Below are 825,000 nucleotides of genomic sequence, written 5' to 3'. Positions count from 1 at the left end.
TTAGCGCTTGCTAGCATAGGCCAGACTATTGTGTTTTAAATTTTGTAAACTACATCTTTTTAATTCGAGAAGCTGCTGTCAGCCACTGTTCACACATTCACACGCAAAAGTCAAGTCAAGTCATTTTTATTTGTATAGCCCTAAATCACGAAGAGTCTCAAAGGGCTTCACAGATTATTACACTATATTACACAGACTATTTTTCAGCCGACGAGAAGAGTAGGTTATTCATATGCTAAGGAGTAGAAGTGAGTTTTAAGCTTAGATTTAAACATTTCCACTGAGGTTGCAGATCGGATCTCAGGGGGAAGAGCATTCCACAGCACCGGTGCCCGGATGAAGAACGCTCTCGAACCAGCAGAACAATTCTTTGCTTTTGGGATCACCAGAAGACCGGCACTCTCAGATCGTAGGCTTCGGACCGGGACATAGGGGCAGATCAGATCTGAAAGATAAGAGGGAGCAAGTCCATGTATGATTTTGTATAATACTAAGAGAACCTTGAAATCACATCTAAGGCTAACTGGGAGCCAATGCAAGTTAGCCAAAATCGGTGTTATGTGATCGTACTTTTTTGTCCTAGTTAAAAGCCTCGCTGCGGCATTTTGTACCAGCTGAAGAGACTTGTTTCTAGACTTCGGGAGACCAGAGAGTAGTGCATTACAGTAATCGAGACGGGAGGTAACAAACGCATGAATTATAATTTCCGCATCCGACTGAGACAGTATTGAACGGATTTTAGCAATGTTACGAAGATGGAAGAAAGCGGTTCTAGTAATTTTCTTTACATGCATTTCAAAGGATAGATCAGGGTCAAATATGACACCTAAATTTTTAACTGAGTCACTCTGTGTGATGTGACATTTGTCAATGTTCACAGCAGTTTTTGAGAATAAGTCACGGCATTTAGATGGACCAATGACTAACATTTCGTTCTTTTCAGAGTTAAGACGCAAGAAATTGAGTGACATCCACTCTTTTATCTCAATGAGGCAGGGCCTCCAAATTTCCACAGTTTAGTGTGGGAGATTCCTCCAACGGAAGATATAGTTGAGTGTCGTCTGCGTAGCAGTGGAAGCTGATATTGTACTTGCAAATAATATCACCTAATGGAAGCATGTAAATGCTGAAAAGAAGGGGGCCAAGCACTGAACCCTGCGGAACACCACAGGTAACATTAAAGGGCTCAGATGTCATTTCACAATATTTAACACAGTGCGTCCTATCTGAGACGTAGGATCTGAACCACGAGAGGACGATTCCTGAGAGACCAATCCATTTTTCCAACCGTTCTAGTAGGAAATTGTGGTGCACTGTGTCAAAAGCAGCACTAAAATCCAGCAGCAGCAAAAGGGATGAAGCGCCAGAATCCATTGCCAGTAGGAGATCATTTGTTACCTTGATCAGAGCTGTCTCAGTAGAGTGGTTAGCCCTGAATCCTGATTGCATGGATTCAAAAAGGTTATTCTCGGATATGAAAACATTCAGCTGCTGTGCCACTACTTTTTCAAGTACTTTAGAGAGGAAAGGTAGGTTTGACACAGGTCTATAATTACTTAAGATTTCTGGATCAAGGTTGGGTCGTTTCAGTGTGGGTTTAATAACGGCGGACTTAAAAGCTGCTGGAACTACACCTGAGGAGAGTGATATGTTTATAATATTTAGAACTGAAGGTCCAAGGACGCCAAAAAGACTTTTAATAAGTGAACCTGGGAGCGGGTCGAACTGGCAAGTTGTCGGTTTGGCCGCGTTTACCACCTGTTTGAGATCATCAAGTGACAGTTCACTAAAACCGGACAATTTCCCAGGACAGCCACCCTGTCGTGCATCTGTAGATTTCAGCCCTTTAATATGTGTGGTATTAATAATGTCTTTAGCAATTTCTTCCTGTATGCATTGAATCTTCTTAGTAAAGAAGACCATTAAGTCATGAGCAGAGTGCGTCAAACTATCTGTGATAGTCTGTTGCCTTGTAAGCGATGCTACAGTGTCGAAAAGGACTTTGGGATCAAACATCTTTGCTAGCGCTCTATTGAATCAACCTTCCAGAATTGTTGCCTTAGCTAGTATGAGCAAGAATTTTGTTTCTTAAATATTTTAAAATATTCTCCTTCTCATTCCAAAACCTGCTGTCAGCCACAGCTCGGAGCAGGACTGACATGCAAAATAATAGCTTTTGCTAGCAAATCAAGATGCCTGGATTTTAGCACTTTGCTAGCAATAGCATTTTAAGTATTGAAAAAAAAAATCGTCCTGATTCCAAATCCGGCTGTCATATACAGCTTACGTACTTGCAAAATAAACACCTTTTGCTCACGCTCACTCACTATTAGCGCCTTGCTAGCATTAGCGAGAATCTTGTTTTTTGACTATCCATAAAAATATCGTCTCGATTCTAGAACCTGCTGTCAGCCACAGATTTTGCTAGCATGAGCAAAAAATTTTGTATTTTGAAAATTTATAATAAGTGATCGTCCTGACTCCAGAACTTCCCACGCAATGTTCTCTGCAATTTTCCACGGGTCTGAGCTTTCACACAAAGTCGGTGAGCAACGCTTGAAACAACAGTGAGCAACAGCAACCCCAAGTGTGGCAACTAAATCATTATCAAACATGTCCAAAACTTCACATCATGTTACATTTTGTTGAGTTTCCGGCAATGCAAAATTATTTTTCTCTTTTGAATGAATTGACTCATGTACTATTGCAAAGGTTGTACGGCCTACAAACGTCGTTTGTTCTTACAATTCTTTCACAAGATATCCATTTCTTTTTATTTCCTGATATATTTTGTCACATAATATTAACATTTTTGGGGGCTTATTTGTAAGATACAGAACTGTACTTAATCACATTTTTTTAGTGGAAGTACAATATTGGCAAAAAGATTCACTTGATATAATTGGAAATTATTTGAATGCAACACAAACTTTTTCTTCTTTTTCCGTGTTTTATTTCTACTTTTTTTTAAATTCCTTCAAAAACAATCTCATTATGTTTATTTTTTCCGAGCTGTTACTTTTTTCTTTTTGTCTCTATTTACTTTTTTTCCTACATTTCTTTCTTTTCTTTTTTTCTGGCTTTTTTCTAAATTTGTCCTTCTTTTTTTTTCTTCCTTTTGTTTATTTTTTTCTCAGCTTTTCACTACTTTTTCATTTTGGTATTTTTTCTTTTTTGTTCTATACCCCCCTTCCTTTAAATCATTTTGAGCATAATTTTACATAATTTTTGGTCATGTTGGGATTAAAGAAGCAAAAACAACCTGAAGAGCCGTTTGGGAACCGAAAGAGCCGGTTCCTTTTAGTGAGCCGAGCCGAAGAAGCCGGTTCTCGACAAACTCTACTAACGTTACTCAACTTCGTTCTACTTTGACTCGACTTCAAAATACCGCATTTAGGACACAACGTCAGGGGAACCCGTGTATTTTTACCCTCATGCACTGTAACTTAAGTCGCTTCTTAATTAGTAATTTTGAGCCCTGATTTTTGTGCGCTGGCTAGATTTTCTTGTGCGCTGAGAATGTGCGAGCAGTGCGCAATTGCGCCATCCGCAGCTTAGAGGGAACACTGCTCCCACGCCACATTTTATAGAACCCACTGTAGTTCTGCTTCAGGCCAGAGGTGGCAGCACTGAGTAAACAACCTTCAGAACGTTAGCTCAACCCGAGCGATTAGAGACGTTACCAACCGACGATGACATCGCGCTGTTTTCGCCAGACATCAAACAGGTGGAGAATTATTCAAGGCACGGTTGGTTTTCTTCAAAACGGAATTAATCGATCGCTTTTGTGCATTAGGCAGTGAAGGAATGAGACATTGATTTTTATTCCTGGAAAATGTTCTTTCGAGAGATCTCTGCCAGGTGATGGGGAGAAATTGTTGAGATGAGCGTGCTTGAGTCACTGTGGACTTGTTTTCTGCTCATATTTGCGGTAAAATAGTAAAAATATTTCTGATAAGATTTCTATTTGATTATAACTTAATTTAAATTGATATTTCTGATTTAAAAAAAGATAAACATTTAAAAGAGTGATATTTGTATTCATTTCACTAATATATATGTATATCTGTAACCATTATTATTATAATTTCTTTACGATAGAAAAAGAAAAATCCCTAAAATCAGCAAAACTGTCGTGCTTTTCTTCCTTTTGAAAAAAAAAAAAACAGTCTCTATTATTGTAAACTAATTAAATAAAAAACAATCAATTAAAAAATATTTTTAAAAATTACTTTGGATGATTTTAAAACTGAAAAATAAATGAAATAAAAATAATGATAAAGTTGATTTCGCAATGATGCAATCATTTGATTTTTCATAGAGCTCCACATCAAGGTTGCGGGAGGAATTGGATTATTTCTTTCGTCTTGAGTACTAAACTTTAACAATAGGCTTTAGTCTGTAAAGCCCTTTGAGACTCTTTGTGATTAAGGGCATCACAAAGGAACATGACTTGAATAAATTACATTTTTTTGGATGGCCTAAAAAAACAAATAAAAATCCCTAAAATTAGCAAAACTATCTTTGCTTTTCATTTCAACTATTGACTTTGAAACATTATAAAATAAGACAATTATTTTTTCAAATTAATGAAATAAAAACAATCAAATAATAAAGTAAAACAAATATAAAATAAACATATGAAATATAAAAAGATCAAAGTCTAAAAAAATGTCAACTTAAAATGTATTTATTTAGATGGTATATAAATAAAATAATAACGAGTAATTCTCTGGCAATGAAGCAAATATTTGATTTTTATTGAGGACCAAGTATGATAAATACAAATAAATTCCATTAAATCTATCAAACTATATGCTTTAATTTTGTTAGAAAAAAATGAAAATTAAATATAAATTAAAAATGGAAGATTAAAATAAAACACAATAATAAAATAAACCACAAATTACCAAATTACAATGTTTAAAAGTGCGAATATTACAAATTTCAACGAAAATAATGAAAATCACAATTATAAAATAACATAAGAAAATGACAACATTTAAAAGAAAAATGAATACAGATAAAAACATTAATTACAAATAATAATAATAAATCACTGAAATAAAACAACCTTTGGTAAAAACGAGTATTCATAATGGGTACTTATTCAGCAACGGAGTAATACTTTATTTGACTCTGGCCGAGAACGATATCACATCCCTGCCGTTTTGTCCGAAGTCCCGGTTACACTTCAGGGGCCCCAACGGACCCTCGGCGTGTCACAGGTGAAGGTCAAACCCCAGCCGGCACGGTAAAAACAAGCGGTAGCAGCATCCGCGCATCGCCTTCCCGGCGGGATTTCTCACCGATCGCTTTACCTGAGGCCACTTAGCCTGAGGAGGCCGGTTGCCGTGGAAACGCGGGCCCCATCCACGGTCGTTAGTCGCACGAGGGGTCGGGCGGAAATCAACCATCCCCGCGTCCTCCCTCTGCCGGTCGGCCTCCTCCCGGTCGCCATGGAGACGTATCCGACTCCATCATCCGTCAACATCCTTGAGTAAAGAAAAGCTAATTGTACTTTCACGCGTCCTGTGAACAGAAAGTCTCGAACGCGGGGGAAAAGAAAACGATAGCGCCCCAATCTTCCACCGTTACGGCGCGATGCACTCCATTTGGTAGGCAAACTACGGCCCTCTGGCCAAATGCGGCCCGGCAGGCTGTTGAATCCGGCCCGCTGAACCAAAATTGTCAAAGTATAGTGTGTCTCAAATATGTTGATATCTTTTGAGATGTAAATATGACAGAAAGTACCTAATTGAGGTCAATACATTTAAAAAATATTCATGTTGAAGATTATAGCGGTTTTAACTTTTACAATAAATTCAACTCGACATATTTTTCAATCTGAATTTTAACCAACATCATTCTTTTTATATATTTGTGAAAACAGAAATAATTACAATAACGGGTATAAAAAAACAGAAACAATTTACCTGCAATGAGCGACACAACATACAGACACCATGTGGTTAGCACCTCCGCTGGTTTTCAACATCTATGAAAAAAATTAGCCTTTCAGTACAGTGCAACGCACGGCAGCTAATATAAATGGCGACGGAAACAAAACGAAAATAAATCCAAACAGCTTGACAACATTGATTATTTTACTGTGTATGTTGCAAGATTTGTCAGTTGTGGTTTTATCCATTCGTCCATCCATTATCTGCACCGCTTATCCTCTGTATTGTCGCGGGGGTGCTGGAGCCCATCCCAGCCATCTTCGGGCAGTGGGCAGGGGGACACCCTGAACTGATTGGTTGTGGTTTTAATGTTGTCAATTAACTTTTTGCGGAGCACCAAAAAGTCATAGCTTACCGTTAGCAGTGCGTTGGAGGCTAAACTAAACCTTATCCCCATACCAGCAGTACTTTTTCACATAGGGCCTGAAAGGTTTTAATAAATGAATCAACATTTCTAAACTACATTTTGTAAAATGTGGGTGATGGTCTGAAAACCTTTTGAATGATAAATATGCAATAAAACACAGAAATCATGGAGAGGGCACTGTATGAAAACCAGAAGTGGGTGGTAACGGAGTACATTTACTCCGTTACATTTACTTGAGTAAACTTGGGGAAATTTTGTTCTTCTATAAGTATTTTAAATTCCCTATACTTTAACTTTTACTTGAATAAACAGTACTTTCAGCAACATTGAAGTCATTACTTCGTTACTTAATAATCCCCCCCACACACACGTACTGTAAATTCCCGTCTGTCTCCGCCATTTTTACCATGTTTAACCAATCAAACATAGCAGCCTCGTCACGTGACAATATTCACCTTTAGAGGAGAAACGTTGTTTACTGATGAAAAAGACGGAAAATGGCGCTTAGCAATACTGACTATGATAACACAGAAGACGAGGAACTCCCCTGTCCTCAAATCAAAAACATGTCCCCCTTAAAAAGGCTGCCAAGCTCCAGTACAAGAGGCAACGTCTCCTTCGTTTGCCTAAAAAAACGGAGATTTCTGCATTCGAGAATTCAACATCGAACTTGAGGAGACATGTAGCGGTCAGTTTCCTAAGTTCTAATTTTAACTTTACTTTGGTTTTATTTTGGTATTTTTAACTTGTTTTATTCTTGTTTTATTGTTGTTTGATATTCGGTTGACAGCGAAAATGTATCGTTATTATTATTATTATCTTCAACCGCTAAACGTTTTTGATTTAACCTTTCGTATTTAAAAAATATTTTTACATTAGCCGCACACACAGACAGACACACAAATATACTTTGTTGTTGTAAGTTATTAATTTGATTTATATAATTTTATTGTTTATTAAAGCACTTGAATATACAATAAATAAATAATCTACTTTTAAATTAAAGTTAATTACATTAATTATATTATTTTAATCAATTAACCTCGACGCTGCTACAGTTACTCAGTACTTGAGTAACTTTTACACCGAGTACTTTTTCACTTTTACTCAAGTAAGTATTTATATGACTAGTTTTACTTCTACTTGAGTAATATTATTCTGAAGTGAGAGTACTTTTGCCTGAGTCATTAAAATCTTTGGCTACTCTACCCACCTCTGGGTAAAACTATGTTCCATGTATCGTGTGGAAGAAATATTTGTGGGTTTTTTATCTCATTTTAGAGAGACTTGGTCTTAAATTTCATTTCAAAAGGCATTAAAACGGCCATTAAAAGTCTCGAATTCAACTTACCTTATGCAGTAGTAACCCTGTATTACAGTGAAGAAAATAAGTATACAAACACCTTGCTATTTTGTTATTTCTCCCATTTAGAACACTTGGAGGGGTCTGAAATTTTCATTGTAGGTGCCTGTCCACTGTGAGAGAGATAAACTAAAAAGAAAAATCCAGAAAGCACAATGCATGTCTTTTTAACAATTTATTTGTGTGAAATAGCTAAAATAAGTATTTGAACACCCGAGAAAATGAATGTTAATATTTGGTACAGTAGCCGTTGTCAAACGATTCTTCACCAGGTTTGCACACATTGCAGGAGGGTTCTTAGCACACTTCTCCACATAAATATTCTACAGATCAGTCAGGTTTCTAGGCTGTCGCTGAGAAACACGCAGTTTGAGATTTTTGATTGGGTTCAGGTCTGGAGACTGGCCGGGCCATGCTAAAACCTTGACGTGCTTCTTATGGAGCCACTCCTTGGTTTTCTCGACCGTGTGCCCTGGGTCGTTGTCGTGTTGGAAGACCCAGCCACGACCCATCTTCAATGCTCTGACTGAGGGAAGGAGGTTGTTCCCCAAAATCTCACAATACACGGCCCCAGTCATCCTCTCTTTAATGCAGTGCACTCATCCTGTCCCATGTGCAGAAAAACACCCCCAAAGCATGATGCTACCACCCCTATGCTTCTGAGTAGGGATGGTGTTCTTCAGATTGTACTCTTCATTCTTTTTCCTCCAAACACGCTTAGTGGAATTATTACCAAAAAACTCTAGTTTGGTCTTTAGGCAGCTTACGATTTCAAACAGGCGCATCTGATTGATCATTGATCATCATGATACATGGAGTGCAGGTGGCCTTCTAACGGGCGGACTAACAGGGCTTTCAGGGTCAGAATTCCAGATGATACACAGGTGTTCAAATACTTATTTGCGGCTGTATCACACAAATAGTTAGAAAATAATGCATTGTAATTTCTGGATTTTTCTTTTTAGTTTATCTCTCTCACAGTGAACATGCACCTACGATGAAAGTTTCTGACCCCTCCAGGATTTCTATGTGGGAGAAATAGCATAATAGCAGGGTGTTTATATACGTATTTTCTTCACTGTAGGTTCAGGGGGGCAATACATTTCCACAAAGGGCCATAATAAACGGAATCAACATTGCAAAACTGCATTTTGACGAAAATGTGTGAGATTTGAAACCCTTTTGAGTGATAAATATTCAAAACAAAAACACTGAAATCAGGAGGGGGGCACTGTATGAAAACACACTCCCACGCAACACTTCCATTTCCTACTCACAAGGCATGGAGCAAAAATGGATGGCGTTTATCCGGCGTATTTTCAGTCATTTGCACCATAATTCACACCCCGTCTCTTTCTCGGTGTCTCGTTGATAAACACGGTCTCGTATTTACGCACTGTAACACCACGGTAGGGGAAAAAAAATTCACACCGGGTAAATTAACTGAAAAAGAAAAATCCACTACGAACAAAATGGTCGCCATACGTAGGAGTCCTTCCGGGATGGAATTAGCGAGTTATTATCTGATCATTTTGCCGAGTAATTTAATTTAGATTCTCAGGACACGCCTAAATGAATTTCTCACCCCCACGCTGGCGTCATTTTCCACGATTTGCGCCGCACTCGGGAGTGTCTTTTTCCTAAATGTTGCTTATTAAGAGGCTGAAATTATTTTGGGGAATTTTTTTAAGGCGATGAATCAGTTCTGAGGTAAGGATCGCTGTAGAACGGGGGACTAAAACCTATGCAAATATGCTAATGCGTTCCAAAACATAAAAATAAAAGTAAATATTACTTATGTGCCATTTACATTAAATAACATTATAAGAAAATATTCATAAAAAGAAGAAACGACATTTGATTTTACTTTTTGTGTGATCTGCCGTCAACTGGTCGGGTGGAGTAGAGGGTGGATGCAGAAGAGGCAGGAGACAGCGAATTCAAATCAAAACTTATTTTAAACCTAGTGAGGAGTAGATTTCCTTGTTTTAATCCCATCCTTATTTTGAATAAATTAATAATGATTAATTTAATTAATAGAGTTTTAAAACTGAAATATTTAGTTATTTATATTCAGAATTACTGTATTATATGTATTATCAATGAATATGCATTAATAGAAATACAAATATATATCTTTTTTTAATTCATTTATTTATTTTGATTATTTCCTCTTGTGGTAGTTTTGGACAGATAGAAAAATAGGGCACAAGACAAAAGAATATTCTATAATATAAAACAAAAATCAGTGTAAAGTAACCTAAGTAATATCGATGATGTACAAAAATACATACAAATGTATGCTTTACATCTGCAAAAAAACGTGAGATACTCTTTTCGTACATGGTCCGATTTTTCTCCCAAATGCAAAGAATAGATGATAAAAACTTGTGATATTCAATATTCGCAATTATACAATATACTCAATATTCATAAAGCCGCAACCTCCCCGAAGGTACAAGCCTCTGAAATACCAAAACTTAAAAAAAAACAAAAAACAAAACAGAAACAGACAAAAAAAAGCAAAACAGAAAAATACTTTTAAATAATGAAAACAATTGATTATTATATGTAGTATAAATACAATTATGTAGTCATACATATATAGTCATACAGCATATTCATGAAAAAATTAAATACCATTTTGAAAAGTCAAATATATTTCTTAGTATTAATTATTAATACATCCACTTATTGTCAATTGATTTAATGTACCGTAAATTCCGGACTATAGAGCGCACCTGATTATAAGCCGCACCCACCACATTTTAAGAGGAACTTACACAAGCCGCACCTGTATATAAGCCGCATGCGCCCACATTAAAAATATGTAACACAAACACAAAATTAACCCAAACCCGACTTAGTCCCGCGATTGAAACTAATTGTCCTTCATAAAAGTACACAGTCCAAAAATCACATCCGGCAAAATGAACGGAAAATGATACCGGTACTTAAGGTTTGATGCAGACCTGCAGAGTCCGGGTCCCGTTGAAAGTAATCCAAGGAAAAAAGTGCATATTTACAAAGATAAGGGTGGGAAGAATATATATCCACTATTGTCTGACGCGTCCACAAACACTCACCTTTAACGGTCCCCACTTCCCGTCAGCCCGCGTTTTTTTCGCCCCTTCTTTTTTATTCGCCCGTGGGAAAAATATCAGAATAAGTGTCTGAAATAAAGACATTACAAAAATTTACAGTTGCAAATACATATTATACATGGTTACACATATTTACAAAGAAAGACTGTACACCGAGAGAGTTTTCAAAGCTTTAATAATAATAACTTTCATCCCAAACGATGCCTGTGACAGGGCAGTTAATGGTAGCAACACAGTAGCAACACGCTCGCAACACAGTAAACGGGTCTGTTAAAAAAACATACTGTACTTGTAAAAATCACGGTAAACCGTCCTCATCTTCTTCCTTAGAACTGAAGCCATCGAAAAGCAACTTTGTCATATAGACGTCGTCCCACGCTCCCTTATTCCAAAACACGCTAGTAACACGCTCGCAACACAGTAAACGGGTCTGCAAAAAAAAACATACCGTACTTGTAAAAATCATGGTAAACCGTCCTCATCTTCCTCCTTAGAACTGAAGCCATCAAAGTCTTCCTCAGTGTCGGAAAGAAACAGTGTAATATAGACGTCGTCACACGCTCCCGCAGCCGGACTCGCACTCTCATTGTCGCTGGAACTTTCATCCACTCCTGATTCTGTGCCCTCCTCTCCGGCACGCAGCAGACCCTGCTTTTCGGAACCTGTTGGTGATGGTGGATTTTTTTATGCTGCCCCACGCTGTCAGAATCCACTGGCAGACTTGTGAAAAAGTTGCCTTTCGCATGCGGCCAGTTTTAGTGAAGTTGCAGTCTTCCTCGGCGCATATATTTCAGCGGTCTAAATCTTACCTTTTGTACTCGAGCGCCGCTGGCAGCCGTTAGAAAAATTACATAAATTGGCCGCATCACTGAATAAGCCGCAGGGTTGAACGTTTGGGAAAAAAGTAGCGGCTTATAGTCCGGAATTTACGGTATATACTAAAAAAAAAACAAAATTGTTTTAAAATCATGATTGTTTTAGAATATGCTTATAAATTAATTGAATGTATAGAAATACATCATGAAACTGTTTAACTGATCCCACAATATTGACATGAATAATTTTTTATCAGCAGTGACGTAATCATTCACAAGAAGTGTTCATGTAGCGCTCGCCTCCCTTCCAACTTTCGAAGCTGCTCCTTTCGTCTCCACTCCTAAATTTGAAATTACGAACGACACTGAAGGGGCCGTTGAGCGCTTTAACGGCTCGGCTTGGGTCGGAAATAATAAAGCCGTCTGAGGGGAGCCCTTTTCAAATTAACGACACCTCGGCGGCGATCATTCGCTGTAAAAGCCTCGTTTATCCCGTTTCTCTGCTCATTAACGGAGAAAAGAACGCCGGCGCTCGAAAAAATGGCGAGATTTTGGGGTGTGGTGATGGATTGCCATCTGTAGGGGGCGACATGAAAAACGAGCGTTTTCCTGTCGAGGCTGAGCGAAGCGGTTAGGGGAGGTCGCCCACCACCGAACTCAACGTTCTCCCGCACGTCATTAATTACATCCCGGCCCGCCGGTAACCGAATACGCTTATGTTGCCTGTCGATGCGGCTCTCGGCACCTTCACGCGCCATTTGCCGTATCCGTCATAATTTGTCGGCGTGGGGGCTATTGTGGAAAAAACATTCAACTTTGCAGGGATTATCCGGAAAGGTGGCACATGAGGAGACTCTCTGCTTGGCTGCAGTGACCATGAAAAACAGTGTCGGTTTTGTTACAAAGAAATCCCAATTTCATTCCCAACATCTGCAAAATTGACTGTTACCCGCAACATTCCCCCCTTTGATGATTTGAAGTCATCAATGAAAGCCTTTCTCAAGCGCTCCAGGGTCTAAACGTTGGATAGTTCGAACGGATCCTCATCATGATTCCAGTCCATGCCAAGTTTGTGCTAAGTATACTCTATTTTCTCCACAATATTCCCCCTTTGATGCTTTAAAATCATCAAGCAATGTCTTTCTCCCGAGTCCCAAGGTTCAATTGCTCGAGGCTCCTGGATGCTTCTAACAGATCCACGTCACGAGTCCAGTCCAGTAGTTTCTTGCAAAGTTGACCCTGTTTTTCATAATATCCCCCCTTTGATTATTTAAAACCATCAACTTAAGTCTTTTTCAATCATCCCAGGGTCAAATTGCTTGAATTTCCACACATGCTTGTAACTGATACCTGGCATGAGTCCGGTCCATGCTCAGTTTATGTCAATCTATTGTTTTTCCACAATATTCCCCCCTTGGATGATCTCAAATCATCAACCACTCCCAAGGACCAATTGTTTGAGTTTCTATGAATATTTTTAACCGAACAATGTCACAAGTCCAATCCACGCTTTGTCTGTGCAGAGTTGACTGTGTTTATCCACAATATTCCCCATTTTTATTAATTTAAATAATTAACCAAAGTCTTTATGAAATACCCCACATGCTTTTAACAGATCCACGTCACAAGTCCAGTATAAGTTAAGTTTTTGCAGAGTTGACTTTGTTTCTCCACAACATTCCCCCCTTTGATTATTTCAAATCATCAAGAAAAGTCTTTAACAAGTGTCTCAAGGTCCAATTGCACGTGGATGCTTCTAACTGATCCCTGTCAAGGCTCCAGCCCACGCAAAATTCATACCGAGTTGACTCTCGTTTTTTCTACAATATTCCCCCCTTGATGATTTAAAATCAACAACCTAAGTCTGTCTATGTCCTAAGGTCTATTCGCTCTAGTTTCAAACGATGCTCTTAACCGATACCGAGTCTTGTTGATGCTAAATTTGTGCTGAGTTGACTGTTTCTCCACGATGATCCCCCCTTTGAAGATTTCAAATCATCAGCCAAAGTCTCTTTCAAACGCCCCAACGTCCGATCGCTCGAGTTTCAGCAGATGTTTTTAACCAATCCTCACCACGAGTCTAATCCAAGCTAAATTTGTGCCGAGACGACTCTAGTCGATGATTTTAAATCATCAAAGGGGGGAATTTTGTAGAAAACCAAAGTTACCAGTGTCACTGTCCAACCGATCCACGTCAACAGTGCAGTCCACGGGTTAAGGGTTAGAGTTAGTTCATGCAGAGCTGACTCTGTTTCTCTGCAACATTACCCTTTTTGATGATTTACTCACTCCTGTTTCAATGTGTTTTCTTCCCTCCAGGGGGGATATTCGAATCCATTGAGAGCGGCCCTTCCGGCGCTGAAGAACTGGCCTTCAAATTTGCCTTGAACACAATCAACAGGAACCGTACGTTGCTCCCAAACACCACGCTGACCTACGACATCCAGAGAATAAACATCTTTGACAGCTTTGAGGCCTCGCGGAAAGGTTGGTGCGACAACTCGGGAGGAACTTATTGAGAAAATGCAGTTTATAAATAATATATTGTTTGTCCCATCCTAGCATGTGACCAACTATCGCTGGGCGTGGCGGCCATTTTCGGCCCGTCCCACAGCTCGTCGGCCAACGCGGTCCAGTCAATCTGCAACGCTCTGGGCGTGCCCCATGTGCAGACCAAATGGAAGCATCAGGTGTCCGACAACCGGGATTCCTACTACGTCAGCCTGTACCCGGACTTCTCGTCCCTCAGCCGAGCCATCCTGGACTTGGTCCACTTCTTCAAGTGGAGGACGGTCACCGTGGTCTATGACGATAGCACAGGTACAGGTAACGGATGCTGCTCCATTTTTCATTTCCAGTAACTTTATGTACGATTGAGTATCCATCCCATTACTCTTCCTTTCCCTTCTTCTCCCCTCACGAGAAGACAAAGACTGTCTGTCTCTTTCTTCTGCAAAATCATAGGGGAAGGGGCAAAAGTTAGGGCTACAAGCCTCCTTTTACACAAACAGCTCGGGATTGGCCTAGCATCTTCGTAGCCACGCCCCTTCAGCATTACTGACAAGCTATAAGCGAAGTGGAAGGGAATAAACAAATTATACGTGTTTATGTTGTGTTGTGTCATAAAAAACTACAGCTATCATGACTCAAAGTCAGTTCCCAATTCAGTACCATCCAACATGAAACTTATGCCCACTCGTGGCACAAATATGTCTGACTCCTATTCATCATGTGTTATACTTTTTCCTTTTATTCCTAAAAGCTATTGCAGATGTACTCATAAGATACAGTTTCAGTTAACTAAACATAGGGCTCAATCCTATTATTGAAAAGATAATTTTCTTCAAAGTCTAGGAGAAGGGGGAAGTTTAAGGGGAGCAAACCTCCCTAGAAGCTACGTAGCCATGCCCCTTCTGGATTACTGGCGATTGTGGGAGGGAATTAACTTATTATCTTTGATTATGTTATGTTGTAATCTTAACATTTCTACTGTTGGTGCTTTAAGTGAAAACAGGGTAAGTACGTCCCATTACTCTCCCTTCCCCTTCCTCTCCCCTTACAAGTAGACAAAGACTGTCCCATTATTTCGCAAATCATAGGGAGGGGTGAAGTTTCTGGGGTGCAAGTGAGTTTTCACAAAGATAAGTCGAAAGCGCCTTAGATCTCCAAAGCCACACCCACTCAGAAATAGTGACCAATTGTGTGAGGGAAATGAACCAATCGTCCTATTATTTGTATTTACAGTATATTTTGTTGTGATATGGAACTATCGCTGCTTTAAGTAATGACGAGGTAAACGGGAAGTACTGAATGTTCCCAATTCTCCGTCACTAACGTCCAGCATGAAACACCGATGCCCGCTAGTGGCACAGAATTACCAAAACGCAAATATGACTGTCTCCTATTCACCATTTGTTATACTTAAGGCTCAATCCAATTACTCTCTCTTTCCCCTTCCTTTTCCTTCACTTGGAGACAAAGAACTGTCCCGTTCTTCTGAAAAGCACTAGCTTTCTTTCACGATAGGTCAGGAGCGATGTTCTATCAGACATTTCTAAAACCTGAGAATAAATCAAGTTGTATTTTGTTGAGTTTCCGTTTTCAAAGTTTTAATGAATTTAATGGGTTTAATGTAATATTGTAAAGCTAGCCCCTAACATGTCAGTTGTTTACACAACTATCACGTGAATTTATTTATATATAACCTAATACTGTAATTTGTGTTACTTTTGTTACTGTTGTTCGTGTTCTCGCATGAGCCCTTAAAAATAGGACATGACACAAGGGAGGGGGGCGACAGATGCGGAAATTTTATGCTTTGAAGTTAGTCTGTGTGTGCAAGGTGTGAGTTACGACCAACAATAGTTCTTGTCTGAGTATTTATACCGCTTGTTGTTTTGGTATTAAATTGGCGACGAGACTTAATCAGCGACTGAGTGCATCATTGATCACATCGAGGGGCATTACATTGTTGTCAGAAGTATTGGATTGGACCACTTGGTTATTTGTTACCCTCTACTCTTTTTTTTTTCCTTGCGTTTTTCATATTTCTTGCCTTTTAATTTCTCCCTGTTTTTTGCTTTTTCATTTCTTTTATTCGTTTTTTTTTTTCCTCTTTTCTTTTTTAATTTTTGTCTATTTTCCTTTTTTGCTTCATTTTTTCCCCCTTTTTTAAGTAATTTTGTGCATATTGTTACATAGTATTTGGTAATATATGGATGGAAGCAACGAAACAATCTGCAGAGCCTTTCGGTGGCTCTTTTTAGTGTGCCGAGCCGTAAAAAAAAATTGAAACTTGAGTGGCAATATTGACGTAGTCAGGTAGGTAAGTGAGAAAGGACATGTAATAAGGTTGTCTAATTGTTGCAGGTGATAACTAGAGTAAATCACAAACTTTTTTTCCATTTTTTTAATGCCTTCATGATCAAAAATAATACGATAACAATTTTTTTTTTAAAGTCATCTTTCCCATTCCCTCACCCCCTCCTGCCGCCTCTCTAGTCCCCCTTATCTCAAAACAAAAAAGGAACTCTTTAAGGAAAGGAGCTGAAAGAAAGGCGATGGCGAGCTCTCGTGCACGCTTGCTTTCATTTACTCAATCTTGTGCTGACAATGACCTTAAAATACTGCACTGCAGAGGGAACCTGCATTGTTTTTGCCTGCATACACTCTAATTCTAAATTAATTTTGCCACTTCGAGCCCTGAATTTTCTGAGCCGAATAGATTTTCTTGTGCGCTTAGAAGGTCTGGCCAGTGCGCGCAGCCTGGAGAGAATATTGGGAAGGAGCACCCTAGAATATCCATATCCATGCCCCCCTCCGTATCACCGACCAATTGTTGGAGGGAATGAACCAATTATGTGTGTTTAGGCTGTGTCATGATATGAGACTATCAAGGTTTATAGTGATCACGGCTCCAACACTAAACACCAATGTTCACTACTGGCTCAGAATTACCACATGGGAAATACGCTTCTCTTTTTTCAGAATAATGAAAATCTTTATTTGTTTTGTTTCTAAAATTTGAGGAACTATGAGTCATTTTGTCTTCTCACCCGCTATAGGAAGGGCCTGGTAATTCTCCCCTTTAAGACAGCAGTTGTATTTTAGCGACGTGATATCTCTACGAGCCGAAATGTAATTGCTGCGCCGAAAGGGAATGACATTCAAATGGAAGGCGATTTACGAGCTTTCGGCTTAACGCAAGAAAAATAGAGCGCGTTATGACGGCCTTTGAAATACCGACTAGCGCTGACACGATTGAAAAATGAACACTACTTGGAGAGCATTGTCTGTTTTATCCGTTTGTTGTTGCCCTTCAAAATAAAATGTATAACCCGATTCCCGATTTGTAGAAAAGACCAAGTCTCAAATAGCCATACAGCTAATATATAATAATTTTTATATATACAGTGCCTTGCAAAAGTATTGGCCCATGAATAACATAGTGACATATTGCCATAGTTTAGTTTTCTGGGGTTTGTCTCTAGAAGTTTGGCACATTTTGAGACAAAATATTTGCCCATTTAATTTTACAAAAACAGCTCAAGCTCCTTAAGGTTTGATGGTGGTCGTTTGTGCACAGCATTTTTCAGATCTTTCCACAAATGCTTAATAGCAGGGGTGGGGAACCCATTTGACCAAAAGAGCCATAATAGCAAAATCTTTTCATTTTATTCATTTATTTTTGTGACAGATTTTAAGGCTAAAATCAGCAAAACCGCCTAAACATCTCTCCATAAGAAATCTAATTTTTCAGCGCATTTAATTTCACTGTCTGACGTTGGATGAATTGATAAAATGTATGCAATAAGAATGGTATCAGGGTCTTCGTTTTGAATTTTTTGTTATTTTTTTTAAATTCTAAATAATGGTTTCGAAACAAAGTGCAGGCAGAGTTCTTTTGTAAAAATGTCACAAAATACTGCAAACGAGGACATTGGTGTATCTACCTTCAGTGCATACAGCCCTTTGTTCACAACTCCGCCCACCCCTACCGCTCACCAAATCAAATTGCCCTGTGTGCTTGGGTGTTTACAGTTTATTCTGTGGGTTTTTCTCCATAAAGTGCCTCAACATTAAACATACATTAATTAATGAGCTTCCATTCAAATGATTCCCTAGCGGCATATAGCCAAAACTGTGACACCTCGACTGTAAACTGTAGTTGAGACTGTTCCATTTAAATACTGGACCGAACCAGTCCTTCTACTTGTGTTAAGTCGCCTATGCATGCATCGAACTCAACTCTGAGCTTATCAGAATTTGAATGCTTTAAAAGGCGTCTGAAGTCCATAATTTTATCTCTGACCCATATGCGCTCATGAAAAGAGCCTTATCTGGCTCGCGAGCCATAGGTCCCTGACTCTATAGAATTGAGGTCTGGACTTAAGCTTGGCCATACTACCTCCTTTAGTTTGTTAGTTTTGACCCATTCCATTGAAGATGTTGTATTATGTTTAGGGTCATTGTCCTGTTGGAAGGTGAACCTGCGCCCTGTTCTTGGGTCTCTGCAGACTCCAACAAATTTTCCGCCAAAGTCACCCTGTATTTGGGTACATCTATCTTCCCATCAACTCTAACAATCTTTCCATTCCCTGCTGAAGAAAAGCAACCCCAGAGCATGACACTGCCACCACCATGTTTGACACTGGGAATGGTGTTTTCAGGGAGATGTGCAGTGTTATTCTTGCGCTAAAAGTAACACATTGCATTCAGCCCAAATAGTTCATTTTTGATCTCATCTGACCACATGTTATTTGTGTCTCCCATGTGGCTTTTTGCAAACACCAAACGGGCCCTTTTCGTGGTATTCTTTCAGAAATTACTTTCTTCTTTCCACTCTCAAAGGGCAGATTTATCCAGAATTTGACTAATAGTTGTCTTACGCACGGATTTTCCCATCTCAGCTGTGTATTCCTGCAAGTCATCCAATGTGATCATGGGCCTCTTGTTTGGTCTCTGATTAGTTTTCCTTGTTTGGACTGAACGTTTAGGGCAGGGGTCGGGAACCTATGGCTCGCGAGCCATATATGGCTCTTTCTATGAATATCTATGGCTCAGAGACGAATTTGATTGCATGCAAAATTTCTCCATCCTATTCGAGACTTGAGTTGTTCGTCCTATTCAGGTACACGCAAAGCCAATCCAAAGCTAAGTCCTACGGCGATACTTCGCAGTATATATAGGGCACGTTTTTCACTACAATTTACAGTCAAAGTGTCACACAAAAAAGGGGGGGGGAAAAACTCGTTTTGGCTGTACAACGCTAAAGAATCCTTTATATAAAAGTTCACTATATAATCTGTGTTCAGTGTTCAGATACCTTATGATGAATCCACAGAACACACTGTAAATACGCCAAAACACCGGAAGAGAACTTAGTCTTTTGATTGGGTGAGTGGGAGGGATGGGTGGAGCCATGCAAAAAGCGCAAGCACTCCCTCCCATCTCTCGCCCTACGCCATCTGCGCCAAAAGTGAGCTCATCAGGCTCCCTATTTGCAGAATGTTGTGACGTTTTTACACAATAACAGCTTGCATCTGGTTTTGAAACCAATATGTATGAAAAAAAGGGTCAAAAGGAGTTTAACCGATCTTGAGTAATTGCAAGAAAGAGACAAGTTTAAAGTAGTATGTTTGTTGATTTTGGGACAGGGGCTCTGGCATTATTCTCTTTTCATAATTTTTATCAAATCATCAAAAATAAATGTGCTGAAGACTAAGCTTTTGTCTGGGGTGCGGGTTTAGCAATTTTGTAAATTTGTCTCATAATATATGGTGTGGCTCTTTCCCAAAATAAAATTAATATTTTTTGCTTTTATGGCTCTTTGAGTCAAAAAGGTTCCCGACCCCTGGTTTAGGGGGACAGCCAAGTATTGGTAGGTTTACAGATATTAATATTACTAGTTCGCACAGTGCTCCAGGAGCTGGGTAAATGTTGTTAAATCGCCTTGGATTCCAGCACTGCTTTGAACTTTTTTTTAACTTCATCCCCGACCTGCTTGGTGTGTTCTTTGATCTTCATAAAGCTGTCTGTTCTCCAGTGTCTGCTTTCACACACCTCTGAGCACATCAGAGAGCAGGTGCATTTGAACTGAGAATTCTAATACAGTCGTGAATTTGATGATGTGCCCCGCCCCATCAGGATTGGAGTGGAACTACATCAGCTCACTATGTAGAGAAATGAACCAATTTGTTTTTGTTTTCAAAATAAGAGCGACAGCCGCATTCACCCCCACCTGCGGTTCCCACCGGCACCTGCATCTGGCCTGGTTTCACAAATCACACGGCTGGACGCTCCGGGGCCCTTTGCTACTGATTTGGAGCCTATCTGACGGCCGGCGGCAAAGACTATCCAAAGAGATAAAATATTCACGCGCAGCCGTTAGATGATCCGGAGGGGGGGTTGGGGAACGTCGGGAGGCATTAGCGGGGAGTCGCAAATATCGGCGCTTGCAGTCTTTCCAAAACGTTCGTCTCCCATGACGTTTTTTATTTTTTTATTTTGAGTTTAACACCTCCCAGAGTGACAATGCAGCCAACTTTTGTCTGGAGAGATTTCACAATAAAAGGATAAAACAAAAATTAAAAGGATTTCTAAAATATATATGGAAGTTAAATACAAATAAAATAATATCATAATGAAATAATAATATATTAGCTGAAAACGAAGTACCATGAAGAATAAATTAAGAAAAAAATGATCTAATGTATCCCCGAAAAAGAGGGCGGTTAGAAAATTCTGGAAAATATTTCAAATTTGTCTTATAAAAATTAATTTAGCTCATTTTACTCTTTATTTGTTTTATTTTATTTTTTTACTTTATTATTTTTAATTCAGTTTATCTTACGTATTATCAATATGTTTCCCGATTTATTTACTGTAACTAATTGAATTTAATTTCAAATAGATGAATTCAATATGATTTTTTTATAATTTTCTTTTAACTGAAATTGGATCCAAAATTAAAATTAAATAAAAGAGAAGAAAACTATTTCAGAAATATAATACATAGAGAAATACAGATATCATAAGAATTAGAAATTTTTGAAGTAAGATTTATGTAGAAAATATTTTAGTAAAAGTGGAAAAAATAACATGAGATATTTAACAATGTTCATAATTGTTTTTGGAAAACTAGTAAAAATAAATTGTTAAAATTTAAATTCACTACTTTTCATTCTTACTTTTCCTGTTCTACTATTAATTACACTATTTTTTTCTCCTGAACAACGTTTTTCTTATTTTTTTAAACTGTCCTATGCCTTAAAATTATTTTCAAGGAAATACATTAACTCATAATGTTTTTGAAAAAACTATAAATTATTCAATACAAATAAATACAATTTTTAATTTTTTTTTTTTAAATAATAATGAATAATTAACTGAAGAGCAATGATAAAATTATATTTTCAAGAAAAATATTTACATTAAAATATTTTAATAGTAATTGTGAGAAAATACAAAAAATTAAGTTAGTAATGTATTTTTGAAAATATCTAGTAACCCGACTAGTAAAAAAAAATGATTCTAAACACAAATGAAATAATTAAAATCAATTTTGATGAAATATTTAAAAAATGGAGTAATAAATATGTAAAACAAATTTTTTATTATGTATTGTTCTATATTATATATTTATAAAAACAACTTAATTTGTGTGAAATGTATATATATCTATACATTATATATACAGAAATTTTAGAACGGGGTCTTAGACTCGCCAATAATGTCCTGTTTCTTCATTATTTCCAAAATATTGTAATTTCCTACGTATTTCTGACTTACAACATTCAATAAAAATGTACAAATTTCTTATCCATCCACTATCTGGACCGCCTAACCTCAGTAGGGTCGCGGGGGTGCTGGAGCCCATCCCAGCTGTCTTTTGGGCAGTGAGCTGGGGACAGAGATGGACAACTCACTCGCTCATTCACACCTAGGGACAATTTGGAACGGCTAATTAACCTGACATACATGTTTTGGGGAATGTGGGAGGAAACCGGAGTGCCCGGTGAAAACACAAACAGGCACGGTGAGAACATGCAAACTCCACACGGGAAGGCTGCGGTAGCTGGACTTGAACCCCTAACCCCTGCACTGTGGGGCTGCTCGCTAATCCCCCATCCGCCCTGCCGGCCACAACATGGCACGACGGATGAGTGGTTAACGCGTCTGCGGCACCGTTCTTAGGTCAACGGACCAAATCCAACCTGTGCAGAGTTTGCATGTTCTCCCCAGGCTTGCATGGGTTTTCTCCCACATTCCAAAAACATGCGTGTCAGGTTAATTGGCCGGTCCGATTTGTCCCAAGGTGTAAATGAGCGAGTGAGTTTTCTTATTTCGCATTAAAAAAAAATCTGACTTTTGGGTAATCGATTTTCGCTTGAACAGCATTTGACTCTCGATACGATAAATCCCCGCCAGCGAAGAAAGCGATAGGGTGAGGTCGCTTCTCCTTTTTTTTTTTACAATTCCATTAAAATGAAAAAAAAAATTGACATACTAACACCTATAAGCGTCTATTTCAGATGTTTTGCCCTCGAGTTTTGCTAACCTCTCTAGCGATGGTTTTATTCCTCACAAGGAGAACGTCCGCGTTCCCGTTCCAGAGCTCCGACCTCGCTCCCGAGGACCCCATTAAAGCTCCCACACGGCACTTCATTTCAACATAAGAAATTGCTCGAGCTATCTTAAAGTGGTTTCATATAAAAGAAGAAGAAGAAGAAGAAAATCCTATCGCTCTCCGGTTCTGAAAATACCCTCGGCCCTCCATCCATTTTTATAACCGTGACAAGTAATCATCTCTCCCATCAATCCCGTCGCTGAACTCTGGGGTCCTTCTCATCGAGGGGGGGGGGGGGGGGGGGGGGGGGGGGGGGCACAGGCAAGATGGTCTATATCAGGGGTGTCAAACTCATTTGAGCTTGGGGGCCACATGGTTAAAAAAAAAAACACTCTCACGGGGGCGGGACTAGTAGAAAGAGAAAGGAAAGAAGGGGGGAAATAGGAAGGAAAGAACAGAGAACAGAAAGAAAGACAGACAGAGTAAGACGTAAATAGGGTAAGAGGGATACATAGAGAGAGAAAATAACAAAAGGTGAATGAAAGAGAAAGTGAAGGAAATAGTGAAATAAAAGGAGCGAGAGAGAGAGAGAGAGAGAGAGAGAGAGAGAGAGAGAGAGAGAGAGATTGAACGAAAAGAGTGAGGGAGTGAAAATAAAAGAAAATAGTCATTGCGAGAGAGAGAACGGGAAGGAAAAGAGTCAGAGAGAGAGAGAGAAAGAAGGAAAAGAGAGTCAGAGAGAGTAAAAAAAGGAAATAAGTCAGAGGGACAGACAAAGAAGGAAAAGAGTCAGAGAGAGAGAAAGAAAGAATGAAGAGTCAGAGAGAGAAAGAAGTAAAAAGGAGTCTGAGAGAGAGAGAGAAAGAAGGAAAAGAGGATCTGAGAGAGAAAAAAAGAGTCAAAGAAGGAGAGAAAGAAAGAAGGAATATAGAGTCAGAGAAAGAAAGAAGGAAAATGGAGTCAGAGAGAGAGAAAGAGAAAGAAGGAAACCAGAGTCAGAGAGAGAGAGTCGGAGAGCTGGAGCAAATTGGGACACCTTTGGCAGCGATAACGGAAACCAAACGTTTAAGATAATTGGTAATGAGTCTTTCACAACACTGTGGAGCAATGTCCCCCCACTCTTCTTTGCAATTTAAAAAAATAAATCTGCCGTATTGGAGGGGTTTCTAGCATGAACTGCCTGGTAAGCAAGAGGGAGGGAGAGAGGGAGTAGAAGAATCGGGACAGGGTCAGGGTTGGGTTTGGTGAAAGAGCGATTGGGGGATAGATGGAGAGATAGATGGAGAGTTGGAGAGAGAACTGGAGAGTTGGAGAGAGAGGGAGCGAAAGATAGAGTTGGAGAGTTGGGGAAAAAGAGGGAGAGTTGGGGGGAGAGAGAGGGTTTGCGAGTTGGAGAGTGATAGATAGAGGGAGAGAGGTATAAATAGACAATAGAGATAAAAATAGATAACCATATATAAATAGACAGAGATCTAGAGGTAGATAAATGTAGAGGGCAATGGAGAGAGAAATAGATGTAGATTTAGAGAGAGAGAGAGGGAAATAGAGTTAGATGTCGATGGAGAAAGAGAGCGAGATGGGGCAATTGGGATAGATAGATGGATAGAGAGAAGTATAAATAGATGATAAAGATAAAAATAGATAATTATGTTTATAGAGATAGAGAGGTAGATAAATGTAAAGAGCGATGGAGAGACGGAGAGAAATAGATGTAGATATAGAAAGAGGGAGGGAGATAGTTAGATGGATGTCGATGGACAAAGAAAGCGAGATGGGGCGATTGGGATAGATAGATAGATAGATGGCTAGAAAATAGATGATAGAGATAAAAATAGATAATCATACATATAGAGATAGAGAGGTAGATAAATGTAAAGAGCGATGGAGAGAGAGAGAGAAAGAGAGAGAAATACAGTAAAGAAAATAAGAATTTGAACACCTTGCAATTTTGCTATTCCTCCCACTTAGAAATAATGGAGGGGTCTGAAATTTTCATCGGAGGTGCATGTCCATTGTGAGAGATAAACTAAAAAGGAAAATGCATGATTTTTTTTTAACGATTTATTTGTGTGATATGTAGATGTAGAGAGGGGGAGAGAGATGGAGAGAGTTGGATAGATGTCAATGGAGAAAGAGAGCGAGACAGGGCGATTGAGATAGATGGATAGATACAGTAGATGTAGAGAAATAGAAAGCAAGAAATAGTGGGACAATCAACCTGAACAGTAGTGAAGATAAATTGATTTTTCATAAGAATTTTTTTTGTTTTGTTGCGTGAATATTCTGTTTAGGCATTACTGATTGATTGGTTGATTGGTAGATTGATGGATTGAATTCTCTTTCATTCTAAATAGAGTTCTTTTTGTAAACCGACTTTGTGTCCCTTGCGCTCTCCAGGCCTGATCCGTCTCCAGGAACTGATCAAGGCTCCGTCCCGCTACAACATCCGACTGAAGATCCGACAGCTGCCCACCGAGACCAAGGACGCCAAACCGCTCCTCAAAGAGATGAAGAAGGCCAAAGAGTTCCACGTCATCTTTGATTGCGGACACGAGATGGCCGCATGGATCCTCAAGCAGGTACGGAAGCCCAAGAGTGACAGAAGAAGGAAAAACGATGACCCCGTGCCGCAACTTTGACCCGCTTTTACCGTGTCTACAAATTACTGGCTGGATTTAAGAGCAGCTAGGTTCAGAGTACAGAAGCCCAAAAGTGCCAAAAGACAAAAAAAGGACTAATACCACAAATTAGACCTGCTCTTACCTAGTCTACAAATTGCAGCTAGGTTCAGAGTACAGAAGCCCAAAAGTGCCAAAATAATGACAAACGGCTTTAAAAAAAAACTGTACCACATCTTAGATCTGCTTTCACCTGGTCTAGAAATAGTGGCCTAGATTTTAAAGCACATAGAATGAGAGTATGGAAACCCAAGTGTGCCAATAAAAAACGGGTTTTGAGAAAAAAAAAGAAAAAAAACTGGGCCACAACTTAGGCCTGCTTTTACCTGGTCTTTAAGTTGCAGCCTGGATTTTAAAGCATTTAGTTTGGAATTACGGAAGCCCAAGAGAGCCAAAAAAAGCAATAAATAAAAACCGAATGTTTTTAAAAAAATCGTCTCTTACCACAACATATACTTGGTTTACGATTCGACGGCTGAGTTAAGGAGCAGGTAGTTCGGTAGTATGGAAGCCCAAGAGAGCCAAAAAGCAAGAAATAAAAGCCTGATCTTTGTAAGACCGCTGTTTCCACAATTTAGACCGGTTTCAACCCGTTCTATATATAAATGATCTAAGAAACATCCTTTTTTGTGATAAAATGAGATTTTAAAGGCAAAATCGTATGGCATAATCAAGACTTTTGCATCAATTGTATTCTAAAATCTACATGTTTAAAGTCCCAGTGTGGAACATTTTACCGTTAGATGGGACTGATGTCCGATGTGAACAAAAAACAGTGCCAGAAGCACAGTGTAGAAGCAAGATGCCAGAAAATTACAAGGGTGACCTCTAGGTAGGGATTCCATGATGTAAAAAATACAAATCAATGTTTGTTTGTTTTTACTGAATGAAAGTGTTTTGTACTACTAGGAGGCACCAAATATTACACACTGTCCCTTCAAGAAGACAAGCGTAAAAAGTTTCCTCCAAAACCGATTCGAGCAATCGGGGTAACGCCGTCATCGCTCCGTGAAATATGCCATCTCGTCCCTGAACCCGTCTCCATCGTACGGTGGAGAATTGTAATTAGGAGATGTGATCTGGCTCCTATGCATGCTAAAATCGTTCAATCGGAGCACGTTGTTTATGGGAACCGCGGGGCCCCTTAATAAACGGACGTGGCCCCGGCGGCGTATCGGCGGATGAATTGCGGCTGCAGCTGTTTCTTGGTAGGAAACTACAGGAAAGATTATTTATCGAAGAATTAAAACAGCGGTTTTTGCTACGGGGCGCCCGCAACGGTTGCCTTATTATGATATGTGCTCATGCTAATGCTATAATTAGCTTTAGCTTGTGTAAACATGTCCAAATAAATATCATATTTCTTCATAAATACACAAAGATATAATGCCAACGCTACGATAAACTTAAGCCTGTTTCATCTTGTCCAAGAAAATAAGAGTGTAATAATCTGTGAAGCCCTTTGAGACTCTTCGTGATTTAGGGCTATACAAATAAAAATGACTTGACATGATAAATAAAGAGCTAATGCTAATGCTATAATCTGTAATATATAATATTTCGTTTGAATAAATAAAGAGCTAATGCTATAATTAACTTTCGCTTGTGTAAACTTGTCCGAAGAAATATCATATATCTTCGTAAATAAAAAATAAATAATGCTAATGCTACGATAAACTCAAGCCTGTTTCAATTTGTCCCAAAAAATTAGAATACTGTCTTTATTTATGGTAATTAAAGAGTTTTTGATATAATCCGTTAATCTGCGTCTCCCAAAAAAGTATAATATATCTTTGTGATGAATAAATAGCTAATGCTAATTTCTTCATAATGCTATAGTTAGCTTAAGCGTGTGTTGACTGGTTCAAATAAATAATAATAATTATTCACAAATAAATGAAGAATGAATGGTTCTGCTATAATTAGCTTTAGCTTGTGTGAAGTTGTACAAATAAATAATATGTTTCCATGAGTAAATCGAGTGCTAATGCTAACGCTATAATTAGCTTTAGCGTCTGTGACCTTGTCCATAAAACTATTTCTTTTTATATAAATAAAGAGCTGATGATATATGATTTACTTATCTTTAGTCTGTGTCAACCTGTCCAAAGAAGTCATCATTTTTGTCCATAAATAAATAAAGAGCTAATGCTATAACGAGTTTTAGCCTGTGCCGAGCTGTCCAAAGAAATAATCATTTTTCTTTTTAAATAATTAAAGAGTGAATGCTAATGCTATAATTATCTTTAGCCAGTGCCAACGTGTCCAAAAACTAAAAATATTTCTTCATAAATTAATAAAGAGCTAATGCTAAAGGTATTATTAGCTGTAGCCTGTGTCAACAAAGAGATAGTAACATGTTTTGATATATAAATAAGAGCTAATGCTAGAATTAGCTTTAGCCTGTGTCAAACTTGTCGAAAAAATGATTCCTTCCTAAATAAAAAAACAAACATTTTTTTGCTCCTACAAATGAAAAGACGGCACTGGTTTCCACCGTTACCAGTAGCTGGAGAAGCCTCCCGATCCGACTCGGATACAGCACCTTCATCATCTGGTCGCTGTTGTTATCAGTGTAAAACGCGCCCCCCCCTGCTTTTCAGAGATAAGCAAAAAAATGGTATTTGATAACATGAATGACTATGAAATCCTGCAAATATTTGTATCTGGTACCATAAACTCACGAACATGAAACACTAATGCCAGCCAGTGGTGAAAAACTAGCGCAAATGAAATTCGACTAGGTTTTTTTGACCAGTATAGTTATTTTAAACTATTATTAAAGAACTCCTAAAGAAAATACTTCTACCCGCTCTACTTTGATTGCCGTGGGCGTGAAATTTGACGGATGAAATGTGAAAAAGTCTAGACGTTTTTATGAGCTGCCGGGGAAAAAAAAAACGTCAAGTTGAAAAACTGCCAGGCTGGAAGCTGCCGGGCTCCCGAGTAAACAAAATTAGAATATTAAAGATCATTTCGGTTCCTCGCGTTTTATTTTGTCTGCTGGTTTTATTGTGGACACATTTTATGAATCGGAATTAATTTGGACTTTTTCTTACTTGCAGGCTCTCTCCATGGGAATGATGACTGAGTACTACCACTACATTTTTACCACCTTGGTGAGTCCGCTTAAATTGTCTTCAATTATCTTCGATTCAATGGCGTCTTTATCGTTATCGTTGGTAAAATTGCTTGTTGGAGTTCCATCCGTTTGTGTGATTTACTTATTCCTCCCCCATAGCCTCATGCCACCTCGCCCTATTCTAAACTGTTTGGAAATTAATAGTTGAAATATAATAAATAATAGTTCTTCTCATTTTATATTATTGTTTGATGCATTTTTCAGATGTTTTAAAATGATTTAATTAGTATAGTAAATAAAAATTGTTTTTTTTCATGTTTGTTTTGATTCAATTATTGACATTGTGTAAAAGAATACATTTATAAATATTTTCAATTTTTAGAATGGATTTTATTGGTGTAATGAACTAATGATGAATTGAATACAACTAAATATGTTATTTTCTTGTTTTTTTAAATTAATATTTTTTTCCCGTCGTATTTATTGAAAAAAAAAACTGTTTCGGTACATACAATAATTTTTCACATTTTTTATTGTATTTTTTAAAGAGTATTGTTTTCTATTGGTTCAACCGATATCATTAGTTGATATGAATAAAAAATCAATAAAATACTTTATTTTTAAGTAGAAAAATAAAAATACATTCAATTGATAAGTGATTAAGTAAAAGTGAATCATTCTCAGGTTTTCTCATTATTATTATTTTTTCCCAAATATTTCAAACAATTACAAATAATTCAAATATTATTATTATCAAACATTTAGCAGACATTCTCTCATATTTCAAAAATGGAATAATACATTTTCATGATTCATGAAGCACTAATGCCAACTAGTGGCAAAAAATTAACACAACCCCAAAAATATTTAAATATGTTTTAATGAAAAATGTCAACATGAATGATATTAAAATAGTCTCATCTCATCAGCCATACCGCTTATCCTCATTAGGGTCGCGGGGGGGCTGGAGCCCATCCCAGCCATCTCCGGGCAGTGGGCAGGGGACACCCTGAACTGGTTGCCAGCCAATCGCAGGGCACACGGGAACAGACAACTCATTCGCTCATTCACACCTAGGGACAATTTGGACCGGCCAATTCACCTGAAATGCATGTTTTAGGAACGTGGGAGGAAACCGGAGTGCCCACGCAAGCACGGGGAGAACATACAAACTCCGCACAGGAAGTCTGGAGCTGGATTTGAACCCACGACAGGTTCCCATGACATGAACTGTGCCGCACAAGCGCTAACCACTGCGTCGCCGTGCTGCCCATATTAAAATAGTGAATTCACTCAATATTGTTTTTGTGTTTTCAAATTATAATATTATATATGTATTACTTTGCGATACTGTGTTATTATAATTTTTCTTAATCAATGATTTATTTTTTTAAGGTTTTTTTTATCTGAATGAAAAATTTAGCTCCTTTTATTTTATTATTTTTTTCACTTTTTAAATATAGTATTGTTAATTGATTAAATCAGACTACTGTACTTAATAGATACTAAGTGCAATATTTCTTTGCACAGTTTTGTTTTGTAAAGTCACAAATGAAATAAAGAAACACATTGATACCATTTATTCATAAGTAATTATATCTTTTTTATGATTTTTTTTGTCATGAATACTAATATTTCAAAAATAAAATTATTAGTAGTAGTATTATCATATAATAACACAGTAACGCAAGTAATACGTATATTATATTATTATTATTGTCGATCTTAATCCATGATTTCTTTTTTTAAATTTAATTATTGAATGAATAATTTAGCCCATTTTAATTGTTTTTCTATTTCTTAAATATAGTATTATTAAATCATAATAATTAAACTACTGTACTTAATTGATGAAAAAATGCAATATCTTTTGCATGTTTTTACTATAGATATTATAAAATCAAAAATTAAATAAAGACGTACATTGGTACAATTTATTTTTAAGTAATTATATTTTTATTATGATTTTTTGATTAATATTAATATTTCAAAAATAAAATTATTATTATTGTTGTTGTTGTTATCATACAATAACCCAGTAAAGTAATATATGTATAATGATATTATTATCATTATAATATATAAATTATATATCTATAGTGGCAGCACGGCGGAGCAGTGGATAGCGCGTGTGCGGCACAGTTCTAAGGTCTTGGGAACCTCCTGTGTGGGTTCAAATCCAGCTACCGGACTTACTGTGCGGAGTTTGTATGTTCTCCCCGTGCTTGCGTGGGTTTCCTCTGGGCACCCCGGTTTTCTCCCACATTCCAAAGACATGCATTTCAGGTGGATTGGCCGGTCCAAATTGTCCCTAGGTGTGAATGAGCGAACGAGTTATCTGTCCCTGTGTGCCCTGCGATTGGCTGGCAACCAGTCCAGGGTGTCCCCTGCCCACTGCCCGATGATTGCTGGGATGGGCTCCAGCACCCCCGCGACCCTACTGAGGATAAGCGGTGCAGCTAATGAGATGAGATGAGATATATCTATAGTGCCATCTATATCTATTTTTTAATGAATAATTTGGCTCATTTTATTTTATTTATTGATATTTATATTTCAGAAATAAGTGAACACAAATAACAATATTATTGTCATTAAGCCGAAATGCTTGAAATTTCAAAATAAGAGAATACGTTTTCATTGATTCATTAAACACTAATGCCAACTAGTGGCGTAAAATGAACACGCATCTTGAATTATTATTTAATCAATAAGATCGGCTCCATTACTAAAATTGCTCCTCCTGATTTTTATCTGTTTACCTGCTGTCTGAAAATAACTTATTCCTCCCCCTGCAAACCCCCCCCCCATTATTCCAACTATCACCTGACTTTGTTGTGATTGACAAGGTTGAACTTTCCCCGTCGCTATAAATACTAAAGCCCTACCCTCTCCCTCCTTTGAATTTTTCGCCGATTCCGCTTCAATCGATTTTTTTGTCTCGATCCCCCGGCCGACCTTTGGCGCCCCGTCTCGGTTTTTAAAAGAAATTTTATTTCGGGGTGCGTCTGACAGCGTTTCGCTTTCATCAAGACGCCACAAAGGAAGAGGAAGCATCTGGGATCAAATCGGACTTTACTTGCTTAGGAGGAGGCGGGCAAAAGTGTTGGGCCGCACCCCGGATTCTTAGGAGTAATTGGGCCGCACCCCAAGATATTTAAAGATATTTTTATCTGTTCTGCTATTAGAATGAAGAAACAACAGATACAAATACAAAATTTACAGTCTTTTTCAGAGGTAAGAGGAAGAATTGTATCGATTAGTGGTATTGGTATCGATGACTGCTTGGGAATGGATAATCAGTTTGTCATTGAAATAAGGAAAAGGCCACGACTGATAAAGAATGAAAAAAGATCAGTACAATTTTTGGATCCAAATTTTATCCACTAATAGTATCTGTATCTGGTTTCGGTATAAATGGCTACTCAAGAATCGATGAATAATTCTGTCATTAAAATGAGGATAAGTGATTACTAATTAGTAAATGAAAATGATAAGTCTTTTTTAGTAGTGAAAGGAGAAATTGAATTTACAAGTGGTATCGATATCTGGTATCGGTGTCTTTCACGACTCAAGAATCGGTTATCAATATCTGAATGAAAAAAATCTATTCTGTCATCAAAATGAAGAAAAGCTGAAAAAAAAACTCCAAACAGTCATTATTTTTTAGAGGTAGGATAAAGAATAGTATCTCCTCGTGGTATCGGTATTGACTATTCAGGAATGGATTATCAGTCTGAAATGTTTTTCATTAGAATAAGGAAAATCACGACTACTGCAAAAATGATAGTGATCAGTCTTTTTAATAGGTGATGGGAGAAATTTAAATAACAAGTGGTATCCGTATCGGGTATCAGTGTCGGACTACTCAAGAATCAGTGATCAATATATGAATGAAAAAAATCTGCTCTATCTTCAAAATAAAGAAAAGCTGAAAACAAACGATCATGATTTTTTAGAGGTAAGAGGAAGAATTGTATCTGCTAGCTGTATCGTTATTGGTATCGATGACTACTCGGGAATTAATTATCAGTTTGAAAAAAAAGTCGTTAAAATAAGGAAAGGGCGAGTACTGATGAAAAAATGAAAACGGTATTTTTTTAGAGGTGAAAGGAGAAATTTAATCAACAAGTGGTATCGTTATCTGGTATCAGTGTCTATGACTACTCAAGAATTGGTTATCAATATCAGAAAGGAAAAAAATCTATTCTATCATTAATATAAAGAAAAGCTGATCAAAATTGCAAACGATCATTAATTTTTTGAGGTGAGAGGCGGAACTATCTGCTTGTGGTATCGGTATTCATGACTACTCTAAAACCGATTATCAGTGTCAGTATCCACCTGAAAAATAATCCATTCAGTTATCACAATGAAGAAAGAAATTATCGATACAAATCATGACATCATCTTTTTTCCTTACTGTACGAGGGATTTTTTAATCTACTAGTGCCAACGTTATCTGGTATCGGTATCAAAGAATACTCAGGGATGGAATATCGGTATTCTATCAATCCAAAAAATATATATATTTTCCGTAATTGAATTTAGGAAAAGTGACTTCTGATAGAAATTTCAAAATAGAAGTCTTTTTTTTATTCCGATTTTTTTCTACAAGTAGTATCAGTGCCTGGTATCGGTATGGATAACGTCTCTTCCCAAAATTATCAATCCGAGAAAAAAAAAAAACAGTTTTAAAATGAAGAAAAGCCAACTCTCGATAAAAATGGAAATTATGAGTCTCTGAGGTGAGATGAGGAATTGTTTCTACTTTCTGTATTGGTATCAGTATCTGGTATCGATGATTGCTCAAGAATGGATCAATCTTTTTTAAATCCGAATTTTATCTACTGGATATGTGTTGTTGGAATAATGAATACTAATCATTATGTGCTTGAAAATAATAAAACGTATTTTATTCTATCTTAAAACAAAGAAAAAGCAGTTACAGAAAAATATATAGTCTTCCTGGGATCTGGTATTGGTATCAAAGACAACTCATGAATGGAGTATTGGTATCGGTATCACACCAAAAAAAATCTTTTCCGTCGTTAATTTTAGGAGAAGTGACCACTGATAGAAATGTAAGAGAATAAGTCCTTTTAAATGTGATTTTTTTTCTACTGGTAGCATCAGTACCTGGTATCGGTATGGATGACGTCTCCCCAAAAATTATCAATCTGAGAGAGAAAAAAAATCAGTTTTAAAATGAATAAAAGGCAACTCCTGATAAAAATGGAAATTATGAGTCTCTGAGATGAAATGAGGAATTGTAGCTACTTTCGGTATCAGTATCGTGTATCAATTGTAGAAGTTAGTATCCGTCTGAATGAAGAAATTATGATAATAAATAGGAAAAGAACATAAACCCCCCCCCTTTTTTTTTTAAATCCCAAAATTATCGCCTAGATGTCGGTATCAATGAACACTAATGAATACCGTCGGTATTGGTATCCGCCCGAAAAGAAAAAAAAACGTTCTTTAAAATGAAGAAAAGGCAATTAAAAAACAAAACATGAAAATATCAAGTCTTTTCGGTAGCTGATATTGGTATCATTTAAAACTCAAGAATAGAATATCTGTATCAACACTGGAATCATGGGTTTTCGGACGAATATCGAAAACTAGTATTGGTATTCTTCCTCCTGTACATAAAGATGACTTAAAAATATCCTTTCTAAAGCGATGTCGGGTTTTTCCACCGATCCATCATGCTAAAATCGGCGCTTTTAATTAACCTCGAAGTTAATTGTTTTATGGTGTGGGTTTTATTGTGGCGGTGCTAATTTATTGCAAATTATTTTGCAAAATCGCAAGCTGGGACTCGTAGATCCTCTTTGGAATGCCGCCTCGAACGCTGCCTCTTTAACGCGGAAAAAATCGTTCCATTCGTCCTGGGACGGATGACCGATTCCAAATACTTTATTACATTTTTTTATTACTATTATAATAAAAGAAATAACGATGTATAATACTAGATAAATGAAATATAAGGAGAGAGAGATAGGGCGCGAGAGAGAGAGAGAGAGAAAGAGAGAGAGAGTGAGCAAACAAGCTAGAACAAGAGAAAAAGAGAGAATGAGCAAACGAGAGGAAGTGAGAACGAGAGAGAGAATGAGAGCGAGAAAGAGCGAGAGAGAACGAGCGAACACGAGAGAGAACGAGCAAACACGAGAGAGAACGAGCAAACACGAGAGAGAACGAGCGAACACGAGAGAGAACGAGCGAACACGAGAGAGAACGAGCGAACACGAGAGAGAACGAGAGAGAACGAGCGAACACGAGAGAGAACGAGCGAACACGAGAGAGAACGAGCGAACACAAGAGAGAGGGAACGAGCAAACGAGAGAGAGAGCAAACGAGAGAGAGAGAGAGCAAACGAGGGAGAGAACAAGCGAACGAGAGAGAGAGAACAAGCGAACGAGAGAGAGAGAACAAGCGAACGAGAGAGAACGAGCAAACGAGAGAGAACGAGAGAACGAGAACGAGCGAACGGGAGAGGGAGAGAGAGAGAGAAAGAGAAAACGAGCGAGAGAGAGAACGAGCGAGAGAGAGGGAGAACAATAGGGAGAGAGAAAGAGAGAGAGAGCGAGAATGAGCGAGAGAGAGAAAACGAGAGGGAACAATCGAGCGAGACAGAACGAGAAAAAAAACTAGAGCGAGATAGATTTGTGTGTGTGTTATATATACACGTGTATGTATAAATATATGTGTGTGTGTGTGCATTTAATATTTTTTATTCTTCCTAAAAAATGAAAAATCTATACAGCATGTTAAAAATAATAATTAAAAAATCATCAATTAAAATAAAAAATCAATATAAAAAACTATTTAACTGAAAACAAACATGTATAAAAAACGAAACAAATACTGTATAACCAAAACTCACTTAAAAATTAAATGAATGAAAAATAGAATATTAACAAAATGTAAGAATACATTTTAAGAAGTCAATAAAAGATAATCAGGAAATAAAAATAATGAAAGTCAAACACATATTTAAAATAAATATATAAAATAAAATCTAATTAAATTGATTACTTAATAAATCAATAATGAACAACATTCAAAAAGACACATGGAAAAATATTAATGATGAATAAAAACAAAGTCCTTAAATGGTTTAAAATTAAATATTTTCTCTATTTAGTATGTGTTAACAATGCCCAACTGAGTTCGCAGAGCCTTTGCATACATATATATATATATTATTTTTATTTTTTTTGCTTTTATCTTACTTATTTCATTGGTGTTGCGACCACAGATCGGATTAAGCTGCAGGAAAGGAGACAGGGTGGTCACAGTTTTCTTTTATCCTAAGACGAAAAAGGTGAAACTAAGAAAAGTACCGTGTCAACTGCATTCCAAAGGCCAGTCCAAACGCCCAAAAAGATAAAAAAAAGAAGAGTTTTACTCATGCGTGTCTAAGAATGTCACATACCTGCACGCGCAACAAAAGAAGCTGCAATCATTTCAGCCAGAAAATGGCATCAGCAGGTAGAATATTTTAAAGTTCTGGACAACACCTTTAATCAAACTAAAAAAAATACATGTATGTTTATATTTATTCGACGTGGACTAGGACTATGTGTTTGGCGGTCGGCTGAATCGGGTTGGAATCCTGGCTAAGGGAATCAGGAAAATGGGAATCCGTATTTGTCCGTGTGATAAATGGCAGCACCTGTAACCTTGGTGGGGAATAGAAAAAAGACCCTGCCTCAGCGAGATAGAACATCATAAATGGAAAAACCTTCAACTGCACTTCTCAGGTTTTTACTTTCAGGTCTGTGCCAAGTTTTTCTGTTTTTATGTCTCTTGCAGGACCTTTTCGCTCTGGACATGGAGCCGTACCGTTTCAGCGGCGTCAACATGACTGGTTTCCGCATTCTCAACACGGAAAATTCGCAGGTCTCGTCCATTGTGGAAAAGTGGTCCATGGAGAGGCTGCAGGCCCCGCCCAAACCAGATTCGGGACTCTTGGACGGGTTTATGACGGTAGGCTTGCACATCGGTTCCAGTTTTTGGCCTGCTAGTCGTAGGTACACACCGGATCCCCCCAAATTTGACAAGGACATCCATTTTTGTCATTGATAACTTAGTGTTAGGTCTATTACTTTACATCTTTGGATAAAATACAAAATAAGAAAGAAGCGAGGCCAATTCTCATGAGGAAATGCTTCACAGTCAAAGCCAGATTCCAATCTGACCAGAACCGCAAAAGATCCCGCATTTTATTGCAAACAGTTGAGTCACAGGGTCGATGTCGGAGGAGAGTTGAATATAGCCAGAGGACACCATAAAACATCAATCAGACTTTAACAAGAAAAAACAAGAAACATCAAACAGAACAAAGAAAAATAACCATGACAATGCAGCAGCTTATCTTCTCAGGCGAATGGTTGAGTGGTTCACAAGGTAATGAAACTCTTTGAAGCAAGGAAAATATTTTACTCAACTGTTGGAAAACTATATGATTAAGACAATTCTAAAGCCAATTCTAATATTGTAGTAAATGTATAATAAATGAATTTACAATTATCCCATCACCAAGATAAGACCAGGGTATTACGCTCCACAGGAGCCACATGTCCTGCCTTGTTTTTGAGGTTTCTCTCAGGGGTCGTGCGGACGGTTGGAACCCTTGAAAATGCTTGAATTTTAACACCGTATTTTCTAGGTGGTAGAAGTGCTTGAAAATACTTAAAATTGTTGCCATCGCCATGTTTCTTGGCAGTCTGACTTTATAGCAAGCAAATAAATGAAGACATTTTGAAAAAAAGAGGGTGAAAATTACGCCAACGCGCCTGCCCTGGTGGCTTGCCAATATAGAGTTGTCATGGAAAGCGTCACTGGCCCCTACTGGTCTGTAAGAGGACAGCTCTGTTTAGAAAACCTGCTCTTTGGCTCAGCTCACTGAGAAGAGGGGCTCTTTCGACTCCCAAGCTGCTCCTTGTTTTTTTTTTTTTTTTTTTTATGATATTGATCAATTGATTATCAATAATAATAAATCATTATGCACCAAGCTAGTAAATAGTAATTTTGTATGTTTTAAGTAAGTAAAAAAAGGAAAAGATCAGCAGTCTCTAAAATTGAAAGAATAAATACACTCTGCTTCGGAGCAATCATTATTAAAATGAGTCCAAATTTGTCTCATTTTTCTGCCTTTCAGACATACATACTTGCTTTTATTTTTTTGTCTTCCATATTGAACTCCATTATTACCCGATAAAGCCCTTTCCGTGTTTATAAACAAGTAGGACGTAGCTAAGCTGTGTGTTCATTGTTGAAGCAGAATGGCAGAATTCATGTCAGTTTATAGCAGCCCGTTGTAGATCAAAAATAGTAACCGCTCAAAATAGCACAAAGTATGGCATCGCAGCAATATAGCAACAACAAAAACCTTCTTTTGATCGCCGCTATAGTCCTTCCTTTGAAAGTACTGGAAAAATTGGCCTTGAAAGTGCTTGAAAATTGCATGAATTTGGCCATGAAAAAGGAGTATAAACCCTGTTCCCTGCTCCAAAATTTGTGATTTCAAGCTGAGTTATAGAAGAAAAACCTCCCAAATCATGCATGACATGCGGCGCTCAAGGACCAAAGTGCCCAGGTCTGACCTAGATGGTTCTGTTCACCCCTGTCTTTCTCTAACCCCCAAACATCCCCCCCTACGGAGGTAAACAAAGCCTGTGTCGAAAATAAAAATGAAACACGGCCTGAGGGCCCCTCATTGATAACCTGGACGGATCTACTTGGCGCTTTGTACTTCACAGCGTCAGCGTGTGGCGGGTGAGAAAGAATTTCGCAATCTCTTATCCCTGACCGCATATTGCTGCGAGCAGGGCCCGCCGGAGCATATTTTCGGCCACCAAAAAGTAAACCACACTCGTGCTGCCGCGGTCCATTATTCTCGATCGCATATTGCTGCGAGCAGAGGCCGGCACAGCACATTCTGTTGGGCCAAACGGCTCTATTTGTCGGCTATGTCCACCAAAAATGAAATGCACTTACGCGGTCACAATCCATTATTCCTGATCGCATATTACTGCCGGCAGGGGACCGCAGTGTATTTTTGTCGGGTCTGGCAGCACTTTTTCTGCCGTTACTGTATATATAAACTGCACTTGTGTGGCCGCTAACCATTACTCACGGTTAACTATTGCTGAGAGCAGGGACTAGCAGAGCACACTTTTGGCGGGTTTGGGCTGGTGAATTGTACCATTGTGACCTGCCTAAAAGGAACACTACTCTTCTGGCCGTGATCTGCAGTCGACTATTCCTGCGAGTGGGAACTGGCAAAGCATTTTTTGTCCTTTCCTGGTGGTGGTCCTGGGGTGGTATTTACGCCCAAAATCAACTGCTCTCGTGCGGCCGCGATCCTTTATGCCCGATCCCATATTTCTGCGAGCAAAGACCGCCAGTCACTTTTTGTCAGCAGGAACTTCTGGCTCTCTTAAAATGAAATAAATTGTTGAAGCCATGATCCAATATTCCTAGCACTTTTAATTATGCGTGACTTTGTGGCCCGTTTGAAATGATCTGCACTGTTTTGGCCCTGATCCGTTATCCCAGTTTTAGTTTTTCAGATTGTGATCAAATTTGACCTGGGACCAGTTAAGGCTTTTTGCTACTTTCCCAGCTGTTTTGCCAATGCTACACTCCTTTGTAGTTATGTAAATGGTAAATGGTCTGCATTTATATAGTGCTTGTCAAGTTAATGAAGACATCCCAAAGCGCTTTACAATGTGCTTCACACTTACCCATACACTCACACACCAATAGGGAGTCAGCCCTGCAAGGCGCCTACCTGCTTATTTGGTGCATTAGGGATTCAGTGTCTTGTCCAAGGACACTTCGACATATAACATGTGATTGCAAAAAAATCATGCAAGGGTAAAAACCTTCTATTTCTGTATGTCTCAACTTAGATTATTCAATATTAGAAGAACTTGCAGTGATTATCTTTTAAAAGAGACCAAAAGCGTCCATGTCGTCCAAATGGTTTAAGAACAGCACTCAATTTACTTTGGGTACGTCTTGGATTGTGATTTGATTACCACGCTCCTGGAAAGAGTAAAACATTTACAACTCTTTCTTTTTTAAAAATAGACAAGGTAAAATACACAGTTTTTAGGGCTGTAAACTGGTCGTCTCCAAATGGCCACTTTTGGAATTGCTTTGACATACCTTTAGAAAAATGTGTGAAATACAATGTTTGGTTTTTCAGCTTATGATCACATTTGACCTTGGACCAGGTAAGGCTTTATGCTATTTTCCCAGCTGTTTTCCAACTACGATGCCTATGCTACACTCTTTTGCAGGCATGTGATTGCCCAAAAAATCAGGCGAGGATAAAAACCTTAACCAACTTACATTAATCAATTTTCTATGAACTCTTGGTGATTGTCTTCGAAAAGCGTCCATATTCTCCAAACAGTTCAAGAACAGCACTCAATTTACTTCGGGTCGGTCTTGGATTGTGATTTTTTTACAGGAACATCGAGGGATTACATTGGACTACTTGATATGATTAACACAATCCGCTAATGAAACAATAATTTTAATTAATATTATTTATTTCCAACGCAGGCCTCGTCCGACCATCAGCGACCAAACTATTGTGCCACGCGGTTAACTGCGTTTACGAGGTCCGATCATCGGACGCCGGCACCGGCCGGGTTTTAACCGCTCGCTAATGAGCCGGTGTGCATCGTAATAAGCATTTATCGGCCCTCCCGCTTCTCTCATCTCTCCTCTGGGATAGGGGCCAAAATATGACAATCTGTCAATGCTCACAGAGCCTCGGATGGCGGGAAAAAGAGGGGGCGGGGGAGTCGGGCGAGCGTATCGGATGTAAACGGCGCCCTTGTTTTTTCGGGAAGCCGTCCAAGACGGGGGTGATGTGAAAGTGAAAGAGAGGACGCCATGCTCGCCGGGAACAAGCAAGGTCGCCCCCTCCTTCGTGTTTGTCGTCCATTCGGCGGCCTTTTAGAGCGCAATGTCGTTCCGTGGGTTCGACCTTCAACATGGAGTGTTTGGAATGAAGTATCAAAGATGCTGTAGTTACGTTACAGTAGACCCCCCCAGGATATTTTACGATATTTTCTTCGCTGAAATTTTTCATGTTATGTTGTGAGTTATTATTACGAGGTGTCGGACAGACCCAAATGCAGGGTACAAGGAAATGAAACAAAGGGGATGTGATCATACCCCTAAATTTATTCAACAACAACTAAACGTAAATGTCACTAGAGAGAAAAGAGTGTGGAACAGGGGAATGCTTAGAAACCGAAAACTTAAGAGGAGGGTCTTGGGCTGGCGAAAAACTTGAAAAGGAGATTCAGGACTACTTTTAAGAAAATGGTTGGAGTGAAAGATCTTGGGATGATTAGGGAACTGAAGTGGCAAGCAGGGTTGGGTAGGGTTACTTTAACTGGATTACTTTCAATTACTTTTGGATTACTCCAATACCAGATATGCTAATAAAAGACAAAATAAACTAAATATGAATGAAATTACTAAATTGTGTGCAGGCTTGGGGAGTAACGGAATACATGGAAAGGCAAAAATCATTTTGTTTCTGTGGCATTTTATGTTCGTTTTGCCGGAGATCAAAAAGATCAAAGCCAGGAGAGAAAGCTTACCACGTGTTGTGAGTCATAATTTTATTCATACCCAACCCTGGTGGCAAGTCTTAAGAGAAGCTTGTTTTGATTATGTCTTGAGCAGAATTCAAAACGACTCAGCAACGTAAGGTGGGAGCCCGAAGTCCAATGTAGAGGTTGGGCATTTCGTTCATGGGGAGAGGTTGACAGGGAGAAGAGAAAATGAAGTGATGCTGCAGTCGCTAAACCATAAAAATATATATTTTTTTAAATAAGTCAAAATTTTGCTACAGATAAATATACAAACAAATTTTGACTATAGAGCAGAAAAGAGAAAGATCAAATTTAACAAGGGACAGATTTATAGTTTCTTTCCATCAATACAAAAAGTGCAATGAATTAAAGAGATGATGAATTAAGGATATTCGACAATAGTACGTGACAAGAATTAAACAATTTTTGGCCGTGTACAATACTGCGTTCCGTCTCATCTTTGTAGAGCGGAATGACGCTTCATACTAAAAAAACAACGGTGACCAGATGATGAAGGTGCTGTATCTGAGTCAGATCAGGAGGCTCCTCCTGCTAGTGGTAACCAGGGAAACCAGTGCTATTTGCTTCATCTCGGCTAGGAAACCCCTACCTAAAAACGGGGGATGGGTGCTTCCAGGCTGTACTTACCCAAGACACGCCACGGGAACTGGTGCCTGGACGACCCAGGTAGTAAAGGGATCTGCTATTGGTTCATTCATAATTCTGCCAATTTTAGATAATTTCTTAAAGATGTTTTTGTCCCATTCATTGAAGAAATGGAATGTCAGAGCGAGGCCTCCACAGATCACTGTCAGCGTCATTTTTAAGCGATCTTGTCGTGAAACACAGCGTCCATTTTAAGTATTTACAATAATTCCACCCATAACTTAAGCACTTATCAATCCTTGACAACACATTCAATTTCAAGGATTTCAAGCGTCCGAGGGTTCGAATGGACAAAAGCTTTGGCTCCTAAAGTATCGGCTGTCGGTATCATGAGCCACCTCAAGTACACGATAGCTTCCAAAAATATAATTTCGAGGACAAATAATAATCCGTATTAGTAATGTATCCGTCCACCACCGTCCCACAGGGGCACCCCCCCATCATGTCATATTTATTATTCAAATAAGTCATCTCAATTAACGAGCTAGTCATTATAACGAGCTATTACGGCAGAATTTCCTTTTGTGCCGAGCGCGACGGTAATTAGAGGCTCCATGGAACTGACACGGGTGCGACTGTGCCCAGAAAAAAAAGAGAAAAAGTCAGCTTTAATCCTCTACGGCACATCTGGGAATGTTTTTTTTTGTCCTTCTTTTTTTTTCTCCTCCAATTAAATCCAAGTTCGAGGATTTACTCGCATCTGAAACAACTCACCCCACTTAAAAGAAAACAAATCTTATTAGCTAAAGGCAACAATTACTGATAACGGGGGTAATTCAGGGGTGCTGAGAAGCACAAGAGAAAAAAAAAGTGCGCTTTAGAATATAGGCTGCTTGGTGGCAACAAAGACTGGCAACACTCACAAAGGAACTGGAGCTGGATTGATATATCGATTTCCTTCTTTTCTTCTCTTCTTTCCTTCCTTCTTTCTCTCTCCATTTGCTTCCTCTCTCTCCACCTCTCTCTTTTTATTCTCCATCTTTCTTTTTCTCTCCCTCTCTCTTTTGCTTTCACTATCTCTTTGTCCCTCATTTTCTTTTCATTTATTTTTTACTCTTTCTCTTCCTCTCTATTTATTTCTTTCGTACTCTTTTTCCCTTTTTCACTCTTGTTTTCTCTCTTTTGGTATCTTCTTTTACACTTTCTTTCTCGATTTTCTCTTTCTTTTTCTCTCTCTGTTTCTCTTACTGAGCTAAAGGCAGCCATTACAGGCGGACGAAAAAATTATGAATTGGATGGATTGGCTTTTAATTTGCTCTGGGGTAGAAAATAAAATCCAATAACCAAATGGGCTAATTCAGGGGTGTTAAATATGCAGCCCGCAGAACGACACTGAGAAGCACAAGAGAAAAAATGAGATCGCATTAAAATATGGCCGCTTGGTGGCAACAAAGACAGGCGACAGTCACAAAAGGACAGGAGCTTGATTGATTTATTTCTTTTCTTCTTTTCTTCTTTTCTTCTTTTCTTCTTTTCTTCTTTTCTTCTTCTTTCTCTTTTCTTCTTTCTTTCCTTCCTTCTTTCCCTCTCCCTTCTTTCCTTTTTTCTCTTTCTCCCTGTCTTTCTTTCTCCCTCTCTCTTTCTCTTTGTCTGTCTCTTTACTTTTCTTACTTTTTCTCTTTCTCTCTGTGTTTCTCTCTCTCTCTTTTTTTCTATCCTTGTTTCTCTTTCTTTCACTTCCTCTCTATTTTCTCTTTCTTTCTTACCCTTTTTATCTCCTTTTCACCCTTCCCTTTTTTTCCTTTTTTCTTTCTTTTAGTCTCTCATCTCACCCGTTCTTTCTTTTGTTCTCCTCTCTCTCTTTGTCTCTCTTTTGTGAGCTAAAGGCAACAATTACGGGCGTACGAGAAAATAATTATGGGATGGACGCGTTTGATTGGCTTTTCCTTCGCTATGGGGAAGAAAATAAAATCCACTAATGAAATGGGCTAATCTGTATTTTAGGCCCTGGAGGAAATCACAAGGTTATATGGATGCCGGTCGCCCCGGCAACCGTCTCCCTGGACAACTGTTGCCGGGCTGATGAAAGGTGCGGGCATAAAGGGAAAAGGGGAGAGAGGTGTGGTTAGCGAGACAAAGGTGAAAGGTCACGCCAGGGCCGATGACCCCCACCCCCAAGGATGTAATTGAACACAACACTACAATTTTTATCTCATATATATTTTATATACACGATTATCTCCATCCCAGGAGACGAAGACCGGGTCGTTTAGTCGCCACGGCAACAGTCAGGCAGGAGCGAATGTGATGGCTTTATTGTTTTTCAGTGACTGGAAATGACCTTGAAATGACTTTGAACACTAACGTCAGGTTGCCATTGATTATTTCAATGGATATTCTTTTATATTTTATGAGGAAGCATTTATTCGTTTAGAATGATCACCACAAATAGGATATAAACATTTAGAAAAAGATAAAAATTGGCTTAGAAATTCCCTTTAAAATACTTGAATTTGGCCATGTCCGAACCATGAGGTTGGTGACCCCTAGATCACCTCAAAATCCCACTCGTGATCAGTGTGCTGCAGGCACTTGTGAAAGTGACAGACACCGTGGAACTCTAAAGCAGCATCAGCAGCTCAAAATCTTGGTCGTCACTCTCGCTGATAAAAAACGAACTGCAAGAACTTCACGCAAATCCTCTTTTCTCTCCGCACTGTCAGGGCACACATCACAGACAACGAGGCACTCTATCATAACTTCGGCAGCTCAAAACTTGGTTGGCTTACTTAATGTGAAGTAAATTCTTACCTTAAAAGATTTGAAGCAATGACAGTACTACTTATTCTGCATTACTCTGTGTAATGTGGGATCACACATCACAGACAACGAGGCACTCTAATGTAACTTTGGGAGCTCAAAAACTTGGTTGCCTCACTTAATGTGAAGTCAAATTTTAACTTAAAAATTTAAAGCAATGACAGGACTACTTTCTCTGCATTACTCTGTGTAATGTGGGATCCCACATCACAGACAACGAGGCACTCTAATGTAACTTCGGAAGTTCAAAAACTTGGCTCACTTTATGTGAAGTCAATTTTTACCTTAAAAAAATAAAATAAACGACTGTACCACTTACTGTGCATTAGTCTGTGTAATGTGAGAGCACACCCGACAGACAACGAGGCACTCTAAAGTCCTTTTTACCCAACACTCATATGGGGAGAGATTTGTCTCAAAATGCTTATTGTTCGGATACACAAATATAGTCACAATCTACTCAAGATTTAAAATTCATCTGTCTTCATAAATGCGGACGGAAAACAAACATTATATTTTTCAATCGCAAATATACACAATTCTCGCCGGATTCCTTCTTTTAACAGTACTGAAAAATTGGCTTTGAAAGTCCTTAGAAAAATGCTTGAATTTGTCCCTAAAAAGGTGCAGAAACCCAGTATATCCTGCAATGTTGCCCACAATGACAGTAAATCCCCCTGTCCTTTCCAATTTAACTAATTAGCCAGCCTCTACATAACACTCCGGGCTCCTACCTTACGTTGCCAAGTCGTTTCCTGTTGACAAATTTCTTTGGCACTCAAAGAATGGCATAGCCGTTTTGTGTTTCGAACAGCGAACGTGCAAAAAAAAACACCCGTTTCAAGTATGGTTAGCACGTATACGAAGCAATCGGGCGCTTTCCACCCCAGAAGATTTTGGGTGAACACGATTCCTGGCGGTAGTCGTGCATCTTCCTCCTCGGGCCGTTGTTAAAGGCTTTTCCGGCCTCCATAGGAAACAAATTGCTTCCTTCTTACCAAGATGATGCATGCGCCCGCTATGTCCCATTGCACCAAGCCTGCAACATACATTAGACACCCCCACCACCCCCACAATACCCCCTCACTTCTTTCATGCTCGAGATGCATGCAGATTTATGTGCAATTAGCAGGGAGATGATTTTTTTTTTCCCTTCTATGATTATTATTTGTCGAACACTTCACAAACGCTGGCATTTGCATGACATGCGTAGTGACGATTTGTGAAAATAATTGCCCCAAATAGGCCCCTAGATGATATGGAGAATTCATGGATATTTCCGTTAGTAACTCAAGGAAAAGACTGTATATTAATAATACAAACAAGAGCAAAGAAGAGCAGTTTCCTCAAAGTTTTATTACAGAATATTACCGACACAAATGAGCATACAACTTGGCAGTAGGATTCTAGAGTTGGTGTCTGTCGGTGGATTATTTTATAATTGTCATTGATATTTTTTCCGATTTTTATGTTTCTAAACTAGACATATTCTATTACATTTTTTTAAAGATTTAAGCCGGTATTGAAAATTTGAGAAACAGATAAAGGAAATGAAATACTTTAAAGTTTTTGTATAAATATGTTTTTATTATTTCTGGGACATATTTGTAATTTATCTGTACTATTCTTTATACTTTTTTGTGTTTTTTTTTAAATAATTTTTTCAGCCCTATTCTTTGGTACTTTGTGTACCAATTACATATTGATAAACCCCGCCACCTTGCTCCCACCCCCTGCTCCTCCATTTGTACTCTGAGCAATGCCCATGCCGCCTCATTCTGGTCACTTTTACAAATGAAACTGGAAAACTGAGCCCAGTCCACCACAACACTTTCTCTTATCTTTTTTTTCTCCATAAAACGTGATTTGATTTTATCTGTGAAAAAACCTGCATCATTTATCCCTCCCCTTTCTTACTCTCAGTGATGCCCGTACCACCTCATTCTTGTCAGCATGATGGGTGAAACTGTAAACCATTAACCCCAGTTGAGAGTTACTTTTGCCCATTTTCTCGATCAAGTCTGATTACATATTGATAAAATCCTCCTTTCTTCCATCCCAAGGTGCTCCATCCAAACTCTCTAGCGATGCCCGTGCCGCCTCGTGCTTGTCACCATGACAGGTGAAACTGTGCATAACTGTTCCCAGTTGAGGGCTACTTTCCTTTTACTTTTTTTCCCTATCAAGTCAAATTCAATTTTGTCTGTGATAAACCACACATCCTTTTTTTCACCCCTGCTGCTCCTTTCAAACTCCTATCGATGCCCGTACCGCCTTGTTCTTGTGGGTAAAATATAATCAACTGTGCCCAGTTAAGCGTTACTCTCTTTTTGTTTTCGCTTTCAAGTCTGACTGGACTTTATCTCCGATAAACCCCGCCTCCCTTTTGCCCATCCCCTTATGCTTGATCAGATTCCTTCACGATGCCCGTGCCGCCTTGTTTTTGGCACCATGGCGGGTGAAACTATGGAAAACAGCTCCCAGTGGAGCTCAACAGTCTATTTGATTTGATTTCCCCATCAAGTCTGGTTACATATTAATGAACCCTGCCCATTTTCTCCCAAACCTTGCGGCTTCTTTTGAACTATTAGCGATGCCCGTACCGCCTTGTTCTTGTCACTATGACGGGTGAGGACAACTGCACCGAGTTGAGTGCAACACTCACTTTGTTTTGCTTTCCCTATCAAGCCTAATTCAAACCCGTCTGTGATATACCCTGCCACCTTTCTCCCGACGCCTGCTGCTCCTTTCGAACTCTTAGAGATACCCGTCCCGCCTCATTCTTGTCACCATGAGCGGTAAAATGTAAACAACTCCCCGCAGCTGAGTGCTACTCTCGCCTTGTTTTGTTTTCTGTATGAAGTCTGATTCGATTGCATCGTCGATAAATCCCGTTCCCTTTCTCTTCCCCCTGCTGCTCCATTCCCATGACACTTCAAGTAAACCACAGTCTGGGGACATACAGTATTTGAAATGAATCAAAGCGCAAATAGGATTTCCCGTTTATTAGATTCAGCATCTGCGGGCGGATTTATTTTATTTGTCCGAAGCTTCGCAGCCCAAATTAGGTTTAACACCGCGGCGGGTGTTGATATAATTCCCCAGCCGCTTCCACGCCCGGCCTGACTGACAGCTCGGCGCCGTTATCAACTGGTAAGCTTATCGTATGTAAGGCGCATCGTCAGCGAGGCAACACGCGTCGCCGGGCCGGTCCTATTGGGCGAAATTATTTATCGTTACGGAGAGCGGGGTTGAGGTCGGGTAGGGTTTTCGCAGGCTGAGGAAAGAGAGTTTCTTTTTAAAGAGGCCAACTGCGGAGAGGAGACACTCGCTGCCCTATGCCGGACACCGCCAGCTGCGCTTGGCGCCGCGTCAACATCATTAGCGCCAAAGTCCCTTCGGCCAATAAAAGCCTTTTGTACAGAAAGGCGAAGTCTATGGATGTACTCTATAAAGCCACAATAAGTAACAGAAGCATTTTTGAATAAGCTAAGTTTAGTTTGTTAAGCTAATCTAAGTGTGTGCTGAAGCTGAGCTAAGATAATAAGCCATTTAGCGCTAAAGCCTAGGTTACGTGGTGCTAATGCTAAGCTAGCAGGCCAGTGGAGCTAAAGCTATGCTAAATTGGAAGGCCACGTGGTGCCAGAGTGGATTCTCCAGCCATGGGTGCTAATTCTAGATCGGGGGGCCAAGTAGTGCGAAAGCTTAGCTAAATTAGCTGGTCAAAAGCTAAACAAAGATGGCAGTCCATGTGGTGCAATAGCTGAGTAAAGGGGCAATGTATGTGGTGTTTAACTTGGATTGGAAGGCAATGGGGTGCTAAAACTAAGCTAGTAGGCAATGTGGTACGAAAGCTAAGGTAAATTAGCAGGTCATGTGGTGCTAAAGCTCAAAAAGGATAGCAGTCCATTCAGTGCTACTGCTAACTAAAATAGCAGTCTATGTAGTGCTATAGCTAAGTAAAGTAGCGGTTTATGTGGCGTTAAAGCTAGATTGGAAGGCAATTTTGTGCAAATGCTTAGCTAAATTAGCGGGTCATTTGCTGCTAAAGCTAAACAAAGATGGCAGTCCATTTGGCGCTATAGTTAAGTAAAGTGGCACTCTATGTGATGTTAAAGCTAGATTGGAAGGCAATGGGGTGCTAAAACTAAGCTAGTAGGCAATGTGGTGCGAACGCTAAGGTAAATTAGCAGGTCATCTGAGTCTAAGGCTAAACAAGGATGGCAAGCCATGTGGTGCCAAAGCTAACCAAAGTTAGCAGGCTAGGTGGTGTTAAAGCACAACTGGAAAGCAATGTGGTGTTCAAAGTGAGCTGTTCGGCCATGTGGTTCGGAAGCTAAGCTAAATTAGCCAGTGCTGCTAAGGAATAAAAAGATGGCAGTCCATGTGGTGCTATAGCTAAGCAAATAACAGGCAATGTGGTCGTAAAACTAAGCAGGCAAGCTAATATTATTTAATGTTATACTGTTACCTTCAATTTAGAACTCTTTGGTATTTTATCTTGTATATATTCTAGCACCATCAGTAGGCCACTTTAATTTTGTTAGGCGTTTCACATGTTAAAATCACAATAAATTCTATTCTATTTGATTAAGCTGGCAGTTCATGTGGTGCTAAAGCTGGATGGAAGGGAATGCTGTTCTAAAAATAACCAAACAAGCGATGCGGTGCTAAAGCTAAGTTAGCAGGCTATGTTATGCTAGACTTAAGTTAAGTTGGCAGGCAATGTGGTGCTAAAGTTAAACTCAGTTGGCAGGCAAAGTGGTGCTAAGATATAGACTATGTAGTGCGAAACTTGAGCTAAGTCAACAGGCTAAGCTAAGTTACCCAATTGTGGCTAAAGCTTAACAAAAATGGCAGGCCATTTGATGCTAAGGCTAAGTTGAGGTTGGTAATCCACGTGGTACTAAGTCAACAGGCCATTTGGTGCTAAGGCAAGGCTAAGCTAACTGGCCGTGCAGGGCATGTGGTACTAAAATTAAGCTAATTTGGTGAGCCCTGGGGAGCAAAGGTTTACAGGCCATATGGTGCCAAAGCTATGCTAAAATGGCAGTTCACGTGGTGTTAAAGCTAAAGTAGGTTAGCTGGCCCTGTGGTGCTAAACCTAAGTTGAATTCGCAGGCCACATGGAGCTAAAGCTAGGCTAAATTGGCAGGCCATGAGTAGCTGAGGCTAACACATATTTGTAATTGCATTCCGCGCTAAGATAAACTTAATTTACTTAAGCTTTTACCTGGAACCAAAATCAGCTATGCGAAGCTTATATTATAGTGAAAGGAAAAGTAAGATTTATAGCAATATGTTTTAAAAAAAAAAAAAAAAAAAAATTGAGTACATCCAGCTAACGGTTTGGGTTTTTTTTTTCCCACCCGGTTCCATTATCGCCAACGCCATTGAGTATCGTAGCGTATGACTCACATTCGCCCATAAAAGCGAAAAAAGAAAAAGGAACAAAAAAATAGCTGAAATGTAAGAAAAGGAAGTGATTTATAAGCCGTGTTGTGGCTTTCCAAGCCGGCACTTGTCGGATGATTTAGGTGAGTAATGCGGCGTCACGCTTCTCTCTCCGTGGATAGCTCCTTTTATCCTCTATATTCTCCCTTTAATGTTGGTCGCTTTCGCCACTGAAACGATGGGAGTCGTCGTTAGCAACGCAGAAAAAAACTCATTCCTAGACTTTTTATTTATTTATGCGTGTTGTGTTTTTGTTTTTCGTGGGGTAAGGGAAATCAAAGTTTCTCGCCGCGGTGGGTAATAGATCTGGCGGCGAATTTATGTGAGAGCACATTCGCGGCGGCACTCAAGACGCTAAGCGCACTTGAGAGTGTTTAAAGCGCCGTTGACTTTGCCGGCTCGGAAGAAAACGGGTGGATTTCTGTTGAAATTCGTACACGAGTAGCCTCCTGACGCGAAGATTTTGCATATATTGTTGTTTTCCGCGCAAACAAAAACGGTGTTGAGTTTTTCTTTGGAGGAATGAGTTCTTACTCCGAAAAGAAATGAAAGGAAGCGCTAATACTCACAAATAGGAAGTACCAGTCTCCACAATTAGGAAGTGTTCATGAACGCACCCAGTAGGAACCCACGTGGCCTGCTAACTCAGATTAACCTTAGCACCACATTGCATTCCAAATTAGCTTAGCTTTAGCACCTCATGCCATGCAATTTAGCTTCACTTTAGCACCAAATAGTCTTCCAAATAAGTCCAGCTTTAGCACAATATGACCTGCTAACCTAGTTAAGCTTTAGCCATATGATCTGCTCACTAAGCCTAGCTTTAGCATTGTAGTTATTGTTAATTCAGCACCATTTTGCCTGCAAATGTAGTCTGGCTTTAGCATTACATCACCTGACAATTTAGCCTAGCTTTAGTCACACATGGCTTGTCGTTTTAGTTTAGCTTTAGCACAAAATGGCTTGCCAAGTTAGTTTAGCTTTAGCACCACATGACATGCAAACTTAGTTTAATATTGGGGTTGAATGGCCTGCATACGTTGTTTAATATTGTAAAAAAATGGCCTGCTAACCTAGTTTAGCTGAAGCACCACATGGCCTGCTAACTTGGCTTAACCACCACACGGCCTTCAGGTTTAGCACTACATTGCGTGCCAATTTGTATTAGAGTTTAGCACTACACGGGCAACCAACTAATCTTACATTTATCACCTAATGGTCTGCTAACTTAGTTTAGTTTTAGCACCGAAATGGCCAGGTAACTTAGCTTAACTTTAGCGCCACACAGCCTGTTAGTTTAGCACCAATTGGCTTGCCAATTTAGCTTAGTTTTAGCACCACATGGGCTACCAACTTTTTTTACCTTCAGAATCAAATGGCCTCCCAAATCAGCTCAGCTTTAGCACCACATGACCTGCAAACATTGTTTCATATTGGCACAGAATGGCCTGGCAACCTAGCACCATAAAACCTGCAAACTTAGCTTAGCTTTCGCTCCAAATAACAAACTAAATTAGTTTAGTATTAGCACCAAATGCCCATCTTATTTAGTTTAGCTATAGCACCCAACGTACGTAATTACACACACAAACATACGTAAACGCACACACATGAGCGCACGCATGTAAAGGTACGTAAGAGCATACGTAAACGCATAAAACGTATGTAAATACACCTAAAAACGTACGTAAACATGCAAAAAAACGTAGGTACCGCATCGCTTACAACTTTCAGTAATGGTAACTGCGTTGCAACGGCGGGAAAAATAGTAGGATTACTCCGCTACTGAAGATAACTGTTATTCCCAACACTGCAAATAATACTTTGAGAGTAAATGTATCTACCAACCAATGTTCCCTCTAATCTTTCAAGGGCCTGAGCGTTCACACAAAGTCGGTGAGCAACGCTTGAAACAACAGTGAGCAACAGCAACCCCAAGTGTGGCAACTAAGTCATTATCAAACATGTCCAAAACTTGACATCACGTTACATTTTGCTGAGTTTCCGGCAATGCAAAATTATTTTTCTCTATTGAATGAATTGACTCATGTACTATTGCAAAGGTTGTACGGCCTACAAACGTCGTTTGTTCTTATAATTCTTTCACAAGATATCCGTTTCTTTTTATTTCCTGATATATTTTGTCGCATAATATTAACATTTTTGGGGGCTTATTTAGTCGGTTGCACGATACACAACTGTATATAATCACATTTTTTAGTGGAAGTATAATGTTGGCAACAAGATTGACTTGGTATAATTGGAAATTATTTGGATGCAACACAAACTTTTTCTTCTTTTTCCCTGTTTTTTTCTACTTTTTTTAAAATTCCTTTTTAAAAAAATCTCATTGTGTTTATTTTTTCCTAGCTGTCACTTTTTTTCTGGCTTTTTTGTTCTCTATTTACTTTTTTTCCTTTATTTGTTTTTCTTTTCTTTTTTTATGGCTTTTTCTTATTTTTTCCTGCTCTTTTGTTCTCCTTTTGTTTCTTTTTTTCTCAGCTTTTCACTACTTTTTCATTTTGGTATTTTTTTCTCTGTTCTATTTCCCCCCCTTCCTTTAAGTCATTTTGTGCATAATTTTACATAATATTTGGTCGTGTAGGGCAGTGTTTTTCAACCTTTTTTGAGCCAGGGCACGTTTTTTACATTGGAAACATTTTGCGGCACACAAATAACCAAAAATGTTATAAAATGTCACTGAACAGTATGTTTGATTACCAAATAATTTATAATACCCCCAGTTTTTACAGCACAGACACTTGACATAATAGAAAATGATTCATAAATGTTTTATAACATTTTTTATTTTAAAAAATGACATTGGATAATTTCTCACGGCACACCTGACGATCTCTCACAGCACACTCGTGTGTCGCGGCACAGTGGTTGAAAAATCACTTGATGTAGGGATTAAAGAAGGAAAAAAAACCTGAAGAGCCGTTTGGTACCCGAAAGAGCCGACTCATTTTAGTGAGCCGACCCGAAGAAGCCGGTTCTCGAAAAAACATTGCTGACTACTTAACTTCATTTTACTTCGACATTAACCTCAAGATACTGCATTTAATACTGCGTCAGTGGAACCTGTGTATTTTCACCTTCATGCACCGTAACTTTGACTTAATTCGCTTCTTAATCAGAAATTTTAAGCCCTGATTTTTGTGAGCTGGCTAGATTTTCTTGTGCGCGGAAAAGCTCTAGGCACACGCAGCTTAGAGAGACCATAGCTACCAACGGGACAAGAATGTTTTACTTTGAAAGATCGTTATTCATTCATTATCCACATGGTTTTCAGGCATCGCTCCTTTGCTGTTCTATTGTACTTTTTCAAATTCACTGCTAACATTCCTGTAATTAAAAATATTGACTTCTATTGTCGTCAACATGTCTTAGACTTTGTTGTCATGCAGAAAAAAGAACAAGAAAAAGAGATACGCCCTGGGATCACACTTGGCAATGAATTACCAAATCAATGTCGCTTTAATTAGCCCTAAACAAAATTGAAGAAAAAAAAATATATTGGCAGCCATAACACAAGTAATAATAAATTCCATTTTGCGCCTATTTAATTCCTGCTCAATTCATTCATTAGATTTCCAAAAGAAGTCGCGTTCCCGATGCGTGCAAGAGTCTGATTAGCTTCTCTGCAGGAGTCGATACTCTTGCCAACTTATAATTGTGCGCCCGCGTGTAAACACCGCAAACGCGAGACCTAAACCGGGGGGGGGGGGGGGGGGGGGGGGGGGTCAAACTTTGGGTTCACAAAAATTGGGCAAAGAAGGCAGAGCTAGGAGGAAAACAATGGAGTGATATATTGTTTTGAAGTATCTGCCTATAAAAGGAAGGGTCTCTCTAAGGAACACCAGAGATTGTGATGCTAACCGTCATGATAGTTCTGTCACTTCTCCAATCTTTTCGTTGCACCGTCCATTTTCCTTTTTCTTTTGTCCGTTCCAATTATATCTTGAAACAGATAGTACACAAAGCTGAAAAGACAAACATTGACGGTACTATCTGTTCCTCACTGTAGTTGCAGTCCCCAATCGTGCAACCCCGAACAAACGGTGTACCTTCAAAAAAAATAGGAGGCCATGGGGGAAATGTGGACATTGTAGGAAACAATGATTAGTATGATTTTTTTTTTTTTCATGAATATAGATTTTACTACATGCGTTAGGCGGTCCATAGTTCGCCAATACCTGGTCTAGAACCTGATAGTCCCAGACTTTAATGAGGAACCCAAAATGTATATGACTGTGCAGACAGCAAAAGCTGTTATTTGCCCTTGATGTTCCTGATCAGCCAGTAAATCATTGAGTCCCAAGACCTGAGCTTTCCACTTTCCACATCCTTTTTGCACTTTAATATACTCTTGCTCCAAAAAGATACCCATTTGATAATGTGTCAGTCTCTGCATATCAGGCAGACGAACTGGGAGACCCCTCACCTGTTCTTCATCACCCACACCCACACTCTACTCTCATCAGTATTTAAGGACTGTTCTGACAGCAAAAGCTGTCACATTGTTGTTTTCCCTTGATTGTCCTTATCAAAAAGGGCATCTAGTAAATCATCAAGTACCGAACCCTCAGCTGAACACTTTCCGTATTTTGTTGACCTTGAATTTAATCTCGCATTGAAAATGGTCATGTTTGAATATACAACGCATGAAAACGTCACACAACCTATGTGGAAGAAACCTACCTACCTACCTAACCAACCTACCCACCAACCCAAGAAACCTGCTAATGAAATTATTGAATAGCCTGGCCATGTTCGGATCAATCAAGCCTCCCCTCCTCCAGGGGGCGTCATTAGGCAGACAAACCGGGGGACCCCACTACTGTTCTTAATCACCCACACTCTACTCTCATCAGTATTTAAGGACTGTGCGGACAGCAAAAGCTATCACATTGTTGTTTTCCCTTGATTGTCCTTATCAATAAGGTCATCTAGTAATTTATCAAGTACCCAACCCTCAACTGAACATTTTCCATATTTCGTTGACCTTGAATGTACTCCCGCGTCAAAAATCGGCATGTTTGAATATAAAACGCATGAAAACGTCGCACGACCTATGTGGAGGAAACCTGATAATGAAATTATTGAATAGCCTGGCCATGTTTGGATCAATCAAGCCTCCCCTCCTCCAGAGGGCGCCATCAGGCAGACAAACCGGGGGATCCCACTCCTGTTCTCAATCACCCACACTCTACTTTCATCAGTATTTAAGGACTGCGCGGACAGCAAAAGCTGTCACATTGTTGTTTTCCCTTGATTGTCCTTATCAATAAGGTCATCTAGTAAATCATAAAGTACCGAACCCTCAGCTGAACACTTTCCGTATTTCGTTGACCTTGAATTTATTCTCGCATCACAAATTGTCATGTTTGAATATAAAACGCATGAAAACGTCGCACGACCTATGTGGAGGAAACCTGATAATGAAATTATTGAATAGCCTGGCCATGTTTGGATCATTCAAGGCTCCCCTCCTCCAGAGGGCGCCATCAGGCAGACAAACCAGGGGACCCCACTCCTGTTCTTAATCACCCACACTCTACTCTCATCAGTATTTAAGGACTGTGCGGACAGCAAAAGCTGTCGGATCATTGTTTACCCTCGAAATCCCTGATCTTTTACTTGAGTATATCTGATCCGATCGGTTCTGGATTTCCTGAATTTTCAGTCTTTTCTCGCTAACGAAATGAATAATTAGCTTGGTCGTCAAGTCGATCATCAAACCTCGCAGGGTGGGGTTGGCGTCGCTTCAGCGAGCTCCCCTTTTCGGCAGCGGACTGTAACGATGACGGTTAGCGTTATTTATTTTGTTGGTTGGCCGGCAGCTGCAGCGCACCGATGCGTGGTGAATAACAGGTCAGACTTCATCTCGTTAAGGCTAATCGGATGGATATGATATGGAGAAAGCGCTGCAGCTGCACCCCCCTGAAACTGAAGAACACCCCCCCCCCCCACCATCCCAGCGTGTTGGAATTTCCCAGTGCTCCATTATCCTTGGAATGACGGAATTATGCGCATGTGGATATCTGGCGTGAATACTGATCCAAGAAGGGCAAAAATCTGCGTAAAAGCACACCCCCTTTCCAAATGAGGGAGCCAGATGCATCATGGGTAAATGAGCCGCGTCCCCTAGGGAGTTGGGTTGCGTCACCCTTTCATGTACGATTCGTTTTCATCCTCACACTGGCACTTTAATGTAAAAAAGAGGAACGATTACCTCGACAAGAGGAGTAAAACTGCCCAATGACAAAAAAGCTTGGGTTATTGTTGCTAGGCAGAATTCAGAGTGTAGTTATTTTTACACTGCAAAGCTAAATGGTAACAGACTATTTGGATTACTTAAATTTCACTTAGAAGATAACCGCTAATGGTAAGGTGGCTAGTCTTAGCATAGTCAACTAACAATAGGACTCAAAATGATTGCCACTGAAGCTATGCTAATTCTAGGCCAAGAATGGTTGATGGTCATTTTAACGAGGCTAGCTTCGATGTGTACAGAATATGTCGCTTATTTATATTTAACATATAAGATAGCTGCTAATGCCAATGTGCCAAGCTTTGGTGTGGCTGTTAGCATTGTCAACCGGTGCCACTTGATTTATGCTAGCACTGTTAGCTGTCACTTAAGGACAGCTATTTCTCATGCTGCTGAAATTAGCAAATAGCTACACTCAGTAGGTGCAAAAACCAATAACTGTTGATGGTCATGCTAATTTGGCTAGCTAGGGTTTGTACCTACACTGCAAAAAAGAAATCCTAACAGGATGTTTTGGACATTAAACGTAGTTTTTTTTCTCAAGTTTAAGATATCATACCTTATCTTGGGAAAACCATGAGAAAAACCATCAATAAAATAAACAAAATGATCATAGCTAGCTAGCATTTGTAGAACATTTTGCTCATTTGCATCGGCTCGCGTATGACAATACAAGTAAAATTATTATTTATTATTTATTTGTAATACTTTTTGTCAAGATAAAAGAGAAAAATGTGAGCAAACTGATTTGCTAGTATTACTTATTTTATCTATAAATCTTAGAATCCTCCCCCCAAAAATGCCACTTAACATAAGCCACATTTTTTCCAGTTTCACTAACAATAAATTGCCATTAAAAACTCCCCAAAATAAATAATGAACAAAAAGGGTAAATTGGTCATTTGAAATGTTTTATTGGCATACGTCGCAAAATTTAACCTGCTCCTGTTTCTAATCATGAAACCAGGTTTTAAAGACTGTGCCAACAGCAAGAGCTGTCGGATCGTTGTTTGCCCTTGATGTTGTCTATCTATAGGGTTTTACGGTCTGTTGTCATTCAGCTCATGTTTCTAGACTTGGGTTAGCCTCACCAACAAATAACACATTAGTCTCTGTACTACAAGTCCCACAGTGCTTTGGGGCAGATGAGGAAAACTGTGGCGATTCTTTGTGTTTCGTTATCCTGGTGGTTGTGGATTGCATTAACGGTGAAAATCGAGGGGAATACTGTATTAGAAATCCTTTTTCAAGGGAAAAAAATTAGCCGAGACCTGAAGGCATGAAACACGTTTAACATCCCACGTGAGACCCTGCCATCTTTTTACGACCTGAAAAATAATCACAAATCGCTCTTAAAATACGCTAAGCTTCACGAGAAGAGTAAATTCAAATAATTACTCACGGTAAAGGAGACGCCAGGGACTCATAAGACTGATGAAGAGGCAGCTGAATCCTGTCCCTCTGAGGTGCTAATGACGCTAACGAGTCGCGTCTTGTGTGGTTTAAACGTGATTTTGTCGATCAAATCGGCGATTTAAAGGAATATGAGAGACGCCGTTTTGTCAGCCGGCTATTTGCTAAAAGCGGAGTAAACGCTCATGCTAATGCTGCTAACTAAGGATTCTGTCAATGAGGCCTTTAAGAAAATATAAGCTAGTTCAAGGTGTTACTTTTGTGGTGAATGCTAGTATTATGAACTAGCAGTGAGTGACTAGCAAAGCTCTGAAGCCTCTCTTGCTATCAATAGCATTAGTAGCTAGCGTATAACTGATCTTTAAAGGGCTGATTTGATTGACAGAAACTATGGCTACAGAAGGTTGACACACGGACACTGAAGAAGGAGCTCGATTTACCAGTTGGTCTACGTTCCTCACCTACGGTCATGAACTATGGGGCAAGACCAAAAGAACAAGACACGGATACAAGCAGCTGAAATGGGTTTCCTTCGCAGGGTGGCTGAGCTCTCCCATAGAGATGGAGTGAGAAGTTTAGTCATCCAGGAGGAACTAAGTGTTGAGCCGCGTTGAGAGGAGCCAGATGAGATGCCTTCTGGACGCATGTCCCACCGGCAGGAGGCCCCAGAAAGACCCAGGACACACTGGAGAGACTACGTCTCTAGGCTGGCCTGGGAACCCCTCAGGATCTTGCCGGACAATGTGACTCTTGATAAGGAGGTCTGGGATTCCCTGCTAAGACTGATGCCCCTGTGACCCAAGCTTGAATAAGCTGAAGACGGTGTATGGATGGAAACCATGGCTAGCCTAATAAGCATAGACAGCAACCATTCATAAGGAAGTACATGCCCTTTATCCTAATGATGGCTAATGACTTCCATTTCTAGCTAGGGATTTCTTCAATTATATCATACCTTTAAAGAAAGATTAGCCTAGAAGTAAGCGTGTTTCCAATGCTGTTGGTTTCACTGCAGATAGCATTATGAACTCGCTATTAGTGACTGGTGAATATCTGCTGCCTTGCTAGCCATTATTAGTGTTAATGGCTGGCTTATAACTGATCTTACGCTTCTTCTAAACTAGGCAATAATGCTAATGTAGATAGCTATGGGTTCTGTCATTGATTTTAGGGTTTTAGCTAAATTTAAGCTCGGATATAAGATAGTTGCTAATGTTCTGTAAGCTTTGCTGTAGAAGTAAGTATTTTGAACTAGCAAGGGCCATGGAAGGTTGCTGGTCATGCTAATGAGGTTAGCTAAGTTTTTTTGTCAATCAAATCTGGCATTTTAAGAAACGTAAGATCGGTTCTAATCAAACAACTAATGCTAAATAAGCTAGCTTTGTTGTGGCTGCTAGCATTGTTTGTACCGGAAATTACTTTTGCGCAACCGTTGCTAATTCTCATGCTGCTAAAAATAGCGACTAGCCACGCTCGGTATGTGCGAGGACCATAAACAGTTCCTGGTCATGTTATTGCGGCTAACTAGAGTTTCTCTCCATCAAATCTAACCTTTCAATAAACGGAAACTGGGATTAGCGGCTAGTTTTGCGGCAGATTCTAGCAGCTTAGATTGCCAACTCTTGTAATGTGCGAGGACTGTGGTCGCTAATGCTAGCCACATCAACTCATGCAGCTAGCATTAGCAGCTAGCATCGCTCAGTTTGTTGGCTGGCCAAAGATGGTTGGTTTTCATATGCTACTTTAGCCAATGCCGCCTACAGCCTCTCTTTTGCAAATGTGGCTATATAAGTGATTCTGTATATTATGTGCTTTTAAAGACTTTCAAGCTTGAATTTAAGATATTTGCAACTATTAAAAATTTTGTTTCGCTGCAGATGCTAGCATTATGAACTGTCAATTGCTGTTCTCTCAGGCTGCTGAAATTAGCTTCCAGCTATTTTTTTCTATGTTAAAGGCCCATGAACGTTTGCTTTTCATGCTAATGCTAGCATTTCTGTCGATTAAATCTAGGCTTTGAATGAACAATAACTGGCATTAACAACTATTTTTGCTATGGATGCTAGCGTTATAGACTGGCAACACTCAGAATGTCCAAGGACTGTAAGTTGAATGCTCATGCGGGTAGCATTAGTAACTAGCATCACTCAATATGTTTGAGGGGCCAAAAATGCATTCTTCTCAAGTTCTGCTTATGCTAATGTAGTTAGCTACAGATTTCTGTAAATTTATCTGGGCCTTTTAAGAAACCTCAGGTTCTATATTAGCTTTTTGCCAAGTCTCATGCATTTTGTAAAAGTAGTGTGTAGAATTGCTACATGAGTGGGGAGTATTTGAACGTTCGCTCTTCAGGTGTCGCAAATGCTAATATGGCTAGCGACTGGGTCTGTCAATCAAATTGGACCTTTACACAAACCTCAGATTGGATATCATCTTTTGCTAATGCTAATGCTGTTAAAAACTAGTTTATAGCAATGCTCATTGGATGCGAGGGCATTGAATGTTTGTTCCTCAGATGTCGCTAATGCTATTGTGGCCTCTGCTTTGACCCGACTGCTAGCATTAGCAAAAAGCTATGTTAGCATTAGCATTTAGTACACTTAATTCAATATTTATCATTCCAAATGGCAGCAATCCAATTAACAGTATTATAAAATCAGTTTTTTTTCTGTATAAAAAGTGCTATAATAATGGCATTTATACCACGTTATTTTTTTTAAACGAATCCACAGCGCAGTAATAAACGTGTTGCGTCAAGGCCTGCAATTACATCGAGCCAAGAGTTAGAAGCTGCCATTGTCGGAGAACAAGATATCAAAAGGACAAAATAGTTTTTATCGAAATATTACGGCAGGGTAAATTTTCATTATCTGTTTATTTTCAAGGTGCGTTCGTGGGTTTTATTGTGGGTCGTAATCAATAGCATTGTCCGCGCTTTGTCCCTTAACCTTCATGAGCTATGTGTGGCTTGAATAGGGGAGCATCTATCGGGAGTTTTTAGTTTCCACGGCGACAGACCTTGAGCTTTGCCGTTGCCACAAACAAAGAAAAGAAAATGAAAGAAATTGCTTTTTTTATTCATCAATTTTTATTTTTAATATATATTTTTCTCATACAATGGATTGCGACTAAAACAGTTGAGATTTGAAAATATAAGTAGTGGGAAAGAGTTCTTTTTCTGTTATGTTTATTTTACTTTTTACAAAAAAGGAATACTCAACCAATAATACCGCTTTAAATTATACATTATTTATATATTTTTTAATATTAACCTGAAACATATAGTCAAACAAGTTAAATAATACTTAAATTAATGATATTGTAAACAATATATTATTAGTACTGATGGTTCTGTAGTTGGAGCAAAATTGAAGGTTCTTTTCTTTGGTAGCATAATCATTCGGGATTTTGTCCATGCAAATGGCCGCTGTCCTGTTTGTCAGATCTTTCTGCATATTTTCGTCAAGATGTCCAAAGACCTCCCTCAGGGTCTCTCTGTGTCGATGGGTTGTAGGGTTTGGGGCAGTATTCTGTTTATCTCTTTGTGATCTCCTTTTCTTCAGTTAGCTTCTTCCCTATCTCATCCCGAATGCCCGTTTTGTTTGTGTGAGGTATTTTACAATCTGGAAGGCTTTTTTTGAATTGTTCTTGTTGAGGCACTCTTCTAACTCCGAGCATTGGTCTTCGAACCATTTCTCCTTTGCGTCTTTTAAGATTTTTCCAATTCACTTGTTGGCTGCTCTATACTTGGCTGCTCTTCCAGGTTTTTTTCTTCTATATTTACTGATATGATAAATATACCATGAAATGAAATGATCTGCATTTTATATAGCGCTTTTCAAGTCAATGACTTCTCAAAGCGCTTTACAATATGCTCCACATTTCCCAATAGCGGCCTTGCAGCCATGTAAGGCGCTAACCTGCTTATTGGGGGTATTGGGGGTTCAGTGTCTTACCCAAGGACACTTCGACATGTAACACGGACGAGCCGGGATTCGAACTGGGATCCCTTGATCCCAAGAGGAGCGCTCTACCTCCTGAGCTACTGCCGCCCCTCGAATAATGAACAATACTTGAATAATACTTGAATAATACTTGAATAACCATGAATAATACTTAAAACTTTGCTAAATTAACTGAATATGCGTTTTTTGTTTTTTTTTGGGCTTATGCTATGATTCTATTTTGTATTAAAGACGTAGATTTTCTTTGCCCCAAAAATAAAAAAAACATAGAGAACCTAAACGAGGTTCTTCTGACCCAGGGGTCAAACTCATTTTAACTCGGGGGCCACGCGATAGAACAAACATTCTATCAGGGGCCGGACTAGTAGATTAAAGAGAAAGAAAAAGAGAGATAAAGAAATAAGAGAAAGAGGGAGGAAAAAGAAGAGAGAGGGTGGGACAAAGAAAGAAAAAGAGAGAGGAGAGAGCGTGAGAAACAAAGGAGATAAAAAGAGAAGTCGCGAGAGAGGGGGAAAGAAAAGGGAGCGGAAGAAAGAAATCCAAAGAGAAATAGAAAGACAGGGGGAGAGAAAAGAGAAAAGAAACCCCGAAGGGTAGGAAGAGAGAAAGATAAAAGAGAGAAAAGGAAAAAAGGAAGTTAGAGCAAAAGAAGTTAAAAAGATACAGAGAGAGAGAGACAAAGAGCAACAAAGGAAGAGAAAAAGAGAGACACAGAGAGTGAAAGAGACAGAGACGGAGTGGGAGAAAAGGGGTGGAAAAGAGAGAGAGAGGGAGAGAGAGAGAGAGAGAGAGAGAGAGAGAGAGAGAGAAATAAATTCAAGTACAGTGTCTTTGTGAGAGGCATCTGGCTTTGGCAACATCAAGTTGACATATCTTAACCTGCAGCTTGTTTTTCTCTTGCGCTTCACTGAGTGTTGTCTCGCGGGCCGGATTCAATCCCTTAGCGGGCCTGATCTGGCCCGTGGGCTGCCTGTTTGACACCTGTGTTCTAACCCCAAAATAATACCTCAAATTTAGAAAAGGTATCTGAATGTGTTTTTTTGTGCATATATAATAATTGTATTTTGAAATAAACAAGTAGATTATTCTTTCAGGTGGTCACAAATGTTTAAAAAAATATTTCCAATTTTTTCCAATTTTTCTCATAGACGGACGCGGCCCTGATGTACGACGCCGTGCACGTCGTGGCAGTGGCGGTGCAACAGTCACAGCAGATCACCGTCAGTTCCCTGCAGTGCAACCGCCACAAGCCCTGGCGCTTCGGCGGCCGCTTCATCGGCCTCATCAAAGAGGTAGCGCCCCACCTTTGACCCACGTTCCATTCGCTGATTTTCCACCCGTTGTTTTGCCCGTCCGATATCAAAGCGGGCCCGGCCGAGCTCCGGCTTTGTTCTTCGGCGTTGGTTATGGTCTCAGGTTATTCCCGGCATCGTCAACGCGCCGCTTCAAAGCCCCGCGGTGAACCCGTAACCGTTCTCCCCCCTCCTCAACCCGTCTGGCGCTAAATTACTGCGGCAGACGGCGAGAGGGGTGAGAACGGCTCGGCGGCGCATGATTCGGAAATCAAATGAGGTGCTTAGAGGTTAGATTGATATTGTGGGCAAAGGCTGTGGCTCAACGGATTTCCATTATCGTTATCAACGTTGTGTTTATAGGCTCACTGGGACGGCCTGACGGGACGGGTGTTATTCAACAAGAGCAACGGACTCCGGACCGATTTTGACCTGGACGTCATCAGCCTGAAGGAAGAAGGCCTGGAAAAGGTGCCCAATAGCACATAACCAATTACAGAAGAATGATTTGACCTAGTTCAAAATGATCCTAGGACGCAACTTGGTGTTTACTGAAAATTGTGGCAGAATTTTTGAGTCTCGGTCACATAGAGTAATGAATTTGTCAGGAAAGCCTGGAAAAGGTGTATTATTGCATATAACCAACTACGGAATAATTATGTGGACTACTTCAGAAAAGTTCTAGGACAGTGCTATTGAGTACAAGGGGTAGGCAGAGTTTATGATTTGCCACATTTGGTTGACAAAATTGGCACGGGGCCAGCCTGAAAAATTAAAGCCCGGAAAAGGTGTATTATAGTATATAACCAACTACGGAATAATTATGTTACCTACTTCAAAACAGTTCTATAAGACAATATGGTGTTAAGTACAAGGCGTAGGCAGAGTTTCTGTTTTGTACGCCACATTTGTTTGGGAAAATTTGGCACACAGGCCATCCTGAAAGCTTAAGGCTCGGAAAAGGTGCATTATAGCATGTAACCAACTACGGAATAATTATGTTACCTACTTCAAAACAGTTCTATAAGACAATATGGTGTTAAGTACAAGGTGTAGGCAGAGTTTCTGTTTTGTACGCCACATTTGTTTGGAAACATTTGGCACAGGGGCCATCCTGAAAGATTAAGGCTCGGAAAAGGTGCATTATAGCATATAACCAACTACGGAATAATTATTTTACCTACTTCAAAAAAGTTCAATTAGACAATATGGTGTTATGTACAAGGCGTAGGCAGAGTTTCTGTTTTGTACGCCACATTTGTTTGAAAAAATTTGGCGCAGGGGCCATCCTTAAAGATTAAGGCCCGAAAAAGGTGCATTATAGCATATAGCCAACTACGGAATAATTATGTAGCCTACTTCAAAAATGTTGTAGCGCTCAATGTAGTGTTTAGTACAAGGGGTGGACAATTCATTTTTATTTCGCCCACATCGAGTTAACAAATGGTGAGTAAGGCCAAGGAAAAGGTGTATTATAGCATATAACCAACTACGGAATAATTATGTTACCTACTTCAGAAAGAGTCTAGGACACAACTTGTTTTTTTAGTACAAAGGTTGGCAAACATTTTAGTTCCCAGGCCACATTGGGTTATAAGATGCGTCCTGGAAATGGTGCATTATAGTATATAACCAACTACGGAATATTCATGTGACCTACTTCAGAAAGATTCTAGAACACAACTTTGTTTTTAGTACAGAGGTTGGCAAACATTTTAGTTCCCAGGCCACATTGGGTTATAAGATGCGTCCTGGAAATGGTGCATTATAGTATATAACCAACTACGGAATATTCATGTGACCTACTTCAGAAAGAGTCTAGGACACAACTTGTTTTTTTAGTACAAAGGTTGGCAAACATTTTAGTTCCCAGGCCACATTGGGTTATAAGATGCGTCCTGGAAATGGTGCATTATAGTATATAACCAACTACGGAATATTCATGTGACCTACTTCAGAAAGATTCTAGAACACAACTTTGTTTTTAGTACAGAGGTTGGCAAACATTTTAGTTCCCAGGCCACATTGGGTTATAAGATGCGTCCTGGAAATGGTGCATTATAGTATATAACCAACTACGGAATATTCATGTGACCTACTTCAGAAAGAGTCTAGGACACAACTTGTTTTTTTAGTACAAAGGTTGGCAAACATTTTAGTTCCCAGGCCACATTGGGTTATAAGATGCGTCCTGGAAATGGTGCATTATAGTATATAACCAACTACGGAATATTCATGTGACCTACTTCAGAAAGATTCTAGAACACAACTTTGTTTTTAGTACAGAGGTTGGCAAACATTTTAGTTCCCAGGCCACATTGGGTTATAAGATGCGTCCTGGAAATGGTGCATTATAGTATATAACCAACTACGGAATATTCATGTGACCTATTTCAGAAAGATTCTAGAACACAACTTTGTTTTTAGTACAGAGGTTGGCAAACATTTTAGTTCCCAGGCCACATTGGGTTATAAGATGCATCCTGGAAATGGTGCATTATAGTATATAACCAACTACGTAAAAATGATATCTTCTATTTCACAAGGTCACAACTCGGTGTTTAGTACAAAAGCTGCGCAGCATTTTTGACTCACGGGCCACATTTTTAAAAAAAAAATTTCAGCCCAAAGGATGAAGGCCTGGAAAAAGTGCATTATAACATATGACCAACTACGGAATAATTACATGACCTACTTCAGAAAAGTTAATGGACAAAGCAAAAAAAAAAGCAAAGGCATGAAAACCCCGCCCACATGCATCATATATTTTTCAAAATAAGATAAAAAACAAATACAGAAAAATGCACGAAAAAAAAAAAAAACATTGTTAAAAATGACATTTACGTTTTGTTTATGGAAAAAGGGGAGACTGGGGACAAGACGGGCACCAAAACAAAAACAAATTGTTGTTTGTAGTTGTTTCTTTGGCTGAAGTTTTTGTTGGGGTGGCAAAATCATACCATCAAGATATTTTTCTTGCTTATCTTTGTTTCATTTTCTGACATGTTTTCCGAACGAGACTACAAAAGTCTGATTCCAATTTTTTTGGTCCCCCTGCAGATCGGGACTTGGGATCCCCCGAGTGGTCTCAACATGTCCGAGACTCACAAAAGCAAGACTTCCAACATTACGGACTCATTGGCTAATAAATCTCTGCGTGTCTCCACCATCCTGGTAAGATAAGTCGGTTTTAACTACGGTAGACCTCTAGGGAGCGCCAAAGAGCCACACAGAGCTCCAGCTTGTACATGAAAGTAGATGTTTATCCATTCTGTCGGTCTTTATTTTACACGTAACCTAGCTAAAAACACCCACAGGAACCTAAAGTACAATTGAGCTAATTTTTACGAAAATCGGTTCAGTTGTTTCGGAGCCTATAAGTCACATACAAACACATGAGGACACAGAAGTCAGGATTTGTAACATAGACAGTAGGGAAAACGCAGAGATGCGTCTTAAGTCACTAAGCGGTGGCCGCCGTTTGAAAAAGAGGGTTGAACGTCTCCTTTCATTGCACAGGAAGAACCGTACGTGATGTTCAAAAAATCGGACAAGCCTCTGTACGGGAACGACCGCTTTGAGGGTTATTGCATCGATCTGCTGAGGGAACTGTCGGGAATTCTGGGATTCCAGTACGAGATCAGATTGGTAGAGGACGGAAAATTCGGCGCCCTGGACGAGAGCACAGGACAGTGGAACGGGATGATTCGGGAACTCATGGATCACGTGAGTTGCTTCTTTCACTGGCATTAGGAAGCAGGAGTCCCGCTTGGAGCTGTAATAGGCCCCTTTGAAATCCAACTCAATCGAGTGCCATTGACTAAAAATATACAATAAAGTAGAAAAAAGCTGTTGCGGTGTATTTTAAGTCGATTTTTTTTTGTTTGATACTTTTTTTTCGGATATTCTGACAACTTTAGTTAGTTGCAAAAATATGACATTTTCTTACAGGAAATCAAGTTGTAAATATATAACTTAGTAGTATTTCTGGATTATAGTATCACTGTAGCTGTATTTTGGTAGTATTTCTGCAATAGTAATTTTGTAGTATTTTTGCAGTGTTTGTGTATTGTACGATTAATGTAGTTGTATTTTTTAGTATTTCTGTAGTTCTATTTCTGTATTATAGTGTTACTGTAGTAGTCATTTTGTAGTATTTCTTTTGCAGTATTTTTGTAGCATTTCTCTAGTTATGTATTATACTACTTCTGGAGTTTTATTTCTGTTGTGTTGTTATGTAACTGTAGTTATATTTTTGTACTATTTCTGTAGTAGTAATTTTGTAGTATTTCTTTAGTAGTATTTTTGTAGCATTTCTTTAGTTATGTATTATACTATTTCCGGAGTTTTATTTCTGTCGTGTTGTTGTCTAACTAGTAATATTTTTGTTGTATTTCTGTAGTAGTAATTTTGTAGTATTTCTTTTGTAGTATTTATGTATTATAGTTATATTGCAGTGATATTTTTGTGGTGTTTCTGTTTTGGTATTTCTGTATTATAGTATCATTGGTAGAATTTCTGTAGCAGTGATTTAGAAGTTTTTTGAAGTAGTATTTCTCTGTTATACCATTAATGTAGTTGTAATTTGTAATATTTCTGTAGTTGTTGTTCTGTATTATAGTATTACTGTAGTCGCATTTTTGCAGTATTTCTGGAGTTAAATTTTGTATTGTACTACTTCTGGAGTTGTATTTCTGCAGTATTTTTGTTGTATAACTGTAGTAATATGTCTGTAGTACTAATTTTGTAGTATTTCTGTAGTAGTATTTATGTATTATAGTAATTTGATTGTATGACCTACTTTTCTCTATCGCCTGTAGTTGGCGACTGATGACACTATGTAGATAGATATTTAGTTTTTTTCAGTATGTGTGTCTTCTTTCAGATAATCACAGGCTTTGTTTCCATGGTTATCATGTTTTTGCTTCTCCCTTAAGCATCATTGAAAGCCTTGGGAACCATAGCGAATAAATACCGTACAAAAAGTAGAGTATCACAGACCTGCAAAGTCTTCATGAAACACGAAATTCTGACTGGAATGAAAAGACTGAAAGGAATTGTGGGAGGTAATTCAGCCAATAAAATGTTAGCATTTTCATGATGCATTTAATTTCCTGGTATAATCACTTCCTTATTTTTAATATTTGTCCAGGTTGTTGATTGGTTACGACCATGCTACCTTAGCGAGGGTAAAGATTCGTGTGCCTTTTTTGTATTTGAGATTTTTTTATGGTTATCATGATTTTGCTTCTCCCTTTAGCATCGTCGCAAGCTTTGGGACCCACAGCAAATCAATACAGTAAAAAAATACAGTATTGTATCGCCGACTCGCAAAGTCTTTACGAAATATACGATTCTGAACTTAATGATGAGGCAGAAAGGCATTGTGGGATGTGGTTCAGCCACCAGCAGATCAGTATTTTCACGATGCCTTGATTATCTAGCTTTCATTGCCTTTTTATTTTTAATTACAGTCCAGATTGTCAATTGGTTATAACCATGCTATTTAGTGAGGGTAGGATGTGTGTGCCTTCTTTGTATTTCTTCATAATCGCAAGCTTTGTTTCTATGGTTATCATGTTTTTGCTTCTTCCTTTAGCATTGCAACCTTTGGGACCTATAGTGAATAAAATCGGAACAAAATATATATTGTATCGCTTGCAAAGTCTCTGTAAAACATTAGAGATTCTAAATAAATGAAGAGAGAAAAAAGGCATTGTGGGAGGGAGTTCAGCCGAGACTATATCGGCGTTTTTGCGAGCCAATAGAAAACCGGCAACTTTTTGTAATGACCTTTTTTATAATCCATTCTCACCGTGGAAGAAGCCCTACTCCTGCTGGATAAATCCATTCCCCAAATGCCTCACCTTTCTGACACGGATCAGGGAAGTTCAAACACAAACGTGGAGAAGTCATTTCCATTAAGAATAGATAATCGAAGTGAACCCGCCACCCCGATGATTTCCCCCCCGGCTTTTCCTCGACCCCGGCAAAAAATGGAATGCTAATTTGATTTGCGCGCTCTGCCTGTTTTTTCCGTTTGGTTTTCTTCCTCATCCGCGCTGTGTTTTGCAGAAAGTGGACCTGGCGGTGGCGCCGTTGGCCATCACCTACGTTCGGGAGAAGGTCATCGACTTTTCCAAGCCTTTTATGACGCTGGGGATTAGCATCCTGTACCGCAAGCCCAACGGGACCAACCCGGGGGTCTTCTCCTTCCTCAACCCCCTCTCGCCGGATATCTGGATGTATATTCTGCTGGCTTGCTTGGGAGTCAGTTGCGTGCTCTTCGTCATCGCCAGGTAATGTCAGTGTGGGTTATAGCGACTCCTAGTGGTGTAAAAATACATACTACTTGTTCAAATAATAACAATAAAACACATTTACTATGACCTTTCTACTACTGTTTTCTTCTCTAGCCATTTATGTTAAAGCTCCATTTTAGTGTAATATATTGACCCCAAGTGGTGTAAAAATACTTTAATCATTGAAACACAACACTACTCATTCAAATAATAAGAAAATAAAACATTTACGATTACTTTTCTTCTACTATTTCCTTCTCTAGCCATTCATGGTAAAGCTCCAGTGTGTGCGTTATAGCGACCCTTACGAAAACCCTTTTGATTCAAATAATAAAAAAATAGAAGAATAACACTGTTTCCTTCTCTAGCCATTCATGTTAAAGCACCAGTGTGTTATATAGCGATCCCTTGTGGTGTAAAAATACTCCATTTAAATAAAACACTACTTGTTCAAATAATAAAAAACACATTTACTATGACTTTTCTACTACTAATTTCTTCTCTAGCCATTTATGTTAAATCTCCATTTTGTGTAACATATTGACCCCAAGTGGTGTATAAATACTTCAATCATTAAAATAAAACACTAGTCATTCAAATAATAACAAAAAAAAACCCATTTAATATTACTTTTCTTCTATCATTTCCTTCTCTAGCCATTCATGGTAAAGCTCCAGTGTGTGCCTTATAGCGACCCTTACGAAAACCCTTTTGATTCAAATAATAAAAAATAGAAGAAAAACACTTTTTCCCACTGTTTCCTTCTCTAGCCATTCATGTTAAAGCACCAGTGTGTTATATAGCGATCACGAGTAGTGTAAAAATACTTAATTCATTCAAATAAAACCCTATTGATTAAAATAATTATCATGAAAATACCTACAATCCTTTTTTTCTCACAATTTCCTTCTCTAGTCACTCATGTTGTTATAATCATGAATTTTGAGACGCCCTTTGAAGAAGCTGGCATGTTTGGCGGCCATCTTGCAACTACGGAAGCCCAAATGACCTTTTTTGCGAAGCTAGCTTGTCCGTTTAGCACTTAACGGCTACTTACCACATACAACTGCGTCCCAAATGTGATAATCGCCGAGTCTTGTGATTAAGGCATCTTCTGCTTTTTTCACACAGTTTTTTTCTCTAGCCACTTATGTTAGCCACTTTACTGCTGTTCATGACTTGCCACTAGGCTCTAAATACAGCTTTCTTTGTCCTTCACATAGTCATGCAAGTAAACTCTGCTGAGTCCTATGATTTAGGCATATTCTGCTTTATTTTCCTCCGTTTTATTCTCTAGCCTCTCATGTTATCCGCTTTAATGCAGTTAATGGCTTGCCCCTAGCTGCTAAATTCAGCTTTCTTCGTCCTTCACATATCCTTCACATAGTCATGCCAGTAAACACTGACAAGTCCCATGATTCAGGCATATTGTGCTTTATTTTTCCTCTGATTCCTTCTCTAGCCACTCACGTTAGCCACTTTACCACAGTTTATGGCTTGCCGCTAAGCGCCAAATACAGCTTGCATTGTCCTTCACATAGTCATGCTGAAACCCATGATTCAGGCATATTGTGCTTTATTTTCTTGTTTCATTCTCAAGCCACTCGCTCCACGCTATAGCTTGCTGCTAGCAACCAGTGTTGTTATTAGTCCTGTGATTCAGGCATATTTGGCTATTTTTCACTCTGTTTCCTCCTCTAGCCACCTATGTTGGCCATGTGGTAGCAGCCTAGGCTCGCTGATAGCCCTTATTGTGGTGGTTAGTACAGTGATTCGGGCCCCTTTTAATTTTGATTCATTCTGTTTCCCTCTCTAGCCATTCTTGATGGCCACTTGGCTGCAGGCTATGGCTCACTGCTAGCAGCTATTGTTACTGTTAGTCCCAATTAGACTCGCTGACAGCCCTTATTGTGTTAGTCCCGAGGGTCAGGCATCTTTGACTTTTTTCCTTCTCTAGCCACACGTGATAACCACTTGCCTGCAGACTATGGCTGCTAGCTGATTTTGTTATTGTTAGCTGCTCTTGACAGTTGCTGCTTATTAAATCATCGACTTTGTTTTTAATTGGTTTACATTTTTATGTAATGTTTTTTTTTTTTAAATCTGCAAATGGCAAACTGTGACAAAGTAAATTTTCTACTGTTTGATTAAAAAAAAACATGGTACAAGATATTAAACTTCTTAAAACAGTGGTGTCAAAATCATTTTAACTCGGGGGCCACATGAAGGAACAAAACATTCTCTCGGGGGCCGGACTTGTAGATGAAAGAGAAAGAAAAAGAGAGAGAAAGAAATAAGAGAAAAAGAGGGAGATGAAAAGAGAGGTGCGGGAAAGAGAGACAGAGAGAGAGAGAAAGAGAGAAATAAATAGAAAAAATAAAATGAGGAAAATAGAGAAAGAGAGGGAGAGAAAGAGAGAGACAGAGGAAAAGAGAGAAAGAAACAAAGCAAAAAAAGAGTCAGAAAAAGTGAGGGTGAGAGATCGCTAAAGACAGGAGGGGACAAAGACAATGATAAGGAGTGAGACAGAAAGAGGAAAAGAAATAAAGACAGAAAAAAAGGAAAGGAGGAGAGCTTAAAGGCAGAAAGCAAGAAAAGAAGAGAGAGAGACATAGAAAAAGAAAGAAATGAAGGTAGAAAGAGAGAGAGGGAGAGGAAGAGAGGGAGTAAGAAAAAGAGAGAAGCGAGACAGAAAGACAAGAGAAAAAGATAGAAAGCCGATAAGAGACCAAGTGAGAGAGAAAGAAATGGTGAAAAAGAGAGCGGAAGAAAAAAAGAGAAGAAAAAAAGAGGAAGAAAGAAGGAAAGAAATACAGAAAATAAGTGGTAAGAAGTAGAGATCAAGAGAGAGGGAAAAAGAAAAAGGAAGAGAAAAGAGAGAGAAATCCAAGTACAGCGTTTGTTCGAGGCGCCTGGCTTTGGCAACATCAAGTGGACATATTTCAACCTGCAGCTCATTTTTTCTCTTGCGCTTCTCTATCTCGTGGGTCGGCTGTTTGACACCCCTGTCTTCTAATATTGGATTTCTTTCCCCAAAAAAATCATAATTATACTTCACTTCCTGTGGTGTGTCTTGGGCAAGTACAACCTGGCGGCGCCCATCCCTCTCCAGGAATAATGATCGTACTCATTCATAAATTTAAAGATACTCAGTTTGCCGACTCATGCAGTTCCACACTAGTCCTGTAGGTAGCGATGTTTATTATGTATTAAAACCGAACTTCTCCTATTGGTATTATGCTACTCATTTATATACTTTGTTTTGAATTCCTTTAAATTATAAATATCACGTGATTTAAAGATACGCAAAAGATAAAATGCGAGTAAATACTTCTAAAATAAAAAATACACGCTATATAGTTTTAAATCCCTTCAAATATTTTATTATAATGTATTTATTACCAAGATTGTTGGTGTTTGTTCCAACTCATGCAGTCCCACTCCAATCCTGTAGGTGGAAATAGTGTTCATTTTGGAAGAAAACCTGATTTATTTTTTTTCTGTAGTTTGTGTATAAGTATTCTGTTAAAAGACAAATAAACATTTAAAGGAGCAGAGACTTTGAAGACGGAACTCAAGACATAGTCTCGTTATAAACCCATAATAACGACTTTGATCGATTGCTGACGTAGAGAAAACAAAAAGGGCCAAATCGTCACGGCAACCCTCGCCGAAGTTAATTCGGGATATGCAACAACACAAAAATCCAAATTTATAGCTTATTTATATTCATCTCACGCACCGGCTTTGATCTTGTTGCGTATGCGTCATGATTTTAAACACAGTCTGGAAAATCGGGAGGTCAAATCGAGTTCTTCTGAACTCGCTTCCCTACCAAAATAAAACGTTTTTAGTTATGAGAAAAAAAAAAAGAAAATCAATGATTTTTTTTCCCCTGTTATTTGTATACCTGGCCTCTTGGGGGCAGTGTTGCTGTGTATGCACAGGCTCCGCAGAAGAAGATACATATTTTAACCGATTTGTAAATATACACAAAATGAGATTCAGATTAGTTGCTACTGTGCTTATAAATCAAGGTTTTGAAAGGCTTAATACTTTTAAAATGAAAATATAGGAACAAATATGTGAAATTATTAAAACTTTATAACATTGAATATAATGTTTCTATTTTAATGGGGGGAAAAAATACATCATTTTGCAAACTTTTTTTATTTTTTACATTTTTCAAAATTCAATGTCTCCGTTTTTGGGTTTTTTTCGTTGTTAAATCTCTAAATATTTTTTACCTAAACCCGTCAAAATAAAATATATCATTACTATTATGTAAAAAAATATTTTTAAAGAAATATTAGTGTTGTGTTTTTATGTTTTAAATGCTGATGAACTTGGACAAACGTGTAGTTCAGGCCTTCTTCATAAACTCAAGCTTCATTTCCCTGGTTACCATGTTTTTCCTTCTCCCTTTAGCGTCACTGCCAGCTTTGGATCCATAGCCATTGAATGCAAAAATACAGTATAGTATCGCCGACTCAAAAAGTAGTGCATTTTATATTTTCAAGAGATCTTATTCTGTGTTTTTTTTAATGAACTTTGCACTTTATAACATTCCGAATCCTTTCTCGATAAACGTCTGATATCTTCCATTCTCACCTTTTTTCTTCCTCGCAAATAAAACGTTTGGAGTTTGCGAAAACGTGGTCTTTCACAATAAAACACTGGAGCCTCCCCTCGGGATTTGGCATCTTTGAAGCGCTTCCCACACGCACAAACAAAGACGTTTTAGATATATATTTTCCTCGCGCCTCCTTCCTTTGCCTGAGCGTGTTTTCCCCTTCGGAATGGAGAGACAAACACGTTTTTCCCAGCGGACCCTTCTGAGCCGTCAACGCTTCCATGTTATTTCTCTCTTTATTAACGGAAGCTAATGATATTTTCACACGCCGGGACTTGCTTTTAAGGGGATAATGTCATCCTAAAGAAGAGCTCAAGATTTTAAAAACGTAAAAAAAAAAAAAAAAAAAAAAAGGAACTTTTAAAACTAGCGTAGTTTTTATTTTTTCCGACTCGTCAAAATAAAAGACATTTCAATAGCGCTTTTCAAGTTAGTGAGGACCTCCCAAAGCGCTATACAATGTGCTTCATACTTACCCATTCACACACAAACTCACACACCGCTAGTCAATCGGGGGCATTAGGGGTTCAGTGTCTTGCCCGAGGACACTTTGAAATTTAACTCGTGAATCGAACCTGCGACCTCTCGGTCTACCTCCTGAGGTTACTGCCGCCAGATACTGTAATCCCCCAGTGCATCGCAGATCCATTATCCCCAATCGCATTTTGGGGGCTCTTGTGTGTCGATCTGCCCACCAAGAGTAAACTGCAATCATGAGTTTGTGATCCGTTATCCCCGATTGCATTTATGTCCAGTGCTGCAGTCATTATTTCGGCCTAAAATTTATAGCACACATGGGGTTGTGATCCATTATCCCTAATCGTATATTGCTGCAAACGGGGGCCGCCAAAATGTGTTTTTTTATTGGGCTCTGCTGTTTGTTTGTTTGTTTTTTTTTGCCGTTCTGCTGACCAAATGGCAAACTGCTAGCGTGCGATCCGTTATCCCAAATTTTTTTTTTTTTACTGTTCTATCCACCAAATAGTGAATTGTACTCTTGCAGCCGCGATCCATTATCTCCTACCGCATTGGTGCTAGCACGGGACTTTTTTTGGCTGGCTGAGCACATTTTTGTTGAGCACGGTAGCTCTCCAACAAATGGGGCACTGCACCTGTGCAACTGCTATTTGCCTAAAATTAAATGCACGTTTTTGGCTGTGAACCATTATCCCCAGTCAACTATTGCCGAGTGATGTAGCTCGCCTAAATTGAGCAGCACTGTTTTGGGTGGCCTCCATAATACCTGGTCGACTATATCTGAGAACGGGCGCAAAGAGAGTCAATTTGTGTTCCGTGTGGCAGCTCTTTTGTTCCCTGTCTTTCTGCCTTAAATGAACTGCACCTGCGCCACCGCGATCCATTATCCTTGATCGACTATTGGTGCAAGCGTGGACTGGCAAAGAGCATGTTTGAAATAGAGGGGCTACTTTGCAGATTTTCTCATATTGATAGGGATTCTGGTCTCTATTTTCAACAATAAACTAGGAACTATATCTATATATATACATTTTATAAATATATATAATTTCTTTTGAGGCTAATCAGATGCACTACCCGTTTGAGGATAACACCCGAAGGTCTCTCCAACCTTCCCTAAGCCATGCATCAAGCACTTGAGCACAAACTCCATCAGGCTCCTTGATGATTAACCTTAACCCATTCTCCCCCCTGCGCTAATGCCACGCCACTTCTTCCTCAAGCTAATTAATAAGAGCCGTCCGCGAGTGACCCTCTGTCCTGAAAAAACGCCCAAAAAGCTCCTGAGTCTGGAGAGAAAAGCGTCTCCTCAGATCATCGCGCGGCGAGGCCATTATCACCGGCGACGCTGTTATTCCACCTTATTGATCCGTTGCCGCAATAAAGCCAAACCGTTTGAGAATGCCGATAAGTTGATGGAGGCGAGAGTGATTTCGCTCCGCAACGGCCAGTTTCAGGCCCCGGGGCCGCTAGGGATTTTTGTTTACGTTTGCTCATTAGATAGGAGTTCACTTGGTCTGGAAAGTTCTAAAATGAAGGCTGTGTCAGGATTTTGCAAAGGTAGCTTGTACCCGGGCTGCTCTTAGTACTTAAAATGGCCAGTTACGTTTCACTTATTAGTTGATTCCCATTTATTCAGGAACCTTTCATTTTTTTCTCCGTTTCCATCTCGAGCCACACACGCTAGATGCTCCGTGTAAATGAAGGTTTGACCTTTTTTTTTCCCCCACTGTTTACTTCTTTAGCAACTTATTTCAGCTACTTGGCTGCAGGCTATGGCTCGCTTCTAGCTGCTATTGTCATTTTTAATCCTGTGATTTAGATATCTTTGATTTTCATCTACTGTTTTCTTCTCTAGCCACTCGTGTCAGCCACTTGGCTGCCGATCATGGCTCGTCTCGTAATTCAGGCATAGTTTACTTTTTGCCACCGTTTCCTTCTCTTCATGTTAGCCACTTGGTTGAAAGCCATAGGAGGCTGCTAGCCAGTATTGTTATTGTTACCCCCGTGAGTCAGGCCCCTTGGACTTCTCTTCACTGTTTTCTTCTCTAGCCATTCATTCTAGCCGCTTGGTTGCAAGCTATAAGTCGTTGCTAGCCAGTATTGTTATTGTTACACCTGTGAGTCAGGCCCGTTGGACTTCTCTTCACTGCTTTCTTCTCTAGCCATTCATTCTAGCCGCTTGGTTGCAGGCTATAAGTCGTTGCTAGCCGTTATTGTTAGCCCTGCGATTCAGGCCCCTTGGGCTTTTTTCCACTGTTTTCTTCACTAGACATTCATGTTTGCCACTCTGTCCCAGGCTGTACGTTGCTGCTAGCTGGTATTGTTATTGTTAGCCTAGTGGTTCAGGCCCCTTAGGTTTTTCCCACTGTTTTCTTCTCTAGCCATTCATGTAGCCACTTGGTTGCAGGCTATAGGTCGCTGCTAGCCAGTATTGTTATTGTTTGTCCTGTTTGTTATCTTTGAATATTTTCTTCCACTGTTTGTTTCTGTAGCCACTCATGTTAGCCACTTGGATGCAGGCAATGGCTTGCCACTAGCTGCCACTGTTACATTAGGAATAAATGAAGTTTATTTAGTTAACTTCTTCCCCACGGTTTCCTCCTCTAGCCACTTATGCTAGTCCCTTCGATGCCAGCTATGGTCACAGCTACAGTTATTGTTATCTGCTCCTCCATCGTCTTTTAGTGTCACTTGCATTCCACAGGAGATCATTTTTTAATAGAAACTATTTCTAAAATGTGCTTTTTTTTACATAAATGATTTAATTTTGTGGAAATATTTTGGAATAAATTCTTAAAGCACTTACAATGTCCATTAGTTTGAAAGTATACAGAGAAAAAAGCTTGAAATTAACAAAATGATGTAACCTAGCAGACAGCATATACTTTTATAATTTTAATTAAAAAAATAACAAAAAAATATAGTTGATTATTTTATCCGTTCTCAATTTGTATGAAGAATATTTTTTTTAAATGTAAACTAAGATACTTTATACTTATTTTACGCATCAAAACATATACTCACTTGGTATCGATCTGAAAACTAAATATCGTCAAATATCACTTATCCTATTGACTGCCAGAAAATTAAAACATCCTATTGAAAATGATAACAAATGAATAAGCGGGACCGAGGTGTCCCTGTCATTTTTTAATTTAAGGTTTCTTTCCCTTAACGTAACATCGCTTCCATTCCTTTCACTCGTAAAGTGGCGCCGTTCTCATTACGGTTCGACTCGATTCTCATAACACTCTAACATTTTCTCTAAAACAAACGATCCCTTCATCCTTGTAAAACTCCCCGACTTCTATGATTATGATGTATTCCCCTTACTGTCACGCTTCGCCCTTTCTTTTTCCACGCTAACACGCTTTCCCCTGCTCTTTTTATGGTTTTTCACAGGTTCAGCCCGTACGAGTGGTACAACCCGCACCCGTGCAACCCGGACTCGGACGTGGTGGAAAACAATTTTACGCTCCTCAATAGTTTCTGGTTCGGAGTCGGGGCTCTCATGCGGCAAGGTAGCGGCCCTCGGCCTGCGGAAATCTCGATACCCCTGCCGTCTCGGGGCTGTTTTTGTGTGTTTCTGAGATCGACACCCGGCTTTACTCTTTAAACTCGACTTTGAAAGGAACAATGGTGAGAAATTTGATGAAAGAGGAATAGAAAGAAGACACTTAGGGAGTGTTTGGACTTGGTTCCCGACCGGTCTGACTTACCTACGATTCCACCCCCGCGACCCAAAGAGGAAAAAAATCCCGGCGAAATAATTGTGCGGATTAAGACAGAGATAGTAGAATACATTTACCTTTTTTTCAAAAACCAAAACGACTTCTAGCATTATTTTCACTCACTCTCTTCGGACCCAGAAAAAAAGGAAATAAAACCAACAAAATCAGAAGAAACTGAAATGTGGTCCCAATCAAACATTCCGATTTACTGAACAGGATAAAATTATTGACCCAGGCATTAATGCCATCTACTGTTAAGGATTGTAATAGACCCTTTGTTTTTTGCTCAGGCAAATGCCCAAGACCCACTAAAAACAGGTACACGACCCACCGGTTGAGAAACACTGTTTTACATGAAACGTCGTTTAAATACACTTGAAGGCCACTAGGTGGCATCAGTGGGCCATGTGTGCATAATACAGTAGACCCCTGGGATACGACATGAATCTATTCTCAAGTGGGAATCGCAAAGTTATAATGCTGAATAATAGGGAACAAAGTTTTATGCTAATTAATTCCAAACCCCAAAATAAAACATTAAATAGGAACATAGTATACAGTAAGCCATATGATTAAATTAAATTACGAATAACTATACTTAAATATAATTGTATTTACCTTTAGTGTGATGTAACTTGAGATGGCCTATTGGAGTAGCAAGTGGATGCAGAAGGGGGAGGAGACGGCGGTTTCCCTTGTTTTTTTGTTATAATAGTCCCAATTGTCGACCGGTTGAAGCCACACTTTCAAGCAAGAGTAGCGATTAGTGTGCTTTCTTCCCATTTCTTGACAATCCTAACCTTTGTTTCCATGGTTATCATGTTTCGCTCCTCACTTTAGCATCGCTGCAACCTGTTTGTATATTTCTTATTCAAAAAAGCATGCTCACAGCGTTTTTTATCACATGGCATTGTGTTCATGTGTGAATACATACATACTTAAATCAACAGAATTTTTTAAAATAATTATACGTCCTTTTCGATAGATTGGGAAGAGTTTCTTACATTATTGTAGCATATCTACTTCTTCGGATTAAAAAACATTCAAGGCTGAAATACAATGAATGATAAAAATCCTCTCGATCAAAAATGACTCGAAATAAATAGAAACTTTTTACGTTTGAAGTATGTATTATGCAAACATGACAGACTAGTGCCATCAAGTGGCCAATTGGAGCAGGAACAGACAGGTAGTTTTTGATAGATTAGGACGAATTTCCTACTTTATTGTTCCTTAGCATCAAATCCATTTATTTCAAAGGAGTAGCTTTCCCGAAGTAGATGCTAATTTCCTGCTAGCATTTGAACGGACTGCCTCATCAGCTTGCATTAGCGCTAAGCTAACAGACCATTTTACACAGCGTTGAAATCGTCCCCTCCGATGAGCCAACGTAACTGCTATTGTCATTTTTAATTCTGTGATTTAGACATCTTTGAGTTTCTTCTACTGTTTCCTCCTCTAGCCACTCGCGTCAGCCACTTGGCTGCCGATAATGGCTCGCAGTTAGTCACAATTTAGGCACAGTTTACTTTTTGCCACTTTTTCCTTCTTTAGAAATTCATGTTAGCCACTCGGTTATAAGCCGTAAGAGGCTGCTAGCCAGTATTATTATTGTTACCCCCGTGAGTCAGGCCCCTTGGACTTCTCACTGTTTTCTTCTCTAGCCATTCATTCTAGCTGCTTGGTTGCAGGCTATAAGTCGTTGCTAGCCAGTATTGTTATTGTTAGCCCTGTGATTCAGGCCCCTATCCTCCGTAGTTTTACGCGGAAAAAATCTTACGTTATTGCAAATTTCAAGCCCAAGATCCATCAAAACCCCTCAAAAGGTGTTAATCCCGCGGCAGGTGTCCTCCCTCTGTTTTTTGCTGGGCTCATCGGCACCTGGAGACCAGTGGGGTGTGGAGTCAGGACCTGAGGTTACCTTGGTTACATGACTCTCATGCACTCACTCGTAAGTGTGGATTGACTTAGGTTGGGATAATAGAGTTTGAAAACGGGTCCTTGGTAACCACTACAGCGAGATATATATGATATAAATTAGTGTATATAAAACTGTAAATGTATATATTATTGTTATACAACATTAAGAAATAATAGATTTGTTTATGCTTAGCCTAAATGGATCGGCTTTATAGCGACAAAAATGCAACCCGCTCGCAGCAATCGATGACCGGGAATAATGGATCGTGGCCACACCAGTGGTGTTTTAGGCAGAAAAAAAAACGGAAAAGGAGCTGCCATATAAGACACAAATTTGCTCTCTCTCAGAAATAAAGGATTGGGGATTGTGCCCAAAACTGTGCGGTTAAATTGGGCAAAAAGAATGGGAAAAAAAGAACCGCTACACATGACGCAAATTTGCGTGCTCGGCCCCTGATCTTTGCAATAGTTGGCCAGTGACAATGGAACGCGGCTACAACCATGAATTTCATTTTAGGTAAGATAGAATGTCACACCTCCTGACCAAAGTTCCTTTTGCCAGTTCTTATTGGCAGCAATATGCAATCGGGGATAATGGGTCGCGGCAGCACAAGTGAAGTTCAATTTAGGCAGTTAAGATAAAAACGACCAGACAAAAATGCACTCTGCAAGTCTCTGCTCGCAACAATATTTAACCGGTGATAATAGATTGTGGTAGCACAAGTGCAGTTAAATTTTTGATGTACAAAACCGCCGCTAGGCCGGACAGAAATTCGTTTCAAAGGCCCAATATACATTCGGGGATAATAGATCATGGCCACAAAGGTAGAGTTCACTTTTTAGTGGATGGATCGGCAAAAAATAGCTTCAGAGCCTGACAAAAGTCTGCTCTGCCGGCTCCGAGCAATATGCAATCTGGGATACTGGCTTGCGGCAGCACAAATGCAGATCAATTTAGGCAGTTCGTTAAGATAAAAATGACCAGACAAAAATGCACTCTGCAATTCTCTGCTTGCAACAATATATAACTGGTGATAATAGATCGCGGTAGCACAAGTGCAGTTAAATTTTGGGTGAACAAAACGGAAAATAAGAGCTGCTAGGGCGGACAGAAAAGAGTTTCAAAGGCCCAATATACATTCGGGAATAATGGATCATGGCCACGCGGGTAGAGTCTACTTTTTGTTGGACAGAAAAAAAATAGCTTCAGAGCCTGACAACAGTCCACTCTGCCGGCTCCTGCTCCGAGCAATATGCAATCTGGGATAATGGCTTGCGGCAGCACAAATGCAGTTCAATTTTGGCAGTTCCTTAAGAAAAAACAGGGCCACCGAGCCAGTCAAAAATGCACCCTGCAAGTGTCTGCTTGCAACAGTATATAACTGGAAATAACGGATCGCGGTCGCATAAGTGCAGTTTACTTTTTGGTGGACAGAACTTTAAAAAAGAGCCGCTAGGCCAAACAAAAATATATTTTGCTGGCCCAATATGCAATCGGAGATAATGGATCATGGTCCACTTTTTGGTGGACAGAATGGCAAAAACCGCTTCCAAGCCTGGCTAAAGTCTGCCCATCCGGCTCTTGCTCCCAGCAATATGCAAATGGGGATAAGGGATTGTGGTTGCACAAGTGCAGTTCACGTTTTGGTTGACAAAACGACCAAAAAGGGGTCTCCAGACCTGACAAATACCAATACCCACTCTCAACAGAATGATTGGGAATAATGGATCGCAGATATATATTAGTTTCATGAAACATGACAGAGAGAGCCGGGAAACATGATCCCAGCCGACGTATAGGTTTGTCGCTTTAACGACCGCCGCCTCCATTATCCCCACTCGACTCCAGGGTCGGAGCTGATGCCCAAGGCTCTTTCCACGCGGATTGTGGGCGGCATCTGGTGGTTCTTCACGCTCATCATCATCTCGTCCTACACGGCCAACCTGGCCGCTTTCCTCACCGTGGAGAGAATGGAGTCCCCCATCGATTCGGCCGACGACCTGGCCAAGCAGACAAAGATCCTCTACGGTGTGGTGGAGGATGGCGCCACTATGACTTTTTTCAAGGTAGGAAGAATAGAGGGAGACTCCGGCAAAATACTGGCAAAAAAATTAAATCTAGTTTTTAAATATTTTAAGATCTAGTAATCTAGTAATGGATTTTAATATACGATTTTATCACCATTATCTAGAGGTGTGATCTTAGGCCCCGAATTGAAATCAGGCCTGAAATGTCAATCATTATGATCAGTCTTGGCTTCTCTCTTGCTCATTTCTTATTCTAATTTTCCACCAGTAGTGGCCGCCGATTTTTTCTTGGCTCTTGGTTCTCTCTTTCTACCTTTATTTCTTCCTTTCTCTGTATTTCTCTGTCTTTTCTTTTCTTGCTTTCTGTCTTTATCATTCTCCTCATTTCTTTTTTTCTGTCTTTATTTCATTCCCTCTTTCTATCTCACTCCTTATCATTGTCTTTGTCCCTGTCTGTCTTTATCACTCTCTCACCCTCACTTTCTCTCTGACTCTTTTCTTGCTTTGTTTCTCTCTCTTTTCCTCTGTTTCTCTTGTTCTCTCCCTCTTTATTTTCTTCATTTTATTTTTTTTCTTTATTTATCTCGTTCTCACTTCTCTTTTTCTCTCTCTTCCTCTCTTTCTTTCTTCCTCATGTTCTTTCTTTCTCTCTCTCTCTCTCTCTCTCTCTCTCTCTCTCTCTCTCTCTCTCTCTCTCTCTCTCTCTCTCTCTCTCTCTCTCTCTCTCTCTCTCTCTCTCTCTCTCTCTCTCTCTCTCTCCCCTCTCTCCTCTCTCCTCTCTAGTAGACAAGCACTTTCCAAGCGCAGGAACATAAGGGGAAATTAAATCTGAACGATACTTAAAGTTGTTGTTTTTCACTGAATGGAAGTGTTTTTTACACCACTTTAAAGGGGAAGTGTGTAATATTTCTCGCCTCCTAGTGGGACAACAATTTGGTTCAGTAAAAAAAAAACATTGATGTGGATTAAGAAAACTACAAATTTCTCGACCTATGATTTACCATTGGTTGGATAGTTCTTGTATTTCTGCCTCGTCTTCAGATCAATGTTGCTGATTTCGGTGACATGAAAAGCACGATGCGGATGCAGTCATTTCAATCGTTTGCAATAATGACACTAATTTCCAATCCGGTCCCGGTCTCGGCTCGCCCCTCTCCACGCAGAAGACGAAGATCTCGACGTACGACAAGATGTGGGAGTTCATGAACAGCCGGCGGCAGTCGGTGATGGTGAAGAACGTGGATGAAGGCATCCAGAGGGCGCTCACGTCCGAGTACGCCTTCCTCATGGAGTCCACCACCATCGAGTTTGTCACGCAACGGAACTGCAACCTCACGCAGATCGGCGGACTCATCGATTCCAAAGCTTACGGCGTGGGAACGCCCATGGGTGAGTCTCCTCGTCCCCTCTTGATTTTTGGTTGGCCCGTCGATGGAACGAGACGTTAGCTAAAGGCCAGCATGACGCGGCGACCCCTGGAGGGATTCATCTACTCGATAGGACACAGGAATCCATTTAGGGTTCTTTAAAACGTTCAGTGAAGGATTAAGCTTTCTTTTTTAAGAAAAGAAGCGTGGAATTTTAACCCCAAACCACTTCCTACAACGCTTCTTTTCAAAAATATTGTAGAGGGGCTTCTCTGATGTCTGATACCCACACCACCTCACTAACACTCTCGAGTCACCTTATTTGCCCTTCTCCTTGGGTCCAGTGAGGTATTAATCTTTCTTTTTAAGAAAGGAGGCACAGAATATGTCAGGAGGACCAGAACAGAGCAGGAGACCCCAGAGCGTTCGTTACAAGTCTTTTATTTGGGGAAGCGTACAGGGTTAGCGGGAGACGCGATGACCGTCGAACGTCAGCAGCAACGCCGTGAAGACAACTTCGGAACACGTAGCCAATCGTAGCGTGGGACGGAAGCAGGTCGAGTTTACCGGGACTGGAGAGAAGATCGTAGCGTGGGACGGAAGCAGGTCGGATTGGAGGCAGGCAGGCAGAATCAGGTAAACAAGAAGGCACAGGTAATCGGGAGAGTCATACGGGGTACAGAAGTAATCCTCCGACGAAGAGGTCTCCGCGTAGCGTGCTTAAAAAGGGAACATAAACCAATCAGGAAGCGCATTCCAGCGCGCCAAAAGATTACCCCAGGTGGCTCCACTTGGGTAATCATGACAGAATATAAACCCCAAACCACTTCCTACGACGCTTCTTTCCACTAATATTGTAGAGGGGTTTTTCTGATGACTGCTACCCACACCCCCTCACTAACACTCTTGAATCATCTCATTTGCCCTTCTCCTTGGCTCCAGTGAGGTATTAACCTTTATTTTTTTAAGAAAAGGCGCACAGAATTTTAACCCCAAACCACTTCCTACAACAGTTCTTTTCCCTAATATTATAGAGGGTTTTCTTTGACGTTTGCTACCCGGACCACCTCACTAACACTCTCGAGTCGCCTCATTTGTTCTTCTCCTTGGCTCCGGTGAAGGATTAACCTTTCTTTTTTTAAGAATGGAAGCTCAGAATTTTTTACCCTATCCACTTCATGCAACTCTTCCTTCCACCTATTTTGTAGAGCACATTTGCCGAACACGCGAAAGATCCCCAGGTGTAAACATATGTTGGCTTGGATGGGATGGGCGCCACCAGGCGGCACTCGCCCAAGACACACCACAATAATTGGTGCCCCTACGACCTTAGTGGTTAAGGGATCCAACCAACCTCTGTAAAGGCCCTACCCATACCCACTTACTGACATTCTCAAGTCGCCTCATTTGCTCTTCTCTTTGACTCCTTTCAGGTATTACCTTTCTCCTTTAAGAATAGAATCTCAGAGTTTGCCCCCCAAGTACTTAAATAAACTCTATATGACATGTTCCTAATAATATTGTGGAGAGTCTTCTCTGATGTGTCTCATGAGTGTCCATACCACTTCTTTTGTTTTTCTCCTCGACTAGAGCAAGGGATTTACATTTTATAAGAATTGAAGTTTAGAAGTTCTCTCCCTAGCTAATTCATTCAACTTTTCTGAGGGAATGACATGTTCCACGTATATTGTAGTGGGTCCTCCCTGAAGTCTCGTACCCATACCACCTCATTAACTTTCTTAAGTCGCATCGCTTGCTCTTTTACTTCACTCTGAGCCCTTCCTGGCATCCATTCTTTGTCCTCAGCCACTTCATTTAGGTACTGTTCCCAAAACCGTCTGCCCTTGGTCGTCTCTTCTGTTGGCAGAATATGCTTAGAACATCTCTCTTAGTGATAAGTCTGGAAGACATCTGAACCAGATAACTGTGCCACTTCATTTAACGTCTTCATTTTATGTGTTTTTGTGGCCCGGATGTTCATACATCTACTCTGCCTTTCTCTTTTTGGGTATCTTAAACTTTTCTATCCCCAGCCACTTCATTTGGCTACTCTGAAGTTCCCAAAACGGTGGGTAGGTACACCGTTCTCCAGGTCTCTCCAGTCTGACCTTGTTTGTCTTTTCTGCTGCAAGATATTTTTTTCCACTAAAAATGGAAGCTCAGTGCCTCCTCTCCCAGCCACTTCATTCAACTTTCCTGGGAGATTGACATGCTCCAACGTACATTCTCGTGTATTCTCATTGATATCCTGTACCCTTACCACCTGACAAATGGAGGTCCTTATGACTGCCAAGTCACCTCATCTGCTCCTCTTGGCTGTAGTGAGGGATTCATCTTTTTTAAGAAAAGAAGCTCAAACCGTTCCCCTTAGCCACTTCATTCAATTCTACTTTCCACCTGTATAGTGCTGGGTCCTAACTGTTGTCTGATTCCCATACCACTTCACTAAACAAGGTTTTTAACATTCCTGAGTCACCTCATAAGCATTTTCTAAGGATGGAATTTCAGACATTTTTCCCCGAACTAACCCATATTGTAGTGGGCACTCTATGTTGTCTTCTACCCATACCACCTCACTAAACAAGGTCTTTAACATTCCTGAGTCACCTCATTAGCTCTTCTCCCTGACTCCAGTGAGGGAGTAACATTTCTTAAGAATGAAATTTCAGACATTTTTCCCTGAGCCAATTTTATTCAACCTGTTTTCCCACCTATATTGTAGTGGGCCCTCTATGTTGTCTTCTACCCATAAAACCTCACTAAACAAGGTCTTTAACATTCCTGAGTCACTTCAATAGGTTTCTCCCTGACTGCAGTGAAGGAGTAACAACGGAATTTCAGACATTTTCTCCGAGTCAATTCAATTCAACTTATATTGTAGTGGGGCCTCTCCGTTGTTTTCTACCCACAGTACTACACTAACTTTGCTGGGTTGCCTCGTTTGCTCTTCTCCTTGACTCCTTTCATCCATGGAGTTTTGGGGTATCGTAGACTTAACTCTCCCCAGTCACTTCATATAGATAGATCTATTTAAAAGAGAAAATGTATCCAATTTTTCGAAGTAGGAGTCATAATAAAAATAATTATAATTTCACTGATTGACCCACCTAGTTACCTACTGATCCCCCCAACGTACCAACCTGCCTACCTACTTACTTACGTCCTCACTTACCTCCCTAGTAACTAATCTATACCTACTTACTCACCTATTGACTTATTTACCTACCTACCTACCTTCATACTCATACTTACCCACTTACCTACTTGCCTACTTACTTACTAACCTACCTACCTAGTTAAACACTTACCTACCTACTTACTCGCCTACTTACACACTTACCTACTTACCCACTTACTTACCTACTTGTCCAATTTCTTACCTACTTACCTACCACCCTACTTAGCTACCTACCTAATTACACACCTACATACTTGCCCATGTACACACTTACCTTTTAATCTAATTATCTACCAAATTATTTACCGACTTGCTTACCTAATTACCCTCCTTCTTACTAACCTTCCTACATACTCACTCACCTACCTACTTATCTACTAACTTACCTACTTGCTTACCTGCTTGCTTACCTACCTACTTACCTGCTTGCTTACCAACCTACTGACTTACTTACCTACTTACCGACCTACCGACCTACCTACCTACTCACTCACCTATTTACCTATCTACTTACCTACCTACCTACCTACTTACTAACCCACCTTCCTACTCACTCACCTATCTACCTATCTACTTACCTACCTACTTACTAACCTACCTACCTACCTACTCACTCACCTATCTACCTATCGACTTACTATCCTACCTACCTAGTTATACACTTACACACCTACTTACTTACCCACTTATCACCCGCCTACCTACTTATTTACTGACTTAACAAATTGTTTACTTACCTACTTACTAACCTACTTAATGCCCCTAATAAGCAGGTCGGCGCCTTGCATGGGCTGCATGGCCGCTATTGGTGTGTGAGCGTGTGTGTGAATGGGTAAGTGTGAAGCACATTGTCTTCATTGACTTGAAAAGCGCTATAGAAATGCAGTCCATTTACCATAGAAAGTATGCGGTTATCCTTGGACAGAATAAGACAATAACTCTGCAATCCTTATTGTCTGAAATATCTCCTAATGAGGCCTTTTAGCTTATTTTTCATGTCACCAAAAGCATTGACGGAAACGTCTCCAAATACGACCCCCCCTCTCCGTAATGTCTCGCTCGACGTCTCGTAAATAATACCCCGTCGCTGATGCGTCTCGACGAAACGAAACAGGGGGGGGGGGGGGGGGAATCAGACGTCTCCTGTCGAAAAAAAGAACGTTTTGATCACTCACCCCGTACGCACATCGGGCTGGATCCCGGGGGGAGCGGTCGGAGAGCGTCTTTTCACCCGCCTGTAAGGGAGAAATTGGTGGCCACGAGGCCAAACGAGGGCAAGGTGGGGTTTTGGAAAGAGGGGTGTCGAACGTGCGACCCGCAGGCCCACCGAAAAATGGAATCCTGAGAAGCGAGAGAAGTACAAGACATTTTCTGCCATTGTCTCTCTCTCGTTTGCTCTCTCGCTGTCCCTCTTCCTCTCTTTTTCTGTCCCTGTCCTCCTCTTTCTCTCCTCCTCGCTCTTCCTCTCTCTCTCTCTCCCTCGATTTTTTTCTTTTTTTCTCTCTATCTATCTCTTTCTCCCTTTCCCTCCTTTCTCTCTGTGTCTCTTCCCCTCCCTCTCTCTTCTCTCTCTCTTCCTTGCTTTCTTTTTTCTTTCTCTCTTTCTCTTTTTTTGTATATATCTTTCTATTTTCTTTAACACCATTCTCTCTGTCTCTCTCTCTTTCCCTGCCCATCTCCCCTCTCTCTCTCTCTCTCTCTCTCTCTCTCTCTCTCTCTCATCTACTAGTGCCCCCCACCCTTTTTGGGTGTCCTTTCCCCGTGCCTAACAGCCGTTTCCTTCACGGGTCCTCGGAAACGCGGGCGATTAATCCGGGCATCTGGAATACCTTTTATAGATCCGCAGAGATGCCTCGCCACAAAACCCATGCCGGCCTTTCGACGCGTCGCCCCCGTTTTCTCGTCCTTGAGACGGACGCCGGAGCGTCGCCGCCTCCTTTTCAAAGGGAGTCGGAGCGTGTTCCCGATCCTCTCCCTCTCCCAAGAATAAGCGGCGTGCCGATAAGCGCATAAAAACCACCGATTAGGACGTCCGGACTTATTACTTTGCCGGATAATTCCTTTCACACTCGCGTCGAGTGACTCACTGTTTCGGAAGACAGCTGATTATGAGGGTTACTTCGCGATGCAAAATGTCTCTTTTTATCGTTAAATGCTCCAAGGTGGGATTTTTTTCCCTTTTTTTTCGTGTTTAAATTGATGAAACCACTTACTCACTACTTTAGCACTTCCGATCATTTTAAAACTCAGTTTTTCGCCCGACTGGAGGTGTCTTTGTCATTGGCTTATTCTGTATTTTTCTCGTCAAACTATGGAAAAACACGAAAGTAAACTTACTCACTACTTTAGCACCTCACAAATATTCAATATCAATTAAAACTGCACAATGCTCAATTTTCCTTTACCGTTTTTAAACTGCATTTCTGATGATTTATTTTACATTTTGTTCTTTAAGTCGTTGAAAAGAATAGCTGAACGTGTTTTTTTTTAATGACCTAAAACAAATCAAATTAGGCAGGCCACCAGGTTGAGGAACTGGGGGAAACCCTCAAACCTCTACTACTATATTTTGATATTGTTTATTTTAAAACGCTCACCACTAGGTCGTCCTCCTGTTAACATTGTTTCGATCAATCTAAGACGTCAAAGACCCTAGGCTTGAATCTATGTTGAAAGATTTACTCACTACTTTATCACTCCATAAATACTAAATATAGAAACCGTTGCTCATTGTTTTGATCCATCCGAGATGTCGAAGATCCCAGGCGCAGCGCGAGAACGCTCACTCGAATCTGGAAATGACAAAGAAAAACGATGAAAGAAACAACTTATATTCCATGTCAAAATTGATGCAACTAACTATTTACTCACTACTTTATCACTCCATGAATACTAAATATAGAAAACGTTGCTCATTGTTTTGATCCATCCGAGATGTCGAAGATCCTAGGCGCAGCGCCAGAACGCTCACTCGAATCTGGAAATGACAAAGAAAAACGATGAAAGAAACAACTTATATTCCATGTCAAAATTGATGCAACTAACTATTTACTCACTACTTTATCACTCCATGAATACTAAATATAGAAAACGTTGCTCATTGTTTTGATCCATCTGAGATGTCAAAGATCCTAGGGGCAGCGCGAGAACGGTCGCACGAATCTGGAAATGACAAAAAAAACGATGAAAAAACAACTTATACTCCTTGTCAAATTTGATAAAACTATTTACTCACTACTTTATCACTCCATAAATACTAAATATAGAAAACGTTGCTCATTGTTTTGATCGATCCGAGATGTCGAAGATCCTAGGCGCAGCGCCAGAACGCTCACTTGAATCTGGAAATGACAAAGAAAAACGATGAAAGAAACAACTTATATTCCATGTCAAAATTGATGCAACTAACTATTTACTCACTACTTTATCACTCCATGAATACTAAATATAGAAAACGTTGCTCATTGTTTTGATCCATCCGAGATGTCGAAGATCCTAGGCGCAGCGCCAGAACGCTCACTCGAATCTGGAAATGACAAAGAAAAACGATGAAAGAAACAACTTATATTCCATGTCAAAATTGATGCAACTAACTATTTACTCACTACTTTATCACTCCATGAATACTAAATATAGAAAACGTTGCTCATTGTTTTGATCCATCTGAGATGTCAAAGATCCTAGGGGCAGCGCGAGAACGGTCGCACGAATCTGGAAATGACAAAAAAAACGATGAAAAAACAACTTATACTCCTTGTCAAATTTGATAAAACTATTTACTCACTACTTTATCACTCCATAAATACTAAATATAGAAAACGTTGCTCATTGTTTTGATCGATCCGAGATGTCGAAGATCCTAGGCGCAGCGCCAGAACGCTCACTTGAATCTGGAAATGACAAAGAAAAACGATGAAAGAAACAACTGATATTCCATGTCAAAATTTATGAAACCAACTATTTACTCACTACTTTATCACTCCATAAATACTAAATATAGAAAACGTTGCTCATTGTTTTGATTGATCCGAGATGTCGAAGATCCTAGGCGCAGCGCCAGAACGCTCACTCGAATCTGGAAGTGTCCACAAAAAAAAAATATGAAAAAACAACTTATACTCCATGTAAAAATTGATGAAACCATTTACCTCACTACTTTATCACTTCACAAACACTAAATATAAATGAAAAATGAATCACACTCAACATATTGTCAGAAAATGTTGCTTATTTGTCAGTTGGAGATATTTTCTCTTATGTTTTTTCTTATTTTAGGAGATTTTTCTCATCTAAGAAGAAAATCTTGCTTATTCTTAGGATTATTTTCATATTTTATGACAAACACTGATGGAAATCCTGTTACCACCACTTTTTATAAAAAAATATTTATTATATGTATATTTAAAAGAAAGGGCTTTCAATGCAATGTGTTCCTCCTTTAAAGATTGTTCTCCTCAATCCAAAAAAACCAAAGATCCTAGGTGAGAGTAAGAAGGCTCACCCAGATCTGGAAATTAATTTTCTTTTTTTTTTTTCCACAAAATAAAACCTTGAAAACGAATATAATAATTTCAATATGTGATAAAAATGATCAAACTTATTTACTCGCTACTTTATCATTTCACAAAAACTAAATAGAGATAATAAAAAACAGAATAATAGCATCAGGCAGAAAACGTTGCTCATTGTTTTGATCAATCAGTCAAAGATCCTATACGGGTCGGGAGCGACTCTCACTCGGCTCTTGAAATGCAAAAAAATAATAATAATTTCCATTCCGCCAAAAGCAGAGCTTCGATGCGAGAGTGATGGATGTGCGTCGCCTTTCCAAATCTTTAAGCGAGTTATGGATGCACGCCACATTCCCAGCCGCCGCCGTTCTTTATCCTCGTCTCGAAAGATTCGTGCTGTTATCGTTTCTCCTTTGTGCGCCCGTCGTTTATCATTTAAAATATGACCGGCGGCCAATCGGGAGTGAGACGTCGCGCCTCTTTCGAGGGGAAGCGGGCAGACATGCAAATGAGCGTCGGATGGAAATCAATAATATGCGACATTTACCCGCTCGTAAGGGCCCGAAAATACATCACAAAAGATAACGGGGAAAATGGTCCCAAAGTGCTTTACAACGTGCTTCACACTTACATGCAAAATTCTACGACGGAAATACTACCAAAATCCTACAGAAATACAACTACTGTCCTCCAACAGAAATACTAGAAAATACAACTGCATGAATACTAAAAAAATACTATACCCCCACTACAAAAAAATATAAACTGAAATTTAACGGACTCTAATGGCGAATAGAGTTGAGTGTAATCTGCACAGTATTGGAAACTTATATACTTGCGGATAGTATTTCCAAGCGGAAGCAAATAAAAAGAAGGAGGCTAAGTACTGAGCCTTGTGGAACGCCACAGATAACAGCAGTTTTAGGGAAAGTATGCAACGTTTGTTTGTGATCATTTTTAGTAGTTGGTCTTAAAACGCCACAAAAAATCTAGTAAAGACGTATATTGCGGAGGCTGTTCTTCGGCCAGATAGCGCTACAAATTTCTTTAATTAAATAGTAATTCCTTTGACCCACTTGGCTAGCTTCATATTTATTTTTTCCAAACTATGTCTGAAATATTTCCTAAATCATCTGCAAGATAAGACCATTTTATGAGGGGCCTTCTAGGAAATAATTGCTCTCACACATACTATCATACTCTCTCACAGTCACGAGCTCAGGGTCCTGATGGAAGAAGGTGTCCTTGAGCCTGCTGGCTCTAGCTCTGAAACTCTAGGGGCTTATTTTAGAATGTATTTTGTAGTCCTAGCAAAAATATAAATCTTTGTCACGACGTATGCATAAAATACGATATTTCATTACCGCAATACCGATATTGATAGCGGTACTCACGCTTTTGGGAAAATTCTTAGAAATATATCTTTATAAAAAAAAAGAGCGGACTGCAAAACATAATTGGCTAGTCATTAGTTAGCTTAGCATTCTTTTCTAGGTAGAAATAAGGTTCTAATTTTACTTTTCTAAAGAAGTGTTTTCTTCTAAGGTTTCTTATTCTCCATGTTGAGGTTTTGAGGTTTTCCTTGCCCTCATGTAGGTTTTAGATCAGGGGATGGTGTCATAACAGTCTTTGATTTGGCAGCCCTTTGAGACTCCTTGTGATTAAAAGCTATAATAATATGACTTGACTTATTTTGTTAGTGATCCAAGAATATGAAATAATTTCTAAAAATGACTTTTAAAGGGTACAATTTTGTGCCAATGGGATAAGAATGAGGTTTTTGCATAACAGGCTTGGGCAGGCCCCCAGGCTGAGGCACTCTAAAACCACTTTTTCCCTTTGCTGTCATAACAAACAATTTGACCTCGATACCGGCACGGGTATCGGTACTGACCCATGCCCGGATTTATTCGGGTTTTCTTGGCCAAAACACGGAAATTCCTTACAGAACATAACAGGAATAAAACACAAGAGTATTTGTTTAAAATGAGACACAAAAAATGGAGTGCCCCGTCGTCCGTCTTCCAAACATAAGCGCGCAAGCATGCAAATGGGTGTCGTTGAGCGTGGGAGTCAACCTTAAATCAATGTTATGTAACGTTTGGCCGCTCTAAAAGGAGCGCTTAGGAATAATGGCGATAACGCGGCGGGTGGCGTTAAACATGCATTCTTTATAGACCCTTTATACGAACTGTACTAAAAACCTGCTGTAATGCTCCGAGGAGCCTAAAGGCTCGCGCTAAATCGCCGGTTTTACGGCTTCCGTCGGCAAAATGGCTGCTGCGCTTCTCATCGAAACACTGCGTGGTATAAAGAAACAAACGACAAATATATTTTGATTCTGTCTTTTTTTCCCTCAAAAAGCAAGTTTTTTTTCTTACAAGTCTGTGTTTTTTTGCACAGGTCTGACATCTAGTGGAGAATGGTGGCATTACAACTCAAAACCATAGTTGCTCATTAGAATTTTGATAATTCATTTGATCCTTTTTTTTCCCCACATTTACACTATTTTAGAAATATAGTAAGACGGAATACTTACCGAATTAATATATACATAATAAAAAAGGATTTGATTTTTATTATATTATTTTATGACTTTTCATAATCTTTGTTTTTTGTTTTTTTAACACCAGACCAGTTCTTAATAAAAATGGATTTTTAAAATAGTAGTAGATCTTGAGGTAATGAATAAAAAAATTGTAAACATATTCTGTTGAATACAGAAACCAAGCTTGATTTTCCTCTTACTTAATTCTTATTTTATTTTTTTTCTCAATTTTTCCATTTTTTTATCTTAATAGTTTTATAATTTCATAGTTTTATTTTGTATTATTGATTTTTTTATTCAGTAATTTCATAATTATATATATTTTTTTGTTTTTTAATTTGTTAAAATAATACATATTACACAATTTTTTATAATTCTATGCGTCTTATTCATTTTTTATTCCATAATTTCCGAATTATATAATTTTCACTTTTTCATTTTTTTTACTTTGGTAATTTCATAATACGTTGATTTTTTTTAATTTTAGTTGTCTTTTTTATTTCATTTATTTGTTTAATGCTTTTATTCCTTAAAATTGTTTTATGTATTTACGCTCCACGTTTACTCACCCATAATCCCTAAAAAAGTTGGCAAGCTATGTAATATATATCTTAAAATAAATAGTAAAATGGTCATCTTAACATATTCCGTCAAATTAATTCATAATAAGAAATCAATAATATAAATCATGTGGCCATTCTCACATAGAAGGTCATTATTTTAAACTTGTCCTCGTTCACACTACTTTTTACTTCTTTATTTCAAAATAAAACAGAAAAAAGTACTGTAAGTGGTCTGCATTTATACAGCGCTTTTCAAGTCAATGAAGACCTCCCAAAGCGTTTTACAATGTGCTTCACACTTACCCATTCACACACACACCTACACACCAATAAGGTGTCAGCCATGCAAGGCGCCTACCTGCTTATTGTAGCAAGCGAGCAACATCGGTGTCCCAATACTTTCGAAGAAAAAAAAAATGTCTGCGTAACACTGTGCCCGTGCCCTTTCGCGCGTCCACGTAAATGGAGTCTGCGAGATGAAAGGATGATGGATGATAACCCAAAATGATGGATGACACCGCACAAGGAAAAAAAAGACAGAATCAAAAAAATAGTCTCGGTGAGTCCACAGCAGATGGCGGACTATTAAACACGATCAGGATGTTTTGCAAAAACTTCCGAAGCTCATTTATTATCATAAGATGATTGATTTCCTCCTTTTGATTGCTGCTCAGGTCGTTTTTTGTTGTTGATTTTTCTTTCTGGAAATGAACTCAAAGAGCTGCTTTGGATCGCATAGAGACACGAATTAGATTTTTGAAAAATGATTTGTTGACTGGAAAGGAATCTGAATCGGATAGTGTACGGAAAGTGGACTGTAAAGTACACTAGGATTTTCGGTATTCAACGACATCAAAGCTACTTTCCAACAATTGAATAATTCTGAAAAGAATTCCATCTACTAGCTACTTTTCACCAAAAACCTGTATTTTGCCAAAAACGCACTGATGATTATCTGTCAACCCCTATTTAACTGGCACTCTAACTGCCAGTGTCACTGACTTTGTGAGATGACGGGCCGTTCCAAAGTGACTAAAAGCCTCCGGCAGCAGGTTCCCGGGATGAAAACGAAACGGGATGACCCCCTATCAAGTGGATCGTTCCAAATCTGTAATTTCGAGAATATCTGATCTTTAAAAAACTACAAACCCGTTCAAGCCGCCCAAGAAGACGGGACTTCCACGGAAGATAAATGCAAGAGAGGATGGGTAATTGTTTCCACACTGCAGCTAAACCCTTAACAAAACCAAAAACCCACCCTAACCCATCCATCCATTATCTGCACCGCTTATCCTCAGTAGGGTCGCGGGGGTGCTGGAGCCCATCCTAGCTATCTTCGGGCAGTGGGCAGGGGACACCCTGAACTGGTTGCCACAGAGACAGATAATTCACTCGCTCATTCACACCTAAGAACAATTTAGACCGGCCAATTAACCTGACATGCATGTTTTTGGAATGTGGGAGGGTAACCACGAAAGCACAGGGAGAACATGCAAACTCCACACAGGAAGGTTCGATCTCATGACCCCAGAACTGTGCCACACACGCGCTAACCACTGCGCCGCCGTGCCGCCTCCCACCCTAACCCCTTAACACTAAAACCCCAACCCTGACAATAGACTGGGAGGTCGGTGGTTCGCGCCCCGGCCGAGTCATTCCTAAGACTTAAAAAGTGGTCGGCGGCGCCCTCTGTTGGCTGCGGCTGCATCGGCTCGCTACAACGGGTCAGGTGTAATCGACATTTCGTTCTGTGTACATTGTTACACAGAATGACAATACAAGGAAATTATTATTATTATTATTATTATAACCTTCAAACCCTAACCATCTAACCTTAACCCTCAAACCCTAAGCCTCTGTACTTACCCCTCTAACTCTAAAACCCTAACCTTACCCTTCCTGCAAACCCTAACCTTACCCTTCCTGCAAACACAAACCCTACCTTACCCCAACCCCAACCTCACTCTAAAACTGTAACTCAAATCCTGAATCCTAAAACCTTATCTCTCCCCTACCACTAAACTCTCAAGCCCTCACCCTACCCAAACGCTAAAACACTTACCATTGAACCCTAACTACTAACCCTCTACTCCAATCTTAAATCTACCCTAAAACATAGTTGGGTTAGCGATAGCTTGCAACTGCTGCAATAAGATAAGATTTAAATGAAAGTATTTCCTTCTTCTTCTTTTTTTTTTTTAATCCAAAATGTTCCCACTTCCATTGTTGGGGCTCCTTTTTTGCAGGCTCCCCGTACCGGGACAAGATCACCATCGCCATCCTGCAGCTGCAGGAGGAGGGCAAGCTCCACATGATGAAGGAGAAATGGTGGCGGGGCAACGGCTGTCCCGAGGAGGAGAGTAAAGAAGCCAGCGCTTTGGGCGTGCAGAACATCGGCGGGATCTTCATCGTGCTCGCCGCCGGGTTGGTGCTGTCAGTCTTTGTGGCCGTAGGCGAGGTCCTCTACAAGTCCAAGCAGAACGCCCAACTGGAGAAGGTGTGTGTGAAGATCATCAACAGAGGCCATAAATCGCTTGGACTTTCTTAAAAGATTCCATTTTAAAAAGGAAGTGTTTTGTCCACAAACTTTAAACCATAATTCCTAATCACGATACCCTAAACCAGGGGTCGGGAACCTATGGCTCGCGAGCCATATATGGCTCTTTCTATGAATATCTATGGCTCAGAGACAAATTTGATTGCATGCAAAATTTCTCCATCCTATTCGAAACTTGAGTAGTTCGTCCTATTCAGGTACACGCAAAGCCAATCTAGAACTAAGTCTTACGGCGTTACTTCGCAGTATATATAGGGCACGTTTTTCACTACAATTTACAGTCAAGGTGTCACACAAAAAAGGTGGGAAAAAAACACGTTTTGGCTGTACAACGCTAAAGAATCCTTTATATAAAAGTTCACTATATAATCTGTGTTCAGTGTTCAGATACCTTATGATGAATCCACAGAACACACTATAAATACGCCAAAACACCGGAAGAGAACTTAGTCTTTTGATTGGGTGAGTGGGAGGGATGGGTGGAGCCATGCAAAAAGCGCAAGCACTCCCTCCCATCTCTCGCCCTACGCCATCTGCGCCAAAAGTGAGCTCATCAGGCTCCCTATTTGCAGAATGTTGTGACGTTTTTACACAATAACAGCTTGCATCTGGTTTTGAAACCAATATGTATGAAAAAAAGGGTCAAAAGGAGTTTAACCGATCTTGAGTAATTGCAAGAAAGAGACAAGTTTAAAGTGGTATGTTTGTTGATTTTGGGACAGGGGCTCTGGCATTATTCTCTTTTCATAATTTTGATCAAATCATCAAAAATAAATGTGCTGAAGACTAAGCTTTTGTCTGGGGTGCGGGTTTAGCAATTTTGTAAATTTGTCTCATAATATATGGTGTGGCTCTTTCCCAAAATAAAATTAATATTTTTTGCTTTTATGGCTCTTTGAGTCAAAAAGGTTCCCGACCCCTGCCCTAAACAATAACCTAACCCTAAACACTGAACCCAACCCTAAACTATAACTCCAAACCCTAAACCAAAACCAAAACCAAACCTCAACCCCTCAACCCAAAATCCTAAACCTAACCATTAACAGTAAACCATCAACCTTAAACCTTAATCCCTAATCACTATGTCTTTGACCCAGAACCTCAACTCCAACTATAAACCCTAAACCCAACACTTACCCCCTAAACCACCCATACCTAACATTTAACCCTACCCTTAAACCCCAACTCTAACCATAAACCACAAACTTTAAACCATAATTCCTAATCACTATACCCTAAACAATAGCCTAACCCTAAACACTGAACCCAACCCTAAACTATAACCTCAAACCCTAAACCTAATACCAAACCTCAACCCAAAATCCTAAACCTAACCATTAACAGTAAACCATCAACCTTAAACCTAACTCACTTCTACTCCATAGCATATGAATAACCTACTCGTCTCGTCGGCTGAAAAATAGTCTGTGTAATATAGTGTAATAATCTGTTAAGCCCTTTGAGACTCTTCGTGATTTAGGGCTATACAAATAAAAATGACTTGACTTGACTTAATCACTATTGCACAATCCTTACGATACCAACTGTATTACGATACCAACTGTATGTAACATCCTACATGCCGACATTTCTAGTGTAAATAACACGTAAATTATAACTATAGCCTTATACTCCTTGTTTTATAACCTTATCTTCTCTGTTCCTTTATCTTCTTGGCTTTTTACCTCACTGTGAATGTGTAAAACTGGAGTGTCATGCCCAATTTCGTTGTCACAATATGTTAACCCATTTTGTAACAATGACAATAAAGGTATATTCTATTCTATTCTACTATGGCTTGACCCAGAACCTCAACTCCAACTCTAAACCCAACACTTACCCCCTAAACCACCCATACCTAACATCTAACCGTACCCTTAAACCCTAATCATAAACCACAAACTTTAAACCATAATTCCTAATCACTATACCCTAAACAATATCCCAATCCTAAATTATAACTCCAAACCCTAAACCTAATGCTAAACCCCAACCTTCAACCCTTACCCCATGCTTAACCATACATCCTAAACATAAACCACAAACCTTAAACTCTAACCCAATGCTCTAACTTCCATACAATAACCCAACCAACCCTGAACTCTAAACCATTACTCCAAACTTCAAACCCAACATGAAACTCCATCCAAACCTAAACCCCAACCTTAAATCCTAACCCTAAACCCTAGCCTTACTCCCTAAACCCTATCAACTAAATGAAAATTGGGCAAATATAGCTTAATGCTAACACAAAATACAATTAACAGGCTGGAGAAATTGGCATCAGTCAACTAAATACATAAAAAACTCGTTTTTTTCTTACACAAAATAATCATTGTCTAAATGAAATAATACATTAATTTTTAATTATGTTATTACATTTATAAAAAGGAAATACATTTTTGGGGGGAGTGTGCAAAAGTGTCTTGCCTGCCACCTAGTCGTAAACATCGGTACTACAACTGAAAACACGTCATCCCCAAACAAACGTTAGCATTTTCCTGTCTGTCTGGTTGTTGGGCGGAGCTTAAAACCTGTGTCCCCGCCTCCTCTCCCCAGAGGTCCTTCTGCAGCGCCATGATGGACGAGCTTCGGGTGTCCCTGAAGTGCCAGCGCCGACTCAAACAGAAAGCGCCGCCGCCCGTGATCGTCAAAACCGAGGAAGTCATCAACATGCACACCTTCAACGACAGGAGACTCCCGGGAAAGGAAACCATGGCTTGAAAAAAAAAATCAAAGATTAAAAAAAAAAAAAGGGGGCGGAGCTCGGTGACATCGGACTTTGGAGAGTAGCGGCCATTGTGATGTCCCCCGCCAATTCGGAGAGATGTTTCCTGTGGAAATGGAGCTAGCAAGCGTCACCTCAGCCGGACTGTAAATGCGGAGTACAGTGTCTAGCAAAAGTATCGGACCCCCAGAAACTTTTTGTCATATTGCCACAATTCAGGCTTCAAACTTTAAGCCAAATAACTAAAAAAACATTCTCTAAGAAGCAAAAACATATAATACACAATTGTGAAAGGGAATCTACTTATTTTAATATTTTATATCTACAACAACAAAAAAACGAAAAAGTAGGCGCAAAAATGGTGGCCCCATGTTCTCTCAGCTCAACCCATTGACTCCAGATGTTCCCTGATGATTTCGGAATGATCCAATGTCGATCGAAATGACGAACAATGACAGAGGGCAAAACCACTGCAAAACCTACAAAGACCTGTCCTTCCATCTCAAATTCAAGCCCAAACAAGGATAAAACTAATCAGAGGAGAAACCAAGAGGTCAGTGGTCACATCTGATGACCTGCAGGCATAGACAGCTAATGTGGGACAATCTGTGCATAAGACAACTATCAGTTGTACACTGCATAAATCTGCCCTTTATGGAAGAGTGGAAAGAAAAAAGGCCTTTCTGAAAGACTATCATAAAAAGGCCTGTTTGGCATTTGCAAGAGGCCACATGGAGACACAAATGACATGTGGATTATGGTGCTCTGGTCAGATGTTATGTTTGGCGTAAGAGTAACACTGCGCATCCCCACTGTCAAACATGGTGGTGGCAGCATCATGCTTTGGGGTTGTTTTTCTTTAGCAGAGACTGGGAAGATTGTTAGACTTGAAGAAAAGATGGATGGAGCCAAACACAGGGCGATTCTGGCAGAAAATCTAGAATCTGCAGAGACCTGAGAATGGGGGCGCAGGTTTACCTTCCAACAGAAGAACAACCCTATACATGAAGCAAAATCTACAATGGAATGGCTTAAAACTAATCACATAAAGGTGTTATAATAACCAAGCCAAAGTCCAGATCTCAACCTTATAGAGCATTTGTGGCAAAATCTGAAATATGCTGTGCACAAACAATCACCATCCAAGCCTGAAGTATGGCAATATGTAAAAAAATGTCATACTTTTGTTAGGCGTTGTAACATAGTGACAAAGGATGTAGTTTTCCCGTCGAAATACGACCTCCACGTGACCCAATTCTTCTTTAGCATTTTTGGAGGATAAAAAAAATCAAACAAAATCGGCGGACATTTTTACGACGAACTGCTGTGTGTAGTTGGGAATTCATTCGCTGAGTCATCGTATGTTTTTTATTTTATATTTTGGGTCAATGTAACACATATAATGTCCCTTTTTGGGTTGTTGTTTTAATTTAGGATTTCTACACACACACAGACAAAAAAAAATGGAACTCAAATAACAATGTATGTTTTTGTACAAGATGGGAGGCATTTTTTAGGACTTTGTAGCCCCTCCCCACGTGTATCGGATGTGGAAACGATGCCTCGCTAGGCTAACGCCACCCCGCTCTTTAGGATTTCACGCCGCTTTGGACCCGCCCATCTTTTGTGTGTTTGCGTGTCTGAGAAATCACTGCTATGTAATAAAGCTTTGCTCGAAATAATGGAGTGTGTGCTTAAAAATAATGAGCTGTTTTTTTATTTTGTTTTGCCAAATTCGACTGAAACCCCTAAACCTAACCCTAAAGCCTAACCTAGGACTCTTGACTCAACCCTTAAGATTACCCTAACCTTAAACTCAACCCTAAAATCATAACCCCTAAACACAACCCTAACCTAACTTTAAACCCTGTCTCTAAACCCTAACCCGTATCCCCTAAATCCCGACCCCTTAAACCTAACCCCTAGCTCTAAACCAACCCTAACCATAAACTCCAACTCTACCTCAAAATCCCAAACACTAACCTCTAATCCAGACCTTAAACCAAACCCTAACCATCAACCCCTAAACCCTAACCGCAAACTTTCAACCCTAAACCAGACATGTTCATAGTCTCTCTATCTCAGATCATCTCATTTTATTGAGATCTTGTTGGTTTTGTTTCCTTTTTCTGCCCGTTTGTATGGGTCCGAAAAAAAAGTGGAAAACAGTGACAACCACGATCAAGTCGGAGGAGGACACGATTACGGAATACGAAAATTCGAGTCCTGAAATCAGACCAGTTGAGAGAACCATGGCCTTAAGTTTTATGGGTTTTTACACAAAAATGCACCGTATTTCCGTTTCAATCGCTTACCAGTTTTTTGCCACTCTGCCTAATGTACTCGGGCCGTCCTCCTAGGACAAGATTCAAGAAGCACTTAGGAAAAGCAGAAAGTTAATATGACGGAAATAATTTCGATAGACTTAACGATCCTTTGCGAGCAAGGCACCATTGAACTGACCTCCAGTGTCCATCTAGAGGACGGTCATTACTGTTGTGGCTCATCGTCAATTAAAAAAAATAACTGAATAGGCAGGGAAGGTGGCTTGACAGCCAAGATGGCCTCCTGGAAATTTACAAAAAAAAAAAAACGGTTATTGAATTGAACGACTTGACTGGGGATAGAATTACAACACCCCCTTTCTTAAAGCGAGTAATAACCAGGTGAGCTACTTATAATGCAAAATAATGAGAGTGGGTTAGCTATATTTATATTTGCATACACCTTGGGGGGGATTAAGCCTGGATATGTTTGTTATATTGGCTGAATCTAGCCACAAGTCAGTTTCATGAAAGCAGGTTCACTTTAGCTCAGCTCAGTTGCTGTGATGATTTTACTCTCTACAACTAGCCTGCTTCTGACCAGGCTAACTACCAGGTTAAGACAATCCCCAGAGATATATTTTAATATTTATTGCTGTCCCTGGTTACCGCAAAAAGATGGATCACTAGCTCCAAAAACATAAACCTTCCCCCAACCAAAATCCTAAACCCAAAATGTGTACTAGCTAGCAAGCCGTCTGTTTTCTGTTCTGTGGATTTCATCCCCAGTAGTGTGACTACTATGGTTAGGGGCATAGTGTGGAATGGTTAGTGTTGGGAGGTCGATAGAATTGTGTTTGGAGCCTAGGTTATGGTTTGTTTTGGTGAGAACAGAAGGAAAATTGTAGCACAACTGGTAAATTCCCTGTAGTTCTTTTACAGGGTTGTGGATTCAATCCCTTGTCATGCCAGTACAAAATATGGGTTTAGTGTTTTGGTTGGAGTCCAACACTAACCAACCTTGGCTCTAACCTCAGTTACAGAAAAAAACATAACCCCTACTTCAACTCCGACCAAAACCATAACCCTGGTTACAGCCAAAACCTAAATTGGTTACTTCACTTGTAGCTCAAATGGTTAGATGCCTGTTTTAAACTTAAAGGGTGTGGGTTCTACCCCTAGTCACGACAGTACTCGTTCCAGGATTACGGTTTTGACTGAGGCAAACAAAACCTTTACGCTAGCTCCAACTAAAGCCATAACGCTAGATACAGACAAAACCTAATTCCGCAGAATTATTAATAGCTCAAATGGTAACATGCGTGCCCAGCACTCGTAGAGTTTGAATTCGATTCCCAGTCAAGACAGTACTGTTTGTACAATTTGAGTTTTGTTGGAGCAACATAAACCCTTAATCTGGCTTCAACCAGAGCTGTTAAGGATTAGGGAAATCTGTACTACACTCATAAAGGTTTGGGTTCAGTCTCCTGTCAAACTAGTACAAACTCTGTGTTTAAAGGCTTGGTTGAGTTTGGGTTTCGGTCAAGGATAGGTTTATGTTTTTGGTTGAAGCTAGGGATTGGGTTTTAGTTGGAATTAGGGTTAGGCTTTTTACTGTAACTACTATGATTGGAGCAATGGTTAGGTTTGTGCCGGAGCTGACGTTAGGGTTTTGGTTACCAGTTATCTTGTAAGAGCTGTTAGCTCAATGGTAAGATGCCTGTAATACACCCACAGGTTTTTGGGTTCGAACCCCAGTCAATTCAGTACAAAGTCTAGCAGGCTGGTTTTGGTTCAAGCAGATCAGTTTTGATTGCTTCAAGAAAAACTTAGATGTACTTCATTGACTAAGGATTGAACCCACACCTTATAAGTGTTATACAAGCATCTTACCATTTGAGCTAACAGAGTTGTTACTTAATTCTGCCAAAACTCCATACTTAACCCAATCTCTAGCCAAAACTTTGACTAGTTACAGCCAAAACCCTAACCCCAGTCGCAAACAAAACCCTAACTCTAGCTCCAACACTAACCAACTGATCATGGCCCCAACCAAAGTGACAGTAAACCCTAAATCCAAATAAAACACAGTCCCTAGCTCCAATCCAAAAAAATAGCTCCAACCAAAACCCTAACTTCATGGAACCTTTAAACCCAAAACTTGTACTTGTTTGACTAGGGATTAAACACACATACCGTAAATTCCGGGTTATAGAGCGCACCTGATTATAAGCCGCACCCGCCACATTTTGGGAGGAAAACCAATTTTGTACATACACAAGCCACACCTGTATATTAGCCGCATGTACCCACATTGAAAAAATTCAACACAAACACAAAATCAACCCATACCCGACACGGTCCAAAAATCACAGCCAACAGAATGAACGGAATATGATACCGGTACTTAACGTTTGATGCAGACCTGCCCGTTGAAAGTAATCCAAGGAAAAAAGTGTATATTTCCAAAGGTAAGGGTGGGAAAAATATATATCCACTATTGTCGGCCGCTAATTTAAACAAACACGTCTCACCTTTACTCCACTTCCCGTCAGCCTGCGTTCGCCCCGCCCCTTATTTCTCATTCGCTCGTGCAAAACATATCAGAATAAGTTTCTAAAATAAATACATTACAAAAATATACAGTTGCAAATACATCTTATACATAGGTACACATATTTACAAAGAAGGACGATACACCAAGAGAGTTTTCAAAGCCTTAATAATAATATAACTTTCATCCCAAATTGTGCCTGTGAAGGGTAGCAAAACGCTACTAGCAAAACGCTACTAGCAATACGCTCGCAACACAGTAAACAGCTCTGTTAAGAAAACATACCGTAATTGTAATAATCACGGTACACCGTCCTCATCTTCCTCCATATAACGACGTCTTCAAATGTAGTCTTACCCAGCAGGGCAAATAGACTTTGTCATACAGACGTCGTCCCACGCTCCCTTAATCAAAAACACGCTAGCATCACGCTCGCAAAGAATTTTTTACGTGCAGTAACTCTGTTTCCTTCTTTATCGGTCTGCTTGATTGCATTTAGCTTGAAAGCTGCGTCATGTGCCTTTCTTTTTGAAATTTGCATGATTATGGGTATGTTGTTGCAGTCTTCCTCGGCGCGTATATTCCACCGGTCTAAATCTTACCTTTTGGACTTGAGCGCCGCTGGCGGCTGTTAGAAAAATTACATAAATTGGCCGCATCACTGAGTAAGCCGCAGGGTTGAAAGTTTGGGAAAAAAGTAGCGGCTTATAGTCCGGAATTTACGGTAATTATCACTAAGGTGTATACTTCTTACCAGTTGAACTACCACTACTATTATAGCTGACTAAAGTTCCAACCCTAACTCTAGCTCCAATGAAAACCATAAAGGACTAACTGAAACCTTAACACCAGCTCCAGCAGTAACCATCACACCAATGCTCCTTACCCTAAAGTTTGTCTAGGAATTTGAACACACACCATTTTTACAGCAATCAGGCTGCTTACCACTAGAGCCACCTATAATGGTGAGTGCCTAAAAGCTAATCAATACCTAACCACGTTTACAACCAATTGCAGTAAACCTAGTATTTGTACTAGCTTGACGAGGGATCCAACCCACAACCATGCTGAAATCAGACAGCTTAGAAGTTGAGCTACCAGTGATCATGACTTTGCAAAAGTGTAACTCGTGAGCCAACCAAAATCCTAACCCTAACTCCACACAAAACTCGAACCTTTACTCTAGCCAAAACCTTAACCCTGGTATTCGTACTGCCTTCGATGAAGATTGACCCCACATTGCTGTGAGTGTATAACAGGCGAATTACCAGTGCCAACGCCAGTTCCAGCCAAAATCCTAACTCTATCACCAACACGTACCATGGGCCCTAGCCCTATCCAGAACCCTAAACCCTACCAAAAAAGACCAAACCCTTTCCCCGATCCTAAACCTGACTCTTAACCCCACCCCAACAAGAAACCCCCTCCCCACCACTAATACCTAATACCCATAAACCCTACCACTACCCTTAAACCCTATTCCTAACCCCTATCCCGAAACCCTTTCTTTCACTCTCTCTCTTCTCTCTGTCTTTCTCCCTTGCTCTCTCTTTCTGTCTCTGTGACTTTCTCTCTCTCTCTCTTTCTGTCTCTCTTCTCTCCTTTAATCTACTACATGTGACAGTGTTTTTTTTAACCATGTGGCCCCTGAGTTGAAATGAGTTGGACATCTCTGTCCTAAACCCTACCCCTACCTTCATATCTATATGCACATCAACTTGCACTCTCTGCTTACAAGACCCCCATCCCTTCATTTTCTCCCTCTTCTCTACTTTCCAGCCAGAGAAATGGGCAAAAAACTGCCTCACGTTTGATCTCCCAAAATGCACCGCTGTTTTTTTTTCTTTTTTTGTCTTCCCCGGGAGCGTACTTGATCACAGCAAATTGACTACAAAAATGACTCATAATGACCTCTTGCGTTTTAGCAGCAAAAAAGAGAGGAAAAAACACACTCCAACTGGGCTGCTGTTACCCATAGTGCATTTTAATAAAGGATGAATAATTCAGGTGCAGCAGTAGATGGAAACACGGTGGCTCTTTGATGGGGAGTATATTTACATTTTGATGTGTTCGTTTTCTCTTTTTTTCCCCCAACGGAACGTAAACGCACCATTCCTTCAGCGGGAAAAGGTTAGAGTTCACGTAAAGGTCGAAGTGCAGTTTGAGAACCATTTAAATATTGAACATTATGAGAAGTATTACATAGATAAACAAATATAGTACATAAATACATAAACGAATACATAGGGTTACGGTTAGAGTTAACCTTAACCCAAATACATATCAAAAAATTAAAATTAAAAAAAAAAAAAGCACACAGTCTGCGTCTTACCTTGATAAATCCCAAGCGGTACTCAACTGTAAACAACGTTAACTTTTCGGTATAACATTGTTGGAGAAGGGTTTCAAGGGGCTAAAAATCAAACAATAAAATAATACAAAATAATAATTCAAACAAACAGTAAGAAAAGCATTTTGAAAAATATATACAGTACATATATACATACCAGACGTTGACGAAGAGGAAGAGATTTCGTTGTTTACCTAAAAACAATGGTGGCGCTTTGCTGCTCTCTAGTGGAAAAAAGTAAGATTATATTGGAAGCAATAAATAACAAAAACACACACGTTTTTTAAAATTCGTTTTTAATAAAATAAAATATTTTCTAAAATATAAAAAAGAAAAATCTTCAATTTAATCAGTTGAATAGGGGTTTGTGGTCTAAAAATATATAAAATTAAGAATGTTTTCATTTTCATTTCATTTTTAAAAAGAAATAAAAAACATTAACATAAAAACTAACTGAATAACACTAATAATCCCAAAAATTATTTTTAAAAATAAAAATATAATAAAAATAAAATTGTGTCAGAAAAAATAAATTTTAAAAAGACATGGAATGTAAATAAAACAAAATGAACAATAAGGATATAGATGAATCCCAAAAAATAAAAAATAATAATTAAGAATATAATAAAAATGAAAAAAAAGTTATTTTTAAATATTTTACAAAACAACAGGAAATTTATCATATATGAGAATAAAAAATAAATATAAAACAAAATAATGCTCATAATAATAATAATCACTGCCCTAAACGATAATTAAGAATATCATGAAAATTATATAAGCAAAAACAAATTTTAAAAATAGATCAAATAGATGTTTTTTAGAGAAAATAAAACGAAAAAAATAATAATGCTAATAATTAATCCCAAGAAATAAAACATAATAATTGAAAATATATTAATGGTCAAAATAGAAAATGAATTTGGAAAGTAATCATAAATAAAAAAATAAAAAGTAAAACTAATCAATAATAATGAAAAAATAATTAAGAATATAATTAAAATATAATATAAAAATACATGTAAGTTAAAAAACCTAAAATACTTTTTTCAAAACATAATTATAATGCATATAATACAAAATATTGGCATCATGAAATAAAAATAAAATAATTCTGATAAATTTCACTTCAAATTAGTTTTCAATCTCGCCTAAAATTTCATATTAAAAAAATATAATCGATTCAAAAACTAGCTTGAATCAAAGGCAACAAAAATTGACGTCACCACTTGAGTAGTAGGAAATTATACATACTTTAATGGCAAAAATAACTGGTCAATTTTCAAAATAAAACAGCTCAGCCATTTAAGAACATTTACAAATTTTGATTAAGAGTAAAATATAAAGAATAAATCGACATACATATATAAAAACACATGTTTCTCCCCTTGAACAGCACTTACTAGCAGGAATGTCACCGTAAAAAAATAATAAAAAAGAGGTCATTTGTCAGAGTAAGGAGGTATAAATGGTAAATTCCAGTTTTTCGGACAGCTCCAGGTTTGAGGAAATAACAAAAAAAAAAAAAAAACGAGTTGATGTATATTACAGGGTTTGTACACCATTATCACGGCCAAATTCAAGCACTTTTTAACTTCATTCAAAGCAAATTTTCCAATTTCTCTAGTACCCCGCATCTTGGTCCCTTCACCTGTCCTCTTGGGTGCTTCAAAATTAAGAATGTCATACAAACTAATGCCAGCTGCCGTTAGTCACCAAGGAAGACATGCAATGGCAACACGAAGCCACTAGAGAGCAGGTGTGTATGCATCGTTTTTAAGCAAGCTTGATTTTTATATTTTCTGAATTTAATGTGTGATCCATCGAGTCAGACTGCCGGAACACATGGCAACAATTTCAAAAATTTACAAACACTTGACCGAAAATTAGAGGTGAGATCAGGCCTAAAAAATCCAGCCCAACCCCACCCGACCCTGCGGGTATAGAAGGATGGCCCAGCCCGAGCCTGACAAATTTAACTTGACTTGAGGGACTGAGCCTGAAGCAAACCAGAATTTTCACATTTCACAGGCCTCTGATGGAGGAGAGCTTTTCTCTCTGGATTTTTTTTTTTATTATCCACCAGTCACTGCTATTTGTTTTTTTATCTTTGTTGAGGATCTGAGCGCACGGACCCAATAAGCGTGCAAACCCGATCAGCCCACGTCTGCGTGCTCTTTGGGGGACGGAATCCATTGTGCAGATACTCCACAAAGAATATAAAACAAAGAACAATGACAGGTGAGTCGTTTTTAAATCAAAGTCGACGAGAGAGAAGTCCAATCTGAACCCGAACGTAACATATTAGGGCTTGAGATCTCTACACTACCCAAAATTCAAGCTCTTTTCAAACCGTGAAAGCACAAGATTAAAATTCAAGCGTTTTCAAGGACCTGTACGAACCTTGTATATGGAAGCAAACAGAAATCTCAACGGCATCAAGACAACATGACAGACTACGCTCGCTATGTCAACAATAGAATAAAACTTTATTTGTTGATTAACCTTGTATATTTTTGCGTTCCAAGCAAAAGGAGGAGGTAGATGCAAGAAGTCAAGAGTTGTTATTGTCAAAAAAAAAATAGAAAAAATAAAAATAAAGATTGTTACATAAGAGGTAGTTGTTTTTTGTTGTAAACGAGGAAGGAAGATGATACAGGATTAACTACAAGAAAAAAAAGAACGAAAGAGGTAGATGATGAAAACAAAGTGGGCGGTCTCTCTTTTCTGATGAGCGGATGATTCCCAAAAATGAAAATGATTTTTGGAGGATTAATTCCCTGAGAACATGATATCATCCTGAGAGAAAGAAACACGATTTTAAGATAAAACAAAAAGAAAAAGGTTATTATTGGCGTGGTCCGGACATTCAGTGGTACTCTGCATTAGTAACGCATACATCCCAAAATCAAATTAAGTTTAAGTAAAACAATTTTTTTAAATCCTTGACAAGCCCTTAGAAAAATAACAGCTAACTTTGAATTGGTTTTGTTGTTTAAAAAAAAAAAAAACTGTACGAATAAGATGCCAAAAATGAATGCAAATGTCAAAAAAAAAGGAAAGGAAATTAAAAAAAAAATGATGAAACATATTAAAAATAATAAGAAAAATGCAGGAATAAATTAACAAAAAAATGATTAAAAACTAAAAAAAAATAATTAAAAAAATTATAAATTTAAAGGAAAAAAATGAATACGAAATAAAATTATTGAATTAAAAAATAAATTAAAATATAAAACTTTGACAAGTCACAGCCGAAACCCTAACACCAGCCGCAAACAAAACCCTAACCCTAGCTCCAACACTAACCAACTGATCATGGCCCCAACCAAAGTGACAGAAAACCCTAACTCCAACTAAAACACGATCCCTAGCTCCAATCCAGAAGATAAACATAGCTCCAACCAAAACCCAAACTCCACCAAACCTTTAAACCCAAAACTTGTACTTGTTTGACAAGGGATTAAACACACATAATTATCAGTGAGGTATATACTTCTTACCAGTTGAACTACCACTACTATTATAGCTGACTAAAGTTCCAACTCTAACTCTAGCTCCAATGAAAACCATAAAGGACTAACTGAAACCTTAACACCAGCTCCAGCAGTAACCATCACACCAATGCTCCTTACCCTTAAGTTTGTCTAGGAATCAGGCAGCTTACCACTCGAGCCACCTATAATAGTGAGTGCCTAAAAGCCTAAAGCTAATCAATACCTAACCACGATAACAACCAATTGCAGTAAACCTAGTATTTGTACTAGCTTGACGAGGAATCCAACCCATAACCATGCTGAAATCAGACATCTTAGAAGTTGAGCTACCAGTGATGATGACTTTGCTAAAGTGTAACCCGATAACCAACCAAAATCCTAACCCTAACTCCACACAAAACTCGAACCCTTACTCTAGCCAAAACCTTAACCCTGGTATTCGTACTGCCTTCGATGAAGATTGACCCCACATTGCTGTGAGTGTATAACAGGTGAATTACCAGTGCCCAACACCAGTTCCAGCCAAAATAACTTGAATTCTAAATGCTTTCCCATCTGCTACAAGACAATTTTGTATTTTGGAGGGGTAAAAAAATAAATAAAACGTTTGATTGATTAAAGTGTATTTTCTACGGTGTAGTAAAAGAAAAAATGTCTGATTTACTTTGCTGCAATGTTGGACTGTAAAATAATAGAAATAAAAAAGCAAGAACTCCCGTTTTGCCAGCACTGTGAGGTAGATGAAGGAAGAAGGGGGAGGGGAATTTGTTTCAGGATTTCCTCCATCTCTGTGTCCGGGGGCCACGCTGTCCTAGAGTCTCCTCGGGAGATGAGGACGAGCCCCGGAGCTGAGGGGCCCCGGGAAGCTCTTCGTCCTCGGGGGATCCCATGTGGGTGGAGGCCCTGGAGGGGGGCGTCCTGTGGGGGCACTGGGCCACCACGTGAGTGATGCTCTGGCAGTAGTGGCATTTCTTTGGCTGGGGGGGCAAGTTACACTCCTTGGCGTGGTGGTCCACACCTCCACAGTTGTAACAGCTGCAGAATGGAGAGCTAGAGATGCAATGACTACAATTTGCCACACGGTGGCAGTATGACATTTCTTTTATCGTGAACCTGCAAGAACTAATGAAAGTATCACTCGTAAGATGCTCTTTTTGAAACACTCATAATAAAGTTTTTTTTTATCTGTCAATTACATATAAATATGATGAAGATTTTTTGCGATTTTTGATGTGGTGAAAATGAGAGATGCAGCAAAACTTAATGAAAAATTCCAAGCAATATTGCCGAATATAAAAAAAAAATAGTCCGGTAATGTATTTCTATATGGAACGGGAGAAAAAACGAGTACAACGGCACAGACTGCTATCTAGGACCCAAATGTTTTTAGAAAAATCTGTCAAAGTTGGGTTTGAAGATGGAAAAAAAAGGAAGATAAAAAAAATGAAATACTTAAAAAAAAAAATCAAACGAAAAATATAATATTAAAATATCAAATTTCAAAACATAATATCAATAAAAATAAATAATATTAGCAAGAATAAAATAAAAAAATAAATAATCCAAAAATGAAAAAAATAAACAAAATTTGAAGAAAAATACATTACAATAAAACATAAGAAAAAATAAAAACTTTGAATAAAAAACATTCAATATGGAAATAATTAATAAATGAAAAAAGGGATTAATCATGATAAATCAATAAAAAATAAAATATTCAAAAGGAAAAAAATATAAAAATAAAAAATAAATTAAAAAGAATAACACCAATTTAAAACCTTTAAAATTACTACCAAATTCAAATGAGAAAGGATAAAAACACTACAAATATGTGATAAAAAATAAAACATGAAATAAAAAATTAATCTAAAAGAGGAAATAATTATGATTAAAAAAATTCAAATGAAAACAAGAAAAATACATACAAAGGGAAAAACTATTAAAAAAAATGTAATAAAAACATAAGTGAAATTGAAAAGGAATCATGATAAAAAGACAAAAAAGAATAAAGATATATTAAACATTAAATAAAAAAATGAGCATGCCAAATAAACCCAGATTTTAACAAAAAAGAAATTTTAATTAAAAAATAAATTATAAACCATTTGTGTAACCATTACTAAGATCATGTACGCACAAGGTAAAGCGTATGCAGTGATTAATCACCTAGTATGAAAAATATGGACGTAAATAACTGTCAATGATGGCAAATGAGCTCAGGACAAAATTATTGGGACTCAGTGTCTTTTTTCCTTTTTTTAACTTCCAATACTTGACTTTACTGACCGGTCTCCCTTTGGTTTGTGCTTCTGGAGCGGGATGTTCCCTTTGGGTCTCCTCTCGCTGTTGGGGCAGGGCCCCCCACCAGGTGCGGTCACCCGCAAGGACTCCAGGCCCTTGCAGGACTTTTTGTAGGTGAAGTCCACGGGAACGCCTTCCTTCAAGCTTCGGAAGCCGTCCATCACCAGCTTGCTCTGGCACGCAGACACAAATGATTAAAGTGACCGTGTGTAAGAATTCCCCACGAGAGGTCGTTGAAGTTTAGAATGAGCTGAAGCGTGTGCATTCTACATACATACTACAGAAAACTGAGATATACAATTTGGCAAAATTGGAAAGCCTATTTCCATAATGCTGGATTTCAGCTAGCAACAGGACATATAAGCTGGTGTTGTGGGGTGGAATGATCCTCCCATATGCAGAAATAATTATATGAATAACAATTTATTGTGTATTATTCATATATTGTCACATGTATTTTGTCACAATAAAATATTATTCAAATCTGAAGGCAACCCAGTAGCCTGAGTGTTTCACCTATCAGTTGATCAGTGATAGACAAATGGGATGCAGTTGATAGGTGCGCGTGTCGATCAACCAATACGAGAAAATCTCGGCCTGTTTGACCAGCCTCATTTGAATAACAGTTTGTTGTGACAAAATATACGATTAAATAAATAGAGAAGTAAAAAAACGAAAAAAAAATCATAAATATATGAACACATTTCATTTATGTAATATATTTAGGTGTTACATGATTTATTTATGTGTTCATTTACTTATATAGTGTATGTTTATCATATGAAAATATCGTTGTATAGCGCTTTTCAGACACCAAAATGAAACTCAAAGTGCACAATGGAAATATTAAATACACAAGATAATCACCACTGCTGAAGTTTTGAGTTTTTCCTTTCCCTCATGTAGGGATTTAGATCAGGGGATGGTGAAATAATAGGCAGTAGTCGGTTCAGCCCTTTGATACTTCTTGTGATTAAGGGCTATGCAAATAAACATGACTTGAATTGACTTGACTTTCTACCCAATACAATGGAACATCAAATACACAAACACACAAAAATGAAGAGAAAAAAAAAACAACTAAAATAAAAACTGAATAAAATAAAACATGACATCACACGCTCACAAAACACAGATGTACAGGAATGTTTACTTTGCAAGAAGATTAGTAAGGAATAAAATAAAATTTTAAAAAATATATATAAATGTGGATTTTTTTTAATTTTGTGACAAACCATAATTGCAGATACTCATTCATTAATACATTTTGTAAAAGGAGCACATTAGTTTTTATGTTTCATTTAAGTAAAACTATCCAGATGTGTCTAGTTGTTATGTCTTAAAAAAAATCAAAGTTTAAAACGCTAAATAAAGCTTCTTTTTCATGTGTGCTTAAAATAATTGCTTTGTGAAGTTACGAGTGCTGTTGTGTTTATGAACTTGGATGGGTATGGATTTTGAATGAATTTTGTCCCTGAGTGACACTGTAGCTCTAGAAGAGGGAGACAGGTAAAGGTAAACCCACAGGTATTGGTAATTATAGTGCGGCTTTGTCTGAGCCTGAGCCACAAAAGGTTCGTTTTTAAGGCTTATAAATTGCCTTCATCTGCACGATAACGGACTGGGACAGGAAAACATTATGAACATTTTAAGTGTCCTTGGTGGGAGCAGTAAGGCATGTTTGTTTGCTTATTTGTCAATATTAAATATTGTATCTTTGTATTATCATGTATGTAAAACTTTGATTGAATGGACACTGGGTTTAATATCCATCCATTCACTATCTGAACCGCTTATCATAAGTATGGCCGCGGGGGCTGGGTTTAATATTGATGAAGAATTATGTACTGTGAAGACTGTATGGTGACTTTGTTTTTATGTTTGTATACCCTGACACACAGTTTTCACGGCGCTATGGTGAACATGACTGGTAAATCGAATAAAGACCACCTTAAGCATAAGTTGAGACTCTCCTTTGGGACCCAAGAGCGGCTACACATTTATTCGTACACCTTTTTCATTTTAAAGCCAATTTTTCCAATTTCTCTAGGACCCAGCATCTTGGTCTCTTCACCTGTCCTCTTGGGCGTGACGTGTAGGGAAATAACATGTCACATGACCATGCCATACAAACAGATACCAACTGCCGTTAGTCACGAAGAAAGAAATGCAATGGCAAAGCCAAGCCACTAGAGCAAGCGCTTCGGCCTCATTTTTAAGCAGACTTGATTATTTTTCTTTATTTGATGCGTGCTCTATTGGGTCAGATGGCCAGGAAACATGGCAATGTGGAACCATTTCAAGCACTACAATGAAAATTCAAGCACTTTTCAAACCTTGCAAACACATTAAAATTCAAGCCTTCTTAAGGATTTCAGGCTACTGTACGAACCCTGCCCATGGCGGGATTTATCTTCCATAGTGGTGATCCCTGCTAGAGAAAACAAAAGACCAAGTGAGCTGGATGGACTCGGAGCAGCTGAAAAGAGCCAATAGCTGGAGTTGGTCAGCGTAGGTGCAAGTGGGTAACTTTAATGACTAATGTAACAAGCTACTAGAACGCTTGCTTGAGGTAAGCAAGTGAAACTGAAGGACGAAGCAGATTTAAGATTTGCCTCAACTGCCACGCTACACTCATCTGGCATGACCTGGCAGCATTACGTTTATCTGCTTTTTGCAGAGAAGCAGCTTCCTTCCCCCCCTCCCTCACAAAGGAGGATTTTGCAGCCATCAAATAACATTCCCCTTGCGAGCATACGTTCTATCGGCACGTCAATTGATTTAGTCACCCGCAAATAGGATCGAAGCTTGGCGGGCCACTCCACGTGGTGCCCACGCCGCTGCCCTGGATGCCGCATAACACGCAGTGCCAGCTGCCGGCACATGTCTGATGTCAAACATAAAAAAGGAATATATGCTTAGTGGTGTTCTTCCGAGAAGGCCGTTGCTATGACGACATGATGTGAAAGGATGCTTTGTTCGTGTCGATTCACCTGTGCGGGGTGGAGGACATTATACATTTAGCTTCTAAGCTCACTTGGCCTCTTTGCATCATATACTATAACCCGATGGACATCTTTGGGGCTACCATTGAACTTTGGAACAGGACTATTGAAAACAATCGACGAGAAATTGACACGAAACATACTTTAACATGACCAAACCCAATTTGTAAGTTTTATTTTATCTTTTAAGGTAACGTGATTCCCTCACTGTATCGTGGTTTACTTTTGCAATTTCGCTACATCTCAGATATTTATCCTGCATTGTTTTCTGCATTCTGATTGGCTAAACAGTCACCCCACACCTTTTCTGCCTGTGTGTCAATAACATTGCAGTCTAAGTTGTACAAAAACAAACGTACATGACCTACGCGCAAATCTTTTTGGAGTTTCTCTCAAAGTCGTCTTATCACAGCATTTTTACGTCACATTTTTGTTTTCCAATGTTTGTTTGTTTTAGTGTGTTTTTTATTTATTCTATAAATATTTTTTATTTTGAAAATCATTTTCAATATGGATGATTTTATTTATGTATTCTTTCATGCATAATTATTTTTATTTTGACATTTTTACTGCATTTGTTTTATTACTTTGTATATTTATATTAAACTTTTATTTGTTTAGTAAAATTAGAATTTTTCTATTTTTATTTATTTATGAATGCCTTCATTTTGTTCTTAAATGGAAGGGGTAAAAATGTGCATAAATATCAGATTCTAATTAAACATATCTTTGTTTTCAATTGTTTTGTATGATTTTCGATTTATGAATAATGGTTGGATGAGTCAAGGAATAAAAAATATTACTGTATGTAAAGAAAAAAAATCTATCAAAATCTACTGTGTAACCCGAGTCTTGCCCTCTGGAATGACCTGGTCACTAAAGTTCATGGAGCATGGAGGAAATGAGGGGGGAAGGGGCTCTACAGCCCAGTTTTCGGGAGGGGGGGTGGTTGGTGGAGGCAACAAAACTTTTATTAGATCTACAGGGTGAAATGAAGGAAGGAGCATCTACATTTCACTGTTCTCGGATAAACGTGAAGATGACTAATATGACAGAAATAGACGACCTCTTTTTCTTGCCTCCTTGTCATCACCAGAGCTGCAAATCAATACAGGAAATGGGAAGATGAGGGGGCCGGCATGAAAGCGGAGATGACCGCTATTAACCTCTTGGCTCTTTATGCTAATTATATAGTGCTAGGGACAGCAAAAACGGTCCAAAAAGGCTCAATTGTTTTCCATTAATACAATTAAATTGAATCAAGTTCTCAATTCACTGAACACAAATTTATCTTACCTGCAAAAAGACAACTGACAATTCAGGGTTTCCTCCTGATTGCTTTACAAGCCCAGTGGCCCGCCTGGGGATTTCTTGTTCAAAGTTAAAAAAACAAGCAAGATTGTTCTTACTAAATTTTTGTAATTTAGTTATTTACAGGGTTTTACTTAAGACTTGCATATCTTGTGAAAACATGAACCTGGAGACAGACCTTGAGAAAAAAGCCTGGAGCGTGGCTGCATTATTTATGACTATTACTCGTTAAAAACCCGAGGGGCACGACTGGTTTCTTTTTACACTGAATATTTTGTAGAAACTATTTTCAAATGATAAAAATCACTATCTATGAATACAAACATACTAAAATGTTAGTATTATTTAGTGATTGAAAATATAAATCAATGATTACATCTCTAACGAGAAATTGACTTTCAAGTAAAAAATGACGAATGAATACTTCAACAAACTTAGTGAATAAAATGAAAGATTAGTTTAGTTATAATCTACTCTGCAATTAATGTTTTTTGAAGCTTTATGATGAACAGAACCGAAATTTAACACGTTATAAGAGAAATCTACAGTTCCAAGTAAAACAATGGCTAATGAATACTTTACTAAAATAACAAGATTATTTAGGTCATCAATTATTCATTTTTGGAAGCTTTATAACAAATCCTTTGACAAAACAAAAAACATTTTGTCAAATGATACAAGTAACTGATTGAAGGTCCATGTAAAAAAAAAAAAACTAATGAATACATGTAAGAAAGGATATTGAATACTTGATTGGATCCTTTAACCACAAGTGTTGTAGGGGCACCATTTCCTGTGGTGTATCTTGGGCAAGTACAGTCTGGTGGCGCCCAGGCCAACATATGTTTACACCCAAGTCTCAAACATTGAATACTTGAATAGAACAACAAAATGAGTTAGCAATTTATTCTAAGATAGAAATCCTCTGACAAAACACTAAAAAGGTATAACCCATGGTTGACAGTTCCATGTAAAAAAAAAAGACTAATGAATCATTTAAGTTATCAATTAATTGGCAATCATTTTTCTGAAGCTCTATCAAAAATCCTAATGACAAAAACAACAAAAGGTTAACCAATAATATGAGAAATTGGTTAATTATTGCAAGCTTAAACAAATAATGGAAAAATAAAAAAAACAAGATTAATGTAGTCTTTGATTAATTATTTAGGATTTTTTGAAAGCTCTATAACATACTTACAAAACAACCAATTCTAAGAGAGATTGATGGACAGTTTAAAGTGGGAAAAAAAAGGAAAATAAATATTTGATGCTTAAAACAACTAAATTTAGTTACTGAAAAATCGGATTACTTAGTGATTAGTTGAATTTGTATTTTAACCCCAATGACAAATCCTCTAACAACACTGACTTATTTCAGATAAAAATATCCGACATTTCCTGCCGCTGGCTTATTGGAGGCGGGGGGACTTGGGCGGGGCCTGCATGCCCAAAACGGTGACATGCAGCAGAGGTTAATCTCACTGGGGGCCCGCTTTGACGTAGTGCACAATTCCGACACTTGCCGTGCACGCACTCACACACGACATAAATTCAATGCCCACTTCAAGAAGACTGATTAGCGCCAAAGGGCAAAATGACCACTCCCACAAGAGAGGACCCCGCCCCCTCTCACTCAACACCACATATTTCTTCACCCCGACTGACCTTTCTGCTTTTTGTCTTTAAATAAATTCCTCTCCCCCCTCAACTAAAGAATTCTCGAGCACACCCCTTCATGTCTTGGTGGGGACTAAAACATTCCCCACCCCTCCTAAAAGGAAGTGATCAGATATAAAGGCCTCGATGAGGACACAGCCCCTGCTCTCTGACACACTCATCTTTTCTTCCTTTCGCTTCTGGACAAGCGACCCCCCCCCCCCATTATTAATATATAATATAAATACTAAAGACAGGTGCATTTTGGATTTATTTTTTAAGAAGCTCATTCCTCAAAATATATCTCCAAATTATACCTTCAAGATGTCTGATAACACAGATTTGAGATCAATTTGATTCGACTCACTATGCAAATAAGTACCACACATTTTTCAGTGCTGGATTAATCTGATGTTAGGTCCAATTTGGAAAAGAAAATCTCAACTTTTGCTACAGGTGCTCAATAACACCTTGTTTTACTCTACCCCTTCTGATATTTAACTCTCGAGTAGTCGTCAATACTAATATCAGATACGATTGCATAGAACTCCACGCCAGCAACCACACCAAAAAGACTGAAATTTATATAAAATACCTAAGAATCCAAAGTTGAATTTTAAGATGCAAACTTAGTTGAACAAATTCGCCAATATAAAACGGATCAACGGAATAAATTAATAAATAGGTACATTAATAACTAAATATCAATGAAATAAATAAGAAAATACATTTATATGTGAAAATGTCAAATTAAACGAAATTACAAATTAATAAAAAATAATGATAATATAAAATAATATTACCTTTTTTAGTTATTTCAAAAACAGAATAAACAGAATGCCTTTGAATCTCGGATGATTTCAAATTAGTAATTACAAATGATTAGTAGCAAAATAATAATAAACAAGAATAAAAAAAGGTTGATAAAAAATATTGATTGACTACAAGAGAATACCTTTGAATTCAAACTTGGATTTTTACAATGTAATATTGAGGAAAAAAATATTACTATGAAATAGTAATACATAACAAAAATGATTCAAAGATTGATAGATAAAATAAACAATTTTTTGTAATGCTTGATTTATGACTTACCAAAATATGTGTCCACTTGCCAGCTTTTCCAGCACCAATTTGTCAAACTCAATTATAACAGCATTGCTAATAAAAATCCCAAAACATTTTAACAACCCAAAATTACTGTACATACTATAACCAACACTCAAAATATTTTCCCCCTAACAAAAGCAAAGGAGGGAGAAGAAAACAAACTAAATCAAAACACTTATTTCAAGATCCGATTCCTTTTGAAACCTTTGAAATTCCCACATTGAAATTCAAGCATTTCCAAGAATTTCAAGCACCCGTGGGAAATCTGCAGGGCCGAGTGGGAGGTGGGAGACAGCCCCCAACTGCAGAAGGAGGAGGAGGAAACTCTACTGGCAGCATGTGGCCAAGGAGAGGAAATAAGACATGTTTTTCTCCTTTTTTTCCCCCTACCCGTCACACATAAATTCTGTTCTGATCATTTCCACTTACTTGGTGCACAAAAACATCCAAGGGGGGGTCGACAGGGGTCCCCTCGCTGCTGGTCATGGAGATAAATCCAAAGCCCATGCGGACGTTGAACCATTTGCAGAAGCCAGACCCGGACCGGACGTGGGTTCGGGTCCGGTCTTCGACCTCGGTGGCCCCACCTAAAATATACAATAACATAAGAAATACATTAAAAACAAGTGGAGGGTCGTGCAACGTTCACTGTCAGTAGGAATTCCCTAAACTAGTGATAGATTCCGTCACAGAATGGGTTTGAATAACAAGTTTTGGACAAAATGTTCTGGTAAAGTTTTTCTTTTGGGTCCACTTCGCATTTCTTATAGGGAGTTTTGGGCGGAACCAGGAACAAAAAAAGAGAGAAAAAAACAGGTGTTCTGCTCACATGTTGGAAATGCTAAAATGGACCATGAACGGACTTGCACGCGCGCGCACATAACAAAAACAAGAAGGAAACGAGTGGGACATTTTGATATATTAAAAAACTGTGTTTTTAAATAAAATAAAATAATAAACGATAGGAAATGAGTGTATAGTAAAATGTGCGTGTAAGGGGAACCTTCGGCCATGTTTCCCCGTGGTCGAGAAGCTTGTGGAGCGCCGCGGCAGTCACCATGAAGCTGACGTCGTCAGGCCATGCCCGCCTCTCAGTCGTGGGGCTCGGCGGGGTGTCGGTGTCATATCGTCCCCCAGTAGGTTAAGCCCCCGACCCGCCTCAGTTTTCCTGCTTCGAACCTTTTGCTTACTGTTTATCCGAACCCTCCTACATAACCAGAACCACATCCCACTCGCTCGCTTTCCCTCTGTCGACAAGCCCCGCCCCTGCTAACAATTTCCCGCGTCCTGATTGGCTGGCAAACTAGCTGTGGCTGATTAGTCAAGGAACACATGACCCTTAATTTATTTTATTGAAAATATATATATGTATGCATACGTTTTTTTATTTTTATTTTTTTTCAAAAATTATTGCTACTCAGCCCTCCTGATTGGTAGAATAAAAATTGCCATTTTGTTTTGATGAAAGTCGATAGGAGGCGTAGTTTTGTTTGCCATTGTCACATGACTGACTTTTAAATTACTTCATTGGCTGCCGAGCTGGGCTTGCGGCCTATTCGTCAAGGAACGTGTGACCATGGAAATTTTATTTTTATATATTTTCGTTTTTAAATTATGTTTTTTTTTCAGTCATTAGTTAAAAAAAAGTTTCAAAAAGTACATCAATAAATTGTTTTTTTTGTATGGCACTTTTTTTAAACCAGTAAATTGGACCTCAAAGTGCTGTATAAAAAATGTTCAGGAAAAAAATAAAATCCCTTCCCCTTTCCCCACCCGACAACACCAAGTACACACACACAAAATGGTTAATTATATTAAAAAAAGAATAATTTAAAAATATAATAGATCAGATTATGGCAAGGTACAGACTAACCATTTGAAAAAAACGAAGCCCACTTAAAAGTGAGGTTTTTTGGTTTGGTTTGAACAACTTTATTGACACTATTAATAGCAAATAAACAATGTGAGGTTTGAACAATTTTTCTCGACAATCTTAACAGCAATTAAGAATATTCACAATTTCGTTATATCTGACAATATGACGTTTTAACAATTTTTTCGACATTTTTAACAGCAATTTGACAAGATGGCTGCAAAGTAACCAAAGTAACAGGGCTTTATCAACTTCTTATTGTTTTATTGGTTGACTTACATAATATACTCAGAGGCTGAGGAAAATCTCATCTCATCTCATTAGCTGCACCGCTTATCCTCATTAAGGTCCATCCCAGCCATCTCCGGGCAGTGGGCAGGGGACACCCTGAACTGGTTGCCAGCCAATCGCAGGGCACACAGGGACAGACAACTCGCTCGCTCATTCACATCTAGGGACAATTTGGACCGGCCAATCCACCTGAAATGCATGTGGGAGGAAAACGGAGTGCCCGGAGGAAACCCACGCAAGCACGGGGAGAACATACAAACTCCGCACAGTAAGTCCGGCAGCTGGATTTGAACCCACACAGGAGGTTCCCAAGACCTTAGAACTGTGCCACACACGTGCTAACCACTGCGCCGCCGTGCAGCCCGCTGAGGAAAATAAAAGGACAATTTTTAAATAGATGAATACTGTAAATACATGGATAAAAACAGCCACACATGTTAGTACTGAAAATTTTACAGGAAAGAGAAAAATTACCAAATTGTGACCAATGACATATATTTTCGAATATAAAATAAATGGTGATTAACCTCCAATTAATCGATTCTAGACAGGAAAAAAATAATTTCAAAACCAAAAAATATATTCAAGTGTAACAACTTCATAGGTTTCGATTAATTATGATTGCATTTGAGCTGGTGTTTTTTATTGTAATGTAAAATTTCAGTTTTGATATTCCTTTTGATTGGTCCTGACCATGTATTTTATTTTTATGTTTTTATAGTAATGTCAAATCAAAGCTATGCAAAGCATAACAATCTCAAGTTAACTCTATTTGAAAAAAAATGTCAGCAAAATCTAAGCACTCTAGGTCGATTATCAAAGACAGGTTCTTCCGTTTCTTCCGCAGGGCCACCAAAACCTTGAACAAGCGCACAAAACTGTAAATATATATCTTGTGACTTATTTAAGATTTTTTTGTTGTTGCTGATAATTTTTATTTTTTTGTTGCCCTACTGTTACGATGTACTTTTCATTTTTATTATTATTATTACATTATTATTATTATTATTATATCCTCCTTTTGCCAGGCTTTAAGCACTACTGTACATACGCCCCCCAAAAAACTACAAAACCCACAACCATCCCGCTGCTTGTTTTTCCCTGTTTTCCAGCACACTTGACTCGCCTCCTTTCTATTTTTATTACATGAATATAACATATTTTATCTTAAGTACATACATAAATGTGTTTGAGAGTTCTGTAACATATCCCCCAAAAACTACAAAACCCACAAGCATCCCACTGCTTGTTTTTCTCATTTGTTCCCTGTTTTTCCACATGCTTGACTCACCCACTTTGATATTTTTTTGTACATGGTTATAAAATATTTCATTTTAAGTATATACAGTAAATACGGTGAATAATTTAATTTTCTATAACATACTCCCCCCCAAAAAACAACAAAACCTAGAAGCATCCCATTGCTTGTTTTTCCTTCAATTTCTTCCCTGTTTTGCTGCACGCTTGACTTGCCTTATTTTTTGTACGTGGTTATGAAGTATTTTAAGTACATACAATACACACAGTAATTAATTTCGTTTTCTATTATATACCCTCCCTCCAAAAAACTACAAAACCCAGAAGCATCCCACTGCTTGTTTTTCTTCCAATTTCTTCAGTTTTTCCACACGCTTGAATCACCTTCTTTTTTGTACGTGGTTATGAAGTATTCTAAGTATATAAAATATGCACAGTAATTAATTTTGTTTTCTATAATATACCCTCCCCCCAAAAAACTACAAAACCCAGAAGCATCCCACTGCTTGTTTTTCTTCCAATTTCTTCCCCGTTTTCCCGCACGCTTGACTCACCTCCTTCTATATTTTTTCAAAACATTTTTTACGAAGGATTCATATCTTTGGAATGCAACTGGAAAACCGAGAAAAACGGGGGAAATATTCCCAGGTTTATTGTAACTTTATCATTGCAGGTATTTTTTTCTAGGTAAAAAATGTCGGATATTAAATGAAGAGCATTCCCAAGAAGGTAGGAGAGAGATTTTGTTTTTAAAGAGTGGGTAGGGGGTGTTGGTTTCACACATGCTGTAAGAAATGGGCGCGAACGGAATAACAACAATCTCCACCCAGCAAAAGAGCTCAAAAGCCCACCCTCCGGAATTCACAAGTGCGAACCCCCCATTTGGAAACAACACACACACTTTGAGGTGGGCCGGGCCCGACTAGGCCTAAACCAGGCCCTTGTTTTGGAAGATGCCAGACAGTTTGTGTATGTGTTGGGGATGGGGGGGGGTCACGGGGCTGTCACATGCCATCGTGTCGCTTGTCATTAAAGTTCGTCAACAAGTGTGAGTGGGATTGATCCCCACCCACCCCCACCCCAAAAGGGCCCAAGGGTCAAAAAGAAATCCATAGGTTCGAGAGCATTCTTGACTTGACTTTTTATAAAAAAATTTCACATTGAGATTTTACTTTCAGAAGTTTACATTTTAATTTCAATATACGTATTGAAGGCGGGCGACGTAGAACTAAAAATCAACATATATGACTGTTTTAGATTGTCCATCGATATTTAATTTGTTTCACTGGATTTGAAGTTCAAGTTATCTGGAGTTTTATAATCCTCCTCTATAAAGTTTCTATCGTAAACGTTTTCAAATATTCTTTTTTTACAACCATAAATTTTATTTCAATATACATGTTATGAAGTCAGCATTGAATTGTTGATACGAAAAAAGGATGACTATTTTCAATTGTATATCGACATTTGAGTTACTCAGGTTCAACTTATTCAGTTTTATAACCTTTCACGACAAATTGCTTTTATCTTCAATGTATACTTTTTTTTTTTAATCTATAAATGTAATTTAAATACGCGTAATGAAGAGTGGGTTTCAGAGATAGTGTTAATAATGTCAGCATGGAATTTCGAGACCTGGTGGAAACATTTGTTGGCCTGGAGAGGGATATGGGCACCACCAGGCTGTACTTGCCCAAGACACACCACGGGAAATGGTGCCACTACGACCCTAGTGAAAAAGGTAGTACAGGTTTTCATGGTTACCAGTAGCAATTGAAACATTCTGATCCGGTTCAGATAACAAATAACTATATTGTATATTATATAAGGCCAATTTTAAGTAATTAGATATTATTATTCTGTGTTGGTTTTCATCTTATTGTTGTTTCAATATTGTGTGCGTTATATTTAAGTTTCTTTATTCTTTATACCGATAACATTATAATGCATATAAAAATAAAGTATATTATTAATTTGTTCTTTTTTTTCCAGATAAAAAACAAACACAAACAAATTCATGCCGGTATCAAAATTGCTATTGTGTTTTTGTCATAATAAACCCGGAAACTAGCAAAGTACTGTCCTTTTCCTCAATTAGTCTGTGGCTCACAATCTTTTTTTAAGGTAATACGGCCTAATTTCATTATTAGACGCAAATAAATATCTTTGTTTTCTTCATTTTTTATTAATAATATTTTTATCAATGAATTCAGAATATTTGAGTTCATCTATTCTAGTTACCAATTGTATCATGATGCAAGTACATATAAAGTACCTGACTGTCTCTTTTCTTGCTCTTTTGTTTTGAAAGATAAAAACACATTACAAAAGTGTGCTGCTACCAAGACCCATATCAAATATTAACTATTTCCTTCAGGTCCTTTCTCCTCAGATGGTTAGTCTTTGCCTTGCTATCTTTTCACAATCTACGACGTGGTGGGATGGTATTTTTAATTATACATTGAATGTATTTATAGAGCACATTGAGGTGCATTTCTGAAATGCGATTTGATATGAAAAATATGTATTTATTTCTCAAAACAATGCGTTTTATTTGTAATTTTGTGTTATTTCTTTTCATAGATCTATTTTCTTTGAAGTTAGTCTTTTGTATGCAGTTTTAAATGCTGAAGAAAGACAAGCAACTTTGAAATGTCCCACTTTCCCTCAATTTCTTGCAAATAGCCTGTCATAGGATACAAAATGCAATATTTTCCCCCTATAGTTTCGTGCAATAAACTCATTTTATGGCGCATATGCAGAGATTTGAAATTCCTGAGCTAATTCCAACTTTCCCGAGGAGACTTTGGAATCCCCTCACCCCAGTTAACCCGACCCAACCCCCACCTGCATGCATGCATGCATGCAGGCCAGCTTGGGTGGGGGGCTAGCCTCAGAGGAAATGTGTGTTTTTCGACCCTCACTCGCTGTCAATGCACTTCAAAGGGGTTCAGTGGGTTTGTCTCTCGCTTTTCATTTTTAAAAGTGAGCTGAGGGGGTTGTTTTTGTCGCTTATTTCATGCATTCCAGTCACCAAATCCATCACTTTTCTAATGGGTATTTAGTTGGGGGTGGTGGGGGGTAAGGCAGGTAGCTGGCTCCCACCGCTCCATGTTGATGTAATGTGAGCGTTCTCCCATGACCCAATGTATGTGTTTTTTCTTCATAAAAGCATCACAATGTCCTACTTATCAACAAAAACATTACTTATTTTCTATCACTATTAGTTTCAAATCATTTCCCTGCGTCATATTTCGTTAATTACAAATTTAAACCAACGGAAAAAAAATGCATACGGCTTTAAAAACGCGCATGCGCTTTACAAAGGAAACTTATTTTGACCTCGTGTTTATCCGAAAACTTTCGAGCCTAATCACAAAAACACTTGAAACCTAAACAAAAACATTAAAGCAAATTTTTTCACTTTTAATTCTTTTTTTAAATCCAAAAACCTGCGATAAAACAAAAATAATAGATGTGTCAAAAATCGTAATTACAAGGGGGATTAATTCGCCATCGAAATATCAGTGACGTCATCGGATGTCGAGGGGCGTTTAGGGACAATGTGAAGAGAAAAAAAGACGCGCACAAAAGATGCATATTTCACCTCATTTTTCGTTTATATTTCGGACTCTAAAAGGTAAGTGCGTTACTTTATGTCGCTCTTATTCTAAAGTTGCCCTTTTTCATTCTGAAAGATTCGTTTATTTGTTTAGAGTGATCGATTATGCATTTTCCGCTATTAGCTTTTCTGTTAACAACCTTTAAATGAAAACAATTACAGTTCGGTTCTTTTCGATGCTTTTTGATTATGATATTATTATTAACAGGTTTTAAAATGTTCTAAATGCTAGTAGAAGTCGGAGGAGCTGTTTTTTTTTCCAAAACGAATGAATAGCATCAATTTGAATTCATTTCTCACGCAAGAATATTTACTCGTTATCAAAAAGGCGTTAGTATTCATTTGAAGCGCGTTTTTGAATATAATCTAAATATAATCGCTTTTTTTAATGTATAAAATAACGATGGCGGAGTTTTTTTTAAATAAGTCCATTGTGCCTCATAGGCCTTCGCCGCACTCTATTTTAGATGATCAAGAATATAAATAATGTTTCAACATTTACACTTTTCGACGCATTAACCCTGTAAATATTTGCCTATTCATCCAGATATTCTTTCTTAAAATCTTGTTTTTCCCCCTTGAAGTCTCTTATAAGGTTTATTCTGGAGTGCCACGTCTAATTTCGTTGTGAACAATGGTCACTTCGTTGTTATAAACGACAATAAAACTACAGTAGGCTATTCTAATGTGGTGCATTTAGTGTAATGAAACTACTATTCGTTTGTGTACTAAATAACACATATTAATGTAAAATACAACTGCGATAATCAAGTCAAAAGGCATTAGAACAAATTGATACATTTCAGGTAATATTTAACAAACATAAATTGTGCTATTTTGCATTTTATATGCTTACAATTGCGTCAGTAAATGTATTAAATCTTTGGCCATTTAAAAAAACATTACTTTTTGACGCATTTTGTGCTTTCAGGTGGAATTAAAAGGACATGGCGCCTCCCTTGGTGCCAAGCGGCGTTACACGTAAAAACGTTCATGTGAAACTGATAAATACGTCAATGTTTTAAAATGTATTCATCAGAATTACTTCAAATAATTTCCTCATCTGTACCAACTTAAAAGGTGCTCAACTATCATTTCTCTTGTGCCGTAAATAAATATACATTTCATATATTCATACATTTTACAGGACTGTTTGAGAAAAACTATTTTCTGGAATGCAATTAAAAATAAATGCCACATATTCTGGACTCGTAACAAATTGGCTGAAATATTGCAAGTCGGTTTTTGTTTTAATATTTCTAAACTCCGATTTATTATCTCAATATTAGAATATAATAATAATAATTATAATGAAGTAACAGTATACTAGTAGGCCGTAAAGCATAAGCTGTTGTATTAAAATAATTAAAGGCTTCCAATATTTTTGCTGATTTTTAATGAATCCAGAATATGACTTTTTTTTTTTAAACTACATTAAGATTAAAAAAAACTTAAATCCAATATTTTCCTTTTTCAGTCTGGTATTTGCGGCAATAAAGAGATGATTACAACATTAAAGATGGGCCTTTCTCCTTATTTTTGGTCCAGGGCGCCACCTTGAGGGCAGTTCGTGAAACAAATATAATTTAGCAGCACACAGGAAAAGGACAATAGTTAAGATGGTCATTGAAGACTATTCTGAAGCCTTGCTCCTTTAAAGGGACGGTATTGTTTTTGGGCACCTCCTAGTGGTAGAGAAAAGCATTAAAAACCATATTGATTTGAATAATGCAAATACCTTAACTATGGTATCATATAAAAGTCATTTTTTTACCAATCATAAGTGGAGAAATTAGTAATACCAGAGCTTTACCTAGAGGGAGCTGACATGATTGTCTGCCATCTTGCTGCCAAGGTTAACCTGATAAACAAAAACCTTGCGAAAGGCCGGGCAGAAAAATAATATAATTGGTGCAGTTTTGTCACTTTGATTCTTCGTTGTTTCTAAACTTCCTTGTGCTTTCAGCACTTGTTTTCTGTGGCGCTACACACCTTTAAAAAATGTTGCTCCATGGCGCCACCTGGAGGCCAGTTCCTGGAAATGTAAATACATTACGCAACATGTAGAAAAAGGATACTTGTTCTTCTTTACCTGCTGTGATTTGTTACACAGAAAACCGAAATAAAAAAAGTCAGTTTGATTTTGTTTATTTCTTTTCATTTAAAAAATCAAAATCAAAATATGTCTGATGCATTCCAGACAGCCTAACCCTCTAATGTACCTTTAAGAAAAACAGTCAGTGAATCTCTCTACTGCATCAAACTGAGTACATGTAAATATTTTGTAGTTAATTTTATAATATCCTTTATAGTCAAATGTATAAAATCTTTCAATTGTTTTTAATGTCATCGATAACAACATAGTGTTTTGTAAAAACCGGTTTAGACTCTGAATTAAACATGTCATAAAACTTTAAATAGTGGTCCAGGTGTGTCCTTCCTCACGTTTCTTGAGTGATACTGTAACGTGCTTTCTTGATGTGTTGTTTTAGACATGAATCTTCCGTCTCTGGGAAGCTCTGTCCAGGACCCAGAACCTGCCTGACGGTCATGTTGATCCTGGAGGTTCTAATATAGCCGGCGCACACGGCCCGGTCCTCCTGGGAAAAGTCCTCCGCCTCCTCGGACAAAACCTCTCGCCGCGCGTCCAAAATACGAGGCACGGCGTGATAAAGCAGCCGACTCTGCCCCGACATGACCATCACGTCGCCGCTGTGCATGTACATAGCAGTGGGCGGGTCCTGCCTGCGAGCGCCGCCCAGGAGGAAGATAGCGGACTGTCCGAAACTGAGGAAAAAAAACAACCGGTCGGTGAGTCCGAACCGAAAACCTCGTTCCTTTCGTCCGGGCACCTGAAGGAAAGCAGCGGGGAACTGCGGTCCAATTCCGACTCGTCCGCGTGGATTCCCAAAGACGAGTCGGACCTGTAGTAGTTGAGGATGGCGGCTTCGGCGCTGAAACCCGAAAAACCGCAGGCGCTCGCTATGTGGGAGGAAAGGAGGCCGAGCTCCGAGGGGAAAGTACTGCAGTCACTTGGGGAGTAAGTCTAAGGAGAGGAAATAACAGACAATTCATTAGTAGGGTTGGTACGGGTGCTTAAAATCCTGGAAAATGCTTGAAATTATTCCCGTTGCCGTGGTTCCTGGCAGTCTGATTTAGCAGACAAGACTTTTAGGTCAAGAAAATGCGTAAAAATAACGCCGATGGTGGCTCCAGTCGTAACGTTACTGCCCCCTAGGACAGGTTTATCAGACTAATCATGGGAATTCTGGCACTTTTCTGAGAAGCGGCTCTTTGTGCTAGGCTCATTGCGCTCCCAAACTGCTCATCAGGATTTATTTTTTCAATTATATATTATCAACAGTAGGGCAGCACGGCGGGGCAGTGGTTAGCGCGTGTGCGGCACAGTTCTAAGGTCTTGGGAACCTCCTGTGTGGGTTCAAATCCAGCTACTGGACTTCCTGTGCGGAGTTTGTATGTTCTCCCCGTGCTTGCGTGGGTTTCCTCCGGGCACTCCGGTTTCCTCCCACATTCCAAAGACATGCATTTCAGGTGGATTGACCAGGTGAGCGAGTTGTCTGTCCCTGTGTGCCCTGCGATTGGCTGGCAACCAAGTTCAGGGTGTCCCCTGCCCACTGCCCGATGATTGCTGGGATGGGCTCCAGCACCCCCGCGACCCTACTGAGGAAAAGCGGTGCAGTTAATGAGATGAGATTATCAACAGTAATCAAACATTATGCACCAAATTTACAGTAATTGTACATATTTTGCAGGGTAGCCCTGAAAAACACAAGAAACATAATTTAAATATTCACAGATCTACAAAACATATGTAAAATACATAACAATTTTAGATTTTTACGCATTAAAACGATTTAAAAGTTGAACACAAAATCCCTGTGAATGCAAAACAATGAAATACAAATGAAAAATATTAACCCTTCTGTGCTATAAGCAAATAATAAAATTCCCCCAAAAAAACCCACCTGTTTACAATTGTTTAACTAATTTATATACAAATTTTCTAAAAACAAAAAACAATATGAATTAAAATAAGTAATAATAAAAGAAAAAAAATCGATTAAAAGATTGAATGCACTCTGCTTCAGAGCAATCCATATCATTAAAATAAGTCCAAATTTGGCTCATTTTTCTGCTTTTTATACATACAGTACTTTCTTTTTTTGTCTTTTGTATTAAATTCAATTATAAACCAATACCAATAGAGCTCTTTCTGTGTTTGTAAACAAGTGTGACGTATTGAAGCTGCGTGTGCATTGTTGAAACAGAATGGCAGAATTCATGTCAGTTTATAGCAGCCCAGTGACATAGAAAGATCATAGATGGGGACAGCTCAAAATAGTATGTGCTGGCAGCAGAGTAGCGATTTTATTTTAGTCAAAGTCAACAAAATAAAATGTTCTTTTGATAGGCGCTGGTTTTCCTCCTTTGAAGGTACTGGAAAATTTGAAAAATTGGCCTTGAAAGTCCTTGAAAGGTTCCTCAATTTGGCAATGAAAAAGTGTACAAATCCCGTATTGACTAATACATTGGAAAGGTGCTTTCTTGACAACTGAGCCACAGTCTACTAGCTTACCTTGCTATCCCAGTTATAATGATAGCCCAGGGTGACCCAGCGTAGTTTCTCTAGAAGAGTTTTGGGCTCTCGCTTGCCAACAGAGGGGCGACTGGAGAAAAAAGGAAACGTAGGATACATTTTACATTTACAAAGAATATTGCCAGTATTTTGATGATGTAAACACGCACAGAAATCCGATGAAGGTTTAGGTCCGACAGAGTATTCCGATTGCAATGCTTAGCTCGTTTCCCTTTTAGAAGTGATATTTCTATACCGCAAAGCACTGTGGGACTTGTAGTACGGAGAAAAACAATACACGCTATAAAGCCTCCTTTATTGGTTGATTTTTCAGGGTTTTATCTTCTGCCCTGATGACCAAAATACCACAATTGTATCCATCCATTTATAGTGTAACTCTATTTTTTGCAAGCCTCATTTTGAGCACATGTTGTAAACATTCAAGACTCAGAAATACAGCAAACAAGCCAGTTACTTGGTAAATTTTAGCGAGTGACACATATCTATTCAATGTTAAAGTAAAATACGAGAAACAACGTCTAGTTGCATCATGACGTCGCAACCTTGTCATTGTATTACCGTACTTACCAGATTATAAGGCTCACCCAAAATTTTATAGACATTTTTAAGGGCGCCAAACAATCCAATGCCCCTTTTAGACTGGAAAATTCGGTAAATAAAATTAGTAATTCATTATTACAACTAAATACTACTACTTAGACTTAACTATTTATGAACGAGTCAATTCATTTTACTACTACTAATTTGTAAGAAAGCCTCGTGTATAGGTTGGATTCTCAAGACATTTGCTGTAGATTTAATATCTGCCCCCAAGACAAAAAGGGTTACAATTGTATCCATCCATTTTGATTGCTAGTCAATATAGATCACTTTTGGGGCAAACAAGCTTGGTACTTGTTTGAATTTAGTGATTGGCATGCATTTATTTAACATTGTGAGTTAAATTCAGAAACCTGACTACCATTAGCGCCATGTATATATCGGATTTCATTTAGATTTCCTCCAGAAATCCAATATTCCCTTTGCAATCTGATTATTCCCTGCATGTAAACATAGTCACTATCTTGTCAAACAAGTTACTTGAAAATAAAACATTTGAAAATGCCCAGGAACCCAATTTTACTCATCTAAAGCACAATTATTAGTTAACAACATCACTGCACTAAAACGATTCAATTTGGTGACAAGTTACCGGTACTTAACATTCACCTGAGATTGTTGACACTTTTGGCCCAGATGTCCCTCGTCTCTTCGGGAGACATGTGCATGTCCAAGTTACACACATTTGGCTTCTGGGGGTAAACCTTTAAACACTGTCGAATCCAGAAGGAATGGGAGCGGCAAATGAAGGGGTTTGTGATGAAAATGAACCCTGAAAAGACATTTTTTTAAATATATGTTAGCTTTTCCGGTTTCTGTGACGTCATATTGTGGCATCTTACCTGGGAAGCCCTGCAAGTAGAAAGATTTCCAGCTCTTGACAGGAACTAATCCAACTTTAGCAGCGTCGCTGTCACTCACAGCAACTTGATTCAGTTTCACTGGAACGATCTACCACAAGTTCATAACTCATTACAATAAAAACGTCGAAAGATAATGGACAACAGCAAACGTGCACGTAAACGCATTAACAAATACAAATATTTTATTTTAATCGACAAGCATTTGTTCTCACATTATCATTACTGACGCTTTTTGAAAAATCAATCACATCACTGAAGTCCGGTGGAGGGTTTCTGCGTTTGTAAAACTTGAATATTTTGCGAAAAGCGTCTTCTCCGGTCTCTGCCATGTACGCCGCCATCTTAGCCTTGTTTTGGGTTACACTTCGGTAGTGATGTTTCGTTGGCTAACGAAACGGCTCTATAAACCGACTCTTTCAAGTGAGCGCTGGGAGCCGGCTCCCCGCCAATTAAGAGCCGACTCTCTTAAAATACCCTCCCCCCCCTCTTTCTTTTTAAATTGAATGCAATTGGTGTTCTCTGAGAGGCAGGGGCACCATTTCCTGTATTGTGTCTTGGGCAAGTACAGTCTGGTGGTGCCCATCCCTCTCCAGACCAACCCAATGTGTTCACTCGGTTCAAGACCCGGGACCTCTCATGTTATAGGCAAATATACTGACAACTGCGCTACAATTTTTGATTGACATTTTAAAAATCATTCACTATTTCTGTGTACATATTTACATTATTGAATATTCAAATGGGAGTAACATAAATAATCGCAAGAGCCGTTTAAGTGCTGAAAGAGTCGGCTCTTTTTAGTAAACCGAGACAAATGCGCCGGTTCCCTAAAAAAAGTCGGAATTCCCATCAATACACTTCGGTGTCTCCTGTCAAACGACTGTCCTCCTCTGGTCATAAGGTGTAATAATTTGGTTTTCGGCATATGTTGCACTGTAAAAAGGAATAACGTAAAAAAAAACAGAACAAATGGATGGTATATTAAATATAGGGTAGCTTTATTATTTACTTTCTAATGTTTAAGAAAAATCGAGTTGAAAAATACTTACCGGAAACGAAGTTTTGCTTCCGGGGTCATCTTGTCAGCGTTCGAACATGGCAGCGCAGACAAAGAAGGTGTTCGAGGTGTTTGTGTCAAAAGTACCGTGGACAGCTGCTGGAAGTGAGTTATTTTTACTTTTGTTTTTAAATAATTTCTTTTTTAATTCGTTATTTATTGGTGTAAGTGTGTCTGTTTTGGTCATTTATGTGTTTTGGACGGTCACCTCTACCGGTGCTCATGATATGATGTCCTATCGCACGTGTGCATTATTATATCACTCAAGTTTTTCCTTTTAAATTTGAACAAAGAATAATTAATCAAATATAAAGGCTTTAATCCATCAGACTGAGTTATTATAATGCGCTTTTCATACTACAGTACATGATTTGGCGACTGTAATGTGGCGCCATCTGGCGGACAGATTGAAACGTTACATGTACGTATCAGAAACGCTGCTTCGTCCCAGTTTTTCTATTTCCGGGGTTTCTTCACCTTTTCGTGACCAAATTTAAATACTTTCTATGGACTTAAAAGCCATTTATTTTATTTTTTAATTTCCCCAGTACCATTTATAATGTTCAATCCGACGTCCCCGAATATTACCGTAAATTCAATCAATCCATTCAATCAAAAGTAGTTTATTTAACTTTGCCTTCTCTGTATAATTTTTATTATAATAAGACACTTCTCTGCTTGTACATTGCTCCCTTGAACTAAAAATGGCAACATTCCGGACTATAAGCCGCTACTTTTCCCCAAAATGCTCAGCCCTGCGGCTTATTCAGTGAAGCGGCCATTAAAGCTTTGAAAACTCTCGGTGTACCGTCTTTCTTCGTAAATATGTGTAACCATGTATAAAATGTATTTGCAACTGTATATTTTTATAATGTATTTATTTTAGAGATTTATTCTGTCATGTGTTCTACGGACGAATCAAAAAGAAGGGGCGGAGCAAACGCGGGCTGATGGGAATTGGGGTAAAGCTGAGTTACCGGGTAGATCTGTCTGTTGTCGCAGCGGACAATAGTGGATATACTGGACTGTCTCAGAAAATTAGAATATTGTGATAAAGTTCTTTATTTTCTGTAATGCAATTAAAAAAACAAAAATGTCATACATTCTGGATTCATTACACATCAACTGAACTATTTCAAGCCTTTTATTATTTGAATATTGCTGATTTTGGCTTACAGCTGAAAAAAACTCAAAAATCCTATCTCAAAATATTAGAATACTTCCTCAGACCAAGTAAAAAAAACAATTTTATAACAGCAAAACTAAATCAAACATTTGAAAATGTCCATTGATGCACTCAGTACTTGGTTGGGAATCCTTTTGCACGGATTACTGCATCAATCCGGCGTGGCATGGAGGCAATCAGCCTGTGGCATTGCTGAGGTGTTATTGATGCCCAGGATGCTTCGATAGCGGCCTTCAGCTCATTTGCATTTGTAGGTCTGGTGTCTTTCATCTTCTTCTTAACTATACCCCACAAATTCTCGATGGGGTTCAGGTCAGGGGAATTAGCAGGCCAATCAAGGACAGTGATGCCATGGTCAGTGCACCAGTTACTGGTGGTTTTGGCACTGTGGGCAGGTGCCAGATCATGCTGGAAAATGAAATCCTCATCTCTATAGAGCTTCTCAGCAGATGGAAGCAGGTAGTGCTCAAAAAATCTCTTGGTACACAGTTGCATTTATTCTGGACTTGATGAAACACAGTGGACCAACACCTGCAGCTGACATGGCTCCCCAAACCATTGCTGACTGTGGGAACTTCACACTGGATTTCAAGCAACTTGGATTTTGCTCCTCTCCAGCCTTTCTCCAGACTCTGGCGCCTTGACTTCCAAATGAAATACAAAACTTGCTTTCGTCTGAAAAGAGGACTTTGGACCACTCTGCAACTGTCCAGTGCTTCTTCTCCATAGCCCAAGTCAGACGCTTCTTCCGTTGTCTTGAGTTCAGAAGTGGCTTGACCATGGGAATACGGCTATTGTAGCCCATTTCCCGGACACGTCTGTGAACTGTGGCTTTTGATACCTGGACTCCAGCTTCAGCCCACTGTCTTTGAAGCTCCCTCAAATTCTGGAAGCGGCTCTTCTTCACAATGTTGTTAAGGCTGCGGTCATCTCTCTTGGTTGTGCAGCGTTTCCGGCCACGTTTTTCCCTTCCAACAGACTTTTTGTGGATATGCTTTGAAACTGCACTCTGTGAACAGCCTGCTCTTTGAGAAATTTCTTTTTGTGTCTTACCCTCCGTCAGGAGGGTATCAATGATGGTCCTCTGGACAGTAGTCAGAATCAGCAGTCCTCCCCATACTTGTGATTTAGTTTACTGAACCAAGCTGAGTGTTTTTAAGGCTCAGGAAACCCTCGCAAGGTGTTTCGAGTTAATTAGATGATTCAGGTGATTAGTTGAATAGCCTACTTGTATACTTTTTCATGATATTCTAATATTTTGAGATAGGATTTTTGAGTTTTCTTAAGCTGTAAGCCAAATTCAGCAATATTAAAATAATAAAAGGCTTGAAATAGTTCAGTTGATGTGTAATGAATCCAGAATGTATGACATTTTTGTTTTTTTAATTGCATTACAGAAAATAAAGAACTTTATCACAATATTCTAATTTTCTGAGACAGTCCAGTATATTTTTCCCCACCCTTAACTTTGGAAATATACATTTTGTTTCCTTGTATTACTTTCAACGGCACCCGGACTTTACAAGTCTGCATCATACGTTAATTATGTGTATCATTCTCCATTTATGTTGACAACTGTGGTTCTAGGATTGTGTACTATCTATGTAGTTTCAATCAGGCTTTAATGCTAGGACCTTAGCTCGGCCAAACAAGGCTTTGATGCTAGGTCCTTAGCTTGGCCTTTTGCTAGGTCCTTAGCTTGGCCTTTTTTGTACTTTCTATGAAGTCACTATCTTTGATTTTTGCATTTCGGAGATGGAATATGAGCTTGCTCTGTCCACTCCACGCATCGGCCCGGTATTGCAGTACCTCCGGGAACGGTGCATTCGCAATGATCGCAGCAAGGCTTTAGGGCTAGGACCTTAGCTTGGCCTTTTGGCTGAGAGTAAGTGTCCCGGCTCCTAGGCTTTGTAGCGTATTATGAACTGACCGATAACGGATAATGGATAATGAATAACGAAGATAGATCAATAACCCTTAAAAACCCCATGTAGTTTCAATCATGGAACATACAGCCTTGTCTGGGTTAAACTTATGATAAAGTCGTAAGCTTTAATGCGGGCGTACGCAGCTTATACATGGGTGCGGCTTGTGTAAGAACAAAAGTGGAAATTCATTTAAAAAAAAGTGGTGGGTGCAGCTTATAATCAGGTGCGCTCTATAGTCCGGAATTTACGGTACCTATATGATTTTTCATCTTGCGTGTGCATGTATCAGGACATTTGATTTTCAGATCTTGAGTAAATCTTTATATCTATGTATCTTAAGAATACATGAGTAAATATTTAAGACTAATTTCTCCCGTTATCGGTGTCGGCTAAAATGACTGTAATATGTAGGTTCCATTTTTCAGTCGCAGGAAGTTCTTCTATTTACAATTTATCACTGTTAATTGCTAGCTTCTTTTTTTCCATGCCCCATAAAAATGTCCAGACCTTATACATGTAACCGCAGTGTACTTGTCCCACCAAAGATCCACATTCACGCTGGACTGGATGATGAGGTTTTTATTATTACCGTTTCTGCAAATGAATGAGTCACAACATTAGCTTTTCTGCTGGCTTTGATCTCTTTGATCTCAGTAGCAGTTCCCTCTGAAAACTGCCCAACAAAGCATATCAAAGAGCTTTCTTTTCAATTGACATAAAATACATTTTAGAATATCACAATACATTTGTACATCCATTTTAACAAGATACTTTTAACAAGAGATCGTATAGTGGATTTTTAACGTTAACAATGAATTCAACATATTTTTCTTTAGTCTGAATTTTAACCAACATCATCCTTTTTAATATATATGAGAAAATAGGAATAAGAACAATAATGAGTATAAAAACGGGTACAATTTACCTGCAAATGAATGAGTCACAACACTAGCTTTTCTGCTGGCTTTGATCTCTTTGATCTCTACAAGGGGAATTCATATTTTAGTAAAACAGAAACAAAACGAAAATAAATCTAAACAGCTTGACAACATCAATCACATTACTGTGCATGTTGAGAGATTTGTCAGCTGTGGTTATAATGTTTAACTTTTGTGGAGCACCAAAAGATGTGTCTTACCAGTAGCAGTTCCCTCTGTAGACTGCCAACAAACCCCGCCTTCCGGTCACATGTCAGAAGCCAAAACCAAACCCCACCCCATACCAGCAGGTGGCACTGTTGGACTCATCATTGCAGGACACTTACCAAAAACTATACACATATTTCAGCAGGAATTTCAATCAAACAAAAGTTATTATTACACCCGTTACATACACAATCCTTGCACTAATACACATTTCATAGTGGGCTGTCTTAGTGTAGCGTGCGTGCACCTGTCTTATTGGGCACGACCTGTAGGGGGCGATGACGCTGCATAGAACAGTGTTTTACAACAGGGTTTTTGTGGATCCTTGATAAGTCATAAAAGGCATGGAATTCATCGTCCTAAAAATAAGGCCTTCACTGGCATTAAAATGTCTTATATCACAGGTGTCAAACGGGCGGCCCGTGGGCCAGATCAGGCCCACCCATGGTTTAAATCCGGCCCGCAAGACAACAGTGAGAGAAGCGCAAGAGGAACATAAGCTGTAGTTTTTAATATTTCCGCCGGATGTCACCAAAACTGTGAACACTTACAAAACAATTGTGGTAGTGTTTCTCCATTTCTCTCTGACTCACTTCTTTATTTATTTCTCCCTCTTTTTCTTCTGTTCACTCTCTATTTCTCTCTCACTCTCTAACTCTTTCTTTTTCTCTGTCTTGCTCTCTATTTTCTCTCTCTAATTTACACTTTAATTCTCTTTCTTTCTATTTTTCTCTTTCTATCTCACCCTCTTTCTCTTTCTCTCTTTCCCTTTCTCTCTCTTTCTTTATTTCTCTCCCTCTCTTTCTCTCTCTCTTATTCTCTCTCTCTTTTTGTCTTTCTTTTTCTCTTTTTTTCTTTTTTTCTTTCTTTCCTTTTCTCTCTCTTTCTCTCTTTCTTTCTTTCTCTCTCTCTCTTTTTCTCTTTCTTTTTATTTCTGTTTTTCTCCCTCTCTCTTTCTCTCTTTATTTTTCTCTTTCTTTTTCTCTTTCTATCTCACCCTCTTTCTCTTTCTCTCTTTCCCTTTCTCTCTCTTTCTTTATTTCTCTCCCTCTCTCTCTCTCTCTTATTCTCTCTCTCTTTTTCTCTTTCTTTTTCTCTTTTTTTCTTTCTTTCCTTTTCTCTCTCTTTCTCTCTTTCTTTCTTTCTCTCTCTCTCTTTTTCTCTTCTTTTTCTCTTTCTTTTTATTTCTGTTTTTCTCCCTCTCTCTTTCTCTCTTTTTTTTCTCTTTATTTTTCTCTTTCTTTTTCTCTCTCTTTCTCTCTCTCTCTCTCTCTCACCTCACTTTGTGTCTTTTTCTCCTGCCAACTTTTTCTTTCTGTCGTTTCACTTCTCTTATTCTTTTTATCTTTCTCTTTTTTCACTTTCTTTTTCACTCTCTATATTCATTTCCCCTTTCTTCTCCATTCATATCTTTATTCTGCTCTCTTTTTCTCTCACTGTTACCCTTTCTCGCCTGTTCTCCCTATCTGTTTATCGCTCTCTTTCCCTCCCTCTCTTTCTGTCTTTTTCTCCCTCTCTCTTTCTCTTAAACTTACTCGTCTGGCCCCCGTGAGATTTTTTTAATAGCATTTGTGGCCCCCAGCTAAAACCAGTTTGACACCCCTGTCTTATATGCAGTTCATACATTAAAAATGTGAATATATTAATGATATATTTTCTTGAACCCTGAAGATTTAGCAACAAAAAAACAAAATGTTTTCATGAATGTTGCAGAAAAGTTCCTAAGTAGGGCCGCAGCTAAAGATTCTTTTTATAATCCATCAATCCGTCCAATATTTTTTCCAATAATCGATCTATTTTTTTGAATTTCCTCCTTGTTATTGGCAAGAATGTGCCAAAACACATTTCTATCATGTAAAAGAAAAATCCAATCAACAAAAATCAAATAAAGTGTGACATGACACAAAAATTCTGAAAGTTTTCCAATGAGTATAGACATATACGGTATAGACATACACAGTATGTGTTCCTTTCTTGATAAAGCTTTTCATTTTGTGCGGCGCCATACTTGTTTTTATTTGATATATTAGGTCCAGTATGGCTCTTTTAACATGATGGGTTGCCAACCCCTGGTCTAACAGTAAGGATGCAGGTTCAATTCCCGTCGCATCCAATATTTTGCGATAGTGGTCAGCAATGTTCCCTGTCGTTTTCCTTACGGGTCTGAGCGTTCACACAAAGTCGGTCAGCAACGCTTGAAACAACAGTGGGCGACGGCAATCCCGAGTGTGGCAACTAAGTCATTAGCAAACATGTCTGAAACTTGACATCAAGTTACATTTTGCTGAGTTTTCATTTTTGAATGAATTGAATCATGTACTATTGCAAAGGTTGTACGCTCTACAAACGTCCTTTGTTTTTTCACAAGATATCCATTTCTTTTTTTTTTCCCCGATATATTTTGTCGCATAATATTCACATTTTTGGGGGCTTATTGAGTCGGTTTCACGAAACAGAACTGTACTTAATCACATTTTTTAGTGGAAGTACAATGTTGGCAACAAGATTGACTTGTTGGAAATTATTTGAATGCAACACAAACTTTTTCTTCTTTTTTCCGTGTTTTTTTTTCTACTTTTTTTTAAATTCCTTTAAAAAAAATCTCATTGGGTTTATTTTTTCCGAGCTGTTACTTTTTTTTTTTTTTTTTTTTCTATTTACTTTTTTCCTACATGTCTTTCTTTTCTTTTTTTTCTGGCTTTTTTCAAAAATTTTCCTTCTTTTTTCTCTTTGTTTCTTTTTTTCCTCAGCTTTTCACTCCTTTTTCATTTTGGTATTTTTTTTCTTTTTTGTTCTATTCCCCCCTTCCTGCAAGTCATTTTGTGCATCATTTTACATAATATCTGGTCATGTTGGGATTAAAGAAGCAAAAACAATCCGAAGAGCCGTTTAGGACCCGATAGAGCCGGTTCCTTTTAGTGAGCCGAGCCGAAAAAGCCGGTTCTCACCAAACTCTACTAACTTTACTCCACTTCGTTCTCCTTCGACTCGACTTCAAAATACCGCATTTAGGACACAACATCGGGGGAACCCGTGTATTTTTCCCTTCATGCACTGTCACTTTGACTTTATTCGCTTCTTAATAAGCAATTTTGAGCCCTGATTTTTGTGCGCCGGCTAGATTTTCTTGTGCGCTGAGAATGTGCGAGCAGTGCGTAATTGCGCGTTTGATAATATACGACCAAAAATTTTGTGTATAACGCGCACCTAAACTTTGAGTTGAATGGGCATTTTACACCAATAAATACAGTAATTAACTGATAACTTATGAATGAGCTATTTTTCGTGTTGACAATATCTGTGTATTATTTGTTATTGCATCATCCATTTTGGCCTGGTCATCCTGGAAGGGGGATACCTCATTTGCGGTCCCTTCTCAAGGTTTCTTCATTTCCCTCGTGTTGAGGTTTTTGAGTTTTTCCTTGCCCTCATGTAGGTTGCAGATCAGGGGATGCTGTCATTATAGTCTGTGGTCTGTGCAGCCCTTTGAGACATTTTTGTGATTAGGGGTGTCACAAATAAGCATGACTTGACTTATATGTATTCTTGATACCCTCACATATTACCATCTTATCTACCGACCATATTTTATTTGGGCTTATCTTAGAAAACTAAAAAAGACCAATACATTTCATTTTATGTCGCAATTCTCTTTTTAATCCACCAAAAATATATTAAAATGCAAATCTACTTTCCCAACATGAAGATATATAATATAGCGTTAACAATGTTATTGTTTCTCTTTTTCTTGTTTTCTTATTACTTCTGCAGCACTTTCTGTTCCCTCGAATAATGTTAGCTTTGACAGTCAAATATTAAAAAGTTGAAATTTATATGTCGATTTTGTTTGTCATGATACAATGTTTGATAAAAAAGATCATTTTGTTAATATAAAAAGGTCTTGGCGCCCTCTGCCAGACTAAAGTGGTACTACAACTCTCAGCGTTATTTGCATTGATTTAACGTGAATGAAAGCTTTATTTTGAACATTATAAAATCAAAACAGGGACAAAAACAATGACTCGACAACAAAAATAATGTTAACATGTTGGAAAAGAAGCGGACGCTTATTTTCCCTACCCCTTCATCTTCCCTATTAAATACAATTTACAGATAGCTCATCTCACGGATATCCATATTACATAGGTCAGATATCAATCATTATAATAATAATAGTCACATATTTTATACACTAATTTTCGTAGTACCCATCTATTAACGTTATAATGCTACTAGTCACTAAATATTATTGTGACACCGATAACAAAAATAGCAATAATAACGGTTATGATATAATAGTGACAATGACAACAGGGTTAACTCTAGTTGTAAACACAGTACTGTATTTTCAATCTCTCGTATCACTCGTACCCCATTTTCTTCATCTCTGTATTGTGTCAATAATGTTTTTTTTGCATTTAAATTTGAACAGGTGAATAGTTGGACATTGGTTGATCTCGTCTTGTGAATTATTCCAAAGTTTGACTCCGCACGCAGACACACACATGCTTTTCCTGGTGGTTCTCACCTTTGGGATTTTGAACGTACTACAGCCTTTTAAGTTAAAAATTACCCTCTTTCCGAGTAAATCGTTTTTGGATGTTTTCTGGCACCATGTTTTTGTTGACCTTAAATATACTACTTATAATAATATATACATATTAGTAATTGATGATCTAATTGGTTGCCATTACCCATAATAATTGATCATAATCCTTTTAACGAGTTGTTGCAGCCCTATTCTTTGGAATGAATTACCTGCCAGTTTTGGCTGGGGATCCACGGTGTACTGTTAACATCCTTTTTATTTCATGTTTTCTATGTCTAAAACTTTGGGGTATGCTATTTTTTCCAAATGGAAAGTTTTCAATTTCACCAAAACGAGATTTAAAAACGAATTTATGTATTTGTTTGAGATTGCTTCCGTGTTTTTTTTTTTTTCAATTTTGTTATTTTATTGTTGACGTGATCTTAAATTTGATTTCAAAAGGCATTAAAAGGTTCGGATTTAACTTTAAGCTGTACAAATAATTGCTAGATGCCGCAATGACAAAGCTAAACCACCAGAGAGCAATGTCTGCCTCATTTTGGCAACAGTTTTGAGCTTTTACAAACACTTCAAAATTCGAGCACGTTTTAATCCTTTGAGGATTTCAAGCACCCATACGAACCCCGTTTTTAATCATCCTTTGTCGTGTGCTTTTGTATTGCAGAGGAGATGAGGGAGTACTTCGGACAGTTCGGACAAGTGAAGAGGTGTATCGTGCCATTCGTAGGTGGCGCCGAAGAGATCTCCGAAACGTCGTCCCTCCGGAGTCGTGACCCGTGTTTGTTTGTTGACAGAATAAAGAAACGGGCTTCCACCGAGGATTCTGTTGGGTGGGATTCAGCACCGAGGAGGGAATGAACAACGCGCTGCTCAAGGAGCCGCACGTCTTGGAAGGAGTCAAGGTAAGACCCCATTTGCTGTGGATTCTTCTTTGGAACGGGTAAACATTAAAGCCGCAGTGTGTAAAATGTGACCGCTCGCTCGAGTTGGGGCTGCATCGACTCATGAGGTCATCCATGCGTTGTATTAGGTCAGGGCTGTCAAACTCATTTGAACTCGGGGGGGGGCCACACCATAGAACAAACATTCTGTCGGGGGCCCGACCAGTAGATTCAAGAGAAAGAAATAAGAGACAGAGGGCGGGACAAAGAAAGAAAAAGAGAGGGAGAGGAAGAAAGAAATCCAAAGAGGAATAGAAAGACAGAAGGAGAGAAAAGAGAAAAGTAAGCGAGAAGGGTATGAAGAGAGAAAGAGAAAATAATTTTTTTTTTTTAAAGTTTCGCCACACGATAGAACAAACATTCTGTCGGGGGCCGGACTAGTAGATTAAAGAGAAAGAAAGAGAGATAAAGAAATAGGAGAAAGGGAGGGGAAAGGAAAGAGGGCGGGACAAAGAAACAGGGAGAGCGTGAGGAACAAAAGATAAAAAGTTGTGAGAGGAGGAAAAGGGAGAGGAAGAAAGAAAGACAGAAGGAGAGAAAAGAAAGGAAAAAAGGAAGTTAGAGCTAAAGAGGTTAAAAGACACAGAGAAAAAGACAGAGTGGGAGAAAAGGGTGGAAAAGAGAGAGAGAAATAAAGAAAGTACAGTGTCTTTGTTGGAGGCACCTGGCTTTGGCAACATCAAGTTGACATATTTCAACTTGCAGCCTGTTTTTCTCTTGCGCTTCTTTAAGTGTTGGGCCAGATTTAATCCCTCAGCGGGCCCAATTTTGCCCCCGGGCCGCCTGTTTGACATTGTTTATTAGGTGATTTAAGAGTATCAATGCACACAATGAGAGTCGTAATACCACTTTGGTCCGGCAGACAGTTTTTCTGATAACGCTATGGTAGAATTTTGAATGTTCCACTTTTTAGTGTTGGGCTGTTTCACCACAAAACGGAAAGTTCCGCAGAAGTACAGAGAGGAAAAAAATGTTTAACTCAAACATTCTCAACGTGAGTAGTGTAATCAGTCAAAGATCTAACAAAAACTTTTGTTTTGTATGATACATCCAAAGGATTTGATGATATGGTGGTAGGGAGAAGAGTATTTGACATGCATGTGTTTGGCATACTTTTGTATGTCATGTTTATTGTCAAGTTGATTGACTTTTTTTTTTGTTTTCAATTTTTTTTTCTTAATATTTAGCTTTTCAACGTTTTTTCTGTTCCTTTCCCCCCTTGTTCATTGTTTACTTCTAAGCCCTATATTTAGAATAGAATATACTTTTATTGTCATTGTTACAAAATGGGTTGACATATCGTGACAACGAAATCGGGCATGACACTCCAGGTTCACACATTCAGCGAGGTATAAAAAAACAAGAAGATAAGGTTAGTTATAATTGACACAATATTTACACAAGAAATGTCGGCATGTCACATACAGTTTTGGGATTGTATTTACTCTTTCCCCTTGCGATACCATTTTTTTATTTAACCAATTTTATTTGTATACTGTCTCCCTTCTACTGCATTTCATGACTCAATTCTTCTCCTTAATTTAATGAAAAGTGTTTTGTCGCGCTTTCAGCTTCAAGTCCAGAAGAACCAGCGGTCGTTCATCGCACGCAAGTCCAACGGAAACGAAAATGACTGATGTTGCTCGTAAGCGCTTCCCAGTGCTCCTTTTTTTATGTTCTCGCATGCTAACGATAATGAAAGCCCAATTTCTTGACTCGCTGTAAAATTTGACAAAACTGTAGGCAATCAGGAAATACAAAGTCAAAGACAGTTTCTTTTAGTCTTTATTGGGGCTGCAGCACATATTCACATCGGGGAGGTCTTTTAAAAGCTTAACCCTGTTTCAACAGACCCTTTCGTAGCCGGAGATAGACAAAAAGGAAGTCGTTGTAGCTTCTAGTGGTCGTAATGTTGTGGAGAAAAAAATGTACTCGATTGCAAGTTTTACATGCTTCCGGCAAAAGAAGTTCTTAAATACATTCCAGCGAAAAGGCAATCATCAACAATGCTCAGATGTGCAGCACGCATTCTACATCAGGTAAGAGAATTTAAACGTTGATGATTGTTACTACTGAGTTCATGCTACTTATCTAAAGCTAAGTGTTTGCAGATAACAGGGGTGGCCAAGCAGGTCCTGCATGTTTTGGAGGTTTCCGGCTCCAACACGGGTGATTCCAATTTCAGCTTGATAATGATCCAGTTGATTGGAATCACCTTTATCGGAGCAGAGAAACTTCCAAAACACGCAGGACCAGGTTAGCCACCTCTCGCCTATAACCAGGGTTGGGTAGGGTTACTTGAACTGGATGACTCCCATACCAAATATGCTAAGAAAAGACAAAAGAAACTCAATAGGAATCAAATGACTCCATTTTGTGCAGGCTCGGGGAGTATCGGAATACACGGAACGGCAAAACGTCCAAAAGTCATTGAAAGTAATCCAGTTCAAGTAACCCTGCATAAAACTTATATTCTATCAATATGTGCTCTTCCTGGAATAAATAGAATATACCTTTATTACCATTGTTATAAAATGAGTTGAACATATTGTGACTACAAAACTGGAACTGGCCCAAAAAAAACAATACAAGACAAATGAAATGATCTGAATTTTATGGCCAACGTGCCTTTTTTAACGAGGCTATAATGTGGACTCAATGGCAACCATCATAAACACTTAATTTCTTTTACCTGATAGGTGTGCGCCTCGGTCCAATCTTTTTGCTTTATTGCATTCAGCACAAATCCTGTTTTTCCTCCACTGGGATTCTGTAAAATCTCCATTGACAATGAGTTACATTTTTCCTCCAATGTCAGCACAAACGTGTTAACAGGTTAAAAATCTCCACCAGAAATAAATGAAAGGGTGTATAGGAACTAAGTTGTTGAGCACATCTGCAAACAAAAAGCGCCCAAATGACATTAAATATATTTAAAAATGCAAATCTATTTACACATCCTTTGGAAATATAGGTGAATTCTGAGTTGGCGAGACATTTATGTATTGAAAGTAAGGTTCAAACTAATGCATAAGATAAAAACAAAATCATTCTAGTCAAAAACTAGCCTTCTATACAACAATTCCAAATGTACAGAAAATAGTGGTTCAAAATACTGGTCCTGAGAAAAGATTCATAGTCGCGGGGTAAAACAGCTTATTCTAGCCTTCATGGGGACAGTGTGTAATATGTTTAGCACTCCCTAGTGGTTAAAAAAGTAGCAGAAATACTTCGACGTGATGTTTTTCGGTGACTCATATGAGCTTTAGTACCGACGAGACGAGTGCTAATTAATATCCACCGTCCCATTTAAAAAAATAAAACCATGTTTTGTTTTACCTGAAGTAGATGAAAAAAAAAACAATATATACAATTATGTACAAATACTTTTCCTTTGATGGAATTGCATAATACTCCATTTTCCTTCTTTTGCAGATAGTTTCTTGTTTAAAACGTGGGGACCAATCACTCTGTATTTAGAAATGGTTACAAAAATATGCCCTCTCATTTAATTGATTTTGTAGTAACAACATACTCAAAGCATAAATGACTGGATTTGAATACATGTTAGTATTTCTGTGGTAGGACTGCGCGCTTTTGGAAAAATGCTAATTGCCATGGGATTAAAAAGGTTTTTTCTGTGCTCTTTTGGACTTTATAAAGCCATTTTTCAGAACCCTAAAGTCAAATTAAAACCATAACCTTACATTCAGTCGAAAACCCTAAATTGCAGTCACCTTTATATGGAGCTTGAGGCTTTGATTATGAATTGAGATAAAAATGTGGCATTTAACTCATAGTTTTAACTCTCTACTTTTAACTACAAATCATCGAAAACGGAGCTATATAGCCTTATACCAATGGTCTCCGACTTTTTTTAAGCAGGGTTAATATTGGTGATATCCTATATTATTACTATGTAGTTACCAGGTTAGTCGCTAGGGGGAAGTACAGTTCAATAAACTGTCACGAAAAAAATTATAACACTGGTAAGGTATTTTGAGGACAGGGCGACCCTTTTTGACAACCATTTCCGTGTAAGAGTAAAGCGAAACCTCTAGCCCTCAGTAGACGCGAGGAATGATGCGATAGGGGACGGCTCGGCAATAGCGGTCCCAGGCCGAGCCGTACTTCCTCCTGCAGTCGCTGGTGTCCCTGGAATCTCGGTGCACCAGCAGGATCAGGAAGTAGATCATGTAGTACCACGGCAGCAGGTGACGGAAGCCTGAGGGGGTGCAAACGGGTCAGTTGCCGTGGTTGCTTGAAATTGTTGCCAGGTTTCTTATGGTAGGTGTTGAATGAATGAACTTTATTTCAAACATTAAAATAATGTTACGCTTATTTTCTCTACCCATTCATCTTCCCTATCAAATACACCAATGATAATAATAGTATACTATGATAGAACAATAACAAAGTTAACCATAGTTGTAGATGCACTATTCCCAATCTCTCGTATCACTCATACCCCGTTTCCTTCATCTCTGTATTCTGCCAGGACTGTTTTTTTTGTATTTTAATTCAAACACATGAATATTTGGACATTGTTTGATCTTGTCTTGTAAATTGTTCCAAAGTTTAACTCCGCACACACACATACTTTTCCTGGTGGTTCTCACCTTTGGGACTATGAATTTACTTTGTTGGGTTTCAAAAGGGGCATTACACTGAATTAAGGATACAGAACTAAAGTTTGAGCTCCGTTTTAGTGTTCTTAAGCTAAAAAAGACTTACCGCAAGGAAGCGACCAGGCCAGGGCCATGATGAGGTCTCCCAGGTAGTTGGGGTGGCGCACCACGCCCCACCAACCCGACACCAGCAGACTCTTCCCCGTTGCCGTGGGGATGCTCCGGAGGTCTGAAAAACCAAATGCTTATGAGAGAAGCATATTGTGTGCTTGTCAAGGCACCACTGTTCCATACCATTGCAATTACCGTAGAGTCTATATTTCTCTATAAGCTATCTTACTTTTTGTATCTCGCTTTCCCTCTTATATCTGTCTCTTTTTAACAATCTTAATCTTGTTCTTTCTCATTGTCAATCTCTCCCCTCATTTGTCTTTTTTAGTTTGTCAAAGAGAGGGAACTATAAATCCATCTCTCCCTGTTTGTTGACTTACCTTCACATCATGTATCTGGATGCAATAAAAAAGCCCCCCTGAAGCTCCTGGGTTTTAAGCAATTTACTTGTCCAAAACCATGCTTATATTAATCATTTAAGTAACATCTTTAGAAGATTTAAATAACAAAATAATTTGCCAACATACCTGATTTTTTTTTTGTAAATACTGCAAGGTAAGTCCAAATGCAGTTCAGACCCTGCAGCTTGTGCAACGATGCGGCCAATTTATGCAATTTTTCTAACGGCCGCCAGGGTGCGCCAGAGCAATAAAGGTAAGAGTGAGACAGTCGGATTCGTAATTTGTTTGCTACGCAAGTGAAAAAGTCGGAAAAATCACATCCCTGTATTTACTATTAACTACACGCACTGGCTGCGGCTGCAATTTCACGCTCCATCTAACTTTTCATAGATAGAAATATTTTCCGCTCACGCGAGAGTTTAGGATCCGAAGGGTTCCTCCTGAAGGCGTTCTTTTCCGAGTTGGATTTCCTGAAGATGTAGAAGCCCGTCACTGCCGAGAAACGATACAAAAGAATCAGTGAGCGGTCTTTCCCCGCAAAAGTCAATTTGCCGGTCTCCTCACATTTTAGCAAGACGATGGCGGCGACGGCGAGGGGGCCGAGGGCGTTGGGATGCCCCACCAGGTAATAGGCCTGCAGGCTGTACGTGAAGGGGACCCACACCAGATCCCCGAAGGCCAACATGAAGCCGAAGCCGTCGTGCATCAGGTCCATGGTGGTCAAGATGGCCTCCTGGGACGTCGCGATTAAAAGTACGTCGTTACATAGTTGACCACCGGGTGGCACTACAACCCGCGGTCCTACCTCGTTCCAGAGTCCGTCGGCCACGTAGAGCAACTGAAAGACGTTGACCAGGATCATGGCGTCCGAGGGCCGGCTGAGACCTTGCCGCTTCATTTCTGCCAGCGCCAAAGCGAAATTGATCAGGCACTGCCAAGAAATACACTGTTAGAGGGATGCTCATTCGAATGGAACAATCATGGCGGCAAAACTATTTGGTGAAGCAAAATAATGCTAAACAAGACAGGTGTTTTTCTTCTTTCTTGCACAAAAAAAGAAAAGGCTGAAAACAAATCTTAAAATGCCTAGAAAAAGCAGTTGTTTGTTCTAAGCAGGGTTTTCCTTGTGTGCAGGAAAGCAAACATGAAAAAAAAGGACAGCTTTCATTCTAATAATGGGAAGAAACGTTGCTTCAAATGAACCCAAATACCGTATTTTCCGCACTATAAGCGCACCTAAAATCTGTTTTTAAAAAAAAAAAAGCTGACTATGCGCCTTATATATAGATCAATATTGAATTACAAGGTCTCGCAACTTACGGTAAGCAGCCACCGACTCCATTTTTTGCGTAGAAGAAGTGCGCTGTGCATACTAGGAAATATTAAACAACAATTCTCTTTTATTTGTGCGTTTCTATAAAGGCCCTGAAATGGCTCCTATTAAGAGACACGCTTATAACGCAGTTTAAACTCAAGGCGATCAGTCACGCAGTAGAACACAGGAATAGAGCAGCAGCGAGAGAGTTTAACATTAATGAATCAATGGTGCGGAAGTGGAGGAAGCATGAGGATGAGCTGTTTACGTTTTACATTTATTATGTTATTGTTTTGCACTTGTTATTGTTTTTGCACATTACGAGTGTCACTATATTGCGATTGCACTAACGTTTAATTTACCATAACAGTATCGGACGTTTTTTTTGTGCGTTGACTAAATGGAGGAAAAGTAAAATGTTATGCCTTGCTGTCGTTCAAAGATGTTAAAGATGTGTCACAAAAATGCTTTGTCTCAGAGAAAATAATAAAACAGCTGTTTATTCATTTTGGGGAGTGAATGGAGTTGTGGAAAGCTTGTTTGTTATCTATTAATAAAGTTTGACTGACCTATCTGACTGTTTAGTTGACATTCCCTTTAGCGCGGCACCATCAAATAGTTGCATAACGTAACTACAGCCTCTACTGTAGCGCCTTATAATGCGTTGCACCTTATGTATGGAAAAAGTTTTAAAATATTCATTGAAGGTGCGACTTATAACACGGTACGCCTTATAGTGCGGAAAATACGGTAATCTTTATGACTAGAGAAAGAGCGAAATTGTATTTTTTTTTGTGGTAAAAAACAATGTTAGATAAGACCATTTTGTTTGAAGTCACAGAAGGATTCATTTTTGCTATGCATACCATTTTATATGGGTGCTATTGCTATTTCTCCTCACTTCCATTGTGTCGTGCCTTTTTTATGAGCCCTTTGCAAAAAGAGGAAAGCCTTTCCGTCTGCGCCGCAATTATTTCCTTACTCGGAAACGGAGAAAGAACTCACCCATCCGATCAGTCCCGGCCGCATCTCGCAGAAGAACTTCAAATCGAAATTTCCGACGCGAGGGTTGAGTTCGCGGCCCTTAAAGAAGTCGTACGCCACGGCGCCTGGGCAGAAACACGGGGGATCAATCAGGGGACCCGAACCTCCCGAGCCGATGTCTGTCACGGCGGCCTCACCCGAACTCCCTCCGAGCGCCCGTTGCTCCGGCGGCGCTTGCCGCGAGCGAACGTAAAGGTAAACGCTGAGCAGGAAGGAAACCAGGAAGGCTGCCGTGGCCAGTTGCAGGAAGTGGGCGTGGATGTAGGTGAGGTCCGCCCCCTGGTGGACGGAGGCCGCCACCGCCGCGGCGCTCGTCACCAAGGCGAAGAAGCCTGGGAACGCAACAATGAAATTCGGCCCCTCTCAAAAATTCCATAGAATCCGGCGGGCTCACCGTTGGTTCTGTACTGGAGGCGCTGGCCCGACCTCAGGGGCGTGCCCTCGCTCAGCTGCGGGATTCAAAACGGACACAAATGACGACGGATGAAGAGACTCAGGCGACTGTCCCATGTTTATGATTTCACTTAAAAGGTGTTTATTTTGATAAATACACTATTTTTGAACCACTACAGGTTGGTACATTACACACTGGGGCTTCGAGTGCCTGAAATATGCTGGAAGACGTAGGATTCACGGCCTCACCTTTCCCACGGGCAGGACGTAGAGGAAACCCTGGAACAGGATCCACAAGAGGACCAGGCCCAGGGCCCTGATGTCCCAGAAGGCCTGCAAGGGGGGGGCCGGGGGCGGGAAATTGACCAAGCTGGGGTCCTCCAACTCTACTTGAAGGATGACAAAAAGCACCCAGGACGGCAGGAAGAGCAGCCAGAAGTAAGCCCCTGCAAGACCCCGAATAGACACCCCATCAGATCCGGTTTCGAGTTATGAGACCATCCTGTCAGGCAACCTACCCAGTTTACCCCCAAAATCCAGCGGGGTGGCGACGTCGACGGGAAGCGGCGCCGTTTTGGCAGCGGCCACCTGCGGCTTCTCGGGGGCAATGTCCTCCTTCCTACGCCGGAGATTGTAGCGACTGTGGTTTTCGGGCTGGGTCTCCGCCTTCAAAACAAAGGAAGAATTAGACGTCAGGGTTTCAAGATTTTGCATTGATGAGGACCCCACCATTGCTGTGCTCGTCAATTTTCCCATTTCACAAGTACCATTATAAGAAGAAATCATTATTTCAAGATATTTTCTCACTAGTATTATTCGAGCCAAGGAAAGTCAATTTCTTCGAATCGGTGTTGTGGGTGCGCAAAATGCTAGGGTGTTCTGAGAATAGCTCACCATTGCAGGGTCATTGTGATTTTCTTGCCAGTCAATTTCATGAATGACCAAGTCCTTTGAACCCTACCTCAACAATTAACCAGGTAAATATGTAGTAACACCATAATACTTAGAATGTGGGGGCCCATCGTGCTAATAAATATCAAAAATGTCTCTCTGCTTGAAGAGCCCTGTTCTGCAGTTTAAAGGAGCTCTACGGAATTTGGAATTGGGACTTATTGCCGCCATCTCCTGGCTTGGAACATCATTGCAGCATTAACCAGCTCATTCATGGTGCATGCATTGCTTAGACGCGCCTTATTAAAATCCTCAATTTTCAATCTTTCTTCATTTAGTGCGTAATTCATCGGGTCAGACTGTCATGAAACATGGCAATAATTTCAAGCACTTACAAAGCTCAGTTCAAACTTTGAAAATTTCAAGGGTTTTAAGCACCCATACAAACCCTGGAATAAACTATACAGTTATCCCTCACTGTTTCAAAGTTTATTTTTGGCGGTTTCTAAACTCTTCATGGCGCATTTTGTTCTGCATTCCCATTTGCTGAACCGTCATCCTGCCCCTTTTCTGCCCGCGTCTGCCTGTGCGTCAATAACGTCGCACACCAACGTATAACAGCCAAATGAACCTCATCATGTGCGCTCAATTTTTTTTTCAAAATTTGCAGTTTCTCTAATAGCCTTTATGTCAGTTGGACTTTTCCACATGCTAAAAGAAGATCAATGCATTTTTATGCCACATTTGTTTTTCCAATAATGTCCACATGATGGCGACAAATGTATGAAGTCAAATGAAAGGTTTGGAAACATTCGGAATGAATCATCATCTCATTTTGAGTAGCTCTTGCCAAACAAAACTTGCAAAAAATAAATGATTCACCTTTCTGGAGCCAAATTGACATTTTTGCCAAAATCAAGGATGCTTGATCGGCCGGCGTCGCTCAACCGATCCTATTTCTCACAACCAACCAATAGTGCAATAAAGCGAAAAGATTATTTTTAATATCACAATACGACGGTGCAAAAGGTATTTGAAAATAAAAGAGTAAAGTTGTTGAATAAATCATTGAACCAAAAATTGTCTTTGTTCTTTGGTTTCGATGTATTTAATAAACAAGGGTTTCTACTGTTTGACAATTGCTGAAAGCAACCTCAGCGAAAAAAACTGGGATGATTATTTAAATTCGTCTCTAAGCCTTACAAAAGAAGACTGGCGAATCATATGATTCTAAGAATAAATATTCACTTTTACATTTAACTCGGAGGAGTCGGGAATCTAACCCACGACCGCTGTACCTCGTGATGGCTCGCCAGGTGTAGGGGAGGGGCTTTGGCACATCACGTGACAGCGACAGGCCTTCCCCCTAACACGCGATGCTCACACTCACCTCCTTGACTTTGGCGGCGACATTTTTCTCCCGTTTCTTCTCGTGTCGATTGTTGCCGTTGTTCTCGGGCGACATCTCGACTTTCTGCGAGAAAAACGTCAACGGCGTCGCGTTAAAAAACGGGAACAGGGCTCCCGCGAAAATGCTTCACATCAAAGAGCGACTTCTGATTGTAGGCGGGGCCACATTCGGCCCCGCCTACATTTGCTCGGGTAAGGCGCTCACCAGAGGACTGAGCCTGACTCGCACGGTCTCCTTCAGTTTGGAGTCCTGACGCGTGGAGGGGGCGCTCTCCGTCGCGGCCGCCAGCCGAGAAGAAGAGCGCCTCGTCGTCCTGGCCGGAGAGCGAGACCGGCTGCGTCGGCGGCCCGGGGATCGCGACCGGGAACGGGGGCGCGGCTGGAAAGAGGCCGAATTCTGCAAAAAAATAAATAAATAAATAAATAAAAAATACGTCGGCGGAACGTCGTACGATGCGAGGAAAACGCCGCGGTTTCGCCCTTTCCGACCTTGACGTCTTGCTCCCTGAGCTCCAGCTCGGTGCCGTCCTTGTAGATGACGGTGTAGAGTTGGCTTTGGGGGTCAAAACCCAAAACTTTGACCTCGTAGTACAAGTTGCTGCCGGGCCAGCGCCCCATCACCGTGTCCCCTTTGTGGTACTTGACGTTCGCCATTGTCTGCAAAAAACAAAGGGGAAAAGCGCCGCTGTAGTTATAGCCTGCGGGCGAGCTCGGCATTGTCCGTCGGGAAAGCAGAAATGCTGACGGGCCCCGGTGACCTTTCTGCGACCCCTGGGCCACCGCAACGCTTTCGATGGCGGGGTACGATACGTTTCAACGCTACGAGTTCCACGTCTGAGGCAGTGCTCTTCCGATTATCGGCGCGGATATTTAAGGGTTTGATGGCTATCGCTATAGACATTTGTAACCGTTCAACGGGACGATTATTTAGGCTCAGATACAGTCAAGCCTCTCTCCCTTTCTTGGCTGCTACCCACCCTGCGCCTTCTGATTGGATAAGCGACCAGGGGCGGAGCCCCCAGAACAGGAAAAAAATAACATTAGTGCGGAGTAAACAGCGGCATCTCCGCTAACTCTAGAGTCCCGACACGCCTGCGGACGGAGACCGCTGTTAATAGATTTTAAGATCTCCCAGGTAGAAAGCATGTGCATGATTAAGAGATAAAAAAGTGTAGTCGATTTGTTTTAGGGACACACGTACAGGTGGAGACTTGGCTCTTATCATAAGCGCGTGTGTGAGAGAATAGAAAGTATGCCTCAGTGGAAGGCTAAGTGATGAGCCGTTACCACAACATGAGTTTTCCCATCCGGCCCACACTTTTCAATTAACCAGTTTTGTTGAAATTTTGATGCACTTTTTGTTTTAAGTGGATTAAAGTTATATATTATAAAACATCAGCGAGCTATTAAAGTTTTTCCTACCTGTTAAACGAGTTCATTTTATTTCCTGCACTGTTCTTTTTTGGTTTAAGTGAAAGATAAGTCGTGTTTGTTGCGTTGAAAACCATTTACTGGAAAATGATCAGAAAACTATTAAGGTATAATTTGAATTTAAAACAAATATTCTGTTTCGTTACGCACAATTAAACATGTCTTATGCCAATTTTTGAGCTCTGACAGCAAATAAATACAGGCTCTTTGCTTCCTTAATACAAATAGTCGTTATCGGCCCTGAAAAACCCTTATCGGTCACTCCTTCATCTCGACTGGTTTGACTTAAGAACCTGCTGCCCAACCCTAATTAAAAGGCACAACCAAATCCAGGAATATCATTTCCACTTCTCAAATGTCGAATAAACGGTGCAATTTTAACCCCCATGTTGTCGTTGGGTAAAAAAAAAGGGCCCCCTAAATGTTTTTTTTAAACCTGAAACTTTATGACATCTCCTAGAAAGGCCCCCACACGAGATGACAATACATGTTTGAATTCACATTTTCATGTAAGTGTGTGCTCAGGTCAGAATGGCGCGTCATCCAAATGACTCTACGCAGATTGCTATAAAGATGTAGTTGTGTCTTAGAACAATCAGAAGCAGAATTGTTTTTTTCATATTTATATTGTATTATGCAGCGACCCGGCTTCATATTGTTCGAGCCATTCAACTGATGCTTCGCAGTGTTGGATTTCACCACCCGTTGATGTCAGTTTAACTCTGGAGCAACGTGAAAAAGAAAATGAAATTCCACAGTGATCCTTCTTTTTGACAACGTCACGTTAAAATGAAATAGTCCTGGACATCTCACCTCAGCTACGAACACGAAGCAAAAGAGCATTCAAAGTGCATCGTAAGCCTATTTCACAGAAATAAAAAAACATTCGAAGCGTTCCCTTTTGATGCAGACGCGGAAAAGTCCTTCACGAGTGCTCATTAGAACCCACGCTGGCGACAATTTCAAGCCATTCCAACACCCACGGAAACAAACTGTAAACCTACCATGCGCCTTTATTCTCAAACCAAGGCACGTTTTGTCGTGTTTGCATTTTCAAAGTTTGCTCAACTTTTACGAATGGACCACGTGGACGACTCGAAAACGCACGCCCTCGGCGGGATGCCTTCAAAACAAAAGCGTGGACGCCGGCACTCACTCCAGAAAATAACAGCCCGGCTTCAAAGGATACAACTAAATTAAAATATAAACATGTTTATGTTATAGAATACTGTTGGGGTCCTTGACATATTGCGCTGTTTGGCATTATTTTGAATTGGTTACTGGAGGAAAAATTGAGAGAGAAACGCCAGTCATTTGAATGACCGTATATTTACGCTCATAAGACGCACCGTGTGAACGAGTGCAGTCTCCGTAGTTTTTTTTTTCTAGAATTGAAAACAACTGGAAGTGCCGCGGGTGCCCTCGGGTTGCGTGAAATGTTTCCCAAATGCACCGTTTACTGTTCTATTAAACCCAAACCTCCCCATTTTTTGTCACAACACAGACATGCATAAAGTGTGGGTATTTCAAATTTAGCAGTAGATAAAACGATTGTGGGTTTTTTAAAGTTTTGGTTACAAAGTAAAACACGCGGATAAAAACCTGTCGCAGTTCATTTTTCAGCTTCCTCCACTTGCAAACCTTTGATTCATTCATCTCTAGTTTTCTCGCAGTATTTCAGTTGCGATGTTCTTCCGCGTAGATATCAAACCGCCACGGTGGACGAAAACACGGAAAACGCTCAATGGAGGGAAAATGAGCTTTTGGATTGAATTCATATTTGAGGGGAAAACTCAGGCAGAATAATCACTTCAAAATTGCTAAATGGGCCAGGCCCAGCGTCAGCATCCATGAGCACTTCCGCTAACAACCCATCGCGTATGACCCTACTCGTCTTCTTCCGCTTAAGCGAGATACAATGGCAACCCAGCAAGAGTTGCTTAGGTCACAGGAGATGGCAAATAAGTCACAGTTAGTCGGAAAAAATGAACAATGTGACAAAAACACAGGATTTTGACTCACCCAAGAATTAAAATAATGTCAACGTCGTACACCAAGTAAGACAATTCCTCCTCAAATGTTCACCAGGGCGGGCAGGACGACTCCCGACGGGCAGGGGGACGCAGAAACGAGTCCGAAAGAACAAGAAATACAAGGGGGAGACGGCCGGCCGGGACGCCTCGCCTACGCTCAGAATGCACTTTGGTTTAGGTTCTGGGTGGGCCGGGGGTGGTCCCGCACGTGCCTATGCATATCGGGGTGGGGGTTTAAAGAGTCCCATCCTCTCTACTGGAAAGACCCAGCACCCCCTTTGAAATGCGGCATGTGAAAGATATTTGCAGAATAAAAGCTTTCGCAAACGCCACTGACACCATCAGGTTCTCTTTTCCGAGTTTTAAAGGCCGGTCGAGAGAATCGAAAGTCTAATCTTCCGATGCATTGTTGTAGCCCGGGGTCTCCGACCCCTTTTGAGCGCCGGGATACTCCTTTTCGGCTACGTCTTAGCACAAAAGGCACCCGCTTTCAGATACTGTTCTAAAAAACAAACTATCGTGTTATCTCTATGTTGTTTCTATGCTATTATCAGGTTCATTATTGAAAGTAGAAAGAAGAGGGAAATAAGAAAAAAGAGAAAGAGCAAGAGAAAAAAGAGAGAAAGCAAGAGAAAAATGAGAAAGAAAGTGAGAAAGGGAAAAAATGAGAGCAAGAAAGAAAAGGAGAAATAAAAGGGAGGGAAAGGAACAAAACAAATGAGAGAACAGGAGAAATCAAGAAACAAAGAAAAGAAAGGGAAAAAGAAAGAGAAATTGTAAGAGAGGGGTAAAAGAGGAACATAAAGAGAAGGAAAGAAATAAAAAGGAAAAAAAAGACAGCTCAGGGGCCACATATAGCCAGGCAGGGTTCTTCGTCTTTTATCATATTACGAAAATAAATACTTTCAAAATGCTACTATGGAAACACTACAGAAATACAAAACAAAATTACTATAGAGATACTTCAAGAAATCAGGCTACAGCAATACAATAATAAAAAATACAACCACCTTAAAACTATAATACAAAATACTACTACAAAAATACAACTATAGTAACAATTTAAAAATGCAATACTAATACAACAAAAAAAAAACTACTGTGGAAATACTACAAAATAAATGTAATGAATTACTAGGCAGGATTGAAAAAAATACACCAAAATACCACAACCATAACACTATTAAACAAAAATAAGACTACAGGAGTACTACAAAATACAACAACAATAATGTTATAAAAATACTAAACACATACTTTAAATAAATCACAGAAATACTAAAACAATATTACTCAGGAAATATTTCAAAAAATATTCTACAGAATTACTCAAAAATACCACTTCAGTGTAACTATAATACAAAAATACTACCACAGAAATAACAGATATACAAAATTTCTACTATAAAAATATTACAAAAACACAACGGAAATGCAACAAAACTACCACTGTGGATTTACTACAGAAAGACTACTAAAGTAAAACTATGGTAATCCAACAAAATACTACAGAATACGACTGCAGAAATGATACAAAAATGTTTTTGTATAAACAACTACAGCAATACTACAAAACTAATTATCCAATCTAGTGCTTAAAACAGGGACCCAGTGTATGAGTTTCTTTCATTGAGAGCGGTTCAAAAACACATTTTCAGCATAGCAGCAAGATGCCAGACAAACATGGCAGCAACTACTGGGTATGGATTCCACTATGTAAAAAAATCAAATGTTTCCACCTATAAATATTTACAAAAAATAAACATTGAAATACATTAAGTATTCCTCAAATCCAAAGATTTTTAACTGAATAAAGGCCATTTGTACCACTAGGAGGCAATAACATATGACACACTGTCCCTTTAAAGCAGGGGTGTCAAACTCATTTGAACTCGGGGGCCACACGATAGAACATTCTCTCGGGGGCCGGACTAGTACAATAAAGAGAAAGAGAGAAGGAGAGAGAGAAAGAGAGGGGGGGGGGGTGAAGGGGAAAGCGAGAGGGGAAAGTGAGAGAAAGAGAGCGAAAAGCGAGACAAAGAGAAAAAAAGCAAGAGAGAGAGCGAAACGCAAGAGAGAACAAAAGTGAGAGAAAGAGAGAAAAAAGCAAGAGCAAGAGAGAGAGCGAAACGCAAGAGAGCGAAAAGTGAGAGAGAGCGAATACCGAAAGAGATAAAAAAGCAAAAAGGAGCAAAAAGTGAGGGAGAGAGAGAGAGAGAAAAGCTAGAGCAAAAGACAGAGAAAATTGATAGTGAAAGAGAGAGAGAAAGGGACTGAAAGCAAAGAGAGGGAGAAAGCGGCAAGCAAGCGATAGAGAGGAAGCGAAAAGCAAGAGAGAAGCAAAAGAAAGAGAAAAGCGAGAGAGACAGTGAGAGCGAGGGAGAGAGCGAGCGAGAGAGAAATACAAGTACAGCGTTTGTGAGAGGCACCTGGCTTCGGCAACATCAAGTGTACATATTTCCACCTGCAGTTCGTTTTTCTCTTGTGCTTCCCTCAGCGTTTTGCAGGCCAGATACAATCCCTTACCGGGCCTAATCCAGCCCGCGGGCCGCCTGTTTGACACCCCTGCTTTAAAGCGACGTTGTCCCGCTCACTGACGGAAGGGAGGGAAAACGTCACGCATTGAAATACAATAATAATAACAAGGGACACAGCCATCCCATTAATATATACAATTATAATAAATTGACCAAATTGTAAACTTTTACAACAATTACGTAGCAAAAAAAAGTACAGCCGAAAGAATAAATTCATATAGAAGCAAACGTTGCCCTCAAGACAACTTTGAAACAATTAGCGAGTTAAGAATACGTGGAAAGTAAAAAATAATAATTAAAAATAAAATACAAAGCTATTGTTTCCTCATAATTAGACAACCATTATCAAACAAAACTTGGTTTGCCGCCGTCCATTCCACATTATTTTAAACTTAAATGTAACGTAAAAAATGGTAACGTATAATTGTTGCAACATCGCCACCATAACCCAACATAAAACGCGGAAAAAGAATTCACAGGCAACCATTAATTTTGACAATAAAAATAATATAAGGAATTGAACCGCAACTCCCAAAAAAATAGTCCAACTCAATGAAGCTAACAGCTAAGCTAAGGGATGCTAACAGCGGCTAAAGCTAGCCCAGTTGCGCCAAACAAACCGGAAACAGTTTTTTATACACACAAAAACACAAAAGTACTCACCATTTGGTGCTATTATTCCGAATTCGTCCAAAATTCATGAAAAATTAAAAAGTAATTCTTGACTCCAAAAAAACTTGCGAGCGTCCCGACAAAAGAATTCAAATCTCGAATTCGCTCGCTGACGAATGACGTAGGCGGGTATCTCCCGCCCTCTCGCCGGAGACCCGGAAAGCGCGAAGGATTCCAATTGGCCTGCGCGCCTTGATTTCAAACGCGTGTTCGTCTTCTGATTGGTCGTCACGAGATGTTAACGGTGGAGGGACGCGCGCGCACTCATGCGGAAGTGATTTACTGAAAGGAAACCATTCGAGTTTTATGGAAAGAAAATAGAGAAAAACAAACATGAGAGCATTTTTGAAGCTCTCTCTTCCTTAATAAAGGACAAAATATGATGAAAACGCTAGATTTAAAAGAAAAGGAAAACCAAAAATGTAAACAATGCAGCGTCTGATATACTTCACTGCCTTGAAATGGTTCAGTCCATTTCAGTCCCAGCACCGCATTGTGGTGTTTCTGCAGTAGTATTTTCTATAGACATTTTGTATTATATCTGTAGTATTGTTGTAGTTGTAAATATTTGTGGTATTCCCCTAGTTGTATATTTTTAGTATATCTATAGTTTTTTGTAGTATAACTTGCAGTCTTCTAGTATTTTGGTAGTATTTGTTGTAAGATTTTGGTAGTATTTCTGCAGTATTTTAGAGTATTACTGTACTTTGATTTTGTATTATCTCACAGTAATATTTTTGTAGTATTTCTATCGTGTAATATCTAGTATTTTTGGTAGTATTACTGTCGTAATATTTCTGTAGAAGCCTTATCGTCATTTTTTGACATAATATTTACGTAGTGGTAATTTTGTATCATTAGTGATACTGTAGTATTTCTGTGAGAGTATTTTGAAGTTTTTCCATACTAGTATCTTTGTAGTATTACTGACTTTTAAAATATAACTGTAGCTGTATTTCTGTAAGTGTATTTTGCATCATAGTATTACCGCAGTAGTATTTTTGAAGGTTTTTTTCTAATCAGAATGAAGACAAAATAATATGTTAGACCTGGTTTTTAAGCACTAAATTTGATATTTAGTTTGGTCGTAAATGTGTAGTATTTTTATGAAAGACACACAAAGGGACAATGAGCATGAAAATCCGACCAATGTCTAATTCCGACTGAGTATTTCGATTGCAATGGGTCAGAATACTACAGTAGGGATGGGCGAATTGATCTTAATGTTGAGATTAACGATATAAGTACTTGGATCAGATCAATACTGTTGTCTTGGGATTGATCCTTTACATTTCCACCAATTTCTTTAAAGCACTGTTTCTCAATATAGATAGCCTCTTTTCACCCAGTGCCTTCGGCCACTCCCTACCTGGCCTGCTGCTGCATCCTCCCTGCAAGGCTTAAGAAAGGGCCAAATCATCCGACCGCCCCTACCAGAAGCAAAATAATTACGAACCAAATAAAAGAGAACAGCAGTGTTTACTTTTTTCCCCAACAACAAAAATGACAATGCCAGGTGTCGTTTGTGTGGTGAAAAGGCCCGCTATTGTGGCAATATCACAAATTGACATAAACACCCAAAAAAAATGTTCCTCTGCAGAGAGCAATGAGCTGCAACTAATCATGTATACATGTTACTGATCCTGAACCGAAACCTGTTGTCACTATGGCAACAGAGCACGTGAGACAGTTGATACTTAATCTGCTCACATTATTTTCAAAATATTGCGCAATGAAAGGTACTTCAGTCGTCTTGTTGACATTGTTAGAGTGTTTGTATTTTTGTTATATCGCTGCTTATTTGATTGGACTCTCTTGGCTTTTGTTCGGAAACAGTAGTAAGAAATGAAACATTTAAGTGCCAAAAATATTTACGCTTTGTTAATCGGAGGGTTGAATTATTCAATGATTATGTCATTTCTCGCAAAGAGTATCGGCATTGGATCGGGATCTATCGATACTACAACGTACCCCCGAAGTACAAAGACAAATAATAAAAAGAAACTTCGAGTTACTAAGAAAAGCCCTATGTGATTTGGTCAATTTCTGGGACGTTTCCCTTTTTTTTTTACCCAAGGCGAAAATGCTGCAATTGTATTGATGTATTTATAGTGTAAGTCTGTGTTTTTGGTTCGGCACAAACAAACACGTATTGTAAACACCCCGACACGCAGCAATGGAACAAAAAAGCACGTTGCTGGGTCGATTTTAGTGAGTGACGAATAAAACTTTCCTTTTTATGACTTGGTAATAGATGTGGAAAAAAAATCTCGATTGTAGACAAATTACCGTATTTCCAGGGCTATAAGGTGCACCTAAAAACCAAAAAATTGCAGAAATTCAAAAATGCGCCCTTTAAACCAAGTGCATTTTGTCGACTGGAAAAATATAATTGGAAATACATCGTGAAAAGGAAAAACAACTAGATAGATTGACTATTTACGAATGAATATATGAATTTTTTTTCCGCCATTATAAATGCAAACCATTTTATTTTTACTTTTAGTAGTGAAAGAGATTTCCTAATGTCCGTTTGTTTTGTAAAATATTATTCTTTTCTTTTTTTTTTTAATTCCAACATTTTTTTAAGGGAAACAACCCTCCTAAAGTAGTTCTCATTTAGTGTTTTTTTTTCTCTGGTGAGCCTGGAAAATATTTCACAGAAGACTTTTTATTGAAGACGTACCTAATAGTCCAAAAAATACAGTACTTGCCATGTTACGGGGTAATCTTTTGTCTTCTGGCATGCAAACCATTCATTCGTATTTCTCTAGAAATCCAATATTTCCTTTCCGATTAGATTGTTGCCTGCAAACAAGACACAGAGATCTAAAACCGATGCAATGTTCTGGGCATCTTTAGGAGTGTCCTCACCTCTCATGATCTTCAAAGGGAATTTTCTTTTTCAGAGTGCAACAATCAGTCCAAAATCTCCAACGTCATAAATTGCAATTTTATTTCTCTTGCTCTAAAATTGTTAGCATGTAATCAAAAAAGAGCAAAAATAACAAGAAATCCAGTTCTACAAACGTTTTCTTGTCCCAACCCAATTTGTCTGTCCATCGTAGCAAGGACGAGAAACGTCCCTCGTCCTGATATCAAACCACACCAAGAACTTGTCTTGAGATCTCCACTAAAATGTTGATTGTACTTCGTTGTTGTGAGAAAATCTGAAAAGGAAATAAAATAAGCAAGCAAGGTGTCTTCAATGTTTTCGACGTGGGGGAAAAAAAAGGCACAAAACACCAAAGTTGTCCTGTCCACGTGTAGAAAAGTTGATTTCTTCTGGTGTCCCACTAAAAAAGGTCACAAAAAAGCTGCAAATTGGAGGAAAAAAATAAAATTCAACCAGTTTTTGTATGGTAGCGTTTTGAGTATCGTCATCCTCCTCAAAGTATGAGATAATGATAATATCATCTTCAACCAAAAACTATATTTTCTATTTCTGCTATTCACCGAGACCCGTTCGGACGTTAAAGGGACATTGTGTATTATTTAGCACCTCCTACAGAAAAAAACATGGATTTGTCTCAAAATCAAAAATACATGAACTATAATATAAATGTGCTTTTTTTTTTTTTAAATACTCAACACATGAGACTCACTTAAAAGTAGCTATCACTCTTGTCAGCCATCTTGTTACTACAGGTACCTTGAAGAACCAAAAACTCGAGTAAGAGAAAAAAAAAAGTGTGGTTTTGTCACTTAAGTCTCCGTAGTTTGTATTCTTCCTTGTGCTATGTAGCACTTGTTTTTGGTTGCAATATACAATACGGTGGTCAAATATTACACAATGTCCCTTTAAATGATAAATCATGTGTGTGTGTGTCTACATATACATATTATATATGGCATTTTTTTCATTGTATAATGTTTTTAGGATCAACATCCTCCTTACAATATGATTATCTTGAGCAAAAATATCACAATTTTCTATTTATTATAATAAGTGATATATTATATATAAAAATATGTCATTTTTTTATTTTTTATCATAGTATTGACATCCTACTCACAGTATAAAATTCGGAAAATATGATCCTGGAGATGAAATATCACATTTTTTTTATTTATCAACTTAAGATGTAACGTATGTACTTTCCGTTAAAATAGTTACTTTGGTAATAATAATTATAAAATATATAACCAGTAATTCTATCTATCTATCTATCTATCTATCTATCTATCTAATTGTACTGCATTGGCTTTTAGTATCAACATCCTCAAGCACTAGTTTTTATAATGATAAAATATATATTTTTAGATGATTAATTATTTCCTTATAGTCTAAATACTCCAAGGCTACCACCTGAATAAATCTAATAATTTTTTTCTTTTAAATAATGACGTTTCAATATCCAGGAAGAAAAGTTTTGTGATGTTTAGGAAATTAATTATATATGTATATACGTAACTTTAAAATAATTTATTTTTAGGTAGGCCGCCATGTTAACAAATCGAATGAAATATTTCTTCTAAATAAAGTTTTCAAATACAAACAAACTAAATCTTTGTGTTGCTTCGGGGTGTTTGGCAGAAAAAAAGACAGGGTTTTAAAGTATAAAATGAAAGAAGGACAGATTTTGTACACAAATATCACTATTTTACAACCACCGTTATTATTATTGTATATGTCTTCGTTTCTAATTATCCCCTTTAAGTCCAAACAGAGAGAAATCTAATTCAAGGTTTCTTTTAAATCTTCTCATTTAAAAATAAAGATGAAAAAATTGAGTTTCTTTGGGGAATTTGACAGGGGGGAAAAAAGATCAAATAAAAGAAAAAACACTGACTTACACATTAAATTCTTTTAGTTGAATGTGTCTTGTTCAAAAGAACGAAAAACAGACGGCAAACAATATTAGCGCTAATAAAAACGTCAGCTTTTCAACATCAATTCTGAACGCGGTTATGGATGATCTTCATAAAAACAAGAAGAAACAGTTAGAAAACGTCTTCGAGCGAGACAAACTAAAATAGTGAATGGCACGCGGACATCCTTGCGAACACCAGACGACAACGTCGCGTTTCTCGTGAAAAAACAAACAAACAAAACAAAACCATAACGATAGTAAACGAAGCGAACAGTCTTTTGTTTTCCCGGCAAAGTCATCCAAGATGGCGGCGGCGCATGCTACACTTATTGCTCGTCCGTTCGTTAGCATAGCGGACATAATTTTCTTGGCAGATTTTTTTTTTCCCGGAACAAACGTCGAACGGGCAAACGAGGACAATAACAAGTCCGGGATGGGTGGGCTTGGCCCCGCCCTTGACCCCGCCCATGAGGATTGGGACCCCGCCTCCAAAATGCTAATTTTGTTTGCATTCTGCTAAGTCGAAGTTGAAAGGGGGTAGAGCGGGGCGTTTAAGGAGAATGATTGATTTTTTTGCACTTTTGTAGTCCAGGTGTCCTCGGCTCGTGTGAGGAGGAAGGGTGTGCCGCGGTCAACATCAGCAGGGAAGAAAGAGGCGTGGCCAGTTTCGTTCTCGCTCATCGGCGACGTCCTGATTGTTTTGTCTGGTCTTGATCTAGGCTGTGCTGGACCTGCCCAGTTCCTCTCTGATGGCTGCAGAAATAAACAAAAAACAAAAAAAAGCAGCTTGGGCAGCCATTTTGTAATCAGATGTCTTGGTTCCTCGGGGATTGGAAAGCGACCAATCACAGCCCAGCTTTTAAATTTTGTTAGGTTAAGGTTTAACATAAGCGACTTCAAAACATTTTGGACCTCATTTTCTTGCTCATTAAGCCCTGTGGACCAATTCAAGTGTTTTTTTCCCCCTCACATTTTGGTCATAAAGAAGATGGCGGGTGATGGTTTCATTTAAAAAAAAATAAAAATAAAAATAATTATTTATATATATTTTTAATTGAAAACTTTGGGGATTTTTTTCCCCCAAATATACTTTATATTTTGAATTTTCATTATTGTTTTTAATTTGATTTTTATTTGTTTGTAATTTATTTTATATTATTTTTCAATTTATCTTTGTATTTTCATACACTATTGTTTACATTTTATAATTGTGTTACTGGTTATATATATATATATATATATATATATATATATATATTTTTTTTTTTTTTTTTTTTTTTTTCTTATGTTTGTTTTATTTTTAAATAGTATTCTTTCATATCATCATTTTTCATTTTTGGATTATTTTAGTTCACGTTTTCACTTTACAGTGTGGAATAAGATGTTATTCTGTCCCCTGTCTTTACAGTATTTTCCCTACTATACCCCATCAACAACAAAATATTTTGTGTGCCCAAAAACATCTGGTCTGCTAATGGTTGAACTCCCTCCCACAATGTCTTTCCCTTCATTTAGCTTTGAATCTTGTGTGTTTTAGAAAGACAATACTGTGCTATACTGTATTTTTCATACTGTATTTATTCTCTATTCTTAAACAAGTCTTAATGGTTGCAATGATGCTAAAGGGATAAGTAAAAAGATAAACATGGAAACAAAGCTTGCGAATATGAACGTGAACAATCGTTGATTGGGACTATTATTGAACATAAGGGGGCAATAGAAGAATGGAAATCTTCCACCTGCTACCCCAATGGACCAGCCCAAGTCACACAGGGAATTTTTTCCTTGCTATTTATTCATATGCATGTATGTTACACGTAAGTAGTACTTCTTAAGACATTATTTTTTCTTTTTTTTGGGGGGGGGAGGGTGGTTACGGGAGGTTTGGAAGGCATTAGCTGAAAATACAAAATAAAAGCGTGAACTTACCATCAATGAGTTCTTCTTTGAGCTTGGCTAGTTCCTTGCGCATTTCGTCCATGATGTCCTGCTTCAACCTGTCGTAGTCGAGCGCTTCGGCGGATACGCCGTTGGTGCTCGGCATCGGTGTGGATCTGGGTCTGAGAAGAAAAGGGGTTCAAACTCCCACCCCAACATTCGCTATCCTTCTCGATGAGGTACGTCGGCAAATTATGAAAAAAGACGATTCATAAACGTTACCAAGTTGAAAAAGAGCGCCAATTCTCCCATTAAGAAGAGTTGGATCTCTCGCGTGCAAACTTTGCAGCATGCTGTGCGTGGATTTGTCCCACTTTTTAACCATGGTCTGTATTTATCGGCATCTTGTTGCGATTTACCTGCTCAGATGCACCTTTCCTAATGCACCTGTAGGGGGTGACTATGTTTCACTTGGCATACAAAGCACCGAAATTGCAGCTTCCGTGTCGGCGTCATTTTTAAGCAGACAAATGTCATGGAATGTCGTCCCGAAAAGATATAAATGAACGGAAAAAAGCACAACCGGGAAAACAACTGTCCGGTGTAGAAGACGATAAATCAGACTTTGAACGACATTAAAAAAATATATTTTAAATTTGATGGTGGTATTGTGCGCATAGTGTACATCAGAGTTGGGTAAGGTTACTTTAACTGGATTACTTTCAATTACTTTTGGATTACTCCAATACCAAATATGCTAATAAAAGACAAAAGAACTATAACCAACATCATTTTTGCCGTTCCATGTATTCCGTTACTCCCCAAGCCTTCACAAAATTTAGCCATTTTATTCATATTTAGTTTCTTTTGTCTTTTATTAGCATAATTGGTATTGGAGTCATCCAAAAGTAATCCAGTTAAAGTAACCCTACCCAATTCTAGTGTACATTGACAAGAAATTGTTTCCATGTCTTCAACATGAGTCACTTACAATGCTTAATTTATATTGATCTTTAAAAAAAAAGAAGGAATTAAACAAATAAATACGGTAACTGCCGATTTGGTGATGGGGTCAAACACTTGAAATTTCTGTTTTTTTCTTTTATCCGCTATTTTCACTTTCTACAATATACCCACCACTATTTCAAGCACTTTCAGAAAACCCATCTCATTTCCATTTGGTTGAACTGTTTAGTTACGGACTTCAGTTTGAATAGATTTAGTTACGTGTGTTTGTTTTTGATGGAATTAGTCAATCATCGTCTCATCCAGCCAAAAATCCATTACCTTCCGATGATTGGAGATTTGCTACCGTTCATGGTGTTGGTTCTTTCCCAAGGTTTCCTGGCCATGTCTGTATTGGGCCAGAAAATGTGATATTAATGACGCGGCTAAAACGATCCAAAGACGTTGCCATGGCGACTCACCCGGCGTGCTACATGCCGAAACTTTGGGGGTGCTGCTGTGTTCGCCTTCCTCCTGTGGGACGCAAACATGATAGAACATCCAAAAAGACCCGAGGAGACCCTAAAAGGCCTATGAGGAGTGCGGGCGAGACTTACCGATTTCTGCTCGGGTTCTGGCGAGGAGCCCTTTTCTGCAATTCGTCGTCTGAAATGGACAAGAAAAGCGTTCTAGGTTTTTACCTTTCGCCACAAATTGATTTAAAGGGACAGTGTATGATATTTGATCACTAGATGCGGATGTATTCACTGTGTTGTGTCGTGCAAGCAAAAACGAGTGCTGAAAAGCACAAGGAAGAATACAAACTTCGGAGGCTCAGAGTAACCAAAATAAAATGTAAGAAAAAGATAAAAGTAAAAAAAGAAAGAAACAAAAGAAAAAGGGAACATAAGGGGAAAATTAACAAGAACAATGTAAAGAGAAGAGAAAAAAAGACAAAAATAAAAAGCAAGAAAAAAATAAAAAGGAATAGAGAAAAAGAAGAGAAAATAAAATAAACAATGTAACAGAGAAGAAAACTAAGAAACCAAAAAGGAAAAAAAGAGAAAAAGAGGTAAAAAGAAAGAAAGAAAAAAGGAAAATAAGAAACATAAAAGGAGAAAAAAGAGAAGAGAAAAAAAACTGAATAATGAACATGAAAGGGAAAAAAACGAGAGAAAAATTAAAAAAAGCAGATAATAAAGTAAAGAAAAAGGGAACATGATGGAAAAGGAATTGAAAAAAAGAAAATATTAATTAAAGAGCAAAAAGGAAAGAAAAAAAGAAAACAAGCAGAGCAAAAAAAATGCAGAAAATACATTTTTTGGGGTAACCTTAACAGCAAGATGGGGCACAATCGAGTCAGCCTCATTCTACGTCAAATAAAGACAATTTTTTTCACGAAATAACACACACTGTCCCTTTAAATAAGAAAGGCGAGCTACCTTCTTGCCAGCAAGGCGCTCATCTCTTCCATGAGGCCGCTGCCGCCAGGTAGAAGGCCGTTGCCTCTCGACTCCGACTTGGCCCCGCCCGTTCCGGGTGAGGCGGCCCCCGGGCTGGCCTCGTCGCCCTGAAACAAAAGCGACCCCCGATATTTATATATTCTGATCGATAAACGATAGACGTGTCACGTGCTCACCCTGGACACTTTTCGCAGTTTGGCTCCGGCGAGGGCGGCGGCCAATCCCGAGGCCGGACGCTCCTCCGCGGGGGAGAAGAAGCTGGGGGGGAGGGGAGGCGCCGGAGGAGGCGTGGGGGCCCCGACGAGGGGAGAGGGCCCGGGCGGGGCGGTGGGGGTCACGGCCGGGCTTAGAGCGGGGAGGGGAGGAGGGGGAGGCGGCGGCGGGGGTGCAGAAGGTGTGGTAGGGGTGGCTGCGGCTGATGGCAGAGGCGGAGGTGGGGGAGGTGTGGGCGTGGCTGGACTAAGCCCCGCCCCCTGTACAACATCTATGAGGGATGACACCAAAAAAATGCAATTTAGTAATTCATATACAGGGTTAGGGAGGGTTACTTTAACTGGATTACTTTCAATTACTTTTGGATTATTCCAATACCAAATATGCTAATAAAAGACAAAAGAAACTATATATGAATAAAATGAGTACATTTTGTGCAGGCTCGGGGAGTTATGGAATACATGGAACGTCAAAAATGATGTTGGCAAGCTGTTTGGATTGATTTTCATTTTGTTTCTGTCGCATTTGATGTTCGTTTTGCCGGAGATCAAAGAGATCAAAGCCAGGAGAGAAAGCTTACCGCATGTTGTGAGTCATCATTTTATTCATATTTAGTTTCTTTTGTCTTTTATGAGCATATTTGGTATTAGAGTAATCCAAAAGTAATTGAAAGTAATCAAGTTAAAGTAACCCTAACCAACCCTGTTCATATATACGGTAATCCTTCACTGTATCGCAATTTACTTTTCACAGTCAAGCTATATGGCGGATTTTCATCGTGCATTGTATTCTCCATTCTGATTGGCTAAACAATCACCCCGCCCCTCGTTTTTTTTTTTTTGAGGGGAAGTTTTTGGGTCGTTTGGGGTATTTTTTAAGGTCATTTTTGGGTTGTGTCCCTAACATTTAAAGAGCTGTCTCATTTTTTTCTCTTTTACTTATGTATTTATTTTATCCATCAAGATTGTTATTGAATTTAATGAGACCCAAATTGCAGTTTGGGACATTTTTTCGTAATTCTTTATGTTTTTTTTATTTTTGGGTCTTGGCACTCCAGTTCCACATTTTACAGTGAGGATAAGGAAAACAAAGAGATAAAGGTACAAAGAAGATATTTTAACTGTCTTTGTTGAATAGGATTTGTTTTCCTCCGGAGGGGGGGGGGGGGGGGGGGGGGGTATGAGGGGGTGAGGGACAGATGTTTGATATTACTGTACACACGGTCTAGTGTTTTTTCCCTAATTGCTCAGTCCACGTGTTGAATGGATTTGGGAAGTACAGTCCTTAAACATGCCCGATTAAAGTCGCCGGCGACGATAAAAGCTACGTTGGGGTGTGCAAGCTGCTATTTATGGATAGCAGCGGGCAGGAGATTTAGCGCTATGCTAACGTTAGCATCCGGTGGAACGTTAGCATCCGGTGAAACGTAAACAGCAAGCACAATGACCACAGTTAGCTCTCTCGGTCAGGTCAGGTTACTGAGCCAGACTTATGAAATGTGTTCGCCTTTTTCGAGTCATTTTATAATCGTTTTTTTTTTGGAGTCATTTTTGTGGGTGTTGTTGAGTTATTATTCAATAGACTTTTTTCTTCGAGTATTTATGAAACAAATAAAAGTTTCTTTTTTTCACCTTTTGACAGTCACAGCACCTTTTTGGAAGAAAACCCTTGCGAAAAACAAGGGATCAATGTATTTTGAACGCAACGTGTGACGATGCGAACTTACCTTGAGAAGAGGGCTGCAGGGAAGATCCGGGCCGCACAGACTCCGCCTCCTGGCTGGCCGGCGATTCCGATTGGCCCAGATTGAGGCTCAGCTGCTCGGCGAAAGCTGCCGGCGATGGAGCTGTAGAGGGAAAATCGGGAGCGTGGGATGAGGAAGGGGAAGACGAGACGGAGGAAAAAGGATGGGGCTGCATGGGGGAGGAAAGGGGAGGCGGAGTGGGCGGGGGCGGGGTCGGGCAGGACAGGCCCACCGGGTGGTTACCCGGGGTTACCGTAACTGGGGAAGGTGCGGGAAAAGTAGGAGGGCCGTTGGTGGACGGCGACGGGGGTTTGTGGGTAAGCGGGGGCGTGGCTACGACGGGGACGAGTGGGCGGGGCCCCGTCGCCTTCCCTGGGGGACTGCTGATCATGACCGGGGGCGACGGCGGCAAGGGGGTGAAATTGTGAGCGGGGCACACTGGTAACTTGGGTGCTGGGCCAGGGGCGGGCGGTCTCCTTGGGACGGTGGCGTAGTGGGGGAGGACGGGCTGGAAGGCGGAGCCTAGCGAGGTGGAAAATCGGGAGGCCGAGTGCCTGAGGGGTGGGGTGGGGGGCGTGGCAAAGTTCAGCGATGATGGCGAGGTGGGCGTGGACCACGTTCTGCTACACGTTTCAGGAGCCGGGCCAACCGGGGCGCTTTCGGACGCTACCCGGGGACGGCGGGTGAGGGGGGGAGACAGATGGGAGGAAGGGGAAAGAGGAAAAAGAACGCAGCAGATAAAGCAAGAGAAAAGAGGAGAAAGACTCAAACCACAGCAGAGCTTCGTTAGTAGACAGAAAAGAGGGCGGAGCTTGATACGACCGCACCCACTCCTACGGATTTCTCCATATCGTTTTAGCTTTTAAAGGGAAATGGCGATCAAACAAAAATTTACTTCAGAAGTTTCTTCTTCATATTTCCAACAATCCTCTGGTTGCCCTACACTTGGTCCCTAACCCTAGCCTTAACCCTAACTTTAGCACTAACTCTATCCTAACCCGAAACCCTGACCCTGGACCTAGCCTTTACCCAAACCCTCAAGTCTAACCCTTAACATATCCTAAATCCAGCCCTAACTTAATAGCCTAAACCCCTAGGCCCTAAGCCTAGATCTAACCTCTTCAGCCCTTACCTGTGCAGCCCTAACCTTTAATCCTATCCTCGATCCAGCTCTAACCCTCCAGCCTTTAACATTAACCCTAGCCTAGTGTTAACCATAGCCGTCCAACCCTTACCCTAGTCCTAACCTTTAACACCAACTTCTTACCCTAAACCTATCAGTCTTTTAAGCCTCGCCCTTAACCCTAACCCTATCCCAGTCCTAGCCCTGAGCCTCTACTATTAACCCCTCAACTTAGATCGAGCCTTAACCCCCAAACCTTGACCCAAGCCAAGTCCTAGCCTTCTAACCCTCACTCTAGACCTAACCCTAAACTCCAACCTTTTACCTTAAACTCCCAAACCTAACCTTAGCGTAGTCCTAGCCCCAAGCCAATCCCTAAATGTTACTCTACTTCTAACCCCAGACCCATACCCTTAAGCCATTAACCCTAGCCTAGTCCTAGCCCTAAACGGAAGCCCTCCAACCCTTAGTCTAGTCCTAACCTTTAACACCAACCTCTTACCCTAAACCCATCTCTGTCCTTTAAGCCTCACCCTTAACCCTAACCCTATCCTAGTCCTGACCCTCTAGTATTAACCCCTCAACATAGATCTAGCCTTAACCCCTAACCCCCAAACTTTGACCCAAGTCTTCTAACACTCATTCTAGTCCTAAACCTAAACACCAACCTTTTACACCTAAAACCCCCAAACCTAACCTTAGCGTAGTCCTAGCTTTAAACCAAGCCCTAACTGTTACCCTAGTTTTAGAAATGCTATTTAGACTGAAACAATACAAAACGATGGGCTTTGGAGAGAAAATGCCAAACATTGATGACGGATGGACAGACATTTCCTATTTAAAACTACAGATGTCCGAGTTGCCAACCGAAGCCGAAATCGCGACCTTGCTTTGCAGACCTACGGTCCAGTGTTCGAAATCCAAAGGCCGCCCTGAAACGAACGTGGCCTGTTTCTCGTCCGTCCGAAAGAATTTGCTCCCCGCCCCCCGCCGCCGACCCCTCCGAGCGTTTTCCCAGATGTATTTTTAGCGCGTGAGTAAGCGTCCGACGGCGTTGGACTTCATGCGCGCTCGTGCGTGCCGAACAACGCGCCGGCCTCTGTCGGCTTCTTCTTACTGCAAATGGCGCAGTACGGAAAATATTCTGAACAGGGAATCGGCTTACTCTAATCTCCACGACGACCAGGGATGGGTAGGGTTACTTTAACTTGATGAATTTCAATTACTTTTAGATTACTCCAATATCAAATATGCTAATAAAAGACAAAAGAAACTAAATAGGAATAAAATGATGACTGACAACACGTGGTAAGCTTTCTCTCCTGGATTTGATCTCTTTGATCTCCGGCAAAACAAACATCAAATGCGACAGAAACAAATTGAAAATCAATCCAAACAGCTTGCCAACCTCATTTTTGCCGTTCCATGTATTCCGTTACTCCCCAAGCCTGTCATTTTATTCATATTTGGTTTCTCTTGTCTTTTATTAGCATAATTGGTATTGGAGTAATCCAAAAGTAATCGAAAGTAATCCAGTTAAAGTAACCCTACCCATCCCTGACGACGACAGACAAAAATCGAGATGGATGCTGTGTATTATTGAATGCCTTCTAGTAGGAAAAACTGCATTTGCTCAAAAAACAACAATATCTATTTAAGAATATAAGCAAAATTACACAAATATCATATATAAACGTGCAGAAATGAAAACGTTTTCACGGCATGAACCTCAGCTCGACATAATTGTCAGCCATTTTGCTGCTACGGGTACCCCAAAAAATCACAAAAGCCATGTAAAAAAAAAAGGAGAAAAATGTTGCAGTTTGGTCACTAGTTTTGTGTGCGTCCTCGTGTTTTTTAGAACCCGTTTTCGCGACATAATATGGCGACATCTATTGGTGAATTATTACACAATATCCCTTTAATTTCAAACCGGAAAATAATTATTCAGTTCTTAAGTGCATAGAATAGGCATAAATTAAGTTTACAGTTAAAATTGCTTTTTTTTTTTTATTGATTCCAACATCATACACACTAGCCCTTTATGCAAACCGTAGAATTTATTGTTCAATATTTGAGTGCACAATTTAAGCTTAAATCAACTAAATTAATCTAAAATGGAAACACATTTTTTTACATTTTCTTTTATTAGAACGTACTGAATATCGTTTATAATGGAAATTAGATGTTGCACTTAGGAATGAACCCGAATAAAATACTTAAAAAACAAAAAAAACATTAAAAAAAAAAAGAATATTAGGATAGATAAATATATTTTCAGAGTAGTGGTTCTATAGACTGTCCTAATTTGTAAGTGCATTAGAAAAGAGTGCAAATAAAATAATTATTTTTATTGCATTAGCAGCAAGGTATTTTCAAAATAAAAGAAAATACAAATGATACATTTTTCTATTCTTTTGGTGTTTGTATTAAAGGGACAGTGTGTATTATGTAGCACCTTCTAGTGGTAAAAAACAACACTATTGATTTGAATAAAAGGCAAAAATACCTGAGCCATCAAATAAATGTGCATTTCAAGATAAGAATAATGAAAAAAACTTTTCAATACAGGAAGAGCGTTTACAGTTTTGATTGCGCGTTTAGTAGATTCTTTTTTTGCATTATTAATTTATTTCAATTTCATTTAGGTATTTTTACTCTCATTTAGGCTGCAAATCAAAGATCTCGCATCTATTTTTGACATGTCACAAGAGAAGGACCTAGACGTCAGCTCATTTCAATGACAGTATCTGCCTCTTTTTTTTCACCGATATGGAGGGATAAAACATTTCCGCCTTAGAAAATGTGAGTAAGCCCAAATGTTAGTTTGCAGAAGCTTGTGAGGACAGGATCGAGGCGGAGGTTACAATCGAAGGCAACTCACCGGCATTGGAGCCTCGTCTCCCCCGTTGCAATTCCTGCTGCTCCTTCTCTCGTTCCTTCTCCTTCTCTTCTTGCTCCCTTCTCTCCTTCTCTTGTCGTTCTTGCAACTCTCGCTCCAGGCGCTCCTGACGTTCTCGCTCTTGACATTCGCGTTCCTGACGCTCGCGTTCCTGACGCTCGCGTTCCGCCTCCTTCTGCCGCTGCAGTTCCTGCAGCTGCCTGCAGGGGGGAGCAAAGAGCAAAACACTATTAAAACTACAACAAAATCCTCATGAGTCGGAATATCCAGTGGGGAAAAAAATGAGTGGACGAAAAGTTGATCCGCGTGACCTAGTTTCGGCCAATCATGACATAACACAACAAACTCTCCATATTATTATATAACACTAGCTAGCAGGCAAAAACTGTTATGTAATCAAAATTGAGGCAGACAGGACACTTGTCCTTTACTCAGAAAACAACTACCTAGCGAAATCAAATAATACATGCATAATTCAAGCTTGTGCAACCGAAAAAAAGACGCATTAAGGAGGATGCAATCCACCGAATTGCACTTGATCTCGGCCTCTTAATTGAGGGTAGTACATAATGTAACCACTGAGGGGCAGCAGAGGGTAGCGCTCGTGTGGCTGTTGGGTTGAATCTCGGGTACAAACCCAAATTTGCTTTTCTAATCCTGTTTTAAATAAGAAAACTGCAGTTACACTACAACAGATACTCAAAATATATCTTACAGCGCGTTATGGCTAAAGCTAGTTAGGATTAGAGAATTAGGGTAAGAGGGCTTGGACATGGGTAGGGTTAGGGTTAACGGCTTAAGGGTTAAACTTGAGGGTTAAGGGTTATGGCTATGGTTAGCACTAGTGGGTTAGAGGACTATGGCTAGAGAGGACTAAACGGTTAGAAGGTTAGGGCTGGAAATTAGTTAGCATTAATGGTTAGGTTGAAGGGGAAACCATGAAAGATATGCTTAAAGGGACAGCGTGTAATATTTAGTGTTTGCTAGTGGTTCAGTAAAAAAACAAAACACTGATTTGAATAGTAGGCAAAAACCTGTAAAATATCACACCAATGTTCATTTTTGTTTAAAAAACAAATCATAGGTGGAGAAATGCGTAGTTCTTTTACATTGTGGAATCCATACCTAGTCCTCGCCACCATGGCATCTTGCTGCTACGCAGTGGTCATTATGCACTGGTTTTCCTTTGCATTAGACAACATTGCCCTCTACTGGTCAAATATTACACACTGGGCTTTAAGGGTTAGGGTTAAGGGTGAGGGCTATGGGTGAGAGGGTTATGATTAGATTTATGGGGAACGTTTAAGAGGTGGTGTTAAGAGTTGGCCTATGGTTAGCATTAATGAATTAGAGAGTAATGACTAGGTCTAAAGGTTAGGATAATAGAGTTGGGACTAGGCCCAGGTTTAGGATCGGAGAGTTAGGGTTAGAGGGTTATGCCTAGGACTAAAATAGAGTTACGGTTAATGGTTAGGCTCAAAGGGAGGTCTTAAGGGTTAGCATTAAGGGTTATGACTAGGACTAGGTTTAGGTTTAGGATTATGGAGTTAGGGTTAGAGGGTCATGGATAGGACTAGAATAGTGTAATGGTTAATGGTTTGGCTTAAGGGGAAAGCTTAAGGCAGACCTGGGCACTCCGGTCCTGGAGGGCCGCATGTTCTGCATGATTTTTGAGGTTTCTCTGATCCAATACAGGTGATTCCAATCACCAGTATCGTTAACGAGAACTTGCTAGCTTGCTAACGAGGTTATAATTTGTATCACCTGAGTTAAAGAAGAGCAAACTTCAAAATCTGGCAGGACGTGCGGCCCTCCAGGACCGGAGTGCCCAGGTCTGGCTTAAGGGTTAGGGATGAGGTTTAGAGCTATGGTTAGTGAGTTAGAGGGTTATGACTAGGTTGGGATAAGGGGGTTAGGACTAGGCCTACATTGAAGATTAGAGAGTTATGCTTAGTAGGTAAAGGCTAGGATGAAGTTAGGGTTAGGGTTAGTGGGAATTCTGCAGAACTGTTTGTGTTAAGCAGTCATCTCCATTGACAAGTTTGCGTGAAGAGCCCAACAAACAACCGAGTATTTGGCAAACAGGCTGAGATTTTTCTCCACCGCTCGGAGCATTCCGGATCCTCGCAAAATGGGGGCCAAACCGCTTCCCGAGGAGGTTTGCAACAATGCACTTTTGTTTTCAGATTTTGTATTTTTTTTATATTTGATGATGATGAGCAGAACTGCTTTCAGGAAATAAGACAGAAATCACAATTGCTGCAGGAACATCTGATGTCTCAACTCTAACATACCTTCTTCTTGAAAGATCAGAGAGGCACTATAAACAGATTTTATGATGAAAAATAAAAAGGGAAGTGGACGGGACAAGTATTCCTGTCAAGGAAACGACATGCTGATTTCATTGGAAACGGACTCATATTAAAAAAGAAAAATAAATCAGGAAGTGACCGTCAAAATAGTTTCATTTCGAGGCAGCTGTTCTCTTTTATTTTGTAAGCCAAAATTGAATTCTACAGACTAATCTGGACGAAAGGAATAATGTCAGTCGTTTTCCCAAGTGTTTTATGTTAAACGTGTATTTTTTAAGTGCATTGTGATTGAGTTTTTGGGGAATGATGAAATAATAAGTAAAAACATTCATCATTTTTATGCATTTGGTATTACATTTGTTTCAACTCAGCTTGCAATGAAGATTGCTTATAATACCAAGTTTTTTTTTCTTTTTTTCTTTTATCAAATTAAAAAGGGCGATATGAAAACATTTTCAATATCCAGTTGTCAAAATTAATGCTACATTTGCTTCTACTCTGCTTGCAATGAAGAATGCTTGTAATAGAACTTTTTTTTCTCCGTTTGGTAAAAAAAAAAAAAAATAATTTTCACTATACAATCATCAAAATTAATTTGACATTTGTTTTTATTCTGCTTGCAATGAACAATGTTTGTAATGCCAGCGGTGTTTATTTTTGTTTTTGTGAAATACAAAGGGAGGTATAATAATAAGAAAATTTAATGTTTAGAATAAATTTATCAAATTGTATATACTGGTTGCACTGAAGAATGCTTATAATGCTGGGGTAGTTCTATTTATTGTTGATTAAATGCTTGAAAATAAGAATTTTTGTAATGCCAGGATAGTTCTATGTTTTGTTTACGAAATACTTGTAAAGAAGAGAGCTTGCAAAGCAGAATTCAGATTCAGATTCAGATTCAGATCTACTTTATAGTAGTTTTATTTATTTATTTATTTAATAAATGCTTGCAAATAAGAATGCTTACAATGCCAGAGTTCGGAAATGTCAAGTAAAGTCATTTTTATTTGTATAGCCCTTATCACATGCTGACTAACATTTGCAAAGCAGAATGCTTTCATGTCCAGGGTAGTTCTATTTTTGATATGTAAATGCTATCAAAGAAGCTCGTTTATAATTGCATGGATGTAATATACGTGTCATCAGTGTTTGCATAGTCACTACTAGCCAATCATAGATAGATAGAGATAGATAGATAGATACTTTATTCATCCCCGAAGGGAAATTCACTTTTCCAGCAGCATCCCTAAGCTGAGAACAATCGAAAATAACTGAGAACAATCGAAAATAACACGGGAGCTGCTGGAGTGGCTGCCATTCGTGACGGCGCCGGAGAAACGATTCAATTTGAATCATGTACAAACAAACAAACAATTGAATCATGTACAAGAAACGATTCAATCTGAATCATGTACAAACAAACAAACAATTGAATCATGTACAACAAACAAACAAATCATGTCACGGTTCTTTGATTCCCACACCCTAGGGTTGATCTACTTTTTAAAACCTAGGAGCTTTCAATAAAAGGCTGGTGAGGGTTTTGTACTGTTCTCTCTTGTTCTTGCAAAATCAAATTTCATGAATGTCTTCCCTCTTTGTTTGCAGTGTTTGTCAAAGTAAAAAATAAAATTTATAATAAAAGCCCTTTGGAAAAACTTAAAGATGGCACCAAAGCCAACTCGATGGAAAAAGGAAATGTACGATTTGTTGCCGAGAAGAACTTTTGATTTAAAGGAGACCGTCTTGGTCCGAGTTCACGTGACCTTGAAACTCCCCAAGGGCGAGATCGGTACCCGCCGCTGCCAAAAAGTCCACAGGAGATTTCCTCACACTTGGGAAAAGCTTTACGCGTTCATGAAGCCGTGCAGACGGAATACAAAACGGGAAGCGCCACAAAGGAGACACTGTCCTAACCAGGACGGCGGCAGAACTGGCAAGGACTGCATAGTAACGGGACTTCCCTACCGATACCTCATAAAACCCCGCTTCTGGAGACTACTTTCTTGAAAATAGCATTCTCCAGCTTCTGGAGAATATCAGAACTTCTCTGTTGGTTTCTTATCTATTATAGAAATCCAAGCCAATGCTTCTTTAAACTACTGCAAAGACACCCAGGTGCATTTTTATTTTATTTTGTACAGTGGAACCTAACAAATCGGAGTCCGAACAAAAAATTCGAGAAATTCTTGGTTCGTTGTTCGAACAAAAATCGGAGTTCGACCGCTGGGGTGGATGTTTCACATCACATTTTTTTACTCCTTTTAATTTTCTCAGGTGCAATTGCACCTCCAATACACTAGGGGACGTCCGAGATGAAAAAAATGTGTAGCATTTCTATGTTAACCAAGTTACATAATTAATTTTTCCATAATTTTCTTAACATATATCCATTGATAGCACAGCGGCGCAGTGGTTAGCGCATGTGCGGCACAGTTCATGTCATGGGGACCTCCTGCGTGGGTTCAAATCCAGCTCCAGACTTCCTGTGCGGAGTTTGTATGTTCTCCCCGTGCTTGCGTGGGTTTCCTACCACATTCCAAAAACATGCATTTCAGGTTCATTGGCCGGCCCAAATTGTCCCTAGGTGTGAATGAGCGAGTGAGTTGTCTGTCCCTGTGTGCCCTACGATTGGCTGGCAACAAGTTCAGGGTGTCCCCTGCCCACTGCCCGGAGATGGCTGGGCTGGGCTCCAGCCCCCCCGCGACCCTAATGAGGATAAGCGGTACAGCTAATGAGAGATGAGAGGTATCCGTTAATACAAAAATATTTCATGTAGCTGATGTTATGTTTTACTAATTATTTTGTTGTTGTTGTGCTTTACTTGACTTGGCGGTTTTGGTGACAAAAATAAAGTCGCTGTCTTGCTGCTAGCACATTATTTGTGCTATTTTGAGCATTTCCCATCTATGATCTACGATCTTTTTGTGTCAATGGGGACTCATTTAAATAATATTGATTGCTCTAAAGCAAAGTGCATTCAATCTTTCAATCTCAGAGACTGCTGATCTTTTGATTTTTATTTACTCGTTTAAATGTATATTGTATTTTTAATCGGGCAGCACGGCGGCGCAGTGGTTAGCGCGTGTGCGGCACAGTTCTGAGGTCATGAGATCGAACCTCCTGTGTGGAGTTTGCATGTTCTCCCCGTGCTTGCGTGTGTGCCCTGCGATTGGCTGGCAACCAGTTGAGGGTATCCCCTGCCCACTGCCCGAAGATAGCTGGGATGAGCTCCAGCACCCCGCGACCCTACTGAGGATAAGCGGTACAAGATAACAGATGGATGTATGTATGTATTTTTAATCATCGATAATATATAAACACATAAAAAATAAAAAATCTGAGGAGCTGTTTGGGAGTCAAAAGAGCCGCTATTTTCAACAAGCTGAGCCAAAAACACTGTTTTCTAAATAGAGCTGTCCTCTTGGGTGCGACCGGTAGGCGCCGGTGACGCTTCATGTAACAACACTGTAATAATTTCTTCATTTAATGAGTGTTTTTTAGAGTCAGAGTGCCAAGAAATATGGCAATGGCAACAATTTCAAGCATGTCCAAGTACATCTCCCAAAGTTCAAGCATTTAAGGATTTCAAGCACCCGTATAAAGCCTGTGCATCGGATTATGGGAGCGTTCATAATGGGAAAATACTTCACTTCTATTCATGATACAAGTGCTCTGATACTGAATGGCGCACGTGCCTTGCCTAAAAAGAATAGATCCCTCGTTCCTTTCGAGAGGCATTCTCACCTGTACTCATTGAAACTTCTATTAAATCAAATGAAAACTACATGGGGTTAAATGTAACATTCTACCGATTCGGCGGGTGTGGGAAAAATAACTGAAGGATGTGAAAAGCTCTGTTCGACTGACATCGAGCTTGTCCGGGGGGCAAGCGTCGCCTGGGTAACCGTTGCCGAGGGAGCGGGAAACAGCCCGGCTAGCAAGACTTTCACTTCGGTTTCCGGGGGGATAAAAATGAATGAATGCACATTTACAACATGAAACAGAGCGCCAAACTGTTTTTAAAGAGACAGTGTCTATGAGTTGTCAAATAGATGTAGCTATTTTGTGTAGAGCAACTGAAAAGGAGTGCTAAAAAGCACAAGAATACAAACTACTGAGACTTGAAGTGACTGAAACACAATATTTTGTTGAGGGTTCTTTGTCCCCAGCCTTTGGCGAAGAAAAAGGGGTGAAGTACAAAGAAAAAAAACATAACTAAAGAATATAGGGGAAAAAGGAAAAATGACCCCCCCCCAAAAAAAATACAAATAATTGAAAAATGAAAAAAAAAAAACTTAAGTTATTGGAAAAGTAAAAGAAAAATGAATGAAAAAGAGCCAATGGAAGATAAATAAATGAAATGAATGAAAAAGGGGTAAAAAAAGAAAAAAGAAAAAAAACACAAAAAACAAGGATAAAGAAAAAGAAAAATAGGAAAAAAGAGATCTAAACACTAGATGACGATGATGCCCTGCAAATGCGAGTTGACTTTTTCGTTTTCTAAAAAAAAAAAAAAAAAAAAAAAAGTGAAAACATTTAAGATGTAGATGTTTTTTTCTTGAAATGGGTCGCAGCTTGTAATTCAGGTAGTAGTTTGGGTCCTGAAGTTAGACCAGTTGAGAACCAGTGATTTAAATGAATCAATATTTTTTACACACCGTCATCCTTAAAGGAATAAGGAAATTTACCAGAAGTTCCAATTATTTATCCATTCATGAATGCATCACAGGGGCTCCATTCAAGGAGTAAACCAAAAACACGATCGAGTCCATATTATGCCCGATACTTGAGCCTGGGAATCGCACATCTGCTCAATAATACACACTGCCAGTGTTCCCTCTAAGCTGCGCGCGTGCGCAATTGCGCACTGCTCGCACATTCTCAGCGCACAAGGAAATCTAGCCAGCGCACAAAAATCAGGGCTCAAAATGACTAATTAAGAAGTGACTCAAGTCAAAGTTACAGTGCATGAAGGTCAAAATTAACGGGTTCCCATGACGTTGTGTCCTAAATGCGGTATTTTGAAGTCGAGTCGAAGGAGAAAGAAGTTGAGTAGAGTTAGTAGAGTTTGTCGGGGAACCGGCTTCTTCGGCGCGGCTCACTAAAAGGAACCGGCTCTTTCGGGTCCTGAACGGCTCTTCGGGTTGTTTTTGCTTATTTAATCCCAACATGACCAAATATTATGTAAACTTATGCACAAAATGACTTAAAGGAAGGGGGGAATAGAACAAAAAAAAAGAAAAAAATACCAAAATGAAAAAGTAGTGAAAAGCTGAGAAAAAAAAGAAACAAAAGGAAGAGAAAAAAAGAAAAAATTAGAAAAAAGCCAGAAAAAAAGAAAAGAAAGAAATGTAGGAAAAAAGTAAATAAAGAACAAAAAGAAAAAAGTAACAGCTCAGAAAAAATAAACACAATGAGATTTTTTTAAAGGAATTTTAAAAAAAAGATAGAAAAAACAGGGGAAAGGAAGAAAAAGTTTGAGTTGCATTCAAATAATTTCCAATGATATCAAGTGAATCTTGTTGCCAACATTGTACTTTCACTCAAAAATGTGATGAAGTACAGTTCTGTATCTTACAGCCGACTCAATAAGCCCCCAAAAATGTTAATATTATGCAACAAAATATATCAGGAAATAAAAAGAAATGGATATCTTGTGAAAGAATTGTAAGAACAAATGACGTTTGTAGGCAATAGTACATGAGTCAATTCATTCAAAAGAGAAAAATAATTTTGCATTGCCGGAAACTCAGCAAAATGTAAGTTGATGTCAAGTTTCGGACATGTTTGATAATGATTTAGTTGCCAAACTTGGGATTACTGTTGCTCACTGTTGTTTCAAGCGCTGCTCACTGACTTTGTGTGAACGCTCAGACCCGTGGAAAATAACAGCGGACATTGCACACTGCCCCTTTAAAACTCTTCGCTGTTTAATTTCATTTCATTTCATTTGTCAGTTTTGGTTTTTTTGGAAGGAGAAAAAAAATTCAGGGTCTGTCATTCATCCCAGATGTTCTTCGCTAGTCTGGAAAAAGAACAGAAGTGGGACATTTCCGAAAATGAGCAAGAACAAAAGGGGGGAAAGAAAAAAGGGGGCGCGCATTCCTCCACTTCCTGAAACATCGGCAAAGACGCCAAGTCATGTTTAAGGAATGCGTGGCGATCGAAACGTGCCTGGCGCATGACGACGACTCGGCTTTTTTCGATCGTGACATCATCGCTTCAGAAATCTGACGAGGTCAAATGTGGTCTGTGAGTCACCGTGGCGACCAGAAGAACGTGATGACTTCACCAGTCTCAAGTTTCAACATCTAACAATGTTATTTCAAAAATGGGTCAAAAATAATCTTTAAAATAGAGCAAAGTGTCAAATGAATCCCAATTAATGTCCTATTCCAAAATTAAGTTCTACCTGTGAGTGACCGCGACGACGAGGAGAACTCTTATTCGGCCAAAGAACGTCATCACTCATCAGAAGTTTCAGCATCTAACAATGTCCATTATTTTTTAAAAATGGGTCAAAAATAACCACAAAAAAATAGAGCAAACCATCAATTGGATCCATAGTTTCATCCAATTCCGAATAAAGTGCAGCCTGTGAACAAGAAGAACTCATATTTGTCGCCAAATGTGAGGTCATCTAGTTCTTAAGTTTCAACATCTAACAATGGCTGTTATGAAAAAAGTTGGGTCCAAAAAAATCACCACTTTAATCCAAATTTTGTGCAAGCTTTTTGAGATTGTTTTACACCTGGGGTGACCAAATTTGGGCCAGGGCGCACACGGTAGAACACCCCAAAATCAGTGTCTTAAAATACATGAAGAATTTCTTAAATCACTCAGTGCCATTTTACGGGACCATTTTTAGTGGTCCACTGAGCTTATAGTGACCCTACTTGTAGTAACAAGAGCCAAGAAGACAACCACAGGTTCGAGAGCGTTCTCCATCCGGGCCCTGGTGCTGTGGAATGCTCTTCCCCCTGAGATTCCATCTGCAACCTCAGTGGGAATGTTTCAATCCAAGCTTAAAACACACTTCTACTCTATAGCATATGAATAACCAAAATTTTATGTTGACAATTTCTGTTTATTATTTGTTATTGCAATATCCATTGCAGCCTGGTCATCCTAGAAGGGTGATTACCTCATGTGGAGTTCCTTCTAAAGATTTCTCTATTTCCCTCATGTTGAGGTTTTTAAGTTTTACCTTGCCCTCATGTAGATTTTAGATCAGGGGATGGCGTCATGATAGTCTGTAATAGTAGTCTGTGGTTTGCAATAATCTGTGCAGCCCTTTGAGACTCTTTGTGATTAAGGGCGTCACAAATAAACAGGACTTGACTTAATAACATAGCAATGACACAAGTTATTTTTAAAATGCATATAAAACTAGTAACCCTTTGCGCTGATCAATAACAAATTAGTATCCTGTTTTACACCAGTTGATGTCATTTTGGGTGCACTCATTTTTACTCAGTTCTTTAGCACAAAGTACCCATTTTTGGTGGCCGTTTAATAGGATCAACTAATCTTGATAAAGGATTCAGTTTTTGGGGTTGCTTTGTACAATTTGACCCAATTTTGTTCATATTACTTAATAATGCAAACAACACTATCACTTGTTGGTGATAGGAATGAGTGGAGAGGTGTTGTAAAAGGATAGTGGGATGTTTGGACGCGTTCTAAGGGATGGGCAGGGCACCTGTATGATGCGGCAGGGGTAAACCAGTGAAAGCTGTCGGGCCCTGCTGTTGAACAGAAGAGTGTTGGGTCACCCTGACCCGAGTGACACGGCCGCTTTCTTGTGTCCAGTTTCATCTGGAGGGACAGAAGCATGACCGGCTTGGGTGCCGAGATGCTTAACTGGTTGGGTGTTTGGGCAACTGTGTTTGCCATGGTCCACAAAATTTTGTGTGTGTTTTTTGCTACTTTTTCCCTTTTTCTTTTGTTTTTGTATATGATTGTATGTGCTTGTCTTGCTGTCGGTCACCCCTCTTGAGGGATATGACCAAGGTAGATACATAGATAGATAGACTTAATAATGAACAACCCAACTTAGGGATAGTTAATTGAACAAATGTTGCCATTTATTTTCTTTAAAAAAAAAGAACAAAACCACCAATTTTAGGGTGTTTTTGAGTCAACTTAACCTCAATTGGGTTATTTCGGACCCAAGTGTGAATGAGGCCACTTGACAATTATATCTTAATGCTAATGAAGAAGACGCAAAGTTCAGCATCCCACAAGGCCTCCCATTAAGATTTCAAGACCAAATTGAAGACTCTGTCCTACCTTTTTCTAAGGTCCACTTCTTCCGGTGCAGGTCCATTCTGAACATTGGGGGACTGTCTAGGCAACGTTGGACCTGGAAAAGGAACACATACAGGTGAGCGACCGCTTCCGGCACATCCTTGCTCTTCACCGAGCTGGGCTTTGAGCAGAATCCTGCCAAAAGGCCAGGCAACTGTCATTAGCTCTTGCTAATTTGTGCTAAATGGAAGCAGGAGCAGATGGAGCCCCGCGGCGGCGCCTCCACAAATACGAGGATCTCGCCAAGCAGATGGCGTGAAGGCCAACGCTGACGATCGATATGACAAAACCATCTCCGGCTCAAGCCAACTGCTCCGTCCCTTGATAGAATTTAGCCAACTGGCAACTGCTGGGCGTCTTTTTTTTTTCCACAAATAGGACTCGGCACATGTTGACACCCCAAAATGAGTTCTGAATAAAAGATCAACAGAAAAAGTTGATTTGCTGGATTCCCCAGACTTTTACTCCTGGAGACTTATTAACACATCATTATATCATCGAGTTTATTTTTTTATGACTGGTACTGTATATCACTTCACATGTTATTTTGACACTAAACCACAAGAGGGCGCTCTATTCCTGTGTTGCTCCTTTCAACCTTGACGTAAAAGCGGAAGGAGAAAGCCGGCGTATCGTCTACCTCTGGGACCTACCGGGAGTTGTTCAAGAGTGAAATTAGATAGATAGATGGATAGATGAATAGACACTTTCTTCATCCCCGTAGGGAAATTCACACTTCCAGCCGTATCCTTGTGTATAAAAAGATGATAAATATATAGAAAACAAAAATACCCAATATAACGTTTTGCTACAGAGTATTTAAATAGTGCTACAGAAAATACACACTGTCATAAAAGGGTAATATGCAAATGTGGGGGTGGGGTTTCATGTGGGCTTTTACTCCCCCGGGTGGAGTTAAAGAGCCTCATGGCATGAAGAGGAAATCATCTCCTCAGTCCAAGATAAAGATTCCATCGGATTCAGTGATTGGAAATGTGTAGTTAATAGTTTGGTAATTTTGTCCTTAGTACAAGAGCATGATATGCACTTTCTTATAATGTTAAGATATCGTGGTATCTATTTCATTTTATTTTAAATTGTCTTTCAAGATGACATGTATGTTTTTGGTGTTGGATTAAATGTGACTCATACATGTTTCGTCCTTCTTAATTATACATTTTGTAGATTTTTCGCCAGGTGAGACTTAAATCTTGGAGCGACTTAAAGTCCGGAAGATATTTATTTCCTGTAGTTATTTTGACTCTACTACAGGAAGTAACTGGCATTGAAAACCATATTGGTTCAGTCTATTCAAACATCCTCGTTGACACATAGCATCCTCACCGTCAACTGCTTCTGTTGTTATGCCTTCGACCCCATTGTCTAAGTTTCCAAAGATATTCCTTCGTTGATAAAAATTCGTGTTAGCTATTTCATTCGAATTGCTAATTCCTTCTTGTTTTTTGTCGATCAATTGTGATGCGGTGTCAGACTCGCTGTATTTTTAGCGTACGTTTCAGTTTTACTCCGTTTTGGAATGAAGAGGATCTTGGACGCCAATCTTGACTCACTTTTTTCTAAGCTGATGCTAATTTGAGTACCACACACAGACAAGGAGAGCATGACATAGACCGTTTGGAGCCTTTCCCTCATCGTCTTTCACTTCCTACTAATCGAGTTGGTGTCAGTCCTAATGGAACTCATTCGGTACTCAAAACAACCGGCAGAAAGGAGATGGAAAGCTCAGTCTGTCTTTTTCAGGCAAAAGTACTTTCAGATAGCGCAATTAAGTCACAAACGCTAGCTCAATTACCATCCCGTCAATCATCACTGAGAAGAAGAAACGCGAATCCTCCATACATACAAGAAGGCAAAGGAAGCGTCGGCCTTTTCTGGCAGCAGACGTAGCGCCATAGTCCGTGTGGGGTCCCGTCGGGGGCACTTGGGGGTCTAGCAGCAAATTCCATTTCCCAAAACCGGAGCCCAGTTGTCAGTTCCTCACGAGCTCAGGTTCTCCGCTCACAAATTACATTTCGAGCACCTCTTGATGGATGATTGAGCCTTCCTAAGTGGCCAATTGCGGGAGAGGCATCCGTTCTGGGTGCGGTTTCTCCCCTCCAGTGGAGGACGGTTGATGGACAAAAAAGAAAGAAGAATGCAAGGGATCCAGAGACAAAGTAACAAGAGGAGAGAGAGAACGTATGATCTCCACCGGATGAGCTGACGTCATCCATAATTCATACAGGAAGACATAAATAATGTGCTGGATATGAAACCCCTGCGCTTGCCATTTTAAAAGTGCACGCTGACTGAAAATATATTTATTTTGGACCCAATTGTCTGTGATAAGTTGAAAGTTTAGTAGACGCTCAAAATGAGGACAGAAGATATACATGGATTTTGAACTTGCGAGGAGAACACGGGAGAGCCTTCCACTGACTAATTGGCGCAGAATTGGGCATATGTAAAGTGAATCGTTTCATGTTTTGGACAATAAAAGCAGCTTTCAATTTCTTGTTTCTGTGATGTAAGTTGTATTAAATGTAAGCTCATGTTCACTGTTGAGATACTTTATAATGAAGACCACAGAACAAACTGCAAACACCCCAAAACCACTCAGAGCAATTGGATTGGGTGGGCGGATCTTTGCAGACAGCGCAAGGCACTCTCTTCTCTCTCTCCCTCAGTGCAATCTACGCCGAAGGTAAATACGGCTATATCCTTATCGTATGAACTATTTTGTGACATTTTTACAAAAAACTCTGATTGCACCTTGTTTTGAAACCATTATTTAGGACAAAAATGAAAAAAAATGAGCCTCAACATTTTTAAGTAACCGAGGTAGGGAAACAAGTAGTATATAAGTAGTACATTAATACTGATGAGGGACACAGGCACTGGTATTATTCTCATTTTATATTTGATCAAATCAAATGACACACATTGAAAGAAAATGTGATGAAGAATTAGCTTTTGTCTGGAGAGTGTGTTTAGCGGTTTTGTTGAATTTTGTCTTAAAATCTATGGTGTGGCTCTTTTATACGATTCTTTTTTTTTTTTAATATTTTTGCTTTTAAGGCTCTTAAGTTCCTGATGCCTGGTTTATAGTTTAGTACACACTCAAAGTAAGGAGGGATGGAATCTATGGGGTTTGAACTTGCAAGGAGAACAGGGGAGAGCTCAAACCTCAGATGAGAAATTCCAACCTTTCCTGAAAGCCCTAAGCCCTTTTTTTATTAAATCTCCTCGGTTACAAAAGCAGATCCGCTCTAAACCTAAAGTGTGTGGTATGCAAAGAACAGCAACATGATTGGCCAGTAGTGACAATGACGTAAGCGGTGCGAAATAGTCAAAACAACAAAAAACCATGCACAACAGTGACCAAAATAACAAACTGGCATCCAAAGTAATCTCCTTTGCAAGTGTCCAATAGTAAAAAACAGAATCAACTTATCACCCCGACACAGTTTCGTGAGTGTGAACATATTCACGGGTAACTTTACCCGGACTTGACGCGCAGTTTTATTTAGATGGCTAAGTCTAACTTCCAAACGTCAAAATAAAGATCATAACGTCATGGCACGCGAGGTCGTCGGCTAAAAAAAAAAAAAGACTCTTACGAGCGCGAACTCGCAATCAATCTGCAATGTAAGGAGCGTGGCCTGTTGCCACTCTCCAAATGAAAGTCCATCAAAAATCATGAGGCTGCCCTCAATCATCTCCAGAAGTGATGACAAGTTCCAGATGTAAATACATCATTTCAAAACTATTTTCAAGATTAGTCCACAATGAAATTGAAAGATCCAATTTCAAAGAGGCAGTTAATGACAACATCATAGAGACCTTAGCAAGCTCACAGGATAGCTTTACACGGTAATCAACACAGCCCTGAAATCATAGGCTCCCCTCTGCCCGGTCTGGAGGGCATTGGCAACAACATATTTCCAGACCAATCTGACCACCTCTTTGACCAAATTCTCCAAATCGTCACCATTTATACTTCTCAATGAGGCCCAAAAGAAACTTACAGAGTCATCAACATAGCCCGGGTATTCATGGGCAGTTCTCTGCCCAGTCTGGAGGACATTAGGGACAAAATTATTGAGGAATTCTCTCAACTCCTCTTTGACCAAACTCTCCAAATTGTCACAATGTTTGCTTCTCAATGGTGGCAGAAAAACCTTAGAGATTCATCAACATGGCAAGGGAAATCATGACTGCTTTCTTCCAGTTTGAGGGACATTGCCAATAACATATTTGCGGACTCCTTTCCCCGCTTCTTTGACCAATACCTCAAAATAGTCAAAATATTTGCTGACAATAAGGCCATAAAAGCCTTACAAAGTGTCATCAACAGAGCCTGGGAAATCATGGGCTGCTTTACCCAATCTGTAGGACATTCCTAACATATTTATGGAGACCTCTCCTCACCTTTTTGACCAAATTCTCCAAATCCTCAACGTTCCTGCTCCTTAAAGAGGCTACAAAAACCATACAGAGAGTCATCAACACACCCCAGAAAACCATGGGCTACTTTTTACCCAGTTTGGAGGACATTGTTGTCAACAACTTCTGCCATATTGCATTACAGTGTGGTATGCTGGGAGCACAACTGCAAACAGAAGACACTTACTGTGAATGTAATTAAAACAACTGAACGGTAAAAAACGTTGTAAAGATAGATGTATGATTCTAGATCAGGCATGTGCCAGTTGGATGACTTAAACTAGCCTGTCATATATTTTCTGAGTATGTCAAAAGAAAGAAGCGAACCCCTCGCTCATTTCTACCAAAAAATTATGATTTTTAAGATAAATAAGAACTGAATTCTCATTCCTGCCACTAGAGGGCAGTAAATGTGTAAACAAACTTCTGTCCAGCATTTGGCAGTGATGATTCAGTCAAAATAGTAATTACAATGATCAGATCAAAGTTAAAGATGTATCCATTGATAGTCAAAAAACTCGCCAAAGTCTACATTTTTATTTGCCGACGTCGATTGAATGGAAAGACTAAGACCCGCCTTTTAAAGGCACAGGCACATCAAAATAAAACTGGAAGTTGTACTCACTGGCCAGGTAGATCTGAGCACGGCTTATCTTCTGATGCTCCTCCGCGAAGATCTTAACTCTTGCCACGGCGGGCATGTTGAAGATATTTTGTTTTTGTCCGACCCGATCGCTAGCTTACGAGAAATGAATCAGTCCCGCGACATTCTCTGACTAGCAATAGCGTCACACTTTCACACGACAGTATTTTCCTCCCGGTTTCTGTCCGGCGATGTCCGAAGTCCCACACTTGTCTCGGCTCAAGAAGAAAAAAAATAAAAAAGCGGCGAGAGGGTGGAGTGGGCTTCCTCCGGTTTGTTCACATGTGAGCGTGATGCAAACTCTAAAAATATTGACTCGTAGCTTACGAGCACATGAGCCGGATGTCAAAATGGTGGCTTGTTTCTATGGGCTTGGAGAGGATTCTCGGGGTGCCAACAGCCGGCTCGGGTTTCAAACCCTCTTTCGTAAATAAATGTCTAAATGGAGCCCGTGACAGGCGGCGCCCTAAATAAATGGTGATCCCGGGTGCACACCCTTTTCATGGCTAAATTCAAGCACTTTTGAAGGACTTTCAAAGCAAATTTTCCCAATTTTTCCAGTACCATTGATCAAAAGAACGAGAGCTTAAACCTTAGTTCCAAACCCAAACTCTAGCCCCAACCTTATGTTGGAACACTGTAATCGATTTAAAACCCCAACGGGCAGCCCAAACCCTAGCGCTACATCCAACCCGAGCTGCCACCAAAGCCCTAACCCTGATTCAAATTGCAACCCTAGCTCGAAACCGTTTTTGGAACCCTACACTCAGTTTAGAACCCTAACATAGAGCTCAAACTCTGGCTTCTTGGCGCTAACCCATTTCAAATTGTAAAGCTAGCTTGAAACGTACTTTGCAAGCATAAATTCAGTTTAGAACAGTAAGATGGAGCTAAAACCCTAGTTCCTAAACCTCAACCTACACCTAACTCTAGTTGTAAACCTAGCCCCATCCCTATTTCAGAACCATTTGCACTTTGACTTCATTTTCAGAAGAGATAGAGGGAGAGAGATATAGAAAGATATAGAGATATAGAAAGATATAGGGAGAAAGAGAGATAGAGAGAGAGAGAGAGAGATATAGAAAGATAGAGATATACAAAGATATAGAAAGATATAGAAATATATAGAAAGATATAGGGATATAGAGAGATAGAGAGATAGATGGATACTTTATTCATCCCCGTAGGTTAATTCACACTTACAGCAGTATCCTTGTGTTGAAAAATAAAATAAAAAAATAAAAGATATAGAATACAAAAATACCCAATATAACGTGGTCATATAGAGTATTTAAATAGTGCTACGGAAAATACACACTGTCATTAAAAATAGGGTAATGTGCAAATGTGGGGGTGGGGTTTAATGTGGGCTTTTACTACCCTGGGTGGAGTTAAAGAGCCTCATGGCATGAGGAAGAAATAATCTCCTCATTATTGTGCGATTGAAGGTATTTTAGTCGTCGTGATGACATTGTAATCATGGATTTTTGTAAAAAGTAATATACAAATAATATTACTTATTTATATGCTGTTTAAGTTTTTATTGTAGTTATTTGATAATAAATAAAACAAAACTCAAGTATTTGTGCTGTGCTTGTCATAATCATAAGTAATTCACTTCTTCAATGATCATGACTACCCTGTATTTACGCTTAACGATACCAAAATAACAACCACGGCGACACCTAGTGGCAACTCATCACTCGTGTACATTTGTCCATGACCGAGTGGACACAAAATCATGATACATGATAAGATAAGTATCAATATAAATAAATGACAAAATTAAAGACTAATTGCGTAAATGCGTGAATAAATTGCATCAACGACATATATCTAGGCATTACCTGTACGTGATTTATTTATGTGTTCATTTCTTTATATGGCATAATCCCCGGCTGGTAATCCTGGTGGAAATCCTGCTCACTGTTTTCAATCATCTGCAGAAAAGAACGGGGGTCTTACTGGTCTCCTGCGAGTTGAGCACCTCCAGGGCGTGCATCATGGCGCTGGCGAAAACGTTGGCGTCCTCCTTGCTCCCGAAATTCAGGCCGTAAACCTGCCGGGCGTCTCGCCATTGGTGGAAAGTTGGCGTGGCCTGGTTGTACTTTAGACCCTTGGGGATGGCGCAGTTGATCACCACCTAGGGGGGGAGAACAGATCAGACTTCATCACAAAAGAACGTCCGCGGGGGGCAAATCCCCTCAGAAGACGGATTTGGGGGGCTACCGAGGACGGACTTTTTTTCATCCCTTCATTTCCTGAGACCGCGTCTGGTGCATCAAAAACAGTGGAATTAAACCGAAAGAAAAAGCTTGAATTTGATACCTTCTGAAGGGTTTGGATGTGTAAAAAAAACAAAACTCGACATTTTTGTTCTGCTCGTATTTATCAGAGGAAATCCACGTGTAAACCTTTACGAGCAGATGCAAGCGGAAGAGTTGGAACGTGCCCCGAAACTTCCATTAAAGAGGAAAATCCACAATGTGCCTCTTCTTGGAAAAATGCATCATAAAGGCTAAATTACAGGCTGCAAGTGTTTGGCGAGCGGACGTCCTTCATGCAGACTTTAAAGGCACCGTATGTAAAATTTTCCGTCAGCGATATAAAAACCAATTGGACGAGCCGTTCAAAATATAATCATATGTTGAGTCCTGTAGTCCTTCATTTAGTTCGGGTCACGGTGAACGGAGAAATCTGTGATTTTGACCCTCTTCCCGCTCCCCTTTTCATCATGCACTCTGCCCCGGCTCACAACAATAGTCGACTGGGGATAATGGATCCCGGTCAAAACAATCAGATCATTTTAGGCGAGCCTGAAGCAAAATAAAAAGCAGTCTGCCGTCCTGCTCTCAGCAATAGTCGACGCGATAATGGATTGTTAGCTGCAGAGGTGCACCTCATTCTGGCCCGCCTCAAGACAGAAATGCCTCTGCCGGTCTCCACTTGCAGCGATCAGGGATAAAGGGTCGCAGCCACACTAGTGCACATTATTTTAAGAGTAAATAATGGCAAAAAAAGATCAACCAACCCCGACAAAAGTGCGCCCTACTGGTCCCTGCATGCAACAATATGTGATTAGGGATAGTGGATTGTGGCTGCAGAGGTGCACCTCATTCCAGAATGGCACATTTCAAGACAGAAATGGTTCTGCCTGTCTCCACATGCAGTGATCAAGGATAAAGGGTTGCAACGACACTAATGCACATTATTTTAGGAGTAAATAATGGCAAATAAAGATCAGCCTTCCCCGACAAAAGTGCGCCCTACTGGTCCATGCTTGCAACAATAAGCGATTAGGGATAATGGATTGTGGCCGAACCAGTGCAGTTCATTTTAGGCAGAAATAACAGCAAAAAAAGCCTCCTGGTATGGCAAAAGTGTGCTCTGCTGTTCCCTTCTTGCAGCTATTTACAATTAGGGATAATGGATCACTTTAGCGTCCAGAACCCGAAAAAAAAGTGTTCTGCGATGGTGCATCCAATAAATTACAAATAGTGAGGCAAGACAATATTTGCTAAATATAGTTGCTAACAAAGGAATTGTTCCCACCTGGTGGTCTTGTATCTTGCGTCCCACCACACGGAAGGCGTTATTGCCCGTGTGGTGGTAGATGTGGACTCTACTGAAGCCGGTGGAGCCCCCTGCTGGCACCCACTTCTTGTTGCCGTCGTCGTAAACCATCACGGCCGCCCGTGCCTGGCAGATGCTCTGCTCGCTGAATGGCACACAAAAGCAAACGATCAAAAAAATAATCAATCACATCTTATTTACTATTGAGGATTGAGATGTTTCCAAATGTCTTATCATGGTCACTTTTGAGATCACAAAATTCTAGTGTTAAGAATTCTTCAAATGGCCTCATTGTAGCATTTGTTAGCATGATAATGACTGGAAATGAGGTCGATTAGCACCAAGAGTTAACTTAGTTATACTCAGGGTTGGGTAGGGTTACTTTAACTTGATTACTTTCAATTACTTTTGGATGACTCCAATACCCAATATGCTAATAAAAGACAAAAGAAACTAAATATGAATAAAATGACTCATTTTTGTGCAGGCTTGGGGAGTAACGGAATACACGGAACGGCAAAAATGATGTTGGCAAGCTGTTTGGATCGATTTTCATTTTGTTTCTGTCGCATTTTATGTTAGTTTTGCCGGAAATCAGAGATCAAAGCCAGGAGAGAAAGCTTACCACGTGTTGTGAGTCATCATTTTATTCCTATTTAGTTTCTTTTGTCTTTTATTAGCATATTTGTTATTGGAGTCATCCAAGTCATTGAAAGTAATCAAGTTAAAGTAACCCTACCCAACCCTGGTTGGTCAGTTAATAAAATTAACATAATCCCTCTCAATTTTTCAAACATTTGGGTGGTTATTTTCTTTAGATACAAGTCTCTGCACTTTAGGCCATTAAATAAAATAATAAAGATACACGTGTAACCAATTCAGGGTGAAAAACACGTAGCTATTCATTTTTAACATCCGTTTTTCCCCACGGGACACACCAAGGTTGCTCTTTATTATTCAAATCCTTTAAAGGATTTGCTAGCAGAGCACTGAAAAAAACCATCCAACAGGCGTCATCTCCACCAGATGGTCGAAGACCAAAAGAAAAACAAAAAGACGGGAGGAGAGATTGCGCCGGTAAATCCGAACCCGACGGGAAAAACACCTGCGGTGCGACAAAGCGGCAATTGTCTCGAGCGGCTAAAAATAGCAACCGATATGATGTGCAAAACGAGGAATGCAAGCGTGGCGGGACAATATCCAGGACACCAGCAATACTCGATAAAATTGACGTCAGACAAGCCTCACTGGCTACGACTTACAAGTCGAGTTAGCTAGTTAGCTCGTCATTGTCTCATTAAAGCCATGATGGCTCTAGCTGTAATTAACGACCCAGTGCGGTGAAGCGCCCGGCTCGTTTTAATGAAGACTCGCAATCCTCCTGGATTCAATTAGCGAGCGGAAAAAAAAAACCTACGTTAACTCCGGGGAGGATATGGTTTGATTCCAATCAACCCGTGGGACCTTTCGCTGACGGGGCTCGTAAAACAATGTCAAGTTTATTGATAGGGGGGAAGGTTTAGATCATGAAAAACGAATACGTATGTACGGAAGAACGTGGATATGAGCACAATCCGGGAAATAGACGAACTGAAACAAGGTTGTACGAGCGATAACGGAATGATCTTAAGCGGTCAGAGTTTACCCCAGCTAGGAAATGCAACCACTACTGTCACAGTCTTGTTCCATGGACAGACTGAGGAGATCATTTCTTCCTCATGCCATGAGGCTCTTTAACTTCACCCGGGGGAGTAAAAGCCCACATTAAACCCCAACCCCATATTTGCATATTACCCTATTTTATTAGTGTGTATTTTCCGTAGCACTATTTAAATACTATTTTTGTATTCTATATCTTATTATATTATTTTATCTTAAAACAAGGATACTGCTGGAAGTGTGAATTTCCCTATCTAACAAGAATAAGTCAGGTTAGAACAGTCAGAGGAGGCAAGTGAGGCTGGGTAAAGATACATTAGATGGTTATATTTATTCCATGTTAACATTTTCTCTCATTTATCTTCACAATGTTTCGAAGTCAGTAAATTTTAACATTATATGATTCATTTAATGAATAAGGTATTACTATGCCTAGTATCTATTTCATTCTTTTTCTCACAACGGAGAATTGCCAATCTATTGATGTTTTTATTTAAAAGGAACAGGCTTTATTTATAAGTTAAGATAAGACAATGAAAGTTTTTTTTCCAATGCTAAAGTTTATATACTGTTTTCTCTGCCAATCAAATGATAAATAAGATGTGGGTTTAATTCGTTGTAAATCCGGCTGTGGCCCACCAGACACCAACTTATCTGCACATCACTAGGATTTTTAATGGATGGAATTCGATTTATAGTTTCTTGCTCACTCCAGTCAAGTTTTTGACCACTTCAGACACCGTAAATAGCGCTACAACCAGATTTAATTGAAGTGTCTTTGGCCAAAACAAAAAAAAAATCGGAGTTTACGGTCTTCCATTTCAATGACAAAACTCGATGACAGAGTACAAGATGAGGCGTTTCCCTGTGCAGAGCCCCCAACAAAGTCAAAAAGTGAGTCCCCAAAGGTGCGGGGTCACCAATTCTTGAGCCATGGCTGGAGTGTGAGCTACCCCCACTTTGCAAAACATGTTGACTCATATCAGGGACAGAAAGAGCATTGAAAAGCTCGACAGGTCTGGACCGCGTCACGTCGCACGTCCTTTTGGACGAGCGGCGCCTGATTGAAACCCGAATGGTCGCCGTCGTGTTGGTTCAACTCGCCTCGGGATGTTGTCAACAAAGTTGTAACATCTGTGAAACGCTCGGGTTGAAATATCTTCTAGCTTCTATCACCAGGTCCAAAGAATCCACCCGTATGACCTGACCCCAGAATGGTGGTCAAGGACGGAAAGAATTCCAGTCTCCGCCCATTCCCGCTTCATCAACTGTCAATTGAGCTCTTCAAACATGACACAGTCCTTCCAAATTCCTTCAGGCGCCATTGACCTCCCCCACTGTGTAAGCATACTGTTTCTACAACTTTCAAAAAGTCAATCCTGCTCATCCAGATGATTTTTTTGTTTTAAAACAAGCACATACTATCCCCTTTTCAATCTTGTTACATGATCTAACATTGCACAGAATCTACAAAGCCATCAAACTTTTATTCTAACTGACAATTCCAAGGAGTCAAAATTGTCTGACCCATGAGGAAAAAGATAGGTGGAAATATAATTTCCCTGGGGGGACGGAAGGCAGATCTACGATCCCCAAATGATGACATCAAATGGCTTCGTTGTTCGTAATGAAGCATTGCCTTTTGTCGCGGCTGCCAAAGGCGTAGGTTGGCAAAGTAGGCGAACGTCATCTGAAGGAAAGCTTCTGGGCACTGGCAGAGAACACTACAAAACAATCCTAGTCAAAGAAAGAGAACGGAAATCCTCAGACAAAAGGAAGAAGGTGACACTTCAGATGCAAATGGAAAAAAAGATGAGGGATTTCTTGCTTCTGACTGCCCAAATGCAGAGGAAGAAGAAAAAGGAAGGGATTAATTGATGCACTGGCTTGATCTTCAAAGGGTGAAGCTGATGAAGCAATTTAGGATTTTAAATCACGAATCGGAGGTACAGAAACAAGACTTTCCCGTCTTGAAGTGAGGGATGTCAAGATGTTCCTTTTTCTCGTCAGTCCAAGACTGAGAAGATAGAGCCGCCCTCGGTTTACGCTGTTCAACGCAGAGAGACGACTTGAAACGAGGGCAAACTCGACAATAGTTAAACTCAACGACATCGGTCGCAGCCACCTACCGATGGATTTCCATTTTGGAAGCCAGAACGCATCTTTCCTTGAGGACCAGAATGGGGGTCTTGCCGGGAGACTGGACCTCCATGACGGCTCCTCAGTGAAGTCCCGTCGGGTCTTTGCCGGGGAACGCGAGCCGGGATCGTCCTTTTCTAGCCGATGCTGGTCTTCTCGGCCATTTCTGGGTTCCCCTCCCACCCGACGGAGGGGGGGAATCCCTCACGTGTCAGATAGCCGTCCGAGTGTTGGGCAGCGATCTCATCGCCTCTGCCGACAACGGTGCCCGAGAAAGCCGTCCGGTATCCTGGCAACAGGCTGCGGCACTCTCGGGGGAAGGCGGCAGTAAAACGTGGCAAAAACTGGGTTTGTTTTTTCTGGATTAAAGCCCCCCGACTTTCATCTCGCGGCCGTCCTGGAGGCTGACTGGCGCAACGGCGAATGCGCTAATAGCTAGCCGGCGGACGCCCACGTCGCTCGCCCTCCTAACCCCCCCTCTCTCACATCAAGAAGACGGCACCGGTTGGAATTCACGATGACCGTCGGCGATCATCATTTGCTGCTTGAAATAGACAGTGCTTTTCCAACATTGCATCTTTTCTTCTTTTTCTATTTGCTGCAAATCTTGCTGGTTGCTATGGCAACACTTATACGACCTCAGAAATTTTACTGTACTGTGCGAGTCAGAAGAAACTGCTTGCGGTATCGTTTACCAGCTTTTTGAGATCATATTTTCTGGAACAATTGAAAGCGTGTACAACCCCAAAACATTTTTAACGACATTATCATCGATAATATTTGCAAGTTTTATATCAGTATTCGTGATGATCAATTTCGCCATAGTTAAAAACATTTACTGTCACGCTGATTTCATGGGACAATGTGTGTGATTTGACCATCAGATGTCGATATCTTTTGCCATGCAAAATAAAACCAGGGCTAAAAAGCACACGGAAGAAGAACAAACTATGGAGACTCAAAGGGACTGAAAAAGTAAAAAAAGAACAGAGAAAGGAGAGAGAAGGGGGAGAGAGAAGGGAAGAAAGAGAGTGAAAGAACAAGAGAAAGAACGAGGGAAGGAATGAGGGAAAGAACGAGAGGAAGAACGAGGGAAGGAACGAGAGAAAGAACAAGAAAAAGAATGAGAGAACAAGAGAGAAAGAGAAAGAACAAAAGAGAGAAAACAAAAGAGAAAAAGAAAGAAAGACAGAAAGAAAGAGAAAGAGAGAGATAGAAAGAAAGAGAGAGAAAGAGAAGGAAAGAGAAAGCAAGAAGGAAAGAAAGAATGAGAGAGAGAAAGAAAGACAGAAAAAAAGAGAAAGAGAGAAAGAGAAAAAGAGAAATAAAGAAAGAGAGAAACAAAGAAAGAGAGGAGAGAGAGAAAGAAAGAGAGAAAGAAAGAAGTACAGAAAAAAGACAGGAATACAGAAAGACAGTAAGAAAATGTAAGAAAACATGTAGAAACATGTAAGAAAGACTGACAGAAAGACAGACAGAAAGACAGACAGAAAGACAGACAGACAGAGACAGACAGACAAAGACAGACAGAAAAGAAAGAGCAAAAGAGAGAAAGAAGAAAGAAAAAGAGAAAGAAAGACAGAAGACAAAAGAAAAAGAAAGAGAGGGAGAAGGGAGAACAAGGGTAAGAGAAAAAAAGAGAAAAGAAAATGAGAAATAGAGCTAGAAAGAAAAACAGAAAACAAAGTAGAAAGCAAGGTTCAATTGAACCAATTGGCCAATAATAAAATATTTTTCCTGGAAAATCACGTTGACCAAGCACTGGTGAGCTATTTTTATAACAGGTCTGCGGGCACCTCAGCGGTCCTCAGGGGGCACCACGTTGGAGACCCCTCATATAGATTATGCATTTAGCAAAACATGGATGTTTCCCAGTGCGGCAGTAGTTTCCATGAATGGAAGCCATTGAGCCCATTTATATGCCCAACTCAAGTGGCCAGGCCAAAAGCAGCCGGCGTAGTAATCCGTCATCTGGAGTGGCCGACAGGTGTGGCGCCAAAAGCAGGAGTGACCCATGACCGAGCTATGGTCCTAGCCCCACAGGTGGCGCCACCACCGCTTGGAAGAACCTGCGTCTCTTGGTCTACAACAGGGCAACCCAAAACTTCTTAGGGCTTCCTACTGCTTATGGCAAGTTGGATTCAGGACTTTGAAAGACTCGTGGAATGCCTTTCGGAATCAAATCGAAGACCAAGTCCAGTTTTACAAACGGCCTTTTCTCATTGAAAGTTCAGAGTAAAGGTCTCTGTCCCAAGTTGCCATTAATAGGCTTAAGACACGCGTCCGACTGAAACCACATCGCCGTTTTGATAGTTCCGTTATTGCATTCACGCCATGTTACCGCAAAAGTCAATTAGTGAATTATCAATGAATGGATTTTAACGAATTTCAATGCCAATGAAGGCCTTATTTTTTCAAATAATGAATTCCACAAAAAAATCCTGTTCTTGATTTATTAAGTCGTGATGATTCAGATTTTCCTTTTATTTTAGAGACAAAAAGTAGCCTGGAACACTGTCGGTAAACAAGTTTTATAAAGACTAGGTTTCCATTGGACTCAGGGTCTGCCCCCATGGTATAAAAGTCAGGGTTCATACACCTTTTTATGGCCAAATTCAAGCACTTTCAAGGTAAACTTTTAAAATTTTAAAGGAATCAAAACAAAAACAAAAATTTGTTGGGCTTTGATGTCTTAATTAAAGTCGCCATCTTGCTGCTAGCACATACTTTGCGTTGTTCCTACATATGATCCACGCTCCTTTGTGTCACTGGCTTGCTTTAAACTGACATGAATTCTGCCATTCTGCTTCAACAATGCACGGGAAGCTTGGCTAACTTGTATACAAACACAAAAAAGGGCCCATAGCTGTTGGGTAATAAAGATTTTCAATACAGAGGACAAAAAAGAAAGTACTTTTGCAGGGATTCCCTACAAAACATTGGAAATTGATCATTACTAAATAATTTGGTGTTTCGTTATTATTGATAATATATCATTTAAAAAAAATCAGAAGAGCCGTTAGGGAGCCAAAAGAGCCGGCTTTTCTCAGTAACCCGAGCCGAAAGCGCCGCTTCTCAAAAAAGAGCCGAAATACCATGATTAGTCTTATAAACCGGTCCTCTTGGATGTGACAGTAGGGGGCGGTAGCACTTCACATGACAACTCAATAATGAGGACTGGAGCCACCATCCTTGTTTTTAAGGCACTTTATATATTTTTCTTCATTCAAAAGCGTGATCTATCGAATCAGAGTGGCAAGAAACATGGCAATGGCGACCATTTCAAGCGTTTTCAAGCGGTTCACCTAAATCTCAAGAATTTTCCTGACCTTGAAAACATGAGGATAAAATTCAAGCATTTTTACAGGTTCCAAGCACCCGTACGAACCCTAAAAAGAAATGGTCATCCAATTTAAATTTGCAGCCATTGTTCTGCAGCTCATTTGTGCTTGGAATATTCTGTAATAAAAACTCAGAAGGAACTCTTTCTACTGCCATTTTGACCGACTTTTCATTTAACAACCTGGACAAAAACGAACATATTGAGGAAAAACCAAATGTTCCTCTTCAAAACCATAAGGACAATGATAAAAAAGTTAGCATTTAATGTTTGTTCTGAATATTTTTGAAGCATTGGAAAACGTCAGGAAGGGTTGCGTCCCATTTTTGGGGACACATACAGAAAATTCAGTATATATCCCATTTCCATCTTTTTCCATTTCCAAAAATGACATAAAAAGCACATAGGAGCCACTAGGCAGCACTAAAGAGCCCCATGTGGCATTAACGGGAAGAACATCTGGAATAGAAACTGCTGGTGCCCTACCTAACCACAGTTGAGAGCGTACTGGCATGGGCATCAAGGTGTTTTATGCAGGGTCATCAACACAGCTCAGAAAATCATGGGATGCTCTCTACGCAGTCTGGAGGCCATTATCAAGGACTCCTTTCACCACCTCTTTGACCAAATCGTCACAACTTCTGCCTCTCAAACAGGCCAGAAAATCATGACAGAAAGTCATCAACACAGCACAAAAACATAATCTGCTCTCTGCCCAGTCTGGAGGATGACATAATTAAGGAATCCTTTCACCACCCATTTGACCAAATTTCCAACTCTACAAAACATTTTGCTTCCCAAATAAGGCCAAAAAAATCTTAGAGTCATCAAAAAAGTTGGAGTCATCAACACAGCTCATAAAAATAATGGGCTGCTCTCTTCCCAGTCTGGAGGGCATTGCCTTGAACAACATGATAGTCCTCTGCCCTCTGGCAGACGTTTCTGGTCCCTTAAAACAAAGACGACCAGGTACAGAGACAGTTTTGTCGGCGGGCCATCACCACCATATTTTACGCAACCTTCAATTTGTGAAATGTTGTTCACAAACAAAAGAAACCTGACTATAAAGCTCATGGAAGTTAAATGCTGTCAGAGGTAGGGTTTCATACAAAAACACTAGACGGTGCTAAATAATACACCATTTTCTAAGAGAAAGGGTAAAAGAGAGGGTGAGAAAGATGTAAAAAGGCAGAGGGAGAAAGTGAGAAAAAAGAAAGAACAAGGAGAAAAAGAGAGAAAGAGTCAGAGAAGGGGAGAAAAAGAATTAGATTTGAAAAAAGCGAGAGAGAAATCCAGTTCCGGTCCCTTCGCGAGTGGCGCCTGGCTTTGGCAACATCACGTGGACATAGTTGAACCTGCAGCTGGTTTTTCTTCTCTCAACGCCGTCTTCAAATCCTCGGCGAACCCGATCCTGCCCGCGGGCCACACGCTCGACACCCGTGTCAGAAACAACGTTTACTACTTTGTTATCGACGACAGAGACGATTTCCTATTCTGAGAAGGACATATGGCGCCAGATCCAATGCCACTAGCTTGGCAGCCACCATGACCCATCAACACGAGGGTCTTCGATCATACTCGCATTGCCACCCGTCAATCGTTAAGTTTCCTCGCTCGCCGGATCCCCGATTCCACCCACTTACGAGTCGCGGGTCATCTCGGACACGACCGGGGCAGAATCCGGCAGCTCGCTCCGGAACCTCGTCCTTGAAAGTATTCGTGAAGTTCTCTGCTCGGAAAAGCGACCGGCTAGCTTTTGGATCACCGCTGATAGTGGGCGGGCCCCGGGGCCCCCACCCGCGGCGCCAGCCGGAGCCCGAGCTAAAAGCAGAGCGTCTCGCTAGCTGGGGGAGGGGGCGCTTGTCGTCGAGCGCAACTGGTGAAATTCCGCCGCCCTCCTCTTCCCCCCGAAATAGATATTACGGCCGGTCGGCGCGCATGATCAGCCGGGATAATCCGGGGATTTGTCGGGAGCTGCCCGCGTCGCCGCGTTCCATCCGCCTGACGCCGACGCACGCGTTACGTTCGGGACCCGGTTTCGTCCGGACCGAAGTCGCTCCCGAACCCATCGGCGACTATTTCCGAAACTCTTTTCGTGCCTTGAGAAAAGTCAGATCACGTACCGGATTTTCGCACCGTCGCTCCGTTCGGATGACCAATCGAGATAAAAGGTCTTGAACCTCGTTTCACCTTTTCAATTTTGATTCGATTTCATTTGCGGAAAATAGAGAACTCACGAGTTTTAAAGATCAAGCCAAGTCACGCAATTTCAGTCCAGTTTTCTAAAATATTTCCAGAAGGCATGGCAATTATTGAGGACATGGGGTACGTTTGCAAAAAGGATAATCATCGATTATCAGAATAACGGGAATGTTATGTTTCCGAAGCATCCTAAAACACAAGATAATACCATCGAGGTCCAAGTCCAACTTTTCCCATAATTCCTTCATGTAAACACATGTTAAATGGTCAATCTAACATATAGTTAACTTAAATCTAAACGGCTGCTAATCTGACTTTTTGCACTACTGGCAGTTTTTTATAGCTTGCCACTCATTGCACATTGCTCTCTGCACTATGGTAATTACAGCGTTATTGTTACAGTGTTAATGTTACTGTGTACCTGACTTGTTAACCTGACTGCCCATTTTGCACATCTGGTTAGCTACTCTTCTTGCACTATCGGCACTATGGTAAAATACTATACGTAGCCAATTACAATACAACTTTATTTATATCTGTACATTCAAGGAAACTGTGGGGGTCAGATGCATCGACATTTCGTTCTGTATACACGTGTACTAGAATGACAATAAAGTAGATCTGAATCTGAATCTGAATGAGAGTACAGTGGAACCTCGGTTTACGAAAGACTCACAGTTCGAACCAATCGGAGTTTGAACAAAAAATTTGAGAAATTCTTGCTACGCAGTTCGAACGCCAGTACGACAGCAATGGCTAACTGTAGTGCAGTGGTACCGTCTAGGGTTGGATGTTTCACATCACATTTTTTTTTACTCCTTTTAATTTTCTCAGGTGCAATTGCATCTCCACTACTCTAGGGGACGTCTTAGATGAAACAAATGTGTAGCATATGGGCCGAGTTACAGAATTTCACCACACCGATGAAGCTGCAGCCACCAGAGTCATCATGACTTTAATAACACTGTCCTGAACCACTTCTGAAAAGTGCTAAAAAGAAGGCAGAAGCAAGTGTCATTGGATAGATATTTGAAAAGAAAAGAAAATCCTGTAGCCGAGTCATCCGTAGCAAAGAGATTTGAAGGTGTGAGCACCCCTCAGACAGAAGAGCTCCCCCAAGTTTTTATGGAAGGGGACTCTCCTTCCAAACAATCATTTTCCTTCCTCCTCCATCCCTCGCCACCATCCACCTGCGCCTTCTGCTGACCACCACAAAGGTCAAAAATCCTATTCATAATTCTTTTCTTTATCCTTTTTTTTTTTATTTTGACACGTTCATGTTAGCGTAATCTTTCGTACGGAAGATTACGATAACGTACTATTAGCCAGGCTTACATTTATGTTTATGTTATTTGTGTCTTAAAGGTAAACAAAGGTAAACATTCAGGGTGATGGAACGGATTAAAACAATTTACGTTATTTGTAATGGGAAAAATTATTTCGGTGTTTGAACAAATCACTTTTCAAACGGGGTTCTGGAACGGATTTTGGTCGAGAACCGAGGTTCCACTGTATTCCGATTTCTAAATTGTAAAGCGCTCTGGGAGGTCTTCCGTGACATGAAAAGCGCAGACCATTTCCCATTCGTTTCTCTCATCCGGGTTATTTTTCTGCCCCAAAGCACTGTGGGACTTGTAGTACAGAGACAAATGATACACGCAAACTCCAGTTCACTCGCTAAAAAAAGCCTCACGCGAATTGGTTGATTTCGCCGCGGCATTTAAAATGAAAAATGCCACCGTTAATTTCATCCATATATAATATATGTCATTGTCCTTCCATCCATATATAGTGTAAGTCCATGCTTCTGACCAGACACATTTCTCAGTCATGAAATAGATAAATGGGCAAAAAAGTATTGTTTTGACATTAAAGAGACACATCATGTTCCATCGTCAATTTTGTTTTCCTCAAGCAAGCCCAAAGTTTTGGTCCACAATCTGCTCTGGAATCCATCTTGAGGGGACATTCTTGCCCCGCCCCTTTCTGAGGAACGCTTCACTGTGTACGAGTTGGACCTGAAAAGACCATTTCAGGTCAGGGTCGGTTAAAAAAGTTTTTCCTACTGGAAACGGTCAAGCGGGCATTCAATGGAGAGATATATAGTGGATGTCACAGTTGTTTCATCCATATGTAGTGTAAGTCTCTGCTTTTAGCAGCCTTGTATATGGATGAGATGCAGCAACGGAGCAAATAATTTCGTTGATTTTAGTGGGTGACATGAAGGTTATTATCCTTTATTCCATGTCAAAAGTGAAATACAGAAACGACTGTTTTCCCCCTTGTAATCTGATTACTCTCAAACAGCATGTATACCGGGTTATGCGTTGGTTCCTAGACCATAAATACTTCATTCGGCATTAGCTCAGGAGGTAGAGCGCTTGTCTTGTGATCAAGAGATCGCAGGTTCGAATCCCAGCTCCTCCGTGTTACATGTCCAAGTGTCCTTGGGTAAGACACTGAACCCCTAATGCCCCCAATAAGCAGGTAAGCTCCTTGCATGGCTGCACGGCCGCTATTGATGTGTGAGTGTGTGTGAATGGGTAAATGTGAAGCACATTGTAAAGCACTTTGGGAGTCTTCAGTGACTTGAAAAGTGCTCTATGAATCATTCATCATTTCATTTCATTTCATTTGCTCCCAAAATCTAATGAGATTATTGCCTGCATGGAAAAAAATAGTCTTTGTCAAGAACCTCAGCCTTTCATCCTTTCCCTTTTTTGGCCGGTCCGCAGACGACGGGTCGCCGTGCGTCAATCTCAAGGACCGACAGCTATCGGGGGAGCTCGAAAGCCGCCGGTGTCTTCCGGAGTGGAAGATCGGAATCTTGATCTCGGAATGCAACGCTATGACTCACTGGCGTGAAATGGTTGGTGGGAATACGAACGCAGAAAGAGAAAAACCGCACGGGGGCAAAAAAAAAAAAAAAACGGGGGGAAAAAATGAGAGCGAGCCCGATTGAGCTTATTCTGCACGCACGGGAAAATCCATCCCCGTGTACAAGATGGAGAAATGAGACGGGGGGATGTTAAAAATAGCGCAGGCCGAAATTGCCGACCGCATGAGCGTGCGGCAATCTCCACATTTTGAAGAAGAGGATATAACAGGGATCAATAAACTCAAATTTAAAAAATGAAAAGAAATAAAACATCTGTTCTCAATCAGTGATGCACCAAAAAAGCACATCTAACCCTTTGCCAATGCAGCAACATGTACTTGGCTACGACTAGCTTAAAATGCAAAATATAAAGGGACACTGTGTAATACCTAACCGCTAGATGTCGTCGAATTATGCGGTGCGACCGAAAACGAGTGCTACAAAGCACAAGGAAAAATACAAACGAGACCGAGACTCAGAGTAATCAAAAAGAAAGTTTTCTTTTCTTTTTGTACAGGCTTTCACAAAATAATAAAGAAGGGGAAATGAAAGAAGAGGAATAGGAAAAAGACAAATATGAGAAAAGATAGGGGAAATAGTAAGAAAATAAAAAGAGACTATAAACAACAGAGCAAAAATAAAAGAGAAAACAGAAGACAAAGAGAAAAAAAACAAAAAAGAAACATAGATGAAAAAGGTAAAAAAAAGCCAAAGAAAACAGGCAGTAAAAAAAGGAAACAAATAAAGGGGAAAAAACAGTGAAAACAGACAAGACGGCGAAAAGATTGAAAAGGGGAAAAGCCAGAAAAGGGAAAAAGGGAAAAAGAAGGATAAATGGGAGAAAGAAAAAAAGGAAAATAAAATGAAAAAGGGTTAAAAAGAAACTGGGAGGATAATAGAAAACGAGAAAAGATGAACAGAATGAAAAACAATAAAAGAAAACTTGAAAAAGGAAGAAGAAAAAGACAGAAATCAAAGAAAAGGGGGAGAAAAGATGAGGAAAAAGGGAAAAGCGAAAAAAAGAGACAAATAGAAAAAAAGGAATATAGAAGAGGAGGGAATAAAAAAGAAAAATCAAATTGAAAAGAAACTAGTGAGCCCTATCTTGTTAGCATTAGCCAAAATCCAGCTATTGATGAGGAAAACCTAGGAAGCAGGTCACAAGAACTTAAAATTAAAAAAGGTTTATTTGCTAGCATTGCTTAGGAACGATATAGTAGCGCTCGTCCCGCAATCTTTATGAGGCGCCGACAAAGTATCGCCATAGATAGTCGGTATCGGTAAAGGAAAAAAAAAAACATTTTAGCTATTGTGTCATTGCCTAGCGTGCCGGAAACAGCAGAAGCGAGTTAAGGAGTCTCGACCCCAAGGAAAACAAGCGCAGCTGCCGGGGACAGATGGACAAACTGCGCTGCCACCTGTTTTGTTGCTAGCATTTTGGCTAGCTAGCGTCCAAAAACCACATGTGCCGCTAACGTTCTGGAGGAGGTTACAACCGGTCGGGAAAATGACCGTCCCGCACTTTCTCGAACGCGCCTGCGGATCCAACATTGATCAGACTTATTAGAGGGTCAAAATCAAATCAGGAGATTCATCATTCTAGAACTGAAATTGGAAATTGCTACTTCTCAATGAGGCCGGCAAAAACGTGACAGAAAGTCATCAACACAGCCCAGAAAATATGGGCTGCTCTCCACCCATTCTGGAGGACATTGTCAACGACATATTTGCAAACACCTCTCACCAAATCTATGACCAAGTGTCACGATTTCTGCTTCTCAATATGGATGGAAACACCTCCCAGAAACTAATCAACAGAGCTCAGAAAATCATAGGCTGCTTCCCTGCCCAGTCTGAATGACATTGACGACGATATATAGGCAAACCTTTCTCACCAAATGGTCACAATTTCTGTTTCTCAATGAGGCCAGAAAAAATTTACAGGGAGTCATTAATACAAACGGGAAAATCATAAGCTGCACTCTACCTAGTCTGGGGGGGGGGCATTGGTGACAACATTATTGCGGACTCCTCTCACCACATCTTTGACCAAATTGTCACCATTTCTGCTTTTTAACGAGGCAAGAAAAACACACACAAAGTCATCAACACAGCATAGAAAATAAGGGCTGCTCTCTACCCATTCTGGAGGACATTGTCAACGACATATTTGCAAACTATTCTCACCAAACCTATGACCAAGTGTCACAATTTCTGCTCCTCCATGAGGATGCAAAAACGTGACAGAAAGTCATCAAAACAGCGCAGAAAATCATGGGCTGCTCCCTACCCAGTCTGAATGACATCGACGACAAACTTTTCTCACCAAATCGTCACAATTTCTGCCTCTCAATGAGGGCAGAAAACCTTTACAGAAAATCATGGGCTGCACTCTACCTAGTCTGGGGGGCATTGGTGGCAACCACCTTTATGACTAAATTGTCACAGAGTCATCAACACAGTCTAGAAAATCATGGGCTGCTGTCAGCCCAGCCTGGAGGACAATGCCAAAAGACATTCATTTCCCCCTGCTCTCCGGCAGAAGCGACAGGTTCCTTAAAATAAGCACAATCGCTGAGAGTTTCGTTCCCGGGGCCGCCACCCTCCTAAACAAGCACAAAAAAACCTACAATTATAATAAACTTTTGGATCTCTTTCCTAGTTATACCACAATCGATCGTCCGTCCTTTTTTCAGCGAGGACGCGAGCGGTGGCCGTGAGACGGCTGCTAAACGCTCCCTCAGCCGTATCGCTTGAATTATTCAGCGCTCGTCGACACGGCAACCGGGACCGTCGGGACTCTCGCCGATTCCAAAAGAAGATTCACGGATACTTGAAAACTCGAACACGATCGCAGACTCACAACCATCGCCGATGATCTGTTTCGTTTGGTCATGTCTTAAGAGCAGGACAATTCATGACATACAGAAACATTTGGGATACTTTTTGTAACCCGATGATTTATTTCCTTTTATTTTGGATTATTATTGGTCCGATTGGTGATTGTAAGAGTGCCTACGAGTTCAATTCATCAATTTGTCATTCAATTCCAAATGATCAACAATCAAATTTGTTCACCAGCCAATCTGTGGTTTATATTTCTGTTCCTTTAAAAAATTGATAACTTTGTAGCATTAAAAAAAGGAGAGATAACGGGACAAAGAACTAAAAAGAGGTAGAGAGCGTGCGAAACAAAAGATAAAAAGTCGAGAGAGAGGGGGAAAAGAAAGGGAGAGGAGTAAAGAAATGCAAAGAGAAATAGAAAGACAGAAGGAGAGCCAAGAGGAAAGAAAGCGCAAAGGATAGGATGAGAGAAACAGAAAAGAGATAAAAGGAAAAAAAGAAAAAAAGAGAGACAGAGAGTGAAAGAGACAGAGATAGAGTGGGAGAAAAGGGGTGGAAAAGAGAGAGAGAGACAGAGAGAGAGAGAAAGAGAGACAGAGACAGAGTGGGAGAAAAGAGGTGAAAAAGAGACAGAGAGTGGGAGAAAAGGTGTGGAAAAGAGAGAGAGACAGAGTGGGAGAAAAGAGGTGAAAAAGAGACAGAGAGAGACAGAGAGAGACAGAGAGAAAGAAATAAATACAAGTATAGTGTCTTTGTGCAACATCAAGTTGCCATATTTCAACCTGCAGCTTGTTGTTCTCTTGAAATGAAAATGATCTGCATTTCTATTAGACCTAAGATTTATGGCCCGAGCCCGAACCCGAACCCAAACCCGAGGCAATTTCGGGCCGGGTCGGGCCTGAAATGTCAGTCATACGGTCGGGTCGGGTTCGGTCCTGCTTTTTTTTTTTTTTTTTTTTTTTTTTTTTTTTTTTTAAATTAATTAATAATTATAAATATATGTTCATTAAAAATATATACTTAAACTATGTATGGATACTAGACCAAGGAATACTTGTTATAAAATAAATAATTTGGATAAAACGGAGAAGGAGCTGTAATTGCTTTTAACGGAGCCAGAGCATGCTCTGTGCACGTGACGTGACGTGAATGCTGTCCTCTTAATAATCTTCCCCTCCGCAAATTCGCGTGATTTTGGCCGGGTATCCCCGATATGGACTCGGACCAACAAGAAAGGATAAACTCAAGAGAGGAGAACTGACGAGGAAAACGCACTCTGGTAAGAGTGAAGTGTGGAGCAATTTCAAATTGATAGTAGAAAAGCTCGCTTTATTGTTTTAATAAGCGTTTTATATAGAATACGATCAGGGGGGGGGGGGGGAATTTGCATAGGAGTCGGAAAAGGGCACAACACGTCAACACCCCCTCAATGAAAGTGCTGCGCTAAAATCTTAAGGACGTACTACTACTGCTGCTGTGGATTATGGCCCAATGATCAAGTCGTCAAAATGACGGACGCCCTTAAATGTTTTCGCTACCTCAAAAAAAAAAAACCGTCAATGACAGATTGTCGCTTAATATAACATCTGCAGTGCAGACACAGAAATATAAAAGATGTAAATGTTTATACAGTTTTATTTAACTTAGGCCTAGATGTTGTAACAAAAGGCAGAGTTTAATTTGTTATCATAAATCACCCCTCCTTATAAATAAAATATGTAATTTCGGGCCCCTTTCGGGCCGGGCCAGCAAATCCAGTTAATTAGTCGGGCTCGGTCCGGGTCGGGTTTAATACCCCTCGGGCCTGCGTCGGGCTCGGGTGCTTTTTTTTGGCCCGATCTTACCTCTAATTTCTATAGCGCTTTTCAAGTCAATGACTTCCCAAAGCGCTTTACAATGTGCTCACATTTCCCAATAGCGGCTGTGATCTGTGCAGCCATGTAAGGCGTTAACCTGCTTATTTGGGGTATTGGGGGTTAAGTGTCTTACCCAAGGACACTTCGGCATGTAACACGGACAAGCCGGGATTCGAACTGGGATCCCTTGATCCCAAGACGAGCGCTCTACCTCCTGAGCTACTGCCGCCTCTTGCGCTTCTCTGAGTGTTGTCTCGCGGGCCGGATTTAATACCTAAGCGGGCCTGATCTATACATTTTACTATAAAGGATTTTATGTTATTAAATACAAGTTACATTTATTGAGTGCAATTAAGATTTTTACTGAGTGGGCTTCAGATCACGCTATTCCAAATGCGGAATTTTTTGGCTGGGGAATTTTGATAACAGGACTCTGACGAAGGATGTCAGGAATTGTTTTGATAAACGCTCTGCTCTTTTGAGTTTCTCCTGACAACGAGGCAAGGGGGTGGACCCCACGTGGGGGCTTTACTGGCACGCCCATGGGAGGAGCCGGCACACCAGTGGGCCGAGAGAAGGAAGCAGAAGATCGAGAGAGAAGGCTTGACGGAGACTCGAGCGACACGAATTCGGCTATATTGGATGAAGTTCACTTAGCTAAATTATTTGAGAAAATAAATCTGCCCCCGTGTGGAAATGCCAATCTCTTGTTCATTTTTCCATCAAGAAACGAGCGCGCATTGTTAGGTGAATGTAGATTGTGTTTGGTTAATGGAGTCAGATAACAAATTCGAACAATTTGGTAAACGCTACATTTTAATAATTAATTCCTAACAAGGGACAGTGTTTTATATTTGTCCACTATATGTCGCTGTCACGTGCAGTGCAACCAAAGGAAGACTACCAACTCCAGAGACTGAAAGTGAGCAAAAACAGCTATTAAGCTAATGTGGCCCTCGGTGAAAATGAGTTTGACACCCTTACTCTAAATCACAGGTGTCAAACAGGCGGTCCGCGGGCCAGGTCAGGCCCGCTAAGGGATTGAATTCGGCCCGTGAGACAACACTCAGAGAAGCGCAGGAGAAAAACAAGCTGCAGGTTGAAATATGTCATCTAGATGTTGCCAAAGCCAGGTGCCTCGAACAAAGACGCTGCAATTGTATTTATTTCTCTCTCTCTTTCTTTTCCACCCCTTTTCTCCCACTCTGTCTCTTTCACTCTCTGTGTCTCTCTTTTTCTCTTTCTTTGTTCCTCTTTGTCTCTTTCTCTCTCTGTCTTTTAACCTCTTTTCCTCCAACTTCCTTTATTCCTTTTCTCTCTTTTCTCTTTCTCTCTTCATACCCTTTGCGCTTTTCTCTCCTTCTGTCTATTTCTCTTTGGATTTCTTTCTTCCTCTCTAACAAATTTTTATCTTTTGTTTCTCACACTCTCTCCCTCTCTCTCTTTTTCTTTCTTTGTCCCTCTCTCTCTCCTTTCCCCTCCCTCTTTCTCTTATTTCTATATCCCTCTTTTTCTTTCTCTTGAATCTACTAGTCTGGCCCCCGACAGAATGTTTGTTCTATCGTGTGGCCCCTAGAGTTAAAATGAGTTTGACACCCTTGCTCTAAACAAAACTTTTTAGAAGAGAAAACCTAAAAACTGTGTTCTAACCAAATTTACTTCGTCATGAAATAAGTAGATAAAGTAAAAGTTCTCCATAAAGACGACGTCATCTCCCAAGCAGCTAATTCAAACATTTCAAGCTAGTTATTTTCAGCGCTCCTATCTTCTGACGTCGATTCAAAACTTTGGCTTACAGCCCAGTTATTTTTAAACTTTTATCTAAGGTCCGAAAACGGTTCTTTCTCTTTTTAGAAATTCCAAATTCGTCATTACTAGCACATTTAATCCGTTTCGAATAGAATTGACGAAGAAAATATGGCGTAGGGTTATGAACTTGATTGACTTACGTGCACGTTCACGTGCGCGCGCATTTCCGAACCCCCAACATCGTTAGCTGAAGCGAGTTCCCCTTTCGGAACTTAGTCAAACGGGACGGTTTTTAGTGTTTTTCTGCGTTTCTTTCACCTCAAAGTTCAATATTTTCCGCATTACATTCAACATGAAGCTAGTTTGGACTATAGCATCGTGAGCCTCACCTCATGGTCCAAGTCAGATTACGTCGACAGTTCGGTCCGCACGCTAGAGCCCCAAAAAGTCGCCTCCAAATGAAAGAAAAGAGAACGGGGGTTGGAATCCTACATGGTCCGTGTTTGGGGGTCCACCTGTGGCGAGGGTTCGTCTTAAGAGAGGAGTGCGACAAATGGCGAATGTTTTGGCCCAACTGAAGGGAATGGAGATGCGACGCTTGACCCAGCTGGCCGGAACCAGTGGTGCGTTCAGGCGCTCCTCGGAGAAGTGAGCGTTTGAGGAAAATGTCACGTTTCCATACCATCATTAATCAAATCCCGTGTCAATATTTCACGTGTTTATTCAAAATCAAATTCTAAGTTAGTAATGATATCCTCGTCAATCTTTACTTAAAATCGAATGCATACCTGTTGTCTTCTGCGTCTCCCCAATTTCCCATTGCATTTAAACGCAGCGTTTAAACCTAGTACGTCCCGGTTGCCCCTAGCAACTGTACGAAGGCGCTACGTACACTTTTATGATCTTTTCGAATTCTTCCTGCTCTAAAATCATGATTTCAATAAAAAATAAACACCATGGCAGTACATTGTTAGTGCAGAAAACGCATATTTTAGCTGCAAATGTCAGCTCTTATATGTCATATTTCACCTTGGAGTACCATGTCTAATCTCGTTGCATACAATGTTTCACAATAATAATAATAATAATAATAATAATTTCCTTGTATTGTCATTCTGTGTAACAATGTACACAGAACGAAATGTCGATTGCACCTGACCCGTTGTAGCGAGCCGATGCAGCCGCAGCCAACAGAGGGCGCCGCCGACCACTTTTTAAGTCTTAGGAATGACTCGGCCGGGGCGCGAACCACCGACCTCCCAGTCTCAAAGCGGGCGCCTTACCATCTAGGCTACTGAGCTGGTATAATGTTGATATCAATGACAATAAAGACAATTCTTATGCTATTCTTCTCATATCTACCGGTACTCATATTGTTGGCATATAATAATAATAATAATAATAATTTCCTTGTATTGTCATTCTGTGTAACAATGTACACAGAACGAAATGTCGATTGCACCTGACCCGTTGTAGCGAGCCGATGCAGCCGCAGCCAACAGAGGGCGCCGCCGACCACTTTTTAAGTCTTAGGAATGACTCGGCCGGGGCGCGAACCCGAACCTCCCAGTCTCAAAGCGGGCGCCTTACCATCTAGGCATGATATCATTAAATGGCGTGTTTAATTGCTGTTAAAGATGTCGGAAAAATTGTTAAAACGTCATATTGTCAGATATAACAAAATTGTGAATATGCTTAATTGCTGTTAAGATTGTCAAAAAAATTGTTCAAACCTAACATTGTTTATTTGCTGTTAATAGTGTCAATAAAATTGTTTGAACCAAACCAACATAAGTATTTAGAGTCCCATTTCTAGCAAGCAGCACTCCAGTGTTCTAATAGTGCAATGTGTTAATTGCTAATAGTGTTGAAAGGCTAATTTATGAGTAAAAAAAAACCTGCACAGTGATAATAGCACTGATGAAAACACATTAGCTGGTTGGAAAAGCCATAAAACATGGAGCATCACATTTTTGGGAGTGATTTAACTTGCAGAATGGCCATGTGATACTGGACGGTCTATTCAGTGTGAAAAATGGCTGAGACACGGAAGATCTCCTTCAACGGTATGTACTACTCACTTTGGAGAACAGAACAGAGTTGAAAACAATGAGAGGTTCTGCTGCACAATCAAGCAAAAAGACAGGTACATTCGTCTCTACTATTTTACACTACACTGTACTATGGAGTTATAGCTTTCAACATTGATTTTTGTTTCTTTTACCTTAAAAATATTATTTTCTACACTGGAGAGGTATTTTAATCCTACAGTTGTTGCATTAACATTAAATATATGTGAGAGTGACAGTGTAAAACTATTTTTCAGTTTTTTAGTTCCCTTTTACTCTGTCTATTGTAAGAATAATACCATAGGAGATAAAACAATTTAATAGTGCGTATTTAGTTCTGGTAAATTTACTGTGTCATGAGAATTTATAAACCTTAATAGCTGGTAAAAGTGATTCTAACTCAAAACTGAATCCATGATTTTGTGTTAGGGCACGTTGAGGTATTTTTTGCAATTTTTACGGAAATTATTTAGCTTAGAAAATAGAAAATGTCCATAGTTAAAATAAGATAAGAAGTAACGGAAAGGTTGCCTCAAAATAAAAGAGGTAATGGCACACTCTGCTGGATGATTTTATATAGCAGGGATACTCTTCTTTCGGCTATTTACCGTACTTAATATGGGTCGGTAGGTAATTGGTTCCGTTAACCACGAGGGTCGTAGGGGCCCCATTTCCTGTGGTGTGCCTTGGGCAATTACAGCCTAGTGGCACCCATCCTCCTCATGGCCCACATATGGTTCCACCCAGTCTCGAACTGGGGAACTTTTGCGTGTTAGGCGAATAAGCTAATCACTACGAGAGAAACAAAAACAAACGTTTTTTTTGCAGTAAATTAGTTTTTAATTATTACTGTTTCAGTTACATCAATCGTCTTCATATATCCAATTTCCCGTGTTATTATCTCAATAATCACGAAGAATTATCCACAATTAAATAACCGTTTTTTCTATTGGGTGAAGATTAGTTTTATCTTCGTACATATATAAATTTCGTTGTGTGCAAATATTCTGTTGTGCCTATTTACTCATTTGTTCTGAAAGTGCAAACAGGAAGTTCCTCGATGAGCTGAACAGTAGCGCTTCCGTTTGTATTATGAGCTCTTGTTCTGAAAAGGCACCCCGGAAGTATGCCTACGTCACAAGCATCTCCTGATGAGTTGCTCTCACGTTGCTGCTGATGTGGTCTAGTGAAGGAAGTTAGCCTAGCTGGCCCGCATTTTTTTTAAAGAACAGTCTTTCCCTTTTTTATAACATTATGCCTTACTTTCAGACTTGGGACGAGTTTGCCCGTGCGGCCGAAAAACTTTATCTGACGGACCCCATGAAGGTAAAACGCTTCCGGATGTGGAAGAGCCCAAGCTAGCTGCTTAGCATGCTAATTTGTTTAGATCGGGAAATAAAACATCTGTTTTTGTTTTTTATTCCGAGTGGTTTTTTTTTTAATTTCTTTTCAGGCAAGAGTGGTCATCAAATACAGGCACTGTGACGGCAAAATTTGCATCAAAGTGACTGATGATACGGTGGTAAGTTGGCTGTCAATCTCCTATTAGCGGCCCTTAAAGGGACAGTGTCTCATATTTAGCGTCATCTAGCGGTGAAATGATATTTTGAATAAACGTCTTTGGAAATTACGTTTCTCGAATCAACGCACTTTTGAACTTTGAAACGAAGATTGCTCCAATACGATTGGAAAAGGACACTAGATGATGCTAAATATCACACACACTTTTTTTCTTCAGATTTGTTTAAAACTGGTGACAAACATATATTCCACATGACAACACTGAGAGAAGTGCAAGAGATTTAAAATAACCTGCAATTTTAATTCTGGAATTTATCCCATGCAGCTGTTTTGGGTGATTGCCATTTATCAACCAGAGAACATTTTAGGAAACGCCCAAAAAAGTTATGGAAGTTAAAAGCAGAAAAAGATCTGGAATCAAAAATCACATTTTGGCACTCAAGCAAGTGTCTCATTTTCCGGTCTGCTTGAGTTTCCAGGAGTTAAAGGGATTATGTGTAACATTGGACCACTAGATGTCACTGTATTGTGTAGTGCAGGCAAAATTAAGATTACCGTATTTTCCGCACTATAAGGTGCACCGGGTTATAGGGCGCACCCCAAAAAAATAGTTTTTGGTCCTATATTTGACATACATAAGACGCACCGGATTATAAGGCGCTACAATGGGAACGTCGACAAAACAGTCAGATAGTTCAGTCCAACTTCTTACCCCCTTAACATTCCCAAAGCTTGCAAAGACGCAAATACGTGTCGAGAACACGTGCGGATGCGGTGTCCGTACAACGTCACTCAAATGCATCGTTCCATCATTCGGAAGGTTAAAGTCTTGGGATTCAAGAAATGCCAAACATTCCTTAGTTTCTATTTTCTTTTTCGCCCGCAACTTTACTGTGCATATCACAATAAACACTTGGAATTGGGTTTAATTTAAAAATAGACACTCCATTCCATCCATTATCTGCACCGCTTATCACAGAAACATCGAGTTCAGTCTGAAACAAGATACAGGGAAAATACATAGCCGGAGTAGCTCACCAAAGTCGTTGTGTTCAATAATAATGTGCAGCCATGGTCCTCTTATATCCGTGAGTGTAGTAAATCCAGGAGAATAGAATATTTACAAATACAGAATAGTAAAAAATGCTTTCTGTATGCCGTCAACCACGTGCTATACACATTCATCTTTTTCGGCCAATTGCAGGCAAACAAAGCCGCTTAAGCCTATGCCAGCCTGTAAATGATAAAAAGGATCCGCCCCTTGACCTCCGAATAACTTTAGCCAATAGTGATCGATTCAAATGATGATTGACACATTGGTTAGCCAATGAAACGCCGGTAAATAAATCCCAGCATACACCGCGGACTACTTGGCGTTCGGGGGAAAATCGAGTCGGCGGCTGCAAGTTAGTTGCAAGACTTTGCGACTTAATGTTGATTTTGAAAAAAAATAAAGGCTTTTAGGTGTGCCTTATAGTGCGGAAGATACGGTACAACACCCAGGGATCAAATTGCACGTTTGTTCCTATTTATACTTGCCCATTCTTTTTCAAAGAATGAAAAAAGAAAACATAAAACGTAAACAAGTACAAATATGGCATAGAGCACAGGTGTCAAACAGGCGGCCTGCGGGCCTGATCTGGCTCAGAGAAGCGCAAAAGAAAAACCAGCTGCAGGTTGAAATATGTCAACTTGATGTTGCCAAAGCCAAGTTCCTCTCACAAGGACACTGTACTTGTATTTATTTCTCTCTGTCTGTCTGTCTGTCTGTCTCTGTCTGTCTGTTTCTCTGCCTTTGTGTCTCTGTCTCTGTGTGTGTCTCTCTCTCTCCTCTCTCTCTCTGTGTCTCTCTGTATCTCTGTCTTTTTAACTTTATTTGCTCTAACTTCCTTTTCTCTTTGCGCTTTCTTTTCTCTTTTCTCTCCTTCTGTCTGTCTATTTCTCTTTGGATTTCTTTCTTCCTCTCCCTTTCTTTCCCCCCCCCTTTCTCATGACTTTTTATCTTTTGTTTCTCACGCTCTCTCTCTCGCTTTCTTTGTCCCGCCCTCTCTCCTTTTCCCTCCCTCTTTCTCTTATTTCTTTATCCCTCTTTTTTTTCTCTTTAATCAACTAGTCCGGCCCCCGACAGAATGTTTGTTCTATCGTGTGGCCCCCGACTTCAAATGAGTTTGACATCCCTGGCATAGAGAATGAAATAAGGAAAAAAATGAACTCTAGGATAAACATCTAAAGAGTAAAATCTGGAGAAACGAGTTTCCGATAGCAAAGCGAAGTGACTGAATCAATATTTCTGCGCAGTGTTTACAGTACAAGTCGGACCAGGCTCAAGACGTGAAGAAAATCGAGAAGCTGCACGGAAAACTGATGAGGCTGATGGTGTGCAAGGAAACGCACAGCGGCGCTATGGAAACGGACTAATGTCAAATGGAGGACGGAGTCGGATGATGTTCGGAAAAAGTTTGCTTTGCTTGGGAACGTACAAGCGCGTCGGATATCGTCCCAAGTGACACTTTTGGGCTTTTTCCTCCCTTAATACATGTTTTAAGTCCGTGTGTGAGGATGTTGAGAGAGGGCAGCGAAAGGCTTTTGGTTCTTTTTAAATGTGAAGATGTGTCAAGGTGCTACAAGTCAATCAAGAAGAAGATATTTAATTTGCTGGCCTTTTCGTCCCTTCTCAAATGGACATTAACTCGATGGGATATCTCAGTTTCTTCAATACAATTTAATAAAACTTAATTTAGTTTCCAATAAAACTGTCTAAAGACCACAACAGTGTAATACTTTTTATGATCATCTCATATTAAACATGTCTTTGAAGATGTGATCTTATTTATTGTTAACATATGTTTCCATCTCACAAATGAACTACAGTTCCCATGATTCACTTGGGTTTCTCATTTTCTTCACGCAAGAAAAATATTTAATATCCAATAAAAATGTCTAAAGACTACAGAATTGTATTAGTTTCCCACCAGAAAGAAATATGTATACATTGCTATTTTCATCTTAGTCATGAAGTTTAAAAAACATGGTGTAACTCTATCGTTCGTCTCACAAAATGAACTGTTTCCCTTATGCACTCGATTTTTTTCACACATGTAAAACTAAATTCATAACCAATAAGTGTGTGAAGTTTATAGGAGTGAATTTCCTCACCAGAAGAACTATATTCATGTCATACTCCTATAATTCTCGATTGTTCTCAGCTCAGGGATGCTGCTGGAAATGTGAATTTCCCTTCGGGGATGAACAAAGTATCTATCTATCTATCTAATATACAGTACCAGCCTTATTTAAAACTAAGGTCCGACGAAAAACGACATTTCCCAACATGCACGTGTGTTTCTCATTTTCTTCACTGCATTGGAATCATACGTAGAACTTCGTGTAAAGACAACAAAAGTGTATGACTTCCTCACTAGAATAACAAGTTTGTACACAGCCATTCTCATATTAAACAAGAAACATATTTCTGTCTAACAAACGTGATCTCAACCTTTATTGGGCGAACGAAAGATTTTTTTACGTCTCACAAATGAAGAACTACGTTTCCCATCATGCATTTACCTTTCCCATTTTCGTCATTTTATATTTACGTACACAAAAGTTCATTTGATTTCCAATAAAAAAGAACAAAGGAGTGTATAACTACCTAAACATACATTAAAACGTTTGAACATGATCGTTATCATATTCAATATAAAACTTAAAGTTAATATAAAGGCGTGAACTGAATAGTATGTTGTGGTTGCAAAAACTACCTTTCCCATAATGCTTTCGCAGCTGCGCTTTGGACCCAAAGTTGCGAAGGTTCATGCGAGTTTCGTTTATTGTGGATTTGTGGGTCTGGTTCAGGAGTGACTGGACCGGATTTGCAACTTCGCATAGGAGTGCATCGCCAACCAGGTTGCAAACACCTTAACGCGGCAAAAGAACAGGTAACGAGGAATAATTGCGTTTTTTGGTACCAATTTAACGTCTTAAGAACAAATATTTAGTTTAAAACGACGAACGGCGTTTCATTTGCTCGATAAACACAAGTGAGGAGACGTCACTTTCTTAAGTTTAGTGCTCTCAAGCTATTTTGTTGTTTACAATTAATTGCGTCAATTGTTGCGTAGTTAACAAAATGAGCATTAATGGTGCGTTTGAGTAAAATCGTATTTTGGATATTTTAAGTTCAAAAAGAGTCTAACGCCAGTTTACGCGACGATAAACCTTTTGTTTATTTTGTGAAGTCTTTTGTTTGCTTTCACGTGACTCGCATATTTTTGTTGCGCCTCTCGCATATTTTTTCCACGGCTTTAAGCCTCGCTTTCAAAGGGGCTCATTGTGAGCCCCGCAGACAAACAAAAACCGGATAAAATGCCTGCTGCCTCACTTGGAGTTTTGTCTTGCTCAAAAAAAAAAACCGCCTGTGAATGCATCATCACACCATACAGTGTTCGTACAGGTGCTTGAAATCCTTGAATTCTATTGTTGTTTTGAAAGACTGAAAAGCGCTTGAGTGAAGTGCTTGTTAATGCTTGAAATTGTTGCTATGTTCATCCAAAAGTCTGCATCAAATGATGCTGCTACTGCATTCTGGTAGCTTCACTTTGCTATTGTCTTCTTCCCTCTTGAAATGAAATGATCTGCATTTATATTATTATAATATATATTATATTATAGTGCTTTCAAGTCAATGAAGACTTCCCAAAGCGCTTTACAATGTGCTTCACACGTACCCATTCACACACACTCACACACCAATAGCGGCCGTGCAGCCAATCAAGGCGCCAACCTGCTTATTGGGGGTATTAGGGGTTCAGTGTCTTATCCAAGGACACTTCGACATGCAACACAGAGGAGCCGGCAATCGAACCTGCGATCTCTTGATCCCAAGACGAGCTCTCTACCTCCTGAGCCACTGCCACCCCTTTGTTGTTTTCAAAGATTGAAAAGAACTTGAGTGAAGTGCTTGTTAATGCTTGAAATTGTTGCTATGTTTATCCAAAAGTCTGTATCAAATGATGCCGCTACTGCAGTCTGGTAGCTTCACTTTGCTGTTTTCTTCTTCCCTCTTGAAATGAGATGATCTGCATTTCTATAGCGCTTTTCAAGTCAATGAAGACTTCCCAAAGTGCTTTACAATGTGCTTCACACTTACCCATTCCCACACACTTACACACCAATAGCAGCCAATCAAGGCGCCAACCTGCTTATTGGGGGCATTAGGGGTTCAGTGTCTTATCCAAGGACACTTCGATATGTAAAACGGAGGAGCCGAGATTCGAACTGCGATCTCTTGATCCCAAGACGAGCGCTCTACCTCCTAATGCCGCCCGATAATTGATTAACGGCACCTGGCATGAGTTTTTATAAAGTATCGTAACCCCTATCGGAAAGGTGCATCCTACACCTAAACAGGGCACTGCAAAATGTATAATAGTACAAGAATTAAGTATCAATTATTATCATTTATTACGGGCAATGCAAAACATGCAGGTAGCGTTTCCCAGCGGTGTGTAATAGGAAAAACTTTATGAAATGCAAGTTTTATATTACATTTTTACCCAACGCCTATAGGGGGAGACATTTTTGCCCAAAAACAAATATATTTCCGATCTACTCTTGATAAATTCACACACAAGATTACAAATGGCATGAGTAGATTTCAAATGTATTTGTGGCTCTGCGAAATGCATGATTCACACCAGATTTCTTCTTTTAATGCAGGGGTGTCAACGTCATTTGAACTCGGGGGCCACACGACTAGTTGATTAAAGAGAAAAAAAAGAGGGATAAAGAAATAAGAGAAAGAGGGAGGGAAAAGGAGAGAGGGCGGGACTGAGAAAGAAAAAGAGAGAGAGCGCGTGAGAAACAAAAGATAAAAAGTCGTGAGAGAGGGGGAGAAGAAAGGGAGAGGAAGAAAGAAATCCAAAGAGAAATAGACGGACGGAAGGAGAGAAAAGAGAAAAGAAAGGGCAAAGAGTAGGAAGAGAGAAAGAGAAAAGAGAGAAAAGGAAGTTAGAGAAAAAGAGGTTAGAAGACACAGAGAGAGAAAGACAAAAAGCAACAAAGGAAGAGAAAAAGAGAGACACACAGAGTGAAAGAGACAGAGTGGGAGAAAAGGAGTGGAAAAGACAGAGAGACAGAGTGGGAGGAAAATGGTGAAAAAGAGAGAGAGAGAGAGAGCGAGAGAGAAAGAGACACAGTGGGAGAAAAAGGGTGGAAAAGAGAAAGAGAGAGAGAGAGAGAGCGAGTGGGAGAAAAAAGGTGGAAAAGAGAGAAAGAGAGAGAGAGAGAGGGAGAAAAGGTGTGGAAAAGAGAGAGAGGGAGTGGGAGAAAAAAGGTGGAAAAGAGAGAGAGAAAGAGAGAGTGGGAGAAAAGAGGTGGAAGAGAGACAGAGCGAGAGAGAGAGACAGAGTGGGAGAAAAGATGTGGAAAAGAGAGATAGAGAGAGACAGAGAGACAAAGTGGGAGAAAAGGTGTGGAAAAGAGAGAGAGAGAGAGAGACAGTGGGTGAAAAGATGTGGAAAAGAGAGAGAGAAAGAGACAGAGTGGGAGAAAAGTGGTGGAAAAGAAAGAGAGAGAGAGAGAGAGAGAGAGAGAGAGAAGTAAATACAAGTACAGTGTCTTTGTTCAAGGCACCTGGCTTTGGCAACATCAAGTTGACCTATTTCAACCTGCAGCTCGTTTTTCTCTTGCGCTTCTCTGAGTGTTGTCTGGCGGGCCGGATTCAATCCCTTAGCGGGCCCGATCTGACACCCGTGTATTAATGGTACTAGATAAATTGGAAAAACATTTTTTTAAAAAGTGCTTGAATTCAGCCATAAAACAGTTTTGCATAATGATGGATGAGAAAAATCATACTTGCTGTGCTTGTGTGGCGTGCCTTCTCAAGAAGAATGTTCCTGGAGGTGGCCATCGGCCTTCTGCTGGGCGGAGTCATCCTCCTGCTGGCCTTTCGAAGAAGCAGCCCGGTTCTCAAGACCGAGGACGGCTGGTGGGGGCCCGGTTCGGCCTCTGACGGAGACCGGGACGCCGTCGTCCGTCCTTTCAGAGTCTCCACCAGCGACGCCGAAATCGAGGTCTGCAAACTTTCTTTTCTTCTGCGTTGTTCCCTTTAATGCCGTGTTTTCGCAGGACCTCCATCGGAGAATCGATCAGACGCGAGAAGTTCCCTCCCTGGAGGACAGCCAGTTCCATTACGGCTTCAACTCGGAGTACTTGGCCACGGTGGTCTCCTACTGGAGGAAGGATTTTGATTGGAGGAGGCAGGTGGAGAAACTCAACCGCTATCCTCACTTCAAAACCAACATCGAAGGTTGGTTCCTCGCATTGAAATTCAGTGTTTTTTATACCATTACATCCTAGCGAGCTAGGTTTTTTTTTTTTAGGTCCCTCCAGATTCTCAGAAACTTCTATTATCTAAGTTAGGCATGTCCAAAATCCCGCCTGGGGTCCAGTTACAGCCAGTGTTCCCTCTAAGCTAATTGCGCTCTGCTCGCACATTCTTTGCGCACAAAAAAATCTAGCCGACTCACAAAAATCAGGGCTCAAAATGACGAATTAAGAAGCGACTCAAGTCAAAGTTACAGTGCATGAAGGTCAAAATACACGGGTTCCCCTGACGCTGTGCTCTAAATGCGGTATTTTGATGTCAATGTAGAAGTAGAACGAAGTTGAGTAAAGTTGGTAGAGAACCGGCTTCTTCGGCTCGGCTCACTAAAAGGAACCTAAACGGCTCTTCGGGTTGTTTTTGCTTCTTTAATCCCAACACGACCAAATATTATGTAAAATGATGCACAACATGACTTAAAGGGGGCAGCACGGCGGCGCAGTGGTTAGCGCATTTGCGGCACAGTTCATGGTTCTTGGGAACCTCCTGCGGAGTTTGTATGTTCTCCCCGTGCTTGCGTGGGTTTCCTCCGGGCACTCCGGTTTCCTCCCACATTCCAAAAACATGCATTTCAGGTAAATTGGCCGGTCCGAATTGTCCCTAGGTGTGAATGAGCGAGTGAGTTGTCTGTCCCCGTGTGCCCTGCGATTGGCCGGCAACCAGTTCAGGGTGTCCCCTGCCCACTGCCCGGAGATGGCTGGGCTCCAGCCCCCCCCGACCGTAATGAGGATAAGCGGTACAGCTAATGAGAAATATCCGTTAATACCAAAATAAATGTCTGTCCCCGTGTGCCCTGCGATTGGCCGGCAACCAGTTCAGGGTCTTCCCCTCCCACTGCCCGATGATTGCTGGGATGGGCTCCAGCACCCCCGCGACCCTACTGAGGATAAGCGGTGTAACTAATGAGATGAGATGAGATGACTTAAAGGAAGGGGGGAATAGAACAAAAAAGAAAAAAATACTAAAATGAAAAAGTAGTGAAAAGCTGAGAAAAAAAGAAACAAAAGGAAGAGAAAAAAGAAGGAAAAATTTAGAAAAAAAAGAAAAGAAAGAAATGTTGGAAAAAGTAAATAGAGAACAAAAAGAAAACATGAGTCAATTCATTCAAAAGTGAAAAACATTTTTGCATTGCCGGAAACTCCGCAAAATGTACGTTGATGTCAAGTTTTGGACATGTTTGCTCATGACTTAGTTGCCACACTTGGGATTACCGTTGCTCACTGTTGTTTCAAGCGTTGCTCACCGACTTTGTGTGAACGCTCAGACCCGTAAGGAAAATGACAAGGAACATTGCCCCTCGCTACTTCGCGCTTCTCTTACAGCCTGGATTTAGTGATCCGGTTCACGGTCCTGTCCTCGCTGATGCTCCTGACTCCGCCCCCAGGCATCGACGTCCACTTTCTGCACGTGAAACCGAAGAATGTAGCGGAGGGGCAGCGTCCCATTCCTCTTATCATGGTCCACGGTTGGCCCGGATCCTTCTACGAGTTCTACGGGACCATCCCGTTGCTCACGGAGCCCGAAGACCCCCGGGCGCCGGTCTTCGAGGTGGTGTGCCCGTCCATTCCCGGTTATGGGTACTCCGAAGCGCCGCGCAAGAAAGGTGAGGGGCCACAACTCTATTAGGACACAGTAGAGCAGGGGTGTCAAAGTCATTTGAACTCGGGGGGGCCACACGATAGAACAAACATTCTGTCGGGGGCCGGACGAGTAGATTCAGGAGAAAGAAAAAGAGAGATAAAGAATAGGAGGGAAAAGGAGAGAGGGCAGGACAAAGAAAGAAAAAGAGAGAGAGGGAGAGAGCGTTAGAATCAAAAGATAAAAAGTCGTGAGAGAGGGGGAAAAGAAAGGGAGAGGAAGAAAGAAATCCAAAGAGAAATAGAAAGGAGAGAAAAGAGAAAAGAAAGTGCAAAGGGTAGGGAGAGAGAGAAAAGAGAGAAAAAGAATAAAATGAAGTTAGAGCAAAAGAAGTTAAAAAGTCACAGAGAGAAAAAGAGACAAAGAGCAACAAAGGAAGAGAAAAAGAGAGACACAGAGAGTGAAAGGGACAGAGAAAGAGAGAGGGAAACAAATACAAGTATAGTGTCTTTGTTCCAGGCACCTGGATTTAGCAACATCAAGTTGACCTATTTCAACCGGCAGCTTGTTTTTCTCTTGTGCTTTTCTGAGTGTTGTCTCTCTTTGGATTTCTTTCTTCCTCTCCCTTTCTTTTCCCCCTCTCTCATGACTTTTTATCTTTTTCTTCTCTAGCTTTCTTTCTTTCTTTGTCCTGCCCTCTCTCCTTTTCCCTCCCTCTTTCTCTTATTTATTTATCTTTCTTTTTCTTTCTCTTGAATCTACTCGTCCGGCCCCCGACAGAATGTTTGTTCTATCGTGTGGCCCCCCCCCAAGTTCAAATGAGTTTGACACCCTTGCTGTATAGGAAAGAAAATACTGTGGGGGGCCCAACACCTCAAGCAAAAACGTCTCCGTATCCCCGGGGGATCTCCTGTAATTCCTTCTGTCCCGTTTGAGTCAGGTTTCGATTCGGTGAGCGCGGCTCGCATCTTCCACAAGCTGATGAAGCGTTTGGGTTTCCGACACTTCTACGCTCACGGCGGAGACTGGGGATGGCTCATCACCACTAACATGGCCCAACTGGAACCACAGTAAGACCCACCCAGCAAATGGGATTCTCTCAAAAGGGGACGGCATGGGATAAAGCAGGGGTGTCAACGTCTAGTAGATTAAAGAGAAAGAAAAAGAGAAATAAAGAAATAAGAGAAAGAGGGAGGGAAAAGGAGGGAGGGAGAGACAGAGAAAGAAAGAGTGAGAAACAAAAGATATAACGTTGTGAGAGAGGGGGAAAAGAAAGGGAGAGTAAGAAAGAAATCCAAAGAGAAATAGAAAGACAGAAGGAGAGAAAAGCGAAAAGAAAGCGCAAAGGGTATGAAGAGAGAAAGAGAAAAGGAAGTTAGAGCAAAAGAGGTTAGAAGACACTGAGAGAAAAAAAACAAAGAGCAACAAAGGAAGAGAAAAAGAGAGACACAGAGAGTGAAAGAGACAGAGACAGAGTGGGAGAAAATGGGTGGAAAAGGGAGAGAGAGAGAGACAGAGAGAGAGACACACAGAGTGGGAGAAAAGGGGTGGAAAAGGGAGAGAGAGAGACAGAGAGAGAGACACACAGAGTGGGAGAAAAGGGGTGGAAAAGAGAGAGAGAGACAGAGTGGGAGAAAAAGGGTGGAAAAGAGAGAGAGAGACAGAGTGGGAGAAAAAGGGTGGAAGAGAGAGAGAGAGAAAGAGAGAAAGGGTGGAAAAGAGAAAGAGAGACAGAGTGGGAGAAAAAGGGTGGAAAAGAGAGAGAGGGAAAGAAAGAAATACAATTACAGCGTCTTTGTTTCGAGGCACCTGGCTTTGGCAACATCAAGTTGACATATTTCAACCTGCAGCTGACGCTGTGTTCTAAATGCGGTATTTTGAAGTCAAGGTCGAAGTAGAACGAAGTTGATTAGTCAGTAGAGTTTTTCGAGAACCGGCTTCTTCGGCTCGGCTCACTAAAAACAACCGTCTCTTTCGGGTCCCAAACAGCTTTTCAGGTTGTTTTCGCTTGGTTAATCCCTACACAACCAAATATTATGTAAAATTTTGCAAAAAATGACTTAAAGGAAGGGGGGGGGAATAGAACAAAAAAGAAAAAAATACCAAAATGAAAAAATAGTGAAAAGCTGCGAAAAAAATGAAACAAAAGGAGAGAAAAAGAGAAAAAAAGAGCAGGAAAAATTCAGAAAAAAAGCCAGAAGAAAAGAAAGAAGCAAATAAAAGGAAAAAAAGGTAATAGAGAACAAAAAAGCAAGAACATAGTAACAGCTAGGAAAAAATAAACACAATGAGATTTTTTTTAAAAAAAGAATTTTTGCCACACTTGGGATTGCCGTTGCTCACTGTTGTTTCAAGCGTTGCAAACTTGTCAAATGAGTCTAAAACCTCGTTCTACTGATCTAGGACCATCAAAGGCTTGCACGTGAACTTTGCCCCCAGCTCCAGACCCAGCCTGACCACAATATCGTCCCTCCTGCTGGGGCGCTTCCTCCCCAAGCTGTTCGGCTTCACCAGCGTGGACCTGGAGCGTCTTTATCCCTGCAAGCAGAAACTTCTGGTGGAGTCCATCAAGGAAACGGGCTACATGCACATCCAGGCCACCAAACCTGACACGGCGGGTGAGAACCTAGAAAAGAATAGAATAGAATATACCTTTATTGTCATTGTTACAACACGGGTTGAATATAGTGTGACAACGAAATTGGACGTGGCACTCCAGTTCCACGTTTTACAGTGAGGGGAAAGAAAACAAGGAACAAAAAAGATGTTTGTACTGTCCTTGTTGCAGGCTTTGTTTTCCTCCGGAGGGGGGTGTATGAGGGGGTGAGGGACAGACCGAGATGGCCGGATCCAACTCAATGTTGGTTGCTCAGTCCACGTATTGAATGAATTTGGGAAGTACAGTCCCTAAACATGCCCGATTAAAGTCGCCGGCGACGATAAAAGCTCCGTCAGGGTGCGCAAGCCGCTGTTTATTGATAGCAGCGAGCAGGAGATTTAGCGCGATGCTAACGTTAGCATCCGGTGGAACGTAAACAGCAACCACAATGACCACAGTCAGCTCTCTCGGTAGATACCAGCATTCGTTTTCTGTTTATTTTCGCCTACTAACATGGGCTTTTCCCCTCAGGTCGAGCACTGAATGACTCCCCTGTGGGTTTGGCGGCATACATGTTGGAAAAATTCTCCACCTGGACCAGCAAGGACTTCCGGAACCTGCCGGACGGAGGCCTGACTCGGTTAGCCGGCGGCGAATTGAATTCAATAGTCTTTATTGTCATTGATAACAACACAATGAAGTATTGTTATATTATATACCAGAGCCATATCCCCCTAGTGGGAGGTGGCTAGAGTCATTTCTGACTCTTTTTGGGAGATTGATTTAAAGGAGGGGATTCCCAGCCCCCTCGCTCAACCCAACCGAGGTGTTGGGAGTCATTAGGTGACCAGACCCCCCAATTTCAACCCCTAATGCTGAACACCAAGCAGGGGGTACCAATGTTTAAGTCTTAGGTATGACTCGGCCGAGGCTTGAACCAGCGACCTCCCAGTCTCAGAGCGGGCGCCCTACCCCCAAGGCCACCGAGCTATATTGTACACAAATATTTTATGCAGCAATATTAGACACGTCAATCAAAGGTCATCAACACATCATTCAGAGTTTAAAGAGTAAAATAAGATAATAGAAGAGGAGAACTAGGCAAAAATATTCTCAAGATAGTGCTTAGTTAAATAGTGCGATGGAAAAAATGAGAGGTAGTGTAATAACGTTTAGCAGCAAGAATTATCCCGATGTTCCCTCTAAGCTCCAAATTGCTAATTAAGAAGCGAATTAAGTCAAAGTTACAGTGCATGAAGGTCAAAATACAAGGGTTCCCCTGACGCTGTGTTCTAAATGCGGTATTTGGAAGTCAACAAAGTTGAGAAAAGTCAGTAGAGTTTTTCGAGAACCGGCTTCTTCGGCTCGGCTCACTAAAATGAACCGGCTCTTTCGGGTCCCAAACGGCTCTTCAGGTTGTTTTTGCTTCTTTTATCCCTACATGACCAAATGTTATGAAAAATGATGCACAAAATGACTTAAAGGAAGGGGGAATAGAACAAAAAAGAAAAAAATACCAAAATGAAAAAGTAGTGAAAGCTGAGAAAAAAAGAAACAAAAGGAAGAGAAAAAAGAAGAAAAACTTTAGAAAAAAAGCCAGAAAAAAAGAAAAGAAAGTAGCAAAGGATAAAAGTAAATAGAGAACAAAAAGTAAAAAAATAACAGGTAGGAAAAAAAAAAACACAATGAGATTTTTTTTAAAGGAATAAAAAAAAAACGGAAAAAGTTTGTGTTGCATTCAAATAATTTCCAATGATACCAAGTCAATCTTGTTGCCAACATTGTACTTCCACTAAAAAAATGTGATTAAGTACAGTTCTGTATCTTACAACCGACTCAATAAGCCCCCAAAAATGTGAATATTATGCGACAAAAGATACCAGGAATAAAAGAAGAAATCTTGTGAAAGAATTGTAAAAACAAATGACGTTTGTAGTCAATTCATTCAAAAGTGAAAAATAATTTTGCAAAATGTAAGTTGATGTCAAGTTTTGGACATTGCTAATGATTGAGTTGCCACACTTGGGATTGCTGTTGCTCACTGTTGTTTCAAGCGTTGCCCACCCAGTTTGTGTGAACGCTCAGACCCCTGCAAAATGACAGGGAACATTGCCAACAGCAGTCCTGTTTTTTTTTTTTCGTGAATCACTCGTGGGTGAAACTACTCATGGCCTCCAAACGCCTCAGTGCACTGTGATGTTAGCGTAGCAATCTCTGATGTAAGGGAACTAACATCCCACTGAGTTGTGACAAGTTAAAAAAAAGTCAGCGAGAGAGGAGCCCTGCCTGACCCAAACATAATGATTGACATTTTAGGCCCGACTCAGGCTTAAGATCTGAGACGTTAGCTTGTGAGAAAAAATAAATCAGTGAAGACACCAGCCAGTTGGTCTGCGTAGTTCATCAAACGTGCTGTTTAATCGGGCAGCACCTGACTTGATTTTCTCGCGTTAAAGGAAATTCTCCCTGGACGACCTACTGACCAACGTGATGATCTACTGGACATCCGGCTGCATGGTGTCCTCCATGAGGTTCTACAAGGAAAACTTCTCCTACCTGGACTCTCCCCACATCAAGTGAGTCGGATCGTAACCAGTGTTCCCTCTAAGCAATTGCGCACTGCTCCCACATTCTCGGCGCACAAGAAAATCTAGCCAGCGCACAAAAATCAGGGCTCAAAATTGCTTATTAAGAAGCGAATTAAGTCAAAGTGACAGTGCATGAAGGTCAAAATACACGGGTCCCCCTGACGTTGTGTCTTAAATGCGGTATTTTGAAGTCGAGTCGAAGTAGAACGAAGTGGAATAAAGTTAGTAGAGTTTGTCGAGAACCGGCTTCTTCGGCTCGGCTCACTAAAAGGAACAGGCTCTTTTGGGTCCTAAACGGCTCTTCAGGTAGTTTTATCTTCTTTAATCCCGACATGACCAAATATGATGTAAAATGATGCACAAAATGACTTAAAGGAAGGGGGGAATAGAACAAAAAAGAAAAAAAACACCAAAATGAAAAAGTAGTGAAAAGCTGAGAAAAAAAGAAACAAAAGGAAGAGAAAAAAAGAAGGATTTTTTTTAAAAAAGCCACAGAAAAAGAAAAGAAAAAAAAGAAAAAAGGAACAGCTCGGATTTTTTTTTCAAAGGATTTAAAAAAAAAATTGGGGAAAAAAAACACCGAAAAAAGAAGAAAAAGTTTGTGTTGTTCCGGAAACTCAGCAAAATGTAACTTGATGTCAAGTTTTGGACATGTTTGCTAACGACTTAGTTGCCACACTTGGGATTGCTGTTGCTCACTGTTGTTTCAAGCGTGGCTCACCCACTTTGTGTGAACGCTCAGACCCGTGAGGAAAATGACAGGGAACATTGATCGTAACCAACTTTGCGGGCGGGACCACGCTCTGAACTCTCGGTTTCTTTTCTTGAAGGATGCCGGTGACGGTGCCCACCGGTTTCGCGTGCTTCCCCGACGAGCTGATGCACACTCCCGAGTTATGGGTCCGGCAAAAGTACCGCAGACTGCTGACCTACACGCACATGGCCCGGGGCGGCCATTTTGCCGCCATGGAGGAACCGCAGCTGATGGTCCAGGACATCAACAACTTTGTCCAGAAAGTAGAGAAGATGAGCAGCAAGTCTGCTTGAAGGGCAGCTTTTGGGATTTACAATATATGTTGTCAAAATGTTCCTGATTAAAGTTTTGGATCCTGCAAACTTTTGCCGGCTGATTTCTAAATTGAATCAAATGTTTTTTGCAAATCGCCCTGCGACTGGCTGGCAAGCAGTTCAGGGTGTCCCCTGCCCACTGCCCGAAGATGGCTGGGATGGGCTCCAGCACCCCCGTGACCCTACTGAGGATAAGCGGTGCAGATAATGGATGGATGGATGGTTTTTGTAAATCATTTTTAGGCAATACATTGCCATTTACAGCACGGCGGCGCAGTGGTTAGCACGTGTGCGGCACAGTTCTAACCAGGGAACCTCCTGTGTGGGTTCAAAACTTCAAATCCAGCTACCGGACTTCCTGTGCGGAGTTTGTATGTTCTCCCCGTGCTTGCGTTGGTTTCCTCCGGGCACTCCGGTTTCCTCCCACGTTCCAAAGACATGCATTTCAGGTTCATTGGCCGGTCCAAATTTTCCCTAGGTGTGAATGAGCGAGTGAGTTGTCCGTCCCTCTGTGCCCTGCGATTGGCTGGCAACCAGTTCAGGGTGTCCCCCGCCCACTGCCTGGTGATGGCTGGGATGGGCTCCAGCCCCCCCGCGACCCTAATGAGGATAAGCGGTACGGCTAATGAGATGACCCCCCCCTGGCCAGCTGTGTGCAGAATTTTCAGTTTCCCAAGCCCCTCAGAACAGGAGGGCTCACTTTTTTTCTCCCTTTTCTGATTCTCTTTTCTCTCTCTTTCACTCTTTCCTTTTTTTCTCTCTCTCCTCCTCACTAGTTTTTCTCTTTTTTTCCTGCTCAATTTCACTGAGGTGCATGTGGTTTAAGCCATTCTAGAACAAAAAAAATTATATTTCGCGGCTCTTTCCAATTCCTCCAAAAGAATTCTCTCTCTCTCTCTCTCTCTCTCTGTTTCCATCCCTGTCTTTGTCTTTCTTTTTTCTCTTTCTCTATCCCCCTCACTTTCTCCCTCGTTCTCTTGCTCATTCTCTTTCTAATTCATTCTTTCTTTCTTTCTTTTTTTCTTTCTTTCGGTCTTTCTGTCTTTCTTGTCTTTATTTGTCTCTCTCTTTGTTTCTCTTACTATTCCTCTCCTTTTTGTCTATTTGTCTCTGTCTCTCTGACTCTGTTTCTCCATCTCTCTCTCTTGCTCTGTTTCTCTCTCTCTTTCTTTTTTTCCCTCTGCCTCTGTTTCCATCCCTGTCTTTGTCTTTCTTTTTTCTCTTTCTCTATCCCTCTCACTCTCTCCCTCGTTCTCTTGCTCATTCTCTTTCTTATTATTTCTTTCTTTGTCTTTATTTGTCTCTCTCTTGGTTTCTCTCACTATTCCTCTCCTTTTTGTCTATTTGTCTCTGTTTCTCCATCTCTCTCTCTCTTTCTCTCTCTCTCTCTCTCTCTTTTTTTTTCCCTCTGCCTCTCTGTTTCCATCCCTGTCTTTGTCTTTCTTTTTTCTCTTTCTCTATCCCCCCACTTTGTCCCTCGTTCTCTTGCTCATTTCTTTCTTATTGTTTCTTTCTTTCTTTCTTTCTTATCTCCTAGTCCGGTACCGTGAGCTGAAATCAGTTCAACACCTTTAGGATACAGTATTTTTTCTTTTTATTAGGCTCCTCCGTGTTATATGTCGAAGTGTCCTTGGGCAAGACACTGAATCCCTAATTCCCCCAATAAACAGGTAGGCGCCTTGCATGGCTGACTCCCTATTGGTGTGTGAGTGTGTGTGAATGGGTAAGTGTGAAGCACATTGTAAAGCGCTTTGGGAGGTCTTCATTGACTTGAAAAGCGCTATAGAAATGCAGACCATTTACCATTAAAAATCACAGCCATTTCCTCTTCGTGCCAGCAGATGTCGTAACAGAATAATAGCAACCATTTTCTTGATTCGAAGAAGTCGCACTTCCGGTCTGTTTGTTTTCGTCGTCTAGCTAGGTTGGCAACATCTATCAGCTAGCAGGAAGAAGCTGAAGATGGCTGCTCCAGACGATGATACCGAACTAAGGGATCTTCTCATTCAGAACTTGGAGAACAACGGAGTTTTAAACAAGCTCAAGGTCAGCTTCTTTATTTTCATGACTCGCTTTATCGTCAACTTTACACCGGTGGCTAAAACTTAAAGCTAAATTGTAAATGAAAGGCAATTTTACTGCTGATATATTATGTCAACTTCATTCATTGAACTCCTGGCATTTTTTTTTCTTAGGACAAAACGATTGTTAAAAACTTCTTCCCGTTTCTGTCCAACTTATTTTTAAATCGTCAAGATTTCTGAGTTGATATTTGTAATGACAGTGTTTATACATTTTTGCAGTGGTTGGTAAGATTTATAGACAACATAATCCATATACAGGATGATAATAATCAGGGTTTGGTAGGGTTACTTTAACTGGATTACTTTCAATTGCTTTTGGAGTACTCCAATACCAAATATGCGAATAAAAGACAAAAGAAACTAAATATGAATAAAACGATGACTCACAACACGTGGTAAGCTTCCTCTCCTGGCTTTGATCTCTTTGATCTCCGGCAAAACGAACATCAAATGTCACAGAAACAAAATGAAAATAAATCCAAACAGCTTGCCAACATCATTTTTGCCGTTCCATGTGTTCCGTTACTCCCCAAGCCTGCACAAAATTGGGTCATTTTATTCATATTTAGTTTCTTTTGTTTTTTATTAGCATATTTGGTATTGGAGTAATCCAAAAGTAATTGAAAGTAGAATAGGATAGAATAGAATATACCTTTATTGTCATTGTTACAAAATGGGTTAACATATTGTGACAACGAAATTGGGATAATCAAAAGTAATTGAAAGTAATCCAGTTAAAGTAACCCTACCCAACCCTGATAATAATAACCATAACTTTAGTATTTGATAGATGACATAGTTAAAAATACGAGACGTTAAATAAATATTTTCACATTCTTGAAACGCATAAAAGTCACCAAATGTAGAATAACTATGTTAGTTGTCAATTGGAGTCACATCTTTTTGTATAGCCTTTAACCACAAAGAGTCTATTTTTGCTGCACAGACACAATTACAACATCACTAGATCCAAAACCTAGAAAAGGGCAAGAGAAAACTAAAACAAACTTAGCATGAAGAAAATTCAAACTTAAAGAAGGGTTCGTACATTAGGTAATCCCCCTTCCGGGATGGCCAGGCTGAGACGGATGTTCTAAGGGCATCAACGGACAATACCTAGTTATCATTAAGAAATATCTGAAATTGTGCAAAAAGTCTAATTGACAGCATCAACAAGCTTGCTGTTTCAAAATCATGGCCGATGCAGCAGGGAATCGGGAATCGTTCCTGGATTGCAGAGGGGAGTGCCTCAAATCCTAATCACTGGGCCACTAGGATTGTTCATTACAAAGGAAAAGGCATCAGATGTTTTGTGATGATGAATTATGGGAGAGAGTTTAGCCAAAATAATATTGTACACTATGGCACCGTGAGTAAAAATAGTGCCTTTTCCTAAGTCATCTACATCCTTAATGGTCTCGCAATTACACAATGGATTTGAGCTTATTATTGTTATCATTATTGATACTAACACTAGTACTAATGTTGTTATTGGGCCGGGAAGTGAGACGATACTCGGATATTAAATGGAGCCATGATACAGAAAAGGTTGCGGACCACTTATTCAGATTCAGATATACTTTATTGTCATTCTTGTACACGTATATACAGAACGAAATGTCGATACATCTGACCCGCACAGTTTCCTTGAATGTACAGATATGAATAAAATGTTGTATCGAGTTGGAGTATTGAAGTACTTATAATATACTAAATAATTATAGCTATGTATAGTATTATACTGTAGTGCAAAGAGTGCAAGAGGAGCAGCTAACCAACAAGTCACTATACAATAACAATAACACTGGAGTACGATAGTGCAGAGGAGAACAGATGTGCAAAGGAGTGGCTAGGTACTTTTATTTAGTCAACACCGACATTTCACTAGCAAAAGTCCAAACAAAACACATGTTTGATCACAATTTGGAGAGTTTCTAAAATGATAATCTGACTTGCATCGAAATTGAGAAGATTTCTCTCTTATTTGCATCGCCATACCAGACAAAAAAGCTAAAAGACATAAAAACTGTTCTATCTACATCACATGAATGCGCTCAAAGAATGAGTTTTTTGTGTTGTTGTTGCTGCAGGCGGAAATAAGGGCAGCTGTTTTCCTTGCCTTGGAGGAGCAGGACCAACTGGAGGTTAGGGCTTCACGGCGCTGCCTTTGCAGCCAATTTGTCAATTACCACTTTGCTTTATTTCCTTTTTCAGAACAAGACACCACTTGTCAATGAGAACTTGAAAAAATGTCTCAACACTAAAGACGGTCAGTCAGCTTTCTGATAATCCCCCTTGATGTGTTCATATCTGGTGATGGGTTCTGACTCTGGTGTTGGCAGGTCGTCTGGTGGCAAGTCTCATTGTGGACTTCATGCGTGTATTTAATCTCGACTTCAGCCTGTCTGTGTTCCAACCGGAGATAAACGCGGTACGATAGGCTCACATCACTACTGTAACCCCCGCTAACGTGAAGGCGTAGTTTGCGCTGACACGAGCCGCTTTTCTCTTTTTAGCATCTTAGCGACCTGGACAGCCGAAAGCTGCTGTGCGGTGAGCTCGGCCTTTCGGAGGCTGAGCTAAACGCAAATTCACCCGTGCTGTTGGAGCTAGTTCGAAGAGGACAAAACAAGCCCGTGTCTTTCGTAGCCACTGAGGTGAAGCTCAAGTCCTTGTGTCTATTTAGTACATCAACAAGGGAATTGTTTTATTTTGCCTTGTGCTCACAGGAAATACAAACATACATAATCAGTTCACTCTGCTCTTGTAGGTGTTGTCAGAAGAGGAAAAAGGCACCGACAAAAAGGTTTGTGCCTCCAATGTATCTTTGCAGAAATTGGCAACGTAAACATCATGATAAACTGTACAATTTTACCTTGATAACAAAAAAATCCGCAATATTTTTGTTGTGGTGGGTACCACTGGATTAGAGGTAAGATAGGGCCTAAAAAAATCCAACCCAACCCTGCTCGCAGGTATAATAGCCCGAACCAGCTCGAACCTGACGGATTGGCTTGATTTGAGGGACCAGGCCTGAAGGTGCAGCTTTGTGTTTACTTCTGTCTTACTTTTGGTTTGGTCCCTCACTGGAGTGCAGCGCTGAAGTGTGTTACTCCAGTAAAAGTACCGTTACTTCAGAATAATATTACTCAAGTAGAAGTAAAAAGTAGTCGTACAAATAATTGAGTAAAATTAATTGTGCCAAACAGTGTACATGCTGGGCAAATCCTGCGTGAAGTGGGAAAAAAAAACACACAGAGAGCTGGCTTGACTTCATGAATGACATTTTATCCCTGAACCTGGCTTGGGCCCAAGATCTTACCTCTGCACTCGATGTTACCTGAATATAACTACACGAAAAATGTAACTAATTTGTCTCTGGAAAAGTAAGCGAAAGCACCAACTGTAACAAAACAGTGACTGTTCCAAAAACAGGCAAAAAAATTGACATGTGATTTGAAGAATGGTGGATAAATTGTAGAAGTTAGGATAGTCAACATAGAGATCTTCCATGGCGTGTTCGATTTATGTGGCTCCAGCACCCAAAATATCAGTTGTGCAAATTTCCCCTGCTGTTACCTTAGGAGGATTCTGGCAAGTTGAGACTCCCTCACTTTAGCGACGCTTCCGTGTGTTTCTGGTCGAGAAAGGGAGGGAGAGAGAGAGAAGTGATGGACGAGCGAGCTCTTGTAGCGTAGCACTTAGCTCCTGAGCCCAGGAAAAGAGAGCGAGGTGAACATTTCCGCCTCCTTTTTAATGCCTCATGATGTCATTTACCGCCGGGAGCGTGTCATTGGAACCTGCTACGCAAATTTCTTCCAAGAATCTGGAGCTTTAACAAAATAAAGTTCTCTACTCGCTAAATGGGGCCAAAAATATTCAAGCATCAATCATGACTCTGCACACAAAGACAAACCAGCAATCTTTTGAGTATAACCCAACACTTAGGTGATTTAAATCTTTATTTTAACTCTGTAGAGGCTGGTCATCTCTTGAAAGCGTAAACAACGTTGTCGTTTGGCGTTGCCCCAAAAAATACGCAGAGAGGAGATATGGCAAAAAGGGAACGCTCTTTATTGCATTCGAGACAGGTTCATGATTTCACGTTCAAAGTTTGTCTTCTCAACATTGGGCTTTATACTGTGCTCAAAACAACTCATGATCGTCGCCCGCCCCGGCTTACTCAGTAAACATCCCATGACTTCCACCAGATGTCCACACACAATAGGCTATTGTCAGCTCCAAAACTGTTTGCTTCAATTTTATTTCGGGTTCCACTTTCCTTATTATAAGTCATTATCTACTTTCCACAACACATGGATCACACTTTTAGACGCCTGATGTGCACTTTTTTTGATCTGTCCATCACGAGCGTAGGAAGATGGGTGTAGAGTCAGCATCGCTAGGCGGGTGTGGTTCTGTCCATCACAGGCTTAGGTCAGTTTATCAGGCTGCCTAGGTAGTCCAATAGTCCGAGAAAAGGGGTATCTTGGGGGACGAATGGTGAGTCTCTCGGGGTTCCTTCTTTTTGACAGAGTCTGTAGTTGAAAAGGGGTGGCGGTGTATTTGTAGCAACACAAACGAACACATAAAAGAGACTGCTTAAACTAGATAGATACATTAAAAAACATTTAGCAAGAAAACATGGAGCTAGCTGATGGGCCAACACAAGCAACAGGGTTAACAAGAACAGAAGAAAAATAATGAAATGGATCATTGTATGTCTTTATCGTCATTGATTACAATGTATTGTACATTGTTTCTATCAAGATTTGCTCTATGTCATTGTGTCCTTTTAGCACACAAACGATTGTATTTTTTTTTCTTGGCCTCGTGCTCACAATGAATACACTCTTCTCTTGTAGGTGTTGCCAGAAGAGAAAACAGACACTGACGAAAAGGTTTGTGCCTCCGGTGTATCTCTGCAAAAATTAGTAAAGTAAATGTCAAGACAAACTGTGGACTTTTACCTCGATAACAACTACAGTAATCCCTCGGTTTTCGCGGTTAATGGGGACCAAAACCATCCGCGGAAACTGAAAATCCGCGAGGTAGCGGCGCCCCTTCAAAAATGCTTAAAAAACGTATCCAGGTTTACAGTATACCCCCCTGTATACAGTACACCATATAGAATACGGGTAGAGAGAGCGAGAGTGAAATTCATGTTATAACAAAAAAAAAACAGTAAAATATGTTGTATGTACACGGAATAGAACTGCGGAAAAACCACTACGAACCATTCCGTATGATTGTACTAACCGCTCTCATCCAAATACAGCCATCGCAGTTTTTTTCGCTTTTTTACACTACCGGTTACATATTGAAAATAAAAACAGTGAAAATGTGATATTTGATGAGTGTTTGTGAAGTGTTTTGGGAAACAACAGTTAAAAAAATGGTCCGTGTTCATTTGAATGAAAATGAAAGAGCTACCTTCTGACAATGACAACATACTTTAGCTAGCGGCATCGAACTGCTTTTACAACAAACACACGAAACCGCACACAATTAGCTGTGTTTAGGTAGTACAAACAACCGCTCGCTTTGGGTATAATAAAGCCAAACTTGAGATGAAATGTGACAGAAGAGAATATACTTACGTCGCGTCGCCGAGTTCCCTCCTTGATAAACTGAGCCCCACATAAGAAGGGGGTGAGCTGGGAGGAGTTGAAGGAGGAGGGGGGGGTTAGCGGAGCGGCAATGACTAAGCATCGTGTCAGGGCCTCCCCCTCCCCTTCACAATAAGAGTGTCCACACCGTGGCCTCCGTTGACATAAGCTCACGCTCAATGGCGTCAAGTCAATAAATGCTTTTATTGAGAAGGTAAGGTATATTTTTTAGACCCGCGAAGCTCTGAACACGCAAAAGTGGAACCGCGAACTAGCGAGGTTCCACTGTAAAGGGTAATATTTTTCTTCTGGTGGGTGCCACTGGAGTTTGCTACCTGAAAATAACTACACGAAAAATAGAAATAATTTATTTAAAGTCCCCGAAAAAGTAAAACTAAGCACCACATATAACGAAACAGTGACTGCTACAAAAGCAGAGAAAAAATTGACATGAGACTGGAAGCAATGCAGCATTCATGTAAAAGGGCTGGCACAACTAAAACAAAAAATCACTTACACAACACCTAAAAAGACTCCAGTGCATTGCACGGCTGCTGCTTAAACTAGATAGATACAAAAAAAAACAACAACATTGCAAGAAAACTGGCATGGAGCACGCTGATAGGCTATCACAAGCAACAATGTTAACAAGAACAGAGAAAAAAAAAAAAAAGAATAGAATACAGTGTATCAGCAATATAAGAAAAATAATAGTTTGTCTTTATTGTCATTAATTACAACATAGTATACATTGTTTCTTTTGAGAGTTGCTTCATGTCCTTTTAATACACAAACAGGGGTACTTTTTCCTTATACTCCCATATAATGAATACACTCTGCTCTTGTAGATGTTTCCAGAGGAGAAAGAAGACACCGACACAAAGGTTTGTGCCTCCCATGCATCTGCAAAAATTCGTCAAGTAGATATCTATGTTAAACTGCAATTTTCCCCGGATAACCTCAAATGGGCAATATTTTTCTTCTGGAAGTGTGGAGCATCTACACAGAAGGTATTTTATCAATTATTGATTAGGTTGACACACCATACTTTAAATAAAATATAAATTAAAGTACGGTATTTTCCGCACTATAAGGCGCACTTAAAAGCCTTTATTTTTTTCAAAAGCTGATCATGCGCCTTATTATACAGTGCGCCTTATATATGGATCAATATTAAGTCGCAAAGTTTTGCAACTAAGGCAAGCAGCCGCCGACTCGATTTTCCCCCGAAGGCGAAGTTGTCCGCGGTGTATGCTGGGATTCATATACCGGCGTTTCATTGGCTAACCAATGTGTCAATCATCAGTTGAATCGGTCACTATTGGCTAAAGTTATTCGGAGGTAAAGGGGGCGGATCCTTTTTATCATTTACAGGCTCTCATAAGCTAAAGGGGCGAAACAAAGCCTGCGATTGGCCAAAAAAGATGAATGTGAATCGCACGTTGGGTTGCACTACGGCATAGAGAAAACATTTTTTACTATTCTGTATTTGTGAATATTTTACGCTCCTGGATTTACTACACTCACGGTTGTAAGAAGACCATGGTTACGTATCATTATTGAACGTGATGGCTGCAAGAGAACTTTAGTGAGCTATGCGGCTTTATATTTTCCCGGAGCTTGTTTTAGAACGACCTTGATGTTTCTGTGATGAGTCTATTTTTAAACTCAATTCAATTTAAAGTGTTTATCGTCATATGCACAGTAAAGAACCCCGTTTCCCTGCACAATCAAATTCTTACTTTGCTGTCCACACAGCTGCTAGCAAAAAATAAAATGGAAACTAAGAAATGCTTGGCATTTCTTGAATCCCAAGACTTTAACCTTCTGAATGATATTTGGAACGATGCATTTGAGTGATCGGTGACATCGTACTGACACTGTTTCCGTACATGTCTGAGACACGTATTTGCTTCTTTGCAAGCTTTGGGAATGTTAAGGGGGTAAGAAGTTGGACTGAACTATCTGACTGTTTTGTCCACGTTCCCATTGTAGCACCTTATAATCCGGTGCGCCTTATGTATGGAAAATATAGGACCAAAAACTATTTTTTTGGGGGTGCGCCCTATAACCCGGTGCGCCTTATAGTGCGGAAAATACGGTAATAAAATCACTTTTTGTGTCGCCAGCGAGAAACAGGTGGCCCCCAAAAAAGCACCTGGGTATCCCACGGAGCAAATAGCTTTACGAGTAATCAAGTCATTGTGATTATCAAGGAAACTTAAGAATGAAAACTGTGGATATATAGAAAATGTATTCGAAATGATAGTTTCTGCTTTCTAACAGGCATAAGGAATCATTCACCCAATCAGTGTCTTTACATACATGATCAATTCACAATAATCTAAATACCAATTATATATGTAACCCTGGAGAAAGATGCTTTTGTCATTTGGCTGAACCTTTTTTTTCTGACTCTCGATATTATCATTCTAGAAATAATATTAGATTCTATTGTGTGGCCCAATCTAGGAAAATTTTAAGTAAAATCTTATTTTGGAGGATTTTTTTAGGGGTTTTTAATATAGTGGCGGGTCATTTTGATCCGAAGTCAACAGGAGGATTAAAGTTATTAGTTTAGACCAGAGCTTGGTTTTAAACTCAATTTACTTGGGGGAGCTTGGGTCCGAGTCAGGTTGGGTTGATTCAGGTTTTCTGCAAGAAAACTTCTGATAAAATATATGAGAGAGAGAGAGAGAGAGATGTATATATGGATATTTAAAAATGTTTAATGCTAAACAAAAAAGTTTAAAAAAAATAAAAAGACCATCAAGAATCAATACGGAAATAAATCAGGGATAAATTAATACATAAATTGTGTAGGCCACACATACATTAAAGCAGTGGTTCTCAACTGGTCTGACTGGGTCTGAGGACACACCCTAATGAAAGGTTGCGACCAAAATCAAGAAAAAAAAAATATTTCGCACAGTAATTGAATTAGAGGATTGTGCGGTTTAAAGCAGAGATAGTAGAAAATGACCAGCAAAACCTAAATTTACCATATATACTCGCATGTAGGTCTATATTGTATATCGCATATAAGCAACCCCTAAATCTGCTTTCAAGTCGCCACATACCAAAATAAATTAATACCTTAAATATGAAACATGTACCTAAATATCTGTATTTGATTATGTAAATGATAAAGCGAAAAACATAACATTTTTAATCCAGTAGCGCTTCAATGGCAGACACTCGTATATCATTTTTGTATTTCACAATAATTTCCTTTTTCCACTCGATTGTTGTTGTCACTGTTCCACTTTTCATTCCCCTTATCACTATTACGGGCAGAAAAAGGAAAAAAAACAACACAATCACCCAAAAATGAAATGTGGTCCTTCTCTTGGACCCACCAGTTGAGAAACATTGCAGTAAGCGACAATGTGTATTATTTGACCACTCGATGTCTGCTATATTGTGTGGTGCAACCCAAATGAGTGCTAAAAAGCACAAGAAAACAAATTGGGGTTTTTTTTGGTATAGGGTACAGCTGTCTGAAAAAGTATTATCCATCTTCTTTTGTTTTTTCTTTTTTTCCAAAGAAAGAAAACGACTTTGACCCTGTCGATGACTTCAACAGGTATGAAGGGATTCCTTGTGGGAGTTCTAATCAGACTTATGAAATATTATAGACTGATATTTTGAAGCTACAGTGCAGTGAAAAAGTATTTGTCCCCTTCCTGAATTCTTTGTTTTTTGCATATTTATCACTCACAAAGGTTGCAGATCATCAAACCAATTTTAATATCACACTGAGACAACCTAAGAAATTACAGAATGCAGTTTTAGAATGTTAAATTTATTTATTAAGGCACAAAAAAATCTAAGCCTATCTTGCACTATGAAAAAGTAATGCCCACCCTTGAGCTGTGAAAAGTGATGGGTCCCAGGGACTCGCATGCTCAAAAATCTATGGGTCCCAACAGAGTTCTATGGGTCTATTGGTTTGATGATCTGAAACCTTTTGTGAGTGATGAATATGCAAGAAACACAGAAATCAATAAAGTTGCTAACCCTTTTTCACAGCACTGTAACTGATGACAACTACTCCATTTTTTTCCCATTCAATTTGTTCAGGAGTGACGTGAGCATCAGCGAGGATATTGAAGATATTTCCATCGAGGGGCCGGATCACAGTGACAAGGTATATGCCAGTGGACCTCTGACATTGTTCTTAGATTTTTCTGTTTTTCACTAATTACTAATGTTTGTACACAATTAGCCGGAGGTCACCTTGGATGTGAGCCTCTCACCAACCTCAAACATCGGATTACTCGGCGCCGATTACATGGAGGAAGTAGCCTGACATAAACACTTCTAGTTTTTCCTGTGTGCGCTATGAGTAAGTAAAGTACACATAAACAGTAGAACCACAATCACAAAGAAGAGAGTTTTCTATCGTGTTTACATGCTCCCATATAAGCCAAATTGGGAACTATAAAATTCAATACCAATATCAGGTCATCTTATATGCCCATAAAACAAAATGAACGCAAAGCCATGCCGTGTCCTCATGTTCAGTCGGTGCCGTCCCGATTGTGTTTGAGAGGGACCACATCTCATTTTATTGTGATCTAGTGTGTTTATTGCCTTTTTTCAATAATAATGGGTCCCAAGAAGGTTAGTGGTAAGGAAAAGTGGAGGACCGTTACAATGATGAAGTCGAAAAAGAAAATGATTGCAAAATACGAAAATGGTTCATGAGTTTTGTCATCGAAGCACTGCTTCAATGTATAGTATGGTTTCATTTTCTGATATTTTTATCTTTATCACCGGTATATTTAATTTTTCTTATCGACACCTTTAAATAATTATCGTTCTTTAGGTACACGTTTTAGAAATATTTGGGGTATGTATTTCTTTTTGTAGTTTTTTTTAAAATCAGTTTTCGGGGTTCAGCCTATGTTATGGCTTATATGTGACTTTACACGGTAAAAATAAAAATTGTAAAGTGAATCACATCACTGAAACTTAATATAGTAAATTAAGAACAAGATCACAATTTCGCACTGCGATTGGCTGGCAACCAGTCCAGGGTGTCCCCTGCCCACTGCCCGATGATTGCTGGGATGGGCTCCGGCATCCCCGCGACCCTACTGAGGATAAGCGGTGCAGCTGATGAGATGAGATCACAATTTCGATTAAAAATTACAATGTTCTGCTGGAAGACAATTTAGCTCATGTTTAGAAATGTTTTTTCATTTTTACTTCATATATTTTTTCTAAATAAATAAAGTGGAGGGAAATAAATGGGAATACATACACTAAAACAAAAAAAGATCCTATATTTCTGTTTGACATTTTCACGATCCACTGGAAGATCATTTTGCTTGCTAATAAATTATAATATCTATATTTACTATATAAAATTACTATTTTGAAGAAAAAAAACATAAATATATGTAAATAAGAAGAATGATAACTATTATATGTACTTTTAACACATTCCTTTCCAATTTTACTCTTTTTTTTCACTCCTTTTAAATTTCCCTCAATGGTGGCAAATACTTGTCTTCAGTTGGAATAATATTAAACAATATTAATTAATTTAAAAAATATTCTAACTGTAATATTTTTATCTTACTTTCTTATTTATCTTTTTCCTGCACTTTCCCGAACAATTTACTGTTTTCAGTTACATTTTTCCTCGACACGGCTAAAAATTTAATTTAAAAGTTGAATTAAAGTACTAATACGATAACTGTAAAAAGAAAGAAAAAAACAATAACAATATAATAATACAACGTTTCGAAAATTATTTTTTGGGGGTAAAAACGTCTGGCATAAAAAAGAAAATCAATGTTGGAATTTGCTACTACGTTTCTCGTGTTATAGCGCTTCCCACAGGACAACTCTGGTATAACGTGTAGAATGCTGTTAGGGCTGTTGGACTTTCTGTTAGAAGACATTTTGCATTTGCAGAAATTGAAAAAAAAAAAATCAAAATAATGTTTTCTAACACAGTTTTCTGTCCGACAAAAAGGCCTATGTATAAATAATGAACACTTTTATTTTTGAAAAATCACGGAACATTTGTTTGCAAAGTTTAGGACTCAAACTGCAGGGAAATATTTTGTTGACTCGGCATAGATTATAGTTTGGTGCAGAATTTCTTTAGGAAAACACGGTCAGTAAAACCTTTTCCTGTCCCGCAACAAAATGCTTTACATTTAAGTCAAGTCAAGTCATGTTTATTTATATAGCCCAGTGTTTTCGTTTGCCTGCGTCCCTGCGTCCTAGACGCCTGATTTTTGCTGGGGACGCATAGTGTCAAATCAACGTGCGTCTCCGGGACGCAACTTTTTCGACATAAAATTGTCATTACTACCCGATTACTTTTTTTTAAACAAAGATTTACTGCACTCCAAACTTTTCGTCAGGCAGATTCGCCATTGTTGTTTTGGTCTCGCGGTTCGAGTTTTCGTCCGCACGCCGATCTCGGCCAACGAGATCTCGTTGCTTCGAGATGACATCATTGTTGTGGTGGTTGTCATCGAGTTAAGGTGAAAATCAACACAAAATTGGTAATTTCTTCAGTGTCAGTCATAAGTCGAAACATAATGCAGAAAGTGATAACAACGACAATAATTCCGGTACGAAAAAACGGTGGGGAAATTCTTCCGAAGATCGCGGAGACTAGGAAAACACGTGTGCTGAAGCAAACGACTCGACGGAAGAAAAACAAAAGAATACTCCTAGCAAGAAAAGGACTTTTCTGCCAAAATTGACTAAATTATATTCCTGGTTACGCTATAAGGACCTTGAGCAGGCATTACAACTGTGGCGGGACAGCAAACCACGAAGAATATATGAACTGAAATATCTGAAGTGATAACTGCTTTGTATTACCAATAAACTGTGATGATTAAAAACGGAATGAATATATAGATTTATATTATGTATTTGTCGCCGATTTACAATTTCAACCTGGATAACTCTAAATTTTGGGGCCCCTTAGATCTCTGTTGGGACCCATAGATTTTTGAGCATGCGAGTCCCCGGGACCCATCACTTTTCACACTTAAAATGAACACTGATAGCCCTTAATCACAAGGAATCTCAAAGGGCTGCACAGACTATAAACTATTGCAAACTACAGACTATTATTACACCACCCATTGATCTAAAACTTACATAAAGGCAAGGAACAACTCAAAAACCTCAACATGAGGGAAAATGAAGAAACCTTTAGAAGGGGCAGCATACGAGGTAATCCCCCTTCCAGGACGCCCAGACTGCTACGGATGTTGCAATGACCAACAATATACAGACATTTTCAACATGAAATATTCGTAAGCAATAGAATAGAAGTGTGTTTTAATCCTAGATTTCAACAGTTCCACTGAGGTTGCGGATCGGATTTCAGAGGGCAGAGCATTCCACAGCACCGCGGCCGGAAAGGAGAACGCTCTCGAACTTGCGGATCTCTTCTTGGCTCTTGGGATCACGAATAAAACAGCATTTTCAGAGCAAAGGCTCTGCTGTGTCGATCGTAAAAATGTCAACTAACTAAAGGCGGAAGGGTTGAATTGTTATTATGATTCCATGATCATGACATTTCCAAGCAAGAAGTATCAGATTAGTATCAATCAATATTTATTGTTGGATTGATTTAAAATGCATTTCTTACAAAATAACGACCACACGTAGATAGTATGTCTTTACAGATATATGTACAATGCAACTACTTCCTGTCCCCACATAGTAAAAGGCCCGCAACACCATTTTAAATGTTCATTTATTGTCGAATTGATCAAAAGTATTACTTACAAAACAACCATCGCACACAGGAAGTACATCTTTGCATATATACTTACAATAAGTACAACGAAAACTCTTACAGTCCCAAAGGAAATAAAAGGTTCGCAACAGAATGCTTCAAATTTACAATCATTATTGAATTGATCAGATAAATAAATTACAAAATGACAATCAAATGCAGAAAGTACATCTTTGCGCGTATACCCACGATAAGTAAATAACACTATTTCCTGTCGTAACAAAATAAAGGGTCTGCAACCGAATACTTTACATTTACAATTATTTTTGAATTGATAAAAGTAATTAAAACAAAATGACAATGAGATGCAGATTGTACATATTATTAAACCCACAATGAATAAAATAACACTACTTTCTGTCCCATTAAAAAACAAGCACCACAACTTAATACATTTGGTTCACATTTATAGTTAAATTCATCAAATAAATGATCATACACCATTATTTAAAACATGTAAGTTGACATTTAATTTGTTTCTCCTCTGTTCTTTCAAATAAAACACATGTCAGACTCATGGGCGCCCCCCACATTATTTTATGTGTCTCGCGAGAGCTTAAATTGTCCGTGCGGCTCAAAACAAAAGGGACAGAAGAGTTTTTTGACCAAAAACTATATTTCCCACAATGCAAGTCCACTACGGTACCCGCAAAGTGTCAACTTTCTGCCACATTACAGGAGTATATCCAAATCAATGCCAATACGTACCTTTTCCAAAAATACCCAAGAGGATCTTAGTTTTTTGAACATTACATGTGATTTTTGTGACTTGAATAATTCATAAATTCAGCGTTATTTCACATGAAGGAGACGATTGATTTTGAATACTATTTGATTACATTACATGAAGTTACATCAGGCCCTTTAGGGGCAGCTCTTATTCCTGGCTTGACACCCCAAAAATACAAGTTTATAATTCTTTCAAAGTCGGTAACTTTATGAAACAATCGAGAAATTCAAAAGCTGGGTGAAAGAAAAAAGCTAGAGCTTATCTTGGCCCTGTCCCCCTTACACTCAAAAACAATTTCACAGTAATTTCACAGGGTTTGCACGGGTGCTTGAAATCCTTGAAAATGCTTGACTTTAAGTGTTGTGTTTTTAAGGATCGAAAAGTGCCTGACTTTTTGGTGAATTGCTAGTAAATGCCTAAAGTGTTTCTCAACAATTCTGCTTAAAAATGACGTTGAGATTACTATATGGTGGCTTTGCTTTGCCATTGCATTTCTTCTTCTTCCCTCTTAACGGCAGCTGGCATTAGTTTCCTGTGAAGCGCAATCGCGTTACCTAAAAAGGGGCGCTATGACATTTGTATTAGTTCAAGAATTACATTAAAATGATGAACCATTAATATGGGCCATGCAGAAAAATGAAGGTAGCGTTTCCCAGTGCTAAATTGCAATGGGAAGAAGTTCCTGCAACTGAAAATGTAAGCTACATATTAATTTATACTATACCCCACACCTTTTATGGGGGATATTTGTCTCCAAAACCTATATATTTGCATTTTAGTCTTGATATATGCACACGCAAGAAAAAAAAAGTCATTTAAAAATACTTGAATTTGGGCATGAAAATTGTGTCTGAACCCTGCATTTAAGGAAACCAAATTCTTATCACAGATTCTTCCATGGAAAAATAAATTGACTATTCAGATGAGCTCCAATGCTCTCAAATCACTTTCATCCTTTAGCAAAAGAATGAACAAAATACAAAATCAATTATGCAAACAAAGTAGACCAAGCCTCCCCCAAAACAATTCTTGTCGCCTCCAATCTAAGCAAAGAAATGTCGGACGCTCTCGGTGTCTACTCACACGATGAGGAGTTCCCATCCGGGTCAAGTGGTCCTAAACATTTCACAAAAGAACCTGACCACTGTTGAAGTGTCTAGAACCACTTGACCTGGGCGGATCGCTGAAATCCGGCAGGACGGGAGGAAAACCGGCTTCTTTCTTCCTGGCTTCGCTCCTCTCCTTTTTATACACTTATGGCAAGCCATCCGGTGTGACTCGTCGCACCGGATGGTCCAGCAACGCGGCTCGTGCAAACTGGACCATCCTGCTCCACTTGTTACTGGCTACGGAGAAATAGCCATTTTTCTTGAAACCCTTAACAATCCTGTAAAATTCACCTATAATCAATGTTCCCTGTAATTTTGCAGGGGTCTGAGCGTTCACACAAAGTGGGTGAGCAACGCTTGAAACAACAGTGAGCAACAGCAATCCCAAGTGTGGCAACTAAGTCATTATCAAACATGTCCAAAACTTGACATCAACTTACAGTTTGCTGAGTTTTCAGCGATGCAAAATTATTTTTCACTTTTGAATGAATTGACTCATGGACGATGGCCTACAAACGTCATTTGTTCTTACAATTCTTTCACAAGATATCCATTTCTTTTTATTTCCTGGTATATTTTGTCGCATAATATTCACATTTTTGGGGGCTTATTGAGTCGGTTGTAAGATACAGAACTGTACCTAATCACATTTTTTAGTGGAAGTACAATGTTGGCAACAAGATTCACTTGGTATAATTGGAAATGATTTGAATGCAATGAACTTTTTCTTCTTTTTTCCGTGTTTTTTTTATACTTTTTAAAAATTCCTTTAAAGAAAGTCTCATTGTGTTTATTTTTTCCGAGCTGTTACTTTTTTCTTTTTGTTCTCCATTCAAATAATTTCCAATTGTATCAAGTGAATCTTGTTGCCAACATTGTACTTCCACTAAAAAATGTGATTAGGTACAGTTCTGTATCTTACAACCGACTCAATAAGCCCCCAAAAATGTTAATATTATGCGACAAAATATATCAGGAAAAAAAAAGAAATGGATATCTTGTGAAAGAATTGTAAGAACAAACGACGTTTGTAGGCAATAGTACATGAGTCAATTCATTCAAAATAGAAAAATAATTTTGTATTGCCGGAAACTCCGCAAAATGTAAGGTGATGTCAAGTTTTGGACATGTTTGATAATGATTTAGTTGCCACACTTGGGATTGCTGTTGCTCACTGTTGTTTCAAGCGTTGCTCACCGACTTTGTGTGAACGCTCAGTCCCCTGGAAAACTACAGGGAACATTGTCTGTACCCATCTAAAATCAATGATCCACTTATCCCTTCAAACATCTTTTTTCTCCTTTTGTGTGTCATTTTTCAAGAAGCTGATAGACGTCAGGTGACAGGAAGTGCCTTACCCACCTTTCGGCACCCTGCACCTTATCAGTGGTAACCAGGTCCACCGCCTTCCTACAAGCTACCGGATCCTGCCCGTGTGCATGTTTCAGTGACTCTTAGCTTTAAGAATGTCACCCGGCCTCATTCTAGCGCTAGGTGTGTGCGCGCTTGTGGAGGTAGGTCAAAGGTCAACGTGCTGCCAGGTGGCGGAGGGGGCGTGGTCACTCACGGGGTTCTTATCCAATCAGAAGGGAGGGGTGTAGTTTCGTTTGTCCGTTTTTGTTTCTCTTTTAAATTTCATTTTTGTTTTTGGAACTTTACATAGTGCGCATCCTGTTTGTATTGCGTAGACTTGGTCTTTAAAAAAAAAAAAAAAAGATTTTATAAATGAAATGAGATAGCCAATAGCTTTTAAAGTTGTGACATGTTGCAATACCCAAAAAAATAAAATGAAATGTGTTTTAAGTTTATTTTCTGCCTTAAATTTGTCTTGTTGGATTGCAATTCAACTCACTCTTGATTCAATTCTACCCCTGCCCTTTTGTACACATACACTCTCACCGACTGGTCAATGATTACACAGTGGTGCCGCGGTGGTCCCTAAGGTAAGTTGCCACGTTTCTTCTCAGTCTTTGCGTAATTTTTGATTGATAATTGATCGTTCGCTAGCGATTGGAATCGAGCAATTTGGTAGAAACTATTCAGTGCATTGAAAACTGTCCAAATGAAGTGCACCTTTTCACTGCTACCAGTAGATCAGGGGTTGGGAACATATGGGTTGTGGGTCAGGTATGGCTTTACTTGACTACATCTGGCTCGGAAATAATATAATATGTGTAGCTTTCGAAACCAAAGCGAATCAAAAAAAACTCTGGCTCGGTCCATAATTTCAAGGGCAGAATTTCAACTGCAGCTTACAGTCACAGTGGGTGTAATCCTGTTTATGAAAGCTTATTAAACAGTGTATGTTGACTGTTGAGCCACTGTATGATGCAGACCCACGGAACAAACTGTAAAAACCTGAAAACATCAGCCAAGCCCCCTGAGCAATTCGATTGGGTGGGCGGATTTCTGCACACAGAGCGCACTCCTCTAAACACATCCTTCTCGTTTTTAGTATTTTGTGACATTTTTACAAAAGAACTCTGCTTGCACTTTGTTTTGAAGCCTTATTTATGACCAAAATGAGCCTTAACAATCTTAAGTAACTACGGGAGGGAGACAAATTTTGGATGGGATATTTGGAGAATTATCTTGGTCAGTCCTGATTATCTTGCAAGGTGATCATACCACTAAGGTTTTCGTCCGTGCACAGTTACCAAGAGTTCAATGTGCCCTCTGATGGTGTTGCGCACCGTTTCGTTTGTCACATGGGCTTTCATAGCTTTTTGAGTCAAAAGATTCCCGACCCCTGCAGTAGAGGGTCTGTCAATCCCTCGAGAAAACAAATTGACTGGAAAAAAGGAGTACAAAACGATTGCAGAGATAACAGTGCAACGTTCCCTCTAAGCTGCGTGTGTGCGCAATTGCGCACTACCCAGAGCTTTTCCGCGCACAAGAAAATCGAGCCAGCTCACAAATATCAGGGCTCGAAATTGCTAATTAAAAAGTGAATTAAGTCAAACTTATTGTGCATGAAGGTAAAAATACACGGGTTCCCCTGATGTGTGTTCTAAATGCGGTATTTTGAAGTCAAGGTAGAAGTTGAACGAAGTTGAGTAAAGTCAGTAGAGTTTTGCGAGAACCGGCTTCTTCGGCTCGGCTCACTAAAAAGAACCGGCACTTTCGGGTCCCAAACGACTCTTCAGGTTGTTTTTGCTTCTTTAATCCCTACACGACCGAATATTATGTAAAATTGTGCACAAAATGACTTAAAGGAAGGGGGGAAATAGAACAAAAAAGAAAAAAATACCAAAATGAAAAAATAGTGAAAAGCTAAGAAAAAACGAAACAAAAGGAGAGAAAAAGTGAAAAAAAGCCAGAAGAAAATAAAGAAGCAAATAAATTGGGGAAAAAAGAACAAAAAAGCAAGAAAAAAAAGTACCAGCTAGGAAAGAATAAACACAATGAGATTTTTTTAAAAAAGAATTTTTAAAAAAGGAGAAAAAAAACACGGAAAAAGAGGAAAAAGTTTGTGTTGCATTCAAATAATTTCCAATTATATCAAGTGAATCTTGTTGCCAACATTGTACTTCCACTCAAAAATGTAATTAAATACAGTTGTGTATCGTGCAACTGACTAAATAAGCCCCCAAAAATGTTAGTATTATGCGAAAAAAGATACCAGGAATAAAAGAAATGAAAATCTTGTGAAAGAATTGTAAAAACAAATGACGTTTGTAGGCAATCGTACATGAGTCAATTCATTCAAAAGTGAAAAATAATTTTGCATTGCCAGAAACTCAGCAAAATGTAACGTGATGTCAAGTTTTGGACACGTTTGATAATGATTTAGTTGCCACACTTGGGATTACTGTTGCTCACTGTTGTTTCAAGCGTTGCGCACCGTCTTTGTGTGAACTCTCAGACCCGTGGAAAATTACAGGGAACATTGTATACATCGAGTGTCATGTATGTTTTCTTACCCCTGTAAGTCATGTTGACCCTGTTACGCCACCTGACCCGGCCTTGTTGCTATGGAGGAAGACGCTCCATAGCAACCATCATCTCTGGAAACCAAACTTCCAAGTAAGTCCTCCGCACGTCTCAACTTTGTCTCTGTTTTTGAGAAGTTCAATGTATGCACCAGGCTGGTGAGGGAGCGCCTGAAGAAGGAAGTGTTGGAGATGAAGAAGTCTAATATGGTCCCGGGTTTGCTGGTTTTGCAGGTGGCTCTCAAGCTCGCATATGATCATGTGACTTGTGACATCATGTGATGTCATGTATGTTTGCATGCTTCCAGGTGGGGGACCGAGAAGATTCCAATTTGTACATCAGTAGTAAGATGAAAGCTGCAGCTGAGGTACGTTTGCTAGTAAGGAAGGGTTAGGTAGGGTTACTTTAACTGGATTACTTTCAATTTCTTTTGGATTACTCCAATACCAAATATGCTCATAAAAGACAAAATAAACTAAATATGAATCAAATGACTCAATTTTGTGCAGCCTTGGGGAGTAACTGAATACATGGAACGGCAAAAATGATGTTTGGATTTTTTCATTTTGTTGCTGTCGCATTTTATGTTCGTTTTGCCGGAGATCAAAGCCAGGAGAGAAAGCTTACCACGTCTTGTGAGTCATCATTTTATTCCTATTTAGTTTATTTTGTCTTTTTTTAGCATATTTGGTATTGGAGTCATCCAAAAGTCATTGAAAGTAATCCAGTTCAAGTAACCCTACCCAACCCTGAGAATCGAATAGAATAGAATATACCTTTATTGTCATTGTTACAAAATGGGTTGAACATATTGTGACAACGAAATTGGACGTGACACTCCAGTTTCACATTTAACAGTGAGGATAAAAGAAAACAAAGAAGATGAAGGAATAAGGAAGATAAGGTTATAATTTACACAATATAAAGGAACAAAGAAGATGAAGGTTATAATTTACACAATATTTACACAAGAAATGAGGGCATGTAGGATGTTACTTGAACTTGATTACTTTCAATTACTTTTGGATTACTCCAATACCATATATGCTTATAAAAGACAAAAGAAACTAAATATGAATAAAATGATGACTCACAACACATGGTAAGCTTTCTCTCCTGGTTTTGATCTCCGGCCAAACAAACATAAAATGCGACAGAAACAAAATGAAAATCAATTCAAACATCATTTTTGCCGTTCCACGTATTCCGTTACTCTCCGAGCCTGCACAAAATGGAGTCATTTTATTCATATTTAGTTTCTTTTGTCTTTTATTAGCATATTTGGTATTGGAGTAATTGAAAGTAATCCAGTTAAAGTAACCCTACCCAACCATGCTAGTAGGCTATGGAGAGCCAATCCTGGCTTAAGTTATAATAAATGTTTAAATAAATACTGACAAAAAATGCCATATATATAAATGAACACACGAATAAATCACATAATACCCAAATATATGATTATATGAAATTAATTAATACATGTATGCATTTGATCGGTCATAAATGATTGGACTACTATGCCCAGGGTTTGTATGGGTGCTTCAAGTGCTAGTAAATACTTGAAGTTGTTGCCATGTTTCTTAACAAGTTTGCTTAAAAATACCCCCATACTTGCCTCAGGTGGTCTCTTTGACATTGCAATTCTTCTTCCCTCCTGATTAACGGCAGCTGGCATTAGTTTGTATTGCTTCATTGCCCCCCTACGGGTTGTGCACAAGAGAACAGGTGCATGGTACACCTAAACAGGGCACTATGAAATGTGTATTAGTGCAAGGATTACAGATCAATTATGGAGTACACGATCAAAACATTTACCATAGTATTGACAAAATACACGACTAAACAAAGTACTGAATTAATGAGAAAGAACACTATAATAACACGACAATATAAACCACAAATATATATTGATGAAAAGATTAATGGCAAAATTAATGATAATGCATTAAAAAATGAATAACGAGCATTTATGTCATACTTTCTCACAACAACGTTTTATTTAAATGAGGAGGCGGCCCAGTCGCATACGATTGGTTGACAAATCTTCTACTACACCAATCAACCAATAGGTTCAAAGCTTAGCCGGTTTATATATTTATCTATTTTAGTCGTTGAGTTGTGACAAGGACGGCACGGCAGCGCAGTGGTTAGCGCGTGCGTAGCACAGTTCTGAGGTCATGGGCTCAAATCCAGCTACCAGCCTTCCTGTGAGGAGTTTGCATGTTCTCCCCGTGCTTGCGTGGGTTTCCTCCGGGCACTCCGGTTACCTCCCACATTCCAAAAACATTCATGTCAGGTGAATTGGCCGGTCCAAATTGTCCCTAGGTGTGACTGAGCGAGTGAGTTGTCTGTCCCTGTGTGCCCTGCGATTGGCCGGCAACCAGTTGAGGGTGTCCCCTGCCCACTGCCCGGAGATAGCTGGGATGGGCTCCAGCACCCCCGCGACCCTACTGAGGATAAGCCGTGTAGGTAATGGATGGATGAATGGCTGGTCCAAATTGTCCCTAGGTGTGAATGAGCGAATGAGTTGTCTGTCCCTGTGTGCCCTGCGACTGGCTGGCAACCAGTTGAGGGTGTCCCCTGCCCACTGCCCGGAGATAGCTGGGATGGGCTCCAGCACCCCCGCGACCCTACTGAGGATAAGCGGTGCAGGTAATGAATGGATGGAGCCCCACGGTGCAGAGGTTCAGAGTTCAAGTCTAGCTACCACAGCCTCCCTGTGTGGAGTTTGCATGTTCTCCCCGTACATGCATGTCATGTTGATTGGCCGGTCCAGAATTGTCCCTAGGTGTGAATGAGCGAGTGAATGGTTGTCTCTGTGTGCCTTGCAACTGGCTGGCAACCAGTTCAGGGTGTCCACTGCCCGGAGATGGCTGAGATGGGCTCCAGCACCACCGTGACCCTACTGAGAATAAGAGGTGCAGATAGTGGATGGATGCATCTTTTCAAATAATTTTTTGTAGTAGTCTTCGACCAATCTGGTTATTTGGTTGTGACAAAATAGCAGACAAAGTGCATGACAAAATAAATGACAAAGAACACAAAATAAATACAGCCCAAAAATCTTGAATTAAGTTATGGATTTTGTCACTCTTTTCTCTTTTTTATCAGGTGGGCATCGAAGCGGCGCATGTGAGGTTGCCCAACACAGCGACACAGGACGAGGTGGGAAATATAAAAATAAGAAGATATACTGTATTGTTAAAATTCCTTAAAAATAGCTGAGGTTGATGTGAAACAGGGATATGTTAGACTTAAAGGGGCAGTGTGTGTGATTTGACCACTAGATGCTGCTATATTGTGTCGTCCCAACGAAAACAAGCCCTTAGAGCACAGGTGTCAAACAGGCGGCCCGCGGGCCAGATCAGGCTTGCTAAGGGATTTAATCCGGCCCGCGAGACAACACTCAGAGAAGCGCAAGAGAAAAACAAGCTGCAGGTTGAAATATGTCCACTTGATGTTGCCAAAGCCAGGTGCCTCGAACAAAGACACTGTACTTGTATGTATTTTTCTCTCTCTCTCATTCTCTCTCTTTGTCTCTCTCTGTTTCTCTCTGTGTCTCTTTTTGTCTCTCTGTGTCTTTTAACCTCTTTTGCTCTAACTTCCTTTTTTCCTTTTCTCTCTTTTCTCTTTCTCTCTTCCTACCCTTCGCACTTTCTTTTCTCTTTTCTCTCCTTCTGTCTTTCTATTTCTCTTTGGATCTCTTTCTTCCTCTCCCTCTCTTTTCCCCCTCTCTCACGACTTTTTCTCTGACAATGATATGAGCTTCCTCCAAACGAGGCTCTAAATATTTAAAATAAATGCAAATATCTCGAGCTACAATCTTTGTGAAGTATCAAAAGCTCTTTGTGGACTTTGTATTTCAAATATTTTGTGTCTATATTTAAATGATGTATATATTTTAACAAATGAATGACTAGTTGAATAAAAAAACAAATTGGTTCCTTTCAAAACCATCGATTTGAAACGGGTTATATAATGGTTTTATTAGAAATACATAAATACATTTCTTTTTTAATCACACCATTATTAAAACATAGTCGTAGATATTGTATTAACCTTAAATATATCTAATATAGTTACATGGAAAAGCAGAAGACTGAGAATACTTTCCGTTATTGCTTTTATTTTGAAAATTAGTCACACCACTTCCCCCTCCAAACTGACTCTAGCTTTCTTATAGAATAGAATAGAATAGAATACAGTAGGACCTCGGTTATCGCGGTTAATGGGGACCAAAACCAACCGCGATAAGTGAAAATCCGCGAAGTAGCGGCGCACCTTCCCAAAAAAAAAAAAAAAAACATTTTTTTCGAGGGCCATGTAGAGCCATCGCGGCCCGAGCGGGAGATGTGACGTTGGTGACTTTTTCATCCGCGTTAACAAACGCATTATATAGAATCCGATCGCTTTTGTTGGAAGCGCAGCAGAATACGCTTTCACGCGGGGGGATTCTATACGGGAGTCGGATTTGGGCACAACACCGGGAAACGAGAACGGCGCGCTGTGCTAGGGTCGTCGGCCGAGGGGGATTCCCGCCAAAAGTGAAAATCTGCAAAGTAGCGACGCCCCCTTAAAATTTTTTATTGTTTTATTTTCTTACCATTACAGACCGCAAAGCTCTAAATCCGCGAACGTTGAACCGCGAAGTAGCGAGGTCCCACTGTATACCTTTATTGTCATTGTTACAAAATGGGTTAACATATTGCGACAACGAAATTGGGCAGGACACTCCAGTTTCACACATTCACAGTGAGGTATGAGCCAAGAAGATAAAGGCACAGAGAAGATAATGTTATAAAACAAGGGGGATAAGGCTATAGTTATAATTTACATGATATTTACACAAGATCCATTTTTTGTTTTGCTTGTGCAGGCGAAATTTAATTTTTAGCTATTATTTTCAAACAAACTGATATGTGAAGTTAATGTGAAATTATTAATTGTGAAATAATTGTGCAGTGTTCTGGTTTGCCTGCGTCCTAGATGCATTATTTTTGCTGGGGACGCATAGTCTCAAATCAACGTGCGTCCCCGGAACGCAACTTTTTTGACACCAAATTGTCATCATCATTTTTTAACAAAGATTTACCGCACTCCAAACTTTTCGTCAGGCAGAGCCGCCATTGTTGTTTTGTTCGAGTTGTGTAGTGAAAGTCCGTTTCTTTTTAGAGAACTGGCTTTTTCGGCTAAACTCATTAAAGAGAGCTTACTCTCAAACGGCTCACTTGCTTTGATGCATTATATTATGAATTATTATGTTGTATAAAAGAGTTAAGAAAAAAAAGGAAGTATAAAAGGAGAAAATGAAAAAAAGACAGGTTGGTGGTGATCCCTTGAATCAGTATATTACCAACAATAATTGAATGCAGAAAATGAATTCATAATTCGAATAAGAAAATGTATTATTCTACTTAATTATATTAGCATGTATTTTTTCCTTCTACAGTGAACGTCCAAGCGACTTCATTTTTGAACTTTTTTTATAATAAAGCTCATTCATGTCGAGCAACTCAGTGTCTCACAACAAAATGTTCATTAACAATATATATGATATAAGGAAACACATGTACAATATAACATGTTAAACTACATAAATAAACACGTTTGAAATAAAATATGGTGTAAGATTATTTTGTATTTTGTAAGGGAAAATACGACAGTTTGTAAGGGCATGGAGCACACAAAATTTTGGGGACCCATAGATCTCTGTTGGGACTCATAGATTTTTGAGCATGCGAGTCCCCGGGACCAATGTTCCCTGTCATTTTCCAGGGTTCTGAGCGTTCACACCAAGTTGGTGAGCAGCGCTTGAAACAACAGTGAGCAACCATAATCCCAAGTGTGGCAAGATAATTATCAAACATGTCCAAAACTTGACATTTTGCTGAGTTTCCGGCAATGCAAAATTATTTTTCTCTTTTGAATGAATTGACTCATGTACTATTGCAAAGGTTGTACGGCCTACAGATGTCATTTGTTTTTCCAATTCTTTCACAAGATATCCATTTATTTTTATTTCCTGATATATTTTGTCGCATAATGTTAACATTTTTGGGGGCTTATTGAGTCGGTTGTAAGATACAGAACTGTACTTAATCACATCTTTAGTGGAAGTCCAATGTTGGCAACAAGATTGACTTGGTATCATTGAAAATTATTTGAATGCAACACATACTTTTTCTTCTTTTTCCCTGTTTTTTTTTTTTTTTTAATCCCTTTAAAAAAATCTCATTGTGTTTATTTTTTCCGAGCTGTTACTTTTTTTTCTTTTTTCTATTTGGTCATGTTGGGATTAAAGAAGCAAAAACAACCCGAAGAGCGTTTAGGACCCGAAAGAGCCGGTTCCTTTTAGTGAGCCGAGCCGAAGAAGCCGGTTCCCCAACAAACTCTACTAACTTTAATCAACTTCGTTCTCCTTCGACTCGACTTCAAAATACCGCATTTAGGACACAACGTCAGGGGAACCCAAGTATTTTTCCCTTCATGCACTGTAACTTTGACTTAATTCGCTTCTTAATTAGTAATTTTGAGCCCTGATTTTTGTGCGCCCACTAGATTTTCTTGTGCGCTGAGAATAGATGCTGCTATATTGTGTTGTGCAAATGAAAACAAGTCCTTAAAGCGACAGTGTGTATTACTTGACCACTAGCTATCGCTGTTTTGTGTAATGAAAACGAAAAAAAAGTAATTAAAGGGACAGTGTGTATCATTTGACCACTAGATGCTGCTATATTGTGCAATATGCGAGCAGTGCGCAAATGCGCATGCGCGCAGCTTAGGGAACACTGCCCGGGACCCATCACTTTTCAGAGCTAAAATGAACATTAATTTTGTCGCAGGTTCTTCGGGCCATCGCCTCCGTCAACGAGAATGTGTCGGTGCACGGCCTCATCGTGCAACTTCCTCTGGATTCTGTCAACTACATAGACGTGGAGATGGTAACCAACGCCGTTTCGCCGCTCAAAGACGTGGACGGGTAAGGATTGGCGCAAAACCAATCAGTGTTTCTGAAAAATAGTCATTAGAATAGAAGAATAGAATATACCTTTATTGACATTGTTACAAAATGGGTTGAACATAGTGTGACAACAAAATTGGACGTGGCACTCCAGGTTCACATTTAACAGTGAGAATAAAGGAAAACAAAGAAGATAAAGGTTAGTTACAGTTACGAGCTACAGACGCTCCCCTGCTTACGAACACTCGAATTACCGAAAACGATAGATACGAACATTTTATTGGGAACAGGCGGCCCGCGGGCCAGATCAGGCCCGCTAAGGGATTGAATCCGGCCCGCGAGACAACACTCAGAGAAGCGCAAGAGAAAAACAAGCTGCAGGTTGAAAAATGTCAACTTGATGTTGCCAAAGCCAGGTGCCTCGAACAAATGCTGTACTTATATTTCTTTCTTTCTCTTTTTCTCTCTCTCTCTCTCTTCCTCCCTTTTTCTCTCACTCTTTCACTCTCTCTGTCCCTTTTTTCCTCTTTCTTTGTTCCTCTTGGTCTTTTTCTGTTTTTTTACCTTCTTTTGCTCGCTTCCTTTTTTCCTTTTTCTCACTTTCTCTCTCTTCCATTCTCCTTCTCTCTTACTTTCCTTTTCCTTTCTCTCCTTCTCTCTTTTGCTCTATTCCTCTTTTTTCCCCTCTCTCACTATTTCTCTTTTTATCTCTTGTTTTTCATGCTTTATCTCCCTCTCTCTCTCTCTCGCTTTTTTCTCTCTTTCTCCCTTTCTCTCTTTCTTTGTCATTCCTTCTCTACTTCTCTCTCCCTCTCTTTCTCTTATTTCTTTCTCTTGTCTTCTTGAGGAGGAATACAGGGTTCTGGTACCGTGCCTGAGACAGCACTGCCATAACTTTATTTAAAAGTATTTTTAGGTAAATGTAAATAGCATGCCCAATTTTCAGAGAATATTGCTAGGGATTGAGGTTTGTGTGTTACAACATGAGTAATACAGAAGTACTCAGCAATCAGCGGGCGCTATACTACTTCATGATCACCATAAGTAGCAGAATAACACAATAACACGCCATGTAGTAGCAGTAAGATCGGGCCTAAAAAAATCCAGCCCGACCCGGTTCGCGGTTATTGAAGCCCGAACCAGCCCGAGCCCAACAAATTAACTTGATTTAAGGGACCAAGCCCAAAGCAAACCTGAGATGCTTCTCTCTCGCTGACTTTTTTGATTAGCCAGCCAATGCACTTAGTTATTCTTCTTTGTTTCAGATCTGAGCGCAACGCAGCCCTAGAAAAATGGGACGGAATTTAGCCGACCTGCCACAAAGTCAAGTCAAGTCACATTTATTTGTGACACCCTTAATCACAAAAATGTCTCAAAGGACTGCACAGGATTACAATGACCTGATCTAAAACCAACATGCGGGCAAGGAACAACTTAAAACCTCAGCGTGAGGAAAAAGAGAAACTTTGAGAAGGACGATTCGTTCGTAAGTAGGGCTGCGTCTGTACTTCATTTAAAAAGTAGTTCGATTAACCCTTATAATACCGACACCAAAAACTAGCGCTTTGCTCTGGAGGTAACTATCTACTTCCAAATTGTATATAAGGTACTCGCATAAAGCCGACAAGAAAAATGAGCTAACAACAATAATGGTTGGGTAATTTTAAAAAAAAAAATCAGCGAGAGAGAAGCCCGGCCCGAACCCGGAGTAATGATTGACATTTTTGCTCCACTTTTTGCTCGCTCTAAAGATCTCACATGTCAACAGTGTTATAAAATGTTAGAAAAAAATAACTGGTTTCAGTTACTCAAAATAGCAATTGTGTTCCTGTGTAACGTGTAAGTCCCAACACTGAAACCAACAGGTAACGATGATAGAATAGAATAGAATAGAATATACCTTTATTGTCATTGTTACAAAATGTATTAACATATTGTGACAACGAAATTGGGCATGACACTCCAGTTTCACACATTCACAGTGAGGTAAAAAAGCCAAGAAGATAAAGGAACAGAGAAGATAAGGTTATAAAACAAGAAGGATAAGGTTATAGTTACAATTGACACAATATTTACACAAGAAATGTCGGATGTTACATACAGTTTGGTATCGTAAGGGTTTGTGCAATTATGCATTCGGTGCAAAATAATGAATTAAAGAGATGATCGTGGTTGTGACTCTTTGATTTTTGTGCGTGCAGCCTTAGTTGCATCAATGCCGGGAAGTTATCCCGCGGTGACTTGAAGAACTGCTTCATCCCCTGCACACCCAACGGATGCATGGAACTCATCAGGCAGACGGGTAAAAGACAAACTAAACTGCCAATCAAAGAGATTTCATAGGGGTTAAAAATGTGGCCGTGGGGACAATCCTGGAAACCTATTACATTGGAACCTGGGTTCTCGACCATAATCCGTTCCAGAACCCCGTTCGAAAACCGATTTGTTCGATCACCGAAATCAGTTTTCCCATTGAAAATAATGTAAATCGTTTTAATCCGTTCCGACACCCTGAATGTTTACCTTGAATGTTTAACGTAAACATGAAGCTAACCCAGGCTAATCGTACGTTATCGTTATCTTCCGTACGAAAGATGACGCTAACATAAACGTGTAAAAATAAAACAATCAGGTCGTTTACAAGTCATTTAGCACCCGGGTCTCCACAACAAGTGGTAAGCGGTTCATTGGAAAGGGGGCTCCGTTCCAACACACTGAATGTTGGGCTCCGTTCCAACACCCTGAATGATTACTGAATGTTTAACGTAAACTTAAAGCTAACCCAGGCTAATCGTACGTTCCCGTTATCGTAATCTTCCGTACGAAAGATTACGCTAACATGAACGTGTAAAAATAAAAAATAAAAAGGATAAAGAAAATCATCATGAATAGGATTTCTTACCTTTGTGGTGGTCAGCAGAAGGCGCAGATGGACGGTGGTGCTATTATTTCTTTCTTAAATGCAATAGTTGTACGCACTACTTTTCTTTTTTCACCTGTAGCAACTTTGCTGCTTGCACTGACTTTCTTCGGAGGCATAATAAGGGGCTAAAACACCCGTACGCCGCTCAGCATCGCACCCTAGTGTACACACTCATGCATTACCGGCGTTCGAACTCGAATTTCTCCAAATTTTTGGTCGGACTCCGATTTGTTCGAACTGAGAGGCGTTCGAAAACCGAGGTTCCACTGTATACGTTTTTTTTTTTAAATAAACATGTAGACGTTTACTTGATATATTTCTTTATATTCATTTATAAATAGACTAGTTTCATCGAATTGGTTTTGAAGGTTTCACAATTACAGCAAAATGTGATATTAGGTCCCTGTTTTAGCCACTGAATTGGATATTCAGTTGTGTATTTTTACTCTAGTTCAGGGGTGTCAAACTCATTTTACAATGAAAAACAACAGTGACCAGATGATGAAGGTGCTGAATCTGAGACAGATCAGGAGGCTTCTCCTGTTACTGAAATCCATGGAAATCATTACGATCTGTTTCGCGTTGGGAAGCGAACCCCTACCCAAAAAAACAGCCTGGAGAGGGATGGGCGCCGCTAGGCTGTACTTGCCCAAGACACACAACAGGAAATGGTGCCCCGACGACCCAGGATCCATTAATTGTGAATATTAATGTTATAGTATTACTGTACTGGTATTTTTGTAGTATTTATAAAGAAGTACCGTAAAATCCGGATTATGGAGCGCACCTGATTATAAGCCGCACCCACCACATTTTAAGAGGATAACCGCTTTTGTACTTACACAAGCCGCACCTGTATATAAGCCGCCTGCGCCCACATTAAAACATGTAACATAATCACATAATTAACCCTTACTCTACTTTGAGTCCCGCGATTTTAACTGCACATAAAGTACACAGTTTAAAACCACAGCCGGCAAAATGAACGGAAAATGATACCGGTAGTTAAAATTTGATGCAGACCTGCAGAGTCTGGGTCCCGTTAAAAGTAATCCAAGGAAAAAGTGTATGTTTCCAAAGGTAAGGGTGGGAAAAATATATATCCACCTTTGACTGCCGTGTCCACAAACACTCACCTTTACCGGTCCCCACTTCCCGTCATCCCCCGCGTCTGTTACGCCCCTTCTTTTTAATTGGTCAGTGCAAGACTTATCAGAATAAGTGTCCAAAAAAAATACAAATAAATACATGACAAAAATATACAGTTGCAAATACATATTATACATGGTTACACATATTTACAAAGAAAGACGGTACACTTGGAGAGTTTTCGAAGCTTTAATAATAATATTATAACTTTCATCCCAAACCGTGCCTGTGAAGAGTAGCAAAACGCTACTAACAAGACGCTCGCATTACGGATAAAGTGTCTGTTAAAAAAACATACCGTACTTATAATAAGCACGGTAAACCTGTTAAACAAATAAACGCCGTAGTCAATAAGAGCTTGCTCTGTCCACTCCACGCATCAGCCCGGTATTGCAGTACTTCCGGGAACGGTGCATTCGCACTGATCGCTGCTTGGCTCTGTGGCTAGGACCTTGACTCGGCCTCCTCCTTGGCTTTGTAGCGTATTATGATTTGACCGATAACGGATAATAGATAATTGCTAAAGAATATAGAACAATAAACCTTACAAAATCTAATAGTCCGGAATTTACAGTATATTTAAAGTTATTCAATACTAGTATTTTTGTTGTATTTCTTTAGTACCGTATTTTCGCACTATAAGGCGCACCTAAAAGCCTTTATTTTTTTCAAAAGCTGACCATGCGCCTTATAATACAGTGCGCCTTATATTTGGATCAATATTAAGTCGCAAAGTCTTGCAACTAATGCAGCAGCCGCCGACTAGATTTTACCCCGAACGCCAAGTAGTCCGCGGGGTACAGTATGCTGGGATTTATTTACCGGCGTTTCATTGGCTAACCAATGTGTCAATCATCATTTGAATCGATCACTATTGGCCAAAGTTATTCGGAGGTAAAGGGGGCGGATCATTTTTATCATTTACAGGCTGGCATAGGCTAAAGGGGCAAAACAAAGACTGCAATTGGCCGAAAAAGATGAATGTGAATAGCAAGTTGGGTTGACGGCATAGAGAAAACAGTATTTTACTATTCTGTACTGTATTTGTAAATATTTTACTCTCCTGGATTTACTACACTCACGGATATAAGAGGACCATGGTTGCATATTATTATTGAACACAACGACTTTGGTGAGCTACTCTGCCTATATATTTTCCCTGTATCTTGTTTCAGACTGAACTCGATGTTTCTGTGATAAGCGGTGCAGATAATGGATGTAATGGAGTGTCTGTTTTTAAATTCAACTCAATTCCAAGTGTTTATTGTCATATGCACAGTAAAGTTGCGAGCGAAAAAGAAAATAGAAACTAAGGAATGGTTGGCATTTCTTGAATCCCAAGACTTTAACCTTCCGAATGATATTTGAAATGATGCATTTGAGTGACATCGTACGGACACCGCATCCGCACGTGTTCTCGACACGTATTTGCTTCTTTGCAAGCTTTGGGAATGTTAAGGGGGTAAGAAGTTGGACTGAACCATCTGACTGTTTTGTCCACGTTCCCATTGTAGGGCCTTATAATCCGGTGCGTCTTATATATGTCAAATATAGGACCGAAAACCAGTTTTTTTGGGGGTGCGCCCTATAACCCGGTGCGCCCTATAGTGCGGAAAATACGGTATTTGTGCAACATTACTGTAGTTGTACTTCTGTTGTAATATTTCTGTAGTAGTATTATTTTTTAGCGTGATATTTTTTAGCATTTCTATTATATTTATTTCTTGTGGGAATGAAAGCAAAAAATATATATTAGGTCCCTGTTTTTCAGAACTAAATTAGATATTTAGTTTTGTAGTCATTTGTAGTATTTTTGTAGTATTTCAGTTATAGTATTTTTGTTGTACACACACAAAGGGACAAAGTTAGCTCCAATCACATTTTCTTATTAGTATATATACTGTCATTATATTTTGACTGGCGGGCCGTAGTTTGCACATGCCTCTCTAAAGAAAACGAATGGAATATTTGGTCAAAATCACTTTTTCTTCTGTTTTTGCGTTTGCAGGCGTAAGCGTGGCTGGCAAACACGCCGTCGTGATCGGTCGCAGTAAAATTGTGGGCGCGCCCATGCACGATTTGCTTTTGTGGAATCACGCCACTGTCACTACCTGTCACTCAAAGACGCAGGATATTCCCAAACAGGTGAGGATATACGCCACCAATGTTCCCTCTAAGCTGCGTGTGTGCGCAATTGCGAACTACCCAGAGCTTTTCCGCGCACAGGAAAATCTAGCCGGCTCACAAAAATCAGGGCTCGAAATTGCTAATTAAGAAGCCAATTAAGTCAAAGTTACAGTGCATGAAGGTCAAAATACAAGGGTTCCCCTGACACTGTGTTCTAAATGCGATATTTTGATGTAAAGGTCGAAGTAGAACAAAGTTGAGTAAAGTCAGTAGAGTTTTTCGAGAACCGGCTTCTTCGGCTCGGCTCACTGAAAAGAACCGGCTCTTTTCGGGTCCCAAACGTTAATGGATGAAGGGATGAAAACTTTATTCGAACATCAAAATTAAAAAAAACGAACAAAAACAATAACTCAACAACAAAATAACGTTACACAGTGTTCATTTTACCTCTTGCATGCTCCAAAATCTATGGGTCCCAACAGAGATCTATGGCTCCCCAAAATTTAGTGTTATGCAGGTTGAAGTAACGAAGTGGAGTAAAGTCAGTAGAGTTTTTTGAGAACCGGCTTCTTCGGCTCGGCTCACTTCAAGGAACCGGCTCTTTCAAGTCCTAAACGGCTCTTCAGGTTGTTTTCGCTTCTTTAATCCATACACGACCAAATATTATGTAAAATTGTGCACAAAATGACTTGAAGAAAGGGGGGAATAGAACAAAAAAAAAATGACAGGGAAATACAAAATACATTAAAGAATACACGACAAAAAAACGACAATGAACATAAGAAATATATACTGTATACAGTTATTACATGATTTATCTATGTGTTGTATGCATTTATTTGTATTTATACACATATGGCAGGTGTATTCCTCCGTACAAGGAGCCTTTACTGACCTCATTTTTTTTTCTATCTGGAAGAAAATGATCAAGGTTTTTGTCTCCAGGTAGGCAGGGCGGACATCGTAGTGGTGGGGGCGGGGCGAGCAGAGATGGTGCAAGGCGATTGGTTGAAAGAGGGCTGCGTGCTCATCGACTGCGGGATCAATCACGTGGCAGGTGAGGTTTTTTTGGGGGGTCATGTGACTAAATCGAGGGCGTTTTGTTAAGTTGTGACGGCACTTTCTTTAAAAAAATATATATTTTCTGAAAGAGCTACACCATATATAAAACCGTGAAACCCGCTCTCCAGACAAAAGCTAATTCTTCAGCCCATTTTCTTTCACTGGGTGATGTTTGATGGGCAAGAGAGAGAGGGGAGTCAATTGCTCCGGGTGCTTGGTTGGTGATTTGGGGTGTTTACAGTTTGTTCTGTGGGTTTTCATCATAAAGTGTCTCAACAGTCAACAAATGTTGTTTAATGAGCTTTCATCGACAGGATTCCGTAGCTGTGTACTATGTATTGTGGACCAAACCAATCAACCATAGCGTTACTTTGGTTTTGCATGTACTAAAATTGAGTTATATAGAAAATATTGGCACTTTCATGGTTTTATCTTCGAGCCAGATGTACTCACGAGAGCCGTATGTTGACTACCCGTGATATAGTGCCTCATAGTGGTAGAACAACTTCATTTAAAAAACAAAAGCAGTATTTATTTTAATAAAAAGCTAAAATATTCGAGCAATTATAAACATGTCCATTAAAAAAATATATTAGTACATGAAGTAAGTTGTATTTATGAATAAATTACAAAAATACTAAAGGAATACTACACGTATACTACTAAAAAATTACTGTACTACTGAAATATTAAGGAAATACTACAAATATACTACTATAGAAATTCTTTAAAAATACAACAAAAATAATACTATGGAAATATCAAAAATACTTCCACAGAAATACTACAAAATGTTAACACAAATACCACTACATTAATACTATAGTAATACTACAAAATATTCCTACAGAATCAGCATGACAGAAATACTACAAAATATATTACTAAAGCAATACCTTAATCCAAAAGTACTACGAAAGAAATATATATAACATAATAGTATATCTGTTGTATTTTAGGGGTATTACTACAGTTGTATTTTTGTAGTATTTCTGTCACATTATTTATGTAGCAGTACTTTTGTATTATAGTGTTAATGTAGTGGTATTTTTCTAGTATTTCTGTAGAAGTATTACTGTAGTTGTAATTTTGTAATATTTCTGTTTTAATATTTCTGTAATAGTATTTTTGTGTCATAGTATTACTGTAGTAGTATTTTTGTAGTATTTCTGTCACGTTATTTATGTAGCAGTACTTTTGTATTATAGTATTACTGTTGTTGTATTTTTGTAATATTTCTGTAATAGTATTTTTGTGTCATAGTATTACTGTAGTAGTATTTTTGTAGTATATCTATAGAATTTTTTGTAATAAGGATGAAGACAAAATCATATTTATGTATGACACTAAATTTGATATTTAGTTTTGTAGTATTTTGTCGTATAATTTTCATTATATTTGGACCATTTTTGTTTGGCGGGCCGTAGGTTGCGCACCCCAGATCCGAACCTAAACTCGCCTCAATTATTTTACACTTTTGGATTATTTTTTTGTCAAATTAATGAACAAATGGACATATTTTTTTTACCGTTTTTATCCTTTTTTTCTTTTCTAGACGCGAGCAAGCCGAGCGGCAAACGCGTGGTTGGTGACGTGCACTTTGAGTCAGCCAATCAGAGAGCCGGATTCATCACACCTGTCCCGGGAGGGGTGGGGCCCATGACTGTGGCGATGCTTATGCAGGTAGGAGCGGGCCAGCATACCACGTAAAACCACAGGAGGGCGCTGTTAACCCTGACGTTTTTTTGTTTTTTGTTTTAGAATACGGTGATTAGCGCTCAGCGTTTCCTCGCTAGCGCTTCCGTTGCTGATGGAAAATCTCCTTGATCTCAATTTAAAGGGACAGAGTTTAAAACAAGTAATTTTATTCAAAATAAATCAGTATTGATTTGAATAATAAAATACAATCCGAAAGATAAGGCTCACCTGTGGAGCTGACGTTTTGTCGGCCGTCTTGCTACCTTAAAAAGCAACGAATCTGTCTTTTTTTATTTTCCTCTTTTCTACTTCCTTTTTTCTTTCTTGTTTTCCCCCTTGTTTTCTTTAATCCCTTTCTATTTTTGTCTTCTTACTTTCTTTTCCCCCTTTTTTCTGATCTTTCCTTCTGTTTTACTTTTTCTCTCATTTGTTGTCCTTTTTTTCCCCTTTTTCTTTTTCTTCTTTTTCTTTCTCCTTGTTTTTTTTCTTTTTCGTTTTTAATTTAGTTTTCTTTCCCCCTTTTTCTGTTTGTTTTTTTTAGTTTTGGTTTTCTTTTCATTTTTATATTTTCTTTTTTTGTTCCTTTTCCGTTTCTTTTCCCCCCTCCTATTTCTTGCTTTTATTCTTTATTTCTTCCTCCGTTTTTCTTTTCTCATTTTTCTCTTTTTTTCTTCTTTCCTTTTACCCCCTACCTTCATTCGCATTCTTTTGCGAAAGGCTTCATTAAAACAAATTGTTAACCTTGTGCGAAAACGGCATTACGGGTAAGTGGTTTTCGAGAAAAAGGCTCAAAAAATTACCTTTTACAAACAATAGTTGCACTTCATTAGTCATCATTGAGTTCGTATTGATACCATATAATGAGTGACGAAACAATGGCTAATTAGCAAATAATTACTGGCCTGTTTATAGGTTTCGCATGAATTTGTAGGAATCATTAACGAAAAAATACTGGATTTTAATATGACATCCTGTGCGAAAATGTGTGTATAGTACGGCCTTTATCGCATACTAAGCAGGGTTGGGTAGGGTTACTTTAACTGGATTACTTTCAATCACTTTTGGATGACTCAAATACCAAAAATGCTAATAAAAGACAAAAGAAACAGAAAGAGAGACATAGACCAAAAGAGAAAAATGAGACAAACTATAGATAGAGAAAGAAAGAGAAAAGAGAGCTAAGGGGACAAAAAGAGAAGGAGATAAAGAGAGATAAGAGAGCAAGAAAGAAGGAAAACAGAGAGAGAGAGAAGAGAAACATCGAAAGATAGAGAAGGCAAAGTAAGAAGAGGAAGAGAGACAGAGTAAGAGAAGGAATGAGAGATAAAGCAAAATGAAAGACAGAAGAGAGAGAGAGAGAGAGTAAAGAAAAATCAAAAGATAGAAATAGAGAAGGGAAAGTGAGAAGAGGAGGAGAGACAGAGTAAGAGAGGGAATGAGAGAGAAATAAAAATGAAAGACAGGAGAGAGAGAGAGAAAAGAGATATATAGAAAAATAAAAAGAGAGGAGAGAAAGTCTGAAGAGAAAAAAAAATATAGAGAGAGAGAGTAACAGAAGATGAGTGAGAAAAGAAGAGAAAGAGAAAGATACAGTTCCAGTTCTATTGTGATTGGCGCCTGGCTTTGGCGACATCAAGTGGCTATATTTAGAACTGCTTCTTGTTTTTGTCTTGCACTATACCTGCTTTTCGACTCACAACTTTATTTTGAATGCGCCCCCTTTTATTTTGGAGTATTGGAGTCATCCAAAAGTAATTAAAAGTAATCCAGTTAAAGTAACCCTACCCAACCCTGATACTTTAGTATGTAAGTAGTTAAGGCCCTTATCACATTTCAACAGTGTGGAGTTTAGAATTATAATCATTTCAATATCTCCCATACAAAAAAAAAAAAAACGAAAAATCCGTAGTGCCATTTTCACATAAGATTAATGAAGTGCTTTGATATAGGCAGTTGTTTTTAGGCAATTAGATCTAAATTAAGTCATAGTGATTCCAAGAGCCAAGAAGAAATCTGCAGGTTCGAGAGCGTTCTTCATTCGGGTCCAGGTGCTGTGTCCCCTGAGATCTGCAACCTCAGTGGAACTGTTTAAATCTAGACTCAAAACACACTTATATTCAGGATCTTATGTATGTTGAGTTCGAAAGCTGTTTTTAATTTATAGAATGAAGAGAAATCGGTCAAATAAAATACATTTGATGTGTAGTTATATCATGAATCGATAAATAAAATACAGAATTAATTGTTTTAAAAAAATTGACATTAAGCTTGCTTCATTGTCGTCACATTTTAAAATAAAAGCCAAAGAACCACAGATTGCCTTGAATCAAATCTTTTACTTTGAAAATCGCACAGAAAACAAAACAAGGAACCTGTCAAACAGGAAGTTCCCGACCAAACAGGAAATGTCACTCGCAACGTCCATTGTCGCCGCTCTCCTGCGAGATTTCGGAGTCCAGCGAGTAGGCGGAGCTCCCGTTGTCGTGAGCATCCGGGAGGGCGTGGTTAGCCGTGGCCCCGCCCCCTTCGGGGCAGAAATGGGCGGAGCTGTGGAAAAGCTGGCTGTGGCGGTGCAGTCGAGGCGGTTTGGCGGTGTGCGCGTACATGTGCTCCTGTAATTGACTCTTGTGCGCGAAACGAACGCCGCACACGGCGCACGCCATCTTGCGTTTACGCGAGTGGGCGGCGGCCGGTGTGGCGCTAAGCCCCGCCCCTTCTCGGCTCCTGCGCAGTTCCGCCGCCAGCTGAGCGGCTAGCGCCTGACTTTGCCGCAACGCTTCCTCCAACCGGCCGGCGTCCGTATGCTGGTTGGTCGAGTCCTCGTCCTCCGGGCCGCCGCCTTCCGTGAAGAGGGCGGGGCGGAGGGCGTGGCTAAAGAGGTGTTGGCGAAGCCGTTCGGGCGAGGTGCATCGGTGGCCGCAACGGGGACACGCCAGAGCGGGGCGCTCCTTCGCGCCGTCCTGAGACGGCGACCCGAGCCCCGCTCCCTCGTCCTCGTCTCGCTCTTGCTTTATGTTGACGTCGAAGTTGTCCTGCGGCGAAGGGGCGCGACCGTCCGAGCGCTCGCCTTCCGATCCCATGGTGAGCGAAGGACGGGAGTCGGCGCGGCCGCCCCGCCCTCCCGATTCCGACGCGCCGGCCGGCGCTTCCTTTCCCGTCAGCTGGGACGAGATCTGGATGCCGTACAGGTTGGACATGCGGACTGTGTCGGCAGCAGAAGCCGCGGTGGATTCGGGGACGGCGGGCCCGTCGGCGCTCTTGCGGCACAGCTGATGGGCGTGGAGGAATTTGATGCCGTCTTCCAGACGGGCAGGCTCCACCGCCTGCTTGGGACACGCCCCCGTGTACATCACGTGCAGCAGGTAGCTGAATACGTCGGGTTGGATGTCGGTCGGCTGGATCTTGATGCACTCGCTGAGCACAAAGATGCGTCAGTAACAATCTTGTCAATAAAGTTCATTCAAAATGGACGCTCATAAACATTGTTGGGACGATTAGGGAACAGCATTTCAATGAATGTGAGTGAATTTTGTGTAAGTAGTGAAGGATTTTATATTTTATTTATTTGACTATAAGGGATTTTATACAATTTAATACAAGTTACATTTATCGAATGCAATGAAGATTTTTCACAGAGAAGGCTTAAGGTCAATGCGGCCTAGACAAGGATGATGTTTGCAGGAAACAGCGGGAACTGGGACAAGGGCTGATATGGTAATCAACCTTCCCTGACGGAGAAAGCCAGACACACAACATTGTTTTGAGAAGCGCTTTGCTGATATGAGTTTTCTTTAGACATTGCGACGCCTTTCGGCGAGGAGGTGGTGAAGCTGGCACCTGACCCACCCAATGGGAGGAGTCAGCACGCCCCATGGGAGGAGCCAACGCCCCAGCTTGTGAAAAGAACTTCAGAAGATGGGAGATCGATCGTGAGAAGGAGGCTCGACGAAGACTAATTTGACAATAATTCGGCTAATTCGATGGAATTCACTTAGTTAAATACTTTAAGAAAATAAACATACCCCCGTGTAAAAAATGCCGGATATTCTTGCTCATTTTCCCATAAAGAAAAGAGCACGCATTGTTGGGTGAACGAAGATTATGTTTGGTTAATGGAGTCCGATAACTCGTTTGAATAATTTGGCAAACGCTACATTTTTAATAGTTCAATCCCTAACAGTCGCCAAAGTAAGCTTGTGTAACAGGAAGTTGAAATAATCAGAGATGCTTTTGGTACAGATGTCCGGTGTTGATGGAATCGTTATATAACTGTTACGTGAAAAAATAGTATCGATATAATGGCAGTATTTTTCAAAGCCTTCCTGGAATGCAAGTAGTTTTCTCTGTAGCGAGTACTGTAACTGGTTAGCAATACCATTTAGTTACTCTACTGTCGTTACTACACGGTGCGTTATTCGACTACTCATAAAATGCAGATCATGTATTACAACATCTTTTAAGTATGGAATACTACTGCCTCGATCGGCTAACAACACTATTAAGCGGGTAGGAGTATTTATATTCACCCACGCAGTACTAAGGAATACTGTTGCAGTGCAATCACAAGCCCAGAGTATGAGTACTCTGAATTCCTCCTCATGAAGATACTCTCCCTAGGGCAGTGTTTTTCAATGAAATGAAATGAAATGATCTGCATTTATATAGCGCTTTTCAAGTCAAGACTTCCCAAATTGCTCTACAATGTGCTTCACATTTCCCAATAGCGGCCGTGCAGCCATGTAAGGCGCTAACCTGCATATTGGAGGTATTAGGGGTTCAGTGTCTTACCCAAGGACACTTCGACATGTAACACGGAGGAGCCGGGATTCGAACTGCGATCTCTTGATCCCAAGACAAGCGCTCTACTGCCTGAGCCACATTTTTCAAGCCCTTTTGAAGCAAGGTACACTTTTATTTATAAAAAAGGTCAGAGTATGAGTACTCTGAATTCCTCCTCATAAAGATACTCTCCCTAGGGCAGTGTTTTCAATGAAATGAAATGAAATGATCTGCATTTGAATAGCGCTTTTCAAGTCAGGACTTCCCAAAGCGCTTTACAGTGTGCTTCACATTTCCCAATAGCGGCCGTGCAGCCATATAAGGCGCTAACCTGTATATTGGGGGTATTAGGGGTTCAGTGTCTTACCCAAGGACACTTCGACATGTAACACGGAGGAGCCGGGATTCGAACTGCGATCTCTTGATCCCAAGACAAGCGCTCTACTGCCTGAGCCACATTTTTCAAGCCTTTTTGAAGCAAGGTACACTTTTATTTATAAAAAAGGTCAGAGTATGAGTACTCTGAATTCCTCCTCATAAAGATACTCTCCCTAGGGCAGTGTTTTCAAGCCTTTTTGAAGCAAGGTACACTTTTATTTATAAAAAAGGTCCGAGGCACACCGTCCTTCGAAAATGTTTGAAAATGAAGTGATGTCAAATATTTCACTGTACTACCTCATAAGCAGTATATAAAAAGAAGAAAATAATACTTAAAATAAAAAAAGAATGATGTGCTCTATTTGTTTTTATTTTTTACAGTGCAATCTTAAACCGCTTTGTTCAACAAATTAAGTTATTAAATGTACTGTGCTACCTCAGGAGCAGATTATTACTATATAAAAAGTATATAAAAATCTACTGCCACCTACTGATATGGATGACTATTAGTTTTTTTGTCTGAATAAAGCAAAAATACTGAATAATGGCCTGATCATTTTGTACTTTTCCTGTAGTATTACTGTACTTTTATATTTTTGTAGCATTTTTGCAGTTATATTTTTGTGGTATAGTTGTAGTTCTGCAGTCAGATTTTTGTAGTTTTACTGTAGTATTTTAAGAGTATTGCTGTACTTTTATTTTAAAGTATATTGTATTTCTACAATAGTATTTTTGTAGTATTTCAATAGTATATCCGCAGTATTTATAGTATTACTGTACTTGTATTTTTGATGTATTTCTGTCATTTTTAAATAAAAGTACTTTTGTAGTATTTCGGTAGAAGCATTTTTAAGAATTTCTTACTAGTATTTTTGTAATATTTCTTGAGTACTTTTAAATATTACTGTAGTTGTACTTTTGTAGGATTTCTGTTGTAATATTTCTGTAATAGTATTTTTGTATCATAGTATTACTGTTGTAGTATTTTTATAGTAGTTTTTTTCTTATCCGGATGAAGACAAAACAATATTGGTCCCTGTTTTCAAGCGATAAAGTTTTGGAGTAATTTTGTAGTATTTTTGTTTCAGACACACAGGGACAATGAGTAGAAAGTTGGTAACTAAAAACATTTTTTTATTACTTGTACTACTACTATTTTCTAAATGTATATATATTTGTCACGGTTGCCATGGCGCCCAACTGGCCCCGCCCGTGTGGCACCAGCTGCAGCTTGTTGACGGATTGGCTTCCCCACTATTTAAACCCTGTCCTGTCGATCCCCTGTTGTCAGTCCGTCTGCGAATCTCTGTTTTTACACGGCAAGCCCTTTTTCGACCCTGACTCACGCCTGTCCCGTTTTTTGCTCCTGTTTGTCTCCCGCTACGACCTATTTTGATCTCGACAACGTCTGCTCTCCCGTCCCGAATTACGACTCTCAAGATTTCACAATCCAAGAAATATTAAGGTTTTACCGCTTCCACAGGTTGGTGTACACGTTTACTTCTATTTATACATTGTATTACTCTAGTTGTATTTTTGTTGTATTTCTGTAGTGATCATTTTGTACTTTTCCTGTAGTATTACTGTACTTTTATCTTTTTGTAGTATTTTTGCAGTTGTATTTTATATATATATATATATATATATATATATATATTTATTTTATATTTTGATCTCGACCACGTCTGCTCTCCCGTCCCGAATTACGATCCGTTTTTGATTCCGACCACGTCCGCTCTCCCAGTCCCAGCTACCGACCAGTTTTTCCACCCCTGACACTGCCATCGCTCGCTACGGAACATCCATTTTCGTGTTCGGATCAATAGCCGAATACGAGAGCGAACGTAGGCGGACCCCTTCCTCGTTCCTTTAATAAAACTTGTGGTAACTGTTACGCGAGTGGGTTCTGTTACCGTTCTGGTCCTGACATAAATATATATTCATACGTACATATTTGGTTTGTTGGATTCCTTAACCACTAGGGTCCCATAGGGACATCATTTCCTGTGGTGTGTCTTGGGTGCCCATCCCTCTCCAGGCATATTTATCTTCATTATATTTTGACCATGTTTGTTTAGCGGGCCGTAGTTTGCATCCCCAAAGCTCACCCACGATGTCGCCATATATTTATTTCTACAAATGGCGGGATCGGTTCTCCTTACAAGGCAGCATGGCGGCGCAGTGGTTAGCGCGTGTGCGGCACAGATTTGAGGTCATGTGATCGAACCTCCTGTACTGAGTTTGCATGTTCTCCCCGTGCTTGCGTGGGTTTCCTCCGGGCATTTCGGTTTCCTCCCGAATTCCAAAAACATGCATGTCAGGTTAATTGGCCGGTCCAAATTGTCCCTGGGTGTGAATGAGCGAGTGAGTAAATGTCCCTAGGTGTGAATTAGCGAGTGAGTAATTGTCCCTAGGTGTGATTTAGCGAGTGAGTAAATGTCCCTAGGTGTGAATAAGCGAGTGACTTGTCATGGGTTCAAATCCAGCTACCAGCCTTCCTATGTGGAGTTTGCATGTTCTCCCCGTGCTTGCGTGGGTTTTCTCCGGGCACTCTGGTGTCCTCCCACATTCCAAAGACATGCATGTCAGGTTAATTGGCCGGTCCAAATTGTCCCTAGGTGTAAATGAGCTAGCAAATTGACTGTCCCTGTGTGCCCTGCGACTGGCTGGCAACCAGTTCAGGGTGTCCCCTGCCCACTGCCTGAAGATAGCTGAAATGGGCTCCAGCACCCCCGCGATCCTACTGTGGATAAGCGGTGCAGATAATGGTTGGATGGATGGTACTCCATACATAAAAACTAGACGAGCAGTGAAATGGAATGAGAGATGAATGATAACGGATCTCGTTGACGGCCAAATTCAACTCGTATCTCGAGGCGCCGCCAGTGCGGAGGCAGGTGCGGGCGCGTGCATGCGAGCGTGCGTGCCACCTGGTCTGGTGTATGAAGATCATCTTGAAGTAGTTGGAGAAGGCGGCGAGAACCGCTCGGTGAGCCTTGAAGTAGACGTTGCCGATGGCGACGGTGCAGTCGCACAAAAAGCCGAATTCGCGCTGCACGTTGAGCTGCTGCAGAAGGAACAGACTGTGCGCGGACGTCGCCTCCATCGCGGACCTGCACGCACGCGCACATTTGCATATACACCTTTTTAGCAAGACCGGCGCGCGCAGGCGCTTATTGACCCACGCGCAAAACCCCCCTCAGTCCTTCATTCGATGGATTAGATTTCTTGACGCCTTACCGCTCCAAAGGATCCGTGCTCAGGAAGATGAAGGTGAAGATGATTGTTTGTGCTCCGAGTCACGTCTCGCGAGAGGATGCGGAGAGTCACGTGGTCGGCATCCCCTCACCCAAAAATATCAATTTGGGAATTTAGGTAATCCCAGATCAGGGTTGGGTAGGGTTACTGTAACTGGATTACTTTCAATGACTTTTGGATGAAAGAAAGACAAAAGAAACTCAATATGAATCAAATGATGACTCACAACACGTGGTAAGCTTTCTCTCCTGGCTTTGATCTCTTTGATCTCCGGCCAAACGAACATAAAATGAGACAGAAACAAAATGAAAATAAATCAAAACATCATTTTCGCCGTTCCATGTATTCCGTTACTCCCCAAGCCTGCACAAAATGGAGTCATTTGATTCATATTTACTTTCTTTTGTCTTTTATTAGCGTATTTGCTATTGGAGTAATCCAAAAGTAATTGAAAGTAATCCAGGTAAAGTAACCCTACCCAACCCTGAGAATCGAACAGAATCGAATGGAATGGAATGGAATAGAATAGAATAGAACAGAATAGAATATACCTTTATTGTCATTGTTACAAAATGGGTTGAACATATTGTGACAACGAAATTGGACGTGGCACTCCAGTTTCACATTCAACAGCGAGGATAAAAGAAAGCAAAGAAGATGAAGGAATAAGGAAGATGAGGTTATAATTTACACAATATTTACACAAGAAATATGGGTAGGATGTTACATACAGGGTTGGGTAGGGTTACTTTAACTGGATTACTTTCAATGACTTTTGGATTACTCCAATACCAAATATGCTAATAAAAGACAAAAGAAACTAAATGTGAATCAAATGATGACCAGGGTTGGGTAGGGTTACTTTAACTGGATTACTTTCAATGACTTTTGAATGACTCCAATACCAAATATGCTAATAAAAGACAAAAGAAACTAAATGTGAATCAAATGATGACTCACAACACGTGGTAAGCTTTCTCTCCTGGCTTTGATCTCTTTGATCTCCGGCAAAACCAACATCAAATGCGACAGAAACAAAATGAAAATAAATCCAAACATCATTTTCGCCGTTCCATGTATTCCGTTACTCCCCAAGCCTGCACAAAATTGAGTAATCTTATTCATATTGAGTTTCTTTTATCTTTCATGAGCATATTTGGTATCGGAGTAATCCAAAAGTAATTGAAAGTAATCAAGTTAAAGTAACCCTACCCAACCCTGTCCCTGATTTATCACAGGGGTTACTTCCAAAACCCCCTGATAGGTAAAATCCTTGAAAATGAACAATTTCCTTTTTAAGTCAGGTCAAGTGACGTCACATTTATTTGTTTATACTCCCTAATCACCAAAAGTCTTCAAGGGCCACATTATGACTAAGAGGCAAGGAAAAACTCCAAAAACCTTGAAAAGGGGCCACACATGATGTAATCTCCCTTCCAGGGTGACTAAATCCTCAGGCAACGGCGGCACAGTGGTTAGAGCTTGTGCAGCACAGTTCTAAGGTCATGGGATCAAACCCCCTGTGTGGAGTTTGCATGTTCTCCCCGAGCTTGCGTGGGTTTCCTCCTACATTCCAAAAACATACATGTCAGGTTAAGTGTCCCTAGGTGTGAATGAGCGAGCTGTGTACCCTGCAACTGACCGGCAACCAGTTCAGGGTGTCCCCTGTCCACTGCCCAAAAATAGCTGGGATGGGCTCCTGCGCCCCCGCGACCCTACAGAGGATAAGCGATAGAATAGAAGTATTGTCTTAATTCTACTTAAACACTTCTAGTGAGGTTGCAAATGTTATCTCAGGTTGCAAAGTATTCCATAACACCGGGGCCTTGAGATTTCTTCTTGGGTCTTGGGAGTCACAAGTTGACCAGCGGTTTCTGAGCATAGGCTCCAAAAAAGAACATATGGGGAAGCTCCTTAACGTTCCTGTAAAAGTATTCCATTACACCGAGGCCCGAATGGAGAACACCCTTGAGATTTCTTCTTGAGCCCATGGGCGTCTTAGCTAAAAAGCAGATGAAACAATACCTTGAAGCCTTACCTGTGAAGGATTTTATATTGTATTTATTTGATTATAAGGGATTTTTTACAATCAAATACAAATTACATTTAAATACAAAAGATATTCACTGGCTGAGCTGTGGGGCGAGGTCATTGTAGCCTAAACAAGAATGAAGTTTACAGAAAAACAACAGGAACGGGGACAAGGGCGGACGCCAGAGGAGCCTGTGACGCGAAAAAGGAGAAATTAATTGGCTGATAAGCTTTCTTGATGTGAGTTTTTTAGACGTGGCGGCGCCTTTCGGCAAGGAGGTGGTGAAGCTGGTCTCGGCCCGCCCATGGAGGGTGGCTGACGCCCTGATGTGTGAAAAGACGGAAGATGGAAGGAGAGATGGGAGATCGTGAGAGGGAGGCTCGACGAAGACCACTTAGATTAATTCGACAATAATTCGACTCAATTCGATGGAATTCACTGAGTTAAATACTTTAAGAAAATAAATCTGCCTCCGTGTGAAAAAGCCGGCTATCTTTGTTTATTTTCCCATTAAGAAATGAGCATGCATTGTTAGGAGAATGAAGTTTGTGTGCGGGTCAGATGTATCGACATTTCGTTCTGTATACACGTGTACTAGAATGACAATAAAGTGGAGTCAGATAACTCATTCGAACAATTTGGTAAACGCTACATTTATAATCTAGTTTTTTCCCTAACACTTGGTACCTTGTCAAATTTGATCACGATCGAAAAACTAAACATTGTATTTTACACATTTTTCTAAGAGTAGGTCTAGATGTTTCCAAAAGTGGCCATTTGGAGACAACCAGTTTACAGCTATAAAACCTCTGCAAATGTGTATTTTCTTCGGACAATTTTTTTTTGCACGTCTTGAAAGAGTTATGTTTCCAGAAGTCAGTTGCGTGTAATATTAGTGTGTAAAAATAAACCACAAGTGGCATTACGCACGTTTATTTTGGAGTCTGTTTTGAATACTCTCGGAAAATCTAGAGCGAGAGAATAGAAAAATCGAAAATCGAAAGATAGAAAGAGAGAAGGGAAAGTGGGAAGAGGAGGAGAGACAGAGTAATAGAGGGAATGAGAGAGAAAGAAAAATGAAAGACAGAAGAGAGAGAGGGAGAGAAAGAGAAAAGAGATATATAGAAAAATAGAAAGAGACAGGAGAAAGAGAGGAGAGAAAGTGTGAAGAGAAAGAAAAAAAAAAAAAAAAAAAAAAAAAAAATATATATATATATATATATATATATATATATATAGGGAGAGAGTAACAGAAGATGAGTGAGAAAGAGAAAAAGAGAGATACAATTACAGTTCCATTGTGATTGGCGCCTGTCTTTGGCGACATCAAGTGGACATATTTAGAACTGCTTCTTGTTTTTGTCTTGTGCTACACTTGCTTTTCGACTCAAAAAGTTTGCCCACAACTTTATTTTGAAGGCGCCCCTTTTATTTTGTTTCTCCACAGGGGATGTGTGCGGAAGTTGCACCCTGCACTAGTTGAAGAACGAGAAGGGCAAAGAACCGCGTCTTGTTCTTCTTTTTATTTCTTTCATACTTCTTCTAAAAGCTAGTTCACCCTGCGGAGGAAGCGGCCTTTCCCCGCGGAGCCTCGGCCCATCCTCAGCCGCCATTAGCTTAATTGTCGGCTTCTTGCGGTGAGTCGGTGTTTCGTTACCCGGAGTGCGGGAGAGCTGGGCGGGGGAGGCGCGCTGGATTGCGAGAGACTTTTGCTACTTTCGTCCAAAAATAACCTACGTCCGTTTCCTCTTCCGGTTTTACCCTTTCAAGTAAAATTGTCTTGCTTGGTTCAGAGAGACTTTCCTTGTTTTCTTTTGCGGAAATTAGATAACACTCACATAAAAAAGTTATTTATATATTTTTTGTAATACCTTCTATCGTTTCACTCTGCCTGCTTTCTATTCATTCTAATGTTGTGCTTTTAAATTGAAAACACTGTTTGGTTCCCGGTCGAAAATGCACAATGTAGCATATTAGCTTGTAGCTCCAGGCCGAGAGGCGTTCGTCTGTGTAGGGTACCAGCTCCTTTTAAGATAATAATTATTAAATACGATTATAAAACTATAATTAATATTGGTCGAAGTATAATTTGCTTGTCGCAAAGAAAAATGACGGTGCGAACAAGTCCATATAAGTGCTTAAGTTCCGGTGTCATGAAACTGCCGCCATCAAGTGTGTTATTAATGTGCACGTCGAATGCAACTTTCAAACATTAAAACTTCTTAACCTATGCAGAATATACTTGTTTTTGAAACTTTCCAATGGCTGGCATAGCCATTCCCCTTTAAACAAGAACCAATACTAGGTTTAGAGACAGTTTCTACCTCAGGGCCATCACCACCCTAAACAAGCGCGCAAAACCTTTTATTTGGGGAATTGTGTTGTTGCTGAGTGTTACTTTTCATTGTACTGTTGTGCATTGTGCACTGTTCATGGTCTGGGGTGGTAGCAGCAGCACACCAATCATCGTAACAATAGTGCAATGAAGAATAGTGTAATGATATTTATCAGCAACAATATTCCCACATAAATCAATAAATTAGATATGAATACGGAGATCCCTCGGTTTTTACGGTGAATGTGGAGGAGAACCACCTACGAATAGTGAAAATCCTCTAAGTAGTGTCTCACCTTTATTGAAGCCCCAAAAGGGTTTAACTTACCTCAAGATGACGTCATTACCGACTGAGAGTTCATGACACAAAATAACAATTATAGATCGACAAATAGTATTATACAACACATGCAGTTGAACGGTATTCTCATTATACAAAATTATAACAAAATTGGAGGCAATGTTCCCTGTCATTTTCCTTACGGGTCTGAGCGTTCACACAAAGTCGGTGAGCAACGCTTGAAACAACAGTGAGCAACAGCAATCCCAAGTGTGGCAACTAAGTCATTAGCAAACATGTCCAAAACTTGACATCAACTTACATTTTGCTGAATTTCCGGCAATGCAAAATCATTTTTCACTTTTGAATGAATTGACTAGTGTACGATTGCCTAAAACCGTCGTTTTTTTGTTGTTTTTTTTTTCAATTTTTTCACAAGATTTCCATTTCTTTTATTCCTGGTATCTTTTGTCGCATAATACTAACATTTTCCGGGGCTTATTAAGTCGGTTGCACGATACACAACTGTATTTAATTACATTTTTTAGTGGAAGTACAATGTTGGCAACAAGATTGACTTGGCATAATTGGAAATTATTTGAATGCTGCACAAACTTTTTTCCTCTTTTTCCCTGTTTTTTCTCCTTTCTTTTAAATTCCTTTTTAAAAAATATCATTGTGTTTATTTTTTCCTAGATGTTACTTTTTTGTTTTTGTTCTCTATTACCTTTTTTCCCTTTATTTGCTTCTTTCTTTTCTTCTGAATTTTTCCTGCTCTTTTTTTCTCTTTTCTCTGTCCTTTTGTTTAATTTTTTTCTCAGCTTTTCACGACTTTTTCATTTTGGTATTTTTTTTCTTTTTTGTTCTATTCCCCCGTCCTTTAAGTCATTTTGTGCATCATTTTACATAATATTTGGTCATGTAGGGATGAAAGAAGCAAAAACAACCTGAAGAGCCGTTTAAGACTCGAAAGAGTCATTTTTTTCTTAGTGAGCCGAGCCGAAGAAGCCGGTTCTCGAAAAACTCTACCGACTTGACTCAACTTCGTTCTACTTCGACCTTGACTTCCAAATACCGCATTTAGAACACAGCGTCAGGGAAACCTTTGTATTTTTACCTTCATGCACTGTAACTTTGACTTAATTGGCTTCTTAATTAGCAATTTCGAGCCCTGATTTTTGTGAGCCGGCTAGATTTTCTTGTGCGCGGAAAAACTCTGGGTAGTGCGCAAATACGCACACACGCAGCTTAGAGGGAACATTGTGTCCGAGTGCTTGCGGACTTTTTGGAACCCGGTGTTTGAAGCTATTTGCGTCCCTGGTTTTGTCCCGCAGGGGCGATGGCTCGACTGAGCCACGGCGATCACGTCCTCCAGCAGCTCAACAACCAGCGCGAGTGGGGCTTCCTGTGCGATTGCCTCATCGCCATCGGAGACATTTACTTCCGGGCGCACAAGGCGGTGCTGGCGGCCTGCAGCTCCTACTTCCGCATGATGTTCATCCGCGACCAGCAGGGGGCGGCGCGGCTGGACCTCAGCAACATGCCCATCAGCGCCGAATGCTTCGACCTGATCCTACAGCTCATGTACCTGGGACGCATCGCGGCGGGGACCTTCGATTTCCACGACCTCAAAGCTTCCATGGTTTACCTGCAGATGTACTACATCCCTGATTCGCAGGTAGGGTTGCAACTAAGGACTATTTCCAGTGTTCTGGTTTGCCGGCATCCCTGCGTTTTAGACGCATCATTTTTGCTGGGGATGCATAGTCTCAAATCAACGTGCGTCCCCGGGACACAACTTTTTTGACACAAAATTGTCATTATTACCCGATTACTTTTTTTTTAACAAAGATTTATCGCACTCCAAATGTTTCGTCAGGCAGATCCGCCATTGTTGTTTTGGTCTCGCGGTTCAAGATTTCGTCCGCACGCCGATCTCGGCAAAGGAGATCTCGTTGCTTTGAGATGACGTCATTGTTGTGGTGCTTGTCGTCGAGTTAAGGTGAAAATCAACACAAAATTGGTCATTTCTTCAGTGTCAGTAATAAGTCCAAACATAATGCAGAAAGTGATAACAACGGCAATGATTCCGGCACGAAAAAACGGCGGAGAAATAATTCGGAAGATCGCGGAGGCAAGGAAAACACTTGTGTTGAAGCGAACGATTCGACAAAAGAAGATAAACAAGAATACTCCTAGCAATAAAATGACTTTTCTGCCAAAATGGACTCAATTATATTCCTAGTAACGCTATGAGGAGGATGATAATGGATTGGACCTTGAGAAGGCATTACAACTGTGGCGGGACAGCAAACCACGAAGAATATATGAGAGTTGTTAGCCTTTTTAGCCGTAGGCCATACCTTTGCCTTTGCTTTCTCTCCCGCTGCTGCCTCAGTTGATTCCCGGATGCAATAGCAATCCACAAAGCACCTGCCAATTTAATTTCTTTCCATTTTCTTTCAGTTTTTTTCTATCTATTTCTAATTGATTTCCTCAGAGTCAAATTTAATTGCTGAATTTCTATCCAATGTAACTAGCCGCTTAATCTACTCGGGGTTCATTTGAGCTGTGAAAAGTGATGGGTCCCGGGGACTTGCATATTCAAAAATCTATGGGTCCCAACAGAGATCTATGGCTCCCCAAAATTTAGTCTTATCAGTGACAAATATATATTATAAATCTATATTTTCATTCCGTTTTAATCATCACAGTTAATTGGTAATACAAAGCAGTTATCACTTCAAATTTTTCAGTTCATATATTCTTCGTGCTTTGCTGTCCCGCCACAGTTGTAATGCCTTCTCAATTTCCAATCCATTATCATCCTACTCATAGCGTAACAAGATTTTCTACACGAACAAGATGTTGACCATTTTTGTATATGTTATCGTTTACCCAGACTTTATTGTGCATGAGTGAATCCCAGGAGCAGACTACAGGATACTATTACTCTCTCAAACCTGCAGAGTTCTTCTTGGCTCTTGGGATCACCAGTAGATCAGCATGGTGTAAATTTTCCAACCCTATTGTGTATTCTGCATTTGTAGCTATTATTCACTCTCTCTAAAAAAACGTGTCTGGCGAATTCATAGTTGACTATTTCTATTATCGCTTTTTTGTCGACAAAACTGACTAATCCTCGCAGGACGATCTCTGTGACCTCCGGGGCGGCTCCAACCTGACGCCTTCCTCGTCGGAGTGCTCGACGGCGGCCCCCACTGGTGGAAAGATGTTGTTCGGGGTGCGCATGTATGAGCAGAGGCCCGCCGCTGTTCAAGATCCTGCAGATGGCGCCCCAACCACCAGTGGCTCTATTAGGTATTATTCCCACCCAATGTTCCCTCTAAGCTGCGTGTGTGGGCAATTCCGCACTGCCCAGAGCTTTTCCGCGCGCAAGAAAATCTAGCCAGCTCACAAAAATCAGGGCTCCAAATTGCTCATTAAGAATCCAATTAAGTCAAAGTTACAGCGCATGAAGGTAAAAATACACGGGTTCCCCCGACGCTGTGTTCTAAATGCGGTATTTAGATGTCAATGTCGAAGTAGAACAAAGTTGAGGCAAGTCAGTAGAGTTTTTCGAGAACCGGCTTCTTCTGCTCGGCTCACTAAAAGGAACCGGCTCTTTCGGGTCCTAAACGGCTCTTCAGGTTGTTTTTGCTTCTTTCATCCCTACATGACCAAATATTGTAAAAATGATGCACAAAATGACTTAGGGGAAGGGGGAATAGAACAAAAAAGAAAGAAATACCAAAATGAAAAAGTAGTGAAAAGCTGAGAAAAAAAGAAACAAAAGGAAGAGAAAAAAGAAGGAAAAATTCAGAAAAAGAGCCAGTAAAAAGAAAAGAAAGAAACAAAGGAAAAAAGTAAATTGTCTCTGTCTCTCAATGACTCAATTTCTCTCTTCCTGTCTTTATCCATCTCTGTCTTTCTCTATCTTTCTGTCCATCTGTATCTTTCTTTCTCTTCTCTGTCTCTCTCTCTCCCTCTTTCTCTCTCTCTCTCTCTCTGTTGCTATCTATTTTTCTCTCCATCTCCCTATCTCTCAATGACTCAATTTCTCTCTTCCTTTCTTTGTCCATCTCTCTCTCTCTCCCTCTTTTTCTCTCTCCCTCTCTCTCTGTCTATTTTTCTCTCCATCTCACTATCTCAATGACTCAATTTCTCTCTTCCTGTCTTTGTCCATCTCTCTCTCTCTCTCTCTCTCTCTCTCAATCTATTTCTCTCTCCATCTCTCTCTTCGTCCATCTCTCTCTCTCCCTCTCCCTCTCTCTCTCTCCCCAGCCTAGTACATTGACTTTCAAATACTGTGTTAAAACACACTTTTGACGGAACTCGTGTTTTGAGAAATATTGTTCTTGTTTTTATCCCGCATGCTCTGTAATTGTGCTCGCTCTCGCGAGTGAATTCTAATCCTAATTTCGAGTTTAGCCTAAATAATTTGCACCGAGCTAGCATCCTGGGCCGCAACGAGACCCCCGGTTTAATGCGAACAATCTCGCTAGGTACCCGAGGGCGAAGCCGACCTCAGAAGACGCGTCGGGCTCTGCCGTCCCCTCGACCACCGACGCGGTGCCCGCGGCGGAGCAACCCTGCGACTTACGCAAGCGCGGCGGGGGACGGGGCTCGAACCTGCGAGAACGTCCTCGTTTCGGACGCACCTTCACCTGCGACGACTGCGGCTTCGTCTTCAGCTGCGAGAAGCTCTTGATCGAGCACGTCCTGACCTGCACCAACCGCAAGACCCTCCTACCCTCTCGGGATTATGACCACCGTGCCGACCCGGGGCCGAGCGGCGAGGCCCTCGCCACCCGGTCCGTTTCCATTAAGATGGAACCCGAAGACGACGGGGAAGCCGGGGACACTGAAGTAGGTGAGGCAGTGCCAGGCGTCTCCGGTGTAGAGAGGGGAAGCGTTTCCTTTTCCGGAAGTGACTCCTCTTCGGCGGCATCGCCCCATTTTTTCACAGTTAAAGGTAATCCCAAATTCTTAAACATGCATGATAATGCATTTTGAAGACTGCATGTCTCTTGTTTGTCTGAACTGTGATGTCATCGGAGGAACGTTTTACATGTTAATGAGTCGAAAAGAGCGTTTCAAGCGAAGTTTAGGTAGTTTTTGTGGAGAATGCCCAGGCCTTGTGCCGCAGGTGGATGCAGTAATGGTACAACCGACAAAAAAAAAAAACACGGAAATCCGCCAAAGGTCAGCCAACCGGGACCGATCAGCAAAAGGCGGTCGCAGGCTCGGCGGATAAACTCAAAAACATTTAGTGAGCAGCCACGCTAACCGGGAACCAGGGTTGGGTAGGGTTACTTTAACTGGATTACTTTCAATGACTTTTGGATGACTCCAATAGCAAATATGCTAATAAAAGACAAAAGAAACTAAATATGAATAAAATGATGACTCACAACACGTGGTAAGCTTTCTCTCCTGGCTTTGATCTGTTTGATCTCCGGCAAAACGAACATCAAATGCGACAGAAACAAAATGAAAATCAATCCAAATAGCTTGCCAACATCATTTTTGCCGTTCCATGTGTTCCGTTACTCCCCGAGCCTGCACAAAATGTAGTTATTTTATTCCTATTTAGTTTCTTTTGTCTTTTATGAGCATATTTGGTATTGGAGTCATCCAAAAGTAATTGAAAGTAATCAAGTTAAAGTAACCCTACCCAACCCTGCTCTCCGGTAATGTTCAGTGAGCTGGACCAAAGGTGGAGGTGGGTTGTAGTATGGGGACTACTGGGCTACAGCATAAACGCAAAGCTGGTCTGGAATAAACCAAGGGACAAGGCAAAACTGGTTCTAACGGCAGGCTAGGCACCTAAAAAACACATGGTGGGCAACTATAACAGCGGCGGGTAAACTTACCCCAAAGCAGCTTTTGGAGGGCGAAACACATAACTCTGACCAAACAGTCAACCGGGAGAGGGGTATGCAAAGTTCAAGAAATGAGCAGTATGCAATCGTTCACTCTAACCGCTGTCTGATGAGATGCTGGCCTCACATGTTGTGTTAACGGGATTTATCATATTGAACGTGTTGTGTTCCTTCAATGACATCACAGCTCTAGGGGAAACAAGCCAGTTGGGTCAACTTTCAGACTAAATTGCTTGAGTTCCTGTCAATGTTCCCTCTAAGCTGCGTGTGTGCGCAATTGCGCACTACCCAGAGCTTTTCCGCGCACAAGAAAATCGAGCCAGCTCACAAAAATCAGGGCTCGAAATTCCTAATTAAGAAGCGAATTCAGTCAAAGTTGCAGTGCATGAATGTAAAAATACACGGGTTGGCCTGACGCTGTGTTCTAAATGCGGTATTTTGAAGTCGAGTCGAAGTAGAACGAAGTTGAGTAAAGTCAGTAGAGTTTTTCGAGAACCGGCTTCTTTGGCTCGGCTCACTCAAAGGAACCGGCTCTTTCGGGTCCTAAACGGCTCTTCAGGTTGTTTTTGCTTCTTTAATCCCAACATGACCAAATAATATGTAAATATTATGCACAAAATGACAAAGGAAGGAAGTTTTGCATAATTGTGGGGGAAAACACTTGTTGAAACAAAAATCTGTTTGTGAATCTCTTTAAAGAGGAATGTCCGGACAGCTCTCCTTGCGAGCTTTGCGGTGCGGCCATGGGCGAGGAGGAGAAATCGGCACACTACCTTTCCAGCCACTTGGGCCACATCTGCGCCTGCGGCCGCTGCGGCCGAGTCCTCATCAAAGGCCGACAACTCCAAGAGCACGCCGAACACTGCGGCGAATCGGACGAAGGGGACGAACCCCCCGACGCGGACTTGACCTGCCCCCACTGCGGCCTCCCGTCCCCGAACGAGACCCTGGCGCTGGAGCACGCCCTGGCCTGCGCGGCGAGCCACGGCGCCGACCACCGGCGTAAACACTTCTGCGCCGTCTGCGGCAAAGGCTTTTTCCAGCGCTGCCATTTACGCGAGCACTACACGGTGCACACCAAAGAAAAGCAGTTCACCTGCCCGACTTGCGGCAAACGCTTCCTACGCCAGCGCCAACTCCGCCTGCACACGGACATGCACCGCGGCGTGGCGCGTTACGTCTGTCCCGTCTGCCAGCGAGGGACCTTCCTCAAGCAGGACCACGTACGCCACATGATATCGCACTTGGCGACCGGGGAGACCATCTGCCAGGTTTGCTTTCAGATCTTTCCAGGCGGGGAGCAACTGGAAGAGCACATGGAGGTGCACTTGTATGTCTGCGGGGTGTGCGGGGAAAAGTTCCGTCTCCGCAAGGACATGCGGACGCATTATCATCTACTGCACGCCAAAAAGGGGGAGACTGGCCGTTAAAGGACAAATGAATGAATGAAAACTTTATTCGAAGATCAAAATAAACGGTACAAAAACAATAACAACAAAATAACGTTACACAGTGTTCATTTTACCTCTCGCATGCTCAAATATCTATGGGTCCCAACAGAGATCTATGGCTCCCTAAAATTTTGTGTTATGGAGGTTGAAATAACGAAGTTGGTATTTTGAAGGCAAGGTCGAAGTAGAATGAAGTTGAGTAAAGTAAGTAGAGTTTTTCGAGAACCGGCTTCTTCGGCTCGGCTCACTAAAAGGAACCAGCTCTTTCGAGTCCTAAACAGCTCTTCAGGTTGTTTTTGCTTCTTTCATCCCTATATGACCAAATATTATGTAAAATTGTGCACAAAATGACTTAAAGAAAGGGGGAATAGAACAAAAAAGAAAAAAATACCAAAATAAAAAAATTGTAGTGAAAAACTGAGAAAAAAAACTCGCATGCTCAAAAGTCTATGGGTCCCAACAGAGATCTATGGGTCCCCAAAATTTAGTGTTATCCAGGTTGAAATTGTAAATCGACGACAAATATATCACATAAATCTATATATTCATTCAGTTTTAACCATCACAGTTAATTGGTAATACAAAGCAGTTATCACTTTGGATTTTTCAGTTCATATATTCTTCGTGGTTTGCGGTCCCGCCTCAGTTGTAATGCCTTCTAAAGGTCCAATCCATTATCATACTCCTCAGATTGAACCAGGAATATAATTTTGGAAAAGTCCTTTTCTTGCTAGGAGTATTCTTTTGTTTATTTTCTTTCGTCGAGTCGTTCGCTTCAACACGCGTGTTTTCCTTGCCTTCGCGATCTTCCGAAGAATTTCTCTGCCGTTTTTTCGTGTCGGAATTATTGCCGTTGTTATCACTTTCGGCATTATGTTTCGACTTATTACTGAGACTGAAATTACCAATTTGGTGTTGAATTTCACCTTAAATCGACGACGAGCACCACAACAATGACGTCATCTAGAAGTAACGAGATCTCGTTGGCCGAGATCGGCGTGCAGACGAAAACTCGAACCGCGAGACCAAAACAACAATGGCAAATGGCGGATCTGCCTGACGAAAAGTTTGGAGTGCGGTAAATCTTTGTTTTAAAAAAAAAAGAGTAATCGGGTAATAATGACAATTTTGTGTCGAAAAAAGTTGCGTCCCGGGGACGCCCGCTGATTTGAGACTATGCGTCCCCAGCAAAAATTGTGCAACTAGGACGCAGGGACGCCGGCAAACCAGAACACTGGTTACATAATATGTTCGAAAGGGGTAGTCAGAAGCAAATGCTTATATTACCTACCCCTTCATCTTCCCCACCAAATGTACCAATGATATAACAACAAATGTAATGATATTAATAATAACAGTTTTGATATAAGAATAGCAACAATAAGACAAAGTTAACCAGACGCACTATTCCCAATCTCGTATCACTCATACCTGATTTTCTTCATCTCTGTACTCCGCCAGGAATGTTTTTTTTTTTTAATTTAAATTTGAACAAGTGCATAGTTGGACATTGTTTGATCTGGTCATCTAAATTGTTCCAAAGTTTGACTCCACACACAGACACACACATACTTTTCCTGGTGGTTCTCACCTTTGGGATTATGAATTCTCTACAGCTCCTTAAGTTAGAATTTCCCTAATCGGACGAATCCACCTATCACAGATTCTGGGCATTTTAAAACTGCCAATTCTTAATTACATATACCAGGGGTAGGGAACCTATGGCTCGGGAGCCATATATGGCTCTTTTCATGAGTACGTATGGCTCCGAAATAAAATGTAGCTATTGCACATCTCTCTGTGGCGTTCCAAAGTCAAGTGATTTCATCCCGATTTTGGTCCATATAAAGCCGAAGCATCTTCATGCAAAAGTTCGATAAGAAACCATTTAAAGTGATTAATAAAAACGCTGGCAAACGACTTTGATTGGGTGAGCAGTACAGGTGGGCGGATCTCTGCACACAGCGCAAGGCACTTCCTTCTCTCTCGCTCAGTGCAGTGAATATGACCATATGCTTATGGTTTGCAGTCATTTGTGACATTTTTACAAAAGAACTTTGCATGCACATTGTTTTGAAACCGTTATGAACAGGGTTGAACAATCTTTTTGAGTTGCGGGCTGCAGTCGGTTGAAAAAATGATTTACAGTTTTCATATACAGTATGCCGATAGTCTTCAATGCGGTACCTTGGCAATACATGAGAAAAAAGGATGAGATGAGCCAATCTTTTTTTTCTAATTTTCATTTAACTGCACAAGTTGTTTCGTTTGTCTATAATAGTACTATTCTATCCATATCAATTTGAAACACTTTGAGACAAAACATGCAAATACATATATTTATTTACAAATAAAAACTTTAATAGCAAGTCAAATCATGTTTATTTGTGACGCGCTTAATCACAAAGAGTCTCAAAGGGCTACACAGACCACAGACTATTAGAGACTACAGACTATTAGGACAGCATCCCCTGATCTAAAACCTACATGAGGGCCAGGAAATCATGAAAACTTCAGTCAAGTCATGTTTATTTGTGACGCCCTTAATCACAAAGAGTCTCAAAGGGCTGCACAGACTATTAGAGACTGTTGTTGGGGTTGTCCATCGATTCGATGATGACCATCTTCTTTTATTTGTGAGTCTGCTGATGTTTGAACAGTCCGATCCTGGATTGTGGTCGGAGACTCAGGTAAAAGAGGATACCTGCGCAATGATGGTTTTTAAAGTGGCGTAAGGGGTGCACTTTCCCCAACGCCACTATCTTGATTGTAAAGAAGATGGTTCCAGTGGCAAGGGAGACCCTAGACGACCGGCATCTTTCTACAACTGCAGGCGGCTAACGGGATCCAGGTCTGTAGGAAACCGCCTCAAAGCGTGCCGCCACCAGATTTTGGGATCACTCTTAGTCCGGACTCTACCCTTCGACCTGTTCGGCTTGGGTAACCCTACCAGGAGTACGAGACTCCCGCTGACATAGCTCTAGGGGTCATGGCGACGCGCAAAGTGCCCCACCACGATAAGGTGGTGATCCGTCGGGACACATTTAGAGACTACAGACTATAAGGACACTATCCCCTGATCTAAAACCTACACGAGGGCCAGGAAAACATGAAAACTTCAGTCAAGTCATGTTTATTTGTGACGCCCTTAATCACAAGGAGTGTCAAAGGGCTGCACGGACTGTTAGAGACTACAGACTATTAGGATACCATCCCCTGATCTAAAACCTACATGAGGGCAAGGAAAAACATGAAAACTTCAGTCAAGTCAAGTCATGTTTATTTGTTTGGTCCTTAATCACAAAGAGTCTCAAAGGGCTCCACAGACCAGACTATTGGAGACTACAGACTATTAGGACGCCATCCCCTGATCTAAAACCTACATGAGGGTAAGGAAAAATTAAAAAACCTCAGGATAAGTCAAGTCATGTTTATTTGTTTGGCCCTTAATCACAAAGAGTCTCAAAGGGCTGCACAGATCAAAGACTATTGCAAACCTGTGCATGAATAAAATGACTAAAATTTGTGCAGGCTTGGGGAGTAACGGAATACATGGAATGGCAAAAATGATGTTGGCAAGCTGTTTGGATTTATTTTCATTTTGTTTCTGTCGCATTTTATGTTATATTAGCCGAAGATCAAAGAGATCAAAGCCAGGAGAGAAAGCTTACCACGTGTTGTGAGTCATCATTTAGTTTCTTTTGTCTTTTATGAGCATATTTGGTATTGGAGTCATCCAAAAGTCATTGAAAGTAATCCAGTTAAAGTAACCCTACCCATTCCTGTTTAGTCAAATAAATAAAATAAAAAATCCTTCAACATATATAAAACGGCCACTCATTTTTCTCTTCTGCTTCTCTCAGGATTGTCTCACGAGCCAGATTAAAACCCATGGCAGGCCTTCTTCTACCCGCGGGCTGCATGTTCAGCAACCTGTTTTAAAAGTTATGTTTTCTACAATTGCAAAAGTGTTTACAAATGTCAACGGTATCTTTTTTTAAAAAAAGGCGTCGTTAAACTTTGTGCTGAATGTGTTGTTTACATAAAAGAAATGAGGCGGAATTGATCAAGTGTTATGTAAAAAAGTTTGGATATCCAAAATGCTTCAAGTTTGAAACACAACTGCCATCAAAATCGTATTTTTGTATTGAATTTAATATACTTTGTTGTCATTCTCAAATGAAAAAGTGCCATCCTGAACATTGACAACAACAAAAAATATACTACATTTGAAAATAATATGTTAAGTCAAGTCATGTCTATTTGTTTGGCCCGTAATCACAAAGAGTCTCAAAGGGCTGCACAGATCAAAGACTATTGGAAACCACAGACTATTATGACACCATCCCCTGATCTGGAACCAACATGAGGGCAAGGAAAAACTCAACATGAGGAAAATGAAGAAACCTTGAGAGGTAAGTTCCTGTTTATTTGTTAGGCCCTTAATCACAAAGAGTCTCAAAGGGCTGCACAGATCAAAGACTATTGCAAACCACAGACTATTATGACACCATCCCCTGATCTGGAACCAACATGAGGGCAAGGAAAAACTCAACATGAGGAAAATGAAGAAACCTTGAGAGGTAAGTTCCTGTTTATTTGTTAGGCCCTTAATCACAAAGAGTCTCAAAGGGCTGCACAGATCAAAGACTATTGCAAACCACAGACTATTATGACACCATCCCCTGATCTGGAACCAACATGAGGGCAAGGAAAAACTCAACATGAGGAAAATGAAGAAACCTTGAGAGGTAAGTTCCTGTTTATTTGTTAGGCCCTTAATCACAAAGAGTCTCAAAGGGCTGCACAGATCAAAGACTATTGCAAACCACAGACTATTATGACACCATCCCCTGATCTGGAACCAACATGAGGGCAAGGAAAAACTCAACATGAGGAAAATGAAGAAACCTTGAGAGGTAAGTTCCTGTTTATTTGTTAGGCCCTTAATCACAAAGAGTCTCAAAGGGCTGCACAGATCAAAGACTATTGCAAACCACAGACTATTATGACACCACCCCCTGATCTGGAACCAACATGAGGGCAAGGAAAAACTCAACATGAGGAAAATGAAGAAACCTTGAGAGGTAAGTTCCTGTTTATTTGTTAGGCCCTTAATCACAAAGAGTCTCAAAGGGCTGCACAGATCAAAGACTATTGCAAACCACAGACTATTATGACACCATCCCCTGATCTGGAACCAACATGAGGGCAAGGAAAAACTCAACATGAGGAAAATGAAGAAACCTTGAGAGGTAAGTCCTGTTTATTTGTTAGGCCCTTAATCACAAAGAGTCTCAAAGGGCTGCACAGATCAAAGACTATTGCAAACCACAGACTATTATGACACCATCCCCTGATCTAAAACCTACTTAAGGGTAAGGAAAAACTCAAAAACCTCAAGTCAAGTCAAGTTTATTTGTGACGCCCTTAATCACAAAGAGTCTCAAAGGGCTGCACAGACCACAGATGATTGTAAACTACAGACTATAATGACACCATCCCCTGATCTAAAACCTACATGAGGTCAAGCAAAAACTCAAAAACCTCAACATGAGGAAAATGAAGAAACCTTGAGAGGTAAGTTCCTGTTTATTTGTTAGGCCCTTAATCACAAAGAGTCTCAAAGGGCTGCACAGATCAAAGACTATTGCAAACCACAGACTATTATGACACCATCCCCTGATCTGGAACCAACATGAGGGCAAGGAAAAACTCAACATGAGGAAAATGAAGAAACCTTGAGAGGTAAGTTCCTGTTTATTTGTTAGGCCCTTAATCACAAAGAGTCTCAAAGGGCTGCACAGATCAAAGACTATTGCAAACCACAGACTATTATGACACCATCCCCTGATCTAAAACCTACATAAGGGTAAGGAAAAACTCAAAAACCTCAAGTCAAGTCAAGTTTATTTGTGACGCCCTTAATCACAAAGAGTCTCAAAGGGCTGCACAGATCAAAGACTATTGCAAACCACAGACTATTATGACACCATCCCCTGATCTAAAACCTACATAAGGGTAAGGAAAAACTCAAAAACCTCAAGTCAAGTCAAGTTTATTTGTGACGCCCTTAATCACAAAGAGTCTCAAAGGGCTGCACAGACCACAGATGATTGTAAACTACAGACTATAATGACACCATCCCCTGATCTAAAACCTACATGAGGTCAAGCAAAAACTCAAAAACCTCAACATGAGGAAAATGAAGAAACCTTGAGAGGTAAGTTCCTGTTTATTTGTTAGGCCCTTAATCACAAGGAGTCTCAAATGGCTCCACAGATCAAAGACTATTGCAAACCACAGACTTTTATGACACCATCCCCTGATCTAAAACCTACATGGGGACAAGGGAAAACTCAAAAACCTCAGGATGAGTCAAGTTGAGTCAAGTCATGTTTATTTGTTTGGCCCTCAATCACAAATAGTCTCAAAGGGCTGCACAGACCACAGATTTTTGCAAACCACAGGCTATTATGACAGCATCCCCTGATCTAAAACCTACATGAGGGCAAGGAAAAATCAAAAACCTCAAGACATGTTAATTTGTGACGCCCTTAATCACAAGGAGTCTCAAAGGGCTGCACAGATCACAGATTATTTATTCTAAACCACAGACTATTATGACAGCATCCCTGATCTAAAACCTACATGAGGGCCAGGGAAAACTCAAAAACCTCAGGATGAGTCAAGTTGAGTCAAGTCATGTTTATTTGTTTGGCCCTTAATCACAAAGAGTCTCAAAGGGCTGCACAGACCACAGATTTTTGCAAACCACAGGCTATTATGACACCATCCCCTGATCTGGAAACAACATGAGGGCAAATAATACACATGTTATCAACATGAAATATAGATTATTCATATGCTATAGAGTAGAAGTGTGTTTTAAGCTTGGATTTAAACATTTCCAAAATAGTCTGTGTAATATAGTGTAATAATCTGTGAAGCCCTTTGAGACTCTTCGTGATTTAGGGCTATACAAATAAAAATGACCTGACTTGACACTGAGGTTGCAGATCGGATCTCAGGGGGAAGAGCATTCCACACTACCTTACCCTGTATAGAGAAAGCTCATGATCCTGCGGATTTCCGGGTTATAGGGCGCACCCCGAAAAAATAGTTTTTGGTCATACATAAAACGCACCGGATTATAAGGCGCTACAATGGGAACGTGGACAAAACAGTCAGATGGTTCAGTCCAACTTCTTACCCCCTTAACATTCCCAAAGCTTGCAAAGACGCAAATACGTGTCGAGAACACGTGCGGATGCGGTGTCCGTACGATGTCACTCAAATGCATCGTTCCATCATTCGGAAGGTTAAAGTCCTGGGATTCAAGAAATGCCAACCATTCCTTAGTATCTATTTTCTTTTTCAATCGCAACTTTACTGTGCATATGACAATAAACACTTGGAATTGAGTTGAATTGAAAAATAGACACTCCATTCCATCCATTATCTGCACCGCTTATCACAGAAATATCGAGTTCAGTCTGAAACAAGATACAGGGATAATATATATAGCCAGAGTAGCTCACCGAAGTCGTTGTGTTCATAATAATGTGCAGCAGTGGTCCTCTTATATCCGTGAGTTTAGTAAATCCAGGAGAATAAAATATTTACAAATACAAAATAGTCAAAAAATGCTTTCTGTATGCCGTCAGCCACGTGCTATACGCATTCATCTTTTTCGGCCAATCGCAGGCTTTGTTTTGCCGTTTAAGCCAATGCCAGCCTGTAAATGATAAAAAGGATCCGCCCCTTGACCTCCGAATAACTTTAGCCAATAGTGATCGATTCAACTGATGATTGACACATTGGTAAGCCAATGAAACGCCGGTAAATAAATCCCAGCATACACCGCGGATTACTTGGCGTTCAGGGGACTTTGCGACTTAATATTGATCCATATATAAGGCGCACTGTATTATAAGGCGCATGGTCAGCTTTTGAAAAAAATAAAGGCTTCTAGGTGCGCCTTATAGTGCAGAAAATACGGTACTTAATTGGCGCCAACAGCCTGGACAGCTGATTGGCTGATGCTCTCTTTTTAAACCTGTCAGATCATAATACGAACCCATATGACTTATGTGGTCTTCGGTCCGGTGCCCCCTTTGCTAGGGTTCATAGTACGCACATGTACCTAATCGATCACGTGACAAAAGTCAACGTGATTGCTTAAATAACAAATATTTGTGGGATGGCATACAAGGTCGGAGTGCGGGCTTTAAGTAGGGCCCTCCTTCCGGGTGCCGGGACATCCAAAGATGGCGTCCCAATGGGTCCTTGCTGCCTTGCTGTTGTGCGTCCCTGCTCGTCTTTTGGCTCAGAATAACCCGAGTGAGTAGTAGCACCTTTCACATTTCGATTTGGAATTTTTCTCTCCATGAATATTCATATCTGACTATAGGTCTTGCGTAGAAGAACTAAGGGTGAGGAGATGCATCCAAATGTCAGTAATATCCATACAGGTTCTATGGCAGGGGTGTCAAACTCATTTGAACTCGGGGGGCCACACGATAGAACAAACATTCTGTCGGGGGCCGGACGAGTAGATTCAAGAGAAAGAAAAAGAGAAAGAAATAAGAGAAAGAGGGAGGGAAAAGGAGAGAGGGAGGGACAAAGAAAGAAAAAGAGAGAGAGAGAGAAACAAAAGATAAAAAGTTGTGAGAGAGGGGGAAAAGAAAAGGAGAGGAAGAAAGAAATCCAAAGAGAAATAGAAAGACAGAAGGAGAGAAAAGAAAGCACAAAGGGTAGGACGAAAGAAAGAGAAGAGGAAATAAGAAAGTTAGGCCACACGATAGAACAAACATTCTGTCAGGGGCCGGACAAGTAGATTAAAGAGAAAGAAAAAGAGAGATAAAGAAATAAGAGAAAGAGGGAGGGAAAAGGAGAGAGGGTGGGACAAAGAAAGAAAAAGAGAGAGAGAGAGAAACAAAAGATAAACAGTTGTGAGAGAGGAGGAAAAGAAAAGGAGAGGAAGAAAGAAATCCAAAGAGAAATAGAAAGACAGAAGGAGAGAAAAGAAAGCACAAAGGGTAGGACGAAAGAAAGAGAAGAGGAAATAAGAAAGTTAGGCCACACGATAGAACAAACATTCTGTCAGGGGCCGGACAAGTAGATTAAAGAGAAAGAAAAAGAGAGATAAAGAAATAAGAGAAAGAGGGAGGGAAAAGGAGAGAGGGTGGGACAAAGAAAGAAAAAGAGAGAGAGGGAGAAACAAAAGATAATAAGTTGTGAGAGAGGGGGAAAAGAAAAGGAGAGGAAGAAAGAAATCCAAAGAGAAATAGAAAGACAGAAGGAGAGAAAAGAAAGCGCAAAGGGTAGGACGAAAGAAAGAGAAGAGGAAATAAGAAAGTTAGGCCACACGATAGAACAAACATTCTGTCAGGGGCCGGACAAGTAGATTAAAGAGAAAGAAAAAGAGAGATAAAAAAATGAGAGAAAGAGGGAGGGAAAAGGAGAAAGGGCGGGACAAAGAAAGAAAAAGAGAGAGAGAGGGAGAAGCAAAAGATAAAAAGTTGTGAAAGAGGGGGAAAGAAAGGGAGAGGAAGAAAGAAATCCAAAGAGAAATAGAAAGACAGAAGGAGAGAAAAGAGAAAGGAAAGCGCGAAGCGCGAGAGAAAAATGAGCTGGAGTTTAAATAGCAAAGCATCTGTAGTAGTATTTCCCTCTCTCTTTCTCTCATTTTTCTAATATTTTTTTTCTCTTGTGCTCTTTTTCTCTTTCTTGCTTTCTCTTTTGTCTCTTTCCTTCTCACACGCTGTCTTTCCCTGGTTTTCTTCTCTCTCTCTCTCTCTCTCTGTCTCTTTCTTTCATTTTTTTCTCTATTGTTTTCTTTCTCTGTCTTTCTCTCATTGTTTTTCTCTTTCTCTCTAACTTTCTCTTTCTTTTGCTTTTCTTCTCACCCTTTCTCTTTCCCGCTTTTTCTCATTCATGCTTATGCTCACTCTTGTTCTCTCTTTTTCTTATTCTATCTTTTTCTCCTTTCTTGTTCTTTTGATCTTTCTCTCTCTTTATCACTTTCTTTCTTTAATTTTCTTTTTCGGTCTCTTTACACTTTTTTTCTCTATGTGTTTCTCTCTCTTTTTTTTCTCGCTTTCTGTCTATTGCGTTCTCTCACTGTTTCTGTCTCTCTCACCTTCTCTGTCTCTTACGCTGTCTCCCATGTTCTCTCTCTCTATCTTTCTATCTTCTTTCCCCCTCTCCTTTTCTCTTTCCTTTTCTCACTTTCTTTTTCTTAAACCTACTAGTCCGGCACCCGTGAGATTTTTCTTTGAAGCATGTGGCCCCCAGCTCAATTGACTTTGACACCCCTGCTTTAAGTCCATGCCTGAATAGTGTTTGACAGGCACACTTTTCCAGTTTTTCTACCTGGGCTGCTGCTGCATCATGTCTTGAATCCGGCCTGCGAGACAATGCTAAGAGAAGCGCAAGAGAAAAACAAGCTGCAGGTTGAAATATGTCAACTTGATGTTGCCAAAGCCAGGTGTCTCGAACAAAGACACTGTACTTGTATTTATTTCTCTCTCTCTCTCTCTCTCTCTCTCTCTCTCTCTTCCACCCTTTTTCTGCAACTCTGTCTCTCTCTCTCTCTCTTCCACCCTTTTTCTGCAACTCTGTCTCTCTCTCTCTCTCTTCCACCCTTTTTCTCCAACTCTGTCTTTGTCTCTCTCTCTCTCTCTCTTTTCCACACCTCATCTCCCTCTGTCTCTCTCTCTCTCTCTTTCTCTCTTTTCCACACCTTATCTCCCTCTCTCTCTCCCTTTCTCTTCCACACCTTATCTCCCTCTGTCTCTCTCTCTCTCTTTTCCACACCTTTATTCCCAACCTCTCTCTCTCTCTCTTTCTCTCTTTTCCACCCTGTTTCTCCCACTCTCTCTCTCTCTCTCTCTCTCTCTCTCTCTCTCTCTCTCTCTCTCTCTCTTTTCCACCCCGTTTCTCCCACTCTCTCTCTCTCTCTCTCTCTTTTCCACCCTGTTTCTCCCACTCTCTCTCTCTCTCTCTCTCTCTCTCTATTTTCCACCCCGTTTCACTCTCTATGTCTCTCTTTTTCCCCTTTTGTTGCTCTTTGTCTCTTTCTCTTTCTGTGTCTTTTAACCTCTTTTGCTCTCTCTCCCTTTTTTCCTTTTCTCTCTTTTCTCTTTCTCTCTTCATACCCTTTGCTCTTAGTCTCTTTTATTCTCTGTGTCTTTTTAACTTATTTTGCTCTAACTTCCCTTTTTCCTTTTCCCTTTCTCTCTTCCTACGCTTGGCGCTTTCTTTTCTCTTTTCTCTCCTTCTGTCTTTCTATTTCTCTTTGGATTTCTTTCTTCCTCTCTCTTTCTTTCCCCCTCTCTCCTCACTTCTCTTTTTATCTCTTTTGTTTCTCACGCTCTCTCCCTCTCTCTTTCTTTTTCTTTCTTTGTCCCGCCCTCTCTCCTTTTCCCTTTCTCTTATTTCTTTATCCCTCTTTTTCTTTCTCTTGAATCTACTAGTCCGGCCCCCGACAGAATGTTTGTTCTATCGTGTGGCCCCCGAGTTCAAATGACTTTGACACCCCTGCCTTAAAAGGTACTCTTGTACCTGACCCTTATGACGTATTACCGCAGGTGTCCAGCAGGTGGGGTTCTCCGTGGCACTGAAAGGGGATGGCCAGCCGGGAGGAGACCACGGTCCCTTCAACACGGAGACCACCATCGTGTTCAAGAGGGTGGTCACTAACGTTGGGAACGGCTATGACGTCAACACAGGTATCACCTTAAATATCACCTTGACGGAAATTGTTCAGGTGGAATGGCTGCCACAACCAGCCGTCGATACTTAATGGCGGACGATACAAATATTGATATCGACGATACAGAATAATGTACCAATACTGTCACAGACCAGGAACGGAGACGGGAGCAATGTTCCCTGTCATTTTCCTTACGGGACTGAGCGTTCACACAAAGTCGGTGAGCAAGGCTTGAAACAACAGTGAGCAACGGCAATCCCACGTGTGGCAACAGAGTCATTAGCAAACATGTCCAAAACTTGATATCAAAAGGAGCGAGCGGTGCGGAAGTGGCACTTCTGTGTCTAGCGAGGAGGATCGAAGACAGGCGGGAATAGCAAGTCGTTGGCTGGGACTGGAGATCAAAGGCGATGTCGAGTTTGTAAGCGAGGTCGGTAGCTGGAGGCAGGCAGGTAACGGGGCGAAACGGGTCAGGTAACAGGCAGGCAGAACGGGGCGTCGTCAGGTCCGGAAACAGGTTGGCAACAAAGATCAGGCGGAGAAAAGCAGGGCAGGAACGGAGTCGGACGAAAAGGCTTACTGAGCTGAAGGCAACAGTTCGCATAACGATCTGACGGCTTCCTCTTGGAAGCCGGGGGTTTAAAGAGAGCGTGTCAGCCAATCAGCTGTCCGGGCTGTTGGCATCAATTAAGCCGCCGCAGCTGCGCTCAATCGGCAATCTTGACATATACTATACTATACTATACTATACTATACTATACTATAGTCTCAGGATCAATACTGTCTTCCCATTTTAAATATGTTGATCAGGATGATAGTGGGTTGTAATTATACATACAGTTTAAGTGTCAAATGTGATCCAATTGTGTTAAAACTTTATTGCACCACTGATTTTATTTTAATTATTTTCATTAACATTGTTATCATAATTTAACTTTACATTGTTTTCAAATGAAGGAACAGCAAATAAAGAACGAGAAAAAAGAAAGAACAACAGAAGAGAAAAGGGGGGACATAAAGAAAAAGACAGAGAGAGAGAGAGAGAGAGAGAGAAGGGAAAGTGAGAAGAGGAGGAGGGACGGAGTAAGGGAGGGAATGAGAGAGAAAGAAAATTGAAAGACAGAAGAGAGGAAAAAAAGAGATATAGAGATATGTATAGAAAAATTGAAAGAGAGGAGAGAAAATGAAAGGAGAAAAATAGAGAGAGTTACACAAAATGAGTGAGAAAGGAAGAGAAAGCGAGAGGAGGGAGAGAGAAAGAAGAAAAGGAGAGACAGAGACAGAGAGTAAGAAAGCGAGGAGAAATAAGAGAACGTGAAAAAGAGTAAAAGAAAAAGTGAAGAAAGAAAGATACAAAGGGAGAAGAGAAAAAGACAGAAGTGAGACAAACAGAAAAAAGAAGATAAAAAGAGAGAAAGAGGAGAAAGAAGGAAAGAAAGAGAGGAGAGAAAAGGACAGTAAACGAGGGAACATAAGAGAGAACGAGAAAGAGTGAAACAAGAGAGAGAGAAAGAGAAAAGAGATATATAGAAAAATAAAAAGAGAGAGGAGAAAGTGATGAGAGAAAGTGGGAAGAGAAAAGTAGAGAGAGTAACAGAAAATGAGTGAGAACGGAAGAGAAAGAGAGAAGAGAGAAAGAGAAAGAAAAAAAGGAGAGAAAGAGAAAGAGAGTGAGAAAGTGAGGAGAAATAAGAGAACGTCAAAAAGAGTGAAAGAAAAAGTGAAGAAAGAAAGACACAAAGGGAGAAGAGAAAAGGAAAGAGTGAGAATGACAGAAGAGGAAAAAGCGAGACAAGCAGAAAAAAGAGAGAAGATAAAAAGAGAGAGAAAGAGGAGAGAAAACGAGAGTGAACGAGGGAATTTAAGAGAGAACGAGAAAAAGAGTGAATCAAGAGAAAGAAAGAAAAAGGAAAAAAATAGAGCTACCAGTGTCTCTCTGGGTGCCGCCTTTCTTTGGCGGCATCCAGTGGCCATATCAAAAACTGCAGCTCCTTTTTCTCTTACGTTTTGTTGGCCAGATGCTTGGCCCCTCTGCTGCATTCCCTTCGAATCTGATCGATATCAAAATCCCTCTGATCCCTGGTCGATACCCTGATGATATTTCTTCCCCCCGCAGGCATCTTCACCGCCCCCGTCAAAGGTCTCTACTTCGTCACCTTAACTGGCGCTTCTGCATCTCAGGGAAGCCTCAACGCGGCCGTGATGAAGGACGGCGTCAACATCTTCGCCATATACGACAACCAAGACAAATCCAGTAGCGCCACCAACAGTATGGTCCTGGAAATGGAGGCAGGGAACAAGTTGTGGGTCGCCTTGTGGGCCAACCAGAGGCTCTTTGACCAGGGCCGACTCAGCACCTTCAGCGGCTTCCTCATCAGTCCCCTTCCTTAATTTCCTCCTCAACATGTCAAAAGAAATTAAACATTGAAAACTGACACGAATGAGGTTGTTTTTATTCATCTGCGTGCAGGGTTGGGTAGGGTTACTCAAACTGGATTACTTTCAATGACTTTTGGATGACTCCGATACCAAATATAGTAATAAAAGGCAAAAGAAACTAAATATGAATAAAATGATGACTCACAACACGTGGTCAGCTTTCTCTCATGGCTTTGATCTCTTTGATCTCCGGCAAAACCAACATCAAATGCGACAGAAACAAAATGAAAATAAATCCAAACATCATTTTTGCCCTTCCATGTGTTCCGTTACTCCCCGAGCCTGCACAAAATTGAGTCATTTCATTCATATTTAGTTTCTTTTGTCTTTTATTAGGATTTTTGGTATTGGAGTAATCCAAAAGTAATTGAAAGTAATCAAGTGAATGAGCGAATGAGTTGTCTGTCCCTGTGTGCCCTGCGATTGGCTGGCAACCAATTCAGGGTGTCCCCTGCCCACTGCCCGGAGATGGCTGGGATGGGCTCCAGCCCCCCCGCGACCCTAATGAGGATAAGCGGTACGGCTGATGAGATGAGAAGTTAAAGTAACCCTACCCAACCCTGATTATTTATTTAAGGGCATTGAATTTTGTAAAGCAGGAAAAAGTAAGTGAAGTACCAGTATATCACCACTAGATGACATAGTCTCACAGGTCAGAGAAGGGTGCTTGGGCCAAGTCTCACGGGATCTCACGTGATTTAGCGAGACTTGCTCAATCAATGATCCTTAATGCTAACAATTAAATGGCGTCGAGTGAGACTGACATTTATCATCTATTTTGCAGGTGAGATGTTTATACTGGTAACACACTTACTGTCAGGAGGATAATATGTGAACATATTTTTTCAAAGGTTGTTTGTGATGTCTGTAAAGTTTATAAAAAGTGAAATAGTACTGTGAGCAACGCTTGAAACAACAGTGAGCAACCATAATCCCAAGTGTGGCAAGATAATTAATGATCATAAATGTCCAAAACTTGACATCAAGTTACATTTTGCTGAGTTTCCGGCAATGCTAAATTATTCTTCACTACAAATGTCATTTGTTTTTACAATTCTTTCACAAGATTTCCATTCCTTTTTTTTCCTGGTATCTTTGGTCGCATAATATTCACATTTTGGGGTCTTATTTCGTCGGTTGCACGATACACAACTGTATTAAATCACATTTTTTTAGTGGAAGTACAATGTTGGCAACAAGATTGACTTGGTACAATTGGAAATATTTGAATGCGACGCAAAATTATTCTTCTTTTTCCCTGTTTTTTTCTATTTTTTAAAATTCCTTTAAAAAAGTCTCATTGTGTTTATTTTTTCCTAGCTGTTACTTTTTTTGTTCTGTATTTACTTTTTTCCTTTCTTTCTTTTCTTTTGCTCTGGCTTTTTTTCTGAATTTTTTCCTTCTTTTTTCTCTTCCTTTTGTTTAGTTTTTTTCTCAGCTTTTCACTACTTTTTCATTTTGATATTTTTTTCTTTTGTGTTCCATTCCCCCCCTTCCTTTAAGTCATTTTGTGCACAATTTTACATAATATTTGGTCATGTTGGGATTAAAGAAGCAGGCTGAAGAGCCGTTTGGGACCCGAAAGAGCCGGTTCTTTTTAGTGAGCCGAGCCGAAGAAGCCGGTTCTCGAAAAACTCTACTGACTACTCGACCTCAAAATAGCGCATTTAGAACACAACGTCAGGGGAACCCGTGTATTTTGACCTTCATGCACTGTAACTTTGACTTAATTGGCTTCTTAATTAGCAATTTGGAGCCCTGATTTTTGTGAGCCGGCTCGATTTTCTTGTGCGCGGAAAAGCTCTGGGCAGTGCGCAATTGCGCATACACGCAGCTTAGAGGGAACATTGACTGTGATGTTAATATGGTTTAAATCCTATTTTGAGTTGTAATCCCTCGTGTTGAGGATTAGGGTTGGAATTGATATCGTCACATGCCGCTTCCCATCAATGCCAAGGTCCGGCTCATCTATGAAGAATAGAATGACATATTACAAACAACAAAACGACAGTGACCAGATGGTGAAGGTGCTGCATCTGAGTCAGATCATCAGGCTTCTCCTGCTACTGATAACCATGGAATCAGAAATCAAACCCCTACAAACAAAAAAACGGCATGAAGAGGGATGGGTGCCCAATACACACCACAGGAAGTGGTACCCTGAGGGTTGACCTATCTGTGAACCATGATAGTAATATGTGTGAGAGAGTACACTAGTGTGTGTGTAAGACTGTAGTAGTGTGTATGAGAGAGTATAGTAGTTTTTGCATTTCTGTATGAGAGTATAGTTGTGCATGTGAGCGAGTATGTTGTTAAATGTGAGAGAAAGTAGAATTTAGCTGTGACGTCATCAGTAACTGTCAGGACCAGAACGGAAACGGAACCCACTTGCGTAACGTTTACCACAACTTTTATTGAAGGAACGAGGAAAGGCTGCGCCCACGATCCGGTGTTCGCTCTCGTAATCGGCTTGTGATCCGAACACGGAAGTGGATCTTCCGTGGAGAGCGATGGCGGTGTCGGGGACGGAAAAAACGGGTCGGTAGCCGGGACAGGAGAGCAAAAAATGTGGTCGGGGTGGGAAACGAGTCGTAGCCAGAGATAAACGGGAGCGAAAACGGGACAGGCGAGAGTCAGGGTCAAAAAAAGCTTGCCTTGTATCACGGAGATTGGCAGACGGACTGACAACAGGGGATTCACAGGACTGGGTTCAAATACTGACAGGGAGCCAATCAGAACCCGCGGCAGTTGGTGCCAAATGATTCACATCAGTGATCACGACAAGCAACATCCATCTCTTATTTTGAACAGAAGAGGCAGGAACCCATGTACACATACTAGGGTTTATTTCTTAATATTTTTGTGATGTCAAATCAATTGCAGGTTTCAGAAAATATGATGTACTGCAGGGGTGTCAAACTCATTTTAACTCTGGGGCCACACAATAGAACAAACATTCTGTCGGGGGCTGGACTAGTAGATTAAAGAGAAAGAAAAAGAGATAAAGAAATAAGAGAAAGAGGGAGGGAAAAGGAGAGAGGGCGGGACAAAGAAAGAAAAAGAAAGGCATCAGGAAGCCGGCATTTCACACACCAGTGGATTTATTCCTAACACACAATTCTAATACAAACAACTGGGTCTCGGGTCCCTCTCAATACAATCTTGTGCGTCTCTGTTCCCACCAGCAGGCGCACCCCCCCATCTGAGTAGCCCAGCATTAATTTATACTATACAATATGCAAATAGCACAGCAACAAAACATTCTAGCATAATTCTATTGACTATGTGTATACTGCATTTATCCTTAGCTCGCTCTGATTGGTCTTTCCTCCCTTTAATGCAGTGACATGCAGTTATCAAATAATACACAGTCTCCCTTTAACTTCTATATTAAGGCTGAGGCCTCAAACCATCATTCTGAGGCCCGCAAGTTTGAGACCCCTGATGGAGGTCATCAATCGGATTTGAGTGAAAACATTTAGAATCCTAAAAATCATCTCGCAACCTTCGGCCAATCACGTGACTTTCATGTGTCATTTTCGTGTTGGTCATCACAAGATTAAACCTGTCAAAAAAGCAAAACATTTCGCATTAGACATTAGCCTAGCACAAAAAGCTAGGAGGCTGATTTTCAATGTAGTAGCTTGAGAGCACAGGTGTCAAACAGGCAGCCCGCGGGCCAGATCGGGCCCACCAATGGTTTAAATCCGGCCCGCAAGACAACAGAGAGAAGCGCAAGAGGAAAATGAGCTGTAGTTTTAAATATTTCCACCGGATGTCACCAAAGCCAGTTAACACTTGCAAAATAATTGTGGTAGTATTTCTCCATTTCTCTCTGACACACTTCTTTTTTATTTATTCCTCCCTCTTTTTCTTTCTCCTGTTCGCGCTCTCTTCCTCTCTCTTTTTCTCTTTTCTCTACTTTTCTCTCACTCTCTAACTCTTTCTTTTTCTCTGTCTTACTCTCTTTTGATTTTCTCTCTCTAATTTACACTTTAATTCTCTTTCTTTCTATTTTTCTCTTTCTTTCTCGCCCTCTATCTTTCCCTTTTTCGACCTCTCTCTCGCTCTCTCTCTCACTTCACTTGTCTCTTTTTCTCCTGCTGACTCTTTTTCTTTCTGTCGTTTCACTTCTCTTATTCTTTTTATCTTTCTCTTTTTTCACTATCTTTTTCTCTATATTAATTTCCCCTTTCTTCTCCATTCATATCTTTATTCTGCTCTCTTTTTCTCTCACTGTTACTTAGTCTCCCTTGTTCTCCCTATCTGTTTATCGCTCTCTCTTTCCCTTCCTCTCTTTCTCTCCCTCTCTCTTTCTCTTTTCTCTATTTCTCTCTCACTCTCTCTTTTTCTCTGTCTTGCTCTCTTTCTATTTTCTCTCTCTAATTTACAATTTAATACTTTCTTTCTCACCCTCTATCTTTACCTTTTTCAACCTCTCTCTCTCTCTCTCTCTCTCTCTCTCTCACCTCACTTTGTCTCTCTTTCTCTTGCTGACTCTTTTTCTTTCTGTCGTTTCACTTCTCTTATTCTTTTTATCTTTCTCTTTTTTCACTTTCTTTTTTCTCTATATTCATTTTCCCCTTCTCTCTCTCTTTCCCTCCCTCTCTTTCTCTCTGTTTTTGTCTTTTCTCTATTTCTCTCTCACTCTCCAACTATCCTTTTTCTCTGTCTTGCTCTCTTTTTTCTCTCTAATTTACACTTTAAATCTCTTTCTTTCTATTTTTCAACCTCTCTCTCTCTCTCTCTCACCTCACTTTCTCCTGCTAATACTCTTTCTTTCTCACCCTCTATCTTTACCTTTTTCAACCTTTCTCTCTCTCTCTCTCTCTCTCTCTCTCTCTCTCTCTCTCTCTCTCTCTCACCTCACTTTGTCTCTCTTTCTCTTGCTGACTCTTTTTCTTTCTGTCGTTTCACTTCTCTTATTCTTTTTATCTTTCGCTTTTTTCACTTTATTTTTCTCTCTATATTTATTTCCCTCTTCTCCATTCATATCTCTATTCTGCTCTTTCTTTTTCTCTCACTGTTACTCCGTCTCCCTTGTTCTCCCTATCTGTTTATCACTCTTTCTTTCCCTCCCCCTCTTTCTCTGTCTTTTTCTCCCTCTCTCTTTCTCATAAACTTATTAGTCCAGCCCTGGTGAGATTTTTTATAGCATTTGTGGCCCCCAGCGAAAACCAGTTTGACACCCCTGCTTTAGAGTAATGGTTTGATTGAGAAGTGGCTTACTTGTGAGTCAGTCGTCCAGGTTCTTCTTGGTTCCTCCGTCCCTGGTCTTAGCCCTAAGCTTATTGACTTGGGACTCGGCCACGTCAGCTCTCTCCTGCGCTTCTTCGAGCTCGTGCTGCAGCTTCCGAACTTTCGCCAAGTTGCCATTGGCGGCCTCCTCCGCCTCCTCCGCGGCACGCTTGTAGGACTTGACTTTCACCTGCAGCTTGTCCACCAGGTCCTGGAGTCGAGCTACGTTCTTGCGGTCTTCCTCGGTTTGGTACGTGAGCTCTTTCATGCGGCGTTCGTACTTGCGGACACCTTTGACGGACTCGATCCCTCTGCGTTGCTCCGCTTCCAGCTCGTTTTCTAGCTCCGTGATGCGTACTTCCAATTTTTGGAGCTGTTTCTTGCCACCTTTCATGGCTAACTGCTCGGCCTCGTCCAGGCGGTGTTGGAGGTCTTTGATAGTCTGTTCCATGTTTTTCTTCATGCGCTCCAGATGGGCGCTGGTGTCCTGCTCCTTCTTCAGCTCTTCGGCCATCATGGCTGCGTCTGTGATGGCCTTCTTTGCTTTCTCCTCTGCGTTGCGATTCTCTTGTACCAGCTCCTCCATTTCGTTTTGCAGGTGCAGGAGGTCCACCTCGTGTTTTTTCTTCTGGTTGATTAAGCTGGTGTTTTGAGAGTGCAACAGCTGCATACGCTCTGTGGAGTCGGTCAATTCTTGTTCGGCCAGCTTGCGGCTCCTGTCCGTCTGTTCCAGTGCAGCCCTCACCTCTTCCAACTCAGCTTGGATCAAATTATTTCGACGTTCCAGGACGGCAATGTTCTCCCGCAGGTCATCGTTCCCATGCTGTACATCGTCCAGTTGCAATTGAGTGTCCTTCAAGAAGGCCTGGAGGTTTTTGAGTTGTTTCTGGGCGTCAGCTGCTTGTCGGTTTGCTTGGCTGAGCTGGATCTCCATCTCATTCAGATCGCCCTCCATCTTCTTTTTCACTCTCAGTGCTTCGTTACGGCTCCTGGTTTCTGACTCTAAAGAAGACTGGAGTGAGTCCACCGTGCGTTGATAATTTCGCTTGGCCTGCTCCATTTCTTCATCTTTCTCTGCCACTTTGCGTTCCATGTCAGCCTTTACTTGGTTGAACTCCAGTTGGGCTCTCAGGATTTTGCTTTCTTCGTGCTCCAGGGAGCCCTCGGCTTCCTCCAACGCCGATTGTAGTTCCGCCTTTTCTTGCTCTAGTTGTTTCCTCATCTTCTCCAGCTCACAAGCACTTCTTCCCCCTTCCCCCAGTTGGTCGTTAAGGTCCGAGATCTCCTCCTGCAGATTCTTGTTCTCTCTTTTCAAAGTTTCCAGGTGGTCAAGGCACTCTTCATATGCGTTTTTCAGTTTAAACAGTTCGGTGCTTAGTGTACGTGCTTCCTTCTGAGACCCTTCCAGCTCACATTGGGATTCCTCAAACTTTTGCTTCCATTCTGCCAGGACCTTATCAAAGGCCCGTTGCTTTTTATCCAGTGTTGCAGAAGCTGCATTGGACCGTTCAAGATCTAGCATCAGGTCCTCAATTTCGTTTTGGAGTCTGTGCTTTGTCTTCTCAAGTGAAGAACATTTAGCATTTGCTGCTTCTATGGCCTCCTCAGCTTCTTGCAGCCTTTGAACCAGCTTCTTTTTGGCTTCCTCGAGCTCCTCAGTTCTCTGAATGGCATCTGTTTCGTACTTGTTTCGCCATGCAGAGACATCGGTGTTGGATTTGGAAAGAGCCCTCTGCAGCTCAGCTTTGGCTTCCTGTTCCTCTTCAAACTGTTCTCGGAGCAGATCGCAATCATGGCGGGCTGACTGTACAGCGTGGGCTAGTGCGTTCTTCGCCTTAACTTCTTCTTCCAGTTGTCGGCGAAGGTCTTCTACTTGCTGGTTATAGGAATTCTTTCCTCTCGTTAGCTGCGTTATCAAACAGTCCTTTTCCTCCATTTGGCGTCCAAACTCTGCGTTCTCAGCAAGCAACTTTGCTCTCTGTGTGGTCAGATCATTGACGGACCGCTGGGCCTCGTCATATTTGCTTTTGTACTCGCTCATGTTGTCCTCCATGGTTCGGCACATCTTTTCAACGTTGGATTTGTTCTTAACAATGCTCTCCATGGTAGAAGAAAAGTCTTCTAGCTCGAGCTTCAGCTCACTTTTTTCCTTCTCCAGCTTCTGCTTGACTCGTTGGAGGTTGTCAATTTGCTCGCCCAGTTCGGCCACGCTGTCCGCGTGCTTCTTTCTCAATGCAGCTGCTGTAGCTTCATGTTGAAGAGTGGACTCCTCCAGCTCTCTGCGTAGCTTCTGAAATTCAGCATCCCTCCTCTTGTTTAGCTCCACCTGTGCTGATGAGGCTCCACCTGCCTCCTCCAGACGTTCGCTGATGTCCTCCAGCTCACGGGACAGGTCGGAGCGCTGCTTCTCGACTTTGGCTCGCGCTGCACGCTCGGCATCCAGTTCCTCCTCCAGTTCCTCGATCCTAGCCTGGTTCTCTTTGAGCCTCTTCTGGAGCTGTCCTGAAGCAACTTGTTCGTCCTCCAGTTTAGAAGTGATCTGGGATGCTTCAAACTCCTTTTTCTTGAGCTTCTCCTCCAGTTGCTGCTTGTCATTTTCTAAATCCATTAAACTCTCTTGAGTTAGCTTTACATCTCCTTCCAGCTTTCTTTTGGAGCGCTCCAGCTCCATTCTGAGCTTCTTTTCCTGTTCCAAAGAACCTTCCAGGTCATCTACCTGCTGCTCCAGCTTCACTTTGGATTTGCTTAGAGTGTTGGTTTTGTCCTCCTCACTCTGAAGATCATCCAGGGTCTGTTGATGGGCCTCCTGCAGTGCTTTCTTCTCTTTTGTCAGTTTAAGGATATTCTCATCCTGTGATGCCATCTCCTCACTCAGGTTCCTTACTTTATTCTCTGTGGCATGTTTCTCTTTTTCAACCTTAGCTAAAGTCAGCTCAAGGTTATCTATGTCTTTCTTCAACTCGGAACATTCATCCTCCAGCTTGCGTTTCTTAGCCGTCAAGTCAGCATTCAGTTCTTCTTCATCCTCCAGCCTCTCATTTATCTCCTTGAGTTTTGCCTCCAGTTGAATCTTGCTCTTGATCAATTGCTCACATCGCTCTTCAGCATCCGTGAGCGTGTCTTGCTCCGATTGAATTTGCAGTGTCAAATCGTTCTTTTCTTGCAGGAGAGTAACTATTTTCTCCTCCAGTTCTTTACGGCGTACTTCGGATTTCTCGAGGGCTTCCTTTAATTTATTAAACTCGTCTTTCATGTTGGCCATCTCCTTTTCGGACTCTGCACTCTTTAGCAAAGGTTTTATCTTGAAGAAGAGCTTCATCCATGGCCAGTTCTTTACGCTTAGGAAGGAACGAAGGTTCCACTGAATGACCATTAGGGCATCTCTGCGCTCGATTAGCTTAGCAAACTGGGCTCTCATGAGTAGAGCTCGAGCATTAGCCTGGATTCTGGTGATAATTCGAGAGAGCTGTTCATCTCGCATCTCCTCCAGCGTGCCTAGTAGTCCAGCTTTAAAAAAGACTTTAGTGTGGCCAAATTTGTACTGTGTATGATCAATGTCTAGCGATGAAAGTAGCTTCTCGGCACTTTTCTTACAGTCCATAAACTGACCCTCAGGGATGGCGGAGGCGTTCAGAATACGGTACCTCTGTTTGAAGTCTCCGTAGAGAACACGATTTGGAAACCCCTTCCTGCAAATTCGGATGCCTTCAAGGACACCGTTGCAACGCAGCTGGTGCATGACGAGACAGTTGTCCATGACTCCCGGGGTCTTCTTTTCATTCGGAATAAGGCAACGTACAAAGTGAGGATGGGTTGTCTTCAAATTGGTCATCAGCTTGTTAAGGTTCTCTCTATGGAGCGCTGATACCGTCTGGAAGGATGAACCTTTCTTCTTGGCTCCTTTACCACCTTTGTCGCCACTGTCAGTGCCTGAAAAACTGGAAAACAACAGACTGAGAAGTTTGAGTGAAGATTTCTGATAAAGACCCACCACGGTTTCGTTGAGAGGATCTTTGTTTTTTACCAGCCAGTTCGTTATGTTGTAGTCCACGGTGCCGGCGTAATGGACAAGGGCAAAATGAGCCTCAGCTTTTCCTTTGGCTGCTCGAGGCTTTTCAAACATTTTGTTCTTGCCTAAATGGTTGTCATAGAGCTTGGACTTGAATGTCTGGTCGCTTGCTTTGGGAAACATACATTCTTCTTCCAGAATGGACATGATCCCCAGCGGCTTCTCGATTAGATCAATGCAAGCTTGTAAGTCCATACCGAAGTCGATGAACTCCCAGTCTATTCCCTCCTTCTTGTATTCTTCTTGCTCTAAAACAAACATGTGATGGTTGAAAAACTGTTGCAGTTTCTCATTCGTGAAGTTGATACATAATTGCTCAAAGGTGTTGAAATCAAAGATTTCAAAGCCGGCGATATCTAGTACTCCTATAAAATACTGCCGATGCTGCTTTGTGTCGAGCGAATGGTTGATCCTAACCACCATCCAGTTGAACATCTTCTCATACACAGACTTGGCTAGGGCACCAATGGCATAGTAGACTTGGTCCACGCTCTGGCCTTTTGTCACATACTCATTTCCTACCTTCACTCTCGGGTGGCACAACCCTTTGATGAGGTCAGCAGAGTTGAGGCCCATCAGATAAGCAGACTTGTCCGCCGCCTCGGTCCCGTCGGGCTCAGCTTGCTCCTCCCTTTGCTTCTGTTTGAACTTGAGGTTCCCGTGGTGCATGATCGCACCCGTCAGCTTGTAGACACCCGTTTTCTCATCGGGGGTGAAGCCCAGCACGTCAAAAGCACTGTCTGTGGCCATCAACTCTTCCGAATCGTTGATCGAAGCTACCGTGACTTCGCCCTGGGAGATGTAGGAGTAGTCATACGGGTTGTTAGTGATCAGTAGTAGGTCAAGTAGATCTGGCTTCTGATTCGATAAAATTTGGTAGAAGATGTGATAGTTCCTTTCAGCTTTTAGCTGAAAGGTCACGCGGGATTTCTCCAGAAGGTACGTCTCAATGTCTGCAGACGACAACTTGCCACTGTTCCCAAAGTGGATTCTGATGAATTTTCCGAAGCGAGACGAATTGTCGTTTCTCAACGTTTTAGCGTTGCCAAAGGCTTCCAAAGCCGGGTTTGCCTGGATGATCTGATCCTCCAATGTCCCCTTACTGGGGTCCTTTTTGCCAGCGCCGCCGACTGCAGCAATGCTAGCAAAATACTGGATAACCCTTTTGGTGTTAACGGTCTTACCAGCACCGGATTCTCCAGTGATCAGGACTGACTGGTTTTCCCTATCCGTCAGCATGTACTGGTACGCGTTGTCAGAGATAGAAAAGATGTGAGGAGGCGCTTCGGTCCTCTTCTTTCCCCTGTAGGCTGCCACTACCTCGGCATCATAGACAGGAAGCCACTTGTAAGGGTTGACAGTGACACAGAAGAGCCCAGAGTAGGTGTAGATCATCCAGGCGGCGTAGCGCTCCTTCAGATTGAACAGCACCGCGGGCTCGTGGAGGAACGTGAACATCGCCATGTCTTCGATCTTATCAAATTTGGGGGGATTTTGCGGGTGGACATCAGCCTCTTTAACACTCACCGTGGTCCCATCCTCTTTCTTCACCGTCACCATGACACCTTCTCTGCTCTGGATTTGTCCCTTCATATACTCTACCTTGTCATCCACCACAAAACATTCAGTCTTGATGTCAAACTGTCTGGTCTGCGCTTCCAGACGTTCCTTCTCAGATTTTCGGAGGTAGGGAGCCGCCTTCCCGAACTCGGCCATCACGGCGTCGGACATTTTGAGCGCAGAGAGAGTGAAGCTAAACTGTGATGCCCGGGGCGAGTGGATGAAACTTTTAAAGGCGCCCGCGTCACCAAACAAGGAGATGAAGAGCAGAAACAAGTTGGATGCTAAATAAGTCTGAGAAGATGCGACAGGGTCACAGCAGTAACCTTTGTCTGTCAGGAGTCTATATACGGAAGACCACTAAGACCCCTTATCAATGTCACCTTTCTGTCCTTGTACTGCTTGTTTTCCAACACTTCGGAACAAATATGCTCTTCCTTTGCAACCGATTTCAAAAGCACTCATTTACCGTAATTACAACATCAACAAAAAAGTTCTGTGACTGTTTTAATTCAATTGTTAATTTATACAGGCAAACGTTTTTGTGGGAGTGTCTGTGTTGGAAAGTGAGACGTCAATGTCTTATCAGGTACTTGGTGTCTGCTATTATCTGAGGGATGCTCTTGCTGCATGTTTGTACTCTGTATTCTACACGAATAGAAGCAGGTGACCTTGGTTTATTTTTCTCTCTTGCTGTCACTCAATATTATAGTCAGGGTTGGGTAGGTTACTTTAACGTGATTACTTTCAATTAATTTTGGATTACTCCAATACCAAATATGCTAATAAAAGACAAAAGAAACTAAATTAGATACAATTATGACCAGGGTTGGGTAGGGTTACTTTAACTGGATTACTTTCAACTACTTTTGGATTACTCCAGTAGCAAATATGCTAATAAAAGACAAAAGAAACTAAATATGAATAAAACAACTACATTTTGTGCAGGCTTGGGGAGTAACGGAATACATGGAACGGCAAAAATGATGTCGGCAAGCTGTTTGGATTTATTTCCATTTTGTTTCTGTCGCATTTTAAGTTCGTTTTGTCGGATATCAAAGAAATCAAAGCCAGGAGAGAAACTTACCACGTGTTGTGAGTCATCATTTTATTCATATTTACTTTATTTTGTCTTCTATTAGCATATTTGGTATTGGAGTCATCCAAAAGTCATTAAAAGTAATCAAGTTAAAGTAACCCTACCCACCCTGAGGGCAGGACAAAGAAAGAAAAAGAGGGAGAGGGAGAGAGCGTGAAAAACAAAAGATAAAAAGTCGTGAGAGAGGGGGAAAAGAAAGGGAGAGGAAGAAAGAAATCCAAAGAGAAATAGAAAGACAGAAGGAGAGAAAAGGGAAAAGAAATCGCAAAGGGTAGGACGAGAGAAAGAGAAAAGAGAGAAAAGAAAAAAAGGAAGTTCGAGCAAAAGAAGTTAAAAAGACACAGAAAGAAAGAGACAAAGAGCAACAAAAATATTGGAGTAATCCAAAAGTAATTGAAAGTAATCAAGTTAAAGTAACCCTACCCAACCCTGATTATAGTACAACATCATTGAATATGTCAGAGCTGAAATGACAATTGTCTGTCTTGTCTCAACAATACTTTTCATTTCACCTCTTTACATGTGTAAATAAGAATTAAATAATATATTAAAAACAATATAATATATTAGGTCGGCGTTTTTTAACTTTTGTGCCGTGAGACATTTTCTGGTATGCCGTAAGACACAGGTGTCAAACAGGTGGCCCGCGGGCCAGATCAGGCCCGCTCAGGGATTGAATCCGGCTCGCGGGACAACACTCAGAGATATCAAACCAAGTGAGCCGTTTCATGAGTTGAGCCGTAAACGCCGGTTGTCTAAAAAGAGACGGACTTCCTTTCACTACACAACTCGAACTCGTTTGACTTGATTGATTTGCCGTTTGGTGATAGTCTGTGTATACCGGATGGTACCCATAATTGACAAATTTGCGTTTTTCCTCACAGATTTTCTTGTACGTCGTACACGTCTTAAAATGTATCGACTGATCAAGCATTGCACAAACACAGTAGAATATCATAATATATATAATCAGGGTTGGGTAGGGTTACTTTAACTTGATTACTTTCAATGACTTTTGGATGACTCCAATACCAAATATGCTAATAAAAGACAAAAGAAACTAGATATGAATAAAATGATGACTCACAACACGTGGTAAGCTTTCTTTCCTGGCTTTGATCTCTTTGATCTCCGGCAAAACGAACATCAAATGCGACAGAAACAAAATAAAAACAAATCCAAACAGCTTGCCAACATCATTTTTGCCGTTCCATGTATTCCGTTACTCCCCAAGCCTGCTCAAAATGTAGTCATTTTATTCCTATTTAGTTTCTTTTGTCTTTTATTAGCATATTTGGTATTGGAGTCATCCAAAAATCATTAAAAGTAATCCAGTTAAAGTAACCCTACCCAACCCTGGTCATCATTTTATTCATATTTAGTTTATTTTGTCTTTTATGAGCATATTTGGTATTGGAGTAATCCAAAAGTAATTGAAAGTAATCCAGTTAAAGTAACCCTACCCAACCCTGTATATAATAAACAAGCCAAGGTGACCTGAGTGCGCCCAACACCTTCCCAAGGAGGGCAGTAGAGAGTGCAACGTGAATAGTCTAACCACCGAAGAAGAAACTCAAGCACACGAAGGAGAGCGTTAAACCAAAGTAGTTCGCGTCCTTGTGAGACAGTAGCGCACGCACAAGATGAATCGAAGCCTTTTTGTAAGTTTTCCCCTCCTAAGCGGCTTATTATTTATCCGTAAACATTTTATTTACCTGCTGTGCAAAATACAACTTGTTAGCCTATCTCCACTGAGTTACATTGGCTTCAAAGTGTCGGCTAGGGGTCAAAGGAAGCTAATGTTGTCATGCTAACCTGCGTACAGCTTTGAACTCAACGGTCACGTGTTTATCGAAATCAAATGTTAGATTGGCTTAAATCTTTTTTTTTCATTTTGAATTCACAAAGATTGATGAGAAGTTTGAGTTTTTCCCCTGTTATGTCATGTCGTTGGTCTTAAAGGAACAGTGTGTAATATTTTCCGCCTCTTAATGGGGAAAACCATCCATCCATTATCTGCACCGCTTATCCTCAGTAGGGTCGCGGGGGTGCTGGAGGCCATTCCAGCTATCTTCGGGCAGTGGACACCCTGAACTGGTTGCCAGTCAGTCGCAGGGGGCACACAGAGACAGACAATTCGCTCGCTCATTCACACGTAGGGACAAATTCGACCGGCCAATTAACCTAACATGCATGTTTTTGGGGAATGTGTGAGGAAACCGGAGTGCCCGGAGGAAACCCACGCAAGCACGAGGAGAACATGCAAACTCCACACAGGAAGGTTCGATCTTATGACCTCAGAACTGTGCCGCACACGCGCTAACCACTGCGCCGCCGTGCTGCCCATTGGGGAAAACGTCTTTCGTAAAGAAATATTTGTTTAAAAAACAAGTAAACGTTCATGGACTACCATTTAAACATGCATTTTTAAAATACCTGTAAATTGAGAAATGTGCATTAATTTTCCATATCATTAACCAGACTTAGAGCAGGGGTCTTGAAATCGATGTACTTGGGGGCTGCTGGGTTAGGGTCTGTGTGAGTTTGGGCCAAATTGGCTTTTCCTCGAAAAGGTTCTGAAAAAAAAACTTGCTGTCTTTTTCAAATTCAAATAGCGCTTTCAAAATATCCATCTGCACCGCTTATCCTCAGTAGGGTCGCGGGGGTGCTGGAGCCCATCCCAGCTATATTCAGGCAGTGGGCAGGGGACACCCTGAACCGGTTGCCAGCCAGTCGCAGGGCACACAGGGACAGACAATTCACTCCCTCATTCACACCTAGGGACAATTTGGAACGGCCGATTAACCTGACATGCATGTCTTTGGAATGTGGGAAGAAACCGGAGTGCCCGGAGAAAACACCGGGAGAACATGCAAACTCCACACAAGAGGTTCGATCTCATGACCTCAAAACTGTGCTGCACACGCGCTAACCACTGCTCTGCTGTGCTGCCCTTTTAAAAATAATCTACACTAAATAAGATCACAATGTTAACTAAAAAACATTGATTGATTTTATCTTCAAGTTAATTATTTGTAAAAACCCGGTCAGCTAGGTTTGCACTTTAAGGGACCGTTTGTATTATTTAGTGCCTCCTATTGGTAAAAGTAATGTCATTCATCCTAAAAAGAATCAAATTAAAAAGTTGGCAAAAAAAGACCGACATGCACAAATGTGTAAAACTTTAAAATCACAAAATTGTATGAACTTTATTGAATGTGTAAAAACTTGAGTCAAAACAATTTTAGGAATTTTACCTAACATAAGCCTCACGTAAAGGGAGATGATATACTTCTTGTCCTGGTTTTATTTCATAATGTTCGAAATAGTTTTCATTTAGACATACTTGTTTGCTAAGACGGGAAAAATAACAAACCAAATATTGATTAATGTCAGAAAGAACGGTGGAAGGTGAAGCAGCGACGCCATCTTGCTGCTACAGGTACATTAAAACTCAAATTTTGGCCAAAAAACGGTCAAAAAGACATAAAAAAGCAGTGGTGCTTTATGTTCACATTGAGTTTCCTCAATGTGTATTCTTGTGCTTTGTAGTACCGATTCTCGGTTTTGGATGCACCATTTTGAAAAAAATACTTGTGATTTCTCAGACCAGTATTGCAATTTCGATGCGATTTTTGATTTTAAAAGAAAAGTACATTTTCTGTGATAGGTTTTTGTGAGTGCCGGTACTTAATCATTGTGTTTTCCATAGAATATTGAGACACTGGTGGGTGGACAGTCTAGGGCAGGGGGCAATTGTGACCCACGGGGTGATCGTTTGAGACTTCCACTGTAATATGAAAAATTTAAAGGGACAGTTGATAGATAGATAGATACTTTATTCATCCCCGTAGAGAAATTCACATTTCCAGCAGCATCCCTGCGCTGAGAAAAATACAATACAAAAATACAAAAATAAAGCAAAAATAATACAATATACAAATACCCACTGTAGCGTGTTGTATAGAGTATTTAAATAGTGCTACATAGAATACACACTGCAATAAAAATACGGTAATATGCAATGTAGGGGGTGTGGTTTAATGTGGGCCTCTACTCCGCCGGGTGGAGTTAAAGAGCCTCATGGCATGAGGAAGAAAAGATCTCTTCAGTCTGTCCGTGGTACAAGACAGTGACAGCCGGCTGTCGCTGAAGCTGCTCTTCTGTCTGGATATAATGCTGTGTAGTGTAGTGGATGTGTTGTATTATTTAGCACCTTCTAGTAGTAGAAAAAAAAAGATTGATTTTAAAATAATCCAAAATACAAGACTATGACATAAACGTGCATTTAAAAAAAATACTCTTTGCTTGAGAAATCACGATTTATTTTACATAACCATCTTGCTGCTAAGGGTGACTTAAAATTCCAAAAGGGGCTGGGCAAGAAAATGTCAGGTAAAATTGTGCATTTTGGTCACTTTGATTCTCCATAGTTTCATTCTTCCTTGCTCTGTTTTTTAGTTGCACTACACAATATTGCAAGATCTAGCCGAGTCATGTTTTGTATAGCCCTTAATCACAAGGAGTCTCAAATGGCTGCACAGATTATTGCAAACTATTATTACACCATCCCATGATCTAAAACCTACATGAAGGCAAGGAAAAACTCAAAAATTTAGTGGTCAAATATAGTGGTTCAATAATGCACACTCCCTTTAATGTAAGACTGACTAACTTTAGATTTCTTTTACATTGATTTATTTATAGTTTCACCTTAATACCTAATGTGTTTTTAGATCTTATTTTTGGTAACAAATTAAAAAACTATATTTGAGAACATTAAAATGTTTTAATCAGATTTTTTTTGTTGGAAACCTTATTTGGCCCAGTTTCAACAAGACCCTAGCTCCACAGTAGTGCTAGGAATTAAATGGATGGAACTATTTCAAGGCAGTGGAGTATATCAGACGCTGTGTTGTTCACATTTTTGTTTTCCTTTTTAATTTTTTTAAAATGTATTTTTCATCATATTTAAGGTTATCCTGTTCTTTAGTAAGGAAAAAAAGAGTTTTAAAAGGGCTATAATTTTTTCGGGTGCTTGGATTGAATTTTGGGGTGCTCTAGCGCCCGCCAAAAGAGGTTGATTACGCCCATGGGTAAAAGTTCACTGTAAATTGAAAGATAATGTCATGGGATTGCATCAATTTGCAATATTGGAGAAACAATATTATGTTGGGATAAAAAGGTATTTTTTGCAGACTGGTGTGAAGGGAATTCTGTGTACTCATGTAATCAGTAGTTCTGTATTGACCACTCAAAATTGGGTGTTGGTATAATGTAAAAAAAATATTTCCAAAATCCCATCAAATAGGGATGTTGGTAGAATTGGCGGCTGCAGCAGAAAAGTCCACTATTGAGGTTTAAAATAATAAGTTTAGTGTTGCTTTGATTCAATTTACACCAGCTATATTTTTAGTTATGCTCAACTTGTGTATTATTCTCAACTTCCAAAATGTAGATGTGCTTATTTTGAAATGACTCTATCACAATGATATTGTATATGTTTGAAGCGTACATCAAAAACATTTTCAACTATCTGAATATATTCCAAGTTTATTTTGATGAGCCAGAGCAGGTTTTTAGATTAAGCAAAAAAAAAAAGGCATCATTATTTGTCCAGTTAAACACTAAAAGACCACAAGTTTATGTTTGGACTTTTTGTGAACTCAAATTAGAAATGATAAAACATGTGGAAACTATTCAAAAAGTTAAAACTTGGCACCTTTTTAAGATTATAACAATGCTCAGGGTTCATACGTGTGCTTTGGCAATGCTTGAATTTTAATGTTGTGTTTTCAAGGTAAGGAAAATGCTTGAATTTTGTGTGAAGTTTTTGAAAAAGCTTGAAATGATTTCCATTGATGCCTTTCCTGCTCGTCTGATACAATAGACCACGCTTTTAAATGAAGAAAGAAAAAAAGCTGCGTAAAAAAATGACGCCAATGGTGGTTCCGGTCCTTGTTATTGAGTAGTCATGTGAAGCTTTACTTTACTGTCGCATCCTCCGCCTCTCGTTCAGATTGTCTACAAAAAAGGGCCGTCTGATCTATTCATCATCTTTTTGTTCCCAGGCGCTCCAGAGGATGGCGCGCCGGACCTTTTGCAGCTCCTCTCGGAGGCAGGTGGAGAACCGGGTCCCCCAGAACCAGAAGCGCTTTCAGGTAGTTCCCCCTTGGAGACATGATTTCTAGCTGTCCAACAGAGGCCTTACGTTCATCCACCGCTACTAATTCAATGTCAACTAAGTTTTCTCTAATTGTAACAATATGAACACAAGCAGAAGCAACGAGGGAGTGTTTATAGCAGGGGTCGGGAACCTTTTTGACTCAAAAAGCCATAAAAGCAAAATATATTCATTTTATTTTGGGAAAGAGCCACACCATATATTATGAGACAAATTGACTAAATTGTTAAACCCGCGCCCCAGACAAAAGCTTAGTCTTCAGCACTTTTATTTTTGATGATTTGATCAAAATGGTGAAAAGAGAATAACGCCAGAGCCCGTGTGCCAAAATCAACAAGCATACTACTTTAAACTTGTCTCTTTCTTGCAATGACTCAAGATCGGTTAAAATCCTTTTGACCCCTTTTTTTTCATACATATTGGTTTCAAAACGAGATGCAAGCAGTGATTTTGTAAAAACGTCACAACATTCTGCAAACAGGGAGCCTGATGCGCTTACCTTTGGCGCAGACGGAGTAGGGCGTTTTTGCATAGCTCCACCCAATCAAATAACTTTAAGTTCTCTTCCGGTGTTTTGGCGTATTTACAGTTTGTTCTGTGGATTTCATCATAAGGTATCTGAACACTGAACACAGATTATATAGTGAGCTTTTATATATAGGATTCTTTAGCGTTGTACAGCCAAAATGAGGTTGTTGTTTTTTTTTTGGGTGACACCTTGACTGTAAATTGTAGTGAAAAATTTGCCCTATATATTCTGAAAAGTACTGCTTCGCAATTAAGTTTAGGTTTGGCTTTGCGTGTATCTGAACAGGATTTATGGCTCAAGTTTTGAACGAGATGGAGAAAATTTGCATGCAATCAAATTTGTCTCTGAGCCACAGGTACTCCTAGAAAGAGCCATATATGGCTCGCGAGCCATAGGTTCCTGACCCCTGGTTTATAGTGTTCCATAAAATTAATATGGAACACACTTGAGGTTAGTATGCTGGCGTGGCCCTCGGCGGCTGCTGCACTTACTCACGTGGCCCCTCAGGAAAATTAATGACCCCCACCGCAGATTGTTCTGACTCCCGGGCTCGCTTAATTTTCCTCTTAAGAGGCTCAGACTACTTACTTCAAGCTGTTTGTCACTCTAATTGAAGTTTACTGGAAAAGTTATTCAGAAAACAAAAGCCAATTCAGCATTTTAGGACGTTCTTCCCAACAGATGCTCATTAAATTCTGCCAGATGAATGCACACGCATCATAAGGAGGATAAGGAAACTCGACATACGTGTAATTGATAACGTCTCGTAAAACGTTTGATCGAGACTTGAAAAGCGGAAAACATTTGACCTTTTTGCTGTTTTGTTGCCTGTAAGTTTAAAGCAAAGACGAGAGCGAAGATGCCTCGCCTGCCAAACCGCGGCCGTCAATCAACAAGGCTACGGGGCCAAGTATACGAGATGGATGGAAAAACAAAAGCCGAGATGCATCACAAACACGTCTTTTTTTTTTTTTAATTCTCCCCCCATAACAAACTTTCGATGGCAGCTGTTCCGCCACATTCTCAGACAACCACGTCGCCGCTTCACCTTCCACCCATCTTTCTGACATTAATCAATATTTAGTTGTTCTCGTCTGGGCATATTGTTAGACACGCGGTTGACAACTCTGAAAATGTATGCTGTTTTTGGGTCATCCGTCAGTTTTTTGTACTTTGTTGTGCGACTGTGGAACTGACTTTGTAGCGTGTTGATAAGAGAGTACTCTGTTGGTTTGGGCACATGGAGAGGATGGATGAGGAGCGACTGTTGAAGAGGATCTACGGAGCAGAAGTCAATGGAAGGAGACCGAGAGAAAGGCCGCCATTGACGTGGATGGATGGTGTTATGAGTGCACTGCAGGAAAGAGGTCTAAATATAATGGAAGCTAGAGCTCTTGTTGGTGATAGAAAGGAGTGGAGAGGTGTTGTAAAAGAATAGTGGGATGTGTGGGCGCGTTCCAAAGGATGAGCAGGGCGCCCGTATGATGCCGCAGGGGTAAACCAGTGAAAACTATCAGGCCCTGCTGTTGAACAAAAGAGTGTGTTGTGTCACCCTGGCCGCTTTCTGGTGTCCCGTTTCATCTGGAGGGACGAAAGCATGACCAACTTGGGTGCCGAGGTGCCTAACTTGTTTGGGCAATTGGGTTGGCCATGGTCCCAAAAATTTTGTGTGTGTGTTTTTTGCTATTTTTTTCCCCTTTTATTTTCTTTGTTATTGTATGTGTTTGTCTTGCTGTCGGTCACCCCTCTTGAGGGATATGACCAAAGTAGATAGATGGATGGATTTTTCCCGTTTGAGCAAACTAGTATGAATGAATGAAAACGTTATAAAATAAAAACCTGATAAAAACAATGCCTCAACAACAAAAAAGTGGACATAACATGTTCAAAACGGGGTTGTAAGAAACAGACGCTTATTTTCCCTACCCTTTCATCTTCCCCATTAAATACATTTCACAGATAGCTCTTCTTGTGTCTAATGTAACAAAATCTCACAAATAAAATCTAATCAGCGTAGGACCCATCTATTAAAGTGATGCTCAGGGATGCTGCTGGAAATGTGAATTTCGGGGATGAATAAAGTATCTATCTAACGTTATAATGCTACTTGTCATTGAATATCATTGTGACGCCAATGATAATAACAACAATAGCAAAAACAACAGTTGTGATATAATAGTAACAATAACAACAAGGTTAATCTTTAGTATCGCTCGTACGCCATTTTCTTCATCGATGTATTCTGCCAGAAATGTCTTTTTTGTATTTATATTTAAACACGTGAATAGTTAGACATTGTTCGATCTCGTCTTGTAAATTGTTCCAAAATTTGACTCCACACACAGACACACACATACTTTTCCTGGTGGTTCTCACCTTTGGGATTTTAAATTTACTACAGCCACTTAAGTTATGACTTCCCTCTTTCCGAGTGAATCATTTTTAATAATTTAGTAGACGTGTTGTTAACAACCACGAAAAGGTTTTTTGGGGTGCCTCACTGTTGTTCGTATTTTATATTTCATTGCAATTTAAATGACATACAATGTCAAGATTCTATAAATGGAAAATGATTTCACGTTGCAGTGACGTATAATTTTAATGTCCGTATTCGTCGATGGATAGATCCTAGGTGTATAGATCCAAGATAAAGGATTTCATAGAATGCCAGTTCTCTATTTTGACTATTTTGTTGGTTTGACTATTACATCATTGTTTCTATCCGCCAATCATTTTGCTGTTCTTTGATACCCACACCTTAGGGATGATATGCTTTTTTCGTTAAGATTTGATACAAATAAAAGGCTTCGGAGGGACTTAACATAGAACTGGTTGGAATTATCTGACGTTTCTCTCCCTTTCCTTCCATGTTCAAACTTCATTGGCGTCTTCTCTTCTTATTTTGAGTGTCAACTAGAGTTTAAAATTTTTAGACAGATAGACCTAAGACAGATTAATAGTTCAAACTTCATTGATGTCTTCTCTTCTTATTTTGACAACTAGAGTTCAAAAATTTTAGACAGATAGACCTGAGACAGATTAATAGATCTAAGATGGATAGATCTCTCTCTCATACAATATATAGATAATATATATATATTTACTTAAAATCTATATAATTTGGCAAGAAAATGCACCAGATTTCATCAGTCAAGTGCAATGTCATCTTCAGTCGGCAGGAAGGGATGAAATAGCCCCACATGTGACGGACGAGATTTTGAAATCTGTGGTTTTTCTTATTTGGCTGAACTTTTCAATTTTTATGACTACTTATCAATTCAACCAAAAAACAGTTGTTTTTTTTTAAAATTATTTTTAAACTTCTTGTCATTAAAGCGTTAATTGAATAGTTTCCCCCTTTTTTTAACTCCCTATTTACTCATTTAATGACACCCCATTTATGTATTGACTGTTCAGGAGGACAACGGCATCCCAATTCACCTGAAAGGCGGCACGACCGACGGGCTGCTCTACCGTGCCACAATGACCCTCACCGTTGTGGGTGAGTATGTGGCCGCAAGTCACAAGTGATACCATTAAAACTGAATTCAGCTCACTCATGTACAGTGGAACCTCTGTTCTCGACCATAAACCTTTCCAGAACCCCGTTTGAAAACCGATTTGTTCGATCACCGAAATCATTTTTCCCATTAAAAATAATGTAAATCGTTTTAATCCGTTCCAACACCTTGAATGTTTAACTAACCCAGGCTAATAGTACGTTCGTGTTATCGTAATCTTCCGTACGAAAGAAACGTGTAAAAATAAATAAAAGGGATAAAGAAAAGAATTATGAATAGGATTTCTTACCTTTGTGGTGGTCAGCAGAAGGCGCATTATCTCCCGCTAACTGTTTTTCATTTATGAAAATCATCAAAAGTTTTTCAACTTCTTCCAAAACTTGCGCCCGTTGCTTGCTTATAGCACTCACTCCCTTAGCCACATCACTAGATTTCACAGCCTACTTATTCTTTAGTATCGTACTGATCGTAGATTTAGCCATGCTGTATTCCCCAGCAAGATCAGACACTCGCACACCACCTTGATATTTTGCTAGGATTTCTTTCTTAAATGCAATAGTTGTACGCACTACTTTTCCTTTTTCAGCTGTAGCAACTTTGCTGCTTGCACTGACTTTCTTCGAGGCATAATAAGGGGCTAAAACACCCGTACGCCGCTCAGCATGGCACCCTAGCGTACACACTCACGCATTAGCGGCGTTCGAACTCCGATTTTTTTGACCGAACAGCGAAACAAGAATTTCTCGACATTTTTGGTGGGACTCCGATTTGTTCGAACTGAGAGGTGTTCGAAAACCCAGGTTCCACTGTATTGGCCTTACTTTTTCTCCTAATATTGAAATCAATGAAATCAACGCCACTTCATACTTCTCGACTCTTCGGAGCTTATTCTTTTTCCAGTGTTGCGGAGTAGAAAAAAAAACATAATTGGAGAGACTGAGGGTTGGTTTAACTTGATTGAGTGAGATATTGGAGATCTCCCCAGTGGAAAAAACAAGAAAAGCACTGGCACCCCCTAGAAAACAAGCCATATATTCCTGTTGCATGGTGTGCTGAAAGAGAATTATCGTTTGCGTGCTCAGCTTTTGGCTTTTCAAAGTTATCTCAGCTTGCAAAAGAAGCAAACAAGGAAAATGTGTATTTTTCACCTCACTTTTTTTTTAAATTTAAAAATGTTTTGTGCGCAGGTGCAGGCTATGCAGTGTACGAGCTGGTGAAGATGGCCTACCCAAAATCTTGATTCCGACTCCCCGTGGTGATGAAAGCTGTGGTGTTGATGGTTGTGTTCCTGTCATGTTCACGGGATCAATATTTATTTCTCAAGATCAATTAAACTTGTCATGGCCAACCTCGAAAAGCCCGATTTGGTTGTTTTTCCCAATGCAACCGAAACACATTTATGCAAATAAGTAAGCATAAGAGCGTCCTCATGGTGATGTCAGGAGTCAAGTGAGGCACAGTCTCATCTGTGATAGCACAGGTGTCAAAGAGGCAGCCCGTGGGCCAGATCAGGCTCACTAAGGGATTGAATCCGGCCTGCGAGACAACTTTCAGAGAAGCGCAAGAGAAAAACAAGCTGCAAGTTGAAATATGTCAACTTGATTTTGCCAAAGCCAGGTGCCTCGAACAAAGACACTGTACTTGTATTTATCACTCTTTCTTTTCCACCCCTTTTCTCCCACTCTGTCTCTTTCACTCTCTGTGTCTCTCTTTTTCTCTTCCTTTGTTGCTCTTTGTCTCTTTCTCTCTCTGTGTCTTTTAACCTCTTTTGCTCTAACTTCCTTTTTTCCCTTTCTCTTTCTCTCTTCCTACCCTTTGCGCTTTCTTTTCTCTTCTCTCTGTGTCTTTCTATTTCTCTTTGGATTTCTTTCTTCCTCTCCCTTTCTTTTCCCACTCTTTCACAACTTTTAATCTTTTGTTTCTCACGCTCTCTCCCTCTTTCTTCTTTTCTCCCGCCCTCTCTCCTTCTCCCTCCCTCTTTCTCTTATTTATTTATCTCTCTTTTTCTTTCTCTTTAATCCACTAGTCCGCCCCCGACAGAATGTTTGTTCTATCGTGTGGCTCCCGAATTCAAATGACTTTGACACCCCTGTGTTATAGAAATATAACATTTAAAATAAATGGTTATATTTATTCGGTGCTAAAGAATTTTCACATTACAAATACTACGATTAATGCGCATGAGAATAGTTTTCTTAAAACACAGTACTGTGATGAGCATCCGCAAGATGCAGAATGAGGCACGCACGTCTCTTGCCTCTTGGTAGAGGGTGATGTTAAGACTAAGGATCCTGATTTGACACACACCTCAAACAATAAAATTGACGTATGAGACAATCACAGTGCGCAAAGCGGATTCCATACACTCGGAAAAGCTTTGCCAGCAAGTCCATTTCATTGCAGTTTGTTTTTTTCTTACATTTTAAACGTTTAAATGGTCAGAAGGTGTGCAAGGAGGACATGCAAATTTGATCCAAGGTATCCTGAGAGGCTGGGAAACGGGGGGTATATTTTTTCACCGGATTTATGTGTCTAAATAATGAAGTGTCTGCTCTTGATAGTTAGATGTGGACCACGGCACCAACTCATCGTGGATAAAGTTAATAAGGATGTCTGTTCCAAGGTAACTCAACATAGCAGAAATATCAAGTTGTAATGTTAACGTTAGCTCTTGGCTGCGTTATACAACAAATTCATAGCACCAAACTAACAGAGGCACTTCTGCTAGCCTACAGATTGTAAAAAGGTGCCTTCTAGGAAAATATGCAGCTTAGACTAGCTGAAGATCTTCCTTTTCAACAACGAAATATTTAATATAACCCTCCAATGCATAGTGCAAGCCTTTTTGTTGAATTTGAGATGATATGTAATGTTTCTGAGCTGAAAATAATTACCTCCAGCCAAATGTCTCCTACTGTGACACTTGCCATGAAGCTCTTCACAGCCTGTTGAATGTTTGTCCAAGTGGGTAAAGGGGCGGGGCTTAGCCATAGGTTAATTAATGCTAGTATTAGCAAGCCAACAGCAAGACAAGTCATTCTATTGTAACGCCCTTAATCACAAAGAGTCTTAAAGGGCTGCACGGGTTATTGCACAGACTATTATTACAGACTATTATGACACCATCCCCTGATCTGAAACCAACATGAGGGCAAGGAAAAACTCAAAAACCTCGACATAAATAAACATGTTTGAAAAAGAAATAAGGTTGAAGATTATTTTGTAAGGGAAAATACGACAGTTTGTAAGGGCATGGAGCCCTGGAGCGCGACAGGTATGGATTTATCTGAAAAAAATTGCAAAAAAACATGTATGACCCTTTTGGAGTTTCCTGGATTTCTGTAGAAATGAATTATGATTGAATTTTCAGAGGTTTTCTGCTACTACGGGAAACATTTTGACTGAGGCTCAACCACTGAACCATTATTTTTGCAGAAATCTTGCTAGATCAAAGGGGTCTTAAAGTCAAGTCAAGTCATTTTTATTTGTGACGCCCTTAATAACAAAGAGTCTCAAAGGGCTTCACAGGTTATTACACAGACTATTTTTTCCGACTACTATTAATCCATCCCCTGATCTGGAACCAACATGACGGCCATGAAAAACTCAAAAAACTCAACATGAGGAAAATGAAGAAACCTTGAGAAAAGGACCGCACGTGAGGTCATCCCCCTTCCAGGATGACCAGGCCAAAAGGGATGTCGCAATAGTAAATAATACACAGATATTGTCAATATAAAATATAGGTTATTCATATGCTATAGACTAAAAGTGTGTTTTAAGCTTAGATTGAAACATTTCCACTGAGGTTGCAGATCGGATCTCAGGGGGAAGAGCATTCCACAGCACAGGTGCCCGGATGGAGAACGCTCTCGAACCTGCGGAACTCTTCTTGGCTCTTGCGATCACCAGTAGACCAGCGCTTTCAGAAAGAAGGCTCCGGACCGGAACATCGGGGGAAATTAAATCTGAAAGATATGAGGGAGTAAGTCCATGCATGATTTTGTATAATACCATCTAATCATCTTTTTCTCATTGCTTGAACGTTTTATAATGGAGAAAAAACCTATATAAATACATGCCAAGCTTTTTGCATTAAAAAGCGCTAGATGTTAGCGCGCAATCCGTTTCCAGAATATGAAAAAACACATGCTTGTTTAAAACCGGACGTGTAAAACTTGTAATATGGAAAGCTAATACGATCCTTGGAGCAATTATACGCGCAAAGAGAGTTTTGCTTGAGTTTAAAGTCGGGTTTATTTGTATGGACCTTTATCACAAGAAGTCTCAAAGGGCTTACGTATTTATCTTTTAATGCTACTACGACACAGGTGTCAAACTGGCGGCCCGCGGGCCAGATCAGGCCCGCTAAGGGATTGAATCCGGCCCGCGAGACAACACTCAGAGAAGTGCAAGACAAAAACAAGCTGCAGGTTGAAATATGTCAACTTGATGTTGCCAAAGAAAGGTGCCTCGAACAAAGACACTGTACTGGTATTTATTTCTCTCTCTCTCTCTCTCTCTCTCTTTCCACTCCTTTTCTCCCACTCTCTGTCTCTTTCACTCTGTGTCTCTCTTTTTCTCTTCCTTTGTTGCTCTTTGTCTCTTTCTCTATCTTTTTAACTTATTTTGCTCTAATTTCCTTTTTTTTTCTTTTCTCTCTTTTCTCTTTCTCTCTTCCTACCCTTTGCACTTTCTTTTCTCTTTTCTCTCCTTCTGTCTTTCTATTTCTCTTTAGATTTCTTTCTTCCTCTCCCTTTCTTTCCCCCATTTTCATGACTTCTCTTTTTATCTCTTTTGTTTCTCAGGCTCTCCCCCTCTCTCTCTTTCTTTATCCCCCCTCTTTCTCTTATTTCTTTATCTCTCTTTTTCTTTCTCTTTAATCTACTGGTCCGGCCCCCGACAGAATGTTTGTTCTATCGTGTGGCCCCCGAGTTCAAATGAGTTTGACACCCCTGTACTACGATGTTAAAAAGTCTCGAGTAGAGAAGTTTTGTTTCCATTTGAAAAAAGGGGTGATTATTAATAATATTATTATTGTTGTTATCATTTTGCGTTTTATAAAATCTGCCTTTTGACGTACCTCGCCATGTTTTTTTTTATTTTATTTTAATCATTGAGTGTATTTGTCGGGTGGGGAAAAGCGAGCGTAGAGCGCTCGTCTTGGGATCAAGAGATCGCTGGTTCGATTCCCGGCTCCTCCGTGTTGTATGTCGAAGTGTCCTTGGGCAAGACACTGAATCCCTAATGCCCCAATAGGTCGGCGCCTTAAATGGTTGCATGGCTGCTATTGGGGAAATGTGAAGCACTTTGTAAAGCGCTTTGGGAAGTCTTCATTGACTTGAAAAGCGCTATAGAAATGTAACCACTAGGGGGCCCCCAAGAATGGTTCACTTTGTGTGTCTGTGTCCATTCAAATCGAACGGCCCATTCTGTTTGAACATGTATATTTTAAAAGTTTATAAAGTGTAATAACAGTGTTATTACTATTGTCCGTAAATTGCTTTATAAAGTTTTTTTTATTTGCTTTTAATTTGAAAAGTGGTAATGTTGGTGGGTTCTCTATATATCTAATGACGCTTTTATTCAAAATGAGCATCGCATAGACTTCATTTAGAACTTACGACAATAAAAAGGCTTTTCTCTGCTGCCTGCTCAGCCAAAGGAATGATAAATAAGATGTAGATTAATTTATTTTAAAATCGGACTTCCTCACCGGACAGAAACCCCATCATAAGATACTGGTTCACTGCACTTTTGGCTGTGGCCGCTAGATGGCATCCACATATAGGTCAGAGTTGTCTCTTTTTTGTCTTCGAACCCGCGTCTTCAATGTGAGGCTTTGGTTTAAAAAAGGTGATCACTTAAAATGGTAAAGGATCTGCATTTATATAGCACTTTTCAAGTCAATGAAGACTTCCCAAAGCGCTTTACAATGTGCTTCACACTAAAAGGCAGTAAATGGTATTTTTATAATAGGATAGAATCAGGGTTGGGTAGGGTTACTTTAACTGGATTACTTTCAATGACTTTTGGATGACTCCAATACCAAATATGCTAATAAAAGACAAAAGAAACTAAATAGGAATCAAATGATGACTCACAACACGTGGTAAGCTTTCTCTTCTGGCTTTGATCTCCGGCAAAACGGACATCAAATGCCACAGAAACAAAATGAAAATCAATCCAAACAGCTTGCCAACATCATTTTTGCCGTTCCATGTGTTCCGTTACTCCCCAAGCCTGCACAAAATGTAGTCATTTTATTGCTATTTACTTTCTTTTGTCTTTTATTAGCATATTTGGTATTGGAGTCATCCAAAAGTCATTGAAAGTAATCCAGTTAAAGTAACCCTACCCAACCCTGTAGTATGTAACACTCTACATGCCCACATTTCTTGTGTAAATATTGTGTAAATTATCTTCTTTGTTCCTTTATCTCCTTTGTCTTCTTTTATCCTCACTGTTAAATGTGAACCTGGAGTGCCACGTCCAATTTCGTTGTCGCAATATGTTCAACCCATTTTGTAACAATGACAATAAAGGTATATTCTATTCTATTCTATTCTATTCTATTCTATTCTATTCTATTCTATTCTATTCTATTCTATTCTATTCTATTCTCAGGGTTGGGTAGGGTTACTTTAAGTGGATTACTTTCAACTACTTTTGGATGACTCCAATACCAAATATGCTAATAAAAGACAAAATAAACTAAATATGAATAAAATGGCTTAATTTTGTGCAAGCTTGGGGAGTAACGGAATACATGGAACGTCAAAAATGATGTTGGATTGATTTTCATTTGGTTTCTGTCGCATTTGCCGGAGATCAAAGCCAGGTGATAAAGCTTACCACGTGTTGTGAGTCATCATTTGATTCATATTGAGTTTCTTTTGTCTTTTATTAGCATATTTGGTATTGGAGTCATCTAAAAGTAATTAAAAGTAATCCAGTTGATGTAACCCTACCCAACCCTGTGTAACGTACTTTTAATTTATTTTGAAAAGCAGTTAGAGAACGCCATGGGTTGAATGTGCCGCATCAGCATGAAAGTATCAGCGAGTGCACAAAGTCTCAAAGTTTCCTAAAATGCTTTTGGTGTTTGTGGTGGTGGGCAAATCCCCCCAAATGGCTGAGATTTCTGCCCCCCCCCCTCCCCCTTTTAAAACGGGGCGCGGAGGAGAAGCTCAGCCCACTTTGCGGAAAATTCGACGACGCCCGCCGAGCTGCGATCAGAAGCTCGGAAGTCCTCCGAGAAGCGGACGAGCTCCTCTTCCTCCTCCCCTCTCCTCTTCCTTCTTCATCCTCTTCTTCTTCTTCTCTTCCAGACCAAGTTTCAGGTTGGTGAGACTTTATCTGATTCATTAGTCATCAATGACATTTCCTCTTTAAAAAGACATTTATTTCGACGTCTGCGGTGTCCTTTTCTTTTTCTTCTCTTTCTTCTCTTTTCGTCTTTGGTGCAGTCGAATAGTTGCCGTCATCATTTTTTTTCTTGAGTTGTGCGACGTGAGCGGCCAGACAGGTACATTTTACCTTTTTCCCCCTTCTCTCTTATTCCATCCCTTTTTTTATCCTTCTTTTCTTTCTCCCTTTACCCCCTGACCGAATTAATTCCTTCATCCCTCCATTCTTTCTGTCCTCTTCCTTCCGCCCTTGTTTCTTCCCTTTCTTCACTTGTTTCTTCCTTGCCTTTTACTGAAATACTTCCATCGCACTCCTTCATTTCATCCCTCCATTCTTTTCCATCCTCTTAGCCAGGGGTGTCAAACTCATTTGAACTGGGGGGCCACACGATAGAACAAACATTCTGTCGGGGGCCAGACTAGTAGGTTAAAGAGAAAGAAAAAGAGAGATAAAGAAATAAGAGAAAGAGGGAGGGACAAAGAAAGAGAGAGAGGGAGAGAGCGTGAGAAAGAAAAGGGATAAAAAGAGAAGTCGTGAGAGAGGAGGAAAGAAAGGGGGAGGAAGAAAGAAATCCAAAGAGAAATAGAAAGACAGAAGGAGAGAAAAGAAAGTGCAAAGGGTAAGAAGAGAGAAAGAGAAAAGAGAGAAAAGGAAAGAATGAAGTTAGAGTTAAAGAAGTTAAAAAGACAGAGTGAGAGAAAGAGACAAAGAGCAACAAAGGAAGAGCAAAAGAGAGACACAGAGAGTGAAAGACAGAGACATAGAGTGGGAGAAAAGGTGTGGAAGAGAGAGAGAGAGAGAGAGAGAGAGAGAGAGTAAGATAAAGAGAGATTAAGGGGTGGAAAGGAGAGAGAGAGAAATAAATGCAAGTACCAGTACAGTGTCTTTGTTCAAGGCACCTGGCTTGGGCAACATCAAGTTGACATATTTCAACCTGCAGCTTGTTTTTCTCTTGTGCATCTCTGAGTGTTGTCTCGCGGGCCGGATTCAATCCCTTAGCGGGCCGGATATGGCCCGTGGGCTGCCTGTTTGACACCTGTGCTCTTAGCCCTGCCTTCCTTCTTCCTTTTTGTCTTCCCATCCTCTCTTCTTTTTGTCCTATCACGCTTTCCCTTCCTTCCCTCCTTCCTCCCCATCCTCCCTCTCTTCTTTTTTCCCTTCCTCCATTACTTCATTCCTTCATTTCTTCATTTCTTCATTCCTTCATTCCTTCATTCCTTCATTCCTTCATTCCTTCATTCCTTCATTCCTTCCTTTTGTGTTCCAGTGTTTCCTTGATTCAACTTTTCCTCTTTCCTCTTTCTTTTTTAACATTTTCCCTTGGAATCCTTCTCTTCTTGTTCCCTCTTCCTGCTCTTGCCAAACTTCTTCATAGCCCTGTATCCGAATCCATCATTCGACTCTTCTTTTTTCTCAACTCTTTTCTCTCACCCACCTCCTACTTCTTTTCCCCTTCCCTTGGAGTTTCCTATACATCCTTCTGCTCCTCTTTCTTCTTCCTCCCCCATTCTCCCTCTCTTCTTTTTTCCCTTCCTTCCTTCCTTCCTTCCTTCCTTCCTTCCTTCCTTCCTTCCTTCCTTCCTTCCTTCCTCTTGTGTTCCAGTGTTTCCTTGATTCAAGTTTTCCTCTTTCCTCTTTCTTTTTTAACATTTTCCCTTTGAACCCTTTTCTTCCTGTTCCTTCTTCCTGCTCTCGCCGAACTTCTTCATAGCCCTGTATCCGAATCCATCCTCCGACTCTTCATTTTTCACGACTCTTTTCTCTCACCCACCTCCTACTTCTTTCTCCCTTCCCTTGGAGTTTCCTATACCTCCTTCTGCTCCTCTTTCTCCTTCTCCACCATTCGCCATCCTTCGCACGCTTGTGGCGGCGGCGCCGAGGTTCCTCACATGTTCCCCTCCTCCTCACATGTCGTGGTCGTGGTCCACGCTGTTGGCAGCCGTCGTCCACGCTGCGGTAAACCTCAGGAAGCCAAAATGAAGAGTGGGCTGACTCTGGTGGCTGCGGCGCTCCTGGCGCTCGTGATCTCCTCTTCGGCCCAGGACCAAGGTAAGACCACCCCCCTTTTCCCTCTTCACTTTGCCTCCTTCTTCATTTGACTTCTCACCTTAGCCTTTCCTGGTACTCATACCTGTCAAGCTGTACCTTTTTGCCATACAAAGTAGGTTTATTATGCATTTTAAGATGTGTACGACGTACAGGAAAATCTGTACGGAAAAACGCAAAACTGTCAATGATGGGTACCCTCCGGTATACACCGACGATGACGAAAGGGCAAATCAATCAAGTCAAACGAGTTCGCCGCGGTAGCCTCAATCTCGGTATGTTTTTTTTCCGTTGCAAACGAAGCGAGCGGTTCGATGCTACTGCGCGCATGCCTCTACCGCCTCGGATTTCATGTGGTAGTTATGTAGTGAAAGGAAGTCCGTCTCTTTTTAGAGAACCGGAGTGGTTAGCGCGAGTGCGGCACAGTTCTAAGGTCTTGGTAACCTCCTGTGTGGGTTCAAATCCAGCTACCGGACTTACTGTGCGGAGTTTGTATGTTCTCGCCGTGCTTGTCTCCGGTTTCCTCCCACATTCCAAAGACATGCATTTCAGGTGGATTGGCCGGTCCAAATTGCCCCTAAGTGTGAATGAGTGAGTGAGTAAATGTCCCTAGGTGTGAATTAGCGAGTGAGTAATCGTCCCTAGGTTTGAATGCGCAAGCGAGTTGTCTGTCCCTGTGTGCCCTGCGATTGGCTGGCAACCAGTTCAGGGTGTCCCCTGCCCACTGCCCGATGATTGCTGGGATGGGCTCCGGCACCCCCGCGACCCTACTGAGGATAAGCGGTGCAGCTAATGAGATGAGAGACGAGATGATATAACGAAACACATGTAGAATATAACATGTTAAACTACATCAATAAACACGTTTGAAAAAAATATGGTGTACGATTATTTTGTATTTTGTAAGGGAAAATACGATAGTTTGTAAGGGTTTGGAGCCCTGGAGCTTGACAGGTATGGGTATTATCTTGCTGAAGTAGTGAACTGAAGTGTGATCCAGTGTGTGTGCGTGCTTGAAAAATGTGTTTATGTTATAAAACTTGCTCTTTGAACTACAAACGTCATTGTTGACTGAAGTGTTCTCATGTGTCTCTGCATTTAAGTTTTGATGATGCTGATTATTGATGCGACATTTTTGTACTACTGCTTCTTCTAAGTGATGTTTGAACATTCTTTACACGGGCTATTGTGCCGTCACAACATGCACGGACGAGATCAAGGTAAAAACTGTCAGTGTGCGTGGACTTCACTTGATCTGAAAAGTTTGAACCCTTTGTAAAAACATCCTGTCATATCTAGTGATTATTTACAGAAGACGGATCGAATTCTTGGGAATTAGGAGTAGGTTGTACTGGGAATTGTGGTATCAATCGGATCCAAGTAAACACAGTGTCGTATTGATGGCTACCTGTCCGATACACATATTTTTGCTTGTAAATGTCATGATTGAATAATCGAACCACAGCACGAATATTTTAGGCACTAAAATGTTTTATTTTCTATTAGGTAACTACAGGGTTGGGTAGGGTTACTTTAACTGGATTACTTTCAATGACTTTTGGATGACTCCAATACCAAATATGCTCATAAAAGACAAAAGAAACTAAACATGAATAAAATTATGACCAGGGTTGGGTAGGGTTACTTTAACTTGATTACTTTCAATCACTTTTGGATTACTCCAGTACCAAGTATGCTAATAAAAGACAAAATAAAGTAAATATGAATACAATGATGACTCACAACAAGTGGTAGGCTTTCTCTCCTGACTTTGATCTCTTTGATCTTCGGCAAAACGAACATAAAATTACTTTTGGATGACTCCAATACCAAATATGCTAATAAAAGACAAAAGAAACTAGATATGAATAAAATGATGACTCACAACAAGTGGTAGGCTTTCTCTCCTGGCTTTGATCTCTTTGATCTTCGGCAAAACGAACATAAAATTACTTTTGGATGACTCCAATACCAAATATGCTAATAAAAGACAAAAGAAACTAAATATGAATAAAATGACTACATTTTGTGCAGGCTTGAGGAGTAACCGAACACACGGAACGGCAAAAATGATGTTGGCAAGCTGTTTGGATTTATTTTCATTTTGTTTCTGTCGCATTTCATGTTCGTTTTGTCGGAGATCAAAGAGATCAAAGCCAGGAGAGAAAGCTTACCACGTGTTGTGAGTCATCATTTGATTCCTATTTAGTTTCTTTTGTCTTTTATTAGCATATTTGGTATTGGAGTCATCCAAAAGTCATTGAAAGTAATCCAGTTAAAGTAACCCTACCCAACCCTGGGTAACTACAAACTGTTTCAGAACAAAAGTCAAGAGAGTCAAACAAAAAAGCAGCAATATAACAAAAATACAAACAAAACAATGTCAACATGACAACTATAATACCATCCATTGCACAATATTTTCAAAATAAAGCCATAAAAATTGTGTATGAAATACAATGTAAAACCTCTAACGGTATAAAAAAATCAAATACGTCTACTACAACAACTGTTTGAGAACAAAAGTCTGGAGAGTCAAATTAAAAAAAGCAGCAATGGAAAGAAAATACAAATACTGTATAACAATGTCTAAAATACCTTTAATTGCACAATATTTTCAAAATAAAGTCAGCTGTGCAAAAAAAGTGTAAACACAATTTGAAAGTTAGAATCTTATTAGACTGCTAGTCAAAATGAGAAGACAGTATCAATGCCAGGACAATAGTATTGATCTGACCAAAGAAAACTTGCTCTGTCATGAACCGGAACAGGAGGAGGACCCAAATGCGTAACGTTTCTCAAACAAGCTTTATTTTACGGGAATGGGGCAGTCATGCACATGAACACAAACCCCAGTGATTCGGCGATCGCTGGGTGGAAGAGGAAAGACAGAAGTTTGTCGTGGAACAACAGGAAGCTAGAGACCAACGAGATCGATACCAGTTACACGAGCCGATACTGGACAGATGGTGTCGATACCGGACAGAACGGGACTGACTGGATGGATAACAGATATAGGAGACTGGAGACAGATATTATACAGGACGAGAAAGACGGGAACGATACCAGACACTGGAGACCGGAGACCGATATTAAAACAGGACGAAATAGACGGAATCGATACCGGACAGAGTCAAAACGTCTTATGGGTGCAAAGGTTCGTTGACGGACTGACAAAGGGTGAGTGAGAGCACTGAGCTTACATAGGAGGGAAGCCAATCAATCAACGAGCCGCAGTTGGCGCCAGACGGGCGGGGCCAATTGGGCGCCATGGGCAACCGTGACATGCTCGGTAACGATAATGTTGATATTTGGATCTATATGCCCACTCTTAGTTTGACTTTAGTCTTCATTTCTGTACTTTATTTGAAAAGTTACAACCAAAATAAATCGTTTTTATCATTCAAAGAAATGTTGATGAGAAAAAAAGGCTAGTATACTAAATGGCCTGCATTTATGTAGCCTCTTACTGGTCACTGAGGACCCTCCAAAGCGCATTATAAAAAACACTTCACCCATTCACACACTAAGAGCAGAGTCGGTCATGCATCTACCAGCCAAATATGCTAATAAAAGAAAAAATAAACTAAATATGAATAAAATGATGACTCACAACACGTGGTAAGCTTTCTCTCCTGGCTTTGATCTCTTTGATCTCTGGCAAAACTAACAAAATGCTACAGAAACAAAATGAAAATAAATCCAAACAGCTAACATCATTTTTGCCGTTCCATGTATTCCGTTACTCCCCAAGCCTGCACAAAATGTAGTCATTTTATTCATATTTAGTTTCTTTTGTCTTTTTTTAGCATATTTGGGATTGGAGTAATCCAAAAGTCATTGAAAGTAATCAAGTTAAAGTAACTCTACGCAACCCTGCCCATCTTGCAATTCGCTCTACGGCCTCTGAGGGGCGCACCTGCTCAAAATCCCCGCACAGGGTAAAAAGAAAGCAAAGAAAAGAAAGAGGGGGAAAAATTAGGGGAACGCTGCCATCAGGCGAATGGCCAAGTTTCCTGCGGGCTGATTTCTCCTCATGGAACGTGAAGACTAAATATGACTTCAACTCATCTTTTTCCACCAGTTGAACACCAAGGGGGGAAAATTTCAGTCTGCTTATTTTCTCCCGTATGACACAAAGTGAGTACGTTCAAAGAAGAAAAAAAAGAAAACCTGTCTCTTCTTTTTGACCTTCGGTCACCTTGAAAAAACAAAAAACCCTTTAGCATTAATTTACTGTACTTTAATATTTTTAACAAATAACAAACCACCACAAATAGTAAGTTATATTTACTAGCCCAGCGTTCTCCAACCTATATGAAAGCTACTCTTTGTTATTAATTGGAAAAAAGGACACCCGGTTTGATATGAATTTCCAAAATGGCAACTTCGTTTGATAGCTTGCTAAATAGCTAAAAAGGTAGCTCAATAGTTATCTAAAAATAGTAAAAAGCCACCTAAATAGAAAGCTGAAAAAATCTAGCTAGAAAAGAGCCCAAAATTTAGCTCGACAACTATCAAAAAAGATACAATGGTATCTAGATGGCATGGAAGAAATGTAAAAAGCTAGCCAGAAAGGAGACCAAATTTAGCCCGAATACTAGCAAAAAAGATAAAGCTTGCTAAATAACTAAAAAGGTAGATGGATAGCCTAAAATGTAGCCAGGTAGCTAGCTTTAAAAAACCTCCACATTATTGCTCATTTGAAATGAAATGATCTGCATTTATATAGCGCTTTTCAAGTCAAAGAAGACTTCCCAAAGCGCTTTACAGTTACCCATTCACACTAGAGGTAAGATCGGGCCCAAAAAAAGCACCCGAACCCGACGCAGGCCCGGGGGGTATTAAACCCGACCCGGACCCGGCCCGACTAATTAACTGGATTTGCTGGCCCGGCCCGAGGGGGCCCGAAATTACATATTTTATTTATAAGGAGGGGTGATTTATGATAACAAATTAAACTCTGCCTTTTGTTACAACATCTAGGCCTAAGTTAAATAAAACTGTTTAAACATTTACATCTTTTATATTTCTGTGTCTGCACTGCAATCTGTCATTGACGGTTTTTTTTTTGAGGTAGCGAAAACATTTAAAGGCGTCCGTCATTTTGACGACTTGATCATTGGGCCATAATCCACAGCAGCAGTAGTCGTACGCCTTTAAGATTTTAGCGCAGCACTTTCATTGAGAGGGGATGTTGACGTGTTGTGCCGACTCCTATGCAAATCCCCCCCCCCCCCCCCCTGATCGTATTCTATATAAAACGCTTATTAAAACAATAAAGCGAGCTAATTATAATAATTGGGAGATCCTAGTCTATATAACGCGTTTATTTAAACAATAAAGCGTGATTTTATTCTGCAAATTGCGTTTTTTAACGCGGATGAAAATGTCACCAACGTCAATGTACGCTTCCGACAAAAGCGATCGTATTCTATATAATACGCTTTAAAACAAAATAAAGCGAGCTAATTATAATCATTGGGAGATCGCGTTTATTTAAACAATAAAGCGCGATCGTATTTTACAAAATGCATTTTTTTAACGCGGATGGAAAAGTCACCAACGTCACTGTACGCTATGATTTCCGCAACCACAACTAATTGTACACAAATAATATTCATTTGATTTACTATAATATCCGTACGTAATGTCTTTTTTATTGTGAATGAAACCCTGGTTGCATTGGATCCCGCGGTGTAAACAAATTGTTTTTTTCATTTAAAATCGGAGGGGGGGAGGAATTTCCATAGGAGTCGGAAAAATAGCGATTACAGCTCCTTCTCCGTTTTATCCAAATTATTTATTTTATAACAAGTATTCCTTGGTCTAGTATCCATACATAGTTTAAGTATATATTTTTAATGAACATTTAACACATTATTAATTAATTAAAAAAAAAAAAAAAAAAAAAAAAAAAAAAAAAAAAAAAAAAGCAGGACCGAACCCGACCCGACCCGACCGTATGACTGACATTTCAGGGCCCGACCCGGCCCGAAATTGCCTCGGGTTCGGGTTCGGGTTCGGGCTCGGGCCATAAATCTTACCTCTAATTCACACACACTCGCAGACCAATAGCGGCCGTGCAATCCGACAACCTGCTTATTGGGGTCATTAGGCATTCATTGTCTTGCCCAAGGACACTTTGACATATAACACGGAAGAGCCGGGAATCGAACCTGCGATCTCTTGATCCCCAGACGAGCGCTCTACCTCCTGAGCTAATGCAATGCAATCTCAATCAAACCCATAAATTGGAATTAGTTGTATCTCCGGTTAAAAAAAAATCAATAATAATACAAATAATAAAATTGTTTCATCCATGAATAGACTTTTATTCAATTATTTTAATCAGTAGCTTAAAAACGATGATCAATAGTTGAATATATATATATATATATATATATATATATATATATATATATAATTATTATTATTATATTATTTTTGTCAATGAAGCCTATTAACTGGAATGTATTTGTATTTTTACAACTTATCATGTTTTCACTATGTTGTTAGTATGTTATTACCAGTTTAATATTTAAAAATAGGGTTACATAGACGCAGTCAACAAATAAAGAAATGTTTTACTAGAAAATCACAATGACCAAGCACCACGGGGCACCACGTTGGAGACCATTGTACTAGACGTAGATAAGAAAGAACAAGAATATTTAAAAAAAAAAGCAAAAACATATGAACCATTATATAAGCGTGAATTATTAAAATACTCGTTGGTCGAGAAATGTCTTTGTCATATCATGAGCTGAAATAATTGCCAGCCATCTTGCTGCTACGGATAAGCAAAAAAAAACGTTGCGAAAGGCTAGGCAAAAAAATGGTGCATTTTGGTCATTTTGATTCTCCGTAGTTTTTATTGTTCTTGTGCTTTTTAGCACGCGTTTTCGGTTGCATTACAATACAGCGACATCTAGTGGTCAAATCATACACACTGTCCCTTTAAGTAATGACTTATCTCAGCGGTATTTTCCATAAAATAAAAATATTATTTGGATGAAAAAAGAAAGCAAACTAAATTTCAACTGAATAAGATTAATTTAAAAAATCCATAGCTGCTAATCTACTTAAATTCTCCCTGGGCAGATTGAAATGGCAACACAAAGACGCACATGGTAAAAGCAAAGAAACTGGAATAATGAACACGAATCCCCTTGATTGTAAACGTCTGCGTTTCTTTTCCACATGGTTGAATATATTTTTTTGGTTGTCAAGTAGCATTTAGGAAGCAGAGCCATTTAATGAGAAATTTAAGGCGTGAAGGCAAACATCAATGACACCGTGCGGACGAGCACCGAGTGAACGTCTTTGGGAGATTTTTTCTATGTTTATTTTTCTGGGAGGCTGACGCAACATCTCGATGGTCAGGTTGGTGATCCTCCACATTATTACGTGTCACCTTCCCGGTCAAGTCCGGACCTCAGTCTGGACTTCACGACAATATTTTGCTGGGATATTCTTCAATTGCAGCGGTTGGCGCTGGTCAAGGAGGAAAGAAAGCTAGCATCCAACAGTTCTTCGTTTTCATATGGAAATTGTCATTTAGGTTTGTTATTTTGACTTACAGAGAGCTAAGACTTTTTGCGTTTTTATTGACTTGTGTGTGAAATTCTTTACTAGCATGTTGCTAATGCTAATTGTAAACTTCCATTGTACAGTGGAACATCTGTTCTCGACCATAATCCGTTCCAGAACCCTGTTTGAAAACCGATTTGTTCGATCACAGAAATCGTTCTTTCCCATTAAATGTAATATAAAATCGTTTTAATCCGTTCCAACAGCCTGAATGTTTACCATGAACGTAAACATGAAGCTAACCCAGGCTAATGATACGTTCGCGTTAGCGTCATCTTCCGTACGAAAGATGACGCTAACATGAACGTGTAAAAAAAAAAAAAGGATTATGAATAGGATTTCTTAACTTTGTGGTGGACGGTGGGGAGAGAAAAATCATCAAAAGTTTTTCAACCTCTTCCAAACTTGCGGCAGTTGCTTGCTTATAGCGCTAACTTCCTTAGCCGCATCACTCGATTTCACAGCCTTCTTATTCTTTACTATCGTACTGATAGTAGATTTAGCCATGCTGTATTCAATAGCAAGATCGGAAATTCATACACCTCTTTCATATTTAGCTATTATGTCTCTTAAAGGCAATAGTTGTACGAACAACTTTTCTTTTTTCACCTGTCCTGCTTGCACCGACCTTCTTCGGAGGCATAATTGGCGGCTACACCCGTACGCCGCTCAGCATCGCACCCTAGCGTACCGGCGTTCGATCTCCGATTTTTTGACCGAACAGCGAAGCAAGAATTTCTCGACATTTTTGGTCGAACAGTGATTTGTCCGAACTGAGAGGCGTTCGAAAACCGAGGTTCCACTGTATTATGTATTGTTTTTGTAGGTGATTAGAAAAACAATGTAGCTAGTGTATTTAAGATTAAAGAGCCTTTAGTAATTAGTTCGAGTCTTTTCATTATGTTTGTTGTATAAGTAGAAACCCTAAGTTGCTAGTTAGCTAGACAACTAACGCCAACCTGAAGAATATCCCGTTAAAATATTCCTCAAAGAACACAGGATCTTTGTGTACATGACCCTTTTTGTCCCCAAGTTGTCGTCTACAACTTGTCATGTACGCTTGTCATGTTGTATTGTACATTTGTGTTTGTTTGTTCACAAAAACACACTGTATTTTTCCCCTCACCAAGAAAAGAAAAGACTTTGCTGTGGCAGACGGATGTGGACCAACGTTCGTGTTGGTCAATTCAACTTTAAGAGTTGGATTGACGTCCGCTCTGAAAACATGAAAACATCTTTGCGACTATTTTCATGTGTGACAGCAAAGAAAAGCCTCAATGCTACTTGCTTTCATTTGTGATTATGTGATTACAAGTAGTATTCTTCTTGTTTTAATGAGACAGTAAATTGCTAAGTGAGTGGGGGTGTCCAAAACGTTGTTTTCCATGGCACGATTACTGGAAAATTAAGAACACAGTGACTTACCCAAAAATTGTAATTTAATCCATCAAGAAGTTAAAATACCTTTTGTCTTTGTTATAGATGTGTATAGTTAATTCTTAAAGTACCTACCACTTACCTTTGGATTGTTAAAGTGACCAGCAGTTGATCGATCAACAACAATTATCTCACTAATTGCTAAGTACAGTCTTAAGGCAATTTTGTATACATTTTTTTTTCAAGTCTAGAAATTCTCTGAATTTCAGTTTGTCAAACAGAATATTCATCGATTTGTATTTTCGACCATGACAGAGGACTGATTTTTTTGTGTTGAGTCAAAATTTTACAGAATTCAAAATTCAAGTTTGTTAGTTGAGAAATAATAAATTAAAATAAGTTACACATGTAAGCGTCTGAATGTAGGTGTTATTGTTTATTTATAAATGTTTTTATTTACAGACTATTATCTAAAGTTTTATATTGTTTAGAATGTGAATTTTAATTAAGTCTCTGATGTACAACATGCTTTAGTTAAAATATTTTATCAGATTTTTGTGGAAAAATAAAAGAAGCGTTTTTTTTTATTTTCTAATTTCATTTCATACAATAAGAAATGTTCATGGTAGCTTTCTAAAACTATTGTTTTCATTATCTAGTTGAAATAATACTACAGGTCGAGTGTTTTTGTTAACGTAATTACCGAATTTGTGTATAACGTGCATTTTATTTACCTAAAAAGATCTCAAATTTTGGGTGTGCGTTATACATGACGTCCTACCGTATTACATTAAAACATTCTGAGTGCTTGTTTTACATGAATAAATAGGGTAATATAAGATCAAAACTTAACTAAGATTCCTTAATAGCCTTTATGTCTTCCATGCGAAACGTGGCATGCCTAAATTTGATCCTTGAGATACCGTGCCACTTAAATAAAGTGAGATAAATTGTCAAATATGGGAAGGTTCATCAGTATGTGTGCAAGGAGATCGATCTACTGTTGCTTTTTAACAAGCCATAGACAGCAGACTAAAGAGGGCCTAAGGGCCCACAGGTCATATTTTGGACACCGTTACATTTTTCAAGTTGATATTGGCTTTTCTTTGCTCTTGCCCCCTGTTATGTTACGGAATGTCGTGTGCTCTGACTAACATCACAAAAGTACACGCGTGATTTTTCTGTCGTCGACACTATTTTCTGTTTTTTGTGCAGTCGAGTCGCCGTCCGATTTGACCTTTCACATTGTGGACGAGCGTACGGTGCAGATGTTGTGGAAAAGGCCGCGCTCGTACCTGGACGGCTACAGGATACACGTAATTTCCGATACAGGTGAGCTGTCCTGTCCCGTCTCATCCCGTCCTGTCCCCGCCCGGCCCCACCCTAATTGGCTGAGCGCCATGTAAACGATCCCAGACTCACCCTGCAATTAGGTCGCCAAGCAGACACACAAGCAAAACAATTTTCCGCACATCCCTGAGGGAAAAGCAATTCCAGTGCCCTTCCCTTTTCTTTTCACTAGAACGCCTTTTGGCCTCGAGCGACACATTAAAGTCAGGTTAAATCATTGTAATTTAATGTCATTAAACATGTTTCCAGGGTTAATTTAGCGCACTTTGTTATCAGCATCATAGCAAAGAATAAATCATCTGCTAACTGTTGATGAAAACACTTGAGGCATGAAATTATATGAAATCCAAACAATCTTAATTTGTCTTAGAAAACATTGAAGAATACCATTATCCAAAATTAATCGTTAATAAATCACTGAATGCCAGGTTTGTAGGGACAAATTTTATATGCTTTATAAAAAAAAAACTTCGTAAAATTATCTTTGTTTAATCTCTATTTAAAACATGCTATACAAAAAATTATTTAAAAAAAATAAAGATCTAATCATAATTTAATCTAAATAAAGACAGTGAAAGAACGCCTTTTTTTGGACATAATTTTTCGATCATCATTGAAAACTGCATCTGACTATTATTTTTATTTCTATTAAAATAATTAAAAACTCACAAACAATAGATATAAAATACATTTATTTGGCCGTTGGATAAATTAATAAATAATCCAAAAATTAGTACCGAAATGTAGAGAATGCCAATTCCATGTTTTCCAGACCGGTACCAGGACTTATCTCTTGATTACCAGTGCCAAGTGACTGTGGTATACACGCAAAATTAGAAAGGAAGACATCAATGGATTTTGAACTTTAAGGACAACAGGGGACAACCCAAGCCAAAGATAAGAAATTCCAAACTGTTCTAAAAGCCCTCCCCTGGTCCTTTTTTTAATTTAATCTCCTAGGTTACACAATCAGATCTGCCCTAAAGGGTGTGGATATCAAAGAAGATCAACATGATTTGCCAACAGTGACAATGATGTAAACAATGCATGATAGTCAAAACAACGCACAACAATGAGGTATTATAGTCAAAATAACAAACAGGCATTTTCTTCGATCTCCTTTACAGGTGTGAAATATTAAAAACAACAAATTTACGAGTATCAAATCTACTTTTAAAGCTGATTATGTTCTGCAAAATAAAGTCTTAAACTAAACACAAAGTAAATATTTTTTTTTCTAATTGATTTTAATTTTACAGTGTTTTTTTCAATTTCCTAAAAGCATAGAACACGTGACTGATACCACTCAATAAACAGACACTATATATTATCAGTTCAGTACTCGCCTATTCCCAGTGAAACATTAGAACCAGACTCCAAATTTTACGATTGTCAAAATATAAGCGATTTCATTCTAGTAATGTGATTTTATGCACTGATAGTCACAAACTTGGAAGACTATACATGTAATATAGTAGAATTTACTATGAAAGGCAAAATTATTACGTTAATTCAGTACGTCACAAAAGTGAGCTACACCCCTCACATTTCTGCGAAGTTTTCATTATAATGTTCAATAGAATAACACTAAAGAAACCTTGCATTGACACAATTAAAATAAGTCTGTGTAAAGCTTATATAGCAGTGGCTATATATATTTTCCTTTAAAAAAATAAAAAATATAGCCATCAGAAGCTAAACCCCTGGCAACAAAAGTGAGTACACCCCAATGACACTACACTCCTATATGTCCAAAAAACACTGCTTGTCGTTTTCTCTCTAAAATAGCTTGTGACTTGTTACTCTTACTAGATCTCAGGTGTGAATAGGGAGCAGGTGTGTTCAATCTGAAGTACACTCTGTCATACCGGTCATTGAATCTCTCTCTCTGGGGACTTTAAAAAAAGAATTGTGGCACTACTTAAGGCTAGCTAAGGCTACAAGGAGATTGACAACACCCGGAAGTTGAGCTGCAGTACAGTGGCCAAGATCCTCCAGCGTTATAAAAAAATCAGGTTGCACTCGCAACAAGGCTTGTGTTGGTCGTCCAAAGAATCTGAGGGAACGCGCACAGACTCACATCCAAATTCATTCTAAGAAAGATGGGCGTAGGAGTGCCATCAGCATTGCTGCAGAGATTGAAGATGTGGGGTTTCATCCTGTAAGTACTCGGACCATACGCCGCATACTTCATCAAATTGGTCCATACAGGTTGTCACCCCAGAAAGAAGCATGTTCTGAAGGCTGTCCACAAGAAAGCCCACCAAAAGTTTGCAGAGGATAAGTCAGCAAGACCTTGGCTTACTGGAAAAATATCCTCTGGTCTCATGAGACAAAGATAAATGTATTTGGCTCAGATGTTGTGAAGCTTTTGTGGCGGCAACCAGGTGAGGAGTACAAAGATGTTTGTGTCGTGCCTACAGTCAAGCATGGGGGTAGGTCATGGTTTGGGGCATAAGTGCAACTGGAGTAGGTAAGTTGTATTTCATTGAGGGGAAACAAGAAATCAAGCATGTACTGTGAAATACTAGAGCAGAGAATAATCCCCTTATTCTGGAAACTGGGCTGCAAGGGCAGTGTTCCAGCATGACAATGACCCCAAACATACCTGTAGGTGACACGGCGTTTCTAAAGGTGATTGACTGGCCAAGTATGTCTCCAGATCTAAATCTAAAAGAACATCCTTGTGGCATACTCAAGTGGAAGATGGAGAAGCACAAGATCTTAAATATCCCCAAGCTCTTTCATGTTGTCATGGAGGAGTGAAAGAGCATTCTAGTGGCAACCTTTGAGTCCCTGGGGAAATCCATAGTCAGGAGGATTAAGCAATTTATGGTAGCCACACACAATATTGACACTTCAGGAACTTTCACTTTAGGGTGTACTTACTTTTGTTACCAGGGTACTAGCGACTAGTGGCTGTATTTTGATTTTTTTTTTTTTAGGGGAAATAAACTGATATATATGCTTTACTCCGACTACCTTTCATTGTGTCAAAGCAATGTTGTTCAAATAAACAGTAATGTGAGCGGTATACTAAATTTTGTGACATACTTTATATAAAATACTATAATCTTTTTGATATTGTTTTTAGTTACGAACGTAGACTTCGGTTTTGCTTTGAAAAATGGTTACCAAAATCCTGATTTGCCCAAAACTTAATTTATTTTCTTACGTTGACGACTACAATTTTTTTGGCATTCAGGAGAACTCATACGAGAATTAATATTGGCGCCCTCTGCTACGTCCACAACTATCTCGAATCTCAGTCAAGACGTGGACTACACGGTTAGCGTTTTTGCCTATGCCGGAGCCCAAGAGAGTTTTCCTGCTTCAGGACGGATCACAAGTGAGTTCATGATTCTTAATCTTAATTAATGAAATAGTGAGTTATATTTTTTTTACATCGCACTTTGAAGTTCCTGTACAAAAGTAGGGGAATGGCAGGTAACTAGAAAAAACTTTGCACTGGTTGAAATGTTCCAAATAATTCTAGTCATTGATTCATTTTACAATTATTTTTTATTCTTTCTTTTTCTTGTATTTTGTATTAATTCATTCACATTTAAACAGCTTCAATTATTTTTTGCAGTTGAGTCTGCAGGTGGAGGTTCTAAAAGACTGGATTCAGAAACTGCAAGTGAGTTGATTCCTTTTCTATATGAAAGGTTGCAAATTGAAGCAATAACTTAAGTTAGAAGTGGCCTTGTTTGTGAACAAAGCTAGGGTCCTTAAACAATAACGCAAAGCCAAAAAGATGGTATACCAATTTAAATAATTTTCCCCTCGTTTAGCCTTTGTTTGCATATTTTCTTATCCACTATTAAAACTGCCCCAGTAAGCTACTCATGTTTACCCTTTGTCACCATTCTTTTTTTTTCAGGATAATCGACACAAATCAACAAAGCCCCTTATTGTTTTATGAATATAAAATAGAAACATTCTAGAAAATTAAATCCTTGCTCATTCGTCTTTCACTAGAATGTCCTGTGAGCGCTGTGGCAGACGTGGCCTTCCTTCTGGCCGGGTCCTGGGCCTCGGACCGAGCCGCCTTTAAAAACGTGCGTGGACTGGCAGCGGCCGTGGCTGGAGCTTTTCAGATCGGCCAAGACAAAACCCGTGTAGCCGTGCTCCAGTATGCGGGCAGATCACCCACGGGCTTCCAACTGGATCGACACCTTACCCGACCCGCCCTATTCCGTGCTATCGGATCGCTTGATGTCCTCGATGGCTACGCCCGGACAGGTACTTCACGGCACTAATATCAAATATAAAAATTCGATATCGTGAAATGCAAGCTCATAGTTTTGGCATAGCCTGAGGGGATGTGTCCCCACCAATATCAAGCAATTATTCTCTTGTCCTCAGCAATATTATGTGATCACTTAAAACAAAAAAGCTTGATTGTTGTGTTCACCTAGCAGCGCAGAAAGGGGTTAAATCACTTCCTTTGCTGAAGCTTTGACACATAGAGCCAAAGTTAGTGGTTTTTATTTCACGCAAAACTTATTATTTGTTGTCTTTGAAAGTGACATTGAATATGCCAAAAACAAGTGAGGATAGCATCAAAACAGGAGAGGGAATAAATCGCACTGTTGCTAATGCATACCTGTCAATTTATATGTTTTCTCTGTATTTCATAATTTTTTTTCATCATTTCAAATTGTGTACGCCATCTAACAGATTTTAAACTGAAAAAACAACAAAAACTCGTTTTCTGTTAGACTGATCTCGTCTCGCCTGTTTCGGCTCTAATCCTGATTGTCTCGGTCACTGGTAGCAGATCACAACGTCATTGTTGATTGCTAACGAAGATGCAGTCCGCAAAATCCTCCACTGCTACATATAGTAAGCAACACTAAATTTACTGCTGTGAGAAAAAGTAGGGAAAAGAACTAAGAAAGATGCTGAAAGAATTGTTAGTGTTGTTTATTTGGTGAATATTTTTGTTTTTATTCTACATAGTCCGTCTTATGCAAGTAAGTAGGTGCTTGACAGGTATGTCAATGAACTAAGCGTAACAGTTTACGTAATGACATTAAAGACAATCTTTTGGAACACCGTGTGTTAGCAGGACAAAATCATACGCAAGTTATCTGATGGTATGACTAAATTTCAGTTGAGAATATTATAATCACATTTTGTAATACAACAACTTCTGTTTCTCTGTTTCTGATGTTAACGTAACTAGGTTAATGAAACATTTATTTGGTCCCCACCAATGCTAAGACCCAACCTGCACCTTTGATGACATGTATCATAAAAAAACATTGAGCATTATGTGAAAAAATGTAGTGTTTAGTGAGAAGATGGAGTCCATTTCGTTAGAACTCCCTTTATGTCCCGCCTCAGAAGAAGTAGGTCAGCAATATGTTCAGCATCTGTTTTTTGCACTCACACGTGCATGCACATACACACACCACACAGCAAGCACAGACACATTTATTGGCACAGCCTTCATTTTGAATAATGAGTGAATCTTCCTGACCTTTATTGAGGAAAAGCGCATACTTGATAGCAGACAAGAAAACTCTTACATACTTTCTGCCAGCTCATGGAAAATACTTGACTTTTTCCTCCTTCTGTTTACATAGAACAAACAGAACAGTTTTTTTCTGTAGGAAAAATATTGATACCGTTTATTATCTCAGTACCAATGAAAATGACCAAAATGGTCCTTTTTTCCCTCTGAAGTTCTTTATTCAAAAAATATCAAAAAACCTACAAGTGTAAGAACGAAAAGTGGAGAAAACGGCCTTTGATATAAACCGCATTCTGAATTTCAAATTCCAAAAACAGATGCTCTAAAGGTGAGTCACTAGTGTTACAGGGTCAGTTGTTGAATACTTCCTACTTTTGTATGGGGCTGCAATCATCCAGTATTTTGCTACTCAGATATTTTAACCAGGTTTTTTGTCTCAACATGACTCTTTATAAATTCACTTATCCACTAATGTATCTTAACATTATCTTTTGAATCAATCATTCATTTATATGATTATTTACTCACCATGTTTTGCGTTATTGGTATACAGTTGAGGTGTCTTTAAAAAGTTGAAAGGAGGGGTCAGAGTGCTTTTGTGCTCATCCCTGTGTTTTTTTTCTTGGTGTAGCATGAAAATGGTATGAGTAAGAAAAAGCTAGTTTCAGAAGAGTCCAAACGCAAACTCAAAAAGAAAAAGAAGACTTAATTGAGCATGTTCAAGGAATGTGTGTACTTGAGGAATGAGCTGACTAAGGCTGCAATCATGATTTTAAGTCAGAAGACTGCAGCAGAGAATAACAAAATTTCAAATTCCAGACGACACTTTTAAAGGGACACCCTATATTATTTAGCACCCTCTAGCGATAATCATGTGAAACCATTTTTCTCCCAAACTATAATTTTTTGCTGTCCTGAGTTCCTTAGATTAAAATCCTAAAATTTACTGTATTTTCACTACGATAGAGCGCACCGTGTTAAAAGGCGCATTCTCACTAGCTGGTTCTATTTCTGTATTTAACGCTACACATGGCGTACCTTACGATAGGGTGCAAGTGCCCGCTGTTGTGGCCGTGTGTGCCTAATTAAGACTCCCCTTTGCGTAACCCATGCTTCTCAGCGCTGCGGCGTTGGTGAGGTTTGCATATGTCTTATTAAACTCATTAAATAGATCACAATTGTTTTATCATTTTAATCACGGCAATCAATATTCGTAAATAAACACATTATAAAGACTGATCGCAACACACGTTCTGTCGGAAGCATCGTGCGCTTTCACGCGAAGGGGAGTCTGATTTTGCAGGGGAGTCAAATGCTCGGTTTCCATGATCTTCCACGTAGCGTAATATCAACACACATAGCGGACTAAAACACAGAAAGCATTCAATGGAGGAAAAGTGAACTTTTGGATTTAAATAATATTTGGGTGGACAACTTTGTTCAGCCTCCTGTACCACAATAACTATCAAATTGCTTAATACGCTACGGCGTTAACATTCATGAGTACTTACGCCAACAATGCATTGCGTGTGACGTCATGTGTCCTCTTCTGCACAAGCAGGAAGCTTGTGGCATCTAAATAAGAGAGGCTTAAAGGTCGCAGGAAATCGCATTTAGTTGGAAATGTGAACAATTTCACAAAAACATCAGAGTTTACCCTAAAGTGTAGTAAATTTCCGGGATGAATCGGCCAAGGCTCGAACCTGTAATCTCCTAGTCTGGAGCAGGCACCCAAACTTAAGTCAACCGCTTTACATCACACACAGGGCGCACTGCTCGAAGGGGCACATTTCGAAATCCGAGACTTTTCTATCCGGCTTATAGTCGTGAAATACAGTATCGCATTTTCCGCACTGTATAATTATTTGCCATCTTGCTACTGCTGTTTCCTGTAAAAAACAAAAACAAAACAAGCTTGCGAAAGACTCTGTTAAAAATTAGAAGAAACATTTTGTGGTTTGGTCACTTTGTGTCTCTGTCGTTTTTGGTTGCAAGTAACAATGGAAAAATAATTCACACTGTCTCTTTAAAGTACCTTACAGAAAAAGGTTAAGCAGTGTTATTTGATAAGGGTTATCAACTAGAGCGCTCATGCTAATATAAAATTTGCAGCTATCTCAAATGCAGGTGGTCAGCAACAAGCAGCTCCGGAGCCAAGTGCGGCTCTAGGCACTCCCTTTTGGCTCCTGGTGCCTTTTCAAAAATGTTTGATAATGGAATATGATATGGTTTCTCTGGGAAAAACACATGACACAATATAAGGCTTATATGAAGCTGTTTGCAGCTCCACACATGTGTTTCTTTTTTTTGTATCCAATATGGGTCTTTTAACATTTTGGTTTGCCAACCCCTGCGCTAATGCTACTACTGTTACTGCGTTTGTGATGCTAGCTGCAAAGATTAGCGACTAAATTGGTAACACTAGGTGTTTTTGCGAAGCTACCCACTCGCATTAGCGGCTAGAACTATTTTTAATATAGGTAAGTACTAAGAGGATATTTTCTGCCTGGATAAAGGCCAGTCTGTGCTTTTTTTTCATTTCACGTTTTTTGTTTTCTTCAGGCGCCGCGCTGGACTTCCTGCTGAGCAACACGTTGAGCGAGGCGGCAGGCTCGCGGACGTCCTTCCCCAAAGTTGCGGTGATCATCACTGACGACGGTGAATGGGACGGTTACGCCGAAACATCGGCAAAACGTCTGAGGAGCCAGGGCGTGGAGGTATTCGTCGTCGGTACGTCACCACACGCAAGTTTCTGTCTCCTTTTCTTCTTTTCCCTACATTACGGTGCATTCCCGCTCGGATTCCTCCGGCATTAACGAGCCGTAGCAGGAATGCAAGCTCCGTCACACTTTCCACACGCAGAGTGGATGCAGATACACAAAGGGCTGTGTTGCTGCAGCGACCGGCCAGAGATAAACATTCAGCTCATCTTCAGCTGGAAGAGATAAAAGAACAACCTGTAGGGTGCTCCCATTGGCCCACGGCATTCACACATGAAAACAATTTGCACTCAATTTAGGTTATTTGTAGGACCTAATGATAACATTTGCACCTTTAACTGTAAATACATTGACAATACATAGACCCCTTGCTAATTCGCGCTTCAGTTATTGCTGGTTCACTTCTTTGTGTAAAAAGTATTCAAAATAATACATCAATTAAAAAAAAACAACGATGTTTAGCACCACTGAGGAACGTTTCGGGCAGCCAAGATTCAAGCCAATTGGCCAGCACCCCTTGACTTGATATCTCTGATGCCAATTGGCCAATTCATATCATAGCATCTTTCATACTGTAGTGTGAATGTACACCTGCTCTGTGTTCCTCGCTGCATCTCGCCGGGAGGGTTTGTGTGTCCCGCACTCTTCTGAACGATCTGTCATTTGGTGGAATCATTGAACCATTTGTTCCCTCTCTCTCAGCCTTCAAGTCAGCTTAAAAGAATGTTGCGCCCGAAAATAAACATCGAATACTATAAAATACATACTGTTTACCTTGAAAATGTTTTCTATTTACTCTCTGTCTCCCCCCCAAATACTGTTTACCTTTCAAATCTGTTTTCTATTTCTTCTATCTCTCTCTCTCAGATGGTAAGTCGGCTTTAACAAATGTGCAGAGAACATCAACTAATTTAAAAAACATTCTGTTGACGTTTAAAATCTAATCTCTATTAAAAAAGGTGCGACACTCTTTAGGGATTTTCACTCTTCGCGGTTGGTTCTGATCCCAATTAACTGTGAGAACTGAGGGATCTCTGTTGACAGGCCTCTTATTCTTTTGTTTTGTCTACACAAGATATTTTGCTAAATTGTTACGTAGTCATCGTATATTTACTGTTAAAAAGTGGAAATCATTAGCACCCTAAAGTGAGTGCCCCCTGAAGGGTAAGTGTACAAATAACTAGCTATTGTATTTCCTTTCCTGGTGCCATGTTAGCTTGTTAAAAGGTGTAAATGGGAAAAATGTGTACCAAATTTGGTGTTAATTGCTTGCACACTGGTCATTCAAAGTTCAATATACCGTAGCACAAACTTGCTGAGAATCTGAAAAATAAATTGGTCATGCTTAATTTAGGTCAGTGGTTCTCAAATTTTAATTTTTTATATTATTTTCTTTGTGATGTGTTGCTTGTAAAAAATCTTTTTCACCAAACTTCTCTTAAACAGCGCGATATATTTTTGGCCCTGCCATTGTCTGATTGGTTAAACTATAGGAGTTTATTTTTACAACAGTGATTTTTTAACAGATTCAAAAAAATTATACCGTAGACCCCTGGTTACGACATGAATCTGTTCTGAGGTGAGGATCACAAAGTGTAATTGCTGTAAAGCGGTGAATAGGTACCCTAGATAAAAACATTAAAACATTAAATCGTAAGTACCACTTATGGGTAATATGTGTGCACAGAACTAAATAAGAAAATAAATCGATATACGTGTAGAGGAAAAATCAAACGTATTTATTTTTGGTGTGATAATGAGTTAGTCGAGTGGAGTAGCGGATGTATATACAGTAGAGGGGGTAGGAGACGGCGACAATGGGCAAGAGACAAAATTGTCTCAATTTATATATATTATTATTTTTTAATTTATTGACAGGGTTATACATATATCCAAGTATGCTACATTGACTGAGTAGCAGTAAAGAAAATATACTTTGCTCAAAAGTACTGACTTTTACAGAGCCTTTCAAGCAAAAGTGAGCTTAGCCCCTGTGGCAGATGTCCTGATTTTTAACCAGTACGTTTTACTCATGTGGTAACTTTCTCGGCGAATCTGGTAAAAAAAAATTTTTTTCTGTTCACCAAAGGAAAAAAACCTCGGCCCAACCGCTGAAATGTAACTGTAACTGTGAAAATGAAGACTTTGAAGGTGGTCTGAGTAACTCGGTGCTTGAAATTAAATATCCCTAAATTAGTTTTCATTTCCTGAAGACGTCGTGCTGCTTTTGTTGAATTTGTAACAGAATACACACACAAGCTGACAGCCCCCCGTCTTCGCAGGCATCCAACAGGCCGACGAGGGGAAAATGAGGACTCTGGCATCCACTCCCTACTGGAGTCACGTCTTCAACATGGCCGCTTCTGATGACATCCGGGATGTTCAGCGGGAAGTCATCAGTCAGGTGTGCGCTGGTGTTGAAGAGCAGCTGAGCTCGCTCACCAGCGGAGAAGAAGGTCAGTGTTGCTTTGTTTTTGTTTCTTTTACAAAATCCTTTCTTTGCGCCATTTGTGACGGATGTGTTTGTTTCTACTTGCAGTAGTGGAGCCCGCTTCTAACCTTCAGGTGGAAGAGGTGTCCTCCAAGAGCATGAAGATAAGCTGGAGCGCCTCATTGGACAATGTTTCAGGCTACAAGGTGCAGATGGTCCCTTTGATGGCGGGGGCCAAGCGCCAAGAACTGTACGTGGGTGGCACATCTGTGTCAGTCCGGGACCTGAGCCCAGATACAGAGTACCAGATCAACCTATTTGCGCTGAAAGGCCTGACACCTAGCGAACCCGTAGTCCGTTCACAGAGGACTCAGCCTGTCAAAGTGTCTGTGGGTGAGTCCACTTGGTCCGTCTCATTGGGATTGATTACTCAATTGACTTGAGAGCCATTTATAAATTGAATTTCCTAAGGCAGGGGTCGGGAACATATGGCCTGTGAGCCAGGTGTGGCTCTTTTAAAGACTACATTTGGCTCTGAGATAAAGTCCACTATTTTTACGCCTTGAGGGTGGGTAATACAACACCGTGTTTCTACCACTAGCCGCAGGAGCGCTCTATTGCTTTTCTACCTTTAGGCTGGTAAGAAGAAATGCCTTTGGGAATTTTTTATCTGTGTTTTTAGCAATGAGATGTATGCCAGTGTGACATCCGCCTGCAGCCATTCCCTGGATAATTTTTCAAGGGTGTAGTTTGTGCAAGTTATGAAAAGATTACAAATGATCATACCACGCATGTGGACTTTTCAGACAAGGATTTGTAGATTTCAAAGATGCTAAAAATTTGCACCTATAAAACTGAATGGTAAACGAATATTGACCACTTGATTACTTTGAAAGTTCACATATTTCAAGGTTAATACATCCAAATCTTTATTTTTTTGTGCCTTTTTTGCAAAAGAACTCCGCTTCCACCTTGTTTTGACACTATTCATGACAAAAATGACTATCAAAATGAACTTCAACAATCAAAAAGTAACTGCGGAAGAGAGACATTTGTTAGTGGGATAGTTGTTGCTATAAGAAAACAGATTCTGACATTATTGTTATTTTTATGAAATCATCAAATGTTACGCACCTGAACGTAATGATTGACTTTTTAGGCCTGACCTGGGCTGAAATTTAGGTCAGGCTTAGGCTTAAGATCTTGCCTCTTCCTCTGCTTTCGATGAGAAAAGACATCCTTTGCATTCATGAATAAATATTCTTTCAGACATAAACACATACATGTATAAATTAATTTGTAATTTGTTATTTTTGCTTTAGATTCAAACATTTTACTGATGTTTCTACTAATATGTCCATTCATCCATTATCTGCACCGCTCATCCTCACTAGGGTTGTGGTGGTGCTGAAGCCAATCCTAGCAGCGGCAGTGGGCAGGGGACTCCTTGAACTGGTTGCCAGTCAGTTGCAGGGCTCACAGAAACAAACGACTCATTCGGTTATTCATACAAGGGGAAAATTTTAACTGGCCAATGTGGGAGAAAACTGGAGGACCTGGAGGAAACCTGCGCAATTCCGGGGAGAACATGCAAACTCTAAAATGCTAAAATGTATTGGTTACAATTGGGTCAACTCAATGTTTTTTTTCTCAAATACTTTAAACGTCGTTTATTTAACACAAAATAATTCTTCTATCATGCAGGTCAAATATTTACTTTTAAAAAGCTATAATTTGGAAAAAAAATCTTATATGTATTATATCATATCGTATATTAATGTATTAAAAAGCAGGACATTAAAAGTTGCAAATACTCACCTTTGAGAGGGTCATCAAAATAATTTTGATTAAAGATTAAAATAAATGAGCAAATATTTGCTTTTGAGAGCCTGAAATTTTAAAGAATTGATCAAAAATCATCAGAAAAGTTTGATTAAATTTATAATCGCTTAGTTGCTGCTCCTCTAGTTGTCATTTATTTCACCTGAGTCACAAATGGTGTTTCCTCCCATTACAGAGTGTTCCTTAGGTGTGGATGTCCAAGCTGATGTTGTTCTCCTGGTGGACGGTTCCTACAGCATCGGCCTTGCCAACTTTGCCAAAGTCCGAGCCTTCCTGGAAGTGCTGGTGAACACTTTCGACATCGGCCCCAACAAGGTCCAGATCAGCCTGGTCCAGTACAGCCGCGACCCTCATACCGAGTTTCTCCTCAACACTCACTCAGACTTGAGCGGCGTGCTGAAGGCGGTGCGCTCCTTCCCGTACCGGGGCGGCTCCACCAACACGGGAAAGGCCATGACGTATGTGAGAGACAAGATCTTTCACCTGGCCAAAGGCGCCAGGCCCAACGTTCCACGAGTCACCATCCTCATCACGGACGGCAAGTCTTCGGACGCCTTCCAGATACCTGCCACCAAACTGAGAGATGCTGATGTGGAGATCTTTGCTGTGGGTGTGAAGGACGCTGTGCGCTCTGAGCTGGAGGCCATTGCCAACACGCCTGCTGAGACGCACGTCTATACAGTGGAAGACTTTGACGCCTTCCAGAGGATCTCCAAGGAGCTCACACAGTCCATCTGCTTGAGGATCGAACAGGAACTTCGCAACATCCAAAAGAAACGTAAGTGTTCTTATCAATCGTGCTAGAAATACAAATATAAGTTGTTTCAGTAGTGTGGTAGTCAAGCGTGAATCAGAGAGCAAGCTTGGCTCCGTGGATCATGAGCTTCGTTCAGCGTAGAGGCATACTAAAATAAATCACAACCAACTATTTTTACCCTTCTTAAAACACATCTTGACTTTCAAATTTGAGGTGACGTCATGCCTCACAGCTCCCGCAAGGAAGAGGCAGTTTTACAACATGCACAAGAAAGCTCATAGATTTATTGCAGAGCTATTTTTAACGGTTTAAATTACTTTATAACACATAAAATCAGTAGCTGAGGTTGGAGACCAGATGCAGTTTTCATTTACAAATAGAGTTAGTACACAAAAACACAATTTATATAGTTGTATGCTATAAACTTCAAGATTCTTTATTGTAATCCATCAGCACCCGTTAACCCCCAAAAAGTGACAAGTATGTTCTATTAAACTTCTGTATGGATAAACACAAAAGGGTTCAACCAAATCATCTATCATTGTTAATTCAAATGGTGCTAGTTAAAGCAAGTATGTACATTTCGTAGACACACACTTCTCTTTTCATCTTTTTGGGGTTTGGGTTGGTATTTGGACTGTACTTGAAACTGGCTTTTTTACTTTCATATTTTCATGCTACACTAACAATTCCAAACAAAAAAAAACGGGGACAAGCATAATGTCACCCCTCTCTCCCCTGACCACCCGATTCCTTGTAGCTAATGTGTTCTGCCCTGAGCAGATTTGCCAAAAGTATGAAAAGCTGATTGGCACAGTGGAAAACAATTGTAATTTGCTCTTTGAACTCAAGTTGCACATTGTTAACACATACCTAACATTCTCAACATTTTTAGGATGCCTCAAATGACACACCCCACCTTCAATGCTTGTATATAATTTGAAATGCAACAAACAAGGTGATTTTTACCTTAAAAAATCTTGATAGAGCACGGTTTTCAAATATTTTTGTTGATTACTCTGGATGTTTTTGGGTAAACTCGGGACCGCCTGGAATGTTTTGATGCATTGTGGTATTGCACTGAAGATTTCCCAAGTGATATATTTAAAAAAACACTTGGGGCAAACAACTCATATTGCTGGGTCAAAGATGGGGAAACCAATTATTTTTTTCCAATCTTTCAGGTTGTTTGAAACAAAGTAACTTTTTTTTGTACAACTCGACCGAGTGTTTGGGGCCGTTTTATAGAAATAGACATTTTTTGGGGGGGATGGGCCTTTTTGTTGTCTGGGCGATTAACCAATGTAAACTAAAAGGCACCTTTCTGCTGGAGTTATTTTGGTACAAACAACAATTTGTTTTAATTCTAAAACGAGGAATCTATATTTTTGGGTTGTCAAGAACAAAATGACCCTGTTTTCAGTTGCTCTGTGTAATATTACACAAATGTATCCCACATGAAACGTTTTTAGTATTTTCTTTGTTAGGAATATTTCTAAGTTTTAGAAATGAAACTGTCCCATTTTTAGAAAATTACCAGATTTTTTAGTTATTTTCAGATTTTATTCTTTAGTTTATTTAGAATGATTTAGCCCCCCATTAGCACTTTGAGAAGTGTTAGAGTGGAGAAGTTTTCAGATTTTATTTAATGACAGAAAAGGGTATTTATTTAAAAAACAATTGGAATGTTTTTCCAAGATTTTATGTTTTGTCAGTTAGGACACTCAAATAATTCTTTAAATATTATGGCCATCCCAAACAAATATTTTTTATTTTTTTAACAAAAAATTCTAAATTGGAGGGGTTGATGAAAGTGGGATTGTTTGAAACAATGCTGAAAGTTGGGTCAAATGAATCAAACACTCGACCCAAATTGGGCTATCATTGACCCGACTGTTTTTAGTTTATGTTGGGACTTGTACTATAACAGGACATCACTCCAGATCCAGGATCAAGCTGTTGAATGCAGTAGTTTGTCCGGTACAATGTTTAAACTGCACTGAGAATCGCCGATCGATTTTGCGCGTGTATCTTTTTATGACTTAGCCTGTCAGCCAGGGAGCGTTTCCACTCGCTGAAAACGAACCCCAGTTGTATCTCCGCACCTAGATGCTCAAAGATGTCGGGCCCTAATGTTTTGCCCACATGTTGACCCGTGAGCTTGCGGAAAGGTCAACCTGGGGCCGAGCGACCCCCGCAGCCATTTTCTCGGGGTCTAGCCGTCTGTCAGGTGTGAGGGGTACCCGTTGTGGTAATAAACAACAATGCGTGACGAGCATTCCTCCGAGGCTCGTCAAGTTCCGACAAGCAACGTCTGCGCTTTTAGGAAGGGGAAAAAAAGTGCATGCATTTTTCTTTTCTGCTTTCCCAGGAGAAAATGTGACTCACATTCTTTGTAACAGAATATTATGTAATTTTTTTAAATCTAATTATATTTTGTCAACAGTTACTTGACAGTAGCGCTTTGAATGACGTGCCCTGAATGTAAATCTGTCAAAACAGTGGACGCATGTATCGCTCAACATGTGGGACATGTGTCTGTCGACATCTATTGTATGTTGATCTACGACATCTGTCTTCATGTCGTGGCTTTTTTTTTCTTTCTCTCACTGTTGTCCTTTTCAGGGGTGTTTTTTTGCATAGCAACACTACATGTGCAAGGTCTGTGGTGATGTTCATGCAGCCAGAAATTATTTTTTTCGATGGATGACGGAGACATTTGGATGCTTTTATTAGATGCTGCATTACGTTTTAGGTTAAAATAAGCTTCTGATTCTGCTCTTCTTCATGCAGCTTTTCATTGAAAGTCCAGTGCAAACAAAGTCCACCCTCCCTCCCCTAAAAAACAGCTGCACAATACCATTTTCTTCCAACATATACTGATCAAATCATGAGTAGACATAATGGCGATTTTACGTACGAATATTACTAACATATATAATTCCCTTACTCCCCACAAAAGACAAAACAATACACTGGTACCTCTACTTACGATTTTAATTTGTTCTGGAAGTAGTTCCGTAACCTAAAAACTTAGTAAGTAGAGACGCATTTTGAATATAAATGCGCTAATCGGTTCCAAGCCCCTCAAAGGTAAAGTATATATTGTTAATAAATCATAAAACCGCACCAGAACATGAAACAAATCCTTGGTCAAATTTGATTACTGCACACTAATCAAAAAACGAGTGGCACTTGATGTAAAAAATAAAAATAATGAAAATAATAAAAAAATAAAAATATTAATTTTTTTGCCTCGCGTTTCTTGAAAAAAAACAATGACGTCTCCTTTTGCCGTCCTTTGATAATCCTTTGGAAATGCGTGAGGCGGATGCAGCGATGGCCCTACTTTAATGAATGACTTTTTCCGGGTAATTCCTTCCCACAAATTCTGACACTTCATGGATTTTAAAATTTAGGCTCATTGAATGATTTCTGCGTCCTCCTCCCCGCTACCTTGCCGCAACCCCTCCTCCTCCTTGTCTCTGAACTCCGAATTGTGACGGTGACATAAAGAGCATGCTGGAAGCACCCATGCACACTGGGTTTCCAGGCAGATTTTAAGCAATAGCCAATTTGTTTATGTTCGGGAAACTGAAAGCAACTAATAGCAGCGTGCACTGTACTGTATTTTTGACTTAGTATCATACAACGCCTTCTTGTCTAGAGGCAATATTTTACCGCTCAGGTACTTTGTGACCTGAAACTTTCGTATGAAGAGACATTCGCAAGTATAGGTACCACTTTACCTGTAATTTTTCAATGATATAATCGTGCTTTAAAAAGGGTTCTTGACAATGCTTGAATTCTAATGTTAAAAAGTGCTTGAATTTTGATGAAGTTCTTGTAAGTGCTTGAATTTTGATGGCATGTTTCTCTTCTTAAAAATGACACTGACATTGCTCTCTGATGTTTGGTTAACCTTTGTATTTCTTCTTATCTCTTGTCTAATAGCAGCTGGCATTAGTTTGAATGACATTGTCCTATCAAGCTTTAGCGCGCCCAAAAGCACAAGTGCATGCCACACCTTAACAGAGCACTATCAAAGGTGTATTAGTGCAAAGGTTACGTATCACTTATGGACATTTATTACAGGCCATGCAAAAAATGACGTCGCATTTGCCAGTGGTGAATTGTAACAGGAAAAACTTTCTGGAACTGGAAATCTCAACTTTCTATTACTGTCATTTTTACCCAACACCTATATAATAATAATAATAATAATAATTTCCTTGTATTGTCATTCTGTGTAACAATGTACACAGAACGAAATGTCGATTGCATCTGACCCGATGCAGCCGCAGCCAAGAGAGGGCGCCGCCGACCACTTTTTAAGTCTTAGGAATGACTCGGCCGGGGCGCGAACCCGAACCTCCCAGTCTCAAAGCGGGCGCCTTACCATCTAGGCTACTGAGCTGGTTGGGTGGGGAGAGATTTGTCTCGAAAAGAAATAAATTCCCATTTTACTCAAGATACAAAAATTATATTTCTTCATAAATGCAGACGCGATATTAAAAATCGCATATGTAAATCGCAAATATATCTGGCTCTGCAACATTCATGATTCACACTGGATTTTTTTTCTTTTAATGGTAATCGAAAAAGTGTAAAATTTGGCTTTGAAAGTCCTTAAAAAGTGTTCGGCCATGAAAAAGGTCAACGAACCGTTTAGAATTGACCTAAAATAATGCCAATATGTTGATCCAGGTGTCAGCCTTTATTGCAAGTGCTGCCACATCAAAATTTGGGGAGATACATTTTGAAATAAAGTTTGGTCAATATCAAAATGCAACTAGGGGATGCAACTAAGGATTGTTTAATCCTTCCATTATTTTGTAAACTGATGAGTTAAAACATTCTAAACAACAGGAGATTCAAATTAAATTATAATTCAGTTATTGTTTTGGCCCATCACATTTTGGAAAATTAGCAAAAAATGTTGATAATGGTTTTCCAAGAAAAGAACGACGTTTATTTACTCCAACACTAATCTTTTTTGAAGCTGAAAGTTTGCTTGATTTCTTTGTTTAACGATAATAAAACCTGAATATTCTACTGCAATAAAACAATCATCCTGAAAATCAGAAAAAAATCGTCTGTCTGAACACAAAATTTCTCATTCTCAAAATGTATTTTTTACCAACAGCATATATAATAATAGAATACTTTGAATGAAAAAAAGTACATGCCGTGTCAGATAATTTTAACTAATTCCATTTTTAATTTTTGTTTTATATTTATATTTTATTATATATACAACACGTGTTACTTGTTTTTCAAGCCCCTTTGGCCCCTGCCAACAGTATACACATGTAATAATCTTTTTTTTTTTTTTTTAAATTATGGTTTAGTTTTTTGCTTTGGAAACGTTATCCTGATAACAATATTTACGTATTTATTCAATAATCAATTAGGTTTTAACAAATTTTTGACTGGGTTACGTAGCACCAACTTTCAATTTTTATTTTACAACTGTCCTTTGATATCCTAATATCTGATGACTGATGATATTTTTAGACCAAGTCTGTTAGTTGACCCCTGCACAAGTATAAATAGTTTCCATTTTTTCAGGTGGTAGAAGTGATATTTGATTGACACTTGAGGTTTAAGCCAAGATGTGGTTTTACCACATTCCGCACATATGGGGACAAGATTGCTTTTCACCATTCACGGTCTCATATATTTCGACATTTTTCTAATAATTTAATTTGGCTCTTTGCCCCGTGTCAGATTTACCAGACATCCAGACATATTTGTAAATTAACTTTTGTCGTCTTTAGGTCTGGTCCAGCCCAGAGATATATCTTTCTCCGAAGTGACTCCCAGAAGCTTCCGGACTTCGTGGGAGATTGACGCTAATGATGTGGAGTCCTTCCTGGTCCAGTTCAGACCCTTTGACATTCCCGACAGCCATTTTGTGTCCATGTCGGTCCCCGGGGACACACTGTCCACCATCCTGCCTTACCTCACCCCGCTAACCCGCTACCAAGTCAACGTTTCTGCTCAGTACGACCGAGGCGACAGTTTGCCCCTTGTCGGCTACGAGACCACCTTAGAAGGTTTGTTGTTGTGTCGAGTCTGGAGCGGGCTCTAGAAATTTAAATGTTTGATTAAAATAAGAACAAAGAAAACCCTGTTTTGGGCAGAACAAAGTCCAGTCCGTAATGTGAGAGTGTCCCAGGAGACCACGGACAGCTTCCGTGTGTCTTGGCAACCGGCACGAGGAGCTGTGCTCCACTACCGCTTGACTTTCCGACCAATTGGCGAGGATGGCGCTGAGCAGGAAGCCCGCACAGTCGGCGATGAGCCTACTATTGTGTTAATGGGGCTTCGGCCAAGGACAACCTACCTAGTCGAGGTCAACGCAGAGTACAGATCCGGTTCTGGACCGTCAATGCAGACGCAAGGAACCACCAAAGAAGGTAAGATGGCATCCAATTTTTTTTCCTCTTTTGTTGGCCTGGAAAGGGATGGCCACCACCAGGCTGTACTTGCACAAGACACACCACAAGAAATGGTGGCCCTACGACCCTAGTGATTAGGGTCCAACGCAACCCAAAGATTTAAAAACTTTTGTTGCATTCAGTGGTGCCTTAAGTTACAAATTAAATATCGTTGGACCATGTTAGTATCTCAGCGCGTCTTTTGACATAAATTCAGATGATTTTAGTTCTTACCCTAATGGTTTTGTTAATCAGATCACAGTTCACGGGATCCTTTAACTGCCAGTGTCGTTTGTGCACCACCTCATGTGGTGTGTCTTGGACCAGTTTAGCATGGCGGCGCCTCTCCCTCTCCAGGCTGTTTTTTTAGATGGTGGTTTGCTCCCACACATGAAACGGATACTACTGGTGTCCATGGTTACCAGGAGCAGGAGAAGCCTCCTGATTCGACTTAGAAATACAGCACCTTCCTCATCTGGTCGGCGTTGGACAATACTGCTACTAGTTCCTAAATTACTAAGGAAACCGTATTTTGTTCCAAATAATACAAATATTAAAAGCTTATCTAGCATAACCAAAGATAATGGCAGTACACAAAATACCCAAATAAAAATGCAAGAGTAAAATAACACTTGTGTTTAAGTAGGATAGAAAAAAGTTAGGATAAACAATACTCACTTCTATTATTGATTTGAACAAATGTTTGTAGACCAGAACAGAGACTGGTATTCCCGTACCATGACTGCAGCCTAGTCGGGCCATGGTGCTAAAATCGCCAGAATCTTGTATGAGGACCATTTTTAGTATTTATTGTTGTTTTACGGCACATCCTAAATAAAGTTTGGCTGAATTTTTAAATATGAAGCAAAGAAAGTCGCAAGACAAGGACACTGGCACAAAAAGTTAATCTAAAACAAAAAAAGACAAAAAAAAATTGGGACTGTTCCTCAACTATGATCAATTCACTCCAACCTTTTGGTTTCATATGACCTACTCACTTCGTGTGATCTACAAAAGAGACTCAAAATTTTCCGATTGTTTAGGGCATCTAAATTTTTGGTTAGGTTGGTATTTTAAAAAAACATTCAAATTTTTTAAAGTTCTTTGGTTCATGCAACCCAATTTTTGCTTCTAAAACAAAATGATCTGATTCGTTGGCCTGTTTTTTTCCCATCTTTTTACAAACAAAACAAATGTTTTGTAGGTTATAAAGATACTGAGCCTTTTTTGTTTTAATGCAACTACAATGAAAGAACACATTGGAGTGATCATCTTTTGTAGAAAACAACAAAATGTTATGCTTTTTTTCTAAACAATAACACATTTTGAAAAAAAAATTGTTTTTTTTTAACAATCAAGGACATACGTTAGAATTAAATAGTCCTGTAAGTGGTCCTTCCTTGACCCAAATTGGATTATTTTTAATCCAGAAATATAGGAATTACAGGTAAACATACACACAATTTAAATAAAAAAGATGTTCGTAATGAGTCCAAACAATTGAGAATTGCAAGGAAAAAGTAACATTTCTTTGTATAACTGCAATCAAATGGCTAGAAATAGCATGCAATGAGCTTCTAATTGTCGTCAATATGAATGTTTGCCTCGGATAGATGATTAAAAAAGAAAAGTTGAAGAGTTGTGGTAAAACTTTTAAGCATCTTTTCTGCACCAATGCAAGGTTTCTCCTAAGGCACACCTGCTTGGCGTCCATTAACTTGTCTGGGAAAGATGGCCGACATGTTGGGATTCCTCTGCTGCTGTCAGCAACGTTGCTAACGTTACCGTTTTCCGTGGAGGGCAATGCGAGGACACAATGACATAACACCCAGACGCCAGATCTGTTAACTTTCACATCCAATGAGTCACTTGTTCAACTTTCATGTTGAAATTTGTCCTTTCATTTTCTTAGAAGTCTGAATGTTTTATGTTAAACGACACCAACAAAGGGATGCGATTTATGTTTGGGGTTGTGTTCCCAACTCCCCCCTTTCAACCCCCGGCTGTCAGACGTATGTTTCAAATGTGCAAACAAGCAGCCAAATTCAAGCAAATACTCCTGGTATGTTTAGCTCACGACGATATAGAGCCTGATTTCTTGGTTTTGTACTGTTTCTCGTTTGGGTCCTAGTCATGGCTGTATTTATCTGCTTCTGGCAATAGTTGTAATTCTAGTTTATAGTGTTATGCTGGTGCTACTTCTGCGACTTTGGTTGTGATTTAAGTTTTGGCTTAACTTGTGCCTTGGCTTTTCTGACCGGTCAGTTTCCTGTTCTAGTTGTCTGGTTTCTGCTTTGATGTCTTGCTACTTACGTTCTAATTTTACTTTTACTGGCGTTTATTATTTTTTTTCTAGCTTTTTCTTATTGAATCTGTTTATTATTTCAAGTTTATTATTTTGTTGTCTCTAGTACTACTTTGAGTTACGAGTCTGCTTTCGGATAAAGGGATGTTGTGTATTATTTAGCACCTTTTAATAGTAATAAACCTTCATTAGAAAAGCAATAGTGATATGAATCAGGAGTCTCCTACGTGGTGCCAGTGGGCACCAGGTAGCCCCCATAGAACAGCTGGACAGGTTCTGAAATTAGCTCTATAGTCGTTGTGATTTTAAACTGGGATAATGTTTTAGTTGTCGACTGAACCTATTTTAACTTAACTTCCTATAACAGGATTCCCGCGGATCCTTAAAAAGGCTTAAAAGGCGTTTGATTAAAATAAAAAATAAAAATACGGCCTTAATTGGCATTAAATTTTTTTAAATCCATTTGAAAGTCTAAAAAATGAAAACACAAAGATTTAGTGATATTAGTCAAATGTCCACATCCTGGGAGTTTTCTTCTCCTAAGCATGTTTTTTTATGACGCTACACTCAAAATTGGTTATGCATATAGCAGTGTAATTGGTCAGACATTTTCCTTAGCTGTGTCCACAAACCCCACATAAAAATGGCAGCACAAATTTCTCCGATAAGAATGAAGAACAACAGTTTCAACGTCTTCGATGTCCAATTGTCTTAAACACAGTGAGTTCCAATACTTCCAGCAATCTTGATTTTATTCGCTAGTGTACGTGCCCTTTGGGCAAGGCTTTTAATGACTTTTAGATGTTCTAGAATAGATCCTATCAATTCCACTGAGTGCCCAACTAAGAAATTCAATTTTGAAAGTAGTCCCTTGTCGTGGGAGCGGTGAGATGTCAAGCAAATTTTAAAAGTCTGTATGTCAATTTTCTGCTTTCTGTGCAACGTTCAACCCGGATGTAACATAACAGTGACAAGACTTTGCCTTTGTCTGGGTTCAACAATAACCTCTAGTGTGTGTTTGGTCAGGTTTAACTTTGATAACGTATTTGTTCCTTATTTATTGTACATGTTTTATCGATATATTATGTAATTATGACAAGCACTGTAGACAGGAGGCAAGTTGATGACTGGTGAACTGCGAATATGCCGGCACTGTAGCTACTCTGACCCTCACAGTTCACACAAAAACACCGTTGAGGTCTTTTTCACATTTGACTGGTGATGACAAATGTTCTCTTTTTTTTCCCTGTTCTGGGCCACACGCATGAAAAGTGCAGAATCATCCCAGGTGGTCAGACGACTGATGGGAAATGGAACGAGTGAATGCACTGGCCAAATTTGCGCAACGTAGGAGGCCACAAAACACTCATCCATAAGCTGGTGTTTGGGCTGACCAGAATCTAAAACTCAACATTCTTTCAAGTCAGAATTCAGAATCGGATAATTATGTCCCACTGTTAACACATGCAAACTGTGCCATGCAAAAAAGGCAAACAACTTATCTCTCAACTGATGTTCAGTGAGGTTTGTGTCTGGTGAGTCAAATTTAAAAATACATGAACCAACATCTTATTCATAATTGGATTGGCAGAGCGAGAAATTAATTTATGAACTGTAGCATGGAAAAAATGTATTGTATTGTCTTGTCTTATAATTTATAAGCATCAATAGATACATTATAAAAAAAGTCCACAAAACGAGAAAAGGTTTAAGTGAATGGTTTGACTTGCTGTTAGTTTGCTTATTTTATGACTAATTCCATTGTTTGGGGCGAAATCAGAATCCTTTTTCTCACTATCGCCCTCTGACATGAAGCAAGAGAAACGTATGCCTCACTCTTCATCTGCAGACACTCGTGCGGACAGGTGAGGCACAGCCTGAATTACATAATATATCGATCACACAATATTTAGTTAAAACGTGAAACCGAAATCTTATATTTAGACATGAAAAAGCAGTGAGTTTAATTTGTTTTTATATAATATATTAAATTCACAATACACCTGTATTTTAAAAAAATAAATAAAACAAAGTGTAATGGCGCAATTGAATTGTAGGCTAACAGTTACCGTGGTGCATTAAAGCTTATCTCTCTATTTTGATAGCCGAGTCCCGGTTTCTTTCTCTTATTTTGGAATAAACCATTGTAAAAGAATCATTCAATTGCAGTGTGAGTGTTATTTGATTGTATTTGATTGAATCAAAACATTTTTTTGTCAGATAGCTTACTAACATAAAATTTAAAAAGGGGCAGACAGGCTAACAGAAACGTGCTTGCTTGTTACTGTCCTGTGTTAGCATTTGTTCCCCTAGCTTTTGTAGGTGAATCCTGTTTCTCGATTTAGTTATATATCATAAAGAAATACTTATAACTTATTTAAATTGCGATGTAAACAGAATTTTCTCCCACTGATGTAGATGTAAGATCGAATGTAGTCCAACCTGACCCAAGTCGTGGGTATATAAACCTGAACCTGCCCAAACCCGACTGATTAACTTGATTTGTTAACCGAGCCTGAAATAAACCCGAAGCTTTAATTTGTAAACCACAGCTTTACTTCGGTCGTGCAGACTTCAAGCGCCAAACTTTGCATTTCGGCTGAACTACACAGCTTTGAAATTACTTGGGGCCAAGTCCCTCATATCAAGTCTGCACTGCAAGTGCACCGCCAAAATAAATGATTTGGCGCATTTCGGCACGTGCAATGAACTAAACAGCCCCGAAAAGAAAATAATATTCTGCAGATTATAAGATGCAAACCGTGAAACGTTTGGCCAAAAAAACAGAAAATTTGTCAAATCTGTAAGCTATTGGTAAGGAACGGAAATGATGTCTGATGTGAGGGAGGTGGAAGGAGGAAGTATCTTGTCTTCTACCTCATCACCAAGGATGAAAACTTCTTTGGATTTAGTGATATGGAGTTAAACTGGGGCAGCACGGCAGCGCGGTGGTTGCGCGTGTGCGGCACAGTTCTGAGGTCATGGGTTCAAATCAAGCTGCCATTCTTCCTGTGCGGAGTTTGCATGTTCTCCCTGTGCTTGCGTGGGTTTTTTCCGGGCACACCAGTTTCCTCCCACATTCCAAAAACATGCATGTCAGGTGAATTGGCCGGTCCAAATTGTCCCTAGGTGTGAATGAGTGAGTGAATTGTCTGTCCCTGTGTGCCCTGCGACTGGCTGGCAACCGGTTCAGGGTGTCCCCTGGCCGGAGATGGCTGGGATGGGCTCTAGCAGCCCCGCGACCCTACTGAGGATAAGCGGTGCAGATAATGGATGGATGGATGGAGTTAAACTGATAGTTTGATGAGAATTTTCTTTGTCTAAATAGTTACTTGAGTAAAAGTAGGGCATTCTGTGCAGATCCGCCACAAAGTGGGAAAAAAAAAAGTTCAGAGAGAAACCCGGCCGGCCCGACTTACTGTTTGACATTTTAAGCCGGGTTCGGGCCCGGGCCCAATATTTTACCTTTACACTGGTCTAATCAATTTTGTCAGCTAGCCCCCTTACATGATCTAAAACACAATACTGCAGACAGTTTTTGCAAATTTGGATGCACATTATGGTGCTCTGTTATGGTTCAAACTTTTCGACCTAACTTTTCTACATGAGTCCTGTTTATTATTATTTTTACAAAGTGCAGTAGGCCAATAAAAATGTGCAGAGGACTGCAAATGCCCCCGAGCTTAAATGATTGATGTGTGCTTATTTTTTCAGTGAACCACCATTTTTTTGCAGTGGGGGACGCGTTCCTGAGCTACCCGCAATTCATGAAACTGCAAAATAGAAAAAATATATTAAAATGATTAAAAATCCTTAGTGCCTTCTTGTGGTAAATATAAAAAAAACCCTCATTCATTACAAAAAAATATGGATTTCAAACTGTGTATTATTTAAACACTAGACGTTGCTGTGTTGTGTTGTGCAACCGACAACAAGTGCTGCAAAACACAAAGAAAATACAAACTACAGTGACCAAAAAGCACTATTTTACTTTTGATTTTTTTTCCCAGTCCTTTTGAGTTTTTTGGTTACCAATAGCAGCCAGGAGGCTGGCGGACAATCATGCCAGCGCTCTTCATGTGAGGCTAATGTTATGACAAATAACTACAAATTTCTCCAACAACTATTAAAATAATGCAATTTTATATGATAGTTAATGCATTTTGCTTATTTAAATCAATAGTTTTTTTAATGAATTATTTTCTACCACTAGGAGGCACTAAATATTACACAAAATATACACTCGAGGGGGCCCTCTAACAACAGCTTATGTGCTCGCGGACCGTTTCTGCAAATGGCTCAACAGGGCTGGGTCATTGTGAATTTCTAATACAATTATTTTTTTAGTGGTTGCCTGAGTCTATTTAACACTACTTCAATAATTAACCCAGTAGGCCATTGTAATAAGGTAGTTACAGCATAGTAATAACAAGTTATTTTAAAAAAGCATATCAAACTGTGTTACTTTTCCGCTAATTAGAAACAAAAATTAGCTCTCTGCTTGGTAAAGGTTTGAGCCCACTGCTTTAAACAATATAAAAAATGCATGATTTTTGTATAAAAGTGTTTTTTAAAATACTCATAGTTTTTTTTTTTACATAAAAAGGAAAATGTACAAAATGGCTATATTAGAAAATCAAAAAAATATATTAAATAATCCATTCTTACCACAACCTTTTTTTAAAGTTAATATTTGTCCTTGTATAACTTCCTGTAAAGCTGTTTGGTGCGCAAATTCCAATATTGACTTGCCAATGTACTACAAAAAACATCTGACTGTGGCTGTCTGGCTTTATTGCAAAAGATGAGCCAAGTCTCGAAAATGTGCCCTTAGGGAGCCAAATAATATCAACGTTAGAAATGGCTGTGGGTTCCCCGCTTGAGCTTGTTAGCGATAGCAATACGTAGTTAGTGAGCATTTAGTGGGCACTTATTAGCCTTTTCATATCCAGAGGTTGCGAAACATGACTGTTGGTCTTCATCTGAGTTTGTGTGTGTGTGGTATTTTGCCCGACTCACATTTTTTATTCCCACTTTAAAAGTAAAAACGAAAACAACCCAAAACTCCTGTTGTGAGAAAGACATCTGATCCGATTTAGCTGCTTAATGTTCCCCTGCTACTGGCTAACTTTGCTTAGTGGCTAATGGATTGTTTGGATTTTTTCTGCTTTGACTCTGTCAGAGCCAAAAGCCACACATGGAAAGAAAAAAGCAGTCACAGTTATTTGCTGTTTTTTTTTAAAATTCTTTCTTGGTTTTTGTTGTCTGTGAACCAGAGTTGTTTGAGACTAAACATTTAAAGGGCAAACAAGGTGAACTGTCTGCTTGTCTGTTTATCCATCCGACAATTTCTTAGCAACTGCTAGGTTATACAAAAAAACCTGAGGTGAGTGAATACCGATTGCAGATATTAGTGCTGTTCACGGCTAATCACTCACACTGCTCTGGCATGATTTTGGTCCATTCTTCTTCTGTCCTGCTCCACAGTTCAATGATTGTAGTGGGTTTCTTGACCATAAATTTGTCACCAAATCCTTTTTTTATTGGGTTAGGGTTAAGACTCAGGGCAGGCCATGCCATTAATTCAATGTTTTCACCTTAAGGAAATTCTATACCTAGTTTGCTGTGTGCCATGGAGCATTGTCCTGCATGAAATCTGCAGGCTGATTGGGAAAGGAACGCAAGGTGGGAACCATGTGCTGTTGAAGAAGGTTCTAATACACATTTGCATTCACTCGGCCGTGTAACTGTACAAGAGGCCCAACTCATGCTGCAAAAAACACGCCCCATACCCTGACACTTCCTCCTCAGCCTTACACTCGTTTTTTTTACTTACTTTGGGTTTAGTCTTTCTCCCATGTATCGCTGAACACAATGCTTCCCATCAGACTCAAATAAATTACATTTGCTTTGACCACTTAAGTGAACGGTAGACCAGTTCTCCTCTGTCCACACAACAGGCCCCTCAGCTTAATCTAGCTTTTTGATTGTTTTTTTTTTTTTGCCAATGAGAGGTTTGGTCACTGCAGTGTGGGCCTTTAGTCCGAATGCTCTTAAACAGTGAGACACTGTATGGCGAGACCGATCCGTAGTATGGTCAGCACTGAACTGGCAAGCTAGTGTAGTGTGGTAAACGATTCCCCATTGATATCCTCCACAGTGACCTGTCTTTTCTTGCATTTGTCTTCCATGGACGACCAGCATTCTTTGGCAACTTCAGTTGAATGGGTTTGTATTTTGTAAAGATTCAATATTCTTGAAATCGCAGATTCGGATTAATCAACTTGTCTTGCTCTGGCTGATAAGGTCATCCCTTTTGTTTTCATCTGGACAACCTTCTGCTGGAGTCTTTCAGTCACTTTAGAACGGTCCACCATCTTGCAAAGTCAATGAAAATGGCAGGTAGGATGCCAGTTAAATAGAAGTTGACAGATAATCCAAGAAAATCACATCTATGCTAGATGAGCACCATTAAATGGGAGGCACCTGAAAGTGTTGTCTAATTTCGATCAGTCCATTTTTGGCAAAGATTTTTGGGTTGAAATGCTTTATCCTTTTTGTGAAAAAATGTTGTAGTAGTACGGTATAGACACAACAAAATGCCCCTAAACTGTTGAGAAGTGAAGATGGAATTATTTTAGAAGTAATGTTTATTTGTGACACCCTTAATCACAAGGAGTCTCAAAGGGCTGCACAGACCCCAGACTATTGCAAACTACAGACTATTATGACACCATTCCCTGATCCAAAACCTACACAAGGGCAAGGAAAACCTCAAAAACCTCAGCATGAGAAAAATAAAGAAACTTTGAGAAGGGACCGTGCATGAGGTAATTCCCCATTCAGGATGACCAGCCTGCAATGGATGTTGTAATAACAAACAATACACAGATATTGTCAACAGGAAATATAGGTCATTCATAAACTATAGAATAGAAGTGTGTTTTAAGCCTAGATTTAAACAGTTCCACTGAGTTTGCAGATCAGATCTCCGAATCCAGAGTGGTCCAAAGTTCCAGGGCCCAAATGGAGTATCCTCTCGAACCTGCAGATCTCTTTTTGGCTCTGGGGAGAACTAGTAGGCCAGCATTTTCTGAGTGAAGGCTCCAGACCGGAACATAGGGGGAAATCAAATCTGAAAGATATGAGGGAGCAAGTACAGAATGATTCAATTGTTAGTAAATTGTTCTCTAATTTTGATTTCTAGTCTATATTAGATGAAAAACATGTTATTGTTTGGTCCCTTAGAGTCCCTGTAATTATTTTTTTCTTGCAGCCCTCATTTTGGTTGCACGACACAATACAGCGACATCAAGTGGTCACATACTATGCACTGTCACTTTAAAGGTATTTCCTTTCAGTCATTTTTGCAGAGGGAAGTACATTTTTGTAGTAATGGTATCCATATGTGGTATCAGTATCAGAATTTCAGTATGTTTTTTTAAATTTAGAGATCTTATATTGTATAGGAGTGTTTTTAAAAAAAAAAGATATTTGAGAACAGAGGAACGTTTTGTCAAAGGTTTTCTTGTCCGTCCATTCCAACCCAGCCCCCAGCTTCGGCAGCCCCCGACTCAATTGAGTTTGAGACCCCTGGCCCAGAGGATGCTATATATTTATGTTCTTGGCATCCCTATACCTTGAAATGAAATGAAATGAAATGATCTGCTTTTATATAGCGCTTTTCAAGTCAATGACTTCCCAAAGCGCTTTACATTGTGCTTCACATTTCCCAATAGCGGCCGTGATCTGTGCAGCCATGTAAGGCGCTAACCTGCTTATTGGGGGTGTTGGGGTTTCAGTGTCTTACCCAAGGACACTTCGGCATGTAACACGGACAAGCCGGGATTCGAACTGGGATCCCTTAATCCTAAAACGATCGCTCCTCCTCCTGAGCTACTGCCGCCCCAATTGCTTGACACAATTTTACTTCAGAAATCTGAACTAATTCTTTTTCCTGATTGCGCATATGTTGAATGTTAAAATTAGGGTGAATTCCACTAACGGTACCTAGCTTCCACATTTTGAAAAGTAATCTGAATCTTTTTTGCCACAAACAAAAAAGCGCTGAAAGTGTTGCAACTGGATAGCAGAGCTATTCGCCTTAATGGCATTTAAAGATGTCTTGAATTAAACGGTGGAAAAATGTCTGCGCTGTGGTGGTAGCGCCACATCTTCCATGCGGTGTTCAGTATACACGGCGTTCCACGTGATGCTTTTCTAAGGCTCCCAGGGCTACTTGAAGCTGATAAAAAATGTCAGAAGCCGTAGCAAAGGCCCAACAGTGGCGTCTGCCTGTCAAAATAAAAGCCTGCCACCTGATTGAATATATGAAAGTCAGCATCTTTTATTTCCTTTGGATTTACGATTCAAAGGAAGAAAATGTGTTTCTCCTGGGCCAAACATCTTTTATGTGTTATTTGCTCGCGCTTGCTTTGCGCGTCGTCACATTTGAAAGCACGTTCAGTGTTGTCGCATTTGAAACGGGCCCAGTGAGCCGACCCGTCCCGAGATGTGTTTCAGTTGGCACGTCGGGAAAACAAATCATTTCATGCGCGGCAGTAATAAGCATCCGCGATCTTTCCATCGATGCTGTGGGAACGTGACAGTGTGTCTACTTTGCACTCACCCGAGCCAGTAAATTGTAACTTTCCAGGCAAACTTGATGTGAGGTCAATGTCTGAAAAAAGAATCAAGTCACTGAGGAATCAGGTACGAGTCATTCAAAACAAAAGTCTCCAAATACTTTTTTATTTTCACTGTACGCAACATGGAAAAGATGGTTGCACACCAAAAAAAATGTTACTTAAAAAAAAAAATCAATGTCCATTATACCGCAAGCCTCGTTGATTCTTAACACAGCCGCAAGTAGGGGAAATCTGCCACATGAGACCAAAGAAAACATTTTTCTAAACTAGTTTTATGACACTCAAATCGTCCAAACCCATGAAAACGTCCCATGTCTCAAAAATAGGAATGGGAACAGTACAGCAATGTCTTTATACTGTGCAGGGTCTGTAAGGGTGCTTGGAATTCTTAAAAATGCTTGAATTTTAATGATGTGTTTTCAAGGTCAGGAAAATGTTTGAATTTTGAGTGAAGTGATTAAAAATGCTTGAAATTTTTGCCATTGCCATGTTTTGGATGGATCTTTGAAAACACAAAATATACATTAAATTATTCACAGTTCGACAAAAAATGTAAAGTACTGAACAGATTTAAAGTCTAACAGTAACAATATCGCTGAAAATGCAAAACGATAAAACAGAAATATAAAATATTAACTCTTCAGTGATATGAATAAATTATAAAATAAAAATAAAAACCTAACTATTTACAATTATATTCCAACCAAATTAAGCACGGATCCTCGAATAAACATGAAAAAGATAAAGCAAATAGTTAAAGATCAGCAGTCTCTAAGATTGAAAGATTGAATACTTTGGAGCAATCAGTATTAAAATAAGTCCAAATTTGGATAAGTGTTCTGCTTTTTATAAAATTTTTTGTCTCCTATATTGAACTCAATTATTGCCTAACAACTGTAGAGCCCATTTCGTGTTTGTAAACAAGTGTGCCGTAGCCAAGTTGCGTGTGCATTATTTAAGCAGAATGGCAGAATTCATATCAGTTTATAGCAGCCCATTGACACAAAAAGATCTTAGATCATAAATAGGAACTGATCAAAATAGCACAAAGTATGTGCTAGCAGCGCGGCAAGGCGGCTGAGTGCTCAGTGCGTCCGCGGCACAGTTCTGAGGTCATGGGTTCAAATCCAGCTACGAGCCTTCCTGTGTGGAGTTTGCATGTTCTTCTCGTGCTTGCGTGGGTTTCCTCAAGGCACTCCGGTTTCCTCCCACATTCAGAAAACGTGCATGTCAGATTAATTGGCCGCTCCAAATTGTCACTAGGTGTGAATGAGCGAGTGAATGGTTGTCTGTCTCTGTGTGCCCTGCGACTGGCTGGCAGCCAGTTCAGGGTGTACCCTGCTCACTGCCCCAAGATAGCTGGGATGGGCTCAAGTACCCCCGCGGCCTTACTGAGGATAAGCGGTGTAGGTAATGGATGGATAGCAGCAAGATAAGGACTATTTTAGATATCAAGGTCAACAAAAAAATGAGTTTGTTTGACGCTGGATTACTTCCTTTGAAGGTACTGGAAACATTTAAAAATTGGCCTTCAAAGTGCTTAAAAGGTGCTTGAATTTGGCTTTGAAAAAGGTTTAGAAAACCTGATTGTGATATAAAACACTGCAGTATTATTGTTTCATGACATTGAAATGTTGGATATTTTGAAAAAGCTATATTCAAAGCAGCATGAGTTAAACAAAGGCCAAGTTGTTTCCCAGTTTCCTCGCATCGTGGTTAGTTAGTCAGTGCACTTGAATTTTACATGGGCATGTTTTTGCCATCTTCATTACCAGAATTAAGTTCCTTAAAGGGACAGTGTCTTTTATTTAGCACCTCTGAAGGATAAAAACGTACTTCATTCATTAAAAAAATTAATAAGGGTACCATCAAAAACCAAAACCTTCTGAAAGGCTGGGCAAAAAAAAATGACAAAGGAAATTGTGTGATTTTGTCATTTTGAGTCTCCATAGTTTGTATTCCTCTTTGTGCTTTATAGCAGGGTTTTTTGGTCACACTACACAATCAGTGACCTTTAGTGGTCACTTTGTTGGATCTTGACTCATATGTAATGTATAAATAAGACACTATACATGTCTGGGTTTCTTCTTTTCTATTCAGTTTATATGCTTTACTGAAAATATTTTTACCATGCCTATGTTAAAAAGGTTATGATACTGCAAATGTAGATATCGTTGTATCCCTACTCAAAAGCTTTTTTGACTTCGAATCTGGATCAATACAACAGTTACAGTGACAGGGATATCTTATGCTTCCAGAGGTGGGTCCTCCTCAGAACCTGATCACCCGAGATGTGACGGACCGCAGTTTTTCTGTGTGGTGGACGGCCGCTCCCGGAAGTGTCAAAATGTACCGCGTCAAATGGCAATCGGCCTATTCTGACGAATCCGGGGAGAAAATGGTCCGAGGATACCAAACAGACACAGTGTTGGACGGTCTAAGCCCAGAAACACTCTACCAGGTCTCAGTGGTTGCAGTTTACGATCACAAAGACAGCGAGCCCCTGACTGGATACGAAACCACAGATGGTAAGAATGTCACACAACACAACCGATGACGGGTAAAGGTTGTTGTTAAAGGTTAATCAGCATTGTTGATTCTTTTCGAATATATGTCAATTACCAAACCTGTAATTAAATTCACAATTGTCGAGTACTGATTCAATGCCGGACCAAATTATGACTCATACGCTCAGTCAAAAGGTATTGATGGTGGTATTGGCCACCAACACGTTGTGCTAAAAATACTATATAATATGAAAACCTCGAAGGTTTCTAGTATTTAATTAAAAAAGGTTTTGTCTTGTTATTGGTCAAAAATAAATCAAATTGACCATCCCTAAACGGAATCATCATTGATTTGAGTCAAAGCATTTTCTGCACTTTAAAGTGATGTTTTTAAACAAGGCTATATGTTATATTATTTGGGGAGGCGGATTATTCAAAATTTTCTAACCAAAGAATCCAGTTTTGCACCAATTCATGCCTTGCATCATCAATTTAAATAATTCAAATCAGGTAAGACATTTGCAAATAAATCTACTAACAAATAGTTTTTCCCATTTTAGGTACTACTATTTTTACTTTACTAGAAAAAGTGGTTTAAGTAACCATATGATAACGATTTTGCTAGCAATTAAGACTATTACCAAGCATGAACAAAATCATTTGCTATGATGTGTATTTTCCATCAGTAAAAAGTGAAGCGTAAAGGATGGATGAAGAGTATAGGAAACATTTACACATTGAAATATTTTCTTGTAAACGTTCGCATCAGCATGTTAAGTTCAGCCTGTATTTTATTTTATAGTCACTTTATTAGAGGGAAGGAAAATGTGGTCACACGCTCACTGATGACCACTTCTTTAATATAGCCATCCGCTGTGACTCGTTTTGGAAATGCAGCAATATGGGGGTAGATTATTTTGGCTAAGGCTATAACGTTTTTCTTGCCCCCCAGTGTCAGCAGAGGCACGCCGCCTGCGAGTAAGCGACGAAACGGAGCGCACAATGAAAGCCACGTGGGTGCCAGCCCCCGGCAAAGTCCTGCACTATCGGCTCAAGTACATCCCCAGCGCCGGCGGCCGGGAGGTGGTCCTTAAAGTCCCTGCGGGGGTCACTTCCAGCATTCTTAAGAGACTGCAGCCGCTCACCTCTTATGACATCACCGTCCATCCTATCTACAAACGCGGGGAAGGAAAAGCAAGGCAAGGCGTAGGAATCACACGTACGTTTTTCCCTTGAGCCCTCAGACGAGCATCACCACACACAAAAAATGACATTTCCTCTCTTTTTCGTCTACGCAGTGAACTCTAAAACTTTATGAAGCTTAAGATGTATCAGGGTGAATATTTTTTTTATCTGTGGGAATGCGTCTCCCAATCTTTTTATGACCCAAGTCAATTTTTTTTTCATCCAAAAATCTCAAGGCAAACTGAAAAAACTAATACACGGCACCAGTTTCATGTTTTTTTTTTCCAAAGCTTAAATCATAATTATAATTTCCCTAAATTAAGGGTTTGTGGTCATTATAGCTTAAGAAGTAATACAGTTTATTCATTTTTGTAAATTATTTTTGCTGTAATTTGTAAATTTGCTATATTTATAGCAACGCTGTTCCGGGATGTGCAACACATTAGGAAGCAGGGAAGCTGGGAGAGGGACGTGAGAGGGACAATGGGCATCCTGAAATTAAAGAACTGAAATTAAATGAATGACAAATTGACATTAATGAAATGCAATATTAAGAAAAAACTATTTGATTGGGATTTAAAGGTATTTCTCCCAAACCATTATACATTTTTTGCACAGTGGAAAGAGAGGAAATTATATGTAGTACTAGTATAAGTGTGTGGTATCTGTGATGATGACTACTCAATTTGGAATCGGTATCTACATCAGGTTGATACAATGTGGTATTGAACATTTCTCAAATTATTTTTATGTCCTGAAGGAAATAATTATATTTAATGGTGGTATCAGTATCTGGTAACAGTCTTGAGAGTTGAGTATGGATGTGTCTGAAAACATCCATCCATTATCTACACTGCTTATCCTCAGTAAGGTCGCAGGGGTGCTGGAGCCCATCCCAGCTATCTTCGGGCAGTAGGCAGGGGACACCCTGAACTGGTTGCCAGCCAATCGCAGGGCACACAGGGACAAACAACTCACTCGCACATTCACACCTAGGGACAATTTGGACCAGCCAATAAACCTGACATGCATGTTTTTGGAATGTGGGAGGAAATCCACGCAAGCACGGGAAGAACATGGAAACTCGGCACAGGAAGGTTCGATCTCATGGCCTCAGAAATATGCCGCGCAAGCGCTAACCACTGTGCCGCAGTGCTGCTGTCTGAAAGGAATTTCCCCATTTTGAGTGTCAATTTGACAAATTATGTGTGGTCAAGTCATGTTTATTTGTATAGCCCTTAATCACAAAGAGTGATCACACACAGATCAAAGACTATTGCAAACTACAGACTATCATGACACCATCCCCTCATCTAAAACCTACACGAGGGCAAATAATACAAATATTATCAACATAAAATATAGGTTATTCATATGCTATAGAGTACAAGTGTGTTTTAAGCTTAGATTTAAACATTTCCACTGAGGTTGCAGACCGAAAAAAGTACACTTTATGAGTCAATATTAAGATATTGTAAATTACTTCAAATTAATATAATTCATTAAAACACAAAATTAAATGTTCCGTGAACTTGTTGTAGTTTACTGAACTGCTAACATTAATACACCATAGATATAGGGTGAAAATTTATCTTTTCTTATTTTTATGCCTCAACGAGTTACACTCATTAAAAATTTTTACAACATAAAAACATGCTCGGTTGAGTGGATTTAGTGACTGGCTATCAAAAGCAGTGTGTTTTCCAAAGACCCATCCCTCTTATTGATGGATGGGTACCGGATTAGCTAGCATGCCAGGACTTTAAAGATGAGTTACTTTTAAAAAATGATTTTGGAAATAAAAATACAAGCTATTGAATCAAAACACTGTTTGAGAATAAATCGGTGTTTATTGTTTCATTAATAAAAATAGGGTGTGTGTGTTTTTTTTGATCATAAAATCCAATTTACTCAAACAACCCTAGGCCCCCCAGAAGACTTCATTCTTCCATCATTTTATTATGCAACCATCTTGATTGAACCAAGTTTCAATAAAAAGAGAAGGAAGGAGGCTAAATCCAAGTATTGCAAGTATTGAAGTTAAACTTTACAGGAAATGTGAACAATCTGAAAGTTAACAAGTTTGCAAATAGTTTCCTTCCCTCCTGTAAAGCCTAAATACATTTTTCCATCCGGACTGAAATGTGCTGGCTTTGCATCCATAGGCTGCTAAAACGTGTTTACTTTACCACCTCCGTCTACCTAATGAGAAAAATGGTGAATTATCTTCTTGGTGTGCTTGGATAAAAAGTCAACGTTTGTGACTCATTCAATCGAAGAAAATTATAGCTGACATTTAACCAAGCAATTGGGAGGGAAGCAGTTCCCAACCATATGCAACAATATGCATATGCAACAACATCAACATATGGTAGCAGTGAACATAACATCATATCGTAAAGAATATTACAAAACCGAGATTATTAAATCCAGCCTTCTCCAATGTGGTAGCTTTTATTATGTGCATTTGTGCACGTTATATACATTACATCTAAAGTTCCCAAAGAGATATAACAGTTGAGTAAAAATGCTTCATACCCTTTGAAAAACCAAGAATTAATAGTAGAGAAATCATTTAAATTATCATTATAAATTTTTTTTCAGGCCAATACTCAAATTTCGATTAGCCATCAATATCTTCATCAGTTTGTCTTTTTTTTTCCCGTACTCAGTCGAGCGCACTGAATTTAGATGTGGCCACAAAATATGGAAAGTTAGGCTATGGATAGAATGTGGGAGAAGTAAATGATCATTTCCAGGAAACCAAAAGACGATGTCACTCCCAGGGTTGGGTAGGGTTACTTTAACTTGATTACTTTCAATTACTTTTGGATTACTCCAATACCAAATATGCTAATAAAAGACAAAAGAAACTAAATATGAATACAATGACGACTCACAACACGTGGTAAGCTTTCTCTCCTGGCTTTGATCTCTTTGATCTCCGGCAAAACGAACATGAAATGCGACAGAAACAAAATGAAAATAAATCCAAACAGCTTGCCAACATCATTTTTGCCGTTCCATGGGTTCCGGTATTTCCAAGGCTGCACAAAATGTAGTCATTTTATTCATGTTTAGTTTCTTTTGTCTTTTATTAGCATATATGGTATTGGAGTAATCCAAAAGTAATTGAAAGTAATCAAGTTAAAGTAACCCTACCCAACCCTGGTCACTCCTTAATGGAGTTGCAGTCACAAAGATAAAAAGTGAAGCTATCACTACACAGTGGGGGACAAAGAGTATCAATTTGTGGAAACCAAAAGAATACCAACTTTTGCCTCGAAAGTGCTTCCAGTTTTACCCCTCCCGGACATTTTGAACACAGTACCCATACCAGGTAGCTTAAAGGTGAGGTGTGTCGTTTGAAGTGTGTCGTTTGAGGTGTCCTTAAAAATGGAAAGAAGAATATTTTCTCCATCAAGTATGTTTTAACAATGCTGGTGGAAAGGAGACAGGGGAGGAGGGTGGAGAGTGATTTCATGCCCGTGCTCGCTGTTTTCTGTTAGTGTAGCATTAAAATGGTTCAAATAAGAAAATGAATGTTTCAAAAACGCCAACCTAAACACCTGAAAAGATGAAAAACTAATTTATTTGTGTTTTATTTATTGAGTTTATTTGAATGCGTCTAAGAAATGCAAGCACTTGCACGCGCCACACAAGCATCTTGACAGAGGCTGCAATGATAATTTAAGCCAGAAAATCATGTCAGTAAGTAGAATACTTTTAAATTCCGGACAGCACCTTTAACATCAGTAAGCTTAATAATAACACAAAACCCTGAACACGGGCTGATTTAAACTGTCTTCACTGGGTTCTTGTCTTCCAGTGTCACCTTACAAGTCTCCAAGGAACCTCCAGACCTCAGAACCCACCAAAACCAGTTTTAGGGTGTCGTGGGATCCAGCTCCCGGCGAGGTCAGAGGTTACAAGGTGACCTTCCACCCCATAGGAGATGATATTGACTTGGACGAGATGCTAGTAGGCCCTTTTGACAACACGGTGGTTCTGGAAGAACTCAGGTGAGCAGATCATTTTGTTAACATAAGCACTAGCATGCAAATGACATGATTAATGTTAGCTCACAAGGTGGGGTGCCCTGTACGTGCAAAAAATAATATTTAGCCATCTAGGCTCTGAGTTCAAGCACTTCAAACTCCATAGCAACCTCTTGAAAAACATATCAACCACTCCTGCAAGCACATGAACCACTTTAAACAATGTGCCGACCTTCTTTCAACAACATAGAATCCACTTTAAACAACGTACTAAAATGTCTCTGGTAAGAAGTCAAAAGTTGTATCTGTCGTGTTTCAACATATGATAAAAGTGACACCTGAAAGTGGAGGAATTGAGTTGAGAAAATGTCTCACTTAGGCAATGTTGGGTTGTGTTTTATCCAAAATAGGATTTACTAGGGACGAGTGATACTTTTTTCAGACTGATACCAATACAAAGATGCAAGTCTTCAAGACTTACTGATACCATGTGCTCATATTATTAGTTATTTTGATAGCTGAAATTTTCTCCAAATGAAATGCCAAAATTTCCTTTGATTTTTTTTTTATGGAATAATACGACGTTTCTACTGATTTACCCCTATTTTTTCATAAAATAGCTGTTTTGAATACAACTTATTAAGTTGTGATTACCAGCTGTCGCCCAGCTTTAGTTCCTTATTGTTGTCATGATGACTGATTGATTTCACCTGTTCCCGCTCATTTGGCGCCAGTGGCTGCTGGCTTCCTAATTGGTTCCCCGTCCTACTTAAGCTCATTCCTTTCACTCGCCTGTTGTCAGTCCGTCAGGGAACCTCTATTTCTACAAGGCAAGCATTTTGACTCTGACTCCCGTCGGTCCTGCTTTTTTCACCCGTCCGTTCCTGATTTTCCCGTTTGTCTCCGGCTCCGATCTGTTTTTTGACCTTGACCTCGCTTTGATCTCCCGTCCCGGCTTACGACTCATTTTTTTGATCCCGACCATGTTTTGCTCTTCTGTCCTGGCTATCGACGTGTTTTTCTGTCTACTACAGTACAATCTGCCGCTCCGGAAGATCCACTTCCGCAGTCCGAACACGTTCCGATTCTGTGATCGGCTTGCCTCCCGCGTCCAGCGAGCACCGGATTGCGGGCGCTGCCTTTCCTCATTATCTCAATAAACTTGTGGTTAAAGTTCCGCATTTGGGTCCTAAGTCGGTTCTGGTCGTGACAATTGTACTGTTAAAGTGCTGTTACCCCAACGCTGAGGGGGGAAATTTCTTAAACGCAAACCTAATTTTAAATGAAACATTTATTGCTATTAAAAAGGATATATTTAGGAAAACATTTTCAAGCTATTGAAGTTATCAGTTACTTTTGGGAATGGAAGAGAATTTAATTTACTAATTATATTGGGTATTGGTTTCTGTCTGAAAAAGTATCCCTAGACATCCCTCCAATGCAGCAATGTAATTAAAAACTATACCATCCATTTTAAATTGTAAAAATGGAATCTTCCGAGTTAAAGACCACAACAGTTAAAAGCAAAATGGTATTTAGTGCTTATCATGTTGCTAGTTACAAATACTTGTCCAAAAATGTATCTTCTGATAAAGAGCATACAGAAGCCCTGAGGTAGAAAAAATAGAATGGACCAAATTACAGAACGTAAAAATGCATCCATTAGTGCCAACTAGTCAGTGTCAAGCTAACACCAAAAATGAAATTGTACTAATTCAGAAGGTTGAAAAGGCAATTGTTCGTGCTTCGAGAGTGTCTAGGAAATAAATAAGTAAATAAAACATATTCAGAAAAATTGTCAGCAGGAATCCATGATGTGTTTCGTGGCAGGGCTGGAACTAAATATTCCGTGGCTGTGTTTGGGATGTTCGATGGAGGTGAGAGTTTACCACTAGCAGGGGAGGAAAAGACCACGCTCTCAGATGCTCCCGAGCCACCGACATTGGGGCCCTCAGGTAATAAAGGAATCATCCATTGAAAGTCATCATATTAGGCATTGATGGGCAAAGTAAGAAGCCGCAAAAAGCTTTCTGTAATGTAACTGCTCAGTAATTAATACAGCGTCTGTCAACCCTGTAAAGTTTCTTCTCAGCATCATGCACTGGCCTTGACTTCTCCCAGATTGGTGCCAGAAGGTTGAACTTGGCTATGTCAGAGTCAATTAGCATCACAGAGAAGTGCACATGATCATGATTATGGCTAATTACTGAGAGCTGTTTGGCTCACCTCGCCGCTTTTCTCCATCAACCTCCATAGATGTGGAATTGTGCAGATGAGCGGAGGAGTCCACACTGAACTTGTTAGGGAAACACAGTTAAGATGCACTTGCCTGGCACAACACATGGTACATATTTACTACTTGTGATTAACAAATAGCCATATGCCCCCCCAACTACTCCCCCATCTGCAGAAAAATATCTCTATCCCTTTGTTAACTCGAACGTGCTTTTTTCAAACGATCGAGAGGAAAGAAAGAGAAACGGGCAAAACCAGCCTCCTGGCTGGGGGCACCAGGCCTTTCTGCTGACGAGGCAAGGCCGTGGATAATGTTCAAAGGTTAGGAAAAAATGGATTTGTGGCAATTTAGTCCTCTACAACCTTATTACTATGAAGTTGAACAGGTAAACTACTGTATTTATTCATGTATATTGGGCACCCTCTAATTTTTGATTAAGATATTTATAAAATTTTGTTTCACTTTTTCTCAGCTTGAACTCTGCGGTTGGTTGCAATGGGAATTGAACCCGGATTACCGCAGTGAACGCGCTGAATTGTAACCACTGGATTACCAGTGATGTACATAACAGATGAAAAGGCATCAGATTTTGTCTCATCGTCAAACTATTTTTACTTGCAGTACCAGAGACTTATTGTGATTAAGGGCTATACAAATAAAAATGACTTGACTAGACGAATAGTTTCATGATGAAATAAAGTCTAAAGCCTTTGTATCACTGTTGGTCCCGTGGTTAGATTTAAGCCCTCTCACCGCTAGACCCAGGTTGAATCCCTGTTTCAACCAATGCTCTGCAATTGATCAACAATTGCACAAATACGGTAAAACCTTTTGTATAACACACACGGAAAAAAAATGCCTGTTACACAAAAGAATTGGAGAAATGTGGTGCTCGAGCTCCTGCCCTTTTACTCACGCTCAACAAAATCTTTAGAGGTGGTTTTAATTATCGTCGGACAGTTTTTCAATCTTGAGTCGTGATCAATACCATTACATAAAATTCAGTTTACTTTCATCAAAATATTTGTATTCATTTAATGGCTATTTATTATTTATTTGATTTCAGATTCCTGATTTTATCTATTAGAAATCTATTTCTAAATAGCTACTAGAAAAAATTTGTTTTAAATGTATTTATTGTCATTGGTGACAACATAGTGAACCAAAAAAGTCGCAAGATATATTTTCAGTTTTGTGAGCTCATTTAGGGTGGTTAGGGCCCTGGGGAAGAAGCTGTCTCTGAGCCTGTTGTTCCCTTTTAAAGGCCTTATAGTGCTTATCAGGAGTTTGCATGTCGAGAACGTGGTAGCCAGGGTAAGAGGGATCGTTATTTTATAAAAGGCAACCAATACTGGTATTTTCTACCATTCTGAGTACCAATACTTTAAAATAGGGTCGTATCGGCAGCAATACTAAAATTCATACTCAGCCATCCTTAATTGTTATTATTGAAAAGTTTACTGAGTTCAGCAATGGCAGACAGGGACTTTTAGCAGAGTTGCATCATTAATGCCAAAATCTTTTGTAATTTTATTTTTTTTACATTCCAAAATAAATTGGAGTGAAAAAACTCCCACTAGGGAACTGAAATACTCTTTTATTGTGTAAAAATGCTGAGGTTCAGAATGGCATGTTTTCCTTTCTAAACTATTGCAGCTGCAAGCAAATTCTTTACTTACACAACGGCGAAAACTTTGAATTTTTGTAGCATTGTAGTTGATGACTTTTGATTCGTTGTCAAGTTGATGTGTAAAAGATAGAAAAATATTCTGAAGTTTAAATCAGGCGATATGCGTTTTTATATACTTAATCTGAAACTTGGAAATTCGCAAAAACCCCCTTCTTTCTCTTCTGAGCCTGTCAAAGAGTGCAGCAATGGTGCAAAAAAAAATCTCGTTTTTCTAGATTTAGTGCATTCGACTGAAAATAAAGTGTGCCTCTGAACTGAACTACACACATGTTCCTTATTTGGTGTGTCTTGACCTGTTGTGTCTTCGGCGCGTTGATCATGGGGATATGTCACCGCCGTCGCCAGCTGGAAAAAGCTCTCCCGCGCACAATTTTGTACACCCCCGTTAATGAGGCGGAATGCCGGCTACCCCAGAGAATTTGTGTGTGTGTGCGCTGTTTGGAAAATACTATGACACTCTTGGGCCCTGAGGACATACTTGACCCCGGGTGGGAATTTAGGCCCTAATGGGGAGCAGACGCGTGGACAACCTGCTACCGGAGTGGTGTGGTCCGACATTACCCTCAAAATACAACACACTTACATTAAAAGTAAAATAAACAACTTTGGGGGTTTTAAAAAAAATATTCTTATATGGTCTTATAATATAATGGATTCTCTTTGTGGTCATTGATAACCACATAGTAAATATTTTTTGCAACAAGATTAGACATGGCATTCCCGGATAAACATGCGAAAAAGACTTAAAAGAGAACATTTTGAAAAAACAATGTCAGGATAAATAGGCAAAAATATTTACAAGGCAGTGCTTGTAAACTGTCCTAGGTTGCAAGTGCAGTTTTCTTTAGTAGTATTAGTGCAATAAAAGAAAGTGCAACATTTCCTAAATAGGTTGATGAATATGGTATGAATACCCATTTTTCGGAACAGCTGAAAATATATATACTTTCATTCTTACGCACTTGTTAAGGGTAGTGGTGGCCTTGGGGAATAAATTGTCTCTGAGCCTTTAAGCCTTCGATTGCGGGCGCCTGTAGTATGTACTATAAGGCAGCAGGTATAGAGGTTGTGGCTAGGATGAGAAGACTTCTTTTTCATGTTTTTGGCTTTGTTGCAGTATCGCAGGCCAGAAATGTCTTCCAGACTGGGCATGGAGAAGCCAATTATTTTCTGGGCCGTGTTGATGACTCTCTGTATGTTTTTTTCTGTTTGCTGCTGTGCTCATAGCATACAACACCATGACGCCGTATGCCATAATTTGTTTTATTTAAATTTGTTCGAATTTTGTTGTTGTTGTTAACCAATCTTTTTTTAATAAAAACATCTAAGATAAATGAAAATGTTTAGAACTAGTTAGATTTGGCTGTGATTAAGAATATGCTAATGATGACATGTGTTCGACATCCATGTTTGCTTCTGCTGTCCTCTAACTTGTCTTCCCTTGCACCCCCCAGATTTTAAATGTCTAACAGGTTATCCACAGCGACATAACCATGGATTATTAAGGATGATTGTTCGGCGTGGAGCAGCGAAACGTACCAAGCATCACTGGATATGAATAAAGCAAAATGGCCGCCAAAGTGTTGAGAGTGTGAATGATGATGTGTTATACATGAAGCGCTACTTGACTGGTCTCAGTTGTGTTTTTTCCCCCTAATTTTCACACCTGTCACTAAGATTCTGTGGTGCTTTTGGGGGCAGTTGTTTTTTATGTTTTTTTTATGCTCAGCTGGGTCATTTGTCCTTGTCGCTATGCCAGACATTCAGTGCAAAACCTCCTCCAAGGCTGACATCGTTTTGCTGGTGGACGGCTCCTGGAGCATTGGTCGAATGAACTTCAAAACCATTCGCAACTTCATCAGCCGCATGATCGGCGTCTTTGACATCGGTCCGGATAAAATCCAGATTGGTAATTCCCCGTTTTTAACATTTACAAATGTGCTGCCATTGACAGTTTTATACACCCAATGGAAAGCAAACATTTGTTAAAGAAGACTAAAGGTGAGTGCTGTCGTGGTTTGGCGCAGGTCTGGCTCAGTACAGCGGGGACCCCAAGACAGAGTGGCACCTGAATGCTCACTCCACCAAAGCCTCACTGCTGGATGCTATCGCCAATCTGCCCTATAAAGGGGGCAACACCATGACAGGTAACTGACAAAACACCTCAAAGTTCTTAGCTACTGGGTCTGAATCTTGGTCAGTTGTGACTTGAGCCACACTTAAAAGTAAAATCATCTAGCTAACCTGGACTTCATTCAAAACATTTTAGAATTTGTTTTGTAAGATTATTAATCTTGTTTTAAGAAAGCTAGTTTAATCAGAAATATGTTGGAAAAAGTTTGAGTTTTGAGTGTAGCCTTCTCAAAATGCCTGATGTAGAAAATAGATGAAGACAGATTAATTTTCTTTCTCAACTCGTATTTTACTATCACAATATTACAAAGAATTTTGTTAGACTAGTGGGGGCCCATACTACACATTATTTTTCTTTTTGTTTAACTATCACTCCAAGAATGTATTTAGTACTTCAGAGAACCTATTATGCAACAAGGAATAAGTAGTAGTTATGATTGTGTATTCAATATGTGAGTGTTCTGAGGATTGATTATTTACGACTTGACAAGTTTTATTCAATATTTTGGGGGCCTTATTCCAAATGAGGGAGTGATTAATATTTCCGAATGTTTAAGTAGTCGTTTCTGGACCTGTAGTCCAAGAGGAAGTGAGTATGTAGTGCTTGAGGGAGTAATTGATTTTTAAAATGCCTGTTTAAATATACATGCATAGTTTTGGAAACGGTCTGAGGGAAAGAAAGCATCCAGAAATGCGTTTAACAGGCGTGTGCAAAGAGATTCACAGTGATTGGCAGCTAACCGAATCTCTGTGTTGCCGTGGCGGCGCAGGCTTGGCGCTGAGCTACATCCTGCAGAACAATTTCAAAGCGAACGTAGGAATGCGAGAAGATTCACGCAAGATTGGCATCCTCATCACGGACGGAAAGTCTCAGGACGAAATCATCACCAACTCGCAGAACCTGAAAGACGACGGCATCGAGCTTTACGCCATTGGTCAGTTGAAGTTTGAATCTCTCTTTTTATTTTAATTAAAGTATTAAACAAGTCTGCCTTTTCAGGTGTGAAGAACGCAGACGAGAACGAGTTGCGCTCTATCGCATCCGACCCTGATGACATTCACATGTACAACGTCAATGACTTTAAGTTCCTCCTGGATATCGTTGACGACCTCACTGTCAACCTGTGCAACAGCGTCAAGGGACCAGGTGACTAAGCGGTTGACAACCCAAAATGCCAAAATAACTATATCGTTCCAAAAAACAAAACACAACGACAATAGGGGTGGGACAAAATTTGATTTTATTTTTAGAAAAATTTTAAATCAACGTTTCTCCCAAGAATCAATTGTTGTGATGTCATATCCGGTATGTAAGTATTGCCATAGTAGTATTGTTTTATTATTTCTGTAGTATTCTGTAGTATTCGGTAGTTTTTTTGTGGTACAGTGGTACCTCTACTTACGAGTGTCTCTACATACGAAGGTTTCAGGTTACGAAGTACTTGAACGGGAAAACACTGTCTTTTTCAAAGAAGATAACATATCACTATTTAGAAATACACCCTTTTTATTGTTAACGTGATAAATGTCTACTTAGGCTGCAAATATCTGTTTTTCATTGCAATATCTACATGTGGTCCATTTCCAGCACTCGGCACTGCACTCCAGTCATCTAATGATACATTCCATCCATCCATCCATTATCTGCACCGCTTATCCTCAGTAGGGTCGCGGGGGTGCTTGAGCCCATCCCACCTATCTTCGGGCAGTGGGCAGGACACACCCTGAACTGGTTGCCAGTCAGTTGCAGGGCACACAGGGACAGACAATTCGCTCGCTCATTCTCACATAGGGACAATTTGGACTGGCCAATTAACCTGACATGCATGTTTTTTGGAATGTGGGAGGAAACCCACGCAAGCACGGAGAGAACATGCAAACTCCACACAGAATGTTCGATCTCATGACCTCAGAACTGTGCCGCATACGCACTAACCACTGCCCCGCCGTGCTGCCTTAATGATGCATTGTGTTTGCTAATTGTGTTAGAAGGCTAATGGATGATTAGAAAACCCCTGGGCAATGACGTTAGTACAGTTGAAAACAGTTGAGCTGGTTGAGGAAGCAATAGAACTAACATTCATTTGAGCTAGTCTGTTATCTGGAGAATCTCATTTGTGGGTGGGATTAAACTTTCAGAATGACCAGAAAAAAACCTTCCATGTGAAATTTGACAGTCTATTCCTGTTCTAAGAAATTAGGACTATTCCATTGCAAGTAATTACCAAGAAACTGAAAATCTCCTTCTATAGTGTGTACTACTCCCTTCAGAGAACAGTACAAACAGGCTCTAACTCGAGTAGACAGAGAAGTGGGAGCACAACAAAGCCAAGAGGACAAGTACATTAGTCTAGTTTGAAAAATTAAACTGCTAACAGGTCCTTGGCTAGCACCGTGTTTAAATAGTAGCCGCAAAACACCAGTGTTAACATCTACAGTGAAGAAGCGATTCCGAGATGCCGGCCTTCAAGGCAGAGTGGATAAGAAAAAGCCAAATCTGAAGACTGCCAACAGAAAGAAGAACATAATATGAGAAAAAGAACACACACATTGGACAACTCTTATAATAAACAAAAGTGTAAAATTATCTGGGTGACCGTAAACGTATGACTTATAATGAAGGCACATACTGTAAGTGTGTTATATAATATATATATATATATATAATTTAAATTAGTATTATAAGGAAGGAATATAAAATGTTACATTTTTTTGGTCTTGTTTTTCCTCCTACAGAAACCATATCATTTTCCATTATTAAACATTTTTGAAAAAGCAGACTCTAGGAGAGGCGCAAAGAGACGCAGGCGGCTCTAGACCAGCCTGTTGCTGACCTCTGGTTTAGTTTCTGCGAGTAGACTTTACTCTGCTTTCGAAGAAGCATTTGGACGGTATTAGTATTTCCACAATTTCTGATAGTTGTAGTTTTCCATGACCCGGGTGACTGAGAATCTACACAGATGTTCCAAAACCTATCAATTTTATGTTATGGTGTTTTTGGGAAAAAAAAAAAAACAAGCAGCTGTAACCCGGTCACCGTCATTCCGAGCTGTTCCCAGTCAGATTTACACTCTTGGGTAATTACAAATCCTTTTACTCTTCTAGATTTTTTAAAACTTCACATTCCCCTACCAATTCTATTATAGATTTTAAAGGCACTCGGAGGGACAGCACTTGGTAGTTCATTGATACAGTAATCTACTTTTTGCGGCTTTTTGAGTCCACAAGAACTAACAAAATTACTAAATTTATACTCCCAAATGTGCAGATACTCTAGTAAAACTGGTACAATCTACATCATTAACTAAGTAACTTTATAATTATTATTAAACCTTTGTTTTTAGATGTTCCCGAAGGTAAAGAAAATGCACTTGAGCTTTTCAGCAGTAAATCATCGATAAATACACAAATCATTTATATCTTTTCAAAATAGGATATATTTCTGAGGGAAAATGCACCTCAAAGAAAAACAAACAAATGTAGTTTTTTGATTAAAAGCCACTTACACTGCAAAGGTAAATTCTTGTTTTGCATATAATTTCTAGTTTTTATGAGTTTTTTTCTGCCGGGTAATAAAATAGAATGCGCAAATTATCAGATGAGGAACTATGCTCATTTTTAGGGAATTTCATATTTTGAAAAAAATACATCTTTAAAGAGAAAAATGATATCATATATAAGCGAGATAACTTTGCCTCAAGTTGCCTATGTAAATAGACAGCAACTTCTGCTCTCTGTGTTGCTATCTCCTGCTAACTCCTTGTCCTGTATCAGCAATTACAAGTCTCTCCATCTCTCCATGAATAGTGGTTCGCAGGATTATAAAAACAGTCCTGCCCCTGGTTGGTTTTATATACTTAATGACATATTTCTTTTTCAATAGCGTACAAACAGGAGATGTACTTCTTAGCTCGGTCACTCACACGAACAATTGTCTATTGTTTCCTGCTTCGTTTCAAATGACATCATTCTCCTTTTTTTCTCAGAAAAAACCTTACCATTTACTTTTCCAGAATTCATGGCTAGGGTCATAAAAATGAGATGCAGTACAAAAAACAAACTTGCTGCATAATATAAATAAGTGGCGGGATCAGGTGTTTGTCAGTAAAATACACGTACATTATGTTGAAATTCTTGTGTTTAGAGGTGCTTATTTAAAGAGGTACCACAGTACATAAAAAGTGATTTAAAAGGCCAAAATCGCCTAATAGCACAGTCTTGTTGCATCGCACTCACGCCTGTGCGCTGGTCATACTGCAGGCGAACCGCTGGAGTCACCCACTGACCTAGTAACCTCCGAGGTTACCCACCGCTCCTTCCGTGCCACCTGGAACAGTCCTCAGACGCCCGTTGAGAAGTTCCGACTTGTCTACGTTGACGTTGACGGAGGACCTGCGCGTGAGGTATGCTGCAATCATTTGCATTTTTTTACTTACTAGTTGTTTTTGTCATCAAATAGTACATCAGCACTGTAGGAAATACAAAGGTAACATCTAGCACCATATATCTCCAACCAGTGACAGTGTGGTGAGGTCCGTGTCTGGTGAGGCACAGTCAGATTAAAAAAAAAACAAAAACAAAAAAAACCCCTACATTTCATCATTTGATTGGCAGAACAGGGAAGGAATTTAAATCGTACAAGACATTGTGAAATGTTATTGTCTTTTGACAACTCCTGACTACACGTCTGTGTTGCCAAGGTAGCAGGAACAAGACTGTTAAATGGTCAATCACACACATAGTAAGCCTACACAGCTGGTAATCTGTACATCCGGATTTTTTTTTTCTGTTTTTTTTCTTTTCTTTTTTTTTGTCCTTGCCCTACTGGCAGTTCTCTATACCTAGCCACTCCTTTGCACATCTGTTCTCCTCTTGCACTGTCTGAAAGGTGAGATGGCACAACATTCATTTGGACAGGTAACTTAAAATTTGTTTTACCTGGTTATATCAGTATCAGAAATTATTTTCCCCCCATTTTATCAACACTCCACTTATTGAAACATAAATATTTTGTTTGTTTGTTTGTTTGTACATGATTCAATTGTTTGTTTGTTTGTACATGATTCAAATTGAATCGTTTCTTCCGGCGCCGTCACGAATGGCAGCCACTCCAGCAGCTCCCGTGTTATTTTCGATTGATTGTTCTCGATTGTTCTCAGCTCAGGGATGCTGCTGGAAATGTGAATTTCCCTTCGGGGATGAACAAAGTATCTATCTATCTATCTATCTACTCCAGTGTTATTGTTATTATATAGTGACTTGTTTACCTGACTGCCCATTTTGCACATCTGGTTAGCTGCTCCTCTTGCACTCTTTGCACTACTGTATAATACTACACATAGCTATAATCATTTAGTATATTATTAGTACTTTAATACTCCAATTCAATACAACAAGGAAACTGTGCGGGTCAGATGTATCGATATTTCGTTCTGTATACACGTGTACAAGAATGACAAAGTTTATCTGAATCTGAATAACTGTAGAATAAGGTTGATATTAGCACTGCTATTCTTTCAAACAAAAAATCAGTAATTAAAATCAAATTATAATGCAGAACTGTTTATAAACAAATACGTGTCTGTACGGTGTCATCAGTCACTGAAATACTATTAAACTTGGGAATAAAAATATGACGACCATTTCAAAATGTACTCATCACAGAAACATCACAATCCGTCCAAAACAAGATACCTGAAGACTATAAAGCCGACCTCACGAATAACGCCTCCTGGCTGTCATCAAATTAGTTGATTGTCCACAAAAATAGATTTGCTACATCAAGGACAATCCAGAGAATCCAACTATGTTTAATATTTTCTCCAAAACACACGATAATGCCGACAGATGAAAAAATTTGCCTAAAAGCATTTCTGCTTCGTTGGACGTTCTCTGTAGTGATCTGTTTGTTTCGCTCCAAAACTCCCCCTTGAAAATAAACAGACTAATTTGTAAAATTATTCCCAATATGGTTGTTAGCCTCTGACCTTTTGATTTAAACAACTCTCCACAAAAAACTGACTGTCCACTGCCCGCATTAGCCGATCAGTGCCTGTTGATTAAACAGAGCTTTCTGTAACTCAAGAATATCTTCAGCCACAAGTAACCCATTCGAATGATGATGGACACATTGGTTAGCGAATGAAATTCCCAACAATTAGAATCATTTTCCTTCTTTGACTAATTTTTTAAAATGTTCTTTTTGTCCTCTGTATCTCTTTTTAACCGTTCCGGAGCACAATGTGCTGCTGCGACAGTCCCCCCATAAATCCTTCCGCCTCTGCTCAGCAAACAGAAACAGTCATTAACCAATTATCCAAAAGTGAGTAAGAGGTCAATATTTTTTTTTTTTAAATACAAGTTTGACATCCTGGCGGGGATCAATTAAACCCTGGCTGCTCGCCAGAGTTTTTATATGGTATTGGAAGCTCTCTCTCTCACACTCTCTCTATTTGTATCCTTATGTCCATACCCATGTCTCTCTATCAATATTGCTCTATTTACTGTGTGTACCTTGCCCTCCATCTACCTCTCTGTGCGTCTTGATCTATCTCACGCTCTTTCTTTCTCTATTTTTGATTGGGAAACGAGTTCACATTATGAAATAATGTAACGTGTCTGACAGCCAACTTTCACGCCCGAAAATGTTTCTGTATTTTAAGTGTAAACTGGCCTCGACTTGTATTATTTTTTGCATGAATATTTAGCTGTATTTGTTTGATTCACATCTGTTGAGGCAATGACTCAATATTAAAACGTGGAAAGGTTTAGTTGCCAAAGTGCAACGAGAATCTGCCGGCTGTGAGAAAAGCCACACTCTCATTGGCTGCTTCTTTTTGACAACCGCACCATGTTTTTATGGTTCCTTGAAAACTGATACAATTCGAAACAATACACAGCCTCCTAAGTGATACATGTGTGTATGAATAGCAGCTTTCAAATGAACTCGTAGTGTTTTTGGTGCACATGAATTGTTAATGTCTGGAAGCTACGTGGCACTTGGGGGCCTTTGAGTCGCACTTGACCTCCAACCTCCCATCCCGTCTGCCGGTGGGCTGGCTCTTTTCTTGTTTTTTTTTTTTTATTGCTAGGATGATGTCATGTAATAATCAAGCCGAGTTTCTTCTGGATCCACTTATGCCGTCTGAACCGCTTCACGTGTGTTTACGTTGAACTGAACTGCAAAGCACTTGACTTATACCGTATTTACGCGCTGCCTAGCTTTTTTTTTTGTGAACTTCTTATCTAGTCGGATTTACTAGAGGCTACGGCGGAGTTTATTTCCAAACGGCGCCAATGAAGAGATTTATTCGGATGAATTATGACTCTGCTACGTTTTTTCCAAGATTTGTCCAATTTAGGGTTGCTGGAATGCATTTCAGACTACATAAACCAAAGCAATGAAATTGCTGGTAGTAAATGAGTAGTATTTCCTTTTGGTATTTTCAAATGTCGTTTTAAAGCTCAATGAATTTGTTTAGTTTAACCAATGTGTTGACTTCTCTCTTTCTAACTTATGCCTTTATCTTTCTATCTCTTTCAGATCAAATGTATTCAATTTCTGTGAAAAATGAGTTGAGAAAGTTTTCATAAAATCCCAAGAGTCTTGGTGATGTAATTTCTGGATGGGCCACACTTTGCCCACCCCTGAGATAACAAATTCAAAAATCTGTCAAAACACAAATTCCTTCATCGCTTCAGCTGATCCTTGACAGTTGCAAGTTGTGTCAAGTAATCAGCTCACCAGGGCGGTACATTGCATCACATGTTGCGGATGTTTTGATAGTTTGATCATTTCCCGTCTGCGGGGTACTCTTGTCAAATATTGCAAAGCGGGAAATTCTTATTTGGAAAAGAAACAGATGCCACTCACAATAGGTGGTAGGACTCACATACATCAACACTCTGAAAAAGTCAACCAAATAGGAATTCAATCTTAGTCTTTTATTGAACAGCATTTTAATTGAAACTAAAACATGTTTTACCATCATTTATAAAGTGTTGCTAGTGGTTACTAGTTCGACCCAAGGACAACATATAATGATAACCCAAAGTTTTACATTTCCTATTCTCTGGAAAGTAAAGTATTTTGAGTATCCTAACTCGACGCAGTGTCGTATGGTGAGGTTTGTGTCTGGTGGAATACAGTCAGATGTTCAAAAAATGAACCTATATTTTATTCATCATTTGATTGTCAGTGGAAGAAAGCAATATCCAAACTGTAACATAGATAAAAACGTTTTGTTATCTTACCTTAACTAAATGAGGTCTTTTGCACTGCTCCTTTTGAATAAAGACATCAATAGATAGGCAATCGTTTATTATCATCTATTTTAAGGAGAAAATAATTACTGGATGGCATGACTTGCTGTTAGCTTGCTAATTATATTATTTGGGGCTGAGGTGTGTGCAAAATCAGAATCCTTGGTTTTACTATAACTATCTGCCTGAGGCAAGAGAATTGCGTGCCTCACTCTGAATCTGCAGACATTCTGCACAGTAATATATTACATACTAATTGGATAAATATTATTTACAATACAGGGTGAGTTCTCAGTCCCTCATATTCAACTGTTATGCTTGTTAACGTTGCCATTTACGTGGAATTGCCAAAAACAAGCGGGTTGTCAAATGAGTTATAAGCTGGTATCAGTTTAATTCAACTGTTGGACTAACTAAAGCTTGCAAGGCATCATGTGCCGTCCTCTTCTTAAACACGCTAAACACTCGTTGTAGGACACTGAAGTTCTCTACTGGCTCTTCTGATCCATTTACGAGGGTTCCGCTCGAAAGTAGTTTGAACTTGTTCAATCACCTCTTCTGAAGTTGAGAGGCATCCCGTTCTTTAGCTGGGCATAAGCACACGTCTGTTATGAATTTACCATGTCATTTCACATTGGACTTCCACTTTTTGGCTCCCTTCGAAATTTTCTGCTGAATACACAACAATGGTCCCAAACTCAAGCACACAAAACGCCTTTCCTGTTTGATTGAACACCATCAACGAGTCTGAAAAGAAATAAAGAAAGCAATAGCATTACAGACAACTTAGTGTATAAGCTTTAAACTGGCGCAACTTTTTTCTTACTAGCATTCATAGTTAAGGAGACTTCAAATGTGCCCAAGACTTTTAATGTGAAGATTTAATGTCACTGTGATTAAGCTGATTTGACCGTTTGTGTTTTTTTTTTTTTTTTTTGCTGCAGATCTTTGTAGACGGCTCCACGACGTCAACAGTGTTGGACGATCTGAATCCACTGACACAATACGTTCTGAGTGTCTACTCGCTGCGGGGAGACATGAGCAGCGAGCCTTTAGTGGGCCGCGAAACCACCTGTAAGCACTCTGTCCATCCTCTCAGGTCGTACTCGTGAAGCACCCAAGCTTTAACGACAAGCCTTCTTGTATTTCTCATCCACTTTTCTCTTTATCTTTATTGTCTCGTCCGCAAAACGTTTCTGCTTTTACCGCGTGTGATCTGAGATCGGCGACAGTCACGTAAAGCTGTTCCGTAATGCAATGATGTTGGCATGTCGTGACTGACTGGGAACTTAAAGCTGACTTTCATGTAAAGAATGCCTAAAGTGCTTTTATGAGTTTAACGTTTTTCCTGGCTCAGTTTGAGACTCAAGTAGAATCTTTCCAGTTATGCGCTCCCACTGGCTCAAACAAACACAATTTTAACAGAACATGCTTTTTGGGGTGTTTTCTTCACATTCTGTAATACTACAGTACAACACACTGCAAAAATGTTTTGCACATGCTACGAATGTATTTTCGCATTCTCTTCATGTTCTCTTTAAGTAAAACGAGCACTATTACTTATTTTTATATTTTACCTTAGTTTCTAGGAAAATAAGTAAACTAATACTTACATTGAAAAATATAATTTTACTTAATTTTTACCAATTTTTTTCGATAAAATCTAAAATCTAAATAAATACTTAAACGAGCAGCATCTGGCCGACGTCATATAATTTTGGTCATTGAGATCCCAAATAGTAGTAAAAAAACAATTCTTCAACAGAGCACTGTATTTTTTGCGGTGTGTTTCCTTGGTGCAGTGGTCAGCACACTCGCCCAGCCCGCTAAAGGTCCCGGTTCTAGACCTGGTGGAAACATGATTGCCTGGAGAAGGACTGGCACCACCAGGCTGTACTTGCCCAGGACACACCACAGGAAATGATGCCCCTACAACCCTAGTGGTTTAAAGATCCAACCAACCATTTTCTGCACTATAAGGTGCACCGGATTATAAAGCGCACATAAAAAAAAAAAAAATCTTTCGCCATTCATTTTTTATATGCTAGGCGCCTGGACTATAGACTACAGAAAGAGCTACCATATTTATTGGTGTAAAACGGATACACATTTTATATACTTTCTGTTCATATTAGTGCAATGATTGATCAGTCAAATATGTCACTAAGTTTGCAAAACATTGCATGCAACGATAATCGAACTAACGACTAGATCTGTTATGATTTGTCGGACGATAAGTATAAGCTTTTAAAAAAAGGCATCTTTATATAAAATCTGCAAATGCCGTTTCTCTAACTATTCTTATTGGACACATTGGTAACTAAATCATAAGGTAAAATACAAAATATTTAAATAAATGAACAACTAAAAAAGAGATGAACAAATATAAACTAAACTTGAATGATCTTTAATTGGAATGTTATTGAACACTAAGAAGCCTAAGAGGAGTATTTTTTCATCTAGTTGGGATATACTGCTGATGATTTTGGGTAATATTTGGTGCAAATATTTTTTTTAAAATGTTCTTCAGTCCTCTAAAAAAAATAAACTCGGGAACTCTATGCACCTTTGGTCGTTGTTTGAAAGTAAACCAAGATCTTGTTTCAGTGCCGCTGCCGGCTGTTACGTCCATGAACATCTACGACGAGACCATGAGTTCCATGAGAGTTCGCTGGCAGCCAGTGGGCGGAGCTACAGGCTACATCATACTCTACCAATCCATCAATGGCACCGGCCCGCAGATGGACAAGGAGGTAATGCGCAAAAGGATGCTTTTCCTTTAAACGCGGTGCTGAAATGACTTTCTGCATGCTTGTCGACAGGTGCGTGTAAGGCCTGATGTGAGCGACATTCAGTTAGGGCAGCTGCTCCCAAACACGGCTTATTCCGTCACCGTCTTGGCTCAGCATGGAGAAGCAGTCAGCCAACCACTAAAGAGCACCGGAGTCACTTGTATGTACAGTCAAATATCCAAAAGCCTCCTACTTTGCCATATATTCTAATTCTGTGCTATTGATGACCATTGTTTTCCAAAGAAAAATGATAAGCCGCTTGGTTAGGCTCAAGACAAATTAAGAAAAATAATTTGGGTGTGGTAGCTTGGTTTGCAGGCCGAGCAGACGAAAAAAATAGCGTATTTTTCAGACTATAAGAAGAAGAAGAATTTACTTTTATTGTCATTCTTTGTAACAATGCACACAGAACGAAATGTCGATACACCTGACCCGTACAGTTAAACTGTAGCGAGCCGATGCAGCCGCAGCCAAACAGGGCGCAGCCATTTTAGTCATTAGGTGACCAAACCCCCCAATTCCAACCCTTAATGCTGAGTGCCAAGCAGGGAGGCAATGACTACCAATGTTGTAAGTCTTAGGTATGACTCGGCCGAGGCTTGAACCAGCGACCTCCCAGTCTCAGAGCGGGCGCCCTACCATCTAGGCTACCGAGCTGGTAGGTAGGTATGCCCAATAACCCAAAAATGGGCAAAAACTTTGTGTACGCGCCTAATAATCCGGTGCACCGTATGTACGGACAAAATTAACAATGCTCACCATATTTATGCAATTATAACTCAGTTGAACTTAATACTGGTTAGCAATGGTAAGAGCACCCAATCCTACATACTATTCAGATTGAATCGTTTCTTGTACATGATTCAATTGTTTGTTTGTTTGTACATGATTCAAATTGAATCGTTTCTCCGGCGCCGTCACGAATGGCAGCCACTCCAGCAGCTCCCGTGTTATTTTTCGATTGTTCTCAGTTATTTTCGATTGTTCTCAGCTTAGGGATGCTGCTGGAAAAGTGAATTTCCCTTCGGGGATGAATAAAGTTTCTATCTATCTATCTATCTATCTATCTAGTTTGCCGGGGACTTGAATGGTTCTAACATTGAATGCAACAGGTATTAAACCTCGATCGCAGCAGGCACCATCTTTAGTTAGTACTAAATATGTCATAGTAGAGAAAATATTGTTTCACTTTTTCCCATCTTAAACTAAGCATTGTCAGTGACAAACATATTGAATACATGCGACCATGGGTTTATTTACATAGTTTAAGGACGACCGAAATACTTGCCATTCTCTTTATTCAGTTGAGAATTTCATGCGATTTGTAAAGACTTTGCGAGTCGGCTGTACCGGTGTAAATTATCTGACAATCTTCACACGGCACGGCCCAATCATAACATCAACAGTTTGGTTTTGGTACAGTGACTAAAAATAGAGCCCTAATGACTTTTTAAGTGTCATCTGTTTCTTCTGTAATTTATGCCGTGATCAAGGTTAAATTCACGTATACAATTGTATGCAATTATGATCAGTGAAATATGCTTTTGGGATCGGTGATATATTTTGACTGATCAATACGCTAACAAAGCACTTTTTTATTTGATTGCCGTAGGGCTTAATCTTATTGTCCGGTGGAAAAAAATATCACATTAGACTATTAATTTGGGGGTGCGCTTTATAATCCAGTGCACCTTATAGTGCAGAAAATACGATACATGCACCAAATTGTATTTGCTTTCCAATAGCTAATATTTTTCGGTAAAGCATGCGATGGGATCCTTTGTTCAGTGGCGGTCTGCCGGACGTACAAAGTAATGGGGGAAACCCTGCATGACTATTGACCTAATTTTTATTTTTCAATGATTCCATAAAAATCCCACATACCAAAGAGTACCCATAAATAAGCACGGCATTGCTTGAAATCATACTGTACGAGTTCCTTTCAACAATATTTTGGATTTCTGTTCCATGCTTTCAACCTTGCAGGGGCCACTTTTCCTTTCGTAACATGACACAAAGCGGGAACTGAAAAGACATGGATGAAAGAGTTTAGTGCAGACCCTGAACAGAGTCTTGACCCGTTACAACGCCCTTGGGATAAATAAGTTAAAAAATTGGGTGATGGGCTTTTACGTTTATGATATTTAAAAAAAAAATAAAAATGGAATGAATTATTTTAAGGCCCTTTTGACAAATAAAAAAGTGACTCTGGGGTTTTCCCTGACAGGGGCCACCACAGCAGGTCACTGGCACGATTTATTTGACACACTTTTTATGCCGGAAGCCCTTTATGATGCAATACACAGTTTTTAGCTTGGGACCTAATCCTTCCAAAGAAATAAATTCAACAAAATGCACCAGGAATACTTCCCACGCTGCACTTCCCATCGTTGCACTATCATTCGCGTAATTTTTTGGGGAGGGGAAATTGATTCCTTTTGGTCATTTTGAAGCATCAACCCAGAAATCCCCTCTGAGTTTTCATCCTATACAAGCTTGTTTCAAAGCCAATCAAAATCAAAAGCAGAAAAAACAAGCTGTATGTTTTTAAATAACCAAAGCACTAATGTTTTTTAACAAATAATTTTTAGGCCAAGCCCCACAAAAAGATCCGAGTCAAGTCATGTTTATTTGTATAGCCCTCAATCACAAAGAGTCTCAAAGGGCTGCACAGACCAGATTATTGCAAACCACAGACTATTATTACACCATCCCTTGATCTAAAACCTACACGAGGGCAAGGAAAAACTCAAAAACCTCAACATGAAGAAAATGAAGATACCTTGAGAAGGGACCGCACATTAGGTAATCCCCCTTTCAGGATGACCAGGCTGCAACGGATGTTGCAATAACAAATAATACACAGATTCCCCTGAATAGTTTTTTTTGCCAAGTTCCTTGGGACAATTTCATCAACCCGATAAATCCGACAATTATACAGTCAATTAATTGATTATTCTGTTACACTTAAAATACTTTGTTTCAGTCTGTGTACAATAATAAAGTAAATTAGTTTAATTAAAATATTTATCCAATGTAAAAGCAAAACAGTGAACCCCGGATGACACAATATTTCTCCAAAATGATTTTTTTTAATGGGACAGTGTGTATAATTTAAAGGGAAAGTGTGTATAATTAAGCCCTTACTATTAATAAAAAAATATAATTCCTTTGTTAAACATCATGATTTAAATAATAAACAAAAAAAATGTGAAAACTTATGTATACATGCGTTTGTTTTACCTTTCTTCAAAATAGTCAAGAACTTAAGGCGTAGCTGAAACTTGCTGCTGAATAGGTCAATGATTTGTAAAAAAACAAAACAAAACATGAACTTTACTCAATTGCGATCAAATCAGTTTGTACCGATAGCAATTAAATGTTTTCTTTTAATTTTAATGTGCTTTTATTTTAATGTATTAGTTTATTTAAAAAATCAAATTTAATTTTGCAAAACAAAAACTCTAAGCTTGGGCTGAATCACGGGGTATTCACTTTGATTACGGATTTGTTGCACCTCGAATAGCCAGTTTAACCATGTACACCGTCACCGATTTTAAAAGCAACTGCAGGAAAATATCAACGACGTTTTTTGCTGAGTTTTAGAGCCTTCCACATGTTCCAAATTGTGCCATGGTACTTAAACTTGTGCCGCGTCAGTGTATGCGAGTGGTTGTCCCCGACCTTTGTTATCAATATGGAAATCAAGTCCAGATGAGGTTTGCGCCGTCACCTCACCGGTGAGACCAGGAGTCTGGCTTTCAAAACGGATTCCCATCCTTGTCCCACATAGTGATGTAATCCAAGTTCCATAATATTCAAGTGATGTCATGTAATTGCCTCTAATGACTTTAGAATTACTTTAATACCAAATATATTAAGGTAGGCGAAAAAAAAAGAATATAATTTTTGTATGTTGAGTATTTATTCGAGTATAACGCACATATTTTTTACGCCCCCAGAAGCTAATTTAATCTATTCTAAAAAGGTACTCAAATTTTGGGTGCCCGTTATCAATTATCACTATAACAATACATTTATTATGATAGTCCATTGCCCTATTTGTGCAAATCAATATTGATCTGTCCAAAAATATTGCTGACCATAATCGTAAAACATTGATTGCAACGGGAATTAAACCCGAGTCACGTCGGGGAAAGCGCCAAATCCTAACCACTATTCCACAGGGATATAGATGATGTACGATCAGGTATTATATTTAATCTCATGATCTCAATATTTTCTTTAATACCCAATAGGCACCTCTGGTCTATTTGTAGTAAAAAAAAATCCAAGTCACTTGCGCTGTGCTCTATAATAGTTATGGTAATTCTCAATGGCTCCTTCAAATTCTTAGCCTGGAGCTGCAAAAAATTAAAAGCTATATAATAAATAGAACACAGGATATTTGTATCTAAATTAGCAATATTAGCCTACGATCAAAATGACTTCGTTGGATGCAGCCCATCCTCATCCTCCGGCAGTGCTTAAGAGCCGCATGTGGCACCTGAGCCGAGGGTTGGCAACCTCAGATGATGACTCATACTTTAAAGGACATTAAATAAATATTGTCAGTTAAATGTTGTATTGTTTTAATAGATTACATTATCGATAAGTGATTTTAATCATAGCCACTTGTATTCAACTATGTCTGACTTACAATGATTAGTTATTATTCAACTGTCACAGTCACTTACAATACTAGGAGAAAAATTGAGACAAAATTTTATATTTATTGGCATCAAAAATTAAGGGTGCGTTTTATACATCAACAAATACGTTTTTATGACATTGTGTTGCTTTCCACTGTGCCAAATAGTACCCATGCCGCCCGCCGGCGCCCTGAGGATCACCGGCGTGACTCACAGCAGCATGAGGCTGAACTGGGATGCGGCACCCGGACTTGTGCGCAAGTACATCATTACCTACAAACCTGAGGACAACGACGCTAAAGAAGTGAGCGCAAACCTTGCTACTCTTAAAGCTGTTCACTCTTTTTTTTTGCATCCATTTTTACCACCTTTGGGAACTGCTGTTTTTTTTTTCTAATTTAAAGCAGAAGTCAACCCAAATGATTTCCTAACAACATTTTGTAGTTTACCAGTATAAACACGGCGTTTTTTGTTTGGAATGAGAAAATGAGAAATCCCCCTGATTTTATCCATCTCTAGAGGAGGCCTTTTTCAGAGATGGTATTGAGTAAAGATGACGACAAAGTTGCTCCAGGTTCAGGGAAAGAATGATCAAAGCTCTGCCTCAGAAAGCGGCTAAACCGGAATTGGTTGTTAGCTGAAGCCTTTAAGGCTGTGATGACATCATCCCTCGATGCCAAGTCTTGAAAGTGTTGATGTCAGAAATGGATAAAAGGTGGATTTTGTTTGTTGTCCTTGAAATTGCTTGAATTTTAATGTTGTGTTTTCAAAGTCAGGAAAATGATTTCATTTTGGGTGAAATGTTTGAAAGTTCTTGAAATTGTTGCCATTGCCATATTTCTTATCAGTCTGACTCTTTAGACCACGCAATAAATAAAATTGCGTGAAAATTACATTAGATAGATAGATAGATACTTTATTCATCCTCGTAGGGAAATTCACACTTCCAGCAGTCTACCCCGTTGTTTATTAACAGATGAACATGATGCCCTAGGGGTGCTTGTAGCGGAGTGGATGACGTCACGCCATTTCAAAAATTCGACATCCCTGCGGCAGATGGAAAACTTTTCTTTGTGAAAATCCAGGGATACACTACCTCGTGTTAGCAAGTCCATTAGCAGGCCTGCTCTGATGGTTTGACATTATGGTGTTGTCATGTGAAGCGTCAACGCCTCTACTGGTTGCACATAAGAAGACTGCTCTATTTAGAAAACCGTCTAAGTGGCTAAGCTCACTGAGAAGATATATATATAATTTTTAATTATATACAAATATATATTATATAAAGTATCAAACACGGGGGGGGGATTTTTTAAGGGTTATTGTTCAATCTTCTTTATTCATTATCCATTATCCGTTATCGTTCAGTTCATAATGCGCTACAAAGCCTAGGAGCCGGGACTCTTACTCTCAGCCAAAAAGCCAAGCTAAGGTCCTAGCCTTAAAGCCCTGCTGCGATCATTGCGAATGCATCGTTCCCCGAAGTACTGCAATACTGGGCCGATGCGTGGAGTGGACAGAGCAAGCTCGCGACTACCAGTGATATAGATGACATGAAAAGGCATTCTATTTTATCGTACTAACACATCTAAGCGTTTGCCACCTACAATGTTTAGTTTGAGTAACACATTTTATTTAGTTTAAAAAAAAACAAATATTTGGGGTGCGCGTTATGCACTAGTTTGTGTCATACACAAATTAATAGTTAATTAAATGCTGGATTTGGACACATAAGGTTATTATTGGTGGGACATCCTTTGGGTTGGCTTTCACTTCAATAATGTCATTTTGGTATTTTATTTCTAAAGATACAACAGATTCTAATATGCTTACCTTATAAATGAAATCTATGCTCTGTACCTTTTTAACAAAAGCATCAATACAAAGGGAATCAATCCTCCAATATGAGAAAAATCCATGTGACGAGAAAAAAATGACTGACTGGCTTGACTTGTTAATTCTTTTGTTTAGGGCTAAGGTGTATGCCAAATTAGAATCCTTGCTCACACTATCGCCCTCTACCTTGATGCAACATAGTTGCCTGTCTCACTCTGCATCAGCAGACACTCAGCGCAGTCATACATTCCATACTAAAATTATTGATAATATTCATAAATTTGAAAATTCAGACATTTTAAAGAAAATCCCCAAAATGTTAATTAGAAATAACATGTATCACTGAAAAACTACAACCATTTAATATTTTTCAATTTTATATTTCCATGATGAGAGATAAGGCACAGCCTTACCTGCCTCTCTCAGTTGCATGTCACTCCTAGACTCCTAACTGCCTACAATTGTTTTTGTTATGCTTCTCTACTTCGTATTTTTGACTTATGGGGGTCGGGTCTGTTTAACTGCAAGTTTCCCTTAGAAGTATTTTAGTACTAAGAGTGGCTGAAGAGCACTTTAGGGAAAATTTTTGTACTTGAGAGATTCTATTGGGTGAGTTGGTGGTAGTAAATTAGGTGATGTCATTTTTCTGTGGTTAAGGTAGCTGATAAATATGTTAGGAAGGAAGGAAGGAAGGAGGACGATTGAGTCTGATTAAGTTGTAGAAAGCGGAGAAGCGTGATGAGAGATGCTGCCTGGAGGGCCCCACTCATCCACTCTTCCCAGACTCCCGTCATTCCGCTGCCACTCTCTTCCTCATATTTCCTCCTCCTCACCCGCGGGGAGGACAAAGCTTCTGGGACGAATCACGTCGCGCGCAAGCCGATCGGACTTTTCCGGTGTGTCTTGATGGATGACACGAAGCAGCTCCGCTCGCTCGTCTTCTCGGGGATTATCGCTCAAGACTCCCACCCTCCTCTGCTGGCGCTTCCGCGCTGGGTCGGGGCCAACTTTCAGCTTAACGCTGTCCGTCAGGCTCCCACCGGAATGGAAAAAGCTTTTTGTGCACCAAACGCGCTTTAACCTTACCTTAATGTCAAATACGCTCCAGCAGATATCCCGCTCATGCCAGAAGCATTAAACGCCACAAGAAAAAAAAAGTTACCTTAGTGCTAACATATAATGCAACCTCCCAATGATATGCTAATAGAAATAACCCTGGACTACAAGCTGCTATTTTTTTCCTACATTTAAAATAGCGTGGCTTTCAATACGATGTGGCTCATTCTTTCTCTTTCCTTTCGTGAGTCAGATGTTTGCAAGGGTGTCAGCGGTGACTCCGGACGATTAGCAACTGGCTTAGAATTGGTGCAGACCGGGGAATCAGACTGTTTGTATAAAACAAAGCATCGCAAGGCACAGGGCGGGTGATGATGCAATATAAATTCTGCCAAGTGCTTTGAATGTCTAAAGAAATTCAATCAAGCGCTGGTAAATGACAGTAGTAACTCTGACCTTCTTTAGTAGCCAAAATGTTTGGAATCTTTCTTACAAGTTGTGTCGGCTCAAGAAGTACTTTAATGGGCACATGTGTCTTTTATTCAGGTGTGCCTTATAGTCTGGAATTTATAATATCCAAAATTTGAGGGTGCAAAAATCTATTAATTGACAACTAATTGATAAGCATTTTAATCGCATATTATTTTTAATAATGGATGATTACAAATTCTCCAAATGCCTTGAATTTCAGCAATTTTTAGGTAATTTTATCGTCTTCCTTGATAGAAAGCCTATTATCTTTGTGTTAAACATAAAGAAACCTCATGGGCCATAACTTGAGAAACTCAATATCTTATTTATTATGTAAAGTTTTTTAGGATCTCGTTAAAAGTCACCACTCCGGATAGAGAGGGTTTTGACATGAACAATTTGATTTCACCTTGGAAAATAACTCTTAACCTGAACCTTTTGGTTAACGAAATGATTTTTGCAATATTAATTTAAAATAATTATCTATTTTATTTTACAAAAAAAATAATCAAAAATATATAAAAATGTTTGTGCCAACCCCATTGATATTAAAACCAACTCATTTAGCACATATAAAGTTGCAAAATTTATTGAGAGAAGAAGGAAATAACTACAATGATAATATAATGATCACTTCAGGCTGCATTTGTTGTGATGTAAAATATGTCACATTTGTTCAGTCCTTTTTTTTTTGTCAAACCAGTAAAATTGGAACCCGCTACATTAATTAACTATAATGATCACCCACAAAACAAATGAGTATGCCGCCAGACACTTCACTTTGGTTTCTTTTTCCTTGTCTTTGCTGTAACCACCACTCCTTTCTGTGCTTTTCCTTTTCCTGCAGCGCCCTGTGTAGGAATTTACTGTACGTTCTGTGGCACAACACATCATAAACACATAATGGATTCATTCCCACCTATGATTACTTGTTGCTGGTCGGTTATGCCAAGGGGTGTGGCTAAAGAGAAGCTAAGGCACTCCCGACTGGATTTTAGGAAACGGGACTTGTGTTCCTCCCACTTCCACACTACTCTATGCCAGGGGTTTCCAACACGGTGCCTGTAGGTACAAAGGTGCCCCATAAGGACAGCTAAGATGCCCGCGGGCTTGTACTGAAAATAGCTTACTCCTGCTGGATCGTTGTAATTTTATAGTAATTTTTTTTTTTTGTGGTTGACTGAGTCTATTTAACCTTACTGGCAATATTTAGACTGGTAATAACATTGTAACAATATAGTAGTAACATCATCATTTGTTATTTTAGAAATGCATATCAAACTGGGTGCCCTTTGTGCTAACTATTAACTTAAAGTAGCTCTCAGCTTGAAATGGGTTTAAGACCCCTGCTTTATGCTTTGCGGATGATTCAAACTGTATTTTGTTCATCGTGAACACGTTTATTTAGAGTAAGGAATACACTTGAGGGAAAGTGGGAGTAAGGTGATTGAGTTAAGGCAGAGGGTGGCAACATTTCTGACCCAAAGACGCATAAAAGCAAAAAAAAAAGTTTTTTTCTTGAGGGAGCCACACAATATATTTTAAGACAAAATTCCTCAAAACCACCAAAACCACTCTCCAGTCAAAAGTTTCAGCACATTTTATTTCATTGTGTTATGTTTAATGATTTGATAAAATCTATTAAATAGTAATATGCCAAAGCCTGTGTCCCATATCAATATATTTATACCACTTAAAATTTGCCTCCATCCTGTAGTAACTTGAGTGTTGAGGCTCATTCCTGTCCTGGCCTGTGTATAGCTCTGCCCAATCCTATTGCTCAAAGTGCTTTGCTAGAGCTTCTGGGTGTTTAATGTTTGGCCTGTGGCTTTTCATTTTAGAGTGTCCAAACAATGAACATAGTATGCTTAGCAGGCTTCTATATACCGGATTATTTGGTGATTCACAGACAAAACGGGGAACGTAGTCTGTTGGCGTGACAACCATGACTGTAAACAAGGGGTCGGGGACAAATGGCTCTCTTCATGAGTACAAATTGCACAAAGTGAAAATAGTAAGTGCAATGTTTTTAATAGTGGCACGTAGAGCCGATTGTCGCACATGCGAAGGCAGGAGAAAATGGCAGTCAAAATGAACCTCAACAATCTTAAGCAACTGCAGGGGGAAACACACTTTGAGTGGTATCTTTATATTGATATGGGACACAGGCTTCAGCATAATTACTATTTCATAGATTTGATCAAATCATAAAACATCACACCGTAAAATAAAATGTGCTGAATTATTACCTTTTGTCTGGAAAGCAGGTTTGTCGGTTTTGTTGAATTTTGTCTTCGAATATAATGTGTGTCTCTCTTTCGCTCTCCAAAAAAACAAAATAGTTTTGCTTTTATGGCTTTTTCAATCAAAAAGGTTACTGACCCCTTCTGTAAACTTTAGTCAAGACTCTGCCCTTCACATACTGTACCGAACTCTCTTAACAGTCTCGGCTGTTGCCTCGGCTATGCACGTGAGGCAATTGGCACGCACGTAACTGTACATGAAATTACTTTGCAAGTTCTAGTTTTTCTTCGAGCCTCATGTACTCATGAAAAGGGCCATGTAAGGCTCGCGAGCCATAGGCTTACGACCATTGAGTTAAAGTATTTGCAAATATGTTACATAAATTGTAAACTCTTGAGTAATAACTACTTTATCACTCACGGAGCAAGTAACATATGCCAGTCAATTCTTATCTATTGATGGGGACCTTCTCTTCTTCTTCTTTGACTTATTTACTCTGCATTATTTTTAGTAGGACTCAGGACTGACACCTGGCTTGTTTCATCACATTGTTCCGATGTCTTGAACGTTTGTAAAAAGATAAAATTATACAACAAAAGATGGTTTGAAAATGTACACCACAGCGAGACACAACTGAACAATAGTGATATCGTTCCGACTCACTGTGTGATTAATGTACAGGGCTTGTAGCTATTACGCCGTCATCATAATCATTGTGTTGGCCTTAGTCCCAAAGTTTTAACAGTTTTTTTTCCCCACAACAGCTGGAAGTCGTCGCCGACGTCACCACCCTGGACTTGTCTGGCCTCACCTCCCAGACGGAGTACGATGTGGCCGTGACCCCCGTGTACGACGAGGGTCCCGGGAATCCCATGCTGGGATTGGGAGTCACGGGTCTGTCTTTCTTTTCCGCACTTTTTCTTTTGCCCGCAGTGACTTGGCGAATAAGGAATGTTCACGTTCTTTAACGAGCCGTCTTTCAAGAGTTAATATCATGTGATTTCCTCCTGTTGTCTGTTTGCAGACGTGGTCCCTGCTCCGAAGAACCTCCGGTTCTCCGATGTAGGCCTGACATCCTTCAGAGCCACATGGGAGCATGGTGCACCCGACGTTGCGCTCTATCGCATCGGCTGGGCCAAAAAAGGAGACTCCGACTTCCATTCTGTAAACACTATACTATGACTTTATTTGATATTTGCATTGGTGAGAGGGACTATATGAAAATTAGATGACAAATGTACCTTATAATTTTAAGCGATGACTATATGAATTACTGCCAGAACTTTTTTTTTTTCAAAATGTCATCCTTTGGTAGTTGTTGAATTCAAAACATAGATTACAAAAAAAGGTTATTATTATTTAATTATCCATTTCATCAATCCATTTTCTGAACCATTGATACTCACCAGGGTCGCGGGGGAGCAGGAGTTCATCCCAGGCATCCCCCGGGAGTGGGAAGTGGGCTGAACAGGGTGCCAGCCAGTCGTAGGGCACACAGAGACAGACAATTCACTTGCTCATTCACACCTAGGGATATTTTGGACCAACCAATCAACCTGATATGCATGTTATTTGAATGTGGGAGTAAACCTGAATGCCTGATGAAACCCCATGCAGGCGAAGGGAGAACATGCAAACTCTGCACAGGGTAACCCACAGCTGGAATTGAAACCTGGACCTCCCCACTGCAGGACCGACATGCTAACCGCCCAGCCGCAATATTTTATTATGATTATTATTATTTTTTACGTTTTAAAATTGATTTATTTTAATCTATTCAGAGATGTTTGAAAACATTGTTTTGGTTCAAATTCAGTTCAAGTATCCAGTTGCAGTGGGCTAATATCAGCCAATTAAACTATCTAGCTGATATGTCAGTCATGCACTAAAAAATATATAAACATTACAAAACTGAAACAATCCCTTTAGAAAGTATTCCTTTTGCTCCATCACTTTATATGTCAAGTTGGAGAGGATTGTGTAATGTCTAGGAAAGAAATAGAAAAATGTCATTTTGTTCGATCACACATTTTTTCAGAAACGTCCTCAACAATTTCCCTTATTTTTCATCATGCAGTCCATTTTGGGCAACGACGAGACGACGTACCTTTTGGAGAACTTGGACCCAGACACCGAGTACACGGTCACCGTGACGGCCATCTACCCGGATGAGTCAGAGAGCGAAGACTTGATGGGAAGACAGCGCACGTGTGAGTCCTCAATTCATACAACACACACAAAATTGACTTGCAAACACTCGTTGTATCGTACAGATTTCACTACATTATTTTTGTGTGTTTTACAAGTCATGTTTGCGTGTCATGTGCAGGCTGTAATGAGCTTGTTTTCTCTTTCTAGTGTTGAAAGCTGTGGACGGTATGTCAGTGAAGTGCCCTTAATAGATTTTTTTCCCCCTGTTGCAACTGCATGTGTGCGTGTTCATACATCAATTCAGACATTCTTGTTCATTGCTGACATGCATAAAATATCCACGATGCTATTTTTATGAGATAACATCAGTTGATGTAATACACAACATCTGAAAACTAAATAATATACAATTATGTAATTATGTTTTTAAAATAGTTCAATATACTACCAAAGTAATTGAGAATGTTATTGAAATTATTACATACCAGCCTTAAATAAAGACGAGTTTTGAATAATTTTGTTAATATGAATTGAAATAATTAATTACAGGATAAGTTCAAAATCATTTAGTCTGGTCAAAATGGAAATTTGAATGTGAAATATAATTATTTGCATGTCAAAAAAAAATCCAATGATATTATAATTGTTTAATATATTCCATGCAATACCTTTCTGGCCTATTTTTGTTGTTGATACCACAAACTGATATTTATATATTTTTCCTCCCCTCGGAAAAAAGGTGTATTTTAAAGAAGGCTTTTCTTTTTCCTTAATATTACATTAATTTAATGAAAAGGTTTCTAATTGTTAAATGGCCACTAGAAGTTACCTGGCCAATTCATTGGCTTCCTTTGTACATTCCAATGACACTTGTATGAGCACAGATATTGATACCTGGTATTGGTACTCTCCATTCTCTAATGATATTTTAGTTAACGGAAATCTGTGGAATCTAATTGGACGAAAATTCCAACTTACATGTGATTAATTGTACTTGGGGCCACACAGTTAACGAAACACCACCTTGTATTCCCAATCCATCCCATGTAACATCATTGCATTATCACACAAACTGTGTCATCAACCTCATCATAATCATCATCATTATAATCATCATCATCATCAAATGTATTGCATGTGTTGCTAAATTGTTCGTTGTCACGGGGGCTTAAAACCATTTTGTTTCTTTCTCATTATTCATAAATTTGCAGATATAGCAGAAGTACTATGTACTTCATTGCAATTTTACAACAAAAGTGTCAGTTTGAAACCAAACCTGATTGATGATCAGCGCTTTTTTCATTAGCCTCTGAAGTGGAGTTGTCACCATGTTGTCTTCATCATCATCATCATCATCATCATTTTCCTCATCTCTGGCCCTACTCTCGATCCTAGCCAATGTGCGCTTTTGATTTTGTTTTTGTGTGCTTGCGGCCTCAGTGCGACCGGAGCCTCCTCGCAACATGCGGGTTTTCAACGCCACCGTCAGCACCCTGGCAGTTAAGTGGGACCCGGCACCCGGACCCGTGCAAAACTACAAGATTGTCTACTTACCACTCACCGGAGGTGAACCGCTTGTGGTACGTTAATTTTATAATATGAATTTCTGAGTTTAGAGGTATCATATAACTTTTACTTAAAAAGTGAAGTGTGACCTATTTTATCTTGAACATTAACAGACCCAGGTGGGAGGCAAAAAGACTAGCACAATCCTGCAGAAGTTGACACCCGATACGCCTTACCGGGTCACCATGACAGCGATCTTCCCCACTGGTCCCAGCAGAGATATTTCGGCTGAAGGGCGAACCAGTGAGGAACACTCTAATATACAACACAAACTGAACGTAGCATGGACTGAACAAGTTCCCTTCAAAATATTTTGCGTACCGTCTTGCAGGACCTCTTGGCGGTGTGAGGAACCTCCAGGTGCTCAATCCAACTATGACCACTCTTAACGTCCGCTGGGAGCCAGCCGAGGGCCGCGTCAAAGAGTACAAGGTCATCTACGCTCCTGCTGCCGGTGGTGCTGAAAGCATGGTAGGACTGGTAGGATCACTGCCAACATCTTGTGGGAGGGGGCATTCTAGGCCAGGCCTATGGAAGCACATTTGGCACTCCATGTTTCAATTTCCTCATTTCAAATAATTAGTTATCAATTTTGACCAATTCATCCCGTATTTATCTGGCAAACAATTTCTTTAATCTTGGGGAAATGGACATTGGTCAATTCATTATAAAATATACAAGTCTTTTCCAATCTCGTCACTCTTCTTAGTGCTAAAGTGACCAATGCACTGCAAAAAACAGGTTTACCCTATAGGCAGACGTGCTCACTCATTTTAAGTATAATTTTTCTTATCGATTATCAGGTTTCTTAAACTATATGAGAAAAATATCCCTTAAAATAAAACAAAATTATTCTATTAGTTTTGCTCAGTTTAAGATACTGACGCCCCTTCCAGTGACCAGTCGAGTTACTAGGGTTCATTCATATCAGTAGGTGGCGGCAGATTACTTTTTCGTTCTTTTGTAAACTCTGTTAATGATGTAGTACAGTGTGTTTGATGAAGCTGTTTTGGAGTGCACTACAAAAAAATACAGAGGAGGGGATTCCCAGCCCCCTCGCTCAACCCAACTGATGTGTTGGGAGTCATTAGGTGACCAAACCCCCCAATTCCAACCCCAAATGCCGAGCGCCAAGCAGGGAGGCAATGAGTACCAATGTTGTAAGTCACCCTACCCCCAAGGCCACCGAGCCAGGGTGACCACAAATGATAAGAAACGCCTCAAAATGCCAACTAGTGTTGGGAATTAATTTTTAAACATTTTTGATGAACAGTGTGCCTCGAAAAATTTTATGAAAAAAAAGTGTGCCTTGGCTCCTAAAAAGTTGGGAAGCACTGGTTCAAATTATGTATCCTAAAATTGAAGACCTGAGTGGAATTGAAGCAATTGCGTCTTTAATCTCACATCACAAAATCTCATTGAAACCCAGATGTACCAGATCTCTTTCCATTGACCACATTGCGACTGGCTGATGTCATTCTGGTTTGCGTTTGAAATAACAACCTCATTGCCATGGTGGGTTTTAGGATCAAGTGTCAGCCGGCACCACAAGCACCATTCTTAGGGGACTGCAGCCTGACACCCTCTACACCGTTTCCCTGGTGCCCGTCTACGCTGAGGGCGATGGCAAGATCATGTCGGAAAAAGGAAGAACAAGTAAGAGGTTTACTCTTTTGGGTCAGCCAAAAATTGCCCTGTGTTGTAAAACCTAACTGTGACATACAGGACCCTTGGGCGGCGTGAAGAATCTGCGGGTGACCGACCCGACCATGACCTCTCTCAATGTCAAATGGGACGCAGCTGATGGAGCCGTTCGCTTGTACAAAGTCTTTTACGTGCCAGTCGCTGGTGGCCGAGAAGAAATGGTGAGGACAGTGCATGCCTCATAGTGTCGCATATTGTTTTTACTTCCACCTCTTCCTCCAGGAGCAAGTTCCTGCCACCACCACTGATATGGTCCTCAGGAACCTTCTGCCCGACACGGCATACTCCGTGTCCGTGTTGCCCGTGTACCCGGCCAGGGAGGGAAAACGCCAGACAGAAAATGGAAAGACCTGTGAGTGAATGCTATATTATATTATTTCAACTCTGAATGTTTGGAAAGAAACACTTGTGAGACCCCTTCTCAAGGTTTCGTATTTTCCTCATGCTGAGGTTTTTGAGTTTTTCCTTGTCGCATTTTGGTTTAAGATCAGGGGATGGTGTAATTGTAACCTGTGCAGTCCTTTGAGCCATTTTGTGACTAAGGGCTTTACAAATCAACGGAACTTGACTTGACCTCAATAACAATCTCTTTTTCCTTCAGTACCTCTGGGCGGTGTGGGCAAGATGCGGGTGACCAATCCAACCATCACCACGCTTACCGTCACGTGGAACCCTGCTGACGGAAACGTTCAGGGCTACAAAGTAATTTACGTGCCAGAAGATGGTGGCCTGGAGATTGTGGTGAGTGCCATTATTTAAAAAAAAAAAAAAAAAAAGTCCAGTTCGATAATTAGGAGTAAATGTGGTAACTGTGTAAAATAATCAGTTAAAATGTTCTTGCTCCATTTTAGATGTTTTTTTTGTCATTTGAAATATTTATCTATTTTAAGAGTTACTTAGACATATATATTTTTTTAAATAAGAAAAATCTCATTAAAGTAAGCGATCTTATCTATCACTATGTTGGATCATTTTGCTCACTGTAAGCATTATTTGTCTGTTTTATATGAAAAAATAAGTAACTAAAATAAAAGTATTAATACTCAAAATTAGCAATATTATCTCCCAGCGGGAAAATACTTGTAATTTATTTGAAGTGAACCAGGAATGCAATTTACCAAGGTTCTTTAGTAAGATTTTCCATTCGAAACAAGACTATGAAATTAAGCTAGGATGTAAAAAATGTAAAACTTTATTTGAAAGATGCAGGTGCATCAGATAGAGGTTTTGATACTAGGTGTGTGAAAAGAACTATTTAAATGATTTAATGTGGTGGGACATGGTGAAATTATATTTATACATAATGATATAAGGCTGTTTCTGAGGCTTTCTTATTGACATTTTAAACATATATGAATGAACTTCATGCTATTTATCTTCGAACTGAATCTAATATATTACACTCCGTTTACATTATTGGCAAAATAATTCAATTGTATGTCACCCAAAAATCAACCACAAAAACTCCTAAAGAATGAAGCCGTACCATTTTGAATGAAATTGTAATCCAACAGAATCAAAAGTGAATCAAATCGCTTTGACATGAACCTGATTCACCTCTCATTATGTGCTAAAGAGGCCAAGTCTAATGGCGCTGATGTAATTATGCAGGAACAAGTGTCTGAGAGCACCACCAGCACGGTCCTGGAGAAGCTCCTCCCTGACACCCGTTACAAAATTACAGTAGTACCCGTCTATGCTGAGGGCGATGGACCCAGTCTAGCCAACAGTGGCAAAACCAGTAAGTGCCCGCCCCAAAATTTAAGTAATTTCATTGGTTCAGCTTCATGCGTTGCATTCAAAGAAGAAACTGCGATGGTAGGTAAGGCTTTCCTTGTTAATATGGATTTTGTGGATTTTGTCAGAACCACTTGGCATGGTTAGGAACCTGCAGGTGTTTGAGCCAACCACCAGCAGCCTCAATGTGCGCTGGGAGCCGGCAGAGGGCAACGTGCGGGAGTACATTGTTATCTGGGTGCCAGCGGCAGGTGGAGACCAGGATGTGGTGAGGGCCAAGTATTTTCCCATTTTTCATATTGTGGACAACCAATATAAATGAATAAAGTTCAACTGAGCACCTCTGATGTGTTTTTTTGGTTCTTGCATCTTCAGTACATCATGTCTTTCTTGTTTTACATGAATACCTTCATTCTTATACTAGGACCAAGTGCCGGGAACTACCACCTCCACAGTGCTGAAGAACTTGCAGTCCGACACAGAGTACAGTGTCACTGTAGTGCCTGTCTACCATGAGATGGAGGGATTGCCGCTGACTGAGAATGGAAGGACCTGTGAGTGGCTTAGCCTTTTAGATATTTGTCAAGAACCGATACCAAAAAGTTTAATATTATTGGCTGGGCTTGTACTTTAAGCATAAAAATGCATTCCTAAAGAATATTTTCACTCATTCACTGCCATTGATAGCTTGAGAGGTTATTGGCATAAAATATTTTACTGGCAATGATGTTTATTGCATTAAATAAGAATTCTTTTCATATAAAACTACAAATTTTAAATGCTTACATGCAAACATTTTTTCATCAAAAAGCATGCATTTTGCTGGCAAAATGTTTTCGATTTAAAAAAACAAATTCTAATTACACAACCATTTGTGTTTTTCCCTTTTCCTATTCTACGTTTTGTCTCTATCAGATCCGGTGGGAGGAGTGAAGAACTTGCAGGTGGTGGACCCGACTGTCAGCACATTGACGGTGCGCTGGGAGCCTGCAGTCGGCAACGTGCGCAGTTACAGGGTTACGTACTCTGCACAACCCGACGGAGAACAACTCACGGTAGGCGCTGTAGTCGGTGTTACATAGTTTTTAGTCTTCAGAAGTAGGGAGTAACGGTAAAATGTCGCTTTGATCACAATTATTAATGTTAATTAGTGATAAATCAACTCAGACATGGAAACCAACTAATTGTGCTTATCTCATTCAACTACTGGCAGGAGGACGTGTCAGCAGGAACCACCAGCTTGATCTTGAGGAACCTGAACACTGACACTGTCTACAACGTGGCCGTGGTGCCAATCTACCCTGACGTGGAGGGCATTCTTCAGGCCGACAAGGGCAAAACCAGTAAGTGCGAGTATCCGATGAAGACAATTGTGGGAACGGGGTCGATTGCATTCTGGGACGATCTAGTCATATAATTGAATCTGGTGATGAGACATGGAGACGGCATTGACCGATCTGATCAACAAGCACAAGAATGTGCTTTCTCAGCAGCCCTAATGTTTTTTGCATGATTCATTAGTTTCCCTTTAAGAGTATGTTCCAATTTGGTATTGAGACAAATAAAATGTATTCACTCAAAATTCAATTTGCTATTATGTTGTATCTACATGGTTTCTCAAATAGAGGTCATGTGTGTTTAGTTCTATGTGTTTATTCGATACACCCTGTTTAAACGTTCTATATTATGGGCGAGTTGTCAAGTAATCTAATATCAGATATGGTTACGTAAATATGATCAAATATGGTTAAAGCCATCATTTATATGCCCCCCCCCGATAACTTCCCTCCCTCCCCAGAGCCTTTAAGTGGTGTGAAGAACCTGCGTGTAACCGACCCCACCACTAACTCTCTAAGAGTGCGCTGGGACCCGGCTGAGGGCGACGTGCGGCAATACAGAATCACCTACAAGCCTATCACTGGAGGAGACCAGATCATGGTGAGCTACTGTCCTTTGGTCGCCCTATGGTCTGCATTTCTATAGTGCTTTTCAAGTCAATGAAGACCTCTAAAAGCGCTTTACAATGTGCTTCACACTTAACCATTCACACACACTCACACACTGTTAGCAGTGTAAGCCATGCAAGGCAACTACCTGCTATCGGGGGCATTAGGGATTCAGTGTCTTGCCCAATGAGACTTTGACATAAAACACAGAGGAGCCGGGAATCAAACTTTCTTGATCGCAAGATGAGCGCTCTACCTTCTAAGCTAATGCCTACCTAACTAGACTAAATACTACCTTGAAAATTAAGCTTATTTTTTAATGCTACCTTTTTTTGTGTGAACCTTTCATATTTGAAGTACACACAAAAAAATCATAAATTTTTCCAATTATTTTTCCAGGTTCAGGAATCAGGCATTGTAACCAACACAATGCTGAGGGAGCTCTTGCCTGACACCGAATACACTGTGTCGGTCGTGCCCATCTATGCTGATGTGGAAGGAATGAGCATGTCTGACAATGGCAAAACTAGTAAGTACTTGAAAGTCTTATGGTTTTATTCAATCCAATTATTTTTTAGTAGCACTACAATGCTTGTAAACTGCCATGAGGCTCTTTAACTCCACCCGGCAGAGTAAAGGCCCACATTAAACCACACCACCTACATTGGATATTACCGAATCTTACTGCAATATGTATTCTGTGTAGCACTATTTAGTTATTCTATATAACACGCTACAGTGGGCATTTGCACGTCACACTGGGTATTTGTATATTGTATTCTTTTGGCTTTATTATTGTACTGTTCTCAGCTCAGGGATGCTGCTGGAAATGTGAATTTCCCTTAGGGGATGAATAAAGTATCTATCTATCTATCTATCTATCTAGAAAATTAAAAGACGTTTTCCTCCAACAGAGCCGCTAGGTGGGGTCAAGAACCTGAAGGTGACCGAGCCAACCACCAGCACACTCAAGGTCACTTGGGAGCCAGCTGAGGGAAATGTGCGGCAGTATCGACTTTTCTATGTGCCTGCGGCGGGTGGTGCTGAGGACATGGTTTGTGACCATGCACAAATGATTTTCTTTTTATGTAGGCCAAATATTACAGTTTTTTTTTGTGCAGTTAGTATTTCCCCCCTGGTGATTCAAAAAAGCATTTTTTTAATTCTGTTAATATCGAAATTCATCTCTGCATTTTAAATGTAATTAAAAGCATGCAAGCATTCTCTAATATTTTGACATTTTGGTCATTTTCCATCCGATTTAAACATCTTCCATTGTTGGCGAGCTTGTGAAATTCTTTCAAATGATTGATGTACCATGATTTAATGGCAGTCTGTTACCGGGGTAGGAATATTTTGCTTGGAATGCAAGGTTTAGTAATCTCATCACTCACATCCTGACTCCTGATTTGGTTTCTTTGTAATCAGGAGCAGGTATCTGGAGGAACCACCAGCAATGTACTGAGGAACCTGCTCTCAGACACCCCTTACACTGTCACCGTGGTGCCTGTGTACCCAGAGGGTGAGGGTCTGCGCCAATCTGAGCAAGGAAAAACACGTAAGTTCACCTTCGTTCACTCCTTCTTTGTGACAGATCCGGGGAAGCTCCATGTGCAAATAGCAAGATCTCACATAGGCGGTCAAAGTGGAAAAAAAAATAAAGGACCATGGATTGCCCATTGAGAGATGGTGTCACAACCAATTGTAAATCTGGAAAGTTCTTTTGCACATAAAAAAAAACAAGTCTGACATCCTGTCATCTGTGCCTGTATTTGGAAATAACAAAATAAACCTCACAATAATTTACATTGGCATCCATATATTTAAAAAAATTACCCTGTTCATGAGTTATGCTGACTGCAGATGGGCACAGTCTCAGCCCAGTCCCCTTTTAATTGGAGCACTGCGCCAAGATTTCACACTGTGTTCTAGTAGGAAACAGCAAGTTGAAGCTTTTGTTGATGTCTGTGTGATGCACCGCTGAACATTTTGACAGACTGAGGTGGCGAAATTGCTCACAGTCTGTAATTAAAAGAAAAAAAACTCGCTAAGAAAACAAAAAAAAGTTGAAGTCAGATCAAGTCACAATGATTTTATAGTCCTTAAACACAAATGACCATAACCACAGTCCCTGATCTAAAACCCACATGAGGACAAGGAAAAGCTCAAAATTCCTCAGCGTGAGAAAAAGTAATCAACTTTGAGAAAGGGTTACATATGAGGTAATCCCTCTTCCATGGTTAATAGGCTGCAATGTATGTTTTAAGGGCATCAATAGACAAAACACAGTCAACCTCAACAATAAACATATTGTAAGGAATATTTGAAATTCTACAAATAGTCAAATTGACTGCAATAACCAGCTTACCATCTCAAAATCTCAGCAGATGCAGCAGGACTTAGAGTTAAAGTAATCATTTCATTAAAATTGTACCCTGAATACAAACATTTGGCTACATAAGAACTCTAAATCCCACCAAATAGCATCCAAAAAATTCTAACTTTTGCACTAGTTGTGCTGGCGTTACCAATATTTTCACTTGGTCATGCTTCCTTTGTCTCACCCTTCTAAAAGCAGTTGAACATGGCTATATTTTTAAACACTCATCTCAAATTATTTATGATTGTTGCACCTCTTGAACATTTACAATCGCCTTGCTGCCAGATTGTTCTTAAAATCATTTGGTCGCAAGCACATTAGAAGCAATGGATCGTCCTGCAGATCTCATGAGAGGAACCAGCTAAAATTAAAAGGAATTAAGTAAATACTCATGATATTTGAAAAATGTAACTGAATATAATGAAAGAGTATTTTAGTATCCCGCACTACTCGGGGAGGTGGAGGCAATGTCTGAGATTGACTCACAAGCTGGAATGCAAACTAATTGGAAGGAGCAGACGAATGGAAATTTGTTGGGGTCTCACTGTGCTTATACAACAGCTTTTGTAACTACTGACCACATAGTCTGCAAGCTGTTTCCCTACCCATTACATCCTTTCGAGTTTTTTTTTTTTAACTCTCCTCGGACCTAAAGGGTCTCTGAGTGCCATGTATGCGCTCTCACACATCTGCTTTGCATTAGCGGGCTTTGACAACAAATCCGAGAGCTTTTCATTAAGGACGCTTTTACTCTTTTCCCTTTATTTGCCGCATCATGCTTTCCATCAAGGAGCCCCTGTGACGAACCCTTTCCCACGTAAATGTTTCACATTAGCAATCCAATTTGCATGTCTCACAACAGAAAGCCCAAGTAAATGGAAGAGGTGGTTTTGAAGTGACAGGTCTATTTGTGGACGGGAAAACTCCAACCCTATCCTATTTAACTGTAAAAGGTGATTGTGTCCTGAACTAAAAAAGCTCACTTCATATGGCACACAAAAGTAACACAATTTTGGTCCAATACTTGGGTTACTTGGACAACTTTTTTATGGTGAAAGAATCCGCCCCCAAAAAAAAAAAAAATAATAAAATAAAATATTATTCTATTTTGTAGACGAGCAAAAACTGAGTTACCAAAACCCAAATTTGGGTTATTTTGTATGGAACAAAAAAATGTGGTAATTTACTTTACAACTCCCAAACTAGACATAACAGACCAAAGCAAACTGGAGCTGCAAAAATAATTAACGCCTTTATAAAAACATTTTAAATCAAAAATAATAAGTGATTCGTGTTCTCCTTTAATATTTATTGTAAACATTTACCAGCTTTGATAAATGTTAAGAATGTTTTATCTGTGTTTTATCCTCCTACAGGAACAATACTTAATCTATATTTCCTTCTGTTAAGGTTAAACTTAGGTAAACACTCAAAAGGTGAAAAGACATCACAGTATTTTGAACATGTAAGGAGGGCCAGGAGAGAAGCTGTCAGATAAGAGAATTTCCTCCCTTCCTAAAACCCTCCTCCGAGCCCCCCCTTGAAGTGAATCTTCAAGGTTACTAAAAATAGATCTGCTGTAAAGTGTGGATATCAAAAAAGAGCAATGTGATTGGCCGATAGCGACAATTATGTAGTTGTAAAAAAAAAAACGTATTGTGACCCAAAATGAGGAACTGGCATCCTTTGAAATCTCCTTTTAATATGTCCATTAGTGAAAGCAGAATAAACCTATCCAGTTTAAGCTCCAGGAGGCCACCAGGGCCGGTGTCGGGAACAAAAGAGCCATACATGCAAAAAAATATTACGTTTTTTTTTTTGGGTACCACACCATATGTTTTAAGACATAAGTCAACAAAACCGCCATACCCGCTTCTCCAGGCAGAACATTTTATTTGTGTGTGTTTGGATGATTTAATCAGATCTCCTAAATAATAATAATAATAATGCCAGGGCCTCTGTCCCATATCAATATTAATATAATGTACCACTTAAAATTTGTCTACCTCACGCAGTGTTCATGCTCATTTTGACCGTCAGTTTTTTCCTAGATAATGGTTAGGGTTACAATGTGCAAGCAAAGTTCGTTTATAAAGATATCACAAAAAACTGCAAATATCGTCTTATTTAGCGCAGAGTGCACTGAGCGAGAGACCGAAGGAAGTGCAGTGTGCAGAGATCCCCCTACCTCTACAGCGCACCCAACCAAATTGCTCTGAGTGGTTTGCTGGCATTTTGAGGTGTTTACAGTTTGTTCCTTGGGTTTTCATCATAATGTATCTCAACATTGATCATACATCGTTCAGTGAACCTTAAAACGATGCCGTTTGCTTCTAACAACCTAAAAGAAATTGAACCATGTAGTCCAAAACAGGCCCAAAATAAGGATCATTTTGTTTGAACAAAATTTCAATCATTTTGCTTTAAACTGCCTCAATGAAGCAATTTTTCACAAAGCCGAAAATATTGGTTCATGTGAGAAAATGCAAAATAAAAGATTGGATTGTTTCACACATAAATGTATTTATAATACAGTCATAGATCAATATAAACGTTTCTGATCCAAACATTTATGTCAAATTACATAATATAAACACACTAAATCCAGGCCCGGCCCACCCTGGACTTCTTGCCAGCTAATAGCAGGAAACATGTAGGCAAAAACAAGCATTCTCACTCACCACAACTCAAGGGAGAAAATGAAAACCCTAGTCAGGAAGACTGGAGCCGAAATTCAAACCCCAAACCTCAGAACTGTGAGACAGACATGCTAATCTATTTTACATCCCTCCATACCACATGGATACCTGTAAATCACATTTATTTCTTTTGTCTACATGTGTGGAAATAATTCTTTTTTGCTGCATTTATCTACTAGTCCAGATTCCCATTTATAAGAATGCTTGTCATATCAAAACTCAGCAGTTTTGAAAAACGGAATGGCAGAAATAGTCTATCTCTATCCGCGCCAGTGTTATGGAACACAAAGACAAGTGACTAGAAAAGAGTTGATAACGGAAAGCCATATACAAGTGATTTTTAGAGTTACCGTAACAAAATTGCTGGTCCTCTGTGTCCCTCAACCAATCAATGTGATTGGAGCCCAAATGATAAAGTATAAATGTTTTTTTTCTTTACTCTTTGCAGTTCCTCGCACGCCCCCACGCAACATCCAAGTATTCAACCCCACCCCCAGTAGTCTCAACGTGCGCTGGGAGCCGGCCACTGGCCAGGTGCAGCAGTACCGTGTCGAATATGTCCCCTGGAATTCTGCCTCGCCGCCTCAGTCGGTGAGTTTCGTCATTTATTAATGGCTTTTTACTAATATTTTGGAATTGGAAAAAAATAAAGAAAAAATGTTTGCCGTCCATATCGGTCAAGGTTTTAAAACAGGGTTTCAGCGAATCCTTGGAAAAAAAGGCTTTAAATTCATTATTCTAAAAATATCGGCCTTAATTCGCTTTAAAATGTCTTAATTTCAATTTTGGAAAGTCTTAAAATGGGAAAACATTAATAAGATTTGTTTAAACTAAAAAGATTTACAAACAATTGTCTTTTTTAATAATTCACCAATTTACTTTCCTAGCAACATTGAACACATTAACAGAACTATTAAACCGGTGATGTGGTTTCAGTCAAACCTTTTACAGCAAACAATGGCTTGGGTCTACCCAGAATACACATAGCAACTTACTTTCGGACCATGGGAAAGTGTACATTTTTAAAGAAGTGTCTGTCCAATGAACATTTTTTACCATGGCTGAACTCTGTGCCAGGTAATGTGAACGGCCCACAACTTTTCTTGTGCAAAAAAACGTTTTTTTTTTTTTTTTTTTTTTTTTTTTTTTTTTCAGTTATGTTTTTTTTCTAACTTGGTTTAAAATTTGATTTCAGAAGGCATTCAAAAAGACTTAAAAAGTCTTGAATTTAACATGCCTTAAGCTGAAGGTTCCCTGTAAAATATGCAGTGCCGTTGATTGATTTTGATGGCAAATCCCTGTTTTCTGTAATAATCCTCCGGCACTAGATACATACAATTTTTTTAACATTCCATCAATTATTTATTTGCCCTTTCCATTCGTTTCTGCTTTGACACCCCTGATGTAAGGTTTGCTAGGTTTGTAATTGCCCTCAAAGCTTCTCCATCCATGTTTACCGACTGTTGCATTTCAGAATTGTTTACATCTGTCGTCGGATGTCTTTGTTATTATTTGGCAGCAGCGATCCTTGTACATAATGTGGTGTTGATGATGATGATATGTGTTTGTGGTGTTACGCTCCGAGTTGCCAGGGATGACCGCACCGTGACATCAGCGTGTTGTTTGACTTTTTGCAAAGGTGCTGGTTCCCGGCAACGTCAACAACGCCTTCCTGGATGGCCTCATCCAGGACACCCCTTACCGGGTCAGCGTGGTGGCCATGTACCCTGATGGGGAAGGAGTGTCTCTGAAGAGCAATGGCAAAACATGTATGGATGTTTGAAATCTACTTTTTTCAGGGATGAAAAATGAATATAACATTTTCTGCTCTTAGTGCCGCGAACTGGACCTCGAAACATGCGCGTGTTTGAGGCTACCACTAACTCACTGACCATCGGCTGGGATCATGCCGAAGGTCCAGTGAGGCAGTACCGCATCGCTTACGCCCCCATGACGGGAGACCCCATCACCGAATATGTGAGTAGTCAAGATGTGTTGACTCATGAGGGGAAAAAGTGACGCTTTTAGGGGTCATTTTGAATTCAGGTCAATTTAAGCCAATCCCACTGCTCGGCGTTGCTCGGGCCTTCAGACTAAGTGGTGAGGTCACCCGTCCTTGCGTGAGCCATCAGCTCATAAATCACAAAGTGCTGATTGGTGAGAGTAATTACAAGACGGCTTTAAAGTAAGTCATCGCGGCCATTAAAAGGGAATTCATGAGGAGCTGAATTACATATGGCAGCTGTGAGCCTCCGGGTTTGCACATCAAGGAGCTCAGCTAAAATTTGGACTAAAAATCCAGATACTGAGATTGGTAGAGGTTAAGTGAACACTCACTCAACATTATTGTGTAGTTATGGCTCGAGGTACTCTTATTCAGGTGTTGAGTTTGTGGACCAAATCTTGGTCATCAAAACAAACTATGTTTGCTATGGCCTCATCTTCTAAACCAATTTCAAATTGTTTTGACTGGATCCAAAGTCTTTTTATTTTTTTGTCTATTTCTTTTGAAAACTACTTTAGGATATGCACACACACCTAGGTTTGTAGGATATTTGAGAACAAATAAGGAAATTACGAATAAATAATGATGAGTCCCGTTCGACCGCCAGAGGCCGTGCTTTTGGCGGTCGGTAGAGATGATATAGAACTGAAGTGAACCAATTATTGTGTACATTTGCGCCTAATAATGGTGCGTTAAAAGGAATCACGAGTGACGTTACGCTCATTTATTTTGGGTCTAATTTGAATACACTGTGAATATCTGCATATTGTTCTTTTGAGAATTTCATTGGCTAACTAATGATCATAATCATTATTTGAATCAGTTACTACCGGTTGAAGATATTTAGAGCTAAATGAGGCGTTTTATCAAACAGGCCCTTAAAGGCTAATTCAGGCTATGGACTGTGAAAGCCTGCTTTTGGCTGAAAGTGGTGTGAATCAAAAGGTCAGAGGCTAATGGCCATATTGGAAATAATTTCCGAGTCTGTTTGTTCACGGAAATTATGTGGCGAAACGAACAGATTACAAGGGACGTCCAACAATGCAGGAATGCTTATCGGCAGATTTTTTTTTTTTTTAATCCGTCTGAATTATGGTGTGTTTTGAAGTAAATATTTTACACGGTTGGATTTGCTGGACAGTCCTGGATGTAACGACTCTGTTTGCAGAATAGCATCTTACGAGCTGACTACCTTATAGGTTTATCTATAACGGCTTTATAGTTTTCAGGTATCTTGTTTCAGACTGATCGTGATGTTTCTGTGATGAGTAGATTTTGAAATGGTCATTCATATCTTGAATCCCAAGAGTTTAAGCTTTCCAATGGTATGTGACATGACGTATTTCGGTGACTGGAGACATCGTACAGACACCTAATTGTTTATCAACAGTCCGAACATCGGAATGTCAAGTTAGTATTGCAAGGGCGACTTTCAAATTTCTCTAAAATAGAACTTCTGGTGTCCAAACTATAATTACCTTTACCTAAAAGCAAAATGAAAATATATGATAATACCAATTAAAGAAAAAGCTTTTGTTAACCTCTTTTACCAGGTGGGTTACATTTTGCTTTATGATATTCTCTGGTAAATGTTGGAAATAAACTTCATATTAGAAAGGTAGGTTTGTCCTCTATTTTGATTATTAATATGTCAAACTACATTAGAGGATGGAACCTTTGTAGTTGTTGATTAGGTTTTGTTAACAAAAGTGACCAAATGGCTCATTCACTGGAATTATTAATTTAATCATTTTAAATTATCATCTTGTATAGACTGATGGAATGTGTACAATGTTCAAATAGGTATTGACTTTCAATGACCTTTTTCTGTTTTTGCTTTTGTTTGTGGCTAGTTGCTAATACTGGGAACATATGTCAGTTTAAAAATATTACATTTAAGTTTCCTTAGTTAGTGCTATATAAAACATGGTACCAATATTGCCTATGAAGGTGATTAGCACATAAAAGTCCTACTAGTTGTTAGCGGCTCTATCATTAGTTACCTTTGTCTTTGGGCGGCTAGCAGTCCTTACTCGCGGCTGATAGCAGCCGTGTTAGCAATGTTAGCCAGATTAGCATTGCCGATGCGTGAGCTGCAACTTTTGACGACCAAGGCACCGACTGAACGTTGCTACTCGCGTATGCTAGTGCCCACATCAGCGACAATAGCCGCATTAGCTTCCTCACCTTCATTAATTGTATGATAAATTTGATGGAGTTAAAAAGAACTATTGATTTAATTACAGCCCCATCTTATATCAATTCAAGAAGCCCAACCTTGGGTTTGAACCTTGTAACTGAAAACCCTAAAGCAGAAGAACCAAGCAATTCTTGTCCATCGTTTATCGGACTAAAACCCTCTGCGGAACGTGAAAATCCGCAAAGTAGCGTTGACCCTTCATAAAATCCAGAAGGCTCAAACTTCCCTCGAGATGACGTTCTTACCGACTGAGAGTACGACTAACAAAATACCAACTTTAGATATACAAATAAAAACAGAGCACAGAACTTCAGTAAAATGATTGATCTTTATTTTCATTATAACAAAGTTCTACGAAATTTGAGGGCTTCTCCTTTCAGTGTAATAAAGCCATTTGGAGAGCAGCTGAATAGTTGCAAGTTAGCATCAGTTATCCTTTAATTGGGCCAGGTCTCCTTGATAATTTAAACATAGCCGTTCCGACTGTAGAGTTTTCCACGAGTTGGAGCTCCAAGTCATCCGTTTCATGGATAATAGATCTGGCGTCGGTGAGATTCAGGTTTGGCAGTGGTAGCTTGTGAGAGTTCTTATGTAGCCAAGCTACAATAGGCCAGACATGCTGCGCCACTATGCCTTCTCTCTCAACACTGTCTCAGTCTCTTCCTCACCTGATAACAATCCATGAAACACCCGCTGGTGATCACCATTTCTTTGTGCTCTTCTGAGTTTCCTCAGAGTCCAATTTAATTGCTGAAATTATTATCAATGTAACAAGCATCTAAAAGCCTAGCTGTTGCCATGCCTCGCAGTTTGTTTTGAGTGGACCCATTGACTTGTGTACCCGCCCTACTCTTTGCCTAAAAGTATACACCAGCCTATCACAGCAGCGCACACAGTTGCGTCCACCAACCATGTCTGCTGCAGAACACAATGCATGATATGTTGATATCAATGAAAATAAAGACCGTTCGATTCAAAATCCGCAAAGCAGTGAACCAGCGATGCATGAAGTAGTTTGATATTTTTTGTGTAATCAAGATTCGTTTTGACTTTGCCTCTTCAGGCCACGGTCTCAGGAAACCGAAACAATGCCCGTCTGCTCAACCTACAACCCGACACACCCTACAACATCACAGTGGAGGCCATCTACGCCGAGGGTCCTGGAGGACTCCTCAACGGCAACGGACGCACAAGTGATGACTATGACTGTGCAACAATCTTAACCATGCGATCCTTTGCCAACATTTTGTTTGTTGCACGCAGTTGGCCTGCTGAGCCCGAGAAACCTGCGGGTATCGGACGAGTGGTACACGCGGTTCCGAGTGGCCTGGGATCCAGTGGAGGCGCCAGTGGAAGGATACACTGTCATATACTCACCAAGAGGTTGGATTAATGACAATTGACGTTTATTAAAATAGAGTGCAGTGAAAAAGTGAACTGATATCTAAGTTTTATGCACATTTGTCACTCAAAGGATTTCAGACCATCGAACCAATTTCAATATTAACACAAGGAAATACAAAATGCACTTTTGAAATGTTGATTCTATTAAGGCACAAAAAAACTATCTGGCCCTATATAAAAAACGAATTGCCTGTAGAACGTAATAGCAAGTTGGGCCACCTTTGGCAGCAATCACAGAAATCAAACATTTATGATAATTGTAAATGTGTCTTTCACAACGCTGCGGAGGAATTTTTAAAGTCACACCATAGCATCTCATTCGGATTTAAATCGTGACTTTCACTTGGCCACACCAAAACTTTCATTTTGGTTTATTTGAGCCATTCAAAGGTGGACTTGCTGGTATGTTTTGGAACGTTGTCCTGCTGCATGATCTAAGAGCGCATGAGTCTGAAGGCACTAATGGCTGGTCGTTCTCCTTCAGGATCTTCTGGCAAAGACCAGAATTCATTATTCAGTCAACTACAGCAAGTTATCCTAGTTCTGAGGCACCAAACCAGCCCCAGACCATCACACTGCCACCAACTTTACTGTTGGCATTATGTTCTTTTTGGCAAATGGTGTGCCCTTTTTACGCCACATGCAACAGGCTACTCATCTGTTCACAGAATGTTTCTTTCAAAAGTCTTGAGGATAATCAAGATGCTTTTGGAAAATGAGACGAGTCTTTGTGTTCTTTTGTGACAGCAGTGTTTTACGCCTGGGAACTTTCCCATGGATGCCATCAGGCCTGAATATGAGGGCCATTACTTTTTTTTTTTTTACATAGGGACATAAAGTTCTTGATCTTTTTTGTGCCTTCCTCAATAAATAGGATCAACATTTCATAAGTGAGTTTTGTATTTCTTTGGGTGGTTTCCGTGTGTTATTAAAATTGGTTTGATAATGTGAAACTTTTGATTGGTAAATATGCAAAGTACACAAAATTCACAATATTTTTTCATGGCACTTTATGCAGCATCTTGCTTTGACGCTCCTACACTTTCCTTTAGGCTCCAACCAGGCCGTCGACGTCTTTGTGGGCGACGTCAGCTCATACACGCTGCACAACCTCAAGCCCGGAACCACCTACGACGTCCAAGTCTTGGCAATGTACCCTAGCGGTCGTAGCGCCCCTCTCGCCGGCCCGGGAACCACATGTATGTTTTGCTTCGCTAAGACATGTTAGCTTCTGGCACTAGCTAGTTTGCTACCCATTCTTTGCGTGAAATGGAGAAAGAAACTCTTCTGTATTCCCTTTTTGAGGGAAACAATCGAATTCTCTTATTATAGCTAATACAAAAAAGTTAAATTTTATAAATTGTATGGAAATCTTTCATCAGAATTAAGAACTCTGAACCATGGGTGCAACCAGCCCGCTTTTGGGGGTGCCCAAATTTAACCCAAGCACCCTTAACATTATAGCATTTTCAAAACTCTTTACCTTAATAAATGACAGCATATGATTAAAAATATAAGATGAAAATGAAAAAAGTAAAACAAAACACAAATGTGGACAACGCAGCGTCAGAAATACTCCACTACTCGCCACCTTCCTCGCTCCCATTCTGCTCGGCTAGTGTCATTTGCGGCATAGGTACAGAGTGTGGAGGCTCCAGTGTATTGCGGTGAGAGTATTTTATACAGTGGTTATGCTGATCGACTTAACCACCCAATACCATGACTTTGTTATCATCAACTAATATTAGTCTTCATTTTAGCTGAATTGAATCAAATGGCAGCTGCATTCGACACTCTGTTATCAGCACCCCCAATGCTCTGAACTTAAAATCGCCTCTGCTCTGAACATTACATTTTTTGCTATTTGATCAATTGTGATCGAATAAACAATATGCAATTTTAAAGCTCACATTCTTAAAACTGTAAATCAGGAGTGGTAATCAGGTGGCCTGTTGCCAGGATTAAGCCTGCCAATTGCAATGCCAACCACTTTACATGTCCACAAATATACAGAAAGGGATTAAAAATGAATGTGAACATATTGGGGATGGGTTAAAATTCCAGTCTTGATACCATTCTTTTTAAAGTACTGCTACTCATGATAGTAGCCAATACTGGTATCATTAGCCTTCTTATGGCCTTTTATTCCACAAACAAGTACCTGAAAACAAAGGAAAGGCAGACTTCCATTAATAGAATATATTTTGGGGCATTTCAAATAATTCTGTGCGCCAGTGGTCGGCAACCTTTTCTATACCTTGGCCCAATGACAATACCGATAAAAATAAGAATAACTAGCCAAAGTTCAATGTGTTATTGATAGACCACTATGGATCTTGATGATATTAGATTTGATCTCATCATCACACTATTTTTACTCATGTAACCACATTGTACGTTGTTTTGGCTGATTCCTTTCCCATAATGTTCCATACAAAATTGTACACCGGAGCACTGTGAGTAAAAATAGTGAGATGATGGGATTAAATGTAATGCCTTTTCCTTTGTCATTTGCAATCTAAGTAGCCTAGTGGTTAAGATTAGACGCCTTCACTGTCGCGATCCGGGATCAATTCCCTTTGCATTCAATGCTGAGCAAATTAAGTCAGCAATATTTCTGGACTTTTAAATGCTCAACTACACCGATATACTACCGTAAAACCTCAGTATAAGGCGCACCCAAATTTTTAGGGTTATTTTGTTGTGAAAAAAAATGTGTGTTTTCACGAATAGATACAGTATAAGCAAATGGTAAGGCAATTCATTTTATTTCTGTGCGGCCCTTTAGCAAACGACCCACATCCCGGTACTGGTTCACAGCCTAGTGGTTGCTGACTACTGCTTTAATCTGTCAATCATTTTAAATTAGTATCTACTAATTGTATCTGTAGGTCACATCAGATTTCATTACTACTCAAGATTGGGTATTAGTATCCGTCCAAACAAAAAATCCCTTAAATATATTTATTTTTTCTCCAGTATCTCTGAGCGTGGCCAACATTGAGACTTTCAACATCGCCCACGACAAGTTCTGCATCAAGTGGACGGCTCACCGAGCGGCCACGTCATACCGCATTCGCCTCAACCCGCTGGACCGTGAGTGGATTTTCCCGCTATTACTATATGTCACGTCCAAACGTGCCTGGCGGCCAGCCGCTAGCTTTAGCGATTGAACCCGTACGCCCCCGTCGCACATGTGTGGGAAGACCAACAGATGTTTGGGGGTGCGTCCCAAGTTGATGATGTCATTGGCGTGTGGGGTATGCTCATTTTGACTGTGCTTCTACGTGTGGTTAGGACATGATTCAGATGTTTGAATAAAAGGCAGGCCGTGAGCAGGGTTGGAAGAGTTCCTTTAAAAAGGTATTCAGATACAGTTACAAGATACCTGTTGAAAAATGTAATCAGTAACATAATCCGAATACTGTAATATTGAAATAATGTAAGTTGATTATTTTTGATTACTTTTGGATTACTTTATTTTCACGACAATAGTGCGCACTGTGTTAAATGGCGCAGTCTTCCTAGCCTGTTCCATTAACCTGACATGCATGGTTTTGGAATGTGGGAGGGAACCATAGTGCCGGAGGGAGAACATGCAAACTCTGCACAGGGAAGCTGCGGTAGCTAGAATTGAACCCTGGACCTCCACGATGTGGGGCTGCGCGCTAAACACCTTGTTGCCACGCCGCCCTAATCGAAATGATGATGGACACAACTTGCATTTTGGCTCAGTATGTATCCGAAATTTAGTGTAGATAAAATTGTAATCCTGCAGTGTAATCCATATTTTTACTAACTGTACCTGTAATTTGATTTTGTATTTTTTTCCTGTAATTGTAACTGAATACAATTACATTTTTCTTGTATCCTTATCACGTAACGTCGTTACTCCCAGACCCTGGCCACAAAATATTTAATACAGGATTAAGCAGGAAAATCGTGTATTATAAAATTTCAAACTACCATTCCAGAGTCATTTTTTCATCCTCCCGGCCACGTCAATTGTCATGTCAATGTCATATTCGGTCTTGTAATCTGTTGTAGCAAAGTGATGCTGTCGACCACCGTGTCTGACTCGTAACCAACAAGCTGCTCTTTGATTCCCATCTGTTTTACATCGATGTCCCGATTCGGGTTAGACGTTGAAGAACCGAAAGAGGCAGCGTTAAAAAAAAAAAAAAAAAAATTTAAGACAGAAAATGTCATTTTATGTGCTTGCGGCCGAATGACGTTATTCAGAATTTTAAACCAACCATATTCTTGTTATTAACTGTTTTCCACGTAGTAATGAACTTCCCCATCAAAACCGTATGCTCTTTTAGGTGATGTTGTACAGGTTGGTTGTACTTTGAAAAATGACATTTATGCAAAATAATTACCGGTATTACAATTACCATAATTTTCAGACTATAAGGCGCAATTGATTATAAACAACACACTAAAAAAAAATTCCTTCAGCTATTTGTGTTCTATAAGGTGTACCTGACAATAAGGTGCATAAAATTGACTTTTACAAGAGAACATTTAAACAATTTGACCCAATTTGGGGTGATATTTTAGAGAAATATTGAGCTATTTGCTATGTACTTAAACCAAAGTTTTTTGAAAACTGTTTAATTTTTTCCTCCAAACAAATGTTTTTGTTTCTGCAAACAACCCAGGATGTTGGAAATGACTTACCCAATTTTTGGTTCGGTCCACTTTTGACTTATTTTTGTAAAATTTTTGTCTGGTTGATATGTTTTAACCGGATTCACTCTCGCATGAAGAGAGCTATGCTTGTAAAAAAAGATTAAAAAAATCCTTGTGCAAATGTTGCTATACTGCTGCTCTTATGCCAAAGCAACACTATTAGAGAATGTCTTTCAGAGTTGCTCATTATTTTAAGTTTTGTAAAAGGCTTATAAGGAGCATCCCCCCCCCCAAAATAGTCTTTTGTCACATATTTTTATCATGCAATACGCACCAGACTAAAAGGCACATGGAATTTAAACCGCAGTCAGAGCTACCGTATTTATTCGCGTATAACCATTGCACATTTTATACAATTGCGGCATATATTAGGGGTGGTGTATCTGATGATGAATCAACTTTGTGTTTGTTTATCGTTTTTGGCACAAAATCTCAGTGTTCTCCATTTTCTAATATTCATTTTTGTTACTGTAAAAATAGTAAGATAATAAGATAAATCATAATGCCTTTTTGTGTATTATCTTAATCACTGCTGGTGGTCCAGTGGTTTGGATTGGGCGCTCTGACTGCTGTGGTTTTGATTTTTGTTGAATACAATGTTTAGTGATTTTGGCCAGCGATGTTTTTCAATTGATCAATAATTGCAAAGTTATTGCATGATACGGTAAAACCTCGTATAGTAAATAACACATACAAACACTGTTTACATTTCCAATCTTATCCACTGTATTTTGCGGTATATAAGGCGCACTTTCAAAATTCTGGCCCATTTGAGGTTTTTAGGTGTGCCTTGTATCCGGAGAATCCAGTATGCATGTTGTTTCCCTGCGATGCACTGAAGATATTTCCTTGATCGGCAGCATCGAGCAAAGGTCAACGCGAGATTACCATTCCCGCCGGCCTACCGCAGTACTGTTTTGACGGACTTTCCCCAGATGCCCTCTACAGCGCCACAGTCTTCGTCCAGACGCCCAATCTGGAGGGCCCTGGCGTCAGCGCCAAGGAGAGAACCCGTGAGCAAACCACAAAGTGACACTGCAACCTGTCGGTTATAAATATGTTTTAACACTCTTCATCATTGATTCGCACAGTTGTGAAGCCCACTGCCGCACCAACACTCCCGCCCACTCCAAGTCCACCACCTACTATTCCACCCGCCTGGCCAAGTAAGGCATCTTTGTCATTTTCCTTTTATGCTATGCTACCAGTAAGAAAGGTAATCCCAAACATGCAAATTGTGAGGAAATAGTACTTGTTTTTTAAATACAACCTTTATATATTTCATCAGTATTTTCCGATTATTTTCCGAGATAATTCATTTTAAGGACAGTATTTCTTTGTCATCCTGAGCTGTGATGTCATTGGAGGAACATCATCCCCCTTGCAAGCCATTGTTGGGAGGAATACTTCACGTTCTGTGCCTAATTTTTTTTTTCCGAAAAAAACAAACAAACCTAGAGACATGTGCTGCTCCAACTGATGCTACAACTTCAAAATTAAGCTTCAGCCTGACTCTTAGGGCTCTGGGGATGTTTTCATTCCTCTAAATGGCGTGACTTCAAATGTTCCAAAGTGGACAGGAAGTGAATCTTTTCAGTACTGAATGGACGTAGGCCTTTCATTCAGACTCGGCCCAGCCAGGCGTGGGGTTTTGGCGGCGGCGAAATTGCGAGAGGGAGCACCAGCCAAACTCCTTCTGGAGCGAGCCTGTGCCAGCGCATTAATGGCCGCCACATGTGGTTGCTGCTTCATGAGGGGAGCAGGACCGTAAAAAACACCAGTGGGCTCGTAAAAAAACTAATCCAAGTCGTACAGTACCGCGGTTTCGCTTTCAACTTGGACATTCTTGTCCTGTCGCTTCACTTCTTGGGAAAGTTCACTGCTTCTCCAAAGCATCATGACTGCACCGAGGGACGAAGGCGGGGACATGAAAGTGCAAGCCAGAGATTTTCTCTACTATAAGGCCTTACTTAGACCGTACACAACATACTGATTTTTAGGGAAATCAAGACTCTGCTTCAGAAAATAGATAAACCATGATTTGATTACTTTTGCCTAAACCCTGAACTGTGTTGGTCGTTTTCAGTCCAGGCCCTATGACATTATGACTGTCCTCTAAGATGGACAAAGAAAACACTTGACTTTGCGCTCAAGTCACTTATTGTGCAGTAATTCACCGACACCAGAAGCCTAGGATTCAGATTGTGCCCGAAAACTAATATCAGAGGATGGTTTCAATCCATCGACCTCTGGGTTATGGGCCCAGCACGCTTCCGCTGCGCCACTCTGCTAGGTGTTTTCAATAGTATTAAACAACCATGCTTACCTCAACGCTTCCCTACACTGACCTGGGCCCTACCTGAACACTGACCTTACCTGTACCTTAACACTACCGTGACCCTACTCTAAACATTCTTTATCCCTTATCCTAATCGTTGCCTACCCGTACCGTAAACATAAATATAACCCCTAACCTTACCCGATCATCTGTTCAACCCCTAATCCTGACCCTACCCGACAGTTTTCGTCAACTTTAACTCTAACACTACATTCCTTTTAACACTAAATGTACTTCGTTTCCCCCAAAATCCTGACTGCTTTGCAGATAATGATCATAAAAGTCAGCCAGCCCAAAATATTAAGTACACCCTAACTTGAAAAGGCTATAAGCCGAAGTTTCTGCCTGTGCCTGAAAGAACCTGGTACAGATAGCAGAGGATGGGTTCGGGCCAGCACGCTTCTGCTGCGCCACTCTACTACGTATGGAAATTAAAATTAGCCGAGCCCGCTTACCCTAGCACTTCGCTAAATTAACCCGGCTCCTACCTTAATACTGACCTTTCCCCTAACTTAAACCTACCCTAAACATTTCATATTCCTTATCCAAACCCTTCCCTACCATGACCCTTACTGTAAAAATCAAAATAACCCCTAAACCTACCCTATCCTGTATTACAACCCCTAATCCTGACCCTACCCTCAGTTACCATAATTCTAACACTATAAACACTTAACCTTTAAAAAAAACATTGATCTTGACCTTAAGTTTTTGATCAAAGGAGACTTAATTGTACCAACAATCTTGGCCAAATAGCACAGAGTACAGGCCATGTAGCCAGTGGCCAAATGTGCTGGACTTAAATTCCAGTCTCAATGGAAGTGTAGGTTTAGGTCCCACCACAGCCAGCTGGATCTCAGTTCGAAACATTTTCTTTATGGACCAATCTAATGATTAAGCACTTGTTCTCCAAATAATACCGACGGCTTTCCAGATGCTGATCAGAAAACCCTGCTAACCCAGACCAGAAGCCTAGAATTCTGATTTTGACTTGTCAAAATCATCCTATGCTTTCCGGACCAGGTTGTTTCAGTCACAAGTAAACATTTAGTTTTTTGGTCTTTTCAAATTACTGCTGTACTTTATATGCAAGACGAGCAGGCTTTTCTGATCAGAACCCTAGAATTTTGCTTGTGACTGAAAGAACCTGGTCCAGATAGCAGAGGATGGTTTATATCCATTGACCTGACCTTACCCCAACATTAACCCTGCCCGAACAATTCACTATTTCTAGACCTTCCCTGCTCTTCACTTAGTTACTCTAAACCTAACCCTAACCCTACCTGGTCACATATCCTAACCCTAACCTTACCCTACTTTTTCTGTGACCATGAACCCTAACTGTACATTCCCTTTAACCCTGCGGGGAAAAAAAATGAACTTGAACTTTTCTTTTTAATCCAGGGAGACTTTATATGTACCGATGAATTTTGAGTAGAGTCGTATAGATTTAGGTAGTGTGGCCGAGCGGTCTAAGGCGCTGTATTAAGGCTCCAGTCTCTAAGGAGGCGTGGGTTCAAATCCCACCGCTCCCATGACAATATCATTTTTTAAAATTTTACGTTTTTTTCCACTTGTTTAACTTTACTTTAACTCATAATGAAGCACATTTAACTTGTACCTTTTTTAATACTTATTGTTGTATCATATTGGATCTTTTTTAGTATTTAGATATGTTTATATTTTTAGTTTTTATTACAAATCTTTTTCATTAAATAAATCTAAAAAATAATTTGACAATATTTCTTAAATTGTTCTAAAGTGTTCTTAAATTGATTTTTTATATAAGATAATTTATATAAAGTAAAAAAAGACAAATCCAACTTTAAATCTGAACTCATCCTGTAATTTTTGTTTTCGTATTTCTTTTCATTTTTTTAATTTTTATTTTAATTACTCTCTTTTAGTGCACTCACATCTACCCAGAACCACTATTTTAAACTATTTATGATTATGACATCAGCTAATAAGGATTGTGGAGACGATGTGTTTAAAACAAGGTAAAGTGAATCTCTTTTCTGTTACTGCTATGTATTATATATATTTTTCAAGAAGAACTTTTCTATTCATATAATTTTTATGCTGTTTGCATGCACTTCTTTGGATCGCCAAAATGACAGTATTGTGAGGTTTGTATATTATCTTGCTGTAAAGTTGCATTCACATTGCAACAAGATTTGCCACAGTCAAACATGAAAAACTGTGATTTGACTGGCTGTTTTTTGTGTTGTCTAGTTTGCAAAGGTGCCAAAGCAGATGTGCTGTTCCAGATCGACGGCTCCTGGAGCATCGGCGAAGAGAGCTTTGTCAAAGTCGTGCATTTCGTCTCCAACATGATCGCAACGTTCGACGTCATCGGACCCACTGGAATGCAGGTCGGACATAACGGTTTTATTCAAGCCTTTTTGCGCTACCTTCTGTGTGGTAATAGTTTCCTTTTTCGGGGGGACGATGCACACAGGTGTCATTTGTGCAGTACAGTGATGACGCAAAAACCGAGTTCAAGTTCAACTCATACCAAGATAAAGGCATCGCCATGGCGGCACCTCATCACATCCGTTACAGAGGCGGAAACACCAAAACAGGTTAAACGCACATACAGTAAGTGTTATGTCTAGAAAAACACTAATACCCCGTTAAACCCGGCCAGGAGTGGCCCTGAAGCACACATATGAGAAGGCCTTTACGGTGGAGAACGGCATGAGGAGGAATGTCCCCAAGGTGGTGGTGGTCATCACAGATGGACGTTCGCAAGACGAAGTGAGGAAGAACGCTGCAAGGTTGCAACACGCAGGTAAAATTTGAATCATGTCATCCTCATTTGCAGAACCCAGATTTTTTTTCCAACAATGCTGGGTTGGAGAGAGCCTGATTCTGCAATACAATACATTTCAAACTTGGAAACACATTTAGCAATGCACAGCCCTTTTAGATACGAGATCAGCAGTTTGTGATTCCAACGTACCTTTTTTTCTTCTACTTTTTTCTACTGCAGATTATAAAACACCAGGGAAAAAAAACAAGATAATTTTTTTTTTCAAGTGCAAAGAGTCTATTTTTTCATTTGTTTGATTTGGAGGCAGAGCGCTCGTCTTGGGATCAAGAGATCGCAGTTCTAATCCCGGCTCCTCCGTGTTACATGTCGAAGTGTCCTTGGGCAAGACACTGAATCCCTAATGCCCACAATGAGCAGGTTTGTGCCTTAAATGGCTGTACGGCTGCTATTGGGAAATGTGAAGCACATTGTAAAGCGCTTTGGGAAGTCTTCATTGACTTGAAAAGCGCTATATAAATACAGATAATTTCATTTGTTGTACATTTAATCAGACAAGTCAAGTCATGTTCTATTGTGACGCCTTAATCACAAGGAGTCTCAAAAGGCTGCACAGACCACTGACTATTGCAAACTACAGACTATTATTACACCATCCCCTGATCTAAAACCTACATGAGGGCAAGGAGAAACTCAAAAACATCAACGTGAGAAAAATGAAGAAACCTTGAGAAGGGACCGCACATGAAGTAATCCCCCTTTCAGCATGTCCAGGCTGCAATGGATGTCGCATTAACAAACTTGATTCAGCTATAGGTCTTAAAAATGTAAAAATGTTCTCAAATAGCAGTAAACATTACTGTATGTAACGCTCACTCTTAATTTTCGATTAAAACTTGGTATACATTTCTTTTTTCAATTTCTTGGCTCAAACTAAGCATTGTGAGAAATGTTCAGGGGGGCGGCCGGGTATTAGAGAGCGTTTGAAACCCCCTTTTGTGAAATGGTATGCCATAGCACGACGTTGAGGTGTATTTGACTTCATGTCGCACACATGGGAGTTCAATAAAGTTTACTTGAGCATACACACAAACACACCAGGGCATAGAAGTAAGATCATAAGCCCAAGCTCCATAAAATGTCAATCATATTTTTCATGTTCAGGCCGAGCTTCTTTCCCGCATTTTTTTTGTTCTCCGCCACTGATTCTCTTGAAAAATACGCCAAAACATGAATTAATATATGTAAAACAAAAAAGAAAATATCAACAGTGTCTACTGACAATTGGCATTTAAAAATGGATTGATTCAGCTTCTTCTGCCACTAATGTACACTGTACTTTGGAGCCATCAATATCATTCAAATGAATCAAATTTTGGCTGTTTCTCCTGCGTCAAATCTTTTCTTTTGTACAGTATTTTTTTTAAGGGTCTCGAACTCTATTTTCTTGGGGACTTCTGGAGCTGGAGTCTGGATGAAACTGGGCCAAATCAGGTTTTCTACAAGGAAAGTTCCTGTTCTCAAATATATTTTTTTAATTTGTTACACAGAATAAGATCTAAAAAAAGACATTAACAAATAATGTGAAACTACAAATGAATTAATCTTAAAAAGTATTAATAAATCTGTAATTTGCATAGGCTTACACTTACTGTACATTTGAGTGTATTATTTGACCACAAGATGTTGCTGTATTTTGTTGTGCAACCAAAAACAAGTGCAAGAGGGTCCACAATCTACATAGACTAAAAGTGACCAAAATTTTACGTCCCTATTTCTTCGGGTTTTTGGGAAACCGTAGCAGCAAAATATGGCTGACAATTAGCTCATGATATATAAAATAAATGCAAATTTCTCGGGCAACAGTGCGGCTGGATTGTCGCTGGCGAGGTTTGATTCCATCGTGGCCTTTTATTTTTGTAATTACTCTAAAAAATGTCTTGTACATTGCACAAGGCTACACGGTCTTCGCGGTGGGCGTCGCTGACGTGGACTTCGTAGAGCTGCAGGAGATCGCCAGCAAGCCCAGCGAGAGGCACGTCTTTGTGGTGGACGACTTCGACCACTTTGATACCATCAAAGAGAACCTCGTCTCCTTCATCTGCGAAACAGCCACGTCCAGTAAGTAGGCAAGAGTGCCAGGTTCAACTGTATGGGAAAAAAAAACCCGCCTTTCTCATTTTTTTATTGTCCTGCAGGCTGTCCGCTCATTTTCGTCAACGGCTTCACATCTCCCGGTGAGTTGATGGCGTTTTTGTGAAAGAAACAAACAAAGCTATGACTTCGTTTCGTGGCTCGGTTTCAGGCTTCAGGATGTTGGAAGCCTTCAACTTGACGGAAAAGACGTACGCTCAGGTGCCTGGCGTGTCTATGGAGCCCGGCTCCTTCAACAGCTTTACCGCTTACCGGCTGCATCCCAACGCTTACCTTACTATGCCCAGCAGGTGAGTGCCTTACCCCTACATCATTATTCTAAATTAAATGGAATTAATGGGATCATCCTTTAACCTTCCCTCCCACAACAAAAAGAAAAGATGACTCTTTTGCCCATTTAAATTGTACAGTAACTGTAAGTTATCAGAATTACATTGGAAGTCCCCCGCATTCTTATAGTTAATGTGTTTTTGTTTGAAGTGTTTTTCCCCCCCGATAAAAAATAAAGATTACATGCAAATATTTGCTGTGTGCACCATTCAGTCTACATCCCATGCACGCAATATACCAATGATTCATACTGTTCCTTATAGACAAATATTTCAAACATTTACCATCCGAATGAATGCAAGCTCCTTTAATTCCATACATATGTAAATGACCAGATGTTTGACATAGTTCGGTTGAAAGCTGGAAGGTGTTTTTGTTACCTGGCAACGAGAAAGGCGAATAACAGGAGCTAAAGCAGGAAATGGAAGCTCGTCATTTTTTTATTAAGCAATGAAGCGCTCTGCTGCCAGCTTCTCGTGCTAGAATTTATTTTTTGTGACACTTTCTTGCTCGGACTTCAAGTTGATCTCATTCAATCAGTTATTATCAGAGAAAAATGGACATTGCAACATTTGCGTATGCCATCTCCATGATTATCACACAGACAATTGTGATGAGTTGCTGTACCTTTGGATTGGTTCATTCGAAATTTGGTTTGTTTGTTATTTTTTTATTAGTTTTTGTTTGGAATGTTTGATACCACAGTAGTCATGAATACCACATAGCTAATAATAATAATGATAATAATCCATTGTATTTTGAAGCGCCTTTCAGGACACCCAAGGTCGCTGTACTTATGAGCCAAGTCATTAACTGCCAGCTTAGTTAAATTGAAAATGTAGGAATGATGTATATTTTCATCAATGTTCGTGACATTAAATTTTTGACTTCGAGCGAGATTCACTGTTTAAGTAGACTCAGTTTGATTGTGTTTCGCGGACAGTGAAGTGCACCCTGAGGGTCTCCCGGCCGTCTACACCATAATCCTCATGCTCCGCCTCCTGCCCGATACACCTAACGAAGCTTTTGATGTGTGGCAAGCGGCGAGCCCCGACAACAAACCCGAAACCGGCGTCACCATCAACCGTGAGTGGGCACCAGTTTTTAATTTGGAACGTCGACAAAGGAGACGTCGTTGACGGTGTTTTGCCGGTTCTCAGCATCCAAGCAGACCGTTTCCTTCTACAACACGGACGAGCGTGGCCAGATCCAGCAGGTGACCTTCGATGAGCCTCAAGTTAAGCAGCTCTTCCACGGAAGCTTCCACAAGGTAAACGCGGCTTCTCTCCATCTGTTTAATCATATCTTTAGTCCAGAGCTGCAGCTAACAACTATTCTAATAGTTGACTAGTCACAGACTATTGAAACTAATAAATTACTGTAGTTGATAGTCAGATAATTATTTTTTTCTTAAATTTAGCATGAAGTCTATTCAAACATGTGACATATGGTAGTTAACACAAGAAAAAACATATTTTACTAAACATACTTCGGATTCAATCTAAAACCAATACGTGAATAAACTTTTGTCCATTCTTTTGGGACAGGCAAATAAATTATAAATTAAAATCAAGTCAACATTATTTTATTCCTGTAAACCAAGAAGAGGTGCATTAGCCGCAGTAGAACAGTAAATAAAACATATATTTCGCAAAGTCCTTAACAAAAGTACTTAACGAATCTTAACAGTTTGAAATCAAACGGTTCTAACAACTGACATTTGTTCTTCGGACTGCATGCATTGAATTGTCAGGCAAAGTCTGTCCTAACGCTCAAGCTCTCTTTTGTAGCGAAATATACGCATATCAAATGTACAATGCATCTCATCAAAACCGCATTGGCTTGAACGTTACGTGAATTTTAAGGATGCAAGTCGGTCTCTGTTTTGTTCAAAACGCCAATGTGATCTTTAAGTGCTCGGTTGACACTAAGCTACTGCCATTGTATGCAAGGTGTGCTTTGCAAACTTTGCAAGTAGTGTTTTTAATGACCGTATCCAGGCTAAAATGCTACCGAACTAAAGAAGTTTTGGAACGCGTAGTTGATGTTGACGTCAACATTTTTGATCGTTTAAGTTACCTCTTGGCAGAGACTATTGGCTATTGCTCATGCATGACTCTCAGCAGAAATTATATTCATGTAGAACTGCCTCTTTTTGTTAGAAAAACGTGTCCGGCGATATTCAACAACAATAAACCGCTACTTTAGTCACAATTCTTTAATTTGCCAACTGGAAGAAAGATGCTAAAAACGTGACAACAGTGACTACTCAACTTAAAAGTCTTAGAAGTCTTCATTTTTATAGCAACACCATCTCTCGTCTGTCGGCCTTCTTGGGAGTTCCATGAATGTCTCAGATTCTTATGAAAAAGGGAAAAGGGTTGAGCCTGCCAACGACCGGACGTCATGATTTCGGTGCCCTTTTTCTTCAGCAAGCATGGAATCTCCACAAAACTAGCGGCAATGTTGCGACAAGTCAATTAATTGATATTATCAGCCAATATTTGTGGATGGCGTAAAGGAAATTCATTCATTTTCAGTTCTGGTTCTGTTTAGAGTGTATGATTTTCCCTCCAGAGACCACACACTCATTAATTAGGCTGCTATTTTGCTGTTCAAAGTTCTTTGGTTTAGTTCCAGACAGACATCTGGGAAAAGAGTACTCAATCATCCACGCTTTTAATTCCTTTGTTAAACACGCTAGCTTTGTAAGGTTTGCACGGAATTTAGCATGCTGTCACCAATTTTTGCTGTACTTTCATCGTTCTAACAATACTTATTGCGAGTTAGCACTGCTCAGTGATGTGTGAAGAGGTTTGTATCTGGTGCACAGCAAGATTCTATTGTTTCTGGCTAAGATGTGCGCCAAATCAGAAACTTTGGTTTCACTGTTGCCCTCTGCCACGAGGCAAAGGGAATTGTCATTCTCACTTTGCAGATGCTCAGTACAGTAATACATTACATACTGCTCCTTTTCAATAAAAGTATCAATAGATAGGTAATCCTCCATTATGGAAAAACTCCATTTAGTGAGGAAAACAATCCTGGACAGCTTGATTTTCTGTTAGCTTTCTAATACTATGAGTAATTCTATTGTTTGGGGCTGAGGTGTGCGCCAAATCAGAGTCCTTGGTCTCACTATCACCCTCTGCCATTAGACAAGAGATTTGTTTGCCTCACTTTGCAAATCCTCTGCACAATCATATATGACATTCTGATTGCATTATTGAACTTTAGAATACAATGTGAAAAGTCATCAATTTTGAATAATCAAGTTTATAATTCTTAAGTTTAGAGAGAAACACTTTTACACAGAATAACCATTTATTTTTCCTTGATGACAGTGAGGCACCGCTTCACCTCCTTCCCCTGACTGTATGTCAAACCTGTGTGACACTTTTACCCATGCCAAGTTTTTGGAGATTTTGCCTCATAAATATTGGATATTGCTTGAGGTGCAAAATGCAAATTTTGCCCCGCGAGTTGTAATTCTAAACTTACTATATCAGAATTTGCTCATTTTTGAATTCCATGTTTTTGCCTTTGATTTCTTGGTCCACAATATAAACAGGGTTCGTACAGTTGCTTGAAATCCTTGAATTTTATTGTTGTGTTTTCAAGGTCAGGAAAATGCTTGAAATTTGGGCAGAGTGCTTGAAAATGCGTGCCATTACCATATGTTTTGTCAGTCTTACTCCAGAGACCATGCAATAATTGAATTATCATTTTAAAAAGGTGCGTGAAAATGACGCAGACGCGCCTGCTCTGGTGGCTTGTCATTATGGCGTTGTCATATGAAGCGTCAACTCCCCCTACTGGTCGCACACAAGAAGACAGGTCTATTTAGAAAACCAACTCTTCAGGCTCAGTTCCAAAATTGCCCCTCAGATTTTTTGTGTATTTTAATGATGTATTATCAATAATAATAAAACATTATGCAACAGGGTGGCACGGCAGCTGAGTAATTAGCGCGTCCAGCTACCAGCCTTCCTTTGCAGAGTTTGCATGTTCTCCGTGTTTGCGTGGGTTTCCTCCGGACACTCCAGTTTCCTCCCACATTCAAAAAACATGCATGTCAGGTTAATTGGCCGGTCCAAATTGTCCCTAGGTGTGAATGAGTGAGCGAATTGTCTGTCCCTGTGTGCCCTGCGACTGGCCGGCAACCGGTTCAGGGTGTCCCCGACCCACTGCCCAAAGACAGCTGGGATGGGCTCCAGCAGCCCCATGACCCTACCGAGGATAAGCACTGCAGATAATGGATAACTGCATTATGCAACAATAATTGAAAAAAAACAAAAAACAATGAAATACAATTTAAAATAAATTAAAAAATCAAAATAAGTACAAGTAAAAGAAAAAGATCAGCAGTCTCTAAGATTAAAATATTGAATGCACTCTCCTTCGGACCAATCAATATCATTAAAATGAGTCTAAATTGAGCTAATTTTTTCCGCTTTTCATACATACAGTACTTCCTTTTTTTTTGTCATCCGTATTGAATTCCATTATAACCCAACACCTATAGAGCCCTTTCCTGTGTTTGTAAACAAGTGACGTAGTCAAGCTGCTTGTGCTGAACCAGAATGGCAGAATTCATGTCAGTTTATTGCAGCCCATTGACGCATAAAGATCATAGATAGGAAAAGCTCAAAATAGAACAAATTATGTGCTAGCAGCAAGATAGCGACTTTATTTTAGTCATCAATGTCAACCAAAATACTTTTGGTGCTGGATTTCTTCTTCTTAAGGTACTGGAAAAAATTAAAAGTTGCCCTTGAAAGTGCCTGAAAAGTGCTTGAATTTGGCAATAAAAAGAGTGTATGAACTCTGAATACAAGATTATGAAGTTAAGAAAGAAGGAGGAACTGATTCCCAATGCAGCCTTTATTGTCAACAATAGTAAAGCCTTTCCAGAACCGCACAGTATGGGCTTAGCCCGCCTCGCTGGCGTCCTAGCCTGGAAAGTGTTGGGTCAGCGCACTCAAACAATGACATCAGACGAACCCCTACCCCTGGTTTAGGTTTGAGGGGTGGGCTTCAATTCGCTTATGGTAGCCGACTCGGGAATTTTTGTGGTTGCATTTGCTCGAGTCGCAATTTGGAATCACAGGGGATGTCGAGATTGATTTAAAACACCCTACCCCCCTTTTTCCAGTGCAGATGTATATTGACTCTTATGTTTGGACTTATTTACAATATTAAGGTGAAAATAAGCCAGATACATTTTTGACAACTTGATCATTTAACACACTCAACCTTTCTCCTGGAGCAAACAAGGTAATACTGGAAGCGTACTGAGGGCAAAAAAAAGCGTTCATTGCTTTGCACTTACCGCGCTTACTGTCGTGTTTTTTCCAAAACCTTGCGTCATTTGCGTCTAGGTTAGGCAAACTGGATAAACTAGCTACTGCTAACGGACGATCGTTTGTAAGTTGAATTTGTTCTTAAGTTGCTTCAGTGCTATTTTGTATGTTTATGGATTATATAAGAATGTTTAAGGCTTGTATAAGTGTCCTGTATTGTTTTGTACTAAAAAATAAACATTTCATAAAATAATATAGAAAAAAAAAGTTAAGTTTAACTTACTTTTGGAAGATGCACGTCAAGAGGTCCTCCTCTGTGGTAAAAAGCACTACGACTATTTTCTCAAACGCATCAAGCTTTCTCATTCCACTTTACTTTCAAAAGAAACGGCTCACATCTTCCTTACACTTCACACCAACCATATTAAATGGATACACAAGATATTAAACAATAAAAACGTCAAAAGTTCTCAGCGTGTGAGCGATACAGTGAAGTGCTTGTAAATGCTTGAAATTCTTGTCATGTTTCTCAACAATTCAGCTTAAAAATGACGTCAAACTGCTCTCTGGTGGTTTCTTCTTCTTTGTGATTTACGGCAACTGACATTAATTTGTAAGATATCTTCCTATGAAGCGTCATTTCCCCCAAGAGGACAGGTGCATGCTACACCTAAACAGGGCTCTATAAAATGTGTTTGCAAGGATTACATTTATGATGGGCGCTGCAAAAAATGTAAATCGCAGATATATTTTGGACTGTGCAAAATACATGATTCACACTGGATCTCTTAATTTAATGTTACTGGAAAAATTTTACAACCCTGTGTTTACTGCTGTCAAAGATAGTTTTAAAACTTTAAGCTCTGAGTTAAAACTCTAGAGTTAATCACATTTAAATGAACTTTGCATCTCAACTAAAGCTTTAACTTTTGACCTCACTAAATGATTTTTGTTCCTAATTTAGAGCTTAAAAAAATCTTGAAAGGCCTCCTGAACCCCAAAAATTGAACCCACCATTCAGCCCTATGGATGACAGCAGTAATGCTAAGCAGCAGTTTTTAATTTCAGGGGAATGTACATTTGCAGAATAGGCAGCCAGCCGTCGGTAATCTCAGAAAACACGCCACGAGAGTCCGCAAATAAAACATTGGTGTGTGTTCTCTCTCATCTAGCTACACATCCTGGTCTCGCCCACTAACGTCCAACTCAACATGGATTGCCAACAAGTGGCCCAGAAAAGCATCAAACCGGCTGGCAACACATCCAGAGACGGATACCAAGTCCTAGGGAAAATGGCCAGTGGCTCCAAAGGAAACTCGGCAACTGTAAGTCTTCTCAAACATGTTCATCTTTTTATATCAGGATATTCAGATGACTCACTCTCGTGATAAAACGTGAGCTTTTCCTTTTATGTTGTGTCTTGACAAGAAAGACTTTAAGTCCTGTTTGAAATTTTCCGCAAATGTCAGATCTTAAGAACTGCCTTTGAGCTCATCTTGGAAATATGCAAAGTCAGTAATTCATTATAATTACACTAAAGCACAAGTGTCATACCAATAAACTGCTTTGAACTTTGAATGATTAAATTTTGGAATGGAACACTTAATAGATATATTATACCCACTCAAAAGGATGTAATTATCATGTTATTACCTGATTTACACTATTTAATTTTACATTGCAAAGTTCAGAAATATCTCGTGTTTCAAGAGAAAGTGTTTAGAATAAAAGGAAAAATGTTCATAATATAAAAAGTTATGTTTTTTTTATATTCAGATATCATAAGAAGGTAACCTTATTATATTTATTTTAGGCAAATACATTTATTTCTTTACAGTTAAATTAACTAACATAATATCGTTTTTGTATGTTGATCTTACTGAAAATTTTGAAATAAAATGTGGCAGAAATATATTACCAAAAACTTGGGTCTCTGCTTCATAAAAATTTGTGACCACGATCTAGCTAATAAATATTAAATTACCAGTAGTACTAAAAGAATGAATTTTAATGTTTTGTGCATAACACATCGACAGCACATTACAATGAATAGAATTCTAAACTGTATTTTACCTTCTACACTCACAAATAGATGTGATGACCAACAATCCCCAAGGTACCACCAGAAACCCCAGAGAGCTAGAGCCTCTCACCAAATTTAAATATCTCTGAGCTGCCAAATCAGAAGAGAAGTCAGAACCAGAAATCAGGGCCAGGATAGTTCAAACCACAGCCGCACATGCCAGACTTAAACGCATCTGGAGGGGACAAGAACATAGCAGTGAAATCAAAGATCAGACTCATGCAAGCGCTGATTACCTCCATTTTCCTCTACGCTTGCGAGACATGGACTCTCACAGCAAAACTGGAAAAGAAAATCCAGGCCATGGAGATGCGATGCAATGGGAAACTTCTAGGCATCAGCTACTTAGCCCAAACCTAGCTCAACAACATCAGAACGAACACCCTACGAAGAACTGCTGTAGACTGTGCGCAGACAGAAACTTCAGTGGTACGGTCACGTAACAAGATCATCAGGGCTAACCAAGCTAATTCTCCCGGGCACAGTCCAAAAGGACAGGAGGAGAGGAAGACTGAAAAATAAATGGGCCGACAACATTAGGAATAGGCCAGGGACCGTCAACAGTGGAGAAAGATGTCCAGGGTTGCGGTTAAAGGTTTATTTGAACCGTGAATGTTTTTTTTTTTAATTAAAATAAAAACATAAAGAAAAATACTCAACATATGTTTGCTACAACTTTTTCAGATTGATCCTAGTGTCAACTAAATACTGACTGATATTTCTAGATGTCATTTGTATGAGTAAAATTATTATTATTAGGTCATACTATATTTAATTAGTGGCTGACCTTAGCAGGCTCACGTGTGCCTAATATGTTATATGATCGATAGTTGATGTTGATACTTTATTTCTTATTTTATTACAACGGAATGTTCCTTTGTAATGTGCTAAAATGAATTTATTGCATCTCTATTTCAGTGGAAAAAGTATGCGAATGCTACGAGTCGTCTGAATGTAAATATCATGTATTCTTTATTGTAAGCCATCATCTGGAGTGAGCGTTTACTGCGCTGGCAGTTTGAGAACATTTCCTCTCTCCGTCTGCATCCAAATCATATGAAATAAAGCAGACGTGCGTGGCTGAGACGCCTTTTCCAGGAGCTCTGAATTAAAAAAAAAAAGTCCTCACTGTAACCGTCGACATACTGGTTTATTTCTTTATCTGTTTCTTCCCCCCCATCAGTTTCAACTCCAGATGTTCGATATTGTCTGCACGTTGGCCTGGACCAGCCGGGACCGCTGCTGTGACCTGCCTGCCCTGGTATGTATCTATTGCAATGCAAGCTCACTTACCCTGTGTACTACAATTATGAAACACTCCTCTCAATCATCCCTATGACAAAACATCTCTTACAAGGCACACCGGACTATAAAGTGCGTAAAATGAAAATACACTAGAGTTTAGGGTTACACAATAAATAAAACACTGCCATATTTGCTCATAATTGATCAGTCGGTATATATAGTTTCACCGAACACAATTGCATACAATTGCATAACATTGGATGCAACGGAAATCAAACCCAGATCTCTGCTTGAAGTGCGCCAGATCTTATCCATTAGATCACTAGCGATACAGAAGACCGATTGAAAAGGCATAAGGCCTTCTTATCATCATTTTTCCTTGTCACAATACAAAATCAATGCTGTTATTATTGAGCCGGGCCGCGAGAGATATTTCAGACATGAAACTGGACTGTGGTACAGCCGACTTGCTAAGTCATTAAAAAACGCACGGGAATCTGAACTGGATAACGACAAGGGCATTGCGGTAAGTAATTTGATAATTCTGAAATAAATAAAGAGAACGGCATTGTGGGAATTAATTTGGTCGTGCTGAAATAAATATATGCCTGGCCACATATATTCAAATCATTTTTCTCTTACAATGCTGAGTTCAAGCTGAGAATATTTGAAGCAACATTCTCTTTACGCTAACATTTCTAGTACAGTGACTGAAAATAGTGTGACAATGACATAAAACATAAAGCTTTTTCATACATCATTTGTGTCTAGTGGTATAGAAAGTAAAATCAGGGGTGGCTCTGTCCACTCCACGCATCGGCCCGGTATTGCAGTACCTCCGGGAACGGTGCATTCGCAATGATCGCAGCAAGGCTTTAGGGCTAGGACCTTAACTTGGCCTTTTGGCTGAGAGTAAGTGTCCCGGCTCCTAGGCTTTGTAGCGTATTATGAACTGACCGATAACGGATAATGGATAATGAATAACGAAGATAGAACAATAACCCTTAAAAACCCCAACCCCCCCCCCCCCCCCACTCCACGCATCGGCCTGGTATTGCAGTACCTCCGGGAACGGTGCATTCGCAATGATCGCAGCAAGGCTTTAAGGCTAGGACCTTGGCTTGGCCTTTAGGCTTAGAGTAAGAGTCCCGGCTCCTAGGCTTTGAAACGTATTATGAGCTGACCGAGAACAGATAATAATAATAATAATAATAATAATTTCCTTGTATTGTCATTCTGTGTAACAATGTACACAGAACGAAATGTCGATTGCACCTGACCCATTTGTAGCGAGCCGATGCAGCCGCAGCCAACAGAGGGCGCCGCCGACCACTTTTTAAGTCTTAGGAATGACTCGGCCTGGGCGCGAACCACCGACCTCCCAGTCTCAAAGCGGGCGCCTTACCATCTAGGCTACTGAGGATAATGAATAAAGAAGATAGATCAATAACCCTTAAAAAATCGGTCAAGGGTGTTCACATAGGTGGGTGGATAGAAAAAAGAAGCTAATTGCGAATGTTAAAAATATTCACGCTTTGACAAATATGTCATATCCTCGAGAGCCCTAACTCTGAGTTCTGAGTGTGAAGAGTTTCCTGCTTCAGTAACAAAAGGGTGCTTAACCAATCAGATTCAGATTCAGATTCAGATCTACTTTATTGTCATTCTAGTACACGTGTATACAGAACGAAATGTCGATGCATCTGACCCCCACAGTTTCCTTGAATGTACAGATATAAATAATGTTGTATTGTATTTTGGCTACGTATAGTATTTTACCATAGTGCCGATAGTGCAAGAAGAGTAGCTAACCAGATGTGCAAAATGGGCAGTCAGGTTAACAAGTCAGGTACACAGTAACATTAACACTGTAACAATAACGCTGTAATTACAATAGTGCAGAGAGCAATGTGCAAGGAGTGGCAAGCTATAAAAAAAAACTGCCAGTAGTGCAAAAAGTCAGATTAGCAGCCGTTTAGATTTATGTTAACTATATGTTAGATTGACCATTTAAGAAGGCGGGGATGGCTGTTCCTCTGTGTTTTTTAATAATCAGTTCTTCGAATGAGTAAAAATGCGGATCCCATATCTGTCAAATTCCCAAATATGAGTGCGGATAATCAGCAGGCCCAATCATCTGGATAAACCCTGATATATTCTTTGCTATATCTACGTTGAGTGAGTGGAGTGTCAACTCGCATTTGCAGAGCATTATCGCCATCTACTGTTAAGGACTGTACATGACCCTCAGATATTTTTTTTGTTCTTGGCATTATTTTTCCCATGCAAAGGATCGCGACCCAAAAGTGAGTCAGCGCCCACCAGTTGAGTAACAATGATTTAGATGACACAATCATATTCATCACCCTCATCGGTACTTTTACATTCTTGACAGTCTGCACGCTTCAATCACAATTTTCCGCAGACAGAAGCTAAACCCCTCTCCCTGACCTCTTACGGGACCGCAGGGGTGTTCTAGATTTATAGTGACAAGCTCATTTGAGTCCCGTTGCTCATCTTTTCTCTTTATCTGTCCATCAGAGAGACGAGAGCAAATGTCCTTCACTCCCCAACGCCTGCACGTGCACCAATTCGGCCACCGGGCCGCAGGGACCCCAGGGACCCGTGGTAAGCCCACATGCAATCACAAACACAAGCTATCCATGTCGATCCAACATTGTATACTTGGAAGGAGACAAAGCCTTTTTTAGTTCTTCCAGTGCCATAACATATAAATTTGTTTTCAGAAGCATGGTACCTGAGTGCTAAAACATGAAAATACGTTTTGTTTTGTTTTTATATTAAAATACTCTCATTAAGAGGTTTGGTGCTACTCATCAGTATCCAAAGTTTGTGAGTGTCTAAGCGGCCCCTTATGGCGAGTATAGGCGTAGTGAAGCAGTGTGCTCAGAGTAGCAAATACATGGAAAAGTACAGACAGCGCTTTAGGTTTTTCTTCTTCTAAAAAGATGATGAAGTCCCTTGGTCATAGTAGGGGCAGAAAGGGATGACGTTTCGTGCATGTCAGCAGGAACGGGATCGCTAGGGTGACCGAAATCGTGTGATCACGTCCCCGGAAACTTTAGGCGCTAAAAGGTTGTTGCAAAGTTCATGCATAACAAGGGCACTTTACTTGCAATAAAATGTTATTTTGCAAGCAAAGTGCCCTTGTTTTTATGGAAACCATTGCATCACAAATGCAAAAAAAAAAAATCACTAAAGTAAAGTTCTGCTTGAAATTCATCCTTTCCCAATAAGCTGTTTTTCTGAGAAGTTTTCTAGGAAACGAGTACCTTCAAGAAACTTAACAATGTTCAACTGTTGTTTTTTTAAGCAATGGTAAAAGTAAGAAACATACTTTTTTTCTAATGAAAGGGGAGGGAGAGCTTTCCTTTAATTTATACTATGCTTACATAGCTACAAAACAAAATTGTCTGAAGGCCTTAAAAAATGAGACAAAATGGCAAACATTGGCTGACCCTGGCTCTCTCCATTTGAGAGAAACAGGTTTTCAACTATAGCCCAGTTGTTTCACATATATGTGCCTTATAATCTTGTGCCTCTTGTATTTGATATTTAGAAAAAAATGACTTTTTTTTTTAACGTGTGCTTTATAATTCGATGCGCTTTATAGCTCCGAAATATGGTATTTAAAATCTTCAAACAGTACAAAATAAAATTGTACTTTGAATTTTTTTTTATTTTTTGAGGTTAAATATTATTCCTATTGCTTCCATTGTCCTTGGTTTTGAATTATCTTTAAATAAATGCAGGTGTATTTTATTAAGTCTATTGTTTGTGGAAATGGTCAAGCAATTCTTAAGAATATTTTCATGAATTGCCAACAAGTCTTGGAATGTATCCTCTACAATAAAGGAAGCTTTATTATAATTTATTTGTCAAAGTCAAGTATTTAACTCATTCAATGCAAGATGTTTCTCTCAAATGGGAAGAGCTGTTTCAAGATGATGTTTGCCATTTTGACTCGTTTTTGAAGGCTTACAGAAAATTTAGTTTTACACTGGGTAGAAACATGTTGGCCTGGAGAGGGATGGGCGCCATCAGGCTGTACTTGCCCAAGACACACCACAGGACATGGTGCGCCTGCGACACGTGTGGTTAAGGGATCCAACCAACCATATATCAAAGAAAAGCTTTTCATTCGAAAAAAAGTATGTTTCTAGCTTTTACAAATGTTTTTGTGAAAGGATGTATTTCAAGCAGAACTTTCACTTCGGGACTTTTTTTCATTTGCGATACCTAGACGTGATCACTTTCCATAATTTCAAGGGCATTTTGCTTGCAAAACAACATTTTATTGCAAGATATGCATGAACAAATGCATAACAAGAACTTTTCAGTGCCCGATGTTTCCAGCAATTACATGATTTCGGTCACCATTGCAAGCGTGTTTCCTCGGGCGGCTGTGTTTCTGCGGGCGTCCACAAAACGTAATCCCTTTGTCATTTTTTTAAAGAAAAAAAGCTGTGTTGAAGGGGTTAACTACCTATTAATATATGTCCATATCTTGCGACACTTACCACACAGCTTAATATACCTACTCGCCATATAGGGCCGCATACACACCCTCATTTAGTGGATACAGGAAACAACATTTGGAAGTTGGGCTCCCTTGATGTGTGGAAAAAGATCTGATCAAAGCTACTCCTGCCATTTAAGATGAATTATCATACTGAAAACATTCCCGGAGGCTTGTTACTTACTGATGAGCTGGGCCAACCACTTTAAAAAAAAAAAAAAAAAACAAAAAAAAAAAACTCAAAAAAGTAATTTTATGTTTTGCCACTCGGGGACAATTTTCCTGAAAACATATTTATACTCTATGGCATTTAATAGGTTAAGGGAGAATACTGTTTAAAAGCCATGAACAGTGGATTGCATGGTGTTAGTTGATTAATTACAATGAATAATGTTTCAGCTTGTATTTTTATTTGAAAGTGAGGATAAGGAATTATTGATTGCGATGAAACCAAGCCAGAAGTGTGGAAGTGAATAAAATGAAATATTGCCACTGGGGAGCGCCATGATGTCAGCTTGCTACTGAAAACAAGCTTCTCATTATCGCTATTATTCTTAATTATTGTTAAAGGATCCACAACTTCTCTATTTGAAAGACCGCAAAAAAAAAATGATTTGATAAGGTTTCTCACGATTAATCATTAAAATCCTCCCTTTTTACTTAGACAAAAGACACTGTAGGGAAAAAAGTTTCACTTGAATTTTTTCGGCTGCTCTCCTGCTTCTGGCCAAAAACGACATTGTTGCAGATGAAGCCCAAACAGACAGCCAATGTGGTCTGCGGGTTGCCACGGTAACACAAACAAACAACTTTTAGCTCAGTCAGCGACCACACTTGCCGCTTTATATTGTTTTGTGATCATTGCTGCAGTTTAACATTGAAGATCAAATGATTTAATGACTTAAAAGGAAACATGATTGAACTAAGGTTTTTACAAAAAACGGCAAAAATCAGTCAAAAACTAATGTTAAAGGAAGTGCCTTCTAGTGGTAAAAAAAAGTGTTTTATTAAAAGTTTTTAATTTCATTTGATTTTTAAAAAATACTCTTAGGTTGAGAAATGTGTATGTATTTTACGTAACATGAGCTTCACATAAAGGAACCTGACATAATTGTCTGCCATCTTGCTACTATTGGTACCCAAAAGCCTCAAAAAAGCTGGCAAAAAAATGAAAAGAAAATTTTGAGTTTTGGTCTTTTATTCTTCTTTGTACTTTTTAGCACTCGGCTTTGGTTATACTGCACAATACAGTGGCGTCTAGTGGTCAAATATTATTCACTGTCCCTTTTACCTTATTTAAAGTAACATTTTAAACCATCCCTCAATGAAAGATATGTTTGAGATTAAAACCAGTATGACACTTTATCCCAAAAAGTTTAAAACCCAACTTTAAAAGTTAGCTTTAACTCTTGAAACCGTAACTATATTTAAAACCCACAAGTACAATTTTGACCCCGTTTTACAACTTTAGTATGAAATTAGAATTCGAACCCTTATATTTAAAAATCAAGATTGAAGCCCACCGTGTACTTCGACAGACATGTGCACTTTGTCGCCAAGGTGCAGCTTGGAGTTTATTTCAGGCTTGTTCAGATCAAGATTAACTGTAACTGGCATTAGTTTGTATGGTATTGTCCTACTAAGCATCATCGCCCCCTGCGGGTGGCACCCAAAAGGATACACACCTAAACAGGGGACAGTAGTAAATAAAAATGGAGAAACTCCCTGCAGCTGAAATTGTAAGCTACATTTTACCCAACACCTATATGGGGAAAGAGTTAGAGATTTATATTAATATATTCGAGAAATATTAGCGATTTACTCAAAATCTAAAAATTATGACCTTATAAATGCATACGGAAAATTAAAAGTTGCATATGTAAATTGCAGATATATTTGTGGCTCTGCAAAATACACGATTCACATCAGATTTATTTGTTTAACAATACTCGAGAGATCAGAATATTGGCTTTAAAAGTCTTTAAACAGGTGCTTGAATTGGGCCATGAAAAAGGTCCACAAACCCTTCGAAGCACTACTTTGAAAACCCAAACCATATTTTTTTTGTTTATTTCACCCAAAAAAAAAATTGGATTTTGTCCCTCTCAAACACGCCTATTGAACAGATAAGGGATTGATCAGGGCATTATCGCCATCTACGGTTAGGGAGTGTAATTTAGCTTCCGATTTTTCTCCTACTGCTTAGCAAAACCCCGCAACCCACTAAAACGGGTCCGCAACCCACTTTTGGTCCTGACCCACCAGTTGAGAAACATTGCTTTAAAGTACAGTCATGCCTGTGTCGTCTCCATAACAATTTATTCTTATTATCTCGTTCCTGTTTAGGGTGCCCCTGGCAAAAAAGGACCACGAGGTGAAAAGGGAGAGCTCGGTTCGCCTGTAAGTTTCTAAAGACAAAAATCAATCAATATCCTTGTTTTTCATTCAATGCCATTGCCAAAACGAATGTTTGACTTCGGTGAGAGTTAAAGCTTTCATTTTAAAACACCTTGTTATACAGGGGCCAATCGGTCCACGGGGCGACCTCGGACCACCCGGACCAATGGGCTTACCTGGTCCACAAGGCGCCAGCGGACGCTCCATACCGGGAGAAGCTGTGAGTGCACATGCACACATAAATCTGAGGATGAGCAGGGATTACGTCTGAGATGTTAAGAAAGGTTCTTTGAGGTCAGGCGCGATTCCACAAAGACTTTTAAGTAGTAAATCAATTTCAATTGTCTACTGGCTGCAAACATCTTCCCATCAGTTCAAAAATAACTTTCGTTTATAAGGACTCCAAACTGATGAATCCAATTTTTTTCTGGGAGGAGGAGTTGAGATGTTCTTGCTGGTGAAAATCACCTTTGTTCAACTGAGTATTACACAGTGCCTTGCAGAAGTATTTGCCCCCTAAGAGCTTTTTGACATATTGCTGTATTTCAGGCTTGACACTAAAACTATATTTTTGTTCCACTTTACGATTGTGTCACACATGCTGTTGATTCTTAGAAAATATTTTCAGGCTTTTAGTTTGAAGACTGAAATGTGTCAAAATGACAAAAAGATTTTTGGGTAGGGCAATACATTCCCGAGGTACTGTGTTACAAATTTGAATTTCAACAGCTAAAACAATATATTTCAAAAACGAACCGATTATCAAATCAATTAGGTTTCATTTGAGATGTATTTATTTTTTTATTTCCTAACCAGTAGAAGTTTCCTACTCCTGTGGAATAACTGATACCAAGTACCAATACTATTGGGAGTTTTGATACTCAAAATTTCGATTCCAAAATGCGATGACATTATTTGACTTCTGAAGAATTGGTGATACGAAGTACAAATCCCATAGGGAACTTTTAAAAATACATAAAAAGTGTAGCCTAAAAAAAAAAGCGATGACATTATTTAATCGTCTGATGAATTGGCCATCACAAGAACCAATGCCATTAGGAATTTTAATACATAAAATTTGTATTTCTTAAAGGAATGACATTATTTAGATTTCTGATGAATTGGCAATACCAAGTACAAACACCATTAGGAATTTTTACGCTTAAAATTTCTATTAAATACAAAAAAATAACATTATTTAAAGTTCTGAAAAAATGTCAATACTAATACCAATACTATTAGGAATTTTAATACATAACATTTTTATCTCAGAGAGCAATGACATTATTTAAAAGATAACTACCATCTTAAATTTTTCATTAAATCGAAGAAAATATATTGAAATGGTTACCGATTGATAGATACCCTGATATTGATGCTCGCCATCCTTTGTTTTCTATCAATAAATCATTTGGAACTCTTGTCCAAATCCTCCTAATTTAGCCTGTCAAATACCAAATACTTTCCAATTCCTGTCATCGTCTCCGAAACCCGACTTACTATTTGTCTTGTTGAATCAAAACATCTGCTTTTGCTTTGGAAAACCAGCGTCAATATTTTGCAGATTGATGGATTTCACCGACTAAACCAAGCATTTAATTACGCTCAGTTTATGTTGAAATCATTATTTAAGAACTTAATAACTGATTAATCAAATAAAAACAAAGTACCGTGTTTTCTGCACTGAGGCGCACCGGATTATAAAGCAACCTGTTTTTTATACATAAGAACTATAATTAGACATAATATTATGGATTATATATGGATTTTGGCTTTTATTTATATTTATTTTAAGTTTGATCAAATGACTGGACGCTCCAAATGAAGTTCTGTTGCTTTTTGACAAAGACCATAAATATTCTGACTCTAAATCTATTAGACTCATGAAATTGAGACAGTAAGACCTACAGCGTGTATTCATGTTTAACCAGTGGGCTCTCTATAAACTTACAGTATATATAAATGCAAAGATTGATGAATCGATAAGGATCGCTGACAAAAATCGCAAACCATTGTATACAACAGGAATCGTACCCGAGTAGTGGCAGTGAGAGCGCCTAGACTTAACCATTAGACCACCAGTGGTACAGATGACATACGAAAATGGATTACATGTCATCTCATTATAACAGAAACACGGATTGGCCTAGTGCATTTTGTTCTGCATTCTGATAGGTTAAACAGTCTTTCCACTTTATCATCTGTGTGTCAATAACGGTTTAATATACATTGGTACGTAAAATAGCTTGGATATTATTTTGTTGAAAGGCTTTGTTTAATCCATTCTCTAACATTTGCGGGTGAAGAAGTGGAGAGTATTTTTAACCTAATAAAATGAGGTATACAAATTAGTGTTTCTGGCACTTTGAGTAAAAATATTGTGATTTGATAAGGTCTAATGCAGGGGTGTCAAAGTCATTTTAGCTGGGGGCCAAATGCAAAAAAAAATATCATGGGGGCCAAACTAGGAGATTTAAGAGAACAAGAGTTAGAAAGAGGGAGAGGGAGAAAATGAGAGAGAGTGAAAAAGAGCAGGAAAGAGAGAAAAAAAACAAGAGCAAAAAGAGAACAAGGGAGTAAATGAGAGAAATAATGAAGAAAAGAGAGAGTTAAAGGGAGAAATAGAGAGAGCACAATAGCGAGAGAAAGGGAGAACGATGAATACAAGAAGATAAAGAGAGAATAGAAAGAAATAAAGAGATGGAAAACGAGAAACAGAAATGAAGAGAGAAAGAAAGTGAGAAAGCGAAAGAGATAAAGAGAAATAAAAAAAGAATGACAGAAGTACAGAGAGAGAAAGAGAGAGAGAGAGAGAGCGAGAGAGAGAGAGCGAGCGAGCAAGAAAGTGAGCACAAAAAGGAGAGAAAGAAACAGAGTGAGAAAGAGATAAAGTTAGAAAAAGGGGTTATAGAAGGGGGAAAGGAGAAAAGACTAGAGTAAAAAGAGAATAAGAAAGAAAGTGATAGAAAGAAAAAGTGAGAAAAGGAAAAAAAGGATAGAGGACGAGAGAAAGTGAGAAAGCGAAAAAAGAAAGAATAAAAGAAAAGTAAGAGAGGGAGCATGAGACTGAGAGAAAAAGAGCTTCAGGTCCTATGTGAGTGGCGCCTGGCTTAGGCGAAATCAAATGGAACTATTTCAATTGCAGATAATTTTTCTCTTGTGCTTCTTCTCTGAGCGATTTCTCGCGGGCCGGAATAAAACCCTAGGAGGGCCTGACCTGGCCCGCAGGCCGCATGTTTGACACTTGTGGTCTTACTGTATGTCACCTGTACCACTGGTGTTTTAATGGTAGAGTGACTGTGCTTTCACCCCCACTACTCCGGTTCGACTCCTGTTGCATACAATGTTAAGTGATTGATAAATCATTGCACAAACTTTGCACAAATAATGGAGGATAAAAACTATGGTAACGCATACCTATTATTACTGTATGCAGTACCAATCTTATCCACCGTATTCTGCAGTATACACGATGCACGGAGTTATAAATCACACTTTAAAATTTCTGGCCAAATTGGGCTTTGAAGGTGCACCGTATAGTCCGGAAAATATTGTAATTGATTATTATTGAATGTTTTGCTTTGAAATAAATGCAGATAAATGACTAAATTGTCACGCTGGTTTGTTTTTCTTCAGGGTCGGCCTGGACCTAAGGGAGAACTCGGAGACTCCGGTCTACCTGGACTTAAAGTAAGCCCTGCTTGGCCTCTCTTTCTTTTCAGGATACTTTTTTTTCTGGAATTGGAGGGGACCGATGCGCAGGTGTCGCGAGTATCTTGCCAGAAAAGCGTCCTCCTCGCTTTTAGAGCGTTAAAAGGACGAGGTGACGTGCAGATGGAGTGTTGACGTGAGAACGGCAGCGGACTCATGAGATGGATGAATGTGTCTGAGGACTTCTGGAAAGATTCCCGTCAGGAAGCTGACTCAAGATGCGGGATCAAGAGAGGATTGATGAAATTCCTCTGAAGTCGTACTGCTGAATAAACAGCTGACGTCAATAAAAAGCCCCGTTTGCGGCGCAATAGATCGAACAAACGCTAGGGACGTGTTGCATTTAGTAGTCTATGGATCTTTGGGGTTTTTGCCTTAGGTCAGATAAATACCGGTACACATATTCAGTACACACTGATTCCAAGAACAATGGTACCTCGACTAAAATTGATTATTAAAACCCTTGGCAACTAATTAGAATATCCATTCATTGTATCACGTGATTTATGAGCCAGTAAGTAAATTAGATCAATGAAAATAACAGTGCATACGATTCCGTTGTGACGCTGAGATTGTAATACCACTTTGTTCCGGCAGAGGGCGCTAAGAACGTTTTAATAAAATTATCTTAAATTTTTTTCAATACTTCTTTATTGAACATTGCATCATTACAAGCAAAATTGGAAATTTTAACTTTGTAGTCTCCGAATGTTTCATCATGAATCAAAGTTAACAGTTTTCAAGGGATCGGAAAATGCTGAAGAAAATCGGAAGATAAGTAAATAAAGTAATATTAAATATCATTTTCATATTGGGATTTTTTATCATATTCAAAAATGCAACCAAAAAACTATTTTTGTGACAAAATTATGAAAAGCTGGATTACATTTTAATATATTTTTTGTGGATAAAAGAAAATTGGTGCACATGTAGTGTATTCTTTTTTGTTTTATATGAAAAGTCCAAATATAATATGATCTTTGGATAAGGTGGTAGGAAAAGAGTACCTTACATATTTGCAGTTGTATAGCATACATTTGTATTTATTTTTGTTTATTGTCAAGATAATTGACAAACACTGGGATTTTTAAAATTGTTTTATATTATAGATTTTTTTTGTTGGTTTTCTATCCATCTAAAACTTCAATATTTGAGTAAAGAGGAGGAAAAATTAAATACGTCTTAAGGAAATCTGATTCATCGATTATTCAACCGTTTATGAAAATAAAGTTGCAGCCCCACAGAAGACAACAACATGATGGGTTGGTAATATGTTAACAGTATTCCACGTAGTTCGTCTTGCTGTCAATAAATAGGTGTTGTGTTTGTAAGGTTTGAAATAAAACTTGTATTCCGAAATGTTTGTGTTTAGAGGTGCTCCTATAAAGAGGTACCACTGTACTGATACTCCTTGGTATGTTATGCACTTAGGGCTCACCAGGACCTCGTGGCCCTAGCGGTCCCATCGGACCCGTCGGTGTCAGGGTGAGTGGAAAAAACAAACTGGTAAAACTTCCTGATTAGCTGACTTTTTGTCACGTCTGGTTCCTTTTCAGGGCCCTCAAGGAAAGGACGGCCTGACTGGACCCAGAGGACCTGCCGGACCTATGGTGAGTCCATACGCAGCAAAATGTTGATTTTGTCTGATCAGATCGCATGTCGTTTGGTACCGGGCCACCCAGAAAGAAAAAATACTGCCTTTTTTTTGGGGGGGTCATACCATATTAATTTGTGTGTAACGCGCATTTTTTGTACCCATTATACACAAGGTTTTATGGTATTCTAGCATTGATTTATCAGTCAAAAAAAATCGCTGACCACATTTGCCCAACACTGGATGCAACAAGATCTGAATCAGAAACATGTCTGTGAGAGCGCCGAATCCTAACCACGAGACTGCTCGGGATGTAGACACCAAAGGAAAATGCATAACATTTTATCTCATCATCATCACTATTTTTACTCATAATACCAAGTTGTTGAATATGTGGGGCCAGGAATAAAATCATTAATTGTCAATGTAAACTATGAACATAATACCAAAATAAAATGTACAATGTATTTATTTAATGCCCCTCAAAGACTGATTCATCATCAGATACACCAATGAGTTATTTTCCTCGTCGCGCTTTTTTTGCTTTTATTTGTATCTCTGGAGCATTCGTCTCTGGTACTGTGAATACAAATAATGTAATATGCAATTTAATAATGAGATAAAATAGAATGCCTTTTCCTATGTTATATACCGTGTTGGGTATAATGGCTGAGCCCGTATGGTTGATCATGAGTGTCGGAAAGAATCACCTGTGCCTTATAAATAACGGCGTTACATAATGATGTTATTTATTCAGTAACGGGGTAATCCAACTAATGATCTTTTCCGCCGTCTCCTTCGAGTTGTCTTTTTGGATCATGTCACCATACAAAGTAGTGACTATCAGCGATTACGAATATAGTATTTACTAATATGCCAAAAGAAAAGGCGAAAAATGTGACAGCACCCCACCTCATGTCGTTCTCTTGGAAGTCAACAAAGGGAGCTGGCTTCCCACCAATCAACTGGTTCGCTCTGAGACACCCTTTATTCTCTTGTGATTGGTCAATGTGCATTTTGAGGGAATTCTGTGTTGTTGAGTATGAAATATGAAAATGTAAAGTTTTTTTTCTTTTTTTTGTTTTATCTTCTATTCCTTATATTATTGTATGTTCTCTATCTTTTTTTCTCTAATTGTCCCCATTTTAAAGTCATTTTGTACATAATGTTACGTAATAATTGTTAATGTATGGATTAAAGCAACAAAAAGAACCTAAAGAGCCGTTTGGGACCCGGAAAAGCTGGCTCGTTTTAGTGAGCTGAGCCGAGAAAAAAAAATCTAAAAAATAGTCAGAATTCCCATCTCTTCAAGTAAACTCTAGTCATTTGCTCAGAAAATGTCAAATTCTTTGACACACAGCTTCTGTTTAAAGTAAGGAAAATAGAGTAATTCAGTTACTAACTTGATTAGTTTTTGGAAGAAGTAGTAACTATAAATAATTACTTTTTTAAAGTAACGTGCCCAACACTGGTCATATACATCCCTAGTTGTCTAGTAATTGCACAGTGGATTTCGGCTTATTATCATTATTATTATTGCTATTATTACTAATGTTGGGCCGGGCCGTAAGAAGGATCTTGTCGGACATTAGGCCGGAGCGTGGTAAAGAAAAGGCTGGGGACCAATGTCCTACAAAACTTTCGCTATCCTTCTTTTGTGTTTGGTATTTATGTCATTGTTGGTCTCTGTAGGGACCCCCGGGCTCTCCTGGAGCGCAAGGTGTGGAAGGAAAACCGGGAAACACGGGTCTTAACGGACCCCCTGTAAGTGATCACTTATGATGGATATTGTGCTAAAAACATTTAGTTTGGTTAACATGAATTTGCATTCTTCCAGGGTTCAGTGGGACCAAAGGGGGACAAAGGGGAGCGGGTGAGTAAAAGTTGATAATTGTTGTCAGTATGAGGAGGACTTAGTACTTATTTTGTTTCTTCAGGGAGACTTTGCTCCTCAGAATATGATGCGCTCCATTGCCAGGCAGGTGTGCGAGCAGCTTGTTAATGGTGAGCTTTCAACTATATCACATGTGTCCTGCTATTTTGTTTTGAGACAATGCTGAGAGAAGCAAAAGAGAAAAATGAGCTGCATCACAGCAAACAATCACTTAGGCTTTTAAAAGGCCCACTGGATGTTGCCAAAGCCAGGAGCCACTCTTTTTTTCGTGTTTTGGGGGTTTGGGTTAATATTTTGACTCTATTTGAAGTAGGCCTCTTCTTACTTTCACCACTTTAATGCTACGCTAACAAACAGAAAGAAACAAAGCTTCCGGGACGAGCATGACGTCACTCTCTACCACTCCCTCCATAAAACAGATCAACCCTGTGTAAAATAAAGTATGAGAACAGTTTGGCAGTTGGGCATTGGCAATACATACGTAAGAGATCAAATATTTAGCTTTAACTTTTTAGGACACCTCAAACAACGTGATACAAAAAATACAAGATAAAAAAACAGATCTTGGCTGTCTTTTCTGTTTTAAAGTTTCTTTAGCTCTTTTCTATAACATATATAAAATGAAATTCCTATATTCCGGTAAACATCACAAAAAATTAGAAACAAAAAACAGATTTAAAAGACTTAAAATCATGAATTCAACCATTTAAATTAGTGTTCGTATTAATGCTGCAACAACAAATTCAGAAAATCAATTAAAATTGATTGTCAACTAATTAGATCATCAATTCGTTGTATCACTTGATTTATGAGCCACCAAGAACCTTAGAGTGCACACCATTTCGTTGTGATGCTGGGAATTGTAGTACTGTTTTGGTCCGGCAGAGGGCGCCAAGACATTTTTGTACAAAAGCTATGCTAATTTTTTACATACTGTACTATATTTTGAACATTGCATCATTTACAAACAAAATTGGCATGAAAGTTTCAACTTTGTAGTGTTTGACTGTTTCATCATGAAACAAAGTTAACAATTTTCAAGGGAACAGACAGAAATTCAGAAAAAACAATCGGAAAATAGGTATATAATAAATGTGGTAAACAGATAAACAGTGATAATGAGATGTTTACCTCTACCCAAGGGGAAAATTATTGAGCATTTCATATTGGAAATGTTTATTATATTCCTTGATTTAACTCCCCAAAACAAATTTGTTGTTTGAAAAGTGGGTTTGTTCACATTTTTGATTATTATTTTTTTGTGGATAAAAAAAATCTATACAAATTGAAATTTATTGGTTCATCTGTTTGTTTTTTTATGATAAGTCCAAATTTAATATGATCTAAGGTGGTAGGAAAGGAGTATCTCGCATATTTGCAGGTGTATAGCATACATTTCTGTTTTTTTATTATCAAGTTAATTGACAAAGACTTAATTGTCAATTAACTTGATAATAAATTGTCTTACTGTTTTATATCATAGAACATTTTGTTTTCGTTTATCTGTCCAAAACTTCAATATTTAAATAAATAGGAGGGAAATTATAAATTTGATTCTTCGATTAATCAATAAAATAATCGACAGATACATCAATTATGAAATTATTAGTTGGTTGCAGCCCAAGTTTGTATGCTTTTTTTGTCACTTTTCACTCCGCATGAATGAACTGTAGTGGAAATAAATGTAATTGTTGTTTTGCTTTTTGCTTTTTTTGATCAACACAAAATTTTAAATCTTAGTGGAGGAAAAAAATATTGAGTAAATAAAAACTTCAATCGTTTTTTAATGAAATCATGCATCCCTGAATCCCAATTTAATTGAGTGTCCCAAAAGACCTCCTAAGGCAGTGGTTCTCAACTCGTCTAACTTAAGGACCCACCATTATTCCACCCTAATGACGGGCTGTGATCCAAATCAAGAAAAAAATGTTCACTTCTCAAATTCATTGAATGAAAGGATTGTGTGTTTTAAAGTAGCATTAGTAGAATATACAGTATTCACGGTAAACTGACCACAAATTTGACGTACCCAGTCCTTAAAATGTGTCCCTTACAGTCCAGATGAACCGCGTCAATGGCCTCTTGAACCAGATCCCCAGCGGCATTCAACGTAATAGCCTTCCGGGGCCACCTGGGCCGGCCGGACCCCCCGGCAGTCCAGGACCGCGCGGAGAACTGGGCCCCGTCGGTCGCAACGGTTTCCCCGGAACCCCGGGACTACCGGGACAGAATGGGGAGACGGGACCGGCCGGAGAGAAGGGCGAGCGTGGCGTGACAGGAGTTGGACAGAAAGGCCCAAGAGGACCCCCAGGTACGCTTCAAAAACTGTTTACAGTTGTGGTTGGAAACGGTTGATTGAAAGTAAGGGAGGAAGCAAAAGGGGTTAGAAACATACAGGTCAAATGGGACTTGACGTAACACAATCGTGAGAACTGCGGGAAACATTTATGGACATTGCTCTTGCCAGGCCCTCCCGGAGAGAGCAGGACGGGCCCCCCGGGGCTGACGGGCTCCACGGGACCTCGCGGTCCTCCTGGTCGTCCTGGTTACGCAGGCACACGTGGCGCCCAGGGTCCGGCCGGCTACTGTGACTCGTCCCAGTGCGGGGGCATTCCTTACAATGGTCAAGGATACGCAGGTAAGTAAGGCGGTGACGTCTCTTCCTGTTCAAGCCCAAGAACCTGGCCTGTTCACACTTCCTGTTAGGGTTGCACGTAAAGCTGAATCGTAGATGCTTGTGTCACTATTCCAATTGCATGACAAATATATTTTAAATTTGCGACAATCATGCTAACAATATTCTACAACTTTTACAAACATCCTGTACCAGTATATAGACACGTTATTCTTCTGGAAAAAAAATGCTGAAATTAAGGTCCATAAATTCTACAAAAAGACTATACACATTTGGCAGTATGCTCTGATTGTGTTACATGTTTGAATCACATCTAAAACTACTACGAACACGCGACATAATATGCAGGCATGAAAATCTTTCCTATTCAGGGGAAATTCACCGTTTTGAAGTAAAAAAGGCCAATTTACGTGAATTATATTGATCCGCTAGAGTGAGTGCGTATGAATTACAATCAGTGTCTGCGGGCAGGGGTACTGTCTTTGTGTGTAATGCGCAATTGATTTTATCTCATTATCACACTATTTTAATTCACTGTACCAGGGACAAATGTTAGAAGGATGGGGAAAAAAGAAAGTCGTTCTGAAAGATGCAAGTAAAGGCAAAAAAGCACGACGAGGAAACTAACTCTTTGGTGTATCTGATGATAAATTGAGCTTTGAAGAACATTAAATAAATAAATTGTAAATTTTATGTGTGTATTGTGGGGCAGCACAACAGCTGAGTGTTTAGCACAGTTCTGAGGTCATTAGATCAAATCCGGGTCACAGCTTTCCTCTGTGGAGTTTGCATGTTCTCCATGTGGGTTTATACCGGGCACTCCCACATTCCAAAAACGTGCATTTCAGGTTGATTGGCCACTCCAAATTGATCCTAGGTGTGAATGAGCAAGTGAGTGTTCTGTCCCGGTGTGCCCTGCGACTGGCTGGCAACCAGTTCAGGGTGTCCCCTGCCCACTTCCAGAAGATAGCTGGGATGGGCTCTGGCAACCCCCTACTTGAGAATACGTTGTGCTGATGATGGATGGATGGATGTGTGAATTGTATTCTTATTGTCAATAACGATTTGAATGATAACCACAAATATTCAACGTTTGTCACATTCAATACTTAGTTTGAGCAGAGAAAAAGTGAAACCAAAAGTTATACTGATTTTTCATCAAAAAATAGGGGTGCTGCTTTTACACAAATAAATATGGTACTTCATCCAACCCTTCTTACCTGACCCATTTTCATGCCTGAACATATTATAATCATACGTAAAAGGCTTTATTTACGTATGCTGCATATACATTATAAAAACACACTACTGTAATGAATCTCGCTTTACAAAAATCTATTTAAATTCTAATCGTGCTTCAAGCTGCATGTGTAAGAAAAATTCTACAAAAATGTTGCACTTGTTTTGTAAATTTTCTACAATCAGACTTTCTACAATCAGACTGCGACAACTGATTACTACCGGCATGCTAACCACATGCTAACAACATGCTATGTCCATGATTGAATACCGTGTTTATGTTCGTTAACCCGCTCTAGTCATGCGAGAAAATTGCAAGAGTTGGATTCATAATGCTGTCATGCTACTAACACGCCAACAACATACCATTGTCATTTCTAACTTATGCTTGAATATTGGATGTATTTAAACGCTTCGAGCATGCTTTAAATGTTTAAAGTATGATCAAGTCAAAAACTTGCAGCAGCCGCATGCTAAAATCAAGCAATCAAAATTCTAGTAACATTTTTACTACATGCTATGATTATATTCTTGAATAATATAGAGAAATGTTGGAATGGTTTTATAAACGTGCTGTCATCAGTTTGCATTTATGCTAAAGCTACACCCAACACACAATGCTACTAACAGGCTTACTACCGTACATTTTATAAATCAAGCATGAAGTTGAAAATTAAGTGAAAGCTGGAAGCATGCCTAAAATGTTGCAACTTTTGTGATAGAGCTGTGAACTTGCTACAGCTACATTGTTGTGCTACTAACACACTACATGGTATGATAATAAGCAAAATGAATATTAATGATGCATAATAATTATTTAATGCTGTGATCATGTTGAGGCTACAAACATGCTACAACTGTTCTTAAACAGTATTGTGTGTACACAAATGTCACAAACATGCTAAGAATGTTAAAGCAGATGTTTTAATCAAGTTACAACCTTGCTAGCGTTGCATATTACACACATGCTATCATGTTACTAACGCGCTAACTGCATGGTATGATAAATCATTATTGTGTGGACATAAATGCTACAAACATGCTAGGAATGTTAAAGCAGCTACGATAGTCAAATTGCATCTTTGTTAGAGTTGCATAATACACACATGTTGTCACGCTAGTAAAGTGTTAAAAACAGAAATCATGCACATGTATGAAAATGCCTAAAACGAGTTTAAGATTTTTTTTAAACAAGCAACAATCAAAAATTCCATTGCACACACTGTCTTGTTACTAACATGCTATTATTCACGTTATAACCTTACTTAAGGTGTAAATGCATGTGAGTTAGGGGCAAAATTGTAAAAACTGGTTTTATTAAATCCAAAAAACAACTGTCATACATGCCAGAACCATGATTCTGTAAACAGGCCGCACACTAAACAATGATTCGTTCCTAATTCGTTTTGCGTGTGCATGCGACGCGTGTTCCCTGACACCGTGTGCTGTGCTGCTCCCTCCAGGTTCCGCGTAGTTTTTTCTTTGCCGCCTGCGCCGCTTTCATGACTCCCCGAAAACGCTCTCGACACGTTTGGGGGAAGCGCTAACAAACTTTGCTGCCACAACAACAAACAACAACAACAAACCGGAACTAACCAACAACAAACATCGGCGGCGGCCGTTTTGCCGGCCCCCCCGCCCCGTTGCATCTTGACGTCAACGGACGGTGCCGAGGAGCATGCCGACGACCACCACCACCACGACGTCGGCCAGAAACGAACGAGAACGTACTAACAACGTTGAAATGAACTCTTGATGCTTTGTTGCCTAGCAACCCCTCAACTTGCTGCTTGCAAATGCCAACAACAAACCTAGTTTTAGTCTAAATCGTACAAATACGACCAACCCCCACGCATAAATGGAATTACAGTATTTCAATTTTGTCAAACCTGAATCTCGAGTGCCGGATTGGGTCCTCTACATCATTCTATCGTTTCGTCAAAAAAAAATAATGAATGTTTCCTTTAATTAAACAAAAGCAATATTTCTAAAATATTTTTTTTAATTAATCAAATCACTTTTACAAGTAAACCCTCCACTGTTTATATAATTCTTTCGAATTGATTGAACAAATAAGACAATTATCAAAGGTTTTCAATGTTTATATGTATTTTAAAATTCCCATTTTACAATAACTTTTCAATGGATTATAAAGTTTATTGAGCATTTACAATTAAACCCTAAAATGTTTATAGAATTATTGTAATCAGTTATTAATCAAATGTTAATAGAATTTTAATTTTGAATATTTTGATTGTTAATGGCTTCTACATTATTGTTTTTATCTTGTTTTTATTAATTAAAATTTACAAACAAATATCATTGTCTTCTAACATTAATAGTATCTTTGTCTCAAGTCTTTGGAATATTATAAATGAAAACACATTTTGCATTTATTTACCAATTCCCTCAGGATCGTTTTTGTAATCAACTAAACAAATTTGACCTATATTTACCTGAATTTATCAAAGGCCTTTAATGTTATAATGTTAAAATACTTTTATCATGTTAATTGAACAGAAAAAATATACTATTAAATCAACTGAAGTGATAAAAAAATGTTGAAAAAAAATCATTTGTCGTTAAAAATATTTGTAAAGGATTAAAAATATTCTTAAACTGCTGTTATGCTGATCATTTTAAATATCTTAACATTTTCATCAATTGGTCGCAAAATAAAATTCAAATGAACTGCTTAAAGGGACAGTGTGTATTATTTGACCACTAGATGCTGCTGTATGAGTGGTTAAAATCACAGGGACGAAAAAGAGACTAAAACGCACTATTTTACTTCTCATTTTTTTTCCCCAGTTTTTTGGATAATCGTGGCAGCAAGATGGCTGACTATTATGATAGCTCCCTTTAGGTGAGGCAAGAAATTTAAAAAAAATTCTGACCTAGGAGTATTTTAAAAAGCCTGTTTATATGATTGTTTACTTGTACTTTAACTTATTTAAACCAATATTGTTTTGCTTTTAAAGAATGAAGGCATTAACCACGAGGAAGCGCTGACATAATACACACTGTCCCTTTAAAGGTCTCGAAACACGATCGAAAAAAAGTCTTCTTATTCCCGAAATCCACGTGGGGGTTCGATGTATTTGAAATAACACGATAAGGATGGTCATGATGTTGCATGTGTGACGCAAGAGCTTCCGAAGGACCTAAGGGCCCCCCCGCCAGAGGTTCACGATTACTAGTGAATGTCCCTATTTGCACAAGGCCGAAAACCAAAGAAAATTTCCATGGGTTGCCAAACAAACGAATGTTGACTAACACGCTTCATTTTTATACGAGCTGCATTAGCCCCGCCCCTGACTTCCCCCGATAGCCCGCCTACTAACACAATCCAGGAAGTGGCACGCTTTGTCGCCATGACATCAACTAAGCCGGGAAATGCTCTGTGAGCAGGCCGCTCGCCGTCGGTGCCGATCAACCAACCGGCTGTGCCGCTCGCCAACGTGGACCAATCAGAAGAGAGACGACGTCGGAAGCGCTCGCTAGCATCGTAGACGCCGCAGATGACAGAGAAGAAGAAGAAACTCCTCCACAAATTCTGCGTGTTTGTGTTTGGACGCGTGCGTATTGGTGTGTGTGTGTGTGGCAACATTTGTAACATATTTTGCTTTGTTTTTATTATTTTTTAAGCAGGCAGCAGCAAGCAAAAGCTCTTTTGCTAACTTATGCTAGCAACTATTTATCAGCGCTCTGTATTAGCCACTTACTTCCTGTAAAGCTCATTTAGACAATCCGCTCATTTGCATGTCTTTGATGTTCATTTTGTTTCAGATGGTCAAAACAAAAGACAACTTTTTTATTTATTTCTCACACATGGAAAAAAATGCTTTTTTTTTTTTCAATAAAACCACTGAAAAATCAATCGAGATTTTGTGAGTGTGTGCACGCATGCACAACTGCACTCTCATACCACACCATGTAAAAACACCACTATTATACTAATATACTTTCATACACACTACTATACGCTCTCACACATCACTACACTCACACATACATACACTTCTATACTTTCACACATATAATGATACTCTCATAAACACACTACTCTTACACATACTCCTACACACTCTACTCACACACACACTAATGTACTCGTAGGCACACACTACTATGCTGTCACATACATACTACTATTCTCTCTCACATACACAACTATACTCTCACACATACTACTATACTGGGAGTAGTTCATACTATCTCTGGCATATAATGTTCTTTTACAGGTGCATTATTATAATTTTATTCAGACACAGGCATACCCATCAACAAACATTACCATAATCTCTAATGCATATTACACTCTCATATACACATTACTATACTCATATTACTAAAATCTCCTACACACTGCTATACTCTCACACATACTACTATACTGGGAGTAATTCATATTTTCTCTGACCTATAATATTCTCTTCAAGGTGCATAAATATAATTTTATTCAGACAGTCATACCCATCCACAAACATTACTATAATCTGTAAAGCATATTACACTCTTATACTCGCACTCATATTACTAAAATCTCCTACACACTGCTATACTCTTACACATACTACTAACAAGTTTGACACAAACAGCCGAAATTTTTAATTGTGAGAGTCAAAGAGCCACAGCACGCATTAACCGGCATTAGATAGATAGATAGATAGATAGATAGATAGATACTTTGTTCAAGACGTAACCTACGCAGATGATTGGCAGTCAGTTATGTGTCCGGAGCAGCATAAAAACAATTAATTTCAAAATATTATTTGTTATTAACGCTGATGGATTCAAGTGTGTTTTAAGAGGGGGGAAAAAGTAAACATGAAACGAGCCAAAGAGCCACAGTATATAGAAAATATGATGAGGCAAAGAGCCATATGCGGCTCTAGAGCCGAGTGTTCGCCACCCCTATACTACACTTTCTTACATACAATACTATACACATAACACTATAATCACACACAATTATCACGCACACTACCATTATACTCTCTCACATATCACTATATTCATACATACAGTTCTACTCTTTTATCATGCAAATATACTATCATACACATACTGCTATGCTGTCACACAAACAGTACTACTAAACTCATTCACAAGCTATTGGTCTCTCTCACACATAAAATCATAATATAACATACACTACTATACTCATTTACACATATTACTGTGCTTTCATACAAACGGTACTGTACTTTCTCATACATATATTATTATACTCAAACACACACCACTATTCTGTCACATGCATACTACTAAACCCTCTCATATACACTACTATACTCTCTCAAACATGTAACTATTTCTCTTAAACACATATCATACTCTCATACACACACTACTATGCTCTCACACTTACTACTATACTCTCTTTCATACACTACTATACTCTCACTTATACTACTATAGTGGGACCAACTCAGGTTTGACGTGCGAAGGGCTACCAATGTATTTATTTCCAAAATATCAAGTTATGTTTTTACTTATTGTCTTATAAGCAGGTTGTAATTAATAAAAGTAGGATTAAAATAGACTCTGCTTTAATTTCCAAGAAAATCACAATGACCCCTTACCGGTGTGCAATTTTCAGAACCAGTTGAAGAGCTTCTCAGGTGTTCTTAGTGGGCTATCTAGTGCCCACGAGCCCCACATTGTTGACCCCTGTACAAGATAAAATACCAATAAATGTTATAAATATATAGTATACTCTACGTGTTTGCTATTTCTATTTTAATCTGAAAATTGTTTGAATTAGCAAAATGATTTGCCATATCAGATCAGATGGGTAAGATAGACAAACGAAGCTACTTGGGTTTCTGTTGATTAAGAATGGGAATAAAGCATCATACATTTCATTTTCAGACATGTTTTCATTTGTGTGATGAAATTGTATGACCTTTTATGTCTTCTTGTTATGTGAAACCGTTACATACAGTTTTTACTAACCCTAAAGGCTCAAGTGTGGAAAGTCAACCACTGGGAAGGTTTCCTTGATGTTCCTTTTCTTTTTCATACATCATATGCAAACCTCCATCTCATTTAGTTTACATGCACATGAAATTCCTTTTTTTTGTTGACATTAGATAACCTGTTTCAAAGTCGAGGCCCGTGGGCCGGATATGGCCTGCGAGTTTTTTTGCGGCCCTTGATCTTATCTTGATTGATCATTTTTTCATACACCAGGAATCGTTGAGTATTTTTTCCACTGTACTTCATGAAAAGTATTATTTATAGTAATGGATTTTTGCACTTCATTGTATTCCAATCCAATTATATTTAAAGACGGGCCAATAACTTCAAAATATACTACTTGCTGACGCCATCTTCTGGCTGAAATCATCATTGCAGCTGCTGTCAAGCTGCTTCTGTGGCACGTGCACGTATGTGTCTATCCAAGATGCGCTCCAATTAACTCTTCTTTTTTCATCTTTTTTGAGGTTGGCATTTGGACTGTATTTAAAACAGACTTTTCTTACTTTCACCGTTTTCATCCTAGAATAAAAGAAAACCGCGAGAATGTGTGTGAAATCACTCCTCCCTCCTTTCCTCCAGCTTAATGCGCTCCGTGGCCTGGACACCAAGGGTGGTATAGGTAAGATAAAAGCAGATAGGCGCCAAAATATTTAAATTGAGAGGATGATAGAAACAATTGCTATAATTGTTTCTTCCTTGTTTAATTAGCCCACGTTTGCTAAAATAGAAACTACGGTGTGACTAGCATCGCTAAGGAGGCTTTTGGTATTAATCTTCTCAATTTAAATTTGAATGCTTATAACACACTGCAAAAATAATTCTTAGCTTAAGTGTTTGTATGCTCATTTGGTGTTTGTCCCTTTAAAAACAGAACGTCCACGTTTAGAAAAACTGGAAAAGGCAAAAGCTTTCCAACAATGTTTATTGCAAAGAATTACTACAAGTCATTTCTCAAACACAAATACCTTTGTGCTGTTCATTTTGACACAAATAATTTATATGTGTGTTCATTTTGAATATTCAAACGACTAAAGTTATTTAGTTCTAGCAGGTTGATTAATAATGACATCACGCATGTTGCATCATCATCGTAAAAACCATGAGTAAAAGAACAGGAAGTGGGCGGAGCTTGAGGCCGGAAGAGAAGGTGTCGTCTGTCCATTGGTCGTCTCCGATACACTGATAACAGTCGTGGTCGCAATACCAGCACGAGTCCAGATGTTGGCGCCATTCCGATAAGTAAGTCTGCACAGTTCGACGGCCTGGAAATTGGAAAATGTGCGGCGAATTTTAGTAGGACTGGGCATTACCTGGATTTTTGGTATCGATCCGATCCAAGTAAATACGTGGTATTATCGATAGATATCGAATTGTTTATTTAGTTGTAATACATATGGAATTTCTGTAAATTCCGTACAACACAGCGTTCCTGGTTAGAGGCTGCATCTCTAAATTTAAAGGAACATTGTGTAATATTTGACCACCAGGTGGTACTGCATTGCGTCATGCAATGAAAACCAGTACTAAATTAGCACAGCGTAGCAGCACGATGCTAGAAAAACATGGCACAACTAGGTATGGATTCCGTTATGTAAAGAAAATAGACATTTCTCGACCTATGAATATTTAGAAGAATTATCAGTGGTATAATAGTTTGTTTCTTGTCTGTTATTCAAATCATGAATGAAGGTTTTTTTTTAATAACCACAAGGAGGCACTGAATAATACACACGGTCCCTTTAAGGAAGAAACCCAACTTTGTTTTTGAACATCCATTTCTTTCGTTTCTAAACACATCAGCGGGGAAATGTCTAGTACAGAAAAGTAACACCTTGTGGCGCCATTAAGACACTCACAGTCAAGTTCAATCAACTAGCGCAGTAGTGAACATGAATTAAATTGAGACTGTCATGTAGCCTGAAGGGTGGAGGGGCTTCAAGCTGCAGTCTCATGAAAGTATTTTTCATCCAGGGGAAGTAAACAGAAAACCGTAAACATGTAGTCATTAGCACCTGCTTGTTACCTTCTTTGTGTTGGTATCCACTCGTTACCTTGCATTTTCCTCATAGTTACCCTTCATCTGGGTCAGTGACCTTCCTAGGCCACCCCTATTATAAATACCTAGAAACTATCTGGTTACCATGGTGAACAAGCACGCCAATTGGACCCATTCATTTCGGATAGGGGAGGTTTTCTGTTACTATCGCTAGCACAACACATAGCACATGATTCCGGTTGAGCCAGATTTTTTTATATATACTGTATATATTTTGTTGGTGTATTCTCAAAGTCCTATGAGGAGTTGCGAGCCAAACTTTAGCGGAAGAAAAGGCTTCTAAATAAAACAGAGGATTATTATTGGTCAGGGGATTTGCAAGGCCACCACAGCAATGTTGGCAATTGCGTACAATTTTAGAGTTACTTCTCTGTAGTAGACATTTCCCCGCTGATTCTGCTGAAGATTGCCATCTTAATCCAATTGATCCATTCATGCTCGTCACTGGTTGCATGATGAGGTATTTGGCTACCAAAAGGACTCATGGTTCCCTGCGCTATATTGAATTTCTTTACTTTGATTCTCAGAGCAGTTGGCAGAAATCACATCGCCTCGATGCTTTGTTTTAATCAAACAGTTGAATTTCCTGGTCCGCACCAGTTCTAAGCCAGCCGCTTGCATGTTTTTATGACCCTAACTTACGTGGTTCGTAGTAATCGTAGACCAGGACCGTAGCTTCCTGGATTTTGGCGACCTTGAACTCCACCCGGAGAGGAATTCGCGCGCACTCCATCTGCGTTGTGATCTACGCAAACGCCGCATGTAAACACTTGCACGTCGCCACGACGACGACGTCGACTCACCGAATCCAGGTAGACGACGACTCTCCCGGGCCCGCCCTCCATCTTCTTGACCGCCCCCTCGAGTCGGACCGCTTCGGGTGCCAAACTGAAGCCGCTCAGCAGGCTCACCTCGGCTAGCGCCATGCCGGTAGCGTTCAGGCCACTTCCTTGGCGGAGGCTATTAAAATCACGTGAAAATGGGGTACGTACAAGTGCTTGAAATCCCTGAAAATGCTTGAATTTGAATGTGTTTTCAAGGAAAAGCGCTTAATTATAGGTAAAGTGCTTGTAAATGCTTAAAGTTCTTGCCATGTTTTTTTAGGGTTATGGTTTGGGCTTTAAATAAGGGTTTTAAACTCCTTATAGTTCCAAAAACAATTGCAATTAAGGTTAGAAACTAATGTTTAGGCTCCTTATTAGGGTATTAAACTGAATGTTAGGTTCAGAAATAGGGTTGGGATTACAGCTAGAGATACTTGGGTTTGAGCTAGAGGTTAGGGTTCAGAACTGAAAGTAGGGTTCCAAAATAGTTTTAGAGCAGGGGTGTGAAACTCATTTGAACTCGGGGGGCCACACGATAGAACAAACATTCTGTTGGGGGCCGGACTAGTAGATTAAAGAGAAAGAAAAAGAGGGAGGGAAAAGGAGAGAGGGCGGGACAAAGAAAGAGAGAGGGAGAGAGCGTGAGAAACAAAAGAAATAAGTCATGAGAGGGGGGGAAAAGAAAGGGAGAGGAAAAAAGAAATCCAAAGCGAAATAGAAGACAGAAGGAGAGAAAAGAAAGCGCGAAGGGTAGGAAGAGAGAGAGAAAATGAAGTTAGAGCAAAAGAAGTTAAAAAGACAGAGAAATAGACACAGAGAGTGAAAGAGACAGAGAGTGGGAGAAAGGGGGTGGAAAAGAGAGAGAGAGAGAGAGAGAAATAAATACAAGTACAGTGAGTGTCTTTGTGAGGGGAACCTGGCTTTGGCAACATCAAGTTGACATATTTCAACCAGCAGCTTGTTTTTCTCTTCCGCTTCTCTGAGTGTTGTCTCGCGGGCCGGATTCAATACCTTAGCGGGTCTGATCTGGCCCGTGGGCCGCCTGTTTAACACCTGTGTTTTAGATATAGGGTTTACAATTTGAAATGGGGCTGGGGTTGGATGTAGAGCTAGGGTTTGGGCTGCAAGTTAAGGTTTTAGGTTTCCAAAATAAGGTTGGGGCTGGAGTTGGGGGTTTGAAACTAAGGTTTAGGCTTTTGGTCTTTTGATATGCGCGGGATTTCTTCTTTTAATAGTACTGGAAAAAAATGGAAAATATGCATTGAAGTCCTTAAAAAGTGCTTGAATTTGGCCATGAAGCAGGTGAGTGAAATTTGTCATAAGTCGGATGGCTGTGAAACAAACCATGAGGGACTTACCTGCAGCACACGTCCATATACGGGTGCGAGTCCCCGCCCATATCCGAGATTCGCACGTGCACGTCAAACGCTTCGGAAGAGTCTGCGTCCCTGCGTCGGCGACTGGCCTCATTCATCCTCACGTTGTAGACCACGTTGAGCTTAGGTCAACAAAGACCACGCCCACTAGGTTATACCCCACCCATTCCTTCAGTTAGGACGACACACTGTACCTGAAGAAACGCCAGGCCTTGACCCTCGGCCACCACCTCAAGGTTGAGGTTCTGCGTTGGCTCCACCTGAGGGACGGTCCCAGTTTTTGTTATTATTTTCCATTTAGTGCTTTTAGAATCCAATCGAACGATACGCATCGCTTTTGTGACATTATCAAACAAAGAGCTTTTTAAAGGACTTATGTATATTTTTGTATTAATATTTAAATCATTCAGATCACATGTGTCAAACGTATGGCCCGAGAGCAAAATGTCGCCCACTACATCATTATAGGTAGCCCCGAGGATCTTCGAATGTCCAAGTGTCTTGGAAATAAATGATTCAAGATTGCTTTGATAAAAAAAACTACATTTCCCACAAGGCCTGTCAACAACAACACCCATGAACTGACAACCCGGTCCCACTAAACTGCAGTGTTTTCATATCGATGCCCAACAGGTGTGATAGAGATATTTTGTAAAAAAAAAAGTCCATGATTTTTTTTATATTTAGTTAATAACATATATACGTGTTGCTCTATTTTTCAGTGAAACTGTAATGCTGTAACTTAAATAAGTTATACATTCATAGTAAGGCGTCGTTAAAGTTACATCAAGCCCTTTGAGGACAGCCATTATACTGATGTGGCCAGGGTTGGGTAGGGTTACTTTAACTGGATTACTTTCAATTGCTTTTGGATTACTCTAATACCAAATATGCTAATAAAAGACAAAAGAAACTAAATAGGAATAAAATGACAAAATTTTGTGCAGGCTTGGGGAGTAACGGAATACATGGAACGGCAAAAATGATGTTGGCAAGCTGTTTGGATTGATTTTCATTTTGTTTCTGTCGCATTTTATGTTCGTTTTGCCAGAGATCAAAGAGATCAAAGCCAGGAGAGAAAGCTTATCACGTGTTGTGAGTCATCATTTTATTCATATTTAGTTGAATTTGTCTTTTATTAGCATGTTTGGTATTGGAGTAATCCAAAAGTCATTGAAAGTAATCCAGTTAAAGTAACCCTACCCAACCCTGGATGTGGCCCTCGCATACATCCCAACATTTCGACATTAAATAGTTATACATTTTATGAGGCATTCTTAATTTGACCTACAGAACACAATCCGTCTCAGGAATGTTGAAAAATCTACCCCGACGGCGGTTAAGGGATCAGTGAACCAAAACAAACAAAAAAAAAGTCCGAAGTGTACCTGCCGCGTCTGCAGGAGGCGCCGGTTGTCCTCGTTGATGGTGAAAACGCTCTCGCCTCCGTTGACGACGACCTTCAAATCCACGTCTTGACGATGAAGTGTCGCGGCCGTGGTTGACAAGGCCTGCAGCGCCACCACCGTGTCCTGCAACGGCAGGACGGTGACCGGAGCGGTCGAGGTCCGTCCGACTTTCACCCGACTCACCTGCGTGCTCCCGAAGCCTCCCGTGGGGTTGCGTTGGCGTCCGAGCCACTTGGCCAGGCCGCCGACTTCAGGAAGACGACCCAGCTCGTGGAGGCTCAGCAGCGCGTAAGAGGCCGTCTCGATGTCGGAAGAGCTGGGTTGCCAGGAAGACGCCAGGTCGGCAGCCTGCGAAGTCCATCTGAGAACGCCGCCTGCTTTCACGCGTGTTGAAAAAAAGTACCATTATCACTCATTAGGGAGCAGAAACCCTCACTATACACATAAATCCGCTAAGTACACCCTCTACCCATTTTTAACATGCTCTCTGCCAGTTCCAGCTCAGCAATAGTCGACTGGGGATATTGGATCACAGCCACAAAGGTGTTCATTTTAGGTGGGATTAAGAAGAGCCGCCACACAACACAAACTTGTTCCTTCGGCCACTCTGCAATAGTTAACTGGGGATAATGATTTTCAACCAAAACAGGCAAACCACAATGGCAAGAGTCAGCAGCCTAAAACAGAAAAACAGTGCTCTCCCAACTTCTGCTCTCAGCAAGAGTTGACTGGGGATAATAGATTGCAGCTGCACACGTGATGTTCATTTTAGATGGAAATAAATGAAACAAAGCTGCCACTCAGGACAAAAATTTGCTCCCAACATTAACCGAAAGGAAATAGTGGACCACAGACAAAACAGTGCAGTTCGTTTGAGGCAGGCCACAATGGCATGTCTCACCAGCCAAAACCAAATAAAGCGTGCTCTACCAGGTACTGCTCTTAACTTTAGTTTACTGGGGATAGTGGAGCGCGGCCAAATCCATACATTTGAGTACAGTAATAGCAAAAAAAGCCACCAGGCCTGATAAAAGTGCGCTCTGCTAGCCACTTCTCAAAGCAATATGCATTTAGGGATAATTGATAACGTCTGCACAAGTGCAGTTCCCTTTTTGATGGACAGAATGTCAGTAAAGATCTCCCAGAGCTGAAACAAATGTGTTTTACCAGGCCCTGCTTGCAGCAATATGCAATCAAGGATAATGGATCGCGAGATATTTTAAAATACTGTCGCCACAAAGTACACAGAAGTGTGGGATTACAGGATTTACATGTTAGTTGAAAAAACCTTTCTTGACATCTGGCACTATCTAGTGGCCATTTGGGCTTACGTAGTGTAAATCCATTTGCAAATGTTGGATTATTTGGGGTACTAAATGGAAGTGTAGCATGGTTAAATGATCTAGGTTTGTTTAAACGCCTCTTGCCCAAAAGGGGACAAAACACGTTTTTATGTCATCAATCCAACGCACTGACCTATCATGTCAGCCCTTTGGATCAGCTGATCAAGGGCGCTGCTGCTGCTGTCCATCGCCAAAGCGTAGGACACCAAACTGAGGCTGTAGTTGCTGGAGACCTGACCTGTGGCCAGTCGGCTCTCCAGGAACATCAGCGCCGAAGACACCTGGCCTGAGTACTGGACCTGACAGACAAACGTCAGGGAAGTCATTTATTCCCACGGAACTCAAATCCGTCATTCTGACCTCTAGTGGACAAACCCGTAACCACGGTCTTACCCTGAGGTGAGCATCCTCCAGCAGCGCAATGAGAACATACGCGGTCAGCGAAACCGGCCCGTCCAGACCCCCTTGGAGTTCCGTGTGGATAACACGGCCCGGTTCCAAAAAGACGCCGTCCGCCCCCTGTTGGTTAACCAACCAGGACACGGCCGCCTTCACAACGTGCTCGTCGATGCTGATGAAAGGTCGGGCCTGGAGGAAACATCTCAGCACGAAGGCCGTCAACCTGGACCCAGCCACCAAAATCAAAACAGGAATCTCATCAAAGGACTACAATTCAATATGAGGTTGAAAAATGAGGGTCACCGATATTTTTGATGCGGTTAACTACTTCTCGGTTGATTAGTGCAAAAGGCTACCAGTTATCTTTTAATAACTTCTATTATGTTATTCTCTCTAGTCTAGAATCTTCTCTGATGACCTCACCAGGTGCTTCCAGAAGAATCGCTTTCTCCAAAGGCGCTAAAGGATCCATCTGCTCGCTGGTAGGACAACTCTCTCTCGTAACCTGGGGACAAATGTGTTTCACAAGGCTTGGAAACAAGACCTATAGAAGTGAGTTCCCACCTAAGTAGTCCATTATGTTAGGCTATGACACGGGTCAGGAACTTTTTTGATCCTAAGAGCCATAATAAGCGAAATATTTCAGTAAAAACATTTCAGCACATTTGAAATATGAGATAATAAAAATGCCAGAGCCTGTGTCCCAAATTTACAAATACACCACATTAAACTTGTCTCTCTCCCGAAATTACTGAAGATAATTGAGGCTCATCTTGGCCTTAATTTTTTGTGTGAAGAACAGTTTCATAACGAGGTGCAAACAGAGTTCTCTTGTAAATATGTCACAAAAAACTGCAAACGAAAAGTTTATGGATATATTTCCCAACAGCACAGTGGGCCCGTGTAAAAGGAGCGTGATGTGTTGCATAGCTCTGCCCACCCTTACTGCTTACCTAATCAAATTGTTCTGTGCGCTTGGCTAGCGTTTGTGGGTAACTACAGTTTGTTGTGTGGGTTTTTATCATACAGTGTCTCAACAGCGAACATATATTATTTAACAAGCTTTCATGTAAAGGATTCTTCAGCAATGTACAGCCAGAACTGGGTCTGTTGGTGTGACACCGTGACTTTTAACTGTTTTAGGGAATATGCTCTTTATATACTGGACCGACTGTCACAATTACTGATTCGGGGCACCTGCGGCTGCCAACAGTCCTGGTTGCTGATTGGCTCCTTGCCACTTTTTAACCCCCCGACTCCCTGTTACCGGCGTCCGATCGTTGCGAACCTCCAGCTCCCGCTAAGGCAAGCCTTCCGAACTTTGACTCTCGTACGTTTCCCGGCTCCGACCTGTTTCCGTTTGATCGCGTCTCTGCTCCTGCGCCCCGGCAACTTGACCTGCTTTTCCCTCTTCGACACCGCTATCGCTCGCCAGAGAAGTGCCACTTCCGCGTCCCGAGCGACCTGCTCCCCACAATCAACGATCACTGGATCGTGGGTGCCAGCTTACGTCTCCTTCTCAGTATAAATAGAAACTAACGCAATTGGGTTCCCGTCTCCGTTCCTGGTTCCTGACATCGACATTGAACACAATGGAAGTATTAGCACAGATCGCATTTTACTGAGCCACATGCACATGATGCAAAGAGCCGCATATGGTTCGTGAGCCATAGGTTCCTGACCCCTAGGCTATGATATCACTTCACTTTTTGGCCTGCAATGAGCCGAATAACTTTCAAGTAAGGAATGGCTCAAGTCAACCTGACTCCATGTAGGTCACGGCAGATTCCCGAACGTCTTCCTGGTCCTGCCCGGTGGCGTTGAGGTAGAGCAAAACGTAAATATTGGGAGCAAAATGGATCATGTTCTGCTCGCCGCAGCCGTACGGCATCTGGATCAGAGATTCCAAGCCGTGTATGGATGGACCCAAGATGTCCCCTGCGTTGAAGAACAAAAAAATTGAACTGAGAAACTGGCAGAAACATCAACATCATGTGACTCTGTGCACTGCCCCCTTTGGGTTGGAGTGTGTATCGCTTGCGTTCCCGTACCAGCAAGTGTGAGCCAGGCTTTCTTGCTCCCCTCCACAACGTCCTCAGGGAATATGAAGGTCATCGAGGCGGAGAAGAAAGACGAAACGTCCAGCAAGAGCGATGACGAAAACGACTCCTCCACCCCTTCGGCCTGCAAAACCTCAACTATTAGTAGACGCCGCTAGCGTCTGGATGCTAGGAGACGTTAGTCTTCCTCACCTTCACCAGGACGGTCCCTCGGGCCTGGTCCAAGCCTAAGACGGATTTTGTCTTCACAGTGACGGTGACATCGCCGAGGGCGACCGGTCGAATGGGGAAAAGGACGGTTTCTGAGGTTTTTGCGAGCAGCATCACCCGCCGCGCCGTTAGCTGCAGATTGTTGGCTAACACCAACTCAAAGGTGTCGTCTTGAACAACCGCAACTAGCACCTGAGCACAAACGTGCAACAAAAAAAAGTTACACCTGGTGTGCAACACATAAAAAATATACATTACAATGGAAGTTTATGCTACAATTGTATCTTCGCCACATTGTATTTGTAACAGAAATTGCTCCCAGCTACATAACTTTGTACCATCATGAACATAAGCACAAAAATTAGTATTCCAAGAGACCCTATTCGTCACTATTATCACAACTTAGCACTCCGAGTTGTTCCTCTGTATGTTGTCTTTCTCTCGCACACTTACCTGATTTGGTCACTCACCCTTTCCTCGTAATTTGTCTTGATTTTCCCACATTTTTTCCTCCTATCACAACTCTTCCTCTTCCCTTTGTCACTACTCAGTCCCCTTGAAACCTTGCTATCAGTCAAAGCGCTCTCGTTTATTCAGTGTACCAAAACCACTGCCTCATCCCCCAGACAACAAATACCACCTGATGAACTCTTGAACTGTCGGCTTTGCTGCTTTGACATACTGGATCCCGACCCTTTCGCTTATCTATTGGGGAACGTTTATTTGCCCTGCTGTTTTGGATACTGTTGCCTTCCTACCTGCCTCTTTGTGTACCCAACCCCGCCCCAATAAAGGACATATACACACACACACACACATATATATATATATATATACAACGGGTACCTGGAATACCAAAATCTTGTGAAATGCTTGCCAACCAAAAATGAAGAAAGATTGTGTGGTTTGATCACTGGAGTCTCTAGCTTGTATTCTTCTTTGGGCTTTGTAGCACTCGTTTTCGGTTACACGACCTATACGGCGACATCTAGTGGTAAAATAATGTACGCCGTCCCTTTAATAATGACTAATATTTTTATTTTTTATAAATCAATATTCTAGAAACATTAAAGCACTTCGATAAATTCATCTATAAGCATTGGAGGTGATTGATAATAAATTGTAGTTTGTATTCTTCTTCTTGCTTTTAAGCACTCGTTTTCGGTTGCATGACACCTTAATCCACAGGTGTTAAACAGGCGGCCCGCGGGCCAGATCAGGCCCGCTAAGGGATTGAATCCGGCCCGCGAGACGACACTTAGAGAAGCGCAAGAGAAAAACAAGCTGCAGGTTGAAATATGTCCACTTGATGTTGCCAAAGCCAGGTGCCTCGAACAAAGACAATGTATTTGTATTTATTTCTCTCTCTCTCGCGCTCTCTCTTTCTTTTCCACCCCTTTTCTCCCACTCTGTCTCTGTCTCTTTCACTCTCTGTGTCTCTCTTTTTCTCTTCCTTTGTTGCTCTTTGTCTCTTTCTCTCTCTGTGTCTTTTAACCTCTTTTGCTCTAACTTTCTTTTCTCTTTTCTCTCCTTCTGTTTTTCTATTTCTCTTTGGATTTCTTTCTTCCTCTCCCTTTCTCCCAACTTTTTATCTTTTGTTTCTCACGTTCTCCCCCTCTTTTTTTTTCTTTGTCCCGCCCTCTCTCCTTTTCCCTTCCTCTTTCTCTTATTTCTTTATCTCTTTTTCTTTCACTTTAATCTAAGAATGTTCTATTGTGTGGCCCCCAAGTTAAAATTAGTTTGACACCCATGCATTACAGCGACGTCTGGTGGTCAAATTATACACACTTTCTTTTACTGGCGGAAGATTTCTTCTTCTTACGGTGACTTCTGGCAGTAAAAGATGTATTTTACTTGAATGGCACACAGGGGCAGGGGTTCTAGCACCACCTACTGTCTATCCGTGCACACGATTGCCTGAAAATTGTGATGACTCACATCTAACTCCTCATGAAGGTTGTTGAAGAGGCTGAGCTCCAGAACGATCTCCTCGCCGCGGGTGACGACGGGAGGCAGATGCACGGACAGGAGGAGATCCTTGGAGACGGTCAACTGCGGGAGTTAAGGAGAATTCCAGTTGTACTTGGGAAAATTTGGGGAAGGTGCTATAATAATAATGTAATGTTTATTGAAAGTATTGTTAGATACATGAATCAAAACATGACACAAAACTAATGCTGAGAGGGAGCATGGCCAAATTTGGTCACCTTACGCCCCCTCCCCTAAGAAAATTTGAAAAATCTATCTCTGCCAACCTTTGCGTAAAGGTTTGCAGCGAATTTGCACGAACAACCCGGTCGGGCAAAAAAATTCCAAATTTTTGGTATCCTGAAATAAATAAGGTTTCCATGCAAGTTGCTGGTAGGTCCAGGCACCTGTAAACGTAAACCATCAACACGACAGAACTCAAAAAATGGATCAAAGGGCACATTGATCATTCCATGTAGTACTTTGAACACAAAAATTCAATCAAATCGAATTCTGCGGAGCTCCAAAAAGTCCAAGTTCAGCCTTTGTAGTCTTTCCGGATATGACAAATTGTGCATCCCAGGTTTCCGCTTCGTATACCTACGTTGAACTCCTTCCAGTAGGTTGATGTCTTTGAGTAAGTAAGGGTTCCACACAACGCTATTATATTCTAACCGGGGTCTAACATACACGCAAAACATTCGAACTAAGAATGCTGCATTCTTGTTGTAAACATTTCTGTAAATGTTTGATGCTACGTTATTGGTTTTGTTGGTCATTTTGGCGATATGCATGATAAACTGAAGTAAGAGTGACACCCAGATCCTTATGTTTAGTAACAACATGCAAATCATGATCATTAATGCTATACAGCGGAACAGAGCCGCGAAAAAACGACTGTGCTAAGCATTTATGAGATGACGGTTGCAGTTGCCACTGTTCGGCCCAAAGAAAAACGGATTTCATGTCATTTTGAAGAGAATCAATTGTATAACGGACCTGGGTGGGCATCTGGACCAAGCCGAGGCCGAGAGTGTGAGACATGACGAAGGCGCTGGCCGTCCAGGTCCCGGTGGCTTCCGGGACCGTCACCGTAATCGCCGCCGTTTTTGAATTACTGCAACAACACAGAGGTGACGAGATTTTGAAGGCGCGTGAGAAGTTATTTTGTCACAAATATTTTGCTCACTTTACGAAGGGAAGTTCAGTTTACGAGCAATCCCAGAGGCTACCACTAGAGACCGCTCGATGCTCGTGAACACTCATATTGGGAATACATTCCGACGTTGTTTTTTCAGTAAGAGGGTTATCTAACTCTATATCAGGGGTGTCCAACTCGTTTTAGCTGGGGGCCACAAATGCTATAAAAAAATCTCACGGGGCCGGATGAGTAAGTTTAAGAGAAAGAGAGAGGGAGAAAAAGAGAGAGAAAGAGAGGGAGGGAAAGAGAGAGCGATAAACAGATAGGGAGAACAAGGGAGACAGAGTAACAGTGAGAGAAAAAGAGAGAGCAGAATAGAGATATGAATGGAGAAGGGGGAAATTGGTATAGACTCTCACTGTCTATCTCTCTTTATCTCTCTCCCTTTCTATCCATCACTCATCTATCTCCTTTCTCTTTCTCTCTCTCCCATTCTCTCTCTCTATCTACCCCCCCTTCTCTCTCCCCCTTTCTCTATTTCTATCTATATATCACTCATCTATCACTCTCTCTCTCTCCCCCTTTTCTCTATTTCTATCTATATATCACTCATCTATCACTCTCTCTCTCTCCCCCTTTTCTCTATTTCTATACATCTCCCCCTTTCTCTTTATATCTATCTATCTATCACTCATCTATCTATCTCTCCCCCCTTTCTCTCTCTATCTATCACTCATCTATCTCTCTCTCCCCTTTTTCTTTATTTCTATCACTCATTTATCTCTCTACCTATCTCTCCCCCCTTTCTCTATTTCTATCTATCACCCATCCATCTATCTCTCTCTCCCCCCTTTCTCTATTTCTATCTATTTATCACTCATCTATCTTTCACTATCTATCTATCTCTATCTCTCACTCTCTATCTCTCACTATCTATCTCTCCCCCATTTTTATATTTCTATCTATCCCCCTTTCTCTATTTCTATCTATCTTTCACTCTATCTATCTATCTATCTATCTATCTATCTCTCACTATCTCTCCCCCTTTCTCTATTTCTATCTATCACTCATCTATCTCTCCCCCTTTCTCTATTTATATCTATCTATCTCCCTCTCTCTCCATTTCTCTCTATCTCTCTATCTGGCCAGTTGTAGTAAAAGGGGGGAAAGGGCCTCACTCTGTGAACATTTCAGTCCATATCCACGTCTCCGGAGGACAATTTGCCGATTCCATCATGTGCTCCTCATAGTGGTACCCGGAGTCCATGTAGTAGTCCTTTCCTATAGGGGGGATTTTAGCACATATATTTTAGCAGGTCCTTCAATTTGAACTGAAAAACCTTTCTTGCTACTTAACCTGTTTCTTGCATCATCCAGGGATATTTAGTGTGGAGGGGCGCGTCCGTTAAGACAATAAGCTGGCACGACTGCAATGAAAACGTAGATACTTTTACTCATTCAGTTTCCCTCTCTCAAAAAGGGAAAAATAACACCAATTATATGGTTCCAAATTATTCGATGAATAAAACATAAAATATAATTTATTTGTGATTTCCTAAATGAACAGAAATAAAAATCCCTTTTGAAATAAGCAATTTATTTATCTTAAAAACATGTTATTGATGAAATCTCATTAGATATTAAATTATAATATTAAATATTCTTAGTTGATTTTTGTTCGTGTATTTTTAATATTTAATTAAAAAATAAACAGGGGAAAAGCTATTATTTAGGATTTATTTTGGGGATCAACAATTTATTTCTTGTCTTAACACATTCATTTATTGTTTTATTAAATGTTTTCCATAAACAGAATTATATGTATTTTTTTTTAAAGAAAATCTTGATCAAAATAAATAAATAACCGCAATTAAACAAAATAATAATAATTATTAAAACGTACAATACAATGGCTACTGGTAAATGTAGTTATGTGTAATATAATAAAATTTTCGAAATGTCAATTATATGACACATTTATAGTAAACTATTTCAAATATATTTCAAAATAATATCCGATTACTTTTAATTAATGCAAGCAACCTATTATCTCTTGACTCAACTGGTGAAATTGCTACCAAAATAAAATAATATATGATTCAATGACTGATGAAATGCAGGCAATAAGATTGAAATGGGGATATGGTGCATTGAATGGCAATTGTCTGATTTTGCCTGGGAGCCTTCAGGACATTGTTCAAAGAATGCAGGGTGGGATGCAGATTCCACTAAACAAAAACAGTGTGCGTGTGAGGACCGTGAACACTGAGAGCGGATCTCCCGTTCCCCAGTACTCGGGATAATCCATCCCTGAGGAAAGATGGTACTTGTACTCCTCCCGTAGTGCCTGACAAAGAAAAACAAGAAAAAAGGGTGATGGTGTCAACAAAAGGGGCAACATGACACGTTTTGGTGATACGGGCCTGGCGGCTATTTTCTTGGCTGATGTAAATATCTCAATTTTCTCACATGATGACATTGAGCTCTGTTATGTTTTTACTAACATACAGAGATAAGTAACTTCTGGCATCAAGTAATTTGTGACTACAGAAAATTCCGGACTACAGAGCGTACCTGATTAAAAGGCGCATGCCCAAATCTAAGGAAGAAACTCCATTTTCTTTGTGTACAAGCTACACCAGATTTTAAAATCTTCAGATATATCCTTTTTTTTTACATTTGAAAGATAGCAAATCACCGGGGAAATGTCTAGTACAGAAAAGTTACATGTTGTGTCTGTAGCTGTCAGTCTCAATGAACTAGTAGTTATAATTTCCGTATTTTCTGTACTATAAGGCGCACCGGATTATAACGCGCACCCACCAAAAATAGTCTTTTGTCATATAATTTCCATACAAAAGGCGCACCGGACTATAAGGCGCTACAGTAGGAACCTCAACAAAACAGTTAGATAGGTCAGTCAAACTTTATCCCGGCTCCTACGTGTCCTTGGGTAAGACACTGAACCCCTAATGCCCAAACCCCTAATACCTCTGATATACAAACATTTACACCGAAAAACACTGGGAACCACTCGATGAAGGTGCTGTATCTGAGTCGGATCATGCTAGCTGTCTGTTTTGCTCCATAATTCCCATTTACAAATAAACAGACGAGTACAATTCTTTCTCGAGGCAGGTCCTTTTTAGCCCATACGAGCCTGGAAATGCTAAAAAGGACCCGCCTCCTTTACCCCCTGAATAACCCAATAGTGACCAGTTCAAATGATGATTGACACATTGGTTAGGAAATGAAATGCCAGTATACGCCGGGGGGAAAATCTAGTTCGGCGGCTGCTTGCCTTAGTTGCGAGACTTTGCGACTCAATATTGATCCATATATAAGGCGCACTGTATTATAAGGCGCATGGTCAGCTTTTAGGTACGCCTGATAGTCGTGAAAATACAGTCATTCCATTGCCATTAACATATACACAGGAAATCAGATAGCTGGGATAGTCTCCAGCATTCTTGCGACCCTTTGTGAGTCAGAAAAAAATGATTATACATCAATGATTGGAATCTTTACAAAAAGAAGTGTCGGATGATTGAATATTTTAGTGTGACGTAATATAAGGCTGTAATCATTCTGATAACTGTCAGCCGGATAATTATCATACACCCCTCCTTAGTTAGTAACTAGTGTAGGCATTTATAATTATTTTTTTATATCGTGGTAGCAATACTTGGTCTCCACTCCATTACTTTGTCATGTGTGCCAAGGAATGGAAGAGCAGTCGCATGGCACAGCAAGTGTAGAGACTGTTGTGAGTGTACGGGCTTCTGAATTTTAGTCAGTGCAGTACATTAAGTTTTGTTTAAAGAATATCTTTATCGCTCACTTGCGTATATCTTAATGCCAATGTAATCAATATAGACTGTTGCGCTAATTGATTGACAGCTGTGGACGGGGACCAAACAAATGTATTAATTGCAGCCCAATGTATTACTTTGCCCTCCTAAACACATCCTCGCTGATTCTGCTAAGATCGGACAGTGGAAATCTCTGTTCAAGTGCATCATTAATTATATAGCGAGGCATTCGGCTACCGGAGGGATTCTTTCTTGCGCCTATACCTGCGCTTCATTGGATTTCTTCACTTTGACATTCAGAGCACTTGGCAGAAATCACATTGCATCATCATCTGCCACGTGCCCTCACGAGTCTTTGTTTTGTGTGATTAGTCGGATTAAGCCAGCTGATTGGCACTCGCTGAGGTGCGTGTCCAAAGTCGCCACTGACACCCTTTCGACCATCCGCCTCGCGAAAATATAAAAAGAAGAATAAGCCTAATCATATTGTAAGCCCCGGTGTTGAAAATGTAAAAATAAAGAAGCGGTTTGTTGTCCGGAGTTTACGGTAGGTAATTTTGACTTCAAGTAATCAGTAACTAACTGGCTTTCAAATCCATTCAAGCCTCACCATCATTTTCTCCAAGTTGTCGTGATGTGGTTCTGCCCACAACGGCGGCCGGTCCTGCACCATGACGCCCACCAGAGATCCTGCCTCCGCCGCAGACACTCTCAGTGTCACCTCCCCGCCCGGTCTGCTCTCCGATTGGCTCCAGCTCACCGATACCTGTCGACCAAACGTCAACGGCGCCGTTGCTTAACAACCAAGGCGACGACAGACCTGGTTGTGCAGGAGGGGATGGACGTCCAGGCAGATGACGTCATTGACCACCTCGCCGTCCTCTTGGACCACAAAAACGATCACGTAGACTGTCGGAGTCCAAGAAGCCTCCGGGAACAACGTGAGCTGCTTGGATCCTTTGCCGGCGGAGATGATGTCATCTGCACACTTTACCTAAAAGGCAATATGTTAAGTTTCACTGAGAAGCAGAGGAAGTCCAGAAGGTTTCTCAACTTTTTAGGGACAGTTTTACCATTAAATACATTTCGAGGCATACTACCCTTAGAAAATACTTTAAGAATACTTGAAATTAATTCAGTTCAACTCAAAGTATCACATGTAAACAGGGTTGGGTAGGGTTACTTTAACTGGATTACTTTCAATTACTTTTGGATTACTCCAATAGCAAATATGCTTATAAAAGACAAAAGAAACTAAATATGAATAAAATGAGTACATTTTGTGCAGGCTCGGGGAGTAACGGAACACATGGAACGGCAAAAATCATGTTTGGATTGATTTTCATTTTGTTTCTGTGGCATTTTGTTAGTTTTGCCGGAGATCAAAGAGATCAAAGCCAGGAGAGAAAGCTTACCACGTGTTGTGAGTCATCATTTTATTTATATTTAGTTTCTTTTGTCTTTTATTAGCATATTTGGTATTGGAGTCATCCAAAAGTCATTGGAAGTAATCCAGTTAAAGTAACCCTACCCAACCCTGTATATAAATGTATTAATGGTGGATGGGGGGGATCCCTTAACCGCTAGGGTTTTGAAGGCACATTTCCTGTGGTGTGCCTTGGGAACTGGTCTAAACAACTCACCATGTAGTGAATTCCCATCACTGGAAAAGTGGCATCGATGTACAGCGTGAACGGAATTCCAACCTAAGGCGTCGGCACAAAAACTCGTAAGCGGGTAAACGTCCGGACCGCTTCGAGTCAGGTGTTACCTCTACGCTGTTTGAGGCGCTTCGGATCTGGATGTAGGAATGACTCGGGGAGGAGTAGCTGGAGAAGAGCTGGAGCATCTGGTAGCTGTCTGCCACTGAGGCCTGCTCACCAATCCAAAGGTTTTGTGTTGTAACCCAGTTAAAAAGTGAGTGAAAAAGAAATCAATAAAAAGGATAATTCAACTTTTGAATAAAATAAAAATCCTATCCGTGCGCATAAAAACACATTTTGCAACTAATAATGGGTTTATCAACAGAAACAAATAAAACAGGGTTAATAAACAAAGAATGACCAAATTTAGGATTTCTCACCTGACACCTTAATCCACAGGTGTCAAACAGGTGGCCCGCGGGCCAGATCAGGCCCGCTAAGGGATTGAATCCGGCCCGCGTGACAACACTCGGAGAAGCGCAAGAGAAAAACAAGCTGCAGGTTGAAATATGTCAACTTGATGTTGCCAAAGAAAGGTACTTTGAACAAAGACACTGTACTTGTGTTTATTTCTCTCTTTCTCTTTCTTTTCCACCCCTTTTCTCCCACTCTGTCTCTTTCACTCTGTGTTTCTCTTTCTCTTCCTTTGTTGCTCTTTGTCTCTTTCTCTCTCTGTGCCTTTTTAACTTTTTTTGCTCTAACTTCCTTTTTTCCTTTTCTCTCTTTTCTCTTTCTCTCTACCTACCCTTCGCGCTTTCTTTTCTCTTTTCTCTCCTTCTGTCTTTCCATTTCTCTTTGGATTTCTTTCTTCCTCCCCTTCCTTTTCCCCCTCTCTCACGACTTTTTATCTTTTGTTTCTCACGCTCTCTCCCTCTCTTTGTCCCGCCCTCTCTCCTTTTCCCTCCCACTTTCTTTTATTTCTTTATCTCTCTTTTTCTTTCTCTTTAATCTACTAGTCCGGTCCCCGATTTAAATCCAAGTCAGAGTGTGTTTTTACTATAATCTGTGTCAACTATTGCTAGCTTTTGTTAAAAATTAATTCTGACTCTGGTGTTTCCTCCATTCAAACCTAAAACTGTAGCTTTTCTTCCCTCTGTCTAACAGCATAGGTGCTGCCCAATTTTCAATGGCCATTGTCACAGTGACCACCTTCTTCGCGACTTACGTGAATGTGAAGCACTTGGGTGTCGTCGGCGAGCGGGAAGCTGATGACCACGACGCCATCCGCGGGGATGCTGAACTCCAAATCCATAGACCCATTGGGATAGGAACCCCACGATCCAGACTGGTTGTGCATAGAGCGCATGTACTCGTACCCCCAACCTTGCTGCATGACCGACACTTCGAGGGACTTCATCGTGTCTTCCCCTGACAAGGGTTTCTTGTCGGATCTGCATACGTGTACCTACGAAAACGGTAAAGAGATTCAATCGACTGATTATTAACCGTTAAAGGGACTGCTATGCCCCCACCAATGTTCCCTGTGATTTTGCACGGGTCTGAGCGTTGACACAAAGTCGGTGAGCAACGCTTGAAACAACAGTGAGCAACAGCAATCCCAAGTGTGGCAACTAAATCATTAGCAAACATGTCCAAAACTTGACATCAACTTACATTTTCCGGCAATGCAAAATTATTTTTCACTTTTAAATGAATTGACTCATGTACGATTGCCTAAAAACGTCATTTGTTTTTACAATTCTTTCATAAGATTTCCATTTATTTTATTCCTGGTATCTTTTGACGCATAATACTAACATTTTGGGGGGCTTTTTGAGTCGGTTGCACGATACACAACTGTATTTAATCACATTTTTTAGTGGAAGTACAATGTTGGCAACAAGATTGACTTGGTATCATTGGAAATTATTTGAATGCAACACAAACTTTTTCCTCTTTTTCCCTGTTTTTTCTCCTTTTGTAAAATTCATTTTTTTTTAAATCTTATTGTGTTTATTTTTCCTAGCTGTTACTTTTTTCTTGCTTTTTTGTTCTCTATTATCCTTTATCCCTTTATTTGCTTCTTTCGTTTCTTCTGGCTTTTTTTCTGAATTTTCCCTACTCTTTTTTTTTTCTCTTTTTCTCTTCTTTTGTTTCGTTTTTTTTCTCAGCTTTTCACTACTTTTTTATTTTGGTATTTTTTCTTTTTTGCTCTATTTCCCCATTTTCTGCATAATTTTACATAATATTTGGACATATAGGGATTAAAGAAGCTAAAATAATATGAAGAGCCGTTTGTGACCCAAAACAGCCGGTTCTTTTTAGTGAGCCGAGCCGAAGAAGCCAGTTCTTTCGAAAAACTCTACTGACTTTAGTCAACTTCGTTCTACTTCGACATTGACTTCCAAATACCGCATTTAGAACACAGCGTCAGGGGAACCCGTGTATTTTTACCTTCATGCACTGTAACTTTGACATAATTTGCTTCTTAATTAGCAATATCGAGCCCTGATTTTTGTGAGCTGGCTAGATTTTCTTGTTCGCGGAAAAGCTCTGGGTTGTGCGCAATCGCGCACACACGCAGCTTAGAGGGAACATTGGCCCCCACTATGTCATTTAAACACCTACTAGTGAAAATTTGGTTTGCCTTTGTTTAGTTTTCTATTTTTGACCCTCCTGTCTTGCCATAGCACATAGCAAACAGTACTCACGCAGCAGAAGACATGGAAGATCTAAACCTGTAAGTTTTTGATTCAAATGCAAGAAGGCAGAGGCCGACGAGATCGATACCAATTGCCCGAGCACATATCGGACAGATGGGGTTGATACCGGACAGGACGGGACAGAGAGGATTGATATCAAGACAGGATGTCTAAAATAAACAGGACTAACTAACTAGACGGGAACGAAACCGGAAACCGATATTGAACAACGGGACAGACAGGATTGATAACAAAACAGGATATCGAAATTAAACAGAACAAACTAGACGGGAACAAAACTGGAAACCGATATTAAACAGGACAAAAAAAAACTGGAACAATACCGGACAGGAAATACCAACAGGAAACCGGACCGGGTCAAAACCCACGTCTTGCGGGGCAGAGGTTCGTTGACGGACTGACAAAAAGTGAGTGAGAGCACAGAGCTTAAATAGAAGTAAAGCCAATCTGTCAACGAGCTGCAGCTGGCGCCACACGGGCGGGGCCAATTGGGCGTCATGGCCACCGTGACACAGAATTATACAGTGGGCCCGATTAAATCATTTAGCGTGGCAGATCTGGCCTGCAAGCCGTATGTTTGATATGAATGCTTGCAAAGTGTGCAAGTATTTTTTGTTAATTAGTGGTTGATGTTGCTAAATAAAAACCCACAAAGTACTTCAGATAATTTGCTAAAGGATTTTTGAAAAATGAATTAAATGGATTAAAGATGTTGGAAAATAACTCTTTTCCGTAAATCATCATGAAACGTCGCTCTCTGCTGGCCAAAAACGGAAACACTCCCCTCCCAGTCTTACCGTTGTCGTGAAGCTCATCGAAGGCTTCAGGATTTTGGGGTAGTCCGTGAAATACAGATCGTACGAATGCTCAAGCAGACGCACTCTGGATTTGGAGGCCACGCTGGCGCCTGAAAATCAAAGATGGATGAAAAATAGTGAGGTGGACCTCGATCGCTGGAAAAGTTAACCTGTTTGCCATTCGGTCACGTTAACGAGAACTTCCAGGTATTGGCTGTCGTCGTAGAACCTGGGGCCGTGGTCGCTCATCGGGTAATAGGTGGGGAGCGCAAATTTGAAGTCCACGTTGCCGTTGATCTGAAAGGTAGTCGTATTTATTTGTGTAGCTATTAGTCACAAATGGTCTCAAAGCGCTGCACTCGAAGTAAGGGGCTACAAAACACGACCCGGACCCGCAGGTGTTAAAGCCAGAGTCCAACCAATCAACTTTATTGAAGGACTGAACCAATGTTCCATGTCATTTTCCTAAGTCGGTGAGCAACGCTTGAAACAACAGTGAGCAACAGCAATCCCAAGTGCGGCAACTAAGTCATTAGCAAACATGTCCAAAAAAAGTTTCCGGCAATGCAAAAAAAATGTTCACTTTTGAATGAATTGACTCATGTAGGATTGCAAAGGTTGCAGGGCCTACAAACGTCATTTGTTTTTACAATTATTTCACAAGATTTCCATTTTTTTTTTTTCCTGGTATCTTTTGTCGCATAATATTACAATTTTTGGGGCCTTATTGAGTCGGTTGTAAGATACAGAACTGTACTTAATCACATTTTTTAGTGGAAATACAATTTTGGCAACAAGATTGACTTGGTATCATTGGAAATTATTGGAATGTAACACAAACTTTTTCTTCTTTTTTCCTGTTTTAAAAAAAAAATTAATTCCTTTAAAAAAAAAATCTCATTGTGTTTATTTTTATTATTGTTTATTTTTTCCTAGCTGTTACTTTTTTCTTTTAGTTCTCTATTAACTTTTTTCCCTTTGTTTGTTTCTTTTTTTTCTGGCTTTTTCCTAAATTTTCCTTCTTTTTTCTCTTCCTTCTGTTTCTTTTTTTCTCAGCTTTTCACTACTTTTTCATTTTGGTATTTTTTTTCTTTTTTGTTCTATTCCCCCTTCCTTTAAGTCATTTTGTGCATCATTTTACATCATATTTGGTCATATAGGGATGAAAGAAGCAAAAACAACCTGAAGAGCCGTTTAGGACCCGAAAGAGCCGGTTCCTTTGAGTGAGCCGAGCCAAAGAAGCCGGTTCTCGAAAAACTCTACTGACTTTACTCAACTTCATTCTACTTCGACCTTGACTTCAAAATACCGCATTTAGAACACAGCGTCAGGGGAACCTGTGTATTTTGACCTTCAGGCACTGTAACTTTGACTTAATTGGATTCTTAATGAGCAATTTGGAGCCCTGATTTTTGTGAGCTGGCTAGATTTTCTTGTGCGCGGAAAAGCTCTGGATAGTGTGCAATTGCGCACACACGCAGCTTAGAGGGAACATTGGACCGCACCCAAATGTTCACATTTTATTTGCGAGGACTCGGGAGGAGGAAGGGTGATTAGGGCTTACCCGCACCCCCGCAGCGCGCTCACCTCTCTGGGTTAAAAGAGCCAGTGAGAGCGCGGACGTGGGCTCCGCGAAATGGGTACTAAATCCATCATGCAAATTCTCCACACAAAGAAAGAACGATGACAGGTGGATAATTCAAAAACGAGAAAAAAAAACTTAAACTTATCAAAGCTGAAGCTAAAATTCAGATTTGGATGATTACAAAATATTTTCAACTGATTTGTTGGATCGAATTCATTGTTCGATTCATCGAGTGGTTTTTGCACCTCTAGAAATGAGAACAATTCACTCACTCACCTGTCTGTGTTCATCAAAGATTTCCATTCGTCCATGATAGTGATGCACCACCGTGATGTTGACGTGTCCTATCACAGGTTGTCCATACTTAAACCTGAAGAATATTTACAATGTTTTAAACATAGGTTTAAAAAAAAACAAAAAAACACGCAGCAACGTGAGATAACAATTTTCTGACCTGGCCGTAATAGACCCCGCCAACGTGTCATCGCGATGGAGAACTTTGGGAAGGTCCAACATGACTTTGAACTTGGGCTTGACTGAGGTAGCATGAAAGAAAAGACAAAAAACAAAATCACTGCCGTTTTTATTACTCATCACGCAGCAAGCACTTACCGTGGTCATCTACGTACACGTGTTTATAAGTGGCGCCCCCCTGTGGAGAAGACAGAATATTGATCTGCAAGATGGCAAGGTCTCTGAAGAATTTCTCATGTTGCTACTGTCATGATTACCGATGTGATGCACCTGTGTCTGCTCCTTTGGGGGCAACTGCCTCGGACTCTGATTGGCTCCCTGTCACTATTTAAACCCACTCCTCTCTGCAAACCTCAGTTAACACTGACTCCCACCTGTTTTTTGCTCCCGTCTGTTCCCTGGCTTCGACCTGTTTTTTGATCCTGACCACGTCTACTCTACCGTCCCAGCTTTCGACCTTTTTGTCCCCGACCACGTCTACTCTCCTTTCCTGGCTTACGACTCGCTTCCAACCCCGACCACGTTTTTGCTCTCCTGTCCCGGCTACAGACCCGTTTTTCCATTCCCGACAACGCCATCGCTCGCCACGAAAGATCCACTTCCGAGTTCAGAGCGACCTGCTACCCGCGTCCAGCAATCACCGGATCGTGGGCGCAACCCTTTCATTTCTTCCAATAAAACTTGTGAGACACACAACGCAAGTGGGTCCTGTCTCCGTTCTGGTCCTGACAGCTGTGGCACAACCACACCCAGACCTTAACTCGACCAAATTGGGCTCTTCATTGTGGTCATCGCAGGCACCCCGGTAGTCCCCTAAGAACACCTGAGACGCCTAAGTTATTTTGATAGTTCACCAGTGATGGGTCGTTGTAATTTTTTCCAGGAAATTTTATTTCTTACTGGCGTTAGGTTCAGTCAACAACTAAAACTGTCACAGTTGCCATGGCGCCCAATTGGCCCCGCCCGTGTGGCGCCAGCTGCGGCTTGTTGGCGGATTGGCTTTCCATCTATTTTAAGCTCAGCGCTCTCACACTTCCTTTGTCAGCCCGTCAACAAACCTCTGCCCCGCGGGACGTGGGTTCTGACTCGGACCTGTTTTCCTGTTGGTATTTCCTGTCCAGTATTGATCCCGTTTATTTTTGTCGTGTTTATTATTCTCTCCAGTTCTCGTCTAGTTTGTCCTGTTTGTTTTCAATATCCTGTTTCATTATCTATCCTGTCTGTCCCATCCTGTCCGGTATCGACCCCGTCGGTCCGATATCAACTCGGGCTATTGGTATCGATCTCGTCGGCCTCTGGCTTCCTATCATTTCTCGCCAGACTGCCGCCTAACGTGCATGACTCCCCATTTCCCGTAAAATAAAAGGCTTGTGTGAGTAACGTCACGCGTTTAGGTCCTGATCCTGTTCCAGTTCATGACAAAAACATATTTTAACTCATCTTCTAACAATTACAACCTATTAATAACATAGTCATCACATCATAAGTTATCAATTTAGGAACTGCTTGCCAATCAGTAACAAAATGTATTCCTCAGCTTTAAAAAAAACAAAAATGGGTGACCCTCGGGTTTTAAGGGTGTGTGGATGTTAAACTCACGTCCATCATGACACAAATAGTCCAGCGTCCCAGGGGCGGATGCTGGGACAGACGGAACTCTCTGGACAGAACTCCAAGGATAGGCTGAGCGGAGCGCCACTGCCGAAGCAGGTTGTCCCGCGGGTCCTGGGACGCAAATGGAGTGAATCAACATGATTGATCCTTTATCTATGGGTGGCCTTACCTTGACTAGGATGTCGGCTGAGCTGTTGCAAGGTTTCATGCCGTTCCGAAGGCTGACGACTCGGAAGCGGACCGGCTCGCCAGCTCGGTACCAGTCCTTGTCCGTGTGGATGAAGGACACGCATCCTCGGCGTTCAAAGTGCAAATGCGTCGTGTTGGAAAAAACATGGCGGCTACCCTCGTAACCTGCGACCTCCAGGATGAAGGAGTCTTCCCGGTTGGACTCGTTGAAGGTTACCTGCCGAAAGGGGGAAACGGATAGATTGTCACGGTTGCCATGGCGCCCAATTGGCCCCACCCATGGACACCGGCTGAGACGCGTTGACTGATTGCTCCTTGGGAGTACTTAAACGCGGTCCTTTGAGCCATTAGGTTGTCAGAGCGTCTGTGAAACTTCTCCAAGACTCCTGTTGAACTCTGTGAAATGCCTAGTCTGTGAATTTGCCTGCGATTGATCCTGTTTTAGTTTTGGCCTGATTTGTTTGATTTTGACCACTCTTTTGTTTGAGTTTCAATCCACTTCTCCGACCATCGATCCCCGGATCGAGTGTGCGCGCATTCCTGCTCTCCCTAATAAATTGTGAATACGTTACGCTATTGGGTTCTCAATCCTGGTTTGTGACATAGACCCGTTATCCCTTTCTGTAGTCGCCCGGCCCTTTTTCTGCCTTTGCGTCGATAACTTTGCCAACAGCTTGATGAACCCACATTATGTGCGCTCAATTTAAATTTCAAGTTGCTCCAAAAGCCCTCACTCTAGACCACAGGTGTCAAACAGGCGGCCCGTGGGCCGGATCAGGCCCGCCAAGGGTTTTAATTTGGCCCATGAGACAACACTGAGGGAAGTGGAAGAAAAAAAAAAAGAGCTGCAGTTTTACACATGTCCAGTTGTATTTCTCTCTCTCCTTTTTCTATCTTTCTTTTTCCCATTCACCCTCTCTGTTTCTCCTCAATCTTTCTTTTTTCTCTTATTCTCACTCTCTTTAACTCCCTCTTTCTTTCTTTTTTTTACTTTTTTCTCACCCTTTCTCTTTCCCTTTTCTATTTCTCACTCTTATTTTGTCTTTCTATCATTTTTATTTATTTCTCTCTTTTCCTCACTCATTTTCTTTCTCTCTTTCTCATGCTTACTTCTTTTCTCTCTCTTTCATAATCACTGTATACTGTACCTCCAGCGCACTAGGAACTTTGACATTTCTATTGTTTAATATCTCGTGCATCCATGCAATATCGTTGGTGAAAAGTGTAAAAAAGAAGCGATCTGTTTCTTTTAAAATGAAAGTGGAATAAGAAAGCTTGATGCGGTTGAGAAAATGGTTGGATCGCTTTTTTCGGCCACTTTTTTACCACTGAGGAGGAAGCCGCTTAAAAGTAAGTTAGACTTAACTTTGTTTATCTTTAAAGAGCATATTATTTTATGAAATGTTTATTTTTTTAGTACAAAACAATACAGGTTACATATACAAGCCTTAAACATGCTTATATAGACCTTAAACATACAAAATATAGCACTTATGAATGATCGTCCGTTTGTATGTAGGGCAATACGTCTGTATTTGATAAATAAATGTTTCTACTTTGCGGGTTTTGACTATAGCGGGACCTTCTTGGAACGCAACCTCTGCGAAAAACGAGGGATTAATGAAGGATTTTTTATTTTTATTAAATTGACTATAAGGGATTTAATATAATGCAAATTAAATTTTGCTGAAAGCAGTGGGGATTTTTCACAGGGATTCAGGGCTTGGGGTCAGTGTGGCCTGGACAAGAATGATGTTTACAGAAAAACGAGAACGAGGACAAGGGGTGACGCGGGAAAAGGAGACGAGGTTTCTGATACGCTTTCTTGTTGTGAGTCCTTCAGACATGGTGGCGTCTTTCGGCGAGGAGGCGACGGCGCGCCCAGGGGGAGGAGTCAGCACGCCCAGGGGAGGAGTCGGCACGCCCAGGGGAGGAGTCAGAACGCCCCACGGGAGTGGCCGATGCCCCGACGTGGCAAAAGTATGGAACACGGAAGATGGGGAGAGACGAAAAGATGGGGGGCTCGACAAGACTAATTAGACTAATTCGACAATAATTCGGCTAATTGGATGGAATTCACTTAGTTAAATACTATAAGAAAATAAATCTCCCCCCTTGTGGAAATGCCGGTCTCTTGTCAATATTTTCCCTAAATTAAGAAAAGAGCATGCATTGTTAGGAGAATAAAGTTTGTGTTTGGTTAATGGAGTCAAATAACTAGTTTGAATTTGGTAAACGCTAAATTTACAATATAGTTTTTTCCCTAACACTGCACAAGAAAGATGTCATAGGCCAACTTTGATCTCATTCGATGCGAAAAATAAAAACGTTTGCATCCAAATACGGCATTGTTCTCAGTCAAGCGATGATCCGGAAGGCGAAGAACTCACAGGAGGGAGCGTCACCAGTTGCGTGGATCCTTCAATCAAACAGAGAGTCTCAATCAGAACTCAATACAAAAGAGGGAAGAAGCAAAGAAAAGTCAGCACCTCCTCCGAGCAGCAATGAGCCCGAGGCGACCTCCAGGTCACCTTGGAGGATGCGAGACGTAACCGTAAGTGGCGAGTCGGTCAGGACCGTAACAGAAAAAGACGTTGGGCGTCCCGCTTGCAGCGTTCGGGGGACCAGCAGCACATAGGATGGATTGTGATCCAAACTGGAATGAAAGAATTTCTTACCGTTTCATTTGCTCTATTAGAATTAACTGCAATTGTACAAACACATCGATCATATGCTTCTAAAAATCACATTCTCGCCCCATGGTCAGATAATGTTGCTCCTATACATTCATTTTTTAAGATATTTTAACCCAGTATATGATTAAAAACCTAAACATAAGCCACATTTTATTTTTCATAAATATGAATCAACTTAAAGGGACAATGTATTATTTGCCCACTAGATGTCGCTGTATTGTGTCGTGAAGGAAAGCAAACCACGGAGACTCAAAGAGACGAAATTGCACCGTTTTAATTTTTTTTTATCCCAGCCTTTCACAAGGTTTAGGGTTTTAGGGGTACTAGTAACAGCAAGATGGCGGACAAATATGTCAACTTCCTCTTGGTGACCTCTTGTCATGTAAAGTATTTCCAAATTTATTAGGCTTTGATTAATTCAAAAACATGTTCGTATAATAGTTCATGTATTTTTCCTTGTTATTTAAATCATCCATCCAGAAACCTTGTCAAGGGACAGTCTCAAAGAACTGCACAAACCACAGATTATTGCAAACCACAGACTATTATGACACCATCCCCTGATCTAATACCGACATGAGGGCAAGGAAAACCTCAAAAACCTCAACATAAGGAAGAAGTGTGTTTTAAGCTTAGATTTGCTTAATCTTACCCAATAAATATATTGATTTCCAGCCAAATTTGTATTTTAGGACAAAAGAAGAAAAGTATCAGAATAAATAGCTTAACAAAGCTTGCTTACCCGTGTGTGAGGTTATGGGTAGCAGCAACGCCGCCAACAATGGCGAGTATCGCAAACACCCCAACAAACTTCCGACCCTCCATCGACTCGCCCGAATGTGGCCGTTGGCACACGGAGTTGCCTTTTTCTCCGCACTGGAAGAGGATGCCGACTTTTCTCAAGAAAACCTCCCGGAGGAGATGCGCCGGGATCGCGTTCCACGACCACGCCCTTCCCAGGCCGTGATGGCGAGGTGGAGTCCCAAAACACAAAAGAGGAAGAAAAAGCAAAGGTCATTGAGTGTTTGTGATTTCTGTTTATCAAAAGGAGGTTGTGTTACTTTGGATGACTTCCAAAAAATGAGTGGGACGGGATTAATGTTCCCTGTAATTTTCCACGGGTGTGAGCGTTGACACAAAGTCGGTGAGCAACGCTTGAAACAACAGTGAGCAACAGCAATTCCAAGTGTGGCAACTAAGTCATTAGCAAACATGTCCAAAACTTGACATCAAGTTACATTTTGCTGAGTTTCCGGCAATGCAAAATGATTTTTCACTTTTGAATGAATTGACTCATGTACGATTGCCCACAAACGTCATTTGTTTTACAATTCTTTCACAAGATTTCCATTTCTTTTTTTTCCCTGGTATCTTTGTCGCATAATATTAACATTTTGGGTGGCTTATTGAGTCGGTTGCACGATACACTACTGTATTTAATCACATTTTTAGTGGAAGTACAATGTTGGCAACAAGATTGACTTGGTATCATTTTTTTAATTCCTTTAAAAAAATCTCATTGTGGTTATTTTTTTCCTAGGTGTTTTTTTCTTTTTGTTTTCTTTTTACTTTTTTTCCTTACTTTTTAACGGGCTTTTTTTCTGAATTTTTCCTTCTTTTTTCTCCCCTTTTGTTTCTTCTCAGCTTTTCACAACTTTTTCATTATGTTATTTTTTTCTTTTTTGTTCCATTCCCCCCTTCCTTTAAGTCATTTTGTGCATCATTTTACATAATATTTGGTCATATAGGGATGAAAGAAGCAAAAACAACCCGAAGAGCCGTTTAGGTCCCGAAAGAGACGGTTCCTTTTAGTGAGCCGAGCCGAAGAAGCCGGTTCTCGAAAAACTCTACTGACTTTACTCCACTTCGTTCTACTTCGACATTGACTTCCAAATACTGCATTTAGAACACAGCATCAGGGGAACCCGTGTATTTTTACCCACTTGCATTGTAACTTTGACTTAATTCACTTTTAAATTAACAATTTGGAGCCCTGATTTTTGTGAGCCGGCTAGATTTTCTTGAGCGCGGAAAAGCTCTGGGCTCTAGTATTATAAAATGTAACATTGACGTATTTTTTCCACTGGTCACGTTATCTTAGTTTGCAGCTGGTTCAGAATGCAGCAGCTAGACTTTTTACTAAGACCAAAAAGTTTGAGCACATCACTCCTGTATTGGCCAACTTGCACTGGCTCCCAGTCCACTTAAGATGTGACTTCAAGGTTCTCTTATTAACATATAAATGTTTGCAAGGACTTGCACCCTCTTATCTCTCTGATTTGATTTCCCCCTATGTTCCTGCACGGAGTCTGCAGGCTCAAGAGCGTTCTCCATCCAGGCCCTGGCGCTATGGAATGCCCTGCCTTTGGAGATAAAATCTGCAACCTCAAAGGAAGTTTTTAAATCGAGGCTTCTATTCCAAAGCTTATGATCGATGCACACCTCATATTCTGTATTGTCCTGTCTTTTTCCGACTGCCTGCCTGGTGGTGATACAAGGTAGAAGGACGATTTGAGATGAGTCATTAAAACAGCGTTTGACCTGATGCATGTGAACGCCTGCATGGACCAGCTGGCAGAGATGGGAAGCTGCGACGTGGCCGTCATAGACTTTCTGGACTAGTTTACAGGCTGGGGCGGCGCTGCTGTCATTTTCAACATTTTACCTAGTGTTTACTATGTTTGTGTACTGTAATGCTATATGTAACTCACCCTGAAAGGGGGATACCACTTGTGAGGTCCCTTCTCAAGGTTTCTCTTTTTCCTCACGCTGAGGTTTTGAGTTGTTGCTTGCCTGCATGTTGATTTAAGATCAGGTAATTGTAATCCTGTGCAGTCCTTTGAGACATTTTTGTGATTAAGGGCTGTATAAATAAATCTGACTTGACTTGGCTAGCTTGTTAGCTTTAAATGGTCACAAACGTCTCAATGATCTCACTCCATCTCCAGAGTAACTTATTCCAAACTGTTTTTGTCTAAAATGTACAAAATTGCTTTCGAAATATACATAGATGAAACATTTTCTGACGTTGTGTTGCAATTTGACCAAATGAGACGTCGCTTCCATTTGCCCTCCGTCCAGCAGAGGGCGTACTTAGGATTGTTCCTGGTTTAAAGGACATCAACATGACAACGCTACGACCGTTCAACTGCGACGATTTGTTTAAATTTAACAACATGTAAGTACAAACTTCATTGTTACGAAAGCTTAACATGTCTTTAATATTGTTTTTATTGTGCTGCTGTTTTTTGTGACGTCGTATATCGGTTTGTTAACGGGATAATCTTTGTGTGCGTGAGACGCTCTACTGCACCAAACCCCATTCACAAAATGTCCAATTTTATGTTAAGCACACGATAAACTTAACAAGAGTCTATATTATTTATTTTTAAATGATGGTTAGACTGTTTGACACAGTTAGTCAACTAACTGTTATTAGCAAACTGTATTACTTTTCTGTGTTACACGACTAAGGAACCACAAGTTATGGTCGGGTAGGGTTACTTTAACTGGATTACTTTCAATGACTTTTGGATGACTCCAATACCAAATATGCTAAGAAAAGACAAAAGAAACTAAATATGAATCAAATGACTCAATTTTGTGCAGGCTTGGGGAGTAACGGAACACATGGAACGGCAAAAATGATTAGATTTATTTTCATTTCGTTTTTGTCGCATTTTTTGTTCGTTTTGCCGGAGATCAAATAAATCAAAGTCAGGAGAGAAAGCTTACCACGTGTTGTGAGTCATTTTATTGATATTTAGTTTCTGTTGTCTTTTATTAGCATATTTGGTATTGGAGTACTCCAAAAGTAATTGAAAGTAATCCAGTTAAAGTAACCCTACCCAACCCTGACCATAACGACTAACTTGGCTAGCTAGTGGACAGGGTTGGGTAAAGTTACTTTAACTGGATTACTTTCAATTACTTTTGGACTACCCCAAAACCAAATATGCTAATAAAAGACGAAAGAAACTAAATATGAAGAAAATGACTCAATTTTGTGCAGGCTTGGGGAGTAACGGAATACATGGAACGGCAAAAATGATGTTGGCAAGCTGTTTGGATTTATTTTCATTTTGTTTCTGTCGCATTTGATGTTCGTTTTGCCGGAGATCAAAGAGATCAAAGCCAGGAAAGAAAGCTTACCACGTGTTGTGAGTCATAATCGGGGTTGGGTAGGGTTACTTTTAACTGGATTACTTTCAATTACTTTTGGATGACTCCAATACCAAATATGCTAATGAAAGACAAAAGAAACTAAATATGAATAAAATGATGACTCACAACACGTGGTAAGCTTTCTCTCCTGGCTTTGATCTCTTTGATCTCCGGCAAAACGAACATCAAATGCCACAGAAACAAAATGAAAATAAATCCAAACATCATTTTCGCCGTTCCATGTGTTCCGTTACTCCCCAAGCCTGCACAAAATGTAGTCATTTTATTCCTATTTAGTTTCTTTTGTCTTTTATTAGCATGTTTGGTATTGGAGTATTCCAAAAATCATTGAAAGTAATCCAGTTAAAGTAACCCTACCCAACCCTGGCTGTTGGTACATGAGTATTATGACTTGTGAAGTGTTGGATTAATTGACATTTTAATTTGTGAACATAAATAAAAATACAAACAGTCATGAGTTTGTACTTTTGTACTTTTTGCTTTTCACAGCAATTTGGACCCACTGACAGAAACTGTATCCTTCAATGTCTTGTCACTTAACTGATTTTCGAAGGGTAAGTAGTCAAATCGAGATTCCTTTATTTGTCTATACTAGTAGACACAAAAAGTCTCAAGGTACTGCACATGCCACAATTGCAACATCCCCTGATCTGAAACCTGCAGAATAAAATTCAAAAACCTCAACAGGAGGAAAATAAGAAACCTTGAGAAGGGGCCACATAATAGCAGTGTTCATTTTAGCTGTGAAAAGTGATGGGTCCCGGGGACTCGCATGCTGAAAAATCTATGGGTCCCAACAGAGATCTATGGCTCCCCAAAATTAAGTCTTATCCAGGTTGACATTGTAAATCGGCAACAAATATATCATAAAAATCTATATATTCATTCCGTTTTAATCATCACAGTTTATTGGTAATACAAATCAGTTATTCACTTTAAGATTTTTCAGTTCACAACAATATTGTACATGATACCAAATAATATTGCTGAAATAATTATATTAATCTATATTTTCATTCAGTTTTAATCATCACACTTAATTGGTAATACAAAGCAGTTATCACTTCAGAGTTTTCAGTTTACAATATTGTACATTATACAAAATACTAAAAATACTGCCATCCACTTAAATAGTTTTAGCAGTGAAAGCATGGCTAAGTCTTCTTTTTGATGTTGTATCCGTTCATACTTGCCTCTCTCTTCCTGCAGCAACGGAATTTCCATAGCTAATTTGTGGTTTTCATTGTCGTTGTGCCGATCCAATGTGCTTTTCTGAAAGTTCGTATTGTGAAATGATTCATGCAATCCATTTTTTTTGTCACGCTGGGTACACGCATCACAGAAGATGTAGCCTCCATTATCATCCTCCTCATAGCGTCAGTAGTAATATAATTGAGTCCATTTTGGCAGAAAAGTCCTTTTCTTGCTAGGAGTATTCTTTTGTTTATTTTCTTTTGTTGAATCATTTGCTTCAACACGCGTGTTTTCCTTACCTTTGCGATCTTCCGAAGAATTTCGTGCCAGCATTTTTCGAGCGGAAGCTCCAAACAGGAACATTTTAGGGAAATTAAATCAGAAAGCTAAGAGGGGGGAAGTCCTTGTAAACCTTTTAATGTTAGTAACAGAACCTCACATCTCAAGTAAACAGGGATCCAGTGCAAGTTAGCTCAAATTTGGGTGATATGATCAAACTTTAGTCCTAGTCAAGAGTTTTGCTGAGGCATTTTTAACAAGCTGTAAACTTGTTATACTAGACATTGAGAGGCCAGTGAGCAATAATAATAATAATAATTTCCTTGTATTGTCATTCTGTGTAACAATGCATCACAGTAACGGAGCCCAGAAGTTACAAACGCATTAATTTTAATCTCAGCATCCTGTCAGCAAACCTCTGCAAGATGGGGAGGGGAAAAAAAGCTATTTTAGTAATATTTTTCACATAGACTAAAACGACAGATTAGGATCGAATATAACACCTAGATTTTTGACCGAGTCACTATGGTGTTCCGCAGGATTCAGTACTTTGCCCCCTTTTTTTCAGCATTTACAGCAGACCTGGGCACTCCGGTCCTAGAGGGCCATACGTCCTGCCAGATTTTGAAGTTTGCTCTTCTTTAACTCAGGTGATACAAATAATAACCTCGTTAGCAAGCTAGCAAGTGCTCGTTAACGATACTGGTGATTGGAATCACCTGTATTGGATCAGAGAAACCTCAAAAATCATGCAGAACATACGACCCTCCAGGACCGGAGTGCCCAGGTCTGATTTACAGGCTTCCATTTGGTGATATTATTCGCAAGTATAATATCAGTTTCCATTGCTACGCAGATGACACTCAACTATATCTTCCCATGGAGGAATCTGCCACACCAAACTGTGGAAATTTGGAGGCCTGCCTCACTGAGATAAAAGAATGGATGTCACTCAATTTCTTGCGTCTTAACTCTGAAAAGACAGAAATGTTAGTTATTGGTCCATCTAAATGCCGTGACTTGTTCTCAAAAACTGCTCTGAATATTGAAAACATATAATATCACCCAGAGCGACTCAGTCAAAAATGTAGGTGACATATTTGACCCCGAACTGTTCCTTGAAACACATGTGAAGAAAATTACTAGAACAGCTTTCTTCCATCTCAGCAACATTGCTAAAATTCGTCCCATGCTCTCTCTGTCGGATGTGGAGATTATAATTCACGCGTTTGTTACCTCCCGTCTCGATGACTGTAATGCACTACTCTCCGGTCCGGTTTAACTAAGACAAGAAACTTTGATGACCCCGATTTTAGCTCACCTGCATTGGCTCCCTGTTAGCTTAAGACAGGGGTGTCAAACTCACTTGAGCTGGGGGCCACATGCTTCAAAGAAAAATGTCACGGGTGCCAGACTAGTAGGTTTAAGAAAAAGAAAGAGAGAAAAGGAAAGAGAAAAGGAGAGGGGTAAAGAAGAGAGAAAAATAAAGAGAGAGAGAGAACATGGGAGACAGCGTAGGAGACGGAGAAGGTGAGAGAGACACAAACATGGAGAAAAAGTGAGAGAAATAGAGAGAGAGAGAACGCGATAGACAGAAAGTGAGAAAAAAGGAGAAAGAACCACATAGAGATAAAAAAGAGTAAAAAGAGACAGAAATAGAAAATTAAAGAAAGAAAGTGAGAAAGAGAGAGAAGAAAGGAGAAAAAGATAGAGTGAGAACGAGTGAGCATTAGAACGAGAGTGAGGAAGAGTGAGACAAAGTGAGAACAAAAGAAGGAAAGAGCAAAAGAGAGAAATAGAAAAAAATTAGAAAAAGCAGGAAAGAGAAAGGGTGAGAAGGAAAGAGAAAGTTAGAGAGAGGGAAAGAGAAAAACAAAAAGAGCAAGACAAAGAAAATAGAGAGAAAAAATGAGAGAGAGAAGGAAGGAAGAAAGAGAGAGAGGGAGAGAAACACTACTACAGATGCTTTGCTATTTAAACTACAGCTCATTTTTCTCTTGCGCTTCACTCAGTGTTGTGTAGCGGGCCGGATTAAAATCCTCGGCGGGCCTGATTCGGCCCACAGGCCGTCTGTTTGACACATGTGGCTTAAGATGTGATTTGAAGGTTCTTTTGGTATTATACCAAATCATGCATGGACTTGCTCCCTCATATCTTTCACATTTAATTTCCCCCTCTATGTTCCGGTCCGGAGCCTTCGCTCTAAAAACGCTGGTCTACTAGTAATCCCAAGAGCCAAGAAGAAATCCATAGGTTCGAGAGCGTTCTCCATCCGGGCACCGGTGCTGTGGAATGCTCTTCCCCCTGCGATCTGATCTGCAACCTCAGTGGAAATGTTTAAATCTAAGCTTTAAACACACTTCAATTCTATAGCATATGAATAACCTAGATTTCATGTTGGCAGTATCAGGTGATGGTGTCATAATAGTCTGTGGTTTGCAATAGTCTTTGATCTGTGCGGCCCTTTGAGACTCTTTGTGATTACGGGCCAAACAAATAAACAGGACTTGACTACTGGTGATATTACATTTGTTTAGGTTCAGAGCAAAGTATAGGAACAAGTCACAACAATGAGCTAGACCAGCAATCACCTTCTAGTTTTTTTCTGGGTTAAGGCGCAAAAAACGAAGTGACATCCAACTTTTTATTCCGGCTTCCAAATTTTCCATAAGTTAACGGCACGGTGGCCTCCATCCTGTATTCCATTTTCAAAATTGAACAAACCACTTCAGCAAACGATGGAAGCAGACTTGATATTTGTGTCAACCACACGTGAAGAATGTTATGTCCTGAGCTTTGACGTCAGTATGGGATTCCTTTCTATCTTCAGTACTTGGCTCACTGGCCCGAGTACTTTATCGTGGCCGAAGCTCCCGGAGGGGAATTGATGGGCTACAGTAAGTCGGTCATCACAGGCGAGGTGGTCCCGTGCGGTTTTCACATCGTATTGTTCTTTATTCTAGTCATGGGCAAAGCAGAGGGTTCAGTTGCCCGAGAGGAGTGGCACGGCCACGTCACCGCCTTGTCCGTCGCGCCAGAGTTTCGCCGCTTGGGATTGGCTGCGAAACTCATGGACATGCTGGAGGAGATCTCGGAAAGGTTCGCCGTCACCGTCGATGTTCCCTCGAAGCTGCGCGTGTGCGCGATTGCACACTGCTCTATGATATCAGTTTCCATTGCTACGTTGATGACACGCAACGATATCTTCCGATGGAGGAATCTGCCACCTATTTTTTTTTTGCCTCGTAGTTCTTTTTCGGTTGATATCTTTCAGGACAACTTTGTTTTCTCCATTCTAAACATTCATTTTTGGCACCATGAGTAAAGTAGCGCGATAATAAAGTTATGGCCTTTTCATATGTCATTTGAATCACTAAGCAGCATTAGCTCAGGTGGTTGAGAGGTCGTCTTGGGATCAAGAGATCGCAAGAAAATCTAGCCAGCTCACAAAAATCAGGACTCAATTGCTAATTTAGAAGCTCCCTGTTAGCTTAAGACAGGGGTGTCAAAGTTACAGTGCATGAAGGCAAAAATACAAGGGTTCCCCTGACGTTGTGTCCTAAATGAAGTATTTTGAAGTCGAGTCGAAGGAGAACGAAGTTGAGTAAAGTTAGTTGAGTTTGTCAAGAACCGGCTTCTTTGGCTCGGCTCACTAAAAAGAACCGGCTCTTTCGGGTCCCAAACGGCTTTTCAGGTTGTTTTTGCTTCTTTAATCTACACGACCAAATATTATGTAAAATTGTGCACAAAATGACTTAAAGGAAGGGGGGGTATTAGAGCAAAAAAAGGGGAAAAAACAAATTGAAAAAGTAGTGAACAGCTGAGAAAAAAAAACAAAGGAGAGAAAAAGAAAAAAAGAGCAGGAAAAATAAAAAATAAAAGCCAGAAAAGAAGAAAGAAATAAAGGGAAAATTAACTCGAGAACAAAAAAGCAAGAAAAAAGTAACAGCTAGGAAAAATTGAGAAAAAATGAGATTTTCTTTAAAGGAATTTTAAAAAAGTAGAAAAAAAAACAGGGACAAAGAAGAAAAAGTTTGTGTTGCATTCAAATCATTTCCAATGATACCAAGTCAAGGTTGTTGCCAACATTGTACTTCCACTAAAAAATGTGATTAAATACAGTTGTGTAACGAGCAACCGACTCAATAAGCCACCAAAAATGTTAGTATTATGCGACAAAAGATACCAGGAAAAAAAGAAATGGAAAGAATTGCAAATACAAATGACGTTTGTGGTCAATTCATTCAAAAGTGGAAAATAATTTTGCATTGCCAGAAACTCAGCAAAATGTAACGTGATGTTTGATAATGATTTGGTTGCCACACTTGGGATTGCCGTTGCTCACTGTTGTTTCAAGCGTTGCTCACCGACTTTGTGTCAACGCTCAGACCCGTAAGGAAAATGACAGGGAACATTGATCACTGTCATAATCTGCTAAATCGTGTGTACTCCATTACCACAGACACGTGATTTTTCTTTCTTTAGGAAGGGCGGTTTCTTCGTAGACCTTTTTGTGCGCGTCTCCAACCAGGTAGCGGTCAGCATGTACAAGCGTCTGGGTTACAGCGTCTACAGGACCGTTATCGAGTACTACTCGGCAAGCAACGGCGAACCGGACGAGGACGCCTACGGTGGGATTTGCGTCGTCAGATTTAATACTGCGGCGTTGCTAACATTTTGTGTGGTTCCCTCCCTGCCTCGCAGACATGAGGAAAGCATTGTCCCGGGACACTGAAAAGAAGTCCATCGTCCCGCTGCCGCATCCGGTCAGGCCTGAGGACATCGAATAACATTTCTTGTGGCTCGCTGGTGGATGCAAGATTTAAAGGTGATTTTGAGTATATGCAGTGTTCTTGACTTCTGAGTACTAGGAGTAGTATTCCTCACCAGTAGTCTTCAATTATCTACTGTGAAAAATATTTTAGAATGAGCAAAGCAGGGTTGGGTAGGGTTACTTAAACTGGATCACTTTCAATGACTTTTGGATGACTCCAATACCAAATATGCTAATAAAAGACAAAAGAAACTAAATAGGAATCAAATGATGACTCACAAGACGTGGTAAGCTTTCTCTCCTGGCTTTGATCTCCGGCAAAACGAACATCAAATGCCACAGAAACAAAATGAAAATAAATCCAAGCATCATTTTTGCCGTTCCATGTATTCCGATACTCCCCAAGCCTGCACAAAATTGAGTCATTTTATTCCTATTTAGTTTCTTTTGTCTTTTATTAGCATATTTGGTATTGGAGTAATTGAAAGTAATCCAGTTAAAGTAACCCTACCCAACCCTGGAGCAAAGATAACCCTTGTTCAACTTCAAATTGACCAAACCCATGGAATTTTAGCTCAACTTGACTGTGTAATCCAGTAGTCATTCTTAAAGGCAGACTGTGTATGTTTAGAATTAAAAGTCTGACTTTTGGCTTTGAAGTTGAGAAAGTATATTGGGGTCTTTTTTAGAGCACAGGTGTTAAACAGGCGACCCGCGGGCCACGAGACAACACTCGGAGAAGTGCAAGAGAAAAACAAGCTGTGGGTTGAAATATGTCAATTTGGTGTTACCAAAGCTAGGTGCCTCAAAGTCACTGTACTTGTATTTCTTTCTCTCTTTCTTTTCCACCACTCTGCCTCTTTCACTCTGTGTCCCTCTTTTTCTCTTCCCTCGTTGCTCTTTGTCTCATTCTCTCTGTGTCTTTTAACCTCTTTTGCTCTAACTTCCTTTTTTCCTCTTTCTCTCTTCATACCCTTTGCGCTTTCTTTTCTCTCCTTTCTATTTCTCTTTGGATTTTTCTTCCTTCCTCTCCCTTTCTTTTCCCCCTCTCTCACAACTTTTTATCTTTTGTCTCTCATGCTCTTTCTCCTTTTCCCTCCCTCTTTCTCTTATTTCTTGATCTCTCTTTTTCTTTCTCTTGAATCTACTAGTCCGGCCCCCGACAGAATGTTTGTTCTATCGTGTGGCCCACGAGTGCAAATGACTTTGACACCCGTTTTAGAGGGTGGGAGAAGATTTGGGTTAGTCTGTAACTGAATCCCCATTAGTTTGTCAATTTCCTGCATTTCAACTTCAAATATTTTCAATATAGGGATGGGAAATCTACACTTAGATTCTAAAAACTCCACATGTATTCATGCTAAATTGACCTATTTTTTCATTTTTTTATAAATTGACCAAAATTTGTTTATTTGTAACGTATGAAAAATGTCTAATTATTATTAAACACAAAGAAAATAATTCTGGACAGGAGAAATAGCATCATTGTTGCAACAAGAGTTGTGGACATGGAGTCTCAGGCTTCTATTATTGTAATAAATGGGTGAATTATCATTTGTAACGTGTAAGTTAGTTGGAAAGTTAAAGGGACAGTGTGTAGAATAAGGGCAAAATTCAGATAAAACCACAATATTTTTTACAAGATAGTTTTTATCGATGCCACTTTCTAATATCTAGGTTGTGCCACAACTTACAGGAGCCCGATGAGTTTGGCTATTATCATTGTCATAAGAAAAACCACGAGGGAGTAATAGGTGTCAAGAAATAGACTTCAGTCTTGGACAAGAAGAATATTATATACTCAAAATGATTTCCACATGCCAGAGAGCCACAGAGTGAAAAGAACTCAGAATTGTCTTTAATTGCTGTACATTCTCAATAAAATATTATTGTAAAAAACAAAAAAAACAAAGTCAAAAACGTTGTCATGATCTAAACAGGAAGAAATCAAGGTCGGTCGTATTCTTGGACGTCCTCGTCGATATCCGTCTGTTGGCGTTTCTTCCACATCTTGGCCATGGCCAGCAACTTGAGGTTGGGCTGGTTTGCCGCGTCCTCGGGGAAAATGTAATCGTAGTATTCCTCCCAACCGGCGTCCGACTGCGGCAACAGAGAAACAAATTGAAAAGGACCCAATTTTTGGAACTACGAGGCGCAGCTGGAAATTTGAAAGTGCGGTGGACACGGTTAGAATTGAGTACCGGATTGATTTGTGCGATTATCGATCGATTGAAAAGCGGCGCTGACCAAAATAGCAAAACATTGTTTGCTACGGTGGGACAGTGGTTAGCGCGTGTGCTCCACAGCATACATGTTAAGTTTCAGAATTAGGAAATCTGGAGATTTTGTTTTTCGACGCGATTGTTATTATTATTATTTGAAAAGACAACAATATTCGTTTGTCAATCTACTTTATTGTTATTTTATGTTTACATGTGATTATTACAATGTTTAATTATTCCAAATTTTCTGGTTCATTTTAACAGACACTTATTCGTCCGCTGCTCTCGAAGGAATGAGATCACGTGGGGTTCGAGATTATGATTGCCAAGTCTCCATCAAAGCTTTTTCCGGTGCAGAACGGCGAAAAAGACGATGATAAAGACTATTGATAATTCGGCAAAACTTTGTTCACATAAAAATTTCAGCGATCAAAAAAATTTTTTTTTTTTTTTTTTTTTAGAAATCAATAGATGTTGCTCTCAGATCAGTAGGCGGGAGAATCGTAGCCAAAGCGGTAGTCTCCCGATTCGGTCGGGAAACTTAACAAGTGTGGGCACAGTTCTGAGGTCATGAGATCCAACATTCCTGTGTGGAGTTTGCATGTTCTCCCTGTGCTTGCGTGGGTTACCTCCCACATTCCAAAAACATGCATGTCAGGTTAATTGTCCCTAGGTGTGGATGAACGAGCCAATTGTCTGTCCCTGTGTGCCCTGCGATTGGCTGGCAACCAGTTCAGGGTGTCCCCTGCCCACTGCCTGAAGATAGCTGGGATGGGCTCCAGCACCCCCGCGACCCTACTGAGGATAAGCTGTGCAGCTAATGGATGGATGGAATCAAACCTTTGGTGATGTAGTGAGAGCAGCAACCGTTACCATTTGACTACCAGTGAGAGAGATGACATTTTTTACTCATGGTCCCAGAAACTAATGTTATAGAATGGCGAAAACAAAGTCATCCATAAAGATATAAACGTGAAGAGATTTTTTATTTTTTTTTGCCCCGTAGTCTTTTTTCGTTTTCTATCTTTCAGGACAACTTTGTTTTCTCCATTCTAAACATTCATTTTTGGCACCATGAGTAAAGTAGCGCGATAATTAAGTTATTGCCTTTTCACATGTCATTTGAATCACTAGGCGGCATTAGCTCAGGAGGTTGAGCGCTCATCTTGAAATGAAATGATCTGCATTTCTATAGCGCTTTTCAAGTCAATGACTTCCCAAAGCGCTTTACAGTGTGCTTCACATTTCCCAATAGCGGCCATGATCTGTGCAGCCATGTAAGGCGCTAACCTACGTATTGGGAGTTCAGTGTCTTACCCAAGGACACTTCGACATGTAACACGGACGAGCTGGGATTCGAACTGGGATCCCTTGATCCCAAGACGAGCGCTCTACCTCCTGAGCTACTGCCGCCCCAAGCTTCACATTTACCAATAGCAGCCATGTAACTAACTTGCTTATTGGGGGTATTAGGGGTTTAGTGTCTTACCCAAGGACACTTCGACATGTAACACGGAGGAGCCGGGATTCGAACCTGCGATCTCTTGATCCCCAGACGAGCGCTCTACCTCCTGAGCTAATGCCGAGATCGCAGCTTCGAATCCTGGCTCCTCCGTGTCAAAGTGTCCTTGGGCAAGACACTGAACCCCTAATGCCCCCAATAAGCAGGTTGGCTGCACGGCCGCTATTGGTGTGTGTGTGAATGGATAAATGTGAAGCACATTGTAAAGCGCTCTGGGAAGTCTTCATTGACTTGAAAGCGCTATAATATATATTATAATAATATAAATGCAGATCATTTCATTTCACTAGTGGTTAGATTTCGTCTCACCGGCGTGACCAGGATTCGATTCCCATTGCATCCAATGCTTGGAGACTTTGGTCAGCAAAATTTTACGACGGATCAACCATTGCACTAATAAATACCGTATAAAACGCGAATAAAAAGGGTAGCTCTTACTGAAGTTTGAATTCTACGCGCCTTGTATACGAAATAAATTTCTTTCGGGGTGCGCCTTATCGTGCGAAAATACGGTAGATGTTTCTCCTACCCCGTCTTCTGCCGTGAGCTTCCTCCTCTTCTTGACCTTCTCGGGCAGCAGCCTGTCCACGCGTTCCCTGTCGCCGTCGGAGCCGAACTCGGCCTCGAAATCCTTCCAGGCCTCCAGCAGCATGAGCCGCTCCTCCTTCTCCTCGCAGCTCCTCAGGCCCTTGTTGGCCTCCTCGAAGATCTGACGGCACTTTTGCAAACGCTCGTCTCCTTCCAGCGACAACTCGAACTTGGCGTAGCTGATCCAGACCTGATGGGAGGTAAGTTGGATGATGATTTGTCGCCGAAAATCAATAATAGGAATAGCCGACATCAATGTTCCTCTAAGCTGCGTGTGTGCGTTTTCCGCGCACAAGACAATCTAGCCGGCCCACAAAAATCAGGGCTCCAAATTGTTAATTAAGAAGCCAATTAAGTCAAAGTTACAGTGCTTAAAGGTCAAAATACACGGGTTGCCCTGACGTTGTGTTCTAAATGTGGAATTTGGAAGTCAAGGTCAAAGTCCAACGAAGTTGAGTCAAGTCGGTAGCCGGCTTCTTCGGCTCGGCTCACTAAAAAGGACCGGCTCTTTCGGGTCCCAAACGGCTCTTCAGGTTGTTTTTGCTTCTTTCATCTCTACATGACCAAATATGATGTAAGATTGTGCACAAAAATGACTTGAAGGAAGGGGGGAATAGAATAAAAAAAGAAAAAAAAACAAAATGAAAAAGGAGTGAAAAGCTGAGAAAAACAAAAGGAGAGGAAAAAAAGAACAGGAAAATTTCAGAAAAAAGCCAGAAGAAAAGAAAGAAGCAAATAAAGGGAAAAAGGTAATAGAGAACAAAAAAAAATAACATTTTTTTTAAGGAATTTAACAAAAGGAGAAAAAAAACTAAATGATGTTGCCAAAATGACAGTATAAAGTATAGGTATAAGCACTATGGTACACTGAAAGGACTGTTATAAAGTGTCAATCAAGTACTGTAGAGTTAACATGAATTTTTTTTATCATCATTTGTGATCACCGCGGGTCAGGAGGTAAACCAATTTGTTCATTCTGGTTAATAATATTGCTGTGATTTGGGGTTGTATTGTATGTTTCATCTGTTTTCAAGTTTAGCTATATTTTATGCTTTTTTCCTCATGATGAGGATTTTGAGCTTTTCCTTGCCCTCATTTAGGTTGTAGATCAGGGGATGCTGTCATAATAGTCCGCAGTCTGTGCAGCCTTTTAAGGGCATCACAGATGGACATGACTTGACTTTTTTTAAGAAAAAAAAACTAAAAATAAGTAAAAAAAATAATGATATAATACATTCTAACCTTTTGGGGGAGATTATCAAAATATTTAAATTATGATTTTTACTCTATTACATTTATTTCTGTTGGTTAATAGATATTTGTATCGGTTCTGTCTCGTGTTCAGAGAAATACTTTAAAAAAAGACAAAAAGTAAATGCGGATGAATGTTACAACAGGGCGCTCAATGGCAGAATGCTATGTTTTATTTATTTACTCGTAAAATACGAATAAAATCATAAAATTTGGCAATTTCCTGTCTGGTTGAAAAACACTGGTTTAGAGGGATACAAAAAAAAAAGTTAGTTTTTGTTTCAACTTATTCTTTATTTACCTGTCCCTAAAAATAAACGACTTCATGGTTTATAACTCTACAGACCGAGCACTGTGCCTAATAGGTTTTAGCTAGGGCATTTTTAGTTTTAGTATTTGTACAGTATGCTCAGAAGAAGTATACTTTTTTTGTACCCAGTTTTTGCCACGTAATGTTTTTTTTTAACATAAGTACATTTCCAATTTTTCTACTCATTTCAATAGTTTGTATAGTCAACTATCAACCTGAAATGTGGTGTGAAGGAATGGGGCGCTTACCTTGACATGCTGGGTGCGCTGCAGCAGTCTTTTGTAAAGGTTCCTCGTGTTTCCAAACTCTTCCTGCTCGATCTCAAAGTCGATGTAGGACTTCCACAAAACCTGTTTGGATTTTCATTCGAATTTTCATGAGTGGCACCCAGGATGTTTTGGATGAAAGCATTACCTCGGGCATGTCGAGCCGCGGCTGACCGATGGCGAGCTCGAAAATGGCTCGCGCGCGGTCCACGTCGCCCAGGATGGTCTCCAGCTCTGCAAATTTGATCCAGGTGGTGCAGTTCTCCGGCGTGAACTCCAAGTATTTCTCATAGAGCTTCCGGCAACGGTCGAACTCGCGCAGCTGAAGCTCCAGCTCGATGTAACCCTTCAGGAGTTTGTTTTTCGGACATTTGCCGATAGCTGTGCCCTGTGGAAGTCATCAGTTAGGACGCTGATAGATTTACTCTAATCCGTTTGCTTTTTTTTTCTCGAAAAAACGCGGCATCTTTACCATGATCTTTCGAGCACCCTGCAGGTTCTTCTGTCTGATCTCAAACTGGGCAAAGAGCAGCCAAATCTTTGCGAAGGTGAACTGAGACAAAGAAAATGGCCGTTAAGTGAAGTCTCCACGGGGTGTGGGCCATTAGGTCGTTTGACGATTTCCCTCAGTATTAAAAAGATAAAAGGTTTTATATGCTGTATCCCAAAGGAAAGGAGCTCGGTATACTGTATATTTCTTCTTTAGAAAAAAACTGAGTAAAAAGCAGAAAGAAAGACAGCTAGCGACAGACAGGTTGACTAAGAAAAAGACTGAGGGAAAGAAAGACAGATAAAGAAGGAGACAAGGGATAGAGCAGGGACTTGAAGTCAGAGAGCAAGACAGGCAAAGAGAAACAGCGAGAGCGCAAGAATAAAGAGACAGTGAGATAAAGAAAATCAGAGAGGGAGACACTGAGAAACAGATAGGAAATAGAGTGAGCGCAAGATGGAGAGGGAGACAGGGACATAGAGCAAAAGAGACACAAAGACAGTGACACAGGCCAACAAATAGAAAGACTAAGAGAACTAGACAGAGGGAGACAGTAAGAAACAGAGTGAAACAAAGATGGTGACGGCAAAATAGAGGGAGACAGAAAGAGAAGGACACTTGAGTCAGAGAGCAAGACAGGCAGAGAAAGACATACAGAGGGAGAGCGCAAGACGGGGAGTAAAACGAGGAAGAGAGACAGATTAAAAGAGAGAAACTGAGGAACAGATAAGGAGACATGGAGAGAGACATGGGCTGAGAAATAAGACTAAGGAAACGAGACAGAGGGAGCGAGTGAGAAACAGAGATAGTGACAGCAAAATAAAGAAACAGAGTGACTTGAGACTCAGTAAGAGAGAGAGACAGGTAGACTTTTTGTGAATAAGGGCTATCCAAATAAAGATTAATTGACAGATTGAGAGACAGGGAATCTGAGTGGGAAACAGAGAGAGAGAGAGAGAGAGAGACATAGATAGAGCGAGACAAAGAGATATTGAAAGATTACTGATAAAAAATTAGGACATATCTTGCTACAATTTGTGTTTTTTTTTCTCTTTGTTGTTGGTGAATGAAACTGAAAAAACACCCTGTGAATATTGTTTTTTTTTTTATTACTGCTGCTAAATGTTATTACACTTATTTTCACAATGCGCTTTCCCTTTTCATTAGGTCAGTTTACCAAGCACTACATTGTATTTTTTGCCTATTTATCTTGATAAGACCTTTTTTTCCTTTTAAAATCTGTATTACCGTATTTTCTGCACTATAAGGCGCACCTAAAAGCCTTTCATTTTTTCAAAAGCTGACCATGCGCCTTATAATACAGTGCACCTTAAATATGGATCAATATTAAGTCACAAAGTCTCGCAACTAAGGCAAGCGGCCGCCGACTAGATTTCCCCCCGAAGGCGAAGTCGTCCGCAGTGTATGCTGGGATTTATATACCGGCGTTTCATTTCCTAACCAATGTGTCAATCATCATTTGAATCAGTCACTATTGGCCAAAGTTATTCGGAGGTAAAGGGGGCGGATCCTTTTTATCATTTACAGGCTGGCATAGGCTAAAGGGGTGAAACAAAGCCTGCGATTGGCCGGAAAAGATGAACGTGAATCGCACGTTGGGTTGCACTACGGCATAGAGAAAACATTTTTTACCATTCTGTATTTGTAAATATTTGACTCTCCTGGATTTACTACACTCACGGTCGTAAGAAGACCATGGTTACGTATCCTTATTGAACGTGATGGCTGCAAGAGAACTTAGGTGAGCTATGCGGCTTTATATTTTCCCGGTATCTTGTTTTTGAACGATCTTGATGTTTCTGTGATGAGTCTATTTTTAAACTCAATTCAATTCAGTGTTTATCGTCATATGCACAGTAAAGAACCCCGTTTCCCTGCACAATCAAATTCTTACTTTGCTGTCCACACAGCTGCCAGCAAAAAATAAAATGGAAACTAAGAAATGTTTGGCATTTCTTGAATCCCAAGACTTTAACCTTCCGAATGATATTCGGAACGATGCATTTGAGTGACATCGTACGGACACTGTTTCCGTACATGTCTGAGACACGTATATGCTTCTTTGCAAGCTTTGAGAATGTTAAGGGGGTAAGAAGTTTGTCTGAACTATCTGACTGTTTTGTCGATGTTCCCATTGTAGCGCCTTATAATCCGGTGCGCCTTATGTATGGAAAATAGAGGACCAAAAACTTTTTTGGGGGTGCGCCCTATAACCCGGTGCGCCTTATAGTGCGGAAAATACGGTACATGTTTTACATACAATGTTTCACAACGTTTATATCATCGATAATAAAGACAATTCTAATTCTGGTATTCAATGCATAAATAAATATACAAAAAAGGCCATCATGTACTAAAAAGTCTGAAAATGTTTAAACGTGAATCAATACCTGCTTCTTAAAGTCGCAGAGATGTTTTTAAAAAGAAATGGTGTTCAAAGAGGAAACAATGCTGCTTTGGTTTTCCTACAACTTTTTATACCATAGCATTTTAAGGCTGTCATTTTAATACCCTGATATGATTGCTCAAGGTTATCCTACCGTCAGAATCCCATATGGCTAAGACATGATAACCGATTACCTTTTTGTGAGGGATCAGATCCAAACAGGCCTGATACACTTGCCGTGTCCTTTCCTCGTCCTGTCCGCACACAAAAATCTCCAATTAGTATGATTACAGCCAGGTTTATTAGACATAATTGTGATTTTTCACCAAAAAGTAGAGACTGTTCTAAAACAATGTTCTTGTGCCTTTCTCATCTTAAGGATGCTCTGGCTGAGTTTTTGGTTGAGATTTTCATTGGACACGGATGTGATTGAGGTGAGGAGAAAGTCTGACCCGGTGGGGGTCCAGGGCGGAGCTCCTGGGTTTTAAGCAATTTACTTGTCCAAAACAGTGCTTAAATGAATCATTTAAGTAACATCTTTAGAAGATTTCAATAACAAAATAATTTGCCCACATACCTGATTTTTATTGTAAATACTGCAAGGTCAGTTCAATCCATACACATTAAAAATAAAATATTCTTCAAATTGTAATGTTTGGTTCACTTCACAAGGATGAGAACAGAGAAATGGATTTCTGCTGAAAATGTTTCCAGTTATTTTCAAATTCACTCATAAACTTGAACATCTTCACACTTGAACACTTCACTTAACGAGAACAGAGAAATGTATTACAGCTGAAAAGGTTTTCGGTTTTCAAATCCACTTCAGACTTGAAGATTTTGCCCGTATTGCCCGGACGTGTGCCTTCCGTGCAAATTTCTGGGCTGCCTGCATCTTCCCCTTTGCCTCTGCCTTGGATGCCTCCTGTTTTGCTCTGATTTCAAGTTTCTGCCTCTTGGCCTCCCTTTCCACTTCTCTCATCAGCAGCTCTTCCCTATACCTTTTGCTGGAAGTCTTGATCTTGAAGCAGAGCCTACCATCAACAGGGTCCATGATAAGGTCTTTTCTTCTGAATTGTCGGATGGCAGACTTCTTCCTTCCGTTCTCGACGAGGTCTTAGCGGCTAATAATGCCAACAAGCAAGTACGTTTAGCGAGACGCAATATATTCGAAAGCCAACATTGGCTAGCAGCATTTAGGGGAAAGAACTGAAATCTCATTGGATTGGGCTCGAATGTGTCCATCTCTCTCTAATCAAATTTCAGTATACTGAATTCCGTGTCACGCCGACATTGTATGACGAAATGTTTCCCCGACTCAAGTGATTTGAAAATAAAAGTACGCTTTAAGAATCAATAAGTGAAGTACAGCGGAACCTCGGTTCTCGACCATTATCCGTTCCAGAACCCTGTTTGAAAACCGATTTGTTCGATCACCGAAATCATTTTTCCCATTAAAATTAATGTAAATCGTTTTAATCCGTTCCGACACCTGAATGTTCAACGTAAACATAAAGCTAATCCAGGCTAATCGTACGTTCGCGTTATCGTAATCTTTCATACGAAAGATTACGATAACATGAACGTGTAAAAATAAAATAAAATCTGGTCGTTTACAAGTCATTTAGCACCTGGGTCTCCACAACAAGTGGTGAGCGGTTCATTGGAAAGGGGGCTCCGTTCCAACACCCTGAATGTTGGGCTCCGTTCCAACACCCTGAATGTTTAACGTAAACATGAAGCTAACCCAGGCTAATCGTACATTCGCGTTATCGTAATCTTCCGTACGAAAGATTACGCTAACATGAACGTGTAAAAATAAAAATAGGATAAAGAAAAGAATTATGAATAGGATTTTTTACCTTTGTGGTGGTCAGCAGAAGGCGCAAGCAAGATCAGACACTCGCACACCTCCTTCATATTTTGCTATTATTTCTTTCTTAAATGCAATAGTTGCACGCACTACTTTTCTTTTTTCACCTGGAGCAATAAGTGCTGCTTGCACTGACTTTCTTAGGAGGCATAATTAGGGGCTAAAACACTTGGTACACCTATATTAAAAGTGAAAGCAAAAGGAAGCACGTCCGCACGCAATAACAATTGGTCACTAAAAGAGCCATCTACACCCGTACGCTGCTCAGCATGGCACCCTAGCGTACGCACTCACGCATTACCGGCTTTCGAACTCCGATTTTTGGACTGAACAGCGAAGCAAGAATTCCTCGAAATTTATAGTCGGAAAAATCACATCCCTGATTTGTTCTCAGATTCCTCTCACTCTCAGCTATGAACTCACCATGACTTCCAGCTCTTCGTAAAGAGCGTAGTTAATCCACAAATAGATGTATCGTCTCCAGTGGCGCTTTTCCTGGAGGGGCGGCACGTTGGCGATGGCGCGCTCGTACACTTCCCGCACCGTGTCGGGGTCCGCGTCGCTCTCCACCAGCCGCAGGTAATCAAACCAGGCGTCGTAGTTGTGCGGGTTGGCCTTCGGGCGCAAGCGAGCGGTTACATGAATGAAAACTTTATACGAACATACATCGCCCATAACGCGTTATTTTGGGATAGTGGTCACTTGTCGCCCACCCACCTTCACTTCCTCCTCGTATTGGAAACGCCTTTTGCTGACGATGACGTCTTCAATCCCGCGCCGGTCCCCAAATTTTTTCTCGAACATGGTGTAGTTCTTGAAGAGCTCTTGAGCCTGCTGCTTGGGGATCCGGTCCAAGGCGTACTTGTAGATCACGCGCACGCGCTCAAACTGTCCGGGGACAAATATCAAGTAACAATCATTCCGTGCATTTTCCCCCTTTAAACTCTGCCACATATATACTGTATACAATTCACTCTTTTGCAGAATACTGCTACTTTCTGAAAACACCGGTGAAGCTTTGTAATGATAATAATTTGTGTTGCTTTATTTTGGGACATTTAAAAACTCATCATTAGAAATGCACCGAAAAAGCATGATGCATAAACTGCCCCTTTCAACCCTGCTGTTTCTTTTTCACATTTCACACAGGAAGAAAGGAGGGCAACACCACTAAAAAGGGAATTTTTGGTAGTTGCCAGCCTGATTAAAACTGCAGAGCTAACCTACTCCGTTTTAGCAGTTTTTATTGTAAAACCTTTCAATGTGTGTAACATTTAGTCCATTGTTAGAAGATCCGCCTCAAAAAATCTCAAATTCATTGCTATTATTATTGATCCTCTTACGTTTCTTTAAACGCTTTGCTGAAGCTTAAATGTCGTCCAAAAATAAAAACATTTGTAATATACTTTGTTATCAAAACACTGCAAATTAAATTACTTCAATATATTTTAGTAACTTCTTCTGGTATTTTTTTTTTCAAATGTTACAGGTTTCGGATAAGCAGTTCTCATTTTTGATTTAGGGCAAATATTTCCATTTTGGTGCATCCCGAAACTTTTTTTTAAGCCTGATAAAAAAACAGTACACAAATCCACAAAGTAGAAAATTTGTAAAAGCCTAATAGCAAATCCGGGTTGGACAAAACAATCCCAACTCTCGCCCATCACCTTTTAATTGGTTATAACAATACCACCCAAAGAAAAAACATTTAAAGAAAAATTTAATTCACGAAATTGATTTATCACGTGCAAAATATTCAGACAAAAATAAGCAATTACTTTAAATAACTTTTAAAAACAATCCTACCTTGTGACCAATTTGCTTGAACTTCACATTTAACTAAATATTAACTATTATGGAATGATCAGTACCAGATTTGAATAATTAGAGTTGCTTAAAATTCTACCTTCGATTTACAGAGTCAGCAAATTTTCAAATTGAAGATGTTTAAAAATATATATTTAATCCATTGAATTTCTATTCTTTTTCCAACCTTATGGAAAATATGCAAGAGTTTGACTCTACATAATAGGTTGTCCAGAAGGAACAGAGCTTTGCAACCTACCTCTTTCTGAATCTCTTCAAACTTGGCAAATGCGACAAAGAGGTTCTCGTTCACGTGCTCCTCGCCAAAGAACTCCACGGCGCGCTCGTATACTTTCCTGCTGTGAGCGATGTAGCCATGCTTCTCCTCAAAGCGAGCATACTTGATCCAGTTTTTGTCCTCGGGATGGACCATGACGAGTATACACCCGTTAAGGCGGATAGACTTTTTTTAGGCACGCAAACAGGCGAAGAAGATACAAACAAAAGGATATATCTCTCATAGATGCTGCGGGCTTTGTCCACCTCCTTATAGCGCAGCTCAAAGTTGATGTAGGAGTGCCAGGCTTGTTCTTCGGGCTCCCATTCCATCCAGCGTTCAAACGCCTGCCTGCAGCCCGCCACGTTGCCCAGCATCTCCTCCATATAGGTGTACTTGTACCTGCCGGCCATCAGGGAAAAGTTGAAAACGTCCCCGGAAGGACCGACGAACGCACCGTTTGCGCGTTTGGGCAGGAAGTTGTCGGCTCACCAGAACTGGTTGACTCGCGGCAGTATGGTGATTGCCCGGTCCCAGATGTTGCGCGCATGGTTCACCTGCCGACTCTTCATCTCCATCTCGGCGTACTTCAGCCACAGGGTCACGTTGCGGTGGTCCACGTCCAGTGCTCGCTCGTAAATGGAGCGAGCCCTTGAGTCATACGAAATAAAAAGATGAAGAAAATTAAGGTATGTTAGGCATTTACTAAAGTTAAAAATGGTAACATAGGTGGACTCAAGTGTGCCATCACTTAATTCAGAGCTCATAAGCGCAGTGTTCTGGTTTTCTCTCTCTCGCTGTCTCTTCTTTTCTACCCCTTTCCTCACACTGTCTCTTTCACTCTCTGTGTCTCTTTTTCTCTTCCTTTAATGCTCTTTGTCTCTTTCTCTGTGTCTTTTTAACTTATTTTGCTCTAAATTCATTTTTTTCCTTTTCTCTCTTTTCTCTTCCTACACTTCGCGCTTTATTTTCTCTTTTCTCTCTGTCTTTCTATTTCTCTTTGGATTTCTTTCTCCCTCTCCCTTTCTTTCCCCCTCTCTTACGACTTCTCTTTTTATCTTGTTTCTCATGCTCTCTCCCTCTCTCTTCTTTTCCATTCCTCTTTCTCTCTCTTATTTCTTTATCTCTCTTTTGCTTTCTCTTTAATCTACTAGTCCGGCCCCTGACAGAATGTGTGTTCTATCGTGTGGCCCCCGACTTAAAATGAGTTTGACACCCCTGATTTAACTGATGATTAAAACTGAATGAAAATATGGATTAATATAATTATTTCAGCAATATTATTTTGTATAATGTACAATATTGTTGTGAACTGAAAAATCTGAAGTGATAATTGATTTGTATTACCAATAAACTGTGATGATTAAAACTGAATGAATATATAGATTTTTATTATATATTTGTCGCCGATTTACAATTTCAACCTGGATAAGACTCAATTTTGGGGAGCCACAGATCTCTGTTGGGACCCATAGATTTTTGAGCATGCCAGTCCCAGGGACCCATCACTTTTCACAGCTAAAATGAAGACAACTTTCACCATGTGCACATATCTTTTAGGAAATGATATGTTTGGATAAATACCTTTGGACCTCGGTCAAGCTTTCCTCCCATTGTGCGTATTTTATCCAGTTACTGATTACAGAGCGGTTCTTTCGAATGTTGTCTTCAAACGCCTGACATGGAAAGAAAAATGTTAAAGGTTGTACGGTAGAGTAAATATTAGATTTTGAGTATATTTGTAGATCCGGTTTCATACCTTCCTCTTTCTCAACTTGTAGTCGTTGAGTTCTTCCTTGTCGGTGATCTTTTGTTTTGGTGGCGGCGGGAGAAGTTCGAGTTCTCGTTCTTTGGCTTCCCTGAGAAGCTGTTCGGCCGTGATCTGCAGCTCCGCGGGGGCTTTATTCTTCACCTATGTCACACAGAAACACTATTGTTAAAAACACTTTCATTGACACTAACAAGGACAGTCCTAAACGCTATCAATTAACATTAGCATTAGCTCAGCTAATGCTAGCCTTTATTTATCTACGTTTATTCAGTTTACCTTCGCCACCTTCGGTATTCGCTGCTTTCCAGCCGCCGTCGAAGCCATTTTTACAAACCTAACGGGCTTATGTAACGAGAATACCCTTTCAAAATGGTAAACCTTAAGTCAGACGAGAAAAAAAAAATCGAAATTGTTGCGACCATGCGAGCCACCATGACAGTTCCCAAGATACTTTGCAACTTCCGGTTCACATACCTATTTTTTTTTCAATTTCAAAATAGGAAATATAATATGGATAATTAAACTCTATTGATAAGTAACGAATATCATTAAAATTTTACAAACCAAACGGGATTATGTAACGAGAATAACCTTTCAAAATGGTAAACCTAAAGTCAGACGAGCAAATTTTTTTTCGAAATTGTTGGGACCATACGAGTTCCCAAGATACTTTGCAACTTCCGGTTCACATATTTAAAAAAAAAATAAAAATTAAAACAGGACATATAACATGGATAATTAAACTCTATTGATAAGTAACGAATATAATTAAATTTTATATCTGTTTTATTGTCACTTAATCTCATAAAACCATTTTTGTGACGTCAGGCGAACTTGCGTCCCAAGGACCCACAATGCATTGTAACCACTTGTTACCTAGCAACGACGCGAGCGTCGCCAAATTGTAAACATCAGGACTCAGAAAAAGGTTCATAAATAATTTTTATCTTATGAAGTTAACATAAACTTACCCATAATGTCACAAGATGCAACAAGTTGATTCAATTGCCATCAAAGAAGAAAGTAAGTATTGTCAAATTCTGTTTTAGATTTGCTAGGAAATTAGTTTTTAAAGCATTCAAATATTTAGGGTCAACCCGACAACTTTGGTATTTTTCCTGATAAAGTCCAGCTTTTATTTAGCTAGTGCAGTGTTCAATATCTGTGTTCTTATGGCCATATTAATTTCTTCCGTTTGTTAGCCAGTCCCAGATATAGCTTTTTCTTCTCTACTCTGCTTTGAAGACCAGCTTCTTTGAGTCACCTCTTCACTGTATATGTCGACACTGTTGAGTCTATTTGATTAAGCTGTTAGTTGAGTATCTCTAAGGTGTATATTTCTCAAACAAGAGACTAATGTACCTGTCCTTTTGCTTGGTTGTGCAGCGTGGCCACCTCTTCTCTTTTTACTCTGGTTAGAGACCGTTTTTTGCTGTTCTCTGAAGGGAGTAGTACCCTCTGTTGAAGGATATCTTAAGCAATTTCTAGAACGGAATAGACTGTAGAGTTTCACATGAAAGGTATTTTTCAGGCCATTCTAAATGTGTAATGACAACTCACAAATGTGATGCTCCAGATTATCGACAATCTTAAAGGAAGGTCAGTTTTAAGGCCTCTCCAACCTCTAAACTGTTTTCAGCTGTGCAAACATCAATGCACAAGGGCTTTCTTCCATTAGCCTTCTAACACAATTAGAAAACACAATGCACTATTAGAACAATGGAGTGCTCCTTGCTAGAAATGGGTCTTTATACGCCTATAATGTTAAAAACAGCTACAATAGTCATTTACAAATTTAATAACATATACGGTCAATTTGTGGTTAGTTGGATGTTATCTTCATTGAAAATAAACAATGCTTTTTCTTTAATATCAGGGAGAGTTCTTCTAACCCCAAAATTTGAAGGTAATGTACATGTCTCATCTCATTAGCTGTACCGCTTATCCTCATTAGGGTCGCGGTTGGCTGAAGCCCATCCCAGCCATCAGTGGGCAGGGGACACCCTGAACTGGTTGCCAGCCAATCGCAGGGCACACGGGGACAGACAACTCACTTGCTCATTCACACCTAGGGACAATTTGGACCGGCCAATTCACCTGAAATGCATGTTTTTGGAATGTGGGAGGAAACCGGAGTGCCCGGAGGAAACCCACGCAAGCACGGGGAGAACATACAAACTCCGCACAGGAAGTCTGGAGCTGGATTTGAACCCACGCAGGAGGTTCCCAAGACATGAACTGTGCCGCACATGCACTAACCACTGCGCCGCCGTGCTGCCGTAATGTGCATGTATTTTCCTTTAAAACTAAAAGATATCTCCTCAAGATGAAGACCCCTATAACTTCAAACAGTGGCGAAGTGTTAAGCGTGACGGTCAGGAGGACCAAATGTGCGGATGCCGAGGCCATCGAAGCTCTCATCAGCCCTGAAGACTTGGAGCTTTTCGGACCGATCGAGGTCCTACAAGTCCTGTAAGCGCATACTGAGCATCGATGCGGTACCCCAGTGTTCCCTCTAAGCTGCGCGTGTGCGCATTGCACAAGAAAATCTAGCCAGCGCACAAAAATCAGGGCTCAAAATGACTAAATAAGAAGCGACTCAAGTCAAAGTTACAGTGCATGAAGGTCAAAATACACGGGTTCCCCTGACGTTGTGTTCCAAATGCGGTATTTTGAAGTCGAGTCGAAGGAGAACGAAGTTGAGTAAAGTTAGTAGAGTTTGTCGGGGAACCGGCTTCTTCGGCTCGGCTCACTCAAAGGAACCGGCTCTTTCGGGTCCTAAACGGCTCTCCGGGTTGTTTTTGCTTCTTTAATCCCAACATGACCAAACATTATGTAAAATTATGCACAACATGTCACGAGCCCGGACCAGATCGGAGGCCGGAGGCAGGAAGGGCGAACTCATTCGCGTTAACGATCAGTTACTTTGATTAAGGAAATAAAAGTCGTCCAACACTCAGGGACAAAAACAAAAACAGGCTTACAGGCAAACAGGAACTCAGACTAGGAATACTCACAAAACAGGCTTTTACTCAAAACGGGCAAGTACAGGTTTCCTCAGGTCAAACAGAAGAGAATAATGCCAAGTAATGCGATAAACCCGCAACCGGCAATCCCCAAAACCCGCCCTTAAGAAGCACACACGCAAATTAGAAAATCTGCTACAGCCGGTGCCAAAGGGGCGGGGCCAGCCGGTCCCCACGGCGACCATGCTGGACATGACACAACATGACTTAAAGCACAGGTCTCAAACAGGCGGCCTGCGGGCCAGATCAGGCCCGCTAAGGGATTGAATCGGGCCCGCGAGACAACACTCAGAGAAGCGCAAGAGAAAAACAAGCTGCAGGTTGAAATATGTCAACTTGATGTTGCCAAAGAAAGGTGCCTTGAACAAAGACACTGTACTTGTATTTATTTATTTCTCTCTCTCTCTCTCTCTCTCTCTCTCTCTCTCTCTCTCTCTCTCTCTCTCGCTCTCTCTCTCTCTCTCTCTCTCTCTCTCTCTCACTCTTTCCACTTCTTTTCTCCCACTCTCTGTCTCTTTCACTCTGTGTCTCTCTTTTTCTCTTCCTTTGTTGCTCTTTGTCTCTTTCTCTCTCTGTCTTTTTAACTTATTTTGCTCTAATTTCCTTTTTTCCTTTTCTCTTTCTCTCCGCCTACCCTTTGCGCTTTCTTTTCTCTTTTCTCTCCTTCTGTCTTTCTATTTCTCTTTAGATTTCTTTCTTCCTCTCCCTTTCTTTCCCCCTCTCTCATGACTTCTCTTTTTATCTCTTTTGTTTCTCAGGCTCTCCCCCCCTCTCTCTTTCTTTATCCCCCCCTCTTTCTCTTATTTCTTTAGCTCTCTTTTTCTTTCTCTTTAATCTACTGGTCCGGCCCCCAACAGAATGTTTGTTCTATCGTGTGGCCCCCGGGTTAAAATGAGTTTGACACCCCTGACTTAAAGTAAGGGGGGAATAGAACAAAAAAGAAAAAAAATACCAAAATGAAAAAGGAGTGAAAAGCTGAGAAAAAAAGAAACAAACGGAAGAGAAAAAAGAAGGAGAAATTTAGAAAAAAGCCAGAAAAGAAAGAAATTTAGGAAAATTACAGGGAACATTGGCTGTACCCCGGACCCGTGCGTCCGAATGGTCTTGATACATTTTCCCTTCTTCTGCTGCGACATAGGGAGAAGGCCAACCTGGCAGTGACCTTGGCCAACGAAAAGGGCGAAGTGGTGGCACATGCGTCCTTTTTTGATCATCCCAGTGCAGCGCTGGTTGACCCGCTTCAATGGGAGTCTTTCCTCCCCAAATACTTTAAAGCTGAGGCTTTGACGGTTCGACTATTACTAAAAAAAACACGATACGCCGTGTCTGAGATTTCTAATTTTGTGTTTTTTTTCAGCCATGGAACACACTTTTCCTTCATCTGTTCGTGTCCCAAGCTGACTTCTCCACCGCTAGCCTTCAGCACATCATCAGGTGCCTTTAGCAGGGGTCTAAAACGTGGTGCTCGGAGCACCAGGTGGCCCCCTGAGAACACCCGAGTAGCCCGAGGACTGGCTCTGAAAATAGTTCACCGGTGGTTTTCTAGCGAATTTGATTTCTTACGAAAATGATGTCAAGTCATTTTTATTTGTGACGCCCTAAATCACAAAGAGTCTCAAAGGGCTTCACAGATTATTACACTAGATCAGGGGTGTCAAACAGGCGGCCCGCGGGCCAGATCAGGCCCGCTAAGGGATTGAATCCGGCCCGAGAAGACAATGCTGAGGGAAGCACAAGAGAAAAACGAGCTGCATGTTACAAAGCCAGCTGCCTCTCAAAAACACTGTACTTGTATTGACCCTTCTCTCTCTTTCTCGCTCTCTTTCTCTCTCTCTCTCTCTCTCTCTCTCTCTCATCCTTCATTTTCTCTCACTCTCCATCTCTTTCTTTCACTCTCTCTGTCTCTTTTTCTCTTTATTTGATCCTTTTTGTCTCTTTCTCTGTGTCTTTCTACCTTATTTTGCTCTCTCTTTTTCCTTTTCTCTCTCTTCTTTCTTGCTTTCACCTTCTCTCTTTCTACCCTTCTCTTATCTCTCCTGCTCGCTTTCTATTTCTCTGTGGATTTCTTTCTTTCTCTTTACCTCCCCCTCTCTCACTAGTTCTCTTTTAGTCTCTTTTGTTTCTCACATTCTATCTCTCTCTTTCTCTATCCCTCTTTTCTTTTTCTCTTTTTCCCTTTCTCTCTTTGTTTGTCCCACCCTCTCTCTTTTTCATTCTCTCGAATCTACTAGTCCGGCCCCCGAGACAATGTTTGGTCTTTTGTGTGGCCCCTGGGTTAAAATGAGTTTGACACCCCTGCACTAGATAGATAGATAGATAGATAGATAGATAGATAGATAGATACTTTATTCATCCCCGTAGGGAAATTCACACTTCCAGCAGTCTACCCCGTTGTTTATTAACAGATGAACATGATGCTTGTAACGGAGCGGATGACGTCACGCTAGTCCAAAAGTTCGACATCCCTGCGGCAGATGGAAATCTTTTCTTTGTGAAAATCCAGGGATACACCACCTCGTGTTAGCAAGTCCGCCTCCTCTCCGATTCCCCCAGGCCATCGTGTCTCTGTTTAGCGGCGTTGAAGCCGGATAGCTCCGGGTGGCTACACGTTAGCGTCCGGAATGCTAAATTTGAGCCAGGTTTCCGCAAAACACAGCAACTGCGCTCCCTGTGCGCTTCGATGTTTTCCACCCGCACTCGATGATCTTATTTGGTCGTGAGTTCGCATTTACCATGATTACGGATGGTACCGAAGACTTATAACGCCGTCCTTCCACGATAGGCCCCTTCATCACGCCGGTACGAGAATTCTTCAGGGCAAGGAGTTGAAATTCCTTGAATACACGCATTTATTGTGCGTTAAAACCCATGTCCATAGGATAGAAGTAATCCATAGTGTAGTTGTCAAAACGGGAAGAAAAAACCGAAGATAGGAGCAGACAATAAAACAATTGGGCAGCTGCTGGAAAAGGCAGCCGCTCGTGGCAGCGCCGCTTTGATGACTATATTACACAGACTATTTTTCAGCCGACGAGAAGAGTAGGTTATTCATATGCTATGGAGTAGAAGTGAGTTTTAAGCTTAGATTTAAACATTTCCACTGAGGTTGCAGATCGGATCTCAGGGGGAAGAGCATTCCGCAGCACCGGTGCCCAGATGGAGAACGCTCTCGAACCAGCAGAACACTTCTTTGCTCTTGGGAATGGATTCTGGCTCTTCATCACTTTTGCTGCTGCTAGATCTTAGTGCTGCTTTTGACACAGTGCACCACAATTTCCTACTAGAACGGTTGCAAAAATGGATCGGTCTCTCAGGAACCGTCCTCTGGTGGTTCAGATCCTACCTCTCAGATAGGACGCACTGTGTTAAATAGGGCGAAATGACATCTGAGCCCTTTAATGTTACCTGCGGTGTTCCGCAGGGTTCAGTGCTTGGCCCCCTTCTTTTCAGCATTTACATGCTTCCATTAGGTGATATTATTCGCAAGTACAATATCAGCTTCCACTGCTACGCAGACGACACTCTACTATATCTTCCGTTGGAGGAATCTCCCACACTAAACTGTGGAAATTTGGAGGCCTGTCTCACTGAGATAAAAGAGTGGATGTCACTCAACTTCTTGCGTCTTAACTCTGAAAAGACCGAAATGTTAGTCATTGGTCCATCTAAATGCCGTGACTTATTCTCAAAAACTGCTGTGAACATTGACAAATGTCACATCACACAGAGTGACTCAGTTGAAAAATTGAGGTGTCATATTTGCCCCGATCTGTCCTTTCAAACTCACGATAAGAATATTACTAGAACCGCTTTCTTCCATCTTCGTAACATTGCTAAAATCCGTTCAATACCTTAAAATAATAGAATAGAATATACCTTTATTGTCATTGTTACAACATGGGTTGAATATAGTGTGACAACGAAATTGGACGTGGCACTCCAGTTCCACATTTTACAGTGAGGACAAAGAAAACAAAAGGATAAAGGTACAAAGAAGATGTTTGTACTGTCCTTGTTGCATAGGCTTTTTTATCCTCGGGAGGGGAGTGTACAAAGGGGTGAGGGACAGACAGAGATGACCGGATCCAACTTGATGTTTGATCTTACTGTACACACGGTCCAGTGTTTTTTTTCCCTATTTGCTCAGTCCACGAATCGAATGAATTGATTGAATTGAATCCGGCTGGTGTTAAAGCCTGATTCACAGCCTAAACCCAATAGATTCACTTGATTTGCAGGACCGAGCCCAAAGCAAACCCAAAATGTATTATTTTATTTGTGAGGACATGGGAAAAGGTGGGGGGATTTTGGGTCTGGTTCAGGCCGGGCTCCTGCTTTAGATCTTACCTCTAACTAAGAAAGAGGGTGGGAAAAGGAGAGAGGGCGGGACAAAGAAAGAGAGAGAGAGTGTGAGAAGCAAAAGAGATAAAAAGTCGTGAGAGGGGGAAGGAAAGGGAGCGGAAGAAAGAAATCCAAAGAGAAATAGAAAGACAGAAGGAGAGAAAAGAGAAAAGAAAGCGCAAAGGGTAGGAAGAGAGAAAGAGAAAAGAGAAAAAAGGAAGTTAGAGCAAAAGAAGTTAAAAAGACACAGAGAGAGAAAGAGACAAAGAGCAACAAAGGAAGAGAAAGAGAAACACAGAGAGTGAAAGAGACAGAGTGGAAGAAAAATGGGTGGAAAGGAAAGAGAGAGAGTGAGAAACAAAAGAGATAAAAAGTCGTGAGAGAGGGGGAAAGAAAGGGAGCGGAAGAAAGAAATCCAAAGAGAAATAGAAGGACAGAAGGAGAGAAAAGAGAAAAGAAAGCGCAAAGGGTAGGAAGAGAGAAAGAGAAAAGAGAAAAAAGGAAGTTAGAGCAAAAGAAGTTAAAAAGACACAGAGAGAGAAAGAGACAAAGAGCAACAAAGCAAGAGAAAAAGAGAGACACAGAGAGTGAAAGAGACAGAGACAGAGAGTGGGAGAAAAGGGGTGGAAAAGAGGGAGAGAGAGAGAGAGCGAAAGAGAAATAAATACAAGTACAGTGTCTTTGTTCCAGGCTCCTGGCTTTGGCAACATCAAGTTGACATGTCTCAAACTGCAGCTTGTTTTTCTCTTGCGCTTCTCTGAGTGTTATCTCGCAGGCCTGATCTGGCCCGCAGGCCGCCTGTTTGACACCTGTGCTTTAGAAAAATAATGACCGAAAAAAGATTCGTTATTTGCTGTCAAAATAATCCCACCGTTGTGTGTCACACAGTGCTGTGTTCGATACCACCGCTGAGCTGGAATTTGTCTGCTTACTGAGCTCCACCTCAGCTTCTTTAGGTACTGTAAATCTGCCCACTGATTTCCAGGGTTGGGTAGGGTTACTTGAACTGGATTACTTTCAATTACTTTTGGATTACTCCAATACCAAATATGCTAATAAAAGACAAAATAAATTAAATAGGAATAAAATGATGACTCACAACACGTGGTAAGCTTTCTCTCCTGGCTTTGATCTCTTTGATCTCCGGCAAAACGAACATCAAATGCCACAGAAACAAAATGAAAATCAATCCAAACATCATTTTTGCTGTTCCATGTATTCCGTTACTCCCCAAGCCTGCACAAAATATAGTCATTGTCATGTCCAGCATGGTCACCATGGCGATAGAATGGCCCCGCCCCCTGGGCACCAGCTGAAGCAGATCAGCTAACTTACGTGTGTGCTACTTAAGGGTGGGTTGTGGGTTTTGCGGGTGCTGGCTCATTGCATTTTCTGCTTGCAGTTTCTGTTTTGCATTTTCTGTCTGCATTTCCCGTTCTGTTTTGCTCTGTCCTGTTTTGTTTGAGTCGGAAGAAACCTGTGTTTGCACGTTTTTGTTAAAGCCTGTCTGTTCTGTCTTGTCCCTGAGTTTTGGACGACTTTTATTTTGGTAAATAAAAGTTTTGATCGTCAACGCAATTGAGTTCTCCCTTCCTGCCTCCGTTCTGGTCCGGTCCCCCTCGTGACAGTCATTTGATTCCTATTTCGTTTCTTTTGTCTTTTATTAGCATATTTGGTATTGGAGTCATCCAAAAGTCATTGAAAGTAATCCAGTTCAAGTAACCCTACCCAACCCTGTTGATGACAGAATGTGCATTGCACTTGTCGTTTACGCGTGTTCCTTACAGCTTTCCGTGTTCAGGTTTTAATTAAGAATTTTTTTGTGCGCAGAAGCACCTCTCGCCAAATTGTTGGAGCCTCTGCAGCGTTCCACCGAAGGAGAAGAAGGAGCAGCTGACTTGAGGTTGTCCGTGTGTCAAAGACATAGACTTTGCCCAAGACTTTTTGTCCGGCCTGCGAGGTCAGAAAACACCTTCATAAAAGCCCTGTTTTTTTGAAGTACTGTATTTTCCGCACTATAAGGCGCACCCAAAAGCCTTTATTCTTTTCAAAACCTGACCATGCGTCTTATAATACAGTGCGCCTTATATATGGATCAATATTAAGTCGCAAAGTCTCGCAACTAAGGCAAGCGGCCGCCGACTCGATTTTCCCCCGAAGGCGAAGTCGTCCGCGGTGTATGCTGGGATTTACATACCGGCGTTTCATTGGCTAACCAATGTGTCAATCATCATTTGAATCAGTCACTGTTGGCTAAAGTTATTCGGATGTAAAGGGGGCGGATCCTTTTTATCATTTACAGGCTCGCATAGGCTAAAGGGGCGAAACAAAGCCTGCAATTGGCCGAAAAAGACGAACGTGAATCACACGTTGGGTTGCACTACGGCATAGAGAAAACATTTTTTACTATTCTGTATTTGTAAATATTTGACTCTCCTGGATTTATGAATGAATCACACTTCTCAGCCTCCCTGGTAAGGTCTATTCAGGGGTACTGGAGAGGAGGGTCCGCCAGGAAGTCGAATCTCGGATTCAGGAGGAACAGTGTGGTTTTCGTCCTGGCCGTGGAACACTGGACCAGCTCTATACACTCTTCAGGGTCTTTGAGGGTGCATGGGAGTTTGCCTGTCCGGTCTACATGTGTTTTGTGGACTTGGAGAAGGCATTCGACCGTGTTCCTCGGGAGGCCCTGTGGGGGGTGCTTCGGGAGTATGGGGTACCGCACAGTCTTATCCGGGCTGTGCGGTCCCTGTATGCCCGGTGCCAGAGTCTGGTCCGCATTGCCGGCAATAAGTCGGATTCGTTCCCGGTGAGGGTTGGGCTCCGCCAGGGCTGCCCTTTGTCACCGATTCTGTTCATAACTTTTATGGACAGAATTTCTAGGCGCAGCCTTGGCGGGGATGGAGTCCGGTTTGGGGGCCTCAGCATTGCGTCACTGCTTTTTGCAGATGACGTGGTGCTGTTGGCTTCCTCAGCCCGTGATCTTCAGCTCTCGCTGGAGCGATTCGCAACCGAGTGTGAAGCGGCCGGGATGGGGATCAGCACCTCCAAGTCCGAGGCCATGGTTCTCAGTCGGAAAAGGGTGGTATGCTCCCTCCGGGTCGGGGAGGAGGTCTTGCCCCAAGTGGAGGAGTTCAAGTATCTTGGGGTCACGAGTGAGGGTAGGATGGAACGGGAGATCGACAGACGGGTCGGTGCAGCGTCTGCCGTCATTCGGACCCTGTCATGGTGAAGAGGGAGCTGAGCCGAAAGGCAAAGCTCTCGATCTACCGGTCGATCTACGTTCCTACCCTCACCTATGGTCATGAACTTTGGGTCATGACCGAAAGAACTCGATCCCGGATACAAGCGGCCGAAATGAGTTTCCTCCGCAGGGTGGCTGGGTTCTCCCTTAGAGATAGGGTGAGAAGCTCAGTCATCCGGGAGGGACTCGGAGTAGAGCCACTGCTCCTCCGCGTTGAGAGGAGCCAGTTGAGGTGGCTCGGGCATCTAATAAGGATGCCTCCTGGACGCCTCCCTCGGGAGGTGTTCCGGGCATGTCCCACCGGCAGGAGGCCCCGGGGGCGGCCCAGGACACGTTGGAGAGACTATGTCTCTCGGCTGGCTTGGGAACGCCTCGGGGTCCCGTCGGATGAGCTGGAGGAAGTGGCTGGGGATAGGGACGTCTGGGCTTCCCTTTTAACGCTGCTGCCCCCGCGACCCGACCTCAGATAAGCGGAAGACAATGGATGGATGGATGGATGGATTTACTACACTCACGGTTGTAAGAAGACCACGGTTACGTATCGTTATTGAACGTGATGGCTGCAAGAGAGCTTAGGTGAGCTTTGCGGCTTTATATTTTCCCGGTATCTTGTTTTAGAATGATCTTGATGTTTCTGTGATGAGTCTATTTTTAAACTCAATTCAATTCAAAGTGTTTATCGTCATATGCACAGTAAAGAACCCCGTTTCCCTGCACAATAAAATTCTTACTTTGCTGTCCACACAGTTGCCAGCAAAAAATTAAATGGAAACTAAGAAATGGTTGGCATTTCTTGAATCCCAAGACTTTAACCTTCCAAATGATATGTGGAACAACGCATTAGAGAGATTGGTGACACGTATTTGCTTCTTTGCAAGCTTTGGGAATGTTAAGGGGGTAATCAGTTGGACTGAACTATCTGACTGTTTTGTCCACGTTCCCATTGTAGCGCCTTATAATCCGGTGCGCCTTATGTATGGAAAATATAGGACCAAAAACTATTTTTTTGGGGGTGCGCCTTATAACCCGGTGCGCCTTATAGTGCGGAAAATACGGTACTTCTCATGAATTCAATCCAATATTGTTGTTTGTGCCAGGGTCGAAGACCACGACGATGTCATGCACATTGTGGCTATGCAGACGAAGATTCTAACTTTCATGCAACGACCGTATTTCCTTTCGGAGCTCATCGAGGCCCAGGACGAAAACAACCACGCTGCTGTGTGCGAGGTTTGGAGTTGTTGTTATTTTTAACATTGTAATCATAAATTATTAATATAGAAGGGGTGGAAAAGAGGTAGAAAAGAGAGAGAGAGAGAGAGAGAGAGAGAGAGAGAGAGAGAAAAAGCAATTTTTTTTCTTAGTGTTATTTTGAGTGGAAATAGAGAGTTTTACCAAAAAATATCAAATATAATATCAAATATCAAAAATATGTATTTAAATAAAGAAAATAACTGCCGACATTATTAGAATATTTTACAAAGAAATATTATTCGATATTTTACTCAGTCCCACAGGGTGGAGGTTTAGGGTTCAAGTCCTGTCATGATTGCCCTATTTAGAACACCTGTGGCAGCTTGATTGGCGCCAACAGCCCGGACAAGCTGATTGGTGGCCACACCCTTCTTAAGCCCCTGTCTTCTGTTCAAACTTGGTCAGATCGTTGCGAGATGTTGTGTTTCACTCAGTGAGCATTCCCGTCTGACCTTTTTCACTTTTAAAACCTGTTTCCTGCCTGATTCCCGTTTTTCGACCCGTTTCCGAACCTGACTACGCCTGTCATCCCTGCCTTGCTCGATTCCGCTCTCCGCCAGTCCTCGAATCAAGCAAGCCTAAAATCTCACTCTCTTTCAATAAAATCTGAGAAACGCATGCAATTGAGTCCTGTGTCCGTTCTGGTCTGTGACAAGTCCAGCAACCGCATCCTCAGGGTTCAAGTCCAGCTACCGCAGTCTCCCCATGTGGAATTTGCATGTTCTCCCCGTGCCTGCGTGGGTTTCCTCCGGGCACTCTGGTTTCCTCCCACATTGCCAAAAACATGCATGTCAGTTTAATTGGCCGGTCTAATTTGTCCCTAAGTGGGAATGGCAACCAGTCCAGGGTGTCCCCTGCCCACTGCCCGAAGATAGCTGGGATGGGCTCCAGCACCCCTGGGACGCTTTAATAACTGGTGTTTGTGGTTGTCCCGGCAGTGCGACGGCACCATCACCGGTTTCATCAGTGTGACCGCTAAGGTGGATATAAGGCAACTGCAGGAACATTTCAACCTGAAGCATTTTGGCGGCTTGTGCAAACCCAAGCTGGACGAGGACGGAGAAGATGGCGCGAGGAATCGTCCACCTCCTAAAGAAACAGAGAAAACGGAAAAAGAACCGAAGCAAGAAGAGATGGAAGAACCTGAATTGAGAGGAGAAGATGATGAATCTCAGGTAACCGAAAAATAAAAATGATACCTTTACTAATAATGATAGCATGACTGATTTTTGTCTTCAGGAGGAGGATGAAGAGGTCATGTCATCGTCATCTGAAGAAACCTCAGAGGAACCCAATGCATTTTCTATCCAGTTTTTCTTCTCTGAGAAGAATTATGAGATAAGGTGAGGACTTGTTCTCTCAAATGGCACGTCTGTTGACTACACAAGTCCGTCCTGATCTTCTTCTGTTACAGCTCGCTGGACTTGATACCGTACATATTCCAAGTCTTCCCAGTAAGCACCTATCTCATTTCTAACATGAGTGATGAAATCATTATCTCATTAGCTGCACCGCTTATCCTCAGTAGGGCCGCGGGGGTGCTGGAGCCCATCATCGGGCAATCATCGGGCAGTGGTGAGGGGACACCCTGAACTGGTTGCCAGCCAATCGCAGGGCACACGGGGACAGACAACTCGCTTGCGCATTCAAACCTAGAGACAATTACTCACTCACTCATTCACACCTAGGGACAATTTGGACCGGCCAATCCACCTGAAATGCATGTCTTTGGAATGTGGGAGAACATACAAACTCCGCACAGGAAGTCCGGTAGCTGGATTTGAACCCACACAGGAGGTTCCCAAGACCTTGGAACTGTGCCGCACACGCGCTAACCACTGCGCCACCGTGCCGTGAAATCATGAATGTTAAAATGGAACAAAATGATACAAAATACTTGTAAGATGATTATCAAATTCAGTAGATATTTTTCAAGATTCCAACATGCTATTTTTCTTAAAGGGACGGTATGTATTATTTGACTACTAGACGTTGCTGTAGTGCAACCGAAAACAAGTGCCGCAAAGCACGATGAAAAGTACAAACTACGGAGACTCAAAATGACCAAAACGCACCATTTTCCTTCTCATTTTTTTTACCCAGCCTTTTTAAAATTCTTTGTTTTGGGGGAGGGAATTATGTTGGCGTCCTTTCTGGGAGGCTCCTGTTGCAAATTCTTCGACCTATGAGTATTTAAAAAAAATGTATTTGTTTCTGTTTATTATTTAAATCAATATTCTCCTAACGTGCTGAATAATACTCACTGTCCCTTTAATATTAACAGATTGGCAATACTCATATCAGCTACCATCGCCACTCTAGCAAATAGTGATATCTGAACCAATACCTTTTAAAGGTAGCTGCCCATTTCCCCCAAAAAATAGATGCTCCATTCCACTTTTTTCAGACGAACACAAATGCAATTACCGTAAATTCCAGACTATAGAGCGCACCTGATTATAAGCCGCACCCACCACATTTTAAGAGGATAACCGCTTTTGTACTTACACAAACCGCACTTGTATATTAGCCGCATGCGCCCACATTAAAACATGTAACACAATCACAAATTTAACCCAAACCCAACTTTGAGCCGGCAAAATGAACGGAAAATGATACCGGTACTTAAGGTTTGATGCAGACCTGCAGAGTCCGGGTCCCGTTGAAAATAATCCAAGAGAAAAAAATGTATATTTCCATAGGTAAGGGTGGGAAAAATATATATCCACTATTGTCCGCCGCGTCCACAAACACGTCTCACCTTTACTCCACTTCCCGTCAGCCCCCGTTTTTTTTCACCCCTTCTTTTTGATTCGCCCGTGCAAAACATATCAGAATAAGTCTCTAAAATAAATACATTACAAAAATATACAGTTGCAAATACATATTATACATGGTTACACATATTTACAAAGACAGACGGTATATCGAGAGAGTTTTCAAAGCTTTAATAATAATAATATAACTTTCTTCCCAAACGGTGCCTGTGACAAGGCAGTTAATGGTAGCAACACGCTCGCAACACAGTAAACGGGGCTGTTAAAAAAACATACCGTACTTGTAAAAATCACGGTAAACCGTCCTTATCTTCCTCCTTAGAACTGAAGCCATCAAAGTCTTTCTCAGTGTCGGAAAGAAAAATTGTCATATAGACCTCGTCCCACGCTCCCATCCACTCCTGATTCTGTGCCCTCCTCTCCGTCACGCAGCAGACCGGCTTTTCGGAACCCGTTGGTGATGGTGGATTTTTTGATGTGCCTTTCTTTTTGCATTTTGCATGATGAGGGTTTGTTTACACTAATTTAATTTGTGCACAAGCCAAGAAGTTGCAGTCTTCCTCTGTGCATATATTCAAGCGGTCTGAATCTTACCTTTTGTACTCGAGCGCCGCTGGCGGCCGTTAGAAAAATGACATCAATTGGCCGCATCACTGAATAAGCCGCAGGGTTGAACGTTTGGGAAAAAAGTAGCGGCTTATTGTCCGGAATTTACAGTAGTTATCGATATCAACACACCATAATGATACTTCTGGCATGTAAAATTCCTTACTCACAAAACCCAAACCTATCCATCAGGATCTGGACTATTGCATCATCACCGTCCCGACGTTGTCCCCAGACTTTCCAATCCTGCAGAACTTCCTGCGAGTTCCTCCGCGGCCCGGCAGCCTGTTGCCCTCCGACCTCTACATCCTGCACCGTGACGGGCTGAGGTGGGCTGCTGTGCCGGGGGGTTACTTTAACTGGATTACTTTCAATGACTTTTGGATTACTCTAATACCAATTATGCTAATAAAAGACAAAAGAAACTAAATATGAATAAAATGACTCCATTTTGTGCAGGCTTGGGGAGTAACGGAATACACGGAACGGCAAAAATGATGTTGGATTGATTTTCATTTTGTTTCTGTCGCCTTTTATGTTAGTTTTGCCGGATGTGCATATTGTGCTAAAATGCTAATTCCCCTTATAGAGATCGAAGCCAGGAGAGAAAGCTTACCATGTGTTGTGAGTCATCTTTTTATTCATATTTAGTTTCTTTTGTCTTTTATTAGCATATACAGACACCGCACAAAAAAATGAAAAACTCTTGCAAAAACACTACCTCATACGAACGTAAAATGGTACTCATGTCTATGTTTCTTGCACATCTTTACTGCTCACCTTGCACAATGTTGACCAATTTTTAATTTTTATTTTTTTTATTGCACTATGATGACTATTTTTTGCACTAATTTATTAAGAAAAATAAATGTGAAATATAGTAAAATGTCAACATTTTGACTTGGAAAAATACTCATGACTTCTCATTTATATTGACAAACAAAAACTTTAGATTTATAACAGCAGAAAAATAATGTGTACAAAATAATAAACATCGATTTTTTTTCCCTCCAAAAATAGTTTGGATTGTATAATACAAGTAGAAAAAAAAGAAGCGAAAAATAATACACTTTTTTTTCTTAATTTACTTCAAAAAGAGTTTGAGTGTACAACACGAGTAAAACATATATAGGAAAAATAGTAAACTTAAGAAAAAGATTTTTTTTTTCTTATGACAAGATTAAGGTTAAGATGATGACTATTTTTTTTGCACTAGGTTGACTATTTTTTGCACTATAACGACTATTTTTGCACCAAAAGTATAATTGCACAAACCCTTACGATACCAAACTGTACGTAACATCCTACATGCCGACATTTCTTGTGTAAATATTGTGTCAATTATAACTCTAACCTTATCCTTCTTGTTTTAGAACCTTATCTTCTCTTTTCCTTTATCTTCTTGGCTTTTTTTACCTCACTGTGAATGTGTGAAACTGGAGTGTCATGCCCAATTTCGTTGTCACAATATGTTAACCCGTTTTGTAACAATGACAATAAAGGTATATTCTATTCTATTCTTTTTTATTCTATTCTATATTTGGTATTGGAGTAATCCAAAAGTCATTGAAAGTAATCCAGTTAAAGTAACCCTACCCAACCCTGTTTGCCGATAACCAAAACGCCCCGGCAGGCCGCCATCTTGACGCCGTTTGCATTCTGGGATCTTCTCGCAGGGGCGTGAAAGTGCGTCCGGCGGCGGAATCAGACAGGAACAACGTGGTTGAGCTGGTGACGCGGGTGAAGATCGGAAGAGACGCGCTGCTGCAGGATCTAGACCTCATCTTGGACAACCAAATAAATAAGGTTAGTGCCGGGGTTGGGTAGGGTTACTTTAACTGGATTACTTTCGATTACTTTTGAATGACTCCAATACCAAATATGCTAATAAAAGACAAAAGAAACTAAATATGAATCAAATGATGACTCACAACACGTGGTAAGCTTTCTCTCCTGGCTTTGATCTCTTTGATCTCCGGCAAAACGAACGTCAAATGCCACAGAAACAAAATGAAAATTAATCCAAACAGCTTGCTTTTATTTTATTTGGTATTGGAGTAATCCACAAGTCATTGAAAGTAATCCAGTTAAAGTAACTCTACACAACCCTGGTCATCATTTTATTCCTATTTAGTTTCTTTTGTCTTTTATCAGCATATTTGCTATTGGAGTCATCCAGAAGTAATTGAAAGTAATCCAGTAAAAGTAACCCTACCAAACCCTGGTCATCATTTTATTTATATTTAGTTTCTTTTGTCTTTTATGAGCATATTTGGTATTGGAGTAATCCACAAGTAATTGAAAGTAATCCAGTTAAAGTAACCCTACCCAACCCTGGGGCTCAGAATTTTATTCCTATTTAGTTTCTTTTGTCTTTTATTAGCATATTTGGTATTGGAGTCATCCAAAAGTAACTGAAAGTAATCCAGTTAAAGTAACCCTACCCAACCCTGGTCATCATTGTATTCCTATTTAGTGTCTTTTATGAGCATATTTGGTATCGGAGTAATCCAAAAGTAATTAAAAGTAATCCAGTAAAAGTAACCCTACCAAACCCTGGTCATCATTTTATTTATATTTAGTTTCTTTTGTCTTTTATGAGCATATTTGGTATTGGAGTAATCCACAAGTAATTGAAAGTAATCCAGTTAAAGTAACCCTACCCAACCCTGGGGCTCAGAATTTTATTCCTATTTAGTTTCTTTTGTCTTTTATTAGCATATTTGGTATTGGAGTCATCCAAAAGTAACTGAAAGTAATCCAGTAAAAGTAACCCTACCCAACCCTGGTCATCATTGTCTTCATATTTAGTTTCTTTTGTTTTTTATTAGCATATTTGGTATCGGAGTCATTCAAAAGTAATTGAAAGTAATCCAGTAAAAGTAACCCTACCCAACCCTGGGGCTCAGAATTTTATTCCTATTTAGTTTCTTTTGTCTTTTATTAGCATATTTGGTATTGGAGTCATCCAAAAGTAATTGAAAGTAATCCAGTTAAAGTAACCCTACCCAACCCTGGTTGGTGCACACACACACACTCATTGGTTTGACTCATGTGTCCCCCAAAGGCCAAATGTCCTCTGCAGGCCTTTGTGGCCGATGTGAACGGGGCCATAGTCGGGATACTGATCATCAAAGAAGAGCAGGTATGTTTTTTTTCTTTGTCTCTGTCAAAGGTATTCCCAAAAACATTTTTTTCAAGGGTAAACAACAATCTCACAAAGGGCAGTTCCAAAAAGCGCATTTGAGTACCCATAGGAGTAATCAGGAAATGCAGGTCACCCGGTGTCAAGGGGCGGGGCCAGCTGGGCGCTACGACAACCGTGCAGGACATGACATACTTCAAACAGAAACCAATAGGGTGACTTGCTTGCTAGGTGGGCGGTGTTCCTCACATGACATCACAGCTCAGGAAGTCGAAGATGAGACATGCTGTCTTCAAAATGCATTAAAATAATTGGAATACACCAATGAAATATACATAGATTTTATGAGAGACTCAGTGTTGATTTGAGCTGTGAAAAGTGATTGGTCCCGGGGACTCGCATGCTGAAAAATCTATGGGTCCCGACAGAGATCTATGGCTACCCAAAATTTAGTCTTATCCAGGTTGAAATTGTAAATCGGCGACAAATATGTACTGTATTTTCCGCACTATAAGGCGCACCTAAAAGCCTTTATTTTTTTCAAAAACTGACCATGCGCCTTATAATACAGTGCGCCTTATTTATGGATCAATATTAAGTCGCAAAGTCTTGCAACTAAGGCAAGCAGCCGCCGACTCGATTTTCCCCCGAAGGCGAAGTCGTACGCGGTGTATGCTGGGATTTATTTACCGGCGTTTCATTGGCTAACCAATGTGTCAATCATCATTTGAATCGATCACTATTGGCTAAAGTTATTCGGAGGTCAAGGGGCGGATCCTTTTTATCATTTACAGGCTCGCATAGGCTAAAGGGGCAAAACAAAGCCTGCGATTGGCCGAAAAAGATGAATGTGAATAGCATGTGTGGTTGTCTACGGCATAGAGGAAACATGTTTTACCATTCTGTATTTGTAAACATTTTACTCTCCTGGATTTACTAAACTCACGGATATAAGAGGACCATGGTTGCACATTATTATTGAACACAACGACTTCGGTGAGCTACTCTGGCTATATATATTTTCCCAAAATCTTGTTTCAGACTGAACTCGATGTTTCTGTGATAAGCGGTGCAGATAATAGATGGAATGGAGTGTCTATTTTTCAATTCAACTCAATTCCAAGTGTTTATTGTCATATGCACAGTAAAGTTGCGATTGAAAAAGAAAATAGATACTAAGGAATGGTTGGCATTTCTTGAATCCCAAGACTTTAACCTTCCGAATGATGGAACGATGCATTTGAGTGACATCGTACGGACACCGCATCCGCACGTGTTCTCGACACGCATTTGCGTCTTTGCAAGCTTTGGGAATGTTAAGGGGGTAAGAAGTTGGACTGAACCATCTGACTGTTTTGTCGACGTTCCCATTGTAGCGCCTTATAATCCGGTACCTCTTATGTATGTCAAAAATAGGACCAAAAACTATTTTTTGGGGGTGCGCCCTATAACCCGGTGCGCCTTATAGTGCGGAAAATACGGTACATGTTTTACTCTTGTTGCATACAATGTACGGTAATATAAAAGGCATGTCCTGCACGGTTGTCATGGTGCCCAGCTGGCCCCGCCCCCTGACACCAGCTGAGACGCATTGGACTGATTACTTTTGGAGTACTTAAACGCTCCTTTTCGGACTGCCCTTTGCCAGACCATTGCTTTACCTTGTTGAAGACAAGGTACACGTTTTAAAATGCATAATAAACGTACTTTGTACGGCAAAAACGTACAGCTTGACTGGTATGCATACTTAACCTTCACTCAACGACAAGCACCACAACAATGACGTCATCTCGAATCAACGAGATCTCGTTTGCCGAAATCGACGTGCGGACGAAAACTTGAACCGCGAGACCAAAACAACAATGGCGGATCTGCCTGACGAAAAGTTTGGAGTGCGGTAAATCTTTGTTAAAAAAAAAAAGGTAATCGGGTAATAATGACAATTTTGAGTCAAAAAAGTTGTGTCCCAGGGACGCACGTTGATTTGAGACGATGCATCCCCAGCAAAAATGATGCGTCTAGGACACAGGGACGCGGGCAAACAAGAACACAGGAAACTATGAACTACCGTAAATTCCACACTATAAGCCGCTACTTTTTTCCCTAACTTTCAACCCTGCGGCTTATTCAGTGATGCGGCCAATTTATGCAATTTTTCTAACGGCCGCTAGCAGCGCTCGAGTGTTGCTACTATTAACTACCCTGTCAAAGCTATATTATTATTATTAAAGCTTTGAAAACTCTCTCGGTGTACCGTCTTTCTTTGTAAATATGTGTAACCCATGTATAATATGTATTTGCAACTGTATATTTTTGTAACGTATTTATTTGTATTTATTTTAGACACTTATTCTGATTTGTTTTGCACGGGTGAACGAAAAAGGAGGGGCGGAACAAACGCGGGGTGCCGAGTTTAATTGGGGACCGCTAAAGGTGAGGGACAGACAAGGAAAGAAGAGGGGGTAAAAAGTTGGTTAAAGAAAAAGGAGTTGCGTGAGTAAATGTGTTCATCTGACATATTTTTCCCACCCTTACCTTTGGAAATATACACTTTTTTTCCTTGGATTACTTTCAACGGGACCCGGACTCTGCAGGTCTGCATCTAACCTTAAGTACCGGTATCATTTTCCGTTCATTTTGCCGGCTGTGATTTTTAGACTGTGGACTTTAACGAAGGATATTTAGTTTCAATCGCGGGACTTGAAGTCGGGTTTGGGTTCATTTTGTGTTTGTGTTACATGTTTAAATGTGGGCGCATGCGGCTTATATACAGGTGCGGCTTGTGTATGTACAAAATCGGTTTTCCTCTTAAAATGTGGTGGGTGCGGCTTATAATCAGGTGCGCTCTATAGTCCGGAATTTACGGTATATCCTTACATTTATCATGTTCTAGAACAGGGGTGTCAAACTCATTTTAACTCGGGGGCCACACGATAGAACAAACATTCTGTTGGGGGCCGGACCAGTAGATTAAAGAGAAAGAAAAAGAGAGATAAAGAAATAAAAGAAAGAGGGGGAATAAAGAAAGAGAGAGAGGGGGAGAGCCTGAGAAACAAAAGAGATAAAAAGAGAAGTCATGAGAGAGGGGCAAAGAAAGGGAGAGGAAGAAAGAAATCTAAAAGAAATAGAAAGACAGAAGGAGAGAAAAGAGAAAAGAAAGCGCAAAGGGTAGGAAGAGAGAAAGAGAAAAGAGAGAAAAGGAAAAAAAGGAAATTAGAGCAAAATAAGTTAAAAAGACAGAGAAAGAGACAAAGAGCAACAAAGGAAGAGAAAAAGAGACACAGAGTGAAAGAGACAGAGAGTGGGAGAAAAGGAGTGGAAAGAGAGAGAGAGAGAGAGAGAGAGAGAAATACAAGTACAGTGTCTTTGTGAGAAGCACCATTCTTTAGCAACATCAAGTTGACATCTTTCAACCTGCAGCTTGTTTTTATCTTGTGCTTCTCTGAGTGTTGTCTCGCGGGCCGGATTCAATCCCTTAGCGGGCCTGATCCGGCCCGCGCGCCGCCTGCTTGACACCCGTGTTCTAGAATTTGGGAATACCTTGAAATGAATTACTTATCAGTGTGCCTGGGACAAAAGTTGGAAAATGTGACCATGTCCATTCTGGACCAATAAGGACATGGAGTACATCCGAGCCCGCTACAATATTGAGAACTTCATCTACTACAGCCATCACAGTGAAAGCCAGCATGCTCAGCTCTGCCACTTCGTTCTCCACCGCTGCTTCCAACACTTCAGCCGACATTTCTTCAAGGAGACACTGCGGCTTGCCCGCAAGTCCAACCTTTACCACCGGGTTTACTCACTGAGCCTGGGCCAGCAGGTGTGTTCCACAAAACCGGGCCTCGATTTTCGTATAGAGAATCAAACTTATACTTGTTTTGTGCGCACAGGACCGGTGTGTTCAACATCTGGACTTCATCTTGGACTGCGCCGTCCCCGTGCGTCCTCGCCGTCAGGTCATCTACCCTCTAAAGGAGCTTGGCGCGAACGCACCTGCACAGTGCATCACTGAAGAACAGGTGGGCTTATGCGGTTGGAATCAATGTTCCCTGTCATTTTCCACGGGGGGTCTGAGCGTTCACACAAAGTCGGTGAGCAACGCTTGAAACAGCAGTGAGCAACAGCAATCCCAAGTGTGGCAGCTAAGTCATTAGCAAACATGTCCAAAACTTACATTTTGCTGAGTTTCCGGCAATGCAAAATCATTTTTTCACTTTTGAATGAATTGTGTCATGTACGATGGCCTACAAACGTCATTTGTTTTTACAATTCTTTCACAAGATTTCCATTTCTTTTTATTTCCTGATATATTTTGTCGCATTATATTAACATTTTGGGGGGCTTATTGAGTCGGTTGGAAGATACAGAACTGTACTTAATCACATTTTTGAGTGGAAGTACATTGTTGGCAACAAGATTCACTTGATATAATCAGAAATAATTTGAATGCAACACAAAGTTTTTCTCCTTTTTTCCATGTTTTTTCTACTTTTTTTAATATTCCTTTAAAAAAAAAATCTCATTGTGTTTATTTTTTTGCCCAGCTGTTACTTTTTTCTTTTTGTTCTCTATTGACTTTTTTCATACATTTCTTTCTTTTCTTTTTTTCTAAATTTTTCCTTCTTTTTTTCTCTTCCTTTTGTTTCTTTTTTTCTCAGCTTTTCACTACTTTTTCATTTTGGTATTTTTTTCCTTTTTTGTTCTATTCCCCCCTCTATTAAGTCATTTTGTGCATAATTTTAAATAATATTAGGTCGTGTAGGGATGAAAGAAGCAAAAACAACCTGAAGAACCGTTTAGGACCCGAAAGAGCGGGTTCCTTTGAGTGAGCCGAGCCGAAGAAGCCGGTTCTCGACAAACTCTACTTACTTTACACAACTTTGTTTTACTTCGACTCGACTTCAAAATACCGCATTTAGAACACAACGTCAGGGCAACCCTGTGTATTTTGACCTTCATGCACTGTAACTTTGACTTAATTGGCTTCTTAATTAGCAAATTCGAGCCTTGATTTTTGTGAGCCGGCTCGATTTTCTTGTGCGCGAAAAAGCTCTGGGTAGTGCGCAATTGCGCACACACGCAGCTTAGAGGGAACACTGGTTGGAATCATTGGAATTTTGATTCCCTGTAGTTGCAATATGTCATGTTAAAATTCAAAGAATAAATACAGTAAAAGAAGAATATAAGTTCAATCTTTTTTGGGGGGGCTAGATAATTTTGCTGATTTTAAAGTGACAGTGTGTGTATTTCAGCACTTCCTAGTGGTAAAAGAAACCTAATTTATTAAAATAACATACATTTTCATTTAAATATCAAGAAAAAATACATTTATACTATCATATAAAGTGCTACAGATCCCTTAAAACAAGGACTAACACGCTCGGAGAGAATTTCCTCCTCAGGGTCATCACCATCTTAAACAAAACTTAGAGTAACAGGTAGGGTTACTTTAACTGGATTACTTTTAATTACTTTTGGATTACTCCAATGCCAAATATGCTAATGAGCAAATGAGTTGTCTGTCCCTGTGTGCCCTGCGATTGGCTGGCAACCAGTTCAGGGTGTCCCCTGCCCACTGCCTGGAGATGGCTGGGATGGGCTCCAGCCCCCCCGCGACCCTAATGAGGATAAGCGGTACGGCTAATGAGATGAGATGAGATGAGAAACTAAATATGAATCAAATGACTCCATTTTGTGCAGGCTTGGGGAGTAACGGAATACACGGAAGGGCAAAAATGATGTTGGCAAGCTGTTTGGATTTATTTTGTCGCTTTTGATGTTCGTTTTACCGGAGATCAAAGAGATCAAAGCCAGGAGAGAAAGCTTACCACGTGTTGTGAGTCATCATTTGATTCCTATTTAGTTTCTTTTGTCTTTTATTAGCATATTTGCTATTGGAGTCATCCAAAAGTCATTGGAAGTAATCCAGTTCAAGTAACCCTACCCAACCCTGCTCACCATACAAAGGTTTCAGGTTACAAAGTACCTGAATGGGAAACTTTTGCCTCACGTTACAAAGGCGTTTCAGGATACAAAGTAATTCCCTTGGTCTGGGAATCTCCCCCCAACTTAAATCATCTTCCCCATGACCAGGGTTGGGTAGGGTTACTTTAACTGGATTACTTTCAATGACTTTTGGAATACTCCGATACCAAATATGCTAATAAAAGACAAAAGAAACTAAATATGAATAAAATGACTCCCTTTTGTGCAGGCTTGGGGAGTAACGGATTACGTGGAAGGGCAAAAATGATGTTGGCAAGATGTTTGGATTTATTTTGTCGCATTTGATGTTCGTTTTACCGGAGATCAAAGAGATCAAAGGCAGGAGAGAAAGCTTACCACGTGTTGCGAGTCATCATTTTATTCCTATTTAGTTTCTTTTGTCTTTTATTAGCATATTTGCTATTGGAGTCATCCAAAAGTCATTGAAAGTCATCCAGTTAAAGTAACCCTACCCAACCCTGTCCGTGATTGACTTTAATGCAAAGCAAATATTTAGCCCAGCATGGAACTGGACATGTTTTGTTGTAAGACGGAGCGTCCAGCTGCCCTGCTGGGGTGCAGATAAGAGACAAGAGCTTGTGTCGCTGAATCAAAGTCAAAGCGCCATTGTGTCACACGCAATTACAACACAAGCTGCTGCACACTTGTAAAAAGAGGAAGGGGCTTAGAACCAATCTCAGTTGCACTCCCATTAGTAGCAATAAATCCCTTGTCAGACCTATGAAATACATCGCCCCTCTTCAGTTACTACACCTACAAAATTAAGGATGGGCAGGGTTGGGTAGGGTTACTTTAACTTGATTACTTTCAATTATTTTTGGATTACTCCAATACCAAATATGCTAACAAAAGACAAAATAAACTACTAAAACTAAATATGAATAAGAGGTCAAAGCCAGGAGAGAAAGCTTACCACCTGTTGTGAGTCATCATTTGACTCATATTTACTTTCTTTTGTCTTTTATTAGCATATTTGGTATTGAAAATTCACGTACCGGTAATTAAGCTGAACTCTCGATTACCGATATCCTTCACTTGTGCCCGCTCCTTTGGCGGCAACTGCCTGGGACTCTGATTGGCTCTCTGTCCCTATTTAGACCCACTCCTATCTGTCCCTTTGTCAGTCCGTCTGCGAACCTCAGCTAACTCTAGGCAAGACCCTGACTCCCACCTGTTTTTGCTCCCGTCTGTCCCCCGGCTTCAACCCGTTTTTGAGCCTGACCACGTCTACTCTCCCGTCCCGGCTTTCGACCTCTTTTTGTTCCCGACCACGTCTACTCTCCTATTCCGGCTTACAACTCGCTTCCGACCACATTTTTGCTTCCCTGTCCTGGCTACTGACCCGTTTTCCGTACCCGACACCGCCATCGCTCAATACGGAAGATCCATTTCCCGATCAGAGCGACCAGCTTCCCGCGTCCACCAATCACCGGATGGTGGGCGCAACCCTTTCTCTTTCTTCCAATAAAATTTCACAAATTTACGTAATTGAGCTGGACTCTGTCACGATTACCGATATGCATCACCTGTGTCCGCTCCTTTGGCGCCAACTGCCTGGGACTCTGATTGGCTCTCTGTCCCTATTTAGACCCACTTCTATCTGTCCCCTTTTGTCAGTCCGTCTGCGAACCTCAGTTACTTCTAGGTAAGCCTCTTTCGACCCTGACTCCCACCTGTTTTTTGCTCCCGTCTGTCCCCCGGCTTCTTTTTGAGCCTGACCACGTCTACTCTCTTCTCCTGGCTTATGACTCGCTTCCGACCACGTTTTTGCTCCCCTGTCCCGGCTACCGACCCGTTTTCCGCTCCCGACACCGCCATCGCTCAACACGGAAGATCCACTTCCCGATCAGAGCGACCTGCTTCCCGCGTCCACCAATCACCGGATGGTGGGCGCAACCCTTTCTCTTTCTTCCAATAAAACCTGTGAGAAACGCAACGCAAGTGGGTCCTGTCTCTGTTCTGGTCCTGTGAAAATAAAACAAATGTCGTTTGTTGTTGTTTTGTTTCACTTAGGCTCCGTTTGCTCTAAACCTCATCAGCCGCAAGCTGACCATGGAGCCGAAGGTCATGGTCAATGCCAGGATCGTCCTCGTGGGGGCGTCGGACACGGGACTGTCCTTCCTCGAGGTGCTTTGTTTCTGGTGAGTGGCCTCCATCCCGAAAAATGAGGAGATTTTTTTTGTCCCACTGTCCTGATTGGACGCCCGAGGCAGAGGTTTATTGCTGGTGGCTATTAACCCCATTAGCTCTTGGACGACACACACCATCTGTGGGTCACGATAGCCTAGCGCATGAATTAGGCCGTGCTAGTGGGCATTAAGTGACAGTGATGATCAAAGTAAAGTACAATGTTGGCAACAAGATTGACTTGGTATTAATGGAAATTATTTGAATGCAACACAAATGTTTTCTTCTTTTTCTCTGTTTTTTTTTCTATCTTTTTAAAAATTCCTTTAAAAAAGATCTCATTGTGTTTATATTTTCCTAGCTGTTACTTTTTTTCTTTGTGTTCTTTACTTACTTTTTTTCCTTTGTGATTGCTGGACGCGGGAAGCAGGTCCCTCTGATACTCGGATTGTGCTCCAAACGCGGAAGTGGATCTTCCGTGGCGAGCGATGGCGGTGTCGGGGACGGAAATACGGGTCAGTAGCTGGGACAGGAGGGCAAAACGTGGTCGGAAGCGAGTCGGAAGCTAGGATAGGAGAGAAGACGTGGTAGGGGACAAAAAGAGGTCAAAAACCGGGACGGGAGAGTAGACGTGGTCAGGATCAAAAACGGGTCGAAGCTGAGGGACAGACGGGAGCAAAATAGGACAGGTGGGAGGCGGGGTCAAAAAGGCTTGCCTAGTGTTAACTGAGGTTCACAGACGGACTGACAAAAGGGGTCAGACAGGACAGGGTACAAATACTGATTGGGAGCCAATCAGAGCCCGCGGCAGTTGGCGCCAAAGGAGCAGGCACAGCTGAGTCACATCAGTAGTCATGACAGTATTATTTAATGCTCCCTGATTGGATTAAATAAACAAAAATACACAAATGAAAAAAAAACTAAATTGTGTAGTTAAATACACAAAATACAGAATGAATATTGTAGAACCATTTAATATATTTTGATTTTTCAATGGTCTCACCTGCCTCCCCTGACTGCACGGTACTGATCGTAGGACCAGGGTTGGGTAGGGTCACTTTAACTTGATTACTTTCAATGACTTTTGGATTACTCCAATACCAAATATGCTAATAAAAGACAAAAGAAACTAAATAGGAATAAAATGACTCCATTTTGTGCAGGCTTGGGGAGTAACGGAACACATGGAACGGCAAAAATGATGTTGCCAAGGACTCTTGTTTTGTCACCACTGGATTTACTGTACTTCCCAAATTCATTTAATACTTGGACTGAGCAACCAGGGGAAAAATTACTGGACCGTGTGTACAGTAAGATCAAACATCGAGTTGGATCCGGCCATCTCTGTCTGTCCCTCACCCCCTCATACACCCTCCCTCGGAGGAAAACAAACCCCGTTCCTTTATCTCTTTGTTTTCCTTATCCTCAATGTAAAACCTGGACCTGGAGTGCCACGTCCAATTTCGTTGTCACAATATATCCCATGTTGTAACAATGACAATAAAGGTATATTCTATTCTATTTTCATCACAAGGATGACGTGAAGGAGCAGCTGATAGCTGGCAGGCAAGAAGTTGGGCCCAGCTGGTTGTTTTGTTTCAGGCATGTTCAACGCTTGTCTCAATTTTAATTAGCCATCAGCTCCCTTGTTTATCTACGCTAATGAATCTGCTAGTGGATGCCCATCTGATGCCAAGCCAGGGGCATTATGTCGGGCTCTTCCAAACCAGCAGGTGGCGGTATCATTCCCCATGACCTCATCAAACATACAGAAATCCCTCGCTGTAAAGCGGTTTGCTTTTTACGGTTTTGCTACTTCGCATTGTGCTCTGCATTCTAATTGGGTAAACGGTGGCCCCGCCCCTTGTTTTGCCCGTCGCCAGGGTTGGGTAGGGTTACTTTAACTGGATGACTTTCAATGACTTTTGGATGACTCCAATACCAAATATGCTAAGAAAAGACTAAAGAAATTAAATATGAATAAAATGATGACTCACAACACGTGGTAAGCTTTCTCTCCTGGCTTTGATCTCTTTGATCTCCGGCAAAACGAACATCAAATGCCACAGAAACAATGAAACGCTATAGGAAAACAAAAATGTGGCCTGAAAAGAACATCCATCCATTATCTGCACCGCTTATCCTCAGTAGGGTCGCAGGGGTGCTGGAGCCCGTCCCAGCCATCTCCGGGCAGTGGGCAGGGGACACCCTGAACTGGTTGCCAGCCAGTCACAGGGCAAACAGGGACAAACAATTCACCTAGGGACAATTTGCACCGGCCAATTACCCGACATGCATGTTTTTGGAATGCGGGAGGAAACCGGAGTGCCCGGAGGAAACCCACGCAAGCTCGGGGAGAACATGCAAAGTCCGCACAGGAAGGTTGGTAGCTGGATTTGAACCCATGACTTCAGAACTGCACACGCGCTAACCGTCGCTGTGCTGCCTTAAGGTAGAGTAGTCTATCCTCAGTAGGGTCGCGGGGGTGCTGGAGCCCATCCCAGCAATCATCGGGCAGTGGGCAGGGGACACCCTGAACTGGTTGCCAGCCAATCGCAGGGCACACGGGGACAGACAACTCACTCGCTCATTCACCTGAAATGCATGTTTTTTTTGGAATGTGGGAGGAAACCGGAGTGCCCGGAGGAAACCCACGCAACCCACTGGGAGAACATGCAAACTTCGCACAGGAAGTCTGGAGCTGGATTTGAGCCCACGCAGGAGGTTCCCAAGACACGAACTGTGCCGCACATGCGCTAACCACTGCGCCGCCGTGCTGCCCTTTTCTTCAGATTATTTTTTACAATTTATTTATTCCAACAAATGCTTGAGTCTGTAAATTCTGTTTGTTCTTTGGTTTAAATGTATAATAGATTACAGTATTCAATAACTAAATGAATGAAGGTTTTTATTTTGCGGGTTTTGACATACGCAGGAGTGGAGAGGTGTTGTGAAAGGATAGTGGGATTGTGGACGCGTTCTTAAGGATGGGCTGGGCACCCGTATGATGCGGCAGGGGTAAACCAGCGAAAGCTGTCGGGCCCTGCTGTTGAACAGAAGAGAGTGTTGTGTGATACGGCCGCTTTCTTATGTTTTTCTCTTTTATTTTCTTTGTTATTGTATGTGTTTGTCTTGCTGTCGGTCACCCCTCTTGAAGGATATGACCAAGGTAGATAGATAGATAGACAGGACCTTTTTACTGAATTGGATTTTGGGAAAACTGTATTGTTCCACCACAGACTCAGTATGTCAACTTTGTAGGTCACTATATTTTGGGCTACGGCTAATCTCCCCTTCACCCAGGTACCCCGTCGTATTTTCCAACCCGTGCCTCTTTGGGAAAAGGTCAGACGGATAAAGACTAGTTTGCGGGGTCACGCCGGCCGTCTGTTGGCGACAGATAACGCCCGGCCGACTGATTTGTAAGCAAGCAGTCATCATTTGCCTCCGTCCTCCTTATGCTGCAGATTAACACGTCGCGCTCGGGCTGTACTCATTGTGTCATGGTGATGGGATGAAGAGGATTATTTGCAGGGTTGGGTAGGGTTACTTTATCTTGATTACTTTCAATTACTTTTGGATTACTCCAATACCAAATATGCTAATAAAAGACAAAAGAAACTAAATAGGAATGAAATGACTCAATTTTGTGCAGGCTTGGGGAGTAACTGTCATGTCCTGCACGGTTGTCATGGCATCCAGCTAGCCCCGCCCCTTGACACCGGCTGAGACGCATTGAACTGATTGCTTGTGGAGTACCTAAACTCTCCTTTTGGGACTGCCCGTTGCCAGACCATTGTTTTACAAAGTTGAAGACCTGTTCATGCCTGTTTGATCCGTGTAAATGCCTAGTTTGTAATTTCGATTACCTTTGAACCTGTTTTGTCTTGTCTTCGGTCCATTTGTGTGTTGGACAACTTTTATTTCTCAATTAAAGTGAAAGATCGGTTACGCAAAGGAGTTCCGACTTCCTGCTTCCTGGTTAACTTCCTGACAGTAACGGAATACATGGAACGGCAAAAATGATGTTGGATTGATTTTCATTTTGTTTCTGTCGCCTTTTATGTTAGTTTTGGCGGATGTGCATATTGTGCTAAAATGCTAATTCCCCTTATAGAGATCGAAGCTAGGAGAGAAAGCTTACCACGTGTTGTGAGTCATATTTATTCATATTTAGTTTCTTTTGTCTTTTATCAGAATATTTGGTATTGGAGTAATCCAAAAGTAATTGAAAGTAATCAAGTTAAAGTAACCCCACCCAACCCTGATTATTTGTTATTGCAGTGCAGTATTGTGATCAACAACCAATTTAGGTGTGTCAATGGAAACTCTGATGTCCAAACACAACTGAAATGTCACTATTTTTGTGCAGCCCTCACCTGAGATTCAACAACCTCACGCTCATCTCCCCACACGGTTTCCCCTCCGACTGCGCCCTGGCCGGCGTCAAGTTCCTATCCACCAGGCAAGTGCAATTCGAAACAGCTCAGAACTGAAAAAGAATATATGAACTGAAAAACCTGAAGTGACTGCTTTGTATGACCAATTAACCGTGATGATTAAAACTGCATGAATATAGAGACTAATATTTCAGCAATATTACCGTAAATTCCGGACTATAGAGCGCACCTGATTATAAACCGCACCCACCACTTTTTAAGTGATTTTCCACTTTTGTTCTTACACAAGCTGCACATGTGTATAAGCCGCGTGCTCCCGCATTGAAATTTGGTGGCTTTGTAGAGATTAATTCCTCTGTATTCCCTATTAATTGTTCATTACTCGTTAAATTAAATTAAACTACAAAGCCAATAGGCCGAAACCCTTGCTTCCAGCCAAGGGGCTGAGTCAAGGTCCTGGACACCTAGCCGCCTACCTACTCATTCTAATAGCCAATAGTGCACAATCCTAGAACTACAGCCGGCATCATTGACAGAAAATGATACCCGTAATTAACGTATGATGCACTCTTGTAAAGTCCGAGTCTCGTTGAAAGTAATCCAAGGAAACAAAATGTTTATTTCCAAAGTTAAGGGTGGGAAAAATATATATCCACTATTGTCTGCTGCGACAATCTATCGATAACTCCGCTTTACTCCAATTCCCATCAGCCCGCGTTCGATCCGATCCGCCCCTTCTTTTTCATTCGTCCGTAGAACACATAACAGAATAAATCCCTAAAATAAATACATTACAAAAATATACAGTTGCAAATACATATTATACATGGTTACACATATTTACGGGCAGCACGGCGGTGCAGTGGTTAGCACATGTGCGGCACAGTTCATGTCTTGGGAACCTCCTGCGTGGGTTCAAATCCAGCTCCAGACTTCCTGTGCGGAGTTTGTATGTTCTCCCCGTGCTTGCGTGGGTTTCCTCCGGGCACTCCGGTTTCCTCCCACATTCCAAAAACGTGCATTTCAGGTGAATTGGCCAGTCCAAATTGTCCCTAAGTGTGAATGAGCGAGTGAGTTGTCTGTCCCCGTGTGCCCTGCGATTGGCTGGCAACCAGTTCAGGGTGTCCCCTGCCCACTGCCCGATGATTGCTGGGATGGGCTCCAGCACCCCCGCGACCCTACTGAGGATAAGCGGTGTAGCTAATGAGATGAGATGAGACACATATTTACGAAGAAAGACGGTACACCGAGAGAGTTTTCAAAGCTTTAATAATAATAATATAACTTTCATCCCAAACCGTGCCTGTGAAGGGTAGCAAAACGCTACTGGCAACACGCTCGCAATGTATCAAACGTGCCTGTTAGGTAAAAGCATCCCGCAATTGAGAAATTCGTGGTAGATCGTCCTCTATTCCCTCCTCGTAACTATCGCCATCAAGAGCGTCCGGAAGGTACCATAACTTTACAGACTGTGTGCTTAAACTTAGAAATTGCCATTTTTCTTGGCGCACATATTCTACCGGTCTTAATCTTACCTTTAATACTCCAGCGCCGCTGGTGGCCGTTAGAAAAATTCCATATATTGGCCGCTTCACTGAATAAGCCGCAGGGCTGAACATTTAGGAAAAAGTAACGGCTTATAGTCCGGAATTTACGGTAGTTTGTAAAATATACAATATTGTGAACTGAAAAATCTGAAGTGATAACTGCTTTGTAACCAATCTCTGCGAAAACATGGATTTTGGGATGCTGTCAGTTTAGCTTTAGCGCATGAGTCAGAACCTTTTTTGACCTAAAGAGCCATAAATGCAGAAATATTTTCTTTTCTTTTTTGAGATAGACAAAATTCAACAAAACCGCGTTACTCACTCTCCAGTCAAAAGCTAATTCTTATGCACGTTTTATTTCACTCAATGTTCGGGTTTGCCCGCGTCCCTGCGTCCTAGACGCATCATTTTCACTGGGGACGCATTGTGTCCAATTAACGTGCGTCCCCGGGACGCAACTTTTTCGACACAAAATTCTCATTACTACCCGATTACTTTTTTTTTAACAAAGATTTACCGCGCTCCAAACTTTTCGTCAGGCAGATCCGCCATTGTTGTTTTGGTCTCGCGGTTCGATCTCGTTGCTTCGAGATGACGTCATTGTTGTGGCGCTTGTCGTCGATTTAAGGTGAAAATCAACACAAAATTGGTAATTTCTTTAGTATCAGTAATAAGTTGAAACATAATGCCGAAAGTGATAACGGCAATAATTCCGGCACGAAAAAAGGGCGGAGAAATTCTTCGGAAGATCGCTAGGAAAACACGAGAGGCTAAGAAAACACGTCAAGTCAAGTCAAGTCATTTTTATTTGTGACGCCCTAAATCACGAAGAGTCTCAAAGGGCTTCACAGATTGTTACACTATATTACACAAACTATTTTCAACCGACAAGAGGAGTAGGTTATTCGTATGCAATGGAGTAGAAGTGAGTTTTAAGTTTAGATTTAAACATTTCCACTGAGGTTGCAGATCGAATCTCAGGGGGAAGAGCATTCCACAGCACCGGTGCCCGGATGGAGAACGCTCTCGAACCAGCCGAAGACTTCTTTGCTCTCGGGATCATCAGAAGACCGGCACTCTCAGATCGTAGGCTTCGGACCGGGACATAGTGGCAGATCAGATCTGAAAGATAAGAGGGAGCAAGTCCATGTATGATTTTGTACAATACTAAGAGAACTTTGAAGTCACATCTTTGGCTAACTGGGAGCCAATGCAGGTTAGCCATAATCGGTGTTATGTGATCGTACTTTTTTGTCCTAGTTGAAAGCCTCGCTGCGGCATTTTGTACTAGCTGAAGAGACTTGATTCTGGACTTCGGGAGACCGGAGAGTAGTGCATTGCAGTAATCGAGACGGGAGGTAACAAATGCATGAATTATTGTTTCCGCATCAGACTGAGACAGTATTGAACGGATTTTAGCAATGTTGCGAAGATGGAAGAAGGCAGTTCTAGTAATTTGCTTTACATGCATCTCAAAGGATAGATCAGGGTCAAATATGACACCTAAATTTTTAACTGAGTCACTCTGTGTGATGTGACATTTGTCAATGTTCACAGCAGTTTTTGCGAATAAGTCCCGGCATTTAGAAGGACCAATGACTAACATTTCGGTCTTTTCAGAGTTAAGACGCAAGAAATTGAGTGACATCCACTCTTTTATCTCAGTGAGACAGGCCTCCAAATTTCCACAGTTTAGTGTGGAAGATTCCTCCAACGGAAGATATAGTTGAGTGTCGTCTGCGTAGCAGTGGAAGCTGATATTGTACTTGCGAATAATATCACCTAATGGAAGCATGTAAATGTTGAAAAGTAGGGGGCCGAGCACTGAACCCTGCGGAACACCGCAGGTAACATTAAAGGGCTCAGATGTCGTTTCACCATATTTAACACAGTGCGTCCTATCTGAGAGGTAAGATTTGAACCACGAGAGGACGGCTCCTGAGAGACCGATCCATTTTTCCAACCGTTCTAGTAGGATATTGTGGCGCACTGTGTCAAAAGCAGCACTAAGATCCAGCAGCAGCAAAAGTGATGAAGCGCCAGAATCCATTGACATTAGGAGATCATTTGTTACCTTGATCAGAGCTGTCTCAGTAGAGTGGTTAGCCCGGAATCCTGATTGCATGGATTCAAAAAGGTTATTCTCCGATATGAAAGCATTCAGCTGCTGTGCCACTACTCTTTCGAGTACTTTAGAGAGGAAAGGTAGGTTTGACACAGGTCTGTAATTACTTAATATTTCTGGATCAAGGTTGGGTCGTTTCAGTGTGGGTTTAATAACGGCGGACTTAAAAGCTGCTGGAACTACACCTGAGGAGAGTGATGTATTTATAATATTTAGAACTGAAGGCCCAAGGACGCTAAAAAGACTTTTAATAAGTGAACCTGGGAGAGGGTCGAACTGGCAAGTTGTCGGTTTGGCCGCATTCACCACTTGTTTGAGATCATCAAGTGACAGTTCACTAAAACCGGCCATTTTCCCAGGGCAGCCACCCTGTCGTGCATCTGTAAATTTCAGTCCTTTAATACGTGTGGAACTAACAATATCTTTTGCAATTTCTTCCTGTATGCATTGAATCTTCTTAGTGAAGAAGACCATTAAGTCCTGAGCAGAGTGTGTCGAACTGTCTGCGATAGCCTGTTGCCTTGTAAGCGATGCTACAGTGTCAAAAAGGGCTTTGGGGTTGTTCTTTTGAGACGCAATCACCTTCGAAAGGTAGGCCGATTTTGCAGAGGCAAGGGCCGCTTTATACTTTAACAAGCTGTCACACCAGGTTTGATGGAAAACCTCAAGCTTGGTAGCGCGCCATTTTCTCTCCCATTTCCTGCATTCTTTTTTAAGGGCTCTAGTATCATCAGTAAACCAAGGTGTGCGTCTTTTAGGACGTGATTTTAGTTTTATGGGCGCTATTGAATCCAGCACACTAGTCAGGGTGGTATTGAACTCATTCATGAGTGAGTCAATCGAGCCATTGTATTTAGGAAAGGACGCAACTGCTCCAGGAAGGAGTTCAAAGAGCTCAGAAACTGTGCCAGTGCTTATATTGCGTCCGCTAAATCCCTCAGCTTTATTAAGTCTACATTTAGTTAGCACCTCAAATGTCACTAAATAATGATCAAAGATAACAGTAGTACACGGTAGAACCATAATGTTTGAGTTTAAAACTCCTCGAGTCAGAATCAAGTCTAGCGTGTTCCCATTTTTATGGGTTGGCAAGTCAACCAGTTGAGTAAAACCAAATGCATCAATTAGAGAACTAAACGCAATAGTAAGTGAACTGTGTGGGGAGTTCATATGAATGTTAAAGTCTCCCATAATTATAATTTTGTCTGCATAGGTTACTAGTTCAGACAAAAGTTCAGCAAATTCGTCTAAGAAAGTTGTGTATGGCCCAGGTGCACGATAGATAGTTATTACATCAATTGACAATTGAGGGGACCGCATCACAAGAGCCTCAAACGTTTTGTAATTATTAGAGGTACGTGTATTAAATTTGAGCGATTTTTCAGAGATTAGCGCAACACCACCACCTCTTTTCAGCGTGCGTGCTATATGACTACTCTCGTAGTCTGGGGGAGAGGCATAATTTAGCGCTAAGTGCTCATCCGGGCGTAACCACGTTTCACAAAGACCCATACAGTTAAGTTTATAATCACGAATAATGTTATCAACGAGTAAAGCTTTTGGAGCAAGCGATCTAATATTTAACAGACCAAATTTCAGCTTTGCTGAATCATTTGACTTAGCTGAACTCTTTGTAGTCTTTGTCGAGATCTTCAAAAGCTCCCGGCGTTGTGGCCGCTCGTGAGCGCTGAGTTTAAAGCGTCGGTTGTCCGGCGAGGAATGAATGGTGGAATTAGTTACATCCTCGCGTCCATCCTCGCGTCCATCTTGCTGCTTGGACTTCACACGCTTCACACATCTACCTGCACGGCAACCACGCTTCTGTTTCCTTTCTTTACGGCGTCGTCGGCGTCGTTTATTAAGAGGAATAGCTGTCCACAAGGATGCCGGGTCTCTTTGAAGTTCGCTCGGTATATCATGGGCGGTATAAAAAGTGCCCGAAAAATCGAAATTTAGACGCCCACCCAACCGAATAAGTTCGTCCCTACTGTAAGTGTTTTTGGCCACACATGTGTCCAAAAGTGAAAGCAAAAAAGACAAGAGAACGGCAATAAATAGAAGATTAGCTGGAGAGCTAGCCGCAAGCATGTATCCATGCGCAGCCGCCATCTTGCATCAAACGTGTGTTGAAGCGAAAGACTCGACGAAAGAAAATAAACAAAATACCGTATTTTCCGCACTATAAGGCGCACCTGAAAGTCTTGATTTTTTTCAAAAGCTGACCATGCGCCTTATAATACAGTGCGCCTTATATATGGATCAATGGTGTGTCGCAAAGTCTTGCAACTAATGCAACAGCCGCCGACTCGATTTTCCCCCGAACGTGAAGTAGTCCGCGGTGTATGATGGGATTTATATACCGGCGTTTCATTGGCTAACCAATGTGTCAATCATCATTTGAATCGATCACTATTGGCTAAAGTTATTCGGAGGTAAAGGGGGCGGATCCTTTTTATCATTTACAGGCTCGGATAGGCTAAAGGGGCAAAACAAAGCCTGCAATTGGCCGAAAAAGATGAATGTGAATAGCAAGTTTGGTTGGTTGTCTACGGCATAGAGAAAGCATGTTTTACTATTCTGTATTTGTAAATATTTTATTCTCCTGGATTTACTACACTCACGGATATAAGAGGACCATGGTTGCACATTATTATTGAACACAATGACTTCGTTGAGCTACTCCGGCGATATATTTTCCCAGTATCTTGTTTTAGGGTGATATCGATGTTTCTGTGATGGGTCTTTTTTTAAATTAAACTCAATTCCAAGTGTTTATTGTCATATGCACAGTAAGGTTGCGAGCGAAACTAAGGAATGAATGGTTGGCATTTCTTGTATCCCAAGACTTTAACCTTCCGAATGCTATTTGGAACGATGCATTTGAGTGACATCGTACGGACACCGCATCCGCACGTGTCTACGACACGTCTGTGCTTCTTTGCAAGCTTTCGGAATGTTAAGGGGGTAATAAGTTGGACTGAACCATCTGACTGTTTTGTCGACGTTCCCATTGTAGCGCCTTATAATCCGGTGCGCCTTATCTATGGAAGATATAGGACCAAAAACTATTTTTTTGGGGGTGCGCCCTATAACCCGGTGCGCCCTATAGTGCGGAAAATACGGTAATAGTAATCAAGTTAAAGTAACCCTACCCAACCCGGTAGGTTCCTAACCTCTGCTTTAGCGATTGGATTTAGTTATGTCTAGCATGACTTTAGGGGTTTCTAGCTGTGCCAAGCACAACATTAGCAGCTTCTTTCATTTTTAACTGTTGATCAATCTGGCCCTCGGCTCGTAATCAGATTTCTAACACAATTTACAGTTCAACTACCAGCCTTCCTGTTTTTTGTTTGCATGTTCTCCTGAGCTGTTGGTTCGGTGCCCCTTGCAGCCACTCTTATAGCAGCAGAGATCGGGCGCAGCTTCCGTTGCGTTCCTGCGTGTCTGAGGTCATCGCCAAGATGGTCGCCATCAACAGAAAATCCAAACATGTGGTGGTGTCCACCGGGGCCAAGATTCCATACGATTACCTCATCCTCTCTACTGGTCTGCAGTACCAGGTAATCTCATTTGTCTAATCTATACAAATTATTATGCATTTTAAGACGTATACAACGTAATAGAAAATCTGTACGGAAAAACGCAAATTTGTCAATGATGGGTACCATCCGGTATACACCGACTATCACGAAATGGCAAATCAATCAAGTCAGTTCGCCGCGGTAGCCTCTATCTCGGTATGTCACAAAACGGTGCGAGAAGCAGGTAGTAAGAACTCATTTGCGTAGACCTACTCACACAATTTATTGGAGATAGCAAAGTTGTCCAAAAAAAACCAACGGACCGTACCAAAAAACAAAGCAGGGTCAAACGCAGGCAAAATTACAAACTAGGCACTTCTCAGAATTAAACAGAACTTGCAGGAACCTCACAGAAAGTTTACCCAAAGTTCAACAAAGCTTAACAAGTATAACAAACGCTCCAGCAAAGCACAGTTCAAAGGAGCGCGTTTAAGTACCCACAGAAGCAATCAGTCGATGGGAGTCAGCTGGTGTCCATGGGCGGGGCCAGCTGGGCGCCATGGCAACCGCGCAAGACATGACGCGAGCGGTTTGATTCCACTGTGCGCATGCGTCTGCCGCCTCGGATTTTATGCGGTAGTTTGTGTAGTGAAAGGAAGTCTGTCTCTTTTTAGAGAACCGGCTTTTTCGACTCAACTCATTAAAGAGAGCCGGCCCTTAAACAGCTCACTTGCTTTGATGCATTATATTACGTATGATGATGTTGTATAAAGAAGTTAAGAAAAAAAGGAAGTATAAAAGGAGAAAATGAAAAAAGACAGGTTTGTGGTTATCCCTTTAATCAGTATATTACTAACAATAATTTAATGCAGAAAAATTCATAATTTGAATAAGAAAATGTATTATTCTACTTAATTAGATTTGCATGTATTTTTTCCTTCGACAGTCAACGTCCAAGCGACTTCATTTTTGAACTTTTTTTATAATAAAGCTCATTCATGTCGAGCAACTCAGGATCTCACAACAAAATGTTAATTAACAATATATATGATAAAACGAAACGCATGTACAATATAACATGTTAAACCACAGAAATAAACACGTTTCAAAAAGAAATATGGTGTAAGATTTTTTTGTATTTTGTAAGGGAAAATACGACAGTTTGTAAGGGCATGGAGCCCTAGAGCTTGACATGTATGCATTTATCTGAAAAAAAAACGCAAAAAAACATGTATAACCCTTTTGGAGTTTCCTGGATTTCTGTAGAAATGAATTACCGGTATGATTGAATTTTCAGAGGTTTTCTGCTACTACGGGAAACATTTTGACTGAGGCTCAACCACGAAACCATTATTTTTGCAGTAATCCTGCTAGATCAAAGGGGTCTTAAAGTTTTCCTTGCAAATATATTGGGTTTAAGAGTTAAATAAATAGAACAGCCTTAACTAGTGTTCCCTCTAAGCTGCACGTGCGCAATTGCGCACTGCTCGCACATTGTCAGCGCACAAAAATCAGGGCTCGAAATTGCTAATTAAGAAGCCAATTAAGTCAAAGTTACAGTGCATGAAGGTCAAAATACACAGGTTCCCCTGACGTTGTGTCCTAAATGCGGTATTTTGAAGTCGAGTCGAAGGAGAACGAAGTTGAGTAAAGTTAGTAGAGTTTGTCGGGGAACCGGCTTCTTTGGCTCGGCTTACTAAAGGGAACCGGCTCTTTCGGGTCCTAAACGGCTCTTCGGGTTGTTTTTGCTTCTTTCATCCCAACATGACCAAATATTATGTAAAATTATGCACAAAATAACTTAAAGGAAGGGGGGAATAGGACAAAAAAGAAAAAAATACCAAAATGAAAAAGTAGTGAAAAGCTGAGAAAAAAAGAAACAAAAGGAAGAGAAAAAAGAAGGAAAAGTTTAGAAAAAAGCCAGAAAAAAAGAAAAGAAAGAAATGTAGGAAAAAAGTAAATAGAGAACAAAAAGAAAAAAGTAACAGCTCGGCAAAAATAAACACAATGAGATTTTTTTTTTAAAAGAATTAAAAAAAAGTAGAAAAAAAACACGGAAAAAAGAAGAAAAAGTTTGTGTTGCATTCAAATAATTTCCAACGATACCAAGTTAATCTTGTTGCCAACATTGTACTTCCACTAAAAAATGTGATTAAATACAGTTGTGTATCGTACAACCGAATCAATAAGCCCCCAAAAATGTTAGTATAATGCGACAAAAGATACTTGGAAAAAAAAGAAATGGAAATCTTGTGAAAGAATTGTTGTAAAAACAAATGACGTTTGTAGTCAATTCATTCAAAAGAGAAAAATCATTTTGCATTGCCGGAAACTCAGCAAAATGTAACTTGATGTCAAGTTTCGGACATGTTTGCTAATGACTTAGTTGCCGCACTTGGGATTGCCGTTGCTCACTGTTGTTTCAAGCGTTGCTCACCGACTTTGTGCGAACGCTCAGACCCGTACGGAAAATGACAGGGAACATTGGCCTTAACTAGTCTCACTACCCTTTGCATGCGTAGATGCCAAGTCCGATGCAGGAAAGACCCGACTCAAATCACCATCGGGCAGAGCCGTCATTTCCGCCCAGGTACACCGGCACCATACCCTCCAACTTCTTCACCCTGAATGACCCAGACGACTGTAACGCCGCTCGATCCTGGCTGCTGGAAAACTTTGTGAGGAAAAATGGTAAATGCACAGTCAAGATAACAAAAAGAAAAAAAGATGTTGATGGTAGACATTTTTTTGACATGTGTTCATCATACTACACAGATTCTGATGATTGAGATGGTTTTCAGGCAATTTTTTTTATCCAAACAAGAAGATTGCCTGCGATTTCTTTGTCCTTGCCATGAAACGGGCCGGGAAGCAGGAAGTCGGGACTCATATGCGTAGACGAGCTGTCACTTTAATTAGGAAATAAAAGTTGTCCAACACACAAACGGACCAAAGACAAAACAAAACAGGTTTAAAGGCAATCAGAATTACCAACTACCGTATTTTCCGCACTATGGGGCGCACCGGGTTATAGGGAGCACCCCCAAAAATTCGTTTTTGGTCCTATATCTTCCATAGATAAGGCGCACCGGATTATAAGGCGCTACAATGGGAACGTGGACAAAACAGTCAGATGGTTCAGTCCAACTGATTACCCCCTTAACATTCCCAAAGCTTGCAAAGAAGCAAATACGTGTCGTAGACACGTGCGGATGCGGTGTCCGTACGATGTCACTCAAACGCATCGTTCCAAATATCATTCGGAAGGTTAAAGTCTTGGGATTCAAGAAATGCCAACCATTCCCTAGTTTCTATTTTCTTTTCCGCTCGCAACTTTACTGTGCATATGACAATAAACACTTGGAATTGAGTTGAATTTACTCAACTCATCACAGCAACATCAAGATCGTTCTAAAACAAGATACCGGGAAAATATAAAGCCGCATAGCTCACCTAAGTTCTCACGTTCAATAATGATATGCAACCATGGTCTTCTTACAACCGTGAGTGAAGTAAATCCAGGAGAGTAAAATATTTACAGATACAGACTAATGAAACATGTTTCTTTATGGCGTAGTTAAGCAAGCTTGCTATTCAGTCATCTTTTTCGGCCAATTGCAGGGTTTGTTTTGGCCCTCTAGCGTATCCGAGGCTCCGAATAACTTCAGCCAATAGCGATCGATTTAACGGATGATTGACACATCTTTTTCGGCCAATTGCAGGGTTTGTTTCGGCCCTCTAGCCAATCCGAGGCTCCGAATAACTTTAGCCAATAGCGATCGATTCAAATGATGATTGACACATTGGTTAGCCAATGAAACGCCAGTATATAAATCCCAGCATATACCGCGGACTACTCCACGTTCGGGGGAAAATCGAGTCGGCGGCTGTTGCGTAAGATGCGAGACCTTGCGAATTTAATACTGAGCCATATATAAGGCGCATGGTCTGCTTTTTAAAAAAAAATTAAGAATTTTAGGTGCGCCTTATAGTGTGGAAAATACGGTAGGTATTATTCAGATCAAACAGGCATGAACAGGTCTTCAACAAGGTAAAGCAATGGTCTGGCAACGGGCAGTCCCAAAAGGAACGTTTAAGTACTCCACAAGCAATCAGTTCAATGCGTCTCAGCCGGTGTCAAGGGGCGAGGCCAGCTGGGTGCCATGACAACCGTGCAGGACATGACAGTTCTGATGTTATTGTGTGTGTTTGGTTCACAATTGAGCAGTAGATTAACACCTCTTACAACAAAGTAAATAGCGTCCAAGCTCCACTTTAATCCAAAACAAAGTAAAACTGAAACCTACAATGAAAATACACAGAGTTTGACACCACACCAAGGTCAATCGACAAAATCTACTAAAAAATGAGCAATTTCACTGAAATACATCAAAAAACAGTTACCAACAAAACTATTTCTTTAGAAAGTTAGACGACGGGGTCAAGGCACAATAACGGAAGTAGGTGGATGTTGATGCTGATGAAGCCTTTGTGGAAAAAGGATGAAAAGTTCAAAAGGACCAAATACTTAAAAGAGTCCATCCGTGTCATCTTAAAAGCCTCTTTGCCCCAACCTGCAGAAAACGCCATCGTCTATGGAAACAGCCTTGACGTCTTCACCTCGGCCGCCATGCTGCTCCGGATCGGCGTGCGTGGATCCTGCATCCACCTGGTCCTGACCCCGTCCCAATGCATGGCGCCCGAGGATTCTCCACCTTCGAGTGACGCAGCTGACGATATACCCCCTGAGAGCGTCACAAATGGCCCACCCACAGAGTGTAATGACACCATTGACCAACTTCCTGTGAGTGACCTCTCAGTGGATTCTCCTCCAGAGATCCAGGACACCGATGAGTTGCCAACCGAGAGCGGTGCCATCAAGGATTCTCCTCGGAAGAGTGAAGACCAGAATAAATCGCCTCGTGAGAGTGATAACAGCAAGGATTCACCTCGTGAGAGTGAAACTACCAACGATTCACCTCGTGATGTCAACAGTAGTTCACCCCCTGAGAGCGAGGCCAATTTATCGCCCCCTGAAACCAAATTAACTTCTGATCCGCTTCCTGGTATTGACCCCGCTGATGATTTACCTCCTGAAATGGACGATGGCGATCGCTCACCTGGTGAGAGTGACAATGATTCGCTTCTTGAAATCCAACCTGGTTCACCTTTGCAAACTGATGACGGTGACTGCTCGCCTCATGACAGTGACAATAATTCGCCTCTCGAAATCCAACCCGATTCCCCGACTGAAATTGATAACGATTCACCTCGAGAGAGTGACGACCCCGACGATTCTCCGCAGGAGAACAATGACACAGATGATTCACCTCGGGACGATGACGACTCGAACGAGTCGTCTCGAGAAAACCGAGTCCCCAAGGAGTCGCCTACCGAAACCGAGGTCGTCGAGTCGGCTCCTCAGAGCGATATCACTGATAGTTTGCCTCCTCAGATCGATATCACAAATGATCCGGTTTCGGAGAACGACACTTCTACCGACCAGCTTACCGACAGCGGCGCCACCGACCAAGCACCGGCTGAACCCAATGGAGACCCGCATCCAAAGGTCTTCTACCCCGAGGAGCCTCGTGCGCCAAGCGGCTTGTATTTTTCCGACGCGGGCGTCGAGAACGCGGTGATGGCGGCTCTGGAGAAGGAACAGGTCCACATCTACAAGGATTGCCTTCTCATGCAAATGAATGACGGGGACCATCCTGATCCTCTCACGTCTGTTACCTTCAGCACCACCTCAGAACCGTTGCAACTGGCCTGTGGCGTAAGTACCGTTTCAAGTATATTTTGAACTTGTTTAGTTGAAATTGGGTTTTTCCATAGAAATATCTTTTTAAAGTCAGGAAAATCACAAGAAATAGTGAACACAATTATCTGAGTATCTCTCTCTCTCTCTATCCGTCTATCTATCTATCTTTCTATCTATCTATCTATCTATCCATCTATCTATCTATCTATCTAGACATCTATCTATCTATCTATCTATCTAGACATCTATCTATCTATCTATCTAGACATCTATCTAGACATCTATCTCTATCTATCTATCTATCCCAGACATCTAGACATCTATCTATCTATCTATCTATCTATCTATCTATCTATCTATCTATCTATCTATCTATCTATCTATCTATCTATCTATCTATCTATCTATCTAGACATCTATCTATCTATCTATCTATCTATCTATCTATCTATCTATCTAGACATCTAGACATCTAGACATCTATCTATCTATCTAGACATCTATCTATCTATCTAGACATCTATCTAGACATCTGTCTAGACATCTATCTATCTATATAGACATCTATCTATCTATCTATCTATCTATCTATCTATCTATCTATCTATCTATCTATCTATCTATCTATCTATCTATCTATCTAGACATCTATCTATCTATCTATCTATCTATCTATCTATCTATCTATCTATCTATCTATCTATCTATCTATCTATCTAGACATCTAGACATCTATCTATCTGTCTAGACATCTATCTATCTATATAGACATCTATCTATCTATCTATCTATCTATCTATCTATCTATCTATCTATCTATCTATCTATCTATCTATCTATCTATCTATCTATCTATCTATCTATCTATCTATCTATCTATCTATCTATCTATCTATCTATCTATCTATCTATCTATCTATCTATCTATCTATCTAGACATCTAGACATCTATCTATCTAGACATCTATCTATCTATCTAGACATCTATCTATCTATCTAGACATCTATCTATCTATCTAGACATCTATCTATCTATCTAGACATCTATCTATCTAGACATCTATCTATCTATCTATCTAGACATCTATCTATCTATCTATCTATCTAGACATCTATCTATCTATCTAGACATCTATCTATCTATCTAGACATCTATCTATCTATCTATCTAGACATCTATCTATCTATCTATCTAGACATCTATCTATCTATCTATCTATATAGACATCTATCTACCTATCTATTTATCTATATTAGTAATCCCTCAGTTATCGCGGTTAATGGGGACCGAGACCGCCCGCGAAAAACTGAAAATCCGCGAAGTAGCGGCGCCCCTTCAAAAATGCTTAAAAAAACTTATACAAGTATACTGTATACCTCCTTTGTATTACCAATTAACTGTGATGATTAAAACTGCATGAATATATGCATATAGACTAATATTTAAGCAATACTATTTTGTATAATTTACAATATTGTGAACTGAAAAATCTGAAGCGATAACTGATTTGTACTACCAATTAACTGTGATGATTAAAACCAAATGAAAATATAGATTAATATATTTCAGCAATATTATTTTGTATCATGTACAATATTGTTGTGAACTGAAAAATCTTGAAGTGATAACTGATTTGTATTACCAATAAACTGTGATGATTAAAACTGAATGATTTTATAGATTTATTGTCAGGAAACGGACCGGGAAGCAGGACGTCGGAACTCATTCGCGTAGCCGATCTGTCACTTTAATTGAGAAATAAAAGTTGTCCGACAGACAAACGGACCAGAAACAAAACAAAGCAGGTTCAAATGCAGGCAAAATGACAAATTACTCAGATCAAACAGGCATGAACAGGTCTTCAACAAGGTAAAGCAATGGTCTGGCAACGGGCAGTCCCAAAAGGAGCGTTTAAGTACTCCAAAAGTAATCAGTCCAATGCGTCTCAGCCGGTGTCAAGGGGCGGGGCCAGCTGGGAGCCATGACAACCGTGCAGTACATGCCTTTTATATTATATATTTGTCGCCGATTTACAATGTCAACCTGGATAAGACTAAATTTTGGGGAGCCATAGATCTCTGTTGGGACCCATAGATTTTTCAGCATGCGAGTCCCCGGGACCCATCACTTTTTACAGGTCAAATGAACACTGTACCACTGAATTTTTTGTCTGGGCACAGTGAACAAAGGTTTTTTTGTAGGGTCCAATGCGCCCTCTGATGGTCTTTTTTCACATGGGCTAAGATATCTCTGGTCCACGTTAGTTTAGTTTACTGCACAACATATGTTCTAAATCGGGGCGGCAGTGGCTCAGGAGGTAGAGCGCTCGTCTTGGGATCAAGAGATCGCAGTTCGAATCCCGGCTCCTCCGTGTTACATGTCGAAGTCTCCTTGGGTAAGACACTGAACCCCTAATACCCCCAATAAGCAGGTTAGCGCCATACATGGCTGTAGGCCGCTATTGGGAAATGTGAAGCACAATGTAAAGCGCTATAGAAATGCAGATCATTTCATTTTCATTTCGTATGTTCTGAATCAGGTGTTCATCAACCTGTCCAGCAAAGGCGTGGACTACGACGCCTTCAACAGTATCAACAGCGCCTTCCTGGTGTTTGACGGACGGCTGGTCATCGACGGGGCCTTTCGGACCAACGACGCTTCGATTTGGGGCGCAGGCCCCCTCACCAAGTTCTCTCGGTCCTACTACAGCGACGAGTGGTCGCACGCCAACTTCAACTCCAAGGAAGTGGGTCAGGAGCTGGCAGCCAAGCTGCTGATCCACTTTGACCCAACGCTGGAGACCCCCCGCGAGACAGCCAAATCTAAGGACCGCCTCGTTCCTATTTACAATCGTCCGAAAATCCAAGGTTTGTGTCAGCGCATCTTGCTTGTCACTATTTTAGTTATAGTTAAGTAGACACTCAAAATAAGGAGAGAATACATCAATGCATTTTGAACTTAATAGGAGAAAAGAAGAGGATTGTAGAAATTAACCGTCACAATGCCAAAGTCCAAATCCGTTCTCAAAGTTTTGCCCTGAGCCCTTTCTTTTTCTTAAATCTCCTAAGGTTACAAAGAGCAGAGCCACCCTAAAGATATCAAAGAACAGCAACAGCGACACGATATACAATAATAAAATAAAAAGTATATTAATTGTGTATATATATATATATATATATATATATATATATATATATATATATATTATGATATCGAACACCCTATGTGGAGTTTGCATGTTCTCCCCGTGCTTGTGTGGGTTTCCTCCGGGCACTCCGGTTTCCTCCCACATTCCAAAGACATGCATGTCAGGTTAATTGGCCGGTCCAAATTGTCCCTAGGTGTGAATGAGCGAGCGAATTGTCTGTCCCTGTGTGCCCTGCGATTGGCTGGCAACCGGTTCAGGGTGTCCCCTGCCCACTGCCCGAAAATAGCTGGGATGGGCTCCAGCACCCCCGCGACCCTACTGAGGATAAGCGGTCCTAATAATGGATGGATATATATATATATATATATATATATATATATATATATATATATATATATATCATATCTCAGCGCACAAGAAAATCTAGCCAGCGCACAAAAATGAGGGCTCAAAATTATTATTTAAGAAGCCACTTAAGTCAAAGTTACAGTGCATGAAGGTAAAAATGCACGGGTTCCCCTGACATTGTGTCCTAAATGCGGTATTGTGAAGTCGAGTCGAAGTAGAACGAAGTTGAGTAAAGTTAGTAGAGTTTGTCGAGAACCGGCTTCTTCGGCTCGGCTCACTAAAAGGAACCGGCTCTTTCGGGTCCTAAACGGCTCTTCAGGTTGTTTTTGTTTCTTTCATCCCTATATGACCAAATATTATGTAAAATTATGCACACAATGACTTAAAGGAAGGGGGGATAGAACAAAAAAGAAAAAAATACCAAAATGAAAAAGTAGTGAAAAGCTGAGAAAAAAAAGAAGCAAAAGGAAGAGAAAAAAAGAAAGAAAAAAAGAAAAGAAAGAAATGTAGGAAAAAAGTAAATAGAGAACAAAAAGAAAAAAGTAACAGCTCTGAAAAAATAAACACTAGATTTTTTAAAGGAATTTTTTTTAAAAAAAGAAGAAAAAGTTTGTGTTGCATTCCAAATCATTTCCAATGATATCATGTGAACCTTGTTGCCAACATTGTACTTCCACTCAAAAATGTGATTAAGTACAGTTCTGTATCTTGCAACCGACGAAATAACCCCCCAAAATGTTAATGTTATGCGACAAAATATATCAGGAAATAAAAAGAAATGGATATCTTGTGAAAGAACTGTAAGAACAAACGACGGTTGTAGGCCGACAACCTTTGCAATAGTACATGAGTCAATTCATTCAAAAGAGAAAAAAAAATTGCATTTCTGGAAACTCAGCAAAATGTAACTTGATGTCAAGTTTTGGACATGTTTGATCATGAATTATCTTGCCACACTTGGGATTATGGTTGCTCACTGTTGTTTCAAGCGTTGCTCACCGACTTTGTGTGAACGCTCAGACCCGTAAGGAAAATGACAGGGAACATTGTTTGGGACCCATAGATTTTCGAACATGCGAGTTCCCGGGACCCATCACTTTTCACAGCTAAAATGAACACTGTATGTGTATGTTTCCATGTGCACAGGCGGAAAGTTATCAGGACGATTGAATTACCTTCACGTCACCAGACCGGTCGCTAGCAACCCACGAGGACCTCCCATTGGACAAGTACTCCCCCGTCCCCGCACAAACATTACCTTCTCAATCTCAGATGCGAAGATTCCGTTTCTATCGCAGGGATGCCGCATCATGACGGGTCAGCCGGAAAGCGGCGACTACTTCTGCTTAACTCTGGACCGGAACCAGGTGGTGAAGACTCTCACCTGTTTGTCCATGCAGCCGCTACCCGTCACCAATCTGATATGTCTTTACGGCAAACACCAACAACTCCTCAGTCAGCTGCTGGTCAGGGTGCACCTCCACCAGATCAATGACCTCTACAGGTAAGACCTTTTTTGCTTTTTTGTTTATGCATCCCCCACTTTGTCTTTGTGGGGGATGCATGAACATGTCTAAATTCAGGACCCACTATTAGACCTTTATGAAAAGCTGTGACCCAAATCCACTTTTCCAATGTATCCAATGAAAGGTTTGTGCAATTTAAAGCATCTCATTAGCTGCGCCGCTTATCCTCAGTAGGGTCGCGAGGGCGCTGGAGCCCATCCAAGCAAGCGGTGGGCAGGGGACACCCTGAACTGGTTGCCAGCCAATCGCAGGGCACACAGGGACAGACAACTCGCTCGCTCATTCACACCAGGGACAATTTGGACCAATCCACCTGAATTCATGTTTTTGGAATGTGGGAGGAAACGGGAGTGCCCGGAGGAAACCCACGCAAGCACGGGGAGAACATGCAAACTGTCTGGTTGTCAGGGAACGGACCAGGAGGCAGGAACTGTGAACTCATTTGCGTGTACGATCTGTTACTTTCATTTAGAAAAAAAAAGTTGTCCAACACGCAGGGACCAAAGACAAAACAAAACAGGCTTAAAGGCAATCAAAATCACAAACTAGGCATTTACTCAGAGTAAACAGGCATGAACGTTTTTTTTCTCAAGTTAAGCAATGGTCTGGCAACGGGCAGTCCCAAAAGGAGCGCTTAAGTATCCCACACGCAATCAAGTCAATCTGTCTAAGCCGGTGTCAAGGGGCGGGACCAGCTGGGTGCCATGACGACCGTGCAGGACATGAGACCTTAGAACTGTGCTGCCGTGCTGCCCCATAGTAAAATATATTCAACTTTTTTTCAAAAAACAAAATAACCAACGAAACCAAAACGACTGCAAGTACTGTATATATACTTGAATTTAAGCTTTTTATGTATTTTATTTTTTTATTCTATTTCTTTTTCTTTTTTCTTTTTTTTCTTTCTTCATTTTTCAATTTAATTTTTATTATTTATTCATTTATTCATTTATTCATTTATTCATTTATTCATTTATTCATTTATTTATTTATTTATTATTCAATTATTGTAATTTTTTTAATGTTTTTATTTTCTTTGTTTCTGTATGTGTTTGTCTTGCTGTCGGTCACCCCTCTCGAGGGATATGACCAGGGTAGATAGATAGATAGATAGATAAGCTTACATCACATTTAAGTGACGCCCTAAAATATGTAATTACTAAAGATTAATATACTAATGAAATGTTTAAAATATAACATTTTAAAACCATTTACTGTACCTTCAATGGCGCTTCAATGGAAGACACTCATACACCATTTACGTATTTCGCAATTGTTTCCTTCTTCTTTTCCTTAACCTTTTTGGGACCGGTTATTATGGGCAGAGAAAGGAAAGACACCAACAAAATCACAATAAAATGAAATGTTGTCCCTCTCAAACCCATTGATTCAACAGGTAGAAGAGATTGACCTGGGCGTTATCATCTACAACTAAAAGGTGTAATTGATCAGTGTTCTAGTTTGCCCGCATCCTAGACGCATCATTTTTTCTGGGGACGCATTGGGTCAAAACAACTTTTTTGACACCAAATTGTCATTATTACCCGATTACTTTATTTTTAACAAAGATTTACCGCACCCCAAACTTTTCGTCAGGCAGATCCGCCATTGTTGTTTGGGTCTCGCGGTTCGAGTTTTCGTCCGCACGCTGATCTCGTCCAACGAGATCTCGTTGCTTCGAGATGGCGTCATTGTTGTGGTGCTTGTCGTCGATTTAAGGTGAAGGCTAGGTATGCCTCCGAAAAAACAGTTAGTATTAGGTGAAAATCAACACAAAATTGGTAATTTCTTCAGTCTCAGTAATAAGTCGAAACATAATGCAGAGAATGATAACAACTGCGTTAATTCCGGCACGAAAAAACGGCGGAGAAATTCTTCAGAAGATCGCGGAGGCAAGGAAAACACGTGTGTTGAAGCCAACCATTTGACGAAAGAAAACAAACAAAAAATACTCCTACCAAGAAAAGGACTTTTCTGCCTAAATGGACTCAATTCTATTCCTGGTGACGCTATGAGGAGGATGATAATGGATTGGACCTTGAGAAGGCATTACAACTGTGACATGACAGCAAACCACGAAGAATATATGAACAGAAAAATCTGAAGTGATAACTGCTTTGTATTACCAATTAACTGTGATGATTAAAACTGAATGAAAATACAGTGGAACCTCGGTTTTCGAACGCCTCTCAGTTTGAACAAATCGGAGTTCGACCAAAAATTTTGAGAAATTGTTGCTTCGCTGTTCGGAGTTCGAACGCCGGTAATGCGTGAGTGCGTACGCTTTAGGGTGCGATGCTGAGCGGCGTACGGGTGTAGATCGCCCCCACCCCTCGCGACCAACTGTTATCACGTGCGCACTTGCTTCTTTTTGCTTTCGCTTTTAATATCGGTGAACGGAGTGTTTTAGCCCCTAACTATGCTTCCGAAGAAGGTCGGTGCAAGCAGGACAGGTGAAAAAGGAAAAGTTGTTCGTACAACTATTGCCTTTAAGAAAGACATAATAGCTAAATATGAAAGAGGTGTGCGAGTTTCCGATCTTGCTAGGGAATACAGCATGCGCCTTCTGCTGACCACCACAAAGGTAAGAAATCCTACTCATAATTCTTTTCTTTATCTTTTTTTTTTTTTTACACGTTCGTGTTAGCGTAATCTTTGAATGGAAGATTACGATAACACGAACGTACGATTAGCCTGGGTTAGCTTTATGATTCGAGGTAAACATTCAGGGTGTTGGAATGGAGCCCCCTTTCCAATGAAGCGCTAGCCACTTGTGGTGCTAAATGACTTGTAAACGACATGATTTTTTTATTTTTACACGTTCATGTTATCGTAATCTTTAGTACGGAAGATTACGATAACGCGAACGTACGATTAGCCTGGGTTAGCTTCATGTTTACGTTCATGGTAAACATTCAGGGTGTTGGAACGGATTAAAACGATTTACATTATTTTTAATGGGAAAACTGATTTCGGTGATTGAACAAATCGGTGTTCAAACAGGGTTCTAGAACGGATTATGGTCAAGAACCGAGGTTCCACTGTATAGATTAATATAATTATTTCAGCAATATTATTTTGTATCATGTACAATATTGTTGTGAACTGAAAAATCTGAAGTGATAACTGCTTTGTATTATCAATTAAGTATGATGATTAAAACTGAATGAAAATATAGATATATATTATATATTTGTCGCCAATTTAAATTTTCAACCTGGATAAGACTAAATTTTGGGGGGCCATAGATCTGTGTTGGGACCCATAGATTTTTGAGCATGCGAGTTTCTTTTTTTCTCAGCTTTTCACTATTTTTTCATTTTGGTATTTTTTTCTTTTTTGTTCTATTCCCCCCTTCCTTTGAGTCGTTTTGTGCACAATTTTACATAATATTTGGTCATATAGGGATGAAAGAAGCAAAAACAACCCGAAGAGCCGTTTAGGACTTGAAAGAGCCGGTTCATTTTAGTGAGCCGAGCCGAAGAAGCCGGTTCTCAAAAAACTCTACTGACTTTACTCAACTTCGTTACTTCAACCTGGATAAGACTAAATTTTGGGGGGCCATAGATCTGTGTTGGGACCCATAGATTTTTGAGCATGCGAGTTTCTTTTTTTCTCAGCTTTTCACTATTTTTTCATTTTGGTATTTTTTTCTTTTTTGTTCTATTCCCCCCTTCCTTTGAGTCGTTTTGTGCACAATTTTACATAATATTTGGTCATATAGGGATGAAAGAAGCAAAAACAACCCGAAGAGCCGTTTAGGACTTGAAAGAGCCGGTTCCTTTTAGTGAGCCGAGCCGAAGAAGCCGGTTCTCAAAAAACTCTACTGACTTTACTCAACTTTGTTACTTCAACCTGGATAAGACTCAATTTTGGGGGGCCATAGATCTGTGTTGGACCCCTTGGATTTTTGAGCATGTGAGTCCCGGGAACCATCACTTTTCACAGCTCAAATGAACACTGAATTGATCCAAAATGCGACCAACTTTTGGGTCCTGACCCACCAGTTGAGAAACACTGCACCAGCACACTCCCAAATGCCCCTGGGTCCCCCCGCCCTCGCCTCAGCGGTCAATCAATGTTTTTTAACTGCTGCCGATGACCCGTCAGCCCCACAATGACTTTACGAGTTCTTCACTATAAGACAGCTTTTAAGGGGGGGGCACTAGTTGCAATCGGGTATAGTCTGCGTGGGGGACGCTTTTGTCTCGTCTGTCCTGCTCCATCCACAAAGACCAAGTGGGGGATGCATAAACAGATTAGGAGGCAGGGGACAATAGGCGAGCATGTCTGGATAGAAGGGAGGGGTGTATTTGTATTGAAACAGAAACAGAAACAGGTCACCTACTGCTGACACACACAAAATTAGAGTTCAAAACAAGAGGACAATGACACGTCCGGGCTATCGTGGACACGCGAGGTTTCCATACGAAGACGTTTCTTTCATCGAATCGTTGGCTTCAACACGCGTGTTTTCCTTGCCTACGCGATCTTCCGAAGAATTTCTCCGCCGTTTTTTCGTGCCGGAATGATTGCCGTTGTTATCACTTTCTGTATTATGTTTCGACTTATTATTGACACTGAAGAAATTACTGATTTTGTGTTGATTTTCACCTAACTGTTTTTTCGGAGGCATACTTAGCCTTCACCTAAAATCGACGACAAGCACCACAACAATGACGTCATCTCGAAGCAACGAGATCGGCGCGAGACCAAAACAACAATGGCGGATCTGCCTGACGAAAAGTTTGGAGTGCGGTAAATCTTTGTTATGAAAAAAAACAACGTAATCGGGTCATAATGACAATTTTGTGTCAAAAACGTTGCGTCCCAGGGACGCAAGTTGATTTGAGACAAAGTGTCCCCAGCAAAAATCATGTGTCTAGGACGCAGGGACGCGGGCAAACCAGAACACTGTGTATATATATATATATATATATATATATATATACATATACCTACATATGTATTGTCTTGCAGGCCATATAAAATGACATGGTGGACCACAATTTGCCCGTAGGCCATTAGTTTGACACATGTGCACTTCACAACACATGGACATTTGATGGTCGAATTATACACGCTGTCCCTTTAAAAGCATATTTGATTTTGATTTCAGCTTGATATAAACCAGTGAAAGTGGAACAAATTAGGCAGCACGGCGGAGAAGTGGTTAGCGCGTGTGTGGCACAGTTCTAAGGTCTTGGGAACCTCCTGTGTGGGTTCAAATCCAGCTACCGGACTTCCTGTGCGGAGTTTGTATGTTCTCACTCCCAAAACATGTATGTCAGGTTAATTGGCCAGTCCAAATTGTCCCTAGGTTTAAATGAGCGAGCGAGTTGTCTGTCCCTGTGTGCCCTGCGATTGGCTGGCAACCAGTTCAGGGTGTCCCCTGCCCACTGCCCGAAGATAGCTGGGATGGGCTCCAGCACCCCCGCGACCCTACTGTGGATAAGCGGTGCAGCTGATGAGATGAGATAACAAATTGTTGTTTCAGCTTCTTCAGGCAGAGTTGGTGTTTGGCCATCTTTCACGACCGTTTCGCCGACTTTGAGGAGGAGCTTCGCCAGGGAGACGTCAAGGTTTGTCGAGCCTGACCTTCGAATTTTCGGCTCATATCGACCATTGCGATGGTCCGCAGGTCGACAGCGAGGAGTCTTTGGACGCGCCTCCTCGGGACCTGATGAAAAACCCTTCCGGCAACGCGGCGTTGAGGATCCACGCCGCCAAATATTTGTCTTTTAACCGCAACCTGCTGCCCATGTTCCACTGCCCTGGTGGATTGTGAAATCATCAAACTGCGTGAAGTATTTGAGAATTTTAATAGGGAGTGTCAAACTCATTTCTGCCACATTCAAAGCAACATACTTGACAATGTTCCCTGTCATTTTCCTTACGGGTCTGAGCGTTCACACAAAGTCAGTGAGCAACGCTTGAAACAACAGTGGGCAACAGCAATCCCACGTGTGGCAACTAAGTCATTAGCAAACATGTCCAAAACTTGACATCAAGTTACATTTTGCTGAGTTTCCGGTAATGCAAAATTAATTTTCACTTTTGAAGGAATTGACTACAAACGTCATTTGTTTTTACAACAATTCTTTCACAAGATTTCCATTTCTTTTTTTTCCAAGTATCTTTTGTCGCATTATACTAACATTTTTGGGGGCTTATTGATTCGGTTGTACGATACACAACTGTATTTAATCACATTTTTTAGTGGAAGTACAATGTTGGCAACAAGATTGACTTGGTATCATTGGAAATGATTTGAATGCAACACAAACTTTTTCTTCTTTTTTCCGTGTTTTTTTTCTACTTTTTTTTTAATTCCTTTAAAAAAAAATCTCATTGTGTTTATTTTTTCTTTGCTGTTACTTTTTTTATTTTTGTTCTCTATTTACTTTTTTTCCTTTGTTTGTTTCTTTTCTTTTTTTCTGTTTTTTTTTTCTGAATTTTTCCTTCTTTTTTATGTTCTTTTTGTTTCTTTTTTTCTCAGCTTTTCACCACTTTTTCATTTTGTTATTTTTTCTTTTTTGTTCAATTTCCCCCACTTCCTTTAAGTCATTTTGTGCACAATTTTACATAATATTCGGTCGAGTAGGGATTAAAGAAGCAAAAACAACCTGAAGAGCCGGTTGGGACCCAAAAGAGCCGGTTCCTCTTAGTGAGCCGAGCCAAGGAAGCCGGTTCTCGAAAAACTCTTCTGACTTTACTCAACTTCGTTCTACTTTGACATACCGCATTAGAACACAGCGTCAGGGAAACCCGTGTATTTTTACCTTCATACACCGTAACTTTGACTTAATTGGCTTCTTAATTAGCAAATTCGAGCCCTGATTTTTGTGAGCCGGCTAGATTTTCTTGTGTGCGGAAAAGCTCTGGGTAGTGCGCAATTACGCACACACGGAGCTTAGAGGGAACATTGACCACAGCCAATTTCTCCCCTTATGATTGCAATTCTCCTTATTAAGCGACAATAAACCTTACAAAGACAATGTGGCACGTAATTACAAAAAACAACTTACCCTGACGCTGTGTCCTAAATGCGGTATTTTGAAGTCGAGTCGAAGGAGAACGAAGTTGAGTAAAGTTAGTAGAGTTCGTCGAGAACCGGCTTTGGCGTACCTAAATTATATTTGGGAAAATGATATATCAATTTTAAGTTCCACAAATTTATTATTGGGTTACATTTCAGCTGTATGCTAAATAGGCTCTCATTCTCTTTTTAATCCAAAACAAACAGCTGGTGCCATGTCAAAATACCTAGCCTAAAGTCTTGAATCCTGCAAATAGCTTTAGCGCCATTGTCATTTTTACCATTTTCAAATCAAGATCTTACAATAAAGTGATATGAATTGAAAGAAAGAGTATGTAAGTGTGTCAGAAACACACACACACAATGTTCCCTGTGATTTTCCTTACGGGTCTGAGCGTTCACACAAAGTCGGTGAGCAACGCTTGAAACAACAGTGAGCAACAGTAATCCCAAGTGTGGCAACTAAATCATTAGCAAACATGTCCAAAACTTGACATCAAGTTACATTTTGCTGAGTTTCCGGCAATGCAAAATTATTTTTCACTTTTGAATGAATTGACTCATGTGCGATTGCCTACAAACGTCGTTTGTTCTTACAATTCTTTCACAAGGTATCCATTTCTTTTTATTTCCTGATATCTTTTGTCGCATAATATTAACATTTTTTAGTTGGTTGTGAAATACACAACTGTATTTAATCACATTTTTAGTGGAAGTACAATGTTGGCAACAAGATTCACTTGATATCATTGGAAATTATTTGAATGCAACACAAACTTTTCTTTTTTCCGTGTTTTTTTTCTACTTTTTTAAAATTCCTTTAAAAAAATCTCATTATGTTTATTGTTACTTTTTTCTTTTTGTTCTCTATTTACTTTTTTCCTACGTTTCTTTTTTTTACTTTTTTTCTGGCTTTTTTTCTAAATTTTTCCTTTTTTTCTCTTCCTTTTGTTTCTTTTTTTCTCAGCTTTTCACTCCTTTTTCATTTTGGATTTTGTTTTCTTTTTTGTTCTATTCCACCCTTCCTTTAAGTCATTTTGTGCATCATTTTACATCATATTTGGTCATGTTGGGATGAAAGAAGCAAAAACAACCCGAAGAGCCGTTTAGGACCCGAAAGAGCCGGTTCCTTTGAGTGAGCCGAGCCAAAGAAGCCCGTTCTCGACGAACTCTACTAACTTTACTCAACTTCGTTCTACTTCGACTTCAAAATACCGCATTTAGGACACAGCGTCATGGTAACCCGTGAATTTTTACCTTCATGCACTGTAACTTTGACTTAATTCGCTTCTTAATTAGTAATTTTGAGCCCTGATTTTTGTGAGCTGGCTAGATTTTCTTGTGCGCTGAGAATGTGCGCGCAGCTTAGAGGGAACACTGCTCACACACATCCATTATGAATACGACGGCTGTTTTGCATGACAAAAACTTCACTCGTGTGAAAAGGAAACTACGTTAAGGGTCAGGGGTCACGTGGCTAAGGGTGGGGGGTCGTAGGGCGCGCGTGCCAATTTTAGATTGAAGTCTCACTTTGTGAAAGCTTCTTATTGTCTCTTAGTAATACTGCTGGAGTATGTAAGCTCCCAGCGTGCCAACAATAGCCAGAGGGCGCCAGGGGGACTGATTCCCTGATCAGGAACACCAGGGGCTCATTAAAATTTCAGCATTTAAAGGGATACCCCAATTCTAAAACATGCAAAATGTAAGAAAATAGTACATGTTTTTGCATTATATCTATTTACAGTGAAGAAAATAAGTATTTGAACACCCTGCTATTTTGCTATTTCTCCCACCTTAGAAATCATGGAGGAGTCTGAAATTTTCATTGTAGGTGCATGTCCACTGTGAGAGAGATAAACTAAAAAGAAAAATCCAGAAATGCCAATGCATGAATTTTTTAACATTTTATTTGTGTGGTACAGGGTATTTGAACACCTGTGTATCATGTAGAACTCTGACCCTGACAGACCTGATAGTCTGCCCATTAAAAGTCCACCTGCACTCCATGCATCATCTTGAATCAGATGCACCTGTTTGAGGTGGCTAGCTGCATAAAGACAGCTGTCCACCCCATACAATCAAACTTGTAACATGGCGAAGACCAAAGAGCTGTCCAAAAACACCAGAGACAAAATTGTTCACCTCCATAAAGCTGGAAAGGGCTACGGAGCAATTTCCAAGCAGCTTGGTGAAAAAAGGTCCACTGTTGGAGCAATCATTGGAAAATGGAAGAAGCTAAACATGACGGTCAATCTCAATCCGAATGGAGCCCCATGCAAGATATCACCTCGTGGGGACTCAATTATTCCAAGAAAGGTAAGGAATCAGCCTGGAACTACACGACAGAAGTTGGTCAATGACCTGAAAAAAGCTGGGACCACCGTTTCCAAGGTAACTGTAGGTAATACACTAAAACGCCATGATTTGAAATCATGTATGGCACGAAAGGTTTCCCTGCTTGGACCAGCACATGTCAAGGCCCGTCTTAAGTTTGCATATAATCCCTTTAAAGACAGCATGGACAGATCCTCAGCGTTGGATCGTTGACGTTCCTGTCCGTCTGCTCCACTCTCCAAAAACCTTTGACGGCTCTTTCATGAACAGGGTTGGGAGACGCTGCCCCACTTACGGACGAGTTATGTTCTGGACGTTCGTTTCGTAAGTTGAATTTATTCGTAAGTTGCTTCAGTGCTATATTTTGTATGTTTAGGGTTTATAGAAGGCTGTTTAATGCTTTTATAAGTAGCCTGTATTGTTTTGTACTAAAAAAATAAACATTTCATAAAATAATAGGCTCTATAAAGATAAATAAAAATAGGTTTAACTTACTTTTGGGAGATGCACTTCAAGAGGTCCTCCTCCGTGGTAAAAAGTGGCCAAAAATAAGCGTCCCGACCATTTTCCCAACCGCATTAAGCTTTCTTATTCCTTTTTCATTTCAAAAGAAACAGCTCACCTGTTCCTTATACTTTACAGCAACCATATTGAATGGATGCACGAGATATTAAACAACAAAAATTTCAAAGTTCTTAGCGCCCTGGAGATAGTGTAGGCGTAGAATGTGAGGTGCGCATGAACAGGGTTGGGTAGGGTTACTTTAACTCGATTACTTTCAATTACTTTTGGATTACTCCAATAGCAAATATGCTAATAAAAGACAAAAGAAACTAAGTATGAATAAAATGACTCAATTTTGTGCAGGTGTCATGGTCGCCTTGGTGACCGGTCTGCCCCGCCCCCTGGGCTCCAGCTGAAGCAGTTCAACTAATTGCGTGTCTGCTATTTAAGGCTTGATTGTGGGTTTTGCGGGTGCTGGCTCATTATATACCTTTTCTGTTCTGTCACGCCTTGTCCTGTTTAGTTGAGTTGGAAGAAACCTGTGTTTGCACGTTTTTGTTAAAGCCTGTTTGTTCTGTCTTGTCCTTGAGTTTTGGACAACTTTTATTTTGGTAAATAAAATGTTTTGATTGTCACACAATTGAGTTCTCCCTTCCTGCCTCCGTTCTGGTCCGGTCACCCCTTCCACCTCGTGACAGCAGGCTTGGGAGTAACGGAACACATGGAACGGCAAAAATGATGTCGGCAAGCTGTTTGGATTGATTTTCATTTTGTTTCTGTCGCATTTTATGTTAGTTTTGCCGGATGTGCATATTGTGCTAAAATGCTAATTCCCCTTATAGAGATCAAAGCCAGGAGAGAAAGCTTACCACGTGTTGTGAGTCATGATTTTATTCATATTTGGATATCTTCTCCAATATAAGTCAGTAGTTCTTCAAGACTCTAGTCAATAGTTCCTCAAATCAACTTGAAGGACTAAATCAACATGCGATTGTGATAAAGCCGAGGCATACGCGCGTCTCCAGTAAGTCATCCAAGCATGTAAAAATGATGCTGTGGCGTGTGCCTGGGTTGGGGCTGTTAGCAGGAGGGGGTGATTTCTCTTGGGGGAGTCGGCCCTGTGTGTGACACAAACACAGACAAAAGCCCTCAGGTACATCTGCTTTGCAATCTGCCTCCCCTCACGCCTAACACACACACACACAACCTCCTTTTCAAAATCCAACAGGGAGTATAAGGAAAGAGGGCGGTTGGGGTGTGTGACATCCTCTGATTGGTTGCTTAAGAAGAAACAGGGATGGAGGGAGGGATTCATGTAGCCTTATAACAAGTGCAGTGGTTGAGAAGCAGCAGAACCTACTGAGACAGGACCTCCTCCCTGAGTCCCACCTTCCCTTTTCCAAAAAGTGCCTTGAGCCGTCAAGATGCCAAGAGGCTTCCTGGTTAAGAGGAGCAAGCGGGTCAACCTGGTGTCGTACCGCTCGCGGTGTGAGGATGAAGAGGAGCAGAAGCCTCCAGGACATGCATCGGTGCAGAACCATTGGCTGACGCCGCCCTTATCCTTGGCGGCGGCTCCAGAACGGGAAGGCAGAGCAGTCCGTTTCGGCATCCCAGAGGGGGCCTACAAAGTCCTTTATAGTCCGACCCGGCCGGGGAGCGGAGAGCAAATATCTGAGGGACACTCAAGTTTGGGATTGGCCTCGCCAGTGACGGCCGAGGCCTTCCCTGCAGCCGCTGCCGCGCTCACCGCCTTGGGTCACCTCTTCAACATGGGCTCCAGCACCGCCGCCAAGAGAGAACCAGAGTTCAAACGCAAACTGGCCACCAAGAGAGCCAAAAGCATCCGAAGGCTGCACTTTGAGGACGACGTCACCACCTCGCCCGTTTTAGGTCTGAAAATCCGGGCAATTCCGGTAGAAGAGCGCCGGTCTTACAACTGCGGTGACGCCAAACACCGCTGCGGTGAGTTCATATGTCAGCTCTGTGGGGAAGCCTACCCTGACCCCTTGGGGCTGGCTCAACACCGTTGCTCCAGAATTGTCCGGGTGGAGTATCGCTGCCCTGAGTGCGACAAGGTCTTCAGCTGCCCCGCCAACCTGGCATCGCACCGCCGCTGGCACAAGCCCAAAACTGAACAGAAAGGCCGTCAGGAGGAGGTGACGCCCGGTCTCGGCCGGTCGGAGTCTGGTTCTGAAGAAGAAGAGCCACCTGAAAGCAAGCAACATGCCTGTCTACAAAAACAACTTCAAGTCCCTGTCGACCTGAGCGGAAACGCCAGGACGCGATTGTGCTCGACGTGCGGCGAGCCGCTTTCTGGCGCCCAGGCACGTGTACCCGACTTCGGTCTGTCAAGCGCCTTCCGGTGCAAACGTTGCACCGCCGTCCTACGCTGCCACCCGGTCGAGGACGGGAAAGTCATACTGCTAAATCTACCGTCCCGGCACAGCAGACGCATGGCCGATTCGTCTGCTTCGTGTTTCTGAGATCCGCGTTACTGCAGGCACAAATCCATGTGTCTAAATGTTGAGGATACAGATGCCACTTTCATTTTATTTCATTTTTTATTGTAGTTCACCAAATGCATCAAAATCTCATACCAGTCAACAGGGTTGGGTAGGGTTACTTTAACTTGATTACTTTCAATTACTTTTCGATGACTCCGATACCAAATATGCTAATAAAAGACAAAAGAAACTAAATATGAATCAAATGACTCAATTTTGTGCAGGCTTTGGGAGTAACGGAATACATGGAACGGCAAAAACGATGTTGGCGAGCTGTTTGGATTGATTTCCATTTTGTTTCTGTCGCATTTGATGTTCGTTTTGCCAGAGATCAAAGCCAGGAGAGAAAGCTTACCACGTGTTGTGAGTCATCATTTTATTCATATGTAGTTTTTTTTGTCTTTTATTAGCATATTTGGTATTTGGTAAAAGTATTTGAAAGTAATCTAGTTAAAGTAACCCTACCCAACCCTGCCAGTCAACCTCAGCCAATTCCCCTTATTAATTGATAATAAACCTGTAACAAACACAACGCAGCAGTCCTTTATGAATAGTAAGACTTTGTATTTATCCACCCTTGCATTTTAAACTGTTTTTGATACCCGTTATTCAATCTCCTACCTCTACAGACTGCCTTTTGTTACTTCCCTTACAATTCCCTTCATTAAGCGATAATAAACCTTACAGACACAACACGGCGCCTATTTACTCACAGCAATGCAGAGTATGTAGAATAAAAACAAAGAATTTATGGAAACAACATGCGGGGGGAAAAAAATGCATGATCGTGGATAACATTTGCTAGTATACCATAACAGTAATCTACAATGACGTTGTCTGCTAAATTGTCAATTTGAAGTGATAAAAAATTACGGGGAAAATATATGTTAACAGGCATGAAATACGTGTTGTTTTTTTATTGCGTCTCTATACAGAAACCCAAGTCATTTTCTATCAAATTTAGTACAGGTTCTTATTAACAATGCTCTCCAGTATGCAAAACCCTGTGTGTCTCTAAAAACCTGGTCAGCAGGCTAAAAATTGCCCCTATGCCATAGTTTGTATACCAATTGTCTAAACGTTGTGACAACTCTTTGTCCAAATTGACCTAACCACAGGTCTACAGAGGACAGTTACAGTTAAAGAGGGATGCATATAAAGAAGCAATAAAGGAAGCAATGCAATGTTCCCTCTAATTTTCCTTACGGGCCTAAGCGTTCACAGAAAATTGGTGAGCAGCGCTTGAAACAACAGTGAGCAACCATAATCCCAAGTGTGGCAAGATAATTCACTATCAAACATGTCCAAAACTTGACATCAAGTTACATTTTGCTGAGTTTCCGGCAATGCAAAATTATTTTTCTATTTTGAATGAATTGACTCATGTACTATTGCCTACAAACGTCGTTTGTTCTTACAATTCTTTCACAAGATATCCATTTCTTTTTATTTCCTGATATATTTTGTCACATAATATTAACATTTTGGGGGGCTTATAATAATAATAATAATAATAATAATAATTTCCTTTGTATTGTCATTCTTTGTAAGAACGAAATGTCGATACACCTGACCCGTTGCAGCCGCAGCCAACAGAGGGCGCCGCCATTTTACCAATGTTATAAGTCTTAGAGTCGGTTGTAAGATACAGAACTGTACTTAATCAGATTTTTTCGTGGAAGTACAATGTTGGCAACAAGATTTTGATATCATTGGTAATTATTTTAATGCAACACAAACTTTTTCTTCTTTTTTCCGTGGTTTTTTTTCTACTTTTTTTTAAATTCCTTTAAAAAAAATCTCATTGTGTTTATTTTTTCCTAGCTGTTACCTTTTTCTTTTTGTTCTCTATTTACTTTTTTCCCACATTTCTTTCTTTTCTTTTTTTCTGGCTTTTTTCTAAATTTTTCCTTCTTTTTTTTCTCTTCCTTTTGTTTCTTTTTTCCTGAGCTTTTCACAACTTTTTCATTTTGTTATTTTTTTCTTTTTGGTTCTGTTTCCCCCCCTTCCTTTAAGTCATTTTGTGCATAATTTTACATAATATTTGGTCATACAAGGATGAAAGAAGCAAAAACAACCTGAAGAGCCGTTTAGGACCCGAAAGAGCCGGTTCCTTTAAGTGAGCCGAGCCGAAGAAGCCGGTTCCCGACAAACTTTACTAACTTCACTCAACTTCGTTCTACTTCGACTCGACTTCAAAATACCGCATTTAGGACACAACATCAGGGGAACCCGTGTATTTTGACCTTCATGCACTGTAACTCTGTACTTAAGTCGCTTCTTAAGTAGTAATTTCGAGCCCTGATTTTTGTGCGCTGGCTCGATTTTCTTGTACGCTGAGAATGTGCGAGCAGTGCGCAATTGCGCACGTGCGCAGCTTAGAGGGAACACTGAAGCAATGTGTTTGCTTACCTGCCATTAGCATCATTCGTTAGCCTATTAGCAAATAGAACTACGTCAAACGCTAAAAATGTACAGAGTAAATTCAATGTGCTTACCTGCCATTAGCATCATATGTTAGCCTATTAGCATGTGGGTTCATGTTAAAAACGGACCAAAGTAGATCTCCTTTATAATAAGCGTTGAATTGTTTACCTGCCATTAGCATCATTGACTCACCTGTTAGCATAGTGACGTGTATTTAGCTTTAATAGACTTGAATCTGTAGATCGGATAGTGGCAAAATACCGTAAACGAACTAGCATTACCAATGTTGCCTTCGTACTGGAACTGCTGTAAAATTGCCTTAATGTTCTCTTATTTATTATGAAGCTTTGACTTCATGTATTTATTTGCAGGGTTGGGTAGGGTTACTTTAACTGGATTACTTTCAATGACTTTTGGATGACTCCAATACCAAATATGCTCATAAAAAACAAAAGAAACTAAATAGGAATAAAATGATGACTCACAACACGTGGTGAGCTTTCTCACCTGGCTTTGATCTCTAATAAATCCAAACAGCTTGCCAACATCATTTTTGCCGTTCCATTTGTTCCAATACTCCCCAAGCCTGCACAAAATGGAGTCATTTGATTCATATTTAGTTTCTTTTGTCTTTTATCAGCATATTTGGTATTGGAGTCATCCAAAAGTCATTGAAAGTAATCCAGTTAAAGTATCCCTACCCAACCCTGTTTATTTGTATGTCTGTGTATTTATTCATATAAATTATTACTGTGTTTTAAATATAGAAAACACCTTTACTATGACTTTCGAGCAATCAATTGACGCCTGAATGCAATCAAGAGCATTTTTTGTTCATTTTGCGTTTTTGTGTGTAATCATTCTCACTACTATTTCCAAATAATGTTGCTGAATGTCCAAAATGAATAAAAACCAAACTGATAAAAATTCTCGGTGTACAGTTGCTGACTTTTTTGTTTACATTAAAGGGACACTGTGTAATATTGGGCCATTAGATGTTGCTGTATTGTGTATTTCAACCAAAATAACGCTACAAAGCAAAAGAATGAAACTACAGAGATTTAAAGTGACCTAACCGCACCATTTTTCTTCGATCCCGTCTGTCCCGTCCTGTCCGGTATCTTGCTCGTGCAACCTGTATCAGGTATCGATCCCATCTGTCCCGTCCTGTCTGGTATCCGCTCGTGTATCCTGTATCTGGTATCGATCCTGTCTGTCCCGTCCTGTCTGGAATCTTGCTGGTGTATCCGGTATTGATTCCGTCTGTCCGGTATCCTGCTCGTGTGTTCAGTATCCGGCATCAATCCCGTCTGTCCTGTCCGGTCTCTTGCTGTTGTATCCATTATCCGGTATCGATCCCGTCTGTCCTGTCCTGTCCGGTATCTTGCTCGTGCAACCTGTATCAGGTATCGATCCCATCTGTCCTGTCCTGTCTGGTATCTGCTCGTGTATCCGGTATCTGTTATCGATCCCGTCTGTCCCGTCCTGTCTGGTATCTTGCTCGTGTATCCAGTATTGATTTCCTCTGTCCGGTATCCTGCTCGTGTGTTCAGTATCCGGCATCGATCCCGTCCGTCCCGTCCTGTCCGGTCTCTTGCTGTTGTATCCGGTATCGACCCCGTCTGTCCCGTCCTGTCCGGTATCTTGGGCTAAAGCTTGAGCATGAATTAACTTTCAACATTAACTCCAAAATCGTCTCCTAAAGTTAATTTACCAAGGTACTGCTCCGAAGGCTATCTTAAATGTTTTTTTTTTCAATTATCATCTTAACTTCTAATGTTTTATCTTTCTAATTTTAGCTTGTGTTTAATACTTTACCTCAAACATAAATTGGCATAAATTATCGCCTAAGTTTCCAATATTATCTTACATCTTATCCTTCTAAGGTAACTTCACAATTTAATGCTAATCTTATCTTGCAATAATAGCTTTAATGTTTTTAGATTTTTATCCTTGCTTCCAAAGTAAGGTAATGCTAAATTTAAATTCCGTCAGCCCCTTACCTCTGACATTATCTTCAAAGTTAGCACGATTTATCTTCTAAGTTCCAAGGTTGTCTTGAATTAGCTTCTTAGTTAGTTTCCTTGATTACATTTAAAAACAGAATTATTCAAGGAGAAACCGTGTTCATTTGAGCTGTGGAAAGTGATGGGTCCCGGGGACTCGCATGCTCAAAAATCTATGGGTCCCAACAGAGATCTATGGCTCCCCAAAATTTAGTCTTATCCAGGTTGAAGTAACGAAGTTGAGTAAAGTCAGTAGAGTTTTTTGAGAACCGGCTTCTTCGGCTCGGCTCACTAAAAGGAACCGGCTCTTTCAAGTCCTAAACGGCTCTTCGGGTTGTTTTTGCTTCTTTCATCCCTATATGACCAAATATTATGTAAATTTGTGCACAAAATGACTCATAGGAAGGGGGAATAGAACAAAAAAAAATACAAAAATGAAAAAGTAGTGAAAAGCTGAGAAAAAAAGAAACTCGCATGCTGAAAAATCTATGGGTCCCAACAGAGATCTATGGCTCCCCAAAATTTAGTGTTATCGAGGTTGAAATTGTAAATCAGCGACAAATATATCATATAAATCTTCATATTCATTCAGTTTTAATCATCACACTTAATTGGTAATACAAAGCAGTTATCACTTCCAGATTTTTCAGTTCACAACAATATTCAGATTCAGATTCAGATTCAGATCTACTTTATTGTCATTCTAGTACACGTGTATACAGAACGAAATGTCGATGCATCTGACCCCCACAGTTTCCTTGAATGTACAGATATAAATAAAGTTGTATTGTAATTGGCTACGTATAGTATTTTACCATAGTGCCAATAGTGCAAGAAGAGTAGCTAACCAGATGTGCAAAATGGGCAGTCAGGTTAACAAGTCAGGTACACAGTAACATTAACACTGTAACAATAACGCTGTAATTACCATAGTGCAGAGAGCAATGTGCAATGAGTGGCAAGCTATAAAAAACTGCCAGTAGTGCAAAAAGTCAGATTAGCAGCCGTTTATTGTACATGATACAAAATAATATTGCTGAAATAATTATATTAATCTATATTTTTATTCAGTTTTAATCATCACAGTTAATTGGTAATACAAAGCAGTTATCACTTTAAATTTTTTAGTTCACAATATTGTACACTATACAAAATAATATTGCTGAAATATTTATATATTCTTGCAGTTTTAATCATTACAATTAATTGGTTATACAAAGCAGTTATCACTTCAAATTTTTCAGTTCATATATTCTTCGTGGTTTGCTGTCCCGCCCTAGTTGTAATGCCTTCTCAAAGTCCAATCCATTATCATCCTCCTCAAAGTGTCACCAGGAATATAATTTTGTCCATTTGGGCAGAAAAGTCCTTTTCTTGCTAGTATTCTTTTGTTTATTTTCTTTCGTCGAATCGTTCGCTTCAAAACACGTGTTTTCCTTGCCTTCGTGGTCTTCTGAAGAATTTCTCCGCCGTTTTTTCGTGCCGGAATTATTACCGGTGTTACCACTTTCTGTGTTATGTTTCGACTTACTACCGTCACTGAAGAAATGACCAAGTTCTGGTTGATTTGCATTTAATACCAACTGTTTTTTCTGAGGCATAATTCTCTTTCACTCGACAACAACCAAAACAATGACGTCATCTCGAAGCAACGAGATCTCGTTGGCCGAGATCGGCGCGAGACCAAAACAACAAAGGCGGATCTGCCTGACGAAAAGTTTGGAGTGCGGTAAATCTTTGTTAAAAAAAAAAAAAGTAATCGGGTAATAATGACAATTTGGTGTCAAAAACGTTGCGTCCCAGGGACGCACGTTGATTTGAGACTATGCGTCCCCAGCAAAAATGATGCGTCCAGGACTGAATAGACTAAAGAGTGACAGAAGTCGAAATTGAAAAAAAAAAAGCTAAAAAAAGAAGAGCGGCTCTTTTAATTAGCTTTGTCACGGAGAAGGCGATTAAGCTTTCCCTAATCTGAATTGTGATCTGCACTTCATGGCGGGCGGTCGACCTGATCATCCGAGCTCACCTGCGCCGCAACACACGACAACGCTGGATAATCAAATTTTCCGCCGTCCCAGGGCAGCTGCAGGCGGATTACTGGAGCACTTTTTCCAATCAACAATTACAGCAGTTTCTAAAAAAATTGGACATCTTGTACTTATTAGGTTGGCATATTGTCCCTATAAGCAAATTTAATTACAGTCAGAATGAAGGCCACGTATTGACAAACAAAGGGCTGGTCTTCAGACAATGGCAGGGTATAATAGCCAAACAGCTGTGACCAATGTTCCCTCTGATTTTCCTTACGGGTCTGAGCGTTCACACAAAGTCGGTGAGCAACGCTCGAAACAACAGTGAGCAACGGCAATCCCAAGTGTGGCAACTAAATCATTAGCAAACATGTCCAAAACTTGACATCACGTTTGATTTTGCTGAGTTTCCTGCAATGCAATTTTTTTTTTCTCTTTTGAATGAATTGACTCATGTACGATTGCCTACAAACGTCATTTGTTTTTACAATTCTTTCACAAGATTTCAATTTCTTTTTTTTCCTGGTATCTTTTGTCGCATAAATTAACATTTTTGGGGGCTTATTGAGTCGGTTGCACGATACTCAACTGTATTTAATCACATTTTTAGTGGAAGTACAATGTTGGCAACAAGATTGACTTGGCATAATTGGAAATGATTTGACTGCTGTTTTTTTCATTTTTTTTTTAATTCCTTCAAAAAGAATCTCATTGCGTTTATTTTTTCCTAGCTGTTACTTTTTTCTTTTTTTTTATGAAATAAAATGAAATGATCTGCATTTATATAGCGCTTTTCAAGTCAAGACTTCCCAAAGCGCTTTACAATCTGCTTCACATTTCCCAATAGCAGCCATGCAGCCATGTAAGGCGCTAACCTGCATATTGGAGGCATTAGGGGTTTAGTGTCTTACCCAAGGACACTTCGACATGTAACACGGAGGAGCCGGGATTCGAACTGCGATCTCTTGATCCCAAGACGAGCGCTCTACCTCCTGAGCCATTGCCGCCCCCGTGCATGACCAATCACCAGAACTCTGCAACAGAAGGAGGGGACAAAAGCAGTTGGGTATCTATTAGGACAGACACCTGAGCCACATGTCACCGGAGCATCAGACAGTTTCCGTAGCAACTGAAAACAACTGATGAACGTTAATTTTCGCTTCCTCGAAAAAGGACTGATCATATTCTTTTGTGTCCTGTGATTCTCTTCCAGTTTACTTGTGCCCTGGTTGGCCCACAGGAGAATAAGCATGAATGTGTGCGTTCAAGCAAAAAAAGCATCTATAGTTTTCCTTTTTTTTAATGTATGGGCATGTTTGGTCATGCCAATACTGATTTTGTGTGCATGTGTGTGTAGATGGGGCCATACAACAAGAAAATTAATGACGGTTGGATGGATTCATGCCTGTGGCAGCATAATTGAACCTCAGAGACACTGGAAGCCATCTTCATCACATGATTATCTTGGAAACTGAACACTGTACTATAAAAAAGAAGTGTATAATTGAGCCGTATTTTCATAATGATGATCACCTCATCTCAGTAAGTCCAACAACTAGAGGGAAGATCTTAGGGCCGGGCCCAACAAAGGTCTGTCACAGACCAGAACGGACACTGGACTCAATTGCATGCGTTTCTCAGATTTTATTGAAAGAGAGTGAGAGTAAGGCTTGCTTGATTGCTTGATCTGAAGACTGGCGGAAAGCGGGATCGAGCAAAGCAGGGGGTGACACTTCCGTGTCGGAAGCAGGCAGGCGGGAATGGCACGTCGTTTGACCAGGGCTGGAGATCAGAGGCGATGTCGAGTTCGTAATAGTGGTCATAGGCAGGCAAAACAGGCGTAGTCAGGTTCGGAAACGGGTCGAAAAACGGGAATCAGGCAGGAAACAGGTTTTAACAGGGAAAAAGTCGGACGGGAATGCCCACTGAGTGAAACACAACAGCTCGCAACGATCTGACCAAGTTTGAACTGAAGTCGGGGGCTTAAGAAGGGTGTGGCCACCAATCAGCTTGTCCGGACTGTTGGTGCCAATCAAGCTGCCACAGGGCAATTATGACAAGGTCTGTTGTACAAACAGACTTTTGTTGAAACTGGAGTGTACTGGGGTTTGCAGTTGATATGATAAAATCGAGCAGACAAACTAGAACAATCAGAACACCACTGAGATACAAAGTATAACCACTGAATGAATGGATACATTGAAACATCAAGTGAATACAACAAAAATTAAATACTTCGTTCAAATCTATGGATAAGCATAAGGTGCATTTATTATGACTAAATGAACTGATGATCACTGTCATCTTGCCGTGATGGTGGAGGAAGCGAGCAGAGTCTGTCGCTTATGGGTGTCCAGCTGATGAGGGACCTCCGGAGGGCTTTTGGAATGGCAAGAGCCACACCGTAAAGGCCGGTCCGACTCTCTGGGCCACTCCAGATGTAGCAATGGTTGCCAGCTGTTGTTTCACCATTGCCTTGCCATCGTACTTCACAGAGCCCTGCCAGGGTGATGTTATAGCGACAGAGCTCTCGGGACAGCAGGGTGGCAGCTCCGGGGCGAAGGAGTGTCTGGACATTCCAGGTGGCGACACGGGTCTTATGACAGAGGTCGATCCGTACTCGTTGGTCGGGGGCAGGCTGGGGTCCGTTACCGTGTTGGTCAGTCCGGTTTCTTTCTCTGGTCAGTTTCATAACAAAGGGGGTTTCTCCTGGGTGAGTTGTTAGCCCTTCGCAGGATAGTCGGTTGGTGGGGCTGCCACCTCACAGCGTACCGACACGCTGGGGTCTTTGTTTGTCTGGAACCTACCCCGGAGACCGGCCCGCCACGGGTGACCCTACCAGGAGCAAGCTCCCGACGGTATCGCTCTCCAAGGTCACTGGAACACGCAAGCCCCCTCGCCGCATCAAGGCCAGACCCATCCGAGGGGGAAAAGAACAATGTGATTAACAAAACAAGGATGTGATGATTACATAATATAACTAACGATGCTTGAAAAATCATGCAATCATAACTACTCATTCAGTGACACATTTAAAAAAAGTCTAGAAAAAAAAACTGGTGTCCAGAATATTCTGCCATTAAATAACTATAAGTTCATCTCAAGCCTTTTGATTCTACCAATATTCTAATCACCTAAAATCCAATGAGTTTATTTGTTGTCCTGCATTGTTTTGCTCTTTGATATTTTTTTTACGTTAAAGTTCACGTCCAAACATTTGAAAATTATGAATACAAATAATTGCAGATGTGCTTCGATATCCTCAGGTAAAATAATCCTGCAGGGAGAAAAGGTGGAAGAGGGACCTGTAACCTAGCACCAGTGCCACAAAGGTCCTGATGCTCCCTCAAGAAAACACACAGTAGGTTCTTGTTCATTCAACAGCAATGGCTGCCTGGTGTTTCGATTGAAAAATTACAATCAAGAAATGTGTTTATACAGTTGTGGTCAAAAGAACATAATGTCATGGCTCTCTCGAGTTTACAGTTATTTCTACAATTCTGATTTCTCTGATAGAGTGATTGGAACAGTTCTTGGTCACAAAAACATTCATGAGGTTTGGTTTATCATAGGTTTACAGAAAAAGTGATCACATATGTTGGATCAAAAATATACATACAGCAGCGCTAATATTTGCTAATGTAACGACCCTCAATCATGCGCGACACAAGGTTTCACAGTCACTGGGTTTATTGCCTGCATTCAGTAAACAAAACAATACAAAAATCAGGGGCATCTGTTCACGACTGCAATCATCTTCAGCGCCATGCAAATTAGCTGAAGCTACGGCAAGCAGACAACATGCGAGGACATTAATAGTGAAACTTTAATAATAACCATGAACATAACTTTCACACGTACCTGCATTCAGTAAACAAAACAATACAAAAGTCAGGGCATCTGTTCAAGACTGCAAATAATCTAAAACATTAAAAATACAAAAACGGGACATCACTCATCAGGCCCCACCTCGTGGCGTGTTTGCATCAAAACATCGTTTCAAGCTGTATTACTTTACTTCTTATTTCGTGCTTTATTAATATACATCATTTAGCACAACTTATATATCTTTATATACAAAAATAATTTGTGAAAGCAGCTCCTATATCTAGCAAAATATGCATTTTTTATCCAACTGATATTGGGCACATCTTACCTTCAGCGCGATGCAAATTAGCTGAAGCTACGGCAAGCGCTGAAGCCCATAAAGTGCCAAACGAAAAAGACAGTCGCAGACCCCCATGACTTAACATTGAATGTGGTACCGGAATATTAACAGTAATACAACAAAAACACAGATTTTGTGAGAATTAAAAAAAACATTCAAAACAATCAAATTTCAACTCTGTTACAGTTGCATTAATTGGCGAAGAATTATGTCAGCTCCCTCTAGTTAACGCTCAAACTAAGAATATATATATGAAAAAAAAAATCAAATTTAATCGATAGTTTAAATATCCTTCCAAATATCTGCACCGCTTATACTCAGTAGGGTCGCCGGGGTGCCAGAGCCCATCCCAGCTATATTTGGGCAGTGGGCAGGGGACATGCCTGAACTGGTTGTCAGCCAGTCGCAGTGCACACAGACAACTCACTTGTTCATTCACACCTAGGGACAATTTAGACTTGCCAATAAGCCAGACATGCATGTTTTTGGAGTGTGGTAGAAAGCCCATGCAGGCTTGGGGAGAACATGCAAACTCCGCACATGGTGGCCACAGTAGCTGGAATTGAATCCTGGACCTTTGCATCGTGGCACTGTGCACTAACCACCCAGCCGCTGTGCTGCCTATAGTTTGCCCTAAATATGTTTTTTTTCATATTTTTTTTTCTTTTTCCGATTAGGATGCGCTAAATAACACACACTGGCACTGCCTTTAAATTGGTGCTTCAGGATCACTTTAAATTGTTTGAGGCATTTTTAGTCTTTACAAAATCCGCTGACTCATCTCAAATGGTCCTTTTCCTTGGTATCACCATCAGGCAGGCGGTCGGAAAAAGACAGGACAATACAGAATATGAGATGGGCATCAATCATAAGCTTTGGAACAGAAGTGTGTCTTAAGCCTCGATTTAAAAACTTCCATTGAGGTTGCAGATCTTATCTCCGGAGGCAGGGCATTCCATAACACCGGGGCCCAGATGGAGAACGCTCTCGAGCCCGCAGACTTCTTGGCTCTCGGAGTCACCAGTAGACCGGCATTTTCCGAGCGCAGACTCCGTGCAGGAACATAGGGGGAAATCAAATCGGAGAGATAAGAGGGTGCAAGTCCATGCAAACATTTATATGTTAAAAAGAGAACCTTAAAGTCACATCTTAAGTGGACTGGGAGCCAGTGCAAGTTGGCCAATACAGGAGTAATATGCTCAAACTTTTTTTGAACAAACAAAAACAACAATCACAAAAAAACAACTAGAATAAATTAGTGTAGTAACTCTGCTGTTGTAAATGTGTGATATTGTCATGTTCTGTAAATTCCTATTGTTCGTGTTACCTGAATGCATCTGTAAGTCTTTGTGGGGAGAGTGGGCGGGGCAGGAGAGGCGTGGGTGCGTGCGTGTGTGCTTGCGTGAGTGCGCGCGCGTGTGCGTGAGAAAGAAATTATGCGGGAAGAGCCGCTGAGAATAGTTGCATTGTTTCTGTTTTTTTTTATTATTATTGTTGGTTACGGACTAAAGGAGCCAGTTAACAAAGCTACCGGCCGCTAAAACGTTGCATTTCTATCCTGTGTCTTCCGGACGCTACAATATATAAAAATATTTACAACGTCTATGATTCGCATGAGACCAAATGGCTCAGTTAAAAAAATACAATTGCAAGGAATTAAAAATAAAAACAGCATGCAAATCGATGATTAAAAAAAATAAATCTTAGGCATAAGCGTTTGAGCCGGAAGTATTTGCCCATCACCCGGAAGTGCTTTCTACTCGCTGTGATGTCGGACCCAGCGGATGTTTGTGTCTTTTTCCTTTAAACGCAAAGGATACTCAAACGTTTTGTCGTATTTTTCTCGTTTTGGAACTGCCGCTGAGGACTAAAAGTGTTTTTCTGTGAGTTATTCGGTGAGTCAAACTTGCAGGAATACATTGAAAATGGCTTTTTGCTCTCGTCGCGCCATCGGGTACTGGCTGTCAAATGCCCGACAAACAATAAAAGGCGTAACGTCATAATTACACATGTGGCTTTTTAATATTAAAGGGAATAGTGGAAAACACTATAGAAATCACTATATAAACATTTTGCTTACAACAGAAATGTCACTACAATATTTGGTTACCCCGCCAATTCGCTTTTACAAACCCGTGGTCCGCTCACCGTGACCGTTAACAATTTGATTTCTTCATTTTCCTCATGTTGAGGTTTTTGAGTTTTTCCTTGCCCTCATGTTGGTTCCAGATCAGGGGATGGTGTCATAATAGTCTGAAATAATAGTCTGTGCAGCCCTTTGAGACTCTTTGTGATTAAGGGCTATACAAATATAAATGACTTGACTTGAAATAAAATGTGTCTCACCTAAAGAAACTGATTGTCAGACATTTTGCTGCTCAGGGTACCCCAAATCAAACAGAAAGCTTGATAAATAAAGGCAGAGCAAAAGATTGAGACTAATAAATTGTGCTGTATGGTCACTTTGAGTCTCTGTAATTGGCACTAGCAAAAAAAAAGAAGGTATTCTTCGACAATATCTCTGTATTATTTGTGATTGCAACATCCTTTGCTGTCTGGTAATCCTGAAAGGGGGATACCACATGTGCGGTCCCTTCTCAAGGTTTCTTCATTTTCCTTATGTTGAGGTTTTTGAGTTTTTCCTTGCCCTCATGTTGTTTCCAGATCAGGGGATGGTGTCATAATAGTCTGAAATAATAGTCTGAGCAATAACCTGTAGGTCAGCAGCCCTTTGAGACTCTTTGTGATTAAGGGCTGTACAAATAAAAATGACTTGACTTGACCTGGCGGTGAATCGTGAGAAATCTTCAAGCACAAAATCTGCGCCTAAGATCAGCGGTTCGTATCTTTCCATACAGTGAGGACTTGTAAACAACATCAACAATCATTCCGTAATTAAATCTTGTCTTATAGATGCAAATGGCGTCAGTGAGTAAGTTGGGAGCTGTATAATTTCAAAGTATAATTGCATTGCTTTTTTGTCTGATAATGATCATTTTGTTCATTTGAAGTATATTAGGGCAGCACGGCGGCGCAGTGGTTAGCGCGTGTGTGGCACAGTTCTGAGGTGATGAGATCGAACCTCCTGCGTGGAGTTTGCATGTTCTCCCAGTGCTTGCGTGGGTTTTCTCCAAGCACTCCGGTTTCCTCCCACATTCCAAAAACATGCATTTCAAGTGAATTGGCTGGTCCAAATTGTCCCTAGGTGTGAATGAGCGAGTGAATTGTCTGTCCCTGTGTGCCCTGCAATTGGCTGGCAACCAGTTCATGGTGTCCCCTGCCCACTGCCCGAAGATAGCTGGGATGGGCTCCAGTGCCCCCGTGACCCTACTGAGGATAAGCGGTGCATATAATGGATGGATGGATGAAGTATGTTAATTTTATTGTGTGTCTATATAGAATGTTGGTTTCTTTTAAGTGTTATATTGTACGATCAGTGTTTTTATACAGCCCTTTCGGTTATGTACAAAACAAAAGCGACTAGATTACGGTTCTCCGACCCTTTTCAAGCTACTTTTTGTTACCAATTACCACAGAGGGCACCCAGTTTAATCTGCTTGATTATCAGCATTATCGTGTTATTAATATATGTTAGTATGTTATTGCTGGGGTAAATTTTTGGAAGTAGGGTTAAAAACTCCTTCAACCTCTAAAAAACAGTTTTACTAGAAAATCACAATGACCCAGGGCGTGAGGTATTCTCAGAACAGGTCTGCAAGCACCTCAGCTGTCCTTAGGAGGCACAAAGTTGGAGACCCCTGGACTAGATGATGAAGGTGCTGTATATGAGTCAGATCAAGAGGCTTCTCCCGCTACTTGTAACAATGTGGGGATCAAACTGCCCTAGAGAGGGATGAGCGCCACCAGGCTGCACTTGCTCAAGACACACCACAGAAAGTGGTGTCCCCGGATCTGTGAACCATGAAATGTTTTTAAATTATATTTTCTTGACCTATGAGTACTTTCAAAACTGCATGATTATTTGTCATTTCATGTATTTTTGCTTAGAATTTAAATCAATGTCGTTTTTAATGACTATATTTACCAACAGGAGGCGCTAAACAGACTGTACTTTTAAAGAAATGCTTCTGAATCCAAATACAATATTTTTCCTAAACGTTGCATTTATTGGCGAAGAATTATCTCAGCTCCCTCTAGTTAACGCAAATTATTTTTTCATAATTTAAAACTTGACTTTTTAATGTGTGCATGCAGCTCTACAGTTTTCTCTGTGTGAGCCTAATTTTATTAAAAAAACAAAAACAAATATATTGACCTTCAAGTATTTAATGTGAATTTCCCTGCGGGGATGAATAAAGTATCTATCTATCTTAAAAACATCTACTTTTATATGATAGTTCATGTATATTTCCCTACTATTCAAATAAATATTGTTTATTTTAATGAGTGAAGTTTTACCTCGAGAAGAAATAATACACAAGGTCCTTGTGTGAATTTCCCTGCGAGGATGAATAAAGTCTATCTATCTATCTATCTATCTATCTATCTATCTATCTATCTATCTATCTATCTATCTATCTATCTATCTATCTATCTATCTATCTATCTATCTATCTATCTATCTATCTATCTATCTATCTATCTATCTATCTATCTATCTATCTATTTATCTATCTATCTATCTATCTATCTATCTATCTATCTATCTATCTCTATCTCTCTTAGAATGACGAGAAAACCTTTATTTATGAACATAGAGTGAAGTGAAATAGCATCGAATACATGAGACCAATATAATTGAAGAATCATGTTCGCAAATGTTCAAAGTGATGACCATTATTGTCCAGACAACGCTGATAACACGCAAACGTCGCGAAACATTAGGAATATCACGACATTTCAATTTCCAATTTCAATGCATCAATTGTCCTTGGTTTGTTGCCATAAACGTGGTCTTTTAAGTATCCCCACAAAAAAAAAAGTCCATGGGTGTTAGGTCTGGTGAACGCGCAGGGTATTCAGTGGTGCCCCTTCGTCCGATCCATCTGTCAGGTAACACTGCATCGAGGTACGCTCGTATATTACGATGGTAGTGGGGAGGTGCTCCATCTTGCTGAAAGTAAATCTCGCCGTCATCACCAAACATCTCTGTAATCTGTGGACCACCAAATTCCTGAAGCATGTTGAGGTAGCTCTCACCATTGACCGTTTCGTTGAATAAGAAAGGTCCTGTGATGCCCAATGCGGATATCCCACACCACACTGTTACCCCTGGTAAGTTTACATGGCGTTCAATTGTTACGTGAGGATTTGCAGGACACCAGTACGTGCAATAATGGCGGTTAATGGTACCGTTTCATTTGAAGGTTGCTTCATCGCTCCACACAATTTTGTGTGCAAACTCAACATCTTCTGCACGTTTTGCCAGGTACCATTCACAAAATTCGACTCTCCGGTCAGGATCGTCTTCGTTGCAGACGCTTCATGATGCAGTTGACGCTATCTTTTGAGATGTGGGTTTCCCGAGCAGTTTGGCGAAGTGATTTCTGTGGTGATCGAAGGAGTGTTTCCTGCACCTGCAGTTCTTTTCCAGGGGACGTAGATGTCCGTGCTCGTCCTGAACCTTTATTGTTTGTATTTTGTACGTTTCCATCTGCTTCAAATTTGTGTCTGATGCGCGCAATGGTCCGGCGCGTGGGTGGCGGTTTTGCGAATTCACTTGTGAACCGGCGTTGCACTTCAGTGGCGTTTTCGGTCTTCCAATAGCATTTCAGGACAAACTTTTCTCTCTTCGAAACTAATTTGATTTCCTGCCATGGCTTCAGTAATTCAGGATATCTGAAACACATAAAAAGAGTGAGTACATTTTTTTGAGACACCCTGTACATTAATGTACTATCATAAAACATGTATCAGACGCACCCATACTTTGAGTTCTTGTTTAGATTTCAAAAAAGTGTGTTTCACACGGGTAAATAGGGTATGCATTTTTTTGGGGTATCATGATCTTTTCCTGTATCTGTCAACAGGCGCCTCTCAGCACCAGCATGAGCAACAACAGCAACCCCCTTCAGCAGCCGGCCCCCGTGTCCGAGATCGACCACATCCACCTGCTATCGGAAGAGTTGGGCGCTCTTGCACTGGGCGAGGAGTACAGCGATGTCACCTTCATTGTAGAGGGCAAGCGTTTCCCCGCGCATCGAGTCATCCTGGCTGCACGCTGCCACTACTTCAGGTAGCGCATCTGATTCGAAAGCTTTTTGTAGTGTTTCTCTCAAATTCTGCCTTGTTTTTTTTTTTTTACAAGATTGCAGAGTACTTTTCAAACCTCCTCTTGTGTTTTTTTTATATTAAAAACATGCATCAAGGACCCTGAATTTCAATTTGAGCCAAATCAAGTAAAAAAAGATCCCTATATTATGAAATGCTCTGATTTAAATTGTAAGATTTGTATTGTTTGCGTCGCTTTTGACCCGGATATAAAACAAGATTAGACGACACTACCAACAGCCAAAACATATTTGTGCATCAAATTTTTGCTGAGAAGACAATAAAAGTGTCACTTTTTTGCCACACATACATCTTGACCAGGGTTGGGTAGGGTTCCTTTAACTGGATTACTTTCAATTACTTTTGGATTACTCCAATATCAAATATGGTGATTAAAGACAAAAGAAACTAAATATGAATATAATAACTAAATTTTGTGCAGGCTTGGGGAGTAACGGAATACATGGAAGGGCAAAAATGATGTTGGCAAGCTGTTTGGATTTATTTTCATTTTGTTTCTGTCGCATTTTATGTTAGTTTTGCCAGAGATCAAAGAGATCAAAGCCATTTGTTATTGTATGTGTGTGTTTTGCTGTCGGTCACCCCTCTTGAGGGATATGACCAAGGTAGATAGATAGATAGATAGATAGATAATTTTATTGTTATTTTTCAAAATGCTACTGTTCCAAACGTAGGGCGCTGTTGTACGGCGGCATGAAGGAATCTCAGCCCCAAGCCGAGGTGAGCCTGGAGGAGACACGGGCAGAGGCCTTTTCCATGCTTCTGCGCTACCTGTACACCGGTCGCGCCAGCCTCAGCTCGGCCCGTGAGGAGGTGCTTCTGGACTTCCTGGGCCTGGCCCACCTCTATGGTCTGCTGCCGCTGGAGGACTCCACCTCCGACTTCCTGCGGACCATCCTGCACACCGGCAATGTCTGCTTGGTGTTTGACGTGGCCAGCCTGTACTCGCTCAGCTCGCTGGGAGCCGCCTGCTGCTCTTACATGGACAAACATGCACCCGACGTCCTCAACTCTGATGGCTTCCTTGCACTTTCTAAGGTAAGAGGATGGAATCCAGAGTAGGAACTGTAACTAACACAGTGTTCTCGTTTGCCCGCGTCCCTGCGTCCCAGACGCATCATTTTTGCTGGGGACGCATTGTGTCAAATCAACGTGCGTCCCCGGGATGCAACTTTTTTGACACAAAATTGTCATTATTACCCAATCACCTTTTTTTTTAACAAAGATTTACCGCACTCCAAACTTTTTGTCAGGCGGATCAGCCATTGTTGTTTTGGTCTTGTGGTCCGAGTTTTCGCCGATCTCGGCACACGAGATCTCGTTTCAAGATTACGTCATTGTTGTGGTGCTTGTCGTCGACTTAAAGAGAAGTATGCCTCCGAAAAAACAGTTAGTATTAGGCGCAAATCAACACAAAATTGGTAATTTCTTCAGTCTCAGTAATAAGTCGAAACATAATGCAGAGAATGATAACAACTGCGTTAATTCCGGCACGAAAAAACGGCGGAGAAATTCTTCAGAAGATCGCGGAGGCAAGGAAAACACGTGTGTTGAAGCGAACGATTCGACGAAAGAAAATAAACAAAAGAATACTCCAAGCAAGAACTGGACTTTTCTGCCAAAATGGACTCAATTATATTCCTGGTTACGCTATGAGGAGGATGATAATGGATTGGACCTTGAGAAGGCATTACAACTGGGGCGGGACAGCAAACCAAACTGAAACATCTGAAGTGATAACTCTTTTTGTATTACCAATTAACTGTGATGATTAAAACTGCATGAATATATAGACACAACGTCAGGGGAACCCGTGTATTTTTTACCTTCATGCACTGTAACTTTGACTTAAGTCGCTTCTTAATTAGTAATTTTGAGCCCTCATTTTTGTACGCTGGCTAGATTTTCTTTTGCGCTGAGAATGTGCGCGCGCGCAGCTTAGAGGTCCCTTCTCAAGGTTTCTTTTTTTCCTCGCGCTGAGGTTTTGAGTTGCTCCTTGCCCGCATGTTGGTTTAAGATCGGGTAATTGTGTCATTGTAATCCTGTGCAGTCCTTGGAGACATAAATTTGACTTGACTTGACAACGGTGGCTGATGCTTTTTCTGCCTTGACAGACGGCACTACTGACGGTAGTGCGGCGGGATTCATTCGCTGCGAGCGAGCGGGAGATCTTCCAGGCGCTGTGCCGCTGGTGCCGGCAGCGAGGCGAGAGCGACGAGACGCAGGAAGTGATGGCGGCGGTGCGACTGCCACTTATGACCCTGACGGAAATGCTGAACGTGGTGCGGCCCTCAGGCCTTCTCAGCCCAGACCACCTCCTTGACGCCATCAAGCTGCGCTCCGAGAGCCGCATCATGGACCTCAACTTCCGCGGCATGCTAAGTTAGTGCTCTTTCCCTTGTTTTGTGGGCAGGGAAATAAGACATGAGATCCAAAGGGGGAAGACGTTAGGTTTTAATGTCAAAAATTGTGTTTGGTGCTCATCCTCAAAGGCCCTTCCTCCAACACACCCGTTTGTAAGGCTTAGGTTTTAGTTTAAAAAACAAATATGCAAGGGTTTAGAATTTGCTCCACATGAACTTGTAATACAGTAATCCCTCGGTTAACGCGGTTAATGGGGACCGAGACCACTGAAAATCCGCGAAGTAGCGGCGCCCCTTCAAAAATGCTTAAAAAAAGGTATACAGGTATACAGTATACCCCCCGCCATTAAACCGAAGTGATCGCTGGCATGATGGCAAGGAGTTATTGGGTGACTCATCCAGAACTCTTCACACTGGAACTGAATGTACCAAAACATGACCCACAAGTGTAGCCATGTCTTACATCATCAATTTACACGGAATAGGACTGCGGCAAAACCACTACGAACCATTCAGTACGATTGTATTAACCGCTCTCAACCACATGCAGCCATCGCAGTTTTTTTCGCTTGTTAACACTACCGATATAGTAAAAACTAAAACAGTGAAAATGTGATATTTGATGAGTGTTTGTGAAGCGTTTTGGGAAACAACAGTTCAAAAAATGGTCTGTGTTCATTTTAATGAGAGTGAAAGAGCTACCTTCTGACAATAACAACATACTTTAGCTAGCGGCATCCAACGGCTTTTACAACAAATACAGTCACCAACATCCAATATTTTTAATCCTATCTAGTGGCTGGAAAATTACATCACCCCATAGTTGTGTGACTAATTTGCACACAAGAGGAAAACATTAAAATCATGCTATTGTGTTTTTTATTATTATTATTGTAAAAATAATTGACAGCTATAGATTTGACGTTTGGATTGAGTTATAGACATGGCACATCCAGACAGGAACAAACAATTTTAGAGTCAATTATGTTGTAGACCACATGTGTCCGGTAAGGGAAATCTGGTTACGTTTAGGCATCTTTCAATGTTTTTATAGCTCTTTTGGACGGTAAAGATACATTTTGGATGTGGAATGAATTTCAAAGACATTACAAATGAAATGTGAGATGTATTTTAACTTTCTCGTTTCTGGACTTTTTTTTTCTTTTTTTTTTCATGTTGTCCAGTACCGGAGGAGAACATAGCCACTATGAAGCACGGCGCTCAGGTGACAAAAGGCGAGTTGAAGTCGGCGCTGCTGGACGGGGACACTCAGAACTATGACTTGGACCACGGCTTCTCCAGGCACCCCATCGAGGAGGATGGTCGTTCCGGGATCCAGGTCAAACTTGGCCAGCCGTCCATCATTAACCACGTGAGACTGTTGCTGTGGGACAAAGACAGCCGGTAAATATGCCGTGTCTAACCCTAACTCTAACCCTAACCCTAACCCGTGTCCAACCCTAATCCTACTCGATGACCGCCTTAAGGCGTTTTTAACTGTCAAATCACTCAGCTCGTTTTTTAAAGACTTGTACCTCTTTAGGAGTCCGGAACATTTTTGAGTCAAAGAACCATAAAAGAAAAATCGTGAGATTTTTTTTTTTCAGTGAGAGCCACACTATATGTATTTTAAGATTAAATTATGATCTCCAGACATTTTATTTCACTGTGTGATTTGTGATGATTTTAGAATATTTTAAATATCCCATATCAACAAATATCCTACTTAAAATGCGTCTCCATCTTGCAGTTAAGATCATCAAGGTTCCTGCATTTTTGCCGTGAATAATGGTTTCGAAACAAGGTGCGAGCAGAGATATTTTAAAAAATGTTCACAAAATACAGCAAAACTAGAAAGGAAGCTATGCAAGGTGTTCATAGTTCGAACATTGGGAATCTAGTGCTTATTATTCGTCCTCCTTTTGGTTTTAAATATGTGAATCTTTGACATATTTTGAAATCTACAAACATTTTTCATTATAGTCATCATGTGTGTCGATGATCATTGGTCATTTGGTTTTGGGTTTCTTGCGCAAACAATACACTTGTGCAATTATATCAAGGTTATGGTTGAAAGCAGATGTCACACTCACATGTTTATTCTAATGAATCTCATTGGCTATGAGACATTTCTTCTTAGAGGACTTAAAAGTCAAGGTACTTACAGGTGCTTGAAATCCTTGAAAATGCATGAATTTTAATTCTGTATTGAAACATGCTTGAATTCTAGGTGTAGTGCCTGTGAATGCTTGAAATTGTTGCTATGTTTCTCCACAAGTCTACTTATAAATGACGCTGACTGGTGGTTTCGCTTTGCCATTGCGTTTCTTCTTCCCTCGTAAATAACGAGAGCGGGCATTAGTTTGTATGATATTGTCCTATGAAGCCTCAGGTGCATGCTACACCTAAACAGGGCCTTATGAAATGTGTATCAGTGCAAAGATTACGTATTATGGACATTTTTTATGTGCAATGTAAAACATGAAGGTAGTTTCCCAGTGGTAAATTACAATGGGAAGAATTTCCTGCAACAGAAGATGTAAGTTACATAGCACCGTCATTTTACCCAACACCTATACAGGGAAAGATTTGTCTCTAAAATATTTACACATGTATTGTTCAGCACTACAAATATATTTGTGATTCACTCAAAATCTTAAAAACATATGTCTTGATAAATGCACACGCAAGATTGAAAATCGTATACGAAAATAGGAGATATATTTGTGTGTCTGCAAAATACACGAATTACAATGTTTTTTTTTTTTCTTTTGATGGTTTGGAGATATTGAAAAATTGGCTTTGGAAGCGTTAAAAAGTGCTTGAATTTGGTCGCAAAAAGGGTGTACTGAAAAGATTAAAAGCTCTCCGGCTGCTGGTGGTAGAAACACAGTGTTGCACTACTGGTGTAAATGTTATTGAGTGAATGTTATCTCTGAGCCAGATCTACTCATGAAAAGACACACCCGGCTCGCGAGCCATTCGATCAGGCCCCCTGCTCCAGGTTAATGTAAAAATGAAATGTATTTGATATGATCTAAGCCAGGGATGTCAAACTCAATTGCATAAGGGGCCAAAATTCAAAACACACTTAAGGTCGTGGGCCAACCAGGATAAACATTTATTGAACACACTTAAACTGAATGTTTTTGGAACATAAATACGAATAAAAACAGACAGGAATATCAAATTTAAACCTTAAATCACTTATACAGTATTTATTATTTTGCTGTAAATAAAAATATCTTGTTAAATGATACAACTTAGAACTTCACTTAAACACTTAACATTAAAATAACATTTAAATTCCTTTGCTCCTATGTCAATGTATATATTAAAAAATATATTTTTCTCTCCTCAATATATCTCCTGTCAAAAGTAGAAATAAGAAAATGCTACACAAATTATTTTGTAAAAACGTCACAATATTCTGAGAACAGGGAGCCTGATGTGCTGACCTTTGGCGCAGACGGAGTAGGGCGAGAGTTCGGAGGGAGTGCTTGCACTTTTTGCATAGCTCCACCCATCCCTTCCACTCACCCAATTCAATAACTAAGTTCTCTTCTGTTTTGGCGTATTTACAGTTTGTTCTGTGGATTTCATCAAAAGGTATCTGAACACTGAACACAGATTATATAGTGAGCTTTTATATAAAGGATTCTTTAGCGTTGTACAGCCAAAACGAGTTTTTTTAGTGTGACACCTTGACTGTAAATCGTAGTGAAAACGTGCCTATATAGTCTGAAAGGTACTGCTCTGTAATTCAGCTTTGGTTTGGCTTTGCGTGTATCTGAACAGGATCAATGGCTCAAGTTTTGAATGCGATGGAGAAAATTTGCATGCAATTAAATTTGTCTGTGAGCCATGGGTACTCATAGAAAGAGCCATATCTGGCTCGCGAGCCATAGGTTCCCGACCCCTGGTATATAGTATAGTATACGTCATATATGAAGGAATAGGTACAGTGACTAAAACGTCAGAATAGGGTGTCCAGGGATGAGTTGGCGTTGTTCATATTGACAGGCCATTTATAACAATAATGTAAAATGGTCTTGCGGGCCGGATTTGATTACACGGCGGCCCGGACGTGGCCCGCGGGCCGGGAGTTTGACACATGTGATCTAAGTTTTCTTGTGCCGGCAGCTCGTATTCGTACTACATCGAGGTTTCTATGGACGAGCTGGACTGGATTTGCGTGGTGGACCATTCCAAGTATTTGTGTCGCTCTTGGCAGAATCTATTCTTCACTCCCCGAGTTTGCAAGCAAGTCACTCTCTGATTTACCCGCCTGCTAGTCTCCGTTCCGTTATTGTAAAAAGTCCGCTTTTTTTTCGGCACCAGGTATGTTCGCATCGTGGGAACGCACAACACGGTCAACAAAGTCTTCCACCTGGTGGCCTTTGAGTGCATGTTCACCAATCGCACCTTCACTCTGGAGCAAGGATTGCTAGGTGAGTCTCAGGAACCTGGACTGGCTGGATCCATCTCATTTGATGTGTGCAGGGTTTCTGGTTTGCCTGCGTCCCCGTGTCCTAGACGCATCATTTTTGCTGGGGACGCATATTGTTGAATCAACGTGCGTCCCCGGGACGCAACTTTTTTGACACCAAATTGTCATTATTAACCGATTACTTTTTTTTTTTTTTAAACAAAGATTTACCGCACTCCAAACTTTTCGTCAGGCAGATCCGCCATTGTTGTTTTGGTCTCGCGGTACGAGATTTCGTCCGCACGCCGATCTCGGCAAGCGAGATCTCGTTGCTTCGAGATGACGTCATTGTTGTGGTGCTTGTCGTCGAGTGAAGGTTAAGTATGCCTCCGAAAAAACATTATTAGGTAAAAATCAACACAAAATTGGTCATTTATCAGTGTCAGTAATAAGTCGGAACATAATGCAGAAAGTGATAACAATGGCAATAATTCCGGCAAGGAAAGCACGTGTGTTGAAGCGAACGATTCAACGAATAAAAATAAACAAATGAGGAGGATGATAATGGAGGCTACATGTTCTTTGATGCGTGTACCCAGCGTGACAAAAAAACTGTATTGCATAAATCATTTCGCAATACGAACTTTCAGAAGAGCACATTCGATCGGCACCATGACAATGAAAACCACAAATTAGCTATGGAAATTCCGTTGCTACTATTGGACCTTGAGAAGGCATTACAACTGTGGCGAGACAGCAAACCACGAAGAATATATGAATTGAAAACCTGAAGTGATAACTGCATTGTATTACCAATTAACTGTGATGATTAAAATTGCACGAATATATAGACTACTATTTCACCAATTTTATTTTGTATCATGTACAATATTTTGTGAACTAACAAACTCTTGAAGTGATAACTGCTTTGTATTACCAATTAACTGTGTTGATTAAAACTGAATGAATATATAGATTTTTATTAAATATTTGTCGCCGATGTACAATTTCAACCGCGATAACACAAAATTTTGGGGAGCCATAGATCTCTGTTGGGACCCATAGATTTTTGAGCATGCCAGTCCCCGGGACCCATCACTTTTCACAGCTCAAATGAAAATTGTGTCTTATGTGCGCAGTGCCCAGTGAGAACGTGGCCACGGTCGCAGCGTGCGCCAGCGTGATCGAGGGCGTCAGTCGCAGTCGCAACGCCTTGCTCAACGGTGACACGCTTAACTACGATTGGGACTCGGGCTACACTTGCCACCAGCTGGGCTCGGGCGCCATTGTCATCCAGTTGGCTCAGCCCTACTGCATCGGCTCTTTAAGGTGATTCTCAAATCCGTCTTGAATTTTGTAGAAAGTGTAGGCTAGGTGTGCTTACACGTTTTCAGCACGCAAGCGTTCCAAAAATAACCCTTTGATAAGTGAAATCCATTAGGTAGTAACCAACGGCAATAATTCCGGCACGAAAAAATGGTGGAGAAATTCTTCAGAAGACCGCGAAGGCAAAGAAAACACGTGTGTTGAAGCGAACGATTCGACGAAAGATAAACAAAAAAATACTCCTAGCAAGAAAAGGACTTTTCTGCCAAAATTGACTCAATTATATTCCTGGTGACGCTATGAGGAGTATGATAATGAAGGCTACATGTTCTGTGATGCGTGCACCCAGCGTGACAAAAAAACTGGATCGCATAAATCATTTTGCAATACGAACTTTCAGAAAAACACATTGGATCGGCACAACGACAATGAAAACCACAAATTAGCTATGGAAATTCCGTTGCTGCAATTGGACCTTGAGAAGGCATTACAACTGTGGTGGGAAAGCAAACCACGAAGAATATATGAACTGAAAAATCTGAAGTGATTAAAACTGCATGAATATATAGACTAATATTTCAGCAACATTATTTTGTATAATGTACAATATTGTTGTGAACTGAAAAATCTGAAGTGATAACTGCTTTGTATTACCAATTAAGTGTGGTGATTAAAACTGAATTAATCTATAGATTTATATATATATTTGTCGCCGATTTACAATGTCAACCTCGATAACACTAAATTTTGGTTACCCATACATTTTTAAGCATGCGAGTCCATCACTTTTCAGACGTAAAATGAACACTGGATCGTGGATGTAAATTGTGCAAAATTGTCAGAATAACAAACTAAAGTGAGCAAAACATGAACAGCCAAGGCATTCCATGCAATCTCCTCTGAAGGTGCCTTATAGTAAAAACCGAAGCAAGCGAAATCAAATCTTGCTCATTGGTTCGACTTCCTCCACAGGCTCCTTCTGTGGGATTGCGACGAGCGCTCCTATAGTTACTACATCGAAGTATCCACCAATCAGCAGCAGTGGACTAGGGTGGTCGATCGCACTCGAGTGACTTGCCGGTAAAGAGTTTAAGAGCGTCTGGTGTCACAAAATTGATTTGTAACACTGTCGACATGGCCTTGTGTTTTAGATCCTGGCAGACCCTTAAGTTCGACAAGCAGCCGGCCTCATTCATCCGCATTGTGGGCACACACAACACTGCTAATGAGGTGAGCGGGTGCAAACGTGTCTGTGGTATGACAGGGTCCGTACGGTTGTGTTCATTTTCAGGTAACTTGATCCATGTTAGAGGGTCGGTGGCGACTCGTGGCTTAACTCAACCGTTAAATACCGTAAATTCCGGACTATAGAGAGCACCTGATTATAAGCCGCACCCACCACATTTTGAGAGGAAAACCTATTTTGTCTATACACAAGCCGCACCTGTATATAAGCCGCATGCGCCCACATTTAAACATGTAACACAAACACAAAATTAACCCAAACCCGACTTTAAGTCCCGCGATTGAAACTAAATGTCCTTCATTAAAGTCCACAGTCCAAAAATCACAGCCGGCAAAGTGAACGGAAAATGATACCGGTACTTAAGGTTTGATGCAGACCTGCAGAGTCCGGGTCCCGTTGAAAGTAATCCAAGGAAAAAAGTGTATATTTCCAAAGGTAAGGGTGGGAAAAATATATCAGATGATCACATTTACTCACGCAACTCCTTTTTCTTTAACCAACTCTTTACCCCCTCTTTTTTCCTTGTCTGTCCCTCACCTTTATCGGTCCCCACTTAAACATGGCACCCCGCGTTTGTTACGCCTCTTCTTTTTAATTCGCCCGTCCGAAACATATCAGAATAAGTGTCTAAAATAAATACATTACAAAAATATACAGTTGCAAATACATATTATACATGGTTACACATATTTACAAAGAAAGACGGTACACCGAGAGAGTTTTCAAAGCCTTAATAATAATAATATAGCTTTGACAGGGCAGTTAATGGTAGCAACACTCGAGCGCCACTGGCGGCCGTTAGAAAAATGACATCAATTGGCCGCATCACTGAATAAGCCGCAGGCTTGAAAGTTAGGGGAAAAAGTAGCGGCTTATAGTCCGGAATTTACGGTACTCTAAAAACAATAGTACATCATCCATTTTTCTCATCTCTTGGTTAACCATGAAAATACTTTTTTTTCTACTCTTGTGGTTTGTATCGTGCTGAGACTTGGAGCAGATTTTAGAAGGAAATTAAATATTTTGAGATGAAGTGTTTGAGGAATATATTAGGAGTGACAAGATTGGATAGATTGAGAAATGAAATTGCGAGAAACAGAACTGGAGTTGGAGAGGAACTGAGCAAGCGTGTGGATAAGAGAGTACTCGGTTGGTTTGGACACACGGAGAGGATGGATGAGGAGCAAATGTTGAAAAGGATCTACAGAGCAGAAGTCAATGGAAGGAGACCAAAAGGAAGGCCGCGATTGACGTAGATGGATGGTGTTATGAGTGCACTGCAGGAAAGCGGTCTAAATATAATGGAAGCTAGAGCTCTTGTTAGTGATAGAAAGGAGTGGAGAGGTGTTGTGAAAGGATAATCGGATGTTTAGACGCGTTCTTAAGGATGGGCAGGGCACCTGTATGATGCGGCAGGGGTAAACCAGTGAAAGCTACCGGGCCCTGCTGTTGAACAAAAGAGTGTGTTGTGTCACCCTGGCCGCTTTCTGGTGTCCCGTTTCATCTGGAGGGACGAAAGCAGGACCAAATCGGGTGCCGAGGTGCTTAAATTGTTTGGGTGTTTGGGCAACTGTATTGGCCATGGTCCACAAAATTTTGTGTGTGTTTTTTGCTACTTTTTCCCTTTTTTTGTTTTCTTTTTTGTATGTGTTTGTCTTGCTGTCGGTCACCCTCTCGAGGAATATGACCAGGTTAGATAGATAGATGGATAGCTAGATTCTTGTTGTGGGCCTCTGGGCCTTTTCTCTGTGGGTCTTTTCTCTGCCTGTATACCCCTGAATTTCAATTTAAAAACTTGTTAAAATGAACCTCAAAATAATGATATAAATTTAAAGAAAGTGCTTTTGGTTACTCCTTACTTAGGGGTATTTCAACAGCCGCTATTTTTTTCATTATACTATTATTGACTATAATAAAATCTACAGTGTTAGGGTTGTTTTTGACTGAAATATTTCCTCCAAGATCAAAGCTAAAAATCCATTTTCCAGCAACAGAACTTGAATACGAATACAAAATGAAAATTGCAACAGGTCAATAACAGAAAATATAAATGACACCATGAGTCATCGTCTCTGTGTGAAGGAACTTGCATGTGTAGGCAAGCATGCGTTAAGATGCTTGTGTGGCAAAAATTTACACCTCCCGATATTTGGATCGATCTGCTCACCCGTACCCTAAACTAGCATTCCGCGGGCCATGTTTGTGACCCCTGGTTTACTAACTTTTGCGATTTTGCAGCTTGACTCCTGCTTTGTGTCTTCATATCCAATACAGGTCTTCCACTGCGTCCACTTCGAGTGTCCGGCTCAGTCTGATACAGACGCCAAACAAATCAATCGGGGACCGGACGGCTCCGAAGCCGCCCCTTCTTCCTCGCAGCCGCCCCGACCTCAGCGGCCATCGCGCACGCAAAGCCTGCCTCCGTCCAACCCTTCTTCAGCTTCCTCGCAGGCCAATCACCGCTAAGCCTGTATCTCCTACGCCTCCTGCTGGAGACTGTCGGGAGGACAGATGTTTTTGCACTGCCGCCGTTGTCTATCTCGCTGTTGTAACCCGCGCTGCTTTCTCCGCCCACACGTGGCTTTCCGAGCCCGAGGTCTTCCCGACTCGTTTGATACGTTTTTTGTGACGTCGTCGATTCCGGCTCGGCTCCAACTTCCTAACAAATGTGATCTATTTTGAAGAAAAGGGGAGGATATTTTTGCAACGCGTTTGTATGCAAAGGGCACTTAAACCCTAGATGTATGTTTAACCAGCCCAGTGAGTAATGGTGTGACACGAGCAGGGTTGGGTAGGGTTACTTGAACTGGATTACTTTCAATGACTTTTGGATGACTCCAATACCAAATATGCTCATAAAAGACAAAATAAACCAAATATTAATAAAATGACTAACTTTTGTGAAGGCTTGGGGAGTAACGGAACACATGTTGGCAAGCTGTTTGGATTGATTTTCATTTCGTTTCTGTCGCATTTCATGTTCGTTTTGCCGGAGATCAAAGAGATCAAAGCCAGGAGAGAAAGCTTACCACGTGTTGTGAGTCATCATTTTATTCATATTTAGTTACTTTTGTCTTTTATTAGCATATTTGGTATTTGCAAGCTGTTTGGATTGATTTTCATTTTGTTTCTGTCGCATTTGATGTTCGTTTTGCCGGAGATCAAAGAGATCAAAGCCAGGAGAGAGAGCTTACCACGTGTTGTGAGTCATCATTTGATTCATATTTAGTTTCTTTTTGTCTTTTTTTGCATATTTGGTATTGGCAAGCTGTTTGGATTGATTTCCATTTTGTTTCTGTCGCATTTGATGTTCGTTTTGCCGGAGATCAAAGAGATCAAAGCCAGGAGAGAAAGCTTACCACGTGTTGTGAGTCATCATTTTATTCATATTTAGTTTCCTTTGTCTTTTATTTGCATATTTGGTATTGGAGTCATCCAAAAGTCATTGAAAGTAATCCAGTTAAAGTAACCCTACCCAACCCTGGACAGGAGAAACACAAAAGTGGTTGATAAAAATCACGCACCTGCCGACGAGGAAAGCAATAAGCTGATAGCAATGGAAGCTTAGGAGCTCAGACCAAATCACTGGCGCAAAAATAACAAACTTGACATAACAAGAGCAGCTGCTATTGGCACTTTACCAGACTCAAGTTGCGGAAGTAAAGCTCGCGTCGGGGGTCTTTTGACTGAAAAAGTACTCGAGCTCCTATTGTGTTAAACGGACTGCGATGTACGTGTGTGTGTTTGCAAAACGTTAGCCATTTGTCGTTGCACTCTGGACTTTATTAGCACGTGTAAATATAATTGGCTCGTTCTGAACTAGGGCAGCAACCAACCAGTTTGATAAGAAGTGAGCCCGGCGATTCTTTCAGTTGATTTATCACTTTTTCAAACAAAGAATTGCAACTTCAAACAGTGTTCTTGTTTGTCTTAGACGAGTGATTTTTGCTGGGGACGCATAGTGTCAAATCAACGTGCTTCCCAAGATGCAACTTTTTTGACACCAAATTGTCATTATTACCCGATTACATTTTTTTTCAAACAAAGATTTACCGCACTCCAAACTTTTCGTCTGGCAGATCCGCCATTGTTGTTTTGGTCTCGCGGCTCGACTTTTCGTCCGCACGCCGATCTCGAGTTGTGTGGTGAAAAGTCCGTCTCTTTTTAGAGAACCGGCTTTTTCGGCTCAACTCACTCAAGAAAGCCGGTGTTATGCCGAGAAATGCATCCCTGCTGAGATTTGCATCCCCTCGCTACTATAACTTACTATAACCTCGTTTTATCTCACTTTTATATCACTTTTTGGGAACGTCATGGCGAACATATAACCCAAACCACTTGGTCTTGCATTTGGTGGGAATGTAATACAACTTAAACCATTCCGTCTTTGTATTTGTTGTGAATGTAATTGAACGGTAATGCACACCGTATATAAATCATTTTTGAGGACTGTTATGCACTGTACCGTAAAGCTTATTATGCTGAAATAAGCTTTATGGTAGAGTGCATAACAGTTTCAATACGAGCGATTTGAATAGAAAAAGGCAAAATAAACATGTTACCTGCTCAAAAGTGATTTGTATACGGTGTGCATTACCGTTCGATTACATTCCCAACAAATGCAAGAAGAAGTGGTCTTGGTTATATGTTCGCCATTACGTTCCCGAAAAGTGATATAAAAGTGAGATAAAACGAGGTCATAGTAGGTTATAGTAGCGAGGGGATGAAAATCTCGGCAGGGATGCATTTCTCGGCATAACACCGGCTCTCAAATGGCTCACTTGCTTTGATGATTGGTATTACGAATTATCTTGTATAAAGAAGTTAAGAAAAAAAGGAAGTATAAAAGGAGAACATGAAAAAAAGACAGGTTTGTGGTTATCCCTTAAGTTGGTATACAGTGGAACCTCGGTTCTCGACCATAATCCGTTCCATTTCTTTGTACGAAAACCGATTTGGACGATCACCGAAGTCGTTTTTTCCCATTAAAAGTCATGTAAAATCGTTTGAATCCGTTCCAACACCCTGAATTTTCACAACGAACGTAAACATGAAGCTAACCCAGGCTAATCGTATGTTCGCGTTAGCTTCCGTACGAAAGATTACGCTAACATGAACGTGTAAAAATAAAAAAATCAGGTCGTTTACACGTCATTTAGCACCCGGGTCTCCACAACTAGTGGTGAGCGGTTGAAGGATAAAGAAAATAATTATGAATAGGATTTCTTACCGGTCGTCAGAAGCCATGCTCTTCCCTCGAAAGAAGGGAAACTCGCACACCTTCTTCATATTTTTCTATTATTTCTTTCTTAAATGCAATAGTTGTACGCACTACTCCTCTTTTTTCACCTGTAGCAACTTTGCTGCTTTCACCAACCTTCTTCCGAGGCATAATTAGGGCTTAAAACACTCTCTTCACCGCTTTTTGAAACGAAAGCAGAAAAGGAGTGCGCGTTGCCGTGACAACAGTTCTTCACGAGGGGTGGGGGCCATCTACACCCGTACGCCGCTCAGCATCGCCCCTAGCGTTCCGGCGTTCGAACTCCGATTTTTTAAACGTAAAGCGAAGCAAGAATTTCTCGAAATTTTTGGTCGAGAACCGATTTGTTCGAACTGAGCGGCGTGCGAAAACCCAGGTTCCACTGTATTACCAACATTAATTTGATGCTGAAATTGAATTCATAATTTGATGACTAAAACTGAATGAATATTTAGATTATTATATATTTGTCGGCGATTTATAATCTCAACCTCGATAACACAAAACTTTGGGGACCCATAGTTCTCTGTTGGGGCGCATAGACTTTTGAGCATGCCAGTCCCCGGCACCCATCACTTTTCACAGCTCAAATCAACACTGTTCAAATTGACTGTTGAAAAGGCTTGAGACGATTTACATTCGGTTGCTCCTTTAGTCCAGCACATCCAACAAAGGTTAAGCAAAAATGTTGATCAATGTTTTCCAAAGTGTTCTTCATAAGAATATCTGGTTTTGATTTGGCACAATCATGTGAGGTTGTGTATCTGGGACTATGTACTGTACTGGAAAGCAGTCATTCTGAAGAGTTTTTGCTTTGAAGGCATTCGAACCCAGGACCGATTATAATAATCATTGTTACATGAATAGAAGTTACGTTTGTAGTCAGTTAGTTGTGAAATACCTACAGCTCCACTGAGAATTCTCACCAAAATGTCTTATTGTTTTGAATTGTTTTTTCGTCCGTGTGAGTGAAGCCTTTCAACGATATCAATGCTTGTTTGGCGTTTCCTCCGAAACATACATTACCGTATTTTCCGCACTATAAGGCGCACCGGGTTATAGGGCGCACCCCCAAAATATAGTTTTTGGTCCTCTATTTTCCATACATAAGGCGCACCGGATTATAAGGCGCTACAACGGGAACGTGGACAAAACAGTCAGATAGTTCAGTCCAACTTGTTACCCCCTTAACATTCCCAAAGCTTGAAAAGAAGCAAATACGTGTCTCAGACATGTACGGAAACAGTGTCAGTACGATATCACTCAAATGCATCGTTCCGAATATCATTCGGAAGGTTAAAGTCTTGGGATTCAAGAAATGCCAAACATTTCTTAGTTTCCTTTTTTTTTTTTTGCTAACAACTGTGTGGACAGCAAAGTAAGAATTTTATTGTGCAGGGAAACGGGGTTCTTTACTGTGCATATGACGATAAACACTTTGAATTGAATTGAGTTTAAAAATAGACTCTTTACAGAAACATTAAGATCGTTCTAAAACAAGATACCGGGAAAATATAATATAAGTTCTCTTGCAGCCATCACGTTCAATAATGATACGTAACCATGGTATTCTTACAACCGTGAGTGTAGTAAATCCAAGAGAGTAAAATATTTACAAATACAGAATAGTAAAAAATGTTTTCTCTATGCCGTAGTGCAACCCAACGTGTGATTCACATTCATCTTTTTCGGCCAATCGCAGGCTTTGTTTTGCCCCTTTAGCCTTTGCGAGCCTGTAAATGATTAAAAAGGATCCGCCCCTTGACCTCCAAATAACTTATAGTGACTGATTGAAATGATGATTGACACATTGGTTAGCCAATGAAACGCCGGTAAATAAATCCCAGCATACACCGCGAACGACTTCGCCTTCGGGGGAAAATCGAGTCGGCGGCTGCAAGTTAGTTGCAAGACTTTGCGACTTAATATTGATCCATATATAAGGCGAACTGGATTATAAGGCGCATGGTCAGCTTTTGAAAAAAATAAAGGCTTTTAGGGGCGCCTTATAGTGCAGAAAATACGGTACTACTAAAAAGTTTGGGTTTATTGGGTTTACCCAGACAGAATAGTGTGCTTTTGAAAAGTCACACTTTTTTATCAATCACATGATTTGATAGAAAATATTATTATTTGGGGCGGAAAAAAAGTGATCCTTTTTTTCTAAACTGGACATTAGTAAGCGACCCCGAACTTTTGATCGGTAGTGTATGTTCATATTTTGTTCGGCTGCTGTCCAAAGAATAACTATGTTTTGTTTTATTTTGTTGACTTCCTGTTATGTTATGTGGTAACATCTTAATAGAGGTTCTCCTAAAAAATGTTTCATTTATTTAAACAGTAAAACACACGTTCAACCAAAAATGCTTCGTTTATTGAGTTTTAATCAGTGACGTTCAGTCAGGGGCTATTACAGGGGTGTCAAAGTCATTTGAACCCGGGGGCCACAAGATAGAACAAACATTCTGTCGGGGGCCGGACTAGTAGATTCAAGAGAAAGAAAAAGAGAGATAAAGAAATAAGAGAAAGAGGGAGGGAAAATGAGAGAGGGCGGCCCAAAGAAAGAGAGAGAGGGAGAGAGTGTGAGAAACAAAAGATAAAAAGTCGTGAGAGAGGGGGAAAACAAAGGGAGAGGAAGAAAGAAATCCAAAGAGAAATAGAAAGACACAGAGAGAAGAGAGAAAAAGCGCAAAGGGGGTAGGAAGAGAGAAAGAGAATAGAGAGAAAAGGAAAAAAGTTAGTTGAAGCAAAAGAGGTTAAAAGACACAGAGAGAAAGAGACAAAGAGCAACAAAGGAAGAGAAAAAGAGAGACACAGAGAGTGAAAGAGACAGAGTGGGAGAAAGGGGGTGGAAAAGAAAGAGAGAGAGAGATAAATAAATACAAGTACAGTGTCTTTGTTCGAGGCACCCGGCTTTGGCAACATCAAGTTGACCTATTTCAACCTGCAACTTGTTTTTCTCTTGCGCTTCTCTGAGTGTTGTCTCGCGGGCCGGATTCAATCCCTTAGCGGGCCTAATCTGGCCCACGGGCCGCCTCTTTGACACCTGTGAATTAGACAATGGAAGTCTTATTATTTCCTGACACTTTCACATTAAAGGAGCTGTACAGAATTTTGAACTTTTTTGACTTGTTGCCGCCATCTCCTGGCTCATTGTAGCCTTTGTCAAGCTCATGTTGCGCGTACAAGTAAGTGCACATCTTTGATGCGCTCGAAAAAACGTTTTCATTTTGGGGGATTTACGTTGGCTTTGGGGCAGCACGGCGGCGCAGTGGTTGGCGCGTGTGCGGCACAGTTCTAAGGTCTTGGGAACCTCCTGTGTGGGTTCAAATCCAGCTACCGGACTTACTGTGTGGCGTTTGTATGTTCTCCCCGTGCTTGCGTGGGTTTCCTGCGGGCACTCCGGTTTCCTCCCACATTCTAAAGACATGGATTTCAGGTGGATTGGCCGGTCCAAATTGTCCCTAGGTGTGAATGAGCGAGCGAGTTGTCTGTCCCTGTGTGCCCTGCCATTGGCTGGCGACCAGTTCAGGGTGTCCCCTGCCCACTGCCCGATTACTTTTTTTGATTATTTTTTTTTACAAATAACTTTTTTTTGCACGACTATATGGATTAGAGGTGCTGTGCGCAACTTGAAACTTTGTTACCCACTGCTGCCATCTCTTGGATTAAAGTCACGATCACAGCAAGGAGGTGATGATGAACTGCATTTCCTACCGGTTCTGTTCTACAGAAACGAAAAATTTTCCATTATCAATTTTTTTTTTCAAATGCTAGGGTAGCGCCAAAGACCCACATGTGCCTCCATAGCAAGTTTAGCGGGTCGATAAGGCCAACTTATTGGGTGATAGAAAGCATCTTTGCTCTGTTTAGCCAATCAGAATGCAGAACACAATGAATTATGAAAATCTGCGAAGTAACAAAACCGTGATAAGTAAACCGCGGTACAGCGAGGGATTACTGTACTTAAAACTGGCCTTTTCTTACTTTCACTATTTCACGCTAAAGACTACGAACCCCAAAAAAATGCAGGGGCGAGCATGAAGTCACTCCTCAATCCCACTAATTCCTCCTACCTAATGTGTTCTGCCCCGAACAGCTCTGAAAAATTGAGTAAAAACAGATGAGGCAGTGGGAAAAATATAAGTGCTCTTTAAACACAGTTTGGCATGGTTGACACAAACTTAAGAAAGAAAATATTCTGTTTTTAAAGACACCACAAACGACACACCCTGGTTCAGGGGTGTCAAACGGGTGGCCCGTGGGCCGGATCAGGCCCGCTAAGGGATTGAATCTGGCTCGCGAGACAACGCTCAGAGAAGCGCAAGAGAAAAACGAGTTGCAGGTTGAAATGGGTCCACTTGATGTTGCCAAAGCCAGGTGCCTCTCGAAAATGCTGTACTTTTATTTCTTTCTCTCGCTCCCTCCCTTTTCTCTCACTCTTTAGTTCTCAATTTCACTCTCTCTCTTTTTCTCTTTCTTTTTTCCTCTTTGTCTCTTTCACTCTTTGTCTTTTTATCTTTTGCTCTGTCTTCTTTTCTCTTTCTTTTCTCTCTTCCTCTCGCTTTCCCCTTCTCTTTTATCTCCTTCTCTCTTTCTATTTCTCTTTGAATTTCGTTATTTCTCTTTCTCCCCCCTCACTATTTCTCTTTTTATCTCTTTTGTTTCTTTCTCTGTGTGTGAGTGTGTGTGTGTGAATGGGTAAGTGTGAAGCACATTTGCCATTTATTTCTTTCTCTTTTTTTCTCTCTAATCTACTAGTCCGGGCGTGGCCCCCGAGTTCAAATGAGTTTGACACCCCTGCCCGAGTTTATCAGTGTTTTTTTCATGTTCTTCTCCACCAGGGTTGGGTAGGGTTACTTTAACTGGATTACTTTCAATTACTTTTGGATGACTCCAACATCATTTTTGCCGTTCCATGTATTCCGTTACTCCCCAAGCCTGCACAGAATGTAGTCATTTTATTCATATTTAGTTTCTTCTGTCTTTTATTAGTATATTTGGTAATGGAGTAATCCAAAAGTCATCGAAAGTAATCCAGTTAAAGTAACCCTACCCAACCCTGTTCTCCACTATTGACAGTTTTGGTCTTGCCGCACTCGTTTCCGGCCAAGCTTGGTTGACACCAACGACGCCTTTTCGGGAGGGGGTTGTCCCCGAAACGCTTGGGCCGGCCTCGCCGAGTTTATCCATCTCATCTCGACAAACGCCCTGTCACGACTTCAACTTCTTTTTAAATCGCTGTTATTTTTCGCCCCTCGACGGAAAGTTGTCGAGTATTTTGGACGGAGCTCCGGTCGATCACGGGAATACCCCTTCCACCCACCCTGGTGGTCGTTTCGAACGTCCACACGTCCAGCTGATTGCTCCGAGTGCCTTTTCAATTATTGCTCTTCAAAGTGATTCTTTTTGGCAACTCAAAGCGAGGCTTCCATTTTATGTATTTACCCTCCAGGATTTTGTTTTTTTAAACTGGGCGAGGACGTTTTTGTTCTCGTCCGCGGCGTTTTCTTATTTTCTTTCGGAGGGTTGGCTCTAGCGAGCGAGCAGGCCGCATTCTCATCCCCGACCTCGCGTAGTTTCCTGCGCCCCGCCGCCATGGGCGACACCAGCGAACGAAGCAAACCTCCCGGCCTCCCCCCAAGATGTCCGTGTGGATTTTGGGGGTAAGTTTTCTTCGTTACACGTTAAGGAAGGACATAAAACACGATGGAATGATTCCGTCGGAATCAAGTCGCCCATTGTTGTTGTTGAGCAGGCCGAAAGTGGGGGGTTGGGAACTTGGCTAATATATAAACCTGCCGTTGACGGTTTTGCTAGCTTACGGGAAAGCGACTCCATGTTAGCCCGTTTGCTAACTTTTCAGGCTCGGTTGGTTTTTTTCGGCCTTTAAAGTCATTTGCGGCGCTGACGTGCCCACATTGGGTGATTTATTGCCAGCAGCAGGTTCCTTTTAAAGGCAACCCTGTTGCTTGCCCCCGCAAAGAAACTTCTCCTTCGGATTTCAAATGGTGTCCATGTTCGAAATGTCTAATTGTTTGTTTTTTGTCTTGTGTCACCTCAAAGTGGTTGCATACCGGATATGATTCACTGCCCTGCTACGTCATCGTGCAAGCTAGATAGATAGTTTAGTCATCCTGTTGGGGAAAAAAACTACCGTAAATTCCGTACTATAGAGCGCACCTGATTATAAGCCGCACCCACCACATTTTAAGAGGATAGCCGCTTTTGTACTTATACAAGGCGCACATGTACATAAGCCGCATGCGTCCACATTAAAATATGTAACACAATCACAAATTTGACCCAAACCCGACTTGTGAGTCCCGCGATTGTAACTTTATTTTTGGGTTTGAAGAAATGTATTGACACTAATAACAGCAAACAAACAATGTGAGGTTTGAACAACCCTTCTCGACAATCTTAACAGCAATCAAGCATATTCACTATTTCGTTATGTCTGGCAATATGAGTTTTAACATTTTTTTCTGACATTTTTAACATCTTTGTTGGTGTCAATAGATCTGTCCAGGCCAAAGTCCCGCGATTGTTTTTGGGTCTGAACAAATCCATTGACACCAACAGCAGCAAACAAACAATGTGAGGTTCGGACAACCCCTGTTGACAATCTCAACAGTATTGTAACTGAATACAAAGTACACAGTCCAATAACCACAGCCGGCAATATGAACGGAAAATGATACCGGTACTTAAGGTTTGATGCAGACCTGCAGAGTCCGGGTCCCGTTGAAAATAACACAAGGGAAAAAAATGTATATTTCCAAAGGTAAGGGTGGGAAAAATATATATCCACTCTTGTCCGCTGCGTCCACAAACACGTCTCGCTTTTACTCCACTTCCCGTCAGCCCCCGTTGTTTTCGCCCCTTCTTTTTCATTCGCCCGTGAAAAACATATCAGAATAAGTCTCTAAAATAAATGCATTACAAAAATATACAGTTGCGAATACATATTATACATGGTTACACATATTTACAAAGAAAGACGGTACACCGAGAGAGTTTTCAAAGCTTTAATAATAATATTATAACTTTCATCCCAAACCGTGCCTGTGAAGGGTAGCAAAACGCTACTAGCAACACACTCTGCTCTGTTAAAAAAAACATTCCGTACTTGTAGTAATCACAGTAAGCCGTCCTCATCTTCCTCCTTATAACTGACGTCATCAAAGTCGTCTTCCCCAGTATGGGAAAGAGACAATGTCATATAGACGTCGTCCCACGCTCCCTTATCCAAAAACGCGCTAGCAACACGCTCGCAAAGTAAAGTTTACGTGCAGTAGCTCAGTTTCCTTTTTTATCGGACTGCTCGATTGCGTTTAGCTTGAACGCTACGTCATGTGCCTTTCTTTTTGCAATTTGCATGATATGTGTACGCTAATTTAATTTATGCACAAGCCAAGAAGTTGCAGTCTTCCTCGGCGCATATATTCCACCGGTCTAAATCTTACCTTTGGTACTCGAGCGCCGCTGGTGGCCATTAGAATAATGACATAAAATGGCCGCATCACTGAATAAGCCGCAGGGTTGAACGTTTGGGAACAAAGTAGCGGCTTATAGTCCGGAATTTACGGTAACTATATTACATCTCATCTCATTAGCTGCACCGCTTATCCTCAGTAGGGTCAACAAAGGAAGAGAAAAAGAGACACAGAGAGTGAAAGAGACAGAAGGAGAGTGCGAGAAACAGGGTGGAAAAGCAAGCAAGCTAGATAGATACTTTATTCATCCTATTGGGGAAAAAACTAACTATATTACATCTCATCTCATCAGCTGCACCGCTTATCCTCAGTAGGGTCGCGGGGGTGCCGGAGCCCATCCCAGCAATCATCGAGCAGTGGGAAGGGGACACCCTCAACTGGTTGCCAGCCAATCGCAGGGCACACAGGGACAGACAACTCGCTCGTTCACACCTAGGGACAATTTGGACCGGACAATCCACCTAAAATGCATGTCTTTGGAATGTGGGAGGAAACCGCAGTGCCCGGGGGAAACCCACGCAAGCACGGGGAGAACATACAAACGCCGCACAGGAAGTCTGGAGCTGGATTTGAACCCACACAGGAGGTTCCCGAGACCTTAGAACTGTGTCTATATTACATATTTAGCGTTAACCAAACCGTTTGAATTAGTTATCGGACTCCATTCACCAAACACAAACTTTATTCTCCTAACAATGCATGCTCGTTTCTTAATTTAGGGAAAACTATTGACAAGAGACGGGCATTTCCACGCGGGGGCAGATTTATTTTCTTAAAGTATTTAACAATGTGAATTCCATCAAATTTAGCCGAATTACCGTGTTCATTTTAGCTGTGAAAAGTGATGGGTCCCGGGGACTCGCATGCTCAGAAATCTATGGGTCCCAACAGAGATCTATGGCTCTAAAATTCAGTGTTATCGTGGTTGAAATTGTAAATCGGGGACAAATATATAATAAAAATCTATATATTCATTCAGTTTTATTCATCAAATTATTAATTCATTTTCTGCATCAAATTATTGTTGGTAATATACCGATTAAAGGGATAACCGCAAACCTGTCTTTTTTTTTTCATTTATTCCTTTTATACTTCCTTTTTTCTTAACTTCTTTATACAACATAATAATTTGTAATAAAATGCATCAAAGCAAATGAGCCGTTTGAGAGCCGGCTCTTTTGAATGAGTTGAGCCGAAAAAGACGGTTCTCTAAAAGGAGACGGACTTTTCACCACACAACTCGAGATCGGCGTGCAGACGAAAACTCGAACCGCTAGACCAAAACAACATCTGCCGGATCTGCCTGATGAAAAGATTGGAGTTCAATAAATCTTTGTTTTAAAAAAAAATGTAATCGGGTAATAATGACTATTTTGTGTCAAAAAAGTTGCATCCCGGGGACGCCAGAAGACTCCGCCATGTCTGAAGGACTCACAACAAGAAAGCTTATCAGAAACCTCGTCTGCTTTTCCCGCGTCACCCCTGGTCCTTGTTCTCGTTTTTATGTAAACATAATTCTTGTCCACGCCACACTGACCACAAGCCCTGAATCCCTGTGAAAAATCCCCACTGCATTCAGCAAAATTTAATTTGTATTATATTAAATCCCTTATAGTCAAATAAATAAAATTTAAAAATCCTTCAATCCCCGAAGGGAAATTCACACTTCCAGCAGTATCTTTGTCTTGAAAATAAAACAATAATAAAGTGAAAGGAATATTATACATAAGTACCCAATGTAACGTGTTAATATAATTTGGATAGTGCTACATAAAATACACACTGTAATAAAAATACGGTAATATGCAATGTGGGGGTGTGGTTTAATGTGGGCTTTTACTCCCCCAGGGTGGAGTTAAAGAGCCTCATGGCATGAGGAAGAAATGATCTCCTCTGTCTGTCCGTGGAACAAGACTGTGACAGCAGTCTGTCGCTGAAGCTGCTCTTCCGTTTGGAGATGATGCAGTGTTGTGGATGTGCAAGCAGTAGTTTGACCCTTTTTTCCACTTTCATTTATTATTAAAATGATGTCTGGAAATCAGCACCAGCTCTTTAAAGTCACATGTTTCAAAAATACTTAAGCCTGAAACGATGATTTAATCGATCTTTCAGATGAATTACAAATGTGGTCATTCAATTGATGTATTCTAAAACTGTCTTTCTCAACTGGTGGGTCAAAAGTGGGTCGCAAAATAATGCTAAGAAAAGAAAAAAATAAGGGTCTGTAACTTCAAATTATTCTACTCAAGAGCCTTGGTACAAAATGCTGCAGCGAGGCTTTTAACTAAGACACGAAAGTTGGATCACATGACCCCGATTTTAGCTAACCTGCATCGGCTCCCTGTTAGCTTAAGATGTGATTTGAAGGTTCTGTTGGTAGTATACAAAATCATGTATGGACTTGCTCCCTCTTATCTTTCACATTTAATTTCCCCCTATGTTCCGGTCCGGAGCCTTCTCTTTAAAAATGCTTGTCGACTAGTGATCCCAAGAGCCAAGAAGAGATCTGCAGGTTCGAGAGCTTTCTCCATTCAGGCCCCGGTGCTTTGGAATGGTCTTCCCCCTGAGATTTGATCTGCAACCTCAGTCGAAGTGTTTAAATCTAAGCCTAAAACACACTTCTATAGCATATGATAACCTATATTTTATGTTGACAATATCTGTGTACTATTTGCCCTCATGTAGGTTTTAGATCAGGGGCTGGTGTCATAATAGTCTTTGGTCTGTGCAGCCCTTTGAGACTCTTTGTGATTAAGGGCTATACAAATAAATTTGACTTGACTACTTGCTGACGCCATCTTCCGGCTGAAATCCTCATTGCAGCCTGTGTCAAGTTGCTTGTATGGCGCGTGCACTTACGTGTCTCTCAGATGCGCTCAAATAATCTCTTCTCTTTTCGGGGTTTGGCCTGGACTTTATTTGAAACCGTCCGTTTCTTACTTTCACCATTTTCGTCCTAGGATAAAAGAAAACTCCAAGCATGCGCATGAAATCACTCTCCTCCCCTCACCCCGCTGCCCCGTTTCCCCCACCCTAATGCACTTCCTGGCCGGAACACTGAGATAAAAGTAGTCAGGCGCGGTAAAAACATATAAAGGGTCTTTCAACTCAGTCAGGCATTGTCAACGCATGCTTGATTGAGAAAATATTTAATTTTAAACTACTTAAGGGAACCTTGAACTAGGCCACGGTCGTTTGAAGTGTCATTGAAAGTAGAATATTTTTCTTTATTAAGTATGTGTTAACAATGTCCAACTTAGTTCTTTGAACCTTTATAAACACCAATACTCACTGGGATGGTTAAGACCTACGTTGAGGGAACAAGTGCCGTTTGGATACAAAAGCGTAGCAAAAATATCCTCCTGTTTTCTTTAAAAATAACATTGTTAATATCTTAGCTGTCTTCCAGTAATCAGCCGAGTAACTCATATTTATCCACAGCATTCGGGCAGACAGTATCCACCTCTGAAATCAGGGGTGTCAAAGTCAATCGGATGTAAGGACCAATGTTTGTATGAATGTATGTTAGACATTTTTAAAACAACATATATAGTCTAGTGAATCTAGTTAAACATACCGAAAAGCTAACCAATATATTCCAATGTGATAAGATGAAGCAATGTATTCTTATGCCTTGAAATTTATTCAGAAAATCCCCATTACATAAACATCTCATCTCATTAGCCGTACCGCTTATCCTCATTAGGGTCGCGGGGGGCTGGAGCCCATCCCAGCCATCTCCAGACAGTGGGCAGGGGACACCCTGAACTGGTTGCCAGCCAATCGCAGGGCACACGGGGACATACAACTCACTCGCTCGCTCATTCACACCTAGGGACAATTTAGACCGGACAATTCACCTGAAATGCATGTTTTTGGAATGTGGGAGGAAACCGGAGTGCCCGGAGGAAACCCACGCAAGCACGGGGAGAACATACAAACTCCGCACAGGAAGTCTGGAGCTGGATTTGAACCCACGACAGGTTCCCATGACATGAACTATGCCGCACAAGCGCTAACCACTGCGCTGCCGTGCTGCCCATTACATAAACATGAAATTCAATAATTGGGTATTAATCTGGCCCCATTAGGAACCGATACTTTAGCAAAGGTGGGCCAAAATCACTTGGAAGAAATAGCAACTTTCCATCATTGACTGAATTACAGTAAAGTGCAAGAAGAAGTAATGTACAGTGAAAACAAATACACAACGATTCTTGGTGTAGGATACAATAATGAATCAAGATCATCTCAGGGGCCAAAGAAAACTTTCTCTGCGGCTGGACGTGGCCTTCGGGACTTGACTTTGACATATCTGTCCTAAAAAGTCTTTTAACAATACCCAGAATAAATTAACAATCGCATGACTGGGCTGACTAATGTCAACAACTGTTAAAAAAAAAAAAACTGACATTTACCATGTTCTTATCAACAAATTATGGTACTAAAATCCGCAAAATGTTTAAGGCAATTGCCCATTCATCATAAAATACAATTTACCAGGAATATTGGTGTTTATTGATGAGAAGCTGAAAATTGGATAATTATTTGACCTCAAATAGTTAAAAAGCTTATAAAAAGAAAACAGGTCCGCATATCATTACAACCAACTGGAACGGCTCCCAATTGGCTGCAGGAATCACTTCATTGACCTTTTTTCAGTCAAATGAATGTTACTATTAATTTTGTAGGGATGACAAATTCACTGGAGGATACAGATGCCTATTTTAACCCCATCTTGCCATTTGAGGATGAATATCGACAAAAAAGGAATCTGAATTTGCACTTCCTTTGCGGTGTGAATGTAGTTGTGGAAAAATGTTGGGTATCAAAAATAATGTGAAAGCTGAATGATCAATGATTTCTCATTTCTGGAATTTGGGTGCAGTTTTAGTTGAACCTATGACACACGTGAGCATCAGTCAGTCCGTTGCATGTGCTTATGTGCATACCATGTGTTTGCCATAGCCACAAAGTTATTTATGTACCGTATTTTCATGACTATAAGGCGCACCGGGTTACAGGGCGCACCCCCCAAAAATAGTCTTTGGTCTTATATTTTCCATACATAAGGCGCACCGGATTATAAGGCGCTACAATGGGAACGTGGACAAAACAGTCAGATAGTTCAGTCAAACGTATTACCCCCTTAACATTCCCAAAGCTTGCAAAGAAGCAAATATGTGTCTCACACATCTACGGACACAGTGTCCGGACGATGTCACCAATCACTCAAATGTATCGTTCTACATATCATTCGGAAGGTTAAAGTCTTGGGATTCAAGAAATGCCAACCATTACTTAGTTTCTATTTTATTTTTCGCTGGTAACTGTGTGGACAGCAAAGTAAGAATTTTATTGTGCAGGGAAACGGGGTTCTTTACTGTACATATGACGATAAACACTTTGAATTGAATTGAGTTTAAAAATAGACTCATCACAGAAACATCAAGATCGTTCTAAAACAAGATACTGGGAAAATATAAAGCCGCATAGCTCACCTAAGTTCTCTTGCAGCCATCACGTTCAATAATAATAGGCAACATGGTCTTCTTACAACCGTGAGTGTAGTAATCCAACCGTGTAAAATATTTACAAATACAGACTAGTAAAAAATGTTTTCTCTATGCCGTAGTGCAACCCAACGTGTGATTCACATTCATCTTTTTCGGCCAATTGCAGGCTTTGTTTTGCCCCGCTTTAGCCTATGCGAGCCTGTAAATGATGAAAAGGATCAGCCTCCTTTACCCCCAAATAACTTTAGCCAATAGTGACTGATTCAAATGATGATTGACACTGTGGTTAGGAAATGAAATGCTGGTGTATATATATCCCAACATGCACCGCGCGCTACTTCGCCCCTCGGGGGAGAATCGAGTCGGCGGCTGCTTGCCTTAGTTGCAAGACTTTGCGACTTAATATTGATCCATATATAAGGCGCACTGTATTATTAGGCGCATGGTCAGCTTTTGAAAAAAATAAAGGCTTTTAGGTGCACCTTATAGTTGTGAAAATACGGTACATGCTGGTTTAAAAAAAATGGAGGAGGGTATACAATTATTGCAGAAGCTGCTTATCCATGCGCCTTTGATCAGACCTAAAAATGAGTCAACTTTGAGTGATGCTATAGATTTTGAATCATTTGAGTTGGTTTGCATTGTACCCTCCCAATTTTCAAATCTATTGTGGCAACTGGTACAAGTTGTACATTTCAAGTATTCCGTAGGGCAGTTGGTTACTACATAAATATAAAATATGAGAGTTTGAAATTGAGCTGTGTAATACATAACTTTGCATACTGCTACATGTCAAGATTTAACTTATTTATTTTTGTATGTGTGCAGGTCCAGTAAGACCATGAATCTGTGCTCCAAATGTTTTGCTGGTAAGTTTATTCAACCTTTTCTTTTGTAATAAAACACACTTGCCATTATATTAGGAGAATTTTCAAGATTCAATCATTCAAGTTCTTCTTTTATGGTATTTAACAAAAAATGCTAATGAAATTTTCTTTGCAACCCGGTATACAGCGATTATGAACGAGGTTCAAAATGAGATAGAATCAAATTAAAGATAAAAAGACAGTGTACATTTCATATATTCTGTGTGGTACTCTATATGTACATCAAGTTGAATTGTTAGTTTAAAAAAAACCAACAACCTCAGAACCTTGGTCTTGATTTGTGCAACATTCTTATTACACACAAAATGTGAGAAAATGAGTTTTTATGCAAGTTGGCACCAATTTTCAGATAAAGGGAATCAGAAGTTAGATGAAAAAAAATAACTTGTTATAGGCGATTATTACAATTATTATACAATTAATATTTGTATACATTGAAATCAAAGAACAAACACTTTTTACATTCCCAAACATTTGTTCAAGAAATGAAAGTGCGGTATACTGTACCTAGGAACTGTTTAGCCAATCAGAGTGCAGAACACAATGCATGATGAAAAGCCGTGAAGCGGCGAGACCGCGAAAGGTGAAGAACTGCATTATAGGGAGGGATTACAGTAATGCAAACTAGGGACGTACCAATCCATCCATTATCTGCACCGCCTATCCTCAGTAGGGTCGCGGGGGTGCTGGAGCCCATCCCAGCTATCCTCGGGCAGTGGGCAGGGGCAGACGATTCTCTCGCTCATTCACACCTAGGGACAATGTGGACCGGCCAATTAACCTGACATGCATGTTTTTGGAATGTGGGAGGAAACCAGAGTGCCCGGAGGAAACCCACGCAAGCACAGGTTCAACATGAGAATCCAGCACAGGAAGGCTGGTAGCTGGATTTCATCCCATGACCTCAGAACTCAAAGTACCAATATTAAATGTTGTTTGAATTCCAAATCCTGATGATAAAATGCCACAGAGTTATTGGAAGCTCTTTGTTGCCTTAGGGTATCTGTTATCACAAAGCGGGTCAATACCAGTATTGGCTACCCATTTAATAATCAGGATTTGTGGACTCAAAGGTTTTCTTTTTCAATTATCAGAATTCTTTTTTGCAGAAAGATTTGAATTTTCTGTACTAGTTTTGTCACTATACCTGGTATCAAAGATTAGCGTAAACTCCGGAATACACACCTTATAAAAAGCGGCATATTCCAATTTGAGAAGAAAACTCAATATTGTCTTTGAACAAGCCGCACCGGATTTTAAACAGCCTTAAAAATGAATAATTTCTTACATTTCAAGCCTCACACCAACCGCGTGGGGAATTTGGCCGCTCCCCCCGCCCGAAGAAAACGCGAATGAGGGGTGCATCGCGTAAAAGCCCTATATTTCTAGACAACAGCGCCCAGGCATTCATACTGTGGAAAATAGTGTCATATTGCAACACAACCATGTTTTTCTGTCCTGTTGTCATTTGTACTTGCTGCAGTAATGGACCAGATTGCATTTGCTTGTCATCATTCCTCTAGAAATAAAGGAAACTTCAATGACCTGACATTGACGCAGATGATGCGGAAAAAGAAGTGTTGCGTTTTTGATAGATAACTTCCAAAGCTGTTCAATTCAGATGGATAAATTGATGACTTGATATGTGGGTGAAAAAGTTGAAATACCGTGAGTATGTTGTAAATACTGTCAAACCATTCTGTTTTATGGGAGGAAGTTTTTTTTTTAATGTAATCCAGAATTTTGGTACATTCACAGTGTTCTCGTTTGCCTGCGTCCTAGACGCATGATTTTTGCTGGGGACGCATAGTGTCCAGTCAACGTGCAACTTTTTTGACACAAAATTGTCATTATTACCCGATTACTTTTCTTAACAAAGATTTACCGCACTCCAAACTTTTCGTCAGGCAGATCCGCCATTGTTGTTTTGGTCTCGCGGTTCGAGTTTTCGCCTGCACGCCGATCTCTGCAAACGAGATCTCGTTGCTTCGAGATGACGTCATTGTTGTGGTGGTTTTCGTTGAGTGACGGTAGTATGCATACCTGTCAACCTGTACATTTTTGCCGTACAAATTAGGGTTATTATGCATTTTAAGACGTGTACGACGTACAAGAAAAACTTGAAAATTTGTCAATGATGCCCGCGTCCCTTTGTCCTAAACGCAAATCAACGTGCGTCCCTGGGACGCAACTTTTTTGACACCAAATTGTCATTATTACCCGATTACTTTTTTTTTTAAACAAAGATTTACCGCACTCCAAACTTTTCGTTGTTTTGGTCTTGCGGTTCGAGTTTTCGTCTGCACGCCGATCTCGAGTTCGAGTTGTATAGTGAAGGTCCGTCTCTTTTTAGAGAACCGGCTTTTTCGGCTCAACTCATCAAAGAGAGCCGGCTCTCAAACGGCTCACTTGCTTTGATGCATTATATTACGAATGATTAAGTTGTATAAAGAAGATAAGAAAAAAGGAATTATAAAAGGAGAAAATGAAAAAAGACAGGTTTGAGGTTATCCCTCGAATCAATATATTACCAACAATAATTTAATGCAGAAAATGAATGCATGATTTGAATAAAAAAACCTATTATTCTACTTAATTCTATTTGCATGTATTTTTTCCTTCTACAGTGAACGTCCAAGCGACTTCATTTTTGAACTTTTTTTTATAATAAAGCTCATTCATGTCGAGCAACTCGGTGTCTCACAACAAAATGTTCATTAACAATATATATGATATAAGGAAACACATGTACAATATAACATGTTAAACTACATAAATGAACACGTTTGAAAAAAAAATATGGTGTAAGATCTTTTTGTATTTTGTAAGGGAAGTTTGTAAGGGCATGGAGCCGTGGAGGTTGACGGGTATGAGTATGCCTCCGAAAAAACAGTATTAGGTGAAAATCAACACAAAATTGTTCATTTCTTCAGTGTCAGTAATAAGTCGAAACATAATACAGAAAGTGATAACAGCAATAATTCCGGCACGAAAAAACGGCGGAGAAATTCTTCGGAAGATCGCGGAGGCAAGGAAAACACGTGTGTTGAAGCAAACACTTCGACGAAAGAAAATAGACAAAAGAATATAGATTAATATAATTATTTCAGCAATATTAATTTGTATAATGTAAAATATTGTTGTGAACTGAAAAACTGTCAGTGATAACTGATTTGTATTCCCAATAAACTGTGATGATTAATACTGAATGAATATATAGATTTATATTATATATTTGTCGCCGATAACACTAAATTTTGGGGAGCCATAGATCTCTGTTGGGACCCATCGATTTTTGAGCATGCGAGTCCCCGGGACCCATCACTTTTCACAGGCCAAATGAACACTGCATTCACAAAAATTGAAACTTTGAAACATCCCCTATTTTAAACGTTGATTATGGTTATCATAGGATATCAAATATGTACTGTATTACACCCTCCTGAGAGTCTTACATGACAAGGCTTACATTCCTAGAACTATTTGGATGTTTCAGAGTAAAAATAAATGGTTGTGGTTTCTTGCAGACATCCAGAAAAAGCAGCCGGGTGAAGACAGCCATCCGGCTGTTTTTGCCAGTAGCAGCAGCAGCAGCAGCAGCAGCAGTAGCAGTGAGGCCGCCACTGGCAGCCTCAGCAGCGCCAGCACCAACCCCACTTCCAAGACTCCATCGATATCCTCGTCGACGTCCCCATCCTTGCCCCCGCCCACTGCCACGGAGCTTCCCGCTGCCGAGGAACCCTCGCCGTTGTTCTCCACCTCCACGGAGGGTAAGCAAGAAAAACAGGATCGAATGACTATGCGCCGTCTTTTCCATATAATGAGGCGCACCCAAAAACCCCAAATTGGCCAGAAATGTGTTGGATCAGTCAATAGATTTTATCGCTGACTCAAATTGCATAGAACGTTAGCGACTCTGCTCTAATCAGAAAGCAATGGTTAGAGCACCGATTCCTAACCACCAGGTCGCTAGGGATATGGATGGTTGTTCACAATTTCTTAACATCGGATGCGATAGTCAAGTCATTTTTATTTGTATAGCCCTTAATCACAAAGAGTCTCAAACAATGTTCCCTGTAATTTTGCAGGGATCTGAGCGTTCACACAAAGTCGGTGAGCAACGCTTGAAACAACAGTGAGCAACCATAATCCCAAGTGTGGCAAGATAATTAATGATCAAACATGTCCAAAACTTGACATCAGGCAAAATTATTTTTCTCTTTCGAATGAATTGACTCATGCCAGAACAGCTGGTCCCAGTATGCCGAATGTGCCGCATACACGGAAATAACGCATCATTTGACACGACATATGTCCATGCTGCAATATTAGCGAGCCCGTACTGTCGGGACCACCGAATTACTTCCCGCAATGCTCTTATTGTCATTCAGTTCAGAATCTCGTGCGCTTCGTTAAGACTTGGTAAGATGGTAATGTCTGACATTTTTTTTGCATCCTGGATCAATAACACAACAACTATTTGGCACTGTGAATGAAAATAGTGATTATGAGATAAGACCTTTTCATGTGTCGTCAGTTGATGGGATTTGGCGCACTCCACGCCGTGATCTGGGTTTGTTTCCTGTTTCATTTGCATTTTGGTCAGTGACATATTCTAGCTGATCAATGAATGCGCAAGTATGGCACTTTTTTGGTTTAATTTGCAGCATTTGCCCTACAGTAGTTTTTATTCCATGTGTGTTATTGTCCGGTGTGGCTTATATATGAAAACAAATTCCAAAGATTATTTTTGGGGGGGTTGTGTTTTTATAATCCGCTGGAATCCGGCGGAAAATACGGAACATTAAATTAATATCATATCATACCTGCCAAGTACTTGGGTTTTGCCGTAACGATTACGGTTTTCTTTAACCCACTACGGTGTTACGGTTGGGTCACATAAACTACGGGTTTCATCTTTAAAAAAAATTAAAACGTAAAAACATTCCTCCGCAAGATGGAGACAAAGTACCATTTCAAACAACGGCTATATCAGCACCGCCAGTCCTCTGGCAGTGCTGATACATCACTGCGCGAGGTTTATTTTGAGCTCAATTGGAGCGCCGTAATTGGCAGCGGGAATAGAGGTCATGGAGAGACCGGAGAAGTGCAGAAAATTGTGAAACCGAAACGAAAATGACAGTGCTTTCGTGAAGAATATTCCAAAGCTTTCCCCGGAGTAATTATCAGATCGAGAAAAGGTGAAAATGACGCCAACTGCACATTGTGTAGACAAGACTTTTCTGTGGGTCATGGAGGAATTAGCGACGTTAATGACCACGTGGAAACGAAAAGAACACAAATGCAAATGACAGTAAGTCCACCGGCAAAATCTCCACTTTTTTGTCACCCCAACCGATTCTTTGGACGTCATAATTGCTGAAGTGTCATTTACTGAAGCGGTCATTGAACACGGTGTTCCAATCGCTATGGCCGACCACATGGGACCGCTATCCAGGAGAAGGTTTACCCATTCTAAGATCGCTAAAAAATATGCTTGTGGGAGAACGAAACTGCTTTTCAGCGAATACAAATGTAGTTTGTTTGTTGCTTAAATATGTGCTGAAGTCAGTTAAGTGAAATGGAGAATTTCTAAGATGAACAACACACCCCCCCCCCTCCCCTGTCGTTCTGGACCTGACCTGGACCCTATTGACTTGGCTTTTTCACTTTCAATATTTGGCAGGTATGTCATATCTTACCTCTTGCTTTCAGCTGCGTCGACAGTGACGGCTCAGGGTACGATGCGCACACCTACCAAACGTCCCCGGGAGTCAGGTGTGATTTCCGCCGCTATTCTCCTGAAACCTACCTAAGAAAATCCAAACCTAAACTACCGTCTCTTGTCCCCGTTGTATTCACAGCCTGCGGTACGGAGAGCGAGGACACACCGGAGAAGCGACCAAGGGCAGAGGCAAACGACAAAGAAGAAGAAGAAGAAGAGGGCGGCGGTGGCACGGAGGAGGCAAGCAATACACCCAAGCAGAAGAACCGTCGGCGCTGCTATAGCTGCCAAAGCAAACTGGAGCTGGTGCAGCAGGAACTGGGCTCTTGTCGCTGTGGTGAGTATGCATATTATATCGTATTATTCCGCAAAGAACAGGTGCATATCTGGGCATGGCTCTGTGAGGTTTTTGTGGGTCTTAGTGTTCTCGTTTGCCCGCGTCCCTTTGTCCTAAACGCAAATCAACGTGCGTTCCTGGGACGCAACTTTTTTGACACCAAATTGTCATTATTACCCGATTCCTTTTTTTAAACAAAGATTTACCGCACTCCAAACTTTTCGTCAGGCAGATCCGCCATTGTTGTTTTGGTCTCGCGGTTCGAGTTTTCGTCTGCACGCCGATCTCGAGTTCGAGTTGTATAGTGAAGGTCCGTCTCTTTTTAGAGAACCGGCTTTTACGGTTCAACTCATTAAAGAGCCGGCTCTCCAACGGCTCACTTGCTTTGATGCATTATATTACGAATGATGATGTTGTATAAAGAAGTTAAGGAAAAAAAGGAAGTATAAAAGGAGAAAATGAAAAAAGACAGGTTTGTGGTGATCCCTTTTAATCAGTATATTACCAACTATAATATAATGCAGAAAATGAATTCATAATTTGAATAAGAAAATGTATTATTCTACTTAATTGTATTTGCATGTATTTTTTCCTTCTAAAGTGAACGTCCAAGCATCCTCATTTTTGAACTTTTTTTATAATATACCTCATTTATGTCGAGCAACTCAATGTTTCACAACAAAATGTTCATTAACAATATAAATGATATAAGGAAACACATGTACAATATAACATATTAAACTACATCAATAAACATGTTTATTTAAAAAGATTTTTTATTTTTTTTGTAAGGGAAAATACGACAGTTTGTGAGGGCATGGAGCACACAAAATTTTGGGGAGCCATAGATTTTTGAGCATGCGAGTCCCCGGGACCCATCACTTTTCACAGCTCAAATGAACACTGGTCTTAAGATAGACAAGTTAGAATTGTCTTTTCTGTCATTGATAATGACATAGGCTGGGTTGGGTAGGGTTACTTTAACTGGATTACTTTCAATTACTTTTGGATGACTCCCAATAGCGAAAATGCTAAATAAAGACAAAAGAAACTAAATATGAATAAAATGATGACTCACAACACGTGGTAAGCTTTCGCTCCTGGCTTTGATCTCTTTGATCTCCGGCAAAACGAACATCAAATGCGACAGAAACAAAATGAAAATAAATCCAAACATCATTTTTGCCATTCCATGTATTCCGTTACTCCCCAAGCCTGCACAAAATTGAGTCATTTGATTCATATTTATTTTCTTTTGTCTTTTATTCGCATATTTGGTATTGGAGTCATCCAAAAGTCATTGAAAGTAATCCAGTTAAAGTAACCCTACCCAACCCTGAGTGTGACACACTGAAGTCATTGGTCGTGTCCTGTTTTTTTTTCCCCTCAGGCTACGTGTTCTGCATGTTGCACCGCCTGCCCGAGCAGCACGACTGCCTCTTCGACCATTTGGGACGAGGGCGCGAGGAGGCCGTCCTCAAGATGGTCAAGCTGGACCGCAAGGTGGGCCGCTCGTGCCAGCGCATCGGCGAGGAGTGCTCCTGATTGGCCGGGAGCAAAAAGGGAGGCGGGAGGCGGAGGAGGAGGAGCCACTTGGAACCCGGGACGTCGCTCACACTCACGCAGCCTTAAGCCCCGCCCCCTCATTCGGTCCCTCGTCAACTCGTTTCCCCGTTTCTCTCAGGTTAAACCTGCCTCCTCCTCCTCCTCCTCCTCCTCTTCGGTGTTTTTCGGGATTTTTGTTTGGACTAAAACGCGCACGGACTCCAGGAGAACACGTCCCATCTGCGTGGTGCGTGATCTTCCTCTTCCTTCCCATGATGCTCGGTACTTACCGTATTTTTTCGTGTGTAACGCGCACGAGGAAAACATTGGTTGGAAATGACATGAGAAAAATGGATTGGGTTTTATCTCCTTATCGCATTATCTTTAGTCACGATACCAGAGACCGACGTTGATTTCCTTGTGCGTCCAGCTCGTTATATCGACAATGATTTTGTCGATGACATGCTTAGTATATATAGAACAGGGGCCGATATTTTGAGAGGTCCATAAAAACCAAAAATCCGAAAATATAAACCTTATAAAAATATACTTTAAATGAAAAGGTAAAAGATAAGATAAAAAAAATTGGGGAGCCACTAGGGCAGCACTAAAAAGCCACATGAGGCTCTAGAGCTGCCAAGCTACTGACCACCGGAATAGAAGAACGGAATATCATTTATTTTGAGTTTAACGAAACGAAAAGCAAAATAACATTGTCTCTGGTACCGAGACTAAAAACGGTGTGATATGCGATCAAATCGACTGCCTTTTCTCATGTCATCTATTCCCTTGGTGTTCCAGTGGTTGAAATTCTTTGCTCTCTTCTCCGTGTCCCGGGTTTGATCCCCATTGCATCTAACCGGGAGCTGAGAAAGAGAAACAGAATTTTCTAACCCGTGACGTCACCAAAAATTGAGCGCGCACGTTGTACACGAATAAAAACGGTAGTTTCACAGGTTGCGGGGAAGTACGACTGAAATGTTTTTTTTTTTTTTCTATCCCGATGGAAGTTGTTCTCCTAGAAGTGGCAGCCAAGCACCTCAAGTTATCACATGACCTCCTCCAAGGTTTTTTTTTTCCCTTCCTTTTTAATTTATTTTTGGGGTTTTGCATTTTGTGGATACAGTTAACCGTTGGGTTGTCGTTTGTTTGTACTTTTCCAATTTTGTCCCCGTTTGCGAACGGGAAGCGAAGGATTTCTCCCTTGTTAAGTCGACACCCGTCAGAAGGGAATCTAAACGTCGTAGGTTTGTCGTTTCGGTTGCGAAACGATAGGTTTCGATCTCGAGATAAGAGGGAGACCGGTCGATCAAAGAGCAGCCGGTTCCATCAAGGGCATTCTGTTTTCATTTGAGGTTCTGCCAAATGTCAAGTTGCTAACTGAAACTTTTTTGGAGAATGTGTTTTCAGAAAATGTCGAGCGGAATGGGCCAAATGAAGCACAAACACGACACTAGGAAGCAAAAAAAACCGTGCGACTTCCTGAGTTTCCAACGACGCTAATTGTTCCTGGTTTTGGAGAGTCCGGTTTTCAAAGACGATTTGTTAGTATTTAATACTCGGAGTTCTGACCATTCAGTGTCATCGGTTCTCAAGTGATTGTGTCACAATCAGACGAAGGTTTTCGTCATTAAAGGAAGCGAAAAATTCATTTGCCATTCACATTGTCCACCGAAAGCTCGTCCTCCTCCACAGAAATTCACCATAGCGCTTAAACAGGGGAGTTTTCAGATCTTTCCGGTCGGGGAAGCTTTTGTTTTGCTTTTTGAGTGCTGATAACGAATGGAAAAATTCAATATGCTTTCTCTACCTTTTTTCAAGAATTATTTAACCTTATATCAGTTACTTACACCCTAGCATAGAGTGGCATAGTTCCAAAGTATTAAGGAAAAAAAAACCTCTGTCCTATTTTTCTCCTCTTTAATTTTATTGTGTTGCGTTTTCGGATGAGGAAATAAACTGGATTAGACAATGGTTTTTGCGTAAATTCTTTCCTGGGAATTTTCAAATCGATCCGAGCCGAGTAAATACATGGTTGTATCGATCGATCGATACCGATCTGACTACTTTTTTTGATTGGAAACGTCATGACCATTGCCTATTTGGACCCTTCCCTTGGAACAGGGGCATCAAACAGGCCCGCTAAGGTATTGAATCCGGCCCGCGAGACAACACTCAGAGAAGCACAAGAGAAAAACAAGCTGCAGGTTGAAATATGTCTACCTGATGTTGCCAAAGCCAGGTTCCTCTCACAAGGACACTGTACTTGTATTTCTCTCTCTCTCTCTCTTTCTCTCTCTTTCTCTTTCTCTTTCTCTTTCTCTTTCTCTCTCTCTTAATCTTTGGATGCCTTCCTCTTTCTTTCCACCTCTCACTATTTCTGTTTTTCTCTTTTGTTTCTCCCTCTCTCTCTCTTTCTCTCTTTCCTTGTCCCACACTCTTTCTCTCCCTCTCTTTCTCTTATTTCTTTCTCTTTTTTTTTTCTCAATTTACTCGTCCGGCCCCCGAGAGAATGTCATGTCATGTTTATTCGTGACACCCTTAATCACAGAGTCTCAAAGGGCTGCACAAACCAGGTATTATTGCAAACCACAGCTATTATGACACCATCCCCTGATCTAAAACCTACATGAGGGCAAGGAAAAACTCAAAAACCACAACATGAGTAAAATGAAGAAACCTTGAAAAGGGACCGCACGTGAGGTCATCCCCCTTCCAGGATGACCAGGCCAAAAGGGATGTTGCAATAACAAATAATAAACAGATATTGTCAACATAGCATATGAATAACCTATATTTTATGGAATACAAGTGTTTTCATCTTATAATTAAATATTTCCACTGAGGTTGCAGATCGAATCTCAGCGGGCAGAGTGTTCCACGGCACAGTGGACTGAGAACCCTCGAGCCCGCGGATTTCTTCTTGGCTCTTGGGATCACTAGTAGACCAGCATTTTCAAAGCGAAGGCTCCGGACCGGAACATAATTAAATCTGAAAGATATGAAGGAGCAAGTCCATGCATGATTTGGTATACTACCAACAGAAGCTTAAAATCACATTTAAGCTAACAGGGAGCCAATGCTTAGCTAAAATCTGGGTTAATGTGATCAAACTTTGTCTTAGTTAAAAGTCAAGTCATTTTTATTTGTGACGCCCTTAATCACAAACAGTCTCAAAGGGCTTCACAGGTCATTACACAGACTATTTTTTCAGACTATTATGACACCATCCCCTGATCTGGAACCAACATGAGGGCAAGGAAAAACTCAAAAACCTCAACATAAAAGCCTGGCTGCAGCATTTCGTACCAGCTGAATGAAATGAAATGATCAAGACTTCCCAAAGCGCTTTACAGTGTGCTTCACATTTCCCAATAGCGGCCATGCAGCCATGTAAGGCGCTAACCTGCTTATTGGGGGTATTAGGGGTTCAGTGTCTTACCCAAGGACACTTCGACATGTAACACGGAGGAGCCGGGATCCGAACTGCAATCTCTTGATCCCAAGACGAGCGCTCTACCTCCTGAGCCACTGCTGAAGGCTCTCGATTTTGGACTTCGGGAGACCGGAGAGTAGCGCATTACAGTCATCGAGACAGGAGGTAAGAAACGTGTGAATAATAATCTCCGCATCCGACTGAGACCACATAGGGTGTTTTATTGTGTGGCCCCCCGAGTTAAAATAAATTTGACTTTGTGTTTATATTTATAATGAACACAGCACGGACCAACATGTTTTTAGGCAATATAAATGATTAATTTTTCTATTAAATAACTACAATTAGATATTAAACAGAATTTTAGAAAAATGAATAAAACTATTAACTACTGTTTTAGAACCAAAGCCAAGAAAGCAGCTTTTTTTTCTTTATCACAATTATTTTTCGGTAAAATGTCTGTCGAAATAAAACAGATTATAATGTGCTTGACAAAGTAGTTTATGTATCCTTAGATCTTTCTGTGTTTGGTACTGTGAATGGAGAACCGTTAAAGGTTTAGAAAATTAGAGCTGAGCTGTTTCTTGGCCGAACACTAGATGGCAGCAGAGGATTGGACCGCTCCATTAAATGGAATCGTCATCAAATTTGTGAAATATTCTTAATAACGAGATTAGACATGACACTCCAGGGTAATCATGTAATAGTGTTTAAAAAAATAAGATAAAACACTATCAGTATATATAGGCAAAAATATGTACAATTAAGTGCTTAAAGACTGGCCAAAATTATAATAATAGTGCAATAAAATGTTCCCTACTCGTGTCGTTAAAGGAGCAGAAGTACTACAGTAATTCTACAACAATAAAACTACAGAATACTACAAATAGTCGACTGCAGATATACTACAAAAATAAAACTACAGTAACAAAAGAAAAATACTAGAGCTCTACTACAAAACTATTATTGCAATATTTTGTTTAAGTTGTGAGCGTTTCAAAACCAGTTTGTTAAAACTAATTTTATTAAAAAAATATAGTTATGTTTATTTGTATAGCCCTTTATCACAACGAGTCTCAAAGAGCTGCAAAAACATAACAAATTCAAACTGTGCGGTGTTCGTGTGCAGGGTTACTTGAACTGGATTACTTTCAATGACTTTTGGATGACTCCAATACCAAATATGCAAATAAAAGACAAAAGAAACTAAATATCAATCAAATGACTCACAACACGTGGTAAGCTTTCTCTCCTGGCTTTGATCTCTGATCTCCGGCAAAACTAAAATGAAAATCAATCCAAACAGCTTGCCAACATCATTTTTGCCGTTCCATGTATTCCGTTACTCCCCGAGCCTGCACAAAATGTAGTCATTTGATTCATATATAGTTTTTTTTTGTCTTTTATTAGCATATTTGGTATTGGAGTAATCTAAAAGTAATTGAAAGTAATCCAGTTCAAGTAACCCTACCCAACTTTGTTCGTGTGCACGTTACCTCTACAAGAGCCTGTCTGCTATAAAAAGAGGAATTTCAACTATGGATTCATTTTAATAATAAAGAAAATATTTGGTATATAAAAGAATTTCTTTAAAAAGGCATTTTGCAGCGAGGCCATGGAATTGTATCCACTCGTAGTTTCGGTATGCGACCAGTAGGAGGCGGTGATCCTTTAAATCAGGGGGGGTCAAAGTCATTTGAACTCGGGGGCCACACGATAGAACAAACATTCTGTCAGGGGCTGGACTAGTAGATTAAAGAGAAAGAAAAAGAGATAAAGAAATAAGAGAAAGAGGGAGGGAAAAGGAGAGAGGGCGGGACAAAGAAAGAAAAAGAGAGAGAGGGAGAGAGAGGGAGAAACAAAAGATAAAAAGTCATGAGAGAGGGGGAAAAGGAAGGGAGAGTAAGAAAGAAATCCAAAAAGAAATAGAAAGACAGAAGGAGAAAAAAGAGAAAAGAAAGTGCGAAGGGTAGGAAGAGAGAAAGAGAATAGAGAGAAAAAATTCACTTTCTGCATTCAATAATTGTTGGTAATATACTGATTAAAGGGATAACCTCAAACCTGTCTTTTTTCATTTTCTCCTTTTATACTTCCTTTTTTCTTCAAATCTTTTTACATCATCATTCGTAATATAATGCATCAAAGCAAGTGAGCCGTTCGAGAACCGGCTCTCTTTAATGAGTTGAGCCGAAAAAGCCAGTTCTCTAAAAAGAGAGGGACTTCCTTTCACTACATCAAACCGCTCGCTTCGTTTGCAACGAAATAAACGATACCGAGATAGAGGCTACCGCGGCGAACTCGTTTGACTTGATTGATTTGCCTTGTCATCACAGTCGGCGTATACCGGATGGTACCCGTAATAGACAAATTTGCGTTTTTCTGTACAGATTTTCTTGTACGTCGTACACGTCTTAAAATGCATCATTAACCGTACTTTGTACGGCAAAAACGTACAGCTTGACAGGTATGTAATCATAAAACTACTGTAATAATACAAAAATACTACGAAAATATAAAGACATGTAACAATGGAAAGGTCATTTCTTTGTGTAAATATTGTGTACCGGTATATTATAACTATAACCTTATCCTCCTTGTTTTAGAACCTTATCTTCTCAGTTCCTTATCTTCTTGGTTTCTTTACCTCACTGTCGATGTGTGAACCTGGAGTGTCATGCCCAATTTCGTTGTCACAATCTGTTAACCCATTTTGTAACAATGACAATAAAGGTATACAGTGGGACCTCGCTACTTCGCGGTTCCACATTCGCGGGTTCAGAGCTTCGCGGGTCTAAAAAATAATAATAAAAAAAATAAAAATAAAATAAAAATAAATATATGCCCGATTGATTGCTGGGATGGGCTCCAGCACCCCCGCGACCCTACTGAGGATAAGCGGTGCAGCTAATGAGATGAGATATATATATATATATATATATATATATATTTAAGCATTTTTGAAGGGGCGCCACTACTTTTTACTTTTCACGGGTTGTTTTGGTCCCCATTAACCGGATATAAAAAATAATAATAATAAAATAAAACAACAAAAAATAAATTAAAAAAACCTTTTTTCACTTTTTTTTTTAGGTCACTTTTCGCAGGTGGCTTTGGTCCCCATTAACCGGGTCTCAAAAATAATAATAAAATAAAATAATGAAAAAAAATAAAAAATAAATATATATATATATATATATTTTAAGCATTTTTGAAGTGGCTTCGCTACTTCGCGGATTTTCACTTTTCACGGGTGGTTTTGGTCCCCATTAAGCGCGATAACCGAGGGATTACTGCATTCTATCCTATTCTATTCTATTAGGACCGGCCCCTTTGGTCAAACTGTGCCAAAGTGGCCCTCGACTAATTGCACACCCCTGTATTAGGCTCGTGTGGCCCCCGGTGCAGTGCAGTATTGAACCGGCAGAGGGCGCAACGATTCCCTCAAAGTCGCGAACGCACCTGCACGCTAATGACTAGTGACCCTCGTGCACGCGCACGCAGGCTGGAATATCCAGAGTTCGAAGCGGCAAGCGGCGAAACCCTCAGCCGCTTTCCCTCTGCCCTTCCCGGGGCAAAATGAGCGCGTGGTGCCGGCGTTGGCGCCTTCCCAAGGACCCGGTTTTGCTTCCCGGGGGCGGCTCGGTTTGTGGCCGGGAATGATGCGCGTTTGTCGGCGCTTGTCGGTGGCTGCGGCGGTGCTGGTGTGGCTCGGGGCGCTCGTCTATCTTCTGGTGCTCAGCCGGAAAAGGCTGCCCGAGCTCGGCGTGGTTGCCGCTCCCGGTGCCGGTGTCAGTGGCGGGGATGGAACGAACAAGCAGGTGAGCGCCGAAACTCACTCGCGCGCACGTATCGCCATATCACGCGCACGTTGTGGTACTCTTCCCGCCAATTTGATTGTTTGGCTTTGTTGATTGGCTACTGCCACGTGGGACACCTGTGGCAACATTTGATAGCTGGCTGTCTATTTTCGTTCGTTTTTTGTCAGTCTTTCCATCTTTGTTCCATGAAAATATAGTACTTCACCTCTAATTGTTTTTATTAAATCACTCTCTTCTCTCCCATTCCTCCCGCCTCCGTTCCTGTGTAATGCCCTCCATGGCTGGAACAAAAAGGGTAAAAAGTAGGATAAAAGCAGATAAGCTTGGGCGGGAATATAGATAAAGGCTCTTCGAACTCAGTTGGGCATCGTTAATAGATGCTTAACAGAGAAAATATTCAATTTAAACTTAAAAACGACACCTCAAACTACTATACTATTGCAAAATAATGTCCAACTTCATTAATGGTAGCTTGTATTTAATCTTTCTTATCTACCGATTGTTTTTAGAGATTCGCCCTCTCTTGGATTCTGTTGATGGTGTTGACATTTCCGAGTGATGCAAGCGCCTGCGTCGACTTGTAATCCAAAATGGTTGGAAAACGAGTGACGAGCCTCTTTGTTTAGTATATTTTTGTATTTTACATTTTAAACATCCATTATCTGCACCGCCTATCCTCAGTAGGGTCACAGGGGTGCTGGAGCCCATCCCAGTTATCTTCGGGCAGTGGGCAGGGGACATCCTGAACTGGTTGCCAGCCAGTCGCAGGGCACACCAAGACAGACACTGTTAGGAATAAAACTATTAAAAATGTTCGAATTAGTTATCTGACTCCATTAACCAAAATACAAACTTCATTCTCCTAACAATGCATGCTCATTTCTTTATTTAGGGAAAATATTGACAAGAGACCGGCATTTCCACACGGGGGCAGATTTATTTTCTCAAAGTATTTAACTAAGCGAATTCCATCAAATTTAGCCGAATTACTGTCGAATTAGTCTAATTAGTCTTCGTCGAGCCTCCCTCTCATTCTCCGATCTGATCTTCTGTCTTCTATCCTCTGCCCACGGCTTTCAAAAGGGGCGAGGTGACTCCTCCCCTGGGGCGGGCCGACTCCTCACGTGGCCGCCACCTAGTCGCCACCTCGTTTGACCATGGGGCGGATCAGGTGCCAGCTTCACCACCTCCTCGCCGAAAGGCGCCGCCACGTCTAACAAAGCATATCAGAAAAACTTCTCCAAACAATGTCTCCTTTCCCGCGTCACAGGCTCCTCCGGCGTCAGCCCTTGTCCCCGTTTCTTGTTGTTTTTCTGTAAACATCATTCTTGTCTAGGCCGCACTGACCCCACGTCTTCCCTGTGAAAAATCCCCACTGCATTCAACAAATGTAATTTGTAATAAAATTATATTAAATCCATCCATCCATTAATTGCACCGCTTATCCTCAGTAGAGTCGCAAGGGTGCTGGAGTCCATCTCAGCCGTCTTCGGGCAGTGGGCAGGGGACACCCTGAATTGGTTGCTAGCCAATTGCAGGGCACACAGGGACAGACAATTCGCTTCTAGGGACAATTTTGGACCGGCCAATTAACCTGACATGCATGTTTTTGAAATGTGGGAGGAAACCGAAGTGCCCGGAGGAAACCTACGCAAGCACGGGGAGAACATGCAAACTGGATTTAAACCCATGACCTCAGAACTGTGCTGCACACGCGCTAACCACCGCGCCGCCGTGCTGCCCTATATTAAATCCGTCAGAGTCAAAAAAATAAAATATAAAATCCACACACCTTGGAACAATTCTGATCGGCCAATTAACTTGGAATGTGGGAGGAAACCGGAGTGCCCGGAGGAAACCCACGCAAGCACGGGGAGAACATGCAAACTCCGCACAGGATCGATCTCATGACCTCAGAACTCTGCTGCAAGTCTCTTATTTCATCCGGACATCGTTTTGAACCTGACAGTGACTCATGCCTACAATTTTCCACTATTGGAACCTTTGAGTCCCAGTGTTTATTTTAGCTCTAAAAAGTGATGGGTCCCGGGGACTCGCATGCTCAAAAATCTATGGGTCCCAACAGAGATCTATGGGGCCCCAAAATTTAGTCTTATTTTCGCTGACAAATATATAATAAAAATCTTTATATTCATTCAGTTTTAGTCATCACAGTTAATTGGTAATACAAATCGGTTATCACTTCAGATTTTTCAGTTCATATATTCTTCGTGGTTTGCTTTCCCGCCATAGTTGTCATGCCTTCTCAAGGTCCGATCCATTATCATCCTTCTCATAGCGTCACCAGGAATATAATGGAGTCCATTTTGGCAGAAAAGTCCTTTTCTTGCTAGGAGTATTCTTTTGTTGATTTTCTTTCGTCAACACACGTGTTTTCCTTGCCTCCGCGATCTTCCGAAGAATTTCTCCGGCGTTTTTTCGTGCTGGAATTATTGCCGTTGTTATCAGTTTCTGCATTAAATCTCGACTTATTACTGACACTGAACAAATGACCATTTTTTTTGTTGATTTTCACCTAATACCAACTGTTTTTTCGGAGGCATAATTCTGATCCAATGTGCTTTTCTAAAAGTTCGTATTGCGAAATGATTTATGCAATCCAGTTTTTTGTCACGCTGGGTACACGCATCACAGAACATGTAGCCTCCATTATCATCCTCCTCATAGCGTCACCAGGAATATAATAGAGTCCATTTTGGCAGAAGAGTCGTTTTCTTGCTCAGAGTATTCTTTTTATTATCTTTCGTTGAATTGTTCGCTTCAACACGCGTGTTTTCCTTGCCTTCACGGTCTTCGGAAGAATTTCCCGGCCGTTTTTTCGTGACAGAATTATTGACGTTGTTATCACTTTCTGTGTTATGTTTTGACTTATTATCGATACTGAAGAAATTGCCAATTTTTTGTTGATTTGCACCTCATACCAACTGTTTTTTCGGCATACTTCTCTTTCACTCGACAACCACCAAAACAATGACGTCATCTCGAAGCAACGAGATCTCGTTCGCTGAGATCGGCGCGAGACCAAAACAACAATGGCGGATCAGCCCGACGAAAAGTTTGGAGTGCGGTAAATCTTTGTTTAAAAAAAAATAAAATAATCGGGTAATAATGACAAAATTGTGTCAAAAAAGTTGATTTGAGACAAACCAGAACACTGGAGTCCGGGTCTCCTCGCCTACTCCATGCCCGCCTCCGATTGGCTCGGACACGGGCGTCCACTTCCTGCTTTATGCCAGCTATTTTCTATCCTTTTTTCTGTGAAACGAGCACAACAAGAAGACACAGGCGCACACGTAAGAGATTATTAATGTTGTGGTTGGTTTGCGCCATGCTGACTGCAGCCATTGTTCCTCAATGTGAGCTATTCAGCGAGCGCCTGCCGGGGAAATGAGCTTCGGAGCAGCTGGAAGCCGCTGCCGCAGATGGAAATCGCAATTGCCATCGTAACAATTACGCAAAAAAAAACCAGGCGGAGGGTGAAGAAAAGAATGATTCTCGTTCACACAGTAGGCTTGGGAATAGATTTTGTTAAATTTCTCGTTGAAGTTTGTTGATGTTTGAAATCACGGGTGTCAAAGAGGCGGCCCGACAAGACTCAGAGAAGCGCAAGAGAAAAATAAGCTGCAGGTTGAAATCAACTTGATGTTGCCAAAGAAAGGTGCCTTGAACAAAGACACTGTACTTGTATTTCTCTCTCTTTCTCTCTTTCTCTCTTTCTCTCTTTTTCTCTTTTTCTCTTTTTCTCTTTTTCTCTCTTTCTCTCTTTCTCTCTTTGTCTTTCTCTCTTTTTCTCTCTTTCTCTTTTTCTCTTTTTCTCTCTTTCTCTCTTTCTCTCTTTTTCTCTTTTTCTCTTTTTCTCTTTTTCTCTTTTTCTCTTTTTCTCTTTTTCTCTTTCTCTTTCTCTCTTTTTCTTTTTCTTTCTCTTTTTCTCTCTTTCTCTCTTTTTCTCTTTTTCTCTTTCTCTTTCTTTCTTTCTTTTCCACCCCCTTTCTCCCACTCTGTCTGTCTCTTTCACTCTCTGTGTTTCACTTCCTTTGTTTCGTTTTCTCTCTCGTGCTCTCTCTCTCTCTCTCTCTCTCCCCCCTCATTGCCTCTTTCTCTATCTGTGTCTTTCTACCTTCTTTTGCTCCCTTTTCCTTTTTTTCTGTCCTTTCTCTCTCTCTCTTGCATCCCCTTCCTCTTTCTCCCCTTCTCTTTTTCTCTCCTTCTCTTTCTATTTCTCTCTCTCTCTCTCCCTCATTGTCTCTTTCTCTATCTGTCTTTTTACCTTTTGCTCTCGTCTTTTCTCTCTATCTCTCTTGCATCCCCTTCCTTTTTCTCTCCTTCTCTTTTTCTTTCCTTCTCTTTCTATTTGTCTTTGGATTTTTTTGTATCTATTTCTTTCCCCCTCTCTTACATTTCTCTTTTTATCTATCTTGTTTCTAACATTCTCTCTCTCTCTTTCTCCCTTTCTCTCTTTCTTTGTCACACCCTCTCCCTCTTTTCCACCCCTTTTCTTACACCTTCTGTCTCTGTGTCTCTCTTTTTCTCTTCATTTTTTGCTCATTGTCTCTTTCTCTCTCTGTGTCTTTTTAACTTCTTTTGCGCTAACTTCCTTTTTTCCTTTTCTCTCTTTTCTCTTTCTCTCTTCCTACCCTTTGCGCTTTCTTTTCTCTTTTCTCTCCTGTCTTTCTATTTCTCTTTGGATTTCTTTCTTCCTTTCCCTTTTTCCCCCTCTCTGACGACTTTTTATCTTTTGTTTCTCACGCTCTCTCTCTCTCTCTTTTTCTCTCTCTCTCTCTTCCACCCCTTTTCTCCCACCCTGTCTCTGTCTCTTTCACTCTCTGTGTCTCTCCTTTTCTCTTTATTTGTTGCTCTTTGTCTCTTTCTCTCTTCAAACCCTTTGCGCATTCTTTGCTCTTTTCTCGCCTTCTGTCTTTGTATTTCTCTTTGGATTTCTTTCTTCCGAAAAAAAAGACAGGTTGGTGGTGATCCCTTGAATATTACCAACAATAATTGAATGCAAAAAATGAATTCATAATTCGAATAAGAAAATGTATTATTCTACTTCATTCTAGTGTCGCAGGTCCGGAAATCACAAGATAACCCTGCCGAGCCTGTATTTCAGCAAATCTATTAACCATGAAATAAATGACCTGGAGCTACAACGCGTGAGAAACTGCTACATTTGGGACTCTTTTATTTTAATCATTGCGGAGACTCGGCTCAAAACGAGGACACCCGATGTTAGCGCGCTGCTAGCCAGCTGCTCTCTAAATTGCTTTCTTACTCTGAAAGGAGAAGACTTCCTGTTTTAACTTTTGTGTAACGACAACAAAACTTTTTGTGAGTGGTTGTGGTCCCTATTCATCACAAAAACCTTCTGTTTTGTTCCTGTTACGAATGATATGGATACTTTTGGCAAAAATATGGACTTATTTATCCTTTAGAAGGGCATCATAAATGCTTGCACCTCAAGGATTTTCACGGTGTTGCCACACTGCATTTAAAGGCGCAGTGTTTAAAACCTGTGTTCTGATTTGCCGGCGTCCCTGCGTCCTAGACGCATCATTTTTGCTGGGGACGCATTGTCTCAAATCAACGTGCGTCCCCGGGACGCAATTTTTTGACACAAAATTGTCATTAGTATCCGATGACTTTTATTTTTAACAAAGATTTACCGCACTCCAAACTTTTCGTCAGGCAGATCCGCCATTGTTGTTTTGGTCTCGCGGTTCGAGTTTTCGTCCGCACGCCGATCTCGGCAAACGATATTACGTCCTTGTTGTGGTGGTTGTCGTCGAGGGAAGGTGAAAAATCAACAAAAAATTGGTCATTTCTTCAGTGTCAGTAATAAGTCGAAACATAATGCAGAAAGTGATAACAGCGGCAATAATTCCGGCACAAAAAAGCGGAGGAGAAATTCTTCGGAAGATGGCGGAGGCAAGGAAAACATGTGTGTTGAAGCCAACGATTAGACGAAAGATAGTAAACAAAATAATACTCTTAAGCAAAAAAAAAGGACTTTTCTGCCAAAATGGACTCAATTCTATTCCTGGTGACGCTATGAGGAGGATGATAATGGATTGGACCTTGAGAAGCCATTACAACTGTGGCGGGACAGCAAACCACGAAGAATATATGAACTGAAAAATCTGAAGTGATAACTGCTTTGTATTACCAATTAACTGTTATCATTAAAACTGAATGAATTAATAGATTTATATGATATATTTGTCGCCGATTTATAATTTCAACCTTGATAAGACTAAATTTTGGGGACCTCTGTTGGGACCCATAGATTTTTGAGCATGCCAGTCCCCGGGACCCATCACTTTTCACAGCTAAAATGAACACTATAATTTGGCTAAATTTGATGGAATTCACTTTGTTAAATACTTCAAGAAAATAAATCTGCCCCCGTGTGGAAATGCTCGTCTCAAGTCAATATTTTCCCCTAAATTAAAAAACGAGCATGCATTGTTAGGAGAATAAAGTTTGTGTTTGGTGAATGGAGTCCGATAACTCTTTCGAATAATTTGGTTAACGCTAAATATGTAATATAGGCACAGTTCTAAGGTTTTGGGAACCTCCTGTGTGTGTTCAAATCCAGCTACCGGACTTCCTGTGCGGAGTTTGCATGTTCTCCCTGTGCTTGCGTAGGTTTCCTCTGGGTACTCCGGTTTCCTCCCACATTCCAAAGACATGCATTTCAGTTGGATTGTCCGGTCCAAATCGTCCCTAGGTGTGAATGAGCGAGTGAGTTGTCTGTCCCTGTGTGCCCTGCGATTGGCTGGCAACCAGTTCAGGGTGTCCCCTGCCCACTGCCCGATGATTGCTGGGATGGGCTCCGGCACCCCCGCGACTCTACTGAGGATAAGCGGTGCAGCTAATGGGGCAGCACGCGAGTGTACGCGAGTGTGCCGATGTGCCGATATCGAACCCGACGCCGGATTGAGCCATCCATCACCTTAACAGCGAGCGGGATAAAAATAAGACGGAAAAGGTGGCATCGAGATTACGAGGGAGTATGTGACGTGAAAGTTAAGAGAGGGAAGACAAAGGAAAGCGAGCGAGGGACAAGACCACGAATGCGAGCGAATGAACAACGTGAAAAAATGACGGGGTGGGGGGCCTTGGTTGACTAACCCTCACTCTAATATCACGACTTTAACTTCCTGTCCTAGGATCTAGTGACGTGCAGTCAGGGGAGGCAGGTGAGGCTGTGCCTCTTTCATAGTTCAAATAACACTATTGCTGAGTACATATAACAAAACCAGTGTTTAATGAACGCTTAGAGCAGGGGTGTCAAACTCATTTGAACTCGGGGGCCACGCGATAGAACAAACATTCTCTCAGGGGCCGGACTAATGAGGAAGGAAGAATGAAAAGGAGAGATGGACTGAAAGAAAGAAAGAAAGAGAAAAGAAAGAAAGAGAAACAAGGAAAGAAAGAAAGAGAAAGAATGAATGAAAGAAAGAGAAACAAAGAAAGAGAAAGAATAAAAGAAAGAAAGAGAAACAAAGAAAGAGAGAAAGAGAAAGAATGAAAGAAAGAAAGAGAAAGAAACAAAGAATAACAGAAGAACAAAAAGGAAAGATGGGGAGAAAGAAAGAAAGAGAAAGAATGAATAACAGAAGAACAAAAATGAAAGATGGGGAGAAAGAAAGAAAGAGAAAGAAACAAAGAATAAAGGAAGAACAAAAAGGAAAGATGGGGAGAAAGAGGAAGAGAAAGAAACAAAGAATAAAGGAAGAACAAAAAGGAAAGATGGGGAGAGAGAAAGAGAAAGAAACAAAGAATAAAGGATAAACAAAAAGGAAAGATGGGGAGAAAGCAAGACAGAAAGAAAAAGAAAGAGAAAGAATGAATAAAGGAAGAACACAAAGGAAAGATGTGGAGAAAGAAAAAGAGAAAGAAACAAAGAATAAAGGAAGAACAATAAGGAACGATGGGGAGAAAGAAACAAAGAATAAAGGAAGAACAAAAAGGAACGATGGGGAGAAAGAAAGAAAGAGAAAGAAACAAATAATAATGGAAGAAACAAAAAGGAAAGATGGGGAGAAAGAAAGAGAAAGAAACGAAAAAATAAAGGAAGAACTAAAAGTAGAGATGGGGAGAAAGAAAGAACGAATAACGGAAGAACAAAAAGGAGAGACCGGGAGGAAGAAAGAAAAAGAAAGAAAGAAAAAAAAATAAAGAAACTAGTAGATTGAGAAGAATTAAAAGGAGAGAAAGAAATAAGAGAGAGGGAGAGAAAAAGAGAGAGGGTGGGACTAAGAAAGAGAAAGGGAGAAAAAAAGAGAGAGAGAGAAACAAGAGAGATTAAAAGAGAAATGGTAAGAGAGGGGGAAAGAAATAGATAGAAAAAGAAATCCAAACAGAAATAGAAAGAGAGAAAGAGGAGGGGGGCGCAAGAGAGAAAGAGAGAAAAGACAGAAAAAAGGGGTTATATCTTCAAATAAAACTTGTGAAAAACGCAACGCAAGTGGGTCCTGTCTCCGTTCTGTTCCTGACAGTGTTTTCCAATTCACACAAGATTTAAAGGCCTTCTTTCAAGTTATTAAGACAAAAAAAACCCGCCATCTTTGTTTTTAATGCTTCGGGGACCGAGAGCGGCTGTAGATGTTCGGAACTCTTCCTAGGTGGCGCTATAAATCGCTAAGGACGTGGCGTTCGCTGTCGGCTCGTTAAATAGTAATGCAACAGTGCTTAAGTTGTAAAACGTGTGTGTAGATGCGTGTGCGCCCGGCGTGCCCGCGACAAAGACGAATTAGCGGCGAGAGAAAGCAATATCGAACCCGGCTGCCGGCACACAAACGCAATCTTAATCGATGATGGTGTGTGTGTCGTGCATCCGCTTTCGGATCCCGGCACAATAAGCGAAGCAAACAACCACACCGGTTCTCTGCAGGAGAACCAGGAAGTCCAAATCAGTTTTTTGTTTTTGTATTGACTTCCAAGCTTTTAGCGTCGCTGGCATGCTTAAGGACTGTACTTCCCAAATTCATTCAATGCGTGGATTGAGCAACCAGGGGGGAAAACACTGGACCGTGTGTACAGTTAGATCAAACATCGAGTTGGATCCGGCCATCTCTGTCTGTCCCTCACCCCCTTCATACACCCTCCTCCGGAGGAAAACAAAGCCTGCAACAAGGCCAAACATCATTCTATCTCTCTATTTATATCTATCTACTCTATATCTACTCTATATCTACTCTATCTATCTATATCTATCTATATCTATCTATATCTATCTATATCTATCTACTCTATCTATCTACTCTATCTATCTACTCTATCTATCTACTCTATCTATCTACTCTATCTATCTACTCTATCTATCTACTCTATCTATCTACTCTATCTATCTACTCTATCTATCTACTCTATCTATCTACTCTATCTATCTACTCTATCTATCTACTCTATCTATCTACTCTATCTACTCTATCCATCTATCTATCTACTCATATATATATATATATATATATATATAGATAGATAATCTACTCTCTCTATCTATCTACATCTACTCTATCCATCTATCTATCTATCTACTCTATCCATCTATCTATCTACATCTACTCTATCTATATCTATCTATCTACATCTACTCTATCCATCTATCTATCTACTCTATATCTATCTACTCTATATCTACTCTATCTATATCTATCTATCTATATATATATATATATATATATATATATCTACTCTCTCTATCTATATCTATCTATCTACATCTACTCTATCCATCTATCTATCTACTCTATATCTACTCTATATATATCTATCTACTTTATCTACTCATTCTTTGTTCTTCTGTCCTCTTTGTTTTCCTCATCCTCACTGTAAAACGTGGACCTGGAGTGCCACGTCCAATTTCGTTGTCACAATATATTCAACCCATATTGTAACAATGGGACACCCTGAACTGGTTGCCAGCCAGTTGCAGGGCACACAGGGACAGACAATTTGGACCGGTCAATTAACCTGACATGCATGTTTTTGGAATATGGGAGGAAACCGGAAGGCCCGGAACAAACCCACATGAGCACAGGAAGAACATTCAAACTCCGCACAGTATGTTAAACGAGAAAGAACTTTCACAATGAATTAATATGATTTAATTTTACATTAATGAATTTTACATTTCCAGCTAGCAAGCTTCCTGTGCAGAGTTTGCATGTTCTCCCTGTGCTTGCGTGGGTTTACTCCGGTTTCCTCCCACATTCCAAAGACATGCATTTCAGGTGGATTGGCTGGTCCAAATTGTCCCTAGGTGTGAATGAGTGAGTGAGTTGTCTGTCCCTGTGTGCCCTGCGATTGGCTGGCAACCAGTTCAGGGTGTCCCCTGCCCACTGCCCGGAGATGGCTGGGATGGGCTCCAGCCCCCCCCCGCGACCCTAATAAGGATAAGCGGTACAGCTAATGAGATGAGATGAGAGATGAGACGGTGTCTTTTTTTCGAGGCACCTGTCTTTGGCAACATCAAGTTGACCTATTTCAACCTGCAGCTTGTTTTTCTCCTGCGCTTCTCTGAGTGTTGTCTCGCGGGCCGGATTCAATCCTTTAGCAGGCCTGATCTGGCCCCCGGGCCGCCTCTTTGACACCACTGGGCTAACCTGTGCTCATTTTCGGGGTACAGATGTCGGAAAGCGAGTGGGACGACTTGCTGGACGGCTTCGACGAGCGCGGCTACTTGAACGCTCGACGTTGGCATCCCGGCGACGATCCCTACTCGCTCTACGCTTTCAACCAGCGCGAGAGCGAACGGGTGCCCAGCAACCGAGCCCTCGCCGACACGCGCCACCACAAGTAAGTGCCGGCCATTGCAAAGCAAACAACAAACAACAAATGTAGATGTCGGACGGTAGCTCTTTGACTTTCATTCAAATGAACAGGGACCATTTTTTTGGAACTGTTGGTTCCCAAAACGGTTCACAAACACTCATCCAATATCACATTTTCACTGTTTTGATTTTCAATATGTAACCGGTAGTGTTTCCTGTTTCCACCTTTGGCCTTGCAAAGATAGATAGATAGATAAATATAGATATAGAGATGGATAGATAGATAGATATGTAGATATAGATAGATAGATGGATAGGTAGATATAGATATAGATAGAGTAGATATAGATAGATAGATATAGATAGAGTAAATTATAGATTGATAGAGTAGAAAGATATAGATAGATAGAGTAGATATAGAGTAGATAGATGGATGGAGTATAGATAGATATGGAGAGCTAGAGTAGATAGATAGATAGATATAGAGATAGAGTAGATATATAGATAGAGTAGATAGATAGATGGATAGAGTAGATATTGATTGATATAGATAGAGTAGATAAATAGATAGATGGATAGAGTAGATATAGATAGAGATAGAATAGAGATATATATATATATATATAGATAGATGGATAGAGTAGATATAGAAAGATAGATGGATAGAATAGATATAGATAGATAAAGTAGATATAGATAGATAAAGTAGAGATAGATAGATAGAGTAGATGTAGATAGATGGATAGAGTAGATGTAGATAAATAGATATAGAGAGAGTAGATAGATGGATAGAGTAGATGTAGATAAATAGATATAGAGAGAGTAGATAGATGGATAGAGTAGATATAGATGGAGTAGATACAGATGTGGTTGAGGGCGGTTAATACAATCATACTGAATGGTTCCTAGTGGTTTCTTTGTTTAAAGGATAAAGTCGTAGAGTCACAATAGCTTGCCTAGCTGGGAGCATAGGTTCGCAGACGATCTGACAGGTTCTTTCAGGAAGACGGGAGTTTAAAAAGAGTCCAAGAGCCAATCAGAACACGTATTTGCTACTGACCGACTCGCCGGTCCGTCATCGGAACGTTAAGGGGTTAACGTGTCCTTTTCGGAAATGAGCACTTAATTGGAAGATGTCTCCGCAACGAAGGTTTGTGTGGCAGCTCTTTGGGCTCCATCTTCTTCCTGGTGGGGATTTGAAGCTTCATCGGTGTTTGAGGAGGTAGAGCGCTCGTCTTGGGATCAAAGGATCCCAGTTCGAATCCCGGCTTGTCCGTGTAACATGTCGAAGTGTCCTTAGGTAAGACACTGAACCCCTAACACCCCCAATAAGCAGGTTAGCGTCTTACATGGCTGCATTACAAGGCCGCTATTGGGAAATGTGGAGCACATTGTAAAGCCCTTTGGGAAGTCATTGACTTGAAAAGCGCTATAGAAATTCAGATCATTTCATTTAATTTCTGAAATAATTTGGCTAAGTGAACTCCATCGAATTAGTGTTGCTCGAGTCTCCGACAAGCCTTCTCTCTCGATCTTCTCGCTTCTTTCTCCCGGCCTACGTTTTTTCCCCCGCAAGCTGGTGTGCCGGCTCCTCCCATGGGCGTGCCGGGAAAGCCCCCTCGCCTCGATGTCTAAAATGGTCAAAACATCCCCGAGCGTGTCTACGTCACCAGGTCCGTCTGCGTCGAGAAGTGCTGATTATCTTATCAGCCCTTTGTCCCAGTTCCCCGCTGTTAATGTAAACATCATTTTTTACTAGGTTGCAATGACCTCGCCCCACAGCTCAGCCAGTGAATATCTTTTGCATTTGAATGTCATTTGTATTGGATCGTACAAAATCCTTTATAGTCAAATGTATAAAATCCTTCAATGGTCACATGATCCAAAAACATATTATGTAAACACCAAGACTCCGGTAAAAACAGGGGTGGGGGACTATGCGCTACAATAAGTATTTAACTAAGTGAACTCCATCGAATTAGCCAAATTGCTCTTCGTCGAGCCTTTTCTTTCGATTGTCCCTCTTCCCCGATCTTCTGAAGTTCTCCCGGGCCACGCCTTTTTCCGCAAGCCGCCTCCCCGGCTCCTCCCATGGGCGCGTCAGGAGAACCCCCCACGTGGGCTCCACAGCAACTCAAAACAACACCCAGCGTTTAACAAAACAATGCCTGCGCCCTGTTATCACTTGGAATGGCGCGACCTGAAGCCCACTCAGTGAAAATCATCATCGTATTCGATAAATGTAACTTGTATTATAAAATCTTTTATAGTAAAATGTATAAAATCCTTCAAAGCCGACCCCCCAGAATTGTATTTTATAGTTCTAAATTCAGCTTATATACAAGTATACACAGTATGTCCTAATAATTGTTAAGCTAGCTGAGGATCAAATGCGAACAAGTCTCATCTCATGTCATCTCATTAGCTGCACCGCCTATCCTCAGTAGGGTCGCGGGAGTGCTGGAGCCCAAGCAATCATCGGACAGTGGGCAGGGGACACCCTGAACAGGTTGCCAGCCAATCGCAGGGCACACAGGGACAGACAACTCGCTCGCTCATTCACACCTAGGGACAATTTGGACCGGCCAATCCACCTGACATGCATGTCTTTGGAATGTGGGAGGAAACCGGAGTGCCCGGAGGAAACCCACGCAAGCACGGGGAGAACATGCAAACTCCGCACAGGAAGTCCGGTAGCTGGATTTGAATCCACACAGCAGGTTCCCAAGACCTTAGAACTGTGCCGCACACGCGTTTACCACTGCGCCGCCGTGCTGCCCTATTATCTGCACCGCTTATCCTCAGTAGGGTCGCGGGGGTGCTGGAGCCCATCCCGGCAATCATCGGGCAGTGGGCAGGGGACACCCTGAACTGGTTGCCAGCCAATCGCAGGGCACACAGGGACAGACAACTCACTCGCTCATTCACACCTAGGGACGATTTGGACCGGCCAATTCACCTAAAATGCATGTCTTTGGAATGTGGGAGGAAACCGGAGTGCCCGGAGGAAACCCACGCAAGCACGGGGAGAACATACAAACTCCGCACAGGAAGTCCGGTAGCTGGATTTGAACCCACACAGGAGGTTCCCAAGACAAGTCCTGATGATTAAAATTGGAATTGTCTTTATTGTAAAACAGGTTGTAACATGTCCTCTTGCAACCCCACGTTCGATCTTTTCTTCCTGTTAGGTCAATCGGCCCCACCACGACTGAGTTTGTAAGGGTCCACATCTCATTCGACTGTGATTTAGTGTGTTTTGTTGCCCTTTTTGCCCATAATCATGGTTCCAAAGAAAGTTAGTATCAAAGAAGAGTGGAAAAACATATTTGTTAAAGTTAGTCATTATAAAGACTCTTTGGTGGCTGTATTACACAAGTAAAATACAGATATTAAGCTAGAAAACTACTTTGTGATAGCTGCTGCCCGTTCATCACGAGGTTGAATCTCTTGCCGAACAGACCTCCCAAACGGTAGGCGTGGTTTATTATTCGTCAGTGAAAACGGGAAAAGGAACACACATGAGCACGACTTCACAATAAAAGAATATAAGATTGATAAACGTACAAAATATGTAATGACACTGATGAAACGTTACTTTATGTGGGTGTGTGTGTGTGTGTGAGAAAGATTGTTTTTATATTTAGGTTAAGGTTTGACGCAGACCTGCAGAGTCCGGGTCCCGTTGAAAATAATCCAAGGAAAAAATTTTTTATATTTCCAAAGGTAAGGGTGGGAAAAATATATATCCACTATTGTCCGCTGCGTCCACAAACACGTCTCACCTTTACTCCACTTCCCATCAGCCCCCGTTGTATTCGCCCCTTCTTTTTGATTCACCCGTGGAAAACATATCAGAATAAGTCTCTAAAATAAATACATGACAAAAATATACAGTTGCAAATACATATTATACATGGTTACACATATTTACAAAGAAAGACGGTACACCGAGAGAGTTTTCAAAGCTTTAATAATAATATTATAACTTTCATCCCAAACCGTGGCTGCGAAGGGTAGCAAAACGCTACTAGGAACACGCTCGCAACACAAGGAAACGGGTCTGTTAAATAAAAAATACGGTACTTGTAAAAATCACGGTAAATCGTGCTCATCTTCCTCCTTATAAATAATGTCATTAAATTTGCCTTCCCCAGTTTGGGAAAGAGACTTTAGCATATAGACGTCGTCCTACGCTCCTTTATTCAAAAACGCGCTAGCAACACACTCGCATATATTCCACCGGTCGAAATCTTACCTTAGAAAAGTACATAAATTGGCCGCAGGGTTGAACATTTGGGGAAAAAAGTAGCGGCTTATAGTCCGGAATTTACGGTAGTCCAGAAAGTCTCCCATCTCTGCCGGCCGGTCCATGCAGGCGTTCACATGCTTCAGGTCAAACGCCGGTCGGCTGACTCATCTCCAAATCGTCCTTCTCCTTCGTATCACCACCAGGCAGGCGGTCGGAAAAAGACAGGACAATACAGAATATGAGGTGGCCATCGATCATAAGCTTTGGAATAGAAGTGTGTCTTAAGCCTTGATATAAAAACTTCCATTGAGGTTGCAAAATATTAAGGTTTAGAGACTGGCATAACACATGACTTTTTACGTCCGAATCAAAACGTAGACATACAGTTTAACCTCGGTTTTCGAACGCCTCTCAGTTCGAACAAATTTCTCCGATCTTCTGTCTTTCTCGATCTTCTGAAGTTCTCCCGGCCCACGCCTTTTTCCGCAAGCCGCCGCCCCGGCTCCTCCCATGGGCGCGTCAGGAAAACCCCCCACGTGGGCTCCATGACACCTCGATGCCTGAAGAAACTGTAAACAACACCCAGCGTTTAACAAAACAATGCCTGACGACCCAAAATTTCGAGAAATTCTTCGCTGTTCGGTCAAAAAAGTTCGAACGCCGGTAATGCGTGAGTGCGTACGCTAGGGTGCCATGCTGAGCGGCGTACTCAGGTAAACATTCAGGGTGTTGGAACGGATTGAAACGATTTACCGTATTTTCCGCACTATTAGGCGCACCGGGTTATAGGGCGCACCCCGAAAAAATAGCTTTTGGTCCTATATTTGACATACATAAGACGCACCGGATTATAAAGCGCTACAATGGGAACGTCGACAAAACAGTCGGATAGTTCAGTCCAACTGATTACCCCCTAAACATTCCCAAAGCTTGCAAAGAAGCAAATGCGTGTCGAGAACACGTGCGGATGGGGTGTCCGTACGATGTCACTCAAATGCATCGTTCCATCATTCGGAAGGTTAAAGTCTTGGGATTCAAGAAATGCCAACCATTCCTTAGTTTCTATTTTCGCTCGCAACTTTACTGTGCATATGACAATAAAACACTTGGAATTGAGTTGAATTTAAAAATAGACACTCCATTCCATCCATTATCTGCACCGCTTATCACAGAAACATCGAGTTCAGTCTGAAACAAGATTTTGGGAAAATATATAGCCGGAGTAGTAGTTCAATAATAATGTGCAGCCATGGTCCTCTTATATCCATGAGTGTAGTAAATCCAGGAGAGTAAAATATTTACAAATACAGAATAGTAAAAAAATGCTTTCTGTATGCCGTCAACCACGTGCTATACGCATTCATCTTTTTCGGCCGATTGCAGGCTTTGTTTTGCCGCTTCAGCCAATGCCAGCCTGTAAATGATAAAAATGATCCACCCCTTGACCTCCGAATAACTTTAGCCAATAGTGATCGATTCAACTGATGATTGACACATCTTTTTCGGCCAATTGCAGGCTTTGTTTTGCCGTTTAAGCCAATGCCAGCCTGTAAATGATAAAAAGGATCCGCCTCTTGACCTCCGAATAACTTTAGCCAATAGTGACTGATTGAAATGATGATTGACACATTGGTTAGCCAATGAAACGCCGGTAAATAAATCCCAGCATACACCGCGGACTAGTTGGCGTTCGGGGGAAAATCGAGTCGGCGGCTGCTTGCCTTAATTGCAAGACTTTGCGACTTAATATTGATCTATATATAAGGCGCACTGTATTATAAGGCGCATGGTCCGCTTTTGAAAAAAATTAAGACTTTTAGGTGCGCCTTATAGTGCGGAAAATACGGTACATTATTTTTAATGGGAAAAATGATTTCGGTGATCGGACAAATCGGTTTTCGAACAGGGTTCTGGATCGGATTATGGTCGAGAACCGAGGTTCCACTGTAATGGCGCAGCGGAGCACTGGAAGGATCGCGGTTTGAATTCGGCTTTTATTTGATGATTTTTTTGGGGCGGAGTGTCGAAATCTTCCTGCAGTGAGAGTAAGTTAAAGAAGAACCGCGGCAGCTGCAGGTCAGATGGGACGATACCAAAGGGGATTAAGGAGGAAGAGGAGATGCGGAGAGCACTGATAAATCGGCAGTCGCGTGTGTGTCTGTGTGTGCGTTTTAAGCTAGCACTGTGCTATTATCTCAGTGAAGTGGAGCGCCTCCCTCAGCAGGGAAGCGATCCAAGCAGCAAGACAATGAGCCGAGCAGAGATGCCAAGGGCCAACACGGCCATCGACATGTTGATATGGAGAACGGAGGGTGAAAAAAACAATTACCGTATTTTCCGCACTATAAGGCGCACCTAAAAGTCTTATTTTTTTCCAAAAGCTGACCATGCGCCTTATAATACAGTGCGCCTTATATATGGCTCAATATTAAGTCGCAAGGTCTCGCAACTTACGCAACAGCCGCCGACTCGATTTTTCCCCGAACGTGGAGTAGTCCGCGGTGTATGCTGGGATTTATATACCGGCGTTTCATTGGCTAACCAATGTGTCAATCATCATTTGAATCGATCGCTATTGGCTAAAGTTATTCGGAGCCTCGTATAGGCGAGAGGGCCAAAACAAACCCTGAAATTGGCCGAAAAAGATTACTGTGAAGAGCAAGCTTGCTAAAGTACGCCATGAAGAAACATGTTTCATTAGTTTGTGTTTGTAAATATTTTACTCTCCTGGATTTACTTCACTCACGGTTGTAAGAAGACCATGATTGCGTATCATTATTGAACGTGAGAACTTAGGTGAGTTATGCGACTTTCTATTTTCCCGGTATCTTGTTTTAGAACGATCTTGATGTTGCTGTGATGAGTTGAGTGAATTCAACTCAATTCCAAGTGTTTATTGTCATATGCACAGTGAAGTTGCGAGCAAAAAAGAAAATAGAAACTAAGGAATGGTTGGCATTTCTTGAATCCCAAGACTTTAACCTTCTGAATGATATTTGAAACGATGCATTTGAGTGACATCGTACGGACACGGTTTCCGTATATGTCTACGACACGTATTTGCTTCTTTGCAAGCTTTGGGAATGTTAAGGGGGTAATCAGTTGGACTGAACCATCTGACTGTTTTGTCCACGTTCCCATTGTAGCGCCTTATAATCCGGTGCGCCTTATCTATGGAAGATATAGGACCAAAAACTATTTTTTGGGGGTGCGCCCTATAACCCGGTGCGCCGGTATTTAGAAATGTTACGTTTTACCGCATGCTCAAATTTAAGATCGAAACTCTATTTTGTCAAGCTGCACTAGATTTTAAGCCGCAGTCTTAAAGAACCATAAAAAAAACGCAATGAGATTTTTTTAAAGGAATAAAAAAAAAAAAGAGAAAAATAAACAGGGGAAAAAGAAGAAAAAGTTTGTGTTGGACTGTAATTTTCCTTAGGGGTCTGAGCGTTCACACAGTCGGTGAGCAGCGCTTGAAACAACAGTGAGCAACGGCAATCCCAAGTGTGGCAACTAAGTCATTAGCAAGTTACATTTTGCTGAGTTTCCGGCAATGCAAAATTATTTTTCTCTTTTGAATGAATTGACTCATGTACGATTGCCTACAAACGTCATTTGTTTTTAAAATTCTTTCACAAGATATCCATTTTTTATTTCCTGATATATTTTGTCACATAATATTCACATATTTGGGGGCTTATTGAGTCGGTTGTATAATACAGAACTGTACTTTTTTAAGTGGAAGTACAATGTTGGCAACAAAGTTCACTTGATATCATTGGAAATTATTTGAATGCAACACATACTTTTTCTTCTTTTTTCCGTGTTTTTTTCCCTACTTTTTTTTTTTAATTTCTTTGAAAAAAATCTCATTGTGTTTATTTTTTCCGAGCTGTTACTTTTTTCTTTTTGTTCTCATTTTTTTTCCCTACATTTCTTTTCTTTTTTTCTGGCTTTTTTCTAAATGTTTCCTTCTTTTTTCTCTTCCTTTTGTTTCTTTTTTTTCTCCGCTTTTCACTCCTTTTTCATTTTGGTATTTATTTTCTTTTTTGTTCTATTCCCCCCTTCCTTTAAGTCATTTTGTGCACAATTTTACATCATATTTGGTCATGTTGGGATTAAAGAAGCAAAAACAACCCGAAGAGCCGTTTGGGACACGAAAGAGCCGGTTCCTTTTAGTGAGCCGAGCCGAAGAAGCCGGTTCTCGACAAACTCAACTAACTTTACTCAACTTTGTTCTCCTTCGACTCGACTTCAAAATACCGCATTTAGGACACAATGTCAGGGGAACCCGTGCATTTTTAACTTCATGCACTGTAACTTTGACTTAAGTCGCTTCTTAATTAGCAATTTTGAGCCCTCATTTTTGTGCGCTGGCTAGATTTTCTTGTGTGCTGAGAATGTGCGCAGCTAAGAGGGAACACTGCTCATAAATCATGAGTGCGAATTCTGATCTGGTGTCCATCCAGCTCCTCTTGGCCGGTTATCGGCAGCAGCCGTGTGGGAAGGCGGCTGGGTCAAAGGTTTCCCATCTCTAAATCTCCCCATACGGCCTTCACGCAGATTAGCTTTAGCTACTAATATCGTCTTTCTCATAAAACTTGCACTAACTTCAGTCTCACTCTATGAAGCAGATCATTAAGGTGGAAACAAACATCAAATGCCACAGAAACAAAATGAAAATCAATCCAAACAGCTTGCCAACATCATTTTTGCCATTCCATGTATTCCAAACCTGCACAAAATGTAGTCATTTTATTAGTCCCCCCAGAGAACCAAGTTAAAAATTACAAATACATCTCTCTGAGTTAAAAACTTTATGCTAACTCGTAATGCTAACAACTCAACGCTACCGGTTCTCTATCAACATCTGCCAGATCAATCACAACTCTTACAATTGCCGCGGGAATTGTCTAGTTTATATTTAGTTTCTTTTGTCTTTTATTATCATATTTGGAATTGGAGTCATCCAAAAGTCATTGAAAGTCATCCAGTTAAAGTAACCCTACCCAACCCTGGTCGTCATTTTATTCATATTTAGTTTCTTTTGTCTTTTATTAGCATACCGTATTTTCCGCACTATAAGGCGCACCTAAAAGCCTTTATTCTTTTCAAAAGCTGACCATGCGCCTTATAATACAGTGCGCCTTATATATGGATCAATATTAAGTCGCAAAGTCTCGCAACTAAGGCAAGCAGCCGCCGACTCGATTTTCCCCCGAACGGGAAGTAGTCCGCGGTGTATGCTGGGAATTATTTAATGGCGTTTCATTGGCTAACCAATGTGTCAATCATCATTTGAATCGATCACTATTGGCTAAAGTTATTCGGAGGTAAAGGGGGCGGATCCTTTTTAATCATTTACAGGCTTGTATAGGCTAAAGGGGCAAAACAAAGCCTGCAATTGGCCGAAAAAGATGAATGTGAATAGCATGTGTGGTTGTCTACGGCATAGAGGAAACATGTTTTACCATTCTGTATTTGTAAACATTTTACTCTCCTGGATTTACTAAACTCACGGATATAAGAGGACCATGGTTGCACATTATTATTGAACACAACGACTTCGGTGAGCTACTCTGGCTATATATATTTTCCCAAAATCTTGTTTCAGACTGAACTCGATGTTTCTGTGATAAGCGGTGCAGATAATGGATGGAATGGAGTGTCTATTTTTAAATCAAACTCAATTCCAAGTGTTTTATTGTCATATGCACAGTAAAGTTGCGAGCGAAAAAGAAAATAGAAACTAAAGAATGGTTGGCATTTCTTGAATCCCAAGACTTTAACCTTCCGAATGATATTTGGAACTATGCATTTGAGTGACATCATACGGACACCGCATCCGCACGTGTTCTCGACACGTATTCGTTTATTTGCAAGCTTTCGGAATGTTAAGAGGGTAATCAGTTGGACTGAATCATCTGACTGTTTTGTCCACGTTCCCATTGTAGCGCCTTATAATCCGGTGCGCCTTATGTATGTCAAATATAGGACCAAAAAGTATTTTTTCGGGGTGCGCCCTATAACCCGGTGCGCCTTATAGTGCGGAAAATACGGTATTTGGTATTGGAGAAATCCAAAAGTCATTGAAAGTAATCCAGTTAAAGTAACCCTACCCAACCCTGGTCATTATACATGGATTTTCTGCACTAAATTGAAATATTTTCGTCAGCATTAGACATTCTCTGAACCTATTTCCTCACACGCTAATCTTTGTCTTTCCCACATTTTTAACGAGGCGCATTTTGCTACGCTTCTCATGCTGCTTCGTGTGTCGAACTCCAAAATAATTCCGGCCGGCAAACGTGTTTATGTTTTCAACTCTGTGATCTTCCTCAGTGAGGAGACCAGGAAGACGCCGTTTGGCCATGTGATGGATTGCGCTAATTGACTTATTCGACGGTGCGAGTATGCCAATGATGCTTATCAGGCAGTTTTTCCAGTAATGATCAGATTGAGCCGGTTCTCCCGAAACTGGCCTCTTTTCCCAGCTAGAGCTGCTTTTTCTCAGAGTAGCTGCTACGACTATTGTTGTAGAAAATAAACTTGTATTTGTAGAATAGATTTGAATACATTTAGAAAGAAATGTAGAAAGACTTGCTTACAGTTGTGAGAAAGTCTCGGCAGACGAATTAGTATAAACAATGCTCCTGAAGGGAGGACAAGAGATAACGGTGAAGGGCAAGGTGACATAAACTGGCATAAACTCAAAAACATGTCCTAATAAGGGTACGACAGCATCTTCCTTGCGAGAAAAACAAATTCCAAAGATGTTACGTGAGGACCGGGCCGCCTCTTGGGTTGTACTCAATTGAAGCTATAAAAGCATTGTTATGTCTAAAGTTCTCTGAGTTCTTTGGGATGATGCAATAAAGAACCTCCCTCTCATGGCAGCCTCCGTGCATTTGTTGAACCACGTATGAGAAGACCTAATCGGTTATCGAACCTGCATTTTCTCCTACACTATTTGTTCCTTTTACACTCTCACAGTCTTTGCGGAGCATTTCGGTAGACCAATTAGGCCAAAGGAAAAAAAATACTAGCTTTAGTTGTGTCATTAAAGATTTCATGGAGAACTAGACAATTCCCGCGGTTATTGTAAGAGTTGTGATGGATCTGACGGATGTTGGTAGAGAACCGGTAGCGTTGAGTTGTCAGCATTATGAGTTAGCATAAAGTTTTTAACTCTGAGAGATGTATTTGTAATTTTTAACTTATTTCTGTGGGGGGACTACGCACCCCCTCCCCTGAGTTGGAGTATTGAAATACTAATAATATACTAAATAATTATAGCTATTAGTATAATACAGTAGTGCAAAGAGTGTAAGAGGAGCAGCTAAACAAATGTGCAAAATGGGCAGTCAGGTAAACAAGTTGCTATACAGCAGGCGGCCAGCGGGCCAGATCAGGCCCACCCATGGTTTAAATCCGGCCGGCCCGCAAAACAACAGTGAGAGAAGCACAAGAGAAAAATGACCTGTAGTTTTAAATATTTCCACCAGATGTCACCCAAGCCAGTTAACACTTGCAAAACAATTGTGGTCGTATTTCTCCATTTCTCTCTGACTTACTTCTTTTTTTATTTATTCCTCCCTCCTTCTTTCTCCTGTTCTCTCTCTTTCTCTCTCATTTTCTCTTTTCTCTATTTCTCTCTCACTCTCTAACTCTTTCTTTTTCTCCGTCTTGCTCTCTTTCTATTTTCTCTCTCTAATTTACACTATAATTCTCTTTTTTTCTATTTTTCTCTTTCTCGCCCTCTTTCCCTTTTTTGACCTCTCTCTCTCACCTCACTTTGTCTCTTTTTTCTCCTGCTGACTCTTTTTCTTTCTGTCGTTTAACTTCTCTTATTCTTTGTATCTTTCTCTTTTTTCACTTTCTTTTTCTCTCTATATTCATTTCCCCCTTCATATGTCTATTCTGCTCTCTCTTTTTCTCTCACTGTTACTCTATCTCCCTTCTTCTCCCTATCTGTTTATCTCTTTCTTTCCCTCCCCCTCTTTCTCTGTCTTTTTCTCCCTCTCTCTTTCTCTTAAAGTTACTAGTCCGGCTCTCGTGAGATTTTTTTTATAGCATTTGTGGCCCCCAGCTAAAACCAGCTGGACACCCCTGCGCTATACAATAACAATGGAGTACGGTAGTGCAGAGGAGAACAGATGTGCAAAGGAGTGGCTAAGTATAAGAGAATTGCCAGTAGTGCAAGGACAAAAAACAAAGAAAAACAGATGTACAGATTAGTAGCTGGGTAGGCTCATTTAGTTGCCACACTTGCAAAATTGCTCATTAAAAAGCAAATGAAGTCAAAGTTACAGTGCATGAAGGTAGAAATACACGGGTTCCCCTGACGTTGTGTCCTAAATGAAGTATTTTGAAGTCGAGTCGAAGTAGAACGAAGTTGAGTAAAGTTAGTTGAGTTTGTCGAGAACCGGCTTCTTCGGCTCGGCTCACTAAAAGGAACCGGCTCTTTCGGGTTCTAAACGGCTCTTCAGGTTGTTTTTGCTTCTTTCATCCCTACACGACCAAATATTATGTAAAATGATGCACAAAATGACTTAAAGGAAGGGGGGAATAGAACAAAAAAGAAAAAAATACCAAAATGTAAAAGAAGTGAAAAGCTGAGAAAAAAAGAAACAATAGGAAGAGACAAAAGAAGGAAACATTCTGAAAAAAAACAGTAAAATGAAAAGAAAAAGAAACGAAGGAAAAAAGTAAATAGAGAAAAAAAAAAAGTAACAGCTAGGAAAAAAAATCACAATGAGATTTTTTTAAAGGAATTAAAAAGAAAAAGAAAAAGTTTGTGTTGCATTCAAATCATTTCCAATTATACCAAGTCAATCTTGTTGCCAACATTGTACTTCCACTAAAAATAGAATAGAATAGACCCCTGCCCACTGCCCGATGACTGCTGGGATGGGCTCCATCACCCCCGCGACCCTACTGAGGATAAGCGGTGCAGCAGATGAGATGAGATGAGAATAGAATATACCTTTATTGTCATTGTTACAAAACGGGTTAACATAGTGTGACAACGAAATTGGGCATGACACTCCAGGTTCACACATTCACAGTGAATGAAATGTGATTAAATACAGTTGTGTATCGTGCAACCGACTCAATAAGCCCCCAAAAACGAAAGTATTATGCAACAAAAGATAACAGGAAAAGAAAATGGAAATCTTGTGAAGGAATTGTAAAAACAAATGACGTTTATAGTCAATTCATTCAAAAGTGAAAAATAATTTTGCATTGCCGGAAACTCAGCAAAATGTAACTTGATGTCAAGTTTTGGACATGTTTGCTAATGACTTAGTTGCCACACTTGGGATTGCCGTTGCTCACTGTTGTTTCAAGCGTTGCTCACCGACTTTGTGCGAACGCTCAGACCCGTAAGGAAAATGACAGGGAACATGGGTGAGAGTCGAAGAGCATGTTTGTGTGAGTTTGCATTTCTGCTGCCAAGGCCTGCAGGCAAACTGGCAAGGCGAAATGCCCTCCGCTGACATGATTTGTCTGCACGTGTTAATATGGAGGTGTGTGTCTCATCTGAATTGCCTGTATGTGTGAGTTGGTGATAATTCTTGCCCTGTAGGCAGCTTTGGCTCGACACAATGAGACAACACAACCCTCTGCGCTTTAGTCTGGCTTCTATGTGTGCGTCAGGGTTGGGTAGGGTTACTTTAACTGGATTACTTTCAATTAATTCTGGATGACTCCGATACCAAATATGCTAATAAAAGACAAAAGTAACTAAATATGAATGAAATTATGACCAGGGTTGGGTAAGGTTACTTTAACTGGATTACTTTCAATTACTTTTGGATTACTCCAATAGCAAATATGCTAATAAAAGACAAAAGAAACTAAATAGGAATAAAATGACTCCATTTTGTGCAGGCTTGGGGAGTAACGGAATACATGGAACGGCAAAATTGATGTTTGGATTGATTTTTATTTTGTTTCTGTCGCATTCGATGTTCGTTTTGCCGGAGATCAAAGAGATCAAAGCCAGGAGAGAAAGCTTACCACGTGTTGTGAGTCATCACTTCATTCCGATTTAGTTTCTTTTGTCTTGCGGTCAGCTATAGAGCGCACCTGATTATAAGCCGCACCCACCACATTTTAAAAGGAAAAACGATTTTGTCCCTACACAAGCCGCACCTGTATATAAGCCGCATGCGCCCACATTAAAACATGTAACACAAACACAAAATTAACCCAAACCCGACTTCAAGTCCCGCGATTGAAACCAAATGTCCTTCATTAAAGTACACAGTTTAAAAATCACAGCCGGCAAAATGAACGGAAAATGATACCGGTACTTAAGGTTTGATGCAGACCTGCAGAGTCCGGGTCCTGTTGAAAGTAAACCAAGGAAAAAAGTGTATATTTCCAAACGTAAGGGTGGGAAAAATATATATCCACTATTGTCCGCCGCGTCCACAAACACTTACCAGTCCCCACTTCCCGTCACCCCGCGTTTGTTCCGCCCCTCCTTTTTCGTTCGCCCGTGCAAAACATATCAGAATAAGTGTCTCAAATAAATACATTACAAAAATATACAGTTGCAAATACATATTATACCTGGGTTACACATATTTCAAAGCTTTAATAATAATAATATAACTTTCATCCCAAATGATGCCTGTGACAGGGCAGTTAATGGTAGCAACACGCTAGCAACACGCTCGCAAACAATAAACGGGTTTGGTAAAAAAAACATACCGTACTTGTAAAAATCACGGTAAGCCGTCCTCATCTTCCTTATGTGCTGCGTCATGTGCCTTTCTTTTTGCATTTTGCATGATGAGGGTATGTTTACGCTAATTTAATTTATAGAATAGAATAGAATATGCCTTTATTGTCATTGTTACAACATGGGATATGCTGTGAGAACGAAATTGGACGACTCCAGGTCCACATTTACAGTGAGGATAAGGAAACAAAGAGATAAAGGAACAAATAACTAACTGACTTTGTTGTAAGTAGGCTTTGTTTTCCTCCGGGGGGATTGATGAGGGGGGTGAGGGTCAAACAGAGTTGCTGGATACAACCGGAATGTTTGATGTTCGATCTAGCCAAGAAGTTGCAGTCTTCCTCGGCGCATATATTCCACCGGTCTAAATCTTACCTTTTGTACTCGAGCGCCGCTGGCGGCCGTTAGAAAAATAACATCAATTGGCCGCATCACTGAATAAGCCGCAGGGTTGAAAGTTTGGGAAAAAAGTAGCGGCTTATAGTCCAGAATTTACGATAATCAGATTGGTGATTCTTGTGATGCAGCAGGAGAGATTCTATTTTTTTTCACCGCATACTGTCGGTAGCTTGTGTGTATGTGCGTCACAGATGCAATTCTCCATGCCGGCATCTGTGCTGAGACGCCGCTTTAAACTGAAATATTGCTTCATTCATCACCCGGCGGAACACACACGCACACTGTCAGCACTCCTTGGGTGTGTGCTAGCGTTCGGTGCACGAACCCCGGGCCTTCCATTGCATTGAAGGTGTTTTTAATGGCTAAGGAAGTACAGTCATCGCTTGCTTTTCGAAAACCTTGATTTATTTACTTATTAAATACTCTGATATAGGGCAGCACGGTGGGGCAGTGGTTAGCGCGTGTGCGGCACAGTTCTGAGGTCATTGGTTCAAATCCAGCTTTTCTCTTTCGCTCTTTATACCCTTTGCGCTTTCTTTTCTCTTTTCTCTCCTTCTGTCTTTCTATTTCTCTTTGAATTTCTTTCTTCCGCTCCCTTTCTTTCCCCTCGCTTACGACTTCTCTTTTTATCTCTTTTGTTTCTCACGCTCTCTCCCTTTCTCTCTTTCTTTGTCCAGCCCTCTCCCCTTTTCCCTCCCTCTTTTCTTATTTTTTTTCTCTCTCTCTCTCTCTCTCTCTTTCTCTCTTTCCCTCTTTCTCTTTCTTTTCCACCCCTTTTCTCCCACTCTGTCTCTTTCACTCTGTGTCTCTCTTTTTCTCATCCTTTGTGGCTCTTTCTCTCTCTGTGTCTTTTTAACTTCTTTTGCTCTAACTTCCTTTTTTCCTTTTCTTTCTTCCTACCCTTCGCGCTTTATTTTCTCTTTCCTTCTGTCATTCTATTTCTCTTTGAATTTCTTTCTTCCGCTTCCTTTCTTTCCCCCTCTTATACGACTTCTCTTTTCATCTTTTGTTTCTCACGCTCTCTCCCTCTCTCTCTTTTTCTTTCTTTGTCCCACCCTCTCTCCTTTTCCCTCCCCCTTTCTCTTATTTCTTTATCTCTCTTTTTCTTTCTGTTTAATCTACTAGTCCGGCCCCCGACAGAATGTTTGTTCTATCGTGTGGCCCCCCCCAGTTCAAATGAGTTTAACACCCCTGCCCTAGGGGGACATGGCTCTGGTATATATATTTATATAAAGATTCTATGTTTTTATAAAGAATAGACATTCTGAAAAGGGTCAATTTGTATTTATTTTCTTGTCATGAAAGTGAACGATGTGGCAAAACTGGACAGGGAGTCATTTCGAAATAAACAAATGAATCACAATCCAGCAGCTCAATGTCACCCAATGATGAGAGCTGTCATAATTATTATTATTATTACGTGTTAAATTTAAATGAGGTTAACGCAGCGGGAGACGAAGGCTCATTTTTTTTTTCTGTCTCGAAGGCAAAAAAAAAAAAGCTCAACGAAGGCGCGAGAAGAGCCTTCGAATCAACGTCGGCCTTTAACGAGCTGACGGAAGAGTCGCTTTTAATCAAAAACTACAATTAACTCCGATCATTTATTTCCTCCCGTTCACTGCAACACATTTAACATTAATGAGACACTTTGCACCGGAACGAGCTGCCGGCACAATTAAATGCGCGTTCGAACACATCCTTGAGGCTTCCGACGGCTTCTTGCTTAAAACATTAGCACACTTAGCGACTTAGCTAACCCGGAGATAGTCAGTTACAGAAACATAGCGCAGGGGTGTCAAAGTCATTTGAACTCGGGGGCCACACGATAGAACAAACATTCTGTCGGGGGCCGGACTAGTAGATTCAAGAGAAAGAAAAAGAGAGATAAAGAAATAAGAAAAAGAGGGAGGGAAAAGGAGAGAGGGCGGGACAAAGAAAGAAAAAGAGAGAGAGGGAGAGAGTGTGAGAAACAAAAGAGATAAAGTCGTGAGAGAGGGGGAAAAGGAAGGCAGAGGAAGAAAGAAATTCAAAGAGAAATAGAAAGACAGAAGGAGAGAAAAGAGAAAAGAAAGCGCGAAGGATAGGAAGAGGGAAAGAGAAAAGAGAGAAAAGGAAAAAAGGAAGTTAGAGCAAAAGCAGTTAAAAAGACACAGAGAGAGAAAGAAACAAAGAGCAACAAAGGAAGAGAAAAAGAGAGACATAGAGATTAAGAGAGACAGAGAGTGGGAGAAACAAAAGATAAAAAGTTGTGAGAGAGGAGGAAAAGAAAGGGAGAGGAAAAAAGAAATCCAAAGAGAAATAGAAAGACAGAAGGAGAAAAAAAAGAAAGCACGGAGGGTAGGAAGAGAGAAAGAGAAAAGAGAGAAAAGGAAAAACGGAAGTTAGAGCAAAAAAAGAGAGAGAGAGAATCAATCCCTTAGCTGGCCCGCGGGCCGCCTGTTTAACACCTGTGCTCTAGCGGTTGTTTTCCATTCATAACCTGGAAATTAGAGGTTCAATGGTAATAAAAACTGAGAAAAAGAGCGCTATTGGGTCCTGTGTCCGTTTCTGGTCTGAGACCCTTTTCTCAACCGCATCAATCTTTCTTATTCCACTTTCATTTCAAATGAAATGGCTCACCTCTTCTTCACACTTTACACTATCCATATTAAATGGATCCACGAGATATTAAACAATAGAAATGCAGTGTTCATTTGAGCTGTGAAAAGTGATGGGTCCCGGGGACTCGCATGCTGAAAAATCTATGGCTCCCCAAAATTTAGTCTTATCCAGGTTGACATTGTAAATCGCCGACAAATATGTAGTATAAATTTATATATTCATTCCGTTTTAATCATCACAGTTTATTGGTAATACAAATCAGTTATCACTTCAGATTTTTCAGTTCACAATATTGTACACTATACAAAATAATATTGCTGTAATAATTTTATTTATCTATCTAATATACCGTATTTTCCGCACTATAAGGCGCACCTAAAAGCCTTTATTTTTTTCAAAAGCTGACCATGCGCCTTATAATACAGTGCGCCTTATATATGGATCAATATTAAGTCGCAAAGTCTCGCAACTAAGGCAAGCAGCCGCCGACTCGATTTCCCCCCGAAGGCCAAGTAGTCCGCGGTGTATGCTGGGATTTATTTACCGGCGTTTCATTGGCTAACCAATGTGTCAATCATCATTTGAATCGATCGCTATTGGCTAGAGTTATTCGGAGGTCAAGGGGCGGATCCTTTTTATTATTTACAGGCTCGCATAGGCTTGAACGGCGAAACAAAGCCTGCAATTGACCGAAAAAGATGAATGTGTATAGCACGGGCTGACGGCATAGAGAAAGCATTTTTTTCTATTCTGTATTCGTAAATATTGTATTCTCCTGGATTTACTACACTCACGGATATAAGAGGAAATTGGCTGCACATTATTATGAACACAACGACTTCGGTGAGCTACTCCGAGTTTTATATTATCCCTGTATCTTGTTTCAGACTGAACTCGATGTTTCTGTGATAAGCGGTGCAGATAATGGATGGAATGGAGTGTCTATTTTTCAATTCAACTCAATTCCAAGTGTTTATTGTCATAGGCACAGTAAAGTTGCGAGCGAAAAAGAAAATAGAAACTAAGGAATGGTTGGCATTTCTTGAATCCCAAGACTTTAACCTTCCGAATGATATTTGAAATGATGCATTTGAGTGACATCGTACAGACACCGCATCCGCACGTGTCTACGACACGTATTTGCTTCTTTGCAAGCTTTGGGAATGTTAAGGGGGTAAGAAGTTGGACTGAACCATCTGACTGTTTTGTCGACGTTCCCATTGTAGCGCCTTATAATCCGGTGCGTCTTATGTATGACCAAAAACTATTTTTTCGGGGTGCGCCCTATAACCCGGTGCGTCTTATAGTGCGGAAAATACGGTATATATATATATTTTTTTTAAGCATTTTTGAAGGGGCGTCGCTACTTTGCAGATTTTCACTTTTCGCGGGTGGGTTTTGGTCCCCATTAACCGGGTCTAAAAAATAATAATAATAAAATAAAATAATTAAAAAGTATAATATATATATATCTCATCTCCTCTCATCTCATTAGCTACACCGCTTATCCTCGGTAAGGTCGCGGGGGTGCCGGAGCCCATCCCAGCAATCATCGGGCAGTGGGCAGGGGACACCCTAAACTGGTTGCCAGTATAAATATATATATAATTTTTTTTTTTTGAAGGGGCATCGCTACTTTGCAGATTTTCACTTTTCGCGGGTGGTTTTGGTCCCCATTAAGCGCGATAACCGAGGTCTTACTGTATATTGAGTGGGATTAATATGTATTTCTTTGAATTATCTGTTTGGGAGCTATGTCCAATCGGTATCAAAGACTACTGAACTCTTCGTGACTAAGAGTCTGAAAAAAACGTCGAACGTGTCATATTTTTAGTCATCGTTTTACACATCAAAAGATTTACTCATATCAGTACTCGATATTGGGGTGACGGTTGGTGAGATGAGCAAGCGATGAGCAAGCCAACGCCCGAGGGACGGGAAAAGAAACAAGCGACCAGGGTTGGGTAGGGTTACTTTAAATGGATTACTTTCAATTACTTTTGGATGACTCCAATACCAAATATACTAAGAAAAGACAAAAGAAACTAAATATGAATACAATTATGACCAGGGTTGGGTAGGGTTACTTTAACTGGATTACTTTCAATTACTTTTGGATTACTTTTGGAATACTCCAATACCAAATATGCTAATAAAAGACAAAAGAAACTAAATATGAATACAATTACGACCAGGGTTGGGTAGGGTTACTTTAACTGGATTACTTTCAATTACTTTTGGATTACTTTTGGAATACTCCAATACCAAATATGCTAATAAAAGACAAAAGAAACTAAATATGAATACAATTCTGAGTCCCAGGGTTGGGTAGGGTTACTTTAACTGGATTACTTTCAATTACTTTTGGATTACTTTTCGATTACTCCAATACCAAGCATGCTAATAAAAGACAAAAGAAACTAAATATGAATACAATTATGACCAGGGTTGGGTAGGGTTACTTTAAGTGGATTACTTTCAATTACTTTTGGATTACTTTTGGAATACTCCAATACAAAATATGCTAATAAAAGACAAAAGAAACTAAATATGAATACAATTATGACCAGGGTTGGGTAGGGTTACTTTAACTGGATTACTTTCAATTACTTTTGGATTACGAGCCCTGAATCGCCGATGAAGTGTGAGCGCGCACCAGCCAGCAAACGCGATTCTGATGAATGATGCAAACCGCTTTCATCGATGCGGATGCAGATCGCCATAGCAACCGGCCAAAGGACAAAAAGTGTGGCAGACAGGTGCACGAAGGCCGCCATCATGTCTCCTATGGAAATGACGATGGATTTCGGTTGTTAGTCGGTAACCATGGAAACACATTTCAACATTTACAGAGACCCCTCGCTACTTCACTTTTCGGTTATCGCTCGTTTACTCCTTTTTCGATTAAATTGATTGTGTGTTTCTTGTCATTAATATCGTATTAAAAGGAAAAATCGGGCCTAAAAGAATCCAGCCCGACCCGCCCCGCGGGTATAAAAGCCTGAACCATCCTGAGCCCGATTTTCTGCACTATAAGGCGCACCGGGTTATAGGGCGCACCCCCAAAAAATAGTTTTTGGTCTTATATTTGACATACATAAGACGCACCGGATTATAAGGCGCTACAATGGGAACGTCGACAAAACAGTCAGATGGTTCAGTCCAACTTCATACCCCCTTAACATTCCCAAAGCTTGCAAAGAAGCAAATACGTGTCGTAGACACGTGCGGATGCGGTGTCCGTACGATGTCACTTAAATGCGTCATTTCAAATATCATTCGGAAGGTTAAAGTCTTGGAATTCAAGAAATGCCAACCATTCCTTAGTTTCTATTTTCTTTTTCGCTCGCAACTTTACTGTGCATATGACAATAAACACTTGGAATTGAGTTTAATTTAAAGATAGACACTCCATTCCATCCATTATCTGCACCGCTTATCAAAGAAACATCGAGTTCAGTCTGAAACAAGATACAGGGAAAATGCATAGCCGGAGTAGCTCACCAAAGTCGTTGTGTTCAATAATAATGTGCAGCCATGTTCCTCTTATATCCGTGAGTTTAGTAAATCCAGGAGAATAAAATATTTACAAATGCAGAATAGTAAAAAAATGTTTTCTCTATGCCGTAGTGCAACCCAACGTGTGATTCACATTCATCTTTTTCGGCCAATCGCAGGCTTTGTGTCGCCCCTTTAGCCTATGCGAGCCTGTAAATGATAAAAAGGATCCGCCCTCTTTACCTCCGAATAACTTTAGCCAATAGTGACTGATTCAAATGATGATTGACACATTGGTTAGGAAATGAAACACCGGTATATAAATCCCAGCATACACCGCGGACGACTTCGCCTTCGGGGAAAAATCTAGTCGGCGGCTGCTTGCCTTAGTTGCGAGACTTTGCGACTTAATATTGATCCATATATAAGGCGCACTGTGTTATAAGGCGCATGGTCAGCTTTTGAAAAAAATTAAGACATTTAGGTGCGCCTTATAGTGCGGAAAATACGGTACCTTGATTTGAGGGATTGAGCTCAAAGTAAACCCGAAGCTGCACATGAAGTCTCAGTTACTCAAGTAAAAGGACTGTTACTTCAGAATATTGCTCATGTAGAAGTAGAAAGTAATCATCCAAATAACTACTTAAGTAAAAGTAAGTGCTGATCCTCCATGAAGAAAAAAAAGAAGAAAAAAACGGCGAGAGAGAAGCTAGGCCCTACCCGACTTAATGATTGAGATTTTCTGCTGGGTTTTTGGGCCGGATTTGGGCTGGATTTGGACCTCTATAATGGATTATGTTTGGCAGGGATTAAGGAGGGTGCCTTGAGTGAGGGATAGGTGCGACTGTCTGTATGTCCTGTTGGGAATTAAACTATTAAAAATTGGCGTTTACCAAATTGTTCGAAATAGTTATCTGACTCCATTAACCAAACACAAACTTCATTCACCCAACAATGCATGCTCATTTCTTTTCTGGAAAATATGGACAAGAATAGCCGGCATTTTCACACAGGGGCAGATTTACTTTCTTAAACAAATTAACTAAGTGAATTCCATCGATCTAGCCGAATTATTGTCAAATTAGTCTTCGTCGAGCCTCCCTCTTCTGAAGTTCTTCTGCCCACGTCCCCTTCACAAGCCGGCACGTCGGCCACCCCCATGAGCGGGCCAGGAACGCGGAACAGAAAATGGGTCAGTAGCCGAGACAGGGGAGCAAAATTGTGGTCGGAAGAGAGTCGTAAGCCAGGAAATGAGAGTAGACGTGGTCGGGGACAAAAACAGGTCGAAGCCGGGGGACAGACGGGAGCAAAAAAAGGGACAGGTGGGAGTCAGGGTCGGAATTTTTTTTACTTCTCCGTTTTAAAGTTGTCTGAACTACAATTGAATGCTTCCCCTCTGACAAAAACTGTGAGAAACCGAAGGTGGGGAGGACTAAGCCGAAGGCTACTAGAGGCCTCATTAAGAATTAGCAGTTCCAAGAAAACATAACATCAGTTTAAGTCAATGTTAAAGTTCAAGTATGTCAGATGGTCATCATTTTTCAAATTCTTTCCTAGTGAATAACGATGACCACGATGACCATCCGACATGATTGCAGTTTAACATTGACTCAGTGTTCATTTTAGCTGTGAAAAGTGATGGGTCCCGGGGACTGGCATGCTCCAAAATCTATGGGTCCCAACAGAGATCTATGGCTCCCCAAAAATTTGTGTTATTGGGGTTGAAAATGTAAATCGGCGACAAATATATCATATAATTCTATATATTCATTCAGTTTTAATCATCACAGTTAATTAGTAATACAAAGCAGTTATCACTTCAGATTTTTCAGTTTACAATATTGTACATGATACAAAATAATATTGCTGAAATATTAGTCTATATATATTCATGCAGTTTTAATCACTTCAGATTTTTCAGTTCATATATTCTTGGTGGTTTGCTGTCCCGCCACAGTTGTAATGCCTTCTCAAGGTCCAATTGCAGCAACCGAATTTCCATAGCTAATTTGTGGTTTTCATGTCGTTGTGCCGATCCAATTTGCTTTTCTGAAAGTTCGTATTGCAAAATGATTTATGCGATCCAGTTTTTTTGTCACGCTGGGTGCACGCATCACAGAACATGTAGCCTCCATTATCATCCTCCTCATAGCGTCACCAGGAATATAATTGAGTCCATTTTGGCAGAAAAGTCCTTTTCTTGCTAAGAGTATTCTTTTGTTTATTTTCTTTCGTCGAATCGTTCGCTTCAACACGCGTGTTTTCCTTGCCTTCGCGGTCTTCCGAAGAATTTCTCCGCCGTTTTTTCGTGCCGGAATGATTGCCGTTGTTACCACTTTCTGTATTATGTTTCGACTTATTACCGACACTGAAGAAATGACCAATTTTGTGTTGATTTGCACCGAATACCAACTGTTTTTACGGAGGCATACTTCTCTTTCACTCGACAACCACCAAAACAATGACGTCATCTCGAAGCAACGAGATCTCGTTTGCCGAGATCGGCGCGAGACCAAAACAACAATGGCGGATCTGCCTGACGAAAAGTTTGGAGTGCGGTAAATCTTCGTTAAAAAACAGTAATCGGGTAAAAATGACAATCTTTTGTCAAAAAAGTTGATTTGACACAATGCGTCCCCGGCAAAAATGATGCGTCTAGGACGCAGGGACGCGGGCAAACCAGAACACTGTTGACTTATGCTTTTATTCTTTACATTTGGTCATTTGTGGGTTTTTGGGTTATTTATGGATCCTCAATTTGGATATTTATCCTGTGAATTTTGTATTTTCTTTTTATTATTGGATGAATGGATGCTCCAAATACAGTTTCACTGGTCTTTTCGACATAGGTGGAGGAGAGAATGTCATAAAGCGGGTCAGGAAGCAAGAAGTTGGAAGTCATTTGCGTAGACGATCTGTCACTTTAATTGAGAAAGAAAAGTTGGCCAACACACAAACGATACCAAAAACAAAACAAAGCATGCTCAAATGCAGGCAAAACTACAGACTAGGCCTTTAACGGGATTAAACAGAACTTGCAGGAATCTCTCAGAATGTTACACCGAAGTGCAACAAAGTCCAACAAAAATATCAATATCAGTATCGAACAGGTTTTCAACAAGGGTAAACAACGATCTGGCAAAGGGCAGTTCCAAAAGGAAAGTTTAAGTACCCATAGGAGTACCGTAAATTCCAGACTATAAGCCGCAACTTTTTTCCCAGACTTTCAACCCTGCGGCTTATTCAGTGATGCGGCCAATTGATGTCATTTTTCTAACAGCCGCCAGCGGCGCTCGAGTTCAAGGCACATGTTGCAGCTTACAAGCTAAACGCAATCGAGCAGTCCGATAAAGAAGGAAACAGAGCTACTGCACGCAAACTTTACCTTGCGAGCGTGTTGCTAGCGTGTTTTTGAATAACGGAGCGTTAGACGAAGTTTATATGACAAAGTCTCTTTCCCATACTAAAGGAAGACAACTTTGATGACGTCAGTTATAAGGAGGAAGATGAGAACGGTTTTCCGTGATTTCTACATGTATGGGATGTTTTTTTTAACAGACCCGTTAACTGTATTGTGAGTGTGTTGCTAGTAGCGTTTTGCTACCCTTCGCAGGCACGGTTTGGGATGAAAGTTATAATATTATCATTAAAGCTTTGAAAACTCTCTCGGTGTACCGTCTTTCTTTGTAAATATGTGTAACCCATGTATATTATGTATTTGCAACTGTATATTTTTGTCATGTATTTATTTGTATTTATTTTGGACACTTATTCTGATAAGTCTTGCACTGACCAATTAAAAAGGAGGGGCGTAACAGACGCGGGGGATGATGGGAAGTGGGGACCGGTAAAGGTGAGTGTTTGTGGACACGGCAGACAATAGTGGATATATATTTTTCCCACCCTTACCTTTGGAAATATGCACTTTTTTTCCTTGGATTACTTTTAACGGGACCCGGACTCTGCAGGACTGCAACCAATGTTAAGTACCGGTATAATTTTCCGTTAGTTTGCCGGCTGTGGTTTTGGAACTGCATACTTTATAATGATTTGTTCAGACCGGGACTTTGGCCTGGACGGATCTATTGACACTAACAAAGATGTTAAAAATGTCAGAAAAAATGTAAAAACATCATATTGCCAGACATAACGAAATTGTGAATATGCTTGATTGCTGTTAAGATTGTCGAGAAGGGTTGTTCAAATCTCACATTGTTTGTTTGCTGTTATTAGTGTCAATACATTTGTTCAAACCACAGTTAAAATCGCGGGACTCAAAGTAGTGTTCGGGTTAATTTTGTGATTATGTTACATGTTTTAATGTGGGCGCATGCGGCCTATATGCAGGTGCGGCTTGTGTAAGTACAAAAGCGGCTATCCTCTTAAAATGTGGGGGGTGCGGCTTATGATCAGGTGCGCTCTCTAGTCCAGAATTTACGGTAATCAGGAAATGCAGGTTAGCCGGTTTCAAGGGGCGGGGCCAGCTGGGCGCCTTGACAACCGTGCAGGACATGACAGAGAATGCATGACTAACTTCTCGTCGGTGTCATTTTGTATGCGGTAGCTGAAGCTAGCCAACCTTTGAGTTCCTAAATACTTTTTACGAGTCTTCTCAATTTTTCTAACAGTCTGCGTGCTGCTCATATTGTTCCCTTGGGCCATAATTTAGAGCTGAAACGCTACCACTGATGGCCAGAGATCGCCTGGTGGAATAAACAGGGGCGAAACCGCCATTGTTAGTTATTGCTGCACTGGGCAGAAATCCGTGGCAAACCTGGAACAAACACAAAGTGGATCTCAGGATTGAAATCGGCAAACTTAAACTTTGAAAATGATTTTCTCTCCTTTGACCTGTCGCCTGTGGTGAATTCATCTTTTCTCCCTCTTTTAATGTTCGAGAAATAGAATAGAATATACCTTTATTATTTATTGAATATCGACGATTCGCGCATCCTATGCAATCTTCTTTCCAGGTGTCCAATATTAAAAACAGAATAAAAAACGTATTATTTATTAAATGGATTCTTGAGCAATGTTCCCTCTAAGCTGCGTGTGTGCGCAATTGCGCACTGCCCAGAGCTTTTCCGCGCAGAAAATCTAGCCGGCTCACAAAAATCAGGGCTCCAAATTGCGAATTAAGTCAAAGTTACAGTGCATGAAGGTAAAAACACACGGGTTCCCCTGACGCTGTGTTCTAAATGCGGTATTTGGAAGTCAAGGTCGAAGTAGAACGAAGTTGAGTCAAGTCGGTAGAGTTTTTCGAGAACCGGCTTTTTCGGCTCGGCTCACTAAAGAGAACCGGCTCTTTTGGGTCCCAAACGGCTCTTCAGATCGTTTTTGTTTCTTTAATCCCTACACGACCAAATATTATGTAAAATTGTGCACAAAATGACTTAAAGAAAGGGGGGAATAGAACAAAAAAGAAAAAAAATACCAAAATGAAAAAGTAGTGAAAAGCTGAGAAAAAAAGAAACAAAAGGAAGAGAGAAAAAAAAGGAAACATTTAGAAAAAAGACAGAAATAAAGAAAAAGAAATGTAGGAAAAAAATAAATAGAGAATGAAAAGAAAAAGGTAACAGCTCGGAAAAAATAAACACAATGAGATTTTTTTTCAAGGAATTAAAAAAAAAAGTAGAAAAAAAACACGGAAAAAAAAAGAAAAAGTTTGTGTTGCATTCAAATCATTTCCAATGATATCAAGTGAATCTTGTTGCCAACATTGTACTTCCACTAAAAGTGTGATGAAGTACAGTTCTGTATCTTACAACCGACTCAAGCCCCCAAAAATGTTAATATTATGCGACAAAATATGTCAGGAAATAAAAAGAAATGGATATCTCGTGAAAGAATTGTAAGAACAAATGACGTTTGTAGTCAATTCATTCAAAAGAGAAAAATAATTTTGCATTGCCGGAAACTCAGCAAAATGTAACTTGATGTCAAGTTTTGGACATGTTTGCTAATGACTTAGTTGCCACACTTGGGATTGCCGTTGCTCACTGTTGTTTCAAGCGTTGCTCACCGACTTTGTGTGAACGCTCAGACCCGTAAGGAAAATTCCAGGGAACATTGCTTGCCACTAGCCATTCTTGTTGGCTGGGAAAAGAAATCTTGCTCGGTTTTGATTCTAGCAGTCCTTCAATAGGCGAATCGATAATCAGCATAGTTGTCGATGAGTTGACTTTCTGCTCCGCCTATCTTTTTATTTCCATCCTGGCTCCTCTGCCGTCTTGCGGCAAGAGCGAAGGTGACCTTTCACAAATTTAGCGCTTTGTTTTCAGGCAACCTGTCCACACCTGTCAGACTGCTGCAGTGTGTGTCTCTGTGTGTAAGTGGGGATTGTAGGCGTTCGTGATGCTCTCAGACAAGTGGTGTTCATTTGAGCTGTGAAAAGTGATGGGTCCCGGGGACTGGCATGCTCAAAAATCTATGGGTCCCAACAGAGTTCTATGGCTCCCCAAAATTTAGTCTTATCCTGGTTGAAATTGTAAATCGGTGAGAAATATATCATATAAATCTATAAATTCATTCAGTTTTAATCATCACACTTAATTGGTAATACAAAGCAGTTATCACTTCAGATTTTTCAGTTCACAACAATATTGTACATTATACAAAATAATATTGCTGAAATATTAGTCTATATATTCATGCAGTTTTAATTACTTCAGATTTTTCAGTTCATATATTCTTCGTGGTTGGCAGTCCCGCCACAGTTGTAATGCCTTCTCAAGGTCCAATTGCAGCAACGGAATTTCCATAGCTAATTTGTGGTTTGCATTGTCGTTGTGCCGATCCAATGTGCTTTTCTGAAAGTTCGTATTGCGAAATAATTTATGCAATGCAAGTTTTTTTTGTCACGCTGGGTGCACGCATCACAGAACATGTAGCCTCCATTATCATCCTCCTCATAGCGTCACCAGGAATATAGTTGAGTCCATTTTGGCAGAAATGTCCTTTTCTTGCTAGGAGTATTCCTTTGTTTATCTTTCGTCGAATCGTTCGCTTCAACACGCGTGTTTTCCTTGCCTTCGCGGTCTTCCGAAGAATTTCCCCGCCGTTTTTTCGTGCCGGAATGATTGCCGTTGTTACCAATTTCCGTATTATGTTTCGACTTATTACCGACACTGAAGAAGTGACCAATTTTTTGTTGTTATTTGCACCTCATACCAACTGTTTTTACGGAGGCATACTTCTCTTTCACTCGACAACCGCCAAAACAATGACGTCATCTCGAAGCAACGAGATCTCGTTTGCTGAGATCGGCGCGAGACCAAAACAACAACGGCGGATCTGCCTGACGAAAAGTTTGGAGTGCGGTAAATCTTAGTTTACAAAAAAATGTAATCGGGTAATAATGACAATTTGGTGTCCAAAAAGTTGCGTTCCGGAGACGCACGTTGATTTGACACAATGCGTCCCCAGCAAAAATGATGCGTCTAGGACGCAGGGACGCCGGCAAACCAGAACACTGGTTTAGTTTAGTTTGTGTACACAAAACTTTCTCACACACACACGGTATGCATACATTTATTTACATAGTCGATGTTGTGAGAGATATTCTAGATATAAACTCTCTGTTGGCAGAGTTATTCAGATAAAACCACTTATTGAGTTTTTAATCTACATCGTGGATGCCTCAGCCCGCCCCTCACAGCCATCTTGGTCGACTGCTCCGGGGGAACTGACGACATCCGGTCAGTGGGCGTGGTTTATTGACGTCACACATAAACAGGAAATGAAATTTAAAAAAAACTAAATAGAAAAACATCTATTTGGATCCGGCCATCTCTGTCTGTCCCTAACCCCCCCTCATACAGCCCCCTCATTTAAAGAGTTTATTATGATCAAAAGAACAAATAGACTGATCTTTTTAACGTGAATATGTGTGTGTGATGATTATTTTTATGTTGCTAATATAAAAATAGGTTAAACAAGTTAATTTCATAGCATGGAAGTCTGAGAAATACACAACCAAAAACAGCCAACTTTACAATGTAGATGCAGATTCGTATGAGAGGAAATTGGAGTAAAAAAACATATTTAACGTCATTCTCTTCCGCATGCACAACTGTACTCTCAAACAGACAGTCATGCCAATGCACAAACAATACTATACTCTCTCACCAAGGGATCCCAGTTCGAATCCCGGCTCGTCTGTGTTACATGTCAAAGTGTCCTTGGGTAAGACACTGAACCCCTAATAAGCAGGTTAGCGCCTTAAATGGCTGCAAGGCCGCTATTGGGAAATGTGGAGCACATTGTAAAGCGCTTTGGGAAGTCATTGACTTGAAAAGCGCTATATAAATGCAGATCATTTCATTTCAATCACTTTTGGATGACTCCAATACCAAATATGCTAATAAAAGAGAAAATAAACTAAATATGAATAAAATGACTCAATTTTGTGCAGGCTTGGGGAGTAACGGAATACATGGAACGGCAAAAATGATGTTTGGATTGATTTTCATTTTGTTTCTGTCGCATTTTGTGTTCGTTTTGCCGGAGATCAAAAAGATCAAAGCCATGAGAGAAAGCTTACCACGTGTTGTGAGTCATCATTTTATTCATATTTAGTTTCTTTTGTCTTTTATTAGCATATTTGGTATTGGAGTGTCCAAAAGTCATTGAAAGTAATCAAGTTAAAGTAACCCTACCCAACCCTGTCTCTCACACATGGTTTATACACTTTTGTATACATGCTTAATGTAAATACTGTATGTACTTCCATATTCATATATAGATTCACAACAGTGGTGTCATTTTAACATCAGTGATGGTGTTTTTGTGTGTGTGTTGCTATCTGAGGTGAACAGCCGGTGATTGGAGGGTGCGTCCTAATTTGGAGAACATCCCAGAAAGGCAGACACATTATCATATTGTAACGAGAACCACAATAAAGATTAAACAATGAGGTGCTTTGCAGGCACATACGCCTGCTTTGCACAAAATCTACAAACTCTACTTTTTTAAGTTTCCCCTTTTTTATCTATAAGTATAATATATATATATATCCATCCTTCCATCCATTATCTGCACCGCTTATCCTCAGTAGGGTCGCGGGGGTGCTGGAGCCCATCCCAGCCATCTTCGGGGAGTGGGCAGGGGACACCCTGAACTGGTTGCCAGCCAATCACAGGGCACACGGGGACAGACAATTTGCTCGCTTATTCACACCTAGGGACAATTACTCACTCGCTAATTCACACCCAGGGACTTTTACTCACTTGCTAATTCACACCCAGGGACATTTACTCACTCGCTAATTCACACTCAGGGACATTTTGGACTGGCCAATTAACCTGACATGCATGGTTTTTTTTTGGGAATGTGGGAGGGAACCGGAGTGCCCGGAGGAAACCCACGTAAGCACAGGGAGAACATGCAAACTCCGCACAGGAAGGCTGATGGATTTGAACCCATGACCTCAGAACTGTGCTGCACACGCGCTAACCACTGCGCCGTCGTGCTAATATGAATATATATATATATATATATTTAATTTATGCCGTATAAATAAATGAAAACGTAAATGCAATATCTTTATATATTAAAAAATGCAATGCATTAATCTATTTATGCATTTTGTTATTAATTCATCGTTTATTTATATATCGAGTATTTGTTTTGTCATGTATTTTGTTGTGCATTTTGTTACAACAAAACGTTATTCAAATGAGGAAGTGGCCCAGTTCTTTTCGCTTTTCTCCTATTGGTTGATCATAGATGAATAAATCATCAATAGCCAGTTGGACACGCCCACTCATTATAATAACATTTTGTGACGAAATACACAACACAATACTTGACAAAATACAACACAAATTTGAAAACTACATGCATAACCAAAACAGAAAACACATGACACAACACACGAAACAAATGCATGACGAAATAAATGACATAATTCACCAAAAGTACACAACAAAATACATGTCAAGGTACATGACAAAATACACAACGAAATCAATCACAAAATACACCACAACCCATGCAACAAAACACAAGACAGGCAAAAAAATGCACGACAAAATAAGACATAAAACAAAATAAAAGACAAAATCCCTAAATATATAAATACGTGATATCTTTAGGTATTACATGATTCATTTTATCTTCGTTTATTTATATGTAACCGCGGTGTACCTGTCCCAGCAAAGAACCACATTCACGCTGGATGAGGTTTTTATTACAGTTGCTGCAAATCAATGAGACACAACACATGGTAAGCTTCTCTGCTGGTTTTGATCTTGTTGGCAGCTCGTTGTAGACTGCCAACACAACATATCAAAGAGCTTTCTTTTCAGTTTACATAAAATATATTTTAGAATATCAACCATCACAATACATTTTTTACATCCATTTTAACAAGATACTTTTAACAAGAGATCGTATAGTGTTTTTTTTAACGTTTACAATGAATTCAACATATTTTTCTTTAGTCTGAATTATGACCAACATCGTCCTTTTCATATATATGAGAAAATAGAGTATAAAAACGGGTACAATTTACCTGCAAATGAATGAGTCACATCACAACACGTGGTAAGCTTTGATCTCTATAAGGGGAATTAGCATTTTAGCACAACATGCAACGTCCGGCAAATCTAACATAAAAGGCGACAGAAACAAAACGAAAATAAATCCAAACAGCTTGCCAACATCAATCACATTCCTGTGCATGTTGAGAGATGTGTCAGCTGTGGTTTTAATGTTTGCGGAGCACCAAAAGATCGTGTCCTACCGTTGGCAGCTCGTTGTAGACTGCCAAAAAACCCCCACCTTCCTGTCGCAAAGTCTAAAGCCAAACCAAACCTTACCACATACCAGCAGGTGGCACTGTTGGACTCCTCATTGCATGACACTTATACAGAAACTATACAACATATTTCAGCAAGAATTCCAATAAAACAAAAGTTATTATTACACCCGTTACATATGACATACATTTGTAGGTATTTTTTTACTCATTTATTTCTACATGCGTCATGATTAGTCCTACACAGCAATGAGACGACAACAAACACATCTGTGTAGAAACAAACACCCACAAGGGTGATTAGGAAGGGACACTGCTGCCGATGTGAGGTAAGCACCACGGACAGCGGCTGCTAGCCAAGGCCAGCTGGCAGATGTTTGTGTCTACTTCACGCTAATATTTGTAGTTTTGTATGAGTTTTGTTTATCGAACGCGATGAAGAAGTGTGTGTCCGCCGTGTATTGGCTCGGACAGCTGCGCCGCTGGGAGCGTTGGAGCCGTCATGAGCCATCTGCCGTGTTTTTTCGGGCGGTAAAACACGGCACGACCAGGAAATGTGATAGGCAGCGGGCGACAGAGGACTATGATGATGTTTAGTGTGATGTTGATAAAACTGAACCCAGCTCACATTTTCCATGCATTTGGTCTTAACGGTAGATCCTAAATCGCAGGCAGGAGGACAACACAAGTAAGATCAAACATCTAGTTGGATCCGGCCATCTCTGTCTGTCCCTCACCCCAATCATACAGCCCCCTCATTTAAAGAGTTTATTATGATCAAAAGAACAAACAACAGTGTGCAATAATAGTCAAAATAACGAAGTGGCATCCTATGCAATCTTTGCAGTAGGGGTGGGCGGAGCTTCACCGGCACGACTGAGACAGAGACTCCGGTAAAAACAGGGGTGGGGGACTATGCGCTGCAATACCAGCCAGTATCGTGTAGACCCTTCTATCTACCGAGAGAGCTAACTGTGGTCATTGTGGTTGCTGTTTACGTTCCACCGGATGCCATCGTTAGCATAGCGCTAAATCTCCTGCCCGCTGCTATCAATAAACAGCAGCTTGCACACCCCGACGGAGCTTTTATCGTCGCCGGCGACTTTAATCAGGCATGCTTAACGACTGTACTTCCCAAATTCATTCAATACATGGACTGAGCAACCAGGGGAAAAAACACTGGACCGTGTGTACAGTAATATTAAACATCTAGTTGGATCCGGCCATCTCTGTCTGTCCCTCACCCCCCTCATACAAACCCCTCATTTAAAGAGTTCATTATGATCAAAAGAACAAACAACAGTGTGCAATAATAGTCAAAATAACGGAGTGGCATCCTATGCAATCTTTGCAGTAGGGGTGGGCGGAGCGATCCAAATATCGATATGATCGATACTAAGCAAGTACTGAGATCCCTCGCTACTTCGCGCTTTATCACTGGTTCACTCTTTCGTGCAGTCGAAATTGAATTTATTGTATCTTCATTGCTATTAATATCAACGTATTGTGTTCTTCAGACTGTGATAGGATGGTTTGCTTAACTTGCTAACTTACAGATACGTTTATTCTGTTTTTAACATTGGACACCTGCAAAGAAGATTTACTAGGATACTAGTTCATTGTTTCGCGTACTGACTATTATATCGTTGTCGTCAGCAGCCAATCATGTTGCTGTCTTTGAATCTACATCCTGTAGGGCAGATCTGCTTTTGTAACCTGGGAGATAAAATAAAAAAAGAAGGGCTCAGGGGCAATGTTCCCTCTAAGCTGAGTGTGTGCGCAATTGCGCACTACCCAGAGCTTTTCCGCGCACAAGAAAATCGAGCCAGCTCACAAAAATCAGGGCTCGAAATTGATAATTAAGAAGCGAATTAGGTCAAAGTAACAGTGCATGATGGTAGAAATACACGGGTTCCCCTGACGCTCTGTTCTAAATGCGGTATTTGGAAGTCAAGGTCGAAGTAGAACAAAGTTGAGTAAAGTCAGTAGAGTTTTTCAAGAACCGGCTTCTTCGGCTCGGCTCACTAAAAAAAACCCGATTCTTTCGGGTCCCAAACGGCTAATCGGGTTGTTTTTACTTCTTTAATCCCGACACGACCAAATATTATGTAAAATTGTACACAAAATGACTTAAAGGAAGGGGGGGAAATAGAACAAAAAAGAAAAAAATACAAAAATGAAAAAGTAGTGAAGAGCTGAGAAAAAAAGAAACAAAAGGAAAAGAAAAAAGAAGGAAAAATTCAGAAAAACAGCTAGGAAAAATAAACACAATGAGATTTTTTTAAAGGAATTTAAAAAAAAAAAGAAAAAAACAGAGAAAAAGGAGAAAAAGTTGTGTTGGATTCAAATAATTTCCAATGATACCAAGTCAATCTAGTTGGCAACATTGTACTTCCACTAAATAATGTGATTAAATACAGTTCTGTATCATGCAACCGACGAAATAAGCCCCCCAAAATGTTAGTATTATGCGACAAAAGATACCAGGTAAAAAAAGAAATAGAAATCTTGTGAAAGAATTGTTGTAAAAACAAATGACGTTTGTAGGTCGTACAACCTTTGCAATAATACATGAGTCAATTCATTCAAAAGTGAAAAATGCTTTTGAATTGCCGGAAACTCGGCAAAATGTAACTTGCTAATGACTTAGTTGCCACACTTGGGATTGCCGTTGCTCACTGTTGTTTCAAGCGTTGCTCACCGACTTTGTGTGAACGCTCAGACCCCTGGAAAATTACTGGGAACATTGCTCAGGGGATAGCTTTGAGAACAGGTTGGACTTTCTTATCTGAAAGGTTTCTCTACCTGTCCACTTATTTTGAGTGTCTACTCAAATTTAAACTGAAGTCGGTCTAACTTGCTAACTCTTGTCTCATTTAGATAGGGCAGTGTGCAAAAACACATTAGAAAAAGTACCCGTTTTGACAAATACTGTACTTTTCCTTGCAGGCTGGGGGCGTCAAATCAGAGAGATAATAGGGTGCAAGTCCATGCAAACATTTACATGTCAATAAGAGAACCTTAAAGTCACATCTTAAGTGGACTGGGAGCCAGTGCAAGTTGGCCAATACAGGAGTAATATGCTCAAACCTTTTGGTCTTAGTCAAAAATCTAGCAGCTTTTGATGCTAGACATCGGGAGAATGTCTCAAAGGACTGCACAGGATTACAATTACCAGTGCTTCGCTCACCCTAAACGAGGCAGCGCACTGTTTAGTCTGACAGCAATTAGACGAGAAGAAAAAAAGTCTTAAAATGGGCCGCGTTTTTTCTCGCTTAGACGAGGTTAGCCCAAATGGAGATGATTTCAGATCACCCACTCGTTCGCAGCGGACCATAAACCCCATTGGAGCTGTTTCCCTCAGTCTTCCTCTTCCTCTTCTTCTCCAGGTCTTCTAATGAGGGAAGGGGGAGTCAGAACTGGGGAGGATGAGGAAATAAAACATAGGAATTGAGAACAGAATTTTGAAGTTAGAGTTAAATTGGCGTTTCTTTATATAATGCTTCTGATGATTTATTCGTCAAATACAATATTGTAGACCAGGGGTGTCAAATTCATTTGAACTCGGGGGCCACACGATAGAACAAACATTCTCTCGGGGGCCGGACTAGTAGATTAAAGGGAAAGAAAAAGAGAAAGTAAGAAATAAGAGAAAGAGGGAGGGAAAAGGACAAAGAAAGAAAAAAAGGAAGAGAGGGAGAGAGCGTGAGAAACAAGAGATAAAAAGTCGTGAGAGAGGGGGCGGAAGAAAGAAATCCAAAGAGAAATAGAAAGACAGAAGGAGAGAAAAAAGAAAAGAGAGCGCGAAGGGTAGGACGAGAGAAAGAGAAAAGAGAGAAAAGGAAAAAAGGAAGTTAGAGCAAAAGAGGTTAAACGACACAGAGAAAGAGACAAAGGGCAACAAAGGAAGAGAAAAAGAGAGACACAGAGAGTGAAAGAGACAGAGAGTGGGAAGAAAGGGGTGGAAAAGAGAGAGAGAGAGAAATGAATACAAGTACAGTGTATTTGTTCAAGGCACCTGGCTTTGGCAACATCAAGTTGACATATTTCAACCTGCACCTTGTTTTTCTCTTGCGCTTCTCTGAGTGTTGTCCGGCGGGCCGGATTCAATCCCTTAGCGGGCCGGATCTGGCTTGCGGGCCGCCTGTTTGACACCTGTGTTGTAGATCTTATCTCCGGAGGCGGGGCATTCCATATGTTTACGTTAAACATTCAAGGTTATTATTCAGGGTGTTGGAACGGATTAAAACGATTTACATTATTTCTAATGGGAAAAACGATTTCGGTGATCGAACAAATTGGTTTTCGAACAGGGTTCTGGAACGGATTATGGTCGAGGACCGAGGTTCCACTGTATTGCCATTGCTTTAGGGGTCTCGAGCTGTGATTAGCACTACATCAGCAAACAACATCACTGATGATGTGAATAGATGTATTTGAATTAGCAACTAGAATTGGGATTAAGGGTTGCTCAACTGAAACATTGGAAATTTGAAAAGCAAGGTACTGTGATATTTGGCTTTCGGCAGCCCAAACTAAGCACATATTTGACTTTGGCGGTTCGCTGTTAGCTTAAGCTTTGTTTACCTTTTAGGAATTGCTAGCTGCCACCATTAGCATACCACATTAGCAGCTTTTTTTAACATTCGATCAGTCTGCACCCCTTGGTTTGTAGCCAGTGTTCCCTCTAAGCTGCACGCGTGCGCACTGCTCGGACATTCTCGGCGCACAAGAAAATCTAGCCAGCGCACAAAAATCAGGGCTCGGATTTACTAATTAAGAAGCGACTTAAGTCAAAGTTACAGTGCATGAAGGTCAAAATACACGGGTTCCCCTGACGCTGTGTTCTGATTGCGGTATTTTGAAGTCGAGTTGAAGTAGAACGAAGTTGAGTAAAGTCAGTAGAGTTTTTCAAGAACCGGCTTCTTCGGCTCGGCTCACTAAAAACGGGTCCCAAACGGCTCTTCGGGTTGTTTTTGCTTCTTTAATCCCTACACGACCAAATATTATGTGAAATTGGGCACAAAATGACTTAAAGGAAAGGGGGGAATAGAACAAAAAAGAAAGAAACACCAAAATAAAAAAGTAGTGAAAAGCTGAAAAAAAAAAGAAACAAAAGGAAGAGAGAAAAAAAGGAAAAATTTAGAAAAAAGACAGAAAAAAAGAAAAGAAAGAAATCTAGGAAAAAAAGTAAATAGAGAACAAAAAGAAAAAAGTAACAGCTCCGGAAAAAATAAACACAATGAGATTTTTTTTAAAGGAATTTTTTAAAAAAGTAGAAAAAAATTGCATTCAAATAATTTCCAATGATATCAAGTCAATCTTGTTGCCAACATTGTACTTCCACTAAAAAATGTGATGAAGTGCAGTTCTGTATCTTACAACCGACTCAATAAGCCTCCAAAAATGTTAATATTATGCGACAAAATATATCAGGAAATAAAAAGAAATGGATATCTCGTGAAAGAATTGTAAGAACAAATGACGTTTGTAGTGAAAAATAATTTTGCATTGCCGAAAACTCAAAAAGCAAAATGTAAGTTGAAAAATCAGGGCTCGAATTTGCTAATTAAGAAGGGAATTATGTCAAAGTTACAGTGCATGAAGGTAAAAATACAAGGGTTCCCCTGATGTTGTGTTTTAAATGCGTTATTTGGAAGTCGAGGTCGAAGTAGAACGAAGTAAAGTCAGTAGAGTTTTTCGAGAACCGGCTTTTTCGGCTCGGCTCACTAAAGGAATCGGCTCTTTCGGGTCCTAAACGGCTCTTCAGGTTGTTTTTGCTTCTTTAATCCCTACACGACCTAATATTATGTAAAATTGTGCACAAAATGACTTAAAGGAAGGGGGGGAAATAGAACAGAAAAGAAAAAAATACCAAAATGAAAAAGTAGTGAAAAGCTGAGAGAAAAGAAACAGAAGGAAGAGAAAAAAGAAGGAAAAATTCAGAAAAACGCCAGAGTAAAGAAAAGAGAGAAACAAAGGAAAAAAAGTATATAGAGAAAAAGAGAAAAAAGTAAGAGCTAGGAGAAAATAAACACAATGAGATTTTTTTTAAAGGACTTAAAAAGTAGAAAAAAAACAGGGAAAAAGAAGAAAAAGTTTGTGTTGTATTCAAATGATTTCCAATTATACCAAGTCAATCTTGTTTCCAACATTGTACTTCCACTAAAAAAATGTGATTAAATACAGTTCTTCGACGAAATAAGCCCCAAAAATGTTAGCATTGTTTGCAGTAATACATGAGTCAATTCATTCAAAAGTGAATTTTTTTTTGCATTGCCAGAAACTCAAAATGTAACTTGATGTCAAATTTTGGACATGTTTGCTAATGACTCTGTTGCCACACTTGGGATTACGGTTGCTTTCTGTTGTTTCAAGCGTTGCTCACCGACTTTGTGTGAACGCTCAGACCCCCTGGAAAACTACAGGGAACATTGTTTGTAGCCAAATTTTTTGATTCGGACGTCCCTCCATTGGACTTTGACACCCCTGGTCTACTAAAAAGAAAGCTCCCATGTCGAGTTCGAAGGTTCGAAGATTTCCAATCCTCTGGCTGTCCTAAAAACGATTACGAGCTGTCGACAGGAAGTCGAGAAACCCAAATTAGCCTAGCGTAGCCAATGAATAATGATCCCGGGCTTTAGTCTTCTTCGCTTCACACGTCGTCCTTTCCGGAAGGCATGACGGGGCGCTAACGAGGCGGCGCTATAAACGGATCTTGCATCTTCTGTCACCTTCTTCATCTCGCTGCCAAAAAATCTCCATCACGCTCTAACGAGACGCTCGCGGCGTTCAAACTTCTCTAAATGGATTCCCTCGATGCCGGAATCGTAAAAAAAAAACATTTCCCCTCGCTCCCGTCGGTGACACTCTTCCTCCTCGGGCCAAGGTACCATGTACAGTAATCCCCCGGTTATCACGGTGAATGGGGACCGAGACCACCCGCGAAAACTGAAAATCAGTGAAGTAGCGGCGCCCCTTCAAAAACGCTTAAAAAACGTATACAGTATACCCCCCCTGTATACAGTACACCATATAGAATAAACACCGGCGTTTTATTGGCTAACCAATGTGTCAATCATCATTTGAATCGATCACTATTGGCTAAAGTTATTCGGAGGTCAAGGGGCGGATCCTTTTTATCATTTACAGGCTGGCATAGGCTGAAGCGGCAAAACAAAGCCTGCAATTGGCCGAAAAATATGTGTCAATCATCAGTTGAATCGATCACTATTGGCTAAAGTTATTCGGAGGTCAAGGGGCGGATCCTTTTTATCATTTACAGGCTGGCATTGGCTTGAACGGCAAAACAAAGCCTGCAATTGGCCGAAAAAGATGAATGTGTATAGCACGTGGTTGACGGCATGCAGAAAGCATTTTTTACTATTCTGTATTTGTAAATATTTTACTCTCCTGGATTTACTACACTCATGGATATAAGAGGACCATGGCTGCACATTATTATGAACACAACGACTTCGGTGAGCTACTCCGGCTATATATTTTCCCGGTATCTTGTTTCAGACTAAACTCGATGTTTCTGTGATAAGCGGTGCAGATAATGTATGGAATGGAGTGTCTATTTTTCAATTCAACTCAATTCCAAGTGTTTATTGTCATATGCACAGTAGAAACTAAAGAATGGTTGGCATTTCTTGAATCCCAAGACTTTAACCTTCCGAATGATGGAACGATGCATTTGAGTGACATCGTACGGACACCGCGTCCAACACGTATTTGTTTCTTTGCATGCTTTTGGAATGTTAAGAGGGGAATAAGTTTGACTGAATCGTCTGACTGTTTTGTCGACGTTCCCATTGTAGCGCCTTATAATCCGGTGCGTCTTATGTATGTCAAAAATTGGACCAAAAACTATTTTTTCGGGGTGCGCCCTATAACCCGGTGCGCCTTATAGTGCGGAAAATACGGTACTCTAAGAAGCACTCAGTCAAATGCGTCTCAGCCGGTGTTCATGGGCGGGGTCAACTGGGTGCCGAGGCAACCGCGCCAGAATCCGACGCCACCCGGCTGGAATCAGCTGGGCGTCATGGAAACCGCGCCAGACGTGACAATGACCTGTTAAGAGGAAGGGAAAGCCAGTAAGGAAATAAACAACCGCTTCTTTGGGCATTCTCCAAGACTGGAAAAGGCGTGAGGATGAAAAGTGCAGCAAAAATCAGACCAGGACGGCGGCAGTCAGCGAGTAGAAAAATGTGGCGATGGTAGCGGATTTTGATGGCCACGGGCCTCGGGGGCAGTGGGGGAGGACGGCTGCGCCGACTCGTGGGAGGCTATTAGCTTCAAGGCTCTTCCGCGCTCCATTTGGATTAGCCGTCAGCGGGACGGGATTAAGCAAAGCGTGCCCTCGTATTACAATTCGACAAAAGATCCCGCCGGGCTCGCTCGCCCGGCCACCGCTCACCTTGGCCGATATGTAATGTCCGCAGAAGCTCGCTGATAGAAAAGGCGCTGACTTGGCGTTTCGAACTGTCTGTTTTCAAAGTCTCTCAGTGACACTTCACGGAGCACACAAGCAGTGTTCTAGTTTGCCCGCGTCCCTGCGTCCTAGACGCATTATTTTCGTGTTGATTTGACACGATGCGTCCCCGGGACGCCAATTTTTTTGACACCCAATTGTCATTATCATTTTTTTAACAAAGATTTACCGCACTCCAAACTTTTCGTCATTGTTGTTTTGGTCTCGCGGTTCGAGTTTTCGTCCGCACGCCGATCTCCAGTTCGAGTTGTGTAGTCAGTCTCTTTTTAGAGAACCGGCTTTTTCGGCTCAACTCATTAAAAAGAGCCGGCTCTCAAACGGCTCACTTGCTTTGATGCATTATATTACGAATTATTATGTTGTATCTAGAACAGTGTTCTTGTTTGCCCGCGTCCCTGCATCCTAGACGCATTATTTTAGCTGGGGACGCATCGTCTCAAATCAATGTGTGTCCCCGGGACGCCACTTTTTTGATACGAAATTGTCATTATCATTTTTTAACAAAGATTTACCGCACTCCAAACTTTTCGTCATTGTTGTTTTGGTCTCGCGGTTCGAGTTTTCGTCCGCACGTCGATCTCCGGTTCGAGTTGTGTAGTCCGTCTCTTTTTAGAGAACCGGCTTTTTCGGCTCAACTCATTAAAGAGAGCCGGCTCTCAAACGGCTCACTTGCTTTGATGCATTATATTACGAATTATGATGTTGTATCTAGAACAGTGTTCTTGTTTGCCCGCGTCCCTGCATCCTAGACGCATTATTTTAGCTGGGGATGCATCGTCTCAAATCAATGTGTGTCCCCGGGACGCCACTTTTTTGATACGAAATTGTCATTATCATTTTTTAACAAAGATTTACTGCACTCCAAACTTTTCATCAGGCAGATCCGCCATTCTTGTTTTGGTCTCACTGTTCGAGTTTTCGTCCGCACGCCGATCTCCAGTTCGAGTTGTGTAGTGAAAGTCCGTCTCTTTTTAGAGAACCGGCGTTTTCGGCTCAACTCATTAAAGAGAGCCGGCTCTCCAACGGCTCACTTGCTTTGATGCATTATATTACGAATGATGATGTATAAAGAAGTTAAGAAAAAAAGGAAGTATAAAAGGAAAAAATGAAAAAAGACCCCTTTAATCAGTATATTACCAACAATAATTGAATGCAGAAAATAAGAAAATGTATTATTCTACTTAATTCTATTTGCATGTATTTTTTCCTTCTACAGTGAACGTCCAAGCGACTTCATTTTTGAACTTTTTTTTATAATAAAGCTCATTCATGTCGAGCAACTCGGTGTCTCACAACAAAATGTTCATTAACAATATATATGATATAAGGAAACACATGTACAATATAACATGTTAAACTACATAAATGAACACGTTTGAAAAAAAAAAAATATGGTGTAAGATTTTTTTGTATTTTGCAAGGGAAAATACGGCAGTGGAGGTTGACGGGTATGAGTATGCCTCCGAAAAAACAGGATTAGGTGAAAATCGACACAAAATTGGTCATTTCTGCAGTCTCAGTAATAAGTCGAAACATAATACAGAAAGTGATAACAGCAATAATTCCGGCACCAAAAAACGGCGGAGAAATTCTTCGGAAGATTGCGGAGGCAAGGAAAACACGTGTGTTGAAGCAAACACTTAGACGAAAGAAAATAAACAAAAGGATATAGATTAATATAATTATTTCAGCACTATTAATTTGTATAATGTAAAATATTGTTGTGAACTGAAAAATCTTGAAGTGATAACTGATTTTTGAAACACATGTACAATATAACATGTTAAACTACATTTATAAAGATTTTTTTTCTGTATTTTGTAAGGGAAAATAGGACAGTTTGTAAGGGCGTGTAGCACACTAAATTTTGGGGAGCCATAGATCTCTGTTGGGACCCATAGATTTTTGAGCATGCGAGTCCCCGGGACCCATCACTTTTCACAGCTCAAATGAACACTGCACAAGTGGCAACAAGGAAACCATGTTTAGTGTGGACAACAGTCCATAAAACCTACTTTGCTGCATCGAGAAAGATGAAACCTTCGATGTCCTCCAACTCTCACTGCCTTCAGGGGCCAATCGTTTTTGTAGAAGATACAAACTAAGCACACAGATACAAGCATGTATGGATAATGACGCAAAGATTTTTGCTTTGATGTTTCTATTGCTTATAATGATTCTGAGACAGTTCTAGACTGAACCATGGAAGGAGTTCAAGGCAAGGCAAGTTTATTTGTATAGCACAATTCATACACAAGGCAATTCAAAGTGCTTTACAGAAATGGCAGACAAGTTAAAAACACAATAAAAGACATTGAGAATTTAAAATGTGGTTTTTAAAATGCATTCACGATGCATTTAAACTGTAAATAATTTATTCTACTGTTGCAAAATCTTTTCTATTCTTGCTTAGTGTGTCACTCTCGCCTAGTTCAATAGTAGTAATATTGTTGATACGATAACATGATGTTGTAAGTCTAAACAGGTGTTGATACGATAAGATGTTGTTGTGAAAACAGATATCAAACTGTTTTTTTTTGTCACTCTCCCTCCCTTTAGCAGAAGAAACATGTAAAGTAGGGCGTTCCTAATACAATAAAAAGGCAAGGACAAAATAGTCTTTTTCAGAGTGTCCAGTAGACTCTAATAGACAGCCTATGGTCATCTCAACCTTGCAAGTAAGTCAAATTCACGTCTGTGTCCTTTTTGTATACAGGTTTTTGTTACAAGTGTTGGGTTGAACCTAACAATTAAAACCACAGATAAAACATAATAAAATCAATGAGATAATTAGGAAGAAGGACACCTTATATTATTTAAGTAGAGACAATTCAATCCTATATAATGGGAAGGGAATGGAATGGTATTGGCTATACAGTGAATGCCGTTCATTATAGTGAATCCGTAAAGAAGGTGTGTCTTAAACATGTCCCACCAGACACCGAAAGATTTAAAATCGGCCCGCTATAAATTTCTGAGTATGTCAATAAAATAAGTAAGTCTCTAGTTCGTTTCATTAAAACAATAATCAAACCAACTGCACTTTACAGGGCAGTGTTAAGTTTGTAACGTTTGCTGAGTTGGTTCTGGTGTAAAAGTGCAAATAACTCAACTGTTAAAAGAATAAACCGGTTGACACATTCTATACAAATCTTTTACCCCCATTTTTGGTGAATAAATATGTATTGTTTAGAAAACATCCATTGTTACCTGTGATTATAAAATGTGGGGTAGGTTACTAATACAGACGGACAGACAGATGGACCGATAGATAGACAGATAGATAGATGGATGGATAGATAGATTTATTCTTAAGCCAATAAAACAATTACCGATTTACACATGTCTCACCATTGACTTTTATATTGGGTATGATGGATGGACGGATGGATTGATAGATAGATAGATAGATAAATACTATATACTGTAGATAGATAGATAGATGGATAGATACTGGATACTGTAGATGGATGGATAGATACTAGATACTGTAGATAGATAGATATACTGTAGATAGATAGATAGATGTCTAGATAGATGGATAGATGTCTAGATGGATGGATAGATGTCTAGATAGATCGATAGATGTCTGGATAGATAGATAGATGTTTAGATAGATAGATACTAAATACTGTAGATAGATCGATGGATAGATGTACAGTCACAGATAGCTAGATGGATAGATAGATACTAGATACTGTAGATGGATCGATGTCTAGATAGATATATACTAGATACTGTAGACAGATAGATGGATAGATAGATAGATAAATGGACAGCCATAGATAGATAGATACCAGATACTGTAGATAGATAGATGTCTAGATAGATAGATAGATGGATAGATGTCTAGATGGATACATACTAAATACTGTAGATAGAGAGATTGATGGACAGACACAGATATATACATACTGTAGATAGATAGATAGATGGACAGACATAGATAGATAAATAGATACCGTAGATAGATAGATGTCTAGATAGATGGATGTCTAGATAGATGTCTAGATAGATAGATAGATAGATGGATAGATGTCTAGATGGATACATACTAGATACTGTAGATAGATAGATAGATGGACAGACACCGATAGATAGCTAGATGGATAGATGTCTAGATAGATAGATGTCTAGATGGATACATACTAAATACTGTAGATAGATAGATAGATGGACAGACATAGATAGATAAATAGATACTAGATACCGTAGATAGATAGATGTCTAGATAGATGGATGTCTAGATAGATGTCTAGATAGATAGATAGATAGATGGATAGATGTCTAGATGGATACATACTAGATACTGTAGATAGATAGATAGATGGACAGACACCGATAGATAGCTAGATGGATAGATGTCTAGATAGATACATACTAAATACTGTAGATAGAGAGATAGATGGACAGACACAGATATATAAATACTGTAGATAGATAGATAGATGGACAGACATAGATAGATAAATAGATACTAGATACCGTAGATAGATAGATGTCTAGAGAGATAGATATATAGATAGATGGATAGATACTCAAAGGTGAGTTTACCATCCAGAATAAGTCTTAAATTTTTGAAGTGAGGGACACGTTTGCTTACAGTCGTAAGTGGAAGGACCAGGGAATGTTGTTGGGTGTGGATGAGTAATTCCTCTGTCTTGTCTACATTCTGATCAAGGAAGTTGTCGATAGTGGACTAAATGATAAAGCATAACACAGAAAAAACAAAGCTAAAAAATGGACATTCTTTCACTGATTCGAACAGGAAGTCCAGATTCGGCCCCGGAGCCAAAATGAGTTTGACATCCCTGCTGTAAAGTATCGAGGGACCGCGCTACAACCACCATTGTAACATCAGCGTTTTTTTTTTTTTTAATATAATAACTCAAACTTATTGTGCTGCCGGTCTCTTTGCTCAAAGACATAAAAATCCCTCTTGCTTTTTGCATCCTTGCAAAGAAAGGTAAGAGTGATGGCGACACTTAAGAAGTCAGGGGAATCAAAGCGAGGCGTTTGTTGTAGTAAGTGAGCTCATTGAGGAAAAGTGCAGGGCCATTATGTCCAGGGTTGGGTAGGGTTACTTCAACTGGATTACTTTCAATTACTGTCGGATTACTCCAATACCAAATATGCTCATAAAAGACAAAAGTAACTAAATATGAATACAATTATGACCAGGGTTGGGTAGGGTTACTTGAACTGGATTACTTTCAATGACTTTTGGATGACTCCAATACCAAATATGCTAATAAAAGACAAAAGAAACTAAATATGAATAAAATGATGACCAGGGTTGGGTAGGGTTACTTTAACTGGATTACTTTCAATTACTGTCGGATTACTCCAATACCAAATATGCTCATAAAAGACAAAAGTAACTAAATATGAATACACTTATGACCAGGGTTGGGTAGGGTTACTTTAACTGGATTACTTTCAATTACTGTTGGATTACTCCAATACCAAATATGCTCATAAAAGACAAAAGTAACTAAATATGAATACAATTATGACCAGGGTTGGGTAGGGTTACTTGAACTGGATTACTTTCAATGACTTTTGGATTACTCCAATACCAAATATGCTAATAAAAGACAAAAAAAATCACATTTTTTAGTGGAAGTACAATGTTGGAAACAAGATTGACTGGGTATCATTGGAAATTATTTGCATGCAACACAAACTTTTCTTCTTTTTCCCTGTTTTTTTTCTACTTTTTGAAATATTCCTTTAAAAAAATCTCATTGTGTTTATTTTTTCATAGCTGTTACTTTTTTCTTTTTGTTCTCTATTTACTTTTTTCCTTTGTTTCTTTCTTTGCTTTTTTTCTGGCTTTTTTTCTGAATTTGTCTTCCTTTTTTCTCTTTTGTTTCTTTTTTTCTCAGCTTTTCACTACTTTTTCATTTTGGTATTTTTTTCTTTTTTGTTCTATTCCCCCCTTCATTTAAGTCATTTTGTGCATCATTTTTCATAACATTTGGTCATGTAGGGATGAAAGAAGCAAAAACAACCCGAAGAGCCGTTTGGGACCCGAATGGGCCGGTTCTTTTTAGTGAGCCGAGCCGAAGAAGCCGGTTCTCGAAAAACTCAAAAACTGACTTGACTCAACTTCTCTCTCTCGCTCTCTCGCTCTTTGTCTCTTTGTCTCTTTCTCTCTCAGTTAGACAAAACTAGAAACCAAAATTAAACAGGACAAAATAAACAGGAACCATACGGGACAGGAAATACCAACAGGAACAGGACCAGGTAAAACCCACGTCTTGCGGGGCAGATGTTCGTTGACGGGCTGAAAAAGGAAGCGTGACAGGACTGGGTTTAAATAGCAGGGAAGCCAATCCGTCAACGAGCTGGTGCAACATGGGCGGGGCCAATTGGGCGCCATGGCAACCGTGACAACTATTGACTTTTACTGGACTTCGTTCTCCTCAACTTGTGTATTTTTCCCTTCATGCACTGTAACTTTGACTTAATTTGCTTCTTAATTAGCAATATCGAGCCCTGATTTTTGTGAGCTTGTCTAGATTTTCTCGTGCACGGAAAAGCTCTGGGTAGTGCGCCATTGCGCACGCACGCAGCTTAGAGGGAACATTGCTCTGGATAGATATTCTTGTTCTGGCAAAAAAAATCATGCATTGTGATTTCTGGATTTTTCTTTTTAGTTTATCTCTCTCACAGTCCTCTGAGCAATTCGGAAAAACACTGGACTATGTGTAATGTAAGATCAAACATCAAACATTCCTGTTGTATCCACCAACTCAGACCCCTCTATGATTTCTGAGTGGGAGAAATAGCAAAATAGCAAGATGCTCCAATACTTCTTTTCTTTCACTGTATCTAGTTTTTTCTGACATTACCCTTGAGCAAGGATGCTCACCTCCGTCCCGGCGGCTTCCTTTATCGACTGGTTATTTATTCATGGGCTGCAGTCGCGCTCAGGGAATTTACATTTAGACTAGCTAGCATCTTTGTTTGTCTTGTTAGCACGCGGCGCTCGTCAATTAGCCCATGTTCTCCAAGTGTTTTAGGGCTCGCTTAAAGGCTTTATCTTCTTTGGACTCGCATCAGCAGATTCCCTTTTAGAGGGAATAAAACGTAAGTGCAGCTTTTTAAAGGCGCAGTGTGTATTATTTGGATGATACGATGTTGTTTAACGCAAAACGAGTGCTAAAAGCACCAAGGACAGTGCCAACTACTGCAAGTCAAAATAAGAAAAACACATTTCTAATTATTTTGAGAGAGAGAGAGGGAGAGAGAAGAGAAAAGAGAGAGAGAAAGAGAGGAAGGGAGGAGAGGGAGAGAGAGAAAGAGAGGAAGGGAGGAGAGGGAGAGAGAAGAGAAAAGAGAGAGAGAGAAAGAGGAAGGGAGGAGAGGGAGAGAGAAGAGAAAGAGAGGAAAGGAGGAGAGGGAGAGAAGAGAAAAGGGAGGGAGAAAGAGAGGAAGGGAGGAGAGGGAGAGAAGAGAAAAGAGAGAGAGAAAGAGAGCAAGATAAAAGCGAAAGAGGGAGAGAAGCGAAAGAGAGGAAGAGAAAAGGGAGAGAGAGAAAAGCGAAAGAGAGAGAGAGAAAAGCAAAAGAAAAGAGAAGAGAAAAGCGAAAGAGAAGAGAAAAGTGAAAGAGAAGAGAAGAGAAAAGTGAAAGAGAAGAGAAGAGAAAAGTGAAAGAGAAGAGAAGAGAAAAGCGAAAGAGAAGAGAAAAGTGAAAGAGGGAGAGAAGAGAAAAGAGAGAGAGGAGAGGGGGAGAAGAGAAAAAAGAAAGAGAAAGAGAGGGAGAGAAGAGAAAAAAGAGAGAGAAAGAGAGGGAGAGAAGAGAAAAAAGAGAGAGAAAGAGAGGGAGAGAAAAGCTAAAAAAAGAGAAAGAGGGAGAGAAGAGTTTTAGAGGAAATAAAACGTAAGTGCAGCTGGGTGGGCTAGTTTTTTGTGTGTTTGCCCGGAGCAGCCAAAGTTTTTAGTACGTAAAAGATGTGTTACCCAATTTAACAAAATATGTATGAAAAAGCTATATTTTTAAAGGCGCACTGTGTATTATTTGGACATAATTATATGATGTTGTTTAACGCAAAACGAGTGCTAAAAGCACCAGGAACAGTGCTAACTACTGCAACTCAAAATAATAAAAACACATGTCTAATTATTTTGAGAGAGGGAGAGAGAAGAGAAAGAGAGAGAGAGAAAGAGAGGAAGGGAAGAGAGGGAGAGGGAGAGAAGAGAAAAGAGAGAAAGAGAGTGAGATAAAAGCAAAAGAGAGTGAGAGAAAAGCGAAAGAGAGAGAGAGAGGAAAGAGAGAGCGAAAGAGGGGGAGAGAAAAGCGAAAGAGAAGAGAAAAGTGAAAGAGAAGAGAAAAGTGGAAGAGAAGAGAAACGTGGAAGAGAAAAGAGAGAGGGAGAGGGAGAAAAAAGAAAAGAAAGAAAGAGGGAGAGAAAAGCAAAAGAAAGAGAGAAAGAGAGGGAGAGAAGAGAAAAGAGAAAGAAAGGGAGAGGAAAGCGAAAGAGAGAGAGAAAGAGAGGGAGAGAAAAGCGAAAGAGAGGGAGAGAAAAGAGAGAGAGAGAAAAGCGAAAGAGTGAGAGAAAAGTGAAAGAGAGAGACAGGAAAGTGAAAGAGTGAGAGAAAAGTGAAAGAGAGAGAGACAGGAAAGTGAAAGAGAGAGAGAAAGAGGGGGAGAGAAGAGAAGAGAAGAGAAACGTAGAAGAGAAAAGTGAAAGAGAGGTAGAGAAGAGAAAAGAGAGAGGGAGGTAGAGGGAGAGAAGAGAAAAAAGAGAGAGGGAGAGAAAAGCAAAAGAGAGAGAGAAAGAGAGGGAGAGGAGAGAAAAAAGAGAGAGAAAGAGAGGGAGAGAAAAGCAAAAAAGAGAGAGAGAAAGAGGGAGAGAAGAGTTTTAGAGGAAATAAAACGTAAGTGCAGCTCGATGGGCTAGTTTTTAGCATGTAAAGGATGTTACCCAATTCACCAAAATGTGTATTAAAAAAGCAATCAAAACATATTTTTAAAGGCGCAGTGTGTATTATTTGGACATCATATAATTAAATAATGTTGTTTAACGCAAAACGAGTGCTAAAAGCACCAGGAACAGTGCCAACTACTGCAACTCAAAATAAAAATAAAATACATGTCTAATTATTTTGCCCAGCCTTTTTGAGGTTTTGGGTACCTGTAGCAATAAGATAAGGTCGAAGTAGAACGAAGATGAGTAAAGTCAGTAGAGTTTTTCGAGAACCGGCTTCTTCGGCTGGGCTCACTAAAGAGAACCGGCTCTTTCGGGTTCTAGGTTTCAGGTTGTTTTTGTTTCTTTCACTCCTACACGACCAAATATGATGTAAAATTGTGCACAAAATGACTTAAAGGAAGGGGGTAAATAGAACAAAAAAGAAAAAAATACCAAAATGAAAAAGTAGTGAAAAGCTGAGAAAAAAAAGAAGAGAAAAAGAAAATATTTAGAAAAAGCGCCAGAAAAGATAAAAGAAAGAAACAAAGGAAAAAAAGTAAATAGAGAACAAAAAGAAAAAAGTAACAGCTAGGAAAAAATAAACACAGTGAGATTTTTTTCAAGGAATTCAAAAAATGGGAAAAAAAACAGGAAAAAAGAAGAAAAAGTTTGTGTTGCATTCAAATCATTTCCAATGATATCAAGTGAATCTTGTTCCCAACATTGTACTTCCACTCAAAAAAAGAATAGAATAGAATATACCTTTATTGTCATTGTTACAAAATGGGTTAACATATTGTGACAACAAAATTGGGCATGACACTCCAGGTTCACACATTCACAGTGAATGAAATGTGATTAAATACAGTTGTGTGTCGTGCAACCGACTCAATAAGCCCCCAAAAATGTTAATATTATGCGACAAAAGATACCAGAAAAAAAAATGGAAACCTTGTGAAAGATTTGTAAAAACAAATAACGTTTGTAGTCAATTCCTTCAAAAGTGAGAGGGAGAGAAGTGAAAGAGAGGGAGAGGAAAGAGAGAGAGAGAAAAGCGAAAGAGAGAGAGAAAAGCAAAAGAGAAGAGAAGAGAAAAGCGAAAGAGAAGAGAAACGTGAAAGAGAAGAGAAGAGAAAAGTGGAAGAGAAGAGAAAAGAGAGAGAGGAGAGGGGAGAAGAGAAAAAAGAGAGAGAAGGAGAGGGGGAGAAGAGAAATAAGACAGAGAAAGAGAGGGAGAGAAAAGCTAAAAAAAGAGAAAGAGTAAAAATAATTTTGCATTGCCGGAAACTCCGCAAAACGTAACTTAGTTGCCACACTAGGGATTACCGTTTCTCACTGTTGTTTCAAGCGTTGCTCACCGACTTTGTGTGAACGCTCAGACCCCTGCAAAATTTCTCGTGTAATATTTGTCAAAATACCCGTGCAAAAAATAACAAAACTGAAAAAAAAAAATCAAAATCATTACCTTTTAAATCAAGATCAAGGTAGCACCACATGCAGTTCTACTTTAGACCAGAGGGGGCAGTCGCGAGTACTTCTTGTGTTTTTCCAAGAGGATTATTTGATCTGACGAAATGGAAAAGCTCAATTCGCTAAGCTAAATTCGACATTTAGCGCTTAGCGTTTCTTGATCTTAATATAATATGAAGGTATACTTATTCTCTTCTAGTAATTTCCGTTAATCAGCGTATCCGGGTAAATGGGATTAAAATGATGATGGGGTGGAATTAAGTCTTGCATAAGGGGGGAAACATTAGCCAAACCGTTTTTTTTTTAAAAATACATAAGCTTCTCACAGAGTGTTGGATGGGTAAAAAAGCCACTTTAACACTCTAAGATGAATTGCAGGGTTGGGTAGGGTTACTTTTACTGGATTACTTTCAATGACTTTTGGATGACTCCGATACCAAATATGCTAATAAAAAACAAAAGAAACTAAATATGAGTAAAAACATGACCAGGGTTGGGTAGGATTACTTTACTGGATTACTTTCAGTTACTTTTGGATGACTTCCATACCAAATATGCTAATAAAAGACAAAAGTAACTAAATATGAATACAATTATGAGTCCAGCGTTGGGTAGGGTTACTTTAACTGGATTACTTTCAATGACTTTTGGATTACTTCAATACCAAATATGCTCATAAAAGACAAAAGAAACTAAATAGGAATAAAATGATGACCAGGGTTGGGTAGGGTTACTTTTACTGGATTACTTTCAATTACTTTTGGATGACTCCGATACCAAATATGCTAATAAAAAACAAAAGAAACTAAATATGAGTAAAATCATGACCAAGGTTGGGTAGGATTACTTTAACTGGATTACTTTCAGTTACTTTTGGATGACTCCAATACCAAATATGCTAATAAAAGACAAAAGTAACTAAATATGAATACAATTATGAGTCCAGGGTTGGGTAGGGTTACTTTAACTGGATTACTTTCAATGACTTTTGGATTACTTCAATACCAAATATGCTCATAAAAGACAAAAGAAACTAAATAGGAATAAAATGATGACCAGGGTTGGGTAGGGTTACTTTTACTGGATTACTTTCAATTACTTTTGGATGACTCCGATACCAAATATGCTAATAAAAAACAAAAGAAACTAAATATGAGTAAAATCATGACCAAGGTTGGGTAGGATTACTTTAACTGGATTACTTTCAGTTACTTTTGGATGACTCCAATACCAAATATGCTAATAAAAGACAAAAGTAACTAAATATGAATACAATTATGAGTCCAGGGTTGGGTAGGGTTACTTTAACTGGATTACTTTCAATTTCTTTTGGATTACTTCAATACCAAATATGCTAATAAAAGACAAAAGAAACTAAATAGGAATAAAATGATGACCAGGGTTGGGTAGGGTTACTTTTACTGGATTACTTTCAATTACTTTTGGATTACTTCAATACCAAATATGCGAATAAAAGACAAAAGAAACTAAATATGAATAAAATGACTACATTTTTTGTGCAGGCTTGGGGAGTAACGGAATACATGGAACGGCAAAAATGATGTTGGCAAGCTGTTTGGATTGATTTTCATTTCTGTCGCATTTGATGTTCATTTTGCCGGAGATCAAAGAGATCAAAGCCAGGAGAGAAAGCCTACCACGTGTTGTGAGTCATCATTTTATTTAACACAAACTTTTTTTTCTTTTTCCCGTTTTTTTTTTTGAATTCCTTTAAAGAAAATCTCATTGTTTTCATTTTTTCCTAGCTCTTACTTTTTTCTTTTTGTTCTCTATTTACTTTGTTTCTTTCTTTTCTTTTTCTCTGGATTTTTTCTGAATTTTTCCTTCTTTTTTCTCTTGCTTTTCTTTCTTTTTTTTCAGCTCATTTTTTTTTTCTTTTTTGTTCTATTCTCCCCTTCCTTTAAGTCATTTTGTGCACAATTTTACATAATATTTGGTCATATAGGGATGAAAGAAGCAAAAACAACCTGAAGAGCCGTTTAGGACCCGAAAGAGCCTTTTAGTGAGCCGAGCCGAAGAAGCCGGTTCTCGAAAAACTCTACTGACTTGACTCAACTTCGTTCTACTTCGACCTTGACTTCCAAATACCGTATTTAAAACACAACATCAGGGGAACCCGTGTATTTTTACCTTCATGCACTGTAACTTTGACTTAATTCCTTTCTTAATTAGCAATTCGGAGCCATGATTTTCTTGAGCTAGATTTTCTTGTGCGCTGAGAGAACCTTGCTTGGGACCCATTATTATGGATTGAAAAAAAAAGGCAATAAACCACGCTAAATCACGATAAAATAAGATGTGGACCCTCTATAAATCAATCAGGACAGCTCCAATCGACTGGACAGAATTTCGTGCATTCTACGAGCTGGAAAAAACCGTGGCAGGGGACGAAATGGATTTTGAAACACTCGCGTCATCAATTATTCAATCTTTGCACAAATACACAACATTGGGACACACTACCCTTGAATACTAGGAGGCCTTCAAGTACACTACTTTACGGTACACTTAAACACAACATAACCTTTAACAACTACACAAGGAACAAGATTTTTTTTCCTTTCCTTCTGACTATTATCTTTCGCGGCGGAGATAAACTGCCTCTTCCAGATGCAACCTTAAAAATAAATGGCAACAGAGGAAGTGAAGGAAGAGAAAAGAAGAGTAAGAGGAAAAGAGAAAAAGAGAAGAGAGAAAAGGGATGGAAAAAGGGAGAAAGAGGAAGAAAAAGAGAGAATGGATGAGAGGGGGAGAGAAGGAAAGCGTTATTAAAGCTGCTCCAACTGACACGGAGAGAAAGACAAAGAAAGACAAAAGAGACAGAAAATGAGAGAAAGAGGAAGAAAAACAGAATGGATGATAGAAAGAAAAGAGAGAGAGAGAGAGAATGAATGAGATAAAGAACAAGAGAAAGAATGAGAGATAAAAAGAGAGAGAGAGGGGGAGAAGGAAAGCGTTATTAAAGCCGCTCCAACTGACACGGAGAGAAAGACAAAGAAAGACAAAAGAGACAGAAAATGAGAGAAAGAGGAAGAAAAACAGAATGGATGATAGAAAGAAAAGAGAGAGAGAGAGAGAATGAATGAGATAAAGAACAAGAGAAAGAATGAGAGATAAAAAAGAGAGGGGGAGAAGGAAAGCGTTATTAAAGCTGCTCCAACTGACACGGAGAGAAAGACAAAAGAGACAGAAAATGAGAGAAAGGAAGAAAAAGAGAGAATGGATGATAGAAAGAACAAGAGAGAGAGAAAAAGAGAGGGAGAGAGAATGAATGAGATAAAGAACAAGAGAAAGAATGAGAGATAAAAAGAGAGAGAGAGGGGGAGAAGGAAAGCGTTATTAAAGCCGCTCCAACTGACACGGAGAGAAAGACAAAGAAAGAGAAAAGAAACAGAAAATGAGAGAAAGAGGAAGAAAAAGAGAATGCACAATAGAAAGAACAAGAAAAAGAGGGAGAAAAAGAGAGCAAGAGAATGAATGAGATAAAGAACAAGAGAAAGAACGCGAGATTAGAAGAGAGAGAGGGGGAGAAGGAAAGCGTTATTAAAGCCGCTCCAACTGACACGGAGAGAAAGACAAAGACAAAAGAGACAGAAAATGAGAGAAAGAGGAAGAAAAAGAGAATGCACAATAGAAAGAACAAGAAAAAGAGGGAGAAAAAGGAGAGAGAGAGAATGAATGAGATAAAGAACAAGAGAAAGAATGAGAGATAAGAAGAGAGAGAGGGGGAGAAGGAAAGCGTTATTAAAGCCGCTCCAACTGACACGGAGAGAAAGACAAAGACAAAAGAGACAGAAAATGAGAGAAAGAGGAAGAAAAAGAGAATGGACAATAGAAAGAACAAGAAAAAGAGGGAGAAAAAGAAAGAGAGAGAGAGAGAGAGAGAGAATGAGATAAAGAACGAGAAAGAACGAGAGATAAAAAAAGAGAGAGAGGGGGAGAAGGAAAGCGTTATTAAAGCCGCTCCAACTGACACGGAGAGAAAGACAAAGACAAAAGAGACAGAAAATGAGAGAAAGAGGAAGAAAAAGAGAGAATGGATGATTGAAAGAACAAGAGAGAGAAAGAGAAAAAAAGAGAGAGAGAGAGAATGAATGAATGAGATAAATAACAAGAGAAAGAATGAGAGATAAAAAGAGAGAGAGAGGGGGTGAAGGAAAACGTTATTAAAGCTGCTCCAACTGACACGGAGAGAAAGACAAAGAAAGACAAAAGAGACAGAAAAGGAGAGAAAGAGGAAGAAAAAGAGAATGGACAATAGAAAGAACAAGAAAAAGAGGGAGAAAAAGAGAGAATGAATGAGATAAAGAACAAGAGAATGAGAGATAAAAAAGAGAGAGAGGGAGAAGGAAAGCGTTATTAAAGCCGCTCCAACTTTTCATTCTCTCTCTCTGTCTATTGTTATCCCCCTCTTCTCTTTCTCTCTCCCTTTTCTTTTTTGTTCTCTCTCTCCCTGTTCTCTTTTTCTTTGCTCTCTCTCTTTCTTTCTCTCCCTCTCCCCCTCACTATCTTTTTTCTTTCTGTCTTTATTTAGTTATTTTTTTTCTCTTGTTCTCTCTCTTTTTCTCCCTCAATCTTTCTCTATCTCTATATATACACCCCTCTCTCGTGTTCTCATTTTCCCCTGTTGTTTTTCTCTTCTCTTTCTCTCTCTCTCTGTTCTCTTTTTCTTTTCTCACTCTCACTATTTTGTTGCCTTTTATGTCTTTCTTTACTTCTTTTTCGCTCTCTTGTCCTTTCCCTCTCTCTATAACCTACTAGTTGTATTCCTTCCACGTGGCCAATGAGCTAAAACGGGTTCCCCTGTTCTACACACACGAAGCAAAACCAAAAAAGAGGAGCAGACGACAAAAATACTGCTTGCTTTCCTTTTCTGGAGCCGAGTCCTTCTTCTCATCTTCTTCAAAGAGAAAGAAATGCGTGTTTTTTCGCACCGCAGGGAGGCCAAACGCCCGTGAGCACCAGCCAAGGGAGTTTTTTTTATTATTATTTTATTTTTTTAGCGATCTTTTTTCATCCCGCAATGTTTGTTTACATTCCAACGAAGACTTTCAGAGTGTTCACTTTGTTAGGGAAAAAACGATATTATTACAAAGATAGGTCGAGAAATCGTCTCATACGTGTTCAAAGAATGCAGGAATCAAATGACGTCAGAGGGAGCTCTTTTTTATTGATACACAATTTCAACACGAAACTCAGCGAATTTCAGATATGCGTGGGTCTTTATAGTTTCAACACAGCCCCGCCCGTTTCACGCTACAACCTTTCACGTGTACATGCCCAGGGTTCCGTCCTTATTTGAAAGTGTTTTTAAGTTTATGCCACTTGATGTCAGCTTGCCCTTTGCCGTTATCTCTTGTCCTCCCTTCAGGAGGATTGTTTATACTAATTCGTCCGCCGAGACCTTCCTGAGATGTAAGCAACATTTCTCCCAACTGTAAGCAAGTCTTTCTACATTTCTTTCTAAATGTAAACAAATCTATTCTACAAATGCAAGTCTATATTCTGGGGCAGATTTGTTTTCTTCAAGTATTTAAGTACGTGAATTCCATCGAATTATTGTCAAATTAGTCTAATTAGTCTTCGTCGAGCCTCCTATCTCTCGTCCCTGCTCCCGTCTGTCTCTTCTCTGTCTTCCGTCTTCCATCTTCCGTCTTTTTGACACGTCGGGGCGTTGGCTCCTCCTCCTCTGGCAGACTCCTCATGTGGCTTACACCTCGTCGCCACCTCCTCGCCGAAAGACGCCTACATGTCTAAAGGACTGACAACAAGAAAGCTTATCAGAAACCTTGTCTCCTTTTCCCGCGTCGACCCTTGTCCCAGTTCTTGTTTTTCTGTAAACATCATTCTTGTCCAGGCCACTCTGACCCCGAGCCTTCCCTGTGAAAAATCCCCACTGCATTCTCTTTTTAGAAAAAAAGAGAGATGTGGAAAAAGAGAGATAGAAATAGAGAGAAAGAGGGAGATCGAGAAAAAGAGTGACAAAGAGAAAGAAAGAAAGAAAGAAAGAAAGGAAGGACGGAAAGAAAGAAAAATAGAGCTTCAGTTGCCTCTGCAGCTACTATTTTGCCTTTTTTACTCCTGAGCTTCCGCCTTGTCTCACTGGCCGGATTCAATTTTGTCAGCGGGCCACATTTTTGACACCTATGCACTAGATCACAGGTGTCAAAGAGGCGGCCCGCGGGCCAGATCAGGCCCGCTAAGGGATTGAATCCGGCCCAAGAGACAACACTCAGAGGAGCACAAGAGGAAAACAAGCTGCAGGTTGAAATATGTCAACTTGATGTTGCCAAAGCCAGGTGCCTCACACAAAGACACTGTACTTGTATTTCTCTCTCTCTCTCTCTCTCTCTCTCTCTCTCTCTCTCTCTCTCTTCCACGCCTTTTCTCCCACTCTGTCTCTTTTTCTCTTCCTTTGTTGCTCTTTGTCTCTTTCTCTCTCTGTGTCTTTTTAATTTCTATTGCTCTAACTTCATTTTTTCCTTTTCCCTCTTTTCTCATTCTCTCTTCCTACCCTTTGCGCTTTCTTTTCTCTTTTCTCTCCTTCTGTCTTTCTATCTCTTTGGATTTCTTTCTTCCGCTCCCTTTCTTTCCCCCTCTCTTACGACTTCTCTTTTTATCTCTTTTGTTTCTCACGCTCTCTCCCTTTCTCTCTTTCTTCGTCCCGCCCTCTCGCCTTTTCCCTCCCTCTTTTTCTTATTTTTTTCACTCTCTCTCTCTCTCTCTCTTTCTCTCTTTCTCTCTTTCCCTCTCTCTCTTTCTCTCTTTACCTCTCTCTCTCTTTCTCTCTCTCTTTCTTTTCCACCCCTTTTCTCCCACTCTCTGTCTCTTTCACTCTGTCTCTGTCTTTTTCTCTTCCTTTGTTGCTCTTTCTCTCTCTGTGTCTTTTTAACTTATTTTGCTCTAACTTCCTTTTTTCCTTTTCTCTCTTCCTACCCTTCGTGCTTTATTTTCTCTTTCCTTCTGTCATTCTATTTCTCTTTGGATTTCTTTCTTTCGCTCCCTTTCTTTCCCCCTCTCTCACGACTTTTTATCGCTTTTGTTTCTCACGCTCTCTCCCTCTCTCTTCCTTTTTTTCTTTCTTTTTCCCGCCCTCTCTCCTTTTCCCTCCCTCTTTCTCTTATTTATCTCTCTTTTTCTTTCTCTTGAATCTACTAGTCCGGCCCCCGACAGAATGTTTGTTCTATCGTGTGGCCCCCGAGTTCAAATGAGTTTGACACCCCTGTAATAGATCATAAAATGAGATGTGGCCCCTAGCATACCAAATATTTACATCTAAAACGAAAGCTAATTTTGTTTTTGGACTTTAATAAGAAGATTCCATTTGCTGCTTTAAAACTTCATTGACCATCATGCAACCTGCTTAATCGATTCTTAAATTTAGACCTTAACCATCTCATAGCAGACCATTCCTTTCACCTCATCGGTACGAAATTAATTGATAGTTCAATAGTTAGCATTAGGAATATGTATGCTAGCACGTCTCCATTTTTGTCAAGGCACTTAGCAGGGCAACCATTAGGACCCCCCGAGGGGAAAATTGCATGGGCTCGACACACTACACACTACATTCTGAAAGGATAAACGCCTTTGATTGAGGGCAATCCGTTATTAAAAAGCCGTCGTAAGGGGGGGTAGTATGTCGAAAATATCGAAAAATACGTAAGGGGGGGTAGTGTGTCGAAAATGTGGAAAAAAAACAAAGGGGTTAGTATGTCGAAAATATCGAAAAATACGTAAGGGGGGGTAGTGTGTCGAAAATATTGAAAAAAACAAAGGGGTTTAGTATGTCGAAAATATCGAAAAATACGTAAGGGGGGGTAGTGTGTCGAAAATGTGGAAAAAAAATAAAGGGGTTAGTATGTCGAATATATGGAAAAATACGTAAGGGGGGGTAGTTTGTCAAAAATGTTGAAAAAATATGTGAGGGGGGGTAGTGTAGGAGAAAATGTAAGTTCGATAATCTTTTAAGTCTTCTTTCGTGATTGAATTAAGTACATCGGGAACCAGCCATGAGGGGGAGCCTTTTATTTCGTCATCCCAAAAGAACTCAGAGAACTCCAAACATAACAATGCTTTTATAGCTTCAGCCCAAAAGGCGGCCCTAGTCCTCAGTAATCAACACGGACATGTTGTTCGTACCCTTATTAGGACATGTTGTTGCCTCAGTCTGCTCAGAGAGTCCTTGAAGAAAGGCCTTGTAGGTCTCATGCCCATTTTGGTAAACTCGACTATCTTGTCAAGGATCTTCTCGAATGATGTCAACATTCCCTCACTACTGTAAGCAACGTAAGCAGGTTTTTCTACATTTCTAAATGTATGCAACTCTATTCTACAAATGCGAGTCTATTTTCCACAACAGTAGTAGGTGGAAAATGTCAAAAAACATAAATGGGTTAGACTATTGAAAATGTCAAAAAAACACAAAAGGGTTAAAAGTCGAAAAAACACAAAGGTCGAACAACAAACCACGTCGAAAATGTCGGAAAAAATACTTAAGGGGGGGTAGTGTTTCAAAAACGCATTAGGATAGAAAAAGGGGAAATTCCAACTTGTTTACCCCGTGTGCAAATGTCGGCGAATATTATTATTAATGATCGTTTTGGACGAAAGACTGTCGTTTGTCCTGCCAAGATTTCTTGGCAGGAAGTATGCCAGGTCAAAGCGACCCCAGTAACACCAGTTCCTGGAACCGTGGAGCCGACCCATAACAGTTCTTTGAAGTTACATAAAGATTACAAAACATCCTGTCTGGTGACGTGCATGTACACGTGCAAGGAGGGCGGGCGAAAATAATACTGATGTTGTCTTAGGATATAAAAAGTAGTAGTAGCTCAGGAGGTAGAGCGCTCGTCTTGGGATCAAGGGATCTCAGTTCGAATCCCGGCTCGTCCCTGTTACATGTCGAAGTGTCCTTGGGTAAAACACTGAACCCCATATCATCTCATCTCATCTCATTAGCCGTACCGCTTATCCTCAGTAGGGTCGCGGGGGGCTGGAGCCCATCCCAGCAATCATCGGGCAGTGGGCAGGGGACACCCTGAACTGGTTGCCAGCCAATCGCAGGGCACACAGGGACAGACAACTCAATCGCTCATTCACACCTAGGGACAATTTGGACCGGCCAATTCACCTGAAATGCATGTCTTTGGAATGTGGGAGGAAACCGGAGTGCCCGGAGGAAACCCACGCAAGCACGGGGAGAACATACAAACTCCGCACAGAAAGCCTGGAGCTGGATTTGAACCCACGACAGGTTCCCATGACATGAACTGTGCCGCACAAGCGCTAACCACTGCGCCGCCGTGGTGCCCACCCCATATCATATATCATATAAATCTATATATTCATTCAGTTTTAATCATCACAGTTTATTGGTAATACAAATCAGTAATCACTTCCAGATTTTTCAGTTCACAACTATATTTTACATTATACAAAATAATATTGCTGAAATAATTATATTAATCTATATTCTTTTGTTTATTTTCTTTCATCGAATCGTTGGCTTCAACGCACGTGTTTTCCTTGCCTCCGCGATCTTCCGAAGAATTTATCTGCCGTTTTTTCTTGCCGGAATTATTGCCGTTGTTATCACTTTCTGCATTATCTTTCGACGTATTACTGACACTGAAGGAATGACCAATTTTGTGTTGATTTTCACCTAAAACTAACTGTTTTTTCGGAGTCATACTCATACCTCTCAACCTCCACGGCTCCATGCACTTACAAACTGTCATTTTTTCCCTTACAAAATACAAAAAAAAAATCTTACACCATATTTATTTATTTATATGTATTGATGTAGTTTAACATGTTATATTGTACATGCGTTTCGTTATATCATATATATTGTTAATGAACATTTTGTTGTGAGACACCGAGTTGCTCGACATGAATGAGCTTTTTTATAAAAAAAAGTTCAAAAATGAAGTCGCTTGGACGTTCACTGTAGAAGGAAAAAATACATGCAAATAGAATGAAGTAGAATAATACGTTTTTTTATTCAAATTATTCATTCATTTTCTGCATTAAATCATTGTTGGTAATATACTGATTCGAGGGATAACCACAAACCTGTCTTTTTTCATTTTCTCCTTTAATACTTTTTTTCTTAACTTTTTTATACAACATAACCATTCGTAATATAATGCATCAAAGCAAGTGAGCCGTTGGAGAGCCGGCTCTCTTGAATGAGTTGAGCCAAAAAAGCCGGTTCTTTAAAAAGAAACAGACTTTCACTACACAACTCGAACTGGAGATCGGCGTGCAGACGAAAACTGGAACCGCGAGACCAAAACAACAATGGCGGATCTGCCTGACGAAAAGTTGAGTGCGGTAAATCTTTGTTAAAAAAAACTTTGTGTCAAAAAAGTTGCGTCCCAGGGACGCACGTTGATTTGACACGATGTGTCCCCAGCAAAAGTGATGCATCTAGGACGCAGGGACGCGGGCAAACCAGAACACTGTGTATATATATATATATATATATATATATATATATATATATATATTTCATCTCATCTCATTAGCTGCACCGCTTATCCTCAGTAGGGTCGTGGGGGTGCTGGAGCCCATCCCAGCAATCATCGGGCAGTGGGCAGGGGACACCCTGAACTGGTTGCCAGCCAATCGCGGGGCACAATGGGACAGACGACTCGCTCGCTCATTCACACCTAGGGACAATTCAATCCACCTGAAATGCATGTCTTTGGAATGTGGGAGGAAACCGGAGTGCCCGGAGGAAACCCACGCAAGCACGGGGAGAACATACAAACTCCGCACAGTAAGTCCGGTGGCTGGATTTGAACCCACACAGGAGGTTCCCGACACCTTAGAACTGTGCCGCACACGCACTAACCACTGTGTCCACCGTGCTGCCATATAAATATTATAGGGCGCACCCAAAAAAAATAGTTTTTGGTCCTATATCTTCCATAGATAAGACGCACCGGATTATAAGGCGCTACAATGGGAACGTCGACAAAACAGTCAGATGATTCAGTCCAACTGATTACCCCCTTAACATTCCCAAAGCTTGCAAAGAAGAAAATACGTGTCGTAGACACGTGCGGATGCGGTGTCCGTACGATGTCACTCAAATGCATCATTTCAAATATTATTCGGAAGGTTAAAGTCTTGGGATTCAAGAAATGCCAACCATTCCTTAGTTTCTATTTTCTTTTTCGCTCGCAACTTTACTGTGCATATGACAATAAACACTTGGAATTGAGTTGAATTCACTCAACTCATCACAGCAACATCAAGATCGTTCTAAAACAAGGTACTGGGAAAATATAAAGCCGCATAGCTCACCTAAGTTCTCTTGCAGCCATCACATTCAATAAGGATACGTAACCATGGTCTTCTTACAACCGTGAGTGTAGTAAATCCAGGAGAGTAAAATGTTTACAGATACAGACTAATGAAACATGTTTCTTTATGGTGTAGTTTAGCAAGCTTGCTATTCAGTCATCTTTTCCGGCCAATTGCAGGGTTTGTTTTGCCCTCTAGCCAATCCGAGGCTCCGAATAACTTCAGCCAATAGCGATCGATTTAACTGATGATTGACACATCTTTTTCGGCCAATTGCAGGGTTTGTTTTGGCCCTCTAGCCTATCCGATGCTCCGAATAACTTCAGCCAATAGCGATCGATTTAACTAATGATTGACACATCTTTTTCGGCCAATTGCAGGGTTTGTTTCGGCCCTCTAGCCTATCCGAGGCTCCGAATAACTTTAGCCAATAGCGATCGATTCAAATGATGATTGACACATTGGTTAGCCAATGAAACGCCGGTATATAAATCCCAGCATACACCGCGGACGACTCCACGTTCGGGGGAAAATCGAGTCGGCGGCTGTTGCGTAAGTTGCGAGACTTTGCGATTTAATATTGAGCCATATATAAGGCGCACTGTATTATAAGGCGCATGGTCAGCTTTTGAAAAAAATTAAGACTTTTAGGTGCGCCTTATAGTGCGGAAAATACGGTGTATATATATATATATATAAATATATAAGTATATAGACCAATATATTCAGACTTTCCAGGATGACCAGGCTGCGGAGCACCATGCAGGAAGGCATTAGTTATCAATATTTAAGTCTTATGTATGTCTTGGTTTATGTATGTCCAAGTCTCGGGGCGGGCGTCCTCCCCCGAGGCCACCGAGCTGGTCCCTCACTCAGTCCCACCTTTACTCCCTCTGCATCTTCATCCTCCCCTCACTGTTTCCTCACATTCTCAACAACCTCACTCCATCACCTCGATCTTATCTTCGTCCTGATGTTGGCTTTTCCCATTCCTCTACCTCGACTTTATCCCTGTTTTTTTCCTGATCTGCCTTCCCCCCCTTCATAAGCGCGTCCCCCTCCCCTCACCAGTGATTTCCTGTTTCTTCATTCCGGCTACGACGAGCACACATCGGGAGAGTACGAAAGCGTGTTGGAATCGGCTTCGACATCAGTCATCCGTCAGCACAAATGTTGTCTGGACATCTGTGGCTTCCATTGTGTGTCTGCACCCACAAACACACACCAAAGCGCACACAACCACCGCACACCCGTGTTGCCGGTCGGCCTTTATCTCCCGATCGCTGCTCGGGGCTGTAGCTCGCTGCATAAATCAAGTGCTGCAAAAGTGGAGATGGCGGCACGGAGGTGCATGATGGGATGCGATAGGGGAAATATATACACGCGGAGAGCCGAGTCGAGTCTATCCCTTGGCGAGACAATAAGGAGTGGTGACAGAAAGGGAAGGGGAGAGCGGCGTTCCAGAGTAAATAACACGCAAGATTGGTTACGATAAACACCAGCATGGATGAAATTTTCATTGCACTGAGCAACTCTGGCCATAGGACCAAAAAAAGGCCCATAGAATAGAATAGAATATACCTTTATTGTCATTGTTACAAAATGGTTTGAACATATTGTGACAACGAAATTAAACTTGGCACTCCAGTATCACATTTAATGTTGTGGAGTCGGCTTGCATAAAGAACGCATTAGGATAGAAAAAGGGAAAATTCCAGCTTGTTTACCCCGAGTGCAAATATTGGCGAACATTATTATTAATACCGTAAATTTCGGACTATAGAGCGCACCTGATTATAAGCCGCACCCACCACATTTTAAGAGGAAAACCGATTTTGTACTTACACGAGCCGCACCTGTATATAAGCCACATGCGCCCACATTAAAAAATGTAACACAAACACAAAATTAACCCAAACCCAACTTTCAATCCCGCGATTGAAACTAAATGTCCTTCATTAAAGTACACAGTCCAAAAATCACAGCTGGCAAAATGAGCGGAAAATGATAGCGGTACTTAAGGTTTGATGCAGACCTGCAGAGTCCGGGTCCCGTTGAAAGTAATCCAAGGAAAAAAGTGTATATTTCCAAAGGTAAGGGTGGGAAAAATATATATCCACTATTGTCCGTCGCGTCCACAAACAGGTCTGTCTGTTCCTTACCTTTACCGGTCCCCACTTCCCGTCACCCCGAGTTTGTTCCGCCCCTCCTTTTTCATCGCCCATGCAAAACATATCAGAATAAGTGTCTAAAATAAATACAAAAAATTACATTACAAAAATATACAGTTGCAAATACATATTATACATGGGTTACACATATTCACAAAGAAAGACGATACACCGAGAGAGTTATCAAAGCTTTAATAATAATAATAATAATATAACTTTCATCCCAAACGCTGCCTGTGACAGGGCAGTTAATGGTAGCAACACGCTAGCAAGACGCTCGCAACACAGTAAACGTGTCTGGTAAAAAAAACATACCGTACTTGTAAAAATCACGGTAAACCGTCCTCATCTTCCTCCTTAGAACTGAAGCCATCAAAGTCGTAGCTTTATTTTTATATCAAGACTTGACTTGACTTTATATATATATTTATAAAGTAGTTCTGTTTCCTTCTTTATCGGACTGCTCGATTGCTTTTAGCTTGAAAGCTGCGTCATGTACCTTTTTTTTTTTTTTGCATTTTGCATGATGAGGGTATGTTTACGCTAATATAATTCAAGCACAAGCCAAGAAGTTGCAGTCTTCCTCAGCACGCGCGCAGCTTAGAGTGAACACTGGTCCTAAGTTTGACTTCCTGTTGCGTCTTCCTCCACCTTTTCCTCCCCCAAAAAACTAATTGCTGCTTAACGATCCCCCGATACTTTTATTTCACGGTTGCGTGATCTCGCACTTCCCATCGGGCTCAAGGGCACTTCAGCAGGTCACGGGGAGTTACGGCACAACAGATTAGAAAGGCCGCAAGTGAGGCTGACACTTGCTTTTGTTGCAAAATGTCAACCATCCATCAGTGGCAAGGGAAAGGCCATCTTTGTCTCGTTTGGTGTGTGTCTTTGTGTGTGTCTTTGAGTCGAAAAAGGAACACGTGCTGACCCAGCGGCGAGCGCCTCTACTTTCACATTGTTGTCGGCTGTATTTTAATGAGTTGGCTGCTCATTTATAATTCATGCTCTGCAGCGTGAACTGAAAAAAGACGGGATTTTTCTTCCTCCTTGCGTTCTTTTTTTTATCCGGGTTGTATGGCGGTCAATTTCGAAGCTGAAATGAACGGTTTGGTCAAAGTTTTATTGCAGAATATTCCGGACGCAAATGAACTGCAGCAGTCCTTGTCTGGCTTTTTTAAGCCACGGCCAGGGTTGGGTAGGGTTACTTTAACTGGATTACTTTCAATTACTTTTGGATGACTCCAATACCAAATATGCTAATAAAAGACAAAAGAAACTAAATAGGAATAAAATGACTACATTTTGTGCACGCTTGGGGAGTAACGGAAGACATGGAACGGCAAAAATAATGTTGGCAAGCTGTTTGGATTTATTTTCATTTTGTTTCTGTCGCATTTTATGGTCGTTTTGCCGTAGATCAAAGAGATCAAAGTCAGGAGAGAAAGCTTACCACGTGTTGTGAGTCATCATTTTAATCCAAATCGTTTCCGGTTACCCGAATTGCTTCCAATCTACGACCAAGCTCCGTTCTCCTGTACCAGCTACCCATGTCCTGATTCTGTTTCCTGTTTCGATGCCCAATCCAAGCTCTTTTCTCCTGTCCCACCAACTCGTATCCTGATTCCGTTTCTTGTATCGATCCCCGATCCAAGCTTTGTTCTCCTGTCCTGGCTACCCGTATCCTGATTCGGTTTCCTGTATCGATTCCCGATCCAAGCTCTGTTATCCTGTTCCGGCTACCTGTATTCTGATTCTGTTTCCTATATTGATCCCCGATCCAAGCTCCGTTCTCCTGTCCCGGCTATCTGTATCCTGATTCTGTGTCCTGTATCGCTCCCGATCCAAGCTCCTTTCTCCTGTCCCGGCTATCTGTATCCTGATTCTGTTTCCTGTATCAATCCCCGATCCCTGGCTTCCCGTTCGTCCTGGCTACCCGACTTGTTCCGATCTCCGATCACGCTTCGTCTCCTGTCCCGGCTGCCCGACTTCTTCTGATCTCCGACCACACTTCATTCGCAAGGGCTTCCCGCTCCTCCTGCCCAGCGATCACCAGATTGCTGTATTTTTCCTCTCGCCCTTACTTCTCCGATCCCTTAATAAAGCATTGTGTGAAACGTTACGCATTTGGGTCCACTGCTTGTACCGGTTGGTCGTGACAGTTTTCAAATGTTTGTGTGTGTGTTTGTGTGTGTGGGAGAGTTGGTCATATATAATTTATGTCCAGGAGCATTAACTAAACAAGGAAGGGCTTTTCCTCCGTCTGTGTGTTCGTTTTCTATCCAGGTTGGAAGACCGTCAAAATAAAAGCTGAGTTGAGCAGTTTCTTAGAAGTTTTGTTACAGAATATTCTGGGCACAAATGTGCTACAGGATATCTATAAGAAGTGTGCCCTCCAAAAAGCTGACCATTACTTTGATACAAAGAAGGCATTACTAAGGCTGAGTAAAAACGAAACTGAAAGTAAACAGGAGTGGGAATTTCCCTAACAAGAGTTTTTGTCACGAAGCGGAGCGGGAAACAGGAAAAAAGGACCTATTCGCGTAGACGTACTCACAATTTATTGGGGGAAGGATGAGGAGGGTGCGCACACTCGATTCGGGGATCGATGGTCGCGGAGTGGATGAGAAATCCAAACAAAAAAAAATTGTCAAAAATAAACAGATCAGACCAAAAACAAAACAGGATCAAATCCGGGCAGATTCACAGAACTAGGCATTCAACAGCTTTTAACAGAAGTCTCACAAAGTTTAACCAGGTTTGAAAAACGTTCCGGCAACGCACAGTGCAAAGGAACGCGCTTAAGTACTCCAAAAGCAATCAGTCCAATGCGTCTCAGCCGGTGTCAAGGGGAGGGGCCAGCTGGGCACCGTGACAACCGTGCAGGACATGACATTTTTATGTCCAAACTGGTTCAAAAAAGTCCGTATGTGTGAGAATTGTTCTAAATAGTTTTGCTTTGAAATGTATTCGCAGGTGCAGCGAGTTGCGGTACGACGCCGACCTCCCGGCAGCTTCCATCATCATCACCTTCCACAATGAGGCACGCTCCACCCTGTTGCGCACGGTCAGGAGGTACGTACCAAATACATTAAAGTGGAGGAGCTAAGCAAAGGTTTGAATGGTGCTCCAATTCTGAATACAATAGTCGAGTCACGTTTATTTGTATAGCACTCAGGGTTACTTTAACTGGATTACTTTCAATTACTTTTGGATTACTCCAATACCAATGGATGCTCCAGTAACAAATAATACACAGATATTGTCAACAGGTAATATAGGTTATTCATATGCTATAGAATAGAAGTGTGTTTTAAGCTTGAGTGTTTTTTTTCTACTTTTTTTTTTAAATTGCTTTGAAAAAATCTTTCTTTTTTCCGAGCTGTTACTTTTTTCTTTTTTTCAAGTCAATGACTTCCCAAAGCGCTTTACAGTGTGCTTCACATTTCCTAATAGCGGCCGTGCAGCCATGTAAGGCCCTAACCTGCTTATTGGGGGTATTAGGGGTTCAGTGTCTTACCCAAGGACACTTCGACGTGTAACACGGACAAGCCGGGATTCAAACTGGGATCCCTTGATCCCAAGACGAGCGCTCTACCTCCTGAGCTACTGCCGCCCCCAAAAGAATCTCATTGTGTTTATTTTTTCCGAGCTGTTACTTTTTTCTTTTTTTTCTCTATTTACTTTTTTCCTGCATTTCTTTCTTTTCTTTTTTTCTGGATTTTTTCAAATGTTTTCCTTTTTTTTTCTCTTCCTTTTGTTTTTTTTCTCAGCTTTTCACTACGTTTTCTTTTTGGTATTTTTTTCTTTTTTGTTCTATTCCCTCCTTCCTTTAAGTCATGTTGTGCATAATTTTACATAATATTTGGATCGTGTAGGGATGAAAGAAGCAAAAACAACCCGAAGAGCCGTTTAGGACCCGAAAGAGCCGGTTCCTTTTAGTGAGCCGAGCCGAAGAAGCCGGTTCTGGACAAACTCTACTAACTTTACTCTACTTCGACTCGACTTCAAAATACCGCATTTCGAACACAACGTCAGGGGAACCCGTGTATTTTGACCTTCATGCACTGTCACTTTGACTTAATTCGCATCTCGATTAGCAATTTGGAGCCCTGATTTTTGTCTGCAGGCTAGATTTTCTTGTGCACGGAAAAGCTCCGGGTAGTGCGCGATTGCCCACACACGCAGTTTAGAGGGAACACTGCACATGGCCCTCAATCTGGGCACCATCTCTCTCGTTCTGATGGTATCAGCAGGTCCACACACACTAACGCAGGCAAACCTTGGCCTGGGTTCAGCTCATTATAGCAGCCGGTGTGTAGGGACTGACTACTCCTCACAAAGGACATTGTGTGTGTGCTTGCCTGTTCTTTCCCTGCAGGCTTCCTTAAAGCTCTGCAGTTTTCAACCAATTAAAAGACAATCTGTCTCTCTGGGACACGCCGCTCGTCCCTATTTTCCTTTGTTGGGTTCGTGTGTGTCTCCTAGAGTCGGAAACTCCGACCGTTTCCCAGTCTTTTTGTTTTTAGTGGGTGAGTTCGCAACACATTCTGCCGTCTTATTTCTCGGAGACATTTGTTCTGGTAATCGTGACTTTTTATAGATATTTATTATTTTCCGGCACGGCGGTGCGGCGAGAGAACATTTCTCATTTGCATAATTTATGAGTCGAGGCGCAAACGTGATGTTTGATTCGCTTACACACCCGGTTCCTCTTCACTAATGAACACCACTGAAAGAAACACACTTTCTGGATCTACGGAACATCTTTATGTACAGGGTTGGGTAGGGTTACTTTAACTGGATTACTTTCAATTACTTTTGGATGACTCCATTACCATATATACTAATAAGAGACAAAAGAAACTAAATAGGAATCAAATTATGAGTTCCAGGGTTGGGTTACTTTAAGTGGATTACTTTCGATTACTTTTGGATTACTCCAATACCAAATATGCTAATAAAAGACAAAATAAACTAAACATGAATACAATTATGAGTCCCAGGGTTGGGTAGGGTTACTTTAACTGGATTACTTTCAATTACTTTTGGATTACTCCAATACCAAATATGCTCATAAAAGACAAAAGAAACTAAATATGAATACAATTATGAGTCCAGGGTTGGGTAGGGTTACTTGAACTGGATTACTTTCAATGAATTTTGGATTACTCCAATACCAAATATACTAATAAAAGACAAAAGAAAGTAAATATGAATACAATTACGACCAGGGTTGGGTAGGGTTACTTTAACTGGATTACTTTCAATTACTTTAGGATTACTCCAATACCAAATATGCTAATAAAAGACAAAACAAACTAAATCTGAAGAAAATGACTCAATTTTGTGCAGGCTTGGGGAGTAACGGAATACATGGAATGGCAAAAATGATGTTGGCAAGCTGTTTGGATTTATTTTCATTTCGTTTTTGTCGCATTTTATGTTCGTTTTGCCGGAGATCAAAGAGATCAGAGAAAGCTTACCACGTGTTGTGAGTCATCCTTTTATTCATTTTTAGTTTGTTTTGTCTTTTATTAGCATATTTGCTATTGGAGTCATCCAAAAGCCATTGAAAGTAATCCAGTTAAAGTAACCCTACCCAACCCTGAGAATCGAAATAAAATCGAATAGAATAGAATATACCTTTATTATCATTGTTACAAAATGGGTTGAACATATTGTGACAACGAAATTGGACGTGGCACTCCAGGTTCACATTTAACAGTGAGGATAAAAGAAAACAAAGAAGATGAAGGAACAAAGAAGATAAAGTTATAATTTACACGGGAAATGTGGGCATGTAGGATGTTACATACTACAGGGTTGGGTAGGGTTACTTTAACTGGATTATTCTCAATTAATTTTGGATTACTCCAATAGCGAATATGCTAATAAATGACAAAAGAAACTAAATATGAACAAAATGACTACATTTTGTGCAGGCTTGGGGAGTAACTGCAAAAATGATGTTGGCAAGCTGTTTGGATTTATTTTCATTTTGTTTCTGTGGCATTTTATGTTCGTTTTGCCGGAGATCAAAGAGATCAAAGCCAGGAGAGAAAGCTTACCACGTGTTTTGAGTCATCATTTTATTCATAATTAGTTTCTTTTGTCTTTTATTAGCATATTAGCATATTTGGTATTGGAGTCATCCAAAAGTCATTGAAAGTAATCCAGTTCAAGTAACCCTACCCAACCCTGAGTAATAGGTAAAACTGTTCAAGAAGTCCAAGACAGCGACGTTGCAGCTTCCCATCTCAGCCAGTTGTCCAATGTAGATGATGACCAGGGTTGGGTAGGTTACTTGAACTGGATTACTTTCAATGACTTTTGGATGACTCCGATACCAAATATGCTAATAAAAGACAAAAGAAACTAAATAGGAATCAAATGATGACCAGGGTCGGGTAGGGTTACTTTAACTGGATTTTCCGCTCATTTTGCCGGCTGTTATTTTTGGACTGTGTACTTTAATGAAGGACATTAAGTTTCAATCGCGGGACTTAAAGTCGGGTTTGTGTTCATTTTGTGTTTGTGTTACATGTTTAAATGTGGGCGCATGCGGCTTATATACGGGTGCGGCTTGTGTAAGTACAAAATCGGTTTTCATCCTAAAATGTGGTGGGTGCGGCTTATAATCAGGGATTCAATCCCTTAGCAGGCCCAATCTGGCCTGCGGGCCGCCTGTTTGGTACCTGTGAACTAGGGGAATATGGCTCTGGCATACATATATACATATATACACCGTATTTTCCGCACTATAAGACGCACCGAAATTTTAAGGCGCTACAATGGGAACGTGAACAAAACAGTCAGATGGTTCAGTCCAACTTCTTACCCCCTTAACATTCCCAAAGCTTGAAAAGAAGCAAAGACGTGTCGTAGACATGTACAGAAACAGTATCTGTACGATGTCACTCAAATGCATCATTTCAAATATCATTCGGAAGGTTAAAGTCTTGGGATTCAAGAAATGCCAACCATTCCCTAGTATCTATCTTTCTTTCTCGCCGGTCAATAAATCCCAGCATACACCGCGTACTACTTGGCGTTCGGGGGAAAATCTAGTCGGCGGCTGCAAGTTAGTTGGAAATCTTTGCAATTTTAAAATTGATCCATAAATAAGGCGCACTGTATTATAAGGCGCATGGTCAGCTTTTGAAAAAAAAAAAAAAAGGCTTTTAGGTACGCCTTATAGTGCGGAAATTACGGTAAATAATTTTTGTGTATTGTGAGCTTCCTGCTTCCTGCGCTTGGGTCCATCATATGCTAAAACTCATAAAGTCTTTGGAATGAACCTATTCGCTGTCCGTTGCACTTAAAGGGCCAAATGTTAAAATAATGAGTTGAGATCAGCAAATCATTTTTCCAAAGTGAGTCAAGTGCTTTGGACTATTTTCTAATCTTTTCATGTTTTAATTTAGCAATTTAGTAACGGTGGGCTGAAAGGAAAAGATAAAAACCTACGTTGTCTCTTCAATTTAACCGGATAAAGCTTCACATGGACGCTGGAAGGGGGCCGGCGCTCGCTAGCTTTGATTCCTGGCGTGAGCCGTCATGCTGCTACGATAAAAAAAAATGCTCACTCGCGAGGGTGGGGGGGGGGTAAGCTGTCCTTGTCGATATTTAATCAAGCCACAATCTGACAATTGATCGCCTCATCAGCAGCGACAGGGACTGAGAGAAGTTGAGTGATGAGATTAGCATCGCTTTGACGGTCTTGTCCTCTTAAACCGAGAGAGAAAGAGAGAGAGAGAGAGAGAGAGAGACAGAGACAGACAGACAGAGACAGACAGAAACAGACAGAGAGAGAGAGAGAGGGGCGAAAAGAAAGACAGAAGGAAAATGGAAGAGTTAAAAAGAGAAATAGTGAGAGAGGAGAAAAAAGAGAAATAGAGCAAAAGAGAGAAGGAAAGAAAGACAGAAGGAAAATGGAAGAGAGAGAAAGAAAAGAGAGAAAAGGAAAAAAGGAAGTTAGAGCAAAAAAGGTTAAAAAGACACACAGAGAAAAAGAGACAAAGAGGAACAAAGAAAGAGAAAAAAAGAGACACATAGAGCAAAAGAGACAGAGAGTGGGAAAAAAGGGGTGGAAGAGAGAGAGAGAGAAAATACAAGTACAGTGTCTTTGTTCGAGGCACCTGGCTTTGGCAACATCAAGTTGACATATTTCAACCTGCAGCTTGTTATTCTCTTGCGCTTCTCTGAGTGTTGTCTCGCGGGCCGGATTCAACCCCTTAGCGGGCCTGATCTGGCCCGCGGGCCGCCTGTTTGACACCTGTGGTGTGGACCCTTCTATCTACCGAGGCAGCTAACTGTGATCATTGTGGTTGCTGTTTACGTTCCACCGGATGCTAACGTTCCACTGGATGCTAACGTTAGCATAGCGCTAAATCTCCTGCCCGCTGCTATCAATGAACAGCAGCTTGCACACCTTGACGAAGCTTTTATCGTCGCCGGCGACTTTAATCGGGCATGCTTAAGGACTGTACTTCCCCAATTCATTTAATACGTGGACTGAGCAAGTAGGGAAAAAACCCTGGACCGTGTGTACAGTAAGATCAAACATAGAGTTGGATCCGGCCATCTCTGTCTGTCCCTCACCCCCTCATACACCGCCCTCCGGAGGAAAACAAAGCCTGCAATAAGGAAAAGTGGAAATCGGTGACTTAAAAAATAATTTATCATATCATAATTATGTTTTTACTATGAAATCTGTGAATAAATTATTGACATCTTTGGATAAAAAAAGAAAAACAAAGAAAAAGCCGTATAGTGTTTGAAAAAAATATTTCTACGATTGTATACACTGGCATTTAAGCCGAATAACTATAAACTATGGCTGTGCTGGGTCTTCTTCTTTCTATTTTGTCAGTTATTGCCATCCCGTCTGTTTCCCGGCTCCCACCCTTTTTCTGATCCCGACCACGATTTTTGCTCCCCCGTCCCGGCTACTGACCTGTTTTTTCCGCTCTCGACACGCCATCGCTCGCCGACATACTTACTTACGTGTTGGAAGCGCGCTACAATTGTACCGGTCCCGAAGAAGAACAATTTCTCATGTTTGAACGATCATAGACCCATAGAACTCACGTCCGTGATCATGAAAACTTTCGAGAAGATCGTGTTGAAATTCACGAAGTCCTATCTACCATCGAATCTAGAACCGTACCAATCCGCGTATCGTGCTAACAGAAGTGTAGATGATGCCATTTCAATTTGTATTCATGAGATTCTAAGTCATCTTGAGCATAGGAATTCATACGTTAGGGTTTTATTCATAGATTTTAGTTCTGCTTTTAACACTATCATTCCTTCTAAACTGCATTTCAAACTTCTTCATGACCTCAATTTTCCTGTTTTACTATCAAATTGGATTTTAGATTTCCTTCTCAATAGAGAACAGTCCGTTCGCATTGGTGAGAAAGATTCATGTTCTATTGGGCTGTCCATTATCTCCAACTTTGTTTTCCCTATTCACACATGATTGTCAACCCAATTCCGACTATTCGCTAAATATGCAGACGACACCACGGTTACTGGCTTTATTTCAAATGGAGACGAAACTGAATACCGAGCAGAAATTGATTCACTTTCCACCTGGTGTCATGAGAGTAATCTGTTATTGAATGTAGGTAAAACTAAGGAGATGATAATAGATTTCCGTACTAAGCCTCCCCCGCATGTGCCACTGTCAATTAATCGTAGTGAGGTGGAACTGGTCCATTCATTCAAGTTTCTGGGTACTTACTTGTCAGCTGACCTCACATGGACTTTCAATGCTATTGATATTCTAAAGTCAACCAGACAAAGGCTCTACTTCCTTCTTCAACTCAAATCTTTCGGAGTCCGTCAATTCATTCTAGTCAATTGATATCGTGCTATCGTGGTGACAGAATTGTCAAAGATGGAATGAGTAGTGAGGACGGCAGAGGAAATAATAGGTACCGGCCTCCCGTCCCTGCAAAGTATCTACATCGATCGAACTAGAAAACGGACACTAAAAATCATAGACGATCCTAGTCACCCTGCTCGCAGGTACTTTGATGACCTGCCGTCGGGTCGCCGTCTTCGCTCCATTGCGAGCAAAACTTCACGTCTTAAAGAGAGTTTTTACCCTTCCGCTATCCGTATGTTCAACGGGAATTGATTTAGGTTATTATGTATAGTATTATTATGCCAACGGGGTTCCTCCGACCTATTCTACTCCAGTCTTGTTATTTACATATTCTTTATTTTTAAACTATTCTATATAATTACCTTGTATTATGCACTACAATGTCGTTTTTACTCTACCCTTTTTATTCTTTTAAATCTATTATTTTATCATTATTGAGTATTCGCGTGTCAAATGATTTCTTGTATATATCTGGCTGAATAAAATGAATAAATACAAAATAGCAGTATAAACTAAATATTAAAAGTAGTAAAAAAAATACATCTTTGATGCCTTCGTTGCACAATTCCGAAGAGCTCACTTAGCACTTTTAGCATCCGCTCGCCTGCTCGGTTGTGGGAGGGACGAGCAGTAAATAAAATGTCGAGTAAAAATACGTCCACTGGCGGATATCCTCAAATCAATCTCGAATCGCCACAGTGGGCAAAGTCTTCCCGCGCCTCATTATGTTGATTGTTTATATTTATCTCAGTGGGACGAGCTGCTTATATTTGAATCCATCTTTGCGGGCCTTCAGTGGCTCACGGGGATCCCTGCTTATATTTCTATTTATCTTGTTAGGATCTGAGGATTCCTTGTTATCTTTGTAGTACTACCGGTGGTAGAGCCGCACGTGATGGATATTGTATTTCCCGATGAGATTACGCGTCAGCGAACGCATCTTTATTAGAATGGATCGTTAACGTCTGTTTGTGGTACCTAGCATTAATGATTGCCTTGTGATCAATGTTCCCTGTAATTTTTCTTACGGGTCTGAGCGTTCTTACAAAGTCGGTGAGCAACGCTTGAAACAACAGTGAGCAACGACAATCCCAAGTGTGGCAACTAAATCATTAGCAAACAGGTCCAAAACTTGACATCACGTTACATTTTGCTGAGTTTCTGGCAATGCAAAATCATTTTTCACTTTTGAATGAATTGACTCATGTGCAATTGCAAAGGTTGTTTTTACAATTCTTTCACAAGATTTCCATTTATTCTGTTTTGCACGGGTGAACAAAAAATGAGGGGCGGAACAAACACGGGGTGCCAAGTTTAAGTGGGGGCCGCTAAAGGTGAGGGACAGACAAGGAAAGAAGAGGGGGTTACTTTTTCCTGGTATTTTTGTCGCAAAATACATTTTTGGGGGCTTATTGAGTCGGTTGCACGATACACAACTGTATTTAATCATTTTTTTTAGTGGAAGTACAAAGTTGGCAACAAGATTGCCTTGAAATTATTGGAATACAACACAAACTTTTTCTTCTTTTTCCCTGTTTTTTTCTACTTTTCTCCTTTTTAAAAAAATCTCATTGTGTTCATTTGAGGGGGCGGCAGTAGCTCAGGAGGTAGAGCGCTCGTCTTGGGATCAAGGGATCCCAGTTCGAATCCCGGCTCGTCCGTGTTACATGTCGAAGTGTCCTTGGGTAAGACACTGAACCCCTATCACCCCCAATAAGAAGGTTAGCGTCTTACATGGCTGCAATACAAGGCAGCTATTGGGGAATGTGAAGCACATTGTAAAGCGCTATATAAACGCAGATCATTTCATTTCATATTTTTTTCTAACCGTTACTTTTTTCTTGCTTTTTTGTTCTCTATTACCTTTTTTTCCTTTATTTGTTTCTTTCTTTTCTTCTGGCTTTTTAAAAAAAAATCCTGCCCTTTTTTCTCTGTTTCTGTCCTTTTGTATCCTTTTTTTCTCAGCTTTTCACTACTTTTTCAATTTGGTACTTTTTTTCTTTTTGGCTCTATTCACCCCCCCCCATACGTTTAATTCATTTTGTATATAATTTTACATAATATTTGGTCATGTTGGGATTAAAGAAGCAAAAACAACCTGAAGAGCCGTTTAGGACCGAAAGAGCCGGTTCCTTTTAGTGAGCCGAGCAGAAGAAGCCGGTTCTCGAAAAACTTTATTGACTACTTAACATCGTTCTACTTCGACATTGACTTCCAAATACCGCATTCAGAACACAGCGTCAGGGGAACCCGTGTATTTTTAAATCCATGCACCGTAACTTTGACTTACCGTAAATTCCGGACTATAGAGCGCACCTGATTATAAGCCGCACCCACCACATTTTAAAAACCGATTTTGTACTTACACAAGCTGCACCTGTATATAAGCCGCATGCGCCCACATTAAAAAAATGTAACACAAACACAAAATTAACCCAAACCCGACTTTAAGTCCTGCAATTGAAACTAAAAGTTCTTCATAAAAGTACACAGTCCAGAAATCACAGCCGGCAAAATGAACAAAAAATGGTACCTAAGGTTTAATGCAGACCTGCAGAGTCCGGGTCCCATTGAAAGTAATCCAAGAAAAAATTTATATTTCCAAAGGTAAGGGTGGGAAAAATATATATCCACTATTGTCCGCCGCGTCCACTAACACCACCTTTACCGGTCCCCACTTCCTGTCAGCCCGCGTTTATTTCGCCCTTCTTTTTTATTCGCCCGTGCAAAACATATCAGAATAAGTGTCTGAAATAAATACATGACAAAAATATACTGTTGCAAATACATATTATACATGGTTACACATATTTACAAAGAAAGATGGTACACCGAGAGAGTTTTCAAAGCTTTAATAATAATGATATAACGTGCTTCGTTTTGCTTTCGCTTTTAATATAGGTGTACGAAGTGTTTTAGCCCTTTTTTTTATTTTTTCACGTTCGTATTAGCGTAATGTTTCGTACGGAAGATTACGATAACGCGAACGTACGATTAGCCCGGGTTAGCTTTATGTTTACGTTAAAAATTCACGGTAAACATTCAGGGTGTTGGAACGGATTAAAACGATTTACATTATTTTGAATAGGAAAAATGATTTCGGTGATTGAACAAATCTGTTTTCGAGCAGGGTTCTGGAACAGATTATGGTCGGGAATCGAGGTTCCACTGTATGCACAAGCCAAGAAGTTGCAGAAAAATGACATCATTTGGCCGCATCACTGAATAAGCCGCAGGGTTGAACGTTTGGGAAAAAAGTAGCGGCTTATAGTCCGGAATTTACGGTTATTCGCTTCTTAATTAGCAATTTTCAGCCCTGATTTTTGTGAGCTGGCTAGATTTTCTTGTGCGCAGAAAAGCTCTGGGCGGTGCCCAATTGCGCACACACGCACCTTAGAGGGAACATTGCTTGTGATTCTTCCCTTGCCCCTCTGAGGCTATCATCATATTTTTCCCACTATAAATTCAAGGCAGCTCATTAGGATCATAATCATGCAATGGGATTAAATTTACGTTTGTTTTTGCACAGTATGTCTCATTAACATTTCAAACACATTGGGGAAAAAAAAATCCCAGTTAAAAATTTAAGGGGAAGAAGGCCCCTGGTTTTCTGGACAACGTGCCCTATTTTTTTCAGTTGGCTGTTCCTGCGATGTATAAATATTTAGAACAAGAAAACTAGGTTTTTCTTCTTAAGTTTGTGAAACAAATTTAATTTACCGTATTTTTCGCACTATAAGGCGCACCGGGTTATAGGGCGCACCCCCAAAAAATAGTTTTTAGTCCTATATTTTCCATACATAAGGCGCACCGGATTATAAGGCGCTACAATGGGAACGTGGACAAAACAGTCGGATGATTCAGTCCAACTTATTATCCCCTTAACATTCCCAAAGCTTGCAAAGAGGCAAATACGTGTCTCAGACATATACGGAAACAGTGTCTGTACGATGTCACTCAAATGCATCGTTCCAAATATCATTCGGAAGGTTAAAGTCTTGGAATTCAAGAAATGCCAACCATTCCTTAGTTTCCATTTGATTTTTTTGCTGGCAGCTGTGTGGACAGCAAAGTAAGAATTTGATTGTGCAGAGAAACGGGGTTCTTTTCTGTACATATGACAATAAACACTTTGAATTGAATTTAGTTTAAAAATAGACTCATCACAGAAACATCAAGATCGTTCTAAAACAAGATACCGAGAAAATATAAAGCCGCGTAGCTCACCTAAGTTCTATTGCAGCCATCACGTTCAATAATGATACATAACCATGGTCTTCTTACAACCGTGAGTGTAGTAAATCCAGGAGAGTCAAATATTTACAAAAAAAGAATAGTAAAAAATGTTTTCTCTATGCCGTAGTGCAACCCAACGTGTGATTCACATTCCTCTTTTTCGGCCAATCGCAGGGTTTGTTTCGCCCCTTTAACCTATGCGAGCCTGTAAATGCTAAAAAGGATCTGCCCCCTTTACCTCCAAATAACTTTAACCAACAGTGACTGATTCAAATGATGATTGACACATTGGTTAGCCAATGAAACGCCGGTAAATAAATCCCAGCATACACCGCGGACGACTTGGCCTTCGGGGGGAAATCGAGTCGGCGGCTGCTTGCCTTAGTTCCGAGACTTTGTGACTTAATATTGATCCATATATAAGGCGCACTGTATTATAAGGCGCATGGTCAGTTTTTGAAAAGAATAAAGGCTTTTAGGTGCGCCTTATAGTGCGGAAAACACGGTATACTCAATTGTGTCTTTTTCTACCTTACTATGCATTTATGGCCCAGTAGTCTGGAAAATAGAGTAAAGTACTGGGTCCCGTCTCCGTTCCTGGTCTGTGACAAGTTTGCACAATTAGCAGAATTCATGTTGAATTTTGAGGGCTTAGCAGACATCCTGTTGCACTTTGCACACCTCATCTCATCTCATTAGCTACACCGCTTATCCTCAGTAGGGTCGCGGGGGTGCTGGAGCCCATCCCAGCAATCATCAGGCAGTGGGCAGGGGACACCCTGAACTGGTTGCCAGCCAATCGCAGGGCACACGGGGACAGACAACTCACTCGCTCATTCACACCTAGGGACAATTTGGACCGGCCAATTAACCTGAAAATCATGTCTTTGGAACGTGGGAGGAAACCGGAGTGCCCGGAGGAAACCCACGCAAGCACAGGGAGAACATACAAACTCCGCACAGGAAGTCTGGAGCTGGATTTGAACCCACGCAGGAGGTTCCCAAGACAAGAACTGTGCCGCACATGCACTAACCACTGCCCCACCGTGCTGCCCCACTTTGCACAAATTTTTTCCAAATATTTGGTAAAGCTTTATACACTCTTGTATAGTACAGTCTTCAGCAGTGTTCCCTCTAAGCTGCGCACAAGGAAATCTAGCCAGCACACAAAAATCAGGGCTCAAAATTACTAATTAAGAAGCGAATTAAGTCAAAGTTACAGTGCATGAAGGTAAAAATAAACGGGTTCCCCTGACGTTGTGTCCTGAATGCAGTATTTTGAAGTCGAGTCGAAGGAGAACGAAGTTGAGTAAAGTTAGTAGAGTTTTTCGAGAACCGGCTTCTTCGGCTCGGCTCACTAAAAGGAACCGGCTCTTTCGGGTTGTTTTTGCTTCTTTCATCTCTACACGACCAAATATTATGTAAAATGATGCACAAAATGACTTAAAGGAAGGGGGGATAGAACAAAAAAGAATAGAATACCAAAATTAAAAAGTAGTGAAAAGCTGAGAAAAAAAGAGACAAAAGGAAGAGAAAAAAGTAAGCAAACATTTAGAAAAACGCCAGAAAAAAAGAAAAGAAAGAAATGTAGGAAAAAAGTGAATAGAGAACAAAAAGAAAAAAGTAACAGCTTGGAAAAAATAAACACAATGAGATTTTTTTAAAGGAATTTTCAAAAAAGTAGAAAAAAACACGGAAAAAAAGAAGAAAAAGTTTGTGTTGCATTCAAATAGTTTCCAATGATATCAAGTGAATCTTGTACTTCCACTCAAAAATGTGAATAAATACAGTTCTGTATCTTACAACCGACTCAATAAGCCCCCCAAAATGTTAGTATTATGCGACAAAAGTTACCAGGAAAAAAAAGAAATGGCAATCTTGTGAAAGAATTGTAAAAACAAACGACGTTTGTAGGCAATCGTACATGAGTCAATTCAAAAGAGAAAAATAATTTTGTATTGCCAGAAACTCAGCAAAATGTAAGGTGATGTCAAGTTTTGGACATGTTTGATAATGACTTGGTTTCCACACTTGGGATTGCCGTTGCTCACTGTTGTTTCAAGCATTGCTCACGGACTTTGTGTGAACGCTCAGACCCATGGAAAATTAGAGGGAACATTGCTCGAGACCCTGATTCCTTCAAAAACTGGCTACTATTGCTACAAGCTAGTCGGCTTTCTAACTACATACATTTAAATCTTTGTCATTCCATTTCGTTCTGAAAGCGCCGGTCTACTGGTGATCCCAAGAGCCAAGAAGAAATCCGCAGGTTCGAGAGCGTTCTCCATCCGGGCCCCGGTGCTGTGGAATGGTCTTCCCCCTGAGATCTGTTCTGCAACCTCAGTGGAAATGTTTAGATCTAAGCTTAAAACACACTTCTACTCTATAGCATATGGATAACCTATATTTTTGTTGACAATATCTGTAAATAATATTTATAATTGCAACATCCATTGCAGCCTGGTCACTCCGAAAGGGGGATTACCACATGTGCGGTCCCTTCTCAAGGTTTCTTCATTTTCCTCATGTTGAGGTTTTTGAGTTTTTCCTTGCCCTCATGTTGGTTCCAGATCAGGGGATGGTGTCATAATACAGTGGAATCTCGGTTTTCGAACGCCTCTCAGTTCGAACAAATCAGTTCTCGACCAAAAATTTCGAGAAATTCTTGCTTCGCTTTTCGTTCAAAAAATCGGAGTTTGTACGCCGGTACGCTAGGGGGCGACGCTGAGCGGCTTACGAGTGTAGATTGCCCCCACCCCTCGTGAAGAACTGTTGTCACGTGACCGCGCACTCCTTTTTGCGTTCGTTTTTAATATTGGTGAACGGAGTGTTTTAAGCCCTAATTATGCCTCGGAAGAAGCTTGGTGCAAGCAGCAAAGTTGCTACAGGTGAAAAAAGAGGAGTAGTGCGTACAACTATTGCATTTAAGAAAGAAATAATAGCAAAATATGAAGAAGGTGTGCGAGTTTCTCTTCTTTCAGGTATAGAGCATGGCTTCTGCCGACCGGTAAGAAATCCTATTCATAATTATTTTCTTTATCCTTTAACCGCTCACCACTTGTTGTGGAGACCCGGGTGCTAAATGACGCGTAAACGACCTGATTTTTTTATTTTTACACGTTCATGTTAGCGTAATCTTTCGTACGGATTATTACGCTAACGCGAACGTACGATTAGCCTGGGTTAGCTTTACGTTAAATATTCAAGATAAACATTCAGGGTGTTGGAACGGATTAAAACAATTTTACATGACTTTTAACGGGAAAAAACGGCTTCTGTGATCGTACAAATCGGTTTTCGTACAGAGAAATGGAACGGATGATGGTCGAGAACCGAGGTTCCACTGTAGTCTGAAATAATAGTCTGTGCAATAACCTGTGCAGCCCTTTGAGACTCTTTGTCAGGGGTGTCAAACTCATTTTAACTCGGGGGCCACACAATAGAACAAACATTCTGTCGGGGGCCGGACTAGTAGATTAGAGTGAAAGAAAAAAGAGACAAAGAAATGAGAGAAAGAGAAGGAGAGAAAAGTAGAGGGTGGGACAAAGAAAGAGAGAAAGGGACAAAGAAAGAGAGAAAAAGGAGAAAGGGAGAGAGAGCATGAGAAACAAAATAGATAAGAAGAGAAATAATGAGAGAGAAAGAAAGAAATCCAAAGAGAAGTAGAACAAGAGAAAGAGGGAAGGAGAGAAAAGAGAAGGAAAGAAAGAGAGAAGGGGAGAAAGAGAGAAGAGGAGAGCAATGGAGAAAGAGGGAGAAAAGGAAAAAACACTGAAAGAGAGGTAGATAGGGAGTGAGAGGAAAAGGGTGGAACAGTGAGTGAGAGTGAGAGGGATAAAAAAGAAAGAAATACAAGTACAGCATTTGTGAAAGGCACCTGCCTTTGGCAAGTGCATATTTTTCAACCTGCAGCTCATTTTTCTCTTCCGCTTCTCCGAGCATTGTCCCGTGGGCCGGATTGCATCCCTTAGCGGGCCCGATCTGGCCCGCAAGCCGCATGTTTGACACCCCTGCTCTTTGTGATTAAGGGCGTCACAAATAAAAATGACTCGACTTGACATTTCCAACGTTGTAATTTGAAACAATTTGAACGCGAACAAAGACATCAAATTGGGACGCAAAGCCGTCTTCACCCTGTCATCTCAGCGGCCGAGGGCCAAAGCCGAGTGTAAATATTGCAAATATAAGCCGCGCTCGGACGATAGTACATTTTCTCGTTTTTTCCCGCGTGCAACTTATGAATTTTTGATGTCTCAATCTGGAGCTTTAATGAAATATTTTTTTTTCCTCAGCCTGACATTTTCCCCGTCTTCAATCAAACGTGTTGCTACGCTCGCCGATGGAGGTTTTTGTGTGCTTTTGCGCGTGTGACGCGATGTTTTTTTCTCTTTCAGTGTGTTAAACAGAACTCCTGTTCACCTCATCCATGAAATCATTTTGGTGGATGACTTCAGCCAGGACGGTGAGAACGTGCACTCGCACCACAAAAACATATGTCGGCAGACTATACAACAGTGCCTCACCTGTCATCATGTATACCGTAAATTCCGGACTATAGAGCGCATAGAGCGCACCTGATTATAAGCCGCAACCACCACATTTGAAGAGGAAAACCGATTTTGTCCATACACAAGCCGCACCTGTATATAAGCCGCATGCGCCCACATTTAAACATGTAACACAAACACAAAATTAACCCAAACCCGACTTCAAGTCCCACGATTGAAACTAAATGTCCTTCGTTAAAGTCCACGGTCCAAAAATCACAGCCGGCAAAATGAACGGAAAATGATACCTGTACTTAAGGTTTGATGCAGACCTGCAGAGTCCGGGTCCCGTTGAAAGTAATCCAAGGGAAAAAAGTATATATTTCCAAAGGTAAGGGTGGGAAAAAAATATCAGATGAACACATTTACTCACGCAACTCCTTTTTCTTGAACCAACTTTTTACCCCCTCTTCTTTCCTTGTCCGTCCCTCACCTTTAGCGGTCCCCACTTAAACTCGGCACCCCGCGTTTGTTCCTCCCCTCCTTTTTCGTTCACCCGTGCAAAACATATCAGAATAAGTGTCTCAAATAAATACAAATAAATACATTACAAAAATATACAGTTGCAAATACATATTATACATGGGTTACACATATTTACAAAAAAAAACGAACACCGAGAGAGTTTTCAAAGCTTTAATAATAATATAGCTTTGACAGGGCAGTCAATGGTAGCAACACTTGGCCGCATCACTGAATAAGCCGCAGGGTTGAAAGTTAGGGAAAAAAGTAGCGGCTTATAGTCCGGAATTTACAGTATATGAAATTATAAATATATGAAATGGTTATATATGTTCAGTGTTAAAAAATAAATAACTGCACAATTGTCGTCTTCAAAATCGCCGAATTTTCACAATATGAATATTATAATACAATTAGAATGTAACATGTTGCTGTGCCGAGCATCTGCAGATGTTGAGTGAGGCATGCTATTCACTTGCCTCATGGCAGAGGCCGAAAACAGGGATTCTGATATGCAGTGTTCTGGTTTGCCCGCGTCCCTGCGTTCTGGACGCATCATTTTCGCTGGGGACGCATAGTCTCAAATGGAACACGCGTCCCTGGGACGCAACTTTTTTGACACAAAATTGTCATTTTTACCCGATTACATTTATTTTTAAACAAAGATTTACCGCAGTCCAAACTTTTTGTCAGGAAGATTTGCCATTGTTGTTTTGGTCTCGCCATTCGAGTTTTTGTCTGCACGCCAATCTCGGCAAACGAGATCTCGTTGTTTCGAGATTAAGTCATTGTTGTGGTGGTTGTCGTCGGGGGAAGTTGAAGGCAAAGCATGCCTCCGAAAAAACAGTTAGTATTTGGTGAAAATCAACACAAAATTGGTAATTTCTTCAGTGTCAATAATAAGTCGAAACATAATGCAGAAAGTGATAACAACGGCAATAATTCCGGCACGAAAAAACGTCGGAGAAATTCTTCGGAAGATCGCGGAGGCAAGGAAAACACGTGTGTTGAAGCCAACCATTTGACGAAAGAAAACAAACAAAAAATACTCCTAGCAAGAAAAGGACTTTTCTGCCAAAATGGACTCAATTATATTCCTGGTGACGCTATGAGGAGGATGATAATGGATTGGACCTTGAGAAGGCATTACAACTGTGGCGGGGCAGCAAACCACGAAGAATATATGAACTAAAAAATCTGAAGTGGTAACTTGCTTTGTATTATCAATTTACTGTGATGATTAAAACTTCATGAATATATAGACTAATATTTCAGCAATATTATTTTGTATAATGTACAATATTTTTGTGAACTGAAAAATCTGAAGTGTTAACTCCTTTTGTATTACCAATTACTGTGATGATTAATACTAAATGAATATTCATATGATATATTTGTCGCCGATTTACAATGTCAACCTCGATAACACTAAATTTTGGGGACCCATAGATATCAGTTGGGACCAATGTTCCCTGTAATTTTCCTTACGGGTTTGAACGTTCACACAAAGTCGGCGAGCAACGCTTGAAACAACAGTGAGCAACCATAATCCCAAGTGTGGCAAGATAATTAATTATCAAACATGTCCAAAACTTGACATTTTGCTGAGTTTCCGGCAATGCAAAATTATTTTTCTCTTTTGAGTCGGTTGTAAGATACAGAACTGTACTTAATCATATTTTTAGTGGAAGTACAATGTTGGCAATAAGATTCACTTGATATCATTGGAAATGATTTGAATGCAACACAAACTTTTTCTTCTTTTTTCCGTTTTTTTTCTACTTTTTTTTAAATTCCTTGAAAAAAAATCTCATTGTGTTTATTTTTCTGAGCTGTTACTTTTTTCTTTTTGTTCTCTATTGACTTTTTTCCTACATTTCTTTCTTTTCTTTTTTTCTGGCTTTTTTTCTAAATTTTTCCTTCTTTTTTTCCTCAGCTTTTCACTACTTTTTCATTTTGGTACTTTTTCCTTTTTTGTTCTATTGACCCCTTCCTTTAAGTCAATTTGTGCATCATTTTACATCATATTTGGTCATGTTAGGATTAAAGAAGCAAAAACAACCTGAAGAGCCGTTTAGGACCCGAAAGAGCCGGTTCCTTTTAGTGAGTCGAGCCAAAGAAGCCGGTTCTCGACCAACTCTACTAACTTTACTCAACTTTGTTCTACTCTGTACTTGTTTAGGACACAGCGTCAGGGGAACCCGTGTATTTTTCCCTTCATGCACTGTAACTTTGACTTAAATCGCTTCTTAATGAGTAATTTTAAGCCCTGATTTTTGTGCTCCGGCTAGATTTTCTTGTGCGCAGAGAATGTGCGAGCAGTGCGCAATCGTGCACGCGCGCAGCTTAGAGGGAACACTGCATGCATGTCAGGTTAACTGGGCAGTCCAAGTTGTCCCTAGGTGTGAGTAAGCATGTAAATGGTTGTCTGTCTCTGTGTGCCCAGCAACTAGCTGGCAACCGATTCAGGGTGTCCCCTGCCCACTGCCTGAAGATAGCTGGGATGGGCTCCAGCAGCCCCGTGACCCTACTGAGGATAAGCGGTGCAGATAATGGATGGATTTTTTGGTATAGTTTACAATTGGGTAATTAAATTGAATGAAAAGCCCTCTGTTTTACAAAATGCTTCATGAAATGCTTTGCGTTATGAGGATGGTTTTAGCAACGAGTTAAAACGATCAAGTCACCTCAAATGTACACGCACGTGTGCACAGCCATTCAGGTAAAAAGTGAACCGTCTATTTTACGGTCACGAAACGCAACGGTCATCCAGCTGCGACCGTTCGTCCCGGGAGACTAGCCACCAATGTCCCCTCTAAACTGCGTGCGTGCGCCATCGCGCACTGCCTGCACATTCTCAGCGCACAAGAAAATCTAGCCAGCTCGCAAAAATCAGGGCTCGAAATTGCTAATTAAGAAGCGAATTCAGTCAAAGTTACAGTGCATGAAGGGAAAAATACACGGGTTCCCCTGAAGCTGTGTTCTGAATGCGGTATTTTGAAGTCGAGTTGAAGTAGAACGAAGTTGAGTAAAGTCAGTAGAGTTTGTCGAGAACCGGCTTCTTCGGCTCGGCTCACTAAAAGGAACCGGCTCTTTCGGGTCCTAAATGTCCTAATTGCGGTATTTTGAAGTCGAGTCGAAGTAGAACGAAGTTGAGGAAAGTTAGTAGAGTTTGTCGAGAACCGGCTTCTTCGGCTCGGCTCACTAAAAGGAACCGGCTCTTTCGGGTCCTAAACGGCTCTTCGGGTTGTTTTTGCTTCTTTCATCCCTAAATGACCAAATATTATGTAAAATTGTGCACAAAATGACTTAAAGGAACGGGGGAATAGAACGAAAAAGAAAAAAATACCAAAATGAAAAAGTAGTGAAAAGCTGAGAAAAAAAGAAGGAAAATTCAGGAAAAAGCCAGAAAAAAGGAAAGAAAGAAACAAAGGAAAAAACGTAAACAGAGAACAAAAAGAAAAAAGTAACAGCTAGCACAATGAGATTTTTTTAAAAGGGATTAAGAAAAATAGAAAAAAAACAGGGAAAAGAAGTAAAAGTTTGTGTTGCATTCAAATCATTTTCAATGATACCAAGTCAATCTTGTTGCCAACATTGTACTTCCACTAAAAATGTAATCAAATACAGTTGTGTATCGTGCAACCGACGAAATAAGACCCCAAAAATGTTAGTATTATGCAACAAAAAATACCAGGAAAAAAAAGAAATGGATATTTTGTGAAAGAATTGTAAAAACAAATTACGTTTGTAGTGAAAAATAATTTTGCATTGCCGGAAACTCAGCAAAATGTAAGTTGATGTCGAGTTTTGGACATTTGTGATCATTAATTATCTTGCCACACTTGGGATTGCCGTTGCTCACTGTTATTTCAAGCATTGCTCACCCACTTTGTATGAACGCTCAGACCCGTAAGGAAAATCACAGTGAACATTGCTCGCCACCGCGTCCTACCCCCCTAAATGGAAAGTACGCCTGCAAAAAAAAAAAGAAGAAAAAAAGAAAAGCAGAACAAGTTCGAGCAAGTTATTTTCTCGTCCTATAATTGAGGAAAATGAAAATATTCTGAATAATAGATGCCGCATGTAAACAATGGGAACGATGCTCGTCGCAGGATTTTTTGCATATCCGCAAAACGAAACTCATTTACGGGCAAACGCCAACCCTCGTCCTGTCGTTAATTTTAATAATTCATCAGTATACGCAGCAATTTCTGCATTTTCCCCCGTTATTATCTTTTCATTTATTTCTATTTTTCAGGGAGTGACTGCCAGCTTCTCACCAAACTGCCCAAAGTCAAATGTCTGCACAACAGCAAGAGAGAAGGTAAGTGTTCGGCCCTTCCATTGAGTCTACTAGCTTAATGCTAACGCATCTGAGCCAAGCTAACAAATACAGTAATCCCTCGGTTTTCGGGGTTAATGGGGACCGAGACTACCCGCAAAAACTGAAAATCAGTGAAGTAGCGGCGCCCCTTCAAAAATGCTTCAAAAAACCTATACAGGTATACAGTATACCCCCCCTGTATACAGTACACCATATAGAATACGGGTAGAGAGAGAGAGAGAGTGAAATTCATGTTATAACGAAAAAAAAACCTGTAAAATATGTTGTATGTACACGGAATAGGACTGCGGCGAAACCACTAGGAACCATTCAGTATGATTGTATTAACCGCTCTCAACCACATCTATATCTACTTCATCTATATCTACTCTATCCATCTATCTATCGATCTATATCTACTCTATCCATCTATCTATATCTATTTATCTCTATCTCTCTATCTTTATCTATCTATCTCTACTCTCTCTATCTATATCTACTCTATCCATCTACTCTATCTATATATATATATATATCTACTCTATCTCTCTATCTATATCTCTCTATCTATAGCTACTCTATCCATCCATCTATCTATATCTACTATATCCTTCTATCTATATCTATATCTATCTATCTATCTCTATCTCTATCTCTCTATCTTTATCTATCTATCTCTACTCTATCTCTCTATCTATATCTATCTCTACTCTCTCTATTTATATACATCTATCTATATCTACTCTATCCATCTATCTATCTACTCTATATCTACTCTATCCATCTACTCTATCTATATATATATCTCTACTCTATCTCTCTATTTATATCTCTCTATATCTACTCTATCCATCTATCTATATCTACTCTATCTATATCTACTCTATCCATCTATCTATCTACTCTATCTATATCTATATATCTACTCTGTATCTACTCTATCTATCTATATCTATTTACTCTATCTATATCTATCTATCTATATCTACTCTATCCATCCATCTTTTTATCTATATCTTTCTATCTATCCATCTATCTATCTCTATATCTATCTATCTATCATCCATCTATCTATCTCTATATCTATCTATCTATCATTTGCAAGGCCAAAGGTGGAAACAGGAAACACTACCGGTTACATATTGAAAATCAAAACAGTGAAAATGTGATATTGGATGAGTGTTTGTGAAGCGTTTTGGGAAACAACAGTTCCAAAAAAATGGTCCCTGTTCATTTGAATGAAAGTCAAAGAGCTACCTTCTGACCATAACAACATACTTTAGCTAGCGGCATCGAACGGCTTTTACAACAAATACACGAAACCGCACACAATTAGCCGTGTCTAGGTAGTACAAACAACCGCTCGCTTTTGGTATAATAAAGTCAAACTTGAGATGAAATGTGACAGAAGAGAATATGCTAACGTCGCGCGGTCGAGTTCCCTCCTTGATAAGCTGAGCGCCACATAAGAAGGGGGTGAGGTGGGAGGAGTTGAAGGAGGGGGGAGCGAAGCGGCAATGACTAAGCATTGTGTCTGGGCCTTCCCCTCCCCTTCACAATAAGAGTGTCCACACCGTGTCCTCAGTTGACATAAGCTCGTGCTCACTGGCATCAAGTCAATAAATGCTTTTATTGAGAAGGTAAGGTATATTTTTTTAGACCCGCACAAGTGGAACCGCGAACTAGCGAGGTTCCACTGTACTACAATCCTCCCGTGATTTACTGTCAGTTTATAGCAAATTACAAACAATTAATTTACTATAAAACTATGAAAATTGATTACTTATGTGACTCAGCTGTGCCCTCCCATTTGGCGCCAACCGCCGCGGGATCTGATTGGCTCCCTGTCACTATTTGAACCTAGTCCTGTCAGTCCCCTGTTGTCAGTCCGTCTGTGAACCTCTGTTTTTCAAGGCAAGCCTTTTTCAACCCCTGTCTCCCGCCTGTCCCGTTTTTGCTTCTGTTTGTCTCCGGCTACGATCCGTTTTGATCCCGACCATATCTCCTCTCCCGTCCCGACTTACGACCCGTTTTTGATACCGACCACGACTACTGTCCCGTTCTGGCTTAGGACTAGTTCCCGACCCCGACCACGCCATGCTCTCCCAGTCCCGGCTACCGACCCGTTTTTTCCGTCCCTGACACCGCCATCGCTCGCTACGGAAGATCCATTTCCGCGTTTGGAGTACAATCCGAGTATAAGAGCGACTTGCTTCCCGCGTCCAGCGAACACCAGAACGTGGGCGCAGCCCTTTTTCTTTCCTCCGATAAAACTTTGGAGAAACGTGACTCAATTGGGTCCTGTTGCCGTTCTGGTCCTGGCAAGTTTAGAACCAGTGTTCTATGTAATAGATCAGGGGTGTCATACTCATTTTAACTCGGGGGCCACACGATAGGAAAAATATTCTGTCGGGGGCCGGACTAGTAGATTCAAGAGAAAGAAAAAGAAAGATCAAGAAATAAGAGAAAGAGAGGGAGGGAAAAGGAGAGAGGGCGGGACAAAGAAAGAAAGAGAGGGAGAGAGCGTGAGAAACAAAAGAGATAAAAAGAGAAGTTGTGAGAGAGGGGGAAAGAAAGGGAGCGGAAGAAAGAAATCCAAAGAGAAAAAGAGCAACAAAGGAAGAGAAAAAGAGAAACACTGACAGCGAAAGAGACAGAGTAAGAGAAAAGGAGTCGAAAGGAAAGAGAGAGAGAGAGAGAAAGTGAAAGAGACAGACAGAGTAGGAGAAAAGGGTGGAAAAGAAAGAGGAGAGAGAGAGAGAGAGAGAGAGAGAGAGAGAGAGAGAGACAAAAGAGAAGTTGTGTGAGAGAGAGAGAGACAAAAGAGAAGTTGTGTGAGAGAGAGAGAGAGAGACAAAAGAGAAGTTGTGTGAGAGAGAGAGAGAGAGAGACAAAAGAGAAGTTGTGTGAGAGAGAGAGAGAGAAACAAAAGAGAAGTTGTGTGAGAGAGAGAGAGAAACAAAAGAGAAGTTGTGTGAGAGAGAGAGAGAGAGAAACAAAAGAAGTGAAGAGAAATAAATACAAGTACAGTGTCTTTGTTCGAGACACCTGGCTTTGGCAACATCAAGTTGACATATTTCAACCTGCAGCTTGTTTTTCTCTTGCGCTTCTCTGAGTGTTGTCCGGCGGGCCGGATTCAATCCCTTAGCGGACCTTACCTGGCCGCCTGTGTAATAGATGGTCATATATTCATTATTTTCAGTTTTTTTTTTTTTTTTTTTTTTCAATCAGCATCACACATTCCATTTCTCAGCAACAACCAATTTGCTCGACCTGTGCGGATCTGTCGGGATCGAGTGCGTGTCCAAACGCGAGTCGATCCGATGAAACGAGGATCTTGCGTCCTCACCCTTTTCCTCTCTCCTAAATCCACTTTCGCCTTTTTAAAAATAGAATGCTAACAACTGCGTTACAGAAAATGAACGTGACAGCGGCACAAAGCGCCGGATTAGACAGGACGAGCAGTAGGACGAGCAGTTTGCAATTTACACGCTTCACACCGCCGGATAACAAAGTGTGACCGGAATAGCTAATAAAAAGCGATAAAAAACCCACCATGTTTTTGTTGTTCTTTCGTCATTCCATCTATGACTCAACCTCATCATTCAACCAGTTTTTTGGACTTGTTTATACCTTGAGATAAAAAAAAGTAGCGGTGAGGTAACATCGACAAACATGCTAATGCTAATTAGCATTTATTTTTGCGATTCTTTATGTCATGATTGCCGATTGAGAGCAACTGCCCGGACAGCTGATTGGCTGTCACTCTCTTTTTAAACCCCCGGTTTCCTCTCGGAAGCCGTCAGATCGTTAAGCGAACTGTTGCTTTCAGCTCAGTAAACCTTTTCGTCCGACTCCGTTTCTGCCCTGCTTTTTTTCTGCCTGATCTTCGTTGCCAACCTGTTTCCGGACTTGACGACGCCCCGTTCTGCCTGCCTGTTACCTGACCTGTTTTGCCCCGTTACCTGCCTGCCTCCTGCTACCGACCTCGCTTACGAACTCGACACCGCCTTTGATCTCCAGTCCCGGCCAACGACTTCCGCACCCCTCGCTCCTTTTTCCGTCAGCCATCCGATCGTGGAATCAAACCTTAACTTACTCTCCCTCTTTTTCAACAAAAACTGAGAAAACGAGCGCTATTGGGTCCCGTCTCCGTTTCTGGTTTCTGACACTTTAAACCCGTCAAAGTAAGTCGAACCTAAACACTTAACACAGCAATAGCTGGCAAAAGTAAACTCAAGTATTTCACCTGATTTCCTTGAGAAACTGCAATAGGGGGATAATAAATCAAATTAAATTAATGCATACAAGCAAAATGGCCCAGCAGATAGAAGATTGGATTGGGGTGCTTGGAGTGGTCGGTCGTTGGGAGCTGCAGTACCCAATTTGAAGGCCAGAGGGTTTTGGAGGCCCACAAAAGCAGTACCCACGAAAGCAGATGTTTATGTCAAAAAAAAAGAACAGGAAGAGGACCCAGATGCGTAACGTTTACTCACAAGTTTATTGAGATGTAGAGGAAAACAAACGCCAGCGATTAGGTGCTCGCTGGACGAGGGAAGCAACCCGCTCACGGGATCGGATCGTGATCGGAATGCGGAAGTGAATATCCCGAGGCGGGAGATCGTAGCGTGGTCAAACGGGCAAAACGTGTCGATAGCCGGAGCGGGAGATCAGAGCGTGGTTGGTGGTCAAAAACAGGTCGTTAGCCGGAGCGGGAGATCAGAGCGTGGTTGGTGGTCAAAAACAGGTCGTTAGCCGGAGGGAGAGATCAGAGCGTGGTTGGTGGTCGAAAATGGGTCGTTAGCCGGAGCGGGAGATCAGAGCGTGGTTGGTGGTCAAAAACGGGTCGTTAGCCGAAGCGGGAGATCAGAGCGTGGTTGGTGGTCAAAAACGGGTCGTTAGCCGGGGCAGGAGATCAGAGCGTGGTTGGTGGTCGAAAATGGGTCGTTAGCCGAAGCGGGAGATCAGAGCGTGGTTGTTGGTCAAAAACAGGTCGTTAGCCGGAGCAGGAGATCAGAGCTTGGTCAAAAAGACAAAACAGGTCGATGCCGGAGACAAACGGTGAATCAGGAACAGCCGAGTGGTATACGGATGAAAACGAGACTGACGGGAGCTGGAATCAAAAAAGTGCTTGCCTTGCAAGTGTGGAGGTTCACTGACGGACTGACAGGGAGAGACTGGCATACTGGGTATAAATAGGATGGGAATTAATCAGGCCACAAGCAACAGCTGATGCCAAACGAATACAAATAAACAAATAAACATGACTTGACTCTATGCTAGCAGTGTTCATTTTAGCTGTGAAAAGTGATGGGTCCGGGGACTCGCATGCTGAAAAATCTATGGGTCCCAACAGAGGTCCCCAAAATTTAGTCTTATCCAGGTTGAAATTGTAAATCGGCGACAAATATATCGTATAAATCTATGTATTCATTCCGTTTTAATCATCACAGTTTATTGGTAATACAAATCAGTTATCACTTCAGATTTTTCAGTTCACAATATTGTACACTATACAACACAATATTGCTGAAATATTTATATATTCATGCAGTTTTAATCATCACAGTTAATTGGTAATACAAAGCAGTTATCACTTCAGATTTTTCAGTTCATATATTCTTCATGGTTTGCTGTCCCGCCACAGTTGTCATGCCTTCTCAAGGTCCAATCCATTATCATCCTCCTCATAGCGTAACCATTAATAAACTTAAGTCCATATTGGCAGAAAAGTCCTTATCATGCTTAGGAGTATTATTTTGTTTATTTTCTTTCGTCGAATCGTTCGTTTCAACACGCGTGTTTTCCTTGCCTTCGCGGTCTTCCGAAGAATTTCTCCGCCGTTTTTTCGTGCCGGAATGATTGCCGTTGTTACCACTTTCTGTGTTATGTTTCGACTTATTACCGACACTGAAGAAATTCCCAATTTTTTGTTGATTTGCACCTAGTACCAACTGATTTTTCGGAGGCATGCTTCTCTTTCACTCGACAACCGGCACAACTATTGAGTCATCTCGAAGCCGAATCGGCGCGAGACCAAAACAACAATGGCAGATCTGCCTGACGACAAGTTTGGAGTGCGGTAAATCTTTGTTAAAAAAAAAGAAAAGTAATCGGGTAAAAATGACAATTTGGTGTCATTTGGTTGATTTGACACGATGCGTCCCCAGCAAAAATGATGCGTCTAGGACGCAGGCAAACCAGAACACTGTGTTAGATGGATTAGATTTGAATACGAACATTAGTCATTTTTCTGTCTTCCACTCCCATCACACTGAAGCAGTGTGGTGAGAGCCACAAGGCATTGACAAATGGGCAACAGACCATTAAGAGAGCTTTTATCTTTCAAAAAAATGATGACAAAGACCCATCATCATCGCTTGTTTAGAGAGGGATGACGTTTCGTACACATCCAGCCGAGGGAACGCGATCGCCATGGTGATTGAAACTGTGTGATCTCTTCCCTGGAAAAAATCAGGCCTTGAATTGTTCTTGCATAGTTCACAAATCGTTCATGCATAAGTTCAGTGTTCTTGATATAAAATGGTACGTTGCAAGCCAAGTACCGTTGTGTTTACGGCAAGTATTATTTAGATATTACAGTTATCACAAATGCAATAAAAGCAAGTGAAAGTTATGCTTGAAAGCAATGTTCCCTCTAAGCTGCGTGTATGCGCAATTGCGCACTACCCAGAGCTTTTCCGCGCACAAGAAAATCTAGCCGGCTCACAGAAATCAGGGCTCCAAATTGCTCATTAAGAAGCCAATTAAGTCAAAGTTACAGTGCATGAAGGTAAACATACACGGGTTCCCCTGACGTTGTGTTCTAAATGCAGTATTTCTAAGTCAAGGTCGAAGTAAAACGAAGTTGAGTAAAGTTAGTAGAGTTTTTCGAGAACCGGCTTCTTCGGCTCGGCTCACTAAAAAGAACCGGCTCTTTCGGGTCCCAAACGGCTCTTCAGGTTGTTTTTGCTTCTTTCATCCCTACACGACCAAATATTATGTAAAATTGTGCACAACATGACTTAAAGGAAGGGGGGAATAGAACGAAAAAGAAAAAAATACCAAAATGAAAAAGTCGTGAAAAGCTGAGAAAAAAAGAAACAAAAGGAAGAGGGAAAAAAGAAGGTAAAATTCAGAAAAAAAGCCAGAAGAAAAGAAAGAAGCAAATAAAGGGAAAAAAGTTAATAGAGAACAAAAAAGCAAGTAAAGTAACAGCTCGGAAAAAATAAACGCAATGAGATTTTTTTTAAAAAGGAATTCAAATAATTTCCAATGATATCGAGCGAATCTTGTTGCCAACATTGTACTTCCAATAATAAATGTAATCAAATACAGTTCTGTATCTTGCAACCGACGAAATAAGCCCCAAAAATGTTAGTATTATGCGACAAAAGATATCAGGAAAAAAAAGAAATGGAAATCTTGTGAAAGAATTGTAAAATGACGTTTGTAGGCAATTCATTCAAAAGTGAAAAATAATTTTGCAGTGCCGGAAACTCAGCAAGATGTAAATTGATGTTAGGTTTTGGACATGTTTGCTCATGACTTAGTTGCCACACTTGGGATTGCCGTTGCTCACTGTTGTTTCAAGCGTTGCTCACCGACTTTGTGTGAACGCTCGGACCCCTAAGGAAAATGACAGGGAACATTGCTTGAAAGGCAGAACCCTCACAACCCTGTCGCTGCCCGTTTTCACATGCACACACCCGCACACGGCCAATTTATCCGTTTCCCTCGTTAACTCTTTATGACTTCTGTTCTTCTTTCTCGATTGTCTTTTTAACACCCATAAATACACGCTAGGCCGATACTGCGCCGGGTCGTAAAAAAAAAAAAACACATTTACGGACAACGCCGCCCGTTTTTCATTGTTTCGGTGTGTGTGTATGTGTGCGATCGGGCAGAAAATAAAGCCTTATTGAGGATGAAATGGGATTTTAAATTGGCTGAGCATCGCCCGACGGCACGGCGTGAAACTTCTGACAATGTCACTGACGCATACGTGCACGCGCAAACTCGCACGTCATTGAATATTGATCAGAGCGTTTAGTTCAAACAGAAAAGACCGACCGGCCGGATTGCCTAACAAGCTCGTTTACTCATGCACCCACATGCACACTTGAGGGCAGGAACTGCTGAATCACTTTCTGTCTCATGAAGTCCGCCGGGCTGGTTAAAAAGGTAGTACAGTGGAACCCCGGTTCTCGACCGTAATCCGTTCCAGAACCCTGTTCGAGAACCGATTTGTTCGATCACCGAAATCGAGTTTCCCGTTAAAAATAATGTACCGTATTTTCCGCACTATAAGGCGCACCGGGTTATAGGGCGCACCCCGAAAAAATAGTTCGTGGTCCTATATTTTCCATACATAAGGCGCACCGGATTATAAGGCGCTACAATGGGAACGTGGACAAAACAGTCAGATAGTTCAGTCCAACTTATTACCCCCTTAACATTCCCAAAGCTTGAAAAGAAGCAAATACGTGTCATAGACACGTGCGGATGCGGTGTCCGTACGCTGTGACTCAAATGCATCGTTCCATCAATCGGAAGGTTAAAGTCTTGGGATTCAAGAAATGCCAACCATTCCTTAGTTTCTATTTTCTTTTTCGCTCGCAACTTTACTGTGCATATGACAATAAACACTTGGAATTGAGTTGAATTTAAAAATAGACACTCCATTCCATCCATTATCTGCACCGCTTATCACAGAAACATCGAGTTCAGTCTGAAACAAGATACAGGGGTAATATATATAGCCAGAGTAGCTCACCGAAGTCGTCATGTTCATAATAATGTGCAGCCGTGGTCATCTTATTCAGATTCAGATTCAGATCTACTTTATTGTCATTCTAGTACACGTGTATACAGAACGAAATGTCGATACATCTGACCCGCACAGTTTCCTCGAATGTACAGATATAAGTAAAAGTTGTATTGTATTATGGCTACGTATAGTATTTTACCATACCATACCATAGTGCCGATAGTATCCGTGAGTTTAGTTAATCCAGGAGAATAAAATATTTACAAATACAAAATAGTAAAAAAATGCTTTTTCGGCCAATTGCAGGCTTTGTTTTGCCGTTTAAGCCAATGCCAGCCTGTAAATGATAAAAAGGATCCTCCCTTTGACCTCCGAATAACTTAAGCCAATAGTGATCCATTCAAATGGTGATTGACACATTGGTTAGCCAATGAAACGCCGGTAAATAAATCCCAGCATACACCGCGGACTACTTGGCGTTTGGGGGAAAATCGAGTCGGCGGCTGCAAGTTAGTTGCAAGACTTTGCGACTAAATATTGATCCATAAATAAGGCGCACTGTATTATAAGACGCATGGTCAGCTTTTGAAAAAAATAAAGGCTTTTGGGTGCGCCTTATAGTGCGGAAAATACGGTAAATCGTTTTAATCCGTTCCAACACCCTGAATGTTTACCAACGTAAACATGAAGCTAACCCAGGCTAATGGAAAGGACCCACACAGAGGACTGGAAGAATGCTGCTTGGGAGGGTGGGATGGCAGAGCTATGCCCTTGCACAATAGTATTGCCTTTTACACGCTGGTTAACTACTGTTAAAAGAAAATAACTCTGAAATTGTTTAATTGATGTTGAAAATGTCAGGAAAAAATGTTAAAACGTCATATCGTCACGTCATATTGTCAAATATAAAAAAAATGTGAATATGCTTGATGGCTGTGTTTTGCTGCTGTTGGTGTCGGTGGATTTGTTCAGACCGAGGACAATCGACTTTGGCCTGGACGGATCTATTGACACTAACAAAGATGTTATATAATGAAATTGTGAATATGTTTGATTTTCGAGAAGGTTTGTTCAAACCTCACTTTGTGTTTGCTGTTAAAAACGGAATATTGGAATATAATATTGTGAATGTGCTTAATTGCTGTTGAGATTGTCATGATTGTTTTCTGTTTTTAGTGTCAATAAATTTGTTCAAACCAAAAAAAAAAAAAAAAAAAAAAGTTCGTGTTAGCGTAATCTTCCGTACAAAAGATGACGCTAACATAAACGTGTAAAAATAAAAAAATCAGGTCAAGTCATTTAGCACCACAAGTGGCTAGCGCTTCATTGGAAAGGGGGCTCTGTTCCAACACCCTGAATTTTGGGCTCAGTTCCAACACCCTGAATGTTTACCTCGAATCATAAAGCTAACCCAGGCTAAACGTACGTTCGCGTTATCGTCAACCATAAAACCATCCATCCATTCATCATCTGCACCGCTTATCATCAGTAGGTTCGCAGGGGTGCTGGACAGTGTTCCCTCTAAACTGCGCGCGTGCGCAATCGCGCACTGCCTGCACATTCTCAGCGCACAAAAAAATCTAGCCAGAGCACTGTTCCCTCTAAACTGCGTGTGTGAGTTTTTAAAGTTTTTCGAGAACCGGCTTCTTCGGCTCGGCTCACTAAAAGGAACCGGCTCTTTTGGGTCCTAAACGGCTCTTCAGGTTGTTTTTGCTTCTTTCATCCCTACACGACCAAATATTATGTAAAATGATGCACAAAATGACTTAAAGGAAGGGGGGAATAGAACAAAAAAGAAAAAAATACCAAAATGTAAAAGTAGTGAAAAGCTGAGAAAAAAAAGAAACAAAAGGAAGAGAAAAAAAGAAGGAAAAAATTAGAAAAAAAAGCCAGAAAAAAAGAAAGAAAGAAACAAAGGAAACAAGTAAATAGAGAACAAAAAGAAAAAAGTAACAGCTAGGAAAAAATAAACAAAATGAGATTTTTTAAAAGGAATTTAAAAAAATAGAAAAAAAAAACAGGGAAAAAGAAGAAAAAGTTAATGTTGCATTCAAATAATTTCCAATGATATCAAGTGAATCTTGTTGCCAACATTGTACTTCCACTAAAAATGTGATTAAATACAGTGTATCTTACTACTAATGATTTAGTTGCCACACTTGGGATTGCTGTTGCTCACTGTTGTTTCAAGCGTTGCTCACTGACTTTGTGTGAACGCTCAGACCCCTGCAAAATTACAGGGAACATTGGTGCTGGAGCCCATCCCTGCTATCTTCGGGCAGTGGGCAGGGGACACCCTGAACTGGTTGCCAGCCAGCCCCAGGGCGCACACAGGGACAGACAATTCGCTCGCTCATTCACACCTAGGGACAATTTGGACCGGCCAATCCACCTGAAATGCATGTTTTTGGAATGTGGGAGGAAACTGGAGTGCCCAGAGGAAACCCACGCAAGCACGGAAAGAACATGCAAACTCCACACAGGAGGTTTGATCTCATGACCTCAGAACTGTGCCGCATACGCGCTAACCACTTCACTGCTGTGCTGCCCATAAAACCATGGTGTGTTAATATATATCCGGGATGAAAGACTGCAATACAGTCTAGTCTGGAAATATGAGTACCGTATTTTCCACATTATAAGGCGTGTTATAAGGCGCACCTTCAATGAATGATATATTTTAAAACTTTTTCCATACATAAGGCGCACCGCATTACAAGGCGCTATAAGTGCATGCTGGTTTAAGATCAGGTAATTGTGCAATTTTGTAATTGTAATCCTGTGTAGTCCTTCGAGACATTTTTGTGATTAAGGGCGTCATAAATAAATGTGACTTGACTTGACTACAGTAGAGGATGTAGTTACGTTATGCAACCATTAGATGGTGCCGCGCTAAAGGGAATGTCAACAAAACAGTCAGATAGGTCAAACTTTATTAATAGATAACAAACAAGCTTTCCACAACTCCATTCACTCCCAAAATGAATAAACAGCCGTTTTATTATTTTCTCTGAGGTAAAGCGTTTTCGTGACACATCTTTAACATCTTTGAACAACAGCAAGGCATAACATTTTACTTTTCCTCCATTTAGTCAACATGCAAAAACACGTCTGATACTGTTATGGTAAATTAAACGTTGGTGCAATCGCAATATAGTGACACTCGTAATGTGCAAAAACAACAAGTGCAAAACAATAACATTAAAGCAATACCATAATAACTGTAAAATGTAAAACGTAAACACACACCAAGTAGGACCACCTCTGAATTCTTTAATGTTAAGTTCCCGTGCCAGCGCTGTTGCCTTCATTGGAATAGTTATTGTACTAACTACTTGCTGCTCTTTGTTCATCAACCCACTGTTCAAGTGTGTCCTCTAACTGTGGCCATCTTGCTTTATTGCCACGGGAACTTTGTTTAGTCTTCCTTACTTGGCGCAGCTTATCCTCATGCTTCCTCCACTTCCACACCATCGATTCATTAATGTTGAACTCTCTCGCTGCTGCTCTATTTCCGTGTTCTACTGCGTGACTAATCGCCTTGAGTTTAAACTCTGCGTTGTAAGCGTGTCTCTTAATAGGAGCCATTTCAGGGTCTTTATACCAACGCACAAATAAAAGAGAATCGTTGTTTAATATTTCCCAGTATGCACGGCGCACTTCTTCTACGCGAAAAATGGAGTCGGTGGCTGCTTCTCTTAGTTGCAAGACCTTGCAATTCAATATTGATCCATACCAGCTCAGTAGCCTAGATGGTAGTGTGCCCGCTTTGAGACTGGGAGGTCGCTGGTTCGCGCCTCGGCCGAGTCATACCTAATTGGTAAAATGGCGGCGCCCTCTGTTGGCTGCGGCTGCAACGGTTCGCTACAACGGGTCAGGTGTATCGACATTTCATTCTGTGTACATTGTTACAAAGAATGACAATACAAAGGAAATTATTATTATTATTATTATATAAGGCGCACCGGATTATAATGCGCATAGTCAGCTTTTTAAAAAAAAATCAGATTTTATGTGCGCCTTATAGTGCGGAAAAAAGTTTTTATTACAGAATATTACGGGCACAAAAGAGCTACACAAACACAGGTCAACAAAAATCGAATATATTTTTCAATTTCAAACAAAATGTAACTTTCAAATCTTCCCTTCCAGGTCTGATCAGGTCCAGAGTGGAGGGGGCGGACGCCGCCGGCGCCAAAGTCCTGGCCTTCCTAGACAGTCACTGCGAGGTCAACAAGGACTGGCTGCCCCCCCTCCTCCAAAGAATCAAAGAGGTGAGAAAGACCCGTGCAGTTCTGGTGTAGTCTCTTTTCTGATTTCCACGACCTTGCAAAACCTCCATCTGCATCATCCATATTCGTTCCTGGTGTGTGTGTTTTTGTGTGCTTGTGCGTAATCAAAGAGTCATCCATCACGCAGGGGCGGCGGCCTGCACTTTGTATTGAGATTTAAATGTATGTGTTATTGATCCGAGTGAGTCGAAAGTTGTAAATGTCTGGGGGAGAACAGATTGCTGCCGGAGATGCTTAGGGAACCGAAACCTTGAAAGTTCTGCTATTCTATTGCCAGTATTTATTTCAGTTTTTCTCCTACATGAATGCAAAGCATAGGGATTATCTCAAACTTGGGTGGGTGGTGTCTGGGTGGATCTCTTAACCGCTAGGGTTGTAGGTGCACCATTTCGAGTGGTGTGTCTTGGGCAACTACAGCCCGGTGGCACCCATTCTTCTCCAGGCCAACAAATCTCTTCAGCTAGTCTGGCGTGTTAGGCAAAAGTGCCAACCACTGCACTACGGAAACTAAATTTTGGGTGGGCGGATACCCTAACCACAAGAGTTGTAGGAGCACCATTTCCTGTGGTGTGTCTTGGGCAAGTACAGCCTGGTGGTACTCATCCCTCTCCAGGCCAACAAATCCCTTCACCTAGTCTCGAACCGGGGTCCTTTCGTTTGTTAGGCAAATGTGCCAACCACTGCACTATGGAAACTAACATTTGGGTGGGTGGATCCCTTAACCACTAGGGTTGTAGGTGCACCATTTCGTGTGGTGTGTCTTGGGCAACTACAGCCTGGTGGCACCCATTCCTCTCCAGGCCAACAAATGATTCCACCCGGTCTCAAACCGGGGACCTTTCTTTTGTTAAGCAAATGTGCCAACCACTTCACTACGGAAACTGAATTATGGGTGGGTGGATACCTTAACCGCTAGGGTAGTAGGAGCACCATTTCCTGTGGTGTGTCTTGGGCAAATACAGCCCGGTGGCACCCATTCCTCTCCAGGCCAACAAATCTCTTCAGCTAGTCTCGAACCTGGGGCCTTTCGCGTGTTAGGCAAATGTGCCAACCACTTCACTACAGAAACTGAATTATGGGTGGATGGATACCTTAATCACAAGAGTTGTTGGAGCACTATTTCCTGTGGTGTGTCTTGGGCAAGTACAGCCCGGTGGCACCCATTCCTCTCCAGGCCAACAAATCTCTTCAGCTAGTCTCGAACCGGGGGCCTTCCGTGTGTTAGGGAAATGTGGCAACGACTACAGTACGGACACTAAATTTTGGGTGGGCAGATACCTTAACCACTAGGGTTGTAGGTGCACCATTTCGTGTGGTGTGTCTTGGGCAACTACAGCCTGGTGGCACCCATTCCTCTCCAGGCCAACAAATCTCTTCAGCTAGTCTGGCGTGTTAGGCAAAAGTGCCAACCACTGCACTACGGAAACTAAATTTTGGGTGGGCAGATACCCTAACCACAAGAGTTGTTGGAGCACCATTTCCTGTGGTGTGTCTTGGGCAAGTACAGCCTGGTGGTACTCATCCCTCTCCAGGCCAACAAATCTCTTCACCTAGTCTCGAACCGGGGTCCTTTCGTGTGTTAGGCAAATGTGCCAACCACTGCACTATGGAAACTAACATTTGGGTGGGTGGATCCCTTAACCACTAGGGTTGTAGGTGCACCATTTCGTGTGGTGTGTCTTGGGCAACTACAGCCTGGTGGCACCCATTCCTCTCCAGGCCAACAAATGATTCCACCCGGTCTCAAACCGGGGACCTTTCTTTTGTTAGGCAAATGTGCCAACCACTTCACTACGGAAACTGAATTATGGGTGGGTGGATACCTTAACCGCTAGGGTTGTAGGAGCACCATTTCCTGTGGTGTGTCTTGGGCAATTACAGCCCGGTGGCACCCATTCCTCTCCAGGCCAACAAATCTCTTCAGCTAGTCTCGAACCTGGGGCCTTTCGCGTGTTAGGCAAATGTGCCAACCACTTCACTACAGAAACTGAATTATGGGTGGATGGATACCTTAATCACAAGAGTTGTTGGAGCACTATTTCCTGTGGTGTGTCTTGGGCAAGTACAGCCCGGTGGCACCCATTCCTCTCCAGGCCAACAAATCTCTTCAGCTAGTCTCGAACCGGGGTCCTTTCGTGTGTTAGGGAAATGTGGCAACGACTACAGTACGGAAACTAAATTTTGGGTGGTTGGATCCCTTAACCACTAGGGTTGTAGGTGCACCATTTCGAGTGGTGTGTCTTGGGCAACTACAGCCCGGTGGCACCCATTCCTCTCCAGGCCAACAAACCTCTTCACCCAGTCTCGAACTAGGGGTCCTTTCGTGTGTTAGGCAAATGTGCCAATGGCTGCACTACGGAAGAAACAATTTGGGTGGGTGGATACCTTAACCACTAGAATCGTGTTGCACCATTCACTGTGGTGTGTTTTGGGCAAGTATAGCCTGGTGGTACCCATCCCTCTCCAGGCCAACAAATCTCTTCACCCATTTTTTTCATCTCTCACCTTTTGTTGGGTCATTGTCATTTTTCATTTAGTCTGCCATTGTCATCCTGGTTTTAACTGCAGTAGCTCAGGAGGTAGAGCGCTCGTCTTGGGATCAAGGGATCCCAGTTCGAATCCCGGCTCGTCCGTGTTACATGTCGAAGTGTCCTTGGGTAAGACACTGAACCCCTAATACCCCCAATAAGCAGGTTAGCGCCTTACATGGCTGCAATACAAGGCCGCTATTGGGAAATGTGGAGCACATTGTAAAGCGCTTTGGGAAGTCATTGACTTGAAAAGCGCTATATAAAATGCAGATCATTTCATTTCATTTCATTAACTGCCATTTTCATATCCACCTTCGTGTAACATTATTTTGTTCTTTTCTAGTTTTTTTATTCCCCACGTCACTTCATTTCCAGTTTCTGACTTTTTCAGGTCTGTCTTTGATTCTTGTTTGGCCATTTTAGTTGCTTTGTGCCCACTTGTTTGTTTGTTATTTTAGTTATGATTTTTGCCTCCCCCACATGGGTCCATCCACCACCAAGACTCAACACTTGACATTTTCTAGAGCAGTGTTTCCTAACCTTTTTGGAGCGGCGGCACACTTTTTTTCTTTTTTCTTAAAAAATCCTGAGGAACACCGTCACTCATTTTCTGGCACCATTTGTATGTGTTTCTTCTTTTTTAAATCCAAAGTAGTTATTTCGTTAAATTGACAGTGTAAAGTTGTTTTTACCATTTGAGTTCAATGTTTCACAGCAGGTAATACTGGTTATTCATTTTAAATCGTAATTATACTGTAATTTATTTATTTTCTTTCGTCGAATCGTTCGCTTCAAAACACGTGTTTTCCTTGCCTTCGCGGTCTTCTGAAGAATGTCTCCGCCGTTTTTTCGTGCCGGAATGATTGCCGTTGTTACCCCTTTCTGTGTTATGTTTCGCCTTAATACACAAACTAAAGAAATGACCAATTTTTTGTTGATTTGCACCTAGTACCAACTGTTTTTGAAGGAGGCATACTTCTCTTTCACTCGACAACCGCCACAACAATGACGTCATCTCGAAGCAACGAGTTCTCGTTTGCCGAGATCGACGTGCAGATGAAAACTCGAACCGCGAGACCAAAACAACAATGGCGGATCTGCCTGACGAAAAGTTTGGAGTGTGGTAAATCTTTGTTAAAAAAAAAAAGTACCGTAAATCCCAGACTATAGAGCGCACCCGATTATAAGCCGCACCCACCACATTTTAAGAGGAAAACCGATTTTGTCCACACACAAGCCGCACCTGTATATAAGCCGCATGCGCCCACATTTAAACATGTAACTTAAACACAAAATTAACCCAAACCCGACTTCAAGTCCCGCGATTGAAACTAAATGTCCTTCATTAAAGTCCACAGTCCAAAAATCACAGCCGGCAAAATGAACGGAAAATGATACCGGTACTTAAGGTTTGATGCAGAACTGCAGAGTCCGGGTCCCGTTGAAAGTAATCCAAGGAAAAAAGTGTATATTTCCAAAGGTAAGGGTGGGAAAAATATATCAGATGAACACATTTACTCACGCAACTCCTTTTTCTTGAACCAACTTTTTACCCACTTTTTGTCTGTCCCTCACCTTTAGCGGTCCCCACTTAAACTCGGCACCCCGCGTTTGTTCCGCCCCTCCTTTTTCGTTCACCCGTGCAAAACATATCAGAATAAGTGTCCAAAATACATACAAATAAATACATTACAAAAATATACAGTTGCAAATACATATCATACATGGGTTACACATATTTACAAAGAAAGACGGTACACTGAGAGAGTTTTCAAAGCTTTAATAATAATAATATAGCTCTGACAGGGCAGTTAATGGTAGCAACACTCGAGCGCCGCTGGCGGCCGTTAGAAAAATGACATCAATTGGCCGCATCACTGAATAAGCCGCAGGGATGAAAGTTAGGGGGAAAAGTAGCGGCTTGTAGTCCGGAATTTACGGTAATCGGGTAAAACTGACAATTTGGTGTCAAAAACGTTGCGATTTGACACAATGCGTCCCCAGCAAAAATAATGCGTCTAGGACGCAGGGACGCGGGCAAACCAGAACACTGTTATGGACTCAAAAAGTTGACTTATCGCAAAGCGCCAGACCTAATCGAGGATTAATCCCCAAGACTAAGCTAATCTAGGGTATAAAAGACCTGACCTTATCTTATTTCTTTCTGACCTGAACTAATTGTGAAGACTTCACACTTGATCCACTCTTTAAGATCTGAGCTGGGTTTAAGCTCACAGCCTTAATCTGTAATCTTTAGAATCTAAACCTCACCCAACCCTTAAAAAAAAGCTTATTTGAAGGATATTAAACTAACACTGACTAGCTAAGAGGTTCAATTTGATTTACTTAAAAAATAAGATTCAATTCAATAATATTCACTTTAATTTAAATTCACATGCTAATATTTATGAAAATAATGTAAATTAGAATAGAATAGAATATAGAATAGAATATACCTATTTTGTCATTGTTACAAATGGGTTGAACATATTGTGACAACGAAATTGGGCATGACACTCCAGTTTCACTCATTCACAGTGAGGTAAAAAACCCAAGAGATAAAGGAACAGAGAAGATAAGGTTAAAGTTATAATTTACACAAAATTTACACAAGATTCCAAATCATTTGGGGCCTATAGCTGGTGAAATGATAAAAGTAATGTGTTATATAATAGCGCTGTCAAAATAAAAGCATAAAAGCTTTAACTTTGGATTTAAAGCTTTGAACTACTTTGCCAAAATGTCCAAACCAGAAACAGGAAACAAAAACCAAATCAGATGTAGCAATGACAGTGGAAATGTTTAACTCTAAGCTTAAAACACACTTCAATTCTATAGCATATGAAGAACTATATTTTATGTTGACAATATTTGTGTATTATTTGCCCTCATGTAGGTTTTAGATCAGGGGATGGTGTCATGATAGTCTGTAGTTTGCAATAGTCTTTGATCTGAGCAGCCCTTTGATTGAGACTCTTTGTGATTAAGGGCGTCACAAATAAAAATGACAAGACCTGACTGAGGTTTTTGAGTTTTTCCTTGCCCTCATGTAGGTTTTAGATCAGGGGATGGTGTCATGATAGTCTGTAGTTTGCAATAGTCTGTGGTCTGTGCAGCCCTTTGAGACTCTTTGTGACTAAGGGTGACTTGACTGAGGTTTTTGAGTTTTTCCTTTCCCTCATGTAGGTTTTAGATCAGGGGATGGTGTCATAATAGTCTGTAGTTTGCAGGACCCGAAAGACCCGGTTCTTTTTAGTGAGCTGAGCCGAAGAAGCCGGTTCTCGAAAAAGTCTGCTGACTTTACTCAACTTCGTTCTCCTCAACCCGTGTATTTTGACCTTCATGCACTGTAACTTTGACTTAATTTGCTTCTTAATGAGCAATTTCGAGCCCTGATTTCGTGAGCTGGCTAGATTTTCTTGTGCGCGGAAAAGCTCCGGGTAGTGGGCAATTGCGCACACACGCAGCTTAGAGGGAACATTGGTCAGAGACCTTAAGACTAAACATTTGGAAAAACCTTCTTGTTTTCCTGCAACGAAAAACAAAGACAAGAGTCTCCCTGCCGAAGGTCACAACCATCTTGTTTCCACGGAGAGCACTGAGGTGACTTAGTGGTTTTCGAGAGGCCGATAGTACGTAGCGCCACAGCTACCGTGTTTAATGGCCCGCAACCGTATCACCTGCCGGCTAATATTATTGGCGGCTGTTTGACCGAGCTAATGGTGGCACGCTCCGTCATTAACGCCGGCAATTCCAGTCGGCGAGGAGGAGACGGAACGCCAGAGCGGCTTTGGAACCCAGCCACGTTCTCTTTTAACGGTCGCTCGGGAGCTCCTCAAAAGGTTAACGGGGGCGCTAGTGAGGCGGAAAGTCGCCGGGGTTTCGCCAGACAGACTTTTATTGCATGTTAATGTCCTTTTTGGTTTTTTTTCTTCAGCCTCGGTTGATTTTACCGACAAACTGCGACAACTTTCAGTTTTGCACATATTGTAAAAACAAATGGTTGCATTAGCTAGAGGTAGAGCGCTCGTCTTGGGATCGAGAGATCGCAGGTTCGATTACCGGTGTTTAGCCATCTTGCTGTTAGCAAAAAGCTACGAGGAGACGAGGGATTTGCAAAAATGCTATTCCAAAAAAGTCGACATGAAAAAATTTACCAAAGTACAGAGATACCTCAGTTTTAGCGGGTAACTAAACTGGGAGAGCAAAGCGTGGTCGGGGTCGGAAACGAGTCGTAAGCCAGGACGGGAGAGAAGAGGGGCGGCATTAGCTCAGGAGGTAGAGCGCTCGTCTTGGGATCAAGAGATCGCAGGTTCGAATCCTGGCTCCTCCGCGTTATATGTCGAAGTGTCCGTGGGCAAGACACTGAATCCCCAATGCCCCCAATTAGCAGGTTGGTGCCTTGCATGGCTGCATGGCCGCTATTGGTGTGTGAGTGTGTGTGTGAATGTAAGTGTGAAGGTCATTGTAAAGCGCTTTGGGAGGTCTTCATTGACTTGAAAAGCGCTATAGAAATGCAGACCATTTACCATTCACAATTTACGTAGTCATTCACCCAGTCTGTTGATGCATATGTGTCATAACCAGTGTTGGGCGCATTACTGAAAAAAGAAAATCAGTTACTCCTCCCACAACCTTGATTACTGACACCAAAAAGTAACGCATTACCCTGAAAGTCACTATCTAGTTACACATTATCGTATATGCTCACCCGATTACTTTTTTTTTTTAAACAAAGATTTACCGCACTCCAAACTTTTCGTCAGGCAGATCCGCCATTGTTGTTTTGGTCTCGCGGTTGGAGTTTTCGTCTGCACGACGATCTCGGCAAACGAGATGTCGTTGCTTGGAGATGACGTCATTGTTGTGGTGGTTGGCGGCGAGGGAAGGTTAAGTATGCATACCTGTCAACCTGTACTGTTTCAATATCAATCCTGTCGGTCCCGTCTTGTCCGGTATCAAACCCCGTCTGTCCGATATCTGCGCGGGCGATTGGTATGGATCTCGTCGGTCTCTGGCTTCCTGTCTTTCCACGCCAGACATCTGCCTAACGTGCATGACACCCCAGTTCCCGTAAAATAAAGGTTTGTGTGAGTAACGTCACACATTTAGGTCCTGATCCTGTTCTGGTTCATGACATTGCTGTAAATTCTTTGCTCACCTTTACCGTTTTTGTTCCTGTATGCCTGCCTACCATTCGCTAATGGTGATGGGCAACCATATATGCATATATTACAGCGTTTTTTTTAAAAGAAATGCTTTGACTCGTTCTATTGTCAGGACACAACCAGGGTGGTCAGCCCCGTCATCGACATCATCAACATGGACACCTTCGCCTACGTGGCCGCCTCTGCCGACCTACGAGGAGGTGCACAACCGCACTTCACCCAGACCTCATTTCACCGCACCAAAAACCTCTTAAAGCAAATCTCAATTCATCAGGTTTTGATTGGAGTCTTCATTTCAAATGGGAGGGCCTATCTCCTGAGGAGAAGACGCGGCGCACCGACCCTACCCTGTCAATCAAGTACTGTTTTCATACATTCATAAAAGACGAGCAGTAAAATCCTAAAGTTTTTCATGTGTGACAGGACGCCCATCATCGCCGGCGGGCTCTTTGTGATCGATAGCTCGTGGTTCAAGCACCTAGGCAAATACGACACGGCTATGGACATCTGGGGCGGGGAAAACTTTGGTGAGTCGTTAAATGTCAGGTTCAACCCAACACTTGTAACAAAAACCTGCATACAAAAAGACACAAAGAATTGTGTATGGTTTTACTTGCAAGGGAAGCGACAGGAAGATTGCTTCAGTTACAATCCTCCACTCACTCTTCCACAACTTCCCTCTGCTTGCCTTTTTATTTAGAAAGGAACGCCCTTGTTACAAGGTGGTTTCAACTGCTAAGGGGAAAGGGGTGAGGTTGAAGGTTAAATGTTCCAGTTGAAAGCAGTTCTTGCACCACAATTTGTTATTTGAAATGTGACTGATTAACTTTCTTCACGCTACCTTCAGGAGAGAACCTTGGCCTGCGGTCAAATCTGTAACTGATTCATATCGTTAGTTCTTACCGTGCAGTGGAAAACTTTTAGTGTGAGAACATTCTATTTTGTGAGCACAATGTTTCAAGCAAACATATAACACACATAGATTATAGTAAAGTTGAATAACTTATGTACATTACTCCAACATTAACATAGCACAAACAACGTTAATGCTTAGAAATAAACAAAAATATGTATTTTTCTGTGTGTTTGCACTCGCAGAGATCTCCTTCCGGGTTTGGCAGTGCGGCGGAAGCCTGGAGATTGTTCCGTGCAGCCGTGTGGGTCACGTGTTTCGGAAGAAACACCCCTACGTCTTTCCGGAGGGTAGCGCCAACACATATATCAAGTAGGGATCCAAACACAGCATCGAATGCGTAAATGATCTCAACAACTTACGTGTGTTAGCATGAAAACTGTCAGCTAAAAAGGGATGACATTTCTCCTTGTGTTTGTTTTAACATCAGTGTTGTGACAAAGGTAAAGCTAGATAGATAGATGTCTAGATAGATTTCTAGATAGATGTCTAGATAGATAGATGTCTAGATAGATAGATAGATATATGTCTAGATGTCTAGATAGATAGATGTGTAGATAGATATATGTCTAGAGAGATAGATGTCTAGATAAATAGATATATAGATAGATGTCTAGATAGATGTCTAGATAAATGTCTAGATAGATGTCTAGATAGATTTCTAGATAGATGTCTAGATAGATAGATGTCTAGATAGATAGATAGATATATGTCTAGATGTCTAGATAGATAGATGTGTAGATAGATATATGTCTAGAGAGATAGATGTCTAGATAAATAGATATATAGATAGATGTCTAGATAGATGTCTAGATAAATGTCTAGATAAATGTCTAGATAGATGTCTAGATAGATGTCTAGATAGATTTCTAGATAGATGTCTAGATAGATAAATGTTTAGATAGTTAATAGATATATGTCTAGATGTCTAGATAGATAGATGTGTAGATAGATATATGTCTAGAGAGATAGATGTCTAGATAAATAGATATATAGATAGATGTCTAGATAGATGTCTAGATAGATAGATGTGTAGATAGATAAATAGATATATGTCTAGATGGATAGATGTGTAGATAGATATATGTCTAGATGTCTAGATAGATAGATGTGTAGATAGATATGTCTAGATAGATAGATGTCTAGATAGATATCTAGGTAGATAGATGTGTAGATAGATAAATAGATATATGTCTAGATGGATAGATGTGTAGATAGATATATGTCTAGATGTCTAGATAGATAGATAGATAGATAGATAGATAGATGTCTAGATAGATAGGTAGATAGATGGATAGATATATGTCTAGATAGATAGATAGATGGATGGATAGGTGTCTAGATAGATGGATGTCTAGATGGATAGGTGTCTAGATAGATGGATGTCTAGATAGATAGGTGTCTAGATAGATAGATAGATGTCTAGATAGATGCCTAGATAGATGGATATATGTCTGGATAGATAGATGGATAGATGTCTAGATGGATAGATGTCTAGATGGATAGATGTCTAGATAGATAGATGGATATATGTCTAGATGGATGGATGGATGTCTGGATGGATGGATAGATAGATGGATGTATGTCTAGATAGGTGGATGTATGTCTAGATAGATGGATAGATAGATGTATGTATGTCTGGATAGATAGATGGATGTATGTCTAGATGTATGTCTAGGTGTCTAGATGTATGTCTAGATGGATAGATGTATGTCTAGATGGATAGATGTATGTCTAAATGTCTAGATGGATAGATGTATGTCTAGATGTCTAGATGGATAGATGTATGTCTAGATGTCTAGATGGATAGATGTATGTCTAGATGTCTAGATGGATAGATAGATGGATGTCTAAATAGATAGATAGATAGATACTTTATTCATCCCCGCAGGGAAATTCACAAGCTCGCGCTGGAGATGAGCAGTTCTGTTGATGTTTTTTTTTAAGTTGAATATTCTAGGCAAAAAAAAAGCTACAGAACAAACCTGCTTAGTTCACAAGTGTGCAGTCAAAATGGCTGACAATCACTTTCATACTTGGAGAATGGGCTTTGAGCAAAATAAATTTGGAGGTAGTGGGAAAATACGTACTTTACACCACCCAGCCTTTTTGTCTGAACCGGATCTGCAAACTAAAAATACCGCTTGAAACAATGTAGAAACTGAATATCTGAATGAATTGATGTATCTGTCACAGACCAGAACGGACACAGGACTCAATTGCATGCGTTTCTCAGATTTTATTGAAAGAAAGTGAGAGTAAGGCTTGCTTCAGTGCTTGATATGAAGACTGGCGGAGAGCGGGCACGAACAAGGCGGGAGTGACACTTCCGTGTCGGAAGAAGTCAGGCGGGAATGGCAAGTCGTTTGACCAGGGCTGGAGATCAGAGGCGATGTCAAGTTCGTAATAGTGGTCGTAGGCAGGCGGCAGGCAAAACAGGCGTAGTCAGGTTCAGAAACGGGTCGAAGAACAGGAATCAGGCAGGAAACAGATTTTAACAGGGACGGAGTCGGACGGGAACGCTCACTGAGTGAAACACAACAGCTCGCAACGATCTGACCAAGTGTGAACTGAAGTCGGGGGCTTAAGAAGGGTGTGGCCACCAATCAGCTTGTCCGGGCTGTTGGCGCCAATCAAGCTGCCACAGGTGTTCCAAATAGGGCAATTATGACAGTATCAAGAAGTCAAATTGTCAAGAACCGGAACAGGGTCAAGACCCAAATGCGTGACGTTTCTCACTCAAGCCTTTTATTTTATGGGAAATGGGGAGTCAGCCACGTTAGGCAGCAGTCTGGCGTGGCATGATAGGAAGCCTGAGGCAGAGAGATCGATACCAATTGCCCGAGCAGATATCGGACAGCTGGCGTCGATACCGGACAGGACAGGATAGACAGGGTTGATATAAAAACAGGATATCAAAATTAAACAGGACAAATTAGACGGGAACGAAACTGGAAACCGATGTTAAACAGGACAAAATAAACCGGAACAATACCAGACACGAAATACCAACAGGAAACAGGACCAAGTCAAAACCCACGTCTTGCGGGGGAGAGGTTCGTTGATGGACTGACAAAGGAAGAGTGATAGTACTGAGCTTAGATAGACGGAAACCCAATCTGTCAACGAGCAGCAGCCGGCACCACACGGGCGGGGCCAATTGGGCGCCATGACAACCGTGACACAAATAATGATATCAATCAATAAATAATTACAAATGAATGAATGATTATGAAGTTCATTAATGATGACTATGAGTGACTAAAATAACCAAAAATGTTAAAAATAAACAACTCATACAATCATGACTACACATACAGTTTACTCATTTCGATATTTCAACAGCTAAGGCTACTTAGTTTTAACTGAAAAGTGTTTAGCAATCTTGCTGTTAGCAAAAAGCTACGAGGAAACGAGGTATTTGCAAAAATGCTATTCCAAAAAAGTCGACAGAAAAAAGTTTACCAAAGTACAGAGATCCCTCAGTTTTAGGGGTCAACTAAACTGGGAGAGCAAAGCGTGGTCGGGGTCGGAAACGGGTCGTAAGCCAGGACGGGAGAGAAGAGGGGCTGCATTAGCTCAGGAGGTAGAGCGCTCGTCTTGGGATCAAGAGATCGCAGGTTCGAATCCTGGCTCCTCCGTGTTACATTTCGAAGTGTCCTTGGGTAAGACACTGAATGCCTAATGCCCCCAATAAGCAGGTTGGGGCCTTGCATGGCTGTGAAGCACATTGTAAAGCACTTTGGGAAGTCTTCATTGACTTGAAAGGCGCTATATAAACGCAGATCATTTCAATACGTAGTCGGGATCAAAAATGGGTCGTAAGCTGGGACGGGAGAGCGGACATGGACGGGATCAAAACAGGTCGTAGCGGGAGACAAACAGGAGATAAAAACGGGACAGGTGGGAGTCAGGGTCGAAAAAGGCTTGCCTTGTACACACAGAGGTTTGCAGACGGACTGACAACAGGGGATTGACAGGACAGGGTTTAACTATGGACAAGGAGCCAATCAGAGCCCGAAGCGGTTGGCGCCAAATAAGCGGGCGCAGGTGAATCCCATCGGTACTCATGACACTAAAAGCTTTAGCATACATGGTATTAAGATCACAACTGTTAGCATAAAGTATGTCATTTGAGTGTAATATGTATAAATGTTGCAAAATTTGCACGTATATTTGTGTCAGGAATACACGGCGCACAGCCGAAGTCTGGATGGACGACTTTCGCCTCTTCTATTACTCGGCTCGTCCTGCGGCTCGAGGAAAATCATACGGAGAGTAAGAGCCCATTCACGCACGCGATTACTCCCACAATTCCTGATTGCAGATTGCTACACACAAACGCCCGGCATGCCCGTGCCAATTATGCTTTTGTTTGGAGGACAAAGGGACTTTCAATGTCAGCGGTCATCAGCAATGTTCCCTCTAAGCTGCGGGTGTGCGCAATTGCGCACTACCCAGAGCTTTTCCACGCACAAGAAAATCTAGCCAGCTCACAAAAATCAGGGCTCCAAATTGCTAATTAAAAAGCGAATTAAGTCAAAGTTACAGTGCATGAAGGTAAAAATACACAAGTTCCCCTGACGCTGTTTTCTAAATGCAATATTATGAAGTCACGGTCAAAGTCGAACGAAGTTGAGTCAAGTCAGTAGAGTTTTTCGAGAACCGGCTTCTTCAGCTCGGCTCACTTAAAGGAACCGGCTCTTTTGGGTCCTAAACGGCTCTTCAGGTTGTTTTTGCTTCTTTCATCCCTACATGACCAAATATTATGTAAAATTATGCACAAAATGACTTCCAGGAAGGGGGAATAGAACAAAAAAACAAAAAAATACCAAAATGAAAAAGTAGTGAAAAGCTGAGAAAAAAGAAACAAAAGGAAGAGAAAAAAGGAAAAATCCAGGAAAAAAAAGAAAAGAAAAAGAAACAAAGGAAAAAAAGTAGAGAACAAAAAGAAAAAAAGTAACAGCTAGGAAAAACTAAACGCAATGAGATTATTTTTAAAGGAATAAAAAAATGGAAAAAAAACAGGGAAAAAGTTTGTGTTGCATTCAAATAATTTCCAATTATATCAAGATAATTTTGTTGCCAACATTGTATTTCCACTAAAAAATGTGATTAAATACAGATGTGTATCGTGCAACCGACTCAATAAGCCCCCAAAAATGTTAATATTATGCGACAAAAGGAAAAAAAAGAAATGGAAATCTTGTGAAAGAATTGTAAAAACAAATGACGTTTGTAGTGAAGAATAATTTTGCATTGGCGGAAACTCAGCAAAATGTAACGTGATGTCAAGTTTTGGACATGTTTGCTAATGACTCAGTTGCCACACTTGGGATTGCCGTTGCTCACTGTTGTTTCAAGCGTTACTCACCGACTTTGTGTGAACGCTGCAAAATGACAGGGAACATCGGTCATCGATTCCCACAGGCGGGGACGAAAACCGGGTTTTGAGTCTCACTGGAATTTTTGTGGTCAGCAGCATCAGCGGACGCTTGGAGCTGAGACGCAAACTCAAGTGCAAACCCTTCAAGTGGTACCTGGAGAACGTCTATCCTCAACTCAAGTCAGTCCCAGATACATTTTTCCGGTTTTTGCTTGTGTGTGTGTGGGAATATATTTTTTCAGTTCTTCACTTTCACAACTTTACGTAAAAGTCCATATTTATTCATCCATCCATTTTCTGAACCGCTTATCCTCAGTAGGGCAGCACGGCGGGGCGGTGGTTAGTGCGTGTGCGGCACAGTTCTGAGGTCATGGGTTCAAATCCAGCTACCAACCTTCCTGTGCGGAGTTTGCATGTTCTCCCCGTGTTTGCGTGGGTTTCCTCCGGGCACTCCGGTTTCCTCCCACATTCCAAAAACGTGCATGTCAGGTTAATTGGCCGGTCCAAATTGTCCCTCGGTGTGAATGAGCGAGTGAGTTGTCTGTCCCTGTGTGCCCTGTGACTGGCTGGCAACCAGTTCAGGGTGTCCTCTGCCCACTGCCCGAAGATAGCTGGGATGGGCTCCAGCACCCCCGCGACCCTACTGAGGATCAGCGGTGCAGATAATGGATGGATGGATTATCCTCAGTATGGGTGCCGGAGCCCATCCCAGCTATCTTCTGGCAGTGGACACCCTGAACTGGTTGTTAGCCAATCGCAGGGCACACAGGGACAGACAACTCACTTGCTCATTCACACCCAGCGACAACTTAGACCAACCAATCGACCTGACATTCTGTCACAGACCAGAAAGGGAGACAGGACCCAATAGCGCTCGTTTTCTTGGTTTTTATTGATAAAAGAGGGAGAGTAAGGCTTGCTTCCACGATCCGATGACTGACGGACAAAAGGAGAGAGCGGTGCGGAAGTGGAACTTCCGCGTCTGGCGAGGAGGATCGGAGACAGACGGGAATGGCAAGTCGTTGGCCGGGACTGGAGATCAAAGGCGTTTCGGGTTCGTAAGCGAGGACGGTAGCAGGAGGCAGGCAGGTAACGGGGCAAAACGGGTCAGGTAACAGGCAGGCAGAACGGGGCGTCGTCAGGTCCGGAAACAGGTTGGCAACAAAGATCAGGCAGAAAAAAGCAAGGCAGAAACGGAGTCGAACAAAAAGGCTTACTGAGCTAAAGGCAACAGTTCGCGTAACGATCTGACAGCTTCCAAGAGGAAGCCGGGGGTTTAAAAAGAGAGTGTCCACCAATCAGCTGTCCGGGCGCCTCGTTCTCTGTTTTGGGGGCCCTGCAGAATATTGTAATAATATGGAGAGATGGACAAATGCACTGTAATGTGTTAATCCCTTGAAAGAAAGAGTGCAATTCTCAGGGGACCCCCCTCCTGCCCCCGGGCCACCTTCCTCTAAATGAGGAATAACCTTTGAGGTGTTATTAAGTGGACGAGAGATAACAGATTGAATTAACAACTTCTTCAAATTGATCACTGCACAAAGCCGGTCAAGGATTAAGCCTTGGAAGTCATTCTTCATCTTGATGCACTTGATGAGTTCATTCATTTTTTTGGGGGGGGTATTTATTCATATCTTAGAAAGAAATTGAAAAGAGAGAGAGAGAGTGAAACAGAGAGAGAAAAAGGGTGGGAGAAAAAGGGTGGGAGAAAAAGGGTGGGGGGGGGAGAGAGAGAGAGAGAGAGAGAGAGAGAGAGAGAGAGAGAGAGAGAGAGAGAGAGAGAGACAGAAAACAGAAAAGGAGATGGAGAGCTATATAGAAAAAGAGGAGAGCGAAAGAAAGATTGTGTGTGAGAGAGACAGAGCTCAATAGAAAAAGCGGAGAGAAAAAGACAGAGAGAGCATTTTGAGAAAGAGAAAGAGAGAGAGACAGACGCGGGAAGCAAGTCGCTCTCGCAATCCGATTGTGATCCGAATACGGAAGTGGATCTTCCGTAGCGGGCGATGGCGGTGTCAGGGACGGAAAAACAGGTCGATAGCCGGGACAGGGGAGCAAAAACGTGGTCGGGATCGGGAACGAGTCGTAAGCCAGGACGGGAGAGTAGACGTAGTAGAGATCAAAAATGGGTCGTAAGGTAGAGCAGACGTGGTCGGGATCAAAACAGGTCGTAGCCGGAACGGGAGATCAGACGTGGTCCGGATCAAAACAGTTCGTAGCTGCAAAAAAAACGGGACAGGTGGGAGTCAGGGTTGAAAAAGGCTAGCCTTGACTACACAGAGGCTCAGTATCTATGATATGAATATTTGGATCTATCCAGCCACCCTTAATTTGAAATATTTCATCCTGATGCACTTGATGAGCCACATTTTTCGTCTTGTAAGGTTTTCATATTTATTAAACTGAAATCTGACTCTAAAGAGACTTCACGTGTCTTGTCTAAACCCTTACAGTTGGAGCATGTTTAAAAGCCGGAGAAATGTAATCAGCCGTATAGTATAGTTCACATATCAATTTATTTAGCCGAATCAAAGAGTTGAACAAATCGGGTCTTTCTGCCATGCCAAATTACAATCGTGTGGAGAGACGAGCGGGTTCCAGGGTTTTCCCATGTTATAACACATGCCGAGGAAATGTCCACGCCCTATGACCAAGCTGCTGCCGATTGGTCCGCGCTGATGATGCAAATTTCCCAATCCTCCATTGAAGAATGGGAGGAGAGGTGAAAGGTCATCGCCCTCCGGACAGAATGGGGCACACTCCAACCCCCCAGGCGAGGTGATAAGTCATTGTTATCTGCACAGAATGGAAGAAAAGGCACATTCCAACACAAAGCGCGGTGTACGACACCCTTCCTCCAGAGTTCGCACTCCAACACTGAAGTCAGATTTTAGAACAAGCATCTTTGACTTTACGTAAGATAAGATCAAATAGTGTATAACTTCAGTCTTTATTGTAATTCAGAATAAAGAAAATTACAAAGGAATTGTGTTGGTTGCCAGACCCAAGCCCTGATTTTTAATTTTTGGTCCTACAGGGTCCCGGACGACTCGGACTGGCAGTCGGGTTCAATACGACAGAGGCAGAACTGCTTGGAGTCTCGCCCCGTGGACGGGCAAGAGACTCCGGTCCTCATGTTGGCGCCCTGCGTGGACAAAGGGGGCGCTCACGCACGCAACCAGGTTAAGCACATACAACAATAACCAAGTTTAAAACTTGTTCTTGTTTTCTGTTTTTATTCAAAACAAACAATTGATGGCTATCAGAATCAATGGAGGGACAAGGTGTATTATTTAAAGCCTCATAGTGGTAAAAGTATATATATATATATATATATATATATATATATACAGTAATCCCTCAGTTATCGCGGTTAATGGGGATCAAGACCACCCGCGAAAACTGAAAATCCGCGAAGTAGCGGCACGACCGAGACTTCGGTAAAAACAGGGGTGGGGACTATGCGCTGCAATAACAGCCGAATCATTGACACACACTTCTCACTCGAAATAGAGTTTCTAGCAGTATGGTGTAGACCCTTCTATCTATCGGGAGAGCTAACTGTGGACATTGTGGTTGCTGTTTACGTTCCACCGGATGCTAACGTTAGCATAGCGCTAAATCTCCTGCCCGCTGCTGTCAATAAACAGCAGCTCGCACACCCCGACGGAGCTTTTATCGTCGCCGGCGACTTTAATCGGGCATGATTAAGGACTGTACTTCCCAAATTCATTCAATACGTGGACTGAGCAACCAGGGGAAAAAAACACTGGACCGTGTGTACAGTAAGATCAAACATCGAGTTGGATCCGTCCATCTCTGTCTGTCCCTCACGCCCCTCCGGAGGAAAACAAAGCCTGCAACAAGGACAGTACAAACATCTTCTTTGTTCCTTTATCTCCTTTGCTTTCCTTATCCTCACTGTAAGAGGTGGACCTGGAGTGCCACGTCCAATTTCGTTGTCACAATATATGCAACCCGTGTTGTAACAATAACAATAAAGGTATATTTTATTCCAATTCTAATTCTAAAGTATCTATGACTGATCCAAAAAAAACAATGGAATTCTGCTTTTGTCTCAATCCAAACAAGATTGAACTTTTAAAATCGAGCATGTTATTGTCACCTAATTGAGGTCACGAGCGTATGCTATTGTCGGGCGCAGGGTTGGGTAGGGTTACTTTAACTGGATTACTTTCAATGACTTTTGGATTACGCCAATACCAAATATGCTAATACAGTGGAACCTCGGTTTTCGAACGCCTCTCAGTTCGAACAAATCGGTTCTCAACCAAAAATTTCGAGAAATTCTTGCTTCGCTGTTCGGTCAAAAAATCGGAGTTCAAACGCCGGTACTAGGGTGCGATGCTGAGCGGCGTACGGGTGTAGATGGCCCCCACCCCTCGTGAAGAACTGTTATCACGTGCCCACTTACTTCTTTTTGCTTTCGCTTTTAATATCGGTGAACAGAGTGTTTTAGCCCCTAATTATGCCTCTGAAGAAAGTCAGTGCGAGCAGCAAAGTTGCTACAGGTGAAAAAAGAAAAGTAGTGCGTACAACTATTGTATTTAAGAAAGAAATAACAGCAAAATATGAAGAAGGTGTGCGAGTTTCCCATCTTTCGAGAGAATAGAGCATGGCTTCTACTGACCACCACAAATGTAAGAAATCCTATTCATAATTCATTTTTTTAATCCTTTAACAGCTCACCACTTTTTGTGGAGACCCGGGTGCTAAATTATGTGTAAACGACCAGATTTTTTTATTTTTACACATTCATGTTAGTGTAATCTTTCGTACGGAAGATGACGCTAACGCGAACGTACGATTAGCCTGGGTTAGCTTCATTTTTACGTTCATGGTAAACATTCAGGGTGTTGGAACGGATTAAAACGATTTTACATCACTTTTAATGGGAAAAACGATTTCGGTGATCGAACAAATCGGTTTTCGAACAGGGATCTGGAACGGATTATGGTCAAGAACCGAGGTTCCACTGTAAAAGACAAAAGAAACTAAATATGAATCAAATGATGACTCACAACACGTGGTAAGCTATCCCTCCTGGCTTTGATCTCTTTGATCTCCGGCAAAACGAACATCAAATGCCACAGAAACAAAATGAAAATCAATCCAAACATCATTTTTGCCGTTCCGTGTGTTCCGTTACTCCCTAAGCCTGCACAAAATTTAGTCATTTGATTCATATTTAGTTTCTTGTCTTTTTTTAGCATATTTGGTATTGGAGTCATCCAATAGTAATTGAAAGTAATCCAGTTAAAGTAACCCTACCCAACCCTGGTCGGGCGACATCTCGTTAGCGCGTCAATCGCTACGCTAATGTTTACAAACGACGTTACGACAAACGACAGCATGCTGGTGACAACATTCCATTGAAATGTTCACTAGCTAGATTCTGCGCTGACCTTGATAGCACGCAGGCTTGCCTTCTAATTTCGCTCCCCGGGCAATTATTAGAAAGCATCGCTTGGAAGAGCGAACAAAAAAGGAGAAAAAAAAATGACAAAAGAAAAAAAAAATGGGCAAAAAAAGAGTAAATTAGTCCATAAATAATTAGAAAGATAGAAAATGGGAAGAAAAGAAGAAAGGGAAAAAAATGAAAGAGGGAAAACTAGAAACTGCAAATGACACTACAAAAATATCGCAAAAATACTACAAAAATAACAATACAGTAACACTGCACTACAACAATACTACAGAAATACTACAGATATACAACAAACATTTAATATGGAAATACTACAAAATACAACAGGGATAGTACAAAAATACTAAAAAAATACTATAATAATCCTACAAAAACACAATAGTCATAAAACTACTGTAATAATACAAAATACTACATACATACAACAAAAAATCCACGATTGAAATACAACAAAAGTACTACAGAATTACTGAAAAAATATGACTGTGGAAATACTACATACAAATTACTTCAGAAATACTACAAAAACTAAATAACAAATGAAGAAATACGATACTCATAAAACTACTGTAATAATACAAAATACTGCGAAAATACTACATACATACAACAAAAAATCCACGATTGAAATACAACAAAAGTACTACGGAAATACTAAAAAATATTACTGTGGAAATACTACATACAAATGACTTCAGAAATACTACAAAAACTAAATGACAAATGAAGTGCTTAAAACGGGGACATAATATACTGTTTTGCTCTCTAAGTGTGGTCGTTTAATAACCATTTTGATGAAACTATTTCAAAAGAAGTATAACATGTCACATGCGGCCCCCGATTCCAGCGCACCTGATTATAAGCCGCACCCACCACATTTTAAGAGGAAAAGCGATTTTGTACTTACACCAGCCGCACCTGTATATAAGCCGCATGCGAACCCAACCCTGACTTTAAGTCCCGCGATTGAAACTAAATGTCCTTCATTAAAGTAAAGTACACAGTCCAAAAATCACAGCCGGCAAAATGAACGGAAAATGATACCCGTACTTAAGGTTTGATGCAGACCTGCAGAGTCCGGGTCCCGTTGAAAGTAATCCAAGGAAAAAAAGTGTATATTTCCAAAGGTAAGGGTGGGAAAAATATATATCCACTATTGTCCGCCGCGTCCACAAACAGGTCTGTCTGTTCCTCACCTTTACCACACTTCCCGTCAGCCCGCGTTTGTTCCGCCCCTCCTTTTTCATTCGCCCATGCAAAATATCAGAATAAGTGTCTAAAATAAATACAAATAAATACGTTACAAAAATATACAGTTGCAAATACATATCATAAATGGGTTACACATATTTACAAAGATAGACGGTACACCGAGAGAGTTTTCAAAGCTTTAATGATAATAATATTACTTTCATCCGGGCAGTTAATGGTAGCAACACGCTCGCAACACAGTAAACGGGTCCATTAAAAAAAACATACCGTACTTGTAAAAATCACGGTAAACCGTCCTCATCTTCCTGCTTAGAACTGAAGCCATCAAAGTCGTCTTCCTCAGTGTCGGAAAGAAACTTTGTCATATAGACGTCGTCCCACGCTCCGATCCACTCCTGATTCTGTGCAATCCTCTCTGTCACGCAGCAGACCGGCTTTTCGGAACCCGTTGGTGATGGTGGATTTTTTTGATGTGCCTTTCTTTTTGCATTTTGTATAATGAGGGTATGTTTAATTGAATTTCTGCACAAGCCAAGAAGTTGCAGTCTTCCTCGGCGCATATATTCCAGCGGTCTAAATCTTACCTTTTGTACTCGAGCGCCGCTGGAGGCCATTACAAAAATGACAAAAATTGGCCGCATCGCTGAATAAGCCGCAGGGTTGAAAGTTTGAGAAAGAAGTAGCGGCTTATAGTCCGGAATTTACGGTAGTTGCCCACTCAGAGAGTAGAACATGGAATGAGTTCTAGTGAGTATGCAAATTAACAAGTAATAGGGGCCCCAAATCTAATTTTGCTTAAGCCCATCAAAGGTTTGAGACGGTTCTGCTTCTAGGCTCCGAAATGGCTGAACCAATTTTTGTGAAGATTGACATATTTGTACTTTAGGCCTCTGAGAGTGTTTTAAACTAAGTTTCATGTTGAGGCACTCCATAAATGCAAAACAGAATCGCTCGACGCCCTCTGGCAGCCAAATTGGGTATCGCAACTCCCCATCCCTGACCACTCCAAGCAGCCGAATCCAATTTTCTACCTGGCCATTTGCTTGTCTGCAGGGTTGGGTAGGGTTACTTTAACTGGATTTCTTTCAATTACTTTTGGATGACTCCAATACCAAATATTCTAATAAAAGACAAAAGGAACTAAATATTAATAAAATGATGACCAGGGTTGGGTAGGGTTACTTTAACTGGATTACTTTCAATGACTTTTGGATTACTCCATTACCAAATATGCTAATAAAAGACAAAATAAACTAAATATGAATCAAATGATGACCAGGATTGGGTAGGGTTACTTTAACTGGATTACTTTCAATGACTTTTGGATTACTCCAATACCAAATATGCTCATAAAAGACAAAAAAAAACTAAATATGAATAAAATTATGACCAGGGTTGGGTAGGGTTACTTTTACTGGATTACTTTCAATTACTTTTGGATTACTCCGATACTAAATATGCTAATAAAAGTCAAAAGAAACAAAATACGAATACAATTATGACCAGGGTTGGGTAGGGTTACTTTAACTGGATTACTCTCAATGACTTTTGGATTACTCCAATACCAAATATGCTAATAAAGACAAAAGTAACTAAATATGAATAAAATGATGACCAGGGTTGGGTAGGGTTACTTTAACTGGATTACTTTCAATGACTTTTGGATTACTCCAATACCAAATATGCTAATAAAAGACGGGCATGCCACATATTTTAAAAAGTGTTGGAGATTTCAAAATAAAACACCAGTTTTTTGTGCCACCGCTTTGCTCAGGAATGGATCTACACTGCAGGCCAGCAGATCCGACAGTTACACGACTCCAAGACCGTCCAGAAATGTGTATCTGTCACCGCTACGTTCCCCGCGTCGCAGATTTTGCTGCATCCCTGCCACCTGGACGACGCCAAACAGGTACGAGGGCACGCTCGACTCTCATTGGCTGACGCTTACCTGGTTTGGCCCCGCCTTTTAAAATGCAGACAGTGTGGAGCGTGGCGACTCCAAGTGGACAAAAGTGGTAAAACACGCTGAAGTATCTCTCCCGCTTGTATTTTCTGGGTTATAAGGCGCACTGTCAGGGTCAGAACCGAGACAGGACCCACTTGCGTTGCGTTTCTCACAAGTTTTATCGGAAGAAAGAGAAAGGGTTATGAAATGAAATGATCTGCATTTATATAGCGCTTTTCAAGTCAAGGGGTTCAATGTCTTACCCAAGGACACTTTGACATGTAACACGGAGGAGCCGGGATTCGAACTGCGATCTCTTGATCCCAAGACGAGCGCTCTACGTCCTGAGCCACTGCCATCCGGTGATTGCTGGACGAAAGAAGCAGGTCGCCTTGAACGCAGAAGTGGATCTTCCGTGGCGAGCGATGGCAGTATCGAAAACGGGTCAGTAGCCGGGACATGAGAGCAAAAACGTAGTCGGGGTCGGAAGCGAGTCGTAAGCCAGGAAAGGTGAGTAGACATGGTCGGGGACGAAAAGAGGTCGAAGCCGGGGGACAGACAGGAGCAAAAACAGGTGGGAGTCAGGGTCAGAGAAGGCTTGCCCGGTGTTAACTGAGGTTCGCAGACGGACTGACCAAAGAGGACAGATAGGAGAGGGTATAAATAGGGACACGGAGCCAATTAGAGTCCGAGGCAGTTTTTTAAGGAAAAGCACAGTATTTTCCCCTATAAATATACTGTACTATTATAAATCTATTCCAAAATACACCCTATACATTGTTTATGTATGAAATGACACTTTTAGCAGCAAATGTCTGTTTCTAATATCCACATAGGTGTATGTATGGAGGTAGATTTGTGTCTTTATTGTTCAATAAAAAAAATGTTGCAGGGTGAGCTAACTGTCATACAGTAGCCAGGACAGTAGCCGGGACTGGAGAGCCAAAACGTGGTCGGAAGAGAGTCGGAAGCTGGAATAGGAGAGAAGACGTGGTCGGGGAGGAAAAGAGGTTGAAAGCCGGGACGGGAAAGTAGACCTGGTCAGGATAAAAAACGGGTCGAAGCCGGGGGACAGACGAGATCAAAAACAGGACAGGTGGGAGTCAGGGTCGAAAAAGGCTTGCCGAGTGTTCACTGAGGTTTGCAGACGGACTGACCAAAGAGGACAGGAGAGGGTATGTTACCAAAGCCAGGTGCCTCTCATAAACGCTGTACTTGTATTTCTCTCTTTCTCTCTCTCTCTTTCTCCTTTTTCTCTTTCTCTTTCTCTCTTTCTCTTTCTCTTTCTCGCTCTCTCTCTCTCTCTCTCTGTTTCACTCTCTGTGTCTTTTTACCTTATTATGCTCTCTCTTCTTTTTTTTCCTTTTCTCTCTTTCTCTATCTCTTGTTTTCCCTTCTCTTTTCTCCCCTTCTTTCTCTCCTCTTTCTATTTTCTCTCCTCTCTTTCTCTCTTTCTATTTTTCTTTGGATTTCTTTCCTCCCTCTCACGATTTCTTTTTATCTCTTTTGTTTCTCATTTTCTCTCTCACTCTCTCTTTTTCCCCTCTCCCTCTCTTTTTTTCTTTGTCCCTCCCACTTTCTTTTTCGCTCCCTCTCTTTCTCTTATTTCTTTCTCTTTTTCTTTCTCTTTAATCTAATAGTCCGGCCCCCGAGAGAATGTTTGTTCTATCTTGTGGCCCTCGAGTTAAAATGAGTTTGACACCCCTGCCTTACAGGTCCTCTGTTAGCAGCTTGGTTTAATGGTAACCATAAAACCAGAGTGTCAACATCTACAGTGAAGAGGAGACCCCGAGATGCTGGCCTTCAAAGAAAAAGCCATTTCTGAGATTAACATGAGCAAAAGACATAGAACCACCCATTTCATAAACAAAAGTGCGACATTTTCATGGAAAACACAGATCCGTCCGGGTGACCTCAAACTTTTTTTGTTTTCCCGATCGTTTTCCATTGTTTCGCTTCCTCTTTCGTATTCTGCTGCTCTCATGCACTGCCCGATTTACTCTTTTTGTGTTTACTGTTCCCCGTTCTCTTTTTTTTCTCACAACCTTGTCACTGGCTGACCAGTGGGCACCTTGACAATGTCCCCAAAGTCCCTGCAGCGTAAAGCAATTTGACAAGTCATAAATCATCTGAGAGAGGAAGTGGAGAGGAAGGAATGTGAGAGGAGGTGTTACAGCGTAACACACAAGAAGATGGAGTCACTCCTGTCAAGTAGGACTTGGCTTCATCATCGACTGTTTCGTGTGTGAGAGGGAGAGATCTCACCTCTTCCGTTTTAATGAAAGGAAAATATGTGAGAGTACTTCATTTAACTTTTGATTAAATTCCGTTTCACTTGTGTGTGAGAGCATTTAACCAACACGAAAGGGTTTCTCTTTTGTTTTTATAGCAGTCTTTCACTTTTGTGTCCGAGAGCTTTTGGAATTATATGAGAACGTTTGACTTGGATTTCTATAATGATGTGAGAGTACTTCATTTAACGTTAAACCTTGTTTTGGATATTCGTATGAGACTGTTCTATAGTGTGAGTGAGAAAATGATTTGAAAATATCCTAGTGATGTGTGAGAGTGGTGCTATTGTGAGCATGGTTTACGTTTGTGTTTGATTCATTTCTGTTTCACCTATGTGTGAGAGCAGTTAACCAACACAAAAGGGTTTCACTTGTGTGTTTGTAGCAGTCTTTCATTTGTGTGTCCGACAGCTTTTGGAATTAAATGAGAAGGTCTGACTTGGATTTCTATAAGAATGTTTTAATGATGTGTGTGAGAGTGAGAGATCTCGCCTCTTCCATTTTAATGAAAGGAAGATATGTGAGAGTACTTCATTTAACGTTAAACCTTGTTTTGGATATTCGTACGAGACTGTCCTATTGTGTGAGTGAGAAAATGATTTAAAAATTTCCCAGTGATATGTGAGAGTGGTGCTATTCTATTGGGTGTAAGTGTTCCATTTGTTAATATGTAAGAGTAATTTGCATTCAGGTTTGGAATATATGTGTGAGGTTCACTAGTGTGCCTGTTAAAAGCATTGTATGAGAGTATTTCTGTTGCATGATTGTTGAAGTGCTAAACCTCTCATATGACGATGTTTCTCTCGGTATTGTGAGCATGGTTTACGTTTGTGTTTGATTCATTTCTGTTTACCTTATGTGTGAGAGCAGTTAACCAACACGAAAGGTTTTCACTTGCAGTGTTTCACTTGTGTGTCCGACAGCTTTTGGAATTATATGAGAACGTTTGACTTGGATTTCTATAAGAATGTTTTAATGATGCGTGTGGGAGATCTCACCTCTTCCATTTTAATGAAAGGAAGATATGTGAGAGTACTTCATTTAACGTTAAACCTTGTTTTGGATATTCGTATGAGACCGTCCTATTGTGTGAGTGAGAAAATGATTTGAAAATACTCTAGTGATGTGTGAGAGTGGTGCTATTGTGAGCATGGTTTACGTTTGTGTTTGATTCATTTCTGTTTCACTTATGTGTGAGAGCAGTTAACCAACACAAAAGGGTTTCACTTGTGGTTTTTGTAGCAGTCTTTCACTTGTGTGTCCGACAGCTTTTGGAATTATATGAGAACGTTTGACTTGGATTTCTATAAGAATGTTTTAATGATGTGTGTGAGAGTAAGAAATCTCACCTCTTCCATTTTAATGTAAGGAAGATATGTGAGAGCACTTCATTTAACTTTAAACCTTGTTTTGGATATTCGTACGAGACTATCCTATTGTGTGAGTGAGAAAATAATTTGAAAGTATCCCAGTGATGTGTGAGAGTGGTGCTATTGGGTGTAAGTGTTCCATTTGTTTATATGTAAGAGTAATTTGCTTTCAGGTTTGGAATATATGTGTGAGGTTCACTAGTGTGCCTGTTAAAGGCATTGTATGAGAGTATTTGACTAATAGAATGTTTACATTGTGTGTGTGAGAGCATTTAACCAACAAGAAAGGGTTTCACTTGCTGTGTTTTACTTGTGTGTCCGACAGCTTTTGGAATGATATGAGAACGTTTGACTTGGATTTCTATAAGAATGTTTTAACGATGTGTGTGTGAGAGTGAGAGATCTCACCTCTTCCATTTTATTGAAAGGGAGATATGTGAGAGTACTTCATTTAACTTTAAACCTTGTTTTGGATATTCGTATGAGACTGTCCTATTGAGTGAGTGAGAAAATGAATTGGAAATATCCTAGTGATGTGTGAGAGTGGTGCTATTGGGTTTAAGTGTTCCATTTGTTAATATGTAAGAGTAATTTGCATTCTTTTCTTCCTTTTTATCAGTTTTTTTAATTATTTTTTTCCTGCTCTTTTTTTCTCTTTTTCACTACTTTTTCATTTTAGTATTTTTTTCTTTTTTCTTCTATTTCCCCCTCTTCCTTTAAGCCATTTTGTGCATAATTTTACATAATATTTGGTCGTGTAGGGATGAAAGAAGCAAAAACAACCTGAAGAGCCGTTTGGGACCTGAAAGAGTCGGATTATTTTAGTGAGCCGAGCCGAAGAAGCCGGTTCTCGAAAAACTCTGACTTTACTCAACTTTGTTCTACTTCGACATTGACTTCAAAATACTGCATTTAGAACACAGTTGAAATATGTCCACGTGATGTTGCCAAAGCCAAGTGCCTCTCATTAACGCTGTACTTGTATTTCTCTCTCTCTCTCTCGCACTCCTCTTTTCTCTCACTCTCTATCTCTCTCTCTTTTACTCTCTGTCTCTTTCGCTTTCTTTGTTCCTCTGTCTCTTTCTTTCTCTGTGTCTTTTTACCAATATTTTCTTTTTCTCTCCTCTCTCTCTCTTGTTGTTCCCTTCTCTTTTTCTGCCCTACTTTCTCTCCTCTCTTTTTATTTTCTCTTTTTCTATTTTACTTTGGATTTCTTTCCCCCCTCTCTCTATTTCTTTTTTATCTCTTTTGTTTCTCATATTCTCACTCTCTCTTTTTCCCCTCTCCCTCTCTCTTTTTCTTTGTCCCACCCACTTTCTTTTTCATTAAAGAAGCAAAAACAACCCGAAGAGCCGTTTAGGACCCGAAAGAGCCAGTTATTTTTAGTGTGCCGAGCCGAAGAAGCCGGTTCTCGAAAAACTCTATTGACTTTACTCAACTTTGTTCTACTTCGACCTTGACTTCAAGATACTGCATTTAGAACACAGTAGAAATATGTCCACGTGATGTTGCCAAAGCCAAGTGCCTCTCATAAACGCTGTACTCGTATCTCTCTCTCTCTCTTTCTCTCTCTTCTCTCTCTTCTCTCCCTCTCTCTCTTCCTCTCTCTTTCTCTCTCTGTGTCTTTTTACCTTATTATGCTCTCTGTTCTTTTTTTTCCTTTTCTCTCCATCTCTCTCTTGTTTTTCCCTTTTCTTTTTCTCCCCTTCTTTCTCTCCTCTTTTTTCTTTTCTTTGGATTTCTTTCCGCCTCTATTTCTTTCCCTCCTCTCACTATTTCTTTTTATCTCTTTTGTTTCTCATATTCTCACTCTCATTCTCTCTTTTTCCCCTCTCCCTCTCTCTTTTTCTTTGTCCCACCCACTTTCTTTTTCATTAAAGAAGCAAAAACAACCCGAAGAGCCGTTTAGGACCCGAAAGAGCCGGTTATTTTTAGTGAGCCGAGCCGAAGAAGCCGGTTCTCGAAAAACTCTATTGACTTTACTCAACTTTGTTCTACTTCGACCTTGACTTCCAAATACCGCATTTAGAACACAGCGTCAGGGGAACCCGTGTATTTCTACCTTCATGCACTGTTACTTTGACTTAATTTGCTTCTTAATTAGCAATGTCGAGCCTTGATTTTTGTGAGCCGGCTAGTTTTTTTGTGCACGGAAAAGTGATTTCCATCTTGTATCCCGAATTTCTCGTAACTGCAGTAGTTTCCATGTAGTACATTTCAACGGTTTGTGTTTTTTGTATGTGTTCTGCAGCGCTGGCAGAAGTCGGGCACCCACTTGGAGCATGTGGCGTCCCGTTTCTGTCTCGACTCGGCCATGGCCTTGGACGGGCTGGACTCGTCTCGCATGCTTGTCATCGGCCCCTGCGAATCGGGGGCCTCCACGCAGCGTTGGGACGTCCCATTCTCTTGACCCGTGTTGGGTGAGTTACTGATTAAAAGACGAGTTACTTTTTCAAAAAAGTCATTTTGTTTCTTTATATATTACCGGTGATGGGTCCCAGGGACTGGAGCCCATCCCAGCAATCATCGGGCAGTGGGCACGGGACACCCTGAACTGGTTGCCAGCCAATCGCAGGGCACACAGGGACAGACAACTCGCTCGTTCATTCACACCTAGGGACAATTTGGAACGGCCAATCCACCTGAGATTCATGTCTTTGGAATGTGGGAGGAAACCGGAGTGCCCGGATGAAACCCACGCAAGCACGGGGAGAACATACAAACTCCGCACAGGAAGTCCGGTTCCCAAGACCTTAGAACTGTGCCGCACACGCGCTAACCACTGCGCCACTGTGCTGCCCTGTTGCTAGGAGTATTCTTTTGTTTATCTTCTTTCGTCGAATCGTTCGCTTCAACACACGTGTTTTCCTAGCCTCCGCGATCTTCCGAAGAATTTCTCCGGCGTTTTTTCGTGCCACAATTGTTGCCGTTGTTTTTAGTTTCCGCATTATGTTTCGACTTGTTACTGAGACCGAAGAAATGACCAATTTTTTGTCGATTTTCACCTTAAATCGACGACAAGCACCACAACAAGGACGTCATCTCGTTGGCCGAGATCGGCGTGCCGACGAAAACTCGAACCGCGAGACCAAAACAACAATGGCGGATCTGCCTGACGAAAAGTTTGGAGTGCGCTAAATCTTTGTTTAAAAGAAAAGTAATCGGATACTAATGACAATTTTGTGTCAAAAAATTGCGTCCCGGGGACGCATGTTGATTTGAGACAATGCGTCCCCAGCAAAAATGAGGCGTCTAGGACGCAGGGACGCCGGCAAACCAGAACACTGTATTACTGATACCAAAAAGTAGGGTATTACTCTGAAAGTACCAATCCGGATACATATTACCACCTGGACTCACATAGAAAACAACCCCCTTATTTGCTTTAAAATAGCCGCATTATTAAGGAAATAGAAGAAAAGGTGTACACCAACCTCTGGAAGCAGACACTATGGCGAGACAGTCCATATCTATTTTGTACTGTCCAAGACGTTTTTGTTTTTTTCTCCAGGTGCATTGTAAATATAATTTTACAACTAAAAAGACCAAAACTTAGCACACAGAATGAGAGGGAGGCTCGACGAAGACTAATTCGACAATAATGACTTCCCAAAGCGCTTTACAGTGTGCTTCACATTTCCCTATAGCGGCCGTGCAGCCATGTAAGACGCTAACCTGCTTATTGGGAGTATTAGGGGTTCAGTGTCTTACCCAAGGACACTTTGACATGTAACACGGACGAGCCGGGATTCGAACTGGATCCCAAGACGAGCGCTCGACCTCCTGAGCTACTGCCGCCCTAAATATTTTGAGAAAATAAATCTGCCCCCGGGCAGCACGGCGGCGCAGTGGTTAGCGTTTGTGCGGCACAGTTCATGTAATGGGAACCTGTCGTGGGTTCAAATCCAGCTCCAGACTTCCTGTGCGGAGTTTGTATGTTCTCCCCGTGCTTGCGTAGGTTTCCTCCGGGCACTCCGGTTTCCTCCCACATTCCAAAAACATGCATTTCAGGTGAATTGGCCGGTCCAAATTGTCCCTAGGTGTGAATGAGCGAATGAGTTGTCTGTCCCCGTGTGCCCTGCGATTGGCTGGCAACCAGTTCAGGATGTCCCCTGCCCACTGCCCGATGATTGCTGGGAGGGGCTCCAGCCCCCCCGCGACCCTAATGAGGATAAGCGTTACGGCTAATGAGATGAGATGAGAAATCTGCCCCCGTGTGGAAATGCCAGGTCTCTTGTCAATATTTTCTTTCGTCAAATGGTTGGCTTCAACACACGTGTTTTCCTTGCCTCCGCGATCTTCCGAAGGATTTCTCCGGCGTTTTTTTCGTGCCAGAATTATCGCCGTTGTTTTTAGTTTCCGCATTATGTTTCGACTTATTACTGAGACCGAAGAAATGACCCTAAATTAAGAAAAGAGCATGCATTGTTAGGGGAATGAAGTTTGTGTTTGGTAAATGGAGTCGGATAACTCATCCGACCAATTTTGTAAACGTTACTTTTTTAATGCGTTTAATTCGTAAAAATTTTGTAATGTAAGACCATTGGATATTACTTAAACGGGTGCTACGGAGCACAAGGAAGAATACAAACTACGGAGGCTCAAAGTGACCAAAACATTTTCCTTCTCATTTTTTTTTGAGGTTTTTCGTACCCGTAGCTGCAAGACGGCAATCACGGTTTTTGGACCCCGAGAATTTGAAAAAATGTAGTTTTGTGTGAACCATTTTAAGTCAATATTGTTTTTCGTTTTTTTTTAATAAATGAAGGTTGTTGTTCTTTAACTTGAGGAGGTGCTAAAAAATTCCCACGGTCCTTGAAAGCATCCCATTTTTATATTTGTGTTGCCATATAAAAAAAATCCCACACATAACCTAAGTCATCGTTGCTATGGCGATTAGCAATGGTGGCAGTCATGACTTTATGCAACACAGTAAACACTAGGCAGTAAAGTGGTCTCGAAAACAGCTGGGTCATTGTGATTTTCTGGCAAATTTCATTTCTTTTCTATTTTAACACTAATTCTAATAATTACAACGAGGTCACAGGTGTCAAACAGGCGGCCCGCGGGCCAGATCGGGCCCGCTAAGGGATTGAATCCGGCCCGCGGGGCAACACTCAGAGAAGCGTAGGAGAAAAACAAGCCGCAGGTTGAAATATGGCAACTTGATGTTGCCAAAGAAAGGTGCCTCGAACAAAGACACTGTACTTATATTTCTTTCTCTCTCTCTCTCTCTTTCTCTTTCTCTTTCTCTCTCTCTCTCTGCCTCGTTCACTCTCTCTCTCTCTGCCTCGTTCACTCTCTCTCTCTCTGCCTCTTTCTCTCTCTCTGCCTCTTTCACTCTCTGTGTCTCTTTTTCTCTTCCTTTGTTGCTCTTTGTCTCTTTCTCTCTTTTCTATTTTTCTCTTCCTACCCTTCGCGCTTTCTTTTCTCTTTTCTCTCTTTTCCCACGAGACAACACTCAGAGAAGCGCAAGAGAAAAACAAGCTGCAGGTTGAAATATGTCTCTCTCTCTTTCTCTCTCTCTCTCTTTTCTACCCCTTTTCACCCACTCTCTGTCTCTGTCTCTTTCACTCTCTGTGTCTCTTTTTTTCTCTTCCTTTGTTGCTCTTTGTCTCTTTCTCTCTCTCTCTGTCTTTTTAACGTCTTTTGCCCTCACTTCCTTTTTTCATTTTCTCTCTTTTCTCTTTTTCTCTTCCCACCCTTCACGCTTTCTTTTCTCTTTTCTCTCCTTCTGTCTTTCTATTTCTCTTTGGATTTCTTTCTCCCTCTCCCTTTCTTTTCCCCCTCTCTCACGACTTTTTATCTTTTGTTTCTCCCTCTCTCTCTCTTCTTTCTTTGTCCCGCCCTTCTCCTTTTCCCTCCGTCTTTCTCTTATTTCTTCCTCTCTTTTTCTTTCTCTTGAATCTACTTGTCCGGCCCCCGACAGAATGTTTGTTCTATCGTGTGGCCCCCGAATTCAAATGAGTTTGACTCCCCTGAACTAGGTAATAATACGATAGTAACAATTATTAATGACATTTCCCCCCCTCATGGAATCTGATATATTCTTTCAAAAATCGGTTTCCTGTTCTCTGTTCAATGATACAGACTTTTTTTCTCCTTTTTTTTTAGGTGAATTTGTTTTCAAGACTACTGAAAATGACGTTCCCCCTGGACAAAGAAAGAAATCCAGGGATTTTTCAACCTTCAAGGAATTCTTCATCTTTTAGAAGAAGACTTTGAGGAGAGAGACATTAAGTGCCCCTTAAAACTCTTTTATTGTGAAATTGTGACGCAGAATGGACAGTACATTGGGAACACTGGTAAAATTTAACATGAACACATTTTTCTACTCATTTGATTTCGCATGTTGTTTACACAAAGTACACGTCAGCTTGTTTATTTAATTATAAAATGATGACTCACAACACGTGGTAAGCTTTCTCTCCTGGCTTTGATCTCTTTGATCTCCGGCAAAACGAACATAAAATGCGACAGAAACCAAATGAAAATCAATCCAACATCATTTTTGCCGTTTCGTGTATTCCGTTACTCCCCAAGCCTGCACAAAATTTAGTCATTTTATTCATATTTAGATTCTTTTGTCTCTTATTAGCATATTTGGTATTGGAGTCATCCAAAAGTCATTGAAAGTAATCCACTTAAAGTAACTCTACCAAACCCTGGTCATAATTGTATTCCTATTTAGTTTCTTTTGTCTTTTCTTAGCATATTTGGTATTGGAGTAATCCAAAAATAATTGAAAGTAATCCAGTTAAAGTAACCCTACCCAACCCTGGTCATAATTTTATTCCTATTTAGTTTCTTTTGTCTTTAATTAGCATATTTGGTATTGGAGTTATCCAAAAGTAATGGAAAGTAATCCAGTACAAGTAACCCTACCCAACCCTGGTCATAATTTCATTCAAATTTAGTTTATTTTGTCTTTTATTAGCATATTTGGTATTGAAGTAATCCAAAAGTAATGGAAAGTAATCCAGTTAAGTAACCCTACCCAACCCTGGTCATCATTTTATTCTTAATTAGTTTCTTTTGTCTTTTATTAGCATATTTGATATTGGAGTCATCCAAAAGTAATAGAAAGTAATCCAGTTTATTTTGTCTTTTATTAGCATATTTGCTATTGAAGTAATCCAAAAGCAATTGAAAGTAATCCAGTACAAGTAACCCTACCCAACCCTGGTCATCATTTGATTCATATTTAGTTTCTTTTTTCTTTTATTAGCATATTTGGTATTGGAGTTATCCAAAAGTAATTGAAAGTAATCCAGTTAAAGTAACCCTACCCAACCCTGTTTATTAATCGGAGATCTATCGCCTCTGTCGTGGCTTCTTTTTGCAGAAAAGCGAGAGCGCCATCATCTGGTAGGAAAGCTTATTTGCGACTCAACTGTTTCCTGAGTAATATTTCCACCCGCAATTTAAATCGTGATTTTTTATATGCTAATAAAAGACAAAATAAACTAAATATGAGTAAAATGATGACCAGGGTTGGGTAGGGTTACTTAACTGGATTACTTTCCATTACTTTTGGATTACTTCAATACCAAATATGCTAATAAAAGACAAAAGAAAGTAAATAGGAATAAAATTATGACCATGGTTGGGTAGGGTTACTTGAACTGGATTACTTTCAGTTACTTTTGGATTACTCTGATACCAAATATGCGAATAAAAGAGAAAATAAACTAAATATGAATAAAATGACTCAATTTTGTGCAGGCTTGGGGAGTAACGGAATACATGGAACGGCAAAAACGATGTTTGGATTGATTTCCATTTTGTTTCTGTCGCATTTGATGTTCATTTTGCCGGAGATCAATGAGATCAAAGCCAAGAGAGAAAGCTTACCACGTGTTGTGAGTAATCATTTGATTCCTATTTAGTTTCTTTTGTCTTTTATTAGCATATTTGGTGTTCGAGTCATCCAAAAGTAAGTGAAAGTAATACAGTTAAAGTAACCCTACCCAACCCTGGACCCTAATCTGTCCTTCCAAACACACTTAAAGAATATTACTAGAAACAGCTTTCTTCCATCTTCGCAACATTGCTAAAATTCGCCATATGCTGCCCTAGTCTGATGCAGGGATTATAATTCATGCGTTTGTCCCGTCTCGATTACTGTAATGTACTACTCTCCGCCAATGTTCCCTCTAATTTTCTACGGGTCTGAGCGTTCACACAAAGTCGGTGAGCAATGCTTGAAACAACAGTGGGCAACGGCGATCCCGAGTGTGGCAACTAAGTCATTAGGAAACATGTCCAAAACTTACATTTTGCTGAGTTTCCGGCAATGCAAAATGAGTTTTCTCTTTTGAATGAATTGTACGATTGCCTACAAACGTCGTTTGTTCTTATAATTCTTTCACAAGATATCCATTTATTTTTTTTTGCATATATATTTTGTCGCATAATATTAACATTTTTGGGGGCTTATTGAGTCGGTTTCACGAAACAGAACTGTACTTAATCACAATTTTTTTAAGTGGAAGTACAATGTTGGCAACAAGATTGACTTGATATCATTGGAAATTATTTGAATGCAACACAAACTGTTCTTCTTTTTCCCTGTTTTTTTCCTTCTTTTTTTTTAATTCCTTTAAAAAATCTCATTGTTTTTATTTTTTCCTAGCTATTACTTTTTTTGTTCTCTAATTACTTTTATCCTTTGTTTCTTTCTTTTCCTTTTTTCTGGCTTTTTTCTAAATTTTTCCTTCTTTTTTTTCTCTTCCTTTTGTTTTTTTTCTGAGCTTTTCACGACTTTTTCATTTTGGTATTTTTTTCATTTTTGTTCTATTCCCCCTTCCTTTAAGTCATTTTGTGCACAATTTTACATAATATTTGGTCGTGTAGGGATGAAAGAAGCAAAGACAACCCGAAGAGCCGTTTAGGACCCGAAAGAGCCGGTTCCTTTTAGTGAGCAGAGCCGAAGAAGCCGGTTCTCAAAAAACTCTACTGACTTTACTCTACTTCGACCTTGACTTCCAAATACCGCATTTAGAACACAGCGTCAGGGGAACCCTTGTATTTTTACCTTCATGCACTGTAACTTTGACTTAATTCGGTTCTTAATTAGCAATTTGGAGCCCTGATTTTTGTGAGCCGGCTCGATTTTCTTGAGTGCGGAAAAGCTCTGGGTAGTGCTCAATTGCGCACACACGCAGCTTAGAGGGAACATTGCTCTCCGGTCTTCCAAAGTCCAAAATCAAGAGCCTGCAGCTAGTACAAAATGCTGGAGCGAGGCTTTTTACTAAGACAAGAAAGTTTGATCACATGACCCCGATTTTAGCTAATCTGTGTTGGCTCCCTCTTAGCTTAAGATGTGATTTTAAGGTTTGTTGGTATTATACAAAATCATGCAATCAGGATTCAGGGCTTACCACTCTACTGAGACAGCTCTGATCAAGGTAACAAATGATCTCCTACTGGCAATGGATTCTGGCGCTTCATCACTTTTGCTGCTGCTGGATCTTAGTGCTGCTTTTGACACAGTGCACCACAATTTCCTACTAGAACGGTTGCAAAAATGGATCGGTCTCTCAGGAACCGTCCTCTGGTGGTTCAGATCCTACCTCTCAGATAGGACGCACTGTGTTAAATAGGGTGAAATGACACCTGAGCCCTTTAATGTTACCTGTGGTGTTCCGCAGGGTTCAGTGCTTGGCCCCCTTCTTTTCAGTATTTCCATGCTTCCATGAGGTGATATTATTCGCAAGTACAATATCGGCTTCCACTGCTACGCAGACGACACTCAACTATATCTTCCGTTGGAGGAATCTTCCACACTAAACTGTGGAAATTTGGAGGCCTGTCTCACTGAGATAAAAGAGTGGATGTCACTCAATTTCTTGCGTCTTAACTCTGAAAAGACCGAAATGTTAGTCATTGGTCCTTCTAAATGCCGGGACTTATTCTCAAAAACTGCTGTGAACATTGACAAATGTCACATCACACAGAGTGACTCAGTTCAAAATTTAGGTGTCATATTTGACCCCGATCTGTCCTTTCAAACTCACGATAAGAATATTACTACAGTAGAACCGCTTACTTCCATCTTCGCAACATTGCTACAATTCGCCCTATGCTGTCTCAGTCGGATGCGGAGATTATAATTCACGCGTTTGTTACCTCCCGTCTCGATGACTGTAATGCACTACTCTCCGGTCCCCCGAAGTCCAAAATCAAGAGCCTTCAGCTGGTACAAAATGCTGCAGCCAGGCTTTTAACTAAGACAAGAAAGTTTGATCACATGACCCTGATTTTAGCTAACCTGCATTGGCTCCCTGTTAGCTTAAAATGTGATTTGAAGGTTCTGTTGGTAGTATACCAAATCATGCATGGACTTGCTCCCTCATATCTCTCAGATTTAATTTCCCCATATGTTCCGGTCCGGAGCCTTCGCTCTGAAAATGCTGGTCTACTCGTGATCCCAAGAGCCAAGAAGAAATCCGCAGAGCGTTCTCCATTCGGGCCCTGGTGCTGTGGAATGTTCTTCCCCCTGAGATTTTCCTCATGTTGAGGTTTTTGAGTTTTTCCTTGCCCTCATGTAGGTTTTAGATCAGGGGATGGTGTCATGATAGTCTGTAGTTTGCAATAATCTGTGGTCTATGCAGCCCTCTGAGACTCCTTGTGATTAAGGGCTATACAAATAAACATGACTTAAATAATAGTCTAAATTATTCAACTTTCTAGGCCACATGTATCAAACTCTTTTTTTTGGCCTGCAAGCAATGCTGAGAGAAGCACAAGAGAAAAATCAGCTGCATCGCATTAAACATGTGACTTGTAGTTTTGAAAATGTCCGTTTGGTGTCGCCAAAGCCAGGCAGCCCTGGCAAAGCTCCCACTGTACCTGTATATTGTTGACAACCTTTAATCAACCAGAGAACATTGAGAAAAGCGATTCCGATTTTATTTTACCTAAGATAAAAGTCACGGACGCACTGTTAAAGCTAATATATATGAATTTAATCGAGGTTTTCAGAATCGGGTAAACATTTTCATAAAAAAATAAAAAGCGGAAATACTTTTGACTTATTAAGATTTTAATTTCGTGTTTGTATGCTATTTTTGTCGCTTTTTAGCCTGCATGAGTTTTCCCCGGATTAAATTAACTGGTAGAAATGAATTCAATGGTCTTTTTTATTATTATTATTATCATTATTATTATTATAGATGCACAATTCAGAAACAGTACAAGAAATCTAATTTTCATAAAAGAATATTGGGGAAAAAAACAAACCTCGATACCGTAAATTCCAGACTATAGAGCACACCTCATCATAAGCCGCACCCACCACATTTTAAAAGGAAAACCGCTTTTGTACTTACACAAGCCGCACCTGTATATAAGCCGCATGCGCCCACATTTAGACATGTAACACAAACACAAAATTAACCCAAACCCGACTTCAAGTCCCGCGATTGAAACTAAATGTCCTTCATTAAAGTCCACAGTTCAAAAATCACAGCTGGCAAAATGAACGGAAAATGATACCTGTACTTAAGGTTTGATGCAGACCTGCAGAGTCCGGGTCCCGTTGAATGTAATCCAAGGAAAAAAGTGTATATTTCCAAAGGTAAGGGTGGGAAAAATATACCAGATGAACACATTTACTCATGCAACTCCTTTTTCTTTAACCAACTTTTTACCCCCTCTTCTTTCCTTGTCTGTCCCTCACCTTTAGCGGCCCCCACTTAAACTCAACACCCCACGTTTGTTCCGCCCCTCCTTTTTCGTTCACACGTGCAAAACATATCAGAATAAGTGTCTAAAATAAATACAAAAAAAATACATTCCAAAAATATACAGTTGCAAATACATATTATACATGGTTATACATATTTACAAAGAAAGACGGTACACCGAGAGAGTTTTCAAAGCTTTAATAATATTAATATAGCTTTGACAGGGCAGTTAATGGTAGCAACACTCGAGCGCCGCTAGCGGCCGTTAGAAAAATGACATCAATTGGCCGCATCACTGAATAAGCCGCAGGGTTGAGAGTTAGGGAAAAAAGTAGCGGCTTATAGTCCGGAATTTACGGTAATCATTTTATAGTCAAATCTTACATCCCTGAATCATAATTTAACCGTGAGCCTCCCAAAAGATTTTGAGAGAAAATTTGTGAGCTAATGACCTCTTACAGCATGTTTTGTGTCACAGTCTTTATATTCGGATGAGTTGAGTGTTAATATTTGAACAGCAGGAAGTGTGTCTGTGACTTGGAGGATTGCTTATTTTGTCTTAATAAAGTTTTCTAAGTCATTTTTCATTTGTGTAGTCCATTTTATGAGTTATTGTATGGGTAGACACAGTGTTCTGGTTTGCTGGCGTCCCTGCGTCCTAGACGCATCATTTTTGCTGGGGACGCATAGTCTCAAATCAACGTGCGTCCCCGGGACGCAACTTTTTGGACACCAAATTGTCATTATTACCCGATTACTTTTTTTTTTAAACAAAGATTTACCGCACTCCAAACGTTTCGTCAGGCAGAGCCGCCATTGTTGTTTTGGTCTCGCGCCGATCTCGGTAAACGAGATCTCGTTGCTTCGAGATGACGTCATTGTTTTGGCGGTTGTCGAGTAAAAGAGAAGTAGGATTCCGTAAAAACAGTTGGCATCGGGTGCAAATCAACAAAAAACTGGTCATTTCTTCAGGGTCGGTAATAAGTCGAAACATAATACAGAAAGTGGTAACAACGGCAATCATTCCGGCACGAAAAAACGGCGGAGAAATTCTTCGGAAGATCGCGGAGGCAAGGAAAACACGTGTGTTGAAGCGAACGATTTGACCAAAGACAAACAAAAGAATACTTGCAAGAAAAGGACTTTTCTGCCGAAATGGACTCAATTATATTCCTGGTGACGCTATGAGGAGGATGATAACTGAGGCTACATGTTCTGTGATGCGTGCACCCAGCGTGACAAAAAAACTGGATTGCATAAATCGCAATACAAACTTTCAGAAAAGCACATTGGATCGACACAACGACGATGAAAACCACAAATTAGCTATGGAAATTCCGTCACTGCAATTGGACCTTGAGAAGGCATAACAACTGTAGCGGGACGGCAAACCACGAAGAATATATGAACTGAAAAATCTGAAGTGATTAAAACTGCATGAATATATCGACTAATATTTCAGCAAAATTATTTTGTATAATGTACAATATTGTTGTGAACTGAAAAATCTGAAGTGATAACTGCTTTGTGTTACCAATTAAGTGTGATGATTAAAACTGAATGAATATATAGATTTATATATATATATATATATATATATATATATATATATAATTTATTTATTAAAAAAAAAAAAAAAAAACATTTCACACCTCTAATGAACACCGTGACTAAAACAGGCAGTGAGATACTGTAGGCAGCCTCCTAAGAACACCTAAATAGCTTACCAGTGGCGGGTCATTGTGATTTTCTGGCTAATTTCATTTCTAACCGGTTTTAACACATCTTATGATTACAACTAGGTAATAACGCTATAGTAACAACATATTAATACCATAATTAATTTTAATTCAAAAATTCACATCAAACTGGTAGCCATTCGCGCTAATCTAACAGAAAAGGCTTCCAAAACATTGGTGAGTTATTTTGTTGCAATCATATAAGTACTCCATGCTCAACATCGTATAAATACTTTTTCGATGACATCGTTGTGGTTTTTGAGGAACCAAAATCTGATTGCCAGTCAACATGTGCTCGAACTGGTTCTTCTGCATTACAAACTCTTTAGAACAGATAACGTCATGGCCAATGTTCTCTCTAATTTTCCTTACGGGTCTGAGCGTTCACACAAAGTCGGTGAGCAGCGCTTGAAACGACAGTGAGCAACGGCAATCCCAAGTGTGGCAACTGAATCATTAGCAAACATGTCCAAAACTTGACATCAAGTTACATTTTGCTGAGTTTTCGGCAATGCAAAATTATTTTTCACTACAAACGTCATTTGCTTTTACAATTCTTTCACAAGATATCCATTTCTTTTTATTTCCTGATATATTTTTTTGCATAATATTAACATTTTTGGGGCCTAATTGAGTCGGTTGTAAGATACAGAACTGTACTTAATCACATTTTTTAGTGGAAATACAATGTTGGCAACAAGATTGACTTGATATCATTGGAAATTATTTGAATGCAACACAAACAGCGATTGGCTGGCAACCAGTTCAGGGTGTCCCCTGCCCACTGCCCGGAGATGGCTGGGATGGGCTCCAGCCCCCCCGCGACCCTAATGAGGATAAGTGGTACGGCTAATGAGATGAGATGAGACAAACTGTTTCTTCTTTTTCCGTGTTTTTTTTCTACTTTTTTTTAAAATTCCTTTAAAAAAAATCTCATTGTGTTTATTTTTTCCAAGCTGTTACTTTTTTCTTTTTGTTCTCCATTTACTTTTTCCTAAATGTCTTTTTTTTTTTTTTTTCTGGCTTTTTTCTAAATTTTTCCTTCGTTTTTTTCTCTTCCTTTTGTTACCTTTTTTCTCAGCTTTTCACTACTTTTTCATTCTGGTATTTTTTTTCTTTTTTGTTCTATTCTCCCCTTCCTTTAAGTCATTTTGTGCATCATTTTACATCATATTTGGTCATGTTGGGATTAAAGATGCAAAAACAACCTGAAGAGCCGTTTAGGACCCGAAAGAGCCGGTTCCTTTTAGTGAGCCGAGCCGAAGAAGCCGGTTCTCGACAAACTCTACTGACTATACTCAACTTCGTTCTACTTCGACTCGACTTCAAAATACCGCATTTAGGACACAACGTCAGGGGAACCCTTGTATTTTTACCTTCATGCACTGTAACTTTGACTTGAGTCACTTCTTAATTAGTCATTTTGAGCCCTGATTTTTGTGCGCTGGCTAGATTTTCTTGTGCGCTGAGAATGTGCGGGCAGTTTAGAGGGAACACTGGTCATGGTATTTGAAATTGAAAACATAGTATTTGGATTAGGTAACAGGCCACTTTATTTACTCGTATTGAGTCATAAACCAAAACATTTTCATTATTATTCTCTTTTTCATCATCGTTTATTTCGTTCGATACAATGTTTCACAATGACAATGAAGACACTCCAGGCCTGTAGGTGGCGGTGATAGTTAGCAGAAACCTGTGACTCAAAAACATCATTAGAGAAATATAACTGTAGTAATTACCTTTTTAGAAGACCGCCATTTTATCAGTATAGCTTATTGTGACTATGCAGAAGACTTGGAGTCAACAGTTTGTTGAAGGAGTTTGGTGGTCAACTTGGTCTCTGTGTTTTTGGGCTTGGTGAGAACCTGTAGAGAGGACAAAATGGTCGGGATCTCATGGAACTAAGGATGTGTTGACATTTTACTAAAATATGCAATTTTTTTCACCCTACCAGAATATATATATATCCATCCATCCATTATCTGCACCGCTTATCCTCAGTAGGGTTGCGGGGATGCTGGAGCCCATCCCAGCTGTCTTCAGGCAGTGGGCAGGGGACACCCTGAACTGGTTGCCAGCCAATCGCAGGGCACACAGGGACAGACAACTCATTCACACCTAGGGAGATTTCGGTTAAGCCAATCAACCTGACATGCATGTTTTTGGAATGTGGGAGGAAACCGGAGAACATGCAAACTCCACACAGGAAGGTTCGATCTCATGACCTCAGAACTGTGCCGCACACGCGCTAACCACTGCCCTGCCGTGCTGCTCATAAAATATAGACAGATATATATATGCGGGCAGCACGGCGGCGCAGTGGTTAGCGCTTGTGCGGCACAGTTCATGTCATGGGAACCTGTTGTGGGTTCAAATCCAGCTCCAGACTTCCTGTGCGGAGTTTGTATGTTCTCCCCGTGCTTGCGTGGGTTTCCTCCGGGCGCTCCGGTTTCCTCCCACGTTCCAAAAACATGCATTTCAGGTGAATTGGCCGGTCCAAATTGTCCCTAGGTGTGAATGAGCGAATGAGTTGTCTGTCCCTGTGTGCCCTGCGATTGGCTGGCAACCAGTTCAGGGTGTCCCCTGCCCACTGCCCGGAGATGGCTGAGATGGGCTCCAGCCCCCCCGCGACCCTAATGAGGATAAGCGGTACGGCTGATGAGATGAGATGAGATATATATATATGCTCTCCTTTTAAACCCCCGGCTTCCAAGAGGAAGCCATCAGATCGTTATGCCAACTGTTGCCACCAGCTCAGTAAGCCTTTACGTCCGACTCTGTCCCTGCCCTGCTTTTCTCTGCCTGATCTTCGTTGTCAACCTGTTTCCGGACCTGACTTTGTCCCGTTCTGCCTGCCTGTTACCCGATCTGTTTTGCCCCGTCCCACCCTGTCTCTGTCTCTTTCACTCTCTGTGTCTCTCTTTTTCTCTTCCTTTGTTGCTCTTTGTCTCTTTCTCTCTCTGTGTCTTTTTAACTTCTTTTGCTCTAACTTCCTTTTTTCTCTTTTCTCTTCTTCCTACCCTTTGCGCTTTCTTTTCTCTTTTCTCTCCTTCTGTCTTTCTATTTCTCTTTGGATTTCTTTCTTCCTCTTCCTTTCTTTTCCCCCTCTCTCACAACTTTTTATCTTTTGTTTCTCACGCTCTCTCCCTCTCTCTCATTTTTTTTCTTTGTACCGCCCTCTTTCCTTTTCCCTCCCTCTTTCTCTTATTTCTTTATCTCTCTTTTTCTTTCTCTTTAATCTACTGGTCCGGCCCCCGACAGAATGTTTGTTCTATCGTGTGGCCCCCGAATTTAAATGAGTTTGACACCCCTACTCAATGGCAGATGTTCCTGTACACCATCCCAGCTTGAGGGGTAAAATGAATATCACTTGATTTTGTTTTTTTCATGTACGTTTCTTTCGTAATCTGCTTGGTATTTTGTAGCTCTGGTGTGGTGTTAGCTTTTGTAGGTTAGCTTGGTGAAATAAAATCCAGCCATTACCTGGTTGCTGACAGCTTTCCCGTATTTTATGAATGTGGCCACGTGCTCGCAATTGAGCCGGTAAAGATTGTATTTGAGTTCCTCGTCCTTCAGGGCCTCGCAGCGATTTTTGATGACATCCGGTGGGGACATCTTGAAGTCGTGGACGTGGTTGCTTATCTTGATGTGGACGCCCTTGGGGATGTCAACCTCGCTAATCTTCTCCCAGCGGACGAAAGTGTCCGACAGCTTCAGGTTGCCGGTAAACGTGAACACGGCAGGAAGCGACGAGCGGAGGTTGTTCATGAAGATGTCCGCCTCTGCACAACAGAATAGAATAGAACGAGTTCCCTAAAAAAACAGGTTCTGGAACCCAAATGTTAACTTGATGAGTGTTTCGTGTCATGTCCTGCACGGTTGTCATGGCGCCCAGCTGGCCCCGCCCCTTGACACCGGCTGACCTGCATTTCCTGATTACTCCTATGGGTACTTAAATGCGCTTTTTGGAACTGCCCTTTGCCCACTCTAACCACAGCCCCGCCCGTCGTGGCAATTGCTGTGCCGCGAATGGGGTTTCCGGAAAGACTTGGCGACGAGCTGTCCGAGGTCCCCGTCGACTTCAACGCCAGCCTGTCTCGACGTCCGTCCGCCTGCCTTCCCACCGGTCTCGAGGTCCGTCCTTCCGCCTGCCTTCCCGCCAGTCTCGAGATCCGGCCGTCCGCCTATCCCGATGTCCGCCTGCCATGCCTGCTTGTCGACCTGTCTGCCTGCCTGCCTGCCTGATTCACTCGCCCCCACGTCTGATTCTTCTGCTCGCCACTCCGACTCCTCTGCCTGCCTTTCCGACTCTTCGACTCGCCCATTCGACTCTCCTGCAATTCCCGATCTGTCTGAGGTTCCCGCCTGCCTGCCTGCCTGCTTCACCCGTCAGCACGTCTGATTCTTCTGCTCGCCACTCCGATTCGTCTGCCTGCCTGCCATTCCGACTCTTCGACTCGCCCGTTCGACTCTTCGACTCGCCCGTTTGACTCTCCTGTAACACCCGATCCGTCTGAGGTTCCCGCCTGCCTGCTTGATTCACCCGTCCGCACGTCTGATTCTTCTGCTCGCCACTCCGATTCGTCTGCCTGCCTGCCATTCCGACTCTTCGACTCGCCCATTCGACTCTTCGACTCGCCCGTTCGACTCTTCGTCTCGCCCGTTCGACTCTCTTGCAACGCCCGACCCGTCCGAGTCCAACTCGTCAGCTCGCCGCTCCGATTCGTCCGCCTGCCGTCCCTTTCTCTCCCCGTTCCTGCGTTTTCGGAAGAGGGAGTGGGGTTGCCCTCATCGGGAGCGTTGACCCATTCTGGGGGGCGAGGTATTTGTTTTTCTTTGGGACCTCGGGGGCTGTCCCTTGAAGGGGGGGTTCTGTCATGTCCTGCACGGTTATCATAGCGCCCAGCTGGCCCCGCCCCTTGACACCGGCTGACCTGCATTTCCTGATTACTCCTATGGGTACTTAAATGTCCCTTTTGGAACTGCCCTTTGCCAGATTGTTATTTACCCTTGTTGAAAGCCTGTTCATGCCTGTTTGATACCTGTTTAATCTTGTGCTTGATGGACTTTGTTGCACTTTGGTGTAACATTCTGAGAGATTCCTGAAGTTCTGTTTAATCCCGTTAAATGCCTAGTCTGTAGTTTTGCCTGTATGCTTTGTTTTGTTTTTGGTCCGTTTGTGTGTTGGACAACTTTTCTTTCTCAATTAAAGTGACGGATCGTCTACGCAAATGACTTCCAACTTCCTGCTTCTCGACCCGTTTCATGACGGTCCCGTTCCGATCCGTGACAGAATACACAAGAACAAGTATGAAAAAAGAGACAGAGCAATGATGCTATAAGAAATGATCACTAGTAAGATACACTGAGTTCCCATGAAACAAAAAAAATTCTGCTTACCGGTCACGTCCAAATGGACCAGTTCACCGTCACCAACATAAACGCCCCAGTGAGAGTATCCGGAAGGGTGCGGGAACTCAAGCAAGTCTCCAAATACGGCCTTTGACGTAATATCCTTGATCTGCTCTCGAGAAAACATCATTATTACTATCGTTATTATCATTATTATGCTATTATTTATACAGATGCATAAAACATGTTTTATATTGTCAGCATCTGTTTTCAACAGAATAAGAAATCATTAACATGAGCAGCGTAGCAAGTGAAAATATCTTCTTGGAATAAGCTGGTCGATAGGTCGGTCGGTAAGTAGGTAGGAAGGTAGGTAGGAACGTAGGTAGGTAGGCAGGCAGGTAGGTAGGTAGGTTGGTCGATAAGTCGGTCGGTGAGTAGGTAGGTAGATAGGTAAGGAGGTAGGTAAGCAGGCAGGTAGGTAGGTAGGTCAGTCAATATGTAGGCAGGCAGGCAGGCAGGTAGGTAGGTAGGTCGATCGATATGTAGGTAGGTAGGTATGCAGGTTGGTCAATAAGTCGGTCGGTAAGTAGGTAGGTAGATAGGTAAAGAGGTAGGTAAGCAGGCAGGTAGGTAGGTAGGCCGGTCAATATGTAGGTAGGCAGGCAGGTAGGTAGGTAGGTAGGTCGATCGATATGTAGGTAGGTAGGTAGGCAGGCAGGCAGGTAGGTAGGTAGGTTGGTCGATAGGTCGGTCGGTAAGTAGGTAGGAAGATAGGTAAGGAGGTAGGTAAGCAGGCAGGTAGGTAGGTAGGTCGGTCGATATGTAGGTAGGTAGGCAGGCAGGCAGGTGGGTAGGTAGGTCAGTCGATAGGTCAGTCGGTAAGTAGGTAGGTAGATAGGTAAGTAGGTAGGTCGGCAGGCAGGTAGGTAGGTAAGTAGGTAGATAGATAAGTAGGCAGGTAGGTAGGTAGGACAGCACACGTCGGTAGGTAGGTAGGTCGGTCGGTGAGTAGATAGGTAAGTAGGCAGGCAGGCATGTAGGTCGGTCAGGCACTAGGTTGGTCGGTCGGTCGGTAGGTAGGTGGGCAGGACAGCACACGTCGCTGGGCCATTTTTTCATTTCCACTACCGTGCAGGGTTTGTTTTCTTCTGTTTTGGGTTTTTTGTTTTTACATGTCATTAGTTTTGTGCCCCCTTCATTTGTTTCTTTATCATCGTTTTTTCAATGAATACCAATTTTATCATAAGCACCCCTGCTTCAGTTCCTTTCTCCCTTCGTATGGGTCCAGCCTCAAATACCAGACAGAATGACACAGAAAGAACCCAGAGAAACGCTTCCACATCGCTGTCCCTCAACCTTTGCAATGACATTTTGGACAGCACACGTCGTCGGGTCATTTTTCATTATCACCGCCATGCAGGGTTTTCTTTCTTTCGTTTTGGGTTTCTTGTTTGGATATGTCATTTGTTTTGTGCCATCTTGTTCATTTGTTTCTTTATCCTCAAAGGACCCGGGGAAAGGTTTCCTCATCCCTGTCTAAGCTGCGGCTTTTGGTTTTGAAGGATTTTAATTTTATTTAATTGACTATAAGGGATTTTTTTACAATCAAATACAAATTACATTTGGATACAAAAGATATTCACTGGCTGAACTGTGGGGCGAGGTCATTGTAGGCTAGACAAGAATGATGTTTACAGAAAAACAACTAGAACGGGGACAAGGTCTGACGCGGGAAAAGGCTGATAAGACCTTTAGACATGGCGGCGCCTTTCGGCGAGGAGGCGGTGAAGCTGGCACCTGGCCCGCCCATGGGGGGTGGCCGACGCCCCGACGTGTGAAAAGACGGAAGACGGAAGGAGAGACGAGAGATGGGATATCGAGGGAGGCTCGACGAAGACTAATTAGACTAATTCTGCTAAATTCCATGGAATTCACTTAGTTAAATATTTTAAGAAAATAAATCTGCCCCCGTGTGAAAATGCCGGCTATCTTAGTTCATTTTCCCATTAAGAAACGAGCATGCATTGTTAGGAGAATGAAGTTTGTGTTTGGTTAATGGACTCAGATAACTAATTCGAACAATTTGGTAAACGATAAATTTGTAATATAGTTTTTTCCCTAACAGTTTTCAGTCTCGGGTTTATTTTTTGGACATGTCATTTGTTTTATGCCCTCCTGTTTGATCTTTACTTTGTTTTTGATTTATTGATAAATTCTTATTTTGAGTGTTCCTGTCCCTCCCCATATGGGTCCACCCTCAAAAACCGAATTTAGGAAGGTACTCATTTAGTGGGCTCTTTTAAGAGTGTCAGCCAAAAATCCATTCTAAAAACAACAAATGTAATTTTATTACTACGCCATTACAAAAATGATGGTCAAATGTGTCACAAAAAAGTAGTTTTGAAGCTTTTGCCTCCTGGTCCAAATATCCCAAACCTCCAACCTATCAAAACAGGTTGTACTGCATTACAACAAGGATGTGAAAGCGAAAGTTACAAATAAGTATAACAAAAAGTATTTTAAAATAAATACAAATAAATAATATAAAATTGGCGTCATTCTGCCATTGCTTGACCTCAAACAAGAATACTGAAATTCAAAATAACTATTACGTATATGTATAGTCAGGGTTGGGTAGGGTTACTTTAACTGGATTTCTTTCAATTACTTTTGGATTACTCCAATACCAAATATGCTAATAAAAGACAAAAGAAACTAAATATGAATGAAATGATGACCAGGGTTGGGTAGGGTTACTTTAACTTGATTACTTTCAATTACTTTTGGATTACTCCAGATCAAATATGCTAATAAATGAAATGAAATGAAATGATCTGCATTTCTATAGCGCTTTTCAAGTCAAGACTTCCTAAAGCGCTTTACAGTGTGCTTCACATTTCCCAATAGCGGCCGTGCAGCCATGTAAGGCGCTAACCTGCTTATTGGGGGTATTAGGGGTTCAGTGTCTTACCCAAGGACACTTCTACATGTAACACGGAGGAGCCGGGATTCGAACTGCAATTTCTTGATCCCAAGACGAGCGCTCAACCTCCTGAGCCACTGCTGGTGTCAGGTGTGGCAGCATTTTTTCCCCTTCTATCTCCCTGAAATGAACAGCACCCCTGCGGTCGCAATCCATTATCCCCGGAGAATTATTTCTGCAAAGCGAGAGCATTTTAAAATAGATGGATTGGTGGCTTTTTGGTCCCCATTAACTACGATAATAAATAAAGACAAAAGAAACTAAAAATGTATGACCAGGGTTGGTAGGGTTACTTTCACTGGATTACTTTCAATTACTTTTGGATTACTCCGATACCAAATATGCTAATAAAAGACAAAAGAAACTAAATAGGAATTAAATTATGACCAGGGTTGGGTAGGGTTACTTTAACTGGATTACTTTCAATTACTTTTGGATTATTGAATCAAATGACTCAATTTGGTGCAGGCTTGGGGAGTAACGGAATACATGGAACGGCAAAAATGATGTTTGGATTGATTTTCATTTTGTTTCTGTCGCATTTGATGTTGGTTTTGCCGGAGATCAAAGCCAGGAGAGAAAGCTTACCACGTGTTGTGAGTCATCATTTTGTTCATATTTAGTTTATTTTGTCTTTTATTAGCATATTGGGTATTGGAGTAATCCAAAATTAAGTGAAAGTAATCCAGTTAAAGTAACCCTACCCAACCCTGGATATAGTGTACAGTAGTATTACATTTATCACGCATAAAAGAATGGAAAAAAAGTGAGTTGTTTTGTAAAAATACGACTTTTTTTTTTAATGTATAAATACACTGTTGAGCATGAGGGTGTATGTATCCTACCTATAGTCCCATTTTTTTTCAAGCATAAAGCAGGCAAAATATTCCTTTTTTCTTTATGTTTTTGCAAAAACAAACCTGAATCTTTTCTTTTTCCCGTTTTTGGGTCTTACCTCTGCCTCTATATCCATGTTTAGTTCCGATGAAAGTTCGAGGTGGACTGTTAGTGTGATGAGTGCGCGCTTGTATTTGTACTATGACGCGTGCACACTCGCAACTTGAATGATGTCATCGAAGAAAAATTCAAGTACAGAGACGAATCCATTTTCTATCATTTGACTTTGTGAAATTGTCATTGTTTTTTTTTTTTTAAACAAAGATTTACCTCACTCCAAACTTTTCGTCAGGCAGAGCCGCCATATACTACGTAGAAAAAAAAATAATAATAATAATGCATTTTATTTAAAAGCGCCTTTCAGGCCACCCAAGGACACTGTACAGACAATGAAAAAATACAATTTAGATAGATAGATAGATAGATAGATACTTTATTCATGCCCGTAGGGAAATTCACACTTCCAGCAGTCTACCCTGTTGTCTATTAACAGATGAACATGATGCCCTAGGGGTGCTTGTAGCGGAGCGGATGACGTCACGCTAGTCCAAAAGTTCGACATCCCTGCTGCAGATGGAAAACTTTTCTTTGTGAAAATCCAGGGATACACCACCTTGTGTTAGCAAGTCCGCCTCCTCTCCGATTCCCCCCGGCTTCCGTGTCTCTGTTTAGTGGCGTTGAAGCCGGATTGCTCCGGGTAGCTCCGGGTGGCTACACGTTAGCGTCCGGAATGCTAAACGTGAGCCACGTTTCCGCAAAACACAGCAACTGCGCTCCCTGTGCGCTTCGATGTTTTCCACCAGCACTCGATGATCTTATTTGGTCGTGAGTTCGCATTTACCATGATTACGGATGGTACCGAAGACTTATAACGCCGCTAGCCGCTTTGCTAGCTCCGGCTTTTCCTCTACCATAGGCCCCTTCATCACGCCGGCACGAGAAATCTTCAGGGCAAGGAGTTGAAATTCCTTGAATACACGCATTTCTTGTGCGCTAAAACCCATGTCCATAGGATAGAAGTAATCCATAGTGTAGTTGTCAAAACGGGAAGAAAAAAACACCGAAGATAGGAGCAGACAATAAAACAACAGGGCAGCTGCTGGAAAAGGCAGCCGCTCGTGGCAGCGCCGCTTTGATCTTTGACAATTTAAAAAGTTGTAAGCGAAATAATAAATAAAAACAAGACATAAAATCATAAAAACATAGGAAATGGAGAAGCTATGTGTTGTAGGCAGTCCTGAACAGGTGTGTTTTTAGACGGGACTTAAAAGTGGAGAGAGGTGTGCAGTTTTGGAGGTCCGGAGGTAGATTGTTCCAAAGCTTGGGAGCAGCGCGACTGAAGGCTCTGGCTCCCGTGGTGCTCAGGTGGGCAGGAGGCACTGACAGTCGGAGGGAGGACGAGGATCTGAGGGAGCGAGTGGGGACGTGCACCTGGAGAAGGTCGGACAGGTAAGGAGGAGCCAGGTTGTGAATGGCCATATATGTATATAGGATCAGTTTGTAGCTGATGCGATGCTGAACAGGAAGCCGGTGTAGCTGTTGGAGAACGGGGGTGATGTGCTGCTGGGAAGATGTTTTTGTGATGATGCGAGCAGAGGCGTTTTGAACCAGCTGAATTTTACGGAGGGACTTTTGAGGAAGGCCGAAGAGGAGAGCATTGCAGTAGTCAAGGCGGGATGTGACAAGACTGTGGACGAGAATAGCAGTGGTGAGGGAAGGGCGGAGTCTGGTAATATTGCGGAGGTGGAAATAAGCAGTGCGGGTGATGGTGTTGATATGTGAGTGGAAGGTAAGCATGCTATCCAGGATGACACCCAGATAATTGTGCTCTATTTGTGGGCCCGACCTTACCATCCTGCAGACACTCAGCAAAGTAATACATCAGATACGAACTGTATTAATAATATTCATAATATATGGTGAAAATTCAGTCATTTTGAAAAAGAAAATCCAAAAGTTTACGAAGAAAAAACGTCAACACTGAATAAATAGAATCATTTATGTCATGTCCTGCACGGTTGTCATGGCGCCCAGCTGGCTCCGCCCCTTGACACCGGCTGAGACGCATTGGACTGATTGCTTTTTGGAGTACTTAAACGCTCCTTTTGGGACTGCTTTACCTTGTTGTAGACCTGTTCATGCCGGTTTGATCCGAGTAATACCTAGTTTGTCATTTTGATTGCCATTAAACCTGTTTTGTTTTGTTTTGGGTCCGTTTGTGTGTTGGCCAACTTTTATTTCCTAATTAAAGTGACAGCTCGTCTGCGCATCTGAGTTCCGACTTCCTGCTTCCCGGTCCGTTTCCTGACAATTTTATATATTTCATATTATATAATATATAAAATATATTTTAAATTTATTGAATCCACAATTTGGGGGAGGCAGTAGCTCAGGAGGTAGAGCGCTCGTCTTGGGATCAAGGGATCCCAGTTCGAATCCCGGCTCGTCCGTGTTACATGTCGAAGTGTCCTTGGGTAAGACACTGAACCCCTAATACCCCCAATAAGCAGGTTAGCGCCTTACATGGCTGCACGGCCGCTATTGGGAAATGTGGAGCACATTGTAAAGCGCTTTGGGAAGTCATTGACTTGAAAAGCGCTATAAAAATGCACATCATTTCATTTCATTTCATTTCACAATGATAGGTGAGGCACAGCCAGACCTGCCTCCCCTGACTGCACATCACTGTAAAATATTAAGATAAAATAAGCCCCCTAATATTCTGTCCCTCATTAAAAAGTGGCTTGCTTTTATTAAGACCAGGGGTCTCCAACATTTTCCAAGCCGTGAGATACTTTTTGTTACTAATTAACGCAAAGGGTACCCAGTTTGAGATGGATTTTTAAAATAACAACTTCAAAAGTTGTTACTCTATTGCTATTGTTTTATTTATCTTTATAGGATTAAATGAACTCGGTATTACACAAAAAAAAAATCATTTTCCTAGAAAATCACAATGACCAAGCATTAAGGAGCTATTTTTAACATGATTACTGATCCGAGGCACCTGAGTCTGCTTCAACAGCAACGGACGCTGATTGGCTGCTGACCTCTCTTCAAACCCCCGCCTTCCTGAAAACACTCAACAGATCGTCTGCGAACCTACGCTACACGGTAGGCAAGCTTTTGTGACTCCTTACTTTTTCCTGTCCTGTTTCCCGTTTGGTTCCCGGCGCCAACCTCTTCTCTGAACTCGTTTACGTTTCTGCTCCTCCGTCCCGGCCATCGACCTGTTTTTTCTCCGCTCTCGACACGGCCTTCGCGGAAGTGCAACATCTGCTACCTGTAAGTTTTAGCTTTGTTTTTCAGTATTGTGCCTTATCATTCAGCCTTCATGAGTAACCTAACCCACATATTAAATATACAGATGACAAGGGATCTTTTCCGAACACATTTTTTCACAGACAACAGGGGAAAAAGATTTTTATTTTCGGCATTGAAAGTGTAAACTGGTTTATTTTAACAGATGAGTGAATTAACTTTTTACACCTGAACCAACTTACCATGCTGTAAAAACTCAACACTCCTCTCTAGCGGCCGGAGAAAGCATTTGGTTTGCCTTTTTTTCATTAAAAGAAATCATAACTTTTGAAAGAAATAATCTAGAGCACAGGTGTCAAACGGGCACTAAGAGAAGCACAAGAGAAAAAACGGCCGCAGGTTGAAATATGTCAACTTGATGTTGCCAAAGAAAGGTGCCTCGAACAAAGACACTGTACTTGTATTTCTTTTTCTTTCTCTTTCTCTCTCTCTCTCCCTCTTTTCCACCCCTTTTCTCCCACTCTGTCTCTTTTACTCTCTGTGTCTCTCTTTTTCTCTTCCTTTGTTGCTCTTTGTCTCTTTCTCTCTCTGTCTTTTTAACTTCTTTTGCTCTAACTTCCCTTTTTCCTTTTCTCTCTATTCTCTTTCTCTCTTCGTACCCTTCGCCCTTATTTTCTCTTTTCTCTCCTCGCTCCCTTTCTTTTCCCCTCTCTCACGACTTCTCTTTTTGTTTCTCACGCTCTCTCCCCTCTCTAAGCCTATACAACAAAGACAGTTAAAACATCTTCTTTGTTCCTTTATCTCTTTGTTTTCTTTATCCTCACTGTATAATGTGGACCTGGAGTGCCACGTCCAATTTCGTTGTCACAATGTATCCCATGTTGTAACAATGACAATAAAGGTATATTTGTTAGGTTTAAGTCCCCAACATTTTTAATAAAACGCTCTGAAATAAAAGAAGACATAGAGAATCGGTCATTGAGAATTGGTTATTTTATTAATCATTATAATGAGAGCGGCGGAGACCAGGCTGTTACAAATCTCCTCCTCACTCTGAAGAAATCTCCAAACCCTCCCTTCTAATTATTAAGGTTCTTGGTGAAAAACAACTTGAGTTATGGCATGCACAGGTCAGGGTGCACCCACTGGAATGTGAAACAGACTGAACAAAAAACAACTCATGGCCTTGAAGAACAGCTAACGGCTGAAAACTATACAAAAAGGGCTGAGAACACTTATAACATATTAATGTCAACTGTAGGATAAATATATGTACATAATTCCAACAATATTCTATTCTATTCTCTTTCTTTGTCCCTCTTTTTCTTATTTCTTTCTCTCTCTTCTTCTTTCTCTTGAATCTACTAGTTCGGCCCCTGACTGAATGTTTGTTCTATCGTGTGGCCCCCGAGTTCAAATGAGTTTGACACCCACTGATCTAGAGAATTGCTTCTTTTTTTTTAACATACTCAAAAATCTATGGCAGGCTGGATGAAATCGTATCTATTTGACAACAGTTTCACGACAAACATTGTAGTACAAATGCTTTATTATTTAATGTATAAAATGGCAGAAAAAAGAGTTTCCAGGTATTTGACTAGGAAGTGTCTTTCTCAGGGGATTTGGAGTCTACGATCTCTTGGAAGGTTTTGGTGGCCGACTCGGTCTCTACATTTTTTGCCTTGGTGGGAATCTGTAGAAAGAAGACATCATCAATGTTATCACATAGGTAAATTGTGGATGCATATAACAGTGTTCTGGTTTGCCGGCGTCCCTGCTCCCAACAATGCATGCTCTTTTCTTAATTTAGGGAAAATATTGACAAGAGACCGGCATTTCTACACGGGGGGAGATTTATTTTCGTAAAATCTTCGTCGAGCCTCCCTCTTACGATCTCCCATCTCTCGTCTCTCCTTCCGTCTTCCGTCTTTTCACACGTCGGGGCATCAGCCACCCTCCATGGGCGGGCCAGGAACCAGCTTCACCACCTCCTCGCCGAAAGGCGCCGCCATGTCTAAAGGACTTATCAGCCTTTTCCCGCGTCAGACCTTGTCCCCGTTCTTGTTGTTTTTCTGTAAATTTTGGTCTTTTTTTGTTGTAAAATTATATTTACAATGCACCATTCCTGGAGAAAAAAACTTCTTGGACAGTACAAAATAGATATGGACTGTCTCGCCTAAGTGTCTGCTTCCCCAGGTTGGTGTACACGTTTTCTTCTATTTCCTTAATAATGCGGCTATTTTAAAGCAAATAAGGGGGTTGTTTTCTATGTGAGTCCATGTGGTAATATGTATCCGGATTGGTACTTTCAGAGTAACATCCTACTTTTTGGTATCAGTAATACAGTGTTCTGGTTTGCCGGCATCCCTGCGTCCTAGAAGCATAATTTTCGCTGGGGACGCATGTCTTGACGCATGGTCTCAAATCAACGTGCGTCCCCGGGACGCAACTTTTTTGACACCAAATTGTCATTATTACCCGATTCCTTTTTTTTTTTTTTTAACAAAGATTTACGGCACTCCAAACTTTTCGTCAGGCAGATCCGCCATTGTTGTTTTGGTCTCGCGGAAAGCGAGATCTCGTTGTTTCGAGATGACGTCATTGTTTTGGCGGTTGTCGAGTGAAAGAGAAGTATGCCTCCGTAAAAAACAGTTGGTATGAGGTGCAAATCAACAAAAAATTTATTATTCAGTGTCGTTAATAAGTTGAAACATAATACAGAGAGTGGTAACAAGAGCAATAATTCCGGCAAGAAAAAACGGTGGAGAAATTCTTGGGAAGATCGCGAAGGCAAGGAAAACACGCGTGTTGAAGCGAACGATTCGACGAAAGAAAATAAACAAAAGAATACTCTTAGCAAGAAAAGGACTTTTCTGCCAAAATGGACTAAATTATATTCCTGGTGACGCTATGAGGAGGATGATAATGGAGGCTACATGTAATGTGATGCATGCACCCAGCGTGACAAAAAAACTGCATTGCATGAATCATTTTGCAATACGAACTTTCAGAAAAGCACATTGGATCGGCACAACGACAATGAAAACCACAAATTAAATTCCGTTGCTGCAATTGGACCTGTGGCGGGACGGCAAACCACGAAGAATATATGAACTGAAAAATCCGAAGTGATTCAAACTGCATGAATATATAGACTAATATTTCAGCAATATTATTTTGTATAATGTACAATATTGTTGTGAACTGAAAAATCTTGAAGAGATAACTGATTTGTATTACCAATAAACGGTGATGATTAAAACTGACTGAATATATTGATTTATATTATATTTGTCGCCGATTTACAATTTCAACCTGGATAAGACTAAATTTTGGGGAGCCATAGATCTCGGTTGGGACCCATAGATTTTTCAGCATGCGAGTCCCTGGGACCCATCACTTTTCACAGCTCAAATGAACACTGTTCTGTTCTCCTTCTTTCGAGTCTACTCGACTACAAACTTATCAATCATCCGTTTTATTTTCTTTGTCACTGCCGAGCAAGTACCTGGTTGCAGACGGCCTTCCCGTAGCGTACGAAGGTAGCGAAATGCTCGCAGTTGAGCCAGAGGAGGTTGTAGTTGAGCTCCTCGTCCTCCAGGGCGTCTCGCCTCCGCTTCATCTCCTCGGGCGAGGACGCTTTAAAAGCGTGCCGGTTGTTGCTGATCAGGATGTGGACGCCCTTGGGAACCGTGACCTCGCCCAGCGGTACCCGGCGAATGCGGGTGGCGCCCAAAAGCAGGTCGCCAACCAGGGGGAACATACTTTGGATGGAAGTACGGATGTTGTACATCATGTGGCCCTCATCTGTGCAACAAACAGGAAGTTAACAATGAATGGAATCAACCATTGTCAATGGTTGGGTAGGGTTACTTTAACTGGATTACTTTTGGATGACTCCAATACCAAATATGCTAATAAAAGACAAAATAAACTAAATAGGAATAAAATGACTCCATTTTGTGCAGGCTTGGGGAGTAACGAAATACATGGAACGGCAAAAATGATGTTGGATTGATTTTCATTTGGTTTCTGTCGCATTTGATGTTCATTTTGCCGGAGATCAAAGAGATCAATGTCATGATTACCCAAGTGGAGCCACCTGGGGTAATCATCTGACGCGCGGGAATGCGCTCCCTGATTGGTTTATGTTCCCTTTTTAAGCTCGCTACGCCGAGACCTGTTTGTCTGAGGATTACTTCTGTACCCCGTAAGACTCTCCCGATTACATGTGCTTTCTTGTTTACCTGATTCTGCCTGCCTGCCTCCGATCCGACCTGCCTCCGATCCGACCTGCTTCCGTCCCACGCTACGATCTTCTCTTCAGTCCTGGTAAACTCGACCTGCCTCCGTCCCACGCTACGATTGATCACGTCTCCCGCTAACCCTGTACGCTTCCCCAAATAAAAGACTTGTAACGAACGCTCTGGGGTCTCCTGCTCTGTTCTGGTCCGTCCTGACAATCAAAGCCAGGAGAGAGAGCTTACCACGTGTTGTGAGTCATCATTTGATTCCTATTTAGTTTCTTTTGTCTTTTATGAGCATATTTGCTATTGGAGTCATCCAAAAGTCGTTGAAAGTAATCAAGTTAAAGTAACCCTACCCAACCCTGACCATTGATTCCCACTGACGGGTATTTCAGTCAAATATTCCAACAGGTACATTTTACATTTATTTCGTAGAACCATGTGAGTAGAATACTCTGAAGCAGGGGTGTCAAACTACTTTTAGCTCATAATCAATGTTCCCTGTAATTTTGCAGGGGTCTGAGCGTTCACACAAAGTCGGAGAGCAACGCTTGAAACAACAGTGAGCAACGGCAATCCCAAGTGTGGCAACTAAATCATTATCAAACATGTCCAAAACTTGACATTTTGCTGAGTTTCCGGCGATAAAAAAAACATTTTTCACTTTTGAATGAATTGACTACAAACGTCATTTGTTTTTACGATTCTTTCACAAGATTTCTATTTCTTTTATTCCTGGTATCTTTTGTCGCATAATACAAACATTTTGGGGGCTTTTTTAGTCGGTTGCACGATACACAACTGTATTTAATCACATTTTTTAGTGGAAGTACAATGTTGGCAACAAGATTGACTTGGTATCATCGGAAATGATTTGAATGCAACACAAACTTTTTCTTCTTTTTCGCTGTTTTTTTCTACTTTTTTTAATTTGTTTGAAAAAAATCTCATTGTTTTTATTATTCTTAGCTGTTACTTTTTTCTTTTTGTTCTCTATTTACTTTTTTCCTTTGTTTCTTTTCTTTTTTTCTGGCATTTTTTTCAGAATTTTCCTTCTTTTTTCTCTTCCTTTTGATTCTTTTTTTCTCAGTTTTTCACTACTTTTTCATTTTGGTATTTTTTTTCTTTTTTGTTCTATTTGTCCCCCTTCTTTTAAGTCATTTTGTGCACAATTTTACATAATATTTGGTCGTGTAGAGATTAAAGAAGCAAAAACAACCTGAAGAGCCGTTTGGGACCCGAAAGAGCCTGTTTATTTTAGTGAGCCGAAGAAGCCGGTTCTCAAAAAACTCTACTGACTTGACTCAACTTCGTTCTACTTCTACATTGACATCAAAATACCGCATTTAGAACACAGCGTCAGGGGAACCTGTGTATTTTGACCTTCATGCACTGTAACTTTGACTTAATTGGCTTCTAAATTAGCAATTTCGAGCCCTGATTTTTGTGAACCGGCTAGATTTTCTTGTGCACGGAAAAGCTCTGGGTAGTGCCCAATTGTGCACACACGAGGCTTAGAGGGCTGAGGGTCTTTCAGAGGCTCACAATTCTGATTATGAATCAAGGGTGTAAGAATTATAAAACAATCCTTGAGGCGTTTGTGTCCCCTCAATATATTTTTTCCTTCACTAAGATATATTCTCTTGTATTGTTTATCAACTGTGGATTTGTAAAAACATGCAAAACCACAATTGGATTACTTTCCGCTGAAAAGGTGCTGTCCGAAATTTGGACATTTTCTCCTTTCGTGGCACGTGCAAGTACTTGCATTTCTATGATGCGCTCGATTGAACTCTTCCTTTTTCATCTTATTGGGGGTTTGGGTTGGCTTTTGGACTGTTTTTGAAACGGGCCATTTCTCACTTTCACCATTTTCAAGCTACACTGAAAATAAAACACAGAACGAGCATTAAATTACTCTTTGTGTCCCGGAATTATAGAAGCTCTTTGAACTCAGTTTGTTATCGTTAACCCATACATCGTTAACCTCAACCGACGCTCCTCACATTTAACTCAGGGAAACTAACGCACACCGGAAAGTGACAAAAACAGCACACAAAAACTAATTTAAGCGCAAATGATTTAAATTATTGATTTAATGATTTAAAAGTCTTTTTCTGCGTTTTTTTTAATGAAAATGTTGACCTGGATCTGAGAACTCCACTGATAGATTTCATATTTGATTGAAGAAAGGCGCTTAAACCTTTTAAAATTTCTGTAAAAACTACTATAGCCTATGTTTTAATTGTTTTTTTTTTTTAAGCTAACGGATAATTTCAAATCACTGGGGATAAAAAGCATGATTTAAAAGCAGATGTTGAAGTTGAGAGAGAAATCCACGCACCACATGTAAGTACAATTGTATTGCCTGAAACAGCACGTCCGTGTCATTGTTGAACTTGATGCAACTCATTTTTCTCTTATGCTTCTCCTCCAAGGCTGGACCAAATCTGTAGGCGGGCCTAATCCAGCCCTGGGGCTGTGTGTTTGGCAACCCTTCTCCAGAGTGTTTTTATTTGCTCACCTGCCACCGCAAAATGGATCACATGACCGTCATTGTCGTACACGCCCCAGTGTGAGTAACCGATGGGGTACGAGAACTCGATCAGGTCCCCGAACTGTGCCGTTGACGTGATCTCCTCGATCTGCGCTTAGAAAAATGACATTACCGTCTTGTTTTTAGGTATTAGACACGATCAGGGTTGGGTAGGGTTACTTGAACTGGATTACTTTCAATTACTTTTGGATGACTCCAATAGCGAATATGCTAATAAAAGACAAAAGAAACTAAATATTAATAAAATGACTCCATTTTGTGCAGGCTTGGAGAGTAACGAAACACATGGAACGGCAAAAATGCTGTTTGGATTGATTTTCATTTTGTTTCTGTCGCATTTTATGTTCGTTTTGCCGGAAATTAAAGAGATCAAAGCCAGGAGAGAACGCTTACCACGTGTTGTGTGTCATTTTCATTTCATTTCATTGACTCATAATTGGCGGCGCAGTGGTTAGCGCTTGTGCGGCACAGTTCATGGCATGGGAAACCTGTCGTAGGTTCAAATCCAGCTCCAGACTTCCTGTGCGGAGTTTGTATGTTCTCCCCGTGCTTGCGTGGGTTTCCTCCAGGCACTCCGGTTTCCTCCCACGTTCCAAAAACATGCATTTCAGGTGAATTGGCCGGTCCAAATTGTCCCTAGGTGTGAATGAGCGAATGAGTTGTCGGTCCCTGTGTGCCCTGCGACTGGCTGGCAACCAGTTCAGGGTGTCCCCTGCCCACTGCCTGGAGATGGCTGGGATGGGCTCCAGCCCCCCCGCGACCCTAATAAGGATAAGCGGTACGGCGAATGAGATGATGATGAATGAGTTTCTTTTGTCTTTTATTAGCATGTTTGGTATTTGAGTCGTCCAAACGTAATTGAAGGTAATCTAGTTTAAGTAACCCTGCCCAACCCTGGTCATCATTTTATTCATATTTAGTTTCTTTTGTCTTTTATTAGCATATTTGGTATTGGAGTAATCCAAAGGTAATTGAAAGTAATCCAGTTAAAGTAACCCTACCCAACCTTGAACATGGGATTGTTTACGACACATGTGACACGCCTCAAACGGTGATCAAGCAGGTTGTGCTACATTACAACAGCCACAAATATAGTCCAAACAAAATGAAAGCATGTGTTTAAAAATGTTATTATATTTGAAGGAAAAGCACTGTTTAACATTAGACTCATCAGAAATACGCTCCATTCGTTATTATTGTGGTGAATGCTGCAAATGTCTTATTTAATGAGGTATCTACATAGGTGGATATATGCCAACTTCCAGTAAGACACACTCTAGTGTTCTAATAGTACTTTGTGTTGTGTAGTGTTGGGTCCCGGGGACTCGCATGCTGAAAAATCTATGGGTCCCAACTGAGATCTATGGCTCCCCAAAATTGAGTCTTATCCAGGTTGAAGTTGGAAATCGGCGACAAATATAATATAAAAATCTATGTATTCATTCAGTTTTAATCATCATTTAATTGGTAATACAAAGCAGTTATCACTTCAGATTTTTCAGTTCATATATTCTTCATGGTTCGCTGTCCCGCCACAGTTGTAATGCCTTCTCAAGGTCCAATCCATTATCATCCTCCCCATAGCGTCACCAGGAATCTAATTGAGTCCATTTTGGCAGAAAAGTCCTTTTCTTGCTAGGAGTATTCTTTTGTTTATCTTTCGTCGAATCGTTGGCTTCAACACACGTGTTTTCCTTGCCTTCGTGGTCTTCTGAAGAATTTCTCCGTGTTTTTTTCCGTGCCGGAATTATTGCCGTTGTTACCAATTTCCGTATTATGTATCGACTTATTACCGACACTGAAGAAGTTTCCAATTTTTGGTTGATTTGCACCTAATACCAACTGTTTTATCGGAGGCATACTTCTCTTTCACTCGACAACCGCCACAACAATGATGTCATCTCGATTGCCAAGATCGGCGCGAGACCAAAACAACAATGGCAGATCTGCCTGACGAAAAGTTTGGAATGCGGTGAATCTTAAAAAAAAAAAAAAAAAAAAGTAACCACCAAAACAATGAGGTCATCTCGAAGCAACGAGATCTCGTTTGCCGAGATCGGCGTGCCGACGAAAACTCGAACCGCGAGACCAAAACAACAATGGCGGATCTGCCTGACGAAACGTTTGGAGTGCGGTAAATCTTTGTTTAAAAAAAAAAGTAATCGGGTAATAATGACAATTTGGTCTCAATGTTGATTTGAGACGATGCGTCCCCAGCAAAAATGATGCGTCTAGGACGCAGGGACGCAGGCAAACCAGAACACTGCAATTTGCATTAAAAGGCTAAAGGATAAGAAAAACTCTTGGGCAATGATTGCCAGCACGGCTAAAAACAGTAGCTGTCAGACGGACCCTGCTTTGAGCTAGTCGGGTATCCGGAGTATCATGTGTGGGTGTGATTAAACTTTCAAAATGGCCGGAAAGCAATCTATTATCGTTCTCACAAATGAAGGCTATTTGATGCGAGATATTCCCTTGAAATGAAGGATCTGTCATGAACCAGAACCGGATCAGGACCCAAACGTGTGACGTTACTCACGCAACCCTTTTATTTTACGGGAAATGGGGAGTCATGCACATTAAGGTAGCAGTCTGGCGTGAAATGATAGAAAGCCAGAGACCGATTGCCCGAGTTGATATCGGACAGGTGGGGGCGATACCGGACAGGACGGTACAGACAGGAA

At 40.5% G+C, this 825,000-nt stretch overlaps 26 protein-coding genes, 2 long non-coding RNA genes and 1 pseudogene across 48 annotated transcripts in view; 18 read left to right on the top strand and 11 right to left on the bottom strand.

Moving 5' to 3' along the window:
• The window catches only part of LOC148346385 (glutamate receptor ionotropic, kainate 2-like), a 125,890-nt gene extending 24,760 nt beyond the window's left edge, over positions 1-101,130 (top strand). The window contains exons 2-16 of one of the 2 annotated variants that reach the window (XM_088325633.1): positions 13,932-14,099; positions 14,175-14,432; positions 25,078-25,259; positions 28,424-28,477; positions 36,262-36,435; positions 62,759-62,902; positions 63,266-63,373; positions 65,963-66,076; positions 66,422-66,628; positions 68,978-69,201; positions 77,720-77,838; positions 81,818-82,035; positions 83,160-83,385; positions 96,410-96,660; positions 99,280-101,130. In XM_088325633.1, coding sequence (XP_088181759.1) covers positions 13,932-14,099; positions 14,175-14,432; positions 25,078-25,259; positions 28,424-28,477; positions 36,262-36,435; positions 62,759-62,902; positions 63,266-63,373; positions 65,963-66,076; positions 66,422-66,628; positions 68,978-69,201; positions 77,720-77,838; positions 81,818-82,035; positions 83,160-83,385; positions 96,410-96,660; positions 99,280-99,444 — 2,612 coding nt within the window. In that variant the 3' untranslated portion in view covers positions 99,445-101,130. Of the gene's footprint in view, positions 1-13,931; positions 14,100-14,174; positions 14,439-25,077; positions 25,260-28,423; positions 28,478-36,261; positions 36,436-62,758; positions 62,903-63,265; positions 63,374-65,962; positions 66,077-66,421; positions 66,629-68,977; positions 69,202-77,719; positions 77,839-81,817; positions 82,036-83,159; positions 83,386-96,409; positions 96,661-99,279 lie in introns of both variants that reach the window. The other variant, XM_088325632.1, reaches the window with a different exon arrangement.
• An 802-nt stretch (positions 101,131-101,932) lies between these two features.
• LOC148346384 (uncharacterized) lies at positions 101,933-106,829 on the bottom strand. The gene is made up of 3 exons (XR_015848245.1): positions 106,774-106,829; positions 106,599-106,679; positions 101,933-102,016 (listed from the first exon to the last, which is right to left on the bottom strand). It is a non-coding gene; the product is annotated as an uncharacterized LOC148346384 (long non-coding RNA).
• A 2,255-nt stretch (positions 106,830-109,084) lies between these two features.
• On the bottom strand, positions 109,085-120,733 carry lin28b (lin-28 homolog B (C. elegans)). Of its 2 annotated transcripts, none has more exons than XM_088324876.1 (4): positions 120,503-120,733; positions 119,929-120,086; positions 112,400-112,587; positions 109,085-111,163 (listed from the first exon to the last, which is right to left on the bottom strand). In XM_088324876.1, exons 1-4 carry the CDS (start codon positions 120,510-120,512, stop codon positions 110,884-110,886), a joined length of 636 nt encoding a protein of 211 aa, XP_088181002.1. In that variant the 5' UTR covers positions 120,513-120,733; the 3' UTR covers positions 109,085-110,883. The 2 variants fall into 2 exon arrangements, with proteins under 2 accessions (XP_088181002.1, XP_088181003.1); XM_088324877.1 differs by having other exon boundaries at positions 109,085-111,148.
• A 7,941-nt stretch (positions 120,734-128,674) lies between these two features.
• alkbh1 (alkB homolog 1, histone H2A dioxygenase) lies at positions 128,675-132,976 on the bottom strand. The gene is made up of 6 exons (XM_088324994.1): positions 132,836-132,976; positions 132,603-132,711; positions 132,370-132,532; positions 131,140-131,230; positions 129,395-129,588; positions 128,675-129,329 (listed from the first exon to the last, which is right to left on the bottom strand). Exons 1-6 carry the CDS (start codon positions 132,962-132,964, stop codon positions 128,984-128,986), a joined length of 1,032 nt encoding a protein of 343 aa, XP_088181120.1. The 5' UTR covers positions 132,965-132,976; the 3' UTR covers positions 128,675-128,983.
• A 642-nt stretch (positions 132,977-133,618) lies between these two features.
• Positions 133,619-145,200, top strand: slirp (SRA stem-loop interacting RNA binding protein). Its single transcript, XM_088324650.1, has 4 exons — positions 133,619-133,785; positions 143,153-143,211; positions 143,283-143,390; positions 145,001-145,200. Exons 1-4 carry the CDS (start codon positions 133,719-133,721, stop codon positions 145,064-145,066), a joined length of 300 nt encoding a protein of 99 aa, XP_088180776.1. The 5' UTR covers positions 133,619-133,718; the 3' UTR covers positions 145,067-145,200.
• LOC148346381 (U2 spliceosomal RNA) lies at positions 136,533-136,697 on the top strand (annotated as a pseudogene).
• Positions 145,197-160,435, bottom strand: lbr (lamin B receptor). The gene is made up of 14 exons (XM_088324649.1): positions 160,287-160,435; positions 154,112-154,279; positions 153,828-154,019; positions 153,603-153,686; positions 151,840-151,987; positions 151,571-151,767; positions 151,323-151,377; positions 151,066-151,260; positions 150,890-150,993; positions 149,375-149,500; positions 149,134-149,302; positions 148,981-149,061; positions 148,164-148,286; positions 145,197-147,654 (listed from the first exon to the last, which is right to left on the bottom strand). Exons 1-14 carry the CDS (start codon positions 160,287-160,289, stop codon positions 147,494-147,496), a joined length of 1,806 nt encoding a protein of 601 aa, XP_088180775.1. The 5' UTR covers positions 160,290-160,435; the 3' UTR covers positions 145,197-147,493.
• Positions 160,436-163,227: 2,792 nt separating this feature from the next.
• On the bottom strand, positions 163,228-213,977 carry enah (ENAH actin regulator). 3 transcript variants are annotated; one of them, XM_088324868.1, is made up of 13 exons: positions 213,724-213,977; positions 194,647-194,812; positions 193,060-193,237; positions 185,988-186,060; positions 175,360-175,577; positions 171,335-171,454; positions 169,572-169,879; positions 169,375-169,502; positions 168,550-168,598; positions 168,415-168,466; positions 168,275-168,341; positions 167,039-167,169; positions 163,228-165,862 (listed from the first exon to the last, which is right to left on the bottom strand). In XM_088324868.1, exons 1-13 carry the CDS (start codon positions 213,726-213,728, stop codon positions 165,825-165,827), a joined length of 1,533 nt encoding a protein of 510 aa, XP_088180994.1. In that variant the 5' UTR covers positions 213,729-213,977; the 3' UTR covers positions 163,228-165,824. The 3 variants fall into 3 exon arrangements, with proteins under 3 accessions (XP_088180994.1, XP_088180995.1, XP_088180993.1); XM_088324869.1 differs by lacking the exon at positions 213,724-213,977 and adding an exon at positions 203,449-203,567; XM_088324867.1 differs by lacking the exon at positions 213,724-213,977 and adding an exon at positions 198,456-198,886 and having other exon boundaries at positions 171,335-172,018.
• A 2,543-nt stretch (positions 213,978-216,520) lies between these two features.
• On the top strand, positions 216,521-219,748 carry srp9 (signal recognition particle 9). Its single transcript, XM_088325011.1, has 3 exons — positions 216,521-216,729; positions 216,857-216,925; positions 219,223-219,748. Exons 1-3 carry the CDS (start codon positions 216,658-216,660, stop codon positions 219,340-219,342), a joined length of 261 nt encoding a protein of 86 aa, XP_088181137.1. The 5' UTR covers positions 216,521-216,657; the 3' UTR covers positions 219,343-219,748.
• A 946-nt stretch (positions 219,749-220,694) lies between these two features.
• Positions 220,695-232,189, top strand: ephx1 (epoxide hydrolase 1, microsomal (xenobiotic)). Of its 2 annotated transcripts, none has more exons than XM_088325477.1 (9): positions 220,695-220,862; positions 223,811-223,997; positions 224,053-224,233; positions 225,693-225,911; positions 226,827-226,956; positions 228,290-228,504; positions 229,017-229,125; positions 230,942-231,061; positions 231,904-232,189. In XM_088325477.1, exons 2-9 carry the CDS (start codon positions 223,815-223,817, stop codon positions 232,118-232,120), a joined length of 1,374 nt encoding a protein of 457 aa, XP_088181603.1. In that variant the 5' UTR covers positions 220,695-220,862; positions 223,811-223,814; the 3' UTR covers positions 232,121-232,189. The 2 variants fall into 2 exon arrangements, with proteins under 2 accessions (XP_088181603.1, XP_088181602.1); XM_088325476.1 differs by having other exon boundaries at positions 220,697-220,862; positions 223,814-223,997.
• A 1,849-nt stretch (positions 232,190-234,038) lies between these two features.
• cep43 (centrosomal protein 43) lies at positions 234,039-251,267 on the top strand. Of its 3 annotated transcripts, none has more exons than XM_088325595.1 (13): positions 234,039-234,187; positions 236,316-236,369; positions 236,440-236,494; positions 236,568-236,656; positions 236,742-236,882; positions 236,996-237,031; positions 239,091-239,126; positions 240,683-240,718; positions 240,824-240,844; positions 243,383-243,420; positions 243,918-243,984; positions 244,063-244,182; positions 250,785-251,267. In XM_088325595.1, exons 1-12 carry the CDS (start codon positions 234,104-234,106, stop codon positions 244,144-244,146), a joined length of 741 nt encoding a protein of 246 aa, XP_088181721.1. In that variant the 5' UTR covers positions 234,039-234,103; the 3' UTR covers positions 244,147-244,182; positions 250,785-251,267. The 3 variants fall into 3 exon arrangements, with proteins under 3 accessions (XP_088181721.1, XP_088181720.1, XP_088181722.1); XM_088325594.1 differs by having other exon boundaries at positions 250,782-251,267; XM_088325596.1 differs by lacking the exon at positions 240,824-240,844 and having other exon boundaries at positions 250,782-251,267.
• Positions 251,268-251,310: 43 nt separating this feature from the next.
• LOC148346374 (C-1-tetrahydrofolate synthase, cytoplasmic-like) lies at positions 251,311-269,533 on the top strand. 2 transcript variants are annotated; one of them, XM_088325593.1, is made up of 11 exons: positions 251,311-251,402; positions 253,392-253,485; positions 253,547-253,625; positions 253,700-253,759; positions 256,504-256,557; positions 260,235-260,371; positions 262,555-262,655; positions 266,434-266,570; positions 267,498-267,609; positions 269,170-269,297; positions 269,376-269,533. In XM_088325593.1, the coding sequence occupies exons 2-11, from the start codon at positions 253,394-253,396 to the stop codon at positions 269,439-269,441; spliced, it is 966 nt and encodes a 321-aa protein (XP_088181719.1). In that variant the 5' UTR covers positions 251,311-251,402; positions 253,392-253,393; the 3' UTR covers positions 269,442-269,533. The 2 variants fall into 2 exon arrangements, with proteins under 2 accessions (XP_088181719.1, XP_088181718.1); XM_088325592.1 differs by lacking the exon at positions 251,311-251,402 and having other exon boundaries at positions 251,429-253,485.
• A 2,039-nt stretch (positions 269,534-271,572) lies between these two features.
• zbtb25 (zinc finger and BTB domain containing 25) lies at positions 271,573-277,779 on the bottom strand. Of its 2 annotated transcripts, XM_088325590.1 has the most exons (3): positions 277,710-277,779; positions 277,400-277,582; positions 271,575-272,726 (listed from the first exon to the last, which is right to left on the bottom strand). In XM_088325590.1, the coding sequence occupies exons 2-3, from the start codon at positions 277,573-277,575 to the stop codon at positions 271,721-271,723; spliced, it is 1,182 nt and encodes a 393-aa protein (XP_088181716.1). In that variant the 5' UTR covers positions 277,576-277,582; positions 277,710-277,779; the 3' UTR covers positions 271,575-271,720. The 2 variants fall into 2 exon arrangements, with proteins under 2 accessions (XP_088181717.1, XP_088181716.1); XM_088325591.1 differs by lacking the exon at positions 277,710-277,779 and having other exon boundaries at positions 271,573-272,726; positions 277,400-277,699.
• Positions 277,780-281,191: 3,412 nt separating this feature from the next.
• On the top strand, positions 281,192-292,085 carry zbtb1 (zinc finger and BTB domain containing 1). The gene is made up of 5 exons (XM_088325408.1): positions 281,192-281,396; positions 283,709-284,052; positions 285,523-285,695; positions 286,880-287,349; positions 288,959-292,085. Exons 2-5 carry the CDS (start codon positions 283,714-283,716, stop codon positions 289,687-289,689), a joined length of 1,713 nt encoding a protein of 570 aa, XP_088181534.1. The 5' UTR covers positions 281,192-281,396; positions 283,709-283,713; the 3' UTR covers positions 289,690-292,085.
• A 5,809-nt stretch (positions 292,086-297,894) lies between these two features.
• Positions 297,895-303,864, top strand: LOC148346371 (complement C1q tumor necrosis factor-related protein 3-like). The gene is made up of 3 exons (XM_088325405.1): positions 297,895-298,053; positions 301,305-301,445; positions 303,546-303,864. The coding sequence occupies exons 1-3, from the start codon at positions 297,981-297,983 to the stop codon at positions 303,818-303,820; spliced, it is 489 nt and encodes a 162-aa protein (XP_088181531.1). The 5' UTR covers positions 297,895-297,980; the 3' UTR covers positions 303,821-303,864.
• A 5,240-nt stretch (positions 303,865-309,104) lies between these two features.
• On the bottom strand, positions 309,105-314,906 carry LOC148346370 (myosin-6-like). Of its 2 annotated transcripts, XM_088325684.1 has the most exons (2): positions 312,030-314,906; positions 309,105-311,924 (listed from the first exon to the last, which is right to left on the bottom strand). In XM_088325684.1, exons 1-2 carry the CDS (start codon positions 314,904-314,906, stop codon positions 309,105-309,107), a joined length of 5,697 nt encoding a protein of 1,898 aa, XP_088181810.1. The 2 variants fall into 2 exon arrangements, with proteins under 2 accessions (XP_088181810.1, XP_088181809.1); XM_088325683.1 differs by having other exon boundaries at positions 309,105-314,906.
• Positions 314,907-317,343: 2,437 nt separating this feature from the next.
• cox7a2b (cytochrome c oxidase subunit 7A2b) lies at positions 317,344-327,425 on the top strand. Its single transcript, XM_088324787.1, has 4 exons — positions 317,344-317,495; positions 321,906-321,995; positions 325,965-326,049; positions 327,256-327,425. Exons 1-4 carry the CDS (start codon positions 317,478-317,480, stop codon positions 327,306-327,308), a joined length of 246 nt encoding a protein of 81 aa, XP_088180913.1. The 5' UTR covers positions 317,344-317,477; the 3' UTR covers positions 327,309-327,425.
• A 7,992-nt stretch (positions 327,426-335,417) lies between these two features.
• col12a1b (collagen, type XII, alpha 1b) lies at positions 335,418-473,769 on the top strand. Its single transcript, XM_088325622.1, has 75 exons — positions 335,418-335,527; positions 345,710-345,826; positions 349,050-349,193; positions 349,437-349,484; positions 349,826-350,089; positions 353,889-354,056; positions 356,329-356,502; positions 356,586-356,870; positions 358,495-359,097; positions 364,857-365,135; positions 365,223-365,498; positions 378,731-379,000; positions 379,932-380,198; positions 383,994-384,186; positions 385,993-386,117; positions 389,848-389,997; positions 390,116-390,235; positions 390,992-391,156; positions 391,222-391,368; positions 394,482-394,624; positions 399,428-399,557; positions 401,091-401,236; positions 401,306-401,435; positions 406,095-406,231; positions 412,299-412,428; positions 412,559-412,698; positions 413,612-413,744; positions 413,893-413,910; positions 415,126-415,265; positions 415,365-415,494; positions 415,583-415,722; positions 416,778-416,907; positions 416,977-417,116; positions 417,178-417,307; positions 417,557-417,696; positions 418,567-418,696; positions 418,821-418,960; positions 419,117-419,246; positions 419,608-419,747; positions 419,906-420,035; positions 420,491-420,630; positions 421,038-421,167; positions 421,553-421,692; positions 422,067-422,196; positions 426,166-426,308; positions 427,357-427,486; positions 427,552-427,694; positions 430,986-431,115; positions 431,186-431,305; positions 432,379-432,525; positions 434,306-434,422; positions 436,882-437,034; positions 437,113-437,187; positions 440,595-440,734; positions 440,821-440,944; positions 441,010-441,153; positions 443,089-443,253; positions 443,331-443,369; positions 443,438-443,576; positions 444,560-444,702; positions 444,777-444,886; positions 450,092-450,244; positions 452,186-452,263; positions 454,789-454,875; positions 459,134-459,187; positions 459,309-459,404; positions 462,821-462,874; positions 464,327-464,380; positions 464,452-464,505; positions 466,182-466,253; positions 466,327-466,362; positions 466,427-466,493; positions 468,440-468,694; positions 468,851-469,021; positions 473,669-473,769. The coding sequence occupies exons 1-75, from the start codon at positions 335,455-335,457 to the stop codon at positions 473,767-473,769; spliced, it is 10,629 nt and encodes a 3,542-aa protein (XP_088181748.1). The 5' UTR covers positions 335,418-335,454.
• Positions 473,770-477,305: 3,536 nt separating this feature from the next.
• cd109 (CD109 molecule) lies at positions 477,306-505,421 on the bottom strand. The gene is made up of 33 exons (XM_088325621.1): positions 505,307-505,421; positions 504,358-504,524; positions 504,259-504,287; positions 501,849-502,085; positions 501,665-501,790; positions 500,204-500,243; positions 500,046-500,127; positions 499,868-499,961; positions 498,177-498,303; positions 498,007-498,116; positions 495,712-495,951; positions 494,615-494,716; positions 494,487-494,549; positions 493,664-493,837; positions 493,454-493,609; positions 491,289-491,378; positions 490,389-490,458; positions 490,210-490,312; positions 488,890-489,007; positions 487,861-487,974; positions 485,905-486,114; positions 485,704-485,836; positions 485,414-485,590; positions 484,076-484,157; positions 483,647-483,875; positions 483,387-483,552; positions 482,094-482,284; positions 481,890-482,033; positions 480,696-480,761; positions 480,484-480,623; positions 479,105-479,261; positions 478,944-479,046; positions 477,306-477,507 (listed from the first exon to the last, which is right to left on the bottom strand). Exons 1-33 carry the CDS (start codon positions 505,387-505,389, stop codon positions 477,314-477,316), a joined length of 4,317 nt encoding a protein of 1,438 aa, XP_088181747.1. The 5' UTR covers positions 505,390-505,421; the 3' UTR covers positions 477,306-477,313.
• On the top strand, positions 478,793-488,018 carry LOC148346367 (uncharacterized). The gene is made up of 3 exons (XR_015848339.1): positions 478,793-479,285; positions 484,050-484,134; positions 487,879-488,018. It is a non-coding gene; the product is annotated as an uncharacterized LOC148346367 (long non-coding RNA).
• Positions 505,422-507,625: 2,204 nt separating the features above from the next.
• On the top strand, positions 507,626-518,574 carry naa20 (N-alpha-acetyltransferase 20, NatB catalytic subunit). Of its 6 annotated transcripts, none has more exons than XM_088324508.1 (6): positions 507,626-507,742; positions 509,239-509,263; positions 513,029-513,321; positions 514,708-514,853; positions 514,927-515,050; positions 517,483-518,574. In XM_088324508.1, exons 1-5 carry the CDS (start codon positions 507,690-507,692, stop codon positions 515,010-515,012), a joined length of 603 nt encoding a protein of 200 aa, XP_088180634.1. In that variant the 5' UTR covers positions 507,626-507,689; the 3' UTR covers positions 515,013-515,050; positions 517,483-518,574. The 6 variants fall into 6 exon arrangements, with proteins under 6 accessions (XP_088180634.1, XP_088180635.1, XP_088180633.1 ...); XM_088324509.1 differs by lacking the exon at positions 517,483-518,574 and adding an exon at positions 516,674-516,910; XM_088324507.1 differs by lacking the exon at positions 517,483-518,574 and adding an exon at positions 516,693-516,908.
• Positions 515,830-530,253, bottom strand: crnkl1 (crooked neck pre-mRNA splicing factor 1). Its single transcript, XM_088324505.1, has 14 exons — positions 530,056-530,253; positions 529,768-529,920; positions 529,593-529,684; positions 528,501-528,659; positions 528,244-528,410; positions 527,991-528,169; positions 526,643-526,813; positions 526,349-526,540; positions 524,247-524,306; positions 521,628-521,708; positions 521,304-521,543; positions 521,138-521,239; positions 519,270-519,518; positions 515,830-517,096 (listed from the first exon to the last, which is right to left on the bottom strand). The coding sequence occupies exons 1-14, from the start codon at positions 530,101-530,103 to the stop codon at positions 516,944-516,946; spliced, it is 2,046 nt and encodes a 681-aa protein (XP_088180631.1). The 5' UTR covers positions 530,104-530,253; the 3' UTR covers positions 515,830-516,943.
• A 404-nt stretch (positions 530,254-530,657) lies between these two features.
• cfap61 (cilia and flagella associated protein 61) lies at positions 530,658-589,192 on the top strand. Of its 3 annotated transcripts, XR_015848238.1 has the most exons (27): positions 530,658-530,802; positions 531,656-531,685; positions 532,093-532,251; positions 533,944-534,094; positions 534,163-534,239; positions 538,035-538,102; positions 538,977-539,106; positions 541,488-541,620; positions 542,583-542,819; positions 542,884-542,987; positions 543,059-543,098; positions 545,220-545,356; positions 546,704-546,833; positions 548,095-548,172; positions 551,789-551,995; positions 552,066-552,194; positions 556,195-556,322; positions 560,681-560,773; positions 567,772-567,940; positions 570,424-570,592; positions 572,482-573,680; positions 576,206-576,533; positions 578,309-578,391; positions 578,461-578,666; positions 584,186-584,270; positions 584,330-588,385; positions 588,929-589,192. XR_015848238.1 is itself a non-coding variant. In XM_088324680.1 (26 exons), the coding sequence occupies exons 3-26, from the start codon at positions 532,106-532,108 to the stop codon at positions 584,474-584,476; spliced, it is 4,374 nt and encodes a 1,457-aa protein (XP_088180806.1). In that variant the 5' UTR covers positions 530,658-530,802; positions 531,656-531,685; positions 532,093-532,105; the 3' UTR covers positions 584,477-589,192. The 3 variants fall into 3 exon arrangements, 2 of the variants coding, with proteins under 2 accessions (XP_088180806.1, XP_088180807.1); XM_088324680.1 differs by having other exon boundaries at positions 584,330-589,192; XM_088324681.1 differs by lacking the exon at positions 531,656-531,685 and having other exon boundaries at positions 530,660-530,802; positions 584,330-589,192.
• A 436-nt stretch (positions 589,193-589,628) lies between these two features.
• insm1a (insulinoma-associated 1a) lies at positions 589,629-591,762 on the top strand. Its single transcript, XM_088324926.1, has one exon. The coding sequence runs from the start codon at positions 589,990-589,992 to the stop codon at positions 591,046-591,048; it is 1,059 nt and encodes a 352-aa protein (XP_088181052.1). The 5' UTR covers positions 589,629-589,989; the 3' UTR covers positions 591,049-591,762.
• Positions 591,763-603,451: 11,689 nt separating this feature from the next.
• Positions 603,452-621,502, top strand: btbd9 (BTB domain containing 9). Its single transcript, XM_088324839.1, has 11 exons — positions 603,452-603,595; positions 607,691-607,896; positions 608,627-608,990; positions 610,067-610,334; positions 611,500-611,719; positions 614,459-614,578; positions 614,657-614,766; positions 615,884-616,073; positions 617,043-617,150; positions 617,222-617,300; positions 619,591-621,502. The coding sequence occupies exons 2-11, from the start codon at positions 607,709-607,711 to the stop codon at positions 619,780-619,782; spliced, it is 1,839 nt and encodes a 612-aa protein (XP_088180965.1). The 5' UTR covers positions 603,452-603,595; positions 607,691-607,708; the 3' UTR covers positions 619,783-621,502.
• A 6,161-nt stretch (positions 621,503-627,663) lies between these two features.
• LOC148346360 (AN1-type zinc finger protein 3-like) lies at positions 627,664-646,059 on the top strand. 2 transcript variants are annotated; one of them, XM_088325150.1, is made up of 6 exons: positions 627,664-628,242; positions 636,420-636,460; positions 640,048-640,248; positions 642,194-642,256; positions 642,343-642,540; positions 643,931-646,059. In XM_088325150.1, the coding sequence occupies exons 1-6, from the start codon at positions 628,175-628,177 to the stop codon at positions 644,083-644,085; spliced, it is 726 nt and encodes a 241-aa protein (XP_088181276.1). In that variant the 5' UTR covers positions 627,664-628,174; the 3' UTR covers positions 644,086-646,059. The 2 variants fall into 2 exon arrangements, with proteins under 2 accessions (XP_088181276.1, XP_088181275.1); XM_088325149.1 differs by having other exon boundaries at positions 640,006-640,248.
• Positions 646,060-651,002: 4,943 nt separating this feature from the next.
• On the top strand, positions 651,003-795,922 carry galnt14 (UDP-N-acetyl-alpha-D-galactosamine:polypeptide N-acetylgalactosaminyltransferase 14 (GalNAc-T14)). 3 transcript variants are annotated; one of them, XM_088325432.1, is made up of 16 exons: positions 651,003-651,339; positions 661,991-662,160; positions 729,764-729,862; positions 745,316-745,383; positions 750,192-750,257; positions 763,180-763,301; positions 771,131-771,218; positions 771,293-771,368; positions 771,442-771,545; positions 772,117-772,243; positions 776,117-776,209; positions 777,411-777,497; positions 780,352-780,496; positions 785,750-785,887; positions 791,836-792,004; positions 795,699-795,922. In XM_088325432.1, exons 1-15 carry the CDS (start codon positions 651,178-651,180, stop codon positions 791,992-791,994), a joined length of 1,704 nt encoding a protein of 567 aa, XP_088181558.1. In that variant the 5' UTR covers positions 651,003-651,177; the 3' UTR covers positions 791,995-792,004; positions 795,699-795,922. The 3 variants fall into 3 exon arrangements, with proteins under 3 accessions (XP_088181558.1, XP_088181557.1, XP_088181556.1); XM_088325431.1 differs by having other exon boundaries at positions 771,293-771,377; positions 777,414-777,497; XM_088325430.1 differs by having other exon boundaries at positions 771,293-771,377.
• An 8,676-nt stretch (positions 795,923-804,598) lies between these two features.
• On the bottom strand, positions 804,599-812,371 carry LOC148346358 (phospholipase A and acyltransferase 2-like). Its single transcript, XM_088325118.1, has 4 exons — positions 812,310-812,371; positions 808,417-808,537; positions 806,500-806,798; positions 804,599-804,881 (listed from the first exon to the last, which is right to left on the bottom strand). The coding sequence occupies exons 1-4, from the start codon at positions 812,325-812,327 to the stop codon at positions 804,798-804,800; spliced, it is 522 nt and encodes a 173-aa protein (XP_088181244.1). The 5' UTR covers positions 812,328-812,371; the 3' UTR covers positions 804,599-804,797.
• Positions 812,372-816,483: 4,112 nt separating this feature from the next.
• LOC148346357 (phospholipase A and acyltransferase 1-like) overlaps positions 816,484-825,000 on the bottom strand; it is a 15,481-nt gene continuing 6,964 nt past the window's right edge. Inside the window, exons 2-4 of the mRNA XM_088325012.1 lie at positions 822,284-822,404; positions 819,021-819,319; positions 816,484-817,205 (exon numbers count right to left, since the gene is read on the bottom strand). Of these exons, the coding sequence (XP_088181138.1) occupies positions 817,110-817,205; positions 819,021-819,319; positions 822,284-822,404 (516 nt within the window). The 3' untranslated portion in view covers positions 816,484-817,109. The remainder of the gene's footprint in view (positions 817,206-819,020; positions 819,320-822,283; positions 822,405-825,000) is intronic.

The sequence above is a fragment of the Urocampus carinirostris genome, chromosome 20 (genome assembly GCF_059441175.1).
Source record: "Urocampus carinirostris isolate Australia breed hairy pipefish chromosome 20, RoL_Ucar_1.0, whole genome shotgun sequence".
In the NCBI taxonomy this organism is placed as follows: Eukaryota; Metazoa; Chordata; class Actinopteri; order Syngnathiformes; family Syngnathidae; genus Urocampus; species Urocampus carinirostris.
This window is presented reverse-complemented; position numbering and strand designations above follow the sequence as displayed.

Excerpts from the sequence above, each read along its gene's own strand:
- lin28b (XM_088324876.1), bottom strand. Across the intron at positions 112,588-119,928 it reads TGGATGTTTTTGTGCACCAA|AGCAAGCTGGTGATGGACGG; the intron begins GTAAGTGGAAAT and ends TCTGCGTGCCAG. Across the intron at positions 111,164-112,399 it reads CACAAACCAAAGGGAGACCG|CTCTCCATTCTGCAGCTGTT; the intron begins GTCAGTAAAGTC and ends TTGCATCTCTAG.
- alkbh1 (XM_088324994.1), bottom strand. The coding sequence starts at position 132,964 with ATGGCGGCGTACATGGCAGAGACCGGAGAAGACGCTTTTCGCAAAATA. Across the intron at positions 131,231-132,369 it reads AAAAGTGTCAACAATCTCAG|TCGCCCCTCTGTTGGCAAGC; the intron begins GTGAATGTTAAG and ends TTTTTTCTCCAG. Across the intron at positions 129,330-129,394 it reads TCCCCGCTGCTTTCCTTCAG|TTTCGGACAGTCCGCTATCT; the intron begins GTGCCCGGACGA and ends TTTTTTCCTCAG.
- slirp (XM_088324650.1), top strand. The coding sequence starts at position 133,719 with ATGGCAGCGCAGACAAAGAAGGTGTTCGAGGTGTTTGTGTCAAAAGTA. Across the intron at positions 143,212-143,282 it reads AGAGGTGTATCGTGCCATTC|AATAAAGAAACGGGCTTCCA; the intron begins GTAGGTGGCGCC and ends GTTTGTTGACAG. Across the intron at positions 143,391-145,000 it reads ACGTCTTGGAAGGAGTCAAG|CTTCAAGTCCAGAAGAACCA; the intron begins GTAAGACCCCAT and ends TCGCGCTTTCAG.
- lbr (XM_088324649.1), bottom strand. Across the intron at positions 151,988-153,602 it reads TCGCCGCCAAAGTCAAGGAG|GCGGAGACCCAGCCCGAAAA; the intron begins GTGAGTGTGAGC and ends TTTGTTTTGAAG. Across the intron at positions 150,994-151,065 it reads GGCGCTCGGAGGGAGTTCGG|GCGCCGTGGCGTACGACTTC; the intron begins GTGAGGCCGCCG and ends GTTTCTGCCCAG.
- enah (XM_088324867.1), bottom strand. The coding sequence starts at position 198,538 with ATGGAGGTCCAGTCTCCCGGCAAGACCCCCATTCTGGTCCTCAAGGAA. Across the intron at positions 194,813-198,455 it reads TCCAAAATGGAAATCCATCG|CGAGCAGAGCATCTGCCAGG; the intron begins GTAGGTGGCTGC and ends TGTGCCATTCAG. Across the intron at positions 168,467-168,549 it reads CAGAACCCGAGCAGAAATCG|GAGGAAGGCGAACACAGCAG; the intron begins GTAAGTCTCGCC and ends TGCGTCCCACAG.
- srp9 (XM_088325011.1), top strand. The coding sequence starts at position 216,658 with ATGCCTTACTTTCAGACTTGGGACGAGTTTGCCCGTGCGGCCGAAAAA. Across the intron at positions 216,730-216,856 it reads ATCTGACGGACCCCATGAAG|GCAAGAGTGGTCATCAAATA; the intron begins GTAAAACGCTTC and ends ATTTCTTTTCAG. Across the intron at positions 216,926-219,222 it reads AAGTGACTGATGATACGGTG|TGTTTACAGTACAAGTCGGA; the intron begins GTAAGTTGGCTG and ends ATTTCTGCGCAG.
- ephx1 (XM_088325477.1), top strand. The coding sequence starts at position 223,815 with ATGTTCCTGGAGGTGGCCATCGGCCTTCTGCTGGGCGGAGTCATCCTC. Across the intron at positions 226,957-228,289 it reads ATGGCCCAACTGGAACCACA|GACCATCAAAGGCTTGCACG; the intron begins GTAAGACCCACC and ends CTACTGATCTAG. Across the intron at positions 229,126-230,941 it reads CCGGACGGAGGCCTGACTCG|GAAATTCTCCCTGGACGACC; the intron begins GTTAGCCGGCGG and ends CTCGCGTTAAAG.
- cep43 (XM_088325595.1), top strand. The coding sequence starts at position 234,104 with ATGGCTGCTCCAGACGATGATACCGAACTAAGGGATCTTCTCATTCAG. Across the intron at positions 236,883-236,995 it reads TGTCTTTCGTAGCCACTGAG|GTGTTGTCAGAAGAGGAAAA; the intron begins GTGAAGCTCAAG and ends CTGCTCTTGTAG. Across the intron at positions 239,127-240,682 it reads AAACAGACACTGACGAAAAG|ATGTTTCCAGAGGAGAAAGA; the intron begins GTTTGTGCCTCC and ends CTGCTCTTGTAG.
- LOC148346374 (XM_088325593.1), top strand. The coding sequence starts at position 253,394 with ATGTTGACCCTGTTACGCCACCTGACCCGGCCTTGTTGCTATGGAGGA. Across the intron at positions 267,610-269,169 it reads CGGGATCAATCACGTGGCAG|ACGCGAGCAAGCCGAGCGGC; the intron begins GTGAGGTTTTTT and ends TTTCTTTTCTAG. Across the intron at positions 269,298-269,375 it reads CTGTGGCGATGCTTATGCAG|AATACGGTGATTAGCGCTCA; the intron begins GTAGGAGCGGGC and ends TTTTTGTTTTAG.
- zbtb25 (XM_088325590.1), bottom strand. The coding sequence starts at position 277,575 with ATGGAGGCGACGTCCGCGCACAGTCTGTTCCTTCTGCAGCAGCTCAAC. Across the intron at positions 272,727-277,399 it reads ATCTTCATACACCAGACCAG|CGAGTGCATCAAGATCCAGC; the intron begins GTGGCACGCACG and ends CTTTGTGCTCAG.
- zbtb1 (XM_088325408.1), top strand. The coding sequence starts at position 283,714 with ATGGCTCGACTGAGCCACGGCGATCACGTCCTCCAGCAGCTCAACAAC. Across the intron at positions 284,053-285,522 it reads ACTACATCCCTGATTCGCAG|GACGATCTCTGTGACCTCCG; the intron begins GTAGGGTTGCAA and ends TAATCCTCGCAG. Across the intron at positions 285,696-286,879 it reads ACCACCAGTGGCTCTATTAG|GTACCCGAGGGCGAAGCCGA; the intron begins GTATTATTCCCA and ends CAATCTCGCTAG.
- LOC148346371 (XM_088325405.1), top strand. The coding sequence starts at position 297,981 with ATGGCGTCCCAATGGGTCCTTGCTGCCTTGCTGTTGTGCGTCCCTGCT. Across the intron at positions 298,054-301,304 it reads TTTGGCTCAGAATAACCCGA|GTGTCCAGCAGGTGGGGTTC; the intron begins GTGAGTAGTAGC and ends GTATTACCGCAG. Across the intron at positions 301,446-303,545 it reads CGGCTATGACGTCAACACAG|GCATCTTCACCGCCCCCGTC; the intron begins GTATCACCTTAA and ends TTCCCCCCGCAG.
- LOC148346370 (XM_088325683.1), bottom strand. The coding sequence starts at position 314,906 with ATGTCCGACGCCGTGATGGCCGAGTTCGGGAAGGCGGCTCCCTACCTC.
- cox7a2b (XM_088324787.1), top strand. Across the intron at positions 321,996-325,964 it reads AGAACCAGAAGCGCTTTCAG|GAGGACAACGGCATCCCAAT; the intron begins GTAGTTCCCCCT and ends TTGACTGTTCAG. Across the intron at positions 326,050-327,255 it reads AATGACCCTCACCGTTGTGG|GTGCAGGCTATGCAGTGTAC; the intron begins GTGAGTATGTGG and ends TTTTGTGCGCAG.
- col12a1b (XM_088325622.1), top strand. The coding sequence starts at position 335,455 with ATGAAGAGTGGGCTGACTCTGGTGGCTGCGGCGCTCCTGGCGCTCGTG. Across the intron at positions 412,699-413,611 it reads GAGACTCCGACTTCCATTCT|TCCATTTTGGGCAACGACGA; the intron begins GTAAACACTATA and ends TTCATCATGCAG. Across the intron at positions 427,487-427,551 it reads GAAGAGCAATGGCAAAACAT|TGCCGCGAACTGGACCTCGA; the intron begins GTATGGATGTTT and ends TTCTGCTCTTAG.
- cd109 (XM_088325621.1), bottom strand. The coding sequence starts at position 505,389 with ATGGAGGGTCGGAAGTTTGTTGGGGTGTTTGCGATACTCGCCATTGTT. Across the intron at positions 487,975-488,889 it reads TGGTCCAGATGCCCACCCAG|TTGACCGTCTCCAAGGATCT; the intron begins GTCCGTTATACA and ends TAACTCCCGCAG. Across the intron at positions 483,876-484,075 it reads GATTCTTCTGGAAGCACCTG|GTTGACGGCCTTCGTGCTGA; the intron begins GTGAGGTCATCA and ends GGCTGGGTCCAG.
- naa20 (XM_088324508.1), top strand. The coding sequence starts at position 507,690 with ATGACAACGCTACGACCGTTCAACTGCGACGATTTGTTTAAATTTAAC. Across the intron at positions 507,743-509,238 it reads TTGTTTAAATTTAACAACAT|CAATTTGGACCCACTGACAG; the intron begins GTAAGTACAAAC and ends TGCTTTTCACAG. Across the intron at positions 513,322-514,707 it reads CTGGAGGAGATCTCGGAAAG|GAAGGGCGGTTTCTTCGTAG; the intron begins GTTCGCCGTCAC and ends TTCTTTCTTTAG.
- crnkl1 (XM_088324505.1), bottom strand. The coding sequence starts at position 530,103 with ATGGCTTCGACGGCGGCTGGAAAGCAGCGAATACCGAAGGTGGCGAAG. Across the intron at positions 529,685-529,767 it reads ACAAGTTGAGAAAGAGGAAG|GCGTTTGAAGACAACATTCG; the intron begins GTATGAAACCGG and ends TTTCCATGTCAG. Across the intron at positions 521,240-521,303 it reads CGCGGCTCGACATGCCCGAG|GTTTTGTGGAAGTCCTACAT; the intron begins GTAATGCTTTCA and ends AAATCCAAACAG.
- cfap61 (XM_088324680.1), top strand. The coding sequence starts at position 532,106 with ATGAAGACCCCTATAACTTCAAACAGTGGCGAAGTGTTAAGCGTGACG. Across the intron at positions 542,820-542,883 it reads GAGAAGATGATGAATCTCAG|GAGGAGGATGAAGAGGTCAT; the intron begins GTAACCGAAAAA and ends TTTTGTCTTCAG. Across the intron at positions 573,681-576,205 it reads CGTTGCAACTGGCCTGTGGC|GTGTTCATCAACCTGTCCAG; the intron begins GTAAGTACCGTT and ends GTTCTGAATCAG.
- insm1a (XM_088324926.1), top strand. The coding sequence starts at position 589,990 with ATGCCAAGAGGCTTCCTGGTTAAGAGGAGCAAGCGGGTCAACCTGGTG.
- btbd9 (XM_088324839.1), top strand. The coding sequence starts at position 607,709 with ATGAGCAACAACAGCAACCCCCTTCAGCAGCCGGCCCCCGTGTCCGAG. Across the intron at positions 610,335-611,499 it reads CAACTTCCGCGGCATGCTAA|TACCGGAGGAGAACATAGCC; the intron begins GTTAGTGCTCTT and ends CATGTTGTCCAG. Across the intron at positions 616,074-617,042 it reads TACTGCATCGGCTCTTTAAG|GCTCCTTCTGTGGGATTGCG; the intron begins GTGATTCTCAAA and ends CTTCCTCCACAG.
- LOC148346360 (XM_088325149.1), top strand. The coding sequence starts at position 628,175 with ATGGGCGACACCAGCGAACGAAGCAAACCTCCCGGCCTCCCCCCAAGA. Across the intron at positions 642,257-642,342 it reads CAAACGTCCCCGGGAGTCAG|CCTGCGGTACGGAGAGCGAG; the intron begins GTGTGATTTCCG and ends TTGTATTCACAG. Across the intron at positions 642,541-643,930 it reads ACTGGGCTCTTGTCGCTGTG|GCTACGTGTTCTGCATGTTG; the intron begins GTGAGTATGCAT and ends TTTTCCCCTCAG.
- galnt14 (XM_088325430.1), top strand. The coding sequence starts at position 651,178 with ATGATGCGCGTTTGTCGGCGCTTGTCGGTGGCTGCGGCGGTGCTGGTG. Across the intron at positions 771,378-771,441 it reads GACCCTACCCTGTCAATCAA|GACGCCCATCATCGCCGGCG; the intron begins GTACTGTTTTCA and ends CATGTGTGACAG. Across the intron at positions 780,497-785,749 it reads GCGCTCACGCACGCAACCAG|GAATGGATCTACACTGCAGG; the intron begins GTTAAGCACATA and ends CGCTTTGCTCAG.
- LOC148346358 (XM_088325118.1), bottom strand. Across the intron at positions 806,799-808,416 it reads GGTCCATTTGGACGTGACCG|AGGCGGACATCTTCATGAAC; the intron begins GTAAGCAGAATT and ends TCTGTTGTGCAG. Across the intron at positions 804,882-806,499 it reads GGAAAGCTGTCAGCAACCAG|GTTCTCACCAAGCCCAAAAA; the intron begins GTAATGGCTGGA and ends TCCTCTCTACAG.